Source organism: Nomia melanderi, chromosome 9 (assembly GCF_051020985.1).
Source record: "Nomia melanderi isolate GNS246 chromosome 9, iyNomMela1, whole genome shotgun sequence".
NCBI lineage: Eukaryota > Metazoa > Arthropoda > Insecta > Hymenoptera > Halictidae > Nomia > Nomia melanderi.
In genome coordinates, this window is record NC_135007.1 from 6846541 (window position 1) to 7812194 (window position 965654).

The 965654-nt window shown below is 39.3% G+C and overlaps 24 protein-coding genes and 3 long non-coding RNA genes across 73 annotated transcripts; 13 read left to right on the plus strand and 14 right to left on the minus strand.

The window, feature by feature from the left end:
• The first annotated feature begins 1057 nt into the window (after positions 1-1057).
• Positions 1058-4104, plus strand: CPR19 (cuticular protein 19). The gene is made up of 3 exons (XM_031978543.2): positions 1058-1192; positions 1431-1694; positions 2244-4104. The coding sequence occupies exons 1-3, from the start codon at positions 1178-1180 to the stop codon at positions 2658-2660; spliced, it is 696 nt and encodes a 231-aa protein (XP_031834403.1). The 5' UTR covers positions 1058-1177; the 3' UTR covers positions 2661-4104.
• Positions 4105-6036: 1932 nt separating this feature from the next.
• LOC116427781 (uncharacterized) lies at positions 6037-21697 on the minus strand. Its single transcript, XM_031978542.2, has 6 exons — positions 21272-21697; positions 20025-20180; positions 11893-12137; positions 11065-11354; positions 10138-10426; positions 6037-9986 (listed from the first exon to the last, which is right to left on the minus strand). The coding sequence occupies exons 1-6, from the start codon at positions 21410-21412 to the stop codon at positions 9707-9709; spliced, it is 1401 nt and encodes a 466-aa protein (XP_031834402.1). The 5' UTR covers positions 21413-21697; the 3' UTR covers positions 6037-9706.
• On the minus strand, positions 12135-18485 carry LOC143174899 (uncharacterized). Its single transcript, XM_076370665.1, has 3 exons — positions 18459-18485; positions 14714-16333; positions 12135-12347 (listed from the first exon to the last, which is right to left on the minus strand). The coding sequence occupies exons 1-2, from the start codon at positions 18483-18485 to the stop codon at positions 15314-15316; spliced, it is 1047 nt and encodes a 348-aa protein (XP_076226780.1). The 3' UTR covers positions 12135-12347; positions 14714-15313.
• A 743-nt stretch (positions 21698-22440) lies between the features above and the next one.
• LOC116427793 (sensory neuron membrane protein 2) lies at positions 22441-25095 on the plus strand. The gene is made up of 7 exons (XM_031978559.2): positions 22441-22701; positions 22897-23051; positions 23133-23292; positions 23502-23753; positions 23866-24077; positions 24415-24586; positions 24761-25095. The coding sequence occupies exons 1-7, from the start codon at positions 22600-22602 to the stop codon at positions 25025-25027; spliced, it is 1320 nt and encodes a 439-aa protein (XP_031834419.2). The 5' UTR covers positions 22441-22599; the 3' UTR covers positions 25028-25095.
• A 1386-nt stretch (positions 25096-26481) lies between these two features.
• Positions 26482-46807, minus strand: LOC116427833 (proton-coupled amino acid transporter-like protein pathetic). Of its 2 annotated transcripts, none has more exons than XM_031978634.2 (8): positions 44971-46807; positions 35745-35810; positions 35067-35159; positions 33361-33718; positions 30442-30717; positions 29704-29882; positions 29450-29619; positions 26482-28416 (listed from the first exon to the last, which is right to left on the minus strand). In XM_031978634.2, the coding sequence occupies exons 2-8, from the start codon at positions 35801-35803 to the stop codon at positions 28175-28177; spliced, it is 1377 nt and encodes a 458-aa protein (XP_031834494.1). In that variant the 5' UTR covers positions 35804-35810; positions 44971-46807; the 3' UTR covers positions 26482-28174. The 2 variants fall into 2 exon arrangements, with proteins under 2 accessions (XP_031834494.1, XP_031834493.1); XM_031978633.2 differs by lacking the exon at positions 44971-46807 and adding an exon at positions 38509-38700.
• A 943-nt stretch (positions 46808-47750) lies between these two features.
• LOC116427836 (proton-coupled amino acid transporter-like protein pathetic) lies at positions 47751-56047 on the minus strand. The gene is made up of 6 exons (XM_076370675.1): positions 55913-56047; positions 55587-55793; positions 54553-54998; positions 49547-49710; positions 49046-49227; positions 47751-47897 (listed from the first exon to the last, which is right to left on the minus strand). The coding sequence occupies exons 1-6, from the start codon at positions 56045-56047 to the stop codon at positions 47826-47828; spliced, it is 1206 nt and encodes a 401-aa protein (XP_076226790.1). The 3' UTR covers positions 47751-47825.
• Positions 56048-57896: 1849 nt separating this feature from the next.
• Positions 57897-150248, minus strand: jvl (javelin-like). Its single transcript, XM_076371170.1, has 6 exons — positions 149466-150248; positions 68282-69637; positions 67884-67982; positions 67018-67761; positions 65735-65890; positions 57897-63327 (listed from the first exon to the last, which is right to left on the minus strand). The coding sequence occupies exons 1-6, from the start codon at positions 149613-149615 to the stop codon at positions 63004-63006; spliced, it is 2829 nt and encodes a 942-aa protein (XP_076227285.1). The 5' UTR covers positions 149616-150248; the 3' UTR covers positions 57897-63003.
• Positions 80374-81005, plus strand: LOC116427837 (uncharacterized). The gene is made up of 3 exons (XR_004235166.1): positions 80374-80446; positions 80568-80704; positions 80857-81005. It is a non-coding gene; the product is annotated as an uncharacterized LOC116427837 (long non-coding RNA).
• Positions 109430-152261, minus strand: LOC116427834 (uncharacterized). 3 transcript variants are annotated; one of them, XM_031978635.2, is made up of 6 exons: positions 151290-151503; positions 150283-150970; positions 148319-148477; positions 147484-147682; positions 147139-147273; positions 109430-111261 (listed from the first exon to the last, which is right to left on the minus strand). In XM_031978635.2, exons 3-6 carry the CDS (start codon positions 148410-148412, stop codon positions 111258-111260), a joined length of 432 nt encoding a protein of 143 aa, XP_031834495.1. In that variant the 5' UTR covers positions 148413-148477; positions 150283-150970; positions 151290-151503; the 3' UTR covers positions 109430-111257. The 3 variants fall into 3 exon arrangements, 1 of the variants encoding a protein (XP_031834495.1); XR_004235163.2 differs by lacking the exons at positions 147139-147273; positions 147484-147682; positions 148319-148477 and having other exon boundaries at positions 151290-152261; XR_004235165.2 differs by lacking the exons at positions 109430-111261; positions 147139-147273; positions 147484-147682; positions 148319-148477 and adding an exon at positions 139877-140015 and having other exon boundaries at positions 151290-152261.
• Positions 152262-152810: 549 nt separating this feature from the next.
• On the plus strand, positions 152811-156524 carry eff (ubiquitin-conjugating enzyme E2 eff). The gene is made up of 6 exons (XM_031978636.2): positions 152811-153134; positions 154472-154535; positions 154837-154868; positions 155456-155533; positions 155618-155723; positions 155826-156524. The coding sequence occupies exons 1-6, from the start codon at positions 153111-153113 to the stop codon at positions 155963-155965; spliced, it is 444 nt and encodes a 147-aa protein (XP_031834496.1). The 5' UTR covers positions 152811-153110; the 3' UTR covers positions 155966-156524.
• Positions 156525-160021: 3497 nt separating this feature from the next.
• LOC116427760 (progestin and adipoQ receptor family member 3) lies at positions 160022-167135 on the plus strand. Of its 4 annotated transcripts, none has more exons than XM_031978493.2 (8): positions 160022-160274; positions 162885-163056; positions 164816-164997; positions 165129-165285; positions 165398-165550; positions 165951-166230; positions 166491-166658; positions 166821-167135. In XM_031978493.2, the coding sequence occupies exons 2-7, from the start codon at positions 162913-162915 to the stop codon at positions 166631-166633; spliced, it is 1059 nt and encodes a 352-aa protein (XP_031834353.1). In that variant the 5' UTR covers positions 160022-160274; positions 162885-162912; the 3' UTR covers positions 166634-166658; positions 166821-167135. The 4 variants fall into 4 exon arrangements, with proteins under 4 accessions (XP_031834353.1, XP_031834352.1, XP_031834354.1 ...); XM_031978492.2 differs by having other exon boundaries at positions 160023-160274; positions 166833-167135; XM_031978494.2 differs by lacking the exon at positions 160022-160274 and adding an exon at positions 160319-160603 and having other exon boundaries at positions 166833-167135.
• Positions 167136-167734: 599 nt separating this feature from the next.
• eIF1A (eukaryotic translation initiation factor 1A) lies at positions 167735-169407 on the plus strand. The gene is made up of 5 exons (XM_031978630.2): positions 167735-168253; positions 168489-168572; positions 168647-168883; positions 168991-169091; positions 169214-169407. Exons 1-5 carry the CDS (start codon positions 168238-168240, stop codon positions 169217-169219), a joined length of 444 nt encoding a protein of 147 aa, XP_031834490.1. The 5' UTR covers positions 167735-168237; the 3' UTR covers positions 169220-169407.
• Positions 169408-170371: 964 nt separating this feature from the next.
• On the minus strand, positions 170372-267925 carry LOC116427791 (uncharacterized). 26 transcript variants are annotated; one of them, XM_076370487.1, is made up of 38 exons: positions 267698-267925; positions 264137-264490; positions 236197-236298; positions 235412-235544; positions 235095-235258; positions 234696-234851; positions 234458-234586; positions 234018-234215; positions 233629-233925; positions 233007-233204; positions 232707-232853; positions 232451-232600; positions 232185-232325; positions 231940-232095; positions 231761-231859; positions 231471-231668; positions 231195-231378; positions 228694-228798; positions 218591-218719; positions 217104-217209; positions 213138-213155; positions 210975-211199; positions 209892-210052; positions 209327-209538; positions 208840-209044; positions 208269-208283; positions 206753-206942; positions 206084-206219; positions 205317-205647; positions 205040-205243; positions 203344-203582; positions 203014-203068; positions 202054-202278; positions 184812-199853; positions 183802-183870; positions 181020-182168; positions 173902-173980; positions 171672-173485 (listed from the first exon to the last, which is right to left on the minus strand). In XM_076370487.1, exons 2-38 carry the CDS (start codon positions 264359-264361, stop codon positions 173362-173364), a joined length of 21696 nt encoding a protein of 7231 aa, XP_076226602.1. In that variant the 5' UTR covers positions 264362-264490; positions 267698-267925; the 3' UTR covers positions 171672-173361. The 26 variants fall into 26 exon arrangements, 25 of the variants coding, with proteins under 25 accessions (XP_076226618.1, XP_076226602.1, XP_076226600.1 ...); XM_076370485.1 differs by having other exon boundaries at positions 180993-182168; XR_012999335.1 differs by lacking the exon at positions 171672-173485 and adding an exon at positions 176489-176589.
• Positions 183640-209443, plus strand: LOC143174866 (uncharacterized). 2 transcript variants are annotated; one of them, XR_012999337.1, is made up of 4 exons: positions 183640-183894; positions 203692-204166; positions 204343-204436; positions 209297-209443. It is a non-coding gene; the product is annotated as an uncharacterized LOC143174866 (long non-coding RNA). The 2 variants fall into 2 exon arrangements; XR_012999336.1 differs by lacking the exon at positions 183640-183894 and adding an exon at positions 202275-202416.
• A 711-nt stretch (positions 267926-268636) lies between the features above and the next one.
• Positions 268637-275851, minus strand: LOC116427828 (uncharacterized). 4 transcript variants are annotated; one of them, XM_031978618.2, is made up of 5 exons: positions 275394-275780; positions 274852-275315; positions 274669-274748; positions 272894-273083; positions 268638-272086 (listed from the first exon to the last, which is right to left on the minus strand). In XM_031978618.2, exons 4-5 carry the CDS (start codon positions 273053-273055, stop codon positions 269594-269596), a joined length of 2655 nt encoding a protein of 884 aa, XP_031834478.1. In that variant the 5' UTR covers positions 273056-273083; positions 274669-274748; positions 274852-275315; positions 275394-275780; the 3' UTR covers positions 268638-269593. The 4 variants fall into 4 exon arrangements, with proteins under 4 accessions (XP_031834474.1, XP_031834478.1, XP_031834476.1 ...); XM_031978616.2 differs by lacking the exon at positions 274669-274748 and having other exon boundaries at positions 268640-272086; positions 275394-275613; positions 275712-275851; XM_031978614.2 differs by lacking the exons at positions 274669-274748; positions 274852-275315; positions 275394-275780 and adding an exon at positions 274008-274662 and having other exon boundaries at positions 268637-272086.
• Positions 275852-276027: 176 nt separating this feature from the next.
• LOC116427830 (uncharacterized) lies at positions 276028-278056 on the plus strand. Of its 2 annotated transcripts, none has more exons than XM_031978619.2 (4): positions 276028-276112; positions 276604-276724; positions 277203-277418; positions 277518-278056. In XM_031978619.2, exons 1-4 carry the CDS (start codon positions 276107-276109, stop codon positions 277928-277930), a joined length of 756 nt encoding a protein of 251 aa, XP_031834479.1. In that variant the 5' UTR covers positions 276028-276106; the 3' UTR covers positions 277931-278056. The 2 variants fall into 2 exon arrangements, with proteins under 2 accessions (XP_031834479.1, XP_031834488.1); XM_031978628.2 differs by having other exon boundaries at positions 277206-277418.
• Positions 278057-278131: 75 nt separating this feature from the next.
• On the minus strand, positions 278132-280836 carry RpS24 (ribosomal protein S24). 2 transcript variants are annotated; one of them, XR_004235162.2, is made up of 5 exons: positions 280753-280836; positions 280323-280391; positions 279857-280180; positions 278757-278831; positions 278132-278266 (listed from the first exon to the last, which is right to left on the minus strand). XR_004235162.2 is itself a non-coding variant. In XM_031978631.1 (4 exons), the coding sequence occupies exons 1-4, from the start codon at positions 280753-280755 to the stop codon at positions 278264-278266; spliced, it is 399 nt and encodes a 132-aa protein (XP_031834491.1). In that variant the 5' UTR covers positions 280756-280836; the 3' UTR covers positions 278132-278263. The 2 variants fall into 2 exon arrangements, 1 of the variants encoding a protein (XP_031834491.1); XM_031978631.1 differs by lacking the exon at positions 278757-278831.
• A 581-nt stretch (positions 280837-281417) lies between these two features.
• On the plus strand, positions 281418-285889 carry Droj2 (DnaJ heat shock protein family (Hsp40) member A4-like). 4 transcript variants are annotated; one of them, XM_031978651.2, is made up of 5 exons: positions 281418-281596; positions 283777-283970; positions 284068-284365; positions 284440-284779; positions 284851-285889. In XM_031978651.2, the coding sequence occupies exons 2-5, from the start codon at positions 283839-283841 to the stop codon at positions 285275-285277; spliced, it is 1197 nt and encodes a 398-aa protein (XP_031834511.1). In that variant the 5' UTR covers positions 281418-281596; positions 283777-283838; the 3' UTR covers positions 285278-285889. The 4 variants fall into 4 exon arrangements, with proteins under 4 accessions (XP_031834511.1, XP_031834510.1, XP_031834512.1 ...); XM_031978650.1 differs by having other exon boundaries at positions 281421-281596; positions 283774-283970; XM_031978652.2 differs by lacking the exon at positions 281418-281596 and adding an exon at positions 281673-281834 and having other exon boundaries at positions 283774-283970.
• Positions 285890-286041: 152 nt separating this feature from the next.
• LOC116427841 (uncharacterized) lies at positions 286042-601853 on the plus strand. Of its 5 annotated transcripts, XM_031978647.2 has the most exons (9): positions 286869-290632; positions 497195-497318; positions 575823-576042; positions 582909-583057; positions 583354-588390; positions 588753-588917; positions 590659-590806; positions 594269-594515; positions 596806-601853. In XM_031978647.2, exons 1-9 carry the CDS (start codon positions 289002-289004, stop codon positions 597035-597037), a joined length of 7953 nt encoding a protein of 2650 aa, XP_031834507.2. In that variant the 5' UTR covers positions 286869-289001; the 3' UTR covers positions 597038-601853. The 5 variants fall into 5 exon arrangements, with proteins under 5 accessions (XP_076227080.1, XP_031834508.2, XP_076227081.1 ...); XM_076370966.1 differs by lacking the exon at positions 594269-594515 and having other exon boundaries at positions 286864-290632; positions 596806-596960; XM_031978648.2 differs by lacking the exons at positions 590659-590806; positions 594269-594515 and having other exon boundaries at positions 286862-290632; positions 596806-596930.
• On the plus strand, positions 301119-303814 carry LOC143174853 (uncharacterized). The gene is made up of 3 exons (XM_076370416.1): positions 301119-301550; positions 301858-301879; positions 302880-303814. The coding sequence occupies exons 1-3, from the start codon at positions 301294-301296 to the stop codon at positions 303060-303062; spliced, it is 462 nt and encodes a 153-aa protein (XP_076226531.1). The 5' UTR covers positions 301119-301293; the 3' UTR covers positions 303063-303814.
• Positions 601854-629196: 27343 nt separating the features above from the next.
• Positions 629197-638746, minus strand: LOC116427779 (mitochondrial sodium/calcium exchanger protein). The gene is made up of 8 exons (XM_076370676.1): positions 638724-638746; positions 636464-636789; positions 634086-634166; positions 632686-632805; positions 631620-631952; positions 630836-630954; positions 630571-630724; positions 629197-629901 (listed from the first exon to the last, which is right to left on the minus strand). Exons 1-8 carry the CDS (start codon positions 638744-638746, stop codon positions 629531-629533), a joined length of 1527 nt encoding a protein of 508 aa, XP_076226791.1. The 3' UTR covers positions 629197-629530.
• A 750-nt stretch (positions 638747-639496) lies between these two features.
• Positions 639497-645895, minus strand: LOC116427780 (UDP-glycosyltransferase UGT5). The gene is made up of 4 exons (XM_031978541.2): positions 645147-645895; positions 644202-644632; positions 641983-642202; positions 639497-640255 (listed from the first exon to the last, which is right to left on the minus strand). The coding sequence occupies exons 1-4, from the start codon at positions 645767-645769 to the stop codon at positions 639967-639969; spliced, it is 1563 nt and encodes a 520-aa protein (XP_031834401.2). The 5' UTR covers positions 645770-645895; the 3' UTR covers positions 639497-639966.
• A 368-nt stretch (positions 645896-646263) lies between these two features.
• LOC143174921 (uncharacterized) lies at positions 646264-647328 on the plus strand. The gene is made up of 4 exons (XR_012999420.1): positions 646264-646416; positions 646509-646742; positions 646971-647074; positions 647162-647328. It is a non-coding gene; the product is annotated as an uncharacterized LOC143174921 (long non-coding RNA).
• A 51136-nt stretch (positions 647329-698464) lies between these two features.
• timeout (circadian regulator timeout) lies at positions 698465-903522 on the plus strand. Its single transcript, XM_031978551.2, has 28 exons — positions 698465-698609; positions 698874-699054; positions 699126-699279; positions 699426-699606; positions 699681-699812; positions 699877-699972; positions 700180-700343; positions 702432-702549; positions 703601-703860; positions 704359-704491; positions 704564-704718; positions 706519-706649; positions 706716-706866; positions 706976-707056; positions 714906-715003; positions 887670-887729; positions 887813-887897; positions 888071-888269; positions 888713-888950; positions 889885-889982; positions 896711-896810; positions 897835-897969; positions 900437-900643; positions 901636-901920; positions 902309-902416; positions 902484-902822; positions 902976-903089; positions 903177-903522. Exons 2-28 carry the CDS (start codon positions 698961-698963, stop codon positions 903401-903403), a joined length of 4143 nt encoding a protein of 1380 aa, XP_031834411.1. The 5' UTR covers positions 698465-698609; positions 698874-698960; the 3' UTR covers positions 903404-903522.
• Positions 751332-757600, minus strand: LOC116427787 (uncharacterized). The gene is made up of 2 exons (XM_031978552.2): positions 754378-757600; positions 751332-752698 (listed from the first exon to the last, which is right to left on the minus strand). The coding sequence occupies exon 1, from the start codon at positions 757305-757307 to the stop codon at positions 754551-754553; it is 2757 nt and encodes a 918-aa protein (XP_031834412.2). The 5' UTR covers positions 757308-757600; the 3' UTR covers positions 751332-752698; positions 754378-754550.
• Positions 903523-910950: 7428 nt separating the features above from the next.
• Positions 910951-928607, minus strand: LOC116427790 (uncharacterized). Its single transcript, XM_076370677.1, has 16 exons — positions 928388-928607; positions 927750-927979; positions 927312-927395; positions 927113-927238; positions 926892-927032; positions 926437-926560; positions 923616-923808; positions 922704-922947; positions 922410-922568; positions 921999-922325; positions 921357-921747; positions 920897-921119; positions 920444-920675; positions 920030-920255; positions 919587-919926; positions 910951-919324 (listed from the first exon to the last, which is right to left on the minus strand). The coding sequence occupies exons 1-16, from the start codon at positions 928605-928607 to the stop codon at positions 911923-911925; spliced, it is 10662 nt and encodes a 3553-aa protein (XP_076226792.1). The 3' UTR covers positions 910951-911922.
• A 10208-nt stretch (positions 928608-938815) lies between these two features.
• Positions 938816-964809, minus strand: LOC116427753 (cadherin-88C). 3 transcript variants are annotated; one of them, XM_031978473.2, is made up of 25 exons: positions 963771-964809; positions 953651-953961; positions 952315-952466; positions 949885-950265; positions 949042-949171; positions 948191-948558; positions 947357-947495; positions 946987-947242; positions 946559-946833; positions 946032-946357; positions 945503-945814; positions 944957-945230; positions 944404-944704; positions 943985-944180; positions 943765-943922; positions 943455-943636; positions 943132-943355; positions 942535-942723; positions 942125-942418; positions 941789-942028; positions 941454-941639; positions 941133-941269; positions 940341-940732; positions 939651-939915; positions 938816-939493 (listed from the first exon to the last, which is right to left on the minus strand). In XM_031978473.2, the coding sequence occupies exons 2-25, from the start codon at positions 953865-953867 to the stop codon at positions 939379-939381; spliced, it is 5709 nt and encodes a 1902-aa protein (XP_031834333.1). In that variant the 5' UTR covers positions 953868-953961; positions 963771-964809; the 3' UTR covers positions 938816-939378. The 3 variants fall into 3 exon arrangements, with proteins under 3 accessions (XP_031834333.1, XP_076226877.1, XP_076226878.1); XM_076370762.1 differs by lacking the exon at positions 963771-964809 and adding an exon at positions 954804-954922; XM_076370763.1 differs by lacking the exon at positions 963771-964809 and adding an exon at positions 954689-954807.
• Positions 964810-965654: the final 845 nt, after the last annotated feature.

Consider the following 965654-nt stretch of genomic DNA (forward strand, 5'->3'; position numbering starts at 1 on the left):
ACACTGATAACAAACACGAATAAGATGTAAAAAACAATATCACGATATACAGAGACAATGAACAAAAGATTGGGACATGAAATTGAAGCTTGAACTCTGCACTTCAACATGCAAGTAGTTCAAATTTAAAAATCCACATGAACCCATTCGAAATTGTATCCAAACATTGAGGATGACTGAGAAAATTGAACCGCTTAGTAAATTCGAGTAAATTTTCGAAATTTACCATTTTTGTAATGTTTATTCAAGTTAATTTTACACTTAAAAATATTTGTAAATAAACTGTGATTGTCATAGTGTACATTATTTATTGTTCCTTACCCATTCCATATGTTGATTTAGCAAGTAGTTCTTCAAACAACTTTACCGTTGTTGAGAAGAGGACGCTGTGATCTGTATTGAATTTCCAAGTCGATAAAGCAGGATGCTGAAGCCAAGAGGGACTGTTAAGTCAGTGATTGATTTTTATATTTGTGATTTGTATTGATAGAATTCCTCATTCCTAAAACCTTGAAATATTTTTAATACATCATAATAAAGACACATTCCTAAGATTAAAAATATATTTTTATACTTCCTTTAATCTATGCTTAATATTTTTATAATATAATAAAAGAAAATTAGACGTAAATAAAAAGAAAATATTTAAGATAATGTGCGACATGTGTGTCACTTGTCCTGTCAATAATTAAAACGTCATATTAATTACGATTTATTAATTAGCAATTCGCGAGTTACATACAAAGTATTATATCATTAATATATTCATACGGGCACGAATAAAAAAAGTATACTGACGAATTGAAACGATTGATTAAAATAAAAAAACACAAGAATTAGAAATCTAACGGTTTAATAAGTCCTGTTGGAAATAAATTAAAAAATAAATATAAACAATTTTACAACTCATCATACAATATGTATGATAAACAATATGGTAGCTAAGCTGTTTGGGAAAATGTGGGTACCAGTTACCAGGATGAAAGTTGAATGGTAGTTTAAAGGCGTGGTAGAAGATCAGAGTGCAATCTGCATTATTCTGCAGCCGGGGCGCGCGGGCGGCCATCAAGGCCTCTTCAGGTCAACGTGATCCAATCTGCCGTATAAAACGCCCCTCTTGTCGATTCTTCGAGCACTATTGCACTTCTCGTCGCCCAGTTGTCGTTATTTCTCTATTATGGGTACCATATTCGTAAGTAGTCGCTCTCAGCTTTATTGAAAACACTTTCCCGTGACATCTGTGACAAATAATATGCACTTCACCCTTCAATTAATAGATTATTATAGAATTCACCGCCAGTGAACTATATTGAACACACTACTCTTCAAGTACAAAGTAAAATTCACTAATAAGTGAAATTTACAACATTAATTATTAAATTCTAATAATGACGATTTTGAATGACTCAAAAATATCTAAAAATTTTCAGATGTTCCTGTTCTTTACCATTTCGCTGATATTGTGTCAACCACTGAATGGCCAGTATCAGTCGCCTCAACAGGCAGCAATTTTGAGCGACGCGAGATATCTTTCTGGCGATGGAACATTCGGAGCATCATACTCACAAGAAGATGGCGTCGAATTCAAAGAAGAAAGCGACGTCTACGGAAATCGTCGTGGGTCTTACTCTTACGTTGATCCAACCGGTCAAAGACGCACAGTGACGTACACAGCTGGAAAAAATGGTTTCCAGGTACACCTCGATTCCTTCTAGTCAATCAGCAACTTCAAAGAATTCTTGATACTGTCATTAGGATTGCATTTTCGCAATTTCCCATCGCGTCTAATGAATTTTATGCAATCTATTAAGAAATCGGAAGCCATTGTTACCTAGAATTACGAAACTATTATACCATTCGTAATTATCACTTCTTAAGTAACTTTAACAACATCTTTTCCAATACTCATTGTATTCATAATTAACCAATGATTAATTTCGTACTCTCTGCATATAGACATTTCATTTTTCTACGAAAACAATTAAAAATCTACGTATACAATTACTAACACAAAGAAAATCAACTTCATCAATCAAATTTTTCGAACTCACAGTACACACTCCTAACAATCCTTTCATTGACTCACAAGAATGGTTTAATTGTACGAACTATTCTTTTAAACTACAAACTATACAAATAACTGTTATATTATATACACTACTACTACTACTGCTACTACTACTCTAACATTAATACTAGTAATAGACGAAAATATTCATGTTCCATATTGTAAAATTTCATAGGCAACCGGTGACGGTATACCAGTACCACCCCCGCAAGTGCCGCCGCAGCCAGAGTACGAGCCTTTGCCACAGTACAACCCACCAGATTATCAACCGCCAAACTACAATCCACCCCCGCAATCACGGTATCAACGTCCGAGTCCACCAGTATACGAACCACAGCCGCAGCCGCAGCCTCAACCAGAGTATCAGCCTGAGCCTCAATACCGATACAGGCCTCAACCACCACCGCCACCGCCACCAGAGATCCAATCCGTACCATCGTACAACCCTCGGCCACAGTATCAACCCCCGGCCAGGCCGCCACCGCAGTACAACGCGATTACGACGCCAGCCCCTCGAAGATTCTATCCACCTGGGAAGCTGAACTTCAACAGGACACCCGATGGCTACTCCTACACGTTCAGTAAGAGTTAAATTCCCATTATCGAGATCTGAAACTAGAGGTATTTAAAGAGAGAGATACAATGTCAGTGAGATGTACAATATGCGAAGAATGAGCTGAGCAGATGGAAGTTATGTAGTATGAAAATTAATGTTCCTCGAGGGTTGATAACATTTTGTAAACATTGAAGAAGGTTTTATGCATTTATTTTATCGTTATTTTAACCATTTGAATAATTGTTGTTATTAATGTCTAGTAACTATTATTCAGTTTCGATTAATCAGAATATTTTAAAATAAGGATCTCTTGTTGTATATGTACTTTGAAATTTGTAGTTCATGTATTTTCAAATTTTTCGTAATATTTTGAGTAGGCACCACTCTCATCTTTTCGAACTTATTATAAAACAGAATTATAAAGTATTTTATGTATATAAATGTAAGGACAATTTAAGGAATGATTAATTTTCATTGTTACCAGCAGCACACTTATTTAATTTATGAAACTTTTAAGTCTATAATCACACAAAGGATTATGTCAGAACCTCATATATCTTATGTAATAGTATAATTCTTAATTACCACAGTTTTGACCTTAAACGAACCCATTATACGTTAGTTTAGTCGCTGAATATTACTTACTTTGTGGAAGCACGGCTCGTGTAGTTTCCCGAGATCATAAATTGTGCACGCGGAAACTATCGGGCATTGATTTGAATACGGGATCACGTATTCGTAATTAAGAGATTGTGGGTAACCAGAGCCTTGTCCATGATCTTACCGCAAGGCTCACCGCCACGGACAAGTTAAGCTTCCTGTAAAAGGCTGCATAAGCTTTGCATAAATTTCTACGGAAATGCAACGAATGGATTAATCGGTTCTGTCTTAATTAAATCTGGTTTTTGCGCTCATACTTTCGCTCAAATTATCGAGGCACGCGAATGTTCGCATAAACAGGAAAGCGTTGTTGGTCTGTTTCAACAAAACTTCTTCCTATTCTGCGTATTTCTTTAATTTTATTCTGGATACGAAAATCTGAATTTAATAATGTCCATATAGTCTGTTAACTTCGTAAAGTATTCCATTTTAGATAATGTTGATAGCACTGTTGGTCTGTTCCAACGAAACTTCTTCCTATTCTCTGGATTTCTTTAATTTCAATCTCAATGCAGAAGTCCGAGTTTAGTAATAATGTTTTAATAACGTCCATATGGTTTGATCATTTTTTAGAGTTTTCCACTTTAGATGATATTTAAAGAAACGATGTTAAGTATAGTAGTTACAGACAAAATATTTTTTAACAAATTCGAAAGTATTCGTACAAAAATAAATGGTTTGGTATTTGACGGACGCTGATCGGTTAAATTCTCTGCGACGCATTGCTCGGCCGACGCCCTGCGTTTTGCATAGCAATTTCCTTTTCAAATGCGAGCACAATCCCGCGCGCTTCGGGGTCACGATACTTTCATCGGGCAACCTTTGGACATTCTCCACACCGTTGCGATTAACTTTGTGTGAAACTCACGATTCTCGGAGGGAAGATACGTTATTCCTTAGGGCGAGTCCATATCCTTCATCAGTTAAATGTCACGGGAGTAAATTTTCTTTCCCTTCTTCTTCCCATCCATTTCAATTCCCAACGATTACTCGTTTCCATGTGAAACAATCGGTAAATTCTGTGCTAAACAAAGTTTTACGGAATTCAATATTACAGATTACTTTGATATTAAAGTCTTAATATTAATCTTAACAATCTTAATACGAATTCTGAAAATCTCAATAGTCCTAATATTAAAATTTGAACGTTGAACCTTGAAAATCTGAGTAATCTAAATATTAAACTTTAAATCCACCTTGAAAATCTGAATAATCTTAATCTTAAGATTCGAATCTTGAATCCTGAACATCTCAATAACCTTAACATTAAGATTTCAATTTCAGATCTTGATCATCTCGAATCTTGAATATTGAAAATCTCAATATTGTTATTAAAACTAGATTCACGGAACGCGTTAATTCGACGTGTATTGAATTTGTTTAAATACTATTTGACAAATGTTTACGTTGACATTGATTGATGTAACTACACCAGTATGTATCTCAGTTATCTAACTTTAAACCTTTCATTTCCAAAATCCGAATGAACGAACATGAATTTTTCTAGAAGCAATCAAATCAACCGTACAATAAACGTCCGTAAACCTAGTGTTAAAAATAAGATCAATATCGACATTCCTAAGATATTACCATTAATAATCAATCGTCCAGACTCAAGGCTTGAGCCAAGTCAAGTACCATTGTGTCATCAGCCGCGAGTTAAGGCGTTTCAGGCGGTAACGGAAGGGGAACGTTAGACAAAGGGTCGATTATCTCATTATCCTGGCTCGCGAATAATACCCGGCGCAACCGAATGGCTGGGGAAAAATGCAGTTCGGCCGGGCGGCCATTTACCGGTACCAGTAACGCGGGCGCGGCAAGGCAAACCGGCCATATCGGAGCAGGAACTCGATAACCTTAGAGGTGGGCCGAAAGAAACGCATACCGTAACGTTTCGCGTCACGTTGCTGTCGTTTAAGAAAGTCGATCGCGGATTTAATTTACGGCCGGCCGGGCGCAGCACCGGATGCAACGCGGTTGCAACTGTCGCATGCTCGTCGTGCCGCATGTCCCTCATCCGCGTTACGCTGCCACGGTCCTTGGGTCGCGTTTCATTGAAATTTATCGCGAGCCCTATTAAAAGAAATCGGCTCGACAATAAAATCGAGCTCTGCCTCTGAACAGTTTGATCACGATATAAATTAAGACACACTTTTTAAAATTGATTATGAATAAATATAGAGAATTTACTGTGTACCGTATAATTCGTAAAGCAAATAAAACGTACGATTTGTCTATTTAAAAGAATTGATCTAATTGTAGTGATATACTTACAATTACAAATTATAAGGAAAATGTTTTAGAGATGTCGTAAGAAATACGAAACTCTGTATATGTGTAAAATAAAAGTTTCTACTAAATGGCGTTTACAATTCATTTCCTATGTTATTCCACTGTTTCTTAATTCATAAACTTACGTTTCTTGTGATTTTTATGAAATATGAATTATCAATGATGCAAGTCACTTTTAGAATTGCATGTTCCTTTTATATATACGATAACTAGATCACGGATCTTTATGCGATTATAAAAAATACCCGACAACTAACGAGAAACGATATTCTATAAACTTCGGGAAGTTTCATTTTATTTTTGGTTAACCGATGCCAGTAACGACGAAAGTAAAACTGTCGTTTCTTTAAGTGCTCCCAAAAGAAACCGTTAATTTGCATAAAGTCCTGCGGATCATTGTTAAAATTACATATCGTTCACGCACAGTCGGGTAACCTAAGAATGCAAAGGCGTTCGGGGATTCACTTTTCCAGTCGTATTTTATTTATAAAGGTATATGGGTATACATTTCGTTTCATGATTATGGCAGTAATAACTGACTCTGAGTAGCTGCGTGTGTGACATCAACAGTATAAAAGTAGTCTAAACAGCCGCTATTAAGAGGCAGTGGCATCGGCCGTTCGCTCCTCACAACGAAAAAAAGAAAAAAAAAGTCGAGAAAAGAAGAGGAAAACGAAGAATCGGAAGAAAGAGCTTTAAAGGCAAAACCACTCGTCTTGCGTATTACCCCTTAACTCACGGTGTCTAAAACACTTTCGTCCGCATTTTGCTTTTGCTTTTCGTGCCGGTGCGCTTGCTTAACGCGTTTCCTTCGAGAACGGAGAAAAAAGAATGAAAGGAGAACGATATCGAAGCGAAGATGTCGGACAAGTCCCGGAGAAAAGGCACTATACGTCTATTAAATACAGTATTTTTCGACTCTCGACCGTACAAAGTACCCACGGACACAAATCATTTAACCGCATCATTATACCTCGACGTCTCGTTTCCCTCACAGCAAAAGGATTCTCCCTCTATTCCCGAAGGCCGAGCGAAAAGAAGACAAGATTTCGGATCACCGATACCGCTACGCCCCTGGACGCTCGCTACAGTTCGCAAATTTATAGCCCGCGCGGCCGGTTATAATTTTCTGAATTTAACGCGTCAGTTTCCTGGCGTTCCTTCCTAGCGAGAAAACGAAAAAGTTAATGTGGTCCGGATCAACCGCAAATCAACGTTAATTGCGCCTCCGCGTCGGACAGAATTTAATTGCATCTTCCCGTTAAGTATCGTTGATTTACGATCGGACACGATAGGCGAACGCTATAAAGTGAAAATCCGTATGTACAAGGTGACCGCGGAACGCGCGACGTCTTTTCAATAACCAATTGATTCTGTGCACTGGCGTTTCGCGCACTACGAATACTGAAAGAGGCGTTCTTTAATTCGTTCAATTATACTACTCAAAATTCGTAGAGGAGGCTTCCGAATGCTTCCATTGAACCAAGTGTATATCAAAACAGATTTAATTTCTATGTAATAACGTTCTTCTCATATATATGACCCGTGTAATCTCTTTTTTATAAAATCTCGTGTCTTTTGAGTAGTATACTTTGTTTAACAATATTTCTATAGAATTACAGGAAATAGAAACATCCTAAACTCATAAACACATAAGTCACTGTACGTGAAAAATATTAAAACAGTTGTCAGAGTAAACGAACAAGGAACGAACATGTATATGTTATACTATGCCGTGGTAAATTTTGTTTTTTAGAAAAACCCGTTATATCTCGTAAGTTTTGAAGATTACTTTTCAAAACAAAGCCTTACGACGAAAGAACCTTTCTGTTCACGAATTTCGCTGGAAATCACGACTCACCCGGTATATCGTCAGACTACACAAATTTCGCGTCTACGATTAAGTTATTCGCTGATCGGTGCACAGGCCTCGAGACATAAGTTTCTGCTCGATGTTACTCCAAATATGTGAGATCACGTAAAAGGAGTTTGCATAATTGTGTAAGAGAACCAGGCCGGCGTTTTAATCATTTTTCCTCTCCCCATTTCCCTCGCCGCGGTAATTACGTTGCACGAACGTTTTCCTCTCGAAATCACGCGCGAGAAACTCCCTCCTCGTCCTTCCGCTCCATCATTTCTTCCCTTCCCCCGTAACAATCGCAACTATTGTCGATTAAATCTTATATATTGCACTAGCTATAATTATATAAAATATATTATCTAACGGTAGGCTTAGCTTTTTCTTTCATTCATTTTCTTTAATTTTCTTTTGAAGTATACCCTTTTTAGGCACGATCATCATCCCGGAAATAGATTTTTCTTGGTTTCGAACGGAAGCCGGAAGTGGTTGGTGCGAAGCAGGAGGCACGGCAGTTCGGTAACAGTCGGTTTCGCGCCTGACTATCCCGACATCGTTCTATTTTAGAGACGAAAGGAAGCGCCGTAGAAGCGGGAGCTCTATGAGAAATCACTGGAAGAAAAACAGTTTGCTCGCAATGCGGTTAACGCTCTGCCGTGATGGAACGTTGTTTGACGTTCGGTTCATTTCGAACAATGAAAAAAATTATGTACAGTTATTATTGTCGCCTAACGTTTGATTACCATCCAACAGAAACAATAGACACGCGCAACGTTCCTCGACGTTATTGGTCTGCGATTCGAGTCTACGGATGGAAGAAAGATTTCATGAAAAATGTCTGATCAGAATTATCGTACGCTTCGTTCGTGGATAACACAAATAATTTTTACCTTTTAATCGCCTACGAAAAATGGTATCTTACTAATCCCTGGTTAAGTACATACGAATACCTCAGGTACCAAGAACAATCGTAACAACAAACAAAGACTTCGAGTACCTTTAAAATAAGAGGAGAAACAGCGATTCAAACGAGAAACAAAAATGGAAAACGATCTGTTCGAAACTGATACTCGGAATACAAACATTTGCGCTGCATGCATCGGTAATATTGTCAACACTTACGCTATACCACAGTTAAGATCTACACGTTCGGTACTATAAAATCGATAATGCGACTAATAATACGGTTGCACCCGAAGGAACATCGAGTCTCGTTCTGAAAGAAATCCGAACGAAGAATGTAGACGAAGAGAAAACAAGAAAAAAAAGAGGAAAAAAAATCACATGATCGAAATATACTCTTAACTTTAATACGCTTTTATATGTAGCTTGGTATAATCATCCAATAATAAATGATTTTTAACAATATAAAATATTCGTATACTTCTATTTTCAAACGAACATCTTATCCAAATAGGCGTTCTCGGTAAGTGGTTCCCTGGGACGCGGCAATTCATCGTTTCATCGCGTGATTTGAGAAAAAAGAAATGGACCTATGTACTCTGAAATGGTGTACCCTCCAGATCATGGAGCATACGTATAAAAAAACGAAAAATAAAAAACAAAGATAAAGAAGTAAAATAGCATTGAGAACAAACCTGTACATCGAGTAGCGGATACTGCTAATGGTTAAAAATGGCGGGAAGCTAGCTATTTAGGAACGTATACTATTAAGTATAATCACATTTAAATACTGACGCAATAGTGGTGTCCCTTTCTCGTAAATCAATATCACGTCAATACCTAAATATTTTCACGAGTAACGTATGTCTTAGCTTCATATACATATATACGTGACACACAGTAGTACACCTTACGGATAACCCGAGTACCTTAGCGTTCCTGATATGTTGCGCGATGCGAAAAATATTTTGTTTCTCTGTTTCCACACTAGTGGCGGCGGCAAGCGATATTATCGGGCATCACTGATAACTGGTCAAAGGGGTGCGGGATCGTTGAACCGCGAATAGAAACGAAAATAAAAAAGAAATGAAAAAGGAAAACAACAGAGAGAAACTAGAAAGAAATAAAAACGAAACTTGAATGGTCGACAGCTTTTCGAGAGCTGCCGCCTCTCGCCGACGTATTCCTCTTTTGTACACGCGAGCGTACTACTGTGCGTCCGCCCCCTTAATAAATCAGTACATATTCAATTACAATCACAATATGCATGACGATCCTATGCGAGAAAAAGTTCTGGTCGAAATGGAGTGGAGAACTTGTACTATGGTAAGACACGAATCGATGGTACATATTGACAGGAGGGATAATTCTAGCTGCATAATCCCGACGGGTCGACGAGTCCGCGCGCGATGAGCTCTGCTGTCGCCGGGTCGCCGGCCTGTTTCCCGCTCGAGTGTTGGGGCGGGGTTTGCTGCGCGTGGGGCTCGAAATGGGAACGAACGTGGAACATAAATTCAGCCTTATCCGTGAAATCTGTACGGCACATCAGACAGAAATGCCTCTCGGAGGCGTACGGTTGCGGCGGCGCCGCCGATCCTGGGAAATATGGCGCCGCGTGTTGCGGCGGTGCCGACGCTTCCAAATGAGATCTGCAAAAAAGAGAGAATGGAGAAAATGAAGAATGTAGAATAGATATGTATAGATGTATGCATACGCGAACAATCGCACGCGAGCGCGCGCAATACGGAACGAGGAAATCGCGCGATACGATCTCTCGACTCCTCATAAAGAAAAATTTACCGAGCATGCTGCATCCACTCTTCCCTCGTGGCCAATGCTCGGCCGCATAATTCGCACGCCCAACTCACTGGCTCTTCCTTCAACTTGTGTATAGTGTCCGGACGTGATTGCTGTTGCTGTTGTTGCTGCTGCTGCTGTTGCGCCTGCTGTTGCTGCTGCTGTTGCTGAGCCTGTTGCTGCTGCTGATCCGAATTCGGGGCGGTGGGCGTAGACAGCGGCGCCACCCCTGGTCTGTGTCTGAGCTTATTCATGTGAATAACTAGCTTATCTCTACGCGCGAATGCTTTTCCTGCAAACAGTAATAATGGAATGGTTAATCCTTTCATAGAGGATGTATGTTACGAAATATTCATTGGTACCGTGGCTATATCGATTTCTATTATGCAATGCTTGTTCATATAGGGTCGAGCCATGTGACTGTATCATCTTGAATTATTTGTAGATTGACTGTTCTGTGCGAAATTGTTTCAAACAAATGTTGTAACATTTAAACGTAATGCACGAATTAATGAGGTACGATAAGCTAGGTCGCATGATGTATGCAATATTATAAACCCTTGGATTTTGTGAAATTGTCCCCTTATCTTGCGTACAATATTGAACAAATTTCGCAAGAAGAAAATCAGTAGAGAAAGTAGATCAGAGCAGATACTGCCTTTGTTTATTAGTAATTTGAAAAAAGGCTACGTTAACTGTCGATTCATTTCAATTGTAAAAGTTTTCATAGCATCTCTATACCTCATAAATTCATAAAAACGCGTCCCACGTGTCTAACAATTACAACGTTCATTTTCCCTCTATCAAACGCATTAGAATATAATAGCTCGCCGAAGTGGCTGACAAAAGAATCGCAGCCGACCGGGTTAACGAAACTCAAACACGAGAATTAGCGAAATGCGTTTGACGGCAGGTACACAGCGCGCTTACCGCAAACTTCGCAGGAGTACGGTTTCTCCCCGGTATGGATACGCATGTGAATAACGAGTTTGTCCTTGCGGGCCAGGCCCTTGCCGCAGACGGTGCAGGCGAACGCCTTTGTCGCCGGCTCACCCGTATTAGTCGCCTTGGAGGCGAATCCCGGACGAGAAGGTACATTGTTCGTCGTTCTCAACGGCTGGTTCACTGTTGGAGCCCTGCTTCCAAACTGCTGATCCATCGCGCCGGGGAACGGGGGCATTACACCGCCAGGCCGCATCGCTGCTGAGTAATCCGGTGACCTGTTTCAAAGTACGTATCGTTTAGACGACACAGTTTTCCTCTACGTCACGGAAGTTTCAATACTTCTGACCCAGTAGATAAACAGTCGTAATTGACTGCTATCGCAAGTCAACTTCAAGTCGCCACAAGAAAATGTAGTTGCACTCGAGTTTTCTCAACTTTTACTAGCCTAACAATTAGAACTTATTGCAGTGCATTATATAAATTGCACTGATTTCCTTAAGAGAAACTCTTCAAATACGACACTAAACTTTATTTATACCTAAGAGAATTGCTTCCAGTGTAAAAGATTAGATTCTGTTTCTCACGTACGCTCGCTCACTTTATAGTCGATACTGGTTTTATTATTGTGTCAGCCGGATGATATGTTATTCGGGTACTCAATTTTAATTCAACATTTTTCAGGGAATAGAGAAGCAGATTTAAATTATGCGTAGATATAGCCACGTAGGAAAGTATGTATTTTCGATGGAAGCCAGAGACAAGGGTCCACAGTGAGAGAGTTAATAAATGTTCCCGGATGAATGATTTACTCACCACGTTCCGATCGAGCGTAGCACCCGGACACCATCGTCGTAGCCAAGGCCATCATCAGGCAACGTGAACGTCGGATTAGGAGTTTGAGGTGTTGCAGGTGGACCGGGACCGGCGAGCCTCGCTTGCGCGGCTTGTTGTGCCATGTGCTGCTGCACTGCAGCATGGGCCACCGCGTGAGCCTCGACGTAAGCGGATCGCTGCTGTTGCTGCTGGCTACCATTAGACATCTTGTCTTTGTCCGCGCCCTATCAATTCGTTTGTTTGCTCTTACTTCGTGCTCTCTAGAGGACTACGGTTAACGCGGGCTGATTCGATTAAACCTCTTTGAGGATTGTGTTACTAGAGGTTATGTTCCATATCGTTGCATCGGTGGAGCAACGTATTTGTAGTCATTTAGTGTTATCAGCCGTTCGTCTCTGTGATTTCTTCGACAACTTCGTGAAATCTATATTATTCTATTATATCATGAAGATTAAATATTACTAACGAAAATAACGTTTAATTCTGATTATTAAAACAGAGTTATTTCAGAAATTGATTTAAAAGTAAGGCAATAAAAGTGAATGAATTATGGAGCGAACTTATAGAACTATAGCCCAATTATAAAACAATGCAAGAGAATTCTACAAATCCAAGTAAGGTTAATGTGGTCATAAAACGTTGACCCCGAACGGCTTCCAAAAATTGCCTCCGAATTATGATACACTTATTGATAAATCGGCGTTAATCAGCATGAATCGGTGAATTCAAGAGTCACAGCTGAAGGCGATATCGCGGTTTCACGATTCGCCTCCAAAAACACGCGATATGTTCAATGTTAATAAACTCTGGCTACAATAATTGTAAACAGTACGGGGAAGAAAGGCAAGGAACGAGTTCGCAGTCGACGAACACAAATTCAGATTGTAAACTAAAGTGACCGATGTGGCGTCTGGCAAAAAGTAACGTTCTAACTCGAACAAAATAATATTGCGTGCGGCACGATTCGGGGAAACGAAAATAGCAGTCCGGGAACAATAGTAACAACGTTCGCCGGGTATATGTCCGGTAATACATCGCTGCAGCTACAAAATCGAACGCGGCCTATACCGGCCGGACAATATTCCGCGATATTTCTATCAACTCGCGCACAAAAGCGTAACGGCTTCGGAGCCAATATGGAAAAACGATTAATCACGGGGACAGAGGCGAGCAGAGCGCGCACGAAGGCGCATTCTGTGCCAAATATCTGTTAACGATAATCGATATTTAGTAGGGACGGAATATCACGGATTCACACTCTACGCAGAACTTCCACCGTTTTCTAAAACCCATCTCGCGGACTTCGTCGAATTGGAGCGTAAACAATTCCCCACCGAAAAAATTGGTGTTCCCTGAACTTACGCAAGGTTATCCCTCTAATTTACGAATCTTTGCCTGGATAGGTTGATAAGGGTTCATTGGTAATAGTTCTTTAACAGTGAAAAAGGAATTTCGTGTTTATCGCAGGAGTAGATGCGTAGATTTGCCGCAAAGATTGGACAGTCACGAAGGGATAACACTTTTCGTTTAATCGATGCGAACCGAATCGAATGCACGGGGTGAGTCATCTAACTCGATCACCTTAAATTACTTGTAAAGAGTTTGTTACATGACAAGAGGTACTTCTATCAATTGTAACGTGTAATGGTCTTAGCGTTATTTACATTGAATATAAATGCCACTGGTATACTCGGAGATTGCTGGGTTTCGCGGGAATAATTTACAAGTGACTTAAGGTGATAGAGTTGAAAATTTCATCGTGTACACCAGGAATCGCATTCGACATTATCAGATCCTCCGAAGCGTTCAATACAAACGAGAAGTTTCTAGACCCCTAAACTACGTATAACGCTGTATTGTCGATGAGTTTTATACGCGAGACAATAAAAATTTTACGCAATCGACGCGCTGAAATCGCACGAAAATGAAAACGAAATGAAACCGTAAAAATAAATGGGAGCCACAAACGCTCGTAAAATCAGCTACAAATCGTAACCTTTGTGCCGCGATTCAATGGCACACACCGAGACACGAATTTTTGGACAATCCGATGGACACCCGAGGCGAGGGGTTAAACCAGGGAATCGCGGATACGCGAAAAATCGTTTCAAAGCCGACTTTGCGTGTAGTCTAGAGCTAAATCGTTCGACCCGTGTCGAAACTGGCGAAAAATACTGGTGACAAAGATCGCGAAAAAATTAGCAACGAAATGTATCCTAAAAGTCGACCGAACAAAACGGATTTTCATCCACGTGACGATTGTTCCCGAAGGGGACGCGACGCATCGTTGAGGACTCTTGCCGATCCTCTGTGAGAGACACGGGAGAGCATCGCCAGAAGCCTGTATAACCCCGTAGACGACATCGAACACATAAAAGACAGGAAACTTTCGAAGAAGCCGAAAAGATCTCTCGGAGCAGGCTGCTCCGTCAAGGTCCTCCGGGAGAGAACGATGACCGAAAGGAGAGACAGAGAGGGAGAGACGGGCGAAGAACGCGAGACAGAGAAAGAGGGAGAAAGAAGAAAAGGGGAAAGAGAGAAGCAGAAAGACGGAAAGGGGGAAGGAGAACACGAGAAAGAGAGAAAGAATGATGGGAGGCGAAAAGGGAAGGGAAGAAGGGTCTGGCATAGAGTAACAGAGGAAGACAGGCAGACACAGACAGTCAGGCAGACAGAAGGAGAGAGACAGAGAAAGGTAGACACAAAAGAGAGAAAGACACAATGTACAAAGAGAGCCAGACACGATCGTTCCCACAAAAGACATGGGAAAAGGCGATCGACGAGTTCTCGCTGAACGTACCTAACGCAGGAGGAACACACTTGGTCCAGGCAGCCGGACGCGGAATGGAAAACCCGTGGAAACTCCGTCTGGCGCGGCACGGAAGATGTGCACACTGCTACCGTAGCCCGTGGAACGCGATATATCACCACTGATTACCGGCAATTGATCACACAGCAGTAAAAAAATAGAAGAACTAGGCGATCGAATCACGTCACTTCGTCCTGGTGCCCATGGTGGTGGTCGCGCGGACCCGGGCCGGTGTACGCGAACAACGCGGTGGAAAAATCGAGTAAAAAGGAGACTGGGATGTCCAATAGCTACGGCCGCGAACTTGGCGTGTCCTCGGAGTCTCGGAGCGTGTCCAGCGGAGGCTCTCTCCCCGGCGCGATGCAGCAGCGGCCGGCAGGAGAAAAACCGCCTAAATAGAAGCCGGCGGCGGCGGCAGCAGTGGTAGCCGGTGGCCCGGAGGAGAGAGAGAGAGGCCGAGACCCGTGAGGACCGCGAAACGGGTGTGTAGTTTGATCTTCGGTGTCGCGGCAGGCCACGCGCGTTCTTTTTCGCGACGCCGCACGAAAGAATCTCGCGTTTTACGGGGCGAACGGAGCGTGTCCCGTGGAGCTAGCCGCCGATTCCCGGCGCGGGAGGATGTAAGGACAAAGAGACGAAAAAGAAAAAAGGCGGCCGGGAGACCGGCAGAGGGGATAGCTGGCGGAGCAAGTGAGAGACAGAGAGCGAGGGAGAAGGACACGCGGCAGGGGAAGGAAGGGGGGCAGGGAAGGAGAGCAGAGGGTAAGTCCGAGGGAGAAAGGTAGAGAGGGTACGCGAGGAAAGAACAGAGCTAACCAATCGCTGGTGAGTGAGAGAGGCGGGGGAGGCGAGGAGGGTAGCTACGATGGTGGAGGCGGCGGCGGCAGCGGCGGCGGCGGCGGTGGCGGTGACGACGGTGGTGGTAGTGGTGCTGCTGCTTGTAGAAAGGAGATGCCAAGAAAAGCGGAGACAGAAAGAGAGACGAAACAGCCGGGGTGACACACGAATGCAGCGCGGCGTAACGATATCGAGTGGAGGTCCCCGCGGAATGCACCTCGTTGCGGCGGCGGCAGCGGCGGCGGCAGCGGCGGCGGCGGCGACGGCGGCGGCGGTGGTGGGTGCTCGCCGACAGGGTAACACCGTGTAGACAGGAGCACAGCGTGGACGAAGGATCGCCACTGAGAAGTATACCGCGGATACACTTATCGATGAGCGAAACTGTCGAATGTAACCGTTCGATCGATTGTCTAAGGAGATACGCAAAGGGCCTACCCAACGGGTAGCTGTATCGGACGGACGAACGGGATACCCGCGTCTAGTACCGAGGAAAATGGTTTTCACCGGGCGGCACCGGGAAATACAGAAGGCGGAAGCGGCGAAGGGGAAAAAAGAGAAGTAAACGAACAGAAAAGGAGGAGGAGCGAGACAGAAAGAGAGAAAGAGGATCAGGAGTAAGCGATACGCGTACGAGACAGCGCGGTGCAACGATATCGAATGGTGATCCCGCGGAGAACCGTATCGTGGCCGGCCGGCGCGACGTCGGGAGGAGAAACGGGGGGGAAACGTAGACCGCGAGAGTAGGGGGAGGGATGCAGGGAAGACGGGGAAGCCCTAGAGAGACGAAGTATGCGCGCGAAGAGGGACCTTCGTGTGTATAACCCCTTGGTGCGTACGGGTCCCTCTCTTGTACACACAGCTACCGTGTGACTCGCCGCTGCCGGATACACACAACACAATGACGAAAGAGCTAGGGAGAGGAGAGGAGAGGAGAGGAGAGGAGAGGAGAGGAGAGGAGAGGAGGGGGGGGGGGGGGAATAGTTGAACGGGCGTGTTGCGTGTAGCGGTGGTCGACGACGACGCCGTCGCCGTCGTCGGTGGCGACGGTGGTGGCGGCGCTCTGCAGTGCGTCGGCCCGCTGACCTTGACACTGACATTGACTGAGCGAGCGAGCGACCGAGACAGAGAGAGAAAGAGAAAGAGAGACAGAGCCGGGCTACAGCAGTGAGCTCTCCGCGAAACGAGGTGGGGGAGACGTACATATCGGCATCGCAACGATACGCGCGATTAAGCGAAACCAAAACTGCGAAACGATACGTGCGTCGCGTCTGGGGACTACCGTTCGACCCGCGAGATGCTAGGGAGCGAAGGAGATGGAGCAACGGTCGGGTGGCTGGCTGCTGCTGGTGCTAGTGCTCGTGCTCGAGACGACACACAGGGCCCGTGGATATCGTACCGTACACGATACAGCGGTCCACGGAACGATCGGACCCCTGGGCAACTGAACACCGAGGGAGGGGGAGGAGAGGGAATCGTCGAGACCGTTTACGACGTTTATTCGAAAGTCTAGAAACAGGTTTTCAGGGATGCAGACCTGTGCGGCTCCGGCTCCTCGTTGCACCTGTGCCCGGGGACAAGGAGACCCGAGGGGTCAGCCGAAGAGGTGGGGTGGGGATCGAACGATCTTGGATTGGGGAGCGACGAGACGGGAACATGAGTGCGAGAGGGAGAGGAACATGGAAATGGCTGTTGAGAGAAGGAATGAGAGGTCGAGAGACGAGTGAGGAAGACGACCCACGGGCAGGGGCGAGGGGGAGGGAATGCGAGCTGTGTCGAAGGAAAGGGAAAGAAAGAGGGGACCCAGGCGAGACGTCGAAGAAAAGGAGGACTGACTTTCGCTTTCTGTGCGCGACGCAGCCTAGCTGCGGAGCGTCGATCAATAGCGCCGCGACGGTTTTCACGCACACGTTGGCACACCGCGTGCATGTGTACGCGTAAACCCTCTATCCTGGATGCTCGCGTGATCCGTCTCTCTTTTACCCTATCTACTCATCCGTGCCGGTTATCCGTATATTATCCCCTCCAACTTGCCCATTTGTACCTCTCCGCCGATGAGTCGCGTGTGTGAGGGTGGAATTATTGGGATCACGCTTCGTCGGGTAACGAAGAAGGGTGGAGAAGTGTGGGCGAGAGAGATCGGGCTAAGGGACGAGAAAGAAAGAGGGAGGGAATCAAGGACCTCCGGCTACCGATCAGCGACGCCCCTGCTCCCCTCGTATCCTTTTGCGCTCGTCGCGGGGTACCATCTCGTAACACGCTGAGATAGCGAGCCTCATTCTCTCGCCCCGCGTTCTTTCATCGCCAGTTACCCATGGTCGCTTATCGAGCACCGAGGAGGACAGATCAACAAGAAAGGTAGGAAGGCAGGCAGGAAAGACGGAAGGAAGAAAGGAAGGCAGAAAGGGAGCAAGGGAGGAAGGAAGGAAGGAAGGAAGGAAGGAAGGAAGGAAGGAAGAAAAAGATGGAAAGGAGAGACGGAACACCGCGGCGAGGTGTATAGGTGGTTACACGGGGGACGCGTGTCGCGCGAAGAGGGCTTTTTACGCGGTGCTCGAAATGTGGAACTCGTGTCGGCCACCCATCCGACGCATAAAGTCACTTTAACGCGTCGTGTCGGAAATTGCCGCGCGAGTTTATGAGCTTGTAAAGAGTACCTCGGGTACTTCCTAGGATACACACGAGCGGCTCGGATAGTCCCGGTTCCCCTCGGCTATTCGTGTCCGGCTTGTATGACGATAAATTCTTCTGCCCCGCCGCTCCACCTTCGCGGGGCGAAAAGAAGAAAAAAAGAAATTTAAGCGAGCGAGTGAGCGCGGCAACCGAGTAAGAAGGCGAGCGAGCTGGCTAGCTCCGTATCGCGATACTGCGCGCCGCTTTATGTCAGGGTGTTTTAATGTACCTTTATTAAGCGCGCTGTCGCCTCCATTTGTAAAGGCACTTGGCTCCCAGTCGTAAAGCACGTGGCACCGGCGGAGTTTAAACGTGTCTGATGTCTCGTGAAATCAATTAGGAGCAAATAAACTGGTACCCGTAAACAGCGCCGCGCTATGAACACCGCGCACGCCACTATATTTAGCGGTAACGTTATGAATAATTTTCGCTGTCCCTCGGTTATCGAATGTTTCAATCGTATTATTCAAATGGCCGTATACGCACATGTATACGCGTAGACGCGTTCCACGTGTGCCACCGTGTAGGAACGAGTTCGCGGGTGTGCGCCTGCAAGGATGCGTATACGTGTACGCGCATCGCGCGGAATAATTGGTGGATTTACATTCAGCGCCGCGCGTAATTGGATTCCTGAGGTGTGGTGTAAACAAGAAACGTTCGGAAATTGAATTACCCGGCGCGCTCGAGCTCGCGCGCGCACCTTCAATTTTTCCTCTTTTTTTCTTTGCTTTCTTTCGAGCCCCTTTGGACGCGCCGTTTCAGCTGGCATTGCTTTCGCGAGCTTTAATACAGAATGTATTTATGACGACTTTTTTCGAGACGGCACCGGAATAATTTATACCGCGGCGGTAACTTTGCGAGACGAGGAAGGAGCAAGTCGCACTAATCGAATCGCAAACGTGATCTCTTCAATGGAATACGATTCCGTGGATGTGTCGGAATTATCCGTTCAATTATCTGTCGAACAATAAAAGTCAGCTCTCCACGTCCGCTTAACCAAACTCTATCGTTCAACTTATCGATTTTTAGAAGTCCTCAATACCCGCATGATAATTGTGACTTTTATATGTTCACGCGGAATGGAGATTAGTAATAAAGGGTTTTTCAGTTATAAAGACAAACATTTTTACGGAGTACACGATAAGAAGTATATTATAGGGTTCCACGGAACTATATAAGCGTAATATAGTTGGTTGCACGGTGCTTGTGATACCGTTCCCTATTATTTCGACAAATTAGAGTCGAAGAAAAATTGATTTAAGAACACACTTGAGAATATCCTTCGTTTGTCGAAATAAACGATTTTATGGTAGAAATACCAGGAAACATAGGGTTGAATGGAATAATGCGAGTGTAATACCGCACGTCAAAAGATTAATTACCCCCCCCCCCCCTCCTTAATGCATACTTTGAAAAATGAATTCTCTGAGAAAGTTGATCAAGGGACATATTTGAAAATAGATTTTACCCATCAATATCAATGTTGTATGAATAATGTTAAATATTAACATTATATATATTTAAATAAATATTTTAGTTTCAATGTCTTTTATGTGTATATTATTATTAAATCAAAAATTCAATAACGTTTGTAATTTTTCGTCACTAGATATCCGTTTATCAAAAATTTTAAATGGGAACAATAAATTTGTGTTTATTCCTTATTCTCTTAAAATAATATTTGCGTAAATAGACTTCCATACAAGTTGCATTTATATCGCGTATTAAAAAAAATTAAGTAGAAGTTACTCTGTCGGTAATAAAGTTCTAGTTTAAAAAACATGATTCTACTTACCTGGTTCACAGACGCGGCAAGATGCTTCAAGCTGTCCGAGTAATTTTTCAACACCGTGTCTGTGGCCAAGCAGCTTACACGAAACTCATAAAACATATCCAGTTTATACAGGCACCTCTGGCAGATATTTTTTGGCAGCCCATCCTCTTTAGTTATCTGGAATTGATTAACTTATTTCAATGCGTGATTCGCAAGAAAAAAAATATTCGAAATATCGTTTCATTTCTTTTTATCGCGCATCTCTAACAGCGTTTTATTTTCAGTCGATTAGTACTTTAACTTATCATTCATCGTTACTACATTATTTTAGAGACAGTCTCATTAACATTGTTATTAACATAAAACAGTAAAACATTTTCACATTTGTTAGCTGAGCTTGAATATGAATAAATAATGAGTAGTATAAAATTTGTTAATACCAGTTAACGGTAAACAAATAATTATTCTAAATTAGTAAAAAGTGGAAATGCAGAAGATATAACATTTTTATCAGATTGTACACAGTGAAATTTTATTTGAGTCATTAATTTGAGATTATTTATTTTTATTATTTCCCTACAAGTAACTTTATTATTAATTGTAATCTGTTTTAAACTTTGATGATGCTTGTATTTAAAAGTATATAAGACAATTACTTTCCTTAAAGGAATATTCACTTTTAATATTTAATGTAGGATCTTGGTTCATTCTGCTTCCCACATCTATATGCATTAAAGCAGTACACTCGATTAAATGAAGTTAACAAGTTTTCCAGAAAAGGTATACAATATTACATAATACAGAAAGTATATGGTATATCCAGCAATTATATCAGATTATGTAAATATAAACTCTTCAGGAAGTCAAACCTCGATTGCGTTGTGTTAAAATTACAAATGCTGCATAAGTATGCAATAAAAATACTCCAATAAGTTTAATCTCAATTAATAACTAAGAGGTTCAATATTAATGCTTTTCATTAAGCCTTTATAACACTACTACATCATACTTTAATTTTCAATCCCTTTCATTAAAACTTTAATACATTATGAAGCTTAATTTGTAAGTAATCTTCACACGAAACTTGTACTTAGGACAATATGAAACATATGTGTTTAGGTTTACATAAAGGAGCATATGTAACATAATATTGGTCCTACAAAAGAGATACTTCTACACCAATTGGATAAATGTATAATCTAAATTAATAAAATACAAATTAAATGAAAGGATTGTTAATAGCATTACAAAGAAAGTATTTTACTCACCACAGTAGGTATACAGGAACGTATTTTGAATAGTAATTGCCGTTGCTCTCCTTCCTTGTCAAAAATTGGGAGCTGATGGTTGCTTTTCAATGAACAAAGTCTGCATAACTCGGCGAAATTGAAATCTTCGTTCATAGCCATTCTTTCAAATCGCGGTTAAACACAAGCGTTCAACGACTGGAGAGGTTATGTCGTCCGTGACCGTATCTCTCCCGTAATTTTTTCGTCTGTTACAGACCACCGTCGTCGTAACACAAACTTATTATCGATTAGAACAAATCAGCGAACAAAAATAGTTTCGGTACTGATGAAATTGAACAAATACGAACCCTTAACAAAACTAAACTAAGAGTCATTTGATCAAGACATTTGAGCCTTTCTTGTCGCTGCTGTTGTCCAGTATGCACGATGCTCGACTCCACATTGTTCGACATGGAACCACCTATAGGGGGGTGCATGAATTAGTAAGAGATCTTACATATCGGTAAAACAGTAGAAAATAATAATAAATATTTTATTTAAAATTTCTTGAAAAGTATGCGGCTATTATTGATACTCGACAATTTTCAGTTTTAATATATCACATAATAACAAAATTTTTCAATTTTTTTAAATATAAATTCCAAGCAATTGAATACAACTTTTCATTGTTCGATAAAATCTTTTATTTTCAGTGATTAAAAATTTTATATTTAAAATTTATAATTTAACTTCGAAGGATATTACATTATTTAGATTACTTTAATTTAATTTATCTCTGAGTTATTAATGTCATGATTAAATGTGTAATAATCATGTACTAAGTGAAACAAATTCGGTTTACGGATTTTGTTATGAATTTGTAATGATATGTTGTTGCATACTATTTTGTCATTACTTTCCTAGAACTAGTTTATACCATTTTGTAGATATTATTGGGCAGAAAAATATTTTTACCTTCAGTTATAAAACGCGAATACAAAAACCCAATCTTGATGTTACTAATGTGTTTCACATATTGATCGCAGAGAAAGGACAACATAATGGGAGTGATATAACTTAAGTTATAAAGAATTAATAGCAACGTTTGTGTTTGTAACATAAATCTGCATGATATAACTGCACGAAAGAATTATCACCGTCGTTAGTTCTGCTATTGTAAACTCAGTAGCTTCAATACAGACGCAATGCACACATTCGTTTGTTCATTATAGTTGTTAAAATAAATAGCAAAATATATTAAAATAAAGTACGTAAAATACTCAGTATTTTGCACGATTATTAACGATTAAACGTGACTTCAAAAAATAATTAGTTGTTCATTATATAACGACAACAAGCAGCAGATAATGATTATCCTTAGTGTGTTTGGAATTGTTTTAACTATATTTGGTATAACTTTTTTTCATGGACAATACATGATGACTAAGCTGACGGATAAAGTACGAGCGGTAAGTGACATTACCTGTTATACTATTATTCTATCAATATTATACAAATGTATTAATAATAACATTCATTCTGAAATTTAATATAATCAGAGAACATGGAAACGATTAATAAACTCGATTGTCCAGATTTTGAAATTCGTAATGTAAGATACCTGAAATCTTCGTCTGTATAACTTATAAAATAATAATTTGCAGAATTTACATCTGACTAAAGGCACCTCTGGCTATAACGGATATGTTTCGCCTTTGTCACTATCCTTTACATGTTATGTATTTAACGTTACGAATCCCGATGAAGTAATGCGAGGAGAAAATCCGAATGTGGTCGAATATGGTCCTTTTGTGTACGAGTACGTACTTATATCTTGTGCATTAATTTCGAAAAATTATATTCACATTTAAAAAAAAATTCTTCTTTTCATTTTGAATAGTGAAATTCTGCAGAGACACATCCAAGATACTAACGTCGAAACGGACGAAATTAATTATATTGCCGTAGCAACGTACAAGTTTAACAGCGATAAAAGTGTGAATGCTAGTCGCGAAAAAGTCACCATATTGAACCCAGCATACATGGGCAGTATAATAACGGTCAGTAAAACTTGACAGAATATTAAGAACCACGTTTCTGCCAACCAAATCGTTTACAATTTCCATTCGTAATCATTTACAACGGGCACAAAACACAAAGTGTTCAGAAATTATGTTACGTTGCATGTTGCGTGAAGTGTTGTTGGAATAATAATGTTGATGTAGCATCTATTATTAGTGAAATAATTATCGTCAATGTGCTTTTGCAGTTGACGTCACTACCCCCCGAGTTTATGAAAAAATACGGAAACAGCATACCGAATTTGTTTCCCAATCGCAGTAGCATATTTTTGAAAGCTCGTCCTGTTGATATACTGTTCAACGGTATTAGAGTTACATGTAACGTAAAAAAGTTCCCTGACTTAAATCTCTTATGTAAAATAATGGACTCTAATAAACGTCCACCGGTTTTAAGGGAGACCGATAAAGAGGGAGTTTACCTACTGAGTATGTTCCAAAAGGTAAGATACAAAAAAAGTAATACATTAAAATATAATGCTAATATAAGAAAATAAATATACGTGTAATGTGGTATATGAAAACATAATTATACTGTATTGTTACGACTATTAGAGCAATGGCACAGTCCGTGGACCATATTCTGTTAACAGAGGCTTAAAAAATATGAGTCTACTGGGAGACACGACTTCTTACAAATTCGAGAAAGTACAAACAATTTGGCATTCTGACTCGTGTAATCGAGTAAGAGGGTCGGATACCATCACCTATGCACCATTATTAACGCCACTGTCTTACGTTACAACCTTTATAACTGATTATTGCAGGTATGGCAATGTTATAGATATCTTCGAGCACTACAGAATATTTTGCAATACTGTACAAACTAAATCAGGATTAACTACAAAATTGTAAAAATTATTAATTAAAGATAATATCAAAAAATTTCGATGTAATATATATTATACTATATTGTATTATTCAATACTGAACATTTCTAAATGAAAATTGTACGATTTCACTCGTTCTAATAAATAAAACTTACATGCAGAGTCCTAATGAATCTCTTACGTAAAGTTAATAACAATAATATTAATTTTATTAATAAAGAGAGCTGTCTGTAAGTGATTGATACTAATAAGATTTGTCTTACTCAAATGGCAGGTCCGTGGAAGTTGATTATGATAGACAGGTTTCGATAAATGGCATAACTGGATCGAAATTTACCATGAAGGAACGTGTGTGGTTTTTAAATGAATCACAGTGTTATTGTCCTGTAAATGACAAAAAAGTAGAATGTTTGCCACAGGGCTTGCTCGATGCCTCTGAATGCCAGGTAAATTCACAATTTACTTTTCAGTTTCAATCAAGAAATATAAAAGTAAAAATTAAAAATTTGTATTAAAGAATTTCCTGTGCATAGTAATACACTATTAACGTAATTCTTATTTTATATTTCAATTTATTCTGACGCAAATGTTTCATCGACTTTATTTTCTATATTTTTCAGAAAGCGCCTATAATATTTTCGGAACCGCACTTTCTTCACGGTGATCCGAGTCTTTTACAATATGTCCGCGGTTTGAAACCCGACGAAAATCTTCATTCAACTTTCATTGTCATCGAACCGTACACCGGATATCCACTTTCAGGATACAAAAAAGTACAATTAAACGTAAAACTGTCTAAACAACCAGTAGATCTTCTCGCGAATGTCAGCGAGGGAATTGTTCCTCTACTATGGTGTGCGGATGTAAGAATCTTCGAGAAGTTATAATCAATCATTGGCATTTCATAATTATTGCGATACGGGACCAAATAGGAACACGTTTTCTATGCAATGTACGTTTTATCATTGTGCATCTACAATATCAATCATTAATCTTAAATATTAGGTTGAGGAAAAAGAAATCCATTATTTTTACGTGAAGTTCAAGACTTTATTTAACATGTTTCGGATTGTCCAATTTGGGTCAAATATGCACCATTTTGTTCTATAATTTGTTGCCATTTTAGAGGTAGCTTCATAATGCCTCTGTTGTAGAAGTCTTGGTTCTTATTGACGAAAAAGTCTAGTAACCGATTTTCACAATCTTTTCTTGATGCCAATTTCTTATCACTAAGGAAGTTTTGCAATACAAGAAAAACTTGATAATCGCTTAGTGCCAGGTCCAGACTATATGGTGGATGCATGAAAACTTCCCAACCAAGGTCCCGGAGTTTCTGGCGAGTCACTATAGACGTGTGTGGCCTGGCGTTATCTGGTAGAACACAACAACTCTCCTGTTGGCCAATTCTGGCCGTTTCTGGTCAATCGCTGGCTTCAAACGGTCCAGTTGTTGACAGTAGGCATCCGAATTTAGTGTTTGGCCATATGGAAGCAACTCATAATAAATGATTTCTTTCCAGTCCTACCAAATGCACAGCAGAACCTTCCTGGCCGTTAGCTGTGGTTTAGCCACCGTTCGAGCTGTTTGACCGCGCTTTGACCACGATCGTTTTCGCATAATATTGTCGAATGTGACCCATTTCTCATCCCCAGTCACCATTTGTTTAAGAAATGGGTCGATTTCATTCCTTTTGGCCAAGGCTTCGCAGATAGAAATTCGATCCATCATGTTTCTTCGTGTTAATTGGTGTGGCACCCAAACATCGAGCTTCTTTTTGAATCCAGCTTTGCGCAAATGGTTTAAAACTGTTTTACGGTCGATCCTTAGCTCCTAAGCGATGCTACGACTGCTAACATGCCGGTCAACTTCGATTATTTCTGGGATTTTATCGACATTTTTGACAACGGGCCTACGTGTGCGAGGTGCATTTTTAACACCAAGAATATCTGAACGGAATCGACGAAACCAAAATTGAACGTAATTGGCTGTTACAGTATCGGCACCATAAACACCATCCACAATTTCAGCCGCCTGGCTTGCATTTTCGCCTTTATAAAAGAAAAACTGTAAAATGTACCGAATTTTCTCTTTGTTGACTTCCATCTTTAACACCCTGTAACTCACAACTGAATGCACCAAACAAAAAACAGCAAAAGAATTTTTTTAATGTGAAATGTCACCCTTCCAACGAATATAAATCTGAAATTGTTTGATCGATACTTTACGAGATATCGATCACTTCAGCCATGTACCGAAAAAATAATGGATTTCTTTTTTCCCACCCTAATATTTTGTTCACCTTATTGCTACACTTCGAAGGAAAATTAGAAGTAAACTCGAATGTCCAAAAATATTTTATTTTCCTCATTCTTTTCTAACAATAATCTGGTCGCATTTCACCACGTCTTTCATTTATCAAAATGTGCGTCACAATTCTATAAACGTAACGTTTCGTCGTATCGCAGCACAGGTCATATAAAATCGCGTATCAAAGTGTAAGTCCTTAATGTATCATTCCAAAACGGTATGAAAATACTCACATAACAAACACTCCACAGGGAAGCACAGCAACGTTAAAGGATGCAGCGTTCCCGTATCAGATACTGCGGCTGGTAAATGTCACTTGGTTTCTCCAGCTCGTCCCTTTAATCGTCGGAGTTTACATGGTTCTCGTCGGTTTATTTTTACATAATTGGACGCAGCAGAAATCGGAGCCGACGCATTCTATGGTCGAGGCGATATTAATATCGTCGAACTTACAATCGTACAATGCCGAGCGCAGGCCACCGCGACGAGCAGTACACGCGTTTGAGAGATTTCAACGCGTGCACCCTGCTTTGTAGAACGGAAGACACAAGTGAAAATCACAAAGAGCGTATAAACTATCATAATAATTCCTTGATTATATATTTACTCTTTAGAATCCTTATGTCACGTATATCAACAAATAACCCACCGTTTCTCATAAAATTCATTGACATTAACACTAAAGCTACCAAGCGGATCAAAATAACAAATTCTTGATTTCCTCTTTTTTGCAATTATTAAGAAGATAACAGATGTTTCTCTGAGGAATTGTTAAAGAAATTGATTTAGCAATGCGAGAATTGAATTATAAATTAAATAAAGTTTCAATAGATGCACCGTTGGGGTTTATATAGAGGAATTTCAAAAAATCAATTTAACTGCTCGGTAGTGTTAGTGTTAAACGCAAACCACACATTTCTCTTATACATTACACATTCATAAATAAACGTGATACAAGAATGTCGCAACAACCAAAGTTTCAATTCTCTGCAAGTTAAATTAGAAAGTTTCTGAAGTTTTTATTCAATGACGCGATAGAACAGTTCATAGAAACGATATTTTACACAACGGCACTACACGTTCCGTTCGCTTATATTTAAGATAAGAAACTAAACCCTGTATTCTCGAGGGCTGACACATTTACAGTCAGACAACAGTATTTTCTCTTCTTTCTATTTTACAAAGAGTACTTAAATAAATAGTTAAATCATTCTTATGTATCATTTTTTTCTGTCTCGACCTTGGACGCGTCGAATATACTTATGTACACCATCAAGCAAATTTTGCTTTCTCTTTTACAAGGTTTCTTATATCATATCAACATAACAAATTCATATAATATACAATAAATATTTACCGTACCTCCTATTCGCCTAAACGTTGTCACTTTCTCTCAGTTGTCACCGCGAAGCTGCACGTGAACAGAATACTGAGCGATGCAAGAGGTATGCTAAGTAAATCGTAAATGAGCTAACTATGATCTACGCTAATGCTACCTTAAGAGAAACGCTTAATTAGTCAAAATAAATACAGAATGTACATGAAAACGGTTTCCAAGATAAATGATTCGTGCCCAATTTACGATGATCGCGAACACGTGTCACGTTTTACCGTACTGATTACAATTGTAATGATCGTTCGACGAATCCTTGGCCCCAACGATCTTCTTGCTGACGGAAACCATGCACGCGAGTCTTTCCCACGCGATAACAAGAAAATTTCGAATGTCACTTGTAAAGATCTATTATCTTCCCTATGGAGATCCATGAGCCGAATACTAACGCGAACATCGAGAACACCAGAAGCATAGAGTTCTTCCAGAGCCTCCAGTTGTACATGCCCAGGTGGGTCTCCCAGCACGAAATTGTTTCCACGATCGCTGGAATGCTGATACCAAGCACTGAGAAGAACACCGAGCCGACCAACGAAATGAACGGTTCCAGATCCGGTACTATCAATGCCACGACAACTATAAAATAAGAAAATACAAATTTTATATAAGAATTCTACGATTATACCACTTGAAGATGTCTCGATAAACAGGTTTTGAGATCCACCAATTAAATTCTAATGAAACAAAGAACTACCGAACTTCACCTCTTTAATCAAACTAACTTGTGTCATTCAAATAAAAATTGGAATATTATATTTAAACTGTAAATCTAACGTCAATATTGATATAGATATGTAAGCGTATAAAGTTACTAAGCAATTGTTTATGTTCTCCTTAATTCAATTTAATTTTATTTGTAAATTGCACCGTTGACTTAATTTATTAAGATAAACAAATTAAAATAAAATTTATGCAGCAGCCGAGCGTGATGCAAATGTATGTGATTTTCTTCATAAATAAAAGTTAAACGGCATCTGCAATCCAAGCATCAAGATAGCGACTACGTAAATATTATCTCGTAGACTCTCAATGAGCTGACCAAGTCACGAGTCACTGAACGGTGCTCGCGATTGACAGTGAGTCATGCGGTTAGAGAACCAACAGGTATTTCCCTGGCCCACTCCGCCGCTACCTTTCCATTGCAACCCGCGTTTCTCTCTTTCTTTCTTAGGAAAGTAACACGCGTGTCTGGAACACGACGATCCTAGACTGGTAATAGCCAGAAGACTAATCGCAACAACTTCTCGGTAATATTGAAATATACATTTTCATCCAATACCGCTAGAAATACCAATCTATGTCTCGCGTGGACGATGCTATTTGAAAAATTGGTTACGGGAATCGTGTGTATGCCGGGAACGCGGCTACCGTTGTGAGATCATAAACTGTCGATTCGTTTCAATTAAATTTAATTCTTACGTATGCCACAATTTTGTTAGGATAAGAAAAACATTAAAAAATATTAAAATATGAGAAATAATAAAAAATATTAAAATACGGGAAAATATAAAATATAAAAATTACCAATAGAGATTTTGTTTTGGTATATTTTATTACGTAAACGCGATAGATATATTTGATTCTCTGTAAACGAGAGATAGATACTTGCCTGTGAAAAGAACCATGAAGATCCTCATTAACGTTTCACATATGCCGTGGTACTTGTGACTGCATTTGTCCTTTATCGACGTCCACATGATCTCCATTGGAACGAAATACTGGAGACCATAGGTGAACAGAACAGCGAGAGCGATAAGTATCTTCACTACTTGTCCTAAACTGTAAAATTTATTGTTTAATAAATAGAAAGAAATTGAGAGTATCCATTAGAATAATGAAACAATCAATGATAAAAACACTTACATTTCTTCTGTTGGTATACTGAGTGTAATGCTTCCTAATACTTGTTCACCGTACGTCAGGTAACCGAATATGCCCAATACAGCGTAGAGGCTGACCACTATTGACATCGTTATGTTAAGAACACTAGGACATCCGAGGAAGTGGTCGGGATTCCTCATACTGTTTTCTACGGGCATCACCTGTGCAAAATCAATTTCGTTTCATAAATATAACACATACAATTCGCCAATGAACAATAAACAATAAACAAAATTCGGGAATGAATCGATTTTTTTATTTAACACTAAATGTACGACACCCTGTCATATGACCGGTACATCGAAATGAAAAAGTGCATCTATAGTTTTCCATTCTTGTTAACAACAAATGAAAGTATATAATTTTTTTTCTTATTATCGAAAAATTATTTTGTGCATTGTTCCCGTAGTGAATCAACAATCAACAATATTCTTTTCGCAAAAATATGAACGATAGCAACAGAAAATTAGTCGATCATTTTACTTAAACAAATTTCGAAAATTAATCGATGGCACAACAAAAATTATAATATTATACAATTAAATTCCAATAGTCTTTCATTAAATAAATAAAAAAGGAAAACAAAAATTAAATCGAAGATACTGAGCGAGTTCGATTCACGAGTCAACGCCATGGATTAACGAGTTGAAATCTGAACACCGTCAGCCAACGAGGAGAAATTGTAATGAAATTACATTACGTAAGTGAAATGGTACTTACAACGCCGATACCTTCGATCGCAAATATCACCGTCGCGAAAAACGTGGGCAGCTGCGTGACCGACCCGATCAATTTCGTGTTCGCCGTCAGTTGAATATCTCTGAAGATGTAGTACAGGGTTATCGCGAACCCGCCCATCATGCAGATATTCGCGACCATAGAAATAGGCACCATGTATTTCAGGTTTCGTATCTGGCCCAGCAACACCAACGCTGGTATCAACGTGAGTATGTACATCCGAGGTGAGATTTCATAACCGCTGTTAAAATTTGCCACCTGAAATCGAATTAAGAAAAATTAATAATAACAGTGGCTATCAATACTCGATTGGATTAATCCCTTGTAATCGATCATGTTTCATCTCGATCTGAACTCATATCACTCTTCTCTTTAGTATCATTACAATGATTTCATATTTCAGCAATATATGTTCTTTTAATAGCAATAATACATATTCTAAGTACTCCAAGCTGATAATCGTGCAGTCAATAGATAACAAAATTGAATCATCTCCTGCGTTTAAGCAAATATTTGATATAAAAAATAGTAAATCAAAATTCACCATGTTGAGTAATATCCTTTTCAAGGAGCAAAAAGACAAAGTTTTGTTTTGGAATTGCGATTGAATTATACACATAACGTTTTAAATAAGATTTTAAATAAATGGTTGAAGGTATTTTAAGTTTTACAGAGTTAATAGAAACTAGCGTTTCAACGAATTTATGTAACGGAATGTTTAAGGTTCACTTGAACGGAGTGCAATTATCTTGGGGTTACAGGCAAACGGACAGACCGGATTCTACAGGTCAATCGAGTCAAAGAAGTCTCCAGGCGACGTGTGGCACAGATTTTCAATTGTGATCGAGGTAAAAATGAGGAGGATGCACGTGTTACGATGGAAAAGAACGAAGAGAAGGAGGCGGACGATGATTAGAATTACTTCGCAACGTATTCGTATTCCGGACGGCATTATGAAGTCACCGTGATTTGCATAGAACAATAGTTCATAACTTATAAAACTATAGTAACCTAATTTTAAATATTACGAACTTGAAACGTTCGAAGTTTTCTTTCACTCGTGGAAAATGATTAAAGATATTCTTAGATTTAATCCATCCAATGATATTTGAAATTTTATAGTACATATAAAATTGTATAATATGCAAAGTAAATGATGTACTTCTGTACGAATGTACGAAAACGAAGCAAATAGTTAATGCGTGTCTGTAATTCATTAGGAATGAACATGGCATTGAAATCTACGCGAGAGTTAGAATCGTCCTTGTAAAAATCAAGTACGCAGTAAACTGTGAAACTTGATCACCCTGATTATTCCCATTATTGAATCGACTACTTCTTGTCTTATTTAAATTTGTTTATTTTCCTGGCATACGTTCTATCTGAGAAATCATATTCTGTTCCCTGTGATCTTTTATCAAACGAGAAAATAAATAAAAAGAAGAAAATAAAAAATATTTGCTGATATTTTATCAATGAAGATAAATGTAGGAAATGCGAAAGAATAATTAAACTTCAAAATCAATAATGAAAAATATCATTTTCGTTATGACTAAGTTATTATTCATTAATTACCAATTTCTGTTCCCTATTATCGCAGAATAAATTTATCCTGATTCAACAGTCGTATTATTAGTCTCGTGTTGAAAGTCAATTATTTCGTTTCTGACGTGGTATATGTTATCAAGAATTAGTAATGACGCCATTTGTCATTTTGACGGGTTTTAGTGAATAACCGAAGCAGTTTTGCATTTAATTTCGTTTGTCATACTTAAAGCGATATTGTATGCATTACCTTATGGTACTGGCAAATGAAATATTTGCTACATGTAAAATTATTTATACCGGTAGTCTTGTACGATGTATTTCACCTTCAAGTTTGTACATTAAAATTATCATTGTCGAATGTGTATATCAAACAAGTTGTTCACTTTGACTAATATAATTGACAAACTAATTCCTCTATGAAATCATCTTAAAAGAATAGAACATGCGTAGGATTAAAATACGAGTTACGTTTAATAGATTGTTAAGACTGACCCATGTAAATTTTCGTTTCAAATCAATGTTACTTTATTTCATTTTCTACGGAAAATGTAACAAAGGAACGGAATATTGAGAGAAAATGATATTTGTACAAAACTAACGCGACAACCTAATATTTTAGCCATCATAATTGAGTAATTAGTAATATTAGAAATATATTTCACGTAGAGTACTTGTAGCACTTTAAATATTCCATAAATGCAAATTACTGTCTTTCACTTATTGTTATGACCTCTAGATATTATCATGAACTATTTGTTATTAATTCGACATTTTTACTGCTTTCTAATTCTTAACTATCTACAATATTCAAGGAGAAACATATTTCTTCCCAGACGAACGAACTTCATATTTAACATGCAACTCGAGACGAATGAAATTAATATAGTGCAATGCGAACATTATAATACAATAGAATCCAAAAGATATTTGTTAAATAAACTCGGAGACGAGCAACTATTGAGAAGTGAAATTAACTTAAGTAACCAATTACCTCGTTATCCCTGATTAACCTTACTCTATGATTTCTTTCTCAACTGTGATAAACACAATTACTTTGTCGTTAATAAATTATAAAAAAAGGAATCTTCTATGCTTATCTTTTCTAAAGTATAATAATCGATAACAAAAGAATAATATTAATTTAGATTCGAAAGAATTGACTACTATTTATGCTGATAAACTCTGTTTCAAATGTTCACCACGAGTCTGACAATTTATTACGAGGCAAAGAGTTGAACGGTCAAACTCAACATTAAGTCTGGCGACTCGTTTCGTACAACTGAAGGTTGAATTCAGGTGAGGTCAGACACGTCAGCCATCGAGAACAAAGAGTATCAACTCAGAAGATCTTACCTGCTGGATCGAGCTCGCGATGAAGACCACGTAAACGCACGCGCCACCCACATAGGTAGCGCACAATGCGGCGTTTACAAATATTCGACTGGCGTTCGCGAACGGTCTAACTGGTTTCGGACCGTAGAGAAACGCGGCTTCCGCAGTCTCCGCGTACGTCATTTGCGGCGTTTTCGTCCTTTTGCAGAGCACGTGGGACGAACGGACCAGAATGTGGACACAATGGGCGCATATGATGCCGATTATTATTGTGCCGATACCGCCGAACAAAAGGCCGCCGTGTTTAATCGCGCTCGGCATGGCGAGAATTCCTGTGCCCAGCGACGACTTAAGCAAATGGGCCAATGCACCGACATCTCTGTAATACAAGCATGTTTAAGATATTATTAACATTGACGTTGACATTAACACTAAAGTTACCAGACGAGTCAACGATTCACGCCTGATTTCTTCTTTTTTTGCAATTATTAAGAAGATGACAGATGTTTCTCTGAGAAACTATTAAAGAATTTGATTTAGCAACAGGCAAATTGAACTGTGAATCAATTGAAGTCTCGATAGATGCATTATTGGAGTTTCCATAGAAGGATTTCAAAAAGTCAATTTAATTGCTCGGTAGTTTTAGTGTTAATCCTTTGTATTACAGAAGCGTTTCATTGGAAGTACTCAACAGTTTCTAATGAGATACAGACGACTTTTTCTGAAACTAGAGAAATTGTAAATAAAATGAGGAACAAAACTATTTTATTCCAATGGTTCACATATTGATGCATTATACAAAGTTTAACCCTTTGCAGGCGGAGATTCTCTGAAGTATACAAAATCTCCAGCAGATGAAGCTAAATTACGTATCGATTGCTTAAATAATAAATATAAACGGAACTACGTACCAAACTCTTGCTGTATGGGTAACTAACTCATTTGTTTGTTATTTAGTGCTCTATCTATAAAAATCTAATCTCGCTGAAATGTTGACATCCGTCCGCAAATACTAAATTAATATTAAATATCAAACTTTACAGTTTTGCTGCATCAAATCAATTGGCGACTCTGCAGTGCAAAGGGTTAATGGAAAAACAGTTTTTCAGTGGACTGGTGATCTAGAGCTTTAGATATCGAGTTAGTCATTTGGAAGAATGAGGAGAAGAGTGAAGTTTAAAATTGTTTGAAACATGTATATTGACGACATGTCTACGAATCTTGGACTATAAATTGGATGTTTGTTTTAATCAAAGAACTTTTGTTGACTTTTGTTTGACCAAGTTGTCTTTTCTTTGAGTAATTCTAGACTTTTTTTCTACCTTGAGAGACTGTTACTATGAATTATTCTATATTTTTAGAAATAAAGAGATTTAAAATTAAATTATGTCTCAGTCTAATTATGTCGTTTGATATAAGTATCTTCGAATATAGTTCTTTATTAATCCAGTTTTATCCAAATAAATGCAAAAATATTTCAAATGGAGTATTATAATACTTGTTTTTGGTTAGGTTAAACCACCTGGCTAAAAATGCAGTTAAAATAGTTGCTAATCTATATCAAGACATTTTGACAATAAATGTCAAGTAAGGGGGTTCTGTTCTTTACATGTATATAACTAAATAAGTTTTGTGGACTCACGTATTTTAAGAAAATGCTTAAGTGAAAAGATTGTACAAAACTGCAAAAAGGGGAAATAGTAAGAAATAACGAAATGGTTGCTTACGAATTGGAATTTTTCTTGTCACGGTGCTCGAAAGGATTATACAGGTCATCTTTCTCGTTGAACTCGCCAATTACAACAGAAGCAATTTTGGTACTGAAAAAGAAGACAGTAGATACATTAGTAAATACATTGTATCAAAATTGGAAGATGAGAGAGAACAGAAACAATGAGACAAACGATAATAGAAAATTGGCATCTAACTCTTTTGAATATATTTTATCAGGCTCTATCAATCATGTCTGATAAAACAGAAGCACATTTGATGACATTAATTGAGTGTTTAGCTTTATTTCAGAAGTCTCTTAACATTGTGGTTCAGCAGACACGGAATACGTTTATCGATATGGTTATCGATGTATTTGACGAGTAAGACATTCGGTGATGAGTTATATCTATAATAACATGTGTCACACGTATAATTGAAACTTTCGAGTGAAACTGATACAAATCGTTTAAATTGTTAACACTACGATTATTGAAAGTCAGAATTCATATTTACCCAATTTGTCGTTACTCTATAAACCATAAATTTAATAATACAATTCACCGGACGCAAAACCTACATTTTACCATTATAAATAGTAACCATTATAATGATTACAAAATCTTCTATTTCATATTGTTCTTTAACAAAGAAATGTGTATGCATCGAATAACAGAACAATTAAAAAGCAATACCTGCTACTGAACTCCTGCATAGGGTTCTCCATAGTTGCTTGTTCCTTTCCCTTCCCCATGATGGGTCTGAAAACAAAATAAACATAGTTTCAATATTAACAATACACATTTTATAAATACACCCATCCAATCTTTATCAATTTACCGTTAAACATTATTTCGAACGTACAACTTTGACACCGAATGATCAGAATATAAACCGGAAATAATGAAATGTATCGACGTATAAACAATACCATATCAATGACTAAATAACGGAACAAACCACTTGGTTTTATCGATACACCGAATATCAATGAAACGCGATTTATCCTCCGTAGCTGCGAAATATATTTCTTCGGAAGCATCTGTCAGAATCAAACCATGATTAATGATCAATTAGCTCGCGATAGAATTCAATTCTTCGTCTTTATCGGCAAACGGCAGTTAATGTCCTGGATCAAATCATATTCAACGATTGTCGAGACGATTATCGAAATAGGTGATCGGTCAAAGGGAGATTACCGCGAACAGTTCTCTACGTGATATCCGAGGAGTATTTCGGCGCCGATTTCACCGGACGAAGTTCGATAAAGAGATCCATCCCGGATAACGATGATTGTTTGGAAACAAAGCTGATCGCGACGCCTCTTTTACGGTGTAAGTACCCTCTTACAGATACATTAACAGCATTAACGATCGTGACGCAGTGGAATCCGCGTTATCGCCGAAAAAAAAACTTTCCGTTGATACATGAATCGCTTTATCAAACAAATTACCGTAATTCGCGGGTATTCGCGGGCGTCAAATTTTCTGATCGATTCTTCAAGAGACGAGATGATTCTGCGAAAAAAAAACTGGGGGAAGTATTCACTGAATCGATTAAGTGAATAGTTAAGAGAACGAGACTGATAACACTAGAACAGCCGCGCTCGTCACAATTGCATATACTAGTTTTCCCATTCCGCAATTGTTGTAGTTTGAAAACGTTGAATATCCGAAATGATTTGGAAAATAAATAGTTTGATTAGAGAATTAATGTATGAAGAAATTGAAGGAATCTATTATTACAATTTTTATAAGAACTACGTATTAATCATATTAAATGTTTGGTTGCTCTAGTACCTGATAAGAAATTTGGGAAGAAATTTTTATACAACATATTATTTTTTCTATAATATTGTGGATAACATGAGAATATGTATCAATAATATTCTTCTTCTTCTCATAATAGCCATAGTATTGTCCAGTACGTATTATATTTACATTTTATTTAAGGAAAATTAGAGTAGGCATTGATAAATAACAAGAGAAGTAAATAGAAATTGATTCTTGCACTGGATATTTTTTTCTAACAGAAACAGATATAATGATTTCTCTCTAGATAATTGATAATTATGTCTGACTATTAATAATATGTGTTATTGAGACTTGACTAGTCTGATCATGATTTAGCAATTCTACTTATTCCATGTACAGATGCGTTTGTGTCACTTAAACTTCTATAATTAGCAACGTATATTTTCTTACGTATTTATATTTAAAAAACAATCTTTGAAGTTAGAAATATTAGTAGATTCTAGCAAAGAATTACACTTTTCAGTGACAAAAGCAGGGAAAAGTATACAGACAGAATTGCGTCAATTCTTAAACAAATATTAAATAAAACCGTCGAACTGAGAATATTCATTTTAAGACAGTTCTCGAAACTAAGTATTTAACGTGACAGTGATATTGAACTACTAATAAAACATGACTAACTGGAAAATATTTTACGCGAGGAAAAACTGTCTGAGTACTGTCCAGCAATAACCATTTGGTCCACGATACGTTAAAAAACGATTCCACGCAAAACCGCACACCTGCGGTCGCAATTATATTTCACAATGAAACTGTATTCGCATAATTAACACCTATAATTAACAAAAACGAGTAACGTATGAATAGAACCGTGTAGTTTGACGCGTTACCCAACGTCTCGTGGCAGTTTAACTACGGGTATTATTCTCCGGCGCAATAAACAGAAGTATTCACTCGCATAATAATATTCTATTGTGAAAACAAACAACCAGATGACTAAAATTCCTAATTCATTGCAACAAGTGCGGCGTTATTGCGTTGAAATCCAAGTAACATGCATCGACGTCAATTCTTAGTAAGAATCATTTATTTTTTGCTTCGACCAGGATCAGGAAAAGATTATTGACGTCTGGAACTAAATCGAGAGAACTGCAGATAATCCGCGGTTAATTAACACAACATTTTACAACCGCATCCGGGAATAAACGTTACACAAGAGATGATGAAGGAAAAAGTTTCATAAACAGTTGGAATTGTTTTGTCTTTACCTACTCGAGGTGAGATATTTGATTGACCGGTTTCTGGCTAAATCGCCAGGTACAATTAATGTATGGTAATGGTTCCGTTGTGATTAATTGCTATTTACTTCATACGTTCTTATACAATATATGCGCAGAAATATTATCGAATTTGTTGATTTCATAGACAATAAGGATTGAATATTAAATTCTTGAGAATTTCGAACTTTTCGAGTATCGAGTTGATTTCGAAATTTTAGGAGTGTTCTTTAGATTTCAAATTATAATATTTTTAATAGTTATTACAGGCTATTTGAGTTTTCCCAGAAATGGTTTTCTTGGAAGTAATTTAATATTTTATTCTTTGTTGATCGCAACACACATTATTAAAATCGAAGAACACTCTGGCAAATGCAAATATATGTTCACAAGACTGTACAAACGTTTCTGTAGTATAAATTACGTACTGGTAGCGAATTCGATGCACATCGTGAATAACCATCTTGTAGATGATTGATTAAGGGACCACTAAAGTTGTGACTAACTCAAGCCTAACACCACTAGATACTTTTTGAAACTGGTAGCAATATGGACTGAATAAAAATTTACTAATGAACGATACTCCGTTGAAGTCAGTACCTTTTAAAGTAGTACAGTGGCCATGTATTGGGAAATGATAATTTAAGCGTTTGTTATCAGTATTATGACGTCTGAAGCAACAAATTTGAATAAAATTATAATAGCGAGATTTTATCGAAACTTGGAACTGATTAGCATAATGAATGCATAATGCAGAAATTATATAATAATTACTATAAATATACAAAAACATCAACACAATTAGAAACAAACACCTCGTTTCAATATTATTTTCAATTTTACAGACATTTCTAAACTGATAAAGTAAACTCGATAAATTGTTTAATTATTCATTCGTATGATCGAAAGATGGAAAGTGATTTATTATTTTGTAAAAACGCAAAATTGAAGCGAGTCCTTTTTTTCTCTTTGCTCGGGCCACAGAGCTATAGACGCATATATGCGTTTTTAGATCTTCTCAATGTCACGCGTGCTATGATGACAATTATAAGTGTAAAATATTAATGTACGCGTTTCTTAGCATTATTCAATTTGACGAGACCAAAGAATTACAATTACAACTTAATTACGTCTTGCATGAATGAACATAGTTAATCTTCTAACGACAAGCTAAGCGAAAAGATATTCCGTCCACACGAAGTGTTTCGGTTAGGAATATTCAACACTCAAAGAATTAAAGCCTAAAGAACAATGCTTGTGGAAACGTTCATTACATCAGAATCTATTCATTTTTCGTGAAAAATAGCATTCGAACAATTGTTATCGGAGATCCTTCTTCTAGACGTCATTCGAATGACGTTCCATTGTATTATTCTCGAACGATCGTTCCGCGAAAAGAGCGTGATCTAAGGGATCGGTCGGATGCGTTGAGCAACCGTGCACCACCAGAATCGGCGGAACGCGTGTACAGAACGGATTATGGTGTGTTGCAGCTGGGACATATCCTTGAACGCTTCCACGGGAACGTGCTACGTAGTACACAATGCACGTAGGACTTTCTAATGTCAGGAAGGAGAAAGGACTCGCGATGTGGCTAATAAATATTCCCGTGTGAGCCATAGACGGAAAAGAAGTCACGAGCAGCCACCGTTCAACCAAGAATTATCCCGTGATCCAGGTGTATCAGGTGATCTACGTGTACCGGGGATCGAGCAAGGATCTCGGATCATGGAGCCAAGAGCAGATTCTCTTCAGGATAATATCGGCATGAATTCTCGTGGCCTGGGCTTCTGGAAATTCGCGACGCGAACGTGATCCACGAAATGTCACATAACACTTTGTTACCATTTCCAAAGCGACGTTGCGTAATCCCCGTAATCCGCTCTCTTGTCGGATCGTTACGTTCCTTGTACGGAACTTTCAATCAAGTATCCCCTTCATATTTAACCCTTTGGACTGGACAATACTGTTCGTTGTAAACAGATTTTTACGTGTTAATGGGGAACTTAGTAAAGTGTAGACTTGCATGAAATGTAGACAATATGAAAAGATATGTAGAATCTTTAACGTGTAGTGCTTTCTACGGTGTTTTTTGAGGAAAACTGTTTTTTTTTTACAGTGGTTTTGCTTTGTTAATTGTATTCTCAAGGATCTGGATTTGTATGCAAATTCATGATCTAGTAATAACACTTGTATAGATGTTATATATAAAATGCGGGGAAAGAAATAATGAGAAGGCAATAAACAAAAGTGCATAGTAATGAAGAAAGTAATTATATTTTGTTAACATATGTATGAATTATTACTTTCGTGGCGGTATAATTTTGTATTTTCCTCGTGTTTTGTAACTAAAAGTACAGTTAATATAAACTTGCGCGTGGAAAGTTTATTAAAGTCTATTTTTAAGAATTCCGCAGATTAGTAGGATTTGTTGAACGGTAACAAAAGTAGTAAAAATATTATACCTGATTGCTGCTTGGGTAACATTGTAAGTCTGAATCCGAAGGATTTATCAGAAGATAATAATTGCTCTATCGAAGAAAAGAAGTAGGATTATATTGGAGTATGAAGTGAATTTTTATTAGGATTAATGATAGTAACGTATCGGCCGACAGGAGATATTGCCAGAATGTGAAACGTTTCGCAGAAACCAGTTTCCCCGTGTATAAAGAAGCGTGCAGAGATAAATTACTCGGAAGTTTCCTACGAACGTGTTACTTGACGACAGATGTGAAAAAATTCGAGACTAAATAACTCAGACCATTATAATGGCATTGGTACAAGAAATACAATCCTACTATGTATAAATGTATATTAATAAACGTATGATACCGTTTTACAAAAAACGCTTCGACAAAAATACATTCATATAATATCGTACGCACGATAATCAGTTAAATAATAAGTAACTTTTCTAAAACGTAAAATTTCTCCAGAATGTATAAATTAATTTGGCAAACTCGAGTTTACCAAAATATGTTAATTACGTTGCTCAATTTTCATGTAACATTGTAGTTGCAGGAATTTATCACAATCTTGATGTTCTAATATTTCATGGAACACTGTAGTTTAGCGTGATATCTCTCCAGATTACTAACATTCTCTAGGGATCACGCGGAAATTCCAGCATAATGATGGCGGAAATTATCCATAATTTCGACCGATTTCCTATCAGGATACCTACAATATTGCGATTGGTTCTCTTCTACTGAACTTTTATTTCGCAACGACAAAATTGCAGCGCAAAATGATCGTGTCCGACTCTAGGGTCGTCTAACTTTCAATTGAGTGGCAAATCGACACCGTAACGAGTGGATTCGATACGAAATTTCGCTACACGCACGATAAAATAGGAAAAGATAAACTACAATTGCACGTTATTGAGAATAGTGATATATAATCGGTTAACTCAAAATGACCAAGGCACACGATCATTTTCTACACCTGTCTCCCGTTCCTTCCTGTCAGATATGAGGTACACTTCTGAACTTGTTCAAGAAACGTCTAATACTCAGTTTCGATAGCTGAGAAAAAGTAGTTATTATGGGACTAAAATCAGGACACAGCGAATTCAAGTACTCACACTGACTAACTATACAGAAACTAAAAAATTGGAATTTTCGCCATTGTGTGTTATCAGTTAACTATATGTTAGCTTAACAAAAATTCGTTAACGTAAGATCCAGGTATCAATTTCCAAACGTAGCATAAAAAGTTCTGAATTATACAAGGTTATGTCATACATTATAAACTACTTGGAACAATTACTATATACTGATTAATAAAGATAAATGAAACAATCAAATAGTAGTATGATGCTAATAGTCAATAACAATTTAAATATAGCACATATTGTAATTGGTAATATATGTATGTGTTAAATAGTATTCCATATTCGCGCGTCAATGTATGTAAGTCGCACTAGTAACAACAATATACATATGACCTTCGTGAGTACATGAAAGAAGAAAAGTATTTAACAGTAATAACTATGGAAAAAGATTTTGAAAAGTAGACTAAAATCCATAAAGTTCTAGCATTAATAATCCATTTAATTTTATAACAGATTACGTACACAGTAAAGTGATTAATTTTTACATATCATAATTTTCTAAATTTAGATATGTATCTATATATAAATTGTATTAACTAATAATATCGGTTAATAAATCCAATTATCATAGAATAAATTAATCAACCGTTTGTTAACCAATAGTAGTAATCAATAATATCGGTTAATAAATCCAGTTATCGTATAATAAAATTAATTAACCGTTTGTTAACCAGTAACATTAACCAATAATATTAAACATTTGTAGAAAATGTTCCTTGTTCGGAAGTGTCATTGTCAGTAATATTTCTAATGAAATATGAAGGATTTCAATATTCGTGCAGCGTATGCTCGCTCGACTTCCACTGCGAACGACCGCCACGCGACTGATAAACTCGGGGGAACTCCATGAACTGCTCGATAACACCTTGACGTCGTTCACGAGGCTATTTCCCGGACAGACCTTGCGAGCGCCGTATCGAGTCGCGTGAAATCCCGCGAAACCAACAATCGGCCGCCATTTACCAATGATTTGCGATGCATTAAAGAAACCACGTTTGTTACCGGTAACTCGTGAACTTCAAGGCTTTACATCAATAATAAATGTACGTCTCCTAATATCTTCTTGTATAGACGAGTGGCTACAAAGGCCGCACGCATGACCGCTAACTCACGCTTTCGTATGACAAATTTGTAACTAGAATAGAACAGAAATCCACTTGACTGTCAATTGATTGTTATTTTGAGCTATTTTTAAGCTGGACGCATCGAGTTCCCAAGATACGTCGACAATTCGACAATTATCATTTCTTATGGAAATTTCATCTAAGAGTTAGATAATTAGTAATTTCATGGAAGTTCTATCTAACAGTTTAGTTTTATCTAACAATCAGACAATTAGTAATCTTTGGGAAACTGTGATTTTTATACTTGTTGTTTGAGTATTAATGAGATTACTATATATTAAATTATCATTATACAATTGTTGTCCTATTCGGCAGATTATGGATACATTGGTGTTGCCCGAGTAAAAGAATTTTCAATGCCGTTGCAAAATTTATGACCGTAATATCTGTCACATTTATCTATACCCTTCTACGCAAAACTTGCAGGAAACCTTCAGGCATGGAAATAGTTTCATTAAATTCTGTATTTTACAAGTGACGTACGAAAAGAGTAAAACTTCGAAATTCTAAAAATATGATTCTAATAATATAAAGTAGAATTGAACTTTATTCTCGTGGGTTAAAGTAAACACGTGTGCATTGAAATTTAAAAATAGGGTGCAGGAATTCGTATAACAAAATTGATTGAAAAATGGAAAAAGAATGTTGATGCGAGTTGTCAGCGGAAAGATGAGAGTCAAAACAAGAAGAGAAATACGATGAATCAACTCGTCTGTGCTGGTTTTCTCGTTCGGTTATGAGCATCGGAAGGAACAAAAAACGAGAAACGCGTCTGCGAATGTTTAAGGAACAAAGGAGGGAAGATTTATCACGGTGTCGCGGCGAATTATCTGTTTGACGCTTGCGTTATCAAAATATCGCGCGAAACGGAATTCCATTCGGGTCGTCTGTCTTCGTAGTTAGCAATGCTCCCAACGGCGAGCGATAATCATCGATGAAAACGACTGAAGATAATCACGAAGTGGATCTCGATCCAGCTGTACGTCGAAAGTCCGTCTGGTTGCGTAACGCAGAACATCAAACTTTTCGGCTGCATCCCGGAATTCGGGTTTGTATCGATCGTTTCATAGTACCAGAAAATTGACTTTTCCTTTTCCTTCGCATATCCTAATGCACCGATGTTTCAAAAAGGCAACGAAGTAAATGTAACGTTAGAAATTCAAAGAATGAAAGAAGTTGAAACATTTTAAAGGAAACGATCTAAGGCAATTATATTACTTTTCTCTTTACATTAAGCGAGAAACCTCGAGCTAGATTCGAATAATTGATTTTGAGATTTGCATGTTCGTTCCTAATAAGATTCCACTGCCGAGGGAGCTATTTTTGTAATGTGAATCCCCATTTTTTTATTATGACAAAAGAAAGTGAAGGTTTCCTTGAGAAAAATGTTTCACGCTGAAACATCTTTTTTATTTATGGTAGTATAGGGGAATAAGTTGGACAAAAAAGTTTTTGAGTGAATACTGTGTAATATTCCAGTGAAATAATAAAACAATATATTCTTATGTAAGTTACTGTATAATGAAAGTAATACAAAGTAGCTTTCAATGCCTTATGAATCAGCCTTATGGATAATCATGATTTACTTACATAAATAAGAGAGATAAACTCATTTTTCCGCGACTAACTGTCCTGACAAGGTACGTGAATATTAATAATAAAAGAACCTCTAAAAAATGTAACAACCACATCAATTAAAAATAAATGTCGTTCTATCCTCGAAAAAAATAAATTTATCAAGTCCATATCCCTTTGATACTTAGCCTTATAACATCAATCACCCTCGCGGCGAAGACTTAACATCGTATTTAACAAACACAAATATTCCTTGACATCAATAAAGAAGAAAATAACATTCGGCAATGTATAAAACTTCAACTTAATTGAATTTACTTCTGCAACGTATACCTGAATAAACACTTATACAGATACAAACATTATTTTCACGACATAAATTTACGAAAAATAATATTTGCCAATTTACGAAACTTCAATATAACTAAATTTCGCAATTTAGTAAGTATTCGCAATGAATGCCTATACACCACTCTTTCTATAATGCACAATTGTTAACAGTAAACCAACTGTCAACTTTATTAAAAAGAAAGATTATAAAATGAAGGGTTACAAATATTTTGCGCAGGTGTACTTACCGCCCTCGGCCGATTATTCAGAGGACCAAGAATATAACCGTCGATGATTCGAACCTCTCGAGGATGTTGACGTGCGTCCTCGTGGTTTTCCCGGTGAAGAAGAATGTGAATGGAGCCGGACCGTCTCTTCGCAACCTTCTATTTACATCCTCGATCGGACGTTCGCGTGTATCTCTTTCTCCCCCTATCGAAGCTCTCGCTCCTTGATCCCTTTCCGAACTACCGAACCTCCAATCGTTCCTTCCACTTTTATCTTTCCAACGGTGTCTAGTAGTACCCGCGGAGATAATGATTTATCAGCGGGTCTTAGAACAGCTTCGACCAGTGTCATACGTATGATTTATTGACCAATGAGGCACTTCTGGACGAGTCCCACGCACAAATGCGTTGCACAACGGTATCGGAGACCGAGCGCAGGCTTCTGTTTCGCTGCTGGCCAATCGCCCCCACTGGAATTCCCTTTATCGCCGATTATTATTAAGATGTGCCCGCGACACGATTCACCAGAGACGGTCAGAACAGACGCGATGCATTAGATACCACTCGACCTTACGTAAGATCCTTTAACGGTCCGTTTAATCGAACAAAAGACACAGGAAACCGTGGTGACTTTTTCCACATATATATCAATGTCCTTGGAGCGTTCTCCTTTGTTTCCCTCGAATATCTTTCAGTTTCCCTTTTGGATTCACGTCTAATTAATATTCACCCTCATCGGCCTTGCCTTGGAATACTTTCGAATCTTTTACGACACTAAAAGTTCGTTTTTCCTGTAAATACTGCAATCAATAATACTCTATCCTTCGGATGTATAAACTCTTCCTTTTTAAGTATCCTTTAAACTTCTTCCATCGAGTCTTTTACAATATTAAACATTCATTCCTTTAATTTTCTCATGCAACAAGTATTTACTCTATTTTCGTCTCGATCCAGTTCAATGTCAAAAACAAGGTCTCTCCTTCAATACATATCCTCCAAATATTTACTCTCCTCGATTATCCTTCGGATCTCCTACATCGAAACTTCCGCCCTCTAAATCGTACAATCCTCTTCACCCTCTTCGGTACACCCAGTAATTCTGTTATCCTCCAAGGATCCGTCCAGAACGAAAACAGTTCCGAAACTAACGTGCACTTTCCGTTTTCTTGGGCAAGCCGCCGATCTGTCTGTGAATCTGGACCGCTGATTGGCTAGTAGTAACCGATCAACGTACCGCGACGCAGCTAATCAGAGATAGTGCGGCGCAAGGTGCCGCGTGTGTTTATGCGTGCGCGTCGTTGGGGATACGCGCGATGCGGCGAAGGAAATCCACACGACTAGCCTGGTTTTTTCGGCGTGACGCGGATATATATAGTGCGACGGTGTGCACGGGCGCGATCACGGCTGCGAGACGGAGAGTCAATCGTGCTGTCCGCTAGAAAACCGACGTGGCGCGTACACGCCAGGTAAAAAGAGACAAAGGGAGGGGGTCGAGGGGGCAAGGAGATAGAGGGGGCAGAGAGAGGAAGGATAGAGGCCGTCCTCCTAATAAGTTCTATCGGCCACCGGTGTCGTCTCGATGACGGCCCCGTATTGTCCTTAACACTTCGACTATCATGTAGAATTCGAGTGACACTACTTCGGATCTGGAAGTTGGATTTTCGCAGTGGCGCATCTAAGAGAACGGATTTTCTTGGATGAAGACGAAGGATCTGTGAGACTGATTGCTAGGAGGACTGTTAACTTTTCGCTGTCCGTTTCATTTGGAGGATTGCTCTGGTCTCTACGAAGTTTCGATCAGCGCTGATTCGGCAGTCAACGTGTTAAGGCATCGCGACGATCGCGCGAAGACGGGTGAACTGCGGTCGATCTCTTTGTACCGTCGTCTGCATTTCGCCTGCTCCCTTTCACCTTGCCTCTGTCTCGGTCGATCTGAACTCGCGCGCTCTTTCCGCCTCCTTCTCACCGTCTTCCCACCACCCGTGATTATTCCTACCCTCTCCCGTTGGCCGACGCTCTGATCTCCTGAGCTCTTTTCCCTCCGCTCGAAACCGCGGAGTGGATCGGGCATTGCGTAAGTGGTGCAAGCGGATGAATCAGACGATCCACATGGACGATGATTGTCTGCGGGGTTCGCTGATGAGGTTTCGTGTGCTTTAGAAGGGTTTTGGGGTGCTTCTTTGGAAGTGGTTGCTGAGGTTTGGGAATAAAGGTGACTCGAGGTGAAGGGTTTCGAGTATTTGAAATTCATTTGGGAAATGCTGATGGCGTTCTTTGTTTGCAACTTGTAATTGGGTATTTTGAGATTGTAGATACTTAATCATTAAGGAAGAGGGATACTTGTAATTGATTAGAGGAGTATGAATGGAAAAATTGTTCGTTTCTTTTAGTTTAAGTCATTTATCTCTTAATTGCTGGAGTTAATAAGATCTTTAAAGTATGAGTGTTAGGGAAATTGATATTTTTCAGACTTTTTAACTAATAGAATACAAAAATTGCTTAATAAAGTTCGAATTTCTCTGTCTCACCGGAAGGTGTGAATTAAATCGAAAATAATAATTGCAAGGTTTGGAAGAAGAAGGTGTCGTGTTACAAGAATTCTACACTTATATAACATGCGGCCTTCATCCTTTCTGGATTTCTTCCTCCTACGCCTGGATAAAGTGAAATGAGGAAATTTACGAATGTGCGAGATTAAAATGTGAAAATATCGACGAACTTCATCGAAATAATTACTTACAATTACACGTAACAACCAGGATGCAGGGAAAAATATCTTCATTAATATTTTGCTACAGTCGCTTACAATAATTATGATACAATTCTTGTATAAACATTGGCTACTGCTATTTGTCACGCTAACAGTGATTAACGAATTAACATCCTTTTCTCTTACCGCCATTGTATTCTCTGATGATAGACAGGAAGCTTTCGGCTGCTCCAAACGTCTGACAAAAGGAAACGGAAGAAGTTTTATTGCAGCTTACACAATGCTACATATTTCCAAACGCAATACCGGTAGTCGCATTGCTTATTTAAATTGTGTTGTAGGAAGTAATCTACGCGATAAAACGCGAAGAATAACGTTCAAGTAAAAAAAAAAAAAAAAAAGAAAACGGTTACACTGTAATTTCCAGTAACCTAGTTTAAACATTGGGTAGCCTTTATCTTGAACTAAATTATAGATCGAGTTTCACGTTTTCTTTTGCTATGTGCACCACGAAATACTTTTTACATCCTACGGGACAGTTATGACATTAAGGAATTATCCTTATACTGAATTGAATGGCTCTGTCATTCAATTCATATGAAACGATGTAATAAAACAGATGGCCGATCATAAATTCACGATCGACTAACGACGTGAGATAGATAATAATACACCGGTTCCTAAACGTCGATGCAACCGCATGCAATGGCTTTGATGAAAGCGAACGAAAAATTGCGCGTTATCGAAGCCATGATCCGTTATTTGAATTTTTTATTGGTGTCGATATTTCATAAACCTCGTGTGAATGACTTTGTAATGGAATCTATTGGTGAACTTATAAAATATCATACCATAATACATCTACGAATTGCATCGAGATTAACACGTTGATTGGCATGAAAAGTTTTAGCGTTTTCTATTACTTTGTAGTACAGATAAGAAGAAAGGACTATTAATTATTTGTTATCACAATTTTTACGTTACATTGTTATCGAAATAATTGAATTACTGAGCATTAGTATTTGACACCAGTTATCTCACAAATTATGTGTTTGAATAAAGAGATTTATGGTTTGTATCTTTTTAATCTTTTAATTAAAGATAGAAAGGTTTCGATTAAAGATTTCTTCATTCAAGGATATCTATTTAATTGTTTTCTTCTAACGCTTATTTTGTGCATAATCTTACATCAGATTACATTTTTCAAATGAATGAATATCGTTCGAAGTGGCTGACATTTTGTGGATAATTTATTTCGAATCGTGACATTTTAGGAAATGCAACATGCCAGATTGTGCATAAGGACTGGAAATTACGTAAAACCAGCAAGCATTGCATAAAATGTTTCCGTTATGTTAATTTATGACATCAACTTTCGATACTAACCAACAGAAGTATCCAGACAACAGATATGCCGATGTTTTTCGCTAAGAGAAACCGAGTGGCCTTTTCCCATTTCGTGGCTGTCTCGATTAGTATCGGGATCAGTAGCATTACCGTGCTTATGCTTACCGCTGCGAGGAGACCGAGTAAAGGAACCATGATTGGAATCGCGATGGCCAATAACGCTAAAATTAATTGCAAAAAATTCGAAAATATTCAATTCTTTACGCATACCTACCCATCAATTTTCTTAATGCTGTAACTACTAATTTTTTTTGTTCATAAATAGTGGTTTCTGTAAGAGACTATTGCAATTTATAATAATATTCTGTTTGACTGATTAACATTTAATTATATCGAATTATATTTAAGAAAGAAGTATTAACTGATAGTGTTAAAATGATTCACAAAAAAAAATGTGATTAAGGAGGAAATTAAAGGTTGAAGATTATCGTACACCGTTCTGAATCATAATCCATCGTATTCGAACAAAGTGGCACTCACTTATTAAGAATATTCCACTTAAACGAACTATCGCCTTGGAATATTTGTAAGTTTTAAACCTTGCTTCGATCATCGGCCAGAATATCGTGATCGGCACGTAGTAAGATAATCCGAACGAGAACAGGACGGACAAAGAGATGGCAACCTTGATCGATTGTGCTAGCCTGTAAAAATAAAAGTGATCGTTAAAAATCTTACATCCGGAGGCAGCCTAAAAAGACCGTATTGAATATTTCATAAATGACGTATTAATTTCTTGCAAATTTATTGAATACTTCATCCCGACTGTAACGACCATATGAAAATTCTCTACAAAGATAAATAACAATCCAGTCATCATAAAACTCCGGACTTTTTCAATCTGAAGAAGGTACAGACACTGCTTGTAAGTTCGACAGATCTACTTGAAATTTATCGCACTTAAAACCAGATAAGATCGTGCATACCGGTTTTCATCTAATTATAAATTCGCCCAAGGTACAATATCATTATCTTCGTGCGGCAATTTTATCGGCTCGTTATTATCGATGTACATTAATGAAATATTTCTGATTTGATTTTCGGTGGAACCATCCTCCTCGAAAGACGAATCTGCTTTCAGCGAATGTTTGAAAGTGCGATACGCAAATGTGAAACAGAAAGCAACCGATGATACGGATCAGCGTGGGCGCCTCGATTTCTGAAATCAAAGTTGCCGAAAGTGAAAACCGTTCGACGGAATGCGAGGAATGCACACGTGCGTGTATACAAGCAAGAAAACCACGTTAGATAAAGAAGCTAGATAAACTAGATGATAAGGAACACAGTCAAGCATGTGTAAATAGCGATAATGAGATTTTGAGCCTGTACGCGGCCTATATACCAAGCAAATCGACCAATTGAGGATGAATAAATCGATGGAGTTCTTTCTTTCATTGTGTTCCAAGAATACACTTGAGAGATAGTTGAGGAAAAAATTTTCAGGAAAAGAGCGATATGGATTTCTAATTGAGATTAATTGAACGCAACCATCGAGTGCAACAACAGATATGTTGACTTGTAGTAATACTTATACCTTGTTTAATAATAGTAAATTATTCATTGGCACAATTAATGTTGATTGAAGTGATAATTATTAGTAAGCGTTCTGGAAATGTGCAGTATACTTTTATTTATTTTCTGTTACTGTGAATGTGGTGATATAGAATTGAAAATTATTATATGAAAATTTTCATTGTTTATTTGTTGCATTATAAATATAACTGACAAATTGTATAAATTTTGCAATAATAATTGGCAAAGAATCAAGTGATCATGCATTTGGTATCAATGGTCCAATACCAGGATGACAGAAATGTTTTCAATCCTACAATGTTTTCCCTCTTCAACGCTGCTTACATTTCAAGAATGTTAATACCAGGAGTTCATATTACTGTTTGTATTATTCCACTCTCATCGCAGACGGTGCTCCAATGATTGATAACAGTTTAGTTGATAGTAGTCTGATTTATATCATAGTTTATATGTGGAATCAAGGAGCATGATATAGAAAATACAAGGAGCTCATTACGGAAAGACACTTCAAGTGTGATTTTCATGAGCTACTGATCATTGATCGAGCTAGATCGACCTAGTATAAATAGGATCTATTTCTAATATAACGGCCCCTTGAAAGATTATCAAGGAATGCTTTAAATCACTCGCATTAAAACCTCTTCTCAACTTAAAATTAAAATTTCAAGAAGAAATATCGAGTAATGAAGGTAACTCGATATTATCTAATCTTTTCATTAAAATTACATGATTCCCGTTGATATTTGGCAATACACCTGAATAAATCAATTTATGGAATCAATTCTCATTGAAGCGCTATTATAACTTAAAATCAAAAATCTCGATCGTCTGACCGGTTCAAAGAAACGTTAGTACCATAAACAATCAACAGACAGTTTTCAATCACTCAATATCAATTCAAATGTCCTTCTCTGAATAAAGATGCGGATGATGAAGAAATTAAGATAATGTAATTAATTATCGCCAGTGGAAAATTGCGATTAGCTGCAGTAAGCATGTAAGTCTTTTCGACGAACTGATCACCTGTCGGTTTCGCATTAACTCTCGAAGCTCGTCATTTATCAATTGACTGTTCAAACGCTCACCTTCCAGTATGACAATGCAATGAAGATCGATAAAAAAGAAAAAAAATCGCGATTCCGAATATTGCGCGTATGCATAATTTTAAGCGTTACTTAGCGGCTCCGCGAAACGAATTACTCAAATCCACACAATCTTGATTCCTATCCCTGGTGTACGCCATTTATCAACGGGACGGTGGTTTCAGCAATGAGGCATTATTGAATTCCTTAATCCGCTGATACCAATCGACGACGGCGACACATCGACCTTTCAATTTTATCTTGTTGATTGAAATCACAAGTACGCGATCCCCTCGGGTGTGACGTTCTGTTTGAGTATGCGTCGAAGCGATTAGAAACAACTTCGATGGAATCTGCACACCGAGTTACATAAACCTGGCTGCTACTGCCAGAAACTGCACGTCGTATTAGGGAAGATTTATTGCTAGTAAACTTACCAGTGGAAGTAAGTACCCGACCTTCAACGTAACTAATCCCCGATCTTCCGTAAAAATTGAAAGAATGTGCTCACCGAGAGTTTGCTCGACGTTTAGTGCATTACACGCAATAAATATAGTCCATGAATAGCTTCCCGCGTGTAAAGCACATTTGCGACCACTGCTTTGATTTGTTTGGTATTTTTAGGATCAGAATCATACTGTTCTTTGACACTTATACATGAAAACGCAAATTTTTCGCGAATAGAATTCTTTGGCTGTTTGTACGAGATATTTACTTCAGAACAATTATTATAAAATTGTATGCTTTGGAGGACGGTACAGTTACATTAATTTCAACTGAAGTGCGTAAAATATTTATCTCGTTTTACATATCCGGGTATTAATATTTATCTATAGCTCGGAATATTATACATAAGAAATACAAACTTTGGAAGGATCACTGTTCAAAGTTTAAGTATTGCATTAATCCAGGTCATGCCGACACGTAAATATGTTTAATCAAATACTTTTACGTAAGAAACTACCACGATTTGACGAAATTGCGAATCGCAAACGACATACTTTTGAGTATTCTGATATCGCTGTACATGGTGACGTGTACCCGTTCTGAAACATCTACCGAAGCGGTACAAAGTAAGTTCGTAATTGTTTATTACCAATCTCCATTCTGTGAAAAAATTATAATACCAGAAGAAGATATTGCGATTCTCGCATGAGATAAAATATTTGTAATCCTTTCATGGTAATGTTTGATTGGTAGCCCTTATTTATTATTATTATAAAATAATAAATTTTCTTAACAAACGACACTTTACTAAGGTGTCAAAGGTAGATCAATTTAATGAAATTAAGATTATGTTGCTTATCTGATAATCTCTCATTTCCATCATACATTTTTCCGCAATCACCGGTGACGCAATAAAAAATGACTACGCCGGTATCTAAATATTATTATCTGGCCACGCGCACGATCGACAACGGGCTTTATATCACGTGCCAGCCACACTGTGTCATTAATTACCTTTGTATCGATTTACGATTACAAAGATATCGACTGATTATCGTGTCGGCCGAACGCCATTTACCCTATGCAGCACCATGTTGCAGCGAATATTGTAAATTAAATTACTTCCTCTATAATTAATTTCAATAATTAATTTTGTAACACTAATTCTGTTTATCTTTACATTATACGTTCTGAATTCAATTATCTTGTGTAAAACATCCTTGTGTGGAATGAAAAGATTGCTAGAAACATTTGTACTCTCGTCAAATAAAATTATTAGTATTTTTTAAATATAAATTATAAATATACAAGGAAAATTACTTGGAATTCAGTTTTTGCTGCGAAATCGCGATTAAATGTTATCCACATTTTTATCGAAAATTGCAATTCGTCCCAGTCCTGTACATTTTCGTTAAAATCATGATTCCAGGATGAATCGTGAAAAGATCTGATTACAGTGTTTATAAACACTGTCTACTGATTGTTACGATGCATACGCTGATTAATTTTTGGAGACCTTTCGAAGTAATTATTTCTTACCTGTCTGCGTCGATACTTGGATAATAAAAGAGTTAAGTGAAAAAAGATTGCATTTGTAATTATTTTACCACGATTCTAAATCCCGATCGTCGTAGAACACCAGATAAGCAATTCATATTACTCATTCATTAAATGTCCCGATTAAAAAATATAATTTCTGGTACATCCTATTTAGAAATGTTTACTACAATAACCGATATCAACGTTCTACGAACTATGCATTTTTCCCCAGTTGATCAGAGCAAATTTGCTTTCGCGTCACGTAAGAATATTCTGAAGGTAAACATCGTCTGCTTTCTATTATCATTAAAACGACACGTTCACTTCTTAAAACAAAAACTAAGCTTGAGCATAGTTCAATCTATACATTCCACACTTATCAATTGTTAACAAGTAGTCAATGTTTTCTGACATTCCATTGGATCGGTGACATTTTAAGTTCACGTGACAGAATCTCTAGAATACACGTATAAAATCGAAACATACAGAAAGAAAAACATAATAAAAACATATACTAGACACAATACAATAATGTTACAACATTGTGTCATTATCAATTATCGAAATACAATTGAGCAATCATAACACTATAAAACGAAAAACTAAAATAAAATCAATTACAACATAATAATAGAATATAAAAAAACATTATACAATAATATAACCATACTATGTCATAATTAATTAACTAATAAAATTGAGTAATAACAGTATAAAATGAAAAATTAACATAAAATCCGTTAAAAGATACTAATAAAATGTAAATAAACAGAATATAATAATGTAACAATATTATTATTAATTAGAGATCAATACAAAACAAGAAAATTAAAATAATGTAAGAAGAGTAATGGTAAAAGTTTCAAACAAAATAAACACACTTACGCGTCCTCTATCGGCAAGTTCTTGATCACCGTGTCGCAGGTCATGTCCATGTACTTGTTGTAACCGAGGAACCCGAATATTGTGTAGAGGCAAGTATTGATTAGCATGTTGCATTTTATCAGTCGCGGTAATCGCATCGGATTCTTCATGCAGTTCTCCAAAGGTAAGCAAAGGGTAACGTTGTGCAGAGCATACAGCATCAAAGTGCAATACATCGGCACGGACAACCAGTACGTGAACGCTGGCAGCCGTCGGGGATCGGGAAAATTGTCGTACAGATAGTAAAATGTGACCCAAATACCGATGAACATGAATAAAAAACCGATTACGGAAAAAGGAGCCAGGTATTTCAAGTTAGGAAGGAAGCCAAGCACGCAGATGAAGGGGACCAGAGCCAATATGTAGATTCGCACATTCATTTCGATGCCGGAGAAGAACTCGATAACCTGAAAGTAAACTTGTTAGATGATGTAATTTACACAGCGATTCGAATACCGTACAATCATTATCGAATGATTCTTAAATCATGTTAATTACATTAATTACTTGAACAATAAAGATTTCTTATCTCATTTTGATACGTGTTGTTTAAATGGAAATTAGCAAAGGATCTGTTAGGTAAATATTTTCTTTTAGTATTTTTAAACATAGTATTTTATCTTTTGAAATATTAAAAGTCGTTCGAGTAATTACGAATATATTATAGTAATACTGCAGTTTTTATATAACAAATTACTAGTTTTGTAAAGATAAAAATCATTGAGCACTACGTTCAAATACAATGTACATTACCAGCTAAAAATTTATCATTATTCTGTGAAATCTGCACAAAATTCTGTACAAGAGATTCAAGTAACTAAATTCTTTTGACGAGTAATCGACTTTCAGTGAAGAAATAATTAAAAGTATCCAGTGAAAAATATTGTTAAATGCCTGTGCCAATTATCTTCGGCTTGATCGACAACTGAAAAGTGGGTCTCGCGACCTCAGTCTGAATCCATCAATGGATAAGGACCTTACGACTCGTTTCTCACTTGCTGAAAGGAGGTGGAGACGTATAGTATGTATATCACAGCCGTCTGGAACTGGACGATGCAGACGAAAACGTTCGTAAAAATGCCGAAGATTTTCCCGTACTTTCGAATTCGTTTTGGGCCACACTGAAACGAGAGCTCCGCTGTTTTGGCGAAATCCAGCATCGGTATGCGATTGCGTCTGCACAACACGTGAGCGCATCGCACCTACATACGAGAAAACTCGTTTTTAATGTTGAATCTGTATCGATGTTACGTGATTTTATCTTTATTGTCGGCTTTTTATTTTCTATATAAATATAATTTACTGCAATCGAGTTACCCACCAGCGTGACTACAGTGTGAGTGCACAACAGGCCCACGATGACGCTGCAAGCTATCGCCGATACGTAGCCCGCTCTTCTGAAGCCATTCGGTAAGAAAAGTATCCCACTGCCACACGAGGCCTTCAGCAGATGCATCAGTACTATGAAATCACTAAAAGGAATTCGATAACAGAGTCATGAGAAATATATATTGTTTAATTCTTGTGAAGAATGTACTAAATAAATTGTATAGTAATGTTATATAGTAATTGCATCCCTATTACTGGTCAATTGTATTAAATATTTTAAATGAGTATGTTAAATAAAGGTGTGCACACATAAAAACAATGAAGTTTCATTATAGAGAAACAGTTCTAAAAATGTTTATTTAAAAATATGTTTGCTCTCCTTCTCGTTGCGATAACAGAAAGATAGCAGAAAAACGAGGTCAACATTTATTTGTTTGGGAAATATCTTTTCTCTTTCGTTGCACGTGATTATAGTCTGGCTTATTATCGTTTAAGCGTGAAATAGAAATTGCTGCGGGTGTATACATCAATTTGTTCTTCGTTAATGTTTCTAGCCTTGGAGAACGAAATTTCGTGTTTTGGCGAGTACCATGAACCAGAAATTCAATGAATCTATCTAATGAAACACTATTAACTCTTTGAAAAACGAAATTAATCTTTTCAGTGAGTAGTGTAAATCAAGAATTGAATGAAATTATGAACTCTTTGGAAAATGAAGCTGATTTCTTCAATAAGTAATGTAAATTATAAATTGGACAATAGTGCTTAAGTACCATCTTCTGGTAACTCAGAACACGAAGCACAATCATTTTTCATTTCTTGACAAAGAAACATGTCGACACAAGTGTTTTTTTATAGAAAAGGGAAGCTGCAGTGTATATGAAATGTGGACTCTTACGAAGTCGCCGGACCCGCAGGACGATGAACGACAGGATCGTATTCCTCTTCCTCATTTTGATCCTGATTCGCATTTTCCACGTTTTTCGAACCGTCGGACCTATCACCGGGAAGGAATGCAGAGGCAAATAAATGGCGTTTCAAAACGGGTCTCGCGAAGTCTCACGTGTCGGCCATATCCACGAGTTCCCCGGAGCTCCGCAAGGTCCTTCCCCTCTATTTTCTTTCAATGAAATATATCCGGAAGTTCCGCTCTCGGACTTCCAACGATGTCCGATGGGTGAAGGGAACTGAATTTTAATCGTTGTCCTCGTGTAGCAATGTATAACAAGTAGATTCTGTGGATTGACCTCTGCCGGTTGCACGTACAGGACATTGTACAATTAACATACTTCAATTTAATTCGTTTAAATGTTATCTAGGGCGCACAGTGGTAGAAGAAAGTATACGTACACTACCGACTCTTGCTTTACTCAATTAATTTGATTTGAAATTAAAAACAGTATGAATGAGGATTATAGAGGGTTATGGAGTTTATTATTCATCAATTAGATATGGAGAAAGTAGTACGCTATATACCGTTGATAATCAACTGCTTAAATTTAAGTGTCATGCTCTACTTGCATAAAATATTTATTAGAATCTTCGCTGTAATTGAGTGTGTTAATGTAAAGTGTAGGAAGATCTGGGCTCGAAATCAGTTAAACAGAGGAAACAATTACGTACCTGGTTACTCAGCCTCTATAATTATCTCCGTATTAAATGAATAAGATGCAATTAATCAAATCACTGTTTATAGTTACTTATAATCTGAACATAGTTAGGTCGAATGGAAATCAAATAATTTCAGACCTAAGAAGTCGATCGACACTGACAGTGTTGCTTGTGATACTAGAATATTTAAAACACGACTTTCCAATAATAGAACATTGCGATTGAATAAATTAACAAATCGAGACGAACACATAAAGCAGAACTGAGATTTTTATAAGAATTAGGAATACTATCGTTTTCAGATTAATAGATTTTGCCTTTTACTGCTAAAAAGAAGGAGAACTGAATAGAGAAATCCCTCTCGCTACGTAATATCGTATTTATTAAACGAATCACATTATCGCATTTATCGTTACACAGATGTTCTGTACATTAGACTAACTTTAAATAATTCACGATTGCCGTACGTATATACAGATACAAATGATACCGATGTGTCTCGATAATAAAACGATAGTCGACGAACCCCGAGCTAGAGTTGGACGCGGGTCCATTAACGAGTTAAGCTAGGATCAAGTTATAATACAACGACGATAAAACAACTATCATCGAGAAAAAGGAAGCTGCTAAACGTCGGCGGTGCGCGGTTCGCTCAACACCCCTCTATCGTTCTCGTTCTCACAGTCGTTTAATTAATATATAAAAATAATAGCCATTCCGAGCCGGCAAGCACGCGGAAGTATCCGCCGGCCGCGCGTACAAACAATTAATTATGTAGTTATTTAATTCTGAGCATTTCCACGCTTTTCTTTCTCTCTCTCTCTCTCTCTCTCTCTCTCTCTCTCTCTCTCTCTCTCTCTCTCTCTCTCTCTCTCTCTCTCTCTCTCTCTTTCTCTGTCTCTCTCTCTCTCTCTCTCTTCTCTCTCTCTCTCTCTCTCTCTCTCTCTCTCTCTCTCTCTCTCTCTTTCTCTGTCTCTCTCTCTCTCTCTCTTTCTCTCTCTCTCTCTCTCTCTCTCTCTCTCTCTCTCTCTCTCTCTCTCTCTCTCTCTCTCTCTCTTTCTCTCTCTCTCTCTCTCTCTCTCTTTATTTCACACACGATCCCCCAACGGTAAGAGAGAAGGAAAATAAAGAACAGAAAATGAATATACCATCCGCGAGTCGAACAGTGTCGATTTTGGTTTCGTGGTCGCGTTAAAAAATATTTAAGACGCTAAAAGTAATAAGTAAAGTCCGTCAGTCCTATTAGTTCAGCTAAGTTAATCACATAGTTCGCGCGGTTATTTATTTATTTATTTATTTATTTATTTATACTAGGATCACAAGTTTAGCTCTGTGATTAAACGTACGCTCGATGGTTTCACGATCATCGCCATCTTTCTCTCTCTCCCATCCTCTCAATCCCCATTCTCTCTTTCTCTCTTTCTCTCTTTCTTTCTCTCTCCATCTTTCTTTTTATAAATAACGAAATTGGTTGAAGCAAGGAACTGTGTGGTACGTAGTAGTTTTCGTCGATTTACCGTACACTTTACGATTCGACTAATGGAATCCGGTGACCCCGCAACCTGCTCGCGCTAATGAATACGTTTACAATAAAAACCATGCTCGCTTCTCGTCGGTTTCTTCATTGTTCTTTCGTACAGAAACGCGTATTCTTGGTTTCTTCTTTTTGTTCATTGAGCATGTGTATACTTTTAGATTCGAATATTAGGGGATTTTCGAAGCTTCGAGAGACTCGGAGAAATCTTAATACGATTTCGACGAATTCGAAATATCTATGATCTTCGTAAAGTATCTGTAAAATTTTTGGTTCATTCTTTATATTACAATGTATAAAGTACTATTTATACACATATTATATACAAATCAATTATATGAAATTTAATTAGAAAACTGTTACTGCAAACAGTTTATTATAAATACGCAAGACGTAAAGTTTGAAAAGATACACAGTGTCTAGATATCTCTGTAGCTGACGTACAGAAATATTGTTAAGACGATAATTGTTAATTTAAAAGGGACAAATATAACAATGTATAACTTGGTTTTTAAAAATATCTTCATATACCTAAACACTGCAGAGATATCTAGATGTATACTTTCATTTTAAATAATCCATGAACCCTAGACGATCGTACAGTACAATGAACTTCATTTCAATATCCTTCGAAGCTTCGAATAGTCCAATTTATAATGTGCATACATGTATCGTTTCGAAAATTTAGATATTCCCTATTATTGATCCGATTAAGGAAAGATTCGATAGATTACAAATTTTTGTAAGTATATTGTCGAAGATAGATACGCTTTCAAGCCACCACGCGTGATATGTGTGTTTCTGAAAAAGCTTCTAGAAATTCTAATCACGTGATCGAACAACCCTCTGTCCGCTTTCGCGTGGCACTCGTGTCTCGTTCGGTATTCGTAGACAAAATCTCAATAATGTTAACACGTCGAAGAATAGCTGGTAAATGTTCTTCGCTATGAACGTTCGATAGTAGTCCCTGCACTTCACACGCACACAATAAATAAATTATATTAATTAAAACGCAAGTTTAAACGAAAGGTACAAATGCTACATGGAATATGAGATTGTAATTCTTCGGATTCGCAGCATGGAATGTGCTAAACAATGGTCATGATATAATAGATAACGACGCTGATTGCTACTAACCTTTTCGTGGTGAATTTTTTAAAAAAGCTTTAACTAAAATGTAGACAATTTTTCATGTAACAAATACCATGATACGTGAACTTATAGTACAACAATAATTTCAAAATTAGAGAAACTGTAATACATATTCGATTTTTAAATCAGACACGAGGATAATAAATTTATGATCCTCGTGAAAAAAAATTAATACTTGCGAAGTTTGGTGATCTTTTTTTCTTATGAGCAGAAAAAAGAAGAAATGTCAATTGCCGACGCTTCTCTCAAGACCAAACATGCAATATAAACATAATATTCGTTACAAGAGATAGAAAAAAGAGTATTGTATTTCGTTTAATATGAAAAAGTAGCTTAAGTGGCTTATAATTTTAAAAAATGTAAAAAATTCAATAATATGAACAAAGAAAATTGTTTAAATTGATCGTTACACGAAAAGATTAATAAAATTATTTTCTTGTATCAGCATATAGTTACAGTCTTACAATACAGAGATACAAGTCTAAAATTCACCGAAGTAAAAACATCAAAAACCTCATTAGTCGATTGGGCATGAAGTATAATAATCGAAATCGAAAGTTTTATGAACAAAACTATACACGAAGTCTATTGTATAAGTAAGCATGATCATTGCGTGGATACAATCTATAAAAGTATAATACAAATGATACTTCTGAAAAAATACTAGAAATTTTGTACTCACTGTGTCAGAGTTGAGCGAACACTTTATAAATGATTTTTATAAATAAAAAATTAAATACTTAAAAGGGGGAGCATTTTCTCATTACCATTAATAATTTCATTAACGATAAATAAAAGTAAAATTTCATGTAAATCACACTCAACTCTGGATAATAATGAAATATTATTCAATAAATTTTCTTGATACTGTAGGGGTATTCAACATGAATAATAAGTTATGTATATATATCTGTGTATATATAACCGAGGGTTCACACATGGCAAACATATACAAAATCAATATTGTTTTTTAACCAAACTTCATACTCAATACATACCTCATCTGTTTTATAACAATAATTAAGCTAAACAGAAGCTTAATTGTTAATTTGTCACATAAGAAACGTTGAAAAACAATCAAATGCATAATTGTCAACAGTACATTGATTTTCGACAAGATACAGATTCGTCAAACATTCATAAAATTTTGTCAAACATTTTACAAAGTAAGAAGATTTCGTGCAACTCCTTCGTTCGACATATTCCTTGTTCGACAATGCAAGTGAACACACAACGGTGAACCATGTATAGATTTCGACATACGCATACAAAAACACATCCCTTTCCGGCGCAACTTAATCATGATTAAATCGAACCTGTCCGTTTGTTGAATAGACAGTATTATGATACAAAATTCCACAGTGCGCGAGATATAAAGTACAGTCTGATTGATAAGTTGCGTAGAATAAGTGTATGATGACACAAATGCAATCAAAATGCAAAACGAAGTCGAAAAATCGGGTGCATGAGATGACACGATAGGCTATTGTAAAAATAACGCACACGTACGTTTCTTTCGCTTATTCATTTCTCTTTGCGCGTATAAAAGAATGTTGGTACTCTGTTATCATTCATCCTTCATATTTCTCAAAATATCAATGCCTTCACCTTGCCTATAGCAAACATTTCTTGTTCCATTTCCAACAAGAAATGATAAAATAAAGGACTACATCATCTTCTAAAGAAAATATTTGCAACTCTATGTCCCTGACGTCTCTTTCTTAAAATATGAATGATGTCTAGTATCCCTACACTGATTGAGTACGTAGTGATCTAGCGATTCTGTTCGATAGGCCATACGATGCTTAATATTAAGCGGCAAATGTTTGAAATATGACATGATTTTTCCTACAGAGTGTACAAATGAAAAACATATAACGCAGGAAAAATTTCAGCAAAGATGAATTAGAAGGTTTAATTTGCTTTTGCTGTCATACAGTTCGTAACAAAAATTGAAAAATAATTTTTATACGTCTTAGTCATATTTTCCCAGAGAAATGTTTCCTTGTCGGTTGTACCTTACTTTAACAAATAACCCACGTGTAAAGGTAACTCGTTAAAGTCTAACTTTCCATACAGAATTCGAACTCAGATTTTCAATACAGAAAGTTTGAATAATATTGACAGCCATGTTCCCTATGCAATGATTAGACTGCAGATTCTACGTATTCGTACTTTGTGCGAGTTTTCAATACACAATGAAATACACACTTTAAATCAGTATAACTTGGAATCCCAGTTTTTAACGAAACTTGACACACCTATAGAATATCGAAAAATACTCAATCCATATTACTACACTGATATCTATGTTCACTTCATTCATGTGACAAAAATGTTCAATGCTTCAACCGTCATACAAAAACGAACAATTTCTGTATTGAACATTTTATTCCATCTCCATCACTTCTTCGGACATTCTACGATGTCCTAACTTCGGATGCTATGTTCGCAAACACAAACATAGAAATCAGTAAAAAAATATGTATCAACTACTTTCCAATCCTTAAAACGTATGCCAAACGTCCCTAAAATCAACATGTTCGAATTGACGTCCCCATTACATAATCATGAAACTTCCACTCACAATTTATAAAACTGAACTCAAGATCCGCAGTCTAGTGATGATTGTAACGAACAGTATCAACCAGGAGAGCAAACAACCCCAATTTCGTATCCAAAGATCTCGCGAACTGAACGCCTGCAACTCGATTTTATTTCCATCCCCCAGTGTCGATTATTTAGTTTCATTTTATCGAATCCGCGAGGGAAAGAAACGTCAGGTATCAGCCGTCGAGCGCTTTGAATATCAAAGGTTGACAGTCGAGGGAATCGCATTCGGCGAGCGCCTCGCCGTGGTTCAGGGAGAATTCGTCGGTCAGTAAGCTCTCGGGCAGCATCGCGGTGGAGTCGATGCTGTCGAAGTAACGATGAGGCCAGACGGAGCTCTGACGGAAACGCCTGGTAGGTGAGCCGATTATGAACTCAACTCTGGTGGACCCGGTCATCGACGACGTTTCTTGGTTCAGCGAGTCCGGGTACAAGGATGAGTCGCTGTGCCGGAAGCTACCGTTCGTTGAGCACCAGGAACTCGGTGGCTCGGTGCACGTCTGAAAAACACCGGATTTCGTTAGAGTTCATCGGGTCAGCAGCTCTGATTACTGGGCTCGAGGATTTTCTCGTGGCATTCTTTTTTTCTGTTTGAAGACTTTTGCGCGCAGTTTGGTACACGGTGATATTGCGGTTCACGCGGCAGTCTTTCTGAGGCAAAGTACACAAACCATACCCCACAATAATCAGTGCTCGTACACGGTCTTTGATCTACCTCGGCTCAGAAAAAGTGTTTGAACTTTCCACTTTTCTTTTGGACAACTTTGCGAGCAAGAAATGACACATTAATATAATCCGGATTTTGGAATATATTATTATAGAGCTCTCTTTTTTTTGTAATAATAATGTATTAGAGAATCTGGATTATATAAATGTATCATTCTCTTTTTGCATCAAGTTATCGGAAAATGGACGTGCAAAGACTTTCTTGTGCTACTGTAGGTAGGTATATAGTATTTACTAATGACTACCTACTGTGCTGGTAATTTATGGAATGATTATGATTGCGACTTCACGTGTTTACAATGGCGATAGAAGTTTCTATTGTACTTGGGTTCTTCGGCACATGACCTTGAACATGAGAAATGTATTGGGTGTTTGAACAGATTCGATTTATGAATGGATCTTCATGCATTTGAACACTTGCGGGTCTGTCTAATACAAAGAAACGTGTACCCGGATAAAAATTGACAGTATTTATACTTCACCTTGACTACGAGAAAATTTTCCTCTTATTTTGATTTTTGTTAAATATCTTATGAAAATAGAAACGTTGCATAAAAGTCAATTAACAATGGAATAAACGTGTCCTTCGAACAAATATCTAATTCAATGTAATTTCCATCGCCATTCCTTTATATTTTTCTCAATATCAAATTCGATATGTCATCGACCGAAAAAAGCAAAAAAAAAATGGAGACAGTTCCGGAAGATTAATAAAAAAAATAGTAACGTTCGATCGACACTGAAAAATGTCTAAATGAACGATCGAGTTAAACGAACGCGTGAAATTTCGGCGTTGCGAGTAATCGGTACTTGATTCGCAGAGTGACACGCAACACTGGACACGTGAGATGGACAATGAACCGCAATGCCAAGCAGGTAAGCGTGTGGTCGATTCATTTTCCTCTGCATCAATCATTATAAGTGCGACTCCCGAGTCGACGTAATGGCTCTCGAGACTATCTCCGCATACAAGCATACGCTAGCAAATAAGAACAAATTTGAGCAAATGAAAAGAGCAAACAAACCGAAAAGAAGATTAATGTGGGCACTCGGGACAAGGAGAGCACTGCTAAGGTACAGTGTGAACATTTACGGTAACGGTTCGTGTTGGTGGGCGTGCGTGTTAAATAAATTGATATCTATTCGATTTTCTGAATTCGTAAATTGCTGGTGGACGCTGTCGTACAACAATAAAAGGGGAATGGCGTGAGGACAGTCGGGGAAAATCATCCACCCATGTTCGATTTCTGGTGAAACGACCTGTCGAACCCTGTGACAAGGCAGAAGTAATTTTACATTTGAATAGTAATCAATAAAATGTTTCCTTGCTTCTTTAATGTCGGACAAATTTTTCTTGCTGCAGTCAATTATTCATTTTAAACGAATATTTGTAAATTAGTTGATTTGCGTGAACCCGTTCTATAAGTTTTATAGTTTAATGGATTATCCGTCCCATAGTATATTTATAGTAAATTAGAATTAATAAATCAATGAAATTTCGGATTCACAAGATTCGACGAAGCTCCGTACACCAATCCACATGCACCTATTGTAAATATATAGAATGCCACTACAGTATAAATAGAAAAAATAAAATTCTGAGTTACGATTACCGCTACAAAGAATGAGAAACAGAAAGATTCATCAGACAGCGTGGTAATGTTTCAAATATAATCTCTTTTCTCTATTTAAATATATGTGAAATCCTCTTGTCCGAATCTGGGAAGTATCCCAAACACAACTGGTACAATTTCGCCTCGGCTTCCCCGCGAAACGTCCGCTTCCAATAGAAACAATATTATAAAAATCTATGCGCGTGTCCGGGGTTAAAAACCGCCCAATAGAAACGCCGCAAAATGTTCCGCGAATTATATGAAGAGAGTAGGAGATTGCAATTAAACTCAGTCCCAATAATTAAGGTGGATCTCAGTGGGAAGCTGACTACGGGGTGCGTGCGCATGCCAAACTCTTACGTGAAAGGGTAACTAACTACTAACATGTAACTGCTACTCAAAGACGATAGAAGGATTGCGACCAGGAGAATAATAATGATGATAATAATTAAGTAAAAAAAAATAAAATAAAATAAGATAAAACAAAACAAAGACAAAACAGGCTCATAGCTCACCACATCCAGGAAGAAGCATCGAAGCAAATGATAATAAAAGAAGCATAACTTACGAGAAAAACCGGCGGCACGCGAGTAGGGGCCATTTTCTTTATTGGACCGCCGGGGACGGGCTCGAACGCACGCTCGCCTGCGCTCCAGATCAGACATTTTGGTAGTGGACCGTCGGGCGGTTCGTCGTTTTTAAGGCAAGTGTCGGTCGAGCGTCTCTGTGTACGTCAGAGTATGAACAAAACGTTTCAGAAATGATCGACGCCGTAAGGTGAGGATCGCATCGGTTCCATTTCTTGTGTGTTTTGTGTGTATTCGTATGTGTGTGTTCGTGTGTAGATATGCGTAGTGTGTGGCCGCGAGAATGGCGCCACGGGACAGGACATCATCACGACTGAAAACGACGAAAGAAAGACGGAGGAATGGATCAAAAGGAACAATCGTTGAGAATGTAGGGTCGTTTCGAACCAAAATCAGTCGTGATCGATCGGTTGCATGATGGGCATGGTGGATGAAGACGAGGGTGGGACTAGCGGCAGCTATATCGGCGACGTAGACGTGTCCGAATTCGCTGTGATCACCGATAGTGGTGATGTTCTTTTCTTTGTGCGGAGTGAATCATGAAAATTGGAACGCTCGATTGACTCTGATAGGGTTGAAAATATAAGAAATAGGAAGGTTGCAATGTTCGAGGGAGCAAGCAGAAAAATATTTCGTCTAATGACGTCATTTTCAAGGTCGTTTGAAGGTCATCTATGTTTTTCGTTAATTGGTACAATTGCATTGTATTACAACTGACGTAGAAATGATTTTAAAGATTCTTCATTCATCTGCGATTAAGAAATCTTTTATACGGTTGGACCCTTGTTTTAAGGCTCTAACGATCGTGACCATAAACGAAGTTTAAATTGATCTTCTCTTTATCGCGTAAGAAGACTTTGATCGTTGAAACGTTTCAAGGCCAACGTAAACGATAACGTTGTACATTCGATTCTACCAAAAAAATTCGAGCGTTCCATTTCTCGCGATTCGGCCAGCACGTTGCACGTGCGTCTCTTTTTAACACTGTCCCGCGTACAAACGGGACAATCGGTGAGCACGAATCAGCGTGTCGAGACGGTCGAAGAAGAAGACCACGGGATCCGGGATGTCGTGTGACAAAAGACGGGAGTTTCGAACGTTGGTGGGAAGAGGCGCGGTTACAGAAGCAGCAGAGATATCCCTAACAGCGACTATTCGGCCGTCCTGGAGAAGAGGATACGACGTGGGCGCTCTACTAGACCGGGCCATTGGACAACGACGACTTCAGCCAGCTGGTCCAAAAGAATTGCTTTACAGGTCGTACCTTGCCGTTCTCGGACTCAATGGACGTTGACGCGCGGGCCAGGCTGTAGGAACGGCGTGCAGGAGCGGGCGGTCGTCGAGGAGGAGTCGTCCCCGGGGATGAGGACGTGCCGAGGTTGTTTGACTCCAGCGAGTCACGGGCGCGGGACAGCGAGGAGGATTTGTTTAAGGAGTCTCGGCTGGAATTGTTACGCGGCAGGGACCTGTTCAGGGACTCCCTGTTCGTCTCCTTGCTGTTTCCGTTCCCGTTCCCGTTTCCGTTCACGTTCACGTTCACGTTCCCATTGCTACCGCCACCGCCGCTGCCGCCGCCGCTCCCGTTGCTACTATTCTTCGTCAAGCTTTTGTTGCCCAGCGAGTCCCGGCTCGAGTCGCGCGCTTTCGATAGGGACTTGCCACCGTGGCTGTCACGACTAGAATCGCGCGGAGGTCTCGTCAGCGACTTCAACGACTCTTTGCTGTCGTTCCTCCCGTGGCTAGGCGGCCTGGGTGCTGTTGCCTTCGACGTCAAACCGGGCAAAGGTATACGACTAGGACGCCGACGGGGTGACGGCTTTACTTCCACTGCTTGATGGTGGTCGCGAGCCGACTCCGTGCTGCTGCCAGGCTCCAGACCGGCCTGCTCGCATCTAGGCTGATCCGCATCCACGTCCGGATCGATCTCAGTTGGAGGACGTTGTTGAAGCCGCTCTAACACGCGGACCCGTGCCCGCGTACCCTCTAACTCGATATTTCTTTCTTCTAGCTGGAATGTGAAAGAACACGATTGTAGAAATATTTGGGTTATTGCGATAATTCTTTTGAAATTTGAATATATACTTTTCTTACCATCTTTTGTATTACTGAATACGTTAATGGGTTAGTTACCTGAAAACGTAAGTCGTCGTTCTCCTCGCGCGCCTTATCTAGCCGCCCGGATAGGGTTTCCGTGCTCTTCTGTACTTCGTATAACCTTTTTTGTAGGACCTGCAATTTATCGACGCATACATAGCCTGATTTCATTTTAATGGACATAGATTATACATCCTTCATGTTATTCGTAACAAGGTTTAAGGGAGTTTCTCTAGGTTTCAAAACCAAGGAATCAATTCCTATTTTCTACACCGAATCCTCTTTAGTTCAATTATTTCATCCAAGCTTCATCTTCGATTATAAAATATTAAATAAGTCTCATGATTAAAAGATACAGGACGCGATTAAGAGGAACACTGACCATACTCGAATCATCTATCAGTCCAAGTAAGTTGCAATGTAAATAAACATACCTGATTATGGACGGTAGTAGTGATTAAATGCCGCTGCAGCTCAAGCGGAGAGTGTTCGCGTAGAATGGCAGCGATCTTCTTCGAATCGACGTCTTTGACGTGCGCAACCCTGGTAGGCGACACGAGGACAGAATCCAAAGCGCCCAGCCTCGCTCTTCTCTCCTTCACGTTCGCCTCGACATCGATGTCTCGCAGCTCGTCGTTGTGAGCGTTGACATCCAGCAACACGTTTTTCTCGATAGTCCTCGTCCTGAAGCGGCTCTTGTGTGCCTTCGCGGACGTCGCCACCGAGGCGAACGCAGAAGACTTGCTCTTAATGTTACTGACGTTGTTGCTCTTCGGCGAAGACACCACGGGAGCGATCGGTTGAAGCCGTTGTGCACCGGGCGTGAGGATGTCTGAGGATGAATCGTTCAGTCCTGCCCTCAGCCTATCCTCCAGACCACTCTTCAGCGCGGACAGCGCGGCTAACTCCGACTGCAGCTCCTGCGCCCTCGCGCGACTCGATATCGTCTCGGCCTCTAACTCAGCTACCTTATCCAGCAGCTGTTCCTTTTCTCTTCTAAGCGCTATCACTTGAGAATTGTCCTCTTTGCCATCCTCGGCGTCTATTCCAGCCGTTCTATCGCCACCCAAGAACGCGATATCCTTCACGGCGTCCAGGATATCCGTCGAGGCTAAATCTTCCGGCGCTACGCTCTCCAACCGACCCTGAAGACATTCCACTTCCTCTCTAAGCCTGATCCCTTTCCGATGGATCACGTCTAAGAGATTCCATAGCTCGTCCTCCGCCTCGTCCAGGATGGCCGGACGAGGACTGTTCGGTCTAGGCGCTATCGCCGTCGACGCGCTGTCCTTCGACGACGTCTCCGTGCTGAAGCCGGAATCCTGGACCGTGGCACTGCAGTTGTTCTTGGTACCGCCGCTGTGGGAATTACTACGGCTTCTAGGCAAGGAAGATGACGAGGACTCGCCGCCTTCCCTCGGTATCCGTCTTCTAACCTTCCCCGGCTCCCATTCGTTGATCCTTCGCGACGACGGGCTGGAGAGTGGCAAAGGGATGTGCGAGTTCTGCGCGCAGGTGGACGATATCACGGACGCTCCCGCGGACGCCGTCGCGGCCATCTTGTGCCGGAGGTTTGGGAACGTCTCCATGACGAGGTCCCGGAATTCGAGTAGAGCTCCGACCTCATTCTGCAGCTCCTGCAGGGCCACCAAAGACTTGGCCTGCTCGCTTATCAAATAGTGAAAGGGGCCCGGCCGCAGGGGCATGCAATCCATGCCACCGCCGCTGCCGCCGTTTCCGCCACTAACGCTGCCGATGACGCCCTCCGCGGAACCGACGCCGTTGCCACACTGTTAACAAAAATAGAAAAACGATAGTAAGATCATCTATGATTTGTCAGTTATTTTTCTTTTTTATTCTTGACTCAATAGAGTCTTAAGCGAAGGGTCTTATACGATATTTCTATTTAACGGAAGTTCTTATATTCAGAGCCTTATGGTTTTAATTTAATTCGTAGCTACATTTTCAAAAATAGTGACAGTCCACTGAATTTTCAGGATATACAGTGTAAAATCACGATTCTCGGATGAAGAAGTCATTTCCTGCAAATTGTTTAGATCATAAACGTTAAGTATTTTACACCTTCCTGTAAAAGAAGAGAATCTCACGTAGAAATCGCGCAAACGTCGGAGAAACGTTTTTTGAGTGGAAATGACACATCTCGGGCACCGAAACGAATCCCGTACACGATCACGAAACGCAAACTGCATGTCAGGTGTTGTCGCGTGTAAAACGTGCTTCGTTGTTTTCGCTTGTTTCACTTCCTCGTGGACTCTCTCACGTGCCGCCACGGCTCCGCGACAGTAACGACACGCGAAACTGCTCCGATAATCTGTGTAATTTATTGCATTCGAAAGTGCAATCACGTTCCACCTTCTCTGTCCCTTTCTCCAAACTTGCTCGTCGCGCATGGATTGATTTTATGATTTGTTCGCGGTTAGAATACCGAAACGCGCCGATAGTTTGCATTTTGTATCAATGTCATTAACAATATTTGCTTTCCAAGGAATTCACTAATCGACTGAAAATACTGTTGGTTAAAAACCAAACCTAATAAGAATATTTATTTGTACTTATTAACAGATAAGAAATTATGAATGTTAGTAATTGACCCAATTCTCTATTCTACAATTACCTACTTATTCACAAATACTGAACGCTGAATCTTGTTAGAAACAAATACACTCTGAACAACCATTTTCCGAGGAAATAATTTGTTAATCATTTCCCATGCTCACTACTTATTAACAAATAACAAAGAACACTCTATCATTCTAGATTCCAATTTCAAAGAACCAATTCACGATCAACCAACTCATGAAACAAAGCAATAACATCGAATAATGAACAGTTAGCGAGATGTCCGTGATTTCTATTGAAAACACGCCACGGGGGTTTAGATAATTACAGTCGCTCGGTAAATCAGGACAGTGATAAAATTAATCCGGGCAAACGGAGTTCCGATAAACGCGAAGTCCCCGGTGCAACGGAATTCGTGACGCAACGCGGGACTACGTAAAGCACGCTGCGGCTGGCACATAATTACTGCATGAAATAAAGTGTTTTCTATGGAGTCGCTTATCCGACGATCTGGAAACGGCCGGAACACCGAGCATTTCATCAGTTTTCGCTTCCACGAAAGAGAGAAGTCGAAAACGGAGTCAAAGGAGGAACATCTGCGACCAATTAATCACCACGCGCTAGAAAAGCGCGGCGGCAGTTCACGTTCCGCTCGGTACGGACCATGGCGACGACGCGGAATAGACGGTATCTCTGGTAAGTTCAATGAATGATAACAGAAAACAAAAGCAAAAGATACAAATAAATTATCTTCATTGGCTTTTAACACTAAAACTACCGAGCAGTTACATTGACTTTTTGAAATTCCCCAATAGAAACTCCAAGAGTGCATCTATTGAAATTTTAATTGATTTAAAATTCAGTTTGCATATTGCGTAATCAATTTCTTTAATAATTTCTCAGAGAAACATCTGTTACCTTTTTAATGATTGCAAAAAGAAGAAATCAGGAATGGGACATTTTCACCCGTCTGGTAGTTCTAGTGTTAAAATTATCACTATCCACGGCACTAATCCCCATATCATCCCCATCCCTATCAATAATCCGGCACATCCACGAAACATGTCCATTGATAACCTTTTTCAGTCCACCAAAATAAACAAGTCCACAAATGTTAGATTAGGGTAATACAGTGGATGATCGAGAAGGATCATCCATAATCGACTCGATTTCCATAAAAAGTAAAAAGTTTGCAAACATGTGAGTCAATCAGTGCGGCAGCTGTTCTGCGATCTATTCCTAAAGTGTCTTTGCTAACAGTTTCCAGAAGCTTCGTACACGTTGTCAAAAGAGTGCCGTGGCAGATGGAGATTATTTTAAAGACTAATAAAGATAATCTGTTTGTATCTTTTGTTTCGTTTGTTTTGGGATACCATTTACTGAACTTTTCACTGCACGAACGATTGGTATGGCTCGAAACACGCGCCGTTTGGGGAACGCTGAAAAATACGTGTCCGAGCGTGTACGCGCGACGAGAATAAAGTGACGAGAATCAGGTTATTAGGACCTAATATCCGTCCGTTTCTCCCGCGAGGCGAATAAACCGCTTCCGCGGTTCGCGCGGCTTTCGACGCGCGCTGCTCTGGTTTTTGTGTGCTGACGATCCTTATCGGTGCGAATCGCGAAAGGAAATTGCGTACAATACTGGGGAACTCGTAATTCGATGACGCTGGGGGAATTGATAGACTGATTTAATAAGCTCCGGTGACTCGGAAATGGAAAGCAATTTTCATGTATCGGGAGCGTTATTAAAGTCAACTTTTACTTGCACAATTACTCCCAGATGAAAGATTTTTAAAATTTTGTAATTTGTTTCTAAATTTTGGTGCAGGCGTATGAAGGTTCATTATTTAAATAGCAATTGTTTTAAAAATTTACTTTTTTGTGATATGTAGGTAAATACTTCTTGTCGACGCTTGTTGTGCATTCAAAGTTGTGAAATAGACATTTATTATATCAAATATTTGAGAAACTAGTAAAACTACAAGATTGTTGCCAACGACAAAATTGTGTATCCTTTAATAAAGAATTCTACTATATAAACTATATAAGAAACATAATGTTTATTTGAAAACATTCAGAATATAATTGATATCTGGTACGTGTCCTTCAAATAAAATTTAATCAACTGTTATGTAATAGTTTCCACGATAAAATAACTCAACTTTATAAATTAAATCGGCGTGTCTTTAAAATACATTCTGCGGGAGCTATTAAGGTTCTTAACAGCTGGAAAGAAATTAATAATCACATTTCTATGCACACAGCAAAGATACCGGTGAGCGTTGAACGAGTCCCTTCAGCGTCGTCCGTTCTTTGAAGAAGAATCACCAGCGACGCACGCGGACGTGGTGCGTGCTGATCGTTTCCGCTGATGTTTCAGCATCGCGATGCGTGGCACGACTAGTCAAGCGATGAAGCAGGAAAGTAAGAGAAAACGGGGCTTTTGTGTCAAAGTGCCTCTTGTAATAATTCTCGTGACGAGTGGCGACCAACCGCAGGGGAAACATAGAGAACCGATCGACTGCAAAAAAAAGATGCTAGAACGGGTCGCTTTTAGATAATCACGGGAAATATTATCCACGCAAAGACCGTGGATCGCTTTCTCTAACGCACGATCTGGCGATACCTTTTTTTTCCGTCGGAATAACTTTAATTAAATATTGATTGCATTGATCGAGTAAGATTATACAGGGAAACGAAGTATTTGGCGCACAAAATGATTTATTTATTTACTTATATATATATATATAATATTAATAATATTCATTGCGTTCAGTAATAATATTTTATAGTTGCCACGGAATTAATCGTATGAAATATAAACGTATTAACGCTTTCATTGGTTTTCAAAAACTCCTATTCGAGATAAATGCATGAAAAATCGGCAATCACGTGAGAAAGTAGTGGTCCGCGTTTTCGATCATTATAGAGTTTAATCCCGAAACCGGAAAAAATACATGAAATAATTGTTCAATTGCACTTCGCGCGGTGAATACGATGGAGAAAAGGTCGAGTAACTTTCACTGAGGTGAAACCCTAGTTCTGGCAAACACTGAAGGGCTGTGATTAAACTATTATTGCATTACCACTTGGTAATTACCCTATAATAGATGCGTCGACTATTCATTAGGGGAACTGCTGCAGAACTATTCCACGTCGACTGTCGAGGATAGATAAATTACTAGTGGAAAAAAGGTCTGCGGTATGACGTGTAATTACAAAGCTAAATATAACTGTTATACACTTTCTCAATCATTTAAGTAATACTCTCGGTACGCTCGAAATTTGTTTTACATCAATCTTCTCAGTGTCGAACGCTTTCACAGCTGTGGATGCAAGCAAACAACAAGGCTACTTGAATTATTCATTCCTTATCTTCTTTTATTTCCAATTACTGTTGGACAATTTAATTTGGAATATTTGAAGATGATATAAATAAATCAAATAAGAATTATAATTATGTTGTAGAAAATAATTGTCAAATAAGAATTGATGAAACAGAACGTTTGAGAACCACTGGCTTATTGTTAGTCCTATAAGGATTAAGAATGCAGTAGGTCGACAAGGTTGATCGTAGGCAACTGATGTGCAACTTCCGTTTTGATGACATTTCCTCCGACTTTCAACGTGAGATGTTAATTGGTCGGTTTAGAGCCTCCGTGAATTATACATCGAATAACTGAATCAACGTCAGTTACTCGTAAACAGAGTTTATTGTTCCATTATCACTTAACATTCACTCCGTATCGCGCGATCTACAAATAACGAATCTCGTAATTCCCCTTTATTCCCAAGGAAATTCGAGAAACTCGATCATTGATTCCACGAGAAATTCAATATTAACCAGTAGATTTCCATGGATTCGCATTTTTATGAATGCAGCTACAAAAACGGAAGTTAGAAGTAGACTGTAACTTACAGCCTTCATTACTGGGGCAAACATTATCAGAGCTTTTACTTTATTATATGTTGCTCATAACACTTTCACAGTCTACTTGTTGCTCTTCGAACAATCTATAAAATCGATCGAACGAAAATGAAAACATAACAAAAAGAAACATACTGTTCTCCAACGTACCATTTAAACGGCTAAAACGTTTCGAAATTTGTTCGCATGGATTAACTTTGCATAAACAAGAAAAACACAGCTACAAAATTCTATTTTCAACCAGACCAACCGCACCAGTATCACAGTTTTTGTTTCATCGCATCCCACTGACAGTTCACACGTCTCGACAATTTTCACAGTTCAGTTGTCAGGTTTTTAATATTCAAACGCGATCGCTCGAACGTACAATTAACGGGGATATAAATAGGTGTTCGATCTGAAGTAACGCACTCGCGAGACAGCCGCTAGACCGCCGGGAGAAACGATGGGCAAAAACAGCCGCGGAGCGTAACTCAAAGAACTTGAGGAACACTCGACCCTGAATGAGATCAACGATCGAGTTCAGTGTCAGATCGCTGGAAAAAGAAAACGGGGTGCCTGCGCTGGGAGGAGAGACGGATACCGTCTAACCCGTCACGCGCGCCTGGAAATGAGAGTAGTTGCTTAGCCTACCCCGCCGAAGCAAGGATTTCCTGATCTCTTGTCTGCCTCTACGGCAACACGCCGCGAATGGAGCCGTGGACTTTTCTGAACCGGACACGGTGACTCACGGACCAGCTCACACTCGAAACCATTGCGGAGGGCTAATATAACCCTTATCAGTGGACGGTATTTTTATGCATTCGTAAGGAATTTGAGAGTGCACGCGTAGAATGTATACGATTACGAAAAGATATGTAAAATATTCGAGGGGTACCATTTATGGTATTAATTAGAAAAAATCTTTTTCTATCGTAATTCTAGTTTCTGCGTTTTTAAACAGTTGAATATGAAACAATTACTTTTGAAACGCGGATTAATGTTAGTTTAACCCATTGATTAGTGTTAGTTAACCTGTGTTAACCTGGCCCATTTTTTATTAAAATAAATAAATAAATGTGTTCAATAATTAAAATTACTGAATTAAAATTTTATTTTATAGAATAATTTAAGGAAAGTGTAGTATCGTTCAGTGGAAAATTTCGAAGTTGGATTATTTAAAAAGAGGCTCGACGAAATCAAGTTTCGCGAAAAATTCACTTTCAATGTAGCAAAAGTTCTTGAGTATAAATCTTGAAGTAAATCAGGAATGTTCGAGTTAATTTCAGAGTGCGTGGGAAGCTTGAAGTTGAAATTCTTGGAAGTCTTGAATAGTTAAATGGTTCTTCGAATTTTTTGATTCAGAGATTTGTATTTTTAAACACTGGAAATTTCATAACGATCACAATGACTGATGAGAAAATTAATCCCGTTTTTAAGTAAATTTTTTATCTTCGACTATTATTACTGTGTGAATATCAATTTTCAAGTTTACACTGAGCATAAATAGTAATAACTGTAAAAGAGCTGTTCTTAAATGTACATATATACTGATAGCTTATCACGTGGCACAAAATGTATGCGAATCATTTTCTGTTTTTATCTTCAAACAATGCAATCGTTTAAAACCGAGCCGACGTCAAACATAAGCAACGTTGTAGACTGAAACGAAACGGTGCACTATGTTCGCAACGCAAACGCATTCCTGATGGAACAGATAATTCAGAATTAGCATCCCATCAGAACGTGTTGCATAATCCAACGAGCATCTTCAGATCATTCTTGAATAAATTGCGTATAATTGATCCAATTAAAGAAGTAATCGCTTAACTCGTATTTTACCAATATATATACATGTCGTACAACTTATTGCATAATTGCATCCTTCGGACTATACTTATCAGCAGACTTTAATCATTCTTCATTTACTCATTAGAGGATAATGATACATTTCGAAAATACAGTATTATATGAATTTTAATGGAACGTAATAAGATTAAAATTATATCTAATAAAATACTTTCAAATAGCCTAAATTATACAAAAACCTTATATATAATTGACGTTTCCGAAAATTTGACGGAAAACGTGTATGTTCAAAAAGGAAAGAAAGTATTTAATGATCTTTCTTGGGAAAATTATATGAAGTTCAATATACTTTACTGCACACGAGTTTGAGGTCAATAATAAATTGCAACATGCCTCATTCATGCGTCCGCATAGAAAAGAATATCGACAATAAATGGTCAGTGATTCTGCATTCAAGCCTCGTCTGGATGAAACGGATGAGCGCCGCTGTGAAACCTCGGAAGTCATGATTTATATCGGGTATATTTTTACATTGCATGCTCGTTCTTCTATACCGTAACTCTTTTACGGCGACGCATGAAAGAAGCATTAGAAAATCGTTCTACTCCACGGAGTAGACGGTATCGAGAGAGCCCAGAGAAATTTTTCTATTTTTTATCTTCAAAGGTATGCATGTATTATCGTCAATATTTAAAATACAATTTCAAAGACACTTTTCACGTTAATATACTACCAAACAAAATTGACTTTGACAGAAAATAATCTGGAAAACTCACAAAATAAATCGACTAAAGTTTCTAAACACTTCATTCATCTCTCAATTACACATTCACTACTTAATTCATTCAGAGTATATACTATCAATTTTTCCTACAGATTTAGTACTTCATTTAACGATATCAAACTTGTAATAAAAATAACAAATATATTCTACGAAATTAGTGACAAGCTTCTCACTGTCATATGTTAAAAAGTACGTACACGAATTTGAATGAACTAGACACCATGTGTGAGAGACGAATGAAAGCATGGTTTCGCAACAGGTTAAAAAAGATAACCGGTGTCTCGGGGTTTTCTGAACTCCATGGGAAAAATGCTTACAAAGTGACCAAACAGTGTTTCAGCGATTGCACAACATTTGACTTTTCTCGGCACGGTCACCCGGCATTGCGGCATTTAAACCATGTTGTAATTCCCCTGGAAGCATAATCCGTCCGTCCCAGTTGAGGAAACGGATCCCACCGTAACTCGTAAGCGATGATTCATGCTGGGGCTCCGATAGACGGTGTCGTTTCTTTCACCGTTATTAAACCTGCCAATAGCTCCTGACATCTTTCTCTCTCCTTCTCCTTCTCTCTCGGCTGATAATTCGAAGTTACGCGACCGGTAATTTCAGGCAATCATTGGCAATCAGTTCCTTAATGCTTCTTTTCTGTACGGAATTTGATCAAATTACCCCGACACTTTTGTCGACAAAACACACACACACACACGCCCAACATACCCACATGAACTTAAAAAAACAAAATTTCGTAACCAGACATTCGACCGAACTTTTTCATCCCGTTTTCTTCTTATTGTAATGATACTCGCATTCACTGTGAACTGCAAGTTAATCGACCCGGTTTATTGTTCATTGCAATAACCACTTGAACACTGTATCGAGTAATTTAAGACATAATTTAATTTCAATCCGAGTGCAGTTTAGAGTGATAAAAGCTATTCATGGAGTACCCCGGCGATTGAACTATGTTTCGAATAGAGACACGAGAAAGGAAAATCGCTAATGAACAGATTGCATAAATTGCATCGTTGTCCCTTAATTAAGTTTCAAAATATAGAGAATATATCATCAATGAGACAAATTTTGTATTTTTCAATTAAAAATAAGGGTCGATTTAAATATGACGGTATATAAACGTTCAACGAAACAAAAATTGTTCACACTTTTGGAAAATTATCCTATAAAATTTAAATCTTAATTTGAACTGTAACTCGCTGAAAGTAGAATTTTTGAACAAACTAATAATGAGATAAAGCCACAGGAATACGAAAGAAACAAAGAAAAATGCGAAATCGACGCAAAACCCAATGAACGATCTCAGAATCGTATCCACTGCTCTGAATGGGTGCGCAGCAGGTACCAGTCGTGCGTCTATATAGAGGCAACACTGTATTCTTCAAAAACCAGTTACCTCTTTACACGTATCATTAAATATTCTCAATGTTGATGCTCCATTCTACTATGTACACACATTGGCACAAGACCAACGCATAAAAACCGCATACGATTAATAATAATTCTGGTCCGCATGGCGCGTTGAATTGGTCGGCTCGAGGCAAAGGGAAATGCGCGGAGCTAATGAAATTTTCCTCGGGTCTCTAGCGTCGTGTGAATGCACCGTGATCACCCCCTCTCCCAATAAACATCATTTTCCCCTTGGTCCGATGGTACAACGCCGGCCCGTAAAGGGTTAAGAAACGGCTGCCGTTCGACTCGAAAAGGAACCCGCCGGAACGGAACGAGCCAGGCGGATCTCTCGTACGTGTTTGCGTGTCTGGCACCGTTCACCGCGATACACAACAGATACACATTCGTACAGGCCGAGAACCTTGATGCATTAAGCAGTGTCCTTGAGACACGAGGCCATCTCCTGTGCAGCTTGTGCCCGCGGCCGGATCGCGACGCAGCCTTAAGGTCATTGCACACTTAACCCTTTGCACTAGAGAGGCGACTCTCAGTTGCCATTCGTTTCAACAAATGGAAGATTATAAAATTTAAGATTTAACATTAATAACACTATAAAACCGTAAAATTTTAAATATTAAATTCAATATTCAATTTTGCGTACTGTATCAACACACGAAGCAGTTCTCTCCCTTACTTTATGTAATATTTCTCTTTATATTAGTTGCAAACAAATTATTGATTTTATCAGAAAATAATGAATATTTACAACGAGAAGTTTTATCGATTGCAGAGGTTTTACTATACTATACACGACGGAAGCTGTTCCGATGGACCAACTGCGGAATCCGAATACTTAGAATTTCGAAACTGGTGGTTTAGTCAATTCGTATCTCTGAATTTAGAGGAATACGCGACGTTATATTGCGTTGCGACGTTAAGTTTGATTGAAAGTACGAACGTGCTCTGACTCCAAGAATTTAGTCGTGAGTCACTGCAAATGAGTCATTTCAAATGGAAAATGGTCATAAATGATAATGAAGATTACGTGGGAGATTGTAGAAGATTAAGTAAAAGACTGATTGTATGTACCTAAATTGTATAAAAAATCTCTTCCAAAATTTCAATAGAAAATCGAACCTGACCTCGACATATTCTTCAAAGAAAAACGGAACCTTTAAAGATAGAACGAAGCAAAAATAACTAACGACCGAAGTTATACTGAAAACTCTTCCTATTACTCAAAAACAGTAAACATTTCTAACAAAAGTATTGGGTTTTGAAAGAAACAAATCATCGATTTACTTATACAAAGAAAATAAACATCCATTACTTCCCGTCATCTCCAATTTCACATTGCGCTACAATCCCACATTCACATCTCTATACTAATCTACCTATCAAACTTCTCTATCGCCGCTCTATTAATCCGAAACTATCAATTCCATTCAAACTCTCATTATACAATCTTATTATCCGCCAAAAAATTTTCTTCGAACCATTTAATTACACGAGCGCGCGCACGAGACCAGCCGAACATAGAAGAGCTCGCGGCACGTGGAGGCGGACAGGATTCACCACTCCTGCCCCTCTGTCTACCTCTTTCTCCGTCGAACACGCGGTGAAATAGGGTACAAAGGATCCGGTAGAAAAGACGAGAACGAGCGCGTAGGCACCGGTTTACTCCTTATAAGAGTGACACGCGCGCGCGCCTTCGGCCATAGCATTATTAGGCGGATGATTACCGTGCTCCGAGGCTGGGGGCAGAACCGCCTCGCCTTGTTCGGGGCCTTATTTCCTGGGGTGAAAAGAAAAGTCACGTGATAAGCATCGGCGCCTGTTGAATCGCGCGTGACCTGAGTCCCCCCGCAGGCTCTCGCTCACCTCTTTCGCAGCCTTCAGCCTTCTTAACACGTTCGCTGCTCAACACGAATTAAATTGTAACTAACGACCCGTTGAAAATTAGTTTATTTCTCGCGGTGATAAAAAAATAATTTGCATCCTGTTTGACACAAATTAATTTTTAGTGCATGTTCTGCCGATAATTGTGAGTGCTAGGAGAATGTTTGCAGTGAGATATTGTGGATCAAAAAGTGTCTAAATTTGTATAATGTAAGTGGCAATTAACGTTTAAGTACTTTCTTAAATAGCTGTATACTATTAAGATATTCATTTGCTATACTTTTCACTGTGGAAAGATGGATTACTTAATAAATAGAGTACTCCCTTTCAGTGGTCACGGTTACGTTCTGATCCTAAGCTTGTTAAGAGGAATGGATACGGTTTTATGGTCGCTTATTAGCTAATGCGTTATCTTTGCAATCTTTATTGTTTCTTCTACATTGGTACTTTCGTTTTATTTCGTTATTGGTACGTATGAAATAGAATATGTGTATTGTTAGTCAGTTAAGATTCAAATTTAATCCTTTCCAACGTAGAGTATTGAATAAAACGAAACTTTATTGTGCTATTTCGAATGATCAATAATTTATTTGCAACGTTTCCTTCGACACACCCCGTAGAATACCGGCCTGAAGTTCCCATTCACTTCCTAAGAAGTATCATTAACCGGATAAGATTTGAATGCTCGTAGTGGAAGAAACCTACGCATACGTCTATACTTACACGTACCACGTCAAGTTCATGGCCCTTTGAAGAAATTATCAGTCAGACCATCTACAGTCGACAATATGTGGGTGCCAGCATGATGAAGCAACGAAAAGGCCGTGTTAAAGTTCACGTAAGGAATCGCCTCTATGAACTTGTTACGAGGCAACCTTAAAATACGCACAGTGGAACCACAATTTGATTCGCCGTTTTTATCATGTCTACCGTGTTAATCGTTTCCCTCGTTATTATGATAATTTTTTTGGAAAACTTTCATACAGTCTGATGCACAAAGGCAAATAAACATAACCAGCTCCAGAATGCAACAAATGTAGAATTTCAAGCTGATTAGAATGTATCATACACTTCGAAAACGACGAGTGTATTAAATTTAGAAAAATTTCCAGAGCTGAACATTCGAGGAAAATTCGAGAAACTTCGAGTAAGTAATGTGAAATCATAGAAAGCGAGGTGGAATCAATTGAAACTCGGGTTAGATTAGAATAACTTATTCGAAGGAGGCTAAATTTAACTCGCGGACTGATTCTACTGAAACATTCGTAATTGATTATTCATTAATAACACGTGAAAATTTAATGAAGCATGAAGTCCAGATAAGAATGTTAAGGTCACTGAAGCGTCGATGTATAAAATTATCCTTTCTGTATTCCTTTCGTGACAAACGATAATTACCCAACTCAACGTGAATTCGAAATGATCTCATTATCGTACAAGAAACTACTTAACGGAAATTGATTGTAATAAATATATACTCTATATACCAATAATTGTTATATTATATCATTATACCTTGCCATCAAACTGCTAATTACATGTGTTTATAACATTTCTCCTGTTATTTTTATCTTTTTTGTGATATAAGAAAATTTCTGATCGAGAAACAGCTAAAGCCATTTTCTGATTGTTAAATATAAATTTTCTTATCTAATATAATGTACATGATAAATAAGTATATAAATTAAATCTATAAATATATTCTCAGTTTCTGTAAAGACCTGCAATATACTTATCATTAAGCGATCAATACTATTCAATCTGTTCTAAGACATTCTAAGACATTATATGTTTTCTCCTCTTTGAATGCTCAGATATCCAACTTGTATCAGCAATATAAATCTTTATATAAATCAATAAATATAATGGTTAGCAGATACCTCGTTCCTTAATTAACGATTCAAAAGGATACAGAAAGCTGTCTTCCTATAAGGGTCAAGGTGTCCCCGACTCGCGAAATGATCGGTAGCTTGGAAACTGATACTATAAAAGACCTGCGAAAATTTCACTAAACTTTCCCACGCGATTGATTCCCACGTGTTTATCAGCGTCGCATAAATCGTTTGCTTTATGCGTATTTTGTAAACCCGATGCCAAAGGATTTGGGTCACACAGGGTTTCGCGACTAAATAAATTTCTAAAAACGAATGCAAGAGGATGAATGTAAGAAATTTCCAACGGTGACAAGCTCGTAAATAACTATACGCTGGACGTCGACTACTCATAGGTTATTCTATTCATACTAGAACAAACGAATGTTGACTTACTTTAACTTGATTGAGGTTAATAGAATTCTGCCTGAATTCTGTTTAACTTTGCCGAAAGTACAATCAAACTATAGATGCCTGAATTATACTTTAATTTCAACATAATTCGACTTGAATTGTACTTGAACTTCACTTTAATTTAACTTACATTACGCTTCATCGAAATTCAACTTGGATTGCACCTGAACTTTACTGAAGTTCAACTTAAAATGCACTTAAACTTCACCTAAATGCAACACGAATTAAACCTCACTCCCACTTCAATTCAACTTCAACAAACTGCACTTAATCTGAACTTCATTTACAACATCCATTAGAAAGTCCTTACTAGTTAATCGTTGCTTCAAAGAACCATATGCTAAACTGTTCAGATGCTAATCACATTTAAAAACCTGTACGTGTCTGTACGAAGACGAGTCTTAAAAGTGATTCTCCAAAGTAGCTCTCGCACCTATGTCAACTCGAGGATATACTCCTACAACTTTTACTCTCGAGAGTCAGAAGTGTCAGCTATTGAAAGGTAAGCTGTCGAAAGGTCTTAGGTCTGCATCCACTAGAGAGATCTCGACACGATAGTAAAATTCTTAAGTCGATATCGACAGCGTGCAATTTATGAACACCGAAAGATCAGTGAAACAAGATAAAATAATCCATCGGACCACGGACAGGTACTTTACACGCTCACCTATCCGTAATAATTTCCCTGAGCGTCCCGAGTCATTCTGATCACTTTCTTTGCGTCCTGGCGAGCTTTCCTCCACGAGGAAACGAACCCAGCCGCGGGCGTTTAATTACACGGTCACATTAATCACACCCACGTTGGACGAAGTCGACGCTGTCCACGTCGATAACCGGGAACGATTCTCTGTTTTCCAATTACACCCCGACACCGGGTGTAATAAGCTTAAGCAGATCGAGACAAATACCGTCCATTAAGTTATTTCGCCTCGAAGCTCTTGACCTTCGACATTCGATGGAATGCTCTCGCCGCAGGAGGACGATGATCCTGAAACGCGCAGACCTTGACCCACGCCACTCCACTTCACACGATGCACGTTTCATCGAATTTTTGATAAATTGGTGAACACCGTTCTTCGGCCACGCGGAATGTCGTATGGTGGTTGGTAGCTGCGCAGCCGAAAGAAAATCGGGGAAACGTGATCGATAATGAGGATCATCTCGTGGTTTCTCAGCGGTATTTTTATTTCTTTACATTGTTGATGTGATTTTGGTCAGCTGACAAATTTTGGTCTCGAATAGAAAATTAATCGATACACGACTTCTTGATGTGAATTTTATATTAAAAAAGTGATCGATAATTCTTTTCCGAATAAGCTAAAAAGAAATTGTTATTTGAGGCAATTTGTTGATTATACGAATTAATAATTGTTGATATTTGAAACATGAAATGGAGAAAGTTATTCAAGATCAATGCTGTAGTTTGTACGAGTTATTCGACTGAATTGGTTTCCCTCGCAATCGAAATGGTACTTAGTTTCTACTTATCAGATAAAGTGGATACACTTTTAGACTTAAGTAATCAGGTTGCAGTTTTAATTCGGAACCGGTTGGTTTCTCCTTGCAAGCTAAAACGAACAATTATATTCAGACCTGTGGACAAGACATTCGATTGCATATCGAACGTTGGGCTGATCAAACACACGGACGTCCAGGTAAACGCTGGGCTTCTCGTTATTTGTGACCAGACCGAGCTTAATTGACTGTCCAAGGTCACTGTCAAGGATTGCATCGAGTGATTCCAAATGAAATACTGATTGAAGTATACTTGCGTACAGCTAAGTTCTGTCTGAAGTTTAAAAGGGAAACTACTCGATGGTTCCTTCAATTTCAATGAAATTTTTATGTAATATTCTATCTTGTGACTCACTGAAACTTTCGAAAGTCTAACTTATTAAATTCTAGCTTAGCCAAATGCTATTTGAACTTCGTCTGTATTCACCTTGAATTCTATACTAATTAAATGTATATTATATATACGTATACATATATCAATAAAATGATCAAACGTGACGCTAATAAATTTTAATTAATTTCTAGTATATGATCTACGTAAATTTGATTAATTTTGAGAGACGACGTTCTTTAATCTTCCTTTTGGTATCATCTTACCTGTCGGCGGGAAACTCGACTCGGCTCGAATAGAAAGTTCGTCGATCGAAGAAATCGACTGTTCGCCGACGGATCGAATTTACGAGATGCATAGAAAGTAATCTTTATGAGAAATATAGGATGTCAATACCGTAAATACTTTGATCGTGAGTGGCAATACGAAGAATGGGAACTGCGTATCCAACACAACCTTACGGAACACTGTATTAATCGGCGTTATTTTTCGTTTGCAAATAGCAATTTGTTCAAGTCAAAATCAGCACACGAGTGGCGTTAACCTGATTTAATGCGCGAGAATTTTTTCTCATTGCGCAAAGTGAAAATATCCTTGAAAAGTGCACGTTTCTATTTTATATTTCAGGTAGCAGTGACCATGCACCGGAACAATTGCAAAAGAGAACTTTTTTATAACCTTCTGAAGGCCTTTAGAACATTGTTTACTACTGTCGAGAAAGCGATTAATTGCATTCCAGCGAATACTAAATTAATCACGTTCGAAATCGACAACCAAATACTTCTTTTACTAAAATACTTCAGAAATGTAACAAGCAAAACATAAATCCCTATATTTCGCTTTACCCAAGATCTTTCTCCACGTAAAAGTTACAATCTAACAATATCACCAACAAAGTAAACAAATATTTCACAAAACCTCATCTTCGATCCACTTTTTGTCTGTCTCCACGCCCACAGACGCGATTAATCTCACTCACATATAAATTGCACGCCAAAAGGACGAATTTAATTTATTATTGACCCTAATTTATCATCAGAAATCAGTAATTAGCGAATTAATGCCTCCACTAATATGTATATTTAAAGATAATGACAACTCGTTTCCTCTTCCGCGCATTAATCTGCCAATAATTGAGGACCTTAAAGTTAATAAATGATATACGACGCAGAAACTATTGTGAAGCCAGTGAACCCATTACAGTAATAACGTGAGCGCTTAATAAACGGTCTTCCTAATTGACGGAACGACCACGGATAAGAGATCGAGAAATATCGATACCAGGAGAAACAGAACCGCAGGTAACTTTCCACTTTAACCGATCCGCAGTTGTCTCTGCACGGTCCAGTGGTCTTACACGGGGATTTTCAAAAAACGATCGGAAAGATCGAGGAACTTCGAATCGCCCGCTGGAAACTGGAGCGAAACAGATCGACGCGACGCTTCTTTTCGTACTCGTGATCTCGGGGCTGTGCATGTCCGACTAACGATAGATAATTATCGTCAAATAAACAAAGCCAATCCCTCGGAACGAGGATAAATATCCCGATAGATGAAACTTTCTCTCAATATGACGAGCTGAGCTCGAATTTACAGATATCCTGCATGATAATAAATCGGTTTCAGTTTCGACGCGCACTCACTGAACCATATTAATCATTCCTCTGCTTCTTTTTCAGGCGCAAATCAACCTATCCCGCAGAAAAAAATGTTTATCGCATTAAACGAGTAGGCACTTGCATCGGTTTCGATATTCGAGATCGTTCATTTTTATTTTAGTAGCGAAAGTCTTTCGAACCTGTCTATACTATTTTTCGATTACTAATATAATTACAGATGAAATGAAAAATGACTCTATCGCTCACAGTATATTATAAATTATTATTATTATTTGTATCTTGAAAATTAGAACGAAAGAATGTTTAGACACTTTTAGTAAATTAGAGACACTGTGTTGTTCAAAGACATTTTTAGTAAATTGAAGACATTATATTATTCAAAGAGATTCTTAGTAAATTAGAGACATTATATCATTCAAAGATACTTCTAGAAAAATTATACAAAATAAATAATTAAAACAACAGAAACAAATTTTTTGGTTTCCAGATTTTGTCTTTCTAGGATTAATACCGACCGCGAAAGGTTCTCGTGGCTCGACCGACCACTCGATATCACCGTCGAAAAATGAAAATGGAAGGCGAGCCGCGGCAGCGATCGCGAGACTCGAATCTCGGTGATTCGGTGACCCGATTGGTCAGTCCCCGAGGGTTTACATAATACTGTCGACCGTGTCCTGTTATGGAATCTATCGATCACTGCATCGATATAAGGAGATACGAGGACCAGTTGTCATCTCGTCTCTGATCCTGTCCCTGTTCTGGCCATGGACCCGTTATCCAACCATGAACCCGATTCACAACCCCCTTACATAAGATTAATACGAAGCTTCACTGGTCACCGGATTTTCGGCTGGATCGCGATTCTTGTCGTCGCGGTCGACAGAAATTGCTGTAATCAAGTTTTAACCCTTTGCACACGTGCTCCGGCGCGATGCGCCGATGATTAACGCATTCAGAATGCGGCCCGTTTGTCATGATTTTATTTTCTCTACGCGGGCCGCGATACGCTGCATCTCGCTGCACCCACCTGTCACACAGCTGCACTCGGCTCATCGATGGAACGAGTTTAGTTTAATTTCCGAGATACTGAGATTGGACAGTGCGCTCGCGGTTGTAATACACGTGTAGACGGACTCAATGAATGATGCTGAGTTTCATTTTTACGAGGCTTAACGAGTTTGACGGATCGAACTTTTCATTGGCGAGCTCCGCTTTTTTCGATGAAATTAGATAAGCTGGGAGTGATTAATTAAACTGTGTTGATCTTTGATCGGTTCTTTATGGGTACTGGGCGTAGCGATGATGTCTGTGGTGTTATTCAGAAGAGTCTTGCGTTGAGCTTCTCTCTTTAATAGAATAGAATTGAAGCATAGAATATTTCAATTATGTTGATATGATTGAAATCCTTTCGAGGAAAAGTAAGTAAATTATCGAATTTCTAAAGTCGATATTTACTGGAATCTGTTTACGAATATAATCAAATGAAATAAAGGAAATTATTTCCAAGACAACATTAAATCAAGTTATTTCATGGCCCTAATTCTATATTTTATAATTTCATTATAGAAGACAATAATTTGTATAATTTGTGGAATACGACCCTTTTACTTTTCAACGAACTTATACCGTTAAGATACAATTCTAACATGTTTAAAGCGTGATGTTTCGAAGGTGATGTTTCGAAGGAAAGCAAGGGTAACCGAGCACAATCAGAAAATGGTAATTGCCATAACAGGTAGGATTGCGTGTATCGCGCGTCTAATTAATGGGGAAGTGAATTAAAAGTATCGCGCGAAAAGGGTAAAGACAAACGGAAAAAGCGATCCCTCTTCTGTGCGCGCAACGGCGTGCGGGCTGAATTCCTTGGAAACCGCGGTTCGAATAAACCTAATTATCGTGGTACTTCCATGGTTTCCTTCCTTTCCGGAGCAGAACGGTATCCGATTAATCGATAAATTAAATCCCGCACGCGGAAGGAACAGCTAACGGGGAATAATCGGAGTTTCGATCGTGGCACGTGGGAAGGAACATTTCCGCCCGCCATTCATTTCTCTATGACAGCAACGTGTGTTTACGTAACGGATGCGTCGCGCCGGGTTCTCGAAACGATACTACAAATTTCCCAATTGTGACGGACACGTTCGCGCCGTTACGTGCGCTAATTACATCAGCTATCCAGGCGGTTCACCTGCGAAAAAGATATTCGATTCCATGAGATTAAAATCGTCGACCAAGTCCTTTGTTCTTATGTTAATTTGTTCGGCTTTGAAAATCGAAATTATGTAAACGAATTATTGAACCGTTCATTATTTTGTATTTATCTGGATTAAAATTAGATAGTGTTGAATTATAACGAATGTCGAACGATGAACCTCGTCCTTGTATATGTATAGACATATATATAGTTTTGCTGTTCCATTTTAATGTATTTTATTTTATTGCCATTCTTTTCTTTGGCCTATAATTGTTTTAGATATCAGTTACTTCTCAATTAATTTTCACGTTTCTCCTTCAGTCATTTCTTTTGTGCTCGTTGTAGAGTTAATACGCGCAATAAAGACGTCGTTATTATGGTTATTATTATTATTACTATCATTATTATCATTATCATTATCATTATCATTATCAGTATCATTATCAGTATCATTATCAGTATCATTATCAGTATCATTATCAGTATCATTATCAGTATAATTATCAGTATCATTATCATTATCATCATCATTATTATTATTATTGTTGTTGTTGTTGTTGTTGTTATTATTATTACGGTTACTCATTCTGGCACAGAATTATGTACCTATATGATGTGTCCAATTAATCACGTGAATAGCTTCACGGGTGTTCTAGAAGCAAACACCTCTCGCCACTTCTGGTTTCGTTTAATGGAAGAAGAGGAAGCCCGGTCACGAATTCACGTCTTCTAATTATCGAGGAGCACGAAGCTTCTGGGTGCAGTCGCCGGGACGTAGGTACATAAAAGCCACACCTAAACGGGCGCGCGTTAGTGGTCCACAAACGCTTAGCCTGTAATTATTAATCGTGGTTTGCCTTGCGTTTACCCAATTCATTGGTAGGTAACGTGCGCCGCAATTGTGTGTTAGCTGAAAACGTACCGTTTATAAGATTCCGTTCCACCGATACCAGAAAATTCTACCGTGCAAAACTGTTGACAAACGATTACGAACACTAGGAACGCGAAACGCACTTTTCTTATGCTAAACATTTTTTAGTTTCATTAAGGGAACAAAATTAAGATAAAATGAATGACCAAGTGTAACAAAAGGTTCAAATGGTAAAATAATCCTCATCTTTAAATCAAATAACTAATCTATTTCACGAAATAGAACCCAAACTGCCACTGGGATGGACAATGGTGCAATTCAAGCGACTGGACTGTCTAATTGAAATTCGTGAAGGTTACGCCTATCTTTTATCAGACTTTTTAAACGATTCAGTAAAGAACTAAATAAGCTCTCCGTTTAACATCGAATCTTACTTTCTGCCATATAAGTCTATCTCGATGAAAAATTGTTACTTATTAAAACCCAGTTCATAACACAAATTGCCATTACGGCTGTCAAGAATCGCGGTGAACGGCAATAATGGTGCAGGCCTGTCTCCCTTATTGCGTCCTGTATAATGACGATCAAAGTGTATTCGAGCACCTCCAATTTTATTGTTTCGCCCGGCGAAAGTGAAATTCTACGGGCCTACACAGAGCCCCGCGACACGACGTCTCCATTTCGAAGTAATCGTATCCCGGATGGCCAATTTCAGTGAGACCAAGTGGGCGATACGTTCGAGCGAGTCTATCCACTGGGCTCGACAGAAATTGCACCGGTTTCGAACTGAAATTTCGAACCACGACCGCGCGCAAGCGCACACAGATATACGAATAAGGTATTTACATACGCAAGGGCTCTACTGCTGCAAAATGACCTGATATCTAGGAGGACAGTACGAAAAGTAAAAGGGTCTTTAGTTTAAGGTCTTGTTTATAGTTGTGATTAATTATTTGTAATGGCAAATAGCAAAAAGGTATCGAAGTTAAGAGGAAAAAAGATTAAAGCTAACTAATCAGGCATGCACTTCTCAGTTTAATTGTCAAGTAATATATAGATTATAGTGTTAGGGGATGACTTGATGTGTAATGGGACAGCATGGGAGCAAGAGGAATCTTTCGTTGAATGTTTTGTTTACAATTGGAATTGGTTACGTATAACTACATTGACAAATACCACATTAGTATCAAAACTGAGTGGAAAAAAGATTAAAGCTATTAGACATGCATTGCTCAGCATAGCCATCAAATGATAAAGGAACTACATTATTGGGAAATGACTCGATATCCAGCGAAACGCCACAGAAGCAAAAGAGATCTTTCGTTAAATGTTCTGTTTATAATTTTAATTAGTTACGTGTAACGTCGAGTACCAAATTGGTATCGAAAATGAGATGATGAAAGATGAAAACTTACCAATTAGATCCGCATTCCTTCAGCCTAGCCATTAAATGATCTCCCAACAGTACACGTTGAAACATGCGGCGATAGACTGCATCGCCTGCATCGCTGCAAGCGAAAGGTTTAAGTCTCAATCGAAAGAGTCTCAATCAGACTCAATCGAAAAGCGAAAAAGGCTTGAACCCATCGCTCGTAGCGATGCAGGCTTCGCTGCATGGTTCAACGTGTAGAGGGGCCTTAACGTCAGAATTATGGAACGAAACCGTTCCGTTCGCAGAGAACGCTATAAAGTAGCATCAAACGAGAATGGATGTAATAATGCGGCGGATAGACTTAGTCGATGACCGGTGCCCGGTCAATCGAATGCAAACGGATACAAGCTACCGCTCAAAAGCGTTTGATTATTCGATGCGTTTACAGTTTATAGGTGGAAAGAAAATAGAAGTTCCCTGTGGCTCATTGTGCATTCATCTCTCAAATCCCTTTTAAGTGGTATCTAATGGTTTTTGTATGAACTTTGTAGAATCGGAGTAGTCCTTGTTGAAAAGTAGTATTTTAAATAACAGTAATTGAAGGGTGAAACTGTTTTGAGAAATCTTAAATGAAAAATTAAAAATTGGTCATTTATTTAATTTATACCGCTAAGAATTTGAATGTTCACGCGAAGTTATAGTTGTACATAAACATTTTCAAAAATTCAAATTGAAAGAAGTTTTCGGTTATTTCTCAATACTTTCATCATCGAACCAGAAAGGAAAGGATGTTTTATTAAACATTAACAAAGCTCACATTTCATAATCGTCTGAGTACTACTGAATATTACAGAGTTCCACAATCTAATTATATATTAACCACAAATTTTTCTTTAATGGCCTCGGAATACATTATCAAATGCTTTTAATTGGCAGTATAGTCGTAATGCAACGTAATGAGCCTGTCTACACGCACGTAACAGTAATTGAAAAGAACCGTTTCAAGTATTCATGAAATTATATTAAACGATTCTTTCCAGACTACCGGTACATTTTGAATGAGCTATAACCCGTCGGTTTCTACGCGGGCTTCCATATTTTTACATAATTAAAGCGTTGCGCTCGTATCGCCATTTTCTAATCCGTTCGTATACGTCCCAGCAATAGTTTTCTCAATGAACGCGTATAATCTTCGCAGTGCGACCATGAGAAAGTAAGGACACGTGAAAAGTGAAAGCAATGTAGGTCGATACCGAGACAAAGGATAACAACGGTAATTAAATATTTATGACAGCCGTATGCGTCATCGTGATTCAAACAAATGAGAATCATGAATTATGTGCGAACGATTTCCTCGGCTCAATACTCTATGATTTAGGTCGCCGGTTAATTGCCACCAATAAAATCACTTTAATTACCCATTATATTTCTCCCTAATGAACAGTTTCAAAATTCTTAACAATACCAACCAACTATATGCAGGTCACTTCTACAATTTTCTAATAACCCGCGGAACACCAAGATCGCTACGGCAAATTTTCATTCGAACTCTTCTCTTACTCTAATAAAACTTGATGTCCCTAATATAAACACGCCCCCAGCAATTATTTAATTATAGAAACCATAAATATACGTTCTATTTTATATTCACTTTCATTTACTCGTATGCCGACTGTTAAATCATACTACACATATAAAAATAAAATCTACGCTTCTATACAATACCGAAAGGTGATCGATTATGTGTTCACGGTAAAAGCTTCACTTATCTGAAATTTCATATTGATCTACGTTATACCTAAAAACACAAACAACTTAAGAACGTTAATCTGCCTATTCGCACGGTAAAAACCGTAATTTCGTTCAATAAAAACCTACATGGTTCGAATTAAAATCAATCCCCGTGTAAATCCGATTTATCATCCAGTATCTCGCATCTCTCCGCGAAATGGGCATCTTCTGCCGGGATAATTTGACCATTGCAAACGATTATGTATCAGATTCTTAACTACCGATCTTACACAGTTGCTTATTCAGGGCCGTTCCACGCCGGCGTGACCCTAATACCTGAGATTTATAAACGTCTGATTACAAGAACTATCTAAACTTCTTCCTACTTAGTCGGGACGCGGACGAGCTTTGAAAATTATAGGCTCCGGTTATTCGCACTTTGCGGAGACCAGGGTACCGTTAATGAAAAGTGCCACGGAAATACACAGTCTTATTTCCCTGCAGCTTAATCAGCATCGATAAGAACATAGGATCGAAGCGATCAATAAACGTCAACGATGTCCCGCGCGCCGCGCGGCTCACAGTCTATCGACCAGTTCTATCGATCGCGAGAACCGCGACGCGGATTCTTATTGGAGGGGTCGATCGTCCTCGAATAAGAGCAAATCATAATCGGCACGTCTGTTATATCGTGATCGTGCGCGAGCAAGACACGACCGAGCGTCCAAGGGAAAGAGACGAACGTGATTGCAGGATGCAGCTGATTGGCAATTCGCGACCTATCGCTATGCCCAGCATTTCGTACCCACACATCTTCTGCCGTCGAAATGTGTGGCTCGTGGACGTACACGTTTCTAGATAATATTTTACCGTCTTTAAATTTATTTTGATATTTATTTTGAAATGTATTTCGAAATCTATTGCGGATGAAATAATTGACACGAAAAGGAAATGAAGTTTTGGTTCAAGGATTTATTTGATTGATTCTTCGTTTTGTGATGTTGAGCTAGGCTCGTGGTGAAGGTTTTCAGTTATGAAGAGTCTTTGTTACTTTGACATTTGGATGAAGGACTATTTTTCTGTTATCAATATTTAATACAATGGACAAAGAGTCCCTTCTTCTTCGTGGGAAATTGGTGAAGATAAAATAGCTTTGAAGGAAATCGTGGAACAAAAGGTTGAATGACTTCTGAAATATGAATGGCTTTGTTGGAGATGAAGTATCGTTTTACGTTGTAGTATTGTATAATTACTTGTTTCACGAATTAACGCGTAATCAAATTTCGTATCTTTCGTGCAAATGTCTTCTATAATATTTTTAATCCTTTAACCTACAATATCGTGCCAGATTAGTGATGAAGATTTTAAACTGAATTTGGAAAATTTATTTTCTTTAAATATAAGTTAAATATTACTATCTAATATATTCGTATATTCGTAAAAATTCCTCTTTCATTAAGTTTTCATTAACTTTTCATTGATTAAATTATTCATCTTTAATCAGGTATATGTATCATGGACATCAAATGATGAAGTGGTAGTTCTTCGAGTTAATAAACCACGAAGCAGAATTGACATTCACCATTATCAACGGCATCACGTGTCGGAAAACGAAAGGAAGAAAAGTTGTTCGTGGACTCGGTAATTTAATAAGTACGTACGACGAAACGGCATGAATAGCATGGTGTCAGCCGGTACCATTCCCGTTGTCATCGACGTCGACCCATTTTTCTTCTATCGTTGGCCAGCTATAAGTCTTCTGTTCTACAATGGCCTGCTCGAAAATGCCGTGACGAGAAATCGTTTCAGAGTACCCTTCGTGAACAAAGCGGCTTAGTCGATGCCGCAATTGTTACAGAAATAAGTAAGTTGAAGGATCAGTCGGAATAAATCAGAAAAATACGTACGCCCGTTTCACCCCCGCTTATATAATATCACACGATTTTTTTATGTTCTCCATATTTTCTATTATTTATATATCAGTATTATATTGTTCAAAATTTTCTTGAAGGAAATCGTGTGTCAATGTTTTTATAATTAATTAAGGCGCCGATATCATAGATATTTATAAAACTTATCCCGAGGTACCTTTTCGTATTTCAATTATATTAGAATCTATACTATTTCTTTCATTTTTATTTTCTTTTTTATATGTTTCATATATTTACATATATCATTATATCTGTATACATAATATTTTCACACAATTTCAAAAATTATATTTATCTTCACTACACTTTTACACAAGGAATGTTTCTTCGAACAAGTCTGCTAATAAATTTCTGAAACTCTAGCAGTTGAACACGTTACGAAGTATACTTTGCTTAGAACCGTAACTGAAACAGTTGGTCTCAACAAACAGAATTCATATTTAAATTTACCCAATGCAAGCTATTTTCCAAATACAAACACAGAGAACTGATGTTATCAACTACATCGCATGGTATGTTATTCGATCTGCATCTTTCGCTAGCAAGGGGTAATAGTGTTTACCCGTAAACAACTTTCATTACAGAGGAATTAACCCTTTGCACTGCAGAGGTGCCTCTCAGTCGCCAACTGATTTGACACAGCAAAATTGTAAAGTATAATATTTAGTATTAAATTTTGTACGATACACCAATATGTGAAATATTGAAATGAAATGGTTTTGTTCCTCAATTTACGTGCTATTTCTCGTCAAGTTAGTTTCAGAAAATATCGTTTGTATCTCGTTAGTAGAAGTTAAGTATTTCCAGTGAGACACTTCTGGAGTACAAAAGGTTTCATATCCGATTGAATACTTTTCGTTGATGCCTACGCTATTTGCTCATCCGCGATCAATAAACAGATTCCTTCGACCCCCTACTTTTTACCGTAACCCCTTAATTAGCGACACTGCGTTTCTAGCAGTTTACGGCTAGAGGGGAAAAGAAGATGGGCCATAATCTGCGAAACTAATTTCATGATCGGACGAACGTATGGCTACTATACGGTCGATCCTTTTGGGCAGTAAAAGATAATGCTCGGATAAAGACACAAGAGAACCGAGCGAGAAGGGCGGTAAATAATTTTTCACGGCAATGATAAAAATGTTTCGGCCCCCGTTCGCGATGCGATTGCATAAAGTATTACTTTTTGCGATGCTACTTAATTAGCTACTTAATTAGCGTAACGCTGCCTCGAATTAATTCAATCACGAGTCGCCGCTACTACATAATTCAATGACGAGGGATACCATTCTTGAAAACTATTAGCCCGAATGCCCGTTGCAGGATTTTTATTGAATTCTTCGTTTCGTAAAGCAATCCGTTATAATCGTTAATTCTCATTTATTGATTTGAATAGAAGATACCTGTCATTGTTGTAGGAACAATTATCGAGAAATTTAAAGTTTGATTTGTAATGTATTTGCTAAAAATGGTAAAAATTGCTGTAAGCATGGAAGAGTTTATTAATACTAAATTTATCGGCACTTCATACATACCTATTTCTACAGTAACCGCTTAAATAAATGGCTATAAAATAAAGGTAAACAAATTAAACGATAAATTTTTCGTAGCGAAAACAGAAACAAATGAAAAGACAAAAATTGGAAAACTGATTAATCGGACAATGGAAAAACTGATATAAAGTTAAATGGACGAAAGAAAATGCGGAATTTTTAATGAAATTTGGGAACTTGTCATTTGACCGGTCGGGGTACGTCTAATGTTACTACAGATAGTTAATTACTGTTTATGATTTTTATCGAATTCCACTTTCTTTCCGTAAAGTCCGCTCGACTATTGTTAAACATTATATGCATCTTGAAGATTAAGAAAAATTGGTTTGGAAACTTAGAACACTGTACAGTTATAAAATGAAGATAGTTCGCGGTATCTTAAAGGCCATAACAATCTTGCGTGTTTCTCGGTTAGCTTCACGCTTATCGAACTGAAGCTCACCGCCATTCATAAATGGCAGCGCGCGAAGTACATTGACCTGCACGCGTGCCATAATCGTATGACAAATTTTCTAAAGCCTTTCTATTACCTTGTGCTTCCCCTCGCAAATTTCGCAGCAGACGTATAACGGCCATTTATTCGATCTAATAAGGACACATACGTTGAGTCACTGACGTAACGCCGCGTACGCGATGAAATGCGATACGGAAAGACGTAAATTCCGTGTGATCAAATTGCGAAATACGATTAAATAAAAACCAGCCGGGACTCTTGGAGAGTTTCATTCCACTTTGAAGAAGTTTCAATGAAATTTTGGTGAGAATTATGATCTAGATACTTAAGAAAATACAGACCTCAAGATAATTAGCAAGCTGAATTGACGAGATCTTTTTAGATAAGAAATCATACCGAAGAAAATCGTTTCGATAGAAATCGTTTTTAAGTGTCACGTATATGTAGAATTTCGTAACTAATAAATGGCACTATAGATTGAACATTTTGTTAATTGGGTTTTTATGTCCGGAAAAATATATTTCATTGAAACTTAGAATAATATACCTTTTTGTGGAAAGAATAATAATTTTAAGGGTATAAAGTTGACGACCTGAGTAAAACTGAAATTTTAATATTTATCACGTTTTGTATAGATACAAGATTAAATTCAACGAAATGTAATAAATGAATTTTGTAAATTAACGCAAAATCGAACGATTCTTAGTATTCTCATAATTTCCATAAGTAACGCGGAATACGGTATATTCTCGAAAACACGAGACGAATCGATCAATGATAATGCGAGATAAAATACAACGAAAATGATAAGGAACTGAAAGGCCTGTGTTTTTTTCAAGCGGTCTTATTGAAATGTAGACTTTCTAAATGAAAATATTTTATGAAATCTATGAATTATTAATAATTGAATTTCGTTCTTTACACTTTCGTAGTTCTATGGGACAATGGTAACTGCACGCAATGAAACAGCCGTCAATAATGACATAAAAGTCTGATAGTCTAACTACCTATTATATTTTGAAAAGAACAATATCAATTTTCACGCTGACGAGTGGAATAAATATTAATTTGTAATTCGATCTTCTTCGTGCGTGTAGCGATGAATCCATCAATCATGCGAAATGATATGGTTGAAATAAATAGCGTGAGCTGCACAAAAGAGAAATATTTTTAGAACTTTTCGCTTTAGGAAAGAAATCAGAGACACGTTGCCATCCATTTTCCCAAATATTGATTGTAATTCGAAGCATCTTCGGCGCGATATTTAAAGGTGCACAGCTACGTGGCTGAAATTTGATACCTTTCTTCGCGAAGAAGCGACCAGTAAATTATTCTAATACCGTACATTTTGCATTCTAAATCAAATTAGCAACCCGTATAAATTAATGTTGCCACGCGATACAGCTAATTGCAAGTAACTGTACCGAAAATTAACCGATAATTATTATTCCATTATAGCGACTACGAAACAGCGTCTAAATCAAACTTGATTTTCCTTAATTGTACGTTCCACGATACGTACATTCGTTCGAATACGCTGCACCGAAATTAAACAACTCCGTCCATTAATAAAGAAGCCGCATAATTGAAATATTCCTTCCTGTTTCAAAAAAATGTACCAAGAAACAAATGCACCACAGACTTACCAAAGAAAAGACGAAAAATTCTTCATTTTCACATTTCCCGCGACAATTTCAAACAAAGTATCATTCACGCTCAATTAAAAACTTCATTACAAACACAGAATTATTCAGTTTAATTTGACATCCTCAATTCTCTTCAATAATTCCCAATCATATCCATATAAACTCAACAATATAAACATTCCAAACGCAATGATTAACTAAAACAAAAGTCCCCAATGCTCCAAATGAATGCAACTTAAAAGATATTTCCATTAATTGGATGAATCAATTGCCCATATAAATAATAATATTTTTAAAAGCCAACCGTCTAAGATCTAACGCAAATATGCATCAGGAGAAATCGCGATTACATAAAACTAAGCGAATCAATTAATGCTCGCGCGTGAAGGGGCAGCGTGTTTCGCGTGAATCACGACGCATTGTTCGACGGTACGTACCTACGTACGGCAGCTTCCAGGTATGAACGATTTAATGAGGAAGTCCAGCGCGATGGCGAGGACAGGATCCTGGGCAGAACAGGTGTTCTGGAAACGGTGGCAGATGGCGAATGATGGGAACGCGGCCGAGAGCCAAGTGAAATCGCCTCGAAATCCATCGATAATAGAGACATCGAGCGTTGCAGAAAGAAATCTGGGTTTCCCGTCGTATATTCGCATCGCCACGTCGCGACGACAAATAAACGGTTTCCCATCCGTACGCAAATTAACCGATCTATCACACGTAAATGTGTGTCACATATCTGTCGCGGTTTTCATACAATCTACCGCCGGAAAAATGGCCGCCGACGCCGTATGCAGGATCCTTCGCCAAAGAGAAAGTCCATTTGAACAATTAAAAACAAAATGCCGCGGAATATCGTTTAATTGAAAGGTGGATGAGTGCTTACACGGCCGCGCAATTAATCGCTAATGTATTCTTATTTAAACAACGACGTCCACTTAATGGACAATTAACGTAAGAAACGCTCTATTTTTCAACGTTTTACTTTGTAGCTCGAGCGGCTTCTTGTTGAATCCGCTGATCGCACAACGCTTAGCGAACAGATGATAATGCGATCTTCAATCGGGAATCACCTTTCTCCGCACCTGTTCGTTTCGATTCGCGAGTCCTTTCGTCAAGCGTTTTTATGTAACCAGGAGAAAATGGTAATGCGCGCCGCTAGCTACTACAGTGACAGGTTTTCATTTGGAATTTCTTGACGTATGGGCCTGCGATATAATTAATTTGCCGTTATTAATGAAGTAATGCAGCTGGCTGAACGCTGGGCCCGTGTTTGCTTTTGTAGAATACCGAAGGAGGCATTCGGAATGATAAGATCAAACGAACTTTTCCCAATGTTTCCTGATGTTCTTAATTGTCGGTACGTGCTCCGCAACTAGTAGGAAATAATGCTCGAAATGTGTGCAGAGACGGTAACACATTGCATGGCAAGAGAATTCCACGTTGATTCCGCCGGAACACGAATTTCTTGGACATAACTTCCTTTAAAAAATTCCAAGAAAAAACCTGTATGTAAATATACTATACAGGAAAAAATATAGATGTCTATTATATTATATAGTTAACCTATTAACCCTTTCTACTTGAAAGGCGACTCACAGTCACCGTTTCCTTTGATATAGCAAAACTATAAAATTTAATGTCATATTTTGTATAATGTAAGCAGACGTGAAATATTGAAATAAAATCGTCCGATCCATTAACTCCTATACTATTTCTATTGAATAAGATTAATGATTTAATCAGTACTGTACTAAAAATTAATGAATGTATCTAGGGAAAAAACTTTCGAGTGTAAAAGGTTAAAGTTCTCTCTTAAGATAATGAATTAAATTAGTTAAAACTAGATTAATAGATAATAAATAATAACAGATTAATCAAATAAATTAGTTAAATTAGTTAATAATAATTTCTTAGCTAAGACAGTTAAAGAACAATTAACGTTTAAAGAAACACGTGATACAGAAAGTACATACATACACACATGCTCGCCGCAATAATTCCAGCACTCCAAACCGGACTTTAACGACATGCAACGAGCGCAATTGCAACAACAATGACATTTTCGTCACCGTTTCATTACCAAGCTCCTCGTACCGTGAACCCCGTAGAAACGGCGATCCCGGGGCAAATAAAACATCGAAATGCCATCGCCACATACGTATTTTCTCCGTTGATTTGTAGAGCGTGTCTAGCGTTTTATCCGTGGTTAGCCAGCGAGCGCTTGTAGCGAGCCACTCGTTATTTACAAGAGATCAAAGCAGTGGGGTCGTCAATTTGAATCAATTTCGTTAAATCTGAAGCGGTAATGAGGGGACGCGCGGTCAAACGTTCGCGCTTAATGCGCGTTATTTACGATAATGTTCGGTTCGGTTTGACGAATTAAGGCTCGGTATCATTACCCGAGGCGAGAAAAGGTGTAACGCGTTCGGGTTTAGCAGAGCGTGCACCATGGTAGTTCGGAGCACTCGTTGAACGCTTCTTCCAACGATTTCTTGCCATTTTGTAGATCTTTTCTGCCATAATCTCTACATTAAAGCTCTTTACGCATTAAACACGTTCGCTTCAAATTTTCCTCTTTTAAAAACAGGATTTCTCTATACACTCACAATTTCTTGTTTCGCAATTATTGAAGATAAGTAAGAAATCATTGTATCTTTAGATAGAGATCGTTAGATGTAGAAAATGAAAATGAAGAACGTTAAAAAGGATTATACACGTAATGAAATACCATATAATTCAAACAGTTTTCACGCGATTCAGCGTGCGGTTCCCAGTGAAAACTGTGCTTTTCGAGTCGTTGCAACTTCAAATTAATTAGTAATTATATGTGGATAATACGCTAATGAACGAAAGTTTACGAAACCGAAATAGCTGACCGAACTGAAGCCCAAACTAGTAGCACGTGCCAGATAAACCGTATCCGGTGCGCATCTAGTTAACGCAGAACAGAAAAGTGCATCGAGATACAGTAATCTCGCCACTCGTAATTAAGTGCTCACTACCGGTACCAACGGCAAGACCGGAAATTCCAGATACACCGAAGAATCCTTTAACCGGCGAATGATAATTACGCGCGGCGCGGTCCGCGTTTAAAAAAATCGTCTAGCGATCGACGGGTGCCAGATTTAGCTGACAGGCTAAAAGTAAAAGTGTTCGACCGGACGGAGACGATATAGATGCACGCGTGCGCAACAAATGCGTAAGTACACGTTGACCTTTGGAAAATCGGCAATTTCTCATAATATTTATTACGTTTCAATTTCAATCTTTCATTTTGGAACGAAAAAATTAATATTTTAAAGTCAAGATAACTCGTTCCAATATTTTTGTTTCGCAATTATTGATATCTTAAAAACATTGAATATTCGAAATGATCTTGAAACTAAATACCTTCACTTAAATAATGTAATGAATGTCTGAAGAAAGTGAAAATAATCTATAGTTACAATGTTTATAGGGATTGCATATTAATCGTATTAAGTGCTCGGTAGTACTAATGTTAATTGTTACAGATTCAACGTTTAATTGTAAAACATCAATTCAAATTAAAACATTTCTTTATATGTCTAATAATTAAAGGGACTGATTTTCTCGGATATCATTGTAACAAACAATGGATTATCTGTCTTTTGTTATATTATTCTAACCAGGGGAAGGATAAATGATAAGGTAACCTGCCTTTCAACAGCCTGTATACAATGTAAATGTATCATAGAGTTTGAAGATTTATACAGAGCCCCAAAAGGAGGTTTGCTTGTCCTCTAAAGGTTAACCTTAAGAAAAGGGACGGGCCTGTCGCGGTTCAGCTGGAACAGGAACGAACAAAGTGCGTACCGCGCGATCACCCTGATATTTGCGCGTACAATAGCCATTGTAACGGGACAGCATAATATTAGGCCGAACGGTTGACTATCGAGCGCAGACTATAAACTGCTTAATTGTCCGCGATCGGGGCTTGCGAAAATCGACCGTCGTTATCGACGATAAATCGCGGATAATTAGTCGCGATCGGAAATCAACAAAAAACATGTCGTTGCTTTTTTTCAATCGTATATTACCTATTATACGCTACAAGTACTAAAGACCTTGTTTTAATTAATAACTGCTTTATGCAGTTTAAAATTGTACTGTTCAGTTGAATTCAATCTGATTATAGATCAAATTATAATAGATTAAATATTCATAATTTAATCAATGTAATTTGTACAAACTGGAATCAAATAAATTGTTTATTAATCTGTTAACAATTCTATGTAAATAATTTATAACTTATCTACAAAACATTAGAAATATTGAAAGTAAACTAAAATATAGGACTGTTATCATTACAAAATTAAAGGAAGTTTTTCTGCTATCGGTTTTCCTAAAGGAAATTTTCGTCGAATTGGTTTCTGGTCTGTTCGGTAAATAAGCTGCTCGCCGTGTACTTTTCGAGAACAATTACAAAATATACGGTGGTCTGTTTAACGAACCGTCAAATGCGGCCGAAGCATGAAATTCATACGGCCCCGGCTCGCCTAGAAGAATTGTCGCACGCGATGCGAAGCGTACAGACTAGACGCTCGTTTCCGTAACGATTCATAATGCCGATGCGAAAAATAACTGCGAACGATCGTGAATTTGACATTCAGGACGCACATCCATCGCGGGAACTTGGGAAACGTTCTTCGCACGACATCACGCGATCATCCTGCGGGGAACTGAATCCTTCAAAATCCTCGATTTATCCTCTTCAGACGAATAAAAAATGGTATTGTACTACTTCTTTGATAGAAATAGGTTCAAATATAGAGTGTATATACGATATAATTATTATAACCTATATAATATTATAGCCTATAATAATTTTAACCACTTAACTGTGTTTGACGAATATAAACGTCATTTTAAAACTCGACATAATACTAATTTTTTTCACGATGAATCAGTTATTCTTTTAGATACACATGTAATTCTTAGTTAACAGGTTAATATTATATATGTTAATATTTTATCAGGTATTTAAAGCAGTAAAACTGTGTACATTATAATGTGCATCAGGTCTGAAGAAGTTAACGTAGCACCATATATCTCTTCATGATGACAGTGAAATGGAAATATCGTAGTGCTATGATCAATTAATCGAACTCCATTAAACACTCTGTAGACTTTCTAATGAAAGTAACACTACAAACATTGATACAAATTCCATTTCCATCTACCAACAGTCAAGTTAGACAAGCAACTACAGTATCACATTTTTAATCAATCCTTGAATCATTTACTTAGGGTACCGTAACAATAAGTATAATTTAAGGACAATTAACAACTACACATCTGGCCTACAGCTCCAGTAGCAATGCTGAAGACCTAAATTTCTACAAAAAATGAGTAAATCAAAATACATCATCCCTAAATCGCTTTATCAACCCCCAGCAAGATTACTCCAAACCTTCCTCAAAAACTCTTCCATCCGCAGACCTAAATCCCTACCAAAAATGAATAAATCAAACTACACCATCCCTACATCGCGTTATCAACCCCCAGCAAAACTACTTCAAACCTTCCTCAAAAACTTCCATCCGAAAGAAACTTTCCCATGACATCCCAGCTGAACACGAATTACCTAAACCTCTTAGCGCGTCTCGACCATGGCCAAACGGGACACAACCGAGGAAAGCTCCCAGCAGCGAACTGGCTCTCGTTCATCAAAGGAGCCGGCCACGGAATAATTAATCGTTCGCACGGGCGCAGAGGAAGCGGAAAAGGCGACGCACGAATGCATCGCGTCGCGTCGGCTGAGGGCTGTGCAACCGCGTGCACAGAAACGCGAACAAACGCGGAATACACGGGGCCAACGCGAGGTACAAGGTTCCGCGATGTTCCGTCGGGCTGTGCAACAACGCGCGGCACGCACGTTGCACGCGCGTAATACACCGGCCGCGGTACACGTGTTGACATTGTATCTGAAGTACATCGCGGAACAGGGCCGTTTCTCTGACTGGCTTCCTAATCCGGTTAAACGATGCCGGAGAGCAGCACTCCGGCTGCTTCTCCTGGCCGCGGCTCAATCGTTCCTTCCCTCAAGACGTTACGAGGCCGTTCAACCGCCTCCGGCAGGAATGCAAGGGGAATCTGTACCAGCGATTTCGCACCGATTAGCGATTCTCTATCTCTCAACCCTTTCAGTGCCAGGGACGCTAGAACGTTCCGTTGCTGAATCTTTGTTCAACGTTATTGTTTTCAGGCATTGCTTTAAGACAGATGCGCAAGGGGAAGATTTTATTAACTTGGATTTGATTTCCTGCAAGGAAGTTAGATGAATATATTGGTAGTTTGTTGAGTTTTAGATATAAGTACTATAAATGAGGGTATTTTATTTGTGAGATTAGAATATTTTGATGCGGATCAATTGATACGGACTTGACATAAACGCCATATATGTATGATATTTTGATATAGCCAAAGTGACAACAGAGTATACCATATGCCAAATATATATTAACCCTTTACGGTCGAATGTCGTCGTAATGGCGACTTCGAGGATGGATATCTAAAATCGAAAGTTACAACTGAATATTTAACTAACGAAAGACTAATACGTGGTTCTTTTTCTTTTAATACTTAAGATTTCGATGCATAATTCAGTTTTTTATTTTAAAAAAATATTAAAAGAGTAAGACAGTCTTGTCCACAAAGAGTTGATAGAACACTGTCGATCATTAAGGATTAATATCATCATAGCAACAATAATCAACGGTGGGCTTCTTAAACGAATTGCTATGTCACACATATGTGACTCGTTGTCGCGAACGTGTCAAATAATTCAAGGCACGTTCTTCAAAGGAAATGCAAGAAGCTTGAGTTTCCAGAATATCGTTCGTCGTGTTCGCGAACTGAAACATTCCCCAGAAATTGCAAGTGCACTCCAGCTGGTTGAAGAGATGGCAGAGCACGCAGCGTCGTTCATCTCACGGCAGCGATTCGCCACGGAATAATGTCAGGATTCGTAAGGAGAAAAAAGAGAATATGGGTTTCTTGTTTAACGTGGAACGGTATCCGGCGAGCTGGCTTGGTCTTAATAACGGCGAAAACGTAGTAAATTGTAAGATGGCTGGAGATTACTGTGCAATGCGTTATTCTTTCGTTGTAACGGGAATTGAATTGCTGGCTGCAGGTTGCGTGTCATTCTCATTCTGCTAATTCTGTTCCATTCACGGCGGACCGTTTCTGTGGGCTCCTCGAAGCGTTACTTTGTAGAACGATCGCTTCGCAATTAGTTTGAATGAGCAATAACAGATGCTCATGTGATCACGGTAACATTACACTTTGATCAACAGCTGTTACACTTTTCTGATTGCGACATACCACTTTCAACTTATACACAACATTGTAAATATTTCTCGTGTTTCAAACGAAGGAATGCATTCAAAGTAATTAATATGTTAACTGCGAAAATTTCATTTCCGAAATCTCTGATAATGAAATGAAATCAAATAATGAAGTGTATACTCGTCTAGCGCAGGTCAGATGCAGCTATAATATACTCTAACGAAAAGCTCAAGCAGAACGCAGGAGAATTAAAATGAAGTAATTGAAAAAAATAAATAATTTATCGTTGAAAGAATTAGTATCATTTTGACTTTAAAATGAAAATCTATCCGTTGTACTCGTAGCATGCAACTAAGCTTAAGACAATTTTGATCAACTTACAACTCTACGAAACTCTATGAAATTATATTCACCGAGTAACGCTTCGCAGTTCCCTTACTTACATACGTAGCACGTGACGACAGTTTGTCGAACAAAACACACAAAGAAGACTCGCCACGAAACTCGATAAATTCCACACGCACGTCATTATCTTTCCTTCTCTGTCTCTCGTTTTCCTAACGATTCTGCCTTCTCTGGGCTCAGTTTATCGAACCGACTTAATTATCTCGGTGACCTCGCTCGGATGTATCGATCGCACTTCCTGCGTCAAATCGCCGACCAATATTTCGTGTAACACCACGAGTCGATGAAATAATTCAACTGCAAGGGCGTATTCGGAGAGGTTACCGCGCGACGCGCCGGTTCAAGCGCCTCGATCGTTTTCAATTACGATTCAGCCCTTGCACGACTTTCCTTGGCAGCATGCGATGCCTATCGCTCGAGCCCGATCAACGTCCGACTGCCGTGCCGGTCACCGGTGGTCAACGTTACAGTGATTCGCTGGAGTTTCTGATTCAAATCAATTGTTGCATTTAAAAAGCCTTATATATTAATAAATGTTGTGGTGTAGATTGATAAATCTTGGGAAGATTAATGTGCAAATACAAGCATTATAACTCAAGTTAACTTTCAGGTACTAAATACTGATTTTATGATATAGATAAGATGTGAAATATAATATCCACACTTTCAAACGAAAAAACTAGGAAGCTACTGAAATTGTTCTTTGTTTAAAATTATAGAAAGGTGTAGAAATTTTAAGTGTACGTATTTAATAAACATTTTATATTTAATTTCATATTTAAGGCAATACTTAAGGGGCTGGTAAGGGAGGAGAGAGAGTGTGAGCGAAAGAGAGGGGAGAGAGAGAGAGAGAGATCCTTGCCAAAAAAATATATAAATTTATAAAGAAATAGATAATTATTATGATTAATAACCTAGAAATGACTTTAACCTACAACAAAGTCGAAACAGGTATTTTTACCTGACCAGCCAGGTTAAGTGTTATAAAATGATAATGGACAACTAATATTCAAGTTATGTTAAAAATAAAGAAATGACATTTAGATTTGTCGAATTCAATTTAAAATTTCCATCGTGTGTCTGACACGTTATTATAAGGCAAAGAGTTAATAAATTATGGTTTTCGGGATTACTTGTTAGTTCAAAATTCTAGTTGTAATAACCATTGAAAAATGTACGAAGAAATCTCTCAATAATGATTAATTTTTAAAAGATCAGCGAGTATAGTATTAAAATTGATCGTCGAGACGGTGCTCAACCTCGTCTGTTCTAGCTGCGAGCGGCACAATGAACGTCACGAGAATAGAACAATGGCGGGGGTTCGACACGACACGCATTTGGCTCGTGTACGTAAATGAACTTGTCCACGGAAGTGGTGAACGAACCACTAGAATCGACATCAGCACATATGGTCGATCACGACACACGCACATGGCGCACATGGGGTGCCGAGCGACACAATCCCGTAAACAATTGTTTCCTCTTTATTTTTTCTCCATCCTGTGGTACTTTTAGAAACCATTTTAAGCTCCTAGCAAACGATAACAGAAGGGGGTGAGATTAAACACGATGGTATGAGATTTGCCAGCATGTTTTTCTACAAATACTTTCTCTCTATTAATTAAAACAATTCGAATTTCTACTAATTATTTTGTATAATAATATTACTTTATTTCTATAAGCATTTTTTCATTAATTTCTAATGGTTACAAGAAATGTAAAATATATAAAGGTCAAGAACATCGACAACACTCTTATTCCTACATTCTAACTACAAATTTAAAAACCTAATTTCACTTCCCTCTTTTTTATTTTAATCTTCTCAAGTAACCTTTTTTGCCTTGAAGATATTCTAAAATACCCTTATTAACATTCTATTATGAATCAGATGTATTTAGATCTTATTTCATTCAATTTAAGTTAACCTAAAATGTCACTGTATAATTCAAACCAAACAGGTCAGATTGAAAATACCACTCACAATATTGCCCGTGGAAACAAGAGAATTGTCCGTCGTGAAAAACATTCTCGAGGTCGCTGAGCGCGCGGACACATTTATGTAGTGCAACAAAGTTCCATTATGCCGGTTTTTATAACGATGTGCCAATGCGCAGGTGGGGAAAGAAACGAAGAGAGGAGTGGAAGGTTGAAGAGGTCAGCGAAGCGTGCCAGCGAGCATCCGCTTCCGCAGGATGTACGATTGTCATTTTCTTTTTTAGGCTTCGACCGCGCCGGACCGTCGCGATTCATCCAGAATTAATTTTCCGAATTAAGAGGAAATGAACGGTTCTCGATAACCGGGACGAGCGACCCAAATATGTTAAATACTGGAGATGATAGCATCCACGGCGCATATATTGCACGGATGCATTATGATCGTCAAATTATATGGAAATTCAGAATTTTAAATATTAATCTGCAGGAATAAAAGTTAATTTGAAAAATTTAAATCGTGAGAATTGATAATTAGTGTCCTTATTATTTCACTGTGCTATAATTTCTTATAATTTTTATAATAGAAACTTATAATTTCATTATGAATTTTAAACTTTTTATTAAATCTGGTTTATTAAGCTTCGCGAATTATGATAGGCGAAACTGTAAATATATAAATGTATATAATCTACTAATTATTCTTTATTATATTATTCTTGATTTTAAGAAAAATGATATTTCTTTTTGTAGAGAGATTTCTTGAATTGTTTGAAACAAAATAAATGTATTAGTTTGTGAAAATACCATCGTTAAACATGAAACATTCGAAATGAAATTTATCGTTTTGTCTTTGAAGAAGGACAATTCGCGTTACTGCGAAGATCAGCAGATTGCGAAGCGATACGCGCGATCGAATTTCATCAAGAATACATCGCGTAGGCTTATCGCCGTAATTCTAGATGTATACCATCTAATTAGACGGGTAACAAAATACTTGACGCTCTGCGAAGATTCACTGTTTGTTTGCATGTCACAAGTCTCTTTCGATTCTCTCCAAATGCGACGTCATAATCGCGAATTCTTGGAGATGTTAATTTCTAATTATTCCGTTGAGGATTAAGGTGTCTAGCGCATTCAAAATTGATTATCCATTCAACCAGATAAGGCTAAATAATTGTTCAGAACCCTGTAGATAAGCCTGCGATAAGATACCATTCTGATGAAATTACGAATTTCGTTCTGCAACCAATTTCTGCAACTCAACTCATTAAATTTGATTAACCCGAAAAATAAAAAATCTAATCAATGATCTCAAAACAAATAAATTATTAAAACATCTATTGCGTCGGCTCATTTCACAGTTCCACGCGATATTTTCATTACACAAGAATACATTCGTAACTCCTATTTACTCCAAAACTCTCAAATTAACCCAACGAACAATTCAAAACCTCGCAAACCAACCTCACGATTATTAACCCTTCTCGATCCATAATTTCCTATTAACAGTCTGCGGCCTGTGTTAAACTTCTAATGTTGCTTTTCATAAAAAACTAAATTATACATCGAAGTCTTAAATATTAAAAAAGAAACCACATGTCACTCTCATTAATTGAATAATTAAATTATTCCTTCGCCGTTTTCGATTTTACATATCGTAGCTCGACCGCAAAGGGCTGAAACATCCGCGCAAAGAATCGAACCGCATCGGCGTCAACGCACGAATCACTGTTCAAAGTGATACTTCCCATGCCAACCGTCTAACTCATAACTATTTTAATTGCGCCCAATCACAGCGGGGAAACGTCTCCATAAACAAGAACGGAAAAAGGAAGACATTCGAAATAAAAAACCAGCTACAACCGCGCGCCTGCAGCTCCACGATTTTTCATTAATTTCAGACCCGACGTTGGCCGAGCCAACGCGAGGAACAGACGCGGCTCGCTTGACGTGGAAGCAGCTTGCACGGTGCAACGCCGCGATCTCTCTCCCCCCCCCCCCCCCCATGCTTTATCAGCGTATAAATAAACCCCCTGAAATATAATGCACGGAATTTTCTTTACTTTTCGCCGTATACAGATCTAACGAGCTGCCCGATACAAGACACCTACGTGTGTCTATCCGAGTGCGGGCAATTGGCTGCGGTCCTTTCTCTCTCTTCCTTTCTTTCTTTCTCTCTCCCTTTCTCTCTTTCTCTCTGTTTCTCTCTCTCATTAACGTTCAAATTACTCGGCAGGATGGCGGAGCGCTTAAAAGTGCGGTCAAAGCGTAGCGAAATGCCTGTCGCCTCGCTTTATTAGGCGATCACCCGATCTACTAGCACAGTGTGAATGCAAACGAGCCACCCTCCGGCCCGCTCGCGCGTCTTCTCTGTACCGCGAGGGAATACCGGCGGCTCTTACTTGCGAAACCCGTTCCGCGGTCCGGGTTATCTCGAGACTCGTACGAGGGGAATGAAAAGAAGAATAAAAGGAGCTGATGGGACCGGGAGCGAGGAAACTGGACGAGGATGGTAATTTTCAGGAAGAAAATGTGGTATTCGAGAGGAAAACTTTGGAGGATTTCTTTGGTGCAGTTGGGGGGTGAATGTTGTTTGAATTGTTTGATTTTATTACTGCTTTGTCGGATGTAAGAGTAAGTCTGTATTTGTTGTGCCTGTTTATTTTACCTATTTGTTTGGGAAATTTATTTTGATCTATGCTGTTTGTTTGTTCGAATGATTTATTTATATTTATTTCTTTCATTCGTTTGAGTGATAAATTGTTTTTTATCTATTTACTTCTTTCGGTGGTTAGAATTTATTTACTTTTATTTTGAGTACTGATTTGTATACTTATTTTTTGGATACGAAAAAGGATAGAAAAATTGAAGATTATTTATGTGTCGTACAGGTTGAAAACTTGTGATCTCTCGTCGGTGAAGATCAAGTGAATACTTAATAATTACAATTTAGTATTGATAATCACAATTTGAGGATTGAAATGCAGTCGATTAAGGTGATAGGTATGGAATTATTGTCCGAAAAAATGCAGGGAAATAACAACTGCGAGCAGAAAGATGAAAGCATAATGAAGTCCCATGTAGGTCGCACGGAGACAGCTTTCTAGGATCTATTTTCGCGTCACTTTGGAAAAAAAGTTGAACCGTTTAGCTGTGAAAGTATTACGGGGCGACAAGAACCGACTATTAGGGGAAATAATAAGAGCAATTTATGCGTTCTTGGAATCCTACTTAGTGGACAACTGCTGGCTAACCGGTAATTAGAACCCCATAATTGAAGTATAAGAAAAATAATAATTATAGAATACAAAAGTGTGTGATCAATCGTGAAACTCTTTACAACTGGTAAACTCGTAAAGAAACCAGTTAAATTAAAACGAGTAACATGTGTTACACTTCTTTAGAGAAAACAGTTAAAATGAGCTAGATTCATAGTATTAGAAAAATCTGCCCTGAAAATTCTTGTGAATTATTCCTGTCATAATATTATCATTTCGGCGATCCCTCCATGTGAACGTAATTCTATTAGACAGGTGTTTGCGGACGCGTATGATTCACCGTGTGTCTGGTAAGTCTTGTGTAACTAACCTTGTATGTCTGGCAAGACTGCTCAGTGAATTATAGCTTACAGACATGCGAGTTTTTTGTTAAATTTCGAAACAGAAAGATCAACCTTGTAAGGAAATCTCGAATAGCGAAGTTGCAGTTCTTGTTTTTGGATATATGGATATTTATGTTCTGGATATTTCGTTGTCAATTTCGTTTTGAAATAGAATACACTTTAAAAACATTTTCCTTGTTAACCTTTGGACTGACAGTACTTTTTTAAGGCATCATCCATCGGCACCACTGAAGACACTCCTCCTTACCTAGAACATAAGAAATAATAAGAAATTAGCGCAAACTAGCATACAACATTCAATAAAAAAACTAAAAATAAAACTATACAGACGAAGAAAGTTCAAATAGTACTCATTCAGATTATATCTTACCCTCTATATACATCAACAATAATTTTATTACTAAAACTGTACCTAGTATCCAATGCCCAATAACAAGTTCCATAAAATTGAGAATACTGAAATATTTATAAAAATTTCATTTCCAATGAAACTGAAACTACAAATAAATTCTATAAGACTAAGACTAAACGAAATTTCTGACACACTGCTTCCCGGAACAAATTCAAGAAACCAGTACGAATGGCTCAGAATAATATTAACTCCTACTTCTAAATATTCTCGAAAAAGAAACTTTTCAAAAATGTTAGATTAATCAGACACATTAATCATTAATCATTAATTATTAATATCAGTACTTAATCCAAGAACATTTCACAAAAACCTTTTTTCCCGAGAACTCAAAAACCTAAATCAGACCATTATTATTCAAAGCCATATCTTCTATTGTTTAGCTTTCGATCATCAGAATATCGATAGAAAGCTCGTTCAAGGGTAGGAAACCGGAGACTCATCGGCATGAGTCCCAGTTCTGAGTGTCGTGATAAGCATTACCACATACCCCTTTTATCTCATTTAGGGATGGTCAAGAGGAGGCCTTTTCCAAGGCTGCATTCCAATCTTCCGCCTTTTCTCCGAAACAAAAACAACTTCCTGTCCATGCATCTAAATTATGTATCCTGAAAATCCCTTTTTCCTTTTAACTATCCAGTTTTCCTTTTAGATACCAAATTTATGCATCCAGTGACAAAATTCACCTTTCCCGAAAACTCAGGGACTGCCGCGATGGAATTCCAAGACACCCCCATCAAATCGCTGCAGCCCTCAGTTCTCCCAAAATCCCTTTCCCCCACTCCTTTACAGAATCCTTTAAATACGGAGGAAAAACGGAAAAGAGGACTCAGTTTTTTAGAAGAGCGACTTTGCAACGTTTATACCAAAACACTTGTACTCAGTTCAACTCAATAAAAGACTAGTGTTACCAATCCAGTGAAACTTCCTCCCTTGAAACACACTCTCAGAGTCACCTCGACGACATGAGCAGAACGATAGAAGCGGCTGTCGTGGGTCGAAAATTGACGAGTTTGAGTTAGCCGGGCGTTGCGTTTCGGTCGCGGCAAGATGATATAGGAGTCGCGGGCCGATTTATAATCCATATAAATCATTCCGGGGGGTGGGCGTAGAACGCGCAAACATAAAAGAGAGGATTTTCACCGCGGTGAGGCGCGGCGGCAGGCGGGTCAACGATCTAGAAACGAACCTCGATCCCCCGAGATCCTAACGAATCACGGCACTCAATATAGATGAACTTCCTAGATCCCGCTTACGCTCGTCTTTATTAACCGCTTAAACAATTAACTGACGAATTTAGTTTGAAAAATCTTTCATTGTGCGCGCAATAAAGTCAAACAATGAAGTATGTACTCGTCAAACGCACCGCAAATGTACCTATAATGTATTCTAACAGAAAACTAAAGCAAAACGAAGCAGAATTACATGTGTATCTGAAAAAATAACTAATTCATTGTTGAAAAGATTAGTGTCATTTCGAGTCTTAAGATGACGTGTATACTCGTCGAACGCAGTTAACTTGCCCTTCGATTTATTTTTTAACTATGACCGACATAACAACCTTATTAGTAATAATTTATCAAAAAAGAGATAAATTTGATAAATGCTCTGTGTCTATGTTTGCCTTGCAATATAATAATTGATCACAGAAGAATAATATTTAATTTGAATTCAAAGAAATTGAGTCAATTTTATGTATTTTAAATTTTATTTAATACGTTCACGCGTCATGGTAAGGCAAAGACTTACTTATCGGTAACCAAACCGAATTACTATAATTCAGTAAATTAAACAGTGATTATTTGCAAACATTTTTATATTATAAATAATGCTAGCTAATGCGGAGACATTCGTCAAATTAAACGTACAATAATAATAAAACGATTTAATGAAATAATTTGATATTATATCTTTTTCATTTTGGGTATTTTGCTACGAGAAATCGTGTTGCATTCAACGTGTTAATTCATCCAAATTCGACACCATATTTTACTTTTTCTCTGTAGAAAGAAAGCTTCCATCACGAGAAATGAAATGACAACAATTTTATATTGATAATCAAACGGAAACACGAATAATAGTTGACTTGAAGTTCGTACATAACGTTGCACGCCGAGGAAATCTATCCATTAAGGGGTTAATCCTCCATGGCCCGCGATAGCCGCGATTGTTGCCGATAACCAGTGCACACGTGTGCGCGATTAACCCGACTTGTTCTGCGTGGCCCACGTGACGTGTGTAGGCCAAGAAGAAATGTGTGCTGCGGCGGAGAGAAAGAGAATTAGAAAGCAGAAACAAACAAAACGGAAATGGAACGGATAAAGCGACGAAGGAAGAACGAAATTTGTCAAGAAATATAGAACATTTTAAATCCTGTTCGCGATATAATTATTCATTTACAAATCCTGTTCGAAGGAAACAGGTATAATACACATTATAAGTTCAAGTAACGCAACGTACAAACTTGCCTGGGAACTCGAAATGTTTCATACTTAAAATAAATAAGTGGGTACCTGTGCAAGATGAAGAGCCATAGAATTAACACTTATTAGCACGAATCAAGGAACGCGAGGATTTCGAGGCGTATTAAAGCTTCCGCGCATGGGAGAACGAAAATAAGAATGAAGGATATAAATAGGTTTTATGTAGGATAATTAGCGGAATGGATTCAACCGGTTAATGATTAGTTGCCGCGAGGTGATTCAACTTTCAACGTTGTAAGGTAAAATGAAGATCGTAAAGGGGCCAGGAGAAGCGGACAGGGATGGAAAGAGACGATGGTAAGTGGGGAACGATGATTAAGCGTGGAAGATATCATCTATCTAGGAAGATCGATACAGTTCTTAAGACTGGCAGCAACCAGATACCGGCCGTTGCACGGGCGTAGAACAACTTTCCCGTTTCGCTTTGTCGCGAATCCTGAAGGAGCACGGCCTCGGCGCTCCACGACCGTTTTAAATCTTCCGCCTCGATCTTGTATATACGCCGACAGCGAGCCGAATGGCGAAGGTTTCCGTAACGATCGTTGGATAACTGCTCTGTCGAGCTAAACACCGGCGCTTGATTGATCACGCAGACGTAATCTGCATGATACCTCGCAACGCATCTTTCAACTGAAAACGATCGGATTCGTCGATGTTCCCTTCTTTTTCCTTTCCGCAAGCGGAAAGCGAGGGGAAAGCTAATTAGCGAATGGTTGCGTGCTCTCCGAGTATCGTTCGGACATTTTGGGGAAAGCATTTCTTCCTCGTGGAGCAACGAAATCGAAGGTACTGAAAGTTTATAATAGTTTGTGAATAATGAATTGGTTCTTTCCATTCTTTGGAAACGGGATATTTATGTTATCAGAAGGAAATTTTGATCAAAGGCAAAAACTCGTGTTTTTTGTATGGAAGATGCGTTTAAATGTACATTTTTGTCCCTTGTTAAGAATTGGATTGAAACAGATGTGAATTAACTATGGTGGATAGAGATATTTATGCAAACTTCTATCTTTATAGAAACATTTCAAGAACTAAGCAGAATTTTATCTCCTACGATAACAGTTTCTTTGGAGCTATATTACATTCTATTGATCAATATATTATATGATTGTTTTGAGTGAGAATCTCCAACGGGCTATGCGTTCATAAAGGCTCGCTGTCCGCTAATCGTTAATTACATAATAAATCTTGACATAAAGATTCTATCATTAAACTGCGCAGAGATTTTTATCAAAAAGACTGACACACATAAATAATTTTATGTTCTATAAAATAAGTAATAACTAATGAGTCGTTACAAATATCTCCCCTCGGCAAGTGCCATGTGTATTAACTGACCTTTCTTAAGTATCTTGTACATAATTTTATTTGAATACGTAATTAATTGCTGGTCGTTGCGAGTTAAAGTTCTAATCGCACGACGCACGCGTATGAAATTTGCATGCCGCGAATGACACGGTAAACGACGCAGTTTCAAATTTAAAAACAATATTCTAATTATCTTCAATTAAAAACGTCTACCTTGAATATTCACTGGGTACTTCAAGATTTGAGGTGATAATGAAGAATAGCTGGGTAATTGTACGTGCACCGGATGGCAGTGCAACTGACTAGTCACGTAAAGAGGCTAGTTCATAACAAACATGGTGGAACAATGAATGAAAGTCGATTATTACGGTCTGCGGATAGTTATCTATTAAGGAAGGCAACTTCTGCATACCGTGGGTATTCAATATCGATGCCCCTTCCCCACTAAATAGTTCCAGCTTGTTACTTTGCACTTTAATACGCTTCGTAATGCAAAACACACACAATTACATACATTTATTAAATAATCATTAATTACATAATATTAAGACGTAATGCATACATCAAACTGAGATTAAAATGAAAATATAGGGAATAAGTATGTCAAATTGAAATGCAATTATTTATAAAATAAAATGAAAATAAAATTTAAATACTGATTATTCTGATAATGAAAGTAAAAATTTTAGGGAGACACTATGAACGTTCACCAGAAAGAAAGATAATAACGTTTTATAAGTAGAATGCATTACATAATAATGATAAATTAAATCTCTAACTTTCTTTCTGGCGATGACTAGCGATCATTTTCTTAACATTTTTATTTTTATTATTTAAATTTCATTTCCCGCGGAAATTATTCAATCGTCTAACTATATGTCTAATTGACTGCTAACGTGGATTTAATTGCAGTTGCTAATGTCTTCATTTAGAAGAGAATGCATTTCGTGTGCCATGTTTCACGTACCAGGCACCAGCAGAAGAAGAGGGAAGAGTTTTTTGTTCAAAGGATCGGTCCCTAATTACGAAAAGTTAATTACCGGGATTGGACTATGTTTCCATCACTCGCGGAAAAGAAAGCAACCAGGACTCGTCGAGGAAAAGTAAAAGCACCTAACGTGAAATTTTGCATCGTGTTTCCTTGTGCGAGTCGCAATAAGAGAATACGCTGGCTTAAATCGTTAGCCTCGTATCGTGGTTTTCGATGAAATCACTTATTTCCGTTAGTGCGCGTGCCGACGAACAGGAAATAGAATTGTTAATCAAGTAATCTTCGAATGTAAATTTCTCTATAATTTCTGCTAACATGATTTACACGCTTCCAGGTAATTAACCTTAAAATCTGAGATGTTAATGAAAGCATTCATTCGTAGTGAGCACAGAAAATTTCGGTATATATGCATAATATTCATAATTATTTAAAAGAAAACTGAAAAAAGTGAAAACTGATTTAAAAAATGAATTGGTAGAAAATAAATGAATTCAACGCTATTCTTGCTGTCTATATTATCAGTATTCTTTAGGTTTCGTCGAATTAAATATTTTTTCTCTTTTCTTATACCTCGAACAAGATGAAATAATATCTTGTGCTTCATCCTTAAACGATTCACTCTGTATATTTCTTTTTCCCTTCTGTTCTCTGGTGATACTTGCGACAAGAGTACACGCAGTGAAACGCAGAACCGAAACGTAATTATAGATCGAACCTGACGTCGACAATTTTAAGTCTAGCAAGAAAAATGTACGTTAATCATCTAATGACAGGCTATAAAAACCGCGTCGTCCTTCTGCGACGTATTTTCTGGGCTTTGTTTCGAAACGTGGCGTCCAGCTAGTGGTAAATACAATTCCAGGTAGAGTGCATAATGAAAATTAAAGATGTTGAAATCACGCGGCAATATTACACTGTACCAGGTGTATTCTACGAGAAGTCTTTTTCACTAGTGCATCAAGTTTACCATTGTTACAAAGAAATTACGACTATTCGTGCAATTCTTTTGTGCAGCCTTAATTGACAAACTTTAAAGGGTTGACATAAAAAAGGTGTATTTTCTTGATAGCCAGAAATATAATCAAAAGAGAAATATCTAATAATTAAATATATTTTAGAGTTGCTATTACAATTTATTTTGGATAGTAAAAATTGACTTTCAATCATTTAACGCTAAAATTTGGGACAATTCAAAAAATGGTCTTCATCAGTCTGGTATGCGATCGACGAGATTGTCGTTGAGACATGAACCATGAAAATCGTAAGAAATCTGATCCCGTCTCTTCCATTAATTTTTTAAGAGCTTACCAAAAGATAAGTGGAGTCACGTTTGATCTCTCAAATTCCTTTCGGAAAAAGCAATTTCATGCGCATCCAAACGCTGTGTTCGTTCATGCTCTATCGCGTGCACGTTCGTAGATCTTAAGTCGAAGTGTCCGTGACGAGCGCCGATATTTCGGGTGTTGTAATAGGAACAAGGCAAAAAGGGGGCGAGAAAGTAACCCATATCGAAACTTCGTTACTCGGACTGGTTTAGGTACTTTTACGGTGGGGTTTAATTACATGGCGCAATCGGTGGCCAGCTACCACGTAACTCGAGTTTCATTGCGGCCTGTTCGATCAATTTTGTTCCTGGATATTAGAAAAATTGTTGTACTCGGGAAGACTTGAAAAGCTGACAACAAAAATGCGAATTTTGACTTAGATTTGTTAATAATCCCATCTTTCATTTTATTCTGAAACTCGTTCCCATTTTGTAACTATGTTTTTTCAAATAAAATTTGGATGAACTTTTAATTTCGTATAGTTTTACAGTGGAGAGCTTGAAGTTAATTATTTTTTAAATTTAGAAAGAAATTTTATAAATATTTTACTACCAATATTACTTTGATAATATAAAAAAGTTGCACAAATAAATTGGGTCGATCTAATCGTTTGATTTCCTATTTGTAAAAAAATAAAATATTGAGAACGAAGGTATTGTCTTTAATCAATTGCATCCTCTTTTTGAATATCTTCGCTTTCCGAATATGTGACTCTAAATGCCATTGTTTCAGAAGAAACTACATTTTTATTGCGAACCTTAAGCAACACAATCGATCTATAAATAATGTTTACCACTGTAAATCCACGAAGAAGCAATATGTTATTACCGCTACGGTGGCAATTTATAATTGCGATTGATTTCATCGGTCCTAGAACCTGCCAGTAGCAGCTTCGAAACCCGCGTTTGACTCAACCGCAACGCGATTGTGAAACCGGTGGGCAACAATTTCACCGGTAGTTAAAGATCGTCAGGAACCTTCGGAGAAGCATTTTAACGGGGAATTCATGGCGAACGAACAAGGAACAAAGGTCTGAGCTAAAGGGACTGATAAAAATTGCCACTGCACAAATCGAAAAACAATTACAAAAATAAAGAGAAGTACAAACATGACACACACGTGTAAAATTCTTGATCTACATACGAATATTAAAATGTATACAATTATATAAAACTATCATGTAATGTTACTTAACAAGTCAGATAAAGTCGAAATTAAATTTCTATGAAATTAATATTCAATCTATTTTCATTTTTACTTTCTTCATTTTTTAACCCTTTACCCTATGATTTACTTCTCAATTATGATCGATACACCTACTTTGTTATTAATAATTCATTGAAAAGAGGCGAAAATTCTTGGCATGTTCTATGTCTATATTTACTCTGAACTATAATAATCGATAATACGATAGCAACATTTAATTTGAACTTACAAGAATTAAGCAATATTTATGTTTCTTAAATTCTGTACAAAATCTTCACCACAAGTCTAACACGTTATTACAAGGCAAGGAGTTAACACTAAATGCAGAAACAAATTAAACGTATCAATATAAATTTCAATTGTAAGTATTTTCTAATTTATAGAAATATCCTCATCCGACTCAGAAAATAAATAACAAATTATTAAATATTCGTGGTTTATCGAATATTATAATATAAAGATCATTGTTGCTCTGCACAAGCTACCGAGCAACGAGTCTTCGGTGCGGGCTGTATTGATAAATAAAAAATCATCGACAAACTCCTATAAACTACTCCCACGCGACTGTCATCGCAAAGAACAGAGACGTCGAACCGCTTCGAGCGGCCCAACATCGTTCTCGCAACACAATGTGCAGCTTTTTGACTTTTATAACGGACATGCATTATTCATGAATCCACCCTGGAGATTACGCGTGGAAGTATTATAAAAATCGGTGGATATTAAGGCAGAAGGCGGGACCAGGAAGTTCTCGCGATAATCGAAACACGCGTTGTACATCGTAATTACATTCCCTAGCTGCCCTTCGATTTTTCGCTAGGCGAAAATTTATCTTTAATCCTCTACGTAGTGCAGCACAGCAAGCTGTAATGACGTCGCAAGCTTCGTGCTTTGCATTTTCTCAATGTTATCGTGATGTTGAACACTTCCGTTCATTACTACAGCCTCTATCAAGCTTCAAACAACTTCTGTAACACACTGATTCATGTTTTATAACAAGCGCTGTGCATAGATTGCGCGTGTTTATGTAAATAGACTGAGATAGAAACTTGTGTTCTGTATTCAGTGTTTAACTTCATTCCAGTTGAAAGAAATGATGCATTTTTCAAATAATTCTGCAAATTTACATGCGTCACGTGTCAGAAAATTTAAAGGATGATTATTTAAGACGACACGAAATGATAATCAAGAACAAAGGCATTCTTCCGACTGCATTTTCAAGTTATCGATGGTTAAAGACCAAGATCGTCATGGTTCAAAGAGATTTGTTTACTCAAGGAGAACACCGCCTAGAGACGTCCTAAACATAGATAAAGTTTAGGAATTTTTTTGTTAATAACTATTAAGTGAGAACTTGTGATTTTTTCTGAGTGCACAACTGTGATCATCTATTTTATATTTATATTTTCTTTAAGCCAAAATGTTACAAAAAAGCGCAGTTATTCGCTACCTTCGGAATATCTGAAGACAAAAATTCTTGTGAATCTTTAAATAGAAATACATATATTATCTAAAATGTAGCCTACGGATTCTCCAAAATTTTAATTATTATAGAATTGGCAAGCATTTGAAGTGCAGAAACCGGTTTTTACCTCGAAAAATTAGCTTCAAATGTTGATGAAAAATTGAATAAAGGGGATATCGAAAAAATCGTTACATTCGTCTTTCAATTACTCGTTTCACTGTGTATAATCAATAATCTTTAATATTATTTTAAAAAATTCAACATAAATTACAAAAATGTTCATTTAAAAATACTCGATCGACAGTAGTCATACAATAGTCACCGTTTAATTCGATTAACAGCTTAAACGGCGTCAGTGTCGCGCATTTTCCCCGGCGACTGATTCAGGCAAATTCTATCACGTTCGTACGGAATCGAATGGGTGGTAATGCAACATTACGGATCGTTTGCACTTCGTTTGTACGGAAACGGACTACTGTTTCAGCCGTCCGCGTTACAAGGCTGCGCGACTATAAAAGCGTGGCATTTGCACGCGGAAACCAGTAGCGTGTATGTACGTATATACTTCTTGCGGTTCCTGATTCAACGTATTATTTCAGCAAATCACAGTGATGTTGGTCACGCGCGTCCATTCGCGGACGGAAAAATATTTTTCATGAGGCAGGCTAATAATCGACTAACGTATTGTTCATCCAATCGACGATTATCCATTTTTATGCGCCTTCGTGCGATCGTTTACAGTACCACTTTAACATTGAAACTACCAGACGGGTCAAAATAACCCATTCCTGATGTGTTTTCTTTGCAATTATGAAAAAGATAACAGATGTTCCCTTGAGAAATTATTAAAAGAATTAATTTAGCAATACGCGAACTGAATTATAAATCAATTAAAGTCTTAATAGATGCATTCTTGAAGTTTCTATAGAGGACTTTCGAAAAGTCAATTCAACTGCTCGATAGTTTTAGTGTTAACCCCTATTTTAGCAACCAGAATACCTGAGTTTATCCAAATTTTAATATTACGGTATTTTTACATAGATTCTACACTTTCGAAATTGACGTAGAAATGTTTAAAAAGTGAATATCCAAAGCAACTTTGTCAAATTTTTAAGAGAACAGAACAAAATTCCATAGGAAAAAGATTCAACATGGATACTCGATTGCCAATGTAAGGGTTAACTTACTTTGTTACTTAACTCAAATGATTTTTTGAAGATTTTTAACGAATATAATTTCCAGACTTTTATATAAGCCTTTCTTTACTGAGTTTTTAAGGGGAGGGCAGAATCTACTGCGAATTAATAAGACGCGTCAATGTAGCAAGCAGATCGCACGACCTACTTATGTCGAACCTTGTTAGTAAAGAGGACGTGCTTGACTTATGCGCACTGTCACATAGCATGGTGCATTTTAATTTATACAAGTCGCAGAGAATGATCGATTCGTTGTGAAAGAAAAATTGATAGGAACCGTCATTTTGTGTCTGCACTTTCAAACAGGACTGTCAATATTTTTTCTATTCACGACGCAAACGTTGATCCTTCTTTCTGTCAAAAAGATGTTGTTAACTTTTACGATGTATCACTGTGTTAAGTGAATTATTTTCAACTTCTAATTATATACATTGATATTTGTAATGAATTACTCAATTGTGTATTAATATCAAATTATATATTAAATATTTCTAATTAAATTTTCTCTGCAATGTGGAGATGTTTATTTTATCAAAATTTAAATTTTTATTTAATAAATAATTATGTAGATTATTAAGACTGCTTTGTGAATCGTATGTATAAAAGTTCTCTGCGATTCTTCTATTTTCTAAATAAAAGTCAGGATTTCTTTCAGTTAGAAAATTACTTTCGATCGTAGTAAATGTGGATTGTTTGTCTCTGCCGTTCTGAATTCCAAGGAAGTTTGCCAGTAATTACTATGAATCCGTAAGCCCACTGGTTGCACGATGCATCCATTACTGGTTATAAAAACAAATCACAGCTTTTTACGCGACCGCCCAGAAAGATCGAATGGTTGCAGCGGGTTTTACATAATAACGGTTGATCGACGTCGAACGACGGTCCTGCGAGTACTGGTGATCTGAAATTCACAACGGACACCGCGGGACACGGTTCGTTAATCGACCGGCAGCAATGCTTAAATTCTTCGATAAATGTGGGTGTTCGGACAATCGCGATGTGAAAACGCGATAAGAAATTCTTAATCATAAATAACTTCAATGCAAGAACATACCAAGAATTCGATCAAATAGTGGTTGCCATTAGGCACCCATAAAAAATAAACAATTTCAACACAAGAACACGATCAAATATTAGCAACCATTAATAACATTCAGCAATTTCACCACAGGAACCTGATCAAATATTAATTATCATTACAATTGCAAACAATTTCTTTACAAAGCACGATTAAATATTAGTCATCGCTGTTAATGGCAAGCTATCTCGACAAGAACATTGTAAAAACATGATTACATATTACGGACTAAGAGGTAATATATATTTATTAGAACAAAATACGTCTGAACAGACTATCTACCGACAATCACAGTTTATTAAAGATTGGTAATCAGTGCATAAGGATTTCTTAATAAATATTTCAGTAGGAATAGCAATTATAATGTTGATACGACACATCATTGTGGATAACATTATTATCTAATCACTTTTCTTTGGGACTGCTATTCAAAGAGAATTATTCAGCTACTTTTTGATACAAGACATTTATTAGAAATCCCAGTGGTTCGCATTTTGAGAGCCGGAGACCATCCCAAAGGAGCACAATTTCCTGTCGACTGGTATCGAACAATCTATCGTTCTATGCTTGCATAATCCGTATAAAATATTCAAGCGCAGTATGCATTATGCAAAGTGTGAAATGACAGGGTTCACTGATAGCGGAGATTTAATTGCACGGAAAGAAATTCAGCACGGTTCCTCGAGTTGAACGCGTCCTCGCCGGGTCATAGTATAATATAAATGAGCAAGACCATGGATAGGGGTGCGCGTGAACCACATTAATGTATGTAGGATCGGGGTTGCACTGAACTGACACCCTGGGTAACGTATAATCACTAGATTTAATCAATAAATTTTACAAAAACGCTAAAAAGCACGAAGTGTTCTTCTTGCCAATGTTGCAACACGACTGACTCTCTACCCTCACGTTAACGTCGTTCATCTTTTTGTTTCGTCGCGAACGCACCGAACCCTGCTCGTCGTCCTCCGATCTCGATACACTGTATCTACCGCTACTCGCGCGCTACATCCTTCATGTATACTAGTCAAATGTATTAAAGTTCGCGGCAACACCCGATAGATGATCGGCCATGCGTCAGGTTCGCGCGTGGTTTCAACCCTTCACGCTCTAATTCAATTTTCGATGAATACACCGGAGTTCAACGAAAAGAGAAACTCACAATGAATCATTATTTAATTGTTAAAAAGAATCCTTTGTGCATTTTATTATTACATTGTTATATTGTTATTTTAATATTTTATTATAATTTTATAATTTTATTATATTATTATTATTATTATTATTATTATTATTGTTATTATGTTATTAATAAGAGAAACAGAGTATAACTAAAATTTCAATTATTATTACGTTCGTCTCTTGTTATAATTTGTTTTCTTAAGTGATATACTTCAAATCTTTTTACGCTTTTTTAATATTGTAGAAAATCGAAACTTAAATCCTTTTCTGAATCTAAAACTGGTGTAGTATTCTTAACTTGAATAAAACGATAAATAAAGGAGAGTAAGTTTTCCTGCGTACTGCTTGATTAAAACTTTAGTTGTTTATAAACGTGCGTTCGCAATTTACAATCTACTTACTGCGTTCGTTACAAAATCCCAAGGTCGAGAAGACAACTTGCCGCAAAAGTCAAATATCAGAAATATCAATTATTTATAAGATAGACATACATACTGAAGAATCAAACCTACCGCGATTTACAAAAATTCCTGATGTTCCATTAAAAATACTTCCTGTAAACGAAAAAAATTGACTTTCTCACCGAACCATGACAATAATCTTACTCTCCTATACAAAACCAAGGAAACATTCGTTCGCTGTGCACAATTTCGAATAAAGTATTTATTTTTACTCCGTTTGAAAGTCGTTCACCACCAACTTTCTCATCCCTAAATTTGATTCTTTCACTCGGACGTTCTTTTGTTCGAACGTATAGGAAAAGCCTTTCTATTTGAGCAATCGACAGAAGTTTAAATCCTGGTAATCGGGTACTTGTTGCGGGGATCAGATCTAAAATCATAGAGTACCTTAATCCAGATTTTGAAACAAAGCTCGGGCTGGAACGAGTGTTCAGAGTCCTCGGATATCCGGATAACAAGAGTTCTAATTAGTGCCGGCCGAGTTCATCGGCTAAAGTAACCTCGAAATCCGCCGATCGATCTACCGCGAGCCTTGATCTTGCCGAGTGAAAACCAGTTTCGCAACAAACACCGAAGGGGTTACGCCTTCGCGCGCTTCCGTATTATAGCAATGCAGATTAGGCGTTTTAAACAGAGATACCACGTATTCCCTGGCCCGATACTTATGGCTAACGACACGTGAACGCTTGGCCCGGAGAAAAAAATGCGGAAGGTTCGGTTTCGCATCGCTTTCCGTGGATCGCGGAACTGCTTTCAACATCCGTGAAACAGGCTTCGAAGAACATGCTTTCGAAAAAAAAAAGACCGGGGCGTTAATAAACTGATGGAAACAATTGTGAATAATACGGCTTTCCTTGTTTCACTCTGAATGGGCGGACTAATTTTTGTGGCGCAAATTATCTGATTGTGATCTTGGTAATCGTTTGAATGTGTACTGTGAGCATCTTTTTGCATCTTTGTTCGATCCAGCACGTCGCAGATTTTAAAATGATAGTATAGAAATTTTCAGCTTCAGTATTTTAACCCCTTGCACTCGAGAGGTGACCTGCAATCACCATTTGGTGTGATAAAAATTCAATATTCAATATCATATTGTATACGATGTAATTATACATGAAATATTCGAATAAAATAGTTCTATCTATTGATTCGTGTTTTATTTTTATTCGACAGAATCAACAATTCAGTCAATATTTCATTACAAATAATGAATATATGTAACGCAAAAATGTTCGAGTGAAATGCGTTAAAAGAATTCATTTAAGGTGGTAAAAGTTAGTGCTACGTTTGCTTCATCCTATGTACATATGTGAACAAGTGTTTTCTATAACGAAACTTCGAAAGAGCTGTAATAAAAACAGACTGATAGATGAGCATTGAAATTCGTTTCTCTGAATCAGTACATCCCGTTTCAATCCAGATTATCAGGAACTTTTAGAAATGCAGTCACAACTTCACTCATCGCAGTAATATTACAGCATTTTTAAAATAATATTCTTTCGAATCTTCACTGAGTTTTATAATAAATTATATTGGTCCGTGAAAATTTTTTTCTTTTTTTTTGGCCCGCTCCTAAAAAATGTTTACTCATCACTGATATAAAGGATATTTTAAGATTATCAAAAGGTATTTAGATTTCTCAAGACTTATTATTTTCGAATCGTTTGGTTTGTGATTGTGGCAATTGTTTTAAGACATCGCGTACACTTTATATAAAGAGAATGAAATGAAAAATCTCGTGAGATGTCTCAGTAATTGAGACCATTTCAGTTTTCACCTGGAACTAACGGTCGAACGGAAAAAATACCTGACATTTGATTCGACAGGTAGTGAGAGAACCGGATAGTGAGTCAGTACGATACCAATCGAAGGTTATCGATAAAAATCGCACTTTTTTCTATCGGATCGACTGCGAAATGAAATCAAGGACATTCAATGGGGCATGGAATGGCGGCGAATTCTGGAAAAATCAGAGCAGCTTTAATCGAACACCGTGATTTTGATCCAGTAACCCAAGAATTCTCTGCATCAACGTAAATCAGAAACCAGATAATATCGGTTTAATCATGCACTATATGTTATTTTTCTTGTATCAAATTATACAGTAAAGACAGAGGAATGTATCCTTTGAAAACACGTACATTGCACGGTCAAATTTAGAAGTAGAACGTTCTCTAACCGTTATCTCAATTACCAAGACAACTTTTATTCAAAAAATATACCACATAAAATTTCGTTGAATCGAAAAGGAAATCTAAGGAAATATTTAATCTATGACATCTACCTTACGGTTCAAAGCAAAGGAACATTTTCTTCCTACGATGTAATGAGCTTCGATTCAGTATACGTTACGTTAGATAAGAAATTGCGAAATAATCATATGAATCACGTGTATTTCACTGATCAGTTGGTTATTCATACCGCAAACAACGCTTCCGACTAAAAGTTCATTTCCTACAGCTCGTAATCCAGCTAATCCAACAGAGGAAACCCCAATGATGTGAAACGCGGGGAAAACGTAGAAAAGGAAATCATTTCTCATTTTAATACCGCGCGAGTCATCCACTTTCCATTTGCATAGAAACTTTCTACGCGCCGCGAATATTTGAAAAACATTATCAAACGAGACCCTGCAGTTTCATTCGATGCTAAGAGGCCTATATCTGAATGCAGGATAAAGAATATTCATTACCCGCGCTACCACACACAAAGGATCGTTACAGAAGCGGTTTACGAGGAGAAACGGAACGCGGCGGCTGCAAGATGCACGCATTACGATGACCTACCGAGATGAGTTGCAAATTCGCTGCACTTTGCAAGATATAAATAGCCTTTTAACCAGATGAAAATGTCCACCGGCTAAATAAAGTGCGCGGTGGTGTCTGCGGCCCAAATTCGTGGGCCAAATTATCACATTCCTGGGGAACCTGCTGCTTGCAATCGATCGCAGAGCGAGCGACGATATTACCAAAATCATGAACATATTTATGCAGCTGAGAAATACAAAATTACTTTTTTTCCTATAATCATATATGTGGCTGATTATTTTTTTTTCAATAATTTCACGTTAAACTTCAGGAATTAACACGTTCGCTGCCAGCGACGCACATTTGTGGCGATCAGTGTTTCATATTTTGTGCAAAGAAGTGTAAATTACATTTACCTGTATTTTCATCTGATATTGTAACGCATGGTATAATGTGGAGGAAGTTGCGGTGATCTTTTTTCTTGTTTATTATTTGTATATCGTAAAGACAGTATGTTTTATTTAATAAAATATTGTAACCGCGGAGACTGTTATTGAAAGGCATGCTGGTAGCGAATGGGTAAAAATAAAAATTTAAGGGAATTTAATAATTAAACTCGGTTGGTAGTCTCGTTATTGTAAGATTGGTTGTAGTAATTGCAATTTTTGAAAGTTTATATTCGTATTGTTCACGTATAATTTGCCTAAGAGGTGGCCACGTTTTCAGAGAATTTAGAAAACGATTTGAGGATGTATCGACGACCGCAGAACGTTAGCAAGTTTCTTTTGTAACCTGTTTTCTGACTGGTCCGGTGGTCTCCCGTCAAAGAATTGCGGTTGAGCATTTTTGCATCCGGAAGTATGTCAAATATTGATAGGTTTTCATGTTGCTTTTGGACGTCTCGGTACAAACGAGAAAGCGCTGAACCGCAGGTGTCTCCTACGAAATTTAATGTTCCATTCTGTCATTGTCTACATCCTTGAAAGCTCTACCTAAAAATTAAGTCCGTTCGCGCGAAATAATATAATAGAAACCAGCAGTTCTTTACTCGAAGATCCACTTGGATTAATTGTATTTTAAAAACTGCATTAATAAATGAGAAAGACTTTCGTTTGACCATATTTGTACAACACTTTTCACAAAAAAAGATATGAAACTCAATCCACGAGAACTAATTTTATTTCTCACGTACACTCTTTTAGAAAAGTAATACAATTATTTGCCAAGAAATTACTTCTAATTGACAACTATCCTGCCCCAATTAATTCCCGAGTTCATCGGTTTCTCTTATTATTCAGTAAACATTAATATTCCGCCTGTTATAAAATTTATAACGCTGAGTACAGCAGAAACCGTCGGAATACCGCTATCAGCGCAAAACCAATGCAAAACCGGCACAAATGACGCCAGGTCGAGAGTAGAAATTCAATTACGCGCGCAACATCGCGGGTACTACTTTAATGTCTACGCAAACTCATTACGAAGTGCGTTGTGAAATTCATTTTTCGAAAGTATGTTGGCCATCAGCCATCATTAGCCAGCGCGATTAAGTAAGCGGAAGTCTATTGAAAGGATTAACGAAGAAACGCGTTAATGCTTTTCGGGGCGAAACACGTGTTTCCAGCGTTGCCTCTATTTTTTCCGCAATTACCGAAAAAAAAGAGAAACGCGGACACACACTTCTTTCGAAACGCGATTCATCACAATTTCAGCGAGATAAGCCGCCATGAAGGCCAAGTATGTTAGAAGAAAAGTTTCCAAGGAATTAAAACGCGGTTAAACTTTTTGATCGGGTTGCTGTATTGCGGGAAGAGGATTAAACGTGGCCCGTTTTTAAGCGACGTTTTAACTATTCACTAAGTGCCAATCAAATTAATAAAAGGAAAAAGGAACAAGAATACGACGAGATTTCGTTGAATTACGATACATTACAAATTCAGTGAGATAAGCCGAAAGTTACAGCGAGTCATGTAGCAGAAAACTTTTAGTGGCACGTTAAAAGGCGATTAGAACATTTGATTTCGTTATTCTATCATAGAAAGAGGATCCGATTTAATCCAACTTTGAGAGATGTTCTAAATATTGCCGAGCACCGCCAGAGCGGAATCGTGCGCGGCAATTAAAGGCTCTTAATCTAAATAATAGAGCTCTTAAGGGGTCGTCGAGGGGGCCTCGTTTTTATACCGGCGTATTAAAAGTTGTGGGACGTTAGCGAGAGGCGCTATTATGGTGCGAATGCACGTGCGCGGAACGAAATTAAATCGTGAATGCGCACACGCGCAACAATAGAAATTCAGGGTGAAGCCTGTCGGCTATGGTCATTATTGCACCCTTTTTTTGACGAGGCAAGCATACGGCAACGCGCACAGTACGCAATGCATCTTATTGTGCTTCTTGATTTCTTAATTTTCTATTCAGAACGACGAAACGACCGAAATGTCTTTCATTGAGACGAATATTTACTGTACTTATAAACTTAGTGATTAAATTATAAAAATCTGGCCCCATAGTAGAAGAGAAAACATTTTCTTGAGTATCTTGTACTTTGACTTTTGTGTCCAATAAAAAATTTTCATTCAGCAATGAGAATTCAGTAAAAGAGACTTTGAAATGAAGATATTTTTCTTTAGTTTATTAACGTGTATTCTATAGAGTTTCACTAAATGTACGTTAACTGTAAGACAGTTTTATAAACAGAACGTTATTTTTAACGAGAAGATAACGATCCTTAGCGTTGCTGCAGAACAAAAATTCCAAAGATCCTGACGTCAAAACAAGTAAAAAGATACCAACAAGCAGATTATGTTTCGTTTACATTTCACATTCCTTTTAAGCATTAACACTCCACCCGTGTAGTAAAAGTCCTCCTACATTATTTAACGGCGGCTTTCACTGGCAACAAATGTTTTATTAAAGACAATGGAAAAGAACAGTAATCCCAGCAGCCAGCGTTTTTATCATTCTGAATAATTTAAAGCGCGCTCGGGATATAATTTCGTGGACCCGCGGTCTTCATTCGGAACGAAGAGATATCCGACCAATCAAGAAACCGTTCTGCTCATAATATCCACTTACCAGGCACACTTGACTACCTTTTCAATCGTCAGTGAACAAAGTAGTACTTTGCGTCTGAAATTAAAGCCAATTAATGCATACATTTACTACCCTATAAACTATCCAGGCTGCCAGTATCTTTCCAAAAAAAATGAATTTACGTTTCAAGACTCATTAAACATTTCGAACATCTTAATACACCAAGGATCAGACATTTTATAGCCAATCAAGAGCTACTATTCAGATATTTTTCCTCTGTACAATATTTTCAAATAATTTATGGTTTGTCAATACAATTACTGTCGTGTCACATATCTAGTTTCGAGGAATGTTTAACAATCAAGTACAGATTAAAAGTGTATGTCAATTAACGAGCTACCAGTTATTATGTAAACACACTTTCTATCGATTCACCTTTGCAAATTACGCGTCATTACGAGGGTTACACATAAACGCGGTTAATGTCAATATGCTCACTACGGAGTCAGCCACCGAAGGTCAATACTGTAATTAATTAAAATATTTAGTACAAACAAATCATGATATTCAATGAAACAACACCCCTTAAAAGAATAAAAACACATCCAAACCTTACCAAAAACTAAACTAAATCTAATACACTGTATTAAATCAATAACGAAAGTTTAAAAATGAAAACATAATTATATTAATCGCGGCATTATTTCCAAGTTTGAATTCATATAAGAAAATTGCATGAATATTGGCGGTGTCCATGTTTTCAAAAAGCCATGCAAACCATGCAGAATTCGCATGATAAGAAGAAAAGAAACTTTTTTGCAAAAAGTTAACCGACGATAAAACTGTTTAATAAGTTATATGGAAAACAAAATAATGACAACATCAGAAGTATAAACATTTATAAATAAGAAAAATTCGACATTTCATGTTACACAACCTAATACCATGGATTAAATAATTCGAAATTATTGTTTGAAACTATTACATATCGGTTCTGAATGTATCTTTTTCATAATTTTCAGTTTCACGTGTCATTCTTGTTCCCATATGTATTACGCAGCGATTGAAAACAATTATGTATATCGGTTTCGTTTCTTGAAATAGTTCTGAAGAACTGAAATAAAACATAACTTTTATTCAGTACATTAGTTCTGAGTTATATCGGTTTCAGTTATAGTTCTTCAGAGCTGGTATTATATTATAAACCGATATAGCTCAGGACCGATATACCAAATAACAGTTATTCCTTATTTGAGTTTTTCATAACTATTTCAAAAACCGAAATTGGTATAACTGTTGTCAATCCCTGCCTAATACATAAAGGAACAAAGACTATTAAAAATAGAGCTGGCAATGGCAGCCATCTATGGATTCGACTGGATAAAATTATAATCAATTAAAAAGAAAAACGAATCTCGATCTCCATAACAATATTTGTAAAACAAGTTAAATGTAGTTGCTCATTACGTCCTGATCAATTGTACCGAACAGACGTTGTGTTTACTTATTGTCTTAGTTAAATAAAAACTGATTCATGATTCCATTATAAAACCAACAGAAACAAAACGTGAAAGTGCCAATTATGAAAAAGAAGGAGGTGGGGGTTATCCGCGGAATAAAGTTGACGCCAATTTTCCCCGGCCCGCTTGTAACGGAGAAAAAGTAAAAGGTTACGGCGCGTCTGTCCAGAGATAGAGGATGCGCTCACGCGTGCGGCCGGGGTCTCCCCGGCAAGGACAGAGTCCGAAGAAGATGATGGAAAGCGAATCGCGGCGCACTGGCCTCGGTAACCATTTCGTCCGACCGCGTCCGAGACACGGCGAGTTTCACCAGTGAAATGCAAACCATTCTTACCGCGGCCGGCCGCTGAAAGTGCCGGTGAAACCTCCTAGGTCTCAGCTAATAAACGCGCTCGCGCGTGCGCGTGTGCTGCTGCGATACCGCACACGATGGACATACTCTTCCATCCAGTGAACAGATGGATGTGTGTCGAAGGGTTATTCGGTTCGGTCCCCCCGCGGAGGGCAGGACGTCTACTTTTCCTGTTGCGCTCTCGCGAAACGGCAACTTTCTTCGATCGGCTTCTGGTTACCGGTAACCTACATTATCCACGTTTATTCGATTACGTTTTATTTACCACGGGCGTAATCGCGAAGCCGCGAAACGGGTTTCGCGTCGCTGGGAAAGGGAAAGATTTTACTTCGGGAACTGTATCGGTTTGTCGTCGGACGTTCTACTAATAGAGAATCGCTCCCAACGAGAGTCGTCTGCGATGGTTTCTAATTACGTCTGATTTCAGACGCTACTGAACTCTGCAGAGTATATAATTGCGAGAGATAGGGAAGAAGATTCGCTGTAGAAAATTGAGTCGGAAATGTGGAATGGGAATATTTGTGCAGGAAGTTTTATTTTTGAGATAACTAAAGTTGACTGTTTGCGGTTGGTTTGTCTGTTTGCGGTTGACCTTTTCCACTTATTATGAATATTAGTGTGTATGGAAGTTGATTAGCTTGGAAATGAAGGTTTGTATTGAGGATTGATGTAGAATTAATTGCTTTTATGATGTATCGTGAATTATAGGGTATATTAGAATGTAATCTATTGCGAATAAGCATTAAATTATTGGAGCAAGGCAGTAATCAATTTTATAAAAATTAAATAAGTAATATTAATACAAACAATTTCACTGCTGAATAATTCATATCACATAAGTAATAATCCGAGGTGAAAAGCGCGCGCTAATCCGTGAAGCGATATGTATTGAAGGGAAGGAAATGTGTTGTTAAATTGCTAAACGAACGCGCGTATAAATTCATTGAGATCCTATCTATGACAAGCATACGATAACGGCAAATATTTAAAGAGTAGCAATTTTAAAGGCAATTAAATTGAAAAGTTGCAGTAAACTGAATATTGTGGTCACGATTTGATAACGAAGTCACTGAAAACGATAGAAATGCTCTGAATACTTGTCCTTAAAAATTCCTAAAAATATTACACAAGAGCGATAAAAATTTCTAATAGATAGGTTCCACTTGCTAGCTATAATATTCATACAAAACTTAAAATTTGAAGGCTTAACTTAGAGAACTCGTGTACCAAACTATTTTTAAAAGGCAAAGTAAATGCATTAAGTTTTAACGTACAAGGCAATCACTTCGAAACATGGTTTTTCTATTTGAAGTTCCTTCGAAGAACCGCTTATTAAAAAACACCTGTACAAACACCCGCCTGGATTTACGTGACTCGCGAGAATTTTATGGGAAACGTCCCGTGTATTGGGAAACTAACCGCCTATAATTACGCATTAATTATAATTAAAACGTAAGTAGGAAGATTGCGAATCGTGGAAAACAAATATGTGTTAAATTGTGTTACTAATTTTTAATGCTAGATTCATGGAATGCGTCAATTTCACGCATATTGAATTTTAACATTATTTGATAATGCCAATTATTTATTTTCCTTTAATTTCCAAGATCTAAATGCACGAGCATCAATTTTTCTGGGAACAATAAAATAAACTGTACAATAAATGTCTATAAACTCAGTATCACCATTTCTCTTGACAACGCGTTGTCTTCTGATTTATTTACTTTCTTTCTTCCTTATCTTATTTTCTTTACAATCAATTTATAGAAAATAGAGCATCATTGCCATTAAATCATTATTTATTGTTTAAAACCTTTTTTATTCCTCATGAAAGTTTTTATTTGGAAAGGTTACCACACGCTTCCGAAAAATGCAGTTTGGAACGTATTAACTGGTTAGCTATTTTTGACGAGTATACAACGTCATCTTAAAGCTTGAAATAATACTAATTCTTTCAATCGTGAATTATTCATTTTTTCACAAAAACATGTAATTCTTCGTTGTCCACGTTTCATTCTTTGATCTTATTGCGCGCAAAACGAGAGATTTTTCAAATTATATTTCACAGTTAACAGGTTAACCAGAGCACCCTTTTTTCTTTATACCTCTTATTTATTACAAACGCTTAGGCAGAAATCATTTACAAAGAGAAATCCGTGTTTAACGTATCAAACAGACAAAGTTTGTATCGAAAACCACGCAAAATCGCCGCGAGACGAACTCGGCTGACCTTAAGAGAAGTTCCATTCGTGAACCATGGCGCAGCGTGACACGTGAACAGTTTTCAATGCCAACAACTCGTTTCCTGCGCGAACAATGCACAACCACTACGCAATGTGCTGCACCCTCCTGATGTTCAGCGTCATTCGGTTCTGTATCGTTGACTTCAACGCGAGAACGATCTCGTGACGTCTAATACGCGTAACGATTCCTTTTTATTTTTCAGATAGACTCTGATGAAATCTTTTACTTCAGAAATTACATTTATATCAGTGTTATCTGACATGTACGATACTATTCTCGATTCCGGATTAGAAACTTATTTTTATAGTGATATATCGTGCGAGTAAAATTCTGTTAATATTTACGAGTTAATATTTTTTCATGAATTATATGCTCGGTATCTGTACCGTGAGTTTTGATTAATTTCTATATGACCGACCGTAACTCTCAATTAGCCCTAGTAATAAACGTTCAGCCGTGTAGTACGTCCCCATTTACAACTATCAGGACATTTAATAGATACAAAGTAAATGGGAAAAGTGATCGCGAAATTGAATACGTTTCGACATGTGTGAAAGCCCAAACACCTGCCAGTAGGAGCGTATGTGTTCTGGTGTGGTTTTAATTACGATTTAAGCAGAATATTCACGTCGAAAGTACGGACTCATTAGAGCAATTAGAAAGAGATGTTTGAGATGTATCCAGAATCGCATCGAATTCACACATTTGATCAATTGTAATGATTTCTCACTGCCTGCTCTAATTAATAAGTTTGATTCAAAAGAAAAGAGATGGAGGGAAATGAAAAGGAAGATCGTGCACAAACAAAAACTTAATTATAAAAAAAAACCTACAGTATGTTATTTATGTAACAAAAGCAAGTAAGCCAACTTTGCTGTTACTAATAACAAACATTGTTTGTTTACAAACCGTTGTTAAAATCTAAAAAAAAGTTCAATAGATAAAAAGGAAAACTTCTACATGTTTCTAACCCTTTTTTTACAACATAATAAAAAGTCTCATTCGAATATTGTCCTTTGTTCTCCTTTAATTTTCTCGAATTTCCATTCGTCATTTAAAAGGATTTACATCTTCAAGAATTTCTAAAACGCTGGTTATTGCGTAACTGACTAAATAAAGCAACAAAACTGCGATGAACTCGCTTTATGCATCCGCAACACCGATATTACTTTCCCACTGAGCCGACGTACCTACGAATAGCGCGCAAAAAGTACGGCAGTGCGTTCAATGATCGCGCGAGCAAGATCTCATCCGAGTGAAATCTCTACTTCGACGGTTGTTCCAGCAGCGCTACAAGTTTCTTAACTCAATTAACAAGTTTTGTTCGCTTTCAGTATGGCTCAAGAAAGAAGCAACTAGGCAACACGACGCGTATCAAACCCGCCGGGACAAAAAGTTCTTACTAACTCGTAAGAATTTATCTGCGTGAACGCGAATTAACGGGCAACGGCTCAAGCTAGACAGTAAAGATAGCAGTTTGACGACGGCCGAGAAGATAAAGAGGGACCGTGTAAACCACGACTGCAGAACGCTTCCTAGAACACACAATTATTTTTGTTTTTTTTTCGTTTAACAATGAAGTAGCAAAGTGAAAATAAGATTTTCAGTTTTCCAAATAGACAAAAAGAACTTTTATAGATTCTTCATAAAAAATTTCTTTAAATTGAGAATAAAATACAGTTTTTATTCATATTTTTGTTTGATTTTGTCTTGCTAATTGGTTTATCAAATAAATAACCTGGTAAATTTGAGAAATGGAAGATGTAATTTGTTTTGTATCCAAAGGTTAATAATTAAAACAGTTGGTAATCGATGTATTGATACGTCAATCAATGTACAACCAAATCGAACGGCGATCAAATTTGTCAAGTTACATCAGTGAAACAATCGACTGCGTATCGATCATTTCCGTACATCATCGATCACATGGTTTTCATCGCCGATCGCAACCACTACACGCGGTTTAACACTCACCGGTTCCACGACAAAAAAAATGTTTAAAAACGCCGGGTACAACCGAGAAGATTTGTAGAAGCAAGCAGAGTCAAGAATCAACAGAAGAGCCAAGCGATAACCGCACGCGGCGTCGGAACACCCACGCTCCCATGCTGGCAGTTGTTAAATAGCGGACACATATACTGCCACTCAAAAGTTTAGGGTCACTTAAGTGATCAGAAAAAATTGTTGTCAAAATGTGAGGATAAACGTTTGAAATTTTCCACGACTCGAATTAGTGCATCAACAAATCCAGGGTTACACTTATTAATGTGTACTTGTTTTAAATAATCCTTTCAAGCAATTTTATATCCCACTGTCAGAAATAAACGTTAATAAATCGGTAAATTTTATTCAAGAAAAAATGATTTAATTAAATCAATAGATTATATAAATTCATATCCTCTTAATACAAATTGTTGCATCAAAATCTGATTATCAAATAAGAAAACAAAGAGTTCTCTACAAAACCACTGAATTATCCAAAGAGATGAATAAAACGTTCATTGAAACAAAGGGCAACAGGAAAAATTCTCGAACAAAATCCACTGAAGACAGGAAAGCAGTGAATTACACTTTTGTCGCATATTCTTTTAGCGAATTTCATTTTTATCCTGTTTCATTTCATTGAATGCATTATTAATCTTTTGTATTCATTTATCAACACACCTTACATAAACACACTGAATGTAAATATGGTTCCATTCGAGCCTAATGCTCGCAAAACAGTAAGTCGGTTACTATTCCTATATTAGTTGTATTCCGTATTTTTGTTATAACTTTTTAATAAAGCTCTACGTGACCTATATTTACATAACATTTGTTTCTTATTTAGTGCCACAGAATATACTGACGAAGTTTGAACATTAAAACCTTGGACACCCTGTATACACGGTCCGCGCGGATTCACCGTGTCGCTAAGCGATTCGAAACGCATTAACGAATTACCGAAAAAGGGAAAGCAAGCATCGGCGCTTCGAATGACCGATGAAACGTAACGATAAACCTGCCGTTTATTTCAATGATTATCGGCGGGACAAAGTGTTCCAGGCTACCAGTGATTGAGACGTACCCATAAATGGGCATTATGCGAGAACCAGGCAAGAAGAGACGAAGAGAATTAAATTGGCGAAGAGTCATCGTTCAGCGTTAGGTTGAATAACGAGGGATGAACAAAGGTTCATAATCGCGTAACACGCTTTCTAATACCTGTACACACTCGCAGGCACACGGGCATCCAGTCGCCTTGCGGCCCGAAAGTGGGACACGTTCGACTAACGCTTTTTAAGAGTCCTGACAATGAGTATAAGCGAGTTTATTGCATCGTATTATTCACATCGGACATTTTTCTCTTTATTTTTCCCCTCGTTATGGGAAGCTGAGTCACAGCTTCTCGGAATATGGCATTGCCGGTGCTGAATACCACCGCGAACGGCTGCTCCCCGGTAATTATACGATATTTTCTCTTCCTTTATCGGCATTAAATTAGCTTGTTCAATCTGTAGCGCGAGTCAGCTCAAATGTCGGGCTATCCGGTTCGAATAACCGCAAAATTAATCGCGAGTAGCCGCGTTACTCATCTTTTTAATCTTCCTAAAAGAAAAACTGACTTGTACTCCTGTTGTTATTCCTTTGTTTTCTGTACAAGCTCCTAAACAGTTTCATTATCCATTATCGGAGTACCTTTTTAGAAAAAAGTTCTTCCGAATTGTGCATGATAACTATTTCTTGCATCGTTTTCGTTTTGGAAACATCGACACCGTCAGTATTCGTCATTTTCTTATATGAATTCAAACTTCGAAATAATGCTACAGAAACTGCTGAAAATATAAACAATACATTTGAAGACGATACTGTGAATGAAAGAACACTGCAGCATTGATTTGCAAAATTTCGCTTCGCTGATATTCCTTCGCAAATTGAGTCGCGTGATAAACCCAAAACAGTAATTTATAACTATCCCTTTAGAATTTATTCATTCTAAATATTCAAAATTTACAAGAAAAGGAATATATTCATTAAAATCAGCAGAAGTGTATCGAATCGAATAGAGAATATTTTTATTGAATAAACATCTTTTAGAACATCAAACAAGGTTCCCTTTCTTCCGCAAAATCCGACATTTCGTATTACACAACCTAATATGTTAGAGAGCTACTCAGTCGTAATAATTGAATATATTCTGTTACAAACTGCACGTTCGAAACGGTTATTGTAAAAGATTATACGGTACATACTCGACGTTTTATTTTTTCCTTAATGTAATGCTATCTTCATTATAACATTGTACGGTATTTTTAAATGTGGTACATCTTTGAATAATTATATGGCGTAGATAACTCGTCTACTTATTCATTATGCAATACATATTACTACAATAGATACGTTACTCATTAAAACCGAATATTATTTCACTTTTTCTCAACGAGATGTGAAACGCGTTACATAACAATTCAATAGTGCAAAAAGTGTATTGTTATTTTACCGTTCGGCGGAATTCATCAGGACGATGCGGATCTTTTTTCCTCTTCCTACTGAAAAGTAACTTCCGCTCGCGAGTTCCTGCTCGTTAATACGAGCATTCCGGTTACCATGGATTAATTATAGCCGTGCGCGTTGAAATGGGTTTAGCAGCAACACTATTCGCGCTCTGCTATTCGAACACACGATTCCTGCAATTATCATTACTCTTCTATTGATAATTTATCAACATTTTTCTTATCGTGATCAAACAACAATTAAAACGAGAGTCTCATCACCGGTTTTCAATTAGAGGAAAACGTTCAGTGGTATCAAAAACTTACTTGGGATCGGTTTCGTTTAATTTCTCATAATGCTAGAATGTTATTTAGTATTGTGTAAATATTAGCGGTTTCATGGGTTCCTATTAAAAAGACCAATAAGTAGCATTTTTTAAGGATAGGAAACTATGAAGCTTCGAAAAATTGTCATTCAGAATAAAAATATAAATTTGTTCGATTTTACGATGCATAATTTCTAACTTCGTTTACCATCACAACCATGGAAATTTATTCCATCTTTTTGCCGTGTGAAATTCGCCGTGCGTATTTTTTATCCGGAATTAATTTTCCAGGTTGATTTCCGTGTTACGTAACACGGCTGATCCATACCGTATAATATAAAATATAAGAGAATTATGATCGAGCCCGTATCGCGGAGCATATTCCACTGTGTCGTAATGGCGGCGTAATTATACCGCACGCTAAAATCATCATTTTTACTGACGCAAGAATTTCATTTTCGTCTCATTTAAATGTGATTTCGTTCCGAATAGTGACCGCGCGGAATGCGACAAGAAGAAAATCATTGGTTACGATTGGCCCGCGAACATTTATGCGCCTGTGGCAAATAAAGGCCCATAAAATAAACAAGGCGGACACTTTCACAGGTTTTTATTCTTTATCACATGTTTAAACCGCTAATATTGCTCATGCGGAAAAGACAATTTTGTTTTACCTGGGTCTAGGTGATACTTGATTGTAATAATTGTGTTTTCACCATTATAATTCAATTATAATTAAAATAAAACGAAGTGTAAAACATAATACTCCGTAATTTCTTAGTGAAATTTCACTGCAATCGTTGTAGAATATATGTAATCATGTACAGAAAGATACAACGTTACGCTTACACATTACAATTTAATGTATGAATTGTTATATATCACAATCATTCTTTTATTCCTTAAAGTGCACAGATACTTAAGTGTAAAAATTTTAATTAATTTAGTAGCTCATGTTTAATTTTGAATAGATTACTATGCATATACCTACTGAAGAGTAACATTTTTTCTTCGAAGTAAGGAATAACTCGACGAACATTATTAATTGATTAGAACATTGCCGGCTCGTTATCCCTGCGAAAAAGTGGTTTCCTGATCACCATGTTCGTCGACATATCGAAAATTTGCAGCGGACGATCCTGTCCTACTCTTCTATTACGCATTTCCGGGTGTCCGCTTTCAGACGCGCTGCTAATCTCGCTCCTAAGTTTGATAAAAAGGACTGATTAAGATGTAAGAAGTCATGCCAGTTTTTTAAAATAAATGCATTATTTCCTGTGCACCTACTGATCCTTTTTGCTCAAGGCTTATTTTCAATCGCAAATTAGGATATCTCTTCAACTTCATCATTATTTATTATCTTTTTCAATGCACTGGAATCTACTTCTAAAGCAAATACTACCTAGGAAAAACTACCGAATAAAAGATTTAAACAGTTCAAAAAAGTGGAAAATTCGTTTGTTTATCCTTTTTAATGTCATAAGTACTGATTTCTCGTGATAAAAAAGAGTGTCGTTTGACTTTATTTACATTTTTTACCGTGGTTGAAAAACCACTTGGAAGCGGTTGGAAGACCATTTCAATTTCTTTATTGTTGTTTCTGTAGACGCTAACAGTATCCAAAGGGTTAACCAAGATTCATCCACGTAAGTGTAACACGTGTCATTGATGTTTTCCAACAAATTAGCCGGTACTCGCGCCGCCGCGATTGTTCGCTATCGTCTAACGTGAAAGTGTGGGCATTTCCACGAGAAGGAGATCAGAGATAACGATTTAACGGGCCGGCGAAGAAGAAGAAGACGTCGTACCTTGACGATCGTGCGGCAGCATAGCGGGATGGTGATGCGCCACACACGGCGCGCGCGGAGAAAAGGCTCGCAGAACGAGAACTTTTACTTTCCAAAGCGATGAGTAAAACCGTGCGTGACGCCGGTCTCGTAGACGACGATGGCGTTGTGTTTATACATCTCGCCGGGGAGAGACCCACGGTCGGACACCCACAAACCATGCGGCCGACGTGCGATTAAATTTAAAAATCCGTGGTGCACGGACACACCCAAGTCTGTCGTACAAAATATGCCCGAGAACGTGAGCCGTTCGACGAAACACGATAAAACAATTGAAAACTCTGTCCCGTGCGAACGTTCCAGACGGGAATATACTGTAAATGGAAATTAAATATGAAACAATCAGAAAGAGTGAATCATTCGTATCTCATGCGTAGAGTAGGGGAGACGTTACAAGAATGAAAGGATAACTGGACAGGTTGCGATAAAATAGATAATCTACACTATTTAAGAATTTTAGAGATGAATATATTATAATAAGAAATTGGGGATGTAATGATTGAAGAAAGTCTAAAATCATTTGATTCTTCGTGTCTCCTCGAATTCCTTTTTTCGTCAATTGTCCTAATTGCAAAGCTGGGAAACTCATTTCTCTTGTATCGATTATCTCCATTGAAACCAACAATAAACAGGCAGAATTGGATTGTTTATTACAAGTAATATTCTGCCGTGGTAAATATCAATCTAGCAAACAGTTAATCAATTGTTAATTGAAAGTTGAGCAAACGTGGCGTAATTATACTGGCACTCCCTCATTATTTCCACCTGACAATCGATCATAAATCAAACACGCACGTGTATCGACCATTAGTTCGGGATACGCGGTGCAAGTTTCCGAGGCACATCATGCACGATACTGCCGTAAGATTACTGTATAAATTCTCGAAAAACTGAATCACGAGGCATTAATAGCATCGGTGTCTTCCAACGACCTTTCACAATGGAATTCAAGGAATTCCAATCTAGCCTGAATCATCTTAACAGCAACCAATTTCCTTGACTTTATTACATATTCTGAACAAATCATTATACTCTCAAACACTACTTCATTGAATCCTATCCAAGCTCCATTTTAATTGTTAAAATTAATCACCTGTTTCTTACAGAAACATTCAAAGCAAACGCGCGTGAAACAACTTCATTTCATTTGTACTACATAAATTTTATCTCGATTCCTCTAAATCTCATAAAAAGAATCCTTTGTACACTCTCACAGTCTGTTGCCGACAACAAACATCTGCAAAAAAGGACGCCAGCAAAAGACGTAAACTTCGCAGAAAGCATAATAGGCATATATACACAGATCTCACTTTTGAGAGGCCCGTATCTCATTTGAATGATCTTTGGTAGAAAGTTTTCCCGTAACCAATGGAGTTCCGATGTTATCGGCTATAATCGTTGCAGCGAGTTCATCAACAATCCGCTCGCTCGCAAACGAGCGAGCGTCTTGATAATCTAATTTTCCATTAAAGCTCGACGGAGTTCTCGAATGATCGTGATCTCGCCATCGGATTCCATTTCGACCTCGTTGCAATCCGTAAAATTCTTAGCGTACTTAATTGCGCGTCCGGGGATGATCACGAGACACAAGCGGTTAGCTCGGCTGCTCGTCCATCAGCGTGCAATGGAAATTTTGCGGGGCTTATCGGCACGCCACAGTCGCCCGGTGCCGGCCGCCTTATACCCTATCCCGCTATATCTGTACCAACGGGAATCGACCGAACCGCCGAATCCATATTCGGTACCAGGATGCACCTGCCTACCTGACAAATCGTCAAAGTTATTCAGCGAGGCCGACGCGGCGATTTCACGCTTCCATTACTGTCCTCCAACGACGTTTGATCTTCCTCCAACTTATCCCGCGAACTGAACGGACAAGAGCAACTACGGGCACGTCCACTCGCGATGAACGTTGACGCCTTGGTTTCGGCCGCTTTTGTCATTGGCTGATTCGCGTAAACAAAGATCACAAGATTAATAAGATTGAAATTAATGAAATTGTGACCGAAATAATAAAAGTGGCTGAAATTGAGGCGTCAATGTCCATCACGACTGGACGTGTCCTCTTGCTGCACTTGCCCCTTCTGTTCGGTGGACAAGTTATCAAACGTCGTTGGAGGACAGTAGGAATCGTGGAGAACTGGAAGGAGACGGCGGACAGGAAGGAGAGGAGCGACGCGACCCCGCTCGCGTAACCGCAGCTTCGGCTTAACAAGAGAAATTTCTCCGTTGCTCGAATTTCTGTCCACATAACGAACGGAGAAAGTGCACTTTGCCGTTTTTTTCCCTTCCCTTCCCTTCCACGTCTTTCCCCATTGCCTGACGTTGTTTCATCATTTCGTCATTCTCACTCGATTTACTTCATGATCTCGGACGTTGCGCAAGGCGACACGAAATTTGGGGTTTCAGTCTGTCGGAAGGATTTCGGGTTTATAGGATCTTGACATGTTACATTATGTTAATTTTAGAAATTGCTGAGAATTTTATAATTTATTTGGATATTTCTGTAGAGAAAGGAAATTCAGTATTGAAGATGCTACGAATTGTTAAAGGTTTCTGTGGAAGAAGAAAACTTAGAAGAATTTATCTAAAATAGATAAAGTTAATCTAAAATAGAAAGGGATAGATAAACCTTGGAACAATGCATTTTTCTGCATACTATCAGAACAATGAAAAATATTAAGTAACTGCATCGATGGTCCTGCATCCCTTGCGTTTGCAAATGACATTGTTTTTATAGAATTGTTTTTCGAATATAGACACAACACGCATTCCTTCATCCCTGAGACAAAGAACGCTATAAATAACAGATGAAATTAATATTTCAATGTGCATTACCTCACATGCACTTTCTCAAATGAGCTGATCGATAGATACAAACGTGCCCGCATACACGCGTGTTCGTACGAAACGAATGAGTCACGATCAGACGTAACCACTGCTCGGTAGAACGCAGCCTGTAATCAAATAGGATCTCCAGTACGATCCAGTGAGCAAGACGCACACTCGTGAAAGTCCCAGCACCTCGCGTTACGGGCAGAACTTGTTCAGTTACACTCGACCCCCTGAATATAATAAAACCGGGTAACTTCGATGGAAATTGCTGATCGGCCGCAGCCACGTTACAACATGGAAAGCGCGAAATGATCCAGTCAGGATCAGCTTAGAAGAGCTCATAGGTGCTGATGGGATTCGATACTCTATGTACTTGGATGTTCTTAACCTTGAACCGACCCTGAATCATATTCGATGAAGATCAGATTCCATATTTCACTTTCATTGAAAAAAACTCTCAATTCCTCCTAATTAATAATTAATCAAAATCATAATAATTAAATAAAGCTTCCCTTAAGCTTCCGAATTCTTCAACAAGACAATGAAATTTCTTAATGTTAATGAATGAATGGAATATAATATAACGCAGAAATTATTCTGATTAATGATAGCAATCACATCTAGAAAGTGCATGTAATCGTATACACTTTTAAACACAGCGAATTTAATCAGAGTAATTTAAACTGCGACGAATTAAACATTATCAAGAGAATGTGGAAATCGTGAAACTTCCAGCAACAGAGTTTAATAATTATACAGATACAGTTTCCAAGCCAAAAATGTGCGAATTATCGGTGAGAAGCAAGAACAAGACAATAGACCGTCGTTATCATGAACATAATCGCAAAACTATACACCTAGTTACAGAACTCGCAGTCATCCTACGTAGTGAAAAGAAGACTTCGTCCTCTAACAATAATTATTCTAGTATTTAATGCGTCTTCGTTACCAACTCATGCAATTAAAATCGTCAAGAAAAAATAATTAGGATGATTTCACGAGCTTCAATCGCGCGTATTGCGTAATGGGAATTGTGCAATAATTATGTGGCGAACAAGAAGTTTTCTTTTATTTAATTAAAAGGAAATAGATCACAGAAGCCCAGAAAAAGAATGCATTACTGAGTGAACAGAGGCGACCATTCGGCGCGATAACAACCGAGAAAGTGGGCGCTGGGACAACTGTTATTTCTAGCGCACTGTGATTTCCTTCCTGCATCTTTTAAAGGGTTCGTCGTAATTTCGCTAGTTGTACGGCTCTTGTGCGCAACTATCGGTACTCAATACTTCCTTATTACAGTCGGAAGTTTGTTAATTATAGTCCGTGTTTTTATTGCATGCTACGCGGTTCACTCTATCGATTGCGAAGTGGTTTCGCGATTCGCAAAATTCTGAATACGTTAAGAGCGTATTGAGCATCGGCCGACTCGGGCTTTTAACTGCAGGCGAAACGGTAGCCGAATGGATGCAACATTCCCCTCGTGAAACTGCTCCAATAAATCATTTCACTTTACAAGGATACAAACTTCCTTTCTATTACTTGTGTATATGTATAATATATGAACACATTACTTATGTATGCGTAACTTGGTTTTCACGTTTCGTGTTCTAATCATGTTTACTATTGGACAACCGAATCTCGGTATTAGAAGAATGATTAATATTTCCTATGATTTTAAAAAATTTCATGCGAATAACCTGTATCCTACCGATTAGATTGTAATATAACAGATTCATTCTGGTATTTTCGAATATTTTTGGTTAGTATTTTAATTATCCAGTTTTCCTGTATTTTATTTTAAAGCTGGTTTAACAATATGACGGATATCTTTGTTAACAGTCTGCACAAACCAATCCAATCTCGTTTAATTAGACATTTTGTCTTCCAGCAAATATTTCCACGGTAACCTAAAACTTTTCCTGTGTCATTCGAACCCAGTGTCATCCTATCTCCTGTGTCACCAAACCTGATTCATCCACCGAAACAATTTTCTAGACCTTGCCCTATGTTATAACCCCTTACTCCCACATGGAAACCTCTTAAAAGCTTCGGTAATTCCTGCGGAGGGGGTATAGTATCTGTGAATGTAATTTGTCACCGCTGTCAACGATATATTTCATGAATTCTTTAGTTACAGTACTAGCATATTCCAGAAGTTAAACAGTAATCTTTAAATCAAAAACAATATTGCTCAAGAGAAATATTATACTTCAGTAAGTTAATGCATAAGCTAATTTAAGCATTATCGCCACATAAGCTCAGATATTCCTTAAATGAACGGTGTTCCTAAAATTAACAGTTTATTTAAATTATATAGCTAAAGAACACTATACAGATACCACAACGAACAGCGATAAGGAATACCTGAAGCATTCGAAGGTAAACTCTGTAACTATTAGGAATGCTATTCTCATGTTTTATCAGTACTACCGCTAGCTTAACCAGCTGACTGTAGATACCGATAATTCAGTTTGTTATCAGTGCCTCCTCGGACTTCTGATAAAGCAAACAACAAACAGTTATCAGTACATTCTACCAAAGGACAAAACTCAGACACACGTAAGTCCATAAGGACCATAAGTCTTATACAATAACCATAAATTCCAAAGATACTTTACATTTTTATACACTGTAAGTGCGTACAATTCCCCGATCTACTCGCGAACAACGTTCGAATCCCAAGAAACATAACTTCCACGCTAAAATTAACTTGAACACTTAAGTACCCATTGAACCTAGACCTATCTCCAGATAGTCTATGCAAAACCTCTAAAGTCATCGGTCTCGCCAGCCAACTTTCGCTCCGTTCTAAACGCAGTTCGATCAAAAACAGTTCCCGTCACAGGCGAACAATCGCTTCGGAAGTTCACTGGTCTGTGTCGGCCAAGCTAATAAGGGTGAAGACGACCAACCGTCCGAAACTGTTTCCGGCGGCGTCACCGAGAGTGTCTCGGCGACGCCGTACGAATGTAAACCGACCGCAGTAACGATACCGTTAGCGATTTTTAACGCGGTTAGCACGCGAGTAGGTTTATCGAACGGAGCCGCACAATGCACCGCAATCTTCAACTCCGCTCGTCGGAACAACCCGACGCAGTTGGTACATTTGATATCTCCGCGTCGGGCTGCGGGCACGAAGTGTGCTGCCAGCGCGAAAGCCGGGGCCAAACGAGAAAATAGTATACGCGTGCAACGCCTCACCGCAAGTATTAAGTTGAGTAATCAGTTTTGAGGACGCACGTGTAAGGGAATCAAATACACGCGTTTCGATCCCCATGGCAAAAGTTACGCATCAGCTATAAGAGATGGCTACCACGCCGTCTAGCAGTGGCAGAGACTAACCGGCAATTCGATAAAAGGATTAATAAAGAGAGCAGGATCCTTAATTCTTTAACGTGATGATTGGCATGTGAATTTTTTATGTCTACTTGTGAATACCATTTAGTATATGTCTGAGATAAATATTGTTCGTAATAATTATTATTAATCAATAGTGTAGTGTTTGATTTATATTATTATCTAGTTGTTTCTATCGTTGTCAAATTTTTATTTTGTTTCAATTAGTAAGAAAATATTTGGTAGCGAAATGAATTTGGATAACAATGTAAATCTTAACACAAGTTTCGAGATTGCAAAACGATTACCCGATTGTACTCGATCTACTAAATCCGCTTTCACCGTTTACCGGGCCTTCGACGTACAGCCCTCGACGATCAACGTCCTCGATATAGTTGTAGTATTCAAGATAGTACTCGTCCCTTAATCTTTCCGTCTGTGTTCTAAAAGCATTCATCGTAGTGGTTTTTTTCGTTTAGTGGGTATTTATAGCTTTTTCTTTTTTAAGAATTGTTAATTACGATTTAGGAAAAATAAAAATAAATCAAGCTACTTTCTTAATTCAATGCAGATTCCTTAATCTACAGGACTTATAGAAGTATTTTCCAATTTTGTTCTATTTTGCCGAATTAAATACAGATTGAACGGTTTACCCGAAAGGAACCGACAAAGCTCCCGCAAACTCTAAAATGTTCTCTGTCAGAATTCCGCTTGGGGTTAAAACGTCCAGAAATACTCCATCAGTCATCGTTTCGGATGTGTTCACGGAATTCGAGATGGTTTCAACAGGCTCGGTTCCGGATACCGCAGAAGTTGTAGAGTGAATAAATCGATTCCTACCCTGATCTTCGCCTGCAAGGAAACCCGTCCTATGTAATACATTATATATACACGAATCGGTGAATATCGCGTTCCTGGAACATTCAACGCTTATATCAACCGAAAAAATGAATTGACCCCCATGTTTTCTTACTCTGTTTCCCGAAATTAACCCTGATGTTACAAAAACAATACATTCCTTTTCAAAAATGCAATAACGCGTTTCAAAGGTCCAAATTTTATTTAATATAATTTAATAATTTTGTTCATTTACATAAATTAATAGAATAATACTCGACACTACAAAAAGTATCTTGAATTATAGAAAAATTAGAGATTTTTTATATTTCCTTAAATCTTTTCCCAAATTTAGGACTAAATGGTAAAACATGAATCAATTTTCTATATATTTTGTTTTCATGAATACAGATCACATTTTCAAGGTCTGATATTTGATGCACTGGCATAAAAAAAATTGTAGAATTTTTAACTCATATGAATCGATTAGTAGAACAATACCCGAAAATACGCGGATAGCAGTGTGAATAAATAATGCAACACTAAATTTAAAGGTTCAAAAGATTGACCGATGGACTCGTATAAGGCAGTCAGTGCCATTTCCGGCACAGCACCCTTATAATCAGCAGTTCACAGTATTAAGTATATTACCATCTATATTCGAGGTAGAAGGTCCTTCAGAATCGAATGCCGTGAAACCAATGAAAGGGTTACAACCGGGGTCATGCCATTCTGGTTCGACCATATGGTTTTCTGTCCACTCGACAGTATCCCCATCTTCCGGCAGATTTTGCGTATTGATCGTGGTCGCTGACAAATAATATTTTGTTAACGTAAATATTGATAATCGTAAAAATAGTCTTGTACGTAAGAATTCGTAAATTGGTAAAATGTGTACCACCAGCCGCTTCCGACAGCGCACGATCTAACAAGATGTTCGTGGTATCGATGGTCACGGAAGAGCATCCGCTCAATTCATTTCCAGACCTGATTTTGGTCTTCGATCTTAAGAAACGCTTCAAGAAAGAGACACCCGAAAACTTGGAACGGATCTACTTATAATGAACGATAAACGAGATTCCGATTGAAATAATTTCTGAGTACACATACTTTGAATAAAATTGGTTAATATAATGGATATTAATTTAGGAGAAGTAAAAAAAATACAAATTCACAGAATCTAATGGCGAATTAACAGTATATCGTATGAACACCTAATAATTCGCTTTTCGGAGTAATCACATAAGTGTAAGGTTTTATAAACCGTATACGTTGAGCTTATTTCAATACTAAAATTAAAGGAACTCGCCTTTAGTTTAAACTTTCATTTAAACGTACAAATCAACAAGCTTCTAATTGTATATTGTATTTCCTAAAATTAGTGGAAATTGCTATAGATACGTTCGCTTGAGAAATGGGCTTTAGTGATTTTAAAATAACATATTAATTAAATAAAAAAACAAGACACGAGTTTTACATGTCCCTCTGCTTTTTTTATCCCACAGAATTCATTGGATATTTATACAACTTACTATTAATTTAATTCTTTCAATCTCAAACACACTAAGAAAAAATGGTTGAGTTAGCTAATTAAATATTACAAACAATGTTTTCCTTACAAAAATTAAATATAAAGTTACATATACAAATTGCTTACTATAAAGATAAATAAAGCCCATTGAAATTCTGTTTGTCCATAGAAAATAAGCAAGAATAATAACAATTCATATTTCTTTAAACAGTGTAAATAAATATAACAAAAATGTCATATTTCCTTGGAGAGTCGCATACTTCTAACCTTCTTGGCTATGCTGTTCGCGACCGACAGTCTCGGTCTCTTAGCGTCCCTATCAACGGAAGCTTGAGAGTTAAATTCCTCCTCCAGGTTCGTTGTAGATGCCTCAAAGGAAGACACATCACTCCTCGACGAAGAGGCATCGTTACTCATCCCCACGATCGAAATATCCGCGAAATGATATCGCGTTAAGTAAACGTGAAGCTGTTTAGGTTACTTGTCAATTTTCTCATTGTACCATTTGACATTACCCGCAGTTCCTTACCGACAGTCGTCTTTCAACTGACATCGTCTTCATTGTTTTCTCCACGCTCGTATCTACTTCCCGGCGTTCAAACGAACGCCAGAATTCAAATACACACACACACACACACACACATTCAAAAGTAAATAACCACAAGACAAACATGGTAAAAAATTGTTTTCCTTGGTGCGAAGGAAACATTATGACTACGTAGTTTACTTTTTTCTTCAACCGTGTCGTAAATGTAACAACGTGGATCAAACGAGTATTTGTAACACTTTCAAACGTAATTAGTCCTTTCTTCGTATAAAAACGAAAATCTCCGGAATACAAATTTCCATTTAACTATTGTAGAAGAGATTGTACGTTAAATATTTCTGGCTCCATTGGAACCTACATCATAGAATGTTCTACGCGCACGTAATGAAAGAAAAACAAAACCTTTCATTGTTACCAAAAGAAACCGACAATTCAGAGTGCTGGTTTGGAAGATGGTGGGAGACAATGATCGCACAGGATGCGATCGTAACGCTGCGCGAGTGGCAAGATTATTAATTGAACGTGATGTAAATTTACCTGATAGGTGTAGGGTGCACAGGAAACTAAAAATTCTCTGCTCATAGTAGAGAAAACTGTACGGCAGTAAAATCCAGCTGACGGATCTTGGGCAAGTGTCAAAATGCCGGTGGCGCCATCTTGAACTCGTCTGGAGTCGAGGTCGTCAAGCTGTCACGAGGAAAGATTCTCGATTTCCCGTGAGCACGATCGCTATTCCTCGTTTCTTTCCGCGTGGCGATCGAATCACGATTGATTCGTCAGGACTGCGGCTTCGTTCGAGCTACGGAACGTCACGAGGAACGCGAACACATCCGCTGTCAAAGCACAGTACAAGTCACCATCACATAACACACTTTTCACGCTGCTATCAAGAAGAAACGATCCATCGGGTTAAACACAACGCTCTTGGTTTGGACGGTATCGTTGCGGATGATCGGAAAGTCGAATAGCGAACACTCCAACACTTCTCAAGGCCTTTCACGATACGTTTATATTAGATACTGATTACAGCATTATACCACCTTGCTACGCCATTTTCAGTGTGCAGCGTTCAATCTCACTGCGATAGGAACGAACCACCAGTCGCGTCTACTGGCAAGTGCCGACTGCCGCCAATCACGATCACCAAGCGGGTAATAATCATGGCGACCTGGTGTTTAGCGCCACCAGCGCCATCGTCGAGCCCGTTCGAATCCCAACGTGACCCCTGCCGGTAACATAATTTGCGACAATAATTTCTTTTTCTTTGTTTTTACATAAACTATTTTATTCGTATCATCTTGTGCTCATAAATTTAAATAAAACAGTAAAAAAACATGGTTTTACGGTATAACAATATTTATTTCTACTCGTTTGCGATAAACTGTATTCGTAGCGTAACACGAAATGCGTGTCAAACAACTTCGATCGGTTAAAAATAAACCTAATGAAAAAGATTCTTGACGACCTTGAAGTTGTAAAGTATTACGTAATCTGCATACTTCTTTTGAATTTCACGTTCATCATGTATAAATACGATTACTTACCTGTGATCAGTGTTTCATTATGTATGAACGTCCACATATGCATTTACTTGAAAAATTCGATAAAAATGTATTTTTCCTTTCCTGTTTTTCAAATAAAATGTGATAGTACGCAACTGTACAAGTACATGTTACACTTTTAACATATTATATTCCATGAGATTAAGAATGGGAAAAATAAAATGTTCCCTTTCTGTATTTCCCTCTGATGCAAAGGCGCCGGCATTATTAAGCGGTAAAGATCTATTTCCAGGAACTAGCTGATCTTGTTCCTGTACTGCTTTGTAGGCAACATCTTTTACATCTAGTGCACCCCATGCTTGCCAACCCGCGCGACGGATACTTCGAAGATGGATGCTTTTTCTTTTTTTGTGATTCAATCACTATATTTCGAGGTATTAAAATGTCATCCCACGGAATTTCAACGTCATCGTTGGCACAGGCTTCTTCTAACGGTGCCCGTATTTCTATCGGCTTTTCAAGCACAAGATCGTTCCATGGAATTTCTAGCGCGGAGTCGCAACCTTTAGGATCAGCCAGACCGGACTGCACGGTTTCAGTAATTATTAGGTCTTTCCACGGTAAAGTCATAGTGCCCATGGATTCCTCTGTTGTGAGCTCTTTCCCAGAATCTTTGTCGTTAACTGACTCCTGGTGATTATTTAAAGAAGTCAACGAAACTTTTTGACGAATTTTCATGCCGGCTGCTGGTAACGCGATATCTCGCCATGGCAATTCAATTTTCGAATCGCATAATAGAGAGACATCTGAAAATTCCTTTCGTAAATCCCTCATGTATGGCTCGTGATACATTTCCTCCTCCGGGTTGTATACGAGCGTTTGCCTCTTCCGTTTGCACTGCTCCTGCCTCTTCTGCATCTCCGGAAACTTTTGCCGAATACAGTAGCATCCTTTTACCTTTCTTTTTTCTTCGGCCATAATGGTGAATTACAATACAGATTTTGTGTATTACGATATTGGGATATGAATATATGTTATTGTGATACTTGATAATTTTCTGACATTATCTAACCTCGTGTTATAACTGATATCGTCATTGTTTGTTTTGTTTTGTCATACACACAAAGTGCAATTAACGTATTTAGTATAGTAGCAACTTGCTGATTCTTTCGGGAAGGGTATACTACGATATACGTTTCCAAGAAATACAATCACTGACATTACAGTGGAGTAATTTATATTTTAATTAGTGGAAATTGTGCGCATTACAGAATCTTAATCTTCTTTATTTAAAACTTTTACTGTATACTTGTTCCTTACAATGATATGTATAAACCTGTGTAATTTGATGACTGAACTACCGTTTAAATTTCGTTCGGTCATCATTGAATTGATAAATACATAAATATACAGTCTTATATATGTACATACACGGCGAGATACGAATGCAATCTGTTTCAATCACGCAATTGACGAATCGTTTTCATACTTTTCATTGCGACATCTACCGGCGAACCGGCGTATAATGTCAAAAATTCACTAGTTGCCGATAAAAGGAAATCCGTGGTGACTCTGTCTTGATTTCACAATATAAGATTGAAGAGAATGTACAAGGACGGCCTTTTCCTCTGGGATGTTTGTATTATAAAATTCAATATATAAAATAATCATAAGCAAAATCACAAGTCACCTACTTAACTATCTAAAAAATACTGGAAGAATACTTTATGGTATTTGGTTTGACGAACGCAGTAGGACTACGTTTAGAAGGCAGCCATCTTGCAATCCCTAATCAAAGATCTTCGGCTAGCGGCTATCGCTGTCTGGTTTTCAGCCAGTTAATATCAACACACAGTTCATCAAATGGCTTTAAAACGAATTAATAAGGTATGTGGATGGTCAGCGGTGTTCGTTTTGTATAAAGACAGTCAGGTGTTGATGTGATGTGTGCCGAATGCGGTTGAACGCCCTTAACGATTTTGCAGTGAAGCAATGTGAGCCAGCATTGAAAATCATGTTGGCTTTTCTCAATTTTTTTGCATTCTTCGATTGTGCTTTGATTTACTTACGTACGCGTTTATCTCAACACAGTGCATTGCGCACGCAGCACAGTGCCACTTTGTGCCAGTGGATGTACCTAAGGTGACAGTGAAAATCTAAAAAAAATTTTAAGTGGCTAGCCGATAAATTACCGGAAGTAACGTAAAACCGTGCGTTACATACATCTTTATACATATACATATATGCATGAAGCTATAGATATTTAGAAATTACGAAAATTTCATTAGTGCATTCATAGTCCATTTATGGAAAGAGTTGGCACCCTCATTTTCTATATGATCACTGGTATTTGTTTAAGGTATAATGTGATTTTCACCATGTGGCTGTAAAACACATTAATATGCTAAAATGAATCGTTTAGGACTGATATATTTGTACGTAACGCATGCCAGACATCAAGCTTTTATGTCAGTATATTATTCATCGGTCAAACGATCATTTATTGCAAAGACAAAAGAATACAATTCTCCAGATGTAGTACTTTTCGAATGGGCACATTGTATAACATCAACATATTCTATTATTCTATAGGATAAATAATATACATAGTTTGTACGTACCATTGTAATAATTTCAATGTATGCATTGAATTTATTGTAACCGCTTCTTTGAATTACCATCTATACATCCATTAAGAATATTTTAATGTATAAGCTGAGATTCCCTTATTTTAACTTATCAGTAATATTATTTACCTCTAAGCAGTATCCTCATACATCTTATATATGGATGAATCATAAGCTACGTTTTCATATTGTATACTATAGACAATACAATAGAACTACCTTTTGTACTTTCAATGTAACAAAGTAACATTTATACATGGCTATTTTTTATGCATAATGTGTACACATACATATGTGGTAAAAAAAATATATTTATCACCATTATAAATACTTCATCATTTCATTAAACTTTATGTATACATGAAATTCTTAAAAGATTATGATGCAGTATATAAAATAGCCTTTTCATAAACTATATTCTTAGTAAAAAAGAGTTATATTTAAAATAGCAGTTGTAGTTTATTACAACATGAAAATTTATAGACATCATAAAGGATTTAAAACATGAATTGTTAATTAAGATTATCAAATACACATGAGCTGAAAAAGTATAAAGTTTTCATTTACATTTTTAATCAGATTTGTCTCTCTGCTTAGGAACTTCAGGACCTTGGTAGAGATCCACCGGCGCAATGCTCTGCTGGTCCTGTAGGAGATGATTGTAAGTTATCTTATAATACTTTCATATGTCTACTATATATTTCTAGTTCTTGAAGAATGTAAAATTATAATTTTAAATTGATGTACAATGTGATTGAAGTTTATCTAAAAATTCATGCTTAACTAAATTGAATATAATCATAACTTTTTTTTTAATATCGCAATCATCTTTTAATTATTTTTTTTTAAGTCCAGAATTGTGTTAATTTTATATTTGGTTGTAACTCACTATTATGTTTTATGCTTGTAAAATCATGGAATAAGATATAAATTTTTTTATTTAATTGTATAATTATTTTCAGTATTCCACTGGCAGGCTACTATTATGGGACCAGTGAGTATACATTAATTTTCATCCTTTAGTTCACATGAATTAATTAAGTTAATATTTATCAATTTAAAAGTATAAACATTTTGAAGATTTTATAGTAATACAAGTATAAATATAATTTGTGAGTATTATTTGCAAGTATTTTCGCTTTCACTCTGATCTTTAAAGGTAATTTTCAAACCATAAAATTTATGTTGTACTATGTGTAATTAATACTCTCATTTGTAAAACATATCATAATGCATGTAACATTTAATGTAATAATTTTATAAAAGATTTAACAAACAATTTTCAGTTATATTAGGTTGTATAATACTGTGACATTTTGCATAATACTTTTGTTATGCATACTTGTTTCTGCAGTTACATTGTCTAATTATGTTTATATAATTTTAATTGTTATTGTAAAGTAACTTATCAGTAAATCATAATAAATTGTGAAGTATAATTTACGTAACATTATTGTCCTACTTGTTTCAATAGTTTAAGAAACTTGATCTTTTGCATTGAAAAAGTTAGTAAAAGTTACATTATGTTTGATACAATAAAAAAACTGTTATTAAAAATTCAGAAGTATGTGTTATTTTCAGCCTGACAGTCCATATCAAGGAGGAGTATTTTTCCTTACAATTCACTTCCCCACAGATTACCCATTCAAACCACCTAAGGTATGTGAATTAAATATAATATATTATTACCATGTGATATAGTAATATATAAATAGCATATTAATTCAATGCATGTTTGTACAGGTTGCTTTTACAACTAGAATTTATCATCCAAATATTAACAGTAATGGAAGTATTTGTTTGGATATTTTAAGATCGCAATGGTCCCCAGCACTCACCATATCAAAGGGTACATAATTTTAATATAACAGAGTGAATTAATTTATCAATTAAGGAATACAATATTATTTATGGCGGTTATTTAATACAAAAAAAATCTTTTTCTTTTCAGTGTTACTGTCAATATGCTCTTTGCTCTGCGATCCAAATCCAGATGATCCTCTGGTACCAGAGATAGCAAGGTTATACAAAACTGACAGGGAGAAATACAATGAATTGGCACGTGAATGGACGCGCAAGTATGCCATGTGATGCGCCAACCTCCGTTGACTTCAACATCTAAAAACCACCAACAAGCAGCCCCAGCCTATTGCCACTTATGCATCAGCACCGATTGAAATTAGTTATGGCTCGTCTACTTTTAAACTTAAGCCAGTACTTGGGATCGAAGAGTGCTCAGACAAACGTGGTCGATCTGAAATTTTCTTCGTCCTGAGAGGCCTGCGAATATTGAGACGTTGCCACAATGGCAATTGAGGCAATTTTAAAGGTGGTCACATAACATTATATATATAAATCAGGAAAAAAAAAGAAATATGTCCGCTTTGATTTTCATAAATAAAAATGGAAGTAAAATATAGGAGAGTGAAAGTAGGATTTGTATTTGAATTTAATAGTTTAATTTCTAATTATTATGCTTATGATACCGTAATTATTATGTACCTACTTTCTCAGTGAAACGAAAACCTTTGAACTGACAGCACACCAATTGTTAGTTTTAACGCAAGTGAGCAATGTTTGCCCGTCCCTTGGAACGATGCAGTCACATTTTTGTAAGACTGGGCTATATATAAATACTACTGAAACTATACCTGTATGTTTTGTTCAATTATTAAAATTCCTTACCTATCTAACAAATTCTACGAGTAACTCGAAATTTGTGGTTTGGTTCCTGTGTGTGTGTAGTAGTTTAATTATGCATATCGTTAATCGATAAATTGGACTATACAAGTCAAAGTAACTGAAACATATGCAGCAAGTAAGAGAAAATTTGTTTAGCCACTTATCTGACCGCGACAAAAGTACCTGCCGTTCACGGGCCTGTACGATATTAATACCAATCAAAGACATTCACAGTTTTTTTACGGCGTAGGTTTTACGTCACTCGGTCTTATTTACGTACTATTGGAAGGATGTAGTCATTGATGTCACTATTTATCGATAAATGATGGAAAGCGAATTACATTTTATTTGGATTCTCACGTAAAACGCGTTACGGAGTAGATCGAAATTATTTCAATAAGCCTTGGAGCTTAAAGGACGGATTTATAAAATCCTTCGTATTCATTTTATATTAATGCGTCAGTTATATTATCAGCGAAGTCATGCGTTGTACCTTGCGAATCCATGATTCGCCTGTCACTCTATTTTATTCGAATCAATGCGTTTACTATTGTTTTGCGTGTAAATTTTTCTTTAAGCGATAACTTTTTATTATTATTATTATTATTAATTATTATTATTATTATTATTATTACTATTATTACTATTATTATTTAGAATCTGTCTTAAGTTTCCTTGTCAACCACAATATAAATACGTACCTTCACTATTACTATCTCTGCAAAGACCTCTACTATGCGAACAGAACTAACCGTTTACGTAGATTTTAATGTTTTCGAATATACCAAGATACGTTCTCAATGCTATATATTTTTTCATATATTGTGGCTGTAAAGGATCCGCAGTGAGGTTTCAGACTACTCTACCTAAATCTACCTAATACAATCTATACGTGATGAAGGATCACGTTGCTGCCACGTAACGTATCGTTCATCGGTTAGCTCGTTTAAAATAATTTAACGATGATGCACCTGTCGTTCGGTGCTAGCAGTGTTTTCGGCTTCTAAATCTAGATAATGGTATATAAAGAAATCCCGAGATATCGTAATGATGGTCACTTAATTAGAAAGTAAGCAAAAGGAAAAAGAAAATGACAAAAAAAAAAAGAATACATGGAAACGATTCTGTCTTGCGAGCGATAAGATCAATTGCGTTGATGGTCAAGTCTCGAAACTGTAAATCGGTGCTTATAAAGTATGGCATGCTCGCGGAGCGACTAACGAAGCCTAGAAAAGACAAATCGATTAGTATGTAAGAACAGCGTATCACTTGTTAATGTCGATTCTGTCTCGTACGAACCTGTATTGCTGTAATTTAATTACGAGGTAAAACGCTCAGGCAAACACAGGTATTCAGAACATTTTGCCACGAAAAATTGATTCATCGTTCACAACTTCTACTAGGAAGGAAAACTACTCATGTGTAATTAATTATTACTATCGCAATAATGAACATTTTTAATAACGTATCTTGTGTACATTTTAGCATTAGCCCTTTATATAATAAATTCCAACATGATGATAAGCGACGCGCGTTCTAATCACTTGTTACCACGATCATCGGCGGATAACGGGGACCTTTAAACTTATGATACGTTTAAGTTTTTTATTCATATATTAGATCACAATTATATTCAAAATTAGATATTCGATTAGCTGAACGCGGAATTCGACTAACCCCAGTCATTGATATACTGTTTTCGCTCGGAATAAAACTTTTAAAAATAATGCAAGCGTATATATTCTCTCCTTCAAAGTTTTTAGATTATTCGAGCAAAACAGGTGTAAAATAGAATTGTCACCTTCATTCTGATCGATTACGATACGTGTATTTTACGTATAAATGTTCTATACTCTGCAAACTAGATGTAATAACAAAGAAAGTTTTTACGACTAGTGTTCGATCTGCCATCGCGAACTGGTTATATATCTTTGTTAGACTTTCACAAAGGACGACAACAGGCTACAATATTCTTCATAGAGCTATAAGTTGAGTTGAAAATAACACACGCACCGGTGAAAGTGGCGATATCTTTCCTCCCTTCGGCCTGGTTGCTCTTGACCGTTGTATTTTAGCACAGCAAACAATAAATTTTCATTAATGTTTAACATCTAATCGTTAGTACTCGGAGAAGAATTTGTCACATTTTATATATATAAATATTCACATAATTTAATTTGTGTCGTGACGAAAAAAGGCTGAATGTATGGAGGTCATCAATGACGGTCCAACCTACTTACAGAATTCCACTGTAAAACACATGAATTTTGTGTAATATGGTGACAGAACAAAATAAATTCTTAATCTTTGAGAAAATATATATCTTCGTTTAAAATTCACATAAGCAAACATATTTTAGCTTAGTTTAAAATGAATTTTATTTTTTGTTTATATAGTCGAGATAAAATGCGGAGATACTAAGAATGCCCTCTTTTATCTCTGATCTTATAATGAAAGCAGTAGAAAGTTTGGTTCGTCTACGAACTCATATCCGGGTTTCAGGAATACTCCTTAAATGCTCCGTTAAAACTCAATATTTACTCAGTTGAATCGGTTGTTAACTACTTATTCTTGGCTTAAAAAAAAAGTAATTAACGATATATTTTTTGAATCTGAAAAGTCAATGTCGTTTAAAGGAATGTATTATATTTTGTTTATATAAATTTTTATTTTTTTTCAAGATATAAAAACAACATATTTATTTAGTTTTCAAATTTCAAATTCCAAAAGAATAGAGTTTTTTAAGAATGAAAATTTTAGAATGAAATAACAACGGACGAAATTTTAAGCAGACGATAAAGTGTATAAAAATCACTCTTAAAACAGAAGATTTCTTTGCAAAATATAGATCTTATACAATTGATTTTTAAGATACGTATGAACGTAACTATGAAGTTATCATTCTCTAAATTGTTTAATCCAATTCATTGGGAAAATTATTATTTTTACACACACTTATTGCTTTACTCACTTACATAAGGATTAATAACCTACTGTTAGCCACTTATATAAGTACTTTCTACAACTTTAATCTTTCTCTACATTTATTCATAATAAATATGAATCTCCGAATATTTAACAAAAATTCTCCATCGACGTGATCAAAGTTCTTTATTTTTTCATCAAAATCTCTGATCAAATTTTTTATTTGTTGACCATTTCTTTAAATCAATAAATCGCAAAAAACTCAGTCATGAACTCAACATTTAAGACGAAAACGTTATAAAATCTCCAAACTGCAAAATATATTCTGTCCAAGAAAAACAATATATTTCTACAGTTAACGTTTACTCTAAACAATAACAAATTAAAACGATAATGCCAACAGCGAAGACATCATCAATCGTTAATTAAAATTCTTATCGGTGTACTCATTAAATGTTATCGAAATGTTTGTTAAACCTGGTCAAGATCAAAAGTGAATGGCTCGAGCCCATCACTAGACGGTAGTACGTGGACGTGTTTCGATCTATCGAGCGGCGCTTGAGACAGCCTGGTCGCGGTGCGGCTTATTCAGTATCAGTGCTGTTCTCGGCACGTTCGGCGATCGAGGATATCAAGGTGATTCGCACGTGAATACGCGATCGTCGGAAAAATGAGTCGATAGATCGTCGATCGACTCGCTTCCTGTCTCTGTCGCGAGCTTTTCAAAAAGCCTCTCCCGTGACAAAGCCCGTACCGATAAAACCTGCGGAAAACAACACGCGGCAACAAAGTGGTACGTAACGCTGCAAACAAAGTAAATCTCGTCGGACACCGGGTGTACAGGTTCATTGCGTTTTGCCAACGAAAATATTGCGTACACGCAGAAACGTGTTGTTTCCATGAAAATTTATTGGTGCCCGCGAAACACCGCGCGTTCACCGGTTCCCCGACTCTCAAACTACGGTTTCCTCTGAATAATTGCCACTTTGTTACACAGCTGCTTGTGACAGCTTCTGCGACTAGTACTTTCCCCTTGTTATTACTGCATGATTTACTTAGTTGTGAACGGACTACGGATCTTTACGCATTTGTTACGCAACTGTTTACCTACGATACAACTATGTAAGTAAATATCAAAGTAGATTTTTCTCGGATTTTTATATTACATATAATATATTAACACTAAACGTACCAGCACTTTATACGTACCTATTCTTACGGTAACTGGTTGAATAACTGTTTCTAAAATAAAGTTAAACGAATTAAACGATCAATTTTTCTTAGTGGAAACAAACAAAAGGAAAGACAAAAATTGGAAAACCGGAGAATATTTGATATATGGATGAAAGAAACGGCAGAATTTTTTACCACATTCGAAAACCGGTTTTTTAACCGGTCGTGGAACGTTTAGTGTTAAAGCTCTTTGCGAAGAAGATATGCCGAAAATTGGGAATTGTGTAAACAGTTGTTGTCGCAAGTGGACTGCAGATCTTCGTGCGCTTATAGCGTACAAGAGTCTTTAAATGTGTATGAAGTTAATTGAACATCAATGCGGTTTCATTAGATTTTTTATTTACCGAAACTATTGTCGAAAGGATTTCAATTTCAAATTTTCTTATAAAAATGTAAATTTTAATGACAGTTTGTAGATGTGAAGCGTTCAAGGCAAACGAATAATAAGTCTGGGAAAGAATATTTGTTAATACGATTGCTGAGATTCTATTAGTAAGGAAGTTTCTTTGTTTCCAATGTTAAAAAGAAGAAATTATTCAGGAAGTACCAAGTGTATGCACTGATAGTGTATTTCATCAATAATGAAATTTTCCCCATTGCTTATGATATATTGTGTATTTATAAATTAGTTACGAGTGAAAAGTGTCGTGAATTTTGGATAATTCATATTGAGAATTATTTCTTCACAGATTTAGTAAGTACAATCACTGCTGCAGTAAATTACACATTTTTTACCATTTGCTTCATTTACATACTCGTCGTGTATTACATTTACATAATGATGTTTTTTCGAATGTTGCTGTACGATAATCTTATGTACGTGTATGTAAATGTCATAGAAATACATACTCCAATGTAGGAAGTGAAGTATTTCCAAAGGGGCGAAATTTTACATTTATAAACACGAATCAATGTTTTTGGTACTTGGCAGTGTAATCTTTCCCAATCTTTCCCATTGCTTCATAATCGAAACGCAATTGACAACAAAGCACAAAATCTTAGAAGTTGATTCTACCATAATATTTTTAATATTACAAATAATCATTGTCTTTAATATACAAATATTTATTTTTTAAATAAATAATAAAATATGATCGTTTCCACTGTAACTAATCGTACGAGAAATCGAAAATAATTAAAATTCGGCTCTCACGGTATTGAATGCAAAAATTTACTTACTGCATCTAATTGATGCAAGCTAATTAAATAGCATACCACGATAAATGCATATAATTAAAATCGCAAAAGGTTACCGGAAGATACACTCTTCAAATAAGTACAAAAAAATTCAAGTACAGACGAAGCAAAACACGACTCTACTTTATGGTATTTACATTTTCAATCGCGTCGCAGTGATTCAATGGTACCGTATACATGGAGAACAGCGAACGGCAATATATTCACGCGGTTTCCCTCGGTAGATAAAAATCGGCAGACGGCGACTTGCTTCAAGATGAGAGTAGAGAGCACACTAGTCATACTTTTCTCCAAAGGCAAACGCAGTCTTAACGGGTTCCGAAGAGCGGCTTCAACTTTCTCATAGATTAAACGTGAAAGATCGCTCGACGCGCAGAGAGAGTGAACAGAGTCATTATGCGGTTGGAACAGAAAAATTTCTTCCTTGACTCTCGAGCTGCGACTTCACAGAAAGAGGAATTTGCGTTTACGACGCTCGGTAATATCGAGGCGAATAGTTTTCCTTTTCGATCATAACATTTCTTTAAAACGTGACAGCTTGAAAATCAAACTGAAGGAAAACAGAACCTACTTGCGTGGCACATTGCTTTCCTTGTTGCATTATGCATGTCAACTGATTAACAAGTTCCTTCTGCGCGATACGAAATTACCATTGCGACTATTGTGTTGTGCGTAAACAGTTATTTCATTTACGATATCTTCTTGTCTTGCAACTTCCTAGAAATAGAATGTAAACATATAACAAAGGTCTACGAAAACAGCAATTCGAACGTGATTTTAGCATACATGAACGAAACATCAAGATAACGTCTTTGTTGAAATATAAATGTATTGAAATATATTTTAATAGATTCATTTGTCGCTTTCACTTATTATTATTACATGCAAGAAGAAGATACCGATTTTTGTGACTGCCGAGAAAAAAAATGTAACACGCATATCTTACTCGTCATTCGAATTTTATTGATTACAGACCCGATTATAAGTGGCTAGTTTCTCCAATGATGAAATTACTGGCGGGCGTGGAAGAAGTGACTGAGCAGAAAGAAAAGCAGAGCGATGATGACCAGCCGTGCAACAATAATCATGAAATACAGGCAACAGCCGAGTTCGCACAGGAGACCCTCAAGCTGCTTACCGGCGAGGTAAATTAATGTGAAGCGGTGGACAACGACTGTTCTCGATTTATTTTTACCGGAAGCGAAACGGGAGGGCGTTGACTTTTCTCAGTCGAGGGTTTCTTTTTTCTTTTCTTTTCAAGAAATTCATACACTTTGTGCGTGTGGTCATTCGTTCCTCGACTTTCACTTTGGAACTACCTGTGATTACTATTAGATCACGCAGCGGCGAGTTTAACGATTGTTCTTGCTCTGCTCCATTTGCGATTTCACGTCTCGAACATCTGTTTATCTTCTCTTCAAATGACGGCTTACGGGCATCTAGGTCCTTTACTGGAATTTTTGTTCGTTCTTGTGAATGGCAATAAAACCGGTATTAAAGAAACAGTAGTTTCTAAGTACTTTCGACAACTACCTATACTTCATGTGGCAATATTTCGTCTGGTCGGTTCAAGGATTATTCATGGAATTTTCTTGCAAAACAAACATCGCCGTCATTAGATTGGCCACCTTGTTGTAGGAACAACTTTCTCCATTGGAGCAAAAGGAACAAATCATTGAAACATTGAATAAGATCGACGTATGTAGATTTCATTAAGTTCAATGACACGTGCTCACATACTCAGTAACACAGTAAGTCATCTTCCTAAGTTCAAATTTCGTTTGAAAAACCAGTATGTTCTCAGGGATAGGAGAAACTTACGTTCACATGGAATTATAGATTAATAACTAGATTCAGAATTTTCTGCTGTCTGATGTTTAAATAACCGCATATTATTTCTAGCAACTTTCCTCTAAGCCTAATGATTTTCTTGCTAAGTGAAGAGGAAGTCGAAGCCAGGAAAGGTTTATAATCTTATTGAATTTATCGATAATTATAAGCATCTGAGAAAATTTAATAATCATCCGCGAAACAATAATTGTATAACTGCATCTAAGATTTTCAATTTTGCTTTGGAAAAATCGCTTTGAGAAAATTGTTTAAAAATAATATCAATGAAATGCGTTGTGACAAAGTGAAATCTTACGTTAAATACGAATTTTGCGAAAACTCAGAAGTAATATCTCACGCATAAAGTACGTTGTCAAACCCATAATCTGAGAATATGTGCGATTACGCTGGTCACGGTTGAACGAAGCAGTAGGAAATGGTACCTATATCTAGTATCTGTAGGTAAAAATTGATTTCCCTGGTAAAAGATATGAAAGAAGCGGAAGAAAGCCTGCGATATAAACTTGACATACTGAGATGAAAGGCAAGTCCCGTTGTGCCCTACTTTAACAGCTTTCGTATCTCGGTATAGATGTTAAATCTTCATTGGCGCAGCATCTTATACGATAGAAATATAATTGGCCTGATCAGCAAATTAACCTGGAATTAATGTACCAATCGAATGTTTGTTTCCAATGAATTTATATGACTGAATGTGAATGGTATTCACATGAAAATTAATAGAACAATACTTTTTGAAAAAAAAGAATGTATGTTTTTCATTCACTTTTATACGTTAAATTGAATGAGTAATTGTGAAACCAATTACCAAACGAAGAAATCAAACGGTACTTTTTTTTTTAGAAAACACATTTAACATAATATAATAAGAATTAAAAAGAAATTGAATGCTTTTATCGCTTTTACATTTTACGATGAAAGATTCAATTAATAAAAGTTCAGTTAATTCTGATTTGCATGAAGAATGTAGCTTTAACAAATTTGGAGTTAACATTGTCAAAAGAATTTTAAGGGCATAAAGCTTCACAAAACAATTCGCAACTTTTCGTGCAGGTATACCGGAGGTCCTCCAAGAAATTGGAGGAGTCGCCCATCAAACGTAAAGTGACGCTGGAGGATGAGGAAAAAATGAGGCGCCTTCTTTCTTATACAGAAGCACCTGAATATCTTCAACACAATCCTTACATTCTAAGCGGATATCGCGGATATCTTACTACAAAATTGTGTATCGAAAGGTTTGTAGTGTTATCAATATTTTTTTCTTAGCAACCTACTCCACGTCCTTGTTTACACGTTATAATAAAAATTAATATTTTTTTGTATATCCTATTAAATGTTATATATATTAGACAATTGTTTATTCCAGTATATTTTGGTGGACAAATGAAACAGTAAATATATGGAGTCACATATTTGGTTGGATGTTGTTCTTCGGTTTGACGCTGTACGATCTTTGTCTATTGAACATTCATGCGCCAATGGGTGACAAAGTAATCGTAGCTCTTTTATTAATCTGTTTTCAGGTAATAACAAAAATTTGTTCACTGAAAGTAATTCATTAATGTGATATTTTAATCCGTGAAACTTGCGTCCGAGGTAAACTGAAGATATGAAGTCCATATTTTATTGTTTTAGGCTTGTATGATATTATCCTCGGTTTATCATACATTTTCCTGTCGAAGCGAAAAGGATTACTGGTGTTTCCTTTCGTTTGATCTCTTCGGCATCGCTTTGAGCCTTCTTTCTATTTATATGTCTGGAGTTTACTACGCGTTTTGGTGTCATAAGGTGAAAAATATTACATATGTCTAAAACGTTTAAGATTTTTAATGATTTCGATGTTCAAGATTTCTAATGATTTACTCGTATTTTATAATATCAAGACCTGTCGACAATACCACATTTACATTTTGTGATGTACCGTAATTCTTATCAACGACTGTGATATCTGTTTCTACATAGATTTACATAATTTTACAAAGACAAATGGTTTTGTCTCAAATACTTATTTCATTTAAATAATCTACAGAATACCAGTTATTACTTTAAATTGAAATTTGAATTGCCATTAATTTCGTTTATTCGAAGTTTTATCATAGTTTCGTTCATAATATCAGCATCTCAATAAATGTCCTCAAATATTGTCACTTGCTTGCAATCAATGGTAATTATAAATGTTCACGTACAGGAATTACAGAGGTTTTATCTGATAACCGTGCTGGCGATTTTCATCTTCGCGATGATCCTTCAAATACCAAAACTGAACGTTAACGGGAACGTCAAGCTAGTCGTATTTGTCGCTTGGGCGGCTTATGGAGTCCTGCCAACGCTGCATTGGAGCATCGCAATGGGCGGCATGGACAACCCGATCGTTAGAATGTTGCTTCCAAGGGTACTAGGAATGTATGTCATTAGTGGTGGCGCATTTATTATTTATTTAACCAAAATACCAGAACGGTTTTGTCCAGGTAATTATTCAGCCATCATAGTTATTACTATTTACATAAATGTGAAACAAACTGTCTTCCAACACAGGAATTAATTTATTTAAAACTTTTGTTTGCGTGCAAGAACAATAGTGCAGACCGTAGCTTAAACAAAAGTAAAATTAATTGCCTTTACTCTGCATTATTTCACGAACAATGGTTTCGACCTTGCTTCTGTACAAATGAAATATGTTTACATTATTTTATGAGTGAAGTATGCTTAAAATTTCATAATCTTCAAGGGTGGGTAGATTATGTCGGTTCCTCTCATCAATGGTGGCACGCACTGGTAGTGCTGGCTCTTTATTATTGGCACAACACTGGAATGCTTTACGTGGAATACAGAATGAACCACGGTTGCCCAAGCAATATAAAATTTTTATGACAGACGGAGTTTGACGACCATTCAGGTACAACATAAAATTGTGTGTTATTAGTTGGGAATGGAAATTTGAAATTTAAATTTAAATCCTATTACGGGGAAATTGATTGTTCTTATTTAATTATTATCTCATGCGCAGATCTTACTCTTATTATTCGCGTGATTCGCACTGCATTGTATTGTATCACAGTTGAAATTGCAGCACCCGGTTTTCTCATGGAATGTGCTTGCGCTATGGAATTCAATGTTTGGTCGTCTGGAAACTACAACAAGCTACCATTTTATGCCACCGAGAGCAAAACAACTTGCGCAATGGAGAATCCATTACGGGCGTACCTCCGACAGCAAGTGATCTAGTTCAGCAGAGTGTAAAATAAGTGAAATTTATTTAAAACAACGTTAACACTGGATTTTTAAACAAATGATTTGATTATCCTGACATTAATAATGTTTATTTATTTTGTATTTATAAATCGTGAATAGATTTATTATATTTCCTGTTATACTTTAATTCCATTACAAGTAAAACCTTTGAGAGTATACTTTATAGTTATTCAAGTATCAGTAGGAAGATATACACAGTTGAATTTGACAATCGTATAAAATTCTTTTTTTCCACAATTTAGCAATTGTATACATGCAAATATGAGTCGCACATACCTTACAACGAATTCTATTGATATCGAAAATTTCTTTTGAACTTATAGACATTAAGACTTATTAGAAATTTGAATTTTCCATGATTTTTATTACATTTTTATGCATATTTCAACTTGAACAGTAACTTTGCAAGAATTGTACTGAAATCTTGATTCTAGAAATTGTTAAATAAAATCGATTCTCATAACCGTGCTTTTACTGTCTCGCTCATTTCTAAAATCTTCATAATAATTTTCAGAAAAATTGTTTTCATACGCTTATGCTCTTTTTAAAAATAAAAGGTATAGAAGTTATCTACTGGAAGTACTATCAGGAGAATAACATAGTTTTTCCATCTTACGACAAAATAGCGAAGCTTAATTGTTTAGCAGCTTCAGCGTTATATCGTAGATGGCGCCCCATTATTGCTTATCAGCTAAAAACCTTTCATGTCAAAAGTGCTAGTGACCAATATCAAAATTAATCTCACTGATTGAAAATAGTATTTAATCATGATTTATGCCATTTTTCTACTTTTAATGGCATTCATTATTAACCATCGAATATAAAGTCGTAAGAGACTTGTGCGTTACAATGGTTGATGTTCCTAAGTTCACTTGATTCACCCAGTTCCGTTACAGACATTATTTATCACTATCATCCGTGAATGATCAATTACATATTTAAATTTTAACAACTTCAAATGCATCCTTACTAAGAAATTATTGTATAAATTGTGGAAGTAATTTTTAACAAAATTGTTTCATTTCATTGTGAAATATGAAATGACATTTGAACTCTGCCTACTTGACATTCTTGAGTAGTCTATGTCACAAAGGACTATGTGTATGGGTTTTCCATGAGGTGCGGAGTGGTGCAAAACTCATTTTTAGAGCATTAAAATTATTGTCTCACGTTATCTGAATTCTCTTGATATTTATTGCTCGAGTGTGATTTAGCAGATCAATATGCCGAAAAATAAGGGTTCGTAATCGATTGTACTGTACTTTGTCTTTGTGCCTGTCTAAAAACTGTAAATATCTACATAAAGAGTCATGTACCTTTCAATGTGCAATGTGGTTAGTTTGTCCTAACCTGTTAATGTCAACCTTGCTCCCGAAATAGTCGAATATAGAGGTGTAGAATGTTGGACGTCTTTGTTAAAAACTTGGAAGCACAACTTCGTCGAATAATTATTGTTTTGCTTATTTTTCGTTAGGAAAGGGAGGTAAAAATAGGAGAAGGGGTAAGAATGAAAATGAAACGGAGAAAAGAGAATTGGTATTTAAGGAAGACGGACAAGGTAAAATTTCGTAATGAAATTTTGAATGTAAGAACACCTATAGACAATTTCATACTTTTTATTACCTTCTGTAGAATATGCACAAGTTACAAAGATGCTTGGTAATGGAAGGCTAGAAGCAATGTGCTTCGATGGTGTCAAACGGTTGTGCCACATTCGTGGAAAATTACGAAAAAAAGTATGGATCAATCAGGGTGACATTATATTAATTGGTCTGCGAGACTATCAAAATGCAAAAGCTGATGTTATATTGAAATATACATCAGATGAAGCTCGTAATTTGAAAACGTATGGTGAATTCCCCGAAACTGGTAAATAATTATATACAATTTCTTCCACATTAATTTCAGTTAGATATAATTTTGTTAGGAAAATATTGATATGAAGTTTGTACTATATTGAATGTATTCTTTTACAGTACGTATCAATGACACTGTCACCTTCGTCGAAGATGGTTTCGATGAAGATATTGAGTTCGGTGATGAAATTAGTGACGATGATGAAGATGACGTTGATAATGTGAGTATTTATATTGTTAATTTCATGTGTTTTCATAGATTTTCAACAAGTCCTCCCTTATATTGTTTATCTTTATGCCTTTGATGCAAATTACACAGTAAACAAATTTATTCAACTTACAGATCTGATGACCTTCAGTATAATAATACTTCAAAGGTATTGATATCAAGTACATGGAAACACCTATTTGTTTTACAAAGTGCTATCATTCGTCACGCAATTAAAATATAAAATTTTTTTGAAGAAATAGCTAATTTTCTGTATCTATAAATAAATTTCCAGTTGTGTGAATAATATATTCTGATTGGATGGCAAATTTTAGAATTTTAAATTTTATTAGAGCAATGGTATTCACTATACAACCTGTCATTTAATTTTATATGACTAGAAGTCGCGAATAGTATCTCATTTTTAAGAGATATCATTATATTAACATTCTTCTCGAAAATGTGTTTTAAAATAAGATTTATATTCACATTTCCAATTAATATGAAATTTTAATAATGATAATTTCGATCGTAAAATTCGATCACATATAATAATTATATTCACAGCATAGAGTATTATTCTCATACTAACTTCCTTTTGTACATTTCTTTGTTTCATATCAAATTATTATTGCTGTAATATTAAACAGGGAAAGTAGTGAGCACCATACATCATAGTAATTCTGTATCTATTAAGGCAATTCATTAAATCATCCGTTGTATAACATAAATGTGACAACATAAAAGTTGTTTTTATAATTGTATTTTATAGTCAGCTGATTGTAATTTTAAGACCAAAATATAGTTATGGGTATAAAAGCAATATATAACTATCGACATGGGTATAATAAAATTCCGTTTAGAAATATTCATAAAAAATAAAATGGTAATCCCTCTGGCAAAGGATGAATCTGTTTTAAACATAAATTTATCCTCTCGGATTAAATTCACATTTAATGAATCTTTAATCTTAACTGTTTCTTTTAATTAAAACGAATTGAATTTCAAATATTCGATGAAACATATGGATTGCCACTGATTTTTGTATAAAAAAATGATTCCATAAAAGTGTACTAAAGAAAATTAATGTCAACTGTTAACAATAAATAAAAATCTGTAAAGTAAATACTTGAATCGTTACTTATTTAAAAACCCGACATGTTACCTAATTTCAACTAATTTTTGTAAATTTAAAACTCGTTAAAAAACAAAATTTTGGAAACAAAAATCAAGGATGAGGTGTAGATCTTTTCACATTTCATTCTCTTCTTTGTTACAAGTATATATCATGGATTGTAATGCAACAGTTTATTTATTACATTGTCGTTGATAACTCTATCACATAATAGTATATGGTAAAATCATACTTTTTTTCTTTCCTCTGTTATTTTTGATATCGTACGCCATACAATGGCATTATAATTTTTAACGTAACATTGTGATATTTACGAAGGTTTCAAGCATAGAGGAAAATTGGTAGCCGCTTGGTGTGTACGCGTTACTCACAGAACAGATCAACACATTGTATAAAATTACATTCAGAACTAGAAGCGTACTGATGCGATACTGAATGTTAAATACCTTTTAATTCGAACGCATGTGAATGAAACGACATTAAAACATTACACATCTTTTTGCAACAGCAACAGCTAGCTGGAGAAACCAGTTGGCGAAGTCAGACATAACCGGAGACAATTATAGAACTTCTCCAATTCAGTACACATTCTCCTTTTTTTTAATAATTTTAGTAATAGATCATTGTTTTTATGAAATTAGTAAAGGTGAATGTAGTACAAGTTAAATTTTACAATGATTTTATACACTTCATCGTAGGAGTTAATGAAGAATTTTTATCTAAATATTGTTAGTAGAAAATTAGCGTCAAGCGAATAAATAAATTAATTCATATTACATATTACCTTCATAGAATTGAATTGGTTTTAATGTTGTTATGCTGTCAGACTGAAAAATACAGTAGCTGTTTAGAGAATTATAAAATGTATATTTTACTCGATGTAACGTTACTGGCTTCTAGCAAACGTTTGTTGTGTATAATGTATATTTCATAGAAAAAAATACAAGTCAAATGTTTCTTTACTTTGCAGATAATTAATTTGAATATATACAAAATTTTCACGAATATCGTATAAATAAGAATCATTTAAATAATAATACTTCTAATAAATAGCATAAATAAGTTCTCTATTTAAGAATACAATAATATATTTTTGTCACCCTATTGGTAACGGTCAATTGAAATATTCTTATTCGTCGGAACACTAACAACTAGTCAGCCAGTAATGTTACTTGGTCGACTTTCAAGTGTTCGATTGTATATGTCTTGTACGCGATATAGTAAAGATAGTTGTGACTCGTAAAAAATGTACTAATATACTGGACAGAAATGACGATGAATGAAAAAATCGTTTGATTTTACAATATTTCGTCATATTACACGTGGCCTTGCGAATTACACGAGAGGGGAAAATATGTTTCTCGTTTCGTAAGACAAACTATGTATGTTAGCAGTCGGAATATTTAAATGCCAGTATCGCAACGTCCGTAATGAGATACAATAAATGTTACGACAGTACATGGGAGCATAATGTTTTATTTTTGATGCGTGCGTGATTGTGCCTTTGGTCCTTAGGTCAGATAGGCTCTAGGCAAGTCTATTAAACATAGAATAACAGTCATTATAGATAATAATTTATAAACTTCAGATGCATAATCATATCATTCTTCAATATATTATACATTAATAGAATACCTTATTTAAAGTATATTTGTTCATTTTTTTAAATACATACTATATGATTCCTTTCTGTGCCTTTTAAAACTGTGTTATACATTGAAAGCTAATGCTGCTTAAACATTAAAACATATTCTCTCGTAGTCGTTAAAGTTTCGAATAACACATTCTTCCCTACAGTCGTCGCGTCGTTAAACCGATTTCCTTGTTCGTTTTCAATTAATCGTTTACAATGGTCACAATATAATTTACACGATCACGTGAAGGGTCGGATCGCCGATCAACGTTTCGCCCCTCCCGATTCGATAAGAATTACGCGTCTCCAACAATCTGTCCCAATGATTCTGCTATATAAATAAAATATTCATGTTATAATATTGCAATTATTACAATCGTATAATAGTACATTTATATAAGTTACGCTAAGAAATTATTATATATACAATTAAAAATTGTTAGGAAATATTGTTGTTGTTGTTCATTTTCTTTTAAATAAGTTAAATTTACATTGTATTCCGACTCATAAAAACGTTTTGTTCCCAGTGGCCATTCGAGTGACGCGCGTGTCGCGCGCGAAATCACTTTATCTTTTTTTTCCTTTCGTTCCGCTCGGATGATCACGGGAATCCCAATTTCTTTTTAGAATCTCTCTTATTTTCAGCGTACGTGTACGTGTGTAATATGTGTGTCTGTATGTGACTCAAGTGGTGGTTGCAGACCTATGAAGCGATGTATTGCGCGCGGATAGATATACAATCATCCTAAAGCTAAAATGAACTGCCGAGTACGGCGAGTTTAGCGAAGTCACCGCAAGATCTGTTTCACCGGTTTAGCTTCACGGTACACCATCTCCGTTTATAAATCTATAACACCGGCCGTGGCTCGTTCGGTCGAGCCCTGCCCCTCGAAAGACGAACGTGTTCCCCGTTCGCGTCGTCCGCGCTGTTTTCCTGCGAGTGCTTGCTGTTTCGTTACCCCATATTCTCTCGTCAATCTCTCTCTTTCTCCCTCTCTATTGCTTTGAACAACACGAGAAAGGCGTTGTACATGGACGGGTTAACTTTGGCGAAGATTAGCGGACCAACGCTAGCCATAGCTAGCAATGATCGTGCGCTAAGTCGATCGCAAGTTTCGAACGTAAACGCGTTAAGGCAACTGAATCGTAACCGAAAAGACAAGCAAATTCGAAGCGTAGGCCATGAGTGTGATAGTAAAATTGTCGTGCATGCGTTCTTTTTTTCCTTTTTTCTTTGTTCCTGTGCCGGCGAGAAGCACCGCGGGAATAAGATAAACGTCGCATAGGCGTCCCTAGATACAGATCGTTTTCGCGGACAGAGATCATCGTGCTTTCTTGCCGATCTTTGTACAGAGGAAGGACACTCGGCAACGACGCTCGAGGACGCGTCGTGGTCGAGCACGATCCTCGCAATTAACGCTACAGAATTTCTTTTGAACGTTTCTTCGTCTCCCTTTATCCGAAGGATTCGTTTACTTCGTTCTCGTGACCGGTCGCAAGATCTTCGCCGCTTCACTAGTCATCACTCTCCTCCATCATGAATCTACTGACGATCTTCTGCATGGAGTCTCGCAGTTCGTCCGTGTCACTTATGGTACCGCTGGTCGTTGTAATTACTTGAGTAACAGTTCTCGTTATTCTGTAAAAGGAAAAGGATTCTATGTATGCCTTTGCAGTTTTCGATAACGAGCACGTTCGTCGTTGCGCGTCACTTTTAACCAAAGTTTCACGAGTTTACACATTACGGCGTAATTTGATGTATTAGGAGTAAATGCTTGCAATGTAATCTAAATTATAGGAACTAAATAATATTATAGAATTCCAGATGGTAGTCGCAAGTAAAAATGATGGACAATGGTAAAACATTTGAATCTTGAAATACATTTTCCACGAAAACCAAACTTGTATGCCATTCTTTTAATTTCTTTTTAAATGATTAAACCTTTTCAATTAACGATTTGCAATTTTATTCGGTATGGTAAATTCCATTCACTTTGGTTAGATCAAGGTTGCAGGTTGTAATTTGGTTTCCTGGGAACACTGTTCTCGCGTTACCTTTCCTGTGTTTCAGGGTCCACTTCTGTCGTTGTCGTTTCCATGAAGGATGGCTCACTGTGTTGCAAAAAGTCAGATTCTGCGTAACAAACGATAAACCGATCAAAATGCATGCCCCTGCGTGGCTGGATGCGTTTCTTACTATTTTAGCGGTTCACATAGATACAAGTACCAATTGTATATCTCTCAATTTTACATCATGCCCAAAACAAGGGGTAATACTAGACACATATAAAAAAAGTAACAACATCGCTATACATTTGACGATACATAATATATAATACGCATTTTCACTCAATCAGCCAACTATGCAACCGCTTCTCTTACACTTCGCGCGTTATCGTTTCGCCGCGGGTTCAACGAATTCCGCGCGTATATGCGTCGATCCGTCGTCAACGTTTCAAACGGTAATTTTCTTTAATACAAATTGATCACATGCTGTGTACGTTTTCGTTTAATTTCCTTTTCAGAATGATTCTAATTCTCTCTTGTTCCCGCCTGAAAATTCACTTCACCGTGGAGAATTTCAGTACTATGCACTAATAGCAGCGCTTAAGAGTCCGCGTTCGATAAATCTTCATCGAGAATCATTATGATTACTGAGGCATATTCAACGTTTTCCTTACAAGAAAGACTTCGATCCTCTGGACGCTCCTATTAATGGAAATCATACTTTTGAAAGTAATTAAAGAGACGAAGGGCGTACAAATGTATCACAGTTGCATTGTAAAATGTAGAATGTACAAACCGATTTAAACATAACTAAATTACTGTTTAAAAACGGATAATTAAATTTAAAGTATGTTTTATAGTTTCTTTGAGCCTGTTCCAACGATACGCATGAGGTAACTATGTGTAAGAGAAAATTAATTGAATAATGTTGTGTAAACGAATAAAGTCTCCTTCGCTCCAATTACTTCAAAAGGTGGGTCGGGACGCATTAAAGGAGCTGTTCCAAAGGAAACCTTCCTTGTAAGCAGGACTGTGCTGCACGCAGCGAGCTCGTGTGAAGCGCTGATAAAAGCTACTGAATAATAAAGCGTATAGCAGTTAGTTATTAGGTAATATTTTCCGATACAACAGAAGAGTATTGACTACGGTGAAAACAGAAAAGGGGTTTCTTCGGTGGAAAATAAGTAAGGACGTTCGTAACGGAATCTAATTCCTAAGAAAACTTCTAGAAAACAGGGCAAAAAAAAAGAAAGAACACGTTATCTATACTCGAGGTCCCACAAAAACGCTAACTACTTAAAAAGGGAGTCGGTTGTAACCGGCCGAAAAAAAAGAAGGAATAAAATGCTACTGGACGAACTAGTGGTCGAACAAATCTTTTGACGAAACGATATTCGAACTCGTCCGAACTGTAAATAACCACTAAAAAGAACATTATCGACAAAGTATACACGAGACAATCGACTCTAGAACGGAAGAACCAAAGTCTGTACAAGTTGCAACAATAATATTCAAACAGTTCGAGTCATATAGATATATTTCTCTTTTGGTTTTATCGCCATAGAAACAGTTTCGTACTTACAATTTTCGACCGAGGAAAACTGTCTCTGGTTTTGACCGTAGCTCATTGAAACACCCTGTGTATAGTGGCAACAAGTTTAAAGGGGCGCGTACTAACTACATCAGTTAGTGTTGTTAGACGAACGGTCAAGTATTGCTGAGAAGTATTACTGAGGATTCGATAGTATTAGCTTGTTCGAGGGAGGAAGAGGCATCGCATCATTCTTGCAGGCCTGTGTTCCACTGGCAAGTTTTCTTCCGATTAAAGCTACATTGTACAATTAATGTATCTAAGATGTAGACAGTTTTATACTTTTCACTTTGAGTGATACTAATATGTCCTTTCAAGGTGCCTTTATTTTATAAATTGGAAAAAATCTTATTTCGAAAGCAATCTTCTACTACAGTAACAGAAAGACATTTATAAAGAATTCTTTAAACGAGAAATATGTACTACTATTGTTATTTACAGCATACAGAACATCTTTTCTAATATGCGTTTTTAAGAGTTAATGAACTTTTTATATTATGTTCATTTTATACTATTATACTCTGTTCACAATTTCTAATCAGATATTTTATCTTTATTAACCATCATTCTACAAATTTTTATTTATTCGATAAATTTCTTGAAACCTTGAAAGGACTGATAATATACAGGAATACAATCAATTCAAGAGAAACTGAATGGAAGAAAAAACCAGGACACCGGAAACACAGTGAAAATTTGCTGGGTAAATCCGTGTCAAGACTCGGATTAGTGGTATCCGTCAGCGAGTATATGCTACCGGAAGTTATGCTCTAGACGCTAAAGATCAGGAGTGCTTCCACTCACACCACGAGTAAAAAAAGTATAATACAAGAAAAAAGACAGACAATTCTAATCCTAGGTGGCATTTTGCATTGACAAGCTGCGAACGATCCGTACCGTAGTACATTCTGAAGCGATGAGGTATGATTCGATGGAAACTTCAATCCGTTCCAGCCATTTTCTTTTTCTTTTTTTTTTTGCATGGTGTATGGGTATATATTTCGTGTCAACACGCAAATGTATACATAGATAAAGGCTACTTACATGACGATTCGCCTAACAATCCTAACTTGTTCTAAAATAATCACGATTTGTTGGTCCCTCTACACTTTAGCTTTATCTTGAGTTGCTTATTGTCAGAAGAGCTAGAAAGGGTAAATAGTGAGACTAGAATGTAAATCAAACGTGAGAAACGAGCTCTTCTCTCTCGGTTTTCTCTTGGGTACGTGCACCAAGCGAAACAGAACATTGGTATCGATCAATCGGGGGGGGGGGGGGGGGGGTAGGAGTGAGTAAAAAAACAAACAAACAGAGAGATAAATTAATCGGCGTGTGAAACGCTGCAGGAAACAACAACTTAAGACTTTGACAGACTAAAGATGCAATAAAGGTTCATGCAAGGTGTCGATTATAATTAAATCATGCAGCACATTCGCTATCACGGTGGGATCAGATTGAACCTGTTAGAAAAAGAAAGCTTGTATACTCTTGCTAATTCGTCTGCCTCGTAAATTGCCATGGCACGACTGAAAAACCTTAAAGTCGTCCAACGAAAATTCGAATCTATCCGAATAACGAAACATTTCGATAATTCTTCTGTTCGAGAATTAAGCAACGACGTTGCTGTAGAATCTGTTTGTACTTACACTTCTTTCATTCTTACTTGTCGCGTAAAAGTAATAACACATGAAAAAACGTTACTGTTCATATAAAAATGTAATCATTCTGGGACACTGCATACCTTTGTAAATGCATTCCTCATCGAGTGTACTCAGTTTAGAATTTGAAATATAATAAACTCTTGATTTCCCTTGCCTTCGATGTGGCAACGTGTAGAGAATGTATATTACATTATAGCGTGTATAAAGTATTCCTAAAATGTTTGTCGGAAGATTGCGTGGAAAAATGTAAAGGTATGAGAACGTTGAACATTATAAAGAATGTACAACATAAACTCATTTTAAGCTTCCTATATTAAAAGAGTATTTAAAATTCTGCAACCTTAAAAATTTCAAAGATTTCAAGTTTGATATAGTTACTTATAATATAAAAATATCTCAAATCTTACGACAGGAAACCATGACTAGAAATCACATGAATTTGCACACCAAATAACGTTCGATCAAACATTTTACGAATATTTGAAGTCTGTATCTTGAGTGACTCGTTAGCAGTTTCAAATTGAATACAACAGTACTTGGTACAATCACAAAATTTTGGGCATGGGACATGTCAAGTGTTCGTAGCGGTGGCTTACATGGTTGACCAAAAAGTTCCATTTTCTCTTTTCATTCTTTTTTTTGTTGCGTGTTTTTGCTTTAATAGAAATAAATAAAATGAAGGGTAAATCGTACCCAGCTTGCCTCGGGGAATTGTTAGAGAGGGTGTAGATGGCACGTTGGAAAGTTTGTGGCTCCAAGGTAAGAAAAATTGCTAGTAGGACCACCAACGTAGCGGCGGCTACGCTCATCCAACATGCGCAGCTTGCTCTACCGGAAGTCTTCGTCCTAGGCGTTCCCTCAACCGTACTTCGCCGCGTGCTCGAGCAAATCGACTGTACCGAACTGTCTGTTTCTGTCACTTAAACATTACGGCTCCTATGAACGTTCTCGCCGGCTCGTTTGCCATTGATAAAAATTCATTTTGCTGAGTACTTTGCGCTCCCACGCCGTGATTAGTATGAAGAGACCAGCGAGCAAGATACGCGGTCCGATTCATCGATAATAAAATTGCATTTCTAGCTTCCCTACATTGCACTTTCAACAACCAAGGTGATCGCCTTTCAAATACTTCCTTAGTATTCTACACTTTTATAAAAATAATTCATAAAAGTTTCACAAACTGAATAATTGTATTGAAACTCTTTTAACCTTGTTGGATCTCGTATCTAACTTTAAGCTATTAAATATCGTTTCATGTAAATTAATTATATCTGTGATCAACTTGGCAGCTAAAGTGTTAGAAATTGGGGAAAAATATATTGTGTAAACTGTTTAGAAGGAAATCACCTTGGCAATTAATAAACGTAATGTAGACAAGATTGAATATAAATACAATCCAATTATGTTTGAAGCAGACCACGTACATGAAGAAAATAGCAGGGATCGAGACGACGCTCGATTGGATTGACTTGCAGCGATGCGACTGATTTTTGATAGTCCGGAGACACATAACAAAGGGTTTTGATAAATTTGTAATTTTTAATAAAACATCGATAGCCCGAAAGCTGGGGAGCTTCGTGTACGTTGCCCCCGATGTTATTGACGAAACTCAAGTCCCCGATGGGATTAATTGGAAGTTTTGGATTAAGTTCAGCCCAGTATGAAGCTTTGCTTGGGACAAGGTAGAACATTTAACATTATGAAGCCGAAACAGTAATACTGAATTTTGCTTTTTTCTTTTTGCTCTTTACGCTTGGGCTTGAAATGTTTTAGTGAGTTTGTTACAAGTATTCGATACGCATGAAATAGATTATAGCCAATTGTGTTATAAGAGTCACCCAATTATGTAATTTCGATGATCGAAGTAATATTCGTATGTTTGTAATTTTTTTTAGGGGAGCGGGCATGGAGATTTTTATTGATATTTTTATTCGAAATGGAAAGATTAGGGTTAATCGAATAATCCTATGCATGTAATCACACGGCGAATTAATTCATATCTATTAGTGTCCTTTTAATGTTGTAAACCCTTATTACCTCATGATTTCTGCATGTGATTTTTGCACACATGTGTAATCATGAAATGCAGTGTATGAAGTTTTGAATTTATTTAAAAAGAAATATCATGATCGTGTACTACCATTTTTAAAAAAATGTTTTTCAAATTTTCTGCATCACTGGAAAACATTGTGAATATTTTCGATATGTTATTGTGTAAAGGGAAATGAAAATAAATTAACCCATTGTTAGGGGTTGCAATGTTTCTGCACGACAAAGATATTTCTTTTTGTCTGTTTTACACGCCATATAAAATGTCTAACCATGAATGAACATCAGTGAAAAGTATGCTAGTCCCAGAAGCCCCTGATTGCAACTTTATCCGTCCAACCAAGACCAACGGTAGGCAAAAAAAGGGGGTGGCGGGGTAGAGAAACTTCCTTTCGAACGAAGCACATTGAACTCGACCACCAAATCACCCTATGAAACATATCTCACCCACGAAGTAAATCCACGGAGAATCAGAAACCACACAGGTACGCAGATATACGAATGCCTGTCACAAGCTTTGTTTTTCTTTGCTAGTAGTTATCATTTTATATTTGTTCAACGTCCTTCCACCTTGTGCATACACCTCCAGTTAACAGTTGTTATGCAAGCTCAAAGTCATGCAACGCCGTGTGCAAAGAATATGTATAAATTAGGCCCAGATTGTAAGATTTTTGGGTTCAACTTAACATAAAATGACGATTATCAATTCTCTTTTATGCAGTGAAAATCAATTTAGAGTAGAATATCTATTACGTCTTTTGTATTTTTATATTCTATTTACTGTCTAAGAAGTTATAGTTAGTCATAATGAGATTAGTGTTCACGTCGAAATTAGAATTTTTGTTTGTTTAAAATTTTGGTGTTGTTACAGGGTAGATGTACCAGTTGTAGCTATTATATCAGTTACATTATATTGTATAGTATTTCAACATTATAAGAACGTAGTTTTTTAAAATTAAACACTGAAAGTTATAAAAATTTTTAAAGTAGCTACAAGTGGTGTATTTATCTTATAGGATGGCGATAGGCAAAGGGAAATTTAAGGGCTGATCCTTCATGCATATAAAACGAGAATCAACAGCGAGGAAATTGTTAATTTTCGTTTTACTTCATCATAAACGATCACTCCTTCAATTTTCCTCTACTTCCTGTCGAACACCTTGTACAAGTACCTATTGCAAGAAACCTTATTCAACCGTCCGATTTTGCTGAAACCTAGCAGACTTGTAGAACAGTCAAAAGCAAGGAACAAGTATTTTCATCTACCATCGACTACTCAAGTTCAAGTATTCCAATCGTTTTCAAAAAATATCAACCCCAAACCGATTTCGAAAATTCAGAAACAAACTGTCCTTTACATTCAATTGATCCGCAAACTCGCAAAAAGGTACCAGCAAAATCAAGCACGTGACGGTCATGTAACATTTCTCGTTCCATAGCAGTCATCATAAATCACCAAACACTGAACCAAGATACAATTTACATATCACCAATCTACGTAAACTGAGATCACCAATTGCGACGAATCGCGGTCAAAGAGGATCACCGGAAGCGACATTTTGTTTACAAGGCGAGAGTACAATGACAACGCGGCCAATGGGGAAGTATCAGACTACACAGAACAGGAGGATACAGAACAAAAAAACAATGAAAGTATCAGGAGAGGTGGATAGGGGGTGAGGTTGATGGATGAAGGTGAAGAGTACAACATGCATAAAGAAGCGAGTCACGATGAAAGCGGTATATATGAACGCGCGACCCGCGCGGTTGTCTCGGATCGGAATTTACGTTCTTTCGAGTAAACGAAGTTTGGTTAGCGGGATATGTACATTGCTTACTTAGAAGGTTAGCTGTGAGTGCGGTACCTTGGTCGTCCTCCAACGGGGACAGCTCCGCACCTTCGTGCAGTGCTACGTCAGACCCGCTGGAACTGCCCAGCGTACGCCTCTTGCTCGGCGATCTTCTTCTTGGCGGCGGCGAACCATCGCTCTCAGTGTCACTGTGCAAATCATGCCGCAAGCTACCGTTTTTCGGGTAAGTGTCGCCGTTACCGGACCCGGGCGACGTGTCTTGGGACAGTTGGCTCTCCCATTGCTCAGCTTTCTCATTGCCCGTGTATCTGCGTTCCGTTTCGCTGCCGTACCGCCACGGCTCGGACACCTCTCCAGCGGCTTTCAACGCTTTAGCCGTCATCTGTTCGATACTTGCCGCGTCTCCGCTGGACGTCATCGTTCTGACGATCTGTTCGAATTGCTCCGCGCCCATCGACTCGGTGGTAACGCAACGTACAGTGGTCACCGTCTTCACTACGGTCTCCCTGGACACCAGCTCGTCAGTCACGGTCTCCTCAGTCTTTGATATCGTTGTGCGGGTCACTTGGTTCGCGCCGATCGGCGTGCTCTCTATGATATTAGTCTCCGTCACGGTTCTATTCGAGTCCGGTGGTTCTGCTAAGCTACCGTCTCTAGTAGCTATCGTTAGGGTATCTATTCTGTCTAGGGTTTGAGGATCGGCGGAGCTATCGAACGCGGCTGTAGCGATTGTACTGTGCGTGCTTTTCGATAGTTCGAGCTTCGTTAAGTCAGTCTTCTCCTGGAGATCATCTTCTTTTCTATCAAGAGATCCATATTTGAGATCATCGGGCACTTTAGCTGTATCCGGGGTTTCTGTTCGCTCGTTTAGGTTCGGTACCGACTCGTCCTCTTTAGGCTTGCGCGCATCGGATATCGGTTTGCTTGAGGGAATATCAGTCTCCTGAGATTTTTTTACTTTGACCGGTATCTTGCTCTTCGGGCTGGCCTTCTCCGGCGAGCGCTCTTCGTACCGCTGCCTCGGCTGTTCAGCCGCTTTATGCTTGGGACTGTACGGCGTGTACGAGGTGTCTTTGAGATCTAGATGGAAGTCTGTTTTGATGGACGACCTGGTGGAGTGACGCGGGGCGGGAACAGGTTGCTTTGTTGGAGCAGAAGTAGCATGCCTCTCTACAGTCCCATCAATCTCAGCCGAATCATGCCCTGACCCATCCAAAAGGACATGGACAAGAACAGGAACAAGGACATAAAGCACATTGATACACACTAAAGAATTCCGGACTCTAGGCCCAGCTGCGACAGATGGACTCGGATCGGAAAAAAGATTCAGCGTGTCTGGCCTGACGTCACGGTAAATTCGGGATAATATCGTGGAAAGTGATTACACACACATACACACACACACACACACTGAACTTTTGTGTGGCTCTCACACACCCATGCATATTGCTGGATTCATATGTTCGCGCGTGTGTGCGTGCGTGTGCGATCTCTTTTGTCTTTCTTTATGTATGCATGTTTCGATGTTTCTGTGAATGTACGTTTGCATGTTTGTATGGGTCTCTGTGTGCAGCACACTTTCTACATTTAGTAACTTAGTTAGTATCAATACTGCAACAGGATTAGTTCGTTTATAAAAAAGAAACACTCAATTAAATGGTGTCTAATCGTGGCGCCTGAATCTTACTAAAACGTACCAATGGCAGAGTGACTCGCTGTTAATGACGTTCAATGTTTATCTGCGGGAGATATTTCGATTCGAAGCGTGCGGTACTTGTGGTGATCGGTTGGAAGCGATTGAATTTCTTTACAGTGAACAATTTGCGGAGAATGTACGAAGCGTGCGCGGCGGGGAACGAAACTGTCGGCGCAGAACGGAGTTTCCTGTAAGAACTTGTGTAAATCTGTAAATTTGCGGTTCTCGCTCGGATTCATACTGAAAAATGTAATTTATGAATCTGAAATTTCAATGTAATAAAAATGAATAATAAATAATACGAAAGGAACTGTTTTCATTTAGTACATCGCGTACTTATATTCGATAGTCTTGGGAACAGCTGGGGCAATGATAATATAAACTTCAACGGTATATCCTTTTTCAGATAAATTTACTAACTACTAGCTACCATATACTAACTACCTACGATAAACAAATATAAACTTGAATGTTGGAATCTCTTCGTATATAATAATCATGCACCCATCAATGTCTCTGATGAATTAAAACACCGAATTTCTAAATATGCCACTACTTGTGTTTCGCTGAAAGCAGTTCTGCATGTATTCTCTATTATCTATCTCCATTAGTTATGAATTACAGTCTCGAAAATCGTATCGTATAAAACACATTAGACGGAAAATCTTGTACCATCCAAATTTACACAGAGTTTCGCAGGAAACTCCGGTCCGCGGCAATAATTTCGTTCATCGCCGTACACGTACCTTATGCTACGAAACTAAACAGAAAGACGTAGGACACGCTAAGCTACGTAGATTCAGCTAGGATCACCGATCCGTTTAACACAGCTACAGAGAAGAATGACGAAATGATCATGTACCACGGGTATTGAATGAGATTATTGTACAATGCTCGGACACGTTTCCGTCGTCCGCGATATTCAACGTCTATGATGCCACAAAAGAACGAGGTATCTATTTAGTAAGAGACGTGCGCACAATATATTAGTCAGTGTGAAAGCGTCGGCAAGTGCTAACTATAGAAGATAAAGCTAAATATAAATGAGGGCACCAAAATAGAATCTGCTAACGTAATTGATCTTGGGCCTGTGATCTCGTGTACTTGTGAACTTCTAGATCTTGTCTGACCATACGTTACCTGCTTTCGACATCGTGTACGCCTGGTCGGCTAGGCTCTGTGCTCGTCTTGCTGCCTCTTCGGTGACATCTGAAAAATTCATCGGATAACGGCGTGAGTACGGACCGGTAATCACTGGTCGAACATTGAAAGCAATGAACTGACAAAGATTAGATGAATGATGTTTCCCTGCATGGCATACCTCGGTTCATGCTTCGCTAGTCGTGGTCTCCTGTTAATTCAATGAGATTATAGTCTATTACCGTAATAGAATAATAAACATGTGACGTCTATAATGTTACACGCTATAATAAAAATTAAACGGGTAAACGAGAAAAATAAAGGTATTCGCCGGCAATGATACACCGTCGACGGGATAATCGTATCGTGGATATAAATATGTTCGAATGTTAACAAATAGCGTAAAAAACCTGAAAACATGCATTAAAGAAAGGTTAAAGAAGTTAAAACGCACAAACTGAAAATAAGAACAGCAAATAAATCGAAATAATGTAATCACATTGTTTCTATTCTTTTTTTTCTTTTCGCTAAATAATTTTTTCGTTCCTCTTTTTTCTCTAGACATTTTTCTATGTCGTGTAGCCTCCTCGCGTTGTTACCACATTCAGATTATCATACTATAAAGTGACAATCAAGAGTTAGGTTCACTGTCATAGAAAGTGATTGAACATAGATTTATTCTACAAGGGCAAGGATCTACTCATTAAGACAAAGGAACTTATCATCTCTATCGAAAAAAGGGGGTACAAGATACATTATTTGCTCCACTTTATAGTACGTTCGGTATTCCTCGTCTTACGAAAAGATCACGTAGAAATTAGTACACTAAAAGAGAGTGATTGATAGATCAGAGTGTTAGGATTATATTACGAATGACACAGTGCAATGGCCGTCCGGCCATTTTGGTACGACTACCAAAAACTTAAGTTACAGAAAAGCGTCAACTTAATTAATCATGTTACACACAGCTGGTATGTAATATTGTATATAACGCAATTATTGCAAGATACCTTCGATTCTATTGTCAGTGTACTCGGCGAGACTGGGTGGTGGGGTCGCTGCCGTCCGCACAGACTTTCTTACGACTGTGGTGACGGTTTGCCGTGTGCGAGGCTCAAGGTGCTCTACTTCACTAGATATTGTAACTACCCTAACCGAGCTATCCTGCGAACTACTCGGGCTAACTCGTGTTTCTTTCGAGGAACTAACTTTTTGTGGAATGCGAGATACTTTCACCAACTTCGATTCACCGGGAGGACTGCCATCTTTTATGTTCATCTCGGTCAACCGAACGGGGACTTCAGAATCTGTGGCGGAAAGTGGATCACCGATATACGGGGCTGAGGTAACTATTGTTTGCGAAACAATATTCTTTCCGCTTCCTGAACTACTGGTTCCCTTAGTCACTATAGGCGAGTCTTTACTTGTTTGGTCGTAACCTTGTAACCTTTGATTGTCATAAGAGAAGGATTTGTCTAACGAAGAGTCGTGCCTCAATTCGTCTAAGAACATTGCTAAGTCACCCTTCGAGACACCGGTATCTGTGGGAACTTTTTGATCTGGTCTGAACAGTTTGTCCGAAGAACCAACAACTCTGATGGTTTCCTTTTGCGTTTTTTCTACAACCCCTTTCGTATCGTCGGAAACTTCGTCAGCAGATTGTTTCCCGCCCTTGAACAAGCCGGACAGGAAACCACTGCTTTTTTCTTTAGCCTTTTTAGCTTCTTTAGAGGTTTTATCTTTTACTGTTTCTACAGTACAAACAGCTGCATCAAGGCCTTGCGTCGTTTTTTGTTTCACCGATTCGCTTCCATCTTTGATTTCTTTTGATATTTTCTCCTTTCCCAATTGAACACATTCGGCTACTTCAAGAACAGCGGCCTCGGTTTTATCTTCAACCTTTTTAGCACCCTCTGCTAACTTATCTGCTGCGGATTTACTAGTGTCAGATGCCATCTGTAAACTTGTGGTTACTTTTTCACTGACTTTAGCTTTCGTATCCTTTGCAGCAGCAGTGGCTTTGTCTTTTGTGTCTTTGACATCGGATATCACTTTGTCTTTCGTAGCTTCGACATCTTTCACTTTTTCTGCTGTTACTTCTCGAAGCTTCGCTTCTTCTTCTTTCGCTTCCTTTTTCGTTTCATCAAGGAATTCCTTTACGTCCTCGGAGACTTCGTCTGCTGCATGCTTTGCACCTTTTATAAGACCAGAGAGGAATCCGCCACCTTTTTCTTTGGCTTTCTTAGCTTCCTTTGCGACTTTACCCTTTGCAGCATCTGCACTTTCGACGACAGTATCAGCTCCAGATGAAACTTTGCTCTTCACTAGCTCAACATCCTTCTTTATTTCTTTAGATACTGTGTCTTTTGCAGATTTGGCTTTATCCTTAACTTGTTTAGCTCCGTCGGAGATCTTTTCACCTGCAGTTTTACCATCATCGGAGATCTTCTCACCTGCAGCTCTGCCAGCATCGGATACCTTCTGAACACCAACAATGACTTTCTCGCTGACTTTGTCTTTGGCGTCCTTCACTGAATCAACAACTTTATCCTTGGCATCTTTTACGTGTTCTACCGCTTTGTCTTTTGCTGCCTCAGCATCTTTGATCTTTTCAGCCGCTGTGTCTCGAACTTTGGCTTCCTCCTCTGCGGCTTCCTTTTTTGTTTCATCGAGGAAGTCTTTAACGTCATCAGAGAAGTCTTCTACAACATGCTTTGCTCCCTTGAACATATCAGAGAAGAAACCACTACTTTTTTCCTTGGCTTCCTTAGTTTCATTCGCAGCTTTTTCCTTCATAGCCTCTGCACCTTCAGAAACAGCATCCACTCCAGATGTAACCTTGCTTTTCACGACTTCAGCGTCCTTCTTGATCTCCATGGATATTTTTTCCTTTGCACCTTTAATGCCATCAACTGTCCCCTTAGCAGCTGCCTTTGTTTTATCTTCAACCTGCTTAGCACCTTCAGACAATGTTTCGCCAACTGTTTTTCCAGTATCAGATATCTTCTGAACGCCTTCAGATACTTTTTCGCTCATTTTGTCCTTAACGTCCTTTGCAGCATCAACAACTTTGTGCTTAGTGTCTTTTACGTCAGACACTACTTTCTCTTTTGCTGCCTTTGCATCATCCACTTTCTGGGACGCTGCATCTCGAAGTTTGGCCTCCTCTTCGGCTGCTTCTTTTTTCGTTTCGTCAAGGAATTCTTTGACATCATCAGAAACTTCTTCAGCAGCATGTTTTGCACCTTTGAACAGTCCAGAAAGGAAACCACTGCCTTTCTCCTTGGCTTTCTTAGCTTCTTTAGCAGCTTTGTCCTTTGTAACTTCTGCGCTGTCAACAACTGCATCCACTCCAGATGAAACTTTGCTCTTTACTAAATCAGCGTCTTTTTTAATTTCTTTAGACACTGCACCTTTCGTAGCTTTGGCACCATCGACTACTTCTTGAGCTGTTGCCTTTGTTTTATCCTGAACCTGTTTAGCTCCATCGGAGATCTTTCCACCAGCAGCTTTACTAGCATCAGAGACTTTTTCACCTACAGCTTTACCAGCGTCAGAGATCTTTCCACCAGCAGCTTTACTAGCATCAGACACCTTCTGGACGCCATCATGAACTGTATCGCTGACTTTATCTTTGACGTCCTTAACTGCAAAAAGAGCACTGTCTTTTCCTTCTTTTAGATCTGCTACAACTTTATCCTTCGCAACCTCCGCACCTTTTAGTTTGTCAGCTGCTGCCTTGTGAACTTTGGCTTCTTCTTCAGCTGCTTCTTTCTTTGTCTCGTCCAGGAAATCTTTAACATCATCCGTCACTTCTTCTGCTGCCTGTTTTGCACCTTTAAATAAACCAGAAAGGAAGCCACTGCCTTTTTCTTTGGCTTTCTTGGCCTCTTTCGCTGCTTTGTCTTTCGCAGCTTCTGCAGAATCAACAACGGTCTCAACTCCAGAGGAGACTTTCTCCTTCACCAGCTCAGCATCTCTTTTAATTTCTGTCGATACTGCGTCCTTTGCAGCCTTGGTACTATCGACGACCCCATGTGCTACTGCTTTTGTTTTATCTTCAACCTTTCTAGCTCCGTTGGAGATCTTTTCGCCGGTAATTTTAGCGGCATCAGAGACTTTCTCACCTGCAGATTTACCAGCATCGGATACCTTCTGAACACCAACAGTGATTTTCTCGCTGACTTTGTCCTTAGCATCTTTCACTGAATCAGCAACCTTACCCTTTGTGTCTTTTACGTGCTCTACTGCCTTATCTGTTGCTGCTTCAGCATCTTTGATCTTTTCAGACGCCGCTTCTCGAACTTTGGTTTCCTCCTCCGCTGCTTCTTTCTTTGTATCGTCCAGGAACTCCTTTACATCTTCGGCAACTTCATCGGCAGCATGTTTTGCACCTTTGATGAGACCGGACAGGAATCCGCTACCTTTATCCTTGGTTGCTTTAGCTTCCTTTGCAATTTTGTCTTTCGCAGCTTCTGCGCTGTCTGAAGCCGCTTCTACTCCTGTCGTAACTTTATCTTTTACCGCTGTTGCGTCCTTTTTGACTTCTTTGGATACTTTGTCAGCTGTATCTTTGACGCCATCAGCCATGTCCTTAATAACTGTTGCTGCTTTAGTTTCAGCTTGTTTAGCACTGTCTGCAACTTTCTCGCCGACAGCTTTCCCAGCATCGGCAGCTTTCTGTACTCCCGCAGTTGCTTTGTCACTGATTTCGTCTTTAACATCCTTCGCAGCTGTGGAAACTTTATCTTTAGCATCTTTAACATTAGTTATTGCTTTGTCTTTCTTCACTTCCATTTCTTTAACCTTTTTAGCAGCTGCCTCTCGGACTTTAGCTTGATCTTCCGCTGCTTCCCTCTTCATTTCTTCAAGGAAGTCCTTTACGTCGCCAGTAGTTTCATCAACTGTATGTTTGGCTCCTTTAAATAAGCCTGAAAGGAAACCGCTTCCCTTTTCCTTTGCTTTTTTTGCCTCCTTCATGGCTTTGTCCTTAGCAGTCTCTGCGTCTTCAGCAACCGCGTCAGTTTTTGATATAACCTTTTGTTTAACAGCATTAGCATCTTCTTTGAGTTCTTTAGATACCTTATCCTTTGTAACTTTGGCACTGTCAGTTACCTTTTGTGCTGCAGTGCTGGTTTGATCTCCAACTTGTTTAACTCCCTCGGATAATTTTTCACCGACTGTTTTACCAGCGTCAGACACCTTTTGAACACCTTCAGATGCTTTTTCAACCACTTTATCTTTAACGTCTTTGGTAACAGTCACGACTTTGTCCTTAGCTGCTTCCAGATCAGAAGCTGCTTTGTCCTTTGCGGCTTCCATTTCCTTTACCTTTTCTGATGTCGATTCTCGTAGCTTCGCTTCTTCTTTTGCAGCATCTTGTTTAGTCTCATCAAGGAACTCCTTCATATCTTCAGAAACTTCTTCAGCTGCGTGTTTAGCTCCCTTGAATAAACCAGACAAGAAACCACTGCCTTTTTCTTTAGCTTTCTTAGCTTCCTTCTCGGCTTTGTCTTTTGCAGCTTCTGCCCTGCTAGCAATTGCGTCCAGTCCCGATGATACCTTGTCCTTTACAACCTCGGTGTCTTCCTTAATTTCCTTGGAAACTTTGTCCTTTGCAGCTTTCATATTATCACTTACTTCCTGAGCTGTTGTTTTCGCTTTGTCTTCAGCTTGTTTGACTCCGTCGGATACTTTTTCAGCAGTAGCCTTGCCCGCGTGCGACACTTTTTGGACTCCACCAGAGACTTTTTCGCCAACTTTGTCTGTAGCGGCTTTTACCGTAGCTGTAACTTTATCCGCAGCAGCCTTACTACCACTCACAACTGTATCCTTAGCTGAGACAACTTTTTGCTTCGCCGCGTCGGCATCTTCTTTAATTTCTGTGGTTAGTTTATCTTTTGCTGCCTTTGCACCATCAGCAATATCTTTAACAGCCTCTTTCACTTTATCTTCTGTCTGCTTTCCAGTTTCCGAAATCTTCTCTCCTGCGGCTTTACCAGTATCTGACGCCTTTTGAACTCCATCAGACACTTTCTCACTTATTTTATCTTTAACATCTTTCATTGCATGTTCAGCTTTGTCTTTAGTCTGACTCAAATCTGTGACTACTTTATCCTTTATGTGTTCCACGCCGTCAGCTACTTCTTTAGCGGTCATCTTCGCTTTGTCTTCGACTGACTTGCCAATCTCAGATACCTTCTGGACTCCGCCAGATACTTTCTCACTCACTTTGTCTTTAGCGTCCTTTGTAGCGTTGGCAATTTTATCTGTAGTATCTTTTACACTAGCTACGGCTTTGTCCTTCGCTCTTTCCGTTTCTTTAACCTGTTCTGCCGCTGCTTCTCGAACTCTGGCCTGTTCTTCCGATGCTTCTTTCTTCGTCTCGTCCAAGAAGTCCTTGACATCATCGGTAACATCTTCAACCGCATGTTTGGCTCCTCTAAATAATCCAGAAAGGAAGCCACTTCCTTTTTCCTTAGCTTTCTTCGCTTCCTTCGCGGCTTGGTCCTTTGCTGATTCTGCGGCGTCCGCTGCAGCAGCCATTCCCGAAGAAATTTTTCGTTTCGCCGCTTCAGTATCCTCTTTCAGTTCTTTAGAGGCTTTGTCTGTCGCTTCCTTGACACTGCCACTCATACCTTTAGCAGTTGCTTGAAGCTTATCTTCTGCTTGTTTAGCGCTTTCAGATACTTTTTCACCAACACATTTTCCAGCATCTGCTACTGTTTGCGCTCCATCGCTGAGTTTTTCAGTCACTTTATCTTTACCATCCTTTACTGCAGCAGAAACTTTATCTTTAGTATCTTTCGCGTCAACCACTACTTTATCTTTCGTTTTTTCAATTTGTTCTAATTTTCCGGTAACAGCCTCTCGGGCTTTAGCTTGATCTTCCGATGCTTCCCTTTTCATTTCCTCAAGGAAGTCCTTAACATCATCAGCAGTATCATCGGCAGTATGCTTAACGCTCTTGAATAAGCCAGAGAGGAAACCACTACCTTTCTCTTTAGCTTTCTTAGCTTCCTTTGCAGCTTTATCATTTGCCGCTTCGGCACCCTCAGCAATTGCACTTGCTCCTGACGAGACCTTCTGCTTAATCGCTTCAGCGTCTTCTTTGAGTTCTTTGGATACTTTATCTTTTGCAGTTTTTACACCGCTAGCAACATCTTGTGCTGCATCCTTCGCTTTATCTTCTACCTGTTTAACGCCTTTTGCTACCTTATCTTTCACTGCTTCTGCACCATCAGCAACTGCACTCGCTCCTGCTGATACCTTGTCCTTCACCAGGTCAGTGTTTTTCTTTACTTCCTTAGACACTGCATCTTTCGCAGCTTTGGCACCGTCGACTACTTCATCGGCTGCTGCTTTCGTTTTGTCTTGAATCTGTTTAGCCGTGTCAGAGATGTTTTCACCGGCTACTTTACCAACATCAGAAACTTTTTCTACACCGTGTGAGACTTTTTCTATCACTTTATCTTTGGTGTCCTTTGCAGCAGTTGCAGCTCTATCCTTGACATCTTTAATGTCTTCTAATACTCCGTCCTTTGCTGCTTTGGCGTCTTGCAACTTTTTCGCAGCAGCTTCTCGCGCTTTCGCTTGCTCTTCTTCTGCCTCTTTCTTGGTTTCATCGACGAACTCGTGTATCTCTTCTGCTACTTCGTCAGCTGCATGCTTGGCACCTTTGAACAATCCTGAGAAGAAGCCACTGGTCTTCTCTTCGGCTTCTTTAGCTTCTTTTTGAGCTTTGTCTTTCGTTGCGTCGACGGTGTCTGAAACAGCTCCTATTCCGGAAGAAACCTTATCTTTTATTGCTTCAGCATCCTTTTTCAATTCTTTTGATGCTTTGTCTTTTGCAGTTTCGATGTCGCCCGCTATATGTTTAGCAGTCTCTTGCACTTTGGCCCCAGCTTGTTTTGCACCATCCACCACTGTCTGGCCTACGGCTTTTCCAGCATCAGATGCTTTCTGAGCTCCATCGGATACCTTCCCAGTGACGAAATCGGAAGCGTCCTTCACAGCCGTGGCAGTTTTGTCTTTTGTGGTTTTAATATCTGCAACCGCCTTGTCCTTTGCAGTCTGGACATCCTTCACTTGCTCATCTACTGTTTCTCGGACTTTCTCTTTTGTTTTCACCGATTCTTTTTTAGTTTCGTCAACGAATTCTTTGACGTCTTCAGAGACATCATCTACAGCATATTTCGCACCTTTGAATAAACCAGAAAGGAAACCACTCGTCTTCTCCTTGGCTTTTTTGCTTTCCTTCACGGCTTTCTCTTTAGCTGCATCAGCAGTGTCAACCACAGTATCGACAGCTGATGAAACTTTGTTTGTTACTGCTGCTGCATCTTCTTTCACTTCTTGGGCCACTTTATCTTTTGCTGCCTTCGCACCATCAGTTAGTCCTTGAGCTGCAGATTTCGTTGCATCTTCAACTTGCTTCACACCCTCAACCAATTTTGTTCCAACAGTTTTTCCGGCATCGGACACCTTCTGTGCACCATCGGATAGTTTTTCACCTGCTTTGGTTTTAGCATCCTTGGCTGCAGCAGTAACTTTGTCCTTTGCTTTCTCTACATCCGATACTGCTTTGTCTTTTGCTGCTTCGACTTCTTTCAATTTGTCCGCCGCTGATTCTCGCATTTTTACTTCTTCATCCGCTGCTTCTTTCTTCGTTTCATCAAGGAACTCTTTCATATCTTCGGAGACTTCCTCAGCTGCATGCTTGGCACCTTTGAACAAGCCAGAGAGGAAGCCACTGCCTTTTTCCTTGGCTTTCTTAGCTTCTTTCGCTGCTTTGTCTTTCGCTGTTTCTGCGCCATCAACAACTGCGTCCACTCCGGATGAAATTTTCTGTTTTACTAATTCCGCGTCTTCTTTAACCTCTTTTGACACTTTGTCTTTTGCTTTTTTTGCACTGTCAGATACTTCTTGGGCTGCGGCCTTTGTTGTAGTTTCAGCCTTTCTAACGCCATCTGACAGTTTTTCTCCTACAACTTTGCCAGTGTCGGATACCTTTTGAAGACCACCAGACACTGTATCACTTGCTTTGTCTTTAACATCCGTTGCAGCAGAAACTACTTTCTCTTTAGCATGATCCAAGCCTGCTAATGTTTTGTCTTTTGCTTCGATTGTGGCATCAGCAATATCCTTAGCAGCCGTTTGAGCTTTTTCAGCGGTTTCCTTGGCAGTCTCAGCAACTTTGTGACCAACAGCTTTGCCATCGTCAGAAAGCTTCTGCACTCCGTCAGAAACTTTTTGAGTGACTCCATCTTTTATGTCTTTCACAGCAGATACTGCTTTGTCTTTCGCTGTTTCGGCATCCTGCAATTTCTTAGCAGCCATTTCGCGTGCGCGAGCTTCCTCCTCCGCAGCTTCTCTTCTTGTTTGGTCAAGGAATTCTTTGACGTCGTCGGATACTTCATCGGCACTGTGTTTTGCTCCTTTAAACAAACCAGATAAGAAGCCACTTCCCTTTTCCTTTGCTTTCTTAGCTTCTTTTACTACTTTATCTTTTGCAGCCTCAGCACCATCAGCAACTGTATCTACGCCAGATGAAACCTTGTCTTTGACGGCTTGTGCATCTTCTTTAATTTCTTTTGACACCTTTTCTTTGGCAGCTTTAGCGCCATCAGCTACTTCTTTAGCTGCAGCTTTTGTTTTATCTTCAACCTGTGAAACTCCTTCGGACAATTTTTCGCCGATTGCTTTACCAGTGTCTGACACTTTGTAAGCACCTTCGGATACTTTTTCGCTAACTTTATCTTTAACGTCTTTAGCAGTGTCGGCAACTTTGTCTTTAGTGTCCTTCACCCCAGTCACTACTTTTTCTTTTACTCCTTTAGCATCCTTCATTTTTTCTGCCGTTGCGTCACGAATTTTGGCTTCCTCTTCTGCTGCTTCCTTCTTCGTCTCATCGAGGAATTCTTTAACATCATCGGATACTTCTTCTGCCGCATGTTTTGCACCTTTAAATAAACCAGAAAGGAAGCCACTGCCTTTTTCTTTGGCTTTCTTGGCCTCTTTCGCTGCTTTGTCTTTCGCAGCTTCTGCAGAATCAACAACTGTCTCAACTCCAGAGGAAACCTTGTCCTTTACCAAATCAGCATCTTTTTTAATTTCCTTTGATGCAGCATCTTTTGCTGTCTTGGTGCCGTCGACTACTGCGTGTGCTACCGCTTTTGTTTTATCTTCAACCTGTTTCGCTCCTTCAGAGATCTTCCGACTTGCGGTTTTTTCAGCATCGGACACTTTCTGAAGTCCATCCGAAACTGTATCACTGACTTTGTCCTTCGCATCTTTGGCGGCGGCAACAATTACTTCTTTACCTTCTTTCGCGCCAGCTACGATTTCATCCTTTGAAGATTCGGCATCCTTCACCTTCTCGTCCACCGCTTTTCGTATCTTAGATTCCTCCTCTGCTGCCTCTTTTCTTGTTTCGTCAAGGAATTCCTTGACATCATCTGAAACTTCCTCTGCTGCATGCTTTGCTCCTTTGAATAAACCAGAAAGGAAACCACTTCCTTTTTCTTTTACTTTCTTGGCTTCCTTCACGGCTTTGTCCTTCGCAGCTTCTGCGCCATCAGCCACTGCACTCGCTCCCGATGAGACCTTCTGTTTAACAGTGTCAGCGTCCTCTTTGATTTCTTTGGACACTTTATCCTTTGCAGTTTTGATCCCACTAGCTACATCTTGCGCTGCCCCCTTCGCTTTGTCTTCTACCTGTTTAGCGCCTTTTGCTATCTTATCTTTCGCTCCTTCTGCGCCATCAACCACTGCACTCGCTCCTGATGCGACCTTCTGTTTAACAGCATCAGCGTCTTCTTTGATTTCTTTGGATACTTTATCCTTTGCAGCTTTAACACCAGTAACTACATCTTGCGCTGTACCCTTCGCTTTTTCTTCTACCTGTTTAGCGCCTTTTGCTACTTTGTCTTTTGCTGTTTCTGCACTATCAACAACGGCATCAGCTCCGGCAGAAACTTTGTCTTTCACCAGATCGATATCTTCTTTCATTTCTTTAGACACTGTATCTTTAGCGCCATCAATGACCTCATCAGCTGCTGCTTTCGTTTTGTCCTGTATCTGTTTAGCTGTGTCAGAGATTTTCTCACTCGCAGTTTTAGCAGTATCAAATATCTTCTGAGCGCCATCGTGGACTTTATCAGTGACTTTGTCTTTAACGTCCTTCGCAGTAGTAAAGACTTTCTCTTTGCCGTCTGTTAGACCATCTATCGCTTTGTCTTTTGCAGCTTCAGCGTCTTTCGCTTTTTCAGCTGCTGCTTGTCGAAGTTTCGTTTCCTCTTCAGCTGCCTCTTTTTGGGTTTCTTCGAGGAAGTCACTGACATCGTCAGCTACTTCTTCAGCTGCATGTTTCGCGCCTTTGAATAGCCCAGAGAGGAACCCGCCAGCTTTTTCTTTAGCCTTTTTACCTTCTTTTACGGTTTTATCTTTTGCAGTTTCTGCAGCATCAACTACAGCGTTCGCACCAGATGACACTTTTTGCGTTACAGTTTGTGTACCATCCTTGAATTCTTTCGATACCTTATCGGCTGTTTCCTTGACATCGTCAGTAGCAGTTTGAGCTTTGGCTTCAACCTCTTTTGCAGTCTTCGAAATTTTACGCCCGACGTCTTTACCAGTGTCGGAAAATGTTTGAACACCATCAGATACTGTCTCGTCAATTTTAGTCGCAGAATCCTTTGCAGCGTTTTTAGCGGCTTGTGCAGCTTTAGCTTTTTCTTCCGAAGCATCTCTTCTCATTTCATCAAGAAAATCCTTGACATCATCAACTACCTCATCCGAAGCTTGCTTCGAACCCTTGAACAAACCAGAAAGAAATCCAGCGCCCTTTTCTTTAGCTTTCTTAACTTCTTTTGCTGTTTTATCTTTAGTAACCTCGGCACCGTCAACCACAGCATCTACTCCTGATGAAATTTTGCTCTTCACTAACTCCGCATCTTCTTTAATTTCCTTTGATGCCTTATCCTTCGCATCCTTGGCACTATCTACTAACTTTTGGGTTGCTGCTGCAGTTTTAACTTGAACCTCTTTAGCTCCGTCAGAGATCTTTTCACCAACTGTTTTACCAGCATCGGATACTTTCTGAACTCCATCAGTCACTTTCTCGCCTATTTTATCTTTAGCATCCTTTGCAGCATCGACAACTTTATCTTTAGTTTCTTTCACCTCGGTTACTACCTTCTCCTTTGCTGCCTTGCCATCTTTCACCTTCTCTGCTGCTGCATCACGAACTTTAGCTTCCTCCTCTGCTGCTTCTTTCTTTGTGTCATCAAGGAATTCCCTAACATCTTCAGAAACCTCATCAGCAGCATGTTTCGCTCCTTTGAATAGCCCAGAGAGGAAGCCACTACCTTTCTCCTTGGCTTTCTTGGTTTCTTTAATGGCCTTGTCTTTTGCAGCTTCGGCGCCGTCAACAACTGCATCTACACCGGATGAAATCTTTTCTTTCATGGCTTGTGCATCTTCTTTAGCTTCTTTCGATACTTTTTCCTTTGCAACTTTGACGCCATCGGCCACCTCTTTACTCGCTGTCTTTGTATTATCTTCAACCTGAGCAACTCCTTCAGCTAGCTTTTCACCAAACGCTTTGCCAGCGTCTGAAACCTTATGAGTACCTTCTGTTACTTTCTCACCCACTTTATTTTTAGTATCCTTCACAACGTCGACAACTTTGTCTTTAGTGTCTTTTACTTCAGCCACTGCCTTTTCTTTGGCTGTTTTAGCATCTTTCACTCTTTCCAACGTTGCGTCTCGAACTTTAGCCTCTTCCTCCGCTGCTTCTTTCTTTGTTTCATCAAGGAATTCTTTGACATCTTCGGACACTTCCTCTGCTGCGTGTTTCGCACCCTTAAAGAGTCCAGACAGGAAACCACCGCTTTTTTCTTTGGCTTTCTTTGCCTCTTTTGCGATTTTGTCCTTGGTTACTTCTGCACCATCAGCAACTGCATCCACTCCAGACAATATTTTGTCCTTTACCAGATCAGCGTCTTTTTTAATTTCCTTTGATACAGCATCTTTTGCAGCTTTAGTATCATCGACTACCGCACCTGCCGCTACTTTCGTTTTATCTTCAACTTGTTTAGCTCCATCAGATATCTTTTCACCTACAGCTTTACCAGCATCAGAGATTTTCTCACCTGTAGCTTTTCCAACATCAGAGATTTTGTCACCTGCAGCTTTGCCAGCATCAGACATTTTTTGAACACCGTCATGAACCTTGTCGCTGATTTTGTCTTTGACGTCCTTTGCTCCAAGAGCAACAGTATCCTTTCTTTCCTTTGCATCAGTTAAGGCTTTTTCCTTCGAAGCTTCTGCATCTTTTAATTTATCAGCTGCTGCGTCTAGAATTTTGGCTTCTTCTTCAGCTGCTTCTTTCTTCGTCTCATCTAAGAATTCTTTGACGTCTTCGGACACTTCTTCAGCTGTATGTTTCGCACCCTTGAACAAACCAGACAGGAAACCACCACCTTTCTCCTTAGCTTTCTTGGCCTCTTTTGCTGCTTTATCCTTCGCTGCTTCTGCAGTATCAGCAACTGCATCTACTCCAGCTGAAACCTTATCCTTTGCCAGATCAACATCCTTCTTAACTTCTTTGGATACTTTATCCTTTGTAGATTTTGCACCTTCTGCTGCATCGTGTACTGCATATTTCGCCTTATCTTTAACCTGTTTAGCTCCTTCAGAGATCTTTTCACTTGCAGCTTTAGTCGCGTCGGATGCTTTCTGGACGCCGTCTTGAACCTTGTCATTAACTTTATCTTTGACGTCCTTTGATGCAAAAACCACAGCGTCTTTCCCTTCTATTGCATCAGCCAAGGCTTTAGCCTTCGCAGCTTCAGCATCTTTTAGCTTCTCAGCAGCTACGTCACGTACTTTGGCCTCTTCCTCAGCTGCTTCTTTCTTCGTATCATCAAGGAATTCCTTAACTTCTTCAGAAACCTCTTCAGCTGCGTGTTTTGCTCCCTTGAATAACCCAGAAAGGAAACCACCCCCTTTCTCTTTCGCTTTCTTAGTATCATCTTGAATTTCTTTCGACAATTTCGTCGCCTCTGCTTTACCGTCATCAGCAAGATCTTTCCCAGCTTCATGTATCTTATCTGTGACATCTACTGTAGCAGTCGCAATACTTTGCGTGTCATCAAAGAATTTAGCAGTAGCCTCACGTAAAGGTTTGTCTACAGGTTTCTGTGTTTCTTCCGGTGCGGCGCTCTTCTCCCGCGATCGACTCCTCGATTCCCTGGACAATTTCGGACTCTTGAATATGCCAAGAATGCCGCTTCCCTTGTCCTTATCCGCTGGTTCCACTTCCGGCACTTTAACGGGCTTCTGTATGTCTTCAGGATGATGCATACTCTCCGCGGTCTTTTTAACATCGTCTAAGAAGGCTGCCGTTGCTTGTCTTACTTCCTCATCTCCACTGTCGAAAGATGTGTCTTTCGATGAACTCTTCTCTCTCGATGCGCTTCTCTTCTTGCTCTTCAGCTTAGGACTCTTGAACATGCTAAAGAAACCACTACTCTTATCTTTCCCTTCTTCGTCTTGTTCCTTTTGCTCGTCGCTAGGTTCTTTCTTATCCATTTTCCTTTCTAAACTTCGATCCTTCTGCCGCGCATCTTTATGCTTAATATCTGATTTTCCGTTCATGTCCTTCTGAGGACTGCGTACGTCGATTTCAGCTTTCTTGTGCATCTCTGCGATGTCGTAAGAATGTCCATTTAATTTGTCTTTTGGTGTATCGTCGTATTGAACATGAGATGTGAACGTGTGTACTTCGTCTTTGATAACTGGTTGTTTGTCGCTGATCTTAGTCGTTGGAGAAACAATCGTTATATCTGCGAGTTTCTTAGCGTCATCTAAAGGTTTCCCTGCAGTAGTTCGAACCTCTTCATCGCCGCTGTCGAAGGACGAGTCTTTAGACTTCTTCAGCTTCTTCTCCTTCGACTTTGGACTCTTAAACATTCCGAAGAATCCACCACCCTTCTCCTTTTCTTGATCCTCTTTGGTCCCAGCATCAGTTACCGTCGCTGCAACACTGTCAGCCTCAACTTTAGGTAACACTTTAGCATCCTGCTTTTCAGGCATTGGTTGCATCGCAGCTGCAGCTCGCCTGGAATCATCTAAGAACTGCATTGTGGCTAGTTTTATATCCGGAACAGTAGTACTTTCAATGGACACGAAATCCGGTCGAATTTCGTGTCCTGCAGGGGGCATTGAAGCTGCTTTAGGTTCTTCATCTCCGCTGTCAAAGGAGGCATCTTTAGAACCTGTTTTAGTTTTCTTCACTTTGGATCCTTTGAAAATACCTGACAATATTCCACCACTTTTCTCTTTCGATTTCTTCGCCTCGTCTTCTGGTTTCTCTTCAGGTGGCGAAGCATACTGAGCAGTGTAGACACCTTCGTAAGCAGATATTTGCTTGTCGGTAATCGGTTTCGTTTCTTTTGGGATGCTGTGTTTAGCAACGGTCTCTTTCACCATTGGTTTCTTTTGATCATCTTGTTTAGCCTCTTTGAGTTTTCCTGGCACTTCTTTGGTACCTTCTTTCGTGGGACTCACCGGTGAAGTTAATCTCTCATCGATCTCCTTACCTTCTTTAGACATCAGTTCCTTTTTGCTCACCGTAGTTTGTTTACCATTTGAGATCGTTACTGCATCCTTCGGTGCAGTTTGATCTATCTCTTTTACTGTGATCGTCTGAGTGACTATCGGCGGCTGACCCGTCTTACCGTCGCTCACGGAAACCACCGTTTTCGATGCGACGATCGTCATCCCCGAGTCACCCTTGCCGTCACGAATGTAACGCTGTTTAACGATCATCGGCTCGACGACCGGCACGCCCGACATTTGCTCGGCGACGTGTTTCTCCGATTCAACGCCTTTATCTTTAATCAGTCGGTCCCCTAACTGTTCCCTAACAAAACTTTGAACTATAGCACCTCTTGCCTCTTTATTGTCCCGCGCATCATCATCACAAACCACCGACCACCCTTCCTTCGCTAACTTCCCCTTCTCTTTCTCTGCGTCTGCTATTACACCTGTTAATTAAGTATCACATATTTTAGGCATCTGTAAACGTGGCAAAATAAAAAGAACACATTTTGTTTTTTTTTTTGTTTTGTAAGTATTTTTTGTTTAATTTTTGTCATTTCGTCATGATTAGTGTAAGCCAGCTTTCTCGATTACTGCTGCTTTGCTCGAGAATTCAGCGGTTAGACTCTCGTGTGTGGTTTTTGTGCGTGGAGTGTTTGTGCTATGGAGCAGCTATCCGTGGTAAGTTACTCTCGTTTAGGACTACTCGAATAATTGTTGAAAGAAAAATTGAATCGCTGCGATTGCACAGCTGGACAAGCATTTCATTGCTAACGTGGAGGTCACGGGTGACCTTCGTTATGTTACAATTAATCCCGAATTTTTGATTAGAAGAATCGATAAATAAAATAAGGGTACCACGATGATACCTAGATTGCGGATCTTTGTGCAAATATAGATTTTTACAGACTAATTTTGTTAAAATTGGAGTTGGAAAAAAGTATTAAAGATTGAAATCGCATTGAACTTTATTTATTACTTTGAAGGACACTATAAATGCACAAAATGCGCAGTCCAATGAAAAATAATTGAGTACTCAGTCTGTGAGAGTAATGATACTCTGAGAATATCATATTCACGAAAAAATTTACTGATCAAAAAAAGTATGGAAATTTTTGTGGTACTCAAACGAATTCTAGTTCGAGAGATAGCGACAGCTGTTCCGTGTGTCCGCACAGTTAGGCCACACATATCTGCCGTTCATGCAACGCCAAAAAATTGCAGCGAAACCTTGCTGAAACAAATTAATGGGACGAAGTGTCGAAGAAGTAGAAAGGCGATTAGTGGGTCATTAAAAAATGATACACATAGCTCGCAATTATAATACAGTCGATATGAATGGTTCGATGTTTTAATGGCGAGAAAAATAATAATAAAAGTAGTCTCGTTACGGAGTAATTAAATTAAAAGCAAGCTGATCGATTCAGAAGAGATCGGCATCGGCGCTCCAGAACCTGTGAGTGGAAAGTAGAAGATGATCAAAGTAAAAAAAAAAGGAAGTAGGATAAAAATGTTCTAGTGCCGACGATCTTCCATTAATTAAGAACTTTCACACATTTGTGAATCGTGTCCAGAATCAATGCTGTGCTATAGTTCTAAAGAAAACAATCACCTATGTGTCATCAACATAACGGAAACTCTACACCTGTGAAATGTTGCTAATGTTGCTATCTCCTAGGTAAAAAGTTAAGTATGTTATCCAATAATATCGTGGTGTGCTGTGCGTGTTGCATAAAAAAAGGTTTATAATGTACTGTATATAGTTAATAGCTAAGTCAGTTGTTTGTGAACACCTTTGTCAGACATAAAAATACAGAAAAGTACGTGGAGGCGAATTATATCAACTTTCTGGAGAAGAAACACATCTTACTGCGTTCTCCAAATAATTAATCCATTATGCACCTCTTTCATGTCATCAAACGCATTAAAAAGAAAACAATTAATTTTTCTATACAGTTCAAAACACTTCTGTCTAATATCACGTTTCCCTTTTCAATCTATTACCCTCTTAAAGTAATTGATTCCAAGTAAACACTATTTCGACACTAATAACATGTTGAAAATCAATTATATGTACACACTTAAATCGAATATACACTGTACACCAAATTATCGTAGTTTTAGCAACAGTCAACTGATCAGTGTCTAGAAATAAATATTAAATCAAATAATAATAAATACGCCATCTAATCTAATGAAGCTTTAATAACTCAAATATCGTCGAGTACATATTGTACACGCATTTAAACAACATATCTAATTTACAAAAAGAATCAAGAAAAATACAAGTAAACATATGTATATATATAGTCTCTTGCAAACAGCGATGAACTATCACAATGAAACACGATGGCACTAGAAGCGAAATTTTGAATATAGAGCGATTCAACGGTAATGATAAAAATCTGCTCGACGAATGGTTAATAATAAGTCGTTGTCCTCGAACCAAGCGTGATGATATTATCGCGTTAAATTCCGTCATGCTGCGTATAGTACCGAAAAAAAGAAGATCATGTAGTATGATGAGTTCGCGGCAGGTTACGCCCCCGATGTCATTTTTGCGGTAGCCATTTTGATTTTGCAGCTCGTCGAAGCGCGCGGCCCCTCAACCCACCATATTTCGCGAATAATTTGGCTGTCACTTACCGGAGACAATTCGGTTGGCATCCGCGATCACCCTTCGTCGTCGCTCGTCTTCGTCGACCTCGTCACGTGACTTTTTACTCATCGTGTCGGCCACGTGACATTTCTGTTCGAGAAACTCGGCCATTACGTCCCCAAGCTCTTTCTCCTCGCTCGCGTACTTATCTTTGATGGGGGTCGAGGTTCCGTTGAATACAGTGCCGTTTGTGATCGTGACATGCTGTTTTGCTGCTCGGGTGCGACAAACAAAGAAAAGAACAACAGTGATTTAAATTCGCGTGACTGAGCCAGCCGATTTCTCGCTGAAGCGCACAATTATGATATAACGTCCGATAGACGGATTGCGGACTCCACGAGAATGTGCAGGTTTGTCGAATACAACGAAAGGGTAGAATCTTTGCTGTAACTTAGCATACAGTGCACGGAATCCTTTCGATATGAAATAAATTCGTGTTGTAAAATTTGGCTATAGAGGCAATACGGCTGAGCTTAGTATGGATTATCGAGGACTAAAAGCGTACAGTCTGAATTTGAATGGTTTAATTTAGTGATATTTTTTAAATTATTGTGGATGATGGCGTAAATATGTTCCATGTTTGTAGTAGCGTCCAATAAAATCGAAAGAATGAGGGACGGAAGCGCATTTACAGCGAATATGGTATGCGAGTAAACATGTCGAATGAACAGGCGTTTCAGGACAGTGCGTTCGAAAAAATGTACAGTCAGACTTGTGATTTAACACGTCTTTCTTAGCAATGACACGAAGTAGAGCCGGCATATTATTCACAGAATTAATACAAGCAATGACGTCATATCCTTTCTAGAGTCATAATCACGTATTTGTAATATTCAATGGTATTTCATTTGTAAAATACTTTTCGCATATTTTTTGAAAATCTTCAATATAATCAAATAATTAAAATTATGGTTTATTAAGAGTAAGTCAGATTGAAAAATACATACTTGGTGTATCGTGTTTAGTGCCAGTAATACTGAGGTCTTCCACGGATTCAGAATCCTGGAGAATAAATTTGTTAAGTAACAAATCCGTAATAGGATTACGTAACGAACATAATTTCATCAGTTCAAAATTAGATATAATTACTCCTGTTTAATAATTATTTACTTCCTTTGTTTTGATCGTTACTGAGTCATACTTTTATCTTCCGCAAGATCTTAGATTCAGAATTCCTTACTTAACATTCTACTTCTTATGACATCTCATATGACTAAACCTGGAGTAATCATATTATTTCTTTCTCAAATAATTACTAAAATCTTCTAAAGACAAACCTTAGTTCTATTAAGATCGTAATCCGGATCCATCTTCGGATCCATTTTCGCGTCGCGGCGCAAGGAAGTGTCCCTAGAAGGTCCCAATTCTTCTTTCAAAGAATCGAATCCAGGTTGATCCAGTCGGACTCTGGCGACAGCTTTTTCCACGTCGTCGGTCACCAATTCCACGTTAAATATACACTTTTTCACGATGTCCTCGCGGCCAATCTTATTTAGTGCCTTTTCGATAGAGTTTCCTGCACATGCAAAGAGATTTTTATTTAAAATAATCGATACAAAACATTCAATATCACTGGATCAGCACTGTAAATACATCTCCAATCGATGACAATTTTCCTGTCAAAGGTACGGACCTGAACTCACGGAAATCTGATATCTCTGTGCCGGTGACCGCCTAAACATCAAGGATAACTCACTGACGTAAGTATTCGTCGCTTCGTTCTCGTACTCTTGGTACAAGGATATAAACATTGTGAAATTTATGTCTCACCAAGGCTACGATAAAGAAATGATTAACAAATAAACGAAAAACTTTAGGAAGACCCTCTATGCACTGTCACTTTCACTGTATTCACAATCGAACGGAACGCAGTTCTGTTTACTTTGAACGATTGCAGAACTAAAGCGATGTGCGGTACGTGCATTGCTGTCGTGTGTCAGTGCCACCAGTATTGGCAAAAAAGGGGGGGGAGAAAAGAGTCCATAGGTTTATGTCAGGCATAATAATGCAGGGATGAGATCACCAACTACGTTGCTCCTCAGATTCCACACGTCTTAGTCAAACGCGCACGTCTGATTAATTGACCTTGCCGAGAAACAGGTTCCTTTTAAATTTCGCTATCTGCTACTACATCTCGACACGCTCACCTTTTCGTGAGATATTTCAATCTGTACCGAGGAAAAAAAAACAAATCGCGGGTTGATTCATGATTTCTCACGTTATCGAAACGTTATCGAATAGCTATTATTAATCTTATAAATCGATGTCTGCTTCAGGTTAAATGGAAATGAGTACACGGTTCTCGGAAATATCAATGGAGCAAGAAAACAACTGACCACTCGTGACATGTACTCATTGATTCAACGAACGGTGAGTAAAAGTATGAGAATACTATGCTTCGAAGAATCAATTTCGACTGTTTTCCGAGCGTATTTATAAAGCTGAGATAATAAGTATCAATAGCGGTACAAGTATGGTAGCACGTTTAATATTAGGCGTGATGTGCCGTGAAAGTATACATAACAATTAGACCTTCACTGATTCAAGACACGGAACGAAGGATTTCTCATTGCCAGTGGAAGAGAATAGTTTTCCTACAATAGGTTTCTGCGATAGAGAAAATGTTTTTTGAACGTATATGGAGCACACTTGTGGATAGAAGAAACTTGGTTACAGTGTCTGACCATTAATAGCCTTATCTATTTGTGTTAATGATTGTAGACCAAGGCAATGGAATCGTAAACTCTATTTTCAGCAAATTAGCTTAGAATAACAGAACATTTTCAGTGACAAATTGATGTAGAATAGTAGAAAACTTTTAGCGATAATTTATATTAGAATAATAGTTAGAAAATAATATTATCAAAGCTCTCGAAACATTTATATCAATAATATATTGAAAAAAAATAACGCAAAACATTACATGATTCACAATCTTGAGTCGTATAACACGTTACGTAATAGCAAACATACCTGTAGCCTTGTTTGCATCTTTCTGCCAGATCTTCAGCATCGCCGCGGCCTGCCGGGCAGGTTTATTAGAATACTCCTCCTTAATGGAGGACACCTCGTTCGGTGGTATGTTCAATTCCTCCGCGAGCTTCTCCCAGTCGGAGCCCAACAAATTCGCAATATCAGTTAATCTTATTGTTGCTCTGTGAATAGTGTCTGGACGACCTACAGGAAGCAATTAACATTGAAACGATTCTAACTTGTACATCCGTCGGTATCGGAGCTAGGATCTACATACTTATGCCACCGTCGCGTAGAAAACTATAATTCTTCGAGAGCTCCAACAGATCGACCTCCGAGACAGCTGGTTCCGGTGATATTTTCTCTGGCAGTAGGATATTTAACGTGCAAATCGGTGTCTGAGGCAGCTCGCCCTTAGGAACCTTCGGCTCGCTCATGAACATAATGCGGCCCATCATGTCCGCAGCGTCCGGATCTTTTACTCTTGCTGTGAACGGAACTCTATTCTCCTTGAACGCTCTAAACGGCAACTGTAATTGCTCGCCGCTCTTCAATACTGGAACTAGGTTGCCCGAAAACTCCATGTACTGCGTCTTTCCTTCTAAAACCTGCAGGAATCATTTTCAATACGAAGATTTGTCATTACGTGCTTACGTCGAAATCTATTTTGAAAAATATTTAAATTTTCAAATTTGAACATTTTTCTGTCGAAAATGTCTCAGATTTTTCTTTCAAAAATTGAGAATGATAGAGAACAACGAGTTGTATATTAGAATTCAGCATAAGAAATAGTATTAAGATTGCTCAGTAAACCTTTCTAAACAAAAACAAAGTTAAATTTTGTAGACCAGTGTAATTAAATGAAAGTTTTTCGTCACTTGGTAAATGTTTGTTTATTAATTTGTTTAAATACATTTTTAGTTGTGAGAGTTTATTGTGATGATGATCAATGTTATATATCGTCCTCGATGAGGGCTCTGTGTTTAGTTGTTATTTTCTATTAAGATCATGAAAATTAGAACAGGCAAATGCAGGTGTACTTACCTCGACATCTCGACTCTTCGCGACTTCCGTGAAATGCTCTTGATTCTCCAGAGTCTTGTCTTCTTTGTCGTCAGTCATACAGAAGACGCGAAGCCTTGCTTCCAGCGGATCTACTCGCTTTGCAAATACTACAAATCTGCGGATGAAATGCGTTTGAATAATATTTGGTGGCTAAGCGAGATTGTAATCATGCAGGTAAAACGTAGTCGATCGACGTTGCGAATAGGATTATTAAAGAATATATGAAAGATATATTAAAAAAGAAGAAATACTAAAGTTATTAACAGGATATTCTTCGCTACAATATCCTGCACTTCATCAGAAATGTGAACACTACTTTTTTTTAAAATAATTATTGGCAAAGCATGTATGAATCTAATCTCGAAAGACATTCCTCTTAGAAACGCTATGTACACGCAATCGATTTGTTTAGAACACTTGCAACGAGGAAATTAAAAAATTTTCGAAAATTTCGTATATTATACGTAGATGATATTAATGGAATGAATTTTTCTTTCTGTACATTTGTTAATACTGTTACCTATGCATACGTATAATATACGAGTAGAAATGTTCTACCTGCGATTACGGGAAGTATTTTGCTTTTTCTCTTTTCTTTTTTTTGTTATTTTATTAATAAATTGAGTTTGAATGATTTTAAAAACGTACTTAGCCATGAAAGGTACGTGTGTCGCATGTGTGTATAGCTCTGTAGCCATTTTCGTGGCTTCGGAAATATTCCGACAATCCATTAACCAGAAGCGAGCGGATACTGTGGTAGTAAAGGAAACGCAATCTTTGACGAACGTGAGCGGCGTCGAACCTGTGACATCCTCCCAGACTGCCCGAGACTGACCCCCTGAACGACATATATACCAAGTCCAATAACATTATTAAAATATGTCCGTGTTACGAATACAGAATCGGCAGAAGTGATATGTGTGGGATTAAACCGATGCGACCGAGATTAATTACAATTACGACCACTTTCACGACTACTAATTAAACACATGACTTTCTGTATTTGTAATATTCAGAAATGTGATTATAAATTTGACTATGAAAAGAACATTATTTATAAAATTTGAAAGTATTTAGAAACGTGTGAGTTAAAAGAGTCTTGTTCTTTCATTGGTTTTGTGTGACAGATTTTAAGGATTAGAAATTTTATAGAATAATACGTTGTATTAAAGGTGGTGAAATTATATAATTAAAACAAGTTCTATTGAATTGAATGATGCACAAATTTTATAAGGAAATTAGTACTGATGGGTTTAATTTAAAACGTTGAATGGTTCATAAATATGCTAGGTGTGCACATTGAAAATAAGATTGAATGAGATTTAAAGAAATACTATTTTCAAATAATACTTGTTCTGCTTGTCTTAGTTTTTTGAACCAACTGCTACATTGAAAAATTATCATAAATGACAATAATTATGAATAACATCATCCTTATTGTATTTAATATCGGTCGCCATAAGTGCGTTCATGTTACGTGCTGTATCGTGTGTGAGTAATATCAAACAAAATATACGACGACCGAATAATAATGCTTGCTAAATGAAGGAAAAAGCGTCATTCAAAAGAATCGCGCTGAAAGCAAAACGCGAGTCGTGTGAGTATGCGTTTGAAAGAAACAAGCGATAAAGAAATAAAAGTATGTGAAATAATACTAATCAAAACGCGTCGTGATGTACGTCGAGAACGTATCCCTTCAGTTCCATCGCGATAAACAAATTTTACAACGCCCCATTTTGGTCTCAAGCACAATGCCAAATATTTTAACGAAACAGAAACGAGATTTCTCATTCGAAAAAGAACCGTACGGTACCGTGAAACTCAGAATCGAATTCTGTTAACATTTTCAATTTGTAACCATTTTTCTGTACGAATACAAAAATGTTAATACAGCATGGCTGTAACAAATATCAAGATTAAAGAAACAATATTGTTAGTCTTCGTATCAGTAACGTGACGTATGAATACATATCAGAATGATCTATCAATACATATATATATATCGTAGATATACAATTTGGTAAATATTATATATATATAAATTACAAGCCTAATATTGAAGCAGTTACCAGTCAAACGAATGTGCTGAAACAAAAACTCTGAAGTTAACGCTTACAATGAGCTAGGTAATAAAACTTTATCTACGTTAATTAATAATCCATACCTAAATGACTCAATCCTAACAATATGCAAGCATTAACAATGAATCACAACAAGATATGTATACAACAATGGTACTCAACGAAATGTTTCTATGAAACATGCAGCTACCATCTCCCTTTTAAATCTCTATCCGAAGATCTCCGGGACGTAATATTCAGGTCCGTCCAAGCCTATCGTTTCTTTAACACTCTCATCATCAAAACCTAGTTGCGTAACTAAAATAATCTTTCGGTCCCTACAGTATCGGCTATCATTCCTGCTCTTCGTAACGCATCGAAATTAGTTAGCTATGATGTAATTAGCTCCGGTGCGACGAGATGAAAATTCTAAACTCAGTCCCGACGACCTGGAAACAGACGACGATGCCTAACGCCCGCGTCATGCCTACTGAACTACTTAGATTGATCCTCGTATGCGATATATGTCTGATAAGAGCATAATACAATGTATATATATATATATATATATACATCAAAGGTGTTGGCGGCGTAACAGTTTCAGCGTTTATCGGTAAGAGATTCTCCAGTAAGACGGTACGCTGCTCTACAATGTTACGTGCAAGCATATATTACCAGTTATGCTGCACAGAAGTCTCAACGTTGGCGCGTCCCCAGAATATTGATTGATCATGCCTTTGTTGGCTGCCTGCGGCACTGGTATTGTTAAGGTTATCGGTTTGTGGAATTTCCTACGCCGTGGTTCAACGGTTACGATCGGCGATACCGCCACTCGGTTGCCCAGCAGCTTAGCTACCAGGTCTGCTGGTATCGGATGCGCCTAAACACAAATGCAATTGCTCGTTGTCCGACATTTCAGTGAAAGTTTCTTTATCTGATTTTTATCAGACCAGTGGTTAGAGACTTCTTTATGTATTCGTCAATGGCAATGGCAACTAGTAACTAATCAATCATTTGGAATAATATAATGTGAGAATTTGTTGGGCACTATTGATTAGATGATTGAGTTCTTTCTTCAAATAACACGGTTATTAAGAAGGTTATAAATTTATGATGTTTTTTAAAATTTAAGGTTCATGATAATATGAAGTATGATACGTACCTGAAGACCAACTCGAATTTTTTTGGTAAGAGCTGCTGGTGGGAAAACAGCTTGGACTTGCGGGACAGCCGATGATGACACTGTGCCGCCTTCCGGACCAACTGCATGGACCTCTTGCCTAATGCGAGACACTACTGCAAAGTAATGTGGGAAGTCTGCAGTCAGTATCCTTACGATTCGGGAAGTTTGGAGATCCTCGAGCTGGCTTAATTCTGAAAAAAATAATTGAATACGTTTTGTTGATTAATCAAAAAGATAGTGGAAGAAATAATTGAATACGTTTTGCTGATTAATCAAGGAGATAGTGGAAGATTTTGTATTTTAACATATTCACTAATACCATTTATTGGTAACAATCTTTGTAGCTATGATATGTTGTGAAATCAAATGTATCTTCTATAAGAAGTATTAAACAAATTATACAAAGGAATTTCATGTAAAAGTAAATTATTCTCTTCACGTAAATATGAAGTAGTGGATGTTGCTAATTTGTAATAAATTCGTAACAAATATGTTTATGTGAGAGAGTAATGTGTAAAACATGAGATTACAAGGAAAACCGTACCTTCTCCTTCAAAGCTCTCATTAAGCACATCCTGGACCGCCTCCTCGCTGGCTTCCAAGGTGTGCTCGCGCCAAGTTTCTCCGTTGTCCGATCGAAGTATTACTATTTCTCGTTCCTTTCCTCGCAACGAAGCAAAGTGAGGCACCTCTATAATCACTGGCCTGGTCACAAAGAAATGTGAACATCATTATTGTAGATTTCGGTCAGAAAAGAAAAAATCGAAGAATTATCAGATAATGAAATTGCATAAAGATCGTCATCCGTGTAGATAATAAGTGAAAGTAACCCTCGTATGAATAAATAACTAAACGGAAAAAAGTGAATTTTCACGAAGAAACTTTTTCATACGAAACTTCGTTTCCAAGATAATTGATTTCGAAAGTTTGCATAATACACATTAGTATTCATAAGAAGTAGAAACATTAAGTCATGAGCAGACGCGTTAACAGATTCCTAGCGAATACCAGACACGCCTGATGCATTTTTGAACATGATTATCTCGGTAAAGAAGAGTTAAACAATTATTCTTCATCTACTGTAGTAATACATTCTCATTTTACAAAAAAAAATGATAAAATTTAGAAATAAAAAATTGAAAATAAAAGATTACATTAGGTTATAGTTTAGATTTTTTTAATTATATTATCTAACATACTAATACATTCTTCCTTTATAAAGAAATTTTTATATTCAGAAATTAAAAAGTTGGAAAATGTAAAGCATAATTACGTTATAACTTATTTATTACCATAGCAATACCTTTCCATTTTATAAAGGAGATTTTTTAATTTAACACGCTGAACGCCTCACGATTTCATAAACCAAAATACACAGAATAGAAAAGATATAATATGAAATCATTTGATTGAATTGAATTATTATTACTGCACGTTTATCTAGCTGAATGTCACCGCATTAGGTAGCATTATTTATAATATAGAAATGTTTTCAAATAATTATCGTTTAATTGAGTGAAGTATAGTAATTCGATTTAGTGGGGGGTCATTAGTGACACCCACGGTATTCAACGTGTTAAAAAAAATGTTGAAAATATAAAGGATCGAGTTAAAGTTCACGTCATACCCTAAGAACTTCGCACCCACAGGTCCCAGTTCAAGGATGCGGCTGGCCAAAGCCTCCCCTTCCATCAAAGGTGGTGGATTGGTCAATTTGTCCCGCCTGAGGTATCTACAGGTGACGCGCATCGGCATCGCAGCTTTTCTAGGGGGAACGATTACGCGGACACCGCTATGCCTACAGCCCCGCATCGCACCCCCTCGTGCGTCCACCAAAAAGGAAACCAGGAAGCTGTCATTTACACAAGACATAAGATTTTAGAAAAACCATCGTGTCGTCGGTCGATTGCGACGAACGAAAATATATCGGCTCAGCTGGATAAGTTATAACACGACTTGAAAATAAGAGCGTATCATTCCATAAGGGCTAATTATTTAGACAAGTAATTATATAAATAGTTATTTAATACTATATGGCGTATGAATATGTTGTGCGCATACGTATAGATTTATTGCAATCAAAAAACAGCTGGCCTTTCGGGAGATAAACGGACATGCCATTCGCTTAAATGAAAGTAATTACAATTAAATAGAAATAAACCGCGTCTTCGCTAACAGTAAAACAGACATTTACATCGATCTAAAGTTCTCGCGGAACTATCACAGTCCCCGAATACTTCTGTACACTGACAAACTAATTCTATATTCAAAGATAATAAGTTACTAATTTAACGAGATTACAGTTTTCCATTATTTTCTATTATCGTACTGTATTTATTAAACAATTTCTGGCGGAGAAAATGAATTTCTTTAATCGTTTCTCTTTAAACATTTGTAATAAAAGAAAAAAAAAGACACTTCGGAAGGCCATGTATATACCAGGACCACGAAGTTATTTCGTAAGTATCAAAAGCACGCCAAGCCGAAAAGCAATTTTTGGAAAAGACTTTCTCTAAAAGCAAACAGTTATGGATTGCGGGAACAATCATCAAACATATAACGTCTTTTCGCTCGGTATTATTTACAAGATGGCGTTAAATGTTTCGGTTCGTCCTGACGTTACGAAGAATTCTACGCTCCGCGCGTAATCGATCTTCTTACGATGAACAAATGATATTAATGCGAGGGTAATTATGTGCAAAGATAAATTACATGAGAGATGGAGCAAAATAAATCTTAATTAATCAGAACAATCATGGCTGTAGAGTAAACCCTGTGTCGGGGATTTACTGCAAGCAGAAAACTAATCGACACTCAGTGTTATGTAGACAAAAAAAATGAAAAATACAGAGATCATGAGAGGCGATGGAATCGTGTTCAAAGATCCATTCGACTTTTTCTTGTTACCGGCTGGTGTTGGTGCCAGTGGATCGATTTTCGCGATGAACCTAGGAATTATTCACAGAGAAGTTGCGTGTGACGTGTGCACAGTGAATATAAACCGGCGTACCCGCGCGGAGTTTTAAATCGAGACGATGATGTTTTGATCGCGATTTGCTTAATTCACGCGTTGAATTGTAAAAATAATCGTGTACGCGATAAAATTCTGTCGACCACGACAGTTCTTTTTTTCTCCTTCAGATTCTCACTATCTCTCTCTCTCACTATCTCTCTCTCTCCCTCTCTCTGTCTCTGTCTTTCCTTCGATACACTGAATAGTCTAAAAATATCGATCACGAATGAATTCCACAAACATTGCTCAAGCGAGATGATGCAATGTCATTCATTGTTTGTTTTGCGTTTGAAACACGTTATTGATAGTCGGTGTTAAATTAAAATTCATTATGAATGATTGCATCAACCAGAAAGAATATATGAATTTCATTAAGTTTGTAGTGTGCTAATGACTACCGTAATAATAAGAATTTATTTTCGTAATATTTTCTGTTATGATTTTGTGTTAACGAAGATTGTTTGAGATATTCTTTAGTTGTTCTAGTTATTAGAATAATCCATCAGATCATAGATAACATTTTATACTACAAATAAATATTTCTCGAAAGCAATCGCTTAATGATCGTATATCGAAAATTTTATGTATGGTCGAGTTAGGTGTAATCAATCAGGATTTTCGGTCGCGTATATTCAGTGTGCACTACTATCGATCTAACTATATTCGAGCGTCTACGGGCATTGTGCAGATATACAGAAAATATACAGAGAACATAAATCATAGTGTAGAGCGGTATGGCAAGTAACAGAAGCTAAGATTCAAGAGAAGATCACTTACTTTCTCCATTGTGGAATTCTGCGAGTAGCGCAAATAAAATAACAGAGGATCGGGAACAAAATAAAAAACGCGTTAGTATCCATTCGTTCATAAGACATGGTAATGAGAGATGACGACATAAAGAATGGTGTCGAGAGTCTGAACTAGCGCAACTTTTACAGATTTTCGAATCTATTGTGTCGAATACGTGTGTCTCGTTTCTCTTTCTCTTTTTTTCTTTCTGTTAGCACGTGGGCAACGATATCGTATCGAAATATGTTGTGTTGCTTCCGTGCCATGGTGAGGGTCGCCTTTCTTTCGTTTGGAATTTTTCGAAAACCCGCAATCATCACACGCAAGCCACTTTTTCTATTGTACAACACTACAAAACAGGATAACAATAATAATTATGTATTATAGTAGAGACGCAACGGGGCCACATCATTCACACTCTGCGGAAAAAAGATATACGTTAGGACAGCAACGTAAAGCAGACCGTCTCGAAATCTGTTACCAATCAAATTGTTTTGTATTTAACCAAGAATCGACGAATTTTTAGAATACAACAATCTGACTGAAGATTTTATGCAATCACGATCTGCTACGATCTTTAAAATACCATAAAAAAAAGAAGCCGCGATCGTCATTAGAAAATCATGAGGAAAGATATTAAACATGGAATTCGTATAAAGAGTGCACTGATAAATAATTCATCGATTACTTCCCGAGTGAAAAACAGAAAAAAAAAATAAAACGTTATCGTCAGATTTCGAAACGTATGCGAAAAACAGCTGAAACTTATTATGTAACGGGGGTCAATCGAACGAGCAACAGCCACTATGAGGAAAATGTGTTTAAGACGATTAAACTTCCTAAAAGACGAACGATTCTTTCCAAGTATTTATAAGAGCACTTTCCACGGCTAGTTTAAATATACAGTTTTGCATTTACCGTGTTACACGTGTAACACAATTATTTTGAACCTATAAGTCGATAGTATCTATATCCTACAAACAAGTATCTCTTAACCTAATATAAGTGTATTCCTTAAGGGCGCTTAAAGAATCTAGAAAGTGACAGAAAAAAAAATAAAATAAAATATAGTTCGCAAGAACGCAACGTGTTCTTACGTGGAAATGAGTATAGATATAAAGGGAAAATAATAAAATGGGCGTGTTGTACCTGTCCCTCGACATTCCTTGTCCATTCAACATGGGACCGAAAGCTGCCAGCGATGTGTTTAGGGACTCTAGGGACGCTCTGATTTCAGAATAAAATTTGGTATGATTATGGATAACGAGTTTCATGACATGCGCATGCTGTTTGATTTAATTTCGTGCAGTTTTTCATCCCTCCCCACCCTCTCACTCTTTCTCCCATTTTCTCTCGTTACGGAATGTTCTTTCAAGAAGTGTGCACGCGCTTGGGAGACCGTAACACGTTTTTAGATGCAAGTGCGTGCAGACACGTGTGCTCTTGTACGTGGTTAAGACACGGGAGAAACATCTTAAGGTCGCGTTGATGATCTACTTGGCAAGAAGGTAACTCCTGGTAGATAGGTAGAACCGAATCATTGTTCGCACAGTACAATGAGCGTGGTATCCCGCTAAACGCGATGAGGAAATCCATTGTAAATCGGAAACACTGGGCTATCACTGTTTCACAAACAACGTACTTTTATTTTTCCGCGGTCTACGGTGATCGATGTAGGCCAATCGATAACAACGACCGAACACTATTTCTAGTTGTCTATCCACGCGTCGAACGACTTTCTCGTTTGAAAATAAAACACGAACGTAAACAGAAAGTATGTAACACTTATGATGAATATGCTATATCATCTAATTATCATCTAATTAACGGAAACCACAGTTTTGATGCAATAAACGTACAAACAAGAAACACGAACATATAACGTAAAAATTAATGATACCGATCAACTACAGATAATTCAATCATTTTGTTTTTTACCAGAAACAGACTGTTTCAAGTCTACTACAGAAGTTTAGAATATATCAGTTCATTGTACTGTTCGTCTTTATGCTGAACAGAGGGTTAGATTGTCCCAATTCGTCCCGTATTAGTAACGCAAACGGCACCCAATTCGTAGTAAATACACACGTATCGTCAAAGAATCGTTCATCCCAAGTACACGTCAATGAACAACATGCTTTATCACTATGTAACTCTAGTAAACTGTCTACGAGCAAGAAAACGATGTGAACAAGCGATTGATTCCTGTTTTGCCGGTCCAACCGATCACACAAACATTAAAGCTGGACATTCGTACTAGAATCAACCAGAAATAAGAAAACGAAAAGACAATAAGGAAACAGATCGAAATAGCTTGCTGTGAGAATCATGATATGGAGAACGGAAGACTGATTAATACGGTAGTTACGGATTTGGTTCTCGTTGGCTCCATTTTAGAACGTTTCGTGACGCCTTCATAACGGTAACGTAATTGTGCTGTTATGCGCTCATTATGCGCACGATTACGTAACGCGACACATTATGCCGCTCATTGGGAAATATAGACTAATAACCTTTTTCATCATCCCTATAAGGAAGCTATCGCTACAAACAATAGATTTAGTGCGAAATTGTGACTTCATCGAATATAATTAGACCAGAAAATCGACGCTGACCGGACGATGATGAAATTTAAACTGTCTCACCCCCCCCCCCTTCTGCGTCAATGAATAATCGTTCGAAGCCAACTGAAAGTTAATTTGGAGATAATTCGAATGACAGGGTGGCCGAAGCTTGTTTTGTACAGCTCGTGTAAGTAGATATTAATTCCCACGATCCAATATCGAATTTTTATATTATTTGTTATCAGCCAATAGTTTACGGGGTTAACTGTAGCAGGAGACTTGCATCAACACACTCTGTGTCACACTATAATACACAATATTATTGTTTATCAATTAAATTTCTTCCTTTTTTTAGGGGGTTACGCTATCACTTGCGTGCTTTGTGCTGTCACGTTGTTCACCACGTTAGTGCTCCTTTAATTATGTACATTTGAACAAAGAGAATAGAAAGATTTTGAATACGAATAGAATGAATTTTGATGGCATTTCCGAATCGAATTGTTAATGATCGTTTTGATCCTCTTGAAAATTAAGTTCTTGTTGTCCTCATCGGTTTGTACATCGATATAATATAAATTACAATGTTATCTCTACCTCAACGAAGAAGATTTTAGTAATTATACAGTATTGTTATACAAAGTTGCATTTCAGAATATTTTGTGTTAGAAATCCAACAAACTTTCTTTCGTAAGCGTGCAGTTTCAAACATCGATAAACAGACTTATTTTGCGGCTTTCAATTTAACTGTCATCGCAGTTCGAAAATGTTACACTGTTCAATTCACATTGTATTCAACAGTTATGTTTTATATTAAATCCCAACAACAAACCATGCAAAGATAAACACTATTTTACTTCTTCTAGATTTCCCGTTCCGATGAATTATATTCTATTATTCAAACCAGTGCAGTGTAATCAAAATTTGTTCCCGTTTCAACCAGAAAGTTTTTAATCGAACAGCAAAAATCCATAGATAGACAGAATTAATCCATAAAATTTAGAAACGTCGAGTATTTACAGCAACTCTGCAGATTAGAACCAAATGTGAAGTATTCTAATGAGCTACAGATCAATATTTCTTAGGTTTCTCTTTAGTCGATAAAGTATTTAGAGCGCACAGATGTTTCAAATACACTGAAATAGGCGTTCGTCAGTCGGGTAAGTTGTACAATCTTCACGGAATTGAGCAAGGCTTTACGATGCAATAAAATTTCTACGAGAAGTTAATAATTACACGCGTTATAATACAAATATTAATGTACAATGTATCGCCAGATTGTTGACAACACCATTAACAATTAATAGTACAACCTACCCTAAGTAAAATTTGTTGGCTATTGTTAGATGAGTGAAGTTCAGATAAAACAGCAAAAATGAATTTGCGTACATACCCGACGTGCACTGGGTGCCTGTTGATATCAACGTTATCTGGTTTGAGATTGGCAGCATTCGTTCGTTGATAATTCTCTTTCGTGATCATCTCGGTTATAGTTGGCGCTACAAATGAGATGCATAACTATTAAACTACCAATAAACATACAAAAGCAAGGTAATTACTTCTTCGTACATTAAAATATTATTTTAATTGTATCTAGATAACACGGACTTTAACTTTAACTCAGTAATAATTAAAAAAAGAGAAATAATTTAATTGCCATCGAAGTCTTCCATTAATAATATACTTAATAAAGCAGTTACCTTTAATGGAAACTTATTTCCGGAAAATCGATGCAATATAAATACCTCGAGACTATAATAAAAAGGTGAATACAACTTCGTATAGATAACAAAAAAAAACAGAAAGAATTTTTAATTAAAGTAACGAAGTACTTAAAATATTGAATTAAAAAAAAATGTAATTCGCAAAAAAATATATAAAATCAGTGTTTAGTTAAGTAGAACGATAAATGATAGGTGTACGAAATATTCAATTGTCTTGCATTGTTTGCCCTAGAATCACTCCCAGAGATCCGCGGCAGATTTTCCCGTAATGGCTTGCGAAAATTACACTTATCAACAAGCATCAAATTAGATCAAGTACGCAGCCGGTCGGGAAAATGAATTCAAAATTGCATTTGAGCGCCTGGAAGATTACAGCCCAGCATCGATGCGAACTTACGATTAACTCGTGACTTTATGCTATTCCGAATAACCTTTCATTATGCCTCGTTGAACCGGAGGGCAGTTATAATCGTTACCATACTACCAATAAAGACAAAAAGCAGCGCTGCGCTAGAAGGAATTAACACGACCTTGACATCACTTCCGTATTTCCGCGTATATACAATTATTCCTTCGAAAAACTTCTACGGTATAATTTCTCGAACGTGAATCGAAAACACGCACGATGTACTGAATAAATAACTACTTTGAAAGAAATCTTTGACGTAAATAGTGAACTGAATATTCAAATATAAAAAACATGCTACATAAATGCACAATTTAAAAGTAACATTTGAAAAATTGAGTAAATCGTTATTCTAATAATCGTTGGCATCTATTATCAAAGTGTACAACCAAATGAATTAATACGTAAAAAATATACGTTTCTCCAAATTTATTAGCAAACTACAGAAAACAAACTTTGTATCTCCGTGTTTATTCACGTTAAAAAATGATCTAAATGTTACACAAATTTCATCGAAATAAAGTCATTAGTTTATCAATTCACAGCTCCCTTTTTCACGAATTTCTTCATGACACGAATCTGTTTGTCCACAGTTGTAAATGGTTCGAGGTTTTGTTTGAGACTAAATTAAAAATCCATTAGCTGATAAGCTACGAGACGGACCTAACGAGGGGATCGCCTGAGAAATCAACATAAACGTGCAAACATTTCCGGGACATGCGCGACGAATTAGTTGAACACGTAACTCACCTCCAGAATGCCGATTGTCCCTCTCGTCGTCTGTCACGTTGACGCGCATCGAGTCATCCGCCATGGACTTCATATCGTCAACAGTCATGTATCGATACTGCTGTTGGTCGCTTAGCATCGGATCCTCACCTATGATCAACGTGAAACCAAGATTTTATCATCCACGTGTAACCGAAGTATTCGAAAATGACGACGACGCATAAAAATATTCGAGGCCCGACGAGGGAATAGATGTAGATATTCTAGAGTATACTGTCGAAGTTGCATGGACAAGAATGTATAAACGTAGTGAAAGTTAATGCACCAACGTAAACAAATGAGTAATGAGCGGGCAAATCAATGGAAAAATCATTGCCATGGAAATTATTTCGATCAAGCCTGAAGAAGCGAGACTTAAGGTGTCGTGTCGCGTTATGTATACTTGAATAATGTGTCGAACTGTTGTCCTTACCCGGCATGTGAACCGATAGCGAACGAGCATGATCGTGATAGGTCAATGATCGTTCGGAAATTTTCGTCCCCATCGAATGATGTTTAGTTTCGATTACGTGGAATACAGAACAGAAATTAAGGTCGACTTTATAATTCGCTGAATGTGTATGTACATTGTATACTCGTGGATCGCAGCGTTCAGATTTGTGTTGGAAGGCTTCGAGTGCTCCACTCGCTGATAACATTCACAATTATCAGCCAACGATGAAACAACTCGTAAGAACGTTTTAAAACTTTAACGGTGATATATTTAAAGGGGCATTATTATTCGAAACAGGTACGTCTTTCGGAGTTCTTTAAAGTCCGGCCGCTTGACGAAAGTTTATTATCTTTGAATAGATTAAAACAATATCGTGGAGTACTGGAATGTACAATTGGGGCTTGAACAAATTCTTTTTCAAAAATTACGGGTACACTTGTAAAGCTTCTTTGCAACTCGACGAATGATCTAAATCCTTTCGTTTAAAGTATAACTCCATCAATCCTTAAAATTTCAAATTGCACTCTATAATATTTGTAAAACAACAATCGCTGAGAATATATGAAAATAATTGACCTTTTTTATTCTCATCAAGTAATTATAGTAATTAAAGCATACTTATTGAGGCAGACACTGAAGACGTGATTCGATTTATACAATAGAAGTTTGTCACCATAAAAAACGTAATTACGATACTACCTGACAAAATCCCGCGCACTTGACAAAGGCCGTCAAACTGTTAACACAACTTCGACAAAGAAAACTACCATCGACATTGCCGTTCAATCATTTTTTACCGTTTACAGTCACAGCGTACAGGTTTGGAAACTCGTTTCGAACAATGAGGAGTGGACGACTGATCGAGAACTGTTGAAACCTCCTCGCCTCGAGGCACGAACGATGATAACTCAAACGTCCTTACCTCTGCACGGCTGTAATTGATTGCAGGTGAGACACGTGCGCGCCGCGAGATAATCCACGGAAGAAATTTAGGTGAAGCGGCAAACGAGCGCGTTCAAACGGGCCAGCATTTTTCACAGGACTGACGAATCGACGCGGTTATTCAATCAGCTCGTACAGCCTCGAACACGCCTTATCAGATATTCCAAGATTATAGAGCACAATTATTTAATAAGCCAACGGCCTACAAACTCGTTGCCTGCAATGAATAGCGCCACTATCATGCTAAATCACTCCGGATCCAATAAACTCTCCAGTTATCCTGGTTTTCTTTCGCGACCCTGCATAAATGGGCCTTTGTCGCTGACAAGATTAAATTTCTCCGGTGCGATTAATTCAAGTAATTTTCTCTTTGTTGACCCTGATACTCTGATACTCTGTTCGCGTAATGCTTTCATTTGTGCTCTTCCTGTGGAACTGTGTCAAACTTCAATCTGAATCAACGACGATATCTACTGAAATATGTGAAACTAATAAATGATCAGATAACATTGATCCACGAATTGCTAAGTTCTGCAAGTTTCTTAAATATTTTGACGGCCGGTGTCACGTACGCGTTCCATCAGCTGTCACTTGCGGATCAGTACCGCGCACAAGTGATGCCGTCTTCAAATCTGCTGAACAAAGACACTCAGTCCTAACAGTGTACGTAGGCCACAGTATTTCGCACCGATTGAACAAAACAAGTATCAAATTATATATTTACAGTAACAACGATTCCGCTCGGGTCAGAGGAACGTGCGTTCGCTTCTGCGGATATCGCGCGAAAGCTCGCTAATTCGGACACGAGACGCTCTATTGTACTACGAAACGATAACATATATCAAGCAAAGAGAACGCTGTCTACCGCGTCGCTCTTTCTTTTCTATAAATAAACGACAGCACGACCAGCGTCCAATCGCGAGATTGTTCCGGTGGTGCTCGCAACAGTTCCGAAACAGCTATCGCGCGCTCGCATCTGCAATGATGTCATACCCGAGGATCCGTGTTATGAACGATATTAAAAATGAACATAAACAGGGAGAAACTCGGCCGGCCGCCGATGCGTCGCATGGAGAAACCGGCGGTCCCGCGAAAGCCCTCTAATTTTAGCGTTTGTTCAAGGCCAGCCATCCCGAGGCATTTCTGAAACACACGGAGTCTAAACCGCCTCTGTCTACGAATAGTTGACCTCATAGGCAGTGACCTATATCTCGGTCGAGAGCGGCGGTTCTCTGAAAACCGTGTAATCGCGTCGAATGCTTGGTTCGAATGCTCTCACGCGCGCGCGCGCGCGCGTGTGTGCGTGCGTGTGTGTGATTTAACCATCGCGAACGTCACGGACTAGAATAGTACCAGAAACTCGTCGTCGTAATCAGCAGAGTCACTTAATTTGCTTCGCACCGCTAATCAAATTCCTCCCGATTGTCAGCGGCAACGCGTGGTCGTCATGCCGTGTCGCTCCGCGCGTCCGGCGCACCGATGACGCCCGTCCTTTTAGGCCAAAAGCACAAAAACGGTTTGCGGGAGAATGTCGCGGATTGTAGTGGGAGAATAGAGACGAATAAAGTTTCTTTATCCATTCTGGTGAGACAAGAGAACTTCGTCTGTCTGTTACTCCGAAACAATCGGCGTTTTTCCACAAGCCGTTAGTGTGCGTTCGGCTCGAGCGAAACCACGGTGAGAAAAGAGACGGAAGAACACTCACCGGGAGAAAGCTACCGAAAACACATCGCACGCATCGCGTTTACGACGAACTGGTACACGATCGGCGGGCCTCGTCACTTTTAACCAGATACCGGGCGGTAGAGAGAGATTTCGCGCGGTCGCATCATCATCCGATTTCCGTGCGCCACATCGGCCTCCGATTTGCGTATCGCAATAAAGACATCGCGGAGCGATCATGTTGCCGTTCATTTTCCTCCGCTCGCCAAAAATAGGAGCGCGAGAATCAGCGAAAAAGAACGACGAAACTAAGCGAAATATCGGGCTTTTGATTTCTTTTCCTGTCCCTTCTTGTCTTCTCGTTCGTTCGTAGCAAAGATTCTCAATGCTCTCTTATTTGCACGCCGACTCGCGAATCCATTTCCTTGAATCGCGTTCATATATTACCGGAACATTTTCAATTAATACAATCGCGTTATTGAAGTAATCGTTATTGGAAGTCCATACGTTGACAGTGACATGATGGTATTGAAAGCTAGGAGGAACTAAAACGGTAAATGGTGAGCAGGGTGGTCCAGTTAAATGAGAACGCTTGTCATTTTACCCTACTATAAGAATGTAAAAAAATTATAGAGTTTTATTCGAGGAAAACCATAACGGTGATCCTTGATCTCTTGCGAAGAAATTGCTTGGAGAGAAAATTTGATCTGATATCTTATTTTTTATTTGCTTTGATACTTGAAATGTCTAGAGCGATTCTTGAGCTTGTTTTCAGACATAGTTTTATGAAATGAAATGAAATCGATATAGCGTCTTAGATAGTAATATGGGGATATCAGAGTCTCGAAGAAGGCTAGGCAGTAGACCTAATCGAATAGTGCATATCAATTGAATCCAACTATGCTCAGTGAAATTGACGCATTACTCTGTACTGGTTGAACGAAATAAATAATAAATCGGCAAATACGAAAAGACGAATATTCTGTGCCTACCCACAAGTGTGTCCTTTTTCTTCATTATTTAATTATTTTTCCGTGCCCTTAAACGATCGGCGCTGTAACCAGTTGTGAACCACTGTTCTATAGTGAACCAGCCGTCCTTGATCGTTGCCCCTCCAAACAACATACGCGATATCATCGTTCGCTACGTCTTATGTCATTGATTCCGTCCGTCTCATTGTTATGTCATAAACAAGGATCATAGTCACGTTTCTTGTGCCGCTCAATTAAGCGACCTGACCACCAGGCTCCTCCCTGCGTAACGTTCCTAGGCTGCACCGACGCTCGTGATCCGCTCGCTTTCGACACGTCCCGTCGCTGCATTAGGCCCCGTCCCGAGATGATCGCCTCAATTCCGGCCGGCCGGTTTCATTTCGCGATGCGAATATTCAATGCACTTCCTACGTTCACCGGGTCACGTATACACGGAGAAGCTTCACGCTGAACGGAAGCATTGACGGGCGTCCGTTACGGATACGTAACGCGCGAGCAATTGCATCGAGGAACGATAGAATAACGCGTTTCGAAGTATTCGGCTCGCCTTCAGTCGAACAAACGTCGTTTGATGGCCGTGGAACAGCTCGCGCGGAAATTTGCATACCCATTTACGAGGATATTCAGGTTTATGTGAAAATTACGATGGAACCCGTCCGATCTATGCGAATGAGCGGCATACGAATGAATTTACGAAAATGTTTAGTTGATTGAGCATTGTATTATTCGAATATTTTCTTGTTTACCCCTTGCCCTTTGATTTACTTTCTGAACTACGATTGATCTAAGTACTTTGTCATTAATCATTTATTGAAAATAAGAAGAAGTTCCAGTGTATTCTATGTCAATGTGTGCTCTAAGGTATAATCATCGATAACAAAGGAATAATATGTAATTTGCATTCAAATAAATTGAATAAGGTTAATGTTTGTTAAATTCTATTTGAAATCTTCACCACGAGTGACACGATATTGTACAGCAAGCGATTGGAAAGAGATATATTGAAATGATATCAACTTAGTCGGATGAAACTTTGGCAGAAAGTTGTTCTTAGAAGAACAGTTGATAATAAGCAAGTTCCAGAAAACTTTGTTTGAATAATAGAATGAAAATAAAATGAACGTTTTAAATATTATCGTTTCAACAATAGTGAACATTTTGCTTGTCTACGCGAGGATTAATAATTTTTATTGAAAACGTGAGTGAAACGAATGTTTAACATTGGTTAACACCTTGGAGCGTTTGGAAACAAAGTCGCGTGGCGAGTCTTCTATTATCACTTTGTAAGCACCTGTTATCGCGTTGTAGGTACCGCGATAATCGCTATACAAAGACCCCATTCTTATATTCATATTTTTCTTTTCCTTACATTTCCGTACCCATGTACTGAATAAAATTCGCGTAAACCAATCTAGAGTAAGTCGTCCAAAGCAAATAACCTTCATTTATTATAAAAAAGGGAGGAATAAATCACTGTCTGCATTTAAGGCTTCAAAAATCAATATCAACTTCGTAGAACCAGAAGTTCCGCCAAAAATAAGCAATGTAAACAGACGGACTGTTTTATGCTCAATAATATGACAGACATTAGGACCACATGACGAATATAACATTTGCCAAACATCTGGCCTTCCAGTAGACATTCTCAGGTATCCAATTTCCCTGTAACGTAGAAACGTCGTTTCTCTTTGTTGTATACTATTCCTACGCCAATAAATTAAAAAAAAATCATCTCTGGTTTCAAAAGCAATATAAACTCTCGTTGAAGTTTTTTTAAAGAACGACACTTGGTCACGCTATTCCCTTGCGAAATAGTCACGTTAGTGGATAATAACATCGTAACGCCCTAATTGGTATGTTTTCATCTGAGATTACATGCAGCTCGCGAACTGTTCAGCAATCAGTTTCAATCGACTACCAGGTAATTATCAATAGATGAAACCGTTCGCAATTAGTAATAATAAGGATACCATAATAATAAACTTAATAAAATATTTCTAAAGTTCCAATAACATATCTTACATAAAACTATACGTCAATGCATTCTGTACCGATCTTCCAATCATTTCAATCAAGTATCTAATAACGTCTCAGACATCAATTGTCTATCAATTCTCCAAATTTCAATAGCTCCTCCAATATTCTTCAAACCTTAATTTCTCTGACGCGCGATATATTTACCAAATACGAGCAAAAGAAATATCATCTTTAAAAGTAACCGATGAAACGTTCAATCGTTAAGATCATTTGCGAACAGTCCGCGAGTGTTGTACCTCGACGATCACATGCCTCCAGAGCAACGATAAATCTCCGAACCCGTCGAAACACCAACAAACCAAACATATTTACATAAAGTGTCGCTGTTCCTGCTGCTCGCACACCCGCAGCATGTCACCTTCTTCGATTCCTTTCGCTTGACACGTCCTTTAGCCATGTCGACGGTTATTTGTCACGCGACGACGATGAACGAGGAAATCCGCGGGAACACAGGTCCAGAAAATAATGTCTCTCCCTTTCGTTCTCGCCCCGGGATCACCGATGCTCGATGATTCCTCGCTATCGCGGGTAAACTCGCACCACTTCCAGCCACGAAAGAGTCCCGTGCACCGCAGGGCAGAGCCTTAATCCTCTCGGCTCGGTGAACACGATGTACTGAACGAAGCACGCTACGTACACAGGACTAATTACATCACCGACTGAACTGACCGACGACGATGATGTGCGGTGCGCGCCACGAGTCAGGTCGCACGAATTCCAATTAGCGCGCGTTATCGCTACGCATTCATTGATGACACCGCCGCAATTTCTGACCGGCTACGTCCACCGACAACTCGGCCATGTCGTGCATCTGGCCCCCTTTCCGTTTCGTTCGTCCTCGATGCACCCCGAAACGGTTGAATCGCACCAAACAGTCGTCGGTCGTGAAGGTACTCCAAATGAAAGGGTCTAGCGGACTTGGTTTAGCGGACTCTTGCCACTCGTTCTCCAAAGTGTATCGCCTGTCGCAGGTCCACGGTTCCGTTACGCAAGTGTCGCGGCTGATTAGATTCGATCTGGTAAATTGCATTAACCGAACGGGGCTGCCTGAATACTTTCCCTTCTTCCGCGGTAATTCGTCGCGTGCCACCGCTGGCGGGGTCAGGAACAGCGACTGAAGATTGATACAAGTTCGACGCAAGATTCTCGGTCTAACAGAAAACGTGACCTCATTCCCGTGAATCACCGATTTTATAATAGTAACCGGCGTCCGAGCTTTTCCGCTACTTTATTTACCTACGGCACGCATATTCTTCTCGCGCGCTCTGCTGAGATCGTGACACCAGAGGCACAATCGGTGTCAACGGATTGATTTTTCGTTCGGACAGCTTCCGAAGATCGCTGGAGATGGCATTGTACACACATCTCGGGGAGCAAATAAAGTCGTAGAGATTTTACAAACGATTAACCGGGGCCTCATATCTCGTTAATAGTTGTTCCCTTGTTTCCGATGCCCGTTCGTCGAGACGTTTGCGGAGATTTTCTTTTTTTCTGTCTCCGTCCGTGAACAACGTGTCAGCTGCGGACAGCTCCATGGAGGACGATCGAGTGTGCACGGTGCGCGCTCCCTGAACGACCCCGCAAAGCATGCACGTCCCATTTACGGTGTAACGTGATCAATTAACGTTAACTGGCGTCGTTAGTGTTCGTTGATCACTTTTCCCTCTCTGGCGCGTACGCCGCGCCCCTTACGCGACGGTACGCGGCTCGGCAGAGGCAGGGAAAACAAAATTCGTGGAAACTAATTGCGCGCCGGGGCGGAAAGAAAGGGTAGCGGTGGAATAATTGGAAAAGGAAAAACCGATGGGAAACGGGTGAAAAGAGGGAAAACATGCGCGTTATATAAATTGTGGTATTTCGGTCGTGAATCGTGTTTGGCGGCTCGCCAGCCAGCAGGGGTTAGACTAACTACACGAATAATATGGTACAAGACGCACACACCGGCTGTTGCGTAACAGCTGAAGCGGAGTGCGTGTAGGCATATACCAGAGGATGATACGTCAAAACAGAACCACACAGGCCAGCGTCTGTTCCTGCCGGCCGACGTAATGATCGCACAACTCGTTATTATGCAAATTGCATTAACAGTAACAACGCGGCCTACTTCATTAGTGTACCGTTTTCGCGGTTCTATGGACGAAAACCCACCGCCGAACGGCACACGTGTTTGCATCCCTCTTTATTGACGGGACGATCACGGAATTTGTTACTTTGAAGATCACTTTTCGCGAATATTGTCGATAAAAGTGTACTGATGCATCGGCAATTTCTCGAAAGTTTGTTTTTATAAGTGATACATAAAAACCCATTTCCCTGAATTGGATCACCATTGCAATAAATAATTAGAGTAACGAAACATTTCTAAATTAAGGTTCTTGTGAGTAGTTTAACCTTCAAATTGATTAGTAATTGAAACAATTACTGCTAACATGCTATCCGTCTTGCAAATATAATTTTTTCTCCATTATATAATTTCCTTCGCATACCCCGACTTTTCGATATGATATCCCAGGTTGAAAATTACTGCATTGCGACTTGACAATGACAATGTTTGCGAGAATATGGTACGCTGACAACGAATAATTATGCAAACTTAGTTTTTCTGCGGTCAAGGGTCGAGAATCCGTAAAAATAGAACTTTCTTTATGTTAATGATTTCAGTGCACTAAAAATACTGCGAGAAAGAACTGTATTTTATTCCAATTTTTATTCTGTTCTGTTTCAACATTATGTGGAAACAACAATTCTTATTTAAAATATCAAAAAATGGTAATCCCTTTTATAAAATATTCTTAATTTTCGGTTTAGAATTAAAAACGCAGTAATTTTTTGCAGAGTATCCTACGGTAAAAAAATTGAAAAATAGATAACATTCTTACAAATCTGCCAAGTTATAGAGCAGAAACTGTGTAACAGTACCGACTCGGGCATAATAAAGGGAGCTCATATGTTCAAGCCTGACAAGTAATGAATTAATGATAATGATCTCGTTGAATTATAAGCAGTAAGGATAACGCCACTTCTATATATAAACTTACTGCGTATACTTGTAACACGCTCTCGACTAATTTGCAACTTCGTTTTTGAAAGTGACAGTGAGAGAAAAAATTTCTTTAATAATCTATTATTCAATCCCAGTCGTTTTCTTGAACGGATGAAAAGGAGAATCGCGTTTGACAGACTTTCTGTACAATTTCGATAGCATTTAAAACTCATCGTAAACGTCAAAAACTATTTGCAGTGTCGAAAAACTCAAACATCTTGCGGCTACTACAAGGTGTTTCAAAGATTACAAAGATTCGCAATTTTACAGAGGAAGAATGGAGCGACCGGGAGGATAAACGAAACAGAGTGTGAACGAACAGTGGTTCGAGGAGAGGTGTATGTCTGTGCACGTCTCTGTATGTATCTACGTCTCCACGCGTGGCAACGGAGAGAAGATTTGGATCGAACATAAACTGCGTCAAAAAGATCGATCAATAAAAATGAACAATTTCGATTGTTCTACGATGTGGCATAGAAGAAACATATTCAAACGTTTATACTGGGAGGGAACAACATCTAGATCTGTTCTTTAAAAAGTCCAGAAACATTAAACAAGGAGGATAAGTTCAAATAAAAGTAATTGCAGAGAAAACGCTCGTCAATATCCATGACAATTACTGAAACACATTAGCAAGTTTCATATGTTTGTATTAAAAAAGTAGAAAACGCAAATGTAGAAGAAATATGCAAACATGTTCGAGAAAATAGTCATCGGACATTTGGAGTGTTGTTCAAACGAAAAAATGGTAACAGCGAGGTTCTTCAAATGAAACTTCCCAAAGGGAAGAGGAACGAAATGAATGATCCGATTCGCACGTACGCAAGACTCGTTTCACGTACCTTGAATGTGCTGACAGATGTATTAGATATATGTATGTATATGTAGAGAGAGAGAATGTTCGCGCACGTGTGATATGTGAAAGAGTGACAGAAACAGAGTACAGACAACTTACGGGTGTAGGTCATTTGGCCCTGGTAGTAAGAAGGAAGGTACACGTGTTGCGCGTGTGGAGGCTGCCCGTACACATTCATGGCTGCCATGCCGATTTCATCACCACCTACATCGTACGCCGTCGAGTAAGGTCATTTTTCTTATCAAAATGCTAGTTTTGCACCATAAACACTGTTTCTAAATTTTCGCTATCACTGGGTTGTTAAATAGTTAGGCGGCCTACGTTCTATCGCCGGGTCCGCATTTGTGCAACAGTGTGAACACTTTACACGACCAAATGCCATTTACGCTAGAGGGTTTCTTTTTTATAAATTTATCATTTATTACGAAATATTAAAATATGCCGTCTATATCGTGAAACAGTTAGCAACTATGGTGATGATAGGACAATTTTAATCTATGTCAAGTTTGTTTAAAAACATATTTGTTTTAAACACGATGTGTAGAGACAATAAATAAAATGTATTTCTATCATTCGTGACAAATATATGACATATAAATAAAATATAAATTGATTATTCAATAAAAGTGGTACAAATTTTTATTGCTGAAAATTGTTTATATTCAACATGGGTGCATACTTTGATTAATTTTTTAATATGCAATCAAACTTGTTGATTTTTTTGGTAAACGTTTTCTGAGAAAATCGATCCTTCTAACTGGATCTCGGGCTTGTGTGTGACGCACCGTTATACAAATGTAGACTCGGTTTTACGTAGAAGAAGATAAGCGAACCTCGGAAACGCGGTTTGTTCGTTTGCTTCGACTTCTTTAACATTTTTAACTAGTTAAAAAATATTTTAAAGTATTCTGGTTTACTTACAATTACACTTTCCCTTTATTTTCTTTTGTAATTGTGCATAACTGAAATCTACTATGTTTCCATGAAAATTATATAATGTAGAACTTTGCTTAATGAGTGCCAGAAATATTAATAACTCGAAATTGTAATCTTTACATTAATTTTATTATTTTTTATTTTATTTATATTTACCCTTTGAATATTTAAATTCATTTCTCTTGTACAGTTAATGAATTCGACAGGATTTAGTAAATTTTCGTTAAGCAAACAAGCAAACCTGTTAAATATACTCGTTCGTGATAAATATTTTCGACCCACCTAATTCAATATAGATAAAGGAACGTATTCTACATAGATATATATTTCTATACAAATCTTACACAGATAATTATAATACAAAAGGAATATTGTTTCACTTCAGATAATTTTTGTACCTGTATGAAAGTATTACCTGTGTAAGGAGATAACTACGTTACTGACATGGATTTATCTCTGGACTTCTAAATCTTTGTAGTCTATAATATGGTACACTAAATATTCAAAATATTTGTAATATTTTACTCTATCTTTCTTGATACGTCTAAAAACTATGCGTCTAGATAGAAAAGTTAAATATATTCCTCAATGTTAGCAACAACCCAGTGAACATATTCTAAACACATGCTCTTGCGAAATGAATGGAACATAAATGCAACAAGACAAGCAAATAATATCACCATCTAGCACTTGGACTTCGATTTGATAATTTGAAATATATTTGTGGTTCCCGAAACACTTTCGATATTCAGTGCAAGGCGTCACGGTAGTATTTCTTTTTTTCTTTCAAATACCTATCACAGTGTCAGTGTTTCTGCTGCCCGAAAGTCAGTTGTATCATAACGATGCCTAGGGTGGGAAAACTAACACTAATTTGGACCGGAAAAGTCATTGAGAAGGATTATAACGCATTCAAAGATTTTGAACCTTTTTGTGCATTCATATATCTAAGTAAATACATGCAGTTTGAAATCGTTGGTAAAGTGTAATCATTCAGAAAGTGCCATTATGGTATAGATTTGCAATGTTCGATAGTTTTCAGTGCAATTAAAACCGACCTGTGATTAACTGCAATTTTCCATGCAATACATCTTTTATAGAAATGAACATTTCTGGAACGAAATGCTATCGAAATATTAAAACTCACGGAGTTGTGGCTTATAATCAAATTTCTTACTATTATTGTAACTTATCACTTTTATCATGTGTTTATTTGGTAGACAATTTAAATATTAGTGCGGCAAAGATTTATATTTAAAATTGTTCGTAATCAATTTTACAATAAATAAAGTTAGTCATCTATATGTATCTGCTTGATTTGATTGAAGTTAAGTTTCTCAGTTAAAGAGTTAATTTCATGCAAGAAAATCTAACATGTGTTAAACATTAATCATTAAAATTTGTATAGAAGAATAATCTAATCTCTAAATATCATGAGCTGCTACGACTATAAAGAAGCGCATCACAAAAGCTGAATTATATTACAATCATAACCGCAGATTACTACAGCCTATTTCATAAAATTCTATGGTAAGTTTAAGAAAATAATTGCCTACAATACTTCACCTTAAATGTAAGTACAAAAAACGTAAAGTTAGAAAATAAACAATATGAAATAATACTGTAAAACGATTTAATGAAATGAAATGGAAACAACGACTTACCACCTTCGTCTTCGCTATCGCTCATGAATGTTTCTTGCATTGATTCCGGCGCTTGAACTTTATATTTCTCTTCGATAGTAATAGTGTGAGTTGTCGTAATAACGGTTTCGGTAACTACTTTCAAAGTTTCGATGACGCTAATGTAACCAAGTTTTTGTGCAATATCCAACGCGGTTTGACCATTCTGTAAAAGAAAAAATATTTTTACATGAAGTATATAAAAGCATTTAAAGTGATAAAAAACTTAAGGAGTAAATATCTTAAAAATTAACTTACATTAGTTGTAGTGTTCGGCTTAGCTTTTCCCTCTAACAATAAAGTAATTACTACTGTATGACCCTGTTGCGCAGCTTGATGCAACGGCGTGTATCCTGCATTTGTACTACTGTCAACAGCTGCACCAGATCGCAAAAGGAATCGGACCATAGCTGCTTGACCAAAATGAGCTGCCACGTGTAGTGGAGTGTAACCAGCCTGAAGCAAAAATTAATAGTTTTTATTATTAAATAAAAAATTCAAGTATAGTTTTACAATACTTTAACATTTAATGAAAAATAAAAGCATACCTTTGTTTTAGCATCAATCTGAGCACCATTTTTAACTAGGATGGAGGCAACATTAACTTTGTCCTCTTGTGCGCACAAGTGAAGCGGCGTGAGGCCATTCTGCCAAAGATAAATAATATTATATTTAATACAAATTAATATTATAAATTCTAACAATTCAATGTGCAGTACGTTCTTACCTTTGCTTTGTGATTTGTGTCTGCTCTGTGCTCGATGAGAAGCGTTGACATATCGGTATGGCCTTCTTGCGCACTCAAATGTAGCGGCGTAAATCCTGCTTTTGATTCTGCATTTGCTTTCGCTCCATATTCTAATAAAGTAGTTGCAATATCCATCTGCATCACACGTAAAACAAGACGATGTATATATAATTAATATTCGAAGTAATTGATTTTTCCGCATGTTGTATTATAATGTTATTCACCTGATTTTTACGTGCAGCAATATGCAGTGGTGTGTGACCATTTTTAGCCATAGCATGAGGCGACGCGCCCCTATCTAGTAGAAGTAGCGCCACATTTTGATGATCATAATGAGATGCCACATGAAGCGGTGTTACTCCATTCTGCATTTAATTAATATGTTTAGTATTTTATATTAAAGCAACACATTGCGCTGCACATGGACTATCGATGAATCACGATGGCCCACAATGGAAAGTCACGTGTTAATAACAAAATTTCCTCTCACCTTTCCTTGAGCATCGACTGGTGCATTCTTCTGCAACAATAGTCTTGCTACTTTCATGTTACCATATTTAGCTGCCAAATGCAACGGAGTGAATCCCTTTTTGGTCGTAGCGGTAAGCGATGCACCATTTTCCAACAAAACGGATGCCACCTATAGTTCGACACAAGCATTTATAAAATCAATATTTCATACATCGATACAGCTATTTAAAAATTTATTATTAATATTTAATGATATTGTGTATTTCAATATGTACCTCTTCTTGACCTTCTTTGGCAGCGATATGAAGCGGTGTGTATAAATCTTTTGTGGTAGCATCTACATCTGCACCATGTTGAAGTAATAGCATTACAATGTCAACATTGCCCAATCGGGAAGCAACGTGTAGAGGTGTTTGCTCTTCCTGCAATGTTTACATGATTTTTACACATGGTCGCGAAAGCGAAGGGTTGGAAAAAATATGAGTAACGAAATTAAGTAATATTTAAAATTCTTTGTTGCTCTAATAGATAAATGGCAAACGAAATGCAGAAATATTAAACGTTTTTTTCTTTACCCGTGCTCTTGCGTCAACTTGGGCACCATTTCTAAGAAGTATCCTGATAATATCAGTCTGATTCGCTCGCGCAGCTAAATGCAAAGGCGTTTCGCCCCTTACAGTTGGTATATCAGGATTAGCTGCATGTTGCAATAAATAAATCACTATGTTCATGCACCCCATAAAACTTGCTACGTGTAGGGGCGTCAATCCAGACTAAGCAATAAAATAAATCTGTTATTACTAAGAAATCATAACATTATTCTATTAATTTAAAAGAATTCATAATTTTTAATAATCTCCCTTCTCTAAATGGACACTATATTAGTTTAACTTTGTAAATGCATAGAACCATGCAATTCTAAGAGAAATAAATTTGTAATTCACCAATTAAAACATTTAAAATCCTCAATATTAACATTCAATTTATGACAAACCATATATTTTCAATTTTTTTTAGACATTATGTAAAATGTATAAGAACGAATGTATCATTTTTATTACCGTTCAGGTGATATGCAATTTCAAAGTCAACACATTGGTTGAGGTGAATAATAGTGTGATTTACTATCAGCTTAATAATACCTATGACGTAACTTAACTAATCTACTAGATGAAATGCGAAAACGGGCATACATACCTCTGTTGTAGCCTCGATGCTAGCTTTGTGCTTTAAAAGGAGCTCAACGACCTTCAGTCTGTACTTCTTACAGGCAATATGGAGTGGAGTAAAGCCGTTTAGAGCTCGTGCGTTCGGATCGGCGTTTCTATCGAGAAGAAGTTTAGCCACCCGTACGTGTCCGCAATGAGCTGCCACGTGTAGCGCCGTCAAGTAATCTACCGTCACTTCGTCTACGGGTGCACGATGATACAATAATATCCTCGCAGCGTCAACATGATCTCCTTGAGAAGCCATGTGCAACGGAGCAAGACCGTTCTGTCAACAGAAAAACAACGGGTCAACCGATACAGTCTCCGGAAAACCTTTTACCTTGCCGCGTGCAAGTGCATTCGAAGGAATGCTCTTACCTTCGTCTTCGAGCCGATTGGTGCACCCTTCTCTATCAAAATGTCAACTACCTCGTGGTGACCCGACCGTGCCGCGCAATGGAGGGGTGTAAGGCCGTCTCTCGTTTTCGCTTCGATATTCGCTCCCTTACTCATCAGAAGATTCACCATTTTGATTTTGCCCCATTTTGCTGCCACGTGCATTGGCGTAATATTGTGCTAAATATAAAAAATACCCTTTGTTTATAGTCTCATAATATTTAGGTGTATCCTTTCAAATGTCTTATAGCTATAGTTATTTAATTTGTTCAACAAAGAGTTTTCTTATACCTTTGACATTTTTGAGTGCCATAAAGTTTTTACAATCTACTAACTATTGTGGTATTTATTTATCATGCTTTCTTCAATGTTTTCGTGTCCGAATATTTGAAATTTTTAACTTACGACTGAAGATTGTTTACCTTTGCAGCGAAATTAACGTCGGCTCCTCTGTCGTAAAGCAAGGAAGCGATTCGGTCGTTGCCATAATGAGCAGCAATATGGAGCGGCGTGAAGCCGCTCTTCGATGTTACGTCGGGATTGTGATCGTTCTAGGACAGAAACCAGGTAATGAAACCATAAGCATTAGATTCATTCCTTTTCGTTGGCGATTGCGTCGGATTGAATGTAGGGCCTCGGTAACAAATTATTGCGACATACTTGTAAAAGTAGGGCAGCCGCTTTGCAATCGTCTTTCTTGGCAGCAATGTGGAGGGCAGGCAATCGAACTTTACCACGAGTGTCATTTTCCAATAGAACTGCCACCACCTTGTCGTGGCCCTGTTGCATCGCTACTGCTAATGGGGTGAAGCCATCCTACAAGTATTCATTAAAATTTATTAACTGGCATTTTTATATTCGACAGAAGATAGAATCCGTCTTCATTCCATTTGGTTGATTTTATTATATTATTTCTAAAAATATTAGTCAGTTCGTGATTTTATAAGGGATTCAATTTTTTGGGCAACGAATTTTTTCGGTTTTCTATGAAAACATCTGTCAACGTATATTTTGTTCAATATTTGACTTATGAAACAAGGATATATGCTGTTTACGAACCTCGGTGGCCAATGTTTGATTAGCGCCTTTACTTAAAAGGTATTTGACTACCGAATCATGATTCTCCTGTGCAGCCATATAAAGTGGTGTGAATCCATTTTGTGACTGTGCATTGACAGAAGCACCTCGTTGTACGAGCAATTGTACCACCTCCTCCTGTCCAGCTGTAACAAAGAGTTTAATAAAAATTCTCGTTTATTTGAATATCTTATCAGGATGTAAACGTTCCCATCCTAATTCCGTTAATCATATTCCATCTTTAATTACACCAATACCCTTGTCCCATATAAAAAATACGAATAAAAATGTCGACTCACCAAGAGAAGCTATATGTAATGCGGTGTTTCCCTTTTTGGTAGCGGCATCAACCACTGCGCCACGGTTAAGAAGTTCTCGGACGATTTCCAAGTGTCCATCTTTAGCTGCCAGGTGTAAAGCGTTCAAGCCATTCTGTAATTAATGCATCATCGTATATTTTCCTTTAAGGACACCTCTAATCGACATTAAGTCAGTCTATAAATAATGCTGTTTTTTGTAAGTTTTCACGGGGAACCGACAATTTAGTTTAAAAATCTAATAAAAGAAAATTTGAAAAGCGGTCATGAAAGAAAATTAGCAAGATGGGCAGCACAAAAAGACCCAAACTGTTTGCTCGGGAACCATTAGAAATGGGGACAAACTTTCATCTGGTTGTTCACAGTTCAATGGTCCCTTTTTCTGTGAATCGTGCTTAGCAGCTGTCGAGTACCCTATTCTGAAGGAACAAATGACCGCAACCCCCAAATTTCATAAATATAATATTATGCACCCTCTTCGTTCCTTTTTGGAGTATCTTCCAAAGCAAATACTGCATTTCCCAAATATTATACAATATTCTAATTCAGAATTGTTCTACATTTACATGAATTATTCAATATTATAAAACAAAAACAAAGGAAGTCTCATTATACATTAAATACAATATAAAACAGAAATGAATTATATTAACATAAAAAACAAATTAAAAGTGAACTGGTATCTCAATCGGCAATGTGTACTCTTTTAAAAATATTTCCAACTCCAATATATAAGTTTTCATAAGTTACTGAAATTATCAACTCACAGCATTCGAAGCATTAATGTCCACTCCCGATTCCAGGTATTCCAAAACCTTTTCCAACTGCCCTGCACGAGCTGCTCGAAGGAAAGCCGTGCTGGGATCGCTCTAAAAGGAAAGAAACAGGAAACATTGTAATGAAACTGCGTAACATGAGTTACTATTAAAAAAAAGATACCTGACAGTTAATTGATATCGGTACTCTGCTTTAATACCTTCTCTCATGGTCATGTATCGCGCGCATGTACGATCATTTCCTGCGGTTGCTTTGTTACCCGCCAATCGGATGTGCTCAACCGAGCAAAAAATGTATGAATGTGAAAGGACACTTGTTACTAATTCATGAATGTAGTCCTGAACAGTCTCCGTAACCACAGAAATTGTTTGAAAAATGGAAATTGAAAGGGCAAACACTGCACAATCCAAAGAACAGCCTTACAATCGACCGCTTTAAACAACCCAATAACCGAGTCCTGCCTAAGGACACATCATTCATGATAAAACCCTATCGACTTCCAACCTAGATGTATACTTTTCGAAAGAAACAGAGAAGATAAAATGCTATTTGTCTTTGCAGAACAGCGGAACGAGAAAAGTTGACATTGACCGATTTTCTGAAACCATTCGATGAAACACTCCGAACTAACAGAAACCTTACGTATTCACTGCAGTCAGAGCTATTTCTATGAGAACCTTACAGTACCCAAAAACACACGGTTCTTTCGATATACTGGGTGTCCAATAACTATACAAAAAGAAAATAATTCTATACAAAAAAAAATGATTAAAGAAATTAATGAACAAACATTCCATTAATTACTAATATTAATAATGTATCTTTTCTACAAATAAAATAAATAACACCCACAGATATAACACTCATACAACATTCCCTTCGATTCCAATTTCTACAAATTAATCCATAAAAATCTACGAACTCGCAGACATCCACCAGTTCGCAACAAACGCAAAAAAATTGTGCTTATCTAAAATATTAATCTAAAAAAGTAGGTGCACCCCGTCGTTTACTTCGAATCAGACGGATAAGTAATTAATATAGAGCGTGGGGCGCCGAGCTGTCTGATAGAACGTGATGTTACAATACATTGTCGCCGTATCGCGCGCGTTCTCCTTCGCCCTATATCTCGATCAGCTTCTCCTCTTCTCTTTCCTGCCTCCCTCGGCTTGATCCCCAGCGGGGGAACAGTCGCCTCGCTCGCCGCGGCTACAACTGGTTCTATAAGTCGGGATGTATCGTTGCATCTTCAGCCTACACACGAGCCAGCAACAACATAAATATGTCTGGGAAGGATATTGTTGAAGTTCATGATAACCCCGATGTATTTTTACGGGTTACAGGCCGCCCATGTCTCTCCTCTCGCACGGGGTGCGCCATTTAAATGGAAACGACTGAGCATCTCCATTTTTCTTTTTCTTGTAAACACTTTATGCGCGTCGTAACTGGACTCGCGATGCTCGCGAGAGATACGGTAATCTGATAGAAAAAAGTGTCCAGGTATTTTTATGTTTCTACTGGGTAGTTTATATTAATTTTATGAAATGGTTGTTTCTTTGTTAGCGTATACGTAGATTAATTTAGTATAGAAGTGATCGATTTCTTAATATTTGTGATAATGATGATTGTATATGTGGAAACGACGGTGAACTGAACGGAAAATTGAGAAAATATTGAGTTCAAATGTGCAATTCGAGTTTCAAGCGTCTTGTTTGTTTTACGTGGGCAACGTAATACGGTCTTAAGCAGTATTCAGCCGGTGTAAATGTAATTTCTCGACCTGCAGAATGTAACCGTATCTCCCGACACATCTACGATGTATTTAAATCCGTCTGTATGTATCTTGTATGCAACTCGGGTGCAAAGAACCTCCTGCGCTTGCAAAGTCCTCCGTCATGCTTTAAATAATTCAGCGGACCGTTACTCCGACACGTGGATAGTCTCTTCTTGTGTCTGTCTCTGCCGTCTTCTTTCACTGTCTTAAACTACCTGTTCCATCCCATTTTTCTTCAAGGTGTGCTGCATCTTCCGTAGAACGCCGACAAAAGCCAGGGGCGAACGACGGTCAATGCACTCATTACTTTTTCCCCATTAGAAAGACGCTCGCTACGGCCTCGTGCCCCCATCAAACACGTTTTTTATCGTATTAGAATTTCAATAATTTTAACACCAACCGAAAATGCATAAAATTGATTACCATTGTTGAAATATTAAAAAATTTATTTACACGTTCTTGCAAAACAAGAAATCCGGACGTTCAATATCTGTTTATATTAGTGTTTAATTTATATCAGTGTTTAGAAGTTATTCGAAAGTTTAACAAATAAACGAAACTTTCAAATAACTTCTAAACACTAATATAAATTATACTTAACGTGTTCTTACATTTTTCAGTCTAACAGAAAATAAATGTATTTGTTGTACACGTTGCATTCTTGAGTAACCGCGTTCGACGAATATTATGCAAGCATACAGTCGCTCAGCCAGATAAAATAAACTATTTGTCACGAAATTAACGTATACATAGGTTTAAATGTATTCGGTGAGGTGGACACTCGCGCATGTAAAGAATAAGCAAATGCACGAATATTAGATTTGCCCGGTACAAAGCAGTACAAAGGGGCGTTCACGAACAATGATAATGAACATCGTAGAATCACAAATGAAAATCCGATTACCATCGGGAACAGTTTTCTGCAATCTGGATGAACCCAGTACCAGTCGTCAATTTACTTTCTTCGATCGAACCCGGTGCAAGGGTTGGTTTCTATTTACAGGTGTGCGCTGCAGACTCGACATAGTTTTCCTTAAAAGGTTCACGTTAATTGGATGCCTTCGTTTGCACACGTGGAAGCGTCCTGTACGTATCGACGCTTGTTTTCAAAATGACAGTGAAAATGTCTGGTAAGTGTAACGTATGTTTTCTAATTTCCTTTCTTATTGACTCTCTTATGCCACGCGAGGTTTATTTATTTATTTCATTTAGTGAAGGCTTTCTGTGCAAGGTATAATAATTATGTATTTATGCCGTAAATAAAGGAATTAAAATCTTTAATTGGACAACCAATGATATTCTACTAATAATATTGTATAAAAATATTTAAACGTGTATGCAGATATGGAGAATCATTATTTCTCGATTAATGAACTTGAACTGAGTGGTAATGCTATGCACGTACACAAATAACAAAATATAATTGTAAAATACGATAACATTAAGGACGTGCTTGGAGCGACAACTTGATGGAAATTTCCATCTGGAAGAACCACTAGTATTACATACGATCGTATATTCTTTAGGCAAAATAATTGATCCGGTCTAAGAAAACCGTCGTAGCTAATAACTTACGCGCGGGTGAGTACCCTCGTTCACTGTCTGGCCAGTGGCGCTTTAAGGGTTTCTACAATCCCTTGGGGAAGATGAAAAGAATCTAAACATAGAACGGCGGCGTCGTTTAAGCTGCACTATCAAACTACCTTCGAAATATATTATCTTCGTATAATAATATCATAGACAAAAAACAACTTAATCGGTACGTTATCACAGTAGTACTTTTACTTTGAAAATCTATCCCCGAACCTATCTGCTAAATATCACAATCTATTTCTAAATATACAAGGAATAAAAATAAAATTTGAAGTATTCGGAGAGTTAAAAAATGTTCATTACATAAAATAAAAATAATTCTTTCCTGCTGCAAATTTGAACGCAGAGACAAATGAAGTCAAATACTGTTAGCTTCGCTAAATTAAAAGATGAGACTGTATTATAATAATTTTCTCAACAATTTTCACTTTATCGTACATCACACATCTGAGCATTAACATTACTCCGCGAAACCTATCTAATACAAGGCTCGTATTTCATTTTCACAGCGTATTGCCGTATATTTTTCGTTTAGTGTCACGTTTGGCCACGTACAGTAATAAACTTACAAAATGTATGCTCGATTTAATTTTGTAAGCGGAGTCATCTCTTTTCTAGTTGCATGACGATTTCGGATGCAGCTTGTGGACGCATATTAATGGCGCATTTCATTGGAATTTCTGCGTCGATAGGCATCAACGTTTCGAAGTGTGTTATGACGGTGAGCATAATAGCACGCGCGTCTTGCTGCAATTTCTGGCCGTGTACCAAGCTAACTATAGCTATTCTGTGCACCAAACTAACTCCTGTAGTCATAGAGTGCGTACGAATGACCGCGCCGGGTTCACGTTGCAGAGCACCAACCGGAAATACAGGTTGACGCGGAATAATCGTGCAGCCGATATTGCAAATTATTCACGGCCGTGACCTCACGAACTATATTTAGCCAGTGACTTTCTTTGTTTACGCGTATGTAAGTGGGCGCGAGTGTTACGTTTACATTACATCCGATATAAATAAAGCCCGTTCAATGAACAGATGTACCGACAAAAATCTTTGGTCAATTAAATAAATCCCAGTTACCCCTATTTCTTTAACTTTTGTATTTCAAAATGACGCAACACAACGATTTCATTTCGCTAACCACCGATTTATTCAAAATTACTAAATTATACTTATGAATATTTGTATTTTTACAAATAAATTCATGAAAACTAGAAACAATTTCGCTACTATAAGAGTTTACTAAGGATCATTTAAAATTGTATCGAAATCAATGGAATTTCGAGTTATACTGATTCGCTGGAACCTTTATGGCTTACAAAATAAACATGCGACGTCTAGAAGTTACCAACTCAGAAATACGATAAAAGTTTTATTAATATTTTATGAGGATCTTGTTGTATTTTCATTTTTGTATACGTCAGAGGCGTATCACACAATCAATATTGATGCAAATCTCTCGTAAATAAATTCTGGTCGTCAAAACGACTTGTTTAGCATTTATTTTTAACGATTACTCACCTAATGAATATCCGTATTCAATCAACTAAAAACTTCTTATATAAGATTAATAAATAATTCATAACAATAAAAATAAGAACCGTAAAACAGACAATTTTTCTGGGAACTTAACTAAAAAAGGAAGTATGTCATTTCCCCGCTTTGAAACCAGGGGAATAGTCTGCCAGCCGTTAAACTAGAAATCCGCTGATACAAATATCGTGAAAGCGGCGCAGCTCCGTTTTTCGGTCCAACGGAACGAAGAAACAGACGAGAACGCGGTGGTCCGTTCTCATTTCTGTGTCTTAGAAACGTTTCAAGAAGGTTGTCAGCCCGACTGAAGGAAAACCGCAAAAATTAGAGGCCGCAAAGGCCAGCCCCGAAGGACACTAATCAGGATCACGACAATGGAAAAAGGAGGTCGAGTTCAATGACTGTGCGAGGAGGCAACAGACGACGGAGTACGGATAACAGGAAGCAGAAGAAACGATGCGAACAGGGGGATAGAGCAAATGCTGGGCAGCAAAGAAGAACAAGAAGAAGAGGAACAAGAGGCGGAGGCAAGGTAAGCTTCGTACGGAGCATAATCGAGTGAGCAGCCAATCAAGCTTGCAGCACGTTCGTGATCCGATCAATGATTTAATGTAACGGAGAATTGCCGGTCTCGGTAATACTGACGAGGAAATGCATGTCAGCAAGAAAAACACGATGATCGAATAGGTAAAAATATCGGGTTCTTTGTCCATAGGTATAATTGCGACCAGACGATAATTTTATCCTCCGCTTTACATCCATCCTCGCTTCATTTCACTTGGATTCGTGAGACTCCTAATTTACTAATACTACGAAGTTGTTCGGAATATTAAGTATGGAATAGAAAATTATGAAGTGATCGACAGTGTTTTATATTATGTGTTCGATGTTGTGATATTTATTGTTAATGTACGTTAATTGAAATTATATTTAGGAAAGTCTCTTCGATTGTAACGTTTGAAATATTTTATGCATTGACCTTAAAAAATGTCACTTGTTTATTTTATAGGTAATTCATGGCTAAGAAAAAGTTTGAATTATTAGGGTAGTGTTAATCATGCTGTCGTCGCTACCATGTCAACAAACGAAAAGGGTTTGGCAAGTTCATTGTTTGGCTCTGATAACTATTTCATGAAAGAGCTTGTCGGCCGTTGGCACCGGTTGTATAATTAGTAGTGGTTGTAGTAGTCTTAATAGTGAAATGTCAGCGGGGATGGTGGTGGTAACAAATTGCAAGTACAACGTAGGAGGAAGAAGCTCGCGTAGCTGCGCATTAAACAGTAACTTCATTCAGCCAGTTGGTGTGCGTGTAAATGGTAACATTTCTAAAAATACTATATTCTTGCCACACTGATTGCACAAATTAGCTAATGTCATTGAAGCTAACGAACAAAGAACAAAAGAGTTAACGCTGTTCCCTCTGAATTACGATTCAAATCATCTACCTCAGACAGCTGCCAAAAAGACACCCCTTTAATTTTAATTAGTCGTTCGCTCCTGAAATACGAGATTTTAAAATATTTTTGGTGCGATAGTCAATGCTAAAAAAAGGAGCTCACGAATACTCGATTGAATTTAGGAATTTTTTAAATATTCATTTTATCCATCAGTGCTACTGGAACCCGGAATGATTTATAATTAGTCAAATAAGGAACCGAACATTTCTTCACCTGCCTGTTCAAAAATTCAACGCACCGCTCATTAATAAAAGTATTAATACAAGAATCTCCGCGTCCTAATTAACAGAATGTTTCAAAATTTAATACTAAAAGTGTTCATCAAGCTGCATAAAACATGTTTGCTTAATTAATTCATGAAACCGCCATCCGATGAGAAGCAGAACCGCTAACTTAATCGAGACCCGGAGCCCGCAAAACGCAACGATGCCGAACATAATGCAGGGTTAAAAATAACGTTAAGGTGCGAAATCATGGCAGCGAAGCGAATCCAGTTGTTTCGTATGTAAATATCCCCACAGTTCCTTTTTTAATCCGTCGATGAACAAGGCTGAAAGACGTTTCCCCGTTCTCCTCAGCTCTAATTAAACTTATCAGTGTTGCTGAGAATCCTCCTGCAGCGATGTTCCCGCGAGTCCTGTGGGGAAGAACTTCCCACGAGCGGGTCTAGCCCTCTCGCGAAACAATATCTTCGGCGATGATCTCCGGCGAATTAATGTCGTTTATCAATGAAGACGACTCAGAATGCTTGGAACGTATCACGTGTGCCGGACCTTGGGAACGGAGACACGCTGGACGTGGCTTAAACGCGACATGTGCATTCCGTGTCGCCAGCTTTAAAGAAATTGCCGCTTTTTAGGGTTCACTTGAAATTACAGTTGAGCGCATGGTGTATGAGAAGCGTGTTTGGACAGCTTCATTACAGAAATTAGAGGTTACGAAGAATACAATTAGGTGTGCACACTTTCAAGTGTAATTGCATTGCAATTATCATGTCTTTATTTTCACCATTTTTGTGAAATTGGTTATTATGTGAATAGTTATTTAGTAGATATGCGGTTCATACAACGAGAACTGTGCTTCTCATTCTTTTTTCAATTATATATATTCCTCCAACAAAATTAGAAGAGTGACTTTTTCAAATACAAGAATTTGACTCCACATTTTCAACTATTCACGTAGAGTCACATATTTTCTTAGTGAATCCGAAACATCCTATAACAAATATCTTAAGCAATATTTACTTCACCCCTAACATCATAATAGAAAACATACTTGAATTTTTCGCTTTTCTTCGAATTCCGAACGATTTTCTGAAATCGCGGAATGACCAGAACGACGATGACTCAAGCGAACGGGGGAACGCGACGCGGAAAACTCCGCGATCCTTCAGGACGAACGCGGCAGCCTGAAAATAGACGCGCGTAAACACTTGAAATAACCAATTGAAAAGGCACGCTAAACGCGCGTACCGCCAACTCCAATTAAGCGGGTCTCTATCAAATGAATTCAGCGGAGAGCCGAGTTTCGCTTTCGGATCCGTTCCCTCGGTATCGTGCACGGGCACCTCTTGCATAATCGCAATACATTAGAGACGACAAATGACATCACGTCCCGCGTCGTAAGCGTTGAGGTCATCAGGTGCCGACTGCCTCGATATTACAGGTTTTTACGATGATTTCGCCACGGCCTCGCGCTCAGTCAAGATGACGGCATATATTCGCGCGGCGTACGGAGCACGGCCGATTTACTGAAAAAAGCTGATCTACGAGTCACGGTTTACAATCGGGTATAAAAGGCACGTCCGTTCATACTCGCGCGAGACGTACATACCTCGATTACGTACCGACAACAGACTATAAATAGAAAATGAAACTGTGTCCGGGGATGTGTGAAGAAATTCAATGTTTGTATGGAGCAAACGCGGAGGGTGTTCACTGGAACGGATTATTATAGTAATGTAGATCATTGATTGTTATGTTAAATGTTTTAAGTCATTTTTATACGAATAACTGTATATTCAGGAAATATTTTTTAATCGTGAATTTCATGTTAAACAAACAAGAACCTTATGTTAATTACATAGCAGGGGAACGTTAAATCATTTTAACTTGAATATACTTTTCTCACCGGTTTAGCAGTCTTTTTTGTTGGCACCTTAAATCCTCCTGTTTCTTCTGGAGTAAATATCAAGCGTTAACATGGAAACTAAGAAGTTACTCGTCGGTTTATTTAATATTTTTAGTTTTGACAAATTGGTAAAAGAGTATGATGATTTTGCGACATAAAAAGCAAGAACGTTTAGCTTGTGAAACGTTTTTCATTCTTTCTAGCTTTAATAATAGGATGCTCAAGATTGTATCGTGACCGTTATAATAGTTCAAGCACCGGATACACTCGCTCAAGAAGCACTTACTTCCTTGCTGCCACTGACTCACAGGCTACCACCGAAATTTCATATCCTCTACTTTTGGACGTTATCCAATTGTAAGAATCTCTCCATGCCACAATGTACATTGTGAAAGGAAATAAAAATCTCGCGACCTGAAATATGTTTCCTCAATCAAAATTAGGTTGTCGATTTATTTTAATCCCCTTTAAGAAAATAACTAACATGTAGAACACTTGTTACGAAAAAATACAAGAGAATGCAAAGAAATGTTTTATGATTTTCAAAAAGAAGGAAGAAATATATTTTTTTTTAATTAAAGAAATGTAACATTGTATGCGTTTAAATTGTATCAGTGAACCAATAATTTTATCGAAGTATTAAGTGTAATATATAACGAGAAACGAAAATATAAAAATTAATAATATCTTCCCACAACAGATAGTAGTTAACGTATTAAACTTCATCAATTACCTCATAAAATTCCATTCCACGGCTACCCTTTCTGCAACGATGGAACACCGTGAATAGAATCAATTAAGAGCCATTGTATACCCAATATAATTACAGCAGTTCATCGACAATATTCTATGAAACTCCAACGACACGAAATAATAAACGAAAGTTCATTTCAAATCACCAAAGAAGACATTAAGACGATAAACGTTTCGTCACTGTAGTCCAAAAGCGCATCGTTCCCGGAGACGAAGCTGGTGCTTAAGATATTAAGCAAATTCCTGAATCGTGACTCAAGCGATGTGCTCCAGTACCACAGGAGTCGATCAATGACCAAGATGACGAAGCACAGTGTCTGGCAGGAATCGTAAACTTTCTTGCATTTTAAAAAAGCATAGGCTCGTATAAAAAATTTTGATTCCAAATAAATGTGATAATTATGGACCATGAATAAAGTAAGATAAACTACTGCAACACCGTTAACCCTTATTACTCCAAGGATATCGTGAAATGATTGCCAATTGCTCCAAATACATTTTTTTAATTTCAAAGAGGGAATTCAATTACGAATATTGGATAAAGCATAAAATGTCGGACTGCTGGTTGAAATAATAAGGGTTAACACGATAAGTGAAGAAAATAACTTTAAAGATCGTTGAAAAATGTTTTCACCGTTAAAGGATATTTGTACACATCGTTGTATAGTTTAATTTTCGTGTTCTATATTTTTTAAAAAAGCAAATGTATATACTTTTATATGAATATTATATTTATACAGTGTAATAGTTATTACCATTGAACTCGCTGTAATTAACGAAAATAATTTCTACGTCCAATTGTTATGACAGAAGCTTGATTTATTTGATCAAATAGTTTCTGCCAGGGGTAGTACAATGTCTGGCTCCGCGCAGTTGGACGGAAGCACTCCCGTTAAAATGATTTAAATGGTTTCCTCTGTCTCCAGTCGGGACGTTCAGGGTTATTCCGATTGGCAGAGATAGTCCCATAATCGAGCACGCATTCACGAAACGTTCGGGTGCACCTCGGTGAAGGTGAATCACGCGACCATGCACGGTACTGCGGCGGTAACGTCGAAAATTGGGTCACGAATTGTTGTCTGTTCTTTGTCCCGCGTCCCAATTTGTTAACTTGTCCCGCGCCCGCGATCTGTATTGCAGTTGTGAGTCATCCGGACATCGCGTAGGTACGACCGGGACGATGTGATCTCGAAAATACCGCGCGAGTTTCAGAGGAGGCAGATTTTTTTAATGGTTTGCCGCGCGATTATACCTTCTGCTATTACGGGAGCCGAATACGCTTACAATTTTTCACAACCCCTAAAACCGGTGAACTAAAATTTCTGGAACGTTTCTTCTCTCGATGAAAGCAAGATTTCTTTTTGCTTTTTTTTTCGGTGGGAATATTATGCTTTGAAATTTTGTATTCTTTTTACTTGTTTTATTTATGTATTTTTTTAAAGGCAAGAATGACAAAATTTGAAACGGAAATAGTAACGAAATGGTTAAATATTTTATAAAATGATATACCAGATGCTGAAAGATTGCAAGAATTTATGAATAAATACAATTCTTTGAACACTTACTCGCTATTATTACGCATAATATGGGATTACCATAATGCATAAAATAATCCCATTAAACGGATCAGGTCGTCCTCTGGAGGTTTACGATTAGTTAACGAAGTATAATAGCGCGCTATCGAGTTGCAAAATAACGATTTTCTGCTTCGTAGTGTGAAGGAATGTTGAGTTATGAGGTCGATGGGATGCTGATGTCAAACAATTGAACCCTGAACCTGTTATATCATTATATTACACTGGAGGACATTATATAATGGTTCTATAGTATATAAAGCTGATTACTACGAGGTACATCATTTATGTAACAGTTTATATTTTTAACCAATATAATGTAATGAAAAATTGCAATACTGACAGTATTGTTGAATGATCTTCATTGGCTATTTATTATATATAAAGAATCCTGAACTATTGTTTGAAATTATTATCGAGTAATAGACGTGAATCGCAAGTAACGGCTACTATTATTTTATAAGCGAATGCTAATAATCGGAAAAGTCAGTATATTGTTCTAAAAGCGTCGCAATGAGCGAATAGTAATTACCAGGTGCATCGGTTTCGATGCACTGCTGGCACCTCCCAATTCGTGGAACAATGCCGTCATAAACCGCCACCCCCGCGAAACTCTTTCAATTCCCAGTACTGGGATATGAACCTTAATTAAGTCAATTTTCTCTGACATAAAAATACTCAAGATTGGAAAAAATATTCTTTTAACATTTTTTTAATTCGCTAATAACTAAATTTATTAGCAGCGTTATGATACATTCTTTTCTTACTCAAGATATTAAATTCTTAATTTTGTCAAAAGGTCGTGAAGTAAACCACAAAAATTTAATATACCCATTACTTTTTAATTTTCCCTGCTATTTCATCCCTTACTAAATACGTGAGCAATAACCGAAGATAATAATTATGACAAAACCAACAAGGTTACTACTATTCATAAGATCCTATTATAAGCATCCCTCAACATTTTTTTATTCCTCGCAATTACAATTAAACTGGTGACTGCAACGTACCAAATATTGTTTCAAAATTTGCGCGCACTAAATAACTCGGCGTCTCTTCTGTCGCTACCTTCTCTCGGTTAAAACTTACTACAAAACCATCTCCCCTGGTAACCTGCAGAAAATTTTATCGATAGCCTATCGCGAATCCAATTTGGTTTAAGGGCACTTTTGACCCCGTTACCCGGCCGGCCGCACCTTTTCCGCGACAATGGAGCACCTTTCGCCGCGCGAGGATCTGTTTGTTTCTGGACTCGGAATATATGTCCGTTTACTTTAGCCGGTAACGTAATCTCTTCATCGCCGCCAACACGTCCTTTTCATTGGAGCTTAATTAAATGTATGGTCGACACGCCGGAGGAAACGAGAACAGAAGAGCTCCATCTTTGACCGAGGGGGACCAATGAAGAGCGCGGCTGAAAGGGTCGAGGTCGTGCTCGTCGCGCATGCGCCCGAAACGAACCGTGGATATTTCAGAATTTGTCGAATCGAGCCTCCCAGACGTCACCTTCTGTGCATTGCAAAATAATTTTGCTTATCAGCCAAGGTAATTTAATAATTTCCGGGAAACCCTAATCATCGCATACATTTAACGACTATCGATCGTACTCAGATTTTTTCAACAAAGATTGATATTTCCTAATAACAGAGCACTAATAGTTAAAAGCAGAATGAAATGATTATTCCATAAAAACATCACGGTCAGTAATTTTTCATTGATTTTCCGATATCCTTACTACCTAATTGGAAAATATTTTCCTCTCTAAATCGCGTTGCTACTACCTCTAAATTAATTACCCCATTTTCGTCCTCGCGACTGTTACAATTTAATACGGTATCAAACGGAGATCTTATAACATTTTCCCTTCCATTAGCTTTACTTCCCAGCTCAATGCCGCGAAAATATATTGCACAGAATAACTCGATGAAAACTCGCGAGAAACAAAAGCGGGGATACGAATCAAATCGTTGGGGTAGAATGCATAAATAAGTCGGCAGCACTTTATCCTTCCCTTCCCCGCCCCGTTTTTTTCCCCAGCGAAAGTAGGCTAAGTAAATAGCAGCGTATAAAATTGATGAGCAGAAGAACGATTTAGCTCCGGTCCGGCGTTAAGAACTTCAAAGCTCCTCTCGCCGAAGGTTCAGTTTGAAAGTAGATATAATCCCGTACTTGTAAACAATATATCCATCTCGCTGGCACATTTACAATGGCCGTACGAGGGGATTTATCAAAGTAAAGTGTTCCGTTAATCATTGCATCAGCCAGTCGCGAGTCTTTACTATTCCGTTCTTACCGGTCGCAAGGGGTTGAATAATACCGGCACGTCCGAACGCCAGAATAACCGTTGCCATTTGTCTTGTTAAATTTCGTTTCCGGTTTACCGTGTCAGGATCAATTATGACGTGATCGATGGCATCGTCTATGCCTCGTTCATAACGCTACGCGTGCGCTGCGTGACCCTAACTTTAGGATCCGACGAGATTTTAACGACACGGCGCGGATCGCCGCGCTGACACGTTTGCGTTGCATCCCCTTGACCTGAAAATTATTTAAGTGGATTGATTCAGCTCGTAAAAAATACTTAATTGTTTCGATTAAACTGTAGATTGCACGTTAATCTTGAACTTCAGGGTGCCTTTCATGGTATGGATGGTGTATTAGTTGAATCGGAAATAGAGCCGCAACCCTGTAGAAGTTTTCCAGTGAATATTTAAAGTAAATTTCTTTTCGTGCGTTTCACGAAGCGTAAATTTAATTTAAATGCGAGGATTAAAGAGAAGAGAGATTATTAAATTCTGTTGAAATTGTTAATTTATTCAGTGCTCCATATATTACGTCTGCTCGTTACATTAATTAATTTATTTTTAGAAGAAAGTATGGTAATTTTCACTTATTACCTTTCATAATAGCTTTCAGGATTTTCAACTTTCACAGTTAATTGATTATTCTAGGTTTCTCACCGCGGTAATATTACTCGTCATCGCAAAAGTAGTTTAACACGTTGGTTGTCATATAAATTTCATTTGAACAAAAAACTTCTATTCGATATAACTCATTGCAATTCTTTTCGACCCTTAAATGATTGAATGGAGCGTTATGCAATATTTATTGTATTCATAGCAGCAATAAATATGATTTATAAAAATCATAATTTATTAAATAATACAATTTATATTGTATACTATCATATTTATACTCAAATGACTAAAAAATGTGTTTTCAATAGCATTCATCGCATTTGAATGATTTTCAATTACTCTGGAAGCAGCGGTTATCGGTGACCGCCGCGTCAGTCAACGTGTCAAAGCATCTATTTACAATCAGGCCGATCCACGGATAATAGTGTGTACATTCGCAACGTTTTTACTTGTCACTCGCCGCTAGAAACGTATCAACAAAAGTATCGATTGACGGGTTATCGTCCTTCCTGTTACATAACACCGTGTCACACCAATCGAAGGGTCAAAAAAAGCATTCGAATACAACCATCCTCGCGTTTCAATTCGTTCCAATTCCTCTCTCCTCTCCTCTCTCGTCCTTCCGTTACTTTTACAAAGAATTTCCATTTATCGTATTTCACTCAGACTAATGCTCGACACTCCCTACTACATCACAAACGTGACCACCCACAAAAACCAAAAACCATTGTACAGTTAAAGAAGAAATCGAATGATACAGCACTGACTATAAGAAGAGATTCATCGACTAATTTAATCAAACCATCTAATGATTAGAGCACTCACAAGATTTGAGTCACCAGAGCTACAAAAACGATTAGGCTAAAACAAACAATGCTATTGTTGCCCTGAGTTATCTACCACAATTCTACTCCTTTTCACAAACATAAAAATCATCTATTGTCATTTTAACAACAGATTCCAATTTAAGCGTAAATTTATCATATCCGCATCGATTTCCGTCATTGCCGAGTACTACAGCCCGTCTTTCCTGGAGCACGTAACAGCACGGTCAGGTGGGAAAGAAATGAAAAAACGATTTCGCCTGTCCGCTGAATCTAGGGTTTCTCGGCGCACCACAAGAGATACTTAGAAAGTCGGAAGTGTAATGTATTCTCGGGGCACCGTGTTTGCAGGCATCAGACGGGCGTTAGAAATCGGTGTATTGTATGTCGATTCCAGACGGTTGCAACGAGACACTTCCCGGCGTGGCGCGTCGCGTCGGCGGTACACCGAACGGGGAGAGATAATAGGACACGTGGAATAAAGGCAAGAAAAACCGTAACGAAAGAGGAGGAAAACACCGACAGAGAACGGAGAGGCTGAGTCCGCGTTTTATATGTACCGGAGCGAGTAATAGGCGAACCGTATATACGTGTGTATATACATACATGTATGTATACGCACACTACATAGGTGTATGTGGGACAAGCAAGATGGAGCCTGGAGGTTTGGGTCGATATGAACGCGGCAGCGCTATTGCAGCAAACCGCCCCCTATTCCTGTCGTTCCGCTTACCTCTTTCTTCGCGTCCTTCCACATCCACGAACCCCCTTATCACGCCGCGTCGTTCGCCTATCGTTCAATCGCCATCGACACCGTGGCTTAATTAACGTTCTTCCTATCATTAATACCACAGTTAATAGACCAGACCCGTGGATAGACTACGGTTAAGCTGACCACGATAGGAAATGTTCCTGAAATGTTGCTAGAATAACTGACGAATTTTGTGAAAAAATACTTACGGCTGCGCACTAATCAACCAAAACACATGTATTGACAGCTAATTGGTACTTAACCAGTTAACAACGTTTGGCAAATGTATATCTTAAAACTTTAAATGGTGCTAACTTTTTCAACGATAGATTATTTAGTTTTCGTGACAAACATGTGATTCTTCTTCGTTTCACCTTATTTTGTCATTGGAATATATTATAAGTGCGTTTGACCTGTATTTGACAAGTATACACTTCATTATTTGATTTTATTGCGCGCACAATAAAAGATTATTGAAACTAAATTCAGCACTTAACGGGTTAAGCTGTCAGCCATAAGCACAGATCCCTGTGTGATACAATTTTCCTTTACGTTTAAGGCATTTTCTAACTTTTCGGCAATTTAAAATGTTCACGCCTATGTGTACCATTCGAGATGATAGGGTTAAGGGTAGTTGAAAGGATATTCAATTCAAATTTCTAATTTTCTAAAAAATTGAATGAACATGATTTTGGATGATATTCTTATATTAGGACTGTCGTAGAAGTCTTTAATGACAATTTGATGGAGAATTATTTGGTACTTTGATTTTACTATTACTATTTATTTAGTTATTTTACTATTCTTCTGTTTGTTGGGAATCGATGAATCGATCATGAACTGATTCGGTTCTGATCAAGAAAGAAATTGTATGCAAAATATTTTTTCAATGGTGAGAAAACAAATTAATGAATGAAATAGTTATCTGCTGATTCCGAATTCATATGGAAATTTTCCTGGATTACTTTTGTATAATCGGAAATATGTAAATGAACGTTAAGGCACTCCCCTGTACGTTTCATTCAATTGAAACTGAAATAAGCATTTCCAGCCAACGTTATCTGAATTTTTGTTACGACGAATGAATTCTTTTTTGATTGCACATTTTCCGTCGTCGAATCCTGTATATTGAGTTCTTCTCTGAGAATACTTCCTGAGTAAATACGTTCATACGGTGGGTTCCGTAACTAATGCATCGGAAAACAATTCCACATCGAACAATAAACCAAAAGCATAATAAAATATATGTCTGAGATCTTGTTTCCGAAAAAATCAAGTCCGAGCAAGATCTGTCGGCAGTTAACTAAAGTGGCTGTCCTTGACAAAACAATCCAATTTTCTCCAAAACGAGGAATCAAATGAAAAAATTCTGTGCCATATATTTGAGTAATATTTTTAAGCAGAATAATTTTCTGTCAATTATAACACCTGCATTTATTAAAGTTAGCAAATCTGCACTAAACACATTCAGTCTTGATTTTTTCGAAACGGGGGCCTCGAATAAAAAAATTTCATTTCAAACTGTTTACTCATTTCCTCGTATGGAATGAACCCCGGTTATGACTTCAGCCGCAGGACACGCGATCCTTTTCGTAAACGCGACGCGTTGTCACGCTTTACGGAGATAGTGATGATCACGCTTCGAATGAAACACACGCAAATAAAAATATTCCTTCCCCGTAGGGCTGGGAATGAAAGCGGAGGGCAGAGCTCGTTTCGTCGTGCACGTGTTTTTGAATTAGCTTTGACAGATTCGGTTTTGAATGTCTCATAAACGCGCAGTCCCTCGCTAAAGGCTCGGAGAAGGCGGGCGCATTATGAAAACCCGTGGGAACGCCGAGCGAAATGCCTGTTTCATTTTGACGTGAATCTGTTTGAAAGGTTCATAACTTTTAATAAAAATGCTGACCGGCGATCCCGTGGTATTGTTTGCGCGCTTTTCAAATGGCCGGGTAAACGTCACGACGCGACGCGAGAAAGTAACGGATACCTGAAATTCGAGAATCGGATTGTCGGGCCGGCTCCGTTGCCCAATACAATAAACATGCTCGGAGTTTCGCATAACAATAGATTAGCAGATTATACGGTCTACATCTATCCGTGGATCGATATTATGTTTCAGCGTCCGCGCTCATTGCTGGGAAAGATTATTTTCTGAGGCAACACACCGTATTATGCAATTTCGCAAATGCCACGTCGCGTTTTTGCCAGAACTCGCGCGAACGCAAGTTATCTGAAAGGAAATGTAGATCAGAATGAAGGGCTATCGGACTTTTTTATTGCTCGATTCGATCGATTTTGAAATTCTCTTCGTGCTCTAATGGCGAGGGTTAATGCATTATCCCGATAATCTTCATTAAACACGCCCACCATGAAGAAAAATAACTAATCTAAAGTTCTACTCGATAATCGATGCGGGGTATTGTACTAGGCGAGGTATAACCTTACCTGCGCCAATCAATCCGGGTTATTGAACAGACTAATCCGTTATAAATACGTGGAAAATCAAACGCTTTGTTTCGGATTAATGAAAGGAGTGCGATTGTTAGTCCGATTGGTGTTATCGTCGAATCATTTGAGGGAAGGAAATGGACCAGAATAACGTTGCTCGTGACGTACGAATTGGAAGAAAAACGTCATCCGCTCTAATACAGAACGAGGAATTGGAGCGTCCATGATGCATTTTATCAAACAGTTTTCTCTTTGTTTTTTCCGCGTAGACTTTTATCTCCGAAACGACTGCTGCATCCAACCTGCCATTGACAAATAGGCGGGGATACTTGCCATTGACAAATCGACGGTGAACGTTCAATGAAGATACTGAAAGCAACGGTTACCGCGATCAATCACACGGCTTCGAAAACATATCTACTGTCGTCATTTTTGCGTCATTAAACGCGTGGAGAAAAACGTCAATTGGCACCATAAACAAACATATCCGCGACGTCGTGTATTCTATTTAATTAAATGTCACCGGCGGGAGGCAATAATGTGGGAGTGACGTGGCGACAGCTTCTGTTGTGTTGCATAAAAATGATGTTCCTTGCTCAATCCTCGATAACTTTGCGACAAGAAAGTTCGCTTAGCAATGTTGAAAACACTGGGAAATGCGAGGAAGAATGCACAGTGAAAGGAATAATGGGAAATGCCACGAAACGTCTTTATTGGGAAAATCAATTTTTAATAATAATACATTACTCCCTTTTCACCGCTGCGAAAAATCTCTAGCGTTTTCTTCTGTACATATTTCTAATTTATAATTCCTTGCGATTCGACGATTTCGTAATTCTACTTTACGACTAAAAAATTGATTATACAACGTAAAATAAAGATGGACATAATATATCTGGAATACATTTTCCACCGTCAAAATGTGTGAACCCATAATCCCTTGTTATGCGATTAAATTTATCTTGAATTCACTATAAGATCATCATTACAGCTGTACGCAAAACCAATATCTGTCATTACGCCTATAACACTGGTATTAAACTTCTTCGTGTTCTGAAAGGGAACATCCATTGCAAAAATACCGAGAAATTCAGGACAGCGCTTTTCATATTGCATTTAAGCCAAGATCCGCATCCTTCCCGAGCGTTCCACTTTCTTTATACTTCGGTGAATTTGATCAACCGACTGACGCGTCTAGAATAAAAATCATTCGTATATCGGCGATAGTAAAACTTCCCTGCTATCGACGAAAGAAGCGAACAGAATGAATATTATTTGCATAAATTTCTCGATCGTGCCTCGCGGAAAAAAATAGAAGAATGTTTAACTTCGTGACATTCCTACTTTGATCTTCATTACCATTAACGTGTTTCATCATTGGATTTTATTCCTTTGGTGCATTCTTGAATAGCATGTATAGGTATTGTTTCAATTATCATCGAATGATCTCCAATCGACTATACCCCCTCCGCAATAAAACACTGCCATCTACGTTCAGCACGTATAGAAATAAGTTTCACTGTTCGTACGAGTCCTCGATGAAATCCTTTCCATCGGCGATATAATTGGAACCTTCTTTCCGAGCTCGATGTTCAGGGATTCGCGGGGGCGAGATATTTCTCGCGTTTTATGACGAAAATAAATCTCAAGTTTCATAATTGCGAAGGAGAAAAACGCCGGAGACGCGGGAGGATTCGAAAATCGTTCGAGGAAATACAGTTACGACGAGTGGCTCACTTCTGTCGGCTCTCGAGACCAAATTAAATGACGCTGGGGTGTCATGAACCCTAGTTTAGCGACGGGAGAGGGTCGGTAGAAGGGTGACAGTACGGGTTACGGGGTCGAATAAGCGCGACATAAAAAAGAAACGAAAGGAGGAAGTATTGAGTACTGCAAAAAAAACCGACCGGGGGACCCCTTCAAACCCGGCAACGACCACTTTTTGATCATGCGTTTAGGGTTGTGTACGCGGAGGAGCGTCGCATGAACGGGTGGAGAGTGTCACGCTTCATTGGAGCAGCCTCTATTAAACGGCTACTTCAAGAAGACGCCCGGCGTATCGGGGCCGCCACGATTTAATAATTAAATTAGTCCATGCTCGTGACACATCACAGTTGATTGTTGCACACGGCGAACAACGCTAGCCACCTACAAAGCTTTTAATCACGAAAGTATTTCATTATACGCCGCCGAACTGGGTCAATCACGGGTCATTCATGTGCGTGATAACATTCTTCATCGAATTCCTTTACAGAATAATTATATTTTACCGCGATAGGCACATTTTTTCGTTTTGCCATACTGCTCGATTATAAGACCATTAGAGAAATTTCATTATTGAGTTTTCTTCTGATTCATACTAAGCAGGCTTAGATTCTTTTGGATCGATATCATTTCAAACTACTCTTAAAAATAGTATATCGAATACTTTCCGCGAAATAAGAAACCATTCCACAAACCGTACAGAGTCGTTCGAAATTTACCCTGGCTTCTATCATGCTAATAATTGGAAACACAAATGCGTCGGGAACAGAAAAAAAGGACGCTCCCGGCTTCAGAAACTTTCCTTAATAAAGTCCCGTGGGGATGAATAATACATCGCGGAGAAGATGGAAACGCCACTTTTTATTTTCTCCCCGAATCGGAAACGTATCCGTCCACGCACGTGCATGTAACACGTTCGAGCGATGTAAACGGAGCCTTACGTGTCCTGTTCAAGCTCCGAGCGGTGTTGCGATAACTCGCCGAGACGAAAGCATTTATTTTCAGTCCACCTTCACACCCCACGGAAAGAGCTTCAGTATGCGGACGAGACGAGGCATCGCATGTGCGCCTGCGTTCACGCGTCTCTTTATGCGGTTTCGCAACCCAGTTCCATGCGGCTGGGAATCGACAAACAGAAAACGAAAAAGCCGCCGCTGGTACTCCGTGAATCCGATTAGGCATACACCGTTGGATAAACGAACCGCCCCGACTAATTTAACGAACCCGCGAAACACACGCGTTCACTTGTCCTCTTTCAGGGCTCCAACGAGTCTGTTCCCGGAGTCGTTTAAACCGAGCGTTTTTTATACATGAGCAATCAGGCTTGCAGCAGTTCATTGAGGGTCTTTAACGCAAATAACCACCTAAATAATGAAGTACAAGTTTTTAATACCAGTGAATTTGAATGGAAATTTATGAGTACTGCAAGTTTTTATTGTGCAGGAGACCTCGGATGTTAGGGTACTATTCGACACATCATTAAATGGGGCAGTTATAAAGGAGATTATCTAGTTGAAGACCAGGTTAGAAGAGCTGTTAAGTTAGAGTTGACAAATTTATTTCATTGAATATCTTAGGAATTGGTGAATGTAGAAAAATTCAAAATGTGTTTGTAATTTTACCTGAATCTTTCGGAAATATAGATATACAGAATTTTTCCCTGTCTCGGGGATTTTCTCTTGTGAAGGGTTAAAGAGCGCCTGGTGTTTTTTTATTGTGAGCAAGTAGGATTCACTGAAGTACCGAGACGTTAAGCTATAACCTACAGATTTTAGGGTGTGGTTCGACGCACCACGAAGAGTGCTACTTAGAGAACGGTATTTAGACCCAGCAACCCTCGTAAAATCAAGATGGCAGGGCCAAGAGACTTGATGTCTACTCTCGAATTCTTCTAGAATTCTTCTCTGGGACAGCTTCAACGTAACCGAATTATCTGAAGCCCTTGCCAGAAAGCAAATAGGACCTAAAATTGCAGATTGAAATATCAGGATGGTAACCTATAACTTCCAGGTTTTAGGGCACGATTCAAGTGACTACCAAGTGGTACTCAGGAAAGGATACTTAAACGCACTAACTCTCATAAAATCAAAATTCTAGCTTTAAAGAGCTAACTCTTCTAGCCGCAATGAACTTTTGCAGTCTTTAACTAAATGGATGAGCTAGATCTACTGTTAGTTAGTGCCATGCAATAAATAATCAACTAGAGTTATTGCGGTTCATTCGAGTGCCAAGACGTTAAAGAGCAACCCTCAGACTTCAGAGTACAAATCAATACACGCACGAGATAAGTGCCGAGAGCCATTAATTTCCGTGTGATCAGAGTTTCAAGGACTTAATCCCCGATTTTTCTAGCCACGGGAAATTTTTCTCTAGGGTGCTTTTGAACTAAATAGATCACACGCAAACCCATCAGTAAAAATTGTCCGCGCGGAGTCGTTCGTAGTTGACCAGTTCTTAGCGAAGAACTTCGTACGTTTGCACAACTCACGGATCGTGTCCCCCTTGCGGCGTCGGCGACTTCCTGGCCGCCATGGGAAACGCGTTCCGCTGGACAGGTTAATTATCTCTGCACGATCAAGGACGGAAAATAGATTCGTTGCGAGAACTTGTTCGAAAATGAAATGCTGCCGGTCTGTATGGTTAATAGAGATGTGTGTCAAGATTACAGAGACACGTAGGAAACATTGTGAGCGCTGCGCGCCATGCATACGCCGGTTTTATGCATCGGAATGCAATGATCGTCATGCGTCATTAACACGCGATGCTGCGCAGACCTTACGCATGCGTGGAATTGGTATTAATAACTGCAATATTTCGTTTGTAACAACGCGGATTCTTCTTAAGAATCAATGTTCCATAATTTTTAGTTCAAACGAGGACAATTAGGTAATAAGAAGTCTGTAGCTTGAGGACGACGACCCTCGCCTACTAACGTTTAATTACCGATGGTATTTATTGCAGATACAAAATTCTGTGTCAGTGGACATGGATTAGTGAAAAATTTTATTGTTTATTTATTTCTTTGGTTTTCCTTATTTTCAGTTTGAATTTTGTGTTTAAATATTTAAATAAATAAAACATTTTAACAACAACAGTTATCAATGGCAAGAGTGTTCTTGGGATCGATCTTTTAGTTACAGGGAATATCTGATGCATTTATGGAAAGCTAATTGTACAGATACACATGCCAATTATAAAGAGCACATCACACATTTTTCATGAAAGAACATTGTATTTCTTGGAACTTTGATTTCAAAGGTATCTATCTAACCTCGAACTGTAAACTCTGCTCCATTATGAACGATCATACCAATTATGCTACGTGTTTCCTAATCAGTTTTAAGAACCGGATGGTAGGTAACATAAGAAACGCGTGTACTCCTGACAAGTGTGGGCTCGTGTTGCATAGCATCGCATTGTAAGCAATCGCATGTAACACCGACTCATCCTTACGCGTCTGCTTTCGTGAATCACGTATTAACAGACAATACGCGCATGAGGTCATTCATAAAAATCTTTCGCATTGTTTTCGGCTTGCACGAATTTAAATACAAATCATCGTATACCTACAACGTTACTAAATTCAAATATTATTAATGCTAATCGATGATGCTTGTATGTAGATCATTTCATTAAGATCAATACAAATTGATTCGATTTATTATCCACTACTTTATTACGTTTCAAATAAAACGATAATTGTACCGTTATCGATCGAACGTTTTGCTCTGCACATTTTAGAGATTTGGCAATCCATTTATCAACTGAACGGTTGATTGAAAACACCGAGAAATAAATTGGTGAGCCGATTAAATTAAGTCAACTCTTCGATAATCCTTTTGCTGTCGCAATGAAATATACGCACTGGAGTGTTCGCGCGATTGAGCACACGTAAAAAGTTATGAAATGATTCGATGTAATACATTCCTACGCAAGAAACATGTTACAGCTTTCACGGTGCTGGATGTCAGAAGCAACGAGACATAATTACATGTCGCACGAAATAAAACATCGGTGACCCACATTCATCGTGGCTAGCGGCTGCAGGGCTATTACGCTCTTTATCCTTCGGCGGGACAAAATTGAATGTCAAGCGCCACGAAATTCGATAACGAGTGAGAAAAGTATACATTAATTTGCACGCGAACGAGACGCGCACTCAAATCTGCGTCTTAAATCACTCGAAGGGAACGACCAGGCCGTTATGTCCAGTACACTAGGCTCGTGCAAATGTTAACTCGCTACTTAAACTTCATTTCTCCTTTAAAGCCGGTAAATACGATTACGCAATAATTGGGATTTAAGTTCTGAAGACGTTTCGCTCGGTCGCTTCTTAAATTTCTTCGAACGTTTAATAACCGATTATCGAGGTTGGTGAACCGTTTCTTATTTACGTATCGAAGTATACAAATGAATTAGTAAACGAAACAACAAAAAATGTTAACAATGTATAACAATATTTTTGTCATAAATGGCGGGCAATTATAATTTTTGCGAATCGATTTCTAAAAATATGCTAATTTGCTGCGTTTGTTGAAAATTCAAACATGTATGATCCTTTAATCATCCCCTAAACTGATACACTACTTTTTTATTTTAGTTAGATAGATGTACGATATGTATGCAATAATTTAAAGAAAAATTTAATTCTTCATCGATTCTAAAACCTGTAACTATATATTTTTAGTGTGTTCATAGATTATTTAAATTGCATAAAATACTGTGTAATTAAATGCTTATTACTATTTGAAGGACTGATACTACTGCAATTTTTTTCGAGTACGCCTATAAAACCACTTCCAAAACGATTTCAGATGGCAACCATGGCCCGGTGGCATGAATCAAGGCCCATTTACGAGGATCCGTTTACAAGGTCCATACCGATGTGGTTATGACGTAATCTTACGTGAGCCGAAAGTGTGCATGCGTTGTAGATAAATGGTCACACACGTACGAACAAATCAGAGTCCTGCTGAGCAATGCAGTAATCAAAGTTAATGCGGAATCGTTTAGTGTACAAAGAATTTTGATAAGTCCCGTTACTTGTTTGATAGATCAGCGTCAGATGTGCATGCTTGTTATAAAAGTAAACAGACATTTTAATATTAGTTTTCCTAATATTTACACAGCAAAATTTGTACGCACTTTTTTTCATATTTTACAAAAAAGTTAGAAATTTTAATAAAATATATAATAGAAACAATATATGAAATAATAAATAACGAACAATAGGTAACATGTTTAAATACAGTTCAAAGTTTACAATTTTCAATAATAACAGCATATTACGTATATTTTACAGTCCTCCAATAAAAAATATACAATCGATATTAAATCATGTTTAATTACATAAGTAACCTGGTACTTGTGTATATATTAAAAGTAAATTGATGATAGCTGTACATTTCAAGGTGAGTCGTAATAGACACAGGATACGAATTAAATTTCAATGATCGTGCAGATCTAGCTTGAAACTCCAACTTGCAACAAAATATGGATTTTTCATTCGCATATAGCCTCGTGTTTGATGGTACCTGTCGTCGAAATAAACCGCACGATCTTATTTACATAAAAATCGAGCAATAAAATTCGAAGGAAATATCATCAGTGAAATAACCTTGAAACGGGAGGAAGCCATTGAAAATTTAACGCACATTGTTTTCGAGCATCAAATCGACTGACGAGGCGACATTTGACTTGCAGGATCAAGACAAACACTTGGCGCGAATCCATATTCCTTTTTTCGGGAATTTATTAGTAACAACTTTTTCTGAAAATACACCTTGACTCATTGAACCGCTGGAAAATTCACGAGAACGTGTTAATGTATACGTGCTAAAGCAAGCATACAAATATTGTTACACTCGAGTGTGCATTTTACTACCCGTTGGTAGTGCCAATAAATGTGACCCAAGTTTCCATAGATATAAACAAAAATATTTTTAATACACATAACAGAAACAATTAATTAGTACGAATAAAAGGGAAAAGTAAGTTTATTAAAAAAAAACAGAACAGAATTACAAACACAGTTGACAAAACAAGAAGAGAAACGAAAATTTATACGGCATTCATTAATTTCTTTTTGATAGATGTGAATATCGAATACGTATATCTTGTGTACAACTTTCACACCTACACCCTACGTTAACCGTGACCTCTGAGCCAGAACAATCATTCAGTAACAAGGTAACCGTATGAAATGTTGCGCATCGGTCTCAATGGAAGCTGGTAGGTAGACGAGGGGACCGTAAAATATATTACACGTATACAACGATTTGTGTGGGCATTAGTGTGAGATTAGCATCATGAATAATTCATTTTCGAGCCTTTTGCGACCTTCGTACAATTTCGCGTTAAGAATAACTTTATCAATTCTCATGTCAAATTCACCTTCAATGTTGCTGCTAATATTTCATAACAAAGAGGATTCAGTGATGAGTCACTAAAATTAACGCAAAACATTGAAGCAAATTCGTTGTAATAGGATAATATGAGGATAACTAAAAACATTCTTCACTTTACAGTTAACATATCTCTTGATTTTCGAAAAATGTGTAGAAAACGATCGTTGCGGTACTTTATTCGACTCGTATAGCTTTCATTTGAAATATATGTTCATAATATTATTATTACATAGTACTGATAGCACAATATCGATTTGAATATACGTTTGATACTACGGTATTATTCCCTACCAATCCAATTAAATAAATCAACTGCTGCAGTAATCTCATGAAAGTATAATCAAACAGACCCACAATTAAGTTTCCGACTACTTAACGTCCCGTGTACAATGTAAAATTCGAGCGAAGTAATGAACAACATAAATAAAGTCGCAAGATTTACATTTGCCGGGGAATAAAATGCAGATTGAGTGAAAATTAGTCACCAATGGCGAATCACTTGGCCATTAGGTGCATAAATGATAATCGTATTGGTAGCATGCACCACGAAAGTGGAACATTGTGCACGGAAGGAGAGCGTGTTCGCTGGTAGTCCAATTGGAATCACTGGTCGCACTATCAAATTGTCACGGATGGTTGAGCGAATATACTATTAGGACCCGCATACGATGGAGTCCTGTTATTGCACCGTGAATCGTGTCCATTGATTGCTGCCGCAGTTAGATGCGCCGCGGCAGGGATATAATGATCAGTGACGGGTAGGCATCTTACGGTGCCGTGACGAGTGGCGCGCGAACCAGATACACAACTTCTGGAGTCGTCTTTCCTCCGTTTCATGGATATTGAGTTACGGCATTTCATCAAAAACCGCGTGTTTTCTAATCTCGCTTTCACGAGATAAAACCGAGGGAAGACGCCAACCCGTCTCTCTTTAGCCCAGCGACCCGTTGTGTAACGCGAAACCGCGGCGATGTGCCGTTAAAAGAGCAGGAAAACAAGACACACGTGATTAACGCGTGTAATAAATACACTGCGTACCGGGCGAACCTTACAATACAATGCCGAGACGCAAGGTTCTTCGTCGATATTAAATCGAACGGTTTCTCGCCGCGTCGGAAATATTAGGTGTACCGATGAATAATTCATTGTCGCCGCGGATGTTCGTTATAACGCCGATTTCTATGGACTATTACGCGAAAGTAATTCAATGGGAGATAATGTATGTAGGTACATTGGTGTTCATGAATTTTTAGCATTCTTTGGTGTTTGAAAGGATTCTTTTCAATGAAATGTTTGGGATATAATTGTAGTCTTCGATGTTGAAGGAAATCCACTTATAATACAGTATTTTCAATGAGGCCTTTTCAAGTACATGGTGAAAAGTCTTCTGTATAATTGTCATGATTGATAATCTTGTGTTTAACATTAATTCTTTACCCACATACCCCTAATCTTGCAGTGAAAATTCTACATTCGCAATACGCGCAGAGGATACATGACCAGAATTCATTTCAGCTGATCGTCCATTTCAATGCATTCAAAAAACTATCCTAACAAAATTATTTTTGAAGCAAGTGGTATTCCATGAAAAATGAAGCGTATACTTTCGCTTAACCCAAAACTTGCGAACAATGTAAATAATTTTCATTCACGAAAGTATATCCAAGTACTTCAATCCCTACTAGTCAACGTATAATAATCTAGAAGCTTAAATCGTGTTGCACAATGAGACAATTCCTATTATTTCAATGGTTATTATGCGGTGTAAGATCAACCCTAGAAAGAACCATAGGTATCATTTAATTAAACAGTCCGCTTTTAACAATCTGGTTTCTAAAGAATAACATCTTTGCCGAACTAAAAACATATTTTCATGATCAATCTCAAGAATGCAAGTAATATAATACATTTCTCATATCTTTTCAGCGGTAATCATCAGCCAATCTCTCTAGGGTTAAAATTTGACTAATCAAGGAAATATCGGACAGCGGGACTTACCTGTTTGCCAGCGCGAGGTAACGTCTCCACGTTGGTACCGCCGACGACAGGCGCTTTTTCTGGTCCTCCATTCTGTTGGCTGACATTTATGTTGGCATTAACATTCGCGTGCACATTGGCGTTAACATTGTTCGCGTTGTCGGTGACGTTCGTAGTGGTGTTGCCGCTGCCGACAACCCCGCCGGTCCCGGTTCCACCCCCGTACTTTCCTTCCTCGCCCGTCATCGCTTCGACCTCACTCTTCGCTGCGCCGGTTCCCTCTTCTTTTCCACCCTTTCACGTTCCGCGCGCCTCGAGCCTTCCGCCCCCGTTCACTGATCACCAATGTCGGTCCGCTGGCCAGAATCCGGATATCTGCTCGAACGAGATGACGAATCGTCGATCAGCAGAAACGGGTCAATCTAGGAGATTACCGAGTCGACTCTGTCCAATCACTGATATCGATAACCTCGAACGTCCTACCGCCCCGCAGAAAAGATTTCCAACCCCCCTACCCCTCTTTGCGGCGACAGTCTAACAGATCTGGGTGAAATATCGGGAAAAAGTATTCTGAATGGTATTCATATTAAATGTCATCTGATTCGAATAAAATGATATTTTCAGTATACTTCAGAAAATCAAATTTTATTCAAACGATTTGAAATACGCGATTGGAGTATTTGATTCTTGTATTTGGAATATGTAGTTTAGATGTTTGTGTAGCGTTGTTACGAAGTTATAACGTTTGAAAAAGTACACTTACTTTGCACAAAATTCTAGTGCGGACAGAGATATGTTGGAATGAAATTTGCAGTATCCTTTAAATGAAATATTATTTTGAAAATTTTGTGTAACAAGTGAGATATGTTACTATGATGGTTGAACGAGCGTTATTAAGAATGAAGTGAACCATTCACTATTTTAAATGCTATTTTACCCAGCACTGGAAACCTAACCCCATTTACGACCGTTACGCGAATCTCATCATGTGGAAACTGACTTTGCACCGGTACTATACGAAGAACACACACACTTCAATTTCACGAATTGGTCTAGTCTCGTCGATGGTTTAAAACAATTTTCCAGGTGCATCAGTAAGAAACTAGGAAAATTGGGAAAATGCGAGAACCGAAAAATCAATAGAAATGTTAACTCACTTAGCTACCCTACGAATGAATGTCTAACTGCAGCAACGAGCAGAGGAACGAAGTTAAATAACTACAGTTTACTTTCCACGTAAGCAATGGAAATTTTCAAGATGATCGGAAAGGAAATTCGGCCTTATTTCCGTAATTCACATTGGCGCACCATCGAAATTCATTACATTAAAAATGTCTGAGAGAATTACTTTCGTTCTCTTGTCGTATGCTATTTATAGGTTTCTCGACGCGCGATACGGGTGGTATAACGGTATATGACGAGCTGACTCAAGCACGTCGGAGGTGGACTTCACGAAGCACATGCCGATCGAGAACTAATCAATTACTAGAACTAGCTTCCACTAGCGAAAGATTCGACGACGGAAAGCGGGTTGCCGTTGGAATCAATGCTACATTTCAACCCCCTGTACCTAGAACTGTCATTTTCATTTTTCACCGTTATTTCCAACTCACGGATCGAATGCAAATATTTTTTACCATCACTAAAGAACGAGTAAAGTTGAATTAAATTTTGTAAAAAAGAAAATATTTAAGCATACTTAACGCACGGTAACATTTTAATGGAAGTGGGTACTTCAAAGTACTCTCAGGACACGAAGGGTTAACCGCCTCGCGAATTATATCCGCTTTGGACCGCGGGTTAATTTTAGACGGTCTCACACGCTGGTCTCCGGTAATGTAACCGAACGCGATGAGACTGGCGTGTAACGAGTCCTAGCGTTTCACGAATCGCGGGCAGAATTTCGTGGCGTTTCCTGTGCAGTGTCTTCATCACGCTTTCTTACCTAAGAAATAAAATCCCGTTTGACTCGGTGAGGGTACCATCTTCCGGAGAGGTTTACTGTGCCTACTCCAACTCAAACGCTACATTTTTATTTCACGTGAAAAATATGAATGAAAAAGTGTGTGCAAATCTAAAGTGCACTCCAATATGTCTAACATAGGAGAAACACATCTGAATGGAACATTTTCTTATTAAAATAATAATGTATTTAAGTCATCGAAAAACGTGCAAAGAGAAGACTTGAAAAATTGAGGGGACACGTTACAACATGTTAATGAGTTTTACCAAGAAAGGAAAACTGAAACTGTAAACGATTTGTACAGATAAATGAAAATTATAATTGCCAAAGAAGTAAGATAGATAATTATAAAAAACACTACAAATTCGACAGGTCGTAACGTCATTAACTTTTTGGACAACGTAATAGTTTCCGGTAACCGCGAGGGACACGAGGAATCATGTATGTAGTATCGTCAGTAGTGGAACCAGGGAAAATCGATTCGGCCGTGCCCGTTTGAGCACTGCGCGCCTCTCAAGTGTACGAACCACCGCGATAAAAGTAGTCAACCGCGCGTGACGGTCGTTTCGACTTTTGAGATATGTAAGTAACTGCACCATTTCAATAGATCCTCGAAAACTATTTGTGAAAAGGGCTGGAAATATGGTATACGCCTAAAGGGATGGACAGAGAGAGAGGAAGAGAAAAAGAGAAAGGAAGGGAGGGAGAGAGAGAAAGAGGGAGAGGGAGAGGGGGAGGGAGAGGGAGAGAGAGAAAAAGGTTTAGGGAAGAAGCATTAAAGATATAACGCCCAATACCGAAATAAATAACGTCAAAAACGGTCCTCCACACAAGAATACACGAATGTAAATGTCATTCGACAGAAATATATCGTTTTCTGTTCGTCTTGCATCCCCCTCCCGCTAAGCGAGATAAAAGTTGCATTGCTCACAAACCAAAACTGAGCGTCCTCCGTAAAAAATGGAGCGAACCAAAAAAGAATAAGAAATGAAGAAAAAAATCCGTGCGCGACGAATTCGCGAGACGTGTCCAACGGCTCCGAGATGGATAAAACGATAAATTCGTGAAACGATAAGCTTTTCTGTTATTACAAAGACCTGAACAGTCACAAATCGTCTCAAGTGCAAATCTTTGTGTAAGTAGAATAAGCCAGATTAGATCGATCGGAGATTTTCGTTGAAGAGTAGGCAATTCACTGAAAACCATTATTAGAAACCATTCAACGAAAATATTGACGGCGAAGAGGTTTAAAAGAAATTTGTACATCGTGATAACGCGTGGCTGATAGACATCGACCCTTTAAATTTCTCCAAAGCGGAGACTTCAGCCGCAGGCTATTGCCCGAGTCACCGTATATACATATATCGACTATACCGGTCTTAGTTTTTTACACGGTAGAAGATGTGGTATTGGATTCAGCGATGAATACTTCAGGACCTTTTCAACGTTCTACTCGTCCCTATTCTCATGATTCTGCAGAATGTGCACGGATATATCCGAATCAGACGACTCGCTGACTAAACTACTCCGTAACTAAATCCTGATGCACCGAAAAATGACGCGACTAACCAGAGTACTACAGAATGTTGTGACGATACTTAAGATACTCGAATACCAACCACAGTATACCGAGGCACTTTTTCCATTAAATGTTTCTTCACTGTCAAATCACACGACGTCCCGTCATTTTTTATACGTTTGCTCTTGCGCGAACCGAACCATACACATACATGTATATATGTATATATATATGTATGTTATTCGAAAGGATTTCGTCCGTTTAAAAAGTCCCGAGCTAAACGCGACCACCCTCCTGGAAACTCTGTACGGCTTTGATCGGTTTTATAACTTCGATGGCGACGGGTACGCTCGAAGCGACACCTGGTGATCACGTTCTAGATGCGCTGACTACCCCCTCTTTCTAATTGAACTTCACGATCATCGCCACTGTGACTTTTGAGGCACACCAGAAACTTAATCTTTTGTCAATAAAATTTCATCAAAAAAACAAATACTTCGTGAAATTATTGTATGAAATAAGCTTGTTTGTTGTGTATAAAGTTTATAATAAAGTAAGATAAATACAAAATTCTGGAATATTAAAGTTTTGACTCGGCTTTTTTTACATTTCTCTGGAAATTAATGACACTTTTAGTTACTGCTCTTACCTTGGAGACAGTTTGGAAAAAGAAGTATTTTAAAGAATGGGTATTATCTTTTAATATAACAAATTCTAAAACTTTTTTTATAAAAATTGTTTCGCACTATTACAATTAAAGATGTATGGTTATAATGTTAATACTTATAGCAATTAGCCAATTGATAATGGATAAATGTATTGTTACATAGATGTACGTATAATAAACTATGTAACTATTTCTGATCAAATATTACACTGTTCATAGAATTTTTAATATATGACATTGTATAATACAACATTTTATAAATTACTTTGATAATGGGAATACTTAACAACCTTTAAATAGTAAATATGAAAGAAACACTTGATATACCAAATTAATTTCCCTTTATATTAAATAGGTTATAATAGTACCAGTATTAATTACTACAGAGTGTGTTTGTTAACCATATTTTACTTGTAATAAATTAACTCAAACATATATTTTTTCAATAGAATATTATTACATATACTTTAGATGTATTAGTACACAGTACTCTTGCTTAACTTTATTTATGCAATCCATCAAATACTTGTAACATTTATGTCATTAGAATGCAATATTATCACCATAAGATGTCTGATATACAAATATTTTATTTCATTTTTTAAATAAATTATTACATTGTATTATTTATTGCTAATAATTCATGAATTTGGAGTCATTGAAATGAAAAGAACTACTTATATAGTAATACTTATTTTTGTAGATATACATTAAAATGATATAATTACTTTGATTAATAATACAAACTAGTTACCTATTAATGATAAAAAGTATACTTTTTATGCTATATAATACGCATATAGAGAATGGTTTTGTTATTAAAAATATTAGTCAATTTGTGATACTATATATTACATATATATGCTGTATATTAACTTTACTTTCACTAATACCTAGAATATACTGTTTAACAAACTTTTAATTGAAAAAATAGTAACTTGTATAAATGAAGTACAAAATAGAATAAATTGAAGATTTAAGAATTAAACTTTGCGACTGAAAGAGTACTCCAAATATTCACTAATTTAGTTCACTTAAAATTATATTCTGCTACATACAGTACAAAAAACAGTCTGTTATATAAACTGCATCAATATCAACTATAAATAAGAATGTACAATACAAAAGAATATTATATTTCAAAAAATTGTATTGTCTTTCGTCCATTAAAAAAAAAACTAACAAAATTATATTACTAAATTGGAAAAACATAAAAAGATTAAAACTATCATTATAACCGATTTTATTAGGTACATACTTTTCTTAAATTAAACGATTTATGCTTTCAAGGTGTCTCATTAATAAATGATGAGTGACAAAAACTACATATTACATCATCTTAAACTGTTTAGGATGAATATTTTTTATATGTTTTGATAAAATATAACTAGAAGAATAGGTTTTTTTACACATGTGACAAGGATATCCAAGACCATAATGATATCCTTCATGTCTGGTTTTCATATTATGAAGATATTCCATTTTACATATAAAACAAACAATTTTTTCATGTTCTGCCTTGATATGATTTCTTCGAATTGTAGAACTAGAAAAGCGTTTTTCACAATGAAAACATTCAAATGGTAGTACAGGATCAAAATGTTGAAGCTTCATATGGGCATCAAATTTTGTATAAGAATTTAATGTTGCATTACAATAATGACAATCTAATTCTACAGGTACATCATGAAATATCTTAAATTTTGTAACAGTACATTGATGAGCCTTCCATTTAGTGATATCACTAAACTTTTCATTACAATAACCACATACTAATTGTGAACGTAATTGATGTTTCATAATATGGAAATCAAGAGCTTTCTTAGTATCAAACAAAGTTCCACAAATACAAAGATTATGTTTAACACTTGTATCTGATTCAACATTATCATACTTTTCACATTTTTGTGTTTGAAGAACTTTTTTGAGTGAATTTTTTACATCAGAAATTATTTGACTCGACCTTGTATCTTTTGTTTTTGTTTCATTCTCTTGCTGCTTCTCGTGAGAATCGTTTATTATTTCACTTGTCGGATGTTTATTAGTAATATTACTAATAATGGAACCATTTTGCGAATCACCTTCAATATCAATATCCATATCTTCATCAACATGTTGAATTTTCAAAAAACTGTGATTTTCACTATATTTAGATGATTCTGTAATTTCATATTGCTGTTCCTGTTGATCTGTAACAGCAATATTTTCAATAGAATTTGATGCTAATTCTGTATCTCTTGAACATGTAGAATCCTGCAAACTTTTTCCATTGTCTGATTCTCTACGAACAATCTCATAGGAAGAATCATTTCTTCTCTTTATTTTTATGCTAATTCCAAATCTTGAATCTCTGTCAGTGTCACTTCCTGTAACATTTGGAACTGTTTCTCTCTTATTTTTTGTAGTATGCTGTTCTGTTTCACCAGTTACTAAGTAACATTTGCTTTTATGTAAATATAATGTATAAGGATCACGAAATTGTCTTCCACAAAAACAAGTAGTATCATGTTTAGATTTACTCCTCATATAAAATTCTCTTCTGTTTTTAAATTTTTGCTCATTTATTTTCTTATCTTTCAATAAATTAATTGAACCATTTACATTTCTGTCTTTGCAAGCATTAGTATTTTCAAGAGATGAACATTTTTGTTTTTCATTAATATTTTGTTTGCTGGATAGTGAAGAATTGAAGTAGTTACAATTCATTAACTGAAAATTTTCTTTTGTTTCACCACGCATATGATGCGCAGTTACATGTTTCCTAAAACTATTAGGTCTACAAAGTTCTAAACAAATTTCACATAAGAATTTACTGCTCTGTAAAAATTTTGTTTCTTGATAATTATTACCATTAATTTTATATCTCTTTTTATGAACTGTTTCTGATAAATTCAATTTTCGCTTTCCATTTTTTTGGAACTGCTGCTTATCATTTGTATTAAGGCTACTTTCTAAGTATTTATTATTAACATTATCTCTTTTCACCTTGTTATCTGTTAACATAGCTGAAGATTTTTCCAGTTCTTTTAACATAGGACCAGAACAGTCAATTTTATGGTAATCAACTAAATGTTTCCTTACATCTTTTACGAACTTTTTACACAGAATACACTGCTGCTGTGAAGATGATTCATCATGTAATGACACTGATGTTCTATTTTGAGTTAATTCTTTATGTGATACTCCTTTCTTTTGGTCCTTTCGTACATTTCCTTTATCTGTTAAACTGTCTTTAGTGTTAATTACATTATCTTTCTTTCTTGCTTGTGACTGAAAATTTGAAGTATTACCACTATTAGATTCAGTCACACGTGATGTCACAGAATGCGATGAAGAATCTTTAACTTGTTTACATTGATTTTTTTTTACATTAAATTTTTTAAGAGAGTTTTGTTCTGTTTTACTGGTACTAGATTCTTTTTCTGTATCAATACTGTTTTTATGTGTAATAGACTTTTTACTTCTTAAAGTTGCTATTAAAATACCATGTATTTTTTCTGAATGATGGCCTAACCTTCGTCTTTCAAAATATATTTTTCCACAAGTAACACAAGGATATAATTTTCTGGTACTTTTTACAGACAATTTGAAGTTTGGTAATGCAGCATTGTTATTACTTAATACTGGTTGGTACTTAATGTATGATTTTGCATTTGTATTCTCCACTGATAATGATTTCAATGTATTACTGCTTTTATCATTTTGTACAGTTTTTATTAATTTTAATGTCTCCCATATTTTATCACACTTCTCAAGTAAGATAATAGGATCCTTAACTTTGTAAGGTGTAGTAAAATGAATTGATGATGTAATTAATTTATCCTAAAATTAAAAAAAAATGTATTTATACATATATAATATGTTAATAAACAAATTTTATAATGAAATAAAATTCTTGTCATGATAGTTATATTTTATTAAAATTATTCATTCATTACAATAATATTTTAGTAGCATTTGTACCTACTGATATTAAGATTTAATAATTAACATCATTAGTTACTCTCATGCTATAGTATTTTTTTATAAATATTCATATTTTTTTATATATTTAGAAATATAATTTAGAATTAGTTTAAAATTATGATTAATTTATCATATTTCTTACAGTTGTTGTGTATAAATAATTGTACATAATTAAAGTTTACTTTATACATATAGATAATACAATTGCAATATTTTCTAAAATTACTTACTAACAATAGTTTCTTTTTAGTAATTCTATGTTTAAATACTAAAATAAAATTTTATTAGCATTTTATTAATAAATATATTATTTTAAAATATATACTATTATGTGAAAAGTAAATGTCGATCAGTAACAAAGATCTTGCAAGTTTATTTAAAATTCCCGCTAAAAAAACAAGTGAGAAATAAGTTGTTTTTTCCTCCAACTTTTGCAAGCGTAATCATATAAAGTAAATAAAAGTAAAAAAGACACTTTCAAATCAACGTGTGTCGTTGATATTAACAATAGAAAACAGTGAATTTAACATTACATACTAAATGAAGGTTAATTTAATTACTTTAAATATTTTTAAAAAATTGAAGAATGAAACAAATAATTAAATAGTTACAAAATTATACTCACAATATTCGACGTATTAAATAATAAAAATTTGTACTTACAATGTTCGATTCATCTTCATTCGAATCAGACGTTCTATTATAACACGGCTCTACTTTAGGTACACATACAGTGTCAAGACATGGCATTAACATAGGTAACTTAACTGCTTCATCTTTATTATAATTATTACATTGTTGATCTGCAGATCCATTCCCTGACATTTTAATTGAAGATGCGGAAGACAAAGACCTAAATGCAAGTTCTAAATCAGTATATCTAAAGATGGTAATTTGCAAATGAGTGAACTTGTGTGGACATTTTGTTTTCTCCTCCACTATTTTGACGCTCGTGTTTGCTTTCACTTCGTTAACAGTCTCTTACACAACTAAATCAGCTTTACTGACAACCACTCGGTTTTTTACATTATTTAACCAAATGTATCTTTTTTAAATACACTTAATACTGAATACTATATTTGTCCTATTATTTCTAAATAGAATGAACAATTTATTTGATTGCTGTTACTTCAATATAATTAATAAAATCTTAAATAAATAATATTTTTACTATTTGAAAATTCTAAATGCAGCTATAAGAATAATTAAAAATGTTTAAAAATATTAATTTTAAAGACACAAATCTTTTATCGAATGTATATATTAAATATCTATTGTTTTTGTATATAACAAGGTTCCGCAACAACTTATCTTAGTTAGTTTACTTATTAAAATAAAAATTGCAATATTCTTTTTTTTAACTATAATTTATGGTCAATTATGAAATTTGTATAAATCAGTTTCACATGAATATGTTTTGAGGTTAGTTTTATAAGAGGATTTTTGTAAATATATTTTTTCAAGAAATTAAAAATATACTACAGATTATAATCACATGTTTACGTTGTAAAAATAACAGGGATAAATTCCGTTCTAGAATTTTTTAAGTTTTAATTTCCATTAATATAAAATATTATTATTATACTAGAAACCAATATATTTTTTTATGATAACCTAGGTGTACAACTTTCCATTAATTTTACTTTAACATTTGCTAATCTTTTCATGTTTTATAGTTTCCAAACATTCATATTATTAACTGTAATACAAATTAAGCTAACAATATGATTTAATCTTAAAATGATATTAATCACTAGTAATTACTACTAGTACTCACTGGTAGTAAATACATAACCAACAAACCCGGGATATTTTGTAGCTACTGTCATTATGATGAACTAACATTTGAAAGAACCTTTTTTCATATAATATTCTACTTTGAATGGAAGTAATAAGTTTGAAACAATATAAATAGTTAAATATATATTGTATATCTTTTCGAAATGAAGGACTTACATATTCCTATATAAAAATTAGCAATTCCGCAAATTGTAATTTGACTTTAGTGAATGGTTGTGAAACAATTTGTTAAATATGTATATAAATCTTTACAAAATTGATAAAATATTAATTTAATTTATTAAGTACTAGATTACATGGTATCCACAATTTGTCAAAAATCATCTTTGGTAGCATACAAAATTTGTCATAAATCCAAATATTGTATGAAGTTTTTCAAAAATACTTTTATATCGTTGTTAAAGACAACAAACATAGCTGATATGAGAGCATAAAATCACAACTAAAATGATTTTCGTTTATGCAATCCTTTGAACATATTCCCTTTCAAATTTATGGGATAACAAGACTCTTCAACTATGTAAACATTGTAAGATTGAATAACACTTGGATATAGATATATGTTATTACATATATAGTATAAAATATATCGATAATGTTAAATAAATTAATAACTAATATCATTTAATGTTACACACTTTTCTCGTGTTTCTTCGTGAGATACTCAGAATAGGTTACATTTGATATCAACAAGCATCTTGCAGAGAAGAGTTCTAACCTATTAATGGCGTAAATGATTTTGTTGAAAAACATACGTTTTCCCAGATCAAAGCATTTAGACTTTTCATTATAAATTGCTTTTATATAAATTATATACTTACGTTGATTATGTTCGTAAAATCAGCAATCGTACTGCAATCCAAGATGTTTGACATACACTCTTGGGTATGCTGACATTTCAGGAATATATGCACAATAACAAGCTTTCAGGGTACAACAATATATTTACTTGAATAAACCTCACTTGGAGACTTGCCTACAGTCAAATTAAAGCTTTTAATTTTCAGTAATGTGGATTTCGATGAGAAATATCTGAACGTGTCGCATTGGACGAACTGATTCCAACATGTGGCCCAAGTTAGTAATTCGCCTACTCCAAGTCACCTCGATGCAGTGTCTGATAATGAGCCTGTTAGGCTGGAAGCTTTGTTGAATAATGCGGAGAATGATAAAATTATAACTTATTTAATTAAATATTTATGAACGATTTCAAAATCACTGAAATTTAATTTTTATTTTGGCGATGAAGATACTCTTGGGTCGTTTAACAAACCTTTGCTACTATCTGAAAATCACATTAAAACTAGTCAGTCTATAATTTTGTTTTTATTCGAATAAAATATTATTATACAGTAACATTAACCTTAGCTATGAAGCAAAACAAAAGAACGAAGTAATCATTCCGTTATAACATGATAAACGACGTTTGTGACCTACACACATTTATAATAGCGACTTATCAGTTTCCACATAGTTAAAAACTACATGATTGTATAACAATCCCCGTGTTGTTATGTATAAGGATTCGGTCTTTCGTAAAGATTAGGTCGAGATCAATATATTTGTACGACATGTGTATACATCTGGAACACGCATAGTACAGAAAACAGCTGTTATGATGATAATGTGTATTTCAACTGAAGCATTACTGTAATAAATGGAAAAAGACAAACCGACTAACCTTTTTTTATTCAATCTATCGACTTATACTTAGCATATTAATGATCAATAGACTTTCTATTTATTTCTAATCTAATATGCGGATAGCAAGCCGAATGGTGCAATAAATTTTTGTCTAGATATGAACCTTGGAGAGTGGACATTTTTAATATTTTGTACAAATAACGAAGCTTAGACCCATCCGGACTCTTATGCGTCCATTATTCTAGACATATTTTGAAAGTGTACTTCAAAGAAACACTCCAATTTCTTTTTAAATTTAATACAAAAAATTGCAAAGTCAAATTAATCTTCATAGGTTGAAAAATCGAATAAAGCTTTAAACAATCTAAGTCAAAATGGACATTATCTCAAAGTTAACCTTCTAAGTTTAAGTAGACGTTTCTGATCATTGTAATGGACGTATGTTAGTTTTGGTTAAATCTACAAGCATATCTTTTTCCAATCATTTTGCTTACTCAATCACATAATCATTATTGCTAATTTATTTGAATTTAAAAGTTGATGAGTAGAAACAGGCTTTTTACAGCCTGAATTAGGATAAACCTAGTCATAGTTTGTTTAAAGGATAATGAATATGAGTCTACTTATCTTTATTAGTCTTACGTAATTTCCATGAAACAAATAAATAATTAAGTCTGATTAAGGTTTAATTAAGGCTTAATTAAGTGTTAACTACTCATAACCCATACATGTTACAAATCGTATTACACGCCAAATTCATACTTAATAAAGATTTATTACTGCTTTATCATCATGTCCATTTACCTATATAATAATCTTTTCTTCAAAACTGGAACATGCAAGGTCATTTTTGTTGAATAGAAGTATTGTACTGAATTTGCTTGATTCTCGATAAAATTGTTTCTCTAATGGGTACTCGTTTCCGGTAGAATATATATAAAGAAGAATGTTTCCACGCAGATCAGTCCTACAGTGAAAAAATGCAATTCCACATTGTCCTTTTGGTACTCGTTAGTTTCCAACAATCGACGTTAGGAGCTTATAATAGAGGTATTATCTTCTGCAAACTCTGTATTTCAATTAATTCCGATGAAAATTAGGAAGTTTGGTAATAATGAATGGAAATCAATTTCCTGTTTCTCTAATGCAACTAGTTATCAATGTTTTAATATCTTTGTGACAAAAAATATGTACTGAGATATATCAGTATACTTCATTAAGGCATACACATAATATTATAACGATGGTTGTACTTAAAACATTTTATTTAGTATGGCATACTCTGCTTAAAAATACTATATTACGTCAAGATCTTTTTAATTTTATTTTTCTTACGATAGTCTTCTTTTGATAATAGAATCTCGTATAGCTTAGTAGATCTTGCATCGAATTACATTTCATTACACAATTCTATACATGTAAGCCGCAATGGAGAGTTCAAAAATTATATTTCAGCGAATTTTTGTACTCGTAATATCACAATACCTTAAAACGTAAAAACCGAACAAATATTATATTTTTATTATAGCAGATATTGGTTTACAAAGAAACCTTCGAAGTGGCAACTTCTTCTCTGAAATAGGAAATTGGTTTGGTCATCTAAAGGATCAATTTTACGGGACATTGTTTGGGCAACAAACAACTACAGAGATTCCAACTGTTTTGCAAACAGATGTGTTAGACCTGGACGAGCGTCAATTAAGAAAAAGATTACGAAATCGAGAATGGCTACGTGTGAATTTGTGTAAGTAACAAATAAGTTTTAATATGAAAAATTACTATATCATATATAATTTTATAAACCTTTGTAATTTATTGAAATTATACCTATTTTAAAATATAGCTACCGTAACATTTGATCCTAAACGAGATTGGGGTTTCCAAGTTGGCGATTGGTATTTCATTCGAAAAAACATTAGACAGTACAATGAATTTGAAAATGAAGGTTCATACGAGTCGAACTTTCATGTTCGAGGTACGATGCAACCTCCTGTACATTTAAGTACAATTGAAACTATAGGGACCTCGGATTACTCGATTAACATAGAAAATACGGATTCTTCATCAGCCGCAACGCTTAGTACGATGTTCACGGCAGATACTATGACGCAGCAAGCAGACGCATACATAACAACGCAAAGTAGCACGCAGATCGATTCATCCGTGAATCCACCTTCAATAAACAAACGGATAGAAGATAACGAAACTAATGACAATTCAATTCGTAAAGGATCCGTGGAAGTCCTAATGGAATAATAATGCATTTCAACAAATAATTACATTCATGTGATTTCTTGAACCTTGTATATTTATTAAAATTTCTGCATTTCTTAAAAACATGTGTGATTCTTTTTTATTAAAATAAACTATTTTGCATTCTTAGAGTACATATATTCACAAATGTATGGCTTTTTTGTGTAACAGCATGAGGAGTGAAAAGAAATATACAGCATTACATCTTTTTTATCAGGAAGAGTACACGTTTATTCCGTAAAACTTATCATAATCATTATTCTTTAGCAATATATTATTATAATAATTTTTACGTCGATGTTAGACAAATCGTGGTCTTCATGATATCTTGTGGTTTTACTGTAATAGAAAAAAAAAGAAAAAAACTGTCAGTAAAATAATTCATCCTTGATACTTATCACTTTCGCAATCACATGCACAAATATATTTAATGACTACTACATACATAAAGCAAAAAAAAAGAAAAAAATATATAATACAGGTGGAAAGAAGTTTCATTAGTTAAGGATTTAATTCAATGTTGATAAATTATTTTTATCCACTTTTCAGTTTGTGGAGTTTTATGTAATCTATTTGAATACTTATTAATTGGAATACCCTACATTAACACAGTTAATGATGAAAAAAATGATAATACTGGGATCAACACATTGTGCATGTAAAAAATCATAAATGGACATAAACATTTTTTTAAAATAAGTGAACAAATATACATTGTCAAGAAAAAATACTTTGTTATACGAAAACCACAATGTAGGATATAAAAGGGGGGAAAACAAAGATAATTACAGAAAATGGGTAAAAGAAACTTAGAATTTTACATGCTGACCATGTATGAGCATCATAATAAAGTTCCCTCTCGAGGCTTGTAGTACAAATGATGAGCATTTGTCTACTTCTTTCCCTAGAATAAAAAGTGTATTCCACCATATACCATGCACATAGAAAGATGAATAAATCTTTGTGTCCTTGTTATACAAAATATAATAAATTATATGAATCATGCAAATGTTTTGTTTTTATATATCTACAGAATTTTAATATATATACAAAAAATAAATACTATTAATTTTTTCTAATTCATTCTTTTAAATAAATCAATTATAGTTTAAAAATGAAAGTTAAAAGTGTTTTAATATTTAATTGTGAGTAAGTTTAAAACATTTTGCATTAAATGTGCGTTTATTAGAATTATGAAATTTATAATTTAAAAAACTAAATGTAGAATATGTAGCAAATACATAATAAATGAAGCATTCTAGTTGATCAAGGACACAAAATTAGATGATAGTGGTTAACACGTTCACGCCTGCGCTTTTTCCATATATGGTATTTTACATTAGCTATGTACCACCAGTGGTACATGCCAACATGAACATGTTAACACTTTTGTGACTAATATTTGTAGAATATATTAAAAGGAATCTAGAATTAAGAAAACATATCTCACAGTATGTTTATAGAAATATACTTGTAATCTTCAACTATATTCACTAGAAATATGAAATTATAATAACATTTATTATAGATTTAAAGGTGCATATATTAGTCACAAAAGTTTAAATTTAATTTATTATTCTCAATTTTAATACCATATAATAAATAACTTAAAACACTGCTTATAAATTTTATGAGTATGCACAAAGTATTTATCAGTTGTTAATAACCTATTTATGAATAATAAGTATTCATGCAATAATGAACATTCAATGTTTGGATATGATTTAATTTCTTTAAATATGATAAGATGAAATTTAAGATAAAGAAATATGAGAAAAAGCACTAATCAACAAATGATTAATAAATGTACCACCACCAATTACTGATTCTAACAAAACTCTATTTTGTTGAACAAAGACACTATTAAACAGAAATTATTCTGAAATTGTCACATTTATCTATATTAAAATTAAAATAAATTTATTATACCTTTTTAGCTGCAGCTCCTACTTTACTCTTCTTTGTACCCCTAACTTTCTTCATCCTGTTCTTACGTTCTTTACGTTGTTTCCTTGTTTGCTTTTGTTTTTCGAAGAGTCCATGCCTTGCTAACCTATATTTTGGTTCAAATTTCTTTGCGTAATCCAATGTATCATAGATTAATGCAAATCCAGTAGATTTGCCACCACCAAAGTTAGTTTGAAAACCAAATACGAATACCACATCTGGTGTAACTTTATACATCTTGGCTAGTTTTTCTCTTATTTCTGTTTTGCGAACTGACGGATGGCCAGGATGAAAAACATCTACAACCTGTAACAAAGTAGGCAGAAGTGTCATACTAGTATGAACAAATTTGTAATTATAATTAAACAACAACTGATAATCACTCACTTTCACTAATTCAGCAGAAATAAGTTTAACTTAAATATTAAAAATTCACGTAAATACTTACCATTTGCTTCCGACATAATAGCCGATTGCTCATAAACTTTCTAGTTCTAATCGTAACTGCACCTTCCGTCTGTAAATAAAAACGATAACAAGACTTAGAGGTTGTGTTGATCAGCGAATTTTTATTGTATTTTCATTATTTTCCGAAATACAACTACAGATAAAAAAAAAATTACTTAATCCACAATTAGATTGTATAATATAATAAACAAAATTTTTATTTTCAGTTGCACTGACATGTTAAAAGCATGTATATTCTTGGTTAGAAGATTCATGTCAGAGTAATATACAATTTAAATGTTAACAAAAATATTATTTGTAAATTATATTTATATAGTATAAATAATTATACAGTTTCTACATAGTTTCAGATAAGAAAGGCATATTTTATTTCATGATTAATCAACAGTTTTTGGATACAAAATACATACCATTTTGCTCGATTATTGTACCGCCAGCAAAAGGACATTTACGGAAACATGAAGCGCTATCTACATTGAAGATTCTTTCGTAACTAAAATCCCTACGATGGTATAACAACAATTTTTATTCATATTTATTCAATATCATCTTTATAAGAGTATATATTTATATTCATTTAAAAATGAATAGAACTATAGAACATATATAAGTACTTTAAAAACATAAAACAGTTCCAGTTAAGAATGAAATGATTTTATATTTGTCTTCAGTTAGGAATTTTGTATAATTAACTAGAAATTGTTTAAGCTGTAAATACAAACAAAATTTAATGAAAAAATACGTAGTTGCTTTAAAATAATACCAATAATTAAATTTTTCTATGCATTTTATTGAGTTAAAATTTATAAAATATATATTCATATAAATCAAACAAGTTTAACAGTATTCGTAAATAAATTTTTTATTCATGTTTTAAATAACAAATTTCTTGCAGATAATTGTATTTACGAAGGATTATAAATAGTATTCAAATAGATATTATATAGAACTTTACGTTTTTATGTAAAAATACGCATTTATGACATGTTATCAACAGAGCAGAGGAAAGTGAACATGTGAAGTTCTGAGGAAGACCGTAATAGCGCTAGTAGCAGTATTCCGTTCATCTGATTGGTTCCTTGTCAAGTAACGTCCATTACTCTCCTAGGAAGTTTCGAGAACGGGTACGGACGGTAATATTGGTGAGAGTTCTATGCGTTTACAACAGTTCGTCAAATACTATTACGTGGAGCAAAACGAGCATTTACAGCACGCGGATATTTTCCTCAAGCGGTTTTCTTTCTGCTAATATAGGTAAGAATAAATTACTTAGAACAATTGAAAGAATATTTTAGAAAATGTGCGCAGACGGACTGAATTTTCGTCATTGAATTATGCGATCGATCAGGGGCTCATGAATTTTCCCTGGGATAGGAATTCGCGTAGCATCAATACAGTCAACTTACGGTGGAGCATTAGAAGATATTGAAGAATATTAATTTGATTTTAACATGGCTTTAACGGTTGTCGAGTTTGAAGTGGACATTTGAAGGTTGAATTGTAAATCTATGTACACTTAAGCATATTGAATATTACGAAATACGCGTCAATTAATTTTATCATAGTGCGAACACTTGTGTTCACCCGTGACTCGCACTTTAACGTTGAAAAATGGTGGATGTTCCCATTGCTTAACTCGTGTCAAGACAAAACGCGGTTGAAGTTGTGAACTGTATCTGTCATTTAGATGCTTACAATGATGGCTATATATTTATATTAATTTTTATTGCATGAATTATAATCAGAGACACATTTTTTGCTTAATTAAATAACTATTTTATAGACTTATTTTTTTCTTGGATGATTTGTAACCGGTAGCCAAGCCTTTAATATGTATACAAGTATCTCTGTATACATATATACGTTACCAGAAGGCTCTAGAAAGTGTGGTGTTCTTTGTTCATAACACGATAGACTGTGCGATGTATGGAAACCACGTTTTTATTTCCGCTTCCATATCAATTAGTAACATTTTGGTAGTCTAAAATGATTCCCGTCGCCATTTTGAAACCGAAGACGCACATGGATAGAATTTACGAGAGATTTCCCTGAATATACCGTCTTTATGCTTTGAGACCTCGTGTATTGATTAAAGAATTTTCGTGTAATGTAATATAATATTTAAATATAATTAATTTGCAACGATTTTTTAATCTATATTTTCTTAAATATGTTGTGTCATTATTAAAATTAGAAATACTTGAAGTTCAAGGTCATTCCTTGTAATTCCATTTTTGAAACATGTATGTACGCATTTAAATGCTTGCACAATCCTGACGTCGAATAGGGAATCTAAATGACGAAGGAGTTTTTTTTTCGAGTTCTTCGTTTTAATAGTTATGCGGATTGCAGTGTATTGTTATGATTAGTTCACATTTTTACCAACCCTTATTTAATGAAAATTCAAATTCGTATTATTGTCTCCTTCGTTTTATATTTTATGTATTCTCAAATCAATTAAATTGTTTAATGCTTTAGTTCTTAGAATTGTGTTTATGAGCATTAAATTCTTTCCTGAAGTATTTACTTAATTACACTATTTATTATTCGTTACATAAGGTTTGAATTAATTTTTAATTTTGTGTACTTTTTATCCCTAGATATTTTTTTATGCAAAGATCAACAAACTGCAATCTCACGTACACATTTTTATTTGTCACATATTTATTATTTATTTTTTAATAATGTGTTTGTTTTTAATGGATGTTGTATCACATTCACGAAATCTAATGTACAGTATATAATATTTACATGTAAAGCTGTGTAAATAACTCTTGCGTTTTATATGTTCTATTATGAAGTAATTTTCTTACTATTAAAAAAGTAATGGCGTTCAAAAAAATTTAAGTGTTAATGTTATTTCATCATGTAATGAAATACATGCAGATCAATATGATAACAATTATTATGTAATATATTTTTGAAAAAAATAAATTACAGCAGTTTGATCATCCATTCTAATTTAATTTTTTCTGATGCATATGCAATAAAAAAGTAAAATTTCAATTATGTGTTTTTGTAATTTCCATAATGTAAAGTAAGGATGGTTATTTCTCATGTTTATTTAATGTGAGGTATAAAAAACATAAATCTGTAAAATTTGAAAACATGACTGCAAAAAATGTGGTATTTCAATCTTAAAAATAATATTATTTCGGTACTTATATTTTATGAGCAGGTTTGAAAGATTGAGGTATAACTGCTAAACCTGTTATATTAGGCAATTAACTAATACAGAATGAAATATGTGCATTCTCTTATTTGAAAAATTAAAGCTTCAAGACATTTACATGAGACAGTTCTCCAAACATGTGGTGGAAGATATGTTTTATATCATTCAACATATAATTTCAATTTGTGGATATAAATGATCCTAATTTAATTGAAAGTGATCCATGCATAACTTTTCACTTTCATTTTCTTGTTATTAGCAGGGTCCATACAAGCATAATAGTTACAAGTCAGTGACGTCTATAGAGAATAGATTAAAGCAAAAATGGTGAAAGAAACAACATTTTATGATGTGTTGGGGGTAAAGCCAGGATGTACTCGGGAAGATCTGAAGAAGGCTTATAGAAAACTGGCACTTAAGTATCATCCCGATAAGAACCCTAATGAAGGAGAAAGAGTTAGTAATATTCTCTAGAATTTTTTTCTTATTTCTCAATAAAACACATAAATTTGTTATTATTGAAATTTGGTTACTGAATTGTGTTTCGTTACAGTTCAAACAAATTTCACAAGCTTATGAGGTATTATCAAACCCTGAAAAGAAGAAAATTTATGATCAGGGTGGAGAACAAGCTTTGAAAGAAGGTGGTGGGGGAGGTGGTATGTTCTCTTCACCCATGGAAATCTTTGATATGTTCTTTGGGGGAGGTTTTTCTGGAAGATCTTCTCGAAGACGAGAACGCAAAGGACAAGATGTTATACATCAGCTTTCTGTTTCATTGGAGGAACTGTATAAAGGCACTGTTCGCAAATTAGCTTTGCAAAAGAATGTTATTTGCGATAAATGTGAAGGTAGGCATTACTTAGCAATTATCACGTAAAATCTGGAATAAGATAAAAAAAACATATTAATTTCTTTTCTTTAGGTATTGGTGGAAAGAAAGGTTCTGTTGAGCAATGCTCAACCTGCCATGGATCTGGTATGCAAGTTCATATACAACAACTAGGACCAGGAATGCTACAGCATTTGCAGAGTGTGTGCCCAGACTGTAAAGGACAAGGAGAACGCATAAATCCACGAGATCGTTGTAAACAATGCGGTGGTAGGAAGACGATTCGAGATAGAAAAATTTTGGAAGTTCATGTTGATCCAGGAATGGTAGATGGACAGAAGATCGTATTTAGCGGAGAGGGAGATCAAGAACCAGACTATGAACCAGGCGATATCGTCATTGTTCTTGAAGAGAAGGAACATGAGGTTTTCAAGTTAGTATCCTAATAACTGTTACACTTATAAAGTAATATTTTGTTTGTTACATGAATTTATTAATTTTTAGGCGCTCGCGTAATGATTTAATTATGAGGATGCAGTTAGAAATTGTAGAAGCTCTGTGTGGATTCCAAAAAGTGATTCGCACTTTAGATGGAAGAGATTTAGTAGTAACTTCACTTCCTGGAACTGTAACAAAGCATGGAGATTTAAAATGTATTTTGAACGAAGGAATGCCGATTTACAAAGATCCTTTCACACATGGCAGACTTATAATTCAACTAGTAGTTAATTATCCAAAAACTATCGAACTTAATAATATTCCATTGCTTGAACAATGTCTACCTCCTAGGGAAGAGGTTATCATTCCAGAAGGAGCGGAAGAATGTATACTTACGGACTTGGATCCAGAACAGGAAGCAAGGCGAAGAGATCAACGACAGGCATACGAAGAAGACGAAGGTGCTCCGCGAGTCCAATGTGCCACACATTAATTTGATTACTTCAATGTCGCAATAAATATGGTCATTCTTTCATTTTAAACTTTTGTCCCATTCGCTCGATTCTGAATCGTATGTATTAACAGAGGAACGAAAAAATGCGGACACATAGAAAAGTTCTTCAAGACGAATGAAAAGAACCTGAAGAAACGTCTAGATATGTGCACGACTATGAAAACTGTAAGGAATCACCAACGATTCTAATGCAAAGATCATACTTAACACTCAATTGTATAGAGAGGCCGTTGACGCTATTGACGATACATTTATCATCGCTCCTGAATTGATCTATAAATTTTGGTGAAAATTAGTAAACTGATTATAATTAGTTAATCGCTTGCTGTAGGAAAGTATTAAAAAAAAGATGTACTTATCATTAAACAAAGTGATAAGGAAACGTGAACTTACTCAATATCTAACGTAACATCATGTGACGTTGGTAGTAAATACAAACATAATCACTTGTATATCATGTAATGTTGAACATTCGAATTACATTCTGCCATTTGTGAAATTATTTGTTGATGATTAATTAGCAGATTCTTAACACTGATATAAGCATACTGAATGCTAGAAATAAAGTTAGACCGTCGTATGGTACCGATATTTCGTCTATATTTGTAATTCCCTAAAGTTCTCTAAATTATTAACAATTGAATACACGAGCTTATCAACTTCAACTCAATGTCTATATTAGTAACACGAAACTAATAAAAAATATTAAGAAATCTGTTGGTGAACATGCAACTCTGAAAATCTTTCGAATTTAGTAAAGCGTTTTGTAGCTTGATTGCAGATCTCTAAATCGCTTTTATTTTAATGGGACATTATTCCATAATATATAGTTGTAATCATTTTAAGAGTTATGCTAGTGTATGACGATATTAACAACATTATTTTAAATTTGTTCAACAATAATACAGTATAAGAAAGAAAATGTGGTTCCTGTATGTGTGAGTGGACTATCGCGCGTATTCAGAATTATTTATTGTTACAAAAAAATTTTCAGTATTCAATTACAATTCCGTTTTTGGAAGTAAAAGTAAAATTATGATTAATTTTTGGAAGTTTAAATACAAGAGACAGCCTTGTATATTTTCTCAAAAGGAACGCGGTTTTGCTGTTCATTTGTAACAAATATTAACATTTGTATTAAATTAAATACGTCTTCGATACATTCGCATAATTTACTGTACACAAGGTCGCGTACTCGTCTGCAGTTACTATAGCAAATTTAAATAGAAATGTATTGTAATCTTATTTATTATAGATAAATTGGTGATCAATTAGTACTTTTTTGCATCGTCAAATAAATTGGAAAAAGTATAATGTGAAGTATACAAACGGTACTTATTCTCTTCTGAAGTTGAACCTTTAGTCCTTTATATGCAAATCATACTCGAGTTTCTATTATAAGTTTTTATTGTTAAAAAAATTGCTTTAATTACAAAACTTTCGTTAAAATAACCAACAAGTTTTACAAATTAATAGCCTTCGATTCTCATAACAGTTTTCTGACAGTATTCTAGAAGTAGATTGTTCAAAATTTAGAAAAAAGGCAGTTTTATTTCAAGACGTAATAAACTTGAACTAAATACGCACACATTCGTAATTAGAGTCATTCATGAGAGGTAACAATGTTAATGTGCCTTTGAGTTACGTAGAATAGCCTAACGATGGCGATATAATCGCGGCCAGGGTCGATGTTTTTGTAATGTGCGTATACAAGTGCCCGAAAGCCAGCAGTCGAGATGCCGCAAAGGTTTCTGGGTATGCGGAGGGAGCCATATTTTTCCAATATCAGTTATGCGAAAACAGCGTACGCATAGCATCCGCAGTATGGAATTTCGTTCAGTAGCCTGCGTGAAGTCTGTGTTATACAAGAGGAATTGATTACGAAGCAGACGACAGGGGACCAGTGGAAGACGGAAAGGCAACAGTGCTAGTCAGAAAATAATAAGCGTGCGTTTCCACGCGATCACGAAGCGAGGTTCGGTGAAAACGACGAGCGCGGGCCGCGCAGGTGTTCGAGTCGAGAAGAGGGTTAGTTAACTTAACCCGAGTTCGTAACCGCGACCGGTGGTAGTGGTGGTAGTACTAGTGGTGGTGGAGGTAGTGGTGGTGGTGGTGGTGCTACTGCTGCTGTGACGATGACACAGCGTCATAACACAACGTACGTCCGTCCGTGCGATTTAACGCGAATTGTTATGGCAGTATAAAGTGTTTTTTGTACTTAGTGTGCATTCGCGCCATTACCGATCGAACGAGTCGTGTCTCGGTCACGATTAACCAGTGCGTATTCAGTGTCAAAGGAGATGGCTTTCTTGTTTAGTGTGTGAACCAGGTTTCGGAGTAGCGTATTTTTTTAGTGACAGTGGCACACGATGACATAATTCAGTTCCATTCATTGTTTCTTCGTTGAAAAGTGAGTGCGTATATGTGAAACGGAATAATCCGAACTGCGGCCGTGAATAAAGCGACGAGACCGTGGCAGTGACACGACCTCAACGTGGACCATTTTTCAAGCGTTAATTATTTCGCGGTTCAAAGTGTTTTTATTCTTTGCCACCAAAAGTCGACTCGAACCTTCGCCGTTGCTATCTGGTAATGTTTACAATGCGTCCGGTTGGTGATGCTATTGCTTCGGTACAGCGTATACTGCGTAATTAGTTCAGTGCTGTAGCCCCATTCTGTTGTTTCGACGCGACTGAATTGGTGTGCCAGACAAATGAGTGAGCGGTCGTATCGCAGACCCACCTTATCAACAACAATAGAAGCGTAATGTCCAAATAAATTAAATAATCGTCGATCGTACGTCATCAAAATTCTGCGAAGTATGAAAATTTTAAAGGACTACTCTAATTTTATCGAATTCTCTCCACGTTGGATTTTATCGAATTTATTTAAAAAATTTTATCGACGAATCCGTGACAAGTTACGACGTTACATTACAATTCCCCTTTTATAAACAAGATTAAGTGGGTCCACGTAACAATTTCGAAAAGAGCCCGAGCAGATGTAAAACGAAGTCACGTCGACTAAGCGGTGAAACCTTCAAACCATAATTGTTATTTTCATACAAATTTTTAATCATTCACGATAAGTGAAAAAAATACACAACGGCAGCGTTTTTACCGCGGTTTTCGATGGATCATCAAGCAGCGTCGACGGAACTATAGTAGTAATGCCAAAATGTACGGGTCCGCGGCGTAGAGGTTAGACGGGCATTGACCGTTGAATAGCGCGTGTCTGTCGTCCGTCGGATACTTTCCAGTTTTAAAATCTTGGCACCGTTACCGTAACTCCGTACAGTCATCCGTCGTCGTGGCTCAAGTGTTTCAGGTGGGTGTGTGCACGCGTGACCCAGCGATATTTTCCACGGGAATAAAAGGTGAAACTCGCGAAAGAGAGGAAAGAGAGCCGGCCGGTGAAATCGAAACATCCGTTTGGCGTGCCGCGCGCGGTGAAGCCAAGGATGTCGAGCGACGAGATTGTGAAGGGCAGCTGCGAGATTCCAAGCATCGGTGATCGTGCGCGGCCAGGAAGGAGGACCGAGAGTACGTAGTTAGGTTTCGGCGGGTGGCAGACGACACGCGCGATTATATTCGTTTACGGAGGATGCGGCAGGACCTTGAGGTACCTCCACGTAGGCGTGCTAACAGCAGCGTTCCAGTGATGTCGGTGTCGGGGTTACCTGCAGCGCTGCTGGACCTGGACCATGGCCGGCAAGCCTGAGCAGCCGTCCACACACCCTGCTCCCCTAAGTCACAGTCATCATCATCATCACCACCATCAGCAACAGCATCATCATCAACAACAACAACAGCAACAACAACAGCAGCAGCAGCAGCAGCAACAACAACAACAACAACAACAACAACAACAACAGCAACAGCAACATCATCAACAACAACAACCGCAACAGCAGCAGCAGCAAGATCAATCGGATCAACATCAACAACACCAACAACAACAACGCGCCCAGCACGCTCATGGGATCCAACAAAACAGTGTTTTAGTGTACGTATCAGGGGAGAATTTTGCGTACGCGACGGCGGTCGGTCAGAATGCCGCCGCCGCCGCCGCTGCTGCTGCTACCGCAGTCGGGTATCAGTCCCCGCAGCAGGCGACGTACACCGGTATTCTACCGCCGCAGGTGGCGACGGCGGCGGCGACGTTTCCCGCCAAAACCGCCATATACTGTAACGATAACAGCGGCGTCGGCGGCGTCGCCGCCGCTGCTACGGCGACTAACTGTTGCCGATTGAAGCAGCTAGAGTACGTCCCGTCCGTCGATGGTGACTCCGGTCGGTCCGCGCGCGCCTTGTCCACTGGTAACGTGGACGAGGAGGATGATTACGGGACGATTGTGGCAAACAATGGTTTATTGTACCGGCAGGCGAATTTCATTCAGGCGACCAGCGGTACGACAGCCACCACGACGATGACGTGCGTGGTGTCGGCGTGCGACAACAAGAATGCGGTAACCCGTAGCACGCTGGAGAACGATACCGGGAATGCGGAGGGCCTAGCCATGACTAACGTAGAGCCGATCGGCAGGGTGAATGGCACCGAGATGGTACCAAACAAATTATTTCCATCGAGGATCCACACCGAGATCTATCCCTCTGCGGCTGGCCGACTGACCGACGGTTACAGTAATAACGCTAGGATTGCGCAGGCAAGTCTTGGGGAGGGTTGTGTCGGTCTGTTGAGTGACGACGGTGCCGCGTGCGTCGCGTACGTGCGACAAGGGAGCGAGCCCACGCAAACGTCCGCGAGTGTTTTCCAAGCCGACAGTGTGGAGCAACAACAACGAGTCGACATGGACGAGAAGAGTCGACAACAGGACGCTTTCCAGAATCAGGTCGGCGCGTCGCTTTCCTCGACCTCCTCGTCAGTCGTTGGTGTCAGTGGTGCCGGTGTCGGCGGAGGTGGTAGTGGTGTTGTCGTTGTTGTCGGTAACGGCGGTGGCAGTGGTGCGGTTAGCTGCGACTCCGTTCGTTCCGATACCGGTGAATCGTCGACCTATAGCAGCTTGAGCAGTCCCGAAAGTCAAAGTCAATCATCAGCGCACGACGGTTTGTCGTCGGCCGGCGCAACGGTCAACGGTGGCGGTACCTGCGCGCAGCAGGCTGCGCGTCAGCCGTCGTTGGCGTGTATCAACAACACTAACAATAATGACAATACCGGTCAGCAAAATGTAGTGTTAACGATGAACGGTAGTGCGGTGGTTGCACAGCAGCAGCAGCAACAGCAGCAACAGCAGCAGCAGCATCATCAACAAGCGATTACAGTGCCTCGTGGATGGAAAAGGATATGCACCAACGGGGTCATCATTTACATCAGGTGACTGCTGTTTATTGTTTTAACCGTGAACGTTTTTTGTTCATTACCGCGAGATGGATGGCCCATTTTTGATTGGACGATTGTTGTATGAGACGGAATTTTCATCATTTTGTGTCATCATTATGTATTGTCGTTCACTCTTTATACTGTAGGCTACAAATTTTCAGGAAATCTGATTTGTTTTTGTTTTTATAACGATTTTTCATTTTTATTTTGTAAAGCGAAATCCTTCATTAAGCGATGCAGCGTTACCATAGAAAAGTCTTTTTCTTTAAACGATCCATAAAAATGGTTCTTGTGACATGAGAAACCCAATAATCGTATTATAGCATCAAACTAATTGCTACGAATTCATTTACATGAATTCAAAAGGTGCTACTAAAAAGCCACGTTTGGATTGCTCGATTGTTCTTTAACGAGTTTAATCTTCGTAATCAATGAAATATGAAAATACGAATGACCGAGGTTTTTTCAGAATGCCTCGTTCGGAATCGTACGTTCGCGTGGTTTATCTTGATGATGTGTGGGGTTGTAGCAGGCATCGATCCGCAGTTAAATGTTCCAGCTAGAACTTTAATTTCGCTAATGGAATTAAACCGCGTTCAGTCGAGGCAAATAAGATTAGCGGGAGCCGGCCGGGTAAATTAGGCTAAAGACTACGGGGACAATGGTGAGATTCCGTCACGTGGAGTCGCGTCGGACGGAATCTTGTGAAACAGTCGTCCGCGGGAACGAGTTCGGAGTTCGCGTAACCTGATGATAAAACTCAGGGCGTAACGAGCGTTGGAGGGTTTCATCGTCTAAGCACCAGACATTTGTGCTCTTCTCCGGAGATCTTAAAAAGGTTTTGTCTCCCTCCGCATCCTTTGTAATCTTTCCCGGCGTTCCGGCTAAAAAACACGAATTTTCTAGGAGGCGAAGACCCCACGTTGGACGCCTCCCTGCTCCATTCCGGCACATGGAAAACGAAAGGCGTCTTCCTTCTAACCCCTCATTGTACTTTTATGGTTCTTTTCAAAGTCCTTTGGAGGGTCACTTTCGTCTTTTCTGCCGCGCCTTTTTTACGGCTGTCTTTGCCAAGATGCCACGCGTTCCCCGCTGCCTTCACCTCCACCCTCGTCACGTTTCAAAGGGGGCCCCGTTTGTCTTCGTCGCGCGGTTAGTGTAAAAATTGAATCGATTGGATTCCCCGGCAACAAACTCTTGGATCATTCATTCAAACTCCGCTGGCAACTGATTCAGTAACTGCAGTTTCAGAATTTAGTAGATGCTATCTTCGGAGTTGTTTTTCACATTGCTCTCTGCTTAGTTACTCTGCGACACAGATTTATTAAAATAATAGTTTTTACGCTATTTTCTACTAAAAAATAATTAGCAAACATTTGAAAATTGTGTATAACTAAGGGAGTTCAGAGCATTTCATTGCGGGAACTAGATATACACGCTCACGAAGGACAGGTTTTACATTGCAAACGCGGAGAGAAAACAGTCACGAAAAATTCTCGTTCTCCGTGATAGTCTTAGGATGTCACGGCGTATAACCAGGGGTCCCTAATTCAACTTGATTTTCCACGGATTACGCGGAGTGGAACAGCTGTAACAAGGCACCTTCGCTTTCGCTTTGAACGGAGACAGTTGATTTCTGGAGGAGCTGGAACTGCGAGTCGCAAAAGGGCAACGCCTCGTGGCGTAATCGTGCCTCGTCGGAGAGAAGGCCTGACCTGGTCTGTTCCAAACCTCGTTAAAACGATCCCTCCCGGCCCGGCAAGAATCACAGCTTAAATGACGTTTAAAGGGCCTCGACAAACAATGCTTCGGTTGCCTGGCATCACTGACTGACCGCGTACCCTTATGGTCCATCGCCTTTTCGGGTCCGAATGCATTGGGGCTCGTTCAGGCTACTTTTATCTTTCTTCTCTCATTTCTTCGTTCATACCGCGCTGCATCCGCGTTTTTGTTTAACAAATGTTGCCTGGTCCACGAGTGAAAAGAAAAAAAGGAAGATTCATCTCCGGGGCGGGCGTGGGAGAAGACGAAACCGCTTGGGTGTACCATATGGCCGGAAAAAGTCACGCGTTTTGATATCGGGCTGGCGTTTCGCGAACCGGTTACATAAGTCAGCGGGAACGGAAACTCCGATACCATGGACAAATAGTTTTTGTCGTTGCCGAGATAAATCTTTGATATATGTGCCGGGCAGACGGGCGGGGATTCCTTCAAAGATTCTTATGGTTCGACATCCTCTGACCGTGGCGATGCACGGAGGGACAGATCCTTACATCGAGTTGCGTACAGGAAGCGGAGGAATGGTCGGAAGGAAGAAGGACGACGGCGGGGTGGGAGCTGGAAGGGGGCATATACGAAGGGAAAAGGAATTTCGTTGAACCGCGCTGTTCGTGCGATCATTGATTTACGATGGTACGTCGTAAATACCATTGGTGATGTACGACCATGGCTCCTCCACCCTCCAGCACCCCTCTCCCACAGGTCCCCACTCCTCCCTTTATCCCGTGCCCGTACGTACCTTCCCTTGTCTTTCCCCGCCAAGTTTCTTCTTTACTCTTCTTTCGTCCGCGCCACCGACGTTCCCTTTACGGACCTCTTCTTGATTTATAATACCTACGGGCCCGTTGTCTTTCTTCGTTTTCTCTCCTCGTACATACCTCCTAGGTGTCCGGGCTTCGTTACCCTAACCTCCTATCTTCTGTCGTCCGCCCTCCTGTCGAACGAGAACTCACGTTGGCTCTCGTCAAGTATTTTGTGCCTTTTTTTTTTTATTAAACGTGTTTTTCTTTTCTTTTTTGCGAAGCGTGGGTTCTATGGGTGAAAGTTTAATTTTGGAATATAAATTTTAAATTATATAGTTCTATATGTAGATCATTATGCAGGTTTTGTGAATTTTTGGAAAATGGTAAAATGGGAAATTTTATAAAGTTTAGAGCATATTTTTGATACACCAATATTGTTGTTGCAGAAAGTTGAACTTAATTTCGGGTAATAGTTTGATTTTGGTGTCGAATTATTTATGTACCTATGTCTTGAATGTTTTCTAAAAATTTCGTGCAAATCCTGTGAATGTCACATAAACCGGTGAACGCAGGGAATGAATTAGTCAACGTGATCAAGGAGACATTAAAAACGGTGGAATGTGCGAGGATCGTTGACAGTTATATTTCATTTAAGATCATTGTCAGTAAAAGCATATACATACGTCAGGGTTTCGCGATAATTTATGGGCCTCTAGATGGACGATTCGCCGCGTTTATTTCTATTTAAATTGGCGCTGTCGCGACGCCGTCTGCGAGATTCATAGATACTTGGATTTGCAATTATTCCTGTCGGAACATCTTGAATATTCATTAGAATACTTGCTTTGCATAGTGCCAGTGTTAAGTGCCATCATGAAATTTGTAATTGTGTTAGGGTACCGCATTGCTTGGTATGCGGTCTCTGCTCTAGAACTTATAGAAGCCGTTTTAATCTTATATTATTTTTATTCAACTTTTCTTCTTACATTTATTGTGTTTTCTTTCTAAGACAATAATTGACAAATACGTAAACTTTAATAAAATTATTAATTTTATTCAGTGGTTAAAACTTGTAATTAAAGATAGCTTAGAACATATTATTACTTCGTTATGAATATTTTGCATCAATGGCGAACTTCTGTTGCTTAATAAAAATATAATTTCCAGGCGAATATGAAAATAAAAAGTTTTACCAAAAATGTACGAACTTCTATGCAAGGAATAAATAATGGTAGAGTAGATATTGTTTATAAATTCTACACATTATCTTTAATTCACAATCTTCGTCGCAGATAACGCAATTTCTCTTTAGTTGTTTAGTTTCAGTAACATTATTCGACGTTAATACTCAACGGAGCTGCAAGCTAGACGGTGATTACTCACCGGAAGTGCAGCGATGCCAAATAATCTCGAAGCGTAGTTGCATAATGGCATTATAAACAAATCATTAAATACATAGATGCTTGTGATACCTGTTTCACTGTATGCAGATAGAAACACAAGTGTTTCCAACAATCATTGTTTGTTTTACACGGATAATCATCCAACCATTACATTTCGTTGCGAAATGCTAATAACAATAAATTGATGAACCATGCTTGCTTATGCAAAGTTAAACCTTTCGAAACTTTTCTCAGTAACTATAACGAATTTCAGTCTTTCGCCTTCCATAAACGATTTTGTTTAATTACAGTTGTCTTGTTAAACATATTCGTTACTATTTATTTTTACGTATACACTGTCAATATAAAATTCCATCGCGAAATTAATGAGAACCGATCGAAGGAAAAACAAACAATCGGTGTTGGCAGGGGTCGCGAGGTGAACGGAGAAGAAAAATTAAGGTTAGCGGCACAGACGATTAGGCCGCGGGTTCTGAAATGATAGAAAGGGGGATGGCGGCGAGGGGGAGGTGACGGTGGATCAGGAGGAACCGGTGGCCACGGAAGCGTGGTGACGAGGGGTCATTGGATGAGGAGACGAGAGGAGAGGACAGAATGAGCGATAGTTGCGCAACCACACCTCCACCGCCGTCGAGCGGCGATTACGCAAACGTGATAATTAATTGCCAGTGTTCTCTGTTTAATGACTCGTCAAGTCGTTTGCTAAACACGCCAAATCACCGGTACGTCACGAAAATCGCTATACAGGTGCATCGTTGCGTGTCGAAGCTGTTAATTCTATGCCGCGGTTGCGCAACTTCACGCGGGGACAGGATCTATATATTTTTTTTTTTTTATTCATTATTGTTCAATGTGCGTTCCTGTTTGACATTGTTACCATTCGAACTTTCCTCACTCCGAAGCGTTCTCGGTTTTCCACTGTGAAACATACGACGGCTATAGTTGATCTAACTATAGTTCAATACGACGTTTGAACGAGTTCCCAAAAACATGGATCATGGAGCAAGATGACGAAGTATTCACGGAAAAAGACAGGTTTCATTGCTTTGGATGCAAGTCATATAATACAATAGAATGAGATTGTTTAAAGAGAAATTCAATTTTTATGCATTAGAGAGAAACCTCTACTCGTATTTGTTTGATTGGATGTTTCGAGAATTTGTATGTAAATTTACGGTTACATGTACCGATTGCGAACACCTTGAACGCGCGATGTATAAGTAGGGGTTGAAGGGGCAGCTGAACACGCTGAAATAACAACTTGTTTCTCATAACGTCGGTAGCGTAACGGTAATCTTCACTGCTTACGAAACCGACGGCGCGGGTTCGAATCCTCTGCAGACTTCTTCGAAACCTCCTCGATTGTGTCGTTATTCCATTATATCTATGAAAAGTCGAATCGATTTTTCACCAATGATTCTCAAAATTCTCCTATCATTCAATCCTCTTCACTCTTTGTATTGAAACAGTGAAAAGTCGTCCTACCAAAATAAAAAATATATGATTAATAAAAAAGAAAAAACAAAAATAGTAAATGTGATATTCCAAACGCCCAATGATGAAAATTAATTCATAATCGAGGCCCGAGTCAATCTAGCAGGAGAGGGGGTACACGTGCTCAGGGTACTTAGTTACCGCGATGCTCTACCTCGGGAAGGTCTGAGATAAAGTCGGCTCCTCTCGGGATGGGTTGTTTCTCGGAGAAGGACGCTCTAGAAGGGCGATCCCGTAAATGGGATGCGGGAAAACCAGAAACAGCGGTTTGAACCTAGCTTCTGTCGCCGTGGACGCCAGCTCGTTTCCCCTCCTCCTTCCTCTTCTTGCCATCCGTTTCTCATCCCCTCGCGTTCCTACTCGCTCATTTTCACCGTTTCCTCTCCTAGGGCTCTTTCCCTCATCGTCCTTTCCCTTCCCCTTTGTCTTCTCGACTCCTTGGGAACGTGTGCGCGAGAGAAAGGGAGATGAGCGAGAGGAAAACTGGCAGAGGTCGGCTGGTCATACCGATGGAAATTCCCGCGACTCGCAATTTCAGTACAATCTGCAAGCCGGTCCTCTCCCCCATACAGTACTCACGCTCGTATATTTCGTGTACGTTCGTGGACTGGGGGCGGGAAGGGGGCGGAACTCAATTCAGACTAATCTGACTCTGGCCCGTTTAATTAAACTGAGGGCGGTTTCTTTTGCACGGGATTTCCCTGCGTTGCCTCTTTTACCCATCACCCGACGCTCGAATTTCGAACCTGTTTATCATTTCGGATGAATGTGACGCTTATTACAAATTTGTCTCGTGCCTTGTAACGTGGCTGACTCTTGAATCACGAGGATTTAGTTATAGAGATTCTTTTCTCGAACAATTTTTACTACTATTTTCGAAGAAGTTTGATTTGGTTTTGTTCTGTATATAATGAGAGAGTTGAGAAAGTGCGAGAGGATGTGCTGCAACATTTGTTTCTTCTAACGTATTTTTTATAAAATATAAATGGCGATCAAATGAAGATTCGATCAAACGTTATCCGGCAGTCCGATCGAAATTTCGAGGCATAACAACCGGAGCCAGTTGGCCCTATTTTCGTCAAGGTCTGCTACTACTTTCGACGCATTTTGTATTGAGTAATGGGCTAATTATAGTTTTCACTTGTTCAGAAACTCCGGTTGGCATCGATCGTTGAATACCCTCGAGACTTATCGAGTTCGTGGACTTCTCGCTCTTTGCTGTTGATCAGCGTTTCAATTGCGTCTGGATTAGGGTTGATCCCCTTTCGCAATCTTTTCGATCGCACGGTGTATTCGTTGGAAGCGAAGATTGCGATCTGAATTTAAATAAATAATAATTTAAATATTTTATTGTGTTCAAATATCGATCAATTGTACGGCTGGTGCGGGACACCCAACAGATCCTGTTACCGCTGCCAGTAAACCGGATCCGACAGTATTTTTTCTTTCATCCTTCAATTTGTTAGGATTCCCGACGTGTTCGTGTACGAGTACACTCGTTTCTCGTGTGTTTCTCTCGCGATCTTCTTTCTTTTGACTTCTTTTTACCTTGGTTTCCTGTCGTGGAAGATCTACGCGTAAGAATACACGCGGCGCGTAATTTATAGCTGCGCTGATTGTACGCGCTAAGGCGCCGCGTGGCGTGTTTCTCAGTCGATAAGCATCGGGAATACTACTCACCCAGTTGTATTGCCTGATGCCCGTAATCGCGTTGCCAGCGTTTCGCTTTTATTAAACAAAGATACATTGTAAACATTGCTCCGATAAGCCTTCGTTAAACACTTGAAAAATCTTCGTTTACTCGCGATTAACAGAGAAAATCATTTCCACTCCACCTCATCGCAGTCGAGTACGCTTCAAGACAGGAACAATTTTTTTTTTAATTACCTTGATATAATTTCGTGAAGAAGTGTCCGATGCAAATCATGGAGCTTAATTAGATCGCTAAATTACACTGTTCGCAACGGAACTCTTTATTACTTAATTTTATCTTATGTCGCGTGTATTTGTTCGATGATGAATATCTTAAATCGGCTTCTTCTCTTCTTCGAGTATTTTTCCTGAAAAAACGAATGTTTCATTAGATCTTCAAACTATCAAGTTATCACATTATGCTCAATTAGTATCGTTAATAGCCTAATAAAGTTCAGATGAAAAAATAAGATATAATTGTTGAACGCACCTCGCGGTAGATACACGCAATTTCAATCGGAGCCGACAGATTGCGATCTGATCTCGAATCGTTATCAGCGATCCAGGACAATTACGGTCGTCACGTGAGCATTATTATTGCACGCCGGGAACTATATTAAACGCGTAGGAGTAAAGGTAATTTGCGCTGATAATGAACCACCCACACGAGTGCGGTCGTATGTGGAAGCGGACCAATATTCGAATAGTTTGCACGCTTGTGATCGTTTCTTAATTGCATTAACGATTGCTTGGCCGCTCGAAAATTCAGTTCTTTCCTCTCGGTGAATGTTTCCGACATTCTCTTGTTATAAATGCGCTCGTTAATTGACATTAGCATAATAAATGAACGCAAATTTTATAATAAAACCGGTTTGCTACCGTGTCCAATAATTTTCAACGTTTCACTTATCGCCGCCAATTTAGTTTCAACATTTTCACGTGAATGCTGCTTCCAATCTAAATTATTGGAACGTTCGTTGCAGACTGTGTCGCTGTCATAAAAATTTTATTGAACCGAAGGAATTATGAAGTCCATTATACGGAACATTTCAGTTTATCGTCCTAGGCTTGCTCATAATCGAATCGATTTAAATGAATATGTACACTTGCAATTATTTTACGATAATTGTCAGCGTTTACTCTGTAACTTTGTGCTGGTTCGGCTCTCCTAACATGTCTTTTCTTTCTCCGACTAAGAGAAACTATTAGCGCCAGACAATAAAATACTCCCTCTTAGTCTTTATTGTCTCGCTGAATTTCAACTACTACTTTTACAATTACTTATCATATATTCGCGCGTGGTTACAATTATCTTCACATAATAAAATGTACTTACATTGTCGCCCGAGAAAATGATTTCCCGATCACTTTCGGTTCCGGCTCGTAAATTCATCGGGGTCCACCGCGAAGATGGCGGAAGCCTTGTTGGGCATTGTAAATATCGATTAGCCGGTTTATACGGCTGCTTTTAGACGCGCAACAGGGATTATTTGGACCTCATCCCTCCCGGAAATTAATATCCTCCGACCACGAATAACCCGTATTACCGATTATCATCGCCTCTAACTACGTTTGCTCGGCCGGATATATGTTCACGGGATTAATTTTAAACGGCAGACAACGCCGAGATCTTTGATACCCCGGAACTATTTATAGGGGTATCAGCCGGCCTCGTAAAACTTCTATGAGCTCCGCTTAACCGAAGTTTCAGATAATGTCGCTTTTAATTTTAAAGCGCTTTTAGTGCGACGATAAAACGTTGCGCATCGTTCGCCCGCGCGCACGCGCGCACGCCGCGATTTACACCGTCGAATATTTTACGTTTACTTTGTACTAGCCAGATTGGTACAATTTTATATTCGTTTTATCTTCTCGTAATAATTCTCCCCTCTTCCACCTCGTCCACACTGTCGATTAAATATGTAACGGATCTCACGATCGATTTCTGGCCCGATGAAATCTCGCATCCGCGAAACAATACGTGAACCGTGTATAATTGGGATCATTTTAACCGGTGAAACGTTGCTAATTCGGAGGCGCGACGCGGTAGACGCGCATTACCGGCAGCCCGTAAATTGATGGCGCGACCGTAGAGAGGGTAATTTACAGTGTGACACGGAATAGAGAACGCGAAATTATTTTTCCGAAGGGATTATTTTTCTGTCATATTTTCATTGGATAATTGTAGTGTTCGATCGTGGTTTCTCCGCGTAATTCGATGTTTCATTTGATTTTGCGGTTAAAGAGGAAATGAGTGTGCATTTAATTACTGGCAATTGTGGTTGTGTTGTGATTGAAAGGTGTATTCTGAGAAACAAACGTAATTCTGTTTCGTGAGTTGTGGATTGTGTAATGAAATTCTATCGTGAGTTTATAATGAATTATTTTTAAGTGAAAATTTCTGTTTGAATGAAAATGTTTTTTGGTAATAAAATTGAAAGGGTGAAATGTGTAATAGGTATTGCCGTTGAATAGTGAATAAATTTGGGCACGTGTAAGGTTTTCTTTTATAAGGAGCGTAACGCCGTTAATCACGTTTCGTTCCGACGTCATTAATAGATCTCGGTTAATTTATGGATCTAACGGGTATAAAAGCCGGCGAGAGGGCGAAGCGGTTTTATCGGGAGATAAAGCACGATGTGTCCTGCTCGCTTTCTACTTCCACGATTAACGTGGCCTCCGGTGCCGATGACAATCTTTTTAATTTGTTTTCTCGGAAAACGACCGCCTTACGTCACCGTGGCGTGGAAAGTCGCATTAGCAAGAACACGGAATAAACCGTTCAATTACCGGCATTATGGATATAAAATATCGACGCGAGGCTACCTTTGAAGATTCAGATTGCACGGCTTTGTTACTGCGATCTGATCATTTTATCATTTTCAAACGGACTCTCATTTCTTATTCCAATCGGCGTCCCGGTAAATTGAATTTGTTTTATGCTTTCGAACTGGGAAGGATTGGAAATTGAAGGAAATTATTGCATTTTTGTGCATTCAAGGAAAGGTTCGTTAAAAGGTACATAAATGGAATTTATGGACTGATAAATAGAAATTGACTTCCATTATTTAACCGTATTACGAAACATTACCTTTTAACGTGTTAGACTCGTGTTAAAGATTTTTAACGTGATTTAACAAATATCAATATTACTTGATTCATTTGAATTCAAAGTAATTCTATTAATTATTATTATTGTTGTTGTTGTTGTTCTTGTTGATATTATTATTCTACTGTAATTAATTATAATAGTTAAAAGCAAACATAAATATAGAAAAGGTCTAGAATTTTTCTCTTTTTCCAATAAATTATTAATGGCAAAGTGGTTGTATTGATGAGAGTTGAGAAAGAAATTATAGTGTAAGGAGTTAAAAGATTATTTTAATGTAAATCTTAAGTAAGATAATAACATTCCGACGAGACTGTAAGTCTTATGGAAATTGGCATTATAAATTAATTTAAAAAAGTCAATCCTTTTATAATTGATTGACAATAGTTGAGTTATCGTTAACGTTGACTTTAACGTCCCTTTGTTACGTTCATAATGCTTTGTGGCAAGGACGAAGTTGTTAGCTGCCTTCTGGACAATATATCGTGTTTCTGTTTACCAGAGGGAGCACAGAAGTATTTAGGTAATAGATTCAGGGGATTAGTCCTTACCTGTTCTCAAGTCCCACCTTTACAACCCGTAAAAGTGTTTGTAGTGGCCCGAGCTCAAACAGTTGTTCAGTCTCTCTCGTGCGTTGACTTTTTCTGCGTTTTTTCTTTATTCCGGACCTTGTATCAGCCTGTTGGCGACTGGTAATTTATGTAAATTCCGCCGAACCCAACTTCATCGGGAATAATTTTATCAGAAATTAACGTTGAATATGCTCAAACCATTTTAATACTGCCATTCCCGTAAATTTTTGTAAAAAAAAAAATCGTAATTCGATAAGAATCGTTTCTTTATTCTTTTCTTTTTACCTTTTTACTCGTCGTACGAAAACATTATCGCACTAATTGCTTCAGTCCCTTAATAAATATTATAATACATTTATTTTTATTGATGCATTCACCCAGAATTCCAATAAAAAAAAAAAAAGTGATTAATTTCAAAACATTTAAGGACTGCTCACAGGACAAAGAAGGTAAATATAATTATAAAATTGAAATTAACAGTTATTATTTCCAAATTAAAATTGAGTACGCGTTTCATTTATCCTGGCACGATTCAATAAAATCGAAACAAATGAGTCTCGAATGAACGACTGCATAATCATTATAGTTACTCAACCCGCTCAGTCGAACTTTATACGCGTTTTATCATCCCATATTACATTTTCGGAGCGCATATTTCAATTCCCGTGATGCTTATTCGTTCGAGTGCTCGATTGTAATTCAGATTCGGTCTGCGCGGTCATAACCACGTGGTTTAACGTTATTTGTCTTGCATTTGAAATGCCGGATAACGGATTCCCGCGGTGTTCACCAAGACGTGACTTTAATAGCGCTGTGAAATAGGAAGAAAATATTCGGCGACGACGGCTACACGAAATTTATTTCGTTCGGCTTCGACAGTTTCAGTTGTCTGTCGATTCGTGGACTTATCTCGTTGCTAACTTGTAAATTCGTTTTATCACGTAGCCACGATGATGGAACAGTATTTCTACTACAATAATACCGCATTTATATGAATTCGTTAGGGAACAAACTGTTTTAAGCTTTTCATATAATAGAAGTCTACTAATTTTCTCCACTACATATGATTATTCATGTAACCAGATTTCACGTTCAGATAAGTAGATCTAATTATAAATTTAAATTACTCTTCGGATTTGAGCGATTTTAAATTCTACGAATTTCGAAACGACTTGTAAAAACAAAAATTTAAGAAGTCTGATAAATTAACTCTTTTAAATGGGGATGATAACGAAATTAAACATTTTACATTATTTAAAGAAGGAACGAATAAGTAATAGGAAGTATTTGTTTTATTATTTAGTAATAAAACAAATAATTTAGTATTATATATTAAGTGCTCGTATAATTGTAACGATACTTGACTTTGAATTAACTCAGCTGTAGTTCATTTAATTTTATATTTATGAAAATAAATAGAGTTCTACTGTATATAAATTGTTTCCACAGGCCGATCATCGGGTGCGTGAAAGTTGGACGATATGCGGCGGACTCCATCTTGGTTTCTTTCGGGCGCGCGCGTCGCTCGGCGAATTCAATTTCGTTTCAATTGCCGCAAAGTACCTCCGCATTTCTCTTCCACTGTTCCGATTACCGTACGCTCAAATTGGAGTGGACTGCACACTGGTTTGAGTGCGCCGGAATTTTACGCAATCTGGATTTTTGTTTCCTCTCCTCTCTCCCTCTTATTCTCTCTTTTTGTGTAATCCCTGGGAACCTGTGTTTAATTATATAATTAACTCGAATACCGGATTACTGGTCTCGCAATAATTAGACTGCGAATGTCTGCGTATTTCATTTTCGAAGACAATCTTTTTTAATAGAAACCGGAATCAATGGAAAGTTCTTTCTTATGTTTTTACGATGGACCAGGAATAAAGATTTTGTTCATTTTAATAAATTTACAGTAAATACTGTAAACATGCTCGACGATTTAAAAGGAAATTAGAATTTTATTTAATCTAGTGAAATGTATTTTGCATTGGATTAGTACTTTAAATTGTTTTTTAGAGTTTTGCGAGCAGATGAAACGATCCTTAATAATAGAATTTATTTGTCACATTTCGAATGTACGTAACAGAAATAGTCTGTTCGGTTAAAAAAGTATTGAGATCATCGTGCTACGCATTTGAATAATTCCGAAACATAAACGAACGCAAGAGATGAATACTAAAATTCTGTTTTCGTTTTAAATTCCCAAAGTGTCGCGGACTATAGAGACATCATAAAATGATATGTTTTATTGAATTACTAAAATAACAGGCGCTTTCGTCGAAGAAAAAGAACTCATGTCTTATTTGCAGTTGAGAATAGCGTCTGCGATAGTTTCTGACGATGAAGTCATTTTGTAGACATTAGAGTCATTACGCCAACACGTTGAAATGAATGAAAAATAATATACTGAAATGTCTTTTTACAATTTGAAAAGAAAGTGATTTTAAATGAACAATTTTTTAATATTTTTGGAATTGACGAAAAATTCAGTAATGCTTAAAACATTACAATAATTCGTCCGACCAGAGGATAACTATTGCTCACTATCAATAATATTTAATGCGTACAGTTAGATTGAAAGTTGTCGCTTTAAAAGGAGCACATTTAACCTTCATAGTATGTTACGGTAATAGCTGTGTTTATTTGTTTCTTTGATGCACCGTCGGTGTTAAAAACAAATTAGTCATATGTCATTAAAAAGTGGTCATAAAATTGATCTAAGAGCTTATATAACACTCTCGTATGGTATATGGAGGTTAAGGTTTGTACACAATTACACGGCAGAAGGTAATTTTGTTTATATTGCTTACTTTAATTTACTGTTTCAAGAAGAATATATTTTTTCCCGCTGAATTAATAATCATCTGTGTTCAACGAACTTTTCATAATATTATTATCAACATTTAACCTATCTATTAACTACTATACTTGGTAAACAGAAATTCTTTTATAATATTATTAGGACCTATTTTTCACACTTGGAATATTACAGAAATCCATTAATGAAAAATTTGATTTTGCAATCCCTTTGGAATAAAAGTATCTATCTTTTGATCTTACATCGAATTACAATTGTTTTACTATTCAGATAAAATGAAAATAACTAAAGATTCATTGTTAAAATATTCAAATTATTTTTTGTTTAGTAAATTTGAAAAATATTAGAATCATTTGGGGGGGTAATTAGTTTGTATGAATGAAGCGACAAACACGCCTCGTTTCTCATGTAATTTTACGGACAGCCTCGGTTCAGATATTCGCGGACGGTATTTACCAAAAGTATACGAGGGTCGTGTTATTTAATAACCGGAAATAACTATGTAAAACTCGAGGCAGACGGCCTGTTTCTGTTGGCTCTCCCTCGTGAGAAGTTCGACTTCTTACCCTCGTTCCTACGGCTGCGCTTTTTTCTTCGAAGCAGGTTCCCGGAAACTTTCGACGATCGTGACATTTTCAAACGGCGCAAACAAACTTCGCTCGGGGAGAATGGTCTCGAAATGACGCCACTCGCGAATATGTATTACGTGGAGCGAGTATTGATCGCGCGAGCATGAAAAATTCTGAAATATAGAAATTCGTAAAAATAGTTCGCCACGAGACAAAGAAACAATTTCAAACTAAAACATTAAATGAAACATATCTGTATATATATTTATCACTTTTTGTAATTTACATGCTTATAAATTAACTTAAATTTATAATTCCTAACGATGAGTTTACATTAACCGTAATATGAGTATATTTGTTTCATATCAATCGAACGGTAATATAATTACGTAAACGAACGTGCAATTTATCTTTGACCAGGAAAATGATTAACAAAGTGAATGTTCAGCGTGAACTTATGGGGAAATAGACTCTCGAGGTAAGGGGTTAATTGTAAAATTAGAAATCACACGATTAGGCTTAATGCGATTATTATCGAACGAAAATTGCGGCTTAGAATGTGCGGCGTTCTCAAACTTAATTTATATTATACACGGTGTTGCGGTACATACAGTCGCGGCCCATTCACAGTCCCTTCGAATCCCATGTAATTTGCTGGAACGTGATGGGAGTGTGAAAGCCGCGTTAACATTCGAATCGTGTGGTTAAAATCGCCGACGATATATACGAACCAGAATTTTCGCAATAACCGGCGCGCAAAGTAACGACGTCGTCGACAATCTAGTCGTTCCGCGCGATCTGAAAATGAATAGTTCGAAAGCGCCATATTTACTCGCAATTAATGAAATTCGATCGATGATTTAGCCTGGAATCGGTTCCGTGCCGAGGTAATTCTACTTTCACGTTGCACCGTGAGAAAATGCTAACCTTCTCGCTAATAATCAACATTATATACGCGAAGAAAGAAAACGGAGTTAACAGACTCTTCGATTAACAATGTGCGAACCCGTTGTTCAAATTAGTATAGCAACTAATCAATTTGCAAATTACCCTATCATCGACTATAGCCTACTAAACATTGTGTTACGCAGGGATCTTGGTGAATGGAAAGGTAATTTGAAATAAATTACTAGACCTACAATAAATTGTTTTAAATCTAATTGGTGCAACGTACAGGCTTCCGAGTAACACTGAAAAGTATATTCGTTGAAGATTCGTTTCAGTTGATGTATTACTTTTTGGTTCGTTTGACTTACAACCGGCAATAATATAAAACACATTAACAAATTTGTTAAATTCAATATCTAACCCACCCAAAACGAAATTTTATTTAAATCATACAAATCTATAAAAAGCACACGTATAATACACACAAACCTTCCAAACTCGCTCAGAAAACCTATAAAAAGTAAATCCTCGCAGAAACGCATGTCACAAGGGTTAAAACTCAGAGACAGCGATTTACAAAGAGAAAATATGAGACAACAGTCTTAACGCGCCCTCTGCAATATTTCGGAAGCCCGAGGAAACCCGTTGTCGGGGGTGGCGCGAGGTTGGAACAGAAGATCTGCGGGGGTGGTTGGAGTTATACGGCGAAGGGGATGGTAAAATGGAAGCAGCACGGGGGATGCAGACGGCGGCAGGGTAACCGAAATACGGGCAGAGAAGAAAGGCCGAGGGAAGGGGGGCGGGAACAAAAAAATTCGCCGTAAAGCCAGATTAATCCGTGCCCGGGTCTCGGCGTCGCCGGTGCTCATTGATTGCATGAAATCGGGGTTTCCTGCTTTCCCATTGTCACGTACAGGCGCGCTCGCGTGTTGTTTTCTGCCTACGGATAAATTGGCAAGCGTGTGCCCCCGCAATCAATAGGCGGAGAGGCAGAGAGGCGGTCGGCTTTGTCGGTGGGCGAGGGTGGGTGCAAGGTCGGCCGGCTTGTATCTCACGTGCACGCTCGCGCGCACGTGGTCCCACACCTACGCGCCCGCCGTGCACCGACGTTCCACCCGCGTACACCTGCGCCACCCTGGCTGCGGATGCACATTTACTTACACACACAGACTGACGAGACGCGGCTCCGTCGGGTGTCGCGGCGATTTGACCACTTCACGGTCCGCGTGCGTTAAAACGCCTCGAAGAGCGCGTTCGCGCGGCTTCTCTCCCCTGATCCTACTCGCCCAATGACATTCCTCTCGGCTCGCCCCCTGGGCGAGAACGATCCGCGTGCTGAGGTATTAGTCTCGCCATTCGGGGTGAAAGGTTCTTCCGTAGTTCGTGGGATTTTATTGTTCCCTGGTCTATGGGTTTTCTTTCGAGGTTTGAGCGATTGTTTGATCCTTTGATGGCAGAGTACTTTTGATAAGCTTGTAAAGTGTTATACTTGGTACTATTAGGTCGGGTGATTTGAAACGCCGGAATTTTCTTACTTAGAAATGTTTGTACTTCTGTCGTTGCTATTCTGTTGTTCTTCATCTAGTTTTTGATACGGTTTCATTGTCGGTTATCAAAGCACCTTTTTGCGAACAACTTTTTCCGAATTGTGTGATAACTATTTTTTGATTAGTTTTTCGAAAACTCGAATATCGTCAACATTCGTGTAATTTTCTTATTTGAATTCGAACTGGGAAATAATGCTGCAAAGCTCATCGAAAATATAAAGAAAGCATTTGGGGGCAATACTGTGAATCAAAGAGCAGCGTGTAAGGTTTCCTTTTTACGTAAAATCCGACATTTCATATTATATATATATATATATATAGGTAGTTTATGCATATATTGTAATTCAATTATAGGTAAATTCTTTGTTTTGTTTCGAGTTTCAATGCAATTGGTCTTGGAAAGATAATCGCGTTAAAAAAGCTAATAAATATTTAGTATTGAGCCACTAGAAGTGATGCAATATATAATTCAAGTGTAATAAATTACGAAGAGGTACATTCTAACAGTACAAGATTCGTTTCAGACAGTTGAATCCTCAGCGCAAGCAGTCATATTCCACGGGTAAAGGATTCAAATACCACTCCCGATTAATCCTTTCCCTTCCCCAGAAGAGCCCTCTAAATATCGCTGCGCGATCTTTAGTCTCGGCGATTACGTTGAACATTACGTTCGCACGCGACGCGATTGCGCGGTGATTTGTGCACAGCGTACACGTGAATCCGTCGCTAGCGGGTTCGCGTACACACTGAATACACCCAGGCATGCATGACATAATGATAGAGATGCCGGTGTCTGTTAAGTAAGAACAATCTCTAATTTCAATTTCACTTTTATCTTGTCGAGTATTGTATAACGTCGTACTCTTTTCACATTTTCTTGCCAAATTTCAGTTCTTACTTTTCTGTAGTACAAAAGCAATGAAATCGATTCCCGTAATTATATTTCGTACGTTAATCTCACTCAAATTCATCAATCTACATCCCAAACACTATCAATTCCTATAAATTCACAAACATCACATTTCATTCCAATCAACAGATTACTTTACTCCCTTTGAACTTTCCCAGTCAGCCATATGAAAATCACAAAGATCTGTCAATCCCAACTATACTTTCAAACATAATCACAAATACAAGACCACAGCGCTCAAACATCCAGCAATCCCGAAAACAAACATCAAACTTCTTCGTGTACCGGTCACAGCGATCTCCTTCATAATTCCCTCAGTGCACGAACACACTTTGTTCGCCTGGCGGACAATGTGTTGGCGCGTGTTCACGTGCGGTGCACACGTATGCTCGTGTTCGGACGCGCTCGGCTGCGTGCATCGCTCGGCACGTATTTACTTCACGTGTAGCCGTCACGTTTCGGTTGGGGGCGGTGCAGGGATGGCGGTGCAGGGTTGATACCCGCCACGAAAACCGGCTAGAAACGATGGATCGAGGGAAAACTTTACAAAGGGAGAGAGAGCCGCGTGTGGTCGAACGGGAACAGAAGGGGGTTGAGACCGTGTGATGGCGGATCGGGGGTTGCAGCGGTTGTGTGCATCTCGCCGCCGCGGACATTGATCATCCGCTCTTTTTCGTTCGGTCGGCCCGGCCGCAACATTGCAGATGCACACGCTCACTCCAGATTTTTCGGGGATCGCGTGTAATCAACGGACCGATGCATCTGAACTGGTCCGCCTGTATTTTCTCTCTTTCTCTCCCTCTGTATCTCTCTCTCTCACTCGACCGTGCGTTTTTTTTTACACGGAGTTTCTGGTCGCGTTTACTCGCGCGGAGAATTCCCGATATCGAGCCGGGGCTTCGAATTTTTATATAGTGAATTGAATCCTGTTCGAACGGCGAGCTTTGAACCGTCTGCTTTCGAATACTTCGAGCGTAGATAACGTTACACTTATGATATCGTGTAACCGCGATCCTATTTTTGTTCCGCGCCGAAAAACAATCCCGCGGAATCTTTTGTTACGCGAGACTAACTTTCACGAGTTTTTTCCGCGCGTGGTTATATACTCGAAAGGAAATCCTTGCGAGTTTTGTTCTTCGGTTTAGGTGTTCGATTACAGTATTGCTCTAGCGTGTTCGTGATTTTCGGAATGTTAAAAGTTTGATTTTTAGACCATTCACACGTCGATACTCAATGGTTCATGCGTATGTAGAACGTGTTAATTCTGTCGGAACCTGTAACACGTTTTTATTGCATTTTATTTGAACGGAAAAAACATTCCAAGGTACGAAGTGAGTGAATACTGAAAACCGTAGCAATCGTAAAAGTTCTAACAACAAATTTCTCGCGCGACAAGACCACGGGTCGATCGAGGCTATATTTTAAACGGTGACGGTCGCGTGAGAGCGTGTTTTCATCGGCGTCGGCGGTAATGCAAAGCATTTCTAAAAGTAAATGTCGCCGTTGCTCTATGGCCGCATAAAGATCATATAAACGCGTGCCTCCGGAATGAAAAATATTTCTGCGACCCGTGCCAAGTCTTCAATAACCCGGCGTCGCGTAAATTTCTCACGTTTATCGTCCCCGAGCATTTCGCAAAATTTATTTGCTCGCGGGGCACTGCCACCGTTTCGAACCGGCTTTTGTTGATCTTCGCGGACGACTTTCGACGCCGATCGCTTCCCCGTCACATCACGCAACATCGGGTGCGTGATGTGACTGAATATTTTACATCTCTGGGGAAGTAATTCCCGGTTGGCAAACTCTCTCACCGCGAAATTCTTCTCGCTTTATCGAACGAGCGCGTGCCCGACCAGATAAACGCGGAAGTAACAGGCTTTCGAGCTTTCCGTCGAAATTCTTATCGTTCTTGGGGGAACGGCGTTGCCTCTGCTAGAGATCGTTCAAGATTATGGATTACGCTGTGTCACGGTGGTAGCCGTTTACAATTTGAACAAGGTAATTAATGAATGGCAGAGATTGCAACTGAGTTTTTGTTTCCTTTCCGAGAAAGAAAATAAATATTTAACTGTGTGTATGATTTATATTATCCAGGAATAATCGATGAAAATAGGAATTACAAGGAATCTTATTATTTTAATAAGAGGGCTGAAAAAAGCACTCGGAGTTAAGAGTTGAAAGTATATTTGAAACTAGGAGGTGTGGAAAAGAAATTATCTTTTTAAATTGTTCGCCTCAAAATGAACAATTTTGATTTCTTTTCTACACTCCCTAGTTTCGGAGATATTGTAAAAAATATAGTTTTAACTCTCAACTTTGACAACTTAAGCTCGCAGAAAGATGTTTACCGCAGGAATCCGACAAAAAATTGTTCAACGCGCGAGCGCCACGTTGTAATTCGATAATTCACTCTTCTCACCGGAAGTGTGGCACAGAAATTCAGACGCGTCGCGTCCCGCCTCTTTCACCAAAACATTTCCGCGAGCAGCTGGCAACGCGCGCGATCCCCTAGATAAGATCTGCGCGAGACTCGTCGTTGACGTTGAAACGTTGACTCTCGTTGCTCCTTCCTTTTCCCCGATTTTGTTTTCAAATTGCAACTGCATTTTTCAGCCGTGTTTTTTCCCGCGACGCGTCCCCTCCGCGTCCCCTCCGCGTCCCCTCCGCGTTCTGCGAAATAAATGTAACGTTTCGATACACGTCTCGTCAAAGTGCATTCATGCGCGCCGTCGGAATCCATCGTGCCCCGCCATTGAATCGAAATCCGCGCTTTTGCGCCGACACGTTCTTGTCGGTCGATGAAACAAAACCGACCGTCCCGGGTCCCTTTTAATTATAAATAATACAGTTCTCCTCCGAGCGGGATTTTTCATCCGGTTATTTTGCGTCGGCCCACCCACCGTCACCCGCGTCGTTCCCCATTGGAAACGCGGTACCGGTTTTCGAAATTTTCTAAATGGAAAATACGCGTTGGCACACTCGCCCGACGAATTCACCGTAAATTATTGTTTCGCGTTTCCGTGAGGAAAATTGCCCACGAAACCCCCCGAACGCCGCGTTTTTTCGTTGGAAGGACCTAGGTGCAGTGTGCGCCCGATTCATCTTGTCCTTGTACAATTTTAATTTTTCATTATTTTTTGTTAAGCTATGTTAAATAAACTTGTATTTCTAAAACTTATATGTAGGGTAAAGGTGCCTAATATGGAACACGTTCCGCATGGGGTGCACATTCTTCGTTAATGTTATATATTATTATGTTATATTTTTATTTCATGGTGGCAGTTACAAAATTGACAGTAATGGAAAAAATGTGCCCAATGCATTGTGTTTGTGAAGAATGCAGTGGTCCCGATATGTTATTCGTATATCCAACGTATAAAAGAAAGGAAAGCAAAAAATTAACAAAATATATATGTTTAAAAAAGCGGAAACTTCGTTTACTTATCTTTCTCAATTCCATGAATATTCATTTCTTGCGATAAAAATGAGTTTTGTTTACAAATTATTTAGGTGCTCGATATTAGGAGCCATTTTTTCAGATCGCTGTTTTTGACTTTATTACATTTTGTATCATAGTTTGAAATCATTTCAATTTTGGCATTGTTATTGATCAGTGTATGTATTTTTATTAATTTCTTTGTGTTTTGATGCAGGCTTCATTGAAAAGATGCATATTTCTCGTTTTGACAAGCTTTACAAATCAGGTGTTCTATATTAGGTTAAAATCTTACTAGCTTTTACTTCTAAAATTTTTTTTTACACCGGCAGACTTTGTTTACGCAATTAAAATTACGTTCCATGTAAAGCAAATCCACACAGAACGGATTTTCACGAGAATCGAAGGTCAGGTGTCGTTCGTTTACGCGGCGTTGTTTTCTTTCTGCAGTATTGGGTACTCTATTTTCACGAATCGTCGAGACGATGAATTCTGTCGCCGGGATTTTTGGAACAACGAGACACCGAGTGACGCGATACGCCGTTCGTCCGCTACCGTAGGAAAATATGGTATCCGCGGCAATTAGAGTATTATTTAGATTTTGATTACCCGCGAATTAATTCCGGCGAATTGGCAACCGTGTTGTAAAGGCGAAATAATTGAATTGCCTCGTCGTAAAGGCACTGTTAAAACATTTAATCGTTTTCTTCCTTAATTGGATCGGAAACGTTCCTTTTTCACGGAATTACTCGCCGGCAAGACCATTACATGCTAATTGCATCCAACTGTAATATCTGCGGTTGCGTCGGGAATTATTAGAGCGATCGTGCGCCCGCGCCGCGCCGGGCCGTGCGGCGACCGAATAAGTGTGATCGAGTTCGAAATCAAAGGGTAAAGAAACCTTTTAATATTGATATGTGCACGGTCAGTTGTTGTTGCCAGTCAATGATATTGATATTATATCCCCAGGCAAAAGTCAGTCGAACGGGACGGAGAACAAATAGCTTCTTGCGCCGGGGATACTTGTCAGTCTCCTTCGAAGCGTTTCTCTAATGTGCATTCGTGTCAATGCGAGCCGCGATTGCGTTTGTACGCGAGTCGTGAGTCATCGATTCGTCGCAGGTAATGTCGTTTATGCGCACGTTGACACAGGTTGAGGATACGCCGCGAAGTATTTATCCGGTGGAGTCTTTCCGTTGAAAAATGACCTAACGATAATCAGAAAACTATAATAAATATTGGATTCAACAAAAATTTAATTAAATCCTAACTTCTACCGCCAAAGTTTCATATCGAATAATTTTAATAGTTGCATAATACAGAGCCACAAATGTTAAGTGCAGTGCACCGTACAGATAAAAACGATGTAATAAGCTACCAAGCGATAAGATCGAGAGTCCTTAATCTTCACCGGTTCTCGACACCTCAATTGCCCGCGCGAAGAGTTAAACCATGAATATCATGAGCGATCAGACATTTTTCAGAAACCTCGTACACAAGGAACAGCGTTTAAGCGAAGATCCACGGGTTCGAAAGGTGAAGAAATTAGTATTCAATCTCCGGAACGTTACAAGCGATACATCTTTAAGCGAGATTACAATGTCCGGGATGAAAACAGGCCGAGGGATAAGCCGCGAAATTACCAGTGGAGGACCTTTCGACAGGGGTTCCTCGTGAACTGGCGCGCGCTTGCGTACTTAGGTACGTTGCGGCGACCTTTCGAGAGGCGATCTCGGGCCCGCGTGTCCGTAAAACGAAACACGATCCTCTCGGCTGTGTACACCGGGTGTAATGCGATTCTCGTCGAAGGAAGATCGTGCAACGAGATGCACCGGCCGGCCGGCCGGTCGGTTCGCAGCCGCATCACAGGTCGTCGTCGGCTCGCGTTGACTCGGCTCGAACACCACCACTGAAATGGAATACGGTCATTAGCGTGGCGAGGAGGGCGAAATCCAATTAGTCCCTTACACCGAGGTTTCGTGCGCGTACCAAGGAGCCAAAGGGAACGGTCAGGAAGGTGGTGCAAGGAGAGGGTGAAAAAGAGGCGAGAATAGGGATATAAACAGCGAGAAAGAGGAACGGAGACACAGAGAGAAAGAGGAAGAGAAATGGGTAAAGAGATAAAGAAAGACAGGGGCTGAGAGGTAAACGGTAAGGTAGATAGATGAAGAGAGACGGTTCGAGTAGTCCGATCGAAGAGGAAAGGGAAGCGTGAAAGCGGTTAGGACGCGCGAGTAGCGGCTTCGACTCGTGGCTGCGTCCGATCTGCATCGTCGATTATTCGAATGCATTTCGATGCACATTGTGCATAGTCGGCGGCGCGCATGCGCGTTACCGCCAATAAATATTTATTGACGTAAGACGAGACACGTAGAATGATAATAAAACGTGTTTGCGCCGTTTCTATCTGTTTTGCACCTTTACGATCGGCCTCTCCGCGCACACACAGGGACACGCGCGCGCGTTGCACGCTGCACACACCCCCACCACCCTTTTCTGTCCTACCTCCCATCCCCCTCCCCCGTGCCGTCGGTTTCTGCAGCCACCCTTGTCGGGCCTGGCTGCACGTGCGCGCGCATCCTATGTACGTGTTTATTGATGTAACTCGAGACGGTCGCACGCAAGTTAACAGCCCGTAAACAGAGAATGCACCGGGAATATACGAGTGTTTTTCGTGCTTGCCTCTGGCGTATCCCACTCGGAGAGAGAGAGAGAGAGAGAGAGAGAGAGAGTGAGCCGCGACGAGCGAGCGAGCGAGTGAGCCAGCGCCGCTCGAGATTTCTTTATAGCATTAATCCTGAAACGTTATGTATCCAACCGGAGAGAGCTTTACTTCGGGCGCACGGCGCGCTCGCCGTTGCCTTCCTTTTTCCACTGCTGAACGGGGCGTCTACGTCTCGCTGATATTGAATCGCGTGAATTATTTAGCCCACGCGCGGGCTAAAAGCCCGGAATATTTTCCTCACGGCAACTTTTAATAAACTTCTCTCTCTCTCTCCCCCCCCCCCCCCTCTCTCTCTCTCTCTCTCTCTCTCTCTTTCTCTCTCTCTCTCTCTCTTTTTCGTTCTCGTTGGGAATTACAAGCTCGTTTGCGCCTTAAAGTGGCCGATACGATGCTCGAACTTCGGGGAAATATTTTGTAGCTGAGCAATGCTGCACGAATCGCCGAGGAGGGATCATGATTGCTGATGTTTTAGTCTTTCTGTTATGCCAGAGAGCTTTGGGGTTTGTAGGACTTTTGGGTAGCCTTGTTCCGTTTAGTTGAATCCAGTGGAATGGTGGTTCTGAAGTGTAGCTTTTATGTTCTGTTTGTAGCGCAGTTTCAATTATTGTTACCGCTTCGTTCTATTGTGGAAATTTGATCTGGTAATGGAGTAATGGAATGGAGTTTTTATATAGATTTAATATCTCGATTTTAGAATAGTCGTTACGTTACGTTGTTAGCAGTTTACTAAATTGTAGAAATTGATGAAAATGTTGGTTTCTGTAAAATGGTTTGAAGGAACTGTATTAATTGAATTTTCCCTCACAAAGGGTTGACATTGCCGGTGTTCTTCCCTAGCATTCCGTTTGTCTGTTTGCTTGTTCGCTATGGATCCAGGTTTCCTCACATATCCGCTCGTTCCCCGATTGCTTGGAGGTTCACTGATTTGGATACGTATCGCAGATTCGCATACGTTGTTCGCGGGTCTTGTGACGTGACGCGTGTACTGTATACACGTTGATCTTCGAGCTACGTGAACGGATTCTTGGGAAATGTGATTGTAAAAATTAGGAGAAACCAATGTTTGTATTATTTAAGCTTGAAGATTTTCAGTATTTAATTCCAATATGAAATCGATTTAAAATCCCTTTGTTCGGTAATCGATGGAATCAGTTATCAAATTTTCAATAAATTGCATGATTACAGTGTATTTCACAAAATTCGCAAATATTATTCTTGACGTGATTTACAAATTTTGCTCTGTGATATTCGATTCAAAATAATTTCAATTTCTCCTCTCGTTCGTAAATATCTGCGTGTGTATCGATTCGAGCGTTAATTGAAAATGTTATGGGTACCGAAAAATCGACTTTTATTCGCGGTTACAACAACGGTAAATGTTTCAATGGCGTAAACGATACTCTGCCGACGGATAGGTAAATTTCGTGCAGTAAGAAGTCCATTAAAACGAATCAACAAAATGAATCAGCGTCGAGTGAAATGTAACGTTGCGTATCGTCGAACATTCTCCAATTGCAAGCCAATGGAGAACATGATCGTTGGCTAATTGCAAATTGCTGGGGAACGGGGTTGCATAATTATTCGCTATTTACAATCAGTCGGGGATATAATTTCGTATTCCGGTAACTTCATTATTGAATGTTATCGATACATACGCCGCGTATTAGCATCCACCGCATAGCGATTTCCGAGCGCTATGAAATTCATCGTGTTTCAGGGAAAACGGAGCCGCCGCGTTGTTGAAAACTGGCAACTTCTCGACGGGATCAATCGCGGTAGCTAACTTCAAAGCTCGGTTAATTGGCAAAGTGACTGCGTCTCTACATCGTAGCTATCTCTATGGGCATGCTATACCCAGGCGGTCGGTTCTCATAGGTCACGGAGAGTACGATTGACCTCGACATTACCTGTAGTACATTTCTGTGTTCTAACTTTATTGGTTTGTTCAAGCTTATTGGGTAAAACTTCTATAATGGCAACGGTCGCAACTGTTTTAGCTGTATCACTGGCGTAAAATAGATAAGAAGAGTTACGACAATAGCTTCAAATTAATTCAATAATTAAATCCAAAATAAAATTGTAATCTTTCTCACTGTAAGATTATTAATACTTTCAAATCGATGTTCAGAAATGTGTATTTATAAATTTACTTATAAATATTAAATTCATATTTCTACAAATTTCAGAGAACTGAAATTTGATTGTTTTCGTCAATGGATTCGATGAACATAAAATGGAACGAAACTCCATTACACTTTTATTAATCGTACAATTTAAAGCGTCGAAGATTTATACACGTTGTAAACGGATAAACATCGGCAGCCTAATTACATTATAGACACGAGTAGGAAATGGGATCAAAGGAAACTATTACTCAATGATTTATTTTAACGTTTGTTCCCCTTTGTTATCGCGAACGCTTCTGCTGTGAAAGGAACGAAACAATAAAAGTGGCGCGAAATTTCTATTACCGCGTCGTGAAATCTGGATTAGTAATAACATATGTCACGGGAGATTTCGAAAGTTCCGGGTTAAATTTCCAGGGCAATGGTGGGCTGAATTAGTGCGGGTATAAAAATATATTTCAGACAGAATTCGCCTGGTTGTTCGATGTAAGTGGCAATTTTCTCGGACGCGTGGAAATCTCTTTGAACACCGGGTACGGGGACTAACTGCGCGTCGAGAGTTCCACCGTGAAATTACCTCCGCGGTTTCACGATAATAATTGCGATGAATGGCCTTTCATTGCCGCGGAATGAAGGAGTTTAGCGATAGAGCTGTTTTACAACTCGGATCGATGCGTGAAGCTGTCTTTCCTCGTTAGAAAATAACATTCCCGTACGTGGGCTGACTCACAATGTATCCAGCGGCGCGATTTCTAGAACGTATCGCGTTCAATAAACCTGCGCGCGTATTCGGCTCTTCTACGACACGTGTCAGTGTGCACGTTACATACGTACATCGTGCCAGATAAATCAAACGCTTATTCTTATCCGTGTACACTCACCTTTACTTTTTTCATTCAACCGTCGATCCTTGAGATACCGATCGACACTTAAACTTGCACCGCGCACAGTCGATTCGTTCGATTCTTTTTTTCGTTTCGGTGCAGTCGAATTTTCATTGCACACTCTTAGCAAATTTTCTTACTGAATTATGATTGTAGACGCATTTAGAAATTTCATAAATCCGTTGTGTTCTTTAAATACGAGAAAGTTGTGAAAGTACTTGAAACACCAGCGGGGATTCGTTACGTTAGGAAGATTCTGTTTCCTGCCACTTAAAATCTTCCTATTCAAATGGAAGCGATTCTGCACGGTGATTTTTGTTATATAATTCGCCTTTTACGTTGAATCTTTCGCAGACCTCTTCCTTCATTTTAACTACAATTATTCCATTATACAACATACACAAAACTTGTATATAATTTCACCGTCGAAATCGATTCATCTTTAGAGAAACCTCCTTTTGACGCCAACGTCAAGAATTATATTTCAGAAATTCTGCTTTCAGTGTAAATCGAAAACAGTAATTCTGCATTCGTTGAACCGATAACGTCAAATTTCAATTTCAAATACACACCCGTATTATGAATTCCATACGTGCGCTTATCCTTTTCCGCGCTATATTTTATTTTCCTACGTTCCATTCTTCTCCGCCTTTGGCATCGCTTGCCGCCCTGGCGCAGTCTCGAGGCTCCTCTTAAACGATTCACTAAATGTTAGGAAAATGCTATCGCCCGCACGCATGAAATAACCATTCAGCGAAGTGGCCGCGTTCGACGCGCCCACTAGGCAACCCCTTTTGTATCCGGCTCCAACTCCCCGCGCGCTTGTCGTTTCTGCATATTTTCTTGCGGTAACCGAGGCGAGTCGGAACTGGGAACTTAGAAAGCCGTATTCTGCATCCGTTTCGTCCGCGATCTTCGTGTTTTTCATTCCCCGACAGCGGCGTCCCCGGAATCTCTTCCCCTCCTTTCATTTCAAACCGGAAATTAGGAAGATGATATCGTCCCGAAGCACGGCCGAGATTTTATTTTCGTGACGGTTTTTGTTTAACGTGGAACGGAATTTTTGCTGCTGGTTTAAGCGACGAACCACTGTGGAATTTGTAAGCCACATTATTATGCATTTAAGTCTATAGACTGTTCTATTTATAATAAAAATTAAGATATCATAATTAACATAAAAATAAATCGGTTGTCTATTTTTGCAGATCCTTAAAATTTGTAGTGTCCACGATCATGTTAATTTTATATTGAATGGGTTAGTGTCTGATACCAATTTTTATATGAAAATGAAATGAACTTTATTTTGAATGAAAATGAATTTATATTTTGGGAAAGATATTCTCTAATGTTAACATTAAATTTGGATAAAAATATATTTCATAGAAGTTGGTTCTTTTTACTAATATTAACAATTAAATGTCAGTTTAATAAAAATAATATAAAATTAATATATTTTATGAGCTTAAATCTGTATATTAAAAGATACAATCTCTATTTTTAATTCTACACCAATTAAAAATTTATCAATCGTTGTCTACAACAAATTTATTTTCAAGTTCTCTTGAAAATTCATACTCGTAGTTGCCACAAACATCTTACCACCAACTCGTAAACTCTCTCAGACAATTTTCCAAAACCAAGAACCCAAGAAGAATCTACTCCATCAAATAAGACATCCGTGAAACCAGAAATAATCTAAAACTTCATCCATCGTTCCATCATTGCCAAAGTTCTCCGCCGGCTCATGCTCCATTAACTTCCGCGGAAAGTCATCGAGCGTATCCAAACATTCCGGAAGCCGGTAGAAAAGCGCACCCACCGATTCCCACCCGATTCCTCCGATCAGCGAAAAAATCGTTGAACAGAATTGCGGTACCGCGCCGTTTCAATTACGAACGCCGGTCACGGAAATTTTTCCGCGCGCGGGTACCAAACGACGAGTATCGAGCTCGTTTTACGGCGCGCAGTTGCCAAAACACGGCTCCCAATATCGCGTTCGCTTGCGGCCGGGGGGTGGTGAGTTCGCCCGCCACCGCCATCGCCACCGTCATTGCGCGCGCGATCGATTGGACTCTTTCAATTTCGCGGATCTGGCCGCGCACACCCTGCTTTCTCAATTACACGGTGCCGCTCTAACCTTTATTGCGCCCGGCATCGTCGAATCGGGTATTCTTGCGCAATCCTCGCCGGAGCACGGTAATACTGGGGATCCGTAAGCTGCGAGCAAAAACGGGGGTGGTAGTCGGTCGGAGAGGCGAGGAGGGATGAAGGCAGGCAGGGTGGATAGGGGGTTGCCGGGTGTTGAGGTTGTCGGCGGGGGGCGTGAGATGTGATAGACGCGAGGGTACGGTAGGGGGTGGTAAGGATGGCAGTGAAGAAACAGTGGGCGAGAAAACGGGCGAGGAAAGAAGAAAAGTGGCGGAGGGAGCTGGAAAAGGGGAAGAGAGAAGATGCTAGTGTACTAGCGTGCGAGCGAGCGAGCTAAAGCTTGCCGCGGGGGTGGGTGGATGGTAGAGAAAGCAAGGAGGTGCAGCGGAGAAGGCGATCGATGCACCGTCCCGGCCATACGGCGGTGCCTGAGTCAGCCTTTCGCGAGCATTGGCCGCCGGTATTACGGCTGCGCTTGTCGTAGAAAAGCGGCAACCGAGGAGCGGATTGGGGCTGAAGGAGAAACGGGGGTGGTTGAACGAGGGGGGGAACGGGGATGGAAAGACTGAATCGTTGCCGCCAAACGCAGCCTCTGCAAGTACCGGCTGGTTACCGCGGTAGAAGTGACGTTCCAAATGAATATCAACAAGCGCGCAGCCTCCGGATGAGATGAGATGAGACCACGATGTTGGATGGGCGGCGGGCAGAGGGGGCGGAAATGGTCGGCGACTGAGAGGGAAAAGCGGGGATGAGGGCGAATTTTATTTTCGCAGGCGCGGCGCGGATACATGACGCGGGGAGAGGATAGTTTTTCTTCCTCCGGTGCCTTTTTCTCTCCTCGCTCTCGTTTTTTAGCCCTCGTCTTCTCGTTTGTTTGTCGTCTGTTCTATCGATTGTCTCGGAGACGCCGGCCTCGTTGTACTCCGAGCGCGCGACTGTGTCTGGGTTTCAAGACGTGGCGTTCTACGGGATATAATGATGCGATGCGGCGCGATAATAGGGCGGAGGAGAATTTGGTGTTGCGGCTTTGAGGGTTTGTTGCTTTTCGGGGCGATATTTTTTTTACAGAAATTGTGTCACTTTGATCAAACGAATTTAATATTTTTAAGGTGTTTACGGACGAAACTGGACAAACAAATGAAAACTGTGAAAAGTTAAATGTGACTGACGCAGAGTTTAGAGAATAAGTTACCGAGTCCTGTAGCAAATCCAGTGTAAAAGAGCCATCTTTTATTTTATTCTCACTTGAATTCTCAGTCAATGCCCCAAACGTAATTCTCCAAATCCATTAACTATGACCAGACTGTCAAAAAATGATTGTCAACACCTCCCACCTAAAAACAGGAACACGCAGACCCTTTATCTCACGGGTTCCGCGTCCGTGGCGAAATAATCCATAGAATTTTCCATCGCGGCAACGCGAAATCGGCGGCACAGGTACCCGGGAACCGTCGGGTTGCGTGTCTGTCTATCGGTTTTGTTTGTCACGCGCCGGTTCGGTGGTGAATCTCGCGTGGCGGTTGAATCGCGCTCCCGCGGATATTCCCGAATATATCCCGGATGTATCTGCGGATGGTTGGCTGTGCGAGCGGAACGTGACAGCCGGCTTTGGCCGCTAATTGCATCGGGGATAACGCTCGGGGAACGGTCGACGTTCGCGCCGTGGGGTCGACGGGAGGAGGGTGGGTTTAGAAGGGAGGAAAACGGTCGTCGGTTCGATCTCCGCTTCTCTTTGCCGGTTGCAATTGGTCCGCAAGGGCGTAGGAAAGGAAGCAGGAGAAAGGAAAGGTGGATGGAATGGTTGAAGGTGGCTCTCTACGGCTAGAATGGGACAGGGGGATGGGAACGAAAGAGAGAATGGGAGAGGTGGAGAGAAAGAGAGAATCGCACAGGAGAGTTTCGAGCGTGGTCGAAGCAGGAAGAGTACCTGGCAGCTGGGGGGACGGGGTGGGGAAGCCAATTAATTTTACGATGGCAAACAGTGAGACTGTCGCAACGCCGTTTCTGCAGTTCACCGAAGTAATTAAAGTTTAAATTGTTTTGAAGAACAATAACGCCCCTACCCACCCCTCCCGGCCTTTCCATCGGTTTCACCGGCTGTCTCTTCGGGCGCGCATCTACCCACGTCTACGACGTGGTCCCGTGATTCTGAACGAGAGAAAGAGACGCATGGCCACGGCGACGGGTCTCGGAATTGAGACGCGCACCGGAAGTCGAGGACGGACGCGTCCATTTCGCGGCGGCGACGGCATCGTTGTTGTCCCGACTATCAACCGATACGTGATACGCTGTTCCGCGGCGAAGGTCGGTCGATAAACTCTCGTCTCCGAATCGTGGTTCTTGGTTTCGTAGTTGGAATGAGGACTGAAAGGGTGAAATAGCTTATTTGAGATGCAATGCGCTAAATTCGGGAAGTTATTTGCGGTGTTAGTGATTTGTTTATGTTTTATAAAGGTCTGAGGCACGAGAAGATTAAAAGTAACAGTATCTAAATTTTGACTTTTGTCGGTTTTGAACGAACTGTTGTTTAACTTTTTTTAATCTGTTGGGAAGTTTAATTTTGGAGAAAGGTTAATGGCGATGTTGGAATATTTCACTTTGTTATGCATGTACTCGAGGTAATTGCGGTAAACTTTAGGCATCATCGACAGGGGTTCATGTTCTAATATTTTTCTGTAAGAATAAAGTGCGACGTAAACATGTTTGCCAACCGTTCACGGTAATAGCCTGGCTTTTATTTTGTCGATGAACCCTAGCCCGGCATCGATTAGCTCAGCGTCGACCTGGCTGCAATAATATCGGCTCGACTCTGCTTCGTCCATTACACGCCATCGCTCTAATTATTACCCCGTGGATCGAGTTCTCATCGATTCGTTGCGCGCCGGAGTACAGGGTGATTGAGGTTCAAATGAATGTGACGAATCGCGAGAAATCAAGATTAATCGGCGCCGAGAAGTGGACCTATTAAATCGCTCAACTTTTTCTCATTTATTCGATAACGTGCAAGGAAGTGCATTACGAGTCACTTCGTGCTTCATTTATCGAGATTACACAATGTACACGATCTGTAATTGCCTCTCGTTGCATTATAAAATATTAGATAACATTTGCATTAATGGATATCAACAATGTTTCTATCTCATGTTCGCCAACAGGAATTTTTTAATCTCAACGTTCCTTTCGGAATTTCACTTTTTGACCGTTCATAATTTATTAAGAGTAAAAATGTTTACGTTTGCAAAATTTAGTTTAAAATTTCCATTATGAGTCTCATTCGATGTTACAAAGGAAGGGACTAGTCAAGGAAATAAATTTCTCTCTTAACCTGCTTTTCATTAAGTACTGTACACACTTGAAATTAGCATAAAAATCCACTGGACGGTAATAAATGTTTGAAAACGAGTACCAGATGTAGATTTAATTAGGAGTTGATGTTATCAAGATCGAATGATATAATTAAGTTTCTTCTTCAGTGATGTAATTAAAAAGTTTCTTACCCTAATTAAGACAGGCAGCAATTTTAGTCTATATAAATATGTATTTTCACTGGGAATGATTCACGAATTATTGTTAGGTAAGGGATAACGAAATCCTGAGTCTAAAATCAAATTTACTTAATAATATATTCCATTTTCTACAACTCAAACAAACAATCATCGAAAACATCTTCTCATCAATATCTTGCTCATCTATTCAAACTTACATGATATCTCTCCAAAACTCCCTAAATGACTTCCACCCCCCATTAAAAAATTCCAAACATCCCCTTGAACACCTCAAGTCCCCAGTAACCATGGTAAATCAAACTGTAGTATCGCATCTCTGTCATTAACCTATTCCCTACCTAAAAACACTATTCAGAACCAGGTATTGTTTCATCCTCCACGTTTCTGTTCAATTGTATTTAATTAAGTCGTACCCGTTCACCCATCGTATTTCGAGTATCTAGTGATCCAGGTCGTCGAGTGTAATTTTCCTAGCTATTAGTTGAAGCTGCTCGACGGGCGAGTTAACGGATCGGTCCCAGTGAAATCTAGAGGAGCAAAAATCGCGCAGCGCAGGTGTCTCCGGTCGGATTAGCCGGCGCGGCTCGTAAACCACACTATGACTAATTATCGGCATTGACGCGACTAAAGGAGCGGAAGACCGGTTGATCATGGCTGCTGGAGGACGGCGGGGGAGGGACTACGTAGAGCTTACGCTATGGAGCGGAGAATCAGTAGTTGCCTAGGCCCCGTTGCTCTCGCAAACTCATTACGTGAAGCTTGTACCATGCCCTACCCCCTATCCCTTTCGCCGTCCCTTCTACTCTGTCCTCAGACCACCCCCGCCACTCCCCCTCGCCTGTCGACACTAATTATAACCGTAATCATGCCGCGCATTAACTCTCCTTGTACGGGTAATTGTTAATGAGAGCACGCGAACCAGATTACATTGCCGCGCCAGTCCCGCGAGCCGCCATTGGTAATTAGGACCATCTTCAATAGACCGGATGTTTGTTATCTCCTATTTTCGGATTGTCTCTTCATCGTGCCCGGTTTTCCACCGTTTTCTGTCGCTTGTTCCGCTGGTTCCGTTGGTTCCGTTGGTTCCATCCCGGCAATATGCGTGTCCTGTATCGCTTTTCGTGGGAACGATACATAGTTGTTATGCTCGTTTTTTTTGCTTCTTTTTTTGAAAGGGGAAAGGAGAAACTTTGTCGATCACTCGGTGTTCAAAGAGAAATGTGTTTAATTCGATTAATTTTTAAATTTTGAAACGTTTCGTCGGATATAGTTTTTTACAGTGTGCCTCGACATAAAAACGGTAGTAGACGATTAAGAGATTAATAGCTTATTATATTATTGATTTTATGGAATTATTTGCTTATGGAAATTGCAGAATGTTGGTCACTGATACTGATTTGGTAGGTTATATTGTACTTTCATTGTCGCAGAAAGTTCGATAGTAATACTAGATATCGTTTTCCAAGCCAATTTTGTTAAGTAAGTTATTTTGCTGTCGTTTAAGCCGATGCCGTGTCGAGAACTCACGGAGATAAAAGTTTGACCTACTGTCTACTTCTTTTGTATCGATTGTACATAGTTCCTGAGTGTAGTCGCGTGATCAATGCGAACGATGCCAAACGTTTGGCACGCTGTGATTTCAACCGCTCTATCGGGTTTCTCCTTGACCCAAATCTAATCGTGCCGATACATTGTTCATCGTACCGAATAACAGTGACCTTTGCTGGCTCGTCTCACAGTTGACGAATCGTTACAATTTTCCGATAATCATTAATTTCGCGGATACGCATGTAACAAAGTGCTGTTTTCGGGCCGTAATATGTACCTCGATGTAAGGTCAAATGAAATGTTACACTTAATTGCGATATTATTCCGCCGTACCAGATAAACATGACATCATTAGAATTTCAATTTCAAAATGCTTCCGTAATTCAATAATTTCTAAAGCGATTTACGTCTAGATATACTTCTTAATCCTCGATTTATTAGATTTCTCCTTGTTTAATGCACAATGTACGATCTGTGTTTTTCAGTTGAAATATTTTCTGTGACTTTATAAAACTCCAAATTGTGACTCCAATTCTTTATGAACTAAATTAAAGGTAAATTATTTCATTGTAATAAATTCATTGTTATATGTAAATACTATTATTCACTTTTATCAAGTGATAATACTATTAAAAATTATTTGTGATCAAATACAATGACAAATAAAAAATAGTTTACACGCTGGATTGTAAATACTTGTGTTTACTATGCGTGCCAGTCGCATTACATAATCGGTTTCTTTAAAAGTATGGTGTGCTCGATCTGAGATCCAATTGCAACCATCTGTTGTTCACCGTGTCGGGTTTCACGAGTCTGTAACGTGAATCTGCTTCGCGCTGATAAATTGTTACGACCTTGTTACGGTCATTAATTAGATCCACTTAAGTATCTGCTTTAATCTGATCTCGTTTAAAAATCGATTTAAACACACAGAGCACTACCGTTTTACACATTTACATTTAGTTTCCCCTACTTCGGATTCCGTAAATTTATGCTACGTAAGGGACAAAATGTTTTTCATTAGGCAATTATAGACACTGTCATGTTCATTTCTTCGTACTTACATCATTCGCATCGTTCTACTCGCGTTACAGCAAAGTACTTTTCCGCAATTGCCCATGAGAGGTATTATACTCCACGTAACACCTGCTGAAAATCGCACGCTATCTCCGCGATACTTGACGTGCGGCCTATAACCATCCGCCCACGAATGGAATAATCGCGACAGCGCGTTCACGCGAAACTTTGCACCGATGACACACGAGTGACACGAGGAAAATAGCTTTAAGCTATCTTCAGTCGCACGGAACCAATCTCCAACCTATCTTGTTTCGATTTCTGAAGTGTCATTCCACATTCAATTAATATTCCACCCATTTTACGTCAGCGTGATCACGTACCGATCAATTGCAGAGCAATCGTGTATCAGGAAAAATAATGAAACCGACTGATTCCAGCTTCATATCGAAAGACATTTCGTCATCCAGTGTCTTTTTATAGATCCTCGATCGTTTTCCAGGAAACAATTGTCAATCGACAATACGATCGACTAATTCGATGAAGAATTTATTACTGAAGGAATACTACGATTTCGAAACCATAACCACATGGAACTGTCGATTGTGTCGGTACGGATAATACTGACCTTTACCCTCTCGGTAGCTGGCGTTAACCAATCTGGGTGCGGGATGCGGGACCAACAAAGAACAGAGTGAGAAATGCCGGTATGCGCTCGATTCTAATATTAGCGGCCGTATGGGCCGCCCGATCAGAAAATTTCAGCGTCATGGCTTTTAGTATAGAGCAGGTCTACTGCACACGCCAACACGACGATAATCAGCGCTAACTTGGCTCTAACTATTCATAGCACGTGCGCAATGTTGTGCCCGGCACGTTGCCCGGATCAGGCGTCAACTCGTAATGCAGCCTCTGCTCTTTGCTTCTCTCTCTCGTTCTCTTCCCCTCCGTTTCTCTCTAACCACCGCTTCCTCTCTCTCCCTCTTCCTCTTTCAGTGCACGTACCTATAGAATGACGCATAGTAGTGCACACGCATTGGCGGTGCATTATCGCGTCGATCGTTGCAACGAGATCCGTCCGGACGGGATTTTACTTCCCGAATATTTATCAACGGCCGCGGCACGATGTTGCACGTTGGATCGATCGATGTCGTTAATTACACGCCGTTAGAGAGCAAACTGACGTCCGCAGGCTCTGATTTCATTAATTTTATCATCTCGATTAAAATCACGACGATTGATAATAACCCCGTTGCTGTGTCGGGACGTATTCAATGCGCGGCGCGGGTGTTGTTTATAAAAACATTGCCCTGATCGTGAAATAATCGCGAGCTAGAACTTCGCGATTCGATTTTGCTGAATCAACTTTCTCCGTTGGAATAACCGATAAAAGAAAGATGTGACTGGTAATTCTGTAATAATCATCTTCTTCTTTTCATTAACACTAAAGCTACCGGACAGGTCAAATTGACCTATAGAATTTTTATTTTGCAAGTCTTTACATTACGAAGGCCTTTTTGCGATTTTCAATTAAATGTGTGTATTTGCATAGACACAAAACTAGGAGACCTTTCGAATCTTCAGAAACTCTAATTGCTCAGTAGCTATGCTGTTAAAATTGGCTGATGTCACTTCCGTGCATTCTCTAACGAACAGCTCATTAACTTCCAATCAACAGAGTTTCTTTCATGCTTTACGAGCGTAACTCCGCGAATTACGAAAAAGTTGCTCCAGCCGCGTCGCGATACTTCATTTCCCGCGGAACAAGATCGTCGGCGCATTAAAACGCGCGTCGGTCGTCGGACCAGTTCCGCTCGAGAGCCGGCCGCGGAAAAATCAAGCGAAACGGACACGCGGCGCGCGCGAAAAATAAAACGGCCGTTTCTCATTACGCGTCACGATATAAGGTATCGGATCGCGGGAGCAACTAATACGATTCTCCCCCGGCTCTCAGCTCGTTCGGGAATGCGTTCGCGCGATAATTTATGGTTCGCTGAAATGGAAATAAAAGTGTGTTGTCCGCGCCGGTCCCGTCATTAATCCCTCCCTCCCCTCGCCGTTTCGCGCGCCATTATCTATTCTGCGGGCGTTGGGGCTGATAAATCTTCTCCGCACGAATTAATAACACCGTGGCTAGACCGGATCAATCTCACTGCCAAGGTTCCGCGGGACGAGTTCCTCACACGAGGAAAAAGGAACGAATCCTGCCGTTCCTGTCTTCGAGAAACTCGTACGGGCTCGCGGCGAAAGCAATTTGCTCGTCTTGAGACCGCCGGTAAATCACCCGGCGCCCATCGCGAGCACCGACTCTCGCCGCTTCGCAACTCTTTTCTCGTCGGTTATTTTCCCTGTGCGTCCTTCTAGTCCTTCCCTTCAGATTAAAATCCTTCGACAGAACTACAGTAGGACTCCTCATAACGCGATTAGTGATACATCCTAACATACAAGCAGTGGACTAACTCAGTAGAAGTTGGACCAGTATTCAAAAGGGGCATTTTATGCAACATTCGTAAACGTTGTTAAATAATGGATCGTCGGAAAAAAGAAGGAAACATTCACGTTTCACGATTCACTTTATCTATTATATCGCTAGTTTCCGGATCATAGGCTACCTCGATAGTCTTACAAAGGAATGCACCGACAACCTTAGAATGCGTGTTTTAATCCTTTCATCTCGAATAGTTCACATAGGTACCACGATCATTTTAAATTACCGGGAAGCTAAAAAACGCCTAGATAAAGGAATATTGTACTACACGTGGATCTCTGGTTCTGGCTGACAGCTTAAGTGCTAATTTGCTGTCAGTACATGTGTTTTGGTTGGTTAGTGCGCAGTCGAAAGTTTTATTCTCATAAAATTCATATTAACCGCTTGGTATATTTGAAGGGTGAGGATTTTAAACAAAATTTAACAAGCATAAACATTACTCAACTCTTTTGAATTAAAATTAAACATTATTCTTCTGTAATCAATAATTATACTTTAGAGCAAACGAATATGTGGAATATGCTTTTTTCTCTTTTTCAATAAATTATTAATGGCCAAGTAATTGTATCGATCACAATTGAGAAAGAAATCATAGGACAAGGGATTTAAAAAAATGTATATTCAGGGACAGAAGGGTTAAATCGCTACTGGTTACTAAGCACCCGAGAGCCCAGCCCAAAAGATTTTTATCCCTCTAAGCGATTCACCAAGGGCTAACATGACTTACACAGGTGCCTCGGTGACGAATCACGATAACGAACGGTGTCCCTTATCTAACAACGTGAAACACGGAATATTTTAATCGCGTTATAGGGGATTTTACTGTATTCCTCGGAATCGTTCGTGTCTTTCCTTTTTTCCATCTCCCTCTTTCGTTAGTTTTTCGAGTGATTCCTTGTACCTTGACTGAACGTTGCGTTTCCATCGCGATTCCTGCTCGCCCGGGCAATTTGCTCACCTTGACGCGCATGCCACTCTAACCACGCGAGTTTACGTACGCGTAACAGTGTGGGCCGGGCTACGTGTGCACACGTGTTGGACACGTGGTAGCACTCGCGAGAGCCGCTACAAACGCCGGGCGAAACATCTCCGGGCTCCCGGCACTCTTATTATTGCTAAACGCGTCATCATTAAATAAATTGGCCTGCTCTCTCAGCGCTGCGCGCGTTGCCGTTGCCGTCACGTATCTTATCCACCCCTCGTTCTTACCCTCCTCTTTGTTTTTGCGTTATCGCGGGCTCCGTCTCGATGCTTCGCGCCTCCCGTTCGACGTATCTCGAACTGGAACGGTCCGCGCTGCGCGCTTCGTAATTACCGTGGCAACTGAGAAGGTGATAATTTTATGCGAACCACCGAGCCCTTCTAGCGAAATATAAAATCGTACGTACCGGAGTTGGCGGCTGATAATTTTCATTTTTGGCGCCGTTTTTATCCCTCGCGGGAATTCGCTTGAAGAACTCAAGATTCAGGTGGCGAGGAACTGCGGTGTGTTGTTAGCGTATTCCGAGGAACGGAAGGCGTTCAGGGATCTTTAATTAATTAGTTCAGTTCGAAATAGCTTTTATGAAAATAACGAGCACTTCCGAAAAAAGTAACCGTGCTGGTTTTTATTTGGTATTAATGAACTTGGTCGTTGCAGGATGGTTTCACAGTCACCAGGAAAATTTCTCCTTTCAAACCAGATTAACATTTACGACCAGAGTCCCGTCACGTTTGGATATTAATATTCATGAACAGTTGTAATTTGCCGTGTAAGTCCGTGGTCTGGTGTAAGACATGCGGGAAAATTCCGCGTAGTTGAAATGCCGTTCGCGAAAAAGAAGAGTTCGCCACCACCGTTGGATTACCTTTCATCAAGGTATTACGCATCCGCTTAATTCCGGAATCTCGCGGATCGGCCTACAAAATTCTGGATTTACATAAACACATGCGATTCGGCGATTAGTCTGTCGGGGTCTTAATGCGGGGAGTATTAACGAGGAGCCGGGATTGAGCAACCAGTTGAATTTGACCTGACTGCGGTAAACGTGGCGGGCATAATTTAATTTAAGATCGGTCGGGGAAGCTAACGACGCTGTGGTCGTTAAGTAACGGATACATCTTGCATGGCCAGAGGAACCGTGGACACGGCAAAAATGACGGAGCTTAATAAGATTCGTGAGATGGTTATCGGTTGGTGGACCGTATAAGGACGCTGCAGTGCGTGTACGAGCCGGCATTATCCTACAAAGTGTCGATTAGCCGTGACAACGATATCGCATATGGAGTTACGTTAGCAGCCTGCAAGATGTTTGCCCAGCAGGCGGCCAGAAAATGGACCTACGAGACGAGACGCGACGCGACACGTATTCGCCCCTTGACAGTTTAGCTCGTCGCCTTCGCCCGTTTCAATACGGGGCCACTGCGATCGAACGATGATACGTAATCTGATTTCTCGGGCTCGGGTTTATTAAGAGCAACGATGGGATCGGATTATGGTATCTCGTTTCAATTACTAGCGGTGGCCTCTTTGTCTCCACGAAGATTGATCGCTTTTCGTTAGGTATTAGAGATACGCTCAGTCGCATCGAATTTTGACCTCTTGACTCTGGGATCAGTGTTGCGTACACTTAGATTCGGCGATTAACTCGATGGGATTATTCGTTTTTCGATTTAAAATGGTTTTAATCATTGGTAGTGGAATTATACATGAAGAAATTACTCTAGTTACCAATTTCGGTTTTCATCAATTAGTTTATCAAAGTTCGTATGTTTCTACACAGGTTGTCGTTGAAATGTGGAAGCTGCAGAGACGTTAACAGCAGACCCTGTCCCTAAATTGCTGGGTGCCCTGAGTCTAGGTGACCCTCCAAGTTGAACCCCCACTTTTCCATTCATGATACCTTGATATCATACCCTGAACCTGTTGTATACTATTAATAGCCCCTATAATAGTTAGTCTAATTATATTAACTTGTATTGGGAGCAGTTGCCCTTTCAACACGTGTTTGCCGTCACAACAAGGTTAAGCAGCTTATTTCTAAAGAATATATTGTTATTTCCTTAATGCTACTCCCTTTAGTTACCCTATTCGACATAAACGATCATACACAATAGTTCCTGTTGCTTTTGTCTTGATGAGGGAGAAGAGATTTAGATCAGGGTGTAACACTGACAAGAAGGGGTTACGAGGAGATCGACAGTGTGATTATGAACAGGAAACATATTTCTCAAGCTCATTATTTCTCTATTCCTTCAAACAAAAACGAAGCAATCATAATTTCAATCTTCATGCTCCCAAAAGGAACTTCAAACAAACAAGCTACTTTTCCACATCTCATTATTGCACACAAATGAAATCCGCACAGATGAAACCTCCTCAAATCCACAAAAATCCCAATGCATAGTTCCCCAATAAAGAGTTGCCGAGCAAAAAGCACGTTCGGAAGAGAACGGTGAGATTATAAAGAAACTTGTCGGAGATCCGCTTCGGTCGGTAATCGAAGTTGTACGGTTCGCGGGTGCGGAAACCACTCAAGAATCTAAGAGGACCAACGTAGAGTTATGCTAACGAGGCCGGCGATTTGCGTTCCAGTCTGTTTATCGTGGTGCTGCAGCCCCCTCGAGTCGACGCGCGATTGGCAGAACGAGATTAGACCGCTCGCGAGCCGTCGCGATAAGCCCATTGTTGCCCGGTCTCGTTCGCTTTTAACGGCGGCGCGCAAAAGTGCGCCGCGGCCGGGGCTCCCCCGACGTGGTTTTCAGGTATCGCAGCGGATTCACCGACGCTGCGGAAATCCCGGCGAGTTCTCGTCCATCGTGGCTTTTCACTGATTTTCCGCTACATACGCGCGCCGTTTAACGACGCCCGGTTAAGCGTTATCAGCGGCCCGAACGAACTGCCTGGCTTTCCTTTCATTATGCCATCGTTATTGCCCCGACCTAACAATCGACTGATAAAAAGGCGTTCGTTTAATGACGCTTCAGCAAAAGATCACTCGTTCCAGGATATACTGCAGGTGTTTGTTCTTCCTTAACTAGCTGACTTCCAGCTTGTTCTGGGTTTTTTATTCGTGCCACTGTCGTACATGCTGCTGCAATTATTAGCTTAATTGTTTTATTTATTCGTACCGTGAGGTTGTTGTAGTATCTTTTGATTGATATTTCAACGGAGTTATTCATTAAATCATTTTGAACAGGTTTCCAGAGTGTTTCAAATATTTTTATTTTGGTCTTTCTGAATTAATTTTTCATTGTCCTTTTTGTGATAAGTTTTATTTGTTTGAACTTTGGTAAACGACCGACATGACCAACGTGTGAATATGTAAAATAAGAGTAACTGGTGGTGCATAGTTTCACTTCCGACTTTAAGTAGACTACTTAATTACTCGCAATAATTTTATCGAACCAAGACTTTAATTGACTCTAATCCTCAGCTTTTTACTCGGCAAGTGTTTTTCGAACGAATTAAGCAGGATATAATGAAATACTACCGAGGATTATTGATAAAGTACACAGGATAACTGTCGTATTTTCTCATTTTTATTCAACGTGAATTATAAAGTACCAGCTACTGCGGACATATTTTGTTACGCATAAAATGAGTGAGTATGTAATTATCTAGGCTTCTGTCGCACGGTGCCACGGTTCGTTGACAAACGTGAATGAAAAGACGTGAAAGCGCACGTTGACCCGATTCCGTGTATAAATATGATTCGTATATCTATGCGCGTTTCCTGACAATGAAAAATATTCGAAAGCAGGCAACAGAGTATCTAACGGATTGTTTATGGCTGCCATTTAAAATACAAAAGAGTAGCGAAAATTATCTTGATTCAACAAAGTAGAAATGGAAAAAAAGGAGTATCCCGTAACCAATCATTTTACACTTTCTCTTTTGCATATCGTTCCGAAGCGACCGCGAACGATTAAAAGGAGTCAAGAACCGACTTCCTGAAACCATGCCGTGCTTGTCCATTTACAAACATTGTGAATGCATATGCAATCGCTCATTTTATCATCCGCACCGGCGTGGCGCGCATACCGTGCGTCGCTGCTTATCGCGCTTTACAGGTAGAACGGACAACTAGAATAGCACCAACGGTTCTGTATAACAATAAACGCAACGTTGTGTTTAAATTTAGCTATTAAGGTTAAGTTTTATAGCTTGTATGTTATAGCGCCAGTTACTCGAAATAACTACATTCAAGCTCATATATTATCATGTCGCTATAAATACACCGCTCTGAATAGACGGTCGCTAACTTCTATTACGTTATCCCCCGGCAAAGACATTCAATAACGCAAAAATCTCATCGCGCCGCCGCACAATGGCGCATTAACTCCTCGAGAACCGCGGCTAAAATATTTCTGAGCAGCTTTACGTTTCCCGATAATCCCGGATTAAATCAAGCTTCCCCCAGTTCTACCCACACGATCACGTCCGATCTTCCCAGAAAACGTTACAACCGTACAATCTAATTTCCCTTTCACCGACGTTGCGACTACAACGCGCTTTTTGTTCGCAGCAGGTGATGATCCATCATCGCCGATATAAATCGAGCGTACAACAAAGATCCTTGAAACACCGCTCGTAACCAACAGGTGATACAATTAAAATTCACAAGAACAACCGGTGCATTTGACGTTTTTATAACTCCGCGAAGAAAGAACGGAAAAAAGAATGCGACCGGGAAAGAGGGAGAATTACGAACCAGTCATTTTAACTGCTTGGCAGAATCCGGTGTAAAAATAGAAGTCCAGTAGCGCCGGTTGCCGAGGTGTTAAATATACAGTGCCCTTTTACGTCTAGAAATAGAGTCGTTCTTTCGAATTATCGGTGCCCGTAATTCAAACGTGTAATTATAAAATAATAGCGGTTACGGGTGAGGGGGGGGGGGGGGGGCGAGAAACCGGTATCTTCGGTCAGCGGGAGGGACGACCAGCATCGGAATTGGCCGCGTAAGAACGGCGCGCGGTTCCGGCGTTCGAAAAATTCATCTCAGGGGCGAGGAAGAGAGAAAGAGAAAGAGAGACAGAGAGCAGGGACCGCGGGTCGTGTTTACGACCGCGAGGCAATTTCCTCCGGGGCGTGGGGCAAATATTTTCTTTCTTATCAATCGGGGCTCACGGCATCAATCTTGTTTTCCCCGTGTCCCGGCCCCGGCCGCGTCAGAAGGAAACGTACGATTCACCGGGACGGTTTTTGCGGTCCGGCTAATGGTTTCCGCGATACGATCGAAGGGATCGCCCCGAGGTCGTATCTTTATAGCGCGTGCAATGACTCCTTTACCCTGCAGTGCACCGCCATGCACTGCCCTCATAAATCCGTCAACCAAACATCATTAACTTGGTGTTATTGGTGCTTGGCCGCGACTGGCGCGGCAGCCCGGCCGGTTGCGAACAGACCTCGCTATTCTCGACTTACGGCCGCGGCTGATGAATCAAGACAGCAGCCGCGAGCTCGCGATTTCCATCGTTTCGAGGGGGAACGCTCCTCTTGATCCGAACGATCTAGTAATTCAACGTGATCAAGGCACGCTGGTTTACCTTTGGCGCACGATATTCCTGCGCCACCGTGAGACTTGATCGATGTCTTCTTGCGCATTCGGGATGGGATTCTTGGCTCCCTGTTGCTTGGGCTTTCCACTGATTTGGTTGTTTTTTTCTGGTTTCAGGTAAGCTTTGATTCAGCGATGAGGATATGAGGTGTCTGGAGCCTGGTGATGGTTGAATTAGTACGTGCACAGGTCTGTAATGAGTTATTTTGTTGAATTATATTGAAGCTAGTTTTAGAGGATCATCGATGCGACGTTTTAGTCAAATTGTTTACTGGTTTGCAAGTATCAAGTTCATACGGTATATGATTGGCACTAAAAGTATTGCAAATTGTTTAAATTTTTAATTTCTATACATTTTCTTAATATTTTTTTGTGTAATGAAACACTGAAAGATGAACAAAGCTGGTGAACAGGAAAAGTGATAAAAACACACCATATTTTATAAATTCCACTGCATAAAAAGTCGAACAGCAGTCGCTCGGAAAGCGGTAAACTCGCTGCAACGCCCGGATCTGCGTTTGATCGGTCGATTTTTTCCCATGCCAACCATAAGTAACAGTAATAAACTGACGCCGGTGATTTGCGCGAGATGGTAAGTTACTGAAACTCGTCCGGGATCGGCGAATGCGGAATGTGCAAGGCCCCTGTTAAAATAATTCGCCGACAGGCGAGATTACGTGGTGGCCGGGGTTTATCGTCGCGCACTCCCCTCATCCGGATATCGATTATCGTGAATTACAATTTCCTGCAACGCCGCCGCCGTCGACCGCGGCCCGACTTTCCCACAAACGTGCGCCACGCTGGCAGAAATGAGACAACGTGTAAGTACTGGGTGATCCTCTCGTTAATGGCCTCGAAAGAAAGCGGTCGATCTGCTCAATCACGCCAGGCAGGTTTAATTAATTAATGAAAGTGGTTTTAGTTTCAGTTTCAATGTCTTTTAATTTTCGCTTTTTTAGTATTTAAAAGATCACTATACAATTTATCCTCTCCTAGCAAATGTTTTGAATTCTTCAAAAAACTCTCAAAGTCTACAGAGCTGATAAGAGTAGCCACAAGTGGAGTCAATATAAATCCGAAAAATCACAATTAGAAATGCCACAAATCGACTGTACAGTTTTGATACCGAACAGATCCACGTCCCTCTGAACCCCACCTAAATTAGAGATCAGCAACCCTAAATTTATGACCCTAGCTTAACTAAACAAATCAAATTTACCCATAAACAATTTCAGTTTAACATTTTCTATTCTTCCTTCTTGCAGGTCTTTGCAAAACCTTCCAAACTTTACAAACAAATCCCACTTGACTAAAAGAAGGTTATCTACCTTAGAGGATTATCCTGTATCCACATACTCAACCGAGTAACCCGTGTCCCGGTCGTACGTCCTGTTCCCGAAGCAACAACCGACGACGTACTTCGCCCCCGGCCCGCTGGCTTTTACAACGGGAATCGGTTGACGTCTTACGATCCGACAGTAAAACGGAGCGGTAAAGTGAACGAACGCGTGCGTGCGTGCGTGCGTGCGTGCGTGCGTGCGCGCGAGCGCAATCGAAAATGGAAGTCAAACATACAGAGACCGCTAAAGATTTTACGGGTTACCGGAGGCGTTCACGGAACGCGTGTGTCACGATGATGCATCAACGGGTCGACAGTTATGCCGCTCTCACCTTACCCGTGGCCCGTCCACGCACCATTTGTATATTCGTCATTGCCGTTTCTGCGCGCCAGATGCGAACGAGCGACCAGGGTGTCCTGCCGGCGCAGCGTTTCAGTGCGCCTCCTGATACTCGCTCAGGTATCCGCGCCTCGCGCAGGTTTCACGGCCCAGTGTCTGTACCCTGGGACGGCGTTGGTCGTTCGACGATCACGGGTTACGTCTGTATTTCCACCAGGGAATTTTTCTTCGCCGCCTTACGATCCGGCTGAATCATGCGAACCGGTGGATGCTTGAGTCACTCGCAGCTGGACGTGGGAAGATGTTACTTGGAGCGCGGGACACGGAACTGTGGTTTATGTAATTTTCGATGCTGCTAGCTTGTTGTTCGATGCAGCCGCAGGAATGTTATGTTTGGTTTTGTTTCTGGGATACGGAGTTTCTTTACATTTTCTTGTATGTTTTATTGCCGTGTTGCGTAGTGAGATGTTATCACACGTTGGCATGTACTTTTTGTTGTTTAGGATATTTGAGTCAGTTTTCTTTTGTGATTTGAGTATTTGAGTATTTGTTCGGATAACAAAATTTGAATCTACTTTAATGTTTGTTTTTTACTTGTGCCAATAGGAATGGAGAAAATGGAGATTATTATGCTTGTGTTTCTGGTTGGAAGCACTATTAGTGTATGGTTTCAGTCACGAATGTCCAATTGTCATTGTTATGAGAAATATACAAGGATTATCGAATGTTGAAAAAGTCTGTTAGGTCTGGCAATCGCGGAACCGAGAATTTGCCTCTCTAATAAGTGGCTATCGACTGGAAACTGGGATAACTCGTGTGAGTGAAAGCTAATGATTCGTTCCGAAGGAGAAAGTCGGAACTCGGGAACTGGCGGGCAATGACACACGTCTCTTGTCAGGTCGGTCCGGTCGCGCTGCCCGGTGCGAAGTTAAAAATCGTATCGCATGACTCACAATCGAACGCGTCGCAATTGTTAATCAGTCCGTGGTTCCATAAAATTTGTGGTACCAGTTGTGATAACATTGCTGATAGACTTTCCATTGTGGGTGACTCATTCTTATTCTTCTCTGATAACGTGTTTAACCGGAACAAGCACTTCGTTTTTAGCATAGTAGGATATTCAACGTGAAACCTTTATATTTGTATTCTTTGTTATCTTCGTAATGGTTGACGTAATCGTTACGTTTTTTTGGTAATATTAAAACAGTATCTGCATCGAGTAATATTTCATTGATGATAGCCTTTAAGAGTCTTATTACTAAATTACAAATTTTATACACTTACTAAGTAAAGGCTACAATAATTATCAAACATTAGAATTTAAAAGTCCTTATCAATATCCAAGTAATTTATCGTCACTCACTCCATCAACTCACTCACTTTCAACAGTAAACGCAATTCCCAAAAACTCTTCTCGAATCATGCCCAACCAACCGTTTCAAAAACATTTCGAATTCTTATGCCAAGGGCGCGAGCAACCCTCCAACATCAGAACATCGCTGCGACGTAAACGCTGCTGGAACAAGAGGCCCTTGATAAGCGTTTGTCCCAGGCTGGATTTTTCCGCGTCGGGATTCATTCCGCCGGTAATTATCAGCGGTGCTCACGATAATAACATCGTTACCGGTACAAGCCGTAACAGCATAAATGTCACTTGCACCGCGTGACGCGGCGTTACCGTTCGTTCGCCCGCCGATCCGTTCGTTCCGTCGCTATATTTAATACGGTGATTAAAATGAACCGGGCGTTCATTAACACCGCATTCAACCCGACCTTTTCCTCTTTTTTTCTCGCTTCATTATCAATTTCCACTCGACCGGGCGTCGTTCGTTTTCCCGGAGCGGCCGTATCTCGCGGTTTCCGAATAGAAACACGACACAATTCCCGTGATTTGTTGCTCGATTAATGGAAGCATGCAGGGCCGTTCAATCGATCCAATATTCGCACGCTCTCCTCGCCCTCTGGTTTCCCTCTCTTTTCTTCCCCCCTCTGCCTCCACCCTTCCGTTGTCCCCCCCCCCCCCCCTCTCCCCCATCTTCCTGACTTTTTACCCGTGTGTCCCTCTCGACGTCGAATACGATATCATCGCTAATAGCAGCGACTCGTCGTTGCTGGCGGCGACGCGAGATCGCTTACGATATTTTCTCCGGAAGGTTTTAAGCGAGTCGCAGCCGAGGCTGCGCGGATCGATCGCCGGATAAACCGGCCGATAGACACAAAGCATTGTGGGTAGGACGATGCAACGGCATCCGAGAGCGCGGCGGCGGCGGCGGCGGCGGTGTGCTCTCTCGACGGGCTCGCTTGCTCGCGTTCACCAATACCTTCTCAAGGCAAACAAAACGACGAACAAATGCTCGATACCATACTGATCCGCAGCACCAGGGACGTGCCTAGTGGCTTGATTCCGTTCTTCTTGGACTTTCTTTAGGATACGGCTTTCTTTCGTAGGCGATTGAACTTGACTCGATATTGGTCTTGAGGAGTTTACTTTGTCAGTTGGAGTTGATTTTTGGTTCGGGGTAGATGGGATGAAGAAGGCAACGTAAACGTTTGTAGAGTAATATAGGTGTTGTCAGGTTAAGGAAGTTTTGTGGAAGAATTTGGGAAACGAAAATTGAGTAAAATTTGAATTTCTTTGTAACAGAGTTTAGTGAAATGAAGATGGAATGATACTATTCAATTTTGTTGAATTTGTAGAGAAATAAGTGTTGCTAAAAAAATATTAATATATTGAGAATTGAAATAGATGAGTAATACAAATTTCCTACTTGATTTTAGCTTGGTAAATAGTATACCAGCGTGAAAGGCAAACTGCGCTCGTTATTCCATATTTTATCATGAGAAAAACACGACCAGTCTGACTTGTCAGCGGTGTTATATTAAAGCCTGGTTTCCGTACAATTTCTGCTGACAGGGGATGAGTGGCAGCTAATCATAGTGTACGGATAATCGATAAGTTTAATTGTCTATTGAGTATTCCTGAAATGTACCGCCTTCCTCCGGAACGGGTAGTCATGTTCCGATTATTTCCATTTGTATCTTTTCTGAAAAACGTAATTTTAGTTAACAGTTGCAGCACGCAGCGTTTATTGACACGATAAACCTAATACATAGGTGGTACAGTAAACTCTTAAAAGCAGTGGTGCGTGACGTCCCTGTGGTTGCGAGTCGCTAATGTGCTTCTGTCATTTATTATACGACCGCAAAAGCCACAATACTTGTCCCAAAAGTGTACCAAGTTATTCCATAAATTCTTTATTCCCAACTTGTAGTACGTGTATCTTCACAAATTTACATCTACATCAAACATTCATTCCTCCTTGCTCAAGCTGATAATCGATAAAATTAAACTCTTTCCTCTAATGAAATTATCTTTTGATTGCAATGATCATAACCAAAATCGTTTTCAATGAGCAATCAAGACTATGCATCACAAAGAAAGATGTTCTCAGAAGAAAGCATCCCAAAATCTTGCAACAAGAAAGTTCTCAATCTCCAACAGAATCGCTAAAAAATAAAAAAAATCCTTTCACTCGAAATTTAAAAAATCCATACCAGGGAACAAATCAGAGAAATAGGTCTTGCGAACACGTGAAACTGCGGTATACGTGTCTATACACGTAAGCTGCAATCAGTAATTCAGCGGCGTGTGGGAAATCGCGGAGCACTTTGACCGATCCGTTCCTGTAATAGAGTCCACCTCGATACTGGTGCACGGAGTGCATCGTGCGTCTCTCTCTGTCTCTCACTCTCATGTCCCTCCTCCCTCCTTGTTTGCTGCAAACCCGGTGATTCCCTCTCTCTTCCTCTCTCTCATCGCTCTCTTCGTTCTATTCGTTCTATTCCAGAGCTCGTTATTGAATTTGTGCGTCGGGCGAACGAACCGACGATATCGCCTTTCAATATCGCTTCATTTGGCTCACGTTCATTCGATTTGCGGGAATATCTCTGACTGCCACCCCCTTCCATGCCCGCCAACGCCCGTCAACTGGTGCGGGGAACGGTAGGGATAGTCTAGCAGCGAGCGACAAGCGAACCCTCCCCGTAGCCGGCCTGCTCTCTTGTCATCGTACACCTCAGACTAATCCTTTTTAAATATTCCAATCGGAATCAAGCGGAAATTAATCGGATCTTCGGGCCCGTCTCCGTTGCTTTGCCCGCGGTCTCGCCTTTAAAGCTTTGTTCCCGGGGCTTCAATTTGTTCGAACCGGAGGACCGATCGCCGATACCGTTCATTGAATCGTCAGTTAATTAAACGGCTTGTTACCGATCGCCGATACGCCAGCCGCTGATAGAAGTAAATTAGATTTGCGTATCGTTACGAGACACGTTCGTGTCGAATCGTTAATAACTGTTAATCGACGGGTGCACCCCAGTCGCTAGGAACTTTGCTCCCTTGTCTCGTGCCACGGTGAAAAATAAGGGTGGCATGGCTCGTGTGCGACAGTTTAATGAGCGCCTTGTTAATATTTGCATAATATTTTTTTCTTCAACAGATTGTTGGATATGTTGCCCGTATTCGTCCTTTTGGGGGGATTAATCTTAGGTTGCGTCTTGGTAAATTATTTTTTAATGGCCCTCGTTTATTTTGTGCTTTTTGTGTTACTACGTCGTTTTGTATTGGGCACTGGTATGAGTAATGGTAACTTTGAAACACCTGTTCGAGTCGTAATTTTATTTATAATAGTTCGAAATATTACACATGCATTTGTGCTTCTGTGATGGTGAAAGATGAGTTTATATTTCAGTGAAATATAAAATACGAAGTACGTAGAATGTTGCTACGGTTGTAACTTTAAACGTAATTAAACCGTTTCAATGAGAAAATGATATAGTTCAAACGAATCCAAGAAGGTTCGATCGACGCAGGGAAAGGTTGCATTGAAGCAGGCCTGTTGGAAGTATTACAAGTATGTTCGGTGAATTGCGGAGGTTCGATCGGCATCACAGACAATGATTGGCACACGAGAAAGTTTGCAACACAATAGTCAGGTCGGGGAAGGTAGTCGAATCTCTGGCAAGTTGCGTGAGAGCTGCACCTGGCCGAACACATTTCAAATGCTTCGAAAGATATAGAACACGGTTTACGACTCAGCGTATTTTATCTTGGACCTGACGATCTCCTCCTATCTTAATTACATATCGCCATGCTGACGATGCCGCCGTATGATGCGCCACACTCTGCAATAATATCTTAGCGATGCCGATAGCCTGCGTTTAGTACTGCGTGAAGTCCAAATTTTAATCGTGTATTCAGTATTACACCTCTTAAATTTGCTGTTTCTGTAGACTGAACCGAGAATAGCATGTTTTCAAAACAGTACACTTCGTGTCATTCTTTTCATTTTTATTTCATTATGTTTAAAATCGTAATCAATATAATTTTATTGCCAAAAATTCAATTAGTTTCGAAGCCACATAGGTTTTGAGTTCCAATGGAACCTACAACATACAAGGTAGCAAGATAGTACAGACGTCTGTCCAGGAATTGAATAATGAATTCAAATTACGCTGGCAACTGAGAGCGTTCATTAGTAGCAAAAATAGCCCGTTAATTAAGTGAATGAATCCCGGTTTCAACGAAACCGGACCCGTATAGGGTGATCTAATATAGATAATTATTCAAGGATCGAATGTTCAATTCATAGTATGCTAATGACTGAAAACATTCATTAGTAACGAAGGTAGCCATTTAATTAGGTCAATGAATTCCAGATCCTGATGCATCCCACTTAGCAGACATCCCTGAGCGGCGTTCATATTCCGGAGTGAAGGTTTAGCGGCTCGTTTCCCACCTTTCCTTTTGTACGAACCGTGACCTCCTCTAGTCCCTTCGACTACGGCCTACTTTCTCCGAAATTACGATGCCTCCTTAAAGAGAGCAACGGTCGGCATCCATCGGATTCGAGCCGATTCCAATCCTCCTCTGTCCCGTGATTCACTCTCTCTTTTCATCATTACGTCTAGGTGCGTTACCGGATACATTAATCTAACCGTGTACCCGAGATTCGAGATAACGAAGAAGTAATAACGTAAAATCAAGTGAATCGACGACAACTTAATATCCCCCGAGACTAATTAAATCGCGGTATTTCGTTCGGCACTTATCTAGATACAAGCCGTTACGTTCGATCGTTCTGGACAAATACAGCGTCCCCAATGACACTATCAAACTTTTATAACATTTTTATCGCGCGATAACGCGATCAATTTTTCAATTGCCGTTTCGATTGTTCTTTATCCGCCAGTTTTATGCTTTCTTAGGCTTTGAACGTAGTCAATCGTAATATAACACCTTATCTTCTGTAAGAAACTACTGCATAGCTTCTGTAAACAACAAACCATTTTCAAACTTGAACAATTTTTTTCAAACTCCTCAAGAACTATGCATCAGATAGGAAAAGATTTGTAACCAGTACGCAACGAATACAAAATACCCATTGCACGTTATTAAAATTTTCAACTTCTTTCAAAACATCCTACACTCTCCACACCATGATCTAACAGGAAACTACGGATCTGCCCACCAACGCAACAGCTCTGCAGCACAAAAGACAGACTGTCGTCCTTTAAGATGTCGGAATAATGAGAAAAGCAACTGACATATTTTTGTGCAAACGTGCCGGGGCAATCCCGCGGGGATAATGGGACGTAAAAAAGGCCAGGGAGCGGGTGGCCGTTTACGATCCAGGAAGACGGTCCTCCAGCCGGTGACTTTCGAGCCGTGTCGATCTGTCCAGCGGGCGGGACAATGCGGCCAGGAACGCATCGACGAATTTAGAGGCAGTAAAAGGACAATAGGGAGCCGGGAAAACTTGAAGCATTGTAGAAGTTTGAGAAATCGGCGCGGCGTTCCTCCGGGAACCGGCCCTGCGGTTACAAGCTGTCTGCGACCGGTCATAAACGCCGGAACAGACTGCGGGAGCTTTCTCCGCGCGCGCTCGCTGTGATTTCACCCGTGATCGCACGATCAGCCCGATCATCGGCGTGTTTTGTCTGTACTCTCCTATGCAAAAGCCGGCAGCCTGCACTTTCCATGCAAAATGCAACACCACCGCGCGACCGTGGAAATGTCCGAAAACAGTTGGAATAATTTAAACGCACTTGTTGAATTCTGTTTCATGCCGATAGGGTCTGTTGATTTTCGGTTGCGATTCGTATAGAAGGTTGGAAGAAATATATTTTTGTTGTGTTTTTGTGGTTTATGTGCGACTGAGGGATAGGTGCTCTTTTTTACAATGTAATATATCGTGCAAATGGTTTGTTACGAGGTGAATTGATTACTGAGATCGCGATGGAATTTGTTTTGGAGGTTGTTTTGAATCTGCTTTCGGGACTGATTACTGATTTTTTGTGATGTTTGGGTTCCTTTTTTGGGTAGATTTTTGTGAATGACATTGTGGAATGTAATAGTGAAATTATGACGAGTGAAAGTTCGTGTGAACTACTCTGCGCGCACTGTAATTATTGCGTTAATGAAAGTGCTTTTCTTGTACTGAGTTTTCACGGCCTCTGCTAAGAATCTAATTACTAATACAGTTGTTACATAATGTAAATGTTCTATGAATCTGTAATCGAGTTAAAATATTTCAACATATCCCAAAATTCTAAACAAATGTAGTTGAATCAGTTAGTTGTTTTTGACGAGTATACTCGTTATGAAAAAATGGCAAAGTTCCGTGTTATGACGAGTATACTCGTCCAAAAATACTTAACTGGTTAAGGGAACATTCATTTTCGAAACAGCCAATTTGATAGGTATACATTAATTGAATGAAAATTTTTGAGAAAATTATTTATAGATATGAATACGTACACATACCAGAGTAAGTTACACACTTCTCAAAGAGGTCTCAACAGCTAACTGGTTAATAATAGAAAGAAGCTTCTAATTTATTGTCAAAACCTCTATCTACAAATTTCAAAATTATGTACAAACTGTTCCACAAAACTATCTGTTTCCTGCATAGTTCCTGCGTAACCATTTTCGGCATTCCGAATAGTTTCTCAACAAACGTCCTTCCTAATTAAATGTATGGAACAAGAAAAGGGGAACGGAAAAAGGTGTCGGTATCTGGGTAGCCGGAAAATTTTGAAATATCTCATGCAGTGTTCGACGTTCCACAAACCGTGGGGCTCGCGTGATATTTGTAGTTCAACGTTTCGCGTGTAATTAAGAAAATCCGCGCGTGAGTAATTATAAGCTGACGATAAAGCGAAAAAGTGTCGGATAAGGAAATCACGGAATTATGCAAGCGATCGGCAGCTGCTGTGGCGGCGGCGGCGGCAGTGCATTCCGCGGCAAAAGATCGGCGTTCGCGCCGGATTATTGGAAAGGCGGGTAATAGTTAAGCAAGAAATTGTATTGCAAGTGGAGGCACCATCGATATACAGGGTGCCCCACTAATTCTGTTTCAATGCGATATCTCCGTTACTTCTTATGCTACTCTAGATGTTGAGGTACTATTATTCGTTTACCACACGATGGCTAGGTGGAGGAATGCCGGTCTAATGGGTTAGATTTCATCTTTTCTCATCTCATTTTCAATACTAATTTGCTATTCGTCAATACAGTTACACGTAACCGATTAAAATTGGAAACAAAATTAGCTACAAACATCCCGAGAGACCTTTTCTGCCATTCTGCTAGCTATCAAGTCGGCGGGCAATAAGTGTTTAGTTCGAGAAAACATGTATTACGATGCAAACGATTTTTTCCTTAACCCTGTACCCTACAATATCGTGTCAGACTCGTGGTAAAGATTTCAAATAGAATTTAACGAATACAAATATCAATTCTTCTAAGTCTAATATGAATATAATTCTTCTATTGTTAATTGTAACGATTCCGAGTAAACGTAGACGTATAATAAATGTAGAATTCTCCTCTTTTTCTATTGAATTATGAACAATAAAATATCTCTGTTGAACGCAATTGGAAAAGAGATTATAGGGAAAGGGGTTAAGGTTTTACTGGATTTCAATGATAGAGGTAAAGAATAATGAGGATATATACTCTATTGTAACAGAGTTAGCGGTACACTCCGTATATTTCGGCGGTGAAGTACGTTCGTGAAATAATTGCGCTTGACCGATGAAGCTTGAACGGTTGGAAAACATGAATTGCGAACGCGGCAGAGCTCGGCTGTACACTGCACGCGTCCCTTAATACGTTGAAATCCAATTCATCGGAATACCGCGTAATGGAAATAGTAGTTACGCGATTCTTGTCCGATCTAAATGTCAGGTAAATGTAAAAGCACATGTCGGGGCCATTCTCCGTTCGCGCGCGCTGACGCGTACGCCACCCGGCAAGCATCGCGCGCGTCTCGTGTCGTGTTCTTACGTCGTTCCCAAATTCAACGTATTTCCGATTGTATCGCGGATTCCATTAAACATTTCGTACGGTCGAATTAGCGCGTCTAAAGATGAATAAAATTGGTCTGATGCAATTTGTAGTCCGAGAAACTCCGTGGAATGCGAATTCAGATATGCTAATCAAGGCTTTCAACTGGACTTAGGTGGCTGATTGCTAGGAGCTTTGTGAAACGTATCATGGTAAACCAATAGTCTGAGCTGGTTATAAAAGTGGTTATAAAATAATTCTTGTAAATGACTGGAATTAGAAATTATATTATATATAGAAAAATTATACTTTCTTAATAAGTTTCTAGTTTTCCAACTTAGCGGACTGTTTTCCTTCGATTTAAATAACCGTTGACGTAAAGACGTGTCAAATATTTTTGTGGGAGCTACTTTTCATCGGGATCAAATTACATATTCTGCACACGTACCAACGTGTTAATCGCGAACATGGAATAAATGGTAATCGTATTTTTCATTGCTCGCGTAGAAAAGTTATACGAACAGGTTTTTTTCGAAAGGAAGTATTATACATCCCTTCACCCGTCTAGTTAATTCGTTAGTCATTTTATAGGCCTATAATTTTCTATTTATTTCAAGCAACGTGCAATTTTCTGGAATTCGTACGGGGAACAGATATTTGAGAATTTAGCCAGCAACTAGATTCGTAAATTGAATAACAGGTTTGGATACTTACATAGATGGCTCTAAAAAAGCGCGCCTTAAATCAAGGAACCGGACGTAAAACGATGGACGAAACGGCGCGACAAATTATTCCTAGACCGTGTTTTATTATGTTATCGGGCTTGAAATACGAGCAGGAAAAATGTAGCACTTAATAACTACCAGGGCAATTACAGCGGATCCCGTAGCAGTCACGTTGTTTCGCAAAATCATTAGCCGCGATCGAGACCCGTCGCGTTTCCCGATAGTTTCAATGCCTGACGTAACGGGCCGCGATTAGAAAACGTTTTAATGGCGCGTGTCGCTTTTCCGATACGAGATTATACACGCGGTATCGTTTTATACGGCGACAACACATTCTATGTCTATAAGGTGTCAATTAAATAATTAAACTGCAGTTATACGTTTCATAAATTCAAATGAGACCAACAATTTTATAGGGAATTAAAAGTATCACAATTTAATAATCTAGACATAAACTTAACAAATTGTAGGCACTTGGATTTGCTCGCGAAAAGAAAACATTAAAATTTACCGTAATTTCTTCTGTAAATTAACTTCGTTACTACATGTTTTTAATTAAGTCAATAAGTGATTGGAAATATTTCATATTGAAAGCGTGATGTAAAATTCCTTTTCGCCAACTTATAATTAGGCTGCAAATATTTATGTAAATATAGATATTTCTATAACAATTCAGAAAAAACTGAGATTATCATTTTGAAGATATTGAGTGTAAGTATACGAGTATCTTTGTCATTTGTCAAATGCTTTCGCAGTTCGATCATTTCGATCGTTTAATTCTAGGACACCCAGTATAGTGGCGAAAGTGGGCCAGAGTTATGCCTCGGCTCTTTGACGTCGTGACGCTGCTCCGAATCGTTAGAACGATTAATTCGATACGCCGTTGAAAAAACGATGATCGTTTTCAACGTCGCGGCTGAAATACACGAGGAGGCTCGAGTCCGACGTTCGACCTTCGATTTTATTTTTAAGCCAGCCGCCATCGGATGGATCGCTTTGAGAACCGTTTTAGCGATGAAATCCACCGACCAAGATTCCTTGTAAACTGGATTCGCCTGATAGTTCGTGGACAGGCGAGCTTCACATGGTATCGCGTTTTGTTAACACCTTGTTCTTCGATTACGACTCCACAACACTTTCAAATTTATCATTCTCTTAATTATTAATACAATTCTTTCGCCATTCGTCACGATCGAATACTAAACAAATATAAAAATAACACGAAACCATGGAAACCATTAAAAATGAAATTAAATAAATCCGTTGAATTTAAGATTATAAAGATAAAATATTAGTTCATTTCGCAAATAAGAATTTTCATATTAATTCCTAGCAGAAAATATTAATACTTATATTTATTTTTAATTAACGATACCTGAACTACCTAGTTTCTGCGGAATTCGTGTGAATAGTTTGTTTCCGACAGCAAAGTGGATTTTAAAAAAGATAATCGTACGCGGAGTTTCGTCGGAGCGTTCCATTGATATGAAACAGCGTGGCTGTAATAAAAGTAGGGGAAAATGAAATTCCCCCGAATTAGAAGTTACTGGAGTTTGAGCAGCGCTTTCCGGGTATCTGGGAATTGTTAACTTCCTGAGTATTTTCATCTGTTTCGTAGCAGAGGAGGAGAGGGCACACGCGTAATTTCATATTTCATTATGGGTACACGCAGGCGCGCCGAGGGAAGTTTCGCAAGCTCTGTCAGAAGCTCTCATTTGGATGCGAGCGGGAGCTCGTTTATTTTAGAATTTCGTAATTCGGGACGAAGACGAATTTATTCGATTGCTGAAACACGTAGCACGCTCCCGCCTTGTACGTGTCGTGATAATGCAAGATTTGTTACGCCAATAAAACTCTTAATTTACAACGGTTCGCGGCGTCCGTATCGGGCTACGTTTCATTTAACGGAACACCGAGAATGTATCCGTTATCGCGCGACATGTTTAAATAAACCCGGTCTTGTTAACATTCGGCTGACTGTAAAAAAACACCGGTCGCCGCGGTTTTCCGTGAATGAACCGTGGGTGGTCCAGTACTTTCAAGTTTTTCCGTAGAATTAAGAGCGTAATTATCCCTGAAATGGATTTTGTTGTCTGTAGTAAGAAGTAAGAATCAGGAAGCTTTTTCGTTACTAAAAATATTTAAAATTAGAAAGAAGATTATACTTAATTGAATTTATACGTTGACGAGAATTTAGAGCGTTTCGCATAACGTTCCTTATCATAACAGAGGTAAAAGGTATTAAGATTAGTTATTAATGGTTTACTATCATAGTTCTTAAGTTATACTATTATTAAGTTACTCATGCTACTAAACATTTGAATTCGACATCAGTTTTCTTGTAATTGTTTTCCAATAATTTGAACGCTCCGGTGATTGGTGACCATCGATAACAATATGTTAAAACAAAAATTTTAATCACATAAAAATAGTAATTAAAAATAACACAAGTTGAACCAAAGAACAAAAATTCATTATTAAGTTCATCTAACAACGAAATAAAAATGTAATTTATTTCATCGATCGGTACATTCGTTTCAATTCAAAAGCATGTCGAAACTCTGCGCAGAATAAACGAAATATTTTTGCTTTCTAATATTCCACATGTCTAAGCGTTTCATAAGCGTATAAAATTCTCGGTCTGTCAGTTAGTAACGATTCGATTCTCTAATTTCGATTCAGCAAGAGAAGAGGTGCCGTCAAAGTCGTCGCGGCCGTATCGGTTAGAAAGCTTTTCTTTATACTTTCTAGGATAAAATGCAATAGCGCGCGCGCGGTACGCTTCATGCAAATGTCAATCTCTCTTCCCGTCGTTGTTGCGTGTCTCTCTAATGGCGCATCGTTCGGTGAACAGTTGCACAAGCCATGTTCGTAAACCAAGCAGCCGTCAATGCTCGCGTTGCACGATACAACGCGCGCTCGCGGATCGACTGGCGGTTTCCTCCTTTTGTAATTACGATTTCTCCGCGCGAGCGATACGAATCGAGCCGCGTTTCACGGGAAAATTAACTCGCTAATAAGAACGTTTATCTCTCCGTCCCCGCGTGCACGTTTCGCGGGAGGACGAACGCGGTTCTCGGTAAACGTGAAACTTTGCGCGCAGTTTCCGCGAACGGGAACGCGTTCCGCGAGTTCTCTTTATGCGTCGGAAAATTCTTTTCCTAATAACGGTAATAACGATAACTTCTTTATTACACACAGTTCGGTTTGGAGGAAACACGAGATCGACAAAGAGGAGAAATTCCTTGGAACCGTTATGGAAGAAATTGTACGATAAGCTGACAGATTCGACTTCTCAAGAAATGTTTAGTACTCTCAGGAAATGTTTGATTCTACACACCCCATAATTACTAGAAAACTAACATTAAATTTCTATTTAAAATAAATATCAGTTTACGCTAGAAATTAAATTCCTAAATGAAAAGTCAGAGCCAACCGCACATACCAAGAAAATAAAAAAATCAGCAGAAAACGTATTAAAAAGTCTTGTAAATGATCACTAAGTAAACTCTACAACCTCCAAATTCCCCGAACAAATTAATTCGCTCTTCGAACGGACGACCACACAGTGAAACAGACGCGTGTAACCGGACGTTTTATCGTCGCCTGGAAAAGCAGTAGCAAGCGGATCGTTGGTCAGGGGGAGAGCGGCGTTTGGAGGGGGAAAAAAGTATTCACGCGCGGAACTTTGTTTATGGATCACTGACTCAATATAGATCCACTCGACCGTGATAGACGTCGATCCCCGACGTAGCCGAGCCGCACAGCCATAGAGCAAAGGGTAGATCGGGCTTCCTCACCTTGCCCCCGGTGTGTTTCCATTATGCGCGCGAGGATCCGTCGCGCGGGGGCGCGAAAGGGTGCCGCGGCGCCAAGAAGGGCAACAATGCTGTCAGATGCCTCTCCTATCTCCACGCTCCTCCCACCCGCAGCGAGCATTCATCTTTTCTGTCTTTCCATGCGTTTTTTCTGACCGTTTGATTTCTCTTTCTGTTTCGCTCGTGTTTTCAACCCCTTCACCCTCCTCTCGGCCCCCGTTCGTTGTTTTTTTCCTATCCCCAATGGTAAACGCCGCGTTCCACCCCTGGCCGGTTGCCGTTCGCTTCAGTGTATCCTCGGTTCAGACCCCCAACCTCACAGCCCTTCTTCCCCCAGAGCGAGCAGGAAAGTACGCGTATCGGCGCGCGCCCCTTTCCTGCGTACCACTCGAGCACAAAGTTTTTTCAACAACAACGGCACGCGTGAAAAATGCCGGCAATCGCGCTCTCCCGTTGCCTCGACAATGCGTTGTCCTCTTCTCCCGGGTCGCGCGGCTATGAACAACGAAAACGCGCATTATACGTGTGTACGGACGCTCAGGCGAGAGGGCTATGGAGAGACTGGATGAACGAATATGCCGAGGAAAGTGATTTCTCGAACGCGGGCTCGCTTTCTTCCTTCTCCCCGCGCATTCTCTACCTCTTTATTGTTGTGTAAACCGTACCTTTGACAATGCTCCTTCCATAGACCCCCGCTAGTCACGCTGCAGTCAGACAGACGATCTTGCCGGAGTCAATTTTTAGCTCTCTTTCTATGAACTCTTTTGCTTTTGATACCTGTTCGGTGAGGGTCGAATTGCGAGACGAAGGCTCGCTTACACGCGGGAGTAATGATATCTGAGGGTTCAGGGTTTGATTTTTTCTTGGAGTTTAAGGTGGTTGGGAGGATTTTGTTTTGGGATCCTTGAATAAAGCGAGAGATGAAACATGTTGGTATTATTGTGTATGGATGGGTTGATAATCTATGAATAATAACTATCAGTGTATATTGTTTTAAAAATCATGAAATATAGAGAAAAATATTTCGTTTGCTAAATGATATATTGAATTAAAATCTAAATTTATTATTTTTGTTGTATAAAAATATCTCTAAGTAAATGTTAAATATTCTATGCATTCTATTATTTAAAAAAAAGTATTTCTAATGTTAACATGTTATTGTTTCAAATCAAATTCAGGAAGCAAGACGAAAAAACAGTGTGGCTTTGCGAATGAATGAGGGTGAGAAATATATAATTTTGCTCACGATTCGATATTTTTGTGCATCTTATTCGATGCCATCTCTTCTCTCCAGATTTTCGTATGAGCGTGCCGTCCTGGTCAATAATAATAAAGCCATTTCAATTGACACATATTACACGTGTGCGCGCGCCAGAGTGTACACCGGCGAATGGGTTAACGTGTGTGGTCACGGTTGGTTGTACGCGATCTCATTGTCCGCGGCATGATTAGCGAAACCGGGTCACTTGCAGTGCTGCACAATGCAATCATTTCGCATGCAAACTAATCTTCCTACCACCCACACCGTCGTACTTATCCTATAGGTTCGACTGGATCTGTTTGTATCTCCGTCGACGGGGGTGCTTTTTGATACCGTGTATTAAGCCCGCGAATACACGAATTTATATTTGCGCTTGATGAGTTGCTCCATGCCGAACAGTATTTGACAGCGGTAGTACGGATTTCGATAAACTTTAAATATAAAGCAGCCCGCATGAATTTGGGGTTGGAGGATCGAGTCATTATTTTGTTTATATGATTTATTTTTTAACGTAACACTTTAACATTTGCAGCTTTTGTCAACTTTAAAAAATCCATGATACATAATTATGAACTTCTGTTCCCAAAGATATAACAATTTCTTCTTAATTATTTAAACGATATCATGCATCAACGATGACCCTCCAATATAACAAAGACCAGTCTAATCTTGTTAATACTAAAACTACCGAGCATATAACCGATTAATATGTAATCCTTATAAAAATTGTTACAACAGATTATTTTCAGTTTCTTCAGACATTCGTTATAGTATACAAGTGAAACTATTTATTTTCGAAATCGTTTCGAATATTTAATGCTTTTAAGGTACCAATAATTGCGGAACGAGAAAATCGAAACCGATCAGTTTGACCGGCACGGTAGTTTTAATGTTAAACACAACGGATTTCCTTTCCAGTTTTGAATTTTAAATCGATTTGTACAAGTCTGTTTTTTTCTAATTACCGTATGCATACTAGGATAGAAAACATTTGCCGCAGGGTGTGAGTTTCTAAAATAATTTCCCGGGGACACAACGTGGCGGAGAGAAACCCGTGAAAAATCTTCCAATTACGTATTACCATATACTCGCCGTTTTATCGCGGAGACGTTTACAACGGGCCCGAATCTAATGAGCTTTTCTGTGAGAATGGTCTTCCACCCCGTCGCATCCAACGGTACACAGTCGCGACTCGCACACTTTCCTCGTTTCTATCCCGGGTTTCGTTCTTCTGTATGCAAATAAGCCGACACCTACCTACGTGGCGCTTCGTGTCTTATCTTCATCCCCGAGAGGTCGGTTCCTCGTTTCGAATAAGATTGCGTGTAACCTTCTTCTAGCTCTCTCTTTCTCTCTCTCTCTCCCTCCCCCTGTCTTTCTATCTTTCTTTTGCGCCACAACCGTCTCTTGCGCCACAACCGTCTCTTGCCTATCCATCGCGGACGTTCGGACGTTTCTTTGACGCTCACCCCTCGCTGATAACGCTTTACGAGCTTCCTACCGAAGCCCGGGGAAAAAAATAACACAGAGGGTTCGGGCCCCGGGATTTATACGTGTTGAGTAAACGTCGAGGCTCGGAAACCGGCGGAGGGAAATAACCTAATAGCGTTTGCGGCTCGCTTCCCTTTCATTTATATCGGATAGGCATGATTGATATTGATTCCGTGATATCAATCCACTGGCTCTGCGGGCCACGTGGAAATCGCGTGCCACTTGTCTTCCAAAGTTTCGGTGTTGGTGGATTCGAGATATATCGCAAGCAGAAAGAAATTATTACTATGTTTGTGAGAATCTTTTGCTCTTATTTGTAACAAAGAATGTTAATCATAAAATCCTATTGTATTTTGCAAATTTAATTGTGATGTATTATTTGAAAGTGTGTTTGATAATACAAAAGTTGATAGGTGTTTTGGACGTAAAAATTACTATTTTCGCATACTTAGTATTTCAGCAGCTTAAACAAATATTTCTTTACTAATAGAGAAATATGATCTAGTTCCCCGCGATAGTTCGTTCGAAGGTCGCCGTTCTCCGTGACGATAGGACAAAAAGGAAAAAAAAGGAACAAGCATGAAAAAAAAGAAAAATATTCGTCGTTACAAAGAGAAAAAGGGGGGAAGCTTGTCGAGCGATTGCCATCCGAGAAAGAAAAAAATCCGGCGACAGTCGTACGCGAGCGTCGGCATTTCACGATTCCATAGGATGGCTTTTCACGATGCGCAAGGCGTGACGAGGGTGGGCAAAATCGGGGGCGGGGCAGGAGGGGGAGGGGGAGAGAAAGAGAGAGAGAGAGAGAGTGTATGAGGAGGAGGTAGGCTCTTTGAGCTGCACAGGCGCCTTACAAACGGTGAAAGAAACAGTTGCGTCGTCGGTAATTGCGCGGGGCTTTAATTAACAAAGCACAATGGAGGGAACATACCCATTGCCACCCTCATTGTCTTTACGTTAGGTTTGTCCTAGCTATAGTCCCCTATACACGCGGCGTTTCATATGTACGTATACGGAAAACCAACACGATCGGTGTTCCGGTGTGTACGCGAACGCTCACTTACACACGGTGTACACACGTACGCCGGTTGTACGGGGGTGGCGGTTTATCCAGCTCGGTCTTTCGAGCGACGGTCGATTATTTAACGCAATTACCCGTCGTTCCATCGTGAACCGCCGGTGTTCCCGTCTTCGCCGACCCCTCGCCCCGCGGACCGCCATTGTTTCTTCCCGGTCGTATCGATTCGAGATACTGGTTCGACTGGTTTCTATCCTTTCGGGATGAAAAGCGGTGGCCGGCCGCGCGCGAACGGTTACGAGGAAAAGATTGTACCCGGCGTTGGTTCCGATTCTTTTCTCCCCGAGGATTTACGAGCGGATCGAACGATCGATTAACGCGGCGGATTGCGACTCCTCGTGGTCCATTGTGAAAGCGTTTCGGTGTTCCACGGTCACGAGGTGTTTCCGTTTCTTCCTTGTGCACACCTTCGCACGGTAACTCGGTTAACGCCGTCGGATGATATCGCGGAGAAATGATCGACAATACGGGGAATTTGCTCTCCTTCGACGCTTTCACCTCGAGACAATCAATCGACGGCGAAATCGGCGGTATCTTGATTGCTGACCGGATTTTTGTTGAACGTATACCGTTGATCGTGGATCATAAATTGCGATAACGTGACGTAAGGTTTTTTCTTTGAGAAAAAGAAAGTTATCGATGCTTGTTTGGTGATTTATTTTAACAGAATGTTATTTTACAAAGCATCTTCTTTAATTATACTTTTTCTTGTAGAAGTATATAAATTAATTTGACATCATCTGTTTAATAATATTGTAATCAAAGTGCGGATACATTTTTTCTTTCAAATGGACGTCATGTTTGATAGAATTAATAATTACATTGAATGTTATAAATCAGTATGCTTAACCGATATTTTGTAAACTTCATACTATTTAAATATTATCAATAGTGTCTTAATCATCGATACTAATCCCGATAGTGCAATGCAATATTTCCACCAGAGTCCCAGTGCCATCCCCCCGAGTAACCCTGTCCGCCTGGGAATAACCGTGTTGGGGAGGTTCGCCGGATCCGCTTCATGATTGTTATTCACTTAGATAGGGGTTGTTTTAAAGTTTCCGACACAGAAGGACTCGGCGTATTCCCCCGCGACTCGCCGGGATAAAGGAAACCTGCAAATTGTTGTTGCCGGAATCGAGGACGCTCAGCCGTGGATCCTCCCGTCAGAAGGGGGATGACGGTAATAGTATTAGGGTTAGTGGTGTATCTCGAGTGGTTCGGGATTGCGAAGTCCGAAACCCAACAAAGAAACAGAGAAAACAAACGTGGAGAGGTAAATGTAAACAGAGAAACAAAGACGATCCAAAGGAAACAATGAAAAAACAAACAGATAAAGAAAATGGTGGGTGAGAAAAAGAAACCTGAGCCCTTAACGAATCTTACTTCGATTCGGATTGTCTGATAGACTAATTTCGATAAATTTAATTGAAACACCGCTCCGATTAAATGAGAAGTAATAATATTTAGATGACTGTTATATATAAAATAATCAATTGATCGAAAGATATACAGTCAAAGTTTTTCATTTGGAATTTCCTTCTCGTAAAGATCAAATTCAAACGTTCATCTAGTCCAATTCTCAATCATCGATAGCTATATAATTAATAACAACTCATATCAATTTTCAATAATAGTTTCGATCGAAAGTTACTCCGCAAGCACAAGGCACAATCTTGGCAACGATTCATTTCAGCGGATTTAAACGGAGCGTCGCGGAAACACGGTCCATTAAAAATGATAATATTTAGACGGCCGATTACTCCCGTTGGTTCGCTCCCGGCCACTCCATTTTTCCCCTGTAAATTAGATTTCCTGCGGAGCGGGGGCGGTTAAGTCAGTGGTAGTTTAAGAAGCACGATAAGAGAAATCTTATTGACCTTAAAATTGGATCCGGCGTGAGGGAGAGAGATACCTTCACGGCGGAGACGGGCGACGCGAAAAATTGCCGGCAATTCCGGGCGGCGTTGACCCTGCTCCGATTTTTATTCGGTTCGGTAATAATTCCCGGCGATGAGATCGACGGGTTTTAATGGCAGAAGTTTCGCCCGCGTATTCGACGCTCAGGAATTTTACGAGGGGTTCGTTATAGAGTAACTTGAACGGCGCGTCGCGCGGTTCCTTCCTCCCGCCCCCGGCTTCTTTGCCGAGAATTGAATTTTATTGCGGTGTAGCTTGTTATTACGGTGAAAGAGGTACCAATGGAATCTTAAAATTGAATTTCTTCTCTTACATCGGGGAAACTCCGCTAAACCTTTACACCGCGTCGCGTTATTACGTTAGATTGGATGGGAGAAGGAATATCGGGACGGAAATCTCTCTTGCCGCCTAATTGCCTCGCTGGGTTTATTTCAACGAGAAGATCCGCAGCGGGAAAGCCGTCCGTTAAAAATCATAACGCCGTATCGCGCGGTTAGCTTCTTTCGGGGATCGCAGGGCTTAGCTTTCCTTTCGCGAATCAAATTTCAAGGGTAATGGGATTACTCCTCGCGCGCCGCTAAGGCTCCTGCTTATCTCGAAATTACAGTTCCTTCGTTCCGCGGACTTAATATCGTCGCGGTTCAACGTTAACTTCTATATCGAGCATGAACTTTATTTCCGTCTCGTGGGTCTGGATAAAGGTACGAAAGAATGTTTGAACGTCTCCGGTGTTTTGCTCTATAAAGAATTAATATTTACGTTACGGTGGAACCGATAGCTGCACTCCCGAGATGACAGTTTTATTTATTTCGCAGTTGAGACTGGTACGATAAAAATATCGTATATAATTCTCTATCTTAGAAGTATCACATAATTGCTATTTTTTCTTACCAGCCTCGAGCTGCTATTGTTAATCAAGATCAGTGAATGACGAGTGTTTGAGATCCAAGAAAATCAGGAGGTTTCAGAGAATCTTGTCGAATGAAATTTTTGGTCACGTTCCTTTTCGACGAAGAGAGGCGACAATATGAAATCTGTAAAATTGAATTTCTTTCCTTCCATCGGGAACAAAAGGTCTTCGTGAGAAAAAATTACCATCCAACCCCGTCGCCATGGTGCGCTTGCTCGCGATATTACGTCGGATCGGATAGACGCGTCGGCCGCGATGAAAATCTCTTCCGCGATCGTTTCCTCGCTGAGGGTGGCTGTAAACAGGACGAGCTTATCTTTCCCTTCGGCTTGAGGGCGGACCCTTTAACCGAAACCAAGCAACCTCGTCGATAAACCTTAAGTTCCAGGGTGTAGGGTGTACGCGCCGGCAAGACGAGGTAAAACGAGAACAGGAAGGAGAGACCACTGCGTGTATCTCCCTTTCGTTGGCCCGTATTTAGGGGAAAGAAAACGCCGCGACGGGTGCACGGTATGAGTCAACGTGACTCTCTTAATCTGCGACGCCATAACTCCATGCAAAAGCCGCTTCTAAAGCGGGCCCGTACACGTCACGATTTATTGTACCAGTTTCGATTGCTCCGAGCGACTTGCATGCGGTTTTTCCCATATTTGTAAGTAAATGTCGTAGAACGAATCGTATCGTAATGCGGTAGGTTCGGTTGAAAGGTAAAAACAGCCGGTGACATTAATATTGCCGACGGAAGCAATTTTGGTGAAAGTTTCAAACTCTGTTTTCGTTAAACTAGAGTCCATATTTAATTTTATTTAAATTCTTAAGGCGATATATGAAAATATGGATGAATCGATTTTAAAAATACGAAATGAGAAGATGGATACTCGAAATCTTCCGAACAAAATAATAGATTCACTTAGAACCTAAACATATTTAAGTCTTAGATGTATTTAACGAATAGAAGTGAACAGATATTCAATACAACGAAACACCAAATCAAGCAAAATTACTTCGACCCATTGCGAGAAATATAAGCAAAGTCGCAAGCTACGAATGCGCAGCAAATTTCGCGAATAAACATTATATCAGATCCACCTTTATGAAATTATTTGATTAGACACGCTTGGGTGCCCCGTACCCCAGATCCCGAGGCGTCAATCAGGTATATCTCGTTTTATAAATCAGTTAACACGACCGGGGGATTTTCTGCAGAAAATCAGAAATTCCGTCGCAGTCTTTCATCCCTCGTAAAGTTTGCTCTGAAAACGAGGCGGCGGGTCCGTCCTCCCTCAGGAGCGAGTGAACAGGGGCGCGGTATCGAGATCGATGTTGGAATACAAAAACAGCGAGAGGAGTCAGCCCTCCGGTTTTGAACTTCGCTACCCTTAGCCCCGCTCCTCCCACCCCCTTCAACCCCTTTCGCCGTCGCAGTCGCATTTCCGGAGTCTTTTACCGTCGAAGCGTATAAGCTTGCACAAAGAAAACCGTGGACGAGGTAGGTCGCAGCCGGTGACTAAACCTCGTCCCCCCTTTTCGCCCGCCAACCCCTCTTCGCTACCAGAACTCCGTCGCGTCGGGGAACTTTCAGAAACTGCAATTTCTGTATACCTTTATCGCTAGCCGCCGCGCGTAATTCCGATCGCGCTTGACTCAGCTTTTGCATAACCGCATAACTCGGACCCGGTCCCGTCGGGGTAGTTCCAGAATTCATAAAAGGGTAAAAGGCTAAAATTGCGCCACGTTCTTCCTTCCTTTTTCGTTCCGCTGCCCCTTTGTCCGCCTCATTTCGCCCTTATCCCCGTGTCGGGTCGCTCGAACGGCTCAACCGGTCGACCGGCTGGTTGGTTGACTGCTGTTTCCGCGAAGCAAATGTTTAACCGGCAATCATGCCCTACAGTCGAGCGTGGGCAAATAGTTTTCTTGATTCGATGGGGCGGATTTTTATTCTGTTTAACGGAACGGTCCCCGGTACCCATTTACGCCGGACTGGTCTGATTCGGCTTCGTGTGTTGTTTCCCAGTGTCGAGGACTTTCGTTCGCGTGCGTTGTTCGACGATTAGACTTCCATTTTTATTATAATTGTCTTTGAATGAAGATATTTTGTTTCAATTCTGTCGAGAAGCTTAGGTTGTAATCTGTTTCGATGTTTTCTTTATGAAATACTTATGCATTTTACGATCTATGAATTCTTGATCAGTATATCTTGAAATTTTTCGATTGCAGAGGTATCCTTACTATCAAATTTCACGAATGATTCAAACTGTAAAAGAAAAAGATCAGTTAGAAATCTTTCTTCGTAATCAAACGTGAACGGAGAACCATATTTACAAGCAAAATAATTCATTACATCACGCATAGATTGAAAATCGTTAAGACTGTTCCCAATTCCAATTTTCCTCGGTGGATTCGATCCCAGGATTCATCGACGCCGAACGATGGCAGCAATTTTGTTTTTATATTCAGAAGTCCGCGACGATCTCAGACGGTATCCCGCGAATCTGCTCGTTTTCCGTTTCCTTCTCATTTTCTTAGGAGGCCGACAGACAGGGGGTGGCTGGCTGGTTGGCTCGGGTGAAACTGCAACGAACTCGGGCCGGCTTGCTCGCATATGTCTCGGCTCCCATCTCTTCTTCTCGAGCTCTCGGCCCAAGCCTAGGGAATCAATAACTCCTCGCGACAGAGTCACCCTCTCGTTCTTCCGCCCCTAACCAAAGAGCCCTACCTATAACCCTATAAAACGTCCGAGGGGTCGGGCGGCGCTGCGAAGATTTTCGTGCGCGCCGGGGGAGAGTTTCTCTCCGACGAAACCGGTCAATGTGTGTTTCCAGCGTGTCAGGTTTTTTTATGGGATCAAAGGATGATTTCGCCGATATATGCGAAACGATGGAAACGGATAAGACGGATCGGATGGAGGAGATAAGGAGCCCGAACGCCGTTGGAAGTCTTTTTACTGGAAGTATCTTCGGAGCGCCGGTTAAAAGCGACACCCTTCTCTTTTTACGGAGGTGTTTATCAAGTTCCTATCACGTGAATCGAGAGCAGGTGTTTGGAATCTTACTGTTTTACTCCTTCATTCTTTTTGTGAAAGGAAGTGTTATTTAACACTTTACAATTTATTTTGTGACCAGGATTATAAGGGATCTTTTACTATTAGTATTAAGAATCGAGAAAAGTTCGTGCGGGTTCTGAAATCAAAATTTAAACACATGGAACGTCTTTGTGAAATAATTTTATCTTATTTGATACCAACGAAGTAAACATAAATTGCTGCTAATACCAATTTACTCGCTAATACCGGGCATCAATTCGTTGCTAACAAGAAAACCACACTTTTTTCAGTACTTAATAATTTCTCGGCAAGTATACGTTTACGGTAGAAATTTAATATTCATGCGTGTGGAATAATATATGGTTTTAATTGATATGGACTGAGGAATATTCATATCCGTTAAATTGAATTTAATGTTTTGCCAACGAACCGTGCTTCATATTACAAAGTTAAAGGTTAATATTATGGTAATAATGATACCTTGAAGTAGAATCGTTTTGCAATTATAAATAGACGAGGGTGTAGCGTGCATTTCATGTTTGACGTCTACTTTTAATTAATAAATTTGAATACCGTGCCTTATAAGATAGAAGCCTAGAGCCCTTCCCTTAATCAAACAAAACCTTTACTCCCCATTATTATTCAATGTCTCCATTTCTCCGATCGGCCGAACCACGATATCTTCCAAATAAAGCGTTGTAATACGTGTGGCGCAGCAGTAAAAGCGTTAATTGACGAGTAACACGTGTCCAAAGGGAACGCTCCGCTTATCACCGTGATTTACGTTGCTCGGGAAAAAGAGTTTCGGACAGTTATCCCTTTTATAAGAAACCCTCGCGGCTTGTATCAGCACCATTCGCGCGGCCCGCAATAAATTACGCGGCGCGCGGCGTAACTAACGCGACTATTCTATTCTCCAGAGAGCGCGGGTCGCGGATAGCTATCGCCCCGTAATTTATAGCGAATCAACGGTATCGTAAAACACAGAACGGTGACCGTGATACCGACCCGTGCACGCGCACCCTCGACCACCCCGTCGCCGCCCCCGCGCGAAAATGGAGTTACACAGGCGAACGAGTAACATCGCTAATTTATTAGATTCTGGAATGCGCGCTCGTAATCGCGCCGATCGATGTATTTGTCCAGCCGAGTGCACCCGTTAATCTTGCGCAAATGAAATAATGGTTTCAAGCTTTATCGACGGATAATGAATTTTAAATCGGATCAGTTCAACGGCATTAATTCCGCGTTCGCCGCGCGTGATCCCAGACTGGATTGCAAATTAGATTATCCGTCTCTATCTCGGTTCGCTGTACCCCCTTCCCCCCGCCGTTTCTTTTCCCTCCCAGTCCACCGGTCGCCCGTTTCCTCTACCTTTTATTTATCTGTCGTTTTTTCCCCGCTTTCTCCGTGCCGATGGACACGTATCTGCTTCTGACTCGATGCTAAATGGCACGTTAGCACGGAATAAAGGCGCGGCTGACGCGCCTCATCTACATAATAAAAGTGGCAACCGGTGGATACGAAATCTTAAACAAACTCTTCCTGTGGTACCTGTTCGATCCCCAGTGAGGAATAAAGTTCGTGAAATTGCGGCCGTGAAAATCCTTGTACAGCGCTTTGCGCTAATTGGCGATTGCGGATCGTGTTGTCCTCTCGTCGTGGAGGTTGTTTTATTTGCACTTCGTTTTCGCGGGACTGATCTTTGATACATTTATCTCTTCTCTGTTTAATGTAATGATAGAATATACAGAATTTTATCTTTTTTTCTGATAACAATGGTCTTTATATAAACTTGATATTTTGACTGCCACGTCTCCCGAATTTGACAGCAGTTTTTACATCAAATATTAATTTTTTTTAGCGACGTATCGAACGAACCGAATTTTGTTAGATGTATTAAATACAGAAAGGGCAGTAAAGTCATTGTTATGAAGAATCTTGACTTTTTAGTTTTTATTTTATTAAGGAAATTGTGTCGATTGTATGGGTGTTTTGGTCAGTTTATTTGGCAGTCGACGTGTTAAAAGATACTTTGCTTCAAACAATTAAAATCCTAGTCAAATGATTTTATGACGTACCATACAATAGAAATCAGCAAATAAAAATTATTCGCTAATCGCTGTTGCGATTTATGGTCGTGACTACGAAACGGTTCGATCATTTCCATAACTTTTTCTAGGGTGAAAAGTTGTTAGCAATAATCCACGGTGAAAAGTGTTCGGTGAGTCGCGAACCGATGCACAACGTATCGCCGCATATTCACGGGGACAGATACGGGAACGGGAGACAGTTTTCATCATAGAATGGAAATCCTAGACGTCGTATGTTCGATTTCGCGAGATACAGATATTACGAGGGGGAGGCCGTTAGGATTCCATATCGCGACGCTTGACACAGCTTTCGTGCTTTACGGCCCAGCAATTCTGCGCGCTGGGATCCTGGATAATGTGAATTTACGTAGCTGTCTGCCTCTCCTCGTAAGTCTACCTTTATCTTTTTCTTCTTCGCCCCCTTTCTGTTACGTTCTCGGCCAATTGTTCACCTAATGATTGTTTAAGGGTCTACGGAATTTCTTTTCCGATGATATCGAGAAGATTTCTTAACTTGCACGACTGTCACCATGGATTGAGTTCTAGCCGGAAAAGATTCTTGCAAGAAAACAACCTTACGAATAAATTTTTGCAAAGATTTTAAGAAAATGATTAAATATTTAGTCAAAATAAAAGAGTTTCATTACTGGGGATCGAAAAGACTCGTTAAACCATTCGCCTGTGATCATCGATTAAGTTCTCATTACGAAAGTTTCTTCCTTCAAGAAAGACATTCGATGAACAAATTTTTGTAGAAGTTTCGGATCAATGATCAAATCGTTATCCAAGAACAAAAGAGTTTATTCATTATTAGGAATCAAGAAAATTTCTTAAACCGTTTGTACTCATCGATAAAGTTCTCATCACGAAAGTTTTTTTTTTCAAGAAAGAATCCTTACAAGCAGGTGTGTATAAAAACTCCAAGAAATCAGTCAGTTCGTTAACCGGAACGAAGGAGTTCATTTCATCAATCGTGTTTTAGTTTTCATGTTTTCATGCTTTAAAAAGAATTCGCGCACGAGGAATACAATTTATGCATCAAACTTGATCTTCGAGCTTCAGAGAGAGGTATTAAGGCCCGGAGAGCGTATTAATCGAAGCGATAGCGTGCGTAATCCTTCGATTGGTTTCGCCCGAGAACACCGAAGATCTTTGTGTGGAGGGCCCGAAGAGAGAGAATCTAACGAGAAAATTATTGCGTTCGGCTTGTTGATGGGTTTAATCGAAGATGTCGAAACCCCGGAGCAGCTGTAATGCGTTTAGCGGCGGCTAAGTTTCGATTGGCAGCCGCGCGCCGCGGCGTCGGGCGTAGTTACTCGGGATTCGTATTGTGAGACGGGCAGAATTGACGGTAAGTGGAATGGTAAGAGGATAGAAGAGGATGAACGGGCCACGTTAACCTAGTTTCTATCCAAGTGATCGATACAGCCCACAGTTTGTGCACCGTTTCTAGCCACTTACTCGTCATGAAAAGTTCACGTTATTTGCTCATTCGCTCGCTCTCGGATAAATAAATGTTATTTCGTTTACGCTAGGAGGGGAACACCACTTCCGTGCGCCGCTTTACATTGTTTTCGTTGCTCTCGAGGAGTCGTTTTGCACCCTATTATCATAATAATTGCAGCAGTTCTTAATTGCCTTTGTAAATACCAAGTTGGGAATTTGCTTGAGAGAATTATGTTTGATGAAAGGGAGTATCTGTGAAAACGCTGGCGTTTTGGGTCTGAGACAATGCAGGGTTAAAACTTATCGGAATAATATTTTGTTAGAATAAAACGTTTAGTTTAATTTTTATTTGTTTGATTACTTTATTTTAAATGATCTTATTTGAGTCATGATGCGTTCGAAAATTAATATTTTTTTATGTATTTAGTATTTGACTGTATTGTAGTATTTATGGTAGTTTAAATTATTTATATGTTTATAGTGAAAGGGTAGTATGGGGAATGATAAATTACTTCAGATTATTATTCGTTTTAAATTGTGACTATATCAGTGTTCGTAACGGGCGTATTACATTACGATGTACGACATTAATTCGTTAAAGTACTACTAATATTTTCAGATTTACTTTAATAATCTAAATCTTCGTGTCACATATCTGACTTCCTCGTTTTTTTAAATATCTGATTTTAACGTGTAAGAGTTAATTGAAATTAATAGCGTGATTCTAATCGACTTTGTTATTTTTGTTGCAGGTACGTAACACGTGACTTCACACTCTATTAATCATTTTTGCAGAGCAACCTAAGGTGAGTGGTTTTTTGTTATTCGAATGTAATTTAAATTAATAGCTGGTTCATTGAGACGTCAGAGGCAGGAAGTATTGCCTTAATACATCATATTGTCATAATAGAATTCTCAACTTTTCTCGCTGGTCATTGAGAAACCGGTTACAACTTACCACACCGAATTTATTTTTTTATCGTCCCTTTCCATCGAGAACCGTTACAGAGAACGACTCACTCAGCAATAGACCAACACTTCGGATTTCGTGACCCTTATTAAAAGTCAGTTTTTAAATTCTTGACTTTATCAATTAGAAACTTACAAGGATGGAATTCCTAATTCAAAAAAACATTCATCAGATCGAATAACCGATAAACACTCACCGAATAACCTCTTATCCTCAGTATCTCCAAAGCAATTCATTAGTAAAACAAAATCCAATATTGCTTGTTGCATAATCACTTGTAAAATTCAATTCAACGTCTATAATTCACAAGCACCTGACATTCATTTCACAATTCAAACTAAAAAAATAGTTGTTCATTAACACTCTTCATACATTAAATCCAACACATAACTGCAAATTCCACCAAACTTCCTCCGTCTGATCTACCCAAGATTTGTACAGCCTACGAATGGCATGAAGCCTAAGAACCGTCTCCATACATAACCAGCATTCAAGTGAGAAGACAATTTTCGCGTCGGCGGTGTCGCTCGATCTCCCGAAAAAAAGAGGGTAGCATCGTCGCGGTGAGTCGTCAGGCGTCGGGGCATTAACGCCCACTCCGTTTCCATGGCGGCGGTGTTCTGTAGCGCGAAACAATAACCGTAATCCTCCGTATGGTCCGGCCGTGGCCATTGAAAATTATTCCGCGGAAGGCGGGAGACACTGGCTTCGATATAAAGAAAGAAAACAGGTTGGGGTAACCGGCCGTAGGGGTTGGGGTGGAAACGACGCGGCCGTTTTGTGCCGTTCGCGAGGATGTCGACGCCGCTCGAGCATTGACGGGCAGGCTGAGCCGCGGTTGCCACACTGCAATAACAGTAAAACGGCAATATTGTTTCCCCGGCGAGCGTATTCGCCCGGAATGCGCGCTCCCCGGCGAGGATCGCTGCGTATATATCACGCCGGCGCGGTTACACGCTCGAACGTGGCGAAATCGTGCACCCCCCAGCGCTCGCACGCCACGAGTTATCGGCATCACGCGCGTCCACGTTATCCTTTATTTGTTCATCGAAGGAAAACGCTTCAACGCCCGGAAGGGTTCCGATCTTCCTTTTTTTTATACTTCTGAATGGATGTCTCTGTCCAGGGAATAAAGGCCTCGGCGCTGTCGCGTCGAGAACTGGCCCTGAAAGGGTGTTTGTTCTGTGGGGGATTGTTTCTGGTAGGACGGGGACGTTCCGTACCCTTTTGTAATTGTTACCTTTGTTTTCGTAATTCTGGATGATTTGCTAGTGTAATAAGTCATCGATTAGTCATTTTTATTGTATTTTCATGAGTTTATTTTGTTAGCATGTTGACAATCACTGTGGTCACCGATGACCGGAGCTTCTCGACGTTAGAAGACTATTGCACGAAGGAAACTGATGTTGAATCAAAATATTCAATAACACGAGTAACTTGAAAACTATGATACCAAACTATTAATAACCAACTTAACAAGCGTCTTTATGAACAAGGCGTTTCGAAGTAAGGAGTGCTACAAATGCTTTGTGGAGTTTTAAGTTATCGATAATTCTATAACTTTAATGTTATAAAAGAAGTTCGTTTTAAGGAACGTGAGTAATTTTGAAGGCGGAGATGTCGTGACCAGCTTGTTACGTGGCACCGAAGGGTACAAGCAGGTGTCAGTGGCCGAGCGATCAGGGCTTGCAGGGCTTGTAGGGCCTGTGTCTTTAGAAGCTTACAATCAGCTCAGCCCGCTTGGCCCTGACATGGAGGAGGACAGGTCGTGAAGCCCTCAGGTGGAAGGGTTCGAACCGGACTCTAAGCTAAGGTACAGGCGTCTCACTAAAATAAGATGCTGTAATAGATTGTTCACGTGATAAGTACAATTCTAAATATCTAATTCTTCTTAACAATACAATGATTACGATAGACACACATCCTCCACAATAAAAAACTAAAATCTTTCCTATAAAAGAATTCCTAGTCTAAATAAATACCCAAAAAATCGGCATTGCCCGTATCTTCTTCAATAACATCAAAATAAAATAAAATAAAATAAAATATATCTACCAGCTGCGTTTCATTCAAAATAAAAATTTTAAATTCATCAGCCTAAAATTGAAATCTTGGCTTGAAAAGTAGTCCAGAATAAAACGACAAAATAATCGTCCCCATAAATAACGTCGAACTAGTAAATACGCGAGTGTCTCGAAACTCACAGAAATTTCTCATCTCCGTCGCGTTCCGGTCTCCTTGCAAATTACCAGCTAGTTAATAGCATGCATCGTGGCAGTCCCGTGGTTCTGCCTTCTTCGCTCCTCTCGACGTTCCATCTAATCTGCCTTTGACTCGCAATGACGGGTCACGACTCGCTAGGTTTCCAGTGCGCTCTGTATGAAACGGGGCAATCATTTTCTCATGATCTCTCTTCGAGTCCGTTCCATACGAGACCGATCGCCAATGCACACGAACACGCGCGGCTCTCTGGTGGAACTCCTCTATTTCGCGGCATATGTTCGACAGCCGTGCATATTAACGCCTCCTCGTGGCAAGGATTCATGGCCTCTCGTGAGCCAGCTTGAGCGTTCACCGTGATCTCAACCGGTGGAGATACACGGCATGACAAGCGGAATAAAGGCGAGCCAGAAAATTGCCCTTTCGATTTGTTAAACAGATAATTAATTAATATGATTGACGGGCCGAGTAACCGCCGCGCTCGGTATCTCGCAACATCGACGTTGACAAGTGGTTAAAACTTCGATAACGGCAGCCGTAATCATGAAAAAACTAAGCAAATAGCGTTCCGTTGTTTGATAAATGGTTTCTTGTTTCATTGGTCTATGTCATTTTCACTTTTTGCTTTGTATTCACTAAAACCGGCGACAAATAGAAATTGTAACTTTTTTCGGAAATCCATCAGTCTTCATAAAGTATCAGCCTTCCTTGTGACAATTAGACAGCGGATCTTTATGCAAATTCAAATTTTTAAGAATATAATTAGAAAAGTATAATTACTGTGAAAAATGTTTATTCTTAGCAGATATTATAGAAAGTACGACACTTTAAATATTTCATAAGTTTTTTCTGCATTTTTTTTGCATGCACTCTGTGCAATTCATTTTCGGATTTCCCATAAATGCATAAGAATCAGCAGTCTAGTGATAATAATAGAATCCAGTTTCCTATACAGAAATCTATTTTCAGAAAAATTAGAAAAATACTCCTTCGATATCTTTGACTTTTTCCCTCTCAAAAGCGTTTGAACTGTTGATCTTCTAACGTTGCTTGCGTAATTTCCGTTTCTCGGCTGATCGTTCTATCTTCCACGGTTACCTAGGATTTCAAAATATCATTCACCGATTTACGGCCCGAGCAATGGTTCATTTACGTTCTCTCGTACTGATTTCATTATTCGTCTGATTACAGAATCTGCAAAAACTAACGTTAATTGCACAATTTTAATTCCATCGGGTACTCCTTATGAAATCATTAGAGAATCCAATCTAATTCTATCAGCCAACTTAGCATTGAACTCCAATAGCATCCGCTGAATGCCAATCGTTCATTCAACGCACGCAGATCTTCCACGAAAGTGAATCCCATCCTCATCCTCTAAACCGAACAATTCCTCTAAACAGACTCTCGTCAGGTGCAAACGAGGCAAGATCCAACGACACGCTGGCTAGACGTACAAAATATTCAAAGCTGCACAAATTACTGGGCACGATATCTTGACGCCTCATCGGACACGTGTAATTCTATTAGATGTGTGCGTGCGCGCGTGTGTGTGTGTGTGTCGCCGGCAAGCCCTGAAGAACGATAGAAGTAAAAAAGCCAGTTAACGACGTGACCACCGTCAGCAATGACTTTTGATCTCGCCAGTCGAACGGACACGTAGCTGCGTACTCGGTCGCGCGTTCGTGAATGACTTCGTCATGTATGTACTGTACATACTTGCACGAGCCGTCGCCGGTTCATCGGTTGCTTCGCTCGCTCGTTGCATCGGCGTCCCCGCGTGTGTAGGCTTGCATAGGACGCGCGTGCATGCGTCGCACCGAGGATAGGTGCACGCGTCCTCGGCTGAACGCGCCGAAGCCAATTAACTGTAACCCGCGGGATCTGCTTGCCAAGTCGGGCTTACCAGAGTAATGCCCTACGAAGCCCTTCGTCAGGAAGGGGCGCGCGCGAGCTGGCCAGATGCGTGTAACGCCAGACAAGGAAGTGTACGGTTTACCTTTGTAACTCGGTAAACGCGGATATCGCCCAGGTAACGCCGCGCTCGCACTCCGGCGTCGTGAATTTCATTAAAATGCGCTGCGACCACGGATACCGGGCCGACCCTGAGTTGATCACCGGCTCAGAGAGGATCAAGCTGCGGGCTGCGCGGTATTATAATTGCCCAGGACGTTCGCCCCTCTGAGGTGAGTCATTTCAAGGGACCGTGTAAAGTCGTCCTTGCTACCCTGGAAAATGAACAGAACGCAGTCAAGTTTTCCGTGGGAAAGGCAGTTGTGTTGTGACTGAGTGTATTGGTGATTGTTTGTTTATTTAATTTAATGTAGGATTTGTCGTTTAAATGGGCGAATGGGATTCTGTGCGAGAAAAGTAGTAAATTTCCTTTGTCTGAGATATCTGGTTTTTGAGGGAGTTGAGTGGGAATAGTTGAAAAGAATGCTTGCGTTTGGGTGTGACCAAGTGTGAATGTGCTAGGTGAATCACCGAATTAAAAATTTTTTTAATTTTCAGGTTTTCAGAGTTTCAAATTTTCAAATTTTTGAATCTTCAGATTTTCAAATCTTTAAATAGTTTGGTGTTTGTTTAAGAAAGAATCGCTTAACGATTCTCAAAGAAAGTAAAAAATCCAATTATCACAAGAGACATGATTCACGTAGAAAAAATGTAATATATTTTATAGAATCTAGAGTAGACCAATCTTTCCGTAATCACTTCAATTCATTTGTAAGTGGTCTGTAATTCCCCATCCAACGTGTAATAGGTGGTAATTTGTTGTTCCTCCCGCAATTACATCTGAACGTGTCCCTCCGAAGAGGTAAATGACGATGACTTTACTGGGGATCACGTCTCGCCGCGCGGTTCGTTAATAATTTGCAATCGCTAATTCGCGATCATTGTCCGCACGCGATATCCTGTACGAGGTTTATATGGGATAGATACGGACGGATAGCTAGCTATCCGCTTCGGAGTTGCCCGCTCCGTAATTGCACGCGTGCACTTGTGTGCCCAAGACGCTTAACCGAAAGTGCAACGTCTAATTTTCCAGTTAACTAACCAATGCAAACTTCGGCTTGGCATGCAGGGCCTTCTCTGTTTGCCTGACAATTACGACCGGGATGAGATGGCAAAGGGCAGCGCAAGTGATAACGCTCAATTGGTAAATTAATACCGTCAACGATTACTCCTCTTACGAATATCAATATAACAATATCTGTCAAAACTACCAAACAAAGAAAAACACAAAAAGGAAATAATAGAAAACTTTTAATAAAATTCAACAACAGCATTGCTTACTACATACTGTAACCTTCAATCGTGGGTGGTAGGTTCCCCCGTAACTTCAAACCCTCGCAAATGAATTCATAAAAACCTAAACTCTCTTATAAACATCCGCTTGTGCAGCCGTTTTAATTACAGGAACGCAAATGGAAACCTGAAATGAATATTATCAAGACACGTATTAAAACTGGGGCCATTAGCTTCGAATAATATATCCGCGGTGAAGGTAAGTATCATTAATAATACAATAAAACGATCGGGATAAAATTGTACGGCCTGCCCGGATGGAGATTACCTTTGTCGTCGATTCGGTAAACGGCTATAATTTTCGCAGGAGACCAGATACCCGTGGCTTGTTTTACTATTCCTCCGGCCGAGTTCATTCTTCTAGTTATAGCGCATTACCTGTCGCTGTATTTCACAGCACCGGGGGCTCCGCGCTTAACGTATGCGTCCTATCTAAACCGCCTCGTGGGAATGGCCCCGGCGCGCTGGGATTAACGTCGGAACGGAATCTTCGAGAAAAACCCGGGGATAAGCACTCGAACGGCCGTTTACACGGTGCTTTCGCCGTGGCCGGCTCGACTTCACGCGCGTTTATCACAATTTAATTGAATTCGTGGCAACACTTACAAGGCTTAATCCGGAGCGCAACGTTTAATTTTCCGGTTAACCAACCAGTGTAAACTTTGGCGCACCGCCCCAGCAAGATCATTGCGCGGCCTCTAATATTTGTCAAGCAATCGAACGGCGGCGCGCACTGTCGCGTCGCGCGCAGGATTGTATCTGTGCCCGACACCTATACCTGCACGCGGCACGGTCGCCGCGGAAAAGGAACTTCTTATGTAAATTAATTGGCCCCGTTCACGCGTTCTCAGATTTTTCTCTACTCCCGGTCAAAGTTTACTATGCAAATGTCACCACGGAACGCTTGGCTGTTGGCCACAATCGACTCTCTGGCGGACATTTCTTCTCCACGAAACGACGGATAATGTTTCAGAAGCGTTTCGAATGTTTTTACTGTTTCTTAACCTTGCAGTTTCTAGTATTTCTGAACTTACTACCGAGTAGAAGTAATGTGTATTTTTCATATTAGGATTCAGTGGTTGAAGTTTAAATAAAGTATAGAATTATTCAGGTTTTTGAATTTCTTGTAATTTTTGTTAGCGCTAATTTACTATGGAAACATATAATTGATAATAATATTCATTGCTTGGAAAAATAGAGGAAATAAATGTTGGGAAGGGCAAATATGTACCTTCGATTTCCTTTTAAACGAGGTCTCAAAAAACTTGTACTCAGTGTACTGAGTTCATTTTTTCTCCTAGAATTTCACTCCCCTTAATCAACACCCGATGTGTTAACATATTACCAGGAGTTCAATACAATACAAAGAGAGGGTCCCTTATTTAACGCCCAATCACCGCAGCGAAAAGTCAACGCAATCAAGAACGAACGATTCCCCGAGAGCAACGGAATGTGACGGTTAATTAACGTCGATTGTAGCCCGCGTTCTATCGCCGTCCCATCGCAGCGGAGATACACCGAGAGTTTTCAGATTAGCGATGCGGTTCACGCGGCTCACGGCTGTTCCCGAGTACTTAGCGTTTCATCTGAAAGTAGTCGTGACATCGTTGCACCTCGATAGGGTATACCTGGGCTCCGTCTAACCGCGCGTCGTTCCGCTATCGTCGTAAATTAAGAGTGACTGACAGACATCAGAGAGGAATTCCGAGGGGTTCTCGCAATGGCGGTCCCGCTTTGTGCCGCGCCGCGTGCATCGCGGCCTCGCAGTTTGATCGCTTGCTGTCCATTATTACGATTGTATTTGCGGCGTCGTTCTGCGAATAAAATAATTTCCCTTCTAACGAGGCCCGAGAGAGACCGTCGCTCAAGATAAGGACTACAACTAGCCGGCGGCGAACGTTCGATGACAATGAACCCGTGATTCCCGCCGTGATTCCTTAATGAAAATGTTTGCCTGCTAAACTCTGTGAGTCATCGTTCCCGACATATCGAGAAAATTGACGCACGTCTCCATGGACGTTGCTGCCTCTCATTCTTGAGATTCCGTTTGTTAATAAATTCTAGGATTCAATGTTTCAATTGATATTCTGTAGAAAAGTTATTATCACACTTGTATAATAATATTTGGAATAAGTTACCATGTGACTGAATACGCTAGAAAACCGAAGAGATTTTTACATTTCAATTAACGTTTATAAACCGAAGATTATTGTTGAAACTCGAAAGTTTGAATGAAAAGTGTTGACCAACGACCCCTGGATCACCAGGTTACGAGCGTTTAAAGATAGCAGTAAAACGGATAAATCATCCACGGTATGAAGCCAAAGTACCGGTAAATCGCGTTTGATGTCCCCTCGGCGGTTTCACCGGTCCGCGTCGTATACTTTCTTCCCGTCTATTGGTCAACGGTTTGATATTTATTTCGAGCAGAGCGAGCGGGTCGCGCGCGGAGGATCCGTGTGTACGAATCAGTCCGGCGAGATCGAGTGGGACGGCGTCGGTGGAAGAGGAAGAGGCCACGTAAGGTCGCAAACGGCCATTATGCAGCAACAATAGCCTCATTGTCCACTGTTTGCAATGTGACATGCCTAAGAGCCTAGCTAGGCATCTCAGATCGTATCGCGCGATAATATTGTCCTGTGTACTGCTCACTGCCAGCTCTCCTTCCTAACCTTCCGCTATTCCTTTTCCATACCGAGGCGTCCTCTCGTCTCTTCCTCGCGCTCCGATGTCTTTCCTCACTTCTCCGGGCGACGTGAAATATTTTATGTCGGCCATTGCTTCGGAACGTGCCGGATATCTTACGCGAGGCTTTCGTTGGTTTCCCTTTTTTCCTGCCTTCCGAATAAATTATTCCTCATGTAACACCGCGGAATTCTGTTACTCTCGGAATCGGGCGTCCACTTGAAAGAACGTTTGCGCGGGAGCTGGTTATGCGGAGCTGTGGATTTGTGGTAAACGACAAGTTCGTTTAATTGAAGTTTCTCGCGTATGAAAATATAGTTACAGTTATAAATTGGAAGTTTGAGGATATTGGCGAATGTTTAACGATAGATTAAATTTTACGAGTATTCGTAAATGTTTAAAGGCTCTGATTATAGAATTTACAGACTAGCTTCTGCCAGTACAACTTCATCAAACGTTCCAATTTCCACCTTACAACATCTTGTTTACATCTTACCTCTCAACAAACGATTTGCAACGACAGCTCAAATCCGAGCATTCTATATACAAATACCAACGCTAAACAGCTACTTCAATTGCCGTTGAAACGCGTGAATTCCGCGCTGAAGGGATAAACGCGGGAATCAAAGATCACTTTGCAGGCTCTAATTAGAATTTCTAATGTCCTCAATCCGAGCGAACTTTTTCCCAGGATTTTCACTAGAACGCGCTCGCACCGAGCCGGGCACACAGACGCGTCGCCTCGAGCGTGTGTACGCTGCTGGCCGGTCGGTTTCGAGTGGCGCACCGGCGAATAATCCTCAAGGATAGAATATCAAGGGAATCTAAAGGCTGCAGTTCCGCGAAATGGCATTCCTACGTGACAGTTGTGCCAAGCGCAGGAAAATCTAGATCTCGTTTAGTAGCTGAGAAACTCTGGCGATCTCCATCTCCGCCGATCGCGCGGCGCGGCGGGCCTCTCCCCCGACGGCAGTTAATAACTCGGAGAGCGCATAGAGCCGGCGAAAGGAGTCGGATCGGAATGCAGTCCATACAGGAAGTGACCGATCAACGACCCTTCCAATGCTTTCGAGCCGGAAGTCGGCGTGATTGACGCGAAATCGTTGACCACGGACTTTATCGGCGCTCGATACGTACACGTTTCGCGTGTGACACACGTGTTTCGCGTTGGGCCAAGCTTGTTGGCCCAACACTAAAACTACCAGACGGGTCAAAATGACCCATTCTTGATGTCTTCTTTTTGCTTTTATTAAAAAGATAACAAATGTTTCTCTGAACAATTATTATATTGATTCAACATTACGCAAACTGAATTTTAAATCAATTACAATCTCAACAAATGCCCTTTTGGAGTTTTTCTAGAGAAATTTCAAAAAGTCAGTTAACTGCTTGGTAGTTTTAATGTTAAAACAGCTACAGAGTAAGTCGGTGTAGATGACCCACTTTTTTTCGGAAGAATTATTACATCATACGTATTATTAACTCTGAACACTATAGTGGATGTTGCAATCTATCAGTAATTTCAAGTCATTTTTATAACACCCGAAATGAAAATTAAAAAATATAACGTTTCTTAGATTTTTTATTTTTCACGCCAAGTCCAGTTGCACGTGTAACTGATGTAATAATCTTAGAATGATTTTTTAATATTTTTGTTCAGTGAAATATTTAATACTGTAAATGTTGTAGTGGACCAAGTAATATATAAGAAGAGTAGTTAACTAAGCTTCTGTACAAGATTCAATCTATCACTGAAAATAATTGAAAATATATTTGACAATTCCAATGAGATTTGCCTATCTCATCCGGAATTACCTTACGCGATGAAACTTCCATGGATAAACGATGGATTCGGGTCTTTTTCATTGTTCGCGCCACATGTAGATATGTTCATATTGTGCGGAGAGTGAAAAAGAGTCGAACCGATAGCTTGTCCCGGGACATGTCCTATTGTGTATAGAAGCCTTTACGCGAGAACAGCGAGCGCGAAAATGTCCACGCGGAAAGAGCTTGGACTGGCCGGAATCGCTTGTAATTTACCGTTAAGGTTGCCGTGTGAAACGGCACGCAGTGAAAAGCATCGTTGCCTCCCGCTATCTGATCGCTCGCGCTCGCGCGCGCAGAAAAAAAAACATTGCCATTTGCAACTCCGACTCGCTCTATCCCGCTCGCTCGCCGCTCGCCGATTCCCGGGAATACATTTTTCATGGAGACGATTGTTCCGCGTTTTTATGGAAATTGCCGCGGGTTCGAACCGTTTGGCGTTCCCGCTACCGTTCCAGTCTAGATTGCGCCGTTACGATAGATATCGACCTTCTCTTTCCGACTGCTACTTTCGGATATCGTTTCAGCCGGCTGCTGGTTTTACTCGGCGATGCAGCGAACGCTGCGTTTCAGCGAATGTGCTTTATTAATATTTCAGTGAGCTTTACTGTCAGAAGATAGATTTTGTTTTTCTGTGCGTTCTCTGAGAGTATTTTGGGGAAATAATTGACCAGATAAACGGATGATATGTTTTATAATGTGCGTCAGAAGTGTATATGAAAGCAAAAATTAATTTTTCCAGAGGTTCAGTAGTAAAATAAGGTGGTTATAAGGTTAACAACTTCTCCGAGATGCAAAAGGGCAAAACGATTATCCTTTAGAATCTTGATCTTTTAATTCCAATTTCATTGAACAGATTCCTTTGATCCCGTAGCTATTTCGTATAGGTTCTGTAACAATAGATCGCAATGAAGAAAAATAAAATTTTTAGCTTTTTCAGCGATACTTTCATGACGTAAGAAAAGCATAACAAATGTACTATTAATACACGAGTTTCTCCTCCCTTGATATAATTTCAAATGCACAGTTAAAGCGATGATTTTTGTATTGGAAGAAATCAAGAATGTCAGCTCCTTTCCAAACGTAATTTCGAATGCATAGTTCAACGAAGATCCATGGAAATTTAAAAAAACAAAGACTAGCAGTGTACATAGAACGCGGCCGGTAGCGATTTCAATGGATCGCTCGAAAGTCCCTTGTCATGCCGTGACGGATCGCGGATGCTGATCGATGAGTATGTGTGTGCCTACACGGATATCATCGTAGGAACGTGGAAAGGTCTTCGGAACGGCCCAGCCGGAGAAAGGAAGAAGGCGAGTGATCGCATTGCGCCAGCGGCGCTGCATTGTGCACACCGCGCCGCCAGATCGAGCCGATCGGCCGGCTGTTGGTGGGCGATACGCTATTCTAAATAAGTTTAGCTAGCTGGGTTATTGCCCTCCGGTGAACCTAACGGCATGGCGGCCGGCTAGCATTTGTGACATTGTGATTGCCGGTGCACCGACGAAGCCGCCGCGAATGCATTGCGGTCGTACCGCGGCACTTCGCGGTCTTCCACTGGTGCACCGCTCACACCTATCGAGTGCTGCTCGCGATTCACGGTTTCCTGAACTCCACGAGTTTTCATACCATCGGCATGTTCGGTATCGTCGTCGAACGTTCGCGTGGATTAATGATTATTATACCGAGGAAGAATATCGAGTTCGTTTCAGTTAGATTTTAATGTGCATTGCGATATTCCATTGCGGTGAACGTTCGAAATTGTACTCATATAGGTTCCGATAATGAACTTCTGTTTGTATTTGTTATCGAAGTGAAAGGAAAGTGAAAGAAATTTTAAAGTAGACTGGAGATACTGCGTAGAAATGCTGTTTCTACCATTCACAATAATTGGTGTTAAGTATTCAATTCCAAAAATATACATTTCATTTGTTTCTCGATATAGAGAAATTATAATTAAATTATACTGGTTCATTTCAATACGTACATTTTCGTTGGAAGGTCATAAACCTAAAATATAATAAGGAATATTAGTGAAATATAAATATAATATAAATGCCGAATTAAATGGAGATATAAAATAATCTAACTAGCGGAAGCATTAAATATTCTTCGAATTTCATACATTGAAAGAATCACGAACGTTCGATCCATTCGTCAAAACTGCAATGCCAGCGACAAAAAATTCAATTTCCCCGGAAACTTTCGAATTTAACGAAGGGGAAAAAATATGATTCCGCTTTCCGCCTATAAACTGTTTCGATTGAAAGCCGGGACGTAGCGTGGGGGGGGGGGGGGGGGGTAGCAGTGATGGGTTGCGTTTTTTAATCTCGAGATGGGGAAAGGCCATCGATAGGAAGCTCGGAATTCATGGCCGATTTAATAACGGATTAGAGGGAACGTATCCGCGTGCGATTTAATAAAGCATACCGCTTTCCCGCGCGCATCGGTTTTCGATAATTAAGACTCGGGAGCACCGTAAGTGGGCGCATCGCCGGCCCGCCTTGATGCGTCCGGTGAATTCAGGATTCTCGGCGACCTCGATCGACCGCAAGAAATACCGCAGCAACGGCCGAGCGCGTCCGGTAACGCCAGGAAATTAGCACCGACTCGATAATAAACACAATTATACGACAAAGCGAAGGTGCGCGCGAGCGCGGCTGGCAAATACTAATTTGCGCCGCAAACAGATCTTTCCCCGTCATAAGACCCGGGATAAACACCAACTTCCACGGCCTTATCTGAGTTAATAACTATTACGTATCAGTCCGCGAGTTCCTCGACTCTTGCGCCGAAACTGTTTCCTTCTGCCGCTCCTTCCGCGGGAAGGATTACCGAACAAAGTAAACTGTTATTGGAGTATCACGGTTGCGAGTGTAAATTTGGATTTTTATTGATTGATTCTAATTCTAGTAACTTAAATTAATTGATTTTAATTGATAGTCAATCAGAGATCTAATAAAAATTAATTATGTAGATTTTTATATCTTTGTTTCTTATATATTCATGAGGGTTTTGAATCTATTGACTCTATAGTATAGCGGCTGTGGCTTTGGAATTTATGGAAGATGAAGGGGTTTATACAAATTAAATTATTTAAGGGTAATGATTTATAATTGAATTTATTCATGTTTGAAGTACTAAAATGTAAGGTACTAAAAGTAGTTTAAAACATTAGTAAATACTTCATTTCTTTTGCATGTAATGCAATTAATAACGAAGAAGATTTTGCAAGTAAGTATAGCTAGTAAAATCATGACTTCGCGTAAACATCCGCCGTTTACTCATTGCCACACGCTGTTAGATGGTACAATAGGAAAAAGAGAGAAAAAAACGTTGGATGCCCGAGAGGGCAGAAATTCGCAAGAAATGTAGTTGGATGGGAATCTACAACGTGACATTGTCACCTCGATACTAAAAAGCTGAGCCGGGCAGAGGCAACTCGGGTTTTCCATTGTGCCGGGAACTTTCCCTTCGCTCCTCTCTCCCTCTCTGGGCGTCGCTGTAATAAATGCACGCTCGCAATCTGGGTTTACTAGCAGGCGAATCCGTTGGCCCATTTTCAGGCCACTTTTCTGCCGTTTCATTCGCACACACTCGTTACACCGAGAGGCCATGCTTTTGTTTGCGTCTTTCCTGGTCTTCGTAAGTTCCATCAGGCCAGGCTCCCCCAATTTGCCCGATTGGAGGCACGTGAACCCGCGGCGCGCGGCTGGAATTTCTCCGCGGCATAAATCGTTCCCGCATTTTCCCGCGGAACAGGAAGCATTTCTTGATACGTTGCCCAGCCCTTTTTCGGAAGCGATTCATATCGTTTGAAATTGTTCCTGGAAAGGACCGTTGGAGTCATTTTGGTTTTGATTGTATTGTCTTGGACAATTTTTCTGCGATACTGGGTCAAATTTATTCGTATTGTTTGGTTAAAATTCCTGTAACAATTTTACTTTTTCGATTGTATTTAGTGCTAGTATTTATTGCTATCTAAGTTTGTTCTGCATTTTTTATTTCAGAATGTGATAAATGTCATCGTTGGTTATCGAATTTTACTAATTTCTATGCAATTTTAACAGAATTTAAATCGTCTATACACACCGTTTCTGTCCGTCCCCTTTCCCCAAATCCTAATCTCTAATTTCAATTGTCCCGTATACCTTTCGAAATTCTAGATCAACGATAGAAGGGTGAATGACTCGAACAAAAGTGTTTTATAACAGCCACTCCTTATTCTAGCGACTAACATCTAAAAACACGCACTAGAAACAGCGAAACAATCAATCCGAGTCCACGTAACCATAAGATCACCTAACATTCTTCTACTTCTTTGCTCTGAACCAACAGAATCAATGTTTTCTAAGAAGAAAAACAACTCGGGAAGTAACCTTTACATCACCCTCTATTAAAAACACGATCAACCATTCCAGTTCCTTAAGCATTCTACAATCGGCAGTCGCATCTTCGGTAACAACCGTTACGCGCAAGGACTACCATAGTAGCGATCGGATGGTGGCTACCACTGAGACAGACTGCTCGGCCAATAAATTAAGATCAAATCTCGGTTCGGCTTTCCTTGGGTGGGCCGGGAACCAAAGAGAAAGCGTTCCCTTCGGCTAAAGAAACTCAGGAACCGGGCATATATCATTACGACTCAGCCCCGCGGGTTCCGTTGCGTCCAGGCTCGACAACAATGTTAATAGCCAGCTAATCCAGCCCGAACCGGTGAACCGGGGTGGTGACGGCCGTAAATTTCTTTTCGAAGCGACGCGACGATCGAGCAACGAGGCAAGCGGAGGCAGATAAACGCGGGAATGCGGAAGTGCGGCACCGCGGTTCATCGAGTGCCCGAGTGAAATCGGCATGAAAACCGCAAGGATTTTATTTGACGCCGCGAAAGAAGCCCAGCGTTTTCTGATGTGGAGAGCAGCGCGAGCGAGCGGTCCCTTCGCCTGCTGTGGTTGTCTGGCTGATACGCGCTCGACCGTACGAGCACGGTCACTTTCAATTACCTTTCCACCGGGCTGATGTGTAACCGCAGGATTTTACGCGGACCGCTTTGCTTTGTTTTGCGCCCGTCACGTCGCTCGCTCGTTGTCCAGCGGATCTCGTTAGCTCTCGCTGCACGGCAACTGGTCGTTCGGCTCCGGCGGCGGAGCGGCCACGGTGAAGACTTGATTTTGCCGCATTCTGCGGCGGAGTTGCTCGTAAATTCATGTTCGAAGGATTGCGGATAGGCTTCGTCTTGGTCGCTGCTTGAACTCTGAGTTTTCGGATAGAGACAGTTTAAACTATTCGCGTCTTATAGAAATATGGAATATGTGACATTATTATTATTTTTTATATTGTATTTGCTTGTAGTATCTATTGTTTAAATGTTGTCTAAGAGTCGTCTAATAGTTCATGATATATTCAATGAAAAGGACTTTCCAGATTCAATTTTGAGGAAATTATTTTGTACCTAAAATTTCCAACAGACATAATGGAAATTTCAATGCTTCACATTATTCTAATACACATAAACAGTACTCAATTATACCGTACCCGAAGGATCATAAAAATCTACCTAAGCCGTACCACAGACCATTAACAATGAGGCATCAGGAAGTCGTCGGAAGCATTTCGAATCTTCGCCAGGGATCATCGGCACGAACGACCGTGGTCTCCCGGCGCGACGCTTCCGCGACGAGGAAAACCGACTGTTCGCCGAGATTATTAGTTCCGTTGAGGATGAACGCGCGCGAGCGTTGTGCACGAGCCACTCGAGAGCCGTTTTATTTCCCGGGGTTTCTATCGCGTATCACGCGGAGAGGCAGGAAAATGATCGTTGCACGCTCGGCGAATCACGGCGGTCGTAATTCCGCGGACTCTGTCCGCGGAATACCAGTGATAAATTTATTATTGCGCTCGCGAGCGGCCTGGCCGGGTCGTTCCCGTCGCGGGTCGCGAAAACACGTGAACGGAAATTCAAATTGACGAGAGACTCAGGCCGCGGCGTAACGTTGCCCCGACGCCGGAATAACAGTAATCTCGGACGATTTATGCGTCGATAAAATCGAGACAGCTCAGCGGACGCGCGGACGAGCAGCAGCTTCTCTTCCTCCCCACCGGGCTTCACGGATCGGGCCCTCGCCTCCCACCCGATGACATTGGAGCGAAGGTTTCAATCGTGGCCACCGGCTCGCGTTCGTTCCCCTCGGCCCGCACATCGAATTTAGGTCATGGCGGCCGCGATACGCATTATTCTCAATTCCACGCTTTCCATACGGATCCGGAGTCGCTCGTTCTTTTCATTAGGTAGATTGCTTGCCGATCGTTCTCTAATTTATTGAGTTGTCCGCTCAGTACCACATTGTGTCCCATGTTCATTAATTTTGGATGCTTCAGTCGAGATTAATGGATCTGAGATTGATTCGATTGGGATATTGGATTAGATTTTGATACAGTTGTTATTAGGGACTTTGTTATAGGAATTTCTGCACTTTTGGCAAGGATGTTTTAGGGTATATCGATGACCTGATTCTTGTTTCAGAAGTTATAACTAGCTTTTCGGTATGCGGATAAACATATTTTATAATAAAATGATTCTAAGTATATATTTGTTTAGGTAAGAATCTTCTAGAATCTTATCTAAGAGTTACTACAGGCTACGACAGAAACGTTGTACCGTCTTATCAGAACAGTTTCTAAATAGGTGCTAAATATTTCAGGAATTCTAACGGCCCGAGTGAACTTACATTAGACCCAGTAGAAAATCGATTGTGAGGCTGAATTATTTAGCAGTGTTCCCTGTGGTAGTCGAATATTTTAAAATGGCCGAACGTTAAATTTACAATGTTGTCCGAGCGCTTACTTAGACCTGCTTTAGACACGATACGGGAATTAACAGCGTCGGGAGTGTGTCCGCGCAGCTATAAGCGTTATTATCGTTGTTAGTGTTGGTCCGAAGTAAGTTATAGCTGTAGATAAACAGCATTGCTATCTGACTACGCGAAAGACAATTGCTGTTACGTGCATTGTAGACTAGTTGATTGGTACATTCACTTAACAACGTAACATGTTCATTGGCCGTGTGTGCTTATTATTTATTCACGCAGGTGAAATGCGCGGTCGGCAGCGTGCACTTGAAAAATTGATTTCTAGAAACCCGAATATATTATTTACACCGTAAATCATGCTTCGTTTACTCGTATTCCTTTTGTTGTTGATGTTGTTGTCGTTGCTGTTGCTGTTGCTGTTGCTGTGGTTATTGTTCGAGAGAATAAACGCTTCGAAGCTGATAATCTAATCGTCATTTTGCTTTTGAATTTGTAACTGATTTAAATGCTTCACGCTGTATGGGATGATTGATAGCTCCGGAGTTCAGCGTGTCAATAACTAATAGATGGCCTCGGAGCAGTGATGCCTTGTTTAGATACTAGCGGGCTACACTCTTTGCACCGGTTACACCGTTCGTACATTTCAATCTTATCTAATCGTGATATGGTACGATGTTCGAATTAGTACGTATTAAATTGCAAAGTGGAAGTTTGTATGTAGCAAAGAAAATAGAATAAAAGTCGACAATTGTTTTTTGTAAACAATTGTAAAGTATAATACGGTTCTTTTTAACATTGATAATATACCATTCACAGTAAACAGATTTATAAAATATTATAATATTTTCAACGCTTCAAAGAAATAGAAATGTCAGTAGGAGTTGATAAGAAATTTTCGTACCTCACAAAGGAAAAAATATATTCTATCTCATAGTTTTCATATATCTCTGAAAACGAAATTCTTTTCTTGTATTGCATTTTAATGTATCTTAGATTCTGCTTTCGTAAACATTTTATTCCGTCAAACACCTTCCGTCTACTATTCACGAAAACGAAGCACCGGAGTACGCGCCTTTTGTATAAAAAGGTCTCTCGTGAGATAAATTTCCAAGTGCAAATCCACTGACGTCAAGTTGCCGTGTTTACGTGGCCAGGATCAAAGATATCGGTGTTTTCGATTGAAATACGGTGCGAGAGAGCATTTCCTTTCGACACTATTCGCTGACGGTCAGAGACGCGCGGAATATCTTGCACAATGTCGCGGTGTGCAGTTGCAAGGGTACAGGCAAGAGAGCATTCTCTCGCGTGCGTCTCTTTTGATATTTATAACTTGTTTAGAGAAGCATGCGGTATGAGCTTTAATCCTCTCGTAGAGTCAACGTACGAGCCACGGCGTCGCCGTGAAAATATAATGAACGATTGTCTTCTCTGCGAAGTCGCCTCGTGGGTCTGCTAAAGCTGCGTTTACACCGCTGTTGGCGATACTCTACAAGAGCATCGTTGAGAGCGAAGCATAAAGATATGTTCCGTTGTATCACTGTATGAAATATTTACGCTAAAACAGCGAGTAAAGCGATGATCATTAATCTTAGGATCGATACATGCCATTACTTTTCTCTGATTGCCTTCGTAATGGATATAGAAAAATTAATTGTTTGTTACACCTGCTATATGTACTTAACGCGTTAACTGGCATGATAACCATCGATGATCGAAGCTTTCAAATAATTTGAAGAAAATTATAATAAGATTAATGTTGAATAAGAATATTTAATAGTGTAACTAGTGTAACGTAAGAATTTCGATACCAAATAATTAATAATTGCTCTATTTGCCTTGACTACGAAGGAGCAAGTGATAAAACGTTCAAGATCCTCGTCGCAGTCACTGTGTTAACGCAGCTCTATAAACGCAAAGAAAGCTATCTCGAATAACTTTTATTGACGCCATGACCATGCTCTCTTCGCTAGTATCGAAACTGCAATGTAAACGCAGCCTAAGGCCAAGACCGTTTCGAATCTAGAGTAGAAACGCGTTGCCGCTCGGCCGGTGACGCGCGTTTCCCGGTCTCTTTTTCCCGGTCGTCGAGTCTCGCTGTCCGGATAAGCGATATGGAAATAATATGCAAATGGACTACAATGTTGTCTCGGAAAATGTTTTATGGACCAAAACACAGTCGTTGCATATTGTCCGGGGCCGGGGAAAACTGCGCATGATTCCGGATTTGTTTGCCTCTGTGTAAGAGTGCGTGGCGTACGTGGTAAAACGTAGATGCACGGAAATGATGTTTTGTTGCTTGTTAACGTAGCAATTCCGTTTTATACGCTGTGTGTAATCACCTGGGTGGGACTGCGTAGGGTAATGTTTCCAACCTTCTGTCTTCTGGAGTGTACGCCTGCTCAAATGAAGTTGTTCCATTAGAAATTCTTATCGAGGATTTATCGGGTAATTTGTTCTTTCTTGCCCCTAAGATATTTATGAACTCAGAGTGCAAATGTTGTTAGTCTTTATTTTATATGTACGTTGAACACGTAGGTATTAAATTCACTTGTTAGTACTTATCTGAAACTTGTACCACGGTCACTATGTATGATTTCTTTCGTCGTATAGAAATATGTTAATAAATTATTAGGTCATGTAATATGAAATGTCGGATTTTGCGGAAAAGAGAAAGCTTATTTGACGTTCTAAAACGTTTATTCAATGAAAATATGCTCTTTTCGATTCGGTACACTTCTACTAATGTGTTTCTAATGAATATATTCATTTTTTTTTTAAATTCTGAATGTTTAGAGTTAATCAATTCTTAAAGACATCGTTACAATCTACTGTTTCGGGTTTACCGCTCTTATTTTCCAAAGAAACGTCACTGAAACGAAATTTTGCAAATCAACGCTGCACTCTTTCATTCACAGCATTGTTCGCAAATGCTTTGTTTCTATTTCCAGCAGGCTTTGCAGCATTATTTCCAAGTTTGAATTCTCGTAAGAAAATTACACGAATATTGGCGGTATCCATGTTTTCAGGAAACGATCTAAGAAATAGTTACCATGTACAATTTGAAAAAACATTTTTGTAAAAAGTTACTCCGATAATCGACAATGAAACTACTCAAGAGGTTACACGAAACCCAACGGAATAGCAGCAACAGAAATACAGAAACATTTACCGGTAAGAAAAATCCGACATTATATTACACGATCTAATAGTATCTGAAATTTCTACAATCACTATGTATCATTTCATTTCATGGTACAGAAATACGGTAACGAAATACAATATTATACTCAAAATGTTCTGAAGAAAAGTGAAACAGGGGATGCAGCTTGAAACAGTAGAGTGGGTCACCGTATCACGCATTTGAAAATGCAACGATACGATTCGCCGGGTTATTTTCGGAGCGGGTTTTCGTACGGGAGCGCGCATACTTCAAAGTTTCGATTGTCCCTCTAAGGGCAGAAAGATACGTCCGCGTGTGAGGCAGGAATTCGTGGCTCGACATTACAGAACACGTTTGTAACCTACCCGGGCAGGTTTTCGACCGAACATTTGTAAGATAACCCGTCCGACAACATACCCAACGATCTCAGCGGCCTAATTCTCTTGCCACTTCTCCCTCTCCCTCACTCCACCGTTCTCTCTCTCTCTCTCTCTCTCTCTCTCTCTCTCTCTCTCTCTCTCTCTCTCTCTCTCTCTCTCTCTCTCTCTCTCTTTCTTTCTTTCTCTCTCTCTCTCTCTCTTTCTCTCTCTCTCTCTCTCTCTCTCTCTCTCTCTCTCTTTCTCTCTGTTCCTCTGCCAGTCGTTTCGCTGCAGAGAAAGAGACCCGCGATCGCGTGCTTCTAATAGAGCTATACGGTGAAGCCTCTCTCGAGCCCTTTCACCTCTGCAAGTACGACACGTGACCCAGAATGCGAATTCAGAGATTCTAACGGCGCCATTAAAGTCCAATTCGCCAATTTTCGTGGTTCCCGGCGTCAATCGCGTCTCAGCTGTTCGTGATAAATTGAATTTTCTGCGCCGGCACACGGCTGCACACGACTCATTCTCTACGACTGAACGAATAATCGCGGTAATCAGAATTCCTCCGACTATTAAAATCTCCTCACAGCTCGGCAAGCCATTGACAGTCACTCGTTACGTTGCTGACGGTCGTTCGCCTTGTAATTTTTTTAACGTTTGTTTACTTGTCGCGTATCTGTTGACTCCTTAATGACACTCGTCGTTGCACGTTTCAATCAACACCCTGACGCGTTTTATGCACTTCTATCGATGTAATCGTCATTTTTCCTTCGTGAGAATGGTACATGTTTAGGAACCGATTTTCAAACTCGAAATTATCGCTTCGCAGAATTTCATTAGTTTTTGTTTCAGCGCTCATTCGTTCGAATGATTCTTTTCTCGCGCAGAGGATCTTTATGAAATATCAATAAAATAATCTGAGAATTACGACTTTTATTATACGCCAGAGGATTATTCAGCCGAGCAATATATTATCAGTAATTTTCAAGAATATAAAGTAATAAACATGAAGTTTCGACGAGTGCATAAACGGGATACAAGCGTGTAAAGCAATAAACGAGCATCTTCCAAAATGTTTATTTCGAAGTCTGTCTCGGGACAGTTCGGTTAGCGCCATCATGAAAATTGCATGTTGCAACGCGAGAGGGCGGCCATATAAAAGTCTCGTTCGGATAATTAAATGGTGTACCCGAACAAAGGCGGTGCAGGCCGTGTTAGCGGGATTGCTTCTCTGTTCGTCTTCCTCTTTTTACGAATTCCTTGTAACCGGCGTTTTAATGGAACAGAGGAAACTGAGAATCGAGTTCTTTCATAGCTGAAACGCAACGGGCGTCACAGTCTACGAATTCCGAGGTCGCCGGATCATCGTTAAAGCTTAATTCGAGCGTTGAGCTGCTTTACTGACGTGAACGTTTAATTCGAGGCCTCAGATTGAATCTGCCCGAGGAATTTAATCTCCCCCGTTAACGTTAATTTATAAGCGATGCGCATCGCCCGTTTCGGAATTTATTTACCTCGGGACATTGGGAACAGTTACGTTTATTTAAAGGCGCGGATAGACTCGGCAATAAAATTCATGGAAGAAAACCGTTTCGACGAATGCTACATTTTTCAATTATACCGTAATAAAAATCGTGATAATCAGACCGTGGATTTGACGTATTATTTATAGCGAGATCGGGGCATTAAACGCGACGAAACAAAGGCGTCGGAAATAGTTTATCAGATCGTTAACTTGCTTTCGTTTTCGTGGAACCATCGACGAAGAAAACTAATTTTAAGGAAATTAGAAAGAAGTATTTAAATTTGAAAATTATTATTTTCTATTACTAATTTTTAGATGAGATATTTTATTCTACGATAATATCACTCTTGTGAAATAATCGATTGATAGAGAATTACAAATGCTACAACTTTTTCGAAACAGCTTCTGCTATTATATTTTTGTTAAATGAATTTATAAGTAAATTTAAAGAATCAGAAGGAGCGTGAAAGAGAACTCGCTTCGGTTTTTGAATCCGGTTCATGAATCAAGATATCGTTCCCCGAATTATGTAATAGAGGCGAGCGCAGCGGCGCAAAGTATCTCTATTAATAACGCTGCTTGTTCCTATTAATTCGCCGAGAGCACAGAATGCCTGGTCCCCTTTCAAGGAAGGCTAGAAACTCATCAATTTCTAAATGCAATGAATCCGATTTGCATTCCATTTCCATTTCGAAGCGCAGACGTCAGGTCGTTAGCTCGGTGAAAACCGTGAGGAGAATCCTTCTGAATCGCTCGAATAGACGAAAATTACTCGCGCGCGCATTTAACCGTGCAATTTTCTTGTCCGGCGAGTTAGTCTCGTTGGTTTGCTGCCGGTCATCGGAACGGGATGACTAAATTATGACTTGTGACTCCGGTATTTGCACACGGGCCACTCGTTGTTATTCAAAATCAACTAAGTCGACCGAAGGAAGTTTGTAAGACGAACGCTATGATTTTACAACGTGAAACTACACGAGCAATGAATTTTTCATGAATATTCTGTTTGCACTAATAAAGCGAGGAAAGGAATCACGCGAATAAAAAAAAATTCAGCTTCGTATTTCTATAATTACTATATGATTCTTTCAATCACTTCTATACAAAACCATATGTTCATGCAGCACCATCATTGATTCAATTAGCAAAAAGTCTTCCACTCGCCTAAATCGTACTAATGAATTATACCTAACGCACAACAGATCAAAACATCTCTGACAAAGGATATCACATAAATTGCTCACGTCGAAGAAATATATTTCCTTGAAAAATTCAAGCGAAACCTTCACAGGTCCTCGATGCATCCGCGATGTCGATCTACTCGCGGATCTGTTCGTCACGAGGATTTGAATATCCTCGGAGTTGCAGCTGGCAGGATCGGACCGGACTCGGTTGTTTGGCCAGTCTCCCTTCGATCAGCTTTTTCGTGGCTCCGTCGAAACGGCATTATCATAATAACTGGTAGCCCAATAAAGCGACAGGGAATCTCATCGGGGTCCGGGCGTGTGCGAGCGCGCACACTTCGTCCGGGTCCCGTGCAGGTACACTTTCATCGGCGTGTATCCTCCTCCCGGTGGACCCGGGAGAGTCGACGACACAGAGAGAACCAGTAGAACCGGAAACTGGTTTTGCTGGCGGGCGATCAACGTCCAAGGCTTGTCACGACGCCGGGACGCCGCTGTTAAGCGAAACTCACACGCGGCCAAACCCGTGGTCGTTTTATACTCCGGCGGGCGCGGATCGATCGAGAAACTGCCACGGGAAAAGAGGAAGATGAAGAAGAAGAAGATATATAGAGAAGAGGAGGAGGAAGAGGAAAGGAGAAGAGGATCTCTTTCTATCTTTAGTTTGCCGATCAGCCGCGAATCGAAAAGAAGAAGAAGAAGAGGATCTTCTTCTCTCTTTATTTCGGCGGTCAGTCGCGAATGGAGCAGAAGAGAAAGCAGAAGGAGGAAAAAGAGGAAAAGGTCTCTTTCTATCTTTAGTTTGCCGATCAATCGCCAATACAGCAGTAGAAGAAGAAGAAGAGGAAAGAAGGAAAATACTCTTTTCTCTCTTTAGTTTGCCGATTAGCCGCGAATGGAGAAGGCGCAGAAGAAGAAGAAATAGGAGAAGAAATAGAAGAAATAGGAGGAGAAATAGAAGAAGAAATAGAAGATGAAATAGAAGAAGAAATAGTAGAAGAAAAAAAAGAAGAAGAAGAAGAAGAAGGAGAAGAGGAGAATTTTTTTCTCTCTTTACTTCGGCAATCAGTCGCGAATGGAGCAGAAGAGAAAAAAGGAGGAAACTGAGGAAAAGGTCTCTTCTCGTTTTAGTTCGCTGATCAATCGTTAATATAGCAGGAGGAAGAAAAAGAAGAATGAAGAAAAAGATCTTGTTCTCTCTTTAGTTTGTCAATCAACCGCGAATCATACGATGCACACAACCATCAGCAAAACGATCGATGATCCTGATGGACATTCGCAAATATTCCGGTGCCACAGTACACTCGTGTCCTTTTCCGATCGAACGATAATTTACTTCTTCGCGGCAATTACTCGGAAATTGGAGCGGACCCGATAAGATTTACACTTGTTCGACTTCCTCCGAGAGCGGGAACCGATTACGCTGTTTAATGCGGTGCCCTGAATCAATGCGCTCGCCCTTGTTGCTTCTCCGCAGCCGGGATGCATTTGCGATGGAACACGCAACGGCGACGAGGATCCTTGTAGATGGTTAATGAAGCGATTATCGTACGTGAATCGTAATTAGTATCGCTTCGAATTGGACGGAATTTTATTTTTCTTTGATTTATTCGATTATCCCGGCAAAACGTGCGGTTTCAGTGCGAGGCGGATGATTCTATCAGGAACGTGTCGTTATCAATGACCGGTTATTCCTTATAAAGAGACGAATAAGACAATAATCAAGGGAATTTAATTTTTGCAAAGTATTCTTAAGAGTACTTTATTATTTTTGTTATATTATTTAATGTAAGTAAATTTTCTATAAGTAGTATGAAATCTCTATCTCGTCTGCTGTGTGATAGTGGGGAATTAAGGTGGATGATGTAAGGCACAAGTAAGTCAATTCAAATGTAGTTTTCTAATAATTTTCTATCATTATTTTTGTAAATAAAGCTATTAATAGTAATACAATATGTTTCATAATATTCTATAAGGCAGTATATTTCTTTTATTTACTACTGCAATTATATGCTTCTCGTTTATAGAATTTATGGAATTTATTCGAAGATGTTCAATTTAAATGGAACTTACATAGAACGACTTTCTCTCTCTGCTTCTTTGTTGCATTCGTTAATATAAAGATCGCTATAATAGATACACTGTTTTAACGGTTCAACACTATCTAATAAGCATTTCTGATGCGAAGATTGCAAAATAAGAAACTCTTAATCAACTTCTTAATCAACTTCTCTCTCTGTTTTTTTGTTGCATTCGTTAACATAAAGATCGCTATAATAAACACACTGCTTTAACGACCAAGATTGCAAAATAAGAATCTATTAATCAATTTTTTTTAATATCAGCATTGCATTCCATTTTACAAGCAAAAAGCTACAATAACATAATGCATGGACTTTTTTTCACTTTTCATTTAAATGACACTTAATACGTCTCCATCGACAACATCACACATGGAAAGCTTGCTAACAGGTTTCCGGGTAATAAATCGTTAATAAAAACGCGATAATTATCCAATTAGAGCACCATATTGTTTGTTTTGCAGTGTCTTTACAATTCACAGTGTTTAAAGCTAATTATCCGAGTGCAGAGTGCATTAAAGTCAATTACCGTTGAATAAGCTTAAATATCTTAATTACTTCTAAAACAATAGATTAAAAAATTCCAATACAAGTCTATTCTCGAGTTTATTCTTTTAACACAAGATCTACCGATAAAAACCAACATGACTCATTTCATTAAAACGCACTTCTATATTTTCTATTTAAAAAAAAAAAAAAAGACAAAAACAAGCCCAATTCAACTGCTCGGTAGTTCCAGCGTCAAGCTTCAAAGAGTTCGCCATAAAGTCAAGATTACAGTTTCAACGTCGCAAACTACGCACAACCCTACCTCCCATTAACGCTAACCGTACCCGCACTTTTCCTGCTGTAACCAGTCAAATAACTGCGCACAAGATGAAGGTGTACAAGTTAGATGTTTTTAGCGGTAACAAAAACAAAAGGAAGGACAAGAATTGAAAAACTGATTATTCGGATAATAGAGGAATTGGCATAAAGTTAAATGAGCTAAAGGAAACGTAGAATTTTAAATCCGGCCAGTTGACCGGTTTCTCGTAGAGTTAGTGTTAACCAGTTAACTGTGTTCGACGAATATACATGTCATCTTCAAGCTTGAAATGATACTAATTCTTTCAACGTTGAATTCTTGATTTTTTCCAATAAACACGTAATTCTTCTTTACTTTATTGTGGCTTTTCATTAAAATATACCCTAGGTGCATTCGTCCTGCGTTTGATGAGTATACATTTCATTTTCTGATTTTATTGCGCGCAAAACGAGACATTTTTAAAACTAAATTTCACAGTTAACAGACTAAGAAGATCACAGACTGGTGAAAGACTCATCGGAAACTTGGTAATTAAAATAGTGCCTTAATCGCTCAGCAAGTTTCGTATTTGCGTGGCCACGGTTCGGGGGTTGAAAATCGAGTTACGCGTGTCGCAGTCAACGCCAGCACCGGGGGAACTTTTCAGGCACGGGAACTCGCCAAGAAACTACCCCTGGCCGATTTTCGAGGAAAATCGTGCCGGTGGCTGGTCTTGGCCGGGTCGCAGGCACCGTCGACCCTGCGGAGTCCACTTTTCGCACCCCTCGCCGTTCCCGTGTATAATTGGCCCATTTAGCACCCGCTTTATCCTGTTTTCCTTTCGGTTACATGCGAAACGATCCGCAGCTCGCTCGGCAATTCTGTTCATTACCGGGGTTTCTTAATTGTTTCGTCGCCCCCGCCTGCCAACCCTTTTGCGTTTTCGTCGACGCTAACGAAGAAAAATGTTACGCGATTCCCACTGTTATGCACAGCCAGTTGGCTTTACAGTTTTCAATGTTTTCTTGGACCTGTTTTTCGTGGACATTTATTTTTGTAGATTGTTTCCTAGGTTTTAGATAGAAGTGATTTTGTTAACCACTTTGTTTTTTTAGAATTTCATAATTGCTAATACTGAAGTTATTAGTTTTGGTTTTAAATTAGTCAATTTTTGTTGGAAAATTTAACACTTAAGTAATTATATTACATATAAGGAAGGAGTAGTTTTTCCTTTATAAGTATGAAAAACGGTAACGAGAGAATCGTAGAGTCTAGTCTTATTAAAATTGTGGTACTGAGTGGGAGATCTCGTGGAACTGATTCGGTTAATTTGTTAATAGCATGAATCTACGTAGTTGCGTGCATTTTCAGTCTCGTTTCCGTGTAGTTATCAAAATACTACAGTACTCACTGGCAATTAAATGTTTTTATCATTTTTTCCCCTCAGTGAAACTGTTTGATAATCTACTCCTTACCAATTAAGTTGACATACAGTAGCAAAATATGGACGTGGTCCGCCGTAGTGAACGTATCAAGCTTGCTAGAACCCGCAATTCGCCTATACATATTTGAAATAATGACTGGGAGAGAGAACTACACGTATCAACATTCTTGAACTGCTCTCACGCATAAAAAGAATTTTGAAGATATGAGACCGCGATTGCAAAATTCCAAGCAGAAAGGAAACATATCGCAATCAACATTAATATTCTAAATTTATGTTCCGTGTGATTGCATTACAGATACGTGTCGCGTTCTTGAAACTGTCTGTAAAAAAATTTTGTTTCAAATCTGGGAAAACATTCTCAAGGTTTAACATTTCGAGAAAGTTTACTATTAATGAAAATTGTGCACGAAATAAGAAATTTTCACAAAATATATGCTAAAACATAAAACTCATGCAAAGGAAGAAAAACGTGCGAATAGATTCATAAAGTTTCCACACACATACGTAATAAGAATCATAAAATAAATTCTACTTTCTGCTTAATATTTTTAGACTTCTGTATCGAACATACCTCTGAGCTAATGATGTAAACATTCAAATCAACCTCAAAACTTAATTAAAGAAAAAGTATAAAAGACAAAAAGAATATTTCCTATCGTCAACGAAACTTGCCTGTCAACTCGATGCGTGTTCCCATCGAAAAACAAGGTGACGTTAATCATCGGGCGCGCCGAATAACAAAACCATAACAATATCTCCCGGGGCAATTTCAGCCGGTGACCGCGTCACGTGTCGCGGGTCCCATGAAATTCTTCATTAAAAAGGGGTCCCCGTGAAAAATGCAAAAGAGAGGTCTCTTTGAACAAGGTGCGCGACGTAATTTCAGGGGGCGGCCGGGGCCTCATTACCATATCTTATTATTAGTTGGAAGTTTCACTTATTGGGCGGCATCGTAAAAATTTTTTGTCGGATCGTTTGCGCGGTGCTGCAACGGCACGCACGCGTGTGCACACGAGCGTCGAGGCGCGGTTTTTGGACCTTGGCTCACCTGCCCCGGCCGACGAATCGATACGGCAGCGTGCTTACCGTCGTTAATGGTGTCGAACAACGCGTGAGCCGTGTTCGTGCCGCGGTACGGGCCGACCACCCATTGGAGGACTGTAATAATCCGAGCCGATAATAATTAATCTGCCGGCGAGACAGTAACCGTGCAGGGGGATGCTACGGCTACAAGATAGACACTGATTCCTCTCTCAATCGTAATAATCTGCGGCGAGTTAATTGCCGGCGAACCGTTCCGCGTCGTCTTCTGCGCCCGCTTCACACGCGAATCCGATTCGTCCGAATATTTTTCACTCGCGACAACGACTTCGGCATTCTTGGACTCTTCTTTCGCGAAATACAGGAATTCTACATTCCCTCTTGTGCAACCTTTTTCAAAGCTTAGCTTTGTTGCTGCCCTTAGCATCGTTTCCATTGTTTTTGGATGTTTAATATTTGTTTAGAATATAGAGTTTCGAATTAATAATTGAATATTCTATTGTCGATCAATTGGATTGAACTCGTGTTTAAAATGAACGTAAAGTATCCTGAGTTGAATTTGATATGTTTATCGATTATTTATTAAATTTTTTCATTGGTGAACGAATTTATTTCTCCGCAAAAAAATGAACTTCACTTCGAAGAACTTTTCTAGGTATTAGAATTCGTAGGATTCCAGATTCAATGACCCTGGATACGAAAAACTATCAGCGACGCAGAAATATTCACTTTTCGCGGGGCTTTTCGTTGCCATTATGGGTTATGCTCGTTCCCAAGGAAAGTTCGAAATCGCAGCAGAAGTTTCCGGACAATTGACTGGAGCCAGCAACGTGGAACGAGTTCACGTTCCCTTTTCGTTTTTTCTTTCTGCAGTTTCCGAACTTACGTCCCGCCGCGTGTTCTATAAAAATGGTAATTCCTTTTGGTACCTTTCCATTAAACAGAGAACGCGTTCGCTGATTAACGTGAGTTAACAGGGAACGATAAATGGTTGCCGGCAACAGGATACAATGTGATATGGTAATTTTATACCTTGTTACGGCGCGCGCGTATATCTTTACAATGTAGTCTTTAATGGCAGGCGGTCGGTGCGTTCGCCGGTGTTATAACACTTTTGACTGTCCGCGCAATTTTCTGTGATCTAAGTGACGTTCGATAGGATGATCCCTCCTTCCGTTTCGTTTTTTCTTTTTCACCCGTTTCCTATCGATTGAACGACGAGCAGAGACCACGAATTAATTCACGTCGCGTCATGGAAAATAAAACGTCACGCACCTGTCGAGCGGTTACCATGATTACGCGGCCGATCATCCACAATATAGCAATTTGTCGATTTTTTAATCCCTCCATTACGAGAAGTTTACGAGCGGCCCCGGGAAAACGAGCAACTCACCGTAAACGAAAGTGGACGGCCGAGTGCAGAAGGAAAAGGTAATGGCCACGCAAACGAGCCCATTTGACGAGGCGGCCGAAGGGAACCGGGAAAACGCTGCATAATCTCGCAACAACTGGGAAACGCGTTCTAATAACTTAATTGGGGGTAGATGGAAACGGAACGCTACGTTATTCCGTGTGCAGTTATGCGGTTTTTAAATTCTCCCTGGGAAAAAGGAAGCGTCGCGACGGAAGCACGAGGAGCCGAGTGAAATTTAAATGAAATTCGAGGGTAAGTTTCGCCGTGCGAGTATTGCGGTTAAATCTTCTCAGGTTTTTATTTCGTTTGCTGCATAATTATTGAATATTTCACTAGATACCTCTTTCCTGTAGAAAAGGTGACACTTCCGTAGCGTTTCTTTGTCCCGCAGAGATCTTTAAACAAATTCTATCTAAGCATTTCTTATTCAAAGTTTAATGTACTTACAAATTATTACATTCAATCAGATATTGATATTCGATAAAACTTCAATTTTTCCAAACATATTTCTAAATCCAACAACGAATAAATTATTTCCCATTTTTACTCAACTACTTCAATACCATCTCGAATCATTGTCATCCTCCACAGCTGAAGTATCAAGACGAAGAACGCACTCATCTTCTTACAAACATTTCTTACTGCTCCCGTAAACCGGACTACACTTTTTCACCGGCAAGTCCGACTCTATTTCCTCCGAACGGTGGACTCATCGCATCCCCCAAGGCCAAGAACAATAACCGTGTCGTTTTCTAGAATGAACACATTAAGCATCGTATCTCAGGGATCTTCGACGTCGTCAGCCAGGACGAGTATCGATGAACACTGTCAGCCAGAACGAAAAACGTCCGACGTGACGGGTTACGGGAGGGGATGGGGCGAGGCGGTTCACCGGGCAAGAGGAAAAAACGCGCATCTGCCGACTGCTGGCTCTCATAATGGCAACGGGTGTGATTACGTGCAATTACCGTGGAGCGGTCTCAAAGATCGATGAACGCCGTTCGGCGGAAGAACAAGAGGACGCTGCTGCATCGGTCGGTGGATGCAGGTGAACGCTGCCGAATAAAAAAGGTGCCGAGAAGAAGAGCAGTCGAACGAAAGGTGGATATTTGCGCGATCCACGAGAGTGGCCGCGCTGTCAGAACCGTGACGGTTAAAACATTTTAAGCCCGTTGACCTTAATAACAGGTCTACGGGCAGCGGTGATTCGGCTACCAACCAATACCCGCCGTGCAGTTCTCTGCCGGTGCACTCCTTTGTTTTCTGTTTCTTCTTCTTCTCTCTTTCTTGTTCCGCCGCGTCCGTACCCGATACTCGAACAGTTCAGGCGCTAATTATCTCGTTCGACCGCGGATACTTTCGACGAATGGTTTTTGCATATTCGAAGCGTAGAGTGGGGAATTTGCGAAGTGAATGGATTGAAATGTTGGAGAAAATGTTTATTGCTTGGGGAATGTTGAAATGAGACTGCCTTCTAGTAGGGTTTTATGGAAATTACTGAATGCTAATTTGGTATATTCCTTTGTTTGATGTAATTTTATTCATATTAGACTTGTATGAAATTATGTTTGTACAGGTTTCATTGAAATTATTGAGAAACATTGGCGAAGAATTAGAGATGTCGTTTAGTAAGAAGGTTATAAAAAGCCTGAACTTTGGAGTGGAATAGCTTGTGTAAGTCTCTTCGGAGAAGGATCTTAGGTGCAGCAGGCTTCCAAGATACTAATATTAGAAAATAGAAGGCACTTGTGCAGGAATATATCGACATCGCCTTCAGGAAATAGTTCTTCTATTTTGAACTGCGACTGTATCGCTTACGTGATAACATCGGTGAACTTTGATCCCTTGGAACAGTGTCTCGTAACATTTTTCCGTTCCGCGAAGATAAAAATGTCGCGTTATATGTTTCTTAGAATCTCGGACGATTTCACATCGTCAAATCACTGTCTGAATATTAGATACAACACGGTCGATAGTCACACCATTCTCTGCTTCAAGTTCGTAGAAACTTATATTTATACAATCAAAAATGACGGAAATATTTGAAATAATCAAAATAAGTGGCGCATCAATATGTTATCTCCAAAACTAAATTTACTTTGAACCTCAAATATTCAAAAGCAGAATTTTCGTTCAGCAGTATTATTTCCAATCAGTATTTATTTAATGAATAAAATCTTCATCACGTTCAATACTTCACACAATCAATACAAAAATTTCAATTTCTCTTTGTTCCCCTAAACGGAACACATGCTTTCTCCGAATTAATCCAAGTATTTCCAATTGACACATTTTAATCTACCATTTATAATCCGCATATCACAGAAAGCGTTGATTCGAAACCATTTAAATCTGTTGCGGAGCTCGGTACGGACGATCTGTCCGGGTCCAGTGAGACGGAGATGATTCATAGGCATTATGTATGCGGTTTGATCGGCTCGGATCGCATTATGCTGAACGATTATTTTGACATTCGTTTTCTGTGAGGCAGGGGAGGTTCGGGCGGGAGGGCGTTGGCATTAAAATGGCTACCAGTTCTTCTCGAGTGCCTCTCGAGGAGCGGAACATCTGTCGGAGTGGCTTCTTTTGCCCCTTCTAACATGTCTCGAATCACGCGGCGGCGTGTGACAAGGTACAGGATTGAAGGGCACGAAAAGGGATTGAGGTTTCCCGTCGTTCACGAGCGAAGATTAAAGTCTTCTCCGCCTTCTTCTTCTTCTCCACTCTTCATCTCCGCTTCCCCGCGGATCCTTTTCCTCGCCCTATCTGAAAAATTCAGTTCCGGGGATCACGAAGCACCCTGGCCCGGCCCTCGAACGCCGGAGAATGTCAGCCTGTTTCAGGGAAAGTTGCTTTTGTCGACAAGATTTACTCGTTTATAAATAATGGATTTTGATATCGGTGCCGGGCTACTCTTATCCGGCCGTATCGGAATGTCTTCTTTTTCCTCGATGCGCCTGGAATTTTTATCATAGTGAGTGTTTCGCTGTGTTCAGCTTTAGGGAACGAGAGTTTAGCGATGCTTGTTGTTAAATAGTTGATACATTTCGCATAGACGTTTCAATCGATATACTGTCCCCGTGAATATGAAAATTGAAGCAAGGATAGATTCGAAATTTAATTTTAACACTACGTTTACTGTCATTTATTGTACAATTTATATTCTGTTGGTCTTAGAAAAATTGATGTTCATTCATTTAGATTTTGAGAATCAGAGGTTTAAAGATAAACAATTAAAATACATATTTATGTTATTACATCAATAAAAATCGGCGTAAACATTTACTGAACAATGTTTATAAAATGCCATATGCATCAGGTTGATGCGTTTCGTAAACCTAGTGTTAATACCAACACATAAAATGACAAAGGAAAATTTTCTTAAACGATCGCGAGATCCAAACCCTCTTCGACAATCATCAACGAACGTTAAAACGAAAACATACGAATTTATTCATAACGCTCCAATAGATTTTCCAACCGATAGCAACGAAACGTACAGCCATACCTCTTCATTTAATTCAATCCGAACCGGGATCTCTCTCCCTCTTCCCGATCGCCGCATTCCTGAACGAAATATGTCGTTCCCCGATCAAAAAGCTTTCAGAGGATTCTCAGCGATCCTCGGATTGCGGTCTCCGCATTATCCAAATCGCATTCCCTCCCGTTAATTCGGCGTCTCGGAGAAACGGTTCCCGGCGTGTCCCGATCGTTTATCTCCTAATTCGTACACGGCTGGTAATTCGCCGGTTGATGAGGGAACCAGTTAGCCGGGATCCGGGGACCTAGGATGGTTCGAAAAGGTGGCTGGGCCGAGTCTGCGGAATCGGCCGAGCCTGATTTGTTTCCCCCGCGTCGATCGATCACCGGCTTAATGTTCTGATAGGAGATCAAGGACATAATGGCACCCGGTGGACAGGATGATAAGACGTTGCCCCTCAACTTGGAGCCGGCTCCTCGCGATTACCAGCTTTTTGTTGCTTAGACCGAGGACGCGGGTCGCCGGAGGCTAATCCTATTGTAGGGGGTATAATTGGATCGGTTCACCACCCTTGCCCCACCCCCTCTTGTCCTGTCCACTTCATTCGTTTCCCTTCCCCACGCAGGACAATGGACTTCGGTGGCGACTCGTCTTTCGGCAGCTACGCGTCACCTCTTCGCCTAATCCTCCGTGTCCTTCCTAACTCTGTTGAACGACCTCTCCGGGATCGTTCGCGTATCACGATTGACGGACATTCATTGGCTCCTTTTATTTCTCATGGATTGGAGTTCTTCTTGGTGTAATTTTAGAAGAGCGATGAGACAAGAGGTGATTGATGAAGTTTTATCTTATTCGCCAATGAGACTAGAAATTCGAGTGTCTTCTAAAACAAATGAAGCTATTTTCTTGTAAGCCATTTGAAAGTACACAGAACTATCCGAGAAATTGCGTAACAGAATTTACGAGAGTAGTAAACTTCTCTGAGAAACGTGAAATTCCAAATCAAAATTTTACTTACAATCCGCCAAGAGTTGGATTGCTCCATCGCGCGTAAATGTCAGGCGAAAGAAGTTAGGGCCAATTTGGAAAACTAATCGTCCGCGCGGTTTAACAAAAGACACGATAAATTTCAGCAAATATGAATGACCGGGAGCGAGTAATCGGTCGGAAAATGCGGTGTAAAATCATTTCGGGCGATACTGCGAAGCAGTTTCCGTGGGATGGGGATTGACAGGGAAATAGGCGAGGGAAACGATCGTAGCAGCGAGGGAACGATTTCAGCGGGTGCTCGCCGGCTAACTTAATAATAAATTCCGCGGGCCATTAGCCGTGTCGCCGTGCCGGATATATTCGGGACGTTCGTCGGCGGCCGATCGAACAACACCGTATTATCAAAATAAAGCGATGATCGATGGTTAGAGATGTAATACCGTTGAAAGATAGCATTGAACATTAATTACGCATTATGGGCATTAACGGGACGACCAGAATGGATACTCCGTTATTAATCTTGTTAACCGATCTGGCCGTGTCCCGGGCCAGCGAACTGGTGGCGGCGCAGCGGTATTGGCGCGCGTAATTCATAAACTAAATTCTCGTGTAACGAACGGGACCCGGTTAACCCGGCGTTTTACAGCGTCGTCTACGTCCCGCCGTAACGAGCCACGGTTTAACTATAAACACCGTTAGATAAGTTATTCTCTATGCTCCCTGACCCGAATGCTTGATTACAGTCTCGTTACGCGCTACTGTCGTCGTAAAAGCGAAACGAATGTAACTCAATGTCGCAATAAATTGTAACTGGGCGAACTGTTACACGATCCCCGCGCCCGCGCCGGCGTTTCCACTGAATTCACGGCGAAACGATCTCTTATCCCTGCGACGCGATTCGACGGAATCGAATTCGCCGTTTCCCCCGCGTCTTTTCCTCTACCTTAATCGGCCGAACGATCGATAAATCAACAGACCTCCGATGAAAACCGTGATTGCATTTATTATTCACGGATAAGTGAAACTTATCGAGCTAGAATTATTCGCCATTGAAAATGGAACTTACTGAGTTCATTATTATTTACTTCTGGCATTCCTTTTACGAGATTAATACCTTGGAAATTATTTTTTGGTATCAATCTTGAAAACGTAAAGGATACAAATGATTTTTTCTAAATAAATTTTGGGCTTCGGTAATACAAGAAATGTTTTCTTAAATATTTTGTATCGTGTGATCTTGAGGAAACACCTCTTAGAGTTTCTACGGTCAATAAAATAAAAGCATTAAAAATGATACATATAAAATTCAAATGAAACAAAAAGGTGAAGAAAAATTCTCAGTGTACAGTAGATAATTTATTGGCTAAGCAGCAATAAAACATGTTGCGTTCTCAACAGATCTAAACTGTATTCAATTTTTTCCTGTCGTCGCTTCATTCACGGCGGAATGATTTACGGCTGAAAAAAGCGGAATAACAAGCAGCCCCCGATGTTAAACCGCGCAGTGCTTAGAAAGTAACCAAATTGGGAAACGAATCATAAAAGTAGTGAATTGTTGTTCGCCCCGAGGTTGGAACACCGATAGTATACAATTCTCTGTGTAACAGAACTTGTAAACTATTATCGTGAACGTCATTGTAAATCTTCACGAAAACGTCCGGCTGTTGCTGAGAAGATACTAAAAGGCGCGATATAAGGAAGCGTGTTGCGATACCTTTACGGAATGTGAAACCGGCTACTCGTTTAGCCTAAGCAACCTTATTAGATAATTCTCTTCCGGTCCATCAATTATGGTAGGCTCAGGTCGCCATAGGCGGTCCACTGGAATGCGCAATCCGGACAGGAACGGAGCGGTGTTGAAAATAATCTAATTAAGGAATTCCTCCGTAATTAAACCCGTTGAACGGCTATATTTATTGACTTTACTATTAATTTATACGTGTAATTTCGCAGCAAGGATATCAATTCTTCAGTCTGAAATAAAAGAAAACCAATCCCTCTGGGATCCATGATATTAAGCAGGGTTTAATCCAAGTTTGATGTATAATTGAAGAATATTTTGTTCTCTTAAATTCGTAGATCATTCGTATTTATTACGTTTTGTGCCTACAGATACACACATGTTTTTTCTGTAAAGAAACCAATTTTTAAGTTCAGGTTTTATGTAAAACCGATCTTAAAAAATTTAACTAGACTAGTAATGTTATAATAGAATTTACGTTACAAACTTTGTACAAAAAATTCGACGAGGATGTCCTTTCGTTTAAACTTTTTTCAAAAACATATCGTTCTCCACTTGCTTAACACTAAACGTACCGTCACTTTATGTATACTTATTTTTATCGTAACACGTCGAATGACTGGTTATAAAATAAAGATAAATAATTACAACGATGAATTTTTCTTAGTGGGAACAGGAAGAAATGGAAAGATAAAAATCAAAGAACTAAATAATCGGATAATACTGTAATTGATATAAAATTAAGCGAACGAAAGAAAACGCAGAATTTGAAATCGAATTTTGAAACCGGTCACTGGTCCGGCCGTGGTACGTTCACTGTAAATTACATAATTACAAATATTTATCCGTGTCTCGTTATATAAAACGAGCAGCGAAAACAAGAACGTTTTTTCGGCAATTCAATAAATTCATCGGCGAGAACCGTTTTCGTCGCAAATTGGCAGACAGCCGTTTATTTATCATTTGATAAACGACCATGCGACGAATTTTCAGCTTCTTTAGTGTTACTCGCCGGCCGTTCGCGCGATCAATTACGATGTCCTCGCCCGATCCGGCTACTCGTATTTTATCGTTTGCCGAAAATGGTGGACGCCGATCGATCCAAATAATATCTGATTATCATACCGATCCCCCGATATAACCGTGGTTCGATTAGCTCCGGGCGACGCGTTTACGTATAAATTATTCGTCACTGCCGTAATTATTTCTGCCGTGGCCGTGCGTGTCGCTTCCATGAACGGTGGCTGATTTGAATATTTCGAAAGTGGTCTTTCGTTTAGACGACGGGCACGTAGTTATTAAAGTTATATACCCCCGCCGCACCGCGCCGCGTGTACGCGCGGCCCACACCGGCGGGGGGAGGGATCGCACGGGAATAAATTACAGAGTACAAGGGCGCGGATCCTTGATGCCGGCATGTAAAGAATTTAAATTGTTCGATTGCTCCCGCGTTTTGCAATCGATGATATATATCGAACGCCGTCTTGTCAACCTTTCATTTAGCCGCGGTAAAGAAACAGTAGATACGTCGGAAACATCGACAAATTGCTGCGGCCGATAATTATAATACATTCACGATAAAAATGTTTGAATTAAATAATCAGCGAGCTCCGGGATGGCAAACATCATTGGTAATTTAATATGATTTATTGAGTGATGATATTGAAAGCAAAATAGAATATTGAATTTCATTAAATATAGATTTAATTAAATTTTTGTCTGTCTGAATCAGAATTTAATAGTTACAATTTATTTAGATATTCATGATTGTTTTGTTAATTGTTCTGTATAATATATTGAAAACGGAATGTTTCGTAAGGTTCGATAATAATTAGAGGTTTTCGTTATGTTTGGTTAATGAACGGTGAAATGGTGGAATGAATTTTTCAATATTCTATAGTGGAGGAACCCTTTAATTGTTTGCCAATGGAATTTTCATATTACACGCGATATCGCGAACGGAAAGCGGGATAGTTGTTCGTGTCGCGACCCTAAGCCCATGTTCCGCGCCGATAAACCCGGTCGGGTTAAAAGCGCATTATGCTAATTTTCATTTTACATTCTGTTAATTAATTGAACGTTCGCTCTCGTCGAAACGCCGCGGTTATTTACACGGACCGTGTTCGCTCGCCGGAATGTTTTTACCCAGTGATCTCTATGCTAAAGTTTGTCGTTCGATAAAATCGACTGATTGGTTTCTCGTGCTATCGTGTCGTTGACGTTGATCTGTATCATTAATGGAATTGTATCCAACCGAGCGCCGCAGTAATTTTCTCGTGAAATGGACATCCGCGTGCGGTATCCGACGCTTTTCCAAATATGTTTTCCAAGAAACATTTTCATTTTCTGCTATTTTGTTTTAATATTTGTGGTATTTATGTAATTCATACGCCGTTATTATGATTATAATTTAAATTTTAGGAATTTTCGCGCAAAATTGAAATACTTAATCTCAATTATATTAATATTAATGGAATGAAATAATAATGATATGATATGATATGATTCTATGAAATGGAATGTATATTAATGAAATGAAATTATTATTTCAAATTTTGAATTTGGAAATACTTTAAACTTTAAAATAAAAAGAGTCTACTATTTTTATTTAAAATTGAGCTTAGACGTAATAATGTAAGATACAAAAAGTAATTTTCGTTACTTATTACTTTATCGTTTTTTTTTCTTGTTCTATTAAACCCGAATTTAAGTTCTCAATTTTCCTTTTTTCCCACTAATGGCAACGGGAAACAGTCGAGGACAAAAATCGCTTTCAACAGTCCGACTATTAGATGCATATCTTCTGCGGTGAAGGCGTTTGTTCGTATTAATTAGCCGAGTACTCGATTTCTTAACTCGACCTTGATTGCCGTTAAATGATGCGTGTTAACCACAGCTAGCAGCCTCAGTGACAAATTGCAGATTTATGCTTTTGCATTTAAAAAAGGATACTATTTCCGCGTATTATAGATGCAGTTAAAAATCTCTGAAAATGTATAATCTACAAAATGACACTTTTATCGGCCGTGCACGCGAAATTATCTCGAAAAGGAAAAAACTGCTAGAAATGCGTTGTTGGGTATGAGCGGCATTTCGAAAGATTTGATTGCTCGTATCAGGTATTAATCTATGCGTGTAATTAAGTCGCGACATACTATCCGACTGTTGCCTTATTATTACTGTTATTTGTTCGTCCGGTTGAGACTCGCAGCCCTGAAGGATTAAATTCAGGTTGCCTTCTGATTCGCAAGGTCAGTCTCATTCCGTGCTGTCACTCAGTTATCCATTTATATCCGTCCAATCATCCAGAGGTTCTCACTGTTTCACGTTCCCGTCGCGTTGCGCGAATATATCTCAATCAAGTTAGCCGGCATTATATTTCTGTGGCTTTGTTATTAATAGTGTCCTTATTGAGTCACCAGTATACCTTGATCATGATGAATGCGACACATTTAAGAAGAGTTCGGCCTACGCTAGATTTTTGTCATTCGGCTTCGCGATATAAATCTTTCACAACCTCCGTCTCCCATTATTTGCCGACCATCGATTCGTCATATTTAAAATTGATCGTTTAAAAGTTACAACATACAAACATACAAACATCATAAATGATTATAATCTCTGTTTTATCTTAAACTCAATTCTTAAAAAACGACAATTTTCCTCTGTTCACACAAATTTTTATAAAATCCTCTTCTCTTAATAGTCAAAAGGCTGCACATACAGAAATGTGAAAATTTTGTTTATTTATCATACTTCCTGTGATTCGAAATAGATTTTCCACTGTATCATATTAGAAATTAGCAATCGTTCCTCCACACATTTTTCCAATATACTGTTGTTTTGTAACTAAAGCCAGCGTCGCTAATAAATTGCCGACCACTAACGGTTGAAGCTGTCAAGAACCTACCCAGGTCTCGTGGTAAAAATAAAGGTTCGCCGTGGCGGAAGTGAAGATACGCGGCGCCGATAAGGCGTAAAACTTCGAATAGAGCCACCCTTTTGTCATCGACGCCGAGGGTTCGGGGTTGGCAGCCGTGACTCGACGAAAGATAACCTTCCCCGAGAAAGTTCCTTCATTACCCGGGTAATTGCATCGTTCTTGGTCGGAGAGCGTGTGTACACCTTAAGTCCCCTTCCCTCTCGGTTCTTCATCTCGGACGAGGCGACAACGACGTCATCGTCGGCTCGCTGACAACGAAAGAGAAACTTTAAACGAGCTTCGGCTGCCCCGAACCTCCCCTTACCGACGGATTCTAGGCCCAGCTAGCCACCCTACCTACCCGTTTTCGTTCGCCACTCGGCCGTTTAATAATGACTGCTATTATGCCGCTGTTTACTTTGGAGGTCCGTCATAATGGCGGAAAATCGCAGGTAACTCGAGAGATCCACCGGCCTTGGCGGCTTCGCGGGAACCTCGATAGAGAATACGCCAAGGATGATCGCAAGAGTATATCGCATTGTCGCGTGTTCTGCATATACGTTGCGGTTATTTTTGTCTCGTAATAGCCTCTGCCATTTTTCTAATATGATCCGTCGTCGTGGGCTGCGAGGTGAATACATGGTTTCCACGGTTTCAAGTTTTTCACTTCGACTTGTGAGGTTTCGAGAGACGTATAAAATAGTGTGATATTTGGTGAATTGGTTTGAGTGTTTGTTAAAATTGAAGCAATTTGTTTGGTGATACATACAAGGGATTGAAAGATGGAAATTCGTTACAGTAATTATTCTTTGTTTAGTAAGGTTGTATAGTGAACGTTGGTTTATCGTATATATTAATTTTGAAGTTTTTTTTATTATTAGAAATGTGTATTGTCGATTATATTTGTCACGAACACTTGCGAGTTCGTTAACAATGCGCACGATAAACATTATCAATTGACCTAACATATCTCGCTTGCGCTAACCCCGAAAGTATTTTGTTTATAGCCGGCATACGATTTTCTAGAAATTGATAAACGGTAATTTTTCCAATATGACCAATGTTGGGAACACGAGTGTTTTTTTTGCCGCGATGATTTCAATTACTGTACCGCTGATAATTACATTCTCGCTTGTATACGAGGACCGTGTTTTTCTTGGCACGTTTGCGCGTTATCGCGAGCTACCGAGTGCTGAAACAAGTTTAAGCGAAAGTCTGGTAGTATAAGCAACTTGACAATTTCTGTTATCGCGAGTTGATACTTCGAGATCCTTTATTAGCCGGCGGTTATTTTTGATCAGGAACATTTGGCTCAATAAAAACTGCACATACCACGGATTTAATCAAGATTATTTTAATTAAATAGTAACAGCATTACTATTACAACCTTAACTTTCCATTGCATTTACATTTATTTAGATTTTTAATACAATATACTATTTTTCTCAAGAATATACATTTACGATTGCAATGTTTAATTTTCAGTTGAATTGACTACCATTTCATTGTCATAGCGGAATAACATTTTCACTGAAACATTTATTTGGTTAAGAAACACTTCACTCGTTGCGAAATCGTATGATATTTTGAACTTCCGAGAAACTAATTTCATCACAGAGCGTTATTTCCGTCGATAAAAACTTCGATGTCTTATTGCATATTTTTTCCGACCGCTTTGAAGAAGATTGAAGGCACTTCGAAAATGTTTTCACGATCTCCGCTTCAAAAATTCCGCGGTAAACACTCGGCGGAAAGTTGTTGGGAATATCGTGAGATTCTATCAACCGGGCAAGTTCCTAAAGTTCTGGCGAAAGGAAACATTTTTAGCGTGCGGAAAATTGCTTTCGACAAGGAATGCCGCGCAGTCTCCGGTCTGGAGCAGTCGTTGAAACCATTGCCGGCAACATTGGTAAAGACTAGAATATATACAGGAGACAGAATTGATGTCTTCATGCCTCTGGAATTCCCGCGTCAGCATGTGTTCTCTATTCTTGACAAAATATACGGTGATCTTGCTCCTTTCATTCTTCTATACAATTTGTAACCAGTAAAACGCCAAATTTTTCTACTCGTTAATTTAATTACTATTCTCTTTCACTTCAAAGATTCCCGACAGTTAAACAATTAAAATTTCACATAAATATTTCGCCTAAATTGTCTTAAAATCACGTGACTATTAACCGATAGGTATTAAAAAAATATCTTTGTACACTGGATACACAGAAAAAATTCAATATAAACCAAATATCCAGCAAACAACAATCGCAAAGTGTATGACCAGAAGATGAACCCTTCAAGCTCCCCGTCACATTGTTTCCGCGTTCATCCGGAGATCCCTCAAAACCGCGGTGCGAAACCGAAAGGTAACGTTGTGTCGGCCGGCGAAGCGAAATTAATGGGGATAATTTCAGGCCCGTCGGGAAGTAATGGAAGCAAGAGCGCAAACGTGATTCTATAATTGCAGTCTTTCGAGTCCGTTCGCCACCCAACGCGTTCCCAGCAATAACCCGCAATTATCCCCAATTAAGATTCGCTTCAGAGTCCGACGATGCATCGCACGAACGGCCGATCTCGATTTCCAGTAGGTTACTGACGAAAAGTCCGTCCGGTGATCAGCGGCTTACACCTCTGGATCCCTTTAACGAACGCCGATGAGCAATATCGATCCCGACCGATTAAGCGACCCATGGAACCGAAAACGTGGTTCGTCCGCCATGACACACGTTCCAGGCCACTAATCTTGGCGGGAATTGTATCCGAGACCGCGGACACGGACTGCCGTGAGGGATAGCCGAGAGATCTGCGTAACTGCGAACAGGGAAAGACAAATAGGTGCAGAGATGCCTAGGGTGAGAACGCGGAGAGGAAAAGAGAAAGTTTGCGAACGAAAGAAAGAGGCCATCAGAGGCGGAGTCCGGTCACACACGAAGAGATTAGTCGTAAATGCGTTTGTAATCCGGTGTAAATCCCGGGCGATTCGTCGTAAGTCCATTAACAGTGCCGCAGAAACACGAGAACCGCCCCGGTGCAACCGACAGAATACCATTATCAGACGGGTAAACAAGTTTCTCTGGCGTGCTCTCGACGAAATCGAGTTGTCCGACAGATTTCCAGGTATCGCTTTCTGGCTTCACTCCAAATCCTTGGCCGCGAGGTGTTCCACGGATCCTTGCGGACACCGCGCCTCGTCCCACGGAACGACCGTTGCCTCGATTGATCGGCTCGGAAAGGAGAGTGGTTTCGATCACCGGACTGCTGGTTTCGAGATGTGCGCGTTACGAGCAGTCTTTGGACCACGAGGATGGCTAGCCATTTGTAAGTACGACTGTTAAGGGGATTCCTCTGAATTCCGCGCAAAGCTGAGACGCCTTGTTTAACGCGTCGATCCCTGGCGCGATGCGCATCGAGCTACTCTCGAGTCGAACGTGTTTTTCTCGTTTCGACTGAAGCGATATTGTTTGCAGTGTTTGGAGCGATGGGTAAATGAAGTAGATTTTACTACTTTGACGGTTATCACTGGTTTTGGAATTTTTAAATTCTTATTGTTGTTACATAGGCGAATTGTTTTAGCTCTTTATGAGGTATTTCTGAGACATTAAGAAATTTGTTTCTATTGAACATTATTAATTAGTGACTGACGGAAATGAATAGAAACAACATTTAAAAACTACTTTTTACTTGCTTTCACAAATATTGTCCACTTGCAATAATCTACTGTTTTCCATTGCGAAATTTCATTTCCAAGTTGCAAATAAAAGCTTGGAAGCGTATATTAGGCGTACCAGCGGACTGTAGAGGTTGGAAGTCACGTTCGTTCTCGAAAGCGCAAAGCGTTTCGTATTTAAGGCGGCCCATAAATTTACCGAGCGAGAGGGTCGCAGTCGGAGCGATCAGCTGGCAACTTTGTCGAGACGTTTATTCGATGCTAAAGCCATCAGCCGGCTTGTATCACCAGAAGCGGTAGTTTCTACGATCAGGCAATTTGCTTGCATAATGCGACGCCTACGCTTCTCTCCCACGCGGCTAGTCGCGGTTGAGAACCTTCGTTCGGAGTTATACCGGCTATTAACGATAATACGCGACGACGTAGTTCGAGCCCGATCGAATACGACTGCATGGAAATTGATCGGGGTCCCGAGACCTGGTGAGAAAATTTCGATTGTCGGTGAGCGGAATGTTTACAGTATCGGCGCCAATAGGGTTTCGTTCGTTCGTGGTTCTCCGTCGGCTTTGCTACCTGTACAATGAGTCGTTTGATAGAGTAAGAGCCACGTAACGGCGCAGGTTGCGGAAGCGGTTAGCCGCGTTTAAAGGCGCCAGAAGCGGATCTAGGTGGTCTTATCGAACGATCGAGATGAAGGAACTAAGCCGGATCCTTAAACAGTGTCGGGTACCATTTCGCTTGTGAAACTTTTGTAGCTGGTACTTTGTGTCTAATTTATAGTTCCCTAATACGACAGGTGTGTTGAATAAAATGTACGATTTAATAACGATAGAAATACTGTGCTTGATCTGGCTATTTTTATGCAAATGTTCCCTTTCAAGAATTCATCAACGTCGTTAGGATAAACATAGAAGTTATTGCGTAGAAATTTGTTCACTGTTTTGATAAACGTTTTTGTTGGGTAGAAGAAGATATTAGATTTGCATTGACCTACGTTTTTTGCTGTGTTTTCTTTGTGTACGCGCGAAGATTGGTGGCTTAACAATATTGCAGGTAATTCGAAGTACTAAGGAAGTTGTATTTTAAGTTCTTGCATTTATTAAAATAATTTACTCGGAAAAAGAGTTATGGGATGATTGTGTTTCGTATATTACAGCGCAGTAACTCTATTAGTTGAAGTAGCTGTAGTGGAGTATCTAAAGACTCCATGAACAGAGTAGTTAGCTCAATTAGTGTGAGTAGTCATGCGGTGAACGTAACATCCGGGTTCGAATCCCAGCCCAGCAATTCAATCGGCTGATCTTTATCTCCCTATCTAATAGAATTACTTGTGTACATACGATATACGATAACGTAAATGGTATTTTGAAGAATTTTCATGGTAATTGCTTAATTAGCACTGAATACACTTAATGAAGGATTCCGGTGAATGTTAACAATAATGGCCGTCTTTAACATTATTACCGCCTGCTTTTAGTCCTTCTCCGTTATCAATGTGTTCTCTAAACTTGTTTATTTCGAGACATCGATTTCTTATCTTTACCTTCTTCAAAATTGCTCGTTCCTGTTTACACGAACAACCACTGAACATTTTCATTTTCAACTACCTAATAAACAATTTCAACGTGCAAAACTGATTTCATTATTTTTACTATCTGAACACTTTTCTCATTATTATTTCCTTTAAAAAAAAAACCACAAATCCAAGAACCTTGAAAGTGTTTATTCTTCTACAGAAGTAAATACAAGTAAAAAGAAGAATATCCTTCATTTTCAAGATCCATCACTTTTAACGCCGTTTCTCGTTCAGCTAAACTGTCTCAACCGCCTCAAATCGTTCAACCGCCTTTCGCCTCCTCGACACTTCAAAAACATTCCGAGCAATCATCCAATCAGCATTTCCCATAGCCGTGGGTGAAGAGGCAGGCCAGAAAACGGCGAACGTTAACGGCACGCAAACGAGTCGTCTACTTTGTCTACCGAGCCCGACAAAGTTACGACTTCGTTACGGGTGAATTTCTGGAAAGAGATCGCGTCCCGCCGGGCCAAGGAATTACGTTCTTGCCTCTCGGTCCGTGCCCTTAACTTCTTTAGGGCTTCATTCTCGATGGTCGTAAGGCGTGCGCGTACGTACCTACCTACCTTTTCGCGGCGCTTGTTCCCACTTAACGAGATGCGTGTTCTCGCGCTGGGAATATAACCGGCCGAACCCTCTCTCGCTTACGATTGGGAGTGTTTTGCAATTCCTCTGGCTCGATCCCCCGACCGGGTTTGTTTGAATACCATTATATAATAGATACGAAACACAAAAGACACGCGCGTGTGCTTCTTCTTCTTCTTCTTCTTCTTCTTCGTTTTCTTCTTTTCTATTGTCCCTGGCATCATTCGTGGAGTCCTTTGAAATCTACCAGGAAGCTGACTAGTTGGCGCCCAGAGGGGAATCATGGTTCCTATTCGTTGAGATTTAATCTCAACTGTATAATCTATCCATCTTTTCATGGGTACAAAGGGACACGCATTCTCTGCCTGCTTTTTTATTCATTTTTTATTTATCGCTCGTAGGTTGTGTCGGTTGCGTGAAATCGTAACGTTTAATAAATAGCGATGGAATTGCCGTGTATTTATGAATACATCGATAGAACTGGTTTATCTTTACTACGGGTTTTTGTAAAGTATTGTCTTTCCATGTGATTGTGTTAATTTCAATCTTCATGTGTGTCGATTGAATTTGACTTTTTGTAACAATAAATACTCAGATTTGAATCTTTGTTATATTAAGAAACAGAATTGCAAACAGCTGACTACTGTTAATAGCTAATCTCAACCTAATCTTTCTGCGATTAGAATGCTTTATATTTTGATTAATCGAAAACAATAAAAGGGAAGCGAGGTGAAAAGCGATCTCTATCACGTGGAAGTTTGCTTTAGCATTGTATGATTGGTACTTCCTGATTATCGTTAGAAACACGATGGCTGTCGATTATGGATCATCGGATGCGCTTTCCACCAACAGAACAATGAGCAATCGCGTCGGTGAGACAAGCTGCGCCATTTATTGCAATTTCTATCGGGTAACACCATCTGGAGTAATTCATTTTCTCTTCACGGTGATCAACAATGTTACACGGTCGAACATAGACGTCTGTCGTTTTGTGGTTTGGAAGAGGCCTCGATGAAAGGAAAATTACGCTGACTCTTTGATCTTTATTGCTATTATACAAGTATCGTTTGTGCGTCAGATTTCACCTTCCTGGATTAGAAAGCGGTCGAAAGGTATCACTGTCATAGCGGTTAAATACTGCATGTCTGTTTCTCTCCGACTTGGCAATGCCGGAAGCTGCGATTATTGGGTGTATCAATTAGTGGTTCAGTTTCTATAACCATATTCGTTACTTGTTCGTATACCGTACAACTCTGCACGCTACTCCTTCTAACAAAAGATTTTGAAGTTATATTATACTTTACGGAACTATACAGTCATTCCTTAATTATATTAGTAGAATAAAAAATAGAAAAAAGCATTAGAAGTATTTCCTTCATCATTGAAAAAATATTTAATACTCTATAATTTACATTTATTTCAGAAACTCTCAATTAATTACTGAGTTTTCCTTATATCAATAAAAGAAACATTAAACCATTACTCTAATTACAATATATGACCTCTCAACAATAATACATTCCAAGAATGGACAAGAAAACGAGAATAGAGAAACGTTGTTGGTAATACGCGTCACCATAGCGTAGATTGAGGGTCAGAAAACATGAATGGCCAATTGATCATCGGTTGAGGTATAAAAATAGAATTAAATCAAAAGGTTCTCGAAAGCGTGAAAGAATAGGGGAGGAGGCCTCGCCTCGGTGTTTCCCCCGGTCGTACTCAAGGAAGCAGAGTCGATGTTGCGTTTATCGCTCATTCCACGGCGAAGTTTGAATATTCAGTGGTTTCGGCGAAGAGGAATGGGAATGGGAATGGAAATGAGAATGAGAATGAGAATGAGAATGAGAATGAGAATGAGAATGAGAATGAGAATGAGAATGAGAACGGGAAAGGGCTGGTGCGCGAAGGGAATCCAGTGAACGGCTCGGAGAGGGTTGGCGGAGAAGAGAGAGGGATAAGCCGGCTAGAATCTGGTGTACATCCCCGTTTAGCAATTAGCATCTTGTATTTCAAAGCCAGAGTTTCCTCCGGACAGAGCCACAGGAAGAAAGCGGGCTGAGTCACCGAGTCAGCCCCTTGCCTTTCCTGCCAGCCAGCCAGCCGTCTGAATATTGTTAGCTTCGGTGAATTTAATTCAGTGGTCGTAATTTAGTGCGCATTAGTGATGTTCCGCGTCGAAATTCCAGCCGGCCCGCACGAATGGCGTACGATTAATTTCTGCTTGAACTTTGTTCCCACCCTTCGATCGAGAAGTTGCTGCTCTGTTTCTTCTACGACCCTCACTGCTCACCCCTGCTGTTTTGCTTTTGCGTCGCGCGAAACGAGCTCCCGCCAGCAACAAACTCTGGCAAATGTTGCGCAACTTTTAGCGTTCTGCGGGCGGGCGCCATTAATAATGTTCCGATTATTTTTTAAACGCGTGGCAATGGGGGCGACACGGTGCACGGTATGTGGGACAAGAATATTGGGATTTGTATGTTTATAGGGTATGTAAGTTTAAAGATGGATTTTTCATGGAATCAAATTTTGATTGAAATTAAATGGAAGTTTTGAAATTGATTTAGAATTATCTGTTATAATTATTTAAGTTCGAATCTATGTAAATATTAATATTAATATTATTTATATTCCATATTGAATGTTTTATTTCATCTGTTAATATCTTCTGTTTCCACCAAATCTGTTTGTACCATTTTTCTCAACGTCATGTGTATGTTCGCCAGAGTAAATGGAATTGAACAAAGGCGATAAAGATTCACAATTTCCGCCTATCAGGAGCAAAAAAAACACAGTTCCGCAAGACCGTTTCCGTTTTAATAACGAACGCGCAAAATCTCGTTACCCTTTGACCACTTTTTCAACCCCATGATGTGACGGCCGAATAGCTGGGGAAAGGAACGCGACATTTGGCCTGTCACGTGGAATCGATTTTGCGGTTGAAACGCACTTTTTTCCGTCACTAGATCCGCGTGGGTGGAAAAGACCGATCGAGAAAGAGCGCCGGGGCTTTCCAGCTCCGACCACAACCCCGTTTCCATGAATTGTGAATTACACGTGCCGATGTAGCACACGCGCAACCCCTTGTCTCGACACACACATGATTCGGGGGACATGTACGCATGCGGCGTGTAAGTATACATTGTTGTATGCCGTGAATCAGATGTCCGCGTGATTTAATCACTACGCTTTTGTCCGGCGGAACAGTTTCTGATGTCAAATTACTCGAAATTTGCGTTCCGTTGCGTTGCGCTACGATCCGTGATAATTGTTTCTTACATTTTTTATCGTTCCTTCTCTTGTATTAAATTCTACGAATTTTGGTGAAGTAAAAATTGGTAAAGTTAGATCTTATGAATTTAAGACCCAGAGGTATTTCTTTTTCCAATGAAAATTTGTTTAAAAAATTACTTCTTTAATCCTTCTTTAAAAATAAATGACTGTAATAAGTGACCACTCATAGAAACATTAAAAACATCTCAAAACACTCTCAAACCAAAACTTAGCATAAAGTTCTGTTTTTGAAGTTTATAAATTTTGGTTTGAGAGCGCTTTGAAATCTTTTAAATAAGTGGTCACTTATTATAGTCATTCATTTTTTATAAATTGACTCCTCAATCTTCCAAATTTTCCCCAATAATCTTGAAACGATAGATTTTCATTCTCATTATTTCTTTCGAGCACAATTGCTTATAAAAAGGAGAAAAAGGCAAAAAGTAGAGGGAAATTACGAAATGCTAGCGGAGAAACATGAAAGATAGAGCCGCAGATGATGACATAATCGAATCGCCGGGCATTTGATTAGCGATACAACATGCGCTGTGCGCGTGTAGTAGGTAGTACGGCCGTGCCCGCGATTCCGTGACGTTGAAAGCGTTGCTTTTAGTCTCGCTTTCAACGCTTTTCCCGGCGAAGCTGTTCGGGCTCGTTCAAATATTAAAATAAACGAGCCGGCAAAAGTGGAAACATGCACCAGCTTACAAAAGAGATTTTCCACTTTGCCGTGACCCGGAGTCCGGGGGATGGAAAAAGGGGTTGAAAGATGGAGGGTATAAGGCTGCCGTGTTCTTTCGTCTGGTTTCGCTTTTGGGACAAAATAAAGTTTGCAGACGGAAAGGCGCGTCGGCGTTTCCCTCTAACTGATCGGCGCTGACTCTTCTCCCCTCGCTGAAGCAATACGGAGGCGAGGAAAATTTTGCGGTATAACGCACGCGGGAAGAATGTCTTTTTCGCATGGCAACACGTGCTGGCACTATATTAACGCGGCGAACGATTCGTACCGTGTTTTACGTCATTTTATATTTGAATTAGTGATTCAAAGAACGATCCGTAAACTGGCTTCTTTGAAACGCCGACACATGGAAACGATTTTATCGCGCGTATATTATTTTTTCAACGGTTATTTCATTCACGAGAATTCAGCCTCTTCATACATGATTTCATTAAATAAAAAAGAAAACGAAGAATGTTTTACGTTTGCTAAAATCTGTATCTTATAAACGAAAGAATAATCATTTCGAATATTTCATACTTCACTGCCAGACATGTTTTCAGTTTTCAATTTCTAAATTAATTTCTTATTTACAAGCTAATTCTTTTAAGAAGAGGAACAAATTGATATTTCGAGGTTCACGACATTTGTCCCCATTCACGAGTTAAGATGTAACCAATCCGCCGATATTTTTTAGAATAAAATAACTCTAGGAAACTGGTAAAACGCCAGAAAAATATCTCGGAATACTATTGACTCGACAATCTACTTTCGACGTTTTGTCTTGTTCAAACACACGTTCCGCGGCGAACAGACGCGCAGCTGGAAACACGAGCACGTCGGACGTGGAACGCATTCCGCATACTTGCGGCGGTAACGAATCGGGTCTCATTTGAGAAATGGATCGTCGCCCGCTTGTGGGATCGTCTACGGCTGAAATAATATTAAAAATATCGCGCGTTACGGTTGCTCGGCGCGGCTGGAGCCGTATTTAACGTTTCCTTCCCTTTTGTGTTGCAGGTACGTTCAATGCATTTCTCAGCGGACCCGACACCGCCGGTGCCCGGCCGATCGTGGCATTCTCACTGCGATCACGTATGTATCTTTGCACGTGTGCGGCGTGTCGATATTAATAATGAATGAAGCACTGTTGCATATACAGTCCGTCTCGTTCGTTCGTTCGAAATTCGCGCATGATTTTACCCCGGTCGCTGCAATCCTACTGGCCGTCCCCGTTCCGCGATTATTATGTGCATATTTCATTCCTTCTGCCGGCATGGAAAAGTATCGTTCCCATGCCGGAATAACGCGATTACAACCATTGATACGATTTTCACATTCTGCCCTTCTTTTTCCGGCAAATACGCCTGAATCGTGGATTATGCAAATTCCCGTCGAGGTTTCTCTCTTTTTTTTTCTCTCCTTGTTCGCTTCGTTTCGCGTTCCTCTCGCGGCGAACGGCTCGGGTTCGCGACAAATATTTTTTTCTCGTTAACGCGGAAATAAGTTGTTTGTCGTATCCATTTCTGTCAAGGATATTGTTAATAACTGGCAGTAGGCGACAAGGATAATTTGCGTTTTTCATCCGTCGCGTTCGAAAGCAGCATTCTTGAATTATTTGTTATTTATTCAAGTTAAATTTAATGCACCTGAAATGCTTGGATTGTAACCTTCTATTATAGTTACAAGAGACGTATCTCTAATTTTATTTCGACAGAAATTAATTTATTTAAAAACTTTCTACCAAGACATCTTGATAATCGCAGTACCTACAAAACAGAAAATCATAAGTGGATTTTCTTAATCCGTACTACGAATATGTGGTGTTTCTCCCAGCTAAAAAATTATTTACGATGAAGAAATTCTCGCAAATCGAATCGTAAAAAGAAAAATTTGTCACGGCCGATATGGGGTGTCGCGTGATTCCACGCGATCAATTTGCATACAGCGCTCTCAGCCCCCGCAGGTGAACAGCGACCCCTTATTTTCGCTGAATTCGATTCCCTTATCAGTTTGATCCCGTTTCGCGGCGCGGAGAATCAAGATGAAACGAAACCGAGGAAAGGGAAATCGCGACGCGGTGATTTAAAACGATGGAACAGGCGGCGGATCGGCGGCGGGGAAAGGCGAGAAGGAGATTATAAGTGTCCCGTTCCATTCACCACTCTCCTCCAAGCTTTATCCAAAGAAGTTTTTACGCTCGACTCGAGCTCCGCTCCGGGCAATATCCATAACAGAATCCGTCGGCCCTTCTTGTCTCCTCATTTTCGCAGGGACCCGTTAAATAAATCGCCCGTAAAAGAACGAAGCAGTTTAGTTTAAATTCGCGGCAAATTGGCGGAAAACACTTCCGCTTGTCGTCGCCTCTTACATTAAACAGTGCACCGGAAAGTTAATAAAATCTCCGAGTATTTTTTGTATATTCCGCGAGAGACAGTTAGTACAAATTTTGTAAATGCACACAAGCTTTACAATATCTATTTCTACTATAAGGAACTTGCCAAGTGGACAAATTTTTCTTTACTTCTACTTCGTTTTTATTTGATCTTGGCTATAGGAAATTTACAAGAATAAAGGAATTTAAAAAGTGACATCATTTATAAGAATTACTAAATCGCTTCCATAAGAACTAAATTATGTGTACGGTGGAAGAATGTGAAAATATTAAGTGTTCGTACACCGGATCCTCGATTTATACGGAACTTTTTTACTATTTAATACTAAATATTAAAAAAAATACATCTGAATCTACCGAATAAACTGTATTTTTGTTTTCCGAAATGCCATTATTATTATTCCTTTTGTTTGGCAATGTGGAATAAATACGTATTTCTAAAACTTACACTAGCTTTTTTCCAATATATTGTTTTCTCTTCTACCGACATACTCCATTTACGCTATATTTATTCCTATAAAAGGAATCCACGTGGATTTCCTGTAAATCAAATCAATTTCGGGTATATTAAAGTCTGCTCTATATTTCCAAAATACCAGCCCCGAAATCCCGTATAAAAATTTCGGGACAAGCGAGAGGAACGAGCAAACGTATCGTTGCGAACATTTGTTTGCATTTCCTCTGGCAACATGTCGGGCCCGGTAAACATCGAAATTGTCTAAGTAAACGCCGGGTAACAAAAACTACATCGTTCTCCGGCCGGTATTATCCGGGGGATGATCAAAGCACACGTCCGGCTTTTCCCGTGGCCCTTTAGAGATGGTTTTATCTCGGCAGTCTGTCGCTGGAATCGGGCAGCGTCCTCCGTATTTGTCCTTTGCTGTTCCTTTACGAGGAAGTGGCTTCCGTCAGTCAGCCGGAGGTGGTAACGCGAGCGGGAGGGTTGGCCGTTCCTGTCGATCTTCCCGGGGGTGAAAGTGGACGGCTGGCAAACCTTTTACGAGGGCGTCTCTCTGTTTTTCTGTTTACGCGGAACGGGAATCGCTCGAAGGACTCGAGGGTTAGCTGGAGATATACCCAGCCGTATCTGGTGCCGGTAAATACGAAGCTTATCTGGCCTCTTTCGCGGACGGTCGTGTTGGTCCCGCGTTGATCACCGACGCGCAACGCTTTTCCCCTTTAGATGCTCTCGCGCTGACACTTGTATATCTATACAGGGGACGATCGGACGTTCTTACGCACCATTTGTTGGACTTTATTCGCGAGACTCTTGCACAATCGTTTTTATCCTTCGCGTGACCTTTGCGTGAACTTGGTATGAACAAGGTAACTGGTTATTTCATTGATTAGTAGTACATCGTCGATGACTGGAGGTTCCAAATTGGTTGACGACTAATATATCTTCTAAGATAACTAATGTTGAATATGAATGTTCAGTAGTATAAACAACTAGATAATAGCGTAACGTAAGAATCGTGATACTCAATAATTAATAATTGTTCTTCTTTATCTTTATCAAATATCCTCCTTGCAATTGCATCATTTGCAATTAGGTTTTCGAATTTTTGAGGTGCGTTTTCAGTTTAATCTTGTGGTGAATAGTAATTGAGAATTAAAAGCTTGATTTTCAACATAGGCATATCGTATAAAGAAAAACCGTCCATTTCCACGTGGAATAAAAGCAAATAATTACGTTACGATAATTATTTAAATAATTCCTCGCATAACTCTCGAATCAATTCTTACATTTCAATGTCCCAATTGTCCTCCAATCCCTTTCACAAATCGCTTGGAGTATGGTTCACGAGCGATCTCGTGATCGGTGAATTCAACTCGGGACGCGAATTAAATTCCTTTCAAGCCGGATCAGTTGTCGCTCAGGTGTGTATGTAGCCAGCGAGAGACGGGGCGCTATGAAAAAAGTTTGCGATCCACCGACGCCGGTGGATGTTAAAAGAGAAGGAGAAGGGGGCTGAAGGTATTCTGGGGGGTCTGATAGAACGTTAAGTGCATTTGGCCAGCTTCCAACCGAATGACGACTTGCACGACTTTCCTGGGCGTGAAATCACCGCGGCACACCCCCGACCCCACCCACCTGTCTCCTTTCTTTCGTCGATCCCTCCGGCACGTCTGTCACGATCCTTCCGACGTCCAATCCCTTCGAACTTTCCTCGAACCTTTTCCGACGGTCTCGTCTGCTCGAATTCTCTCCACCGCGTCGGTTTCCTCGTGGCAATACCCCTGGATACGGCTAGGAATATTTTTCCCTTTCGAGGTGATCAAGGGATTCCGCGTGAAATTGTGTATCGGAGATAAAAAGGATCGACGCGCCCGATGACCGTGTCTCGGCGATGAATTCCGAGCTCCTCCCTTCTTAGCAAACACCGTGACTCGGGCGTCGAGGACTTTTCGTTTGGAGGGTAGCTAGGGGTGCGATGAATGCTTGATTATGGAAGTATATACAATTCTATGGGTGAATGTTTGATCACTTGTTGTATTGAGAAGGAAATGAGCTCTCTTGAGGAGTAAATTTTGTCTTGGATCTAGTTATATTTAAATAATAAAATAACAAGTTTCGATGCTTGTAGTCTATTATACGTTATTCATTCTTTTTCTATGGAACCTGAGCATTCTTCAAGGCTTTACTCTGTGTTAAATAATAAAATAAATTCCAAAAATTAACGAATACATAACAAAAACTCTTATAAACTTCACTTCGCTCTCAATCATTTAATTTATCCATACCTTTCTTCAATCGCTATAATTAATCATCTTCAGACCATATTTCCAATCCAAATCCTTCCATCAAACTCTACAAGTTGACCCCTAAAAATCAGTGTTCCGAGAAACGTTCCAGCGATCAGCTTCTGATTTTTCCGGGCCAATTTCCTCGGCGAGCACGGGGACACAAATTGGCGAGCGGTAAACGAATAACGTTCAGCGAGGCGCGCCGTAACGCCCCGGAACCGTCGTTCATTTATCACCGCGTCTTATCCCGCGACTTCTTTCCGTTGAGTGTCTCCGTGACGAGAGGAGGCCGCGTCTAACGAATCGTCCGGTGCTTCGTCGGGGGAGCCCGTTGGCGTGGCGTGACGTGTCGTCAAAGCGAATATCCCGTTCGTTTGCTTTGAATCATCGCGACACGAAGGAGTTAGAGTCTCGCCGACTGCCGGATCTCAGGGATGAAGAGGATTTTTCGTCTTGCTCGCAGCCGCGACGACTGAGACGGCGGTGACGTTCCGTCAGGGCTTTGTGTACGCGTCGCGAGGGTCACCATTGTAAGGAGCTCGAGTGACGGGAAGGTTAAGGTGCGCCGCGAAGGGATGCGAAAAAGCTTGCTGAGACACATTAGTCTCGGCGGGGGTCAACGAGTGAAAATAAATGGCCCATTACTTCACAGAGAGCAGGGCAAAGGAGGAGGTGCCTGCTCTAGGATGTCCTCGGTGTATACAGGGTGTCTCGGTAATTGTGGAATGGGAATGACTCTTCAAGAAGGTGTAAATCAGAATCCAAGGTTTTTATGTATGATTTCTTGTTGGAGCGAGGACGTTGTCCTTTAGGGACACGTGTCTAAGGGTACACGTGGGATAGAAGTTCGACGTAGAAAATCTAGGGGAGAGCCGAACGAAACTTCTTTTTAATGAAATGGGGCAAGAGGGTTGATCGTTTGGTGCGTAGTAGACTTTTGTGGGGTGACGCTGAGGGACAGAAGGTGACCCCCTTATTTCATTTCTTTTTTGAGAATGGTGTTCCTTTTTTCTGTTTAGGCAGATGTTATCGAAGTAAATAACCTTTACTTAAAGCGTATTTTATAATAGCTTTTCAAGTTTAGGCACTGTTGTAAATGCCAATAGTATTGTCTATTATTAAATAACATAGTAGCGATAGCAAACAAGAGTGAAAATAATGTATATACATATTTTTACTCGGAGAAGAGACTTTATGTACGAAAATTTGATTTTTTGATTCTTTTTTTTTTTTTATCCCTTTCTCGGTTGCATCAGGAGTACCAAGACACTGTGTACGTGGAGATCCTCTGTCCTATGGCTGCCTTTCGTTCCGTCGGAATTTCACGGGGCAATGATATATATGAGTCGGCCGGGAGAGAATAATAGAACGTAAATACTGCGACGAAACGATAGAACCTGTTACGCCGTTATTATCGACCCCCACGGTTCCTTGTTCCGGCTGGCAAGGGCATGCGATCGATGACCATTCCTTCCCCCTTCTTATCCTCTCAACCGAATCCCACCTATAGAATCGAACGATTCAATTGGGAAATACGTGACTCATTGTTTGATCATTTTCTTATTTCTACCGGAGCCCCACCGGGACTCTCAACTTTACTGCGCATTTAGGGGGATGATACGCCCGTGAAGAAACCCTAATTTTGTGATATTTCAGAAAATACGCGACCGTGATCTAGAAATAGAGTTCCATTCCATTTTGCTAATGGAAGTGTAATTACTTACAAATTTTTATCAAATCTAGGAAGATTCGTTTAGTAATTAATAATCAGTCTAAGATACAAAATTAGTACTTAGAAAAATAATTACAACTAACAATTTTCCTATTAAAAAAAAGTATTATGAAAAGAAATAAATTCAAATTACAAACCTTATCAGAACTATCTATAATAGTTACTAAACATACTTAATCAGACTTAGCTGTCGCGACTTCTTTGAAAGGCGTGTCAAAAAGGGCCGAAAAGTTAAATTACCTGCTATTTGGACGTGTATCCTCGTCATAATATAAAATCTTGTCATTTTTTCATGACGAGTATACTCGTGAAAACAGCTAACTGGTTGAACGAAATTATATTCAATAATTTCCTCTTAATATTTCAAGTATTAATAAAACAACATACTCTACAATTATTCTACTCTCAAAGCGATTCACGAAGCAGCTAAAACACGTTTCCAATTCGGTAACAAAGGATTTAATTCGTGCGAGGGGCCGCGGATTTCAATCTTTTTCCCGAGCTGTTATTTCCGTCGGATTCTCGGTACGCGGCTTCCACGGATTCCCCGAAAGGAGCGAGGCGCGCACCTGTCCGGCCGGGTCGGCCGGGCACCGGCTAAAAATCGACAAACTTGTCGTTTCGTCTTTCCAGTGGCAGCGAAATTAATCGGCGAGGCTGTACGACGCGTGCCCGGAATCACTTTCGCGAACCTTTTTGTCCCGGGGACCGGTGGAACGGGCGAGCCTCGATCGGAATCGCGGCTCGCCATGGGGATCCTTTCGAATTCTGGGCCCGATCCGATCGAGGACAAAAGTCCTCCGTGACCGTTTCTCCTTCTTCTGGCCCCTGCTGAGTGTTTAGGATCGGCCGGCTCGGATTCCTGCGATTCCGTTGAATCGTGAGCGAGCGGAATTTGGCATTGCCGCGGGACGATCGATGAAAACCATATAGAGCCTTTCGATCCTGCGTTAGTATTCAATGCCGGATGCGTAGAAAATTGTAGAAATAAAACGCGAACGAACAAATTGCGTATGAAAGGATGCCTCGCATTTTTAGTTTATTTGATTTTATTTTTCTGTTACTGGGCGATTAAAATATGGGACTCGCGCGAGTAGAAAATAATTAAAACATGATTCTAGAAGTTCGGTATGAAAGGAATAATTCACATTTTTGGTTTATTGTTTTGTATTTTTATTTTGTCTGTATATGCCAGTTCAATATTCACTTTTGAAGTATGAATCAAATTTAATTTAACTACTAAAACTTGTTGAATTGAACAGATTAATGCAGCTACCCGTCCAGCTACGCTTTTCCCGGATTCTTGAAAACAAACTCGGCGCTTAACACGATGAAATATTTTCAATCCGCGTCAAGAATGAACGTATTTTAACTTCCGTTGACCGCGCATTCGAAATTTATTCGATAAGTTACTCCAACCCGTCCGTACGATATCGAGCGATTTATTTTCAGATTGAATTGATGATTGGATTCGGAACTGTACAAATTGTCGGGGGACGCAATTAAGGGAATCGATGCTGCCGAAGTAATTAATTAGACAGGCGATTCATCGGCGGTACATTTCCCGGCGAAAAACGGCGGGAGGGAAGGAAGAAACCTGAGGGAAAAAAATTCGAGCCTCGGCGGACGGCCCTCGGGAGAATTAAAATACATCGGTGGGGAGAGAGAAGTCGGTTCCAGCTGTCGGGGTTTGAGTTATTTATTACCGTCAATTATATAAACGTTTCTGCGCGAAGATAGCCGTGGCGCGGATCTTTTTATATCGGGGTGAATGGAGGAGCCGTCTTTTTAATAACGACGCCGTGTATCGGTCGTAAGACGTAATACGTTTATTGACGTCCCGCGATGCCTTTGAATGAAAAACGTGGAAAATCCCGGGGAAAAGGGAGAGAGATGGGGGCGTTCGTCTCGGGAACAAACTCTGCGTTTACTTCCGACAAGTATTCATTAACACCTTGCTGCATGTTTCATATTAACGTCCTGGAAAATACAAGCCGGCCGTTCTGCAACAAATAAGCCGCGAAAGCAGCCGATTTTTTTAGCGATAATGCTGATACCGACGTTCAAAGTGGAGGATCGAGTGAAAGGATCAAAGGAGTTCACTGATTTTCTCTGCTAGTGTTAAGTGTGATGTGAGTTCTAAGCTGTGATTATGACGTTATTAGATATTAAATAATGCTAGTTACATGTTAGTAGATAATGCTGCAATTAGATGCAATACAATACTATCAGATAATACTAATATTAAATGTCTCTGAAATAACGCTTCTACAATACTTGTCAGTTCCATTTCTCATATATTGTCACAAAAATTGCGGGCATGCATTACTTTTCTAAATAGACTACGATACAACAATTTTATAATAGTATACAACAATATTAGACTCACAGATAAACTCGCACTGACCCTTTCCAAACAACACTCTCCTCCATCCATCTTACCATCTCTCGCGAACGTAAAAACATAACAATTCATGAAGCCCAATCGCAAGAATTACCAAAACGAAACTAAACTAAACATACCCGGTGTCTAGTAAAGCAGATTAATTCCATCCAGGAGGCAGCATTAAAAGCGACCACTGTTTCCCGGCGGCGCAACGGAAATTAAGAAACTTGCGGAGCGGCTGCCATTGTTCCGGCCATTAAATGAAAGAAAAGTTTTATGTCTCCGTAAGTTTCGGAAAACACAGATCGCGTGGGATGAGAAGAATTTCAGCACGGCCGGTCGCCGCTGCCGCCGTCTTAATTACGTTAGTCACATTATGCGATGTTCTCTCCCTTGTTCCTGCGTCGTCGCCATGAGATCCCTGGTTAAACGACGCTGGAGCGTCAATGTCGGTATTGCGCCAGCTCAGCGTCGTCTCGCTGCCACCATGCGAGACCGCGTCGAAATCGACCGCCTGTCGTTGCTCTGATCCTCATCCCTCTTTCTCTTTCCCTCTTCCCTCTCTCCCGCCGCCCCGTCATCCTCTGTGGCCATCTCTCTCCTATTAACAGCCCGGAATGGTCTCGCTTCTCTCTCTTTCTCGTTCTTCCTTTGTCCTGTTCGGCGTTAATTTCATTCGGCCAGGTGCAGCATTAATTTCGTGGACTGTGCCCGGCCGCGAGCGGAACGAGCCACTCCACTGCGTCGCGTTAGGGGTGTCTTTTAATAGAACCGGCGGATCAAAATTTACCCGCCGTGAAAAAGGATTACCGACGCCCGGCGAATCCAGAGAAACGTTTTTGGGATAATCCTGTAAGAAAATTTTCTCCGGCCAAGCTTTGGACTTTATCTTCGTTGGTGTCCTACCGTAGAGTTCATTCCCTGAGTGTAACCTCGTGCGATTTTTATGGATTACATTGTAGACGCCGAGTCGTTTAGCGAAAGTTGTCGGGCTTTTTTATGATGGCGAATAAAATTTGTTTATGGGTGTTTGTAGGAAGGAGCTCGGTCTATGGAGTGCTCGGTTTAACTGCCCTAAATGTTTTTATTGTTTTTGATGATGGCGAAGAAACCGTTTCGGGTACAGTTTGCGGGAAGTATTTTATGGGAAGAGTAACATTCGTTTATGGATACTTCATTCGTTTTAACCCGTGCTAATATTTTTGGGCAAAGGTGTAATACGAAATGGATGATTTCATAAATAGAGCGGAAACGTAATTGAACGTTCTGTGGTCTAAATATATCGTTTTAATAGTATTTTAATTGTATCAAGTCAAAACGTAGAATCCTCCCTCTACCTTTTCATCCTCTACCGCAACACCAATCTCTATTATCTAAACAAAACTTATTTTTCATATACGATACAAAACAAGGTACTTACGAAACTACCACAACTAACTGGGACTGTTAGAATTCTTATAGAATGAGATATGAGATTATACAGGGTGCCTCCAATAAAATGAATCAACATTTTTTTTTTAAATCAATCATCGCGGCAGGATTATAAATAAACATATACTTTACCGTGTGTACTTTCACAATTTCCCTCATCAAGATACAAAGATATTCCAGGATCACCAGAAATCAACTTCACCGATTCAGCTGAAATTAAATTTATCGATGAATCCAGTCGCTAATAATTCGTTCACCAAACCAACCAACCGATCCTTGATCATCGTCGCGTCTATCGACCTCGAAGAGCCAAGATAGATATAAAAGTTCGCTGGGTCTCGAAAGTTGTGCGCGGAAGCCGTGCTAGTCTGCGCGGCGACGACCGAACAGTTCTTCCCCCGGACGGTTTATCGAGCACGGCGTATCGGTATTGATTTTTTCCGACGATTTCACACGGACATCGCAAACACTGTCCCCGATGTATCGCGTCCTGATCGGGAGCACGGCTAGAATCTTATCGTGCCGGGCTGGTCTCTTGATCTCTTTTTATCGGAGCGCGGCCACGGAGGAACGCGTTCGACGAGAATATAAGGCTGCGGAGAAAGAGACGGGCGTCGGGGGTTCGGCAAAGGGGAAAAAGGAGGAACATAGCGTACATGTAAGTGGGTAACGCTTCGTGCATGCCAATCGTAGGCCGTATATCTCGTGGTACTTAGCTTGATCGTATCTCAGCCGACAGAGGGCGCGCTTGTTCAGTTGCGCCGGTGTCCCGAGGACTTCGGCCGCCCTTGGAACAGGATGTTCGGCTTTATCCTGACCGGGGTATCATATCGCGAGATACAAATTGCCCTTTCGGTTTACGATGATGAACTACCGGGTCGCAGTACGAATGTTCGACTAGGTTTCCAGCCTCTACCTCAAACCGCTCATAAGGTCTATTAACAGTAAAACTACCAGACAAGTCAAATTGACCCACTTCAGAATTTTTATTTTGCAAGTATTTCAATTATGATGTTGTTTCTGCGTTTCTGAATTCATGTATTTGTACAGGCACAAGACTAGGTGACCATTCGAATCTCATGAAGCATATTGATTTAATTTTTATAAGAAATTGGAAATGAGTCACTCGAATTGCTCGGTAGTTTTAGTGTTAACACCGGAACTTTCAGTTCTTTCGTGTCATGATTATTGATATCTTAAGAGTTAAATATTCGAAATGATTTTAAAAATAAGTAGTTTCACTGAAATACTATAATGAATATACGAAGAAACCAAAAAAATCTATTGTTACAATTTTTATAAGGATTACATATTAATTTTTTGCGGACGAAGATTTTTTAAACTTATGAAAACTTCTACTTAAAAGAGCTGAGTTATGTATCAAAATATGAAACACTAAAGAAAGACAGTCATATGTTAATCTTTCGTTATGTGAAGAATTAAATTATTAATTTTCAGCTTTCAACTTTAGATATCAAAAGTCGAAGTCGCCTTTGTGACGGCATTCGACCACTAAGGGTTAATAATATTAAATAGTTGGTATTTCTGTGTTAACTCTTATGTGAGCAAACAAATATGCAGGTATGTAATCTTTTTTAAATCTTTTTTGCTACAGTATGTTGCTTTCTCATGAAGAATTGACTAAATTATGATTGAAGGTTCAGAGAAGAATATTTAACACTTTTTAAAATCTTAATCCTGCAAACGTTATATGCATTATTGACATTCGTTCAGATTACTGAAAATAGTAAATGTTACTAAAACGTAACATTAACGTATATGTTTTTGATGATCGCCTTCCACCCCTTTAACCACAATATCGTGTCGGACTAGTGACGAAAATTGCAAATTGAATTTGAGAAATTCAAGTGTTATTTATATTTTCGAACTATAAATTAAACCATACTTTTCCATTATTAATCATTAACCTCTGAAGCAAACGTAAACATAGAACAAACATAAAAACTGTGCATTTTCCTAATAAATTATTAACGATAAATTAGTTGTATCGATCATAGCCAAGAAATAAATCACAGGGCAAGGGATCAAAGTTTATCGACCCTATTTCAAAGAACACTAGAATATAGAAATTAACAAAGAAAATTCTCTCACAGAACCTCAATAAATCATACTTCTATCTCAAAGCAGTCAAAAAATCTCCAATTACCCCTATTGAAAGATCGGTCCTGCCATTTCCGCGGCGAGCGAAAGCGGTCCGCGCGCGACGGTCCAAAAAAGAATTTATCAATTAACCGACCCTCGGTGAACTGAAGAAAAAAGGAGTGATTTGTGGCCAAAGGAACGAATCAAGCCAAATTATAGTGGCCTTTAATTAACGATTATAGACCGTGGTCGGGTCATAACTCAGAGCGTGGACCGATGAGTGTCCAGCGTCGTTTACCCCCTTTTCGGGCCGTGTGGTCGCTTTAGTTTCCCCGTCCACTGTTCCCGCTCCCACCGCCATCATACTCCGTTCTTCCGCAATGGTTTTCGCGGTGCGGTCACGGCTCGCAGAAAAACGAAAGGATCCTCGCCACGTTGCGTCGGTCGGACGGGACCCGGCCGCGGTTTGTTCTCGACCGTAAAACGTTCGAGCTCGAGCCCCGAGTCAGCGCTGATATATTAACGGAGAATCCGAAAGATTAAAAATGAATTTATTATGGTGAAAACGGCGGAGAACAAGGGTGGCCGGGAGCGGCGAGTGTTGCAGCGCGATTCTCATGCCGCGCGGAGGTGGGCGCGCATGCGCGATCATTTTTGTTCGCATTGACGGTGATTTATAGCGGTGAAATTAACGCAAGAGTTTCGTGATTAATGTGGGACACGCCGATCTTTCGGCTCGATCAACGACTTCGCGGACAAACGGACGGAGTACATAACGCGTAAAGTGGACCGAATATGAAGCGTCATTTATGTTTGATTTAATAACTGGGAATCAAGATAGAGAAATTTGGAAGGCTTCATTCTGCTGCTTGTTATATATGTTTATATGTGAACGATAATGTGGTTTAACGTACAGGCTAACGCGATGTTAAAATATTAATTTTAATTTCTTTAATATCCCTATAAAGAACTTTTGAAATAAGTGCATCGATAGATATACATTGCGATAAATATCCATATGCAACCATTCAATACAATTCTACTGAAACTTCTTCACAGACGATCAGACAAATGTTGTAGAATCACTGAAGTCACGACTTCATTAAGTTAATTCTTCTACACCCCACACAGGCGTTACATTCGTTACACTTACTCTCCACCTGTATCTTCGTCCCGCATCGGTCTCGCCAGTTTGTAAAACACACCAACACCATCTTGATCGGTCGAGCTCTTAATTACATTAGAAAGGAAAAAACAAGCGAGAAACCGGGAAGGAAAGAAAGGTGGAAAGAAGAGATAGTTTGGGTCCCGGGTAAATTACGACGTTCGTTCCGAGCACTCTATTTAAACGTCGTTTAATACCGGTTTTCGCTTCCCATGGAAACGCAGCGCCGGGAAATTAATTAATAGTCGCGGGGACCCGCCGCGGCGCGTATAATGGAAAAAGGGAAACAATGGCCGAACGGGAATAAATCTTGATCTTTCCGTGGCCACGGTGGAATTCATATATCGTCGCCGACACTCTCCCGGCCCGTACCCATGCGTACACGTACGTGGGCACCGGCGAGACTGGCTGGCTAGCGGGCCCCCACATGAGCAGGCTCCTTTTCAAAAAATGATTTCCGAGAACGGACCTTGAGAGATCTCTCACCGATTGCCGGCTCACTCCCACGCGTCCGAGAGAGGGCTCGGGCCTCTTCTCGCTGACGCGTGGCTCGTAACCCATAAACTCCGCGAATCGTTCAAGGTGAAACGGGCCGCGAGCACATCACGGCCTGAACACGAGAGCCGGCCCTCTGCGAGAACCGTGCATCACTCTCTCCCCGGTACCCTTGACTGTCCTCCCAACATCGGGGACCCGTATTTTATGTTTGCGACCGCCAGAACGCGCGCACGCGGCCCGTCTCTGCAGGCCTAGGCTAGGACCAACACGCCGCAACTCGAACTCTAGACGACCTGTCACTTGTTGCGAATAAATTAACTTTACCCTTACTTCCTTTGTATCCCTTGCCCTTTGGACGCTGTCGCGGGATCCTGTTTTGACAGATCGTGTTTGGTTTTTTTGGTCTGCGGAGCTGTTATTGGCGAAATGGGGTCTAAAGTAAGAGTTTGTTGGGACTTTCTTATATGTAGGATTTTTGTAATTGTTTAAGGAAATGTGAATAGAGATGGTTGTAAAATGAAAATGGGGCTTTTAGAGCGTTTATTTGAAACACTGAATAATTGTTGAAGGAAGTACAGTAGTGGATATTTATAGAATTATATATAAACGGTAAAGTCATTCATCATTCAAGAATAAATATTGTTCCTACTCTTAAAAGAAACCTTCGATTGAGGAACATAATTTATGTAAATTCTATGACTGATCGTCTTACGTTATTAATTAATCATCATTTGAAGTTTATTAAATCAAATGTGAAAGATTTATCGCGCGACTCGATCAGTATTGCCGACTGAGGGACTAATACCGCGTACCTAACATCTCGAAGCATAAAAATTATCGCAATAAATTTACCGTCGCGGGTACGAGAGTACATCAGTTCGTGTACTCGTTCGGATCGTTCCGCAGAGAGGATTTCATTTCTCCGTTGCACCGATTCTCATGAAAATTCAAGGAATCCTTGACCCAACTGTGTTCCGTGTCCGTGAGCCTTCTCCCGCTGGTTGCATCGTCCCTGGTTCGCCACACGGTTTAACCTCCAGACGGAGCACGGTGTGTCGTGTCTATCAGATGGTTGTGCTGGTCCGCTGGCTCGGCAATGTCAGTACCCACGACGGCCAAATGTGCCTGCTTCTTCGTGTATATCCCGTCCGTACTCGTTCACGGTCTGATTCTCCCCGGACGGCGATTCGTTTCCCACATTTTTATTCCCCCGATTTCGCTGGGGCCCCTCCTCCTCCTCACCCTCACCCTTTTCTTTCTTCTTCGTCGAAGCCGACCCGGCCGCGAATTTATCATCGCCCGGATAGGAGACCGGAATTTCTTTGCCCGTGAATTTTATCGTCCGAAATTCATTTTCGGGCGAGGGCGACGGCCAGACCGTGGCGACATCCGGCCTCCGAGTGTCCGCGATCCCCTTTTGATATTCTGCGATCATCGCGCGTCGCGTTCACTCGAGTCTCGAAATTGACCATGATTTTTATTAAGGAAGTTTCTAATTTTCTAGAGGGGAATGTATTCCGAAGTTTTATTGCTTACCTTGCTTAAGATGTCTATTGTATTCTTCGAATGCTTGCTGTTGGCATATTTTGATATTACTAACGCGAGAAATTTTAACTTAACCTAGTTACTACGACAAAGTTTCTCGCGTTGGTAATATAAAATAAACACTCAGAATCTTAATCTATTTACTATGTTCTGAAATATTTTATTTTATATTCTTTCCGTTAGAGTTCTATCTAAACGGTACCCCATTACTCAGAAATAAAGTCTAAACTTCCTAATCGGTCATAAAAACATCAATATTCTTCTCGATTAGCTTAAACAAGTAAAACGAACAAGCGATTTGAATTCCACGCTTCACATGGATATTGTCCTTTTGTTCGTATAATTATAAATTGACATTAAAGCGAAATAAAAAGCAAGATAGAAATAAAAACGTATGACGCAACCCGACCACTTGTTAAGCAGTCGGCCGACGTTTTTCCTCAAACATTAGTCACAGGTTCGAAGCGATTTATCAACGGCCGCGATGAAAACCCGAGCGCTAACGAAGAAAGGAAATAGAAAAAGCCGCACGCGCGTGCGTGCAATATCCGTAACCCCGGGTGTTGGCATTCATCGATCTTTATTCGGCGGAATAGCTGTAGAGGTTCGTCACTCATTATCATAATATTAGCATCGACGAATTCGTGGAAGCCGGTGATTTGCATTTCTAGTCCGATACACGTACCGGGTTTCAGCGTGTTCCACGTACATCTCCATCGGCCGGTGAAGTTTCGCTGACTATTCAAGGTCAGCCAGAACTGCCACGTGGCAGTGACACACGCGTTACACACCCGAACAAGAGGGCGACTCCGTTGGAACCGGAGGAAGACCTCATTGGATACACGGCGCGTCATCTTCACGCGCTGTTCCCATATAAAACATTTTCTTCTATATCTCCCTCTCGCATTCTGTCGTTTTCTCTTTTTTCTCCCTTTTTTTCTCCCCTTTATTTTGCCTCGTGGTGTCCGCCGATGGTTACCACTACGCCCACAGCGGAGACACCGTGTTTTCCTTCGCAGGAAAAGCCGAATCTTTGTTCAACGATGATTCAGACGATAGCGGGGAGTTAACAAGCTGCAGAAGCTTCGCGATTAACTTATTATCACTTGTGTGCGCTGCAAATATTAACTGCTGGCGTTTGGATTGTTGGGGACGTGTGTTACGTTAATGATGGCCATAATTTGCATAAATGTATGAGATATGAGGCGTTAGAATCATTTTCGTTCGGAATTTCTAGTTGGATTAGAGGATTAGATTGAGCTTCTACGAATTGATTTTAACAGAGTAACAAATCTTTCATTTTTTAAGTTATATTTCTCTTTTGTCGGTATTGAGTCTTATTAACCCGTTAACTGTGGAATTTAGTTTCAAGAAACGCAGGACGATTGCGCTTAGGGTATATTTTAATGAAAAACAAAAGCGAAAGAAAGAAGAATTACATGTTTATGTAAGAAAATAAATAATTCATCCTCGAAAGAATTAGTATCGTTTAGTTTTAACATAACGTGTATGCTTGTTAAACGCAGTTAACTTGTTAAAATACAATGTCATTGGAATAAGCTAAAGGAACTGCGTATTAACATTTTAAAACAAAGGTCCATCACGATAGACTTTCAATTATTACTGATATAATTTCAAGGTACTAATAGTGTGATTGCAAAATATTGTGACAGGTAATTATAATGTATAATCAACGGTAAAATATGTACATACTATTAGCCACGTGAGCAACGACCATTCAATTTAGCCATTATCCAAAAGTATCTTCTACTTTATGGCTCTACCAAAATCCGTCAATTTTTATTGCAGCTTTTTATCGATTCCAACAGAACTGTACGCCCATTCTGGCAAACTTTAATCCATCTCCTTTCCCCTTAAATCTGTCAGCTTATTCATCCGCGGGCATCGAATATACCGTCTGGGATTCCTCTGATCGATCGGTAACTCCCGCATGCATTTACCGATGGATGAACTTATAAAAGTTTCCGTAGGGCTGGTGCCGCTCGATCGTAAACTCAATCGTGATCGACAGACGAGTTTCTGGCAGATTGTACGGCAAGCGAAAATTGGCAGTTAGTTTGGAACGGCGATTGCGCCCGACGTTCCGCAAAATATCCGTCTCTCGCTGTGTTCCTCTGTTGCAACGTTCGCTGCAGCGTATTTTTCTTTTTTTTTCTCCGAAAATGCAGCGTGCTTTCCCTGTGTTTCAGTTTCTCGATTGTAACATTTAAACCATGCGCATTTCGTAATCTAATATAATACTTTGCGCTTGTGTACAGTATTTCTTATTGTTGCAAGAAACGTAGGCTATTTGAGGAACACATTAACTTTGACGTCAGTGGACTCAATTGTCTGTTTATACTAGTTATGTAGCAAAAATAAAGACGCGCAAGGTCGTTTTTTTTTGGAATTGTAATTATTGAAACATTCGAAAAAATAGTACATGGACGTTTGTTTATTATGATTAGCTTTCACTATAAAAAGGAGATCTTTTTTAATTGACAGATGAGAAGTAGATTTATTTTAACGATACCTACAATTAAAAAAAATTATTTTCAAGCTTTATCTTTGAAAAATACATGAATGTTATTACCGTTACGTTTACAACAAAGAATGTCAGTAAACTAATTCATTTTATTTAGAGATTGTCGCTGTTCTAATTGAGTCGTTAAACAATTAGTAATACATATTTTTAATAACACTAAAGCAAATTTTGCATGAGAAAAAGTTTCACTTGTAAGAGTCATGGAGATTAAATTCTGATTGAAAATACCACGGTATTAGTATCAATTACTATAATAGTGGTTAAATTGAATATTTGAAGAAATATAATTACTAGAAAACGGCACGGACTGATAACAGCATACCGCGAGTGTCGTGAATAATGCAGCGACAGCAAAAAATAGATTACCATTCTCGTAAGGAGCGCAACACGAGCTAATTGAAGTACGTGGCTCCCGTTCCGTCACGTCACCTACGAAATTAGTCAGGATCTTTTATCGATTCAGCGTCTGGAATCGAGGAGAGGCTATTAAATTGACGCAAAGACGAGCGACGTGGAAAATGGATGAGATGCTGTCTGCGAGGCTCAATGTCAAGCGTCAATCAGCTACTGATTGCAAGCTGGCTGCTCCGGAGGATCCAGATGACGAGATCCACACACAGTGTGGATCGTGCTCGCTGAACTGAGGTGTTATTACCGTCTTCTTCGAACAGTGAAATTAATTAAACTCTCTCGGGAATGTAGGTTAAACTTCGTTTTCTTATTTTACCGGAGCAAGGATCTATGTAACTGGATGCAAATAGATTTCGGAACTCGTCGCTGCGACGGAAAACTATGTCCCTCTGCGTCGATAGAATCTCTTCGTTCGTTTCGCGTCGAAATTCAACAATCCAGTATTTTCGTATAAAAAATTCAAAAGCTTTTAAAGTCAAAGGACTTTCCGAAGGATTAATTTCTGCTGTTCAAATTTAGATGACATTTCACTTTGAACGGCTATCTCAAATACTCGACACGTGTCCGAAAATGTTTACACAAAACTTTGCGCGCACGCAATATTCACCAGTGTAAACGAACGAAAATTAGCATGGGAGCTCATAAATTATTTAATTCAAAGTCGGAACCGCGTAATCTCGAAATCGTCTATTATTCGCTAAAAAATGCCATATATACGCACAGCTTAACTTCTTCAAACACAAGTACATATTGCCAGACAAAATAGTTTCGCTCCTTGATATAACAGCTCTCAATATTGCTCACAATTCATTGATCCGCATGAAAAGAAAAACACCTTCCATTCCCTTTCAATGATTTCAGTAAATTTCTCATTCACAATTCTTCACAAGTTTCAAATCACAGTCTCCGATTCCAAAAATTCACCGACAACCTAAATGATTCATACTAAAACTTACCGGAAAGTTTATTAAAGGAAGAGCAACGTTTTTCCCGAATAGCCTGTTCGAATACCAAGGACAGCGAAGAAGATGAATAGGGTCGAGACAAGCGTATTCGCCGAGACAGAGTACCTAGCGCCGAAGCCGACGTACTTACGACGACATTATTCTCAGTCACGGTTCCTGCAGACGTTCCCAATAAAAGAAACAGTTATCGTCCCGCGGATCCGGAATTAATTAGAATTCCAGACGCGATGTGCGTGTTCGTTTGCGCAACGAAAAAGACAACGGGGCGAAACGAAACCGAATAAAAAGAGGGGAAATAACCAAGTCGAAAGGAGGAGAGGGAGGGAAAGAGAGAGCTGCTGCGCCCTGTCGCACAATATAACTCGTCGAATGCTATTTTCGTCGATCCCGACGAGATTCTATCCACACATGCGGTGGAAGGGGACTGCGGGGTGGTGAAGGGTGACTCATTATTACCGCAGAGGTCACAGGGAAGACAGCATAGAGGAATTATGTTCGCCGAGAACCGCAGAGACGGTCGATGGGCGCCTTTTGAATCACCACTGGCTGACCTCATCGCTCCGCTATAGGTGTCTACAGCTCGTGAACGTATTGCCGGGTACGTTCGTTGCTCGGTCGGCCAGTCAGGTTACGATTGCCGGTACGGTTCGATCCGTCCCGAGCGCATCGGTTCAATTATCCTTACCGAGAAATGTCGTTCGTAGACTCTTTGTTATGCGCTCCGCGCCCCTTCTGCGCGTCCAATACGATCGAACCGTTTTAAGGTGCACGATAATTGAGCGGTTCAAGGCGAGGCCGCCGTGGGGTTCTTCAACCCCATCACCATCGAGGTGTTCTTTTTTAAAAGAAATGTTTTTTCTTTGTAATTTTGTTGTTCTATCGAGAGTTTGAAATGTTTTGGGGAAAAGATAGGTTGCTGTAGGAATGATTGCAGATGCAATAGGATTTGTATATCAGGGGTGGCAACAATGAAATTTGGTTATATATGAAAGTATATTTTACTATTATTACATGGTTGTCGTGGAAATGTTTGCGTAAAGTTTCGAGAATACACGTGAAAGGTTGTAGGATGATAAAATTGGAAACAAGAGTACGTTAAATAGAATTCAGTGGAGTGTTGGTGTCAAATAAATTCATTAGCGGTAGACGATCTTGATATTTAGATTAAATGTAAAATTACGAAATCATGCTAATATTTTCTCGACATTTTATCCCCTCGTGTTTCATTTGTACAGGTCAGTGGCGCGTGCACTGCGGATGTTTATATAAACGTAGATTTTTATTGATTAATTTCGAAGAACCGGAATTTGACAGCTATTTACTCAGCTTGTTCTATCAAATTCCTAATGGAATAAAAAAGTCCCGTTTAAATATTCATAAAACGTCTGTTGTAACGTGTTCCGGACAGCGGAATATGCAATAAATGTGTAAAAGCTCGCGGTCCGGTAATAAGTGCTTAAAGTTCCGCAGTCCACTAATAAGCAATGTTTACGTTACGCGCACGGTGATTTATGCACTTGGAACCGGTTGCATTTCAATACAACAGTTTAGTTTCCCATTAGCTAAACGCTTTCGCGCGCGAAATAATGGGAAGATTTATTAGCATCGGGAAAACGCATGGGCGCATTAAAAAGGCGCATCCGTGGAAAGCACTGGTTAAAGCGTGCACCGGCGCTTTCTGCCATCATTTTTCCTGTCTGCACGTGCTAAGATTTATAACCCATCACGGCTCTGTGAATTACCTTGTGTACATTGTGTGTACGTGATAGCATGCTAATCATATTATTCTTTCGTTTGCGCAGCACGTGTTTGCGAATGTTATTCTTCGCGGCGCGAGGCGACCGTCTAAATTACCCGACGCAATAGAAGACCGCGCGCGTCTCGGTTTCGAGAAGGGAGGTTCAATGCGATTGTCGTTCGCTTCTCTATTGTATTTTTAGCCGAAATTTCGAGAAAAAGAGCAAACGGAAATATTTACACGAACATCTGGAAAAGATCGGTAGATTGTTGCCGATTTTATGCGCCTATGAAACGCACGAATGCGCAAAACATAATAAAATGTGAAACTTTATTAGCGTTTAAAATAATATTTATGGCGTTTTTAACGTAGTGAAATCAGTAATAGAAGAAATAAATTTCCATTTAATTGCAGCTGTCCGTGAATTACGCTTCGAGCACGCAGATTTCCATGAACATACGTGGTTTATTGATTAACTTCTCGTAGTTCAAGTTTGGCAGTCATATAATGTCTGAAAAATATTAGTGTATCTATGGAACGATATTAAGAAACTTCTAACGTTTCTTTTTTATTTGCGATATTTCTGCAGTTGACTAAATCAGTGATTGTGAAAGAAAAGAAAGAATTAAGAATTTGTTTATTATCTTTAGGTAATAACTCGCAAGTCTGTAATGTGAAAATAATGATTTCAGGCGTTCCACTTTGGTATGAATTATAGCTTGACACGTCTATTGACCTGTCTGCGATACATTTACATTTCTTGCCCTGAAAAACTTTAGTTAGAGTGATAAATTATACGTTTAGTATTCGTGGTGTTTGGTTACACATGATTTGCAAACTTCTAGGTTAATAGTTGTGATTGATGCATGGGTTATGGATCAGTGAATCTTGTAAATCACTTCTACACGAGATTACCTTGTGTACAATAAATTAACATAGAATTATATCTCAATTTCCAATGAGAATTAAGATCTACTCGCTTTCATTTCAGTGTACTTGGTACTACTAACATCATCGAAGGATGCATTTTCTGATTTCTATGTTCTTCTAACTAGCAGCGGTTATCCTTGAAAATTAGGTCGAAAATAGAACAATTTCATAAATAATTTAATAAACTTGGCACACAAACTTAAACCTAGCATCAGTCAGAAATATATTTCCCATCCTTTACCATATTTCGAAAAATAATAATATAATAAAAATAACACTTACTAACGAAACTTAAGCTTACAAAAAACAAGTCCAGCAAAAACCTCGATAAAATTACCAAACCCATACCTAATCCCATCGTCAACCAACAATACTTCCATTACCATTTATCTCCATCAAACAAACATCAATTCCTCCGAAAAAAGACGAAGCAACAATCCCGTCGACAAGCCAGCAAAAGCGAGTCCCCAATCTGTAGAACATCTAATCCCAAGAGCCCAGTCGCTAATCCCGGCCCAGTCATCCAATTAGCCCCAGCATTTTTTCCGATTTCAAACTGAAACGCTTCGCGGCGACGGCATTCCAGCGCGCAGCTAAAAGAACGAAGCTAAAGGAAAGAGTAAAAAAAAAAAAAAAACAGGGAAAGCTAGGATTCAAGAAAAATTCTACCAGTTCTGGATCAGCAGCGGGTCTGTGTAGGTACACGGTCGAGGGATGTTCGCAGCGTTCCGATGCGACGCGTCCCTCGAATGACATTGTCGGCCGTTCCCGGCCGTGTTCCGGGAGCACATAATTGAGTGACCGGTCGAGTACATAAAGTAACGCGGCGCGACGCCGTAAACGAACCGGGGGCCCCTTAGAACCGCTTTAATTGCCCGGCGATTATAAATGCTTTTTGCGGACCGATCGGTATCGGTTCAGGCTACCGGCGTCTCTCTCTCCGTAGGCGAGGTGTGAACTCAAGATAATATGGTAATGCCCGCCGCGATATCTTTACGGCGATAAGCGACCGAGGGAAAAAGAGGGGGCAAGAGAAAGAGAAAGAGAGAATGAGAGCGAGAGAGAGGGTGGGGGAGAGAGAGAAGAGATCTAAGAGAACACGACGCGACGACGCTCGGCTGAAAAGCGAGAGCACGTGATATTACAAGGCGCGGGACACGCACGGCGTGCCCCGCAGAATCTCGGCGGGTATCTTTTCTAAGCGGTTACAAGCGAGCCCTGGCCGTTCGTGTATCGCGTTCTGAGATATATAACGCGTTAATTAAATTCTTATCGGTCCGATTATCGCGTTTAATCCGTCCGGCCGCCCCGCACGCCGGTTTGCTTTATGACGACGCGGGTTGCACGACCGGGATCCCCGACACGATAATGAGCTGAGCAATATTCGAGGAGCTGCTCCGAGGCCGGGCTGAAGGAGGGTAATCCCCTAAGAGGATACGCGCGCGGCAAGGGCCAGGAAAATTGATTGGCCTTTAATTACTCCGTCCGTTTTTTTCGATTTTTGCGCGGGTCGTGGGCTGCGGTAGCGGAAAGAGATTGTGTATGGGAAAGTGAGCCGGTGCTGGAGGCTTTTTGGACGAGACGCTTTTTCTTGGATTGAAGGATCGGAGATTGAAGATTGGGAGAAGGTTCGGGATGAGAGGGTAGAAATATAAGTGAGTGGTTGTTTTTCTTGATTAGATTTAGATTATATAGTGGTTAGATTAGATTACAGATTTTTAGTAGTTTCTGGAACATGTTCTTTATATGGAATTTGATTGAATTTTGATAGGATTCTAGTGAATACAATTTTTTAAATGTATCATGGAATCTAACGCTGGCGATATTAACTTGTGTTTAAAAACGTTGTGCAACAATCAATTTACTCATCTACAATTTCCATTTCTAGCTCACGTTTTGCATCGTCCTTTCTCACTTCCAGTTATTCGCGCCTCTATACATCTCTCTTTGTCCTCCGTTACGAGAACACGGTAGAACAAAAACAATTCAGCTTATTACCTTCGACATTATCGTGCGTCTGACTCAACCTTGAAAAAGCAGAAATTTACCCAATAGAACATATAAAAAATAATTCCATCTTCACATGAACCGATAAACACAAGCAAATTAAACCCAATTCGTAATAAGTAAAGATTTAAAGCAACGGACACGTTAGCTATCCAGTAAACCGGGAGCCTCAAATTTTCCCAAAATAAATTTCATTCGACATTTTTCACCCACTCTTCTATGCAGATTACAACATTCCGCATATATCGATTTCGTCGATTCCCGATCGTGTCGGCCATTTCTGTTTCGTTTACAATCTACCGTCCCGCTGCCTCACCATCTACGGTCCGCTAGCGATTATTCCGTGTCCCGGTCTCTTCATGCGACGAGTTATCGGAGGCGCAAATCTTTCGTGCGGGCTTCGTGTCTCGAGCTGCCCAATTATTTTCAATTAGCCGCGGCGTGTACGCCGGCTCGTAATTTCCGAGGTTCGTTTTCGGCTCGTCGCCGGCCGGACAAGTGTCTGCCGCGGACCTCGTAAGTCCGACGATAACCGCCGAGCACCATAACACGACCCGTCCGTAATTTTCTGATGCTTCGTTTATCGTTCGGCGTTGTTGTTACATAATTGTCCCGGTGAACGGTGGAATTTGCGTAGTCTCCGGTCCGGGATGGCTGAGTTTCCGGCGCATTCTCCGCTCGATATTCCAATAAGTTCTCGACGTGATATCCGATTAAGAAGCGCATCGAATTTTCGGAGACTTTATTATCCTTAAACATAGTACTTTGTTCACAGTCGATTATGCTCGGCCGACACGGCGGCGCAGCTTGATAACACTATTAAACGCGACCGCATAGTTAACGCTTGGACATTATATCCCGTTTATACACTATTCCCAGCTGATCGAAATTTCGCTGGGGACTGCTACATTGTTGCGCGGAGTTTCCTTTTTTCAGCGTTTCATCAGGCGAATCGCTTTCAACCTATAGTTTCGGGACGAAACTTTTTCTCAAAGTGTCCATTAACTGAATTTCAACGTAGTCGATGGTTTGAGAATTTTAAAGATACTCTTTTTTTTATGGGAGAATGAACGTTGAGATTGAAAGGTTATTTTCCTTGTGTACGTTTTGTACCCGATGTATGTAAATGTCAATTAAGATTGAGCTCGCCGCTGAAATCTCGTGACAAGGCAGCGTTTTGCGCGCATAAAATACCGACGCCGGATGACATTTCAAAAACCATGCTGTACCTTTGAAACACGAGTCCCGGTGCCGCTGTTGACAGCTTCAGTAGACGTGGCTTGTCAACGCAACGGTACGATGCTCCCAACAGAGCCATTAAAATCAGGCGGCCAAGACCGAAATTGAAACTGAAACGCATAACCGGTTACGTTACCGGGCCGTTTCTCGCGGAACGGAATTCTGAGTATAATTCCTTGCAAGACATGACCGGTTACTAAAATATCAAATCGTGTGTCCATTTCGCTTGAAAATGACTAAGCAATTGAGTTTGTTAGTTTTAGTATTGAAAACTCCTTTTTCAGAACGATCTATGTAGAAGCATTTTTACGTAGAAATTATGATGTCTTCTTATTATTAGTTCTCTCTATACTTCAACATATAAGTCAGAAAAATTGTCATCTTTAAATAGTATAATTAATTTGCTTGAAAAGAAAATGGCTTTCCGTGTAATAATTAGATAAAGTAATACAGAAGAATTTTTATGAACCCTTCAATGACACTTTAACTTTACATAAAACAATACTGAAGTATATCATTACGAAAATGCTCAAGGACCAGAGTAATTAGCAATATGATCAATTATAATTAGAGATTACATCAAAATTGTCACCAGCGTGCATACATTTCCCTCACAATCATTGCTATGGTCGTTCCAGCGAACGCGATTAAACTTCCCGAAACGTATTCGTTACGGAGCCACGGCGATAGCCTTCGCGTCGTGTCACGCGCGACGAGCGGTTTTTAGAGGATGATGTAAAACTGCTTGGAAACGGCTTCGGCCGCAGAGATGGCTCGCTAAGTGGCCGGTTTGCGGTCACCTTGTCACAAGACCGTGGTCGATTAGCACCCCGGTGTCTTTTAGTATCGCGTGGGCGGGCATTTTTCTGTAAACCAGGATGGAAACATCCGTTTTAGTGGGTGGCATCGGAGACGGGAAACAATGTGCCGCCTGATTTAATCCGTGAATCGAATTGGCCTGCGAGCATCGTAAAAAATCGCCCGGCGCAATTCTCTTCCGATAACTTTCATTTCGCTGTCCAACGGCCTCCGCCTCGTCTCGAATCACGCCCCTGATTATTTGCGCGCAAATAATTCATTGTGGCCGTTTGATCCCCCCGTGGACATCAATTATCCGCCATCGTATAAATCACTCTTCGTAGTTGCAACGTGTCGCGCGTTTTATTGGCAGTTATTCGGTGGACGATGTGGGCTTAATAATCGCAACGAAATTGTCCCCTTTAGCAATACTCGAAATAAAAATGGCAGACGAGACGATTACTGCGGTTGAGCAAGCCTCGGCGCTGTGTTCTGCACGTTGCGTTTGTGTGCACATACTTACGTTGTCGAAAGTAACGTCGAAATTACCGCGATCCGTGCGCGTACAAAGAATTTTCAAAGGGAGGAAGTGATTCGGCATTCTTTACATAGCGGGACCAGTTCACACAGTTGCAGCGTAACGGTTGCAACAGTTATTCATCTCGGTTGGTAGCGGAGAACTGCAACATCCGAGAACCGACGGCGCATTCCTTCTCGGGCTCGAAGGTTTCAACAGATTTGAGCATTAGCAATCTTGCAATTGCGCGGCTATCCCATGTGTGTAGAATAATCTGTCACCGCGTGTGCCTGGAAACAGCTAAGAGCTTGACATTCTCGTGAAACGCGAAAAGAGTATTTATGAACCGAGTACCGAGGAAGATTAATCAACCACTCTCTGTCTTCCGACTTGCGCTAACGATTAGTCTCACCACTGACAAACATTCATTTCGAATATTCCATTAAACAATCAAACGTTCGATACAAGAATGATAAAGATTACCGAGCTATTCCAATATAATCCCAACGTTCACCACAAAGTAGCATAAATTTAATTGACTCTAAACGCGTATCGATAAAAAGAACCCAACCACTTAACCAAGCATCCGGACACAATCCCCGAAACAAAAAAAGAACCCCTGGCATATACACGTAATAGCAGAACCGACGTACCGTCAGCGAGCTAGAAAATCCATTCGACCAAGGGACAGCCTCTTTCTCCAAGATCCGAGTAAACTGGTACCGAGTAGACTCCTCCGGTTCGATCAGCGGCGAGCAAAAAGGTCTCTCGGACGTAGTCCCGGAGCGTCGGTCCGGTCGGTGGAACGAGGCAATAACGAAGGGCGGCCGAAGAATGGAGAAGGAAAAAGAAACGAAAGAACGAACGAGCGAGCGAGCGAGCGAGTGAGCGAACGAAAGAAAGAACTAAAGATTGGAAGAAACAGGGAGTAGGGGGGAAACGAGCAGGAAAGACAATGAAAGATAGGAATGGAAAGCGTGTAGCAGGCGAGTCAGTCAAAGTCAACGACCCACGTGCCGCGAGAAGCTCGGCCGACGTGGGCAGAGACTAATGGGAAGATATATACCGGCGGCCGAACGTGGATGGATAGACGTAGGTATTACCGGCGTCAGTATCATCTGGCACATCGCACGCTATGCGAGCACGTTGCGGGCGCGCGCTAGCGCTCACATTCGCGCTCGCGCGGCCGCGTGGGCGACGCTCGTTTCGCTTCCATAAAATAACCTTCGAAGGATCGCGGTCCGAATATTTCTGCGGTTCGACGGCGTGGGCACGCACGCACGCCGCCCCTGGAGGACTGTATTACCGGACGGGATCTCCCCGTGTTACCTTAACACTGACAATGAAACGCACGTGTTGCCGCGCGCGCACCGGCGCGGCGTGGCGGCGGAGACGGAGACGGACAAGCCGATACAACCCGGCCAGTCCAACCGGCGCGCGGCGTTGCCGCGAGAATGTGGGAGACAAGTTGCCGAGTCGTTAATGTTTTACGAGCCTCTCGTGCGTTAGCCCATCTAGCTACATTCTGATCAGTTCCACGCTGCCGGAGCCGAGTTCCCGATAGACTTTCTTAGACAGCGTGTTCGCCCATGCGCGCGATAGTCGCTGATATTCCGAGGAGAATTTTTCCGCGTCTATTTCTTTTCCACGTTTTTTCCTTCGGTCACTTTCCGCTCTTGCTGGGCAGAGCGTTGGTTGGTCACGGGGAATATAATTCGATGCTGGGGAAAACTTATTCTCTTGTTTGCAGCTGTCAGAAAGCAAATATCGTGGTCGTATAGAGATAGTTTCGTTCACGAAGGCTCGCAGTCGCATTGAGCGATGTATAGCTACAAATTCAATGGACATTTTGAATGTTTCATTCGCAAGTTCGCTGTTTACGCGACGCGGAACTTGTTTTGCGGGCGATACCTCACGCGTACAGCTCGTGTTGCAAAGTGTTTTATTAGGGCTGGAGCGCGTAAAAGTTTCATTTGGGAACATCATTCCGACCAATTGATAGAATGTCTTCCGTGTGAGAGATCGTTAACAGCCGCCAGAAGAACGAGAATGGTCCCGAAAAAATTGCCAGAATCGATGGAGAGGAGACAAGGATTGCAAAAAGGGATCGGAGGGTGAATTAAAATAACGATGTATTTATTATACGAGCGCCTTTAAGAAAATATTAATTGACAAAAACCGAATCGGTTCGTCTAATTAATATCGCTGAAAAGGCAGTTCGTGTCAGCGATAAACGGGGTTGTTCTCTTTTCAGCGAATGTTCCATCGAACGACCGTTCTGGATTTACTTGTTTCCTCTTCCAATAATTTTCTCCCCTTTGCAGGCGAAGAAGAATTTTAATACACGTTTTTCGTATCGCGGCGCTACCTCTGGCCCCCAACCCCAGCCCCCTGGTCTCCGTCCCTCGACCCGGCGTCCGCGGGCGGCAATTTCTTTCCGAGCGAAGCGAGCGAAACTTATCGACGCGGCCGGCATTAATTACGTCGGCACGCGGACCCGTTCCCGAGGGAACTTATTTCGCGTCCGGGACTTTACGTCCCGCCCGCCGTTGTAAAACCGTGTACGTATGACGGCGCGAAGGGCGCGCGGCGCGCCGGACGCCGTGTAATTTATGCGCCGGATTCGACTCCCGCTCGCTTCGCGCCGTTCTCTCGGCCGGCCGGGGTTTCAAATGAGTTTCACGTACTCCCAGGAAATCGTCGAAGATCGTTAGTGGCGTGATTGAGCCCGACCGAAGATTTATCGGGCCATTGTGCGCCCCCGGACGACCGGCTCACATTTTGCCCGGATAGAAATGCGAACTTGACCGAACGGCCCGCCACGATTCGTTTTTCCCGCGTCGACTATCTTGTTTCCCATGTTGGACTGCGTTTACATTGCTGCTGCGATACTTGGTAAAAGCATCAATGTGAGTGGAAATTCTGTTGTTTTGTGGAAACGTTTTAGTTGAAGCAGCGAAGATATAATTGATTAGAACGTCAAATTTTTTAGTTCGATTGCTTTGTAATGGACGTAAAAAAATGAATTGGTGTTTATTAGACTTATTGTATGGGTTGGACAACTAAGACACTGTGATTATAGAAGCTTCGCTGTAAGCGCTCCAGTGAAAGTTGTCTTAAATAGCATTTATTGATGGCTGATCGATGCTAACTTCGCTAGTATTCGAAACAATGATGTAAACGCAAAGTTAGACCACATTGGGCGATAATTTCTAAGGCATGAACACTGTACAGTTTACCTACACACCCACGTGAGTATTTAAGGACATTTCCTTCTGCTGCCACGCGCTGAATTGTCACGCGACACGCTGAGATATCCGCCATTGATTCGCTACGAGCGTTACTCGCGTCAGACATGTTTCAATGGACGGCTTGTACACTGCTTTATTTCAGTTTTAATCTGCGTTTCGTTGCGATTTGTGTCTAGTTGTCTGCCTCGTGGCTCGTAGACGTCGAGGATGTGGGATTCATGCTTTATGGTAAACACGTTTCGGGAAGTTACGCGAGGAGAAAGCGGGAAGGAAATTCTGAGAGATGATAGAGACACTAGCAAATAATAGAACGTTGAAAACTTGTTTCTGTTTGAATATGGTGAGCGCTTTTATTTCCTCTCGATAGACTTGCTCTTTTAGTAACAAACTATAACATCAAACCTTAAGTATATAAAAGTTTGAAAGGATAATTGAATAAGTTGGAAAAAATTGATTAATATCGATAGCTACTATGTACCAACACTTTCTTACTTTTATACACAATTAAATGGGAAATTTAAAAGAAAACCTGATAAAATCTAAATTATCCTCGCAACTATTTTCTCCAGCTACCCACACTCAGTTCCGATTTAACCAGTTAGCTATTATGACCTCTTTGGAAATTTTGTGTCTAAAATGTGTCGCAAAAGTAAATTAGCTGCTTTTGGACAAGTATACTCATCATAACACCAAACCTTGCCATTCCTTCACAACAAGTATACTCGTCAAAAACAGCTAACCAGTTAAATTCACTTCAAGATCACCCTTCACCCGATGTCCACCCACGCCTTTCAATTTCCTTCAAATGGAAAGTATGGCGCCCGCAATAATTCGCGACGAATGGCGCGGTTCGGTATCGGTGACCGGGTCAAACAAAAGAATTTTCTGATCCAATCAGACCGCCATCAGAGTATACCGCCACTTATCCGGCTTCGAAACTACAGGTTTCATTGTCCGGGCCGGCTCAAAGGTTTCCGTAGCTATGCTGATTATTCGGAGATCGGGTAATCCCATCGGACAGGCCGCGAAAGGAGCAATTTGTTCGTCGTTCGCCGATTACTATCTCGTGTTACCTCTTTTTCTTTCCCGTGAAGCAACGCTGTGACACCGAAAACCACTAAATGCCGCTTAAGTCATTCGATGTACAAGCTAGCCGCGGAGGGCCACCGGCCGTAATTGCACGACATTCCTCTCCCCGGGAACGAACAGGAGGAGGGGGAGAGACTCACCGTCATTATACAGGTGGGGCAAGGCAATTCGCCGTCGCAGCGCCTCCTGCGACCTTCTTTTTCCCCTTTTTATCGGTTTCGCGATCCTTTCTTCGCGATCCGGCGCATTCTGCCGATAAAACTCTCCGTGATTCTTGCCCCGCTCGCTTTGGGACCAAAGGTGTAATTGGGATTCGGAGCCCTCTTTTCTCTGTCCTCCCCCTACTCCTCTCTCCCTTGCCGTCCGCCTTGGTTCGATCGCCGATTCGGAACTTTACGACGATGAGTTTTCAGAATTCGAGCTGCTCCGCGGTCGAAGTTTTTGCGACAACAGCTGAAGATGGATTCAATTTTTCCTCTTGCTCCGCAATTCTATTGATTGACGGTCGATCGAAGCTATTATAGACGATTTGAAAGTATTTTGAAAGTTATGCTTCCACTGTCGCACAATTTGAAATTCATCGCTTGAGAACTTCCATGTACGTTGACGAAGCAAGTGTGTTTACTTGTTGCTTGTAAATTATTGGATCGTGTAATATGAAATGTCGGGTTTTTCTTACTGGTAGATGTTTGTACTCGTGTTGTTGTTATTACTTTCTTTTTCATGTAATATCTTAAGCAGGTGCATCGTCGACTATCAGAGTAACTTTTTGCGAACCAGTTTTCCAGAATTGTGCATAATAATAATAATTATTTCTTGCATCATTTCTTGAAAACATGGATGCTGCGCAAACCGCTGAAAGCATTTGGGGACAATACTGTGAGTGAAATAACAACGTTTCCTTTTTCCAGCAAAATTTATCGTTTCATATTGCACGACCCAATAACTGAACTATCTTCATTTCAAGTTTAATAAGGATTTGATATTTTCTTATCGAGTAATATTCTGATATACTGTACATAAAAGAGTATTTTGTTTGGATTTAGATAAGTTTAAGAATCAGCGTGACACCGGCGATCAACCTGTTAATTTAAGTCCTTCCGATTCGATATTTTTTTGTAACGGTCACGCGACGCGGAATCTCGTCCGATTTCCATACCCGCGAGTAGGACAATATAAAATGATAAAATATTTGATTTCATTTATTTGGAAACGAGTGTACTCGTTTCGTTTAACTTCAAATTAAATTCTACAAGGTATATGAAGCCGATTTTCGGCGTCCGAACTTGTCACGCGGGTCCATGTAATTAGTGACCGCGGAATGTTATCAAAAGTCGATTTACATCTGTCTAATTAAGTCCCCTTTTTTCGAGGCAGCCGCGCATTTGCATTACGCCCAAAGTGCGCGATTAGCATTTGTACCATTAGCATATATCTATAATCCCACGGTGAAAGGTTTCCAAACTCGTATCGAAAGTAGCCCTTCGGAATCGGATTACACGTTCGCGCGCTCGTATTTAAAGTTTTATCGTGCGCGGCCGATTCCAGTTTATAGAGCAACTATGTCTGCTTAATTGAGGGTGAATATTTGAGTTTCCCTCTCTGCATTTCATTTATTTTGGACCAGGCGCGTTTGTGCCGCCCCGCGCCTCACTGGCAACGATACCGGTTGTCAATTCGACACAGTCTATATATTTTAAAGTGTTACTATCTGTCAGGGTACGAACTAGACCCTAATTATTGCACTTCGTGCCGTCTAAATTTATTGTCGAAGGACCACCCAATTTTACACGGAATGGGGCCGTAATGATGTGCTCGCAGGTTTACACAACTCTCTGGTGTCGTCCAGCGTGGATCCGTCCTTTTATACATTTTTTGGATCCACGCTGGAGACAATTGACGATCGAAAAGACGACGGACTCTCTCCACGGTCCGCGCTGCTGCGCTAGGCTCGTAGCTGTCCGCGTCGAATGCCACAATCTTTTGTTCCATTATACTTTGTATGAAATTCCAACACTATCATTTTTTAAATAATGCACACCGTTAAAATATCCCTATCTATTCAAATACTCATTTACAAAACTACTTGTTACAAATAATATAAAAAAGAAATTTACGTTAATAATACATTTATTATTAGAAAATAGTAACATTTTATTTCTTTAAAAGAATGTATATTCTCGAATGATACTTATTTTGTACGGTAATATATTGAACCAAATTCCATTAAAACCATAAGATTCAAAGCATCTTAAACGACTAACCGTTACGATAAATCTCAGCTTTCCAGATTTCCTGTCGTCAAATAAATTATTGCGCGTTTGCGGGCTCCTCGATGGTCGCCGATTTACCAGCGAGACGCGTTCAAAGAAATTTTAATTCGGCTCGTAAAAATCTATTGACCCTGAGGCCGCGCAGTTATGCGCCAATAATAGGCCGCGCATAACGCGCGAACCGTGTAATTCGACGTAACAAAAGCGGGGCCCGAGGTGAAACCGTAATCTGCCGGATAATTCGTAACGAGAGAAAATACCGGCTTTTGCGCGGGGTGTTTCGATCGTGGCAATGTTTCACGTGTCTCTGGACGGGTAGAATACGCTTCTTGCATCTTGGCCGACTATCGAGAAGCTAAAAGTGCAAAGGAATCGTTCGCATAACCTCATTTCTCTCGAAGATAATCTCCGTCACGGGATTTCCCATTCATTTTCTATTATTGTTCATTCTTTACCAGCCCCTTAACATGTTGAATGTTAACGGTTCCTGCAACTATTTAACATTGAAACAATCTAGCGTTTAACATGATTAATACCTAATTCTTATAAAAATTGTAACAGTAGAGTTTTCTCAATTCCTTCATATTATTATAGTGTGCTTCAAGAGAAGCTATTTATTTTTAAAATCATTTCGGATATTTAACACTTTCAAAATATCAATGATTACGAAATTACTTCTATTATTCACACGTTCATGAATAGTAAAAATTAATGAACCGGAAGAATAGACTGTTTTCGAATGCAGTATTTCGAGGGTTAAAGTGCATAATAACTTCAAAAATTAAGGCTGTACAGAACGAAATGTATGATAATGTTGCTTATAAATTTTAATATTACAGCATTCGTGTAATTTTGCATCATAATGAAAATGAATGCTACAGCATTCATGCCCGCGAACCTGTTAACTGTACAATGAACCACTGAAATGACCGGTTTTAAAATTTGGTTTAAAACTTTTTCTTTTCTCTCGTTCATTTATCTTTATATCAATTCCTACATTGACCGATTAATCACTTTTTCCGTTTTTGTCTTTCCTTTTATTTCTGTTTTCACCAAGAAAAATTTATCATCGAACTCGTTTAAAATTTCGAGTATTATATTGAAAATATAATGGTAATATTCTATATTTTTTAATATTTATAAATTTATAAATAAATTAAATGTATGTCGAAAATATAATGTTTCAAATCAAGTACATGAATAGAAATAAAAATGATTTTTCATTCAAATAAAGTACCTTTATTTTGTAGCCAGTCATTTGACTGGTTACGATAGGAATAGGTATATACAAAGTGCCGGTACGGTTAGTGTTAAACAAGCATCATGTGCGGACACTTCCCTTTGCCCCTGTGCACTTTTAGTTTGTTGGGAGTCGGCCAAGACGTACATAGAGGTGCACTGTAAGTATTTACGCGGGTGCCGCGCCATGGGAGTGCGCGGCCGCGGCGGCCATGCTGCTTTTTCACCTCTTATTGGGACAGGCGTGACCTATCGGCGAGCATTTATCGGGGACCCCGAAGGCGATGCCTTTTACGTGATAAATTATTGCTCGGTGTGCTTCTCGTTCTCCTCCTGGCAGTATCTTGTTATGTGTCGTGGATCGAGCCGGCCTCTCCTCCTCTTCCACCTCCGTCTTTCCCTTGTCCTCTCCGCGAACCACGCAGCGTTGCTCTTTTTTCCCTTCGGATTGGGCCAATCCGATTCGAATTCCATTCAATTGCCGCCCCAGCGGAACTCATTACTGAACAATGCACGTTCAAATGAGTTAATTCCCTTCGTACGTGTGTTTGGTCCGATACGTTTTCGATAATGGAGTTCTGAGAAATTCGGTGATTATTTTTTGGTTATCTCTTAAGTTTGTGAAGGGAGAAGATTCTTCTTATTCTCCAGTTTCTATTTTTATTGTTGGTACAATCATTTTTGTGGAACTGATTGCTCGTGCTTTTTGAATATTTGTAAATGTATAAATTGATAGAAGCAAACGTTTGTAGTGGTATTTCATGTATTCATAGTTTCTTTATGAGACTCGATGAAATAAGCTTTATATGACGAAATTATTTGGATAACGAAGCAAAATTTGACCGATATCCCTAGACGCTTAGAGAAGGATTAGAAGTTTCATCGTAGAAGATCGTTTCCCTACACGCGTCAGCTTTTATTCACGAGGAAATCGAATTTGAATTGGTCGATAATGGCCGCCCTGTTCGCGGTTGCCTCTCCTCGCGTTGCCAGGAACAATTAAGATCGCCTGGCGAAATCTACCGGCTAACGAGCATTCTCTGTTCGCGTTCGTCCGTGCCTCGTTATTGTTGTGTACTTTGCTCTTTTAACGACGCGGATTTATTCCGCGATAATCGATCAAGAGGAACACAATAGACGATTTGCGGCCGGCGCGCATCGCTGCGCGCCAGTGTCCAACATCCCGTCGTTATTGCGTTATGCTCGTCCGTTATTCTTCGCTGGAATATTTTACATTCTCGATTTTCTTCATTGTGAAACGGATCATATACGCTTCGCATTTGTAAAGGGTATCCAAGAAATCGAGCAGGTAAAATTTCAATTAAAAATGAATTGATGAAATGTAAAAATTCGTAATTGTATTCGAATTATATAAAATCTAATTTAAATATTTAGAAGAATTGTTTTCTTTATTATAATAGTAAAAAGAATTCTTTTACATTTGTTTGAATAATTACTGTATATTAGAAAATTACATTTCTGTCTTACTGAAATTTGATGTTTTCAAGTATTGCAACTGCATTCGACGGCAAAATCCCTTATTTTCATGCGGCGACAAACAACATCGGCGCAGGGAGTCCTGATTACGAAACTGATTAATCAAATGTTTGATCATTCGGGTTGCGCGTCATCCAATTAGTTCGGATAATCGAGATTCAACGTAGCATCTGTGACATTCCGTATGCACTCGCGTTAATTATTGCGCAGGTGTATTATATAAAGCGCACGTCCGCGCAGAATGGATCGTACGTGGCTGGAAGCGTGCGTCGCAAAGTAAACTTTACACGATTAGGAAACAGAGTGTATTATGCGTCGGCCACGCTTATTACGTTGCCTTTGTGTGCCGCGAAATCGATGTTAATTCCATATACGTCCCATAATTTGCAATTTCGTGTATGATTCAATTAAACATTCATGTTCCGTGTGCTTACCGGTTACTCAAGTTAAATGAAACTTCGCTTGTGCTCCTAGTTCAGATTTAAGTGCGCTTTCCAGTCGTAAATTAGAGTTATGTATATTCATTTCATCCAGAGATGCTTCGCACTTAAAATTCTTCAATCTCTTATAAACACACTGATTTCTCCACTGTGGAATTTAGCAATCCTGCTTACTTTTTATTAATTCTTTAAAAATTCCAATTTTTTTACTTCAGTCATTATTCAACAAGTTTTCACCCTTGCAGTACAGGGTGGAAAGAAATGCCACTTTGTTGCCGTAACGTGATTCTACACCTTCGATTTAATTGAGATTCAACTGGAAGCCTCAAGAGGCTGCCGTAAAATTCCTTTTGCCTTTGTAGAAAAGGTTTAAAACTCTTTATTGCGCTATCATATTTCACTCGTCGCGGAGGTGAATAGTCCCAAAGGAATAATAGAAAAGAAACGAATAATTTCTTTGTAAATCACTCAGCGTGCGAAAATAAAGAAACACAATATCAAAGTGAACTTTACGGCAGCTCCTTTACCTCAATCTCCATCAAACCGAAGGTATATAATCACGCTGCGACAACAAAGTGCATACATTTCTTTCCACCCTGAAAATCACAAATGAAACAATCTCTCAAAACAAGATTACCTTTAAAACAGAACAAGGTGGCCAAATTTACTTAACTCGGAGTTATACAAAAACTACAAGTTTTAATTTCAAGCGCACCTTGTTCTTAATTCCCCGCGATGTCAGCACAATACTGCGCGGATTAATGCTCGACCGATTGCTGAGCAGAAGTACCTTTAATCCCGGTTACAGCGGCGAATGATCGCCGGAGAGATGTATATCGTGTCTTTTTTTCTCTCTCTTGCACTCCTTCGTACGTCGACAGAGGGATGACGTCGTTAAGCAGCGTTCAAGCTCGAACGGACATCGACATCGGCATCGGTGAATGAATACTTTAAATGCGAATTTGCTGGTGCATTAACTCCGGGAAAAGTGCACCGCTAACATGGCATTAATGCTCGCGGCGCATGCACAGGGTGCAAAGCCCAGGAGCCGTGAATCACGGCCGTGTGCTGGTTGCCGCATCTGCATGCATCGGCTGCGTGCAAACGGGCCGCACGTGCGAATATCGTTCGCCCGACGAAGGAAAATTATTATACCTTCCACGGTACACGCTTTTCCTGCGAGATAGTGCAAATAACACGTTGCGCTCATTGATGCAGCGCTCGCGATAGCGTGACCTTATGAATTTCGTGCGGCCCGTAATGAGGGCTAAATTAATACGTGTTATTCCCCCAGGTGAATACTGATTGTAAATAACGCCCGGGTACAAACTTCAACGCGTTCTGCACCGTATGATCGTTCAAGCTTCGGGTATTCTTTTAAACGCTAACGAGATATGTACCCCGGTTTGGCGTTCTTTGCGCACAGGATGTTAACCTCTCTTTATATCGCATGTTTTGTTCGCCATTAAAGAATTAATCGCAAACCAGGGTGGTAATAAAATGGTGGTAATAAAATTCACTGTATTTAAATAATAAGACAGTTTAGTTGGAAGTGTTCTTTTCAGAATTCATTTCGCGATCGAGCTCGTGAGATCACTTTATTTTTAATGATTCGCCGATAATAGAGTAATTTATTGTCATTATTTGTAAACTTATCAATAGAACTCCCTAATAAGACTTCAGTGTTCAATAACACGAAATATTTCCGATATAAACGACTCGAATCTACGAATGAGTGTATTTAATAAATGCAGCGTGAAATCTGCGCAAGTGTAAAATTGTCTATCAAATGAAAAATTACAACGCACCGATTAAAACAATTCTACCGCAACACGCGCCATAATTAAAAAAGAAAATCACCGAAACAAATCCGAAAAATATTCATCGAGAAATGAACGACAATAGGCACCCACTACGCGAGCGTTCCCTTTTTATCTACGCCACCGAATCACTGTTACGTATTCCTCCGTCGCTCGCCCGCGGCACAGTTGTTTCGCAAACGAGCATTTTCCGCGTTCATGGTATCCCGTCAGCCATTAAAGGGATTCCGATCGCATCGTTGCCCGTCAACGATTCGCGCGTCCCCATAAATCGAACCACAGACGCGACGTCGGCGCGTTGGGGAAAAAAGAAGGCAGACACACACATATATGTACATACATATGCACACACGCATGCATATATTTATATATACCGTTATTACCGAACGAGAAACGGGGGAGCAGCTCTATGATATCGCTCGGCTTGGTCAGCGTTGTCACGTAACAGTTTTAATTACGGTTGTCGGGACTAATGTGCTTACCCAAGCGACGCGAGCTGTTGTCGCTTGCTGTGCGGTGCACGCGACACACCTAGCGCCCAGCTGTCTTCCGCTTTTGCCACCTACGGCCCCCATTTTTTTCTCCCTTCCGCCTCTACACGTATGATTCCGCCGACAGCCTCGCGTAAAGTAGGCTTTACTACAATCTAGCAAGCTATTAAGTAGAATAATCGCGGACGATCGTCGAGATTAATCGCATCGCTGCGAGTATACTCGGATGATGTTGAAGGGTTCTTCTTGAAACCACCCCTAGGAACCATTTAGGAGGTTTGTAATGCCTCGATGTTTTGATAGTCACCGTTTCGATGGTAACATTTCCGGGAGTTACATATTTGTTTTGATGATGTTTTTTTAATGTGGTTACATTCGTTTGCAAAATGAGAAGAAAGGTATTAGGGGGAAATTGTTTTTGGGAAATGTATGCGGGTAGCACATCTTGAATTTAAAGTTCATTAACCCCTGACCCTATGATTTATTCACTATGATCGATACAACTACTTTCGGACTTCCCAAATTCAGTTTAAAAATTTTGACACGAGTCTAACACAATACTGTAGGTCGAGGGGTTAATACTACAGTTAAATTCTTATTTTACGATAAGTAGATTAAAAGAAAATTCTAAAACATAATTAAACTAGAAATATTAATTTCGTTGGAGCACTAGTTTCTTCGTGTCTCGTAAAGTTTAATCTACCATAGGCGCATAAAAATAGTCTAACAAGCATTCTCGAGTAACAAGGAACACCTAATGCAATGATTCAAGAGCTGCAAACAGCATGCAAGGGTAATTTTCTCGAAACAATGTCCGCGAGCTCTCGGATCGAAAAACCGGAACGATACTTAATCTGTCGCGGTCATGAAATTAGCATAATCAATGACGGGTTTGACACTGCAACAATCGCAGTCGGCTCGGTCGAACGAGCAATTCCCAATTAAAGAGCACTTCGCAGTGGAAAAGGGTAACGGCGACAACGCAATTTGTCTTGTCGTTATATCGTTTGTTCGCGTATCTCGGCCCAGTTATTTGCATCTGGTCATTGCGTTGCGCAAATTACCGAAGGGAACTAGTTTTTTTTCTGTTTTTCACGTTTTTCGTATGGCCAGCCTGTAGCGTGAGCGATCGAATTGCGCGGCGGCGGCGGACAATTTATAACGCGTGCCGATCGACGCCCGGCGTCGGGAACGATAAGCGGTGCCGACGGCACTGATACAGCAGCGCCTGATTCGCCCGATAAGAATGACGAGGCCACGTGCATTCGATGCAGCCGGCAATGCGTCACGATAACTCACCCCCGGTTTCGTCGCGGTGTGCGGCCATAACGCGTTGTCGCGTGAACTTTATTTTTCAACGTGACAGCTCAAGCATTTCGGAGGAACAGTTAAGTAACACAAGTCGTTAGAGTCATCGACTCACGCGATATTTCGATTGACTAATCTAATTTCTTAATTTTTGATGACTAATTTTAAGAATTAACAAATTCTTTATAAACACTTCGAAGGTTTTATTTTGAGTTCTCAGAGGATTGTCGAAAAATGTTAAGTAGCGTGAGAAGTTATTGGAACATAATATTTTTGAAAGTATTAAGTTGATAGGAAATTACATATCGGTTTTAGCGAGTTCTTAAAGTGAATTTATTTGTCTGTGATTTTCTTATCTTTGTATCAACCAGTAAAAATTATCTTATGTTAATACATGTTACTATATAAGTATCTATGCTTTTGTACTTAACAAGTTAGTGAAATTTATAACGATAATACTTTCATTTCTAGCAGAAGTTATTGCCCTAAAAGGTGCCTTTTAGGGTTTTTTGATCGCGCGAGCTCTCCGCGTAATGATCCTTTTTTAATTAAATCCGCGTATCCGTCTCAAAGGTAGCGGACGCGAAGTCGATTTCGTTTAATTTCATTCCCATCCATTTAGCAATTGACGAAGCGATTCTACTGTGCCACGGCGCTGGTAGAGGAAAAGAGCGAGACGCGGGGGCGGAGTTGTTCGGCCGAAGTGAAATTAAACAGCTCGCGTTAATTGGAATTCAAAGGGCATTAGCGTATTTGTTTACGTGGCGGGAGCTCCGTTTGGAGCGCAGCAGACCGGCTACGAGCCGAGAATAATTTGCCTGTTGGCTGTTCGTCATTGATATCTACGCGGTCGGCTTTATCTTTTCAATGTATTAATTAGCTCCGGTGTGCTGGCTGACGATTAACGCTTAGCTGACTATGTAATAGAGTGGGTTTCCGCTGAATTTTGGCCAACGCAAATAGATATCTCGCTGCAGTTACAACGGTAGAACATTCTGCGTTGATCATTACATTTTCGGTGCACGATTTAATCACAATTTGAACTTCGCATATCCACATTTTGTATTTATCTTTCTGACACTGAAGTAAATGATCAATTCATTTCTGTTCATTTATTTTATACAAGCGAATACTTTATTGTTTCTAAATTGTATTGAATCCAAGAGTACTAGAAGTTACTCGAATGTATCAGCAGTTAAATAATTTTGCAGGAATTATATTATTTAATTGTATGTTTACAAAAGATCACGTTAAAATTTGAATACTATTATTTAAGGAAAACATGTAGTTTAGAAAAACTATTTAAAAACAATAATAATCACATGTGCGAAGTATCACGATTACCCTTCTGTTCCCTTTAAAATGTCAATGTAGCCATTTCATTGATTCACGGTGTTTTTCCACGTCGTGTCCCGAACGCGGTCACTCGTATTAAGGGGAAGTTTAAAAGGGCGGGACTTCCCTTCCGATGTATCAATTGTTTAGGGAGAAAAAGGTGAAGTTTCTGCAGCTACAGAACCCTTGAGACGGTTTCTACATACTAAAAGTTTCACCCAAGGAAATCGGAGGGTTCTGCATTACAAAAAAGTATTCCTTCCTCTGTCCACATGGGACAGATTCCTTGTGTACATAAAGTATGTTCCTATAATATAGATCTGCCGTTTATCTTCCCTTTTCGGCTCCGGTTAGGAATATAGATGTCGTCCCTCCGAAAAGTGACTTCATTTGGAACTCTTCCCAAATTTCATCCTGGAAATTCTTTCTTCTCCCGTCCACAACAATTCCGATCAATTATATTTGCAAAAAGAATATTCGCAAATTGAAAATATGCTACTTTTCTTAAAACACCGCTTTAAAATAACGCAGTCGACAAGACTTTTGACATCGCTATCTCGTGCAATTATAAGAATTTACATTCACTCAACATACGCAATAATTACAAAGCTATTACCAATTACAGCACAATGTAGATACTATTTAACACTAAATGCACTGCAGTTGGTCGAGTGACTGGTTTTCACATTTGTTTAAATATTTTATATTCTTGTCCATTTAACTTTATATCAGGTTTTATATTATCCGAGCAATCAGTTCTTTCATTTTTGATCTTCCTTTTGTTTCTGTTTCCATTAAAAAAAATGTATCGCTTAATCTGTACCTTCATTGTATAACCAGTTATTTGACCGGTTACGGAATAAGTGTACATAAAGTTCCGATACGTTTATTGTTAATAAAGTCTTCTACATTTACAGCAGTTTTTACTATTTTTGACAAATACATTCCAAATCGAAATTTGAATTTCCTAACGATTCTTCTCGCAATAATGACAAGTGGTTGAACGGTTACGGTAGTAACAAGTGTACATAAAGTACCAGTGCGCTTACTGTTAAATCTGTAAAATCCTACTACATATTAACATTATTTCCAAAACGAAACCTCAACAACGCTTCAGTTGCTCTCAAGGGGCAAACAAAACGTGCTGCTAAAGTTGGAGCGTGCAATTTAGAAACAGTGTGCGTAACATGAGCATCTCTATAGAGCTACTGGAAGGAACAAGACCACGAGGGGCCCTCGATAAATCAGATGATCGACGATAACGCGGAGGAAGTTGGCAAGACCCCGTAACATATGTGCGATAAGTCGAACCGTGGCTCGAGCTGCACCTCAGGACCACGCGGCGAAAGAGGAGAGAAGGTCGCAGAGGGGTTGAAGACGCTTCGGCCTTAATACAATGAGATTTATCGGCGAGATGCGCCGGACCATTATCGCCGGCCGAGACGAGTTTCCCTTCCTTTATTCGGGTCGTGGCGTCGACGGGACAGGGGAAGGGCAGGGCAAGGTTTAATCTCATGGGAGAGGCTGTTCCACTCGACAAGTGTCTCGAACGATTCGTCTTCAAAGAAACAGTTGGCCTTTTTTTTCCTTTGCACCCTGTCGCTGCCTCGGACCGACCTTCCCGTCCTCTATCCGATAATCTTGTACTTTTTTGCCCGAAATACGGTTTGATATTCCCCTTTTTTGCTCCTGGACAGAATGTACCTTCTGTCGGGGTCGGTCTTGTAATTCGACGGTCTTGCTGCTCGTGGGACAAGCGTATATCCGTCCTTTGTCTCACTGGGAAAGTTACGATACTGCGGAGTTTGTTCAAATGTACCAGTAACTATCACTGGAGAATTTATTGGGTATATTTATTGGGGTTAGAATAAACGAGACATAGAATGGCGTCATCGGTAGTGACCGTGTTAACTTTTCCGTTGCGTTGGGAAATGCTTGTATGCATTCTTAACTAAATTGGTAAATCGTAAGTAACCTTATACATTACCTCTGATTAATAGATTCTGAAAACTAGAATCATAAGTTAATTTAGACGTTATCGCCAATTAACCATCAATTCTATAATGAGAATAAATATTATTCAGTTAAAATTTGCGAACTTCCAAGGCGAAGCATTATATCGCATGTTTTAATCGACGAGCTACCTGTATCTTATTAATCACCGTCGGCAGACGGTGGATCTTATTTTATTCTTCGGCAAGCGCAGCAGCGCGCTGTGTAGAAACTTCGCCGGCCTTAAATCTTTCGATTAACGTGTAACCATCCGCGCGAGTCACGGCCATTTACAGCAGTCGTTTACGTCGTTTACGATGGCGAATCCTTCGGAAAATAAAGGCGGCATTGTTCGTGAAATTGCCGACGAACAAAACGACCACGGATTCTCGCGCCGCGGAACAATAACGATCTTTGCCGATGTTGTTTGCACACGTGTCTCGAAAATTCCGAGCGGGCCAGTTCGTGGCTCTTGACACGCGAGCCTTCACAGGCCATTGAGGGATTTATTTTCGTTTCGCCGTCGAACGGCCGCTTTCGTTGTCACTGTTACACGGGACTGTCGGTGCCGCTGGCGCCCGGAGGATCTGCTTCGACGCGACAACACGCGGGATCGTGGATTCGTCTAAAAATAACCGTGAACAAATTATCAACCGAGTGACTAACGTCCGCGTTTCTTTTCCGTCTGCCACTTCGATTCGTCGCTGACACCCGGACGACCTAAAAAATCCTCGTGAATTATAGACGGAACCTTCCTACGCTCTGCCTTCTAGCTGACGCGCATACGAAAACGAATTGACTCGTCCTCCTTTTTTGGACGGTATTCATTTATCTCGAATTTCCTGTAGGAATTGTGTACTACAGAAATATTTTATCTTTTGTTCGACGAGGAATTATAATCAGATTGCTTTGAAGTATTTTGAAGTGTGAGTTAAATGAAGTTTAAAAATTGAAAAATTCCTTGGTTTTACTTTTGTTTTTTGACACGTTGACAACGGTGGTCACTGATCACCGGAGTGTCTGGATTACTTGTAAATAACTACAAGAAGAAAATTGATGTGGTATCGAAATATTTAGTTACGTAGGTAGCTAAATAATAGTGTAATTTAAGAGCTATGATATCAAATCATTGCTAATTTTATCTAATACCGTTCGTGTCTGCTATGATACGATAAGTAATGTTATACGAAACGCTTTAAATTCTCGTGACAGTCAACGTGTTAAGTAGTTGTTAAATGGTTGAAAATATTTGAAGAAAATTATTACAATAAAATTATGTTTTTAAATTTAGTAAATAATTAGTTACCTTTTTATTTTTTTCTTGGTTGTAGTATACGATACGTTATCAAATATTTTTGACTATAGCAGGTCAGTGTGCAAATACTTCATTATCAACGAGTAATTCATTTCATTCAAGTCTCAATTGAGACGAGTCTTACGTGTCAGTGGAGCAGTATATAATCGTCCAAATACAACGAATAAAACGGATCCCGTTTTAATCATTCAGCGGATTTCAGTAATTTCCGTCCAATTTAATGTTGCAACTAATCGATGCGAGTCTGTTTGATAAGCGGCACGGTTTAATCATCGCAGTCGCCGATGACATATGTTCGCGTAAATTTTATTAATTTATGCATGCCCGAACGCGAGGACAGCCATTAATACGGTCCGTATTAATGCTTTGCTGTGTGCGAGTATCATTCGCGCGAGATAAAGGCGAAAACGTTTGCTCTGTTATAAATTAGAAAGCTATCCGACCAGTCTCCGCGCTTCGACACTTTAATTCAATTCTGCCCGTTCTAACTACTGATTTATCGAAGAAATGTGCTCACAGCTGTGCACATAATTGAGAGAAACTGCTTCGAATATTCAGGAAGTCGCACACAAGTACTTTAAGCGTGCATTTAACTGTGATGTAGTGGAATAAGTCACGCGAGGTAGTTTCCTTTTTATCGCAAACAATTGTTGAACTCCGTTAGATTTGTATAACGTTTATTACACTAAGTACACTACAACAATATTACAAACTAACAGAATTTCGTTAGATCTTAACAAGACTGTGTATCATTCGCAGTTCGCGATGCGCTAGATTTTGTTTCGAAGACGATTCGGTGAAATATGTCGTTTATCGGAAAATGAATCTGCAAGGAAAATTAGGAGAATACTTAACTTAGGATGATTCTAGGTACGGTGACTCATTTCGTTGGCATACGACACAATACGGAAAACGTAAGAAACTGAATAATCGGTCAGCTACGACGAAAAGACAAAGATACTAATAAATACGACCAAAAATATGAATATCGACAAAACATAAATAATGCATGAATTATGCAGAAGAAACAATACATTTCGTATCAGAAAAAAAGGTTATTAAAGTTAGAATATTCATGACTCGTAACCTCGCAGCTAAAGTAAAAACTATTTTAGAAAATCATACTAAAAACATTCAAAATGTTTTACTTATAATGAAAAGTCACTTTAGTTATAATCCACAAATTCAACCTTACCCAATTCAATTCGATATTCCACACAAAAATTAACCTCAAACCACGATCCAACCAGATGATCGACGGTGTAACGCGAACGATCGAACGCCGATTTCTAGTCGTACACGGTTCGATTCACCCTCCCACTTCGGACACTTCGCCAGCCAGAATTATTGCTCGTGATAAATGATTCGGCTCGTGCAGCCGGACACCGGAGTCGCAAGTTGGCGCAAAATCGAACAGTTTATTGGCGGGCATCGGGCCGTATCGCTTTGGGCCGAACGTTCGTCCTGAAAGTGACTGCAGGAAGACCGTAGGAGAGGCTCATTAGCCGCGGACAATTGACAGAACAAAGCCGAATTGTTCTTTCTGCCCCCTCCCGGCATCCCGCTGGTTGATCCCCGTATCACGGCTTTAGTCAGGCCGTCATCTGCCGTCTGCGAATTAAGGATCCCTCTGCACGGTTTCGATGTCAACTGGCAATCCAAACCAGGTAAGCGACATTGTCATCATCGTCCGCTACCGATGTTCCACGGCCGCCCTTTCTCTCCTCTTATTCGCAACCTGACTGTTCTCTCTTTTTTCCGTTTCCCGTTAACATGCGTGCGAGAGAGAGGGGGCGGAGGGGGGGGGGGGGGGGGCGACGGAGAGAGGGACTACCAAGACGGCCTTTCACGCACAAAAATAGCAGCGTGTCCTTTGTTCCGTGCTCGCACGACCTTTTTCTGCTTCTGCCCGTGTGCCCTCGTGGCTCGAGGTCTTCGTCGTCGTTGCTCTTGTTTCACGACTCTTAACTCTTTCACCGTTCTCTCGATCCCCTTTCAATGTGATCTTTATGGACGACGCGATGAATGCCTTTTATCGCTCGTCCCGCTCAGCGACACGTAGCTCGGCCCCGGATTTTCGCGAGGATTGACGGTCTCCAGGCGAGCGCAGTTTGGTAGCAGTTTCGCGCGGTGTCTGGAATGTGTGTCTGCGAGGACGCTGAAATGGGCTAGCCATGTTTTCTAAACGAAACATGCTTGGGGGTGGTGTTTATAAATATTTCGAACATCATTTTCAAAGCACTTGACACGCGATAAGTTTCAAGTGGAACTCGCTTATCAACTACTCGATGTCAATTCCGAACGTTTCTCTTTACACGAAATACTCCGAATGAATTTCGCATTTACTAAACTTGTCGCACGCACTACAATATTTCGTCGCATTAAATCGCATTTCACATGTGATTATACAAAAATATATGTATATCCAGTCACGAGAAGAATAATCCCTTACGAGGAACCGTGTTATTAAACAAAAACAACGGAAAGAAAAAGAACGAAATTTATTACCCAACATTTCCACACTTGCTCCGAGATTACCTTTTATCAACTCCTCAACCGCCGTCTTCCTCCGCCCATTATACTTCATAACACGTTACCGCCGTCGCGGTGGCGGCTGAGGCAGTGAGCCAGTAAAACCTAAAAAGAAGTGCAAAAGAAAAAAATCAGGAGAAAAGAGTCGACTGAAGTTTGTGTTCCCCGATACGAAAACGACGTGCGTGTGACCGGCGATAAGTTAATGCCCGCGATCGCCGCACGTGAAGAGAGTGAAAGGTTCTTTGGCAAAATGAGGGGCGCGGAGGAGGGGCAGAGCAGCGGTCCCTGATAGGAAGAAAGAACCTGGAGGGGAACGGGGAGGTAAAAAAAGGAAGAAGGAAAGAGGTATCGATGCAGTTGCACTCATTTACTTTCCCTTGGCCACATGAGTCACACATGAAAGAGCCTAATCTCACGCGATCGCGTCGTGTCCGTCCCGGCCCCCGATCTCTTCGCGAATCCTCGTGGCAACCCCCGGTGCAACGACGCTGCTTTACATTTTTTTTTCTCCCTTTCCCAATATTATGGTTTCATTTCGCCCCTATCGTCAGCGCCGATCTCTTCCTGGCTCGACGACGCGCGCTCATTTATTTCCAAAGTGCTCTCCCCCTCTCGTGCGCCCGCTCGTGTTCCCTTACCTCGATCTCCGGCTACCTGTCCGTTTAATTATTTCTTCGCGTAGCTTAACGTAGAAACACGTCCGCCGCGTCATTACGCCTATTTGCTGGCAAATCGGCTTTTATCGCTTGTTCGGCGGCTAGTACAGGAACGATCTGCGCGTTTGTATCTTTAACTCGAATCGGTTGGCCACCGTTTTTGCCGTTATTCACTGGTTAAATGTTTGGTTCACATTCATTGGCGAAATTGAATTTGTTGCGGGTTTTTTGTTGGTTTATCGGGAGCTCGACAGGTTTTTGGGTTTGATCTTTTGTGAGTTGTTCATGGCGTTGATAATTGTGTGTAAATATGGAATTGGGTATGAATATTTTAACTTGGACTCACAGCAAATGCGAATATGATTTAATTGTCAGCGATACTGAACGTTATGATAACAGTAAAGGAATCAACTCTGAAGGATTTGATTAAATTTTGTGTTCTTCTTGTAACGAGAATAATTTTTGTATCAGTGTTTTATTTACCTATGCTGCCATAACTGAAAATATTTTCTACGCCTTCTAAGTGATTAACATTAGCAAAAACCAATTTAAAATCAAACATGAACCTAATATAATATTTCCCTTCAACGACTGAGTAATGTTTATGTTTATCAAATCTAACATGATTCCCTTCAATTCAATATTCTAAGCCAAAGGGGTTGACCGTTCGCTGTCGGATTATTCCCGAGTCAATACGCGGAGTAGGCACCGAGGATACACGGTAAGGAATGTAAAATTCAATAGCCAGGACTCCACACGCGACGCTGGTTTTAATTAAATACACACCGTTAGTGACACGTTTGACCGTAGCTGCCGCGAGTAATTGTATATTAATTTCACGAATCGTTCGACGCGTACAAGGAGGAAAATCGATGGGGCTGTATGTGCCCGTTCCTGGCGTGCCTTGCAAATTTATGCGTATCCCTCGGTGCATATTCGAGTTATCGAAGTGGTTCTATAGTTTTTAAGCGCGACCTTTCTTTTTGTAAGTGGTCATCAACAATACTAACAACACTGCAAGATAGTATAATTACGCCACAACGATACAACGCATTCAACGTAACGTTAGGCAACTTTCCTCTTGCCTCTGAAAAATGTCAATTTTGTATAATTGAATTTTGTACCATTTTATACATTTCAATAATGAAACCTTGCCGACACATTTTGAACTTATACTTTGTTATTTTGTTGCCCCTCTTTATTGGTAACGAATGTTACGCTAACTAAACAATTGAATAATGCAAATATCGCAAAAAATTATAATAGTTATCGTCTCAGTATCCGAACGGACACGTGGTACGACGAACACTTTTACAATTAACTCCTTTATAATACTTTTAATACTTTTTAATACTTTTTCTGGGTTAATACTTTCTTATTTTTTTTCTCTCAACCTATCCCCCCTCTCCACTTTGACCCTCGGTCCGACAACCCACGGTCTCGCAGGTAAACCATAATTTAGGCACGTCGAAAGACGTGGCGGTAGCAGTTTTCATTTAGCCGCGGTTCCCCGGCCGGCAATCCTTTCGATTTCATGGCGGCCGGATCGACGTAAATCAATACAGGAAATTATTGGTTCCGCACCCGTACCAGCCTGTATCCCTCGATCCGTCTCGCTCGCCCCGTTTTCCAATTCCCCCTCGTTTCGGAGACGTGGATATGCGATTTGCTCGCCCCATCGAACCACCGTGCACCTTCTGTCCCTCGATGAAGCCACTAATAATTCGGCTCGCGTTTATGGCTGATCGCGATTCCAGTCGATCAGTCGAAAGCTGAGTTATTGTGTTCCGTACTGTGATACGGAGTGAGCGAGATTCGGTCTAATTGTGAGCTCGAAGATTGTTTAAAATATACAGATTACAAAATTAAAGAGCATTAAGTATTAAAGATAATCATTTGTTCATTTCTTATTTATATACGAATGGCTCGCTTGCCAAATCGATTAACTCCACTTTTTAAATCTTTTAATATTTTATCGTTAAAACGCTTCATTGGGTCTTGACTTTTCATATTAAACATAAATTTTCTTATTATTGGTCGTGATATCACGAAATAACGAACATTCTATTGCCCATGCAGAACTTGCAGCGATAATAAAAATTACTTCAGAGTTATACTATTTTGTACATTTCATATATTCTTTAGATCATAGCAACACCTGTAATAATGAAGTAAAATATGTTCTATAATGCCATTCGCATGTACTCTGAAATAATTGTATATTGTACTTTCACGATATACCGTTTCATTTAGTAATCCACCTACAAATGATCACTCTACCGATCTCATTATTTAGTAAAAATATTTCTGCGAAAATACATGTTGCTGCATAAACGTTTCGGGCAAACTGCATTTCTAATTTTTAATGCGTTGTAGCCCATAATTTCATTGATTGTGTCTATCGATAATTAGCCAGATGTTTTTTTAACGATCGTTCTGTTTGTGTGTTTCAGGTAAGAATGGAACGAAATCGCAGGTGCAACGAATGCAGCGTCCCCGGATTATTGTTTATTCCAGGGGGAGAGGTAATCGAGTGTAATTACACAGGGGGTTCGGTTGAAGGAGAGAAAATTGGTAGTTACAGCTGGCCAGCGTTACGCGATCAGCACTCGATTTAAACAAGATAGATTTGATCCTCGGAATTCCGGTCGTGCGCCGATACAACGATTATACTTCGCGAGTTACCCTTTGCTTTGACGATGGAGAATTTAATCCTTGTCGGTATTAATGGAGGATTTATGACCGCGAGATGGGACCACCGGAAGCCCGCGTCTACGTAATTGATTAATCGCAAATCGATGGGAAATACGCGTATTCGGGAACTACTCGGGGAAAATCTGATTTGTATTTGCGAGTCGCTGAACACTGTTAATATCTAGATGAATTATTAGCCGGTCCCATTCGCCCACGAATATTTAATTTCCACGGTGGCCGTGATCGATTTTCGATTAGCCGCGCCGGGATTTTGAGGTTCATGTTCGTTGCATGATATTTCAGGATTATTCCGCGGGCTTGTCGAGTGGTGTCAGATACGGTAAAACAATAATCACTTGTAATTGTTGGGATAATATCGAGGCACAGTGAGTTCTTCATTTTCATTTATTCAATATTTCGCTCGTCGTTCGTTCAAAAAATATCCGATTATACCAAAATTATTCAATAATTTCAATATTCAACCATTCTATTCAATTAAAATCATTCTTTTATAAACTATTCCAAACAATCGCTCCATCTGCTCAGCAATATCTCGACAAAACAATTCAAATCCTTATTTCAGCTGACAAACCAAACTACCTGCACACTTTTCCAATAAATATTCGTTTTGAATAATCTCCTAATACAATACAGAAGGAAGCAATCGCCGGCGCGTTTAAAATTCAACCAACGCGATAAATATTTCCAGTATATTGTGCTATGCGAATGAAATGGAATAACTCGGATCGCGAACAGGAAACGGGTACGCGCGTCCTATGCAAAGGTTTCTATCAACGGCCGGTCGCTATCAATAGCCATCGATGAGACAGAGTCGGCACGTCTCTTTCGATACGGTAACACCTGTAGTGGCAGTAATAGCGACGATAATAGTAACGCTGTCAACGCGTCGGGCAGCATCGGGCCGACGGCGCGGGGGTATGTTTCCTGTCCATTTTAATTGGGTTATTAACGGGTGCGAGCGTTTCCTGCCTCCTGTGACAAAACCGGGGCCTCGGAGCGGCCGGTCTCTCGCAGCTGCCACCCCGTCGCCGCCGCGCGCTGTCGGAAACCAATCTGTTCCGTTTGTCTTTCGTTCCTTGCCCCGTTTCGGCCGCCTCGGACATAAATATGCATCGTGCTACTTAAATATTGCGCGACCGCCTCTACCGGGTGTGTCGAAATGCGCCGAGCCAATGTACCGTTGCTTATACCGGGAACCTAATAAGACCGATCGCATTTACCGAATCACTGACCGTACTGATGAATTTAGATCGACCAGTATGTGCATTTATGGAAAGTAAAGGGATTGAACGTGTTGCTTTTCTAGTGGAATAGTGAGTCAGTTTTTATTTAAATTGAGATAATGGGTAAATACGACGTCTGTACAAAAACTTGGGACGTAATGTGAACTATATTAATACGTTATAATATTAAATCATTTGATTGAATTGCATTCTTATTATTGAAACTTCATTTAGCTGAACGTTACCGCATTAAGTAATATTGTTTATAATATAGAAATGTTTTCAAATAGTCATCGTTTAATTGATTTAATTATAGTAATTCGATTTGGTTGGGGTCACCGGTGATTCCTTGGCATTCAACGTGTTAACTTGTTCTATAAATATTAACATGGAGATCCGGTTTTGTTTTTAGTGGATCGTAGTTTTATACGCAGAATCGAGTCCACGGATGGCTGTTGTTGTCAATTGTGTTCTTAATTGGAAAATTTAATTTTGAGGGAATTTATATTATGTGGAATGTTGTTCAGTGGAGTATTGTGAAGAATGTGTTTTTTTGTTGGTGGCGAACTAAATTTAAGGTTTGAAACTGACCCATTGAAAAGGCACAAGTTTGTTTTTGTTTGAATTGGACTAACATGGTGAAAGTTTGTATGTTACGGTATTAGAGTAGGGATTACAGAGTATACACCGCGGGAAAATAGCTCATCTGGAACGCTCACCGACTTTTCTTCGCGTTACTTCTTAGTCACATCTTTATTGCTTACTGTTTAATTAATTCCATACTTAACGAAGTAACTCTACCGTGTCTCTGGCTTGCATATACAGACGGCAAAAACGCGGCGAACATTACCAATGGAAAGTGTTTTCAATTTTTAATTTTGCAACGATTACTTTATCGGACACGTGTTTACCGGCCAGTTAGCTTCTATTTTTATAAACCATGATACATATGCAACGCCTCTATCATTCGACATAGATAGTCGGTCAGAATAATTAGCTGGTTTACCGTTACATAAAATGTGCTTTATACAGCAGTCACATGATTCACACGGAATTGTAATTAATTATTCCATATACCATTTTTATCTGGCTTTTTATCTGCGTCCTGAGGTTACCGCGAATTGCATTAATGAAATTCGCGATATTTCGTTTTTTTTATCGACACCGCTAGAATTCATCGGGCCGTCGAAACAGTTTTCATATTCATTCGAGCGTAATATAAATGTAAATATGAAACGTAAAATGCGATTCGTATAACTCTTTATTGGTTCGCGAAACGATCGTTTTATAATCACAGATGTATCACAAAACATCGTTTAATTCATTTACAAATGAAATCGCTTTAGGCGACCCATTTGCTTACAAATGCATTTTTTACTTCCAATTAATTTACTGTACCAGTAAATTGACTCCCAGAGAAATGAGAAGAAAAAAATTTGTAGATAAAAACGAACGGAAATTATAGAACAGTATTTTATTTTCAAGTAAAATGTATTGTAAACGTCTACACAAATTTTTATATAAATTTTCCTGTCTACTGAGCCATTCTTGTACAGTTTCTCATGTTAACTCCAAAAATTATTCACATATTAAAATGCATAAAAAATATTTAAAAAATTATTTCATCTGATGTAAAAGAAATATTCGAACAGACAAACTTGATTCTTTTTTTCAACCAAATTCTTCAAGGACAGTGATAGAGAGAAACGGTTTTCAGATTTTCTGATCCATCACACAGTAATATATATATTGACATATGACAGTGACAAAAAAACTACAATTATAATGAAACGAAGCGTGAACATCAAAAATCAAATGAAGAATAACATCGGGTATCAACTCGTTCCGCATCGAGCGCGAAAGGAGCGCCAAAAAGTATCAGAGATAATCGACGCAGAGAACGTGGTAACAGACTCCTGCCATCGAGCGGCGAAAATATCGCCGCGCATAATCCAATAACCGGCATGCGCAATCGTCCACGGTGTTGTCAAATAACGGTCGATCAGCGAGAGCGTCGCCGGCCGGTCCGTTTTCGCGTTATATAACGCATTTTCATTTCTCCGTTGCAGTTCGGGTCCCGCTCGATCTATTTCCATCGTTCGTCGGGTTATTTCGAATCGTTCATAAATGATTCATGCGGGCGCGCGCCGGTATTAATATCGCCCCGAATGAAAGGATAGGAGCGAAACAAAACCAAAAACAAGAGGAAAAAAACGAGAAGGAAACAGGCGAGAGAGACCCCATTCCTCCGTATTCGGTGTTTATCTATAAAACGAGCCTCGATCGTTGGGAACACTTCGGCAAACGTTCCTCGACGGCAAGAACAAAAGAAGCAATTGGCCACGTCGGCATCCTCGCGTCGAATTCCCCATGCATATGGATTAAGACGCTCCACATCTCGCTGCGCCAAGGTGCAGGATACGTAATCCTGCTGGCGCGCAAGCAAATCATGTTTATTCAGGAACGTATACATAGTAATCGAGGGGTGGCGGCCTGCGCGCCCGTCTATATCGGCGAAGATATCGCGGGGATGGGAGTTCAGGTATTCACTTACCGTCTGGACGATGATGCGTCTCAAGGTCAATGATTGCCACGCCACGTAGCCACGGAAACGATGCTTTTTCTCGAAACGGTCGTGAAATTTTGGATTATCGGCAATGATCTTCTTTATATTCGATTTTCAGGTATTAGCTTAATTCAGTTTTTATTTAAGAACAAATGTCTCTTTGAAATGTAAAGATTGAATATAGATTTTTAATTAAACAACACTTCTTCTAGGGACGCCGTTGTTTAACGCGATAAATGCCAATGGCGACTTTTTAAGTCACGATTGATAATGGATTTAGACATTTACTGCATAGTTTGTTCTGTTCTTAGACAAATTTATGTTCGTTGATTTAGATCTTGGAAATTAGAGGTTCAAAGGTTAAATTAGCATGCATATTCGTGTAATTGAATCAATCAACAAAAAGTCGACAAAATTCAATATATGTTGAATTTAAACGTTCCGTAAACCTAGCGCTGTGTAATCGAAGTTTTCAATATTCTTCTCGTGTTCATTTTTCTATATTTCTTTTGATGAATCGTTGTTTCACGATAACAATGTTATAACGCTTAGAACTGCAGTCGACTGTTGCGAATCTTGTCGGCGAGATATCGGAAAAAGTGGCACGTCCGGTCCCCTTTCCGTCTTCCGATTCATCAGGCGGACGTTTAACAAAATTGCCGGGGTTTTGTTCGTTTTTAATCGACCGCGGGATTATATCCAGACAGATCAAACATTTGAACGGGGCCAACGTTCTTAATGAAATTTCGCATCTCGCAACCCGCTGGCTGGCGGACGGCGGTGAAGCGGGGATGGGGCGAGTCGCGGGAACTTTCATCGTAGCTTTTAATGTTTACAGAACTAATAGTTTAACATGCTCCTCTCGACGCAGCCGGAATTTTCAGCGCCGCCTGGGAACCCTTCGGGGATCCAATAAAATTTCTCATTTAGCGGGAGCTGCGGTGTTGACTTTCTCCGCGGCTTTCGCTAACGAGAGATGCGTCGGCTCCGGGTTCGACAGTATCGCGGAGGCCGGCACGTCTCCTCGTTCCACGGGTTGGAACGACAATTCGCTCGTTAATTAACGGTCAAACAAACTGTCTCTGTCTGCTGCGCGGGCCGCCTCGTTCGCTTCTATCCGGGACAACGGATCCCACGCCGTCATATTTCGTGCGGCCGTGTTCTGAAACGCGTGAACGATCGCCGGGATCCTTTCAGGATTACCTTGGGTAGCTAAAAACATTTTTGTGTTAATATATATATATATATATTTGAAATATATTTCTTTAAGATCTTTGATTTTCTGACTGATATACTATGTTATGAATTTTACGATATTTCCGTTAAGGATAATTTTCCAAAGAAAAGGGATGATCTTTAACACTAAACGTACCGCAATCGGTAAATGATCGATTTTCAAAATTGATTTACAATTCCAGATTTCGTTTTGTCCTTTTAACTTAATATCAGTTCTTATATTATCCGAGTGATCAATTTCTTTATATGTCTTTTCTTTTGGTTCAATTTTCACTAAGACAAGTTGACCGTATAATGTGCTTATATTTATTTTATAACTAATTATTATCAGGAACATTGCATTTAGATCGCGTTCATGAATTTTGCAACGAAATTTGCAGCGGTTATTCTCGAAACTATATAATTTCGAATGGTAATAATGGCCATTGAATAAAGAGTAATTTTGTACATGAGAAGTATGTTTAAATATAGCCCCGCTTGCGTTGTTCCTAGGTTTATGTACAGAACCCTTTAAAGTGTACCGGCAGAAAACGAAATACGCGTATACGCGGCGCACAGGCGCGTATGCACCGCGAATAATGCATGTTCATGAAGCGTCGTGCATATTTACGAGCGGCTGTTCGCCGGGATCCGTGTCACAACTTTACAACACTTTCGGTCAAGCATCCACCTACAAAGGAAGCCGTGTCTCGTTTCATATAACGTTTCTGGATCGAAGACCAGTTGCCAAGGTGAATCGGTTTTGCTAATTAAGAGGTCCTAGTGCTCCGAAGGAAATATCAGAAACCGTTCAAACACGCAATCTTGGAAATCAGGGTAATTCGAAGATGATTTTGACTAATATGTACGCGGAGTAGACAGTAATTACTTAATATAATGCACCGTTTGTTTCAAACGTCATTTTGATTAACATTTAAATTATTTCTTCTGCACTGTTAATTATTTCCATTCTTCATTATATTCATTATTTTTTTTCTTCCTCTTTTAATTGATCATATCAAGATTATTCTTTTCATAATTTTCAAGTCCACGAGTTTCTCTTAATGACACTTGTTTATGTGTTACATCGTAAGTTCAGTACCTTTATACATCCCAAAAATGAATGCATATCAAAAGAAACACTTTCCACCCGAATTACCTTGAAGAGCGCTGGTAAATATGTCTTCATTTGGTCTAAAACGTCCCCCTGTCCGCGAGAGGGTCGCATCAATTCCCGTCAATTAATTACAGAAACGGTATCGCAACAATTCCGACGTGCAGTCATTCCGGCCGCGAATTTCAGTCCTTTTACCGCGCGCGTACGCTCGCGACCGTCGCGAAAATTGGGTCAATTAAGCGGCAATTACCGCGAACGCGCTCAAGCGGCGACACGTGCGCGAAATCATTAGGATGCTCGCGTCCGAAAAGGAGAAGAAGCTTGCGTGGCCTGCCGGGCTGGGAAGGGGAGCGGCGGGCGGGAGCGGTGGGTTGTATATAAAAGGAAGAAAGTACAAACAAGTCCGCCCGATGAAACGATGTTATTAAAAGTGGCTAATTGCCTCGCTTTATTATTGTTGGTCGCTCGCCTCGAATAGGCGAGAGAACCTGCTTTCCTCTCTTTCTCTTTCTCTTTCTCTTTCTCTGTCTGTATCGCTCCCGTTCCTTTTTCTTCTTCTTCTTTCTCCTTTTTTTTTCATTCGGCCGAGCTAATTAATGATCCGCGCTTCGAGGCAAGGGAGGGTGAAAGGGAGAAGGAACTCGCGAGGCACTCGACGCACTCGTTAAAAACGCTTTTGTCGCTCGATGCTTGCGCAGCAAACGTTCTCGAGTGCGCACTTTGAGCGTTACTCCTTTTACGTTTCACCGATTGAGGCTCGTACAATCGTGGTCGGGAGAGGACTGCCCACCCCCTATTAGCGGTACGAATTTTCGTTTTGATTATGTCGTTTATGCGGGAAGGCGACCGTTCGGCGATCATTGCAGTATCGATGGATCGATAGTTTCTTCGACATTTGAATCTAAGATTGAATTCCAAATTTCAAATTAGCTTATGGTCTTAAGTTTGTAATTCAAAGTGAGATAGGATGATTTTGTTGCTTTTCTATATGGACAGATTAAAAATATTGTAAAATATAGAACTTTGTTGAAATTACTAAAATATATTTTCTTTATAGATACATATTTTATTAACTTGTCATCACACGTTTATATTATAACGATCAGATAATACGTAAATTACAATTTGAATAATTCCCAAATCTTCCAAATTAGTCGCTGAATCGACACAGTAAAGTGCAAGTCGAACCGAATCGTATCGATGCTAATACATAAATGAAACACGTCGAACGGTCAAAAGCTGCAAGCGAATAAATGATTAAAATTTAATTATCGCGTTTCGTTAAGCCGGTTTCAATTGCGGCGAAGTTCCACGCGCGGCTACAATGCGATGAGCACACACGAGGGTGAAAAACGCCCCCGGAAGAGGCGATCGTATCGCTTCGCCCAGCCAGAAGCAATCGGCGTTCTTTAAACTTTCTCCGCGACGCTCATTTTCCTTCAGCCGCTTATTAATTGCGCTCCTTCCCCCAGTTTTTGTTTTTCCGTCACGCGAAGACTTTCTTGATTGGCGCGCGCGCCTTTTACCCTGCCTCTCCTCTCGTTGCCTGAAGATTAATTAAGGGTAAACACTTGCCTCTCGCATCCGTGAGCATGACGACGTTCAAGTTAAATTTAATTACATTAGTGGGAGAGGGAAAGAGACCGAGACCGGGACACCTGGCACAGTTTTTTTTCGCCGGCGTGCCGGCAAAGGCGAACGATAATGTCGATTACTCGTGCCGATACGAAGAAAAAAGTAAATGAAAGCGTTTGCCGGCCGCATTGTACTTTGAACGGCCGCGGCGGACAATGAATGCAGTTTCCTTGTATATTCTAGAATTGAAAGAGTATGCTATCTCACTGGAAAATTTCCCGACACTTTTCCAATCCTTTCAAATTCGTTGCAATTACAGAAAACGTCGGGGTATACTGTTTCCAAACAGTGTGAAAATTTGTCATTCCATTTTTTTAGTTGACGAATTTGGTACAATTTTTCTTTTTATCACTTCATGAAATCTTACGCCTAACCATGCCTTAATTTGATTCGTAAATACTTTCATTTTTCCTTGCATCACGACATTGTTCCATCAAGTTATTCTATTATCCTATAATATTTTTCATTCTTCTTCTAACAAGAGCGATAAAACGGAAGGAAACGAAAATAGGAGGTAAAATCATTCAGGGAAGCCGATATTCGTAAATACCGTAATTCATAAAACATATATTTAAGCATGGTCGCGTTGTAACTTTTTTTACTGATATCGGTTAACGAAGGCCGAAAGTGAATTAATCCCGAAAAGCGTGTAAGAAACTTTAAAGGCGTCGCCGGTACATACTTATTATTTTAATCCTCGGTCGCCGCGCGCAGTGGAAAGAACCGTCCCGCTTAATAACCCGCCGCATCTTCCCGGGCTTTTTCTGCGTGGCCGCTTTAATAAGATTTTAAAACTGTTTAACGGGCATTGTTGTAATTACGCGCGCGGCTCCTTTTTGATGTGCCCGCGGGGGCCGCGCCGGGAATTTTATTAGCGACGAGGCCGTTAAAAACTTTCTTTCGAAATTGTCTCAACCGCGCGACCCCGGGCCCTCGTCTCTCATTTTCTTCGTCGGGTTCTTATTGATACGGATTGTCGTAATTAAGCGTCCGCGGCGAACGCGGCGGCGGCGGCGGTGGCGGTGGTGGCGAGAACCCGACTCCGATAAAGTGTACCTTTAATTACATTACCCGCGCGAGAAGATATTAACGCGTGGTCTGGAGGATAATTGATTCGGGCCCCGGCTTGGAAATGAGTTTCAAAAATATTGCCCTGCTCGCACGTTTATTCTTATCGATTCGGGGACATCCCCCCCCCCCCCCATCTTGAAATATTATTAACACCGATTGCACGAACGTCCGAGATTAAGGCAGATTACTCTCTCTCTCTCTCTCTCTCTCTCTCTCTCTCTCTCTCTCTTCTCTCTCTCTCTCTCTTCTCTCTCTCTCTCTCTCTCTCTCTCTCTCTCTCTCTCTCTCTCTCTCTCTCTCTCTCTCTCTCTCTCTCTCTCTCTCTCTCTCTCTCTCTCTCTCTCTCTCTTCTCTCTCTCTCTCTCTCTCTCTCTCTCTCTCTCTCTCTCTCTCTCTCTCTCTCTTCTCTCTCTCTCTCTCTCTCTCTTCTCTCTCTCTCTCTCTCTCTCTCTCTCTCTCTCTCTCTCTCATCTCTCTCTCTCTCTCTCTCTCTCTCTCTCTCTCTCTCTCTCTCTCTCTCTCTCTCTCTCTCTCTCTCTCTCTCTCTCTCTCTCTCTCTCTCTCTCTCCCCCCCCCCCCATTCCCGTTTATTTTGCCTTTTCTCTAGTTATTGCTTAAATAACCGTAATTTATTGCTGTCGGTTCCTTATTTCGGTGTCATACTTTTAAGGCTGGGGTGAGAGGCATTGCGCGTCAAGAATAAACAGTTGGAATACTTATTGCTTAATTGGTCGTGTCATGTTACGATTAATTAATTGTGATGATTATTAAAATTGTCGCCTCGGATTTCTGTGGACTTCTCAATCTATTTCGTGTCGGTGGACTGTTTACATGAATTTTATTGAAGTGTCCGATTGGTAAGTTCTTATCGTTGAGTTTCTTGAAATGTTCGATTAGTGTTTTACAATGCATCGTCAAGAAAATATAAATATATTTATTCACATTTGCATATATACATACAAATATACATTAAAATGCAATTAGATACCTAGAATTATGTTCCAGATTAGCTTGATTAATTAAAAGAATTCTAAAAGAACCTCGCGTACACGAAAAATTGATATAAAACTTTTAGTATCTTATTCACGAATTGTTCGCGCAGTTTCTTCATTATTTCCTTATTTCCACGAACCACAGGAATCCACAGACCTGTGGAAACCAGAATAACACAAAACACGTAACGCGGCGCACCGTATTAGATAAACACGATTCGTTCCTCCCCCTATTCATGAATGATTTATACACGCTACCCCAGAAACTGTTTTTGCGCGAGTCTACGAAGCGGTCATTGCGTCGTTTCTTAATATTCTTCCCCGGCATCAAGTCCCACGAGAACTAGAGGCATTCATCACGCGCCGATACACGTTTCATCGGCCTAATCGCGGGAAGGATATTAATCATTTAAATCAATCCGACCATACCGGTCGTTCAATATTCCGCTGGGTGACAGCTGGTTTTGTCGTCTTAATTTCCATTGGTGCAAAAGATAAATTTGCCTTTCCCAGTCGGGGCGTTTTGCACGCGGCGCTCGTGCGATCCGCAGCCACCGGCAAGCCTCGAGTGGAATATTAGCAGGCAGCCCATGTAATCGAGTTACGCGGTAGCGTGACGAGCGTGTATCGTTATCCGAAAGCGGACAGTTTGCGTACAGGTTGTATGCACGATTGTAAAATATAGACGACGACGACTACGGCGACGGTTGCCGGGCAGCCGGCTGATGCGTGATTATTCGTCGGGCGCGAGGGCCCTCTCAAAATTTACAAACACGTAACGTAACGTTGTAAGCGGCTTAACGTTGCACGCGAGGACTCCGCTTACGCGCGTAACATCGGCCAGACCGACCCACCCCTTCACGTACCGATAAGGGAAACACGACACGTTATCATCGATCATCGATAACTCGCCGACAATTACTCCCCTTCTGCTTCGTAGCTGCGACCCGTGATCGCGAACCTCGTGTGTAGCTGCTTACACGGGCTGGTAACTGATGCTACGATTGGAGAAGTGAAGATTCTGGTCGAAAGAATAAATGGAAAATTGGGAGTGGAGTTTTTGTGGGGGTTTGATTTCATTCTGGTATGCGCCTGTTTTTAGGGGAAGGATGAGTTATGCACAGGTATGTTGGAGGGTTTCTACTGGAGAATAATGTATTAAATTCTTTGATAGGGTTATTTAAGACTTCGTTGACCGGTCACGAGTTAACTCGTGTTTGCACTTGCATTAGCTATTTCAATTTTTGAAATACAGGGAAATATAGAATACTGCAAGAGCAAAATATTCAAAGTTATATAAAAGATATATCCAAAGTTTCATTTCAATTTATTATGTAAAGTGTATTAAAGTTTATTGAGATCGTTTTACTGTCATATTTAATTACGACTTTACTTTCGACATTTGAAATTCCAGAATCTCAACGTATGTTCTTAACCTTGCAACTGCAAATTTCATCGATTCAAAATACTGAGAACAATAATGTATATTCCAAAACGTATCATTAATTCTTCAGATATTCATCAAAATCCCTACTTAATATCAAGTCACATCGCTATCATCCATTCAAAAACTCAACAATAACGCTCGAATTTGCGTTTAATTCGAGTAAAGCAACGCGCAACGTTTGCCGTACATTCAAACAGGGAGAGGGTTAAACGCTTCTACGACCACCCTCGAAACTTAGGGGTCGTCGGGTGAAGACTAGAATTACGCGCGAGGCTGTCGCAGCAATTCTGTTCCGCAGTAAAGTTCGCGAGCCGTGCGCAGCGGCGACAAAAGTTCGGCACAGATTCGCGCGTGCAAATTACGGGCGGAACATGGGGTAGAAACGCGCAGGTAGAGGCATCGATAGTAGATAAAGGGGTGCGCGAGGCGAACAAGAACCGTGGGGTTAGGCTCGCGACGCTCGAGCATGCGATATGGCGGTCGACCGAGGGAACAATGGCGACGGAGACGGGAGGGTCACGTGTGTAATGATAATTTGTCAAGCGTGGCTCTCCTAAAAATTACACAAAGTGGCGGCCGAGCCGGCCGGCCTTGAATGCTCGGCAATTACGTGTCTACCGCGTACAAGCGGAGACGAGGCATGACATCACGGTTTCGTGCGTTCGCGCCGGCTCGACACGACGCGACGCGACGCGTCACACGTGTTCCTCCCGCCCTGGGAATTCATGCGATCCGGATCACGGACGCGAATCCGATGACACGGTTCTCGCAAAAGTTCGCTAGCCAGCGAAGACAATACCGGCGACGCGAATGCGTAGCCGTCGTCATACGATATGGCGAAATCGTAAATTGCACTTTTAACGTGTTGCTTATCGGTAGTCTATTAACAGACTTTACATCGACAGTGTTTGCCGATTTGCAGTCTATAAATAGGCTTCCTAAATGTTAGAAAGAAAAAATTAGAAAGTTGAAATTCAATTGGGAAATATAAAATTAAAATGTGAAGCTTTAAACATTGATTTTTATTGTGTATTTTAATTGTTAATATTTATTCTTGTCACAGGCGTTATATGTTAAGTTGTTATTAATTTGCAGAAAATACCATAGGTTTTCATTTTGTTTCACTCATTTGTAAACGGTAGTAAAGTTGGATTGGTCTTATATATCTGGTTAGTGTAGTGTTAGTAAGTAATGTGATAAAATGGTGTTTAAATTCTTGTGAATTGATACTAATTGATGTTGCAAAGTCTAGGACAGTATCAATGATGTTGATCGTGATCTAATCGGATCAAATTTCTATCAATACATTTGCCCTGTCAATTAAAATATGTTTACTTCAGCGAGCAACCAATTTTAAGACCACCCTATATCTTGGCGACGATTGCAATTGCCGCTGAAAATTAGCTGGAACTGGTTTCGTGCGCGTCAAGTTGAGTTCGGTCTTCAACTGAATGTTTATCCGAGACAATTAGCGGAGTATATCTTTGTAATTGGAATGCTTCGTATGGATAATGATTATTTGTTGAAAATTTTCCTGACGGTTTATTTTCAAAGAATTTATATTTACTGGTTTGAATTTTTGTCTGCGTTTAATTTATCCCGGTCCGCTCGAAACCGTTCTGTACGCTTATTTAAATAATTCGTAAGTATTTATATTGTTTAATTATGCAAAATTCGAAGTTAATTTTTTGTGTGTAAATAAGTGAGCGTTGTAAAATACAGCTGTAATCGAAATACCGAATTTTTCGACTAAATCCTAAAATTTAGTGTAATACCATTCGCAAATGTTTACGCTGGGAAATTTCGATAATAGCAGAATATTTGATCGGGCTATCAATTTCGAATAACGCTCGTGTAAATATGTAAAAATCTCGTTAATATTCTGCGAGTATAAGCGCGGTAAATAAACTTATATTTTACATTTAATGTGTGTCGCTCGTAAATATAAATCCTCCGCGCGCAGCGGGCGCAAATAATCGAGACGTTTGTCAAAAGCGAACGTTTCGTGCCTGCTGTACGTGTGCCCTGTATCGCGCAAATATCATCAAGGGATGCAATTCTGTAAAGAAATTGAAAACGAACGTCGAATTCCGAACCTTCGCGCGGAAAGAAAATTCTTGGATTTCCATCAAAGCTGGCCGGGCTCGATACTGGCGGGCAAACAAATTGCATAACTGAAATTGCAAGGAAAATGGGAACGACGTTGGTATATCTCGTGTGACAGACGAGAGAACGTAATAAAATCGCTCGAGGCCGGCTCTATTCACCGCGCGATCAATGAAATTACGAAATTAATGCGCGTACATCTCACTGTTTCTCAGAATAAAAGAAAAATACACATGCGAATTGTTCCAGTTTCACGATGCGAGAGAAAATGCGGATCGTGTTGTTGCAGATATAACATGCCTCGTAAATAGGTTAATCCGGAGGTATTCGGTAACATATGGCGATATGTAAATTGCAGATTTTTATGCAAATACGTATTTTTATATATTATAGAGATTTTAATGAAATAAGAGCCCGATTTTGGTAAATGTTGTATTATGATGGAAACATTAATGTTAAGGAAGATTCTTATTGAATTCGTAATAATTTTGTTTATTGTATCGAGTTGCAGAGCGTCGAGGTTGCAATAAGTGCATAAAATCTGCAGCTCGGATGAGTGCAGAGAATTTATTCGTCCGAGTGAGATGAATTTACTCATACACGAAGGAAGCGGACGCTAACACTATTTGTTGCATCGAATCGCTTGAAATATTGATCGCGTGTCATGCAACGTTGAATACTTAGCGGAACTAATTGTGCAATTGCGGATTATTAGGCATTTACAGAAAACGCAACGCAATGAGATTCAGTGAAATAAAACTCTGTTCTGCATAGATTCAGCGTTAATTTTTATCCAGCATGAAAATATTCGCTGATAGTGGCTAATTTCTAATTCTAACTTTCATTGAATGGCCCTTAAAAACGTAAATTTGCATAGATATCTGCTGTTTAATTACCCACTTCATTCGAAAACTTAGTTAAACTCAATTAGCAATCAACTTTACGAGCACATAATGTATGCAGAGAACGTGTAAATTAAAAGTAAATAGTATGTAAATACAAAAAATGCGCACATAACAAAAATACTTAAGTGATCATTTTTAGGATTAAACATTATGATATAATAGAAGGCCATTGCACCGAATAAATACATAGTATATTAATCCACGGCACATTTATGCAAATGCATAAGTAACAACGCCAATTAAGTACTCAATTCTTGGGTAATCAAATTATCATATTTCAATTCCAACTTTTCGAAAGCACTATATTATTTAACATCAAACTTGAAGTATTAGTCGTTCATGAACTCTAAAAATCCATGTAATATTTCCACTTCACTAAACAAACGATAATCATCCTCCTGCATTCGAATGAACATACAATAGAAACACCAATACACTACATTACATGTGCATTCTCTAAAAAAAAGAGAGGAAACAAGTAACATACAAAGAATCTTGGAGACACGATTAGAGTTTTCACGAAGCATCCTCCAAAACAAGAAACGTGTATGCAGCCTCGATTAATTTCACCATCGATTTCGATCGTTAATCGGTTCTTCGCCAATAAATCGAACTGCGACAATAAACTATTCCACCGAAGCGCGTTCCCCGGCGTGTACACGCGTTGTAGGTGTATCGCGCCGCCGAAACGTAAAGGAATTCTGCACCGATTCCCCTTGTCAGCCCCATCGACGGCTACATTTCGATTAACGGCGAGCTGTCGGACGGCAAATTGTCGGTCGCCGAGCGGCCTGATAACGTTCTGCCCGCTAATAAATTAAACGACACTGATAAACCGGTAGCGCCTCCGAAGGAGCTCTCTCTCTCACGCGCGCGCGAAAGCGAACGCGATCAAGCGCGCACCACGGGGAGAAAACGGAAACCTGTTCCTTCCTTCGAAGGCTGCTTATCTGAATCGGCGCGCGGTATCATAACCGGAGCTCCTTGTGCGTGTCCCGCGTTCGTGGCATGTAAAGTGAATTTTCCATTAACCGGGTGTGGTGATTCACGAGGTGTACACGCCATTTCGCGTCGAATCACATAACAGTTGACGCCGCGGCTGTATGCGTATATTATACTCATACGAGAGTCGTGTTTAATCGTATTGGATCTGTTTCGAGTAAATGGGAGTTCGAGTCATGCACTGTATCATAGACGTGTGTCACGTCTATCGGTGAGATCATTGGATCAACTATTTCCAGAGTTTCTTCGGTTTTCTTTTTCATTGAAGCGTTTAGAATCTCAGGTGAGATTCATTTCTAGTTTTAGATCTTTTCGTATATGAACTGACAGTTATTGGATCTGTTTCGAGTAAACGTGAGTTTGAGTCGTGTACTGAATTATAGGCGCATGTTATGTGTACCGGGTGAGATCATTGGTTCAAGTATTTTCAAATTTCGTTCGTTTTTCTTCTTTACTGAAGCATGTAGAATTTCATGCATTTCAGCATTAGATGAAATTCATTTCTAGTTTCAGATCTTTATGTATTTAAGTTGGCAGTTATCGAATCTGGTTTGAGTACATGGGAGTTTAAATCGTGTACTGAATTACAAGCGTATGTTACGTATATCTGTGATATCATGGGTTCAAGTATTTTCAGATTTCGTTGGATTTTCTTTTTCATTGAAGCATTTAGAATGTCAGTTGGGATTTATTTCAGTTTTTAAATTTTTATTGAGTATGAATGGAAAATTTGAGTTGATGAAAGAGGAGAAATTGTTGCTACTTATAATGTTAGTCACTAACGCAATGCAGAGCTTGTAAAATAATAAGACTATTATTTATTTAATATAAGATGATACTATAGATAGATTGAATAGTAAATTATGAAATATTAGATTGATGAGTTGCTACTTTCCATAATTGCATAATCAGGCACGATCTCTTTAAATATTTTAGTTACGTCTGCAGATCTGTTAAGCTCCTTGATTCCTTCATCGCGCAGATCCCCATAAATCATCGCAGTATCGATGAAGTAGCAGATCGCGCGATCGTTCAAGAATTTATTAGCACAGACGTTGAACCGAGTGCTCTGTTGCAACGGGTTGCGACACTCGAGCGTATCACTTGATACAAAACGATCGTACAATGATTTATTATTTAGTTCCGGTTCAACGGGCGTTTATGTTTCCTAATTATTCTCTTCCGATATTTCACTTTCCTACAAAGTAAATCTCAGTGAACACGTACTCTCCAGCTCAGCACGATTGCAAATTATTTCATTGAATTTAAATTTGATCATTGTATCTCACATTGAACGTTAATCCCAAAATTATATTCAGTTATCCAAAAGCAACAAGTGAATAAATAATTCCTTCCAGAATTTAAATATAAAACTCGTAGGAAATTAATCATTCACCGCGATTATAATTCCGAGCTCGAAATGGAATAATAAATTGTTAAATTCAGTGCCGGGAATAAAGTGTGTGGAGTAAAGCTCGGCGTTATCATTCACGTAGCAGAATTTAATAGAAATTGGTTGATGGAATCACGCCCAGCAAACTCGATCAATTATTTTATTCTTTCCATTACTCTTCTTCGTCTTCTTCTTCTTCTTCTTCTTCTTCTTTTATTTTTACTCTTGTTTCCTCGGAATCGTTTTATCGCGAGTTCCCTTATTTCCGATTTTCTTGTAACCAATTCGAGCAGATTGCGAAAAGAATCCGGTACGTTTCGCATGATCGGAGTTGGCCTCTTTGCTCGACGGAGCACATTGTATCGGAATTGGGACGAGATCCCCATTAACTCTGCGAACCGACGAACCGTTCTCCTATATCGCCCGGCCGACGATTGTTCTCTCTTCGGGTAACAAACCGTTTCTCCCTCTGAATCGTGAACTCTCGGTGATAGCGCCGAGCTACTAGAACGTGACTCGGCTTAATACCGCTTTCCTATGAGAACCGTATCGACTGCATTCACGAAAAACTTTTTCCTCTGGATATTTGTCGTTCGATTTCCGAGCCTGTACTGGCAAATGATTCTCGGGATCGCGGTGACGGTTCGCCAAGCATTGTCTTCCATCGGCTGCCAATTAGCTCTTTCTGACGAGTATACTCGTCATGAAGAAACGACAAGGTTGTGTGTTATGACGAGTATACTCGTCAAAGCACCTATAACTTACGTTTTGCGATACTTTTTAGAAATAGGTCGAAACAGATAATTGGTTAAATTGTAATTCTTGGGCGAGATGGATGATTTTTAAAAACAAGACGGTGCTTTGGTTCTGAGATTGAATACAGGAAATCTTTGGAGCTCAACTGACGGGCTGATCGAAAATTATTTCATTAAACAAATGTTCTTATAGATCGTCTGAAACTATTCAAGACTATACGACAACTCGAAACTGTTCGACTAGTCTGCAAATAAGATTTGATTTGCAATTGTTCGAGATTGTTCGCATATGTTCGTCTTTAAATTTGCAAATGTATAGGATCAAAATGTTTTAGCAAGTGCCCGAAGAAAATAAGACTGAATTCGACAAAATACCAACCTGTTGGGCGACAAGAATATTTGTACAAGCACACCATTGGAATTTTCGCGCAAATGAATTCCACGGAAGAACATCGTGTGACTAAAAAAAGTTTTCCAGATCGGTTGTTTAATATTTTACTGCCGCCATTCGTATCACGATCAGGAATATCTTCGCGCCACAGTTCATTAAATTCGTTCATTAGTGAGACTGTAAAATATATTTTCCGCGGACTTACGTCGCCGTTATGCCCAGGGTTCATTCATGAAAAGTGTTCATTAGCGCGTAAAATATAATATGCGTTCGTCGTGTGACCAGAAAATCTCCGGAAGAATCGTCGACGTTACAATTAAATTCCCGGCGTGTATCGTGAATCTGTCGCGTTCCGGTTCCACCGGGTTTCCGTCCCCGTAACGACGTTTTGAATATAAATTGACTCCGCTAACTTTGTAGATACGTGACAGTCCAATTACCGTATGATAATATTTTGTAATAACCGTGTTCGCGGGCACAGACAGACAGTCGCTAGAATCGGACCTCAAAATTATTTGCACGATTTCGTTTCGCAGGAAGCTACCACCGGATTGCATAATGAATCGTGCAACTCGTGGACGCCGTTAATGAGTGGAAACTTAAACACCCGCGATATTTTTCAGCGTAACGCGTTCAAGATACATAATTCGAGATAAGAGAAAAAGACGATCCGAAGCGGAGCGGAGCGTTCGCTCGCGGAGACCTTGATTGTCCCCTCGTCTTTCACCCCTAATCACGTTACATACTCGTAATCTCGTTGTAGAAATACCGCGCAACAAAGTTGCAATAAGACGATGCATAATTTAGATCATGTTACATTGTGGCTTATCGAAGATGGCGGTACAAACATGAAAAAACGGGGTAACGAGGGAAGAATGAAATATTCCATTCAGTTTCAGTTTGTTTTTAAATTAGTCCGTAATTATACGCTTCGTGTTGAATTCGTACATCATATTTCAGATAATATCTCGTTATTATGTAACATATATTTCCTTTAAACGCCTGGAATCGTGTGTTCGGGTAGTTTTTAGTTAAAAACTTGCGAGAGCCGTAATTAACCGGGGGTATTTATTAAACCGAAGGAAATTAGAGAATATATCTGTGAATCTACATCGCCGACGGAAAGCCCGCGCAGTGTCAGAAATCGGCTAATTAATGTTACATGCGTCCGATTCATTATATCACGGTAATAGGAATAATAATAGTAGTAATACTAATGACAGTAACAATGAATTTATAATATTCTGGGTATAATGAAGTCATTTAATTCGCGAAGCGACGATTAAACGCCAATGCAATCGGCATTACGTTTTGTTCAGAATAATAATGTTTTTTTAATAACGTAACGAGAGGTTTCCAATGAGTTACACAGTCCCTGTCTTTTATTCGCGTGTCTTAGCCCCGCGAGAGCCGTAAACGCAAAAACGATAGTGCACCGCCGGCAAATGAACAGTTAACCTCGATTTAGCTCGCGCGTGCGCGTTCATCGGCTGTTAAATAATAAATCAATAACGCAAGCTAATAATACGCAGATTTACTAAGGCCCACAAACGAAGAACACTCGGTTGGCAGCAAAGGATGATCGGACCAACGAGAAACCATCAGATGATCCCTCGCCTTCCCGATTTCACGTTCTCCATATGTTCTTGCTCTCTACCTGGCCCCAATAATTTCTTCCTTCCCTCCCCGTCCTTTTTTTTGTATCCTCTCCGATCGGACCCCGAAACAGCACATTCTTTCAGCAAATTGCCCCCTTTACACGCGTTCAATTAAAATTTCCGTAAAAGCAGCCGTGCACAGCTGCTTTGTATTTATGTTTGCCGAATAATATTAACTTCTCCCTCGTAACACGGAAATTCAAATGTGGTTCACAAAATAATCTTAACTTCTTTTATAATCTAGTCATTAAAATTTCGGTTTGTATATTTTCTTAAATAACAAATGTTCCTCGATCTAGCAAACATTGATGTACTTGTTGACAATATTAATTCGTGTGAAAATCACTGCGTCAATCCACCAAAAATGTTTTCTTTTCTTTTTGAAATACCGTGCTACCGGAAAAAAAGGGATCGAACCAAATGGAGGCTGAAAGGTTAATTAATGCGCTTCCGCTACCCGTTTTCAATAATGATTATATTCCTCCGTTTTCCTGGCAGAGTTTGAACTCCTTTTTTTTTGTTTTAATCGCGGCGTAATCACCGCATCCACGACCCCAGATAAAAAGGAACGCAGCCGCTTCGTAAACGCAGTTGCCGGGAATTACGCGGAATCAGCGAACTGCCGATATTTCACGAACGATTATCTCTTTTCTCCGGGCCCGGATATTATCGAACCACTGATTCATGAATCGAGGCTGGTATCATTAATGCGAAACAACAGATGCTGGCTGGGCCGCCGATTTATATTCACGAGGAAGCCTCCTCGCTCGGTCCGAACGTAACGGAATAGAACGCAGCAATTTCCTGTTTTCTTTCCCGTAATTGAATTAATTAATGCGTCTCTGCTCAGAAATTTCTAACAGCTCGATCCGTTCGCCACTTACGGCCGCCCCTTTTCGCGACTTAACCGACCGAATTCTTGTAATTGCTTCAACGGCAATTGCAGTCACGCGTAAACACTCTATTCCTCAGATGCAATCCCAATGAAAACAATGTATCTCCAATCAATCTCATCTAATAACAAAAATAATATTTTCTCCTCAATTTTCTCGATACTACAATTGATACTTTCTTCAAAGCACTAAAACTCATCTTACAGCCGCTTCTTTGCGCCACTTAATAAATTCCTCTAACTGTTTCAATGGTAACGCCAGTCACACATAAATTCTCTATATCATATATATTCTCTATATTTGTTACATTTCTCGTCACACCTATCTCAGCAAGCATAACATTTCCCACGCAATCTCCCCCATACTATAATTCGTACATCTTCACGATAATAAAAGTCACTCCACTACTCGCAGTTACACGCACATTCAGTTCGAACACCGATCAAACTTTCATTATTCCCGAAGGACACGCTTTCCACCGCAAGCGACAATTATTAAACCCTCACCGCAAAAGCCCGTGTATCTTTTAAACGATCCGCTACAGCTCCATAAAATTTGTCCCGGCTACCGGGAGACAAAGGCGGCGGCACCCCCCGGAAATTCTGAGCTAATTTGCACGATCGTTTGTTGTAATTCTAGGCGAGCACCGCGGTTTGCATCTCGGAGCGATTGATAAGCTCCTTGGAACAAGAGGCTGACGCATGGAGTAGTTCAAGCACCTGTGCCCAGAAGTCGTAAAGTTGGCAGTAAGCCTTGTTTATTGGCTACGCCACTGGCAGAAATCTCTTTTATTTGAGGCACGGTACCAGCAGCCCTCCTACCCTTCGAACCTTCCTTGCCTCGGCCTCGATCCGCGAACGCAGGAAAATTCCATTTGCGGCGAGTAAATAAAGCCCTAAATTTTCGCGGGAATTATGCCGTTTTCACGCTTAAGCAACTCCGCCTTCCGTTCGCCGGAGAATTATGTCGGCCGGGGTGCCAGCCGGCCCGTGGCGTGCTGTAATTGAATCTCTCGAATAAAATACGACACCGTGCGGTCTCGCGTGTCCTGAAATTAGTTTAATCGCGTGTCGCGAAACGATCGCTGATTCGAATTACCGACGAGGAGCGGCGTGCCTCTTTCGCCTAGCGAAAATTCTCGAATCGCCGCGCGCGTGCTCTTCCTTTTTTCCCTTTTCTTTTTTCTCAGCCGATCGAACGCAACGGTTCGCGGCAGATAGCGCCGCGCATCGCTCAGAGATCGTATAAAGATTATTTCGATAACGTTTTGTAACCGCTCACGGCGATATGAGTTACGAGGGTATCATCATTTTGAGACGTAAGTCACATTACGTTATCGTATTTACATAATAATGTCACGGGCAAATTTATTTAATTATCGTTGTTAAAGCCGCCGGGTGTTATCTGTTGATCGATGTACGTTTCAGTGAATTCTTCGTTCGTTGATATCTTGTCAAGTAATTATTCGGTCGACATTTAGTTTATACATTTCATACGTTGACACTTTAAACTCTATTTTCAATCTAAATAATCCGTCATTTTATTTATTTTACGGTGAACTGGACTTTACAGTTGTGTTTTTCATTTAACAAATCCTTTGTTCCGTTTTGATATTTCAACCAATTTTTATAGAATCGTTCAACCATTTTTTATTCTATTTATTTTGTTACTTCGTCCTTTTTATACGAATACATTTTACCGAGATATTGGACCCTGTTTTTTTCGTTTATTTTAAATGCTAACAGAATTTTCTCTCTGTTTTTAATTTAACGAATCCTGACCGATATAAATGTTTATCTGACACTCGCAATTGCGAAACAAATAAGGGAAACGTAATTTGACGTGAATATTTTTCAACGATATTTCAGTGATTCTTAATTCGGAAAGTGTCCTCCGTAGTGGTAATCAGAGATATTTTGGTAGTAGTAGTCAAATCGCTTTACATAAATACAGGCGGCCTGCTGATGATAGCAATTGTACGATGGTTAGCGGCAATGGAAAAACAGGCGCAGCGGAATTTCAAGCAAGTTTCACCGAGTTGTTCGATGCATCGTTCCCCGGCAACTCGTTGCAATTTGCGGTCTGCTCGATCGGCTCGCGTGATCGTTTGTTAAGAGGCCGCCGTTTCCCAGTCGCGGCGGTGTCTATGGCTGTCGACGAACGATTCCTTGAAGCGACGTCGCCTTTTTGCGAACGTATCTGCTCGGATCATCCTGTGCCGATACTTTGTACGGCGTGATTCTCCGTACACGGCGCTGTTTACAGCTGTACTTGCAAATCGTTTCTACCATAAAACGTTCGTCGGCATAACAGATCAATTTGAATTTCCCGGTGAAATTGTCTTTCGGGATTCGATCAAGCTTCCTCGTTATTGTATTCATCAGATTCTTGGACCGTAGATTTTTATGGAAACCTATATGAATTGGTAACATTTATTATAAATAAAAATTACGTGTCTTCTTAAGAGTATCTTTATTTAAATTTTCAATGAATAGTTTATTTTATTTTATTCTATCTTATTTATTAATTCGCGAGAGTCCAGTATCACAAAGAAAAATATTATATTCACGATAAAAGCGTGAATAGAATGATAAAAAGAGAGAAACCACTGCGACCAAACCGTATAATTTCTTTAACAATATAACTCAAATTTTTCATCCGACAGACGGAATCAATGTTGCGTTGAAGTTTTCCGGAAGCGATCTGATTTCAATTTGTAAACGTGGCGAGGAGCTCGATTAAATTGCGAAGCGGTTCATTTAAACACGCAGGGTAAGAGAGAAAGGGAGAGAGAATGCACAGTGTATTAATCACAGAAAACGTTGTTGATAATTCGTCGTTGGATTTCGTCGCCAATCGATGCACAAACAGAATCTCTCTTTCTCTCTCTCTCTCTCTCGTGGGGCGCGGTCGTCGCGCTTATATTTCGTTTTATTCGATGTTTAATATTTTCGTTCGTGCTGCGAACAATTCTCATGTTTTATTTCCAGCCGGGAACGGAACCGTGGATATTGTTTGTTCGATTGTTTATCCGGTTTTTGTAATAAATTGCTCGCGCTGGTTCGCCGAACTTTCGTTTCCCGTGTTTATTTTCATTAATTTAGTATTTTAAACGGCTCGCTCGAGTGACCCCCCCCCCCCCCCACCCACCCCCTTAACATCGCTTTTCGCGTTTCGGCGAGCGTCCGCGATAAAGGAGCGACCCGCGAAAAGTTCGCTCGTTTTAAACGATACGCCGGCGCCGATAATTCGACCGGAAATGTTCCTTCGCCGAATCGCTCTTCCGAGGAATATTGAATCGGTCTTTTATCTCCACGTCGTTGTTCGTCGCTCGTTTTGAAGTCCCCTATACGTCTACGCACTCCGTAGCCATGCAAATTTCTGATCGATCAGTATTATGAGTAACATTTCACGTGCGGATGATAAAGTCGCGAAATGGACGGAGCTATTAGAAACTATTACCCCCTCTATCGTACACATACTATCCGGTCGTTTAACAATTATTTTAATCTCCATCTTAAGTGCACGTGTCACGCGTGTATTTCGCTAGTACGATCCTTTGAATTGTTATCGTCAGGGAATGAATTATCGTGCCGGTAACATGGAAGAAAAATATATCCGTGAGAATCGGTATTAATTTTTGTTTCTTCGAAAGGAAGAAAACGTTCGCATTAAATTCTCTATTGGTTAATTACTTGATATTTGTTTCTGTCTTTGTTCTGATTAAAACTCGCGAATGCGAGTTTTTAAAAAGTTCGAAATTTTGCGACTGGAATCGAAATAAAACGATCGCCGTTTGTTCTTGAATTTTTCTTTTCACGATCGTCGTGAAAGGAAGGGATTTTAATGGTATCTACGGGTGCGCATTACTCTAGATGCCTCATTGTTTTATTGTTACCTGATCGGCGGCCATTGTAAAGGACGTGCATAACCTATACCTACGTCGAGCACAAGAATTTACGCAATGCAGTTTTATAAATGGGGCTCGAAATATAAATCCGATAATCTTATCTGCTAATGCGTACACATTGTCGTTGATAGTTGGGGCTCACTCGTGGCGCAGTTCCGTTGTAAAAAGTTACAAAGTGTGTTATCACAGCCACAGAGGAAGAGCGAATATGCTGAGTCTCGTAAATTGTCACGCGAGTGCGTGCAGATTTCAAGTATTTATTCGTATCTTTGTTCAAGGATGACACGAACCTGTTTTCAGTAGTACTCTGTATCCTTGTTGTAACACGCTAACAAACGAACTAATTTAGTTGTTGTATAATAGTTTAGTCGTTGCATTCTTTGAATCAGCGGCACAGTAAAAAAATTCATATGTGTTATTACGATATATATTTCCTAATAATATTCAATTTCCATTAAATATTTCCACATATATATTTTAATATTTTCCAACTGGCGATCTTTATAATCTCTCCCTTACAAACAAGAACAAAACCAGTTATTCGTAGAATAAACAAATAAATTATTCATCCATTCCAAAGCATACAGCAAATCTCACGCCAAGCACAGTTCATTAACTAGATTTATGGAGATTTATTCTATAAATTGCAACAATCAAAATCCAGTTAAATTGTTTAAAATTGTTTAAAAAGTTCAATATCCGTCAAATTGACGGGTCCCGTAAATCTAGTGTTAATCCAGCTATCATACCAGCATCCCAAACAAACCGCATTCGATCGGAATCGCTCGTGTGCTGAGACTAGAGAATTAGAGAAATGAATCGCCGGAGAATCAAATAAATTGGAATCGAGCATTCCGACGAGATCACCTGCGGGTGATCCGACATCGGCGAGAGTTAGTTCCTCCATCGAAAAAAAAAAACACCAGGAAAAAACGAAGAGCGAGAAGGAGGAAGAAAAAAGGCGAAGAGGGGAAAGAAAAAGGTAAAAACGTTTCCACCGCGGGGTACTCCGATTTTTGCTCGATCCGGGGCGTTTTCGACGTGCCGGGGAAGGCTCTCGTTGATTCGCGCGCGAGACGTACACCGGCCGTGCAATTTATGCCGGCAAATGACTGCAATCTGCGCTTGATCCAACTTGCGAAATGGTTCTGCGCTCGTCTTTCTTCTTTTTCGCCGTTCGCCTCTTGTGCTGCCGTTGCTTCCACGGGTCCCGCGGCCGATCGGCCGGTCGGTCCGACTCGCATGCACAAAAGTGCAAAACACCCCGGAGGAAACGAGCGGTTCGTGATCGGGCGCCGTTAACGTTTCACTTTTCGTAGTCGAAAATTATTCGAGCTCGCTTCGCTGGCCTTTCTTCCCCGGCCTCCTTTCTCTCTCTCTTCTTTTCTCCTGTGTTTCTATTCCCTTCTGTTCACTCATCCCGGCGTTCGGCCCACGATTATATCGTACCGCAGGCCCACAGATAGAGACCGCTCTCTTCGAGGTGTAATGGACACCGAAATTGATCGGGCACGAACGATCTCGCGAATGGGATTATTGATTTGTGGCAGCGGTTTTCCGTCTGCGATTCCATGCCGCGGATAGACGCAACCTCGAACGCGATACGCCTCGATGGGAAGACAAGATTGAACGCTTTTAGACGAGCGTTTAGTTTCGCGATGCGGCCGTTTACGCGTTACTTGAGATGAGGCTGAGAGTTGCTTGATATTATTGACGCCCTCGGGTTTCAAATTGATCCTTGCACGCCTTCCTACTGAATCGTATGTTTCTGAACAGTTTCGAATTGATTGGAACGGGTGAATGTTGTTTACAAGTTTAGTTCTGTGAATATTTGGTTACGATTCAGAAGTGATCGGTTGACATGTCTGTTCAGAAGTCTTTCAAGCATTTTCGATGGTTCAAACAGTCTCAAACAATGCCGAATGACAACTAATTTCTGATCGTCGACCTATCGTTACAGTTTTATGAGAAAGAAAGATCTTTACGTGAATATAAATTATTTTCAAAATTGAAAACAATATATAATAATACAATAAATTAATTTTATTTATGGAGATTATTCGATTAAGTATCTACTCAAGTAAAATATATTAATTGCGAATAAAGTATAATTTCCTTCCCTTAATAGAAGAATAATATTTATTCCCTTCCAGATCTGCCTTTCAGATATGCCTTTCAGATCTTCAATGAAAATCTCCGATTCGAATAAAAAAGAATTCCAGGTGAATTTAAATTGGCGTCGGCACGGCGACGTTCGCTCTACGGGAATGGCGAGAACGATTTAAAGTTTGATCGCGTATAAACGAGACAGGCGCGCGTCGCGGTGTACCGCGTCGGAGCATCGGCCGACGTAGCTTCGTTTTATAGTTAATCGCTCTTTATCGAGCCAGTCGGCCGCAGTTTCCGCGTAAATTATTGCTGTCATAAATTTATCGCGGAGCGGTAATTATCGGGGTGAAGCCATCCGTCGGAATGGCCGCGAATTACGAGCCAATTCGAATTGGTACGCCTCGGTATATCTAGCGTTGTGACCTGCCTGCGACGATTTATCACCCGTGATCTTCGTTTCTGCTCTATCTATGCCCGCGCTCGCGTTCGCGCGCGCTTAACAATTTCGCTCGATTTGCGGCCACTGTACTCTTGGACGTTCTCGCGATTGTATGCCCGCACAATTACAGGAATGATTCGAATACCGATCGGTATTGTTGCTCCGGCAATATTTCGGAACGATAATCGAACGATATTAATCGTTCGAATGTAATTCCGTATTGCCTGTCGCCTGTTAAATTACAAATTTCATTATGAAATTCGATTCACGAGTTTGCAAGTGGATAACATGTTTGAACTTATTTTAACTTTAGGTTTTGGTGAAGCTTCGAAAATATTTCACAGGTATTATTTTGTTATTAACTGTGGTTTGTTGGAAGACTGAAAATATGATTTTACTTTCTGAGAACAATTGGAGGTAGACAAACGTTGCAACATCAAAAATTATACATTTTTAATCGAGAGTCCAGCTAATGAGCAGATTCTATGAAACTCTACCTTTTTAAATAATACGTTAAGAACCCAATTATTTTGTCAATTCTCTTTAATTAACCATTAATCAGTTTATCAATGTGTATCAATACATCAATATATTCACGGAAAACATATAAATACGAACTACGAATACTGAAGCAATAAAATAAAACTAATTGAGTTACTGTTATGTTCGGCCAGTTATTTCTGCTCCAGTCGTTTCAGTTCGTACTGTTACCTGCGATATCGACGAGCCCCTGGAGTCCGGGGTCCGCTTTACGGCCGCGGAGCGTCGTTTCCGTCGGGTATAAAATTTGTTCGCGCGATATTGTTAAACGTCGAAAAAGAGATCGGGTACGCTGATTTAGAGAACAAGTGGCGGGGGGAGGGCACGGTTCGGTAGCAAGAATGATAGCGCGACTCGGCAGAAAAGGGGTGGAGCTGAAGGGCGAGGACGTCGTAAAAGCTGATGTCGGTTTCGTCGGCGGCAGATTTGCTTTACGAGGACAAGCAGCTTAGCCAGCCCCTCGAACGGGTATAATTCATCCGACGTGTCTCTTTACTCCGTGCAACGCGGCCCGACGCGCTTCGCGTGCTCACCGGGAACGGAAGAAACTCCTCGCGGCAACCCTTATTTATGGAATCACAGCTGTAACGTGGTTCTGGCACATTCCGGCGTTATCAGGCGCGCTTGCGACGCTTCCCCCTGAAATCAATCCGATTTCAAACAATAAATCACTTGATTCGAAACATTTGAAACGAAATGCTTTTTTAAGCAATTCTTTTCTTCGCAATGTCGCGTTTATGCTTATGATATTGATGAATTCAATAGTATGAAAGTTTTCTTGTTTAAAATTAGTATTCGGTAATAATTGCTGACGTTGGTCTGTATAATAAAATAATTAGGAATGAAATAGAATAATTCTAAGGAATAGAAAGTCCATTTTAAACATTCTTTTCATTGATAGATATTTCTATCTCATATAAATAGATCATTTGAATGAGATTGAGATAAGGAGAAGATTTAATGTTTTGTATAAATTACAGGCGAACGTAACCCGAGCAATATCTCTTGTCTGTAAAACCAGAAACACCCCTTTCGCGGGACGCGTAAATTTTTTTTCCAAGGAGCTCCGTCGTCCCAACAAAACGTTTAGCCCACGCAAGCTTTTTCGGGTCGTCCATATTATTTATTGAATGGTATGCATGTTTTCACATTCGCTGGCGGGTTTTTTCCTTGGATGTTCCCGAAAATGCTGTAGCATTATCTACGGGCTACGTGCCACCCTCCGCAACCCCTAGCCGAATATGCGACCACGAGGAGCAACTACCCTCGAACTCCTTTCTTTTTTTTTTCTTTGTTCGCCCCACGATACAACTGTACGGATTCCAGACCATGGATGTTGATACACCGCCAAGGATTTTGCATTTCGAATCCGGGATAAGGGGGCGGTATAAAAAAGTCCCGGTTACGAAGGGACTCCGGAGGAAACTTGATTCCCGACGAGTCTTGGGAATATATGCATGAACACCGAGCGGGGATATGAAATTTCTGTCGAATGTGTAACAGGTTCCTTTCCTTCTCTACCGTTCCTTTCGAGAAGTGAATTTTCATTGTCTTCGTGCCAAAAAGTTGCGTTCAGTTTTTTTTCTATTACAATAAAATATGTATTACTCTATTTTATTAAATTATTACTTTATACCATTACTTCATAACTTATAAATGAGAAATTTTTATGAAATCAAATTACATTTTTTTAATACGCTATTATTAACTTGTTAAAAGTTTTGAGAGTCATAGTATAGAGCCTGTAACATATGTTACATTAAGAACACGAGTAATTTCTGTAAAACAGCAATTATTTTTAAATAATGCAAATGATATCGAGATTTACCTTCATGCCCCTCCGTACACTCGCCAGTAAATTGAATGCGAGATGTATTAACAGTGCGAGCAGATAGCAAATTTATCTTACCGGGACAGAAAGTAATTACTCTGAAATTTTCGTAGTTGATCAACCACGCTCTTAATTACCGTAGCAACTAGTTCGCACAGATAACTGATAGTAACAGAAGCTCGCTGCGCATCGTATCTCGGTGTTTAATTTATAATGCAGTTATGCACACACTGAGTTATAAATTCTCGACTGTACTGGAGCATCCCCCTGCCGTTCTACAATATTAAGGAAAGCAAAAAAAGAACATTATTCAAAGTTAAACGAGGCGAGAAATAATTAATTCGAAAACTCATTAAAAAGTAATATTCCCAGGAAGAATTCTATCTCAACAAAGATAAACTTCCCATTAATTAAATCTTCCACAAACCAGAGTTCCTAAATCACTCAATTCTCAACGTCAAAGAATTTTGCGAATTCCCTCTATCCTCTATCTCCTAAACATAATCACTTCACCAAATAAACAACTCTCTCCCGCAACCGATCAAACGCAGAAATAAATGTTCAAGGAAACTTCCTCCAACAATTTTTCAGGATTTCCATCGGGACGCAAATGTTTAACAGCATTAACACCGCTATTTGTTATCGAAGTCGAGTTCTCTCGAACTTCCCGTTGAACGTTGTTAATAATCCGCGGCTAACGCGCGACGAAGTGGAAATATGCATTTCATAATTCACGACGGGCGCGACAGAGGGTGGAAAGGGGCTGTGACAGAGGAGGAGGAGAGAGAGAGAGAGAGAGAGAGAGAGGAACATAGAGAGAAACGGGGAGAGTTAGATGGGGTGAGATGGCACCGCGGCGGCGAACAAATCGAATCCGGCGCAAATTAGCGCGAACGCGGGTACACGAATTCGTCTTGTTGTCATGAGAAATAATTGCCGGGAGAATTCCTATGGACCCGGGGTCGGACGGGAAAGGCGAACCCTCCCCCGGGGTTATAATGCCGGGATGAAGCGCCCGGGGTTATTAGTTTAGGAAGCTGCAAAGTACCCCGAAACAAAGTCTCTCTGTCTCTCTATAGGGTAATCAATATACAAGCAGCCGACCCTGCCTCCGTTTCAGCTCGTTGATTCAACCTGAATCGCCGACGCAGATCCCTCCCGTTCGAATTAGTTGCTTGCAAAGCACCGGCTGTCGGGCTCCCGACGTCAGAGAGCGATAGGTGATAAACCGTCATCGCGTTTGAGAGTCATCTCTCTCTCTCTCTCTCTCTGTTGCTTCAACCGCGTTTCAGATTAATTACGGAGCTTCGGGTGTTGCCTTTCTCGGCGAGCGAAATTGAAAATATCGAGACGTAAGCAAAGAATGTAATTGGATTTTGTGTTGATGAACCAGCTGAAAATGTGAGACGTTCTTTTCAAGCGACGCTTTGTTTCCAGGGTAATCGTATATTTCGATTACTGGATTTAATGGAGTTTGAAATTAACATTTGCAAGTTTGATTATTGGTATTTGCGGAGAGTAGATTTTTGTTTAGAAACACGCGTGTTTTAAAAGAACCGTTGACTGTGTAAATGAATAAATCGAGGTTTTCAGCATCTCCGCAAATGAGTTTTTGAAATTCGAATAAAGTGACTTACAAATAGTCAACTGTAAATCAAGTCTCGTTTAACGAGCATTTTTACGAACATCAGGGAAATTCGATTTAAAATTTAATTTCTCCACTGTCATGGAGCCACTTGTATATCACGTATTTAATGTCAACGCGCAATCTCATCATAGCGCATGTCAGCGTAATAATTCACCGTTTCACACAGGATGTTACGTTTTCCCAGTATCGGCTTGAATTATTGACGTAGGATCTCCTAGTTATCGTTTCGTCGTTCGGCAAACGTCCTCAAACCATTACTGTCCGGTCTCTCCAAACAAGGGGTATCTGTAGGTAATAAACCGTCTCCTTTCACATCATTGACGCGGCCGGTGAAATTATGAAACGCCTATTCGCCACTCCCATCGAAACATCGACTCTCTCTTCCGTTGGTACACCTTCTTTACGAGTTGGTTAATTTATCTTCGATACTGGCTGACCGTGCTTCTTCGACAGTGCCGGAGGTCCCGTGTCAGGGCACGCTTTAAACGGGGGGGGGGGGGGGGGGCAAAAAACAACGGACGTTTGGATTTTCTTGTTACATTCGGTCTTTTTGCTCGCCGCGTCGAGCGCCCATCGATAAGGATCACGGTTCGATCATCGTCTTTCATCTGGGACGATGAAACCATCGAAGAAGTTATGATAATATCGATGTATGCTCTTCCCTTCAATATACGTACGCTTTTCTCGACAATATTTATTTCCTCCTCGAATACGTTTTATTAATGTAATGAATACATTTCGTTATTCAATTATTTTTGAAATTTATTCATAAGGCAACTGTTGTAAATTATTCGTAAGTGATTTATCTTTCACGGAAACGAGAGACATTATAGAGAGGTCATGTAGTTTCATTTTTTTTTGTAGTATATCTAGAAGTCGTGGAAATATTGAATCATAGAAATGTTTATTAATCTATGAACATCTACTTCATGCGAATGTTTCTATAAATTCCCAGTTATGGAGAGGAGTTTCAATTAACGAGTGAAATATGAATAGTAAATTGATTAGTCCATTAATTGCGAAATTTATCTGTACAGATGTTTATTTTCTTTTCACTTCGTGCGTGAATCAATGATTAATCGTCGATAATTCTGTTACAGTCCAAGCAGTACAGCGCTGGGTTCGCTGGATCAGCTGAAGGAGTACCTGACGACAGTGGGAACCTGCAAATGCGGTCTTGAATGTCCGCTGAAACCTGAACAGGTCTTCAACTTCGACCCCAAGGTACGTTCACAATTATTTTTATCGCGGCATGCTCACGATCGTTTCACGTAAATATTTCGTGTGCGGTAGAATTACTGTAATTACGTGATGCGGGTATGCTCGAGGGGGTATATTAAATATTTGTATACCTAATACGCGCGGAAGTATTATGGGAGGGATTAATAATCTTCAACTCGGTTTTAACTCTTTGCAAATAAGAATTTATATATATACGAAAAGGAATTATTTTATCGTTCTTTTTCAAGCCATGAATTTCCTTTCATTAGAAACGACCGTACAACAAATACTCATACCAATATTTATTCGTCAACATTTAATATACGAAATAACATTGCGAGAATAAAAGAAAAATATTAAGAAAACTACGAAATACGAATACAATCACAAATCATATAGCTCGCCTCGAGCAGACTCAAACAATTTCCAGAATGAAAAAAAAAAATCAATTTCACAGCCAACAAAGAGAATTTCACACATGTTCAATAGATTTTCATCTACGCCGTTTCCCGTTCCATTATATTCAGTCCGTTCATTCGATTCGAAAAAGTTGCAGCCTCGCGAAATAAATTCAATTCCTGGAATAATTTATTGTCCACAGAATAGAAACATTAATTTTGGGGGCTGACAAAAATATGAACGCGGGCTCCGCGGATTTTCATCCGATCCGGTGTGGCGGCCTGGCCGTCTTGCACACCGTTCCTATTCAAACAGTTCCACCTGCGCGCGAAATACTTGAGCGTTCGAGTCGCGAGGGTGCCATATGTTGCTAGCAAAAAGCCCCGATAGCGGCGGGGCATTTTTGAGCGGCCGAGCGCGTTTATTTCCATGGGAAGCGTGTGTTCCGGCGGCGCGGCTCGCCAGCCGGTATATCCAGTATACAAACGCCTATAAGAAGACAATCGGGATTTAAAGCATCCCACGGCGAAACGCGATTTAAATAAATCTCCCGCATAGTTCGCGGACAAGAAGCCTTGAATCGTGGAATCGGGAGAGAGCTCGTAAAAACCGTGCCGCGTACGTCGTAAGCTGCTCCGCGAGTAAATTGTTGGCCGTGTAGCAAAACGACGAGCGCTGTTCCTGTCGTAATCTGCCCGGAGAAATCTCCGGTGTGTCGGCGTGCACCGCGCAATGAGTCAATACTCTATGTAGCGCGCGCGATGATGCCGAGGAAACGCAGGCATGCAACGCGCAGCAAAATTCTGAACGGTTCCGACGAACCTGTTCGCTTGTTCGAGATACGCGTTTCACATTTTTTTAGTCAGAAAACCGATAACGCGAGAGTGTCGTTTAACGGTGAAAGTTTAGAGGTTGGACTTCTCTGCGTTTCTTTGGTAGAAGCTTAATTATCGTGATTGTTAAGATCGTCGGTTGTTCGATGATTATTCTTTGACATGTGATTGACTTGGAGTCGGGTTTAATGCGATGTGTATGGTAGATGAGAATCGGTTGTAAACACATTTTTATGAAGAAAGAAAGAAATTGTTATTTTAGTAGTAAATAACGTTTTACGAATAAAGAACTTAGAGCTCTATGTTATGTTGGGTTTTGAATGTTTGGAAGCAGGTTTTTGGAAGTTTGAATATTATTAGCTATAGGTTGTCGATTGTTTAGAGTTCGAGTATCCTGCTAAGAAAACGTTTGAGGATTTTACTAGAATTTTGTAATACCGAAGTATTTGAATTTTGAGGTACAAATTTAGTAAAAACCGCCAAGCATTCAAAATCGCAGCGAAATAAGTTCAAAAGCATAGAAAACATCATCGACACAAAACTGGCTACATCTCGCGATTAAAAAAAGCCGTAATCACATCACGAAACAAAAACACCTCAGCCCATTACTCGCGGAAAAACCGTCGGACTCGTCCCGCAAGACGAAAAAGGAATAATCACCGGTTTACCCTTAATCCCGCAATTCCAGCACGTAACGCAAGAAAAGGAGAAAAGACGAGTCGATAGACAGCGGTGTACATAAAATAAGATAGCCGAACAACTCGAGAGAAACAAAACCCGCCGTAGGCCGTTTATACCATTCTCTTCTTATTACCGTTTCCAATCATTAAACTCTCTCCCTCGCGCGGAAGAGTGCTCGCTAACGAACTGCTTGAAAGATCAGCAAAATTACACGCGGATAATAAAAGTTTCGAGACACGCGCGCCCATTCGATCACCCCGCGGCGGGACGCGACGCTTTCGATATAATTTACTCGAAAACCCATCGGACGATCGTCGGAAAGTACTCGCTGTTGCCCGAAGAGTGACCGAGTGCAACTCGAGGAAAGAAGAAGGAAAGGGAATCGCGATGAGAAACTAACGAACGAGCCGGTGCCCCGTCAACAAACGATTACTCCGCGGCGAGTTAACCGGTTAACCGAGCGTAATTATCATTGACGCGCCAATAAGCCCGGCGAAAACGCGCGCAGGCCGGGCATTAACAACGTTAATTTGGAGGGTGCACATGCCGGCGTGCATCGGCGCGCCAAATTAAAAATTCACGAAACCGCCGGACGACGAGGGGTTGGTGGGATCCCGGCGAGAGGAGAGGAACGGCGAGAGGGGAGGTCCGCGAGGAAGGAGAGAGAGAGGAAGCTACGCGGCGAGCACACTGGGGCCCGCCGCTCATCAGTTTTGCTTAATTATTCCGGTAGCATGCGACGATATAGCAGGAAAACGTATAATTATCCGTGCACCTGCTTTGCTAACCGCTCACTCAGCCGCCCCTGCTGACGCGCCCGGCCATCCCCGTCTGCCGCGTGTTTCTATCCTAACCGCGGTGCGTTAATACGATCCTTAATTAAACTTTATCACACGGCGAATCGGTCTACGGGAGGACTCATTGCAGGCACACCGATCCTGGGCCCGAAGGAGCCCGACGACAACGACGATCACCGCCGTTAATAATTAATAATCATTTGCATATCTGTCACGCCGGCGGGCCCTGCTTACAATATAATTCTCCGGCCACCGGGGAGGGGTGGGGACAGTTTATCGTTTCATCAGCCAATTATCGCGGTCTCGCAGTCATTGTCTCCGTGACGATTTCTGCGGACACACCAACGCGGCGCGAGCTACTACACACCGGCCCGTTATCGGCCGACGGGATTAATTAGGCCTCGATTAACTAGCACGATTGTTACGCGCGTTCCCCTCCCTGGGATAAAGATGTTTGCCCCATATTCTTTTTTCCTTTTCCTTCTCCCCTGTTTGTTTCTTCTTTGTGCCCGTTTCTTTCCCCCCCTTTTTTTCTCTTTTGGCTTTTAACGATCCCCGTCCGCTCTGCTGCGGTCGCTTCTCGAAAGTATTATTGATATTCGTGAGCGGTACCGTGGTATCTTGATGATGGGTTTCGGTGTAGCGAGGCGGCCAGCCCCGTTGCGTTATTTATTTAACGAGGCTAATGAGCGCGCGTGTTCGCACTGATGTGCGTTAATTTTTTGGAAACTCGCGACGAGGGGAGAGACGATCTGTTATGGGTTTTATTGAGGTATCAATAATGAGTAATATCATTATCAGCGATGATTGACTAATGATTATTCGAATGATTATTCAATCACTCGAATATCAATCGTTTGCACTTCACAAAGTTATTCCAAACATCAACTAGAAAATTTCTAAAAATTCATTTATCGACACATCTCCTAACATCCAAGCCACCCATATATCCAAGAACAGAACTACAAACGTAGACTCTCAAAATAAATAAATAATAAATTAGTTATTCCATCGGAGCAGCTGTAGCAAGCCGCTCGCATTAAAATCGCCCGCAGAATTGCCTGTATTCGAGTGACTGATGACCGCGGTCGCGTTGGCGGAACATCGTAAATTAGAGTCATCAATATTGCAGTTTTTTCGCGCGGTTGTAGCGGATGCATACGATTCGTTTTGCGGGAGACGTATTCTCGTCGCGTAGCCGGCAACCAAGACATCTCTGTACCGCTTCTGGCAACAGGCCGCGGCCAGATCGTATCGTCCGCGAATCTGCAATGCAAACTCCGTATCTAGCTGCAGACAATGAGGCTGCCAGGTCCCTGGATGTCGCGCGATTCGAACGAGGCCGAGGGATGAAGGAGGAGCGCGGAGCAGACGGAAAAGGGCGAATAAGAAAACGACCGGCATGCGGATCGAAATCGGCGGTCACCGGAAAAAAGCTCCTTCAGTTTTGTCTCGAGATCCTTCAATGCACCCGCGCGACATTCAAAGCGAGCTACGAGCCGGCTACTACCGCCACGATTACCATAATCGCGAGTAGAGTTGCTCATTTGCGAAGATCTCTCGGTCGTTTATTGCCGGCCGACGATATACGAGGAAGTTAATTGAATCGTTGACAGCGTAGAACACGTTACAGCGCGTGGATTATACGACTTGAGTGGTACTCTTGATACTGGTATCTCGGTTAATCCGTCATTGTTTGCTCTTTCAATTTCGTTCAGCTTTTATTTTCTTGTCCACGTGTTTGTTCGCTGTTTTCTGAAATTTCATTTAATTTGTGTTCGGGTTATTTAGCAGTCTCACTGCAAGTTTGATTTGGATGCTCTTTTGAGGAATATACACGTGTTGAACGTCGCTTTCTAAATGTGTAATATATTAGCGGGAATTTAGTTACTTGATTTTCATAAAATTGGCGTGAAAACAGAGATTGGCGGTTTTGATCGATAGTTAGTTGGGTAAGGTGGTAAAACATTAACTGGAATCTAATTGTATCGACAAGAAACTAAATAAGAACTTAAGTATGTCAATTGGAACAAGAAGTAATTACTGTAATAACATAAAAGACATCGTTTTTCTGCTTGAATAAAAAAATCACACACTCAGCTAACGCATTCCATGAGTTTTAAGGGATAATAGCGTGCGGATCGTTGCTACAACAAAAATTCGAAGCCTGTCGTGGAACGAGCCAGCAATTTACAATTTAAAAACCGTTACGAAATCGATCCTCGGTTGCGTTACGATTTTACAAATTCCATTCATTTGCCGTTGCAGGGAGAGCGAGAGAGGAGAAAAAAAGGAAGAAAAAGTGAATAAAACGGACAAGAAAAACGAGGAGGGGAGGGGAAGAAAGGTTCGCGAAACACGATTCCGACGTTAATCAACGTGGACCGTGTCCGCATCCAATTAGTCGTGTACCGTGTCCATTTACGAGCAGTCAGTCAATCCAATTAATACGAGACGCGTCGAATAGGAATAAAGACTCTGAATCCGCGGGGGCCGAGCCGAAAAATCAAATCGATCGTGGCGCGCGGAATACGCCGCGGCAACAGGTTTTTTGCTGGTTCGCGGATACCCAATTACAATGACCAGACACCGTAACTATCCGGCCGATCTTCGAGTACCATATGCGGGGAGACAGACCGGACCGTTTTCCCCGGGAACCTTTGATTCGGCCCCGATTCTTTATCGGGCCACCGGTGTGTGTTCCTGTCCGGCACGGCGCGTTTCTCTCCCTCCAGCCGGCGTGCTCCTTTTGTAACGCTCGACGTTTCCGCCTATTGTTGCGTGTACACCGTACGGAATCATCGAGGCACGGAGCGATTTCTCGGTTTCCCGTACCCAGACCAGGGACCAAACTCTCTTGCTCTCCTGTCTGTCTCTGTTTCTCGTCCTGGTTTGAGGAAGTTCGCGCAGAGGCGGAGGGCAGTGCTCGGCGTTCCCTGGAATTACGTTGTTCGCGCTGGGAACACTGGGAACGAAGATGGGTACGGTTGATAAAGGTGACAAATCATTGATACGTTAGGTAGAAGTGAATAGGAGCTGATATTGGGGTTGGTTTTATTATAATTGTTTTGAGTATATTTGAGACAGTTGGTATTAATTTTCGGTTTTTGAATAGTCTGGGTAATTTTTGTTTGCCGTTAGCGAAGAATTATTTGGTCTATTACAGTAATCAGTATTTACTGGTTAAAGTAATTCAAGACATTCTATTGAAAAACTACTCTAAGTTCCACGATAACCTTATTCGAATAGCTTACTTTCATTATTCACCCAATCCATTAAATTAATATATTCCAATCAATTCTTAATCAACGACTAATTCATTACTACCAAATACAACCTTCCTCAAGCAAAATTCTATTCCTCATTCCGTAATCATGTACATGAATATTCGCTTAAAAATCATAAGCTCTCTCATCAGCACATCAAACTTCCTTCGCCATTGCCATACGCATTATTACATTATTGTCGCCAGTTTTCCAGTAGCCCCGCCCAAAACTAGCTAATCCGTGCTCCCATTGTCGTCGCGGAATTGCATTTCCGCGCAGTCATCGCAGTCGCGGCCGGAATGTAAACGGGCGGCGCGTTCGGTCCTAATCCGACGGTTTCGTGGCGCCGTCATCGCCGCGACAGAAACTCGAGGCTTCGCGCGAGGAGTTAGTTTATGGAGTTGTCGCTATTCATTATCACCGGGTTCGGGGCTCTCGGCCGCGTCCCGCCGGATGTATTAGCGGCCGCTTAAGCGAACGCGCGAGCCGAGTCGCGCCGTGACGTTAACAAAGGGGTAACCGAGCACCCTTTTATTACATCGAGCTCGCCTTGTTTAAGCCCGGCGCGTAAGTAATTTGCTTTAATGAATTTGCATCGTCTGCCCATCGCGTCTGACGGCCGCTTTCTCTTTTCGCCGGTCGCCGCGAGGCCCTTTTCAAACCGCCTCACCGCGCCGCGCCGCGCCGCTTCTTCGAACGAGCATGGATTTATGATCAACCCTCCGCTACAACGCAACTCGAGCCACCTTTTATATCTTTACGGTGCTGTTCCGCCGGTGTTTAAACTCACCGATGCGACTGAACTTTCGGGTACAGTGGTTAGACCACCGGACTCGTTGCACATTTTTTCTTTTTACATCTTCTGTTTGAAAGTTTTATGATGTTTCATGTACCAGTGATCCATTCAGGCTTCTACACCGTTGAGTGCAGGTTAATTCTTTACAGTTTGCTGGATGAATGATAAATTCAAGCCAATTTCGATACCGTCATATGTTGCTTATATTCTACTTATAAATTGAAAATTTCTGAGTTAGTGGGCATCTATAATAAAAATTTCTCTTTCCAGTAGAATGTCTATATATCTTCTGTTTCTAATTTTCATCCAAAGATTGAATACAGTCGATAAGAATATGAAAAATGTATAACATAGTAAATTTTCTTGTTCGTCGCTTGAAAACTAGGTAATCATGCTTCAAATAAAATATCGCGACCACCTCGAAACAAGTACGAAATTGCATTGGAAATCGACAAAGAGCGAAGCGATCCGTGGTGTCGGCAGAAAAAAACGCAAGAGCCAATTTCGGATTGCCCGTCCGCGGAGTTCCGCGTGTCCAATTCGACTCGCAAGTTCATCGCGTTCCAAAGCTCTTCGCGCGACTCGATTTTTAATTTCCAATCGGCTCTCCCGTCGCCGATTAATTCCAGCCTGTGGAAAGGGGGGTACGTAGAAAGCAAAAGAGAGAGACGGAAATGGGGAGACGTTCAGCAGGAACTGCGGCAACGAGGTATGACTCCCGCGGATGGAACGGCGGAGCCGCTGCACAAAAGGGCCGGCCTTCGAATGGCGGTCTTTGTAATCGACTGGAGCCATCGGCAGGGAAACGAACTTCGCTTGTACAAAGAAAGTAATCTTGTACGGTGTCTCGGTGGAAAAGGATTCGGTCGACGGTCGACGGTTGGCGAGCCACAAAGTTTTCGCCGAGAAAAAGACCGGCACTGGTGCTGTCGCGACGGGGGTGCTTTTCGCGACGGATCCCCCTTTGTAATCGGCAAACGGTCTCGGATGAGAATCACCGTTCAGGAGTCGTACCACTTTGATGGTTCTTAGGAATTTCACGACAGTTCGTCGGGATTCACGTGATTCAGAGATACCGCCCAGCCCTCGCGCGGTTTTTATCTTCTGATTGCATAGGGTTCGATGCTGTTCATCCCTGTTTGAGGTTTCTGATAGGATTTAATTTTTGGACGTGGCAGGCATGTACGAATTTTTATTTTTGGGGATGATGGATATGATGAGGTTTGATTCTGAATGATTTAAGTCGGTAAAAGGGTGAGTTTTTAAGGATTGATGTTCGCGTAAATATAATTGATTTTATTATTTGTTTAGGGATCTTCATGCATATTTATGGATTTATTATTTTGTGAAAGTTAGAATGAAGGGGATATTTAATTAAAGTTAATTAGGAGGACTTTAAAGAATGTTTAACTTGTGTAATAGAAAAATGTATATTTGTTAGGGAATTTAATATAAGAAAGTAATTAAATTATTTAATAATACACTTATGTGTGACCTAATTCGTACTACTAAAGAATATTAATTTCAATGACGTTAAAACAGAAAGAGAAGCCAGGAAATATTTAAGGGCTGCAAATGAATACCTCTAACGTATTAACCGATTTTCCCTGAACAAGATAAAAAGGGAAAGAACATTTTCGCGCCGCGAAATATCATCGTCGAAACTCTTCAAACTTCGCTCTATACGTAAAACGTGCCCTAACTGTAGATTACGCGCACCCGCACACCCTGCATCCTCGATAATTCCGCGGATAATTCAATTTTCTCCGAATTGCCGGTCTCGCTGCAATTGAATTTCTATTAATAAAAACGGATATTGGTCGCTTGTGTATACACCCACCCTTCTCGTCCGCTTTCACCTTCCCTCCGCCGCCGTACCAGTATTTCCGCTTCCTTCTTAATTTCTGCCACGCAGCACCGCCGCTAACCCCTCTCGAATTTTTATTTTCATTTCCAATTATCGTTACCCGCCACCTCCGCCGATCGCCGCTTTCATTTCCTCGATTTCCACCTCCTAACCATCTCCCGCGTGTAATTTTTAAACATCTTCGTACCCTTGCGACCCGTAATTCTCTTTCTCTTACCCCCGTGTTTCCTTTTTTAATCCGGAACTACACTCCCGGCTAAAATACTCGTTCCGTTCCCAATTACTTTTCCTTGTTACCGCCCCCCGGTCCGGCGTTCGTCTTTTATTTTCTCCCTGTCTCCGCGCATTCCGCGCGTGCCTCTTACTGCCGTCTGCTCTTTGTTAACTCCTCCTTTGACGCCGAATTCCTGGCTTCCTTCAATTCTTTTACATTATTATCTCTTTATTACAAGAGTTTTCGTAATTCGTTGATAATCTAAATTTTTTCATATTCTTTATAGCTATCTTTAATGCATTGACTTCCCTCGTGAAACTGCACACTGTTTTCTTCACGAAATAGAAACCGAAAAATTAATATCTTTCACAATTGCTCTCTTATATCAAACGAAATTCGGTTTATTCGATGTGTCACTGGAAAAACTGATTTCTAAATTTATATAAGAAATCATTTGAGTCTGAGCGATATGAAGGTCAAAGTGTTAATTCTAGAAGTATTTAATTTTAGAAATTTTCAATTCTAGAAATCTTTCATTCTAGAAAACAGAAAAGAATGTTGATTAAATTATAACAAATGAAATATAGACGTTGGGAATGGAATTAGAGTCAGTACTCTGAGTCGTTCCTGAGGGGTTAAGATCTTTAACTGCGTTTTCCCGCCGTTCTCCATCCTCCTTCAACTTTCCTTTCCTTTTTCACGGGACGCCCACTCTCTCGGTTCGCTGTTTCTCTCTCCTTTTTCTTCCTTCGGCCGGGTCACTCAGCCACCTTCTTCTTCTCGCCGTTCAATCTCCCTGTCTCGCTGCCAGTCTGCCGCGACGTATAAATTTATTGCGCTCATTAACTTGAAATATGGCATCGGGTACGCTTAAAGTTTATGAACGTTAATGCGGCCGCAGCGCGGCGGGCGAATGAAACCGCGGTCCGCTCGCAGTTCACGCGATGCGTTCCGCCGCGGAAATCCCGTCTGCGCCGCCATATATTCGAGAAAGTCCTGGGAACCATCGTTTCGAGTTTGCATTTCTTTCCATTGGCCAGCGGTTCGTTTCCTTCGCCGACTGGATTTCTCTTTGTCTCGCTTGTACTTTCATTCTTGCCAAAAAATCGTTTTAACCCCTACATTGACAAGCGGTTACTTATTCTAAAACTTTTTTCAATGCCATTTTGTTTCGTTCCAATGAAAATTTCTAAAAGTTGCTTTGGATTTCTTTTAATATTTTTACATCGATTTTTGTATCGAACACAAAAAGTTCATGCAAAAATATTCTAATACTGAAATTTGGGAAAACGCAATTCGTGGAAAATGGAAATTTGTAAATTGGCGTGTAAATATTTTTTGAGAAGTTCGTGAAAAGTTAATTTCTTGTGTAACTCTTTGCTATGCATGATACATCGATGTGCGTAAATTGAGACAAGTTCTGTTTTTGCTCTTGATTTCTTTGAAAACTTAATTTGCCGGTGAAAAAGCTAACAAGATATTGTCGGTAACGACCCCTATTTATATGACGAGGTCTCATAACTTATAAGCCGAAAAAAAGGCTAATAATGTTCGAAATTTTGCAAGGCTACAGAATTCCTTGGAAACATCTAATTATGTAATCTCGATTCAATAAAAAAGTAATTGTGTATTGAATGAAATAATTGTGGTGAAACCATCGGGGAGAGTGGTTCGTTGGAACCGTAATAAACGATTCCCTCGCGCTTCACTTAATTTCAGGAAGTGCTCGTAAAGCGTTGGCTTTCAGACTTTATTTTCGAATTAGGGAAACAAGATAGCAGTGTCAGAGCCGCGAAATAAAGGGTTGCCAGAAGTCACTCGTAAGTTTCTGGTTAACAATTATTCGATAATACTTATAATTATACAACAATTATGCTCGTTTGCACCAAATTTAATACAATTATCGGAACTGTCTTTATTGTGAGGTTATTATCGCGGGGAGTTTGATGACTTTGTTAATTGGATTCGTACGATTAAAAGTAATTGGTCTCATTTGTAACATCCGTTTACGAAAGCACGCCAAATAACTAGTTTAACTAATGCTGCATCTATTAAGACGGTTTAGACGTCAACACGTGTATCTATTCATATGCACATGCTAATTATCATCGCGGAGCTATTTAATCACCTGTATTCGCCGTACCAAGTCTCACAATATTCATATACGCCCCCTTACTGCAAACCTTATCGACATTTTCAACATTTCTATGATTCTGATAATTAACTAAGGAAATCTTGAAAGTGATCTATTTCACCGAATTACAAATTTTGAACTCAGAATTCTCCGTTCAATCCTTTCAATTTAAATAGATACATATTATTAGTAGTCACGTCAAACATAATATGCTAATCAAAGTACTAGAAAAAGGGAACACCGACTCGTTCAAAAATAGATTATTGCAATTGACGATGGTAACAAGGTGATTTGTTACTCGACTAGTTCCACCGGTTTTACAGGCGTCGCTCTCAGGTTTCAATATTTTCCAATAAGAGATTGATTTCAGTCGTATCTGCGAAATCAGAAAATTACCTCCGAAGGAGCGGCAATTATTCAAAAAAGGGTAAATTATATGAACGCAGCAGTACCAAAAGCAATAAATCGATTAGATTAGCTTGTTGCGCAGTCACAGCTTATAGGGTTATTCACCTTGACAGTGGTTAGCGCATTGTTAATAGAATCCTGTCACTTTATGCAAACTTAAGTCATAGGGAAAATTTTATGGCTGTCATGGTCTTCAGTTTATATAAATTACTTCCCAACACGTCATTGCATTTTCCTTCACGATGGACATAAAATAGATACATCGTTTTCTAAATAACAATAAATCTTCGCTCCTCAAGTCACACAACACTCAAAACCCTTTTTATATAAACTACCTCACGCTCACAAATTCTACAGCGCACAACCCCTATCTCCCTCGTCAACGCCTTAAAAACCCGAATGACGCCAATCCACGTCGTTCGTCTCTAGCGCGTAAACTCATCCCCGGAAGAGGGACGAAAAAATGGCGCGGAAAAACCGAGGCAAGTGACCCGTGAAGCGATCATTAATGCGATTTCAGTTCCGGAGGTTGTCTCCCCAGGGGAGCAGCGGGCGAGGGAAAGCAGCGAGCAGAGAGAGATAGGGGGTGGGCGAAGGTGGCGCGACTGCACCCCTGCGGCTGCACCGCGAGGCGCTGCGCGGAACGCGCGGCGTATTGAGAGAGCACGAGTAGTAGAGATGAGGGCATTGCCGGGGACACTTGAGGTGAATGTTTTGCGAATGGTCGGTAGATGTCTGGTTTGCTCGAGGCTGATATCGACCTGGGTCTCGAGTCCGGAGCCGCCGCCTTCGACCCCCTCTACTGTTCTCCACCACCACCAGCGGCCGGTGGATACACCGTCTCACTGATTCACCACCGGAACAGACTCCACCACCATCGGCCGCTATCACCAACACCGCTGCATCCGCCAGACATGGACATCAAGAGGCTTGTTCTTGCGCCGTTCAAAGTTCATGTCCGTTTCATATGTCTCACCTCTCGCCCCTTCACGGATCCGTGCCCTCCCTCTCTCGCTCACTCGGACTTGGCGATCCCTCCGCCCCGCCAGATATCTCTTCAACCACCCGCCACACCGTCTCTTCTCCGCTCGCGGCTTTCCTTCATCCCGACGTTCCGCTCTCGTGTACCCTCTTCCCGTCTGCTATACGTCTCGCCACTAAACTCCCGGGACTTGCTTAGTCTACCCTAGCCGCCAGGTTATCGCTCTCCCTGTTCGCTCGCCCCTGCCGCTTTTCCGGCGACCTAAACCCGCTAGCTGTTCGATTTATCCTTCTGTTGCGCGCGGGGAAGGGGTTGATGGCCCCGCCGATACGCCGCGGACGGTCCTGTATCACCGCGATTCAATTTCTTGGCCGATGCGACTTCGATTGGAACGGAGAGAATGATGGCGACGGGTGCCAGAGGATTCTAGAAGGTCTCATTTTGGGGAGGAATGTTTGGTATTGGAGTTTCGGAATGTTGACAAATTTTTTGGCGGGTGTTCCTTTTTGGTGGATGATGTTAGGGGGTGTTTTCTGAGTTTGGATAATATTTAATAGTTGATTTAAAATCGGTTCACGTGATCAATTAGGGAAACCGATAGAATGGAATACTGGAGAGCATAGTGATGGAAATTTAATTTTTCTTTTTAATTTGATTTACTGTGTTTGAAAGGCAGTATTTTTACGAATTTTACTAATTTTTTCCAGTTTTATAAATGTTTCATCCGTTTCACGTTTACATTTATTATTAAATATTGCGGTAAGCTGTTATGAAATTTTATTTTACGCGATATTATATAGTCTTCTAAAAAATACGTTTGCTGAATTTTAAAAGCTTTTCCAGTTTGATAAATGTTCCAGCAGTTTCGTTTTACAATTTATTGTCCGACACTAAGTGAAAACATTATTCAATTGTCTTTTAAAAAATATGTTCCGTGGAATTTGAAAGCTCTCTCATTTCCAATATTACATTTCCACGTCCTTCTTTTCTCCAATCTGCATTTTGAATTTGCCCTTATCCTCTTCAATCTCTTGCTTTGTCTCATATTCGATGCTTTATATCATAAAGCAATATTTTTTTATCTTTGTCTATACTTCTCATCTCATTATACTATACCAATTAATAAAATCATCCCCTTGACAATATTTTCACCATTCTCAGTACTTAATTCTCATAATGATTTATCGACAGAAACTTCATTAAGATCTACAATATGCAACAAAATTAAAGTAACAGCCATAATAAATCGTAAAGTCTTATTTCTCATTTTATCAAATAAATCACTTCAATTTTATAAAATTTCCGCCCCAATCTCGTAGTCAATGCGTTAACTGGATCCTTAGTGATCTATCCCGCTGAGTGAGTCAACAGACCCCATTCGCTGGGCTGTGGTCGATCGAGCGCAGATGAACAGGTATATACGAAGAAGAAACGGTCCGCGGGCCGAACATCGACGAACGCGGGACCCAGGGCGGAAAGTTACGGGCTAGTATAGGATACTGGCAAATCCTGTCGGTGGCCCCGGCTCGTCCGTGTAATTTATGATCCCGAGACAGACCGAACGGGAAACAGAGACGAAACGTAAGAGGGTGTTGCGCGAGGGCGAGGGGGACGGGCCAGGAGAACGAAGATAGTAACAGTAACAGTCTGCTTCCTTCCGTGAAATATAATTCCCGGGCACATTCACGGTTGGATAATCCACGTTCGCTTTGCATGAAAACTTATTACGGTGCCGGTAGCTCCGCCAGGACCAGGAGCCATTGTCCGGCTTTCCCTCCTGCGGCTCTGCTCTTCAGCGTCGAGCATGACAAGAGCAATTACACTTTTAAATTACGTTACACGATATTAAGCTCTTCCTTTTCTTTCTCTTCTCTCCTTACCGACCTGTCTGCTCCTTCCTATCGTGTCTCTGTGTGGCTCGCTTCTTTCCGCCGCCACCCCCATAGCTTCACCCTCTATTTCTGTCTAGTTTATTCGGGTCCGTAAATTCTCGTGCATCTTCGCGGGACTCTCTTATTATTCCTTCCTGAAAATTTTGTCTCGTGTTTTTCGGATTCACCTCGTTTTGGTGGTTTTATCTTGTGTTCTGTTTTTCGAGATTTCTTTAGCTTTGATTTTTTACCTTATTTCGTTCCGGATATTTTAAATATGTTGTTAAGAAAAATATTAGACGAATTTTGATGCTTCGAGTCAAATTAATTAATACGTTGATCGATGAATTTTTTTAAGAGGAACTTCCACGTTTTTCTAAGAATCTTGCGATTCTGTTTGCGGCGATATTCCGAGGGAACTGTGTCGGGTTGGAAGCTCCAAGGGGTTAATTACCCCTTGTTCCCTCCAAGATCATCCCCTCGCCCAACAATTAAGGTTCCTTAAGATTTCACGCGGGACACTGTTTCCTTTTCTCAACCCACGCCGCGGTATTTTCCTCTTTTCCGGCAGACGGAATAATAATCATCGTTTCGCCGGGACGGCGAGGGGCCGCGGGAAAGGAACGTTTTAATTATTTTATCGCGTGACCGGCGACCGCAACCTTTCCTCTCGCCTTCCGTCGTCGTTCGAACATCGACCGCGGAATTGGATATCACGATACGCAAATGTGACTGACGTTCAATTAATATTGCCAGCATCGATGTCCTTTTCGTTTTAATTGCGAGTCTCCGGAGGGGTACATGGGTTGCGAAGAAGCTCATCGCATCGGCGAAAGCCTGAATCAAGACGCGGCGACGAAAGGGAGGAACGTTGAATATTCGAAACGTCAAACGACACAATTCGATTTCCGCCTACTGCTACCCTCGCCGAAGGAACTCGAGGCAATTTCACAGCCTAGGTTGAACCGCGTGGTAAAGCGGCCGCCATTGTCCTGGAAATTATTAAAGACGTAACACGAAGGGAATGATTTTTCACGGTCAACGAGGCCCGGGACCCGGCGCACACGAACAAACGATTCTCGGAATTTTCCACATTTTTCCCTGGTCGAAAGCAACGGTGGAAATCTACGCGCTGGCAGAGCCAGTCTGCGATCCTGGTGGACAGAGGGTGTAAGAGAGAGAGAGAGAGAGAGAGACAGAGACGGGAGAGAGGGCGTTGCGCGGATTCTTTGACGCTCCTGGCCCTAATAAATCAGGGAGAGATCGAGCTGGATACACGAGTTCACGCGGCGAGGGCGCGGGGGATGCATGCAACGGGTTATTCGTTGGCTCGTACTGCCGGTATTTCCGCTAGCTATTCAATTTGCGGCCGTTTCGCGCCCCGCCGACTGCTTCGTCCTCGACAAATGATTTCACGGTGGAGTTGCTCCCTGTACGGGTCGTAGATGCGCCGCGTTTCGGGTAAATTTAGAATGAAATAGATGGAACTTCGGGGACACCGGGCACCACGCGTCTCGTGATTGATCCTGCTAGTCGTCGTCGTTGCCGGTGATCGGCGCCGCTGGTTTCGATTTTCGCGGCTGAGGGAATTTGCTAGAGATCTTTAGAGGGTGTTGATGGATGGCGTTCACCTGGACGGTGCGAGAATGGGGAGGGTTTTCTTGGAACTCTTTTTCTATGGAGTTCATAGATAATCCGTTATTCTCGCTGATGCGTTCTTCATTTTTCATTTTATTTCTGAAGATTTCAATCGCAAGAATTTCCATCGTGTAATTAGTTGTTTCAGGTATAAAACGTGGAATAATTTTGGTAACGTTCGGATCACTTATAAATTCTTTCAAACAAAAATCCACCCAGAAACAAAACATGGCTACGACATAGTATTCATTGTAGTAAATACCCAGCGAGATAAGTAAAAAGTTGAGATACGTTTAGTACGATTGCAGACGCAAAGAACAGCGGCGCAGCAGCGTTAATTAAGTTACAGATGCGACGGTGACGCACAATTTTCACTCGGCCGGTATCCTGGGTAATTTAGCCGGGACTATTTTTCAAAATTATTTCCCCCGTATTTAAAACGTTTCCCCGGGAGAGGACAAGTTCACGGTAATTGCTCGAGAAACACGCGGAAAAAAGGTTAATCGTAAAAAACTGTCGCCGCGCGGCGTGCGAGCAGGTGACAGGAAAAAACGGGAGTGCTGGCAGGAGGACAAATAGTGTTCCGGTGTTTGCAAGAAAACGCAATTTGTACACGGGGCCGCGTCGTTTCATCCGGCCCGGTAAATAGGAAAGGCTTGTCGCGCGTGAAATCGACGATATTTGTCATATTGACGCGGATGAAAGGTGACAACCGTAATCCATTATGAACAGGATTTCTAAAGATCGCTTTTGTACGGTGCCTGGTATCGGTGTCGAGCGCGCGCGCTCGCGACGATTTATAATCCAATGATATCCATCATACGACCGGACATTACCCGCGCGCCGCGTAGTCTCGTGACGGCTGTGACTCTATGGAATTCGTTAAAATCCTGTCGATAACCGCCGCAGAAATTTCGACGGGGTGCACGCGGTCCGATCGCACGTATTACATTAATTCGGCGTAATGAAATTTAATAGATGAACACGGACGTCCCGTATCGCGTATAATTCGCCCGTGTCGGAATATTTGCTCTGTCACGCCGGGAATTATGTGACCGTAGAAATTCGTGTTACATTAACGACAGCTTATTAAGGGCGCACGTTTCGCCGCGCGCCGCGTCGCGTTTTTATTTCTTCCATTATTCTGTTACAACGTCTCTAGCACGATTACCTGGCGTTTCCCACGTTATCGCTTACAATGTTTAATTATTCACGCGTCACCATGATTACGAATGTAACACTGCGCGAGGATTGTTCGCGGATTGTAACGTTAGTCGAGTGTCGCTGTGAGTTTAATTGAACGTAGATGTTTCATTATCGCAGCGTTGAAGTTAGGGAAAAGGTGTTTTAAATACTGTTCGAAATGCGATGTGTTGCACAGTTTAGATGAAGTTTTAATTACTAATAGGAAGAGGAAATTGGCTTATAGTATTGCATGGCAATATGATTGTTAAATGAAGTATTACTTCTAAATAGTATTTTAAAAACTTGCTATAATGAATAAAGGAACTTTTCCTAAAAGTTCCTAAGTTCATAACATTTATCATGTGCAATTTGTTTTGAGATTTTAACTAGCGCAGCACGTTACCATGGCATGTGACCGAATGAACGACAAAGATTGAGTCAGCAAGACACACGTTTTTTCCCAGTTCCGTCACCATTTCGTTGGGCACTTGTTCGTGTATCTTTTGTAATCCGTGATCCGTGTCCCGTTCGTTTTTCCGTTAATCTGGAAAAAATGGATTCGAGACGGGAATTTACGAGCGAGCGACAACAAAGCGCAATGCTAATCTCGCTATTAAACCGTTCTGTCGGGGCTCGTGTATTTTTTCGTGACGCGAAGAAAATGTGTCGTCCATGAATATACGCTAGCACACTGGGAACAATAGGTAGAATTCCAAGCAAGGAGAGAAAAAAGAATCGTAAATAAAAGAAACTTCTGTCACGTAATATTCTTTGTAGAAATTATTAGAGCAAGAGGCGCCTCGACCAAGATCCCTGCAAATTAAACCGTGATAAAGGGTTCGATTAAACAATAGCCAGAACGCTTTCCCATTTTGTCGTGTTTCTCTTCCGACCCGAGAACTTATTAAACGCGGACAGAACACGGAGAGATTCGGTGAAGGTTTTTAATTAAAATTGTGTTCAGCGCCGCAATTGTTGCGGATAAGACAATGCGCATTTTGCTTTGTATGAGCATAAAGTAGGACTTTTTATGCGTTTAATTTCGTTGAACGAGCCGCGCGACGCTTGTTTTTTTCGTTCCCTCCTTCCCCGTAGATTTTTCTGTGTCGAGGCTCGCAATTCTTTCTCCCCCTCGAATCGAATTCGCGTGTTCCAACGGTCTCGTTTTGTTTCTCGAATTGAATGCAGATCGTCGGACGCGCGACGATCGGGGGAGAAAGATTGGTGTAGCGTGTCCTATTCGGCGTAAAAAAGATTATTCCATCGCCGTGTAATGGCGAACAGGATGCAGATGAAACCGTAATAAAGTAACAGCAACATGAAATTGCATGGGGGGATGTAATTCGCAGTGTAAACGAAAGGGGTGGATGTTGAAGAAACTTGAACGAGTTACAAATTACAAAGATTCTACATGGTTCTCATAAAATTATTCCAAACCATACAGTTCGTTTCTAATATTATCCATACCTCTGGCAAATAATAGTTATAAACAATGGAATCTACCAATGAAATTTTTCCATATTCATTACTATAACTTTCTTATTAATAGTTCAAACCATTGCTCACTAAAAATTAACATTAGAACTACCGAGCATTTAATACGATTGATATGTAATCTCTATAAAAATTGTAACAATAGATTATTTTCAGTTTCTTTGGATATCCATCGTAGTACTCAAGCGAAACTATTTATTTCCAAAATCATTTCAAATATTCAATGCTTTTAAGGTATTAATAACTGCGAAAAAAACAAATCGAAACCAGTCATTTTGACTGGTACGGTAGTTCTAGTGTTATATAATCCAACTGCTATGTTATTAACTCGCTGACTAACGCGAGAATTTTCTTCCATTATTCTTTCCTAACAATGATAAATGATACTATGAATAATTATTACTAACTTCGGATCACAGTACTAATGTTAAACTATTCGTTACTTATGTTACTAAATATTTTTATTCGACATCAATTTTCTTATCATATTTATTTTCAAGCATTTGGAAGCTCCGGTCATCGATGACCACCATGGCGATCAACGTGTTACTCTAAATTCAAACATCGCCTATAGCAGAAACAAAAATTATTGCACACTTTTATTACAATATAGCCACCACCAAGAACAAAGAAGAAGTCGAACGATTTTAAGAAAACTCTTGCCGCAAAGTTTCATGCCCCGCGGAAACTAATCAGTGACCGCGGAGCGATCTTCGGAATCGTTGATACTCCCATTCAATCTCGCCGGGGCGCGAACGGTCGGCTTCGATCATTATCCTTTCGCGGGGAGTGCTTTCGTCCACCGGCGGACTTTGAATTAAAAATCAGTTCCCGGTAGTTGAGAAACGGAGTCGCGCGGAAAATCCAATTCCTGGCCGCGGTCGAGCGGAGGGAACGATTTTATCTCCGTTGCGCCGCGCCGCGCCGGGGCGGGCCGAGACCTTTTTATCGGCGATCCCGCTTCTACGACGATACTACCGTCACTGCAGCAGGGGGAGGGCTCTCTCCCCTAGCCATTCGAGCGTCGAGGAAATCGTAAAGGCCCGTAATCAGAAACTGTCTTGGAACGGGCTGTCGTATCTCAGGGAAAAAGAGTGCATCGCGTCGCGCGAAGGTCCCGAAAAATAAAGAGTGCCGACCGAACGGAATGAAAAAGCGGAGGGGGGCGGGGAAAGGGCGATCGAGGGAGACACAGGCGACATTTACGTTCGCCGGTTTCCCATTCGCTCGCACTCTAGCTCGCTCGCTTGTGTCTGTACTTCTCTTTTTTCTGTTTCGTTTTTGTTTCACGTGAGCTTCGGTATTGTCGAAACGTCGACCTCGAATGTCTTTCGCGCCGTGTGAGACGTGCACCCCCGCGCATACGAGGAGCGTGCTTGAGACCGTTCACATACGTTTTCCCTTCCTCGCAATATCTCCCCGGGAAACAGGAAATAGACAGCGACCGTGATTTTCAGCGCGCAATTGTTACATTGCCGTGGCGCTGGTTAAGTGTGGGTGAAATGTTTCTGGCGATAGCGATCGGTGGACTATAAATTTGACGCTTTTGTATGTTGTTCGGAATTTAATTTGGTTGAAGGTTTCATCGATTTTAATGTAATTTCTTGTTATAGTTATTGCTGCATTGAGCTTTTTATGGAGTATTATTTAAAATATTCTTTTTATAAAGGATACGAGTTACTTTTAGATTCAGATTCTTTTAACTCCTTGTCATATGACTTTTCTTCATTGCGCTCAACAGAGATATTTCATTGTTCATAATTCATTACAAAAATTCTACGTTTATTCTATGTCTACATTTACTCAGAAGCATCATAATTAATAATAGAAAAATAAAATTTAATTCGGACTTGGAAGAACTAAGTAATATTCATGTTTGTTAAATTCTATTTATGATCTTCACTGCGAGTCTCACACAGTATTGTAGGACAAGGGATTAAATTAATGCATAGAAATTTATGTTTACGTAGTCAGTCATTGTTGATGACTGTTAGTTACACAAAATGGAAAACCTTGTGTGGAAGGCAAAGAAGTTGAGAAAGTATGTATATTTACATACACTCGATTTTACCAGAGCAAAATATTTTGTGTAAAGCGAAAAGAACATTGAACCGTCCGCGTCAGCGGTATAAAAAGATAAGCAGCTATTTTTATTCATCCCGAATCTTCCGAGTCGATACATTATCTTATTTTTGATATTTGTCGTGTAAAACAAAAAGCATACGCGTCGGGAGCGTCGATGCTTCAGTTCAAGAGACTCGTATTGATAAGTATTAAGTACCGAGAATTTTACAACCATTTTATCTACCCTTACAAATCACTGTCAGAAGTTACGGCACATAAAATGGACCCTTCCTTCAAATACATGCTTCGAAACGCTAAAATATTTCCCACGAGAGTAAGAGCGTCTCACTTTTTTTAGGAAGATAATGAACTTGTCGCGTAGATTTTTGCCACTTTTTTGCTTTGAACTTCGCAAACGTAACTTTATATTAAGTGTTCTTCTTTGAACAGTAATAATACAGTAGGAAGCAAGATGATAGAAGCCTTTTTTATCATTCAAAATAGTGAAGTATTTATTGTAGTAGATATAATTTCCTGTTGAACAAAATCTGTAAATAAATCAGCGTAAATACTCAACAAGTTATCGATAAAGAAGCTATTTGCATCGGACTATAAATATCAGTATTTACCCATGAAAGATTATTTTTTGCGACGCACTAATCTCTTCTTGTAATGATAACGAAAAGCCGCAACCGTACGACTTCAATCCACGATAACAAATTTAACATATCCTCATTTTTATCGTAGAATGAAGCACTTTAACGCATCGATAAACCATTCATAAAAATATTTATCAGCGAAGGAGCAAAGAAATCCTCGAGCGGAATCATAGACTGGCAGGGTAATACAGAAATTAATTTTAAACGCAATTTCGATGCGGACTGTAAAGTCGAGTTATTCGGCGGAGGAATATCGGGGCTTCGAATTGGATCCGCGGTGTGCACCGGTGAAAAGCAGCCGGCAATCCCTCGCAGTATTTGCCGAAAGCGAGACAAGGGGGAGTATTTCAATATGTTTGTATGTTGACTAGTTCATTGTATCGGAAATATTGCCGGGCTTGAGACGGGAAACGGGAGAAGATATTCGTTCCGAGCCGAGGCCGGCGCAATGGCGTATCGCTGGCCCCGATGCCTGGCGGCCAGTCATCAGCCTTTGTTCGCCGGCTTCCTCGCTCGCGACCGGGCTAATGGCACTTTAAACGCCCCGGCACCACGTGGTATCGCTTTGCGAACGACCGAGAAACTTTTATCACGTGCCGTCGCGATTCGTACGCGCCGCGAAGAGGGTTAAGCGGCGACCATGTAAATTTATCGGCGTTAATCTCGCGACTTTCTCAGCCGGCCCCTACTCTATTCCGGCTCTTTTAATGCGGCATTTTTCTTCGGAACTCTTCCCCGCTCACCCCTTCCATTACGAGCGGCAGTAATTTACGGTCTGAAAGAAATGGGGCGAAACGATGGAAACGTTTAAGCGAGAATTCGATCGTTTCGCAATTAATTAACCGTTCACTCGTTTGACGGAGTGTTTCTTAAATTGGGTCGCTGAAAAGGCGACGCCGATTCTAGCTACCAGACGCTGTTCCTAAATAAACTTCTTCTTTTTAAATTGCTTTCTTTTGTTGTGGAGGTGGACGAATTAATTTTATAGCAGTTCAAAAATGCTACAAACAAGTCATAGAATAATTATTTTAAATAGTTCAATCAAAATCGATATTTTTATCGATTTAACAAAATTCTCTTTTGTTTGAACATTTTTCCTCTCGATATAGGTTTTTTGGGTGACATTTATTCTCACGGTACATAGTTCAGAAATCTTTTTGTAAAAAGATTGTATAGATCGGTCTTATGGAATTTCGAGTTTTCTACGCTACTGTGCGGCAGCAAGGCGTGCTTTTATTGGCGCGTAGTGCAAACATATAGATATGAAACCTTTCTCGGCGAGAAATAATAATGGCGTGCCATTCCCTTCGCGGCAGAGGTCCCATTTTTCCGAATACAAATGAAGTACCTGGTATATTGAAAGTTATAGGCAAACATTGACCATTTACAAATAATAGTAACAGCAATAATAATAATACACTAATAACATTCCTTTTAGTTTCATCGTTTATTAATTTCGTTTGTTCAATCATTTCAAATCATTGAGTTTAGTAATAATAACACCAGTAATAAATGTAGTAAATTAGTATTAGTAGTAAACAATAGTTCTACTAATAAATTTCTCTCATAATATTAAAATAATATCTTATTTGATTAAAGTTTCATACGAAAATGTCAGAGTATTAATAAAATTACTAGAATAAGTTTCACATACTCAATGTTTCTTCTTTGTTAAAATTTGCATCAACTTTGACTTCCATTCTCTCAATACATTCTAAGGGATAACAAATTAATTAATTTCATTCTGCTCTTGTTTTTAATAATTTCATTTTTCCAATCATTTCAGAGCATCTGCCGCGAAAGTATTCCGATCAGAATTCCGTCTCATTCCTCGTCAACAGTGATCAACAAAAAGTCACGAGGCGGCCGAACTCCGGCGTTATGGAAACGAGATCCTCCGTCTGTCCCCGGCAGTTCCGCGTCGCGTTCCGTGTTTTTGCAACTTTCGCTCCCCTTTTGTCGCCGCGCCGCCGTGACGGGGCCACGATATCTGGTATTCGCGTACATTTCGAATTAATTGAACTGTACCGGCGGTGTTGGGACACAATGTAACATTGTGCTCCCCGAGATTAATAATACCCGTCGCGTGCAGCGGAACGGCACGGGGTTGGGGCAGGGGGATGAAAAGCCACGGGGTTCGGGACGCGGCCGACCAACAGGCGAAAGGATCTTGCTATGACAAATAAATGATTTTCTCCAAAACGTCAAGTGACCGATTGTAAAATTTAAACAAGTCGAACGATAAATTTTTCCTATGGGAAACTGGGAGAAAAAAGGGAAAGGAAATATTGAATAATTGATTAATCGGATAATATAAGAAATGGTATAAACTTAAATGACCGATATTAAAACTAAAAGATGAAATTACCTTTAATTGTTAATTCCTAAAATACGGAATTTTAAATCATCTTCAGTGAGACCTTAGGATGAAGGTTTAAACATTTTCAATATTTTACTTAAAACACCGCAGGAAATATGTTTCACGAATATTTTGCTTCTGCATTTGTAATCCAATGTGAAACATATTTTATTCACATTCAAAAAATATTCCAGCAATGCATTACATTCACCCTGAATGCAGCAATCTTTCATTACAAAAATCACCATACCTGAATGAATTCAGTTTCATTACCACACTTATCCAACGCTCCTAAACGCGCGAAACATTCATAATTCTTTCTTCCGAGTACGAAACCCATTACGCAGCAACGTAACCCGCTCATCGAAAAAACCATTCCGAACCCCCCGATTCAACTTTCCTCCGACAGACTTCAAACACGCGCCGCGGTGGGTCGCGGTCGCCGGTGCTCGAACGAAATTATTCCGCGATTAATATCTTCCGGCGATCTCGTTGCGCGTCGGGGCGATCGGAGGTGCGCGCGCGCGTATTCCCGTCGCGAAATTAACATTTCAATAAAAGCCGACGGGTGCCCGATTCGGCGGGCCAATTCGGTCCCGTCCAGGCCCGGCCCGGCCCGACCAAAGGAATGATGGAAAAGCCGGGTTTCAGATCCGCGCTGATAACGCGCTCGCGCGACGCGATACGAATCTCTCTGCGGATACCGTCGTGAAATAAAGCGACGACTCGAGAGATGGGGGAGGGAGTCAGAGGCTGGTCGGAGGGAGCGCGTTGAATTAAATTGCTTCGCGGAGGTATGAAAGTGGTGTTTTACAAGGCGCACGGAGTAAGATCAAGTGCGCCCTGGCAGGCTGCCACACAGTCTTGCCCCGATAATAAATGCTCATTCAAGAAAAGGAAAGAAAGGCGGCGGAGTCCGTAAGGGACGATGCGGTTCGCCGGGAAGGGTGGCAGTGGGGGAGGGGAAACGGGGAGACCGGTCGGCCCTGAGACGTTTTTCTCGTATCGTGGTCAAGCTCGGCTGTAAAGTGCAACGAGTCGGCCTCGGTGAGTCTTGCGCTTGGTGCTGGATCGCGAATTTCTTCGTCCCTTCTTCGTTGACCTTTTTTTTTTGCGCGCGCGTGAGTTGCTTCCTCCCCTCCCGCTGGCGTCGCTGCGACCACCCTTCCATTTCTTCTTCTCCTTCTCCTCTAGATTCTCGTTTTTTCGTGAACTTCTTGCGCCGCGCGCGGCGATCAGCCTCGATTGTTTTCGATGATGCAATTCAATCGCATTATAGCACGCTCCTTTTTCTGCTGTTATCCGGCCCAGCCTCGGGCGTAATCGATTTTGCCTGCGACTTCGTTAAAAACTGGACGGACTCTTTCCGCGAAACGAGCGGCGTGATCGATTATGTCTGACAGGTGGCTCCGGGTTTCTGGGGTATTCGGTTATGGACGGTTTTGTTTTCAGTTGAATCTTGGGATATTCGGGTTTCGTTTGGGATTAATTGATTTGTGTTGAGAAGATTTCAGTGTGCGATGGCCTTTTCATTTTTAGTAACTATACGTGTGAAATATCTTTGGAAATTGTTGAGTTTGAATACTTGTGAACTGTCGAGATCTGTAAGGTATAAAGTTTCATACGAACCTCTGAGTATTGATCAAATCACTAGAATAAATTTGACATATCCAATATTTCTGCTCCACTAAAATTTGCATCAACTTTGACTTCTATTCTCTCAACACATTCCAAGATGTGAAAACTTAATTCCCTTGATATCCGCCAAAAACCAATCGCCCCGATTAATCCACCACATGCTTGTCATGTATCTAGATTATCAGGTTATTAGGTTGTCACCCAACACGTACCGCCGTAATTGGCACCGCGCCACGATTTGACATAATAACATTCCCCGTGTAGCCTGTTACGCAATGCAACAGACTCAACCGACAGTTTTTCTCGTAGGTTTTAATTTCATCCTCGCGCGATGCAGCCCAGCTTGCTTCAGCCTCGATTCGTTTCCTCGCGAGCGCCGATTGTTTCCAACGCGCCGATTTAACGAGCATCCGATATCATCCCCCTATCCCGTTTCCCCGTGGAATCGACGGGGAAAAGAACGGTAAGGAACGGCGCCGGCGGAATTAATGAATTTACTGGTCGATCATTTCATTTCCCCTCGCACGGTCAAACGGTCAAAATTGCTGGATTTGGTCTGGCCACCCTTTTCCGGTGTCGCCCACCCTCCTTTTCGCCGCGGTCGCTCGATAAATCGATTCCGACGCGATTCCCGGACGAGTCGCGCGCGTCCCCGTCGCGTGAAATCGACGAGAATCAACGTACCCTCCATTTTTCGCTCACTTAACGAACGGAGACGCGAGTCGAAAAAGAAAACGGGACGAAAGAAAAACGGCTGACTGGAAAAAAAGAACGCCCGTGGACCGGACCATGAAGATGCTCGTGTTACGGACAACTAATCCTTATTTAACACGTCCGTCGGTTTGATGGATTCAAGTCGATCGTACATTTCGTTGGGCAATTTGTTGCACGCTTTTTCCTCGGGGAGGTTTTGCTTTCACGCTTGTTACAGTCCGGAATTGTGCTGCGCCTTTTTCGACTCACCGTGGAAGCTTAATGAACCAGGAAGCTGAACGTTGGTTTAACTGGAAGCTTCTTTACGGGTTTCGTTGTGTAAACGTTCAGTTGATGGATTCTGGTAAAAAGAGTTGATCAATCTTTCCTTTCTCCCATTTCTACGGTTTATTTTTATATAATGAGAATCTGTTTGCTTCGATGTATATGGGGAGTAAATAAGTTATTTGTAATCGGTCATTTATATTACTGTAAACCGTGCTTGTCTATGAAATATTCTTTGCTTGAGTATCGTTACAAGAAACCCAACATCAAACCCAAAAAACACCTATCACGAACGAAACGCACGACGAGAAAATTACAAACCCGAGTGCGCGAATTCAATATCCACCCCCGGCCGAAGAAACAACTCGCAACGCGGCCGCATTAAATATTCATGGCTTTCAAATTGAGCATTGCAAACAGGCCGCGCGAGCGCAGCGAAAAGCCAAATACGAAAGTTGAACGCGGAACCCGCGAGAGCCGCCTAAACGCTTCCGACAAATATATTATTTCGCAGCCGTGCAATTTCCGGGCAAACGCTCGTTAATCCTGTGTCGCAAAATTTCCCTGCTCGTCTCATAATTAAGCGAATCGTTTCGGGTTCGCAAACAGGCGCGTTCGTGCGAGCGTCGATAAACCCGGCTATCATCTGAGCCGCTCACTGAACAAATCGGTTAATATCATAAAACAAAAGGTCGGAAAAAGCGACGCAATAATATACATTCATTTTGAAAATTTTCCTTTAAAGGGAAACTTCAATGAACATTTTCTTTCATTATGACAGGTGTAGCTTCAATCTAACGAACATGTAAAATGCATAAAATAGTGTATTCTCTAATATAATCTTCATTATTATTTTAATTCTCACATTGCTTAAAAAATTTTGATTATTCCATAGTACTAAATCCAATAACAAGAAAATTTATTTAAGATATGAAAACTTAAGAATCTATCAAACAATTTAACGATAATACCTGAAGACATTCAAAAAGCGGATATGATAAACTTTAGGAATTTTTTTGTTGATGACTATTGAGTGAAAATTTCTGATTTCTTCTAAGTTTATAACTGTTATCTTCTTCATATTTATATTTTTTCCAAGCTAAACTGTTACAAAATGCCACAGTTATTCGCTAGCTTCAGAACTCCTTTTCGTGAAACATCCATTGTTAGCAAACTCGACTGCAAATTCGAATTGACCGGCAACTAAGACCGGGTGCCTTGCAGCGGGTAGTTGGCTGACGGCGCGATAAATTTTCCTGTGTATGTCAGCGACGAAACACAGGCCACGCCAGTGATCTAATTTTCAGTGAAAATTGTCCTGGGAGAGCCGGATGGACCACCGACGTTGCCAGGGATATAGACCGACGGACAAACGTATGGACGGACGAATTGACGCGTGGGCGAACCGGCCAGAGACCGATCGATCCGATTCCTCCGTTCTTCCAGCAATCAATTCGAGCTCGCAGGTGATCGCTCGTACGCGCATAAACAGCCCCGAATCGCTCTCGTCACGCCGCACCTCGCCGACCGCCTGCCCGGGCTTGACTTTATCAAGACGTATCTGATAGCAGTCGTATATTCGCGCGCCCAAGCGAGAGCGTGCTCGGTCCCCGTAATTTCTGTCGGAAAGCTGCCCCGAACCCTCGTAATCTGCCGAATCAGTATGAAAATGAGTACCGACCGCGCGCACGTGACAATCGGCACTCGGGATCAGGGTTGTTTGAGACGGCTGATTGGGTCGTTGATCTTGAAATTGTTTTTCCTTTCTTTTTTTAACACCTGGTCGATTCTATTTTTTATTGTTAGATCGATTATTCGTCGTTGGATGTTTTTTAACGAGTCTTTTATATGTACAATGATTGTATAATTTTATCTCGTGACAAATATTTTTGGTTGGATATTGCTTGTGAATAATTGCTTCATTTCGCAAAGCAATTTGTCACCGTTAAGTAGCATTCTAGAATATACCGCAAAATTTCATATCAACTTCGAGTTCCCATCGAGTCACAATAATTTGTATAATAGGCAGCAGTAATTCCTGTTAAAATTCAATGGCATTTCTAGTTACCTAATATCTACAGCTCATTTCTTATTCAACAACATGGTAACGATGGCGTCGCGGGAGATTTCGCCGCGCAGAATCAAATCCCCCGCGGTTACGATTAATAGGACGTGCAATTATCCGGTACTATTTCAACGTGTAATCGAGCGGACGCCATAGAAAAATCTGTGCATTAATTATCGACGTTTCAGCGACGATTATGAGCGTCGCGTGGGGTCGAATCCTCGCTGGTTTGCGCGAGTGTGCGGACGGTAGATGCGCAAACTCACGATAAGGGGGTGCGGACGGGGACAGGGGAGCTGGGGATGGCGTTGCAAGGGGTACGGGGGGCGGGCAGTGGAGGCCGGGCTCCATCCGGTCAGTCCGCATTTAATTAAACTCGCACGATATATCCCGAATATTCGATTATAGACAAATTAGTTTAGTCCCTCGAGCGCGGTTAATTTCACGCGAGACGAGACGTGAGCGGATTGCCGTACACACGAAATTGACAGCGAAGTCCCGGGAATATAGAACGGAAAAGTTTCTCGCGACACTGTGTTCCTTATTCATTATTTTCACACGGGAAACGTAATTAGGATATTTTCAGTAGCTACGATCTCACCATTTCCCTTTATATGGTGTAATCATTTCTTTAAAACGATGTGGTTTGTATACAATATTCAACGTTCGATCTGGTTTACATCCCTTCTTGACGTGATACGTGTGGGACAATTTTAAGCCTGATTTGTTCGCAGGTCGTTTTTCAAAAGGAGAGATCCGAGATGGAAAATTCATGCATCGCGTCGGATAAACATTTCTATCTACATTTGTTTGTTTTTACATGAAGTATTGCGCCGGATAGACGTATTACATGGAGAACGGCTCAAATGCATCGTGATTTGTTCTTACGCTGCATTTTGTGCGCTGGACTCACCAAATACTCTGTATTCTCTTCTATACATCGTTTTTTCTAAGCTATTTTTTGGTAGAAATGTTGGCAGAAACGTTTACATTACTATTTAACGAAGACATTCATACGTTCTAATAAATAACACTCATCGAAGTACACTAAAATTCTCGCTTAATCGATGAAAGGTCCACTTACCCCATCCATCGTGCAAAAACCGAATCGACCCTATTCCGAGAATGATCCCGTATTCGTCACTCCGTGCGAACAATATCGATCTCAATCAGAGCCGCACTTAATAAAGCGGATCGGCTAGATAGGGCGGTGAGCAATGGCGAACTTAATCCGTCGGTCATTATACGTGCCTCCAATAATAGAATCGCAGGGGTGGGGGATAAGGAGAGCTGGAGGGAGCAAGAAAGTGATTCATGGTTGCCGAATAATTCCTCCGGAAAGACAATAAGCTAAGTGGCGTGATCGGGTGGTGGAATGAGGTGTTGGAGATGGCGCGGGAATGTTTCAGCGTAATTAATTAACTGTGCAATTGAGTGGAGATTAATTGGTCGGAGGAAGAAAACGTGTTGTTCGAAGGTTGCGCCGACTAGGAGAGGGAAGGACGGTGGTTGTGAGCGAAGGGGGTGCGAGAGAACAATAAGATCGCCTCGTTGGCTGGCAGTGGCACCTCGAGTCCGATGATAATTCGAACGCGTGTCAATTTGACACCGCTGCTTCCCCGGTAATTATACTTTTCCGTTGTCATTAAGCGTCCTCCGGGACGAATGGTCCACAATTTATCCCCGGCGAGCACAGCGTCGCGTCGCGTGTTTCAATGAATTAATTTGATGGAGCTTTCGGGGTGAGCTAAATTGCGATTTCGATGCCGATGCCACCGCTGCCTTTAAACAACCGTTTCATTATCCGTCGGGGAAAGGGGGAAATATGATTTCGGGGTGGACAGTCGAGGCGAGGGGGTTGGGAAATCGCGTAGAAGAGGCATTTGTAATTATAAAGAACATTATTCGAGCCCGGCGGGCGGCGTTGAATAATAATAATCGCTCCAGTTTATGGATTTCCAACGATGTATACTTTTCCGCTTGTTTTTAATCCTTCTAATGAAATTGCCGCGCGCCAGTCTCGCCGTGCCGGGCTCGCAATATTTTTTACCGTGTCAGCGAAATTTTTTTTAAGGGCTCCGGGCTTTTGAGCACGTACGCGGGGGAAACAATTATTTGCGCCGGGAGAATGGTAGTTCGAACAGTGTGTTTAAGGGAAAATTATTTTGCGATTGTTTGCGCCGGGTTGAGACATTTTTTATTGGCGGATTGTTTAGTGTTGGAAAATTGGAGAAGTGAAATGGGAATATGAAAAGTTACTTGATATGGAATTATGTTTTGATTGAAGGATTTGAGGCTTTGGAAGTAGAACGTCAAAATTGCTTATTTGTATTTGTATCTAATATTTTTATTCATATGGAATTATATTTCATAAGATAATTAATAACATAATACATATAAGAAACATATCTTTTAGTTCTTATAATGCTTCAATTAAAAATTGTTATTTAAACGTTTATATAACTGTTTTCCCCTATTTATTATTTACTTTGTCTATTAAATAATTATTTGAATACGTATTCTATATTTCTTATGTTAGTAATTACTGAAAAGTTTCACTTTGTACGTTTTTAAATCTCGTGTCGTAGTTAATTGAATGAGGTAGCGCAAATTGAGACGAGTTTCATTAATTATTACAACTTTGTTGTTGCAGGTAAGTGTGGCTCACGGTTCTCTATCAAGTCACAGATTTACAAAGGTATGTGCACACACGGTGAAGAAGCTTTAAGGGTAATTCCGTAGGGGAGACAATGAAATCCCTAGTAGGATTGGAGGGTTAGTGGCGCCGGGGTTGCAAGGCTCACTCGAGGACCAAAGCACAAGTGGCTTTCCCTCTCCCTTTCCCCTTCATCTTTTTCCTACGGTTCTTTACCTCACGAGCCGAGACGATTAGGCTTCATGCGTACACTTCACTTGAAATTTTCATCCCTTTGTCTACTTTCAAGGGCGTCCCTCCTCGGCTTTGCTTATCATTAATCCCTTACACTTTCAGACTGAGAGCTTATTTTGTCTCTTGCTCCCGCAGGCTTCTTGATTTGCTCTCTATTCAGCAACTAACCAGTTAACTCCGAAATTTCACCCATTCGCTGTCCAACTTCTTTAAAATTTCACATTTCCTAAAAATTCTAATATTTCTGGCTAACGATAACCCAATCATCGGACTTGGAAAATTTTCGTAAAAAATCTCTTTTTCATAAAGAATTGTATGGACGCTGATTAAGAAGTTCATTATTATAACAATAAACCTCATTATAATTATTAAAAATGATTGTAGTAACAAATCTTATTTTTCTATGTTACAAATTCTACAATCGCATAAAATATTTCCAACAATCTTACAAAATGTTTAAATGATGCACAATAATATTGATAGGTTTCGAAAAAGATTCAATATATTCCGTAACTCAAACACCAGAAATAGAATTGCATTCTAAAAACGTAACACCAAAAAATTGGCGCCAGTAAATCCACCAGCAGTCTCGCCGCGAATTTATTCGGAAAATCGGAAAAAGGGATCGTCAATGTAGCAGAAGCCACAAATCTTCTCCATAAACATGAAACACGGTGCAATTTCGTCCCGCATATTTCCAACGACGTTTCCGCGAGCCTTCCATCAACACGGTGTCGAAGCAGCAGCACTAATAGAAATTCATTGAAACCCATACAAACGTTTATATTCAGCTGGGAGATGCGCATATACGGGAACGACGTTCGTAGTAACCTAGCTCGGTCGACGCGTCGAACGGATTGCATCGGAGATAAAGCGACCGTGTTAAGGGGACGCATTTGGAAAACGCGACTGCGGTGAATCGGTGGATCTGGCGTGCAACACGTCGGTGTGCGTGTCCCGATAATAAAATTATGTCTGCCGTAATTCTGTGCATAGAATAATATCGATAATAAAATCTCGTTGCGGCCGGTGGGAGGCGTATTCGTGCGCTCTCTCGTCGAGAGTAAGTTGCGCGCGCGGAAATGCATCCAATTTATATCGTCGAGCGAGCAATTATTGGCAGTTAGTAACGCTTCATTGTCGTGGATTGATGGAAATCGTGCAACGGTATGCGTCGACGCGCATCAGTCGTTTGTACTGAATGTTGCGCGGCCGACTTTCGATCTGTGTTCTGCAGTCTCATTGCGATCGACGATCGACTATTCGCGTTTTTTAACACGCGCTAAATAGCGATCCCCTCTTCCGCTAATTTCAATTATGAAACGGAAAAGAAAGATTTTTAAATGAATTTCTCAATGGGATTTGATCAAGCAATCTTTCACGTTGTATTTATATATCTTTTTAGAAGCTTTCTGTGTATTTAACACTTTATGTATCACCTATTTCTACCGTAGCCGGTCAAATAGCTGGTTATAAAATAAAGATAACGAATTGAACGATAAGTTTTTCGTAGCGAAAACGGAAGCAAAAGGAAAGAAAAATTAAAAATCGGGTAATAAAGGATTGATGTAAAGTCACATGGGCAAAAGAAAATGCAGAACTTTTAATCAAATTTAAATACAGTTATATAACATATATAATGTAAAATATAGAATATTTTTGAGGTCATGATGTATTGAAGAGAGATAAATGAAAAAAGCATGTCCTTATATTATAACGTGAAATGTAATGTCACAACAAAAGCAAGAGCAACGGTACCAGAATTACGCAACAGTTTAGCGTCAATAAAATACAATATTTAAATTTGCACGGCGAATTCGAATTACAAATTTTTAACCGACCCATTGTTTCGTTAATCGCTTTCATAATTTCCGCGGCGCATCGTTTTAAATTGTTCGTCGCGCGCCGGCAAAACTCGTCGTTAATAATGCACGGCAGACGTGCACAATGGAGAAATTCGTACTCGGGAGTAAATAAAAGGTCGAAACGATAGTTCGGTGCGCGGGCCGCGAGACATTATCGTGTTACCGAGACAAATTGCGATTGTCCGTGTCGCCGTGGCAGCCGTGAGCCGCAGCGGTGCGACGTGCGATTTAAAATTCACGGTTCTAACGCCGTCGCAATAATTATCAATTAATTGGAACAGCGACAGCGGCAATGCGCGCGAGAGAACGAGCAAGAAAGACTATCGGTCACGTTCTTCGTTACAATTAATTGTTGATTAACGAACGACAATTGGCGCAACGGTGAATCAGAAACCGAGGCATATGATTTCTATCGAAATCCGTTCATTATCTGTCGGCTTTCCGTTCGCCGCTGCATTCGAAACACGAGTCCGTGAAGCAGCGAGAGTTGCCCGCGCCGGTTAATTACTATTCGATTGATTTACTCGAATTCCCTCTTCCTCGATATGTCTTGTTAATGAGAATCCTGACAGGCTTCTACGGACCGGGTACTTCACGAAATTCGATTCTCTTGATTACAGGATGCTACTGATCCTGTATAAACACAATGGAAATCGTTTCCTTGTAATTGGGAAGAAAAATAGTAGGTTCTTGTTGAAAGGAAGAATCATACTTGATTTATATTGAATTTGAAGGTGTTTTCTTCAATTCATCCTATCATTTGGACATTTTGTGATCTGTTCTTTATCGTCTTGTAAAGAATAATATGTTTTATACGATTCGAGAATTTCAGCTAGTTCATAGAATTTAGGAATATCTCTGTCAAGTTTATTTTCCATTTAAATAAGTATATAAACTAGAGTTCAAATTTAATATAAATCTAACTTAACCTGTTCAATAAAGAAACAAAGTTAATAATACTTTGTAGAATTTAGGTATTTGAACTGTTCAAGTAAACCTCATGTATAAATTCAAGTAAACTTCATCCAAACTTCCCTAGAGGGAAACAGTAATTCTACAGTATAAAATTTGGAAGCTTTTCTTTGAAATTGTTTTTCCATTTAAACGACCCGCCCAAAAATTCCGTGATAGTACGAAATCCGAAATCGGATTGAAAGGATGCGGCGAATTGTTCTCTCTCCATCGGTGGAAAAGGAGAAACTCCGAGCCGAATAAAAGTCTGGCTGGTATCGAGCCGGTCGTTTCGTTTCTCCGGTACGCCTGGAAATGCAGCTTATAAAAAACACCGTAGACGTTTGCTTTTGTCCTGTCGTTGCCTCGGGCTCGCTCCAGAGACCGATGAATAATAAAAGTACTTTGCCGCATTACGCGCAAGTTCTCCTCTTCCTTTTTCACCCCCTTTTTCTCTTTCTCTCCTCGTCTCGCCGCAGAACATCGAGATCCGACCGAATCTGCATAATTTCGGATCAGATTTTCGCCTTTCCCGGCTCTCCCATGCGAGAATGGATTTTTATTCGGGTTTTGTCGGTCGTCTCCTGGGGTCATTCGTTATTCGACTGCGTCCGTATTTCATTGGAAGTTGCCGGTTATGCCGGAAGGGAACCGGAAGTTGAACATTTCAGCGTCATTTTTGTTCGGCGCCACGGAACGATTTTTGGAAATATATTTTTACCGCGGAACGCTTACGCGACTCTTTTGTGCTCTGTAAATCGGGAAAGATTCATTGTTCGGCTGGATTTGTAATTAAACAATTCCTGTCGCAACGTTTTTAGCAATTGAGAATTATTATTCGGTTTCGGTAAATATATCCAGCATTACTGAAATTGATGAAAAACAAATCAGAAATTGCCAATTTTCCGGTGAAAATGATATTGTTGTCTTTCGTTGAATGTATCTTAGGTCTCTTTAAAACCAGTAAAGAATATCGTGTGCTTGTAATTTTCTTCGAAACGAAATATAAGGTTTTCTTGAAAAAGGGGAGAAAAAAATTGGTACACAATAAAAGTTACACAGTAACAGAAGGTACAGGCGAGAATAATTTTTCAATGGCCAAGATCTACGTTCGCCGGTTTTCAGTTCACGTCGGTAATAAAAGTAACGCTCGTTAAACGGAAACCGCTGTCATTTATTCCGAGAATGTAGACGGAAAATACTGCAGGAACGGTAGTAACGATATAATTCGCGAAGCAATTTGCAGAATCACGAGTTCCTCCGCTCGTGATTGCCGCTCGAAAGGCGAGCTTTACATTCCCCGTTCAGAGTCATAATCTAAGCGGAACCGGAGTGGAAGTGCTGAAGATACAGCCGTGATAGGAAAAGGGCACTGTCGTGACTCCGCAATTAACCTGCGATCAGTATTTTCGAGGTCGCGCCAGCTCCGTCCTCGATTTACGCTTTAAGCATCAATAATTAATTGGTATTTCCCTCAATTCATAATTGAAGCCTCGCTTTCAACGTCTTGCGATAATTCAGATCATTAATTTTCCAATAAAATTTCTATTGTTACATCTTGAACGTTGAGGAAATTTTTATAAATTATAATTAATAGGTACATAAATTTTATAAATATTCAATTTTATAATATTCACGATTCTTAAATTAAAATAAATTAATTACAATGTTGTTTGACAATAATATATAGATTTAATACAATAATAAAATAATCTGTTTTGTTTGGCAATTCCTGTCTTTATTATCTTTATTAAAGGCTTTTACCACTGTATTACCTCGGCTGTCTTTTATTTATAATAACATTTCATTACTTTTTTTTGCAAGGATTATAGGATTTTCGCGTTCGAAATTATCTCATTGCATCGTAAACAATTAATCCCGGGGCAGAATCCTCATTAGAAGATTAAGGAAAGAAGGAGACAGGTTATTACGACGAAAAGGGCATAAAACGGTTTGACTCGACAACATCAATTAAATAAAGATTAACAATTAAGATCTTAACGTTTTTTTTCCTGACTGAATGCATCAACTTAAAATTATTTTCAAATGAAGAATAAGGGAAACAAACGAAAAATGTCACAAGATAACTTCCTTGAGAAACTGCAGGATATTGAAACGGAACCAAAAAATTCCATTTCGAGCAATAGTAGAAACAAGAAAAATTATTTATTCCATTAATAGTTGCTTTTTCCACTCTGCTCATTATGCAAAAAGCAACGTTTCATCGAATCGCTGACTCCGGGAGCCGTAAAATTGGGGACATTCCGTATTCCCTTCTGCCACAGAACGTTCCATTACATTCCTCACTTTTTGCTAGTATACCAAATACATAGCGGTACCTTACAAAACCATTTTAAACATTACAATCACTATCCTCTAATAATTCTCTAACCGCATTTGTCCCAAACTAAAGGAACAATATCCCCATTATTTTTATTACAAAAGAATAAATATAACATAAAACACTCAAGATTCCCGTAACAAAAGTGAAAGAACATTAATTTTCATTGTGATGCAGAATGACACGATTGCTATAACATTCAAATTCATAAACCATACTATCATACATTTGATTCTATACAACCCTATATTTTTCAAATTACTACGCAGTTCAACCCTCAGTGCATTGCATTTATCGCCTGCCTACTTCTGCAACTCATTACAATTTTTATTATCCGCGAACGTGTTGAACAAACAATTCAAGAAAAAAAAAATATTCGAGCGAAGCGCAGACGCACCGTGTCGTGGAAGAGCTGCGAACAGCAATCTGCGGTGCACCGTTCTCGTTACGCGGGCGAAATTCTTCCACGCGTTTAATTGCTGGAGGCAGCGCGGTAGGATCGGGACCGGCTGCGGCCCGCTCCATTCCCGGAAGACTAATTTCGTCCGGTGGTCTCTTAGAGTCAAGTCTTAATTATATCGACGCAGTTGGCCGGGCATACATAGAGGCAGGTCACGATTACTCGGGTACAGGCACGAAGAGGCGGAGGGAGAACGCTCGACGAAGGATAAAGCAAGAGAGACCGAGCGACAGAGAGAGAGAGAGAGAGAGAGAGAGAGAGAGGGTTGGGGGAGAGAGAGAGAGAGTGAGAGAGAGTGAGAGGAACGGGGCACGGACGAGACATGATTGGAAACTGCGGTCCGCCATTGTGATCCCATTTACGTGGGTATTAGTACGGTGTCAGGCTGCAACGGCGTGCGAAATTAATCTTGGCCGGCGACAGAAACCCGCCGCTCCTCTCTCTGTCTCCCGTTCTCTCTCTCTCTCTCTGCCTCTCTCCATTTCTCTGTCTGCGCTCGTCGGGACAATCTCTGCTCCTAGCCGGGCTGTAACAATGCGCCACAGGTTACCAGCAGTTTGGAATCCCGCTATGAATTCTCGCCCACGCGCGGATTAGATTTGCAGCGACGACAAACGCCACGGCCTCTGACCCCGCCGACGCCGAGGCTTCCTGATTTTTCGAATTCGTCGCTCGTCCCCTACCGTTCCTCTTTCTCCTTTTCCGCTTCCATTCGCGCACACGGACGGCTCGGACGAAATGTAATTCGCGACGCGAGTCCTCCGGATTAACGCTCGAACGACCACGTATTATTACTGGGAGTTTTTTGTCTAACAAGGAAACGCTGCATGCGGTGTTCGCTGACTTCTGTGAAATTTTTGTGAGATTTTTGTGGAATTTTTGTTAAAATATTTGATGCGTGTTTCTGTTTCATTGATTGCGTTAGAGGGTGAGAGTGACACTTAACGTTGCGGGAAATATATGCGAGGAATGTATTCTATTTTGGAGAGTACTGAAAATAGACGATAGGGTATTGCAAACATTTTCGTTTGAAAACCGAAATTTCATCAAACCCAATGATCAATCGAAAAAGGTAAATTCTACAAACAAATATAATTCCAGAAGAAAAACTGCATAATTTGTAACTTTATTCCCTACAAAATCAATTTCCAAAATTCTCATACTCTCTCTACTCTCCGAGCTAAAAATTCGATTCTCACATTCTCCACCAGGAACTTCCCAAAGGCAGCTCGTAAATCGCTCGAAACCCGAATCGAGAAAAACCGAAAAGTGTTCAAACTCTGCACCCGACAACCATTCCCGTAGGTTCTACATACATACACCGATTCAGCAATAAAATCAGCTTTAATTGAATTCAGAACGGAAAAGCAATTTCCCGTTGGCCGGATCGCGAGCGCAGAAGCGAAACATCGATTTGCCTTTCATAAATTCTCACAAGGGCGCGCGGGAGAGAGTCCGCTGGTAGAAGATGCGTGGTGTACGTATCTTGGGCTGGCGCAAGAAACCCCTTGGCTGGAAATCTCATTCTTTTCCGTCCCCAGTATTACGGTTCGCCGGGCGAGCCGAGCCACCGCTCGCGAATAATGTATCGATACCTTATCTATTTATGCGACAGAACTCGATGCCAATCTATCCGCGGGAGGATGGGCCGTGAGGGGGGAGCAGGCTTGAAACAGCCCGGAGGAGAAGAAAGGCTGGTAATCGATTTCCCTGACGTGGAAAGGGGGAGGCGAGGTTCTGCCTGGCAGGCAAATCGTTTCCGTTCCATGGCCCGTATATCCGTCCGTTGAATCTTATTGGAAGAGCAGTTCGCTGTCGGTGCCGCGGCGACTATCCCGGGCATGTTGAACTTTTCTCGAACCGGGATATTCTCCTACGCGGCGCATAATATTTGCCGGCGCGACGACCGAACCCCGATCGGATTCGCCGGGAAACAGGAGACGAATCGCTCAGAAAGGCTATTCAATGCGTTCCACTCGTTTTTTTTTCCACCTTCTCTCTCCGTTTGTTTTTTCGTTTCGTTGCGATCCGAGAATCGCGATCAGACAGACTCCCGGTCGAGGCGTGTACACACTCGAAACATCGCGATCTTTTGATCGTGTCCTATTGTTCGCCGGAATTCCTTCCCGTTGTACGCGCGTCCACGTATGGCTTCCATCGATTCCGCCGGACGACGATGAAAAGGCTCGAAACACAATTGGCCCCCGCGAGAGAGTATTTTGCCGTGGACTTGTGTCGACGTTGCCGCGCGTTATGATTGTGTTCGTTAAGCGGTACGGTGGTAGTGGTGTTTTAGGGTATTGTTACGCGGTCGCGTGAAATTTGTCCTTTCGGTGGCGGCGGATCGTTGAGGGTTTCCAAAGTTTCGGAGGAACCGAGTGAAACATGGAATTATTCGAACGTTTATTGTCGCGGAATTATTCATGGGACGCGACTTATTCGTGGACACACCGGTATCGATACCAGAAGTGCTTCGGCCGAACAAAGAAACTGGAAATTGCGTTTAAATCGGTTTTCCTAAATTCAGTTTTTGAAATGGTACTTTTTGTTTTTAGCACTGGTTTTCACGTTTTCAATTGTTTTCGATGGAGGAAAGATGTATGCGAGTTGAATCCGAAGAAGAATTGAACGTGAAGTTTGTGTGAAAAACGGACAGATGCCAAAAATTGTATAGAATTTCGTTTGGGGATGATTCTTGGTAATTTACTATGTCGTTGAATCTATATTTGGGACGAAGGTAGTCAAATGGAAACTTGAATAAATGCGAGATGAGCAGAGAAGTTTAATCGTCCAGTGATTTATCGATTTTTTTAGCGTTCCGTTAGTGTTAGAAGAATAGCTCGATGTCCCATTCGTAACTGGGACACGATGGAACGAATCCAGAGCCGATGGTCGATCGAGCTAATCAGCGGAATGTTTTATCCCCGTGCTTGGCGCACGGCGAGCACGTGTGAATTAAAGAGGCGAGTTGAGCGCCACTACGACGACATTCCATGGTGCTGTTAGCCCCATCGTGCGCATCTATGGTGTGCAACCATAGTGCCCGTGCACGTGCAACAAGGATTCCGTGTACGTACGGAGTCAAAAATCTGCGAACGCATAAATGGTTTGTGTATTTTATTGGGCTCTTACTGTTTGTTGCTCGCTGTTTAATTCTTGGCTAATGAAGCGGAGGCTTTGGAACATAATGGAACTTTTTTCAAGAATTTTAAATGAATGATAATACGATTGCGTTTATTGCGAACGAAGTATCGGTCGTGTTGTTTCTTTTGGTACGTTCACGAAATTTAATTGGATGTTCCGTTCTGAAGGAGATAGGAAAATTTTACTCTTTTCCAAATGAAACTTGAGTCGCTTTTATTGATCTATTTCATTTTTATTTGGAATTAGTTCTACTTCTATAATCATTGTATCATAGAAATGTAATGTTTCAACATTATATTTAAACATTTGTTTACGTTAAACCTGGAGAATATAATTTGTTATTATGAGTAACAATAAAATATTAATTAAAATGTAATATTTACATGTAAGGTGTAAATAATATTCACCAAGATTTAAAAATTATATTATAAATCATTAATCGGAAGATTATATAAAGAAACAATTTCGAATAAATCTGATTAAAAAAAATCATTGAGAAATATCCCGCCGATTGCATTATACAACATAATTACATGAAGATTATTTGTGATTAAACGAGCTGATTTATTCCGTACATTATCAACGGATACATCTACGAACGTATTGTATATTTATTCGACGGAATATAAACCTGTCTCTTTGTCGTGTGTTTTATTTGCGTTCGATTCGTTCAACTGTAATTGAATTTTGTATATATATACGCTTGGAAAAGATGAATAAGCATTGTTGCGTATAGCAGGATTAGCATTTGAGACGCGTGGTACGTGTGCGCGGGTCGGCGCAGGTGTGTGCGTGCGTGTGTATGTGTAAGTTCAAGGATAAATCATGTCTTGAAACCAGTTGTCTCTTATAATGGTCTCACAGTTTAACTCTCGCGCCGACCTTGCAGTCGGTACAAAGTGGCCATTGAAGAATATACCTTATTCATAAGGCGACCTTTCGAAATCAATAAAAATTGTCAGACAGTGCTGCTTCTTTCTTTTTATCCATTCAAACATAAAACACTCCTTCGTGGAAGAATGATAGTCCTAACAGATCGCGTGATGCACGAGACCAAAGCAATCTGCATATTTTTCTACCGTTCTACAATTCTAGAAAATCCAAATAATTTCTTTAATTTCATTGATAAAATTGCTCGCATTACAAATACGCTACATCCACTAATAAACAAGATGCGATATTTACAATCTCCGTAAAAAGGGAAATCAGATTCTATTCATTAATTAATCAAATCAAATCGAAGGTTCGGCGATAAGAAAATCCTCCATGAAATAGAAATTTAATAGCTTTTTTAACAGATTGCTTGGTACAAGAGTCCAAAGCACTCTGTATATTTTTCTGCAATTCAACAATTCCAAATATCTAAATAATTCCTTTAATTTCATTAATAAACCTAATAATATAAACACGGTATATCCATTGAGAAATAAAATACAGCATTAATAATCCACGCGAAAAACTAGATCAATTTTATCCACAAACGAAAATAGCAAATGTTAACTAAATCTTAATTAACTAATTAATTAATTAACTGATTCCAGTCGAATATTCAGCGGCAGAAAAATGCTACAAGAAATTCAGATCCGGTTTTCCGTATGAAACGTGGATTGAAATTAGTAATTTTCTGCTTCGGTGGAAGCTGGAACAAAAAAGAAAACAGGTGTGCCGGTCCCAGCCTGAGACATTCATAAAAATGTTTTCCGTCTATTTAAACGCGGGCGAAGTAACACGCGGATGTCCCGCTGAGGGGAGTCAGGAATTCTTGAACTTTTTCGAGCGTTAATTAGAGTTGCCACGTTTAGTAGTTCGTCCGGGGAAAGAAGATAATGAGAAGTTGAAGCGGCGAGATTATGTCTGCCAGGCAAGTTTAATCACGGCGAGGGGGGACACATTCAATTAGCAGCGGATATTTAGTCAACCCGGATTAGAAGCTACGCATTATATATAGATGTCGTTAAATGGTTTTAAAATTGAATTGAATCAAAGCGAACATCGCTCGCCTTTTACTCTCTTTTACCGTACGCCACCCTTCAAACGTCTCTCCAATTATTTTACGAGAGATACTAGAAATTAATTACGCTCGCCGCTGCATCGATGCGGATTAGATGAACACCAATTAATAAGTGAACCAACTAAATTAACCTGCACTTTATTTGGTCGAAATCTATTATCGCACGGAAACGTTCGGCTACATTAACCTGAAATGAAATTTTCGAATTTATGAAACTGCGGGAGATGTTCTTATGTAAACTCGTATTAAACAAAGATTTAGAAAAAGGTACACAAATAATCTCTTCGTATTCAATTAAATAAATTCATATCAAATTGTATATTTCCTATGAATTTGAAATAAGGATCTCGTAAAAATAATGAGACAAGGTTTCTTACACAATTCCGTTTTTTTTAATCTTCACGTTATTTTACATTATAATATTCTTCTTCTTCCGCAGAAGCCCTTTTGTCAATATTATTAAAGATTATTCTTGATGTTCGATGCCATTAATACGTCAAAGAAAATTCTATTTCGCGTCGCGATCGCCAGGCCATAAGAACGTTGATTTGCATAAAGGTCCGCAGTGTATCCGTCATACGATGAGCAGAGTGCATCCACTGTGCGGAGCGGTCTCGCGCCCGATTCGTCGAAAGCGAGTCGCCGCGGGAAAACATGATTCACTGTAAGATCCCGAAGAAATTCAGCCTCTTTCCACCTTCATCTCTCTTTCGATCCGGCCGCGCGCAGTCTTTCTCTTTTTCTACCCTTGTCGGGAGGACTGGTTTTGCACGCTTCCAGCCAATGGACTCTCGATTTCGAAGGGATAGACAGGACGGGAAGGAGGGCAGGAAAGAACCAACCACCCAACGACCGGCACTTGTTACGAGCGTGCCGTGTCACGTGTACGATAGTAAGGATGACTTCGTGCTATCAACAGTGATAGGCTATCAATTCCGTGTTTTACTACTCGTTGCGCCCGCTTGAATGTTTTGCGATCGCTGTGGATGCTTTTCAAGGATTTAATAATACGGTGCATGCTTGCCGTTTATCAACCGAGAACGTGTGAACTGTTTTCGAGACGCGATACATGCATGCTTTGCACTCCGTTTTTCTGTTTTTGATCGTTCGCTCTTTGTGATTCTAATAATTTCGTGTTGCGCGAGTCTGTTGTCTGTATGCTATTTTACCCTTCGGAGTAAGCGTCTTATCATTGAACGTAATTGTTTGCCTCTGATTTTTTTTTAAAGAATCTTCGGTGAAGTATCGACACTTCTTGAAGGTTGATCTTTAGACAAGAATCTTTTTAATATTTTATAATTGGTTTGAGGAGATAGTGTTCATTTAGTCTTCGCAGAGTTGGGAGGTTATATACAGCTATTTGCATTTCACGTAGACGTGAAATATATATCCCTATCTCCAAATTTTTATGCTGCGTCCAAGTACAAGTATCATATTCCAGAAAGTTTAAAAACCGATGATGGTAGTAATAATATAATTATTTTTCACGAAAATTTTACTGTAAGACGTCAGTTCGTCGAGCGATCATCCAACGAAATATACGAACACGCGATGCGCGTAATCATCAGCAACGCTGAATGTAAATCAAGCTTGGCGTAAAAGAAACACCACCGTGATCAGCAGTAAACGCGTCAATTAGCGTTATAAGATTCGCATCCGCGTGTTCTCGGATTCACCGTCGCGGCTCACAAATGAAGTTATGCCGTCGTGTTTGTCCGCGCGTGTAGACATACCCACCGCGAAGATATTCTGAATCCGCGACTAATCCGTGAAGCCGTTCGTGACTTATTGTTAACCGACGATGAAGAAAGATTCCCCGCTGTAGAGTGCGGGAGCTGATTGGGATTGCGTTTGGCTTCCCGTGTTATAAGGGAATGCCAGTGACAGGCGGTTCTCTGGCCGGAGGCGTTTGAATAATTCATTGCCCCTTTGTAATCCCGCGATATGAAAAATGTTTCCTCCTCGGCCAGAGGAGGGAAGCGTGTCTCGCGGTCGCGTCTAAGAAGAACTTCACAATTCTTCGGTTTCGAAACGCGGCGTTCGACGTTGGCGCGAGGATCAGCGCGATCTCGCGTTTCCACCGTTCATTATTTTCGCGAAATTAACGCGGAGCTCGCGTCATCGCAAAAACTGGTCAACGGAATGAATCATGGCGACTCGGACTTGGACACGAAAACGCGCGGCCAAGAGAAGAAGCTCGTTCGGCTGAGTTATGTTCGCGCGATCTCACGAGCTCTCGTACCGCAAAAACTCTCCGGTGCAATCTTGAATGGAGAACCCAACCGACCGACCGACCGACCGACCGACCGACCGACAGACCGACAGACCGACAGACCGGCTGAGTGATATAAGCTAACTGTTCCGAGCGGAACCCCTCTCCCTCCGTCCTCATTTCGCGCGACTCGTAAATTCCGAATTGCTCGTTCGGCGTAACCGGAGATCGGTACCATCGACGAACAAACAAATGTCGAATTGCGATAAAAGGCAGGAGCCACGGTGTACGCGTACCCCGGGACGCGTTCCACATTACCGTGCAACGTAGCGCGGCGAATTCACGAGCCGCCGTTTTAAGCATTCGCGCGGACACGAACGACCATGCAACGCGAGGGACCAGGGGATGCTGTGCACCGGGACGACTGCGAGCGTTCACAGCGATCAAACGGCTACAAATACGGCCAAACAGCCGCAAACACTGTCAAACGACGGCAAACCAGCATAGGAGAGTACATATAAGCAGGCTTGCGCGGGTTAGTTAGCCTCGCTCGCCATAAAATCCTCCTCCCCCTTCAACATCCTTCTCAGCTCCCTCTGTTTGCTCTGTTTGTAACCTTTCTGTTTCTCTCTCTTCTTTTCGCTTTCTCTCTCCCTTGACTGTTTCTTCTTTTCTTTTTCATCTCGTTCACTCGGCCACTCGCGCTACACGGTGTTCTCTACCCAGCTGCCCTTTCTTCCCGTTCTTCACCTTTCTCCTGCGGCTCCGCGTTTCCTTCAACTTCGTCCTCGTTCTTTCCTACCTCCCGTTCTTTTTGCCTGACACTCAAACGGCTGCTCCGTCGTGCGTGACTCAAGGTCACCGACTCACGCGGACCCGTGTGCATCGCCGCTGCAATCCGTGCCCCACGCATTGCCGATAGAAAATCCTACCGAGCGAGCGTGTTGCACGACGAACGCGGCGCGCGTGTGTCGGGACGCCCCCCGTACAACCGGTGTTTCCAGCGAGAACTGCTCCCGGGGAACGTCGATTTCGAGGGCACGGGGGAAGGTGAATGATGGCTCGATCGCAGGGTTGGCTACGGCCTTCCAGGAAAGACCCGATGGGATCGAGAGGTTCGCGATGGAAGGGAGAACTCGGTTTTTGTACGTGGAAGTTGGGAGAGGTTGCTTGATGTTTGAACACTTTCGAGTTTGTTTGGTACGTATTAATCAAAGCGTTAATCTACATATTATTTTCTTCTGAGTTGTTGTAACGTAGGTCACTAGGTTTGCTGAAATTTTTGGTTGTTCATAAAGCACTGTTTTTATTCAGTTAAATTCAGATCGAATTTCAATAAAACTCCCAATGAATTTAACTGTTTTATCTGAGGTTATACAATCTCGTTTGAAAAGTCGCTGAAAATTTATGTCTATGTGTACACTATCATATTTATTTCTTGGGAAACGTTTCGCTCATAGCAAATATATTTATAATGCATGGCTGAAACGAACGCGCAGCCCGTGAAAAGACTTTCGCGAAAGTAATTTATTTTGGCGTTAAAATAGAAAGCAATTGTATCGGCGCAAATAGAAATCTCATTCGAGCCCCGAGATTAAAAACATACACGCGGTAAATCAATTTGGAGAATGATACCCGGGAGAGTTCGCTCGAGCCCGATAGAACGGCGGAGTTTTCATTTGTACATGAAAAAAACACGTCCGGCCGGCCGTCATATGGGGGAACGAAAAGCGTCACGAATTAGGGGGGCAGAGTGCACGGGGTATTTTATTAGATTCATCACGCCCTCGTAATTCTTCGCGATGCCGTTGTTGGCTCAACGCCGTGCCAAATAAATCAGCCGGTTAGGAAAGGTTATGCCCGTCGCGGTGCAATCTGTGGCGCGCCGTTTAAATGTCATTATAATGGCCCCGCTTGTAAAATACAGTCGGAACCCGACGACACGTACCCGGGACTTGCTTTCCACGATTCCGCGGTGATTTCGATGCCACGACCTCCAGTCTGACGCGCTACATCCGTTCAATTAACCGGTCATTCCGAAAATAAGCTCCACGAACACGACTCGTAAATTCAATTAAATTTTTTTATTATCTTCAAATCACTTCTTTTTCTATTAAATAACTTTCCGCATTCATTCGAAACCACTGAGAAAGTTAATTTTCATGAATCGTGCAAGAGTTATATTACAGTTTCATATTTTGATATTGAAATTGATGTGGTTTTATAATTTCATCGCAGAAACTAATGATGTTTTATGATTTATTGTTTAACAAAAATTCGTTTTGAAACGTAGAATGTTAAGCTTCAAATAAATTTCAATGTATTTATTTAAAAACTTTACACAATATTGAAATAATGAGATTTTCTATGATTCATTTGAGTATTTGACGCACTGTAAAGCGTTAAGAGCATGGGATTCTACGTAATTTGGAAAGACGCCACTTAAAGTTTAATTATACGCGGTTCTAGTTTACATTCCCCTAATAACGTCTATTTTATTACGATCTGCGCAGCAATGTCTCAGCGATTCTTGTCAGTGCTACAATAATTCAAATCATTAAACCGTTGTGCAGCACTCGCAACAACCGTCTACTCGAAGATAAAGTGATCGCGGGTTTGCCGCTTGTTACAAGTGATTAACAGCACAGTCAATATGGTTGGGCCGGTGCTTAATTACTCGATTACAATCCCAATGAAAATTCATTGTTGACCTGTTTACCGTTAAGTGCTTCACGGAATATTGAATACGCGTGTAAATAATCATAAAACGTTACGGGGCGATCGTTTAAAGGAAGCTCCCGGTTAAAACGGCCGGATCATATATTTCGCGGGCACGACATTACCGTTGAACCGTTTAATGGCTACAAGATACGTGCGCTGTTATATTTCACATTTGCCATCGCCATGGGCAAACCGATCGGCGCATTAATTTCCACGTTATCTTATCGTCGCGTCTAACGAGTCCAACTTGTTAAGTTGAGAAAACCGCCTCGCGCACTGAGTCCGGCTACTACTTTATCGACGGGTGTCGTTCACGATTGCGCTAATAGTCAGGACGGTCTCTGCCTTCCGATCAATCGACCGCGTGTCAGTGACTCGACAGTTCTGTTATCTGTTCCTATACTCCGTTTTGCACCACTCTTGACATTATTATTATTATTGATTAATGACTTTACGGATGAATAAAACTCTGGCGAAGTGGAACAACTTTCGGGTTGAACAAGTTGATTCGGTTTTCGCGTTCAATCAACAAAAAACGTTAATTGAAGTAGCAGGCGTTTATCTGATTTCTGTTTTCACCAATCAGGTTCTGAAAATGTTAGATTTGTATAAAAAAGTTGATTGATGATTAAACTCTAATATTTGATACTATACATATTTTTGTAACAGAGGTTTTTGTATCTATACCATTGTTTTTTTGTCGTCGTTTAAGATAAGGTTTGAAACTGAAAGAGGAAGCAATATTTAAAATTATTAGATTTACTTATCGCAGCCTCGATTATTCAGAACTCAATTTATTAAAGTATATTAACTGTTACCAGAGTTAATTAAAATTTAACACATCTTTTGTTCTTCGACAGTTCCCATAAGAGACTAAATGAATTTCTGTCCGATACAAGTTCCTATAAATCAGTCCATAAAAATCGATATTTTTATAGAATCATCCACAATTTAATTATTTCCCGATGCTCAAGTTAATATTCGATGTACAGTGAAAACAGTGCAGTAAAACTTGCCGCAAATTAACTATACACAGATATACGAGTAACGGTTGAATAAAACAGATCAGCGGTTAATGAATAACTAACATCGTCGAGTTTACTGGTCGTCCCTCTAGACCTCGAAAAGTGCCGGATATATTTTAATGAAATTATACCTATTCCCCCCGGCGTAAAATTTTTACACAAACTTAATATTCGGGACGTTGGACATTACACGAGCAAACAACAAAACGAGAGCAAAACCAAAACCATCTGCCATTGATTCGGCCGTGAGTTGTAACTCGAGGCGACGAAGCTGGTTTCGATCTGATAACCCAGTTCAGTTATTGGATCAGCAGAATTCGCGTGGCTCATTAAAGTCGATTAACGTCGTGTCTTTACACGCCACGCGAATGAATACACATGAGCCTCATAAATTTTTCCGTTTAAATATTAATGCGTAAATAACATGGCGATAATTTGCCTCTGGTTAATTCCGTCCAACGAGGTGTTCGTTCGACACGATTCGTGAGCGTGCACGAATGAGAAAAGTACATTAACCGATCGATGGAGGAGAGGAACCGAAAAATGTCGAATTAAGAATCATTACTTTTACGAGACGAAACAGATACAACCAGTTCGAATAGATGTTGAATAACTATATCTCTTCAACGCCGTAACTATCTGTCACTATTAACTAAATTCGTCGACTACCTTATTCACCTATAACTTCATTAATATTTACATTAACCGGCTGTTCAGTAATAGTTCTTCGTTCCCTTTAACGCCGTTCATTAATGACGTATTTTTATACTGTACAAATAACATACGAATAATACATGATACGACATTATTTACTATCTACATTACAAAGTCACTGATATCGAAAATACTGAAAAATATACTCCATTCCCATTAGCTGCTTTAATCAATCACAATATGGCCCAAAATAAATGTGTGAAATTGCACAAAAATCAACCACCCAATAAAAAACAGATATTATCATCGCAACGATCCTCCCTAGACCCAGAGTCAAGCATATTCGCGATTGATATCATTTAATCGGCAATTAAACAGAAGCTGCTTAAAGCCGACTAAAATTTCCCTTTCAAAGCAGCAGCGAGCCTCCGCGCAACAATTTTCCGGTGTTTTAGCCCGTCCGGCGTTTCGAGTGTTTTTAGCCTCGTTAGAACCGATCGCGGGTGATTAGAAGTAACTCAATTTCCATGTTAATGAGGCGGCTTGGCGAACAAGAGCGGCGCGCGGAATAAGTAATGGGCCGATTTCGCGGGGCGTTTCCGGGAAACCGTGACGCGCGAACACGGGGCACCCGGTATACGGAGTGAACGGGGTGTCTATAAATCCCCCGGGTGGCTAGAGGAGAGGTTCGCGCCGATGCCAATGGAAGCGGACGGGAATTTCGCGTCGCGGCAGAATCGGCTCGCTATTAGCACGTCTCCGCATAACTGGGATTCAGCGATGCGTGCGGCGACCGGCGTGTTTCTCTACGGCCGGACTGAAACCCGGGGAATATTTATGGGCCACGGTGAAGCAGCTCTCTCGGACCCTTTTGTCGCGTTGCACGCGTGTCGAACGATTTCAACGTTTCGCGAGAGGCGATCGCAAGCGTCCTCCACGCGGCGCCGCGCCGCGCGACGTGCCCTCGCTTCCGCGCCGCTTATTTGGACATTCCGCAAATTGCATTCCCGCGAGCAATCCCGCACTTGTCCCGCCCCGGGCGAAATTAATTTCGTTAAACCGTGCCGGCCGACCGTCTACCTGGATTTTCCGTACCGCCTCTGCTAAATGGTTAAATAATTCCTGTGAATGAAGATAGCACCGCGCGAGGCTCGCCATTGTCCAGCTCTTGGGATTTCAGTCTACCGGTCAGCCATTGTGTACTTTATTGGACGAAGGATAATTAAGGGAGTTGTTTGTTCATGCGTTTGAACCGTGGAAATGGTATTTTTGAATTTGAAGTTGGGAATTTGCTTTGAAGTATTTTTATATGGGATTTAGTTTTTGGAATAATGGAATTTGAAATTTATACGTACGTGTGTAGTGGTATTTGGGAGAAGCAGAAAGTGTGAGCCGTGCATAGACACTTGAATTTTATTCGATAGTATGACATAAGTTGCATGAATCATATTATAATGCTTTAAAAAATGATTATAGAAATGTTGTTAGCTGAACTCTATATAAACAGAAATTAACTGTTTGGCGTACAATATCGTGTCAGGCTCTTGACGAACGTTTTAAACTGAATTTGAGAAGTCTGAATGCCATTTGATTTGTTTAAATATAAATTAAATATTACTTGTCCATTATCAATCATTATCAATCTTTTCGGGATAAACGTAGATATAGAATAAGCATTAAAATTATTCCTTTTCTTAATCAATTATTAACGATAAAGTAGTTGTATCGGTCATAGTTAAAAAATGAATCATAGGGCAAAGGTTTGAATAAGTAACAAATTATATTTCCAAAGAAGGAACGCAATGAACATCTCGTATAATCTTCCACGTTAATTCCACGGCACCGAATATCACGGCAACGGAAATTCCAGAAAATCGTGTAACAGATCGCGTTGAGGACGCCTCAGCAAGGCGGTGTCCGATTGCTGCGAACGGTCGCGCCGCGCGCCTCTCGTAAAATTTAGTTTGTTAAACGCAGTTAATCGTCGAAGCCGGGGCCCCGATAACCAGCAACCGCGCGGCCGCGCATTCACGGCGGGAATATTTATGGCGCACGAAGTAGCCGTGAACCTCCTCGCGCTAGAACGCGCGCACGTACGATTCTGGTTGTTTCATGCGGCCGCTGGGAATCCAAGGTCAGCCCGCGGTACCGAACAATGAATTGCGCGCCGCGTCCATTAATCTCGATCAATAATCGGCGGCCTGGAGTGAGCGCGAGCGCCGGGTGCGCATGCTTTATCGAAAACCGGTGGACCGACTGATTCGTCACAGATGACTAGAAGATTTCCAGCGACGCGAACGGACCACCGGTTATTTATTAATATCGACGGTTCGACACGGAACACGATAGGTTTAATTGCCCGCCGTTTAACATCAATCATCCTGACCGATCCTCGATTTGTCTTGCACAATAGGAGACCGCATTATGGAAAACTCTTCCAAACGCCTTCGCGTATCTACGAAACCGCTTTTCGTCGTCTATGGGATCCAATTAATCTTGTCTCTCGGGTGGATAACACTGTGCAAACAATAAACGAGTCATTCGATTCGCTTCATAAAACCGGTACACGGATTAATGGACCATCTGGAGGAGGTGCAATCTCATGATAACCGTGATCTCGATGAAATAGTCGGAGTATAATAACTAGACTACAAAATCTTGGCTTTACACGTTTGTATTACAAGCTTGAAAAAGTTGTAATTAATCGAAACTGCCTTTCTCTACTCGGTTTACAAATATCTACGCGATTGATAAACTGTAAAACTTCAAGCAACGGAAATGACAATTCGAAATATCTCCAAACATAAATCTAACTTATCATAATTTTATTGTAACTTCCATATACTCGTAAACCTCTAGCAACGGCGATAGGCAGGAAGGGTCCAAGAAAGAAATCTTATCCAGCGTCTCAACGCTTATAAAAGCCTGCGGCGAAATTACTGCAGAATATCACGTTGAGAGCCACTGGCCGTCTGCGAGCGAGATTCCGCGCGCAGAAGGCACAGAGAGCGAGCCGGCACGGTTTGCTACGGTTTGCCACGGTGTACCATGGTGCAGCGGAACGGTGTCCTGGTATCTCCTCGGGTCTGCGCGCGCTGAACACGACAAATAAAACGCGGATACCGTGAGGGGGGTTGGAAGCGACCCGTACACAAAGACAGAGGCTAAGAAGAAGGCAGCAAACACACGGGTGACCGTCCGTCCTGTTCATGCCTGGAGACGGTGGCCCCGTCCCTCGTCCCTTCCGCCGCTGTTCCAGCGAGGTCTCTCCAGCATCCCCCTCTCGTAATAAAACGACCCCCTCGACCAATTTACGCCTTCGAGATCCACGCTGCCGCGGGATGGCTTTCTAGCGGCTGGCCCATACCCGATAACTATATTCCGACTCGCTGGGTCACGACTAGCTGGCTCTGTTCTCCCCGCGACCCCTTCACTCCGACAACCCTCTCCCACCGGATGGATACGTGGCTACTTTAACCGCGTCCCTGTCTCTAATTGCGCTCCGTACTGCAGGACATGCAATGCCGATATTTATGTCGGTCGTACGTTAACCGACTACAGCTGCAACATTCTCTCTGTACGTGGCGCAGCCCTTAACGGCGACCCGTAAACTGTTACCATTCTTTGCGACGGGTTTCATAAAAGTCGCTCGCGGGAAGACGGGAGTTCTTAATTCCACGAAGACGCTATTGAGTGGTAATTGGCTGGCTTTGTTGGTGGCTGTGATCGATGGTAATTGGATTGGGGACGTTTGAGTAATAGCTGGCTTTCGTTGACTCGGTATTCGGTGGTCTGTAATTTGATACGGGACTTGCGTCATTGATAAGCGTTGGTTAGAATTATGTGAGGGTAGAAAGTGGGGGAAATGATATGATAACTTGACGAGTGTTCGATTGATGTATTGTTTTATCGTTTTATTATAGGTAAGTTTAGAAAAGAATTGTTTGGATCGATAAAAGATGTTTTTGCCGGTCGTTTCCAGTTCAAGACGAACCGCTTTTCATGCGTCAAAAAACAGGCTGCGTAGACGTGTGCGGTTTGCGAGAAGCGGTCGTTATGTCTTTCACTACGCGAGGATAAATTTGACGTTCCGATGGGTGCAGTCGTTCCCGCGAGTCGCTCGAACCTGCGACGATCGCGGCGGACCGTCAAGGACGATGCAATTATTGGGTTTATAGATGTGTCAGATGGATATTTACTGCACCGTTTGTTTTACTCCGGACGCGCCGCGCGTATTGCCTCGGCTTGAACCGTCGCGAATAAACGTCGCCGCTGCAAACAGGAAAAAAAGAGGAAGAAAACGCCAAGCGGAAAAAAAGGAAATGAGAACGTGCCAGACTTTATTGACCGATTCCCGTGATTTTTCGATGTGTCAGTAGTCGCGGGGTCTGTTTACGCGACGGGGAAGCGTTCGACACTTCGCGTGCCAATAGAATCTCAATATTTCTTCGGATCCGGCGAGCGGTATATTTAAGTTGTGGATCAACTAACAAGCTTATCCGAGTGTCAATCTTCGTGTAATTATCCATAAACAACGTTGCGCGCGTTGGGGAAGGTTGCATGAACTTTCAAGGTCGGACCGTCACACCGCCGTGTATTGATATATGGAGCTGTTGGAATAGTAATTTCAGTTTCCTGGTCGAACTTTAGATAGAATCAATCTCTGAATTGACAATTCAAATTGAAAATTGTGAAGCGGACATTAATATATAATTCAACAATTAAACGATAGTATCATAAACACCGATCTAATAAATAATTGAATATCAACTTTATGTACACGTTACGATAAAATAAAATTACATACATATGACTAAAGAAATTAATTAAAAAGAAGAAGCAAATGATGTCCCAGTCATTTTTTATAGTCTCTCTCATTCCAACCAGAATCAGTTAATTCGTCTGTTTCAGTGACGTCATTAAAATTAATTCGAATAGTGAGCAGCTAGAACTGTGCCCGGAAAGATTAATAGAAATATCCAATAATGCGTTTCACACTTTCGTCGAGTGTCCTTTCGCGCGATTATACATTATGACGCGATGCTCCCCGCTGCTAGGTGCAGCGACGTCGGCTGTGCGCGCACCGAGAGATTCGCACGGTGTGCACGGGGCGATATTACCGTGTCGCAGATTAAAATAAACGATGCATTTAATATCTTTCTGTCACGAATGCAATAACTGGCCTGCTCTTGAACGTCCCCGCCATCATCTCCGTTTCACGGGGGTCAGGAGAATGACCCGCGCGTTTTTAGCATTGTGTTTATTAACACGCCTACGGGGCCCGACCTGCACCGCTACCACTTCGTGTTCCGTCTAAGAACATTTCAATTTAAATGCAGTTTCCCATTGCGCTGCTCCTCGGGCTCTCCGATACCTTCTTGTCACGCTTTCGTGGGAAGTAGAGATCGAACAACATTCAATCCTCTGGGATAGAACTTCCCATGAATGTAATTGGTTTTGCGAGGCAAAAAAGGTATACTTAGAACGATTTTGATTCTTGACTAGACTTGAATATCCTTGACTTGACAAGAATATGGAAACTGGAAAATGTGCTAGATATGAAATAAAGGAATTATTATATGAATTTTTTAAAAATTGAATGTAGAATATAAGTGAAATATATGAGGTGTGAAGCCTGGAACATATGAAATTGAAAATATTTTCCGATAGAAACTGAAGAAACATGTATAATGCATTTTTATGACGGCCTAGTTTGCAACACCGAGAATCTATATTTCGAAAAGTTTGTTGCCACGAATCACTAAAAAGTACTTATATCTAAACACAATGCAATGGGGTTCTTTACCTTATTTGAATAGCTAATCTAAAGTCGTTAAAAACAATAGATAAAGAGAGGAATATGTTTCAACATTTTTTTTGCTTACATAAACGATCGATTTTACAAATTTTCTGAATGTATTCCTTATCAAATTTATAATCGATAAATTTTGATAGTTTGTTAATGTTCCGTGGTTGTAAAATGTTAAATACTTGTATTCGTTGGGTCTCACTATTTGTGATTCAGATGTTCCACTTATGAGCGAAATAAAATGGCGTCACGGACATTGCTCGCTCGGTATCTCCGTAAATAGAATAATTGCTTCAACCTTCAACAGTCAGCGTGGTATTCGAATGAAACTATGAAAATCTTAATTTCTACGTTTCTCCTCTCTGGCTGACCAGAAACGAGTCGGACTTAATAATCGTTATCCCGTACTCGGCGTTAATTAAAGTGCATTTTATATACCTTTCGTCGTTATTGTATGGTGCTGCTGGTTTCAATTTAATCCCTTAACGCCTTTAAATTTAATTTAACCTCCCGACTTCTAATGCCGAGGCAGACACGTGGTGAAAAACTTCAAATTAAATTCAATAAAGAAGAGTACACCTTGCTCCGCATTAATTGAAGGCAAATACTATTTTACGCCTATGAATATTTCATTTTTACGGTAAACATGCATTTGCAATCAACACAGACCCTCCTATTCTGTCAAAAAATTATTAATAAAAAGACAACTCTGGTGAGTCACGTGACGAGTCGTAAAGGGTTAAACCAATTTAAATCTAAAAGAACATTCTATTTTCTTCAGCTATACAGGAGGCATTCCATAATTAACTGTCGATAAATCCTCTCAAAAAATGGTATCATCAAATTAGAAACGATTCTCGAATACAAATTAATAAACTCTTGGCAACAGTAAACAACGTTTCCAAAACATCCTAATCAAAATCAAAATCAAAACTTTCTCAAAAAATAACATCCCTCCTAAAACAAAACATATCAGATTACAAGAAGCGAAATATTCTCAACAAAACCTTCTCAGTCTCCCACAAGTAACGTTAATTTAATAAAACAATTTAATCTCCCGCAGACTCGATAGTCTATTCCGTTTCTCGAAACTGAAGGAATTAACCCACCCCAGCCACCCCAGCGGTCATAAATCCCACTTCTAGATCTGCCAGATAACCCCGATCATGCCGAGTGTTTACCTATTTTTAGTAGCCGTTGGGAACGGTACCGTCGATGTTTTTGCAAGGCGGAACACGCGGTCGGATGCTCGCTTGTAAAACGGCACGCGATAAAAACGCGAGGGGTCAGCGGATTTGGCCTCGGTAAAATAACGATTTGACTCCGCTCCGTAGGAGGATCATGCCGTCGCCGTTTCTATCCGATATCGGCGGCGTTGATGCCACCGGGCTGGAAAATATAAGAATATTCCCTTCCACCCCTTTTCACCCCGTTTTTCAGCGTACCGCGCGCTACGGCTCGAACAATTACTAGAGCACGTTCGAAGCATGTTTTTACGGGGCTGGCGGCACGGCCCGTAGTCCGGGCAGTAACGTTAACGCTGGAAGTCGGTGCTGCAGCCCGTAATCGTAATATAGATCGTACGAGGGACCAAAGGGGCAAGGGGGCACAGTGCTTCCAAGTATTCTATAAAGTCGACTAACTGCCGAGTTAAAGGTTCCGTGCAAACGACGCCGGGTAAATTGATCTTGGAACTATCCCACTCGAGGCGCGGAACGGAAGCGTCGGTCTGATATACCTTTCGCGTTCCGTTTCTGCTGCTCCTATTGCTCTCTATTTACCCGAATACGATTTAAACGGAATTAGATTCCCCGGAATCTTTATAGGTCCGTCCCGGCTATTCTTCCTTTATCGCGAGTCACGGTTCCACGATTTTTCCGAATAATTTCGCGCCGAAGCTTTTCCCCTCGGGAAACTGAGAGTTTGATTCTTGATTTATTTGAGATAGTGGATTTGTCATTGATTCGTGTTTTTATTGAGATTTGTGTGTCAGAGTTATTGGAATATAGTGATTAATTGTAACGTTACATTAAGGACTTATAGAGGCTTATAAGACTTATTTTTGTGATGCATTTAGAGCGTGTTTTTCATTTGTTGATTATAGTTTGTATTAATATTTGGTTACATTGATGCAGGGAATTTCTGTGGAGGAATATTATTGCATTATTCCTATCATTGCTGCCACAGGATAAAAGTAATTCGCTCAACATCAGAATTAAACGGCAGATCGTAATAATTACAACTGCGTAGTCGGGGAAATCGATAACGATGTGTAATTATCATAGGTTACCGAGCGTGGGATGTATTGTAATTGGTATCGGCGCGAAGTGAATAGTTGCACGAACACATTATAGTATAATTAAATACTTTATACGTACGTTTTAGTCGTCGTGAATATTCCGCGAAAATTTTACAATGCAATTCACATTGGAAACATATTGCAATCGTTCAGTGGCGCGTGTTTTGTGTAAAGTACTCCAATTTACCACCAATCTATTAGAGCGTTAATGTTTTTTCCAGGAACATATCCCCGTGTTCTTGAAATACCTCCTCGCTGTTTCATAAAATATTTATGTGCGGCAATAAATAATGTTGTTATGGTTCCGAGTAACCGTTTTATCGATTGCGGAGTTAATGGAATCTATAAACGTTCAAACGACCAGAATGAGAATAGAAAATTGGTTAGCCGCGGCGTTGGTGGTGGTGTCTGCCAAACTCTTTCCAATTTTTGTCCGTAATTCACAATACTATCAGATCATTCTCTTCAGTTATTTCCTAGATAATCTAAAGAGGACTTTCATTGCAATTTTATTTCTCCAAAATTCTGTATTCAAAAATAGAAAATTGCAAAAAATTGCAACTACACGACAAATAAATCCTCACTATTCAACACCTTCATATTCTCAATATTACGTTACAACTGAAAGAACATTATTTCAAAAGAAAACAGAATCTTTCCATTATTTAGATACAATTTACCTTAACCGATGCAAATGAATATAAACGTATTACAATAATGTATTTTCTCGTATCAACTTAGAACTGAGAGAAAAACAAACAGCGCGTCCGCGGATGTATAACGCAGCCCACGAAGTAATTTCGTATTTTTATTATTTTAACAGAAAGTCGCTCGAACTGCGGTTTTCGGCGCAAAAAAAGGGTTAACGTAATTTATTGTACCGCGTACAATAACAAGACCGATATAATTCATTGAGACAGTACGACCGTAACCGGCAAGAAATCTCATTATTACTATAAATCGTGACTAGCAGAAACATGCCGGTCCTGTATTCAATTAAACCTAAAATCAATTACCAATCCGCGAGCGAGCGTGTGCGCGTGTTCGCTCGTTCGCTTGTTCATGTGCAACTTCAGACGAACGTTGAAACGGTCAAAAGAGGCGAACAAGAAAACCGACGTATAGGACGGAGTCCAGTCGTGGCCGGCAAAAACGTAGATCCCCGGCATAACTGGCACACGTGACTCTATACGGTCGCGGGATGCCGGCAATTGTGTAACTATTCCGCGCCGATACACGACGATTAAATCTTCTAGCAACTATGCGAAACGGCTCGCATACTTGTTTGTATACCGGGTGTGTTGGAGCTTCACTGGCACGGAATGCAAAATTTATCACTGCGCAATCTAATGTTCCAATTCATCAAACTAGATAAATAGTTCTATCGTATTTTTGTACGGAACGATTTTTTTCTTTTAACCTTTCCATATACGATAAAGAAGTAAGATCGACGGTATCGTTTATTGAGAATTGTTTGATTGCGACGTTAAAAAATATTCGTTCTTCTGTGAATATTTTCTTAGAAATTGTGGATCGAAGTTCTTGTCGATATCGTGGAAAAAGTGTTTGTTATTAAGGGGATTATTTTATGTTCCTGAGACGTATAAGGTGGAGGAAGTTTATTGAATGGAGGTTTCTTCGAAGAGCGTAAGAATGGAGGCTATCTCCTCTAGAAACTCTAACAATTGAGAGCATCCTCTTCTATCCGGTTTCGTAATGCGAGAAATAAATCAACCGGCGGGGCATGGTTTATTTATCCGTCGGTTTAATCGATTCCAAATAAAAGGTCGAGCCACGAACCAGCCCCGCTGATTGGCAAGAAATCCGCAGCCACCCCATGTGAACGAAAAACCGGTATTAGTTACTGCTGAACAGATAAAATCGTCTCTCCCTCCCCGAACCGCGGTCGAAATTGTGGACGCCGCATGAACGGACGAGTTTTTCTGCGAGTTATGGCAGCTAAGGCGACACAAGCATTTGTAGGCTTGCGACCAACGAACCTATCTCGTGCCGATCAACCCGGACGCAAGAAATTACTCGACCCGGGGTACATTGATATAGATTTTCTTCTTCTACTCCTCGCTAATCAATGGAAATTCGAAATCATCAGCTAAAAGAATCTTTCATCGTGAACTTTGGGTATGGATAAAAAATTCTAAATTTCCTTCGAATGTTTCAAACGAACGTCGTGAGTTTTATTGATCGGTATTATTTTAGTATTCTGATAAATAGAAATTAAAAATAGAAATTAACATACATGCTGAACGAAGGAGTATTTCATTGAAAATAAATGAAAACAAAGGTATTCATAGAATATATTGTTTCTATTCATTAAATTCGACGTTCCACAAAACGTCATGCTTATACTTTCCAAATCTTTCAACTGGATCCAATTCTACCGTCAAATTCCCTTAAAAAAACACAACTCACTACACTCTAAACAGTAGCAATTAAAAAGACGCGTATAAACGTTAACAAAAACATTATCTTTCCAAAAATGGTATCGAAATATTCGAAAAGAAAGAGGGATAATCATTTCCTCCCAGTTGATAGCACGGTAATCTGTAAATGGCCGGGGGTATTGGTTGTTCGACGAGCTTAATCATGCTCCGTTGAAAATCCGTATCACGGATAGTCCCGCTAAATAGCTCTATAAAAAGCACTCGGAGAGATCCCACGCTAACCTTCTGGCCTAACGACCACTAGCTCGCCTCGGTAACCCTAACGCACACATCCACACGTACGCTGCGCGACGGAGCACACGCATAGTTACTGGAAGATTTAATCGTCGACCATCGGCTCGGAATACTTACATAATTGCTGGCGTCCCGTAACCGGTATGGGCTCACGTGCGTTGCTTTACGAGGATATATGTTTTTGCCGCGCAGCCAACTATCTTTGCCCCATCTCTCTCCCTCTCTCTCCCTTTGTCCATCTCGATCTCTCTTTCCCCATCGTCATCCCCTATATTTCTCTCGTCATCTCTCTCTCCTTTCCGATCTCTCCTCGTTGGCTCCTATCTAGCCAACTCTGTCTGTCTACCGGTGATTAGACGCTCGCACGGAAGCGACGTACACGTCGGTAATTGATTTTAGATTTAATTTAATTAAGCGCCGATGCGCCGGCTTTCAACGCATTTGCTTGGCTTTTAGCGTCTGAACCGGCGAACGCTCGTCGCGGGTTTTATTGGCGTTCGGCTCCCAGGAATCCGTAATCGCGGCGGGATGTCATAAAACTGTTTACAGAGGAGTTCCCTTGTCGTGGAACCGGGATTCGAATCGACCAGGATTTTTCCGCGCGCGCGCGCGCGCGAACCCTGCCCGCGAGGGGATCGTTTTCACGATCGCGAGTAAATCCGCGATTTGATCACGATCCGGCCGATCTCGTCGACACTTTAATCCGTAATCAACGTTAGACCAACGAACGCTTCTTGTTTTTCTATGTTAATTCACGATTGTTGGAAAATTGTTTCTTGCGCGTTGAGCGACGGTTCGCAGAGTCCGATGTTTGCGGACGGCGGGTTTGCAGTAAACAGCGTTGTCGTGCGCGGGTAATGAAATTTTGCGTTCGATGGAGTCGAGAGTGAAATTCAACGTTAACTCTTCTGAATGAAATGCAATTCCTTGGAATAAGAATCTATAAATGAAGGAGGAACGGTGGAAAAAGTATACGGATGCAAAGCGAATGAGATTTTTGAAACGAATGAACGGTTATTAATAAAAAGATAAGTTTCTCTTTTAGATGAAAATAGATTTCAATTGTAAATATATAAACGTGATGGGTAATACTAATATCGATTATTCAAATATATTGCGGAGCCTTAAATCGCCGTCATTTCATTTGAATTTTCCGATCGTCGACAAAAGAGATGAATATTTTCAAGAATATAAATTCTATCGAGCTATAAAAATAGGACTCATCGCCATAAATCGTGGCTCGCGCCACGCATCGCAGATAACCGCGTGCATTTTTGTCGGGGGATAAACGCTAGGCGTGCACCGTTAGAAGGAAATGTCCGCAAATTGCAACCCCGGCGACGGCAATTTATTTCAGGGGATTGTTTGATACAGCGCTCGGTGCCGCGTTAACGTTCGGAAACGATCGGCAAAACACACACATCCCGATCGCGGTGTAATTCCACGGCGCGACGACAATAGCCACGCAGTGTATTACGCTCAGTTTTATCATTCGTATTACGCTGTCAGCGCATAAACCATATTGAACCCGTTGCACCGCCGGAGGTGAGCGAGCCATGCATTACCGTTCGTCCATTATCGATTACGCTGACTTTCTGTCCACGTACGCGCCGCGACAGCGCTACTTTCCGCACCGGCGAGAAGAACAGAAACTCGTGGCAAACCGTTTTTGTTGAAACATAAAATTTACTCAATCGCCTTTTCCTTGGATACTCCCAATTTGAATCGCGAATAGTGAATTTTCATGGCAATATATTATTTAAATTATTTCTCTAACATCTTGAATTTCTATATTTTTGTCTATTTTCATACTAAACTTCTAATTGTCTTTAATTCCAGTGACATTGGAATGCGGACAGTAGGAAGAACGAAATTGGATTGATACAATTAGAATTTCGGTTTATAAATTGTGTACGTGAACTTATAGTTGAATTAATGGGATAATGAATTATTTGAGAAGGTACTCGCTAACGACATTTAGATCACGAATGTTTTCTAAAATTACCGTATTCTAGTTACCTGAACGAGTCCACGCTAAATTATACCTTACCAGCTTTGTATACTTCGACCCTGTCACTAGAACCTATACTTGTACAAATGCATTCTGTTATATGTTCGTGCTCCACATTTCACATTAATCCGTATATATCTTCTAATGGTGGATTAAATCGATGCACAGTACAAGCGTTACAAAACAACGTGAAAGAGTATTCAACTGTTAAACGATATATTTAAAATGCAATAAATATAATTGTCAATATTAACAACAATTGCAGTGTTGTTACTTGGATCATATATTTCGAAAATAGTGTAGATCCAGTTTTTATATTATACTTCTGTTTGCAATCCTTTCAGTTTCATTTTTCAAACAGAGATATGTTATATTCACGATAAATAACTAGTTTTATGAAATAATAAAGAGGAACAAAGTATGCGTTCTACACATCATCGACGAGAATAACGGTTATCAGCGTCGGTAATTTAGCGTTTAAACAGCGGCCATAGGGTGGCAACGTCGGCATGCTTGAAAATTGATTTTCTCGCGACATTTATCGTAAATCAATGCAACATTCCAGCCGCAGTCAGCTGCAAAAGTGTCCATAAAATGCGGGCGTTCGGCCAGATCGGATCGGGCGGGACGTAAAACGCGCTGCAGTTTCAACGGATATACATTATTTCTTGATACCTCGAAATATAAGGGGCTCGAAAATAGTGAATCACCGGCGAACTCGATTCCATTATGTCGGGAAACACTCTGCGTCCCCCGCCGCGTATCTTCACCGCGACAACCGGCTGTACGTTTCCATTCTCAGTGATAATAAATGCCATACATTCACGGGGAAACCCCTTTCCGCAAAGTTTTCATATACTCAGCGATTTTTTCACGCGCGATAAAATAGTGATGACGAATTCGGCTAAACAAGCGTTTTTTGAAGATATTTACTGAAGTAGATTGATTAACACATTGGTCGCTTAGAGTGATCGCTTTTTTAATTTTCTTGCGTGTTATAGATCCAAAAAAAAAACTCGATTTCTTCGATATATCACGGAGGAAATTAATTGTCTAATTTATATAAAAATGTCAACCAAATTTAGGTGACGCGGTGGTCTAAATGGGTTAACTATTATCGTTATTTTGTAGTTATTGATTAATGGACAGGTAAAATTAAGTGAAAGGAAGTCTGGAAGGAGATTACATGACAGTTTATGAATGGTAGGAAGAGACACTGAAATATAGCAGAGGCGATAGTGCTGATATGCAGGGGAGAGTTGTACGACTCAGCGGAACAGGAAAATAGGGGTGAGTTTTACATATTGCATAGTGTATAGGCAAGACTACCTTCTTGATAGCTCTCATGATTACATAGGACCTAAGTACCTGTGAAACTTCATGCATTTGTTAAATGCATATGCATATGAATAATACAATTTTATAATACAGATTTCGAGATGACGTAGGATTAAGTAACCAAGTAAGCATTCTTTTTAGAAATGTAAAATACCGTCGTTCTACGTTACCAAGGTTCTTGTAAAAGAGCTAAAAATAATATAGAACTATGTTGCCAATATTCAGTTGAAAAAATTAGAAACGACACAAGACTATGTTACCGGTATTCATCTAAAGAATTTAAAATATCGTGGTACTACATTACCAACATTCTTTTAAAAAAATGAAATAAGAAATTATGTAGGTCTACGTTACCGGCGTTTAGCTAAAGAATTTCAAATGACGTTGCAGTACGTCACCGGCCTCGAATGTGTTAATCTACCGGCGAAATCGCGATTTCCGGTGAGGTTCGAGATAAGGACGGAGCAATCTCTATCCGGGGACAATCGCGCGGCCGTTTCTTCGGGTTCGTTGAACGGCTAGGATTGGAAAGGGGTTGGGACTTGGGGGGTGGGGTTACAAAGAAGGAAAAATGTTGAAGACCGGAGGAGAACGGGGCCATTTTTCCTGGCCGTGCATGACTTACGGCCCGTATTATCGTTACGATCTTTTTTCTGGACGGGAGAGAAGAAAGTCGCGGGAGGGGTGAGGGTAGGTCGTCGTTCGATAACGTCATGAAAGTGAACACCGCCTCGGCTCAGACGTCTTTTATTGAATTCACGGGAAACCGCTCTTCTTCGGTCTCGGTTTTACAAACGAGCCTCAAAGAATCGCTTCGAAACGAAGCTATTACAGCCGGTGTTCCTCGAGGGACGATTTTATGGGAAACTCGATAATTCCGGCGACGATAAGTACTTTTAAATTATTACCCTAGGATCCTTTTAACATCTTATCCTGATTATTCGTACGTCGATTAACTCCGGCTATTAATTATTTAAATCTGTTGGCACTTCTCTCTCGCGTTTCTTCTAAGTGATCATAAGTAAATTATCGAAAACTGAATTCCGTTTCAGGTGTATCGCGAAGAAGAGACACGCGTAATGAAATGATTTTTTCGTTTTTCATTTAATATATTCTAATTGAAGATTACAATATTAATTGATTCACATTACTCGAAGGAAAATATTGTTTCCCATTCAGACACTATTTACTATTTGTATTAAATTTACTTCTACCACTTGCATCGAAGATAAGTAAGACAGGAATTAAACAGAATCATTTTTGATATTTAATAAAACCTATCGAATTCCTATTACACATTCTTATCAACTACATTCAATCCCATTCGATCGACAATAAAAAGTAACGAAACTTGCGAACGAAAACGGGTACCTTGACAAGACCGCCAAACCATACGCAGCATATTTAATAAAATAATCGCAACACCGGAACAAGTTTCACCCGAACGCAAAAACGCGCGCACGCGTGTAATTGAGTGCGGTCATAATATCTAGATCCGGATCGTCTCGATCGAGATCGGAAAATGAATCGCGGGACCATGTATGATTTCTCTCACGTCCATATAAGTATCATCGGATCGATAAAAAGACCGGCGATCCTCTTGTCTTTGCTGCCCTCTCGTGCAAGACGAGTTCCTGTCTCACGGTGCGTGGAACGGTCGCGTTGGACTTGATATTTCAAATCGCGGTCGCCGTGATAAAAAGATCGCGACGCCGTTAATAGAAAGAGAGAAGCAGCCGTGGCTTGCGTTCAAAAAATCATGTCGAACGACGGGCGCTTAAGATCTCAATTTGCAAGGTGCGCACGTCGGTCCAAGAAGGGAAGAACGGGAAGTCGCGATAAATTCCAGGTACGAGAATTAATGCGCGAACGCTGAAGGAAGGAAGAGGGAAGAGGAAAGGAGGGAGAAAAAGGAAGAGAGGAAGAAAGGAGGAGGACATTTGGTCAGGGGGCGACTGCATCCCTTATTCTACGCCAGGGTGAATACGCACTGCATACTGAGCGGAACATTACCGACGTTATAAATGGGAATCGTAAAATATTATGTCACGTTTCCCGCTCCGTCGTTCCTTCTATTTTTCTTTTTCCCTTCTCGGCGTCCTCCGGCTCGGTCTCGCGCGAGATGGAATTATCGCTCGACGCCTACACCTGGACCGATGAATCTTCGAGTACGAGTATCTCGGATCGTCGCGGCTGTTTTATTCGGTTACGTTTTTCTCCTTTTTTTTTGGTCGTCCCTTTCCTTTTTAAATTATCTTCTTGGTTCTCCAACGCGAAATGAACGGAGGAAAGATCTCGCCGGGGAACGGGTGTTTTTTTTAAGGGTTGTAAAGTTAAGTTATTGGCGTGGCTCGCGCGTTAATTGGCTGAATTTTCGGCTACGAGTCACTTAAATCGTTGGGGGATTTTTCTTATAAGAAACGCTTTTGTTTGCACGACGAACAGAATGGATTTACCATTATTATGGGAGAACAGGTGTCCTTCGAGGGTAGTAAAATTGAATTATTGGTGGTGGCCGCGTGTTAATTGGCCGAAGGAGTAGGTAAATTAGCTGCGGGTGATATCGTACGACAGCATTCATTAATAGTCGATCAATTATAGTTGATTCGAGGGTAATAGGTCGGGTAATTTTATTCGAACGGTTGGCTTTGATATTTCGAAGCGGATTGGCGGGAATTAATTATTACCGACTGGTGTTTCGAATAGCAATAAATCGTTGATTGCTGATGTTTAGCGATCGGCGCATGGTATTTTATATTCTATTTTACGATCGTTTAGATTTTATCGCTGTAGTGTGTAACTGATGATGGCACAACATTCTCAAAGATATCCATATTAATTAACATTTTAATCTGTGACGTGCCACTTGAATTACGGCCTGTACGCGCCCTGTTTTATACGAATCTTTGTAATGTTTGATATTTCATTAAATATACGATGACGATAATCTTCGTGTTTTATGATAGCCCTTAATCTGTCGAATATTGATCCAATTAAAGAATAACATTGACGTCGGTGTCAATTTATTGCCCCGTTTAATGTGATCTCATCGTAAATAGTTTTTATAAAGCGTGAGTCGTCCGTATGGGACACTAAGGAGAGTCTTACAATAACTTACACGATTGTTGAGCGTAATTTTCTACACGTGTTAAACTCCACCGTTACGTCGAGAATCATTCCATCGAATTTTAAAACCCATTCTCAGCGATGCTGAAAACTTTCTTATCTCGTTGAATGCCATGGAGGGAGACCTCCGACTAAATTAAATTACTGTAGTCCACTCAATTAAACAGCAATTATTTGAATACATTTCTATATTATAAATAATGCTACCTAATGCGGTGACATTGAACAAGATGAACGCGCAATAATAATACGAATCAATCAATTAATTTAATATTATATTTTTCCCATTTTGTTTATTTTGCTCTAGAAAATAAGAAACCTCAAACTCCCGCTTAAACTTTCTTAAACAAATCATACAACATTTAAACAACCAAAAACACTTTCATCCTTTTACAAAACCAAAAAGAAACATCAAATCGAATTCCAGAATTCGTCAACTCAATTTTCCCTTCTCCCCGCAGCAACCTCCAAAAAATAAAGGAACAACATTCCGCTGTACCTCTAGCAACACACCGGTGTCCATGCAACACAGTGCCTTTACCAAAACAGCTTTCACGGTACAAAGTCGTCGGTCACAATCAGAAGCGTAGGAGAAATCTGATCGCGGAGAGCTGCGGCCGGCACAGTGCGCCAGTTTCGGGGGCCGGTTAAATCGGCATCGTTAGTGTACGCGACTCGGCCGAGTTGCGTCGCGTCGCGTAGCGTCGCCGTGAAAATATTATGACACCCTTTTCGCTGTCTCGTTGGCCGGGGTCGTTCGTCCCTTCCGCGGCGCGTATAAAATTACAACACCGCCCACGCAGCCGACTTCTGAATTATGGTTTCTCCCCGCAATTCCCGCGATTCTCCCTTCCTACGGTGTTCTGTGCGTGTACACACACGGGTACGTAGGTACCTAACGTACACCGCGCTGTTACAGGTATGGGAGGAGAGAGAGGGAGAGAGAGAGAGAGAAAGAGAGAGAGAGAGAGAGAGAAAGTCTTGTATCGCCCGTGGCTCGTCCGTTGTCCGGATTGTTCGACGTGCACGATCCCGCAACCGGGTCGAGCGACGGACATAATTAACGAGCGGAACAACGGCGACCTTAAGAGTTTCGCGCTCGTCCGACCGGCGATATTTATGTTATTCGTTAGCGAGCGCAATTTAGGCAGCCGGCAAAATTAATTACACGCCGGGAGGATCGGGCGGGAGAAAGACAAAGGTATATACGGGCTACGGTGAATGGAACGAGAAGGAAAAATATTCGCCGGTCAATCATGCCTTCGGATAAATACGTGCGCCGTGGCCGGCAAGACACACCGTTGATCCGTGTTCGCGGACACGTGAAACGCGGCGATTGACTGTTACGGACGGTTACTTATGGCTCGATAATTGGTATAATAAGTTGTGGGTGAGCTGCTTGCCAGCGGCTCGTTAGCCATAATTCCTTTCGGCGGCGACGATTATTTATCGTGCCCGATTCAGATTGTATCATCGAACTCGTTGGGCTTGGTAGCTGTTATTGATAGCCTTCTCCGTTGGAAGCAAATAGTCGTTGCTCTGGCGAATGTGAAAAGAAAACGTTCGATCGATTGCTTTCATGCCGTGGCAATCGGAGTCGTAATTCGTAATTTCGTCCTGTCGACTTGGCCGATCGACACATTGGTGGGAAGACCCTGCCTGCTTACAAGGAAACCTTTTCAACCAGCACACACCGATTTTAATGAAAATTATGTGAAACTTAGTTCTCAGAAAAATATTTGACACGTATATTGCCCTATGCGCTAACATCCGCTTTGAAAATACTCCTCAAAGTTGAGAGTTGAAGGTGTATTTTTCATATCTCTGAAACTTAGGGATGAAGAAAAAAAATTTTCTTATTAATTTGATCGCCTGAAAATGAACAATTTAGTTTTTTTTCTGCACCCCGTAGTTTCGGAGATATTGTGAAAATATGTTTTCAACCCTCAATTTTAAGGGGTGTTTTCACTCGTTCAAAGTGGATGTTGATAAGGAACTGATAAGAAAAAATACGTGTCAAATATTTTCTTGAGAATTATGTTTTACATGAGTTTCGTACAAATCGGCGTGTGCTGGTTGAAAAGGTTCCCTTGTTAATTCAGTTGACCCGGCCGATCGATTTAATTGCGTCGAACAGATGGGATGGGGAAAACTGAAAGTGATGCGGAAGTTTCATTGAGATTCTTTTTGAGATTCGAGTAATTGGAAATAAACTTGTTATTAGCAATTAGCGATTTTTTGTTGATGAGTTGTTTGTAACAGTTTTATTGGTATCTTCTACTTTTTGAAATAATATTGTGAACACGGTCAGTCGAAAGGGGAAGTGATAAATTTTTTTATTTTAATCGTAAAATAGCAGATCGTCAGAATTGATTTAGTTTTCTGAGAGGTTCAACGAAACGCAATTATTAATCATTGGCCGCGGGTTTTACTTTAATATTATGATCTCTGAATTTTGTGCTCGCAGTAAATTCAAATAATCGCGTTTCCAAGGTATTATTATCGGCAACGACATTGAACTCGTCGATATAAAACGTTAATGTATATTTAACGGCCGCAAATTTGATCAGTTTCCGTTCTTCTCATTAAACATTTTAATGTGAAATCGTTCAAGTGTTATCGGAGCATCAGTTCCTTCTCTAACCCCTGTCATGATCGATTAAACGAACGGCATTTAATTATTTGGGCATATGGATACATTTAACGCCGCGAACGGTACAAAAGAGGATCATTAATCGCACTTAATAGCATAACATTATTTCTCAATATTGCTTTCACAATGGTGATTCTGATTATTGAATGTTGGCGAAACTGTTTCTGCTGTCTGCAGTTTATTATTCCCGTACGTATTGACATTATTCTCATAAACTCGAAATCGATCAAATTTCAAGCTTCAAGTTTCAAGCATTAAACTTTGTTACTCGTACCGTCGGTATCAACGAGAACAATTACTATTATCAAACCATCTTCTAATTTACTTCTTCTCCCACCGTAACTACAACCTAATACGAAAATAATAATCCCAAATTAATCCCAAATTCTAAAACCAACACATATTCAATAATCGCGTGAATAACTCTTTCAACAATATTTTTCAACAACCACCTTCACGAAATTCCCTCAGAACTCCATAATACCCATATACAAAAATTCCTCTCACCAGTGACACCAAGCCGGCACAAAAATAATTCCCCGAAACCAAAAACAGAATGGAACTATCGCGTCAGGAGCAGATTCGCAAAATAGGCTCATACGTATCGCTCGACCGCAGAGCCATCGTGTCGGGTGGGTCGAATTGATCGCGCGATAAATATCGTTCAGCGCCGGCGGCGGCGCGGTTGGCCGAAAAAGGGAAGCTCTTTAAACGATTGATCGGGCTTCACGCGGCACGGAAAGTACCGCGGACGGACGCGGGTAAATATCGGCGGCTATTTTCGTAGAAGGACAACCGGAGTCGCATGCGAAATTTCCCACGGCCGCGCGCCGTCCGATCGGTTATGCGTGTGTGTCCACGCGTGTAACCGGCCACGCGTGTGTGCAATTGAATCGCGGGGCCGACCGGCGCGGCGGTCGGCCGTTACGTAATACCGCCGGAGAGCCTCGTTCGATCTGGCGAGCGAGAAACTCGAAAAACAATCGGTACGCGAACGAACACTCAATCAACATGTGACCCGTCGAAACGTTCTTTGCAATCGAGCATACACGGGTTTAATTGGCTGCAGGGCCGACCTGCACGTACGAAACCCGGCACGCCGACCCGTCCCGCGTGCACACCCCCCCCCTCATTGTGCCCGGACGGTCCAATTTGCGACGCGGATTCTCGCTCTGATCGGCTGTCACAATTAAAGTCGTAAAATCGCGGACTAATGGTCTCGTTACATTAATTCCGGGCCGCGTTGCGTCGCCGCTGCCTATCCCCGAGAGACGCGAAACACGAAAAAAAATGTTTAGGGTGAAAAGGGAGGACTGAAACACGCGGAAATGCGTGAAAACGCGTACACGCGCGGGTTATCATGGCTCGGGTATCAAACGTGAGCGCGCGGAATTATCGTGTAAAACGGGCCCCTTTAATTTCGTGACGGGGGAATGCTAATTGACACGACGCTGTTAACCGTTTTTGCCTCTAAACGACGCGATGTACGCGGCCTCCCGTTCTCGCAGCTATCGGCATCGGTTCCGCGCGAAGCGGGAAATCGGCCTTTTAAATGTTCTTGATAAGATGGATGTTAGTGGGAATTCAACTGTTTGGGCGATTGAGACGGTGTTATATAATAGCTTGTTTGTTGGGGTTTTGTAAAGTTTTGCTTGGAGATAGGCGATGTGTTGTGAGTATTGCGTTCATTTTGAAATTGAGGATTTTCCAGGTTTAGTGATATGTGGCGGATGAATTGACAGTGGATCCAGGGACGTTCGTTGTGTTGTTCGTTCTATTGTTCCTAGAATCGTAGGTACTCGTTCATAGGGATCTTGGAAATTAGAACTTTAAGAATCGAGATATGTATTTTGTCGTTATCGTAATTTTAATTGTACCATCCAACTTCTGTAAATATAACGTAACAGCAAGAATAGTGGACCCATGTTCGAAACGGCGGTCATTAAAAAATAATTTTCGGAGCAAATGACGCAACGGGAAGCGACGGTACCGCGAGAACTCCGGGAAAGAGCGAAAGGAGAGCAGACAATTCAGCCATGAATATAAAAACTGCAATCCCTCCACGAGTGTTTTCTCATGCAGCGCATTACAGTTGAATTTTAACGTCGTAAAACGGGGTTCGTTTCTTTTTCGTTCAGGAGAGGTCGGAGGGAGGGGGGCGACATAAATTCGTTCTCCTTTACGGCCCTCGCGCGTTCGGACGTTCGAGATTTAATAAATGGAAACGGGGAATGGATAAACGGAAGATTAATGATACGATGATAGATATAAGCCGCGTTAAGTATGATATTTTACTGGCGAAACAGAATAACGCGCGTAACAATATTCGATCGAAATATATTACGCACTGCCGCGCAAACGCCGGACATTTTCGGCCGACATAAATTCCGTTTTAACGAGCGCGTTTCGAAATAGGTCGGGGACGCACGCGGTACGACACGGGGACCCGATCAAAGTTAAATAGTTCAGTCTCCCCGCTCGGCCGATTTAAGATCATCGAGTGCGGGCGTAATAAAAACGATAGGTGCATCGATCGATGCCAAATTATACGTTGACGTCTGGATCCGCGTATCGATGACGTGACTTCGACGAAACGGCATACAAATCAAACGGATTTCTTTGCCCTCAGATTTGTGTCCTCGATTAGCATAAATTTTAATGGTAATTGGATTGAGAGACGATGGATTTATAGACTGTATTCTCGGAGCTCTGAATAATTTCGCTTGTGTTGAAGCTCGCCGGTACCCAAGCTCTTGATCGAGCATGGAAGAGTGAATTAAAGTATTTCAATCTTTCACTTCGAAGGATTACTTTTATCATTATAAAACTGTTAACTTGTTGTGAATTAGATGTTATGTTTTGTTTAATAAATGTCAACTTCGGTTCTCGATCGCTTGGCTTGCTAAATAGTCAAGTATTATAAATATTATATAAGTGGTTAATTGTTGTCATCGTTTTATTGACGAAAATAAGTTTATAATAGACTATGTGTTTAGTACGTAATCACAGGTATTTATTGAAACTATGCTCTGTAGTCTGCGGCATAATAGCTGATACTACTTGGCAGTAATGGGGACATAAAATGGTCGGTAAGAGGCACAAATAGATTAATAAAGGAGACTTCGAATCGAACGTAATTTTCTCTGTAATTTTCTTGCAAACATTCGTATGGTACTCGACATACGACCTAATTAGAAAGCTTGAGAGTCTAACAATTCCTACCGATCATGCCAATGATTTTAAACAATTCACTTAAATTCTAATGATAAACGTACCAACACCAATTTTTCTCCAACGAATAAAGTAAACTATACAATATCCGTAAGCCTAGTATTAACATATTGTTGACCGCTCACGAGTGAACTCGTGTTCGCATTTGCATTAGCCATTTCAATGTTTGAAACGCAGGGTAATATAGTATATTGCAAAAGCAAAATAGTCAAAGTTATATACACAAAGGTTTCATTCCAATTCGTTACACGTAAATAAAATATACTTTATTTCGATTGTTTCATTTTCATATTTAATTGCAGAATAATAATCCGTGACATGGGATAGCTTCTGCGTAAAATTTCATTTTAATTCATTATGCGTGAATAAAGTATATTGAAGCTTATTTCGATTGTTTCACTTTCATATTTAATCACAGAATATTAACCCGTGACAGGGATTGCTTCTGCGTAAAATTGCCGATCAACAATGTGGTAAAATAACGCTGGTCTCGAGTGGATTAATGTGTTGTCTAGGGATAATGCCTAGTTGGCCGGCGAAAATGATTAAACCGTGGCTACCATCGACCATGCCCGACGCGATTACGTTGCAAAGGAGAGACGCGCAGCGGGAGAAATAATTCCGTGGAAAACGAACGGTGCGCCTTGCCCGGAGTCCCTGTTAATGATTATCGAGACCGCCGTTCGAGCGAGATTATGCTCCGCTTTTGCCGTGCAACCTCGTGCGCGCATCGAACTTTAATCGCGGTCGCCACTCGAATGCTTTCGACCTCGGTTTCTCGCGCTTTGATGGTTTTCATTTCCATCGGTGCGTGTTCCGAGCCGAAGTTAATTAAAACGAAAACCGATCGAACGTTAATAATTGGACGGGACGTCGGACGGGTGCCGTTGATTCGGATCGTTCAAAGAATTTCTAATGTTCCCCCCTCCGGCCCCTCCGTTCAATACCCGATGTCCGACACTTACGTTTGCACGTTTACTACTAATTGCCCTCTCTCTCTTAATAGTAATTTTCTCGTTTCACAAACGAAAAATAAACGAAAGCGATTGGAAGTATTCGCAATCCCATTGAGCGCCTTTCACGATTTCACTTTCGATGGGTTGAAGCGTATTGCTTTAATAACGCCTAACATGGTTTTCCTTATTCCGAATGTTTGGAATACGTGTCTTGATTGGGTTTTAGGTTGGAAGCGAAGGAAAGATTAATATGACTTTTAAACTCGGTTTAATAGACATTGGTAAATATCTCGAGTTATTTTTATTTCTATAATGGAATACAGTATTTTATCTTACTCCTATACTTCACTTGTATGATCCTAATTATATGTTCATTATTCTTCCTCGTTCCATTTCATTCGAATATCATCGATTAAATATATAAACAATTGATCATCTATCCTACAAATGACAGTTCAAGGAAACTATCGTAAAATATAAATAGCAACGTGTACACTGGTGCCGGCTTCGACGCTAACGCAGCCTGCGTAAACAAGCAAATTAACAGAACGTCGGAATAAAATCGAAACTGCTCGTTCATTTGCATATCAATTTCCGTGCGCAGTTCCGTAAGTCATCGATAATTCCTCCAACAATTGGCGTAAATACATGTCTCTCGGATTACAGTGTGGGCCGTAGGTATCACTAAATTTTAATATCGTCGATTCGAGGTTCGCAGCAAACCGGTTTAATAATTCGTCGACGCCGAGGAATCGGTGATCCGGACGACACGCCGTTTCGAAAGAAAACAAGATAGAGTGGAAACGAACCGATCGCGGTCGCAATTTTATTCAATATCGTAGCGCGGCGTGTCGCATAAGTGAACAAGAATAGCGTTTAAGGTGATCATCGCTGATGAGCGGCTCGCCAGAAGGAAAATGAATAATAGACCGGTCGGACGGAACACGTTCTGATTGAGTTAACCGCCGGCATACGTCATTATACGCCGACTCGTCGACTCGCGACGCCAAGGCCGGCCGCTGCGAGTACGTACAATCTCGACGTCGTATTCAGGTCGTTCTTAATTAACCTGCCAGTGCTCCGATGCGCGCCACGACGTATGTCTTCGCAGTTCATCGACGGCTCTGATCGCCGACGATTGTCTCGGATCGAATAATTAACTGATTTTATTCCTGATCGAATTCCGCGATCGTTCTTTCGTTGCATGGGTCGTCTTCTACTTGAGTCTTTAAGATTGATTCCGTATTAATATAAGATAATCATCGAATACAGTTTTGTGAAATTGAATTTTTGTATCAAGTACAGTTATTATTGTTGCAAATATTAAATTGTATCATCAGAATGTAATAATGTATTTTTCTTTCTTAATGTTCTCATGCAAATTATTTGGAGTTAAAAATGTCTCGAGGTTGATACATCATTTATTTCGTTTTCGTCCGTTAATCCCTCACGTGCGAATAATTACGTGTATTCACTTTCGCGGTGATGTAACGCTTTTGCAACGGAATAATTCAGCCGCTTAAATTACGAACGAAGAAAGAATTCATAAATTTCTTTCCGGCCGTTACTCGGGGCTTGTTAAATGAATTATGCAGAATCTTTGATCACCGAGATATACGATGACGGCGCGAGGCTTTATCAAATTATTATCGCAAACAACTCTGGGGCAGACTTCTGTTTTTCACGTTGATCAGATTAAGATAATTGGAACTTATGAAATATTGGGTATCCTTGAAAATTTCAATGAAGACGACCACCTAGGCAGCGCTAATTTACATTTGATACTCGGTCCGCTTGTTTCCTGGTTGCACACGTTGTCAGATTCCTCGCGTAACACGTTTGAAGAAATATGAATATTTAACAGAAAATATAATCTTCCATTTAAAAAGAATAGTACAACATAAACGTTTCAATGTTTTTCTTCTACTGACTCTCTCGTACAAAGTAAAATACCACCAAAAATAAATAGCACCTAAAAGAAAAAGAAAACGAACATTTCAACCCTCACATTTCATATTTTATTACAAAATACACTAAAACATCTTCGCGATACGAATAAGTTGTAAAGTTTACAACTTGAATAACCACGAGAGAGATACGAGCTCGAACACTAGATCACGAACGTTCGCGCAAATTCATATTTTTATTAGCAAAGTTCCCAGCACGAACGCCACCGGAAAGCTTCCCTTTATAAAGGATTTTATTGGGCATAAACGGGCCGGAGAACTTTATAAGACGCAAACGCTACATTTATTTTATTCAATGTTACACGTGTATACGCGCGCTGTACGAATGCATAAAGTCCGCAGTCAATCAATTACATACGTTCGTTCGCTCCGTCTAAGTTGGAACAGCTCGCAGCGATCGATCGCAGGAAGGGGAGGAGGGAGGCAGTAACAATCCACCGGGCGCCGTTGAATTCGCAAACATCGTAATAAAATGTAGCGTGTTTTGACAGAAAGTTATCGCGCGGCCAACCGTGGTAGCCGGTTAAAGAAACATTTCTCGTGATTAGACGGTTGTAAGAGCGTGAATATAAACTACCTCGCTCGCATCAAAATATCAATACCCGGTCCCGGGGCCGGGTCCCGCGTTATCGCCCTACAATCGGACAGGTTATGCAAATCCGCCGCCTCCCCCAACGCTTTTATTCCCCTCGTATCCGTTGTATCGTTTCGTCCGCCTGAGCGGAGACCGCCAATAAAGGCGCGTCCGTAAAGGATCTCGCAATCCTACGGACAAACGGTCTCGTCGCGCCGGTATCTTCGAGCGACGAGGCTTGTTACGTAAGCGCTCCCGAAAAGCCTGGGACCACCTCCTCAGCCCCGGCTAAAACTCCAGATAATCTGACCGCTTCCAACCGGCGAGATTTCGCTCTGCGGTTGTCTCGCCGTAATTGGCGAACGGCGTTGCGCAAAAGCCAGCCGGATTCTCGAAAAGGGACGACAAACGACGGCGATCTCAGCGGAGGGGATGGCGAAAGGGTTGAAGAATTTCAAGACTCTGGATAATTTCGATCAATGATCGTTTCATATCTTTATCAGTACGAATAATTGGAATTTAGATTTGCTTCGGTATATTCTTTTAGCTTTCGAGTCCTTCGTAAATGTGTAACTTTGTCAAGGGCAGCTTTTCGAATTATTGATCTTTACGATGTCTCCCGAGGATTTTAAATATTGGAGTTCGCTTCGAAGGAACCAGTCGTGTACCAGCAAACAGAAGTTTACAGTTTGTAGACTCCACTACGGCACCGTTTGTAATATAAAATAGTTTAATGACCAGAGTTGAAGAAACTAAGATTATCGCATTCGTTGCGCATACCAATGTTGCTCTAAGAAACGAATTAAAAGATCTAAGAACTGTCATAATGTTTTCCAATTTTCACCAGAGATCCTAAACAAATTGCTCCGACTTATCGATAGGCTACAAAAGGACCACGAAATCCCAAACAAAAAATAAAGAAGCAGTTGAATACACAAAAAGACCAACGCACAGTTCACTAAACTTCATTCAAATAACGAGAAATGCCTGTTAACATCCCTGAAAAGCGTGCTAGGAGACTTTTCCATCGAACCTGTATTTATTACATCATTTCATTGCGTCGTAACCGCATCGAATTTTTATATAACAGTTATTTTCGAAATGGTTTCAACCCCCGGGCGGCGACCTCAACTGGCGACGAGAGGGGCAAACGGACGAGGAGGCCGTGAGCCGGCGATGCTCGTGCATCTCTTGATCGATACGCGATGCCGGTGTGCATCGGTGCCCAAGTTGGAAGGCCGCGGGCTGATGCCCGGTTATGGCCGTCCCGGGCTTCACCGTGTTACGTGTCAGCCCGCGAGACGTTCCGCAGCAATTTACGACTGCGTACATAGTGCCATTACGAAAACCCGTTAATATGACGACGCCAGGGATGACAGGGGACAGCCTTATACCCGGTGACGCCGGCCCAAACTTTTTAGCGTGCGTCCTGCGCGGACGTCGTTAATTCTCTGGGCCACAGCAGCGCGTTTTTGCCCGGCAGCTTTTACGAGACGTCTAGCGATACTGTCTTTTAGACAGCGCTGTTTGACGGCCACTTTGTAACATGCGATAGGCAGCGCTGGCCTTTCGAAAGCATGATTTAATCCTCGGCTGACGGACGATCGTTTTGAAACTTGGGTATTTTTATTGTTCGCGATTGAAACTTGTACTGTGCAACTCCTACGTTAGCTACATCGAACAGCAAGCTAAAAGTGTACAGGGGCAAGGGGATGCTATTACTTACGATGTTCGGCCGCCTCGACTTTTGACGTTTGGTCATTATTAGTGCGCGACAGTAACAAAGGACGGAAGCGAGATCGAATGCGACGGAGTAAGACGGAACTATAGAGAATTTTGTTTTCTATCGTTACGTCTCGCTTCATCGTATTCGATTTCACTTGTGTCCTTTGTTATTGCCGCGCAATAATGACTATGCGTCGAAAGATAAAGACGGCCGAGCATCGCGAGTGGAAGTGTTCTCATGTCTTTGTGCACTTTTAGGTTGTTGGTCGATGTAGCTAACTCGAGCACTACACAGTTCGGGAACTTCTGAACAGAATTATATCGTATTCTATGTTTCGAGTAGGTATACGCTGTAGCTTTATGTTTGTATCGAGATGCAGACTAATTAAGGAGTAAGGGAATAAAATTGGAATGTGACATCATAAATATATGCTCTATGTTTTGGAGGTTTGTTCGGTACTTTCTGATGCGTCGGATTATTGTTTATAATCTTTAGTGTGACGCTCGAATCGCGTATGCGAGGAGCGAAGCAGTTCACAAATCGAATTATTTGTGTACAAAGTGGCGCACGTGTGCGACTGCAATTACACGTGATTGGTTAATTATCGAAGCGTTCGGCAAATTGTTCCAATAACCGGAATTTAAGCGGTCGGTGCATAATGCAGTGGCGTCGCTTTAATGCAATGGATACGCACGAGAGCATCGTGTGTTCGTTCCGTGTCCGCGAAAGTAGGTCGCAGACAGAATATTCGTTTCATTACGTGATTCCGCCTCTTTATTTCAATGTCCGCGGTCGTACAGTCAATCTCCATTATCCGTGTCTCAGGGGTTGCGCCGAGATCGCTTGAACAAATGCCAAAGGTTATTACCTCCGTACACTTCGTGCCTTGTATCCCCAAAACCACGTACAAACGGTTTTATGACTCTTCATTCGTACCTAACGTTAAACTTGCTCTTTAATAATTCAGCCGACAAAATTAAGAAGTGGCGAACCTCTCGTTCGTTTGGTCGCAAACTCTCAAGTGCGATGTACACATTTTCCCCTCGTTTTAACCCTTCGAAAAGAGAGTGCTTATTGTATTCACATATAAAAAGTACATCATATTCTACATTGAATTCAATAAATGACATTAACACAAAGCCTAACAAAAAAGTGATACACACAATTTTTACAAATTTCAAATTTAAATAAAGTAATAAACAAATTCTTCACGACCTTTTTTATATCTTTATTTGATACAAATAAAAATTGGAGTGTTAGAATATAAAAATAATTGTACATACTATTCTCAAGATATACGTTAAGAAGACTGTTAAACGCCCAAAGAGATAAAGTAATTATCTTGATTTATTTCTTCACGGACACAAATGTTAAACGAAACATCTTACAACGAAATGTTCATTCCGATGGCTAGCTTCTCACGCGTACGTCATCCTGTGATTTCCAGATACTTCGGGATTGATCCCCTTTGGACGTGATCCACTGAACGTGTAACGAATGCCGTGTGTTCTTGTTTCAGGTTGCGACACGACCTTGGAGCCCGGATCAGGGCAAGACGCGGGAGATGACCAAGCTTTGCAACCATAAGAGGAAACTTTTGCTGCCAATAACGGCGGCTAGCAGTCCTGTTGCATCCTGCACGCAGGCGGTCTCCTCGTCGACTTTATCCTCTGGCCCGACCGTAACCGCGATCCACGTGAACGCAGACTCGCCCACCTCGCCGGACAAGGCCAGGAAAGGTAAGAACGCGACCTTGCGCACATACTCCACTCCTTCATTAATTTCGGGATCTTGTTATTTATTCTGTTACTTATTTCCTACATGACGGTCGCGCTTGTCGCTTTATTTTCCCTTCTTTTTCAGTACCCGCGGATACTTGTTAAAATATTTTATACGCTTCTGTATGTTCTCTTTACGTTCGCTTATTTATTACACTCGTGATAATGTATTTGATTGTTTCTTTGTATATAATGGCGCGGGGTAAATGAGAGGCAGAGTTTAATTAACGCCGCGGAAAAATGTATTCAATCATTTCGTTTCCCGAGCACGAGAATTTCTTTTATTATTTGCCGGTTTCACGTGATTCGCAGTATTCTCGTTTAATTGTATTCCTCGTGAGCCCGTGGATTCGAGATTTCACCGATCCGTTGTAATGGAGAGATGAACAATAATGCTTCAAACATTGGGAACCATAAATTGTTGCAAAGGAATGAATAAAGGACGATTGGAGTATTTACGTCCCTTCCAACTGGTTCTCGTGTTCAATTATTCAAACATATATTTTCATTAATAAAACCAATTCCAAGTTTTTCGAATATTTTCACTGTTCTCATTTCTTGAATATCATCCGCGCGCTAAAGCTTCAAATCAACCCTCACAAGCATACCACACGCAACATTGACCTACGAAACCATGAAAAAATATAACTCAATATATATCAAACCGTCATAATTAGGAAACGTATTTTCCTGCTGGATAATCCAACGACGGCAAATCGCGGGGAAGGCATTCCTCTATCAGCGAAATTCCTCCCTCACGACTGTTGGTTGTCCCCAATCGATCAAAATCAGAGTTCCCCCAAGGGGAAAGTTTCTTACCACGCTGGAGCGAGCCACGGATTCGCCGAGCTCGATCGCATTATACATACCCGCCAATCAATCTCACGTGAACACACACACACGCACACGAGCTCCATCCAACGATGTATAGATATATGTATCCCCCAAAGAAGTTTTTCCATCGATCCATCGTATTAACAAAGTTCCGTCGGTAGCCGGAGCGGCGCGCTATAATCGCCGGGAACGTTTATTCACCGTCGTAGCAGAAAACACGCGGCCGGAAACTTTTATTGGAAGGCGACCAAAAGTTTTTCCGCCGCTCCGCCGAGTCGGAGGCGGTAGCGGCGGCGGCCTGTCCGAGTTCTGATCATTAGAGCGCGGCGGATGAGAGAAAAGTCCCGACGAAGAAAGAAAAGGAACGGTGAAATTGCGGCATTAGCGGAGTCTGTTGCCACCCCTTTCCACCCTCTCTCCTTCCCTGCTGCGCCGAGAGGTGGCATTATACCTACCAATGTCGGTGAAAAAGGGGGTGGCAAGCGCGACGGTGCAGCATTGGCGGAGAGGCGTCGAGCCGGCGGGGTCCGGGGGTTGGAATGATGTATCACCGTGGCTGCTAATCTCTCCGTCCGGATTTCATTACTAAATCCTATAACCGACCGAGCTGGATCGCCACTTTTTTTCCACCCCTTTACCACCGCCATCGCCATCAACGTTGTTCGTTCCTTCTCGTTTCATCTTCTCCTTTCTTCAACGGAGTCGCTAATTAAACGGCTGTTACGTCGAGCTAGCCGGGCACAACGGTAGCCGTGCTTACCGCGTTTCCCCGCGCGTCGCGTCGCTGCGATGGGAACAATGGCGCGCCGGTGAATTAAAATTCGCCGAGTGTATTCCAGTCGTCCGCTGGTTCCGACCTCTCTTTACGATTTAAGAACAATCCCGCTTACCTTCGGCCACCTCCTCCCCGATGACTTTTTCCCCGCCGCGTCAACCTCCGCGATTTTTAGTTATTTACGGGACTCTTTCCCGCTCGCGCGATTTCGGTTAATCGTTGCTGTATATTTTCGTTGGTAATTATCGATGGGATGCTTATTTCGTTTTTAAGGTACTGTAGTTTGAGATGGGGATTATGGGAGTTTCTGCGGCGTTTTAAATGGTATCTTTTGTTTGGCTAAACTGTGTGTTTTAAATATTTTTCGAGAAAATTCAGAGGAAATTTAGTGTAATATCGACATTGGGGTGAAAAATTTTATTTTCGGAAAGCTTTTTCGAATCACTAACAAAACTTGGAATTAAAACTATTTATTAATCACAATACAATATATCAGTTAACCGAGCTTTCTATTCTATGAAAATATCTTTTCCTCTAAATATTCTTACGATACTTCAAAAGCATGTTCAACGTATTTATCAAAGCACTACTCGATAATAACACGAGCGCCGAGTATATGGTTTGCCTCCAGTGTTTCCGCGAGGCTTTATAGGGTCGTTTTAACATCGACACAAACGTTCGCGCTCACGGGCGTTGCTTCGATTCCAATTTTCCGGTGATATAAAACGACGTGGCCCGAGAAAACGTCGCCGCGCCGCTATTTCTCTTTTCCCGGCCGTCGCACCCCTTTCCCACCCCCGTGTTTCCTCTTTCTCGGGCATTTCAACGGCACGCGGTGGGGTAATACGCTCGCGTGCTGTGCAAACCTGCGCACCCTTCGAATCGGCGGGTTCGAGGAAATAAAAAGAATAATCCGCGGCTCCTGCGGCGGGGGCGGGGAATCGAATGAATCTTTATCGTCGTCGCTGTTCCACAAATACGAATCTCAATAACGAAAGTCGATTTCATTTTTCCCCTGGTTCTTTTCGGTTTTACTCGATCTCCGTTTCTACGGGGCGAACGAGAGAGGGCGGGAGAGGGTGGAAGTTTTATGCGTCGCGACTTGCTAAGGCAGCGCTCCCCGCTGCACCGCCGACAATCGAGAAACCGAAACTCGATCGGCGCGATTGATGGCAACCCGACCGCGCTCGTTACACGTATCTGAATTTACTTTCGTATTCAATATGCGCCCCCGTAATCGATTACGCGCTGTTCCAGTCGGACGTACGATGCGTACGCGCGAATAACATTTCCCATTTTGTAATTCGTGTTTGTTGGCTTATATTTTTGTTGTCTTGAAACACATATGTGTTGGTTTGTTGTAGGTTTTAGTTTATGATAAATTTAGGTAGGCTGAAGTTTTATGACCGAATTTATTGAGATTAGAAGTCAATACGAACTTTGTTTTTGCGTTATTCCATTACATTGTAAAATGGAAGACAATTGAGATACGAGTTCCAGACAATCGTACATACTACAAATGAGTTCATAAAATCCACAGTCTCACGAGTTTAGTATAGTCGGAAAATAAGTCGTAAAGCGAGGGGCTGATAAATCTTGTTTATGCGATTCCACGGAATGATGCGAACAATCTGTGCCGGAGAACAGTAAGGATACAGTAATGGAATCAATTGCCGGCTTGCTACGTCTTTCTTGCCCTATTGAACAATTTTCCGCGATGAGCAAATTCCCTGTGATTCTATCGATCACGGCAGCGTTGCGGTGGCGCGGTACGCCCCGCGACGCTGATACCCGGGAGAAAACAATTTCACAGGGACTGCACCTCCATCTACCCTTTCAGAACAAATACCTGCAGCTTCGCTTTTATCGGATTCCGTGTAGCGTAAGCCTCTCCGGAACTTGAAACGGTTTCTCACTACAAAATTCATTTAAATTCTATTCTCGCAGATTTTCATCGAAATACAAATGTTTGAAATGCATTACATTCATGTATCTTCTGTAGCATGAAACAATTACTTTATTAATTAACATTTAGTATACTCATAGTTCATTTAACTTTGCAATTCACAAAGATTACACATCCTCGCACATCTGTATTGATGTGTGAAGCTAACTATTACTGACAGTCTCCAAATTTTTAATAGAACATTCCAAAAAGCACCTTACTAACACCCCCAACGCTACATCTACAAAACAAAGACAATATACCTTCTTCCAAAAATCCCACAACAGCAGTGGCTCGAACACTCCATCCTCGGACTTTCCAAAACCCATTCAATTCCTCTAACGACCCACAAATTCTGATTCCCCTATATCTCTCGAGACGTCTGCCTCAGTAACGGTAGAATCCGCGAGATGTCCGAAAGAGGAACCAATCGGCCAGCTCGTGTCTTCTTATCGTCCGCACGATCAATAAGTCCCGGGAGGAGGAAAGAATCCGCTCACCATTCGCTACCAGCGACGTCAACGTGACGATGCGATGGTAGTTTGGACTGGGCAGGTGGTGGTAGTGGGGGCGGGGAGGAATAAAGACTAGGCGGTGGCGGTGACGATGGCGGCGGTGGTGGTGGCAGACGTATAGTTGATAAGGGTTAATTTCGTACGAAGGAGCAGCGGCGCCGCGACGCCGGGCGAGGGAAGAGGGTAGAAGAGGAAGCGCCGCGCCGCCGGTGAACGTGTGTGTCCGGCCGTGATTCTTGCGCCTGCCCCGAGCTCGATCTTCACCCCCGCCCGACACTGTTTCAAGCCACCTCTTCTGGTCTCGTCCTCCGGCGGACGTCCTCTTGCGGTCGGCGCACGCGCATTCCGCTCTGCCTCCTTTTAGTTCGCGTCAACGGCTCGACCACGTCGTGACGTTCCGCTCCTAGCCCTCGTCATGACCGAACCGGGCTAATCGTTCCACTCGGCCGTTCGACCGATTCCGGGTCTTAACGTTTTCGACGGACACCACTTCTCCAGAGGGAGATTCAGATTACTATAATTATGGTCATCGGTTTGGCCGACTCCTTGGTCCCTGTATCAACACCTGCCCACGTCCTGGCAGCGTTGTAGTTTAGAAGTTTCTTGGGAACGATGGGAACGATTTTTGGTTAGCGTCTGATTCGTTTGGAATTTGTGTGGTTGGATACTTTTGGGGGGCATTTGTAGTTTATTATGACGATGTATTCGAATTGTATGTTTTATCGTACTTCCGGTTCTTTTACGTTTGAATAAAGAACATTTAGAAGTATGTGTTCATTGGAGGAAGGATGTATTTATTGTAGACGGAAATGAGATGTACAGAATGAGAATCCTTTTCTTGGTTTAACTACCGAAAGTTTTGTATATTTAAAGTACGATTGGTGTTGCTTGTTAAACTAGGATTTACAAAAATCTGATGAAATCAAGGTACACGATTGTTCTTCTAATGTTTTTGTATCTTGAGATGTTTAGACGAAATTGACATACACAGTGCATTACTATCAGAATGAATTTCTATGATTAAGCATAGAATTGTGTCATTCCATGACGGTCAAAGAAATCCTCGCTAAGAATCTAGGCTATCGTCGTGCGCGGCAATCAAGTTTCAAGTGCCCCTTGACGATAAACCATATTCCGTAATTGCTTCGTCATCTCTGCGTCGTCCGGTTTAACGACGGCAACGTTTACGGCCGTGAGCCATTGACTGCAGATTTTTGGGGTAGCCGAGCAGAGACGAATTTTACGCGTTCACGCGAACTTCCCCCGGAAATCGCAGAACGCTTTCAATGATTTTACGCGAATCTTCGCACACGTATACGCTCCCTGATCCTCTTGGAAATCGGGTTAAACTATTGTCGTTGGAGACAAGCTGCCTTGCTTCTGGGTGGATTCATTATTATCTCATTCTTCCCCTTTCCTCCGGTCCATCCTCCCCGCTCTCTTCATTTTCCGTCTCCCACTTCCGAATTATCTTTCCCCATTGAAACTGTGGAGAATAATTATCCGCTGTAGGCTCACGGATAAAAGACCGCCATTGAAAACCATCCCCTTTGGTACTCTTTTACCATCTTGCTTTTTGTTATCCCCGTAAATCAAGGTAATCTCGTAGTGTGAACGCCTGTTACCCCGGCTACGGGGCCGTTATTTTCAAGGTTTCCCGCGGTTTCGTGTCCTCTTGAACGCATAAAACAGTTACACGTTGCTAAATTTGCGAGAACATTAACCCGAACAAGTAAAAAATCGATATAAAAAATGTTATATAGGAGTAATTGAAGTTACCGATACACAAATATCGTGATCAGAGATCGAGAGCAGTGAACTCGGCAGGTCGTCATCCGAGTCCTGCCTATAAGAAACTGAAACAGACATCTAATTATTATCGCGCGAAACGTTTGGAAGTTGATTGTCTTTGATAAGAAAATAGTAGAACTAACAAAGATAATGGACTCCGAAAGTATCAGATTGTAGAGGAAATGAACCTGGAACGTCTATGCCTTCCTAAATTGTCAAAATCCGTTTTTGTACCATTTTTATCGAATTCTGTTAAGCACTCTTTTTCCTGTTATAATTCTGTTCTGTCACATACTCTGATGCCACAGTTATAAAGTTTTGAATGTTACTTGCTGTTATTACTTTTTTAATATTTTGTTCTCCACAGTTTGTTTTGTACACTAAATAATGGTTATTGATATGTTTGAATTATTGTTCTTATATCCAAGTTTGATCATTCCTGTAGTAATTAAATGTCATATTTGAAGTTACAAATTGATTGAGTGCATTTGAGATTACAAGTGTTATGAAAAAGGTCTCAGAAAAACGTTACTCAGACATTTGAAAGGACGATTCAATGTTTCAATTTTGTGCTGTTCATTCTTACGCGAGCAGTGCACTCGTTCCGTAGCGAAATAGTTGGTCGAAAGTAAACTATGTTAATTTGAGCGGTTGGCGGATAACGGACCATGAATAAATCTCAGAAATGTTCTCTAAATAGGGTTTAATCTTTAGGCGGGGCTTCGAATGGAAGCACTTGTTCGTGAAGAATCCAAAAGCCGTTTGAATAATCAGTAGAGGGTCTAAATTACCTTCAGCAGAATGGGCCATGCTCTAATTTTCCATAATTCCAAAAGATTACCACGCTTTATGATGCAACGAGATAGCGAAATATTTATTTCAATTATGGAACTTTATTAATCAAAGCTACAGCTTTCTTTTTTAAATTGAATTGTTTCGCTAATATCAGTTCCGATTGCTGTTACAGATGGCTTGAACAAAAAGAAGAAGAGGAAATTGGGAGGGATAGGGAGCATTTTTTCCGGAGTATCAGTCTCACAGCTTATGGCGCAACGCGAGAGGGCTATTGTCGCAGCATCTGGTGTCCAAGGTTCATCGGTGCCAAATGGATCGCAGGTAATGCAATGACACTCTACATTAAGCTGCAAAGATATCTTGCCATCCAATGACTCAGAAGATTTTAGCTTAATAGAAGCTTTCATTGGATGGAAAAAGTAATACGTAACTTGTCATTTCGTGCTGAATTTATTATAGTTTTTCTGCTTCGCTAATTTCGTATCGCAATGTAATTCAATTTTCAACTCTTTTAAATTGATCACGCTTTTAGTTCGAGATAGAGCACAAATGTGTTACATAAGAGACGCTTACTCTTGCGCTTGTAATGACTCAGCCAAAATAAATTTGGATTCCAGGTGTGGCCGATCACAATCCCTAATTTGCAAGTTCAGCAGAACAATCAGCAGATCTGCCATCAGACGCTAAACTCATCCTCGCAAAATCAAGATGTGAACGGCTGTGCAACGAGAAATCCTCAGCAAAGGTTAGGTCAGCACAACATGTCGGGGATGCTGATGGGAAATCCGCTGATCATGAATCAGCAGGCGGCCAACTTCAATAACATGACGCAGCAGCAGCAACAGTTGTTGCAGCAGCAGCACCAACAGCTCATATTGCAACAGCAACAGCAGCAACAACAACAACATCAACTGATGCAACAGCAGCAACAACAAACGCAGCAGTTGCTGCCGCATCATCAGCAAATGCAGCACATGCAAATTTTACAACAGCAAGAGCAGCCGCAACATCAGAATGCGGTTGTGAATCAATTAGCGCAACAGCAAGCTCCGCACTATCTAAATCAGTTAAATCAGCAATCGTTACACGTGATGCAGCAACAGGAACACATGAACCAACAGCAGCAGCAACAACAGCAGCAGTTGCACATGCAGCAAATACAGAAACACAAGATGCAGCAGCAACAACAACAGCAACAGCATCTGACGCAAGAGGTCGATCAACAATCTGGGACTTTCAGTTCTCAGCATGCGTCAGAAAATTATGTGCATCACATGCAACAGTCGCAAGTGCCGTCTCAACCTGCGCTTCATCCTCAACTGCATCAACTTCATCAGCATCAAATGCAACAGCAACCGCAACAACATCAGTCTAACCAGCACGTAATGCAAGCTCAACCAGCTGATCCCTTCCAAATGCAGATACAGCAGCTGCAACAGCAACAACAAGTACCTCAGGTGTGCGTTCAGTCTCAGTATCCTACTCAGCAATTGAGTCACCATTCGTTAGACGTGATGCAGCAACAGAATTCAGGTTCGGTGATGAACACGATGAACAATCCCGATATGCAGAACAGGCATAATCGCACGCCATCTGTGACGGATGAGGATCTGAACGCGAAGCAAATACAACAGCAGCAGCAACAACAGCAGCAGCAGCAGCAACAGCAGCAACAGCAGCAGCAGCAGCAGCAGCAACAACAACAACAGCAGCAACAACAACAACAGCAACAACAACAACAACAACAACAACAGCAGCAGCAGCAGCAGCAGCAACAACATCAGCAGCAGCTACTGCTACAAAATCATCAATTGCAGCGCCATCACGTGGTGCAGAACGGGAACATGCCGAACGCGCACGACAACGTGCAGCGTATGTATGCTCAAAATCAGGTTCAGTATTCAGCGAAGAGTTTCGATGTGGCTAAAGGGAACACCGGGGACGTGAAGCATCAACAACAGTACACTCTGTCGAATGTAGCGGGAAGAAGCCCGAACAGCAATCACACTGTTGAAGCACAATCCGGTATGGGACCAAACGGGCAGCCCGGAAACATGCATTTCACATCGAGGACGCCCCCATGGCAGCAGAATAGACCAGCGTCAGCTTCTCATCAGCCTTCTCTTGTCACCGTGCAGAATATCACTTGCAACTCCTTCGACCGCGTTCCGCCCCTGCATCATCACATTCCACAGGCAACCACCTGGACCGACGAGGTGGCGCGGAAGAAGGCGAAACCTAGCAAGGTAGTAGTGAAGAAGCAACGCCAGCACAGTGTCACAGATGTTAGGAACAACACCCTAGACCAATCGGCGCCGAGTCCGATCGATGAATTCAATGATAAATCTCATCAGAACAATAGTCAAATAGGTTCAACCGTGAACAGCAGTGGGCCGTCGTTCCTGGAAGACCCGAGTGGATACCTGGCGCAGCAGACTGCATTGTTGAACAGTACGATATCACGGCAGACCGGTGTCAGCAGTTCGCAGGTGGGAATGGTGAACAACTCGAAGACCCCGCAGACGAGCCACGGGTCGCACTTGACCAATAACGCTTATCTTCCACAACCAAAGCCTTCCTCCAGCGTTAGCCCGACGAGCACGTCGACCTTTAACTCCGTGAAGAACCACGCGACCTCGCCGGTTGTCGTGCACAGCAGCATGACGCCGACGTCGAGTAACGCTGGCGCCGACTCGGAGAGCAGTCCCTGCCAAGGTTGCGTGACCAGTGCCGACACCCAGTCCTATGTACAGGATCAATATAAACAGCAAATCCAACGTCAGTACCTGATGCATTCGGATCAACGGGAGGATCCTGTCACGTCGTCCACGTTCGGCGAACAGTATCAGAGCAACCAGCAGCAGGTGGATTCAAGGCCGATACAAGGCGGCACTGTGAGCACTAGTCATGGATCCCCTATCGGGACGAACAGCCCGGCGAACTCGGACACGCCTGCTTCGTCGACGCCCGGTATATCGCAGCCGGCGACGCCGCAGAGTCTGATCTCATCCCAGCCCTCGACGCCGCACAGTTATTCGCAACCGCCAACACCTCATTCCCACGCCACGTCGGGTCAGGTGCCATCGCAACCGCTAACACCTCAGGCTCAACAGCCGTCGCAGTCTTCGATGAGCGCAGGTGTCCTGGAGCAACGTTCCGAGACGCCTTGTTCGGTCACGACCAGCTCCAGTGGCGTATCCGTTAGTACTTCCTCGCTGCAAACCACGTCGTCCACGACGGACAATATGGCGCCCCAAATGAATAAAAGGCAAACCGTCAGACAGTCATCCCTGGAAGGCTACCAGCCACATCCTCACACCGTGAACGCCGTTGCCAGAGTGCCAATGAATCACTTCAGTGGCACGTCTTCGGTGATAACAACGATGGCTAGCGGACATACCGTCAGCAGCAACACTATCACGTCCGTATTGGCGGGCAGAGCAAACACGGCGACGGTTTCCATCAACACGCCTTCCGGAATCCCCAATCCCGCTATACCGGATATACTTTCGAACAAACCTCAGCATCAAAACAGCCCCACGGCTCTGACGAACGTGACGGCTACTGCTGCGACCACGCACTCCACTCTCCCGAGTAGTCAACCGTCGATAGCAATCAGCGTTTCGAAGTCACCGCTTGAGATGGTTCAGAGTGTGGTCAGCAGCATACAGGTACCTCAGGCCAGTACGAGTTCGCCGGTACAACCGCAGAATCAACCTCAACAACAGCAGACACAACAGCATCCTCAATCGAACGTCCAGGTTCACAATGTCCTTACGTCCGGTGGAATGCTGAAACATCCAGCTGGGTCTACCTTACCTCCAGGTCACATCTTAGTGTCCAGCGGTGGCCAGTTGATAATGGCCAGCACTGGAACGGGTATCAACGGCGTGATGGCGCCTCCTCCACCGAAGATCATTTCGAATTCGAACTCCATGCCGCCATTGTCTGTCTCGCCCATGGTTACCAGTGTCACAGGAGCTGTCAGTCAGGTGATCCCAGCGGTCGGCGTGGCTCAACAAGTCATTGGGCAGCCTACAGTCCTAGTGAACACCATTCAGACTCCCGTACTTATACAGCCCGGTGTGATGACAATGGACAGTATAGGGCAGAATGTTCAGATACCACATCTGACCGTTGCCACCGGCAACGTCATACAGAACGCTCAGTCAATCATAGATGCGAATCAGGACGTCGCCAGGAATGTCAATGCAGGTCAAGGGATGGTGAACCGGCAGCCGGCGTTGCTGTCGCCTGAATCGGCGATGAGCAAGAAGAAAGCGTACAAGAAACGAAAAGCTAACCCGCAAACGGTCGCATCCATGCTGCACATCGCCTCGTCCCAGCAGAACGCCGGCATGCTGATGCAGTCGCAGTCAAACTTTGCGCAGCAGAATTTCCAGACTCAGAGCATAGGCGGACCGATGTTGCAGGCGTTGACGATAGTACCGGGGAAAGGTGGCGCACCGGCCCAGTTGGTGATGAACGGACAAGCGGGCGCCGCGTCGGCGCAGTTCAACGCTCAGCAGATCATCACGAATCCTCAACCGACTCAGCAAATCAACCTCCTCCAACCGGTGAATCTGTTGAACGGCGCAGCAGGCATGGTGCAGAACTTCCCGACTATTCAGCAGTTCATCGTTCCAGGCATCGGCAGCATGGTCATGTCCGCAGACGGGACAGCAACCCTGCTGCAGGACACTGGGAACATCGGCATGCAGCTACAGATACAGAACGTGAACGGTCAAAATGTATTAACCCCGGTTCAGAGTCACAGTGGTATATTCAATCCAAGTCAAAGCATTTTGGCAGCTGGACCCGCTGGAATGGTGATTCGCGCGCCTCAAGCGACGGGCGGGAAAATCATCCAGCAGCACAGCCCTGGCGCGCAGTTCCTATCGCCTAACAGCGGCCAGTTTCTAGTGAACGGCACTACGTCATTTGGGAATCAGCTGAGCCCGATAGTGGCGAATGTCAGCCCGAATCAGCAAGTGACTTTCAACACATCGCAGGTTCGGCCATCCAATATGCAGGGCCAACAGGAGTTCATACAGATGAACGGGCAGACGTTGATGGTGCCTTGTGGCACCGCGCAGAACATCGCTGTCTCGTCTGCCTCGAATCAGCAGAACACTACGTTTGTGCAGCAGAATACTACGATCGTCCAACAGCAAACCACCATGGTGTCCAATAATCAGATACCGAATTTTCAATCCGCTGCTTCAAACGGGACTGCCGTTGATCCTTCGCTGAACATCGATCACAATCAGTCGTACATCTTGAGCTCCGGCATGATTCAAGGAAAACCGCCCAACTCGCCGAAGAGCAGTGTGAACTCGCCGTCTGCAGAGCAGAACGTTGAGCAGCAGCAGTATGTCCTTGCTACTAGTAGCACAACTGTCGTTGAAAAGAGTGCGCAACAGAATGACCAGCATAGTCCGCTGATGGCGAGACATTCTGTGTCCACGCAGACGGCTGGGAACCAAGCCAATATGGCGCAGTCGGCGATGATGAGACAGGGGTCGCCTCCAGATACCACCACACATAGTCCCGGGAACAGTCAAAGATCGAACAGCCCTGCCGTGGACACTACGACACATGGGGCTGCCTCGCCAGCACCGCCGATTACTGCTAGACATCATTCATCATCTACGGTAAAGTTTTGTATTTAGATTGATTTTAATTTCGTTGTAATAATATTGATTGGAAAATGTGACCAGTTGATACAGAATCTTCTACATTCTAAATTCAGGACAGTATAGTTTAATTATATTTTCTGTTGTAAACATAAATTCATCAAGTTCTACTGGAGTGGATATTTTCTTTTTTTTATATATTAGCAATAAATTTAGATTATTGGAACTACATAAATGACTAAATAAATGAAATACATTTTAATTCGTATATGGATTGTTTCAAATAGTTTTATTTATGCTGACTGTTACCATTTCTAGAAATCAAAGAGTTCAAACCTGAAAAAAGGTTCATTGCTTTATACAATCGTTTATATTTCCAGCCGATGGTTCATTGCGTGTCAAGCAGCGAACCGGACTCGGGCGACGTGCCGGTGGCGTCGGAAGACTGGAGGATTCAGGGTATTACCACGAAAGAAATAACCCTTAGCCAACCGGGTCTTCACGGGAAGACATACGTGGAGTCGACGGTGACTACTGGGATCCAGGTTGGTACCCATGTAGAACAGGTCAACCGTCATCTAACTCTAACAGACATGCACCAGCCGGCCGATACGACACACCCTGAAAACACATACGCTGACTCACAGGAGCATATGGACACATCATCACCAAATCATTCCATATATTCAGACACAATGGACCACTCCCCCGTGGAAGAACAGCCGGCCGTCAATAAAGATATGACGGATGTCTCTTACACAGAGATGGACGTTAGTGCGTTACCGGTTGTAGGTCACGGTCATTACCAGCCGATCCTCTATCACAGCCAGCACTACGTTCCTAACGCAAACGTTTATCGACAGCAAACTTTAGTGCCAGACCACGCGCATTACACGATGCTGCCGCATACTAAATTCGACGGCAAGCATTGCGTCGACACGAATCCGATCGTAGACTCACAAATCGTGCAGCATATCGTAGACCAAGATGTCAACGCGCATACCTCGGAAGAATCGAAATCGTTGGACGACCAACAAACCGTCGGCGTTCAGTATTGCCCGGACAACACCGACGATTATCAAAAATTTGTAAGCGTCGGCATCGCCACGTCGCCTGGCCTCTATCCACACTTGTACAATTATAGGTCTGATCCTAATGGCATTGCTGTCGTTAATTATTCGCCCAATAAACAGGCCTATATAAACCCATACATTTACAATCCGTTCGTGTATACGCAAGAGATCGATGACGGTGAGGAGACGGACTCATCGTCGGACGAATAAGGACACCATCCCTTTTATCCGCGTCCGGTTCAATCGACACATTTTTTTTGTACATTCTTATATTCGACGTCAGTGGCATTACCTCCCTCGCGCCCCCCCCCCCCCCCTCTTTCACCCGACTCGCGAGGACATTATTATGCTATTAAGTTTTGTAATTAGTTTGTATTTAACGTTATTGAGTTTTTAATCGCAGACAGAATTTTTGTGGACCGAGCCACGCAACTCGATTTTTTAGCGTAACTATTTAAAACAAAAATGTACATTGCAATCATGTAACTTGTATGCTCGTCCGTGTGTTAAACGAGTTGCTGACGAAAAGAAGCAAAACAAAAAAAATATATATGATTCATTATATATAGATACATATATACATATATAGTATATATATATATATATACACATATATATGACGAAACAGAGAAAAAAATAAATTTTTGCTGAACAATATAACTTTCTGTTTGAAAGTCATCTGGTATATACATAATTCCTGAAACGATTGGCAAACGAATACCTTTTGAGATGAGCATGCGTAATTCAGAGTTTGGATTTCGTAACTACCTTTTTGGTGCCACTTCTCGTTTGCATGCCTCGGCGAATGAAATTTTCAACGTGTCGTCTTTATTCAGTTTTTCTTGTTTTTTTTTTTTTTTTTTTGGTTCGGTCACCGACTGCGTAGAAAACGTGAGCTTTCCGTTTGTCTATCGTGGTCGCGTTCCCCCTTTTTATCTTTTAATCCAGCTGGACACGAGAATTTTTCACGTTTCAGTAGAATTGTGTTTACATTCAGTGTTCCCTTTATTTACGTTTATCTGTTTTGTACTTCGTTTGTGTCGGATCACGCTCGGTTGAAAGATCGGCGAGAACCTCGTCGGAGGAAAACGAAATATGGGATTTTGAGAATCGATAGAGACAAGCGCGACTCCGGGCAGTCGTTAGATTGAATTGAATTATTAGCATGAGATTGGTAGGCTTGTGCCTGAGTTGATCGAGTTGTATTTGACAGATCTATACGACAGAGACGTTGAAGCAGACGGAAGGTGTGGTGAGCACAGTGAGGTGCGAGGGCAGGGAACATGCCCTCGGCCGCGGAATCAAACGAAAACTGGACTCCATCCATTCCATGCATTCAACCCTGCATGAAGACCAAGATGGTCAGTATTGTATGGTATTCTTAGACGTTTATCGTGCATTAGTTGCATAAGTAGACTCTAGTATTCAAACATTCGGATGACGGCCGACATAAATATATACTACCGAACACTTTAATCAAATCTCATTGATCGTATAATGTCGCTGTCAAAATTTCATGGGATTATTACGTAGATAGTTAAAAATGGTAATGAGTTATCAAAGTTTGATCGACGAAAAGCAATGTGAGCGTGGTAAATAGAATTTATCAATTTCTATGATCAAATAAGTTCGTTAAAAGACATTTTGATATAAACTATTAATTTGCAAAGGAAATTTGTTTACAATCAAACGTAATCTCACGTTGCTGTTCGTCAATGTTTGGTACGTATGGAATGTCGTCGATAAGAGTGCTTCTGGCTCTAGCAGTACCGATCATTAGAATAGAAAGACTTCAGGGAAACACATTTCCATTCACTAATGCTCCTATTGTTTCCATAAGTTGTCTCGTCGCATGCTTCTACGTAAGCTCGTTAATATCAGCTTATGCGTGAGTGTGTCTGCATGGTTATTCTTTTCATTTGCTGCATGTACATAAAAATGGCACTGTTGCGCTGCTTGTTGCATGGCGATTGCTTCGGTGACGCTTCTTACTTGGCATGGAAGTATCTGCGTAGAATACAATATTTCTTCGCGTACCTTGAGTTTCAAACCACTTCCATTAATTAACTTGATCAAAAAATAAAAGAAAATACTCATTTTTTGACAAAAGAGGGAGAACGATATATTTTTCAAATTCTTATAAAAAACAACGTTCAACGTTTCACGCATTAAAGATTCGTAGAAAATAGCTTGTTCAAAGAATGTAAATAGTACATTTCTTTTCATAATCAAATACAATTCTTCACAAAATCGGTAATCAATGAATAATTCCGCTCGCGGTTAAATAACGCTGCCGCGTCGAAGAATAATTACTTGCTATATTATCGCTGGGTGCTCGAAGCAGGTAAGTGATGTCAGTAAACATACTAAACGTCTTTGTCCGTTGTTCGAACCAAGGAGACTCGATGCTTGCTACCACACAAGTTAACGAGCGGCGCTGTTAAACCACTAAAAAATATAGCAAAATAATCCACCAGCGACCGGAAGGATTCGTTGCGTTTTGTTTTCTTTTTTTTCATTTTTTTTTCTTACTAATTGGCTGTCAGGTTTGTTAATATCATTGTCCACGCGCCAAGTTGTCACGTGCCATTCTGCGTGAGAGATGATGTTGGGGGCCGGAAAAGGGGGCTTCTTCAGTCATACGTTTCATTTCGGCGCGGGTGTGGCTCACCGGTTTATTTATTACGGCCATCTCTTGTACATAATCCACCCTCACGTTCCCTCCCCCCGCGTGTCGCATGTGCATAATCTCGGGGTGGGATCGTTGTTTTCGTAACCCGGGCGGGCGCCGAACTCGACGACCTCGCGCGCGATAATTTGTCACGTAAATCTGCAACTTTATTACGCTCGTAGAAGCTCGCCACGGCCGAACGAGTGCCCGAAAATTTACTTCCCGATCGTTACGCATCGTCGAAATAACGGAAAGATTATCGTCCGCGTGTAAATCGGCGAATTTTATCGTTTGCACGATCGAACTGCCGCGGTACGTTCGAATTAACCCCTTGCCATATAATATCGTGCCAGAATCACGGGGAAGATCTTCTTAAACGTACGTTAACGAAAATAAACGTTACTCGGTGCTTTCGAGTTCGAATTGAATATTATTTTTCTCTTCTTGATTGTTGTATTTTCAAGTGAATGTTGTTATAGATGAACGTTAAATTCTTTATTATTTCTAATGGATGCATTATTTCTAACATCGTTTTAAGAATTATGGTAAATTATGCATAATAAAGACATTTTAAGAATTATTAATAATACATTACTAATAACGAAGTCATGTTAAGAAGTTCAGTTACGAAAGATATCATAAGGCAAGGAGTTAACGGAAGACGACGCCGTTTTGCAACTTAATCGCGCGTGAAATTGAATTTCTTCGGTGAACTCGTCCCTCGGATCGTTAGAACGTTTTCGATCGTTTCGAGAATCGGCGCGGTATGACGCGTGATCGACGCGACGAGTCATTGCATGTGCTCGACTCATCTGATATTTCATTTTTGCCACTGATCTCGCCTACCACCATTTTGAATGAAGCTACTAATCATTTATTTAACGAGCACACGCGCGAGCAAGAAGCACAAATTTGGAGAAGTATATTGCGTACAAGCTCGACAGAGATAGAGAAGTGGTTATGCCATCGGTTGAACAGTTTTCTTTTTTTTTTCTTTTTGGAGGACCGTTCCATTCGCGAGAGCACGCACTGACAGCATATACAGCATTTTGTTGTTACGCGTTGCACCTATTGGCCAGAGTTGACACACGACTTCATGACGGACGGGATGCTCGCGGGATCGTGACGTGAATTAATTCCACGTGTCTGTTTGAGATGATTGTGCCTTTGAACTTTTAGGAGAGATTGAATTGTTTTAGATCGTGTCGTTGGCAAATATTGTTGCAACGATTCGAGATAATTTAGAGCCTGAATATTCAGACATTTTATTGAAGAGGTTGATACGTTAATCATTTGTTTTATTTTTTTTTTTTAATACAGATCCATATTTGTGCTGGAGAATTTAAGCAAAGATTGGAGTCAAATTTTAGCTTTTCTCGCTGACGATTACTGTGAATGACAAATAAAATGAAACCGTGTTAAGCTTTAGTTAATTCTGTATTTTGTATGTCTATGGAAGGCTTTTATAAGACTTTTGTTTTCAATGCGAAATATTGATAAGAAGACTATAGTATATTATTTTGTTTTTAATATTTTCGTTTTAAAAATAATAGAACACGATCCCGTGACTCTTCGTTGTGCTTACCGGACGCGAGTTCGGTCTTTTAAATTCACGCTGAATCGCCACATATTTCGAGCCTGACAAGGGAACATACTGAAGCGACATCCGTGGATTTTGATGAAGATTTGACAGAAAATACTTCCTACAAAAATATTTGATACGTACTCTTTTTTAATTAATTATTCCTTTTATAAGAAAAGAACATGAAAAATTTCATCAATCAATCTATTCTCTATCTATCTCTTTACTAGAATAATAATCTATTTAAGAAAGTTGACACAGTTAATTTGGCATTTCAAGTCCGTATTTTTAATTGCTCACACTAAAACGAATAATAACTTTCTATCAAATGTCAGTTAATTAGGTTAGCACCTTTCGAAAATTAATCTCCAAATTCTGTCTACATATTCCTTAAAGTGAAAACCTCCAAAAATATTTTTGCAAGAACAAGCTTCTCCATCAAAGTTCCATGAGAATCAGCGAATGTCGTTAGAGCCTGTTCCCTAATTAGTGAAATAGTAAGACGGTTGAGAGAAAAATCGATGGAACAGAGATCGAAAGAAAATCTCGTGTCTTGTTTGGAACGTTTAGTAACCAAGGCGAAATCAGAGGAGAAGAGCCAGAGGAAACTGGAAGTGGGTGAGCTAGTATGGGGCGCCGCAAGAGGAAGTCCGGCATGGCCGGGCAAGGTCGAGTCGTTAGGCCCCCCGGGGTCTATGACGGTCTGTGTCCGTTGGTACGGGGGCGGGGGCGGTCGGAGCCAGGTCGAGGTCAAGGCTCTCAAGTCCCTCTCCGAAGGCCTCGAGGCGCACCACCGTGCGCGAAAAAAGTTTAGGAAGTGAGTCGCACCACCTCGTTCGGGGATTAACAATCAGAAACGAGTTAAGATGCCACCTAGGGGTGATACGCACTCGGAGGCAAACGATAGTAACGCACAAGAAATGATATCCTTTATGAACTTGTAAACTGAAGATTGTAGAACTTATTTCTAGAAGGACTGAAGGGAATTCTATTGATTTTAATATTAGAAATATTACTAGTATTTTTTATAAATACAGCTTTATGTTAATGTTAAGAATATTAACGATGTGTTGTTTATCTTATGTAGGACACTTTTATTAATATCGATATTGGTAAATCATTTTCGTATTAGAGAAAATATCGCTTTGCAAATAATTGAAGGGAAATGTTTGAATACTGAGATAAGTTGTTTGATTTCCTAGATTAGTTTTTCTAGAGTCGATGATTATTGAAAGTTATCTCGAAAAGAGAAGACGAAGTGGTAATGTAGCAGCGTGGTTATATTGGATGAAAATATATTTTGTATTTTATTATCGTTTGTCCACGCCCGAGATCTGATATGATTTAAAAATCATTTGAATTTGAAATGACGGGAATTGATTGATGCTTTACAAACTTGATTCATAAACATTTTAGCGAAATTTCTGGTATGGATCAGTTTTGTACAGCGATTGGTAACAAACCAGCAGCCAATGATATCGAGTCTCTGTTATATTTAAGAAACTTCTTGCGTAACTGCGATTTTCGATCACTGCAAGTATTCATTTCCGCGAGTAGAATGCTTTGAAGCTGTTCCTTTTAGGAAGCCTTTTTCATTGGAAGATGCTTTTATCCTAATTCCGTGATCGCAGTTGCGCGTCTCAGATGTGTTTTAATTGTACACTCTGCATAGATATGCGCAATTCTTTTATTCTGCTTAGTATTGCTGTTTAAATGAAACTATTATTCTGTCTTTAGTAACATGTTCCTCGTAGTATATATAATATTTGTAGAACGTATTACGACTACATGGCAATTGAAGGGCATCGACAAAGTAACAATTGAATTTGTTTGATGCAATCAGTGTACATGTGGAAAATCCATGAAAAGAAAAGAAATACAAAAGAGAAGAATTATTGCAGAGTAATTTTTTTATTTAATTGGCAACTAGATATGTAGATTTATCTAAATGAAAGAATTTTATTATAAAAGTGACTTGAAAAATTATTAACTATACAAGTAAGTGTTTATTTGAAATGTTTTTAGACAATCAAAATTATCCAAGATAATTGAATAGCGATAAATTTTTCAGTATTTATTTTAAATTGCGTTTCATATCAGTTCAACGTGAGTTGCATAAGAAATAATAAATAAAATTGGTGTTAACGAGCACTTTGCAAACAATAAATGAAAGAACTCATTTATAATATGTATACAAATTTCTGTTTGTGTACGTTGATTGATTAAGGAACATTTGAGGAGACTCGACAATTTTCACATATGAGTTATTACTGCATTGCAGATGCTCATACATCGAAATACATTTTCTTACAATTTTTATCATTTTTATATTTTTTAGAAGAAAATAATTTTCTATTTAAATAAATCTATTTTATCAGTTTCCACTTTCATTTCAAACACTGAGAATTGTATAAATATCTGCTGTGCGGTTATTGCTCAAGTGTTTAGAACTTTTTTCTTGTGTTTTTTGATGTAAAAATGTTTAGGATACTTCAGGAAACACAAAATTGATTCCAGACACCAAGTGACGTTCCTTCAGTGCTGGGTAAAATTCCAAGGAAAAGTATTTAAAACGTTCAACAAAATAAATGCTCTCATTTCAATAATCTGAAATATTTTACTCTTGCACTTCAATACATACTTCAAACATTTCTTAATAGAAGCAAACTGATAAAAATAATAATACCACATCGCAAGAATCTATTATAATTTAGTACATTAAATCCAAGCGGCAAACCTAAAAGAAAACATTTCAAAATACAGCCAAAAAATCCATTACTCTCTAAAGTAACATTTTCAAATACTACTTTAAAAACAAATTTCAAGAGATAAGGTACTTTACCACCAAACTATACCAAGATCAGCATGATTCACAATAAACAACTCTATTCTCGATATATTATTTTAAGCAACATTTTACCCAGCACCGCGTTCCTTGTCCAAGAAAAAAGAAAACCAACCACCTAAGTAACGAAGTAGTTGCGTATCGCATCCTAGATGTATCACGGCTTCGCTGTTTACCCTCTAAGATCGTACCACACCGAGTTCGATCATCCTCACGACTAACACCACGATTTTCTCGTGCCCCTCCCGTTTTCTTCTTCTAGAAGTCGTAAATTGAATATGCAGCTGGAAAATGCCATACAGGAGGCAATGGCTGAGCTGGACAAGGTGTCGGAGTCGAGCAAGGACAAGAAGACCTCCTCCAGCAAGCCCTGCAGGGTGACTGGTCTGAAGGGATCGGAGAGCAGCGCTTCTAAGTCCGAAGGGAAGAAGTCGTCGAAAAAGTCCGTCGGCACCTTGAACCCGGTTGCATCCGAGCAGAAGCAGTGCCGATGACCTCCGAGCGAATCCACGTTAAAGAACATCACGATATCGCGCGGCGTTCCTGTGTATAATTAACGCGTGTCTAGGGAACAGGTGTCCTCGAAACTGTAATTTCAAAGAGGGGAAGAGAGGCGAACGCCGAGGGCAATCGACCAGCGTCCTCGTGTTCGTTGCATCTGTGATTAACGAGAGATTGACGCACGTTCTGCGTTGTTTTCACCGCCGCGAAACGTCGCGTTCGAATCACGCCTCCGCGAACGTGATGCGGGCCAGCGTGAATTTCAGGATCATTTTTACTTGCATCGAATTTTCGAATTAACGCGGCGTTCAGCGTCGATACATATATTGTCGGGCCATGAAAACAGCGTGGAACGAGCGGAATCGATCGTTACGTATCTCCTTTCTGTCGTGACGAAACGAATGGCAACCAAAAATGGAACTTCCAGTATTAGCGGTAGTGGAATGGTTCTATCGAAGATGATCTTGCCGGGCCGATTTGCTCGTAGACGGAGACGACGGGTTTGCCCTATCGGAGAATTCGTGTAAATATCGAGGATGTTCTCTTTCCGTTGTGTTTCTCCCGTGTCGCGATTCGTTCTTTCTTGTACATAGACGAAATTCCGATCGGAATCATGAAGGATACATTCTGCGTAGCGGTAGACCCTGCTCGAGGGAGAGGGATATTAGCGGATGAAAATAAATTTGATGGAGAAATTGAAGGGAGAACGAGGCGAAGAAAAGTATATGATACGATTGAGTTCCAGCTACGTTCTGTTAGCGAGAAGTCTGTCGGGATGTTGATCGACGCGATGTAGAATAATTCATGATTATTAATCCACGGTAATTCATTGCTACGTAGGCGTGTACAGTTAGAGCGGAAACCATTTTCCCGTCGGTGTTCGAAACTTCGACTCCCCGCAAGCGAAACCACTCGCGATTCGTGTTGAAGTGGTCGACGAATGGCGGCGTTCTTTTTACAGTTAGGGACGGTTATGTTCTTAATTTGTTAAGAATATTTTTAAAAATTTACTTGAAACGCGTTTCTGAAACGAAATTGTTGGATTATAGTTGCGTGCTGGAACTGGTGCACGAAAATATGTTTTTTTAGAGCGAGGATTGACTGGAAAACGAAGGGGGATGGGGGGTGAGAATTTGTAAAAAAAACGAACAGCTAAATTAGAGACTTGTTAAGGGATAAAATTTAAGCGTGTATCCGTATTATTCATACTACATGTATAATCGCGTGCAGGATGTAAAGAGAGAGAGAGGGAGAGAGAGAGAGAGCGAGAGAGAGAGAGCGAGAGAGCGAGCGAGAGAGAGAGAGAGAGAGAGAGAGAGAGAGAGAGAGAGAGAGAGAGAGAGAGAGAGAGAGAGAGAGAGAGAGAGAGAGAGAGAGAGTTTATTTGTTATGGTATTCGTCGAGGAACTTTCAAATTTCTATTGATGAAAATTAATCAAATATAACGGTTCGTTCATTTGTGTAGATTCCGTTCCCCAAAAGGATAAAGGGTCCAATGGGAACTGCGTGTTACATGTAAATTGCATTCTCACGGAAAATTGTTGAAGTCGCACAACCGAGTCATTTTTCTCTGTAACGTGAATACATTAAAGCTTCCGAAAATAAAATTTCGAATTTTCATTTTTGTAAAAATTGAAAAAACCTTGTTAATATCGAAGTTACGTAAATTGGAATGCTACTTTTATGGATTTACCAATGAAATACTTGATCAGCTGTTTTATATTATATTACGATTAATGCAATAAACGATAGACACATTTTTCATTGGAATTTTTATTTCCAAGCTAAAGAATAATTCCACAAAAATGAATTCCTGTTACGAGTACAAGCTTTAGCAATTTTCCCTGAGGCCGCAGCAACAAATAAGTTTTCGCTGTGCTAAAACTAAGATCAACGAGTGATACAGAAAGTTTCTTCTCCTCGACAAAAGGAAAAAAAAGGAAGACAAATGCAATGTACAGTCTCGGTGAATTCGAGTTTCCGTTGAGCGTAGTTTTAGCGAGCGAGGGCGTACTTGTTTCGCGGGAACGTAGTATATTCGCGCGACTCTCGCGAATTCCGAGCGACAAGCGTTTTGAGCGTCGCATTAACATTCACGAGAAAGAACGTCGGGCGTTTATGTCTCGAAGCGACGCGACGGAGGCCAGAAAATCCGAGGACCGATGTGTTCCATTTGGAAACGAGTTTCGCGCGTTTCGTCTTGAATTTCCTTTTCTTTTTTCTTTTTTCTTTTTTTTTCTGAAATCGACACGAGAAAAACAGCGAAGGGGGAGACAAAGGAAACGGGTGCGCAGGTAGTTTTTAAAAGCGATATTTTTGCGAGAGAATCAACGTCACTGTACCTACAGAGAAATACTATTCTCAATCAATCATTTTTTAGATGGCTATACATAAATATACAAGGTGTAATTCTTTTACTGGGACGTCGTCGTGTCGGGTATCGTGGATATTGAACAAGCCCCCGACACGGCCGAGGATCCTTTTTAAACACGGCCGGCGTTCAGTCCGGCGTTTTTTGAACCCGCGTAACCAATTTTGTAAACGTTATTCCTTAGATGATAAAAACGAGGACGACGATATATAGCGTATCGATGAACACGGGGCCCGGTGTGACCGGCCGCCGCGAGACAAGGTGAACGATTTTTGTACATACGACACATGCCAGATTGATTAAGAATTGGAAGTCTCTGCGAGGTGTCTTATGTATCCTGATTTCGATCGACACACGCCGAAACGCGCTCACATTCAACGAGAACGGGAGCTTTCGGACGGCTCGAGGTAACTTTTCTTTAGAAAAATACGAGAACAGGGAGAGAAAACCACGAAGAAAAAAAAAATGATAAGAGAAACATATAGTCCGTTGACGGGGATTTGAGGAATCTCCCGGAAACACCGTTCCGCCTTGTTTTAGCGACACGGGTCTCGCTAGGATAAAGTGGAATCGCATCATCCTTATTTTTTTATCGAAAGAGAATTCGAAACGACACGAACACCATCGTCGCACAACTTTAGCCCCGATACACGAGAAAAATGTTCCTTTGCATGCACCGCGCATAAAACATGTACAAAACTAACAGAGTAAATGTTTAAATGAGAAGTTAGTAGGGTATACATACGCAGCGATCGTAAAATCGAGAATCTTGATCGATTAATTCAGTCCCGGGGAAGCTTTTGTCAATCGATACGTTGCTTATCGTCCGCGAGCGTCTCTATAATGCGTCTACGGTTTTACAATGGGTTCGCACGATTTACGGTGTTAAGAGGATTTCTGTGAACTCGATATCCTGCGTCTTGTTTCTGTTCTTTCTCGTTTCGTTTTTCGTTTTGAGAAACGTTGGGAAGCTTTCAGTAGATCTGAATACACTCTAGACAGACAATAAAGAACTTGCAAGTATCAAAAGTAAGCAAAGAGGATCGCGCGAATTCGTTTGTTGTATCGTGGTGACTTCGAGAAGGAAGTGTTCTGAGTTGTATTCGTCGATTTATGCGCTGTTGATTATTCGTTGCTGCGTGAAACTGCGATGAGAACATGTACTACCGGTTGAATGATTGGGATTACTTTCTATAGTTGTGGTCTGTGAAAGCAAATGAAATGAAGGATATTGTAATTTACTATTTGTTACATTATTATAGATTTGGTAGGAGATTTTTTTCTACCGTGTCGTTTTTCTTGTATTTTATATGAAGAAGGAACAATGTTTTATCGATTTTTAGTTTGATTTTTACATCTTGAGTGCTCTAATGGATTTTTTATTCTTCTCGTTTCGAAATTAGATTTCTATAAACAATTTTAAAGAAATATAGACCATTGATTTGTAACATTGTTAGATTTCCTTATGGCAGTGTAAGTGATTCCAAACTTTCGAACAATAGTGTAGCATTTCCATCTACATAAAGGCTTGAAACGCAGGAAGAAGACGAGCGTTTATGCTTTGACAGATCTCTTAATGTAATTCATAACGCATGAAATATCAAAAATTACAGTGGACCAAATCACTTTCAGTGAAACGTCACGTCACATCAAAAGATTACAATGAAGGGAAACGTAACGAAATGTTTAGTTGTTGTGTAGATACCTCTAGACATTCTTCTATGTGTTTTAGTAGTCGAGAGGAATATCAAACGCTGTTCAGAATTGCACACCGAAGAACACGTGTTTTAAAATATTAATGTATTTATGTACGCACGACTTTTTATAATAAAATAGAAGCTAGTTGAGACAAACAATTAACTGTCATCAAACTTCGATCGATCAGTTCCACGAAATAGTTCACGCGAAACTTCAGTCGCTCAGATCAAACGTACTGAAATTCTAAATGCAAGGACCACTACTGTTTACAATGTACGAAAGAGAATCATGAAAATGTGCGAGTGCGTCTGAACAGTGACCGTTTCATTCAACTGTAGCAACGAGTAATCGCCAGGACGCGGTCACGCTCACATTTCCAAGCTTCTTTCAAAATTTCACGCTCAGTTCGCGATTCACGCGCCCCTCACAAGCGACTTCACATCAAAGCAAATCAAAAGCCCGAGAAGAACTATGAAAAAAAAAAAGAAAATAAATGCAGACGTGTCGACGGGTCTCTCCTCGTAACCAACTCAAATTCAAAAATGTCTCGCTTCCTTCCGCGACACGAAACGTGGCAAACGAAATGTCGGAGATAAACTCGGTTAGACCGAAGAAGCTTCGTAGATTTCCGTTTCGAATCAGTGTGGCGAAAGACATATCACCGGCCAGGGTGCGGCAATCGTTTTTTTCGAAAGGCCATTTCGATGGCGGGCAACAGAAACATGAAAACTTTGACTAAAGAGAGAAAGAGGGAGAGAGGGAGAGGGCGTGACAGAGCGAGGGAGGGGGAAAGAGAGAGAGAGAAAGAGCGAGAGAGAATGAGAGAGAGAGAGAGAGAGAGAGAGAGAGAGAACGAGAATGACGTAGTATCTGAGGTTTGTGCGAAGGAAAATTGGACGAAGCAGCTGGCATCGCTATATACAAAATGGGACCGTTTAAAGATAAGACAATTCTAATTTTGACGCCTCAATTCTTTCACTCAAAATGGCGGCCGCGCGTCAGAATGTGATTTCGACGCGCGACCGCCTGCTCGACTCTGCCGCGCGCCATTGAAACGCGCGGCGGAGAAGGCTGAATCTTTCTTTAATATCCGTTTTTCGTCCTTTCTCCGCGGACGCGTCGATGCGTCGACTAGGAGGATAAAAAGAAAAAAATTCGCGAAACAGTAAAGACTTACCTCAGTAATATAATTGTACGCAAGAATCAAACGAGAGTACGTATATATACTGTAGTGCTGACGTCCTTTGTATATTTTCCGTATTGTACATAACTATACATACGCCTTAACCATAATTATTATTGCTGTACAATAACCGTCGACGTGCGCATTATTTAATATTTATGCGAATCTTGGGACGTGGGTCGCGCGCTGCGACTCGGGACAGCTGCGAGCTAGCGGAAAAAGCGACGCGTGTCGAGTGACGAGCGTGAATTTATATTTTTCTTCGAGCGAGTATAATCGCCCGGATTATAGTTTCGATCACGAGGTTAGCGTGTTCACAAATTGTACAACATTCATTCGTCGATCTATTTGTATATATTTGATTATCGCTTGTGGCATTTTTTGACTATATATTTGTTTTTGTATTGTCCAGTATCCTTTATTGATATTTTCATCTTTTTACTTGTCATTATTATACGTATTCGAGAGTTTTAGGTGCATTTTCTTCGGAAAAGATTCGGAAAGATGCATAAATCTAAGTGCATCGCGCAGGGAGGATTTGACAGGTTGTTTTTGTCGATTGAAATTTGTTGAACGAATCGAACGATGGTCGACGTGCGTTGCTTTTTCACGGATGAGTTGAATCGTGCGACAGGATCGATGAATCGCGGGGAATTCGCGTGCACGATATAACGTCTACTATCTCAAACCGCGAAGAGGCCTATGTTAAGTCGACACTTTGTGCATCGTTTATAAGTTGTTTCTTTTTCTCGTTCCTTGCGACGGGCGGGCGAGGCACGGCATATAAATTAGCGGCTGAGAACGATAGTTGACGCGTTCGATCGGTGGTTGGCGAATTAGTAATCAACGCGAAACAAATCTTTTTTGGAGGACTATATTACCGACTAGTTATCGAAGTGTGACTGAGAAGCACGAGGTTTCTTCGGAAAATATTTATTACTATTATTATTTATCGAAAGGGGGAAAAAAAGAAGCGTAGTTATATTTAACGGAGCGTTTCGTTCGCTTGTTATGTTTTGAAAGAGATATAAATTAAAAATGTGCGCGAGGCGACTTTTGCTCATTGTCGCGAGATGTACAGCGAGTGTGAAAGAGAGAATGAAAGGGAGTATGAGAGAGGGGTGGGGGGGCGTAGAGAAACAGAGAAGGGCGGTGAATGGGGGGGGGGGTATGTAAGCGAGTGAAAGAGAAGCAAATTGTGTAGGAATGAGTGGGAGAGAGATAGAGAGGGAGAGAACCAGAACCAGAAAAGATGGTAAATAGATGCAAAAAAGAAGATGAAAATGCAAATTCCGGCGGACGAATATAGTTTTAAGAGGCACCAAAAAATTAAAACTGATTAACTCCGTAAGAGAAACGATTCAACCGTGATCACGAACTACCAAGTCAACAAATTTAAGGGAAAAAATAAGAAAAGAAAACAGCGACAGATGCACTTCTCGGTGTACGATATGGATATTAAATGCAGATAAAATAGCTATACATAATAATTACATCAACTGTCAGTGGTATTACAATAAGAGATGATAATTTTATATTTACAAGATAGAGAATCGTTGAATCTAAATGAGTGTAATATACTGTCTGTATTATGAAAAATGAACCTTCACATATACCATACACATACTCTCCACTCACGGACACTCCTTTGTGACCCCACCCACACCACCACCATTCTTCACCCCTTCCAAGTCCCCACCCCCGCAGCACCCCATGAAAATTCCGAGCTAGGACAAAAACTAGAAAAGCTAGCTTATTTAATATCTGGCATAATATTTATATATATAATATATCATATTATCTTGTTATATTAATACATAAATAATATTATATATTATATATATATGTATATGGCAATTATAAATATGATTATAAATATGAATATAAATACAAAATATAAATACAAAATATAAATATATATATATACATATAAATAAATATATCTATATGTGTATATATATACACACACATGAGAGATAGAGCATAAAGTAAACAAAAAAAAAATGAAATAGGCTCGGACGGCAATATTTGCATGGCCGAGGAAAAGTATGAAGCTATGTGATCCACTACTACTAGTAGCTTTTAGCTGTAAAGACTTATACTTTATTTTGTAAATTTTGTTTATACAATGTTTGATCGTTCACGCATAATACTATTGTATGTGAAAATAAGTTAATAAATCATTAACATGTGAAGTTACATAATGTCGTTCTTGATGTCTATTACGCCTTTTTATAACATACGTCTGACTAAGATGAAATTATATTAATCTCATAAATTATATAAGTTGATTTTCTGAGTACTGAATCTAAGGTAAAGTTAATTTATAAGTCATAATAATTATACAATAAATTTAAGTAATTAGAAATATTTTTTCCCAATAATGTGAAACTGATTATAGAAGATTTCTTATTATTTTACTTTGTATCCTGCAGAATACATTATAGTTTTTGTTTGTCAATTGGTATTTTAAAATTGTTTAAAAACAGTGTATCATAAATGTGACAACACCATCTCTTGAGGAGTGTATGGTACCAACTTGATTTATTCGCAGATATTTCAATATGATATTTCAAAAATCTATAAATCTTATTTCTGTATTTGTACCAATCGTGTATGCGCTGGCAGCTTGGCTGTTTCATTGTAGATAGCGCTGAATGTCACGTTAGCATAGAGGAATTTAAACATGTATGGTGTCTTAACCTGTTATAAGATCTTTTACAATAAAACTCGTCAATAAATCCTCCTCCACAAATCTTACCTTAATTTTGCGAATAATCTTTTTTTTTATGAAAACAGAATCTATTTAAGAATATAATAGCCAGAGAATCTATTTCATAAAGACTTTGAGGGCTCAGCACCTAGGTTAAAAGGAAGCACTTGAAATTATGCCTCATTTGCAATATCATTCCCTACTTCTAATAATCTAGACTTTTCAATCGACCTATAACAATATCCACCAATAACTACTTATTAAAACAAAATTCAACAAAAACGATCCCTATTATTTAAAATAAAATGTTATCTACTATCAAACACAACGTATAACATAATTATTTAGTTTCTTAATTATTTTTTACTTATTACTTACTATCCAAAAATTTTCCACGTACTTCTAGTAAGTACAGTGAAATGTACCCCCCTCTATTCGAACAACATTGTACGAGATGCTGTACCATAGAAAGCGGATTACCGTCAATCATTAAAACCAGCCAGACGTCCAAATATTTTCAGCGCGTCATTTTCAAAAACTCTGAAAGGAAGTCCGAGACTATTGATGTGTTGCATACGAGCATGTCCGAATACTCCCGCATAATCCAGAATCGCACGAATACGCGCGTACGTTACGAACGATCGATAGCTAGCTCATCCGTCGCTAAAAGGGTTAATGATGCCTGGCCTGCATAAATGGCGTTCACAGACCCGGACAAATGAAACGTAATGAGCGGATTGGTAGTACATACTGGCGTGACACGATCGCGAAACTCGTAATAATGCCACGCCAGGATCGTGAGTTTGCGTGTGCCGAGCGCCGTGGAACGCGTGAATTCGAACAATACGATTAGCGGCATCATCGGTTCACTCTCGCCTCGTGTCGTGTCCATTCAGGCTTTCAGCTTCAGCCCTTTTTTATATCTGCGCCATTTGCCCTGAAACAAAAACATTGTGTTCCGCGTTGGCTCTGTGTCCGAGAAATGTCCGTTAAATATTATTGAACATTGTAAATTATATCGTTCGCGCGCGGCAACATGTTTTTCGTGTTTCATAGAGTCTCGTGGATACGAAACCCGTGTTCTATTCCATAGAATAGGTATATTGGGTGTACTCAATCCGGGAAGGTTGCGAGATTCATCCCTTACATGAACGGATCAGTGGAAAATGTAAAATAATATTTTCCAATATGATACTTCGATCACGGAAAGATCGACCCTTCAAAATTCATCGAGTGAGCTTGTTTTGGACACGGTTTTACTATGCACGACTATCGTTTGATGTTCGCTCGGAAAGAACGCTGAAGGTAGAAATATTTGAAAATAGAGAATAATAGTGTTATTCATCGATTAGAAATATTTATCGACAATAAGTATTTATCTTATTGTAATTTGTATAATGATACTTATCGACATTTATTATTCTGTCGTACAACCATTAATATTTTCCAATTGACCTCCCATTTCCTATACAGAAAAAAACCACAGAAGCTCAATCATTTTCGCTTAAATATAATTCAGTAATTCCATTAAATTCAGGAATTAACAACGAAATTACACTCTCAATTAATCATTCGTATCCTCACATCTTCGTTTGTCCAAAGTTCCAAGTGTCACAGTTTCAGGCACCGGACCCAAATAATTGAAATCTTCACTGTGGCCACGCGAGGGGTCTCGAAATATCTAGGCATACTTATCGTCGTTAACGACCAGGCGTCTGGCTTTCGCGAGACGATCGACGCGGCTTGTCGTCGATTTTCGCCATCTGAACGTCGACGGGCACGACTGAAGGCCATCACTTTGACATAAGTTTATTACCCGAGCTGCAGAACTTTCCTGCTCCAAGGAGGTGAAATTACTTCATAAGCGTAGGGTCGGGTCGTATCTGGAAAGGGTATACCCGCGGTCGCGTCTCTACAAGTTACCTAATGAGTGTCGGGCCAGAAAAGGCTAGGCGGCCGCCGTGTTCCCCTCCCCTTCTCTTCACCAGTCGACGAACCGGGCTGCTTTTCTTCGCCCGCACCACCTCCAATTTATGCATTTTAGAGTGGTAACGAGGCCAGCCGACGGAGATGCCGTCGGTATTAGTCGGACACGGAGGAAACGGCCGGAGGGCTGTTTACCAGAAAAGTTGCGCCGGTTCGAAGAGGAGGGACGAGGGTTCGACGAGGGGTTGTCGACTGCTTTTTAAAATGGCTAAGACAGCATCGAGACGGGTACCTACGAATGATCGGTTGACGAGGACCGAGGGTGGATCCTCGGTAAACTCGTTACCGAGGGTGTCCCGTAACTGGTCGTACAACCGAAGGGGATGATTCTATTTAGAGAAATAACTCCAAAGTGTAAAATAAAATTTCGTTCGTTTAAGGTCTACGTTTTCCAAGAAGTTTAGCTGGAGAATGTTTCATGGACACGCGTGGTTGAAGTGATCTGGTTGGGAAACTGCGAGAATTGGAAAATTTCATTTTTTTTTATTGGAGAATAGTCTACGCGTCAGTAGGAATATTTTAATGTATAATGTGAATGCAATTTCACTTTTGCAAATCATATGGATATTGTTAAGAGGTCAGCTACTTAGAATTAGGTATACTGTAAGCAGTTGAACTATGGGAATGTTTTAAACATTATCGTCAAGAAGTATTTAACACCAAACTTTCACGAGATTTAGCGAATGTCAAAATCAGCGTCTCTTGACCTCTCTTCGCAGTATAAACAATTACACTCTGATGACAGAATTAAAAGTCCTTTCATGTCGGCGCATACCTATGCGTGTTTACGATCCACTGTGAATATTATTACGTTTTTCCGGCGCGTAATGTCATGAATATGAAGTATTATGAAAATGAATGTAAAACATCCTCATCAGGAAAGATTACATTTCGGAGTTTCCTGCAGCCGAAAAATTCGAGTAGCGAAAGGAAACGTTGAATAAAATCATTTCATTCGTTCCAACGATTACGTACTCTAGTAGGATCACTCGATCGAATTATTCAAACGCGTCGGATTAACCTCGTTCAATCCAAAATTGATTCGATTTAACGGGAACGTAAAACTTGACCGTGCTTCTCGATATTTCAAGCGCAATAACGCTCAGCCTGGAAAAAGTGAACCGTAACAATACCGTGTACTGTGCGTTTGGAACGGTGCGCCGTTAATGCGTACTGTTTTATTGAATTTATATTGTTGAATATTTCATAAGGCAATTTCGGTGAATATGCTTTCCGCGATCAAGGAAGTTCCACGCCCGTGGCCAAGTAATTTTTTAACTGCACCAAATATTTTCCACTTGCGTGCCACGAGTTATTCAATATTCCGTTAGCCGCGCATGATAAAGGCATTTCCCAGGGAAACGACCCGATCGCGGGGTGCGTGTTCCAGACCGAGGAAATACATACAGAGCGTCCGCCTAACTTTATCACTTAAATCATTTCCTTTATTTTCTACGTTCAGATACGGTTTTTTCTCTAGAGACCGTTTTGTTTCACTGTATATCTCCCTGTTTCGCCGTTAAAACGCGCGACGGAAATTTTCGAATGAGAACAAATGCCATTTTTTGTACAAAGCAAATACGATACAAACGGAACACATCGGCGCGCCGTGACTAACATGATTAGAGTCGGTCCAAACGCGTGCAATAACACGCGCCGCCGTATTTAAAAAACGCACTAATAATAAATGATTGTTTCCAAGCACAATAATACCGCGATTCCGAACAAATCAAATTCTAAAGACACGCGCTAAATACACGAAACCCAACTGACAATCTTATTCGTAAATCAATCACACTTCCCATCAGAGCAAATTCTATTAACTCCAGTGTTCCCGCAAAGTTACAGCAGAAACGAATTTTTACGCAAAATTTGCCGTACGTCGATTCTATGCATTATTAAGCTTCCAATGTTTCATTTTTAAAATGTGCCAGATCGAATGCGAGATCCGTGAAACATTGATTAGAGAATTCCCGTTGTGTTGAATAAATGTCAGTTCGTTATATTTTTGGAACGCACCGGGGAGTAGCCATTTTGAAGCCGAGGATTGGACATCCGGTGTAACCCATGTACCGCTCGAAAAAGCTAATTGTTTTTTGGAATTGAGTAGAAAAAAATATGTTATAGGGTAACAGCATCTAATATGGAACACCTGGTTTGAAAGGCTTACTAAAACAAGAAATATACATTTTTTTCAGTGAAACCAGTATTAAGACGCGAAGAAATTCATAAATATTCATGCACCGATTGATAATAGTAAACAACAGTAATCTGAAAACATGGCTCCTAATATGGAGCACCTAGGTAATTTGTAAACAAAACTCATTTTTATCACGAGATATGAATATTTATGGAATTAAGAAGAATAAATAAACGAATCTTCCACTGTTTTGATTTTGTATTATGTTACTCTTTTTCTTTAGTTTCTTCTATACGTTGGATATATTAGTAACGCTACATTTTTCTTGAATACAATGGACATTCTTTTTTCATTATCATGTTTGTAGCACAAAATAAAGATATAATATTATAATACGTAATATTAACAGAGAGTGCGCTCCCAATATGGATCGTGTTCCATATTAGGAACCCATATATTCCGATAGAAAAATAGTAACTGTTCTAAGAAAAATATAAATTTGTAGCAAATTGCTTTTGAAGAGTGAAAAGCAATCACGTCCAATGATAAATCATGAAAAATAAATTTTTTGGCCTATACATATTAAGAAACCTGATTATTCAATGCTTCCAGGAAATTTAACGTACTACCAAACACAATAATGCCTCCCGTTCAATGACAAATTCTAAATTGACGTGCAACTATTAATATGATTGTTTTTTATTATTAATGAAGTGCTTTCTATGGTAATTGACGGCATATCGAGCTGTTTATTTTAAACTCCATAGTAGGAGTTGTTCCATATTAGCCACCGTTACTCTATGTACCTACAATTCGTTGGAAATCTCTACGAGGCGAAAAATTGATCGCGACTCGTAAAACGAGCATAACTCATTCGTCAAGGTTTGAAATATTGCAATCAATTCGTCTGGAGGGGAATGGCGTAGCAACAAGCAGAGCGTAGCGGGGAGGGAATGAAATTTCCGATTAATGAGTCCCGTAGAATTTTGTCGGCAGCGCCATGGCACCGCGGCTGGGCGCGTTTTCAAAGGGCTGTGAGCCTGCGTGTTCAAAGCTTCCGACTTACGCAACGCCGACGTAATATATTTTCGAATAAAGCCGGGCCCCCGAGTGGGCGGGCGAGCGGGCGAGCGGGTGGGCGCGGACCGCTCGACAAATACGCTCAGCACTCCATCGCTGAATCAAACGATGTAGAAAAATAATTAAATGTGATCACTTTTAGACGTCGATGCCGAATGGACTCTTTAGCTAGGTTGGATATTTCATTTCGCCGGATTGCGGCAATATCGCTGACGCTACGGAATGCTGAAATATCTGTCTTTTCATTTCCGTGGGAACGATCGATTGGCCGTTTCGGCCGTTCACGGATCCGTGTTGTTAATTATTGACGCGATGATCTATTTCGTCCGGGACCGTCGGCGATTAGAAGTAATATTTATCGTTCTTCCTTTTTGAACGGTGAAGATTTACGGTAGCGTTGAAATAAAATTTACGGGGAAAGAAATTTTGATTCGGGGTTATATATTATAAAAGTGAGATTTATGGTTATAATTATATAGTGATTATATTTTCATTCTTCAATGGAGAATATTGGTTTCTTAAAGAAAGTGTGGTTAATTTATGATTTGTTATTTGTAAATTCTTTGTTGCTGTATTGTTTCATATGGATATACGTTAAGGTGTCATATAAAGTATTATTCATATTGTTGTCATCATATTCGCGTATGAACAATTTCGTTCCAATGCTGAGCAATAATTTTTTCAAACGAACAGGGAAGTTTGATAATTATTTCGCTTTCGAATTCCGTTTCGTCAATAAACTGTTTCCTGCTATTCGCAAACAGAGGCATTCAAATGAAGGTGCCTTTTTTCCGTCGAAAGCGGTTGCAATGGATGTTCTATTCGATATCAATCAATATAATCGTTTGCCGTGACTAAATAGCTTCATTGAGGTGGACGGAAAAGACGCAGACGAAAAGATGCGCGCGAGTTTCACGTTTGAAACGGTGGCGCGGTGTGTGAATTCAACTTTCCGTGCAGGTTTCGTCTTTGAGTGGCGGCGGACTGTTCCCTTTTATACAGGCTTTTAGCTTATACTGCTTGAATGAGCGAAACGCAGACCGTGCTGCATCGGCCTCCGCTTTTAATTTGGAAAACTCTGCTCGGCGGCATTCAAATCACGATCGAGCAGACATGAAAGAAAACCCGCTCTTTGACGGTTTGTCTTCCTATATTAGAATCGATATTTCCTCTCTTTTCAGTACTTTATACTCATCAGCTGCGATTGTCCAGCATTACACTTTATCACGGTATGCGAGCACAATGCCACAATTAGCGAATTAAAGGAACATTGTGCACGCGAGTGCTCCTTTTATCGCGTTCAGCAACTGTTGATCGCGGTTGCACGTTGCGGTTTCGCCAAAAATACACAATGGCATTATCAACCCACGAGTTCTATAGCTGCAAACGTTTAATAAGATTTATCGCATTAATCCGTCCGTGATTTATGAGAGTGTTCTGCTGACACCACTTTTATTTAAATTAAATGAAAGTAAATTAAACTAACGATTCAAGGAATATCTTTTAAAAACAATTACATATCAAATATAAAGATTCGAATATCCTCTGCAAAATATCAACGACCATTTGAAAACGTTTAAAGTATTCTAGTATATCGAAACATGTTCACAACCTTCCGCGCGAATTATACACCGTTTAAACGCATAATCTCCAGCGCCATCAAAAAGAATAATTCAACGACCGAAAACCGTCCGAAACATAAAATCGAGTTCCCCCTCATTCGAGCAACATTCATTTGATATCCACGGTTAAAATCAATTGAAAAGCCGCGCGGAACGCCGGGGAACGCGGGGCTCCCGTCGAAAACTAAAACCAAGGGGAAAAATAGCATTCAAAGCAGCTCCATCCGGAATCAGCTAATCCGCTTTAAACCTCTAAACGAAAAACCCAACGCAAATATTTCATTCTAAAAATTCCGGCTGCATATCTCTCTCCGTTAATCCTTTCCCGGATTAACGGTCAGATTTGTTGTGGAAAAAATCTGCGACCGTCGGTCGTTCGACAGATTTAATCGTCGTACGACCTGTAACGAGTGCGATAAAGACGGTCCGCTGTAGTATCCGTCCTAATAATATGGCCGACGAAGATTCATTCGGTCCGTATGCACCTGCTGCCGGTAAATCAATAGCAGATATCCACTGTCGCGTAATTTCCGCGCGTGCCGGCTGCTTGTATGCGTTAAACCCGCCCCACGCGCCCCTACGCCGCCGACGACTCGAACCCCCGACCAACCCCTCGCCGCACGGTTGCCCCTTCGACGAGTTGCGAGCCCCCGTGGCGCCGTAAGATAAATTCTCTTTGGCACTAATAGGCGTTAAATATTGGTTATGTAGCCAGGCGGTTCGGCGAACGCGGCCACGTGCACCGGGGCTCGCATAATTCGATAATCATATCGGCATGATCCGTTCGACGGACTCGCGCGGTTAAGCGATCCAGCATCGGAACAACTTCCGCGAGTGATCAGCTTACCGTGTCCCAGCGAAACAATGGGAGACCGTTCGTTAGCCGCGCGCCGCGAACGGTGACACGGTTTTTAACACTTGCTCGGTTGCACTTTTTTTATTGGGAATTTTTTCGCTTGTTACGTTCCTGTTTGTATTTTTGAAATTTTATGAGGGTGAACAAGTTTGGAGGATCGATTGGAGAAGCGCGAGGTTTGCGTGATAATTGGGGATTGCGATTGAGTTATCGATACGTGTTCGCGAAAGTAATTCGTGGAGCAGGTATTCAGTCGAATGGTAGCTTGTTTTGAAACGGAGGTAAGGAGATTATATTTATCACGATGTTTAATTTATCGAACTACCAGCGGGGATGATCTGGAAATTGGTTTAATGAAGTTTGCGCGGAATTTTAATATATTCCTGTGGATGTGTGAAGAAACTCGATTTTATTGAATACGGTTATTGTCATTTTGACAAACCAGTTGCGTCGGGTGTACGGGCACGACAGTACAACGATGACTGTAATTACGATCATTGTTCTCGCGTGACGCGATTTGTCTTCTCTGCCTAAACGTTGTCATCGCTTTCACGTAACCGGCGCGCCATTGATACCGACACATTGGCGAGATGTAACCGAAACGGGACGCTGCTGAAGATCGTCATAAATCATCCTGTGCACCGTGGACGCTGACAAATGTTGAATGAAGCATAATTGTCCAGCTGTCTGACGTGTCCTTCTTGTATTAATATACGTGGATAAGGAATGATGATACCGGGACAATATCTGACGGATTGAAATTCAATTCATCAATTATTCGAAGATTTCCGTGAAATAGTATAATTGTATTACGTTTTGGTAATACGAATAACATTTACTTTGAAGGAGTTGTTAATAGGATGAAGATACAAATATGTTATTTAACTCTTTCACTATAAATACTTAACATTTTCTGATGAGATACCGACGAAATTTTTTCATATTGATGCAGTGTACAAAGTTTAATGTTAAATATCAAACTTTATAATTTTGCTGTGTCAAATTAATTGGCAACTGAGAAGCGCCTATGGAGTGCGAGGGGTTAACATGTAGTTTATTCGATTTGGATATGGTTTGATTTCCGAGTTGATCAACTTGTAACTTTAGCTTCTGAGGAACAAGATTAAAGTTTGATTCATATGCAGTGTTGTAGTAAAAATTAGTTTTAGATTGGATAACGAAAACAACTGCTGGTGTTTCTTTTTCATTATTGACGTACCTGCTGTTTTCTTTCGTAATTACATTGCAGCTTTTAAATCTTGATTTTTCTGATAGAGAAGCAACTGAGTTAAATACTTTTCCTTTGTGCCGATATTAAAACTATATTCATGGTATGAGCATCTATAAAAATACGTTTTATAAACAGGATTATTCTGTTTAAAAGATTCGCATTATTTTAAATAAACAGTATGCAAGCAACTGTTACCTTTGATACGTAAGAATTGATCCCTCATACGGAAAATTCTTTACCATAACCTCAGATTTTACTTCCTATAGACCGGCTATAAAATGAGTTACACGAACAAACACTCGGAATAATACAAGACCTAAAGGTACGTCCTTTATTTCGTTGTCCTTTCTTCGTTCCATAAGCCCGATATGGTTTTTGTCTTCTATAAAATCGTTTTATAGTATCCGCTGTACGAAAGAATCTGTTCCATCCTTCTCGTCAATTCCCTTTTATTCAAGTATGAAAATGCTGTAATATCCACAGAAAAATTGCATGCGTTTCAATGTGCGCTTTAGAAACTTTTATATCGTCCCACCAAAGAAGAATATCGTACTCAATCTCAGTATCGCTAACACAAACCTTCATTATCGACGAAAGAACGGAGCAACGGTTTAATAATAAATACCATTTTCTAGGTAGAACATTCGTCTGTTTTCCCCGCTAATTTTCAGAGAACTCGTATGATAAAGCGCTACATGCAAAACAGAGTTATTCACAAGAAAGATCTCGAAAACTGCGAACACATTCACGGAGCGAGCTTCACAACCCCCGGCGCGTCGTTAATTAACAACGTCGGCCAACCTATTTTCTAAGCGGGGTGCATATTATAGTCGATTCTTAATTTCTGCGTAGATCGGGCGAACGGTAGCTAATTAAAAAATTCATCAACCGGGCCTTTTGTTGCAGCCGCGTTTCTTGGCGCGCGCTCACCCCCGTAGCCGTGGGTTCTCTCGCGAGTTTCGTTCCCTTTTCTTTGTATTCCACGGGCCTCCTTTGCGCTGGCAGCGTTACGCACGAATTTCCAGCGACCCGAGCGAACAAGACGTCAAGGGGGCCGAGCACAATCGTCGCCGTTAACAAGTCACACGTCAACCCCATAGAATTTATTCGTTTCGCGCCTGTGCGGATATGCGATTTAATTAAAAGCGGCGCGCTGCCGCGCGGAAACGATATTCACGGCCGCCGCCGTTGTATTTTGCCGGAATAAATCTTGCCTCCTACCGGACACTTGCCCCGGCCTCCGCGCCGCGCCGCGCCGCTTTTCGAAGCGGCCCACATAATAATCCCCCGTCAACAAGCAATGCTTCGCCACCCCTACTCGTTGTTCTCGCGGACTTCTCGTTCCACTTCTTCGTTCCACTTTTTATCGCTCCTTGTACTTTCATCCGTTTTAATTTCAAGCTGCAAGCGAACTTCGATACATCTCGAACTAGTGAGAAGCGCGTTAACCTCTTGGCCTGGGAAATGATTCAGAGATTCGGGTGTGTCGCGTGAAGAATTTCGCTTTTGGCTATTTTATTCGGATATATGAGCCACTCATTGAACAAATCAATAAGTAATGCAACAATTATAAGTTGATTTTGAAAATGTTCCTTTAAATACGAAATCAAATAATTATTGTAAAATGTATTTTACTATAATATTACAAGTACAGCTTCAATTTAACGAGTGTGTAAAACGAATAAAGTAGTGTGTTTTAGAAGTAATTTTTATTATTATTGCAATTTTTATATGGCTAAAAGACTTTTTATTATTTCATGATACCGAACCCAGTTAGAATGAAATTTATTTTAAATATGAACAGTTAAGAGCCCGTGAAGCCTGCGTTAATGATAAAATCTGAAGAAATTGAGAAGATGGTGTTAATCGATTTTTCCAATGAGTGGCTCGTGTGTACTAATTTTGTTTATTAATGATTTATAGATTGCTAAGTAATTTATATAGTAAAAAAGGAATATATTTATTTAAATTTATGTGCGGCACGTCTTTTCGTATTTCCATATTTTCGTATTTCCGTATTAAGTACGGAAAGATCTTCCCTACTTCGGTGTTGGAGGACTATCAATAGTTTCAAACGCAGTGGTCGTGCTTTCACCTTTGAAATAGGACTGGTGACTTTCTTGAAATTCAAATGACGCTCGGAGTGCAGCGCAAATAGTCGGAGGACGTGAAAATCGGTCATTCCTGAGTCAATTGTATAAAAGATTCATGAAGAATTAAGACTAGTCATTACTGCTATCCCTTAAAGCAGCATTAAGTATAGTCTTGTTATTATTTGTTTCATAGAAAAATTCCTCTCAAAACCATTCCTTTTATATTCGTCGACTTTATTTTTCATGATCATCGTAACATATTTTAAACAACTGCAGCAGAAAGTTTCAACATTTTTCTGATGGCTATAATATGTACAAAACAATTGAACCTGAAAATTGTAGAATTTTGTTTAATTACTACGATATCTTCTCAACAGGGATAAACAAAAATCTATTAAAATTAATTAGATCCTTTGATTCTCCAGTATCGTGACGTTTTACGGAAATTCGATTAGAATCGGTTCGATTCGGTATCGTTTCCCTCCAATGCGTCTCATAATCTTGCTCGCCTTAAAATTGAGGCAGATAGAAGTCGCGATGTCCAATATCGTAGGCCGATCGTAAAAGTTAGCGAGTTTGATAGCAGTCAGCTTTTGCAAAGCTCCTTCCAATTCGATCTCCGTAGCTTTTACGACAACGCAATCGCAACTGCTGCTCCAATTCCGAGCATCACCTCTGAAAACCGTGTGCCGGAAATCTGAAGACTTTTCGATCTTCCATAAACTTTGTTAATTACATTGAGTATATCTCGGTGGGTTGTAGGAAATTCTAATATTGACCTACTCAGCTTTTCGTGAAAGCAAAAATAAATCTCAGATATTTATAACTATCAGATTCTGGATTTCATATATTCATTAAAAACTCGGTAAATCTTAATGAGTCTTAAAGACTCGGTAGTCTTTTCACTTATTTGAATCTTACTAGTAATTATTAAAGACCAAATAAAATAATAAATTTACAACAACTCATTAATAACTAATAATTAATACTTCTTTTTCAACTCATTATAACCAATAACTAATACTTATTACTCAAATGTAAAATATGACACAACAGATTGACTTCTTATGTGCAAATTTGTATATTTCTATAAATGCCAAATTTAACAAGACTGTTTCGTTCTTTGTAAAATTTCTTCGATGTTAATTGTTTAATTTCGAAATGAAGAATGAAGTAGGAACAATGAAATCAGATGGAAAATATAAAAAGAATTCAGAACTATTTAAAATAATAAATAAAAGAAGTCTGTAATTGTTTAAAGAGTACAATTGAAAGAATGCTATTTAAATAAAATAAAACAGCGATTGTTTCGATACAGTGTTTTAAATTTACAACTATAATCACTGAAACACAACGTCGTGTTCCGCCAGCAACGCGAAACTTCTGTCTCTACGCGCTTTAACTTTTCCTCTTTTTGCAGGGCTCTCACCTTCCTCTACGCCCGGCTCCTGAATGCCAGTGGCAATTAATATATCCCGGTCGTTTGGCCGCAACTGTCGACTCCCAGCGCTGTATCGACTTTTCTCGTTTATGTCCCATGAAGCTGCGAAACTCCCGCTCCGTAGCAGTGAAAATTCCATTTCCCAACAGAAAACACGATCGACCTCAACCGCCTTTGCCCCTTAGCTGACGTTGCAACGCCGTGGGCCCGCCCCATCGGTGAATTGCATCGAGTACTGAGGGCTACCGCGTTAAATCGAATTCTTTGGTGTTTTGATGGCGTAAAGGAAACAACGTGTAGCAAGAATTATTCTTGCAACGTTCGCGGAATTTCACCAATTTCCGTCGAGTTTTAAACTCGGCGCGCTGAACGTTCGGTACGTATTGTACTTTATGTACTTTAAAGGTTCTGCGAGTATCTTGTGTCAATGTTCTTTATTTATTTTTATTTATCCATAGATTTAAAGTTTTCTATTCTTCTGTTAACCTTCTTCCACTGCGTATTTTTCCTACCTTAACTCATTAAATATTTGTTTTTATCGATCAAATGTATTTTATTGAACAGAGTATTCATTTACATTCTCAGTTTTCGAAGTTTGAATTTCAACATAAAAATTACTTGCGTACGGTAATGAGCTTCTTAAATAGGGAGTTTCAATCTTTTCGAAAACAATGCAATGAAAATACTTTCCGAAACTTTATATTTTAAAAGCGTCGGAGAGTTGTGAAACTCATCGATCAAGAATTTTTAAACGACCAGTAGACTGCAAAGTGCATTCAAGCTTTTCTCCCGAGAAACTAAACTTTGCACTTTTTCAGTTGTTGGTAAAAGCAAATTACATGATTCTTTCATACCCAACGCGAATTTAAGGTCATTATACGTAAGGGTTCCTAACTTTCTATTTTAAGGACTCTTCTCCCCTGAATACGTACACCTTCTGCTAAACGACTTCACCGCAAACAGGCACGAACGTCTCTCCCGCGTGCAGTTTCCTCTCGATTTAGCTTTTGCCTCTGGACCCATTCTTTTCCATTTTGTTTACCGCTTAAGTGTTTCTCAATGCCTTTCCACGGAATGATACCTGTTATCGCGAGTTTAGGTGCAATAAATCCTTTCACTGATACGTACTCCATCTCAAGTCCTTCAACCTCTTGCTCCACTATATCGAATCAGACTCAATAGAGATTTCAGACTATATCTTTTGAACGAGTATGAACCTACGTTACTATTCTTTAAGAATTGAAATAAAATACCTTTTTCGGATATCGATTTTTAACCTACAAAGAAAAAAACCATTTATAATGAAAACAGTATCTCATATGAAAAATCAGTGAAACTAAAATAATTCTTGTGAAAGTAGTTACCAACGAAATTATAAAACGATGCATGCAATGTTAAGTAATATTATTAGTCATAGTTCACAACTTGTTTCTAATTACCACAAAAATATAAATAATCCACTGCCTTTCTTCATTATCTCATTTTTAGCCACGTAAAAATACTTAGTAATTTGTTTCCAGAATTACCACAAAAATATAAATAATCCATTGTTTTCTCTTATTATTTCATTTGTTTAGCAACATAAAAATACGTCATAACTAATTTCCAATTACCACAAAGGTAGCTGTAAAATATGGCTCACGGAAATCCAGTCTCCCAAATAAATATCCCCGAGCGCCAGCAGAAGAAGTTTCGAATAGGGTTCGAAAATCGTTCATTCTATTCACCGCGTAACTACGCGAACACGAGAACATATTCCCGCGGAAGTTCCCAGTAACGACAGCGTTATGAATTCCGCGAACGCGGTCGTTGCGTCGCGCACGTCGGCCGCGTAAATCATTGGTCCCGTAAACCGAAAAACCTGGCCGGCATCGAACTATCTATTCCAAATCGCGCGTAAGTGTGCGGTTTATCATTGTTGCGCTGTTCCGCATTTTATCGGCGCAAATAACGCGACTGTAATATCTTCTACGCGTGATGTATACCCTGTCCGGCTGCGATACATTTCCTGACGGAATATCAAACTTCGCGCATCTTTGAAAGAAGAAGAAAAAGAAAAAAAAGGAAAGTGGGAAGAGAAAGGAACTGGTATAAGTGGAAGGAGCAGCCGGGATTGGAAAGTTCGAGTGTGAATGGGGAAAAAAGTGTAGTACGACAGCGTTTCCCTGCATCATATTGGCATACTTGTTTCAAAGCGTTGCCTCGCGGAACTTTTGCATAACGCTGTATCGAAATGTATCGATAAAACCGTAGCAGTCCCGATTCTCTGCCACCCTTTTACTTATTACCCTGTCGTGCGAGCAATCTTTTTCTGTTTTGAATATATTGTGAACATGATATAAATTTGAACACCTTTCTGCCACAAATAGGGTGGCAGGATTTGATGGATGAAACTGATTACTGTTGTGACATCATGCATTTTTGAGACAAAATATTTATTAATTCACAAATATAAATATGAATTTATAAGATATTGATTACAGTAAGTGATTAATTTAATGTATGAGTCGAAGGGAATATGTTAACTCTGCCTTAATTCTTCGTATAAGAGATGAAATACGGTTAATCTGTGTACTTTAACAATAGAACTATCGAACATTTATTACGGTTGACAGGTAATCCTTATAAAGATTGTGACAGTACATTTTACATAAGTGAAACTATTTACTTTCGAAATCATTTCCGATGTTGAATATTGTTAAAATATGAATAATTGCAAAATAAGGAGTTCAACATTCGTCATTTTGACTGATACGGTAATTCTACTGTTAACTGAATCATTAACGCATAGAATCTCGAAGAAACAAGTTCACTGTCTATCACCGGGTGTTTCGAAGCGAAATTATTTATCGCATGTGTCGGAAACTTTGTGTGTGGTAATTCCTTTTGTGTTTCGCACGAGGGTTACTCTAACAACTGTTTCCAAGTTCGATAGGATAGTTCACGGGGATCTGTTGCACAAAGGATCTCACACGCTCGGCTTCAAGACAGATATTGCTTTCATGGTTTCTTTTAAAGTTCACCGAATTAATGACGGAAGTTCACCGAAAGTAATATCGGAGCCCGCCAGCCAATACAGTTTACTTACTTCTGACATCGGACGTCGACTCTGAGTATTGGACGCTTAATAACGTTTCCGTAAGAAACAAGGGGCGTAACATCTTTCTTATCGAGTTGTTTTTTCTCCATTGCTACTTCAGAATGCGATAAAATGACATTTCTAGTAATTACCGGAAACTGTTTGTTCTTCTCAATCGTTCTTTCTTTAAATCTCGAACAGGGAGCAACGAGAATCGCGTGCGAATTTTTACGTTATTCGACAGTATGTCGATAATTTCCGTCCATCTGCATTTTTCCTGTTATTAAATTCTTTTTTGCATTTTTGTCTTATTGTAGCGAAGGGTAGTATGTGACCTGTAATATTAATAATTTGAAGCATCCCGTGTAGCTGACTAAATACCTGGCGGAGCCACCATTCTTCCGTGAAATTCCAGAAATTCTGATATTACATGTGTGCACGTAATTTTCAAGCATACTTGCTGAAATCCCAAAGTGCACATCACACGCCAAACTGATTCAGTGATAGCTGGTAAGGAGGCTCGTGATAGGGGCTGGCTGCACCGGCTATATTAACTAGCACAAATGAAAGAGTCAGGCTATCGGACAATGAGACTAGCTGACTGTGTAACGTGTGTTCAGCAACCGAACGGGATCTTTGTGTTTGTCTCTTTGACGCGTATGTGCCGTTCAATTTTCACGATCGTTTGTGTTCGACTGCCCGTTATTGTCTTGTTGTACAATGTAATTAAATTCCTTGCATTAATATACTTTTCAACATTCTTCTTTCATCAAATTTTAGTTCGATATCACGTAAAGAATGTATTTATTATTTTGATCAGTTTCTGATTGTATACAAAATTGAATTTTTCACTGTAATTGCTTTTTATGAAAATACAACCATTTGGAGATTTTATAGTGTTTCTGTTAATTGTGACGCAGAATAGTTTGATGTATTGTATAATTAAATTTATTACATTAATATCCTTGCCAATATCCTTCTTTCATTAAACTTTAGTTCGATATCATGTAAAGTATGTATTCATCATTTTTATCATTTCCTAACTATATAAAAAATTAAACTTTTCACTGTAACTGCTTTTTATAAAAATATAACACTTTGGAGATTTTGTAATGCTTCTGTTAATTAAGACATAGAATTATTTGATGTATTACATTTTGTTACGATCAGTGAGTAAAAAAATCGACTTTCGTTATTTAATTAGTTTGACTGTCAGAAGGTTAATTTATTAATTAGAACGAATCCATTTGTTAGAACACGTGTGAATATCATATTTATTTTTAAACTTTTATTCGTTCAAATTCGCTCAAGCAATAAAATAATCGGTACGAACAATCTTAGCCACCTAATACACATTTATTTATGATTAATAAAGGAATTTCTGTTTAAAAACTGTACGGCGCGCGAGTAATTTGAATTGTAAATCAGTTCGTGTATCATTACTCGGAGGCAGCCGTTCGTTACGTGTCACATAACAATTTACAATTTAAATGCGCGAATGAAATTAATTTGAAATGGAGGATACGATTGAACGGATATAATAGCGACCGATCAAGTCCCGTTTCACTAGAATTAATTTAAATAGTGTTAAAAATAAGCTGTGTTTTAATTTCAATTAGAGAGGCTTATCCGCGAACAGCCGTCCGCCGGCAAAGATAAACAGAATATCATTAACGTTTTCACATTATATTTCGATCAACAGGACCGGGACAAATGAGCGCGTGTACCGTACGCCGGAAGCGCACGTGCGCTAAAGAGTCGACAGAACGTCGATCGTACCGTCGCAAAATTAAATTAAATCAAATTTAATTAAAACCAAGTGAATTATAAAACAACGACGCGGCCAGGGGAAAGAGTCATTATTAATACAGAAATTTCATTCTTCGTTTTTCGGACTAACTATTTCAACGAACTATGAACGGTAACTTCATTAAGACGAGAAAACACGTGGTACATGAGAAACAGTCAACGTAATTTCATATTCATCATACAACGGGTCCAAGTTCAAAAATTTCTGAATAATTTGTAACTTAAATATTTTCTTTTGGCCTGAATTTCCCAAAACTAAACAATTTAGAAAGCTCGATTGCTGAACACTTTAACGCGTAGGGCAAGCTGAATACGTTGAAACTTCCGCTTCGTTTCCGGAATGTAAAATTGCAGCAGTGCTCGGCCGGCTAATGGACGATGGATACTCTCGTTTTTAATAAAAATGCGAATAATGGCACGTGTAGCGCGCATATTGTGCGCGTGCATCGTGGCACTTCCGGCGCAACGTGTTTCAAACCGGTCCGGCGCCGCCGGAAGCTGGTAGGAATGTACGCATGCGTTTTCTTTTATCGGTAGCGCACGTGTAGGGAAAAGTCGACGGAAAGAGGCAATGTGCATAAGCATTTCCGAGTTTTCCATGTGAATACGCTGAATGACCGTTAGAATAGAGGGCAATATCGAAGCTCGCTGACGTAGCGGGCCAAAAGGCCCTCTTCCGTTGCCTCCAGCCTCTCTTCCGTTTTCTCTCGCGACGCCAGACTTCCCGTCATACTCTACCAGCTTGTTAATGTTCAATATCTTCGACGCTCGCTGTTCTCAAAGAATATACACGGTGACAGGAAAGTAGGCAGCCAGACTTTAATGGCATATTCTACTTTCCCTGAAGGCGAAGGAAGGACGTGGGAATAAACGTAGACCATGAAATGCTTAGTTTCTTGGATAAACATATCTGTCATGGAATGTTAGAGTGATGTTAGAGTGATTGAGATTTAAAATTCAGTTAACTCTAATCGTACCACGATGTCACTTTGAGTCACACTTGAACTTTTTACTTAAATTTTTTGATTATTTCATATTGCATTTCCGAAAGTTTTTTTGGGCTTTTAAAATTTGGACCCTATAAACAAAAACAATAACATTTTAATCATTCCTTTTATTCTCATAAGTGACTGAGAGTCACATCGTGGTATGATTCGTTGTAAATACACGTGGTACGATTAAGGTTAACGAATTTGGTAGAAATGTGATTAGATCGTACTGTATGTGCGATTAAAATGTAGAGTATTAAGTGTTCTAAATTTGCGATTGTAAAGAAGGTATTATTAAAAAGACGTATTACAAATTATAATGAAATTGAAAATTTTGGTCAATGAATTAGGATTGACGTTAATGGTGTTTTTAAATTTGATGAAGAGCTCATCCTTTTTACTGTATTCGCTTGTAGACAAGTGTATATACTATAAATACTAAATGCATGAATATGTGCAGTTTATTCATGATTTATTACATTCGTACACGAATTTCATCCTGGAAAACGGTTTATCGTATGCTCGTAGCATTGTTTGCCACTGTTGCGAACATGTTTCAGTATTAAATTCCGCGCGTGTACTTAAGCACAATATCTGTACTGGCAGGATACCAAATGTACAAATATCATAAATACTAACGAGCTATATATTAGATGTATCAATTAGAAATTCATTCTTGTTTGTCATTTTCTGTACACATTCACAAGTAACTAAAACCATAAACTATTCAAACAACTTCTCGATTATTTTCTAATCCTTTTTGTCAAAAAACTTTCATTCTGCACGAATAAATTTCGACCCCACAATATACGTTCCCAGTGTATAACTCTATTACTAGAAAATTTGAATTAAATCTACAGAACCTACTTTCGTTTAAAATTGAATTGTCCTAAAGACAGTCTAGAAAATTGAAACTCTTGTGAAAACAGTAACTTCGCAAATATTATTGGCCAGCAGGCGAAGAGCAATATCAAGTTCGACAAAGGTGCAGGGCGTCGCGGAAGAATAATAAACCTTAGAAATCCGACGAAAGATAGGGAAATACGAAGGGTGCTATTGCTATTGCGCTTTTTCCTGTTCAAGCGGAAGATACGTGTCACCCTTATCGGCGGTTTGAATAAATTCCGAGGAACTCTCCTCAGAAGTTATTGCGTTTCAACGGAAGAGCACGGCGAACTCGTAAATGGAACAGGGTGGCGGGGACGACAGCATGTTGCCTGTTTGCAGATAAGGGCTGAACAGCGGCGAGACGACACGTCCACGATACCGCTTGTTTATTCCTCATCTTTTTAATAACAAGTCCGCGATAACAAATATATTTTCCCGTAACCGGTGAACCGACGCGACACGTCGGTTGTCGTCCGGTTCGTCAACATTTCTGGCTAAAACACTTCGTTCTTTTTTACGACGTTCCTCTGCAAATTCTTCCCTCGTGTTTTTACGATGTCCTTGGTGTTACCTCGACCCAAAAAAAATATATATATATGTATGTATATGTACATATATAGGCGTATAAATATATACAAGTGCCATAGGAATATAAGATTTTCGCAGGTCTGTTACGTGAGCCGTTATATTCCGTTCCAAATAAACGACCAGAATAAAAAGGATTTTTTGGCTGACGCCGACCGAAAACGTAGATTTTTCTATGGAGTCGGGCGCACGGGCAACAATCCAGTATTTGCTTTCAGTGCCCGGTACAACGTGCTATCGATTCAACTCGAATCTCACGTGGTTTTTGGTCGGTCCCGAAATTGCCAATTCGAGTGGTTAGGAAAATATGTTGTTGCACTGTGTCGCGTTCGGCATAACGTGTCGCAAATAACATTCGATCTATAATTAAATTAAGTTCCTCGTAACTGATCGACGTCATGCGTTTCGGGAAACGATGCGGTACGGTTACAGATTAATTACGGTTAATAAACTAACGATCTGCGGACTATTCGATTGAAATTGCTTGCTTTCGCATCTCGTACATGTAATATTGCCGGTGTAATGTTTATATTAGAAGATGCAATTAATTAAGTGATTTGTTACAGCAATTAGTATCTTATATTAATTAGTACTTGAAGAAATATTATAATGTTTCAATGATTTTGGAATTTTATGTAAATGGTTCAACTGCGAAGGTACAAGTGAAGAAAATATAATTGATTAGATCATTCATTTATATGTATTATTCTATAAGTATATTTTATTTATTTATATCTTTTTGGTTAGTTTATTTGTTATTCTGTAAGTAGCAGCTACTCTTAAGGAATTCACTATACAGGGTGATTGCCGTTCGAGGTTTGTGAAATTTTTATTTCTTTCAACAGCAGGAAATAAAGTGTGGTCATCATTTAAAATGCAGAGTAGGAAGGGAGCAGAGGTAGTCGGCAGCGTACACATGGGGATCATCTGTTCTGAATGTAATAGATTGTAGTAATAATTTATTGCAATAAATTCTTAGTAATACAAAGAAGGAAATATTATCTTGAACTCGAAAGATGTCTTTTAAGATGCGTCCGTGGCACCACCAGAAAGATGTTATAAAATTCTAGAAAATACCTCAGCGCAGAAATTTTAATACAATTTCATCCCTTAAAATATACAGTATTAAAACTATACAATAAGAAAAAATATACAATATCTCCAAAAAGATTTTACCTAAAAACGCCAGAAATATTAATTCTACGCAATAATTAAATCTTCTATTCACACACTTATACCCCGCATTACCTTAATACCTCGAATTTTCTACAAATCTCCCTTTCGAATAATTCTTCTTCTGTTTTCTTGTGAAAATGCACTCCAAGAGAAGGCATAGAGGCAGCCGTAATGAGACTGGTAATTGTTGAAAAGATTCCGGATTTTTCGGTCCGAATTAATTTCAACGGAGAAATCCTCTCGTACACAGATGAGCTCTTCCTTCTAAAGAAAATTACAACCCGCGAACCGCGTGGGGGTAGTTGCAAAGACGAGCGGACGGTCGGAGATTCGACGGTAACGAAACTTTTCTCCCGAGTAGTCATCCACGCTCATTGTTCCATCCGCGTTCTGGCAGCCTGGAAGAATGGTACGGATGGTCGCGGTGGCTTGAAATTAAACATTTGGCGGGGGACAATGAACGACTCCCTTGGCACATGCGACGGGAACAATGCCTTGGCAATACTTGCGCCGCGGAAGACTAAATGGCCAAACCAGATACGGGGTGAAAGCAGCGACTCAAAGTTAATGCTACCGTGCACTTTCATATTTCTGGCAGCAAGAGGCTGTTTTGCGCTCGGCTTTTACACAGGTAAACGACCGTGTTCACGGCACCTTTTCACCTCAATCGCTTTGCCGCGAGTCCGTTATGTGTCGACGCACGCACCTAACGCTACAGGAGATCTGAATTTTTACCGATTCCAGACTTGAAAACATTATACACGAAGTCCCTGCGGCTTTTTATAAAAGTTTGTTCCATTTGTAACTGGGATGAATTAATTATTCAACAGTGCACTTTTTGCTTGACGCTGTTAGATGGGCAAACAGCAGATGTTTACTCAAACGAAACTTTAATATCGTTCCGTTCAAACACCATAGATTTATTCAAATTTGTTTCTACAGAACTTAATACACTTCTTTGAATGCGTAATTAACATTGTATACGAAAACAATGAAACTTGAAATATTTAACTTGAAGAATTAGTATAAGATTGAAACTTTAGATAATTTAGAAAAAGAAACAGGGTGTTTCGAAATAAAGAATCAAGGATTCACTCGAATTTAAATAAACTTCTGAATTAATTAACACTCTCCGTTGCATTCAACGAAGCCTTATCCGCAAGCCAGGCGTTCTCTTCCCTGATTTTTAGCTACGAAGCTTAATGAGGTATAGCTAACGTAAAGATTGGCTCGAGCATTACCGTCTAATCTCTGGTCGTCTTATCTAGCTTCGGTGAATTTTCGTCGGTCGCCGGCGAAAAAAGAAAAGAGTGACGGCACGCGGGAACGGCGGGAGGGGTGCGGGCACCGGGCAACCGAAATGGTGGCCAATTTGTAAGTGCGCAAGTTAACGAGCCCATTCACCGAAACGGCTATCCGTCTTTCTGGTAATGCAATCAGCACATTTCGCGCGTACTTTTGCATTCGTTTCTGCCGGCGCAAGCAGTCGAACGCCTCTGTCCCACTTAATTACCTGTAAAATTAACGGCGCGTCTCCAACGCTCGAGTCGATGTCAACCTAGCTCCCAGGCAGATAATTAACCATAATGTCGTTATGTATAGGTTGAACCGTGCTCCCATTGTTCCGTCGTTAACTATTTCATTTCCGTCAGTGCGGAGAACATCGACGGCTTGAATTGTTTGTGCAAGGTACACTAGGAACGCTCGTTGCCAATTACCAAATATAATGCGCGCCTGGTCTGGCCTTGCCTCATTAACCAAGCGACTTGTATATCGACGGGGTAATGGATTGATTTTCGGACCACCGTTAATTAAGAAAGGCAAGCCGTGTAACGCGCCGAAATTCAAATAACTTCTCACGATCGTTCTCTTCAGAAAACGGTACGATTCATTGCCACGAGATTTTCGGGCAACTCGGATGAAATTTTTGTTAACTGAAAGTTATATTTATGACAAATGAAAGCGGTCTGTGCCCGGTGGCTGCGGAAGTATTAAAAGCAAAGAGAGATTCTCGTATAGAAATTTCAGCTCGTCGCGCACACTAGGTTTCGCACGGATGATTGGGAAGAACGAATCGATATGGCCGAATGGTAAGTTTAATTAAACGGTAACATTTGTTTTACGGGGGTGGCACGTCAAACGTCTCGTTTAATTAAATATTGTTCGCATTAGCAAACATTAAATGTTCGTAATTTGCGCCCGTTTGATCATAAATATTCAAGGGAGTGTTGTCGTTATCTTGTTTCCGTTTACAAACAGTTTTACCGACAGATCCCATCGGATTTCAGAGTCTCGTACTTTTACCCTTATCGGTCAAGATCCACCCCTCGTGTTTATCGTTCATTTGATCTTAGTTCCTATGATAACATCGCGCTACCAGATCCATTAGCTTTCACGCCGAACACCCTTCACTCCGCGTTTTGATACAGACGACGCGTATTGCTTGTATCCGTTTGTAATGACCGTGTCCTCTAACATGAAACCGCGCGATTTTTATCCATCTCCATTGCAATTTGTTTAAAACGTCTGCTGTCTGTCATGCGTTACCCTCGATTGAAATTAATAGGGACAGAGGAATTTATTTTACGATCAACCAAATTGATCACGATGGCACTTGAAATTGTTATTATTTGAAAGCTGGTTTTAATTGAATTGAAAAACAATTTACTAGATTTTCTTACAAATAATTCTAGTTTACCGTTCGGGTAATTCGTATTTAGTTTTTATTTTTTAAATATTCTTTTTAAACCTAAATATTTATTTAAGTTCTCACTTTATAGCAACGGATTCGGGTATAATATTTTCTGTAAGCTTTCTGTGTATTATTGTTAACCTTATGAAAGGTAGAAGCAATTTATACGATATTTTCATTTTACTCGACTTATCTGTAGCTGCACGACCATATGGAACAAACTATATCAACATTCGATATTACTGGATCCAGCGTAGCCATGTTGTTTCAGTTTGAAGATGAAACATTTCCACTTGCTCGCAGGGAAATATCGAAAGGGAGACCTAACATTGTCGAACTCGTTTCTCACGTTCTCCAATAATGCTGGTACACGATTCTCGAATGTATCTGTGTACAAGGTATACACTTCAGCTCATAAGAATTGTATGCCAACCCTGTTCTTGCGTTGTTGACTCATTTCTAGGCATCGTTTGGGAAAGAAAGGAGCGTTCTACTTTTCGAGTGTTTATTGTTCCTCTGAAACTCAACATTATCAACATTACTCCTTACTAGACTGTAGATTTTTGTTTTCATATTCACGAATAAAAAGATTCAATCCTTTAGAACATTTCATTCCTCTTTATACCTTTATTTTATTGAAACTGGAAATCTCTTATTCACAAGACTTGACGGTTTCCGTAGAGAACGAATTACACACTCATCTTCAATAACTAATTAACAATTATTAAGCTATATAACAATTTTAAAACGTTCTAGACTTCCAAACTATTGTACACAACATTCACATGATTATTATCTAAATAAAAATTCAACCAGAACATATCGAACAACCTGTTTTATTCAAATTATTTAATTTATTCTATAACATCATCCGGGCGATGGTCAGTGCCGAGAGGATGAATTATTTTAAACTCGCTAAAAAACTGAATCAGAATGAACGTGAAGTATAATGTATACAAAAGGAAACCGTACGATCTGCGAGCGATTGCGCCAGTAATATTTAAATAAATGATAGTTATTAATAACGAGAAGAGTAGGTAAGTGAAGCTTCCGGGCGCCATGTCGCTCATTCTCATGCGCGTGCGGTGATTTGGGTGCTTCATGGCGTCCTTTCCATAAGTTAAGCCTAATCCCAAAAGTGTATTAAACATCGGCCCGCCGAAACAAGCCGCGTATCCCATCCGTGGAAATCCCTGTTTAGCTATGGCGATGTTTGATATCATATCTGTAAGCAGATTTCGCCAGGTATTAATTGCTAGTTAACAGCCGAATGAAGCGTTGTTTAGACATCCGAGCGCTGATTGTGAGTTGCAATCCGCATGACTTCCTCTTTAAATATTTAATGCATCGACTGTTATAAAGCATTCTGCCTTCCGTTTGAATTGATCGCAGAGTTTAATGTAAACGATAATAGTATCGCGCTATACGACATAAAGAGAATAGGCCAATTAATATACAATCAATGAGAAATTCGATAATCGTTGCAATAATCTGGTGTAGTTCTTGATAGTAACATTTGGACTAGAGTCTATTGCTTTCGAATATATTCTACAATTAAAAATACAAAATAACGATTTAGGCCAAAATATTTTTGCATTCGTAAAATAATAAAATGGGAATTAATAATATTTTTCATAGCGTTCTTTAAATACTTATGTTATATACACATCTCGAATTTGATTTAATTTGAACGTTTGAATCGTTAAATGTTTTCTTTTAAATGAAACTCAATTCTTTATATAATATAACTACTTAAAACAGTATAATAAAACAGTATCGTGAGGAATATCGAACAACAATTGGCCGGTGATTTATAAGGAAATTAATAAAATTAAAAATGGAAAAATTAAAATCCAGGTGTAGATGTGTATTGTGACATTATCTAACCACTCACCGCCCACGCTGTTACCCCATGCAAGGAACGTGATACCGAGCATGGCGTCTGATATACTGAAAGCGTATCCGACGCATTGGAGGACTGCCATCACTTCCCCGGCAACCAAATAGACCGTCAGCATGGCGGCCAGAAATCCAAAAAATGCGAAAGCCTGCAATTAATTGGTCACTGACTGTTACGATCGCGGCACGGGTTACAGAAAATGGCAGTGGTCCGAAATAGTCGATGAGAATCGTGGTAGGGAACGAAAGTACGTACTCACATTGTGATACTTAGGTACGCGGTCCACGTTGGTTTTAAGGAATACAATTACACCAATTACCGTGCCGGTAACGAGGAATATCGGTAGGATTGGAACGGGGCCAATATGACCATGCCAGACTGCAAAAGAAGGGTGAAAATGAGACGACGCTTGAGTTGACTAATCGGGTCGTTTCAGCTCCGTATTTGTCCTATAATGGCGGACAAAGGGTAGTTTAAGCGTGATATTTTTCTGCCAGAGCCTATACAGTTTAATATCACTGGGCAAATTGCTATTCTTCTTACAACTGTGATTCAAACGAAATCTAAAGGAAAATTCTACATTTCCATATTTCTAGAAAATTTTCTTCCACTTTACCATAGAAAAATTGCGAACCTCTGTTCCGAATGAAAACAATTTAAACAATGTATTAGACACTTGAAAGTAATAGAGTAAAATAATATTAAAAAATAAAGCTAAAGAATACGAGCAAAGGATTCTGAAAGAAGTGTTTCTTGAAAATACTTTTATAATAAAATGAAAGAAAAGTGCTTCTAGCAAAGCGCTGAATATATTTTTCTTCTTGTTATGATTAAGTACGGTGGCCAATGGAACACGGACACTAGACGATTTGTTTCAAGTTCAGCTAAACACAGTCGATTTGTAAATTAAACAGAAAAAAGGGAACGCTGGGGCGGTCGTATTTCATCGCAGCTGAAAATATGTCTGGGAGAGCTTGAGCTTTTATTAGTGGCGGCAATTTATAACGGCAGTCGTAGAAGTCGCAACAATTAATACGACTAACCGTTTAATAGAAACAATGCCAACGTCGGTGTCACACACAGCTGGAAGCAATTTAGCAGCTTGGACCAGCCTTTCTTTGCGGCAGTCGTGTTCACAAGTGGGATAAATAATTGTAGCAGAAACATGGCAGGTGCGCGGGTAATTAAAATGAATTTGAAAATCAGGTTCGCATTTTTCCAGTCCTCTTCGCCTATCGGCGTGATATCGTAAAGGAACTCATTGTAAAGTCCCTCCGGCCTGCCAGTGTCTTCTTCCATTTCTGGCTGTTCATCTTCCGCTAACGATGATTTATGTAAGAACCCCTCTCTCTTCAATTCGGCGGCGATTGCAACGTCTGGCAAGAAAGACACGCTTGAAAATTATACAGTACTTGACAATTCTGGCATAAAATCATTAGCGGCTACCCCAATTAAAAATATAAAATGAATTTCCACTTATTAACCCTCTGCTTTTAGAATTTTTTCCGCGACGGCGCTCATCTGCTGTTAATAATTAGCTAGACGAAAAAAGAACTCTATTTCCATCACGAGCCTGCGTATATTTTTAAATATAAATACCGCCTCGTATGAAAAAATAATAATATCCATCTTTTTTAAATTAAAAACAGTGTTCGGTAAAAGTGGTACTAAAAAAGTAATAATGTTTTGGAATTCAAATAAGTATTAAAAAATAATAATATCCATTTTTTTAAATTAAAAACCCATTCAGTAAAAGTAACACTAAAAAGTTAAAAAAAAAGTTAAGCAAACAAATATTACTCAAAGGAAAGCTTACTCTACGAACATGATCAAACGAAGAAGGAACATTTGATTCGGAATAATATTGATAAACCATTTATAAGAGCAACTAATGAAAAACCGCGGTCAGAATCGATCTCGATAAAACGCAATTCAAAAGTAACTGCAGGAATTGCTGCTCGAAGCACCGTCCAGGGAGAGTGGCATTTTTCAAGAGCCCGGGAGCGTTCCTGAAGAGCCGAGTGAAAGATTCATGGGTACGAGGTGTTCAATTTTAATTTAATGAATTTTTGGAGAGTAGGTGATCAATCGTGGGAACGGGATTCGTACCGAGTTTAGCACGCAGACCGAATGCGCGTGGCCTCACGGGAATCCTAGGAATCGCGGCTACGTCCTTGTTCGCCAAGTAAGTGCGCAGGACGTCTGGATCCGATACACTTGGGATCCTGCCTGGAAAAGTACGTAAGGAAGTCTTCGCTGGCGAGAATCGATAGCTGCAGTGGCGCAGGCAAACTCTTTTGTCTTTGCCGGTTGTCGGGACGCACCGAAATATGTATGCACTCTTTTAGCCTTCCGGCGGACAGACAGCGTAATGATTGACCCCCGTTGCATACTAAGCACGTAAATTGACAAAAAAAAAGAAAGGAACGAGAAAGGAAAAAGGAAAAACGAGACGAAAAGGTAAAGAAAAAAAAAATTCGAACCGCGTTCTGCATGTCAAACAGCTCGAAGCTCGAAGCATTCGAACGTAAGTACTTTACTCTTTGTCGTTTTATCGGGACAAAGAGAGCTTCTGCCTCTAATGAACTGCAGTTACTGTTGGTTCAAGCTGCGCGAAAGGTTACGTTCTCCACGTTTGTATGTCTGAACGGTGAAACTGTAAATGGAGTTGTAAAGCGGGGCGAATGTCGCGCATCGACTTATTGCTTGCGCCGCTGACGTTTTATTTAACTACTAAACGGTGCTTAATACTGCGCGAGCTATCTGGAGTACACGTAGCTCTTATGCTCTCGCAATTTATACTCTATATCAAAAGGAAAGTTGAGCATAGCATTCAATAAAGTTAACGTAGTCAAAATCGAATTATCAATTTCAAGGGGCAATTGAAAGTGACGTTGAAATTAGAAATTTGTACGTAAATGGAACTAACTTGTAATTATTGCAAGTGGAATTATTCAATGCGAGTATAATATTATTATTCGAATAAAATTTCAGTGCTGGAAGTTCTGCTGGGTTCCAGATTTTATTATTTAAGTGAAATATTCACTTTTACGATGGTTATTCTTAGAGTTATTCTCGACAGTTATTTTAGAGCTTCCAATGGCAGGCTGATCGATATTTCTGAATAGATACCGAATCAATGCTGCAAATAATTTTATTGTGAAGCACGGTGAATAGACCCCTCCAATGTTATCGCGTAACTTTTCGTCGGACAACACAGATTCTCTAATTAAACCATAACTATCCGGTTGCTGTTATTGTTCAGAATTTCTATGCCCTTCCGTATCCCCATTCCCAAGAATAATATTACACCGCAGTCGCATTAAGGGTCTCGCGATTAAATTAGGGGTAACGTTATTCTTTCAAATGGGTTTCCCCCGGTGGATTCGTATATAAAATATTTCATATCGCGCCAAAACACTGCAGAACTCTTTCTTCCAGTTAAGATTTGACTACGCCAATGGACGTGCCGTCGGATGCCCCGAAAACTCGTGGAAAACGAAACGCACTTTTCAGCTTTTCCTCCCTGGTGTCGTGTATCTGCATTAATACCACCAGCACAATGAAGATTACGTAGCATAAAACGAAGCCTGCAACAGAGACAAAAACTAAACTTTTGTTTTCCACGTCTTCTTCGAGTTTTATTGAAAAAATACGATGGAATTCAGGTATTATTGTTTCATATATATAATTTATATATGTTTTTTATACATTTCCATAAAATTCAGTGCAGTAAAACGTTTAATTAAAATGTTCATTTCGTTACGGACTTCACGAAACTTCTATAAAATAGAATACATTAATTTTGTTCAAAATTCTAACGATGAAAATTGTTATAACGAACACTGTTCTCTATCAATATTTCGTATACACGAAATTTATTAACGTCATGAGTATAATTCTTTATTAATTAATTAGCAAAAAAAGTACGAAGAAAGAACGTTCTCGCAGCGTGTATTACGAGTCTAGTATTCAATCGAAGATCAAACTCGTTAAGACCAATTAATACTGCTTCTTATCCTTTCGTCGGTCTGTAAAGCTATTGGTGGAGTACATAAAACGCGGTCTAGAATTCATACCGTTCAAATGAATGTTCATTCACAATGCAGCCGCATATCGCGCGCGAACAATTTCATTCGGTTCGCGTTCCTTTCCTCCGGAGCGGACCACTTGTGCGGAAGGGGAGGAACGTTTAATTGATCGCGGCTTTCGAACGGATTCTAATTGTTTCGCGGGACGCTTTAATTGTTTTCCTGCGGCCGATTTGAAATTTTCTTCTATCGATTCGATTCGGCTCAATGATAGCCTCGCCCTCCTTTTTCCTCCCCCAAATTTTTGTTCGCAGCCCCGAAACGAAAAAAAAAGTAAAATGGGAAAGCTTATACGATAGAAATTCGTCGGCGGCCAGATTGCGAGGAAACCAACGGCAGAAAGATCGCGGCTTCGCTTAATTAAATTCGCCCCAGAGTTATTGTTATTGCAGAATTAAACCGCGTACTTATACCTCCTCATGGAGGAAAGTTTTCATTTTGCGTGATGCGCAATGTATTCGATTCCTGTATATTATACTCTTTTTCAAACATTCCTCGAATTGTTCCGACCCAATCTAGAAACTCATCACCGGATATTATTTTTCACGAAGTAAATTTCATTTTCAGCCTGCAGTGTACAATGGAAAAGAAAACAAGAGCTGCATATTAATTGGAAGTTAACATGAAAATATTTGAAATAAATAGTGTTCAAAATATTCGAAATAAAAAAAAAGGAAAATCTTGATGTCTTGGATAATCCGTAATCGTGACAAATCACAATATATCGAATAATTTTTTATCAGCTGTATAATAAATGAAAAATTAGAAAGCGCTTCAAATGAAATTTGTAATTTCTAAGTACGAATTACTATTTTACGTTCATTAATATATTGTTGTAATTTTTGTGCGTACAGATATTTTTAGAGAATTTTAGAGAAACTTTATTTCCCCTTCACGAATTTCTAACTTGGACCAATTTGTTTTAGTTCTAAACCTGCTCCCCATCAGCAGCATGATTCTTAGCTTCATCAAATACCGAGTATCAAATGGGAAATTTCTAAGCTAACCCACTTTAGTCAGGTCCACAGAGACCTATGCATCCTGAGCCTTTAATCCTCGGATACCGGATGCTCCATTAGGATACTAAACGAACAGACGAAACGTGAACAGATATGAACGATGTTAGATTCTGTACCATTATACTTGATAAAATTGAAATAAATAAAAATAAACAAAACCAGAAAAATATGAAAATAATCCTGAGCATATCGAAGAATAACTTTTAAATTTAAATATCAACTTAATTCAAAAACACATCTCTCAATTTACTTCAAACCTAAATAATCTTTAACCCTTCACAAACAACTTCACTGCTACTGCCTCTACAGTTCCACTTCTTTCATTTAAACTTAATTATCATCTATTTTGTAGAATCAAACACAACCACGAAGACACAGAAATAAATCTAAACTATTAACCAATCATACCATCTGTAATGCAAAGAAAAAGCTTCGAAAGATTTGAAAGAAATCGATAATTTAGCATCACGAGGTGTAAACATCCCCTGCGAAGTTCTCAACTCCAACTTGCGCGAATTACTCCACTGTAAAAGCGTACATTTTCATAAAGATCCGTCCCTTTATTGCTTCCTCCAAGAACGCGCGCACGCGTGTATTCTTCCGAAGAATTCTTGCGAAGTATAAGACGCTCGAAGACCTACCACCCAGGTGGTAGATACTTCATTGTTTATGGTAAAAAGATAAGAACCGCATGCAGTGCGCGGTCGACCGTGCTGCAACAACCGTGCGAAAATGACCGAGCGTGTTCGGAGAGGGTTAAAAAGATCCTGTACGTACTAAAAGCTTCCCAGAGGTGGATAGTCTCGTCTCGCACGACGTAGCTGATCCAGCACACAGACAGCATGTAAAAGCAGGCGTCCCTCATGAGAGGCTTCAGGTGGACCCGAAAGGGCTTGACTACTGCGACTGAACCGGCGATGATCGCTGTGACGAACACGCCTGCGCCGATTAATTCCGTGAACATGATTATCCCTTCGTCGCTGCCCGATACGAGAGACGTAAAGATGTCAGGCGCACCGTTGCCGAATGCCAATATCGTCACCCCGGCTATATTCTCCGACAACCGCATTACAGTGGCTATCACCGCTAGTGACGGGCAAAAGCTGCACGAACGGAAAGAATGAAAACTGACGGGGCTCCTGTATAACTGACCTTTTAGTGTCACTATATTTCCAGGAAGATGTTACATTCGATATTAGGTGAGTCTGGTTTCGAAATTTGAATTTCAGTGTTTTCAGGTTTTTCTTTGTCGTCTCTTACATGAATATTGAGTTTGTTTTATTTGAAATTCGATTGATCCTTATGAAGTCTATGAGGAGTGTAATATGTATTTGGTTATTTAAGATAATTAATATTGATTATGAAATATTAACAAATTAATTTGGTTTTCAGTACTCAAAATGCAAGTTCGTAGTTATTAGATATAGAACGGTAGGAGTGGATGTATTAATTTATTAGGATCACTGTTACGATGACTTATAATGATCAGTCGAGCTTATGTCATAGGCCCAAGTCCAGAATTATAAAAAATTTAAAAAAGGGGAAGAAGAATTTGTCGTGATCTTAATTGTTCTTAAGAAGAACATCATAACGCGTGTGGAGAGTACATTTATACGATTTCCACGATGTTTACGGTTATCACTGCTTCATCCGCTGAATATCACCATTGAGACCGGTAACAGATTGCAAGTGCTTACGCTGCACTTAAATAATGTGCAGTCACGAGGACACGGCGGAACTGTGATATTATTATCGCCAACATCCTTGAGTTTTATTAGGGCTGCGAAACGTCTTTCCACCGCGTTGCGGACAAGAAACGTTTCTTTTTAATGGCAGGAATAAAGCTCCTTCGGCCGGCCGGATTAAAGTTGAATCGGTTTCCGCGTGAGGATACGTCGATTCTCACGCACGCGATGTGCCATTATTCACCCTTTACCGGACACAATGTGCCGTAAAAGACTTTACGCGGCCTGCGAACATTCACACTATCTTCTCCCTTTTTTTTATGGATACCATTAGGATTTGATTCGCGCAATAACCGTATTATTGAGAAACATCGGATTCCCTTTCGTGTATCTTGTGTTTAAATGATAGGGATATATGAATTGTTAAAAAATAGTTAAACATTGATATTTTGAGGTAGAATTATTTTATAATTGCATTATTGTATGTGGATGTAACGTAACGATAATTAATAGTGCATGAGACGTTAATTTAAGAATCGAGAACAATCCTTAAAAGTTTGGATCAACGTAGAACTTTAACGTCGTTATTATTATATTTAAATAGGAATCGTGAAAGAACTATTATTTATATTGATAATCTCAACAAGTATACAAACATTAATATTCCTGATATTAGATTTTTTATTAATATAATATATTTTGAGAAAGGTGAATCTCTATTTGTGATAGCTTTTAAGACTGTTATTTAGTTAAATGAAGACTTATTTGGCGAAAAATATTAGTTATATTTAAGTGCATATTTAATATTCGCTTTTTATTGTAGAAATAATTACTTACAAGTTGTCTGCTGTAGTCCCTAATATTAGGAACATATATAAAAGCCATAGAACCATGAGTATCAATCCGACAGCGAATAAACCAATATTCTCTGAGTCAAAATTGCAAAAAAGGAATTCCGTGTATTGAAATACGGAATCCGTGATGCAATCACGGGTTGTGCGCACCCATTGACAGCGTTCTCGGGCTGGTACTTGCCAAACGTACGAACAATCATCCTGCACCAATGCAAAATGCTAATTAGAGATTAATATTCTTTTAATGGATAATTATACTACCAAGTAAAATTAATTAGATATTTATTTAAGTTGTCAAACATCAAATTTTATTCAATTTTAATAATCTTCCAATTTTTATATGCATATTTATACGAACTTTCTATTTGATTTTCTGAAAATATAAAGAAGTAAAGAGTAAAATGAAAAATAATTTATATTCTAGTATTACAATGACTTCGATGTTAATGCCATCTTTCTAAATAAATAAGAAAACAGTATTCAACAAATTTATTTTACCTCACGTATCGGTAGATGTCCATGTCTTAAAAAATATTCTGACCACCCCGCACTCATATAGTCTATCCTTAATGCAAATATCAAGTTAATAACCTATTCATACGAAATTGAAAATTATTCACCAATTGTCGCACTGTCAATTATCTGAAACTGTACTTATCGAAATACAGAGAACTTCAAGCGGTCATTGAATTAATTGGTAGATTAAGATGTAATAACTGTACCCAATTGAAAGTTTTGTTTCAAACGTTTCGTGCAACAAATAAAACTGTCCTTAACAGTTGGAGGATTGCATATTATTTCTGTTAGCTTCGTTCTTTTTGTATTGAATCGCATTCAAAGTCGTAAAGGGGGGACACGATACGCCCCCTAATTTATAACTACGCCTTTATTCACCGAATGAGAGACGCGACCGGCTTTTCCGGCTTCCTGTTTTTGCTACACTGTGCCCGTGCATTCATAATAAAGTGCGGGTGATATAACGTTGGAATATGCAAAAGCTTCTTTCCCCCACGTAAGGCGACTAGTGTATATCTATATAATAGAATGACATTTTTCCCTTTTTTCGGTAGCCCAAGTGAATCTTGAAACTTTAATGCACTATTTCTAAGAAACGTAATTCAAACACATTCATCCAATTTTATTTCATTTATATTTGGTTAGAAAATTAAAAAGATTACTAAAGAATTATTAGCTATATTTCATTGCTGACAAAATTCATACAAGAGGGATTAAGGTAAGGGTAAAATATAATATTCAAACTTTATTTGAAATATTCGAAGGGCATTTATATTAAGTATAAATTTTATAAGTACATATTCTGATGTTAGTTTAAGGATGCAATTACATACAATATTAAATTTAAATGTTGAAGAGAGAGAGGGGGGGGGGAGAGAGAAAGAGAGAGATTATCTTGCATAAGCAGAAGTGTTCTTGGAAACTGCACGACCCTGACGTAAAATAACTAATCATAACAAGCAGGATAAACTTCGGTTAAGACACTCGACGTGACTGAACTGAAGTTACACGAAATCCAATCTCTACTATCTTAAAGTGAAATTCAAGTCCTATTTAAGTTGGCAAGAACGTTCCAAATGTCTCAAAACCGACATTTTATAAATATATTTAGTTTAAAAAGCAACAGAGTATCATTCTTGGAACACACGTATCATTAAATTATTACGAATACTGAAACAATCATTATTGTTTATAATAAACTTTTTGTTAAAAATGAAAATATTTCTTAGTCAAATTTCTTATGAACATTCATCGATGTGTATACCTTTCGTGAATAATTGCGCAACAATTTAAATAATTTGTATGCGATCCAAATGGTAATTAAAATTACAATGATTGCAATGCAAATAACGTCTAGCAACAGATATTGGTACCACGCTAGATTTACTACTTCAGTCTTCAAGGAATTCGGTCCGTGACGAAGTAAGTACTCTATCCAGTACACAGCTTCTTCTGTGGGGTGAATCAATCGATCTTTGAACTGTAACGAAGTTTTCCTCGCCACTTCTGCGTAGCTATGAATTGGAAAAAACAAGTCAGATTATTTAGAAGAAAAATATTTTCGAACTAGATCTTACAAGATAAACGATTCCTTAAATATCTAGGAGAAATAGACTTTGATTTCAGGATCATATTCATAGTTTCAGAATGACTTTACATACAGTTGATAAGATACATGAACACGGGAAGCATCGAGTTAATGGAATCTATTCAAAACTTATAGTTGGTTCAACGCAGTACGATTAAACTAACCAAGCAAGTGCCTTCAGTTCGAAGCAGTCTACACACAAGCCAGGCACGTGTAACGCGTGTCGTAATTTCATTACATAGGTACTCCGCCAGGAGTTTGAACGTACGGAGTAACGAAGATATTTTTGATGAACTTAATCAGATACGTGGAAACAAGGGAAAATTTCAATTGAAAATTGTTTCTATATTTATGACAGCGAAATTAATCATTCTTAAAGATAGTAAAGAAACTATACTTATAACCAGAAGTATTAAACAACAGTTGTGACAAGTTTTAAATGTTTTAGAAAAATTACGACAGATATTTCAATATTTGATTCGACTCTGATTTCAGTATCTCACGGTTTCAATGTGTGTAAAATAAAATACTTGAAATAGATTTTATTTAAAACGCAATGTAATACATACAAAAGTTAAACAACAGTTCAACAGGGAAATTTTGAAAAAAATAGGAAAGTACAACGGTTCGAGAAATATTTATTTTCTCTTTCAGTCGGAACTTCATTCGGTTTAATAATATCCGTGATATACTCGGCCCAGAAACTAGAAACTCGATAAAACTCGATAGCCGGAATTCGCGGTCTGCAGGAATGAAGATATTCTCACTTGGGGATAATTGTAATTGGTAACAATGATTTGTAACCGGATGAATGGTTAATGAGGGTAGTAACGAATGTACCACCAATTCAAAAGTCAACAATGGAATTTCGCACGCGCGTGCCGAACGCACTTATCGTCGTGCAATTGTCATTCGCTAACTGTGCGCCGACCATTTGATTGTAATGCAGCCATGTTTTTGCGGTGTTAATATTATCTAAACGGGCGAGAACATTTAATGAACGTTTGCGACACTCAATTAATGGACTACGTATATCATAACAATCGGAACATTATATTGTATTATTTATTATCATCAATTAAGCCAAAAGTCACTTTCAGAACGACCCATATAAATATTTTCTAAGCTATACCTTCTTGTATAGTAAAACGGAATATTTTTTAATCTACAGAACGATGCACTTATTAGCCAGATTTTCTATAGTAAATAACGAGTACATAGAAAATAAGACCGTGCTTATTATTTTAGTCTATTGTATCGTATACGATTAGGCTCGTATCAACTTTCCCTTGTGACGCTCAAAGATACGTAGCATTTCACTGAAAAAATTGAGTGTTGTTTCGTCGAATGTTCCCTCAGAAAAAATTATGCACATGGAAAATTTACATAGACTATTATGTCGGTTATAAAAGCCGAAGAAACTATTTTCTCTTTCATTTTTTCCGTACACTTGCCATTTACGAGAGGAACACCGGTTAGCAACTGCGTGAACAGCTTGCATAAAACTATGCACCATGCGAACGCGCCGCCGTAAAAAGCTTGTTCTTTTCTTTATTTCTGTAAATAACTCTTTCGTTCCAGTTTTTAATTTTCATTCAATTATTATCCAGACAAGAAATTTCCGTACGGATGAAGAGCGAAGGTTCTAATTACCTCTTGTTCGTGAGCAGCTCGTTCAAAGCGCTCGATATTGCCTCGTATGAGAGTTCACCGTAATTCAGCTGCAAAGCCAGACCTTTTTTCACAAAGTAGGCCATGTTCAAGTGGTGGTCGCCGAATAAGGGCATCCCAAGAATCGGAACCCCGCAATAAACCGCCTCTTGGGTCCCGAGCAGTCCACCGTGTGTGATAAACAGCCGCACATTCGGGTGACCTGGGGATATCCGTGTAATAAGTTTATGTGCCACCAACCATTTTCCTTACCTATTTACTTCGGCATACTTTCCTGGCGGTGACCGCGCACTGCCAATATATCACTGGATAGAGTAGCCTAGCTGAATTGATATAGAGGCAGGATAAAGGAATTTTCGATTGATAGAACCCTCCCAATAATAAATGTCAATTATTTAATTATAGACTATCCTGGGTTCGGATTCGATTAATTATTTATGAATTCCATACCTTTCTGGCTATCAACTGATCTATATTTTCAGTAAAATTGTATTTTCTGTATTTTAATTTAGCATTAAATCGTCAGGATCGAAATTTCTGTAGACTAGCTACCTGTTAAAAAGCAATCTCTGTGGACAACAGAATGTTTGAATATGAAATTGTAAATATTTGTAACCATTAGCCGTTTTGAAGGTACATAAATATTATTATGTATTTATTTGGACAATATTGTAAATACACACTGCGCGGTTTATGTTCTCGGGAAAAATAAATAATTTATATAAATCTGAGGTAATGTTATAGAATGTAATAGAATGGAAATTTCTATGTTTGAAATGTTGTCTATCCAACAGTACGCTTTAGATATGAATTATTGAGAGCGTTTATAGTACTAAGCAGTGATCGATTTGTCAAGGAACTGCAGATTCGTCAACAACAATTTAGTGCCGACTGTCGTCTGCAAATCAGTTACTTCGATTGCGATCGTTTGCATGCAAAGTGATCTGACTGCTAACAGCATACGAAATGAATCGTGCAGGTAACGTGCCAGTAAATTTGGACCCATTCCAAGATTTAACTCGAACCTAACCTCAATCTTGCCCATCCCTAATTCGCACATTATTCTCATCTCATAATTCGCGCTGCATTCACGGACCGCCTCCAAATTAAATGGTCACATTGCGTATAGAAACGTTCTTGTTCCGCTAAACATCGGAATCCTACTTCCAAAGCATTAAATATTTTTATAATTCATTTATCTCGGTGACCAAACGTTTACATCTATAAACGCTGGAATTCATTGCACGACATTAATGCGTTACAAGGCGTGAATAATCTCAACATATAATTTTTAACATGCTTTTACAAAATAGGATCAAGTTAACCAAGCAGGATAATTCGATATTTAATTACATTCTCTTCACAAAGTTATTGTTACTCTCTTCACGCGCGAAAGATAAAAGAGATCATATGAGAATTAGTTTTCTGTTTAACTTCTGCTTAAATTCATCGAGCGTTCATGTAATTCGACTGTTATCACAATACAAGCATGCCAAAGTAATTAGAGAAATTTAATTTTTTTATCGGTGGCAGTGTTTAATTGTCATTGAGCTATAATTTTCGATATTCCATTGTACATCATGTTACATTCCATTTTTCAGTCGATACGTAACAAAAACGAACACAAACACGGTTAAACACTCTTCGTAACCTGACACGACGAACGTTTAAAGTGCTACACCCGATGTGGACAAAAATCCCCGTAGCAAATTTCAATTAAATTATCCTACAGAATTTATAAGACACTTGCGGGAAATCATTTTCTGTTATTAATTTTCAACTCTGTTCATGAATTATTGATACGCGCGAAAGAGGAGAATAAATGCTTAATTGAATATCAAACGGAGATATTTATATAATACGCTTATTACTCGTTCATTGCGCGCTCATTATCGGGCAATTCAAATAAATATTGTTCCCAATTTAGACGGGATTGTGTTACGCGCTCAATCGCGAACCAATCAATTTCAGAGAAAGAAACCTACATATACGATTTAACTCGTTCGTGTCAATCCTTATTAATTATCGTCCGATTTATTGATTCGATTCGCGTTCCCCCGTAAAATTTTTATCGCGGTATAACCCGGAGATGTTCGTGAAGCGAGATAGTTTCGTCGGTCATTTCGTGATCAGCGTTTGATAATGTACGCCGGATAGTTGCAGTCGGATAGGGATGGAAGTAAAAAAGAATGTATACGTACACAGTATGGAGAGTTGGGGCGCCCATTCGATGCACTTAACGTTCTTGGGCAGCGTCGGCATTTTCTCTTTGGAGCACTTCCACAGTATTTGCTGCGGTAGTTGTTCGAATGCTTTGTAAAAGGCAGCGAGCACCCGTGCCGGCATGGTTGTCGAGTTCAGTAGCGATCCGAGGCTAAAATAAACAACGCCATCTTTTCCTTGGCCGTCCAGGTAATCTTTGAGATTTTTCGGCAACGGTTTCGGACCCGACGCTGGAATGTGCATACCACCTAGCTCTTTAAATGCAGGCGCTTGTACGCGAGGTGTGCTGACGGTCGGATGCCCGTTCGTCAGGATCAACGATATATTCGATCGCAAGCTATCGAAGTCCGGCAAATCTTCGCCGAGATACTTCTTCGCTATTTGATAGCTCGGTTGGTCGGAAAAGTACCTGCAACAGAATAATTGAAAACGTAATGGAGTTAAGGAAACAGTAATTTAATTTTAAGAGTTTCTTAGCGAGGATTTTTTTCTAATTGTTGTAATGTGTTTTTGTCATAAGAATGTATCAGGTTTAAAATTTTGTATATTTCGTTGTATAGTAATTTAAGTGAGAGTTCATTTATTATTGCAGTATTTGTGGTGAACAAAATTACTTGTACGCCACTGGATTTGTTATAATATGTTATTGTTACTATTATTACTTTTATTATCATCATTTACTTTTAACATGTAGATGTAAATATGGTTTTTGGCGGTTCGATGTACGTATCGGATATTATTGCTATAGTTATTATGAATGTTATTACATATACTGTTAATAAATATGCATTTTATAGAGAACAAAGATCGTATAATGGAGATATACAATATACAAAACGAGACTAGATAGCAACGATTATTTATATATATTTATATTTATTTTTCCTGCACTTTTTCTATGATTTGAACGTATTATAACATACTTGTGAAGGACTTTGGTATACAAAAAATTCCACGAATTCTCCACTCTTTGGAAAATGTCCATTCGATCGGTGAAACTGCTGAAGAGATTCGGAATGTAGCTAGGTGTCTCGGGGTTCCCTATGACCCCATATGACCAAGGTAAAGCAACACAAGTTATCACTGACACCACGATAGGTATCTGCATTTTATGAGCAATACCCAGGAAACAATCAGTAGCAAACATCTCGACGATGAACACGTCAAACTTCTCTTTGGAATTGATAATTTTTTGCAGTTTGGAGTTCTGGAACAGCGGATCACATATCATGATACCGCAATGTTTGAAAAATTCCGGCAGCATCTCAATCCCGGGCTTTACAGTAAATCCGTCTAAGGACATAGTGCCGTCTAGACTAGGCAAGCTGGAGGACACGTCCACGTCCGTAAAATTCGACAGTGGTACTTTTTGAGGAAAATGCGTCACAGACACGACATCGTGACCCTTCTCGGCCAGTCTCTTCAGCAAAGGTTCGTACACAAAATAGTGACTCTTGGCTTGAAACGGGATCAATGCTAAAATTCGAGCACCTTTGGCGGTAACAATCACACAGCTGATCACCATAAATACGAATAAAAAATTCATCTTGAATTGCCCCGGAAACAAAGTTTACTCTTTGAACAGAACTCGTCGAGAGATGATCAGACGCGAAGATATCTTTGCAATGTTACGATGATAGTTGCTTTCAGAAAACTGAACGGTGATAGCGGAATGAATGATACGTCTAATCTGGTGATTACCACGTGGTAAATGAGAGATAAAAATATGACAGCGAATGACTTTTTTAATGAATGGTAGGTATTTCATATTCCGATAGTTTATGGTTTAAAAATCGGAGTACTTTTCTATTGACGTTTTTGCAATGAATAATTAAATTCTGGAATAAAAATTGATTTTTGATAGTATCTTTGAGAGATACAATTATTTTATGTAAAGAAATAGAAATGGATATTCTGCGATTTGTGGGCGATATTAATTAAAGTAGTCTGGTAATTGTCCTCAGACACCTGTTTATCAGAAAGATAAAATTTTTAAATAAAATTCATCTACCTTAATAAATAATATATCTTGTTCTAAGATTATGAAATCTCTATATACACCTTCACACAACATTCAGCTGTAAGTTACGAAGGCTCCTTCTCGCGATGCTTATCATCGACAATGAGTAATCATTCTGTATATACAACAGTTTTAGAATTATCATGCGATATTACGAAATGAAGTTCACGAACGTGAGTAATGAAAATTCGTTTCTAAAATGTATCAGCGAAGCTTGACGAATTAATACGTAACCGCGATACTGATTAATTGCCTCTTTTTATAGGAGAATTTCCTAACGTATGTTGCAATCCCAAGTCTTTTTTCGAGGGCAAGATTACAGTGGTGCATTATTAAGAAATGCACCGGGGAAAAGGAAAAGCGTGGTAGAAGGTTAAAAGCAAACGAATGTAAGAAACCGACCGCTGGAAAGAATTCGAAAAAGAATCTTCGTTGTGAATAAAATCAGAGAGTCCTTCTAATGTCAGATTCCACTTAAAAATTATCGCCGATTAAATTGGTACATATTTCTTCGTCGCTTTGTTGCGCGATATTTAATGTATTAACTTATTTCGAGTTTTAATTCAATTACTTAATTAAATATTTTGCAATTAAGATATTATTCATCTGATGTTTATTACTCTTGAACTTTTTAAAGTAATTTACTTTCAAACAAAAATCTCGAGAGAATTCATTCCTTGCCTCTGTATATTCAAAAAGTATTTGTACATGGTTAATATTATCACAGGTGTCCTAAACAAATAAGCAGACGTTATAAACTTTGTCTTAACATCCGATTAGATAGGGAGCAAAAAGCTAAATGTCAGTGGTATTAATGAAGAGGGAACACAGGTATAAATTCACATATCTATCCATGAATCTTGTCTAAAATAATTCACTTGAATTTTCAAAGTTTCATTTGTATTTATATATTTCAAGCTCCAAGTATCTCCCATGAAATTAAGAAGAAATTACGATAGACGAATGTGGAAAGTATTATTTGAACTGCAAAGACAAGATCGAGGTTACCAAAACTGCAGGTAATTCGGCAGCGAGGAGAAGATAAAATGTAAATGCGGATCAGCACTGAAAGATACAATTTTCATTTCCCGAATCTTAAGTTATGAGGGTTGGATGTGTTTCTACAGCTGGAGAAAGGCTAAAGGGGATCCCACATTAACGACTCCAACTTTGTAAACCGATATAACTTGAGTTCCGCGTTCACTGCGGACGAATTTCATTCTCAAGATCCTTGGCTTTGTCTGCCCTCAGACTTCGAAATCACTTCACTCCAAGCCAACCTTTGGAAATTCTGTGGAATTGTTGGCGAATTTCATTCGGACTCCATCATTTCGGAATAGAACGCTTAATACGACGAAAAACCGCAGCGGTCTTGCCAATGTTTTGCTTGAAAATGTTTCAAATTTATTTTAAAGAGCTGCAGGAATATTTTCTGCGCGCGTCACTGTTTGAAAATCCCCTGACCCAAAAAAGCAATATGAAATTTCGGATAATGCTTTGCATAAATTTTAGGGGCACAAAACAGGTAGTCACTTGGAAGTTATACTTATTCCGAATAGATTTTGCACGAACGTTTGATCATTAACCGAATCTATTCTAGTAACAGCAAGCGTGCAATAGTATCTGTCACTTAAATTCGACTGTCAACGTAAATTTTGATCGCGAACGAAGTCATAAAACTTGCATGGTAACATAATTTCTATTTAAAGTGACAACTCAAGTCAGGTATTCAAATAAAGTTACTCGTATGATATTTCACGTCGTTTCCTTGCATTCGAATGACTGAAATCAATTAAATCAAATTAATAGATTATCACCCTAATAGCACTTATTATAAATTTATTCTTGAAGACTGAATTCACCATTGAATCGTAAAAAACATCATTTGCCATTCTCCAAATACCAGCGCTATTAGAAGATATCACTAAGTTAACACCAGTTTATCCCGTGAATAATTAACGCTTAATCAACAAAAGTAAAATAATCCAAGATCTATGAATTTCATCTAGAATTCACGAATTATTGAAACGCTATTAAAGTAATACATTTAGAATAATATCAACTGCAATTACATCTTCAAGGATAAATCAGCATAAAGAAGAATCAATTCCCGGAGTGATCGGGTTACCGTTTTGGATCGAACGTTTTCTATATGCCGCTAGGGACAGAGCATTCTCAACCGGGGCAACGATGATTTCGCATAATCGTATTAGGACATCTTATATAGAGGCGTATGCAAATGTATAATGTGGTTTCACGACCCACTTCCTTCGACGGTTGTGCCTTAAATCGGTCTACGAAATTAAATGGAACCGCCCTGGTAATTGCACCCTCTTATTCCGTGCTTTAATTAGTCGTCGACGATATCGCGAAAGTTTCCTGCAACGGTTGGCGCGAGAAACCCGGCCAGACAAGGAGCACAACATTCTTCTTACAAGCTAGCACTTGAAATTCAGATAAGAAAAGCTTCACCGTCATCTTCGCTGCTCGCCGCACCTTGCCCTACCTTTCGCTCTTTTTACCCCCGACCCTCGCTCGCTCGCCGCCTTTCCACTCTCGACCGTGTCCTCGTAACTGCCTCGCGTTGCTCTTTCGTCATTGTTTCAGCCCGCGCGGCGTGGCGGCGCCATACTTACCTCGCGTTTTGCATTCTCGTGTCGGAGTGCCATTTGTGACCTTACATTTCCGAATGAAAGTTTTCTATATTTTTTAATACCAGCCACTGAGAAACACGCCACGAAAGTAACGGCGGGGGACCATGTCGTACACGAAATCAGTGACGTGTTACGGAACACTAGTATTTATAATACGTAGCTTTTGTTTGACGTGTAAGGTATCAGGCATTTATGGGCATTCATCGTATATGTTTATACATTTCTGTCGTATAAGTTTTCTTTCTCAATTTTAATGTTTGAGGCTTTCATTGCTGGTAGAGTCATTGATAAAGATCGGGTACCTTTTTATGAATGAAATTTATGGAAAATGAATGTTAACTTATTTATAGGGATTAATAAGTTTTTATTTAATAACAAAACAATGTGTCGATAGGTATATTTTTATTACTTGTTTTGTATACTACGTCGTATAAACACTTTCTATCAATTCACATTATATTGATATCGATTCCTTCATTTATTATTCAGGAACCTCGTGCTTAATGACTGCTGTGACGCAAAGCCGCAACAACGTGAGATTTCAGGTCGGTCTTTGACTGAGGGATTTTGGCCCGCTTTTCCAAAATTATGGGCGTTTGCCGCATACCCGCATCGCATACCTGCGCGTTCTATCCGGCAAGCCTTGAACCGAAGTTTCTAAAATTCAAGAAGCATCGCAGGAGATCCTTATTAGTGTTCGTATGCCTTCGCCTCTACACGTCAACTTAATATTTAATCCACTTTTTATATTGAATCCAATCAGGCCAACCATAAACACTACGTAGGTTATATTTAAATTGTGAAATAAATTGATTAAACTATTGCAAATAAGACGTTCCCTTTCTACAATTGTATATTTGATTTTGTATTAACATTAACGTTATAAAATGCAAATAAATCACTTTAATGGTCACATATTGTTTCAATTATAGTGAAATATATTTTTAATATTTACGTTTTATACATACAAAAATCAGCATTTAAGAGGTTGGTGTTTTACGATTACGATCGTGTCGAATGTTTGTTTGATTCTGACTTTGGTAGTGTCACAAATAGCATTAAACATATGTAGCATCTGGCGACTTTAAAATAGTAGTTGAAAGAACGAAAGTGCATTTGTATTCATAAAACAGCATCGCGCGAATCTTTGAGGTGTCTCAAGTCAGAGGGCATGAGTTTCAAAAAGTGGAGCAAGGAATACGGAAGAATTTAATGTTTTCCGGGGAAGCGCAAAGGGCACGGACAAAAGTGTACGAGATAAAGTACTGTTAAATTATGGACATTCATGATTCTCTTTTGCATTTTAGTCCATTTGTGTTTTGGAAGCTTATCTTCGTTACATATTTGTTTGTTATATTCATTATAATATACTTAATGTATCTGTAATAATAATACATTCGAGTAAAAATAGTAACATCTTTATGTAACTAACAGAATTAAAGTATCAGTATTAAAGATATTAAAGTGTTGATGCATTAAAACGTAATTAATATCAATATTGCAATCGTTATAATGTTGTTGTTTTAACATTGGTCGATCATAACAACTTGTTTATTGAAAATTACTTTGAAAACGGAAAATTGAAAAAAATATTCTTTAAGGAGTTCTTTCGGAACATTCGTTGGGAAACATGAAACAATGAGGGACGTGAGTGAAAAGTAACTACTTATCAGAAAGTAGAAATTGAGAAAACAGTTTGTTTCTGTGAATATACATCTACTGGATAAAAGTTTCGTTATAAGGCTCACAAAAGACGCGACTGTGCGTAGAAAAATGAATCATTTGCATCTGACAAAAATATTTCCGTTCTTTTGTGCCCGTGGTTATGGATATCCAAGACGTAAGTTCGCTAATATTTTATTTGCCAGAAAAGAGATAAATCTTTCGTTTTCTTGTGCTTATGTAACACGGCAAGTTACAAAGGAAATATTTACCCTGCTCATTATAAAAGAAAGAGGTTCCGTCGACTGGACTAGGAAACTCTGGTAGCAGTAAACTGTCCTTCCGAAAAGTCAACTCGCTTTGAAAACGAGTGAAATGACTGTGCGTTGAGGAAACGTAAAAAGTAAATTTAATTCTCATTTTTTCCAAGTTTCTCGCATAAACACGCAAAATTCATGATCTTCAGAAACATGTAGAAAACATGGTGACATTAATTTATCATCAAAATAAAGAACATAAAAATTTAAAAACTTGATATATTAAGAGACTCAAAATATTTATATATATTTCCTCTTTTTTGAACTATAAATTTATTTCTCCACAATTAACCTACAATTGTATCTGTATACTTCATTATTTCTTGATAATTCTTATTATCAATAAATGTTTCAAACTCCGTCTACTTATGGGCAACGAATTCAGATTTTAAAAAGTCCATAACAACTTTCATTCACCTAAGCCGTAGACTTAATTAAAAAAATGCTCGAACAGGGACCCACGGTTTTCCGGTTTTCGTGGATCCCTCGATTACCGAGGCTATTAATTACAGTGAGCTTTTCATGAACAAAAAGAAAGTTTTAGCGGTAAAGCTATCAAGCAAACTTTCCGGAAGCTTACAACAATCCGCAGACAGGCCTCTTGCTTGTAATTGAAAAGGGAACAAAGGGAATCAGTTGTACAGTTTCGCGAACTATGATCAGCAAGAGTCTTCACTTGCCACGGAGCCTTCGTCCTCTAACAAAAGAATCGTTGAACAGGGTGCGGAGCTTGCGTGGCCTAATTGCTTTTCCCAAAATACAAAATGCTTCCAGCGTTTTCACCCCGAACCGCTGCGAGAGTAATATCGAAGTGAAAGCGATACCGCCAGCTGAAGTGTTATTAATTTCAATGAAAGCGAACCGTTAGTTTGGAATTGTCGCTTCAGCCTCATTGTGACGGGATTCCAGTTAATTTCTGTGTAACGGGATAGCAATTAAACGAAGCATTCGTTCGTAAAGCTTAATTATAAGGATTCTTTGGCGCCATTTTCATCCATTTACCAGAATTAATTTCGAGCAATAACCTTATCGAGTTGATACTCTGTAAATGCAACAAAAATTTATGAAAATAACATACGATACTCTCGGACTTTATCTTTATTACATATTGAAAAGAAAATAGTAGCTATTCGATAGACGAAACTACGTGAAAGTTGATTTCCACTAACTCGATTTAAATGTAAGCATTCGCTGTATAGAGGATATTCTCTGCACACTGTATACTCAATCGAGCGCGCACATTCTATCGAGACAATCTTCGAGCGTCGTTGAGCGTGAACGCCACATACTGTAAATAGCCTAGCCGTGGTGTTAGAAAGAGTGCGCTTTCAATTACGCTCCCCGCGATTTTTGCTGTGATTTAACTTCATTGCGGATGAAAACTGATTGAATCTACTCGTGGAAAATCTGGTTCGCAAACTTTAACCATGCTACGGTTATTTAAATATTCAAAGTACTTACTCTTGTACATTATAAAACATAATAAAACCTTTTACATCAACCTGAATTAGTACCTCTGCTACTAATTGTTCTCTCTAAATGTTCTCAATCTACGCAATCGCAATGAAAGAATTAAAATAATTAAGACGTTCGCGAACGTTAATGCTATAGCATTCATTTTCATTGTGATGCAAAATGACATGAATGCTATAGCATGCAAATTTATAAGCCGCATTATCATGCATTTCATTCTATATAGCCTTAATTTCCTGAAACTATCATGCACTTTAACCCTCGGAGAATTGCAGTTGAGTGCTGAGTATTTTTGCAACTCATTAAAGTCTTACTGTTCGCGAACGTGTTAACAAACTTCTCTATAACTAAAAGCAAATGCTCCCTTGTCTATCGATTATCCTAGCACTCGAGCGCCAGTGAAAATATCGCGCCTCAATCAAAGGGAAACGATTTTATGCGGCACGCGGAGAGGGATGCGCTAATCGGGCAGAGGATTCAATGGACGAAACTTCGTCGGCTATCCACTATCGAGTGACTCAATCCGAGAAAAATCACGGATGAGACGGCAGGCGGCGGGGGTGAGTGTCCTATTAACCGAAGCGGAGCTTCAGGGTCGACCATTTGCGGTAAATTAACCGGGAAACCTGAATAGTGGCGAGGAAAGGGAGGGCGCACAGGCATACAAGACTATTTGCGATGAAACGCGAGTCATGGGCAAGGCTCGTTAGAGTTTCATCGGTCGCTCGTTACACGCCGTCACGGAGAATTGCGAAAAGGGCTTCTGAGGAAAAGGCGAGCTCGTTTTTCTCCCTTTTCCGCGGGCAACAACGCCGGGGATCGAGGTCCGGAAGCGTCCGATCTGTCCATTTCCAACCGGTCCGGTTTCATCCCTCTCGAGTGTCGTGCGTCGCTCATTACCAGCGTCGAGCAAAGGCAGCTTACTCTCCTGCTACCGTTTCTCTCTCTTTTCGTCTCGTTTTCTCCGTCTTTCACCCTGCTTTGGAATATGCCCACCTTTCTTTCTCCCTTCGACCCAGAGAGTGTCCTTCCGCCCAGAGGGACATCTAAAAATACACGTACACTCCGCCGGCAACCTTGATTCCCTATGTGTGTGTGTGTGTGTGTGTGTGATCGCAGCGCGCGCGGACATGGTCCTCGCGCACCGGTACCGCGGCAAGAATTTCTGTCGCACGCCCAGAATGTCCCTCCTAATTAATGTTCGCGCCAGGAATCTTGGGAACGTATTAGTCCTCTTTGTTGGTATCGCCGAGTTTGCGGTAGTCAATTAGCTGTAATGAGTAATATTAGAATGACGTGCGAGCTCATACGGGATGTTACGTTACTATGTAGTTGTATAACATGTCATGGGAAAGAAGGTTGAAGGATGTCCGGATCAATGGCACCGGTGTCATGTAGGAATGGTAATTTAATTATGTTTTAATCTGAACTGATGGAAGGATTTAATTTGTATTCTTGAGTTTATTTTGTGTTGGAAATTGATACATAAAATAGGTATTAGCTGAAATAGATATTTAGTTTCTAATGTTTTATTATTGTATAAAAATTTGTGAATTAACTTTATGCAATTATTATTATCAAACGTTTTCGAAACCATTTTATCTGACAGATATGAATGTAAATATGAATATAGAGATATGAGTAGAAAATAAGGATTCAAGGTATGGTGTTCATACAGCGAGCATGTAAAATACATTAGTGGTAATTTTGAATTTCAAAAGGGTACAATATAATTCATACCAACGTGCAAAATATTAAGAGTAATTTTTGTATCGCTGTACCGTTGAAACGAGGAGGAGAAGTTCCTTCTGCTTAACTTTGTGCGCACCGGTACTGCGGATTGTGGAACAGCCTTCTGGACGTGTACCTTGCGAAAAATGAAACGTAATAGAAAGTTTCAGCCGAATCAACACGGAAGTTTAAATTTAATTAAGTACCAACATCATTTGGAACTCAAGGAAGTCGTGGTTCTATTTAATAGACGTGAAATATCACTGAACACTAAACAAGTTATTGTTTCATATATATTATTCCCTGTCCGTCGTAATCCGTTTCAACCAGAAAATCCGGACCACCATTTTGCAGAAAAAAGGCGTGTCGTGCAAGTTTCCGTTCGTTTATTGAGAAATGTGTTAATATAGTGGGATGAATGGTTCGTTGTGCGTGCGTGCGGGCGACCAGGTCATGTTGCGACAGACCGACGTTTAGAGATCTGTACAAACATTGCGACCCGTACGGGATAAATCCTACAATATTAAAAGCTGCTCTTTACCAGCGACCTTTGAAGATTATACTCGTAATGCGAAAGAGATTTTGTTAATTAGGCGAAGTTCTTTAAGGAAATCCGACAGTTGAAAAGTGAATTAAATAAACGAAAGTTGAAATTATCAAAGTAAATTGGAGTCTCGTCGACTCAAGTCTAGATCGCGGCCGGAGTTCCATCGAAATTTTTAATTGCTACGATTTTCTTGGGACGTACAGACGGAATTTCTCTACGGCTTCAAAGAGAATTTTTTGATTGCTCAACACGTTCTAATTACCACTACAGCCAATAAGTTTTTATTTACATAACAAACTGCCGCGACACGTTCGCCCCACGCGGAATTGCTTAACAGGGGAAGAGGCTCAATTAAAGTGAACACCTGCTACAGAAGGGACACAGACGTATTTTTAGCGGTTATATTACCGATTCCAAAGTACCGGATGAGTGATCGCTTCCTTGGGTGATTTGCTGAAAATTCTCTTGAACTGCCTGACTAAAATCTATTAGCAATCTTACTTAACAATTGTCATCTATTATTAATTCCTTCTCCCGTTACTTTCACAACGAAAGAATTTCTTGGTTGTTAATTAATTCCCAATGGAAATACTGTACAGATTAAACACGTATAAATAAATAACAGAAATTTTTCAATGAAATTTTTATCATAGAATATTTTAAAAAATAGTAATTCTATTATAAACAGTTCTAATGATTTTTAGTCAAACTTGAATGTCAAGTAATTTTATACAAAATCCTTGTTCGAATGTTGCTCGACGTAATCGCGTTAATTTAAATTGTTTTTGTAAAAATAACATGGTAATTAATATTTAAATCGCAACATAAAGGAAAATGATAAAGAAAACGTTATTCGATTCGTACAATTCGGATCGCCATTACTTCCTGGTCAGATGCAAATAATGTATCCGCCCCTGCGATCTTTCGTTCACAGAATTCGTTCAATCTGGCCCATGGTTTGCTTCTATTGTTGACGCCCCGGAAGTCGCTTAGTATGGTAATTTCGTAATTTGTTTCCTATTGTGCAGCGTCGTATGATGTTGCATCGGTCGATCGATCTCTCGTCAGATGCAGCTGCGTGAAATTACCGGGCCGCCGGCAGACACTGCGAATCGCCTAACACAATATTCGTGAATTTGCATGCCTTCCTTTTATTTTTATCGGCGCCACCAGCTTTCTTTCATCCCCTTCAAAGTGCACGGATTAATTTCCGTTCTTCTTTTACTACTTCTACGCTAATGAGTCATGTATTTATGTAACTTTATGCGCTCGACGAGCAGGTCGGCTAAAGAGCTGAAACGTCTTGGAGATTATACGATGTACCAGGGAAATAAAGAAGAAATTGAAACACAGAATTTAATAGTTACTTTGATAGCTTTACCATGGTGAAGTCGTGATTTCACGAAAGAATTGATAGGGGACATTCACATAAAATATTAGTAAAATTCCATAAATTGGTAAAAATGCTAATTGGTTGTATTTAAAATTCTTATTAAATTAAGCGTGAATATAAAATTTAAAAAGCAAGTCGCTTTAAATACAGTTTAATTTTAGTTCAGTATTGGATCCTTTTGAAAGCGGATTCTATACAGAATATCATTTTCCTGCATAAATACATATCAATTGAATGTATCTTGCTTTCTTACCTGATACAATATTGAAGTTTCATTTTTTAAATTATTCACTTCGCCATTCGTTCTCATGTTTCTCTGATCTTTTCATCCCCCTTCTTTTCTTCCAATTTCATTCTCTTTTGCTGTTAAATCCATTTCCCGTACTGCCTCTTTCCATGTAATTTTATTCCCTTTTCTTCTCCTTTCTTTTCCTGTTTCATTCGTTTTTCATCTGGCTTGAAAATGTACCGGCGCGCGCAAGTAGGTCAGTAAAGCAATCCTTGTTGCTAATTCGTTAAAAAAATCTACCTTACGTTCCAAACGTAACAAACTGAAACGCGAAATTAAACCACTCCATGCCCCTAACAACATTAACGATGATCAATACGCGACAAAAATCGTCTTACAATTCTATAAAGAATTCTTGCAAAACAATCAATTATTCTCATGCAATGGATAACAAGATCTAGCTACCAGGAACTCTCTACTAAGGTCTCCGTGGAAAAATGAAAATCGGTATAAACATCCGGACCGTTCGACAACGTATTTCCAGGAATATTCTATTTATACATAATCGAAGCCCGAAATTGAATCGCGCGGACGGAAAGGTTTCAAGTAATAGGACGTCGTAAAGCGGAAAGAAAGTCTGGGGGGTAGAATCAAATCAAAGGGGACCGATCTCGCCGCCATTACTGAGCTAGGGCGAGTTGCGAAACTTTCGGTCGGGACTTCAGAGCGATTTTCGGGATTGTTTTCTGCGAACAGTCAAAAGTGTCGGCGAGAGGGCTAGAAGGGGGAAAAAAGAGAGAACTGCGCGCTAGCCGGCTAACGTCTGGTAAATCCGGGCTAATTGTCTCTGGCAACGATATCATCTCCCCTTGTATTCGCAACCCCCCGCCCCACTAGCTTCTGAACTTTCGCCTTTCCCTCCTTCGGCGTTTCAATCCCCCCCCCCCCTCCCTCGCCCTTGAAAGGTTCCCGACGATCTCCTCGGCGACGGAACGCAACTTTCCTCCTGACAATCTCCGAATCGTCTGCATGTTCTCATTTATTAAATCGTATTTCAACCGGTTCCGCGTTTCACGCTCATTTCGCGCGTTTAACGATTTCCCTCACGGCCACCGAGCACGAAAAGCGAAACTTTCTTCCTTTCTAGCTGCGACGGACTTGCAAAGAATTTTTATTCTCGGTCTAAATCGAACGTTGAGGGGACCTATTAGGATTGCCGAAAAGTTTCCTCGTTTCTTTTCCTTCTATTTATTGACGAGATGCTATTTCTATCGTGATGTACGAGTGAATTTAACAGTGGAATGAAATGTTTGATGGTTCGCCGGAGATTGGTTTAATGAAATAAAACTTGGGTTTGAGGCTGAGAAGAAAGTTTGATTGGGAAGATGATATAATGAAATAATGAAGATTACTGCTTTTAGTTTGTCGAATATTTTTTCATTTGAATTTGAACTTTATTTCTTTAAATTACGCGTATTTTTAGTTGCAGGAACGAAGTATTAACAGTTCTATGGAAACTATTTTACGACGATTTGCCGGAGCCGTAATGTTTCCTGATATTTCTTTGAAAAACAAATTAAGCTGAAAGGGAGACCTTACAAGTGGAACGTTAGGTGTTCGTGGATCTTGTGAAGATCACGCGGAAAGTTGAGCCACCTTCCTAGGGAACAAAAGTGACGCCGTTACGTAACTGAGACTGGGTTTATTAGTAAAAATCGTTGAAATTCAGATTTTCAGTCGAAACACGTACGCATAAAGGCACCATAGATATTTTCTGACGGATCTGTAAAACAAGTTTTCAAAAGGTTTCACGGAATCCACCATGCTTGTTAAATTGAATGGTGTAACCGGGAAACGTTATTTACCAACTATAGAGAAATGAAAGTGGAACTGATTGTACGCGATTGTTCGTGCAGAACTAAAAGCCTGTGTTTCATCTACCGGTTGCCAGGATAATGAAATGTTCTAGATTCTAACCGGGCGATTTCGCCGGTAGACATTCAACCTATCCGATGAATACATATTCGCAGTTTTTACAAATTTTTTAATTGAACGTCCACTGCTATTTCCTATCGCATTCTGCTTCATAAGTCTTCGCGTTATTCGTAAATTCTTTAAATGCCGTATATTTTCAGATATCAACTGAAATCGATACAACAATTCCATTTTATCACGAACAATATTATTTTTCAAAGGAAACCAATATAACAATTAAAGAACGCCATCGACAATAATAGAAACATTATTAAATATCACTAAACATACAAATATCTTCGCGATATACGCATAACAAAAATTTATAACACGAGACAGAAAATACGAACGAGAAACATTTCCAAAAAGAACTGAACGAAAACCAAATTAAACGTCGATCGAGTACTGGCACAAGGGAAAAGTATAATTAATGAAATTTTTTTCCCGCGAAATGATATGCGGTTTTCCATCAAAATTTTCACGTTTTCATCGAAACGACGAGCCGTGGGAAATGTAGTGGCGCGGCGGAAGAATAAACACGTAGGTGGGGGGAAAAAAGACTAACAGAAAACATGTCGCTCGTTGAGGTATGTACCCGTAAAAATTGTTCTGATCGCGTAAACGTCGCACGTGCAACAGCGCGATCCTCGTGCGCGGCGGCGGGGTGGACACGGGGGTGGGTCGAACGCATTGAATCAATTTTGCGTTTCGGCGAATGAAGCGCGAAACCGGAGCGCGGCCGGCAATGGTACTGCAATTGGCAAGTCTCTTTCTTTTTCACTGTGCCGGCCGTACCGTCATAGAGCATATCGGGCCACGGCAATGGCGACAATTTTACTCGGGTTAAAAAAAAGAGGGAGAGATAGAGACAGAGAGATAGAGAGTGAGAAAGGAGGTAAAATGTGAAGGAAAAAAAAGCTAAATTGCAGCAATGCCTCGTCGAGATAAATCTCCGTTGCGAAATGTCGAACGGCTGATAAAAGCAGTTTTCGGGAGCCGCGGAAAGCCCTGGCGGCGGCGCGTGGACCCGCGTATTGTTTCACGATTGATCGTTTACCCCTGGTCACGATTGTTTCGTTGCGATAGGCGCGATCCGCCGATGAGCTCAATCCACCGGCTGACTTCGCAACCGGGCCGACCAGACACGAGCGGGCGATTCTAAATTACCGTTGTCCTTTGTTTTTTCTGTCCGACGGAGGGACAACCATCGAGATACACACGGGCATTATAGATAGCCGCTTGTATCGGCGACGCATGCACGCGTATAAATCGCGCGCGTGTCTTCTTTTCAATGGACCCCGGCAAATTAACGAGACACCGGCCGGTGAATTTTTGGTTACGATCGGGTGAAGTCGGGGTGGTTCCGTGATCGAAGCTGAAAGGGCATTGTGGTCGCTATGCGTTATTAGAGCATAAGTTTAAAGGTTGTTTTGCGTGATTTTTGGGTGTAACCTTTGTTAGATTTTAGGGTGAATTAGTAGATAGTTGAAGTTTCGATCCTGGCATTTTGTAATCGGAATCGTATGGAATGTTCGTATAACATTTAAAAAGTATTGAGCGATTTGTAAGCTTCGAGTTGATACTTTGAGAAAAGGATAATATACAGAGTTTAGGAAAATTTCGTCTTTTCTATATTATTTTTAGCGTTCTGAAATTACTAATAGACGAAATTCTTGGCAAGAGAATTCGCAGCAAAACCATAATGCTCTATCATAACTCAACGAGTCTGATTTCGCACGGTCGATTAACCAAATTAACGATCAAATTTTACTGAAATTCCGTCGGCAGTAAAACGGCTCCCCTCGTTATTTCGCGTCGGGACCTCCGCATTAAAGATAATGAGGAGAATAGTTAATGTAAGCAGCCGTATTGCGTGGTACACCCCTCGGTAGCTGGATAAATGACGTCGCGTGGGGTTACGCGAAATCATTTTCCTTCTCTCTCTTTTCCGTGCTTTTTTTTAACAATTTCTCCGGTGTCGGGTGCGAGCAATCGCGCTCAATTATTAATTCGATAAAGATTTGCTTAATGGCCGTCGCACACGTTTGCCCGTCGACGGAGAAATTAATTAGGCTAATTAAAAGAAAATTAAAAAGTGCCCCGCCATCGCCGTCTCGGTCGAGGATTGGCAAAGTCGTAACGGAAGGTCGTAAAACTGACGTCAATTTAAATCCTGTTGTCAGCTGGAGAGCAGAGCTTCTCTCAGAACGATCCTCTCGGTCTCGTACACCGTGCCAATGCGAACTAATTTTAAGAACTTCCCCTTGAGGGCCAACCGAGAACAAGGAAGGAAAAGCAACTCCGCCGGAAAGGAAACTTTCCCTGGTTTCCTTCTTTCTCGCGAACAATACCAATTGAATTCTATTGCGGGGAGGTGAACGGGCATGTGAACCTTGCTCCTAACTGATGTTGATCCGAGAAATCGGTAATCTTCGGTGGCAGATGTAACTCAAGCTTTATAAACGTCAGTGACAACCGAATGTGATTACGAATTTAGGAACAAGTAATTTATCGGTAATTTTCGGAGATATTTATATAAATGTTTGATGACTGAGTGAATGGAATAGTACATTATTATTGATGACACGAAGGTGACATTTTATATTACACGTGTATTTGATGAAATTTCTCATGTTTTTTCATTTATGAGTTGCTGCAATTTTCTTTTAGGATGCCTTTTTACGTTTTACAGTTTCCTCTATATACTGTGCCAGTTTCGAAAATATTTGATGAAGTTTTCTCCATATTTCTCTACAAAAATTACCGTTATCGATTTTTCACCGCTAAAAGAATTACCTCCATCAATTTTTCTTTGCTGAAACAATTACTGTTCTCTATTGCACGTCACTAAAAAAATAATCGTTGCCAATTCTCTTCCAATAAATCTCGAAAAGTATACTAATAGCTTCCTAGACCATTTTATACGTATTTAGTATCATCTTCACAACGAGCTAAGAGAATAGAATTTTCTACCACACCACAGTTTCCTATCAAAAACCGAATATACCGTTATCCCTTCATATTTCCTTCGTTTCATTAAATTCCAATATTTACCAAAATATCTCCAACGTTCTCTCGCCAAACGAATTCCTATACTCCATTTTCCTTGTCAAACACAATCAATACAAATTTCCTCCCCCAACAAATGCTATCCTCCACAAAAAACATCTTTACATCATCTACCACGTTAACATCCACCGAAGCTCCACAAACCACCCAATCAAATCTTCTCTCACTCCATCTGCATCATCCCAGACAAGAGAGGCGTGCAAGAGATATCACGATGTTGCCGAAAGAAGTTCGATCGTCGCCGCTCAACAAGCAATCTTTCAAGATCCTCCTCCAATCCTCTGGATCGTTCATCGCGTTTCTTGGGCGGGGCGACCGTAGAACTTCCTCATTCGAAGATTGGTCGTGCGTGCGATGCGCCGCCGACGTCTGTAATAACGACAACTTCCGATGAAACTGTCGCGAAATATTTGTGAATGTCTGGTTGGGGGTGTGTTCCTCTCCTAGAAATTCCCGAAGATTATATCGGTAGATGGTTCAGGCTGCTGAACAGGATTTATTGCTCGGCGAAGAGGTCGGCTTAGAGGGAGAGGGGCCGTGTCATTTTGGAAACGTCCGTAGTCAGCAACGATCGGTGTACACAGGTCTCCTCGCGGAGCGTCTTCAGCGGAGTGAAAGCGTCGTATACGCGGTTATCGGCATTTCTCCAGCTCGGCCGGGATTGGGCGTCATTAATGCCTTGCTTAACAAGAGTTATCTCGAGTGGGCACGCGTAGAGGCACAAGAGAATGTCGCGGGACCGAAAACTCTCTCCACGCGATCTTTCTTTCGTTTCCATTCGTCGACGGTCTCCGCCGCTTACACACCCCCCGCCGCGTCCTCTTCACCACGGAATTTACCCTCGTCCACCGAGTTATCTGAGGGTTCCTTTCATCCCGACGCTTCCCTCGTTCAGCCCTGAAATCAAAGGGACACCCCGTTGTTGGTTTCTCGTCCGGCCAATTTCATTATATAGGTCCCGCCGTGGGACTGGACACCTTCCACCACCGGCTGCCCCACACCCCCTACCAATACACACACGAATGGAAAACGAATGCAGTCGTGCGCGACCTTCCACGAGACCCGTTAAAAGTTTCTGCAACTACCCGGCGAAATTATTTTCCGCAGGGTTCGAAGGCGGCAGTGGTGTGCTGCGGGGAGAGGTGATGATGCTTGGGATGGAGGGTGGATTGATTCGGTGGTGAACAGAGGGAAATTTTGTTAACCTTTGGAATTTGGTTGTTCGGAATTTTGAAGTGTTCGGGTGATTTTATTGGTGGAGGATTTTGTTGGTTCCGTGGAGTTCGAATTGTAGTGATTTTGTATATGGTGGGAAATGTTTGTTTCGATGGTGAGATTTTTAGATTTTAAAATAATTAGTGACACTCTTCATTGTTGTTTTCTGCAAATTGGTGAAGTAGAAATAAATAAATATTTTGAGGAGGAAATACTGGTTAATTATATTTAAATGTATACTAATTTATGTATTATGAAAATATGTAGCTAACTATATAAGCTTTATAGATATGTGAGAATATAATGTATTAATTCCATTAAAAAAATCAACGAAACAGAATTAAATGCAACCTGAAAATACTTTTCGCATGAAACAATTACCTTTAATGTACTCTTTTCATTTCAGCCAAACAATTAATGAAATGATTTTCAAGTGGTATCCAACTTGGCGGTTATTATTGTTCGATTTAACTGGCACGCGTTTCAGTCGGTAACTTTCAATGGAATCCGTCAGCACCGAGTTTATGAAAACTCAATTGGTAGGAACGATATTGGATACTGCGGAAATAATAAGCGTTTATAGCAAAAATTGTTTTGTGAATCGAATGAAAGTGGACGGAAACAATAGCGATAATAATTCTGCGTACACGGGCAAGGGAAAAATGAAACAATTTTCTTAATAACAATTACTTAACGAGGCACAAACATTTCATCTCTAAGTAACAAAACTCGAAATATTTTATTTTATGATATATGTTATATTTTCTAATATAATAATATAAAATACTTTTCATAAGTAAAAGATGGAATGCAATATTAGAGTTAGAATTAGTGAAATCATTGCAGCAAAAGTTAAACGAATCGAACTGAAACGTTGACGCTTGAAGCAGAGTATTGCGTAATTAAAGAAAGAGCGATTTCATCCTTCCTCTGTACAGATTCACCCTCGTTTGGAAAATTACCGCGACCCTTCGGCTAGCACTTCTCTGAACGACCGCCCTAAAATCAAAGGAACATCCCCGCTCACACGGTATCACGGTCAATTTCATTAGGTCTGTCTTGTACGAATGGCCAGACACCTCTACATTTTCCATCGATTTCTCCCTAACTGACCTGGAAGTAGTACAAATCCACTGCGACAAATCGGGTTTTAACATTCCTGAATAATTGCAGTTAACTACCGCTGCCCCGGAAATTGTAGACACGTTTAAAAATTTGAATAAAGCACCTTGCATACATTACTCTAAATAATGAAGAAACAAATAAGTACAGCGTTCAATTAAAATTGTATTAATAATAAAGTACGTAATAGATAATAGCTTAGTTATTATTTATCTATATCAAATATCAATGTTCAAAAAACCAAATTTAAAACGAAATCAGAGATTTTGTGCCCTTTTCAAGGTACTAATTGATCATATTACAGTCCACAGAGGTATCAATTCTGAAATATCAAACGCAAGAATCCACTGTCGTAATTCTCATTACATCGTGGCAATAAACAGAAAATCAAAGAGAATAAACGTGTACAAAGAATGAGTGAATTATGGAAATTTGTTTGCATTGTTCATAAATGTGTAATGTATAAAAGATTCAACTGAGTTATGTGTGTGATGTTATTAATGCTGTCGATTGCAAGTATTGTCATCTGGTAATTAAACCATGGTGCATTAAGAGCTATAACAATAGCTATACAAACCAGTCATCACTGTATTGTCTTATTGTATATATTTGTATGTCATTCGTGGTTCCTTTGATCTGAAATCAGTGATTTCATGAACACAGCATCAATTAGCTGTGAAACAATTAAGTCTAAATATCCGTTCGAAACTTTCCAGAACCGTATCCTATCCATGCTAATGGGGTGGCAGCCTTCCTTTTTCATGGTTTGGGAAAGTTGCCGGACTGTTTCTACTGACATAAGCGCAGTTATAATTCCACTTCCCCGTTAATGAAAGAACAACAGAATAGTTTCGTGGATTCTTGGCTCGTTAGTGAGCAACAGCAAATTCTGGGAACTTGCATGCAATTTAGATTTTACATGGCTGAATTGAACCTAGGGTTAAGATCAACATGCCGTGAAACCCCGTGAAAGTTCGCATTGTGCAAACATCAGTTGGATGCCGTCTAAGGATTGCTTTCGATGAGGAAGAATTATTATTATTGTATTATACAATTCTTTGTTCTAATAGAAATTATGGGATTCTATTACTCGTATAAATAAAGTATTCAATATTACTTGAAATTCAAAATATGTAATTTATTATAAGTGAGAATATTCTACAAAGACAAGTAACGCAAATTTTATAAATAATAATACTCATTTAAAAAAAGGAATTTTTAAAGATATTTACGATAAAAATTTAGATTAGGTTATAATGATGAAAAACAAGGATAAAAGAACATTTATCTCTATAATATCTCAAGGATAAAAGAACATTTATCTCTAAAATCAAACAATCACTCCCATTTAATTGTACAGCTTCTCAACTCTGGTGAATCCGTGAAATATCTGTGCGTCCGTGAGTCGTCGCACAAGTGCTGACGAATCTATTGACAGAGGTTGGCACGTGAGTGATCTAGAGATTGACTAATAGAGGATGACTGACTTGTCTGCAAATTTGCTCTTTCCGTACACGTAACGTGGGTTGAAGGAAGTTAGCGTGTTTGTACATTTTCGTTTGATTGAATGACCTTTTGGGTCACGTTTCTTGAGGGCAGGGTTAGTCTGCTCTGACAATGGGAGAAAGGGAAACAAGGTGACAAACGACTGAAACCTGCGGACATCATACAGACCGCTCAGCAAATCTAAATAGCCGTACACATAGGGGGATGTTATTCGTGGCACAACCGCGTGGAAAATATTTGCAAGCGCTAAAACTAATCTAAAACGTGAAAAATAGTTTGTTTTGAAACGTTATAGTAGACTGCAAGATCAGATTAATTTAATTAATTTATTAGTTTATGCAGATTGCTATCGGAATAAAGGAAAACACCATATTGTGGTACACCAAAAAGTATTATATTTAATATATCATCTAGTAAGATATATTGTATACCAGTTTTTCATTTAGCATTTCAAGTTTAGAAATTTACATTAACTTATTCTACAAGAGAATGACTACTGTGCTCTTACTACACGCGACATTGAATTACGTGCACGTACACCGAAATAGAAAGTGAGGTTATGAAATATTGCACATAATAATTATATTATTATATAAAAATTAGGTAAGTCATCATTTCAAATGAAAATTCATGGACAGATAAAACGGTTCAGAATATTCGAGAAATTTCCTGGTTCTCGTGAGTTATCACAACGCACTATTACATTTATAGTTAACATACGCTTTGTGCGGGCAGTTGGCAATTGTGAGGCAACGGGGCCGATACAGTAAACGGGAATAAATTGCTCTAACGCGAGTCCGGATATTAATGCACGATACAGCACAGCTATTTTACAGGTCCATGAAAACCCGTGTAGGGATGACGAAACGGTGATAGAGGAGCGCGGCGGGGCTTTAAAGCGAAACCGTTTTTATATATAAAAATTGATTGAATCAAAATGTAAGTATATACGCCCGCAACACTTTCGAGGATCGGTTCGGTTATGAATTGGAGGTATATTAAAAGCACTATAAAACCAGTTTATTATTTTTATGGGAAAATAAACTCGCGTTACGTCCCGTGAACTTTGCACCGGGGGAAAAATCACGTTTACTCGAATTAACGAACCGCGCGAGTGATTTTTTACGTGGAATATTGGCCGGATGATATTTCATGATCTGTTCAACGAAAGAATATTGAATTGAATTCTGTTTTGTGTGTTCGCATAATAATTCGCGAGGATGAAGTGTCAAATAATCCAGATGCGAAATAGAATCAGGTAAGTAACATTTAACGGAATTGTTCCTTTCTTTTATTTTACGTTTTCATTTAATATTAAGCATTCTATATTAATTTTCCAAGAGATAAAAATATGAATACAAATACTGGCGATTAAAAGCCAAAAAAAGAAAATCTTCAACAATGTTACGGCATATTTTATATTTCAAATACAATGAAAGCCTCCTTAAGCTTGACTGAATATTCTGTCACAGTGAATTCCGGATAATTCTATACGTTACACGTTTAGATTCAAAAACAAGCGTATTCTACCGACTGGCTGTACAAACACAATGCATCCCAAAAAGTTATATTAATCGGCACACCAGAATTTTTATACATTCATAGTATGTTTAAAAATTGCAAAATGCTTGTTTCCAATCCCTGCAAAAGGATGGACGAAATAGAAAATAAAGATTTAAAATAAAAATGTGCTACAAAAGTTTCGTTACTTCCAGAGTCACAAATGTCTCAACGAATCGGACGAAAACCATGAGCTAAGGTGTCTGTCGGGCTTATTGAGAGTCTATTAGTAGAAAACGAGCGCTCCTCGTCGTACCAGTTCAGGTTCGATTTTAGGAGTTAGCCACAATTACGAGGCGACCGGATGTAGTTATTAGAACGACATCGCTAGTTATTAGGACCGGTCTTGTAATCAAGCCACTCAATGACAAGGGACACGGATTAGCGGCGTCGAATTGAATCAGCGGCCGCGGATTTAATTAAAGGATGCCGGGATGCGTGTATCTACGCTCGCGCATCCGTCGACCGATTTGCATGAACAAGCCAGCACACGGCATTCGGTAGACCGAATAGAAGGCAGAGACTTAAGTCGCGCCTCTTGAACCAGTTACGCCGATTAACTTTCCGCGCAGAGAAGTTTCCGGGACATCGTGCACAGAGCGAAGATGCTCCCCGTTCGCCATGATTTCTGCCCGGGGAAAATTACAATATCTGGTCAACCTCCATTTTCATACTACTGGGCGCCCTAATTTTTGAAACACGGCTCCTGAAGCTGGCTGGCAGTTCTTATGAAAGCAATGCCTGTGATTTTATGTTTAAAATAAAGAAATTTGGAGTGTAATCCGTTAGTACTCGGCATGTTGTTTTAATTATGGGAATATTAGAAATTTGGGAAATGAATGTTACAAATGAAGCAGTGATTATTATACATTCAGGTTTATTCGAAGTTTGTATGGTTTGTATAATAAGAAATAATTAGAATAACTGAATGAATAGCTTGAAAACGCTCATAATTATCCATTGGAAACGTTATTTTAATATAATGCAAAATACGCTCCATTTATTCTGAAAACGTGCCCACGATAATTACGCATCACTCGCAAAAAATATTTCAATCGTGTATATTGTATGTATCAATTTCGTCGATAACGCGAGTTTCGCGTGGTCGTTACAATGTTAACGGTATGTATAAATTAAAAATTCCGGTTCATCATTTCGCGAAGCATCTCCTGGTATTAATTTACCGTTGCGTAATAAAATCGAAATTCGAGATCCTAGTCTTTCTCTGGCAACCAGATATCGCGGTGGTTCGAGAGAGAAATTGGAAGGTCATCTATTGGGTATAAATTATCGTACATCAAATTTCTGGAAATCTTCCGTGCAAAAATATCTGTTTCTTTTCAATAATTGATACGACTGTCCGATTGAATTGCTTTAGATAAACACTTTGGGGCAACGATGCGCGGCGAGACTCCGGGAAGTACAGAACAACGCAAACCGATTTCGCGTACGCACGTATAATATCAAGGTAATTGCGTTGTTTTGATAATACGGAAGTGTATAGAGGACGGCTGACCCAACCGTATCAAGTGCAAATGAGTCCGATGCGGTATCACCGAAAAGGTGACAGAGTTTCGTGTGGACGGTTTATTCGCCGAATCGATTAAGTCCACAAAACAAAATGTAGAGAAATCGATGAAGGAAATCGTATTTCTTTACAGCCTCTGACTGGATTCATTGGATAAACTACAGCGTGATAGCAAACTTTAATAAAGACGATGAAACCACTATTCCCTCGAGTATAGCCTGTGTTAATCGCGTTAAGTTATGAACTTTAATCATTTCGGTTTCTGAAATAAGGTTGCTATCATTCCATGCTAGAAAAAAAGTTTCTGTCATTTCCTTAATCCGTTAACATTGGAATTTACTTTCATAAACCTCCCATTGTGCGTGCAATGAAATCGAACAATGAAGTGTATACTCGTCAAACTCGAGGCAGATGCTCTTATAATATATTCTACTGAAAAACTAAAGTAAAACAAAGAAGAATTACATGTTCAATTGAAGGAATACATAATTCATTATGGAAAGAATTATTAGATTGTCCCATAAGTTCGTGCAGTTTACTTTCTACCATATGAAATAATATTTTATTAAATATAAAATTTATATAACTTCACGATCTGTCACTGCCGAATACTTTCTACTGACTAAAATGAAGCAGTTCAAACTGGTACTGCTATGTGATTACAAAATGTAACGCGAGAAGTATTAATAGTGTAGTAGCTAGTAGTATCATTTTGGATTTTAAGATAACGGCTCGAAGGAGTAAACGTTAATCAAATGCTTCAGCTCTAAAATCTGAAAAAATTCCGAAAGTGAATTTAATTGATTTACCCTGCGAGCAGCTCGTATTCAAATGTCGCCTGCCTCTCTCCTCTATCCTGTTCCGCCGACGAATTCGCGGGGAATTAATTCCTAGCCCTGTGACGCAATTTTACATGTTGCAAGTACGATATAATTAATGCAACGGAACAGCCGAGACACTATTAATACAGGGAGCGGGCATAATTTCAAACGAGAGCCAACTTCCGTGGCCGTAATAATTATTAAAGTGGGGAAGCGGACGGATTTATGCGGATCACGAGAACCGGAAAAGCTTTGGAAAAATGTTCTGCGCGAGACGCGCCCGGGAGGACTCGTTCCGTTGCTTAATTATAACGGCGCGCCGTCCCGCGCAGTTTGGTTTGTATGTAAGTTGCCCGGTATATTTGGTGGAAATTACAAGTTCCGTTAGTCTTGCGAATCGTTAGATGTGGTTTACCTTGGTTGTGTACCAAGTTGTGTACGCACTGGAATATGGACGATGGATTATACATAGGAGGGGTTGGCGAACGGAAAATTATGTTTTCAGAAAGAATCGTGGGTCTGGAATAGATAGAAGTATAAACATAACGTATTATTCGGACAAAAGACATTGAATTTTGAGAATTCTACATCGTCCTATTGTAAAAGTGTATAATAGAATAAAAGAAACATATTTCAAACCTCTAACCGAAAGTTATACGAAACATTCGTATCAAAACGTTTTCCTCCGTCATCTTTATATAATTCCCTGAAAAAATTCTGGAAAAATCTGGCGCATAGAAAAGCACGTTAGAGAATGTTTTCTATGTTTTGTTGAAAATTTGAAAATGAAAGTTGAAAATGAAAAGTTGAAAATTTTCCAAAATTGGAATACATCAAGATCCCTTACTCGAGTTCGGGAATGATATTTATATTTCTACCTCGATAACGAGTTGCTCTGAAATTTATTTTCCATAGATTCATACACAATTCCGTGTTTCCGTTCACGTTTTTTACTGTTAAACATTCGGGGAAGGACGGCCCCGCAAAACGTCACTAGGCAGGCGAAAATACTAGCACTGGACAGTTTCCTTCGTGTACGTGTCGGTGTGCTACGAACGGGTAGAATTTTGTCGAGCTTGTTTGATCTCGATTATCCAATCGGACGCGACACGTCCATGAAAAATTGACGTGGCCATCGAATGCCGGCATGTTGAGTGAGTACTTCCGCTTTTTGCTCCCGATAACAGCGAACGACAGCTCAAATGATTTGCGGCGGCTCCTACGACGAGTCACGCGGCCCATCGCTACATACCTATTGCGTTAATTGTGATCGTTAATTCGAGTCACGTAGCGAGGGTCACAGGAGTTTATACCCCACCGCAACGGCGACGATGGAAAGCATCGATCGGCACGAACGAATTCCGCTAAACGTTCCGGTCATCTACGGCTTATCTCCGCTTTCCAAGGGCGGAAGTTCGATTGGGAACCGACGTTCGCGGAATTCTTGTTACAGATACGTGCCTCTATTCTTCGCCCCGGTAGACGCCGCTCACGAAGGAATCGTTTAATTAATACGCCTCTCTGGAAACTTTCCGCGCCGCTTTCCGAAACGTTCGTGGAAACCGTTTAATCGCAAATCCGAAAAACATTGTAATTCCGGGAAGAATCTTCGTTCTCAACGATATCAACTTGCCAAGCGTATCGAAGCGAAATAATGTTTCTTTTCTTTATTTATTCGGTTAATGTTGTATTTTTTGTTAGAGTAATAGTGATCATTAGACTGAGCGTCTTTAGACAAATTCAAGTTTTTAAGAATATAATTAGAAAAATAGAGTTACGATGGGAAATAATTTCTTCTAATAAATATTATAGAAAATGCTATATTTTCGATATTTCATTATAGTTTGTCACGTCGTGATCATTCTGCGTAAGTTAGAACTTTCAAACTTGTAAATGTATGAAAATCCGAGGTCCAGCGATCACAATTCGCAAGATGTCCGGAAACTGGCGACTAAAATGAAAAGGGATGATTCTACGTGAAAAAATAAGTTAGAAGTGTAGAATAGAATTTTTTCATTTCAACTTTCGCTTTTGTGGAAACTCTGTTGGAAAAGTTGGCAAGCACAGCTGCGTAGAAACTCGATTTTTTAAAAACCCGAGCCTGGAATAGAAAGATTGAATTTCGCATTTTTTACTTGCTTTTCCGCGTAGAATAACTTTGCAGTTGAACCAGGCAAGAGTAACTGAAAATGGTATGTCAAATAAAAAGAATTTATTCTTTATCTTCGACTTCATTTCTCACGCGGATCACATTTCACCCTGTACACATCCCACAAACGCGATGCTTTCCAGAAAATTACATCGATGGCTCTCGTACCATTAGATTCGCAAATATCGTTATAAATCAGATGAAACTTTCCTTATCGTAGTTCTGTTCTCTGCACTCTCCACGACGAACTTCCACGTTATTTAAAATTCATACCGACTTTCCCTTTCAAAACAGAGTTAAATTTATGCCCGCCTAAGAACTTTTCCTCTACGTGTGTGACTAAATACACGTTCCGTCGTCAAGGGGATGAATGAATCATGAATGGGTGTAATGCGTTACGCTGAATTCGCCCCGGTGACTCATACTTCGAGATCTTCAACTTTGACTGAAAACTGATGTAAGGGAATACATTAACCTTAAATTGAAAGCCATTTCGTGCCTTTCGGGTTTGAAAACTTGAAGCTGAATTTTAACGAATTTACTCTCTTACAATGAATCTCTTTAAAAGTGTACAGTGAGACCTCGATGATCTGATTTAATCGGGCGACTAACAACAGAAGACTTGAAAAGGAATTTTTACAAACATATTTATAAAATTCGATTGTATATATTTTATAGAGTTTTTTAACAATATGAATGTTTAAATTCTAATCTAACTAAGGTTTTAAACAATCTAGATCGCGGAAAATAGCTACTCGGTTAATCAACGTTCTACTACATTAGAAAGACTGATTTATTAAATCATAAATACTGCGTTTATATAAAAGAATAAAACGAATAAGAACATCTTTATGATCACTCAATTGTAACCCTTAAGTTTCTTTTCCTTCATCATAACAATTCATCCCAGACAATCCCCCAAAAGGTCTCTTAGAATTCAAGGATTCCATGAAAATTACAATTAAGAACTCATGGTATGCAGAAGGAAATTCCATTCCCGTTTGAGACGCTTAATTATTAATCAAACTGAAGTATAAGAACGTTAAAAATGAAACCACGGCGCGCGTTGATCTCTTCCCTTTCGTCCGCCGTGTACGCGGGTGCACTCGAGTCGATGCCCGGAAAAATGTTCTTTTAATTAGGAATCTTACGCCGCGGAGGAGAATGTGGGGTGCACCATTCACTAGGCGATCAATCACAGGATTGACTCTTTGGAGCGCGGTGCAGCGTGTAAAAAGAAAAGCGAAGAAGAAGGGAGAGAGAAAAAAGGAGGTGGAAGGGGAGGAATTCTGACGGCCAATGTTTTTCATTAATTGCCCGGGTTCTCGGCTGTTTGCCGACCGAAAGACAAAGTTAAACAAGGGTGGAGGGAGCAGCCTCAAGAAGAAATTGAGAGGCTTCTGTAATCAGACTCGTTATCGGGCAAGGCTTTGCGAATAAATGCATACCTCTGTCGCGCGTGTTGCTTCTTGTCCTGCGAAATTATTAGATTGAGTCATAAATGAGTTCCGCCTTTTTAATATCTTCATATTTAACATATTCATTAATAAAATATACTAGAATGCACTTTAACCCTTTATACTTCGGAAGTTGTAACCGTTTGACTCTGAGTCACCATTTGATTTGATATAGTAAAATTACAAAGTCTTACGTATAATATTAAGCTTTAGATAATACTTCAATATGTGAAATAATGAAATAAATAGCTCTGTTTCTTAACACATATATACTTTCTCATTAGTTTTATAATAGTCGTTTATGTTTCATAAAACAATGTTGAATATTTCTAGCGAGGAACTTTCGAGTGTAAAGGTTTAATCTAATACATATATATATTTATATTAAGAGACAATTTTCTGATAGTCGTTAAGGACGTTTAATTTTTATGAATGCGTACGCAATACTTGCAATGAAATTTGTTTACGAGGCGATTCAATAATGGGTCTAATTAGTGATTACTTGACATTTCCTTTGATTAATCGAAATTTTAGCTTTCTCTGTACCTATCGCACAGGCTTCGACTCGCGCCGGCGACACCGCCAGCCCTTACAGTTCTCCGCGTTAATGGACAATTTACTTGCGCGCCTTGATGTCACGAAGCTTAGAACAGGCCCTGGTTTCGGGCGGGACGACCCTACCGTCAGCTGACGTTTCTCCCTCTAATCATCCTGTAAATATTGTATCGGAACGTCGTGACGTGAATTCGAAATTTTCTTTAATACCCGAATCGGCGAACGTTCCACCAGCAGCGCACGTGGAATTTGAAGGCGTAATTGTAAATGATAGTTGAGGCAATCACGGAATCTAGCGCAGTGTTCTGTTCCTGCGATGTTTCGCGAGATTTCTTCTGATATTTGAAGTTGAAGGTTACTTTAAATTTGTGGTGTCCTACATGTGTAAATTATTCAATTATTATATTTTAAATACTCTTCAAAACGTCTCACAGTTAAGTTTTATACTTTTAGGATTATCCTATAACATCGTTGTTTTCGTGATATCAAAACGATCGCAAAACTGAACGAACAATATAAGAAGACCTTGAAGCAAATTAGCGTATAAGAAAAAAGATGAACATTACGCTGTCTTCGCTCTTTGTTCGAGATTGTTAATTAAAATGATTTCGTGCTCAGTTTTTACAAAGACTGAAAAAGTATGGTTATACAGCGGACTTCACAAAAGACACTCGTTTGTAACCCTTTTCCAGACGTAAATGAAGTATTAAAGAACGTTTAAAAGTCATTTGCAATGAAGAGGAAAATAAGGAAAATAAGGAAAAAAAGGAAGAGAAACGTTGCGGGGTGCCTAAAGTTCATGGCGCGAGACTACGCGTAGCCGAGACTTAAATGAGAGAAAACAGGAAGAAAAAGACGCGTATAGCGCGATGGACCAAGAGAGCGCGGGGTGTGAGGAGACAGAAAGGAAGCTGGTGTCAAGAAACAGGGTTCCAGTGTGATTGTAGAGATACTGGGAACGGGTCGTGCGACTAGGCACATAATAGAGCTAGAATGGCGCCTGCCCAGTACAAAGAGCATAAGCCCGAAAACGTGCTTCTTTATTTTACGCTTTTAAAGAGACCAAAGATTAAATGTCCGAGCCACTTGTTAAGGAGGGTCTCTTCTTTGGGCACTTGTTGTTCGGCCTGATCAAAAGCCACGGACGCTTATAAATTTTCCAACGAAACACACGTATTTTCTTTGTAAAAAACGAGGGGTTGAAACGGGAGATGGACAGATTTAGTTTGATGTTATCATATGACGATGTTTGAAGTGTGTTTCTTAACCCCTTAGAATATGAGACTTGTGACGAAAATTTCGAAGAGTATTTGATAAATAAAGTGTTATTTAACTTGTTTAAGCTTTTATAAAATATTACTCTGACGTTTGAACGTAGACATGGAATGAGCATTGAATTCTTGTTCCTTTTGCAATAAATTAGTAAAGATAAAATAGTCTTCCCTATCAAGAAATCCTCGAGTTATCTTTATGAACTACATAGATACTTTTATCGACAGTAATTATAAAATAAGTCATAAGGGAAACTGTTAAGGATTCGCGAGCCATTTCCGGAATTTCTTAGATAAGAATTTAATCTTATATTCCACGTCGACTGTAATTATAATGTTAAAGTGTGTGGTTCAACACGATCCACGAATAATATGAATTCGAATATCAGTTGAATCGGGCAATGGAAAATTCGACTGCATCGCGAAACATCTCTCGCGAACAGTCGATTGGGCTTTATGGAAAGTTAACAACAACGAGACCGCGCAATTATCGAGATAAATTGAAGTGCAGATAAGTCGCAGGCATACAAAATTGGCGTTCCCGCTGGCTACGACGGTTCGCCGCGAGATAAGGAAAGAAAAGGCGGAAAGAAAGTAAAATCCTTCGGCGGCATTAAAACGGTTGGAATATCCAATTAGGTGAAGCTTAAAAAGATCTTTGGTGCGCGGGCTTTCTCGCTCTCTCTTTCCCTCTCTCCCCGTCTCTTTTCCTTTTTCTGCTCGATATCAGCACGGAGATTAGAGTTTCGTTGAGAATAAATTGCTGAATAAAAATCTTTGACCTATTATACTGGAGTGACGCACTTGAAGCAGAAAAATAGGAGGAAAATGTCGGGGAAAATGTGGCATGATCCGGTGTCTTCGGAGAGAAGATGATATTTGAATGAAATCTTTCGTCGAATCGGATCAACGGGAACAAATTTTTCCTTATTTTCGCGTTTTGCCACCTTCCTATCTGGAATTCGTTCCCGAAGAACGACGGAGGAAAGATCGGAATTGCTCTTTAATTCAGATGTCAGTTTAACCGACTCCAACGTGACAGAAAACTTGTCCTCTTTGTATAATTTGTCCTGGGTGATTGAGACTTTTCCGGAACTTCTTAACGAAGTAGGTTAATTTCCTCATGAAATTTAATGAAGGCCGCTAAGATACCCACACTTCGCTTTCTTTTGTAGAGGATTATAAACGAAGCTGCCATAGTCTTTGTCCCTTTTCGTATAAAAAAATTAGATCACACAGATTAGTCGATGATCACCTGTTGGGCTTGTCATGCAATAAATATGTAAAAAATCGGTTGCAATAGTTGTTTAATAAAAAGAGGTACCTGCTATCTGTGATAAATTACTATTATTATTATTTATCAAAGTACAGTTCATTGCCTCTGATTCGAGATAGTTTGTGACTTTTACATGATCAAACCGTTTCGCGGCAAACAGTAAGCTCCGACGCAATTTTTGTTCGAAAGTCGTTCGAATGCGAAGAAATCAAATATTGAAGTTGAGTTTTCATGCAATCTTCGACTTACTGCACCCTTCGCAGTGAATGTTGAATATAATTTTTTTCGATATTAATAAAAAAATAAATCGTTAAAAGAGAATTAATTGAAATAATTATTTTTTCGTTGTTCAAAATGTTTTTAATAAAATTGTTGTCAGTATATGTCTTAATAAGGATGAATTATTCGATTAACACATAATATACTTTCCTATCAATAATAAATAATTATTTTTCTAATAAAACACTCGAAAAACAAAAGTTCATTCTTATACCTATTAAAATCAGTCTAAACTGAAAAAATGACAGCGCTAAAACTGTCAGGAGTTAATATCCCATTAAGAAGTCTCATATTTCAGTATATAATGCTTGTTATAGGAGCATAATTTACCTTTAATGGGCATTTGACCCCTTACAACCGTTAACATTTAATGAGGGAACGTTCGACAATCTTCACGCGGATTCCACTGTCAAAATAAGCGGCATGGAGATGCGCAGAAAATTTGATGCTTCGTTTCGCCAAATAATTGCGATAATTAAGGTCTCAGTAAATTATTCTGCGCGAAGTAAATTGCAGCCCGTAGATATTATTACTGCGTTACAGTGCACGCTTGGCCTGTTTATTAATGTAAGCTCTTCGTGGCTTTCCTAAAACATGAAATACGAAATTACGTTTATCCTGTTGCATCCTACGAATCATTCTGCATTGCTGATTTCGAATACGAGGGCAGTAATGGGAAGTAGAACGTCGTAGTGGAAGTTTTTTGTTCGGATTGAAACACTCAAGGAAATTCAGAGGAACCTATTCTATATTATTTATTTATATCATATAACTTGAAAATCATAACATCCTTCGCAATAAATTTGTATATTTTCAATTATTATAATTTCGGAAATGATTGTAAGTTTACATCAGTTACTACGGGTACTACAGTTAGCTGGAATAACTGCTATAAAGCTACTATAATTCGTCAAACACTTCTGTCATGAAGAAAATCTATTTTTATCTACAAAATGTATCCTCTTCTTATAAATAAGATTTATTATTATAGAACAGGAAACTGCCCAACTTGCACCAAACGTGATATCTACGTTTGTAATGGGAAAGATTTTTAAGCTACGTTCGCACGGAAAAGCGAATATTTCATTGACGTGAGCGAGACCGTGAGGGTCAGAGTTCATACATTAGAACGGTATACTTTTGGCGACATATCTTGCCCTCTCCCCCTTACCCCTAGCATGTACCAACCAGTGAGATATCGAGGGGACCGAACGACCGGAAAAGGAGGACGAGATAGTTCGGTATAAATCAATAACAGGGATCGGATACCGTAATTCAGGACCTAAATGTCAATCTCCTCATTCCTCTTGCACGTTTGATATTACCGGTGGCAAAATTTTTAAATAAATTCTATAACCTTACGCGTAATGCCACAATCGATCCAGTGTACATTTACCCTATACACAACGTTATGGAAAAATCTGTGCCTTCGTATCTCTCAGTTTCGCGTTACACACTTTTATAGGTAATAACTATTAATGGTACATTGAGATAGTGAATATTAAGTAACATTATGCAACGAGAATATTTTTATCTCCACTCATAACCACAAAATAATTCTATAATTGCTTTCACGCTAGAAAATCAGCAACAAAATAATGTTTACAAGAACAGTAAAAAATAATACTGAAATTGACGTCTACTACAACCAAAGATAAAAATTCGAAAAAGGTAAGATTCTACCACTACCACACTTATCAAATATTCCATAGAAACTCCGCAAACAACGCCTAAAATATTCATATCTAAAGAAAACGTCCAGCATGCAGTTCTTTCCTGAAGACGCACAAAATCACAAGCAATTAAACGTGAATCGCGGGCGCGATGGCGTTCCGCGGCCACGAGGCAACTAACAAGAAGCAAACAGTAGGAGCGGCATCAATAAAAAAGCCGGCAAATACGGATCTATTAAGATGGAGGTAGGTAAGCAGTCAGGGCCAGCGTTAAAAGGTTGTAATTGGTGCGCGGGGCTGTCCACGACTTTCCGGGACGTCGGAAGTAAGCCAACGCAAGAAAATGGCTCATGGAGGAAGGGAACGGGAATAATGTTCCGGCGCGCGCCCTTTTCCTCGTTTCCCGGCTCGTCTCCTTTAGACGTTCTCTCTTTCCTTGCTTCCCCCAGCTGCGTTCCCTTTCCCCCGAGGACATGGCTGATAACGCGGCGACGGAGGAGAGGCATCAGCGACGCTGCGTACGTCGTCTGGAGTGGAAAAACTGATTTATTGCTTCGCAGCGTACCAACGCCAGATCACGCCGCGCACGAAAGAAGTAAAATAACTCGAGCTACGCGCACGGGAACCGGTGACGTTACCCCGACGCGGAACAGTCGGATTTACGGGCGGGGCTTTTCCGAAATAACGCCGCGCGCCACCTCGGAAAACCGGATGGAAGGGTTCGCGGGATCCGATGGTCCAATAATGCGCGACAATTGAACTTCTATAATCCGGGCTTCGACGTTGAATTTTTCAATTTCCCGCTGCATGAATATGTAGATAGTTTACCTCTTTTCCATTCCCACCCACGGATTCCACGGTCGGAACCGACTTTTCGTTTTGAACGCGCGACTGCTGACGATGTACAGCACTGGTTTCGACGAGGTACGCCATGGTTTTTGACGTGTTGGATGCCGCTTACGTATGTTGTAGTAAATTATTCTTTAATTGATTGATGGTAAAGCTGTTTTATATGTTTGATGAATTATTTTGTTTAATTGGGTTTGATTTATCATTGAGTCGCGTGTTTGATGTTATTATTTAGATGCTGAAACTAGTGTAGTTTACCAAATGTAGAGAATGTAGGTGGATGTGAAAGGCTTCGCAAGTTAAACGTATTTAAAACGTATAAAATATTTTAATATCGGAACATGTGTTTAACGAAACCAGGTAATCCAATTAATGAAGTTGGACCGTTGAATTTAATTTCATTTTGTCGTGTGCGATTAACTCAGTCAGACGGAACGTGGGAAGTTCAGAAAACCACGGAAAAGTATAATAGAATACAGGTTAAAATATCGTACGTGCTTCGCAGGATTCTGCAAACAGTCTAATTCAGTTATGTTAACCGCTTATCGCAGGGCTTTCATTGTTTTTGTTTCAGTAGCTAAATTTACTAATGTTATCGTGCACGATTTTTCTCTTTAAAACGAGTATTGTCATTTAAGTTTCAGCTTTAAGTAATGTACTCTGTACACGATAATTAGAACGATTTATGTTTATTGATTGTACGAAGAAGGGTGGAACAACTCGAGAAATAAGGCGCTGCTTGTCAAAATTATTTGTTCTCGTGTTCACCGTGAAAATTGCGGGGTCTGTGTTAACAGGGGTCATAAAATCCGTACGCTCAATCTGAACGCAAGACAAGATTGCTTCCATTACGCAGGATAGAAGGAAGATAAAGGTGAATCGACTACCGAATGAATGAACACGCCGATCCTGTCGCGCAGGAATAGGACAATCTCGATGGCGGAGCAATCTTGATAAAGCAAAAGCTGCTTCGCGTGTTTCTGTCGAATAGAAGAACGCCAGGCAAAAGGGGAAGACAGGGCGGGAATGGTTGCGCTCTCAGGACATCCCGGTACCTAGAGATGCAAACAGAGATAGAAATACAAATGTTGTTTCTACGTCTACGTGCCTTTTCAGATCCGCTACTCCGAGCATATCCGAGTTTCTTACCTGGATACGGTTACGAAATGAAACGTCGCATACACGAGACGAGATTGTGCGTATCTCCGCAACTGAGAATTTAATTTATTTTTTGGGAGCAACGAAGATTGAAGATTTTTTCGCGTTCGGGCGGAATTTGCGAATGTTAAGCGTTTATGGTTCATTCCACAATTGTTTGAAATTCAACGCGGTTTTTATTTCATTTGGAACTTTATATAGAGTAACATCGTGGAATGATTTTTATTCAATTAAGGAATTAAATGTTTGAACTTATTCGTTGCCTGTATGTTAAAGGTTTTTAAACTGTTAAATATAATTTTGAAATACTTGTTATACTTAGTGAACGTGATTAAACTAAGGTTTATTTTTAATATAGGAATATTTAGCGTATTTTTATTTTTTAAGGGAATATAAAGTAACCTTAATCGTCTGCAGGTGATTTAATTTATAATTCCTGTATTTCATGAACATTCCAGCCATCTAATTCCATTGTTGGACCCACAAAAGCTTTCAACGTCTGCCTTGTTAACACATGATCTGTCATGTTCATATTGATCTCATTTTATTTCACATTACCCGTCCGACCACCTGACTTACAAAAATCATCCCTTACTAGGAAGACATAACACAACGTGTCTCACATTTTATCGACAGCTTTTCAATCAAAAAATCTCAATCTTATCGAGCGTGTATGATGGAGTTGCGAAGCAGGTGTACAAAAAGTGTGATATCTGTCGATGAAACATCAGAAGCAATTCTTATTACGAAAAGTTAAAGGTCATACGAACTGAATTCTCAAAAATGAAACTAAGATTCTGTGTTACCTATTTAATCAATACTTGAGAATATTGTTTAAGTTATTAATGGTATTATAAAAATCACTTTTAATCTTTTTATACGAATGATCCTTAATTCGTATTATTGCATACTTTCTAATTTTTCATTAACAAAAAATCAAATCAACGTTAATTCTACACAACAGAACCAGTCAAAACTATAAAACATTTTTGTAGAAGCCTCGGGTTCCACGATAATTTACTCCAAAACTTTATCCAACCACGCTAATTAATAGTAGAAGTAGAACAGGTCAGCCACAATCAGCCGCATCATCCAATCCCAGATAGCACCATGCCCACCGACGCCTTCAAACGCAATTATCTCGAAAACAGGGCAATATACAAAAAAAATATTACTCCACATAACCAACTCATTGTTTCCCACTAAATCATCTCCCACGAATTTCACCACAGTCCCAATACCAATACACTCGAAGCTACCAAAACCATTGATGCTAGAAAGAAAATTCATGTTTGAACGACTCCTTATGGAAAGTGAGTAAAGTCGCTCGAGGGAAGGAGCGTAATTAAAATGCCGATAAAAGCCACGTTTTATTTTGTTCCCTTTCTCTCGATTCGACGAAATGCGATTTATCTGGAACTTTGCTAAAAGTGCTGCGCCCTTTCTCTCGTTCATTCTGTTTCCTTTCCTCCTTCTACCTCTTCCTCGCGCTCTCTCTCTCTTTCTCTTTCTCTACAGCAGACACCCTTTTCTCGCAGAAAACCAGCACCAATGTCGACGTGTTGGTGAATAGTGGCGGCGAAGGTTTCTACGTAGTGCGCACTACGGAAAGTCCTTAAATAATCCGCTTACCTTGCGATTGTTGCCAAATCGGGTAGGGATGGGATGAAGCGGAACGAAGGGCGGGGGCGGTGGTGCAGGGGGCGGAGGGAAGGGTGGAGGAGATGCGAATCAGGCAGACTACCGGCGCGTTCCAATGGAAATCCAAAGTTTGTATAATTGCCACTGCAAAAGAAAATACGATGAGGTAGGGAATAAGGACCCGGCGGAAGGCAAATTAATTAGACCCCGCTAAAGATTATATTCCGCGGGATGTCTGTTCATCTACGATTTTCTGGTTAGGAATCGCACGCCGCGGATTTATTATCAATACCCGTGGCCGCGGTAGGAACGACACGAATAAGAGACAGATACCGCCCGATAATTTGCAGGATTCAATTAACGGGATACAATTAAGATTTGCATTCCGATGGTTAACCGTGCTGCCGCGTAACAGTGACAATGAGATTTGAAGGGGAACGCGACACTGGTGTATAGATATTTTGGGAATGTGATGATTTGCGGGTTTTTCGAGGGAGTTTGTAGTACTGTTGTTATTTCTAGATTTTAAATTCAAATTGGTTGGAAATTTACATACTTGTTTTGTACTTTGTGTGTTTCAAGTATTTGAAACAATAATTGTTGTTGACGTAATTATGGCTTTATTGTTTTATATACTGCGAGTACGAATTGGAAGAAAATAGTAGGAGATGAGAAAATTTAAAATAAAATTCGAGGGCGAAGTGTCAAGATGCCTTTGAATGTCTGGATCAAGTCTAATGAATAATTAATGGAATTTAATAAGAAGGGGATCAAAATAAAGGCTTGCTATAACGGCGAAAAAGATTCAAGCAGAATATTATTGAAATTCAGAAGCCGGTGGATGTATAACGTTACTATCGAGTTTCATTGTGAACGATTGCATGTACCTAATTGGTTTCGCGCGTGCAATATTTACAAAACGTTCCTTGCAAATTGATGTTGATCTGTTTCAATTTGTAGGTTCAGAAACGAATTGACGGGATCGATGTTTCACTACTATCTCAAAAAACCAGCACGTAAATATTTAAATCAAATTTTCCTAGTGTTTATATCGTATTTCGTAACAGTATAAATAGCGATGTACAAATAGCTTCACATTACCTATAACTAATTTATTACCATAAAAAAAGGATTAAAGAAAGTTGAATGGAAGTATGTATTATAAATAACCGTAAATATAAATTTATATACATTATGAATAAATTTATATACCAATTTTCGTAATCTGGAATAATCGATTGTTGAATAATCGCAGTATTAATTATGAGAAACAATCTCGCCGTAGCGTTTAATTAATAATTGTAAAATATATTCACAATATTTTGGTTTCACTTCATGAATAATTTTGTAGATTTCCAGAACGGTCTGCGTGCCTAATCTTACTATACAATAAACTATAAAGATAACATTTCTAACGGCAATGGTATTCAACACGAGCACTAGGATTCGTACAGCTTACTCTACACTGCCTCCATTAATTTCCTTACCATGTGTTCTCCTGTTGTATAAACGCGAAGCAGCGTGTAAAGAAAGATGGAAACATATAAAATTGAAGACAAATGCAGCCAGTTATACTGGCGGTCCCAGGTGTATGTTGAAATATTTCAAGCTCTTCAAAGATAAACTTTTCAGCCAAAGACAAGAACAATACTAGTTTCCAGTTACTAATACTTTCTAAACATTATACATTATACAGATTTTCATTGTGCGAATACAATATCCTACAATTTCAAAGTGCTACAAAATGGAGTAACGGAATAAATAATACAAAATGGAAAACGCTATTCACAAGATGTAAGCAAGAACCCAAGAATATTGGATCAAGTACGGACAAGAATTTTCTTCGAAATCAAATATATTTCCCCAGTATCCACAACGTTCTACCACAATTTTAATTAGGTTCCCTTAATTTCTTAAATCGAGACTACTTACATATTAATCTTGATCATTTCGACATTTATATATTCATTTAGGATCTAGGCCCGCGTGATTCTTGTTGAACAAGGCTAGACACAAGTTACTCATATAAAAGCATGATCCATCCCAAAGGCTTCAATTTGGGACGCAGTCACTCTTAGCGTTTGACCATGATTTTAAATGATTAAACATAATTCCTTTGACTAAAGCAGTTGCATGTAAATATGCAGGTTCAAGTAATTACGAAAACTATCAGCAGTTTACTGGAAAAAAGCGAAAACTAACAACTAGGGACAGGGACGTAAGCAAACTTCGCGTTTCTCGAGTGTTAAGTACTTGAAGGTTTTGTTACTGTGCTACTTTCGAAAATGCGCCATTAGCTTTTGATACTGTTTGCATGTACTTGGTTGCATCGTTAGGTAGCGGGGTCTGATGTCCAAGGCTTGTTGCCCTCAACTCGCACGCATGTGTCTCCGGTTCTCGTATTCTCGAACATATCTCATGCGAACAACGGCTGCGCCAGGTACCTACCTACTAATTAACAGTCGCTATTAGCTGACCTGGTCAATTATACTTGAATTATTCTGCCGTTGATGCCGTATCGATGACGGCAGCGGGCGTCGACAACTGGTAACCTATGCCACCGACAAATCACTGCGATTCAATATTTGCCGAAACGACTCGATTCATCTGGCTTCAATGCACGCTCGCTGCGCGATCCCCCAATACATTCACAAATTTTCCACGGAAATGTCCGTTAACGCGGAATCAGGAGGCATTGCATTGTGCCTGCAGCTACTAATAACGGGATCAACGACGATCCAACCGTTCTGCAATGAGACTAAGAGTCTCTGTGGAAATAGTCATTTTCGTAGTTTATTTTGGAAAATGGGTACAAAGAAAAAACTTCTTTCACTGATTACACACAGAAAATTGAAATGAAACCATCTACGTCATTTTTACATGAGAAAGATATTCTTTTATGACATGTTCTTTTTATAGAATATTACTCATTCTTTCTTCCTTCAAATGATGTCATTTGAAAATACCTTACATTTTTATACTCGGGAGTAGGTGATAGTAATTTCTGATATCAGCTAAATAAACGATTGAAAGTTGTTAAAGTTTAATACTGGATAAAGGTTTCATTGAGTACTTCGGTGAACAGATAATGGTTTTAATACTCATTAAGCAATTCGATCCATCATTCAAACCGAAGCCTTGCCCTGGTCAGCGGATGGGTTCGGGAAAAGAAATGATCCTCTTCCTCAAGAGGGGCAGTATATAACTTGACAGATACGCTCTCTACGAGCCATGATTAAAGATCGTCTAGGTTGGTAAGCTGCGCAGAGGGTAACGGTGACATGTACTTTGAAGCAGCCCCGCTATCTAATGTCCCCTGTCGGATGTCTATCCCAGGCTCCCTACGCTAATGTCTTTCGATCCCGATAACTAGACCTTTCGGATCCAGTAGGTACACACGTGTAATTTTCGTCTATGTAAATCAGCAAATCACGATTAACGTCATATTTGGAACATTCTACGGATACAGACTAATGAATATCTTGCGTATGGTCTAATTAATTACGTTATATAGTTTTAGTTATTATAATTATTTTAAATTATTATTTAAAATTAGTTCTCTGGACACATAAAATATTAAGTTGGTATAAAAATCTGATGATTAATGAGAAAACTTATAAAAATTTGTTGTATAGTTAAGAGACATTTGGGTTTATCATAGATTTGATATTTTACATGAAGGTAATTTTTTTTAGAGGAACAATTGTAAGTAATGTTTATTAGGAATTGTGAAATGCGAAGAAATATTTAATGCAACGTGAGGGAATAATATGTTGGATTCCCTAATCATATATAAAACATTAGTTCCATTTCTCCCCTTCAAGCTCCACAAAGATAATTTTCTTCTTTGAAGGAGGGTAACCGATTTTCTTGGATATATCTTCCCAATAAAGGTCTATCTGGCCCAATATGATTAAAGGTCACCCTTCCAGGATGGCGCTCTTCCTCTTTTGTGGTATATTTCCTTTCCCAGTATCTTTGACCTTCTGCGAACAGACCAGAGTCCGATCCGCAGGCACACTAACACCGATGCTTTCTACAGACGAAGATAAAAGCGAAAGTAATTGGACAATTTCCTCTTTCTGTAGCTTAGAGATTCCTCTTGACATAACGATCCATGTTCTTTGAATTAGTTATTTCGAATAAAATATTTGTGTAGTTTATTATGAACAGAAGAATGATTCCATTGTTACAGATTATTCTTCACAAAAGTAATAACTGAACTCACTCGAATAATATTTTAGACCACCTTATTCCTTGTATACTTTGTAAACTGAGAACTTTATGTTAGAATTGATGCATAAGGAAAAAAGATAAAATTTGTAATAATTCACTGTAAAAGTTAAATATTAACAATAAATACTAATAATAGAAAGGTAATATTTAACTTTAATTTTTAAAATTTAAGTAGTATTTGTTTCTATGTATTTCTTTTCATAAGAGAAGAAATTAAGCATGATACAAGAATAGTATTAAGATATCCTTAGCTATTTTAATCTTCTTATCAAAGTTTATTATCATTTTTATAGTGCCACAAGGAATTCCATTTCATCAGAGTCTCCTCATTGTCTAAGTGTTAATGTGCATCCAAACATCTCCATTAATACAATTCCCTCTACGTTCTGTGATGTTGACATATGTACGTTTTCTGTTTGCATACCTCAGTTATGCATTATTGCTTTATATCCCATTATTTCGGTTTCCACCCCTTTCGTGTAGTTACACTATACATATGTAAGTATGCGTCTTAGAACGAGCACATAAGCGTCAGTAGGCAACAAGCATACAAGTATACATAGGTGTACGTCAGAGCTAGAGCAACGATAATTAATTATCTTGATTTGCATGTCTCGTACGTCATCCTCGCTCGAACAATCATTATTAATAATAACTTGCTACTTTAATGAGTTTCAGGAGTTAATAATCAATGTTTCCTCCTAATAAATCTTTTCTATTTTCTTAGTTCTAATAATACATTTTCATTGATTGCACCAAAAAATTACGAACATACGTAGTTACTAAATATGCATATCTATCGAGAGTAACCCAATATACATTTCATACCGTAATAGCGATCTCATATGAAATTATTTAACATTATATACCATTCCACAGATTCGCATATACTTCAAATGGATAATATTCGTAATCTAGCGACCAAGTATATTCCATACGGTTCGTTGCAGTTCAGAAGTTACTTCAGGATGAAAACAATAGGCACCAAAATACATTTGTTTTCGATTAATCCAGTATATTCCGTTGGAAACCAAGGAGATTTGTAATTTCTATAGAAAGTCCCGCACACGACGTGTAACGCGAATACCAGATGCGGATGAAAGAGGTTGTATCTTCAGATGAATGCAAGGGTTGGTGAACTAGAAACCGTGGCCATGAAGACATAACTAGGACGGTAATATCGACAACTAAGCACAGAAACATTTGCAATCAGAGTATAGGCTTTCCTCTCTGATCGTCGAGGTATCGACACAAAAGCACGTTGGCTAAATCAGTTTCAAAGCTTGGATTATGCAAAATTTCAAACTAAATTAAATTAAATTAAGAAATTATGATTTTTTAAAAATATACTAAACGATTTGAATGCTATATAATAATTTCAGTTACCGATTTTCAATTTAATTATATTTAACGTTAAAAATGTATTAACCCATCGTCTAATTATATTAAATTAGACTAAAATTTTTCATTAAATTTTACGCGAGTTTATGAAAAATATTATTTTTCACGTATGAATATTTAATTTTTCCAGAAAAATTACTTTTATAAAAAGATACATTAAATTTTTTCTCTCGATATTATTAACAGCGGAGTATCTCGAACGAATCCGATCAGAAAAAAATAATACGTCTAGGGACTGATCTTATCAAACAGAATTTAATATAAAGATTGTATTCGTGGACAACGGATTTTATTCGTGATTCAGATTATAATAAAGTGCGAAGCCGGCCGCAGCTGCAACGAGAATCTCTGAAATTCTGCCAAAACACATTTCTTTTCGCAACGCTCTTGAAACACGAATGTGGCGCAAAGGACTGGGAAAATTGCCTGTCTAACTGGCATGAACTCCCACGAGATTCACCGAATTCGTTCAAAGCTTTCCACGTTACGTTTATCACTAATGTCAATAGACACGTTGCGGAACACGAGACCCAGCAGTCTGTAGATATTGATTCTTTCACGCGTGCACACGAAATACGCCCGTTATATATAGAGAATTGCTGAATTATACACAGTCTAAACTCTGGTGTGTAAGTGCCTCACACGATAATTCCATTAGCAAGAATTAACTTGCGTTAATCGAGAAATGGAGTCAACTATTAGTACAATATAAAAATCTTCTTCCTCTTTGTAATATTTCACTGAAACTTTTATCAAGGAATTAATAGTATTTTTGAGAGGAAAATGGAAGTAGCAATACTCGTGCTATGCAAATACGAAGGTACATAAAAATTCTGCAAACATACATACAAAGTACGCGGGCATACAGATATATGTAAATATGAATGCAAACGACGCAAACATACAGACACAAATTTATATACGAATCGTACAAACACACAAATTATATCAATTATTTGTAGTTCTTCAAAATTTACTGTTATTAATCTTTTTTTTAAATGATGTCACGTCTGGTAGTCCCTTTAATAAGAAATTAAAGTATTGACAAGTAAAAAATAAAAAAATACAGGAAGTCGAATAAAAAATAGAAAGTTTTAATGTTTAATTAGTGAATAACGAATTATGCTCATAATTTATTACTCAGCTATCAATCGCTGCCCAACATGGTTGACAGATCTCGATTCGAGAAGTTTTCCAAAATGGTGTAGATATTGATTTTTCGTTAGTGAGATAAAGGATGAATTTTATTCAAACAGAAAATGAATATTGTAATTTACAAAACTGTATACCACAGCTAAACACTGTTCGACCAAATATAAGGAAATGGATCAAATATATTTTTCTAGACTTTATACACTTACTTGACAACAAATATTTTTGCTTAAGAGAGGAAATGTCTAAAATACAATTTAACGAAAGATCCAGTCACTTCGAACTCATTCTTTCATTTAATATATCTCTTCACATTTACATTTGTCTATAAATAAATGAACATCAACAAACGTGTACATATCCCCCTTTAATTTGATTACTTTTCATTGTAGAATAAATGCTCATAAATCTGAAGGTTATGCAATAACGGGTATTGAAATAACAGACATTGGATATTCTCCAGAGACACAGGATATCTCTCGCAATATGAAAGATATTATTTGTTGATTTTGCTATTTAAATCTCGATCGCGGTAATAATAATTTCATGGAAACTTATTGTTCGATGCAATCAGCGGCCAGTACCGTGCGGCGGCGTCCCGGCTGCTGCTAGCTTTTAATTCAATTTTCATACCCTACTCCCGGACAAGCGTCACCGACGTGGAATTTCGGGAGGCAGGTTTACTGTCATTGAATCATTCGATCCACGTCAATCTCATATTGAATCAGTGTCCATCACTAGCATGCATTGCGCGCGTATAGCCGTTAATAGCCGGACGATCTCTTGTTACGTGAACGGAACGACAAGTATGTCATGTCAACACTTACCGCGTTACGATTTCACACGTCTTCCATTCTACAATTATGCAGTCGTTCTCCATGTAATAACTACGGAAATCGAATGCTACTCATTGATATCTTAGATTCAGGCGGTTCGAAATCTGTGTGTTTGTGGTTCGAGGTGCATTGTAGCTTATCTATTGAATGATCATGCGCAATCTGTTTTGAAAATTTGTAATCAGAAATTATATTCGGAAAATTAGCAATTTACATTAATTTATGTATCATTTAGTTTTGTGGGAAACGATATTTATAAATCTTTGTTCAAAATAAATATCTACTGTTACTGGTTACGTTCAGTGTATAATGCATTTTAATGTATTAATACAATTAGAGGAAACAAGAAGTGAAGAAAATTTAAAGTCATCTACTTAAAATATACGATTTTATTGATATTGTCAATATACGTATTATGTTATTATTCTGTCATTTTTCATACTAAATACGGATGAATATGTTTTTATGTTTCGCTGATGATGAATTTATAAAATTTTACGTTTCGCATGAGATGCTCATACAGTATCTCGTCTTTCTGCTCGAACGGATTTGCAAGCACCGTGAACCGCAACGATCGTTCAATTCTTTACAAAAGTGTTTCGTACGAGCAAATGAAGCGTGAAACATCTTCCTTCTCGAAGGGTACGTGCACTTACTTGTTCCTTCGGGAAACCGGGAAACGCCACCGAGATACAAGCTATGAAATATTTCGACCGGGAGCGATTAATCGCGGCTGCGGATCGTTCAAGCAGAAATAGCAGTTCTGAACCCATCAAATAATTTATAAAACGCACTTGATCTTAACAATTTATTGCGCACTGCGACGTAACTAGTATTACCAATTAATACACCAATTACTGTTAATAAAAATACTAACATGTCGAAATGAAAATGGCATTCAACGAAAAGTACCATTATTCGAAATGTAGTATCTAAAATAATTAGCAACTTAATCAATATTTATCAACCAACTTAACGACTGTTTATTCCCAACGCTGAATATATCTTACTTATACAAACTAATTCACTTCTAATTGCCATGAACTCGAATTTCTGTATTATTTTCATATCTTTCGACCCCATTCGAGCTATCATGACCGATGAAAAGCCCCTATAAATTTCGTCCTTTTGTCATCGTTCGCGGTCCCTTTATTCAAAAACAAAGATGCCCGTGGTTGTCCCAAAAGGCGAGTTCCGGGAGTTAGGGTGAGAGAACACGGTGGATCACCGCAAATAACCACCGTGTTCGAATTCCCCCAGAGACACTCGTACACATTTTTACCCTGTCCTCGCCTTCCCCGTCGCCGAAATTGTTGGGGTTTCGTCACCACGTGGATTACGATTCGCCTCGAAGTTCCGTGAAGAAAATTGATGAAACCACCGTTCGTGTTCGGAGGCGTTGCGTGGAATAATAAAAAAGGGACACGGGGTAAGAGAAAACCGAAACGAGGCTGCGTGCGTGCATAATTCGGAATAATGTGGGAGTTTACATGCGGGTGTGCGAGCCTCGCTGAAAGGATAGGGCTAAGCTCTAGGCTGTCCCTCGCGATGTTAGGGAAACAGCCCCGAGCAATTGCATCAGCTTGTAAACCAGCAGATAACCGGTGCATTTTATTGTTCGTGAGTGGTCTAATGTCCTCGACTGTAACGTGTCTTTTACGGCAATACCGAAGTAACTTCGGTCCAGGGATTAAACCTAATTTCAACAGCATTAAACTTCCGTTGAGCTGCAAATTTTTCGTGAAATTCTATTAAATCTGTATGCTGCTGATATTAAGTTCTAGGACCTGTACAAATATTTGTATTCATAAACGAATGATTCGTAGTGAAAATATTAGGTAGGTGCATATGCAATGTCGGATTCTGTCAAGAAAGAAAATATGCTACATTCGATTTGATATACTTCTACTAACGTGTTTTTACAAAATATATTTCTTTTCTGATAAATTCTGAATTTTTAGAATGAATAAATTCCAAAGACATCGTTATAAACTACTGTCTTGGGTTTACCATGCGGTTCGTGGCAAAAAAATATCACCGAAACGAAATGTTTCAAATCAACGCTACATAAATGCTTTGTTTTTATTTTGAGCGATTTTTGCAGAATTATTTTCAAGTACAAATTCATATAAGGAAATTACACGAATGTTGGCGGTATCCATGTTTTTAAAAAGATATTTAAGAAATAGTTTTTATGCACAATTCGGAAAAACCTTTTGGCCAAACGTTACTCTGATAATAGACATAGAAACTGTTTAAAGCGTTATATGAGAAACAAAGAAATAAAAACAACAGGAGTATAAACATTTATGAGTATGAAAAGTCCGACATTTCGTATGCACCAACCTAATGTGAGAATATCTTTATAGAAACTGAGTGTGGATATTAATTGAAGTATAATGAAATAATGAAGGAAAGGTTACTGTAATTTGGATCGTAATGAGTAAAATAATAAAATGATTAATATTTTCATTATATGCATAAGTATTGTAGTTATATCATACATTATATCTGCATAACGATCTGTAGTCTGCTAACAATACTTTTCCAGCTGCTATATTTAATCAACTGTCCGTGCAGCTATTCAATTTCTCGAACTGCGCTGTCCTACTCGTCTAAGTACGTTTAAGTTCAGATTGCACCATCTGCGACCGCGCGCGTCGTTGTTAGAAACTAACTAACCATTTCACGGTCCATCGCATTTGCTGTTCTGTCATTCTCTCACGGCTGGACACTTACTAGGCTCGACGCCATTGTGTTACAGCCTCGCTACGTTAGGTTCAACGCCAACCATTATTGTAATACGTGCCATCATCTCCGCAAGCTGCCTTCATTTCGAATATTAGATATCGATCTACCGCGACCGACCGGCAGACGATCTTTCTACCATGACAGGAATACCGTTCTTGCACTTTGGGATCGAAAAATACTCTAATATTTTATGAAGCATCTATCAACAAAATATGGACGCTGATATGGTAAAATTTAAATATGAAAGTATGGACTCAGACATCTATTTACATACTTTCCTTTGTGTTATCTGTTTTTCTTAATCTTTAACTATGTTTGATGTAAGTATTATCAGATAATTGATGAATTGACAATTTAATTGTAATGATATAATTGCATATTCATTGGAAATTGTTTACACTGCATTGAACAGTTTTTGAAATTTAATAGAGGGAAGTGGCTGAGAATCTGATAAACGCGAGTCACAACGAGAAAGAAGATTGTAACTTTCACTCTCATTAGGGCTCAATAAGCCGTGATGGTAAATTATCGTCTGTGAAAAACTAGAACGTAAGCTTAGTCGAGCATGGTATATTTCCGTGCATTACACTTACCGGGGGGACTGGGACTTCAAAGAAGCGTATTTTATAATCGAGCCACCGTACCGTGTAAATGCAACGCCTCATTTGCCGGGGCTATAAAAAATGTTCTTACATTCCGCCTGTCCCGATGTAATACCTTCTTGAGGGTGGCTTTAAAGTACGGCTGATCGATAACATTTACGCAGCAAAGAGACATGGCGTTTCTCGGGTATTCATCCCTGGGGAAACTTGAACAATTTTTATTCTAGACAAATTCGCTTCCAACGAGACCCAATAACAAGAAGCGAATCATAAGAATTTCTTAACATTTGCGTAGATCTACAAAGATAACTTCATTAAAACCATGTATATTGGTGCGGAAACCAAAAAAAGGCAGATGGAAAAATATCATCTAATATCTACAATTTGGTATATTCCGAAATATAAATATTGAAGAACCGAAAGAAATTTATTGTCTAATCAAAATAAATTTGTTAGTTATACTAATCTAAGAAAATATAACTGATTAACTTAGATAAAAAATTCGTTGCTTAAATGTTATAGAAAATTTGAAAAAAGATTTCATGTTTTAAAATTCTTAACTGAATTATGCATTGCCCTTTTTATTCGAAAATGGAATGGAGTATCACATTTGCATGAATGGCGTTAAGTAAAATTAATTTCAAATTATTCGTTACATTACCTACTCGTACATACTCGTCAACAAAGTTAACAAACATTTTGAAATGTAATTCCGCAAACAACGGTGCACATCAAACAAATCTCAGTGGGAATAATGTTCTGTTTGCGGACGCATATCCGCATCGAGACAATGGCATTGCCTATGCAAGCAATGGAAACATAGCATCCTATTACGGGGCATCTTAGACTTTGCTACGTCCGTGACACGTTAAAACTACCCCGATGGTAATGCTCTTCGGCCGGGCGGGATACAATCGATACCACGTCACCTGTTTTCCTAGCTGATGCTTTTTTTCGTGGCAAAGTATTTTCAGAGAAACCCAGTTCACGTACAGACGATATATACACGTAAGATATATGTGTACGTATCCACGGCTCTCGGATTTGCAGTTGAACGAAATGCTTACTTTGGCAGAGACGTAAATCTATGACTCGTTGAACTGGATCAAAGAGCCTTTAACATAATCATAGGGGGGTTTAACGGCGCAGTAATATTTACTGTGTCCTTTGAGCTACTTGATCCACGGTAATTTCGCAAACGGAGCAATTTTTGAGGCGGTAATCCCCGAACGAAGAACGTAAGTGACTACTCAGATTTTGCCAAAGGGATCCCAAATATTAGGTAAACTAATGAATCGGTTCGATAATTTTAGGTGTACACTCTTTTTAGTGTTACTCTTCAGTCGAAAAAATATGTAATACCCTTTCTATCTGAAATCTTTTTAATGAATCTAATGTTTATGAACAATCAACATTGTTCTTGAAAAATTATATTTTTTCGTCTTTATTACATTTATCGCATCAATACATTTTTTTTTGCGTATAGGTTACCATTTTTTAGAACAGAATGATACATGAATTGCAAACTTGTGTTTATCAGGGGATATGTTTTGCATTCACACAGGGCTCTTCACTGGCTTCACAACAAAAACGTCATTTTCGATTTTCCCTGTGGCACTCGATGTCATTTTCATAAGATAGATAGTTTTCAAGTGAATGTCACTGCATGTTCAACAGGCTAGCAGTTGGAATTTTTGGGACTAAAAAATTCACTATAATTTTTCTAAAGTTACCATATTTTTCTAAAAATAGAAACGACTGAATTTTGCAATACTTTGTACGATTATTGACGGATATGAGAGTACTATAATATATTTTTAGTATGGTTTTATTACATATTAATAATCTCGAATGTATGACACATCCTCGTCTGAGTTTCATGGGTCATAATTGATTCAGACATTAATGAAATGAAAATGGCTCTCTCGCTTAGCGAGGTTTCAGCTGCACGAACGTAAGGCTGAAATATAACCGCATGACTGATGAAATTTGAATGCAGGTTTAATGTTGGAACTCCTAAGAGAACGCGGTCTTTTGAGCAGTTGTCGACCATTGAAAATCAGTCACCTCATTCAGCGCTGCTGGTGTGCTGTGACGTAGCTCATGAGAAGTCAATAACCTGGTACCTGGATAATATATCATATCAAATATCCATTAATCGATGATTTCATAGCATATTTAATGACAGTCACGTGATAAAAATGATTATAGGAAGACTAAAAAGTTATCCTTATAATTTGGTTGATGTTTACATAAGTTTATCTGTCATTATCTCTTTGTTTATTACTTATTACCACACAATGTGAATGATGATTTTTTATATTATTTTATCATAATCCAGCAATTTTTTATACATAATTTGCATAGTTTAAATATTAAATTCTATAAATGTCATTTTCATCTTCATTAAGACTATATTTTCTCATCAATACATGAAGAAGGAAGAAAACTCAACACTCGATCTGAGCTTCATTGGAAACAGTTAAAATCCCTTGTCATCGTACAGTCGATATCTCCATGCAGACATCTCTAAGCCGATTTCACAGGAATAAATTCCCATAATTGAAGGTCTCATTAGTAATTGAAAGCGTCGGCTTAAAATCATAGTATATATATATACGTTATGGTGTAATTAAATGGCACTCTATTAATGCTTGTTTACTTCATAAAGGTATGGCTCTTCGTGTAGTTACAAATTTATCATCAAAATGCAGTTTAATTTTTTATTTTCTTCCATGCATTATATCCCTCATTCAGAACTGGCACCGGCAGAATTAATATTCGTGCATTTTACCATTATTCTGGAACCACTGTAAAATAGTTGAGCTCGTAGAAGTTATACGCATATAATTAACAATCTCGTGTAATGAATTCCGCGTAATAAACGCTCTGATTCCTTCGCCCTAGGAAATCACGAAGAGTTTGCGTCGCTATAGTTCACAGAGCTGAATACAATCGCTTTATTTCAGCTTGACTAAATTTCTCGCTTCCAACTCACTCACTCATTTGCCAGACAGTTATGTTTACGCGCGGTGGAACTCACGGAACTTAACTAAATTAACTAGTTAACGAATAGATTATACACACGACATTTAACTGGTAACTTCGCGGGAAGCAGACAGACTTACAGTTTTCCATTGGGTAACTACAAAGTAGCCTGGAGTACGTCTCTTCGAATGTGGGGTTATACTCTGTTCCATATAATGCAATAAGCCTAGATGGGGGATGATCACTTGCGAGTTTGAAACAGAGAACTTATCCTACACTAAGAATGGTAATAGTGGCTTTTTAATATTTCTAATTTCTGTACTTCGCATACACAATAAAAATGTGAATATTTATATTTCGATCCATATTGTACTGCATATTCATCACAGATATTTTTCCTGCATAAAAATTATTCGGCAGAATTTTCCTTTCTGTATTTCAAACTGAATTTACGAGTTTGAAAAGTTAAAAGGCACGAGGAACTGTTCGAAATTCAATGAACATTTGTGGTGCTTCACATAGAGATGCAGGAAGAATATACTTGCCAATGTACGTCTTGGTAATAAAAAAGACAAATATCTTCTTCAAAAGTAGCAAAGTTCGTCTACAAAGAATTTGTAGTCGTAAGAGATTTTCCAAAGCTATCCTTGCGTTCTACAAGATAAAGTTCAAAGTTACTGGTACTTTGACTTTGCGATGAAATCCCGGAAAGTTTCTCTCAAAAGAATACCCCGTGAATCAACAAGATTGGCCTTTTAGTGTCAGAATGCTTAGAGTGAAACAGAAACTGCAACGAATAATGTCAAGCAATCCTTGACTGGGATAAATGAGACATTAAACCCCAGAATGGCTGAAGTTTCCCTGTTCGTGAATTTTGATTTAATATTGTTCAAAAATTCACGATAACGTTCATATTTTATTTGCAATAAATATATCCATTGTAGCATCATTATATTTTTAATCAAAGATAATCTTCCAGAGTTGAATTTGTACATTGATGCATGAATTGCTCAAAATCTAATACATACTTTGAAGCTCGTAGAATTCGCAAAATGTACGAATCGTGAACAGAATGAAAGGATCGGCAGCTGTGTATGAATCACTGTTAGTCCGTTCCACTCAAGCAAGGATTACCAGGACGAAGGAAAGAGACAGACAGAGATTGTAACGAAATGGACAGACAAGTGGTGATGAGGATCCAGTAATAAATGGCCGATAACCTATTGACCCGAATAGAACGGATGATATCGATTAGTCACCGCGCATGTTTGTCCCCGCAGCAGTCAAACGCAACCCTTTGCCTCCACTGTCCTCTCCTGCAACAGTTAGTGCCCATCTCTCCCTTCGCTTCAATCTTTCTAATAGTTTAGCTGCCTTTGTTCTAGAGGATTCTGTGTGCAAACTTCGCGTACCCTGTTTCCCTTTTTTCTTTGTACCCTTACCGCGGAGACTTCGGTCAACCATACCACGCTCTTTTTCGTATAGTCTGGCAACGAAATTGGATTTATGGCTTTATTTTCCCCCTTCGTGGACAATATCCACCACAGATTGCTCGACATAGAGCGCAACTCTCCGTATTATAGTAAAATAATAGACCCCTCGCGTCCCTTTCATGCCATCCACGACTTTCTTCCACGTGGAAAATGGAAGAGGCTCAGGAAACACCAACCGAAAGTCTAATACACTTTGATGTTAGTGAAACAGTCCCTCCAAAAAAACTAGGCGATTATAATTTATTAGTACTTTTTGTGACAATTGCAGTACTAGAACATTTTAGATATCCGAAACCATAAGAATGGAGGACAGTTTTAAACGCACGTTTGTTGTATGCAAGTCTTTTTACAGAATTTTGTAAATGTACAATTCTATTTTTTGATTCATTTAGAAATTAATCTCAATGATTTTAAAGTGTTCTGACAGAAACTGCAGTTTCTCTGAGATGAGAGTTATCGATTCACTTCATTATTCAAATGAAGTAGAAGTCTGGGTTTTGCTTCATTATTTAAACGAGTGGTAGAGGTAAAAGTGCACGTTTTACTTCATTATTTAATCAACGCGAAAATCAAAACGTATCTAATCCATTTTCCTTGGAATTTCTGAAAATATGGAATATATTCCGAGTCACTGTCCTACCCTCTGTATCGAAACATTTGTCACATGGATTTATGAACTTGACGGTTCTCGTATGACGAAGGATTTAGCTGGTTGCCACCCTATTGTCGTATTTCTTAGGGCGCAGAGTGGTTCGCACCCCTAAGGAAGATGATCCTAGTCATCCAATCAAACGAAAACAAAAAAGTACATGAATCTGTACACACGTAGAGAAGGAAACCGAACAAATACTGAACTAATAAGTTAGGAACCCTTTGAATTTACTAGAAATCAAATATTCGTTTCACAAAATGGGATATCCAATTTCATGAATGAAGGCAACATTTTTCGAATGAAATTTTACACAGTAGATAAATTGAGTAGACTTATTTCATTTGAAACGAATAATAGGAATTAGGTGAGCAGAAAAGATGTATTAGATTGAATTAAATGGGTAGAATTGTGTCAGTTATATTCAGTTAGAGATGAAGAGTGATTAAAAATGTTTCGCACAGCTCGACAAAACTCTACAGAGAAAATAATTAAACTCGAATAAATTGACCGTCCCATCAAAGCTAGTAGGACTGCTTTAAAGTCGATTAAGCATCGATTTCGCTTTTTATTGAACCAACGTAAAAGCCCTGAAAATTGCTTTCTGTACAATATCGGTGCAAAACATCCAGGTAATTAAACACGAGATAAAAAGAAGTACCACGGAACAAAAATTACCTGACAAATGCATAAAATTGTTTATCTCGGTAGCAATAAAAGTAATTTTACAGTCGAATGCGCGAATTGAAATTTATATAATGATATTTACCAATGAATGATATTTATAAATTGCGGATATTATATTTGTAATTAAATTTGTTCCTTAAATATAGGAACATTTCCGAATAAATCAGAAGAAATTAATAAATTTCGTGTAACAGATTTCTTAACATAATTAAATATTACATATATCTACGGTATTCAGAAATCGAATATTTATCGATTGTTTCACGATTCATATAATTCGATAGCACTCTGTCGGGCAATATGAAAACTCAAGCAAACTATTTCCCGCGTTCTCTCAGTCACCTGTTGCGTTTGACATTTCTGTGTCGTGTGTAGATTTATTGATTTGTTATAAGTGTTGTGCATTTTCAGTGAGTGCATTAAAACTTCAATGAAATTTTACCTTATTTTCCTCATTCAGACGTAAGTTCTGTTATTCATATTTTTGAAAATATATTTCTTGTCACTCATTTAAATATTCTAACCTCAAATGCCCACGCACCGGTAAATCTGACGTTCACTGTTTGCATGTGACAATTGTATGTAACACATATGAAAATATTTATATTGTTAGGAAACATTTAGAATCGAATATTTTACCAATGTGTATATTTATAAAATTACATGTAGTAAATATAATATACCGATAATGTTACTTTAATGCTATTATGATATTCGTTTTTACAGGTAATTTGTTAAAATTGATTACAATAATGATTCTCACATCTCTCTAAGGGAAATTAGATTATTGTTTAGTATATAAACAAAGTAAAAATGTCAGATTACCTTTCTACTGAGCTTACAGCAACTTGCGGTGCACTTGGTTATTATGATGGACATAAATATCACTTAGATAAATATTGTTTAGGTGAGACCTGAATATTAAATGAATTAAAATAATTTTTAAGAATATTATTAAAGTTGATTTTTTTATTATAGATGTTATAAAAGATTTAATTAAATATTTAAGAAGGGATGATGATAGTCATACTGTACGACAGTTTCTTGGTCAAACTAAGATACTTCAAACTGATCTTATTAAAATTTTCATTGATCATAGTGATAAACTTGAACTTTGGGATGTACTATTGAGGCAAGTAATAGGCAATTAATTTTTTTTTGTAAGAATATTAATATCACAAGGAAGTACCTTCTTTACTTTATGTATGGATATTTTATAAGAATTCTAGGCAATCTGGTTTTATTTTAATAATAGTATCCTTATATTTATTTAACTAGGTTGATTATAAATCTGACCAGTCCAGTTTTGTTACTTTACAATGAACAAATACCTACAGATAAAATGCAACACAGCATATATCAGAAGCTTATCTTTTATACACAAGAATATAAGGTAGCATTCATTGATGATCGCATATGGACAACGCTAAGCAATCGTTTAAGTAAAATTCTTAAACTTGTACGTTTATGGTTCAACTTATGTATGAACGATGTCTGCGAAAGATTTATTTCTTTATAATCTCACTTATGTAGGATACTATGGAAAGAGGAGAAGAAAAAGAAATGATGATTGAGAGAATCCTTATTTTTATTAGAAATGTGTTACAAGTACCACCGGATGAAAATGAAAATCGTGTTGATAATGATGTTACTGTCCATGATGAGGTATGACAGTAGATGTAATGCCTTGGAGTTTACATTTAAATATTATATTTTTATCTTTATTTAGGTTTTATTTGCACTGAATGCTTCAGGGGTTGTTGATTTATTACTATTTATTGCTAGTAATCAAAGTGAGAAACAGTACCACTTACAAGTATTAGAGGTATGTGAATTATAAGAATATAATAAATATATTTTATTATCAACACCAGTTGGCAGTGTTAATTGTTTAGGCGAACTTATATTGCATTTTATGTATATCAAAAACTATTATTATTTATAATTTTTAATATGTTAATAGTCTTTGTATATCATACTTATAATTTTTAATATGTTAATAGTCTTTGTATATCATACTAAATATTGTTAGATCGTGTCGCTAATGTTGGGCGATCAAAGTCCAAGTCAGTTAGCAACTTCAGGTTTACAACGTAGCACTACCGAGAAAGAAAAAGATGAGGCAGTACTCTTAGCTGCTCGACAGAAAGAGAAGCTAGAAAAAATGGAGAAAATAAGAAAATATGCTGGTGCTAGGTGAGGTTTATTATTTTTCGCATGTATTTCTTTTTAACATTTTTTTCTGCTGCATTCTCCTTATTTCTATTAAAAATACCTTTCACACCTTGTCCAAGTAATAAAAATACCACGAATTTTGAAAAAATATTGTTGTTAATAATTGCTAGATTCTTGCAGAAATTTACTTCGCGATTTGTAGTCTTAGTAATTATAGAAAGAAATTAATAAAAAACAATGTTTCTGTTAGCAAGATTCGTAAAATACTTATAAAATATTTCCATTTTTATGTTTCGGTTATATCCATATATTCATCTACAATAGAACAACCCTATTTTTACGCACACAGTTTTATTTAAAATTCTGTTACGCAATGCCGTGTTTAATCGAATATAATATTTTTATTCGTATTGTTGATATTTTTATTAATGATACTTTACTTTATGATGCATACCGTTTGTGAGGTGTATTTAAGTAAATACTCGTGGTTTTGTAATTTTTATAATACATCATTGTCATACACGTCATTTCATATCAATTATCCGTTGAATATGTATGTGCTTGCTTTTGATATATCGCACAACATGAACACGCCGGGCAAACAAGTAATTTGCATTTTAATATACAAATGTAAATGTGAATGCGTACGCGTAAAAGGAGAAAGAAATGGTTGTACGGTACATATCCTTACGGAAGCAACAACAATGTATGCAGCTCTTGGTGGCTGCGTTAGATGCGTAATGAATGTGACCTGGATTTTAAGTAAGTGCACGCACAACCCCAGTAAAGAGGAGCTTTCATCCACTTGTACCCAAAGAACGCGTGTTTCATTCTTGTGTCATGCATTATTCGAATTTTTTTGTTACACGCCGCTACTTTCAGCGAAAAGCTTTTTGTATCTTGAGAGAGGATCAAAAGCACTAAAAAGATCGACCTTTTTGTGCCCGCCTCGCGAACCAGTCGATAAACAACTCGATTGGAAAACGATAGCGGGCCAGAAACCAATCCGAGATTTTAAATGCAATGTTTGACAAACCAAAGAGTAGAAAGAATTCATCGTAAAAGGATGAATTCAATTATTTTTGAAATTTTATTTAATTTCTGCTTTCGTTAACATGACGATTGTAGTTTATAAAAATAATGGAAAATTATAAGATAAAATATTTAGATATTTTTTCGTGGCATTGTTTAAATAGAAATATAAAAATAAATATGACATCTAAAAATTTGTAGTATTGCAAGATTTAATAGTTTGTAGTTACGTATGAATATTTTTTCAATTTATTATTGAATTGGTGTATTTAGAAGAAAAAAGGCAGCTGTTTAACGATAATATAAACGTGCCGATGAAAACGTGTTTCTCGCGTTGAAAAATGCAGGGGAAGAAAATACGTTCTCGTCGTTTAGTAAACTGTCTGCTAGTGACATCCTCCTTCTATTCCATTGATTGGATTTTCAGAAGTCATGGATGAAATTGGATTTGAATGATCAGTTCTTTTTCAATTACTGACAAGCACACTCTTATGCATGTTGATTTGTGTACATTGTATATTAGAATAGCGATTTGGATCTTTCAATCTTCAGAGTGAAATCATCATGAAAAATTGATTGAATAGAAAATTATGTTTGCAATTTCTTTTTTCATAGGGTAGACCGAGGCAAATCGGATCAGTTCAGATTTAACAGTGAAAAACTAATAGTTAAAATTGGGAATCTACATTTTTTTATAGATTTCTTATTAATAAATATTCAGCTTCAATATCAGTAACAAAAATGATTAAAAAACTTAACATTCATGTTGTAAGTAAAAAACTGAAAAGTGAGAAATATCTGATTTCCCCAAAAACTGGAGGTGAATTGGTCTCGGTATACCCTATATTTATCCTTGATGTGTATAAGATGTGTACAAAATGTCTCAAATATTTAAAATAAGTTAGTGAAAACTCTAAGAGTTAATTTATTTGTTAATTAAAAACAAATATTCGTTATCCATAATATTATCCCAACAAAGTTGATATTATTCTAAGTGAAATCACGTATAAAATGTTAATCATTGAATGATCGACACAAACGTAAACGTAAATATAAATTCTTCAATATCGCATTTAGACATTCCCATTTCGGTGGCACATACGTCGTCCAGAATATGAAGGCTATCGGGGAGAATCAGCTGTTGTGTCATAAGCCGTTCCAGAAGATCGAAGCGTTGAATTTCGGCAGAACTAAGGTAAATCATCGGAAATCGTATAACTTCCGTGTCATTTCGAAACTGCGCGAGCATTCTGTATGAATGAAGGAAACCAAGTGTCAGGCCAGAAAACGATCCATTCAATTAATCCTTGGCTTCCAGCGGTGGACCTCGTTAATGAGTAAGTGGAAACGAGGCTGGCTGGATTTGAATGAAAATACGGCTGTTAATTAGGGCTATTCTCGCGTAATTAGAACTGGCTCCTTGCTTAATGGTGCTGAAGCATTTAAAACTGGGTCACCACTCTTTTCGCGAACGTTCCTCCTCCTTTTCTTCTTTCGCCTCCTATGCTGCGCTCGGCAACGAAAGGAGATCCTTTTCTCCCTTATACTGTTATTACCCCGTCTTCTCCGCGGAACATCCGCATTCGAGCACAGAGAAACTTTTTGCCTTGGCTAGATTCTACATAGCTCGTTTCATTATGAACTGTCATAAATCCAGTAGGTCACATGCCTGTCGGCTAGCCGAATTGAAGTGATTACTGACTCTCGTCATATCTTTTATGAAATTCCACCCGCCTCGCCCTGTTGACCCTTTTGTTTCCCCCTGAGCCTTTCCACGGAATCGTCCTATAAAAAATAAAACCGGTCCCCTTTATAGCCGCGTTGTAATATGCTGGATATTTATCCAACTCTGTTACAAGGAGTTTTTACGAGTATTTTTCGTGATACTGGCATCGTCGTTTTCTTCTCTCGCTTTCTTTTAAAATTCTTCCAACCCCTCGCTTTACGATTTGAAGTGAGAGTTGTTTTATTGTTAGTAATCCGCTGGATGAAAAAAGAATCGTATGTCCATTGGAAGCCTTCTAGATATTAAATATTTATCATAGAAGAGTTTTACGTTTTATTTGTTAGAAACTGTATTATATTTGTGCTTATTAAATTCAACGTGAAAACTGTATTGTTATTAAAATAGAGATTCTATTTTTTTCTATAAATTTACATCCACGTTGGTTGCATAATTGATATTCGTGAATTCCAATTTGAAATTTTTCTGTTAAAACGTGTTACTTTGTTTCATTGCGATACAGACAAGGTACGCGACACCAAAAAATAAACGTCCCATGTCCGATCCGAAGGGTGAACGTACGTCTACCCTCAGCGTGAGACTATTCCTGAAAGAATTCTGTGTAGAATTTTTGAACGCCGCTTACAACCCCGTAATGAAATACGCAAGGTCGTGTATCGTGGCGAATCAAAGCGAACACTCGGAAACGATTTGCTATCTCTGGACATTGCGTTTCTTCATGGAGTTCAATCGTCATTACAAGTTCGAAGTGAAATATGTAAGGTAAGTCGACACAACTCTTCTGTTTTCTGATAGAAAAAAGGTACATCGTCGTTGAATAGCTTCTGAAAAGGGCGAAGGGGGTTGGTTCCAGAACTCGTTTTATGCATCGTGGCTCATTTTACATTCTTGTCTGACATTATTCTTTAACTAATTTCAATATTCCGTAAAATTATATTTCCATTTTTTATGAAGATACAGTGTGTACGTATATGTTTATGTTAATTTCTGTTTCAAATTTTAATTAATACTCTTTAAATAGATTTTCTCAAGTATTAGCATAAATCTCCTGTTAGTTACAAAGATTAACAGTATACGAATCATTCTTCCACTGTTTAAATTTTTAACAAAATTATGCTTCAGTCTTTGATAAAAAACCTGCATGAAGACATACAATTAAATTTTCGTTCTAACTTCTGGATTGAATCATTTAATACAAGTTTGATTAATACACTACGAATTAATTTTCCTTTCTCACGACGATGCAACAACTATTCGCAGCGAGACAATATCGACGGAAATGTTTCATTTCACGCAAAGACAAATGGAACAATATCAGGAGATGATGCTCATGGATAGAAAGAAGATACCACTTTGGTCCCGTAGATTACATGTTGCATTAAAGGCATATAAGGTGAGAAACACGATCATGGATATCCACTTTGACGCGATTTGCGAAAGGAAATACGTTTTTCCCTTATTTTAGGAACTTCTGCACACCTTGATGGCAATGGATCAAAGCGCGGATCGTGGCGTTAGAGAATCCAGCAAAGTCATTAAGAGTAACGTATTCTATGTTCCGGAATATCGGGAAACAATTCTTACTCAGTTCCTGTCCTTCGACGAGGTTAAAATGTCACGGTTCGTATAAAAATACAATTGGTAAAAAGGAAATGTCATGTTTAACCCGCCCGACTTACATATAAAAAATTACATTGTGCTACAAAGAATTATTATTTGACCCTGGCGAAATCGTTAAATTCAAAGAGAAGAAAAGTAATTGCATTGACAAGCGTATTAAAACAGGGTAAGATGATAACGACTTCAATACATTATACGTGTGCTTCGAGGAACACGAAAGTTTGGTTATAAAAGTTCTTTAATCAGCGCTAGAGTTGAAAGGCCACTAATTAATAAGAATCGGTTCTCTGATTAAACAGCCAAGTTTTTCGTGAACTTCGCGGGCGTCATTACGGTGCTTGCATTAGCACAACTTGTCATTAATCAAAGATGCAACTTGTAGTAATTAAAATTGTGCGGCAGTCACACTTCGGTAGAAGTGATTAATGTCTTTCACTCTTTTGTAGTGGAAGGGTAACAAAAATTGATGAGAAGTTCCGAAGGAATGGTGGCTGGTCCGTGGACTCTTGGGCTACTATACATTAAACAAATGATTTTGCCTCGCTAAAAAATCCATTGTTTTATTTTGTAGTTATAATTTGTCGTCTGCCACTCTTATTGCTAATGCCTGCATAACACGATATTTTTGAAAGAGAAAAGAATATAATAAACATCGGTCTTTAATAATGGAAGTAAATATCTTCAAAACTTTCCTCCTATTTTTACCAGAAAATATATCTATTTTTCAAATAGAATAAATTTCAAAAATTTTGTTATTATACATGCTGTGATTTATTGATTCAAGTAGTACCTACAATCCAGGCTACCACTTATGACGGGAGTGTGGTCTCTTTTATTAAGCCAATATCTGTTTTAAATATCGAAATATTTACAAGATATTTCGGATTGCATTCAAGAGTATATAATATTTTGCATGTAAATATTAGTCCGCGTGTCGGAGAAATTTGTTCGTTGCGCGGATAAAAGCGGAAAACGGAAAAAAATCTGTTTACCAAAAGTTTTATCCCGCGCAGAGACAGATTGATTCACTTCCAAATCAATCGGGTCGAACTATGAGGCAGCTACTACTCCTGCACCCACTTCTCTGCTTCTTTAATGCTCTTTCTCCTCCTCTCGCGTTCTCCCCTAGCTATTGTCTGGTTCTTTCTCGCCTGCTTCTTCTTCTTCTTCTTTTGCGCTTCTTGGTGGAATAAACAACTTTTATCGACCTTCCGGCTGGCGAAATGGGAAAAGGCGACGGGCGTTCAAGTTTCCGTGAGTTTGACGGGTTTTGCCGGGATTTCCACCACGGAAATGCAAGGCCGGCCCGCCTTACCGCGATATCGTCGCTACTGTGATGCCCTGGCGACAGTGATGAAAACAAGACTTGACAGGCGCACTGAACTTCGTTCGTAATGTTACCACTTTGAAACTTTACGTATGGCAGTGCTGTATTAATTCGGCAACGAGTGCTCCTCGGATTTAGCTAATGTTTTAGAAGTGCAGAATTTAAAAAAAAAAATGATTCTTACATTGGTGGCAAATCTACGTCTATTAGTTTAGCTGGCGTTTGTAGGAAAATTGTCTGGTTCAATATTAATGTCGTATGTATGAATTATTATCAGAGTAATGTATTTTTATTACATTCTTTTTTTTATTTTTGTTAAACTTAGAACTCGTATGTACCACCGATAAATTTTCGAGTTTTTCAATAATCGAGAGTACAAGTGTAATAGCATAATGTAATTTAATTGGTCTATTAAGGAAGCTTCTCCAAATTTTAAGTAACATTGAATATACACGAGAATTTTACCTTTATAGTCAATACTTGGTTGATCTGATTACAACGGTACACATCTTTTTGAAGATGTTGAGTATTTATTGCGGCAGAAGCAACCGCAGCGTATTAGTGCAAAAGAAGGCGCACAAACACAAGAGATCCGGCAAAAAAAGTAAGGGTCAATTTGTTACGATCAGTGACAAATGAGAGTAGATTTTTTTACATTGGATTCGAATAGAAACTGTGCAGAAGGAACAGCCTCCGCCACGAACCATGGAGGAACGCTGGGATGAGGTCAGCCCCCAGTTGTCAGTTGTAATGCGAGAAGGGGCGATACCGGAAGTCGTGCCATTCGACGCAGCGTCGGACGTACCGATCGAGGATCAAAAGTAAGTCGAAATCGTTGCAGCAAGTTCTCGACAGACTTGATAAATGAAACGCGAGGTACATGAATCTTCTCGCGTGTCTATACTTTGTTCGTTGTTCTCCTATTTTCAGAGTGGAGGCTATGAAGAAAATTCAGAAGCTGTTGCGGACGAAGTTTCTCGAACAAGCTATTGGTTTGATTCGCGCGTCAAGGTAAGGCTGTTGCATACTTCTTTTCAATAATCAATTCTTCTCACTCGACGAATACTTTCACGTCGACGTTGATGAGCGTAAAGATTGTGCGCTATTTATTTATAAAATCCGTTCTGACTACGACACGTTTACCGTGCGAGTAGCATAGTCAACGTTTAACATTCTCTTTTGTACTACAGCTCGTTTGTAATGGTAGTTGCCAGATAAAAGCGTGCCTTTGCCTTTTGCAGTGTCGTATTTCCTTTTCATATCGAACCCCTTGCATAAATTAGTGGAAGTGTGGTAAACGTTCGGTTAGTTAGATGGAATTTAATAAAACGCATGTTTGTCTCTTTGCGTCCTGAAAATGTGTTAAAGCACCGTTTTTTGATGAAATGGTACTATGAACTAAATATGATTGTTATATTCATAGAAGTTTAATATTGATGGAAATATTATATAATTAATATTAATATAGTTGTATATATTGTTCTCTGATGGTTTTAAAAAATATGTATTTAGAACAAAGATAACACTGAAAGATAAGTTTCATATTTACTTAATCTCTTGTGAAATTAATTTTTCATATTCCTTTATTTATAAATGCACAATGTGAATGTGACGTGAATAACTTAAACCTTCATTTCGTACTTGCCTTATTATTTATGATTTTAAACCGTGAAATGATTTCTTCATTCATTTACTGACCCTTGTCTCTTTTGTGGTCGAGTCGTGCACGCTTCGATGATAAAAGGTGCGCAGTTCAGAGTAAATGCGGTACTAGATGGATGGTTTGTGGAGGCTTTGTTTTGCCAAACAATGAAACATATTTCAATGAAACTAGAAAGTGAACAGACAGTCGATCCATTGTTACACGGTATCTGCAATGTACCAGAAAAGTGTGTTCGCATTAGTTTCCCGTATAGAAAATCGTTACTATAAACTTGCTGACATTGCAAACGAAGTAACATTCTTACTGCCTCTACAAAGATCTATTCTGTAGCCTAATTCGTTTCGAACAAAGATACGAGATTTAATTTTACACGAGTCAGAGTTGCAATAAAAGCTTTATTTTCGTGCGAAAGCTAATTTTTAGAATTGCAGAAAACTTAAGAAGAAGATTCTTTTGAAATCTTGAAATATTTTATATTTCTATTAATTTTCAATTCAGTATATATAATTCGATAGTTCGATATTTTACTTTATGAAACTATTTTTATTTTTGATATGAAATTATTAATATAACCGAAAGACCATGAAAATAATTCAGTTCTTTTATAACAGTTACTAACATTACGAATATTCTATTTATACAATAGGATGTACAATTATGATTTCATAATAGGATTTCTGATATGTATATATCTACACGAAATAATTTAGCATTCCCGAGTGGTCTAGCACAATAATTAATTTTAATACGATTTGTCGGTCTATCCGTTAGTTTCCAAAGTAATTAATTCATGTAGTAATGCAAGGTCCATAATTAACCTTTCACCTTTAAGAAATGTAAATAAACTATGGATGTGGCGTAAATGCAGATGCGTAGGAATTAATATACACGAAATAGAATCCTACGATTTACCAGAATCTAAGTAAAATAATTCTCAATGCATCAATTCCAGTGAATCTCTGTTTACTTTGTGTTTTAAATAATTAAGTTTCCTGACAACATTGCTACATTCACTTATTCATATCCAATCGATAGGGCATCAAATATTTAAGAAAACCATATCAATAGGGATGAACGTATAGCAGGAATATAAAGTAATCGTCGATTCATACAAGGAGTTTTGATACACGTCAGCGTTCCCGTTTCATTCATTTATCTGAATGAACACGGACAATCGATAAAGGCAGCGTAACCAAGCAATCGGGTACCGGCTACGAATAAAATATTAACGATGACATTTCCGGTTGCGCGAGCGCGTCGGAGTTGAACATTCGGAAGTGAAAGCTCTCGTTAGCGGGGGGCCGCTCATTTAGGTGTACTGTTTGGCATCACGTTATTCAAGGGCAGTCCATTCTGCCGAAACGTTTCAGCGTCGGGCTTCCGACGTTCGTTTTCTCTGATGCTCCAGAGCCAATTAATTGACCAACAGCGAAATGTTTGCGCTTCTGACGGTATTTGCATTACATTAAAACCGAAAGGCATGCTTCGTTCTTGTAACGCGACGTATATACTCGTTAATTCATCTCGGCGTGTTCCGGAACGCCGCCGCTGCCGCTGTGCGTTCCATCCCTTTGAACCGTTCCACCGTTAAATATACCGGCGAGTCTAGTTCCTCTGTCAAGTTGTTTCTCCATTCTGCCTCATCGATCCTTCTAGCCGGTAGCCTTAATCGTCACTTCAATGGTTTCGCAAGTGACTGGCAGGGGTATTCTTTCGAGATGAACCCGTCGATGTGAAAACAATTTCTTTGTACTCGCTTCGCTGTCAAAGGATTTACCTTGCATAGCCAGTTAAAACGATTATACTGGGAGTGGCAAATACATTCAATTGCACGGTGTAATTGCTCATAAGGGGGGGCGTTGATTTGCTCGTGGGATCCTTGAAGTCAGATCGTCTCTATTTATCCTTGAAAAATCTGTGTATTCGTCGTATATTTCGTATCATAGGAATCTTTTAATTAACATTCTATAGGGACAATTCGAATGTTGAATTTAAACGTTTTATTTGGGTATTAAAAATTGAGATTGTTTCGAATCACCCAGTCTGAACTGTACATTGTGTACATATAATTATAGATGGACACTTTCTCGTAATTGCATGTTTCAGCAATCTTGTTTCTTCTAGACTAAATTTACATTTTGTTAGATAGCGCAATTAAGTGTAGAAAGAGTACAACAAGAAATACGTAGGATTATTTGTCTCGGGACCTAATGAGCTCTGGTTAACGTTGGCACTCAGCTGAGAAGTGCTGCAACGAAATAGATGAAACAAAAAAAGAGCGATTTCGTCCAGGACAGTCTTTGTCGTAAAGCTTGGTGGGGTTATAGCTACTCCCGCAGATTTTTCTTTAGGCAGTATCCTCATCACAGTGCTTCCAAGGGGTACTTTAGGAGATTGTTCGTAATATTCCGGCGTCCATTTCATGGGGTAAGCTTCGCCGTGGCCGATACACAATGGAAGCATCAGCTTCTTGCCGACCTTGTGCATATAACAGGATAAAAGGAGCGGGAAGATTGTTGACTGCGCCGCGTATGGAGGATATTAATAACACATCTGCGGTAATATAGTACGTAATATTGCGATAGACAATGTCACGTATTAAATATCCTGCTCCTCGAATTTCCTTTCGTTGCATGTATAACATGCAGTTTACCCTTGCGAACGAGAGGATAAAGGACGAGAGAGGGGGGGGGGGGGGGGAGAGAACTTTCTGGTGATCGCGTTTCGTTTGCTTGGCAAATACTCTCATCGCTTGAATACTGGCTCAAACCCTCTAATTTTCTACTTACACTGTCTGCATCCGTGCTACGAGCAAAAGCGTGCTGACTTCGGCCAAGGCTTGAATAACTCAAAGTCACGGGATAATTAAGGAGAAGAAGCGCAGCTTTCACTTCCTTTTTGAGTTAAACGAGGAGTGTAGGCTCTTGATCAAGAGTGTCTTACTCCTGCTTGAAAAATTGCCGTTTCTGCGGGGTTAAAACTCGAGATCTATTCACTTAATTTAAAGGTAAGTGGAGATCGCTAATTACAGTTTAACATAAAATAGTCTGTAATGGCTAACCCTTCTCTTAAATTCGTTTCTTTATGTTTTCTTCGATGGGAATAAAAAACAGATCGATCTCTCTGAAAATCTCTTCAAAAGATTTGGTGGAATTGAATAAAAATCGTAGTTAGAACTGAATTGAATTAGAATTGCAACAAATTTCAGTAATCTCAGGAAGAACTAAAATTACTTCTCTTATTTTCTCAATCAAGGAACGTCCTATCGATGATACTGTCTACTTTTAATCAGTCGCTAAGCAAGTGTCTTCAAGCATTCGCTCTCCATTCTCCCTGAAATCAGGTCTCAAACGAAAGAATTTAATTCTACGCTTTCGGAAGATCTGTCGTAGAATCACACCCTTCCGAGTTGAATCACCAATCACAGAACACTGGGCATATTTTCGCACAGTGCTCCTTCGAGTGGACTCATTCCGCTGGAGTCCATTGGACACGCTAATTTAATCCCGACATTCTCGATCGGCGCGATCTGGCCGGACCAATTCAGATCTAATAAGCTGTGCCGCCACCCCCGGATAAAAGATGAACTCTCCTGGATGTCTTACCGAGTGTCAAGGGCGAGAATCGACGCGTCGAAATTATTCGTTCCGTGTCTGGCAAAAGAGCTAGTTCGAGGGTTCGGACAGGGGGAAGTTGGTTGCGGCGCGTCTGAGAGATTCCATTGTCGCGGGACTTCAAATCGAGGGATAATGGGGATTGTATGGTGCTGGATTTCTATTCAGACAGCCACCAGCGGCGGCCCCGCACGAGCCACTTCTTCTGCCCGGGGACAGCACGCACCCTCCCATTACCCTTCGGTCTCTTCGCCTACGTCTTCGCCCTCCTGCCATCCGCTTATTGGATTCTTCCTCCGACCTAGGTGTTTCGCACTTTTTCTCCGAAACTTCGGCGAATAGACCTTTCTGACCCGCGGACCTGGAAAACTCTATATGCGCCTTGTTCCCTGCATGATGGGAACCAATCTTGCTTCGGTATATGTGGTATATTATTTCGTGAAATACGTTCTTGCGTTCGTGAATAAACTACGGATGCGCTTTGTGCCGTATTTGATGCTACGAAACACGGCGGAGCTTGTTATTCGAAATATTTCGAGTTGAATTTTTGCTGAAGAATTATATTTGAGCGTTTATTTGTTACAATTTAGTTTCAATTGTGTTCTATTCTTTTCGCAATTGGATTGAATAGTTGATATTATGAGATAATTTTCTGGTGATATTGATTTTTAGAAATGTATTTTGCTTGTGCTTTTGCAGCAGTCGTTTAGAATTTAATACAGTGATACATTTATTCATCGTTCTTCTGTGAATGTTCAGAATTGTGTATAATTTCGACCAATTCGTGCCGTCGATTATTTGCTGGGATTTGGAGACATCGCAAGTTTATTGCAACGTTATTAGAGAAACTAGAACTTGAATATTTGTAAAACCGAGTTCATCTAGCAACCGAAGATCCTCTGTATGTACGTAACGTCGTCTCTGTGTTCAATCACGTTTCTCTGTCCTGGCCGCTCTCTTTGAAGATCTCCACCTTTCAGAATATTTCTACGTGCAGCAGTTTTTTAATGAAAATTCAAGGCGGACGGCGACTTCCTGAAAAGCTGGCCCGCCATCTAGCAGTGTTAGGAATCCTCCGCCATTAACTACACTCTTTTTCATGAGTGCTACGCCAAGGTGAAGACGTGATTTTTACCTTTGTCCTCTGGTCACGTACATCGACTTTCGCCTTTCCTTGATGCTTTTGGACTCTCACAGGGAATAAAAGTTTCGCGAAACGAGCCGGTTCACTCCGGATCTTATGAAATTGCAAAAGGTTTTACGGAAGGACAACGTTCACACCGACCAATCAATATCTTTGTGTCCCTTTTTCCCAATGTAGGTTACAATGGCGAATTATATTCGGAAGGTTCCCTTTTTATTCTCTAACTGCTCCGCAACTTCGGGCTGTTAGCAATCAAAATACAAAAATGCATCTATCGCTTAATATATTTGTCAATTACTGATTTTCTCTACTGCGAAGTGATATCTCAAATATTTTTTCCTATATTCCATATTTTCTCTAATCTTACACAATAGACAATCCAAAACTGAATCACTCGATTAACTTGTCTGACTAAAAACTGTACACTTCTACTTTCAACACACTCTCACCTGTCCTTCAGTTTCATCATCCCAATCATCACTTCACACAAATCAAACTTAAAACAATACTAATTTTACATTATTCCCAATATTTACCTTCACACTCAAAATTATTCAATTCAGTCACAATTAATAAATCACAATTACACTCTCATTTCTCATCGAACAGTGTAATCTCGCTGGAGGTTGCACTCACGTGCTAACTTCACCACGATGTACAAATTTGCCAAATGCCCAAGCGGACACATTGTAAAGGACAATTGAAAAACAAGAGAAGAACTTCACTTCGAAACAACTCAATAACACCATACCGGCTACATCATTCCTCGATTACAGTTGTCCCTCGCAATTTCCCCTCGCAAGCCTGATCGCATTAGGTAGAACAGATGAAAAGTATTAGCATGTCTTTTTCGTAAATTACGGAAATTAAGTTTCGCATTAGATTTGCATTAGGGGCATCGATGAGGAACGGGGTCGGTTCCCTCGCCCCCCACCCTCCCGTAGGAGACCCAACGCGACGTCGGAAATAAATTCGATGAAATTCAAGTGGATTGAGAAGCAGCTGTACCCTCGGCTCTTCGAAGAATCTTTCTCCTCGTGCGCTTTCTACCCATTTTCCCCGTACGCGGAGGATGCGACTTCGCCTTCGCCTTCCACCTTTGGATATTCCGGTACAGCGTGTAGCGCCCGGTGATCACGGCAGTCGAGCGAAGGTGGATGGAAGAATGGAGGGTCGGGCGTGAACACTTGACGCAAGCAGCCGGATGTTGGCGTAGATCGTGGCGAGACTCTCGTGCCCAAGGGAGCCTTCCACGAGACCCATTGAGATTGCCACTCTCGGACCTCTCTTTCCGCCCCTCCCTTCAGGCGTTCGCTGGCTCGCGCGGTGCATCGGTCTTTCTTGTCGTATTATGGATACGTGTGCCACTCGAGACAACGAAACGCATCATTAACCGTGGAGTCCCGTATTATCACTCTAATCTTGTTCCCCGGCACGTGACCCAGTTTTTCAAGCACGATTTCAATGGGACACTCGCGCGCGCCCCGAATTGCTGAATATTCTCGCTCTATCTCCTGTATCCGAGGCGCTGCCGAGTGATTACTCGGCTCCCGTGGCGTTACAACGATTTAATATCTGCTACTTTGCATTCTTCTTTCATTCACGATTGTCGTTGAAACGTTTGAATTAAGGTTTCATTCTCTTTAAGTTTATTTATTAATGGAGGTGTTGGTAAGATGTTTTTTTTTTCTTTGAATAGTAGTTTGAACAGCGGGTTCGATGGGCGTTTAAGTTTATAATATTGATTGCGTAATGAAATAGTAATAAACAGTCGCGAGTTTAACGTAATAAATTGTGAAAAGGGAAAAAGGAAATCTCTGGCGTAGTCATCAGAAAACCAGACCCGGTGTCAGATACTTTTTGTCATATTGAAATAGTTCTCGAATGTCCGTGCTTCCAATGAAAGCAGTATTTGCATGTCCCTCATGCATATTTAAATTTTATTCATTACGATACTAATTAAATTTTAATTGCTCGCGATCCCGCCGATAGGAAACCCTTCTGTGCTCTTTCCTCTTTTTCGTGACATGCCGTATTGTTAATTATCGATGCACAATCTCTTGGACAGTGTAAAATTAACGCGAGCGGAATGATCAATTTTACTTTGCCGAGTCGTGACGATCATTTTCATCGTAATATTTCATGCAACATACCAATTAGTATTATAATTAACACATCAACATTCTATTTTTCGCGAATTTTATATTGCCACGATTTAATGTTTCCATTAATTGAACACATTTAATACACTTAAAGTGCACCTAATTAAACATGTTCGCTATATTCGAATTCCAATATACTGAATATATTCAAATAAATTTTATTTGCATGAACTATCAGACAATCAAAATCATTTCATAATCATTTTGTTGGTTTAACATTCAGCCTCAGAACGCTCGAGAAGAAAGTCCACTAAAACATACAATAATGCATTTTCAGAGAGGTTTGGCCGGAGAACGATTGCTTCGGAAGGGCGGACATTACATCGGAGGAAGAGTTCCTGGCGCTGCGAGAAATCTTCTTCGCTGATCTGGGCGGTGAGTACCTTTTAACTTACTGGCGTGGAACGAGCATTTTACGAATCAAAGGTAATTCGCATAGGGAACGCGAGCCCCGTCCTTTTTCCACGTTAAATCTCCGAATAATTTGTGGCGCATCGCATTACGCGCCCATTTCCTTAAACACTGAACGGTTTTAGTCACGGCAAATCGGCGGTCCAAAAGGATCCGTAATCCCCTGGTTAACGCGGCGGCCGTCTCGAAGATCGTTTAAATTATATTCTGGAAAATATCGTGGTAACGAGATTCTCGGAAACGAGACGACATATATTTGCAATCTCCGGTAGGCAGCCCGAGATAAAGTTAAAACTTCCTACTTTCAAAGCACTGGTCGTTACTACTTTTTCCCGCTTCTCGTTCTCGCCGCCTAACCATCTCCTTCCCCGTCCCCGCCCATGGGGATTGCCTGCGCAACTTGGATTTATCGAGAAAATTATATTCACTGTACACACAGCGCCGGTGAGAAACTCCTGGACGCTACTTTTGGCGACGCGCGATTATGAAGTGGAAACTCCCTTATTAAATGGAAACCCGAAAGTAATAAGCCGGCTAATTTAATACGCGGGAATTTCGTGATTAACTGGCTGGAGTATATTAGTTTAAAGATCGAGTTACCGTGGGCCGGTCGCGAAACATTTAAAAGGTCTGCCCCCGCCGGCCGTGACAGCGAATTTTTATTCAAGGCCTGTGTCGGAAATGTGTTTTAAACTTTGTGAACGAGCTATCGTGAATGTGAGTAACGTGTAATATACATGTTTTTGAATATAAATATTTATTTAGAGAGCGGGCAAATTTATTTTGTTTCTGTTATGTGAAACCGAATGCTCGGAATGTCTTTACAAGATATCGAAAAGTGCCGTGAAGAGTTTGAAAAGTGTTGAGAATTAGGAAAATCATGTCGACCGAGAAATAAATTTCTGGTTTCCGCATGAACTTGTCATTTCCCTCTCGCACTCGTCGTCGCATGATTTTACGACCGCTAGACCAGTGGTAGTCATTTCCTCGTCGCCATAATTTTTTCATCCGGCGGGCACATCTTTCCACGCACGATAGTATATTTCCTCGTGGATACTTCGCAGACGGCACTCCATAATGAATCGTCATGGTGAATTACCGTAGAAGCTGCAGCTCGCGGGTACTCCGGGAAATTAAATATGTAATGGCGTTCGTTTATTTACGCGGCGCGTTGAAAATTTCACCGTAATCAGTACGCGCCCACGATAAAAAGCGTCTATCCGATATTCATTCTGACTTTCCCTTTCGCCCTCCACCACTCGTTCCATCCAGGTTGCTTAAATTTCCGTAAAAATAAATTAACACGCGGCCCAAAACGTTTCTCCCGAGGAGAGATCTAAAGAGAGGAAAAACTTATAAACACGTAATTTCGCTTAAGGGGAATTCCCCCGGGAGCGGTTTGTAATAACTGGCACGTACATCATGACACAAATTTAATTAAACACTACGTCGGTATTCATTTCGCGCTTCTAATTTATGTATGAATAACTACGGTGTGTATATACGTGTATATAGGAGGGTGGGGGGGGAGACGAGATTTCATGACGTTCCGGCTTCCGGTATGTATTTATCTATGTTTATTAACGGCTTAACAATAGCTGACACCGTTGTGAACGTTTCAATGGCGCGTTGCAGCTGTTCACTCCCCTTTTGTACCTCGCGTTTCGTTTAATAATCGTGAACACTGCTTCGCGGTGGATTAGCAGCTATCTTTCCTAATATTAACAAAGCTGATCACTGGGTTATGGTCCTTTGTGCAATCGTAGGTCTTCGTGGGCTGCTTTGTAGAAGTTAGAATCAAACAGATTGGGTAAACAGTTTCATTTATAAAGAATATCACTGTGTTCCAATTACATGTAAAACAAATTCTAAAAGTGTATTTGATTTTATTGAATATTGTATAGAAATTTAAATGTATGTGAGTATTTTAAATGTCTAAACAAATTGACTTTTTTGCAGCAGATTTATGGAAACTAACGTTACATGCAATTTAATATTTTGTTAAATCATTTCGGTAAATTAAAAATTAAACGGAACAGTGTACGAGGTTTTGGTTCGCGCGGGCTGTAAAAAAATGTGTAACAGATGAAATAATGGATCACTTTGAAAAAGATACACCTCGGTTTTATTTTATTTGTTAACGTTACAATAGTAACGGTTGCGTATATTTCATGGCGCGATAAAGTTGTTTGTGTTTTATGTTACGAGTGCGACGTACACCGTTTTCCCAGATTGATTGACGTTAATTGTATGACCTGCTTGTGCGTTCGTGCTATGGGCATCGAATATTTTCAACCGAAACGTCATGTGCATAGATTAATATACAGAGTGTCACCAAACCGGCGGTACAGTCCAAATAGGTGTTATTCAACGCAGATGATTCGACCACAGTTTTGCAATAAATCATTTTCTTGTTATCATAAATTTTATTGACCAATTATATCAACGATGGAAATACGCAAAATTGAAATTTTATAAAATTCTAATTTCTAGAAATTTTTTGTATCGCGACGTATATGAGAGCTTGTTCTACGTTGCGCACACTTCGGTTGTTTAAACCTCATATAAACGAAGTTTATTTCCAATCAAACACTAAAACAGAACTCACCATAGTGAGAGAGATGTTCCTCTTGAAAAAGAAAAGTGGAACGAGAGAACATTACTTTCCTTGAATATTTCCAGTGTTACGTTTTTATGACGTTACCCGATATGGTAGTATACCACTTTCATTATTAAAAGACCCCGAGCGTTATATATTGTCATGCGCAAGCGATGATGTTTATGTGTACGTCAGCCAGGTTACATGAACCACTTACAGAATGTAGGTGTCATTATTTTGATGAAGAAGCAGTCTTCTTGATTCTAGCATTCGTGTTAGCATGCGTGGGCACGAAACAAGTTGATCAACCATACTTATTCTAGGTCTCTCCACGCCACTTTTACATATTATATTAAAATTAATTAAATTTTTTGTTATCTTTAATTCATAGGAGCTTACATTTCTAATTATCTGGTATTGTTCTTTCTATTCGAGAAAGATTTAGAACTTTTGATGAATTTCAACGGTACGAAAATATTACGTAACAAAAGCCACAAACAAAAAATAAAATAGTAATAAAATAGGGATAAAATAAAATAATATCTTCCTAAAATAAAATAGAAGCTTCACTAATCATTATTAATTTCTCCTAACGTCGTATTTGCATGAAAGTTCACAGTCTATTTATAATAGGCGAGCATGACAAGGATTCACAGTTTTATTGCCGATCTTGGTGACATTATTCCTCCCTGATTTTAACCCCTCCAATATGGGGAGACTCTGTTCCTGACGCGGCTGAGGGAAAAACTAGAAAAATGGATCAAGTGTATGGAGCAGGTTGAGAAATAGCAACAGGCTGCGCTTAAACTTACGCCCCTGTATCCGAATCGACAAACGGTTTCGTGTTTTCAGCAGACCGGAACGGAATCAGCTAATTTTTGTGCCGAGTTCGCGAGTTTCGGTTGTTGTTCCTCCGTTCCTGCTGCGATCTTACCATTTTATGCACGCCACCGGTTGTATTTTGTAACTTGACTGCACGGCCGATGGTTTTGCAGACACCACGCGCACAATAGAGCGTCTGTTTCGCGTTGATAAAACGTGCTCGCAAAAATCAGAATATTTTTCAGGAGATAGACTCCCTACCTATTCCTTTTTTTCTGTTTCATTCTTCGTGGAGATAAATGCTGCCTTCATACAGAGAAAAATTCGGCATTATTGTATTATTTCGTTACAAAAGCGCTGACTGGGGATATTTATCATCCGCAATGGACAGTATTACATTTCATTTGATGCAGTGCACACGAAGGTCCATGGAAACTCATTTTTAATATCTCTGTACTTGCTTTGGCATGTTTCCTGTTTCATGGCATTTCAGTTTTTCTCTTCAGTTATGCGTTTAAACTTTAGCTTCTCGTGGTAACATCGTCTCAAGGTAAATTTTATGTAACGAGAGAACATTTCTTCTAATTATTATCACTCATTGTTTTGTCTCAAACAATTCTTTTTTATTCATATCCATAACAACTCTTACTATCTCAGCGAATGTATCTCTTACTATCTTATACGCTACTTATAAATTTCAAACGACCAAAGTACGAAATAATAATTTCATTCCTCTGAGTCTATTTATATTTAACACCGGCTTAAACAACGCACAGAATTCATTGGAACTAATTGACTCGTTTACGAGCTACAACAATCTTTCTCGTCATTTCCTTCGTGTACTAGTACTTTCGCCGGTGTTGTATAACTCACCGTCTGCCGCGCTGGGTGAGGCATGGCTGTACAAGAAAAGAGGATGCGGCATACTGCAGTCCAATTTTTCTCTCGCTCTCGTACGACTCTAACTTGTTGGTCTGAATACTTGATGGATGCGTCAGAATGGAGAACCGATCAGTTTTTCCTCGTAGTGGAGGTCGAAGGTTTGATGAATGAAGACCGATTCGGTGGTAGTCTCTCGTCTGTACCTTAGAACGGCGTAAAATTTCCATCGTGCCCCGTTAGAAACGATCCCCGCCGTATGCCCGCCATTGCTATTCATCCTGTTTTCATTCTTGCCAGGTTTTATGGTCCATAACTTAGTGTCTTCTCGGAAGATATTTCCCCGATCTTTTTCCCGCGTTTTGCTTCTCCGACTCTCTAACGGGGGCAAACGATCTGTTCGATATATTATCCTTTGATTCGGATTTCACAGAGCATGCAAACGACGGAAGGAAATGACGTCCCTCGATGGAAATAAGTTTGTTTACCTGTGTCGTTTCCTGTCCTCTCGGAAATTCCTCTGGTCAGCGTTTCCGAATAGGATATCTACGTGTATGGAATAAGGATGCGGGCGTCTTACAAATCGTCTTTTCATGTTGATTTAGTGATGCTGCAGCTTAAAGAACCGTTGTGACGGATATTCCGAATTTTCAACGCTTTCGGCTTTTTCTTGATGAGCGAGGGGTGTTTAGTGTTACTCTGAGATATTGATTGATTAGAAACTTGTTAAGATTCAAGTTTATATTTAAAGAACGGGTCAATAATTTCAAGTACCTTTTGAATTGGTACGGTATTATTAAAAAATAAAAAATACACTTTTGTATTTTTATGTTATTACTTTGTGAAAAATTATAAAACAGTATACGTTTAAAGAGGAGCTGTACGAATACAGCAATAAAATTATAGCGAAAATTGAATGAATAGGAAATTGCGATAACAGTTCCAGAAATTGAAGAAATAAAATATGAGAAAATCGCGTTATTCTAGAAATCAAATGAAAATAAGTATATACTTTCATATCAATATTCATGTGGATAAATGTGTTTATAGAATTTCAGTTCCATTTACGTAGAGTGCATTTCGTTTTCCGATTAGTATCACTGCCGTTTCTCCGCGCACAATCGTCTTCAGAATCATAACTCCGAAGAGCATTTCCGGTTGCATAAAAGTATGGTGCTCCCTCGAAACGAGATCAGTGCGGTACGTTAGTGAGGTGGAAAAGTGGTTTCGAGGGTGCTTTCAGGAAATATAAAGCCGCAAAAAGTTTCCATGAATCGCTTCGAAAATATGGTCGCCCAATAACCGAGTTCCGAATAATTCCTCTTTTTCATTAAAGAGATTTGTAAACAGACACATTATTCACCCAATAAATCGCAGAAAGGTAAGAAGAAAGAAAAAAAAAGAAAGAAAAAGACAGAAGAGAAAAGAAAAAGAAGTGAACGCTTCCGAACATTATTTCGCGTGACTGTCGACGCGGTTATTTACGTTTCCTTGCTAGATTATTATTTGTTGGCGCAGCTTGTTCCGGTTTATTTATGATCGCGTTATTTATGATGTCCGGGGCCCGCGATGGAGTCTTTCATTTCTTTTTCCGCTCTTGAAATTGATATCGACGAGCTGTCGAATTTTCAATAAATTATGAGCTATCATTCACAGCCGGCTGGTCGGTGCTTGTTTGTCGACACCATTGGATGAAAATAATCAGTCCGGTCGCCTTTTTTATCGAACACGTTATTCAATTGGGATCGACGCCACTTTCGGGTTGCGACGTGTTTGCCTATCGGGCGCGGCATTCGAGGAACAATGACCGAATCGAATAGTCGGTTTGAGTCGCTTCGAGTGGAACACAGACGAGAATTTACATCCTCCATTCGACCGGATGATCGCTACCGTATGTCTACATCTCTGCGTCATCCTGGCGCGGCTCCTGCACAACTAGCCCACGACACTTGCACCAATTTACCTAGAATCACCGTTCCGCGTCCGCCTTCCTCTGATTAATCCTCCAACGGTAGACGACTTTGGCAACGGCGTGGACATCAGCGCCAAGACCTCGTCTACGACAATAATAGCTCCCCTCGCACACATTTGATCCTCTGGACGTGCTGATTTTTCGTTTAATCCTTCTTGCTTCCAATACTTCCTTATGGCACTATATTCTAAAATTGTAAGTACAGCTTTTGGAGCAAATATCCATAATATTATAATGGTAATTAGAATTCCAGTGTTTTCTACGTATTCTCAAATATATTAGTAAAGTACCATTTCAAACTACAATTGAATTAAGGAACATTGACGTAAGTTCTCAAGTGAAACATGTACAGGGTTGAAACATTTTTTAGCGAGACAATTACACTAAAACAAATAATTTCGAAACGAAACGATCAAACACTGCCAGCAACTCGCCCAACTATAATAGAGAAACAAATTGTATATAAATATATAAATCGACCGGGACTACCGTGATACTTCATTTTTATTTCCACTCGGGGCGACGGAGTCCTACCAAGAAATCCACGGCTTTAGGTGGTATAACAGCTTTTTATCGGCTCTCGTTAGAATAATCGCGAATGACATATAGCTAGCCGAGCGTGGTTCGCGAAGGAACGGATAATACTTCAAGCCCCTTCGAGGGTTTTCCGAATCGATATTAACCGGTGGTAGAGGTACCAAGGGGGTAATTGTAGCGTTAATGTTTCTTTTCCAGCCACTTGGACTCGGCTGCCACGACAACTGTTCCGATAACGATCTATACCATTAACTTTCCCGAGCAGCATTCCAACGGATTTTTTATCGTTTCACCCTTCCCTTTCTTACGGCGCGCGTGGAGAGCTTTTCTCCCTGTGTTCTTACACTTCGCCCGGAGACCCCGCGAGTCCAGGCTTACACGCGGAAGAAGCCCCGGCAATATTTGCCTGAAAGAGTCGACGATTTCTCTTACGTCCCCCCCCCCCCCCAACTTCGCCGGCTTGTCGTTTCAAGCTTGTCGGGAGCAAATCGGCCACTTAAAAACAGGAAAAAGGAAAAAAAGGGTATAACGAGTACAGGGGTGGGATCGTTGAATGGTTCGGCGCGCACTCGTCGCTATCTGAACCTATTATGAGCTATACAAATGGTATGCAGCGAGGGGTTGGGGACAACGAGAGCACTTCACCCTCTCTCCCCTCTCCCACGCCCCTCTACCTAAACTGCAACGCAGCGTTTTCGCCCCACAGCCGGTTAATGAAGTTATGATTGAAGGTTAAATTCCATGAAATTGCCTCGGTTAATAGCCGTGCGCCACCGGCCATGAATGCAAATCAATGTTAAAAATTCGACGGGACAGACGCCAGAGGTTTATCCTCAAATAACGAATTTTTTTTTTGTTTCCTTCTTCCGTTTTTTTTGTCCCGCTTCTTTGTCGTGCACTTTTCATCGCTCCTATGGGAATGCCGGCCGCAATTAAATCAGGGAAAATCGGGATTGTGTTCGGGGGCAACTCGAGATAATTAACGGGGGCGCGATTTAAGAGGGCGCGGGTGTGTATCGGAGATGAATGAGATATGATTTTCAATTATTGGATAATAGGGTCTCTATTGTGGGTGGGTTTTGAGAAGGAATTTTGCGTTGGTTTTTTGTACACCTTTTTTTGTGTATGTTGCAGTTGAGTATATAATGTGGCATATAAAAATTGATTAGCGGTGAGAATGAATTTGCTTTTTTTTAAGTAAGGAATTAAAGTTGTTATCATTAATACTATTAAAGATGAAATGCTTAGATTTTTTGTGAGATTTAATTTATTGTATGTTTATTAGACATTATTAGACAAGATAACGCATTTTCAGATAAGTAAGAATGTAATGACAGCATGAATATATGTTGAAAGTGTGTTCAATTTGATACTTATTTTATAGAATTTCTACTGAGCCACGTTTGACGAGCACGGCACATTGGTGCGGATGCCAGTATTTCATTTCCATTCCCCATAAATCAAAATATTACATCTCCTTCCTCGTTAGTACAAATCATGATATAAATGCTCATGTTATTCAGACCTTGGCAGAAAATTATGAACGTGTTTCTTTTACGGAATGGAAAGTTGGTATTAATCATTTTTAAAACTCGTTCATATATTATACATGAACAGCAGATAATATCGAGAAATTATACCTTTCTGTGTATTTTATTTTATGATTTAAAATCCAGACTTTTAAACATTAATATATAAAAAACAAAATTCGGTCGAATTTTAGTTTCGTCACAGTTTCATCACGATATTTATTTCACTCCATTTCAAAAGCTATAAAATATAAATATTTCCAAAAAATATACTCAACCATGCCTCATAGTTTCATATTTGCAATAACGAGAACTCTACATCTACCTTAAATTAACCATACTTCACTCAATACCATCCGAATACTACACATTCCCATCATCCTCATAAAAACCACACGTTTTTACATCCTCACATCAGTCAGCACACCAAGCCTCCAAGTGCACTGCAGCTCAACATAAACCAACAAAATTAACACTACTTCAGTTGACAAAAGCCCGAGGCAGGGTCCTCGAATTCAACCGAAGAACCACGGAAATACCTTTACCCTATTAAAATGCATTTCCCAAGTGCAACTGCAGTTGCGCAGTTGAAATTTCAGATACGAGGAAGGATGCCTGCGAGAAAATGTTAGGACAGTAGGGATCGTTCCTGTAAATAACAGAAATCCTTCCTGAGCCAAGGTCAAATGCTTTCGATATCACTCGGACCATCGCGTTTCTGTTTTTCTTCCACGTTACCGTCTGTACATCCGTGGCCCGACCCGACCTGGCCCGTCCACTTTCTTTCGTTCCGTATGGGCTGACGGGAGTCTGCCCGGAGGCTGCGCTCCGGCTAAGATAATAATGCATTTGCGAGTTCCGTAGAAATTGAATAACAGTCATGCTTGAATAATACAGGTATGTAAATGGAGGGCGGCCCGGGTTGGGTGCGAGGTGGCGGGTGCAGTAGTAGCGCAGACGGGATCATTTATATTGTATCCGAACCCCGTCGTCTTCTCCTATCTCCGACGAACGTTTTCGAACCTGCCGCGCTTGCATCCCCCTTCCCTGTTTTTCTTCGCGTTTCCTCGTCGCTCATTCATGTCCCTCTTCGTCTGTTCCTCGCCAATCCCCCGTTCAACCCCTGTATTGTCTGGTTTCGCGTTTCCAGGTACGCTTCGACCTTATCTTGTCCGCTGTAGCTGCTTTCACGTTTGTCCCTTTCATCAAGCATTTCCGGTTTCGTGTCCCTCAATCTAAGCCGATTCCTCCCACCCTTCTCCACTCCATCCCCTAACTTTTTCTTTCTCGAACGGAGATCCTTATTCTCTTTCGCGGGCCGTTTCAGTTCGGTTCCGTTTTCAGTCCTCGTTCGTTTAATGAGGATAAAAGAAACGCCCGACTGTTTCGTTTTACCTCGCTCCTAGTAGATTCTCGTTTCCGGACACGCTCCCCCAGCTCTTTCGCCTCTGAATTTACGCCCCAGTCCTTGCTCCCTATTATTCGTGAAATCCACGTACCCCTTTATCGCCACTTATTGCGCTGTTTCGGGTACCATGTTTTCGTTTCCTGATATTTTTCGGTCCTCGAGCTGGCCTAATCCTGAGACTTTTTTTCATGTCTTTGTTGATTTTCTGTTGGACGAGGTTTTGTGAGACATGTTTTCTTTCTATCGTATGTTAGTATATTGAATTTTCTGCTTGAAAAGCCTTTTCTGGTAGTTTTTCTATTTATGGGTTTTATGTTATGGTAATGGGTAATCTATAGATAATGCGCAATTAAATTATAATATAAAATTCCATTTTTGAATGAATAGAACACAGTCTATTAAATTAAAATGATATTAATTCTTCAAACCAGTTAATGAGTATTTAATTCCATAGTTTTCACTTTAAGTATTTCGTTCTCGTTTAATTATTTAAGGGAATTATGTTATTGTTACCGTTTCTAAATGGATTTTTAACACTGATTATCAGTAATGACTTTTTTCTGAAAATAACCGTAACGAGTGGCAAAAGATACTAATCGTTAGCACAGTGAAACACCATTAAAATTTGGTTTATAATTAAAAACAGCTATTTCCATGTTTCGCGGTAGTATGTGTTGGTAATTATCATTTGTTACCATTTACCAGTGAAAGCAGTATTGCAGCAGTTTAGAGCTGAAAGTTGTCCAATGAAAAACGCACGAGCACTGGTACATATTAGAAGTTCATTTATCTGAATCTGTCTGGGAAGATGGTGGTTCAAATAACGAATTAGTCCAGGTAATTGAGAGTTACCGATTCTTTCTTGCTCGAGTTTCTTGTTTCGCTGGTGAATCTAGACACATAGGGAACTGAGTTCCAGCAATTCGATTCGTTTTGTTCAAATTACATGAAATTTATTGACGATCGCAGAATAGTTATTTTAACAAAAATAGTACGTATATTAACGTAAGCTCGTTAAATGAAAATTATGTGGTTAAATTAATCGCTTAATAGTTAACGTTGTACACGACACGTACAAATGTATCGAAGATTGCACTTGTAAATGCTAAATAAAGGACGCCGCACATTAGTGCGCAACTGCTTGCAGCTTGGTTACGTTCGCATTTGTAACATTGCCACGAGCCCTATACTGCAGTTCATTGACCGTGGAATGCCCAAATCACACGCCCTAAATGTCCAAATCGACACGGTCGTTGCGGTTTTGGCTGGGTTGCGAAATGAACTACAAAGTTTAACCCGCTGCAAGGAATATCGGTAGAACGGTGGTGCATCGTTTTACGTGCACTTTCGTTTCAATCGAATCTACACGATTCATTACATCGGAAGTAGTTACAACAAAATCCATTTTTTTTATCCAATCATTTCTTAACTTCATCAAATTAAAATCGAATTAAATTTTCCATGTAGGTATACATGAATTATTCAATGAACTTAGAAACTAATTATATCAGTCATTTTTTCATGATTTATTTCATTATTGAAATGATCATTGAAGATACAACAATTATGGTTACAAGATATAATATTTATAATGCTTTCTCACTCGCGGAAGAATAAATATTAATACCAATAAGTTTGATACAATCAAAAATTCTACAAATAGATAAAATACATATTCTTTAGCCTCCAATATAACAAGAGAAATTAGTACCGCCTCGTATTCCCTAGAATGCACAGAAACCAACTTCGTTACGCCAACCAATTAATTTCAACTTCCCAGTTGTCATAACAATGTCGAAGTCAAGTCGACGCAGCGTCGAATCAGGCAGGATGCAGCTTATCGTCGACCCGAAACGCTCCGCCATTCACCGTTCTCCGCCGGATTGATACGAGAATTGAACCGAATCGATCCCCGTATTTTCCCGTCGCAAATAACTCGAGGATTTTCGGGCCGCATACATTCATTATGTTCAATCTCCCGGCTTCCTGCATCCTTGTGTTCTCGCTGGTGCGCCGAGTATATTTTAATAACTGGTTAACGGACGTCCTGTGTAAATTATTCAGCTGAAACCGCCCGCTCTCTTCCCCTACACGGCCACGAAGATGGATCGGGGCTAAAAATATTTTTCCGGTCGGTGTATCACCTTGGCGCGGCCATCTTTCTTTCAATACGTTCCAGGAAACGCTCTCGAGCCCGGCCGGGCGCGCTTTGATCACCGCGCGATCCCATCCTTCCGCCGAAACTCCTGCATGGAAACTTTCACCGGAAAATTGAATTCGAATTGATGCCGCGCCGAATTGAATACGCCCCCGTGGGTTATTTATTTTCGCGCGGGTCTTAGGCTGCGTTTACATCGCACCTATTCTAGACAGCTTTCTTCGTCGGATTTTATACATAACACTGCGATATTCGCGTGGTTTCAGTTGTTCAGTTCATAAAATTGGTCTAATGAACGCCAACTCATTTTCGTACGTCCATAACGAAGTAATACTAGGACTACCAAGCACTTAAACTGACTTACTCAAATTTCTTTATAGAAATTATAAGCGTTTATTAACACTAAACATATCACGCCCTGATACTAAACGTATCACATAAAACAAGTGAAAATATATAATCTTTTACTTATTATTCAACCGTTATTTTGTGCACTGTTTTCGTATTAAATCAACAATCATATATATTCCTTTCGCAAAAATATAATCAGTAACCAAAGTGCTGCTAAGAATGAAGATTTCAATTGACTTATATTTCAGTTTTGATACTAGTGAATCAGCTTCTTTAATAATTTCGCAAATTAGCTGTATTTACTCGCTATTTCTACAAGATAACATCAAGAATTTTGAGTCGTCTGCTAGTCCTAGTAATATCGACGCGTGGCTCGATAATCGTTGCTTTGTCGTTCGAAAAAAGCAACGAATGGCAATGACAAAAATGTATAAGTTTCCTCTTAAACTACATCTTAAACTCATTCTCCCTCAGGAAACAACGGAACACATTTCCACGCTTCGCTTTCTTCGATTCTATTGTCGAATACTGCAGCCGTGATGTAAACGCAGCCTTAGGTACGGACGATCGCGCGTTGTGGATCGGGTGCGAGCGTGCCGAGAGGATTTCATTCTTCGCGGACGATGACTCGATAACCAATTACCCCGTTCTTACGGTACTGGGAAAGGTAACGTTTTATTGCGGCCCCCGCGTGCGCGCGGATGCGTCACTATATTTATGCAAATTGCTGCCGGGCTTTCTGGGAGGCAATGAACCGTAAAATACGGCTGGCAATTCGGTTACATCGTCTCGTTACGTGCGCGCCCGTCCCACTTCCCGGTACACACTTCGCGTATCGGGATTTCCCTTTCATCCACCAGAATATTTGGCTTCGTATAACCGATCGGCAGTATGCAAATTTTCTCTTTACACCGCGAAGATGAGATATCGAATGGGAATTATGTTTGAAGAGGTGTCGGAAATACCGGCGGCGAACAGGCGCGTTCGATTTAATTTTCAACTGAAAGAATCGCGTTATTCGTCGGAATTTTTGATGTGTCACTGGAATATGGAGTTTCCGTGCGTTGACATATAAGTGAGCGTGAGGAATAAAAATGTGTGGCGCCGTTGAGAATTGTTTGTATTACTTTGAAGCTTTGGAAAATGGAATTATAGGGTTGGAAAGTGAAATAGTCTCTTGTAACAAGATTATAGGCTATGATGTAATGTTATTTATAAGAGAAAGGTTTTACCTGCTTTAATATATTTACAAAATTGATAAATGTTTAGGTATAAAGGAAATGTCACTGTTTTATTGCGTGAAGGAAAAAATATACAGGTATATTTGTTATCAAAAGAAGTTAAAGTCATTCGTTTGGATAAAACTTCGGAAGAAAGCAGTTCTTACAAAAATATTTCACAGATATTTTTTTTATCGACCATCATTTATATTGAAGGGTAAAAACAGACCTCAAAGTTGTGAGAAACGGGCTGGAAAATATATTTGGTCACATATCTTGGGAATTATGGGGACTGGAAGAACGTTGTAAGTATCAGAAGAGTAGTTTTTAATAAGGAATTCACAAAATGTTGCGAGGAATAATGAGAAGTGTACACTTTTCAGGGTAAAAATGTTGTAATCACAAAATTGGTGGCTCTGTGTATAAAAGTATGAATTATATTTTTAATGTATAGTTTATTTTTTAGAAAATTAATTTTATAAAGTGATTCAGATCACGTATATCTAAACAAGAAACCACAATATTATTTAGAAGTTTGGAAACATTATTGCAGTAAATGTGTATCTTGTTTCAATCCCATTTATCACGTGGCGTTTCTGTAGGCTACCAGAGAACTTTAATACTTTCGTACAAACTCTTTCGAAAGTTATTTAAAGAAAAGTCTGATATATTTTCCAAGCAGAATAATAGGTAGTCAGCGTTGGTATAATAGACTGCAAATTCAGAAAGAAAGATTATTACTTATATACAATTATTTTGAAGTGATTAATCACTAACAATTTACTTGTTCGATACATAATAATATTCCAGTTAACATATGTCCTGTTGATAAATTAATTGTTCTAGTGTTTCTAAAGAATTAATCAAATTCTTAGTCACATCACTTTGTGATGCTAATGAAAGAATGAGCCTCATTACATTATTTTGTAATCATAATTCTTAATTAAACTTCGCAATTACATTCTATAATCTTAATGCGCAAATCAGTATCGCAAATATTTATTAATCCTGACAAATAATTAAACGTCACAGTCATTTTCTAATCTAATACAATATTTTACAGTGAATGCAAATTTGTATTCAGCCTCGTTTCTTATAAATCTATCTATAAGGGTGAAAAGATCGATTCACTTAAATAGCCCCGTTTTAACATCGAAAATAACAAAACAGAAAATTATTGAAAAATGATGAAAACACAATTCGTTGTTGTCCGCGAAGCAACTCGTTCACGAAACATATGTCAGAGCGGGCCACGTCGCATTGTTTAAGCCAGCATTGCCATTAGAACCCGTGGCTGGCTCAAAGGGAGTACAAGCGACAAGCAAGCCTTAATGACTTCTTGACGACACAATTAGGTTCTCGCGAAACGACGTGAGATAAATTTAAATGTGTACCCCGCGAGAGCTGGGCGGAGGCTACGCGGAAAGCTACCGGAAACCAAGGGCGAGCAGGAAGTTCCCTTGATACGAGAACGAAATAGCTCTTCACTTTTTTATCACGATCCACCGTCTCGTAATAAAAGCAAAGGGTAAGAGTAGATAGCTGGGTTGAGTGGCGTGGGTAGCGTCCTCGATGATCTACATTGAAACGAAATTACGTTGCACAGAGATAATGCACGCCTCCCGAGCACGAAGGGCCACTAACGTCACTTTCGAAAGACATTTACGCAGTTAATGACACCTAGGGGGAATGTCACTCCTCCCGACAAACCTATTTCCTTTTTTCCCCCTTTTTTATCATATCACTTCCCACGAACTTATTATATTTCACGCGCGCCGTTAAGAAATGTTTAATACCCCAGAGAAATTTATACCATTACTGGATGGATCGCATGCGTTTTTATACGTTTTCATTTGTATGACCTTTCAAAAGGTTAACACAGTAAGTTGATTTATTAATTACACGTTTTTCAATAGGTTTTGTACTTTAGATTATTGAAAGAGAATTCTATAGGTAGTTAACGAGAGTGATATCATTCAATATGTTCATTATTTTTCGTGGTTTAATTAACTTTAATGGGTTAAGTGAATGAAACAAGTGATTTTATTCGGAAGAAAATTCGATAAATATTTTTGGATAATAATGAATAGTTATATGCGGGTTTTAATCATTTCTCACGTTATTACAAAGCCACCCTTTTGTGTATATTAATAACGTCTGTCCGAGTACAATATTTGTCGAAGGAATCGATTTTTAAGAAAATATTTTACGTCCAATATAAGTAACCGCTGATGTTAATTTATGGGTTAAGTAACGACTTTCTGATCTTGGATACTTGCCATAACGTGGCTTGGCTTAGTAGCTTGGAAGGGGGGTTGGTTTTACTGCCACGAATAAATTTCCGCAAAGGACGCGATCTGATCCATAAAGTAAGAAATCTCTGATAGGCTTTCGTTTTCTTTTCTGTGCCACGTTTCATTGGCTGGTATAATACTTTTATCGCGTTGATTGAATGCATCTGATATCAGGACGGAATTCACAGAGAATTCTTGGAGAATTCTTTCGACAGTATACTAGCGGCCCGCATTTCGAGCATGATCGAGATATAGATATTTTTATCATTTCATTTGGAGGGATTTGTAAAAGAATGGAAATCAAAGCAAAAATTTTAAGCACTATTTTATAAAGGAGAAATACAAATTGTATCGATAGATAAATCTTGTAAAGATTCACGTTGCGCATAAAAATAATGGTTGCAAGATTAGTAGTTCACTAAAAATAAGTGTATATATCTGACAAGTGACAAGTTTTCATTGAAATAGCAATTGTATTTCAGTGAAACAATTTTTATATCAGATAATACCTTCGTGATGCGTACGGACACGTATGAAATATTTTTATCAAAATTTCTAATTGTAGAATGGCGTAATTGGAATTTCGTCATATACGTTTAATCAATTTCACAATTTAATTTCCTTCGGAAACAATCTTTCTATATATATAAAATCACTTAATTTTCTATTGAACTATGAGTCACGCAACGATCTCTATAGCTAAAAACAATTTTTCGTTCCGCATGTACGGAACGTAAAATAAAACGCTCCAGGCGTTTCTAATTTTGGTCGATTTTAATTTGTCGATTCGCTTTATTAATTTCAAGCTTGATTATTTCAGTTTCCTATTTCACAGAAGTTTACGAAGCTTGAATAATAAAATTTGTATTAGCTGCGCCACGTGTTACTGTACTTAACCTCCCAACACGTATACACCGAAACCCACCGACCTATTTTATATCAGACCCACAAATTCGTACGATCATAGGGATACCAATTCGGCATTGGATATTCAAATCATTGAAGCCATATTCAAATTTCACGGAAGCTCTATTTTACTGTTCCATATAGCAGCATCCAAAGATGCCTTCAAATATTTAGGGAGCAATATCAAATCAATCGTTCAATGCTTCAACCGAATGATTGAATGATCATAGACCGACGAACGTAACTCGTTATTTTAATTTAATGCTCTGATTATTTCTTTCCAATAGATTAATTATGTGTGAACTGTGCCTAAATGATTCCGTATTATAAGAAAGAAAAGCTTTTCTGTTATTACATCAATTAAATATCAATATTACAATATTATTAATACTATTAATTATTATCAACTATTAATATTAATAACAATAACATCGGTGTTTCATTAATTTAAGAAGATGAATTAATCGCAGAAGCTTTTTCCTTCGAAAACTGAAGAATACAACTAATATCTCTATCCTTTCGAGCCACTCGTGGACAAACAGTTCACAAGTGGTCTCAGATGATGAAGTCAGTTGACTCACCTTGTATGATACCGACATCGAACAGATATTCTCGTTTTTCTTATCACCGGCGGAACGGTGGAATACGTACGCACAGGAATCTCCGACGTAAGAGATTGCTTATCGACGTTACTGATTACGTCCCTCGGTGAACGTTGCTGAAAAGCGGACCACGATGAAATTGTATGTAAATTAAAAGAAAAAAGAGGACGGGGTCGAGCAGGGCTCCTGTAAAAAATGTCACTGTGGTTTCGAGGGGAGCGATAAGAAGGATCGGCGACGGCCGCTTAAGATTGAACGAGCGAGCTTAGGGAGTCTGTTGAGAGTCAAGGATGGCGAACGAGCGAAGGAGAAGGGACTCCTCCGGTTTCGGCTAGATTTGGTTAAATAATCCCTGCTTACCGACTGAAGGAAGAGGGTTCGTCGGAGGCGACGTGGAATTGTCGAGAATAATAATTTCGTGCTTGTAGCCGGTCTACTCGTTGATCCACGCAATTCTGCGCACGGACCCCGCTTTTATCGAGGGAATCACTGTACATTTACATTTGAAGACGGTGATTGTATCGGGTAGCTTAGTACGAAATGCTCATTCTGCTTAATGTAATAATTGATTTCCGGACGTACGCGTTGAGTATAACTTTTCTTAGCATCTCGATCTTCCACGTTAGTTGGTCTATGAATACTATAATGTTTTAGAAAGTAAACATGATTGTTAGAACAATTCTCATTCTTTCTATGTTTTAGAAACTTACACCCTCTAGAAATTTGTATTCTGTAATTTCATAAATTTGTACTTTGGAATTTTATAACTTCGTACTTGTTAATAATTTCTACTTTGCAGTTGTATAAATTAGTACTTCTCAGTGAATTTCAAGGAGAAATGTCAACTGAGATTCGAATATAAGGTGGCTCGAAATTATAAGCACTTATTATATATACTTAATTCAACCTCATTCAACATTCAACAACAACCCCACCTGTTAATTCAATATCCGTCCAAAGATTCCAACCGCACACTATTTTTTTGTCTCTCAAGCGATTCGATTTCCATACACCCGACAGTTAATCAGAATTTTCCAGCGTGCGAGGCGAGCATCGAGATTGAATTTTTGCCATCAGTTTCCCGTATCCGCCCTAATTGATTTTCACCTTAGCTAAATCCTGGGGTGGATCCAGGTGTGTGTGCCGACGTTAAGAACCGCGGCGTAGGTGGGTGCACGCTGCGCGCGACGAACTTATATCACGAAATTCCGCGTCCGTGATTGCATTTGCCGGCGCGAGCGGTGCGCCTATGTAATCCGGCAATCTTCACCTGTCGTCGGGCGGCGTGGCTCCGGTATCGCTTGCCCCAATTATCTGAGCTACCTTTGATGTCGTTGCATAGGCGTTTGCCGTAAGCCGGCGACAGCTTCCTCGACAGAGGAGGACTTTCTGTAAATAGAGGAAAATTGTATGAGTCGTATCGGGTAACTTCCGTTCGCGTTCTCGGCTAGGCACGTGAGGCGATGAATCGATCTCCGGCACTCGAGGTATAATAAGCAAAGTTGAAGCCGCCCTCGAACGGAAATTTTCTTTGCCCGAACGATATCAACGGATGCTTTCAATTAAACGAAGGGCAACTTGGTTCGAGTGTGTTTTAGCAGAAGGACGAATCAATGGGACCAACTGATTCCCGTTCGTCGCGGCCGCCAGGAAAGTAAATGTCAAACGGAAACGGTAACCGTTTCTTCCTCCCCCGCAGCTTTTCAGTCTGATACTTCAAAGACCGCGGCTCGCGTTCCTTTGGAATTCAAATGTGAGGTTTGACACGGAAAAAACGGAACGAAAGGAGACTGGCCTCGCCGTATCCTTTGTTTATAGTTTATTCGTTCGATTTCGCGCGATCTCGCTTGACGTAACTAGATTCAGATTTGATACGACGCTGTTTATGGCGATGTAAATTATATTCCGCCGAGGAAACCTGGGAATTTACCTCCGACGGTTTTGCCGATGGAGAATGGATTCCTTTGTGAACAAATTCGTTGTTTGCCGAGAGAAGTCGTATTTAAATTCGAGGAATTTGTGGGAGCACCGAGACACAACGAAGTTTCTTTTCTTTTGTTGTTTCACGAGGAAATCGTTTCGACTTCGTGATTCTGTTAAGGGAGTTTTAATACTTCATTATGCTATTTAATACTTTTATGATTTTCACGTTTGGCTGCATAATGGATGTTCACTGTTTTACTTCAGTAAGCACGTTACCTCGTTGTATCGTAGCGTGTCTTCAAATTATGAAGAATACCATTAACTATTAATCAGTTAGTTGTTTTGTTGTGAAGAAAGGCTTTGTGTTATGACGAGTATACTCGTCTAAAAACAGTCAACTGGTTAACGGAATATTCATTTTCGAAACAACCGATTTTATAGGTATACATTATTCGAACGAAGAGTTTTGAAAAAATTATTTGTAGATATGAACACGTACACATACCAGACTAAGGCACACTATCATGTGTACCTTAATCAAACGACATTATTAAACTATTCATTTTCCTCTCAGTGTCAATGTAAATGGTGCTTCAAGATACCCTCAGGGCGTAAAGAGTTAAAGATGGTTTGTCTAACGTTGGATACCCCTGTAATATATTCATTGCTTCGTATTCCCAGTGATTTCTAACAGCGTTTTGCAGCAGCGGTGAAAATTTATGAAACTCCTACAGCGGCATAATCTCCGGGCCGATCTAATCCTCGATGCTGGTACTCGGGAAAGGTGTGCTACTTGAAAAGTTGTATAATGGAAGAGAGCCACGCGCGCGCGTGCGCTCGTGCGAGGGAGGTTTGCAACAGCGAGACGTACTGAGCGGTGCAAAACTGTTGCAGGGCTTTACTTTAATCTGATCCACGGTTCGGGAAATCGTAAAGACCGTTCGCCACGAAGATGGCTTAAAACAGGGACGTGAGAGAGTTACGAAGTCCCGGATGAGACTCGCCACGGCTTTCCGTTAGCACCCGTTGCGGAAAATTCTTCTTGACAAGATTTCATCTCGTGTTTCTCCATTTTCACGGGTACTCCTCATTTTTTATCAGCCGTAAATTCTGACGGGCCCCGCTGGAACCTGGTAGTTCGCGGCTTGCCGCGTTGCGAAATAGTCGAAACCGTTGAAAGCTATTGACTTTCGTATTATCTCTGGGCTTCTGGAGATTTGTTGCTTCTTCTTTTTTTATTCTCTATTTGTCGAACGTGTGTTACCTTGTGTACAGTTCTACAATATTGCCGAAAAAATATTTGATCAGTTACGGTGTTCTCGTTTGTTTAATATTGTTTTCCTTTAAAATACGTGGATTGTGTTTTATCTAGGATGTTCCGCTTGGTTTGAACTTTGGAATTATTATCTGTATTGCTAAATCGTTTATTGTAAAGTCATTCTATTTATTTTTGCTGTATTGATATATGCTTCTTATAATACTAATAAAACATAATAAAAATCACAATCTTGGTGGATTTTTGCGATACTTGCACCCTTTTTTTCAATCTTCTGCCAATAGAAATTTTTGATGACAGGACCAGTGCTCGGTACAATCGAGAATGAAGGTCTCAATTGTTACGAAGCAATTACACTTCCCTGTCGTCACTTAAAGGAATATTAATATGAGGATTTAATATGTAACATTTGAAATACGAGAGTGAAGAATGCACGTAATTTCCATATTGCATCTATATTGCATTGTAGAAGAAATAAGCGCGAAAGAGAATCGAGAAGCGGAAAGAGCGGAGTTCTCTACGTACTAACTTCCGTAACTCCTTATATTTTTTCATTCCTGCATACAAGATATAACACAACATAAATGTTATTATTTCTTTAATTCAGAAAATACTTTTCAGACAGCGAAACAAACGTGGGCTCCCTGAAAGTCTTCTTCCCATTGAATATTTCCTTTAAATCATCGTTCTTTTATTAACTTTCCTGTTTTAATCCTTCACGAGTAATAAGCAGGAGATCCACGAGAACTGCTAACAATGTGACTATACAAAACGATCGCGATTAGTGGGACAAGTGAAAGAGCTGCGAGCGCAGTGTCCACGACGAGTGATTACCAAGTGCGAACTGATTTTTCTCGCCTCGTAAAGTGCAGATTCATAGCACGGCTAAAAGTGGTTCGTTTAAATGGCGTTCCGTGCAGCGGGCTACAGAAGTTAAGTAGCAATAATTGAGCGCCGCGGCGACAATAACGCTCGAACTGCCCCGAAACGGGTTGCGCAATAAAATAGACATAAAATTCCGCGAACGGCTCGGTGCCGGCCAGAGATTCAGCACTTCAACGCGGGGAAAAAAGAGTTTCGAAGATGCATATCTCTCGTCGCGTCCCATAAATTTAATTGATGCCGTCCGCTCTCCGTTCTACCCCCTGTTCCCCGGTGCCCTCCTCGTCGCTCGGCAGATTATTAATAAATCTCTCATCCCGTTTACAAAGAAACCCGGCAAATAGAAAGGATCGAAGCGGAGCGCGGATGAAAGGCGGTGCACAGTTTTATGCGTTTATAACGCGTGCGTATTCGTTGAACACGATGAAACGCGGGCTCTAATAGAATTTCACGAAGTTCTTATCTTGCGTTCGGTTTCAGCGAAAATTTTACAGCGAGGTAATACGTTCCTCTTTGACACTCGTGCCTCGAACATTCCCTACGTGAATTTCTGCAAGTCTTTTATGTATCTATTATCTCTGATTCGAATGAAGGTGTATCTTTTTAATCATTTTTATCTTCACTTTTAATTAATTTTGATGAACGTAGTATATGCTCAAAGCTACGAAATATAGTACTACTAAAATATTGTACGCAGGAAATGATTTTTTTTTTGCTTAATCATTGGAGGTCTTTATAAATGTTCTGCTATTGTGTTTTAAATTGGACTGACTCAGTTAAAGGCATTGCGTTACCGAGAACGAAAGGATCGAAAAAATTCCGGCGGCGATACCAGTGTCGCGGTTAATTAATTGTTAATTATTTAACACGGGCTTAATCACATAGTCGCGAGCTCAGAAGGCCCGCTCCGCAGATGTAGCGACCAGCCAGCTTTGTCCGATTGTGAAACACTTTCGCTTTCTCTTTACCTCCGGCGCAAAGTGCGTAGCAAACAAAGGACGAACTCTTTGCTCGGAATAATAAGCGGCATTAATATTTGCTCGGCCCTCAAACGACAAGCCCGTTGTTATTTCAAAGGCTCTTCGGGATTTCTGGACGCTCATTGTCTCGCATGATTAATTATTCAAATTTGGGGAGTTTGCAGAGTGGCTGCGATTGAATGAATGTAACTGACTACGACTCCTGTCCTATGCAATATTCAACGCGGAGTCTTCCTTTTGTGTCTGTGTATTTCTCTAGATAATAATTTCAGTGATGTTATTTAAATAGCTTATATTCCACATATCAATGAAAATTAGTTAGCGAAACGAATATTATATATATCCACTTTGTCGCAACGTTAACACTTGGGCTACCAGTCTGAATGACTGGTTTCGGTTCCCTTGTTTCGCAATTACTGATACTTTAAAAGCATTGAATATTGGAAATAATTTCGAAAATAAAATAGTTCCACTTGAATATTACAATGAATATCCGAACAAACTGAAAATAATCTATTCTCGCAATTTTTATAAGGATTGCATATCAATCATATTAAATGCTTGGTAGTTCTAATGTTAAATAACTTGCATGATCAAGCTTACGAACAGAGTATGCAATATTTACATACTCTTTACCGTTTTCAATACAGCTTATATTTGAACCATCCACGGACTTGTCCTCTTTATTCCTGAAATTTAAAAAAAGCGAGAATTATAATAGAATTTCCTCCGTCACTGGGAAAGTACGATGGAATGTAGAGTAAGACGAGACTTATCAGATTTTAATTAATTCTGTATTTTATAGATGAGGATTCTCTTACGCTGTAAATTCATAAAGACCCATAGTCCCAGTAATGTTTCTTCGCAATCCGGCGGCGGGCGTAATCGAGTTTCGCTCTCGGGATTGGGCATGCGCACATCTTAAAAGAATAATTGGAAACTCAATAGGAAAGGTATAAGTTCTTAAGAACGGGATGGTTTCACCGCGTACGCCTTAAACGCCAGTTCCCGCCGGGCGGCGCGCAGCGTTCGGGGAAAATTTTAATTAACGAAATTTCGTTTCATCAACTTTATTTCAGTCTGGCTCTTGTACTTTTTCCCCGGGCGTAATTTGCATGATCTTCTCCGTTTTACGGGCCGAATAAATGAGAGATTTCGCCGAATGCAAATCCGACTTCGGCCAGCCGGCTACGGCTGCAACGGAAGCCGTTCGAGTAATCTTAGACACTTGTATCGGCGAACCGTTCCCAGCCCGTGCTGTGCGTCGCTCTATGGCGGAGTTTCTCGGTCTGAACGGTTATGGTAATAATTGAAACTCCATGGTACCTATTGGTCGAGTGATAACGTAAAAATGTGGAATCAACCGAGCTCCCCGGAGAGAACCGTGCGCGCATTACCTCTCGTTTGCATCCAGTTTGCATTCCGGAAATTATCATTTCACTGTGTCGGCGTATCCTTGGAAGAGATTCCGTGGCCAGGAAATTTTTATCCGCGAATATGTGTCGTGTCACGTACGGGAAATGAGATGAAGCGCAAAGGCGAAGTGAATACTAGCACGCGGTTTTCGTTCATTAATTTCGAATTAACTGGTCTGACGCGATTCAGTAATTTGTTTGAATAATTGAAAGTTAACTGCGGTGTATCGTCTGTTATTGTCTAATTATTGTATAATCAGAGGAACTAGATATTTATATACTTGAAGAATTCATATTTATAATTGTTATTGTATATGAAACAATAGTGCAGGTGCAATCGTAGATCCTACTTGTATTTTATGATTAATAGTTTTTTAAATTTTGTTATTATTTCATAAAAAGTACGAAATTTTTTACCAAGAATATGTAACGTTTCATGTTTTTATCTCTTTTCAAATATTGACATTGGTAAGATACAACCTTCTAATTTCTTTTATTTCCAAAATCTCTAATATTTGCCTTTATTAAATATATAGTTAGGGTATATTATGTATCCAATATTAAGCAAATTGCATTTCGTCGTTACATTTCAATGGGACTGTTCGTTATGTAAATCTCATGTGCGTTACGCACAATCGTCGAGTAGGATTACGTTGAATACGTCCGTCATTTCTTTAAACGCGGCGCACTTCCTTCCCTCCGTATTCTCCCGCAGAAATTTCTCCCGGGACTGCACCGGCGTAATTATATACCGCTCGTCTTAAATATACGCTCACAAAAGGATCGCATTTTTCGACGGTCGTAGCGGAATGTTTCTTTCACAAGCACACGTCCCGTAATTTCATCTTTCTGATTTTTCCAATTTCGCTTTCCATGCATTTCTTATTATTCCGCCGCGGTTGAACAGTTCCTTTTCCTTCTTTGCTGATACTATCTACTGCCTCCTACCTGCTCCGCGCTCGGAACGCTATTTTCACTTCAAATTTAATGTGGTCCGTACCGATGTTTCGTGAAGATTAGCATATCATCTGCGGTTACGACGAGATCATCTTTGTATCAAGACACGCGAGTACAGGGATTGAGCAATTAATTTTCGACTATCTGATACTGGTATCTAAAACTATCATTTTAAATATGAAAGAAAAATTTAATCCCTACTCAAATGCCTGATAAAATATTTAACGAGTTAGTGATTAGTAATGAATTTTTTAAATATGCTGTTGTACAAACGTTATTGTTTTCTTGTTATATTCTAGACTCGTTCTAGAATTGTTTATATTCCGGAATTCTAGTAATTTTTTGTAACAGTTTGCGTTACGGCGAATAGGTTCACGTTGGCTGACTAAATAAATATTCCCTGCAACTGTGATGTATCATTTAACGATAACTTACACTGCTGTCCACTATTTTTGTTGCGTGAAGTTAACCGGAAGCGTACGGTTTGCATCTAAACTATCGTGATTCATTCGACCGCAATCTATATTTGCGTTTGAGGATTTCGCTCGATATTAAAAGAGATTGATTCGTTTGGTTTTATCACTTGATGTATCGTACGTCGGGTCGTAAATATTCCTGGAGATTTCGACATCGGACTTTCGTAATCCTGAAATATACGAGCGAATAAATCGATTGGTCGTTCGTATTTTCGGCGGTCCTCTACGATTTAACAGTCACCAAGAGTTGCACTTTCCGTTGGAAAGGAAAAAAAAACGATCCCGTACGAAAGTGAAATTATAACTTCACCAGCTTGCAAGATGGCTCTGTTGTTCAACTAATTTTAGTTTGCACGTAATCAAATTTTCATTAATTTTAAAAATGACAACTATGAGTTGTCTTTAGTTTCTTGGAAGTTCGTCGAATATTAACCAAATAACGATGACAGTAAAATTCGCCAAATCTAATAATAATTTAATTTAATTCCACAATTATTACTTTTAATTTTATAGAAATATGAAATTTCATAATTTAAATACATATATATATATAAAATATGTATAAAATAAATATATGTATATATAAAATATATTACATATATAAAAAGCGGGCTGAAATTATTTGCGTCTGAAGCTCGTCGGTAGTTTCATTTTATATTAATGGGATGACATTATCTTCCTTCTGCAGTGAGGTAGTCACTTTCCGTACTTTCACTTACTAATTATGGGATCATAAGTGACCCAGAAACCTAAAACGAAGATAATACCTACATGCTCAATTCGGGATCCCTTTGAACTAGCTATGTACATATTTAATTAACATTCAAATATATTAACGTGATATTTGATACTTCCAAAATTAATAAAATTGGTTATTAATTTATTTCTTACTGTTCCATTATATTTCTTGGTAATTCCTTCTAATTGGTCCGTTATTTCAATTATTATCAAACTAGACAGAAAAATTTCGCGGTTTACAGTAACGTGAAATTGGTACGCGTAAACAACAGTGAAAAGTATTTCTCGAAATCAAATAGGTGGGTTTTGGATAGTCAGCCAGACGGAAACATAGTTCGCGTGACAGTAAATCTGTGGTTAACGGAATCACCGTAGCACACGCCGCCGCTATTTAAATCGTTGGTATGTGTGGAATCGCAGAAACGGCTGGCAACTTGTTTCGCGTCTCGTTCCTCTTTTTTTTTCACGTGGATGCAGCGATACTAATGCAGTAATGAGATTCCCTGTACGTGATTTCGCTACTGCTCGAAGTTCGATAAATGTAACCTCAATGCGACCAGTCCCGTTCTACCGAATTTATTGCATCCATGGTTAAGTTCTATAATATTTTTTAATTAAAAGTATTACCATTTCAGGATACTCATTTATTTGAATAAATTACGGAGATTGGGAACTTTAGGATTTGAACTTTCATTTAATTATACGTTACCCAGGCAAATTTCAAATTTCTTTCATTTTCATTTCTCATTACTACTGTATATCGCGGTCCTTTGCGCACAATGAAATTTCCTGGACGCAATTTACAAAGGTTGTAGTAAAACAAGAGTTCATTCTCTCTGTCAATTATTTCGTCCTCTGATCTTATTCCTCGGTCAACAATTTAAATGGAAAATCCGCTGTAAAGCACAGTTTCAATCCTAGTAGTTAACTATTCAAAGTACACCAAGTTATTCATTAATATATTTACAAAGAAATTCAAATTCACATGAAATCTGATATAAACAGAAAACTGTATTAAGTGCAATTAAAATATTTTACTAAGCATATTTCTAAAAAATTTCTCCTATGATCATTAACGATTCAGAAGTACTTCCACTTTGTCTATACTTTAAGCAATTAATAAATCTTCCAAAGACTCGCTGCACCTCAAAAATCCTTTTCTCTGCAAACCTGTATTAGCACAGAATCTACTCTTAACCTACATAAAGCTCCGATCCAACGAATAACAAAAACAGAACTGTGTCACAACATTCGATTCACTATCACTTTATACTTTTTCCGCGTATCTTATATCCGTATTTTATATGAATGAATGAACATTAACAGTGTACTCATTGCGCGTCGCTGCACAGATCGAACGTCTCACACGCTATCGTGGCTGCGTATCCGTAATCGGCGGCGCATTCTTTTTATTTTCTCGCTTCGCTCTCCCGCGAGCCGATTCTCAGGCTCATATCGGAATCAATTTCCCCGGCACCGGTTAAAACTCGGCGTCGGCGTTCCCATCTAATCTGAATCGATCTTCGAAGTTTCAACGATAAGAGGAGCAAAAGCCGTGCACGTCACGAGGGAGTGAAATTTTACGGCGCCATCGGTTTCAATTATTGCGGCCGGTCAGATCGCGGCGGGTTCACGGGAATACGCTTGACCGTCTTCACGCGGCTGATTGATATACGAGCCGGAGTCCCACGATTTGATTCTACCCTTATTACTTCGCCGCTGGCGGACCTGCCAACAATTTTTTCCTTCGCCGATGATGACGAGGGTCGGCGAGTGTGTACTTTACAAGGTGACGTTTTTATTTTAATCCAATTTTCGATGATCCTAACGGGATATTAATAAATAAGGGGATTTCGATGAATACTAATTACTCAGTGTTTCATTGATATGTTCCGATATATCTCAAGATTTTATAATTTTATGTTTATATATAAGTGTATTTAATGATGTTGAAATTAGTTTGTTTAAATATTTTATACATTGAGTTTGTAATATTTTATGGTAGCTTCAATAATTAGGTGTTTATGTTTGAGAAAATGAATAATTAACAGTGGAAACTGTTTACATATTCGTGGAACAGCGTTTTTAATATTAGAACTACGGCACTAGTCAAAATGACTGATTTTGGTTTTCTTGTTTCGCAATAATGGATATATTAAAGGCAGTGAATGTTTGAAATGATTTCGATAATAAACAGTTTCACTTGAATACTATAACGAATGTCTGAAGAAACTGAAAATAATCAACTGTTACAATTTTTATACAGATTACGTATCAATCATATTAAATGCTCGGTTTTAGTGTTAAGTTAATATTAAATGGATGTGTAATACTGTGAAATGGTTTGAACAATTTTTCTTTATGAAACATTTTATTGCATATGACATTTGTAGGTGTAATTATATCGCGGTACAAGGGTTTAATTGAAAGATAAGGAAGAATGACTGTAGCTCGTAGCACCCTTCTAAGGAGGCAGCAATTATTCTCGAACGACAACTTAATTGTGCAGCATATATCGTTTGTATCCCTGTCGCACTTAACGGAAGGGAAATATATAAGGATTATAACGTTTAGTCCGTGCAACGCGTTCCACTAATTCCTTTTCCTACACAAAGCTCCACATACATACACGTTTAATGAACACCTAACTACAACGATACTTTATCCCCCTGTTTTTCCTTTCGTCCAGCAAGCCAACGATTTGTTAGTCTGCACGTTTTTTTCGCCGCTAATTGCTCATGATGTAATTATTTAAACGTACGCCGCTTGCTCACTATTTGGGAGGACAGCGCATTATGTCTTCATGTTCTAGCGCGTGTACTCAATTTAGAACGGATTTGTGAGTCCCGTACGATTAATGGGAAATTTAAATATTTTAAAATAATTAAATCAACTTCCTAAAACTGATATTTTTTAATTAATCAGTTATACAATGTCTATTATTCTCACCGATTCTATTCGACAGTTTTTGATTTTTAATTATTCATCCATTCAAAACAATTCTTCCCCAGTGGACCAACAAATTGACATTATTGTTGACATAATCAGCGAACAGAGTATCCAACATATAGAGTCATTATTTTCCTGTAATCGATGCAAAGTAAACGATATTCGTAGTCATTAAATTTAATGTGAAACCCTTACCCCATTCCGGTATATTATTAATCAGTTGTAATTTTAATTTAATTCTAATAAATTTTCAAATGATAAGTTAAATATTTTTGATAACGTCAACGTCACGAATGCATCGGGTCCGTACTATAATTCCAGGAAAATATCATGGTATTTATTATTAAATAATTTCGTTTTTGACTGCTCACATGCAAAAGTATTTGCGAATTTTTGGAACGGTGGAGGGGTGAAACGTTTCGCACACAGCAAAATCCGTGTCACCGTTCCCGTGTCAAAGCTAAATCGTGCGCGAAACGTTACGGCGGAAAAGTAAATGTAAAATTCTTCTCCGGTGAATATGGAACGTTTAAAATCTCCTGACAGGCAACAACGTCCACTCTCCGTGGCTCTTTTTCATAAATATGATTGACGCTCCTACGCGGTAGCCACCGAAAAACAATTAGCCCCCGCTAATTGCCGCCATTATTTATACGGATATAATTTTATCCGGTGACTGTTTTAGCAATACGCCGGCCCCGGTATATTGGAAGAATATAGAACTCGTTCAACGGTATTAATTTTCCTCTTAATGGATGGATTCGAGCTTCCTAATCGTAAATCTGTTGTCACCGGAGAGCATATGATGCGTCCTATTTCCGGTGAAATTAGGATTTATGTCCTTCTGCGTATGTCCGGGTGATATCTAAAAATTAGTCCAATGTATGTGCCACGGTAGACGCGGTCTGAAAAAGGGGTGATTGATGGCAATTGATGTGACGTGAAATGGCAATTGATGTCTTTTTAAAGATCGTGTCCGTTACGTTTCCTATAGGTGCACTTTATTATAGATGCATTATACTCTTAATTTCCGGGGGTACCTTTGGATCAACCCCCAAGTGCACTTTACTATTATACGGTATTATATAAAATACGTGTTTATAACTAAGCTGACTTAGTCGACGCAAATTACTCTGTCATAATTATGCAGTAATCATATAACAATGGACAATTATATTCATTCATAAAATCTCATAGTAAAACGTATAAATATTTCTTTTAAGAAATTCGGAGAATAATCTTCCAGATTGCCCGGAATTCCTCGCGCGACGTTTTCCATTGATTCGAGACGTTTGTCAGTGCACGTCGATGGAAGTTCATAATTGTCGGGGCGTGGGAGAGCCAAATAATCGGTTCCCGGAGCGGTACGTATGACTTTCCGCCGCGTTGGTATTCGATAAATCTGTTCCATGCAATATATCCGAAATTGAATTTCCGTAAAAGCCCGAGGAACGATTCCCGATAAGTCCGTGTGTTAGATTTCCCGATTATAGGGCGAAGGCAAATAAAAAGAGGCTGTCAAGCTTCTGAGACTGCTCGGGGAAAGCGAGCTGCCCACGATGAAGGTGGTTTGCGGACATTGGAGATGAGATGAAGAGGATCTAACCTCTCCTACTGTGTAAACCTAGTTCACCTCGGTTTTGGTGTCCGTGGTAGCAGCGCTGGCGTCTCTCTTGAAGAGGGTATCATGGAAACTGTCCCCCGATCAATGTCACCCGTCGGCTCCGCTCGCACCGTCAGTTCTGCCTTACCGTTTTCACGTGAGTTCCTCTGGCAAGAGCAATGGCCGGTGGTACTGTTTCTGTTACCGAGGAAAGTGTCAACACAGCCGATTCACCGGGGTACTTTCGGATAATTGATCGAGATTACGCGTGACACGTGATCAGATCATCTCGACCGCAAACGTTTTCAGTGTCAGACTTCAGCTTCGTGTAGGTTCGAATTGATTCGTACCCGATAGGAGGAGTAAATCAATTGTGATAATGATTTCTTTAACCTTTCGCCCCTGAATATATATTTTACAAACTACACAACGCCACTACAATAGCTGACGAATTTTGTGAAGAAATACCTACAGCCGCACACTGAACAACAAAAAGATATGTACTGACAGTTGATTAGTACTTAAGCTATTAGGCATAAACAAAGATCCCCGTGTGGTACAATTTTCCTTTGTCTTTAAGGCGTTTCCCAGTATTCCGGTAATTTAGAATGTTCGTGGTACTTATGTGTACCATTCGAGACGAATGGGTTGAACTGGTAAATTTATTTAGAGGTGATTAACTTTTATACCTAGGCATTTGAGTTGTAGCGATTTTTCAGGGAAGTAAACTACTTTCTAACAGAGTTATACGGTTTCGTAATTGTTCTAGAGTTTCAGTGTACTATATTTTTCATTTAGAATAATTATGTGTTTATACTTAATATAACATAACTATAAGTTATTTGTATTCACTGTTCAGTTGAAGTATTTCTTATAGTCAATTCTACTTACAAGAAAGTAAAACCACAGAGCAACATTCATACAGAATATCAACAGCGCACTATCAAACCATACACGTTCAATGAGACGTGGAAATGGAATTTTTCGAACCCTAAAGCTTGCCGCAAAGAGGAAAAAAGATTTTGCGCATTTTCGAAGTATTTTTTCATACAGGATCACCCTTTTCCGAACTGTGTCGTCGGTTTAGCGACGTCGTGTATGTAACATTGATTAAACATATAAATGGCACTAAAGTGCACGAGAGCCTGACGAATTTTCAAATAGGATTTTCACGGAAACGAAGCTTAATATGAAATTCAATTTCACGTTTTCGATTTATTTTCAGCTAGCAGTATCACTGCCTCCCATTGTATCTCGAATTTTGGTCCAGGCTTGTGCGCACCAATTTATCTACATAGATACGTGCATATGTGCCTGGCAAATGACAACCGGTATATCGTATAATTATACAGCTGTCCTCGTATTTTCTGCTTGATTTCCATCGAAAGACTGCCGACGGTGTCAATTACTTCCAGGCCCGATGGTTATCGGGGGATTTATCTATAAATGTATCTTTGTCGTAAAAAGAATCCCGGACCGATTAATAAAATGCGATTTTTCTCGTTTATTTTACTAATCGGAAACCGGAAGGATTCCAATCACTCTCGACCATTTCTGCCTCGGTTTTAATATGTTTTCTGCGGGCCGTGCACTAGTTCTCTTTGTTACTTTTTCTGACGTCCGGCATGTAATTGACTAATGAAATATCTGGAGATGAATCGGGCGGATTGGAATATTGGCTAATTGGATAACTGGTTCAGGCCACTTTTGTTTTCTATTTCTTTGATGTCGGCAATATCTGATCTGGATTGATCAATGAAGAATATCTCATTAAATGAAATAAAGGATGAACAAGAGTATTCAAGATTTATCAGTTGAATTCTATTTACACCACCGAATTTCTTTTTAGACAGTACTTTAATATAATACAATGGGTTTAATCTCCTCGTCCATTGTGTTTGAATAATACGACTCGTATAAAATTTGTAAGGTTAACTAGAAAACTCCAGAGGGAAGCTTTCTTTATTTGTTATTCACACTCCATTCACCGAAACATCCAGTTCATCCTCAACTCAATTATACACTTTCCACGCACAAATTACTAAGCACACAGATTACCATATCAAAATAATCACCAGAAATTTTCGAATGCATTACCGTAATAAACATTTTTATTCAGTCTCCCAGACATTCAAGAAAATTTCCTTCGCCTCCTCGTAAGTCAGACATCACCAACGGATCGACAGGCTCGTCCAATTCTGCGAAACACCCACTTCCATAACCAATTACGCTCGCCCCGGTCGCCGAATAAGCGAGTCAAACGTTTCCTTAAACGGAGCGTATTGTGCTGCGCCGTGGAACAACCGAATCCAATCTCGCCGCGGCGCGATATTCGCGTTCGCCAAAGGAGCAATCGCAAACAGGTGCGCGGTAAGCGGCAGGGGGAAGGAAATAAATTCGTCGGCGGTCCCTGTTTTTCATCGGTTGGTCTCGATACCGAGAGCCGGTACGGTATCCGAGTAAACCGAAGTCGAAACCCGCGGCCGCAGCTCTGGGTAGGGATAACGAACTTCTGGAAGATGTTACTGAATTTGCTAGTTTCGTAGCCCGGGGTGAACCGAGAGCTGCTATACGGTGATTAAATTTCCTAGTTGCACTCCCCGCGAAGGGTTATTCTATAGGAAATTTAAACAAGGGCTTAAGGAACCGTCCCCCTCTTCGTCCTGTGCCGTACCGTACCCTCTCCTCTCCGCCTTACCGTCGGATCGTTACAGTCTACTAGCGCCGGCTGCTTTTCCGGCCCACCTAAATATCGTTTTTCCTTGTTGCGGTCTTGTTACCCCGTGCTCCGACCGGGGTTGGAACCCAGCCGCGGGCTACGAGACCGGGAAACGCTCGCCGCGAATTATTCATCCCAGTAATATTTACACTGCTTCAAAGTCCGTGATTTTATAACACTGGGGCCATGGACTGCCTCCGCGTACCATCCTTCCGTCGACCTTTAATATTCACCGGTGACGTTATCTGATTCTTCCGACGGCGGGCTGAGGGCAGCGAGCGGGGGTGTTTCGAGGGGAGAAGGCGGGCAAGCATGTTTTCTGCTTATCGCTTTTGTGGGGCGGAGCCGCGAATAACCCGATTAACATTCATTGCGGGACGGAACTTCTAAAGCAACGGGATCAAATTACTGAGATTAAGACAAGGAAAATTAAAGTTTTCCTTGGGTCTCGGGGTTTCGGGCCTGCTCTCCGCTTTCTGCAATTTCTTGCAAATCGAAATTTATGGGGCGGCGGGACGAGGTTGTCGCTGTGTCCAGAATGTCTGCCGTTCTTTCCAAGTGCGTTCCATCGTGCGACGTTGTGTTCTCAATGATGTGGGCGTTTATTGCTTTGGGGTTTTTGAAGTATTTTCGTTGCGGGGATTCGCGTGAATCTAATTTTTGGGTTGCATCTGTTTTGATTGATTTAATGAAATTGTGTTTTCAGTGATGTTTCTGGAGAACGTTTATTCTTGAAATGAATGTTCGTTTCTTTTTTTGAGTGAAATGTTTGTGGTGAAGATGACAGTGATAATGGAGAGTGATATAAAGGTGTAAAAGTAATGGACAACGTGTAGGAAGGGGATGAGGCATAGAAAAAAATCTGCAGACATATTGATAAATAGTGTTTTTATTAGGGCCTTTATGGCGTTTATGAGGTATAGAAGAAAGTTATTTTTGGTTCAAGATTTTTATTGGAGCCACAAAAGTTTACTGTCCGGTTTAAAAAAAACTTCACGTTTAGTATTCTATATATTTACAAGTTTTGAGTGTTATCAAAAATTAATTTGTTGTTTTTTTTATTGATAGTACAATTATTTATGTAGTATGATGATACTAGCAATCATTTTTAATGAAATAATTGACGTAATATTTCTTGGAATATATACATTAAATATAATGGTAACGATGTAAATTAAATGAACCGGTTGCGGCTTAATAATTCAGTAAAGGAAAGTTGCTATAATGCATGGATGAAAATAAAATTAATGAAGTTATGGTATCACAGAGCCGTTGCATCAAGTATAATTAGGTTCGTAGTAATCTATTTTAGAACATTGATCGGCACAGAAGACAGTATGCCGAAAGTAAACCGGAAAATACTGTTTGCACTTAAAAATATGGAGCATGTTTCAAATGAATGATAACAGAAAATTTTATTTATATATACTTCGCGTATCGTTTGTAATCAATATTATGTTAATTTATTGCGTGTTACTTAATGATTACAATCTTTGATAGCGTATCATTCAGTGAAATTTGTACACTGCAGGATAATTCGTGGAACGTTGTAATGGCATGCGTTTGTTATCTGCTGATAATCGAGACATTTATTTTGCAAATGTTCGTGAGCAACTTATAAGTAATTATATCAGTCATATAACAATAAATATTCAACAGCTTATGGAAATGTAAAATGTAATTTATGTGTATACTATTGAGTTCATGTCTGTAGATGAAATGTTTCATAAATCAATTATGTATTTCTGATAGTTCTCAGGCTTAATGATGATTGAATATAGATGCACTGTAAGTTTAAATGACTTAGAAATATATTAATGAATTCCACTTTCCACATGTGGAGCTTACTGAATTAATTTTTAATTTCGTATTAAATTTTTAATTTGCAATAACATATTTGCAAGAAACTCTTTCAAAGCAAAAATGTTCTGCTTCCCTCCGACATTTCTCCACCCCATTAATTAATTAATAACGTATGAACAAATATTCCCATGGTACATTCGAATACATTTATGTTACGAATAAACATTATTGAGGATTCAGTTTACTCTCCACACACATCAGTATCGGTGAATCATGCAATCTATATACTGTCACTGTAATAGTAACCAAATAGTATACAGAAATTTATCTGTGAAACTTGACAGCAACAAATAGAAAAACACACCATGAATCTTGCACGAAAAATATATTGAAACTCGAAAAAAAATATTAACTGAGTGATATAAACCATACTACGATTCATGCAACCGATAAAAATAGAACGCAAACTTTTCTCATCGTGTCAGGCATTGTAGCGAATTTCTGACAACAGACCATTTTATATCAAAAGTGATGAACTGTTGACAGCAAAAACTCAAAACTAACACAAATTCCCTGGTGAAATAAAATCTACTTACTTGTAACTGAGAACCCACGCAACAATTCCAAGTAATTTTCTTCAAGTAGAATCTTCTCCCGTTGATCAATATTTTTTCTTACAATTATCTCCGTTCTTAATTAAAAAAAAAAAATATCCACAAGACCATAATATACGCACTATGGTTTCAAAACTCGGGATCGCTTCTAATAAAGACACGTACAAACAAATGAAGAACAAGATAATTCAGCTATACAAGTTCGATGCTCCTTATCTTCATTAACTTCATTAGGGCTTCTCCCCCGTCATATTTCTTATCTATTCTTTATTTCAATTAAACTCTCCACGTTTCCTCATTAGATAATTATCTGTCCATGACAGAAACTTAATTAAAACGAAGAGAATCTGTTTCAAGAAAGAGAATATAAGTAATAATTTCAATATAATTGAATATAAGTTTACTAATTACAATCTTGCAATATCTCTATAGCCCTATGCTAACTAAAAATATCCCAATACACATTCAAACATTTATTTCCATTCTTTCCATTAAAAAACTTTCCTTCATCTGATCCTATAAGCGATCCCAAACTGTTGAACATCGTGCGAATTCTCCACGAGAACTAACCGATTAATTCCAAGAAATGGTAACAACCTCTTCTAACCAAAGAAAACAAGAGAAACAACAAATAACTACCAGTTAAAACAGACGGCGATCAGAAGAAATAATCCAGAGACTTGCATCTTTGTACGTCGGTTTATTATCATAGCAGTACTTTGACACTGGTTATTTTAAGAAAGATAATGTCTAGCCTCTTCGTTATTTCTTATCTGCTCTCTCCCGCTCTCTCTTATCCCTCGCCTTTTTTTCTGTTTGCCGAGGAGGTCTTGGCAACTCGCCAAGTCGCTAGAATTAAGTTCGGAAGCTATGTTTCTGTACACTCGGTGTTGCCGCCGTCGAGAGCGGTTTCCAACTCGCGATCATTTCTCCCCTCGCACTCTTTCCCGCTCACTCGATCTCTCCCTTTCTCTCCTCTACACGCAGACAACACACACACAGAGTTCTCCACGGCTCTCTTCTCTCGCATCCCCCGTGTTCACTTGCACCGTCGCGCGCGCTCGCAATGCTCCCGAGCTTTCTTCAGCTCCGGCTCGATCCCGCGCGGCGCGCTCGATAAAAGTTCTCCCGCCTAGCAATCGCTCTCCCTTTTCCCACCCCCGACCTCTCGCACTGTCATTCAAACGTACAATTCGCCACCGCGAATTTCATGCCGGCACGTTCCTTCGTCCTTATCCGTTCCTCCAGTCTTCTTTCGGCCGTCCACCCCCTTCTTCCGGCTTCGATCTCCTCTTCAGTCGCACCCGTCGGCACCCGCAAAGCACTTTCAAGCGTCCCGAACGCGCGACGAGAGGTCCATTACAGATACGCGGCACGTTACAGTTATTATTGTCACTATGCGCTATTCGACTCGGTGTGCGCCGATCGGCCGACATCGCCGCCCTCCGGCTGCCCCATAATTATTGCCACCTCGCCAGTTTGCCTTCTGCTTTTGCATGCACGCGATCCTCTCTTCATCGATCTCACCCGGTGAATCGCGTCACCGGTCTGTGTCCGTGGTCGACGATCGATCACTGGACTCCTCTTCCCCTTCGTCATACGTGAACGTGTTTAATTCAGAATCCGAACGAGTATTCTTGTTCAATCAACTTCCCCGTGTCGATTCCGATTGAACGCCGGCCTCTACGAGCTCATCGCTCGGGGACCCGCGCATACCGCGGCGCGCGTTGCTGCCTTCGAACTTTCTTCTCGCGTGCTCAGTATTTCCCGACGGGCCAGGTCTTGATGGTTATACGGAAACCGGCTGCTTTGGCAAACGCACGGTGAAGCCTGGTTTGCCCGTGTCAGACCCCGTCAGGATGTGGTGTCTTGGTTACTCGCTGCTCGGCTCGAGTCAAGTTTGTACTATGTCGTCGCCGACCGATTTTGCGCGGGGAAACCTTGAACGTGTTTAAGAATATTTGCTTCGAATGAGATCGGTAGTTGTGGCTGCGAGAAATTCGGGCGAGAAACGTGTTCGGTTGAATGTCTTTGGGAACTACTGGAGCTAGAGGGGTATTGGTATGTTTGAGTGTATGCTCGAGTACGTAATAGAGAGACGTTGGAATTTTGATTGTTGGGTGTGAAGAAAGGTGAGGTTTTTCTATGCATTTGTTTATCGACATGTTGGTTTTAGAATATTCAAGTTCTGGTTGGTTTTAGTTATTGGTGTATTTTAAAGAATTGTTTTAAATTGTCTGGTTAGTTCTTGAGATGGATATTTTAAAAAAATTCGTGGTTGTTATCTTTCTAGCTCTAGTAGTTTTCTAGATATTCGAGGGAATAGGTTTCTCACACCTATTTCTCACGTCTTTGAGGGTTATTTTCTCCTCTTCGTTATGACTGATGTTAGATAAAAAAAATACGCGTCGAATAGTTTTGTTAAAACTACTTTCAACCGAAGTTCCAACTTTAGTATTTTCTTAATTGTGGGTAATAACACCAGTTAACTATCACAATATTAACACGTTCGCTGCCGACACAATTGAGCTGTCCTTTGCGGCTCGCCACACAACTCAAAATATAGCGTCCGAAATTATTATTACACTACGGATTTTTATACAAATTTCCAATTTTATATTGTTATTCTTATAGTAATAATAAAATAAGTATCATTAAAATTTGTTAATATATACGCCTGCACGAAAATCTGCAGTCTTATTATTTTAAGATGTTATTCTGTCAATTTATTGCTGATATCGTTTACCCCATGCAAAACGTATAAATGTATGATGTGTTCGAATTCAATAGCGTTCGGCTTGAATACAGTTTGATATAAAAAGATATCATTGATAGAATGTGTTAAAATAATGTAAAGTCTCTTTAAACATGAAAATGCAAGTGTAGCTAATGCTGGATGGAAATAAAAATGCAACAGTTGGGACAGCAGCATTATTGGATCAATTGACAACGTGTAAGTAGCAGCGAAAGAGTTAACGGTAACTCTGTCCAAAAAGAATTTCGATTTTTAAAATCCATCAAGTGATTCGGGTAAAGTTTCTCGTTACAAGCACAATTCGAAAATGAATCGAAAATAAATGGACGAAATGATTAAAGTTGAAAGTTCAATTTTTCCTCCTCGATCAAAATTTTAATTACGAAGAGAAACGACTTCAAAATTCGCATTCGACGTACGAGAATCCTCAAGAATCACCTATTGATTATCAGAATATAAAAAAAAAAGTAAAAATTTGTCCGACAGTGTAATTGGTAGACCACAGATTTTTATGCAAATATTCATTCCCAGAGACCAATTAAAACAGGAAATATTCCAAAATCGAACGGGAATTCCATAAAACTTTATAAAAACTCATACTGCATAAAATCCACAGTCAAGTAACAAGTAGACTGCTTAACTTTATGCGTCGAAAAACATTCAAATTACAAAACATGGAATGAAATGCAATATCGAATCCCTGTGAATTCTAATTTCACCCGAATCGCTTCAGAAAGAATCAGATTCCGCATAAAGTTCCGCTGTTCAGCGATTATCGTAGAATACGTGACCACCGTTATCGGATAGCATCGTCCACATCCGAGCTCCATGAAATCATCGAAAATCGTCTGTTCAGATTCATTGATCGTGCGAGAACGGAGTACGGCTTATAATTCCGCGGGTCGAATGAAACTGAGTCCCTTCGGTCCCGCGTCACCGCCGCTCCGCGAGCGCGACGGAAGTTCACGTACCCGGGCTCGAAGATATCGCATTATTTGAGCGCGGTCTTCCTGAAGTACCCGTCCAACGTGCTCGATAATCGTTCGGATAGCAGGGACGACGATGAGATTCGGCCGCGTTCGCCGCGATCGTCGCCGGTCGGTCGGTTCTCCCTCTCGAATAATCGAGCGTGTTCAGACTCCGGTCACCAGAGCTCCGTGGTCGGGGTGAGCGTGTGTACCTCGATATTCTCGTGACGATGATACCTGTCCCTGCGGCGCAGCGTGGCCCTTCGCGACAACACCACGGTCAGCGCAGCTGCGGCGCCAAGGACCGCGCCGGCTAGCACTAGCATGCCGGGATGAGCGCCGGCGGACAAAGCCTCGGACACTCTCGCGTCGGAATTAGTGGCCCGGCTATTCAATTCCTCGTCCATCGCGCTCGTCTCCACGGTATTCCCCAGCACCAGATCCTCTTTCACCAGGTCGTTCAGTCTCTTCGAGTATTTCCCGTCTGTTCCACCCTCATCTTGATCCATTCGCTTCCGCGGGCTGAGTTTCGACATGATGAAGGAACCGCTCTTGCCCGAAGTCATGGGTAGCTTGTTCAGTCGTTTGGTCTTCATCTTTTTGGCATCGACCCGATTGTCCAAGGTCCGTGAATCAAAGTCGTCCGGCTTCGCGTCGATCGACGGCCTCTCTGTCTCCCGGTCTGACAACCCGTCGACATCCGTTATAAAATTTTTCATCTCCGCCGCCGTCTGATTGACTTTGATTATCTTCCTTCCGAGGCTGCGCCATTTCTGCGTTTTCGCGATCGACGTCGCGTTTCTGAACGACGTCGGAGCCTCGTAGAAACGGGTCTCGTTGCCGGCGACTGGCAGCGACGCGGTTCTCGTTTCCTCCGCGCCATTAGTGGGATCATCGGAGAAACTTTTGTGGTACGGAGTCGGGCGAGTCTTAGAGTCCTCGGTGGTATTCGTAAGATTGTCGGCCGGGTCTGGTACGTTCGCGCGGGTCACGTTGGAAGACGGTTTCTGCTTGTCGCCGGAAGACGCGCGCGTGGTCGTGGTTGGAATCGATGATGTAACCGAGTCGGTGGTCTCAGTAGTTGGCACGACGGTGGGAAGGGGACTCGGCGGTGAAGGTAATTCGTAGAGAAACGATCCTGACCATTCCTGGGGGGTGGCGCATTGACCCGGTTCGACGTTTTTATCCGGTTGTTTGTGTTGCATCAGCCACTCGCCGAGCCAGTAGAGCTCCTCTGTGCAATCCCAATTATTCCCGGCGAGATCGAGGAGCCGCAGTTGCGGCAGCATGTAAGGCAGATCGAAACGTAGCCTGGTGATGTTCGTCTCGGACAAATTCAGTTCGGCCAGGCTTTTGCAGGCGGAGAGCGCGGCGTCATCCGCTAAAAGCTGCCTGGCCAGCGCCGGGCTGCCCGATACGTCGAGATATACGAGTCTTTCGGGCGTGGGCACAGGGAACGCCATGTCACTTTGTTCCTCTTGCCTCCATTCGAGCGAGGTTAATCCCGACATACGGAGCTTCGCGAGATTGCTTGGTCCACTCAGAGTATTAGCCGGTAACGTTTTAATGGGATTATGGGACAGATCGAGTTCTTCGAGCACCGGCAGTTGCCCGAGAGCTCCCACTTCGATTTCGCCGATCTCGTTTTCGTTCAGCGTCAGCGATCTCAGATTGCACAGCCCTTGGAGATCGTTCAGCTTCAACGCAACGATCGCGTTACGTTGAAGCTTCAAGTTGGTCAAACTGTTGGGCAAGCTTCTGGGTACACGGACCAGAACGTTGCCGGAGATGTCTAATTCCTCAAGGACCTCCAGACGTCCCAAAGCGTCGTCCTCGATGTCCGTCAATCGATTCTCCGAGATGTCCAATATCCGTAATAGGGGATAGCTGTCCAAATCGCCACCGCGGATGGCAGTTAATTTGTTGCCGGCCAGTCGCAGCGCTCTCACCGACCTCGTCAAAGCAGCCGGTACTCTGGCCAAGCCAGTGCGCGACGCGTCCACCGTCTCCAAACGTCTGCCGGTCCCCAATAGCAACGAAACATCTCTTTCCTTCAACGGATTCTCCGATAGTTTCAGCACAGACAATCCCGACAGCGGTTGTAAGGTTCCTGACGTGGCCCGCGCCAGTCCGTTCCTCGAGACATCCAATTCCCTCAATCGGTACAGGTTCTCGAACCACCTGGTACCCAAAACTTGCAGCTGGTTCCCACTGAGGTCCAACTTCTGCAAGGAGTACAGCGGCGTAAGCGCGTTGTCTGGCAGCTTGGTCAGCCTATTGTCCGACAAGTCAAGCAGTTCGAGACGGTCCAGTGCGCGAAATGCGTCCTCGTGCACCACGTTAATCGCGTTCCTTCTCAAACTCAACCACACCAATCCCGTAAGCGTCCTAAAAGCGCCGGCACTCAGCTCGGCAATCGAGTTGCCGGACAAGTCGAGCCGTGCCAGCCCGGTCATGTTGGTCGTGCGTGCGACCAGAATCGCATCGGCCAGCCGGGCCAGGCTGTTGCGTGACAGGTTCAGCGATCGGATCCGCTCGAGACCGCGCCACGACACGTTCAAGTACACCAACGAACAGTTCGTCGCGGACAACTGATCGAGACACGGCAGGCTCGAGTTATTGTCCTCGGCCGCGGTATAAGTGTCGTTCCCGTCGACACCGTTGGACGCGTCGGTCATACCGAGATCGCGAGACGAGTCGGTCGCCTCAAGCTCGTCCAATAGACCGATCACTTCGTAATCCTCAGCCCCGTCCACGGTCAAGCTTCCGGTGTTCGCGGGCAGCTCGGCCAAAGCCGGCACACGGCCGCGGCACTTGACGCGCAGCAGAGCCGGCAAGTCTGTCTCGGCGGCGCCGCTCGGATGGCACTCGCACAGATCCGGACACGCAGACCCGGTCGCCATCAAGGCGAGCAGCATCAACGGAAGCCACATTGCTTCCAGCACGATCTTTTTCACATTACGATCCGCCGCGCGTTGATCCTGACTTGGCGGCTCGTCGGGGCGAGACGGGTACCGGACGCTGGCATTGCGTGTCCGACGAGACGCGTCCGGTTACTCATCGACGGGCCGCACTCGATGGGTTGACGCGCGCGGGTACACGTTCAGCCTTCGTTTTGGGTCCCACTACGGGATTGAATGCCGCCAAAAACTTCACGCGTATTCGCGGATACCAGTGGGAGCGCGGGTAAGACTATCAGCCGCGTCAGACGTGATGTCCATACGAAGGACTGACAAACACTGCGGCGGCCGACTCGTAGCTGCACCCGCCACACTCCTCCGCCACCCCCGCACGATCTTCTATCCCGTCCACTGTCTTTCTCGCTCCTAGCCACTCCTCTCTCTCCGAACGTTCGGGGGCTGCGCGTAGTCTGTGTAACCCTCTCCACCCTCTTCAGACCGTTTCCCCCTCTTTCTATCCTCCACCGTTTGCCACTTTCCTCTCTATCTACCCTCCTCTCTTTCACTCCTCTTATTTCTGTCTTTCTCTCTGCCCGTTTCTCTTTCTCTCGCGCGAGTGTACGGATATCCCTCTCTTTCATCCCACCATTCCTATGCACGGTATGGGTAGACGTGCACGGTGTGTGCGCTACCACCAAAGGCAGCCGTCGCTTTTGCTCTCGAACTCGATAAGGGGCGCGAGTGCGCTTGCGTCTTCACACAGGGATACACAGAGATCTGTGGCAACCCGTACAGCCAGTATCCTACGATTTCACGAACTGCTGCCACTGACGACTGACTGACTGACTGACTGCATGGTTCACTGACTCGCTGATTCTCCTCTCGGCTTTCTTAAACTTGAATCGCGTGCGGGGCCACTCTCTTGGAGCTGGGTAAGATGGTCCAAGGGAATCGGGGATGGGATCAACCCTTTGAGGATGGGAATTTTTGTTACATGAGAGAGATGTTACGTATAATATGTTGTCGCTTTTGGTAATGAAACGTAGAGAGTCTGGTAGGTGCTGGCGCAGTTTTGAATTGGTTTAAATTCTGTTGATGGCCGCCGATGTCGCAGTTCTGCGCCCATTTCTCGTTTACTACGGGCTATGTGGATTTCATATTTATTGGGGCTTTAATGCGCGGATTTATGATTGCTGCAGGTATCTGGAAGTTAAGTGATATGACTACTTGTATCTCGTGTTCGTTATTAAACTTGGTATTAAACGATGGCACTGTTTGCGTGTAAGCTCACTGCTAGACGTTATTTCACATCGGTATGAAATTTTAATTCGCATTGAATTAGTTTATTGAGTTTGCAGATATGTACTTGATAAATTTTGAAATTTGTTTCAATCTTCGATGTTTCCATATTCATGAATTTTTTTAGTGTACCAGTTTTCATTTGCAGCGTTTAATTGTTTCACTTAATCAACATATGGAACGAAGAAGTCTTCTTTTTAAATAGGATAGCTAACTGTTAGCGCTATAATTGAGAAATTGGTGGTTAGTTGGCTTCATTCGTCGATATTGGGTATATGCTCGTGAACAGGGTTGAATAAAATTTAGAGAAAAAATGTATTATAATACATGTGATTTAATTACACTTGAAAATAGTGTTCTATTCAACAAAATATGACTGCGACTCCACCACAGTTTTGTTAGTATCCCCGAATAAAAAATATTCTTTTCCCTGCAAATGATGAAATCAGCAAATCGATCTTTTCATTCGGAGATACCAACAAAAAATTTTCGACTTTTCACTTGTGCATCTATTCATGAATCGTTCCATTTAGACACAGTCTATTTTGTGGCAGTGTCGTTTTGCAGTGCTGTGCTTTAAATTTTCAGTAGATTTCAGCCACTGATACACCTTTACCGTACACATATACATCCAGATACAAAAATGCATGGCAGCTCATCGTACTCCATTAACACTACATTTACGGATGTTTATTCTATACTTTATTCTATTGTTCCCAGATAACTACATGTTCGTTTATATAAATTGCGAAAATTATAGCTTCAAAACCAAAGTATTGCAATGCGTATTCGCATAATTGGACGAGTCAAAATCGACTGAAACTGTTACTAAATAGTGTTTAAAAAATTCAGTATCCATCAAATTGACGGGTTCTGTAAATCTAGTGTTAATGAACTCGCACAGAGTGACGATTTGAAAGTTTCTAAAGCAAATGACACCAATGAACAACTGAAAGAAGACATAGCTTTCTAGCTTACGATTACAAAATATTAAAAACATATTTTCAAGGTTTTCGTTTGTTGCATCGATATAAAAATTCAAGTGAAATCGAAATTTAAAAATACCATTCTCACTCTCACCCTCGTATTTACAAAACCTTCAAACTCATCTCGTTCAGATTCGAGTCGTTCTAAAAATATTGCTCATCCCTCCAAAATATTCTTGAAGCGTTCAAAACCGTCCACTCGATTTCGAAGCTATTTTAGATTACTCGGAAGGGGGTCTAACGCGAGGAAACGGAACGAGCCCTCTCCGACATCCATATTTCCATCTGGTCGGCGTACAGTCTCCGCTAGCGAGATCCGGAAGGCAAATGTGGGTGATATAGATAACGGGCTGAAGTTATCGTTGCGTTTTTGCTTCGGCCATTCTGCCCGTTGAGCGTTTTCACAAGCAGTGGAATGTATCGCCGGGTCGAAAGCGATGTTCGATTCGAGTGGATTCTCGTAGGAAGCGAGTTTCGATTTGTTCATCGAATAACGTGGTATAGGTACGATCCGATGAATGTAGAACCATTCAATAGACACTTGACGTTTTGTAAATTGTTTTCTGGCGGATGGGGCCCTCGCGTGGATGCCGGCTCAATGATCACGTAGTATATCGCTAATCCAACCGAAACTTGACTAGCCGGTTGGCGAACTTCCCGCCGTTGGCTTTTCTTAAATTCGATTCGCGTGCTGGGATTACAAAGGAGTTGGGGCGGAGTTCGCACGGAATAAGGCGGGAGGTCAGCTATTTTCTCGGCACGCACGCTTTCTATCTTGTTTAAGGCAATCGATTCGATGCGATTAATTCATATAAAGCTTTCTGCGCTGCTCTGTGAAACCTTTCATATCAGATTCTTTTTCGTTAATATATATTTTGTTAATATACAACGTATTTTATAAACTGTGATGTAACTACGAAGTGATTCTGTGCGAATAAGGTTGAGTATATAGAATACAGTTTCTTCGTTTGAGGTGTCGTTTTTGGGAAAATCGGGATTGAAAATTTTTCAGTAACGTTGTCGGAATCGTTACTTGGTTGAATAGATTGAACGTGAATTATATAACTGATAGAAAGTCATTCTAAATGAAAAACATAAGTGAAAAGCGTAGAATCAAAGTTTTTTGGCGAGAATTTCGTTCTTGAGATACATAATTCAATTTAAACTTGTCGAGAAGGTCTGCATTTGCCTAACTGCCGACCGAATGTATTCAAATTCAATTTTTCCAGGGCACGGTTTGTCAGTTGAACTACCCGTTACAAGACGCATTGTATTAAAATTTAATATTCCTTTTTCAAAAAATGTGATAGACACATCCATTTCGCGGATCTGCTAAAGAGACGGAAGGAATTTTATTTTTTTGCACGGGTATCGCAATACGATCTTTCAAATTTTTTTGCATCGCAACCAATACCACACTATTTTTGTTACCGGAGCTCGGCGAAAACGAAAAAAATATCGTTACCTGAAATACCCGTATGTGTTTTTGTTTTCGCAGTATTCCTCGGGCGAATGATGAAACAACGAAACATGTCGCGGGCAAAAATTGCATTTTCATCAGTTTATTATCCCGTTAACGGTTAATCCCGCTTTAAATAAGTGAATATGCGCGGTGGATTGCTGCTTGTATTCCGCATGCGTAGGCAAACACAAGCCACTTCAATCCGATCTGTATGCCTAAGATGCCATTGTGCCAGGCTCTGCTCATACACTCCTATTTTGAATAGAACGCCTGAATAGAGCACTCGAAATGAAAGCCCAAGGAAATTTACTGCCAATTAATTTCACACTTTCAGACACGTATGGCGCTGTCGTCTGCGCCGGATTTCAGCGAGTCTCTTTATTATGTTCACACTGGAATGACTTCTGGTTAGCGGGCCGCGTTAGAATTCCCCAACGCGCGCATAAAGAAAAAGTGCGCGTATCATTTAAAGATTAATTCGCTCATTTCTTTCGTGCTGTGTAACGGTGCTAGCCATCAAGACGCTAATGCAGACATTCTAAGAAGCAACGTGAAACTTCCTAGCATTCCGCCTTTTCTCAGTTTATTAGAGCTTTAGATATAATCATAGTTTAACAATTAAAGATGAACTTTCCAGTTATCAATTCAAGGTGTTCACATGTTCATAATCAATAAGCATAAATATACCGACTTCTCTGTGTCAAGTCCTTTCGTTCACAAAATTATTCCACAGTCACAAAAGTAACTTAACATTACTTTATTCTCTTACCAATTCCAACATCGACCTTTTCAAGAGTTGCTTTTCTATAATTCCCTCACCGCTAATAATGTTTACGCTATTTTTAAAGCAACCGCTTCCTTTATCGTTCTAAGAACCAATCTTAAACCATACACGCGAAACCAGCAGCACGTTGCTTTCAGAAGCCGAAGAGAAGTTCCCAGATCTTTTGGCGGCGAAATTAACGCCTTGTTCTACGGTTCATATACCGCTCGAATTTTACGCGCGTCTCATAAAGGCTTCGTATCCGATTTAGCTGGAGCACTTAAACGTACACGGACGAAACGGCGGAAAACACCGTTTCTAATAGGTCAGTAGCATGTACGCTGCCCATGTTTCCACATACACACACGTATAAATACATATGCACGGGTTTCTGCTTATATAACATATAGATGCATATCCATGAATATACACGTGCACGCGGCTTTCTATACACAGATGTACACCCGGCATTCCGGCAAGCAGGATTTCAACCCCCATAAATTAGTTTCTCTGCGTCTCTAATCTACTGAGAATTACTGCGCAACTTGCCGGACTTGCCGGACGATCGGGCGTGATCTTGGAACGGATCCAATGCTCCCGATATTTCTATTCGATTAAGGCAAACGATCGCCGGGTTGAAGTTCCCGGCAGCTGCGGTTAAATACTTGAGCCAGCCCCGACTTCAAGGATGGACATCCTCGATCGGGGACTTCGTTAGCCGGCCGCTTCGCCGGATATCCGCGGGGACGCCGACTTTGAACTTAAACAAGCTCACGCTTGTCAATCTCGCCGACATAAATAAGGCGCCGATTGAACGAAACTCTCGCGAAATCCGATTCCAACGCCAACCTGATTCGCTTCACTTTGAATATCGGCCGCTTCCCTGCAAAGTGCACTTTGTTTTTTTTTTCCTTTTTCATTCAACAATAGGTGCAATGTTCCGCGATAAGTGCACCCCGATTCTTTATTCCACGATATTTCCCATTTTTGCGAAGCACGGGCCCTCCCTTATAAAAGCATTTTACTGACGAAATTTTCGCACCCTTTTTTCAGCCCTTTGTAGGGCGAAATTCCTGGAAAAAAGTTCTTTTTTCCGGCGCGCGCTTTACTCGTAGTTCGGGGGTAAGGAAGATTGATCGCTTTTTGTGTTTTGCGCGTTCATTTTTATGTGGAACTTTCGGCTACTGTGGAAATGTAATGTTATTAACGGACTGTGGGTTTTGGGTATTTATATGTGTGTATAGCGAGATTTGGTGCAGTGAAAATGTTTAATAACGTTTATTAAGATTAAAAAGGAATAAACAAATTCTTTTTATTCCAATGTCAATAATAATTCCTCCCCTTTTAATTAAGATATCGTATTCTTAGTTCAGAAGTAACGAATTCGGAGTTTAAGGGTTCAAGAGCTCCAAGTTAGTCCCCGATTAATTTTCCTACCAACAAACTTTCATAAAAGAATGTCTAAAATATCCTACAATTATCTCATTTCAATATAATTAGAAACTCTTGCCTGATTCTAATTCACGAGCGTGTCCAATACAAAAAATCGAACCATCTAGTCCAATTAAATTCTATTCCTCTAATGCGGATCGAAGCCCTTCGCGCAACAATTTCAGTGAAACCCCCAACTCCCGCCAGACCCGAATCCGAACGATTCCCCTAAAACTGCAGCACGCCGTCGGAAATGTCTACGGACATTATCGTAAATTAGTAACAATTCACGGCGCGACGTCGTGCCCAATTAACCGAGGTTCATCAGCCGCGGCAGCGGCGGGGCTCAAAAAGCGCGGCCGTCCGTAGCCGAGGCGTCGCGCGGCAACCCTCCGTCAGAGGAGCTCTTTGCAGGTGGCGGTGACGCGCGGGTATATAAAATTAACAATTTCGTCCGCGACGAGTCCGGAGTTTCGCGGTTCCGTTGCGCCCTTCCCTCGGTCGGCAAGGGTTGGTGGCTAGGGTAGGGGCAGAGCGCTAGGTAGAGAGGGCGGGTTTACTGGAAGCAACGGGACACGAGCGAACGAACTAGTGAACGAACGAGCGGACAGACAGGGAGAAAAAGAAACAGGATTTCGGGTAGTGCCGCTTGATAAGGGAAATCTTTCGAGCTTGCGGTGCCAACCGACATGTAATTTCGGCGAAATAGAGGACGGGAATCCTGGTGGGCGCTGAGCCGTGCCGGTTACGAAGTTACTTTTACGATAGTGCCGGCCGAATGTAAATGGGGACGGTGTCAGAAAGACCGAAGGAGAGGAGCGCCCGGAACGACGGAAAAGAGAGAGTGGCCGGTCTCCTGGAAAAGGTGAAACGGGGGGAAAGAGTGGGCGGCGGAGGACGTGCCGTCGGTGAGAGAGACCTAACTGGGGGACGTTGGAAATTGAAGAGAGAAGAAATAGGGGGTCGGGTAACGGAAAGAAGGGACAGCGAAAGAGAGACACGTAAATGATGAGAGTAAGGGAAAGAGAAAGCCACGGGGTGAGAGAGAAAGAGAGGGACATAGAAATCGAAAGAGAAAGAGGGAGAAAGGCGAGAGGTGGAAGTAAAGGGGATGAGACCGTCGGAGTTTGTAATTGCAGCGGCTTTAACGCGCTGCTGATGGCCGATGGCACCCGGGACTGGGGTAATGGTCTGCACCAAATGTCTCTTCTTGCTAGAGAGTGGAGACTCCCGGAGAAACTTGAAGGGGCGAGGGAACGGTATTCGGTAAGACGGCGAACGAGGGAGGCGCATGGATTCATTGTCTCTCCTCCTTGCCCTAGACCGGGCTCCACTTGAATCGTTCATGTCTGCCCATGTCACAGCTGTCGTCATCGACCAATATATTTCTTTGGTCCTTTCTTCCGGCGTCCCTGATGTTCGAGTACAGGCCAAGCGCAACGGTGCTTCTAATCGGGTAAACAGCGAAATGAGGACAGTGCCACTCTGGCGATGTGACCCAGCGGGGAATTTAAATCAGTTCGGATTTCGGATGGTTTCGGTGGCCGCTCGCAAAAAATTTGGGCCATTTTAATTAACGCGATTTGGGATCCCTTTTTTCCTCGGATTGTTTTCGCTCGCCGACGCGCGGACCCCGGGGTATTTTTGTTTTGCAGTTTCGAGTTCTGCGAGACTGTTTAGGGATTGGCGTGGAATTTTTTTAATTTTTGTTCGCTGCTGTGAATTTTGATAAGCTTGGAATCCCGTGCGAGGTACGTTGTGAAATATTGCCATCAGGAATGCATGTAGAATTGTTTCCAGATATACTTCGGTTACACCGTAGTGACATATTTTTGAGAAATTGAAACTATGCGCGCCGAAATAAAAGCGGAAGTTTTAAATTCTCGTGCGCGCTTGCATGCGCATGTATCGCGACGAAATTTCGATTTGCGAGCTTATTGTGCGCTCGAAACGGACAGAGAGTTCATTACAGGGTTATTGTTTGAGTACTCCAATTTACAGACAACATCGTGGTTATTAATCGAATTATCTCCCTCCATGAGTTTACGAACGTGTTTCGTTAGTCAATTCATAGGATTTCGGTCTGCACATGTCAGCCAGTTAAATTGTTTCGGTTAATAGAGAAATTTCGGTTCTCTGAACTAACTTGCATGAGATTTATTCTATGTTGAACTAGATTGTGATTTTTATTCTTCTTTATGAATCTTCTTTTTTGAAATATCCCAGCAAAGAACCTTCCATTTTATCATTATGCAATTGAGTAATCTACGTAGAATGCACTCGGAATAAAGAACATTTTAATCCAGCTTGTAAATTTCAATTATGTTCAGCGCATAATGTAGTTTGTAGCCACATACTTTTCTCTTGGTAATGCATTTTACAGAATTTCATAAATGTTCTAGTTAATCCTTTCGTGTCAGTGAACTATTCGATTAATGTTGCTACAAGTGTCCACCGAAAAACGTGTTCAACGAACAGACGACGAGCTACTCGACGTTGAAATATTTAAGCCGCGCTACACTCCTCTCATTTAGAAAAAAATGTACATACTCCGGAGAAGTGCAGCGTGTTTATGTAGAAGTAGTTCGCGTAGAAAAAAGGTCGCTGCTGTTTTTCACGAGTACTTAATCCGCGAGGTATTCACCCGGATATATATGAACTTTCTTTTTAAAGCAGTTAACAGTTTTAATCCCAGAGTTTTATTAATCGTATTCACAAAGAATCCTCAAGTATGTATTCATCATACACTTATATTTGTACATATTTACACCCTTTTAAATGTTCCTCCGAAGTTATTATATACACAAATCGTAGATTTGATTTGGTGACTTTATTTACCTTTGACCGGGCTACCAAAGTTTCCCGTGACATTTTAATAGAGACGATTGAATGCTAAAGAGTTATCTCTTTCTTTTTCATGTTTGCATTCTCGTTTATGTATTTTAATTGTTGTCCATGTTTAAAGAACAAGATCGACCTGTCAGTTTTATCATTAACAACTGGCATTACACTTTTAAAAACTATATGAATTATTAATAACGATCACACAATCTTGCCAGATTATATGAAAAAAGAAATAGTATAAAATTCATTCGTATCTGATATTATTTGTTCTAACCTTTTTTACTACACTCACAGATGGTTTCGATAAAGTTAATCTGTTTTCCGATGTAACTAACAGAATTTAATCTTTTCTCTGTAAAGAATATATGATAGTATCATTACGTGTATTATTTGCTTTTTTACAAGAATGATGTAACGAGATGAAAAATTCTTATGGGCGAAAGATGCTGCAAGGGTTTGAGAGTTGTAACGTGTGCATACATACGGAAATATGAAATTGACAATTTCATTTGAAGATTCTTTGATGCGCGTCGATGGCAGTATTAAGGGTCTCCCTTGATATTCATATGATCCGGCGAAGTAAGCCTTTTAACTCTGAACTAGGACGTGACAGGGGTGCGGGATGGCGCAGCACAATCTTTCAAAATTCGTGTCAAGTGCTATCGTGGTTGGAGTACAGCGGGGCAATACGCGATCTCGAACGATAATGTTCTAGTGCCAAGACACCGAAAACTTGCACCGTAAGTCGGAAGATATAAGAAACCCTTATCACACTTCAATATTTTACTATCGATGCCGTGGGATCGGGTAGGGTCAAAAACTCTATTCCATCCTGATTTATTACCCTCAACCCTTTATAGAGCAAAATTCCAGAGACGCGAATGGAATTTTCTTCCCCTAGTGAACATAGTCGGGATCTAATAAAAATTAATTGAATATTTCTTATCCTTAAGAATTCCTTTCATTAATTTTCTTACGGATTTCGACATGTATCGATGACAGGGGTTGGTAACGGCGACGATTCAATTCCTTTCTCAATTGAGAAATTAAATTGTTCATCTAGAAATGAATGCGAATGAATTTATTAATAAGATAATGAAATTAATACTAATGGTGGCACGAGGAAATGGTTTAACGTGATATTTTTAGACTTTTTACTTAGAATTTCAGCATAATAAATTCCTTCCCTTTCAATTTCCCTGACTCGATAGCCGGAAGTTTCGAATGTAAATTTTTGTGTAAACTGAGGAAAACTTGGATACCGTGTCACTGTAGATCCTGCTTCATTAGAATCCGAGGGTGCGCTGAACGTTGCTGGGTAAAAACCATTGCGACAGGATTTCTTATATCTTGGCGCTGGGGTCGATCTTTCGAACTGGGTCGTTTCAATAATTGTCTTCGTACTTAAACTGAAAAATATCAAGTTCCACGACGGAACGGTAATGGTAGCCCAGAACCTTCCGTTGCTTCTTTGTTCATACAAACATTGCTTCTTTCACGCGGATCTCTATTCATAATAATACTCCTTCACGCTGCTCTGAGCAAAGAATTCGTTTTCAATGAATAAATATCCCCGGTTAATCGAAACAGTCAAGTAATTACCATAGTTATTTTTGCAGCTGTCTCTGGATACCATTAAGACATTCTGCAAACTGTGGACATTGTAAATACTGCAAATTTATAGACAACTTCGTTATTAACATTCCAAACTATTTAACTTACTTTGACCTTCATTTAACTTTTTTAAATAAAAAAACAATAAAAACTATTATTCGAAAATTAGTAATGAACATTTCCTTCTCAACAATGTAATTCTTTTTGTTATAATCACCTAAATAGAGAAAGTTCATTCTGTAAATGTTATGATGGAATTAAATGCTAGAAATTTTAGGTAAATCAATGGAACGATTAATTATCTCAAGATTCAGTTGAATTCAGTGTGTTAATTGAGTGTTACCTTACCTAGTTATATTCAGATTTATTATTCTGGGCCATTTATCATTCAATACAATGAATGTTTGTTCTTTCTGAATTGTTTCTAATTGCTCAATTTCTTTCTCAATTTACGTGATATATTCAGTAGTTCGTTTCTCGGTTCCTCGGATAAAACAGGGTACTCCACTGTTGCTGGAAGTGAAGTAGGAACGGACTAATTTCTCCTTTCTACGTTGGAAATGGATTCGTTCCCATATCCTTCATCAAAACAACCTCCATTTCGTCCCTGCGCGACTCGTATACCGAAGTCTTGCAGTCAGTACTGAGGTATTCCACTTAATCTTCATTCCACTGAGATTAATGCTTCATGTCCTCGTTTATGCACGGGCTGGTGGCTTAAAAGCTAACCATTATAAAATACAAGAAACTTCCACTAATATCCCTTGCTTCTCTTTTTGCTCAATGAATTTTTTTTACTAACATTAATAATAATTTTGTACGGGTCACTAGAGTAGATTTGTAACATTAACCGCTTGTTCTATTACATATTCATTGCTTTACAGTCTAGCAAGTGTTACTTTGTTGTTAATAATTTCTTAATAGGAACAAATTTTCATCATATATATTTATTATCTACATTATTAATAATATTTAATAATTACTAATACGTTCTTAATAATTCATTTATAGAGTTTCATTTAAAATTGTCATCCTTGACCCGATAATATGAAGGACTTAGTAAAATTGTTACGATTGAATGATGATAAAGAAACTTTTATCATTTTGAATTCGTTTTTTTTTCAAATTGGCTGCAACCTGACTCTGTCGATGGTTTTACTCTCAAACAGTATCGACTTAACGTTAGTCTAATGTGCATCCTCCGGAAATGCTGCTTCGCTTGTAATGATCCACGAATCTGAAGTTCAAAGGGTTGCAGATACATGCTGTGTGCCAATTGTAAGCCAACTCACAGAGCGAATTTCGCGAGTTTTAGAATTCCGGCAACGTAATACAGTTTGAGCATAGTCCATGCAATGCGAAATGAGTACAATAGATTTTCGCGAGTGAACATTTGATAGACAGAACTGGGCTGAAGATAATGTTCACCAGCTTTGAGACAGTGACCGTATTTATTCCTGCAGTAGCCAGGAGGTTTTAAGTCTTCATGCATGTGTAACACGCAAAAATGATTGAATATACCTATAATAACAAAAATTAATAATACTTTTATTTTAATCTTTTCATTATGAATCTTCTACTAACCGATAGAAATATCTCTTTTATTCTGATTCTGATGGTTAAGCTATGATTTAGGTATCCTCAAGTTATTAGTCAAGAAGTCAGACAATATTTTGTAATTTGTGAAATGGTTTTTTAAAACAAATTGTCAGTTGATCAGATTCAATTTGGTTCAATCGCAATGCTGAGAATCTCAATGCATAAAATATACAAAATAGAAGTATCGTATGAAAAATCATAAAACATGGAAGCTCGAAAAAATGAAAACTATAAGAAATCGTATTAACAATTGAAACATTATCTAGTACCTTAATTAGTTTTAAGCATAGTACGATGAAATACCTGCTTGAAACAATTGTCACTAATTCCAAATACATCCCTCGCACGCTGCTCACCCAGAAATCTTTGAAATTACATCGCTCGGCACACCGTCCCCGCAACATTAAGAAAAAGTGGCCTGTGCACCATTGATTAAATTTCTCTGGTTAATTACTCCTTTGGCCGAGGCAAAGCAGCTGCCATCATCTGCCGGACGCCCTTAGGTACAGAACATTTCCCTTGGGTGGCGCGCACAGAGACACGAATAGCCGCGTCTGTTTGCTTTACGAACTCGCCGTTTCCTCGCAACAAAATAAAGTAATGTTTTGTAAGTCCCGAAGGTTTGGTTCCAGCTACCATTCATCCGGAAATGCTAAAGCAATTCCTGCAGCAACTTTCCGTGACGTTGTCAGAATAATTCATCTGAATTCCTGGAAATCCCCACGTGTCGCTTACCCTAGACTTAATCATTTGACACAAAACGCGGAAGGTTGGTTTCGCTTCCGAATTTCAAAAATATTTCGTTCCTCGTTTGGATTTGGTTGAACGATCCTGGAGGTTGCTACGTCGGAACTTATAATGGATGTTGTTAAATGTCTGGTCGACTGCAGGTGTGCCCGCGGGCTTACGTTTGCTGCTAAAGGGATATAGAGAACACAACATCCGACAAGAAATTTGATGCAGTCAGAAAACACATATATTGCGAAGAAGAGAACGAAGAAGTATAATCGTTACTAAAGGTTAATTGAAAGATGTTTTACATCTTTGATAGGAACCGCCCATGCAATTGTGCAGTTGCAATTATGAATGAAATGTAAAGGAAACTTTGTTATTACATATTTTATTGAGTATTTAACACATTAATAAATTTGATCTAGTAGACGGATCCTTAATAATGAAGTAGTTAGTAAATATGTTAGTTGAACAGTTTGGAATATGTGAATATGAATAAAAAAATGAAAATAATTATAATTCAGGATGAGAGAAAATTATCAAGGAAACAGGGTTACGCTTTATGAGTTTTTTGTCCGTGTTATTAATTTTGTATTTATCAAGATTTTTCCGTCATAAAGTTTAGGGTTGATGGGGACGGATTGGATAAATAATTCACATGACAGGTGACACGTTCGAAGCAGATTCCTGGTGTGCCGGCCACCTTATGACCTTATCTCATGCGGTTCTCCCATGCTCTCATCGCAAACATATTTTAACGTGAATTTAGGGTATGTCAGTTCTTACTCGACAACAGAAATAACTTCCAAGATTTTCAAATTCATGCAAAATAGGATTCTTTACGTCTGTATTTATATACGAAGAACTGAAAAATTTTCAAAAAAAGTTCTTTTAAATATTCCATTACAATTACAGTTTTAAAATCTATAATAATATCAGGATTAAATAAAATGCAATAATTCCCAGTTGAACTAAGAATAATCTTAAAGTTAAACAAAAACAAGTTAAAGCATACACCAGCTCGCAATCTCGAGACGTCTTGCGTTTGTGCAAATATCCTTTAACGTTCAATCTTTCCGTCGATTAAAATACTATGAACGGGGAAAGATTACGGTTTCGAAATTCGATTTCCAGAGTTCTAGATATTTTACGTTCAGAATGTAGAAGAAAGGACCTCGGGCGCAAGAGTTTTCGACCGGAACGGTTCGATTTGCCCTTTTTCTTGGGTTGGCCCACGATTTGCCTCTTTTCCCGAGGTTCCCGCGGATACTGTAGCTTCCGGTATTTTGCAGTTTTGCATCCTGATGCAACCAACGGAGGAATCCGCAGAATTGAGAACACCGCGAGTCGTGCAGGGGGGGTGAATCGTGCCATTGAATATGGCCGTGCGGCTCGTATCGAATTCCCAGGGCTCGGCATTATTTCCTCGCGCCGGCGGTGTGCATATTTGCTACCGGCGGGGATATTTTTTTGTTTATGCGATAGAAAATCGTAACGAGGGGGATACTTACATATTGGATGTTCACCTCCATTTCCGTCCCACATACGCCGCGAATCTATTTTCTTCTTGGAATAGAATACTCATTCGCCGTCAGGACGCTATCCTCTAACCCCCGAAACAGAACACATTGAATCGAATCGAAATTTAAGCACTTCAAACATGTATTTCACGCGCTTATAATATACGAATCGCTTTTAATCGTGGATTCGGGAATCGCTCGTTATTCTGATATACCACGTTCGCCGTTTTCATAATTTCTTTCCCCGCCAAGCAATTTAATCTATAATTAATGTTCTTTTAAATGAGCCTTCCGTTGTTTCATTCTTTAATTAACAAAAACAATCAGTCCTTAGAAAATATTAATAACAATGTTAAAAACTGTGTTAAGGTAAAGCATACAATTGTGTATCAATTTATAGAAGTTGTTATGAGTAATTAAATTTTGTACTGTATATCCTGTAATAGTATTTAACTAGAGAAAAATTCATAATTTTAACGTACAAAAGTGACCCAGAGAGGAAATCACTGTCTTTGACACCTGTCACTGTGAAAAATCGAGGATTTGAAGCAAAATGTTTACTCGATCATAAGTAAGGAAAATATTTATACAACCCCATTCAAATATTTCACCAGGTATTTTGCTTAGGATGTAGTAGCGCACACGTTTTTCAATCGATTCTTGTTACACCGGGCACCGTCGAATGCTATAAACCTTCATCATCCTGCCATTACGTGAGCAACCATGATACCAGGCGCTCTTTTGGTCCGACTGTTAGCCGCTATTCCCTCTCCCCGTTCATACGGTGCGGCGGCGGTGCTTCGTCCCGAGAGCAACCGGAGATAGGTGTTGTTTCTTTGTTACCTCTCCGTCCACGATTTCCTGATTTTAGCGGTAGATTGGTCGAGAGCCATTTCGCGGTTGTTGGGTACTTGATGGATCTTGCGGGACGCGTTCACGGTGGTTCTGATGTGTGCATCTCGGCGCGTGTAGTACGTGCCCGTATACCACTATAAGTCACGGGATGCCTACACCATTTCCCAGATTGCGTTTCGTTCACGCGGAACGCCGCGCGAAGCTGCGCTGTAATTTTTGCGTGTAAGTGGCGCGGTTGTTCCGCCGGAAAGTTGCCAGTTACCGTGCGACTGCGGAACTTTTATGCCCCGTAAAGCCTTTATTCTTCATGCATTTTAAACGGTCACAGCATTAACCGACCGATCAGCTGTGCGCCGCTCCCGTAACGTTGTTGGCTGGGATAATGGCTGAACAGCTGAATTCTTCGCCAACTTGCGCAGCGACGAATTAGTCGAGTTGGAGACATTTTTATGGATACTTTGGAATTTCAGTGGTTTGTTATTCGAAAAGGGTTCGTTGCGTTCAGTTCAGGTTGAAGAGTCTTGGGAATTGGAGAGTTAGAAATATGGAATTTAGAAATATTTTAAGACATTGTTAATTGAATTGAATAATATTTGGTAATGGAATAGGATTATTTAAATGGGTGAAGTTCCATGGCGAAAATATGGTATTTAACTCTAAAACTACCGAGCAGTTAAATTGAAACTTCAAGAGTGCATCTGTTGGGACTTTAATTGATTTATAATTCATTTCGCGTATTGCTAAATCAATTTCTTTAATCATTTTTCAGAGAAACATCTGTTGTCTTTTTGATAATTGCAAAAAGAAGAAATCTAGAATGGGTAATTTTGGCTTGTCTGGTAGGTTTAGTGTTAATGTAAATATATGTTTCGTTAAAAATTATACGATTAATGTAGGTTACGAGATATTTGTTTAATGGTCTAGTCAAGAAGGATCTTTTTGTGGAAATCATATGAATGGCGACTTAAATTTTTGTACAGGTAAAGTCGTCGCATACGGTTGAATAAAAATAGTGGTTGGCAATCGTAAAATAATAGATTGAGGTGAGTTTTATTTTATTTTGTTTCTGCAAACTGCGATTGACCTAAATATTCTATACTTTCTTTTTTTATTACCGATCTGTGTGTTTTATACTTATATTTGATTGCCGCTGTGTGTATGTAGCACGGCGGACTTATATTTCGAGCAGCCACTGTATCAATTCCGGCTGTATACAAAATTCATGGAGGAACATTTGAAAACTTCTATTCAGTTGAACGACTACTATTTCGAGTGCTTTCCCGGAGTACCGGTTTGTGTGATCTCCAACGAAATGCAACTCACCTCCGGGTTATTGATTAAAAAGTGGAGCTATTGGTCTTTGACTATATTGTTACAAGTGAGACGATTAATCTTCTCCAAATTTGTTTATAGCCCAAGGTACACCTAAATTTGAATTAAAAGGAATTATTTTATTAAAAAATACATTAACATTTTTCAATACTTTCCATATCCTACATTTAATTAAAACTTAATATAAATACAGCCGATAATACCTCTATGTTGAAAATATACGATATTCCACTTAAAATTGTTCAACAAAGTTTATCAATAATATTCACTTAGCATCATTTATTTCGAAAAGAACAATTCTTGAAACTGATCATTTATTTCGGAAAGAACAATTCGAAAAACTGATCCCCAAACTCGATGCAATTTTATCAAACTACACCTATCAGTATCAATCGAATTATACACTCGTCCCATATATAAACAACAATATAACATTCTCAAAAAAAGCATCGTCTTCACAAATCCATTATGTTCCAATCGAACGCGGTACCCTTTCAACCTTACATTCTCCTCAATTTTCCAAGCGAAAACTTCCTCGAATGTTTTCCTAATAAGCGCTGGGGGTTAGTGGCCAACAAACGAAACAGAGAAAGGAAAATCTGAGAATTGGAGAAAGCGTGTTGGTTAAAAATAAGCGAAACACTCGAAGCTTTTCCTCTCCAGCAAGACTCGTCGCTCCGGCCGGAAAGGAAAGGCATCCCACGGCTCCGGTTTTTCCCGTCGTCATGATAGGAGGAAACGGGCATTCTTTCCCGTCGTCTCGGGCTTTTTTCATTCGGTTTCCCTCATTCCTTCTCAACCGCGACGCCGCCCGCCGCTCCTTTTATATTGGCTCAATGCCACCGCGAGCATACTTTCTCCACGCACGATTGCTGACCTTTCGAAGATCTTACTTGCCAATAAAAATCGGCCCGTGGGCGTGCCACCGGCATCCTCCCGCGACTTCCCGGATCGAGTGTCTCGGTAACTATTGCTACCGCGACTGCCGCCGGACTTTTTTCCTCCCTCCCCCGGGTTAACGAGTCCCCCGCCATAAACTTGCCGTTCATGCTTGTTTACGAACAGGGTAATGACGGCCCTCCTTTTTACTGCGTTTACGACGGAATCGAGAAACTTTGCTGACATAAAGGGTGGTGCACACTATCTGCCTAGAACTTCGGGTCGCTCGTGGAATATTCTACTCGCTTCCGGCGAATGTTTCTGGAAGGAATTATTGCCACTTCTCGAGACGAATTTTTGTGAAATGTTTATGGTTATTGAGATTCGTTAATTTGTTGGATGCATTTGGTTTTTCGTGGTTGAAGTTGTTTCTCTGGGAATACTAGAATTACCATTTAATACGACTAATATGTGATCTCTATAAATATTGTAACAATAGATTATTTTCGGTTTCTTCAGACATTAATTGTAGTATTCAAGTGAAACTCTTGTGGTATAAAACATTAGAGATAGAAATAATAACATTTATTAAATATTTGAAAGAAGCATACGCAAAGGTCCAAACAAGGGATGACGCGTTGCCTTCAGAATCGTGTGATGAACTGGCTGTTTCCACGTGAATATTGGTGATCGCGTTGCCACTCCTGTTTTATTGGAACTCTGTCTTTCTTTTTCTTTGGTACCATAGTCCTAATGTTAATGCTTTTTCGAAAATTGTTGTATGATTTCATCGAATTTTTGGTTGATTCAGGTTAATAAGTTATTTTTGTTGAATGTTGAATATATGAAGTTATTGAGTAGTGTTTGAAGGTGCACAGGCATTTTGCAGAGTATGATTGATATTAAAATGAAAGAGTTGTATTTTTGTATTATGTAATATCGAAACTGAAATTTTGGTTTACGACTGAAACACAGATTATTTTTAAATTGCGAAACGTCGCTTTACGACAATCCGAAGCGAGTCAAAATATTTTCGGGATTAATACGATCCAAATGTAATAAACTCATGAAGTCATAAGCGAGTGCCATTTTGAACATCGTAAACTTTTATTGGGGAATGCCAAAAGTGAATTTAATAGTGTTACAAAATACGGCACTGTTCAGTGCCAATAAACCGGTGCTATAATCCGCAGTTGTATAATTTCCCTTGCAAAAGATAAATGTAAAACCAACTTACCCATTTTTACATGGAAAACTAACATCTTCCTTCAATATTTATTATTATCCACTAAATAAAGAATTGTATATAAGATCCATAATTTACTTCATTCTTCACTTTCCGAACTCTAACTGTAATACGTGCAAAATTCAGTTCGTAATTACCATTTCTTTCCTTAGTCCAGCACGATCCCCTATAAACGCAATTAAAAAATCCTTGAAAAATAAGTATGAAAGATTTCCCATAAGAAACTAATACAAACGGAGGGCCAATTTAACACTAAAACTACCGAGCAATTGGAGTGACTTATTATATATTTCTACAAAAATTAGAACAGTTTCTCGAAATTTCATAGGTCCCTTGTTGTATCTGTACAAATACACAAATATATTTTATAATTTCTCGCAAAAGCCTCATCATAATTTAAATACTTGCAAACTAAACATTCTAAAATGGGCCAATTTGACCCGTCTGGTAGTTTTAGTGTTTATAAAAGTTAGATCAATATCCAAAAAAGAAATTTTACACGAAATTCGCAAACGTGAAATCCTGTAACGCGGAATATTTTAATTCCATTGCACAGAATCTTTTTCTACTTCATGTTATCAGTGTAACGAGAGCGATTTATAAGATCCAACATCTATTCGCATCTTCAAAAAATATGCCAGAGCCGGCGGCGATTCTTCTCTTGCTGGTAAACATGTAAATATCCCTAGTCACCGAACCGATCCGTAGTTCTACCATTTCCGTGGTAACACGCAACAATCTTATCCTGTGCCATCGATTAATCATTCCCATTCTTGTACAGGCAGACGTTTTCCCCAGTCACGTTTTCGGACACTCCCTCCCCAAAACGGTGTGCGTCACTGCTCCGCTTCGATGTCGATTTATCGTTCCCTCGCTCACCCCCGCTCAGTTTCCCCTTTTTTTTCGTTCTCGCCGTACACTACTTTTTGGCATACTTTTTTTCCGCGACGCGGAGTTATGGACGAACGCCGGCTTTGCGACAATTGTTTCAATAAATTGGAGTGGTTGGCAACGCATCAGTTGGATCCGACCACGCGAAAAAAAGGAGGAGATTACAATGTAAATATAATGCCCACCGACGCTTGAACCATTTCCCTCTCGCACAAGTGAGCAAAATGCGGTTCTAGGAGCGTGATTTGTAGTAGCGAGAGCACTTACACGTCGCGAGTGCATGAAGTGACGTGTGGTTTTTTTGGTTTTAGTTTTTTGGGTCTAGAAATGTGCCATGCAATTTTTCTAGCACGTCTGTTTATCCTAGTGTCAATTCAACCTATTTCTCTGTTGCTTTTGCACGGCTAACTGAATTGTTCCTGGCGATTAAATATAACAAAATATTGATGTAGTGGTATTATAGGAAGTATTATTGGAGTTCTTGTTTATTATAACGTTTCAGGGAATAGTTAGTCTAATAAAGAATAATTATTAGTAATAATGAAGTATTTTATGCATTAATATTGATGTCCTTTTTAATTCTCTTGTGAATGTATACCTCGCATGTTGTAATAATTTGCTACAATTCCTATTTTTATACATTGATTTCGAAGTCTATAATAATACACTTAGGTCTTCATTATTCCTATTATCGTGCAAAAGTTTGTCATTCAAAAAATATACCTGAAATCGATGCGTACTTTTACGCAATTAGATATCATTGTGTTCAACTTTCAACGATTTCCTCGCGCCGATCTTTCAAATATATAAGTAACTACACACTTATTCGGGAAGTTTGCACAAATCTGTGAAGCTGTTATGTGCGTATATACATATATATGCAAGTACTGCAGTAAACTTTAGTAATATTAACTACGTTTCAATCGCAAGTTTCCTGTATAGAGTGACGACAGTCGTTGCCGCAACGAACTCGAGACTCTCACTGATTTGAAAGGTGCGTGACGAAGTTATATAGCGGTGTTCAGTTGCGTGAAATCTGCAGATATATCATTTCTTCCGGCATTTTCGCTTTTATAATCATCCGAGTTTAATATTAAACTACGATCATAAATATCAGTGAAAGAGCTTTTAACTAAGTATCTACAATCATTCATGGTCTGGTCTTCAAATTTATAACATGAAATGATTTTAAATTTCAAATACAACAACATACAGTCCTTCGAATGTTTCAAGTTATTAGAACAATTTTGTATATTGCAATTACATAATTTTTATGTTCAAAAAGTTTCTGTTATATTGAATTATATTAGATGTTTACGAATTTATATTGTTTAAAGATTTCATGAGACGTACGTTCTCAATACTAATTGATCATCGAGAAAGGTGTTTAAATATATTGGTACGCTGTTAATTTAACACGCAAGATGGAGGACCGAGGCAGACCCTCACGCGTCGGTTTCTACCGCCGACTTCCGGAGCAATATGGTCACGAACCCTTGCCATTGGGAGACACTCGCAAACTCACCGCGGTCAAGTCAGATCTTGACCATTATATTTAATTAATTTGTACATGGGTTTCGGCGTAGACGAGAGGTCACCGTAAACGAGGAAAACCTGAATAAATCTCTTCACCTGTAGAAATTGATCAGATTCTAGAAATCGTTCGTAAATTTTGAATATTTCTAGGATCATTCTCGTTATCATAAAAAAGATACTAAGTACTTTAACATTCATTTAAAAGTGTATTATTTTCAATCTACATTTTGAAGCAAGAAAATGACATTTTGAATCGTGTTCTTTAAATTATGAATTACCATTTTAAGTCTCAATATTAAAATAAAGTGGTTGGTTCTTTACATTATACCTATATGATGATTAAGAAGGAAAGGATTAAAAGGTGTCGAATCGAATAAAATCATTCTTCAATGCATATTCGTTTACGGTTACATTCAAGTTCGCCGTCGATATTTTACTTCGTCCTTTCACACGAAACGCATCTCGAAAAGAACATTCCATAAGGGTGTCACGCGAGCAACAGAGAAAAGAGAAAATCAATAAAAACAGCAGTAAAACGATCTTCTATTTTCACTATTTTACGTCGAGTTTTTTTGTTTGCTTCTATCACTTCTGCAACTGCGTCCCCCGTTTAGATACGTCGAATACACTCCTAGGAACAATACTTACTATATCGTTGCACCCGAACGTGCTGCGGAGTCTATAAAAAAAGCTATATTCTCTATGTTTTATGTTTTATTGGAATACTATATTCTAGCATTTATAGTTTGTATGTACTGTCATGTTGTAGACAATACCCGTCGTCGAGTAATTAAATACTGAATAAATAAATGTAAAGGGAAATTGTTATTTACCCTTCAGTATTTCAAATCACTCGATAATCAATATTTACATTTGCAATCAAATCTACCACAAACGCAATATTTGTTCACTTCAAGCTAATCCTTGACAGTATCGCTACGCTGTGATTGATTATAATAATGGGTAAATTATATTGTGTCCAAATAATTGAATGATCATATCGATTGTATTTGAACGTTGTACCATTTCATAATATAACGATCATGTATCTATTATATTCCTGAAAATACCAACGTCGATCATGTTCCAGCGGAAACAATGGTAAAACGTATTGAAACATAGAAGCAAATACAATTGTCCGTTCACTTTAGCAAATTAAAAACACGAGTCGGAATTGTATAGTGAACTACTGTTGCGCGGAAATATATTAAACAACATTCCAACATTCATGGAACATACCTTTTCCTGAAACGAAATCAAAATTTCCAATCAAACAAAAGAACTAAAATAAAACTACATCTACGCAGCTGACAGATAACATGAAACGCCCCTAACTTCTTCAATTTCACACCTGGTCTAGTAAACAAACTTCTGACATATTACCATTTTCTAATTACATATGCTTCTTTTTCTGTATCAAACATCCTATTATATCTTTAAATCAATCAATAAAGAAAAACTCGTGGTCCATTTACGTGGACCGTTTCACCGAGAATTACGGTCGAAATTTCGCGATTCGCCTTCGGCCCTCGAATTGTCCGGTTTCCGGTCTGGCCGCGAATTCCCGGTCATGCTCGCGTCTCACGGTCAAATAGTTTCGAGAAATCAGGCCGGGACGACATCTGCCACGCATACGCACGCGTGGCGCGCGCGCGACGCGGCCGAAATTACAACACATAAATGGAACGCTCGTCGAAGTGCAAACATTTATCGGTCGAACCGCATCCGCGTGTACTTTGACAAAGCGTTATCTGCGGTCGTATGGGAACTTGTCGACAATCAACCCCGGGTCACGCCGAGCAACACCCCACGCCGTTATCATTCTGTGCGCGGCCGGACGGCTGTAAATGCTGCAGAAGTTAAAATTACACGTAATTGGACAGGGGAATAGGATTTCGGAGGGTAACGCAAACAGAGTGGCCCCTCGATAACTGACCTAGTTTCTTCTGCACAGTTTCTTCCGGGGGTTAATTCCGCTCGTTGTACTCCCGTTTAGTAATGTGGCCTGGCAATTTGCAGCCGGAATTGATAAGACGCTTGTATGAAGTAAACACATTAAGGTAAAACTACCCATTGATACTTAACTAGGAAGTAGGTGCTTCGCCTTTTGGATTTTCTTTATAGGGCAATGGCTTCGTTGAAATGAACTACTTCTTCGCTAAGTTGGTTTATTGTGAAGCATTCGAATACGAAGTTCGAGCGATTTTCTCTTTCCGAAATTCTGAGTGAGTTTTTGGAGTTATTTTAATGCTGTTTTAATATATTGACTTATTTAATTAAATTTATATAATTGAATTCTTATTGCTGATTTGCGATCGCGTGACTTCATAATTTTTCAAATCGTTGACAAATGAATGTTACGTTAAACCTACTTCAAGCAGAAATATTTATTTATTCTGTTTGCTGTTAAATATAACCGCGAAGAAGCAACAGGTAATTGGAACGTGGTTGCGAATAGGATGGTTCAGCTTAATTAGAAATCATTCAGGCTCATGAATAAGTGTCCAGTATCTCGATTCCCAATTTTCCTGTATATACACGGCTTATTTGGCATTAAGCTGGGCGCGCGCAATAATGCAATCAGTTTCAGAATCAGGGTGGTATCGCCCGGGGGTACCCGGAAGATCGTAGAATTATAACATAAACGTAACGTTCGACCGCGTTTGTCGAGGAATGCATTGCTGGGCTAGGTCTATCGGTGGCTTGCCGGAAATGCACAGATAGTGTACCCGGCTCACGTCCGGAATGCTGTAACCAGGCGTCGTAACACGCGGTTCACTCGTAATTGTAATCCAGCCCTTGCCGTCTGTCTCATGCGCGTTGTTCAACGTTCGAACAGGCGATCCAAGACACGCTGGATTCCGATGAATTTTCCATTAGATTTGCCAAATTACGCGGTGCCGTTGTCCCTCGACATTTCGGGTGTAATGCAACGCGATTATTTTATTCGTGAGATACTCGCGCTTCAGAGGACTACATTGATTTTATTATTCTCAGAGAGGTTCCGTATTCTTAATAGCTTGACGGGAGAATTTAAATCCTGTTTAAATATGATATTTAAATATTAATTAGTTAAAGTATATACTAATGTGTAATATTAATTAAAATATCAGATAATACATGTAGGATTGTTCTATGAAATTAAATATTTCTTTAGTCTACCACCAGGCCGAATGAACTTATGAAATTTATGTAATTAAATTAATTATAGCATATAAATGCATTGTCGATTGCATTTATTTTGGTTCTTATATAGATTACAACTTTTACATACAATATTGTGCGATGCTCTTGATGAATCTTGGATTTACAAGGAAAGGGGCAATGTTTGGAAGGTCTGTTCGTTATTCACATTTTCCTACGTGGCAGGGCATGGAGCTCTGACAACCATTAATTCCCGTATACTCAGTTTTGCTTCTTCCTGTCAGTTTTGAGGCATCGTTCGCGATGTATTACCTTTTTTCCCGGCCGACATACTGACGCCCGATGCATACACTTTTTTTCAGTTGGGCCGGTAATTAATTGATACTGATACTCCATCCATCCACCTAACTTGTCGCCCAAATAAACCAGTTTTTAATTAAAAATTTCGATACAACGTCCGCGAAGATACTCTTTTTTTACGTCTGCTGCACGTGGTTTTCCAACGTTGGTAAATTGAATCCTTCGAATGAACTATTCTGTCGCGTGTGTGGTGATTAATCACGGTGGCATCAAATCCTTATGTTCAAACTTATAATTTATAACTTTCCCTTTGGAAAGCTTTTTTAACTCTATATTAAACAGCATATCCCTAAATGGAATGACCGAAAGTTACCTGCGTGTTTCATGAATAAAAATGTAATGTTTTGTGAATGAAAATTATAGTGTAATCTTTTTTATAGAATAATTTACAATTACGTTTGCTCTAACATCGTATGGATATCGATATTAAATGTGTAACGAATATTTTCGAAAAACGATTTAAATTATTTTCCGATGGAGGAGGATTGAATGTCTGCATGGCGTGCGAGACGCACGATTTCTGCATATCGGCCGCAACGTTAAGATGATAAGACCAGTTAACAATTCAAATGAACGAAATTCATAGTGTACGAATGAATTTATGATGAATGAATTCGAGGATACTGCATGTTGGAGGTGTATGCTCCATACAATAAATGAAAACGAAGTACAGGTTACCGAAAGGATGAAAATTTAAGAATGGATACAAGTGTACCGAGAAGATGGATGGTTATGCCATGTTTGCATACGGAAAGCTGATAAAGTCCTCCGTGTACCGTATCAGAAATTTCCGTCGTGTCGAGAACTTCCTGCTCGGTTGGTTTTCGTTTGAAAAAGTTTTTAATGTATAAACCGGTGCTTCAGCCAAACGAAAGTGGTATGAAACGTTTTCTATTAATTAAAATTTATTCAAAAGAAAAAACAATTGAATATTTGAAACTAAACAATTCATAAAATGAAATGTCTAATATGAATAATTGTTAAGCGCTGTCGAATGAAAATGTTTAATGATGTAACTCAGCTGATAATAGTGATGCAAGGACAGTAACGCCAAATAATCAATAATTGTTCCTGCTTTTCTTTGCTACAGTAGAATACCTCTATGGAAAAACGATCAAGATTTTCATGGCGCTTAACGTGTTAACTATTTCCTTTATCATGACAAATACAAATGATATAATTATTTAATTTTTAAGCGTATTTTTTCTGATGCGTAAAAGGAGTGGATGATTTTTTCGAGTGACACGACGGTTTAAGATGCAATAAAATTGGGTGAACGCGCGCAGCCTACAGTTTCCTTAATGGCTGACATCGTTGACTTTCAGACATTGCCACTGTATCAACTGAATTATAGCACCGTCCCTAGACAGTAATAACAATTTCATACGGTTAGATAGTTGGACAGTTTACACAGGTAGGAACCCGTTTATTACCTATGCGATTGCCAACCCAGTTTCCACTGCTTTCGGTAAATATATTCAGAGTTACTCAATCGACATATGTGTCTAGAAACTCAGCTATTGCTGGACCTGAATGGGCGATTATCATGTTCGACTATTTGATTGATGGTTAATCAGATAAGCGCCGATGAAATGGACCTTAACAAAGTATGACACGTTTTCCATAGAAGTAAAATATGTTAAGTTTCCTTAAAAATTCCGTTCTTAAATTCATTTTCTATCTAATTAATATTTTCAATGCAGTATTTAGCATTCCTTCAAATTTATACGGTATGCAGTACAAATTTTCACTGTAACATTCAGTTAACAATAGTTCTGATATTAAATCATCTTTCTTTGAACTAAATTTTTCATTACATTAAAATTCACAAGTTACGATTCAATGATCACTCATGGACGAACGTTCCTACATAAATATATGAGATACATTGTTCAATTTGCCCAGAAGATTTTTCAGAAAAGGATTTAAGAACCCTGGTAATCTCTGTAATTTCTTTCGCAACATTATCGCCATGAAGTCTCGGGCTAAGCGTTAATTTTTATTCGCTTGGCACGCCGGGCACGTTTCAGGGATTCGGATATGCGACAGATAATTTCAAAGACGGTGCAGTTATTTGGCGGAACCACGGGATTCCTTGAGAAAACCGTGGAATTCACAAATACCAGGGATCAAACGAAAATTCCTGCTTAGCGCGATCGTCCTTATGCAAATCCCGGAGAGCTTATGTGTGAACTTGAATGTAAGCTAGAGGCAAGGACGTATTAATTCCTCAAATAACGTTGCGCTTCGTTTATATTGTTAAACTTTCATCCCAGCCCCGGCTGAACAAATATTATTCGAACACCACCGTCGATGTTTAACAATTCACGCGTATAAACAAAATTCAATACCTCGATAATCCAATCACTCAAACAATATTTTCAATTTTTTTCTCTTTCAATATTCTCGTTTTCAATGCCACAATTACATAAATATTCCTTATAATTATATCACCACATAAAAATCTTAATCTCTAATCTACTTATTACTAACTTCCCTATTATTAACACGTTGAATGCCGCACGATTCCATAGAGCTAACTACACAAAATGGACAGAATGCAATATTAAATCGTTTGATTGCATTGTATTATTATTATTGCATGTTCATCTAGCTGAATGTCACCGCGTTAGGTAGCACTGTTTATACTATAGAAATGTTTTCAAATAATCGTCCTTCAATTGAATAAACCACAGTAATTCGATTTGGTTGTGGGTCACTAGTGATCCCCATGACATTCAACGTGTTAATACAACATCAATATAATATTAACATTATCAATATAATACAACAATAACAACTTCCTTCTTAAAAACACTACACCAAAGAAATAAAACAATATTCACATATATTCCATTCAATTTAAAACCACAATTTGATACCACAACCCCAGCGGTTAACACGTTCACCCATATTAATCGTTTGTTTCCCCGCCAAACGTTCACGCTAACCGAATAAGTTGAAGGTTCCTTGACCGCTCGATGCGCCTCAAATTCGTTAACGGCTGTTCCGGGTTTAAACCTAGCTCAATGATAATTTCAAAGCGGCGCGGTTCTCAGCTGAAGCCGTAAAGTCCGCGGAACCGGTGAGGATTACAGGAAACCACGTCTGGGGCGCGAGGCTGCGTTCGCCTGCCGGAAATCCCCGAAAGCTCACGCACGGGGTTTCAGTCAAAGGGGGCGCACATAGAACCGTCCGCGCGGAATGGTCCCAAGGCGCATTCGGTACTTAACGCAGCGGTATACATAAATAACGGGCCCGGCGAACCGTGTAACTTTCCACGACGGTGTCCGCCGCTCGGCTGTCTTTAGTGGTCGCCGCCGCTAAAGTTGAAATTAATTCATTTTGTGCCCCAGTTGCCCGCCATCGTACACGAATAACGCGACTCATTTGTGGCTCGTCATACATATTCATTCTGTCTCGCTATCGCCGCTCGCCACCGGTACACCCTTCGCCCGACCATATTGCCCCACTTAAAACCTTCTCACGTGGCCCGGCTATACCGACACCATCGATGTGTGTACACACCGACCGGGCGAATTTGTTCTATAACTAGCGATGGGTCCGCGAACAACCAGCCCTCCGAGACCCGAGAGCGATCCGTCTATGTCCTCCCTGGCCGGCCTACGTTGGGGACCGATTAATTTGTAACTCTCGATTTTTGTTTTGTTCCCACCGGAATGGACCTGGGATTTTATTTTTCGGATGATCGTGATAGTAATCTGCTTTTTGCTACTGGTGACATCGTTCTCGTTGTTCAAGCCGTTAGGGGATGGAATATTTATTTTTGAAAGTGTCTCGTTTATTTCAAAGATCGATTTTTTGGACATATACGGAGACAATTGTTTCCATTTGGCTACACGGTTCGAATGCATGGGAATTAAATTTAATAACGAAATAGAAATATTACTGAAAAGGTGTGGAAATTTAAGTCTTTATGCATGTTATTCAATTTGAATATCAACGAAAATTGAATATATTAATTCCACGCGAAGTTTTATATTAAACGTCGAAAGTTCGATGATTGTTCTTATCCTCGAAATAATTTTCCATTAATAGAAACCGTTTCTTACACTCGCAGAGGGGATATCATTGAACGATCAGAATTTTAAGGTTCGCGAAGCGGTAGTCATTTTATACAACGGTAGCAAAAGCGAGCAAGTAGGGGTTGTTTACGATTGCTCTCTGCAACCAGAATCGAACCAGTGTTTTTACTGGCGCCTGGAGTTCAGCAGGGTCCAGCGATCTTAATGTCTACTGCACGACGCACTCCCCTTTGTTTTCTACCGTCGTCGAGTTTCTATTTCCGCGGAAAGAATTGGTTTCTTGGTCTTCTTTGTGAAATTTAATTTATACCTCAGCAGGGAGCCATGTCGCGGCTATCGTTTCGTGGAAAGGGCACGCCCTTTGACGATCCTGCATCCGATACCCCCCCCCCCCCGGAATGGACTTAATAGATCGTACTCTCATGTAATATTCCCGGCTATTGTTTTTACCTTTCTTCCCAATAACAGCAGGAATTACGAGCCGCTGACGCGACGAACTGACTCAGTACGCTCGACCGGTAACGAACCCTTAATGCTTTAGGCATTCTACAGTCTTCCTTTTTTTTCTATCGCTGCACCCCTGCAGTCGTGATTTATCGAATTGTTTTCCCTGCGACGTTGTGATAAATGAAATTCGAGCGACGCCGTTCTTGCTTTTGCTTTCTTTCCCTTATCGCGGATGAAGATAAGGTATTGTTGCATTTGCATAGTCACAGGAGAGGATATTTTTAATTTACATCCCTAATGTATGCCTCGTACCGAATAATATCTTGCGAAATTGTTTAAGTTTGTTGAATTGCAGATGAAGCTGTAAGATGTTTCGAAAGGTATTGGAGTTTTTATGTTTGCCCAAGATTACCGCGGAATGAGTCCGATAAAATTATTCGACAACTTTAATGAAACGTTGGGATAATGCAAAGATGTTTTCAAATCGTTCTCGTGGGAAAACCAACAATTTAAGGGATTGTTTTGGTTTCTCGTGCGAAAGAAATCTACTTTAGTGGTTCGAAACGAGTGTTCCAATAAATGCCCATGTTGCGTGTTATTGATAAATAAACATCAAAATATAGTGTCTCGTAAAAATCACACACTCCGTACATTGCGGGTGATTCCATCTGATATGAAATCGTTACGATCGTACGATGACCGTTTTTATAGCAAACAAAATTTACTTCAAATAAAATTCTCCTTTTTAGGTGGTGCTAAACACATTAAAATTATTATGGTTCAGTGGTTCACTGTATATTATATCACTTATATCAGAACACCAGTAACATTCTTTATTTTCAATTTCCATATCATAAAGTTTCTCATTAAAATAAAGAAGAAACCAATCTCTTTTTAACAAAACCTACGAACTCGTTGAATAAGAAAAATACCTTAACATCTTTATTCAATTTTTATTCTTCCTCCAACTCAGACATTACTTTTCTCATTATTCAATTATAATTCTTCACTAATCTTCCTTATATAATGAATAAATCATTCTTCATCTACACATATATCGTTACCATTTCCTTTATGTCATTCCATCGGCCAAATAACAAAAGTAATAAATTTTTCAAAATATCCGATTAATTTGCATTAGTGGAACACGAGAATCATAGGCGTATTCCTATTGGGAATGGATCACGCGGCATCTGATCATAGCACGCGTTCAATAAGAATAACGGGGATGACGCGAGGTATGAAGAGAGATCAGTAGAAGTCGGCGGAGCTTGTAATACCCCTGTACCTTCGCGATGCCATCGGCAGCGGCGTTTCAATCGACGCACTACGAGAACGATGGTGATACAATATGAAGGTGTCTTGTCGGTGCTCGCTGGCGACGCGAACTCGCTGGCACTTCATTAAACGCTTTATTGTTCTCCGAGATGTTCAGAAAGAGAACGTATTGATAGATATTGCACAGGTGGCTCCGGGGTTCGGTTTACGTGAGCAGAAACTCCGGAACGGAGCGTGACGTTAATGGATAGCGACGTGTCAGAATGTCTCAGCTTTCCCCGCTACGCGCGGCAAGGTGGGCGGAGTTAAATCACGATCGATGCGTGATTCACCGTGAAAAATATGCGAGTGATACCAACGCGACAGTTGGCATGATTTTTAGGAACCGCGATACTTCTCCGCGGGGTGGCTTGAAATCTCTCTTACGCTGGGAATAATAAATATCTCTCGTAGCTGATCGAACGGAATAAATGAGACTAACTTTCTCTTTGACTTCTGAAAGGAATTTACCTATATTTCATACATTTGTTTGCTTAATAATAGTATTTTTAGCACTAGAACTAACATACGGGGCTAAATGTCTCATTCCTGATTTCTTCGTTTTGCAATTATTAAAAAGGTAACAGATATTTTTCTGAGAAATTATTCAAGGAATTGATTTAGCAATACGCAAACTGAGTTATAAATTAATTAAAGCCTCGATAGATACACTCTTGAAGTTGCTATAGAGGAATTTCAAAAAGTCAATTTAACTGCTCGGTGGGTTAAGTGTTAAGAGTATATATGTAGATGGTAATAGTATGTTTAAAGAATGAGATATCCTTTGACTTGTAAAGTACAATTTGATAAATTTAATATATCAAAGTGAAAATGGGAATTTTTGTATTTCTCGAGTAGTGTTTGTAAGAATGTTTTTAACAGGTTGGTAAGCACTTTTTGATCACAGTAGGATAAAAACGGCATACGGTAAGTTCGAACTGTTTTCACTTTGTTTCTCAATAGAAACTGCATTTGACCGAAAATACGTAATTCTTGTAAAAGAAATCGGTTTGCTTTGAAAAGGTTCAGAAAAAGCAATTTCATTGGTAAAAATTTTGTTTCCATTTAGTCAGACAAGTTTTCGCGGACGTATATTTTCATGTTTTCAAAGGATGCTGAGATACGACTGCGTATAGAACAAATAAACACTGTGTATATACCTATATATAGAGAGTTTAATATTCGAGGGGAAGAATTTCGTGGAACTGTCCAAAGTATTCTCGAATTCTCGGCAGTTGGGCCAAGAGGAGCAGCAATTATCCGGTAGTCCGGAAGTTTTCGGACAACAATGCCACTGGAAATCCTTCGAATAATTCAGGGTTCATCAATCATTGGCCAGGGCTGAAATATTGTATTCACCTGCTGGAAACATGCCGGCGCGCCGGCTTGAAATACGGACACCCGGTATCTTCAGTTAACCGTAAACGATAATAACAATTTCGAGCGATCATATAACAGAGCAATTTACACAGGCACTGGCTGCTGCATTATTCACTCAATCAACAACCTAGTTTCCAGCGCTTTCGGTAAATATATCAACGCTAACTCGATCGGTGAAGATGTCTATTGACTCAGGTACTGGAAATTTTGATCATTACGCAAATGGCTTGCGCTCGGATTACTTACGTAGGCGGATAATGGCGTGCGAGTGAGGCAACAATAACTTGTGTATTCGTTTAATGAAAGATTAAGTGGAACGTGATCATGTTTTTTGTAAAATTCATTTGGTAGTTTAATTGATGAATGCATAGGAAGGTTAATTAAGAAGGTTTCTATTTGCCTCTGTATTTGAAATATTGTCAATACCTTTGTTCAGTTGATATCTCAATAATACTTAATGTGGTGACAATAAGAATAATATTTCTTCCGTACATATTCCATTTTTCTTCGTTTCGAAAATCAACTCAAGAAATTAACACGTTTTAGTAAGCAATATATGTAAGCAATAGAAACAGCCAACTATAGACAGATTGTTGAAATCGAAGTATCTCATGAAAAAATCATAGTCTATACCTTCAATTAATATCTCGGACACAGTCACGCTCCACCGATCCACAGCATTCGCCCGAACAACGATAGACCACAGACCCTATCAAAATAATGCACACACAGGGACCAAGCTCCCGCCCGAAACTTTTCTTGTCTCGCCTTATCACGTTCCATTAGCCCCCGACGCGAGGAAAATTCATCGAGCAATCGCGGGGAATGCTCGTCGGCTAAACGCCTGAATATTCGAGGCGTCCGGAGTGGTCCCTTGTTAAAAGTTATCAAAACCCCAATCAGAAGTGGAATTAGTGAAACATCGCGCGGAGTGAACCGGCGTTAATGAACAACAATCCCGATGGACAATATTCCTCATGAGCCGGCGGCACCGGAAGTGCTGGCTCGGTTGAGGAAGGAAAATAGGGGAAAAAGAGAAGAAAAGCTGAACACAACAGAACGGGGTGGGGGGTGCAGCGCAAAAAGAACGCGAAAAGAGAAAAGAGCGGAAGATACGCACGCGATGATCCGGCTGAAGTGTGCCGGAGCAGTCTCGGCGTGGGTTCATTAAAAGCTTCATTGTTCGTTGTAGACACGCCGAAATAAAAAAAGGAAAAGAATGAAGAGGAAGGTCGGGGGTAGGTGAAGGAGAAAGAGGAAGGTGGAAGGGACGCGTGTCTGCGTAGGCGTAGTGACAAAAATGCGGTTGTGTCGTGACTGTGGGACAATGGTAAAAGCGATGCACCCGATACTCGCCGGTCGGTGTACCAGGTTGGAGTAGGGTGGGGCTCGAGTTCCGTCGCCGGAAGGTCGAAAGAGAGAATAGAAACGAATCGGCGGGTATTGCCGATATCGGGCGTGGCGTACACGCATTGTCTGGCTGCTCCTGGCTGCGAGCCTCATCCTATTACGCATGTGATGTCAGGACAAAGGCACTAACTGGATAGCGGAAACTCCGCGCGCACCCCGAGACCCGGACCATCTCCATTTTCTGTTTGGCCAGACGGTGTTCCCGGACTCCGCGCGGATTATGAAAATATTGCCCGGGATATCGGGGAAGTCTCGGCCGCGTTTAATCTCCGGAACACCGATAACAGGATACGAGGGAATTTTTGGATTTTATTTGCGCTCGGTCGGAATGTTTGCTCGTTAGCGTACGGTTGTTTTGATTTTCAGAGCTGTTTTGATCGGGGGAACTGAGTCGGTCGGCTCGAACTTTTGTTTTAGGGGAATCGGACTTTTGTGCTTGGATCCCTGACCGCCGAGTTCAGATATCAATATAGTACAGTCTCGTTTAACGCTTGTTTATCGCGTACGGATGATATAGGTGTTCAGAGAGATTGGGATGAATTTTTTGTAGGCATTTTGTTCGAGAATTGATCGTCGCCGGGATTTGTGTGGCGCAAGGGGGTTGGAAGAGGAATTGTGCTACTGTAAATCCTATCTTTTCATTTTCTAGTTTCAATAAATTACTTCAATTTTGTCGAATTTTGATTTCTACTATCATTATACAGTTAAAGTGTCAATGAAGTTACAGACTTGCAGTTTCCTTCTTTTTTCAATAATGCACTTGACAATTAGTTAACATATATTTTCCTGAAGAAAGATCCGATAAGTCAGCGGACTGAATTTTTTTGAGGTGAACGACAATTACGCAAAAAAATTGGAGGAAATCTGTCGGTTTTACGCTGCGTCGTTCCACGGCCGTGGTCTGTCACGGCAATCGGGCTGGACTGCTCGCGGGAACTGTCCTTGGCAGGCTACAATGAAATCCAGTTGATAAATGAACGCCCGGCGTGTCGATCTACCGCTCGCGTTTTAGTGCCCGCACTTCCGGTGTATCACGTTACTGATTTGCGGTCCGCTTTAATTAACGAGCCAGGAATTTCATTATGGCCAACTCTTGCCGGTGTCTGCGGTAACAGCTAAATAGGATGCGCTTTGCTTCACGCAGCTGCGTTCTTTTTCTTCTCGCGCGAACGTTACGGCTGCGCTGCTCCCATGTCGCGCGGTTGTTTGTTCAACTTATGCGTATAATTGATTTCCCGTGCCGTGGGAAATGAGTATTTCCTTATGAACGTCATTCTTAATAACGCAATCGATGGATTTACTCAAAAAAAGTGGAGTTGCAATTCTTTTTTTCTTTCTTTTTTTCATCTTCCGAAGACATGAAATAAAATTTTACTTGTTCGATAGTGAAGACTATTTGCGAATTACGCAAGTTCGCTTAACTACCGGCTGAGTAAAAACGATACAATCTACACAGACACGTTCTTCGAGCGAAATTGCATGAAAAATATGCGACCAACTTTCCTCCTTTGTTCCCGAAAAAATCATATTTTAATATGTTATATCAGCAGCCAGCGAAAGACAGGTGCACTCGTCAAAATTTTAAACCGAATTTCCTCGGAAATAAGCTTTCAAACGCAAAAATTGTATTTTACATTTTTGATGTACTTTTTTCGCGTAGAACAACTTTCTATCGATTACACCATCTGCGTTCGTTCGAGACTGTCAAGTATACGTGTACTATACATTTTTAACATTAATTGTCTAGGAAAAAAGATCTTCAGTAAAAAAACCTAATTTCATACTTCCACTGTATTTTTCCCATAGAATCACGATATATAGTCCTTAGAACTACTAAGTAAAAATACGAATACCAACCTAATCCCACCATTTTGCAGTTAAAAAAGCTAAACCCCATGTTTTCCGAAACATTCGTTCACAAATATCCAATCCAAGCCCATCATTTCACAATAAATGATTAAAAACATGAAAGTAACCCACCTTCTCTCTAAAATCACAATATTATTCTACCATAAACACATTCTTCCACAATCCTCCCTTGAATAAGATAATCCCCATGTTCCCCCGACCATTCGTTCACAAACATCCAACCAGGAATCGCACGGAAGGAGACGGTTACATCTTACGTCTGTTTGAACGCGGGGAATCCCGCGACGTGTTATGTGTCTGGAAACTTGCGCGCGACAATATAGTCGCGTGTTACGCGCAAACGGGGAATCAAGCGCACGGACACACGGAAGGAACCGTAGCAACACAATCGCACTCCTGTATACGGACACACGAGGGGTAAACTGATGGCGAAGACCTCGCGGTAGCCGTTAAGCTTCTGATCTCCTTTTCACCCGGGTAAGTGGATACACCTGCGCGAATGGGCTCGTTTCGGATACGGTGGACCTTTTAAGTTAAGCTCTACCCCAGTGCAGCCGGATTCATTGTGCCCGAGAAGGGCTTGAGACGCGCCGGCCAGGAGAAATGGGGGGATGCGGTGAAAAGAGGTCGCGGAAGGATACCGAAGGTGGCGTTACACGAAAATCTACTATGTCGACAAAAAGCTGCCGCGGTCTTCCCGCAGCCGTGACTGTACAAAGAGTCGGTCGGTTGAAAGATTTGAAATATTCACCGGCAAAACACTCCTGCGGACGGCCGGTCGCTGGAAACGCTCGGAATATCACCGGCTATTACTTCGTTCGGCAGCTGACGTTTCCTGTGGACTGGAATTTTCCGGTTGCACCGAGCATTTTTTCTGATTTTAATTACTCTTTTCGTTATTATTTTTTTTACATTTGAGTTTATTTTAAGGTGATAACAGTACAGTCATTAGTGACCACCAACATTTGAATATATTACTTAGTATTTGGTAAAACTTTATAGATAATGCAAGATTTTTGGGATAATGTTCTATTTAGGTCTCTCTAACCTTTTTTTTGTTATTGTATGGAGCAGTGATGAGCAATCTATATGGTGGGTTAAAATTGGAAACTTATTGTTTTATACGGTCTATATTGAATGGAAAATTATATATTTAAATAAATTAATAGAAAAATGTGATTGAAATTTTTATTCTTTAGCTATTTGGAGGGGCATAGATTATATAATTAATGTGAGTTCTCTGTAATAGAATTCTGGAATGAACAACTTTAAAATTGATATTTTGGGTTTCAGAATTGGATGAATGTTATTTTTAAATACGGTTTAATTATTATTTCGTAAATTGAGTATATATGAAATAATAAATGCCATATCGCGTGAAAGTTCTCATTATGTGTAAACAAAGTAAATCGTAAATGGTGTTGAAACATGCATGTATGCAGCAAATATTTGAATTCAATTTCGTCGAAAACGAAGCCTCATATAAAATGTACATTCTACACTTCCGATTTGTTTTTGCATCCAAATCACTTCCGCCTCGGTAGCGTCACGAATAACCTCGTATTCCATACATTTTTCTTTGTTTTCTTTCCAAATTTATAGTCCTAACAACTCTAAAACTCATATTTCATACATTATTTCAATTATTCAATACTTTCCCTATACTACTGTATACTATCACTTTCTCTAAAAACGTCTATGAATTTATTGTTAAAGACACAATTTTTCAATTTCCTAACTTTTGCTTCACTGTCATAATGCAGCGCTTGCATGTTTCATTCGTCAATCATAAAAGATTCTTAATACCAAAGATACATATATATTTTTCAATCACCAATCTCCATATAATATTCAATGAAACTCACAGACCACTATTACTCCATGAACTTACGAAATTTCACCTCTAAACTATTCGATGCATTTGAAATATTCTTTTTAAAAAGTCTGCCCAATAACCGTGTAATGGAACTATTCGCAGCTCACGTTTTTCACGTCCCCATTAGACCGTTCGTATTCCGTCCATTTCCACGTATTGCTTCCACATTTGGCCCGTATAGAATCCGGTTTATCCGAGGGGTCGATGCGTGTGTCCGAGCGGAGCGCCATTATTTGTACGTTCAAATCCCTCAGAAACACGGGACACCCCCTTCACCTTCGGTAACACTATTTCACTCTCACGGAAGTCTCTTCCTCCCTCAGGAAAACGGTGTCTCATGTAAAATCTAATTCCGACGCCCCTCTCCGAGCCGCTCGCTCGTCCCCAGACCCTGCTTAAGGGAAACTTTTTAAGTGAAAAGCTCGTGCTCTTTTCTTGCAACCCGCGCTCTAGCGCCCGCGCCCGAGCTCTCACGTGCGAGCGGACCGGCATTCTCCTTTCAGGGACGATATTTGTTCGGGATTTTTAGAATTACCGAAACGTGCTCTGGTATTCCGTCCTCGAGCTTCCTTGGTAAAGTTACCTCGCTAATTTTTTCCCCGAAGGAGACGCGGACTGCGAGCTTCATACGGCGACAGTCTTCGTGGGACGCTTCATCGGGGCGAGTAGATTATCTCCGTAATAAAAATGTTGGGTTAAGTCGCGTCTATTCTTGGAGGAAATGTAATTTCCCGGTTAGAAAATTCGGGGAGAATTCTATAGCGGTAAGACTGATTGAATGAAGACTGTTCGTTGAGTCTTATGTAAAATTGAAAGAAACTTGTAACCGTAGAATGAAATTTCAAGCATGAAATTGTAACTGAGAAATTCTATTGTTTGTTGTGTTTATATTGGTTTCTGAAAATCTTCACGAGTCTGAAATTCATAACTACCTGCATTCTAGTAATTCCTATTATTTAAAAAAAATTTTCAAAAGTTTACATGGAAGACAAATCTCATAAGAACAACAACCAGAGACTAAAGACTAAACTCATTACAATAAATTAGTCCCGCGTGCATTAAGATACTCCCTCCAACCCTCGCGTAGCAACTCATTCTCCATTCTTTTCATCATCCAATTAAGTTCTTACCTGCGGTTGGAAAGCGGCGCTACGTTCAAAACGGTTGACAATGAGGAATGGTTCATTTCATCGTAGCCGAGAAGCTTTAATAGGGACAAGAAGCATACAGAATGCAGGATCATTCCCGGGCAGCAATTTCTTCGCGGAGTTCTTCCGGTGGCGTCTTACTCAGCGGCGCGGGAATATATCCGGCATAACGCGAGCCACGCGAGTGCAACACTGCATAAATCTCATGATGAGAAATAATTTAACGTTGCTGCGGTACGTCGGCGCGATGGGGATGAAAGGGGAGGGCAGCGGGCGATATCATCTGATATACCATCGTAATGCTGGCGGCCCCATATATCCGTGACGTTTATACGTCCCGCGAATAAAAAGCAAAAATATTATTCAGCCGTCCGCTGGTAACAGACACGCGCGTTCGCGCGCTACCTGCCGGAGAACGCATTACCTTTGCAGCTTTACGACTTTCCTGAAAAGTGTCGCGTAACTGTTCCATAAAAGTTACGGGAAGCGGTTGTCATACACCGTGAAATTGGTGGAGTTTCGAAAAGGTTGTTACGGGTATCGGTGTACCGGCCGACAAAGGGTACGCGCAATTTGTCGCGGATCCAACGATCAATTCCGGGATCTGATGGACCGTGGAAAAAATTACGCTACCTTCGGTCACGCCACACTGCCACCTACCCCCGCCGCGAGCTCTTGCGCCCTTACAACGTTACGAATAACGCTCGTCTCACGGCCAGCCTTTCGCGTCCGGGAATTGCTTAACGAGCTTAATCCCTCGCCGTATAATAACGGCGCGCACACGTCACGCGGATTATGCGCCGGATTTAATAATCACGCGTGATTCCTGTTTGCCACCTGGTTCTGGCGAATGCGGCTATCCCGGTTCGGAGCAAGATGGAATTGGCTGAGCTTGGTGTTTGGGAATTTGAAATTTGTAGATAAGCTTTCTGTGTATGAGTTTTTGATATGGATTTTATGTGTTGCTTGGATGAGGACTGGATAATGGGGGTGGTTGTAATTAATTTGGGGAGATATTGGTATTTGGGATGGTGAGGGCTGAGGGTTGTTCATGGAGTTGAATAGTGATTTTAACGAAATTGATCGATAGAACTGTAGTATTGTTTTAATGGATAATTATTATACGTGTAAGCTTGATAATATTTTGAACTTTACAAGTTTAGGTAAATACTAAATTTGTTCAATAGAACTCAATGTTTTATGATTAATCAGGAACGATTTCCATTTTTCCTATAATTGGCCGTGAAAATTGATATTTCACCAACTGCCCTTGACCAAGCCTATCTCTATAGGCGATACAGGTGGAAAAGAACCCATGCAACACAGTTTCGCGGGACATATAACGCACGAGTTGAACAAGCTTTACGTCCCGGTCTGATAACGGTTGATAAACCCGGACTGGCCATCGGACGCGGCATTTATTAAATTACTCTTCCGATCTTTTACAATACAGGCTTCAGTCGCTGTTTCTATCGCCGGGTCCGGTCGTTTCACGTGCTCAAATAGACACCATGAAACAGCGAGCCATATTAGGTGGAAAGCAGCCACGCAGCGTTGAATTTACGGAGCTACGTGCACCTTAGGGATCACAACTCCGTATTCGCTTTAAGTCTGCCATGCTGTTGGCCAAGGATCAGAAGACGCTCCTCCGAAAAGTTAAAAAAATTTACGAAAAAAATATATCTCTTATTCATGATAGAACGAATTAATTATTAAATTATTGTAAATAGAATGTTCAATGCCACGTCGGATTTACAGAGCGGTGAAATCATGATTCCAGAGAAATTTTGAAGAACATCGTGTATGACGTTTTCCGATGAAATGCGCTGAGTTCGAACAGTTAGAAAAGTTCTGGATGACCATCCTTATGTTGTAAATCCCAGATTTAGTTCTTGCCTTGTAGCTAGACTGTTCCTCAAGCCTGTCATAATACGAAGAAACTTCTCGTGTGCAGTTACGTTTAATAAAGATAAAATAATTACGAAGAGATGTAATGAAATTTCGTTGAATTAATAGACACAGCTGGTGTCTATATATGTTAATATTCCATTAAAAAATTAATTAAATCTTTCACCAGGCAATTCTGATTCATACTCATCCGCTGTCTACCCTGCATATTCCATAATTTCAAGGAATAAATGGAGGTAGGTGTATGCAGTAACTGTGAAATGAGGAAAAAATGGCGACGGGTGGGACGACACGTGAAAAAGGGTGGCGAAGTTCTGACTTGCATCGCCCGGGAACCCCATAGACTCGTTTCGCTCCTTGAACACCGTAGCTGAGGGTCCTGGAGGGCCTACGCCGTCGGTATTATAGGGATCAAGGGTTCACCTGGGTATTGAAACGTCGCTTCGTAACAATGGACGATATAGGATCCGACCGTAGCAATCCCGGCATCCTTAGGTCCTCTTTATAGTCTCTTTCTCCCGTTGCCTTTATTCTCTTGGCGGAGAAAATTTTTCCTATCTATGACCGCGCGTCGGCGTTACTTCTTCAAAGCCAATACTCGCCCTTTTAGAGGGTCTCCAAGTTTCTTATCTTTTGCATTTTTCAGCCTCCACAGTCTTAACACTAGAGCTATCAGATAGTTAACACTTTGCGATCCAACATCGAGTTTAACTCTACATAACATTTCCTTCCAGCAATATGGCTCAAGATAGTTTACAAATTTAACCCTCGACACTCCGTTGTCGCCGCTGTGGCGACATTGCAAAATAAGTTGATAATTCCGTTTTTAATAAAACATAACTTTAAAATGTATACGCGTTTTTTAAATGACAAAGCAGGATCTTCGATCCTTCACAGAGGTGCGCTCGCATTATTGTGAATGTTCCTGGAGTAGCTGGTTGCTCGTAGCAAAAATGAATCGACGTTGCTGGAAGGTGATATTAAACATTAAAAATAACAAAGGGTTAAAATGATACATTTTTGAATTTTGCAATTATTGAGAACACGCAGCTACTTCTGCAGTACGCCAGTGCAATAATTCATTTAGATACATTATTCTAAATGTGCAGCTGTTTCTAGGATTGTTTCAAAACGAAAATTGCGAACACAAACTTTCCCGAATTTGTTTAGTTCCATTTTTCCCACGAATTTAGTGAATTTGTTTTTGTAAGTTGTACTTTTTTTGAAGCACGACGCACAGCGAAGCTTTTATATTGCACCAGAACGGATGAAAATAATTTTCCAACGGTTGTCAGGCAATTAGTTTGATCGATAAATCACTCTAACTAATTTAGTCCCGTGCCGCGACCCATTTCCATTTAATTTACTGATCTTCGGTAATTGCTCTTCGGATGGTTCGTATATAACCGTAAGCAAGTAGTTGTTAGAATAGTTCTAGAATAAAAATTAATAACTTGATCAACTCGAAAGATCATCTTAATTATGTGTACTTGTTTCTATTTTTAAATGTATCCTATATTAACACTATGTATATATCATGTATAATTTTAAATTTTACCTGATTTCAAATGACAGTAAAAAAATTTAAAGGATCATTAAAGGAATGTTACATAAAAATTCAAGTAGACCATATAAAATAGTTTCAAAAAGTAAAAATTTTATGCGCGATTAACCCTACCTGCCTTTAATGCACCACGTCGTCATTATTCCATTCCAGTTTTATTCCCTCCTTTTCTTCAGAATGGCCGACCAAAACGCTCGATTAAATTCTATGCAGAAAATGAGCCTACCGGAACAATGCCACGTCGGCATAACCATTACTCACAATTAGATCCAGTTTTTCAATTAAGACCTAAGCCAGGCCCCGGCTTTACCTCATAAATATGTATATACTAAAGGAAGGTTTATATTTCAGACTCCAGCCATGGCTCGGGACTTAATTGCAAAACCTACTCTTGTTCGACTGAGAAAGGATCTTTCAGTCGTTTTGAGTTACTAACCAAACTTAACATTATCCTACATAATGTTCACTTATAATCTTTGTCACTTACGAAAATGGTGTTATATTTAATATATCTCTTCCAAATATTTCAGTCTAACAATTCAAAAGCTCGACATAAATTTCAGTGAAACTTTCTGATACTGTTGATAAATGTCGAACGTGTCCAAAACGTAATGCAAATGCGTCCGTTTATTGTTTCGTTTCTGTTTAGTTGTCGCCAGAACAAATGTCGAATTAATTTTAAAAGCTACGTGCTATCGCACGAAAAGAATAAAGCGAAACGAATTTATTTGTTTTTCGCGAATCGAAGCGGTGAGAGGCTTTTTCATCGGACTGTCGGTTAATATATCCAAGCGGTTTCAAACGACAGGGAATCGGACGTAGCCGTGGAACGCTGTTATAACTCTGCAGAACAGAATTTCATTAGGAAACCTTCGTTGTTCGATCGGGGGAAACAGTGCCCACCGGTCCCGGTTCTGGTGAATCACTTTGCAGCATCGTACGTCGAGAACTCCCGGCTATCGATACTCGTAAATAGTGCGCAAGACGTAGTTTCGTCTGTAAACTTGCCCGTCGACAGGGTATAGATCGATTCCTGGAGATAGTTTGTGTTACAGAGTCCACCGTTCTTGCTCCTGGCAGGTTTAAACGCAATCTTCAAACACGTAGCTCTGTTGACGGCGATAAAACATCGGTCACAAACACTGTAATCGATATGATAAACCGAAACGTATCTTGGTGCTTAATTTCCCTTTCCTTTTCAAGTAAAATAGATCAATAAATCATATTTTGAAATAGTCATATGAATATATAAATCATGATTTAGTATGAAATAAATATAAAATGAACATGTTAATCAATGTCGCGAAAGAATATTACAGTGATTGTATATTTATTAAAAAAAATGTCTTCTGTTTCTTATATAATAGCCATTAATTAAAATTAAACTTCAGGTCCATTAGTTCGTAACGTATTTTATTATCTCTTTATACTAAAAAGTCATTACTAAATAAAATCCTATTTCCAAGTAAATATAAAGTTTTTTAGAATTATTAATATTCCGAGAACATTATAAATTAATAATGTCTTTCTCGGTTCATAAGAATGTTGAAAATTCAGTCGAAATACAAAAATACACTACAACCTTAATCTGACCCATGTACATGCAACGGTTTGATTAATATTTTGGATTATCCCCGATATATTGTCGCAATAACGTCTTTATATTCAGATATTTCGATAACCGATACTCTTATCTGCAGTGGTCGACGTCATTTCTCTCAAAGAAGTCAGAACTGGTTGCCGTGGGAGGTTATAAATCGCCGGGTACGCGCGGCGCGCCGGAAAATGGCGAACGCGGCCAGAAAATGGCGGAGACAGTCCTGCTTTTCTTTCCATATAATTCACGCGGCCTCGCCTCTATCGGCCCGGACGGAAATAAGATCGGATAGATTCAAACTAGATCCCCGCTGGCGTCATTCCGATGACACGTCCTTCTCGTCCCCGCACCGAATTGAATTATAACTCTTCGCCGATCGTCGATCAGGTTTCACAGCTTCCATCAAGCGTTTCGATCTGGCGGAGGAAGAATAAGCGACGGATAGCGACCGCAGATCACGGACACCAGTTTACTCTCATAAATCATCCGCAATCCCTTCTACTTATCTTTCACCCTTTATTTCATCTGTGAACAGCTTCATCAGAAACTGGAGCCAACGGGGAACTTAAATAATTAATAGATCTCGTGATGGGAACGTGGAACTGCATCTTTCCCATGTTTCTGTTGAATATCGATAATTGCGACATCGTTAATTTGTCGGCGAATCTCCGAAGGCGTAATCTGACAACACTTGGCAAAGATTGAATACAGTAAAGATTTTTTTTATGTACTGAATTGTTCTTTTTTTATTGAATGTATAGAATAAAAATAAACTAATCAGTACATATAATATAAAAGTATTATTTTTATTAATTAGAAATGCTATTGATTTTTATTACTTGAAGGTATTCAATGTATTCAAAATATAGTTCTTTGTTTGTTAGAGAATATCATGATTTTAGGGGCTTTATGTATTTTTCCCAGGGTTGGAGGGGCATGAAAGTTTAAAGAACTGCTGACTCATTGGTCGTTTATAACGTTCTGATTGTAACTTATTTAAATGGTTAAAATAATCAATTACCGACGCAGCAATTCGCCGACTGGGAATAAAATATGGGGTTGCTTCTACAACGTTCCCCTAATTTTCCGGATAACATTCGTTCTTGCTGGTATTTCGGGCAGAACAGACAGAAAACGATTGGAAGCATTTGCAAATAACTTATTGGAAATTTAATATAATCGATTAATTGAACAGTTTTTGTACGTGATTCGGTATTTCGATGAATTTGTATTTCTCGCGTTACCAGCGATTCGTTAAAAATGATTGAAATCGTAACGTGGTAACAATATAATTTGAATCTTGAAATGGAATAATTAAATTCGTTATGAATGCTATTCACATCGGAATAAATATTTCACCACAATATTTGTACGTATTTTTATAAATAAAATATTTTTCTGTTTATTTTAGATTTTTCATTTTTACGTTTTGTAATTAGCAACACGCAAATTATATTTAAAAAAATATGATGTGAATAAAAGTCTCGTATTTTTATTTCAAGCGAATAATAACGATAAAAAAAATTGTTTCAAACTTTATGGGAATTTCGTTCTGGTTAAAGTGTTTCTTAATTGCAATATTATCATATTACACGAATTTTATACATTCTGTGGAATCAAACGAAGCTGATTTTACGTAATAGCTCGTTGACCTAATTTTATAGCATATTTGCAAATGGTGTTTCATTTCGAGTACTACTTCGATCCTTATGATTCAATTACAAAATACAATTTTAACTAAATCGAAATGCATTCGTATAAAAATAGTGGAACAGAGAACTGTATTTTTTTTTTTATCGGGTTACGGGAAAATAGGTGAAGTAAAAACTGAATAACTAATTTTCGACTGTTCTAATTTCAGAATATTCAAACGGATGATTAATATAACAGATGAAATATTTTAATTAATGAATGACCAGTGACGGACGGTAATTAAATATCAAATCACTGAAAGTCACTGAAATTTTATGATTATTCAATCAATAAATCTAATGAAATGCTCTTCAGTGTAGCCCATTATTTTGTCTTTAAATTAGTAAATTACTTTTTTAAAACCAAAATATAGTAAATATTCTGTGATACCCAATTAAAGAAATATAAAGTAACACCACTAAAATGTTGCTTTTAATAAGTGCAGAGAGATTATCATTTTTACAAAAACTTTCACGAGGTCTCACCTTAATTAAGTCCCATCAGTTTGGAGTTAATTAAAAATCTAATTAATTCTCAGCCTCCCTCTCTCACACCGATCGTCGAGATATCAATCTCGTGTGATTGATTTGCCGTTACCTTACATTCTAGATTACGGAAATTAGCAAACTTGGTACTAGACTGTATAACGAGCTACTCGAATATCACAGTAAATTGTCTAAACCACGCTAGATTCTAAAGAAAAATTTATTCAAATCTTCATTTATAGCATAATGATATATTCCATAGCTATTTTTCAAAATTATTCCCACAAATTTCTATATAATAAATTATAATTGCACAACAAGTACTTTTTACAACTGAATAATCTGAATTAAATTGCCTAATTAATTCCAGTTTTCCAAAACATTTTCACGCACATCAATATTCACGCAATAACTCGCGCAATCGCGCGGTGACCCGTGGGGCGCGTATTATAAATAGCGAAGAACAAATCGGTACAGCGTTACCCAGAACACACCGACAATAAAATCGACACGGTGTGACGTGAACGGCGCGTAGATTTTCTCCGGTAGCTGCAAGAAGGTACCGTGGCCTCCACCAAATTACGAAGAAAAACGACGCATAGATTCCACGACCAAGGAGTATCGATATCGACTGTCTGCCATTCGCGTCGGCGGCGTGGGAAGGGGCGCACGGGGGAGGCAGATAGTGCCATTCCAACGATAAATAAAGAGTCGGGTGGCAAGTAGGGAAGAGCAAAAAGAGACGCGGTATTGGCACGGCCGACGGAGAACGTGAAAGAAACTAAGAACGGGCGGGAGAAAGATCAAAGAGGGGAGGGGAAAGTGAGGATGGTAGGGGGATGAAGGGAAAGAGTTGATGAGGATGCGGGCGTCGTGTCGGTTGCCATCGATCCTGACTGCGAGGTAAATCCTTCCGTTTAGAGCGAAACCTTTCGAGAAGCTCCGACGAACCCGCGGCTAAAGGAAAACAAGCGAGGAAAAGATTCGAAGAAAAATCGAGGGAAACAATCATGGCGTTCACGGGAGCGGTAGATAGCGGCTAGGACGCCGGGGATCACGCGCGCCGCTAGGCTGGGATGCGACACCAGGGTGGCAGGGGGTTAATCGGGGTTTAGGCGACTGCGCGAGTCACCGTGGCACGCGCAATATTTGCGATTAGGTGACGTTATTGAAAAGGGATGAGGGATTTTATGGCGATTGATCACGGTTTTAGGATCGGCCGGTGTTGAATTTAGCCGAACGAGTGAAGCTGAATCGGCCGCTGGTGCTGGCACGGGCTTCCTCTTCGCGGGAAATAGACTTTCAGAGTTGACAGTCCGCTAACTTTACGAGACGATCGTCTTGCGAGTAATCTACGGTGAAGCTGTTCCTCGTAAAATTGTGACAGAACGAGGAGATTCTCTTGGCGGCGAGAAGTCTTAGAAAACCGGCTGATTCAGCGTAACGACATCATATAAACAAAATTCGGTCGGTACTCTGAGGATGTGATTACCGAGGAACTTTAGTCGTTTGATGATTTTTTATGAATCTATTTCTTTGCGGATATCTTATGTTGTTTATTTGACTTTTTTGTCATTCGTTATTGTTGTCTTTCTCTTAAGTGTTCGAAGGTGATATTGGTTGATTGCAAATATCTACGTGTAGGGTGCCTCGCGAGGTTTCAGAACAGATTTGATTGCGTCTGCTAGTGCTAGGAAGAACACCAAAATATCGTGTAACTTTATTAAGTAAATATGATTGCGACGAAATATATTTAACTTAAAAATTGATAGAATTATATTAAAGCTATAAACCATGAAAGATATGACGTACACTTAATTTTACATATACAATTTGTACTCAAAGCGAATTATTTGGAAAGATTGACTACAAATTTCGAACTACAATAAATCCCATGTCACATGTGTATGAGGTGTACGTCGATAGAGACAAGCGACACTTTGAAATGTAGACGTAGATAAAACGTGCGCCACATATTTCATACATGTGTCTGTTAAAACCTGTTAATAAATCATATTCAGACTTTTCGTTACGCTTTACTCTTACCCTAAACTGCAAAGGTCAATCACAGGATTTACGTAAAAACGTCAGAGACATCCTGTATATTCCCAATGCTTCATTTTCTCAATTACAAAGCGCTTAAGATTCGGGTCTCGTTCCGAAACTTAATTACGTCCACGTATTAATACTATTCTCGCTGAACGCACGTGTAATTATTAATTATTACGACTGTGATTACGTATTCCATAATTTAATTGATATTACTCCGCGTATCCGTATTTCCCGAACTCGTCCCGATTAAACTCTCGTTTCGAAAAAAACAACGGCGCAGTAATTAACTGGAATGACAGACGAACACCGCCGGCCAGGGGTCGTTTATAATCGTCACGGAAATCGCGAAATCGATTTCCACGGGTCCGGGCGATCAAAAATATAACGTTAAGCGGATAACGATTAACATAGCCTTTCGTTCTGCGATCGCATGGTCCTCGGGGTACAGCGGGACATTCGAACGAAGATAAATTACCGCGCGACTCTTGATGGTCGCCTATAAGACGATATTCGCCTAATCTTGAAAAACACTTAAGGTCCGCCCGGGGAAAACGGATTATTCAAATCCGGGCGATGTCTCGGCTCGAATACGCCGGATGGGAAACTCATTTGAGAAATGCTTGTGGGGCGACGGCACGGAAACAAAATCACCGGATGGCGAGAAGAGAGAGTTTCTTGGGACGGGCTGAATAAAATCACCGAGCAGAACTATATGAATACTCGACATTTCTCGACCCTTTGACATCGCCCTATAGGCTTTCGAGTGCACTTTAAATACCTTTCCCTTCTGGGAAACGAGCTGCCTAACTGAGACATCGATTTTAATACATTATCACCATAGTTGAACTGATAAATTGTGTCTATTAGCCCTCTTTGTAAGAAAGATACTTATGAATATCATTCTTATCAAAATGTTGCTACTAATCAAGTATATCCACGTAAACTTGTTTTTCTCTCATCTGCTTTCAATTAATTAGATTAATTAATTTAAAATTTCGTTATGTGTATTTCATGCTTCTCTTTTACAGTAGCGGTGTTGTTTTTTTATTAAAAGTTTGTTTGATGCATAACACGGCGTAGAATATTCTATATTATATTAGTGATTAGTTGTATTACATTGGTTTCAAATTGTGAATACTGAAATATAGTGGAGTAATCAATATTTTACATAACGAATTTTAATGAAAACAACAAATTTGAGGCAATCTCATGTTCGAGACGCTGTGATGACGCTGTGACGACGCAGATGAACCGAAGGACTTAGGGTGCTAATATCTCGAGGGCTACCCTATATATTCCAATGCGACGGGGGTAGTAAAGAAATAACATTGGCCGGTTGTGTATTGTGTCTGGCACATCGAAACGAATAAGGGACGCGTCTCAGCTGTGCCGAAATAAAAATACGGGAGAAATTCAGGGCGCGTTACGTCGGATCGAGGAAAGATTAATTCGCCGGCGGGATGACGAATTTGCGCGCTGTCATCAGCGGCCGTGTGTCACATTATTAACCCGACGATTTTCAACGGGCCTGGCGAAAGCCATTCATCAAGCGGAGATAATTATTTATGAAACGTGGATAAACATAATCTCGTGAGACGTGCTCGATGCGGGGCAACAGTATTCGCCGAATTTACGGAGACGACCGTACTGCTCGTTTGTCAGGTTTATTACATCCACGCACTGCGCCGCGAGTGATGCATCGACACCGTGCTAATGTATTTCGCCATGATTAACAATATCAGTCTGCATACGGCCCAGGAGAAGTACGTTTCACGTGCCATTCTCGATATTCATTCAAATTCGTCGTTTCCGATACCGATTCTCTTCGTCATTACCATTTTAATTGTATCACGGAACGATTTCAAAAATTTTAATCATTTCAAATGCCAATCACCTTCGAAATTTCAAGATTCAAAAGCTTCTAATTTTTTGCTTTCGAGTTTCTAGTTGTAAGATTCTAATTTCAGTAAGTATTAAATATACTAACGACACTAAAGGTTATATATTACATATAATATAAATATCGTACTAACTATATTAAAGGAATACATTTAAAAAATAACCATTCAACGAACTCGAGGACAGTATAACGCAAACGCTCATCAGAACCTCAAAATTCGTGCTGCTACGAGCGAACGGATCGTCCGAGCTAATCGATGCGACATTAAATATTGAAGTAAAAATGAAGAGGGAAAAAAGAGGACTTCCTCCGAACCGAGTGAAATTTATGATATTAACTTCTGCTCCACGGCGCGAATCCGCGAGGCAAAATTTACCCTCGCGAGGCGAATGCAAATTACAATCTTCCATCGCCGAAAAAACAGCTCCCGGTGCCGGCACAGTGTCCTGTCTGTCCAGGCCCCGGTTTTTCGCGGACGCTGTATGCACATGCACCGCTGCACCGGATCTCCCCGCGCAGAACTGTCCATTTAAATTTACAGGTACATCCGCGACGGAAGAGTAACCGGTATAATTGAATCAGCCCCGGTTTAGCCAACGGTGACGTTCTTTTAATTCGTCCTTCAGAATTTCGAGTGCACGTCCAACTCGAAAGCATTCCTTTTTTTTCGTCCGCCAAGACGATCCGAAAGGCGTACGCCGTCTGGAACTCCCCATTTCGGTTCCCTGTTTTTTTTTCTCCCTTTCACTTCTATTCGCTGCTAAGGAACCCAGCGAAGAAGGGGGGAGGGTATCGCAGGGTTCGCCGGTATCTCGATGGATTTGCATTTGAAAGCGTCTCCGACCTCTGTCAGATCGACGAGCGCGGGGATGAAAGAACGGCGGAGGTTCGCGAGGGCAACCCTTAGTATTTACTCGCCGTAAATACTTGGTTAGAAAGGGCTTGTCGACTCTTATATTGATTCTAGGCTTCTCTAGCCGCTTCTCCCCGCCCGCCGTCCCTTCCACCAACTCTTCGCGTTCCCTCTTGAACAGTCGGAAGACCGATCCACGCGAATCGCGTCCATGGTACGTCGATTTCGATGGTTTTTCGAGAGCACGCGAATGCAGAACTTTGAAATTTATCGCCCGATTTACGGACCGGTCTCGAGTCTTCATTGCTTTGGGAAAAGTTTGGCCCGCGCAATGTCGTTTCCCCGACACCCCCGCTGAACCGCCGCCGCCCCCCCCCCCTCCCGCCGGCCGCCACGCGCTCCTCCGCCTCTTCCTCGAGCTCTCGTCTAGCTTTTCTTCGTTCGTATTCTTCGCCCCCATCCTTTTTGGGGTAGTCCACGCAAGACTACCTAACTTTCTTATTTCGTAGAGCCAGGTACGGGATCGCAGCTAGAATGGCTGCTTGATTTCACGAGTAAATCTTCCTTTTTTTAAACGTGTCCCCTCGCGGCCCCTCGAGTCAGTGTCCTTCTTCATTTCGTTGGCGTATAAAGTGACGCCGTAGTTTCGCGTCGGGTCTGTTGCCTTTGAAAATTCATGCACTTAGTTCTTGCCATTCCATTTCAAATCGTATACGTGGACTATTTCGGGAGCTTTTGGAGCGTGATTTTCTGCCCGTCCGAAGAGAATTATTATTTTTTAATGGTGCGCTGAGTTTGTTAGCTTCTCGAGACCAGAGTTGCTACTTTTGTGCAATGGATTTTTAAGATTTAGGGAATTTGATTTTCTTAGTTTCTTAGACTGTGTGATTTTTAAAATCCTTGGCATCCTGATCCGAAGAGCTGAAGATACTTTTGGTTCTTGTTTTTGTTTCAGTAGTCAGCTTCAGTAGTCAGAAATTTGTGTCAGTAGTCTTGTTTGGAATTTCATGAAATATTTAAAAAATAACCAAATGATACGCTATTGAATGAGTATTATTAATAAAAGGAAATTGATGAAATAGAATTAAACAAGTTAAGGAATAAGGAGGAACTCTATCATATTTTCAACGAATCAATGCAGAAAAATGTTAAGCAAACGTATTTTTCTTATAACGAATGGATTTATAAAGTAAATCTCATATTTTATATAAAATACTTTGCAAAGAGTAATAGTAAGAAGATTAAACATTGACGCATTTAAATTTTTTATTGGCTTAACCGGAAAGTACTTTTCAAGGATGTTAATTTCGTACATTACTGCTCGTCAGTGCACTGCGCTTTTACCTTTTCGTTACTCTCAGAAAAGTCATCTGCCATTGAGATTCTTTAGGGAGGAAAGCTGGTGAAAGGCACTCATCGCTGTGCCCGAATCATGAGCATCTTTCGAGACACTACTTGTCAGAACTTCTCCACGGGTGGGTTTATGATGCAGACGTCTAAAGTGCCGCCATTTTTCAGTACGAAAGGGGGACAACGTGAGCGTGAATCAATTAGTTGAAAACGCTTTAAGGTTGGTGAACTTTGTCACCGGCGTATGCCTCTATAAAATTCAACCAGATTTTCACATTACCCATTGACATATTACATTAGCCATTTTTATTAATATTTTTGTAAATCCACTTTTCCTCGAACGAAAGATATTGAAAGATTTTCCATAATTTCAACCCCCTTCGGTTTCTTTATTTATATTAGTTTAGTACATATATCTAAATGTCAAACAAAACTGACAAAATTGTGAAATATTTTTTTGTTGGTTTTAAACAGAATATTTTTTACTGCGCATTTCTGAATTTCAAAATAAAATATGGAAATGAAAATGAAATCTGCTTTGTTTATACATACATTTAACAGTTATTGTATATATTTATTGTCTTGAATTGTATACAGTGAAAATTGTATGCTGTCAGAAAGAAAGCATATCTATATTGTACATATTAATATAAAAAAATCAATATAAAAAAAATCAATGAAAATACTATAAATGGAATTTTGTTCCTCGGGGCAGGAACGTGACTCTTTTTCCCTCTGCGGAAACACCGAGTGCCTACGGCGTGCAACATCTCACGTAACAACAATTTCTTGAGTATTTATAGCATCTCGTAAAGACGCTCTAAGACTGTTATGCCTGTATTCGGAAGAGAAACAAATGTCTGTCACATATCAAGGGGGTTAACTCTCGAGCCAAGGGGATGTACAGATTACGTTTTTCGGATCGATAGTCGAGGAACGCAACCGAGGCACGATTATCACCCTCGCGTTGCCAGTGAAACTACGTTTTGTTTCGCCGTATCTGGAACGTGATTTGTTTAAAAAATCATCTACAACATTAATTATCAATAAGTCTTGCTACGTGTAATTTTGATAACAAAATATACAGCTTCTAACATATTGTACATAATACGGTAATAACACGAGAAATTTTTCAAAAAGATTAATCTAGAATAATTTTTGATTGATAAAAGACGAGAAAAAGATTTTTGGCAGATTTTTCTCAATTATTTCTAACAAAGATTGTAAATCAACAAACAAAAACTTCCGTATGAAAGAAATATGAGCCAAAACCTGCAGGAATAAAAAGAATTCCGCTCGAGGGAAAAATGGAATGTAAGCAAAAAGTTTTCTGAAACTGTTTTTTGAATATTTTTTCGGTTTGAATATTTTTTCGGTTTGATTTTTTTTTGTGATTTCCTTCGCGGTCGCGGGTTTGCTTTCTTTGCGACGTAATACAGCGAAATTTGCGAAAAACAAATATCGATTTAATCAAGTCGGTATGTCGGTATCCGTAAATATTGAAGTAATTTTCAGTTTCGCGAAATTTTAAACTACTCGACTTTGGAAAATCTCTTACATACCCTACACGTGCTCACTCGCCGCAGTATATTATGAAACTTTTAGGAAGATATTTACCGAAGTTACTGGCTGTTTACGACAACGTTTATGCGTGGTGTACGGGATTAAATAAGTACGCAAGTTACGAAAATAATGAATGTTTAAGAGTCGCCTCGTAAATTCACAGTGAACTTAATTATTCTGCAACGAGAAATATTTTTATGTTAATCGTCCAGAAACAAGAGTTCCTGCTTGTAAGGGAAACCGAATTTCCTTCGAAACATAAATTTATCTTATTACCTTTCATTTCGAAACGATAGTTTCAATTGCTCGTTCCATAACAATACATTATCTCTGAATTCCTAATTTCATTTCAAAAACATTTATTCCTTTCCCTCTAACAGTTACATTTTAAAAATTAATTTACAAACACCAAAAATTATTTTGTGTAACAAATGCATGTTGAAACAAATGTGCAGGAGAAACGTGTATTCGCAATACATTCCAGAAATCCAGCAATTTTGAAAATAAATTACAATTTAATCTTTGAAAACAAAGTTTGAAACGAATATAATCAATCACACGATACATTAATCCAACAAAAGTTCATTTAATCGCTTCCATAATTTCTGACAGCTCTAATTTATAGCACTCACATCTTTTACGTCCCTGTCTCTGTGATTAAAACATGATTAGCACTAATCAGTCTGCAAGGCGATTTAAAAAATTGTTCCTGTTTGTTTCGTAATGCCGAAGTTAGTGAAATTCTTGCCTGAAATGCGATGCATCCGATTTTTTATGTCCTCACCCTTATTGAGTCTCCGCCATCACTGCGACCACCTACCGCCAGACTACGCCTTCCGTCTTCACGGATGAAGGGAGATCTAATAACATTAGCAAACTCGTTGTTTTCCATCTCGGATGGCTGTAATCCTATTTTATGGAGTCGCGAATGTAGATTGCGCAAACGTGTACAACCGTGATGTATGTGCTGAAGTATATAGGAGTACGAGCGCGAGTCGGAGATCCTCCACGCCCGTTCGCGACTTCCTAAAGACGACAACAGACACATTGATTTCAAACGAAATATGTTGTTGCGCCAGGACTTCCATTTCTCATTAAACCCGTGGATCTATTAAGTGTCTCGTGGAGTTGTTTCACTTGTAATTTTCGCTATTGAGCAGCTTGATCTCAATCCGTAAGTGTCCTTAGATTTATCAAACAATTTTCTAATTGTTATACGAGCAGAGTGAGGTACAATATTCTACTGATTTCTGTTATGTGGTGACTGGTAATCAATAAATGTGGGACTTGAACAATTAATAGATTTGAAAGTATTTTATTTTTGTATTTATGGAAAAGGGAATATGCTAGCGTAATGTTGGTATGATATATTAATTCATTATAATTGTCAGTTACTTAATTGGCTTGAAGTGCGAATATTTATATTATTATCTGGATTATAAAGACTGAAAAGTACTAACAATTCTGTTGCAATATAAAATGTAAATAACTGATTATTATCTCTTGACAATCTACATCTGTGTTTCAGTATTCTCCATGCACACGTTGATCGGTAGTACATATATTTGTAAAATAATTCAGACATCCTACTACAGTATGTTTAAGATGGTATCTAGACAGTGACAAGAGTCTTCGTTCAATCATTGTTCGTTACGAGCTCCTATTCTCCAGAATAAGGGAGGGGCTGACGTTTCCCCTTTGCTTCGACTCGATATTATGAAATAAATGGTGCAAAATAGCGATGAGTTCGTTGTACGATTATTTACTCGCAAGGGTTCCTCGGCTGCGCGTTGAATAACGACGCCATTTTTACAACGCGCGGTCCCCACTATTTGAAACTATCAGGGTAAGCCGATAACAGCTGCGAGTGATCTTGAATACTTTCTCGCTTTGAATTAATAAACTCGCTGGTTCAGACGGAAATGAATTTTAAATCAATGCAAAAGAACTTCGCGTCTAATGGATTCTGGGTGTTTGAACTCCGCTCGAATTTGAATAAAGTCAAAAGCACGTTGGAACGTAAGTAAAATCCTTTAAGTAATTCACGGAGAAGTTTCCAAAACAAATTTTCAAACGTTTCAAAACAATTGTACAACCACGTTCTCTCGGAACTCATTGTCTGAGTCGATGTTAATCTCTTCGTATTGCAAAAGTAAACGAATAGCACAAACAGATACACTTTCCTTGCTTAAAAAATGCATACTTTCATTTACAGTAAACAAAATACAAAAAACCCAGTACAAGTTTAATTCCTTTCAATCCTTTCTTTCTTCCTCAAAAATGTCGCTGTAACAAAAACAATTTGACCGATCGCGGTACGTTTGGCATTAACCCCTTGCTCTATGATTTCTTTCTCAACTGTAATCGACACAATAAACTACTTCATGGTTAATAATTTATTAAAAAAGAAAGAAATTCTAGGCGTATTCATAATACCTTAATTTATACTTACATTCATACTTGTTATATTACATTTACACTTATATTCAATAACAGAAAGGCAACATTCAATCCGAACGTAAATGAATCCATCAATATTCACGTTTCCCAAATTCTCCTCGAAATCTCCATGAGTCTATCACGATATTCCAAGCCAGGGTTTTAAAAACACCAAAAAGTCGCGTCAATTTGTTGAAGCGAACAGCGCCCACCGCGCAGGGTCGGCCAAAAGAATTTCTCCGCCGCGATCCGAATTTCGAATACCTGACACGTGTTTCGAGTTCCGCGTGCGGCATTATACCGGCAGAGAGCGGCCGTTAAAATTCTTGGTCCGGTCGGTCGGTTGGCGCATGCATGCGGTCCGCTATTTTGCGTTAACGACCCACGGGGGCAGGGCAACGGAGAAACGCTGCGAAACGCGGCACGATATCGCGAGTATTACGTCGCTCCGCTTCCTCCATTCCGAAATCCTGAATGCAAGATGGTCAAAGGGCTCCCTGCGCGCGACGCGAGAAGCGCATTCGCTGACGCCGCGTTACCTACGCCTCACTGAAAACCGCTCATCACGGTGAACAATGAAAACCATCAATCCGCCACCGAAACGGAGAGGTGAATTTCAGAAGAGGACGCCCCCGCAGTTACCCGCCGCTGTATACCAGCCGCATACCATCCCTGAGCGGGTATCGCGACTACTCGTAAATACAGGACAGTATTCTGAAGTTCCCGGGCGACGTGCCTCCGCGGAACTTTCCACGGAGAGCACTTGAAATTTGCCCCCCGGAAGATTTTCGGGGAAAATTTCGCGTATGCCGGAACTCTCCGCGAGATTCTACCTCTGTTTTTCTCTCGTCGCTCTCCCTTGTTTCTTTCTTTTCCGCTGGCCTTCTTTAATGTAGTTACGAGCTTATTCCAGAAAGCGCTCCTCGCGCTCGAAGGGACGCTTTGGCGTTCTTAGATGGCTCGTTTGCGGGATTGAAAGAGGACCCGCGGTTTTGAGTAAAGAAATCGTTATTAAATTGCGGATTTTTTGAGCTATTGTAGGGTTTCTGGAGATTTAAGGTAACGTGAAATGAGTGCTTTTGGTGGGTTCGGTGACGTGAATTTGTTGCAGATACAGCGAAATGGTTGGTGTAGAAAGGAACACTTTGAGTGATCGCAGGTGTTATAAATTAGTGCTTGATATTGCGAGTTTACGTTGAAAGTAGTTTTGTTAAATTTTTTGAAGTCTTTCATAGTTTCATCAAATACTGTAGTTTTGAAGAATGACAATAAGTTATTTAATAGAGTTTAATGAACATTTTATTGTGCTCGATTCTGATAAAAATTTCAATTGAGTCATAAAATTTTTATTTTATTTCGATTTATGTGCGCATAAGTGTCCACAGTTGAACTGCAGATTTATTACAGCTGAAATGTTCCTTCAATCATTCTTAGATTTTACAGCCAGTAATATGTGTGTTCTAGTTTATTGAAAGTGACATAAGGATGATGTTAGTTACGGTGAAGAAAGGTCAATCGAAGGAAAAATAGGAACGGTTAAGTTCTAACCCGCGATAAACTTTATGATTCTTTTATTCGTTGTTCGATATAGCGTCGACTTTCGGGTTGTTAGACACTCGATGATAGCTCGGGAGCTTACGATTTGTAATATAATTCCACGTATCCGAGAAAGTTTCAGCGCAGCAGTGCTTTGAAATTCTAAGCGATGATAGATTCCCGGTCAAACGATTTCTGAATTGGCGAATTCTGGAGTTTGGACTCCGATATTTCCAGATTTAGCCTCATTCTGTACTTTTTGAATGGAATTGCAGTACCAGAAATATTCGTTCAAGCAGCTCTTATTTCATAATTGTTATTTTAAAAATATATTAACTTTAATAATTAACGTGAAATAAAAAAAGTGTGTAACTGTATATTATCTCTACAAATCTATCCTCTACAATCAGAAGATAAATATTTTTGTAACCAAATTGCGAATTTTATACATTCATATGAAGCATGATATCAAGCTCTACAAAGTAACCAAAAATTCAATATTTTACATTATTCAGCTGTTATTTCAACTTCAAACAACCTAATACATTTTACTATTTTTATGTCTGTGCAAATACACCTATTTAATTGGATATCTTTCGCAAGAACGTCATCATAATTTAAATACTTGCATAATGAACATTCTGAAATGGGTCAATTTAACCCGCCCGGTAGATTTTGTGTTAATCACCCATCGGAAGAAACGTTACGTGTCCGAATGGTTAGTATAGACGCGATATTCCGACATGACAAAGTTAAATTACAGGAAGATCGCATGTAAAGGTCAAATAAGGAGACGCCCACATATGCGCGTGCATTTGAAAACACGTTTCAGAGTACTTTCGGTTCCGTTGCTTTCAGTTCTTTTTGCTTTTCATGCCGCCGGTACCCGAGGCAGTTTAACCTCGCTATTTCTGCCAAGGAAGTATCGGGCCCGGGGGTCAATGCAGAATCGGCTACCGATAAAGAGTCCTCCCGGACGAGCCGTATAACTGCATATTTCTCTGTGCATTCCCATCATTTTGTCTCGAAAGAAAAACAGGGCCGATCTCATGCGCTGTAGCGTGCGATCTCCAAATAAGCTCGGTCTCCACAACTCCACTGCCACCCCTCATGCTACTTTCCCCTCGCCCCCATGGGAACCATTTTCTGTACAGCCCCGCGTCGGCTTTTGTATTTTTGCCTCCCACGCGCGGATTGCTTTCGAATATCGCTCCGATAGCGTGCTACCAAGTTTCGTTCTTTATTGAAATATTTGAATATAGCCGTGGACACTATTGGTTCCGCGCGACTACGGGGTGTTCCTAGGAAATTCTGTCGAATTTCTTTTTGTTGAAAATGAAATCTATTTTATTAGTGGTTGTGTCTGCGTTGCTGATTCGACGATGGGTATATTTGGGATGAAGGTTTAATAATACAGCTGAGGGAATTTTGTGTGTGTGATTGTTAGATTGTGGATTTTTATACGGATATAAATATTCGTATGGATTTGGGATTTGTTTTTATTATGTTTATAATAAGTGTTGAAGGTTAAGTTATTTTTCTTGCGGTTTTCATTATCGTGACAGGAATTTAGAAACTATCTTGAATTTCAGTCCGTTCATTGATGAACACTATTTAATCTGTTCCCGGTTTATTTACGATTTCCGTTCGATGAGTAATCGACAAGTGACAGATTTAAAAGTCCAAAGATACATTTAGAACACAACCATCCCGAAATTTCATCTTAAAATATCAATTGGAGTTTGATAGAATCTCGAGAGTTCGCTAAATATTCACGCCGTCTGTCAACTACGTAACAGCCAGATACCGGTCCATCCAAAGTTTCTCAATTTACAGGGCACACGACGGCAACTGGTTCGGCCGCGATCAATGAAATTCGCATTAGACCTTTCGCCCAATTAAATATCGGCGTTTCAGCCCGGGCATAAAATTTCGCCCGAACCCAACTAGTCGACAGAATGTTCCAACTTTATTCATTGGTATCTTCTTTTCTACAAATTCAGCAGGCGTCATGCTTCCAAACGACGTTAGGCCATACAATTTTGTCGTTCTGTCGCTAAATTAGTTTGAGAATGTTTTTGAATGTATGTAAGTGTTCGACAACTAATTGATTTTTCTATTAATGTTTACAAACGTTCGAATGTCTTCTGGAGCTTATTAAGTTTCTGTAAAATTACTCATAGACATTTCTTTTAGGTACGATACATTAATTACAACTCTCTAAAACTGTTTAAATATTTCGAACTGGTTAAAGTCAATTTTTAAATTCTTACCTTCTAATTGATAGCAATAGAAAAACTCTCTTTTGATGGAAGGTATACACGAACAGTTCAGTTCAATTCAGAATATAATCACAGTGGTTGCACATGCATTTTTCAAACAATTCCTGAAAGAATATCTCAGATTTAATCGCCACGAAGTGCTACGTACATGAACGTACGTACGAATATTCAGGGATTCAACTATTTTCACAAGTACTTACGAGCAACTTCCCAAATCCTATTCATTCTCGTACGTTGAACACATACGCGAAGATGCTTTCAAACCCTGAACCCAACGAGATACAGATGCATCAGACCATGACGATATTTTCGCGAATGTCTGGATTCTCAGCGATAATAAATAAGTGAAGGTTCCATGGCGGAACAAGTAGAACTGTTAACAGAACTCCGAACTGCTCTTCTTCATTCCGAACTTTCTTACGTAAGTGCACTGTCCTTGAAGTATGTCCAAGTTGCAGATACGACCGGAAGTCAAGTAGGTTTATGGGAAATAATTCGAGTATCCCCCTCACGAATTACAACAGTTATCGCGATCGTCCGCGCGCGTTACGCTTCCACGAGCCGGCGACACGAAACAGATTTTGCCCATTGACAATGGGGATCGAATGGCTGCAAGAGAATTTCCTCAACGCTGCCGCGTATAAGCGTTCCTATTCAATCGATACGGTACGTTAGATATTCGATAACTTGTTTATGTGTATCATCGGGGCCGCGGTTGGCGAAAGATCTGCCAATTTAATCGAAACCAACGTTTCCTGTTTATTGCGCACAGTTAACGTCCGGAATTTTATTGGCATTCTAATTTTCCGTTATAGGAAATCGAACCGAGCTTTATTTACGGCAGCCGTGTGCAGGACTAGGAGTGCACTTTTGCTAATGTAATGCCTTAGCAGGGACGCGCAAATCCTCGATAATTTATACGGCGCGAAGGACCAGGCGGAAATGCATTATCGCGAATCAAAACAGCACGGATTATCTCTTCGACACATTTGAGGTTGTAAATTGTAGGGCTTACGGGATGAAGGCATTACGTCGCGTTTTTTCAGTGAAAATTGAACTGCTACGTGTAGAATCAATGATGTCTGTGAAATCTAGTTGAATTAGAAGTTCGATTAATGGAATTTAATTATGACATATATTATGATAATTTGTGAAATAAATGTATATTGTAGCTAAACTATTTTCTGGGTATGTAATTGTGATATTTTAATAGCACTGTTTGTCTGTATTAGAAAAATACGATTCGAATAGTATGAAACAAGAAATATCAAAAATTATTAACAATTGACATCGCAACGTTCTTGGAAAGTAAGTTTAGCAGTTTTTCTTTACTGTCTTCTAATATTGAATAACGATACGTTTAGTGCTTATGGGACGAAAATAAATTTCGTGTTTCTATTACTTAAAAATAAAATGAATACGAGTATCATGTTACAGAAGTTACAAATATTACAGAGTAACTTTAAACTCAATTTACTTGAAACCTCGTATTTGTAATATAGCGACTTCAACCTCTGAACCTTCCAATTCGAAGTCTGACCGCCGTGGTACGTGTTCCATTTCCGAATTATTGCTCGCCAAATTAATATTGGTCAATACATTGATTGAACCCGATAGAACAGTGATTGCATATTACAAATGTATAGAAAAATGCGCATGAATTTTATTTTAACACACAGTATTCACTAGTAAGAATTGCAGAGGATTCTTCGTTTAACAATAACTTTCAAATGACGAATGAAAGAACAGTTCGATTGACGAGCAAAGGATAGCCTTCCAATTTTCTAAATTCACATTAGTTGATTCTTGAAAGAAAACGACGGTCGTTTCCGGTTTTCTCTGTGGGGAAAGGAATTCTCTTCTGCAACGTGAAGCGCATGTAAACGTTAATTAAAGAGACGGTCAAAGTTTGACTTCACCATAGTCTGTTTGCGTTGCAGTACAAATACAAAAATCGCGACTGCAAACTGGAAATATACTTTTTAAATATACAGTGTTTCGTGGATATATATGAAGTAATTTGAACTTTGAAGGGCCAATCTTTCAGAAAAGTATTATTCACTTTATTTATCATTAAAAATAAGAAGTTATCTACTTCAGCTGGTGGTGTAAATAAAGTATCTTCACAAATTAAATAATGTAACTTAAAATTAAATGGTATAAATAAAGTATCTTCATAAATCATTAAAACACATTAATATCTCTGGATATTTGTTCTGACAAGTCACAAGAATTACAACACCTATATAAGTATTTCGTTATTTTATTCCTTGAAACAAATATAACTATATAAACAATCTTTTTCTCAGCACCATTTTCAGATTTATAAAAAACTGATCAATGCATTCCCTAATAACACTATGTATATTTAACATTTTAGCTAATATTATTGTTCTTGTGTTCCATTGTGTATCTAGAATACATAAATATCATCACCTATTTAGCTTAGAACTCTACATAATCCAGGCGATACAAAAAAAGAGCTGAATTAAATAAAATGATACTGTACCAGCACGGTGCGGTGCTCATTCTCGCATAAAAACCTCATCAAGAACATCGCATGATCGCTCGAACGTCAACGGTCGAAACTGCAAAAGAAACTCTACTTGCCCGAAGTGCGCCAGTGCTCAGACAGCGAATTAAACCGAAGCAGTAAAAGTTCTTAAGTCAGCATCGCATTCGGTCGGATTGTTTTCAAGAGACACGCTTGCTGCGCGCTACGAGGTATTCGGCGCTCATTAGCGTTTCACTTTAAAGAGAGAGGGTTGCGAGAGGACTATTTCCAGAGGGAACTAGCTGTGCTCCTCGGACGAGAGTCGACTGAACGCCGAAGAAACGTCTACATACAATGGCCAAGAATCCTTGACGTGGGCGATTCTCCGATCACGTTTTCCTTTCCGTTCCTCGTTTTCGTTGACTTTTTACCGCGTTCTAATTAACTCGCTACAGGCGTTAAAAACGGCGCGGATTCGCGGCTGAGAGCAGTCTATTTTGAAGAACTCTGGTTAAAATGAAAGGGGACACTCCGAGCGGCCCGAGGAAAGTATTCAAGCGGCGGATATCTGGAGAGTATTTCTAGAGAAGGTAGTAAGTGCTTAATTTCGAATCTTTCTGAAGGGGAAAATTACCTAGCATCAGCACGAGTGTATTGTATAGAATGTTATATCGTAATGGGGCCATCTTTCAGTGTTACCGGTATTATTGATGACTACTTACGCCAAGGAAAATTGTGTGGAAGGTAGTAAATATGAAATTTCAAATTTCACGAAATGGAACAGTTGGCTACAATTGTATCAAATATTCTGTCGTAATGTTGCCATCTTTCAATTTTGTCAGTATTACTGATGTCCAGTTACAAAGAGGAGAATTGTGATAAGTATTTGGAGAAAAGGTAAAAAGTAAGAAATTTCAAATTGTTCTGAAGAAATGAGAAAGTTACCTAATGTTGTGTTGAATATTATGTAGTAATGTTGTCATCTTCCAATGCTGTCGGTGTATAAATATAGTTATGGTTAAATTATATACCGCAGAATAATGGAAAAAGAGAACAAGGTTTTCCAAGTTTAGTGCTTGCAATGTTTTCTAGAAAATATCTTCATTTGTATCGCGCGGACGTTTATTTCCCATCGGCATGATACTCGATTCTTAGTTAACATTATTGTTATAGTCGTCCGGATGGGTTGCGCGACATTTCGGTTTCTTGTTTCGCCATCTTCGACGGGAATCGCGGAATCTTCCCCCGTTACGTCAGGATTACATGGAAATGCGCTGGCAATTTGCCGATATGAAACCGGAAGACGCGGCCGTGCTTCTCGAATGCATAAGTACCATAAACCTGCGCGCGCACACTTGTTCCGAAATATTCGGATATTTTACGGTTTTCGGTAACTTCTGATTTCGGGTTTACTCTTATCCTTTGGAGGTTAAGTTTTCTTCTATCTTATATATTTTTAAGGACGGTTTAATAAAAATGGGGCTGTACGATTTTCGGGAATATCGGCTCCCTGGTTTGCCATTCTTTCGATAACTTTGACTTTTACTACACTGTTCTTGAAAATGTGCAATCTGTACGAAGCATCGTATTTTTATAGCTCCTTTCGTTTTGTACATCTGGAAGTTTATGAGAGAGTCGGGCTTAATTTTAGATTGCAAATTACGTATCCAACGTCCAAATTTCATTTGCATTAAAATCGATATGGATCATAAACCTCGAACACAGATTGTTGGAAGCTAAAATTTAACATATTGGTGAGAAAGATAATATAAATAACAAATTTAAAAAGGCTTCCAAAAAGATTTGAGGTGTCGCGGAATTCAACACGCTGGCGAAAACCTAAGCGAGACATAGAAGGAACAGCATGTGAGGACGATGTGTCATGAAGATCAACAGAACTTGATCTCCGGCCCAGTGTCGCCATCTATCCCAGGTCCCAGGGCTCCGGATCAGGAATGCCTCGGACGAGTCCGAGGTCTCTGGTCAAAATGTCAGCTGCTATCTCATTCGTAGGAACATGTGCAATTCTAGCAAGTTTATCCTGTGTCGCGTTACAAATGAAATGATACCTAAGATCGACGTGTTTGCCTCTGCCACGTGAGTCCTGGCCTCTCCGTGAAAGTTTCCCTAAGACCCGGGGTATTGTCGATAAAGTTATAATCTCGATCCGAATAGCAACTGTCAATCGAAATGCCCCGGACCTTGAAGCCAAGCCGTAGCTACCTACGTATACCAACCGTATACGTTGTTTCAATCTTCCTTTCAACAGAATCGCGTGCTTTATATTTGATTGCACCAAGAGAGAGAGGGCACCGATATTTCCCATGTGGCCCCGGCCTATCTCTATTCGCGTCCGGTTTTAGAAAATATACTCTGCCGTCGAATTCACGAAAGTTATCCACTCGCGGCTTGTTTGTACGGTAAACATACCGCATCATTCCATTTAGATGGCCGGATACTAATTCCACATCAGACGCAGTCAGCGTTCAAATCGCTGGGAATGTTTTCGTCGACACTGACCAAGGTTCAACTCCAGAATTTGCTAACCGTAGTCCGTATGGTAATCTTTGATTATATTATAGTCACAAGTCGTGGAGCCTTTAGTGAAATGTTCTAAAGATTTAACTCGATGTTCTTAACACTAAAATTACCGAGCAGTTGAATTAACTTTTTGAAATTGCTCTATAGAAACTCCATGAGTACATCTATTGAGACTTCAATTGATTTACATTTCAGTTTGCGTGGTGCTGAATTAACTTCTTCAATAATTTCTCAGAAAAGCATCTGTTATCTATTTAATAATTGCAAAGGGAAGAAATCAGGAATGCGTCATTTTCACCTGCCTGGTAGTTTTAATGTTAATATCTTACACATTTGGCTATATTTAGGGTAGTAATTATACTCAATCATTTTTCTATTCAGATCCTTACGAATATTTTCACATTGTTTTGGTACAGAATGCAGAATATCAAGTTTATCTCTGTTTGCTTGCGTTACAACTGAAAAACGAGAACTTCCGTTACAAAGCAGTCCATCACCACGCGCGTGATCTCATTAACAATCCACCAAAATTCCCGAAAACCGCGGCTTGCATTGTTCCGCCCCACAATCACAGAAACAACCTGCCTCCCGGAGCCGCAGAAGGGGACAGTTCACAGCGGCGTAAACGGCCGGCAGAGTATAATTAAACAACGAAATAGGAAAATTGCGTTTCCAATTAACTTTCCGCGTTAAGTATGGGCCAGCGAGGAGGGTAGACAGCAGGAAGGGCAGTAACCGATGAAAATTCCCGAGCCCCCTCGTACCCGCCGCTTAGTACACCCCGAGACGCGTGGCGCCTGTTAAACTCGAAAACCCTCGATGTCGGGTGCCGAGTAAATACTTTTTCCGCATCTCTCTTTCAGGGTGAGTTGCAAACTGTCTTTTTTTTGCCATTCCGAGTGTACACGCGTGTCTGGCGGCTTTTTATATAAAAAAAATACAACGTAACTTTCAAGTGATCACGTATATTTCACATATTTTTCTCCAGAAAAATGTTTGATAAAAATGCGACTTCGATTTATTTAGATTTGAAGAAACTCATTTATTTACCGCAGTACCAAAATAACTAGCTTCTGTCAGTTGAGCGCTAGCGAATCCCTCTGAGTTTACGAATTTTCGTTGTTATTGTTAGCGTTACTGGTTATCTTTAAAATCTTATATTGAATCTCTCTGAAATGACGAATTTTCGTCGCTATCATTAGCGTTAGTGGTTACCTTTGAATTCATATCTCGAATCTCTATGCAACTACGGATTTCGCCATTATCTTTAGAGTCAGCGGTTATCTGTTAAAATAATTAGATTCACCATTACAGACAACCTTAATGATTGTCTTTGAAATAAAGAATTTTCGTCACTTGGCCGTCAGCAATTATCCCTAAAACGACGAATCTTCATTTCGCTACTTCCAAATCTCTACGAAATAATAAATTTTCATTTACCCGACAGTAATTATCTCCGAAACAACGAATTCCCTTCATCCACGTTAATACATGCCAACGCACATTGCGACGCGCCTCGTTTTAACGCTCGCGCGTCCTGAGGCCTAAGTGCATCAAGGGAGCAAGGGGCGGCAGGTATCCAGCGGTCGATATGAAACCGAAGAGACCGCTGCACCTTTCTGACGCGGAAATACCGGGAATACCCGGCATTCCGTTCGTATACCTGTGAGGATAACAGGATCGCCGGCTCGGTTCTTCCGGCGCCGATTCTTCGATGCTCCGTGAGTAAGAAGCGAGAAGATCGTGACGCTGAAATAGGGGGTGCGGAGATAGGCGGGGCGGATCGGTAAAGGGGTGGTCGCCCCTTTTGCGAAGCGCGGTCCTCTCTCGACTAACCGATTATATTCCACGGGAACGATAAAGCGATTAGGATGCTCGGTTGTACGCGGCGGCTTAAGGAGGAGAAATGAGGACGGCAGACAGGACCGTAGCTATCAATAGATTGCCCTAGCCGGAGCCTGAAAGGGAGGGAATGCATAGAGGTTCTCCTTATAATACGCGAAATGCCTTTAAATACGGAATGCCGACTCATCGATTATTCCAGATATGCCGCTAATACGCATTCTATACGTGCCTGGACGCACGACCCCCTGGCTCCCGTCCGCCAAACTTTATGATTATGGTTACGTTTATGACACCGTGAAATGCCCGTCCTTTTCAACGATCAAGGGCATACGTCTTCCCAGCCTCCATTGCAAGTGGCTTTGGACTCCGTGGTTATTGGCCCTTTGCGAGATGTTGCAGTCGGAATAATGTTCTGTTTTTTTTTTATATGCAAAGTGAATTGATTAAGCAATTTGGTAATGAATTTCGAGATTCGTGAGTTGATTAGTAAGAGATTGATATTTTATAGAAATCAGTGAATTTGGTTTTTTGAAAAAAGAATGGATGTATTTTTGAGAAAGAAACTTGAAGTATTTTAATGAAGAAATTGAAATTTTTGGAAATTTATTATTATCAAGAATTATCAGTAGAAATTTTGTGTTATAGTAGTATTATACATTTAGTAAATTGAAAATAGTGTAAAACGGGATGAAATTTTGCGCGAGTTTCCATTTTATTCTCATTTCTCTAAAGATCTTTGGAAACCGCAAGTGCATAAAGATCCGCAGACCAACGATAAAGTCTATTCGGTAGTTTTGCAACAGCAGTTTTCTCGTTTATTATTGCTCGACGTTTTCACGCCCGCCACGACACAAATAATTTACGACGGTTATCTTTCTGACTAATGTTTCGACTCAGAAGTGATATAACTTAACGTCCCGTACACCGAACTTCTGCTCCCGTGTATCTTTATGGTTTCTTACTTTTGTTCGCGCGGCATGAACCCTATTACTTATTCACTGATTACTTTGGAACCGTAGTCCTCGTTTTATCGTGGCCGTTGTAACGGAACACTACGCCATTTTGGTCCTCAACTTTTCGTTCGGGAATTAATTACAGCCGGGAAACTTTTTGAGAAGTTCTCTGAATTAGTTTACACGAATAAGCGAGTTGTTTAGACTACATTATCTCAATTTCTATTGCATTGATCACAATTTTCGTACTTCGGAACGAATTTAAATATCAGAAATATGTACATAATATTTTGGAGACAAGGATAAACGATAATTTAACTCACATATTATACGTTCGTATCTAACAATATTCCAACATCAATATATTTATGAATTAAAACACACTTCCATCTATACTATCATATTTTTTTAAACAAATATTGTATTAGCATTTGTTAAATAATCTTTGTACTTCACTTAGCTTTGAAATTCATATTTAAAGGTAATGAAAGCATTTTTGGCATGTAACTTTTTACATGATATTCAAATTTACAATACTTACCATTCACTGATAAGAAAATGTTGCTGAAACGCAGAGGTGATTGGCATTACCAGACGATATAGTACAATTTAATGAGATAACAGGCATTCCTATAAATGTCGGACCCAGCCAATAATTTCCCTCCCAGAGTTTCGATTTTGATGCAAATCGCGGGTCGTCGAACGGAGAATAGAAAACAAAATCGTACATCGCCATTACCGAACTTCCGTGACTTCTCCCCCGACGGTCGCTTCCGTAAGAAAAATCGATTTCGATCTGCCTCGAGTCCGACGCCGGCGGAATCGTTTTTATTAGAATTTTTCAATCTCGTCAATCCGCGCTGTCTTTTTCATTTCAAAGCCTTACGGAAATACGGCAGCGATGTGAATGCCGAGCGTTAGGAACTTAGAGGGGAGGGATGGAGGGAGAAGGAGATAATGGAAATCATCTGATGGAGCTCACCGATTTTCGTTCATATTTTGATCAATTGTTCTGTTTTCTTTCTGTTCGGTTCGTATTGTTCGTAGTACGTTCTGATTTGAGATACATCGGAATGGTTGCTACAGGACTGTTTAATAGTTCTTCGTTAATCAACCTTTAATTATTTTGATGAATTCTTTTTGTAGAATAAAATAATCCCATTGCATAATATTATGTATATAGGAATAAACAGCACCGCTGAAGATTTAAGTTTGTAAATGTAGTTAATTCTTTCTAGGATAAATAAATATTAAATATTTAGATTTTTAATTAGATTCTTAATTTTTTGACTTGAGTCTTCAGTTAAACTCAGTTGATTAAATTACATATAAGATCTAATAAAATATAGATTTCGATAAAGTCTATAGGATTTCTTTCATCTTGAAGAATGTTTGACTAATGAAAAGTTAAGAACACCGTAGCATACTACGTGTGCCAGTGAAATATAAACAGTTAATAGAGAATTTTCAGCGTAACTCTGTTAGCGACGCACGGTTTCTATACGATCGCCATATATATTGTTGCTCCGCAATTATTTGCGAGAGAGCCCGAGGCACGGAGTTATTCGACCCTCCTCACGGGGCTGATTAAGGGCTTCATTTTTAGCAAAGGTCACCCACGCAAAAGGGTCCTGTGTACACCTCTTTTTTCAGGAAAGGGAAAAAGGAGGAAAGTCCGCGCAACGCCAAGGGGAAGCAGAGAACCGCGTTTATTATGCAGTAAGATGAAGTTCTGTGAAAATAGAATACATAATGAAAGGTACGCCCGACATCGCATCTCTTTACATTAGTGCGGATTGTTAGGTCTTTATTGAAATCCTGTAAGAGGGGATTCGCCTCGAAATCCCTACAAACAATCTCGAGACAATAAGCACGCGTAGTAATTAAATCTATAAAACAATGCCACAAAAGGATCCAATGGAATTCAAACAAAAACCAGTTGGAACAAATGAAATGAGAAGTATTAGCGGGGACGTAACGATGTAGCTTTCTTTTATAGAACATAATTCCCAAGAAACGTTCGCGGATTTATAATTTCTGTCTGGTTCTGTTCTGTACAATACTTCCACCCGTTCTTATACAACCGTATTAAAATGCCGAACAAATGGAGTAATAAACAGAACTAAAATACAAAGGTTAAATTATACATTATCAAAATATCAAGCGTATAGTTTTACTTACAACAAAGCTATTGAACAACCACACCAAGGTAAAGTAAAACTACCTATGTATCACTATTCAATTGTTATATTATTACATTAACACGTTCACTGCCACGAGAATTTCGAACGTTTTGTGTAACAACACATATTCTTTCATAACAAAGACAAATGGTGTTAGAAATAATTATTAACGACTTGGTATCACATTACACGTGTTACACTATCGTCTAGCTGTTACTAAGTATTTTCATTCGTCATCAGTTTTCTTATTGTAATTGTATTTAAGCAATTTTGAAGCTCCGGTCACTGGTGACCACCGTGGCAGTCATGGTTAATATTCATCCGAAAAAGGGTCACGACCTTTCATCATTTCCGATTTCAACTATTATCTTCTTATTCACTCCCCTCCAGTTCTTACTCAATCCCTATAAATCACAAATAATCAAAAACTAAACTCGTCTTCACTTCTTTTCACGAAAATACACCTCTGGAAATATCAAGCGTACTTTCTCTGAATACAAATTGTGCAGCAGCAATAAGTTACCCGCGAACAATTGCGTCGTTCATAAACCGGCGAATCGCGGAACACATTTTCGCGTAATAGGGCCCGTATTTATTTACGCCGGGTATCGATCACGCGCGGTTTACCGAACTTTAACGATTTCCGTGTCCCCTGCGTTCTCGCGACATGCGCTGCTGCAGCTTTTACAGACCGCCCGCCGTATTTGCGTGTTTGTGGCGCGATTGAAACTCGAGTCCCCGCCGACCAACTTTTCTATACGTATAAATACCGAACGCCCTTCCCCTCGCCGGAGTTCTTCGCGATCACAGGACCTCTCTATTAATTACGAGCGGCACTCGCGAACTGATAACCGTCTCCGCGAATCCTTTCAATAGCCAGCCTTCATTAATATTTCTGCCGCTTCGTTTCTTGCAAGAATCGCCTCCGCGTGCTTTCTCCGTTCACCCCTTCGCCAATCTCCTTCTCCGTCTTTTGACTTATAATTCATCGAATTTCAGTAACACGGCTTGTCATTAACACTGATCGTGTCACTTTATTTCTAACGATTGCTTTTGTAGATTTAGATAGATTGTTTCAATCCTATATGTGCTGAATTTTATTTTGTAACTGTAAAAATATGTATGTCGTATGAAATCAATAGATATCAACCTGAAAATGCATATTAACAATATTCAGTAGTCTTAATGATTGTATTAAAACGAATATACTTTGTAATATTGAAATTGCAATGACGAACTTTCACGCCTGAGAGTAGAAAAGTTTAAGTTAATTAATTACTAATTCTATTCGTTACTGTTATGCGAAATGAAATAAATCGACGAGATGCCTAATATGTTATTATGTAACTTCAAATTCATACAGGCCTATAGAAGATTAAAGGGGAATGTTATCGTATTGATAGCTGGGATATCTAGAAGCGAAAGTTGTAAGCGAATAATTTTGTTTTTAAAGAATGAAGATTAGCGTAACATTTTCTATACTTCTCGTATTTAAAAATTCGACGTGTAATTTGGCTTTGAAGAAGGTTTTAATATTTTCAGTAACCTTCGTTCGCAAACGGTTAGAAAATAACTTATTAAACGTGCGACAAACGTCACAAAAAGATTTTACTTTTTAATTTTTGTTTCTTTAAGAACATTATTTCGATTATATAAAATTTTGACTAACAATGTAACAGCGAAACTGTTGAACGAGTCATTTATTCGCCAACACTATTAACTCTACAAAGTAATAAGTTAAAAAATTCGATAAAATCACATACTTATGGAATCAATCAACTGTTTTATCGATAAAATCTGAAAGCATTTCCAGAACGGAGTTAATCGCCTTGATCCGTGAACGATTCGAATCAAACTCGGACACCAGTGATCCCGACAACTTTTCTTCCAACTGTCCGTGAACGATCAGCCGTTTATCGTCGAACGCTCGTTATCGTGATCAAGTGCGCCAACTATTTCGGATTGTTCGATAACGACGACGGAAGAATAATCCACGGCGCGGCGTGCGCGTGTGATCGTTGTTAACCCTTTGAATGCGATGGGCGCATATATGCGTGCAACGAAAGTCATCGGTGTGGACTTTCTTCGATCTTTTTGATCTCACACGCACTATGCTGACAATTATAAGTGTATGGCATTAATGTACACGTTTCTTAGTATTATTCACTTCGATGAAACTGAGAAATTACAATTGAGCCGTTCTTTTTAAAACGGTGTATGTCCATCTTTAAAAAAAATGAGTTAATGGTTTTGATAAGATGTAGATCTCTTCTATTTATATTTATAATCATACAATCAATAACGCACGATATTCTCATAAATGCATCGAAAGAACTTTAAAATGTTATCGCAGAAATGTTTTATTTGAAAGTGGAATAAGTCCATTTGTATCTAAAAAATCGTCTACTGTCTTTAACAATTTTATTAATTATTATTGCGTAATAAAATTTAATAAGTTTATGATTTTATAAACATTACCCGCATTAATTAACGTTTACCAATATTGTTAAATTGATTCAAACGCATACCCTTAATTATCTCAATGTATGAAAATATGGACTTATCATTTAAAAAAAAACACGGCGCAATTACAACTTAACACTAGAACTATCTGAAATTTCTCTATAGAAATTCCAAAAGTGCATCTGCTGAGACTTCAATTGATTTATATTTCGATTTGCGTGGTGCTGAATTAATTTCTTTAATAATTTCTCAGAGAAACGTTTGGTATCTTGTTAATAATTGTAAAAAGAAGACATCGGGAGTGGGTTATTTTGATCCGTCTGGTAGTTTTAGTGTTAATTACGCCTTATATGAATTAACATAGTTCATCGATCTTCAAACTGGGAGTATTTATTAGTATTCATGGTTCACCAGAATTCATAAAATTCCCGAGGACTTCTCGTGTTATGCTCGCTGCGCAGCGAACACGTTTGAGGATTTCCGTTTTAGCGTGATGCCATCCTGCTTCTTGTCGCCTTCGCTCGTTCCATCCCCGTGTCGCGTCGCTCTGATTCTCTTATCTCCGCGCTGGCTAACACACGCTAACCTTCATCTTCTGAAATCGATCGAATCAGTTCTGAATTCGTTACAGCAAAGACTGTCCGTCTCCTTGTAACAGTGAAATTAGAATTTTATATTGAGAGTTTCTTACTGTCGGAGATTGTGGATCTGTGTGAAAGTATATTGAAATATCGTAGCTGAATTTGTCAACGTAGGAAACTTAATTTATCTGAATCTGAATTTAATAGAGAATCGGGAATGGTCCATCTGTCAAATAACAATAACAGTTTCAACTTCAAGGTGTAATTATTTTAGGAAGAGTAATTCGAACTGATGTAAATACACGATAGAATATTTATGACATTTATAACATTATTTAAAATATTGCTGAAATAACCGAATCCTTAATCTGTCCATAACAATGAAAACTGTCAATCGCAAAGATAAATTCTTATAGCCAGTTGAACAGATAAAAACATTTTAATGAAGTTCATTAAATGAAATATACGTGTTTAAATGATTCCTCGAATAATCCCGGTGTTTTCTAACTTTCGCGGGGCTTAAACAGCACATCAGTCTCTTTAAAATAGATGTTTCTTTCAGTTTTAACTGTTCCTCGTTCGCGCATTCGTCTTGCCGAGTCGCTTATACACGGTTTTGGTAAGCAAACTAGCCATAAGGTTCTGGCGTGAAGGTTGCGCCAGCTGCTTCGTGAAATATTTAGAAGCGCAACACGAAATTCGAAGCTGAACGACACCGGCCGCGCCAAGAACAGCCGGCCGCCTATCCGGGCTAGAGACACGCTCCGTATCGCAATTATTTATTTACGTCACGCTCGTAGAAACACGGCCGCGCCATACTTGCAAGTTTCTACAGCGCAAACAGTGAGGGAAGCGCAGGGAAATAAGGAAGAAAGTAGGCGAAATGAATAGGGAATGAGGGAAGGGACAAGCGTAAGCGCATAGACGAACGGGCGAACGTATGTAAGACAAACGAACGTACAGCTCGTCCTCCTTCTGTTATTTCTAGCCGTCAAATTCTTTTCTTATTAAAAAACTAGAACACTCGGGAGGCTCGACATTTCTCACGAAAGTTGCGAACATAAATTCATGTTTGCATTCGAGTAAACCTATCACCTTTTTAAACATCAGAAAAGGATTTTAAAACATGGCGAGGATGCAGTAGCGTTTATTCGACGTTACTAAAAAGTTACTGCATCGCATAAGGTTTTACTTCCTTCCCTCGAAAATAATTTTGTAGCTTGAGACGTAAGCTTTGTGATGCAAGAGAAAAATTCTTATATTTATTTTGGCACATAGAATATAAAATGTATTATAAAATTGTCCATATTATTATGAATTTTATATTTCGTACGCCATGTAAGCTTGTAAAGAAATTAATTATTTCGTTACACAAGTAATTCCCTCGCGTGCTAACAATGTCCAAAGAAGAATGACCAGTGACGAGGGTTTTTAACAATTCGAGATCGAACGGACACCGTCCCTTTTCGTTGGACAATTTACCGTGCAGTATCGTAGGTCGTAATCGAGTCGAATGGGTAGCAGCACTACTGGTGACCGTTCGGAATTGCTGCGACAACGTTTCGTGGTTGCGTGGCAATTCCGGCCCAGTGGAAAGTTCAGTCAGCAGTACGAACTCGTTTTGACAATCCAACTCTAGGAAGATAAAACCCGGTCGCGTGTTTCGATCGAAATCGGTTTCGACTCGAAATGCCGCACATTGCTCGCCGTTCTCGTGATTCGTGACTACCGCGATCGTCAGGAGTTGCCGCTTCCTCCGCCAATGGCGCCAGAATTCCGTTCCTCTGTGGAAACCGAAATTTTCGTGTATTTTCCTGCAATCGTTTAAATCGTCTGTATGGATTCTTTCTTAATTATTTCGATTTCTTGCAATCATTTTCTAACTTAATAATCTTTCTAATTATTTTCTCTTTTAATGAAATATATAATAACAGTCTGATTCTTTTATTAAACTCTTTAAAGTCTTAATTGTGTTATTAAACATATATTAATCTTATGCGATACGTTATTAAATTCTCTTTTTTTTTTAAATCGACAGACAATTCTTTGGAAATTTTCAGGATATTTTATCGCACCGTTGGAGTAATAAAAAAGAATTGTCTGAGTGAAAAGACATACTTATAAGAGGAAGTAGGTATAATATATGTTCGTCTACTATAATGAATATTATCGTAGAATGTATTTTATGGTCCATCCCGAATGACTTGAATTCTTACCACGTTTTATTGGCCTCTTTGAACCTGAGTAACCATCGTGTAAATACTGCAAGAAAGCGCGAGCCCTCAAGTGTTTTTTTATTACTCAAAAATTCATATATTTCACTCTGATTTTCTGTTAATATTCATCTCTGTGAGAGAAGAAATTACTTCATAAGATTTCAAAGTATTCAAATAAGAATATCGCAACATTATATTAGATATTTTGATGCATCTAGAGACATGAGCTTCGAAAGTTCCATAACTTTAGAGTATACAGTCCTTTTTTACGTTCAGCCTTCAAATTTTTTATACATCCCTCATTTCTCCACCTTATATTACATTTATCACATTGCAGATGAATCCTTAATATCCGTATTTCATTCAATCGACAATAAATATAACTCAAATCTCCGAGTAACAATTTATTATACACAACACAGTTGTAATATTATTACAATATATAATACGTAGTAACTCACAATTTATTACAATTAAAATATAGATGCTCCAATATAAACAAACAAGAACCCGCAGAAATCAAAATCTGTATCATAATTTCACTTTCTATAAATTCTATTCACAGGTCATTCGATATTCGTTCAATCATTTATATTCAACTTCTTCGATGAATTTCTCAATTTGTATTGCTTCGTAAAAAGTTTGTATAAGTCTCACATAACAGTTCACAAGCCAGCTGAAATTCTTCTTTCAAACGTAGAGCACGCGAGTAACACCGCGCAGAAACTCCCGTTAATATTTTTCCAAAGTGTGATATTTTTCGAAACACTTGCCGACATGCAGAGCGACTCCGCAAGTCGAGCACATGAACACTGTCGAGCTTCGTTTCTTCGCAGCAGTGCAGACTCGACAGGGTCTCCGAGGATTCTCGATTTTCCCGCTGCCAATAATTTTGGTAATCGTGTGCTCCCTCATATCCAACGACAGTCTCGACGGAGGGTCGTATTTCGGAGCTCGTTTGTTGGGAACCGACGAGACACCTGATCACAAATCATTCGATTAATAAATAAACAATACAAAGGAGACGTGCTTAACACGACTAACTTTTTATTCAACTTTACAGACAATATAGAAGCACGTAAGAAACACATAAATAATAAAATCATACTCGGCTGTGGATCTCCGGACGCCGTTATTGGAACTTCTTCGTTCGTGATCCAATCGCGAGCAACGCAAAGCAGAAATTTCTTAAAGTGTATATCGTTTTTATTGCTTTGCGTGTAAACTACATACGCGTTGAACAAGGCACAGTTGATCAAATACAATATCACTTTCTTCTGCCACCTCTTCGACCGTCTCAAAATCGAGTAACACGAATACTGGTCGGCTCGGTTCACACATTTCAACAATTTATTGAACTCGACCACGCATGCGGGCTTTTTAATCTCCTCGTTCGTCCTTTTACTCGGTTTTCCAGTGTTAATCACCTCGGCGGAATGTATCGTCGAAATGATATACACGGTTTTGTGCTTAGGCTTCCACGCTTGGATCAACACGTCCCCTTTCCTGCGGAACTTGCTCTCGTACTTCTGCAAATTGAAGTGCTTCAAACAGTCTGGTATGCAGGTATTCCGATTTATTATTCCGCATAGTCTCGTCTTGCGTTGTAGCAGCTTCTCGATAGCCCTTATATTATCATAATAATTGTCTACATAAACATGATGCCACAGATCCAAATACGGCGACAATATACTCAGTATACTCTCATTCAGTTTCTGATCTTGCTCATAGTAAACCTTCAAATTACAAATATACCCGGTGGTCGCTTCGGACACGGTTCGAACTAAAATCCTGTGCTTCTCGTTTTTAGCAGAATTATGCGATCCGAAGGACAATTTCCCCCTCCATGGTATTATACTCTCGCTAAGCCGAAGATCCCTGCTAGGCTTGTAGTTCTCTTGAAACTTCTGTATGAAGTACATAGAAACATTTGCTATGGTCATCAATCTATTCTGCTCCGAAGTCTCGTCTCCATCGAAGTTCCAGCACTGCCAGATCTGACGGAATCTATTCCTCGTCATCGTTTGCGAGAAGATGGGCGTGGCGATAAGCGGATCGGCTGACCAGTAGTCGTTGCGGTCGTCTTTCTCCACTTGTCCCATGATGATGATCAACGCGAGGAACTTCTTCATTTCGGTAACGGTGACGTTGGTCCAGGTCGCAGTCTTCGACGTAGTAGCGGATTGGTAATTTTGTTGGTAGTAATGATTGGTTTCAGCGATGAATGATTCGATCAAGTCTTCACCGACGAACAACTGGACTGTTTGCTTGATGCTGACTGCGTCGTCTGCTAGCACCCTGGAGCCCGGTTCCCCGCGGAACGCTTGCAACTCGGGCGGCGCATCGATTTCGGTCCATTCGGTGTTCCCGTTGGACTCGTTGTCTTCCTCGGAGTCGCTATAAATCGGCAGCCGGTACTTGGTGAAATGCTTCGAGGTGATATCGCTGTCGCTGCCGGACGAGCTGTCCTCGTCGCTGCTCGTGAGCAGATAGAAATTATCGGTCGCGTGAGACATTCCGCGTGGTGCATGTACGCGAGTGCACTCTCGTCGATCATGAAATTCGCACCGATACGGCTTTGCGAAGCGAGCTGGAGCGAGACACTCTGTCGACGGAGAAGGAACGATGCACCGACGGCCGGCTAGTGATTGTGCGTGGATAAGCGGACGCGTGGCACTGCGATAAAGTGGAATCGGCCGGGATCAGCGGGATTCGTGGGCTCGGCCGCTCAACTGACGTATACGTGAGCGCGGCGTGCGACGGCTGGAAGTTTCTACTCACGCGGACGTGAGACCAGCCAACTATGTAATGGCGGACGGGCCGACTAACCTTACCTTGCGACGCGCAGTGCTGTAGCAAAGAAATGCTGTACCAATGTTCCACGTTTGAAATATAGTATTCTTTTTCTCGGTGTTTTCGTGGAAGCAGAGTTAATTAGGAATTTGTGGTTTACATTGGAATGTTGGATATGGAAGTCTGTGGACAGTTTGGAACATGGAAGTTGTTTTATTTTATTAGATGAGGATTTGGAAATTGAAATTTATTAATTATTGTTGTAGTAATATTTGATTTATCGGGTATGTTACTTTGGGAAATTTGTCACTTGTGTATGACTTATGGTATCTATATCAGTTTAAATTACTTTATATGTGTGTTTATTATTTAAGATTCAGTTATGCGTTGGCCAGCTTCTTAATTAGAAAATCAGTAGTTTAGCAGGTGAAGGATAACGTAAATCAGTGTTACGTAGCTTGTTCGTAAAATAATAATTCTTTACGCATTTGCTTTTCGCCTGCCGTTATTGTAAGCAGTCTGTCAATTAACTTGTTTACGTTAGCGTGAAAAATATCCCCCCGAACACTCTGCTCAACGTCCCAAACTTCGTTTTTAACTTCATGCGTATATCCAAACTTTTTGTTGAGGCGATCCCAAAGCAACTACGCAATTTGCAGACAATATAATCAGGTTTCGAAGCAGAGGGATGTATCATAAAATATACTTTTGTAACAAGGAAAACAAGCTAAAAACTTTCCGCCTTAAAATTTATAATTTTACGAGTGTACGACGTGTATAAGTTGCATTTGTGTAATCTCTTCGTACGGTATCGGAGCTATGGAATAATACTGACTCGAACAAAGCGTGAGGGTTCTAGAAAGGAAAATCTCATTAAAGTCCAACAAACTTTCGAAAACTCCTCTGACCTTCGGAAAATCGTGTACTTTGTAAACGCATAAAACCCGCAGAAACTGAATGTTTCGGTATGTAATCCCGGGCACACGTTAATAAAAGGATGCCAAGCAATTTTACAGTATAGTAGAACCCGTGCAATTAATCAGATTATGTTATTTCGCAATGGCCGATGCCAGCTAACGAGTCATTTAGCGGATTCCCCCGTAAATGCTGGCCAACCGGGTCGCGTTTTTGTTTCACCGTGAATTTCCAGTTTATGTCTTTACACGGATCTTCATTACAAATCGTCATCCGCCATCAGTATGTAGCGTGTGCAGGTACACGGGGCAGAGGTTTTGGAATTGGTCACGAGCAACTGAACCATGGGATGGCACGGAATGAACCATCGCGGTCTGCGGAATAAATGACCCGGTTTGTCAGCCGCCATACTGCGCAGAATATTCGGCTCAATAGAGCATTTAAGTGAATTAGAGTAACGTAATATTGGGACCAGGCGTGGCCCGCGGTTGTTTAGTTGGTGACCCATTCTCCCTCTTTTTTTCTCTGAATTTACTACTACCGCTTCTGGGTTCTCTGCCATAGTTCGTTAATGTTGAATTATTGGTCCCCATGTTTTCACTGTACTAACACCGATATCGATTTAATTAATTTATTAATTAGATTAGTTGCTGTTATGCGGACAAGTTGTTTTTAAAAGATAAACTGTTAGATATTTTGATGTCAAGAGTGTACATAATTTCAACAAATTTGAGGTGCATTTGAATTTATTAAGTGGTTAATTTGCATTTTATTTTTAACTGAATGAATTTCTTAACACTTCGAAAAGATTATTTTCCGATTCACTTTGCATAAACGTCTGCAGCTTATTTAAGAAACATAAAATATCGTCGTAATTTGTTCATCTCAAGAAACAAGATGCCATTTTTCATTGTTCGTGGCATACTATTATTTCCGGAATAATCATTCCCGGTAATTAATTAACTCGAATTAACGCATTGTCATTTTTCTTTCGCCGAAGAAATTTTTTCATTATCCTCGTAAAAAAGGGTTTTCTTCCCTGCACGCTGATGTTTCTCCGTATACGTAAGGGAAGTTGTTCCTTCGTCGTCCATATATATAGAACGAACATCGAATGACTTGAGAATCACTAAAGCCGAGTCAGCGAAGCCATTGTTAAAGGGAAAGATGCTAACATGATTTATTGTGAAGGGATGTTTTGCACAAAGCTCTTTTTTCTGATCGAGATCAGAGGTTTTTTGGTACACGGGAATGGGGATGAAATGAAGAACGGGGAAACTGTGGCTCTGTCATATTATATTTCAAACCCCAAACACTGTATTCTAGCCATGAATTTTTTATTTCCGACCAGTGCAAATGAAAGAAAATTAGACTATCCTAATTATCAAGTGAAAGAAAAATCATCTACTGTATATCTCATAAAATGGTAATAATATTTAAATATTTATAGAAAAAATGCACAGGTCGTTAGATGATGCAAAATAGAAATATCGTAAGTTAGAAAAAACAATCATTTATTGAGCGGCATCTCTAACAAATTTGATATTTCACATTTTATAAATTTACAGTGTTGTTATTTCGAACCTTCAATTCTTCCATCGATTATTAATCTCAAATAATCCCATCTCTCCAAAATCGAAAGCCACTGTTACGTTTCCGAAGTTGAAAGTGCAAAAAGTATTGATTTATTCAGCCTCAGCTAACAACAGGAATTACTAATTAAGTAAACTGTGTTTACAATTTATACTTTTCTAGACATTCATACCACTTATTATATTCTACCTATTGCAACATTTAAACTTCTAATAATAATATCTCCTTAACAATAATTCATCTCTGCTTCCTCCAATTCTACATCTATTTCTATTCCCTATCTTTACCTCCACTCTCCTTCTCCATTCTTCTCTTTGTTAACCTTCAAAAGCGCGGAGTAAACGTGGCATATAAAATAAAAAAAAATATGTCAAGTTCGGATCGGTATAAATCAAAGAACACGGTTTCCAGTGAGCGGGCTTCGACCGCATCAGCAGAATGCGTTTTACGGAGTGGCGATTCCTGAATCGAGTTACGAAATAGAATTCCGGAGGTCATGGCGGCCGTGTCAAAAAGCAGTTTAAAGGCGTTGAATACTGATGAGGGGCGGGAGCAGCATCCTTCGGGGATTAGTCGCATGCGTTCGAGCGGCGCGCCCCAGAAAGGGACGACGAACCGAAACGAAAGAATGGTGGAGAATCGCCGGGGCTAGATTGAGCCACGAGTGGCCCGACAATCATACTATCATAGAGGTGTTGATGTCCCGCATACCGAACAGGATTCGCGTGTCACTTGCCGCATATTAATTGCGTGTACGTGTGCCTCCGGCGCGCCGCGCTGAATGCATGCGAACCCCGGTTTTTCTCTGTGTTGGTACCGATCCCCGGCGTCATTTCATATTTTCCATCGCTCTATGCAAATGCAACGCGATTAACGACGTCTCGTTACAACGCGGAATTACTATTTTTTTAATGCAACAACCGTACCCGGTTGCATTACATGGGAGACACGTGCAGCAATTCTTCGAGCATTTCGACGCAACGATTCGAACAGCGATACGAACATTTCATTCGATTCAAATTGATTGCAGTTATTTCAGTATTTCAATCGCGAAGTGTCGGAGTATTTTGTAGATTTCTGGTATATACATTTTCTTTTTTTTTTAATTGACTGAATTGAATAGAGAATTTTTCGAATGCTTCATTGAAAATGGGAGGTTTTGTCATTGGAAGTATTCTGTGTTTGATATTTGTTTGTTTTCCCCGAGTGAAACAACGGACCAAGAAACTAATATGGGTCTCGTACGTTTCTATCCGCAAAACTGTTAACCAATTTTCGAACATTTCAACGAACTACGGGGCGCAGTTCGAATAAAATAATTCAAAGCTATTGATTCCGTTACACCGTTATAGTGCCATATATCCCCCGAACAACGGCTGTTCGCCGTCGAACACGTAAACTCCGTCTGTATTAACACCGATATTTATTGGCAGACGGTTATTTTTTTCATAAACAGATTATAGGACCGTACAAACAAGGCTTGACAGGCCGACGCGTCGCGCCGGGACATCGGTCGCCCGGTAAATGAAGTGTACACATTTTATCAATATTTCACGACTGTTGAATCGGAGAGCAACACGTCAGTAACCGATTGCGCGCATATTCAACCCTTTGCCGACGGAGATTTTTTAAACTTCCGAAAACCTTTTTCATAAAGAACATGAGTTACGCATCGAAGTCTTAAACACTAGAAAAAAGAAAACTACATGCCAGTCTCTTGTTATTTGAATAATTAAATTATTGATTTACAGCTTTCGAATTTAAATATCGTTAACACGTTCAGCGTGGAAAAAAATGCGGCGATTTAACCCCTTCCCGAATGGTACACGTACGTACCACGAACATTTTAATTTACCGGAAAGCCAGAAAACACCTTAAAGATGGAAGGAAAATTGTACCACACGAAAATCTTTGTTTATGACTGACAGCTTCAGTGCTAATTATTATTATCATTATTATTAGTGCTTATCTTTTTTCTTTCATTGAAAAACTTCAGTTTCACTTGAAACTAACTGTTCTTGGATTTCTTTTTGATTTAGAAGACAAAATACATATTTAGGAACGAGAGGGTTAAATATTAGATTGCTGTTTAAGTTATGCCATTCTTCTCATTCATATAAACAATCTACCCCTTTTACCGCTATCTAAGTCTAGAACTACCCAGCATTTAACATGATTAACGCTTTGTGCTCTAGCATATTTTGCAACCGACTAGTATTTTTATACTATTCCAGATAAGCATTCAAGAACGTTATATTATAACAGTATTTAGATTCTTCATTTTCTTTCTTAAAATAAAATTTATAGGTGCAACAAATGCAATAATCTTAGGGTAGCTTCATCTTTGTTCATTCAAATATTTAGAACTGTAAATAGTGCCGTAGTAGAGCCTGTTGAGCGCAAATGGTAACCATGTAGTTGTTATAAAAATTGCACAATAGATATTTTTCAGTATCTTCATATATTCCGTTACAGTACTCTAGTGAAACTATTAATTTTTAAAATCATTTCCGATATTCAGCACATTAGAGATATCAATAATTACGAAATAAGAAAACTGAGATCCGTCATTTCGACACGGTCATTCTACTATTAACTTAAGCACAAACTATTCCCAAAAATCGACTCTCTAAACGATACACTGAACCGTACAGAACGTATGCGACCCAACATAAGACCGATCGTAATACGGGAAAACGCGGTTCGCTAGTACTGTCGATTCCCGTTTCCCTTGTTTTCGATCAATCCCGGTCGAAAATCGTCGGATTTTTGCGTCCGGCCTCGCGTCTCTCTCGATTAACTCGGCCACTCGCGGCTTGCCAGTGATAACAACTAATGAAATAACGGCAGAAATTCGCAATTACTAACCGGCTGGACTGAGCTGGATCGCGTCGCGTAACGCCGGCTGCCGATGTTTATTGTAACATTACGCGCGCGTTATCACTCCATCGAGCGCGTTAATTTCCGCTATAATTCCGGGTAATCGAGCTGGAAATTCTGCAGAAATATCGCGGGCCCGGCGTGGGATGCGTGGCGTCGATGCGCCCGGGTAATTATATGCGCAAACTTCCATGTCATTCATGTGCATGCATATCTGATCGTGCATGCGAACGCACGGCAGCGACCTCGCGCGCTTCTAGAAACAATCTCGACCCTCGACTTCGATCCGTCATGACACTTTCCGTTGCGCGCCGTTATTCTTGGCGCGGTGCTGCTAAATCCGGAGGAGAGATCAAGCACCGACAATTATCAATCCGGTGTACTGCCGATTGAAACCGTTCCAAATGTAACTATTAATAACCGTTATATGTGAACTGCCTTTGAAATATTTATGCACGATCGAAAAGATTACTTGGACGAGGAAATACGCTGAGGTGACATGTGATCGTTTCAATGGAACGGTCACGGCGTGTAGTCGATTTAAAAATGTTTGACACGGATTTTTCTTGATCATTGTTCGGTTTGAAGGATTTAAAATAGATTGAAATAGTGAAAGATCAGAGATGAGAGAGGGTTGGATATTTTGAGAGCTATTCTGGTTGTAACGATATTGTCAATAATAGGTTAGGTATTTTTTAATGAGAATTTGGTGTTTAAAAATGTCAATGACATCAAGGAACAGCGGTGGAGCGATAATAATAGGAATTAACGGTAGAATTGACATGAGTAAAGTGTTGTGAGATTCATTATTCAACTGGCAGTCATTTTCCCTGATTCAAAAATCCCTGCATCAATAATGAATGGTACAGCTTGTCACGGAGAAAGAATGAAGCATATGGAAGTGTCCCTACCCGCGAGATAGTAGGCAATTAACATTTAATTAGTATCGTAATGAATGAGATTTAAATATGTATGAGGGACATGCAAATACTACTTTCATTAAAAGCGCGAGCGTTCAAGAACTAATTCAATATGGCAAAAAGGATCCGACAACCGGCCTGATTATCTAACGACTGCTGTGAAATGCTTGAAACGTCCTTTAACACTTCGACAGCAGCGTCACCTAAATTCGTGTGACACCATTTTTCTACATGAACTTAAATAGAAAGATGGAACAGCAATCGTTACGAGGAATATTGACTATTTGCCTCCATTTCATTAAGAAAACTCTTTCGACTGCATCAGAGTGTTGATGAGTGTTTACTTATTAGCCAAGGCGTTAAAACGACGCGTTCACCTATAAAAAGAAGAAAAGATCGCGCGGTAACATATTTCGAGCGAAAGCGAACTTGCGAAAAAGTCGATAAAATAACCAACCATTGCGCATTGTTTGAGAGTCATGGCGGTGCAGGAACAAAAACTGATTACACCCGGCTAGTGCCTGAATAAATCAAGATAGAAGTTTGGCCGGTGTAAATCCGCTTCATTGTAACCGAAAAACCATTCGTCGGTTTGGCCACGCTTCTTTCTCGCCGATCTAAATCCTTTTTTTCTTCCTCCCCCCTTTTTTTCGTTTTCGCAAAAAAGAAAACACCGAAGCCAGGTCGGGGTTAACTGGCTCGGAAAAACGAAATGACAGTCGAAGTCTCGCCGGACGGTATCGTAAACAAAATGGATTGAAAAAGATTGGTTGCAGGCCCGCGCGAGCGCACAGTTTGCCGCCTCGCGATTACAAATATCGAAACAGCTGTCACGAAACGCCGGCCGGCGCTGAAACTCGCGGGAAAAGGATACGACCGGGGTGTATTCGGATCGCCACCCGTGGAATCGCGCCCCCAAATAAATTCCATCCCGCGCCCGGCTTAACTTTATTGGGAAATACGTCGATGCTGCATGATTGCCTGGATTATTTTAAAATTCGCGTGTACGCCCGCGCTGAATTGAAAAAAACGCGGCGCCGACAGAGAAATTACGGGAGCAATGGAAACGGCCCGACATGTCGCGGTAATATTTGCCGTTAATTTCCCCATTTTCTAGCGCAATTATTCAACAAGTAACAAGATTATCGGCGGTCCCGCCGAGGATTTACAAGTCGCCGCTTTCGAATGCGAATAAAATGGCCGCCGCAGCCGCACGCAGCACGGTCGAAAAATCTCTCGCGAATTCGCGGGAAAATTGGACTGCCTTTTTGCCGGTGCCCCTTTTATTCGGTAGATGTACATTCGAGAAAGCAATGATTTATTTAACGCGACACGGTCCTTTGATACGCGGGAGTGATTACAATTTGAATGGGATAGAGATCGCTGTTAGAGACAAGAAGAATAATTAGTGCTTATATATTATATGGGCTACCTTTGTTGTTAAAAAATGAAATAATAATATTAATAATAATTACGATGATAATAGTAATAAGAAAATATTAACCCCTTCCCTGACGATTTATTTTGAATCAAATGCTTCTGTTTACGCTGTTTGATTTTGTTGCAACCCTGCGGACACGACCGTTGTAATGAAAATTGAAGTATTACAGTTTCAATGAAATTTATTTGTGAATATGAGAGAATTATTTTAGTTACGATTTGCGAAGTCCATTTTCATGTTGAGAGCACGTGCAAGTAAGACTCGTGATATCAGTTCAAGGGGTTAGCAATGTGTTATGATATTAAACAAATATTAACCCAGACTTAATCTGAATGAGTAGCGCGATCTTCAGTTAGAAAACAAAAGTGGTCCATCTAAAAATTCTGTATCGAAGTATTACGTAAATGTGAAATGATGAACCGAAGTTTTAAAGGGTGGAACAAAATCGAAAAGCAAGTCATGTTTCGATGAAGATATTACGATGAATTTAGATTAGTAACGAGAAATCACCTCGTTAAAATTTATACCATTTCGGTTGTATCACTTTTATACTTTGAGCAGTGCGTTTAATCTTCGGCTAACAATAACACGCGCACTTGTTTTTCGACGATAATTCAATTTCTCCTTGGATGAATGAAATAACAAGCATAATATCGCTTAGGGTGCGTAAGAGGGTTTTAATAATAATGGCGGATAACGTGAATATTTACAGCATTCGCTGCACCGTTGTCTGAATGAAAAAGGAAGCTCGCTACCTCTGGAAACTTCCGCGGTAAAATGTCGGAACTTCCTATCGTTACACCAGGGGAGGAAAAAAACGCACTAAAAACAGCTTCCGCTCGCTGAGGAATCTAGTCGAGGAAACTTTACGAGATAACGCGGATGTACAAGTACTAATTGCTTCATTTGATTAATTGATGCCCCCGATGTTGTGCACTGGGTGTCCTGCAATATCTGTGAAGTAACTGCAATTTCTTCGTTTCAAGTGATAACCAAGTTCCCGTTGGTACTGTCTTTTCTCCCCGAAGTCAGTATAATTTATAAACAGCCGTAGGTGAATCAAAGGGAAAACTGAATGAGCATTCAAGCCGAGGATAATTACTTCTAGCTATTTCTGTTAGGATTAACTAGTAGATGAGTAATTGCAAGGGAGCGATAATGAAAGAATCTAAAGAACCATTGCAACTCAAGAATAAGGATAAAATAATCGTTTGGAGTGTATATTTCTGCGTATTTTCTTTGTCTTTTATTTCTCATTTTATTGTATTCTCGTTCTTCGCTGAATTTACCTTCGCCGTGGTTCACCTATAAAACAAAGCACCCCGAGTGCAACGGCGCGAGGAATAAACGTCCAGTAATTTAACTGTAATTCTACTTTGTTTGTTAAAGAACAAGGGCGACTGTTCAGCGTGCGGTCACGTGCTGTCGGGAATTTACATATATGCCGGAATATATGCCGGCCATTCTCATTGCATCGGGGCTTACATGATTCGCGGGGAAACGAAGGGAAACGCCGGTTATCCCAGCGTGTAACCAAGTCGATCCAACGAAGTTTGATCATTCCGTGGTTCGACTAATTCCACCCGTTAATTATAACTTTTACATTTGAATTTAACAGGCATCCCTTTGCTCCTTCGAGCGTTACCTATGACTTCCCTCTTCAACAGCAGCCATGGAAAATACGTCTCGGGAGAGCCGTGATCCGTAGCTGTTAATTACGCTGGGAGCCTGCAGAAAATTAAGGTGGGAACGATAATCTTGAATAGGGATTGGAGAACAGCTTGGTTTCCTAAACAGTTTTCTTTAACCCTTAACGGCTGTCACGGGTGAAATTTCGCACTACGCGAAACCGTGTACATCGATTTTTCACACAATACCGCATAATGGAACAGTTAATTGCATTTCTTCGATTTGCGAATTGGTGATTTTTTAAATTAAAATTGATGTGACGTTGTAACATTTTATTGAGAGTTGTGGTTTGATACGAATATCATTTTATGTAGGATTTTAATGGATTGATAATGTTATTCACACTGTTATTCGAGTAAATGAATTATTCGGCTGACGAGTATTTATTCGATTACTGGTTTTTAAGTAAAATATTTACTCGAAGCAATTTAGATATTGTCAAACCTATTCTTCAGCTTTCCGCGTTTATCGCGGATTTGATGGCCACCGTTGCTTAATTGCACGTATTCTGCCTTCCATTTTCCATTCAAGATTTCCCTTGAGCACCGTTGAACATTTTTATCTTGGATATAAAATAATTTCATGCGACTCGACGTATTTCATCGCGAGACTGTGAAATATTTAGGTATATACATCAGATTTTATAATATTTGTAACCGACTGGAAATTTTACTTTCATCATGAAATCTAATACAAATAATTCCTACGTTGTCCCCTTGTTTTTTAATTACCCTCTTCACCGAGGAGAAGTTATTGTTAATCATTCCCCAGCAGCGTGAAAAATTGTAGATTCATTGTAGGAATAAATTTACTAGGAATAAATTTACTCTTTCAGGTTAAATATTCATAAAGCACCAGTTTCTTTCAGTCGATGTTAATGAATAATATTAGTATTTATTAAATTCAATGAGAACTCTTTTACCACCAGTCCAACACGATGTTACGTAGCAGGAAGTTAATCTACCATAGATCCATTGTCAAAAATGTCCGTTCCGTGTCACAGAATTTTTATTCAATATACAGATTCAATGAAAACATCCAAGTAATTTCAAACCTTTCGCCTGAAGTATACATTGGCCATCCCAAGCGTATAATACATTTCCACAAAATTCGTATCGCACATTTTCTTCAGCGTTAATCCGTTAAGTAGATTTTTGCCGCGCGGCAGCCACGAATTGCCAGTAAGAACGTCTCCAACGCGAAGCAACACAAACATCTCACAAGAAAACGCGGCGAGCGCCGTTCAACTTCAAACAAACGAATCTTCGTGTTACGAACAAAGATTGAAATCCAACTGGGAAGATCTGATCTCGTTATTCCCCCTTTTTCCTGCGACTCGGGCAGCCAATTATACCTGGCAACGCGATTAGCATGCCATTAAAGTTCCGCGCAACGTTTCCGTGATTCCGATTAAGAACGATTACAGTGCGCGGCAATTTTCCTCGTTTTAGGGAAAAATTGATCAACGAGAGATACCCAGTTACACCGGAACGGGCTCGATAATACGGCATAGTTATCGCGCGGTGTGATTTATGACACCATTATACGGGAACGGATCGGCCCGCTAGTACCAGCGCGACGTTATCATCGTAAAGCAGCAATAAAAATTTATTGGCATACTTTTCCGAAGGTTGCCAACGAGACCGATGCAAAATAGCAACTTTAGATCCTCCGTTATTCATCATCCTTTACGCGGAATTGCCACCTCTATTTATCAGAACACTCCATTACGCGTCGGAATCTAGGGCGAGCGAGGCGGCGCGGCATCATCGACACAGATTAAAATGGAGTGATTTTTTTCGCCTGTGCCAATGGTAACCAGAAATATGGCGTGCGCCACGGTGCCATTCGTTAGGAGGCCGCGGATTACGCGGATGCATATTTTCATAGAAAATGGACGAAGTAATGCGGCCACGATGGAAATTTCTCTTAAAAACGCACTTCCCGCTTTGCGTACCTTTGCGCCGTGCATATTTTATGCGATATTTCGTAATGCGCGTGGAAACATTACCACAATTGCTCTGATGAATATTAGGTCTTTTGATATCGGGAGACATTGTTTAGATGACTACAGACAAATGTTTTTGATTAAATATTATGGTATTGCAATTTAGACATTTGCTGCGCGACATGGTTTTATTTTTCGAATGTAAGATTTTCTCTTTTTTATCGTAACAGTTGTGTCGATGATTATGAAAATTATTGTTTCTATATATGCCGTTGTTAGTGCGGTAACTGGGGTTTTTGTCAAAAATTCTCTCGCACCTTGTCTTCGGTGTGAATTGTCTATTAGAAGAAGCTTATTCCCCAAGCTTCCGAGGGAGAAGTTCTTTCGGTATAGTGATAAACAGACGATGCAGCATGAAAGTTTCAGGATGCGACGTTCCGCCGTAATCTTTTTCACTTACTGCTTTTCTATTTTTTATGATCCCCTCACTCATAAAACTTTAGCGTCGGGAGAACTAAACTACCTGGTCTGAAATATTCCTTCGATTTGTGTTCCTGGAAATAAAATGCTTCGTTCCTGTATCAGGCAGTTTCGGTTAGGTCCGCAAAGCGAGCACAACATATTCTCCTCTTATCACTCCTAAAGTTCTTAAAGTTCCTCGGAGGCTAATATTTCTTCAAACAGCTAGCGAAGCTCCCGGTTCATACGTATTCTAGAATCGTACAGTTATTTGATCAGAATTGTAAAAGAACCGTCGTTATTAACCACAACAAACAATGTTTCTCTCTTTTTATCATTGATACTTAAAACATTGGTTTCATTGTTCTAAATATTATCTCGTACTTATTATAGTCACTAAGCGTTACACGATAAAGATAAAGGAATACTAAATATTCAAAAGACAAAACAAAAATAAAACATACTTCCCGAATATATCACTATTAATAATTACAGTCAAATTTCATAAGATTACGAATTCTTGATTGTCTTCGCTCATTTGTCATTTTCAAATGAAAATTGTCAATCTCAAGGAAAAGCTGGCAAAAATAATTCAGGTTGAAAAATGTTTCCAGTGAAACGCGGTGCGTTGAAAATAGGTATTTGTATTTGGCAGACCTCGGCAAAGTAAATAAAATCACGTTTCCGTGGCACCGATAATTTATATCGAGTTCGTTGACTTCGGAAGTACATGGTTTCGGTCGGCGACAGAGTTGTTTCAGAATTTCGGCGAAAGGGAAAAACACCGGATCGATTCATCGACGAGAAATAGGTGAGCCGTGCAACCGTGTGTCGTTGCTCAGAAACCCGTAAAAAGTAACGATAACCTCGAAGCCCATTACCGATTGCGGAATATCGATAGTTCGTTACGTTTGCGTGACGTGTCGGCTGCTGCGGTTCGTCGCCGATCAATCGTGACAATTAATAGCGATTCGTTTGAGTCACGGTTAGCAGAAGCGAAATTCAACCTGGCACAGCTGGAAATCATGGCCGGTTGGATTTTTGTTCGGCTTAACGTTTCATCGATCACGGTGGGTGTTCTACGTTCGAACGATCCATTAATTAAATGCGCGCATTCATTAGCGCAGTCCGCGAAACGGTTAAACGGTTATTACTAGTATTGTTATTATTGTTTAACGTTGCTGTGCGTCATTCTAGTTTCAGGAAATGAATGTTCTTTCAGAGAAAATCCTGCGGAAAGATGGAATGCAGTGTGAAAATATTTGTATAATTGATCATTTAAATTATTAAACAAATATTTGTTGGGAGATGTAGTTAAGAGATTACTCCAATATTAATATTTTAATATTTGATAGCATGATATAAATTAATTGGCAACTATTTCAATTTGGGAAGCATACTCAAGATATTTTATCAATATTAATTGAGTATGTTGGAATTTGTACTAGTGGTGAAAGGGAAATGAAACGATGAAATAATATTTTTTCATTTACGAAATGAATATTGGTTCGGTCGGACGTTTTGATCTACAAAGTTTCCGCTCATTGTAAGATAAAATGAAACGCTGAACTTTCCATCGTAAAAATTGTGAAAGGGATGTTCTTTTTATTACTGTTTGGGCTCGGTGAGATTTTAATTGATATGAACAAAGTTTTTGTGGCGGGTTCTTGAATTTCATTTATTTCTTTCAATTCATGTGCATGCCAGTAGAAATATATTTCTCTTTTAATAAATATTCGATAGACAGATTTAATCATTTAACAATAAATACATTAATAAAGTAGAGTCTGGTTTATGTATCAGAAAATCTAATTTTATAAACATGACGTTATTGATATTAAATAAGGGATTCCCTCTGACAGTTCAATGCAAATTTAATACCTCAGAGGAAAATCTGCCTGAAATGCAACACTTTCCAAATTGAAATAGTAAATTCGATGAAGATGATTTAAACAATTTTTGTATTTTGAATTTTTTAAAAAGGCACAATCTCATCAAAATTTGCCTCTCGTATGCAGTTCTCAAAAAGGCGAAGCGTGTAAAATAATGTTCATCTCTGAAAATTTTCTTTATATTTCATTCATCAAGTATTGTACTCCCACATACATTTTTGTTCCTCCCGCAACATTTTGAATATGATAATAATAAACACTCTTCAACTTTATTTCAAGTTTTAAAATTTCCAAAAAAAATCATTTTTTCCAGAATATTTTATATAATTTGATTTCATACATTCAGCTGTAATTAATTAGAGTTTGAGAATTTTTGCTTCAAAGGAATTTCTGTCTGCGAGATTCATCGGCGAGTAGTATTATTATCATTTATCAGTATCAGACGTGAGACCAGGATATCTTTCACGAGAGAAATTCGCGAAAATGTCGTCGGAGCGAATCGAACCATCGAAAACACGCTTTTGTCAAAGGTAAAGGTGACCAATGTCTGAATCCCTGGTCTCGAACCTTTTATCCAGATCCCACTTCGAAATGTCTTCCTGATGTATGATGGCGGCCTAAGTAGTCTTATCCATCAGCCATTTACTGACACGGTAAACCTCGCTTGACTCGAGCCCCGGGAAGATGGAATCGTCGTTATTTGTTCTCACCGTCGGGTCTGACGTGGGTCATTCACGACCTAAATCCGATTTTCGACGGGATTCCCGCTAATGTTCAGGTTACAGAGGTTTCTGATTCCTACGGCGCAGCCCGCAGTGTTTGTACTCGCTGCTTTGAAATTCATCAGACACTGGGGCAACAAAAAATACGATCCTTGTGTCAACTCCCAACATTATTCCTGAGAAACCTTAGCGGAATTATACAAAACTCAAGATCCATTAATTATTGAATTAAGGAAAAATAGAATTTTCATATAATAGTGTTTAATGTTGTTTTTAGAAACTGTAAGATTGAATATTCGTTACTGAAATACTAGTAACAAAATTTTGTAACTTTAGAGATTTAATTTTAGACATTTTTCTATAAACACAAATATAGTAATTTATAATGATTACTACAACAAAGTGCTTCATAAAATAGAAATGATCACGTCAATTTATATCGCTTAACATTTTTATAGAAATATTGATTATTTCAGACATTAACTCTTTCCCAATGGTACTTTTATTCGCCACGAAACGTTAGTAATTTATTAATCCACATTAGCCATTTTTCGTTTTACCGAATCCATTCGGTTCGTAATATCCACGATTCCGTATATCCTATTATTTATATAATGCTAACGGTAATATTCGGATTCATAGGCACGATTTTCATATCTTTCTCTGATCAGTTACCTATAGGTACATCGATGATTCGCCGAAGCCATTCGATAATCCTGCGTTATATACATATATATAACGACACGTATAACCAGTCCCCCGTATCCAAATCCGCCGGAATGAAATCCCGATAGGTAATATGAAGTCAGGTGTTGAATTACGTTTTTTAGATTTCCCCGCGAAATTTAGGATTACACTTCTCAATTCGTGCTGATATTGGGTTCTAATATTAGATATCGAGGAAAAGAATGTTTCCAATTATAAAGATCCGGAACGGCCGCATTTTCACGATATACTTTCCTACTGAAAGTTCCGACATTCGACGTTCAGAGGACTTCAAATTCGCCGTTCTATCAAAATCTATCTCTCGCTTCTATTACGAGCGAGAAATGAAAGGCTGTTCGAGTGCGAGAGGATTACGCTTTAATAAACTTACATTACACTTACGTGTGCAAGTTATTACACCGTCAACTCTCTTCGGGCAATAGTTATAATGACTTCCTATAAAACGGAATGACTGCGCCGATCGAATAGTCATTCCGGCGATCAAGTAGTCCCGCGTGGTCCATGTAATAAACGCAATAGCGTCACCTTTCCAATTCGTAGGAAAAGAGGATGCGACCGATTTCGCAGTCGATTCTACGCGATGCAATTTCGACGAGCAAGCGTTAATTAAGTAATTAATTGAGTAAAGCGTTCCCGACACCTGTAGAATCAATCGCCGATCGTCGGTAATTTGCACGTTGCTTCATAAATTCGCGAACGTTTATTATATCTCGATTGCATGGCCAATCGATTAGCAAGAATCGTTTCGTCTATGGTCACTCGTTATTGATGACATCGTTCGAAAGATTTTACCTTGAAAAATTCATATTAAACATTTGACATCCTCTAGTAATTTTCTTACTTCGTGCATCAATTTTCGGAGCTCTAATATTGGAATTTTGTCATTTTCAAATATTAAACAGAGGAGAAGCTAAATATACGATTGCAAAAATCATTCCAGAAAGTGTTGATTCAAATTTATTAAAAGCCTTCAACGAAGGACCAATAAAATTCAAGATTGTGAAAACGGAGAACAAACAATGGATGATATCTATGTAAAATAATTTAACATAAAAATCTGACTTTCATTCAACAGAATTCAAGCAAGACTTCGTTTTAACTCAATATTGTCGTCGCTCCTCGTCAGAATTAAATTAAGTTCTGTGTTATCATAAATCAAGAAAGGCCCCGCTCGAAAGGGAAAATCTTCAGGCTTCGTTTAAGATGTTCATCTCGCACTAGCTTCTCGAAGAATTTCGACTCAACAGTTATCGGAAATGAGATAACGGGCGGGCGAGTTTCCCTACGGGCGCGTACCAAAGGGAAATGAAAGTAGTTCGAGAGTCGGCGCCGGAGCACAGATCAACGCAGAAAATCTGCAAACGCGTTCCTTTCCAATCCGCGCTGCCAGCCGACCGCCTGTCTCGCCATGTTTCATCGGTGAACGAAGTGCTAGCCACCCTTTCGACTTGTCTGTTTTCCTCCTGTTTCGAAAGGCCGCCATAAAGGGTCCAGTTATCACGAGGAAACGATTCCATTTTTCACGCCGCATCAGTTCCAATCGACATTCACCCCGTTTTATATACAGGGTGTTCCTGACTAAAGCTTTAACCCTTTGCATTTGAAAGCATTTTGCTAGAAATATTCAACCCTCTTCGGTAAAATATGTTTATTATATGTTTATTGCAACTAATGTAACTAATTTAATCAATAAATTGTGGGACAAAACTATTTTACTTCCATATTTCATACGGTTATGCATTATACGAGGTTCAATATTAAATATCAAACTTTATAATTTTACCGTATCAAACCAAGCGGTAGTTGAGAGTTGCCCCTCGAGTGCAAAGGGTTAATGGTTTAACTGCCATGAATTCCAGTGACGTAATTCTTTACGAAGATTGGGAAATTAATTTTCTTGGTGACAGATTGAGCGAATCGAATTTTGTTGGGTCTGCGGGATACAAAAAAGTTATCAGCGTAATTATTAGTAACAGTGTTAATCTGGAAGATTGAGATTTTGCGTGAAAGGTTAAATGGAATTTATGGAATAAAATAATCGATAGAAAACTTTGTTTCTCAGGTAACTGATTTAGCATGTTTGTGAAATATGTATTCATAGCAAGTCATGGTCAGACAGGCCAGTCGATTCTGACCAAACTACACGCGCAGCTAATTTTCAAATCTGATTGTCTTAGAAATAAAATCTTTTATGAAACAATTCTATTTCATTTTATTTTGTTTCTTCTAGAATAACTTTCTATTGAATTAATGCGTTATATCAGTTCTGAATTTTGATTTCGTAAAAAAGGAAGACTCAATGGAAAAAACTGTTATTGTATATTGTCTGCTTATCATTTTTACATAGGCTCCTCATTGAACGCAGTTTCATCAGTAGTTGGAGGACACCCTATATAATAACATCCCTTCTACGTTTCAAAGGGGCTCCACCAAATTTCCTAAATTGAACAACTAGCGGTATCAGTAGCCGAACTTATTGTTAGTTGCTTTGAAAGCCGGGTCTGTGCACAAGTAACTAACTGAATTGTTACCTAGATTGCAACTGTAACTCACAACGAGTTAACTCGCCAGTATTATGTACTAGTAGCTTTAATCTAGTTTATCCTTATTCATTGTACCTCTACCAAAGGGCCATTGAATTTATTTGCACTTTACCATATTTACCAGTATTAATTACATCATTCATTCATTTATCATAATGTGATTCTACAAAATTTATTATCATTCAATTTCGACAAGTCTTCTCAATTTTTCATGCTGAAAAAATCACTTCAAGTCTCAAAATCCGAAGATAACGTGATTCGTATCATGAAATAAAAAATTTCGCATTTCGCAAAAATACTTTTCCGTGTTCGTGTTAGTAGACGCAAAACGAGAATACTGTTTCGTGAAATAAGAGATGGTGATGCATTGTCGTCATCTTTCTTACTTATTTTCGTGAGTAAAAGGTAGAGGGAGTCAGAAACAACGCAACACAACGCAATGGTAAAGAGACATGAACGCGAATCAAATTCGTCTAGTTGACAACTGCGACTTCAATCTTTTCCGAGGTCAGGCACCCCCCTCCCCGCGAGAAAGAATTTATTTCGCGAAGCTTGTTACGTGCTTAGAGGATGTCGACTGCGGAGGTAATTAATTCTCCAATTTAAGCTCGCGTGATTTATATTAGCCCGTTTTATCTGTCTGGGACGCATTTCGCGTCCCGTAAATCACATGTACGCCTTAACTGGTAACAGACATTTCCGAAGGAATGGTCATTCTGTCTGGAACTGAGTCTCCGGCAAGATACTTAACACTAAAACTATCGGGCTGTTAAACTGACTTTCTGAAATTTCTCTGTGGAAACTCCAAGAGTGCATCCATTGAGACTTCAATTGATTTACAATTCAATTTGCGTATTACTAAATCAATTTCTTTAATCATTTCATTGACAAACATATGTTATCTTTTTAATAATCGCAAAAAGAAGAAATCAGGAATGGGTCATTTTGAACGATGCACTCGGCATTGAAATCTTAATTTTAGTGAATTTATAAAATACATGTACTAGAAATTCTTAGGTACTTAACAGGCACCATAACTGAAAAGCATAGATGTAAGAAATGTAATAATCAGTGATGTCTTTCACATCGACTTTTTCTAAACTACGATTATTAGATTCCAAATTTTATGTATTTTAAAATGTTTATTGTTTTACATACAGATTAGCTCGATCAGTTAAATGTTTTTTCATTGTTTTTAAATAATTTGATGAAGTTGCCTTTCAATTCTCAGAGACAACATTCCTCTGTAACGCAGCAATCCCTTTGTTCCCCGTTTCCGCGCAGCCGCGCGGTTCATTGTCCGCCTACAATTGCATTGTAACAGTGTTAATAGTCGTAAAGATTATCCGTGTACCAAGTGGTACGTGTTTTGGTCCGGCACATATCTCTCCTTGCTTTGCATGCGTGCTTGAACTAAATTCGGCTTGTACCTCCTGTCTACCTGAAGATATGTGCTGTCAATTAGTAAGTGATGGAAACTGGGCGCTGGGGTAGTACGTAGCTATTCTTGATATACGCCCTTCTGTGGTACATCTGACCGAATTGGATCTCTTATTGTAATCGTACTAGATTAAACTATTATCAGAACATTAAAGATAATACCGGGTTTTTATATAAACAAGGTTATTTTATGTAAACAGTCTTTTTACATAAACTTTATCACTCCAACAAATGCAGTAGCAGTGAAGTTCTACATTTCCAATCGTCACTTCTTACAGCACCTTTCAAATCTTCCAATTTCAATGTATAACACGCTAATTATAGGTAACAACATCATAACACAATTTTTAATAATTCCCAATTCTCCCAATTAAAAACTCAAAATGAAATATCATACACAATACACAACAATTTTCCAGTAATTAATAAACTTAATTCATACTTAAACCAATTTCACTCATTCCCTAATTCACGGAAATCATTCACAAATATCTAATCCCCTCTAGACCCCTCAAGGTTCCCTCGCAAAAACGTACACTCGAGATCCCCAATCCACTTATCGTCATCGAGTATCCATCGCACGCGTGCTTAAAAGCGAAAAGCTCGTCACAGATGCGAATCCGGAAAGCTATCATACACAAGCGCGTATTGATAGGAGTCTCATTCTCAGTCGGCGTACGATCCGGTCACGTTGTCAGTGGCGCGCGCTCGTATTCAGAACCGTTCGCATTATGAGCGCCGAGAGAAAACCAGGCGCAATATTTCCCGCGAACGAGCACGGGTGGAACGATCGTTCCAGTAGTCGGCCGTGTTAAAAAATGCTTATTCAACCGTGTCCCTTTCGCGATTGCACGCCGGGAACGGGTTGCAAAACCTCTACCCGGCGAGTTCGAATAAACAGTCATAAATCACGAGGAGCCCGGTAAACAGGGACGTTCGCGCGGTATTCTGCCGGCAAAAATGGGCGACGTTCCGTCGACGAGTGGAAAAGGGAAAAAAATATTGGAAAAAGAGGCGGGGAAGAGATTGGACGTGGTAGCCTGGCGGGAAAAATTCGTCGTCGGTCGCGATATTCGCAAGTATCGGCGCGCCGACTGGGGGGATCGAGGCGCGTCCGCGAATGGAATGCAGAGGAAATGGCGAAAATTTTTGGTTTCAACGCGGCGGATCCAGGTCAAACGTATAAAAAGATAGTAAGCCAGTGCCCCCCTGATGCTGCGTTCACGAATAGACCGGCGGAATTGTCGCTGGGATAGTCGTAATTTACATCGAGCGTCTGAAACTTCGCTGGAACTGGGTCGTAGACGCGGGGGAAAAAGGAAAGGGAGCGGGGCAGGTATCCGGACAAAGGGATTGGTGTTAACGGGTATTTGTTTGAGAGAGGAGTGAAACGTTCCCCGAGGAATATTTAATTCCGAATGGCGGAATGGATTTCTAAATGAGGAATACTTACACCTGACCCTTCATTTACGCATGAATCCGTGGATTCGTTTTACGCGAATGAAAATCACGCAGTCTGCCCGTAGAAGAGAATACGAAATATGGGAAAAGCTGGTGTCAGCTTTTGAAATACATATTTATTTGACATGGCCAAGCAGAAGACAGAATAATGACATTTCAGAACACAAATGTACATTTATTCGGCGTTACTAAATTCAGATCGTGTAAATTAATGTATATGAGAATGTTGAAAAAAGATTTATAAGAATAAGTTACATGCAGAGGAATTTGAATTTGGTTTCTGTTAGGATTGTTCTAATTGAGTTTCTGAATTGGTTGTTTAAGGTAAGAAATAATGGAATATTTGGCTTTTACCCACTTGTATTACTTCGACACATAATTATATATAATATATAATTCGTAATACTGAGAATTAATCGAAATCATTTTGCAACAGATGATTCAATTTTTATTATTCCCCGTTTCATATTATACGAATCAATTTATACAGCTTCCCATTAAGAAAATTCAACATCACCTTCCTTTCTTCAAAAATGTTGACATAAAAAATTTACATAATTATGACAGTCGCAAAGGAAGCAGTAAAACTTTTTCTCCCTTTTATTTTTTCTGTGTGCTTGACATTCACGCGGGAAATATTGGACTGTACGGGCGTGTACGCATAGGCTGACGAGAACAGTACATTATTTAAATTATTTCATGTTTCACAATATTCGCGCTGATATTCCACACCAGAAAACACGTAATAATTCAGTGTATTAACTAATTTGAATAGAAAGCCAGGATATTGCATAATAAGACTTGAAGTGCTTTTTAATTAATAGACTTTCACGCGTGCTCCAACTCCCGCGAAACGAATTTTCGCACAAAGCATCGTGGAACAGCTCTTCGAGCAATTGCCCCGTCGTGAATTTCTATTCGAACCGCACCATTTGAACAACTAATTTTCTGTTCCGCGTCAACTTCATCCCTTCATATTTATTTCTGTTGTTTGCCTATTCGGGAAAGTAAGCCGGCGCAAAATTCACGCAAACGTAGTTATTCATTTGCCGGTTATAAACGTCTCTCGTATAGTTGTCCCTGTGTGCGAATAATCTTCTCGCACAAAAGTACAGTGCCGCGTGAAAAGAGACGCTTTCCGGGCGAGCCGGCGTGAAAGCCAGCCGAGAGTTCCGAACGGTTTCATTGACGCAACGTTTTAAATGGAAATGGAGCTGAAACATCCGTGTCTCGAATATGGAGCGTCGCGAATGAAAGTACAAGCTCGCTATTGGCGAACGACACACTGGCTCACAATGTTCCGAAGGCGGCACGAATTAGAGCACGGCTGTAAGATAGAGCGAAGTGGCGCGGAAATGAAACGCCTATATCGCGCGGTGGCTGTAACGAACCATTCGATTTAACTCTCCAACCGCAGGCAACGTAGAATTCGCGTTTTAAATGTTTTGTGAAATATTCCTTGTAGGCGCATCTGGTTCGTGTCGAGACACGAGAATCTTCCCGTCGCCGGCTAGACGCCGAAATTCGACCCATTCAGTTATTTTTTCGGGGCCCGAAAAGTTGTAGTTCGAAGTCACGCTAGTACAGCTTGCCCTTTCCCAACGACATCCCCACTGCGTTGAAACAGTAAGCGGAAGGAAAGGCCCAGCTTTTTTGTCTCACCAGGCTTTTCCGGCAGATTCACGAACGTCGACATAGACACATCCTAGACCAGTTACTTTGTAGTGTATGAAGTATCGGAATAGAATTACTTTAGTGTACTTTGTAGTTTGAATAGATTAATGTGTGGTGATTATTTAACTAATCTTGTAATATATTTTAGTTCAATCAACTGGTTATTTTTATCACTTAGCAGAATTTTTGGACATACATGTAATTGAAAATAATATAAATGAATTTTCGTCAAATTATAATAATATAGACAATCATTTCTATTACAATTTTGAATTAGTTTAATTATTAAATCAAATTTTTTTACTTGTACGTAAATCTATATTTTTTCCGCGCGTTTACTTGTATTACAAATAATGTCATTGGCAATATAATATAAAATCAAATTTCGAGTTTCGCTCATAACTTCCAAATTAATAGTAATCTTAAACTGATGGATGAAAAGTATCTAATGAAAAATTATAAACATATACACAACGAAGGAATTAGAAACAAGAAATTAAAATCATTGTATACCGTTGCAATATAACTGCCATGTGAAGAGCGCAATGTGATAAAGAACGTGAAATAAATAAAATACTTAGTGTTACTTTGTAGTGCATGAAGTATCGCATTGGAACAGAATTCGTATTTAGCCCTTCGCAGTTAACACGTTAACTGTCACGCAATTTCATAGAGCAAAATACTCAAAATAGAAAAAATATAACATTAAATCATTCGATTGATTTGCATTATTATTATTATACATTGATCTAGCTGAATGTCACCGCATTTGATAGCATTATTTATAATATAGAAATGTTTTTAAACGATCATCGTTTAATTGTGTAACCTATAGTAATTCGATTTGGTTGGGGGTCACCGATGACCCTCATGGCATTCAACGTGTTAAGGGAAGGTGGTCCTTGGACCCCTCGGACGAAATTTAGTCAGCACAGCACGTGCAAAATAACGAGGAGTTCGAACGATCCGAACGATCGACCACGAGCGATTTCCACATTCCCACTCAACTCTTTCGTCCCTGAATATGTATTGTTGCGCCCGGGTGTACTCACTCGTGACATCATTAAAGAATGCTAACAGAAACATTGTTTATTACAAATGTACAATATTAATTATTTACAAGGCAAGACTTTCGGGAGCTCGTTACGATACGTCTGTTCTCGTCCACAGTTCACCGAAAACGATTTTTTTACTTAATAGTTATTAAAAGGAAATTACTAAAGTGTACCTATGTTTAACGTTTCTAGGTGGTGTCGCCTTTTAATTGACTTTTAACCTCCCTCGAGTATTTTATCAAGTTATTATTAGTTATCATCTGTCCCGTTATTTATTAGTCCCATTAGTTAGTTAGTCCTTATCTAATTTTTATGGCGTATCTGCATAAAAAAGATAAAACTAACCTACGATTTCATACGGAAGAACCAAATACTCGTCCGCGATTAAAGGCTTAATGAAATTTCCGCGGCCGCTGGGCGGTTTTTTTCATCCGAACGACTCATAAACGCGTTTGCTCTCCTCGGAACAAAAGGCTTGTATTTCTTAATGAATTTTTCTCTGCAATTAACCTCTCGTCCTGTACTCTTTTCATGTTGTTTTTTTCCTCCTTCCACTTTTTTGTTCCTATTTCTTTCTTTGGTCAATGTTTCTTAGGAAACGAATTCCTTTTCAATCGTTCCAAGCAATTTACACAGGCGACGCAGCGTTAACGCGACTCGCTGTGTACTTTAATCAATGTTATGCTCGCAACCGTGTAATACCTCGCGATCCTTCTGCAAATTTGCTGATGCTTATGTTTGTAACTGTTTGTAGCTTGACGACGTACAAATTAACGCGATAACGGGTGATAGTGCCCTTCTAACGGCAACGTCTGATATTGCATTTTGTAATTATGAATACTGCGCTTTTCTTTCGTAAAAGGGTTCACCTTTTAATGCAACGATTAAGATGCAATTGTAAACTTTGTTTAATTGCCGTTTAATAGTAACGGTTTTTGTACCCTGGAATCCTTTATTTGATTCTCACTTTTATTAATGTCCAACTTGATTATTTCATTTCTCGTTAAGAAGAAAAGTTAAATCGGCATGTCTAATAACTTTAATCAGTAATTTTTAAATAATTCCTTGTATATAACAACAAAATTATGTTTATAAAAGATTGTTTTAAACAAAGGTACCTCTAAACTATACCGATATTTTAATCGTTCAAAAGCCAATGCGGTTAAGTCGATTTTTTTATATTTTCTGATTTTTGTAAATTTTAATGGTATAAATAATATTCCTTTTAGTCATTAAACGATTTACTCGTTCCTTTGTTTTTTCTAGGTCAGAAAGTCCCTTCTTTTATAGCTTCTGAATATGTTGCATAATAATTTCATGAGACAAAACATTAATTTTCTCAATTTTTCTTCTCTGGATTCAACCGCATTGGCTTCTGGGCAACCCATTTATCAAACTCATATAAATCCATTTCGAATATTCCAAGATTAGACATCCCTGCGCTCAATAAATTATCACCATTATTCCATTCACAAGATCCGTCAACGTCTCGAACAAAAAGCTACCCGGCGCGAGCAAAGCGAAAAACGGAATAAAAAAAGAGAGAGCTCGGGAGTGAGTGGAGGGTGACTATAGAAATTGCATTAAGGCGGGCTCGATATCGCACGAAGTGAAACGAGCCAAAAAATGTTCGTCGACAGGACCGGCGTTCTAACGAACGATCTTTTATTAACGACAGCGCGGCCGAAACGAACCTGGATTGGGGGGTGATAATAAGGACGAAAGACAGGGGCGAGCGGAGGGAGCGTCGGCCGGTAACATTGTTGTTGGTTAAGCCGGGAGATAGTCGTGATTTAGAACTTGGACGCAGGACAGTCGGGGTGAGAAAGGGGTCGGTTCCTCGACTGCGCGGGGGTGTAGCGGCAGAAACGGTCAGGACGAAACGGGTAAATGCGCGTTCCCGGCAGGAACAATGCTGAGTGGTATGTATATCTGGAGGCAGACAACCGGCCGACTGTTCGACCAACCAGTGATATCCAAGCTGCCAGCCGGCAATGGCAATGGGCCATGGGGATACCTCGTAATTGCCGGCTGGTCCTCAAGTGGCAACGACGGCGGTCAATTTCACCCCCATGCCACCTTCTGCCCGCAACCCCCCTCGGTCTCGCTCTTTCTCTCGCATCGTCTCACTGTCTCACTTTTTGACTCTCTCACTTACTCTCCCTTTTACTCTCTCACTCTCTTTTTGAGACTTTCTGACTTCCAATCGTTCAGTTGCTTAGTATTTTACTATGTCACTCCCTTTCTCTCTCGCTCTGTTGCGTTCTCACTCTCGCATTCTTTCACTCTCTTACTCTCTCAATCTGTCATTCTCTTGTTTTTCACTCTTTCATTCTTTCATTCTCTTACTCTCTCAATCTGTCATTCTCTCGTTTTTCACTCCTTCATTTTTTCACTCTCTTACTCTCATTTCGTCATTCTCTCGTACCCTCTGACTGCCTCATTCTCTCACTATCTCATTCTATCGCTCTCACGCTCTCTCGTTTACTCTGCCACTGTCTCACTCTCGCGCTAATTCACTCTTTTAGTATCTCACTCTCTCGCTCACCCCGGAACCGCGACACCGCAGAGACCCCTTTTGCGCACAGCATGAAGTACCAGGATTTGCCGAGGATTATGCTGGACACGGGGGGCACGCCGTAATTCGGCGACCCACCGATCGAGCAATCGAAGAAACACCAGCTTTTCCGCCTCGATTGCGTTTTCTTCCATTTCCGTTTTGTTGAGTTCCATAAAGTGTTCTTTTTAGGACAGCTTGATAAGGGATGGAATGGGGGTTGATCCTACGAGAAAAAATTAATCGGAAATATAAGTTGGAATTTTTTTGCAGGGGATTTCGTTTTCGAGATAATCGCGTTTGAAAGTCCGGTACACGTGCCGTGTCTGCTCATGACGTACCGTTTCTACTTCGAGGAGGCACTCGCGTGCGGTCCGAACCTTCGAAGTTGATTATCTTCGTAACGAGTTCTACGTGGGAAATTTATTCTGGATTTTTGAGTTCGTTTTTTTTGTATTCTATTGCATTGTTCTTCAAATAATGTAAGACATGCTGTGTGTGATATTATTTCTAAATATTTATATATTTCTCGTGAGGTATAGAATATTTAGATATTCACGTGAAATATTTGAAATAAAACAATAATCATTGTTTTCCTGAAATTCTGAAATTTACAATCAATTAATATTCCTGATTGTTTGCTACAAATCTCCAATAATCTATCGACGAAGATTCATTTACTAACTTGGAAAAACAAATATGGAAAACGAAATCCTGACGAGGGTTTTTTTTCCATCCGTCAGCGTTATCGTTTCACGAGGATCCTCTTAAATATTTTAGTCCACGGAACGGACCGATGTGTCGCGTATTTACGGATTACGACATCTGCTTTTCCGCAAAAATTCGCGGCGTGAATCAAGATGGACGCCTTCTACGTGAGACATGTACATATAATGCCGTCAGGATTTGCGGGGATTACCAGGGACACCGTAAGTCTCGTTTTCTACGGTATCCGATCGATCGGACGAACAACGGCCGGAACCACCTACTTTCTTCTTGCCGGAGGTACGGGACCAGACGTTCAAAGTTCAAGGACGTGCCTACTTAGTCCGTTAAATCTTGATTGATGGTCGAGTCTTTAGCGTGGTACTTTCTTCGGTAGACCGCCGACCTTTGGTAACCGAGAAGATCAGAGTAATGCTCCCTTACCGGCTTACACGACTCAAGGTTCCCTAACTCTTTTCTGAATTTTCGAATTTTATGTGATACATCCCATCCGTAACATTAATCGTGGATGATGATTGATGCACGTTTAATTACGGGGTAGTCGAAGCTTTTCACTGAATTTTACACGCTTTCGCTTTCTTTTTCATGCAACCCCTGCATTCTTGGATTTCCAACTTTCCTTTTTCAGAAACGCTTCGAACTATCTTGTACTACAAAGATATTATAAAAATACAATATTTACTTTCTTCGATTCAATATAATTCAATTTATTTTTAAACGACCGTTGCGATTGTCGCTGGGTGAGATGTTAGAAAAAACAGATGTACAGGATAGCCTGCAGGAATAAAAGGTGAAAAAAGGCGGCGGTTTATTCAACAGCGATGATGCAAGCGTGTTCGTTTGACCCCTAAATTGTACGGTTATGTCGTCACGTATAGTCCACAGAGTTGCGCACTTTCCGCAATTTTCTGCTCGGTGGCGACGGTGAAATCGTTGGCCCGACGTCGACGGCGGTCTCTCAAAAGTCCACTCTCGGTCTACGGTCTCCGCGCGAGCGACGGGCCAGCTTCTGGATGAAGAGATGCTCGCTCTAGGGTGAAGGAGTAAAAAAAAGTGGGAAAAAACGAGCGGTGCCAAAACTTCTGCCTCTTTATTATGCCATTTGGAATCGGGTTGAAGTTCATTTCGCATGATAATGGGGACATTTTGTGTCGCTAAAACGATATTATCGGCGGGTCGAGAGCACCACTCTTTGGAAACCATCCAAAACCAGTCAGGACGAGTGTCGCCCGATGAAATTACCTCCGTAACGCATAATGTCCCCGCAGAAACATCATCGGGACACGATTGACTTGACTTCACTGTGGGAACAAAAAACTACGACCGCGGTTTTCGTAGTATTAATTACTCTTGGGAATCGAGTGTCCGGGAAATCTGTCCGATTCTTCGAGCGTGGTGCTCTTGGAAGCTGAACGGCTGCTGCGAGCATAGCCTGTGATGATTCAACTACGGATCTTTATGGAAATTCACGCTTTTATTAATAGATTTTGGAATACCGCAGTCACCGATCAATTCATTTTCACCGTGATCCATGTAAATTCAATACGAATGATATAGGAATGATATGAAACTTTATTAAACCGACTAACCTTTTATTGAAACATTTTTTTTTTCAATTTTGTATATATTGAAAGTTATAACAGTTGAAATTATCTATACCAGCCTTCGAAAGTAATTCCATTTTCCATATGCACGATGTTCTATATAATACTACACTTGTATAAACTTCCTGTAGATTAATTATAATTCACTTGCACTAATTACGTCTAATAGTTTGATTACAGGTAAATTCGTATTTGACCATACAGCCCTGTTTTTAATTACAGCTTACTCGATACTCTTACTATCGCAGTGTTTCTCTTCCCGGTAATTGTTTATCGTTTCCATTAACATTGAACTAGGTTCAAAACTGTAGTACCAAGTGAAACACATCAATGGAGACGCATAGTTCATCAGGGGTTAATTATTCAGATAGAATGATATCTGTATTCGTAGCCGTAATTCGCGGAAGCGTTTGCGAGCTTAAAAGTGTTTTAATGCACCTGTTACGGGGGAAAGTCTAATTACACGGTTCCAGTTGCACGTAGTATTGCGGTCCCGTTCGGAACGGCCCTCGTAAATCTTCGGCTAATAGAGAAAAATGATGGGAACGCGGCAAGTTAATCTGCAACGGTGTACGCTGGCCGGTGGCCGGTGTCGTTGGTATCGCAGTAAACACGCCGAAAAAGTCGTAAAGAGGCTTCCGGAAAAATACGTACTACCAACGACGAACGCCGCCATTATCGAGCTAACGGGCTGGATGAGATGAAATTCGTGGACCGTTATCGCGATTTCATTTTCCACCTGATTCCTCTCCGGAACACGCTACGCGAGGTGCGAAGATCCGCGTGCGTTCGACGCCATATTTAAATATTCGCCGTGATTCAACGATTACGAATGACAAGAGGAAAATTAAAATCCATCGGTGATTTTTCGACACATGTCGCAGCAAGTGAAAATATTTTTTAATATCAGATATGTCTATATTATTCTCCCTTTTGAATATTGATAAACTGCAAAATCAAATAGAGGAATATTAACAATCTTTTTATCGTGCAATGATATCCACGGAAAACACGAGAAATGATATTTTACTCGGTAACAAAGAGTTTCACAAACGGTTGCGATATTTTGAATATTATTTAAAAATACATAACAAGCAATTTTATGTGATTTTTTACTTGATAGTTCGAAGTTCCGGGTGGATAATGAAACGATGCCGATGCAACAGGGTTTTTCAGCTGGCGTCGTTAATTTTTATATACTATTAAACGAGCAGTTATCATATTTGTATTGATTAAAATGGCACAAAAGAATCGATTATGTTTCGAAAACAAAATAATCCAATTGATTCCGGAATACGATTACCGGGAGCGGGAAGTATCTGAATTGCTTGTTGCCTATTAAATTGCTCGAATTAGTTGTCGGGTAATTAGTCCGAGCAATTGAGTTTCCGCTTTAATTTGGATTGCCATTCGGCGCGTCATTTTTTCCATAGTTTTTCCCCCTCGGGTTTACGCGCCGCCCCATTAATGGGCGAAACCGCTGCCCGTAGATCCGAGATATCACTGCGTAATGTCACCCCCCTCCCTCGAAAATTGCGAACCGACGTTTTAATTTTAGATAAAAGTGAAATAACTCCCCGTGGACAGATAAAGCCTGTACGTACACGCGTCGTTGGTTCCGCAACGCGAAAGCAATTGTCACATATGACTCCTCGCGTCCGTTTTTCGAATCTCTTCTGATATCGTACAGACAAGAGCGGTTTTGACTTCACTATTTTTTTAATGCTTTATATTTTGAATGTTCTACGTGCTGCTATCTGTCGGGAACGAACGCTTGTTCGATGTTATTCGAAAGAAGTGAGAACGTCAAGCTACAATCGTATTTCATTTCGGAATTTTCCTTTTATTGTCATACCAGTGTCAAATTTACCTTGACGACCCTATATTTCTATTGTTCTTCTATAATAAAGAAGATAGTTCCAAAAAGTTTTTTCTTATTATTCGTACTGCATGTTCCTTTCTAAAGGAATGTTTAACATAGAGCAAAGAATGTAAGAATAGTAAAATTTGTTTTTAATCTTAAAATATTAATGAAGTAATAAAAAATCGTTAATAATATCATGTTTAAGCTATTGGATATACTGTTTATGTCTATTATATCATTTTGTTGTAATTGGGAAACGTATGAATGGATATTTATTATTTGAAATAGAAGGAAATTGAATAGAGTTTTGAAATATATTAGGAAAATGGAAACTGATATCTAAGAAGTTATTATGATCATTCCCTTATTTTTCGTATACTCGACCCCTGTTCGTTTTGCCGAATATCTTCGTAATAGCTGGAAGCCGTCATGAAGATTAAAGATATTGAACTCGGCAGGCCTGGTTTGTGACATATAGAACGACGTTTTAATTTCAGATAAAACGCAACTTATCGTTCAGGCAAGATAAAATTCCAGCTGCATTCTAACGGAAATCACTCGTGCTAGCTTCCAATAATTTTTTCGAAGCCATTCATCTATAAATATACCAGAACGAACACCTGGAATTAAATTTTTCTCTTTGCTAGGTATATAAAATTCAATAAACGCAGTAACCTAATTAGAATTAGTAAATTTCATTACTCGATTACTAATAAAATTAATTATTTTTAATAAGTTCATTAATAATGAATTCTTGGAAAATAAATAGAACCTTAGTCTCCCCAGTAATTATTTGATTACGTGAAAAAGAATATTATAATAAAGTAAACTTCATTTTTATAAAATTATATGTGAACTAAATTAGTAAAAAACACGTTACACGAAGAATAATTATAATCAAGGTACAACTCCACGTGAAACTTGTTTCTCAATGTAAAAAAGCGACATCGTAAAAATTGTCGTCCGTTCTCTCGCACGAGTTTTTTTACATCAGACCATTTTCAAACGTTAATAAACTTGCTGCGAATGAAATAAAACGATGAGAAAATTTAACAAAACCGTAAATAAAAACATGAATTGTTTATCAATTCCTGTTGATGGTCCTGCAGAAAAAACAGATCCTGATGTAAACATTTTTAAACGATAATGTTATATTCCCAATATTCATTAAATTTCCATTTCTGTAAAATTTACAAAAGGTACCTACTCATTAAATATTTCCTCGTACTAAATTTATCTCCGCAAAAATATATTTACTGAAAAAAATAATAGTACAACAAATTGTACACTTAATATTCTTGATACTATTCATCAAATTGTGTTCACGTAAACATTCAAAAAATTATAATAAATACTTTTCGCCTTGAAATTTCCCCAAATATTTCATTCACTTCGTTGTTTATACGCTTTTACCAACTGGAAACAATACTTGGCATCCACCGTGCGAATACTTTTAATAAATTTCTCATTAGTGTTTTGGTAATGTTCCGCTGGAAACCGCCGTAAAGTTTCGACAGAATGGGGACGACCGTGGCGTGTTTAATTCATTAAACCAGCCAGGAACAGGTCCGAATCGAACTAACGTTTATAACTCCGGCGACACTAAATTAATGAATTTGTAAATGTATACGCGCGGAATGTGTTTTGCCTAAAGACTCAAAACGGTCCTGATAGTTCGCCGCGACAGGTCCTGCTATCAGTTTCCCATATTATCGACCGTTTAACTCTGCGGTTCCGTTGTGCGTCACATCAGTTATCTTTATTTAATAATAACGAGCAATTAAATGCAACACGGCCGAATGGACAGGCGATACAACCATGTATGAGACAATGAATCGTATTTTATCATACGTGAACCTGTTTGAACAGTATTATCTCTCTTCTGAATTGCGGCCTCCATTGCGGTTTTCATCATTCTTTAATTACCACATTTTTCATACTAATAATATATTAGCGAAATTAATCTATTACCTTTTAATACCTTCTATATAGCCAATGAAAATTCATCGTATATTCTCCAACGGGAAACTCCGAAATAAATCATTTATTAACAAAAAAATTTTAATTTTCGGTTGGAAATATAAATAAATAAATTTTTCCAATTTCATATAATATTTATGAAATTTTCATTATTAGCTTTTTTTAAATCTTTTCTATAAAGTAACTTCCTCTCTTGAAAGTTATTTCATCATAGACAATTACTGATACAATCGATAGTGTCGTTCAAAAGTTGGGCTAAATCGTTTTTAGAACTTTTCTTACATAACAATGGCTTTAAGAATACTTTCTCATTACCACATATAAAGGACACATTGGATGAAAGGAGACTGAAAAAAAATCAACACCATCTATCCTTTATACACATTCTTTTAGAAACAAATAATTCAAAGGTTTTCAGTCGGAGTGCTGAAAAAAGAAAATAATGCTTGTTTTTTATTATAATAATTTTATATGGCATTTAACATGTTACACTTTGTATTTGGTCGCCATTCCCTTTGCATTAATGACAGCACATCGATGTGATGTGGACTCAATTCCAAAAACGATCTGGCTGGGAACTTTTGAATACCACTGTATTTCTGCTTATTAGAGCAAAACGTAGGCAACACGATACAATAGAAGAATCTCAAATAATCCTACTAAATACATGACACATCAAATTTCATTATTTTCTACGTTATCTTTATTTATGAACCATGAACATTACAATGATATTATTTTATGTGCTGTAAATTTCACAAGATTTCGCGGAATAGTGGATAACGGAAAACAATGGAAATCAGATTTCGGTGAAATTGTAACGTTACAGCTGTTCACAGGAGTATAACAAAAATATTCCGGCCATGTGCCGGCCAAATGTTTGATAATTCCTGTAAAAATATCAATACCTATTTGAACCGCTCGTGCAATTTAACGACGAATGATCCTACGTAACGGAGCGGTACTAATGACGGTGATTCATACATGTATTTCAGAGACGGTCGAACAGTACGCATGGGTTTCACGGTTGGTCAGTCCGGTGCAAGGCAGCCAGACGGATCAATATCACATTACTATAAATAATTAATAGGCACGCCGGTTCCTATGCGTGATGTGTACTCCTAGCTATTTCAATTTTCTGCGCTGTTGAATTCACGCTGCCACGATAATGTTAATTGCGCGCCGCGGCCGCGAAAGGAAGACACTGCGACCGCATTGACAGTGTGGCAAATCTGTCATCGTTGGATTGCAGATCTTTATACAAATTCGCGTTCGCGTGGGAACGTTTTGGATGACAGGAGTCAGACGCGAATTAGTTTCAGTTTAATAAGTCCAAAATGGAGATGTTCGTAAACATTTGAATAGAAATAGCGCAAAGAGATTGTTGAACTGTAAATCAAACTTGTTTGCATGAGTATCCATGTAAAGGGAATTCGTTTTTGTTACCTTATAAAGAAATACTTCTCAGGCTTCTTAATATCTTTGCCTTCATTTGGGTGGTGTAATGAAAATTTTAGAGTTTTTGATGTTTGAGAAAATGAACTAGAAGTGGGATCGCGAAATATTATTTCATATGTTGGAGGGGGTTGCTAAATTAAGATTACTAAAAGTTTCTGAAAATGACAATTACTAGGTGCTTTTTTTATGATTGGCAGGTTGTGATTTTTGCAAAATGATACACTTTTTCAAGAGTTTTAGAGTACATGACTTTCAGATAGACAGCTCCGGTTGTAAACGATATTTTGCACTGTGGCTTTTGTACTGCTTTTGTATGTTCCCCTATAAATATGCTAGATCGCCTAGCAGCTTTCAACAGCCCTAGATCTATAGATCCCTTGGCGAGCCATGAATGAACTCCACGGGGTTCATAAAGTACTGGCTTCCTATGGGAATAACGTCGTCTAATTACGACGAGGTAATTAATTTTAGCTTACATGAGATTCTTGAGTCCTCTCCGTGGCCAGAGGGAAATTATTAATAGCCCTTGAGAAACAAAAATGTGTCCATTGTTTTGATATTCGTGTCTAAATCTCTATCGCTCGGCGAACCTGGTGATTTATAGAAATTAAATTACTTTAAAACAATTATTTACAGAATAAATTACTTAATTTCAATTACAGCAATATACAAATAATTAAAATTTGATTAATTCAACGCAAGAAATGATATAATTCTGAATAATACTATTGTTGAAATTTTAAACTTCAATTGAATGAAAAGCAAGAACAAATTGTAACTACTATTCACAAGTTGAAGCAGTAAACGTAAAAATCTCGTAAAAAAGAACATTACGATTATTTTTTCTCTGAAATTTTTTCAAAAAGAAGAACTTTTTATCTGTGCATTAAATTTCTAATTAATGATTCAAATTTTGCAATAATTCAAAACGAACTGTAATTCAACCAGTCTGCATGTCTTTTGCACGTGGTACCACGTAATCTTCTATAATACCATTTTTTATGAATTCACAGTTTTATTACTCTTATTACTTTTTCTAATTTAACTTTCCATCTTTTTCTCCGGGTCGTGTGGAGCATGGCCGCAAGTAAATGTTGACCGCAATCCGTATGCAGAATGAGTTACACTAAAGAAAGACACGGCAGCTCTACTTCGACTAATAATGTTAAGAATTAACGCAGACACAAAAAACGTCGGTAGTTTAATAAACCCCAGTCCTCTCTCTGCAACGTCTTTAAATTATATAATCATGCTGAGTGTTACAAAATTGCTGCTTCTGCCCAGGATTTTAAATTTTTCCCTGAAATCTCATTTTTCCTCTTACATGTAGAAACGTGAACTGTAGCCATTAATCCAATCCAATTATAAAATGAATGAAACAAGTTAACAAACAACGATTAAACAATAGAAATATAAAACAGAAACAATTATTTATTAAAAACATAAAGAATACATTTTATACATATAGTATACAGTATACTTCGTTACAATCAAGTATTTTAAAACAAATTTGTAGTTTATTTCATAATAAAGTACAGAGTGATTGTACATTGTAGTCCAAACTAAAATAATTTAAACGCGCTTTAAATTTCTCTTTTATTAGAAACATATGGACAATGACTGCCATTGTTCGAAAAATATCGATTCTGTAACACGGTAATTTAATGGGTCCGTCGAACTTATGGTTTTATCGGATCATAAAATTTCAATAGAGGTACACCAGTTCTAGTCATCGCGGCGCGCATAATTTGTTATAAATTTTCGCGTCGATAATTACTGTCAATGGGAAACATTGATCGTTCTCGCGTTATATTATAAGCAGCATTGCCTATTCATTACCTAATTAGATGTCGAAAACACACGGGAACACTGATATTGTATACCCCGAGCTAGTTAATATCGGGGATTTAAAAGTATAAACCGTGGAATCCTTGATCAACGCGTATCGGATCCGGTGCGATACCATCCATAATACCTTCCGGATGCACACGCTAATTACTGCGTTAGGGACCTCCGACAACCACGAACTATGTGCCAATAACGGCGAATCGATCGGCGGTAACCGAAATTCACCACTGTTAAGAACGATCATTCCGTATAACGCATTCGCGGCCGGTATCACGTTCGTGTGACTCCGCTTAATCACCTGTTATCTGCTGCAATCACGGCTACACGATTTGATAACGGTTACGTGACGTATCATTTTCACCAGATTGTGTTGTATCGAAAATGTTTCTCAACCCCTTTTTGTCTTACAATATCGTGTCAGATTGTTGGCGAATATTTCAAGCAGAATTCGGCAAATATAAATGTCACAAAGTCCAAATGAAATATTACTTTTCTATTGTCAATTGTGGCGCTCCAAAGTGAGCGTAAACGTATAATGATCGTGGGATTTTTTCTTTTTCTAATGTATTATGAACGATGAAATAATTCTGTCAAACACAGTTATGAAAAAATTTGTAGTGCAAGGAGTTAATAAAAGCAAATTTGATTGACTGAAAAGTCCTCTCGTTTAGAAGAAGAAAATATCTTTGTAGATTTTATATATCAAACTAAAGTATCATTAATATAACAAAAATATGTGTTTCTATCTGTTGTCTGCAACAGTTTTACATTAGTCACGTACTGATAGAGGTAAGAAATGTCTTTGATCAATTTAATAAATATTGTAGCATCTTGCTGGTAGAGTAATGATCGTTTTATCAGTATTTAAAGGATAAGTAGGAGTTAATAGAGTCTTTAGCAGATACTGGTGAGGTAATGGGCAATCAGTTTTACAATAAAAAAGTGTTACGATCCGAGTGTTAAGATAATGACGGCGACCAATTTGCGTTTCGGATTTCCCGACACGAAAGAATTACATTGTCTAGCTGAAACTTTCCGCGGGAAACGCGATTACGATATAATTGCTTCGTACCAGCTGACAATTCGATTTTAATTGTCTCAGTTTGTCACGAAATACGAGATATTAAATCCTCCCGGGGGATTTAGCTTGTCGCCAGGCTGTCTGCCGGAAGATAGAATCCTTTTATTAGCTAATTAGATTCGAAGACATTTCAGGGCCGCCGCAGAATGTTTATCAAATTTTTTAATGTGATTCCCGCAGCTCGTCAACGTACAGATGGATAATCACGAGTTTTTCGATTTCTCAACGCTTCACAGCGGTCGCGGTTCATTGGCAGTGACCGGCCGGGAAATTTACGATTTCTAGAAAACATTCGTAAGTTAATAAAACTTTTCCCATTCGAACTCCGCTGCCACTCCGACCGGGAATTAGTAATTTCGTTCGACTTCAATTTAAACTTCAATCCATTGCTCTCCATGCATCGGTATTAATTAATCGATTGTTCACTCAGTGTGGTTTGTTCGTCTAATATTTCATTTAAGATATATTCGGAAATTTGCGTAGTTTCGTGTTTTCATATCGTATTTCTGATCGTTTGTTTTTGTAGAAGTGTGCACATCGTATACTAATACTTACACATTTTAAACTTCAACGTAGAACATTTTTCTGTTTAAATATAACTGATTACAGTTTCTGTTTGTAATAAAAATTATTTTATATTAGTATTTATAAAAAATGGCTGCTTTCAAAACACATTGAATTCTCATATACATATTATTCACTTAAGAATTATTGACCAAGTTGAAAGTTCCAAAGTTGTATTGCTATGTAAACAATATATTAACTTCTAATTTTGCAAGATCCTTACAAGTTTGTATAAAAAATTCAATTACGTATGTTCCAAAATGAAAAAGAAATAATTTCATACGTTACCTTAAAAGGTAACGTATTTCTTTAATTCGCATACATTAAATTACTTTACCGTTGAAGGAGACAGCCATGACACGTACGTGCAATATCTAATCTCTCCTGCAAACAGTCAAACAACATTGTTGCCCCAGATCTCAGTGTTCGCCAAACGAGGCGAAATAACAGATGGCGAAGTGAGGCGCAGAGGTGCCGGTGACGTTCCGATATACACACGGGGTACGTGTAGACCGGAATCATGTTTGCGATCTCGTTGTCCATTCCTCTGGTCGAGGAATTACTCGGAGTATGTCGTCGCGCGATCCTCGGACTGCTGCGTCAAAGCACTGGGACTGGAAGGATAATAAAACTGCACCCTAAACAACATGCCGCAGCAGCTGGGAAGTCGAGAAAAATCAGCAGGGTATAGAGAGAACAAATGAAGAAAGAAAGATAATGAGAGAGAATAAGAAATAAATAGGGGAAGGAAAGAAGAGAGAAATAATAGAGTGAGAAAAAAGAAATACCTAGAGAACTAAAGAGATCAACGGCGAAAAAGAAAACAAGGTAGAATAAGGCATATCCGAAGAGAGAAAGGAGGCAAGTGAGAATAAGGTATAATTAGAAACAGAAAGAGAGCAAGGGGATAAGGAATTAATGAAAAGAGAAAGAGAAGAATAAAACAGAAATAGAGTGAGAAAAAAGAAATGGTTAGAGAGCTAAAGACATCAAGAGAGAAAATAAAGCAAAGAAAATTAAGAAATAGAACAAGAAAGGAAGTAAGTGAGAATAAGAAATAACTAAGAGATCACAGAGAAAAGAAGAAACAGCTACAGGCAGCAAGAGCACGGAAGAGAGAGAAAACAAATAAAGAGTGAGCAACAGAGGGAGTACTAAAAAGGATCAGAATCCAGAACAAGAACACGGTAGTTGCATCGTTACGCGAGAAGGTTAGGTCAGCCGGCGCCGGTGACAATGGTAGTTCCGCCAATGACGGTAACGGTCCTCGGCACGGCCGTAGACGCAGCTCCGTGGGGAGAGTCTTGGCCGATGATAACCGTGTCCCTGGGATTGCTGCGCGGCCGCTATCTCGTCCATCGTAACAATAATAACCGCGATCGCAGATGTTTTTGATAATACGTATAATATACTGAGGCAACGATCGGCGTCGCGCGGAAATAATCGTAGCCATAACGAGTAATGTTAAGAGATTAGACTCCCGGTTGCTCGGTCCGTCCAGCGGACCAGGCACAATAATTCCCGACGGTTCTATCGTCATCGATGCTCGGTCGTCGGGGACAGCGCTTCCGGCTCGCTCGCGACGCTAATAAACTTTCCCCTAACAATGGCCGAAGCGATAGTTCGATAATGATATCGTTAGCGGCGGCTAGCAGACCGCGCCGGTGACGTTAGTGACATTAGTCTTATTGTTAGCCCCCCAGACTTCCAACCCCTTTCGCCGATAACGATATCCTAGGCGGTTGCGACGCCGGTGTAATCCCGACTGTACTGATACCTGTGGCGGCGCCGATAGCAAGATGCCAGTGGAAGTACCGCATCTGGTCTTGGGCGAAATGGAGGCGGGGACCCTGCCGTGAAACGTGCTCGCGTTGACAACTAACCTCGTAGAAAGGCCGTGGAGCGGCCGGGCCGAGGGAAAGGGGGGACGTTTCGAGCGATCCGGTTTGAATAAGTAGTTACCGGTCTAATAGTAGTGCCGGACCGCGACGGCCGTTGAATACCGAATTTTCCAGCTTGCCGCGGAATGAGCAGATTGTTCGGGGAAGGCGAGAGCAAGAGGGAGAGCCCTGCAGGAAAACGAACGGCGCTCAAGCCCTCGCGCGTCGGATTCACAGCGTCAAACGGCCATAAACACCTCGGCTCATTCTTCTCGATCCCTCACCACCCCCTCCCTTAACCGCCTCGCTTTTTCTGCTTTATCTCGTATGCAGCCCCAGGACATAAAGCGTTTTCCACCCTTAACCGGTCGTCGGCCTCTCGACCAATGTCTTCTCACCGACCCGAGCGCCATCAAACAAGCGTCCGCAAACACGTCGAACAACCGTGTCCCGGGACACGTTCGTACGCGGCGTCTTAGGTTCTCCGTGGAGAAGGATCCGTGTCGCGGGATGCCGGATTATCGGTATTGTTGTATGCTGCGCGTGGAGAACGTTGTCGTTTATGATGTTGCCGAGTAAACGTGATCAGAATGGTTTCAGGGTTTTATTGAACGAGTTTCTTTTTGGTGAGATGTTACTGGGAATTAAGTGATTCTTGTGGAGGGTTCGTTTATGTAATTTAGCGTTCCTTTTGGAATTATAAAGCTGTATTTTATTGGATAAAGTGTGTGGTTGTTAGAATCGGTGTCCGATGCGTGATGGTTTATACTACTTGAAGCGTTCTCGGTTCGTAGGTAAAATATAGATAGTCAATTATACAAAATAAAACTTTATAAATACATCAATTTTTCATATTTTAAGATTGTAAAGTAGGGTAATTACGGTATTCTAAATATTTATAGAATATCAGAAAAGATTAGTTCAATTGACTTCTGAATCACAAATCTGTTTAAAGATATTTAATGATGACTTAGACAGTTACCTAACATCTGACTCTTCTTTCATTGATAAACTCCATTAATTCTTTTTCACGCTCACCGACCAACTAGAATAATTTACCGCGATTATTATAGCCGAACAGAAACTCCTGCAAAACTGCAGCAGCCAAAGTTCCCATTTCTTGTACAACGAATCGATACCGCAGCAATACGATCGGCACGAGTTCCACGGCAGCCGGTGTAATCGGCGGTGATTTTATTCGAATAACTTATCGAGGTTCTCGGCCCGATAACAAAAGCCGGCAGCGGTGAACGTGACGTGTGGGTAACCAGTATCGGAGCTCGGTTATCCGTTCTAAAAACCGTCGACCGACCCGCATGTGAAAATCGTGTACTCTGCACTTTTGCCGCTCTTTCATCGTGTCCGTTCCCGAAAACGACGGTCGGCGAATAATCGATTTCGACCCCGGTATTAACCAACAATGGGTTTCATTGAAAACTCGATAACGACGACTTCTTCTGCCCCGGCGATGAAGCGGCTACGTGAGGGTTTAACACGTCGGTGGATAAGATCAGCCCGCTTTAATCCGGTTTCTGCAGCTGGCCGGAGATCGCGGCCCGATCAGAGAGTCCACCTGCCTGGCCCTTTTGTGATTGGGGAGATTGTTACGAAATCGATCAATTTTAAAGCGAATTTATTTCCAAAGAAAATCCATCCTCCTTTATATCGCCAATCTCTGCGCTCTTTGTCCGCGCTGAATCAATTATCTCAACTGGATTTCGCTCTGCATTGTTTCCTGTACCTTAAACTATTTATACGATTGCCGATAATGAACGCGCATCGTCGAATGTAAATCGAATAGATCTTCAAATATGCGATTCAAATTGATTACAGCTGTTACTTTTATCATATAGAATATTATTACTTCAATCAATGGTTCTCTGCATCGAAATGTTCAAATAGCTATATCAATCTTCCACGAAACACAGATCTTTCCGGAAAACATGTTTCATCCAGAATTCAACCTTCGATTACGCTGTCCAAATACTTCTCCCGACCCGGATAATTCTCGTTGCTGAAAAGAAAATATTTTTCAAACTGTTTTCGTTTATCCAACACGAGCGTTTGCCGGCGAAATATTTTATTTGCCAAATAATTTGCGCCGCGATCACTCATACATCGAGTATTTTGATCTTCGTTCATTTCTGTTATTGAATAAAACCGTTCACGTAACGGGCAAAAAGTGTTGCTGCGATTTTGACCAGCAACAGTCCCGGGATTTATAAAATCTGAAATGGCCAGCCGGGGCAGCTGGGTGATCGCGCGAGCCGCGAACAAACTTCGAGTTCCGCGTTTACGGTGAAAGCTCGGCAGACAGTGAACATCAAAGCTTTTTTTAACCCGCGCCGCGCGGACAAAGAGCAACGACTGTCGGGTAGCGAAGATTCTAAAAAGGCCTCTTAGGACGTCTCGCGCAAGAAATATACGAGGCCGTCATCTTGCCCGTCGCTTTGTGGCGCGTATCAAATTGCCGGGGCGCGCGAAGCCTCTTTTCTTCGTGCGACGACACCGGAAGCCACCCTTTTTGAGGGTCCTCTGTGCGTTAATTACGTTAATAAGCTGGTTAACTGTACCCACCCAGATACCGCGTCGCCGTTATAATAATGAGGATACGGCCCCCATCCAGCGGAGGACCGAAACGCATTAAGCGCTCGACAGAGTGAGCGAGAGAGACACTGCTAGCGCTTGCCTTTCGCAAATAATTTTCGGAACCGCGAATATTACTCGGTAAGCTTGTCTTCGTTGGAAGCTAGAATGTTACAATGTTTTAAAAAGGCTTTTGAAGGGATTAAACTGTTACGTGGGAAAGATGAGGTAACCAAACAGTAATTGCAGTTTTTTCATTATATATTTGGAAGTTCTTCAATTTAAATATTACACGCTGTGCACGCTTTCATTCGCTAGGTAGTATTTTTATTATCAGATAAATTTATTCGGGTTGCCTTTTCATATATCTACAAAGGTTCTTAAGGTGAAAAAGTCATTAGGTCATCAGGCTAATACGCTATACGAACTTCGTAATTTTAGAATACACTACCCATAAATATAATGTGACATATAACACGGAAACATGTCGGTGCCAACGTTACCGCGTTCATAACATCTATAACGTGAAATAACCGATTTATTTTACGGCAATCTTATAGCCGCTAATAGCCGCTAAAATAAAACCGGAGATATCAAAAATTCATCCGTGTTCGAGGGTTAGAGGACTATCAAAAGCTGACATAATACCGATTAAACGTCCCCTCTGCGCCGTAGAAACTAACCGGTGCGCGTCGACAAAACTCGCGGCGGGTATTTGGGAAGTTTCCGCCAATAAACTAATACCTCAATCGATCGGACGGCTAACGGGAATTGAAAAAAAAAACGCGACGGAAGGGCAAACAACGACCGTTTCGCAAACGGAATTGCCGCGGCGCCGTTAGATTCTCGCCACCCTCGAGTGCGCGGCCGTGTTCTTTGGTCTTTTTCCCTTCGACCCCGTATTACTTGCCGAAATCGCGTTCATCACGGTATCAGCGGGGAATCCGGAGATAGAGTCCCGGGCTAGAGCTGTTACCGTAAAAATTATTTCAGAGATTGCCTGCTTTAAATGCAATACATGGCGCGAATAAAAAAAGAGCAGCTCGCCGCTCGCGCCCTCTCAATACCTGTGTCCATAGACTACGGTTATTATCTCCTCACAAATTACACCGGGCACCGTTGCGACGGAGTTTTCGTCCCGGCCACGATAAACCGGAGTCACCGTTCGCCGTTTCCCCTATCCCGGCGTCTCTCTATTTCTCCCTTGCCTATTCTCGCCGCCCACGCATCACCCGCACGCCACCCCCTTGGCCGCCATCATCTCGTTTCGTGTCTCTTATTTTCGAGCGTGGAAATTCTGATAGGCCGCTCCTCTCCCGAGCCTATTCTATCTAACCGCCGCTGTATACTCGTTAGACAACACTTATTACCCCGAGTAACGTAATCGCATAATTTCGCCCCTCGTGTTCGCGCTCGCGATACCGGTTAATTTACTGTTTCGGGGATCAAGATTGCGAGCGTAACCCGAGATTCGTATCGAGTGCCGGCATGCTAATTATAATGTATTATTATTAGATGCGTTGTGCGCTGTTTGCATTATTAATGTTTAGAACGAGGCGGACATAGGTGGTTGAATTTCGGTATTGTGTTTTAATGTTTACCAGACTGGGAAATGTTGTTTAAATGTAGGTCTGGACACTTTTTATTTTTAGAGGGGAATTGTTTCTGTGTGTATTAGGAGCTGTAGGAAAAGTATGCTGGTTTCGCAAGACATTTATTTAACAGTAAAACTATCGGACAGTTGAATTGACATTTTGAAATTCATCTATAGAAACTCCGAGAATACATTTACTGAAACTTTAATTGATTAACAATTCAGTTCGTGCATCGCTTAATCAATTTCTTTAATAATTTTTCGGAGAAACATCTGTTGTTTTTTTTAATAATTACAGAAAGAATTAGGAATGAGACATTTTGATCCGTCTGGTAGTTTTAGTGTTAAGAGGTTGCTCGCGTGAAGGTGATAAATATATTCAACGGAAATCCTGATAATTATAGGTAATTGTGTTAAGTACGTTCATTGTATTATGCTACGGATATTAAGAAATATAAATGAAATAAATGAATATCAATTATTTTGTCGTTAGAATTGCGACTATTACTTACATTTAATTGTTGTACGACAAATACTTTCGGTATTCTGTATTAAGCTGTACATGCATAAATGATAGAAATTTATTTATCAATCAATATTCATGCGAAATGAAATTCGACGGGTTGGTCGCTCGGCTTTGGAATTCTTAAATTTACCGTTTCGTTTAAATCCTTTTTTCATTTCCGTATTAGTTTTAAATCGCCACCGAATTTCCGGTGAATGCTTGTCCTGCATTCTCTTGAATATTTTCGCAGCCATTAGAGCAGATTGCGTTGCTGAGATTTATCGGCGATAAAATGAAAAGAACCGTCGCGTTACGCGCATTAAAATTGAAATTTTCGCTGTACTATTGATGCCGAGTCACTTCAAGATACCCTGCAACGTGTAAATCATTTCGAGCATCTTTTACGGAATATTTATAGAACAGGCTTTCTCTGCGAAATTAATTGGAAAAATCGATTATATGTATTTCATGAAACGTATATTTCATTTTAATTGCCGTTATTCGGTTTACCAAATCTCGTGATACGAAAACTTTATTATTCAAATATCTTCTTTTTTTTTAGTGGATACGTAAAATATAACGTGGATACGTTTCATAAATGTCGCCTATAAAGCGTAAAACAGCTCACGGAAAATTATCAGAGTTAGATAATAAAAGTTCATGGTGCATGTTTTATTACTTGAAACTAATGTTAGCTATTAAAAAGGAGTAGGATTTCTCAAATAACTTTGTGATCATATTTTAAGCTTACTTCTAGTACTTTCACGATAGAATGCAAATAGGGTGGTTTAAATCGCTCTTATCAATGCATATTATCGTTGTCAAGGATTTACAGTTTCACTAATCTAAGCTATGAAAATAATTTAATTTCACTGTTTATCCAAATTCTTGCTAATTGAAATTTCATTCGACCAGGGAAGCTCGTAACCTGTATTGTTTTATCGTGTCAATTATAAAACCGTATTTGTTAACCATTTTATTAAAGCAACAGAGCAAGCGTAATCTGCGTATAAACCGTATTTAAGTGTGTGAACGGAAACCAGGATGGTAGACCATTTATTTAGATTAGCAATAATTGTGCACCAGTCCTATACATCAAACCGAAGTTCAAGCTAAACGGGGGCCTTTTTAAATTCTATAATATTCCGGTAGTTGCACATGAAAAACGAGCCGCGCGAATTATACTTCGCCATAAACCACATAGCATGCAGTATATTTAATTTGCACAATAATTCTCTGCGAAGTTACAGATTGTGCCGTGTTGCGCATCTGCTGTGCGTTGTATAAATTAGCTTACTTTCTGAGATACAGCACGCATTATGCAGCCCTTGTTACGAAATTTTATTCATAATATATTTTAAAATTTCCTTGTAGCCGGTACTATCGCTTTTATTATCTTTATTCTGATGCATACGTTTAACAACACGTGGACGAAAAATATAAAGACCGACAACACTTTGAAAAAAACAACAAAATGACAAAAAAGGAGAAACTAACTGAATCATAAGTAAATAATAATTTCTTTCATTTCAAGTGTAATTATTTTCCACATATTAATAATACGTTTATTTTCTAAAAACTAATATATTAATTTATGCAATCTATAGATAGTATTTAATCAGTAGACTTACAATTCTTACAAATATAATGTATACATTTTCTAAATAATAATAGTAAATATTCACTGCCTTTTGTAGTTACTGTATTTCGACGACAGTATTAATTTGTATTACAACAGCAATAGTGTATTCAACATGGAAATATTTCAGATTACAACCTCGTCACGGTTCCTATTTGCATTGCTCCGCATAATCGTCCAAACTTAAACAATTCCGTCATAATCCCGTTGATTGCTGACCGTGTCTCGCAGGCGTCTAGGTTCATGACAGGGTTGTTCCACTAACCGAGAGGTGCCTCATAGTGAATCGAGACCGGTGCACGTGTTAATTGCTCCGAGCCTTGCTGTTTCCTTCGCAAAACAATGTACCAACATTTCCGAGTGTAAAATACCATGCACGAAATATGCATCTACAAACCTTCACGTTGTAAATCTACGGTTATTTTTTCTGGGCGAAGTACACGCAATTTTACGATTTCTTCCGGTATACGACGCAATGAAAATACATTTACGACACCGCAATGGCATCACTTATGTGTAAGATGTAACGAGTCCGCCTCGAGCGTATGACAAGCTCATAACAACCGTCAGACTATCTGAAGAAATATATCGTTCCATGTGAAACATTCTTTATATATAAAGGAACTTCGATGGGACATTATTTTCCCAATGACTACAAATACACAGCATTTAGTGCTTTAGACTTCACGTGAAATGTATAACACAGAATAGATTAAATTTTGTTATGACACTTTCATGAAACCTCCATCAATTTAATGTTTTGAAATCTGCATACTTTAGTACAATATTTTTGTGGCATAAAAAAATACTATAGTTCCTATAAAATATTAAGTAGTGTATCATATAATGAACGAAGCACGTATTCAAAAATAATACATTCTTCATGCAAATATATAAAATAAGTTTAGTTAGAATTTAAAATAAATTAAATAAAGTAAATTATCGGATGCGTTGCTACAATTCGATCGTCGGTTATTAATTTACCATGGTAACGAAATCGATACTAAGGAACAAGAACCGATTGCATTTTTCCACGTTTGTTGTAATATATTCGTTAAAAAAACTGTTGATTACAAGGATACTCGTATATGTTACGTAGCATTAGAAACTAGTTTACAAGAAGTGATTACTCAGTAATCGTAAGAAACATCTTGTAGAACACTGAGGACCGACTGAAAGAAAATTAGCTGTCTACATACGTAAACCAATCAGGCGTTGAAGCCCTATAACCATGAACATGTTAGCAGCGACACTGTGATCGCGTGCAAATCGCCTTTGTATCGTCTGCACACGTGTACGAGCATACGCACACACCTGTGCACACGCAGGTGTGCTATTATATGTCGCCATAGAATTCTAGAGTCGATCGATAAGCCTGTAATGTGACATAACCTGAGTTATCGGGAGACTTTGGCCCTGCAACGTTGGTAATCGTTGATCCGAGGGAACCTGCCTACATACACGTACATAAGTGGTTAATCCATTAGATGAACCGAGCTTTGGTAACTTAATGCGTCTACATTGTAGCGCAATATTCCATGCGATCAAGCTTACGCGTTTCAACTGCATTATGAAGTATATAATATTACATAAATGCATTCTTTAACGTCTTATTTTCATTATATTCCACATCTTCGTACCAATTTCCATTTAGTTGACATAGTTGAGTGGTATAACGCTTTTAACTGATTAACCACATACGATGATTTGTTAGTCGAAGACGTGTATACCCGTAATTGGTAGATATCTTTCACATGAACCTCTTCCATTCAACGTTTTTATATTCACTTACTGCGAGTACACGTATATATATATATTATAATATACTTGATTTCATGATATTTTTATTATTCACATTTAACTAGGTCAGGTTCGCGTGAATTAATTTTTATGGAGATATTAAAATATTGAATTAAAATACCAGTGTTTGGGAATATTAACACGTTAAATGCTATGGGGATCACCGGTGACCCCAACCAAACCGAATTACTATAGTTCACACAATTAAACGATAATTATTTGAAAACATTTCTATATTGTAAATAATGCTACCTAACGCGGTGACATTCAGCTAGATGAACGTGTAATAATCATAACGCAATTCAAGCAAATAATTCAATATTATATTTTTTCCATTTTGTGTACTTTGCTCTATGAAATTGTGCGGCATTCATTAATATGACCAGTTGCAAGTAGAACTGCCGAGCATTAATCAGACAAGAAAATATACTTCCTTTCATACCAGTCATATCTCTGTTTTCTTTAATTTCATAAAAGTTTCTACATTATTTGTATAATATCACAATTTCCTTCAACGAAAATGTTGTTCCATTTACTACAAATTAAACTATTGGATAGGTTACGAAATCTAACCAGCAAGAACTAGTAGAGAATTACAGAGAACGTGGATTGCTTAATGTTAAACCAGATAGCTGTTAACAGTTCTTGAAACTATGCTTAACAGGTAATACTTATTAGCTTAGCCAGTCTATCGTATAGCCGGAATGTACTTACTACCTATCTATACATTGTTTCCACAATGTTCAAAAGCTTTGATAGAATATCGTCGATGATGCTCAGCTCCGAAACTTCGGTATACATGTGCAATCCCAGGATGCAGTCCAAAAGCCTTACAATTCTCGTATCCACGAATTACATTGTAATGTTTCCTACGCCTTGACAAGACTACATTTCAGTACTACATCAGATGGTATAACAGCTCCCTTAGGGGAATCCCATCTCGTCCCATTGGACGTTAACAAATTTCATTAATTATTTATCAAATTACACTACGTTGAAACAGGTCCATTTTAATACGAGAAACAAAGGTATTAAATCAAAATAAATCCACGCATCGTGTAATCACGAACGGTAATTATCACGTAATATTCCACATTCGTATTCATCAATATTTATCGCTTAAATAAAGCTTAATATAAATTACATTTAAGAAAAGCGGAAATACGTCCGGCAAACAAATTTACTGAAACCGAACTGTGTATTTTAGGTAAACGATGCAGAAAACACGTTTCGTTTATTTGAAAATCAGCCGAAGTTTCGATGTAATTTACGTGTGTCCACACCGTTAAATTAAAATTAATAAATTTCTTCGTGCGTATTAATTGCGAATAATATTGCTCCGGTAAGAAATTGTTTTGTATCGATTATTAGTATATTCGATAATTTTCTGATCGCTTCCCATTGCGGATGGACTCGTTGGTCGTTAAATTAACGGACTTTATGAAACAGAAAGAAAAATATTCATTATACTCTGCTGGGTTTGCGTATGGATATACTGGCTAGAATCAAACGAAAACAGCGAAACAATACCGATACCGAATGTTTGCATGTTATAAATTCAGGGAACTATCAGGAAAATGTTTACGTAAAATAAATGAGGCAATCATCGAGCTGGTCTAAATTTATTTATATTATAAAACTGCATACGTGTACGTGGCAGAGCATAATAAAGCATCGAACAGTTTAACAAAAAACACGAGAATTCAATATGAAAATTAAATATGCACTACAATAAACAAAAATTTATAAAGAATGTGTAATAAAGTTTCTTTATAAAAAATTTTATTTTTAGAGAATTAAATTTTATTTTGAACAAATTAAATGTCGACATGCATTAGAAATTCACAATTTTATTATTTTACGTCTGACCATCGCTCACTAATTCTACTTGCGATCACTGAAAACATTCGAAAATTGTTAATTCCTTTAAATTTCTTTCAAAATTACACTTTGTAATCAAGAGAAAAATATTGTTTTTAATATTCTCGTATTTCTTATTTATATCATTTACAATCGTGAAAATAATGACATTTTTATGTAAGCTTTACTATTTTTTTTTTTAATTCGTATCAGAATAGCGTTCATGTGCAATCCAATTACGTTTCGGAAGAAATGAGATTTCGCTGCAATTACGTGCTTTGTGTGTGCGATTGCGAAGTCGGCGTCGGAATGGAAGCGATAAATATTGTAAGGTATTAATTCCTGAGATCGAACCAACGGGATAATGTTTGCGCAAATCACAGGCTCCCGGAAAGTCGAGTATAAGTCAGATTCGGCTATAATCCGCGGGAGCGAATGCTCTCGTAATAGGAATCGCGTTTAAAGACCAGCTGGAGGATCGCACTTGTTCGATTCGAATACATTTTTCAGCGCGTTCCTCTACATGATTAATTTGAAATGGAGAGCTTCCTACGAAATGGAATCCGGAAGAGACGAGAGGTTATTAAGTCCTTCGTGCGCGAGCAACCTAATGAATGCAGATCGGTAATTAATATCCGATCCGATTGTGAAAAAGTGATAAGTAATATCCTTGCGATTAAAATATTTCGTTTAATCGTCTGCCTCGATCTACTGACCATTCATGCGGATATTTTAGAATATTATGTAAGTAATATTAACATCCAACGATGTTTATTGCATTCTATAAAGAAATGTTTCTTTTCTATTGGACTCTATTTAAAAAATCTTTAGAATTTAGTTTGAACAATTATAAAGAAAGACATTACAGATAATTTTCTTCTCGAAGGCAATTTCTTGTAAGTCTAATTTTTTTGTTAAATTGGTAAGTTTTTGAAAGTGTTTAAGATTGATATTTTTTTGTTTTGAAATATATATAATATATAAGTGGGTGATATTATAATTAATATTATCACGTGCGTAAACGTAATAATTGAAATTATTTACGAGAATGAGTTATATTTTGGTGAATTATTATTGTTACTTGAACAGTCTCGGTTGATTTTAAGTATTTCGGTGACAAAGACATTTTTAAATTTAAGGAACGTCAGATCTCCCGGCGCGCTCTGTTTTATCTGCGAACTTTCGCAGCGAGTTCAGGAGACCGCGGAAAGGAACAATTAAAACTTTCGGTTAAAATAGTATCGCCGTCTACGTCACTTGGGCAAACTGGATTCCTCGGACAGCGGGGAAAGTTTTCTTTGGTCGTAACAACACAGCAGTATGAAACGAAACTTTATGCGATGATTTAAAATACTTTGCTACTTTTAAAGGACGTTTAGTCCTACAGTGTTCTGATATTTCAATGAAATTTCCTTACGAACACCATACAATATATTTCATTACGCAACATAACAATTAACTAAATTTATTCAACAAAATATGCATTTCTTATTCGAGTCTTCCATGAAATCTTTTTATAAACGTTTTTCTCATTTCTACTTTTAAAATCTTCAATAAATTAAAGACAACTTGTAGTCATGGTTAATCCTATTTAACCAAGTGAATTTTCCTTTCACAATTTTGTAAGCTACGAATACATAATGATATAGTATAAAAGGTTTATAGTACAAAAGACAACAGAGTATAATTTGAGTTAAAAATATCGAATTACAAAAGCTGTATTACAACATTGTCTGTAGTTTAAAAAATAATCACCGTTGATATAATTTGACAAGCTATATTCGCCTCACGGAATGCCCTGGCAGCCCTGTGAAACCCGATGAAATACGACGCCAAATGAACACAACGGTGCGCTGAGTCTTTATTCGCGACTCGGCGGAACGTTAACAAGCCCCGCTCGAAAAGCGGCCAACGAAAAATTTCGCGCGCAACTTCCAGAAGGATACGTTTTCGAAGCCTTAGAAAATTTGCCGCGTAACGAGGCTTTGTGCCGCGATCCAATCGCGCCGGTTCCGCAGCGCGCAATTTTTCTCTGGCCATCGGCTTGAAACCCTCGTCCCCTCGTCCTACACACGTCGAAAATGTAATCGTCTTTCCACGGCCGCTTAATTCGCTGCTCGTCGGATCGTCCGCGCTGCGAACAGAAAAAAACAACGTAACTCGAAACCTACGGAATCGAATTCGATCGGATTCAGTGTGGCCGCGCGTACGTACAGGGTGCTCGAAATAAAATATCATAAACCGTTCTTCCTACGAAAACTATCAGCATCGCTTTTCTTCAATGTTCACGTTTGCTTCTTGTCCTTTCTTATTATTAAAATTGTTCTTTTATTACAATCTTCATAATATATGATATTTTATTGAATCTAATAACGTTTCATCTTCTTCAACAGAGGTTTTACCCAATTTACAAAAACCTACAGTGTTGTTAAATGATTTCCAGTTCATAATACATTTATTTATAGTTTTCTAACACCTATCCGAAATTTAAAAACCTGTTTTATCATTTTATTTAACCTTTTGCATTTGAGAGGTGACCTTCAGTCACCACTTGATCTGATACGGTACAATTATAAATTTTGAAGTTTAACATTGAACTTTATATAGTGCATCGCTGTGTGAAATATCATAGTAAAATATGTTTGTTCCTTAATTTATTGACTAAATTAGTTACATTAGTAACAAACATCGTCTATATTTTATCAAAGAGTATTTAATGTTTCTAGCAAAAAGCTTTCAAGTACAAAGGGTTAACATTCAAAATAATGTCTTTAAATCTCTAAATGCTCGAATATTTATAACTCCGTCCCGTTTAACACTGGAACCATAGAGCATTTAATACGATTGATATGTAATCCCTATAAAAATTATAACAATTATTTTCAGCTTCCACGGACGATCATTACAATATTCAAGTAAAACTATTTATTCTCAAGATCATTTCGAACATTCAATTCCTTTAAAATATCAATAACTGCAAAACAAATAACTCGAAACCAGTCGTTTCGACTGGTACTTCTAGTGTCAATGAAGAAAGAATAAAAGTCACATTTTATTTTACATATTTCGTAAAAACCAGTGAAGAGCTTTTGATATCGCGCACCCGGTACATATGTGCGCGTACGTGCGAATCCCGCGTCCGTTCCGGCAGGCGCGGACGACACCGATTTTCGGAATTTCGTAAATTAATCCGACCGCGACCTTTTTACCCGTGGCTCGGTTTTTCGCCGGCGGATTTTAACGAACGATTCGGAGGTCGCCGGTTCCGAAGCCAGCTAGCCCATCTCCGACGTACGATGCGGCCGGAGGGCCCGAGGATGCACCGAACCGGCAGTCGAGATTCATTGATTCCCTTCCCTAACCGGATTTCAATGGAGTGCTTGTACTCTACCGAATTCGTTCTGCATCGAAACGAACCTTGGCGATTGTTTGCAGCCATTTCCGTATTCGTCCAGCGAAGGAACGGTAACGAGCTTTTCGGGCATTTTTGTTTCCGCTTTTTCGCCTCTTTCTCGATGGTTCGGAAGATTATGGATGCACCAATTCGTTCGATATATTCTCTTGTTCCCTTTTCTAGTGATTTTTCTGCAACACTGAAACTACCAGGCGGATCAAAGTGATCCATTCCTGATGTCTTCTTTTTTAAATTATCTTTTTAATCATTTTATCAGATCAACTGACTTTTCGGAGTTCCTTTATAGAAACTCCAAGAGTGCATCTATTGAGACTTTAATTGACTTACAGTTTTCGTGTTGCTAAATCGATTTCTTTAATAATTTCTCTAAGAAACATTTTATTAAATAGATATTAAAAGTTAGTAAAAAGATAATGAATGTTTCTTGGAGAAATTATTAATGAAATTGATTCAGCATCACGGAAACTGTATTGTAAGTTAATTGAAGTCTCAATAGATGCATTCTTGGAGTTTCTATAAAGGAATTTAGAAAAGTCAACTTAACTGCTCTTTTAGTCTTAATGTAGTATAGTTAGATGACGATTTTGTGTTCTATATAGTATTGAACAATAAAGAATGCGCTTTACTCGCACATTAGGTTTCTAGTAAAAAAACTTGATTGTTAATTTTTGCTTTATTTCCTTGTTATTTCATATTGTAAGCGGTTATATCTGTATTTTTGTATATCTTTTAAATTGTTGATTGTAACTAGAATATTTAATTTTGATGCTATTTTTAATCTTCTTTGTCCTTTTTTGCAGTTGAAGATGAGCCGGTTACTCAAAACGAAGATCAAGAAGAAAACGCCGAGCATGATGAAGGTAAATTGCGAAAATGAAGTTGGTATGTGTAGTACTTTCTCGGGTGTAATTGATGAGAACACATGGTCAAAATAATATTTTAGATGAAGAGGAAGATGAAGAGGAAGAAGACGAAAGAAGAACAGTTATGGTTGAAGCCAATTTCAACTTTACTGAGTTTATACAGAGGTATGATGAAAACATAGATTATAACATTAAAATTTCATTAACATGATATTGAATCAGATTCTAACGTATTAAATATTCGTGATTAATCAATCTTGATATAACATCATAAGAAGAATATCAAAGTTTCTGTACCGTGACTGACAATTAGTAATCCCGTTAATTTTCTGCTCAAGGTTCGCCAACATAAAAATTGTAAAAGCGTTACGAATCCTCCTGCAGCAATTCGACAAAAACACGGACGAGGTGAATCATTACGTTAACAAGATGTTGCATCGAATTGCATGGGATTGCAAAATGCCAGGGATGATGTTCCAGGCGTCCATGTTTCGGGTTTTCCAGAGAATCCTCGATTCTAAATATCCTGGCCACAAGGTAATTGTGTATAATTTAACGTAGCAATATCGCTTGCTTTTCAATAAACACTTCACTGTTATTAACATTTAACCTTCTAAACAAATGCACATTTATGCTTTAAGTGACTCTTACTAGAATTTAATCTTTCTTAGTTCACGGTTAACAATATTCATTACAAAAAAAAATTTATATTATGACCCAAACACTTTTCTATGTGAAAAATTAAGTTCTTAAAAATAAACTTCAAATTAACACTATCGTTTTCGCGTTAGTAGCGTTTCGAAAATATTTGCATTCGATCTCCGTTACTCGGAACTGTTACTCGGTCAGGCGCTCTGTGTACTCTGTTTTTCTATTAACTTCGGCGGCACTTCAGCGTCGGATTTACATTTCTGGAGTCTGCTTAATGGTCGCCGGAAGTGCGGTTCTCGCCAGCCATGAAAACCAAGTCTACCTTGCAGGAACTCCAAAAGTTCGCCATCTTCATAATCCGGCGTTTCATCGAAGTCGCGCAGAAAAATCGGAAGGCATACATGGAGCTGCTCTTCTGGAAGACCACTCGTGACGCGACCGAGGTCGTCGAGGGTTACAACGCGGAAACGGATAACAAGAAAGTTTCGCGCAGTCTCTGGACCGAGGCCCAAGAGGACGAGTTACGCACGCTCTTTATGGAACATCAGACTAACAAGTATTCCCAGGGTACGTTGCTCGTGTTCGCGAAATCCTATGATTTACGAGTCTTCTTCAACACGCAAGTGTCCTGGATAATTTTCTTTTCCCGAGAAAAGATGGCTCTTTTCAATTTTCCTCTCATACGTTCGTCGTTCCTTTTCCTTCGAATATTTGATTAAAGTTCCGCTCATTTATTAGCTAATCAGTTTCTGATTATGTATATCGATGTTACGAAAAAATCAGATTTCCAGCTGAATTCGGATTTTTGTATTTGGGAAAATTAGAAGTACCGGAGTTAAGACAGAATTATTGAGGGAAAGTGATAAACTTTGTTTAATAGGATTTGGGAATTCATTCAATTCGAAAGAAATAAAGTAACATATTTTTCCTATTTCGAGAGTCGAGCAATGAATTTAATTGCGTTACTATCGTAAAAGATATTTGTGACAAGGAAGAATAATCAGTTTTATGCAGACACTAATCCGTTATCTAGTACTTCCGATAAGATCTTGTTATTTTCAGCTGAGAAATCTTGAGCATCAAAACTGTTAGATACTGCCGCGAATTACCGATAATATTAGGTTACTGATAACAACGTCTTCATTTATCGGCTAACCGAATCACGTACCCCAGCGATGATCCAGTTAACCACCCCTTCTTAGAATCAATTCACGGACAATATTGATTGACTATAAACGCTAAAAATATTTTCAACCTTAAAACGCCATTCACTCGTGTTTGCGTCAATGTAAAAACAAATAAATATCGTAAAAAAATTTGTAAACTTCAGCAACGCAACAATTTTCCGAAATAAAATGAATATTTATCAAACGGTAATTGCAGCCCGTTGCGTTTTCGACGTCACAGTACGGTTTTTAAGCATAAAAACAAACGTACCATTTACATTTGTATCAAATAATTAAAGAAAAATATTAAGAAACTTTTGGTTTCTGCTCCTTAGATCTCGTTGACTGGTTATTGGAAAATATTACTCAAGAGAGGACTCGTCGTGGTATTATTAAAAAGCTGAAGGAAATGTGCTTAATTGTCAATTCAAAGGTCAGTGCAACTTTTACTTACATTGTCTTATTTGAAATATTTTAGTTTTCATTCAATGGAAAGTAATTTTAATTTGTCGTCTATGATTATTAAGAATTAAATTCAAAATGTTTAAGTCAAATATTAGGTGCAGTTTTATTATGAATACTTTGTGCTAATAACAATCGTAGCAAATTAAATTAATACTTAATTATTTCATAGGGACGTTGAGCTTTTTATACTTTATTTCGTATACTTTGTATAATGATGTATGTTAGTCACATATTTACACAAACTAAATTGAAAAATGTCTGGAAATTGCGAAGTCAAACAAGAATGTAGCCCACGAAAATATAGTAACTGTATTTGGCCAAGATTATTCCCTACTTGATCTATGTGGCGTCTGAAGCTGACACACCCCAAGACTGTGTAATTCTCGAGACGTCTAAGAGAGATGACTGTATTTATTAAATTCCCCTCTTTTTCTTAACGTGTCACGCTTCGAATCAAGCATAAATACCTTACAACTCTAACAAAAAATTAAAATTTCTTTTTCAAACATATCTCTTCACTACAAATTAACACTAAAACTACCGAGCAGCTAAATTGACTTTTTGAAATTTTTCTATAGAAACTCCAAGAGTGCACCTATTGAAACTTTAATTCATTTACAATTTAGTTTGCGTATTGCTAAATCAATTTCTTTAATATTTTCTCAGAGAAACATCTATTATCTTTTAATAATTGCCAAAGAAAGAAATCAGAAATAGGCCATTTAACCTGTCTGATGGTTTTAGTGTTAAACAAGCAATTCATGAAAACCAAACATCGAGTCTCTCTTTCTCAATAGCTCTACATACAGAACATCCATCTCATCTACACATAACAATAACTCATTACCAATTTCTAATTATTTTATACCAATTACTAACTCCCATAAAAACACTTCCAATAATAAACAATAGATCTTCAATCCCTTAAACACCCTCTCAAAAAACATGATCCTTAAACGCCTCATTGAACAACCGACCATAATAAAGGCAAAAAGATATTACCTACTCACTTTTTCATCCACGATTGTGACACACACACTGTACTTACAAAAATAAAAATATTCGAAGTCCATTGAAGCGTGTGGCTTTCAGCCTACCGTCACCGAAACCGTGAGGGAATCAATGATTTAGAAGAAACGCGAGAAACGCGGTGGGTGCGACAACCCTCGGGGCCGTCGAGAAGACGAAAAAAAATAAAGATTTTGTACCGTCGACGCTGACGGGATGAACGTATGCAAAAAAAACGCGGAGCCGGAGAATTGCTGTAGGAACTGTAAATTCTCGAGAGACAATTTCTTCGAGGTGGTTTCTATAGCGCGCCCTCCTTCCAGGCCCGCAGTTCGAGAAGGAGAAGCCTTCTTTCCTCTTTCTCTTTCTTCCCCTTTCTGTTTTCCTCTCTGTCGCTGCGTGGATCACAACTTCCGCTGTGCCAGCAAGAGTTCGGTCCCTCTTCGCTGCTTCTTCGTACAGGGATAAAAGTATCTCGAGATTTTCTCCTGTCAAGTGTTCCTTTCCGGCGCCCCTCCGCTCCGTGAAACGCTATCGCTTTGTTTGCGTTTTCCTTTCAAAGGAGCGTATGAAGATTTTGGACAGGAAGCCAAACGTCGTTGGTTTGCATGCACGTACGGGCACGTCTACGCGTGTACATACCGATTGTCTGATATATATATGTGCTTCGACTTCTCGATTATTGGAACCGTGTCAAGGATTGATGGTCAACGTATTTGTTATTTTGCCGTTTCATTTGCACTTAAGCTGTGCACTTAGCAAGTTTCAACAGAATCCCTTTTTGGATCTGACTATTTATTTTGTGAAATAATTGTTTTTAAGTTGTCTGGTGAATATTTTTAAACAGAAATTTTTATTCAGGTGAACTGTTAGAAATTCGAATGAAATTATACGGAGATTTAAGGGTATTTAGTATATAGCATCGTTTCATTCAAGATGAAACGTTGAACTCGACTAAACCGTTTGAGTCCCACCGGTTTTTGCAAAGACCCGCTTGAAAGATACCAAGCGGTGCAATCGCGCTTCTTTCGTTTCAATTCAGAAACTGAATAACGCTTTTTCATTTTTACGAAAATAAATTTGAAATACAAAAATAGAAATATAACTTTGAACATTAATATTAATAACAATTATTATTATTATTATTGTTAAATGATTTTTATTATTCCATTTATTCAATATTCCAAATTACAAATACAATCAGATCCATTATTATCCCATTTCTGAACACTAATATAATTTGACAAGCTATTCTCGTAGAAAAGCGTACAAGTCAGATTTCTCAGTGATAAAAATCGTAAGTACAAGTTGTAAAAAAGAGAAACCAGTAGGATTCAAATGTTGTTCCGTACGTGAAAGAGTTAAAACTGATTGTATGAGACCGATATGGCACCGGTTCCCGCCAAGGTGTAGCGTTTCATTGCTGCTTTGGTAACGGCGCAACGATACGTATTTTCTTCGGCGTTCACCTAGAATCACGGCCCGGTAATATTAAAATTTCCGTTCACGAGTTTCGGGGGGGGGGGGCGACTTATTCGCTTGAGCGCGTTATTTCTCTTCCCTTACTTCGTCCTTTTCAGGAACCTGAGAAGCTATCGCTTTGTTTCCCCGGTTGCCCTTACGAAACACGTATAAACATTTGTATCGAGCGTGAAAGTAAAGAGTGTGGTACGCGCCCCGCGAACTTAACCTGCCCTTTCGAAAGCCTGCACAAAGAGAAACCGTCGTAAGAATGCGAGAACGTACACGCGCCCGGAAATAATTTCCCTCATTTTTTCTGCTATTGAGGGGTCCCTTCGCGCCGCTCGACTCACGCGCCCAGACGAATCAGTCACGCGAACGAATAGCTTGGAAATACAGTGAATTGCAAAATCGTTGAAATGTACGGAATAAATATTTTACGAAGTTTAGCATACCCATACCATTTATTCAGGTTTCGTATATTAATTATTGAAAAATCAAACGTTCGGTTGACGAATAAACAGAGTCTATAAAAATAGTTGAAAGTAATTTTTACAGAAATATTTGGCATGCACTTTTTATTATTGGCTATAATTCAATTTGAGATTTAAAACAATAATTCACAAAATATACGTGCTGAAAACAACGGAAATATCAACAGTTAATGAATCATGAAAGTTAATAGTAAAACAGAACATTCGTTCAACTGGAAACATAATATTTGTTCATTATACTATCAATAGTAGTCGTAATTTAAACAATAACAACGAAGGTATTTTATTTGATTTTCTTTTATCCCAATAATGGGCGTTAATCCTTCGACCTTGTACGAGGACTATTTGAAAATGTAAAACCAAAGTATTTCGAGAGTGAACATTTTCCACCTCGAGCGTTCAAATATTTTCATAAGCCATTGTAAGAAGAACCATAAAAGAAAGGTAAAGAAAGATAATTGTGTTTCTCCCGCACAGTATAGCGCAGTTTCGCTTTTTTCTAAGTACAGTACAGTAGACTGTTTCAGTCGTTGTATTATGTTCGCGGAATAGGTGAACGATCATCGGTTCGTTTCGAATGTTTCGACAATGAGCATGGAAAAGATTATTACAGGCGGAAAGGTGGGCGGCGAATTAACACAGCGCGGCGCACAGTAACTGAGATTTCAACGAGTTTTGTTGTACCAGATACTTGTCTCCCGCTTCCCGCGTGTCCGAGCAGCTTTTGAATAATCCTTTATGCGACAACTTTGCAGGGCTAGTTACAGTACGATTTTAAACAAAACCTTCCGAGACAAGTGACTGTCGTTTCATGTATTATGTATCGCATAGCCCGCCGAAAACCAGAATTTTCACGAGCCCCAAAAACTACGAACGCCACCCGCGGAACTTCGAAGAAAATTTACATGAAAATGTACACCGGCGAATGAGAATCGACCATTTGCATGCGCGTTAAATCCGCTCGTAACGGACTCCTAAACCTGTTACCTGTTAAGCAAATGAAGTAAAAAATCGTTTGAAAAATATCAATTTCCAACTATTTCGTTGAATTTGTCACATCGTACGCTACATATTGATCGTGAGCTAAAATATCTTCATCGGTTTATATCCTGGAACTACTTCAAAGTACCATTTTCATTGGAATACCATTACGAAATATTAACTTGAACTTTTACTTCGATGTAATACGATCCAGTATAAAGCATCATTGTCCGCATTCCTACTGTGACAATCATCTGGCAGTTAGCTTCTTATTTGAACAATGTTGATATACCTAGGATAAGACGTTAAATTTTCGAAATATATTTAATACCTCCAAGCAGAAGCGACTGGAAGACCGACAAGAATTTCAGCTGTAAGGAACAGCCGGCAATTTCCAGCTAATTTCTGTTCAAGCAAAAATTTCCGGCTCGAAACTGGCAACGTCGATGGCTTCGAGATCCATAGTTGTCTCGCTTCTGTGGATCTAGGCAATTTAACTCTATCCCTCGCAAGACGGCCTTCCGTTTGTCGAAAACCCATCGGACAACACCGTGGCGGGACACCTTGTAACGATAATCTTGAGACATTACCTGGTTTAAGGCGGCTGGGGAGCCTGGAAGCACGTGCGCCAAAGAGAAATAGAGGGAAAGTAAGAGGGATAGATGGGGGTAAGGCGACGATATATCTGACTACCGTTAAAACGGTATTACCCCACTTCGAAATTGACGATTAATCATAGGTGTGCACCCGCTGCGCCGCCAGGAAAGGAAGCTGATTGCTCCCACACCACTGATTCGAGCTAAGGGGAGAGCAAAGTCGGCTGTTCTGGGCTGTTATTGATTCCTTGACGGATTCTTACGGTCGGATCTCCGTGCGGACCTACCCTTTGGGGATTTCGTGGGCGAATGTTCCGTTAGCTTGATGTATTGCCTAATAAACGATCGAAACTTTGATGGTTAAACTATTCTAATTGCTAGGTTTCATGAGATAATTAAATTTCAGGCTGAATACGCTTCGCCTGCCGTCGGAACGCTGTTATTTCTGCGAACTTTATTACCGTTATGATGAACAGGATAGAGGATCACGGTAAACTGAAATATTACGAAACGATACTTGTGCAACACAAGCGTTCCCGTTAATGTCAGATTATCTTTTGAATAACGTCTCTTTAGGGGGTTAGTTTAACCCTCTCTAGCGAAGTTTCTGGAACGTGGGAAGAATCCCATTTTATTAGATACTGCTAATTATAGACTGACCAAGATCATCCGACCATATCATTTTAACATACATCTTTACTAATTCATTGGTTGCGATAATTCTACTTACAGAGTACAAATTGTAGTCTAAAATTACCAAACAAATATCTCCTTACTCGTGTAACATTCATATTTATCGCAATGAAATGAAATACATAAAAAATTCAATTGTTCCATTGTTCGTAATCGCTAATCCCAACGATATCTGTCTACAAAGATATTATTATAAAGTGTATCTTCGGTATTGATTGTCCAGCGTCTATTCAAGAGGCTGGAGAAACAGTGAAACAAAGTTCTAAGCAGTGTTTGCGCCCGACGTCCTAAGTTGATCACGGATGACAATGCTCGGGCAATGTCTATTGAACCATAGAGGCCCGGGAATGGCTCCTCCTCTCGGCGGTCTAAAGATTTAGCCACGCAAATGAACGGCACGGAACAGAGGAAGCGAAGTATAGATGGGTTTGAGGGGATGGTACATGTTATTGATTCGCCAGAGAAATCCATGAAACTGGGTCTTAGCCGCGGAACCGTTTCATTTAAATAATTTCATGCGTGGGTACCTTTCATTCCTCTAAACTAAGCCCCGCCGGTCTCTGCGCCGGGAGTGTTCATTTGACATTCATTTAGTCGGGGAAGTCGCGCGATGTTACGCGACAGCCATTTAAGACAACCGAGGGAAAATCCTCTTGGGGGTGGTGAGACGTAATCATCGGAAAACAACCGTCTTATTTTTTCCCCTTTATCTCTATTAGGAGAAATGAGGGCCCCAGACCGGGAATAAGATTTTATACTTTTTTCCGTGACCCGCTCGAGCAATAAATTGCTGTCGGGCTTGTTTCCGAACGTGTAAAGGTCAACTGAATTGCTTCATAGAATCAACGGATGAAAAATTGTCGAGCTTGTGTTTATAATTGAAACGAGAAATTGAAAACTTTTGTTTTTCGAAGAGCTCAACGCGTCGAAAGTAGATTTTCCGATGTTTAATTTGTAAAATATGAATGGTCTCTGCGTGTTTTTGAAATTAGAATTTGTGATTGCAGTGCAACGTGAAATGGTAGTGTGATAACACTGCTGTCGCTGTAGCGGGTATTGAGTGCACTTCATTATAATATAAATGATACAATTTTCATTGTCTGTAAACTGTAACACTTATATTATTATTGCGTGTAATTAATAATAATTGCGTATGTAAGGGAGAGTTCGTGAGAAATATAATTTTGAATTTTACAATGAATGGTAATCATCGAATTTAGTATACAAACTGTTAGTAATTCAATTTTCCTGTATTTGATATCTGCTACGAAAAGTATATTAGTGTAGTATATTACTTAGTTAGTTAAAAGTATATTAAATAAATGTTTTAAACTATTTATAACTAAATAATGAGTACATAAACGTGCATTCAAAATACGTTGCGCGTTTTAAGAATTTATCGTTTTACGGAAAAAGATACAAAGAACGTTGTTTTTCTATGAAGATTACGAAAATTGTTCCAGAATGTACGTAGCGAAATACAAAAGAGGCTACCCAAAGAATGGTCCGAGGAAGAAGTTGCTCAACTATCAGAGCTCTGGGAACTGCGGAAAGAGGATGACGGTAATTTTTGAAGAACTTTTATCAGATGAGTCCCAGGAGCGATGAACATCTTATAGCTGGGTGGCCGTACCTTGAAACAGTTGAGAAATTTTACGAATGCTCACCCGGGGAATTCATTAGCACCGGTGACGATTCTCGAGATTTAATTAAGCGCCGGGCATCGGTAACGGCTGGCTGCCACCTATAGCAATAATTCGGACTCCGGCCGATGCGGACGAAGAATAATATCCCCGCTGATAGAAGGATTTTCAGAAGTCTTGTAGAACTTGCTTCATTTCCGTGCAATGACTTTGTCTCTCTCCCGACTTTATCACTCGAAATTCTTCTCCCGTGCTGAACGAAAGTTCCCAAAACATATTACCCTAGCAACTTTTTCGTTCACTGTTTCAAGAGTTTGAATTTCGTTTTTTTCCCTTGCTGCTTAAATCTTAACATGGGCATTGCTTTTTATACTAAACAAAAAATGTTTCAATTATTAAATATATCATATATACAGTTCCATACAGTGATAATACTATATAATATATTATCACGTATAAAATTTTCATTTAACACGTTATGTTTAACAGAAAACTTTAGCTTCCCTACTATAAATACTATGTTCTATCGCTCAATTCTTCGAAATCACAAAATCCAAAATCTGAAGACTCGAACAGGTAATCCAATTCGACACGTTTTCTTTCGTCGTTGAAAATCCGAGGCCAATATTTTCTATATTACTCTATTTTCCTCGATCCCTTTAAGAAAATTCGAAGATCACAATCTCTGAAACAAGCTGTCATTCGACGGGACTATTTTTAATCGGAAACTAACGTTCGATTCTGCCGTTCCGCGTAAAGAGCGAGCCGTCAGAAGCAAGTACGTCTCGCTTATCAGAAAATGGATATCCTTTTCGCTAATTTAATTCCACTCCCCGCCCCTTGCTTATTACACTGAAAACGGCTGCGATCGGATCGAATTGAGGCATCTCCTCCCACGTTCGACTTCGAATTAATGCCGATACGGTTTACGTTTTGCACAATAGATCCCGTGGATATGATCTTCAATGGGCTCACAATAAAGCGTCCGAAGCCAAAGATCAAGGAGAAGCTTTTAGAATTAGGATTGGCTGCGGATCGAAAGGAGCTACGCAAGAAGCGATCCAGAAAAAGCAACCACGGTAAGTGTTCCACTCTTCCTCTCTTTTTCTCCCCCCACCCCGTTCAGCCTCACTCTATACTCGTTTCTCTTTTTCCCTCTCTTTGCCTCTGTCTAGCCGTCTTTTTCTTTCCCCAACCCTTCCTGCCGATCTGAAGCGGTGAGATGTGAAGCACTCCTTGTTCTGCTCCATCCTATCCCATTCCATTCGCATCTGTCTTTCTTACTATCCTCAGATTCTGCGACTATTCCCATTCGATCAGTCTTCTGCTAATACGATTGCTAGCGACTGCATAGACCCGGGTCCCGGATGCAGGCAGGGAATAAAAGCAACGGGAAAGAGGGGAACCGCCGCTGTTCGAGAGGAAATGAAAGGGGAGATCAATTTGTACCGAATCTTCTTGTAGGACTCTCCCCTGTAGTTTCTTTATGATCTAGGAAAAAACGTTCTACCCGTGTCGTCGGAGATCAGGTTACACAGACTTTGTTTCGATACTTGATGGACCGTCATCAACAAATTAATTGGGTCCCACGCGAGATTGTGGGGAAAGGTGTGGCACCGGTATTGTTGATAGCTTTTAGTTTCATATCTTTTATTAGATAGCTTTCATTTTTAGAGAGATTGTGTTTGCTTTTAGTTATTCTTGTTACATATTGATCAACGGGATTTATTGTGAACATTAGGATGAATATTCTCTGAATTCTACGTTTAATACAGTGTGTTATAAAGATGAGAGTCGAAGGGAAAAATATTTTATTCTTTGGAAGGTTGAGCGTGTTTGAATTGGATTGTAATGTTTATCATGTCTTATCCAATATTTGTATTTTCCTGGATGGCTTGCGACGTCAACCACGGTTTACCAAAATGTTCCGACTGGCTTCTTTCTACGGAGTGGTTAAAGTAGAATAAAGAAGTAAATGTAACGGTCCAGTAGAGTCGAAAAGAATCGGGATGGTCCAGTCATGCGGTTCATACAGCACATCGAACGGCATGAATATAGACAACACTATTGAAATAACGTTTGCATTTCTGTCCCAACGCTGTGTGCGGGAACGTGAACGGTCTCCGCCAGACTCGTCACGGAATACAAATTTTGTTATTTAATATCGAAGGACTTGTATTCCGGTCGTAGTTTTCCTGACCCCCGGGGCCAATATGACATGTCCTCGTTTACCATTACTTTGCTCTACGAATTTCATTTCTCTCTCTCCCTCTCCCTCTCCTTCTCCATCACTCTCTCTGTTTCTTTCTTTACCAAACGGTCTATTTCCATTGAATGCGTAAAGATAAATTGTATCGTGCATACAGTACACAAGGTTAGAAGATGAAGTATAGAAGCAAAGCTTTGTCTCGACTTACACGTGGTATTGAAATAACGTTTCCAAGCGCGTTCATAGTCGTGGACTGAATGCGATCTGGCGACGCGGTACGCCTGGTACGTTTTCGCCGGATCTTAATATCGCATGTATGACGGCTGAAACGTTTTATGACCGTCGACACGAATAACAGACAATTTTCAATGTCAATTTCCGGTTTCTGGATAATTGAGCGTCATTCGTTTTCATGGGAATTGTTCCGTGAAGATTTAATTTTTATAGATATCAGCGCGATTATAAATTATTAAGTTTCCTTAATTTTCCGTAAATCTTGATACATTTGCATAAGGATAAATTGTGTGATCAGAAGGTAAGGTCTGAATATTTTTACTCTTACATGATTTTTAATTTTCACTGGCAATTGCTGGAAAAACGTATTGATGTTTTATTTAAAAAATAATTTGAGAACGTACAATAAACATTGTTCACTTGGAGCACCTTTTTCGAGAAAGCATCGAGAAGGAAGCTATATTCAGTAACAGTGGGAATTCATACGTTTATACTACATGTAAATACGCTGAACATGTAAATACGCCTGAAGGAATTTCAATGCTATATTCAACGATTTTGTCGAAAACAAATTTAATTATCCAACATGTATATATATAAAACATTAGCGGTGCGTGTGGAATATAATTTTTAATAATAATACAATTGAAACATCTGGGCCATTCCAAACAAAATTGGTTACTTCTAAACACCGCTGTCGAGAATTTTATTCAAAATGAAATACGTCATGGTCCACGTGAAACGAAAGGGGCTTTAAGTCATAACGTAGAATATATTCACAAAATACAGACCTTCGAATTTCAAATTTCCACTTGTTTCTCTAGAAACAAGCTACATTTATAAATTGTTATCTTGAACAATATTAGTCGAGTCAAGTTTGTTCATTTTCCTATTATAATCCAGCCGATTCATCCTACTATAGTAGCATTTAAATTTCCTAAATATTTCTCACTCAAAAAGAACCATTTTGCAATATTAAAAATTCCACGCAAAATTCGTCAAGATATCATCAATACGTTTTCAACGGGAATCGAGTAAACTCGGTATCGAGGAGGAACGATATCGTCGAAATTTATATCCATTTCCGCGTACTTTGTAAAAAGGGAAATCGTCGTGGGAAACACAGTCTGTTAGTAATTCAGACGAGAATGAAAGCAGCGACGAAGAAGCTGGGAAATCCCCGGGACCTAGCAGGAAGGCTCCCAATAAACCAACAAACAGGAAAACGAAGACTGGCAGGAAGAAAGAGCCGACCGTGGTCTACACGGATGCACAATTATCTGGATTCTTGAAGGATGTCATCGAAAAAAGTGAGTAACACCGTGCCGCCTTTTCTTTTGTCAGCCTTGCTAGCTGTGCCGTCAGTGATTTATGAGAAGAAAATTCTGGACAACAACATCGAATATTGCGCAGCCTTTTCTTGCACACGCCGCTGGAGGACAAATGTCCTTTTAGAGAGCTGGGGTGGGCATGTGCACGCAGGAAAGAGAGGGCAAAACGGCGATCGTTTTGAAAAACAGCAAACTCGGCAAAAGTAATGGCGTGTCAAGACTCCTGGTTGCGGTACAAATGTGGCCCGCGTTACGAAGTTTATCCGCCCCCTGGATTTTCAAAAGGACATCCTTAAAAAACGATCTTCGCACCCTTTTGTGTCAAGCCAAGGTGCTTGTCACCTATCAGGGGAAAAGGTCCCTGATCTCGGTTACGTGTCAAAGGGGAGCACGTTTTCGCAAAGTGTTCTTGAATTTCGGTTCCACTGCGTCACGGGGGGATTATTTTTCTTTTTCTTCGATGGCGATACATTACTTTTCCGTTGTTAACGCGTTGACTGTCGCGGTCAACGATGACTGGAGCTTCTAAATTGCTTGAGAACAATTGTAATAGGGAGATTGATGTCGAATAAAAACGTTTAGTAACGTAAGTAGCTAGATGATAGTGTACTGAGTACTGTGATATCAAATCGTTAGTAATTATTTCTAATACGATTTTCCATTGTTATGAAATAATAAGTACTATATTAAACGCTAGAAAGTTCTCGTGGCAGTCAACGTATGAACTAACTAATCTACGTGAAATAATGAAGTGCAAATGATAATGTCTTCGTTGTTATTTGTTAATATTGATTAGTGTTAGAAAGATACAAACTTTTAACTTTTTTTAATGACGGTTAAAGACAAAAATTAATACTGTATTTTATAATTTTGTTTGTTTTTGGAATATGTTTATTACCACTGATTTTTAAGTATAAACAACGGAACTGAATTTTTGAAAAAAGAATGTAATAAATTTCTCCGTGAATCAGATATGAACGAGGCTTTGGAATGGATTAAGGAATCCCTGCAGGATATCCTGGACGATCGAGACGAGGAAAGCACCGAAGGTATTCCCTTAGTCCCACTGACAGATTATTCGTCCGCCGCGATGGATTCGCCCAGCTTTCAAAAGCTTCTTCGAGCTATGGGATTCACACCTCCGTTTGATGAACAGGAATCTTATTGGCGTATACCAGCTAATATGCTTACACCGTCCATTCAAAAGCGTTGCGATCTTATCGAGTCTGCGTTGGCAGGAAATTTCATTGCTGAAGGTATTCTTCTTTTTTACTTTTCAATTGTACTTAATTAATATTATTTCTCCGATATCTGAAATTCGATGAAATTAACTAATTCTTGCCTGTTTACCTTAACTGTATATATATTTACGATAAACTGAAAATTAATGTGTAAACTATATATCTAGGAAATGAATGAATTAATAGATACAAAAATTATAAAATTCGTAGCTGTGTTTTGATTGTACTAGTTAGTTTTTTGGTAGCAATAAATACACTTATTGATAATTCGGAAACGGATTTACATAAGTTAATATTGTTCAATCTTCAATCTTCAATCTACTCAAGCAACACATTCTTTATACGAAATTAAATTTAAGATCTATAACACCGAATCTTTTAATTTTCTCTATGCCTATTATAGAGCCAGGACCATTCCGGCGCAAGGTAACATTAGAGCTGGATAGAATCAATGAAAGTGACGACGACGTTGATGCATTGGAAAACATTAAAAAATATTTTGCATCCAGAGGTATGCATATAGTTTTAATTCATTATCAGCCTTTAACAAAATATTTTTATCGTGTATTTTACTGTAGAACCGGGGCCATCAGTTTCCCTGGATTCTGAATCCGACGATGAAGCAAAGAAAAAACCAAAATCATCAAAAGCTACCATGTTGCCTAAAAAATCAGCGCAACGAATGAAAGTGGAAAGCGACAAATCCGACGATGAGGTAGAGAACGAACCAAACTCACCAAAACCTGCCATGTTGCCTAGGAAATCAGCCCAACGAATAGAAGTTGAGAGCGACGAATCCGATGATGAAGTAAAGGAAAAACCAAAATCACCAAAAATTACCAAGTTACGTAAAGAATCAGTTCAACGAATGGAAGTCGAGAGCGACGAAGAAAAAGTGGCGAGCCCGCCACCGGTCGGTACGTATTAAGCCGTTCCATAGAGTCAGCTTCGTGCCCTCTGTGACGTAATTCCATAAACTCCTCGGAACTTGAAAACATACCAACGAAGTTTCCCCGTGAATCGCATTAATTTACGAATAAATTAATAATCCTGACTTAATTGATTACCAGAAACTTCGGAAAACTCGCGGATGGTAAAGCCGAAGCAAAACAACCGTGTGAAAGTGCTTGTCGATTCATCCGACTCCGAACACGAAGAGAAGACCAATCTCGAGGATGCCGAAGGTAATGGAACAACAACGAAATAAGATAATTGTTGCGAAAGGAATGATGCGATTTAATTGTTGCCCATTAAATAAATATTTTCATTAGACGAAGGAAAAAGAGATCGCTCGGATGGTTCAGAAAACGAGCACGGGACAACGAAAAAACGTCGTCTGTTGGACAGCGATGAAGAAGAAGAGCCATTACCGTCTCTGAACACCGAGCTGAAACACGCCAAGTTGATAATTAGCGACGAGGAAGACGAGACGATTGAAAAACAACCTACTCGAGTGGGGTCATCTCGGGCAATTATTAGCGACGACGACGACGATTAACAAGAGGATACTATGTGATTTATAAATATCTTTTTAAACGTCATTTCAACCAAATATTTCATTCTTTATTTTTTGTAACGTGTTATTTTTCCATACCCTTTAATAAAATACAAATAATTCTCCCCACTTTCACATTTCATTTCATCTCGATCCTAAAAACTGGACAGAAAGCTTATGAATATTGCACTTTTCAAATCCTAATAAATCATCTTATTGTTCTTCGTCTTCAACGCGTTATCTTTTCCTATCCCTTAATAAAAGATCATAACAATTTTCCTCAGCTCTACACTTTACCTCGATCCTAAAATATTAAAAAACAGAACTAAGAACTTATTTTAATTTAAAAATTAAAAACCCTGCAACCAATTCCGAAAAACTCAAGGGCAACGCGAGTTCCATGTGCCGTGCACCAATATCACAGAAATCAGCTTATCGACTGCCGCACCAGATAAAGCAGTTTCCATCGTGTTTTCCAGATTCCAGTGGTAGCCGCTGAGGCGTATGCGCCAGTGCTGGCTACCGTGACTCCTTTGTTTTCCCGGTGTATGCCCTTTCAGGTAATTGGTCGCACCCGGGGTACACTTCAGGGTGCCAAGAAAAACAGTTCCCGAAAGGCGTCCACATTTCGCCAAGTAACTAATAGGCGAGCATGAGCCGCTAGGAGGTGCATGTGGCGCCGGTTACAGTGTGCCAAGGGGCCGAACGCGACCTCTTCGGCTACATGCTAGCCGGTTCCCCGATTGGCCAATGTGGATGACTTCACGTCTTTTGATGGGCAGGTGAGGAGTCTTGGCGAGTGTCAACGATAACCGTACGCGTGTATCGGAACATAATCGCGGCCGAAGACCAGCCGTTGCCTTTTTCCGCGCATCTTCGGCGACGAGAACCACAGATCTGTTCGTGGAACGACGCGTAATGTCACCGCAAGGATTCCGCGAGTCGCGGATTTACCACCAGGCGATCATATCGCTGCAGGAATTATGAAAAACACCATGCATAACTGTATATTATTGTCTACACCCTCCCCCTTCTCTCGCTACACGGCAATTGAAACATAGTAACAGCGGGGAATCCCCCGCCTATGCAGTAGTAACGCTTCTTGGTCGTTTATGATCTTTCGAGCGCGTCGGCCACGTTTGAAAATGGCCGAGTTACCCTCTCACGAGCCAACCCTGAATAATTTCTAACTTTTTCGCCTGTATCTTTTGGTTCCTTCCCATTGGATTTACTTGTTGAATACCATTTTTGGATGGTTAATTTTTAGCATTTTTTATTGTTCTCCAAATGTGGTGCAATGGCGTATTCAAATTATGCCTAGAAGATACGATTACCATAATATTATAACCTATTATACTTCTTCCTTTGAATGCATTTACAATTTTTGTAACATTAACTCTTTATTAAAAATAGTGCAAAAGGAATTGGTTTAAAGAGCTAGCAGATTATCTACAAAGTAATTATTTAACAAATTTATAAAAAAGAGTACAAGCGTACCTTTTAGTCTTCAATTGCACGAGTAAATGTATTTTTTTGTTAAAGAATATTTTAGTAATGTAAGAATGTTATTCAAAATGTACTATACGTTTTTCCATTGTATGAGAATATGCACATATTCTTGTGCATAATCACATATCAGTGATTTATTGTTACAACGGCTGCATTATTAAGATAATATTATATACTTCTGCGATTGGCGATTGCGTCAAGATTCCGGACGGGTGACCACGTGCATTCTAATCTCAACTTATACACACCAGGCTCGCATGATTAGTCAGGAGGTTGCGCGCACGATGAGTACTACGCCGTCATTGACGGAACGATCGCGTCGAGAGAACACGTGGTCTTAACAGTAGGAGTTCAGGAAATTCAGCTAGTAATACACGATCCACTCGTGCTGTATATTCTCCTGGTAGAAGCGCGGGCTCCTTATACGGTTGTAGGCGGATGGCATCCTCTCTTTCTCCCCTCTTCACGCGCGTTTTCCCCACCCTTCGTGTAGCTTCAATCCCACATAAATACGATTTCACGCGCTGCTGCTCCAAGCCCGTAACAGAACGTGCCTGAATCACACGAGAAATTCAAACGTACTTCACATGTTCACTATCAGCGGCACATGTTTGCGACATAATCCTACATTTTACATAATAAAAATGAAATTAATCTTATAGATATTGTTATTAGAAATTATAAACTACGACATTATATTTAGGAACTCAATGACTCGTTACAGCTTTATTTTTCTAATATTTTGTGTAGATTTATTGGATTGAAGAAAATATTATAATTGAGGAAACCGTCGCCGAAATAAGCACTCCTAGCGGACGTGTTAAACAATAATTCAAATATAAATATTTTGTAAAATTTTTTAACTCATTACAATTTTATTGTAGCTTTAAAAGTTGTTGAATTAATAGAACTGTCTAAATATTAATAATTATTTTAACATATTTTTCAATTATGTTCAGTAATCGCTTTCACTTTTAATAAACATTGAGGTACAAATTAATTATTCGCATATAAATGTTCTTGTATTTATGTTATAATTCTATAAACAAGTTATCGGAAAAAATAATACAAATCAATTCTTTATTCAAGTATTTTTCTTAACAAACTGTACATAGTATATTTTAATAACTCATTATTTATTGAGTTTACAGTTTAAATTCATCAGTTTTTATGCATATATCATGATTTCTATTAATAAGCTGCGCGTAAAAATGGCGAGTGAGCACCAGCGTTACTATGGACTATGTTGTATGTCGCACGCTTGGCCGTGTGGTAATTCATGTTTACATGCGCACGAACTGCGCGAGTCATCTGCGGACTGTCGTCGTCGTATTAAGATACCAGGAATTAGAAGAGGTTCATTCACTTATCTACCATACTTGAGTATGTGCCCAAATACTGTCATACGGGTGGTTCCGTACACGTTGCTCCTTTCAGTTTAATCATTTCTTACCTTAAATTAACGTATATAACACACATTAAATTTACTCGCAATCATACAAAATTTATTCCATGATTCGTTAAAACAATTCGTTAAAACTAAAAATTAACGTTTGTCTTATCTGTTTAATCTGAGCATTAATTTCATTAATTTCTGTCATAACATTAAATTTTAAGAAACTATTTTCATAATCCCTATTACTGAAATATGTAATTACGCTTATCAATTTCTTCTTGCCATCAATAATAAAATATTCCAGAATTTACAAGTAGTATTCCTAAAATGTAATTTTATTCCTAAAAATAATATCTTTTAAACCCATCCCCTATTATCAACACTATACAGGCATTTCCTGAAGCACCGAATATTCAGTAACTACACATTAGCTCTCCAAGTAACAAATATTGAATATTAAAATGACCAATGATAAATAATGCAAGCAACAAAAGTAACCTGACTTGCAACTTGCTTATCAAGTCTCTTATCTGTATCTTCGCTATCGCGGTTCCCATTCTAATCTATTTTCGTTGGTGCATTCACATGTGGTACCTCGGTCAATTTCTATACTAGTGACATACATTCACGCACATCCACGAGACCCAGCATCACAGCATAGCATACCCGCAACAACGTAGTCCCAGTGCCGGAATTCGCGCCAGCATGACTCGGTTAGCCCGCGTTTTCGGAGATATCGAACGGGTTCCTCCTGGTCCCTCCTCTTTGACCCCTTGGCCCCTCGCCACCATCTCTTCGCACCGGTTTGGTCCCGGAGAACTCTACTTTTGTGATAGTACCCTGCCGCCCGTGTTGTCCAGCGCGTTGCCGAAATTTTGAGATGATTGATGGCTATTGATGCGCGGGCCAACTCCCTCAACCGTTCTAGGACTCAGCACTGCGAAAACTGCTAGGTACTTTCTTCGATAATTATACGGTTCTCGTGTTGGCGTGTACGTGTGAGCCAGGGGCGAATCTAGAGTCTTCGTGCCTCGAGTAAACTTTGGAAATTCTTTTCTCGTTCTTATTTTAATGATTCAATTTTTATATGACTTGCTTATTACCTTTCTGGTCGATTGATAACGTAGTATTTGATAATTTTATAGTTTCATCATTTATGAGGTGTCCAGTGACTTTTGTATGAAGCAAGAAACTTCTATTATAGAACCACAAATTTACGGTACTGCTTATGCTGATTACAGTTAAAGAACAGTGATTGTTCGCCATTATTTAAGCTAACCATGTATTCAGCAAATGAGTCACTTGGAAATTACGCATATCTCATAACATAGTTATGGATATATGTACATATACATATTCATTTGCATATATCCTCGATTTAATATACTTATTAAAGTTGCTTAACATTTTCCTCGGAGTGTATATTTATATCTTTATTTATCAATTTCGTTTCAAATAAAAATGGTATGGTTTTATAACGCACTTTTAGATACTGAAGACGGGTGTTTGTAAACTCTACCTGACAGCAGCATTTAGAAAGAGTGTCTATTCATCTTCCAGTATAAACTTCTTCAAATCTGCTCTCCCCTATTTCCCTCGAAAGAAATTCATCGCTTAAAAAACCCACAAGTTACGCCACAATTATATGTTGTACAGTCCCTTTTTTAATATATTCAACCCTTTGGGCATTACCTTGCATCACGATCATGTGCTCCCTTTTTCCTTCAAAATGTACCATTAGGGTAGCAAAGTGGATTCTGTACTTCTGGTACCAAGAGGTGGTATCCGATTTACACAGCGTTGCATGCGGTGCAACATTTTCACCGAAGTGCAGCGGGCGGGGAAAGGGCTAGGGAAAGGGAATGGGGGTGGCAGACGAGGAGAGGGGTAGAATCCAGCGTCTATGAAAAGGTCAAAGGTTCCAGGTGTGTTTGCGTTTCGTGTACTGGTGTTACAGGTGCAGCCTCTTCCGCAGCTCTGCTCGCCGTTGCATCAGCAACATGTGTGTTCTTTATTAACAACAATTAACATTTACCTATTGTTCAAAGACCAATACATCGCGTCCGCTATCATATATTTTAATTGCGCGACAGCAAAGGGAAGCCGGGGAACTACCTGCCAAATAGTCACCGGGGATGCCTTGAAATCGTTGTCATAAATGTTTTATACATTATTTGTTGCTTATTTGCAACATATTAATAATTGTAAAATAACGGAAACGATCTTGTAACACGATGTAAAGGCAACGTTACACGTTGCCGCGTATTATTTTATGTAACAATAGTGAAATTTATAAAATTCAGAGTGCGTGTTTACATTATTTTTTTCATCGGATACGTTAATATGAAATTAGTTGACAGACATAATATTAGTTAAATTTTACGTAATATATTGTTATGTGAATATTATTACAATATTTATATAATATTACGTAATAATGAATTAATTTTATACAGCTATCTCGATAATAATTATTTTATTATTATCTATTTTCAATATATTGAATGAGTATTGTATTCATAAATTAATAGTATTAATTAATTATTTTTCAGGGCAATTTGTTTTTATATAATGTTATACAGATATTTTAATGTGACACTTTCTATAGGACGCGTTATACAAATTCTTGTCATTTAATTAATTACTTAAAAATAAAGTTAACGAAATGCATTTCGTACCGTAATAATCTCATGTTATTATATTTGTTATTTAGCGGCATAAAATTTAGATAAATGTTTTTAAGTATGTTAAACATTTAAACTCTTTGTACAGGTTTTGCGAACTCAATTTGACGCAAATAACCGGTTGATAAGGTACCGCGATAGTAGGAGAGTATCCGTAAAAATTGGTATTTCGTCTCCTATCTGTCGGTGCATGTAATGACAGAATCAGTGCGCCATTTTATAATGTTTAGTATGACAATTAATGAAGTACAGCATATATTGACTATATATATCCAACATTTATTTGCATTTAATAAGAATATAATGGACAACAATTTACTCAGACCACATAAATTGTATAATAAGTTAACAGAGAAACTTCATTTATATGTAATTCAATTTTGACACAAACAATACAACTAACAAATGTATAAACTTTTATCAACAATAACATAGAATTATTATTTTGCAAAAATATCAAAGAATATTTAATGTAATCTTTAAATATCTAACAAAATTCATTATCTAAAACAATAACATAAATTTACACTCTCTTAAAATTGATTTAAAGTAATTTAATTTATTTACACAAAAGATTGAAAGACGCTAAACAAAATCATGTTAATTTTTACAATAGAATCATTTTATTATTCGTGATGATTATTTTTGTGTGTTCTGAGAAGGGTGCGTTGCATTTTGCAAAGTTTTATATAACATTGTCGAAATACATTACAGGTCACGTTTCAGCCATTGCCATCGTCCATTTCGCACGTCAGCGATTCACAGTGGGTTAACCAACATGCTATTCCTGTTTTCCCAATACAAAGATTTACCAGTCTCCGGTTATGTTTGATGCACCATTATGGTCTCGATTACGGTAGGTTAGTTGCATCGGTAACGTCATATGTCGTCATGTGTCGTCAATATACGTCACAGAACATATCGTTGTGTTCTTTCTATACGTGTACACGAAGGATTACATGAGTGTGCTCACCCCACTACGCCTACTCGAAGATCAGTGGCCGGCCGATAGGAGAACTCGTTCGACATCGACTCCATGGTATTCCAACTGTACAGTACTTACAAAAGTCTGGACATTATTTTTTTTTTAAATACATATTTATTATTATATGTATATGTATATGTATTTAAAAAAAAGTATACGTATATTTGCAAATTTACAAAGTGCATTCCCCAATGTAAAAAAGAAATGATAAATTTTGATTATTTTTGAAAATGGTAAAAATTACTTGTACGTAATCATAGCAACTTTAGAATTAAAGTTAAATATATCATTAAGAAATATTAATTTTCAAAATGTTAGCTATTATTATTAATTATATAACATAAATGTATAGATAATATTTACGATTAATGGCATTTAAATTCTTATTAATAGGAATAGTCATTTCCCTGCCTGGTTAACGAAAATATTTGGGAAGTACGAAAAGGAATTTTAAAATAATTGAATTGATAAGAAAAGTCTGGTAATAGATTTTACATGCATATATTTACAAGATAGTTATAAATATCGTAGCATTGGATTAACAATCGCAATGAAAAATTGGTCATCTTTCTCGGATGGCAGTCATAACGTTTCCAAAACTATATTAAATATGTATAATTTATAGTATCCATAAATTATGGTATCAGTTTTACAGTCCTGTGAAAGGATTGCACGAAAGACATTTCACTTTAATTCTTATAAAATAAGGAAAGTTTATTCAACAGTAATAGTGTTTGCAAAGTAGCGGTAAGTTAAAGCAACTAAAGTAATTGTAGATACTATTTTACACGGGTCATTAAAAACTTTTAAAGTTATATTAAGTAATATAAAATTAATAAATAAATTTACGATTTGCAGAAGTCGACCGAATAAATGAATAGCAGTAAGATATAACTATAATCATTTCTTACTTTGAACAACGTCCGTTACATCAAAATTAATTAAATAAAGTATATAAAATATGTATTTTGCATTAAATATTTGTATACAGATTATAACGAATGATTCAAGTAAACAATTCAATGAAATCTATGAATATATTATAAGCTATTAATATTAAATATTAATATTGAAATTGATTTCTACACAACCATACATGTAATCAACAAACATATTTCCATGATATGTACCATTATCAGCTACTTCTACCTATGTATAAGTTCGTTAAGAAATAAACTTTAAAACATTCTGGCATCGTAGTGATGATTCACCACGGATTCAATGCTCGCAATATTTATATAAACCGTAATATATTTTTACTCGTTTTGGTGAATATTAAATAAAGATGTCGATGAATTTATTACTTAAACTTTTCGTAACATTTTGTTCATGTATAATATATGCAACCGTGCATCGCTCTCCATCACATTCTTCTAAACACGATCTAATTTTTTTTCCGATAAATATGTAAACATATTGTATACTACACATAGATTTCTATGGTGACATCTACCATTCGTTGTCAACAATTTTCTACCCTCAATTTAACCTTGCATTTTGTGCGTAATGTATACCAGGGTGTTATGTCTCAAGAACTGTCAAATTCTAACCCTTAACAATCGAAAGACTCCTCTATGCTGAAATTAAATAAATTTTATTTCCATTTCTATTTATCATAATTCTGAGATATATCTTCTATTTTATCGTATTAAAAATCCTACCAGCCAGTATTCTATTGTTTTATCAAATTTAGAAAATGTTTTCAATCCCACTCGCCATACTCACTATGGTTTGAGATATATTTTTTCTTCTGTCATATTAAAAACCTATCGACCAATATTCTATTGTTTTACGAAATTTAGAAAATCTCGTTTTCAATTCCACTTGCTATACAGTTTATCTTGTATAGTTTAAGATATATCTTCAATGTAATTACATTAAAAGTTTTATCACGTAATATTTTCCGGTTTCATAGTTGAGGTAAATAAATATTATCGACAGCTAAGGATTAAGACGGCGGAGTAGTGCTATCAGCCCGTAGCTGCGATGGCGCGGCCTCGCTGTACGCTATATCAAAGACGCTTTTCTTCTCCAAAAGCTGTTGATGCCTTAATCTGGCTCCACCTTGCAACGGTATCGCGATCGCGGAGTCAAACTCTTCGCTGTGTTGCACCGGTACTTGAACTTCGAAATGTTCCGGGGACAATTGTGGTGACGGGTGAGGAGCAGGTGGTGGATGAAGGTAAAATGGCGTCGGCAATTTCTCGTATTTATACTCAGAGTGCTGCACCAGGTGGTGTTTGGCGTCGGTCGCTGCAGGCGGCGCCGCTGCAAATATCTGAACAGGTGGATCCTGGTTCCTCCCTCCCTCTGCTTTCCTCAGCTTTCTTCCTTGCCGAACGATTGCCTTCAATTGCTCCGATTCGACGTTCACTAGCGGTTTAACCTTCCGTTTAGCTCGCGAGGTCGCTGCCGGATGCTCCGATTTTTCTAATTTTTTCTTCTCCTCCTTATCAGCCTTCTGACTTCGCATGCTCCTTCTCAGCCACCTAGGTAGCTGACTCTCGTCATCTGACGCCTTCAGTTCGGCTCTTCTTCTCTCCATCTCCTCGCGATTCTTTTTGTACCAAGCCATATACTTCGGTTGCGTCTTGCTTGTGTCAATTTCGCTGCCCTTCGACAGCGTCGGATGCTTGTCTGTCTTCTTGTCGATCCTTGGTTTTGCTTGTTGCTCCTCGTCCGTCTTCCTAGGCTTCGACCGATCGTACTTCTGTTTCGCCTGATCGCTTTCGAACTTCCTACGAGGCTTGTAACGAGCTTGGACAGCTTGCTCGTGCAGATGAAGAGCTTTCTCTTCGGATGATTCTTCGGAAGAACTCTTTTTCTTTCTTTGTGGCGGAAGTCTTCTTTTCTCTGACACCTTGCCTTTTTTTTCGGTAGGCTTTGAAGCGTTTGACTTGGTACCTTTGGGCAGTGCTAACGGCTCAACGTATGTTTCATCTAATTCTTTCATGGAAGATTCTTCCTTGATGTCTTTCATATTCCTCAAGGTGGTTGATGATTCTTCATCGAATTCTGAAGTGGACATCGTGCGTTCTTCTTTCCTAGCATACTCGTTTCCCATGTCCATTGTTTCTTCGAGTCTGATCGATGTCTGCGCTTTCAAATCCGTTCCAGTGTCTTCATCCTTCGCAGCTTCACTCGGAGATTTTAGATCATCTCCTTTCACCAACTCTATCGTCAGCAACATGTCATCGTCCTCGAAATTTTGCGCTTCAGCGCTCCCCGACATTTGAATATTTTCTCTTTCCGGCGACTGTCGGCTGCGATGTCTCGGCGTCTGGTAGGGTCTAGTGGTCAACGTGGTCTTCCTGGAAATATCACTCGATGAGTCACTGTCATCTAAATCGTCCGCCGTTTGCATTATTTCGGTAAAAAGTGGCAGGCTTACGTCTGTGCATTCCTCGCCGGCAATAACATCCGTTCTCCCTTCTCCAGTCGTATCTTTTTCATCCAAAGTTCTCGTTTCATCCGCTGAACGTTGTTCGCCGACTCCGTCCTCAGAAACCGTCGGCGCTTCTCGCTTCCCGTTTTCGTCGCCCGGAAACGGCTCCATGCTCTCTTCCGCCAAAGCAGAACTTGATTCCTCGGAACGCCCTGCTCTCGGTGATTCAATTTGTTCGTACTCGGATTGCGACTGCTTTTCTGGTTCGGATATTTTCGTAGAATCTATTGGAGTTTCCGGTGTAATGAAATCTAACGCTAACTTCCCTTCCGTTGTCCCCTCGGACGTCGCCGTGGAAGTTTGAAACAGTTCAATGCCGTGAGAGCCGCCGCTTGGAAATCCGTCCCGCTCATCTTTCTTTGCGTTAGTTTCTGCTAGTTTCCTGTCTCCTCTCACGTTGTGCGGCTCCTCGAGTTCCGCAGTTTCTTCGAGTGTCTCCGAGACCAGTCCTATTTGCTGCTCCGATACATTCCCTCGATCTTCGGTTTCTTCTGTTTCAATTGTCGATGCTATCTTATCGATAGATGATTCTTCTAATCTTTCATCAGTGCTTTTACTTTCCTCGTGTTTTTCTGTAGTTTTTATTTCGATTGATTCTGTTGGTATACTTTTTGTTTCCTTATCCTCTGGTGCAGGAGGTTTATCTGTTTCGATTTTTTCTTCGATGGCTTTCGTGATTCGTTCGTCCTCCGCTTGTTTTAGCAGTTTGAGTACTTCGGAATGAAAGGGTTTGTCGATACTTGGGACTTCCCTATGATCAACAATTTGAACATCAGTAGTAAGATTTTTCTTTTCCATTGTATCTTTGTCAAAGTGAACCGGAGATTCAGTTATTTTAGATTCTTTTCCAATACTGTCAGTGGGTGATTCTACTTTGCTCGCTAAATTATTGTCGAATAAATGAACCACTGCAGGCACTTGTAAAAAAACACTTTCCGATTCGCTTAACTTATCTTCCAGTTTCTCTGGTGGTACTTCTTTTTTAACACTGTCTTCAGAAGTGATTTCAGGAGATGGAAGCTCTTCTATGAGAACTTCATCCTTTTTTACACCGTGTTCTTCAATTACAAGGGGTTCCAAAAAATCTTCTTTCTGTCTTTCTTCTTCTTTGCTTTCTTCCCTGACACAGGATATCCTTAAAGTGGTATCTTCTGTTTTCGGACGATCAATTTTATCTTCACTGGTGAATTCATCTTCTTTAATTGCTGAAATATCTCCCACATTACCGTCTTTTTGACTAATTTCGTCGTTAACTTGCACTTTTTCGATAATTGCTTGGTCTTTCATTGGAGAAGCTTCTGCTTTACTTTTAAAAATGTCTTTGTCTTCTCCAATTTGTTCATATTCTTCACTTTCTTTCGTATCTTCTGCCTTCTTTGCTTTCAGATATTGCTCTTTATCCTCATCGGAAATAATTTTTTCTTGTTCACTAATTTTGAGGTCGTCAATCTCTATCTTTTCTGAAGCAGCTTCTTCCTTTTTATCAGAAGCTGCTTCCTTGTCTAAAAAAGCACTTCCTTCCTCTTTACTTTGACTTATTGGGCTAGAAATAATTTCTTCTTCTTTGTGTGGAACAATGCTTTCCTCTTTAATAACTTCATCCTTGACTTTTGTTTCTGCAGTAGATTCGGCTTTTTCCTCAACGGTTTGTTCTATTGTTGTAGATTTACCTTCTGTATCACTTATTTTGGTATCGTACGATTCGATACCTTCAGAAGATTCCTTTCTTTGTTCAAGTACATCTTCTGTGTTTGGAGCAGTAGCTTCTATACCAATTAAATGAATGCCACTGGTTACTTCGGCAATTGATCCTTTTACTTCGTCCACTATAGTCTCTTTCTCTGGGAAATCGCTTTTAATTTGGTCATCTGTTTTATCATCTTGTCTTTCAGTTTCAGTAGGTTTTGCTTCGTCTAAAAGAGTCTTCTTAGTATGATGGTCATCGATTTCATTTTTTGGGCCATTTTCTTTCTCTTCTTCTTTATGAAAAATTTCTTCTTTGTCTAAACTGACATCTTCCCTCTTATGATTTTTTATTGGATCTTCTGCTAGATCTATCTTTTCAATTTTCTTACTATTATCATTAATTTCAATTTTTGGATATTTGATTTCCTCTTTTATATGTTCAGGAAATCCTAACAATTCAGATTCTTTCATAATATCTTCTGCTTTATGTATAAAATCCTTTTTTAAACTTTTTTTTTCATCATCTGAAGATTTATCTTTTGGAAATGCCGCAGTTGTTTCTTTAATATCTTTTGTTAAGTCAATTTTACTAGAACCCGGTATTTCTGACGATTTATCTATTTTTAATTCCTCTATTTCAGGCTTGTCTTCAGTACTTTGTTTTGTTTCTAAAATTAGTCTGTCATCACTATCTAATACTTGCATTTCTTTTTTTTCCGGAGAAATTCTTTTTTGTTCTTTCTTCGCTTCGTCTTTGTGTGTTTCTATTACTTCATCTTTCTTTTTTTCGTCCTTTTGCCTTTCTATTATTTCATCTTTCTTTTGTTCATCTTTGTGTTTTTCTACTACTTCATCTTCCTTTCGCTCATCTTTGTGTTTCTCTATTACCTCATCTTTCTTTTGCTCATCTTTGTGTTTCTCTATTATTTCATCTTTGTGTTTCTCTATTACATCATCTTTCTTTTGTTCATCTTTGTGTTTCTCTATCGCTTCATCTTTCTTTTGTTCATCTTTGTGTTTCTCTATCGCTTCATCTTTCTTTTGTTCATCTTTGTGTTTCTCTATTACTTCATCTTTCTTTTGTTCATCTTTATGTTTCTCTATTACTTCATCTTTCTTTTGTTCATCTTTGTGTTTCTCTATTACATCGTCTTTCTTTTGTTCATCTTTGTGTTTCTCTATTACATCGTCTTTCTTTTGTTCATCTTTGTGTTTCTCTATTACATCGTCTTTCTTTTGTTCATCTTTGTGTTTCTCTATTACTTCATCTTTCTTTTGTTCATCTTTGTGTTTCTCTATTACTTCATCTTTCTTTTGTACGTCTTTGCATTCTTCTATTCCTCCATCTTTTCTTCTTTCCTGTTTAAATTTTTCTGTTACTTCATCCTTTTCTTGTTTCTCCTTGTACTTTTCTATCATTTCATCTTTCTTTTGTTCCTCCTTATGTTTTTCTACCATTTCATCTTTTTTTTGTTCCTGTTTATGCTTTCCCATCACTTCATCTTTTATCTTAACTTCCTTCGGCTCCTTTTTCTCTTTTTCTTCAACATGTTTATGATCTAATTCTTCTAATAATTTCTCTTTACTCGCATTCACTAGCAATACATCCATAACAACCGGTATGATACTTTTTTCACTCTCACCTATTTTACTTTCTCGTTCATCATCTTGCACTCCATTTTTCTTACTCACTTTCACAGTGCTCGCAATATCAGCTAATTTTTCATGTTCTTCCTCGTATTCTCTTGGCTTCTCTGTCACTACTGATTCCGCATGAAATGGCATCATACCTTTCTCAAATTTTAAATCTCCTGCAACAGTACTTTCTTTCAATTTCGCCTTTTTCCCTTGAATATCGGGACCAACAGACGTTTTTATTAATTCGTACACAGCATCTTGAAGAGCCTCAGAATCTTTCATCACCTTTGTAGTTACTTCCTCTTCCGCTGTTATCCATTTCTCAGCCAAAGGTTTCGCTGCTACTGATCCATTTTTCACTAACTTCTTCTCAGGGCTGACACGTTTCTCATGAACAATCCCCTTTCGCCCTATATCCTTCACAGTTTTCTCTTTTTTGTCCTCTTTTTCACTCGTTTGCAGTTTCACGCTTTCTACTTTCTGTTCAACGAAATCATCGCTAAACCTCTGAAGCACTTTTTCCACAATCGATCTTTTCTCATTAGTCTTTACCTTCGAATCCGTTCCTGAAGAGTCTGTAGTACTTTTTTTGTCAATACTCGACAGATTAACTTTCTCCTTTCTACTGTCCATTTGATCAGAGGCTGTACTATAACTCGATTCTTCAACAACGCGATCTTTACGATGCAGAATATTAAGTTTCGGTGCTCTAGTAACAGTCTTCCCAGTTTTCTCTTTCGATTCAGTTTTTATAGTCTCTTTCACACTAACTTCTTTCCGTTTTTCAATATCCTCTTCATGAGCCTCAGCCATTTGCTTCTTCACCTCTTGCCTACCAACATTCGGTTGACGTTTCACTTTCGCATGACCAGCGAGAGTTTGTTTCTGTTTCACCGACTCCTGACGTGTTTTCCCTTGCTTCTTGTTCTTCTCAAACAGATCGTCGTACTCCGAACTCCCCGTGCTCATAACGTTCGACTGCTGATACCTCAGTTTCTGTTTAGTCTTGGCAATAGCAGTCTCCTTCTTTTGCTTCGCCTTTTGCTCCGTCTTCGACACGTTGGACGCCATTTCTCCTTTCTGAGAGCTCGAAGCTTCAGCTTTCTTAGATCCTTTCTGCCCTTGATCTCTCTTTGTTTCCGATTTTTCTTGACTAGTACTGTCACTGCCGGTCTCCTGAAACTTCTTTTCGCCTAACTTACTAAACTTTTTAGTCAGCATCGTGAATTCCTTCTCAAGAATCCTAAAACTCGGCTTCGTTGAATCCTTCTTCTGAGAATGCGACTTTGATTCCTTTTTGGGACTCTTCGCAGCTATTCTTTCACTTTTGTCGTGTTTCAATTTCATATCCGGCGACGAAGTTGATTCCGTGCCGTTCAGCTTCTGATCGTCACTTAGATCTTCGCAGCTTTTCTCCCCGAAAGCTCTCTCGCGCTTCTTCTTCCGCGGCTCTATGGAAGACGAGGAATCGTTTTCCGTTTCGTTTAACACTTTGTAGCTGACGCTCGACTGCTCCGTCGATTTCCGATACGCCTGCAGCGATTTGTCCTCTTCGCCCTTGTACGAGCTACCGTTCCCGTTTAGGGAATCGGAGATTTCTCTCAGCACGTCGGGCTCCAACGAAATTTTTCTGTCCTCCTTCACTTCCTTTACTTTTCTTTGTAGAATGCTCAATCGCTTGTCGAAGCAGGGACTACTTTTCTCGTCGATCGGTGACTTCATCCACAGCGTTTGGGCTCTTTTCCAGTCTCCATCGCCGTACTTTTTCCTTGACTTTAATTTTTTCCTGTGTCTAGAGTCTTCGTCGGACTCGTCGTTATCGCTTCTGCTTCTAACGTGGCGGTCCGTTTGAGTGGCAGTTGTTCTGTCGGTCTGCGTGGCGATTGCTACTTGTCCAGGGAGACTTTGAGTCTCTAAGTAACTCGCTGAGTCTATTATTCCGCCATCTAAGTGACGGTTGTCCCCTTTTAAGAGCAATCGAGCTAGCAGTGCCTTTTGTCTAGCTAGCTCTAAGTCGCTGAAGGAATATTGGGATTTACTTTGTTGCATCTGTTCCTTAGTTAGCATTGATGGCATCTCAGGACCTAACACTTCGCTGCTTAAACCTTCTTTGTCTTTTCTCAAGGACTCGCCTATTTGAGAGCCTTTGTCTGTCTTTTGGGATTCGTAGTCTCCGTGATCAATGACTAGTCTTTGCACGTTGGGACCTATTTCTTCGATGTGTTGCCTGTGACCCATTTCGAGGCGGTCTGGTATTAAAATTATTTCTGGTGGCTGTGGCGGTTGATATATGTCCTTGGGTCGCTGATGAGATTCCATCATGCGAGCTGCTTCGATGTCCTGCATCGTCATCTCTGGTCTAGATTTCTGGTCCTCTATGAATCTTTGTAAGATTATGTCTTTTCCATCGACGATTAACGTCGTGGGAACGTGGTGATGACGGTGGACGTGGCTCGCTGATGTGTCTTCGACTTGGCCTCTGGTAACTAGCCTCAGGACCTCAGCGTTCCCTTCACGGTAGAAGTGTTGCTCCCTGATTGCTTCTCCGTTCATGGCGGTTTCTGTGTATCTGGGACCAGATCTAAATAAAGTGAAATCATCAAACAGACGTTTTATATTAACATCACTTGCATAATGTTAAAAAATATACTAAAATATAGGAATGTTTTTAACTATATTTAGACTGTTGTTTCGAATTTTATTCTAAGCAATGATAGTTTTTTTGTAATGTTTGTGAACATTTCTTGAAAAGAATTAATTTGATTGAAAAATAATAAAAATTATCTGTTAAATATTACTTTTGTCTGAAAAAAATGAAATGAAATTTGGTGTGATTTGCTCACCTTTGTCTGTATCCTTGACGTTGCGTGTCTGATTCTCTCTCCATTTCGTGTCTCTGCAGAGAATCTATCTCAGGCATGTCGTAACCCCTTTGCTTCTGTCCCTCCATTTCTTCAATGTACATTCTGTCCTGCTCGTCCATTCGAATTTTTCTCAAATGATCGTAGGAACTAGCGTCTCTTAATCTGTGAGCCTCATGGTTCATTTGAATATCATTCGGTGGGCCAGAAATATAAGCGACATCACCAGGAAGGGAACAATTTTTTACATTCCGCTTATTGAACTGCCAGTTTCTTCTGGTTGGGTCCGCGCTCCATGCTTGCTTCCTTCCATTCCATGATACTAAAGTTGAATAATTTAGAAATGTTGTAAATTTAGTTTAATGCATGAAAAATAAATTAAAATGAATTATATGAACATTTGAAATGATTTTGATACAGTTTACCTTCCGCCATTGCAGGTGGTTGACGATGAAGATGCCTTTTCGGTCTTCCATCCGGTCTGACGATTAACGTTTCTGAAGAATGCACTCGCCTTTTTCTAGGTGCCATGTAAAATGGACAACCAGGACAAATGCAGCAAATAATCAATATGGCGATGGCCAAAAGCATAAGCAAGCCCAAAATGATTAAGAGCCAGAACAATAATTTGTTTTCCGCTTTATACACCGTCTGGAAACAATTTATTTTATATTAGACGTTACAGGGAATTATTAATTTTTCGCATTCCTAAAATAATTTGTAATTTGGATTTGAAGTTGAATTTGTATTATAATCCGTCATTTATGTTTTACAGTGGTGATTAATTATAATCTCATAAAAATTTAATTATATTTGCTTATATGTATGTCTAAACGTACCACCTCTTCGTTATGTACGTTCGTAACAGTATTATTAATAATGGTTGTTTCTTGAACATTATTAACATTAGGACTTTCATTAATGGGTGTAATCGTGTCATGAATTGTTGTAACATTGTCTGTGCCATTGATAATCCTCACGCCATATGCAGCTACTGTTTCTATAATTTTTTCCACATCTACTAACGGCGTGCCTGGTTCCGTTTGCTCGACACGTGCTATAACAATGGTTCTGCAATAGAATATTTTTAATTAATTGGAAATAAAAATTCACGACATTGCTTTATTCATAAAATTGATAGCTGCTGTAATTAAATAACTCTCTAAAAAATGTAAGATCAATTAACTGACTATTGTACTTAGTACGGTAGACAACGAGATCGTATAAAGTTTGTCATGCGATTAGTGAAGAGTTAATTACAGTAATTTCATGCGAAACTGTGCATTGCTAACTTTTTGCCTCCTCCAGGTAGAGACGTGCTACCGGTGAGGTTCGGTTGAATGTAGGGACGAGTTTCCAACACGGTAACACGACCACCGGTGATGGTCGCCAAAGTTTCAGCGGTCTTTGTCGAATTTGGCTGTTCACCGGGCACCACGAACATCATTATTCGAGCTTCCATTGCTGTACCGCTGATGATTCGAATTTCGGTTACACTTGAAAGGTGTGGAATACCTGTAAAATATTACCACCAATTTTCTACAAATTATTGGCAACATTAATGAATTGAAAACAGGATTTCAATTATAGTGCAGATTTTTCTAAAATTGATATGAAGTAGAAATTTATAAAATATAAATGTTTTAAGTAGATTTGAAATGAAAGTAGAATAAATGTTTGAAGTTATTCTAGAATTGATTGAACACTGTTTTCAACACAAATAATTTTTAACTAATCACTTTTTCAATTCACCTAAGTCATATGCTCTAGCAGTGAGAGTGTATAGTGCATTGTCTTGATCACGTTTGCGTCGTCCACTTATTAATTTCATTACAACCGCTTTATCCATTAATGTGGAAATAGTTTTATTTCGAGCGTTCATCGTCGATTCATTTTCAATCATATCATTATATCCTTTTAATATATCCTCAGGAGGTCTTCCTTGATTATTAACAAACCCCTCTCCAGTTTTCTTGCCGAAAGTATCATAAGTGTTTTGTTTCTTTCGTCTAATTTTCGTTATCGGCGGTCGAAGAATTAATTCACCGCTGGTTTCGTTTAAATAGAATTTATTCTCGTAATTCCCGTGAATTATTTCATATCTAACTATATTATTTGGTGGTTCTGCGTCGTTGTCGATTGCCTACGAAATGAGATTTCCGATGAACTTAATATAGAGATATGAAAATGTAAACAGAGAAATATATCTTATTTGTTGGTAAACTAGAATTCTATTCAGTAATTAAAACTCCTTCATTACAGAAAGTAAAGCTATTATTTTCATGAATATATACTCAAAGTTCTAATTAACTCCAAACTGAAGTGTAATATAAGAATTATAACTGCTTTTGTTTCAAATATAAATATGTTTGTTTCGGAATACGAAAAGTATACCTTTAAGAAAGCTGGTGAAGTGAAGTTCGTTAAATCTGAATTTAACATAAATTCATAGACGTCCTTTTCAAATATAGGCGGATTATCGTTGACATCGAGTAGATTAACTATTAAAGGAGTAACTCCGATGTTCCCGGTACCGTTATAGTCCCGAGCTTCAACGGATAATTCAAGCTTTGCCGCGATTTCACGATCCAAGGAAGATCCCATGGCGACAGTAACCAATCCTGTATCAGGATTTATGTTGAAAGCTTTACTCCCTTCACCCGTTACACCGGTGTAACGGATGTCGCCGTAAATCCCGGTGTCTATGTCTGTCGCGTGTACCTGCAGCAAGTTTCAGTAATAATTTAAACTTTTAATAATCGAAGACATGCAAAATTCTTTTATATAAATCCTCGTTTCCTCTACCTGTATCACGCGTGATCCTACAGTGACATTTTCAGACAGCGTTACTTCGTATATTTTTTGGTCGAACACCGGCGGATTGTCATTAACATCTTTCAAAAATATTGTAACTGGTACTGATGTGGATAAATTTGTCGCGGGGCCAACTTCTTGAGCAACAATCTACGTTTAATAATATTAAAGGTATTAGCGTGCAGTGACGTCCAAAATTCATTGTAAAGTCAATATCATATAAGAATGATTAAAATTGATTTTTTATTAAGAGACTAGTACTGTACCAACTATTCGATAAAGTACCTTAAAACTTAAAGTTTTATACAATTCGTAATCGATAAGGGTATTATCTCGAACGATAACGATGAAGTCGGCAGTTCTTTCTGCAACCGTGGGATTTATCTCGAAGGTGCCATTATTATTTTCCAATTTCAACGCGAATACCCCAGCTTTTCCAATGTCTTCGTCTTTGACCCTGGTCGTGTATTGTTCACCGAAATTGATCACAGTACCGGGCTCCAGATTTTCATCGATCGTTGCAACATAACTGCAATAAAATGGTAAATATTACGCGAAGTTTCATAAGATATTAAACATATGTACTTTAAATGCAAGAAATAGATTATTTTATATAGAAATACAATATTTACATATTTAAACATGTTCGCAGACAGTAAAAATTTTAATGAGTTGCAGAAACACAAGCAATTTATTTTTTAAATTAATTGTTACATCTAAATTTTGATTACAAATAGAAGAGGCTATATAGAATTAAATACATGGCAATGTAGCTTATAAATTTGAATGATACAGCATTCATGTAATTTTGCATTACATTAAAAATGAATGCTATACCATTCACGTCCGCGAACGTGTTAGCACTAAACCTACCGAACAGTTAAATTGACTTTTTGAAATTCCTCTAAAGCAACTTCAAGAGTGCATCTAACGAGATTTTAATTGATTTATAATTCAATTCGCGTATTGCCAATTCCATTTATTTAATAACTTCTTAAAAAAATATCTGTTATCTTTTTAGTAATCGAAAAAGGAAGAAATCAGCAATGAGTCATTTAGTCCCATCTGGTAGGTTTTGGTATTAAATAAAAGGGGACATTTCTTGTGCCATGTTACATGAACTTTGTATTAAAGAAACACTGATAATGATCTAAAAAGCAAGTTTTGATTATATCGAATCGTGTCTCAGGTACCAACTTATCACTTTCGAAATATGGCGGAGTGTTTCCTGGCTCTCCGAGAAGAAACCCAACATCGACAACCGTCGCTTGAGCCGGTGGTTCGTCTCTGCTTCTTCTCAGTTCCTCAGCAACTACAGTGAGCACTACTGGTGCACCGACGTGTGTAATTTGTGTCAGCTCCTCCAGAGGTCTGGCAAGAATGATCTCACCTAACAATCGAATTAGAAACTTCAATTATTAAACAAACATAAACAATAATACTTATCTTAACTGATATTGTACGACCAGACTAATTTTAAAAGAATCGACTTCTATAAACAATTTCAAGAACAGTTTTCGTATTCCGCGCAAAGTTCCTTCTATAATGAATAAAACGTTTCGGTCAGTGATCTCACTACTACGTGCGAGGTGTGCACGATCAAAGCTAGACATTTTGCATAATACAACACGGAAAGCAACTCGTTGAAAGCAACTACCGCTATTCACCCTTTATATTGTAGAATTTCTTTGGATGTTAACGACATTTTATAAGATACAATTTTCTAATGAAATGCATAGAAACAGTAATATACATATATATATTTTGCATTATATAATATACTATAATGCATTACATTCTTCTTTCAATAATTATTACTTGATCATCATTCTTACTGTTACTACTTATTATCTATGCATATGTAACCGTATCATATTTATGTTATTACCATCATCTTCAGCTCAAACGAAACGAATAAAAAATCCCGTAAAACAATTCGTCTAACGTTTCAATTATGTTCGCGAAGTTACTCGTCCACCCACTACATAACTATACTCACAATCAATTACACACGATCCGATCGTATCTCTAATCTTGCCCATCGGGAACACATATGTCCCCTACACCGACGTGTGCACATTAATTTCATAATAAAGTTACATTTCGCAGTCGCAATTAAAAAGTTGAGGACCCCCGTTATCGCGCCAGTTCATTCCGGTCCCGCACGAAATTATAAACCCCGTGTCCCGTTAATGCCACGAGACGATAATATGGCTTCGGGTTAGACGGTTTATCTCCCTTATTGCTTTCTGGCCCTCTTCGTTCCTTTTTACCATTTCTATACGGTGGCCAAGCTCACCTACGCGCGTACACATACACGGCCGCTGAGAGGTCGCATGCTTCACGTCACGAAATGATAAGCATCGCAGCTGGAAAAGCAGATACTGACCCCTAAGGACGATCGATACTGCGCCGTAGACTGTCAAGACCTTACCACTGACCACTTCTCCACCGGCTTTCTGGCCACTTTCTTGCCTGACTCATTTTCGGTTCCGTGAAAAGAAATCGGTACTGCTAGGAGATCTCAGACGGTAGATAAACCGCCACACGCCGGTTGTAATCATGCGAAAATAAGCGTAGGAAAAGTTTCCCTTGCGTTTACGAGCCCCCTGCGTACGCCGCCTCCTTCCAAGGGTGCGATACCTTCGCTCGTGAAAACGCGGGGCGCCATTTCGCGTGGACTTCGCCGTGTAGAATTGTTTAACCCTACTGAATTCCTGGGCATCTATTTTTATCTATTCTTGTTCTCAGTTTCATAACGTTATTTCTATCATTCAGTATTTTGAACTGTGTTTTAAATATTCTTTAACCTTTTTAATTATTCCTTAACTATACTTTTCCGTTCTATTTTTAGATGTCCTTTTTTACTTCTAAGTGGAAAACCGTGCAATTTAAATGGATAGATTCAGGTGATATTTCTATGAAGAGAATATTGAATAAAACTTGGTTTCCCATAGAAGTTGAAAATATTTAGTGAATCATTATTAAATGCATGAAATGTAATACTTTTAATATTTTTAATATTGATGGAATTAACTGAAAGGACTGTATTAATTTGTCGGATAATAGACAGTTAGTGAAACATCACGAATAATATCTTCTCAGTATTATTAGTAAAGGAGGTATTGATAAAAATCTGAAATTTAATTCTTTAATAATTTAGTGTATCGTTATTTTATATATTTTGAGGTGTAGAGGAATGGATTCACTAATTATTTCCCCTGGTGTTTGTCTTCGTAGATAGAATCTGTTCCAGTTATTTTCGGTTCCAATTGTAAATGTGATTATGTTCTCAGTATTGACTTAGAACGTGAGTGGAGGGCGTGAATCATTCGTTGACGTCTCGACATTAGGGAAAGAGATCAAAGAAGCGATAAATTAATTTAAAAGGCTTGTGATTGACTAGATAATTCTTGGGGAACCGGGTCACTCGATGGTGTGCGTGTATATACGCGTGCTACCTCCTGTTAATACGTTCACAGGTAGCACCGCTATGAAATGTAATTACACCTTCCACAAATCGTTGTGATTTCTAGCTCTCGTCAGTATAATAAAATCGTTACGAATTTTTGTTACCACTGGACAAGAATACACATACTCGCTGCCATTAAATAAATGAGAAATAAATGTTGAATTTTCTGTTGTCTTTAATTACATTCAAAATTGGCAACAAATATATATATATATATAATTTTAACATTAATTATACTAAACGAAATTTTTATTTCATCGAAATAAACTTTTACTTTATTTCGAACAAATATTAATTTGTTTAACTGTATATTTAACTATATACTTTTATCAAATTTGAATTATGGCATTGTACATAGAAACATATTGTTCATAATTTCTTTAAAAAAATTCAATAGACGAAGAAGATATTGAATAAAAATGATCGAACACCGCTACAATTTCCGAGAAGTATAGTTTCAGTGGGAAGAAGCGAAACGCGATGTCATGCACCGACAATTGCTCCCGTTCATCCGACGCTTCTAAAAACTATAATGTATTTTCTTACCGCTTGTTTCCGAAATGTTAAAAAATGGTGTAAAAGGATTGCCCTCTGACACGAGACCGTACACGACTTCACGTGGAACTCCTTTATCCCCGTCTTCTGCGTGTACTCGTAGCACTATATCGCCCTAGAATCAACATACGATTATGTTGAACCTTAATAAATCTCACATTAGCTGTTGCAAACCTATCGAAAATTAAAATTATTGTAACAGTAGTATCACTCGATTTAAAATTTATATACAATAATAAATATTTTAAAAATCTCGATATAAATTGTATATTTGAATCAGTAAAAAAAATTAAATATTATGATCTTAAAGATGGACTAAATTCTTAAAAAAAATCTTTCCAAATAACTGAGGTGTATTCACATTAATTTTTCAATTTATTTAACATTTTCAATAAATATCACAGATTCTTAATAACGAAAAAAGTGAAGAGGGAACGTATACTTACGGGCTGTACAGAATTGTTAATCCTTGTGAGAGGTGGCGCTAACGTGAAAATTGGAGGAACATCTTGAACGTCTGTGACTATCACGACTACGTTCAAACCAGCAATGTTTCTAGTGTCCTTTCCAGGTTCTGTGTACGGATCCTAGAAAATAGAATTTTTTTATGTACAGTAAATTATTGTATATGATATTAGTTATACAAAATAATCGGATTGTCTTATACCGTGGCATACATGGTGAGTGTGTACACGGACTGCGTTTCAAAATCTAATTCCCCAATTAATGTAATCACTCCTCGTGTTTGTGTGGGGGTTTGTCGCTGCCTTATGGTAAACAGTTCTTTTGGTTGCTGTAACAATAATCACTCTCTTGTTACATATTAGAGATATGAACAAAAATTACTGGTTATGTGTGAGACATACCCAAAGTTCAATATAAACAGGTTTTCCGCTCCACGAATTGGCTCTCACAAGAAGATAATCTAATTCTTTGCCAGGTTTAGTGTCCTAAGTAAATAGATACTTTTAATAGCTATTCTAATATAATAAAATAATTAATTGTAATAATTTAAATTCCACTCTAATAAATTGTTTGCATCTTAATAATTTCACATTTATGTGAAATTAATTTACAATATCAATCTACAGTTTTAATTTATACTATCAACAACAATTTAATGAAATTCAGTTAAGTAATTATAGGGAACTGAAATAATGTACAAATCACAGCTTCACAGGGTCTTCATTAATATGTAATTCTACCTGAATAATTGATTCGTTTTTTCGCCTACGAACGTGTGAAAATTACTGTTAAGTGAACAGATTGCGTTAAACGATGTTGTTGTACCAATAAATAATTACCTCAGGCACCATTATGAGGGAGGGTATGTGCGGGAATATTTTATCACGCGGTGTGGTGGCGTTTGTAACAGAAATAGTGGCTTGCATCGAGTTAGAGTCACCCTTCGTGTCCCTAACCCTCACAGCGAAATCGTGAAGGCGTCCAGGAACTAGTCGTTTCGTTAGAATCACATTAGCCTGGCACACTTTGTTGTACAACGTGCAGGGCAGATTGTCGATCCTTACAACAGGTGTGATTGTAGCTGGACAAGTAAAAAGTATTCATTAAACGTGTCCATAATTAATCAATTCTCATTGAAATTTAACCAATTTTTCATTAAAAAACTGTTTCAACAATATAAACAGATTTACATCGAATTTAACTGTAACATCATACATATAATCGATACTTGTAGTCCTAAAAATTATTAGGCGAATTATCTTTAGTAGTGACTTTTCATGTCAAGTTATATGAGAAATTAATGTTGATTTTGAATACTGTTTCTTTTTAAATATCTTCGTTAAAGTAAGAACTATTCGTTGATGTCAATTTTAAAGACGTAAGTGTCGAAGAATATTTTTGTTCGATATTCGATAGGAAAAGTAATTTATTTTTTTATATTTTGTACTCGATACGATTGATAAATTTGTCGAAAAATTTAAATAGGGATTACCGGTTATCTCGAAAACTAGTGGAAAATCGGCATCTTGGTCAGTCGCGCGCAGCCGGAAAATGACTGAGTCTATTTCTGCATCCGCCGGGATCAAGACTAATCCCATGTCCGTGGAAGTATCAAAACGCGGACGAGCCCCCTTTGTCCATGCAAACACGAACCCGAAATAAATCCAGACTTTGCACCATGCTCCTGAAAAGGGCATTCTGCAAAAGAAATATTTTTCTCTGTCGCACTTTTCTCTGTTGTGCAATCATTTCTGAAGTCACATATCTCAATTATTTAATTTTTCATAAACATTTGAAGCTAATTTCTTGAGGTAGAAACATGTTCTTGCACGTCCGATACTTGTCATTTCTATAATACTTAAAATTTCGGGAAATCCGTAAGCTATATTTTAGATAATATATTTCTATTCGTAAATCCACAAAAATTTTGATCTCCAGATGTTTCAATTGCTTCCAATCGAGCGAATAACTGTGCCGTTTCGTAGCATTTTGGCTTAGAAAAAAAAACAAATATAAAGCAGAAGATCAGAATTACACACCCAGGAAGAATCAGAATGTTTCACTTAATAATTATCAACAAACAAATTCCTAAAGTTTATCTATGGTTAGGACGTTTCTAGGTGACGTGCCCTCTTAATAAGATTTAAATATTTTACTGTACGAACGAAAATTAGACTTGCTCAACAATCAACATTTATTCGTTTATTATTAAACGAATCGCATTTAACATAATCGCTCAGAATAATCAATTTGAATATCAATATTCGCACAAGGAAACAAATTTGTATAACATGACGATTGGATCGCCATAAGGAACGCGACGACCAATTTCACATTCGATAATTGTTATAGAACGTCAGCATCAAATGCTCGTTGCGTTTATGATATAATCGATAACTCGTTACACGAGTTTCCCCTGTTTCTTTTCTAAATATTGCAAGGATAGCCGGGGTGGGTTCAAACCCTCTCAACTGCCTTACAGTCACTCTGCTTATCGAGTCAGTAATTATTTACGAAAATCGCTAGGGATTCCCCGATACCGCGTGATAGGGCGTACATCCACTTTTTCCGTCGACAGTAGTCTTAATTTGCTCGCGACGGTTCCGATCGCATACATAATTCACCGATCCCGGCAACCGGACACGTAATTGAACCGTTCTCGCGCTATTTTCGAAAATAATCGACCCTCAAATCGTTCGAATTGACTTTCATGATTCGTGCCGTTCGCTCGGCACACAGACGATTTTTTCGACTCGACCCAGAAACGATGAAACGTTACGACACAATTACCGTGACTAGTGACGAATTTATACCGGCGCAAAAGGATTCGAAGTTTCCGATAAAATCGCAAATATCGATTTTGTAATCACGAAACGGGGTCGTGACCATTCATTGTTCGCGAATATAGTGTGCGGTTAATAATCTTCGTCAAGTCACCGGCCAGTACTGTGCGTCCAGTGTAAATTCAGTTACGTTCCTTGATAGAGATTATCAACAATGAGTTATGATGATCCAGAACGGGATCCGTTAAGCGCTTTATGAATTAAGCGGGCGCGAAATAAATCTTAATGATAAGAATACTCTTCCACTATACACTGTAGGTACATTGTATTTATACGTCACGATCAATGATCGAGACAAATATTTGAAATTAATTTTTCTTACAGAATAACATTGTAAAGGAAAATATGACATTCTATCTTTTCGATTTTTTTGTTTGAATAATCATCTTATCTTTAATAGTGGATGAATTATTTAATTAATTTGATGATTGTATGCTACGTAATTTTATTATTTAAATTTGAAGACTTTGTAGTTATAATTTAAGGTAAGTAGAATTAACGTGATTGCTAATGACTTAATTTTGAAACATGTTACTAGCTATGGTTGGTATCTATTGTAGAACTGCCAATTGATGGCTATTGACGTTCGCTTTTTATCTGGCTGTCGAAGGTATGTAATCTTTAAATACACCTGCTTTCTATCATTACACGCACAGTGATGTGGTTTACCCTCTAACATGTGTCTGCCACGTGCCAATGACATCGCTAACATATTAGAATGGGGAATACCGGGTATCACGCATAGCAATTGCAAATGTAGGCCATCGATTGTTATTAGGGAATGACTAAAAAATATTTTAATACATCCAATGGAAAATTCTATTATTTCTCTTGTATCGCATAATTTCAAACACTAATAATCAGCTAGTGATTTCAAAAAGAATATAAAAGCCATCAAATTACTCATACAAAAATAAAAAAGTAAATTTAATTAAAATGAAGATCTTCGAGCACAATGAACACAGGAAAGATGTCAAACATTTCTGTATAGAGTAATTACGTACAGTGCACATGTCAATTACCAGACAACTAATTACAAATTAAAGGTATCGTGTATAGGATCAAATAATTATTAAAAAGGAACGTTAATCATTTATGAGTTGTGCTAGAATATTACTCGTTGTTAGGGTTTATTAAACATTAATGCAGGGTGACGACCGAGACGGTTCATAACTTCGTTATTAATTATTTGCAGCCTGTTAAGCTTGGAGTCTCATCGCGTTCATGCACTGGCAGCAGTTAAATTAAATATTACAGGAAGCCCGTTCGGCATTAATATGCAAGTGACAGTTTCGAGTATGTGAACAGAGGCGAACTTGCACTCGTCGATTGTGCATAAGAATTTAATAGTATCACTGCCGGTCAATGTCCACTCTTCCTGGATCGATTTGGTTTTCCTTTTTCCCCGTGGCGTTTCGCACGCACCGGCATTATCAAATGTTTGCGGCTACATATATTATGAACAGAATAGCATTTCTTTATAAACATATTTTTTTAATAACCCTATGCACTCGAGAGGTAACTCTCAGTCACCAATTGATTTGATACAGCAAAACTATGAAGCTAAATATTTAGTACTTTAAATTAAACTTTGTACTGTTATATGAAATATTTAAGTAAAATATCTTTGTTTCTTAATTTATCTGTGAATTATCGTTAGATTAGATTCAAACAAGGTCGTCTGTATCTCGTCGGAAAATCTTGAATATTTCCAGCAAAAAACTTTCGAGTGTAAAGGGTTAAACCGATCGAACAATTATGAAATTTTATCGACAAATATTCTTAGTTTTCAATTAATAAAATTGTTAGTATGCAGCAATTATCCTGATAATTGATGAATGAATGATAATCCAAATGTAAATGTTAATTTTAATATTTGTAGATAGCTAACTGTTGTTTAAGTCCATTGAAAGAGAATATTAATCATTAAATATATGTACGAATCAAGCATTAATCGCATTACAGAATATGGAACGATCAAATATCTTCATCAATGAGAAACGTAGTGTCGTGGTAGCGTGTTACGTTGGTTTAACGTACACGATACTCGTGAACAGAAGCACTTAGTTTGATGCATTCAATGTATACGTATATTCGCCAGGAAGCGGAAGGTTCAAATACACGCGACAGTGTTAGGAAAATCAATAGAAATTTGGTATTGCATCTCGTCTCATCGGTGTCATGCAAGCTTCGTTAATGTGTCATATCTATTTTCGTATCGTATCCAGTTTCATTATTGCGTCAGTCAGAAATTTAAATAAAATACGATACAAACGTATATTTAAATTTTAGTATAGACTCTTTTGTCACCATTAATTAATAACTGAAAATATCGATATCAATATATTTTTAGCTATCATTTTGCTATACATATTTTGCTATTTTAGTATATTAAAATGTAAAGAAATTTATAAGCGTATTAAATCATAATATTCCATTTGTTTCGCCTTTAAAATCACGTGTTTACTAATCGATGAAGCATCTATTCGTTATTTCAAATTGTGTGCAACAGTGACACGAAATAATACACTGTCAAACCGTCGATCACAATTTACCTGATCGCAGAATCATTCAACACCATGAATTCGTGAACCAATGCATGCTCGCATGGATATCCACCGACCGTTCATTTAGCACATCCTCCAATGATACATTCCCTCTAGCAGAGTAATTCATTAAGGCACAGATACACACTTTTCAAGTATCATTCCCTCTCCCCCGGAAAATTTCTCTATTAAATCACGAAGGTTCACGTGTTCGAGCCACGATAACAAAATATCAGCAACCTCGTACAAGATTGCATAAACAAAAACACTTAATACTGAAACAATACCGCAACAACATTCGTCATTTAAAATATTCATTATCCTCGTTAATGTGTTTCTGTCATGACTTGATCATGATTCTTTTATTTCATCGAGTAGTGTCGTTAGACCGTATCACAGCTCGGTATCGTTGATAGAAGGGCGAACATCACTTTGAAAAGTTAACCGTAATCGAGGGTCGACATTTTCGAGAGTTGTGGAAGAACGCAACACTTCACTTGGCCGCGAACACCGCGCATGTGAAGGGGTTTCCCGTTCAACCCCTGACACCAACCCTGTGTTTGTGTCACGTGTACGGCGCGTCACACAAACCATCCCCTCCACAGGTTGCCGAAGGTGCATCCACCTTTCCTGCAACTTCGGTGATCTTCATTCGGAGATTTCAACTGCATTTCCGTGTCGCTGAAACAGTGAACTCTTCCCTTAATTTAACGCTAACGACAGATTAAATTTAGTAAAGAGCTCTTTTCGATTGTTGAATAATATGAAAGTTTTGTTTCGAATAAAATGTACAAATAATTTATCATCAATGTGATGGCTATTGTTATTTTTCACGGTTTACTACTTCTCTGAGAGCTTAGGAATACTACTGTAACAGGTATTAGTGATACTTTGATAAAATTAATTTATTTAATCACCTGAAGATCGTTGGGAAGAACTTTTTACTAGATCTAATCAATTAGTTTGTTTGCCGAACATTATTCATTTCAATCCATTGAAAGTAAAAGGGGAAGGTAAATCTAAAAATTAAAATTTTATAATTGTAAGTGATTTATTTGTTGTTTTACATGTTACTTTGTTGCAGAAATATTGATTAATTATAGTAATTAATATAAAAGCTTCAAATTGTTCACTGATCAGCTAATAATCAATGATAATTTTCTGTAAGTGTTATAGAATTAAAAAAAATTGAAATTACCTTCTGTTTGCAACTCTAAGGTCTTAAAATTTTATTCTGATTTCGAACATCACCTTCATTACGCATTTCTCCTCGACTAATTCATATGAAGTTTATGTAAAATAATAAGCTCGTATATTAATAGAATAAATGTAACTTTGTAATAAACGCGCGTGCGTCAAATCGTAAAAATTAAACCTTGAAACAAAAATAAGTTGCAAGGGTTTTGCTTTTAATAAAGCATAACGTGAAAATTATGCACGGGTGTAATTGCACTGCGGACTTTAGTAGAAGTTTCTACAATACAATACAATATTCTTGCGGATTGATATTCTTTCTGTGACAAGGTTGTATTCGAAACACTAATAATAAAGACGAAACCGGATTATATCTAGTATTTAATACAACATTCTATTATAATAAAGTATTCTTCGAAATGAATAAAACTTTGTTTCTTAAAATCCAGAGCAAAAAGTCTACGCAATTTGAGTACACAAGTCTAAGTCTGAAAATTTGCAAAATTGCACGAAATACAAGCAACACAAAAAAAATATAAAACAATCCAAAATGCAAAGCTTTTTGCAATATTTTGTAAAAACAACTATTTTCCATAGTAATTCTATTTTTCAAACTGTCATCCTAAATATGTGTATTCGTATAAAGATCCCCGTTCTACCAATTAAAATTGATTATAGGAATTGACTTTACTTTCCAATGTATGCTCAAAGAATCTGCCGGTTATCGACGTAATACCGTAACGTCGATGAGTCAGGACTCGAGAAGTCGGGGTATTAGCGAATACACAGCCCCTAATAAGGGTTCTCTAACGTGAGGGTCGCGTGATTTCTTGAAAACGTAGAACAAATTTCAGCGATACGCATCGTATGTTTTATTTTTTCAACAATCTCTTTTTCTCTTTTGGCGTATCATGTAGTTTGATCTAGATAAAGCTCACGTGATTAAAGCGGCTAGTCTAACTTCATAAATATCGGTCACATCAGATACACTAGCGTATAATCATTTTTTGACAGTACACGTTTCTCGAAAACGTATGTGATTTTAATTAAACGTTGCGAAAATATGATAATTCGCAATATGCGAATGATATATCAAATTACAAAGAAATTGGAGTGGTTACATCCAATTGCAGAAATTGACTTTTATATGTCTTTAAGTAAATCTCACTAACTAGGTTCTTTGAACATTTCCAGGTTCTTGCTCAGAGAACTTTAATTATATTGAATAATGATGTACGTAATTCTGTGATTTCCTTTTTTTTCTAGTAACTTTGATAATTAATTTACAAGTGTCCATTATCCATGCAATATTAATATAAATCTTTGAAACTGTAATCAACAATTGTAAAACCACGACTCTCGTTTGTCAAAGCAAGAATGAAAAGAATTCGTATAAAAGTTTATGAATACTTAATAATACAAATTCGCACATTACTAGAATCTATGTACTGTTAATCAGGTCTTATTGAAACGTTTAATAATCCAAGCATTTTTTGCTATGATAATAGTAAATTTCCGTTTCTTTTTTAAGGAATTGAGTATAATCTTGCTTTCTTATGGCCTGGAATGTTAGAAGAAAAACCTGTGAAAAGATAGAAGATAGAATGGGGTGTCGCGTGGTGCATTCATCTGCACGTCCTTGGTTAATATGGCGTTTCTCTGATGTTCATTTCTGCCAAGTGAATTTCTTCAGCGAGTCATTATATAAATTTCTTGCTACTGGAATTGTGTTTACCGCTAGTGTTAATTAAAAATGTGCGAGTACCTATTCAATGGGCATAATATTTTTCATTTCAACGTCCACTAGTTCTCATTAGAACTTTTTAATTCACTTTTATATCGGAATGCTCGAATTAATAAACAATATTCTAGTTTCTCATCGACGGCCCGATATTTTATTAAGTGAGTGTTACTTTCCCGGCGCACGCGTTTAACTTGTGGAAGCCACTTAACTATTGTTTTTCGTTTATTAGAACCATATCATACAATTGCTTTACCACTTATTCATTAACGTTCGAAGTGTAAATATCATAGTGTTTTCGAATAATACTTTGTTTCGATCATCCAGAATCACCTCGCACAGCCAAGTAAGTTATTATGACTTCGCATACAATATATCTTCGTACTCTCCGGCCGAGACATGATGTCGGTTATTCTTCATTGCAAGATGAGGGAAGGCAAGATGACTCTTTCACTCACGATGTCTGGACCCACGGTTTCGACAGGTGGTTGTTACTGGTCGCGCGGTAGTACCAGAAGATGGAAGCGAGACAGAATGCGACGGAGGGAGACGTAATGTAGTCATCAAAGTTTGCAGTGCTGCCAGTTTCGTTCCCTATCGTTACATCTCACTCCATCACATTAGGTTTCGCTACCGTTTTATGTTACTGCCGCGCACTAATGGTGACTAAGCATCGAAAACTGAGTCGTCCAAACATCGGGAGTGAAAGTCATCTTACCTCCACGACTACTTTTCCCTAGCATGAACAAGTACCGTCACTTCTCAGCCGGACAATGTATAACAATATTATATTTCATGGAAATTGTAGTTGTTTATTCTATTATTTTGAATTGTAAGTGTAAGAAATTCTGTAGTATGTTAAAGAGACATTACTAGATAGTATTTCTAATACGTATATTTTTGCGCCGGCCTTTATAATGTCGCGTGTTCAGCTGCAAAGGCAACGACTCGCTTATACAAGTATAATTACAAAAATGCGTCGAGTCCTCGCCGTAGCCCCTTTCTAAGAAGGATCGATCCTTTGCGTATCAATCCTCATCCTGGCAAGATCGCTAGCTTTCCCTGCGAACGTCGACAGGAAAAGCATCCTTATCCTCATCTGTTTATCCCCCGTTGCAACTCCAACATCTACAAACTCTTGACGAGCTTCGACGGCGTCGACGAAGAACACTGCGTCTGCACAGCGTCGTCGTTCACACTGATCAACCGCCCATACTTTCTTGGCCCTCAAGATGTTATTTACTGCCTGGAACCCTCTCGATTCTGAATCCATGTACACGTCAACTCTATAGTATTACGACCTAATGAAATTTATTACTTATTGCAAGAGACCAAGAAGAGGAAGTTACAGTTCCTTAGAAACGGAAGAAGTGCAACTTATTATTAGTAAAAAAGAAATAATTATTAATCAGATGAAACATTAATTGTTTTATCATGAAAAAACTGTTATTGCAGGAAGGAAGCTTCTATGAACAGAGTGAAAAACTTTGCGGTTAATGGTACTAACGGAATGAGGACACCTGGAGAACTGTTATGGCGTGTCGAGCTTGCGGCACGTACACACAAAGGGCTGTGTATGCAAATCGCGCGTAGAATAAATGCATCGTCTACGAAGTCCCGTAGTGGCGTGTTACAGGATCGGGTCTAGCGACACTATAACCCCACGAAATATCGATTATTTATCACTGGCCCGAGTATATTACTTGAAAACAAATCACTAGCTTTTAAACTCTTAAGCAAACAAGGATATTCTCCACGGTTGGATTAAGAACCTAATACATATTCGAAGGATAATGTAAACGCTACACGCACCTGGCTCATAAACAACAAGTCCATTTTCATTTCCCGCGTAGAAATGAAGTCCCTTCCAAAAGAAAACTTAATTATATCCTTGGAATCTCACGTGTTAATTAGTTCCTTTTCCACGTACGTTATTATACTTGCAGATCGTAGTTGCTGAAATTAGTCGAGAGGAATGAACGGGGACAATTGTTATAATTTTCTTTATGGTTTCTAGTACGGCAACATTTATTTTCAATTAAACTACGCGTGCAAGTGTACGTGTCGATGGCTGGTTTTGTTGGTTAAAGGTTACTACGCTACTGATTCCTGCTGGAAACGGTAGTAGGTTATTCCGCAGGCAGTCTGGGCCAGTGAAGGATTGAGAAAGAGCGGCGCGAGGGAGTGACTCGAGCACTGACCAGTTGCTTATATAGCCGCTGGAGATTAGCATAAAGTTACACGCGAGGCTGACGTTCAGAAACACGATAAGAGTGTACGTGCCCTGTTTCCTCGCCTCCTTACCTCCCAACCTACTGCCTACTGTGCATATTCCTTCAATCATCATTCTGACTTGCTCATTTTCCGTCACATGGAACGCGTACGCTCAAAGCAGCCCTGATTTATAGGGTTTCCGATATGCCACATTTAATACGCTGCGTCTGTTAATTCGATTGAAATCGATCGTCCGTTTCGTATTGCAGCGGACATATATTCGTGGAAGATATTCACTTTGTTTTATGTAAATGAGGTCTGCGTTGGATGAATGTATTTGTGATTGACTTAACGTGATCGATGAAGCGTAATTGATATTTAATAATAAAAGAATAGTATGTTCAATTTGTTGGGTTAATTAATGTTCCATTTCACTGAGAAATGAAAACTGATTATTCAGTGTTGTTAAAAAAGTAACAGATATGCTAATTGCTGATCAATTTTTCGCTGACAATTTATGTAAATCAAAGAACGTAAAGTATTAGTTTTAGTAGATGTTCATTAAGAGTATTTGTAGGAAAAAATGGGCGTGGCACTGAATTTATTTCATTTTTACGGTACCTCACTGCTGAAATGTAGCTAAAGAGGAAATCATGGTAAAACTTACGCGACAATACCTCATAAGGGTGAAAGGAACTTGAATGTGTGATTAACCAATCGAGGTCAGCTGTACGTTCAACTCATTTGAATTTAAACAATGGATTCTTCTTTTGATACTACTTCGTGCAGAGATATTATCTCCGGGGAATTGTCCGTCTAGCGATAACTCTTTTTTAGATAGTGATCATGTAAAAAGTAAGGCACTAAACTTCGTGTAAAATCTTGGTGGATCAGAGCTTGCTAATTCTGTATTAATTCATTTTGAATTCCAAAATGTTTCCTACGTTATTTTGTGTTTCCAATTTATTAAACACATGGAGAAATTACTTTAATTGGACCTTCCTTCTAGGGCCTTAAAGGTGCTAACAGTTAATAGTGATGGGACTCTAGGGTCGAAGTCTCATTAAGACTAAGCCTCCAAACGGTTGAACAATGGGAATGTTGGGTAATTTTTGGTTTTCATAGGTTCCAGACTATGCCATTCTGGTTTTGAAGACAGAAAAGTCTCGATCGGTTGACCTGGATGGCCAAGAGGGATCAGGGAACTTCAGGGCTTACAATAAGTTCTTAGGGCCACAAGATTCAGGTGTCCTAGTGGATCAAAACTGGAACATTAAATTAATTATTAACAACCATTGATATCCGTTAATATTTATTAAAATTCATTGACATTCTTAGACACCTTTACTATCTATTTTATTCGTACATATTACCTACTAAGCTGTACTTCCTACGTTATCAACTTTTACTACTAAGCTTCTTTATTACTATCTAGATGTCGCAATCTTTAATCGAATCAACACTAACACCCTAAAAGAAAATTACAGAGAATATTTATTATTGTTAGAGGAAATGATTTAATTGTTATATTATTGTCATTCTACTTTTATTTCTCAGAAAAAAATGTACAAAGGTGTACAAAACATTTCAACAGTGAATGTCCATGTGCAGAGATCATCATTGTACCTTTCTTTTACACATTATGGTAAGTTGAGTTTTGCGTACTTCATAACTGCGTACTTCGTTGTAATAATTATTCTCTTTCGTTCAATGTACGAGATTTTGCATGACATATAGGTAATAATGGTTCGTCAATAAATAGCATTTATTGTTATCGCACTGAAGTTTACTATAAAATAAATATTAAATACTTCTATTGTTTGTACGATGTATGACTATATACACGAACACTTCTAAATTTACAATATTCCTCGGTCGCAGACCTCATCACAAAGAAACACGTTACTTCAAGTTTACCATCGTTATTCAGTTAAAGCTCCGTTGTTTCGATTTTCTTGCCAAGAGGATTGACGATCGTATTGTGTGTTCGATGTAACGATGATGTGTGATGGAAATTATTTGGAATGTTCGCAATACTTTCCATGCTGAAAAGATATTGATACAGTAATTATATTCGTTTCCAGTGTATAAAAATCAGTTAAGAATATTCAATACTTTTTACCGTTATTAAATTATATTGAATACTATTAAAATACCGTTGAATTCATAACTGTTGTAACTTTATTTTATTCGTGCATTTACCTGGAAATGGAAGACACTCTTGGCTCTATATAATACGGTTTGTCGTCGTTTCTTTGGTTCGTGTTAACTTCATTCATCATTTCTTCGTTGTTCAATGCGTTCTCGTCGAGGGAGTCTCTTTCAGATGTGTGACTAATGGACTCATCACTTTTGAACCATTCGTTCTCGTAAGCGTGCATCCATATTGGATTCGATCCTTCGACGCTGTGCTTGTTCGTGTTAGGAACGCGTCCTGGACCTCTAATAAATTCCGCGTCCGACGTGCCTTTAAAGTAAAAAACATTTCAGCATTTTGACGTTTTTATATTCCATTGCCTGTGTTTCGTGGAAGATAATCCATATTTAAATCATACGTTCTTTGATCATTATTCTACATCATAAAATATTCATATATTCAAGAATACGATCAAAATATTCTTACTTGAGATATATACAACTTAAAACCAAATTAAAATATTATAATAAAATTACTAATGATTAAAAAATAAGTTTCATTATTTATGGTATTATTTAACTTTCTTAACTTAAGTGTATCATTTAACTATTTAATTTTCATTATTTATCTGTACTTTGGGGAATATAATTACAAAATATACTAAACATTATATCAAAACGTTTAGTTAAATGTATTGATATAATTTTAGTAAAATATTATTAGAAATATATTCGGCGAGTATAATTGATAGTTACCAAAAGGAGACGCGTTCGCTGCTTTTAATTGTCGGCGAAACGAGGCTCTTTGCGAAAGGCACAGAGCTATGCACAAAATTAGCAGAGCACCCAGAAACAAGGTCAAAGTCAAAAGCCAAAAAGTCGTCCCTGCTTGCTCGTACTGAATAATTGGCTGATATTGAGCTGGTTGCGTGTCGAGAACATTGAATTCCTTGAACAGGCTGTCGAGCTTCTCAATGTTTCTATCGACTAATTCGAGAACCTCGGACACCTCTAGAATGGAATTGTCCCGACGATTGACGAGATGCAAATAGAGGTCCGTCTTTGTTCGATCGACAGACCCGTCGTGATTCTCGTGGATTTTGTATTCGTCGATGTTCACTATTGCACCTGTCACGTTGCCTAATGTCCTATTTTCAACAATTTTATTTTCGTCAAATTTCTATTACAACATACTAATGCCACTTCCATATTGCATGCAATTCTTAATTATCATCTCCAAGTAAAAATCGAAATATAGTTTAATTTTAGAGCCGAATAGATTCTATAATGTGACTTCTTATTGATCAATTCAGCGATTAAACTAAAAAACGAGATTTTTTTCTGCAAGAATGTCATTAATATGTTTTACAATAATAAGAATTATGGAAGTTCATTTATTTCGTTAATTTTATAAATGTTACTGCTGCTAAATCATGACGAAACGTTCCTATTTTTAGTAGATGAAAATTAATGAAAATTAACAAAAGATTAATAATCTAGTAACAAAATTCACATATTTTGATAAAAAAATAATTTTAGTGAACTTACTCCCTGAACGTGTCTATTCTGTTCCGGATTTCCGGTGGATGCTGTCTCAACACAAAACGAACTCTTTGGTCTTCCCGTAACAAATAAATGAATACCCTCGCAGTGTCCTGAAGACCATGCGAGTCATTGGCCAGGACCTGTTCAAACCAATCGATATTAATACTACACTATCGTCTGACGGATACGATATAGCCTATGATCGAAAGGCTTGTACACAGAATTTATAGAAGTAATAATAGTCGTTTCAAACATTAATGAAGGGAATTTCCTACGAAGTACTTTCCCACGTTCAATTTTTCAAAACACGTCAGTTCCACGTACCATGAAATCGAAATAGCCTTTCATTCCTCTTTGCGGATCGAAATTCAAGCTCACTACTCCGGTAAGTTTGTTAACCAAAAATGGTTGTATCTCAATATCATCTAAACCCTCTGTCAAAGTCATATGAATTTTACCAAGTTGGTAATAATTAATTACTGCGTTATCACCGGCGTCTAAATCGATTGCCTGAAACAAACATTTGTCTCTAAAAACACAGAACATCTCATTCTTGATAAAACCACCAGTAAAGAACAATTTTATGTGAAAAAAATATATTTAAAAAATTTTGAAGTTCAGATGTTTTTTCTACGAATTTATTTTAAACAATATTTTACCTTAACATGCATAAACTGTGTGCCAAAATCAGCATCAGTGGTGACACCACCTGTGAATATTTTACTAACAAATTTTGGTGGATTGTCGTTTATGTCTACCACATCTATGATAACTTTCAAAGTAGTATCGGTCGCATCCTCAATGAAACTATCGTTTGCAGGCATTGTGCTGCAATCTTCTGTCGCTTTTATAATCAGCAGGTGTTGCTGTTGTTGTTCCCTGTCTAATGTTTTAGCCGTCTGAAATCATTATTCACAGATGAACATTTTTCAATAAAATTATTGCAAAAATGATGCCTGAGTAACGTGAACATTTGTGCATACATTGATACTTACACTTAATTCGTGTTTAAATATATCAAGGATAAAGAATCCATCATCGTTCCCACTAACAATGAAGTAGCAAACTTGAGCTGGTGGATCTTCTAGTTCATCGATGTCATCTCGATCGACGGTTTGCGGTAGCAAGATAGTTTCTGCCCCAGGAAATTGCTGCTCCGTGAAGTTAGTGTTGAAAATATCTACTAAAAATTGAGGCTCGTAGTCGTTGATATTTCGAACATATATTATTAGATCCAGATCCGAACTCAGTGGAGTTGGAGTACCTAGATCATATGCTTCCACTCTGATCTAAAAGACAAAACAATCAATTTAATGAAATCGAAGTTTTATTTTAAACTATCAATCCTAGAAGAATATTTTTATTTTGATTCTAGCATAGTGCAGGGAATAATAATCGTAATTACCTCATACAGTTTTTGAGTTTCTCTGTCTAGTGGAAGTTGCAATGAAACAACTCCGGTTGCCTCGTCAATTCGAAAAGTTCTCCAATGGCCAGCCAAATCTTGTTTCAAACGATAATGAACGTCACCGTTCGGACCAGTGTCTGCGTCTTTAGCTTCGATTTGAATAATTGGTGTCCCGACTGTTACATTCTAGAAGTTATTATATTTATAATAATATATTCAGAAATCTAAGTAAATTAACCTTTTACAGTCGAAAGTTTTTCAGTAGAAACATTCCACATTTTTCAATGAGATATAACAGACATTCTTTGAAATTAGCTAATGAGAAAACGTACATAAATTAAGAAACAAAGCTATTTTATTTCAATATTTCATCTATCGATACATTATGCGAAGTATAATATAATATATAAAACTACAATTTTGATATATCAAATCTAGTAGTGACGTTTAATCATTTCTAGACCGCAAAGGGTTAAACGTATAATTCCTTTTTATTATAATTAATTATTAGCAATAAAATAATTTTGATAAATGTATGTTGTTAATAGTAAATGTTGTTTGAATGCTAATTGAAATGAAGTGTTTAATGAATACCTCTGGTACACGAATCGTCGTGTTATGTTGAGGACTAATGAAGACCGGTGGGTTGTCGTTGTAATCAGTGACGCAAATACTTAAAGTTGAGGTATCTTTGTTGGAGGGACTGCCAAGATCGCGTGCTTCCAACGACAGTGAATAATTCCCGAACTTCCCCCGAAGCGAGTGGGCAGCTTTTATACTAGCTGTCCAAGAATCTACTTGTTCTAGAATGAAGAAACCTATCGCAAAGATTAAATGTCAAATGTATTGAATTTCTTCAGAATTAAATGTAAAACGATTACTCGATAGAATAATTCGATAAAAACACTCGTGCACACCTAATTCGTTTCCAGAAAGAATTCTGATCTTCACTCGACCATTTGGCGTTGTTGGATCATCAGCATCTTTCACTTTTATAACGAAAATCAAATCTTTCACATCATGGAACTCCGATATAGTGATGCATGTGGATGGTATATCCATTTTTGGTGAATTGTCGTTGACATCTATTACTGTCACCCTTAAAAATCATAATGTTTTATATTTATCCCAATCCACGATAAAAATTTATTGGAATTATTCAAGTTTTATAATCGAAAGGAAGATTTTGTGAATGTTATTTTTGCCATAGAACATTGTGTAACATACTGAATTTGTTTGAACGCGTTCCTCGATTCGCCAGCCGTGTAACCGAATTGATAGTTGTCCCACGCCTCGATTACTAGAACGTAACTTTGTTTGGCTTCCCAATCGATGGAATCTGCTACTGTCAATGCACCATATTCCGGGTGAATAGCGAAAGTTCCCTGTTACAAAACAATAGATACAACTACCGCCATAGAGATTTCATCAGTTCCGAACTCGTTACCTGAGACGACATCCTATCGAGTAGATAAGTTATTTTCCCATAATCGCCGGTATCGGGATCACTAGCTTGAATAACAGCAATCTCTGTACCGATCTTGGCATTTTCCATCACCGTTAAGTTACTAATATCCGTTACGAAATATGGATTGTTATCGTTCTCGTCCAGAACCTGAACGTAAACCTCTGATAGGCTCGATCTACAAATATTATAATCATTCAGTCCTTTCATTAAAATTCCGTTCGTCATAAAAATTTTAAATACTCTCATAATTCAAGCGATATAATATAATATAACATTCCAAATTTTAATAAACACAACTTTAAACTTATTGTATTTAATTTTTAATTATCACGTGCATCATTTTCTGAATACTTTTCTGCTATAATTGAAGTACTACATTTTATTTTATAATTTCTTACCTTGGCGGTATTCCCGAATCGGTAGCTCTAACTGTTAAATTGAGCCAGGAATATTGTTCCCTGTCGATTTTATTCGCCACGACCATTTCGCCCGTTTCAGAATCGAGATGCACTAAATCAGTCAATTCCTGTGGACTTTCCAACGTGTAAGTGATACTACGATTCTTGTCGGCATCATCGGCCACAATGTTCGCGATGTTCACGCCATTTTTACTGTTTTCCGTCACTGATCGCCTATAAAATGGCCTTCGGAATCTTGGATTATTATCATTCTCATCTTCGATTATTATATTTAATATTGCTGAAATTGAGATTGAAAATTAAAAATTTTATATATTAAAAGTAAAGAAATGTCAACGTAGACTTAAATATTTTCTGTTAAATGTTTAGTATAAATTTCTTATGATAATATAAAATTAAAAAAATATTAATATCGATTTGCATATTCTCTGTTAAATTCTTAATATAAATTTGTTATGATAATATAAAATTGAAGAAATATTGATGTTGATTTATATATTTTCTGTTAAATTTTAATGTAAATTTGTTATACCGAATGCAGTTTGTGCTCCTCGAACAGCAGCCAAATCTTCAACAACTATACCTAGTCTTATCGTTTCTACTCTTTCTCTATCCAACAGTTTAACTACTCGAAGCAAACCGTCCACTGCGTTTAATTCTAAAGCAGACAGATAATCGTATTCTTGAATTTTAATTAACGTCCCTTCTTCGTTTCTAGCTTCAGAGGAATTCGGATCGATACGGTAACGCAAAATTGGTGCAATATCGGGATCATTGGCGACAATACGGTGCACGTATGATCCAACCTGATAAATAATACAAATAGTGAAATATTATGAACAGTTTATTATTCAGAATAATTTGACGTTGTTAAAAATTTCACTTTTCTTCGTATTTGTATCCAAATATCTATTATCTATTAATGATAATTAAACAATGTTTATCTAAATAATGTCCCATGCAGAATATATTCAAAAAATGATAGTACACCAAACTAAAAACTGATGCATATAAAAATGAATTTTATTTTATAAGAGACGAATTGAAAAATAATAAAAGAATGTTTTAAAATATTCACCTGAGTATTTTCACGTATGATGACTGTACCGGGATCAATGAATACCGGCGGCTTGTTGTTAACGTCCACGATTGTAATATTAACCAGCACTTCAGCTGTCCTTTGTATTTCCGTCCCGCTGTCTATCGCGAGAACATTTAAGCTGTACCTCGTTGTTTTCGGAGACGTGAGGTCTGGGTCCAAATTCGAACCCGGGGCAACCCTAATCACGCCTGTCTCGGGACTAATCACGAATTTATCACCTGCCCCGCTTTGGATTCTATAGACTAACTTGTTATTGGGCGATGACAAATCTTTATCCCATGCTTTGACCTGTCACACGAATTTCAAACAAAAATATTAATGATTAAATTAGTAGTTATTATAATTAACAATACAATCATCTCGAAAGTAATAATATTTTTTCTAATAATTGAACAGTTCTTCTGCATGACAATAAATTGAAAGTGAAGATCATTTCTTAAAATTGGGATCATAGAAATTTAAATGAAAATTTTGGTAAAGTAATTAACTTTCCCTTCGTATGCACCTGAACTACGCTGGTGCCGCCACCTAAATCTTCAGGAATGCTTCTCTTGTACAGTGTCCTTTCGAAAGCAGGGGCGTTATCATTAATATCCTTTAAGTAAATAATTAATGGCGCATCGGAGCTCAGACTCGGCGTTCCCGCATCCCTCGCTCTCACTGTCAATCTCAGTGGCCGTACAGGTAAGCTTTTATGCCCTTTACTGATTGGCAATTCTTCATAATCCAACGGTGTTGATGGAACGATGATTCCACGCTTCGGATCAATTGTAAAATTCCGTGAAAATTCCCCAGACACAAGAGCGTATATCACCTCACTGTTCTTGGTACCTGGAAAATATTCAATAGAAACCCAAACATGTATGCAGACTTCATCTTATCAAATTCTAACGTAACAAATTCTATATTAAAAGAAATGCACGTTAAAGTAGTTAACAATTTATTTATTTTAGAAAGTCACTTTGTAATTAATTTGTTAGTTAATTTGTCTGTTATCAAATATACAATGTGATGTATTAAAAAGATACAAACCATTCAAATCAATGTCAAAAGCTTCGACTACCAAAGGTGATTCGAAGTTAGCTGCATTTTCCAAGAGCACAGCTTCGTATTTATTTTGTAGAAATACTGGCGCATTGTCATTCACATCATTCACATTCACGATTAATTGGGCTGTATTCCGGTTACCTTTACCAAGATCATCCCTTGCCTCAATGGTCAAATAATGTCGGGACACTAGCTCTCGATCAAAACTAGGTCCAGATTCTTTCACTGTGATCACACCTGTCGAAGGATCCATTGACAGACTACAAACGAGAAAAATATACCAATCAAATAAATATATCATGTAAAATTATAAAACAGAATTAATAGTTTATTTCTCTAATATTCGTCAGTGATATTGAATTATAAATGAAACAATCAATTATGTCTATAAAATTTAATATCTTTTAACTTACGCGTGTGCAATACTGCCCCCTAAATGAGTATATCGAATGCCTCGAGTTCCAAAATTGCCACTGTCCTCGTCTAATGCTTGAACCCACGCCACTGTCGTTCCCACAACACAATTCTCCGGAATTGACACTTCGTAAATACTTTCGGTGAACTCCGGATAATTATCGTTTTGATCTTTTATGAATACTGTTACTGGAACAGTGCTGTATTTCGATTTAACTGGCACCACTTCTTTGGCTATTAACGTGAAATTTACCTCTGAAATGTGAAAAGTAGCTTGCCTTTAGAATTATTTTTCTATGATACTTCCAATTTCTTTTAATGTAGTTCACTATTTTCAAAATTTTAATAATTGTGTAGATAAAAGAATACCTGATATCGTTTCATAATCAAGTTTGGTAGAATTCTTGACGCGTATTAGAAAAGGGGCTTCGTTAATTCCTCTGGATGGTGTTACATCAAACATTCCATCATCGCCATCAATGAGTATTCTAAAAGTACCATTTGTGCCCTGTAAAAGTATTATTGAAGTGTTAAAGTATCTCATTATACACATTTAAGATATAGATATTTGAAATTAGTATCCTTATCAATTGTATAATTACACTAATTTTAATGATCTACCGTAATAATCTTTATAAGCGAAAGTGTGTAACAGTAAGCACAACATAGAAATCATGCTAACATCTTCACACTCGTTTATTCCAAATAATTATGGAGTGGTAAAGCGTGTTTTATGTAACGATATTGCACAACGAACAACAAAAGAATTTAGAAAGCATATTCAAACATTCTGTAATGGAATTGAAACGTTCAAGCTAAATAGTATACATCATTGGAAAAATTTCCATTTTCATTAAAATATTTATAAAAATAGAATCCAGAAATGAATACAATTATACCGATATAATAATATAAACAAAATTCACTAATGAATATACTACACTTCTAAAATATCAAGTTAAATGTTATCAAATATAATTTTATTATAGTTAAATATCGTTATTAAATATCATGTTTCTAAAATTCACAATAAGTACACTAGTAGATACTTCGACAGATTTTAAGAAGTTTTCTAACATTTTTCTTGGAATCTAACGGATCTTGTCTTACACTTTATAAGAATTAGCCCATAAAAATCTCAATTTACATAAACATCCGCAATCCGGTAATAAGCTATAGTATTTAGCAACATCCGTTTCTCACCAGGTCGTGATCGTAAACTTCCGGTATCGCATCCCCGATGAAGTTCACCGCTGTATTATGCGGCGCATTTTCATTTATTTCAGCTCGGTATTGTGGGTTTCGAAACTTGGGCGTCTCGTCGTTAACATCCGTGAGAATGATAGTGACTTCGGTTGATACTGACGGCGGTGGTACAATTTTCGACACTTCTCTCACAGTAATTTCCAGAACAAACGCGCCTTCCGCATTTTCCTCCGCTTCTCTGTCGAGTTGCGCCCTGGTGAACACCAGACCGGAAGTCGCGTCTATGTCGAATAAATATCGCGGACCTTGAGTGATGCTATAAGTCACTTTATTATTTATTCCTTTGTCGCCGTCCACCGCGCGAACTGAAAAATATGTGAAACGTTCTTATCTGAATTTGCAAACGAAGGTTATTAAATTGGTGCATTTAATGTGTTCGTTTAATTTGGAATGTAATGTGGATTTAGATAGTGTAAGGGTGTTTCAAAAATTTATCATCAGTCCGAGTTATTCAGTTGGAACCTATTAATATATCATGATCTGCCGTTTTTGCTTTATAGAAATATTAAATTGCTTCTTTATAAAAATCGTATTCAATGAAAATTTTTAAGGTCTGTTGTAACGAAAATGCAATTTTAAATGGAGAAAGGTTGCATCTTGCGCGTTGGACTAATTTTCTTGTGTGGAATCACCTTTATATTCAGTTCTACACTGTGTATATTTACTGTTTTCTCATGGAAGTTTCGGAAATAGCATCGAAATACTCGAAAGAAGAATTGAATTATATGTTAGCTAAAATTGATAATCAGTTGTTTCCGTAAACAATTTAGAACCAACTTTGAACTTACCTTGAAGAATGGACGTGCCTATCCTGGCATTTTCACTGATCCTAGCAACAGGCGTCATGGTTATGAATTCCGGTGGTTGATCCTCGACGTCCTGAACCTTAACGAGTATCGCTGTTGTTCCTGTATTTACCTGGAATAATTACGAACGAATACAGGGGTAATTGAAAAATGTTTACAAAGAACTGCAACATGAAATTATCTGTAAAACACAAATAGACAGTAGCGAAAGCCTCACATGATGGTTCAATGATTCGGCAATTCTCATTAAGGGTTATTGTCTTCTGGATTTATTCCAAGGCTGTTTTCTTTATCACAGAGACATTCGCTGTGTTAATATAAGGGTTTTATCTTGACCAAAATGTACACAATACTTTAACACTCGCGATAATAAATTAGTGTATCTAAAGCGGGTAATTTCCATAAGCATAATAGTCCTATATCTTGCACACGCTAATGCCAAAGTTCTCACTTATATTTTCTCTTAGAGTTTAACTATAAAATTTTTATTCCTATAAAATATACAAAATATCAATACCAGTTAATTAATTTAATTTCTTCTAATTATGATACTTATTTATACTGTAACTTTCAGTTTTTCATACGTGACTGTGTTATAATATATATAAATATATTAAACTATCAAATTTCTAATTCTGTGTTATAGTCATTTAATGCTATGTACTAATTGATTAATGTAATTTCTCCTAATTCAAGAATTCATATAACTTACACCGCTTCATAAATGTCAGTAATAAAATATGCATAAACATAACATGAAATTTCCAATGTAGTTGCGTGGTGATTCTAATATTCATCAAAACTTTTTAAAGTCTAGAAACCAACCTTTTCATTAATTGCTCGATCAATCGCCAAAATTCTTAGCTGGTACAAATATTTCCTTTCGTAGTCCAAACGACCGACAAGACGCACGACTCCCTTTCCATTGACAGTCGAGATGCTGAATACATCGTTGTCGCCGTCGAGTTCTTGTAGATAGTAGACCACCTGACCATGCACGCCTAAATCCGCGTCAGTAGCTTCTACAGTGGTTAAAATGCCTGGGCCAGAATCCTCTCTTATAGTCAAAGAAGTCGGATGAGGTCGAAAAATCGGTACATTGTCATTAACATCCTCCACGAGCAATAATAAGCTCTGCGTAATGAAATTTCCTTCGCCGAGCCTTCCGTCCGTCAAAGTCAGCACTAATGCGTACTCGTCCCTGGCCTGGAAGAGTATTTTAATAACATTCGAACATCATGAGTTCTCTATTATCATTTTTCCAATTTTCATTTTTTAGTCTTTTTCCTGTGTCATTACAAAATATTCTAACTTTCTCTTTTTAAATTCTTTTTAACTCGTTTAACTATTTTATTTCGGGTTTTCTGTTTTATTTCAACAATTCACGTTTTAGGAATGGATCCTGCACTTTTTCTGCTTTTTTTCTCTAACAATGAGTTTAATATTATTTCTACCAAAGGTATCAAAAGACACTTTTTGAAATTTTAACTTAAAGTTATTTTCTCAGTTCAATTATTCTTCCTCAATTGAATTTTGGACATTTCCTATAGTTAATTTCATAATCTTTATTGGGAAAGTCGAAAAGTTAGTTCAGGATATATTATTAAACTTGGATAATAATTTTAAGTTAAAAATTAGAAAGGTGTTTTTCAACACCTTCGGTAGAAATAGTGTTAATGACTTAATCGTTTTAAAATAAAAAATAAATGGTGGCAATAAAGTTTGATAATCTTATTAAACGCATCAGTAATTATTGTCATGAATATTTTAAAAGCGTAGATCCAGCGATTTCCTTGTAGTTTTCCTACTTTCTTTTTCTAAAACTGTAATAGATTCTAAACAATGAGAACTGTAATACTAAATTATTCTTATTATTTCGTTTTTATATAGGAAAATACATAATTTATTAGTACATTTAATAAACACTATATCATTAATGGAATAAATTCTTATAATTAACATATAATAAACACAAACTAGTAATACACAAATCATTTTTACAAAATTTTGTAGCTTGTCAGCTTTTGTTAACTTTTTATTAATTCTGTTGGCAGTAAAAACTTTCCTATTTCATTCGATAGATTAGACTTTTGTAATCGCATTCTAACCGAATACATGAAAGTGTGAAGGAGTCAGTGAAATTAGGTTACACGCGAATGACATCATTGCAGAGAAAATCGGACGGACGCGTCGATTTCCTGAAATCATCTTGGCTATCATTGCTACGATATACGGACTGCTGAACCAGCAATTTCAAGAGATGTTTTGTATCCTTTAACAGGAAATTAACCCGTTCTCCAACAGTCACGTTCAGGAGAGACGATGATAATGACAAAATAACGACTTCTACGGCTAGATCCGTCGTAGATCACTATGTCCATGTTTCCCTTACCCAGCCGCACGTCCCCGAGTTTCTCTTTAATGCTGTTGTTCTCGTGATTGAGCGTACTATGCGTGGAAGGTATGCAAAAAAGTGAAGATCACTCGTGCGAAATGTTGAAAAAAAAGGAAGAACTACGTAGCAAGGTAGAAGTGAACGTACAAATTATTTGCTTCCTCGGCTTTGAAGTAGGTAAAGGTGGAATTTGCATTTTAGGTTACGCTACGGCTTAGTGAAATGTGTTATTACGTATGCTTTTGTCTGCGACCTCCCACAACACCAGCTTTCCTTTCTTTTCAATCATAATTACTGCAATTCTGTAGTTCATACTTCGAATATGTTTTTCATTTCTGTTCTTGTGTCCTTACCGTGCAATTTAGAGAAAAAGAAAATTAAAAATGCCATTTTATTCGGATGTTGCAGAACTCAGTGATAAGAGGAATTTTCATAAATGAATTTATTAATATAATGGGACAAGCATATTTTGGTGTATCGTTTGCAACTTTACCTTGAAAACTTCATACCCGAAACATTGAAATTAATAAAAATGCATTAGAAAATAGTAATATAAGTTCTAAAAGGCTAATGTTTAAATTGGTAAGAAATAGAAATCCGAAAATGGTACTTTTAAGTTTTGTAGAGGACGTCTTGATAGACTATTTCCCAATTTCTATTTTCCACTAATCAATACATTGTTAAAACATCAGCGTTTTCAGTTCAACCGTAAATAAAAATATTCATAGTTTGAAAAAGACAGAACCTATAGGCCATTTTCAATTGTATTCGCAACAACCGAAGCACTTTCGCGGTGTTGCCATTGCTGGCGGCGAAGCGGAATCATTGGGACCGAGCAGATTGTCGCCAGGATGAATTACCTCTCTGTCCAGCAATTTGTTCAGGTAAATATTGGCCTCGTTCGGACTAAAATTCTCGACCCGAATCACGTCGCTGCCAGGTTGGTCCCTAACACCGAACGTCAGACTGTCACCGTCAGGATCGACGCCGCGAAGCCGGTAAATTAAACTGCCTGCAACAGAAATCAGTTGGCACGAATGCCATCACGATGCTCCAACGAACAAACGGCGTAATTAATTTAAATGTACACAACCTCCGTTCATACTGTCAACGTTGTGCATAGGTTTGCTGGGAAATCAGGGAACATTGGAGCAATGTACTGATACAAAGAAAGTGTTAATCGTTTCGAAAAAAATACATCGAAGAAAGAAACAAAATTTTCAGATCAGCAACCTTAATAGAGATATTATATAAATTATCATAGTTTCCATTAATTAATGATGAAACTCATTAATTAATATAACACGAAACTCGCGAGATATTCACTTACTTCATTTCTTTCACTTCGAAAATTAAAAGAGGATTATTATAAAAGTTAATCATATAAAATGTCGAAACAACGTGAAAGTTTTTGGAATCGTGCACGATATTTGCACTTTGCCTAAAAGTAAAAGCTAATATGTAACTCAACAAGCTCTCAGCCTAATACCAAAACATTTCTTAAGGTTCCTCATTACCTTGCGATATAAATAATTCAATCCACATAACATTAATTCACTACTTTAATTCGAAAACTTCCTCGAACACGTCTAATGGGAAGATCGTCTTCATGTTACTTCGCTACGCGCGCAAATTAGTATACACGCCTGATGAATAATTTGTCAAGAACGAAACCGCGCAACTTCACTTCACTTCAGCGTGGCTGGTTTAATTGAATCTACTTCACATAAACAATAGTCGAAGTGACCGTAATTGCAATATTACGAACACGCTATACGAAACTTCAACAGAAATTACATAAAACTGTTAACGTTAAACAACTGAAAAGTGAATGGTAATATTTTATAACGTCCGACGTTAATTTGTGCAACAGTGAAATTGCTCGGAGTTTACTACGTTTGCTTTGATACGGATCAACTGCGTACTCAAAGAATAACGAGAGTGTGATAATTTAATTTGTGTGATGTTGAAGATTCAGCGTTAATCTAGAATAGCGAGCATGACCATTGCTGTTTGCATTTCTTCGAGCAAATCGGAATGGAGAAGACGTTAAACTGTTTCTCTCACGGTTCCACCGTGGGGTGGTGCATAAACGCGGCAAGAAGCGTGCAGCTCGCGTTTAAGGATCAACGTAAGTATGCGCGTCTGCGAGCCAGTGTGCATCGATGCATCACGAAAATTTCCACATATTCTTACCGACGGTTGTATCGGAGCCCTCCTTCAGTCTGAGAATGATTTCCGTCTGGCCGTCGATGAGAAACCGCGGCGGATTGTTCCTGGCTGAGCATCTCGTCAAAAGGCACATAAATACGATTATCAGCCATTCCTGCTTGAATCTGCGCCTCTTGTACGACCGTAGCAACCACGTGAATGCGGGCATCGGCTTCTTTAAGATCATCTGGGCGGCAACCATCCTCTAATTGTCATGATTACTTCTCCTCGATGAATTTTCCTGTGCAAATCAGCCTTGATACTTCGGCTGGATCGATCGTGTTGAGTAATGGATCCTGAAATAATGAAGGTACTCAGAAGTTTCGTCCGTTCATCGTTGAGTTTAACCTGTTAACTGTGGAATTTAGTCTGAAAAATCTCTTGTTTTGCGCATAATATAATCAAAGTATGAAGTATCGACTCGTCAAACGCTGGACGAATGCGCCTAGGGTATATTTTAATGAAAAACCAATGCAAAACGAAGAAATAAATGTTTATCCGAAAATATGAAGAATTCATCGTTGAATGAATTAATGTCATTTCAAGCTTTAACATGATGTACACTCGTCAAACGCAGTTTACTGGTTTATCCATTCAATATGCATTTCTTTCGAGAACAATTGATAATTATTAAATAAAACATGTTGTCTTTACAGAATATAAGTAATAATCAAGAACAAAAATTTCCGCGACTTCCTCCACATTAACCTGTGTGTTACAATATTAGATAAGAACACATATACATGTAATTTATTGTTTGCAGAAAATATGAAACACTGATTGTTGCGAATGTGCGATGCTAGTAGCGAACGTGTTAATAAACTATTGAATGGTAGAAACAAGTATGTAGGATAATTAGAAAATGATTATCAATGAATTTAATAGAATACTCAATGAGTTTAGTAAGATGAACGAGATGAAAATATTCTTGACACTTGACAGGCGTTTGCTTTAAAATAGTCCCATCAGAATACTCTCCGTATAGTGAATAAAGATTCTCAGAATGGTATTTTCAAAATGTACCTTTCGAAATGGATTTTTTAAAATGATTATTGCAGATGCTAAGTATACTACTTCAAAATAATGTAATAATGCATTGAACGTCGTTAAACTCTGCTTCGTAAGAATTTCTTTTCACCTCGAAATAATGAAGAAATTCAACTGATCAGAGATTTGTAAGATATTCGACGCGATCGTGTCGATTTCAGTGACGATTATACCACCGTTGGTGTTAGTTTATGTGCTCCTCGGAACGCGTCGGCCTCGAGCGGTGTGTCACTTTCACGCAGTATTAATTCGCCGACGTGTGACTTTTTCGCGGTGAGACCGACTTCGAGGAATTGTAACAGAAGACGGTCAGACGAATCACGCGGTTAATTAATCCGACTGTGCAACCAACGGCCCAGAGACGAGTCTTCTCAGGGCAGCGTAATTGACTGCAAGGAGAAAACGCGTGGGGAAGTTTGAGGACCCGGCGAGCGTGTGTTGCACCCCAGTGAAATGGTAACACTGGGAGGAAAGTGCCGGTGAACCGGTTACGAAAAGAAAATTGCTCGCAGATTTTCTCGTAGCACGCGACCGGATTTCTCCGGAATGGAGAAAATTCATCAGCACTTCAATGAGATTTTCTCGAGTTACCTCGAATCGATTTAACTTTCCTTCTTCCGCGGAAGACTTGATCCGTACGTTTGTCGCTAAGTTGGAGAATTAACCTCTTGTCTTATAATACCATGTCAGACTTTTGATGGAAATTTAAAAATTTTGATATTAATATGAAATTTTGAATTTGATAAGTTTGAATGTTATTCAGTTTTTTTTAATTTAACTTGAATGCTATCTTTCCATTGTTAATTCATAATGTTTAAAGTGAAGATATAGAATAAGCATCAAATTATTATCTTTCTGTAATGCATTATTAATGATAAAGTTTTACCAAACACAGTTGTGGAAGACATAATAGAAGACAGGGTTGCATCAAAATTATAAGATTATTGAAAACAACCCTTTGACTTTGAAGATTGTTTTATGTGGCTTTGAATTTGAACGTTTTCATTTGGCACATTGGGAATTTTAATAAAGAATCGTTTTAATAAAGACGCGTGTTATAATTTAAATTAAAAATTTAATAATTGGAATGTGCTTCTTAGGAAGAAAGATAATCAGGGCTTTTTATATGCAATGGTTTCGAAGCGAGCAATTCCGAGGATCATTGTTATGTAAAGCAGTTTATAATAAGAGTATCATACTATCGATGAACTGTTAATGAAATAATGATTTAAAAATTCCGTTAGCGTTTCGCTTCGCTTGCTACAGGAATGAAAAATTTTTTATTTATGAATCGTTCGTTCGAGCACTTGAACGTGCAATTAATGCGATTATGTGGCGTAAAGTTCATCCTTTTAAAATGCTGAAACGCAAGTTGTTGTTTTAGTAACGGTTACTTCATCATTTTCTTTGCTCGAAACCAATAGGTGTCATTAAATCTTTGATTAACTCGCAGAAATTCGTTTACCTTCCTATTACTTCCACCATTCCTGCCACTTGTGATATACGTCCAGTTACAGAATAATTTATATTTTTTATAAAAACGTTATTATGAAAATATTCGAAGGGAACTGAATTACATAAACGAAATAAAAAAAAAGGTATAACTACAAGGATGAGCATAATGAGATGTTCAGCCTTACATTACGGTAGAACGGATAAATTGAATTTCTGATAATATCTATTATCTCATGATAATCCCCCGTATCATTCTCATAATATTAGTATTATACGTATCCCGAATAATTTGCTATTTTCTTAATAAGATGATAATGTGATCTGAATGCAGTATACCTTCCTGTTTCTTTATTTAATGAAACCGACGTAGAATAATATTAGAATACGTTACGCGTTTTTGATTTTCGGCATCCTTTGTCTTACGATTCATCTCCGCCAAGATTCCAATAATTATTTAATTTCATTGAAGTAATCAATTGTATAAATAAAAAATGAAGCTCACACCGACATGTTCCTTGTAATCCGGTGAACAATAACATATTACAAAAAACATATTCACAACAAAAATGATCGTCTCAGGATATCAAGCTAATGTCTATTCTCCCCAAGGAAAAATAATTCAAAAAGGTATCCTCGCTTCGTAACCAATGCCATTAGGTTCTAATTCCTCAGCATCTACGTCAAACGTCAGTTTTTACAACAGGAATCAACTTCTTCACGAAGCAAGACCGACTCTCGAGACAATTGCGTTTGCCGCTGTTACGTTTAATTAGACAAGTGATTAACAGGTGCCAGGGTGCTTTCCTATTGCTGCGACGCGTGCGTGCGTGAGCGATCGCGCGCGCGCGCGCTCGCTCGGTGCGTTCAATGTCAAGACTGTCAGGAGCCACGAGCGATGGAAGGGACAATTATCCGAAGTGAAAGCTCGCCGGAAGTCGCAGTTCGTTTCCCACGGTATCGGTATTATACCACATAACCGTAATAGAACCGTGAAAAAACGACGTAAATCCTCGTCCCCCGAGATGCTGATTCACTGTCGTTCGCAGTGGCCGCGCATTTCATTTCCCTCCCCGCAAGTCACCATTACAGATGATTTGTTCTACGAGCGCCTCTCCTTTCACTTGCGGGTTCATTAGCCGAAGTTTCTTTTCGGGTCGTTTGAACTTTTAGTTTCATCGATAATGATCCTTGTAATCGATTGCGAGTATTTTTCTTCTTGGAATTTTAGTGATTTATTTCTCTATAAATTATTTTAATACATCGAAATGAAGTAAAATATATATGAAGCTGCAAAGCAGTAGGAAATGATCTGTGTTAGAGGGGATTCAAGGTTTGTGAGAAAGATTTTAGAAATCTATGGTCCAAGTGTTGAAGTTTATATATTTAATATCGGTTATGAGTATTTTTATTCTTGGACGTTAAATAATTTATATTTTCTTAAATTATTTTAAGACATCGAAATAGTATAAAATATATGAAGTTTAAAAATAGTAAGAAATGATCTGTCTTAGAACGGATTCAAGACTTATAACGAATTTTTTAGAAATCTATGATCCACGGTTTGAAGCATACGTAATTAATTTCGCATAAATTATTTAAACTGATATGAATGCTATTCAATTTCTGAAGTGAAAAGTATTAATGAATATGTCATTCTCGTTTAAATGTTTGCTAATTAGACGTGAAAGCTCTTCGATCGCAGAGAAATTACATATAACAGTTTTTCAATTAATACTGCAATTAAGAAATATATATTAATGTACTGAATTCGATGTTTCATGTTTCTCTTCAGTTTTATATTGATATGAACGTGACATAAGAATTAATAAACGTATTAAAAAAAGGACTGCGATCAGTAATGTACTTTCCATTCGAAAAATAATTCGAAGTGCGTAATAATTGCGGGGAAGTATATTAATGCAAATGAAAACTCTAATTCATTAAGTTCTTCTTCCACAGATATTCTCTGTTTCACAAATTATGAAGAAAGCGGTTCAGCGATCTGGCGCGTGTGAAACTTATTCAGAGAGATCGGTACTATTATTTATACCACTGTTATTGTATTTTTATCTGGGTATTCGCAAATCAATCTCTTCCTCAAGTATGAACGACCCAACCGCAAAGAACTCTGCTGCCTAGAACGTGTTACTATATTTACTGGACCGTGAATAGAACTGATCCCGGTGTAATTGCGTTGAAATCGCGGAAAAGGAAAACATTACTCAAACAAAATTCAATATTTATTAAAAATTATCCGTATTTCAACAAGTATCGGTGTGAATTCTTTTATTTGTAATCCTTCGAACGAGGTGCAAGACCGCGAAATCATATTTCTTACAGGACATCTTTCTTGTCCGTTATTTCTGCGGATCTAGCTAACTTTGCGATTCAAAATCATTGTTCATCCAGCTTTACACTCGGACTGATCCATATCACGCAACTTTAGTTGTCTATTTTGAAGGGTAATCAGAATCCGTCATAGTTCTCGCATGCATGCAGTGTCATATGAAATAACATTTATTCATTGTCAGTTTGATATGTAGCTCATAGATGGTTAATATCTTTGATCAGTTCTTCGGTTTGGTAATAACTGCAAGCTCATAGATTAAACGCATCGAATGCTTATTGGTTATATATTTTCAGCAGAAATTCTACGTAAAAGTTATTACAATTACATTTGATCGATTTCGTTCAATATTAACTTACTCCTTTTATATAGTTATTCAACTGCATATTACTTCGTGTATTTTAAATAGTTGACTTAGTTATTTTTATATAGTGAACTTAGTTATTATTAAATAGCCAACTTAGTTACTTACACGATTATTAGAAATAAGTTATTTATACAATGTTCGCTTAGTAATCCATAATATGTCGTAAAAAATGCTTCATCGAGTACTTTTCAGTAACTAATTAATTTTGTTAGTACCTTTCATCTGGAACTGAAGACTTTTCGCGTAATTAATCAACGAATTAATCTTTTTCGGATCTCTTAGATGCATGAATACCGTAATCATCCGTAGTTCAAGTGTGAAACACGACCAAATTCCGTGATTTATCACTGAACTACGAAAACTCATCGACTCCGCCGAAGCCCTGTTCACTGGCCTCTCCGCCGCAGTTGTTCGTTCGCTCTTTGTAGACAAGAACATCCGGCCGTGGTCAGTGGTCTGCAAGGCCGATGCCCGGAAACCAGATAGTTAGGCAAGATTATGAAACGTCATTAATTCTCTCCTGAGGAGCATCTAGATTACCGTAGAAGTCGTGACCGAGATGACCAGCTTGTTCTCGAAATTACACTTTACACATGACCACGTTTCCTACAGTGAATACTATCCAGCGATAATTACACAAAAGGTAGCGTAGCTAATGTATGCACCTCGAATGCTACTGCAAGTTTTAACCCATTAGGTATTTCCGTAAGTAGACGACCTTACGCAGCGCACGACTATTTCAATTTTTTAACTCTAAACGCATCGTACATTTTGCCATTCATTAGTGCTTAAAAATTGAAAATCTTCAGAGTCATGTAATTTATAGACCGCCGTGTATGAAAGGATTCATCGTTTCTGTATAACACTGTACACAATTGATATTTTAGTACTTTTTATATTTCTTATTATTTAATATTCTATTATTCTTTTATATATCTTATTATTCAATACTCAATTATTACTTTCATTTCTTATCATTTGACATTCTTTCATTACTTGCACTTCTTATCATTTAATATACTATTATCACTTACGATTCTCACTCTCCAATATTCTATATCAAAGAGACAAACATAAAAATTGTTTAATTCGAGAAAATCGAACTTTTCGCAGAATCGAACAAAAAGGTGAAATAAGATTTTCCAAAATGCCGATTGGAAGATGTTAAAAATGATCTTGTCTGCTATTAATTTTCACTTTCTAAGATTCGAGTTCTATGTCAAGGTTACGCTAGCCCCGATCCGATGCAGCGAACGGTTATTTCCGCAACACGCGCGACAACATCGGCTGTTTTTACGAACGATGCAGCAGACGATTAAGGTAATAGCAGGTTCGAGTGCACGTGCGGAGATGCTTCCCTCGGATAGTTCGACACTTCGGGTACACGCGGTGCCTGGAAATATATGCCGCGCGGTGTTCCTCTTGCCAACAGAGTGTGTCGGCTACGCTCTTGACTTTTAAGACTACCAAACAGAGGAAGACCATTCCGAAGGTTTTCTGTTTTCAGACTGGCCCGAAAAGGTAACGTTAACAACTGGGACGATAGTACGAGCATCGTGTTTTACAGTTACCTTCTTTTTCTTTCGGTCTGACGTTTTAACGAATGATCTTCCATTCCAGGCGCGTCCTCCTGTCTCCTTCGCTTTTTCTGTTCCCTTGCGCGAAGTATGGGTAAGGATTGCACCGTTGACGCGTTTGATTGAATAGAGAACATTTGATACACTAATCTGCTCGTGAATAATGAAAATAATCATTTATATTTGCCTATGTGGATCGTATCTATTGCAACGGAAGAGAGAAGAAGTTTGCAAAGGGGAAACATAAAACAGGAATGAAGAATGAAAATATTTTATGCTATTGAGTCATGACGTTGTTTGTGAACGAAGAAACTTCTTTTGTAACTGGTAGTACTTCAGTTGTGCTTGAGAGGGAAACTTACGTGTTGAAGTTATGTTAAGATCTTCCTTTTCGTTTATCGAGCTGATAAATCGATACAAGTGAAGTTTTAAGGGTTGTCCTAATTTCATTCAAGGTTCTCGGAAGGAACTTCAGGAATAAATGGAAAACGGATAGAAATCATTTATAAACATGGTAATCGTACAATTTAGTATACAACAGATTTGCACTTATTAAATTCAACTTTTTAATTTACTGTATTACTTAACAATTACTTTTAAATGACTAAAAAAACTTACGTATATATACATATATATATACACTTGAAACGTATGTAATACTATCGTATATTCTCACTAAATATATTAAAATTGTATATTACACGTGGTAATTAAGGTTTTACGATTTCTATTATGTATTAAGCAGGAATAGTCATAAATGGGAAAAAATGTTGTTTTAATTGGAGAAAATTCTATTGCTCATAATTATTGTACACCGTGTGTTAATGCAGAAGGCAAGGGTATCCTTTGTTACGTTTCACATGGGTAGATCAGAGGAAGTTTTTATGCATGGTGGTCCGACGAAAATAGACAGTAAGGTCGTGTTTCAAACAGGGATACTCCGAGGTGCGTGACGTCATTTCCTACACCTGCCATGCATGCTTCCGAATGATAACGCAGCGCGGGGTATTGGCATACCCCATGCTACACCGTCTGCTACCCAGCCCACCCCATACAGAATATCGTTGCGTGACGGACTCCTTCCACATTACCATACCATACATACAGTATCGTACGTTAACGCGATGCACTTGCACCACTTGCACCAGCAAAAAAACTGTTGTTCATCATGACAAAAATTTCACCTCGTGCCAACTATGTTCTGAAAATTTCCTTTTTTCCGTGTATAAATGATTCAAAGGTTCCTTTCTTTTGCTTATATTTATTATATATTATTGTATATATTATTGTAAATATTATTAATTTTATATATTAGTTTATATATTATTAATTTTATACATTATTTCATATATTATTCATTTTATATATATTTAATATATATTTTTATGTAAATTCACATGTTTAAAAGCTTCTAATTTTTCAAAATGTATGTAAATTAGAATTGATCTTGTCCACTATGGATTTTATTGAATTTATACTGTTATCGAAGGTTTATCATGATTTAATGAAGATGTCGGTATGTTTTTTATTATTAAATATTTACTATCTTCGTTAGTATTGGTATCTTCATCAATTTTATATAACTTTGTCTTGAATGCATTGTTTATGATAATGTGTTAATAAAGACAATATATATTAACGTTAATTGCAATTTCATGTTATTCATACGGATAATGTATTCTATTGGAATACATAAAACAATGTTTACATAGATGACAGTGGCGTATAGTGTATATTCAGAGTGAACGAATATCGTTCATTCATCCGGACTTTCGAAGGTATCAATTGCATGATCTCGATCGCCACTATCGTGTTACACACCCTGAAGACCCTCTACGTGTTACTTACTGTCAATTGTGCGTGTATTTGCATGTCCAGAGATATTTCACAATTCATTACAAGACTAGTCAATGTTGTATCATATTGTATACCAAGAGCTACTTAATATTTATCGTTAATACTATAAAATACTATTAATGTTTATCATGAATACTTTGAATCATTCCTTTGTTAAAGTGATTTTCTATAAATATTTACCATTTCTCACAAAATAAGAAATAGAAAAACTTGAAGAACTTTTGCATATAAATTCAGTGGAACGTTTTGAAACGAAAATATATTATAATGGACAATGTCGTAAACTTTAATTATGATAGAAAAGCATATAGTTATATTCATCTGCCCCGAATCTGATAGGTATCTTACATAAAATAAAACACTACAACGTTGCGAAAAGAATGACGAGAAGCCCTCATAATTATCTGTCGTAAACGAAAAAGAGAAATGAGATTTCATAACGTCATTGTGTTATATGGCACAGGCGAAATGTGATTACAATGATATCCTTACGTAGCATTCGCTATTGCATCATGATTATTAGTGACTAATTATTAATTGCAGAATGGAGAGAAAATTGAGGACACTGCTGCCGGGTCCCTACAAAATCGATACACGATATCATTGTATTCGATTATTCTTATTGTGTGAGAGTAAAGGATTGTTCTTTAACGCGCAATGGATAAGTATAACAACAAATGACGTTTAATGGACACAATTTATTTTCTTCTGAGATAAAGTGATACGATTTTCTGTATTCAATTAAGTTTTTCTCATGTCTATTGACTTTAATCCAACTTACTTGTTCATTTCTAGTTTGTATTAATTGTAATAGCTGATAAATAATGGAAAAAAATGATGTCAATTACAAAAGAAGCAACATCATGGTTATAATTTAATTTGAAGTAGTATATAGTAATATTTCAGTTCCCATTTCCAGTAAACCTATAATTTATACATATATAATTTGATAGCAAAATAATAGAAACATAATTCAATTTTTAAATTAAATTAATTAAATAAAATACGTCGACTAATAGGAAGTGAATAAACAGCGAATCGAAACGATTGAACAGAAATTAATACGTATAAAGGAAATCTCCAATTATTTAATTTCCATTGATTAATTAACAACATTTAAGTTGCAATTTACATCTAATTTCGCAATGAAAACTTCCCTAGACATTTAAGGTAAAAAACATATCCACAGGAACTGTGAAATTATGTTTCGATCGCATGCCAACGAAATGCACCAACGATGCAACGCGACAACTTTTAATTGCTCATCGGGAAGTTCGGCGAATTCAACACTAACAGAAACTGCGGGATTTCTAGTGATGGACGCGCTTCACTAGTCACTGTCACGATTCCAAATTACTCCCGAAACTTCCCCAAAAATCACGAATCGACCGAGTTTTCGAAACTTTTTCAAGGAAGTAGAAGAAACTTCTCGGACTTTGATTGACTGATACTTACTGTTTTCACGGGGCTGTCGTAGCCGAGGCCGCCGACTCAATTAATCTGTGAACCACGATTTTTTCCCCCGTGCGCGCCGACGCGTATTGTTCTTCAAAGTCGGAACACTTCGCTGCTGGTTTCCAAACTAATTTTTTGTGACGGATTACCCTCGAACATCACTGCGTAACAAATTGTTCTGCCTGTACTTTCACTGGTTACATGTCACTTTGTTCGAAAGTCACGATCGTTCATTGTTCCACTGTCGAATGATTTGTCTAAACACGAAAACGTCGCGAATACCGAGAAAACGGGTTGCCGTTGGCTAAAACATGCGATCGACCGGCGATCGATCAAATGCCATTCGACGCGTAAGGAACAACAGATTTTAATACTCGTTTCCTTGCTCCGCGCTGACTGTCAGCGCGTTACTGATAAACTGCGGAGCACACGAAGCGTGTTCACCTGGCCAGGTGAGCTCCCGGCGTTAAACGGAACATTGCTCATGGCGATAATCCCGATACGTTCGCGTTAATTGATCACCGTTTCCACATTGTTTACGCACGCTATAAAGTTTCGGTGAATCTCGAAAGCAACGTTGCCCCATTCATTTGGAACCTGAAACTCAAATCTTCGGTAATCTTGGAAGATCCTTCTGTCAACTTTCGTTTTTGTTTTTCGTGGATTTATGAATAAACGCGTGTGATATCTCTGTGCATTGGTAAAATCACTTTTGCCTGTATTGTTGGTTAATAGGAGTGTTTAGAAATCCGCACGTTGATTTGTAATTTCGATTGTTTCTATGATTCGAGGTTCTCGAAGATGAATGAAAAATATTAGTAAAATTGTTGTCGGGATTCGTGTCACAAATGTTGATACGAGTCCCCAAAAAATAATGTTTCTTTTCGGTATTGGAACGCGTATTGTGATCGCGGACGAGTTTTTCGGCTGTGGAGTTTATCAAACGATAGAGTCAGTCACCTGTTCAGGTGTGCTCACGACAGCAAACTGAAGGCAAAACCGAGATAGCCGAGCGGAGATCGGTCTGCCCGGTGTTCGTTCTGCGGCGTGAGCACTAACCGTACACAGAACACCACAAAACGTACGGTTGTTCGCAGTTAAATTCAGCCCGCGGTGTTCCCCGAGGCGTGCACCGATGGATTTCCCCTCTACGCGTACCCCGGCTACCATCGCTTCAATGTTCGTCAATAGTATCAGTGCATCGACCACTCTTTTTTCCCTCTTTTTTAACAATAGCTTTATTATCGTCAGAAATTTGATACACAATAATCGATAATTTTATTGTACATGTTATAGAACTCTATATGAATCAATGCATTTGTCAAGTTGCAGGGTGTTTAGTCAGCAAAAATATACTTTGACTATAAAAAGATCATGATTAACAGAAGACGTTCGTAAGATAATGATTACGGAAATGTTAAAATAGCTCTTTTAATGTACAACACAGTATTATTCTTGTAAATAACATTTTTCGTATATTTAAATAAAGATACGAACTTGAATTTCAACCCCTAGAACAGTTAATAATAACACTGTGCAGAGGGAAAATTTCTGTTATGCGTGTAAAGTTTTGTTACAAAAATGAATTATTTGTTCTTTGGTATGTAGAAGACACGCAGAAATTCAAGGTGCAGTATATGAACATCTTACTTCAAACGTCGTTCAATAACGTTGGGGTTTTTTCGAATCCATTTATGAATGTTTCTCATTCGACGATCGACAGTTGGTAATAGAAACTACTGTACCTAGAAAGCTGATCGAAATTTATACAGTTACTGGAGTTTTTAGTATCACATAGATTGAAAACATTCTTTAACCCCTCGCTGTGAGCGACGCTGAAAATTTTTCCAAAAAGTGTCAGCGTCAATGGAGTTTTCCATATTT

Coding starts and splice junctions, on each gene's coding strand:
- LOC143174853 (XM_076370416.1), top strand. CDS start 301,294: ATGCTTTGTGGCAAGGACGAAGTTGTTAGCTGCCTTCTGGACAATATA. Junction 301,551..301,857: donor TATCAGCCTGTTGGCGACTG/GTAATTTATGTA, acceptor AAAACATTTAAG/GACTGCTCACAGGACAAAGA. Junction 301,880..302,879: donor CTGCTCACAGGACAAAGAAG/GTAAATATAATT, acceptor TTGTTTCCACAG/GCCGATCATCGGGTGCGTGA.
- timeout (XM_031978551.2), top strand. CDS start 698,961: ATGTCAGATTACCTTTCTACTGAGCTTACAGCAACTTGCGGTGCACTT. Junction 889,983..896,710: donor GCTTAATTGTCAATTCAAAG/GTCAGTGCAACT, acceptor AAATTGTTCCAG/AATGTACGTAGCGAAATACA. Junction 901,921..902,308: donor AGGAAATTTCATTGCTGAAG/GTATTCTTCTTT, acceptor TGCCTATTATAG/AGCCAGGACCATTCCGGCGC.
- LOC116427779 (XM_076370676.1), bottom strand. CDS start 638,746: ATGGACATCTACCGATACGTGAG. Junction 634,167..636,463: donor CCACCTCTGGGAAGCTTTTA/GTACGTACAGGA, acceptor TCTCTGTTGCAG/GCTTCGTTTTATGCTACGTA. Junction 629,902..630,570: donor ATGGGGTAACAGCGTGGGCG/GTGAGTGGTTAG, acceptor ATCTGCTTACAG/ATATGATATCAAACATCGCC.
- LOC116427834 (XM_031978635.2), bottom strand. CDS start 148,412: ATGGTCGAACCAGAATGGCATGACCCCGGTTGTAACCCTTTCATTGGT. Junction 147,683..148,318: donor TTCTACCTCGAATATAGATG/GTAATATACTTA, acceptor GTTTCCTTGCAG/GCGAAGATCAGGGTAGGAAT. Junction 147,274..147,483: donor GCTTTGTCGGTTCCTTTCGG/GTAAACCGTTCA, acceptor GAATGCTTTTAG/AACACAGACGGAAAGATTAA.
- LOC116427793 (XM_031978559.2), top strand. CDS start 22,600: ATGATTATCCTTAGTGTGTTTGGAATTGTTTTAACTATATTTGGTATA. Junction 23,293..23,501: donor ACATGGGCAGTATAATAACG/GTCAGTAAAACT, acceptor GTGCTTTTGCAG/TTGACGTCACTACCCCCCGA. Junction 23,754..23,865: donor TACTGAGTATGTTCCAAAAG/GTAAGATACAAA, acceptor TACGACTATTAG/AGCAATGGCACAGTCCGTGG.
- jvl (XM_076371170.1), bottom strand. CDS start 149,615: ATGAGTAACGATGCCTCTTCGTCGAGGAGTGATGTGTCTTCCTTTGAG. Junction 67,983..68,281: donor CTACTACCGTCCATAATCAG/GTATGTTTATTT, acceptor GATAAATTGCAG/GTCCTACAAAAAAGGTTATA. Junction 63,328..65,734: donor GCGTGCCGCCGGTTTTTCTC/GTAAGTTATGCT, acceptor GGTGTTTTTCAG/ACGTGCACCGAGCCACCGAG.
- LOC116427791 (XM_076370479.1), bottom strand. CDS start 264,361: ATGACGGGCGAGGAAGGAAAGTACGGGGGTGGAACCGGGACCGGCGGG. Junction 217,210..218,590: donor GGACAATCGGCATTCTGGAG/GTGAGTTACGTG, acceptor TCTCATTTGTAG/CGCCAACTATAACCGAGATG. Junction 183,871..184,811: donor CACTGACAATAGAATCGAAG/GTATCTTGCAAT, acceptor TGAATTTTTCAG/ATGTCACCGAAGAGGCAGCA.
- LOC116427833 (XM_031978633.2), bottom strand. CDS start 38,543: ATGGTTATTCACGATGTGCATCGAATTCGCTACCA. Junction 33,719..35,066: donor GACAAGAAAAATTCCAATTC/GTAAGCAACCAT, acceptor CTTGTATTACAG/AGATGTCGGTGCATTGGCCC. Junction 28,417..29,449: donor CTTCATGGTTCTTTTCACAG/GCAAGTATCTAT, acceptor CTTATTTTATAG/TTGTCGTGGCATTGATAGTA.
- LOC116427830 (XM_031978619.2), top strand. Junction 276,725..277,202: donor GTTAGGAGCTTATAATAGAG/GTATTATCTTCT, acceptor TTTTTATTATAG/CAGATATTGGTTTACAAAGA. Junction 277,419..277,517: donor ATGGCTACGTGTGAATTTGT/GTAAGTAACAAA, acceptor TTTAAAATATAG/CTACCGTAACATTTGATCCT.
- eff (XM_031978636.2), top strand. CDS start 153,111: ATGGCTTTAAAACGAATTAATAAG. Junction 153,135..154,471: donor CTTTAAAACGAATTAATAAG/GTATGTGGATGG, acceptor CTCTCTGCTTAG/GAACTTCAGGACCTTGGTAG. Junction 154,536..154,836: donor TGGTCCTGTAGGAGATGATT/GTAAGTTATCTT, acceptor AATTATTTTCAG/TATTCCACTGGCAGGCTACT.
- LOC116427760 (XM_031978493.2), top strand. CDS start 162,913: ATGATGAAATTACTGGCGGGCGTGGAAGAAGTGACTGAGCAGAAAGAA. Junction 163,057..164,815: donor TCAAGCTGCTTACCGGCGAG/GTAAATTAATGT, acceptor CTTTTCGTGCAG/GTATACCGGAGGTCCTCCAA. Junction 166,231..166,490: donor ACCAGAACGGTTTTGTCCAG/GTAATTATTCAG, acceptor ATAATCTTCAAG/GGTGGGTAGATTATGTCGGT.
- LOC143174899 (XM_076370665.1), bottom strand. CDS start 18,485: ATGGAGGCGACAGCGCGCTTAATAAAG. Junction 16,334..18,458: donor CGACAGCGCGCTTAATAAAG/GTACATTAAAAC, acceptor TCGTCTCTCTAG/GGCTTCCCCGTCTTCCCTGC.
- LOC116427836 (XM_076370675.1), bottom strand. CDS start 56,047: ATGCATCTGCTGAAGGCCTCGTGTGGCAGTGGGATACTTTTCTTACCG. Junction 49,711..54,552: donor AACTTGCCGATAGAGGACGC/GTAAGTGTGTTT, acceptor TTATTTTTACAG/GCTAGCACAATCGATCAAGG. Junction 47,898..49,045: donor TTGTCTGGATACTTCTGTTG/GTTAGTATCGAA, acceptor TCCTTTTGTCAG/ACGTTTGGAGCAGCCGAAAG.
- LOC116427753 (XM_031978473.2), bottom strand. CDS start 953,867: ATGGTTGCCGCCCAGATGATCTTAAAGAAGCCGATGCCCGCATTCACG. Junction 947,243..947,356: donor TGATTATGAAACGATATCAG/GTATTCTTTTAT, acceptor TTCACATTTCAG/AGGTAAATTTCACGTTAATA. Junction 944,705..944,956: donor AGGAGCACAAACTGCATTCG/GTATAACAAATT, acceptor TCTCAATTTCAG/CAATATTAAATATAATAATC.
- LOC116427790 (XM_076370677.1), bottom strand. CDS start 928,607: ATGCCCTTTTCAGGAGCATGGTGCAAAGTCTGGATTTATTTCGGGTTC. Junction 927,239..927,311: donor CTGTTTATATTGAACTTTGG/GTATGTCTCACA, acceptor TTATTGTTACAG/CAACCAAAAGAACTGTTTAC. Junction 922,569..922,703: donor ATAAAACTTTAAGTTTTAAG/GTACTTTATCGA, acceptor TATTAAACGTAG/ATTGTTGCTCAAGAAGTTGG.
- eIF1A (XM_031978630.2), top strand. Junction 168,573..168,646: donor ATTTAAGGAAGACGGACAAG/GTAAAATTTCGT, acceptor TACCTTCTGTAG/AATATGCACAAGTTACAAAG. Junction 168,884..168,990: donor TGGTGAATTCCCCGAAACTG/GTAAATAATTAT, acceptor ATTCTTTTACAG/TACGTATCAATGACACTGTC.
- RpS24 (XM_031978631.1), bottom strand. Junction 280,181..280,322: donor TATTATGTCGGAAGCAAATG/GTAAGTATTTAC, acceptor ACTTTGTTACAG/GTTGTAGATGTTTTTCATCC.
- LOC116427780 (XM_031978541.2), bottom strand. CDS start 645,769: ATGAATTTTTTATTCGTATTTATGGTGATCAGCTGTGTGATTGTTACC. Junction 642,203..644,201: donor GCCCCAACTCTCCATACTGT/GTACGTATACAT, acceptor GGATATCCCCAG/GTCACCCGAATGTGCGGCTG. Junction 640,256..641,982: donor GAGCTGCTCACGAACAAGAG/GTAATTAGAACC, acceptor TCCAATTCATAG/CTACGCAGAAGTGGCGAGGA.
- LOC116427841 (XM_076370965.1), top strand. CDS start 289,002: ATGGCCGGCAAGCCTGAGCAGCCGTCCACACACCCTGCTCCCCTAAGT. Junction 497,319..575,822: donor TCTTCAACTTCGACCCCAAG/GTACGTTCACAA, acceptor TTCTTGTTTCAG/GTTGCGACACGACCTTGGAG. Junction 576,043..582,908: donor GCCGGACAAGGCCAGGAAAG/GTAAGAACGCGA, acceptor TTGCTGTTACAG/ATGGCTTGAACAAAAAGAAG.
- LOC116427828 (XM_031978614.2), bottom strand. CDS start 274,075: ATGTTAGTTCATCATAATGACAGTAGCTACAAAATATCCCGGGTTTGT. Junction 273,084..274,007: donor TGGTTATGTATTTACTACCA/GTGAGTACTAGT, acceptor ACTTGCATTTAG/GTCTTTGTCTTCCGCATCTT. Junction 272,087..272,893: donor ATGAAGATGAATCGAACATT/GTAAGTACAAAT, acceptor TTTTAATTTTAG/GATAAATTAATTACATCATC.
- CPR19 (XM_031978543.2), top strand. Junction 1,695..2,243: donor CTGGAAAAAATGGTTTCCAG/GTACACCTCGAT, acceptor AAAATTTCATAG/GCAACCGGTGACGGTATACC.
- LOC116427787 (XM_031978552.2), bottom strand. CDS start 757,307: ATGTGGCTTCCGTTGATGCTGCTCGCCTTGATGGCGACCGGGTCTGCG.
- Droj2 (XM_031978651.2), top strand. CDS start 283,839: ATGGTGAAAGAAACAACATTTTATGATGTGTTGGGGGTAAAGCCAGGA. Junction 284,366..284,439: donor TATTTGCGATAAATGTGAAG/GTAGGCATTACT, acceptor TCTTTTCTTTAG/GTATTGGTGGAAAGAAAGGT. Junction 284,780..284,850: donor AAGGAACATGAGGTTTTCAA/GTTAGTATCCTA, acceptor ATTAATTTTTAG/GCGCTCGCGTAATGATTTAA.
- LOC116427781 (XM_031978542.2), bottom strand. CDS start 21,412: ATGGCTATGAACGAAGATTTCAATTTCGCCGAGTTATGCAGACTTTGT. Junction 12,138..20,024: donor TTGCCGCGTCTGTGAACCAG/GTAAGTAGAATC, acceptor ACGAATTGATAG/GGCGCGGACAAAGACAAGAT. Junction 9,987..10,137: donor GAGTGGATGCAGCATGCTCG/GTAAATTTTTCT, acceptor TCTTTTTTGCAG/ATCTCATTTGGAAGCGTCGG.